Source organism: Drosophila rhopaloa, unplaced genomic scaffold (assembly GCF_018152115.1).
Source record: "Drosophila rhopaloa isolate 14029-0021.01 unplaced genomic scaffold, ASM1815211v1 contig_115, whole genome shotgun sequence".
Lineage (NCBI taxonomy): Eukaryota > Metazoa > Arthropoda > Insecta > Diptera > Drosophilidae > Drosophila > Drosophila rhopaloa.
Window position 1 is genome coordinate 18,440,154 of NW_025334990.1, and position 1,090,379 is coordinate 19,530,532.

Sequence of the window (1,090,379 nt, forward strand, 5' to 3'; positions counted from 1 at the left end):
GGAATTTTTAGTCGAACTAGTGCAAGTAAACAAATTAATAATCTGCAGAGGGCGTGAATCCAATCAATTGCTTTTGCTTTGTTACACCAAACCTAGTCTTAAAATAAGATTAATTAGGCAATCAACTCAAGGCAGTTCACTGGTGAAAATTTATTACTAAAAGTGGTTTATGAAAGTGTTAATTTGAGCTCAAATTTCATTATGCCTTATAAATTTAAAATACTGTTGAAATTAACACTGAATTTTGATTTTTACAGACTGAACAAACTTTGTGTCGCAAAGAGAAATTGCGAAGCCAATTTGGACCGTGTTGATTGTTTAAGTTAAATCTTCTGCAAGGCGTTCAACACTTGCCATTGCACCGAATCGAAACTGGAACTGGCAACTAACAACTGGCAACTTTATGGGCCAATCTACTCTTGCCAATGAACGGAAACAGCTCGGCACAGCTGGAAGATGCCGAGATGAGAACAGGAGAGCCGGAAAAGTGGGGAGGGGGGCGGAAAATTGTGGGGGGCACCAGCAGATGGCCGAAGGCAATGCGAATGTTGTCCGACAACAACTGCATCGCCAGAACAACAACTTCGGCAGCAACTTGGAGACTCTGGGACAGCTATTGAAATCTGCTTTGCTGATTGACGTCGAATGTTGTGGTTTCGGTTACGATATTTGGTACCAAAATACAACCAACAATACCTCGCCACGACCATGATGATGATGATGATGATGAGGATGATGATGATGGTGATGATGATGGAGGCGGTGTCCTGCAACTTAGTTTGGAATTTGTTTTGAGAGGGCAACGAAACGGCAACAACTTCCTTTGTTCCCCAGCTTCCAATAAATTAAAGGCCTCAAAGCAACTCAACTAATCAGCTGAACTTTCAAAATAGCTCAAAGAAGAAATTCCAATGCTTTAAAATCAAACAAAACAAAAGTTTAGGTTTTCGGGTGCTTTATTGCTTTATTGAGTTAAATAAATAAATTTTTTTACTTTTGGTAATAAATAATACAGCAAAATTAAAAACTAAATATATAACTAAATAATACAACAAAATTAAAAACTAAATATATAACTAACTTATAACTTATGAAAACCATAAAACTGCTTATGTCGGACGTAAAAAATATATTTGATGCATAAGTGAGGACTTCTACAATTAAATTTTAAGAAAATGATTGATTGCAAGAAACATTTGCATTTGAAATTACTTAAAAAACCATTAAAAACTTTCAAGGAAATAAAATCTGATCAGTTATGTTGTTATTATAAAAATAATATTCAACCATTTTTACAACAAATCTAAATTTTCTTGCTGCTTCTTTATGTTCAATATATAAATATTTACTTGTTATATAATTTACTAAAAATAAATAATAACACTTTGTATTCTCTGTTTAAGGTTCCTTAATATTTTCTTATTCTAAACCAAAGAGAGACTATACCTTTTTAACCCTTATAGTAAAACTGTTGATAAGCTGCTTAAAGTTTTAACTTTTCTGAGCCTGTCACACAATCTGGCTTGTTCAATTTTTTTCTGAGTCACTGTAAAGTCCACCAAAATCTTGTTAAACAGTTTTTATTTTGTCACAGAGTTCCGTTTTGATCGGGAAAAAGATCGCGAGCTGGACGCGCGCGCAACTGAGGGGCGAAAAGGACCTGCACAATATCGACGATGGCGAAAGGATAACGCCCGGCTGCGAGAAGCTGAACTGCAAGCGCGAAACGAATGCTAATTCTACGAATTCTGGCGACTTTTAACTTTTAGCGACTGGCGAATGGCGACTGGCGACTGAGAACCGCACGTAGAGGAAGTCGGCTGGAGACTGAAGGCAAAATCGGAATCTATATCGCAGAAGCGGCGGCACAAGCGGGCGGCACTTGCAATCAAAGTGCGCTTCTTGGGCGGATTGCGAGCGGCGAGTTGCAGGCAGCTGGTTCCGAGTTGCGAGTTCCCAAGTTGCGTTGCCAAGAATCGCGGATACGAAGATACGAACGGAGGCGGCCAGATGGTCGAAGCCAATAGTTGCACTCGACGCCGGCGTCGCAGTCGCGGCGAACTGCAGTTTGCACTCAACGAACTTGGCCACGAACGGCACTTTGGGTTCTAGCTCAACGGCCCGAAGCTCGGCTTTCAGTAATGAGCCGAAAAGCGGGCCAGCACTGTAAGGCCAACAGTTGAGGAAATGTTGCCAACAGCTGTTAGACGGGAAGCAAAAGCAAGGAAGTGCAAGTCCAGCCGACGCACTCAAGAGTGGGAGAGCGGCAAAAGAGAGTGGCCAAAGCCAAGTGAAAGTGAAGGAGCTCTTAGCCTTGTGTTCCGTTTGTTTATACAAGCCATATTTATGCAATAACTGCTCGAATATTTTCTCAAAAATGTTGTAAATTATATGCTCCGCCTGTGTTTGCCCCCACTTAACATACTCGTAGTTTCCTCTTGTTTGGGCCATGCAAATACCAATATTTGAGCAATTTAGTTTCAGCCGCCTGTTTCCATATTTTGCCATATGTTGTTTACCTCAAAAACTGAGCAACAACAAACGCTCTCCTTGCGTAAAGCTCTCGGAAATCTCTTTTCCGACCATTGTCTCTCGGAGGAAAGCTCTTGAGAGACGGAGCTTGCTGAGAGAGTTGAGTGGAAACCAACTGAGTGGTTTTCGAACAGCTCTTCCCAGTATTTCAAAGAAATTCTCTGAGGGGAAATTTTAGTATTTGTAGTTTGTGTGAGGGTATTAGTATTTATTGGAGTAATTCTGAAGCAAACTAAAGTTTTAAATTTAATTTATTTTGTAAATTTTTGAAGTCTATATAACAATATTAACCATTAAAAAAAATAATATAATATTTGCTTTACAAATCTTAAGAACTTTTCTAAATAGAATTCATTTCAATAATAGAGGAGTTGAAAGTATTGCACAATCAATTTGTATTATTTTCTTTTACTATTCATTCAAATTTTGACTGGTTGGCTTATCAAAAAACAAAATAACAATAAATAGAGGGGAAAAGAAAACGGAAAAGACGCGAAAATGCTGCTGCCCAGTGAAGTTGAAAATAGTTTCCTTCCTTGGCGACCGCAGCAATTTCCACAGGCACTTGCTCATTTTCAGCTGCCAGTGAATTTGCATAGCCATTTAAATATTAATTTCAAATTGTCTAAGGATACCAGCCACCCGCAGCATTCCCATTCCATTCGCAACCTGTTCGGGGGTTAAAAGAGGCAACAAACAAATTAATGGTTCTGCAGCTCAACCGCATTCTGCGGTTTTCCTCTTTCCCGCCTTGATTTCCCCCCGACTTTCCATATCCTTTTCCATTTCTGCAACTTCGTGTGCTGATAAGCTAAAATGTGTGTGCGTGTTTATCTAAGTGGCTAGCTAAAACAAAGTGCAATGTTCTATCCCAGAAAATGAATAATTAAAAACCTCGTGGCTAAATTGTTATCTTCTGCAGAAGATATAATTAAGCAGGGCTGATTTATCCCTTAGCTTGGCTAAGTGGTTGGTGCTTAGAATTGTAAATTCATTAAAACTTTTAATTTGAAAAAAGTATCTATGATTTTTAGAAATTGTTATCTTGCTATTTAAAAGGTGTTGCATATTTTGCACCTGAGTTCCCAATTTGACTTCAGAACTCATTTGCTTGCTTTTGGTCTCATCTTTTTCCATTTCTGTTGGCTTTTCCCCGAGTTCCATCCTCCACATCTCTTGATCTTTGGCCATTATAAATTTCAGTCATGTTTCTAATAACTTTGAATTAATCATCTTTTCCGGTTTTCCTTTGCCCGGAGTTTGTGATGGCCAAAAGGGGGTGGGGAAGGTGGAAAAGCAGAGGAAACTCGCACACGTCTGTGGAAACTTCTCGGCATTCTAATGCGTTTGCTAGCCTGCCGCTAGGTGGCGCCTGCGTCGCACTTTAAAGTTGGCCTTTAGCCACAAGGAATGAATTGTAATCCAGATGGAAATTGGCCAGGCTTATGCAAAAACCTGCAAAAATGTGACAAAAGCTGGGCCAAAGTATTTTGAGCTGCCTTCCGGTTGTCTGGCCTCGCCCCCCTCTCCCCTCGTCCCTCTTCACCACCGACATTCTTTCTATCTTTATGCTGTACATCCGGTGGCCATTTGATCAACTTGTCATAACCCACACAAACACAGTGACATTGGCTGACTGTGTTGGTGTGTGTGTGTATTTTTTAAATGCAAGACATGCTCTCTTACAGCCATGTGCCATCTCAGCCATCTCTTGCCATCCGACTTTGGCTGGTGTAAATTACAGCAAATATTGCGTATACGCCACGTTTGCCGTTCTTGATGCATACAGATAAAAACAAGGCTAAATAAGTTATAGAAAAGCTATTTTATATGTATGATGTTCTCTTGAATTATTAGAATTGTTTTAAAATAATAAAAATAGTTTATAAATAAATTAAATAATAAATTACAAATAATATAATTAATACCATTTTTTTATCTATGCAGAAGTAGAAGTCTTCTTCATAAACTTAAGTTTTAGGACATTCCTAAACGTAACTGAAATTCTCTATAACCCCTCTTTCCCTCAGTGTATTCCGCTACTGGTGACGCTCAAAATGAGATGCCTTTGGTGTTAGCTTGTTTGTTCGTTTGCAGTTGTTGCTGTTTGGCAAATTATTATTAAGTAAGCAGTCTAGACACAGCTCTTTGCCACCTCAGCCCCTCAAGCTTAATAAATTTTTGTGGGTTTCGTATTTTGATAACTTGAAACTTTGTCTCCTTCGGACAGGTGAGGGTGGAAAATCTGGAGGGGAGGTGAAAGCGAGGGAAAAGTGAGGGGATCTGGCACACTTTATCATCATTAGCGCAACGCTAACTTAGTCAGCTGGCGAGTAACTTTGGCGGGAAATAAATAATTTTCGCCTGCATATTGCGTGGTATTTTAATTTTATGTAATTGCCAAATTTGTCACAAATTGTTCAGTTTTTAATGCAGCTGGTCCTGGTTATTTATGATAATTTGTAAATTATTTATAGTTGAGAGCTTTATTAGCTGATGAAATTGAGAGGATTAATGCTGAACTTGGGCAAGGTTGGCATACATTTTTTGGTGAAGGCCAGTGAAAATGTAAACTTTTCGCACCACTCCCCCCCAGTTTTCCCACCCACCCAACTACGTGCTTTGACAGTTGTAACCAAAGGCCATTAACAAGTTCTTTTTCCTATTACCGCTTGTTGTTTCGGCGTTGGAAAAATACGCCGCAGGAATTTACAAGATGTGCGGGCGACTTCCACTTTAAAGCAATTGGTTATGCCAGGCACAAATGTTATTTTTGGCCATTCGGGTTAAATAAGTTATGAGCAGCGACTCGAGCGAAGGGACAAGGTGTCAGGGGTGGAAATTAAACACGCGCCTATCAAATAAACTTTACTTACCCTCCACCCCGTTCAAATATTCCTCAGGGGTTTTTTCCCAGCGGAGAAAGTCTTAAGGGTTTCCTGCTTTTATTGTCGTCTTCACTTGTCACTTATTTGTTTCACTTTAAAAACAACAAAATTGCTTGTGTATTGCATTACGCAGCTTGACAAAGTAATACAAAGAACATTTATCAGCGGGTAATCTATGAATAATAGAAACCGATTCTGCCGAATCAGCAGAAACATTTAATGGCATTAAATTCTGGAGTAAAATGTCAAAATGAATTCCACGAAGTGAAGCTGAACGAACGAAGCGAACAACTGGAAAATTGCATTGCGGATTTTCAGATTGTTAGGAAGAACAAACCCCCAAACCTTTAAAAGGAACAAACCCAAACAAGACCGCAGTGGTTAGTCATACTGGCAAGACTACAAATATAAATAGAAATACTCAGACCATCCGCCAAGATTTTATTAATGTACAGCTCAGCATTCCAAAGGGGGCAACACAACACATGTGTTGTTTCTGTTTATCGTTTTTACATAACGAAAAATTATTCCAAATTTTCGAAAACTGGCTTTGCAGAAAACCTTCATTTCCAAGTCCATAACTTTTCTTACAGACAACCGATTTCAAAGTGGCATACCTCTAAATGATTGTGGGTTAATTCTCTAAAAATCTGTGTACTCAGTTTGGTTTGTAATTTTGGGTCGATTTTTCGTCATTTTAATGATGTTACCCCTTTTCAAATAATCGAAAAATGGCTTTGCAGAAAAGTGGCCTAAAACCTGCACTTCCAAGCCCATAACTTTTCTTACAGACATCCGATTTCAAAGTGGCATACCTCTAAATGATTGTGGGTTGATTCTCTAAAAATCAGTGTACTCAGTTTGGTTTGTAATTTTGGGTCGATTTTTCGTAATTTTTACGATGTTACCCCTTTCCAAATAATCGAAAAATGGCTTTGCAGAAAAGTGGCCTAAAACCTGCACTTCCAAGCCCATAACTTTTCTTACAGACATCCGATTTCAAAGTGGCATACCTCTAAATGATTGTGGGTTAACTCTCTAAAAATCTGTGTACTCAGTTTGGTTTGTAATTTTGGGTCGATTTTTCGTCATTTTTACAGTGTTACCCCTTTCCAAATAATCGAAAAATGGCTTTGCAGAAAAGTGGCCTAAAACCTGCACTTCCAAGCCCATAACTTTTCTTATAGACATCCGATTTCAAAGTGGCATACCTCTAAATGATTGTGGGTTAATTCTCTAAAAATCTGTTTACTCAACTTGATTTGTATTTTGGGGTGAAAATGTTTAAATTGTTTGATTACTTAAATTGTTTACAAGGTACGTAATAACTTGTAACACAACGTTTTGTTTCTGCAGGTAATTATATTTAAGTCATAAGTCATAAGTAGTCAACAATATTTTGCTTATAGTTCTTGCAATTGCTTTCTTACAGATAAAGATGAATATATATAAATGAATATATATAAATGCCTTTTAACTTTATAAAAGATAAATTATAAATTATTAATGGACATAGACCATAGACCCTGCACTCTGAACTCTATAGACCAATGGGTAAGTCGCTTAAAAATACTTCTTAATTGACTGCTGACAGCAGCAGAAAGGGAACTTTGTGTGGTGGGGAGGAGGAGTGAGGGGAACGGAATCCAGGGGACTTCCCCTGGAGGGCAAATATGGAATGTTCTATGACCGCAATGAAGCGTCAGCTTGCCGCATGCTAATGCCGACTCTTTCGCACCAGCGCCGGTGAAAGCTGTCTCCTATCTCTTTCGGCGCCTGCTGGTCGACTAATATGCAAATTACACATGCAGAACGCGTATAATTTCTAATTAATTATGCCATAAATGCGCCTTGCGTGTCTGTGTGTTTGTGAGCGGTCATTTCCACAGGCAAGCATTCCACTCACATCAGTATGCACACATATCTGTGGGTTTTTCCGCCGACCACGCCCCCTGCGACCGCCCTAAAGCCCTTTTCCCTGCGAATGGCGCCAGGTGTATTTTATTTTTATGGCAACTTTCGGCACAACTCTTTGCCGCTCGTCTTGGTGGAATTTTTGCAAGAAACTCGCATCAGTTGCAGCTGCTTTTACAGTGGATGGAATGCCTTGGAATTCCAAGGTGTAGAAGCTTCTAAAAAATCAATATCTTGTGTGTGTTTGAATGATCCACTAAAATGTTTTCCAAATATTTTTCTTGCTTCTTGAATAATACTTTGAAATCCCCCTCATTAAGTTAGGTTTTCTAGTTTCATTCCACTGTTTTTCCAGCAAGACATTTGCAATGTAAAGCAGAAAATTTCCTTGCGCTTTCAATTTCTGTTTTATGCTTTTGTCCCGGCGTTTATTCTTTTTTCAGCCATATTTCCAACTAATGAGCTGCAATTTGTTGCAAATGGCAGCCAAAGAAAAAAGTGCGGCATGTGTCGCCATCCTTGCTGACTTAAGGGTTCTTTTTAAATAAATCGCATTTTTTTTGTTTAAGATATATAGATATATGGATTAATTTCTTAGCCAAGAACGACATATATCTTTTTTCGAGCTTCATTTGATTGTGTCCATTACTATTGAACATCTCTCTAAAAAACAATACTTTTCTATTGAAAATGTTAATAGTTTAAGCTGGTTATATTTCTTTAATTTAAGCCAATAAATACTCTATCTTTATCACAACAATCCAAAAACATATAATAATTGTTCTGTATAATTCTGAATCACCGACTACCAATATATTTCAGATCTTTTTAATACGTATGTGCAGTCTTAAAAGCCTCGTAAAAAAGCTGAGTAAAACAAAGCCCGAGGCCTGTGACTCACAGAACCGCGTGTAGAAAGTCACCAGGATGGATGCCCGTGGCAAGGACTCGTGCTGGATGCACCGGCAAAGTTGAAGGACATGCGACGGCAGTGACTAACGCTGATTGAAGTATGATGCGAAAAGTTCAGCGGAAAAATCGCAGCGGGGAAAAAGAGGGGAAAGTTGCCCTGCCAAATGAAGCGGTTGAGTCTGAGTCTGAGTCCGAGTTTTTGGCCTGATCGATGCGAATGCCGTTTTTTGGGTCGTCGCCATTATTAGCCAACGCTTTTTACATCTACCATGTTTTTTTTTTTTTTTTTGGCAACCAAACTTGGTCCTGGGCAGAGAGAACCCGTTAACAGTTAAGTGGATAAGCCAATTTATGAGTTTCGAATTTAACTTTGTCACTTTGGCCGGTGCCCCAGCTCTTTGCCTTTTTTCACTGTGGCCGTCGTCACTTGGCACATTTAAGTGGATTTGTTTTGCTTTATTGGTTTCGTCCTCGTTCTCGCTCCCATTCCCATTCCCAATCCCATTTCATTTGGTTTGTTTCCGAGTTTTGCCGTGGCCTCTGGTTTCGTTGTCTGCCGTTTTTGGGCCACAACTTTTTAATTTTTATATATTTTTACAACTTTTGCAGCGGCCTGCCAGCGGATTTGACTTCTTTTTATTTCCCCACATTGCTGAGCTTGTTTTTGGGGATTTTTACACTGGATGAAATAGGTGGAGTTACCTTAATTTCTCAGATCATTTATGTCCCATTGGAACAGCACCTTGATAAGGTGTATATATATTAATATTTCATTGATCGATTAAGCAGCTAAAGCAAACATTTTTTTATACACCCATAAAATTATTTTTTTAAAATTAAAATATATATTTTTACAGGTTAACAGTTATATTTTCTAAGAATTAAACTAAATTGAAGCCTTTAAATGGCCAGTGGTAACCCCCTATATTTTACTGCAAGTGTTTGGACCACAAGCTCAACCAAATATTTATTGCATCTTCAGAGGCGGATTTGCAAATCATTAAAAAAACTGCCAACTGCTAACTTTCAGCACTTTTAGCCTTTCGTCTGCGACTTTGGCCAATTAGGATTACGGCGAGCGTTGGAAATGGCAGCGATTAGCAAAGGACTTTCGCGAAAAGGCTTTTGGCCAACTTTTGGCCTTCAAGTGGCTGTCAGTTTTTATATTTTTTTCAGCGGACTAAGAACACCGCTTCCAGGTCACGCGCACCACCACAATTGGCCACAAATCTAAACCGAAATTAAGAGACTGGGAACTGGGAACTGGAAACTGGAAACTGGGCACTGAGAGGTCCTGAAACAAGCTGATGATGATGAGGCTGCCGCCGAAGCTCCTGTCTCCTGTTGATCGTCTGGGTCTGATTTGCATATTTGCCAATTTACAACAAAGAACTGCAACGTGGCCTGCATACATATGCGACTCGGGATTCGAGGGCCGACGACCTCAGATTTTAACAGACTGCAGCCTGCGGTCAGCTCCCCGTATTCATAATCAGCGGATAGTTTGGGAATTCAGGGGGAAATGCGACTCCGGATAGACGGGCAGCCATTTTTGTCTTTTGCCCGCTTGCGGTTTCCGTTTCCGTTTCGTTTCGTTTTTTTGGTGCCCCGTTTTGGGGCATGCCTTCAATTTCTATTACTTTTGCTGACGAATTTCGCTTTGAGTCCGCTTTGTTGGCCACGCTTTATTACTTTTCCGACGGCAAAGGAGAGAGACGGCGAAGATTCGGTCATTAGGTATGCATGTCGCGTCTCAATGCGAAATTTACCCTAACCCAAAGGGTAGCCACGAATTTTAAAGTGACTGAAGTCTGGCCAAAAGTTCTGGAGAATCAAAGCAAAAATAAAAGAATCCGTTGTTAAATTAAAAAATAGGAACTCATTTAAGTAGGAATTATTTCCTTTATTTAGCCGGCATTTATATTTCTTACAGAATGATTTCCAAATTGCAAACTTCAGTGAAAAGAAATTCGTTAAGGGAAACTTTCGCACATTGCCCGGCTCACTCTTCACCCAATTTCCACTGCATTTTCTAACCACTGCGGCCAGAGTTTCCTTTGCTGTCCTTTTGGGTCCTGCGCTTGGCTTTAATAAGAGATGCCGTCTCAAGGAAATGGGCAGACACCTGCCTCCCAATGCCCAGTGCCCAATGCATTTTTGGAGTGGAATGCAGTCAGGAGCAGAGGACCAAGGACCAAGGACCAACGAGATGTGATAAAAATTAACGACTCCCCGAGGGGGTGGCAAGGTGAGATGATGACTGGCAAGAGGGTGCCAGTCAGCGAAAGTCAGTTTTTAAATTTTTAAACATTTAATTCCGGGCTGGGAAGTTTTATTTGATTTAAATATGCATTCTCCTCGCAAGAAGACTCGCAACCCACCACCTTTTGGCCCTGGCAAATTGAATCCGCATTCGAGAAACTATTTGTGGAAAGAACACGGCGAAGGGCAAAAGACAAAAATAACTACATAAATTATTTATGCAATATCTGAGAATGTGAGCCCAGCCAAGGAGAAAGGGCGAAAGAAAGGAGAACTTGTTTTCCTCGTTGCCATTTTTATTTGCGCTCTAAATGCTGCAACATTTTGTTTACGGCCACCGAGGAGCAGAGTCCTCGTTGTTGGCTGAACAAATGCTAATTTGCTGCAGATACGAGTGGGGCAACATCAGCATTTGGGGGCAGAAAGGTCATCAAATAATCATATTTGATTTATTTGTGCAGGAATTGCATGTTCAATGGGCAAGTTCTTAAATAGGTTGGCATTTCAGAGCATTACCAATCACTACTTTTCTTCAAAGAAAATGCACATAAGTGGCACCGTTGAATGTTGCACTTCCAGGAATTTAATAAAATGGAATTAATAATAAAAGCAACCTAAAGTCTAATCCCCACGGAAAAGAGTTCAAGCACGTTTCAATGTGAATGATTTTTCCATAATCTCTGATTTCAATCAATGGGAGTTTCTAGTGGATAGAAACAAGAATTCTACTTATCTGAGACTTACCCTAAATCATTAACAAGTTCAGCTTATTACACTTTAATCATTATATCGACTGCAATTGTATAATTCAAATAGTTTATAGTTTGCGCCGCAAAACTGCAATGCAAAAGCTTTCCCAACCAAGCTTTTCCATGTAAAACTCAAGCTTTCCACAGCTGCCTTTCTTGTTAATGCAGCTGCAGCTTTGCGCCTTTTTTGGTTTTAATAAGTAAAACATAAATAATATTAAAATAAGTATTTAAACAAAAAATTATAGCTTACATTGTTAAAGTTTATTTTTGTAAAGGATTTGAAGAAGAATTATATGTTCCAGCACTTGACTTCACTTCACCTTGCACAACCCACAAAAGTAGGCAACAAATTGGTGCCCTTTTATGTTAAACAGATTACAGCTCACAGAGGTTATGCTTGTGTTAAAAAAATGTCGGGGGATAAACCAAAATTTAGCAGCTGCCACAACAATAATAAAGGACAACAAAAGCGGAATTATGCCACAGGACAAGCAGCTGTTTTGCAACTGAGAGCAGAACCGCGGCAGAGAATGCGAGTCCTGCGAAATTTGAAAGGAGAGAGAAACGAGCGAGCTTTTGGGGCACTTCGGATTTCGCTGCAGTTGCAAGAGGTTCGAGGGTATAGGTGTAGCTGAATAGAATGGAATAACTACAATTACAATTAAATATAAAAATCATATAAAACCTAGTACACAATCAAAGTCTTATCTAGTAAAGATTCAGTTCGTTAATTGGAACTTTAATTTAATTATTTTGTATTTCTTTTCGAATAACATTTAAGACATATCTAGTTTGTAACTGGAAAAGTAGTTTTTAATGGCACATAAATATGTTTTAATTTTATAAAAATATTAGGACTATTAATTCAACACTTTGCCACACTTATTATGTTTTACGAGGTATCTGCTAGTCTTATCAACGACCTATTTGCACACATTTGTTTATTTGGCTTGGCACTTTGCGGCCTTTGCTTTTTAATTTAAATGTTAATCTGCTTGCATGTGCATGCAGTGGCCCTCACCCTTTTTGCCCAGTGAACTGGCATATTTTTCATAATTCCTGCGGCTCAAAGTCGCTTTGCATATGTGGCGGCAGCAGACTGACGCCGAACTTAAATGGCTGAAATTGTTAAAGTGACCCCCTCTCCTTCACTTTATCCCTGGATCCCACTCCACCGCCACTCGATCTCACTTAAGTTTTTATATCCTGGCTCACACACACGTCGCTTTATTGTGTATTTGTCTTGGCTGCCGCAAATAAAGACGGTCTAAATGCAAGACGTCGCAGCAATGGAAATGGAATGGGCATCGGTATAGCAATGTGAATGGGAATGGGAACGAGCACGGGCTAAAGGAGAGAATTCATTAAAAATTAATCCAACGAGTGCGAGGTATATTTGGACCCATTCCCATTTCCCATTTCCCTCCGCTCGGATCTTCCTTGTTCCTGCTGTCTGCTATTCAATTACGTATGCCACGGCAGCCATGAAAATGACCTGCAGCGCCGTCGCCCCTCTACCCCTCCCTCTCTCTGCCCCGCCCCTCGAGCGTAGTAAATTCTAACAGCACTTGGGGTTCACCTCTGGCCACCCCTCTCACCTGGCCCAAACCACCACCCACCGCCCAACCACCCAACCACCCAACCCCCTCACAGCTCGTTGGCTGCCTGGCTGCTCGGTTGGTTGGCAGTTTTATGTGTTTTGTCTTCGCATGCCGCATAAACGGAATTATTTACAATTTATTTTTACCTGAGCTAAGACACCGCCGGCTACACAAGAAAAATAGTCGATCAAGTTGTCCTTCAAATTACTTGAGATTAAAAATAATTGATATTAAAACTAAGGGGTACTTAAATCATTTTCTTCCTGTGACAATACATACTTAAATTCAATTCCAATTCCAAATTTATGTTGTGAGCTGTAATGAAAATGTTAATAAAATCTTTTTTTATATGCATTGATCTATTTTTATTTTATTTTTGGCCTAATAGAAGTGCAGTGTAGGAAAACCCAAGACGAAGATGAAGCAGGAACCAAGAAAAGCCAAGGAAAGAGGGGAAAAAGAGGACGGGTCTGTGGCAGCGGCAAGTGCTGGCATTTGGTTGCCGCTTGTTTGTTTTTGTGCTATTCAAAATGTCTTCATTGCCGGACAGAAGATGCCAAAGGAGCTGACCGAGGAACCAAAAGGACGAGGCAGCAGGACTCCGCTTGATTGCCTTTAATTTGAAGATGAAAAGTCTGAAGCTGGAACGGGGGCAAGGTACTTTTAATTCAAGCCAATAACTTGGGTAGAGAAACATTCAAGATGAAAACATGCAATAAAACAATTGTTAGTGTCTTATGGCAGTAGTAACTTTTTGATAAATACAAGTTTGATGAGATTTAATAGAGAAATACACCAATCAATTTAATTAAATTTGCTGCTTTTCTCGTTAATTTACTTGTCCTTCAGAACTTGGACAATTTAAACAGAATTTGGTTTAATATTGCCTTTCACAACAGCTGCCCACCTCGATTTTGGTTCCAAATCACCTTTCTCCAGAGTTTCCAGCCTAGAGTTCAGTCTAAACCATATTATTTGTCCCAAGAGCATAATACTCGATATCAAGACACTTGGAATAGCGATTTCCGAAGAGCTCTCTGTAATGGTACTTGCATATTCTATAGCATCTGGGGGAAATGGACCCATGGTAAAATTTAATCCATCGGCCATTGCTGAATTTTATTACTACGAGGGAAGAGGGAGGGTACGTGTGAATCATAAACATATAAGAACATTAACTTACAATAATAATATATAATTATTTTGAATACTTTCCGGTGCTTTGTTCGTAGTAACAAGACTTTAATTTGTTTTTCAATGCTTGCTTGGCAAAACTTCCAATCCATTTAATGTTATACAATTGTTTAAAATGATTCAATATTAAACGAAATTAATAAAAAGCTTCTTAATTAGTTTAAGCTTTATCAGTATAACAATAGAGGGAGTATCCTGCTAATCATAAAATATATTAATTAATTAAATCTAATATATTACCTTATAAAGAGTAATTCGTTTATTGCTTTTATCCGAGCAAAGCTCCACAAGTGTTGCGTGTTTAATTGAATGGCATCTAATGCCAGTGCAAATCGAATCGCAATCGAGAGATCCACACAACGCTCTCACTAGCAGTTTAAGCCAAAAGCCAAGGAGTCACTCTGCATAAATTAGTGCGGGCTTAAATGCAGAAAGCCAGAGTGCAGCTAAACAGATATTAACGCCAAGGATGGCAAAAGATGCTCCACTTGAGCACTCAGTGCCGTTCTCGTCCTCGTCCTCGTCGTCCTCCTCATCATTATCATCAACATCATCGTGTGGCACTCATAAGCATAAGTATGAGCATGAGCGATGATAAATCATTAGGGGCAACGTGTTGCGGCCAACTTGACTTGACAGTCACTGCACCATCCAACCTAAAACCCCTTCCTTCCCCTCCCCTCCCCACGGTGGGTGGCCATGGAGTGGGTGGTGCGACTGGGGATGCTGATTATCAGAGTCATTGTTCTAGAGTCTGTCCCCAGCAATGTGATCTCAGCCATTTTTCGCTAAGACTTCGAGCAGACAAACAAGAATTTAAAATTGATGAAAATGTGGGATTTTAAGATAGATATATACATTAATTTAAACATATTTTAATTATGTAAAATAGTAACGAACAGGGGATATATATAAAGGAAAAACCCTAGTTAAATATATTAAAGAACGAATTTAACCAATGTAATCTCTTTCTATAAGTGGGAACCACTTTCTGTAAAGTTCACAGTTTAGGGCTCCTATGATCAAAAATCTGACAATAATTAAGTGACTAAACTTTATAATGCTTGCAAAAAAAAACAGCACCTAGTAATTTATTTACTAGTAAACTATTATTTTACGAGACTCCTAAGTTTAAAATTCTTAAATTTGACAACATTGTATAAACATGATTTCAAAAGGCCAGCTAAATCTTTATAGATGGAGTGTTCATCACTGGTGAAACAGAGATAAACCAAAAACTTCGTAGTTATGCGATTCAGCTGCATTCAGCCGTAAGAAGACCCCTTCCTTTGAGTCGGCCTCTCATCGCCGGGGATAATTATTAATGCGCACCTCAAGTTGGCAAATAATGATATAGTGCTCGATAGATACTCAACGCACTTGTGTGTGGCAAATTTATGGGCTGTACGTGTGGTATAAACAATTGGGCAGCCACCCCGCTCCCCCTTCCCCTTCCCCTCCCACACCCATTTGGTAACCCAAACCCTTTTCCAAACACTCCGTCACCTGCGGTTGATGGGTTTGCGATATGCAGTTCGGGGCCCAAATGCATTTTAAGCGGGCCTTTTTCCGCTTGACTTTTCCGACCGCAATGCGACGCTCGTTGCAGAAATGCAAATAAGCTGGAAATACTTTTCGCTTTTGAGAAATTTGCATATATTGTACTTATCAAACAAAGGCAAAAAAAGATGACGTTACGTATACGCAACGGCGGGCTTAGTAATCTGCTGGTATATTAGATTTTGTAGTATATTGACGACAAATAAATATAATTAATATTAAGTATTATTACTTGTTGACTTGTTTCATCGCCCTTGTGATTATTTTATAATACTTTAGGTTGAGAAGCTCTACAAAAATCAATTTACCCTTCAGAAGTCAACGAATAAAGCCTGAAAATGTTTTTCCACCATTAAGCTCTCCTGTAATTAATCAGCGAACAAATGCAAATTACTTTTCCGACTTGACGTTGCAGTATTTGTTCCTGTTCTTGTTCTGGCCTCGTTGTTCGTGGCTCTTTCAATTGGTCTTGAGTCGTGCTGCTAACTGTGTTAACCGGAAACGGAAATGTAGCTTGCATAACAAATGAATTTCGCTGAGGGGTGGCCGCTCCGCTCCGCTCCTTTTGACAAGTCACCAAGGCCTCGTGCCATTGTTCTGCCATCCCCAGTTGTTCCCATTCTTCGAGTTTCTTTCGCATAAATTGCTTTTCCACATATTGTTTGGGGTTGGGTGGGCTTGTGAGACCCTCTATTGAAAGACAACTGGCGGTGACAGGCCTCATTTTAGCGAAAGACCTAAGACGCAGCTAGAGATTCCCAGTGGATGGGTAGAAATCGGGGGTAAAACACTGCCGAATGCTGGTGCAACGCGAATTGCATTTCGCCCGGGGCAAAATTTATGAACATCATTGCCATGCGTCAAATAAATGTCAAAAAGAACGCCGAAAGTGCGGCCATTAATGCAAAAGATCCGTGAGACCAACAAAATTCCGTTGGCGCTGCAGAACCGCAATAAAAAATTTCGCAAAAATTTTCGCCTTGTTTTTTTGTATTTTTTTTCGGTAGCTGCTGTTTTTGTTTGGCATGTTAAACACAATTTTTTAATGAATTTTCACGCCAGTCGAGTGTAAAATGCCAGGACGTTGGCGGTGGGGCTCTGACTACTTTTAAAATGCCATAAAACTAAAAAAAAAATGCAAAAATATATATATTCCCAGGGCGGCAGACAAAGTGAAAAAATTGTTTTTCGAAAGTTTGTTGCTGATATTTCCCGATTGTTGTTGCTGCTGAATGTCCCCCTTTCCCCTCAATTTGTTGTCCCCTTTTCAGTGATGTTTTGTGTGAATTCACCAAGACAAGGCAATGGTGGTCTGAATGTCCTAACAGGATAATTGGTTCGATTGGCTGAGTCAATCATTTAGGTGGCCTGAAAGATGATATGTAAAAAACCCACCTATTATTGGCATAATAAGGTTCCCAAAATAAATAATTTTATATACCTTTTAAAAGAACTGGCTTCTGTTCTAGAAATAAAAATTCAGTTCAATGGAATATATATTATTGGAATTACATATTATTAAATATATAATTAAATAATGATTAATAGAATAAAACATTTGCCTACTTTCAGAGAACTTTTTAAGGACCTTTTTAAAAAATCTTGTTCGTGCCCCAAAAATCAAAAAACTAAGATCCCTTTAAGTTTTTAATTTGTGTGTAAAATTTTCTCTGCCAAAGGGCATTTAGCATTTCCCATTGATAACTCCCAGATATTCATCTTCCACTCACTTCTTGTTTTATTTCGTTTGTTTTTTTTTTGGTTTTCATTTCGATGCTTCAAGCGCAAGCGACAGATGATAATAAAAAATTTTATTACACACAAGCTCATCCATTTGACTTAATGGCGGTCGGAATGTTGCAGGCTTTTAATGTGCGTCATCATGAAGGGGTAGAACGGGGGAGGGGTGGGGCGAGAAGGGGAGGGATTTCCCGGCTAGGTATTCCGCAGCTTCTGTTTGAGCTGTTGATTGTTTAATAATTTTTATTTTTGCCTTTGCGTTTTTCGGTCTGCGCTCTTCTCAAGTGGAAGTGCATGTAATTTCATTTGCAATTTGCATTTAACTTTTTTCGCCGGAGAGATTTGTAGGCCGCAGTGATTGCAGCTGTTGGGGCACCAAATAAAATAATATCCGAGTGCATATATCCTGTATATATACCCCCCCGCCCGGCTGACACTCAATAAATCAGCGAAATGTGCGAGCAAAATAATAATTAATGGGCCAAAAGGGGGGATGGTGCATGAAAATTTGTGAAAAATTACACAATTTCCGCACACCCAATTATAATTGCCAGCGAACCGAAATGAGCACTGCAGCCTTAGTATGCAGTACATGTAGAAAATGAGTTAAGTGTTAGCCATCCCACCAGCGGAAGCAGACAACACTTGGCTTAATTTCACCGCCCGACCGACTGTCTGTCAGTTTTCCGCTTTTCCGCTTTCCCTGCTCCACATATAGTATTTTCTCCTTCGTCGACCGGCGCTCATCATCATTTGGCACAGCCGCATGTTCAATATGATTCGTGACATGTTAGGGAATTAGTGCTGGCTCCCACCCACCCAACCACCCACCTATCCACCCACCTATCACCCCACCCAAACACCCGGGAGCAGTCCAAGTTCGGGTTGCTGGCCACGTGCGCCACATGTTTGTCATGCCAAGTGGCGCCAAGCGGCCTCATTAATGTGAGTTGCTTTAAGTTTTATTTATTTATTATTGGACTTTTTCCGGGTGGCTCTGTTTTCCCCTTGTTCCCCCTTGTTTTTCCACGGATTTGTGCTAGCTAATTGCTTTTTGTTTGGCCTCAGCATTGGAACTAGCTTGAATAAACTAAATGAAGCTCGGAAAAATGTTGGTTGGCGTAAATAGTAAGGAAAGGAAAGTAGGCAACCTTCTGGTTATTAGGCGGGACTGTATAGCTCATTTCTTTTAATGTTAATTTAAAATAGGATAACTTGTTTGAATATCTCTGTCTTAAAATATTTTACATGCACTTATAAGTCCTGAAATGAATAATAATCCATTTGATGACAGCTGAAGAATAACAATTTTTAATTATATATTTAATTATATTGATATACCTTTTCTTCCATAAAAACCAGCCTTTTTCAAAGAGACATAACCATTAAGACTTGTGGTTCTATAAACGTTGAACAGTTTATTATTATTATATGAATATAATTGTTTGAATTTCCTAAAAGTCACATCTTCGTTCAAACATCTCGACTCCTCTATATCGAGTATACGACGTGTGGTCGTCGCTCATACGCCTTGAGTTTTCCCAGTGAAACAACGATGGCCTGTGATGCCTCTCACAAAATAGTTGTTGCCAGCTCGCCTTGTTTACAGTTTGTGTTGAACAGTGTTGCGCCTCAAAGTTTGAGGCGTGTCTGGTTTCTACACGAGTCCCTGGTCTCTTATCATGTTAGTTGGGGCTTTATTGCCCCGAAATAGTGGCTCAAGAAGTATTTGGTTGCATGCCTCGCCATGCGGGTGTCACCTCTCTTCAGGTCCCAACACTCCACTTCTGCCTTCTCGTCTAATTTGTAAAATTATTCGCACGTACTTTCTTATTACTTTGTTTTGCCTTGTAAATTTTGTTGCCCAAAAAGCGAAACTTTTGCAGAATAGCAACAAGAAAACAAGGTTCCTTTTTTAAGGGTTTTCTTTACTGTTAAATAAGTTAACTTTAAATAAATTGATAAATAACTAGATTTCTTTTAGTTTTATGTCCTTTAAATGTATATTAAAATTCCAGTTTTACCCCAAAAAAATTATTCAGATTTAGCTATAGAAAACAAAATGCAAAACGCTTTTTAGCCTCAGTAATTTTCGAGCATATTTATTTGTCAGGCACCAGCGGCCAACCCACTCAATCAAGCGGACCGTTAAAAAACTCTCGACCGAAAAACAAGAGAGTTGGAAAACCTTCAGACAACAGAAAATTTCCATTTATCAAGCGGTATAACAGCGACATTTGATCAAGATATTAGCAAATGTTCAATTTATTTAGAAAAACCGCCGCAGCACATGGCCCGAAAAAAGCGCACACAAAATGGAAAAACAAGTACTCAGTGCAACACGGTAAAAGAAAAACTTAAACCCAAACCCAAACCAAAACCGAAAAATGCAAATCGAGCTGGGGGAATTAGTGACAGCCGAGCGGAAAGACCGACTCCACTTTCAGTTCCAGCTTTGCCCTCAGAGCTTTCCCAGTGTGACATTTGCAATTGACAGTCGCATCGAGTTGAGTTTTCAGTTGAGGTTTTCCGTGGGCCCAGGGTTTTTTTGGGGGAAAGGAAAGTCAACTGCAGCCTTTGCTGCCATTCCTTCTTCCTTCTGCGACAATTTAAAACTGCGAAAGTTTTAAATGTTCGCCTCGCTCCTTTTTATTTTCAAGTTTTTCCTTTCGTGGGGCTTCAGCTTTTTCCTTGCGGCAAAATGTCAAACTGCGGCCAAAGTTCGCGTGCAAAATGGCGTCCCCGGTGGGCGTGGCAGGGGCAAAGGGCGCAGAAAGGCAGGCGGCTAACACGTGTGCAGTTTTCCAAAATATTTCTTTAAATTTGCCCATTTTCAGAGATTAATTTAGCCCGAGACGGTAGTTTTTTAAGCCGGCTAAGATACCTCTGCTGCACAGTGGTTAGGGATATCTAGAGATATTTCGCAAATGATTATTGAGATAGTAGTTTAGGGATATTTGGTAAAAGTAATTAAATGTGACATGTAAGGACCTAGCCAATCGATGGTAAAAGTAATTTAAAGTAACTTGTAAGGGACAAGACAATTGAAAGTTAAAAGTGTTATATCTTTAAAGTGGTCCTATAAAATGATTAGTAGTTTATAGGAATGGCAATGGTTATTCATTTATTACATTCTGTAATGTAGTATTTTTAGTCAATTTTTAAGTTGTCCTTTTAAATGATTAGTAGTTTATAGGAATGTGTAATGGTTATATCATTCTGTATTGTAGTATATTTAATCAATTTTTATTTACTCTACACTTTTATCAAATAATATTGGATTTGCATACATTACTCACTACAGACTCGAATCGTGGAATCGTAAGAATTGTCATGTGTCAATCTGATTTATTATTTGATTTTTTTTGATTTATTTATTACTTATTTATTAACACTGTAACCACAGTGCCGTTGTGCAGGTGATAGGGGACAGCTGCACTTACTTTTAATTAGCAAACAAAACGAAAACGAAATCGTAAATGAAATGCCGCCGAAACCGCCCAAAAGTATGCAAAACTTTTGTTATTGTCGCCAAATAAATTTCACCAATGCGAACGGGGTGGGCGTGTGGGCGTGGCTGGTCCAACAAATTCGCAAAATATGGTAACGTAGGAGGGGGAGAGGGGAGAGAGGGAGACAGGAGAAAAACAACAAGCGGCTAACAAAAAGTTCCACCGACAGCAAAATTATGTGGCGTCAAATGCGGCGCGTCGCCTCAGGGAAAACCGCCTCCAACTGGAGCCATGGGGGCGTTGGAGGTGTAGTTGTGGGCGTGGCCAGGTGGCTTTCCCACCTACGTTTCCCCCTTTCCCTGGTGCGGTTGCCGTCGGGCTGAAATTTATGCTGCTGTGTGAAATTTTACGCGACAGGTGGAAAAATAAAAGCAACGGCAAGAAATGCAGCAAAAAGTTGCATGCAAATTTTCTAAATGGAGAAGGAAGTGCTCCAAGTCTGTCTGAATATCCTTTCTCTGAGGCCCCCTCACCACCCCCGCAGTATAAATCCACTTAAATATTTAAAAGGACAAGGCAAAAAGGTCCCCGCGGACGAGGGCAATATGGCCAGGTTCCTTCAGCTGTCCTGGCATCGTATCCTTCTTTAACATTTGATTAGCGGCGCTTCTTTCCTTGGAAGTGGGTGAGGGGGAGGGGAGAGGAGGGGCAGGTGCTTGGGCCGGGTTTCCATGTTAACACTTGCCCACAACAACTGTCCTCATTAGAGAGAAGGGTTCCAGCTCGTGACTGGCAGCGTAAATCATCAATTAAAACAAATTTTCCATTTGGGGGCAATGTTTGAAATTAATTTTTAAAATGAAATGTTTCTGTAAATTATGAGGGTCACTTGAAGTGGGTCTAAGTGAGATGAGTTGGGTGGCAAATTAGGTGGGAGTTTCGAATGGGGTTTAAAAGGAGTTTGCAGGAATTTTTAATTTGTATGAGATACAATAAAGTATTAAGAAGCAAGTCTGGAATTTAATCAGCCATTTATTTGGAAAGAAATTAAGACGGCTTCTGTTAGGGAAAAGGAGATATTGTTAAAAGTCAAAAACTGTGTAAACAAAAAAAAAAAAAAAATTACATATTTAAAAGTTTTTAAGTACGTTTTTTTTGGTGAAGATTAATTGTAAGGCTTTAATATGAATTTCCATTATTCAATGGATATTTTGCACTCCAAGTTTATTTATTATAAATTTCAAATTGTAAAACATACTTTTAGTACTGCATTAAGGAAAGCTTAATCTTGTGAACAAAAGTAAAAAGAGGCACATAGCCAGAAATTCTAAATACATCATGTCTTTATTCCCTTGTAACTCCATACTTAAAAATCCAAAAAAAGCCCCGATAATTGTCCCATAATGCGAGCTCCGTTTCAAAGTTGGCCACTTGCACTACCCGCAATACGACGAGTGGTAATTGCAACTCAGTGCCAACCTCTGATAACCTTAGACCTGCTGCTTGATTTTTTTGTGGCTTCCAGGAAAACGTTTACCCAAAGCTACCCCAATAAGTGGGGGGCATATAAATTACGGGAATAAAAACTGAAATTGCTGCAAAAACAGAAACACACTTAAAACACACACACACACACACATATCGGGGTACGTGGAAAAGCAAAGCAAAAACGGAATATTTATGAACGCACCACGCGACGAGGGAAAGCGAAAATGCGCCAAACGTAATGGTGGACGAGGAGGGGGGTTCGGGGTTCGGGGTAAGGAAGTGGGAATGGTAGAATGGAACCAAGACCAACGAACCAAGTCCGAGGTCCTGTCTACCCTCTCCTGCAAACTGGCATACATATACTTTTCCCGCTGCCGGGCAATGTTTGCTGGCAGATAAAGCAAATGGCAAAAGTGTTTTCCATGCGCGATCGATAAACACGGCGCCAGCAAGGCGGGACAAATTTTCATAGTTCAAGTGGCGCCTAGGAAAACCCACCAGTCCACCAGCCAAGTGAAATGTGGCCAAAGGCAGGCAGGCAGGCGGTAGTAAAAATTCAGCTCAGAGAGAAATAAATGCGATAAAAATTATTGCGGAAGTGCGCAGGCGAAGGAGAAGGAGCAACAGGAATGGGTTTGACGCATATTCCTGGACTTTTGGGGCCACTCTTTTGCACCTCATCACCAGCCGGGTCCTTTGTGATTCGGTTGAATCATCGCCAAGGACGAAAACGAGAATTGATATCACGTGTCAGTCCAACGTCAATGTCACTCAGTCAAGTCAAGTCACTTCCTTCCCAGGCAAAAAAAAAAGAAAAAGGACTTCGGGGTGGCCATGAAAACGAGGGACTAAATGAGCCTCGGCTCCTTTGGATCTGATTTTATTTTACGATTTAGGCGTGTGTCGGCCTTTAGCTGTTGCCAAATTAGTTACCAAAATTAACTTGTCTATTTGCGTGGATTGCCGTTTTATGGCTTTCGCCAAGGCGACTTGGATTCCTCGGTGTTGTCATAAGGCGACTTCAAGTTCCAGGGAATTGCGGATAAAGATGAGTCACCGGCAAATTGTAGGCAGCAATTTATTTTGATTGGTTTCAGGTCTGTTAATCCAACATATACTGTTCCCAAACACCGAGTTATACAGCACCTTTATAGTATTTAATTAATTGAAATCTAAATTTCTTTCTCGTTTACAGACTCATTATTTAAATATTCCCCAATATTGTGATTGTTTTGAAGACCGACAATCCAGCAATCCGACTTTCTCTTACACAGCCAGCTAATTGTTTATACAAAGCACCTTTAATTATTTAGTTATTTCAAACTATTCCGAAATGACTTTTTCGTATACAGATACAAATATTTAAATTTTCCCCTTTATAATTTTTAGTGTCTCTTTTAAGTGTCTCTTTCGAAGCTTAAATGAATTTGTATCATATGGATACGATTTTGACGGGTGCCAGAACCTTCACAATTTCTTCTCTCATTAACCAGGTACTTATTCGCTTCGAGGACACAGGATGGGCCCAGTTGCCTGACCAAAGAGCAGACACTTTCCAAAAGGTCACTGCGATCGCTCTCCTTCAATCGGAACTCGTCCACCGAAAGAGCCAAGGTCAATAGATAACTCCAATGGGGCATTAAAAGACTTAAGCGGCACACTATCCTCGCCAACATTGGCACTTCCTGCCGCAGTTCCTTGAGCAGGCAATTGAAGATGGTGCCGGGATCCACGACTCCTGGAGTGGAGATCAGCTCCAGGATTTGCAGGCGGATTAAAGGCTGTCGGCGGTCCTTCACGCTCTCCAAAATGCTTAGAATCAGCTGCTCCTGGTGCCTCTTGAAGTTTCGCATCAGGTTTAGCAGGAAGAACATGGCCATTTCCACATCTGTCCAGGCACTCTGCTCATGCTCAACGATGTCGTACAGTTCCTGCATGGTATCAAGCTCCACCAAGTGGGCCACATCCACCAGGACCTCGGCCACAAGTCCTCGGAAACGATCCATGGGGCCGGGTAGAGCCATGTCCTCACAACTTTCTGGCACTCGGGTTATGGTGAAAAGGATCTTCAGGAGTCGCAAGAAGTACGGTCGATATGAAGAAGTCATTTCGGGATCGGCCTTGTAATCCAAATCCGCCGACAGCAAGGACCACATATCCATGGAGCTTTCAATCACCGAAAGTGGGCAGTGGACGGCTATGAGTAGCAGTAGTTCGATGGTCAGAAATCGCTCCTGGATCTTCGCAGGATTCCTTTTGGTCAGCTGGAAGTGGGTCTCGAATAGGTTCACGAATATGTGGCAATAGTTTTGCAATAGCTGCTGGTTTCCCACGGAGCGCTGGAATGCCGGTTCCAATGAGATGACCATCTCAAATAGACGGGAATCCAGATCTTTTCTGACCAGGGAGTGCTCCAACATGGCCACCACGCAGTCGGCGGCCTCCAAGTGTCCTTCAATCAAGGGGTCAACTAGGATAGCTTGCGCCCGTTGGAATAGTTTACGTTCTAGCACTTGGTCGGTTAATATAAAGCCATACCTTGTCCAGGACCCAAAAACCCGCAGGCACTTTAACAAACAAGTGTCTGGCAAGTCCTGACGCTCTAGGAATCCTTCCAGCACATTCAACACATTCGAGGACTGAAGACGGAGCTGCTCGTGTACGGATGCCAAGCACTCCACTTTCCGCTGCAGAGCAGATGATCGAGCCTCCTCGGGCAGGATCCGCAGGACCTCCAGAAGGGCCATCACGTACTCGGGTCTGCCAGACAGCTGCCTCATGAAGTCGTCCAGTTCGTCCAGCAAAACGGGTGCCATCAGTCCCAAAGCTGATAGGCAAATTCCCAGTTGCACCACCAAGGAATTGGATTCCGGGATCATGGCTGCATTCACCAGGTTCTGGATCAGTTCCTCCTTCAGATAGCTCAGATCGGACATACTCAGCAAGTGAAAGTCCTCCTTGGTTTTCTTGGCCAAACTGATGGCAGCAAAGGTCAGGATGTGGAGTGGGTAGTTGGGCCTGTGGGCCAGTAGTTCACTGGCTATCATCCACACCTGATGCGATTTCTGAAAGGAGTGCAAGTAACTATCAGCTGCATGATTGGTGTCAATGCTCAGCAGATAAAGTGCATCTATGACATTTTCTTTTGTGAACTGTTTCTCCATTCTGCTCGAAATTTCTCTTTTTTATTCGAGATATTCTTATATATACAACCGTTTAAATGGGAAAAAAGCCACTGCTTTGTAGAAAAAATATACTGAAACAAACTGACAGGATTACAAAATAAGAGGTTACTTTGTAAACTTTAAAATGAATTCCTAATAATCAGCCATTGTGAACTATCCACAATATAGACATTACAAGTTTCAGCAGACACCAACTCTGGAGCCCTAACCTTGATCCCGCGTGGCAATCAATTTTCCCAGCGCTTTCCCAATAAATGCATTGCGTTGAGACAATAAAACTCTATGAAAACTAAACAAACAAGGGACTCGAACCCATTGTACACATAGATATGTGTCCAGATTGCCGCAACTAACGTTTGCCAGGCACAAATATTTACCCTGTCGTCTCGATTCGCAGGACGTTTCAGGACGCCTCTCATCACGCACAAACGCACAAATTACAAGGGAATGGGCATGAATCCAGGGGGAGGGGAGAGGGGATCGGGGAGGGGGAGGGCTGCCTTGACCAGCGCGAACAATAAGCAATAAAATTATATGCCATATTATACATATACTACTATGCCACTCGCCTAGCAATCCACTCACACTCGCGGCAATATAATTTTGAAATCAGTTAAGTGTTGGCTTTGTTGGACATACAGATAAAGAGAAACTGGGGTTGATTTTTTAATATATCTTTTAATTGTTTAATATAAATAAATATAAGTAAATATTATATGTTGTATCCTAATAATAATTTGTACATTTTAAAATGATACCCCTAAAGGTTTTTTCAGTGACCGTACTGATATGATATGATTCGGTTTTTAAAAATACCAATAACGTTTAATTTATGTATCCAAGCAGCAGATATCTTTTAATTATTTATTATAAATAAATATAAGTAAATATTATATATTGTAGACTGTGAATAATTTTTAAATTTTAAAAAAGAAACCTTTTAAGGTTTTTTCGGTGACTTCAATTATTATAATTATGATTTTAAGAATGCCAATATAATCTAATTTATCAAGACAAGCAGCAGATAAACGAAATTTTCTCATCGAAAATCCAAGGCAACTAGGATATTTCTCTGCGTGTAGTCGCAGTCCTAGTCCAGCCCCTCGAAGTCCAAGTTCTCGACCACCCCTCGCACTGCGGGTCTGTCGTTTATTGTCGCGCTGTGTTGTGCGAGGAGTACATTAAGTGCGCATCATAAATTTCATTACATTATTATGGCGTTGTTTGCGACAACAAGCGGAGCCGTTAGCCGGATTCGACTACTTTATTGGATCGCCTCCGCTGCAGCGCCGTCAAATCACATAAATAAAACTATCCGAATCTATTGTCTATCCATCTGCCAACAGTCTCTTGTCTTTATTAATGCACTAATTATGGGGCGTGGGGCCACGCCCACTGGCAATGCATTTGGTCAGCATAATTTATGGGGTCGGGTTGGGTTGGTTTGGGTTTTTTCCCGAAAAGTTCTCCAAGGACCAAGGACCCAGGCACACGCCTTTATTTTGGCAGGCAAACAAGAAAGGGAGGCTCAAATAACCGAATTGCGTAGGAAATTATAATGCCTTGCCAAAATTTAAACAAAGGCGCGGCTGTCCTCGTTGTCTGGGAAATTGATTGCTTGGCACTCGCCAGCGACAAATGACAGTGAACTTATGTCGATAGAACAAACATAATATGGGTCGCTTGGGGGAATAAATATATAAAAGGAAAGAAGGTAATATAGACTTGGACTAGGCTGTACTCTCAACAGCCATATTGAACACACCAATTAATACACTTCACACTTATGATCAATAATAAAAAGAAAGTACCTTTACAGCAAGGAAAACACTTTCACTACAACCTGCGAGTGCAGGGGAGAAATTGAAATATGTTCTGCAAACTAGAGCACAAAACTTAATTTGCAGCCAAACATTGTTACGCTCCAGTGCCATCGAGAGCAGCAGACAACCGCAAGGAAAAGCCAATCAAGCTTACAAGCTGACCGCTTACATGACCGGACCCATATCCAAACAGGACCCATATCCATACCCCTAGCCATAACCCCCCTCCTCGTCGACGAAGTAAAGGCGAAAGTAATTTGCAAGCCACTTTGCAGTGCCACAAAACGGGGACACTAAAAAAGAGCTGTGGAAATAATTGAAAAATTTGCACTACATAGAAAATCGAATTATGTAGAAAGTGACGACGATGGCGCAGGAAATATCAATTAACAGAAAACAAGAGCAAAACCCTATTAAAACCTTATTTATCCCGGCCGAAAAAAGTGGATAAAAAGGAAGCCAGCTGTAAGCAAATAATGCGAAGGAAGTTTGCACAAACAACCCTCGAGCGGGGAAACAAGTGGAAGCAGGAGCTGCAGAATTAATTGCTTTATATGGCGTGATAATTTATTGAAGCCCACGATGACCAACATGGGAGCGAAGGCGAGGTCCTGCGGAGGTCCTGCCGAGGTCCTGCCGGCCCTGCACTTTCCAGCCGGGGATAACACAAGTATTATGCCGGCAACGAGGCGTAAGGGTCAATCACATTAGAGACATGCGATTCGAGGGTGGACCTCCTGCCTGCCCTTCGTCCTTCGTCCTTTCCCAACTCCCTGGTCAAGGGTTGACCCCTGCATTCTGCAATCTGATTATGTGTGCGGAGGAGGGTCGGTCGGGTAATAAGTTTTTCCCTGCATAATAAACATGCCAGAGGTATTGTGTGTTTGCTGTGACGTTTGTGCCACATCGCAAATACATACAGTCTCTTTGACTGTGTAAATCACCTAAGGCACTGCTGATAGATAAAGATATATAATATATGTATATGGGATATATATGTCTGGTCAGCGGCGTTTTTATACTTGATCTCTGTAAGCATTTACAAATATGATTGCGAAAGTTTCTCTGGCTTTTAAGATAAGCCTGCCAGCTGTGAAATCAAGAATATATAGCGTATAGGGTTACAAATGTAATCTTGATGTTATAAAAGTAAGATCCCATAAAAATACATTTTGATTATAATTTATTATAATTTTCATAAATATTTTATGTTCCAAAACTAGACTGTCGGTAATATATTTAACATATTTCGATGAAAACGCGGAGTGTTTAAGAATAAATACATATATCTATAAAAAATTCACTTAATTTCATTTCATTTGTCTCAAAACTGTAGTATTTAAAGAACATGTTTTTAACCAAACTTATTGCATAGAAATATAAAATTAATTATTTTGTAGATATTTAAGAGTTCTTGAAAATATCTTTATAAATGCTCTTTGTTCGATTCTCAAAGTTTTAATTAGTGGGGATTTCATGTGGGTTTTTACATTGCACAAAGCGTGTCTGCGCTTCACCATCATTTAAATGCGAATACTTTTTTGTTGAGGAATTGTTTTGTTTTGCCCTTTACGGATTTACGCACTGGCGACCGAGGGTCTTTTGCTGGCATAAAGGTATGGTATGAATATAATCAGCGCATTCAATCGACTTAATTTCATTATGAATACGGAGGCAGCTAAACGTTGCCCCTCACTCCTCGTGCCACGAATTTCCTTTGCCGCTTGGCCCAAGCCGAGCTCATAAATAATCTTGCCAACTTGTCGGACAGGACACTCGCCGGTAGCTCCGCTTTTCCCCCTCTTCTTTTCCCCCTCCGCTTTCCCGGTTTCCCGGTTTTAGCCACGACCAGCTGCTGGCTGCTCGAGTTGCACGGAGCCGCTCCTGCCACTTCGGCTGCTTGGCCGCTGTTGACAAACAAATATGAAACTAATCCCTGGTAATTAGTGCGCCAACTTTTGCTGCATTTTGAGCCCGGGAAGGACACAGGACGCAAGGACTCACGGACGGGGACTTGTAGTCGCTGCTGTCGCCGCTGGAGAGGGACTCGCTAGCTGGTTGCTCTTTCGGCATCTCAGTGTCAGGAACACTGAAAGAAACTCTATATATATTTAAGGTCATAACATGCAAAACATCTAAATATTCCTCTGTAAGTATTACATCATTAAAAGGCTTAAGAACATCCTTAAGATGTGTAATCAAAAGTAAATACATTTTTTCATTCTGAAATTACTAAGTGAAAACTTAAAGTTTAACCTTTCATAACACAATATCAATTATTTTTTACAGTGCATTCCCAGCTCCTGGTCACAGGAAGTTAGCAGATTCTTTATGCTTTCTGCTTTTTGCGGTTTTCCCGGTCGCATCTCGTTGTTTTTCCTTTCGTTTTTGTGGCGGTGTCGTCGTTATTTTTATTGGAAAAGTTAAGCTTGTGTTTTGATAGGTTTCAGTCGTAAAGGGATTAATTAGTGCGGACTTCGCACCAGCGGCTCCGCCAACAGGATAAAGCCAGGCCGGTGTCTGGGGTACCAGCTCAACACGCCGCCTCATGTCGCAATGCATAATGAAAGTTGAGCTAAGTTGCATGGACTTTTTGTGGCGAATGGGACATGGCATCGAATTGGAGTATGTAAACGAGTTGACTTAATGAGCAGATTTTGCAAAATGCGGCACCCATAGGTTGGGAATGTGATACCTTCTTAACCTCGCTATTTTATTAACTTACGCAAAAATCATTACTAATTGTTTTTCCAAAAATATTGGGGATTGGTTAGTTAAGGTCGTAAACCTACACAAAAAGTTGTTTTTAGACCAAGTTACAAAGTTGAAAAGTTTCATAGATTTATGTTGTGAAATAAAAATGATTTCATAAACATGAATTTTTAAAAACAAACACTCATTTGAAATTATAGTTAATAACAGCTTAGAAGATAATAAACTTTTTGGATATCATTTTGTGTCAATATCCTGGCAAAAAAATGTGGAATTTATTGCAGTAACCTTTTTTCTTATATTTACCCCAATTCAGAGCTCAATTACTTACGAGATTCTTCACATAATTCTTCATCTGGCCACTTGTCTTCACTGCAGTGTATTAATTTTATTTTTTTTACCCCTTTTCCTCCAACATTTCTTACTCGAAATTCCAATGCTGCAGAATTTGCCGCTGTTTTTGCCGACCGTTCGCCTCTTTCTTATCTTTTTATTATGAACTGCAGCGACAATTTTGCTAGCCATGTCAGCGCATGATTTACGAGGCCGTGCCGTACAAATGAAAATTGTACCAAAACCGGGGGACAGACAAACCTTTTTTGTGGCTCTGGAGTTTTGGCCACAAAACAGGAAGCGGAAATGAGTGCGCAGAACGACTATGGCGACATGTGAAATGTGTTTGCCACCGAAGAAGCACACAAAAAGCCAAAAGGCACAAAAAAAAAAGAAAGGACCAGCAAACACATGCAAAATAAACGGGTTCAAGTGGCGCTCGTAAAAACGGGAAGTGCGGGGGGTGGCCAGTGGGGGGAGGGGAGGGGGGAGATTCAAAGCCAAAGGATAACTGTTGAATTGTTGGCCATAATAACAAGGCAGGACTCCCATGTGTGTCTGTGTCTGCCTCTGTGTGTGTGTGGGTGTGTGTGTGTTTGTGTTGGCCTGTCGCGTAGCAACTTGTGGCTAGCTTAATAGCAGTTAACAGCGAGTCGGGGAAAAGGGGGTGAGGAGGGGTGAAGAGGGGAGTGAAGAGGGGGTCAAAGGATAGTCGCCTGTACATTTTTCAAGACTCTTCGGAAAGAGCTTGCATAGTGTTAACTTGGTTAATAAATTCAATTTAGTTATTAAGCGTCTGAATTTCTTATCAGCAATATAAATCTTGGAATGCTGTTTGCAAAAGTCTTGGGTAGTCTCCATTTAAGTATAGATAAGTTATTAAGTTTTCTAGAAGGACTTCTAGGACTTCGATTTAGATAAGTACTTTGAGTAACAAAGATTCGTTATTGCTGATATATTATATTTTAGTTTATTCCAAATAACTTATGTGAATGATTTGAATAAATTAACCATTTATAATAGCTTAGCTCTCTTGGCTGAAAATCGGAATAAAATTAAACTTTAAAAAGGCATACAAAGGAGAAAGAAACGCACTAACTACCCAGAGGAATACAGAGAAATAAAATGCACTAGAACAACAGCCGAACCGCGTGCTGTGAAAACAATCCAATCAATTTATTAATTAAGCAAGCCACTCCGCCAGAAGAGCGCCTGATGTACGACTGTATATAGTATTTTATATATATATTATATATATATATAGTATTATATATATCCAGCCGATAGTCTGTCTAGGGGGAATGGGAATCCTCGACGCGTCTATTTGTCTAGCTTTGCGCAATGGATTTTTAATGTTTTCCTCGGACTCGGCGAGTGGGAGGACAATAATGTAACGCATTGTTAAGTCCGCTTGGCACTTTTCGCACGCCAGCTGTGTCCGGCTGGAAAAGCGGTGGAAACCCCCGAGGAAAACCGAACCTAAGGAGCTGGCGAGGAAACGAGACCGGTCTTTAATGAGCCCCAAACTGCAATTACGCAAAACATTTGCCGCACTGCATGTGCCTCGAATGCGACGGCGTCCTCAGAAATAATTTTAATTGCGTTTTGCTTTTTATTTTATTGCATGTGGCGCCCTAACGATTTCGTTATGCTGGAGTAAATTAAACTAAAACAGTGGGCAGTAAGGAAAAACCATTTAAAAAGACTGAACCGAAGTTCCGTTTAGCAACTAAAGTAATAACTAAACCTAAAAGGTTTAATGAAAAATGTTACTGACTTCGAAAACATTGTTTTGATTAACTTTATAAGCTCATTACTGGCGGATACATACGTTCGTTTCCATGCTTCTTAAATCCAAATTATCTTAAATCTTTGGAATTAAAAATTAGATTACTATAAATGTTATTTGGACTAAAATCTTTACTTAGTTTGAGGTCTAATAAATATATAAACTGGTAAAAATGTTTATTATTATTGTATAAACTTTAGGTACTAGCCAAAGAAAACTAATACTGCCCCCAAAGAAAACTAATACTGCCCCCATGGCTTCAATATATATAGTTGAGTAGCCAAATGGCATTGAGTAAATGACAGACATTCCATCCAATACACAGTCATGGCCTCAGCGAATTGGTTAGTTCCATCTCAGCACTCTCCGCTTTGTAGAGCCATGTTTCATTTGTTGACTAACTAAAATGAAGCTGGTAGTATTCCTGATTTCTGTAATCATGGGCATTGCGATCGCAGTTCCACAACCACCCGTGGATTTCGTCACTGTCAAGCCAAGACCTGGCATAAAACCCAGGGTTCCCGAGGGCAAATAGAACCCGGCTCCACCTGTACTATGTTATGCCGATCTAGTCTACGAAATTAACTGAAATAAAGGGTTTATCTTATAGTTGGGGACTAGTATGGGTAAATATTTTTGTTAAAATTAGAAGATTGAAATCATTATCTTGAGTTGATTTAAATGAGTTTAAACCTTTGGTGCTTGCATATATCATCTTTGGTTGCTGGGCATTTCATTTATTTTTATACGCTTCAGGCTAATTACTTAGTCGTTTGTTATTGAACAATATTAAGACCTTGACATTTGGGGAGTCGGAGATACTACGCACTTGCTTTCGAATTGCATTACTCAACCTTCTACCTTAGAACTTCAGTAAAATAATAAAATAACACTAAATAATAATAATTAATACTAAGTTTATATTTCGAACCAGCAACTGCAAACGAATGAAAATTTAAGTTTTGGAGTCATAGAATTATGTTTTATAGTGTTGCTATTCTCTATTGCCAATAATAGTAGCTCGACTTAAAATGTTATTGAAAACACATTTATCTATTTAAATCTGATATCTACGAAATTTCATTCTTTGGCTTAAAGCGGAACAATTAGATTTTCGATGCTTATGACAAAAATGTCCCAACACAATAGAGTGTGAATTTTAAAGGTCAAAACACATGGAAATTATTTACCTATTTGTCGTTAATCAACATGTTCCGCTTGACCACCAAAACAGGGTATAAAAAGCGGCACCCAGCTCTTTGAAACCATCAGTCAAAATGAAGTTCGCAGTCCTAATCTTCGCAGTTCTGGCCCTCGCCTTGGTCAACGCCCAAAAAGCCGATGATGATCTCAAATCAGGTGGCAAGTAGGATCCCGTCCTTGGCGGACCTACACGAGTCCCAATTATGAACAAATAAATTGCGGACCACTTATCCAAGTCTTTCGATTTTTATATTAGCTTTACTGTATTTACTAAAAGTTAAAAATCAGATAGCAACGAATCAAAATCTGCCAAGTGGGCACCTTCTATTCCGAAGGTGCAAATTTTTGGGGACTTTTTGGCTTTTTGGGTTCATAACAAAATGAGAATGTGATCACTATTTAAGGTAGAGTGTAGATTATAAACTTCTTAGCTGTAACCTGATTTAAACTGCGCCGTTTTGGCATTCTCCTTCTTCAACGCCCAGCACAAAACGCTTAAGAAAGTTCTCAATCTCTGAAAGCTAGGCTAAACTGTTAAGCTAAACTCTTTTGATCAGTATTATTCAAAAACATTCAAATCAAAAAGTTTTAAGCAATAATCTCCGATTCGCTGATAGCTGGTTACTTAGCTAAAATATTGTATGGAGAACCAGACAGTCATAATGCTAGATACGAATTAGTCCTTCGATACATGGATAACCAATCGATTCGTTTGGTAGCTTAAGCCTTTGCCAAAGTGATTTTCTGCCACAAGTAGACGCCAACAGTACTTAAAACCCACTGTTTCTTGGCTTTCCCCAACGAAATGAAGCTAGCTTTTCTGATCGTCAGCATCCTTGGACTTGCCCTCGTGGAGACGTATCCCCTGCCAAAAGCTCCTCCCTCTTCTGGATGGACTAAAATGGGAGGTTGACCTTAATGTTACTGACAAACAATGCGTTTAATGTGAATTAAATTAAATTTTATTTCAACCATGTCCAAAAATAAAAAAACTTTTGAAAACTTTAATTATTTTCAGTTTTAATTTCCTGTAGAACATTAACATGTTTATAAGTGGGGAAAGAGGTCTTCGTTTAGACCGAGTCCAATCAATTTTTCTTCATTCCAAACTATTGCCAATCCGGTTTTAAAATGATCTTATTTTTTAGAAGTTATGCAGTTATTAGCATCACCTCTTAAGATGAAGTTTACAACAATTATCCTGGCAGCTCTGAACATCATTGCCGTTTGGCCTATATACTTATCTAATAATTCCTTCTTCAAAACAGATAGTTCTTAAATGTAATTATTCCATAAACTATGACGTATAGGTTCACGATCGTTGTAGCTGCAGTTGCGACCTTTAGTTTGGCCACCGCCAACAAAATGAGTACCTGTTACAATTTTTTTAAATAAATATGTAGTTCTTAACCAATTGATTGTTTTTTATTGATTTTACATCTCATGACGGCTTTTCTGTCATTTTGTAGTTGATTTTAGACTACAATGATTTGATGAGATTATGATAAACTTGAAAATTGCTCCTTTTCTTCAATCTACCTTTTAATAAAAATGACTGAATAGGGTATGAGACAAACTGTTAAGACATTCCTACCTATCAATCAATAAAGTTGATTATTGCCCTAAGACACATTCATTAATATTACAAGTTTTAGGTTTTCCACATCAACACTCAATATTCCTTGCAGTCGTAGTGTATACAAACAAGGTTATTGGTTTCAAATGAGACTGAAGCAAATATTTGAAATGAAAGTAATCATTTTACGAAATAAATTTTATTTAGACAAGAAAGAATTTTGGTTTATTAAAATTATATTTTGGTAGTAACTTGTCTAGCCTTACCCATTCCACGTGACTTCAAAGTAATTTAAGATAACTAACTTTTGCTCTGATTACCTATGCTTTATTTATTTATTTAAATTTATTTAAGAACACATTAAACTATTTTAATCATACCTACGACCTTTTCATTCTTTGGCTTGAAGCGGAACAATTCGATTTTCGATGCTTTTGACGAAAACAATAGAGTCTGAATTTTAAAGGTCAAAACACATGGAAATTATTTACCTATTTGTCGTTAATCAACATGTTCCGCTTGACCACCAAAACAGGGTATAAAAAGCGGCACCCAGCTCTTTGAAAGCATCAATCAAAATGAAGTTCGCAGTCCTAATCTTCGCAGTCCTGGCCCTCGCCTTGGTCAACGCCCAAAAAGCCGATGATGATCTCAAATCAGGTGGCAAGTAGGATCCCGTCCTTGGCGGCCCTACACGAGTCCCAATTATGAACAAATAAATTGAGGACCACTTAACCAAGGTTTTTAATTTTGATATTGGTTTTAAAAGGTTAAAAATCAGATAAGAATGAGTCAAAATCTGCTAAGTGGGCACCTTCTATTCCGAAGGTCCAAATGTCAGGAAACTTTTGGCTTTTTTGAGATGTTCGAAGCTTTACCGAATTTTCAATATTCCATTTTCGTCATGAGAGACATCAACAAGTCAAACGAGCTATAATCTTCTTAAAGTGACTATAAATCTATTGAAGTAATGTTTATTTACTGAATTCATACAATACAAAGAATAACTACTTATTCACTTTTTAAGGTAGAGTGTAGATTATGAACTTCTTAGCTCTAACCTGATTTAAACTCCGCCGTTTTGGCATTCTCCTTCTTCAACGCCCAGCCCAAAACGCTTAAGAAAGGACTTAATCTCTGAAAGCTAGGCTAAACTCTTCAGCAAGTGTTTTGACTAGACAGTCATAATTCAAGACACGAAAGAGTCATTCGATACATGGATAATCAATCGATTCGTTTGGTAGCTTAAGCCTTTGCCAAAGTACATAAAAACCACTGTTTCTTGGCTTTCCCCAACAAAATGAAGCTAGCTGTTCTGCTCGTCACCATCCTTGGACTTGCCCTCGTGGAGGCCTATCCCCTGCCAAAAGGTCCTCCCACTTTTGGATGGACTAAAATAGGAGGTTGACCTTCATGTTACTGACAATCATTAAATCAAATTTTATTCCAACCATGTCCAAAGATATAAACCGTTTTTGAAAACTGTAATCATTTTCAGGTTTAATTGCCTGTAGAACAAAAGCATGTTTATAAGTGGGGAAAGAGGTCTTAGTTTAGACTGAGTCCAATCAATTTTTCTTCATTCGTAACTATTGCCAATCCGGCTTTAATAGGATCGTATTTTATTGCCGTAATGCAGTTATTAGCATCACCTCTTAAAATGAAGTTTACAAGATTTGTCCTGGCAGTTCTGAACATCATTATTATTTGGCCACCTATAAACTTAACTAAAAATTCCACCGGCTAAGATGTTGTCTTTTTTAATAATCACAAAGCATTTGACCACATTCAAATGCTAGAAGTGTGTGTATCATTAATAAAATCAGCTTACAAAAACCATAAACAAAATGTTTAAGATTTTATTGTAAGATACCGACAAAGTTGATGAGTAAGACCTGTAAGTGGTAACCAATCGATTTGGTAGTCACCCCTAACTGTGTCTAATCCAATTCTTTTCGCTTACAAATCGCAGAGTATATCAATACAGTTCGTTCTTCTATGTAATTATTCCAAAAACTATGACGTTGAGGTTCACGATAGTTGTAGCTGCAGTTGCGACCTTTAGTTTGGCCACCGCCAAAATTCCCCGGAAAGTCTGAAAGGCAGCGGGGCATCAACAAAATGAGTGCCAATACATTTTTAAAATAAAATGTGTAATTGTTAATCAAGTGTTTTTATTTTATATTTACTATATACCTTGTTACATCTTTTGCACCATTTTGTAGGTAATTTGATTTTCATTGTTGTATCAGATTATGTAAAATTTGTACAGTGCTCGTTTTTGTCATCCCTCTTCTTAAAACAATGACTGAATAGGGTATGAGACAAACTGTTAAGACATTCTTACCTTTCAATCATTAAAAACAATTATTACCTTAAGACACATTCATTAATATTAAACGTTTTAGGTTCATTGTCATCTTCCACATCAACACTCAATATTCCTTACAGTGTATACTGACAAAGCCATTGAAACTATTTAAAGTGAGTCTTAATCGCAAAAAACTGTCAGTTTTCGACCCTTTCAAATAAGATTGAACCAAATATTTGAAATGAATTTACCAAATAAAATTTATTAAGATATCTTTGTTTGATTTTTTGTTTATTAAAAGTATATTTAGTAGTAACTTGACTAGGCTTACCTATTCCACTCACAGATGAGTTCGTGCTCTTGAGCTTATTTTCTCACTTCAACACTCGAGGAATTTTACGTACACTTTTGAGATAGTTTTCGACAGCGCAGGCGCTTTGCTTTTAGATTTTTTGGGCAGTAACTCACTCAAAATTTAGTTTCCTTTTTTTGGAGCCTGCAATTTGTAACCCTCCGATTGGGGATGAATGCAATTGTCGGACGAAAGGGTGTGATGGGTGGGCCAACGGGCGTGGATAGGTGGACAATTGCAGCTAATTGTCCATAATCAAATTTTTTGATGGCTGGTTACTTTGATATGGATAACCAATCGATTCGTGTGGCAGCTAAAACCTGATTTTCCGCCTGTTTTGCATAGTACCCTCTGCATGGGTATAAAAACCACTGTTTCTTGGCTTTCCCCCACAAAATGAAGCTAGCTGTTCTGATCGTCACCATCCTTGGACTTGCCCTCGTGGAGGCCTATCCCCTGCCAAAAGTTCCTCCTACACGAGGTTAAATAGAATTAAATTCTATATTAACCATGTTTAAAGAAAAAAACCGCTTTTGAATACCATAAATTGGCGTTAACAAGGCAAACAAATCAGCAGTACGCCGCCTGTTTGGCAGTTGAAATAGTGATTGAGCTGGCGGCATAAATCAGGCAAATTGAATTACAAAAAAACATGGAGCAATAAAATCTAGCAATTATATTTCTGCATATAATCGTATGCCTGTGTATGCGTTCTTCTGGCCCCGCGACAATTTAATTACAATTGGCCATTGAGAGAAATTGCAGTTGCCGCCGCACTGGCGCCGCAAAATATGCTAATTTATATTTATATGGATATGGAGTTATTCCCTCGCCGACTTTTCCGCTTTTCCGCTTGCCCCGCCCCCTCTGGCCGCCGCACCGCCCCCTAAATTTGGATCCAACTCCAGACTCCGCGGCTGTGTGAAATATTTTCGGCGGCGACTGCGGTCGTAAAATTTATTGTTGCCAAATGCATATTTGTCACATTTTGCAATGTGTTTGGCGGCCATAGAACAATTTACAAGCAACTGGGGACTTTGGCTAAAAGCCTTGCCCCTCCATCTCCATCGATCTCCTCGCATTCGGAAAAATAAACCAAGTCCAACTGGATGTGCGGGCTAAAAGCGCCTTCGGCTCAGCTGAAATACACATATTTTATATATTTAATTGTGGCCTTTTGGGCCATGCATTTGGGAGAGCTTAGCTGCGAATGTAGAAAATAAACTCTTCAATTGACGGTGATCTAAATCATTTTGGTACGCAAAAGGCTAAAAGAGCTAAAGCCATTACATCAAAAATCTTTCAGTTCAATATAACAAACTTTTAACTTTGCAGGGTTTTAATTGCTTATGTTATTTGTAAACTATTATTTCTGAATAACACATTTTTGACACGGTTAATGTCTTTAAAGAGCGGTTTCACATTTGTTTACTTTATTTCAGGTACATCCCCAGGGTCCAGGAATTTTAATGGCCCATTCCAGAGGCTCGCCTACTAAACTTCCCATCAACATGATAATTGGCCGACACTTCCAAGGAAAATAGCCATTGCCTTTTGCCCTTCAGCTGTCACAACACTCGCACACTCACCCACAACACACACACTTCACACCTCAGAGACTCGCTGAATGGGAATCCCCTGAATGCTCGCTAAACAAAAGAAATGAAGTCATTTGTAATTAATGAGGTTTGTCACCCCAATTTTCCGCAACTTCCACTGCCACAAAAAAGAAGAAAACATCAGACTTCGAGGGGGAGGGGGTTGATGGGTGGGAAAGTGGGTGGTCGGATGAAGTTCACCTGCCTGCCTGGCATATTGAAAATCACAGTCGGTGAGCTGCAAAAAAAGCAACACCATCCACAAAACAATCTAATTATGTCGTTAAGCACACCGAAATTGGCAGCAGATCCACCCCTGAAAAGGAGACCCCTCAGGTGAATGGTGGAGGGGGGAGGGGGTGGGTTTGATAGTGGGGTGGGGTGGGTGTTCACCCCTGTCACCTTGACAGACAGACAGACGCGTGCTTGACCCTGACAGACAGGCTGACTTCTGGGGTGACAGTTTCCGTTCGCTTGTTTAATTAAAATTATGTAAATAAATTTATTTAGCTGACACTGCGCTGTAATTAAGTGCAAGGGGAAGGGTGGCCCTGCATCTGTTGCCTGACAAATTTGGTCCACCTTGGCGGACAAGTTATGCGCTGTCTTCAGCTATTTACACGGAAAAAATAGGACATATTGTCAAATAACTATTAGTTATATAAAACACATAACATATATTTTATTAATTTTGAAGGCAAACAAGACCTAAGACTTGCCAACATATAAGAAAACTTAGGTTACTGAAATAATTGGGATTTTGTAATATTTCAAAATAGCATTCGATAGGAAATTCATTTCAAATGATATATAATAGTAAATTCTATAATCAATAAAAGGTAATACATGCTATAAATATTATTAAAAAGGGTAATTGAATATTGTAAACGATTCTGGAATATTATACCTTTTTTTTAATGCCACGGAATCGTTGTCCAAACTTTGGGCGAGATTTCCCCCTGTGTAGTGGCTTTTGTCTTTTCCCGTGTCTATATATGCTAACAAATTAGCCTTGAAATGAGCAATTTGCAGGCTATGGTGGGAGGAAAGGGAGTGTCAAGATGTTAGAGTGGGTGGTTGGGTGGTTGGGTGGCTTGGTGGTTGGGCGGTGGAAGTGGGAGTGGCTGTCTTCGCCGTGAATACAAACTGAGCTGACAGCTGCTGTCAGTGGCCGCCCGTCAATGGCGGAATGTCAGGGAGTATTAAGTATTCCTTCCGGGTGGCGAGAGGCGTGAAAAAGCAATTAAGTGTGAAGTCCTTAAGGTTCCGCAACAACAGCAGTCAAAAAAGAAAAGGAAAATACTTTTTCTTAGTTCAGAACATGAGAGCCAAATGAAAAATGATCTGAGACATGCTAATGGCACTTCTCCTCACATCACGAACTCTTCTCAACTTAAAGTTTTAATAAATTCCCATGAAACCCCTTCGATCAGAGCTCTCAATCACTTTTCGGAGGGAAAATCAAATAAATTCCATTGTGACAAGTCGCACAGTTGACCTCTCCAATCCGACATTCATGGGCCTTCATAATCCGCATGCAGACTAATGAAATGCCAAAAGTCAGAGGCCCATTTCACATATGTCATGGCCCCCCTCCCCCGATGTACAGTCAACTCCACACGTGCTCCATTGACGTCACCACAGTGAAGCCATGTTGACATCGACGTGGGGGAAATTGTTTTGATGAATGTGTCGATTTAATTGATGAATGAGTTTTTAAGCTGGCAAAAAATCGAATGGCATCACGTTTTTCCTGCCAGGGAAAGTTCTGTTGGTACACTGAAAAAAAGATTGCAAACTCTAATACACATTTCTTAATAAATTGTTAATTTTTAGTTAATTGAAGGGTAAACATTTTATTTAGTTATTTTATTATTATAAAGTATAAGGACATATCCAATAAAGTAACTTAAACAATAGATAGCCATAAATAATTTTTTTCATGTGTGCTGTGGGATTTATTTCTACCTGAGGGCGCTTTGAAGGATGATCGGCCGACAGGTGAGCTGTCCTTAATTGAGTACTCGGAGTGATTCCATAAATAAGCTGGAAGGAGACCGGATAGACAGAGGCCAAAAGTCCAGGACTAACAAGGCCAAAAAGTGTGCTCCACAAATTCGAAAGTCAAAGCGCAACAATTGTAAGCCGCAAATATCAATAAAAAAGGAGTGCAACATGGAGCTGTAATGTTGCGATTTGTTCGCTGCCCGAAACACAAAAACAGAAGGGGAAATTCGAGTCGGGTTAGCGTCAGTCTCTGGCATGCAATAATATAAATTCCGGGCCGCACACACAGCCCTTTAATCGAGGTACGGCGACGGGCTGGAAAAAAAGCAGAACACTGAAAATAAAATCCAACATCCAACTATAAATAGAGTCGGGCACAGCCACCCCTCCTTCCATGTGCTGTTATTGGAGTGAATTTCTGGGAAAGTCTTGTGGCTTAATCTACAACAGCATGCGGTTTTCAGGCAGCCAGGAACGCCGGCAATAAAAGCCGGCAAACTGGAGCTGAAATGGGAGCCGCATGCAGCAGCGGTTAAATATTTAAGGCCTCGGCTTACGAAAGCCAACCGATTTGGATTCGGATTCGGATTCAGATGGAGGTTAGACAATCAGACGGGGCCGAAAATTATTTGAAAAGTTTCATATTCTGCCAGGTGGAAAAGTAATGAAAGAGAGCACTAAAATATTAAAATAAATAGGGAGAGGTAGAGGTAGTTTTACATATTACATATTTTCAGGTTTATTAATAAGTTATTAATCATACTGTAAAAAGGATATTGAACTCTGCTGTGAACTTACATGTACAGTTTTAATAAATAACAAGATCATAAATAAATTAATCAAAAAACAAATATATTTGTTGGTACATGTACATATTGTAGTAGGATAAGTCACTGACTATATATATTAGTATGTACGAGTATACACAGTTATGAATATGTTTTAGTGGTATAACTCTATTATTTAAATATTACGTTAATAATCGTTAGTACTTAGAATAATTAGCTTTTATATAGTTGCCAATCTGGCAACTCTGAAATGTTAAATATCGGTGCTGATCGCAGCCAACTTCGCGTTGTCTAATGTTAAAAACCGACGCCATGTAATTTTAAAGCAATTGCGCATAAGAACTAAGAGAGAACGGTCAAGTATAAATAAAGTGTAATTAATATTAAAACCCGTTTGTGCTACTATAAACTTCAGAAGTGGTCCTGACCCATAAAATGGATCTAATTGATGCACAGCAATTTACGGTCGTCCAGCTAAAGAGGTGGTTGGCGGCGCTGAACTTGCCAACCAGCGGCAACAAAGCAGAACTTGCAGCACGGCTGAATAGCGTGGACTCCGGGATTCGTGGAACTCGTCCACAAACCCCATTGTTGGAAAATGATGATCTACTCCAGGAGTTGGCGCTGGATGACGACTTGGGGGAGAATTCCTCTGTGGAGGATGCCGATCCTAGGTCGGAGCTGATTTCTGCAGCAGCTACAAGGCCAAAAGGAGACGAGTGGTTTGATGTAGCCGACGGAGTATTGTCGCTACAACAAATACGAGCTGAAATTGAGGCTGGCAAAAAAGAGCTCCAGAACATTCTGGCGCAAATAAGAGACGCGTCACAAGCAGTTGCCAGTGCCGTCATCAACAACGCAAAAAACTGCAACCAAGCAGTGGTAGCCGGAGAAGTCATGCAAGCAGTAGTCGGCGAAAACGTCAACGAAGTAGTTGGCGAAAAAATACCAAATACCGATAAAAGTGCCGATATTGATATTGGCACTGATATCGATGTCAACAAGGGTGTTGAACAGCGACAAATGGCAGAGGTAAACAAAGGACTTCAGTCGACAAACTTTTCACTTTCTTTGGCCAAAGAAATCATCATGGACTATGATGGTTCATCGTGCGCAAACATTTGGACTCAGCAAGTACGAAACATTGCTGATCTGTACAACCTGGATGCAGTGGGCGTGAAAATAGTGATTGTGTCCAAACTGAAGGGAATCGCCCAGCGTTGGTTGCACGCAAATGCAACGCGCATCATGGAGCCAGCAGAGAATCTGTTGGAACAGCTGATCTTAGCATTCAGTGATAAACTTTCCAAAGCAGAAGCCCGGCGCAAATTTGAAAATTTGAAGTGGCACCATACCGAAAAATTCGCGGTATACTTTGAAGCTAAGACAATGCTGGCAAGCAGCATCAACATCGAGCCTGACGAGTTGGTTGACCAGATAGTCGAGGGAATACCAGCACAGAATTTGCGTGATCAAGCCCGGATCCAGTGTTTCACAGATCCTATGCAAATTCTGCGTGCGTTTGCTGGTATCCGTTTGAGCAAGCCCAAGGAGTTTGTTTCGAAGGTGATAACTACAAATCGAAGCAACAACGGAGGACTCCGCTGCGCTAACTGCAACGCCAGAGGACACATCGCCAAGGATTGTCGAAAGCCAGCAAGGGAGCCAGGATCTTGCTACGCTTGTGGCAAATTCGGTCACTTTGTAGCCCAATGCGAAGAGAAGAAGGGAAATGCTGAAAACAATTATGTAAGGTATTTTAACATTCATTTTGACAGGCAAATAATATCTCCTATGGTTGCAGCATGCATCCTAGACTCTGGCAGTCCTATTTCATTAATTAAAAAATCTTTGTTGCCCACTGAGGCCCAACTACAAGAAGTCACCGAACATTATTTTGGCATAAACAAAAGCCCATTGAAGATATACGGACAAATTTTATGTTTTGTACTAAAAAAAAAGAATAAAGTGTTATTTTAATTTAACGGTTGTTGCCAATGAGTCTATGATTAATGATGTGGTATTAGGTAGAAATTTCATGCAAGCTTGCGATTTGAATTTAGATTTAAGAACTCTAAAGATGATAACAGTAGAAAATGTATCAAAACATAACCCAAAGCAGCCTACTAAAGATCTGTCACTGCATATTGCTGAGATCAGTCATAATATTGAGTGTTTGGATAATGATATAACTGAAAACGTTTTAGAATGGTCAACTGAAAGTTTAAAAGCAGGGCACGCAGTCGTTAAGAATCACCATGAAAAAATAAGGCAAATGGCTATGAGACAAAACAGTGAAACAACAGGTCAAACAGTTAAGCGACAAAACAGTGAAACAACAGGTCAAACAGTTAAGCGACAAAACAGTGAAACAACAGGTCAAACAGTTAAGCGACAAAACAGTGAAACAACAGGTCAAACAGTTAAGCGACAAAACAGTGAAACAACAGGTCAAACAGTTATGAGACGAGACAGTGAAACAACAGGTCAAACAGTTATGAGACGAGACAGTGAAACAACAGATAAGACAGTTATGAGACAGGATAGTGAATCAATAGAACAACCAAAAATAAAACAAGTCAATAAAAATACAGATGAAACGATGATAAAGGAACAAAAGATGGTAAATGTAAAAATGCAACTAGAAATCGACGATTTTGAAACCGAAATACTGAACATTGACTTTACAAACGATGAAACCATTGATTTTAACTGGGACAAAAGCACAACTTATCAAATACAATGTCGATTCTTAAGGATAATTGAAAACAGCTATGTGAAAGCAATTAGACCTGAAAAGCCTAAGATTAGAGCAGAAATTAAATTATGTTTAGAGAATGCAAAGCCTTTTAGTTGCAGTCCTCGACGATTATCATATACAGAAAAGGATAAGCTACAAAAATTATTAGATGAATATTTGAAAAACGAAATAATAAGACCAAGTGAATCAGAATTTGCCTCTCCGATAGTTTTAGTCAAAAAGAAAACAGGTGATATTAGACTATGTATTGATTATAGGAAACTTAACAAAGCACTGCTAAAAGACAATTACCCACTTCCACACATAGATGATTTATTAGATAAATTAGTTGACAAAAAGTATTTTCAAAGTTAGACCTAAAAAATGGATACTTTCATGTTTTTGTAAATGAAGAATCTGTCAAATATACGTCCTTCGTAACTCCACTAGGACAATTCGAATTTTTAAGAATGCCAATGGGTATAAAAAATGCACCGGCTGTTTTTCAACGTTTTGTTAATAAAATTTTCGACGACATGATTAGAGCCAACAAAGTAGTAGTTTACATGGATGACATAATGGTTGCCAGCAAAAATGTTAATGAGCACTTAGAAACGTTAGAAGAAATTTTTAAAAGACTTACTCAGAATAGATTGGAACTTCGTATGGATAAATGCGAGTTTTTAAAGTCAAATATAAAGTATTTAGGATTTTTAATCTCTGAAAATGGTATTAGGGCAGATGATAAGGGCATCGAAGCTGTGAAAAATTTTCCAGTTCCCTCAAAGGTTCAGGCAGTGCAAAGTTTCTTGGGACTTTCTTCATATTTTCGAAGATTCATAAAGGATTTTTCTACTATGGCAAAGCCATTGTACGATCTTTTGAAAAAGACAAACCATTTCGATTCGGAGAAGAAGAAATGAATTGTTTTCTAAAATTAAAAGAAAAGCTTATCGAGTCACCTGTATTAGCGTTATATAATTACAAAGATGATATAGAATTACATTGTGACGCGAGTGCTTTAGGGTTTGGTGCGGTGCTTTTACAAAAGAAAGACGATGGCAAATTACACCCGGTATTCTATTTCTCTAAGCGTACCACCGCAGATGAAGCTAAATTGCATAGTTTTGAACTCGAAACTTTGGCAGTTATATATGCTCTTCGTAGATTTAGGATATATTTGCAAGGAAAACATGTCAAACTAGTAACAGATTGTATCGCCCTTAAGTTAACATTAAATAAAGCAGAACTTAATCCAAAGATCTCAAGATGGGCATTAGAGATGGAAAATTATGATCTTGAAATATGTCACAGAGCTGGGAACAAAATGCAGCATGTTGATGCCCTCAGCAGGTATAACAGTATTCTAATAGTGGAAACCAACAGTTTTGAAGAAAATTTAATCATCTGTCAAGGAAAAGATCTAAGAATTAAAAAACTTAAAACCATGTTAGAAAAGACAGAACTTAAGTTATTTGAAATGAGGAATGGTGTAGTATACAGAAAAGCGAATGATAATAGGATACTATTTTACGTACCGGAAGAAATGGAAGATCAGGTATTATATAAATACCATAACGAAATAGGGCACGTAGGAAGGGATAAAATGATGGATATAATCTTAAAAACGTATTGGTTTCCGAGTTTAAAAGAAAAGTGTGTATCACATATAGAAAATTGTTTAAAATGTGTAGCGTTTTCACCAAAATCAGGAAAGGGAGAAGGCTTTTTGCACAGTATCCCCAAGGGAAACAAACCGTTCGAAGTAATCCATATTGACCACTATGGTCCAGTAGACTCATCAAGAGCAAAGAAACATATTTTCGTTGTAGTTGACGGATTTACGAAGTTCGTCAGACTGTATTCAACTAAGTCAACGAACACTAAAGAAGTAATAACAGCATTAAAAGATTACTTTAGAGCTTACAGTAGGCCAAAATGTATAATTTCGGACCGTGGTAGTTGTTTTACGTCTAAGGACTTCGAGGAATTTATGGAAGAAAATAATGTTAAACATGTCAAAATAGCCACAGGCTCACCGCAAGCAAATGGTCAAGTTGAGAGGATTAACAGGAGCCTTGGACCAATGATCGCGAAACTAGTTGATCAAAGTAAAGGTGTATACTGGGATAACGTTATAGATAAAATAGAACATGCTCTCAATAATACATTGCATAGAAGTATAAGACAACTTCCGAGTAAGATGCTTTTCGGTGTAGGACAAAAGGAAAAATAATCGATGAACTTAAGGAAAGGCTAGAAGATATAAATGAAAATCCAAAGTCAGATAGTTTAACACAGATAAGAAAACAAGCGGTGACTCACCAAAAACAAGTTCAAGATTATAATGAGAAGTATTACAATAAAAGTCGAGTAAAGGCTAAGAGTTATAAAAAAGGAGACTACGTAATGGTGAAGAATTTTGATGCGACTGTTGGTGCTGCTAGAAAACTGATTCCCAAGCATAAAGGACCTTATATGATTGCGAAAGTGATGCGCAATGACAGATTTTTACTAAAAGACGTCGAAGGGTTTCAATTAGCACATAAACCTTACATAGGTGTTTGGAGTGCGCAGAACTTAAGACATTGGATAAGGAATAAAAGTAAAAAGTAATAAAAAAACATATAGTTTAGAATAATATGAAAATATTGTACATAGATATGCATTATTTGTAAAAAAATCTAATTTTGATCAGGTGATCAACCGGTCAGGATGGCCGAGTTGTAGTAGGATAAGTCACTGACTATATATATTAGTATGTACGAGTATACACAGTTATGAATATGTTTTAGTGGTATAACTCTATTATTTAAATATTACGTTAATAATCGTTAGTACTTAGAATAATTAGCTTTTATATAGTTGCCAATCTGGCAACTCTGAAATGTTAAATATCGGTGCTGATCGCAGCCAACTTCGCGTTGTCTAATGTTAAAAACCGACGCCATGTAATTTTAAAGCAATTGCGCATAAGAACTAAGAGAGAACGGTCAAGTATAAATAAAGTGTAATTAATATTAAACCCCGTTTGTGCTACTATAATATCATCAAACAACAATTATGTTTGTTAGAGGATCTACTAAACATTTTTAAGCTATGTATATAATAGTCTTTCGATTAAGCCTCTATAACATATAAATATACCATTTCCAAGCACTTTAGATTTGAATCGCTCCACTTGACCGCAACTCTCGCCATAAATTCATTTAAATGCATCGTAAAACTCTTGTGATAAGATTTCGCCCACTTTCCGAGCACTTTGCAAATGTCATATTTCCTGTGACTGTAACTAGGCTCAAGTTAATTATCAGGCTTAACAGTTTGCTAGTTAAATTCCCCCACCCCCCCGAAACACCCCTTCGAATGCGACACAACGTATAAAACTTAATGTGCCGCGTGCGCATAAAACAAAATTTCAACTGCAATTAGTCCTGCAAGGCTCTGAAATAACCCCCCTCGACTTTACTCTGATAAAACCATAAAAATTTTTCCGCCAACATGGCAAATAATTTGGCTAACGACATTTTGTAACTAATGCTGGGCAACCGCAACAACAACAGCGATAACCATTAACACGCCCCCTTTTCCAGCAAAATGCAGCAGCGGAGCAGCCAGCTGGTCATTAAAAGTCCACCCATAACAGTTTATTGTAATGCGACCGCTCGTAGGCCAACTGGACAAGTGGCCAGCCCCGCCCCCTCCGCCCCCAAAGGGGGGGTGGTGGATGTCCTAACGTATTCCTGCTACCCGGCGTTGCCACTTAATTAGAAAAGTTTTAGCGCGCCACGAGACAAAAGCCATTGACAGCGACGAAAAGTTCGGGGAACGCCCTCAGACCCACTCATTTTCCCCATTTCCCCAATTTCCACACTTCCACGCTCCCAAACCATCGACAAACTGCATGTCACTGGCCAAAGGAGTTAAATGGAGGTCTGGACCCTGGAAGAATGACTAATACCCTTCGCAAGCGGGGAATTTATACTACTGATTTTGTATTAAGATGTAATATACCTAGATGTTCTACCAAATAAATAATAAGATCATAAATCAAAAAACAAATATGTTTATTATTACATATATATATATATACGTATATATATATTAAAAGAATTTAAATACCTAGATGTGCTTGTTCTATTAAATAAATTATAGGATAATAAGTCAATTAATCAAAAAACAAATAAACTGCAATTTAAAAGAGAATTTTAATTTTGTGTTTATTTCTCTATTGAGATTATAGCTGAGATCCCAGAACTTAAATTCCACTATAATCAATTCATATTAATATAATCTTTCTTATAACTATCTTTTTTATTTTACTAGCATTCATTACCATTTTCCAACCCCCATTCAACAAGGAGTTATACCCTGAAACAGGGAAGGAACATGCTAAATGTTCGGCTATTAGCAGCAACAAATGACATTTGAGAAAGACAAGACTTTATTTTTCCGTTTTCCTTTTTTGGGGAGGGGTGGCAGGCCAAAGACTTTGAGCTATGGGAATGGCAATGACGATGGACGCAGTCGAGGAGAATCGGAGCGGGCATGGGGGTTAAGTCAACTGAAGCCACCTGGTACCGCGAACCGGATCCGTCCTCCATTCGACGCCACTCTATTTGCGCATTTTTTCCAATTAATTGCTTCTACGTGGGCGTCCGCTTCGCGAATGTCAACAAAAGCCGCGGCCTTGTGCCCCACCACCCACCACCCAAAAGCCATCGACCACCTCTTTTTTTCAGTGGGAAAGTGGTGGCACCACCCGCTGGTGGTGCTGACACAAACATATGTGAAACAAAACGAAAGGCAAGGCAAGATATAGACTCATCAATGGGTTTCAATTGAAAATTTTTGCACGGCATGGCTTTTCCTCTTGCCTTTCATTTGTTTGGAAATGGGAATTGGAAATGCGAGTGCAGCAAACAATAAGCAGTTACATTCGATTCGAGAATGGGTGGTAGGCCTTCGATTTTGGGGAGCAGATGTTTGCCGCAGGTTTGCACAGCTGCCGGGAAAATATCTATGCAAAATTTAGCCAATATCCCCTGAATTGGGGTAAGTAAATGCGATTGGCGGCAGTGAAGAATGTTTAGCAACATTCGGGCTTTCCATTATTCAGCAGATTGATTTTCAGGTGCCAACAAAAATAAGTTTTAATAAACTATGGTAAAAGAATATGAAATATGCAAGGCTGAAATATAACTAGCAAGCTACAAAGCTTTTTAAATGAAAAACCTTACCATATAAAATGTAAATACGGTATTTAAGGTCTAATAAAATGTAAAAACTACTTTTAAATTCTTCATTATTTACTTTTTCTTATATGAACCAACTCAGGCATTTGATAGTTTCCATTTCCATTTCTTGTCAGCCATCGAATGAGTTTGCTTTTCATATTAATATTGAAATGGGCGTGTCCCCGCCCTCTTTCAACACCTACTTTGAAATGATGGGAAAGAGTTGCAAGCACGCGATATTCTAACAAATTCGCGACCATTTATCATTCGATGACACTTGCGGATGGGAAAGCGATATCTAGAGCTGACTGAAGGTGGGTCGCCGACCCCTCCATCTGCCACTCCCCCCGCCCACAGCTCCGCCCCCTTTTTTTCCGCTGTCAAAACAAAGACTTCTTTTCCAGTTCTCTTTGGCTTCGCAACCACAAACAAGCGAATTAGCTGCCCTGCCACTGACAGGATCTAAAACGGGAGTTGGGGCACCAAGACTGTCAAAAGCAAGAACCTAACCCAATTGGCGGCTCAGGAGCGGTGGATTCAGGATTCAGATGCAGTGGAGGCACATCTTCAAACATGCAAGTTGGCGGCAATTGAAAACTCATTGACAGTTGACAATGGGAAAAATAATAGAAAAGCAAAACGACAGCAACTGGTTGGTTAGTGGGGAGCCAAAACTCAATTGCAGTTACATTTCAATGTGGCTACCCAGTGTTAACCGAAAGTTTGAGGGGATATCAAGGGTTAAGGTGGAAAATTGACGGACTAAGGCAATAAACAATCTTACCCAAAAGTACTATAATAGCTAATAAATCTCTTATTGGAATATACATATGAAGTACATAGAAATTTCAAACGAACATCAACCAAAGAGATTTCTAGGTCACCATCGATTATTATCGTTCGTTCTATAAGTAGTGTTAGTCTTCCTGCAAGATAAATCTCCAGTAATAAATACGATTATAATACCGTGCACTATATAAATAATATTTTATAAAAAATGTTCTCAAGATTATTGGATAAGGAATCTCTGGCTTTACGGGGTATCGCTTTTTTCCAAACCCTCCCATGCTGATTCCCCCATTTTTTTCTCGCACAACTTTGTTTTGCAGTTTGTCGTTGACAGGCAGCGTTTTGTGTCCTTGCTGTTTTCAGTTTGCCGCTCCTCGGGCTCATTCTTGTTGTTATTCATTCATTTGTATTGGCATGCTGAGACGTTTTCTATTTGAAATTGTCAGCGGCAATTGATATGCATTGCTGTTGTTGAATGTCTCTTTGTTTTGTCTACCGATTGCGGTTGGCTCTGCTTCAGGAAATTGATTTCCACAATCCACAATCATATGCCACATGTACGTATGTACCTATATGTATTTCCCTTACAAATGAAGCCGGCAATTAAAACAATAACAAGAAAGGAAAGCTAACTTCGGGCGGAGCCGAAGTTGATATACCCTTGCAGAATACTCTGTAAATTATATTCTCCAAAATTATTCATATGATGCATTCTTAATACTCATAAAAAATCCGAACTTCCTAACTTTAACAACAACAAAGTTATGGCATTTCCAATCGTTCAGTTATATGGCAGCTATAGGATATAGTCGGCCGATCCTTATGAAATTTGATAGGTCGGATTGATTGGCCAAAAATAAAATCCATAGAAAATCCCAACTTCCTAACTTTACAAACACCAAAGTTATGGCATTTCCGATCAATCAGTTATATGGCAGCTATAGGATATAGTCGGCCGATCCTTATGAAATTTGGTAGGTCGGATTGATTGGCCAAAAATAAAATCCATAGAAAATCCCAACTTCCTAACTTAACAAACACCAAAGTTATGGCATTTCCGATCATTCAGTTATATGGCAGCTATAGGATATAGTCGGCCGATCCTTATGAAATTTGGTGGGTCGGATTGATTGGCCAAATATAAAACCCATAGAAAATCCCAACTTTCTAACTTTACAAACACCAAAGTTATGGCATTTCCGATCAATCAGTTATATGGCAGCTATAGGATATAGTCGGCCGATCCTTATGAAATTTGGTAGGTTGGATTGATTGGCCAAATATAAAACCCATAGAAAATCCCAACTTCCTAACTTTACAAACACGAAAGTTATGGCATTTCCGATCAATCAGTTATATGGCAGCTATAGGATATAGTCGGCCGATCCCGGCCGTTCCGACTTATATACTGCGTGCAAAGGAAAGAAGGGTGTGTGCAAAGTTTCAATCCGATAGCTTTAAAACTGAGAGACTAGTTTGCGTAGAAACAGACAGACGGACAGACGGACAGACGGACATGGCTATATCAACTCAGGAGGTGATCCTGATCAAGAATATATATACTTTATAGGGTCGGAGATGTCTCCTTCACTGCGTTGCACACTTTTGACCAAAATTATAATACCCTCTGCAAGGGTATAAAAATCGAGGATAACTCCTAAGCAGAAATAAATTGCTGCACAGTCGGACGAGCGCCTGCAAGTATGCAACGGCAGAAATGCATTTAATTTTCGGCCAGCCAGTGAGCAGGAATTTTTCATTGTGATTTGATATTTAATGCACGTACTCAATGAAGAAATTCCAACAGCAGCGCATTAGTAGACAGGGGCGTTCGGAACCAACGCCTGCCAATTGCTTTTCAACATATTTGATGCGGCGACGACTTTCGACATTTTGCAACTTGGCCACGTACAGAAAAGCGAAAAACAAAAAAACAGAAAAGGCAAAAAATCAAGAAGCTGGGAAAATCGTTGCCAGCAAAGTGCAAAACCAACAACTGCAGCTGCAGAAAAACAACTGCGACTTTGGTTAAGCATACAAACTGTATATAACGCACACAAACTTCAACCCCTCGAGGAGGAAAGTGAAGTGAAGTATACGCCATGTTGACCCAACAACAAACATAAAATGTAATCGCAGCTAATAAGAAAACTAAGCAGATCCTTGCCGGTCACGATTTACGCTCGTTTCGCATTCGATTTGCGATGCTGCACCACTGTCCATAAGGCGGTCACAGTGGGGCAAAACTAGCTGCGAAGAAAATCAATACAACTTGATATTATTAACATTTTTAAAAGAATTTGCAAGGGTTCAATTTCATTGATATTTAATGAGCTAAAACACCCATTTTCAGAGCAGTGACAATTTGAAATAAGTTATAAGGTTTTAAATAAGTCAAGTTCGAGGTCTTCGAAATAAACCCTCTGTTTAATCAAGCAACATAAAACAAAAATAATAATTAGGTAACTTCAAGCAGTATTCATTTTTCTTAAAATTAAAATAAAATATCCCATTTATAAATGTCCCATTTTAAAATAAATTTGTCCTTAGAAAAGTTTTTTAATATATTTGTTTATTTGGTCACCTCATAGAAATAGTATTCTTATAACAATATAATAATATAATATAATATTTAATCAACAAAATTCATTCACTTTATTGGCCACTTTTGGCCCACTGTGCTGGCCAGCGGACCTGGAGGGCCATGTCAATGGACATTTAATGGCGTTCCCCATTATGCGCCGCATCAAATGTGCCAAATACGCTTCGCTGGCAATAAATGCTGCATGGCGAGGTTTCCCTTTTGGATGCAGCCCTCCTCCTGGCCAGGACTTGGACCAGGACTAGGACTCGTCCTCCGTCTTGGCCTCATCTGGCCGTGGTCTCCGGCTTCGTTCCGGCCACGATTTGCAATTTTGTGTGTATCAGCCTCGCCCGGCGTCTCTCGTAATTTTTCGTGAATTTCTTCACGTACTTGCATTCCATCTTCATCGCTCCTCGTCCTGCGAAAGCCATATCTTCTGCTCCTGTCGCTCCTGTCGCTCCTATATCTCCTCGTCCCGTCTGCTGGCCAGCTTTTGGAACCGGCTGCAGCACTGGATTGTAATGGCATAACCTTTGAATAAAATTAGCATTATCGGAGCTCACTTTGGCGGCCATTCCAGTTCGCCTGTCGTCAGGTGTCTGTGTCTGTGTGTGTGGTGTGTGTGTGCTGTGTGTGTGTGGTGTGTGTGTGGTGTGTGTGTGGTGTGCGTTTGGGGATCAATAAAAATGCTCAATGACTTTTCGAGCGCCATATGATGCCTGAAAAGGCCATTAAATAAAACGCTAAGAAACAGCAATGCAGAGGTCATTGAGATTATGCTTGTCTTAAGCCTGAAATCGTAGGGATGAAATATTTTGAAAAAACCGATCAAAAAAACTATTCCAAATATTTCCGTTTTGTTTATCTGGAGCATATTTTCTATGCTTCTTAATAAGCCACATCCATTTTATCGGACCAAATGGCTTTTAATTTAGTTAACAAATTAAAAGCCATTAATTTAGTTAACAAATTAAAAGCCATTTAAAAATCAATACATTTAAAATTAGTATCCGTTAATTTATAAAAAAAAACATTTTCTGAGATTGCCATTCGATTGGACATTTTATAACGAATTCAACGAGGTATGGCATTCCAATATCTGACAATTATTTCCCATAATTTAAAAAACCATAATAAAATTGGGTTTTTCCGGATCTCCGGATTTTGGCATTTTTGATAAGGGGTTACATCATTAATATTTGCCAAAAATCGACTGATTTGAAATTTTTTAGCTGTGAATGCCACTCGATTGGAAATTTTATAACGAATTCAACGAGGTATGGCATTCCATCATCCGACAATTATTTCCCAGGGTTTTAATCAAAAAACCGAAATAAAAGTGTGTTTTTTCGGATCTCCAGATTTTGGCATTTTTGATAAGGGGTTACATCATCCATTTTTGCCAAAAATCGACCAAAATGAAATTTTTTAGCTGTGAATGCCATCCGAATGGAAATTTTATAACGAATTCAACAATGTATGGCATTCCATCATCTGAGAATTATTTCCCAGGTTTTTGACCAAAAACCCGAAATAAAAGTGGGTTCTTCCGGGTCTTCGGATTTTGGCATTTTTGATAAGGGGTTACATCATTCATATTTGCCGAAAATCGACTGATTTGAAATTTTTTAGCTGTGAATGCCATCCGATTGGAAATTTTCTAACGAATTCAACGAGGTATGGCATTCTATCATCTGAGAATTATTTCCCATGTTTTTGACCAAAAACCCGAAATAAAAGTGGGTTTTTCCGGGTCTTCGGATTTTGGCATTTTTGATAAGGGGTTACATCATCCATTTTTGCCAAAAAACGACCAAAATGAAATTTTTTAGCTGTGAATGCCACCCGATTGGAAATTTTATAACGAATTTAATGAGGTATGGCATTCCATCATCTGACAATTATTTCCTAGGGTTTTGATCAAAAAACCAAAATAAATGTGCGTTTTTTCGGATCTCCGGATTTTCGCATTTTTCATTTTTCATTTACATCATTAATATTTGCCAAAAATCGACTGATTTGAAATTTTTTAGCTGGAAATTTTATAAAGAATTGTATGAGGTATGGTATGGATAAGATGATTATTATTAGTGTTAATATAAAGTTAATTTTTCATAGGGGCAATAAATTTCCAATCGACAACTGGCTCTTCAAATTGTTTTCGCAAATCCTTAAAGTCCTAACTTAAGACATCAGCAGTCATATTAAAAAGCAATAGTTGATCCCAAAAAGTTGGGAATTTTCCTCTGAAACTATTGCCAGTGGTTTGTGTTCGTTCTGACTCCCCTGCAACCCAACCTCTTCCCAGTGTAAATGTTTTTTGTAGGACACACACATCAATTACGAGTTTCCTCCCAACTCCAGCCCGTAAAACTAATTGGTGGAAAATTAAGTTTTTGCGCCAAAATGATGGCAAATTGAAATGCAATCGGGGCAAAGCGGATTATTGAAAAACTTTCATGATTGAATTCTGCTGGTTGGCCCAACATCGGCCATCTCCCACCTCCCATCTCTCATATAACCACCCCATCCGCCATTGTAGAGTACTCTTTCGGATTCGGTAGCTCCGGCAAAAAGCGCAACGAGAACTTAATTCTGCATGTGTACGGTTGGTTGAGGCCCATATGCGATTGGCAGGGCTTATGGCTGTTGTGTGCCTGCCAAAAAAAAAAAATCGAAAACGAAGAAGATCCCGGCGAACAGGGCCAAAAACTGTGGCCCACACACGGCGTTACAACGATTTATATTTTGCTACTTTCGCTATAAAAAATAAATATGCAATAAAACAAAACGACAACGGGCCCCGACATATGCATTATTGTCCCGCTCGCCGGCTCCTTGGAAATATTTGCTGAGGAACGAAGACATAAACCTAAAAAATATATGGCGCATTTGGCAGAAACGAAGGCAGGCGCAAGACCGAAACCAAGACAAAGGCGTTTCTAAATGCCAGTAGCAGTTACACGGAGAAAAGTGCCTTAAAACTGTTTGAAATTTAGTTATCAAGACAAAGTTTAGTTAGCCTGAATTACTTTTAACTTTTATTTACGCAAATATTACATAAAAATTGTTTCAGTTACAAAATCATGCCTTCTAAGTTGGATTTTAATTATGCTTATGTTTTGAATCAATTTTAAGTCAAGTTAGAGTTTAAACCAGGAAAAAAAATGCCTTATCCAAAAATGATTATGAAAAAAGTTTTAAGCAAATGTAAATAAACTTTTTGGATTTCCTAGATATATTTTCTCAGTGCAGCGTAGAAAGATAGAGAACAACAGGGCGTATACGTATCGTATTGTTCTACCAAATTGCGCTCTCAGCTGGCGCACGACTTGACTGCATCTACTTTGGCATTTGGCATGCACCAGAAAAGAAGAAAAGGGGGCACTTTATGAAGCGCGCATATGTTGCACCCCTTTTTTGCATGGGTTGTATGGGCTAGGATAATAAAAATGAAGGACTCTTTGCCATATTCCCCAGGCAAATCACTGCAGTCTCGGTCTGAGGCGAGGGCTATAAAGCAAATCGTTTGACATTTGTTTTGATTTGCCATGATTGCTAAAAATATCTGTGAGACAGAATTGGCATCGGGCAATTGAGATGCATAAGTGATATGGAGAACTAAAGGAGTAAAAGATTAACCACAAAACATTTTTTATGTAAAGTAAAATCAATCTTATATAGTTTTGAGGGTCTGGCAGTATATCAGCAGAAGTAAATGAAAATAAAAAAGATTTTGTAGTTGTTTTTATCAGCCCAAATAAATGTTTATTTTTCTTACTTTATAGAAAATAGCTAAAACTTGTAGTTCATAAGCCATGTTAGTTGCTAATACTATAATCTCCCTTTTAATCCTTTTAGAATCCTCAAATCCCTCTGTCATACCTTAACCTCTTTCCGACAAATTCCTTCAGCCATTCCATTTTCAATAATAACCTTTTGGCACTCACTTACCCATTCCAATTTTGGCACTCCCATCTTTATCACATGAGAGTAGGGTGACCCGACTGACCCTTTTAAGGGACTCTACTGCCACGTTCAACGCGCGGCGAATGAAAGTTTCTTCTTATCATAATTTCGAAGACAATTAGCCCGCAATGTGTGTTCCTTCGATACGGAAACCCACTCCCGAGGACCGTATCGATGGCAACAAAACTTCGTCCGGGTCTTCGAGAGCTACTTAAAGTTTACAGCCGCCGGGGCCAAAACAATGCCAGACAATAATTGGCCAAATTTATTGTAATTAGCCGCACACGCAAGCACCGGGCACTCCAACCTATGTAGTAACCCACCACATGTGTCCGTATTCCGGACTCCGGACTCCGGCGTAATTATTAACATTACGGTGGGATGGAGTCGTCCGGAGTCGAGAGCAGGTTGTCACATGTGTGCGTGGCGCTTTGAGAACGCATTTAATTGCACAAAGCCTCTTTGCTCTTAGAGAGTTTTTAAATAATTTAGTTGTGTCGTTAGGCCGGGCGTGGCCACGCCCTCGTCAAAGGCAGCTGGCAGGACAAGTCGGGCAGTCAGGGCGGCTACGTAATGCAGTCGAGTCACGTCACACAGCATGTCGCTAATTTTTCTACCTTTTTTTTTGCCACTCGGGCACAAAGTTTCCTTCACTGCAATGCGCTGGCTAAAATTGTCCCTTTTCTGAGAAAGGGGTCTAAAAAGAGGTGGTATTTCTGGAGGATGACAAATTGTGGATAAGGGTGAGGTTGGATTAACCCGCGGTGGCTTGACGTTGTATAAGCTGGTATCTTTCTTAAAATTTGGTGAATCCCAGGCTTAAGAAATTACCTATTTAAATACCTTTTTACATTTTTTTTATATTCTCAACTAACGATATTTAGTTACTTTATACTAATCTCCCTTCTTTAATGTTTAAAAGTAAACCACTACAGGATATCTCATTTTCGGATAGCTATTCTTGCTTTTCCTTCCCCCCGCTCTCCCTGAAAAGTAAATTTTCCCTTTGTGCGCTTAAAAATCCCTAAAATGGCTTTTGTCAAAGGCGAGGTACAGTCACCACCTCGCGCGGTGAGCACGAGCATAACGGGATATCGCTAAGAAGTGCAGCATTGCGCACGGCGCACGTTTCCTTTTTGTAAACTTTATTATTTCGTGTTAAAAGTAAATAAACTTAGCTCCCAACCAACTGAACTCCCCACCTCCGATTCTCACACCCATTTTTCCCCGTGGATATGTGAAATGGGGGGGGGGTTCAGGGGGGGAGCACCTTCTACACACATACATTGTTTGCCATTTGCGGTGGACGGCGACAAGCTCTGTCAGCCAGCCAGTCCAAATTGAAATTGGACATTAGACGTTCGCACACACAAACAAGCACTGCACTGCGCGAAATAGTAGTAGTCACAAATTGGAACTTTAAGCTGCTGTTGCATACGACTATTATTTGCGTCACTCGTATTTGACTCATATAATTAATGGCTTTTCAATTCAAACTAAATTTAGTTTTTTTGTTTAGTTGGATTCATCATCCCGTTTTATTTATAACATCAGATGATTCGTTGATGATTCAAGGAACATCCAAAAAACGCCCTCAGTCATCACGTCTTTATTTATGACATCATGTATGAAGTTCTTAGATGATCCAAGGCGAAGTTAGAAAACGCATTATTCAATGATGATTCAAGGTACATCCAAAAACCGCACTTAATCATCACGTCTTTACATATGACATCAGGTATGAATTTCTTTGATGATCCAAGGCGAAGTTAGAAAACGCATTAACCTCCTATTAGGAAATGGAATTAGTAATAATGCTTAATTACCCAACTCTTAGTTAGGTACTTACATTTATCAGATGGAGTGGTTGATCTTCTTTATTATGTCCAAGGTATAGATGTCCCATCTCCAAGAAATCAATCCCTCAGCACGGTATGGATAGGTGGTTATCTTTTCTCCAACAATTTAACCACTGTATCTATGTTCTTGCAATTGGAAATCCCGCCGTCATTTTCTCGGGATCAGTATGAAAATACAGTTATATTGTCCTACTGATCCTGCAAAAGCGGCGGATATTCCCAATTGCGAGAACATATATACAAAGGATATATCACATGTTAAAGTTCAAACGATCGGGGCAGCGGTTGAGTTGAAGAACCTGCTTCTCCGAGAAGAAATTTCGACTGACTCCTTATGAGCTCGGCTCACAAAATAAATAGCTGAGTTTCGGCAACTTGTTTCAATTTATTTTCCCCAGAGAGCGTTATCTCCAGCAATTGAACTAAACGAATTTTGTAAAACCACATCCGCTCTAAGTCTAAGACCCGGAATTCGCCTCTTATCTCCAATTTATTTGACCCATTTCACTTGTCACTTGTCAAGTTACTTATTATCAGAAGAGCAATATTTGTAATAATATTCCTCTGGCGTAAGTTGTGCCAGTCTTTGCCTTCACCATATTAATCTTTCAATCGCATGACACATTGTTTTCTAGTTGTTCATGGGTATATAAATTACAAATATATGACGCGTTATTTATATTTGGAAATTGAAATATATGACGCGTTATTTATATTTGGAAATTGAAATTATCTTATTTGGAAACGAAACCATTACACAAATTTTTTTGCAGTACCCACATACATATTTAGATGGCAGCTTCTGTCGTCGCCGCGACTGCTGACAACTCGAACAACAACCACAACTGGTACAACAACGCGAACAACAACCGAACACTAAGGCACACACTCATTGAGAATGACAACGCCCCTGGTACGTGATTTCATTTCCGTTGTTGCCTCCTGTGCACTGCTCGTAACTTGACTCCTCCTTTCTTTTCGTGCCACCCCCTCGCCACCCACTCTCCACTTTCTTCCGCTTTCTTTGGCAGCTTGTTTTATTTGATTTTTTTCGGTTTGCTAAGGCAGCCAGGCATTGGCCCAAAATTAATAAGGCAGTGCATAAAAAATGCCAAATGTGAATAGCTATGGGATATACCATCTTTATTAAGTTTCTCTAAGTGAGAATGAAAAAGAGACGAAAACATATCTAGCTTTATGATCAACTTAGCTCCTCCCACCAGCGAGGGCAGACTCAAAAGTATTATAAATCTTTTAGCAGACTTAAACGAAGAAAATAAATTTGGAAAAAAAAAACAAATACATTTGAAGACAGACATACATTTGAAAATAAATATTCGTCTCATATTGAATTTTGTAAGATTATTCAACATTACTTTGTAAAATGAATTGATATGTAAAGCGCAATGAAACTATCAACTATAAACTATCAACTATATATGAAACTATAACTAAAAGCCTATATACTTTTAAGTCATACAATATAATAAACTTGTTTTTAACATTTTAAGTCTTATCAATATTAACAAATCCCACATTCACAGAGTAACCAATATATAATAGATTTTTCCTAATGTATTTTCAAAATATAATAATGAATCAGTCCCAACGTTTTGAATTTAAAATCTTATCTAAAAAAGTTCAAGACAACATCAGCATAAAACCGGTTATATTGCCCATTGAATTGTGGGAGCAAATCGAAATAGATTCACATTTAAGTCTTATCAATATTAAAAAATACCACACTCCAAGAGTAACCAAAACATAATAGAGTTTAATTAATGTATTTTGGAAATATAGTAACGAATCAGTCCAATTTGGGATTCAAAAGCTTATCTGAAGTTCAAGACAACATTAGCATAAAACCGGTTATATCGCCTATTGAATTGTGGGATCAAATCGATATTAATTCATTCAAATTAATTCTTATAACTTCAACGTTAGCTTAACCAAAAATAAATGATGCTCCCCAACCATTTTTCATATTTTCAAACCTAAAAACATCAAGCATTATTTAAGGAGATTTTCTCTTCCGACAACCAAAGGTTATTTGTGGACAGAACATGGTAAATCTTATTAACACACTGCCTGCCACTGACGTATCGCAAAACCGGCTGATATTAAGTTATGTAAATGTGATAACAAATTCATATGATCGACCTTTACATGGCTACTTAACAAGTCTATCTTAATTGCGGGAAACGAATTTAAAAAATCCCCGAAATGATAAGTTACAGATACCAGAAAATAGTCTACTCAAAATCAAGGGAATATCTTTCGAAATATTTTTCTTTGGCCAATAGCGAAACCAGCTATGACAGTTTTGGTCAGGTATCAACTGAGTGAATAAACAATGGTTTAATTGGGATTCGCCTATAATAACATCTGCCGATATGCACAGCCATAAAACCGGGCCAAGTAAAAACAACAACGGAAGCCATTTGCCATGCAAATGATAAGCAAACTCCAAGCTGGCAATCTCAGCATGTCTAACGCGATCGGCATTTACATACGTGAAATATAAACAAATGCAGAAGAGACTTGGATGCCTGGTAGTCTGAACCAAACAACGAGTTTTTAAATGTTTGACTTGATGCGGGCCATGAATAATGTGATTAACGAGTTTGCACTTGAAGTCCAAACAACACCCCGAAAAATCAGCAGCCAGTGTCCAAGTCATAAACCAAATAAATGCTGACATTGTATGGATTTTTTGACCTGCACGAAAATTAAATTATTAACTAGCTTTAATTTAACAGGGAGACAAATTAAAGAAATAACGATCCGTGTTGAGAGGCGAAGAATAATTAAAGCGCGTACCAAGATGAAGAGGAAATAAATTAAGCTGCCACAAAGCAATGAAGCATTCATAATTATATATGAAATTGTATACGGTGCTTTATGCGCTAAGGTCCAAACAATTATCCGAGGTGTGGATCATATAATTATAATCTCTTTCAATCTTTTCCTGAGAAGCATTCGTTAAGTCGTCGAGCCATAAATAGTGGGACCTTGAAATCAACTAGTGGAATCCATAATTTTAGGCCCATAATCGTGGGCAACTGGTTTAGGGAAATTAATTGACCACCAAGGGTTCGTTAGATAACAAAATTATGGGACTGAAAAAAGTCGGTTTGTTTTTCGACAACTTACAGTTTGTATTAGCATAAAGTCTGCTTAGTGGGCGCCTCGCCTTAGACAATAGATTCCATTAAGAGGTCTGCAAGAATGACGCCAAGACTGCTGAATAATTTCGGATCCTATTAATCCAGAACAATGGCTTCTAACCTTTGTCGAACTAGTCGTAAAATCCAACCAGTTTCTGCGTCTGCAAGCGATTATTGCAAATTTCCGGCTACACCTGACGCGTGTGCCAAAAATACCAATGGTCCATAAATCCAGCTGCCAAATAAAATCTCAGGTGAGCCCATAAAATATGCCGTTGGCACTCTGCACCAGATTAATGTCATCTAAAAGTCACTTTGGGTGATGCCCACCCCACCAGCATTCATCCATCTGTCAGCGGCTTAATCACCAATCCTAAGCCCCAATCCACCAATTAAACCCGGTCTCCAATGGGTGCTACTCCATTCTGACGACCCCCAAACAAAAAACCAGCAGAAATCTCATCTGCGCTGATTATTCAGATGAGCCGTTGACGATCTTCAGTCGGCCTGAGGTTCAGTTCAAGTTTTTGGCTTGCAGAATTTTGGGCTCGGTCTCGTATAAATAGTTTGCTGCTGGGCCTCCTAAGACAGAAGCCACTCGTTCGCTCTTGGAGTAACAGATCGCAGCTGTCATCATGGTGAGCCTACCCACACGGCCGCAGGATCAAGGATTATATCGCTAACGGTTTGGGTTTTTTGTTTTCCAGAAATTCCTGGTTATTGCCTTTGCCGTTCTGGCCTGCGCCTATGGCGATGTGTCCCACTTGGGTTACGACTACGCTCCCCCGGCTCCGGTCTACCAGCCTGCTCCTGCTCCGGTTTACCAGCCAGCTCCAGCTCCGGTCTACCAGCCTGCTCCTGCTCCCGCTCCAATTGTGATCCCAGCTCCCGCCCCCGCTCCAGTTGTGATCCCAGCTCCGGCTCCGGTCTACCACCCAGCCCCAGCTCCCGCTCCCATCAGGATCCCAGCCCCCGCCCCGGTTTACCACCCAGCTCCCGCTCCCATCAGCATCCCAGCTCCCGCTCCCATCAGCATCCCAGCTCCCGCTCCCATCAGCATCCCAGCTCCCATCGAGATCCCCGCCCCTGCCCCGGTGAACACCTACATTCCCCCTGCACCCGCACCAGCTCCGGTCTACCAGCCAGCCCCTGCTCCCATTCCCGTGAGCATCCCGGCCCCAGCTCCCGTTTACCAGCCTGCTCCTGCCCCAGTGGTGATCCCAGCTCCCGCTCCAGCTCCCGTGGTGATCCAGGCTCCCGCTCCAGTTGTTATCCCAGCTCCCGCTCCAGTTGTGATCCCTGCTCCCGCTCCCGTGAGGACCTATGTGCCTCCTGCACCAATCAGCATCCCAGCTCCAGCTCCCGTCTACCACTCTGCTCCTGCTCCAGCTCCCGTCTTCCACTCTGCTCCGGCTCCAGCTCCAGTGTACCACTCTGCTCCTGCCCCAGCTCCAGTCTACCACTCTGCTCCTGCTCCTGCTCCAGCTCCGGTCTACCAGCCAGCTCCTGCTCCCATCAGCATCCCTGCTCCAGCTCCAGTCTTCCACTCCGCTCCTGCTCCCGCTCCCGTCTACCAGCCAAGCAACACCCAGGTTCTGGAGGAGATCGAGCCCGTGTCCAACGAGGGATACCGCTACAAGACCGTGCGTCGTCGCGTCTACCGTCACCGCATCTAAACTTACCAAAGCCCAACGAAAAACTGTTTCCTAACGAATCCCCACGGGGAGTCGTAATAAAAAATTTCCGCCTTCAATTTGTTAAACAAAAGAAAAGTCTTCAAATTGTTTTCCAATCATAGCAAATCACTCGGGAAACAGGAGAATGGGTGGAAACTCTTAAGTTTGCTCTGGCCATTTGAGTGGGAAATTTATGAAACCCGGAGAGATGGCGAGACGGGTGGAATCAACTTACCATCGGACAGATAGTGCGACTTAGGAGTGAGGAGGGGCAGGCAGGGGGGCAGAGGATAATAAGGAGTTGCAAGCAAGTTGCGGAACACTCCCCAAGGATTCGATTTGATGGCGGACTCCATGCAAGTCCTCCGTCCTCGCCACTCCACATTTATCACGAAATTTATGGCCTGGAATGAGCTTTGATGATGTGGAAATTTTTTCTCGTTAGATTCAAAAGTTTCCAGATGCACTCAGAAATCGGAAAATTTATTTCACTCAACTAATAGAATTAAATATATAGAATTAAATATAAAGAATTGAATATACAAATACTAGGTATATTTCCGGAAAAGATTGTATTCTAATGATTAATGATTAGACAATACCTCGTTGAATGGACAAAAAACTTATTATGCTTAAGTATTTTCAACCAACTTTAATGGAATTTACTATTTGTTACAAATACTAGCTAAGATCGTTTTCTGTTATGTTTAGGAATTCTTGAGAGGGAACTTAATTTGTTAGTAAGTTCACCTGAATTATTAGACATACCTTGGTTAATCTTGATGCTATTTTTATCTGTGCACCCACACGAAATCGATGATTCCGTGGCTCCAGCTCAAAACGGAGACGGAGCCGAGTGGATTGGCCTCATCAGACGACCACTGACCACTTGTGGCTGCTAACAAGTGGCAGGATGGAATCGAAGGCGGGCCAGGAGCAAGGACACCAGGACACCGACAGACGACAGTCGATAGTCGATAGACGCTGCGGAAAATTAACAAGAAAAGGCAGCGACAAATGTCTACGGAGCTTTTCCCTCCTGCAATTTGATTAGGGAAATGTCTGGCTGTGGCAAAGACTTTGGGGGCCCATTACCCATTACCCCGACATAATACCCGTCTGAATGCCAGGACGACCGCAGAGCCACATATTACACTTGCCACTGCGCATACTAATTAAAAAGCGCAAAAACAAACGGCGAAGCTACTAAAATTAATTGCGTAATTAAAACAAAATCATTTTTTTCCACCGCCTCCCCCTTCGTCAGAACCACAATGGATTGATTGTCCCGGCTTATTTCGTTAATTGCATTCTGGTCGAATATTGGCAGCTCAATTAAATGAATTAAAACACAGTTTTGCTTTGTATCAGTCGATACACACGTGCAAAGGGAACCTTATTTAAGGGGTACAGGAATGGGAATGCACTAAAATTATTTGACAGGCAATTACAATTTAGAGACGATTCGGGCAGACCGCACTCCAATCAGCGGTGATTAGTTTGTGTGGTGGGCAAATTAAATATTTCAGTTTTTTTGGCTTCTGCTCTTTCCAAAGAATAAAGGTTTTCGATTAGGAACACCTTTTGTATATTTAATAAAATATATAAAAGTAAACAGCAGCATAAGAATCTGAAGAAAAAGGCATTTAATTATGTGATCATTACTTACGATCTTCTTTAAATCATTTATTTTATATACAAACTCCTGAAACTTGAACACTAGTTCAAATTACTTTCATGGGTCTTTCCAATAATTGATTTTGGCTTATTATATTTATAACTTCGTCCAAATATCCTCTCATTTTACTAAACCCCGCCAGCGATTAGTTTAAATTCCAATAGTTACTGCAATGTGGCATGGATTGGGCAATTTTCAGCCTCATTGCACTCTGCTCCGCCAGGCTGAAGGACTGGCGATTAAATAAAAAGGAGCCAGGTATGGCGCACTCCCCACAATTGACAGTTGGTTGCACTTCCAACCGCACTTAATTAGCAGTTAATGATGCCTGATTAACACGCATTATGGCCGCGACCCATCGACATCTCCGCCAGTCGGTTTGCGACCCAATGCCACCCAAAATAACCCCATCCTTGGCCATTGGCAATCCAACCTGGCCGCCAGATGGTCTGAAAATGTGTAATCAATGCTTTAGGCGCCGTGGATTACAAAATAATCACGAGTCAGCCGGCCTAAAAGTATGCAGAAGGAATCGCTCCAACGGAAAAAGTGAAAATGCGGTGGCAAAAAACCGAAATGTCATCATCAACAACAGAGGCGATGGCCTTCGCAGAGATGGTATTCGAATAATTGATGACCTGTATTTTGGTGGAGAAAACATAAGACTGAAGTCTAGAAATGAACAAAAAACATTGGGTTTAAAAATAAGATGTATTCTGTAACACCTACATGTAAAAAAAAAAAAAAAAAAAATCGATTTTATCAATTCATTAAGACTGATTAGATTAAGTTGTAGCAGTAACTGAGTAGCAGTGCGCTAAAAAATAAATAATAATAAATAAATAATAAATAATAATAAAAAAAAGAAAAAAAAAGATGTATTCTGTAACATCCACTTATAAAACAACACTCAAAAAACAATTGATTAAACAGCTTTATAAATTTATTCTACATTTTCTTAGGTAATGTTCCAAAGTTGCTGGATAACTTCGATTGCGAAATATACCCTCTTTCTACCCCTGCTCACTCAATAAATCGGGCGTAAAAATTGATGGGTCCCTCGAACCCGCCGGAATCCCAGTTGCTGTCCGGCTGGCTTACGGCTTTAAAGCGACAGTGCGGAATCGAACGTGCGGAGTGCACATGGATATGGGACATGGATCGTTGGGAAATTGACAGTATCAACGTAATTATATCAGCAGTTGGGGGCCCAAAAACGAAAAATAAAGCGGAAAAACAAGGGAATCGAAGGGGGGGTTGGAGCGGTGGAGGGGGCATCAGCCACTGAAATATGCAAACGTTGACTGCCTTCATTTATTTTTACTGTTACTGCATATTGGGGCGACATCGGAAGAGGGGCAGGGGAAGGGGGGCCGAGCGGCAAGAGGCGCGAAAATAATCGTTATCCTGGACAGGTGGGTCCTCGATTCCTCTCGCGTTCGATGCCAGCAGTTGCACTTCATTTGCAGCATTAATTTGTCGCCCGTTGATTTATCAGGTGCAGGTATATACACACAGCCGTACACACATTTGCAAAGATATATACCGATGCGGCGAATGAATTTATGAGCCGGGTTCCATCGGACGTCGGAAAATGTTGAAAATCGATTGGCAAGAGTTTGTCATCCCCACTTGAAGTTCTGCAAGTCACCGACTGGGGTAGTTGCATTCTGAATATTTATTAAATCAGTTTTTGCACCAATAATGCAAAATAGTTATGCAAATATTGTATGCGAATGAGTGCGAGCTGTATCTAGCAGCTATCTGCGTTCAGATCGAAGCGCGTGTCTCCAAAATCGTATAAATGTATAAAAATATATATAATTCATTAGACTGGAGCCAGTCGGAGGTTCAGTGAACTTGGGCTAATATTTATTTTAGATAGTAAATTACGGGTGAAAGGAATCTAAAATGATAACCATTTTATATTTAAGATTCCATTTCATATTGTTAAAATATTTTAAGCCACTGGTAAACCAATTCAAATGCGAATTGGGAAAATATTTTCCGATGCCATTACTTCTTCGTAGTTTTTTATGCTCTCCAAGGGGAACGAACTATATATTTTCCATTTGCCCTCTGATGACGCCACCATGCACTGCATGTCAACTATTAACGTTCAAACAACTAAATTACGTATACGCAGCGTTGCATGACCAGCATTCCATTGCGGCCATGTAGCATGCTCCGCTAGAGAGTGTTTGTGTATTTGTTCGAAATACATTTGCAGTTTCGGTTTATTGGCGCTGCGAAAATAATGGAATTGTCAAAATAAAAGGGGTTAAGTGCTTGTTTGCATAGCTTTTTGACAACACCAACACTCCACTCCACTCCGCTCCCTTCGCCTCATGTGCATGCTATCGCTGTTTTATTTTTACGCTCCGAGGAAAACAAATTCGACGGAAATTAAATCACTCCGGCGTCGGAAAGTCTCCGCGGATTTTTGGCACCAACCGGAAAATTGTTCATTAGCAATTTGTGTAATTAAAAGGAGAGAGTGCTCGGGCCGAAGTGATGTCCTTCACCGTTTCGGGCTGTTATTCGGCCCTTCTCCCACTTAAAGTGGCCCCAGAACTTCCTGCCCGTCTGGCTAATTTGTTTTCCGCTTGGCAGTGACACATGGCGGCGGTCTAGCTGGCGTCATTTTCAACTTTTGACCCGATCGAAGCAGCTAATTTCAGGCGCTTGTTAAGTTCCCTGGCCCATCTGCTCAGGTTCCCATACATAATCAAGCAATAGGCTCTTGTTTTGGCCACCTTATCACAGTCGATCCGGCAGATTAATGACCAAAGCCTCAATTCGCCATTTGTCTGGCGGCTCTAGACCAAAAAGTCTCTGCGCCGTAGGCCTCTATTCGCCAAAAGCCCGAGAGTTGTTTCCAGTTTTCGAGCGGCTTTAGTTTTGTTAGTTCAATTTGATACACTAGAGCTCAAATGTTTTATGCAAATGATATTTAAATGAAGACAATGTCAAAAACAAGCAAGTACGAGTGAAGAGGAGTATGTTAAGCTAGGGGCACTTTTGGATTGCCCCTGCAAACTGATGATTGGCTTAACAAATTGGCTTAAACCCATTTATTGTCTTAATCTGCTTGGCTTACTATTAACTATGTTACTGTATTTATTTGATATTCGAAATAAAATCATACTTATAAAGACACACATGTTCATGTATAACATTCAGTTGGGGAGATTTGATCTATAAATAAATAGGTTTAGAAAATACTTACCTTCAAGTTCGTTTTTTAGATTAACGGAATGAATGCAAATGAAATATCGAATCCTTATATTTTAGAACAAGAAACATAAATTTCAAGAAATCTAGAATCTCTAGAGAACTAAATGACTTGAAAACAGGTAATCTGCTGTCGAAACAACTCTTCCTGGTCGACGTAGGGTGTCACCGCCGTTGACCATTGGCGTGGCTCGTAAAATTCTGGTTTCTGGCATATTAAGAGACCCTGATATCCGCACTTCTTCACTCGTGTTAACGTTTATCTTTCGCTTCTGCACCGCGCCCAGGTTTTGGTATAAATACCACCTGGCGGATGAGTCCAAGACATACTAGAAACACCAACGTTCCAAGTAACACATATCCAAAATGGTTAGTAGCAAAATAATAGAAACCTCATTTGAATCCTGACTAATTTGGCAATTTTAACTGCAGAAATTCCTGGTTGTCGCCGTTGCCCTTTTGGCCGTTGCCCACGCCGATGTGTCCCACCTGTCGGGCTACAACTACGCCCCCGTGAGCATCCCCGCTCCGGCTCCTCTGCCCGTGAAGGTGGCCCCTGCTCCTGCCCCCGTTCCCGTGCCCGTGCCCGTGAACACCTACATCCCCCCTGCACCCGCACCAGCCCCCATCCAGATCGAGATCCCCGCCCCGGCTCCCGCTCCCGTGGCCATCCCCGCCCCCGTGAAGGTCGCCCCCGCCCCTGTTAACCAGTACATCCCACCCGCACCAGTGGCCATCCCCGCCCCCGTGAAGGTTGCTCCTGCTCCCGTCTTCGTGCCCGCACCCGTGCAGGTCGCTCCCGCCCCCGTCAACCAGTACATTCCCCCCGCACCCGTGAGCATCCCCGCCCCCGTGAAGGTCGCCCCCGCTCCCGTCTTCGTGCCCGCCCCCCGTGCAGGTTGCCCCCGCTCCCGTTGCCGCCCCCGTTCCCGTCCTGGCCCCCCAGCCCGTTCTGGAGGAGATCGAGCCCATTTCCGCCGATGGCTACCGCTACAAGACCATCCGCCGTGTGGTCCATCGTCGTTACTAGAAAGCCACTCACTGATCCCGCCCAGGGATAAGTTTATTAAATAAAACAAAAATACGTATAATTAACCATATTGAATATGTTTTTTGGGAAAGGGAAAAATGTGAGTTTTAAGGAATGTTTTTTAAAACGTTCTAAATGTCAATTTTTAAGAATTATTATTGTTTCTGTCGTAATAAATACCAGAAGAAAATCTTAGTTCTTCCAACACAAAAACCAATTAATTGCCTTGCAGGGAATATGATTAATATGTTTAATGCTTATGTTTACTATTATTATTATTTATTATTATTATATTTATATGCAAATATGTAATTTATAAAGTCATGAAGATATTTAGGCATTTTTTAATTTAAATGAGATATATATGTTTAAGCAAATCAAGCGAAGACAAACTTTAAAATAAACATATATTTAATAATAGATAACGAATACAAACCAAGCTTTAGCTACAGCGTTTTCTTTAAGTGGACTAATTAGAATAAATTCTAGTAGCAAAACCTTTTTTGCCCCTATAACCTTTTTAAGCATTAGGGATACCTCTTAGAATTTATCTGCTCCCAACAAATTCACTCCATCATTCCCCCGAACATGTTCACCATCCGCCAGCCAGATGATGCGACGCTTAAATAAACTGTTTTATAAGCCAGGTGTTCGAAGAAGGCAAACCCAGTTTGGACTTGAGTAATTAATTAAGCTCAGCAAAGACCAGCCACAACAGACAACCCCGCCAGACATTGTGAAGATCAGCATAATATAAGCAAATTGAAATTAATTTTGGCATAAACTTGAAACGACGCCATAGGCCTGGCCAACTGCTAATAATTTAGCCAGCTCAAAACAGAAACACCAAAAAAGAAACAAATAAAATGATTATAGCAACAAAAAACCTAACCCAATCTAGCGTGTGACCCACGAGCATTTATCAAAAAAGCTGAATTAAAACAAAACGATTAAATAAAAATGAAACATGCAACAAAAGATTTGTTTGATCTAATTGCAGTTTCTCAAGCCTGAAACAAAAAGTTGACCCAAGTCAAAGCAGAGATAAAACGATTTTGGAAACCGAAACTGAAAACTAAAAACTAAAGCTGAAAACGAAACCAGAAAACCCGTCGAACTGCCTTGGCATTGGAGGCCCGTTGTCGTGTGTTCGGTTTCGGCCATCTTCCGACTTCTTTGAGTGAGGCTAAGACCCCCATGTATCATGGGGGCATCATGCAATTAATTTAGCCGCGGTTGACCCGCAGCCCCGCAAAACAATGAGCTATAAAACCCAAGACACACTTCGAGTTCAGCAGCACAAATCGACTTGTGATCCAAGCAGCAACAAGCCAATCTCCTCAAGATGGTGGGTGCCAGGATTATAGTAATTAAAGGATACTCGAATTTATACAAGGAAATATGCAGAGAATATATGGAAAATTAATAAAAAATATTTTTTTCTCATCCTAGAAATTCCTGATCATTGCCGTCGCCTTCTTGGCCTGCGCCTACGCCGATGTTTCCGAGCTGTCAGCCGGTGGCTACGACTATCCCCAGCCCGCTCCCCCGGCACCCGTGAAGAGCTACATTCCCCCACCACCACCACCACCCCCACCAGCACCCAAGAACACCTACATCCCACCGCCTGCGGCTCCGGCCAAGGCCTACATCCCACCCCCCACCACCACCACCACCGCCGGCGCCCAAGAACACCTACATCCCGCCCGCGCCCGTGGCCGCTCCCGTGGAGACCTACATCCCCCCCGCAGCCCCGGCCCCCGCCTACATCCCCCCGCCCCCGTCCAGCAGGAGGAGCCCGTCTTCGAGGAGATCGAGCAGCCCGCCCAGGACGGATACCGCTACAAGACCGTCCGCCGCCGCGTCTTCCGTCACCGCAACTAAGTCACAATCACAAAGGTGCAATTGTTGGCTAATGTGATAAGTCAGCAAAGGTCACATTTGCTGGGGAATCTGTTAATGTTTTGTTTGGAGAGTAAATAAATAATGAAAACAAATATAACGTTGGTTTTTTATTGGAAGGTAAACATGATAAGCTCTTAGCTTAAATTTAGTAAGCGAACATCCTATAAGATGGTATATTGGCTATCAACCTATTTTATTATTCAGTTTTTTCACTCTTATTTTATCAAGGAAGGACAAACACCTCATCCCATACTTATTTAGAATTCCTTTTAATTTTTTGCAATTTTTATCCTATTTTGTCCTGTATTTCGGCCATAACAATGCCGATCAAATTTAACGTTGGTTTATTATTGGGAAGTAAACAAGTTAAGGTCTTTGCTTAAATTTTGTAAGCGAACATCTTAAGAGATTTGGCTATGGTATATTGGCTATCAACCTATTTTATTATACAGTTTTGTCACTCTTATTTTATCAAAGAAGGTGAAACACAACATTCCAGACTTATTCAGAATTTCCTTTAATTTTTTGCCATTTTTACCCTCTTTTATCCAGTATTTCGACCATAACAATGCCAATAATGGGCCAAATTTGGAATGCCATACCTTGTTAGACTCGAAATAAAATTTAAAATAAATCTGCATTCAAAACTAAAATTTTTTATTTTTTTCAAAATTTTGAATTTTTTATAAGGGGTAACACTGTATTTTTTACCAAATTTTGGAAAAAAAAAAATTTTTTTTTTGTGAATGCCAATTTGTTGTGTATTTTATTACGAGTTCAACGAGCTATAACATTTTGAATTTGGTTCATTATGTGATTTTTTATGGTAAAAATACTGACTTTTAAATGCCAAAAGTAACTACTTTTGGGCAGAAAATCAATATCATGACTATTGTTAACAATTGGATGCTTTTTGGTAACTGTTTTTTGACAACATTAACTAACGATTGTTATCACTTGCTAGCTGATAACAGATAACATTAATTCTGGGAAATTTTTATGACAAATTTATGTTAGGTAGGCGTCGGAAATGATGACTTTCGTACAGGGCTGACAGAAGCAATTACCCACCAGGGTGAGAAGTCATTCCAGGATGTGCCTGATCAGAGACAGTTCGGAGCGACGGAAGAATCCCTGTTGCGTGGTTAGATGGCTTCCTATCCTCCTGATCCTGGCCATGTTGGTCTGGTCCTACCACGTCTTCGTCTACCAGATCTGCATAAAAAGAGTTGAGGGATTGGTGACGATGGGGATTATGCTCCTGTTCTACCACCTGCTGCTCTTCATGTTCCTGTGGACTTGGTTCCAGTGCATTTGCGTAGCGCCCGCTAAGATTCCCGACCAGTGGAGAATATCTGCAGAGGATGTGGACAGATTGGAGCGAAGCGAAGGAGTCGAGGCAGCAGCGCGAATCCTCAGCAACGCCTCGCGGAATTTACCCATCGCCAGCTGTACGAGTGATGGCATAGTTCGCTATTGCAAGACCTGCTGGATAATTAAGCCAGATCGGGCCCATCACTGTCGATCCTGCCACGTGTGCGTCCTGAAAATGGACCACCACTGTCCCTGGGTGGTGAACTGCGTCCACTTCCACAACTTTAAGTACTTCATACTCTTTCTTTTCTACGCTGAGCTGTATTGCTTCTTTCTTTTCTGCACGATGATCTTCGATACGTACTTAGTCTGCGGATTCGATTTTACATACCTGAAACGCGAGCACTCTTGGAGTCTCCTCCAATACGTGGTATGCATTATATTCAACATTTTCACGCTGGCCATGTACACTGTCAGCGTATTCAATGTGTCCCGAAATCGCACCACCATGGAATCGAGTTATGCTCCGCACTTTTTCGTTGGCGGGAAGAACAACCATGGCTTTGACTTGGGATGTTGTGGTAATTTCGGAGAGCTTTTTGGCGATAAATGGTACCTTTGGCCTTTTCCAATCTTCTCGAGTCGCGGCGATGGATTATCATTTCCCTTGGCCATCGATCGACTGAAGGACCAAAGAAAAGATGATACCCCGAACAGAGCCCAGATTGTCAAAGATAACATGACCAGACTACTCGGGATTCATCATGGTACTTTCGACTATGAATAGCTTACCGCATCTTCAACAAACCTCTAAAAATGTCAATACCAAAAGTTTAGTTCTTAAAATATAATATTATTCAATGTTTACTGAATGTTTTTACCATCTCAATACTTTTTTTAAATTAGGAGCCAAAAAGCAAATGTGGTTATTGGTTTTTTAGCTAAAGAAATTCGATATTTATTCTCTCGTTCGAATTATGATAAACATTTTTGCAAGTCCCAATCAAAGAAAAACAAAGACATTTCAACAAGATGCCCAAACTCCTCGAATTCCGGGCGCCCGAGAACGATTGGAGTTGGTGAACGATTCGGAAAGGAGGGACTGGGACTCCATCAAGATCTTAATTTACGAGTCATTGGCGAGTGCATCAGCACTGGACTCCATCCCATCCGCTTGACAACTGCAATCCGGTGGCCAGTTCTCCGTCCCGCTGAGTGGCCAACATCGATAAATCCTCTGCATTCCGCTCCTTTACTCCAGAGAAGCCCACACTCGCATCGAAGTCGTTTATAAAACGCTTAACATTCGTGACATATTTCGCATTTGGCCGCGCGTCGGGCGCAGAAATTTATAGACTTTATCCATTAGGAAAACAATTACGAGTGCAAACAATGGCCAATGTGCGATGTCCAATGGATGGACTCCCCGGCCAGAGGCGATTCCTCGGGCACTGAGCACTGAGCATATGTTGGGATTGTCGCGCCCCCAAGTTCATTGTCCTCGTCTATATTTTCTTATTATGCTGTGGCGACTCCTTGACTGCTGCAACACAAATCCAATTACCTTCAAAATAATAAACTTATGTACATACCAAAAAGGAAAAGAATGCCATCCAGGGTCCTTCCATTTCTCCGGCTGCCGTACGCACATTTTGCTTTATCAACTGTTGATAGACTCCGTGGGGAATTTTCCGTATGTCACGACAAAGAAGACGCTGGAAATGGAAATGGAAGCTGTCTGCCGTCGGGCGGCATTTCTTTTTTCGCTCCTGTTCCTTGGATCCTGAGTCCTGTTTCCGCCTCTGAATGCACCGAGGGAAAAGGAGTCCCTAAAGTTAATAAATAGGATCCAATACTTTTTTTCTATATTTTATATTAATTAATCTTGAATTAAAACCTATCCCAAGCCACCTGTTTTTCTGTCACCCAATAATACACATTTTATTCTTTTTCATTTTACTTCAGTTTGTTTTATTTCGAAACTTGTTTCTAGTTCTAGTTTCATCAATTGTTTTTAAGATTATTTTTCTTTAATTATAAGTTACAATTTTGGCCAGTGCCTAGACGATGGTTTGTTGATTTCCTCAGCTTGTTGGCTGCTCATTATTCGCCTTTGGCTGGTCCGTAGTTGGAGTTGGTCGCAAATGCACGAGCGCAAATAATTTTTGCCACTTGCATGTCATCAGCATAAAGTGAGTGCAAAATATGTGAACTCGACTTGGCAGCGGAAATTCGCCTTAGAGCGCAGAGTCAACAGCAATTGGCCAAATGACTTGTAAGGGTCGACAGAAAGGCGGAGGAGGAGGGAAGGATGAAGAGGGGGAGGAGTGTCCTGCCCAGCCACATGTCCTTGTCGCAATGCCCCCTTTTGTTCACCCAAGTCGCAGCTTATTGAATTCGCATATTTTCCCATTTTGCATTATGGGCAAACATTTTTTCCATTTCGCCATCCTTTGTTTTTGTGCTCTGTTTGATTTTGTAATCGAGGATTTGTTTGCTTTGGCTGGAGCCAATCGATTGCCGGAAGAAGGGGAAGCACTTCTTGTCCCTGCTCATTGAATGTTTCAGCAATTTTTGGTTAAGTCAAATTGGTCTAGTCGTTGGTTTGACCTTTTCCCAGCCAGACTTTAGAAAGGGGCGAGAATCCATTGGAATGCCAGTGTTGGCCAGAACATGTGTTTGGCCTTGAGCGGTTTGTTTAGGCCTTTGTGGGTTGGTTGGAGTTGAAGAGGGTTGGCTAAGGATGGCTATCACCAAGGAAAACCATCGAATGGCGACTTTGACATTGCAAATTGAACTTGACCGATGGGAAGCGTTTGATAAGGCAAATTGAATTTAAAAAGGAACAAACTTAGACTTTCTTCACGATCAAATACAAAATAGTTGATACCGATTAAAATAACGTGAGAATTTTCTAAAGTGTCGAGTGATAGTTTCATTTTAAACTGTGTTCCTAATGAAATTTAAAGTTTGTTACGGCTCTTATGACTTTCTTTTCACCTTAAACAAATCAACCATTTATAAAACAACTCCTTAAAATTCCTATTACACAAATTGTATAAACTAATATTGATATTTCTTTTGGTGGGTTATATATTTCCTGTTCACTAAACTTTGATCTACACCAAAGTAAATACAAGACAACATGTTTTCAGGTACAATTTCTCTTCATTTTTACTCTCAAAGTGAATTTCAGAGGATGGTATTCAGCAATTACACTCGAGTCAACAAATTAACAATAACAACAGGCCTCAACTTTAGTTGCGGTGACGGAAGACGCGGCGGCGGACGGTCTTATAGCGGTATCCATCTTGGGCGGGCTGCTCGATCTCCTCGAAGACGGGCTCCTCCTGCTGGACGGGTGCGGGGGGATGTACTCGGGTGCCGGGGGAGCGGGGGGGAATGTAGGTCTCAATGGGAGCCGGTGCAGGTGCAGGAGGTGCAGGCGGGATGTAGGTCTCCACCGGAGCAGGAGCGGGCTGCTGGTAATCGTAGCCAGGAAGCTCCGAAACATCAGCGAAGGCGCAGGCCAAAAAGGCAACGGCAATGATAAGGAATTTCTAAAAGAAGCAGAAATATTTATAAAATTAATGAGGCGGTAAAAACATATTGTTAACAAACTGAGGAGCATTCAACATTCTTATAGTTTTTGTTATAAGAATCAATATTCTTATTGCTTTTGTTATAAGAATATTGATTGGTTCTGGTTATAGTTATAGTTTTTGTTATAAGAATATTGATTGGTTCTGCATTTTACAATTTAAGACCAAACAAAAATGGCATGGTTTAAAATCATACTTATATACCCCAATGTTTTAAACTAAAAACTTAACAATTTTAAAGATTATTCTCGATACATTACAGAAAACTTTACTGGTATTCCAAAGTATTACAAGGCAAATTCCCTCCAACTTTAGGTGTACAACTCACCATGATTTTGAGTGTTTAGGCTGCGCTCAACGAAAGATGTGTGCTGTGGATGCCATGATGTCGCATGGCTTTTATATGGCCAAAACTCTTTGGCCAACTCATGCCGACGGCAACGGAAGCAACATGAGCCTCAAATGACTTTGAACTTGATCTGTGGCTGATCTTCAATCGCTCACTCTAGACGTGATCGATGAATCCGGCCGAATAAAACCGGTTGGCCGGCACTTTTGGATGCACAGGCCATAAATCGATGGAAAAACTTTGATCACGTTTCGTGTTTGTTTTTGGGCGCCTAATGCATCGCCTGTCCCATTGTTTTGAAGTGGCCAAGTGATGACTTCGTTAGAGGTCGAACTCGAATCGAAAATCTTGACTTTTAGTTTGACGCTCGAGGCGCAGCCCTTTAATTGATTTGCTTGTTGAACTCGGCCTTGGATCTCGGCCCCCGCATGGAATATACATGGCTCTCTGGCTCTGCTTGATTAAAACCAAATTTCATTTGCATCTCCGTTTTGTTGGTTTATTTGGTTTCGTTGTTATTACTCGGTTGGGCTTTATTGCTGGACCTAACCCCAATTACAAAACTCGAAAGGGAACTGCAGTTGCGAAGTATAAGTGGAGGCAAATGTTCTGCGAAAAGGTATCAAGATTGCACAGTGGGAGGATGCGAGGAATTTCATGGTATATTTGAGTTATTTTTAAGAATGTTTTTATTTATATTTAAATCAGTTCAAGAAAGGACATTTATATTACTCATTTAAAATTATATAAACAATTTTGTTTTATATTTTTGCCTTATTTTGGAAACTCTCTTGTTGTCTTTTGTAATTGCCTTTCATTGAAAATGCTTATTGACATTTAAGTGACTACAGAAACTATTCATGATAAGTTATTTCTCCATTGTTCCTCATTTTTTCATTTCCTTAACCAATTCCAGCTTGACTTTCCCGCCTCCCTTGCCATATTTTCATTTCGGCTTTTATTCTCATGGCCAACATTTTCATTTCTCCGTTTTGCTCTCCACTGTTGTCTGCCGTGTAACTTTTGTAGCCCTTGATAATATTGCAAATAATTTTCTTTTTTATGTTGATTATTTTTCGGACACCCTCCGCAGACACCTGAGATCCACCTGGCTGGCCCCTCCCCCCCTTTACAACCTTTTTTATTAACTTCGTTTTCATTTGTGCCGTTGCCTTCACGAGCTCATCATATTTTAATGTGGAAGGGATTCGGCGGCATCGTCTTTTGGCTTTTCCTCCCAGCTCCTCGGGCTGTTCTATGTTTCAAATTATTCTCGAGAGATTTGCAGTTCGTGATTTTACGGCAGCCAAAGGGGAGGGGGGAGGAAAGTCACCCCCAGGAGCCAAAATGGGAATGGAAGCCGCTGTGAGTTAAGACATTTCCCGAATGCAATTGCAGCTTTGGCTTTTAATTACCCCGCTTAAGTCCGTATTAACTCTGGCCTAAGCCTTTTTTAATTTGCCCCCACCTCGCCGCCAGCTGTCGTAATTGAATTAGGAGCCAGGAGACAATGCAGCGTCGCTGAACCTTTCACGCTGTTATCCTTGATAATTAATTTAGACGCCATTGTCCAGTGCACTCCCCTGTAGCAGTCCGCCTCCCCCTCGCAAATCCTTTGCCATTTCACATCACGTGCGACGCTCCACTCGTCCTGCTGCTGTTTCTTTTTTTCATAAATCGCCAGGACACACACAAAGTTGTCCAGCTGCGGAACAGAAAAGAAATGGGCGGAGAAGGACTCCCAAAAAAATAGAAAAATAGAGAAGGAAACTGCCAGTTTTATGGGAAAAAAATGAAGCGGCAGTTTTGACAACGCACGTCCATCTCGAAAGAAAAGGGAGTCTGCACTTTAATAAATTTAAGGTAAATGTAGAGAGTTTAGCCTAATTCATTTTTCCTAATATAAAATATTTATTGCATTTCTCTACGCAAATATACATGTCATACTTGTTACAAATTGTGATAAATTAAAATAAATAACAAAACATTGCCAGATGTTTTCGCGCAGTGTAGAGGACATGGCTGGGTCATGTGGCTTGCATATGGAACTACAATAGACAGGTACAAGATGCACACGTAGCACGCATTGCCGGAGCCCCAAGAAACGAAATATGGAATCACCTTTTGTAAGTTCGGGGCCATGAAATCGAGTTTACATCTTACTCCTCTGTTGGCAGAGCCATAATTAAATGTCAAAAATGACGCTACGTGCAGAGAAAGCCAATCGGCTGACGAGTGCCGGAGCAAAGTTCACAAAAAAAGGTACTTGCCATGTCAAATAGCATTAGAGTTTATGCAACTTTATCCAAAATATATAAACTTAGTTTAGGCAATAGAATCGTAGTTTTTAACACAGAAACAGTTGCATACTTTTGATGTCACAACTAATTGTTAAGAAGTTCATACTACAAAACATGGGGTACCGAGTTCAACTCCCAGTCAGGTAGCGTAAAAAAAATTTGTCATTCCTTCATAAGTGTATTTTTATTTTTTTTACCCACAAACTCATTTCTACCCGTGCCCCAAAACTTGTTGGCAACTTTTCTTGATATCAATTTATAATTTCTATTATCAAGAATAGCCATTTGTAATCGCTTAATTTAGTGCCACAAACTTTTACACAAAACGGAATGCAAAATAACCAAAGCCCTGCAAAAAAAATTGCCCCAAAAGTAATTTAACATTGGCGCAGTTTCCCCTTCGCTTCCGCCGCATTTGCAAAACTCTCGAAAAAGTAGCTGGAACTATTTAAAGTTTCCTTTTTGCTGCTTTTCCCTCAATGTGTATCGTACTTTTTATTGCCATTCGCTATTATTTGTTGCCCCTCTGTCGTTGCATATGCATATTATGCCCCCGAGGCATAGGAAAACACTTCCCCGCCACCTCTGCCCCTCCGAAAGCCAGACAACAGCAACGACTGCGATGGTTATGAAAAAGTACTTAACGTGCACAAAACTTATGTGCCAAGAGATTTTATTTTTTCCTCATAGTCGAGTAAAAGTTACAACGACATGCCAATTTTTCAAAAGAACCAGGGGGGCAATAGGTACTCCAAGGGAAACACAGGGTGGTCTTGGCAAGCTTATAAAATATTGCCAATAATACGTTGTTAGCGGATAGTTACTTCCCCAAACGCAGAGCCCATTTCTCCTGGCGGCCAAACTTTTAATGCACTTTCCAGAATGCACAAACAGAATAAGGGAACTCAGTTAGCTCTGCTCACAGGGGGGCCAAGCATCCTCCTCATTTAGTCTCAATTTGTCAAATTGGTACGGATAAAAATTATAATATTTCACACAATAAATGCTCTTCATAATATTGAAGGGAAATACACGATAATGACGTTTCTAAGCATCTATAAGAAGAACGCTCAGTATAAGTGGACATATAAGAAATACTCTGCAATATAAAAACTTAACAAACAACTCAGTCACCAGAAAATTTGTTTATTTGTTAGCACCACCACAAAATCAACCTCAATACCGAAGATTCCATACTCCTTCAGCCTCAGGCAAATATAACAAAGCCTTTTCTTAATTCTAGTAATATTTAAATTTATTTGCATAAAAGGAGCACCACTCAGAATTCGCTCTATTCGTTTCTACCGAGCGATCATCGAAGTCCTGCATCCCGAAGGACGCTGGACAAATCCTCACGCTGCCGAATAGAACGATTCAACTCATCAACGCGGGTGCGCTTGGCTTTCAGCTAGTGTGAAAGTATGTGAAGACTGACTACAGAAATGATCCTGTGAAGTATAGTCTTAACTTTTCACTGCCCAACCTGTGGATCTTGGTGCGCTACAGGCCAGAACTGTTTGGGAATTATAACATTGTGCGAGAGGGAAAAAAAACAAACAAACGCGGGGCGATAAACGTGCGCTGTGTATATACTTCAACAGTATCAGTATTTGAGGGTGGAAATGGTTCTAAATTTTGTTGTTTCTTCAGTTTCTTGCTTGACAACTGTTGGCAGCAGCGTGCGAAAGAAAGATTATTTTAGTTTCTGGTTAACATAGATCAGAAAAACCCAAAAAAAACACAAATAATGAAAAAAAAAACTTGGCAGCGGTGGGATTCGAACCCACGCCTCCGAGGAGACTGGTGCCTTAAACCAGCGCCTTAGACCGCTCGGCCACGCTACCTTGCCAGAGCTCTTGTCAAATGCTCATGAACAGCTAACATCAGTATCTGTATCTTACATGAGTATCTGTATCTGCGTGTTCAACTATTTTTATGGACGCAACACCTTGTCTTTATTTTTCCACCCACACTGCGACGCATATAAATGCTCTCATTTGGAAAAGGGAAAATGTCAATCAAACGAATTCAATTTCTGGCGCAGGCCGTCTTCCTTTGCCGCTCCGCTGCATTAAAATGTTTATTATATGTATTTTGCAAGGCTGTCAGCGTTTTTGCCTGCCAGCGTCAGCTTAGAAATGCGTTTAAAATTCAAATGAAAATGCGAATTTATGCGTGACAGGCGGTGGTCGTGGTCTTCCCGTCTTCGCTCACACATGCAACCGCAGCAACAATTCCTGGGCTGACTGGCGTCCCATGGCTGCAGCCATAAACTGAAGCCGGCGGAGTTGGGCAGAAGACTCCGCAATGAAATTAGAAAATTGCAATAAAAATCTTTGCACGGGACGACGAGCAAAACAAAACAAAGTCTGCGGTTGCCATAAGGGTGCTACACAAGGCTGGAAAAGGGGTACTGGGGCAGCATTTGCGGTTTCATTAAAATGCCACCGAAAAAGGGAGCAAAAAGTCAGATGCCGTGTCAGCAGAGGGAATATTTTGCCACTCACACGTGGATTTATACAAATTTAAAGGCGAGCAGCATGGAAATAATTATAGAATTGTTCAATTTCCACGCCAGACAGCTGCTGGGAAAACACAAAAAATCACGTACAACCGAGCGGTCAGAGGAGAGTCACCTGGACCTGGACCCAGCCAGGTAAAAACGCTAATGGAGTTAATTGCGGCATTATCAAGAATGTTGGGCCGCACGCTGCTATGTCGGAATCAAATTAAATTTCAAACAATTGACAAATTGAAATGCCAGCGTCCAAAGCGGAACAATAGCCACATTCCGAGCGGTTTAGAAGAGGTTAGTCGGATGTCCACTTGATATGCCCGACGGGAAAGAGCTGTAAATGAAATGAATGACTCGACAAAATAGTTGTGTCAAGACCGCAAAGATGAGAAATTACTTGGAATAGTCAGAGTCAGTTGTGAGAGAAATATCTGTAGTTAAGAATTGCTGAAATACCAGAACGAAAAATGTCTAAAGGGTACATTTTCATAATAAATCTAATAACCAGCGAACACTTTTTTACAGCGCATTATTGGTTAAGTTGCAAAACGCAGATACAGATACTCATTTAAGATACAGATACTGATGGTAACTCTTCATGAGCATTTGACAAGAGCTCTGGCAAGGTAGCGTGGCCGAGCGGTCTAAGGCGCTGGTTTAAGGCACCAGTCTCCTCGGAGGCGTGGGTTCGAATCCCACCGCTGCCAAGTTTTTTTTTTATATTCACGTGTTTATTTCGGTTTTTGCTGATCTATGTTAACCAGAAACTAAAATAATCTTTCTTTCGCACGCTGCTGCCAACAGTTGTCAAGCAAGAAACAACAAAATTTAGAACCATTTCCACCCTCAAATACTGATACTGTTGAAGTATATACACAGCGCACGCTTATCGCCCCGCGTTTGTTTGTTTTTTTTCCCTCTCGCACAATGTTATAATTCCCAAACAGTTCTGGCCTGTAGCGCACCAAGATCCACAGGTTGGGCAGTGAAAAGTTAAGACTATACTTCACAGGATCATTTCTGTAGTCAGTCTTCACATACTTTCACACTAGCTGAAAGCCAAGCGCACCCGCGTTGATGAGTTGAATCGTTCTATTCGGCAGCGTGAGGATTTGTCCAGCGTCCTTCGGGATGCAGGACTTCGATGATCGCTCGGTAGAAACGAATAGAGCGAATTCTGAGTGGTGCTCCTTTTATGCAAATAAATTTAAATATTAGTAGAATTAAGAAAAGGTTATGTTTATATTTGCCTGAGGCGAAGGGATTATGTATCTTCGGTATTGAGGTTGATTTTGTTGTGGTGCTAACAAATAAACAAATTTTCTGGTGACTGAGTTGTTTGTTAAGTTTTTATATTGCAGAGTATTTTTTACATGTCCACTATCACTCAGCGTTCTTTTTATATATGCTTAGAAACCTTATTATTTTGTATTTCGTTTAAATATTATTAAGATCATTTGATTGCGTGAAATATTATTTTTATCCGTAGCAATTTGACAAATTTAAACTTGAATAGGTAGGATGCTAGGCCTTCCTGTAAACAGAGTTAAATGGGTTGCATTATTATGTTAATGCATGGAAGTGCATTGAAAAATAGAAAACTTAAAAAACCTATTTGCATTCACCAAATTGACAAACAAATATGGTAAAAGTCGAAATGGTTTTTCAAAGATAAACCGCACAAATAACGCTGTGGTGTCAATAGTTGTCAAGCAAAAAAAAACAAAATTAGAACCTATTTCCACCCCGCGTTTGATTAATGTTTTTATCACCTGGGCACAATGTTATAATTCCCAAACAGTTCTGGCCTGAACCGCACCAAGATCCACAGGTTGGGCAGTGAAAAGTTAAGACTATACTTCACAGGATCATTTCTGTAGTCAGTCTTCACATACTTTCACACTAGCTGAAAGCCAAGCGCACCCGCGTTGATGAGTTGAATCGTTCTATTCGGCAGCGTGAGGATTTGTCCAGCGTCCTTCGGGATGCAGGACTTCGATGATCGCTCGGTAGAAACGAATAGAGCGAATTCTGAGTGGTGCTCCCTTTTATGCAAATCAATTTCAACAGTTCTAGAATTATAACAAATCATTAGTAATCGTATTAACTCAGTGTTGGTGGATCCGTTTGCACCTGTTAAGGAACTAACGAAGTACTTATAGACTTATAATTTGGATGGATCCCAATTGTAAAGTAAATTCAGTCACAAATACGGATCCAAGTAAGATAGTCCAAATATTTAAGATTATTTAACATTAAAACCCTTTAAGGCAAGAAATTAAACTAATTTAGTGAGAAGTAAAGAAATAGATTTATTAAATTTTCTAAATGTCAAAGAATAACAGTTGCATACTTTGTTTTTTAAATCAAAATCTAATTGTGCTATTTTATTGGACATAAATAGGAACATTTAAATACCGCTGTAAATAAATATGCAAGCCAGTAAACCTTGCTGGTCCCCAGGCAGTAATATTGTTGTTTCCGACCGCTCAAACACTGTTGCTGCTGTTGTTCTGCGAAGCAATTAAAACAGCACTTGAGGGGCGACCCTTTTGCCGCTCCGCTCGTTGCCAGTTTCAAGTGTTTTTGTTGCACGTTGACAGTCCGTTAAAGGTGACACAGGAAGTTGGCAGCAGCACCCCCCACCGCCGAGAATTATAAAACATTTTAGTGGGAAGCAGATTTCCGCTTTTTTGTTGCTTCAAGTGCGCTTCGTGCTCAAGACTTGGCAGTGAGTGGTCGAAAAAACTGCAAATTTGTAATAAAATGTTCGCTAATGGGCGTGGGGCGGTGGAGCCTCTAATTACTTAACGCTGCATATGAATGGTCCTTGAGCGAGGGCGTGATTTTTGGCTTAATTCAGAGTTGCAACGATCTCAATTAGTGGATGATGACTACTTGGAAGTGCTTCGAGTGCCATGTCGTTGGCGAAATTTTCCACGTTCGTGTTTTGGCTGCCGAACAGCTCCAGTTCCTTGAGATGGCCACATATAGTACGCATACGTAAGTCCATAGAGCATAAATATTTGAGGAGCTCGTCTGCTGCACGCAACAACAATTAAGTGTTGCCTAGTTTTTGTCAACTGTCCCATTTGGTTCTGCTCTGGGCCCTCGTTTTTTGCCATTTCTGTGGCCAAACACGACACAACACGTAGTGAAAATTTATTTAAGCAATGCAAAGTAAATACAACTGCCAGTTTTGGGACAGTGCGTCCCATGATAGCGAATTTTTCCAGCATTAAGTCTTATTTTGTTTACCTCTTTCTTGTTCAATACGAGTCTATAGTCAGTAAAAACTTTAAATTTATTTTTGATGTTTTTTTTTTATACAAACATCTTTAAAAATAAAAGACTTTTAATTTAAACATTTTTATCGATAGTAGCTTTATTTTTTCTGATAGACTTTTGAAAGAATTTTGTGTTCGCTTGCCCAGAGTTTATCTTAAACAACATTTACAATTGTGATACACACTGTATCCCTTTCCGGTTTACTTACAATTGCCGTATTTTTTGAGTGCTTACATAAAAACACATTTGAAATGCGGTTAGAAGGAGGATGTGGATGGGAAATGGAAAATGGAGCTGAGGGAAAAAGAAAAGCAAGCACAGCAGTCGAGGTAGCGCCACCTAGGGGCCCGAATCGACATCATCCCTTGGCCAATCGAAGATGAAGATGATGATGATGATGATGGTGATGATGCTGATGGCAATGCGGCTGATGCCGTAATTGATGTCTTTGCGACATGCTTTCCCAAAGTGTTTACGTTGGGAATTACCCATGTGTGTCACTCGGTGTGTGTGTGTGTGCGGAGTGGGCGGTGGGCCACGCCCCCAGCTAGTTGACAGCCTGCCGTTTACGTGCACTTAATGAAATGTGCCCCAAAATGGAAGCACGTACCGGGCATCTATTTAATGAGCCCGGCAAGAGGTTCTCCTGGAGAAATTTTGAAGAGGGGTCTGCAAATGGGTGGGTGGAGTATTACTACTGTATGCAGTATTCGAGTGCGGCCTGGGTTCATGAAATTTTTAAATGTCGCAGCTTAAATTCAATTTAATTTGGCTGCAGAGGCTGCATTATTCAATGGCACTCACACGTAAGCGGCTCAAAGAGATCCCTCTAACACCCACTAAAACCTCAGACCAAAACCCCAACTCCAACCGCAGTTTAAAATTCATGTGAGCTTTCCTACAATTTTCCCCAAACAAAATGCGATTAAATGTGCGGAAAATGCTGAGCTCTTGTTCTCGCTTTTCTGTTGTTGTTGGATAAGCCACAATGGGTTAAGGCAACGTCTTGTTTGCACATGTGTCGCTAGGGGGCACCCCCAAGTCCCTTAACCCCTCACCGCCACTGCCGCTGCAAAAGTCGGAAAAGTCGGAATAGGAAACGGAAAAGGAGTTGTGGCACACACATGCCGAAGGTGCAAAAATGCGTTAAACATAACATGCTAATTCCTGGTGCCTGCAGCATCAATCTTTCACCCGGCCAGGTGAAATTTCCACACCCCACCCACCTTCTGGGTTCGTCCTGCGGCAGGACTCGTTGGCTATGTAATACGAGCGTTTTGTGTACCATTTGATGCCCAAGTTTTCCTCTATTTTCTGCCATTTGCCTTTGCGATATGCGAGGGTTTGTATTCCCTGCCAGAAGGTATTTTCATTTGGCGCAAAGTTATGGCTGGTAAAAAGACAAGGAAATTATAAGGTTTTAATATGTTTTGATATATAATTAAAAGAAAATAAATCTAAAATTAACTATAAAATATAATCCTAAAATAAGGGTATTTTAAACTCTATTTTCTTAAGTATACTTTTTCATACTTTGGAACAACAATCGGGCATCTGCGTGTTTGTCTGACTCTTTTTAAATAAATATAAAATTCGCTAAATATTAAATCGGAACTGATTCCATCGATCACACTACCCGCAGCCCTAGAAATACATTCTAAAGCTTTTCCGAGCTTTTTCGCTCTCTGATTTATTCACGTGCTATCAGTTGTTATTTGCGTTCCTCTGGCGTAGCTCAGTTTTTGGTATGGATAGTTCCAAAAACGGGTCTCGGGGAGCTGCCTTCAAGTACGGACCGGCTGTCCGGATCGGAATCGCCGTCCTGGTGCTGCACACCGTCGGCTGGTATGGATGGAAGGCGGTGAACCAGGGGGCGGAGTCCAAGGAGGCGGCAGCGAAGGCCAAACACGAACAACTGCGAGCGGCCTTTGCGGAAAAGTGACATAATGATGGCTATAACAGTGATAAATCAATAATTGCTAACAAGCCGCCAGAGACTGAGTGAATTAATATTAAGTAATTAATGCTAAAAAGCGGACAAATAGAATTACAACTTATAACAAAAAGAAATGTCTGTTTATTTGATTTGAAAAGTCGATTTTAAGCTTTTTTGTTTATGCCAAAGTTTTTTTTCTCACAATAATAGTTGATAATAAATAGATAAAAATTATGTTATTTTTAAATTAGAAGTACATAAAGTATAAACAAAACGATCGTGCTCGATTTTTTTTCAAAAATTTATCTTTGTGTATATGGTGCCAATCGTTGCTTAACCAATATTTACTGGCCAACTTAACAGACTTGGTCTATTGGCAAATACTCGTATCATAAAAACGATCAGAGAGAGTTGTTTCGGCTCTCCCAATCCCAATAAAAGCCCTCGAAGTAAAAGCTTTGGCAGTTGGGGCCAGAGAAATCGAATCGGCATCTGTATTCCAAGCTCGAGTCAGTAACGCAGTTCCCAAGCCCGCGTTTAGAAGTCGAGACAATTGGAGAAACCCATTAAGATGCTGTCAAGATTTGTGATGATCGTCGGCCTGCTGATGCTGAGTTGGCAGTGGGCGGCGACCATGCCCCCAGGGCAAATTGTTACGCCCATTAACCCGCAAGCGCCCAACTTTGTGAAGATCTCTCAACCCGAATTGCCGGGTCTGAACTCCTCGGATATTTTGGTCCAGAGCATCTTCAGTATCGATCCAAGCTGTCCCAATGGAGAGGTTGCATCGGGTCCACGTCACACGTGTCATCGCATGGCTTAGACGAATAACCTCTGCCCGGGAATTTCAGAGATTAAGTAATACCCGGTCAACAACACAACTCTAGAGTGCGATGGTAATTGACAAGAAAATGCCAGACGGAAACGTGCCAAAAGCTGTGTTTTGATCGATACTAAAATATAACAAATAGACGAACAAATAAACCATATAATTATATGTATAATACCCAAGCCGATGTTTCGGCCAAGTCAAATAAAACTAATCATTTTTGACTTCATATTGTTTTGTTCTTTAATATGTTTTTCATTTAAATTTCATTTTAACTTGGAGATACATTTATGGGAGTTAAGTAGTCCATCGGCTGATTCGCAGTTTTTAGGCTCTTTTCCGGCAGTGACTCGCAAACAATTCGAGGCCAGTCGGGCATTTCTTTAAACTTTCGAACAGTAATAGTATTGTCGCCAAGGTGAAAAGATACACAAACTCTTTCCAGTTTAAACCCATTTACTAGGCGATGCACTTTCCGCGACTACCGATCCAAAACTAATGTTTACCGAGGACCTTAACCCACTTTTCGTTTATTTCGGGAAGTGCCCTTGTTATCTGCCTTCATATCAATTTAATTGATACATTTGACAGGCAATGATGGGTCCCTTAATTGGATTAGACAATGTAATTTATTAGATCCCCTATGCTATGTAAAGCATTTCAATCTCATAGAGATAAGGTAAAAAAAGTATATGCTCCTCAATATGTACCTCAGATCATGATAGATCTTGGCAATAAAGATAACACTATATTTTAATAATATTATATATTTATTTTCTGGCGATGCTTTTATAAGATTTAAAGTTACAAATTCAAATCTATCTAGCGGGTCTTCGGCAGCGACCGGCATGGATCTCAAAACCAGGTTGACACGTTGTTATTAAGAAAGGTATCACTGCAATAAGCAGAAGAATTAAGTTATTCTTAATGAGTTCCATTTTTAACGTCCGGTTCCGTCGACACTTGAATGCTGAGTAAATAAGTGTTTCTTCCGATTTTTCCATTAATTTTTCAGATTGATTCGTTGCATGTCTGAATATATTATAGCCAAGTAAGAAAGGTGATGACACTGTAAAAAAAAAACTAGAGAAGTCCAGACTTCCCTACATTGATAAGCAGTTTAGTAGATTGTCATTAATAAATTACATTTGTACTGGTAAATACAAATTGCGATGTTAAACATGGAACACTAAATCGGATGACGCATTTTTGTTGCTAAAGCGCACTCATACTTTTCTCACTCACTTTTTTCCCAAAGAACATTCTTAGGTAATCTCAGGGAAAATTGTACTTCCTATCTTGCATAAACAAGCTTATCAGTTAAATAAAGATCACTGCGCTGCCCCCAAAAAAAAACCCAGTTGTACTGATATCAAGGAATCGCAGATTTATTGACACAACGAAATTTGTTAATGGGTATGTATACAATGATTTCGGGACACGAATTTTCCGCGGGTATTTCCTAGACTTCCTTTCGGCATCGTCCTGCCATGAGTTTGGTGCCGTCCGAGCACTTGGGATCGGTGACTAGTAGAGTGCGCGTGTTGACCGATTCCGGGTTCACTTCCTCCGCCTCCGATTTCGGATTTCTGTGGGACTCAGAAACGGGGCTCAATTTGGGCGACAGAAACTCCTGAGTGTTGAAGAGGTCGTTGAGGTTATTTTGTATATTGTCAGCAGATGAGTCCTGGCTGGGAGTGGACTGTTGCTGTCCAGGAATCGGTTGGATGGTATTCCCCACGCCAGTGCCTCCGGTTGCGGAGTCCTGACCAGGTCGTGGCTGCAGAGTCTTGGGAGACTGGAAATTGTACTCGGAGAAGTCTTCGTCTTGGCTGCCGGGTCGAGGTTGGATCGTGTTCCCAGAGCCTCCGGGCTTCTGTCCCTGATTTTGGCCTGGCTGCTGGAATCCACCTGTGCTTCCACTTGGCTGCTGGAATCCACCTGAATTTCCTCCTGGCTGCTGGAATCCTCCTGTGCCTTGTCCAGGTCTGGGCTGAAGTGTATTCTCACCACCACCTGGCTGTTGGAATCCGCCAGAATTTCCACCTGGCTGTTGGAATCCTCCTTGGTCTTGGAATCCACCAGAGTTTTGGCCAGGTCGAGGCTGAAAAGTATTTCCACCGCTACCTGGTTGGTGGAATCCACCTGGATTTTGCCCTGGCTGTTGGAATCCACCTTGGTTTTGTCCTGGCTGTTGGAACCCTCCTTGGTTTTGGTCATGATTTGGGAATCCACCTGGGTTTCGGCCTGGCTGTTGGAATCCACCTGAGTTTTGCCCAGGTCGAGGCTGATGGGTATTTTCACCGCCACCTGGTTGGCGGAATCCACCTGGGTTTTGGCCCGGCTGTTGGAATCCACCTGGCTGCTGGGATCCACCAACAGAATAGGTGGGTAGCTCCTCATTGCTGTCTAGATCCTGGGAAGAGGGCACATTTCCACCGGGTCGCTGAAATCCTACTCCTGGTTGTCGGAATCCGGGCTGTCCCCTGTTGAAATCTCCACCTGAGTGCTTGACACCCGGTTGTTCCCTGCTAAAATCTCCTCCAGGTTGTGGGAAGTGTTGACCCCCGAAATGACCGCCAGGCTGTTGTCCACCAGACGGTACATTATAGGGATTAACTGATGGAGGGCCATCAGATGGGGGCGGTGGGAAGCGACCAAAGGAGGGTCCTGGTCCATCTCTTGGACCAAAGCCTGGACCATATCCTGGACCAAGAGGTGGTCCAAATCCTGGACCAGGTCCATATCCTGGTCCTGGTCCAAATCCTGGACCATATCCTGGACCATATCCTGGACCATATCCTGGACCATGACCGTGTCTAAATCCATGACGATGATGATGATGCCTAAAACAATAGGAAAATAAATTAAAATATATACAACAAAACGCAATTTATGCAAATAGAATACATTTATGTATTATATGTTCATATATGTTAAGCAAAACCTAGACTATAAAGTAAAGAGAGGAAGATAATGAGATACAACTTCACTTGTAGATTATGTATTTCTGACTACCGAGAGCTTTAGCTCATTGAGCTCACTTTATTTGCTTTAATTCAAGAAGTACAGCTTATGTATGTTTTCCAAGACCTGTTATGAAAACAACTGCTAAGAACTTTTCAACCTAAGCTGTCTACTAAACATTAAGTTCTTTGTTATTCAATCGATTCTCCAATCTAAAACCAATTCCAGTGGGCTTTTCTCCCAACAAAAATAGAGTAGTATACTCACCGTCCACCGTTTTCCACATAATAAGGATTCTGGGGCCGGGCCGCAGTCCATTGTCCACCGATCAGAAAGATCAGTGCCAGAGCCAACCCCAGAGATAAGAGTTGGGAAGACATTTCTAAATGCGGAGTGCACCCTCCGACTGCTTTGAATATTCGAAAGAGACTGATCTCTTCCACCGACTCAGAAGATGATCTAGCCGAAGTGAGTGTTTATTTTGAGCCGCCGATAAGCCAGGTTCGTGACTTCAGATAAGGCATCAGTACTCAGAGTCGAGGAGACGTGAATAACAGTCGCAGCTGAATGCACCGGGAAGTTGTTGGATTGTTTGATTGTTTGACTGACTCACTGCGCCAATACTTTGTTTTACACCGAGCTAAGTTTGCCCAGAAAGTTTCTCCCACTGATGTGAAATTAGTTTTCTAAGGGGATTTTTCGGTGGGCCACCAAATGGTTTTGAGTAATCACCGAAACACACATTGGCCATCAATCACAGCTTGGGTTCTATCAAATATCACTTTATTGACTAACATCTATCTTACAGACTAGCGATTAAGCCGGCTTTCGACAGCGATTGGCTCGCAGCTCGAAGCCCTCTTTGCACTTGGGAGTCGTCTCGAACAATATCCGATTGTCTATGATGGGTTTCTGGGTGGTGGTTCCATTGACCAGTTCCTCCGATCCCGCGGAGATCGGTTCTGTGCTGTTCGTGGTCTCCAGCAGGGTGGTTATCGTGGTCGCGGGTTCCTCCGTGGTCGTGGTCGTTGTGGTGGAGTTCATCTTGGGGTAGATGAATTTCGAGGGGCTTCCATCCTCATCGTCGTCCTTGGGGAACACTATGCGATCATCGATGCAGGGCCGAGTTCTGGCCGCGATGAGGAGGAAACTCAGGGGCAGGAGACACAGCACCAATGGGTTAATTCGAACCGACATTTTTTGGGGGAGATGCGCGTTTGTTTGCTTTGAAGAGGCTTCGCCGACTGAACGTGGAGACGACTTGCTGGCGATCATCATCTTTCCATTCACATTCCCATTCCCAGCAAAACCAGATAAAAGATCGCAGTGGGTTTTATGGGAAAAAGCGAGTGGGAGAGCCACACACCAGCGCTGCCATAAAAACAAAACGTAAACAAAGCTGAAGAGCAGCAATGAGCTTTTCAGATATATCTGTACTAGTCTACACTGACAGAAATTTAATGATAAAAAAAACAAAAACAAATAAGAAATTATATTTCATTTAGTTTATAATCATGTTATGTAGATCAATGGCAAATTACTATATTAAAACAGTTCCTTTAGAAGTAAAATTTGATTTTACAAACACTTTAAATATATATTTTTGTTTGGTTTAACATTATAATGCTAACAATCACCAAACATCGGGAAATATAAGAGATGGAACATACATATTTTTATATAAATTCCATGAAGGAACAATCGACAGGTTTATTTGACAATTTACATTGACTTTTGAGAAAATCAATTAATTATGTGGGCTTATAAGTGCCATAAGATCTTTATTGATATTTCCACACGCTGCTAGGCAATCTTGCGGCAGTGGTCATTACTCAATGTGGTTCCTTCGGGACAAATGCGAAGGGTTTCCAGGGTAATTCTGGGTCCGATCACCACACTTCCTGGCTTGGATGCAATGGTGGCTTCAGTTTGGTGCCACGGAGCAGGCTTCTCCTCTTCCGACTCTTTGCCGAATGTTATCATCTTTGATTCGCTGGATTGATGGGTTCCATTCATTGGAGTGGTTGGAGTATCTTTCACGTTGATCTCCTGCTTTGAGGAACTACTGTTGGGTTCGGTCACATTTCTGGTTTCGACAGGAGTATTTCCTGGTTTCTCTGACTCGTTTTCGCTATCCGTGGTTCTGGGCGTGCCCTTCTTGATTTCCTTGGGCATCAAGACGCCATCACTCGGTGTGTTAATCAGCGCCATTATCCGAGCGATTTCTTCGAGTCTGGACCGCGTTTGGATGGTGGTGTCATTGGGCTTGGACTCATTGGGCTTGGAGGGAAACACAAACAGATCGCTGGACACTCGAGCCGCATAACTGCGATCCAATGCCAGGCACAGCCAGACAAACAAAAACAGCAGCTTCGGCCAGGAAAGCCGCCGCGTAATTGGCATCGTAAAGTCGGCTTTGTTCACCTGCAATCGAAGCCCAAGTAAACACGTTCACACTCGCCAATATCGCACTCGAGACTGAGTCGCTCGGTCTCAGTTTCCGGCTCAGTTCCAGTCTCAGTTTCTGATTCAGCTGCAGATTCAGATTCGGATCCACTGGGAGAGACAGAAGTCGGGGTCCGAGAGGCGATAGCTGGCTAGTTCTACAACCCGCTGGCAGCGCATACTTGAGAATGTTTGCTCGATGATAAGGCCTACATGGGGGAAAAGTGGCAGCCTCTTACATAATTAACTGAATAATCAGCGAATCGGTCGCAGACCAATGCAGTCGCCAGTGCGAATAATGAAAATCTGATACCTTGCAGCTACACTTTGTATGAATACACATCGAAAGTTTACCTGCAACAAGTGTAAACAAATTATGAAAACATTATTTTGAAAGGAAAATGATTTCTTTTTGTGCCAAGTGCAAGCCCAAATTAAAATAAGCTATTGCTTATAATATATAAAGCAACCAATAAAAGGTTATCCAAATATATAATATGTAATCATCCCAACATTCACTCATAAAGATCTAGTTTTGATCAGAAATGTCGTTCACCTTTACAGATATATGTTTTTCAGAAAGTGCAAATCAGTAGCAGTATTGTCAATAAAACGTTGTTAAAAAACATATAAAAAGTCTCTCCTAAATTTACTGCCAGTTGTGATTGGCTGTAGTCATTAGAAAATGTCTGCAGTCAGAAGCGCTTCCTGGGGATCGATGTAAAAGCCATATCTCATCCCCTAAGTGACTTTTTGCGAAGTAACCTGACCCCGAGCCGTAACCTGCCTAATAAATGTCAGCAATTTGAGCAAATAATTTTGACAATTCTATTGTCAACCACCGCAAGCCACATAGGGCCCTCAATATGCTCCCTTTTTTTAGCCCGCCGACCCACATCATCATCATCAGAGTGCCTGGGTGGTGGGCATAATTTTCGCGAAGTGAAAAGAAAAGCAAACAAAAATTGAAACATAAAAATGTCATTTGGCTGTGTGAGGTATGCGTGTGGGGCGACCCGGGGTTAAATACTGGAAACGGGAGACCTTTTTTTCGCTGTGTACCACATAAAAGCACATTAAAATAATGCCTGTTTGGGTCACAGACAGCTGAGGCAGAACCAGAGACTCGTAGAGTCATTTATTTATGACTGCCACCTTCCCTGCCATGCGAATTTTATGCTAAACAGGGAGGAGGCCTCTAATTGGGGGGTGGAATGGAGTGTCCTGGCAAAAGGACAATGGCATTGCGTTCGCTGTTAATCAGTGCAAGTTTCGGAAAGTAATCAGCAAATATTTGCCCACTTTTTGTTGCTGTTTTCTCAAGCATTTTCCCAAGCATTTTCTTCATTTTCATAAAAGCGAGGTTTCTTGTCTGCCGCATTGTTTGCTTGTTGTCTATGTATTTCCCTCTGAAATGCAAATGGAAATCTATCAAAGCAGATCTGATTTGCTGGCAACCTTCGAACGAAGCGATTTCATCATTATCATCATCATTTCGAGTTGAAGAGCCCTTGTATCAACTTGCCTTATATGTCATTAGCTACTTTCACAATTGTCTTGACCATCGAGTCGTAATGGTCAACTGAAAACCGTGATTTTGATTCAGTTCAATTTAACTATTCCCCGACAGCGAATCATTGGCGTGAAATCATGGCATCTCGGTGTGGCTTTCTCTGCCTTTTCTGCATCCTGGTCATCAACAATCTGCTCCTGGCAACTTTGGCCATCGACAGCGAAATCGTGGAGGCCGAAACCGGTGGACTCAATGCAACTGACCCCAATGAAGCCATGCAAATAAGTTTGGAGGAGGTGTGGAACCCCAACGAAACGGTGCAGGTGCAGCCCTACAACATCCTGGAGGCCAACTGCCCCCAGGGGTATGTCCTGGCTAACAAACATTGTCATAGGCGAGCCTAGAAATTGGGAATAAATTGAATGGAAAACTAGCTGGAAATAATGGAAGTTGTAATTCTGGGGTCGAGGGCTATGAAAAAGTCCCATACTTAATGGACACAAGGGTTTGTTAATTAAGTTTTAAGGAAGTTTTTTCTACATTAATAAGGCATAGAAAGATTTGTTAAATACTTAAATCTTATTCTACTCGAAATAAATTTTACAATCACTTTTTATTCAAGGATAGACCTTTTAATGTTCTCATATTTCAAATTATATATTTAAGGTGTGAATGTCAATCGATTGGAAATTTTATAAGGAATTCAACGAGGTTTGATATTCCAAAATTTGACCATTATTTTCCAGGGTTTTGATCAAAAAATTCGAAATTCGAGTTTAATTTTTCAAAATGTTGGACCCAAATTATAAATTATTAATGGCTTTTTTGTCATAACTTCAACAAAATAATACGCACAGCCAAAAGAATGACTGTTTTGTGCAGCTAAAGACCAAAACTATTCATTTATGTTCGATTTAGACAAATTTATTTTTTCACCGATTTTCGTGTTTTTTATAAGAGGTTACATTGTCATTTTTTGCGAATAATCGGCCAAAATAAATTTTTTTTAGCTGTGAATGCCATTCGATTTGAAATTTTATAACGAATTCAACGAGGTATGACATTCCAACATTTGACCATTATTTCCATGGGTTTTTATCAAAAAACCGAAATAAAAGTTGATTTTTCCGTATCTCCGAATTTCGTCAATTTTGGGGGTTTTCATCAAAAAGCCGTAACTCAAGTTGATTTTATCCGCACTATTTTGCACAGCTGGCGACCAAAGCTAAAGATCCTTTTACAAAAATTAAACTAAAACTCTTTAAGTCGATTTAAGCTGTGAATATTTTCGGGAACAATATCCCACTTAACTTGACCACAGATAAATATGGCAGCTTGGGGTTTTGTAAAGTGCCTCCCAAGTCATCGAACCCCCCTTCCAGGATCTTCCTATTCAAAGGGAGCAGCTCCGCAGTCCAATCCCCGACCGTTTCAACACATTTGAGTCGGGGTGGGAGAGATGACCTCCTTGTGGCTCCACCCGCTCCTTGGTCAACTATCAACCAATATGTTGTGGTCGTCGCCATGTTCAACCTGGCCATCCCCATCCCCATCCCCCTTCTGGAACAACGCTTCCCCGGGGACGAGGTGGCTCGGCTGACCGCATACATAATTTGCGACAGCAACCGCAAATGCGGCCGGACAGGATACCCACTCCGGCGGATCCTCGTCCTCAGCCTCAGAATCTGACTGATATGCAACCCGGGGGCTGTCATTAGTTAGAGGTCCATTAACAAAAATGCAACCGAATTCTGGCCAGACGGTCGAACGTCATTTACAGGTAGCAGCTGCATTGACAGGACCCCAAAACAGGACTCCATGTGGGTCCATTTTTGGGCACGGAAGTTGGCGCATTAATTCACGAAGAGGCCATGAAATATGACTACACTCGGGGCTCTGCTCCGCTGAATGAGTTAATTAAGCGTCTCACGGCCAGAAACATAATTTGAGCTCATTTATCAGCGATGTCGGTGGTGTGGCATGCAAATTTGGCTTAGAGATGGGAAATGTCAACTGCTTCCTGTCCGAAAAACATGGCAGCTTCATTATGCAGCACACAAAGGGAAAAACCTATCAACTTTATCGGATCAAATTGCATATGAAGTTGGGGTTACTTTTAGATCAGAAATGTAAATAAGTAAATGAAATAATAATCATTTTGGAAATCCAAAATATTTCTAATTAAAAACTCCCCGAATTGTTTTCTGTGTACACTCTTTATTGGCGTTTGGCTGGCGGCCTACAGCTGCTGTCCTAGAGGATTGTCCAGCCAGGGATAGACGGCCGGGCACTTGTCGCACACGGTCATGTAGCGCTCCTCGCCGGTGGACATCTTCTGGACTCGGCACTGGACCGCCCGGCACTCCGCCTCCGGCAGCTCGGGACAGTCCTTGAACGGGGCGCCCAGGACGGGCCGCTTCACGTACTCCAGCATCCGCGAAATGCCGGTGAAGTACACATCCGAGTAGGTGTTCAGGTGGTTGATGAATCTGCGGTGACGGAAAGAGAAGGGGGAAATGGTAAAGGGACATAGCAATTTAAACTTTATAACAAGAAAGGAAAGCTAACTTCGGGCGGAGCCGAAGTTGATATACCCTTGCAGAATACTCTGTAAATTATATTCTCCAAAAATATTCATATGATGCATTCTTAATACTCATAAAAAATCCGAACTTCCTAACTTTAACAACAACAAAGTTATGGCATTTCCAATCGTTCAGTTATATGGCAGCTATAGGATATAGTCGGCCGATCCTTATGAAATTTGATAGGTCGGATTGATTGGCCAAAAATAAAATCCATAGAAAATCCCAACTTCCTAACTTAACAAACACCAAAGTTATGGCATTTCCGATCATTCAGTTATATGGCAGCTATAGGATATAGTCGGCCGATCCTTATGAAATTTGGTGGGTCGGATTGATTGGCCAAATATAAAACCCATAGAAAATCCCAACTTTCTAACTTTACAAACACCAAAGTTATGGCATTTCCGATCAATCAGTTATATGGCAGCTATAGGATATAGTCGGCCGATCCTTATGAAATTTGGTAGGTTGGATTGATTGGCCAAATATAAAACCCATAGAAAATCCCAACTTCCTAACTTTACAAACACGAAAGTTATGGCATTTCCGATCAATCAGTTATATGGCAGCTATAGGATATAGTCGGCCGATCCCGGCCGTTCCGACTTATATACTGCGTGCAAAGGAAAGAAGGGTGTGTGCAAAGTTTCAATCCGATAGCTTTAAAACTGAGAGACTAGTTTGCGTAGAAACAGACAGACGGACAGACGGACAGACGGACATGGCTATATCAACTCAGGAGGTGATCCTGATCAAGAATATATATACTTTATAGGGTCGGAGATGTCTCCTTCACTGCGTTGCACACTTTTGACCAAAATTATAATACCCTCTGCAAGGGTATAAGAACCTATATTAAAAGTATTAAAGTATTCTTTAAGTCTAATCTAATATTGTGATACACAAACAACCAGGGATTTGAAAATTTATACCTTTGGCTCTGAAATATAAGGAAAGGTTTCCAAATCATACCATAACATATTTATAGACACCCTTACATTTTTGTTTCTTAGAGGTATAAACAATATACACATTACCTCAAAACTCAGCTTAAAGGAACAAATATTCGAAGTATTTTGTAAGTCTTATCTAATATTATGATCCATAAACCACCAGTGATTATAAATTATATACCGGAAACGTTTGGGTCTTATCTATTTGCAAAAACTAACTTTCAAGTTTGAAATAGAAGGAGAGATTTCCAAATCATACAAGATTTATAGACACCCATAAAAAATATACATATTACATTTAAAACTCAACTCAAAGGGGAAATATAAGAGGGATTTATCTGAGGGACTGCTGAGATAAGAATGATTTGGAAACATATATTAAAAGTATTTAAGAATTTTGTAAGTCTTATCTAATATGATATATAAACCACCAGTGATATTAAACGTTTGGCTCTTATCCATTTGTATAAACTAACTTTCAAGTTTGAAAAAGAATGAATTGTTTCCAAATCATACAAGATCTATAGACACCCCTTAATGTTTGTTTTTTAAGTGGAATAAGCATTATACAATTTACACTTAAAACCCAACCTTACTCACTTTTTAAAGGCGCCAAAGTAGCTGCGACCCCGTGAGAACCAGGCGGCATGCAGGTACATTCCGAAGGGAGCCCGGCTGCCCTGGTAGTGCCTGTTGAAGTTCTCCAGCATCCAGTCGAAGAGCTCGTCCACGTCGTCCTCCGGCGGATACACGCACGCATCGATCATGGAGCAGCTGTAGCCCTCGGTGTCGGTCCACGTGACCATGGGATTGACCCAGAGGCCGGGGATCGAGGCCTCCGGACAGGGGCCGATCTGGCAGTCCTGCTTGGACTTGAAGTCCAGGGTGTAGGGCCACATGGCCGGGTCCTTGAACTGCTGCGTCGGCCAGGAGCTGTCGTAGCTCAGGCCCAGGCGACGGGCTGCCTCGAAGGTGTTGTTGCCGGAGATCTGGAGGAAGGGCAGTCGCATTCCCTGGACCCTTTTGGGGTCCACCTTGGCGAAGGTCTCCAGCATCTTCAGCTGGGCCCCGAACTCCCGCTCCACGGTGGCCACGTCCGCCGACCGCCAGTAGTCCGTGCCGTCGCCATGGGTCACCGAGTGCAGGGCGATCTCGTGGCCCGCCCGGTAGAGGGCGTTCACTCTCACGTAGTCCGTGTATTCGTGCGAGAGGAAGAAGGTGCCCGCGGCATCACAGCCATCCGGATTGGTCAGTCCCTCGAAGAGCAGCTCGTACTGGGCGTAGTTCACTGCGTTCACTGCATCATCGAAGGTTATGGTCACGAACTAGGGTGCAGAAGTAGTGGGATGTATATTCAAATAGAGGGGATTATGAAATAATAGTTTATGATACTTTTATAGGTATTTGTTTGTCTGATTTGAAAATTATTTTCAATTAAATTACATATGTAGCTACTCTAAAATGAGAAAAATATGGAACACAGAATAACTAAGATACAAGTCATGTAAGGAAATGTGGCCGTTAAGACTTTCTGGTATTTTTTAAAAAGTGTTAATTGCTTAGAATATTATTTTAATAAGTGTAATATTCTTGCATTGAAATATTTTACTTTACATATGTGGATAACGTTACGTCTACCCTTATCTAATTTAGAATATTATTTTAATAAGTGTAACATTCTTGCATTGAAATATTTTCCTTAACATATGTGGATAACGTTACGTCTACCCTTATCTAATTTGTTGTTTGCAAAGGTTACAATCGTTTTCTTACAGTCCTAAGAAAACGGTTTACGATAAGAATCCTGAAAATTTAAGTACTCAAAAGATACAAAAATTGTGCTCTTCTGACCTGTGGAATCTCGTTTTCCTTTCCCTGGAACTTGGATCTGGGGAGAACTGCATCGGAGCAGCGACAGTCGGGCAGCTTGCAGTTTTCCGGCTTGCAGGATTCGGCGAGAGGCAGGATCGCCTCCTTCTGCTTGTTCTTCTTGGACTTGGACTTGGTCTTGGACTTGGACTTGGCTTCGCCGCCGAGGACGAGGGCCAAAAGGAGACCCACTACGAGCAGGGTAGAGTACTTCATGCCGGGCTAGCAACCTGTATGCCCAGCCAGCGATGCTCCGTGGGCCTCTTATAACCTTTGGCCGAGGTGATATCTTATCAGTCGGAAGGGGCTCTAAACTAAAAATATGATTTGCTTGTTCGACACTGGGTGTGTCTCGGATGGGTGGGGTTCCCTGGAGTGACCTTGTTCCATCCGCAGAGCACTCCAGTCACCTCCGACCAACCGAAAACAGACAGAACTTTCAATTATAGACATGCCAACGATCGGAGTGGCCAAAGTTTGGCTCATTAGCATAACCAAGGAACTTAGCAGCTGAGATTTGCCGACTTGAAGTGGAAAACTTTTCACACTTGCCGGAGGAGAGATCGCAATCGATGGCCGCAGACTGCAGCCCAAATTATGGAAGACCCTCCTCCCCAGAAATGCACTTCAAATCGTAAACAAGTGCTTCAGAAAGTTTCCACAACAGCGACAGGAAGCTCAGCACTCAAAAACAAAGCACAACCCCCCTCCTTCTCGTACTCCCTATCACAGTTGGCAGAGGGGGGGTTGATGTCTTCAAATCCCAGTCGGCTGAGGCAAAAAGTCAATACAAGATTGAGGAAAAATCTGCAAGTATCCCGGAGGGCAGGAGGAGTCCAAAGACTTCCGCGCCCTGGTTGTTCGGGGTGCCCGCCCCGAATGCGATTTGGTCACGTTCCGGGGCGTTGCCTTCTCGGCGGAGGAGCCGCAAACGTGGCCGGAACGAACCAGCGAGCCAGCCAACCGCCAGCCAGCCGAGAGGCGCCTCGGAAAAGCGGGCGGAAAAGTGGGTGGAAAAGCCCGACGCACTCGGCTCCGTTGTAGGGGCAATGCAACATGTTTGAGTGAGTTCGATGAAAGGGTTCTGCCTCGTTTTGTGGCACATCCATCCTGCGCCTTCGGGTCTAATGAAGATTGAGGCTGCTAGCTGCTGGCTGCTTTATTGAAACCTGATTGACAGCGAGGTGAACATCGCTCCTCGTTCATCATCTCTCATTAGGAACGGCACTATGCGAAGGCGTTGGGGCGTGAAATCAAAGGGAAATCCAAGCCCCACCCCAACGGCACATGTGGCCTAATCAAACCAGCTCACGTGACTGAAACTGCTCTAAAATGCAAATTTCTCAGGGCTAATAAAAATGTTACTCATATGCGTGGAAGATTTCCCAAGTGCCAAAGGCGACCAAATACCAAAGGGAAAATCCGCACGCACGTCTGCAGCTGAAAACTATTAAGGGGTGGTGCTTTTTCCTCGAAGAAAGGGGAGGGGTGCCGCCTTCTGTTTGCCAATTTTCGCGATAATCACACAACTAATTTGCATAGCACTGAGACCAGCAAATCTAGGCTAATCAAATCAGCCAAACGAACAAACTCAATTTGCGGCGAGGGCATTAATGCGAGCATATTCATGGTACAAGTATAGACTGGTTTTATTTGTGATGCCCTACTTAAGAAGGGTAGTTAAACTATGGGATTGTTTTTAATATTAGCCAGAGAGTTTTTGACGAAAGAGCATTAAGGTTTCACTAGGGGTTGTTCTAAATCTTCCACCACCCTCCAGAGATCTTCAATCTTATGATAGCCTTCCATCTGTTATTGCTTTGATGGGACTATGCAAATCTCGGCTTAGGACATACTCTGCTGACATGGCCTGGCATTACATTTCAAATAATTTCGGTGTGGCAAAAGGGAATCCAGGGACGGCAGGAAATAGGCAAAATTCAAAATTACCCAAGGATGACGCACAGTGAGAAAGGAGGAGGAGGAAAAGTTGCGAAGCGGGATTCGCAAAATGATTGGGATGCTGTAAGGTCGGCGCGGTTTTTCTCGGATTTGCAGGAAAATGAGGTGCGAACGATGCACTATTTGGGCCTGGCTTACCTGGTTTTGGCCCGTCGCCCAAGATTGCAACTGAAGGTGCCGCTGGCCACTCAGAACTACGAGGATGGAGCGAATGTGGGAGCCGGGGAGCGAGGAGGCTTTGCCCTCCAGTTGCTGTTCACCTGCCCCTCGAGCTACCCGCTCCAGGTGCCGCAGGTGGAGATCGTCGAGAAGCGCAACATCAGCGAGACCCTGGAGCAGGCCCTCCACGAGGAGATAGCCCAGACCTTGGAGCAGCACCTGGGCATCCAGATGATGGTGCCCGTGGTCACCCGGCTGCAGATGCTGATGAACACCGAGATGAGGAGGCAGGCGACCTGAGAATGAAGTGGATGCCATCACTATATCCTTTTGTTTGTGCCTTAGCTTGGGCTCATCTTTTTCTCGCCCTGTTTCGTTCATGAAAACATATTGATACTCCTTTCTAGGCAGGAAAAAGTAAATGAACCCTCAAATTATGTCTTACCATGTTTATATTTGCTTCAAAAGGAGCACACTCAATAAGCTCGAATATTTCTTATCATCCCCCGAGTTTAAAAGACTTGTGTGTTAATAATCTCGTCATGTGTATTTAGTAAAATTAGTAATCTCAATGACTCCATCGGTACTTGGCCCGATGCTCAATGCTCCATGCTCCATGCTCACAACTTGGCGTTGACGTGGATGGCCAGCACGCCGTCGTCCTCGGAGCTCCCGATGTAGACGCTGGCGCGTCCGTCGGATCCGACGGTGACCGACTTGCCGGTGCAGGAGGAGCCGTTCTTGGAGCCGGAGATGACGTCGCAGTAGGTGCCGGCGGGAAGGCCGGTCTGCAGGGAGCTGTTCAGGTCGTAGTTGTCGTTGTTGAAGGCCACGAAGCCCCTGCTGCCGCGGCTGAAGGAGATCTGGTTGCTGCCGTTGTCCCACCAGTTCTGCACCGCGTCCGAGCCCACGGCGTTCCTGAAGGCCACCATCTGGTAGATCTGGCGCCAGCGGTGCTCGCAGACCCAGCCGCCGGCGCAGGAGAGGTCGCTGTTGAAGGAGGGCGAGGCGATGTTGTGGCCGTCGGTGGTGGGCGGGCCCTGGTCGGTGTCCGAGAAGGAGAAGGAGGACATCACCCGCGGGGTGCCGAAGGGGTGCGCCAGCATGAAGGCGGAGGCCATCTTGTACTGCCTGGGCACCTTGTAGGTGAGCACGTCGGCGCCTCCGGCCCCGTGTCCGCGCTGGTTGTCGTGGTTGTCGACGAAGACCAGGGAGCGGTCGGAGGCGGCGAAGCCCCAGCCGGTGCCCCAGTTGGTCAGGTAGCGCAGCTGGTCCTTGCCGCGGAAGACCTTGCCGATGGAGTCGGAGTGGCGGAACTCGGTGATGGCGCCCAGGCCGGTGTACTCGGCCTTGCTGATGGCCTCCCCGCCCATGTCGATGACCTCCTGCACGATGTAGGCCTTGGCGCCCGAGCCGAAGCCGTGCTCGGTGTTCAGGTTCTTGAGGCGGCCGTAGATGACGCCCAGGTCCGCGGGCCACATGTGCTTGGCCGCGTCCACCCGGAACCCGGCCACGCCGAGGTCGATCAGGTGGTCCAGGAACTCGACCACCTTGTCCCGCACGTAGGAGTTGCCCTGGTTGAGGTCGCGCAGACCCACCAGCTCGCAGTTGCGCACCTGGTTGGCGTCGTTGTAGTTGCTGATGGCGCAGGTGGGGTTGAAGTCCAGCGAGGAGTAGGGCACTCCGGGGTAGCTCTTGCTGCTGGGGCTGGCGGTGCTGCCCCCCGTGCCGTAGGTGCCTCCGTCGGCGGCCATGTGGTTGAACACCACGTCCACGTAGGTGCGCACTCCGGCGTTGTTGCACCGCCTGACCATGCTGGCGAACTGCTCCTCGTTTCCGGAGCGGGTGACCAGCTTGTACGAGATGGGCTGGTACCGCTCCCACCAGGGGCGGCTGTCCTTCACGGCGTTCTCGTTGACGGGGGAGACCTGTGGGTGGGGGATGGTATGGTATTGAGGTGTCTTCAAAGGGTACTCAAGTGTCCTCGATCCTCACCTGCACTCCGGCAAAGCCGTTCGGCCCCAGGAAGTTCTCGCACTCGGCGGCGATGTCGTCCCACTTCCACTCGAAGAGGTGCACCATCCCACTGCGCCCGGAGGCGTAGTTGGTGTCGAACTGGGCATTGGCCACCGCCAGAAGGGCGAGGCACACCAGACTCTTGGCCGAAAACATGCTGATTCTAGGTGGAAGCTAAGTTTCACTCTGATTGGAGGCAGTCGGTGCAGCTGCTTATATATGGGGTGCGCTGCTAGATGTCTCACCGCTTTTGAGTGATTTGTGGGGCGATGAGATCTTATCGCCCCCCAAGGCACAACGCTCTCATGTACGGGTTGATTAAGTTTCGATTAAATCGCCTTATCAGCGTTCAGGGCAGACCTATTGACTGGTGGCTAATTATAATAACGTCGTATTAAGCAAACATCGGGACAGTGCATTCTTTTGATATCTGCTTCTATGGGGGAATTTATTGGCCACTTCACTTCCATGCCGTTGGAAGCGTGACCACTGCGAACTATGGCCCACATGACACGATTTTTTACTTTTATAGAAATTAAATCACTCGTTGTGAAAGAAGGAAACCTTAATTCCAGTGCCTTACTGCTAAGGTAAAATATTAATGATGTAACCCCTTATATAAAATGCGAAAATCCGGAGATCCGAAAAAACGCACTTTTATTTCGGTTTTTTGATCAAAACCCTGGGAAATAATAGTCACATGTTGGAATAACATACCTCGTTGAATTCGTTATAAAATTTCCATTCGGATGGCATTCACAGCTAAAAATTTTCATTTTGGTCGATTTTTTGCAAAAATGGATGATGTAACCCCTTATCAAAAATGCCAAAATCCGAAGACCCGGAAAAACACACTTTTATTTCGGTTTTTTTATCAAAACCCTGGGAAATAATAGTCACATGTTGGAATAACATACCTCATTGAATTCGTTATAAAATTTCCAATCGAGTGGCATTCACAGAAAGAAAAATTTTATTTGTGTAGATTTTTCGATGAATATGATAATTATGAAAAATGACAAAATAGGTCAAAAAATAAATTAGTCCAAATCGACCTGAAATGAATAGTGTAGGTCTTTAGCTGCACAAAACAGTCATTCTTTTGGCTTTCTGTATTATTTTCGTGCAGTTATGACAAAAAAACCATTAAAAATGTATAATTTAGGGCCAACATTTTGAAAATGCCAAAATCTGGTAAATACGGAAATAAATCAATTTTGTAAGGTTTTACCTTACCAATTTTTGTTTCGAACTTACCTATTTAGGTATTATTACTTGGCCATTTATTTTGCTCACCTCGCAAGCCTTTTCAGAAAGCTGAAATTGTTGTGATGATAAAACAAATTGTGGCAAGTATTAAAAAGATAATGTCCATTTGTGGTCGAGGCAAATTCATTTATTGCGGCTGCCGAAATATCTTTTGATTAGCCAAGGAAATGGTGCTGGTTGCGGGCCATAAGAATCCAGGTCATGTAGCCCGCATATAAATCCCGGCAAATTCATGCATGACCCATAAAAGCGGATGCCCCACCCGCAATCGGAGCACTCCGGCACTCCACGAACATATTTCCTATTTATGACTGCAACTTTCGGTCGAGTCGGGCGGGGTGTAAAAATTTCAACACGCTTACACAAAAATTGCCAATTAAGCGCATTTATGACTGCAACGCGGGGAGGTATGTGTGGCATGCAACTAGGCGGGAGGAATGGCCCACCCTCAACACACCACCCTCCTCCCCAAGTGGAAACAGTGTCTGGCCCATAAACATCCTTAATGCGAGGACGTGTGCACTCCGAAGACGCTCGTCGGATTATTAAGAAACAATGAAGCCGGGACGTCGCTAGAAGCCATAAAAGCGGACACATAACGCCCGGTTTATGGCGCAAGTTAAAACCGGAAACTAAATAGTTGACACCGCGCGGACATTGACCATCGGATATGGGCGGTGAGGGGCGGGGCGTGGCAAACCAAAGGGGGCGGGAACTCTCGTAAAGCTCGGGTCAATGACGAAAACATAATTTGTAATTTGAATTTGCTCCGTGTTCGAGCATAAGCAATGAGCTCGCCAGGATGACCTTCGTTGTTGTCCTTTGGGTTTCACAGATTCCACTCGCATCTCTGGAATGGCGCATATAATTCTTCAGGATTTGCGATTACTGGTACAGCAAAGGATCTGAAATGAGAGGCACAGACAAGCAAATTCAAGGTTTTGTTATTATTCAGTATTATCCTAAGTGCATATTTATCCTTTGAACTTTAGATTGGTTTATTATTTTTTTTAATTTTTTTTTTTTTTTTAGCTTTGCTAAACGTTGAGAAAGTATAGTGATTAATTAAAATATCTTACGAAACCAGTCAAATACATGTATTTTGAGTTACTGGACTTCAAAACCATCCAGTAATAAAGTTGTTTTCCTCTTTCCTTTTCCCCTGCCAAATAAAGCCGCAATTAACTGGTACATGAATTACCTAAGTAACCCTGAGATGAGATACCAACCCATATTGAAAAGTGTCTACATGGGTGGTTACGTCTTGGGTTAAGCTACCGGCTTTGGGGAAAGGGATCTTTCGTCCTTTGGCTGATTTATGCGCTTATCACGCAGGCGTCGCCGCTTTTATGTCCCGTCGTCGCCGTCTGTCCCTGTCCTCTGTCGTCTGTCGGCCATAAATGTCCTGGCCCGAGTCCTGCTCACAAATTTGCCATTTTAATGCTCCTCCGACTCTCGGGCAGCGCTTTTCAATTTCTGCACACATACCTGCGGAATGGCTTAGGCTCATCCTTCGCCCTTCGTGACAGTTTTTCATTACGCACAAATCCTTCGGGCATACACAGTCACATTAAAAAAGGATGTTGACTAAGAGCCAAAGGAAAGAACAGGGAGTGTGTAAGCAAACAGGAGCAGTCTTAGGAATTTCATAAAAATCGTTGCCGGCTTATCGCAGCTTTAAGATGTCTGCATGTCCTGCGGGTGCTCGCATGTCCTTTGCCCTGCGACACTTTCAAAGTGACATTATGCAACTTTGAGCGGCAGCAACAAGAACTGCAGCTATCTAAATTACCCAGAGACATCCGGCATGGCAGGACGCTCCTCCATGCTCAAGGATCAACAGGAAGCGCCCCCAAGGAGTCTGACTAGCTCCATGTGTTGCACTCTGCCTTTTCGGGTTTCTTATTTTCCTCTGCGCTGCAAATTTCATTTGGCACTGCGACAGGAAGGAAATGTGAGCATGCAAAGCCAGAAGAGGTCCTGGATAGACGCAGATAAGTTGGGCACCAGTCGCCAATTAATGCGTCGTCCTGCACGTGTTGGCATTCCGCCACTCCAGAGTCTGGAGTCCTGAATCCGGAGGATCAAGTGGCCGCCAGTCAAGGCCAAAAGTCACGTATTCTGCGTGAGTTGCGAGCGGTGAAGCCAGAACTTCGTGTCCAAAAAGGTGGCATACTTGGTTAGAAGCGACTGAGAAATGTCTCAAGTTTAAATTTTAAATTGGCTAAGTAAAACAACAATAAATACACTACTAGTTCCCGAGATGTCGATGTTCACACGGACGGACAGACGGACTTACGGGCATGGCTAGATCAACTGGGCTATTGATTCTCATCAAGAATATATATACTTGATAGGATCGAAAACGCATCCTTATAGCTGTTATATACAACATGGCCTTTTACTCTACGACTATAAGGTTTAAATACAACTAAATAAGTATTTTGTGTGAGTTTATTCTAGTGACTAGCATAATTGTTTATACGTTACCAAACTTTTCACGCTAAGCATTCTTTATCCAAACACATATATATTGACCTAAAGTTTACGTATAGACCAAAATATTAAGTATTTTTGTATTAGATGTGCAATACTTTGTGAAATACAAACATTTAACCATAGGAATCATAGTACACAATGGTCACGCTTTCAGCAGCATGCTGGTAAAGTGGCCAATAAATTGTTAACGCCTGCCGATATCAAAGGAATGCACTGTCCCGATGAATAATTGATATAGAAAAAAACATTCGACGGCTAACTAATCATCTGCGAAAATCTCCAGTTCCAGCACGTCTGCCAAAAAAATCGATAGGACGAACTAATCAAGACTCCCGCATTCTAAGTGCGATAAGATCATAAGGAGCCACAAATCACTCCCCACGAAACCCAGGGAATTATAAGCAGGGGGTCCACTCTACAATCCACACTCCATTCACTATATAAGCAGCTGCACCGACTGCCTCCAATCAGAGTGAAACTTAGCTTCCACCTAGAATCAGCATGTTTTCGGCCAAGAGTCTGGTGTGCCTCGCCCTTCTGGCGGTGGCCAATGCCCAGTTCGACACCAACTACGCCTCCGGGCGCAGTGGGATGGTGCACCTCTTCGAGTGCAAGTGGGACGACATCGCCGCCGAGTGCGAGAACTTCCTGGGGCCGAACGGCTTTGCCGGAGTGCAGGTGAGGATCGAGGACACTTGAGTGGGTACTCGAGGACATAACCCAACCATCACCCACCCACAGGTCTCCCCCGTCAACGAGAACGCCGTGAAGGACAGCCGCCCCTGGTGGGAGCGTTACCAGCCCATCTCGTACAAGCTGGTCACCCGCTCCGGAAACGAGGAGCAGTTCGCCAGCATGGTCAGGCGGTGCAACAACGCCGGAGTGCGCACCTACGTGGACGTGGTGTTCAACCACATGGCCGCCGACGGAGGCACCTACGGCACGGGGGGCAGCACCGCCAGCCCCAGCAGCAAGAGCTACCCCGGAGTGCCCTACTCCTCGCTGGACTTCAACCCCACCTGCCCCATCAGCAACTACAACGACGCCAACCAGGTGCGCAACTGCGAGCTGGTGGGTCTGCGCGACCTCAACCAGGGCAACTCCTACGTGCAGGACAAGGTGGTCGAGTTCCTGGACCACCTGATCGACCTCGGCGTGGCCGGGTTCCGGGTGGACGCGGCCAAGCACATGTGGCCCGCGGACCTGGGCGTCATCTACGGCCGCCTCAAGAACCTGAACACCGAGCACGGCTTCGGCTCGGGCGCCAAGGCCTACATCGTGCAGGAGGTCATCGACATGGGCGGGGAGGCCATCAGCAAGGCCGAGTACACCGGCCTGGGCGCCATCACCGAGTTCCGCCACTCCGACTCCATCGGCAAGGTCTTCCGCGGCAAGGACCAGCTGCGCTACCTGACCAACTGGGGCACCGGCTGGGGCTTCGCCGCCTCCGACCGCTCCCTGGTCTTCGTCGACAACCACGACAACCAGCGCGGACACGGGGCCGGAGGCGCCGACGTGCTCACCTACAAGGTGCCCAGGCAGTACAAGATGGCCTCCGCCTTCATGCTGGCGCACCCCTTCGGCACCCCGCGGGTGATGTCCTCCTTCTCCTTCTCGGACACCGACCAGGGCCCGCCCACCACCGACGGCCACAACATCGCCTCGCCCTCCTTCAACAGCGACCTCTCCTGCGCCGGCGGCTGGGTCTGCGAGCACCGCTGGCGCCAGATCTACCAGATGGTGGCCTTCAGGAACGCCGTGGGCTCGGAAGCGGTGCAGAACTGGTGGGACAACGGCAGCAACCAGATCTCCTTCAGCCGCGGCAGCAGGGGCTTCGTGGCCTTCAACAACGATAACTACGACCTGAACAGCTCCCTGCAGACCGGCCTTCCCGCCGGCACCTACTGCGACGTCATCTCCGGCTCCAAGAACGGCTCCTCCTGCACCGGCAAGTCGGTCACCGTCGGATCCGACGGACGCGCCAGCGTCTACATCGGGAGCTCCGAGGACGACGGCGTGCTGGCCATCCACGTCAACGCCAAGTTGTGAGCATGGAGCATGAAGCTTTGAGCATCGGACCAAGGACCGATGGAGTCATTGAGATTATTAATTTTACTAAATACACATGAAGAGATTATTAACACACAAGTCTTTTAAACTCGGGGGATGATAAGAAACATATATACGTTCTCGGCTGCGTTTCAAAAACATTGATTCGATTGGGAAAATCCGTTTGCTTAATAATAGCATTATCTCTATTCGATCTAGCTTCAACATTTTATTTTCTCAAAAATTAAATGCCATTTAATTTATTATATAAAAGTTAAAAACACCAGCAATGCAATTTATAACGATAAATTATCATTGATCATATCATTTTCTCCCATCGAAAAGTCGGGGAATGAAAGGGTCTGTATTTTGGAATCCCAAATGAATGCTCACTCTTAAAGAAAATGTTAATCTGAAATCTAAAGATCAAAATAAAAGATTGTGAGGCTTTGACTTTAAATAAACATATGAAATATTAAAAAAGAAGATGGGTTTCAACAGGTTCTGTGCGAATTCGAATATTGATTGTTGACTTTAGCTATACATAAATCACACCCCACCTCCCATCTTGGAACCCGGGGAAGCACTTGCGCAGGACTCGTAGGCTGGTGGTGCAAATTGAAGCTGTCCGGGATGTGCATGTCCCCGAAGAAGAGGCCAAGGCACGCACCAAGCCAAGTCCGTGTCCCCAATCCCCACACCCGCCGGCGGATTCTATTAAAATTGCCTGTCATTGCCGCTGCCGGCATCGTTATTGTCCGCTCCTTGGATCCTGGATGCTGGATCTCCTCCTTTTCCCCCTCGGAATGGGAATGGCAGACATGCTTAGTCCCTTGGACTACGACGTTGGCGACGTTGTCTTCTGGCAGGACCATTATTCTTCAACAACGTGCATTATATTATCCTTTGGCTGAAGGCATTTGTATGCTGGTCCCGGGCGCGAATTGCATTTGGGATCGGGTGGTTTCGGCTGCTCCCTGGCTGATTTCTGGCTGGACGAGGATGAGGATGAGGAAGGGAATGGGGATGAGGATGTGGATGTGGCCTTTCAGCTGTCGTCAGTGCAATTTGTATTGCCGCCCGTCGGTGGCGTCTGTGTAACTTGTTTTTTATTGGTTTTCTCGTTTTAAATTTCAATTTGGCGTCCTGTAAGCAAGATGTATGTACAAGGCCTGGGCGGCGGCTCCTCCACCCAATCCCAGTCCGCTCCGGAAACGCTCTGCATTTGCTTTTCGCAGAGCATATGTCGACGCGTCAGGTGCGCCAACGATGGGCGATTTATTTGCGTCAGCGTGCCAGGTTGACAGTTTCAAGGTGCTGCGACTTGTTGTCCCGGCTGCTAACTGAACTGTCATTCAGCAGGAGCTACCTCTTGCTATTCCAATTACACTCAGGGAAAAATATACTTTATACTTCCTTTAATTTCCCCATAAAAAGTTACATTGTTATTGTTGTATTGTTATTGTTGTACAATAGCCCCAAGCTTAAGTCTCTAGCAAATCAATTGTATTTTTTATCTCCTGGGTTTGGTATCCCCTAAGTGGATTTGTTTTTTCCAGTGCCAGGTTATTATGCCATTAGGGGTTAGGGGGCTAGCACATTTTACACCGCATTTAACCCAAAACATGCCACTTAACGGAGGGCATTTATCAATGGGGGAGTGGGTATTGCCCCAGCCCTACGTGATCCGCCGCCACCGCATTATCAGGCATCAGGAAGCAACCTCATCCTTGAACGTGCTAAGCGCCTAACCTCCCACCCCCACCTCCAACCCCTCCCACTTCCCCACCCACACATGACGCTGCACTCTGTGCGATTATCGAGCGTTTCCGTTTCCGCTGCTCGACTCGTCCTGTGGCTTTGGGCCATGCCCCGAAAATTACATGCCTTTGTTTTTTATCTAATGCCAGGCGGCATTATGCCTAACCCGGGGTCTTAAGGGTTTCCCCTCCCCCGCACTCCCTGCCCATTTTGCGGAACGTGTCCTGGAACTCTCCTCGGGATTCAGATGCGCAATTCGATCTTTTATCAGTTGTCATCGTCGGCAAATTCACACATTCGCATGGGCATTTGTCGCTTTGCTTGATTTGTGCCACCTCAACTCGCACAGTGGAACAAAATGCACTTTTTCCAGCAAAAAAAATAATAGTTAATCGATGAATCCCCGACCTACTAGTAAGATTTAAATTGCTTGATTAACATTTGATTTTTGAATTATAATACTTAAAAAAAGAATTGGTATTAAATATTGCTAATTTATTGTAGTCTTAATAGAAGTTTTAGAGCGTTTTTACATTTTCATAAATAGTTTATTTTTATTATTATAAAAAAAAATTTATCTTGCAGCAGCTAATAAAATATATTATATATTGATATCTGGAAAAGCCTTTTTATATAAATAATGCATCATAATTAGACATAAATTTAACCATATCCGAAACCTTTCCAATTTCTTTGAGACTGAGTCTGTGTCCACTGTTCCCCATCCGATTACTCCAACTGCCGACCCCAGGAGCACATTGTTTCACGTGCCATTTCGCAGCTGAAATTTGAACTTTTTCAAGCACCCGGAGCAAAAGAACTAAACGAATTCGCAAATCCGGAGACGAGGCGGCAAATGTTGGACGGATGGATGAAGATGTGTGCTGGATGCGTGCCTAAGTGTTGTGTTGCATTTACATGGGATGGCCGTACAATTTCGGGGGAGATAAAGGCTGGGCTATATGTAGATACTTGGATACTGTCGATGGATTGGGGACAGCAACTGGCGCTGAGGCGTGAATTGGATACGCACAAATCCAATGGAGCAGTGGATGTAGGGCAGTGGATGGGGATGAGCCCGTGTGTGGGGCATATTAAGCAAAAATTAGCAACAGTTGTGGCCCAGAGCATCGCAGAGTTTGCCGGGGATATGTCAAGTTAATTTAATGTACCATGAAAGGGGGCAGCAAAGGGGGCTGCAAAGGGGGCGGGATTATCTCAGGACGCCATCTGTGGCACCCAGCCATCATGTGTTGCCCGCCTACGTGCAATAATTTGTGCAATTACTTGGCAAATTCGTTCGACGTCCTCCCAGTCCTGCGACGTGGCCCGAAAAAATTCAGATAAATTATGCCCCTGGCATTCTACAATTCTATTGCCAAATTCTTCTTTTTCCACACTTTTTTTGCGTTCGAAATTATGCATTTAGTTTAAAAAACATGTGGAGCGTGTAGAGCAAACTACGTGAGGGGCATAGCCAAAAATTAAAAGCAGCTCAAGAGCCAATGGCCCAGAAATATTGAAAAGACTAAGAGAGAGGAAGAGGTCCTTTGCTGACTCGCGAAACGTTGTAATTTTTCAGCTCTGCGACTTTTTGGCTCATAAAAATGTCAAATCGTTTACATACACGTCACTTTTGTGACAACTACTTGACAGACATTAATACACTTAAGCTGCCTGGTAAGAACACGGGCATTATCCTTTAGCCAGCTTCCTTGGCGCTGTACATCCTTTATCCCCCGAGCAAACGACAAGCGGATGCGATGGCGGCATGCCAACATAAATGACATAATATAATAAACCAACAGCGAACAGCCAGTGGAATGAGCTCATGTTCGGAGGAGATAGGAAAATAGCGACCGAAATTTGCTTAGACAGCAACTCGCATGAAGGCAAATTCCCCACCCCAACTCACCCCAACCCACCACACCCCACCACACCCCGCAGCCAGATGTCAAGGGAGTCGCGTTTTATTTTTTGTGCCCTTTTAACAAATTGCTTTTGTGCAAATTTTGTCACATCCCAAGCACAAACACCAATACACCCCCACACACCCATACACCCACACACCCTAGGACATGCAGATTGGGCCAGATGGGACACCCATACACCCACATCCTGTTTAACTTCATTAGTGCATTTTTGCTTTTACTATTATTTTGGCCAGCTCTTTGAACTTGCAACAAATTTGCCAGGCATATTTTCCCTTACCAATTTCATTTTATTTACCATCGTTTGACCGGATAATCAGGACATGTAATGTGGGAAATCATATTTTGATTTGGTTTCAATCGAAGTCTGTCGCACAGTGGTTTTGAATAAATATTTATAAGCTGACTTTTGACGGAATTTACTGAAGTGTGTAGCATACTTTCAGGAACAGATTGTAATTATTTTAATAAAAAAAGCAAAACAAAAGTTGTAATGTTTTTGATGCAGCAATAATTAGAAAGTTATATATAAAACCACATAATTACAAATGCCTTTTTATGTTTGATTCATTCATTCATCAAAACTTGTAATCACTTTTTTAAATATACTTTTAACTCAATGATGATAAAGTAAACCGTTTTGTGTATGAAAGCAAACTGAATTAAAACAAGAAAGGAAAGCTAACTTCGGGCGGAGCCGAAGTTGATATACCCTTGCAGAATATTATGTACATTATAGTCTCCAAAATTATTCATATGATGCATTCTTAATACTTATAAAAATCCCAACTTCCTAACTTTACAAACAGCAAAGTTATGGCATTTCCAATCGTTCAGTTAAATGGCAGCTATAGGATATAGTCGGCCGATCCTTATGAAATTTGGTAAGTCGGATTGATTAACCAAATATAAAACCCATAGAAAATCCCAGCTTCCTAACTTTACAAACACCAAAGTTATGGTATTTCCAATCGTTCAGTTAAATGGCAGCTATAGGATATAGTCGGCCGATCCTTATGAAATTTGGTAGGTCGGATTGATTAACCAAATATAAAACCCATAGAAAATCCCAGCTTCGTAACTTTACAAACACCAAAGTTATGGCATTTCCGATCAATCAGTTATATGGCAGCTATAGGATATAGTCGGCCGATCCTTATGAAATTTGGTAGGTCGGATTGATTGGCCAAATATAACACGCATAGAAAATCTTAACTTCCTAACTTTACAAACAGCAAAGTTATGGCATTTCCGATCAATCAGTTATATGGCAGCTATAGGATATAGTCGGCCGATCCTTATGAAATTTGGTAGGTCGGATTGATCGGCCAAATATAACACGCATAGAAAATCCCAACTTCCTAACTTTACAAACAGCAAAGTTATGGCATTTCCGATCAATCAGTTATATGGCAGCTATAGGATATAGTCGGCCGATCTCGGCCGTTCCGACTTATATACTGCGTGCAAAGGAAAGAAGGGTGTGTGCAAAGTTTCAATTCGATAGCTTTAAAACTGAGAGACTAGTTTGCGTAGAAACAGACAGACGGACAGACGGACAGACAGACGGACAGACGGACAGACGGACATGGCTATATCAACTCAGGAGGTGATCCTGATCAAGAATATATATACTTTATATGGTCGGAGATGTCTCCTTCACTGCGTTGCACACTTTTGACCAAAATTATAATACCCTCTGCAAGGGTATAAATATTTGCATCACATTTGTAAATATAGACTGTGACTTAAACTACAATCTCCTTTAAATTTAGTAGGCAAGACAGGGGCAAAACGTATTACCCCCGATCTAAAATTAATTATAACATCAAATCTTTAAATTAAATAATATGACGCTATTATTTGAAGACTTTCTCATAATCTGTAGGAATTTAATACGTTTTTCCCCGTTATTCCTTTGAATATTCTTTACTCAATTTTTAAACCATGCAAACTACTTTTTAAGATTCTCAAAGAAAACCAACAGTTCCTTGAACACTCCATATTCACATCCTGGGCCATGGTTCATTAGATTTTGGTAGACCGTGACTTGGCTTTTTGGGCGGGTCTCCTGCATCGAGCCGTCATAAATTCTAAACAAATAGATTTGTCATAAATTTTTCGGCGGCTGCCACACACACTGTCACTGTGCGGAGTGTGCCTTGTGTGGCAGGCGAAAAAGATGAAGAGCTATTTACATTTTGCTGCAAGGACTTGGCCACTGCAAAGGCAATTTATCACAAATACTTGTCAAGCGACTGCAGCAAGCTTATTTTCCACTCGGACAAGCAGCGAGGACAAGAAAGGACTACGAAATAACTTAGCTTTATTCTTAGATATCTACGATCTAGAGTTGTGAGTGGATGGGGAATAGGACATGGGTTCTCTACAAGTACTGCCATATCAGCCAGATGGCCACGACGACTCCGAGCACCAGGTCCATGGGCAAACTGAAGGTGTTCCTCCGGGCGTGCTCGTTCCGCGCGATCTCGATGATCTTGTGGGTGGCCAGGAGCCACTGCTTCACCACCGCCGCCTCCGCCGCCACGAAGGAGTACTCCTCCCGCCTCCCACTCCCACTGGAGCCCCCATCCTGCTGCTTCACCAGCAGGTTGATGGTCTTGTTGGCATTGGCGGAGCTGGAGTCCAGCGGCCTCTGCAGCTCCACGTGCTCCCAGTGGAAGTGCTGCCGGTAGGCCAGCCGCCGCTTCCGCACCTCCGTGCAGACCAAGGAGCGGTCGAAGAGGAACACCTTGGAGCGGTACTTTTTCCGGGTGGGGAAGTGCTGGGCGTCGAACTCCGTCGAGCGCCGGAAGTTTCCCATCTGCAGGAGGTCCAACTGGGGAGGAAAAACAGGTGGGTTTTTATTGCAAATGGATAAACAATACATAATATATAATACATAAATCTTCATCCATACAAATATTTTCAATTTATATATCTTAAACCCTTTTCAATTCAAGAGGTTTAAAAAAATACTTGTAGTTTTAATAATACTTTAAAATAAATTCTTTCCGGAAATCTCATTTGTTTAAAATTACTTTTACTTCAATACTTCTTGAACAAAATGGAATTTATGACAATTAAAATAAATTTAATTTATTATCCATTAAATGAATTTGCTAATCTGTTTCTTATTTAACAAAATAATTTCCATATCTGGCATAAATACTTGTATTTTCTCTACTGCCTACTCACCTCATTGAGCTCCTCGATGTTGGGAATCTCCTCGGCCTGATTTACCACATCCAGAGCACGTCGCATTCGCGTCTCCAGTTTGCAAACGGCAGTCAGCACAGGCTTGCAACTAATTCCACTTTTGTAGAACTCCTAAAATATAAAAAATCCATTAATAAAGAACTCTATAAAGTAAAAACCACCACCTTACCGATATGAATTGCTGCAGGAGCAAAGGATATCTGGTCAGTCTTTGGATGGGCTGAACTAGGAAGCTGTCGATGCCCAGCTTGTCTTTTATTTGGGTTTGATATGTCTGAAGGGATTTTAAATATAGAAATTAAGATATATATTATATTTTATTTTATAAGAAGGTTCTCACCTGCAACCATAGTCGATTATCTTGCCGCAGTTGCATTGAAGACTTCTTGCCCATGGTGAAGCTCACATAGCAGTAAAAGCGATTTTTCTGAAAGAAAGAGGGAACCCATCTTAACCTCGCCGAATCTCGAAAGACCTTTGTGTCTGGGCCATGAGCTCCAGTCTCACATTTGGCACATCGTTGATATATATATTATTTGGTGCTGTACAAACACATGCGAGTCTTGCCTGGTGGCGAAATCATAATTTCTTAAGCATTTAAGTCACGTAACTCCGGACTGGCAAAGCCAGAGCCAAAATTTGGAATTCCTGTCGCTATCTGAGGCCAATGCCAATGCAAATGTTTTCCCAAACCGAAACTAGTGCAAACTGCAAAGAAAATTGCTTGTCTAACGATTTCCTTTCCATTTTAATTTCATTAGCTCCGCCCGGCTGCGGAATCAGAGCTCGAAGTTCTGCATTCAGATGATATGATAATCATCTCTCTGCGGACCGACCCATAATATAATACTTCCCCTTCCAACCTTGAGTTCTGGGTTTTGCATGTCTAATGCGATTAGCCTTAAACAATTGTCGCCTCGTCTGGCGGGCAAAAGGTGAAAATCTATATTTTTGCATATTGCGACATTTTCTTGGGTGGGCGGTTGTTTTATTAGCATGAAATTCCTATCCGCAGTGCATTCCTCCTAATTTAGTAATTTGTTCTCTGTGGGGAGAAAGTGTGGGCTATTTATATAGAACCAAATCACACCAAATGTCAGCAGGGTTAATAGGGGATCATTTTTATGGCTTTTTATTTTATAACGATTGCTGATACATACAAATTAAAGCCATTAAACTCACATGTACAGCTGTGTTCAAAGTATTAGCAGTACAAAACCAATTGGTTCTGGGGTAATTGTATTTAATTTGTACAGGTGACAGCTGATAAAATGCAACAAAGAAGGTCATTATTATAAATTTTAAGGGTTTTATTTAAAGAAGATATGCCAGTGATTGGAAGTAGTTTTATTATTCGTTCGAACACAGCTGTATAAATACAATTTATAGCCCTCAGAGGCTTCCCCATCAAAATGATCTTCGTTTGTTTTCCTCTTCGAGAATTCAGATCGCCAAATCGATTGCATCAATCTGAAGTTCCCCATCCCCTTCGACCACTCAAATATCCATCCGAATGTGGTAAAACTTTTAATTGATTTTCGATTTGATTTGAGGGTGAGAAGTTTGATCGACACGCTTGTCACTCGATGTTTTTGGCCATTTAAAGCCGATTAATAAATGAAGGCGACTCTATTTATGGTCGGTTCTTCGGGCATTTGTGGGTTTTCGAGACCAAAAACCGATTCAAAATCTCTGGCTGGACAAGGTCTGAACATAAATCAATTCTGGGCCTCTTCAGCCGCAACATCAATTGATGTCAGAACAAATCGATTTGGCAATTGCTTGTGAAAAGCCCCATTAATTTGCAAACGACGACGAGTCTGAGAGGAAATCCATAACATCGGGTTATATATATCAACAAGTTGTGTGCGCGTCTTTTGTTTATACAGCATGCTGCCAAATCTGAGCAGGGAAAAGTAAAATTTTAGAAAATATGTATAAACAAATCATGAGCGTTTTTATGATATATTTAGCCAAATTTTCGCCTGCCTCTGGTCCTCTGAGTCAGAAATGTTTGTTTGGTTTGGCCAACAAAGAATGCAAAGTGGTTTCGGGGAAAGGAAAAGAAAAGAGCAGCATAAATCAGATCCCAGGGGCTTAGCATGTCTGTCGAACATTAAGATGCCAAATCCTCGGGGAGCTCAAAAAGAATGTTACCTGCTTTGGAAACTGGCAGACTTTTTCCACTCACTGTACTCCTTCTTTAATTTATTTTCGGGATTTCTGGGAACTCGGGAATGACATAAGAGAACGGCGACCGCCCGACGAAGAATTCCACAGGCCTCAGACAATTTCAATTTAAATTGATCATTTGCGTTGTCAACACTTAAGTCGACATGGCCACATGGCCATTCTCTAGTGGCCCGAAAAATCATTCCGAGCGAGTACTCTTAACGAGATGATTTGGGCATTCCTATAGCTATATGTAAGATAATGTACGATACTTATTGTCGACTCTCCCCACGAGAACCGATGACGTCAGCTGCCGGCAAATGGAACCCCAGCCCAGACGTAAAATACAAAATAATGTGTGTTTGCTTTAGCAATTTAACTGATTTTCGTAACAGAGTGCGAGCTTTTTGCCTGAGTGAGTGTTTTATTTCTATTATTGCGGTACTGATTACTTCAATCTTATCTGGGGACTTCACTAAGCCAGCCCATTCGTCATTCTGCAAATGATCAGGGGTAAATATTTCTTGTGAAAATCTATAATTTAATTTATACAAGACATGCTGAGGAATATGAATGAATTTGGTGACACACTTGCTGCGAGGTGTGAGCTTAAGTACTGGTAAAAATAAATACTATTATCAATTTAAATTCTGGCAGAGTTTGCATAACCCACGTTCGCTTCATTTGCATTGAAACACGAGTCTCAGGCTAAAAATAATAAAAGTAAAAATGCTTGACAAGGCAAAAGGTAATAAAGAAACGAGACACCAATCGCAGGTGTCAAGGTGGCACAACAAAAAATCTAAAAAAAAAAGATCTATCTACGCTGATATGTGTAAATATTTGAGGTTGAAATTAGGCACTTGGAGTGCCTAAAGAAGACAAAAGAATTTTGATAGATGAGATGTCGGAACCTGTCCAACGGCTACTTGGTTAAACGACACGACTTTGGCTAATGAACCCATCCCACGCAACACTTCTTTAGCCCCTCTTTATACTAACAAACCCCTCAACTCACCTCGAAGTGAACGGCAAACTCATCGAAAAGACCTTTGAGATCCCGCTGGTTGCGCAGCATGAGTGGCAGGATCTCCTGCTCATGGAGTTCCAGGATCTCCTCGACATTGCCCAGCAGCAGTTTCTGCTTCGCATCGCCACTTAGTCCCTCTGGCAGATCCTCCACATCCTTTAGCTTCCCATAGTTCAGCATTCCCTTCTTCAGGTTGTTCACATAGTTCACTTCCGTCTGGATGAGCTCGTCAATGATGAAACTGATCTTCTTGGAGGCATAGATCTCGGTTTGGTCGCAGGGAAACAGATTCTCCAGCGACAGCGTATCCTCGTCCTCGTGGCTGGTCAATTTAGAGGTGGGTGGTCAAGAGTTAATTACCAAATCAATTACCAATAAACCGATAATTAGGGTGAGTGTGACCTTTTCGATTGTACTTACTACTCATCGCCCAGGGTCTCGAAACTGAGCGTGTGCGAGGGAAAAGAGTGGAAGCCATTGTGTGTTCGGTATGTTGGAGATGAGTTCGCTGCAGTTGTTGAACAGGTGTTGATGGAACTCAATGAGATGCCGCTGGAAAACAGAACAGTACGAAAACACGATAGCAACAAGCCGTGAATGAGGAACACTTGAAAGTGTGCTGGGTGTAATAGCATGGAAATATGAAAACAAAATAAAATCTAAAACCCGAACATGTGTACTTCTCTAATTGGCAGTCTGTAATCTTGTGGGATTTTGTTCACAAAACAAAAGGGGAACTACATATTAATTTATATAATTTATGGAAATACGTATATTAATTTATATAATTTATCTTTAGTGAATTTAGCTATAGACTGCAAGGGAACACCCGCAAATATAAAAACAACATTTTTATAACAATTATGATTTAGATAGCCCATTTCCTCAGTAAAAATCTTTATTGTACATGCAATCTTTTGACAACTTCCTTTCTGTGCTAAAAACTTAAACTCTTAAGATAAAAATACTGCGCTTTCTGAAATCAGATTGTTATCTTGGTAACAAGTTTATAATGCATGTCATGAACTCAGCCACTCCCGACAGCGATTACCGTGAAAAGGCTTAAAATAACCGGGGCGTATGCGTTATCTTATCACGTATACGCACATTAAGTGCGGTGAAACAAGCCAAAGGTCGGACATTCAATAATGGACATTAAATTCGATGGAAAAACAGTAAGCAGCTGTCAGATGGAGAGGCACGTTCAAACAAAACACGGGCAAACAAAGGGTTAAGGCTCAGCCCTACCTATCGTTATCCAGCAGACTTATTTGCTTCTCCAACTTTCCGTTGGCCAATGTCGGGGATTTCGGAGGAGTGGTGGTGGCTATGGCTACGGGTTCCAGTACTGGACATTCTTTCGCGAGGGCTTTATCAACCACATCGATCGACTTGGCGTTATCGACATTATCGTCGAGTATATGCAAATAAACGTTGAGCACTTGCACTAGGAATATCACCAGAAAAGTCAGCGCCACGGAAATCACATCGAACCAATTTAGTATTGTCAACTCCATAATGGTTGATTTCGTTTTTTTCACAGCTTTCTATAGACTTAACCGCCGACGAATTCGACGCATATCGATGGCAAAACTTGCACTATATATGGCCAACAATATTCCGACACCGATCCGCAGCGAATCAAACGCGAAACTCGACTGAGCGAAAATCGCGCTGAGCATTGGCACACTGTGAATAAGCTTCGAAAGCTCCATCGGATCGTTCTCTTTTCTTCAGATTCTCTTCGATATAAAAAGCTATAGCCGACCACGCGCCGAGCACTTTGTTTGTAAACATCAGATATAAGTCAAAACTGTGAAAATCATTTCTGGCATTGGAACGGAATTCAGTTAAGTCTGTAACACTTTTGCTTTCATCATAAGGCTTTAATGCCATTTAATCGTTTATGGTTCCATATTTGCATATCAATTAGAGGGGCTTCGGTTAATGGCCGGCAATAACTATTATTATGGCCACTACCTATAATCACAAGCTTCGATTTCGCCTTGAACTTTTTGGGGGCAAGCGAACTGGTTGCCTTTTGTTTTGGTTTATCTGGTTTGGGCACTCTCCGAATTGAGTTATAAATCAGAAATCGAATAGTTATTGTGCAGAAACACTAAAATCCTAATGGGTTTCCCTCTCATTTGACGTTTAAGAGTGCGAGTACTAAATTCTAAAGTGATGATCTCATGCTGATCACCGGAAAACCGATAATTGTCATTTGCATTTGCGAATTTCACAAGTAAAATTGTTCACATTTTATACATTGACATATACAATTGATTTTTAAAACAATTGAAATCAAAAGAATTTCTTGATGAGACTGCGAAAACTGAGGGAATTATAAATAAACATCGAGCACTTCTGGGCGCGATTGATGAGCTACAAGCCGGATGATCAAGATTCAGCGGAGATCGGGGCGGTCGAGCAGGCAAACAATAATAATTGCCTATATTTATTTATATGCGCCATTTGTTTATTTTTATACATTTTCTTAGTGATGTCACAGGCGGCTGCAAGTGCCAGTCAGAAACAAGTTGTTTTGAGTATTGCGTTTCGTATCATTAACAATATCAAGAGTGATGAGGTGGATGGGATGGATGGATGGATGGTGGGTGGCTGGAGGTCGGGGATCTCGGGCAAGGGATCCATAACAGCTGCCTCACGTCTGGTTCTCATGACAACGCCGATGGCGTGCGACCTTTCCACGATAGATTCATTTGTTTTGACGTCTCCGAAGCGTGTGATTCGGCTGGCAAAAAGTGGAAGGAAATGTCAGATATTTCTAAAATATTGTACACAAATATTTGCTTAATGAATAACTGCGGGAATTAATGATAAAAATATAATCAGAATCATATGTTCCTTTATGAATTGTAATTACAATTTTGGTGACTGATTCAATGAATGTAGTACTATCTGTATTACAAATTATTTACGAAAACGCTTGAGAGTTGTAAACAAGTATTATTATAATTATATTCATCAATTTATTCCAACTTTAGTTGTATTTAATACTTTGTGTCGCATACTCATTGGATTAGAAAAAATCAATTTCATCTACTTTTCATAATTTTTCATTTATTTAAAACGTTTTCTCTACAGTTTTTATAAAACATTACCTACAGTCAATATTTACACAAAACAAAAAAAGCTTAAGAAGCTAGGCACAAGAGAACGTTTAACGAATTGCCATTTGTGACAACAATAATACAGGAATATATACAACTTAATTAACCAACTAAACTTATAATTCAATATTTGGTTATTTAGCATTCAAATCAAAACATTTATGTTTCGGATTTTCTTTTGCCACATAAGATAAGCAGGAATTTGAAACAAGTTCGAATTTGACTTGGCTTGGCTTAGAGGCCCTTAAAAATTGGCCGCCATAGACAATTGCAGATAGCAAGGGATTGGGCTCCCCCTGTATCACTTCAGAACTGCCGGTTACCCTTAACCTGAAGAAGATCCTCTTCATGTCTCACAATCTTGTTGTGCCTTACGAAGTGGCCGCATACCAAGTGGTCCTATTGCTGATTGTCTCTTCGTCTGGTTTTGGCATTATCCAGATGTTACCAATTCCACTGTCCGAACTAAAACGATTCGAGTCGCGATATAGCGAAAAACTGGGTGCCTTGCGATGCAGGTGATCGTTCTCTCGGGAATAGCGCTCCTGCAGCTTCTGGCGCTCCTCGTTCGCAAAGTTGTTGATCATGTCCCGGATTAAGTCCAGCCAGGCGGCAATCTGCGCCGGATCCGCGGTGAATTCACATTCCTGCTGCTTCCTGCGCTCGTAGTAGAGCGTAAAAGACTTGGTCTTGGCCGAGATGCCAATGTGCTCGCAAGGATAACGTCCGTGGAAGATCAGGTTCTTGCCCTTGATCTCAGTGTAGATGATGCACTTGTCGAAAATGAAAACCTTGCTCCTGTAGCTGCGCTTCAGCTTGTGATCGATCACCTGGAACTCGTTCACCTTGCGGAATTTGCCCTGGTAGTAGACGTTGAACTGTAAGTGAGTAGCGGAAGTTAGAGAACTCGTATGAGGTAAGCTGTATATTTAATTGCTACCTCATGACAGTCCACTATGTCATTGATGATCTCCGATTCATTGGTGGTGGTCAGCAGGAAACGCAGACGCTTCTCCAGTCGACAGCAGGACTCAATTAGTGGCTTCATCACTATATCACGGTTCTTAAAGAAGGTCTAGGAGAAGATTAATAAACTATTAGTATACTTGACCCTTTTTTTCTATTTAAGATTTTCTCACATTAATGAATTGCGTCAGGAGCAAAGGGTAACGTGCCATGCGCTGGATAGGTTGAACCAGAAAGCTATTAATGCCCAACTTATCATCGCGTTCCAGGCGAATACTCTAGAAAATAAAGCGAGTAATATAGTAAATCACTACACTAAATATGTCATTACACAACTCACAGTGAAATAATTTTTGTAGAGATCGCACAGCTTGAGGGACTTTTGCTTGTTCATGGTGAAGATAACATATCCATAAAAGCAGTTTTGCTGGAAAATACAAATAGAATTAAGTTTCTGGTCGTTAATTCAGCGATTTGCTAAAAACTCACGTCTAGGAACTGCAGAAACTCGTCGAACAAACGCTTCAGATCGCGACGATTACGTTGCAGCATGGGCAGAAACTCATCCCGATGGAACTCGGCGATCTGCTCGATGTTTCCAAACAGATCGTACTTCTTGCCCCGAAGGCCAAGCGGCAGATCCTTGCGCTGGAAGATGTTTCCATAGTTCTCGATGCCCATGAACAGGTTGTTCACGTAGGCCTCCTCCGTCTTGATCAGCTCCTCAAGAATAGGATGCACGCACTTGTCGCTCTTGTCGCGCAGCTCGATCTCGACTTCCTCCTCTCTGGAAAGCAGGAAAAGGATATCATTTAGTAAGAAATTCCAAAGAAAAGAATAATAATTACAATGATATGCAGTATTTTTAATGGGATCAAAATAGAATTGAGTTAAATGCCATTGCAAAAGATTAATACTCACTCCTCTTTTGGGTGATAGACCGAGTGAAACTTGCCCACCACATGCTCGTTGGTGGTGCCAATGATTTCAGTCTTTCGTCTCGGCGTGGAGCGATAGTTTCTAGGGAGGAAGAGAGATTAGGGTTCGCATTAAAATAGGCATTGTAAAGTACCAGTTATCTTTGGCTTAATGGAAATAACACCCCCGCCAATAACAACATAGCTGATAGCTGTTTAGATAAACCCCCTCGACGGTGGCCATCGCATGAGTCAGCTGGAGGGGTCCGGTGATAAGACCAGTGGCAACCTTTAAGCAGCTGAAAACGGGCCTAGATAATGCCAAGAGCATACATGTTTGCCTGAGTGAGTCAGAGACTCCATTTCGGAGGCCTCATCCACGGAAATCCCCCACCCGCGGATTCTCCACGCGAGGTCGTTCCTTCTCCTCTTTGAATATGAGCATGGACTCCTCCAACGACTTGGCCGTCCAGGTGACCACCATCAGAATGAAGTCCAGCTGCGAGATGATGAACCAGGAGATCATGATGAGCAGACCCATGGCCAAGGCGGTCACAATGAAACCCGTCAGCTGAAAAGGACTTTGCGAAGTTGGCAGTTAGTCTGCAAGGGATTGAGCTGGAGGTACAGACCCCGGAGACGCAGCCATCCATCGATTGCACATTCAGCGAGGACTGCGACATGCGCCAGTGGAAGGAGGCGCCACCCGATAGGGAGTCCTTCTCGTCCTCCGTTTCTCCCTGTTTCAGGACCTCAACCGTATCGTAGTCAATGCGTCGACTGAGTTTCTTGCTCCTTTTTTTGCGTTCTTCTTGAGAGGAGCGGCCATCGCGATCTAAGGATTGGGTTCGGGGTGTTCCTTCGCCTTTGTGAGAGGAGCGGGAGCTGGAGGGCAGTTCACTGCTGGCGGATCTGATCGAGCGTCGGGAGCGGGGAGCACTCGCCACACTGTCGGCACTTCCTCCGTCCGTTTGGGATTCAGTGTCACCCAAATGCCGCTTCACCGGCACCGCTGGTGGGATCTTTTTCTTTTTCCGCGGCGGAAGTGGATCGTCCTTGGTGTCCGTGCCCTGGGAAACGCCCACTCTGCCCGCTCTATAGGTTGTGGAACGCTCCTCGCGCTCCTGCAGCGCCTCCTCGGAGATTTGGCTATCAAGATCTGCTCCAGGATTCTGAGTCTGCAAACGGCTCTGCTCCTCGTCCTTCTCGGGGTCATCCATGCTCTGGCTGGAAAGGCTTCAAGGCACCCGACTCCCATAGATACATTTTACGCTTTTTGGCATAGTTCTCAAAACTAGAAACTAGAATTAACAACGAAATGCCTGCTCTGCTTCGGTCTGGCTATCCTCCGTTGTGGAGCTACTTTTTGGCATTTTCACTGTCGAACCGGTTGGCGGAAATGCTCCAAAACTCAATTAACACTTTGCCAATTAAGTTTCGACAGTGCGAGTCGGTCTTTATGGGCAAACTCACATAATTTGATTTTCACACCGAAAAGGAAGCTTAGCGGCCGCGAAATCTAGTTACCTAAGATTGGAGGAAGGCCACAGGCGGATTTATTCCATAGAACCCTGCCAAGTTAGAGCTAGCAAAAGCTTTACATTAAGTAATTGCCCACTGATTATTTACTTCTCAGTGTATGGACTCGACAAATATTATCACTGAACTGAGAAAGTCTATTAAACTGCACGAACAACAAACAATTTCTGAAAAAACCGGAAATATTATTTTCTGCGGGTCTGTATACAAGGCGTAGTTTGGAAGACTTTTCACAACTTTTACTTATATATGTGTTATCAACAAATTATAGGCTATATAGAATAAATTAAAATTGCTTATACAGAAATAATTTTCATATTAATAACTACTAAAATAAAAACAAGCACTGACGCTGTTATACTCTTCGTTTAAAATATTTAACCTTTTTTAAAAAGATTTTCTAAGTAAAGTAATTAAGCTTTTAATAAATAGTTATCTATTATGTGCAAGATAACACATTATAAAATCACACACCTTATATAATCGACACTCCTGATAATATCCGTATTCTTTATCGCTTTATCAATCCAAAAGTCACTCCCCTGTTTTAACCCTTTATGCAAACTTTTTCCATTGCGCACCTTAAATATTTATTCAAAAGAAGATATTTGAATAAAAGGGAGTTCAAACACTGCTGCACCTGATAGTTTGTCAACCATATTTCAAATCCCCCCCCTGCCCGATAAGGTTTATCACTGTCTAAACATTTACCTGGGGAAATCGTTGCGCATTTTTAGCGACAATGTGTGCCCTGCTTTGGATGGATCCGCGCTAATGGAACGCTGCACCTGCTGCTGGGCACTGGACTCCTCGACCTCCCGACTGGGTATGACCTCCGAGGTGGTGTCCGAAATCACATACTCCTCGCCGGCTGCATGTGGATCCGTTTCAAAGTCCGATATCTGATCTACCTCGTCCTCGGATCGCACCTCGTGGATGCTCTCCCGGCCTTGAATACTGGGTATGGAGCTACTGCGACTGCTGCCCAGCCCCAGGAGGCGTATGCGACGCGGGGGCGTGGCCGGAGGCGTGCCATGATCCGCGGAGTAATCCTCGAAGGAGGGATGACGACGGTTCTCCAGCAACTTGAGGCTGTGCCGCTCCTGCTTCAGAAAGATGATGTTTGTCTTGAGCGTTTCGAAGCGGTGCACCTTCTGCCGGACATCCAGGAGGGCGGGATCGGGGGTGGGAGTCCCTGGTGACTCTGGTGACACTGGCGACTCCGTGGTGACCTCCACTGCTCCTCCGCTTTCCGCCTCGTGCATCTTGAGCAGCGAGCGGCGGTGGAAGGCGCTCTCCGTGTCGGAATTAACGGAGTACGAGAGCTGGAACGAACTGGAGCTGGAGCTGCTCGCGGGGCTGTCTCTCCGTGCGGCGTCGACGGGCTCCGGATCGCTACTGCCGAGCGCGCTGCTATGCCGCTCCTGCTCCGCCGCCTGTTGGCTGATCCGGCGGCGCGAGGTTCTCTTGTTAAAGTTTCTGTTGCTGAGATTGCGCTCCCGGCGGAAGGGCAGCGGGCTGAGATCTTCGTCGGCCATTGTGGGGGTCTCCTCTCCCGATAAGCCTTATCTCCTGGCTGGGTGGCTCTTTCCTCGAGTTTCCTGGGTCTCTCCGTCTGTGGGTTTTCCACTTCACCTCATTATCGTGGGTTCTCTGGGCCAATTTTTGGCTTCTCAGTTTTCACCCGCCGCTCCAGTTGAATTAAGTGTTCGCGAGCAGCTATTTACTTTTGGCTTTTTGTCACCGCCAAGTGTATATAATGTTTATCTTATTTTGAATTTTTTTTGTTTTAGCTTTTTTGCGTTGGAACACGTATAAGTATCTCTCTGTTTGTGTTGGCGTCGACTGGTGCGCTGTTTCGCCTTGCTTTCGATTCTTTTTTCGTCGCTTTATTGCGCTGCAAAACAGAAATTTGTAATTAAAGCGATTTATCGTCGAAGCATTATAAATAAAGTATTAAAGTACAACTAATTAGACATGTAGGGGGCAAAATGTTGACGGAAAGCGAATTCAAATTTTGACAAGGGATTTGTATCATTAGCGAGTAGGAAATCCGACATAAAACCTTGAATATACAAATAGTGGGAAAAATTAAATATTAACTAAGTCTGAGGTTTGAATAGTTGTTCTTAAAGAAGCTTCCAAAAATCTATCATTAAGTTAGAAGAACGATTATAAATTAACTTTATATAACCCCACGAAAACGATATATGCCGCTTACCAAGCATTTTCTTTTAATTCAAATTTGAATCCCCCACCTATGCAGATGCTCAAATATTTACATAGAATTTAACTATGAGATAGAACAGATTTATTTTTATGACAAATGACGTCAAGTTGTCGGAGGTTCGTGACGGAAAGAGAGAGCCAAATCGGATTGCTTTGGGTGGGAAAGGGAGGCATTCTGTGTGTAGTTAATTATGTGTGACGTTAAGTTTGCCGTTTCTGCTGTTTTATTTGAGCAAAAACAAGTACAAAGCACTCGAAACCGCAAATGAGGCACGACAAAAAGCAGATGAAGAGTGAACGGCTTGATAGAGGAGGAAGTACGAAGTTCCCTTGAACAAAAGAAAGTAGAAAAAGTCGCAGAAATGCAACCTTTCGATTCCGGAATAGCTCCCCATTTGAATGTGTCCGTATCAAAAGCATTACAATGTACAATGTACGATTTCTTCTTAAAAAACTGGGGAGCATTCGACATATTTTCGGAATTACTTGGAACGGAATTTTTGCTATTCCCTCAGGGTTCTAAAGACAAGAAAAACTATTTCAAATCTGGCAGAAGATAAATGTATTTTTGAACAAATGTATCTTAAATAAATACTTTGTCCTCAAAGATCTAAAAGCGATTCTTTTTTAATCAAACTAATGTATCCCAGTCTTGCATTAAACGGAGGCTAAAAATGATATTTTAGCGTAGTTATGACCCAGTTAGATAAGTTCAAACACCCTGATGGCTGACTTTTGCGAATATAGTTCCAATTGTTTGTTTTTTATCTAATCAAGGGGTCTCATATTTGTGTTGGGGTTATAAAACTGTTTTATTGCTGCAATCGGAAAGTGCAGTTCCACTGTCCTAAACTATAACATAAATCTTTATTATTAACATTGACTCATTGAGTGTTTTTTTGTCATTACGTGATCCTAGCCCAATATTTCTGGTATATAGGTAACGATAACGAATTAATCTGCTAATAGAGCTTCAGGCTTCTTAGGGGATTTTTCAATCGTTATTAATAGACCGCAAACTGGTTATAGCCGCTTAATTGGGCAGTTAGCGTCGTCACATGCAAGTTCCATTGTGTTTGACTTTGGCTACCTTTCAACTCCAGTGCAACAAAGGGTATATGGCTTTGGAGATAATCTAAAACACACAATAAACTCTTTACAAACAGTGAATTGCTGTTGCGAGATCAGTGAAGCATGGCAACTCTCAATTTTCAGTTGAATTGTTTGGGTAATTCCTCGTCGATCATTTTCTGATTCACCACGTTATCTCTGCCCATTCCGCCCTCACCTTATCGCGCATTTCTAAAATTTGAATGAGTTTTAAAGCCACTTGGTGGTATTTTCGGAGCCCATTAATTAACTTCCTTACTCATGAACGGGGAATTTTTTTCTTTTCCTATCTAAACGATGTTTATCAAATCAAATCGATAGAGAATAGGTAAACAAATAGATATACATTAAATGGGAACCTTGAATTGAGCCACATTTTGATGATACTTATTTCTCCCATCAGCAAAGTCAGCTAACAAAATAGAGTTTCTATCGCCGTGTTACTGTTTAGTCAGCCGATTACAAAGATAAGGCCAAACAGAATAATGGCTAAAAGTGGGAAAACCGCTCGTTACAGACACGACTCGGTACGAGTTCTAAAACAGCTTTACAGCCGAACTTATTCCAGAGAAATGTCACATTTTATCGTTTTTTTTTTTTGATTTCAATTAGAGTTTGATTTTCAGGTTTCGCACAGTTCATAATTTGTGGGCACGTGTTAATGATACAGTTTTGTAAGCGCGTGCAGACGTTTATTCAATTTTAATTTTCACTTCTTCAGTATCTGGCATTCGTACTCACTTGCCAATTTTGGCACTTACATGGTTGGCTTTTTATCGGTTTGGCTTGGCTTAAGGTCACGGCACACGCTGCGTATACGCAATGTTGGCTGTTTTGGTTGAACACCGTTCTTGGCAGCGATCGCCGAATAAGTACGATAATTGAGCGACGGGCGGTTACGTTCGCTCACCTGCGCATTTGAATTCGCACTGACGGCGGAATTCGCAGTGCAGCAAGTGCGAGAATTATCGCCTCTCGCGATCTGGCCAAAGTCTCTCTCTCTCTCTCCTTCTAGCCACATGTAGACAGGCAGACAGACATACATATGTATCTGTATATTTCCCCCTTCCCGCCGTCTGGTTTTAACTGTTTGCCTGCCGAGTTAGTTATAATTTTTTTATGCGCTCGCCTTTTTATTATTTAGATTGCTCTCTCGCGCTTAGCGGTTCCGTTCTGTGTCGCATTTTCCACAGCAAATTATTGTCATAATTCCGCCAGCCACGCCTTCATTCTGCGGCCTGCCTTTTATTTCTGGAGTGCAATCGCAGGCGGCATAAATTCTTAATTAGTCCAGGCCACACCGGAAACAATTGAAGTGGTTTTAAGGCTGCCTAATATAAATTTTAATTTCACAGAATGTCATTTTCAGTAGTTCGCGCCATGGTTCTAGTTTTAGATCGGTCAAAACAAGGTGTTTGTGTTTTAGACAATGAACAGTTATAATTTAACTCCTTTCCCTTAGCATTTTTCAAAATATAAAGTTAGGTTGAACAAAATTTTTTCTTTAAATATTAGATCATAATTTATTCTAATGAAAAGTTTAAAAAAGCAATAGGCATATTACATTTGCATGTGTAAATTTCATAATACATTTTAGTTTCTATCTTATTAAATTTTAAATTTGAATAAGATCAGTTAATAGTAATTACTTTACATTACGCATTTATTTTTGTCAGTGCATGAAGTTTATTTCTCTGCGCCAAGAAAGAAATCACAAAGAATGCGGAGAAAATTCCCCCTCAACCAGGCAGTCTGGCAAACCAACTTCAAAATCGAAAACGAACCGAAAATTTCCCTGACTAACTGGTAAACTTCGGACTTTTCAATCCCGGGAAAAACTTGGACGGTGAGTTCGCTGTGATTTGTCATATATTCTTCACCTGCTCCACTCGATTATGCACTCGTCAGCGAGTTTGAAATGTCTGCCCTATCGGTAGCGATTGCCATATCTTATCAAACGAGGTCTACTCGCAATCGAAACCGCCAACACAAAACGCAGAGCTGAATACACGCCGTCGCATTAAAGGCCACAAATCGGTCATTTGCTGTGGATTTTGGCTTGATTCTCCGAGAACTCTGGGCTCAGTTTTCTGGGGCTTTTTTGCTCTTTCTGTTTTGTTACTTTGCACCGTTTTGCCTATCTAAGCACATTTTCGAACGTTCTGCACCCGGCCAACACGAAAAGTGGCCGAATCGCATGAAATACCTTCCCCCAATTGTGGGAGTCCCATGTTTTTGCAAGCTGGTGAAATCGATTGCGTTTTATTGGACTCCATTGGGTAAAGCCCAAGATTGAGTAGGTACAACCTGGGAAGTGTGGGAATCACATTGGCTATCAGTGCATAATACTTTTCATCAAGTTTTTAGATAACAAATTGTTTAATTTAAAAGATATATTAAGTCCATATAAGTCAAACTTGTATAATTGGCAATAAAGTATATAAATGCAAATAAAATGTATTTTATAGATTGGAGTCTTTTTAAATTGAATGACAGTTGTGGTTCGAGTTATGTTGGAAGTGTTGCAAAGTTTTAAACTCAATCTTACTGGTTCTATGTTTTTCTTTCACAGTTAAATTAAGGGCTCAAACTTCTTTTATTGGCCATGGAAGGTATAAATGTATAAAATTTGTTTCCTAACTCAGATATTTTTTGATGGCAATTGTGGTTTTCAAGTAGAAATTTAAGTTATTTTTCCGGGTGCTATTTTTGTACTGTTCTTAAAGTTAATTTATCTAGAAGCTCGCGCTACTTTTTAAATTCGCCCTATTTTTAAATTCGCCGCCTGTTCTCTCTGCAGCGCAAAGAACCTAGCCGAGTTTGTTACCTGATACGGTCTAAAACCTATCCCCCATTATCCAATACCGCAACCATATTCAGTGTTGCCAGACATCAAATAATTGTTTTAAATTATTTAGCTTGTAGCCGTTACTCTGTCAGTTAAATTTAAATAAATTAAAATAGACTTGATTTTTTACATATAAAAAAGAATTATAAATGACAGGTATAAATATTACTCATAGTAAATACCTCAATCAAACCTTTTGCCATCATTAAAATATGTTTTAAAAGTATGGGTCTCACAGTAGATAGAAAGTAATTTTAAAATTGGGAACCGAATGCAAATGTGGTAAGTGGCGCAACCTAAGTTGATAATTCTTTTGAGAATCGGCATATGATAGTATTAAATTATATTTATATAATCTCCACAAGCTGACAACCCTGCAAAGTGAACCTGATGCTTCCCACATAAGTAAACATCTTAGACGCACTCGAATTTCGTCGCCAGGCACCGCCAGTTGAGATCGATCTGAAGCAAAGTCCAGGGCACCGCCATCGAATGTTGGGCGTTTCAAATTTCCTGGCTGCTTTAATTGCCGATTTCCCACTATCTGTTTATAGAAATAGAAGCCATTTGATTTTGCCCTTATGCGACGAAAATTCCTGCAAATGTGGGAGGATTTTGATAAGATGGGGAAGGAATGTTCCAAAATGGATAAGATGGGATATTGTAGAGGACCTGGTCGTTGGTTATTTTAATTGTTTAAGCTATAATAGGAGCAGAAAGCTATTAACTTAATATACTTTTTCCAATACAAATACCTTTGATAGGAGAAGTATGTTAAAAAAAGATAGGATATAACTTTAAAATAGATAATTGGATGGTTATAATGCGAAAACTATTAAATATTATTATTAACTTTATATTACTTTTTTATGATCAGTAAAAAGTAAATAAAAACTGAATTGTTATGAAATGGAAAAAGTGATAAAAAAGACTTTAAAATAGCCTTTCCTAAATAATAGATTAAATATTGAAAGGTCTCTTTCTGAAAGTTGTTTGTGAAAATATGTCTTAAATATTTGCCACATCTCACATCCTCCGCTATTTAGTTTTCATTGTTTAATCTATCTTCAAGGTTCGTCCATTAAAAGCACAAACAAATATTTACTACCTTAATTTTTGCTACTATAATTGGTTTACAATTGAAATAAGCTTGGATCTCTCCAAAAACGAGAAGAATTAGGATGGCAGAGAGAACTAAAAATAAGAACTGAGAGCGAGGTTTATACTGTTGCTTATAAAAAGTAATTGCCAAATTAGGAAGCCGAGCTTGTTGGAATATTGCATTCCATCTATTAAAAGAGCGCAAGAAGAAGAACGAACCCAATAACTGGTTAAATATGCTAACTGATTCCATTAACTGCGTTTCCTTTTCAACGCCCACTAAAACCAGCCGGCGAGAGAGCATACTTAAATTTCTCCCTCTTTCCAGTTAACCGGCCGGCTTGCAAGCTTGGAAGAGAGTAAGAACTTCGCAGAGAGCGCGAGTGGGGAGTGTATAAAAGCAGCGCCCGACGACGAAGAAAGTCAGTTGCTGTGCAATTGTGGCGCCGATCGGTTCAGTGAGTGAAAGCGTTCCCCTTTAGCGGAGAGTGAGAGTAACGGAGAGAGAGTGCGGAACCAACGCTTAATTGGCAAATTGAAGAACTGAGAGCCCGTGTGCCACTGCTAATTTTGGACTCTTTCCCGAGGTAAGCCCTTCGATTCCTCCTCCTCCTCCTCCTGGAACCTTCCAATTTCGTAGAACTCTCTATGATGTAATTTACGCACTCAGCCGCACACAACACAAAAAGTTTTACCCTTGCCAAAAATTGGAAAACGCTTTTGCGAACTTCGAAGCCGAACAGTGCTCGTCTCGGTTCGGTTCTAAAATTACACACAATGGTTTTTTGGCTTCGATTGATTTTGATTTTTGGGTCAATCGATTCGAAATCGAAAAGTTTTGAACTCGTTTCGCAGAATCGCAGTTCGCGCGGATCTCTCGCCCCGCTCGCAAGCAAATATGTGAAGGACAACGACGTGAACCGACCGACTAGAAGCCCTCTTCTTCTGCCTCTTCAGAGCCGATCAGATCGGAATAAGATATAGAAACGACCATAGCACCTCCGTCGACCGTGGAGTGCGTGAACGTATTTCGAAGCGTGAGGTACTCGAATCGGAACCATCTTGAGTGCGGTGCATATTCAGAATCAGAACCTTATCAAAACGCAGGCTTATATAACCCCAATCAATACCTTTCCAAAGAGAAAAGTTGAAATTAAAAAAATTAGAGACAAAAGCAAATAAACAGTAATATTTCCGAACTGATAATGGAGTGAATGCCTGGGGACTAGGGGTCCCAGACTTTCGAATTCTAGTGATAACCCGATCGCCCAGTTCATCTCGGAAAGTTGCCCATATGGCCGGGTGCACGTGATTAAGTGCCATTGACGTATTCCACCGTTTCCATGGGTCCTTGACCCACTGAGATCCCTGCCCTTTCCCATGGATTGAATAATCTTGGCGTCATTAGCTGCCCTAACCTTTTCCCACGATTAAAGTGAAACCATTTCCCTCGAATTTAGTGCCAAAGTGCCAGATCAAAGAGCCAAAATAGATCAGCAAATCGAAATTGAATTAAATCATGACACCGAAACACAGAGACAGACCAAATTAAATTCAATTGAAGCTGTCATGGCAACAAGTGCGCTACAGAGGGGCAGAAGATAACGCCGAAAAGTCGAATCGATTGTTGCAATTTGAGACTCTCCGAAAGCGAAAATTGCAGCGGAAGAGGCGGCCAATCGGGCATTACTAAACGAGGGGAGGGGGGCGGAATCTTGGTGACTGACTGGGCGCCCTGCCAAAATCCGATGGCAAAGGCAAGACACGAAGATACTTCAGCTGTACTGCACTGAAACTGGTTTACGTTCCACATGGATCCTATCCCACGTTTAAATATTTATCCAGCCAGGCAAAAAGTGTCGACTACAATGGAAACAGGGGCGTATTACCCGTACGTCTTCCTCCTACCACCTTCTCCTCCGATTCTTCAAGCAGCGCCAACGCCCCGAAAGATATTGAGCCTGACTTTTGCGCGACTCGGCAAAAAACAAAAAAAGGGGGAGAAAAGTGGGCAGATGGGCGGAGGAGTGGTGCCAGTTTCTTTGATGTGTGGGTGTGTTGTCTGTGGGACAATCAATGCACTTCCGCTCGGGTCTATAGGGAAATACTCTTACTATATATACATGTGTATTTTTCAGTTTTATGGTAATTATCTGTTCTGTCGACTCTTGCCTTGACTGCGCTTGATTTATTGCATTATTCTTGAGAGGCCACCGAATAAGGCCAGCAAATAAATAACTGTGGAGAGCAAACATGGCTTTCAAATCAGACCAAATCTTAACTACCAGATTATATCAGTATACCCCCAACGGCTCTTAGTACGCTTTGTTTGCACTAAAAATTATCTAGGACTTCTTTATCGTGAAACCGTATAAGTTTTATGAACCTTTTACTATCCTTATCTTTTACGCATTTTCTGAGCCTCTTCAACTACAAACATTTGTCACGTTCTGCTTATCACAAAAAACAGGCTATCTATTGATTAGCTTAGTTCAGAATTTCAACAAACATAAACAAAACCGGGAACTAACTAGAAAAACAACCAAAGCTATTTCGCCATGAGATGAAATACTTAGCTGTGTGTATTTTAATGGTTTGCTTATCACGGATACAAACTTTTTAAATATAACTTTCCTTAAAAATGGTTCTACTTATTTAAGTAGTACTATACTACTTTGATCCATACGCAAATATAATTGATAAACATGTATAAAAATATTTATCAGTTAAACTGATAAAAGCACTATTGATTTTGATTACATACCTGGTCGATGACTAACGTTTGCTCCATATTTTCGCTGTACTTTGCAGGGAATTGCATTGAGAAAGCGCAGAGATGGCCGATGAAGCACAAGCACCACCAGCTGAGGGCGCACCACCAGCCGAGGGCGAGGCGCCACCACCAGCCGAGGGGGCAGAGGGCGCCGTCGAGGGCGGAGAGCCCGCTCCTCCGGCAGAGCCCGCCGAGCCCATCAAGCACAGCTACACGCTCTTCTACTTCAACGTGAAGGCGTTGGCCGAGCCCCTGCGCTACCTGTTCGCCTACGGCAACCAGGAGTACGAGGATGTCCGCGTCACCCGCGACGAGTGGCCAGCCCTGAAGCCAAGTTAGTTCAAAAATATTATTAAGTTATTAAGGTAGGTCAAGTAAGCAACGTACTAACCTCAACCCACTTTCCTCCTCGCCCAACAGCCATGCCCATGGGCCAGATGCCCGTGCTGGAGGTGGACGGCAAGCGTGTGCACCAGAGCATCTCGATGGCCCGATTCCTGGCCAAGACCGTCGGCCTGTGCGGCGCCACTCCGTGGGAGGACCTGCAGATCGACATTGTGGTGGACACCATCAACGACTTCCGTCTAAGTAGCGAACAATGTGTGCCCCAGTTTCATGTTCAGTGTCCTTGATTAACTCTGGAATTTTTAATGTATAGAAATTGCAGTCGTCTCGTACGAGCCGGAGGACGAGATCAAGGAGAAGAAGTTGGTCACCCTGAATGCGGAGGTCATTCCATTCTACCTGGAGAAGCTCGAGCAGACCGTCAAGGACAACGATGGTCACCTGGCTCTGGGCAAGGTGGGTTTATGCATATGAACTCTTATTGAAGATGTCTAATGAGATATAATCCATTAGTTTCTTTTCCAAATTTGGCTCGCTCTCCTATTCGACTATATATTTTTTAGTAATTCAACTTTACTAATGCCAATTTCTTCCACCAACAGCTGACCTGGGCCGATGTCTACTTTGCAGGCATCACCGACTACATGAACTACATGGTCAAGCGCGATCTGCTGGAGCCCTACCCAGCTCTGCGCGGTGTCGTGGATGCCATCAACGCTTTGGAACCGATCAAGGCCTGGATCGAGAAGCGCCCTGTCACCGAGGTCTAAGTTCCCCGCACAGAACTTGGGAGGAGGGAAACTATTGCACACCACTCAGACACACCCGCACTGCAGACATGCACACCAACCACATCCGTACACATTTTGTTCCTTTTTGCGGAGGATCCGAGGAGCAGCGGACTTTCGCACGGGGTCATAGACGCGTAGGAGTTTAGCACGTATCACTATCGACAAATCGTATTTGTCTTACTTTCTTGGTTATAATTCTCTTTGCATGGCGCTATATACATATTTCTATTGGGATCCGCCAGCGGATCGCCGTTCGTTAGCTTCTTCTGAAATAATGAAAGATAATACTTATTGCACAGTTTATAATATTTTGGCCTACTTTTAGAAAATACATTTAGCGCACCTATGCTGACGCTTACTGTAGCTATATATATATACAAAATCTACGAGTGGTTCATCTTTTAGATGTATTCTATTATATTTAATTCACTGCGAAGAGCTCAACAAATATTTAAACAAATGCAGCGAAAGCTGAGAAGCAATTACAAACAAATTTAAAGTTTTTGTTTTTTGCAACACGTTATCGCGGCCCCAGGAATTTTCTTCGTCTCATCCAGTTCCCAATTAAGTAAACCTAAAAAAAAGACTCACTACAATAGAACCGGATACCTTATAAATTAACCAATGTCAACCCATAAGGAAGATCTATTATAAGAACAGACTTTAACTGCCAAAATTTCGAATGCACCCAATCACACACATCAATTTATACATTTTATTTATGAAAATTTGTAATTGTATTTTTTAAATATTTTCACAAAACACTTTTAAATAAACTAAACACCTAAAAAGGAATGAGCACTTTTCGAAAGCACGTCAACTCGTTTTATTTTATTGTGATAAAAAATTTGGGGAGTAATCTAGTAGGAATTTAGGGATTAAGGAATTAAAAAGAAACACTTAAAAAGCATCTGCTCATTAGTGGATGGACAGTAAAACTGTCATCATTTTTTCCATAAGATTATATAATAAAGGTAATACTCTATCAACATATACGGTTGAATAATTAAAATGATTTAAACAAACATTATTGGATTACAAAAATAATTTTTATTCTCGCCTTGAACAGCCTAAAAGTATAAATGCACAATTGGACAGTTTTATTTCTTAGTTTCACAGCCACAAAAACCCATTACTCGTGCTTCCAACTGGGTGGACGCTTCTCGAAGAAGCTAGCAATGCCCTCTTTGGTATCGCCCAGCTGAAAGTTCTCGATCATCTTGTCTTGAGCAGCCGAGAAGGCTTCTGTCTGGGACATGGCCAGTTGCTTGTAGAAGAACTCCTTGCCCAAGGAAATGACGGCCCGACTTTTGGCCTTGATGGCGGATGTGATTTCGTCTATTTCCTTATCCAGCTCCTCTGCTGGAACTGATTTGGTGACCATTCCTGATATGTAGGCTTCTTCGCCGGTAACCGGAAGACCAGTCATTAGCATGTAGGCGGACTTAGGTCGCGACATGATGCGGGCAACGGCCACGCCGGGAGTGGAGCAAAAAACTCCGACGCCAGCTCTAAAATAAGGATTCAAATAAATGATTAACATTCGTTTAAACTGACGTTCCAATCTTACCCTGGGGTGGAGAACTTGCTGTTCTTGGAACAGACCACCATATCACATGAGACCACCAGTTGGCAACCCGCAGCAGCCGCATAACCATTAACTTTTCCTATCACAGGCACCGGTAGCTTTTGGATGTCACTGATTACGTCGGTTAGCTTCTGGAAGACACAGGCCTGTATCTTGGGTTCGTTGTGGAGCTCCTTGAGGTTGTGGCCGGCCGACCAGATTTTTCCTTGTGCCGTTAGGACCACGCATCGCAGCTCCACGTTATCTTTATCTTTGACCAGGGCATCCTGAAGGGCAGACATCATCTCCAGCGAGAGGGAATTAAGTGTTTTTGGGTGATTCAGCGTTATCTCCCGCACTCCATGCTCCTCCTTGACCAAGACCAAATCACTGGATCCATTGCTGGCGAACCGGAGGAGCTGTGGCGTCCAACCTGTTGCATATTTTGATATTTTCCGGGAGCTTGGCAAAATACGCAACATCTTTGTTTTGATTTTGCAACCAGTGCTGGAAAACTCGTAGAACAAACAGCTGGCCAGTTATCGGAACAGCTGTTATTCGATAGCACAGAGAGCAACAGTTGTCGCACGGTCACTCTAAGCCGCAATGTGTTTGTAGGATTGAAAGTTTAGTTCAGGTTTATTCCCGTCTTTCAAAGCTTCTCTGGTGATATAGCTGCCCACTGTACAGGTGAGTGGCCCGCTCAGGTGCGTCAATAACCACTGCCTTTGTTTCTGCATCGGCTGAGCGGGCAGACACAACAACAAAGTTGAGAAGCTCCCGCCGTCTTATGTACTCCATAAATAAATGTATGTGACTAATACTCGAACAGTACTTTATCAGCCGCCAAAGCCATTTGTATTTGTCGCCCCACATTCGCCGCCCCAGAAATCAGTTAACGAATTGAACCGCTTGCGTGCGGATCCCCCGATCAGAGCTCGACTAAAGGGTATTCCTACATTCCAGCTGCCCCAAGATGCGTCCGTTCTCCGGCAGCGATTGCCTGAAACCCGTGGCCGAGGGCATCAATCGCGCATTTGGCGCCAAGGAGCCATGGCAGGTGGCCACCATCACGGCCACCACGGTCCTCGGAGGCGTCTACCTCTGGACAGTTATCTGCCAGGATGAAAGTGAGTTGTGTATATCAGTACATTCCATTCATGCCGAAGCTATCAGGCAATCTTCAGGCATAAAAATTACTTGAACGAGTAGGAAGATCCCTTGGATATATCAACTGCATAGTGCCTAGTCACCCCACTCAGCCGATTTCTTTTATTCCCAAGTTGCAGGGCAGGGCACGTCAATAAGTTAAATCCATCAAACTATCTTATCTTGTGGGTGGGTTCTTTGAACACCTTAAAAAATACAGGTAGACTTCTTTAAAAGTTATTTAATAATGTAGCAAATACATTATTTTAAATATGCATATTTTGAATGGCTGTTTGCGACTGATAACGTAAAGCTCTTATTAAAAACCAAGCTAAAATAATTCAGATAATATTTATGTTAATCTTTTATACTTGGGGTACTCAAAAATCTTCCAGAAATATATATAATAATAAAGCATTAAAACCAGAGGGAACTCAAAGACACAGATAACCGCTTAGTATAATCTTTTATACAAATCAATCAAACATCTCAACTGTAGTTGACCCACTGTTATTTCCCTTTGAAAATAAAAGTAGACTTCACTGTGTACTTTGTGCTTTTAACTTATATAAGATTTAACACCATGCACTCGTCGGGTGCCCTCCACGAACTTCTGAATTTAATCTAGACACAGATTACGCTAGATTAAAGCCAAAAGGTTTGTTAAAGCGTGTAGCAACTCGAATTCAATGAGATATGCAAAGTTCAACAACGCTAGAAATCGATAAGATTGAGATATCTAGCATTTCCTCGAACATAATTTATAGTTTGTGTAGTTTTTTATACCAATGCTATGACTAAGGCTTCGGCTTTCTAGCATAGCCTCTAAAAGCGTACCATAAACCCTGAACAAAGTTTCGTCTGCTGCGAAACATGCCATGTCTGATAAACTCAAATGGTCATCATAAATATTTTATCAGGCAACAATACATCTCAGTAATCGTTCTTTGTTTTGGGTCTATTCACCTCAAGATAAGACTAATTCTAGCCTTAAATATTGTTTAGTGAAAGCAAAGTTTGGACTCAGCATATTTAGAATATATATATATATATATTCCTAAGGAACAAAATCATTTATGGAATGCGAAATGCTTATTTTAAAGCTTATATGTATAGCAAACTAATCCCAGATATTTCTTTCCACCAGGTCTGTACATCCGTGGCAAGCGCCAGTTCTTCAAGTTCGCCAAGAAAATTCCCGCCGTGCGCCGCCAGGTGGAGGTGGAGTTGGCCAAGGCCAAGAATGATTTTGAGACGGAAATCAAGAAGAACAACGCCCACCTTACCTACACGGAAGTCCTGCCCGAGAAGGGACTCAGCAAGGAGGAAATCCTGCGACTGGTGGACGAGCACCTCAAGACCGGTCACTACGACTGGCGAGATGGTCGTGTATCCGGTGCAGTCTACGGCTACAAGCCTGAGCTCGTGGAGCTCGTCACCGAGGTGTACGGCAAGGCCTCCTACACGAATCCCCTACACGCAGATCTCTTCCCGGGCGTCTGCAAAATGGAGGCGGAGGTGGTGCGCATGGCGTGCAACCTCTTCCACGGAAACTCCGCCAGCTGCGGCACAATGACCACCGGCGGCACCGAGTCCATCGTGATGGCCATGAAGGCCTTCAGGGATTACGCGAGGGAGCACAAGGGTATCACCAAACCGAACATCGTGGTGCCCAAGACTGTGCACGCTGCCTTCGACAAGGGTGGCCAGTACTTCAACATCCACGTGCGCTCCGTGGATGTAGATCCGGAGACCTACGAGGTCGACATCAAGAAGTTCAAGCATGCCATTAACAGGAACACCATTCTGGTGAGGATTTATCTATATACAGCCATGGCTTATCCTGAAATCTAATGTTGTGAATCCCCTCCAGCTTGTCGGCTCTGCCCCCAACTTCCCCTACGGAACAATCGATGACATCGAAGCCATCGCCGCTCTGGGCGTGAAGTACGACATTCCCGTGCACGTGGACGCCTGTCTGGGCAGCTTTGTGGTGGCCCTGGTCCGCAACGCTGGCTACAAGCTGCGTCCCTTCGACTTCGAGGTCAAGGGAGTGACTAGTATCTCCGCCGACACCCACAAGTACGGATTCGCGCCGAAGGGATCGTCGGTGATCCTCTACTCGGACAAGAAGTACAAGGACCATCAGTTCACCGTGACCACCGACTGGCCTGGTGGCGTGTACGGCTCCCCCACCGTAAACGGCTCCCGTGCCGGAGGCATTATCGCCGCCTGCTGGGCCACCATGATGAGCTTCGGCTATGATGGTTACCTGGAGGCCACCAAGCGCATCGTAGACACAGCTCGTTATATCGAAAGGGGGTAAGGTTATCAAGACATTAAATAAAATAAGTTTGAATCCTATTTCTCTGTTCTAGGGTTCGTGACATCGACGGCATCTTTGTGTTTGGCAAGCCAGCCACGTCGGTGATTGCTCTGGGCTCCAATGTGTTTGACATTTTCCGGCTCGCGGACTCGCTGTGCAAACTGGGCTGGAACCTGAACAGCCTGCAGTTCCCCTCTGGGTAGGTGAATCAACTTTTAAATTAGCAGAGCCTCTCTAAGTTTTAAAATACATTTCTTTAGCATCCACATCTGCGTGACGGACATGCACACACAGCCCGGAGTGGCAGATAAATTCATTGCCGATGTGCGCAGCTGCACGGCGGAGATCATGAAGGATCCCGGCCAGCCAGTGGTTGGAAAGATGGCCCTCTACGGCATGGCCCAGAGCATACCCGACCGTTCGGTGATAGGAGAAGTGACTCGCCTCTTCCTGCACTCCATGTACTACACGCCCAGCCAGAAATAGACGCCTGTAGCCATCCTCCTACTCTTCTCCCACCCCACGGAGCTAGTGCATTTCCTGTGCCGTATTTAAACCACCAAAACACCGCGTTGTTAAACCTTCCTCAAACGCAATTATTCTAGCCTGCAATTAGTGCTGTAATCGAGGGTACAAAACGTCGTTCTACGCGAATACGATCTATATTCATCCCAACTATCAACATTCGTTGCTCTTGGAGCTATGTTATTGAAAAGTGTTTTTCTGTGTAACTTGCTAGTGAAATAATAAAATACCATTAATCATTTTTGTATACTCGAAAACTCTGGTTGTTTAATAGGGTTCTAGTTAATTTTCAAACATAAGTCATTATTACGGTTTAAAAATGATTTAACAATATATAATCAAATCAGATTTTATATTCTTAAATTGTTTACTTTTCACACAATTTCATTAAACGATTGGTTACCATTTAATTTATATTTTGCTTACATTTTCCCCCTTCAACAATTAACAATAATTGCTGCGTGGGTCTCTGCAATCCGGTCTGATCTGAACTGGGTTGATATTTCTTTTCTAACGTTTTGCCATGCGTCGGCGTTTTAATTTAGTTGATCTTCGATGCCCACCCGTCACGCCCATTTCCGCTCTCGTAATTTATGTAAGTCTCGAATGGCGTGCACAACTTACTTCAAATAAATTTCTATGGCGGAAACATTTATTTCAACAGGGAAAGACTGTTTTCGGGACACGCGTCCGATGTCATTTTTCGAATAAAGAAATATTATAAATAGCCAAAGGCGAGCAACAAGTGTCGCACAAAGGTGGCGATCAATTGGTGGCATCAATTTCAGGCCACAACAAAGGCGAAAACCTGTCACATTTGTGGGGCGCCCACGCAGCCCCGGACTTCCTGCCCCTGCCATCCAAGCTTTTGGAGGGCCACCTCTAACCCGGGCAGCCAGAAAGATTCGGCTCAAACCGGGTTGCCAAAAATCGTATCAAATATATTCACTTTGCAGTGACGCAGCCCCGCCGACTGCGCAGTCGCCGCCGAGACGGAGACGTCGACGGCGACGTCGGCGGAGCGCTGAGCGAAGGTGGAGCGTTCCGAGTTGGCGGCTCATTCGCTACGCGCTCGTCGAACCGCCGAGTCGTTCAATCCGCTGCCGCCTTCGTCGCGGGTGTGAGAAGTTACCCTCGAAAGTACATAAAAATATTGGGAAGAAAACCTGATTTCTTCTAAAAAGTTGCATAAATAGCAAAACTCAATGTGCAATTTTTCCTGACGATTTAAGCAGTTCTTATTGAACTAAGGTGGCGCCCCAAAAGGTTTTTAACAACCATTTCCGTTTCGCCCCTCGCGTTTGTTGTTGTGTGATGATATGATATGGAGTGAATTAACCCATCGTTCAGCTGTCTAAGCAGTTTTCATTGAGTGCACATTACGGAATTTCAATTACTTAGCCACTCGATACGAAAGGAGCGCACTTCAAGGTAATTTTCAAGCAAACAACATACAGGTGAAACAGTAACTCGGCTCCCCATGGAATCCGTTGATTCGCGAGCGATAAGTTAAATGCCATATTAATAACCAATTATTTAGTCACCTACCAGCAACAACATCATCGTCATGAATTGTTCATTAGCAAGTTTTGAGTTTCGATAAGGTAAATACATAGAGTAAATAGGTGGAAACCCTAGCTATAGGAAAGTAAACAGAACTTTGTTTTACCAACGAATTGGTTCTTAAGCTAAGATCGTAATGTTTGTTTTCGCTAACAGAACCTTAGGTGGGAAAAATATTGATTGGAAGATGAAACTTGTACTTAAGGAAGAGGAAAATCAGGTGTATTCCATATATTTACAATCGCCATTGTATTCGGAACTAATGTATTCAGCTAAGCAACTAAAATATATAGTCTAATCTACATTTAATTAGGCATTTGCCTTTCTAACAATCTTCAATATTCTGACTCACTTATGTATATATCCATATTTTCTCTGGACAGAATTTTATCTCAGTCTTATTTTCTACTTATCGTAGGAGAGTTGAGTATATTCTGCATATATTGGAATCCCCATATTTATACAGCACTCAAGTTGAAACCCCCTCCATTCACACGGCATATCCAAGGCACATATTATGTTTACATCTTGATATTCCAAACCCAAGCCAACCGGATAGATAAGGTTCTCTTTTTTCGATTTTTGCCTACTATTATGTATTTTATCTAGCAGATAAGATATGACCGTGCATTAATATCTCTAGGTTATATGGCAGTCTTGCTCCAATTTCCCGCAGAAACTTTTGATTTGGCTTGCCTTTTGATGGGTTTCTTTGTTTGGTCAAACGCTGGCATGCAATGGGGCAATCAATGGGGCAGCACCCTTTCACATATTCCCGCTTTCGGTCAGACAGAAAGTTTGGAGCCCTCGTGTGTGCATTGCTCGCCATGGCAACCTGCCCGCCAGCCGGTCACAACAAGTCCGCCACTCCGGCCGGAGTTGTTTGCCACCCAACAACAATGGCAATACTAGCCCGGGCAACCCCCTGTCCAAGGGACATTGGTTCCGGCGAGTGGCCAGCTGGGTGCGGCTTTAATGTCTGGCGTCATGATACCATTTATAGCCCATGTTTCCCCAGAACTTTCGCTGCTCCTTTCAGTGTTTAATCGATAAACCCGAAACGAGTGGAGGAAACCCTGGTATTTCCCATTTTCCATTTCCCATTTGCCATTTGTGTGCTAATTGCAGATCGGGGCTAAGTAACTGATTTGTGGGGAGGAGTAGGGAGTAGGGAGGCTTCACTGTGGAGGCGGAGGCCCAGGCACTGTTTACCATTTGTTTTGAGCTCGTTAAGTTTGCTGTTAATTATCGTTTGGAATTTCGCGACGCAGTTGGGAACCGAAATGAGTTGTCTTGCCAGGTGAATATCTCATGAATAGCTTATGGTGAAAGATCAACAATGTACAAAGCTTACATATACAGTTATAGATTGCTTACTTTTTTCGAATATAAATGCAAATTAAAACCTTTGTAATTAAGAAGTCTGAAATTTATTACCCTCAAACATTGGGAACTACTGTTTTTTGTGACTTTCAGAAATCAATCCTTCTTGAATTATGAGTTTATTGTAAAACAAAGCTATTTCAAAAGAAAGATATTATCATTACTGCTATGCTGAGAAAACCAACAGACGATTTCAAAGAGAGATATCCCAAGTGTATTAACAATCGAAACATCCAACCCTCAATCATTATTTTACTTTTGCCTGGAAATTAGTTAATTATTTTTCCCTTCACTTCCCCAATCCCCCTTATTTATTTTTCGGAAAAGCAAAAAACGCAAGCCTAGGAGTATTTCACAGTTGGTAAGCTATTTGCCATGCATATTTGCAACGCTCCAAAAAGTCCAATAAACGGCAATCACAAGAGGCAGCAGAAACTGCTTTTCCACTGCTTTCGGCGATGGCAAAAGATTTGCATAAATCGCACATACAGTTGGAAACTGATGTGTGAGTACACCGCAATTAACATCAAACTCGAGTACTTTACATGCGGGTATTATTGACAAAGTCTCTCGTTCGTTCTCGGTTTTAATTTGAATTGGAGATCCGAACACGCCTCTGAAAATGTGCCTCGTTTGTTTCGAGATTCTGGGTAACCTTCACGCGATCGCCGGAGACTGGAGTGACGTGTTGACGACTTCTAAACAGACTCACCAAGCTCAAATGATTGCCAAATGACATCAGCGTGGCTAGCAAAGCAGAATAGTCGACTCTGACTACGTTTTACGGCTTTCTTCTGGCCCAGCGAAAGCTTGAAAATTGGCCACAAACGCTGCATTAATTGCGGAGCCCAACGATTCCCTCGATGATCTTCTGCGGTTAATCGGTTTCTGGTAATTTGAGTGTAACCTGCTCGCTAATAGTGCGGTTTTGGAGGGTGGCAGGTTTCACATTTCCCCGGTTACAATCGATAAGTCAAGTTGTTAACGTGCTGACAAATTGCCCGACAATGCAGCTGCAGAGAAAAAACAACTTTAATTGATTCCGCTGAAAGGCAAATGCTCATGTCGATCGATTAACTCAATTAGCCATCGATTTTTCTAATACCGAAGCTATGCAAATATAGATCTGCTGTGAATAATAGTGAAATCTAGTTAAGTATAAGCATTGGAAAAGAAATTATTTATAAGTTTCACTTAAAGTAGAGTAGAAATATTTATCTTTAATATTTTTACTCTTAGTATACATCTACCTACTAAAAAAAGGAACAACATTTGTTGACTCCTCTGCAACTACACTTAGCAAACAAGAACTGATAAAAACGAGAAAGAAACTGAAAAGAAAACGAAACTGTGGGTCAACACACATGTTCGATAAGGTACCCCTTGCCGCAGCCCCAGAGATCTGAGTAAACTGACACCTTTTCACAACAAGATTGGAACTCCAAGCGACCTTCCCTGCCACAATCCACTTGTGCTGGGCCCTCGTATCCGTTTCTGTGCCAAATCGAAAGTGATGCAGAATGCATATACACACATATATAAGAGAGCCGTTTGTCGCAGCCACTTTTGAAGGTGAGCCTGTCCAAATGGAACGACAATGCTGCACTTGTTAGGCCCCAGACTTTAAGACTCGGAGGCGGTTCGCGACAGCTGTCACAGCTTTGGACAAATTCCGAAGTGGAAACCCAAGACTGAGCTTTTGTTTACATTGCCTCTGGTTCAATGCTCTCGTTCTAGTTTTAAAACCATGTGCGCCATTTTCGTAACCTGTGACTATCTGCATCTCATATCAAGAAACTCTCATCACTTTGTCATCATTTAAATTGAAATGTGTGAGCTTTAAGCTTGAATTTCGAAGCGTGGGAGCTGCATGTGAGATTTATATGAAGTAAGATCGAGATAAAGTTCGTCAACGTCTTGGAATGACTTGAGTGGGTGGCAAAAATTGATGATGAAGACGATAATGTGGCTGGGATATTAATAAATAAATAAATTAGCTTTATATGAAAACCAGTTTGGAAGAGTCCCAGCACGACTGAAGTTTTTTGGTTATTTTTTTGAGTATACCTATAGCTTTTTCCACTCATCTCCCAACGTATGTATAAGCACGAAACCCCAATAACTGAAATCTCAAATGCCATTATTACTCACTTGATTTTCCGGGTGGATTCAGAGCACGTCCTCAAGCGGCTCAGCAGCCCTATCCCAATATGGTCGATATGACTGTTCCGAGTCACTTCATATGCACAACAGAATATCGAACTCGCGAGGGAGCGGCAAACCTTTCAACTCAAATTATGCACAATAATCTTACATAAATTTTGAGGTCTTATCTATGCGTAGAGCCCGACAGAAACTGGTAAATTGGTTGGGATGGAGGGGCATAAATTAACTCGGGAACATGTAAAAATCGAAACGAGTTTATCGCTTCAAGTGAACCCGACAATTGGCCAACAACAAACTTGTTCTATATGTCGACGTCTATTAAGATTTATAGATTTAGTTGTTGCCTAACATAGATATAGACAAGCGTGTTATTCGATTAGCTTATCTGGATATATAAAGACATCTTCAGGTCGGAGAACATTGTTCGGTTGGTCAAGTGTGGGTTAAAGTGGCAGCTTTGATTGTTAATAAGTTAGTCATTATAATAGTTGTGGCCTTGGCTATTTCTAGTGAGAATGAATTGCAATTATTGATTATTTACAATACCTTTATATTGCTTCTTCCCTTTCGGTTTCATTAGTAATGTAGTGATGTACCAAATAATCCCCAAAAAAGTTTCTCTGCCAAGACTTTTAATGTGCGTTTTGGGAATTGCAGATTCCACAACTTGTGGGAGAGAAGCTCACACACAAAAGATCTTCAATTGCTTTTAATGTTCACTTTCATTTCGCAATTAAGAGGGGCTGAGCAAACGTTTGGTTCTCGCGGTTTTTTAGTTTTTCAGTCGCTTTTCAACTGCGCAACAAACCGGGAGACATTGAATTCAAAACGAACTTTAGTGGCTGAAACGAAAATGTAACGGTAATTAATTGGCTTATTAAGAAACCCAATTCAATCACCCTTACTCTCACTCTGTTTCCCCATTTTATGCGATTGCGTGAGCCAAGCCCCAAAAGCCAAATTCGTGAAATCGCAATCTAAGTTTAGACGATTTCATCATATTCTCTGCTGCTTTGCGTATTCACTTGTGGACTTGTGGCAAATTAGCTAATATGCGCTTAGCCTCATTGGTGAATGTTTGCTCGCTTTTCGGTTCTGTTTGAACGTCACATTTTCCAAAAACTCGATAAAAAAGAAGTAAAAATCAATGGTTAAAACATGATTTTAGTTTCCTTTCTTATGGTAATAGAACAAATAATATTAAATCAATTAAAAAAACAGGTTCAACAAACCATAGAAGAAGTAGCTCTTATTATTACGGCTTAAAACCTTTTAGTTTTCAAGAAACATATCTGTATGGGTTTACCTAAAACCTGCCATATAGTTTTATTAAACCACTTGCTTAAAATTCATATCTCACGCTCTGACCTTTTGCAGATACTCACAGAAACAAACGACAACGAACTTAGGAGGGGAGTTGAAGGGAAACCCAGCGAAAAACTCCAATTGCAACTTTTGGATATCCAACAGCAATTGCAGACCCAAAATTATATGCCAGCCGCCGCATTTCCATAGGTTTTTGGTGGAAACCTGCGACTAACAAAGCGAATTTCAAATGTGAACCAATCATACAACAACAACGCAAAACAAAAAAACCAAAAATAGCGTGCATGAAAAAAAAAGATATTGTGAAAACAACAAAAGAAACATTAGGCAAAATTGTTTCCAAAGCCTTTTTGTATTATTTTTTGAAAGTGCAGTGAAAACGAAATATGATTAATTAGCAATCCGGCAAAATCATTAATGAATATTAAGTAAAGCACCTAAAAAACACGGGAAAAACGGAAAAAGTTAAGAAAAAGACTTGCATGTGGAGCAAAAGAGAGTTTGGCGCGATTTTAAATGCCGACGACTAAAGACGCGTTCGCGTTTTAACTTACCCAACAAGCGGAAGAGTGATAGCCAAATTAAAAGCCAGTTCGTTGCATAAATTTCGCGGGTGTCCATGTGAAAATGGCCACTTCGGAGCAGAGCAGGAGGCCCCTGGAGCCGATCTTCATCGCCACCCCGCCGCACACCCCGCTGCTGCACCACCACAGCTCCATAACGCGCACCACCACACCCCGTGAAATGCCCACCATGTACCACTTCGATTTTGGTAAGCCATTAGGACGCACTTAGCCTATTACAACTGTAGGCAAACCGTGCTTTAAGAGCTCATCAATCGATTCACTACACAACAATTATTTGTATCTAAAGCACCCGACTTCTTTTGTAAGGAATTACTGATATAAAGTATCCTTTGCCTAGATATAGAATTCATTCCCAAACAATCCCAATTTTATTACGTTCATATACTGAATGATACTAAGGTTTCCATTTTAAGTTATACATATTCAAATTTAAAATTATTTGTAGCAAAAACACCATACCATTTTTAAATAAGGAGTTACTTTAAATCATAGTTCAATAGATATTCAATAGATATAGAATTCAATCCCAAACAAGCAGAATTTTATTACATTTCTATATTGAGTTAAATCACGGTTTCCTTTTCAAATTATACATATTCAATGGAAAAAGTAACATTACCTTGCTAATTTTAAAACTCATAGTATTGGATAGTATTTAATATTAAGTGAGTCCTAATCCAAATAGTTTTTCTCTGTGCAGTCTTAGAAAATGCATACACTATAAATGCAAACAATGTGCGGCTAATTCAAAATACTCAAACATTCATGCCACTTCCGCGCAGGCGCACCAATCTCCGAAAAGCACTTGGCATGCAGCCCCCGGCTGAGAAACTGAGAAACTCCGGCGGTGTTAGAGGAAGTGTTTAGGAAACCACTTAAAGCCAATAACCGAGGGGGGAAAAGGGGCGATTTGAATTTATAATGAACTCAATGAAGCATGAAGTCACATTTTACGACCAAGAAAACATGGAATTCAAATTAAATAGCAGAAAAAACCAAAGGTTATTAAAAATGTTTGTTAAGGCCCATCAAAAATTTATGATAAAATCAAGTAGTGTGAAAGATTTTAAGGGAATTATCCGGCGGATACAAAAAATATTCAATAAAAAGGCGAATAACTTAAATAGAATAGTAAATATTATAGGAATAATAAACAAAACCAATATACCAGGAAATATCAAACATGCTATGGTCATTAATCAAAATCAAGACGGATGTGAAAAACTCTTTAAAACTCAAATAAAAGCTACGAACTTAAACAGATATATTCGAAGCTCCCCTCATCAAAAGAAACCGCTTGAATTAAACAAAACCCCAGCTTTCTATCACCCAAAGTCGCCCAGATGACATCAGTTATTATTGCAAATACTATATAGTATGTATTGCAAAAAAAAAAGCTTTCAACCAAATCAAAAACAGAAAACGTGGAAGGCATTTAAAAACACAGAGAATAAACACAAAAAACAGAAGCCAAGCAATTGACAACAACAGCAACTGACATATCTATGTCAATTTCCATTTGCAGTAAGCAGCAAAGGAGCCCCAAAAAAAGAATCAAATAAGTTTTAATTAAATTAAAGACAATCCCAAAACAAGAAATTCAAGTAAAGTTGGAACCGAAATGTCTTTTGCGCAGCAATTGAGAATAATTCAATTAGAGATTGACAGAAGTGGAAAGCAAAGCTCAAGTTATAGCCCATATTTATATGGCTGATAAATATGCCAGCTGCTTGACAGAAATCGGGCTCCAATCCGTTTTGGCCATGTCAGTCACGTCTGGCCGGGAGATTTGCGTGCCAGTTTTTACAAGTCTCCGATAATGCTAATAAATAAGTACGAAAAACTATTCCATTGTCGCCCTACCAACTGACAGTAATGGCCTGTGCCTATAAATATGGCCTAAACGACAGCCAGTTGACCCACTTCCCTCGCCCACTCGAAAATGACTTCCCTCTCTCTGCTAATCCGCTGAATTTCCTTGACATTGAACCATATTTAGTGGCACAAGCTGTTTACAAGTCTCATGCAAACATAGAATGAATTCCAAAGTCAAAATCCCAACCAGTTTTGAGTTGCCATTTCAAATGAAGGCGTTAATTGTGGTTCGAAAAACCAGTTTTCAAAGATCTTTTGCAAGTCACTTTTCTGTTAGGGATGAGTTCTGCCATTGACAAATTTGTCATTGATGATTGCGGTTTCCAAATTAAATGTCCAATTGAAGTGGGTACGAGTTTATGGCCGCAAACAACTTTGAAAGTGCCAAAACCCGGCAAATGCAAAAAAAAAAAGCTTGAAAAAGCTTTGAAATATAGCAGTGAAACAGTGTTGCCGTGCGAAATGTTTTCTACTACTTTTTTGGCTTTTCAAAAAAAAACAAATATTAAACAAAAAAAACAAAGAAATATATATATAAAATCGCATCAATTTTACTCGTTTTCCCAAAGCTTATGTATACAGTTTCAACACTTATAAATTTCAATAGACTTTGATGCAAGGTAACTAACATGAATTAAATAAAACCAAAATGAAATAAACTTTAATCAAGATTGATAACTATTAGTTTAAATCGCTTGAAATCACTTAAACCCTTTCAAAATTTAATTTGATTTGATGAAATACATTTGTAGCCAAAGCGCGCCTTACTAATCATTTGGCTTCACCTATCGATCGAGTTTGTTCCGAATCCAATTGAAAATTACCTACCTCAATTAACGGCCCAATTCCTCTCACACTCCAAAATGCAAAACAAAAGATGGAATAGCTGAGAACACACAAAATCGAATTGGATACAAGCACAAAAGTATTTCACACTTTCTAAAAGGCAATCAGCACGGCCAACAACAAACAAATCAACTTCAATTTGTTGCAACAACATCGAACTCACCGAGTTACAAACAGAACCGAAGACAGAAACAAAAAACACAGAGGAAAATGGAAAACACAGGGAAAATTGTGCAATCTGCAAAATGCGTTCGTTGGAAACAAACTGAAGCAAAAGAAAATAAAACATCCAGCGCCAATGAACTGAAATGGTTTCATTAGATGATCGAAGGGGCGATAGAGGGACCCATTGGCGACTGACGACTGGAAGAAATAGAACTTAATTAGTGGAAAATACGACGGCCTAATGTTGTTGATATGTGAAGTGTGCTTTGGTTGGCAGAGGGAGAAGGAGCATAGCTGGTTGGAAAAAGAGGGAAAGCTGAGGATTCAGGGGCCACGAAATGTCGCCGAGAGAGCAGTATCCACAAAGTCCCTAATACACCAAAGCGTAATATTAATAGATCTCAGAGGCAGATTCCTGATGAGTAATAGGATTCGTCAGAAGTTGGTCTAAAGAGAACATTAAATGTGGCCTTCAGTTAGAAATGCAATGGTTTTGACAAATTCATTGAATTTTAGAAGCTCAGGTTTCAGAATTTACTGGTAGAACGTTAGAACCTCCAAAGAAACTATATTTTTTTTGTAAAACTTACCAACTGTTTACTTTAGTCGTTGACTTGAGAAGTGTCCAATATCGTTTAAAGCCCAACCAAATCTTCATCTTTTTATTTCACTAAGTTATCCAGACTGAAAGAAATTCCTTATTTAGTATATTTGATATTATAATATATTCCTTGATAAGAAGAACTTACATATGTTTCTTAGCAAACCAATAAGTATTTCAAACTGAAAGAAATTTTTTTATTAGTTAAATGCTATATATATTATTACCTTGGGAATCAGTAATATTTTAGAAGCCACTTCCGTTTCCCCTTATTTGTAACAGTGCATAGGAAACATAAAATTTTAAGTTCACTATGAAAATATATAGCTTTTCGGTCGTGTCGCCGCCTTGCCCCCAAAACGCCATCCGCACATCATCTAGATTCTAGAACTTTGACTATTTATAAGCACGCGCCCCTTTAAAACATATTTCCTGAGGGCTTGTTGCTGCACCGTGAAAATCGCCAGAGCGAGATATATGCAACAGATGCCCCATCCACATAGCCATATGCAACTGCAACAGATTTTCTATTTTCGTTGGCGCTCTCGAAGCGTGACAATTATAAGAGATTATCCAAGACTCAAAGTCGCGACGCGTGGGCGACCACAAACGGTGCCGCCTACACCCCAAAAACCACCCATTCCTCAACCCCCCTCCTGCTTTGAAAGGGAAGTTGTTGGTTCGATAGACAGAATATAAATATAAATAACTAAGAATGGGCCGAGCCTCAAGTTCATGACTCAAACACATAATTCTCCTTGCTTTTGGCACGTGCAAAAATCGAACTTTTGGTCTTGTGTCAAGGCAACTTGCATAAGAGAGTTCCACGGCCTGGTGACGTCAGCGGATGCTGAAATATATACGTCGAGATTTATAGCATCAACAAATGGGGATCGTTTGGCCCGAGCAGAGCGATGCTCAAAAGTGCATTCGCATTTCAATTAAAAACAGAAACCGCGAAAAGAGATGGAAAGAGGAGACGAATATGGCGAAGTTGACCTAGGCGCAAACCGAATATGGAATACACTACCATTATAAACGGAAAAATAGCATTGAAAAGTATTAAGTAAAGGTGTACTGAAACATCAGTTTCTAATAAATATAATTAAGCTTTTTTGAATTGGGGAAATTCGACAAGGCATGTTTAATAATTCAAACTTTCTAAATCAATCCTTACCTAATCTTAGACAATATACGCAAAAATATTGGAATTTACTTTGTTAAACTAACATTAGAATCTGTTCCTAAAACTCTAGTTCTCACATTTTGTAAAGAGTTTTGTTTCCGCCCTAAAGAACCCATTCCTGTTTTTATAAACCCTATTTTCTCTGTGTAAAAGTACATCTCATAGACAAACCCATTCCACCAGCTGTGATGCCCCTGATTTATATAAAGTCCGCCAAAAGTGTCTCCAACTCTGCGGCCAGCTGTTTATTTATGTGAAGCGCCTGCAACACCGCGTGTTGCTGAGGTCGGCAAATGTTGCTGGCGTCGCAGTTTGGCAGTGGCAGCTCCAACTGCGTCTACCTTTTTTGGCACACTTATGCAACCGCCGGTGGCAGTAAGTGGATGTTTTTCATGCCCCAAAAGTGGACATAATTGCACATGTGTGGGGGCTACACCCAGTCGTGGTCCCAATTCCCATTAGCCAGGAAATGGGCGCTCTTTGAAGTCGGTTAACTGATTGACTGATGGGCGGGCGGTTGAGATTTCAATTTGAAAATGGGAAATTGGCAGCCGTTCTGGCGGAGAGTGAATAATGTCCATAGGCAGTCGAGGGTTCAGCAACATTTGAGTAAATCAGCCGTGGAGGCAAGTAGACAACTGCAATCCAGCAAAAGCGAGGGAGTCGGAACAGAATCGTGGCCTTTGTTGATGGCAGCAGCAGCAACAGCAACAGCCACAAACAACAACACCCACACTCGGTCCAAAACTGGAGTGCAACTATTTTTGCTGCGGGAGCTTTGGGGCTGCCGATGTTGCTGTCGGGTGTTGCTGCCGATGTTGCTGCCGGGTGTTGCTGCCGTTCAGTTGGGCACGAGAAGCCGGCGCGAGAAGTTCACACGAAGTCGGGAGTTGGTGCGTGATGTGCTTTTGAAAATACACACAAGTGAATAAATCCGAAATAAACCGCCTCACGATGAGCAAGAAAATGTGGCATAAGATTTTCAAATCCAAGTCGCAGAAGGCGCCGCCGCTAACCAAAATCAACAAGCGACATAGTCGCATAGTCTACGAGGAGTACCAGCAACTAAACGATCTGCTGGACGGCGAAAAAGAGCAGCTGAATTTCAGCAACGAAAAGGAAAATGAGCATGAAAATGGAAACGGCCCTGCCTGTGGAAATGGAAATGGCAACATTAACGTTTTCGAACAGCAGCCCCTGCAAAGTTCTTTCAACTCGTTGGAGTTTAGTGAAGCGCATCAGCAGCAGCAACAGCAGCAGCAGCAACATCAGCCAAAACAACAGCAGCAACAGCTGTCAACGTTTTCGCGCGTTCGCAACACATTTTCCATTAGACGCAGCAGCAACAACAGCAAGAAGCTGGCCAATGCCAAGTCAAGTGAGTCGGATGCTGCATCATCAACAGCAGCAACAATTGCAACTGCAACATCAGCAACTGCAACAGCGGCAGCATTAGCAACATTAACAGACAATAAGCCCGGCAATCAACTGCAACGCGTCTTGATCGTTGTCAATACGATCAATGCGGCTACTAACTGTCCAACTAACCATTTGCATGCCAATCTTACAGCAACGCCAGCAATTAAATCAAGTAATTTCCAATGCAAATTAACTGCTAATTTCTGCTAAGTGAACCGTTTTCGTTTCCATCCAAATTACTCCTTGGTGAAAGCTCTGGGGGAAATCTCGGCTGCTGTCCACATCTGCTCCAATTGTTTTAATATGTCTAAATGGTGACCCCTTGGTTGAATCTCTCTGCTTATCAATTCCCAGCTAGAAGATGATGTCACCTTCGGTGGTTTTCAATGAAATCGAGAATAAGAGTTTTGTTTAATGCGTAGATGTTTTGTTACTTAAATAAAATAATGATTTCATAAAAGGTTGAATAGATTATTACTAGTGTTTTCTAAAATATATATTTTTTTTATTGGCAATATTGGTTGAAGTTCCCTTAGAAATGATAGTAGTTTGAATGACAAAAGAGCAAGGGTATGTCCTAAGTTCGGGGACAAACGACAGATAATTCTAAAATAATTTTATTATGAATCATTAGAAATGATTATGTTCGAGTTCATATACAAGTTTATATGACAAATACAAAAATATACATACACGAACTGAAAATTCATCTGAGTTTTTGATATTTTTATAGCTTTTGGGAGCGATAAGAAAGAACTGGTTGCTTATTTATTATACAAATATTTCGAGCTAATGAGCTTATTCATATTTGAGATGTTATCATTGAACGAAACATTTTTTTAAAACTTCAAAATGTTGTACATATTACAATAAACGGAAGGACGAAGTAAATTTTATTCAGAAGGCTGTGTTTTAGTACCTTAAATGTTAATAATAATAATGTAACAAAAGAGTATTTAAAAATGTCTTAAGAGAATTATTTCCTAGATTTAAAACTTACAAGTTTAATTTTAAATCTCAGTTGGCTTAGTTTTTTCCCAAGTGCAAGCAGGTCTGGTTCCCAGCTTACCCGTTCCAAGGTGCCAAGTCCTCGGTTTTAGTTTCCATGGCCATTCTTCTCGGGTGTCAAAGAGGTGAGAGTTCAAAGCGTAGCCAAGAACATGAAAACTTCTCGTCTGGGAACAGGGAAACTGTTTGTATTTCGCTTTTACCATGTTGCACACAAGACCACATTTATGGGCCCGCTGAAGACTTAAGTGGCTTATGGAGGTTGCCCAACGGACGGCCACAAAGCCAACAAAAATATGGAAATGCCTAAGACTAGACACCAACTAACAAAACACATGGATGGGCCAGGGATTGGGCAAGCAGGAAAGCCATATTTGACTAGATTTAAAGTGGCATTCATCACACGCCTGAATGGCTTTCAACTTTTGATCTAGTAAACTCTTGACCATTTGAAAGTCCCATGACTTCGGATCTCGAGATCTGCTAAAGATCTGATGGAGACCCCGCTGTTGTTATTTTTAAATACACATACATCTCAAGTGGATGCACATAATGCATGTGCATATCTCATATTCGGAGCATCATTAGCACAAGACAGATGGACGGATAGTGCAACTCACCCACTTCTCATCGCCGGGGATTATGTCTGTCTATAAACAGTATGCGTAACTCACTACTTTGCATTGATTTGAATGGCAATGAGACAGGGCTCTCAGTACCAAGATATTGCGCAAATTCTGGTCCTCTTTTGCCCTGTGCGTGTCGCTGATTGATGTAATCGCGATCTGACTGCCAGTTCGCGGGTGCTTCTGGCCCGCCATTATAATTGGATCTCCTCGTCTCTGTGATTAGTGGCCGCCTCCATTGATGGTTTTATGCGCTCCATGGGCGCTTCGTCTAATTATTATTCCTCGATACCCACACAATGTAGCGGAAGATTGTTTTTTGTAGCACAGTTAAAAAATAGTTAAACTTTTAAAATCACAATTAAAGCGCAAAAACCATTGCGAAGTACAGTTAACTCGATAACGATAGGCAAAGTCAGAAACATGGTGTTTTTCAGTGTTTGAAAGCGGTTACATAAGGTAATTTCAAAAATTTAATTTTGACCAGATAACTAATAGACCTAAACAAAGTTGAGAAATCCGATAATATAGAACATAATAATAATGAACAAAAGAAAAAAAAACCTTTCCTTACATTGTATGGAGCCTGTGTGTTTGGAAAGTCTATATATTGGGACACAAACATTCTCCAATTATTTTTACTAAATAATAGTTTATTTTGGTGATTGAACTTTAATCAAAAGAGTTTTAAGCCAAGCTTAAGTCAGCTTTTGTCTGTAACTGTCGACTTAAGGTTTTGCACTATAAATTTTTTTTAATGTAATCAAAAAATCTTCGACAGAATGATTCAAATGTAAATTCAAATTAAATGTTTTCTTTGCAATTAGGGCCAATTCGATTATTTTTATCATTTTATTGCTTCATTTTTGCAAGTTTAAGCACCTAGCTTTCTAATAGTATATTACTTTTCGTTTTAAAAACTAATTACCAAGTATGAAGAAAAAAATTCCTATAACTTTTCATTCAATCGAGTTTTTTGTTGTTTAGATTGTTCAAATAAATCATTTTTAGACTGGCTTTTCAATTGGCAATTTTATTACGAATACAATTTTGACTGAATAACTGATGTTTATTTTGGGTGAAAGTTGAAGAAATATGATTAATAGCTAATTAAAAACACTATAATTGTTTCTCCCAATAAGCCTTATTTATCTAGAATTATCTGAAACCTTCACTAATGCCTGATCCTTAAATACACACGCTGACCAACATTAACAGGATATTGATTATTTCCCTTAGCCATTTAAACTTAGAAAGATATTTAAGATCGCAAATTAACGAAAAACAAGAACAATAGGAAAAGAGATCAAAAATCAAGTGCTGGAACGTGGGCAGAGCCACCTGCCATCCGTGAGATACAAGATATTCGCTCATCGAGATACAATTCCCGCCCACGAGCAAAAAATCTGAGAGTTTTGGTACAGACCTGTTGCCCAATTTGTACAAAACTACATTTCATCAGTCTGCGACCAGCAAATAAATAATATATATATATTAATAGGCTGATCGCCAAAGAAGAAGTTAATAGCTATAAATTATTTGGGGCTGCTCCATTGTCTCTGGGTTTTTGGGGAATTTATTTGGTGGGCCAGACAATTTGTCGCCCAAAAAGCACAATCGACCATGAATCTTGCCACAAGCTATTTTCACTTGGCTGCCAGCCATTTCCACTGGGAAAGTGACTGGGATTTTCCTATCGCCGAACTTTCCCTGTAGATACCAAGCCCTTTTGATCTAGATATGGGAATCACGGGGTTACCAGTTACACAGAAAGAAACATTGTTATGAAAAGGCGATCAATTTGAAAATTCATGCATATATTTAAATATACTTTCTATAAAGAAAGTAAGTTTATCCCTGCAGTTATACAAAAATAGTATATTTTATTAAACGACTTTTATCGATATGAACTTAAGTTGCAGGTTTAGTGTTGTCTATAATACCCGATTCCAAAAACACATGTAGAACACATCATAATTTTACTATATTGTTAAATATTTCATTTTATATTTAAATTGTACTAATTAAGCTTGAAGTATATACAAATTTAGTTTAAACGCATACTTATTGTGGTGCTCTACGGTCTAGTCCACAATACTATCTTATGAATACTATTCCTAACTTATCAAAAGCTATATGAAAAATTAGCAATATCCCTTTTATTTGATATCGATATACTTTATTTTTTCTGAGCTGGGTAATATCTTTGAATTTTGTAACGACTCCCAGTTTGCTGCTCCTGTCCGTTCTGTTGTTGTTTCGTTAAATTAGAGAAATACTTTTATTTTTTACGTCTCACCTCATCTAACAAACATTGCCAAAGTGCTCGCAGCTAACTGAATCCCCATCAGAAATTCGGTTCTCAATTTTCGCCTCCATCTCGTCGACACAGCAGCGATCGGCACCACGGATCCCGAGGCGGAAGACCCGATGCGGGGCGCGGATGGGGATCCGCTGCCCCCGCCGCCACTGACCTCCGACTCCACCATTCCGGTGCCGGAGTTCGTGCCCGACCAGGACACCCAGCTGACCCCCTGTCCCTGCTGCAGCCGCACCTTCATCACCAGTGCCCTGCGCAAGCACGTCATCATCTGCGAGAAGTCCTCCAAGAAGCGCAAGATCTTCGACTCCTCTCGCCAGCGCCGCGATGGAACCGCTCTCTCCACGTACGTGCTGCCCAAGAACTTCGGCCTTCCCAATGCGGAACGCACGGCGGGATTGCCGTCTCCTCCGATCACCAGTCGCGAGGCTACGACCACTGCAATGGCTGCCGCTGCTCCTCCAGAGGTGAGTTCGTCCACTAAATAGAGGGTTTATATACTATCCATTTTAAAAGACTGCAAAATTTTTAAAATCTTGTGTTTTATAAATTATCATCAAGAATAAATTAAATGAATATATTTTACTTACACTTGCCTGATAAAAAGAAAGAAAACTGGTTATTGTCGAATCCTTATTAATCTGTCTTTTTCGATTTTTATAAAATAATGTACTTTAAATATAATAAATATATAAAAATAAATGATTTATCATAAATAAAATTTAGCAATAGAAAAATTAAAAAAATTTGTATGAACCACAATTTTAAACAGAGTTTATAATTTAAGTGAGAACATTTTTTAAACTAGAGTCGGTATATTTTTGGACTAAGTTTTGATTTAATAAGATTAATGACATTAAACAGAATTTTAAAAGATGTCTTCTATATTATCTCTATTTATCCTACAGATAAGTTGCTTTAGCTTTATAGCCTCTTCATATTATAAGAACTTTATCTGTAGATTTATCTCTAGATTTACTGCGATTACTAAGTGTTTTTCCCACCGTTCTCAGCCAGTGAACTCGCCTGCGCCAGTGCGTCGAAAGTCGCAAACCGAGATGGTTCGCTCCACCGCCCGAGCCTCTCTGCGCAAGGCGGCGTCCACACTCTCCTCTGGTTCGGCCGCCGAGGCGCCACCCGGTGGGGCACCTGCTGCTCCGGCGGCTCCGCTCGTGCGTGAACGATCGCTGGCCAAGCGGATCAAGGCACCGGCCGGCGGTCGCTGCCCCCACTGCGATCGCTCCTTCAACCCGAAGGCCTTTGACCGGCATGTGGAGTGGTGCAAGGAGAAGGCCATCCAGAACAACATGAAGTCCACCAACAGCCAGGAGACGAGCAAGGCGAAGGAGCGCCTGGAGGCGAGGAAGCAGTACAGGCCCCCGAATCTCAAGTAAGCCAGGATTTAGCTGCCACTTCGAGTTCACCCTTCACACACTCGTCTTTTAGTCCACACACTTATCGTTTTATTTGCCGTTCTGTTCGCTTTCTTTTCTTTTCGTAACTTACACTTGTTTGCAATGTTTGCCAGGACGAAGAGATCGCTGGCCCGGGACAAGTACTCTGGAAACCACGAGGAGCTGCTGGAAGCGGGTGAGATGACGGCACCCAAGCCGAATATGATGTCCCTTTCGATGACGTCGTCCGTGCACAGTGATAAGTGAGTATGGGGGTCACCAATCCCATAGATCTCTACTATGTAGTTAGTCCCAACCCCCGATGCTCTTCTGGCGTTGCTTTGGTCGTCGTTGATTTATCCTGTAACCCGTATCTGTAACCATTTGGTAACCATAGCCACCGTCGTGTAGTTTCAACACACTGTAGTTAGTCCTCCGATCAGCGATCCTCACTCATCCCAGAAATGATCCTCAGCACTCAAGCTCAAGTGGTGCGACCAAGAACCTCGGCGGGAGCAGGAAGTCGCGGGAGGACAGCGGCCACCAAGAACCAGGTCTACATGGCCCATGATGAGGATCCGCCATCCTCACCGCCTCCCAGGGACCGTGATGCAGTGCGTCGGTCCAAGCGCAAGCAGCAGGAATCCTGCAGCGAGATCGACGACACTATGGAGCGACTGAGGCGCAACGCTGGTGGAGATTCCCTCCAGTTGGCCAAGCTCGATTGCGCGGAGGCGCCAGTGCTCCAGCCGGCCAGTCGCCGCAAGACCGCAGCCAAGCGGGACAAGGTGGATGCGGGCGACAAGGAGATCTGTCTGCCCAACCATCCCCAAGTAACCATGACATTCGACGAGCTCAATGGCCTGATCAAGCGCAAAGGTATGGGATGAACTCCTGGGTTTTGGTTAGGCAATCTTTTCGGGAACTTCCACTGATCGTGGCATGCAGGTCTCCAATTAACTTGAGATTTTACAACTTAAAACCTCTAAGAACCCGGAACCATTTTATGATCGTTAATTAGTGCGCGTGTAGTATTTAATGCATCGAGGCATTCGGAAGATCAGCCAAGCATTACCAGTGCCAGTGCATCCATTGGTTATTTAATATGGTCAGGAGTCTTAAAAGGAGAAGTCGAGTGTATCGAAAAAGAAATTTTAGAAAAAGGGTTTTGTAAATAAATTATTTGTATAGGGGGAAGATATGCAAATTTGAATATAATTGAGTTATAGAGAATTAAAAAAAAAATATTTTGTAGTCGTAATTTTTTTTTTTTTTTTTAGTTTTGTTTGTTGGCGACCTTTCATGAATGTTTTATTTTGAATCCGGCTCGAGGTCAATAATTGAAAAATTTTTTTAGTTGATAAGAATCATTATTTATTTTATTTCGAAATATTTCCTTTTTTAAAGATTGTATAAAATGGTATAAGACTTATCCAGAATAAAAATGAAAAATATTCTAGTTTAAGTAGTCTCAGAATTTGTAAATGCTATAAAGACGAGGGTAAGCCGAATAGATAGATAATATCTACATCTATAAGATAGCAAGAATGATAATAGATGATACCTATATTAGACATCTTAGCTCAAAATAAACCCAAACAAGTATTTTAGGGCGTTTTTAAGATAAATTCAGCTAACCCAAGTCCCCACCTCCCATCATCTCCATGCTGCTCCACCTCAGGCGGCACTCCCATTTGCAATGTGGAAATGGATGAGCAGGAAATCGCTAACTTGACTTCCAAGTGCTCATCCACATCTCTAGTGCGTCAGGCGAGGCGTCGCATTCGCACCAGGGAGAATCCTAATCTGGAGTTGCGAGCTCTGCCGCCGGGTTCGGTGATCTCCAAGGACGTGCACTTTGCCTCCCTGGACTCCAGTTTGGCGCCCCTGCAGGGAATGCAGTACAAAGCCTACTCTGGATCGGATGAGGATTCGCCAAGGGCAGAGATCCAGATAAAAATGGAGGCCACAACGATGCGCACAGTGTCCCGCCCCACGAAGAGATCAGGTCAGGTGATGAGCAGCTCGGAACCGATGCGTGCCTTGCCCATGTCCGGACTGAAGCAAAGTTTGGAGGCCATTAACCAGTCGATGGGACAGACGGTGCTCCCGAGATTGAAGCTGGGCAACGAGAGGCAGGACTACGAACCGGATGCAGATGAGCCGGACAATTATACCAGCGACCTGAACGACGAAGCGGAGGAGGAGGACCTCATGAGTCGCGCGGCCAAGCTAATCGAGCGGGCTCAGTGTAGTCCCAATCCCGGCCTGCTGGATGAGCCAAGTGAGGAGGAAGAGGAGGAGGGGACGGTGCTGAAACTACCTCCTTTGACCAAACAGAACAGTAACGTCAGTCGCCGTTTGGTGCTCCTGGAACAGGATGAGAACGGCACCATGTACATTAAGTCGGCCCCCAGTGCCAAGCGCCGTTCGAATAGGTTTGTATCCCAGATCAGAGCCATGTAATCCAAACCAATCCTCCCCAGACGACAGCCAGACAGAGCACAGATGGGCGGTTAATCATAGATGTACTAACCACACAGCCACTTTCCTAACCCTTTGCAATCTCTTTTTTAACAGCGGCCTGGGGGACAAGTACGATCCCTTCCTCTCGGCCAAGCGTCAGCTGGAGGAGCTCTGCTCGCCCAACACGCCGCCGCCAGAGGAGGAGGTGACCACCACCACCCCCAGCATCAGAAACTTGACACCTATATCTACAACCACACCGACCGCCACACCCAGTATCGCCATGACCACCTCATTGACCACGGCGTTCGGTAAGCCGGCCCAAGTCGCCCAGAAGACCACGCCCACCTCCAATTTCCGACGCACTTCGTCGCTGCGAGGACCGCGTCGCACGCCCATGCTGAACAGTCGCCCGCTGTTCGCCACCAACTACCGCCCCACCATCCAGCGGGGTCTCTCCGACGAGGGCCCCATCTCCACGAACTTCCTCAAGCCGGAGGAGTTCGACGAGATGCCGGTGCGGGCTGCCTGCGGCAACGACTTCCACAGTCCGCGGGTGGTGCGTCGGGATGCCAGTGCCTCCAACCGCAAGCAGCTGCTCAAGTTGCCCGTGGGCGGGACCAGTGAGGCCGGCAACGCATCCCAAGCCGGACGCAGTGTGGCCAAAACGGACTCGCTGGCCGTGTTCCTCAAGTACGAGCACGAACTGGAGCAGCTGAATGCCAAGGCGGCGGAGCTGGCAGCCGCCAGTCAGTTGACCAGCAAGGAGCAGAAGGACAAGAGCAACACGCTGAGCAAGCAGAACTCGGCCAAGAGCCTGGGGCAGAGTACTCCGACCCAGCTGCCGCCATTGACTCCCACGGCAGTGCCGCCATCGCCAGGTGCGGTGAAGGAGGTGGGCTACCCGCCGGTGGCCACGCCCCTGCGATTGGAACCCATCAGCAAGCCGGCGATGAACCCACCCACACCCCACACACCCATTAAACTGGAGAGCATCTTTGGTCCCAGGAGGGAAACGGGATTGGGTTTGGGTTCGGGATCAAGTTCAGTGGCCAGCGATTTCATAGATCCCAAGCTGATAAACGCCTGCGACAATCTGCATGTCAGCAGCGGCATCTCCTCGGACGCCAGCTCCACGCCCCAGCAGCAGTTGTCCCAGAGCCGGAGCCGGAGTAGCTCCCAGTCCACCATCACCCACGAGCGGAGGCAGTCGGGCGAGGCCAGGAACCTGCTGAAGAGGAAGATGCGACTGGGACGCAACCAGTTTCTGTACGATGCCTCGCCAGAGGACGCGGACGCCTCCTCGGGCTGCTCGGCGGACGACGAGGCCAATCGCTCGTCCATGGAGTACGACGAGCAGTGCTGGCAGCAGCAGCAGAAGCAGCTGCTGGCCAATCCGCTGCCCCTGGTCATGCCCATGGTGCACAGCGCCATGCCCACCTTCGACGACTTTGACTTCGAGGAGTTCCTCTCCTCATTCGAAAACGAGAATGACGACGAGCAGTTCCCGCTGTTCAAGGACTGTCGCGAGTTCCTCCTGAATCGGTCGACGAGCAGGCAACGCTCGTTCCAGAAAGCGACTTCTTCGACGACACAGACGACAGCCACACAGATCACCACCCTGCACAGCCACCAGTCCAAGGTTAAAGACAGTCACGCCCACAGGTCGGAGTCCAAGATGCCGGAGGAGCGACTGCAGCGGCAGCAGTCGAACGCCTCGATTGCCAGCAGCCAGGAGGAGAAGGAGAAGGATGGACGCCGGGAGGTGGAGAAGCGGACGCCCGCCGAGGATCAGCCGAAGCGGGAGATCTTCATCAGCATCGAGACGGAGGCCAATGCCCAGGGACGCTCGCCCATCTCGCCCGAGTCGCTGCGCCACATGGTCGGCAATGCCCAGACGCCCATCGATGTGCTGCACATCGAGAACGGGAACGAGCCGGAGCACGCCAGGTTCAGCAAGATCAGCGACACGGAGGATGCCGCCGACGAGCCCGGGGATCGGGCCAGCCAAGCCACCAGCCGACTGGCCCCATCCTCGGGTGGCTCCGCATTGGCGCCCAACGTGCAGCTGAACAACGCCAAGAATATGATCCAGCGGATTCACGGCGACTACCGGCAGCTGGGCGAGGAAGCCGGTGCCTCCGTGCGGCGCATGATCATCGTGGGTAACGGCGGCAGGGGCGAGGAGCAGCTGCAGCAGCCGAGCAGGGATCCCAATCCGGTGGGTCAGGGTCAGCAGCAGCATGCGGTGAAGGCCAACTCCCCATTGACGCCCTCGCCGTCGGCGGACTCGGATGAGCTGAGCAGCCTGGACGGCTACCCGATGTCCTCGTCGCAGGGATCTCGTCGCGGAGCCAGCTCCAAGCTGAGCTCGGATTCGGCATACGGCAGGTGGGATCACCTTGGAATGATTACACAAAATAAAAATATTAAATGGTCTCCTATTTGATTTACAGCAGCAACTCACCTTACAGCTTGTCGCGTCAGCGCTCCACCGAACTCCAGCCGGGCACGCCCCGATCCCAGGGACTCCTGCGTCCGCACACGGCCAGTGCCAAGTTACCCGGCTCCATGTCGGATGCCTCCACGCAGGCGCAAACCAAGTACGGGACCCTCAAGGCGCGCCAGCGGCTCTTCGCCCCAGATTGTGGCAGCAATAACGGCAACGAAGATGGGGCCGAGTCGTGCAGCAGTGGGTCGGATAACTCCCTTGCCGCGCAGCCGAAACAGCAACAGCAGCCGAGCAGCAACTACAACTACCAGCAGCAGCAGGCCCAGGCCCAATCCCAATCCCAACCAGCTTACAGCACTAACAACAACAATGTACCGATGACACCCACCACATCGCAGCACTCCCTGCTGAGCAACTCGTCCATGAGCTCAAGTATGAAGATGTCGAAGTTCTGCCACGAATGTGGCGCCAAGTTCATCATCGAGCACGCCAAGTTCTGCATGGATTGCGGAGTGAAGCGGGTGGTGCTCTAGACTAACCCCACGTAGCCATTGATTTCAGAAGCTCACACTCACAGAACACAGAAAACGCAACACCCTGAACACCAAAACACTCGCCCCGAATCCGAATCAGACGACTCCGCCGATGAACCCTGGCTGGATCGGTCTTGGGGTCTAAAATATACCAAATGTAGTTGTTTAACGCAAGCAGTTTACGCATAGCGCTAACATCGCCCATATACAGAATAATAATATATATTTTAATACAAACCAAAACAAGCGAGACAAAGGTTTTGAGTCGAGCGAACTTTAATTAATCGAACTAAACTTGGTATTTCTTTCGTAAACATATTTCTCATCTTCGATTGCTTAAAAAAAACGAAAAACGAACAAAAAGCAACTTAACTTAAACAAACACTTTAACAAAGTTGTTGATTAACAAAGACTGAACGAATTTAAACGATAGAGCGTTGAAAAAAAAATGGATTATGTAATGTGACGAGAGCGAAACTATTTTTAAACATTTTTCAAAACCTAACGCAGCAACTCCATTGTATTTGTATTTTGTAATCGTTTTACTAATTATATAGACACTGCTTAAATATAAATATATGATAATGCATACACATCGATTTGAATCACCGATTTGGTTGGATATAAAACTTTAAAACGTCGAAGTTGAATTAACATTCATGAGAACTCACACGTTTGGATTTGACTGGTCCATTTCTTAAACAAATCTTATTTCAAATGATTTTCTTTCTTCATTCGCAGGCCATTAAATGGATTATCAAGAGTATTCTTCTTCGTAACGTAGTCTTAGACTGCATTAAACAAGTATTGTTATCAGAAGCTTATATAAAAAAATACAAAAACTTATACAAATAGCGACGGCTCAGAATTTTTAGTTCAGTATGAGCAGCTATGAAGTTAGGACTTCTTTCATGACATCTCTTCTAGAGAATTATGTACTTTGAACTTTTCGGGTCTGTCTTTGCTCACTTAATCTACGGCTTATACCTACCTAACAAACATGTCCTGTAGTTTCAGTTTGGATTTGTTTTTAACAGCTTGCCCAGCTTTGATGAAATTTTAGTGGACGAAAATCTTGGGGATTTCTTTATAGACAACTGGGCCAGTGATTTATTTATAGCTTCGTTGAGTTCCTCTTCCGATGCGGTGAGGCGCTTCTCCTCTTTTTCCCTGGTCACACTTATGTCCTGGGGCATCTTGGCATACCAGGGAGTGAGCTCGTCGTCCTCCAGCTCACTGCTCGACTCCTCATCGGAGTCTTCTTCCTCCACGTCGGGCAGGAATATCGGCCCGTCCTGGGAGTTCTTCTTCTTGAAGAGATATGTTCCTTGAAGCTTGCAGCTATTGATAATTGTCTTGAAGTCCCGGTGATGGCGCAGGGTGACTGGATTGCCAACCAGGATCAGTAGGGACTTGGCCCGTGAAAGGAGGACATTTACCCGGCGGGGATTGCGCATGAAGCCCATGTTGGCAAAGGAGCGCACCAGACTTGCAATGATGATTGGCTTCTCGCGGCCCTGGTAGGTCTCCACGCTGCCCACCTCGACGTTGGGGTGGCCCTGGCTTTGGAGCAGTTGGGTAACAAGTTTACCTTGAGCGGTATACGGAGCAACTATGCCGATGTCCTCCTGGCTGACTGTCCTCCCTTTTCCGAGGCCATCGTTCAACAGTCGCTTTACGTACCAGCAAAGCACATTTGCCTCCAGCTGATTGTAGGAGCTGGTGGAGTTCTGCTCCCTTTTGGTCACTCCATGGGTGGCCTGAAAGATGATCGGGAACAAGGGATTGGGCAGCAGGCTCCAGTTGGCGGCTAAGTTCACCTCCTCATCCGGAGCCCGAGGGATCAGCTCTCCGTTGTAGTAGAGTTCGTTGAAGACGCCCACAATCTGCGGATGGGATCGATAGTTCCGACGCAGACGCGTCTGCAGGGTACGATCATAGTTTCCGTTTTCGTCCAACTTGTAGCAATCGGAGCGCAGGAGCCGCTCCATCAGAGACTGGCTGAGCCCCAAAGAGGCAGCTCGATTGCTCTTGATCACGGCGCCCAGCTGCTTGTGATCACCGGACAGGATCACGTGACAATCTGCAGTCTGCTTGACCCCCATGATGCCGATCAAAGCCTCCGGTTCGGTGGAAGCGCCCGCCTCGTCGATAAAGATGTGGCTGAAGAAGTTGTGCTTGCCGAGGTCATCGGTGACCAGACGGCCCACGGTGCAGAGAGTGGCTACTGTGATGCCATACTGGAGTATGTGTGAAACTCCAAGATGCTCGTAGACCTGTTTCGAGCAGTTGGAATTCTTCAGCAGCAGTGCCGGCACGGACTTGAGTCCCTTGTGGTGGATGGAGCGCGAAAAAACACGGATCAGCTGGTGATCCGACTTCGGCTGCTCCTGATGGGCAAAGTGATCCTTGAGTCGGGCATTGCTGTGGATGTACTCGCACAGTTTCAAGGCAATCGTGTCGCAGGCCGAGTTCGAACCGGCGGTTACAAGGATGCGGCTTCCGGGTTGCTGAAGGCGCAGCTGTAAAATGGCCTCCACAATGGTAGTGGTTTTGCCAGTGCCTGCAGGGTAAAAGACAAGTTAATAGGCATACAAAACTTTAAAGACGGTCTGTTTATAGAATTCGTAATTCTTTAATTGTTTTAAGGCCGACTAACGCACATGAAATTTCTGTAATTCCTGTTGTTCTTTCAAAAATTGTACATATTTTTCTGGAATAATGTACAATTCTTAAAAATACTTAATAATTCCAAATATTTGTTGATTTATTTAATAAATAAAAATGATTAAATATAACACCCCTCAAACTTACTATAAACAATTATCAGTTCCATAAAACTGTAAACACCCTTTATATTGGTAAGAAGTTTTTCAATAATTTGTATATGCAATTTGTGTTTTGGAGACCAAAGAATATTTTACATAATCTCAAAGATGCAGACAGAAATGGGATTGTACACACTAATTGATTACCTGGTGGTCCGAACACAATGTAAGGTCCCTGGGGACTTGGTCCTGCGACAATTCTCTGCACCGCCTGCAACTGCTCCGCGTTGGAATAGATGGTGGAATTTAGCAGGCAGATTGCAGCCGGAGGAGCAGGCTCCGGAGGTGGCTTCACCTGCAACCAGCTGGGCAGGATTGCGCAGTCGCGCAGCTCGATCATCGACCGGTCCACCATCTGGGTCAACCAGCCGGGGAACGGGAACAGGTAGCGGCGTATCAAGGGGCTCTCCTGGAGCAGCTTTAGAGCGCGGTACATGTAGCGGAAGGGAGTGCGCCTGGAGCGGATTATAGCACAGAATCGCTGACTCAGCAACTCCTCATCGCCGGGGGTGCTTCCACGGCTGAACCGAATGTGGACTGTGGTGCGACTTACCTGCTCCACACTTGCCACATGCCGACGCATGGGATCCTTCAATTGGAGGCCCTCGTGGGCATGTGGGAGCAGAGCCAGCAAAAGTTGCTTAGGCAGCGGAGAGGACAGCAAGCTGGACTTGGGCACCAGCACCACCTCGTCCAAGTTGGGGGCCACCACGTCCTCGGCGTTCACGCCCTTGGTGTTCAGGGCTATTTTGTATCTGAGCTTGGAAACCCGCTGCACAGCCACATCGGGCTGGATCAGTTGGGCGTAGAGCTGCATTGTGCTTATGTCCTCGATGCTCAGCAGAATTTGCATCACGGTGCATACGTTGTAGAACTCCAATCGCCTGGTGGTCAGGTACTCCGCGAATACCGCATTAGTGGTCAAATCTGAATCCGTAAATTCGGTGGTTAATGCTTTCATCATTTCAGGAGTGGGTGGAGAATACGGTAGGTTGCGCATCAACGCCAAAAGTCTGGGGAGGATTGGCGTAAGGCTAAGATCGAGGAGAGATACAAAATAACTCACTTTTTCTGTTTTTCCAAAGGGTCATAAGGTTTGGCTTTCGGGTCGTCATTGGCCACTGCTTTTGGGCCCAAAAGAAAGCTAGTGTTCTTCTGTTTTAGCCAATGATCCGCGTTGCAAGCTATTTGCGACAACTGACGATCCAACTGAAAACTTTTATGTTACATCCTGGTACCACAAATAACCGCCTTAAATTACTCACCAATTCCAAGTTCTCGGTGCCGTACATTGTTTGCTTGCTAAGAGAAATTCATACAAGTTAAATCACATTAATTAAGACAAGAACTAAGAATGAGCGAGTTTTCCTAGAATAACAAACTTTAAGTTCCGTTGCTTTTCCAGGGGTGGGCCAAACTTGTCCATTCTTGCGCGGGCAACATCGATTTCAATTGATCGATATATTTTCGATAGTTACTTAATTGGGAATCACTGATACGAAAAAGAACACTCTGCAATACTGGTTTTGTGCCATCTCTGACTCGTAAGTTTGTTTACAAAAAAGGGACCTGGCGGAAATGGGCGATTCGGATTCAAACGAGGTCCTCATAGAGGAAATAGACAGCAACGACGTGCCGGAGAACGAGCTGGAGCAGTTCCAGGAGACGGAGCCACTGCGTGTTGTGGACATCATCGACTGCGACGCAGATGGCGAGCGTCGGACCTTCGAGGCGGACGAGGAGGAAGGAGCTCTCATAAAGCGCTATGTGCAGGGCGTCCAATGTCTGGAGTTCCCGGACTTCTGCACCAAGCTGGAGGCCAGCGACGAGGATGAGGAGGGCAACGAAGACGAGCTCGTGGAGGCGTCAGGAGCCACCAACGTTGAACAGCCTCGTACTTCGACACAGGCGAGGCCACCACAGGAGCAGCCTTCAGGAAGTGGTCGTTCCACAGGCGGCGGCTTCCGAAAGAGCCAGCTGAGCACCGCCCTGCAGGGACTGATGGGCGAGGCCAACCTGAGTTTCGTCTATGGACGCTTCGAGACAGCAGAGCGCATCTGCATGGAGATCATTAGACAGAATCCGCTGGCCAGCGAACCCTTCTACACGCTGGCCGAGATCTATGAGAACCGTGACGAGGTCAAGTTCCTCAACTTCTCCACATTGGCCGCCCACTTAAATCCCCAGGATCGGGACATGTGGATCCGAGTCTCCGATCTGCTCGTGCAGCAGGGCAATCTGGCCCGTGCCCGTCTCATCTACACCAAGGCCATCAAGATGCTGCCCAAGGTCTACCAACTGCGTCTGCGGAAGGCGCAACTCCTGCAGAAAATGGGCGAAACCAATGCGTCCATGTTCACGTACCTGAAGATGCTGCCCCTAATGCCGCCGGAGGAGTGGAAGATGTGCCTGAACACGGCCAAGAACGTGGCCCGCTACTTTCACGTACTGGAGAAGCACACGCTTGCCCTGGAGGCCATGGAGGCGGCGTACAGCGTGTGTGGGGTGCGCTTCACCTTGGAGGACATCAACATCTACCTCGAACTACTGATCCTAAACAAGCAGTATGCCAAGGTCTTGAAGTGCCTGAGGGAGCGCACTAACTTCGAGCTGGAGAACGACCAGGAGGAAAGTCTCGAACTCATATTCTTCTGCGAGATCCCGGATGACTATGTCCCAGAGCTGCGAGCCAAGCTGTGTGTCAGCATTATCCACATGCGGGCGCACCACCTGCTGGGCTATCTCATCCAGAATGTTCAGGAGCACATCACTCTGACGGCGGATCGCGTGGAGCTGTACATGGACATCACGGAGGCTCTGATGCAGGAGCACAAGTACGCCGAGGCCATTGCGCTGATGAGCCCAATTACTGATGGCGACACCGTCGAATGCCCGGCGTTTGTGTGGCTGCGGCAGGCCGAGTGCCTCCGCCAGCTGAACCGCACGAACGAGGCCATCCAGAGCTATGAGAAGGTGGTGCAACTGGCGCCCTTCTGCTATGATGCGCGGTTTACCCTCTCCGCCTTGCTGAAACAGCAGGGTCGCCACGAGGAGGCCGTCCAAGCACTGGAGCAGCCGGGTGAGGCTGAGGGCCAACCGCTGATTGCCCGCCTGCTGTACGAGAGGTGTGTGATGCTGCAGCAGATTGGGCGCATAGAGGAGTTCTTGGACGTGGGCTATGCTCTGCTCAGTCGGCACTCCATCAAGCTGTACAACCGCGAGGAGATGATGGCGGCCGCAAATGGAGGCAGTGCCTACAACTCGGAGAGTCTGAAGACCATCATCCAGATGCGCAGCAAGGCGGTTGATAGTTCAGCGGAGCAGGATCTACAGGTGACTTTAATGCAGTTTTACTTGTATCCCAAATTTATTAATTTCTCAATAGGACCCTGCCAAAAATGCCGCCACTGAAGCCTCCGATCTGACCGTCAAGGACGAATTCAACCTCTTTCAGGAGCTGGTGCGAACGGCTTTTAAGCATGGCATGCACAGCGCTGCCGAGAAGATCTGTTTCGCCATGGTGACCACGAAGAGATTTACATACTACCACCACGAGATCGAGAGGATTATGGTGCTGACCTGCTACTACAACGACGACTGTGCGATAGCCTTCTCGTATCTGCGGGAACTGATCGCCAAGCAGCCCAGCCAGACAACCCTGTGGAACATGCTCTCGCTGATGATCCAAAAGGGGGATGAGGTGCGCTACTATCGCTACATGCGGCGTCTAATGCAACGCCACCCGGTGGATACCAAGCCGATGCGCATCTTCCAAGGACACTACCACCTCAACTGCGCCTCCTTCAAATATGCGTTGAACATCTACATGCCTATTCTGCGCGAGAATCCCGAGCCCCTGGTGGCTCTCTGCATAGCCGTGGCCTTCAACCAGCTGTCGCTGCAGAAGAAGGTGCTGCGTAAGTCGGCTTCTGTGGCCCAAGCCGTGGCTTTTGCCCAGCGCTACAAGGAGTTGCGGTCCGCTGGTCACGAGTTCTCGGATTGCGCCGCCCAGCAGGAGATCTTCTACAACATCGGGCGAATCTACCACCAGGCCAACATCCTGCACCTGGCAGTCGAGTACTACGAAAAAGCGCTGGCCGTGCCCGTTCACCCGTTGATTGCAGAGCACGAATCTACGCTGGGTCTGCAGCACGAGGTGGCCTTCAACCTGCACCTGATATACCGAGCCAACGGGAACAAGTGGAAGGCCCGCCAGTACCTGATGCGATACTGTGTGGTCTAATCAGTGGTATACAGATATAACATTACAAATGGTGTAAGTAGCTTTGTATTTATAAGCTCGTTCCGTACAAATAACATGAAAGTTGTATTTCATTTGTATGAATCACGCTTGACTAAAAACACTTTTTCACGACTAATTAAGGATAATCAATTATTTAAACCCCCATAAATTAAAAAGGACTCGAGGGAAAGAGAAGCACTTTTAAATGGAAAACTTTTTTTTCGAAATGACTAATTGAGAAGAAAGTTCTCGAGCTGCTTTGTCTTGGGACTACAGAGATAAGATCATTTCTTTAATGTATTGTTTCGCCTTTGTGTATATAGAAAAAAATAGTTCTTAAATTAATTAAGACTTACCAACTGCTCTTTTCCAAGACTGATCCCATTTTATTTTATAAATTGTAAAATCACTAATTCTTTTTACAAAATGTGTGTTGTTTTCTGTTGAAGAACTTTTTAGTACTGAAATCAAGAAACAGCTACCAGTCGTCTTTATACCGACAAAAAACAATAAAGGGGACTTCCATTATTTCAGTTGTCTTATCAATTGAAAATTTAATTATAGTGATGCAGGTTATATGATGTTAAAAGTTCTGTTAAATCATTTCTGTTAAAATAACCCACTGTAAAACCAGTTAATAACATTTGCAAAAAATAGCATTTGTGGCTTAGTCATGATAAAGGCCATTAGACTTCTCCAATGAAAGCCCTTCTATTAGTCACCTAATAATATTGATCTATGGGAACTGGGTTGTATTCAAAAGCTTTAGGAGATAACACGAAAAACTAACATAAGTTCTTCTAGTTTTCTTCAACTGGTCTTGTATTCACATATTATTTTAATCATTGTTAAGGAACACTAAAATTTAAAAATTTGGCGGTTACATTTGTGAGGCGTAGGAGTCGCCAATATATTGATAACAACAGAACCATTGGGGTGTTAATACAACCCAGACTTATTTTCGATTTTTTAAATAAATATGTAATTAAATTTGTTAGTTTCAAAAAACGGGTCGGATGACGGAGCACCAGAATCCCATGCAACGTTTGAAGAAATGGTTCGGACGACAATAAAATATTTATGAGTGCAACAAAACTGCATAGAGATTGTTTTTAAATACTTAGGTTTGTAGGATATATATACTAGATATTTTCATTTTACCCATCCAGAAGGCGTTATATTTTTAGTCAGAAGTTTGTAACGCAGCGGGAGACGTTTTCGACCAGTATATATATTATTGATCAGCATCCGTCTGATTTTACACCGTTTGCAAGCTCAGTTTAAAAGCTAGAGACTCAAACTTTCGCAATCGTCTTTTAATATGTGTATGCAGATCAAGCTTATTCTAAAGCTGCCATAGAAACAATCGTGTGAAGTTTTTTTTTAATTTTTTGTTTTTAAAGAAATTTGTGTATCTTTAGCTGTTTTTGTCTAATATAACGATTTAATTCCATATTTGAAACAAAAACAAATACCTTCAGTATTATTAAAATCGAATTCAACGGCTTATGACATTCCAGCATTTAACTATTATTTCCCGATATAAAAGTGGGCTTTCCCGGATCTCCGGATTTGAGCATTTCTCATAATGGGTTGGTTCATTATTTTTTGCGAAAAATCGACTCAAATGAAATTAGTTAGGTGTGAATCCCACTCGATTGGAAATTTTTATAATGAGTTTAACAGGGTTTTAGTCAAAATACCGAAATTGTTTAACGAATTCAACAAGGTATGACATTGTTGACTATATCTCTTTATTTAAGATATCAGAAGGTGGAACATTTCGAACACATAATATACGAAGGAGTTAAGGCATCTTCTCCACCCTAGAAAGCAGGGTCCTTAATTGACCACGCCCTTCAAGCACGGTTGAGCTTAATTTTAGAGCTCGGAGATCCCGACTCCGCCACTAACCTCTGAAAGGAGGTGAGGACCTGATCACGCTACAGGTGTTCAGGCACTCGTTCTCCGTGAGGAAGTTGTTGCGGTTGCCTCGACATCCTCCGTAGCTAAAGGAGCCACAGCGCTGGCTCTGCGGATCGTAGGCATACCGCATGTAGTTGCCCCTGCAGGGACCCACATCCGGCGCCTGGACACAGATGTCCCTGGCCTGCTCCGCGTTTATGTGGCAGTCGGTGGGACCGTCGCACTCCTTCTGCTGGTTCAGCTCCATGCGCCGCGTGCAGTTCTCCTTTTCGGGGCCATTCTCCAGCAGGACCAGGCGCGTTCGGATGGTCACTCCCTTGCCACAGGCCGAGATGCAAGGACTCCAGTCGCTCCACTGGGTGGTGGGGCATTGCGGATCCGGCAGCTCCACCTGCTCGTACTTGCAGTCCGGCCGCATGCACTTGTTCTTCTCCACCACCGAGATGTGGGGGCACCGCTTGCGTCCCAAGTAGTTGACAAAGGTGCGCGTGCGCATGGTGATCCCGATACCACAGCTGGCGGAGCACGCGGACCACACACTCCACGACGTGGTCTTGCACAGGCCGGCTCCCTCGCCATCGCTGCCCACCAGGGACTGCGAGTTGGCCAGGTTCTCGCCCTCATCCTCGTCGCGATCCCTTTGTTGGGAGGAGCCATCGGCGCATTCGGGTATGGAGGCCACGCACATCTCCTTGGACACTAGCTGACGGGAGCACTTGTTCTGATCCGCCGCCGCAGGATACAGATACTGGCGGCTGCGCATTCGGATTCCCTTGCCGCAACTCACGGAGCAGGGGCTCCAGGCGGAGTAGTCGCTCACCCGGCATTCGGCTGGAAGATCGATTACTGATGTGTTAGAATGCTAGACTCGCGGATTCAACATACCTCTGGTGTCCTGCTCCTCGGCATCGTCGGACACCTCCAGCTGGAGGGCCTGCAGGAAGTCATCATCGCAATTCCGGGAGACAATCTTCTCTCGTCGCAAGTGAAGCCTGGCCAGAGGGGGCATCTCGCGGCTCTGGGGATTGTAAAAGGGCGCTCTGGGATCCTCGGGATACATGGTGGTGATGCGGTACATTCTCTCCGGAGGCTGGGTTTCCGAATTGGGCGACTGCCAAGGAAACTCCGTTTAGTATTTGAAGGCCCTTACTCTATCTCTAAACTTTTACCATATATGAAATACCACTATCGGTGCCCGCATCCCAGGGATACAGATCAAAAGTCATTGACTCCTTCCAACTGCAGTCATCAGTGCAGAGATCCTGGCCACTAATGCCAACCACCCAGTCGGGGGATGGGCCGAACATGGACACCAGCGACACCTTCGGGTGCTTGCGATCCACACGGAATTTGGCGGAGGTGTTCTGGTTGACATTCGGGTACCACAGGCCAGCGGCCTTGATCAAGGTGCGCAGCTTGGGCCCGTTCGCCCGCAGCTCCGCCTCCAGAGCAGTCGGGGAACCCCACTCCGCCAGGGAACGGAATCCGGCGGTGGCCAAGTGGTTCTCGCCCCAGAATGAAAAGTTAGACTCGTGCGAGGCGCCAATAACATCGGAGAAGTGGGTCAACCAGATGGCGAAGGGATAGTCCTTGGGATGGGTTTCATTCGTCCAGATGCCCTCAAAAACGAACTGGAAGTGTTTGCGAAATCCCTCATTATCCAGGATATTCTTACTATAACTTATTCCTTTACTCACGCTGTACTTGGCTTCATCGCAGGCGCAGCATTCCTTCTGGGCAGCAGCTGCGTCCGGTTTCCGCTCACAGATCACGGTGGATAGGTTGCCATCGTCGGCAAACCAGGCTTTGGGGCCCTCATAGACCATGGCCGACAGGGAAACACAGCCGGAACCCGCCTCCGGAGCCACCCACATGACCTGGACCTCCGTTTTGGGCAGGTCGTCGGCCTCGGAAACAGTATTCACACATCGGTCGTTGAATTTGGTCAGGGAGTCGCTGAACAGCTGAAAGCGACCCACTCGCCTGGGACTGGCTGCCTGGGGACGCCGTGCTCCAGTTTGAGCCTCTGCAGCAATGGTGAAGTGGGTAAAGTGCTGGATTTTCGTGTGGGTTCGGGATCCAAGTAGGAGCACTGTTGAATACATTTCAATTTAAATTTCGATAAGAATGCTAATCGATTAAGAAAAATCGCTGCCGCACATGCCGTCATTTAACAACACTGTTCAGTATCTATATCCGTTTCACTCTCGCGTTGAAGCCAACGCGCAATCTTAACTATACGTTTAATTTGTTTTATTGTTACCCATTTCGTTTAAATAATGTCCTCATTCATGGATATGCTGACAGGGAGTCGGAGCGTCGACCTGAAAAAGTGCGGCGATGTGGTGGTGTCCCCCAGCGATAATATGGTGGCGGTTTACTGCCACTTCTGCCGGGACATATTTACAAATTTGCGGGAATTTTTGAGACACCTCCAGTGGGCGCATGTCGATGTGCTGCATTTCACCAAGGAGCAGAATGGGTACTGCGTGGAAGAGCTGTTGTCCGAGGAGGAGGATGCCCAGTCGGCGGGCAGCCGCAACACCAGCGGCGGGGATTCCGGCGTTCAGGCAGAATCGGAGGAATTGGAGGGCATAAAGAATGCCGGAAATAAGGCACACAGTAGTCAAAAAACACGTGAGTACTAGGGGCATTCTCCAAAAAAAGGCTCATTTTAATCGTAAGTTACTTATACCGCAGTGGGACTTAAGGATAAAGTGGAGGATATAGTGGCAAAGGAGGGACACTCCCAACAGAAAGATATCATTGAATCAAAGCCCGAAAACCAGGGATTCAAAGGTCCTCGCAACAAGACTGCAAATGAGGGGAAAACCTTGAAAATCTGCGAGCTAAAGAGTCACAGCATTGCCAGGAATTCGAGGAAACGTATGAGCAGCGTGAAGAACCGCATCCTACAAGCCATTGAAAACGATGTGAATACAAAAATTCTTATGAAACCTACGGGAACCAACTGCAGTCTCCTTATAACTGAACCTCTAGAAGAAGGGAACATACAGCCTCTTAATTTTAATACTCCTATCAAGCCAGCACCAAGCTCATCTAATTTAAGTGTAAGAAAATCTAGTTTAACCAAAGCTCGAATGGAAACAGATCCTTCCCAGGTCAGTCATCTTAACTCTAAGGCAAAGCCCAACTCAACATCTCAGCAAGTTAAAGTATATTCCGTTTCAAGTATGGTTAAAGAAATCTGTCAGTTCTCAAAACCATCTAGACCTAGTGTCGAAAGAGCAAAGAGGATATCATCACCCTTGCAAATAAGACATGTAGATTTTCTGCCGAAGCTTGATTTAAAACCAAAGTCATTAACTAAGACAAGCGAAGCAATTGAGAGCAAGGAGTCACATTTGCCTAACAAGAAACCAACGTCTGATAGTCTCGTTAAGCCACTACAAACTAAAAATCCATTGTTAAAAAGAGGTTTGGAGGAAATCGGCAGTACCCGAGATGATAATCAGCCCAAAAATCTAAGTCTTTCAGTGCCCAATTTAAATACTAATTCAAACAAAGAGCAAAAGCTATCGGACAACGACAATAAAAAACAGACAAAACCATCTAGACCTAGTGACGAAAGAACAAAGAGGATATCATCACCCTTGCAAATAAGACATGTAGATTTTCTGCCAAAGCTTGATTTAAAACTTAAGTCATTAACTAAGGCAAGCGAAGCAATTGAGTGCAAAGAGTCACCTTTGTCCAACAAGAAACCAACATCTGATAGTCTCCTTAAGCCACTACAAACTAAAAATCCATTGTTAAAAAGAGCTACGGAGGAAATCGGCAGTCCCCAAGATGATAATGAGCCCAAAAATCTTTCAGTGCCCAATCTAAATACTAATTCAAACAAAGAGCAAAAGCTATCGGGCAACGACAATAAAAAACACTTCAAATTGGAGACGAAAAATTCAGATAATTTAGATTTGGAGTCCAACAATCTAGAAACCAGCACCTCCAAAGGTTCAAAAATTGATCAGACAAAGATAAACCTCGTAAAAAAGAAACAGACCACAAATCAAACAATTTACCAAAAACTATTTAAAGGCAATACTAAATACGACAAACTGGAGCCCGAAAGTATAGACACCGGCCGCAAAATGTTGCAAGCCAAAAAGCAGAAGGAAAACCTGATCGGAATTAAAAACGAACAGACAAGTAACAATACAAATCTGCGTTCAAATAAAAAATCCGGACCCTTATTAGACAATGCAACTCTTTTAAAAAATGTTGGGGTGAGCAATTGATCCCCGACATTGCCCGATACACCTAATACTTTGATCCTTTTCAGTTACCAGCAATCCAAAATGCCAGCTTTGAGGATAAAATAATGTTGGACGAGTTGGTGCAGTTGCGCGAAAAGGCTGCCCAGTTTAGCAAAATATACATGAAGCACGATTCCATTTGGAATTATAGAACGAAGACTCCATCAGCCACATCTGAATATCTTTCTCTCCTTATTTCTGCGTTAACTTCGGAAGTAAACTTAGTGATGGGATGCAACATGACTGAAAGCGAATTAAAACGTATCATAAATCTGATTTCAGCTTGGTATCAAAATATGATTAATCTGAAGATTTTCAAGAAAGTAGCTCTCTCGCTCACCGACCAACACCATTTAAACCTATTCGCTTTTTTACCTGTTAGTGCTGCGTACTTTTGCGAGAGTTGCGAGAAAATCTTCGCCTTTGAAGATTCCTACAAAAAGCATTTGGTGTCCCACGAAGTTGGGTATCGTTGCACATTATGCAATAGAATTTTCAAGTACCAAGGATTCTACGAGAATCATTTGCGCACCGTTCATTCATAAACTGTGCCACCTACGACCTCATTAAGATTTAAGTTGTAGTTATCAGTAATACACTACTCAATGTTATGTAGTTGCCAAAAATACATATAAAGAATATTGAAAAAACAAATAAGCAGTGAAGTTCATAAACTAGCTAGTTATGATTATTTTAAAACGTTATTATTTTATATTATATTATATATTATATTTTTCTGTACTAAGGTTTTGAATAAATAACCACTGTACCCTCAATACATTCCAGTTCTTTCATCATTAAACACACGAATAAATTAAAGATTAGCCACATAGAAATTAAAAATGGCATTATCAAAATACTTTGTTAACCGAGAGGATGGACACCAGTTGCCCTGCATTTTCTTATCACCTCCATTGCTTTTGTTTTTAGTTCTCAAGTGACCCCGCTGATTACGAAACCAGCTTCCCGACTTACAATTATACGTCTTCCCGGGCACGTATCCGTTGGGTCCATCGGCCACAATTAATTTGTATCCATTGTCGCCGCGTGTGCGTCGACCGTGGTTCAAGTGGGTGGGCGCCCGGGGACAGGCGGTAACCGTACTAATTGTCAGCCAGACGACGACGACGAGGCGAATCAGCAGCGGCAGCGATTGCCCCATCTCCAGTGCTTTGTTCCCGCGTTATCACTGATTTCACTAGGGTTTCTGAGCTCGACAGAAGATGCGACTGTTCCAGGCGAGGCTCAGCAGCAGACTAATATAGCAGGAGAGGCGATTGAGCTATCTTCACGTCGAGTGACGAAGCCGATGCCGGATGCTTCGGGTACTCTGATTACAAACATTGGTATTGAGGCGGTTTAGATTGTCTCAATCCATTGCTCCTTGATTAATATCACTTTCCTCTGGCTTCTTTTTCTATTTGGTATATATTTCGTGGTATAAATGTTGCCGTACAATTTACAAATAATATTACTATTATATATTTCCATATCATCGGTAACAGTGTTCACTATCGTAGTTCGTAGTTCATAAATTTGTAGGTTGGCTCTGCGCTCACCAAGTAGTTTAATCCGCGCGGATGCGCTTTAGGAAACTCAACGTTGGTCGAGAAAAAGCAAATATACTGATAAACAAACTAGGACTGATCACACGGTTGGCATTCGATCGGTAAATAGGGAATAAATGTGAGAACTATAAAGCATACGGGCATAAATCACAATTGCAAACGAAGTTAATACTAAAAGGTCAGAATAGGCGTTTCCCGGTGATCCAAGAGATCTGTGAAGGAGGTTAGGATTAGGGTAACTATTAGCTGGGAGTCCCTTTGGATAGCTTACCCTTTGCAATGCTCCACCAGGGCAGTGTCACATAGGTGAGGAATGCATTGAGCGGCGTGGACTGCTGTCTTCTGTTCTCTTTCCAGAAATGAAAGGACTGAGTAAAGCCTCGACTGGTCCAGAGAGGATTGTAGGCGCCGTCGTCGAGTTCTAAAAGTAAATAAGGCCCACAGGATTAGACACGGTGAATCGAGAGCATTAGAAACTAGGGACATGCATTGTATAACAAGAAGTGTAGATATAAAATCCCAGGCAATAACCTTTTAGTGCCTTTTTGGGCACGTCGCACCAGTAGTAGATGTTGGTGCCATCTGGAGTTCGGCGCTTCGGCACCAGATGCAGCATCTTGCTGACATGAGCCTGCTTGGCTGTCCGCGGAAGAGTAGCACTGGTGGCCTCCTGGTTGCCATTGGCCACATCGAGCATAGGCGTAAGTTCCGTGGGCGAAATCACCTTGGTTATTTCACTCTCCTCGTTCTCATTGTTCTCGTCCGGCTGCAGCGGATGATTTTCCGGCTCCACCGCAACGCGGACACATTTCTCAAATCGGTTGGGTGGGGTCTTGGGGGATTCCACCACCGGCAGCTCCTCACGTCCTCGCACACTGATCATCAGCTTGCTATCGCTCTCACTTAGGATGGCCATCTTGGCGGCTCCAGCTCCTTCGGACTCACTACCATTCAGCGAGGTAGCATCGTCGGCGATTTCGTACTCCTCGCTCTTAGAGGCTTCAGGCCTTGGATTGTTATTGTTGACAGCCTTGTGTTTTGTCGCACCACTTGATTTGCCTTTGTCCTTTTCCTTAGTCTTGTCGCTGTCTTTGTCTTTGTCCTTTTCCTTGTCCTTGCCGGCTTTGAGCCGCTTGGGCGACATCTTGGCCAGAAAGTTGGTTGCCGAGCCGTTGACCTTCTGATTCGAAGACTTCTTGTCGTTCTCCTTGTTCTTGTCCTTATCCTTGCTATCTTTGTCCTTCTCCGGATCCTTGGCCTTGGCCGAGCGCAGTCTTGGGGTTATAATCTTCTTGGTGGCCACCGGCAGACTGGTCCTGCGATCAGCGGCGCTGAGTGAAGCGCTCCTGGTGATGCTTGCACCCTGCTGCTTGCGCTTGGTCTCCGACGGAAGCCTGAAACTGCTCCTTTTGCCCACCAGCAGCTCGCTCTCCACACTGAGGATGCTGGTCTTGGGCTTGAGACGGGTGGGCCGCTTGTCGGGCATCTTGGCCAGGCAGGCGGGCGACTCGTTGGACGGATCCTCGCAGCTGGGGCAGTACACCTCGGACATTTCGGGGGTGTCCGTGTTCTTGGCCGACGCCCAGCGCTTCTTGCCCTTCTTGCCACCGAAACAGTTGCAGCCCGTGGACGAGTTTTGCCCAGCTCCTTTGCTGTCGCCGGAGACTGTGACCTCCACGGCGGCACTCAAAGGAGGCGGAGTCACGGCCGGAACAGCAGCGGCCGCTGGAGCAGTGGAAGAACTCCCAGTTGGAGATTCTTGGGGCAACTTTTCTTGGTCACCAGCAGCGAGCTTGTGGGTCTCGCAATTCGGATTTGGGTGCAGTTTTGCCGCGGAGGCCGAGAAAGCAGGACGTTGCTGATCTACAAGTAGATATAGATCGGTTTTTGCGTTTAAAAGCATATACATCGACACACATGTACAACCGAGGATCGGCCCAAGCAACTTAATTGGTAATTGGCAACAGAAAGCAGTGGAAATAATAAGCCAGAATAGGGAAACACAAAAAGCTAGGGGATCGATCGGTGAGGATGTCTAATGAATATACAATCAAGCCACCACCTCGGAAAACAAAATTTCTAAGAGGAGTGGGAAAAGGATAGGACTAAAGGATGTGATGAACGACGCCCTGCCTCAACCCAACATCCAGTGTCAAAACAAAAGCCAAACGGAACATAATTTTGGTTGTCCTTAGTGTATTATTTGTCCTGCTTTCTCGGCAATGTCTGGTGTTCTCTTTATATATATATACTCTGGAGTTGTTTTTTAGGGGGCACATATAAAGTATATATATAAATTTGATAGTTGGAAATTGTAAAAGGAAAATCAATGGAACCACAACACATTACGAGAAGTAAATCAGGAATATGAACGGAAATGAAAGGAGCAAGCGGAATAAGCAGCATTAACTACGGTAACAAGTACTAGCAATGTTCAATTGTAAATATCATGCAACTAAAGGATGCTCAAATGAAGAGGAAACTAGGAGAAACTAGGTATAGAGGTATAGACTGACCATCGCGCAGATCTCCAGCCTCGATCTCGGACACCTCGCTGGCCAGCGAATCCAGTCCCTCGTTCTCCGATCGCGCTTTGGCACCCACACTGGGACTGGTGCCACTGCCCACCATGTCCTGGTTATTCGAGTTCTTGGTGCGCCAGCCGTAGCGGGAGAAGTTGTTCAGATTGGCGCTCGGATCGCTGAGACGTCGCTGATGACGGTAGGTGCAGTAGTCGTCGTTCTCCTCCTCCCACTCGTCCCACATGTCAGTGGCGCAGAATCCCGGCTCGCTGGTGGGCGTCTCCACCCCGGATCCCTTTGGCTTGGTCACCGCCATCTCGGCATGGCCCTTTCCCTGCGGTCCCTTCATCCGGACAAATTCACAGCGTGTTTGGACGCCCGCTCCACTGCTGAAGAGGCCGAAAGACATGCGCTGCGCCACCTTGGAACTCAGACTGGATTGCTTTGGGACCCAATAATCAAGTTAGTATAAAACAGGAATCGCAAGTAACATTCCAACTTACCCTGGCATCGTACACCTTCTTCAGGGCATCGTAGCGTATGGATCCCAAGAAAATCACGCCCTGGACAGCTCCATCCTTGTCATTGGCTACCAGTTCCACGCACACCATCTCCCCGTCGCGCACCAAGATGTCGCTGAACACCTCGTCGAAGTTGTCCACCATGAAGCAGATGTGCGGATACGTGATCTCCTCGCCCTCGCCCTTGGTGTCCATCTTCCGGCGACTGGGACTGGCGTACACCCTCTGCGAGTGCCTCCTCAGCACCTGCAGCTCCTTGGGCGAGGTTCTGGTGCAAATGGCCAGTGTCAGCGTGTAATCGAACTGGTGGATGACCATGTTCAGATAGACTGTCTCCTCCCAGTCCACATCGGGATCCCCGATGGGCAGTTTGCGCGAGTCCTTGCGGAATACCTCCACCTCAGTCTGTGGGAGAAATAAGTGTTATGGATCAATAGGTCGGGGTTGCAGTCCCAAATACTCACCTCAAATTTTGGCATGTGGCGCGAGGAGCTCTTCACGTGCTTCTTGCGCACAAAGAAGAGCAAATCGTCCGAGTCGATGCTGTGCACGGGCTCTGTCTGGAAGAGGAAGTGCCGCACGAACAGGTCCGTCCAGTAGGTGGTGCCCTGGAGCACAACGAAACCACCATCTGAAAAGGGCATGCAAATAATACAATTAGTGGTAGTGATATAAGATAAAATACAATTTATATAAGTTACGTCTTGGCTTTGCATTATCTTTAAATGTTTTCAATTCAAATTATGAACTTGATATTAACAAGAAGCTTAAAGGTTTAGCAACTTTTTCCTCTAAGATGAGATGGGGTCTGAAGAACTTGTGAGAACTGCGGTATGCCCAAGACTTATAATGAAGATATGTAAAATATAAAACCAAGTTTAAGATAGCTAATTATCTGTGGTTTCATTTTGGGGCATGTTCTCCTTTAAATGAGTGTCTAAAGGACTCGTGTGAATTGGGGGCTGCTCAAATTGACCGACAGGTGAACAGCTGTTTGTGGTTTCCCCATCCTGGCCCCTTCGATAAAAGTAAAAGCTGCTTATGTAAAAGAAAACAAATCGTTGGTGAAAAGTGGGGCGGAAAAGGCACGCACACAGGCGCGTCAGGCACCAACACACACGCACACCTCCTTGGGGGTTGCCCCCTGGGTGGTGTTTTGTATGGCTGTGTGAGTGTGACAAATCGATAAAGTGCAAATGTAGACAAATTTTCGCCGCTACAGAGGGAAAATCGGGAGTTCCAGTCCGGATCAGAGGGATACCCACCGTCCTTCAGCAGCTGGCGCATCTCCTTGGTCCTCTGAAAGTTGATGTCCTCCAGGAGCTGCTGCAGAGGCGTCTGGGATCCCTTCAAAAGGGCAGCGGCGGCACTGGCGAGGGCCATCCTATTTGGGGCTTTCCACGGTTCCGGCTCCGATGACGAATGTCGATGTAGAATGGTGAGTGTTACTATTTCACAACGTCCCAGACATCTCGGTTTTTGCAGGGGGGCGGTGTTGGTAGGGGGGCGCGGCTAGTGATGTGTATATTCCAGCATTTGTTGTTGATCTGCGAATAGTTATTCTAGTTCAGCTGAGATTATTATTAGTCGGCGGAGAGCAGCTCGTCTCCACGGCAGCACATGCAAATTGCAACTGAGCATCGATTCTCGGGGGTTGGTTTTCTTTCCCTTATCCGCGGAGTTTCCCCCATCCGTATTATCAGGCATCAGCTGTTCACACCCCTTCTTGTTATGGCCACTTCTTCTTTGTCTTATTTTTAGTAATTTGTGAAAAATTCCATTGCTAACTCATTTGTTTTGTTTAGCCAAGCTTTTATTGTTAAATTAACAAAAAAAAAAATAAATAACAATACAAATAGATCCACAAGTGTTGGAAAACCACAAAGTTAAACGATAACACTAAGCTTGCGCCATTTCGGTTAGAGCTTACTAACAGTTATCGATTTCAAAATTTTCAAAATTACCGCAGTTAAATTACTATGATCATTATATTGTAATTAACGACATATCTCGTCTTATAATAACTTAAAACCAAAATATTTTAAGCAATGGTAAAAGCTCTGAAAACAATAACTACCATATCTTAATTTCAAAGCCAGTGCACTCCTTTTTTTATAATTCTGATCCGATCTGATATATCCGCTTTCACCTTATCTATTTTACCAGATCCGAAACCTGTAGCTCTTATAAAAACAGCTGCGGTTCAAAAATTAAATCACGGTTATTGAAATCAAATGCCAACTTTTTACTGCCTCAGCACAGGTTTTACTGATCTACCACATCGTCATTAGATTCTTGGATGTTTTTTATATCGTCCTGCAGCTCCTTTAGTTCCCGGAGCATGGAGCGCGAAAGCTGACCCTCTGGAGTGGCCAAGGGCTCGAAGAGCAGCATTCGCAGGGATTCCCTAATCATGACCTCAACTTGCTCCAACGTCGCCTAGAATAAAAAATGGTTTAAAATAATATAGGGGATAATTCTAACATATCCCCACCAGTAGATCGCTGCCACTCTGCTCCTGCTCACTGAACTGCTTTCTGGCCAACTCCGCCTGCGTGTTGGCCAGTTCGTAGAGAGCGATGGCCTTCATTCTGGAGATTCCCGGGGCCAAAACCTTCAAAACCAGCAATATTTCCTGGCACAAACGAATCTTCCTCTCGTAGACTTTCTTATTGGGTCGATGCGCTATGTTCTGCAGGATCTGGCGCAGTATAGAGGCGATGTTCTGTTTTAGGTCCAGCATTAGGTAATGATTCCGATGGAGCAGCCGGCTTAACTTGGCCAGGAGAAGCTCCAACCTGTAGATATCATCCCTGGCATGAAATATCTCCTCCCTAGCCCTCTCCAGAATATTCGCAACAAACTCCTGTTTCAGTGTGTGATCCGGATTGAGGATGCACTGCCAAGTTCCGGTCTCCGGCTGGCGGATTATGTACCCACCTGGGCAGGAACAGTGGCTGCAGATGAAGCTGCTCATGTGTGTACCCAGCTCGGTGGGATCCTGGCAGCGTGGACAAGTGCAGTCAAAGTACTTGCCCACCCTAAGGATGTCACGACGCTCCTCGGTTCCCAGGAGCACATTGGTGTAGCAGTTGTAGAGGATTTCCCCGGCGGCTATGAACCGATTGGCATAGACTTTTATGCGTCGCTCGTCATCAATGGCGGTCACCAGGTTGGGCATGCAACTGTGGGCAAATAGTCCCGCCCTGCGATACAATCCCCTCATGGAGCCACCCGGTTCGGGAGCCCTGATCTCAAAGGCGTTTACATCCAGGATGCTCAACAAACCCTGCACTTGGTCCTCGTCCGCCTCCCTCTGCAGGTGTTTCAGCACTCCACATTCTTCCAGAGGAGCAAAGGCGTGCTCGTGGTAGTTTTTCCAGATGTCCGTGCCCTTCCTTGTCGCCAGATGGGTTTCCATTTGGGTCATCTCCTCGTACAATGGCAGTGTTTCTGGATGCTCCCTCAAAAGCAGACATTTCAGGGCTGGCTGGATATCCGGGTGCTCCTGGAGACGCTTCACCTGCTCCTCCGAGAGCTCAATCTCAGCCAGCCTCTGGCAATTGTGGCTATTGTGGTCCGAGCAATCCTCGCACAAAACTAAAAGGCGACACTTCCTAAAGAGTTTACATAAGAGTGAGCGGTGGATGAGGAACTTGTATGACGTCCACCAACCTGCAAAAATTCTGGACCAGCTTGAAGCACTTGGAGCAGCGGCGATCGCCCATGTGGGGCACGACCACGATAGGCTGCTCCAGCAGCAAGGTCTCGCCAGCACGCAGATTGCACTGGGCCACCACAAACCTGGAGGAAAAACCCAGGGGGATCAAGTGTGGAAAGGATTAGAGTGGGAATGGACCCACCTGCCCAGTGCCTCGTTCTGCTTCACCTCGCACTTCCTGCCAAAATCGTCCGTTGCGGCGGCCATTCTCTGTTCCCGTTCCCTTTGGCTACCTTTGGCATACTGACAACACGACCAGCGACAAGCTGGCAACTTATTTTTAATTGAACGACAATTCTTTATTTATTTCTTGGTCAATGATTCCCCCGCCCAACCAAACGTTGAACCGTGTCGCCGGCACACAATGTAAAACTGGCAGCCGCATCATCTGAAGGGAGAGCATTGCTTCCATTCGCCTAGTCTAGTCTAATCTAATTTAAATTTAAAATCGTCGCTGCAGTGCCGCGAATCGCATCCAACAATCAAGTTAACACATGTAGGGAACTATCTGCCGTATTTCTTCAAATCGGACTCAATACGCTCCAGCTCCATGGAAATCCGGTCGGAAAGGTAGCCCTCTGCGGAGTTTTCTGGCTCAAAGCGGAGTAGGTCCATCGCTTCCTTGGCCGCCAAACTGGCGGTCCTTAAGTGGGCCTTGAAATATTCATTTTTACTATCAAATCTCCCCGAAGATCCCTGAGGAAACTCACCACATACTCCTTTTTGTCCAGATCACTTTCGGCAAACTGGAGTTCCACCAGCTCCACCAAGGCGAGTAGATACTCGAACAGGCCAATGGCGTACAGCTTGGAAATGCCCGGCACCACCGCCCTGCAGACGGGCAGCAGATCGGAGCAGAGTTCCACGCGGCGAGCCAGGAGCTTCTTGCACGGCTGCTCCATGGAGTTCATCAGGGCCGCCGCTCGCAGGATGCTGGCAATGTTTTGCTTGATGTCCAGCAACATGAAGTGATTGGGATGGAGCAGTGGTCCATACTGGGTCAGAAGGGATTCGTAGACCTGCAGCTCTCCCCTGGCCTCGACCAAGGCTGCGCCCACCTCCGCCTGGAGCTCGTGGACTTCGGCAGCGGTGAGCAGAGCTTTACAATCCGGACATCGCCAGTCTCCCAGTCTCCCATTTGGATCTATCTCGCAAACGGAAAACCCGCTGCACTCTCTACACTTCATGCTGCTCATGTGTGTGCCCATCTCAGTGGGATCCAGACAGCGGGAGCAGGAGCACTCCAGTCTCCGACTGAGTCGCAGTTGGTGTTGTCTCTGGCTGGTGCCCATCAGAGGATTGGTGTAGGAGTTGAAGATTATGTCACCCGGCTGCAGGTGAACAGCCGCATACAGCTTCATGTTGAACTGCTCGTCCAAGGCCACCACCGTGTTGGGCACGCAGTTGTGTGGCAAGCTGGCGCCACACACGAAGACTCCCTTCAGAGTATCGCCATCCCTGGCGGTCACCTCGAAGGAATTGCTGTCGATGCGGATGCAGTGGGCGTGCAGGATATCCGAGGTCAACTGCTGGGTGGGAAGAACGTCGAGCAGGCCACTCTCCATCAGTGGGCGCACCACCTGCTCCTCGTGCTCCTGCCACATTCCTTCTCCGTCGCGGTAATCGCTGAGATTTACTGGTGTCTCCAAGAGCATTTGGCAGTCGCCTCTTGTGCCAGGATTGTCCAGTAGAAGTAGCAGTTTTAGCAGTCCACAAATGCCATAGTGCTTCACCAGGATATCCTTGCAGATGGCTTTGCCTGCTCCGCTGGCGAAGAACTCGCATTCGAAATCATCGTGCTGGCTGCAGTCCATGCATAGCGGAAACACCTGGCACCTCCGGCACATCACATAGGACTCCTGCAGGCACTGGGCGCACTTGAGTTGCTGACACTCCCAGTGGGGAGCCACCAGCAAGGGCCGTTCCTCCAGCAATGTCTCTCCTGGTTCGATGCTTATGGCGGCCACCAAGTGCCTGCATGGGAAAGTTAATAATGTTCATGTCTTGGAAGAGGAGCTCAACTCACCTGCCCAGCTTTTCATTGTGCACCTGCTGAATATTTTCGCCTAATTCCTGCATCGATTACGTGTGAGTTGCCTGGCGAGAAATGTACTCAGTTAGTGATTTCACCTACGGCGTCGTGGCTTGTGCTTCGTTTACCCAACCAAAACGCACTGAGCAATTATAAATATACTCTGCGGTGTTGCTGGCGGAGGAAGAAGAATTTGCCTATTTTTCAGGAGCCCTGTCGTTTCGCTAAGTACTTTGGCTAATTGCGTGCGTAGCTCGAACGTGATGCTGCTTTATTTATAGACTCAGTCGTTTGGAGGAGGTGATGCCGCACTAACGCGTCTGCTTTTCGCTTAGTTTTTCCTTTAGGGAATGATTTATTCAATCGAATTCTTCTTAATAACTATATAGTTTATTGTTCTTTATAAATGTATCAAACATTGTGTATTTAGCTGATATTCTTTAAGTCGATAATATGCATATATATATGTATTTAATTAGTTTTACGAGGGGACATTGTTAGGCTTAATTCAAAGTGTTACGGTTCTTGTGGAATACATAATATTTTAGGAAAACAAATGAAGCTACATTAACAGTAGTAAAAGGCATGCTCTAAGAAAGGCTACTCGTAAAACACAGACGCCGCCAATTCAATTGGTCAAATGCGTGGGGGAAAACAAGAACAAATATGTATTTTATACAAAAAAAAATTAAACAAGTTTCCTATTCCTCATCCTCAGTGCTGTTAACTCTCATGGCTTCCGGTGTCTGAACCTGGCTGGGTGAAGCCGTGGCCGTGGGAACCGGCGTGGGCGTTGGCGTCAGCGAACTGTTGGAAATGGCGTCAATATCGTCGTCAAACTCTACATCCTCAGCATGCATCAGCTTCGAAAGATCAAACTTAGTTTCCTGTTCGGGTAGAGAATGTTAACTGCCTAGAAAACCATTATAGTTTGTGGTGATTTACCTTTACTTCATCAACTCGCTGTCGGTCATGCAGCGCACTTAAAAGCTCGCGGAGGTGATGATTCTCCTTACGCAATCGCTCCCTTTCCATATCGCGTTCGTTAATTTTTGGCTGTCATTATGTAAATAACATTTAGATAATTTCTTTTGACTTGAAAATGGGTTAACCCTACCAAAAGCATGGAAATCTGCTCATTCAGTACTGTCACAATGTTGCTGAGTGCATGGCATGGCACACTCGGCTCAAGCACACTGGCGTGCTGGATGCGATTCGGCCCACAGGTGCTGCCCGATCCTCCATGTAACTTTTCCGAATCTTTTGGCGCCTCTGTTGGTGATGTCTGCGTCGAACTATCGACTTTGGAAACTCTGACTTGCTCGATCTATGGGGGAACATTTATTAAAATAGGTGACTTTCAAAACGCTAATAGAAAATGTTATATTTACGGCCATGTCGATGTCCTCTTTTTTGTCCACCACAGGTTTCTCTTCGTTTTCTGCAGTAGCTACTTCGCTAATTTGACATTTTAGTTCGTCGGTTGATGCAGCAGGCGAAACCTCGTTATCAGCTATCGTCAAATCTCCCTCTTCCTTGGTGCTCTCCGCCTTCGCATTGTGCTTATCTTGGTTGCATGGTTCACTTGTAGTAGGTTGTGAATCTGACGGCTCAACTTCCTTCTCTGCCATCTTCTTCTCCGCCTCTGCCATGGGTTGTTCCTTCTCCACCGGCAGACTCTCAGGAACAGCATCCGTGCTTTGGCGTTTCGTCGACTCTACAACAACCGATTGTGAAGTCTGCGGCTCTGTTTTGAACGGAGCCAGTGGCGTTGTCGGCCTTTCATGTGGCTTGGACGGTAACGCTGGCAAGCGCAGTTCGTCGATCTCACAGTACCCGTCGTCGTCTTCGTGTATGGCAACTTCGTCAAGATCAAGGGTTTGTAGTTTGGGCATCAACCGCGATGGCGGTATCTGCGCCTGGGCCTGGGCATGCTGCCTATTTGGCGGCGGCAGCGGTGGCGGAGATGAGGAGAACGAAGAGGATGGTGCCACCTTCTTGCCCAGCTTTTCCTTCTCGTGACAGTGGCCGCAAACCACAGTGGAAACTGCTGAGACCTCTTGCTCGGGAGTCACGTGCATGTATTCGTTCAGCATCTTGGCCAGGGTTTGAATCTGATCGTAAGCAGCTAGGGCAATATCTGCACTGTCTTTCGGTGCCTCTGGCATCATGGCAATGTCCACAATCTGGTCGTAGTGCTCCACTGGCAAACGGAAAATATCACAAATGATTTTCTGCTTCTCCAGCAAATCACTCCTAATGGAGGCGTCTAGCCGCCGAAGTTTCTCTCCCGGAGTCAGCACGGGTTCCGCGGTGTGGGCTGGACTGATGCTGACCTGAATGGCCGTGGGGTCCACTAAGGGGCTCTGCATCAGTAGGGTGCGCGTGTTGTTCGAGTTGTTCGAGCAGACAATACTGGCACTATCGCGTTTGGAGTGACCACCGACCAATCCATAGGTGGAGTTTCTTTCCTCGCCAGTCGATCCCGGCCTAACGGATTCCCTGGCCGACTGAGAATGGCGTAAAGTGACGTCGTTCGCCTCTGATCCAGTTGCGGAATACTTTTGGCTGGGCTCCCCAGTGCTTCTTATTGACATAGAGCGATTAACATCATTCTGGCTCGACCGCAGTTTCGGTGTGTTTACATAATCAGCATCAGATTCATTTGCTCCCAGCTCCTTTTGCGGATTTCGTAGCTGCACTCCGGTAAGGGAACTAACATTGCTGTTATTGGTCGCTGGGGCCGGCGTAACAGTGGCTATCGGTAGCATGGGTGCCAAGGGAGTGGTGGTCACCGTGGCTGTCGCCGCCATTGGCTGAGCACAGTCGGTGGTCAGTTCCAACGACTCCTTGGTGCTGGAATGGGGGATAGCGGTGAGAGCAGGGTCACTGATACTGGTGTCATGGCTGTTCGAGGTGTTCTTCGAACGATTCTTGGACTGGCGGGCAGCAGCATCCGATATGTGCTTAAACCAACTGTAAGAGAATATTTTAAATGAATACTCGTTGAATGTATTACGGAATGAATTGATCTCTTACGTCTTGCATTCCGAGCTGCTCGGCGCACGCAGCTCCAGCATTTGTGATGATTTTGTCTTGATGAGGAAAAAGGAATTCTTGTCGGCCGCCTCTTGGCGCACCAAAGTCTCCGCATCGATGCTCATAATGGGACTGACGGGCTTGTTGTTCACACTCAGCGGCGTGTGTAGGTTCTTCAGATAGTATTTATCATCCTAAAAAAGGAATGCAAAGAGGGAATTAAACATTTAATTGCACTTCCACAGGAATTATAACTTGCCTGCTTGGTCAGCAAAACGATCATGTTTTCAAACAACAGGCCGTGCAGCTGAACGCCAGGATTCTTCTTAATAGTCAGGTTTCCGTCATGGATCAGGTGGTGCTGGGTCAGGTCCAACTTCCTAAACTCCTCCTTGTCATAGGAGGATCTGTCTAGCTTACGCTGAATATTTTGCAATCTGTTTAAATCAGAGAAAAGGTGAACAAACATTGAAATACAAATTTATTTTTAAGCTTTTTAGATACGCACTTGTGAGCGTCCTCGGCTGTTTTAACGGCCTGGTTGACCTCCACGAGAATCCTTTTTGAGGATTCCACGGCTCGCTGGATGGCCTCCGCTTCGGTGGTATTTTCCGGCAGCAATCGCACAGTCACCTTGTAAAGGCTATCAAACAGCAACGGATACTTTGTGAGGCGCTGCAACACAGTGGGCAACAGGTCCTTCAGTTCGAGCCGGCGACATGCTTTGTCCGACTCCGACTTTCTCAACAACTTCTGCAGCGACTCATCCTTGTTGCGCTTCTCCTTCAGGGCCTCCAAGGCAATTTGCTGGCGGGCACAGAACTGAGCAGCGTACTCGCATAGAACTACTCCGGACTGGCCGTCGAACATGTCGGCCAGCAGGTCTCCCACGGTGTTCACCACATGGTTTTGCTCGATGCGTCGCTGCTTTAGACGCTGCTCGAAGGCGCCGTGAATCTCACGGAGCGAGAGCAATGCGGGTGGGAACAGCAACAGCAGATGATCCTGCGACAGCAGTCCACTCTCGTAGAGTGGCAGGAAGAACAGTCGATCCAACAGCTTGAGGGTTCGCACATGGTTGCGTTCAGTTTGATAGATTTCTTCAGAGAAATAGATCACGATCAGTATTATATATACCTCATCAAAGAATATTTAAGCTCACCATTGATAATCTCCTGACGTTTCTTTTCGGCATCCGTTAAAGCTGCCAGCATCTCGGCGGCCACCATTGAACTCCAGTCGGCCTCGTTGACATCATCCTCGTCGTCGCTCTCCATGTTCCATGGCTTAGGCAATGGATGACCGGCATTCCAGAAACTAGAGTTGCTGGCAGCACTACTTCCCCCGGCTCCTGCCAAGCCGGCCTGAAAGGAATCCTGCTGACAGTACTGCTGGGCATGCTGCTGGATGAGCAGGTGTGGATGTTGGCTATGGTTCAATCCAATCGGCGGAACATGGACGCCACCGGCAGCTCCGGCCGCAGCAAAGTGCTCCATCGAAGTGCTGGGGCTCTCGCTGCCACCAGCTGAAGAGAGACTAGAATTGGAACTGGCCACATAGTTGGCATTCGCAAGACCCAAGTCCAGTTGCTCATCGCTGAGTTGAAAGACAAACATTTTAAAAATAAATACTTAACTTTGCTAAAATGTAATGAAATTGGTTGCGTATACGAGAGATTTGCAATGAATATTAGAACCCTTAAGCTTGGTTTTCTGGGAAGTTTAGTCAATTTACTTAGCAATGATATCAAACTTTGCTGCCTTCAGGTTTGAAGTATTTGAATAAATTAGGTGAAAAATGTTACCAACTATTCTGTTTAGTTCTCTGATATACACCACCAAATATTTCCTTTTTAATTTATTTAAGCTTAAGCTTTAAGCATTCAGAAAACAGTAACACGCTTTTTATTTACTTCAGGCTATTGAAATTAAGAGTTGTCTTGAAGCTTTTACTGCGATTAAAACGTATATTTCTTTCCATTATCTCTGCTCGGATTGATTAGTTGGTAATAGTTGAAGTTGATTCCCCTGCCGGACTGATGAGTCAATTCCAACGCGAGAAACGCCACTAAAAAGGCATTCGAGCTGGCAGGTGCTGGTAGGAAATATGTCGGAACCAGTTGCTCAAACAGTTTGTCAACAGGAAGCCGAGAAACGGCGATAGCTAGAAGCCAGGACGCGACCTGGCATTGACTAGCATGGCCGGGAACGGACTGGACGGGACTGGAGTGGCCTACATCTACATCGCAGTGCAGAAAGCGGGGCGGACAATATAATCGATGTCAATGCCGGCGTCTAATCAACTATCCCATCCACGGTGACACATACGTATGCGGTAATAGTCACCGTAAACATTAGAAGGGGGCAGTGGTAATGGCTAGTCGAAGGCTGGATACCCTGGGGCGATTCCATTTAAAGGTATTAATGCAGTGTGTGCTAATCATATCCTTGCCAACTTAAATATAGTTTAATTAAAAACTCAAACTAAAGCGAATCTTTTGAATAAACACGCAATGGAAAGTTTGTGGAAAGTTTGCGCAATGAAGGCAGACAGCATATATTGCGGCGCAGTTCACATTAATTAGTAAAATTAATATCCGGTAGCTTGGCCACCGCTCAGAAGAGTAGGAAAATGCTTTAGTTAAGAGGATTTAGGGAGTGGCCCAGGCAAAGGCCTTGGAATGGAAGAATTTATTTGGTAAGATGAGACGCCGAAGGAGGACAAGAAATAAAGACAGTGGGTCAGCACCCCCACTTCTTCTTCTCCTTGCTGGTAGTGAAATCGATTCCTTAAACTTACTTGGGACGCGACGACAAACTTGGATCAGAGGTCTTGCGACGACTGTTGCGGTTCCTCTTGTTAGACAAGCGCTCCTTGTAGGACTCCGACCGATTTACCGAGACTGGCGCGCTTTTGTGCTTCGGATGCTGACTGTAGCTGCGTTGGATTATATATTATATTATTTATCGCCTACAGGAATATCTTTCCACTACTCACCGCTCCCTACGTGCATCCTTGTCCACTGCATCCAGCGCATTTAGCTCGGTAAACGCACTCAGGCCGGCGGATACGGATCCACTGCTCGACGGCGCCGTAGACGCCACACTCGTGGACAGATCCATGTTGCATCCGGCGCCACCACCGGGGTTAATACTGTCGTTGGCGCAGCTGCCGTGAAACGAACTCTGCAGGTCAGTTGTATTCAGTGCCGAAGTGTTGCAAGATGTGTTCCCATTCGACCGTATCGATATGTTTGCATCCGGCCGACGATCTGAAGGTTGACGCACTATCGACGGCTGGCCACGGTCTGAAAACAAACAGACATTGAATATAAGTAAGTAAAAGTATAGTCCGTGTGCAACTAAGATACCATACCTGCAGTCAACTCTATGTCCAAATCCTCATCCTGTCGACTGCGTTTTTCATCTAAGGGGAAAATAACGTATTCATTTATAAAATGTTAAGCAACCAAACACTTTCTAGTTTCCCGGTCAATTACAGATACACAAAACTCAAGATTAAGCCCCTGCTTTGAAAATTGTACTTACTTCCAGTAATGTCACTGGTGCGCGGTCGAATTTTTCCCATGAATTTACTGATCTTGTCGTTATGGGCAAGACGTTTTGCCTGGGGCAAGGGACCGGGACAACTCTCGTCAACTACTTTCGAGCATTGGCGGTGTATATTCAATTTACAGTCTGCAACAGAGAAATCACGCATATTATATGGAATATATATTTTTTTCAAAGGCAAATTTAAGAGAGGCGCTCACCTGTACAATGATAACCTTGCGGACTCACACCCCAGATAATCGTCTGACAATGATTGCAGTGCGTCACTTCATAGTATTGACGCAATACCAATGGATGACCACGAACATTCATCTGCAGGGTGACAGATTTACATTTTGAGTTCGATGTGGAAAATAAACTGGGTGTTCTTAAGCTCACCTTGCGATTTTTGCCCATAATACGTGACTTGAAGCTCTTGTCTCTGCTCACAAAGTGGTGGACCCGCTCGACGATGCTGCTCGGAGGCTGACGAGTGTTGAAAATTCGGTAGATGACCGTGGAAAGGGCCGAGCACAAGGCAACCTTACGCACATCCTCCGGCGGCGAACCGTTCTCATCCTCACTAGTTAGGTTAAAACATTTTAGTAAGTAAATACCGAAACAAATTTAAGAACTCACATTAGCGTATGTAGATTGGGCATCAAATATTTGTCGATGATTTGCTCCCTTAGCTTATCCGTCCTTGCCTCGGCCAGCTTGTCGTCCGTGGGTCCGTAAATGGTGCCCAGGCCAGCGGTGCGCTTCTGCTGAAACTCGCGCAGCTGCTCGCTGATCAGGTCCTTGGCCCGCTTGCGGCTGCGCAGGAAGACGGTGCGCAGGATCTCAACCTTGTCGAACTCCAACTGCAGCACATTATCCACCTCGCGGGCCAGCAATTCGTCCTGGCGATACCACGACAAAGGAGCACGTGGCACGAGGAATGTGGAGTGGATCTCGTAGGCCCACTTGCGCATGTCCTTGGAGGTGCCCTCCTTGTACAGCTCAGTGATCAGGTAGAAGAGAAGCGGCGCGGGATCCGAGTTCGAGATCACGTAGTTCAGGAAGATGGCCAGGAAAGTGACGTGCTCAGCCTCCAGCAAACGAGTCAGGTTGTTGAACGGCCCATTCTCGTCAATGAAGGGCTCCTCCATATCTGAGGAGTTTTCGTCTTCCATCGATATGATCTCCTTCTGCGTGTCGTTCGACTGGGCCGCCTGTATATGGCCGGAATGTAGGGACGTCGGGATTGGAGAAGAGGCTGCTGCCATCGGCGTAAACTGATGGGACTCGATAAAGACTCCTGGTCCAGCCGCTGCTGCCCCGCGACAGTTCTCGTTGGGATCTTCCAGGACGGTCATATGCGAGCTGGATAAATATGGCGGAGGTGGTGTTCCGGGCGGGGAGACCTCGCCATCCTTCTCGACAATCTCCCACGAGCCCGAAGTAGTTTTCGCTAAACGATCTGTGAACAATTTAATGTTATTGTTTAGTTTTTAAAAAGAGAGGGCTGTATTCCGTACCCGGATGACGTGGATGCATATTGTCGGGTGAAGATCCAACGCGACGATGCTTGTTCTTTCCCAAATTCGGTGTCTGTCCCAAAGCCTGTGAGGTTAAACGATTTTACAAATTATTTCGATTACATTCCTAAGTATCTTCAACATAATTCGAACTAAGGTCGATCATAATTAACATATAATTTTGACCTGCAAATAGCTTTCAAAGTCTACTTCTTCAATACAATGCAAATAATATACCCACAAATAATAACAATAATTTCCTGCGTGTTATTCAGGTTTAATGTGTTCTCGGTTGCTGTTAGTTGAGCTAGCGGGAAGCTAATTAAATTAATTTTATTAACATTGGCAACTTATGAAAGCGTCTTTTAAATAGTTAGAAGCATGAAACAGAGAAATGTTAGAGAATGGAAAGTGTGTAAGAATTAGAGAATTAGTGTTAGGTTCTCGGCAGTGTTTTTGTTGGCAAAGAGATAGAGAGATCGAGTGATTCGTTAGCTACTTACGCCTGTGGCCTGGCCACCGCTCAACTGATGTTGCTGCTGTTGCTGATATTGCTGCAGCTGCTGGACAATGTTGGGCCGCTGGGACAGGGGAAAGGCGATATTTAGGTTGTCGTTCTGCACCGCCGTTGTGGTGGAAACCAGCGGATAGTTGAACGCAGTGCCCACGGAATTGGGTTGGGCGAGATTCTGACAGCTGCCGCGGCTCATATCCTCCGTCATCATTCCTGGCAACCGAGGCGGCAGCGGCGGTGGACCTCCATCCACTTCTATGGATCCTCCAGCTGCTCCCGCCGCACAGGCCGATTCCATTTGCAGAAACATCTGGGTGGACATCTTGGGATCGGACAGTGCCTTCGTTTTTATCTTGGATCGCTTGGACTTGGCATTGCTCGGACTGTTGTCTGTGCTGCTGGGCAGTTGCTGCTGCTGCGATCTGTTCAACTGGGGACTTGTGGCGCGATCGAGATCCGAAACAGGGGCCACCAGCTGCGAGCCGCCTGGCGATCCATTTCCATTCTTAAGGTCCAGGTTCAACTGCCTGGGAGGATTCCTCTGCGGCAGTGGCGGCGGCACATCCTCCTCGATTAAACTCCTTGAAATCAGGAACTTGTTTTTGCCCTTCGAAGACGCTCCGGAATCCTTGAATCGGTGTTGCTGCTGATGCGGATGGAAGTACGTCTGCTGCGAGGTTGGAGTGCTGGTGTGCTGATGCATTGACTGCGACATGGCCTCCGCCTGGTGGCTCAGGCGCTGTTGCTGCAGGAAGTCCGTGAGGCCGAACGGAGAAGGGGTTGTCAGGTCCTTCTCGATCTTGTTTTTGCGCGTGCCCAGCGACAAGGACGAAAGGGAACGTGGCAGGAGGGACAGGAATGCGGGTGAGGTGCTAGCTGGCTGTTGCTGAGGCGGATAATTGTTGTTGTGGAGATTGTGGTGGTGGTGAAGTTGATGGAATTGCTGATTGCTGTGAGTGGCGGACGCAGACAAGTGTTGGATTTGGTTGGGCGTTAGTAATGCTGTGTTCTTATTGCCGGCGGCCGCCTGAAGTTTAACAGTCGGTGCATCCTGTGTTAGGGTTTCATCATGGGTGTGCGTTAGAATGCCGCGAGATGGAAGAGAAAGATAGAGATCATGTAGCATCAATCGGTTTCAACTGATTCCCTTTGCAACTCTCGTTTCCTTTTAATTAGCGCACAGCTCAAATTGTTAAAAACAGCGAAAGAGAATGGTTATGTTTTATTATTATTAGCTGGGTTAACAGAGCTGCTTGGCGTCTGCTGGCGGCATTAATTTCGTGTTGTGGAAGGGAGGGGCTTCCTGGGTCTAAGGAGATTCGCTGACCTAGCTTACCTTCAAAATAACCCCTACTTAATAACCCCCTCACTCACCTCGGCTCCCACCTGATGGAGTTGCTCGCGCAGTTTACGGATGTTCGCCTCCGACAGCTTGTAGCTCGGATTGTTTTGATCGCTCTTCAAACGCTCCAGATTGAGTTTCTCCTGCTCCAACATTTTCTGCAGCGTCTGGATCTTGTACGTCTCCATCTCCCGCCGTTTGATACTCTGCAGTTCGCAACAAATGAATCAAATAGTTCTTAATCTTTAGCTTCACAATACCCACATCCACCGGTTGTGGTCCAGTTATGGAGGCAGTGCGATCTCGTCCGGAAAGAATCGGTGTCGAGGGCGTCACCACAGACACAGAAGTGGGTCGTGTTAGCTTCTGACTTCGCTTCACCGAAAGTTCAACAGTTGTAGAGGCTGGAATATTTCAAGAGAAATAATTCTTTGATTAGCCTGTCTAAACAAGTTTTAACTTTTTATACCCGTTACTCGTAGAGTAAAAGGGTATATTGTATTCGTGCAAAAGTATGTAACAGCTAGAAGGAAGCGTTTCCGACCCTATAAAGTATATATATTCTTGATCAGGGTCACTAGCCGAGTCGATATAGCCATGTCCGTCTGTCCGTCTGTCCGTCTGTCTGTCCGTCTGTCTGTCTGTCCGTATGAACGCTGAGATCTCGGAAACTATAAAAGCTAGAAGATTGGCATTTTGCATGCAGATTCTAGGAGTTCCTACGCAGCGCAAGTTTGTTTCAAAACGGTGCCACGCCCCCTTTAACGCCCACAATCGCTTATATACGATTTTAAAAATTTAAATATTTCGAAAAAATAAAAATGCAGTTTTATTGTGTTTATCAATACCTATCGAAATGTAGAAGAAATTTTCCAAATCGGACCATTCGTTAAAAAGTTATGCGTGATCAAAGTTTCTATCTCCATCTCCCTCGCACTCCCTTTACCTGAGTAACGGGTATCTGATAGTCGGGGCACCCGACTATAGCGTTCTCTCTTGTTTGTTCTAAGAAATAGCCCACATAATGAACTACTCAAAAAAACCACATTAGACACATTATAATGATTTTAAACAGATTCTTAAAGTTTGTGCTCTTCGCAGGGACATTTTACTTGGGAAAGGAGCTCGGCGTCTGGGACGATCCAGTCGAACTGAAAAGCAGTACACCCATACAAGAAACAGATGAAACTGTTGAGACGGAGAGTTCCAGAGAAAAAACCGTAGAAAAGAAGGGCCCTGATTATCATAACTCTTTCTTCGACGAGGAGGAAAAAAGAAAGCTCCAACGCAAGAAAGAGGACATGGAGAAAAAGCTTTGTCCCAAGGGGAGCATCTGTGAGCCTCCACCAAAGCCCTTAAGCGAAAGTGTTGGCGAAGCCCTCTATGACACTTGGCTGGCCCTAAAGAAGATCCCATCCTACTGGAGCCGAGCGGCTGAAAGTATGGCCGATAGCATTTGCCGGTTTTTTAAGGGTGATTAGAACCAAACTATGATAATAAATTGCCTTCAACATGTACGTAAAGTAATCAAAGTAGACATGACAAATCATTTTAAAATTTATTCAAAATTTGGTTGAAATTATAAAACAACGTGCCAAAATTATAATAAAATGCCCTGCAAATTAATCGGTCGATGTGGTATTCTAACGGGGATTGGCATGTGCGTGAAGCCAGAAGAGAATGTAGTCCGTGCAGACCCCGAAAATCTCGGCTGCAGCTCTGTTCCGCTTTCAGAGGAGAGCCAGTTCAGTTTCGTGGCTGCGGACAATTGCAGCTTAGCCCTCCAGCGGGGATTCTACTTTTCCCTTCGCATGCCCGACTGGGCAAAGGAGTTTAAGGCACAGACCCAGAAGATTCTGGCCCATGGATTCGAGCCACTAAAGGCAAACTCGAAAAGCAAAGACTCAAAGCAGTCGATGGACAATCGGTCTGATCGTTATGGCATCATCTTTTCGGAGAGCACTAGTGCCAATTTCTTTGGAGATATTCCGCGAGAGATGCAAGTTCCTCAAAGAACGAACTCCCAGCGTCCAGTGCGATCGCCCAAAATCAAGGACGACTTAACGTGCGGCAAAAGGGTGTCACCCTAGACGCTTCGACATGAGCTGTCAAAAATTTAGGAGCATTTAATAACATCACTTGGAGATCGGGGTTCCAGCGCTAGAAAAAATGGTTGTGGGTCTGATTTTGCGGGCGGGCGTTGTCTACGCTGTGGTAATGGCCACCAAGAACTACGGCGTGTGGGAGTCCCCTGACAAGACGCAGGAAGTGTACGAGGACGCTGTGGAACATATCGAACCCTATGCTGAGCGGGCGCGACGCCAGCTGAAGATCTGCCCGCCACGGCCGCCTCCGCAGGGCGAGTGGTCATTCTTTGGCATCCACTACTACAATCAGTTTGTAAAATCGGTCTTTGACGTCCTCAGCGTCTTTCCCGCTGGACTAGCTGCGTTTTTGGAGAAGGCCCCTGGCCATGTAACCGCGTTCATCGAAAGCATACAGAAGTACATCAAGGAGAGCCGGTCTAAGAAGAAGGAGATTACCATATCCAAGGGACAGCTGGACGAGACGCCTCTGGTCAGACCCCCAGGACTGGTGCCGCCGCACTGCAAGGACAAGAACTGTCCGAAGGCTCCTCTGATTCCACCTGGGTGCAACCGAAACAGGGATAGCTTCATCTACGAGCCCCGGTTGCCCAAGAAACCACCGTGCGAGTGTTCCAAGTGCAAGCAACGGCAGGCGGAAAATTGGAAAGACAACAAGCGCAAGTGTCCCAGACTTCCCAGCAAAGAAAGGAGGTGTGCTTGCGGCGAAGAGCCCCGGCCAGAACCCCGCTCGGAACCCATTAAATCTTGCAAACAGTGCCGAAAACCACCTAGTGACACCACTGGCTAGGAACCCCTTCACGAAATCTCCTCACCACTCTAGCAAAATTTGTTGTACCAAAACCTAGACAATATAAATTTGGTTAACTTATTTTGCAAACTGCGCTTACTTACCTTTTATAAGACCCACTACAGTTGGATGCTTCTCCAGGCGCACTTCATGGCCATTCACCTAAAATAGATCAGTTAAATAAATGGGATATCCTTTGAGTTATAAAAACTGGGAACTACTTACCTTTAGTATCATATCGCCAGCAACCAGGCCTGCAATCTCGGCTGCACCGCCGGGTTTAACGCTTTCCACAAATACAGGATTGTCTCCGGAAACCTGCGACAAAGAAAATATAACTTATTAGATAATGTTCATAAAATTATTTTTAGTTCCTTTATCTGCATTGTTTACTGGTTTTAAATGACACAAAGTATACAAGTTTGTACTCTTTTTGCCAGGAAAAGAACTAAAGAAGTAAAATCAATCAAATCAAACCTAATTTCTAGTAGTCACATATATGTTAAAATTAACATTTTTAATTAAAGCAAATCTATTAAACACTTTGTATTGCCAGTTAATTGTATGTCAACAGTCGTTTTACAAGTTAACAACAAATAGTTTGTCAACTAAGTGGTTGAAATTAAAGCTTATTTTGAGTTAAAGAAATTGCACACTATTTCTTCACTGTTGAGGCCAAGAAATGCAGCAATGATTCTTATCATAATTACCCACCTTCATGCCGTATCCGTTGCCATCCTTGCGCACAGTCAGAGTTAAATACTGAAAATTTTTTGGTAATGGCGTTGGCGGCGGTGTCGCAGGCGTCGTGGGCTCCTGGGCATGGCCACCACCCAGCTCTCGGGAGAGGGGTGTCAGGTTGAGACTACTCCGCTCCCCTGGCGCCTGGAGAACGGTGCTGGTGTTGTCCGATTGATTCGATTGCACGCCGCCGCCCATTATGCTGCCGTTGTTGTTGCTGGCATTGTTATTGTTCGCGCATGTGGGCGTGGCTGGGGCAGAGACACCACCACCAGCTACAGTTGTGGTGTCACCATTCATCTGGCTCTGCTTGTAGCTCGCTGGCAACGGCGGCGTCTGCGGGGGCACCGAATTCTGGTTCTGGTTCTCCCGATCCCGATCCTTGTCCCGATCTTTGTCCCGATCCCTGTGACCACTCAGGCTGCTGGCCAGACTGCTGAGGCTGCTCGCCAGCGACGGGGATCGCGGTATCTTCGACTTGTTGGCCGACTGCTTCTGCTTCTGTTTGCTCTTGGAGTTCTTTACAGATTTCTGCTTGGGCGCTGGCAGCTCGGGAACTGAGTCCACAACAATGGCTGGTGACTGAGGTGCAACCGCACCTGCTGCTGAGCCTGCTCCACTTGCAGTTCCAGGGTCTGAGTTGCTGACACCGTTCGTGCTTGTGTGGCTCGCTGATGACTCCGGGGGCTGAATGCTTGACTCTTCTGGCAGCTCCTGAACTTCATCGTATTCATGTTCGTCAGTATACAAATCGATTAACCTGCGGAAAATGTAATAAATAATGTTAATTGAGGCTTAAAGCATGACGCTGGTCTAAACATGGTTTATAATAATAATAATGACTAATCATTAGGGAATAAGAATTCGTTGCTATATCTGGGTGTATAACCCACGGAGATCACTAACATCATTTGGCTTCCATTTTAATTAACTCCCCATTTTAAACGAGTTCTAATATTTAATTTTGTTGAATCATTTCATTACCTTCCTGTGCTCAAACATCTTTTCTGCAGTTGTAATTGTTTTGGAATGGAATCACAAGATTGTAAATTCAATCATTTTATCAATACTAAATCATTTCATGACGGAACTTCTTCTGCATGCAATTATTCCCATACTGCGGTATGCTGTTTTTTCGAGCAGATAGCTAGATTAGTGGCTAATCAAGACCTCGCCGTGAATGCGACAAACATGTAACGAAAGTCACGGCCAAAGCCAAAGTCAAGCGATCTGTCATCGCTGGTGGGTCTCTTTTAATTGAGCTAAAATTAAATCAGCCAGAAGAATAGATACAGTTTAATTGCTGTTTATTTGATCATTTTGCATGTGAATGGAATGGATATACGATGGATGTACATACATACGACCAGACCCGTCTATGTATATACCAGACTATAATAAAAGCTCATTTCCCGCCTGGTGAATTCATCATTATGATGAGGTAGGTATTTCCATAACAGCCGGACAAGACCTCCAAAAAGCCAATGTTTACATTATCTTTTTTCACTGATTGGCCCATGTCAATAACATGTCTCTGTTTGATCTAGAGAATTCTCTCTCTGTCTAAATTTAGCCGCTGAATTTTGAGGAAAACTCACTGCAGTCCGTTGACGGGCTGAGTAAAACCAGTTAAAGTCCACGACAAAACCAAATAAGCAACACCTAGCCGAGCTGTTAATAGATTTAAATCATTTTGCATGCTCATTATACAATCCGTGGTTAAAACACCACCACAATATGGACACACAATCATGCTTAGAAAGTCATTGGTTTCGCCAATCTATTTGGGCTAAAACTTCCCCTGGTGGCAATAAAAGAAATAAATGGTAAAATGTGAAAACTGGCCGCTCCCTAAGTTGGTGCCAGTATATATGTATTAAGTCATCCATTTGGTAGTCGAAACCGCACAAAAACAACCCCAAGCTGGGGGGCACTATTGGTATTAAAAATCAGCAAACAGTGCGTTTCAGAACTGTGAGACAGCAAAAAGTTTTACCTCGCCTGCTGGCATTTTTCAAACAACGTTAGGTGACTAATCATGGGTCAACTGAATTTGTAATTTGTTACGAAAATTGATCGGTGATCTAATGCAAAGTTATCTCATGATTTTAACTGGATATTAGACTACTAAAAATTATGCACCACAAGGAAACTGATTCGAGAAACGTATGCTGTTTCCTTGTAAGCGCTCTTAAATGCGCAGTTTACTTTTAGTGAATATTGAAAAGATTTTAAAACCATAATAGCAAAACGATTTAAAAGAGATTATTACATTTGTAGGAGACTTGATACATGGGCGATTATTAATTAAAATTGGTTGACTATATCCCTGAGCTACCATAGAAACAGTCGAGCTCCATTGTTTGTAGAGATAATTGATTGAAACTCTAACGAATTTGTGTTCAACTTGGTTAGAAATTGCCTTTCCTACACTTGCGTACTTTAGGTGTTTAATTTTTGTGTTCGACTACTCATATAACTCCATGATTTCATTTAAATTATGTATCCGACCAGTTGACACTGCCTTCAAAATTCTATACTGCATTTATATGTATAATCGATTGTGGCGTAGGAATAAGAGAGAAAATAACAATTGTTAAGTCTCTTGGGGACAATGCAATGCGACAGATAAAGAGTTATCGTAATTCGAGCAATTAAGACTGTGAGTAAAATGGTTATTCGGGGGAAATCAAAGGCCTTGGCTGCTTGGCAAACGTTGAACTCACCGTTTTTTGATTGATGGGTCATCCATAGGGTTTCCTGCGATGATTCTTGCTGGCTGCTGTTCGGATGCGAATTTGCAAATTCAAAGGCATGCGTAAGCCACTCGATGTTGGAGGATTTCTGGGGGTATTGTTGGCATTGGTTTTGGAGTAGTCACCAGTGGATGCGGAATGTTTTCGCAGCTATTTTTAAATTAGGTAATAAAAACGGCCCGAAATTATTCCAGAAGTGTGATTTTCCGTTGGTTAAAGTTCTTTTTTATGGTTTTTGTTGCACTTTTTCAATCGGTTATATATATATTTTGCACTGCTACTTTTCACTTAAACCTGTGCGCACACAAATTCGTTTGAAGACATTATGGGCATTAATGCATGTACATTAAAATATTTGTGTGCTTTGGGTGGGTGGGTCGGTGACGGGTTAAGGGAGGGGCAGGGAGGCATTGGGAGGGTTAAAATGCAGGCAGCGATCTCCTTGCAATTGCATTGTTTTTATTCCAACACAGAGATAGGTAAACACACCCACACACCATCGCAAAAGCCATACATATTCCAATCGCTCTCTCGCAGCGCACTTTTTCTCTCTCACTTCCGTTAACGTCTGCGCTCTGGAACGCTCTCTACCTCTCTCTCTCTCAGCAGTTGTTGCTGCTTTTATTGTTGTGCTTTTTGCTGACTAGTTTTCACGAAACATTTAATGGATGACGACTTGGAGTTGGGGGAAAACAAGTTTTGGCCGAAAAATTAAATACTAATGAAATACTAAGCGGACATACACAGGCAGGAAAATTCCAGCGATCCTTTTCAGCTCGCCTATTTTCCATTGGAACAGCTGATTGTTCAATTAATCTCATGTTCAATTACCGTGACAAAAAAAACAATTCGCACTGATCTCACTGTTTGGTTTGTTTACCCAAATAAATCAAATCTTGCAGTTTCACTGCTTTTTAATTAAACGCAAATATTTAATTGAATAAATATGTATACACACAAACTGATCCGTGTGTGTGTGGGGGTGCGAGTGCGATCATCGCCGCAAACGCAAGGCAAAACAACATGGCTGCCGCCGCCACTTGTTAGAGAAAAATAACCGAATCGGAGTCTCGAAAAGCGTCCAGTGTTTATTTTGTACTCATTAATTATATCGACGCCTGATCCGCCAGGCCGCACATCCCTAAAATCGAAATAAAGCTATGTACTGCAGTTCAAGAGTTCAGCACTCGACTCACACACACACACACCACTCACTGGAAAATAAATACATATGCCGTCATACACTAGCCCCTATAAGCGCGCTGCGTCTGTCTGCGTGCGATAGGTTAGAGATCATTTTTAGACAAATTTGCGTACAATTTTCCTAGCAATTGCCATTACAAGTTCGCGAAATTTTTCGTCGTTGACGAATATCCACAAATGCACTTGTACTTTATACGCCAGTGTGCGGGTGTGTAAAAGTCTCTTTTTTTATGGCTTTTGTTGCTGCAGTGAGCTCACGCGTAGCGAGCTGCGCATCATTCTTTCTTCGCTTTTTCACTTTCGCCACGCACTTACTTTAAACTTTAAACGCACTCGTGTTGCCACCAATTGTATTCCACAAAGCTGCGAAAACTGTTTTTATTTTTTCACTTATCGCGCCATCAAAACACGCACACGACGTTCTTTTCTTTTCAGGTTGAAAATTGGAATGACGATAAAGAGCGCAGAGAATCGGGCATATTTATTAGTGTTGGAAAGGGTGGGTTTTTGTACAACAGTCCGTACCTAAGAATAGGTACAATAAGTATATATAAATTAGAATTAATAACCTACTATTTTTAATAAGAAGTTAAGAACCTAAGTTAAGAATCTAAGCAGCCAAATAAAAGCCGAAGACAAGGTGACATTCTTAGCTCAAATTGTAAGAGCCATTTAATATGTTATGCAGTTATCTTAGAAATTGTAAAACCAAATTAAGTATTTCAAAAACCGAGCTTATTTACTGGCGTTGGAACCAATAGGTTTTTGTAAAGCAACTTATACTTAAGAATAAATTGCTTTAAAAACAATTTAAAATGTTCATATTCAGGTATCTTAGAAATTACAAACAAAATTAAGTATTTCAAAAACTGTTCAGTTAAAATTTAATTATCATAAAAGCCAGAACGTATATAAATTATATTTACTTACACAAAAACATCCCTTTTAGTTGCATTAAAATCAAATGCTGCTGAACAGCCCAGTGTCAATGCTGAAGATATTAACCCATTTTCGGATTTATACTTTAGTTGACGTTGAAAAATAGTAGACATTTTTAAAATAAAAAGATGAAGATTCGTACATGATGATATCAAGAACCATACATGTATACAAATTATATTTATTTAAACGAAAACATATATTTTGGTTACTTGAAATCAAATGCTTCCTTAAAGCCCAGTGTCAATGATAAACATATAAAAACTTATGTATTTACTTGTTAGGCAAAAACGTACACAAAATATCGCCTAGGTACTTAGCTATGAGTTCCCCAACACTGATATTTAGTGTGAAACTGGTGCTTAACAACACTGGCCTGGCCAGAATCTTTTGCAACACTTGATCTGGCGTGCCTACAGAAATCAAAACAAACGCACAACCACCCACACAAACATGCAAACAGACAGGACAAAGAATAGACAAGCAAATCCGCTATTTGTTTTTCTCAAAATGTCGTTTATTTTGCGGCGGTTACTCGGGTGGCCAAGCAAAAGGCAGGGCAACGCACCCACCGCCTTTGAGATATCGTAATTTTCCCTAACAAATACCATCCTAGAACAAATCTGGTCCCAGGAGGTAGAACAGCAATACAACTAGGTAATAGAGCAGTAATCCTATAAATGCCATGTTGTAGTTTGGGCTCTCCTGGTTCGTGCGCCACATTGAGGCGCACCACTGGCGTCATGAGCTAGTGCCCTCCTGGATTGGACTTTCCCCATCCACTTTGCTGCTCTTCTGCAGATCCAGGTTGCCCACCACATCAGCACCTTCGTCGTCCACATTCTGAGCAATAGGACTTTCGATGATCCTGCGATCCTCGTACTGCAAGTCGCAAATCTCCACCGGATCCGGCTCGGGAGGAGGATGAAGCCTACTCGACTCCAGCAGCTGAAGGTGGTAGTAGACGCCTTCGTCATCTATGGCATAGAAATGGGAAAACTTCGCATTGGTGAAGAATCGGCGGGCTTCATTGCCCACGAACTTGATGCATGCTAATAGTTCCGGACGGATAGCATTGCCACGCTTATTCCGCCAGAGGGCAACCACCTCTGGACTCTCTGCAAGGAATTCGCGCGCAATAAATGCGGGATCTACTTCCATGTACACTCCGATGGGCGCCGCATCCACAGCATCCTCCTGCGTCACACTGTGTAGTTTGTGGCGACGACTGCGCCGCTGGCTCTGCTTCCGCTCCATTTGGTTGTTGCGCATGTGCGTCACGTTCCAGAAGCACAGCTGCTCAGCACAGCTTATCAGAAGGAGGTTGCATGGCGAGAAGAGGAGTTGACGGATGCAGTGCTGGTGGACCTTGTGAATGCTGTAGATCAGTTGAACTTCTCTGTTCTCCAAGGCGAAGAGCTGTTTGGGGAAATTGTAGTTAAGAGCAACTAATTAAGACTGATAACCCACTCCTACCTCTACAAAGCCATTCTCGAAGCCCAGTGCAAACATGCTACCATCCTCCGTGGCCGCCAAGTAGCTGATCTTCGCCTTCTGCGAGATCTTTTCCTCGCAGATCCGCTCTTGCCTCAGTTGATTGCCGCTGAATTTTAAACGGAATACCTGCGAATGAATTTGCATTGAATTAGCAGGTTTTTAAGTTTCATTTAGGTACCCCACCTCAATTGTGTTGTTTCCATGGGCCAGGAAAAGATAATCGTTCTTCAGATCAAAGCCCTCCAGCGATTCTTCTGACTCTTCAGGCTTTTCGAATGCGGAGAGGTTGGCCAAATCAAAATGCTGTCGAAATATATTCAATTATATAGTCCTCCAATCTTTAATACCAAAACTTACACAGACTGCGTGCTCAGAAAACAAGATGATAAACTGTTCTCGCAGAAGACGGGCGTACTTGGTGCCCACATCCAGGTGCAACGGCCATTGGTCAACGGGCAGCACCTGGTTTGCCTTCCCAATGTGGAATATCACAGTCTTCTGGACGCCATGAGCAGAGGCCACCAGCAGTTGCTCGCTAATCTGTTTGAGGTAATCGATGGGCTCCTTAATAAATTGCTGAGGTAGAACCGCGTCATGGTTAACATCTATGATGACCCCGTCTGCATAGCCAACGTAGATCTGCTCGTTGTTTGAAGCGGATATGGCAGTTATCTTAGGTTTACTGGCAGCATGCGTGGGTGTGATTGTTGACCAAGATGAAATGCTAGATCTTCTGCCGGCACTTGGATTGGTGGCAGTTTCAATTTGGTGAATACGCTCTTTGGAGTCCACGGCAAGAAGTTGCGTCCGCCCGGCAGTCATGTCCATCAGGGAACGCAAGTACACGGTAGGCTCGAGACAGGCCCTTGTCATTACGCTCTTCTCATCTGCACTGTGAACCCAGGCGATTCCCCGATCTTGATGTGGCTCTATCCCACAGACGGAGCGCAACGTGTGCACATGGACCACCTTCTTGCCCTTGGCTCCACACAAAACTATGTACTTATAGACAGGATCGCATAGCTCATAGATATCCACACACTGGATGTGTTCGCTGACATTGCTGCGAAGCACTGGATTGGAGTTCCGGAGATCGTACACAATTAGTCCCTCGGAGGTGCCCAGTAGAAGGTAGTGTCCGTCATCTGATCGCTTGCCGCATGTAATGAAACTGCCCTCCGGCAGCTGCACTGCCTCTGACTGCAAGTCATAAGAACCACACATAAAATTTAGCCGCCAAACGCTATGCTTGAAAATAAGCAACACGGTGGCTTCTTGATTCCTTTCAAATGCTTCCAAGGCCAAAGGCGTTTCGTTAACCACATAATAATTTGGACGTTCTAGTCTTTCGTCGGAACCATTGTTCAAATTCCACACAGTCAAAGCGCATCTCGAGTTACACACCACGTAATATCGCTTTAGGATCTGCACAAAGCAGCGGATTTCCGATTGGAGCGTCTTTAAAGCAGGGGTGTGCGATAGTTTGAACATCTGATCTTGCTCGTCCCAGTTTAAGATGTTCACCTCGCCATTGCTGAAGGCCACGTGCAGTTGGATTTTGGTATCCGGCAATCCGTCTTGTTCGTCCAAATAGTAAGCCATAATTTTCTGATCTGCGTTGGTGCTAATGTAGCGCTTGACCACGCTGTTAACCAGCTGCTGGTAGCTCCTCGTCCCCGTTGGCTTTCGAAGATGTGTGGAGCCAGGAGGTCGCACCCACTGCTTGCAGCCTCCACTGTGGCGCCTTACTGGACAATCCGGCCACAGTGACCAAAGCTTTACGCTGCCGTTGCTGTGCAAGGTTATCAAGTGCTTCTGTTGGTTAAGCACGGACATCCGTAGGATTTCACTGCTGTCGTCATCGTCCCTCAGAAGATACGTTTCCTCTCCCTCGAGTGAAACGTCGGTAAGGAGTAGTTCTCTGCTGCCTAGCGCCAACAGGCAAAAGTCGTTTTTCAGGTAAATGGTGTGGCGCACCTCATTAGTTCCCAGGTTGATGATCTGGCGGTCCTGGTGAAAGTGGCCACTGGGAAAAGGGAAATTAAATTATTCTTTAATTTTTGGGCAATTATTTAGTCATAACATACTGCTCTGTAAACCAAACTCGATCGGGAAACCTCTGCACTTGTCGTTCAGCCTCCTTGGAAATCGCCTCATCCTCCTCCATCAAGGCAATTCTGAGCAGATCCGTAAACTCTGAGCGAATAAGTTGCTCCTCAATCTTTGGCAAGAAATCCAGAATGGCATTAACCAAGCGCTCATACTTAACGTCATTGTCTAAGTGAAAAAATACAGTAAGTGAGATGCCTTAGTTTCTAATTTATCTACGTACTGCAAATATCTGACTTGTAGAACTTTAGCTGCTGCAGCGTGTTCAATATCGATCCGCTGGCATTCCAAGCCGTTGTGTCGTGCCGAATCTTTTGTTCTAAAAAGCGAAAGTCCAGGAAGACCGTGCGAAACAGAATTGCCCGCTCAGTGGGCTCAATGGATTTGAGGTGATATCCGATGTGGGTATAGAAATATCTGTCCAATGATGGCAGTATCAAGTCATCGTGGTCGAAGGCCTTTAAGATGCTTTGAAAGAAAGAGAAAATTTAAATGATTTTAATCATTTTAAGTTAATTTGTTGGAAAATTCAGATATAATACATAGTTGATTGATGATTCAAAATACAAATAAAAATCTGACATCATTAACGATTTAAGATGACAAATCATCAATCACAGATCAGTTTTATCTATACTCTTACTTGTAGCGATCAACGATCCTCCGATGCAGAGCGGTAATGTCATCAACCTTTACTTTCAACTCCGAGTATATGGCGGGTATACTAATGGTTGACTCTTTCGGTTGCTTCTTGACAAACGAGTATTTTTGCAGCTTGTTAACCACAACCATCGCATCGTGGCCATCGGATTTGTCATCGAACCAAATCAGCGATAAGAGCTGCACAATAACAATTTAACAATGATTAGCAATATATATTATGCTTATGTGAAACACACTTACATCGATAGGTATGTGGGCAGAGGGAGGGAATATGGACAATCTGTCAAACATTTCCCGATAGACTTTGTCTAAGACGCTTAAGGAGCTCTCAATGATGGTAGTTAGTTTATCGCAATTTACACTAAAAGGAAACCCGCATTAAGTAAGTCACACAGTGGAAACCTCCATTATATACTCACTTTTTCCAGTTGTCCCAAGAGGCCAAGCCATCTCGAATGCTCTCGGCAATGATGCTTAGTCTGCGCGGATTCGTTGTTAGAACTTCTCTTGGCAAATCCTGCGGTCTGCAGTGGAGGTATTTGAGAAACAACGATTTAACTTCATCGGGCGTAAGTGTCATCGAATGATGATCCAGTGAAATGTGAGTTGTGGTGGCATTCGAGAGAAAGTCAGTGACCTTCTTGAACCTTGTAGTTAGCAGAATCTTGCAGTTCAGGTTGAAGGCATTCCAAGCCTCTTCATTTTGCACATTCAGCAGGACAAGAAGGCAATTTTCATAGGGCTTGCTCTTTAAAAGGCGTCGCAATTCCGCCTGGATGCTGTGAATGCGGAACTTGATGTTGCTGCCTTGCTCGCTACGACTTGTCCAATTTGGATCTATTTGATGAAGCAGCGTCTGAAGCATCTCTAGCACTGTCTCTGGAGTGTTGCAGTCCTTCAGGTTCAGCCAGAAGATCTTGAAGTCCATTTTACGTTGCACTTTGTAAGATGAACACACATCCAGGGCAAGCCACTGTTTTCCCGATCCCAAAACGCCATCGACCAAGACATTTTTGGCTGGCCGAAGTTCTAGCACTGCCTGCATCAGCTTCAAATACTGCGAATAAAAAGAATACTCTGGTAAATAAATTGTTTTGTATCTTCTGATTCTGATTAGCATATGGAAATGGAAGATAATCCTACCGGTAGCAAGCGATTAACATTGTACTTGGCAAACACTTGGTTGTCGTTATACAGGCGATCCCGCTGCTCGATGTATGCTCTGGTCTCCCTGCTGGGGTTCCGAAGCTCTTTCTGGATGGCAACCATTAGGAATTCGTAGTTAGCCTGGTCGATCCGATTAAGAACGTCCTCGACAAAGACCTTGACCGTTTCCTCTGGCTTTTTAAACAGTGCCCATAGCAAGAGGAGAGTCGAGGTCTTGACTTCCTTGGACTTGATGATGATGACGATTTCCTCTTTGGACAATACTTGTGGCAGGATGTCCTGGACATCCTTAACGTCAAAATTATCGATGAATGCATCAAAGAACACAAACAATATGTCCTTGTAGTGGTATTGCTGAACTCTCGAGTCCATGTTGTTCCCTAAATAGCTCTGCATAATACAAAATGAAATAAATATTACCATAGGAATGTTTAGGAATTCATTTTTTTTTTAATTTAACTTTTTAATGTTTTTTATAGACAAGCGTTTTACAACACAAACAAAAACAATATGCGACCAATTCATTTGACAATACACTAAATCAATGTCCATTCTTGTGTGGCGTGTTCAACATATATATAAAAAAAAATTATAAATGCTGCTCTTTTACTTATTTTTATGCACATTTTTGTGGATTTTACAAGTAATTTATCAATAAATTGGCTTTTTTCTTTATTGATTTGAAACGCAAAGTTTTGGCCACTGATGCTCGCAATGTTTTTCATGGCGCCAAGCGGTCTTGACCCACTTAATTTGAACACCCCGCTGTCTACAAAGACGAGAGATGTCAACGAGTGGTTAGTTTAGATATGATAAGGTGGAAATACAGATACCGATCCCCCACACCCCCAAAAATTAGTTTTAACTGTACTGATCAGGAGCGCTAATTTCACAACTGGCCGCCAAGGAGAGAACGAACGAACGTGATCAGCTCCAAATAACTTGGAATCCGTGAGTGGAGCTCTCGTCGAAATAGGCAATTCTAGTTGCAGTTCTATAAGGCCAATGTCGCCGCTCCAAATCTGATCACCACCACTATTCGTATTTACCCGCTGAATTCACTTGTTAGATAAGCGAGCGCAGACAGAGACAGAAGATGAGTCACTAGTGGGCCCACATGTGCAGATAATATACATACTATGTATGTATAAAGTAGTAAGCAAAAGTATAAACAACAGATAAATGTGAATGAACTTCGCGGCTGTCTCTGTCTGTGTGTGGGTGTGCGATTGTTTGATTTTTTAAATTGCACATACACGTAACAGTGTCTTAGATTTTAATTTTTAAAATGATAAAAAGGGGAGACCCCAAACCAAATACGGGGGAGCTACGTGACAAAATAAAAAACATTAAGCAATTGCACTAATAAAATGCCAACTAACGCACACAGGTGCATGTTCACCTGCATTTCAATACAATGCAGTTCACGCATACTTACGCTTTGTTTATTTATATCAATTTGTCCTTAATACTAAGTGTATATATATGTATATATGTGTAGATATTGCACGTTGTCCTAATTAAATCGATGCTCCGGCTGCACTTCACGCACTATTCCTTGTGCTCACATAGTTTTAGCACCTTATTATAAGCGGACACGAGCGATACAAATAAATGGCACACAATACGCATATTCACTAAGCTAAGACACAACAAAAAATATTTCGTTAGAGGTGGACGTTTAGTATCGACTATCGAAAAAAACAGCTGTAGGCGCTGCCACATTTTAAATTACCGCAAATTTGAGTATTATTACAAAGAATGACCCAAAAAGAAAACTTGCAATTTTGTTATTGTATTAGCCATATCTTTGATAACTTCATGACTTTATTTAGAGTATTCACAGTTCCGTCGTAGGCACTTTTTTAATTATAATATAAAACAATGACATGTGCTCATGGAGCTTCTTCTGAATCCTTTTCCAGATCTTCAGCTTGGGGTAGCTCCCGAGCCGGCGAGCAGCAAGTTGACTGGGGCAACTGTTCGTCGGCAGCCTCCTGTTTGATGATAACATTGTTCTGAAGGCACAGCTCTATGCTCTTGTCCAAGTCCGGCAACTGTTCGTCGGCAGCCTCCTGTTCGATAATAACATTTTTCTGAAGGCGCAGCTCTATGCTCTTCTCCAAGTCCGCGCATATGACGATGTCACTTCACAAATATGTAAAGGCACAGAGGTTAAAGAAATACATCTAGATATAGCTTTAGCTGCTTACTTGTCTTCATTGTTGTTGTTATTCTCCTGAACAGTACTGACTGCCATTTCATCAAGGGGCTTGCCAAATTCGAGTAACTGTGCCAAAGGAGTCTGAAGCTCATCCTTGAAAAAGTTTAAGCCTGATCGCTTCTCTGGGATCATGTAGAAGCGGTTATAAAACTTTTGCAGGGTGCTGCGGAAAAAGGCTGAGTCGCCCATAAGTTCTAGGCATTGCTCTCTGGTCTTCGTTATCCTGGAAAACACCTTCCCTATGTTCAGGCTATTAAGGAATGTTTTGAAGGAAACGGGAAATACAAATGTCCCACTCCTGCTGAAAGACAAGGAGTTGATAATGGGTTAAGCTTGAAATGGATACTACTCACCCGTTTAATACGATCATAACACCTTGGGAGCTTCTATCTTGGTTTTGCAAGGCACGTGCAATATCCTTTAGCTTGACTTTTAGCTTTTTTACTGTTTCAGTGTTCACGTGGTCTGACATTTTTTTCGCAACTCTAAACAACTTGAGGACGCTGTGAAAACTAAAAAGTTAACGGTAAAACTAAAAACGAACCAACAGTGTGGCCGTGCAGGAGACATTGAAATAAAGCAAATAATTCGCCTTGTTTTTTGTCACTCAGTCAACCAATGTTATCATCCTGGAATACCCAAGATTCCCTCCTTATCTTTGATAAAATATAATTGGTATTTGTTGATTTGTTTTGCGTTCGATGGCATTAAAAGTTTTTGCTGAATCTACTCACTGTTGGAAAAACGCTCCTTGTATACGCGGGAAGTAGCTACAAAATAGCTGTTAACAGTGTTGGAAAATTATCATTTACCGTTTGGATGTCAAATAATCAAAGTGTATCGTTCCGATATTTAGAATTTGCCCAGGTAATTTTCCGCTAGCCACTTGCGACCACACCGAAGGTGAAAAGGCGAAATAATTAATTGTAACAAATTGCCGCAGCGCGAATAAAAGGTGCGTAGATTTTCTCAGTCGCTATAGGCGGTCACAGGTCCGTTTCCCCGTCTGCATTTTCCATATTCCACGGGCAGTAAAACGTGCAATTCCTCCAGGATAAAAAAGCCGAGCAGACGCAGACGAGAAAGTGACGACGCAGCAAAACGAAGCAACAAAAAAAAATCGGCGACGTATACGTTCAACTTTGACAGAATTAAGGTAGGCATTGGAAATTCAAGACTTTTGCCAGCCGCAAAACAAATTCAGTTTACTGGGAGACCAAGTGACCCTAATCCGGTGACGAAAAAAAAAGAAAGGAAAAAATTAGTGCGCAAGGAAAACAAAATGTCCGCGACTTTGACGGAACTGGCGTCCCCGACGCTCGCAGACGTAACCACGCTGGATTTCCCAAGCGAATGTGATTTGACCCCTGAAGATTACTAACCCCTCCTCCTTTAAACCCCTCGTGCTTTTCTAGTTTTCGAGTCCAACTCCGCCGCCACCGCAATGTCATGCCGCGCCCCCTTCCAGCCCGACGACCAGTATGAGCAGATGCGCCGGCCGAATGTCGGGGCAGGATCCGGCGGAGTGGCCATGCCAGGCCTGGAGCAGCAGGCACATCTCTTTGGGGAGTACGGCCAGGCCTACGGGCAGGCGCAGGTAGCCGGGGGCTACCAGCAGCAGCTGCCGGTGCAGGCCATCCAGGCCCAGGCCCAGACCTTGTCCGACTTGTCCAAGCTGTCGCCGGCGGCCAGCGTCTTCGTCCCTCGAGGAGTTGCTCCACCTCAGCAGCAGCAGTCGCGCCATCAGCAGTACCAGCAGGCTGGTGGAGCAGGCGGCTCCGGAGGAGCTCCCTATGGCCAGCAGCGCTACGTGAACGGCTACAAGCACCACCATCAGCAGCAGCACCACCAGCAGCCGCACTACAACCATCACCACAACCATCAGCAGAAGTTCAACAACGACATGCAGAAGATAACGAATTCCGTGCAGAATCGCCTGCACCTGAACAGCCAGCAGGGCTCGGCTGGCAACTACTATCAGCAGCAGCAGCAGCAGGTACACCCACAAAACACACACCACCACCAACAACAACAACACAACAACCAGCAGCAGCATCAGCCACACAATCAACACGCCAAGTTCCAACGGCATACCCACTTGAATAACTCATTCCAACAAATCGCACAGCAGACACAGCACCACCAGCAGCCGCACCACCAGCAGCACAGCCAGCAGCAGCAGCAGCAGTATTTCCAGAACCAGAACCAGAACCAACAGCAGCAGCAACCGCAGCCATCCACTTCGTCCGCGGCGGCCTCCTCGTCGTCCTCAAACTCTTCGCAGCCGGACATGGCCACCATTGCACTGGAATATCTTGATACAGTCATACATTGCCTTAACCAGGTGAGCGTCCAAAAGGAAATTATATATTACACAATAGATAGTAGTTGGGTGAATCTTGTAATTGTTTTGTTATCTCATATAAAGACAAGCAGGGGTGAGAAATAATAGGGTGTAGAAGAAGCATCAATTGTCAGAAATAAATCAATACTTTTGATCAGCTAATCACTTGTATTGTAAGCATTTTTTCAAACAAGAATCTATCTATCTATTTTGTAACTTTCTTATTAAATGGTAGACAGAAAACATGTTAAGTAAATCGTGTTGACAAACAAATTTAAATATACCCAAACTTAAAGATAGAAAATACATTTTTCAACAAGAACTCATTAAGTTTACCCTATGATTATTTACCCCCTAGAATCCGGGCCAATTTGATACCATTGCATCACGCTTCCTGACCATTTTCGATGGCATGGAGAACAACCACTACGTTCTCTCCATCGCCATGGAGGACATCTTCGAGAAGTCGATCGAGCAGCCGAACTTCCGGTACATGGGCGCCAAGCTGTACAACCTGCTGCACATGCTCAACCCGAAGCCGGACTCGCTGTTCCACACGCTGCTCAAGTGCAAGCTGGACTACCACCAGAAGGAGGTGACCAAGTACATGCGCTCCAACGAGCAGCAGAAGGTGCGGGAGACGGCCCTCTTCCTGGCTGAGCTGTACATGCAGTTGCGTGGGGACGACGACTCGCGCATCCAGTTGATTGCGGTGAACATCGTCTATTCGCTGAGTAAGCTACTACTGAGTGAGAGCAACGAGAATGTGCGCTGCCTGTGCCAGACCCTCAAGCTGGCCGGCTACGATCTGAGCGCGGATTGCCCCAAGGACATGCTGGAGATCATCACGGCCCTGCAGGCGATCGAACTGAAGTCGCCGGGCAAGTACGCCATGGCGGCCAGTGTGATTGCCCTGCAGCAGAACAACTGGGGCCGGAAGGTGTCCAACGCCCTTGGCGGCGACGAGGACATTGTGACGGAGCCGCTGCGCCTCAGCGATGAACCAGTGTTCTACGGACCCGATGGCCGCGAGCTGACCGCCGAGGAGACCGACTTCCTGGCCACCGAGGATGGAGACGGAAGCGATGGCGACGACTTCGACGCCGACGTCGGGGACTTGGAGATGGACGCCGAGATGGACGAGGAGACCGAGCGAGCCTACAAGGAGTTCTGCAAGCAGGGCATGCAGAATAAGACCTAGACGACTGCGGACGACTGTGTGACGGTGGGCGGATTCGCGGGGGCGTGGCCAGTGGCAGGATGTAGAAGGAGGAGGAGGAGGACGGTAGAGAGCGAAGGAATTGAGTGAACCTTTCCCAACAAATTCTCGGTTGTGGGATCGATGATTGCAGTTGCTTGGTTCAGAACCGATTGTGATTATCTTTTAAATTATTGATAGCAAATTGTTTGTGATATCTTCGTGTTTCATGCACTTAACATATTATGACATGTGTTTATGACTTTGTTCAAGCGCTTTTTTGTGTGATACGCCCGTTTTGTATCTGTATCTCTAATATCTAACTCTCTGCCAGGATTACCGGATAACCAGCCAGTTCACTCATCAGTTTGTATTTTTTTACTCTCAGTTTTGAATTATCGCAAAGCAAAGCCAGGATTTTTAGCCGTAAACGGCACAGATATATAATTATATAGCCACTGCCTCGCCGATCCGATCCGATCCGCCAACACACACACACGCAGCTGCACTCAAAGACTCGTACTCATATGCGCACCCACACACTTGCATGGCACATATGCAGACTCATAAAACGGCAGAAAAAAAAAAAAACCGCAAATTTCACATTCAATTAAACAACATTCTCTTGATCATACAAAACGAAAAAAAAAACAACAGCAGCCACGCCTAATTTTTAAATAATTGTAATTAATGTTAACGAAACCATGATTTAATTATAAATAAAATTTATCGAATTGCGTTTAAAACAAGTTCAGGTTGAAAGACTTAATTGATGGGGAAATGAAAGTGGTTGAATTGCCGATTGAAATCCGTTATAGTTCGGTTCAATTGTACTGACTGCATCCCTTCATCCTAGCCATGTTTTGAACCAAATATCTTATTAATATTCGGAAAATGTATTTTTATATAATTAAAATGATAAATTGAAATTAATCATTGTTATGTTAAAAAAAAATTCAAAATGTATTTATCACTTAAATTATTGACGTTGGACTTATAAAAAATCATCGATAGATAAACACAAGCTCATATGTTTGATGTATCGATAGTATCGCATTTATGACTGCAGTCTGCCCACCTCTAATGAATCTGCTCGGGACAGTCAAGTAAAAAATATCGGATCGGGTCGAAGTGTAAAGCAAATCGGTGTGAATTAAATTATTCGCTGTAATGTGATAAAAAAAACGGTGGCGAGTGCTCGTGACAATCGCGCAAATGTACGTCAGTGTCCCAAAATTTAAGGACCTTGAATCGAAATTGGAGACCACAACAAAAGTGACGTCATAATGGTGCTATTTATGTATTTGTATGTACGTCCATGTATCCATACAAAGTTTTTGCTAAATATTTGCCAGTGAGACGCAAACACACACAAACTCACGCCCGCTAGAACATTAATAGATAAAACAATAAAAACAAAACTAGCAATAAGCTGTAATCTCTAGAGTATTTATAAGAAAATCGGGAAAATCAAGAACAACAAAGACAAAGTGACAACTAAAGGTCACAAAACAGCGAAAAAAAAACAAATACGGTGCTCGCGAGTGTGTGTGTGCGTGTTTTTTGAGTATTTTTGCAGACAACAAAGCTATAAAAATTTGTTTCCAAAATATATGTGTTTACATATACGTATATATAGTTTGTTTTGCGCTTTGTAGACATAAACTTTCGATTTTATTAAACTCTATAATTGTAAAGAATTAACACCTGCATTTTGCATTCTCTTTTTTTTTGTGAATAAACCTTGTAAAATGACCCAGAAGTATTATAATATTTTATTCTGTACCCAGATCGCCTGCGCCAAAAGTTAACTGATAAACATGACACAATAAATTAGGAGAACCAATCAACGACGATCGAAAAGGTCTAATTTTTATACAAACCTCAACACCCCGAATAAATCCAAATTAAGGAGTCCCAAACGATCCGCACCCGCTAAAATGGCCAGCGTCTGGAAGAGATTGCAGCGCAACTTCAAGCGCGCCGCTAAATTCCAGTTCACTGCGTCGTACCATGATCTGCATCTGGAAACCACCGCCAAGTGGTAAGTGCTCCATGTTTCCATGCTTAAGTGGATTAATTCATCGGAGAACTCAAGTAGGCGGTGGGTTAGATTGATTTTCAATTTGAACAGACTAGTCTGCAAACGTAAGAGCTAATAGCCGTTTTCTATACGCAATTAACTTGGGATTTCATTCATAATTTCTTAATATTAATATAGCTCTAAAAATGGCATTGCAAATGTTCTTACCGAATCTGCTGAACATAATCATACTGTTCTACACATTTTTTATTTCTGTTTACCAGCTATTTTCAGTAACTTTCATAAGTTCTTCAATTGGTCTGATCTGATCATTTTTACGTTATCTTAACCAAACATATAAATCTTAAATTAATCTTTAACTTTTCATAATAGGTATTTCGTATCTTATCCAACTTGTATATTAAACAAGTACTATTGATTATAAAGATTTTTCTGATTACTTATGTAAACAAACCATAACGTGAATATTAATGGAACTTTTCATTCAAGAAATATTGTACTTTCCATGTCTCTTGTTAAACAATTGCTGGGTTTTACTTCCCTAATAATACCAATGAACAGGTTAATAACAAGTTCATTACGCTTATTCTAACTATAAATTAGCTTAACTTTGGGTTTAAGGAACAGTAATTATTAATTCTGATCAATGATTGAGTCAGAACAAAAAAAAGCGAATTATAGAAATTTATCTGCTTACAATTTGTCATGCACATAAACTATCTCTTCTGTTTGCCCGTTCTTTCTATCTGTATATTGAAATTGAAAGGCATGAAATATTATAAGAAATAATTCCTTAAATATAAAAGTCTTGGTATTCCCCACTTATTTTCTATATCTTTATCGTAAATAACGAATGACCCCGCTCTTCCTGTTTAATGTTTATTAAACAATCATCATATATGTACATTTATCAACTGAATTCATGTTATTCTACTGCATCCGGTAGATGTCTCATTGACTTATGTATAAAATACATACAATTTACGAGTTATTCGAAGAGTTGCGAGAACTTTAAGAATACCATTTGGGGATGAAATTGACTACATTAATGTGATGGAAATTTTGCAGGCGTCCGTCAAACCTCTCTATCGTTTGGACCAGAAGATCTAGGCGGGTGGCCAGTGCGCCGTTGCCATGGGAGCCGGACATGATGAACCCCCTGGTGGGCAATATTTCCTGGCCAGTGCCTGACAATCACACCATATCCGTCACCCTGTTCAAGGATCCCAGGACGCACGAGCTGGAGGACAAGGATTGGACGTTTGTCATCGAAGATGTGGGTTAAACTACTAAATAAAAATACATAGATCATTGATAATAGGTCTGATCGATCAACAGGTTACCCCAATGGGGAAGAAACGTGTGCTGGCCAATGCCAGCATCAACATGAGGAAGTATGCCAGCATAGAATCCACTCAGCAGAGCTTTACATTGAGTTTAAAGCCGGTCTCGAAGAAGATTACCGCAGCTAGTTTGGAACTCACGATTAGCTGTGTATTTCTAAGGGAGGGAAAGGCCACGTGAGTCAGATTTTCTTGAACGATTTACAGGGACCTAATGGCAATGGTTAATCCTTCCCAGTGATGAGGACATGCAGAGCGTGGTCTCCATGATGTCCGTTAACAACAATGATGTGGCGCCTTTGGACGACCTGGAGGATATACCCGATCTGGACAATTTTAGTGAAATTACGGACCATTTATATGACTTTACTCAGCAACTGGAGCAGATGACAACTAGCCTGAACGGCTGCATTGATGTGGCCACACCTCAAAGTGGTAAGAGCACTATATTCGTGCCACCGAATATAATGTTTAATGTATTAAACTTCAAGTATTCGTATCTGTTAGTATGTAAAAATGGACTAGAGCGTATATATTATGTATGTCGAGTGCTGAAAGTAGCGGAAAGAGAGTTTAAAGCTCTGTTTCGGTTATGAATAGCACTTTGGTTAAGTATGTTAAAGCCCTAGTAAATGTTTTAATTATGTAAAGATCAGAGTTCCCAGACTACGCATCTCATTGATGCCATATACGTAAACTCGATCATGCATGGTCTAGTCCACACAAATCAAAATTCCACATTCTCTGACACAATGGACTTTAATCATAGCATTTTAGCTGTAGATATTTTGTACAGACTATTCTATCTGACTCAAAAACAAATTATTTCCTTTCTATATCCCACTACATCAACAACACATCACGTATCTTGAATGATTTCCTGCAACTTGTAACTTGTGCGTAAATTGTAAAATGTACCTTTTCTTTTGATTTCGTTTTCGTTCGTTTGTTATTATGTAGTACCTTCGTTATCTGAAGATCCAACTCCGTTGGCCGAGTCATTTAATCAATTGCATTTTGAACTAGACGCCGACGGCGATCGCAAAGCGGCGAACAAGTTAGACTTGCCCACAGCTGCATCCGGTGGTTCTAGTGGTGCTAGTGCTGCTAGTGCTGCGGACGAGTCCCTCAAAACTCCCAATGGACTGCAGCCTCTGGTGGACAGTACGCCGATTAAGTCGCCAGGAGAAACCAAGCAGACGAAACAGACTCCTGCGGAGCCGTTGAGATCGAAAACCAGCGAGGCCTTCGCCAAAATGGTAACCTCTACGCCGATCGAACCTAAGTTAAACAAAGATGATGTGAAGCCAAAGAAGAAAAGGGCTCTTTTCTTCAGCGAGAAGGAGGATGAGGACAATGTAAGGGTGGAAAGTCCCAAGGAGGATACCACCAAGAGCTTGAGCAACAACAGCACCACCAAGGAAAATCCCAAGGAGGAGAGTCGGTCCAATAAGGCGCCCTCATCTGTGGTGGCTCCGAATACCAAGCGTCCCGAGTTGCAGCCCCTGAACTTAAAGAAGAGCTACGAGCCCTCGCCCACACCTGCACCTGCACCGGCACCCGCATCTGTGATAAACGAATCGATGGGATCACAGTCGGGATTTAGTACCTCTGGATCGATGAACAACAGCCTCAAGCCCGTGGAGAAGATCGTGCTGAAGGAGAACACGCCCGGCCAGGATCTGCTGGAGTGGTGCAAAGAAGTTACCAAAGACTACCCCAATGTTAAGGTCACCAACCTGACGACCAGCTGGCGCAACGGCATGGCCTTCTGTGCTATTATTCATCACTTTGTGCCGGAGCTCATGTGAGTTATGATGATTTATTTGTATATCTTATCGTAAAGAGGTTACAAATGAAACCAAATTATTTATAATTAATTGGTGACGTTACCTTTTTCCTTATCAAACTTAAATTACTTTTATAGTCTTCTTGCTAGTTAGCTAATTTCCTACCAGATTCGACAAGCGACTTTGAACTAATTGGATTTCCCCTTTTCTTAGTGACATGTCAAAATTGAGTGCCCATGAAGTGGTTGGCAACTGTCGAATTGCTTTTGATGCTGCAGAATCGTTAGGAATACCACGGGTAATCGAGCCGCGGGACATGAATCTGCTGACAGTACCAGACAAGTTGGCGGTGATGACTTATTTGCACCAGTTGAGAGCTCACTTTACGGGCAAACAGTTGAAGATCGAGCAAATTGGTAAGCAAACCACAGATAAGTGTAACTTTTCAATGTTTTAATGCTTTCACCTTTCTCAGGCTCCACGGCAGATGAGTCAAGTTATGTGATTGGAAACTATATGTCGGACAACTTATCACAGAATCGGATCAACTTTCCGCACTCGAAGACGCAGTTGCTGCATCAGAGCTCCTTCGATGAAGAGATATATGGACAGAACAAATCGGAGCAACTGTCGCCCGCAAGTAAAAAGGATGTGAAGAACCTGATTCTGTACAACCCGAAGAACATACTGGACAAGGTGCTGTCGCCCACCAAGGACAAGAACGCGATCAACGCATCGCAGCACGCCAACCAGTCGTCGGTGCTCGGTGGCCAGACGCCGCCGCCGCAGGAGGAATCCTTGGACGAAGGTCCTCAGGCGGGTGGGAAGGAAAACAACTCCTTAACAGTCATAACTAATCCGGTGACCAGTGTGAGTAAAAGCCAGGATCGTGTTGCCTCGTTGAGTTGAAGTTATCTATTGAGTTGTTGTCTTGGCTTTGGGGACCTATTTATTTGCTTTCATTTTTTTATATACTTGCTTTCCTTGTTTTTGCTTTACTTTTGATTTGTTTTGTAGCGAATTTTAACGCGCCACAAGCTGATGAGCGAAAAAGCCAAGCTGATGATAGAAAAGCTAAAGCTTCACAATACCAGCGACGCGAATGACGTAAGTAGCTTTTTGTCGGAGACGATGTCCGCTGCTTGCAGCGCAGCTTATCTTTTGCATGTCTTGTTGATTTATTTAAATATTGTTTTTATAAAATATTGTTTACAATATAAAGGGGGTTTTTTGCTTGACGATGTAATATTTATTGTACTAAAATTCATAGGAAATATGAACAAGTTAAGGATTGAGATAGAAAAAATCATGTTTTTGAATCCGAAATTTATAAACCAAATTAATAAAACTTTTTTTTTAATTTTTTATGTAAGTAGAAAGTAGAAAGCTAAATCTTCTGAAATTAAGTATTGCAAAAGTTGATTCATACCCGTTCGTTATTTGTTTTAAACCGCTGAAGGTTGCTAGCATTATTGTTTATCTGTAGCCATATGGTGTACACAAATCCAAATCCAGATTTAATTACTGTTTCTAAGAAAACACTCGATTTAGTCTATATGGGTTTATAAATATGATATATAAAAAGGGCCCAACTAGAGCAGATCTTCACTCAGTGGTTTCGATGTCTTCCCCCTGGCAGGAGGAGCGAAAGCAGCGGCTGCGGGAACAGGCCCGCCGCCTCATCCTGGAGAACCGGGTAAAGAGCGGCGGCTCCATCGAGAGTCCCACCAGCCCCACCAGACCCAAGCTGGAGCGCACCATCTCGCCGATCCACAACGGAGCGGAGGAATTCTACGCGGAGCATGCCAAGGAGCCGGGCAGTCCTAGTCATAGGTTAAGTGATCCGAAGGGCCTGGGAGTGAATGGAAGCTCTCTGCAGTCGTTCAGCGCGATTGTGGACCGCATCTCACCAAAGCAGGAGAAGAGGGTGAGTTAAGGGAAGCCTCGTAGCCATGGTTGCTGCATAGTGGCTACCGCGGCAATCACATAACTAATTTCAGCCCCTTTCACAACGTTTCCAGGGCGACAAGCTGTCCTACATCGAGTCCGAGCTGGAGGCACTTGAGCGGGAACAGGAGGCCATTGACCAGAAGGCCAGCAGTCTGGAGGCCAAGCTGCGCGCCGTGATGGGCGGCAATCCAAGTAATAATCGCCGGGGTGGTGCTAAAAATGGCAACCCCTTCCTTAGGCTAATCCGAAATAGTATTGGTGGTGGTGATGTGATACGAATTAAGCTGCTTGACTCAGACGACGAGAGTCTCTTTGGTGGAGGTGCTGGTAGTGGAGGCGGTGGTAGCGGGGCGTGCAGCGAAGACGAGGACCGGGACACGTCCAGCGACAGCCCATGCAACTCTGGCGACGAGTTGCACTCGCGGCTGCGCCCCCGACCCCGCTCCCAGTCGTGTTTTGTGAATGTGAACAAGGCCCATCCATCGACCATGACCACGCCCGCTCATTTGCGCCCGCATCATGTGCATCATGTTGTGCCCTACACCCACATGCTAGACAGCTCCCCGTCGGCGCTCTCCTCGCAGCAGTCCTCCTGTGATAACCTGCCCGCGTGCAGCGACGATGACGAGGTCCTTGCACTGGCGGCCACCGGTCGTGCGGCCTCCTTGCGGCGGCAACATGATCGCCACAGGCGACGCCGTCAGCAGCGGGAGCGGCGCTCCCATTTGTGTCACAGTCCCAGTCATTGTGGTAAAGTGCGGCCCATCATTTCATGCCTGAACCATTGAGCTGCGCTGCCAACTGCAATCTGCAATCTGCAAACCGCTTCTGCCAATGCACTGCCACGCCTCACCGCCTGACTGCCCGCCCGATCGCCCAGATCAACCGCCTGCCTGCCCGCCCGCTCGCCTCTCAACCGCATCTACTCGCTCATCCTTTGTGCCGTTTGTTTGTTCTAGTTTGTGTCTGTGTTTGCTTGTTAACTTGGCCGGGCAGCCGTTCCAAATTGTGTCTAACCACGTTCGGACTGGGCTCTAACTGTCTCCGACAAAACGCTCACTAATCACAGAGTCCACACTCTGCCGCAGCTTTTGAAACCGCCAAAGGACGCCTGTTTAGATCACAATAAAATATTTGGGGCCTGTTCTGGTTGCCAATTTAATGAAATTATATTTAAATTATGTATGATTATGATATGTGCTTGTTTAAAATACTAAAGATAACAATATATATAATGACAAAAGTAATTATGGCAAAATAATCAGAACAGGCCAGCTGTAATTAATCTTAGAATTTCACAAAAAAAAACCCCGTCAATGCATTTCAATAACAAGTGATTAATTCATTCCACAGAGACCGAGGAAACGGAGGAGCAACTGCTATCGCAATGGTTTACGCTGGTCAACAAGAAGAACGCTCTTCTTCGGCGACAAATGCAGTTGAACATACTGTGAGTTTTCTTTCGGCTTTACTATCAGTTTTGCGTTTTATCATGTGATTATTTCTACCCCTCAGCGAGCAAGAGAAAGATTTGGAGCGAAAGTATACGATGCTGAATCAGGAGCTGCGGGCAGCGCAATCAGTGGAGGATTGGCGCAAGACAGAGGTGCAACGGGAAAAGGAGCGGCTGCTGCTTGAGGAGCTGATGACGATTGTCGACAAGCGAGACCAGTTGGTTCAGCATCTGCACAACCAGGAGCAAGCGTAAGCTCCTCAATTTGCCCCCTTTGTTACCATCAGAAATTAACCCATACTTTATTTTAGGATCGAAGACGATCAGGAGATTGCGAGAACACTGGAGCATGTGGACATAAGCGGTGAAAAAGACAAATGTGTTCTTCAATAGAAAACGAAATTAACCAAACCTGACTGGAGATTATACTTACACAAACTCAATCTTATCTATGTAACTAGCTAGATAACAACTATGTTCAGTGACACGCACTAAGGTCGCGTGGTTTTTGTGGTTCGGTGTCGCTTCTTATGCAATCGTTATATCCAACGACAACAAATACTTGGACCATTTGGCATGGTTATAAAAAAGGTATACTGTGAAACAAAACAAATTGCTTTTGTATTTAAGCAAGGAAATTCAATGAAAAAGAACAAAACGTCCGTTAGTAAACTAAGCAACACAAATCGAGAACAGACACTTCGAAAGGGACAATTTATACACCTATTTATGATAATCTGATATTTTAACTCCTTTAAATTCATTGTGTTAAATTCGTTCCATATTTTGTTGTTGTGTCATCTGAGCCACACCTAAAGTAAGTCCTGAACGCAAAGAAGATGTGAGTTATGGAATTGAGGAGGCAATTTTACGTTAGTTCATACATTAGCATTTATCCAATATAAACTGAAAACGCTTCATCCAAAAATACACATGTACACATATATATTTATGAAATCCCTTTATGCGAGAACCTATCTTACCATACTTAATTTAGACCCGTACTTTTGCTCTAAGTTAAGCAAAGCGCTTTAATCATTATTTAAAGGTGGCTTATATACTTATATGATACCAATTTTAATTTACTTTGCCCAGGCGAATGTGTAAAGAACTGTTCAACCCAAGAACCTAGCTAATAAAAAACAGACAATGCTGACAAGTCATCAGCATCGAAAAAACCCAAAAACAATTCTAAGATTTCTTATCTTTTGTTTATACCTATGAGGTTCTGGGAACAGATCGGTGATTGTAAACAACAGATGATTCATATTGAGTGGTAACAGATTTCTTTATTCGATCAACAGGTTTTTGTACAAAAATACATTTCTTTAATACAATAAAAATCAACTTTAACAGAATCTCATCTTAATTGACTGAACCTACGTATATGTTTAGATACTTGAAAGCTAAGTATGTATATGTTTAAATCACTTGAGAATTGCTTGATTATTGCTTAATTAGCAGAGATTCCATCACAATGTACATGATATTATTTTCGTTTCGCGGGAAGTCTTTTAATAAATCTGTAGATTTATTATTATTATTATTATGTGACCCAAGATCTTATCTTTACGCATGCAAAAAGTTTAAAAGATTTACAATTAAATGACGTCATGGCGGCGCTACCATTGCTCTAGCTCAGCATTAAATAACTACAAAAGAAGCGAAATTAAAGTTGAGTAAACGACACAGCTACAATCACAACAAAAGCGAAGGTGAAACTAACATTTGAAGTGGTTGGAGTAGAAGCAGCTCCGTGCGTCATTTCGTGGAGTTCCTCATCGGTAATCGTCTGGTTAACGACATCCACCAAATAGTTGAACGTGGCCGATACGGGTTTGTGGTCAGAGAGCATATATTCCATGTGGGACTGATAAGACAACTGTTTGGCACTCAGGGTAATTCCCTTGTAATCGTTGTTCTGCACGCGATGCAGGATCCTATCACACCAGGCCGGTCGTCGCTTCAAGTTGTACTCATTGGTGCCCTCGTTAAACTGCAAGGAGAACGAATTAGACATTTCATCAGTTCTTGAGATAAGGAAAATTATATCGCTTTCTTAATTGAGGTCTTTCCACTCAAATAAACTTAGTAGATTTTTGTCTTTGTCTTTTTTAACTTTTAAAATGAGTTAAGACCTGAATGATAATAAGCAGTATGGATCCAAAGCTTAGGGATAGTAATTGTCAAATCTAAAAAGGGGGTCAAAGATGAATATACATCCGTTGCCGGGAGCGGAAATTAAAAATGAGTATTAGGAAGATAACACCGATTTAAATTGAGACTTATACCCTATAAGTATTTAATTTAATTAAAGATAAGCAAGTTCAAGTGGATAAACATAACGATAAAGATTTGATAAACACCTTGAAAGTGGGCGCAAAAGTGGGCTGCTGCTCCTCCAGCAGGCTGAAAGCGTTGCCCTTCGCCCTTAACATGTTCAACTGGTCCAGCTCGAGCAGCTCCGCATAACGCATGTTCTCCACATCCGTGCGCACATCCCAGGCGGTCATATCCCCGGACAGGCGGAAGTTGAGATCACCGAACCAGAAGACGACATCGTGGTCGAAGATGCTGTGGTATCTCTGAGTACTGTACTTGTGATTGTCCACTATCTGGTTGTAGTCCTCGATGCGTTCCTTCAGCTTCTCGTCGTGTGCCGCCAGATGGGAGCAGACGAAGACGACGCCAGTTCCGTAGAGGGAGAGCCGGATGCTCACGGCTCCCTTGTTGCCCCACAGACCGCCCAATCCCGTGCGCGTGGCTGCCGACTCGATACTCTGCATGTGAGGAATGTGCTTGTGCTGCGCGAACATCGTTATGAGGATGCCCTGCAGCTGCTTCGAGTCTATCTTGACAAATTGATGATCCTGCAGGGTGCTGGCGATCTTGAGCACCCACGGATCGTCCTGGAAAATCTTCAGGTTCGTCGTGCTCACCTCCTGGAAGCCGATCACATAGATATCGGGGAGCTGGTTATCCGGACAGTTGGTGGTCCCATTGAGGGACAAAAGGGAACCCAGCTCCTGGTTCCTCGGTGAGTGGGTGCCCACGTTCCAGGTCACCAGGAAGATGCACAGATCCGCAATCGCCGTTGTTGTAACCATTTTTCCGTCCGGTAATTATCTATGATTAATACTTTTGGCTATGGACGTCACAAGGTTAATATAAATAGATGAGTTCACGGCATCCAAAACAGGTTTACGGATTGGAAAGCATCAATAACAGAGTCAAAATAGTGACTTCCGCACGCCACATTCATTTATGTAACACTTTTTTTCAGCACAAAATAATTAAGCCCCGTTAATTAGATTAACTACTGCTTAATTCCTTATATTATTTTTAGAAGTATCAGCTGTCGTTATTTGTGATTTTGTGCCTTTTCCGTTGCGTTCGCACAGTGTGACCGTAGCGTGACCATTTAAATATACCACCCAGGTCGTACAATCTATTGAATCGATAACTATAAATAAACTATATAATAAATAACAGCGATGGTTCTTCAACTATGTAGCCGTTATTATTTGTTCAATTTCATAAACTTGTTATAATATTGTTAACGGTAAAATTTGCATAAAATACAAAAAATTATAATTTATTTGTGTTTTTGTTTAATCCTTAGAAACTACAACTGTACATGATGGTTCTTCACCTATTGAACCTTTTTTATTCTATGTCTTAAACTAGTTATAATTTGCTTGAATGCTTAATATTAAAAAAACTTATCTAATCTTTAGAAACTATAAGTTACATTGGTTTACATCTGCGAAAAGTACCTTAATACTAAACATATAATAGGCTTTATTTCTGTTATCTGAAAAATCTGAATTCCTAAAAGCTTAATAACTTGTATTCCTAATCTGGGAATTATTGGTATTATATATATTATAAGATATAAAAAATTAAACTTATATGAAAATAATATTATTATTGTATTAAAGGAATACCCCATTTGTTATTGGTCAGCCACACTCGAAGCCGAAACTATCGCATTGTCAATACTGATTTTGTGTACACACTGGTCGTTTGCCAAGGATTTTGCATAAAAATAAACAAATTGGTTTTTAACCGGCTTTCAACGGGGCATAACTAAAGGTAAACGCATGGCCAACAGCTACGACATCCCCAGTTGGGCCGGCAAACCGCCCACTGGCTTGCATCTGGATGTGCTGAAGGACGACAAGCTGGTACAGAAACTGATGGTCGATGAGAAGAGATGCTATTTATTCGGGCGAAACAGCCAGATGAACGACTTCTGCATAGACCATGCCTCCTGCTCGCGGGTCCACTCGGCATTCGTGTACCACAAGCACCTCAACATAGCCTACCTCGTCGATCTGGGTTCCAGTAAGTGACCATATCGGGGATCTGTATAGACTAACTGTTAAAGTATGCTCTCCAGCACATGGCACTTTCATTGGCACTCTGAGATTAGAGGCTCACAAGCCCACACAGCTGCAGATCAACAGCACGTTTCACTTTGGAGCATCCACCAGAAACTACATACTCAGGGAACGTCCCTCTGGCCACCACAACAATATCATGGAGGACCTGCCTCTCAGCGAAACCAGCGACGGAACTCTGCTGGGTCTGCCCGAGAGCCAAACCGAACTTGATGTAGGTTTAGTCTATGAAAGAAATCCTACAGCAACTAATGCCCCATTTCCCTCTAGAATCTCACGGAGTACAATACGGCCCACAACCGGCGCATCTCAATGCTGGGCATCGATGATGACACCAATATGCGGAAGCAAAATGCCTTAAAGCAGGGTCGTCGCATCCGCAATGTCACATTTAACGATGAGGAGATTGTCATCAATCCTGAAGATGTGGACCCTAATGTGGGGCGCTTCAGGAACCTTGTGCAAACCACCGTGGTGCCTGCCAAACGGGCCCGCTACGATGTCAACCATATGGGCATCCATTCGGGCAGCAGCTTGTCGAGCGCCAATGCCGCTCACGTGCACCAGATGTTCCAGCAGACTCTGGCGGACATGAAGCACCACCAGCAGCAGCACAGGGAAATGCCTGCTCCCAATCCGGTCCCCCACTCGCCCACTAACTCTCTGTATCAAGGACTGCCGGCCGAGACGCACGGAAAGGGCGATTTGGAGCCGATCTCGCCGCTAAGCATAGGTTCCAAGTTAGGACTGCTGCTGCCGAATCCCGCGCCCGAGGTGATGCCTGTCTTTGATGAGGCGGTGGAGCCGACCTCAACTTTGGCCCAAAAGTTGGCCGTCGCTAATGCAAATGGTAATGGTTCTTGCGCCCAATTCTTTATTCGTTCTCCTCTCAATAATCATTTTTTCATATCAGTGCGTCGCTATGGGGAGGATCCGCATGACTCCAGTGGCGAGGCCGACGCTCTATGTCCGCAGAAGAAGAAATACGCCAAGGAAGCCTGGCCAGGCCGAAAACCCATGTTGGGGCAGCTGTAAACTCATTTTAGCCATTTGGTGAGATTAAGGACCACCATTTATTATGTTCGTAGAAAAGTAACAAATTTTATATAGATCCCACTTAAAGATTTCCTAAAGTTAATGATTTAAATCAGACTCTAAAGTAATATACATTTATTACACTTTCAACAATAAAAATTCTTAATATTTTACACGTTTAACCAATCACATCTTGCAGCTATGTGGATACCTGGGGAAAGGTATCACATCTCGGATGTTCTTGACACCCGTGACCAGCTGCAAATATCGCTCAAAACCCATGCCAAATCCTCCAGTGGCAATCCCCCCGTACTTTCGCAATTCAACATACCAGGATAGATCCTTAGGCAGCTGCGGATGGGAGTTTAATATGACTGGATCACTTTCGCGCAGGCTACCGCCACATAATTCTCCAACAGCTGGCATTAGTAGGTCCAATGCATAGACACGATTGGGGTTCGTGCGCGAGACTTTCATGTAGAAAGGTTTTTGCTGAGCGGGCCAATCCACCACGAAGACAGGAGCAGCACAGTGGGCGACTAGAAAGAATTCCTGGTCCTTGGAGAAACCCTCATTCAGACTTATGGGAGTTTTCAAGCTATCCTTATTTTCCTGCAGCACTTGCACGGCTTCATCGTAGGTCATTATCTTCCAGGGAACTTGCAACCAGGGCAGATCTGATCTGGAATTCGAGTTCTCCTGGCAGAAATGAAGATCCTCGGAACTTGTTTCCAACAAGCGATTTGTAATGGACTTAAGCATCTGCTCGATAAACGACGCCAACTTCTCCAGCTCCTCCAAATGGGCCAATTCCGCTTCAAACATGTAGAACTCGGCTAAATGCAATGGCGACTTGGAGTTTTCCGCGCGAAAGGCTGGAGAGAGGGTATACGTGTTGCCCAGACCATAAGTCATGGCCTCCAGGTGCAGCTGCCCGGAGACGCTGAGAAAGACCTTGCCGTCGAAGTAGCTCTGCTCCTCGGGAACACTCGGCCTGGCCATCTGTTTTAGCAGAGATGCAGAGTCCGGTTGAACCCGAAAGACTTCTCCTGCTCCCTCGCAATCATTGGTGGTTATCAGGGGAGTGTTGATCTGCACGAAGTCCAGCTCATCCATGTAGTCATGAATGGCCTTTTGGGCCTTGTGTCTGACCCTCATCTGGGCGGCTATGAAGTCAACGCGGGAACGCAGATGCAGATGCTCACGCACATATTCGGGTGAATGTTTCTGTTTGGGGCTGAAGGGATAGCCCTCCTGCAGGTGACCTTCCGCTGGAGGATAGAGGAGCTTTAAAGGACACCGTTATCTTTAGATTGTGAAAAAGTTACCCAACATTTTCACGGAACTTGCATGCAACTCAAAACTGCCATTTGGAGCCACCTGGATTTGACCCACCGCCGAGATAACGCTGCCTGGAGATAAATGCTGGTTTTCCGGAGTCCGGGGAACCACCACCTGGAACTTACTGCTCGTAGATCCATCATTCACGTCCAGAAATGTGTTATTTTTCAGCCTGCGAACATTTTTAATCCAGCCCTTTTATTAAATATTAATAATAATTTTAATAAGGGATTTGTCAACGATAAATTATGTTTACCTGGATGCTCAAAGAGTCGCCTGGCTTGTGGGATTTGGAAATATGGGCTAGTCGTCCTGTTTTGCTGTAAAATCGCTTTAAAAATAACATTCTTATTTGATTCTGATTCTTTCGTAGCCGGCACAGTCATTTCCATCAAAGAATCGATAACAAAATCGATTTCGTTTTGACATATTTAAACGGCTGAGCGACGGTCACACCACACCACACCGACAATTCGTCACTGGCGCTTGTAAAATTCCAGTTTTATTAGTTTTTAATGAAATAGCATTTAAAAATGTCTTCATTGGACGCAGAAACCGTGCTGCTTAGCATTCTGTTTCTGGTTATCATCGAAAATGCCCTGGAGATCTACATATCGCTGCGGCAGGTGAGTTTTTCCGTATGCCGGCTGGTGCGAGCGAGACAGCGACATTTGGCGAGGAATTTTATCAATGCGAATGATAAATTTAGAGTCGCAAATGTTAATTGGCAATCTGCGATGCCTACTAAATAACCTCCCTCTCTCCGCCGCCAGGTGAAAGTGTATCGAACTGCACTAAAAGTGCCCGCCGAGCTGACATCACACATGGGCGAGGAAACGTTTCACAAGGCGAGGAAATACGGTCTGGACCAGGAAAACTTCGGCATCTTTAAGGCGGTGGTCATGGACGTGGGATTGCTCTGCCTGGAGCTGTATGTCGGACTAATCGCAGTGCTATGGCAGTTGTCTGAGCAAGTGGTGGAGCGCCTTCAGTGGGACTCGAAGAACGAGATCATCGTCAGCTGCGTCTTCGTTCTGATCTCTAATGTGCTAAGCACGTTCAAGGGACTGCCCTTCAAGATCTATAAGATATTCGTGCTGGAGGAGACGCACGGCTTCAACAAGCAGACGGCACGGTTTTTCGCCTGGGATCAGCTCAAGGGCTTCCTGGTCACCCAGGTCCTCATGATTCCCATCACGGCGGCCATTATCTTCATTGTCCAGCGCGGCGGCGACAACTTCTTCATCTGGCTATGGATCTTCACAGGCGTTATCTCGCTGGTCCTACTCACATTGTATCCGATTTTCATTGCCCCCCTGTTCGACAAGTACACTCCGCTGGAGAAGGGCGCTTTAAGGCAGTCCATCGAGGATCTGGCCGCCTCGCTCAAGTTCCCGCTTACCAAGCTGTTTGTAGTGGAGGGTTCTAAGCGATCCTCACACAGCAACGCCTACTTCTATGGTCTCTGGAACTCGAAGAGAATTGTACTCTTCGACACGTTGCTGCTTAACAAGGGTAAATCAAACGACTCCGACCTCTCCGAGGACGAAAAAGGAAAAGGATGCACCGACGAAGAGGTGCTGGCCGTTTTGGGCCACGAGCTAGGTCACTGGAAATTGGGCCACGTCACCAAGAACATCATTATCATGCAGGTCCATCTCTTCTTGATGTTCCTCGTCTTTGGCAATGTCTTCAAGTACCCACCATTCTACGTGGCCATGGGATTCCAGCCCGGCACTCGGCCCATTCTTGTGGGCTTGCTGATTGTTTTCACCTACGTACTGGCTCCGTACAACGCCCTCATGAATTTCGCGATGACGATTCTGTCGCGACGATTCGAGTACCAGGCTGATGAGTTCGCTTTCAAGCTGGGATTCGCTGAGCAGTTGGGTCAGGCGCTCATCAAACTGAATGTGGACAACCTCGGCTTTCCAGTTTACGATTGGTTGTACTCCACCTGGAACCACTCGCATCCCACCCTGCTCCAGAGGCTGAACCGTCTCAAGGAGCTCAAGGAAGACAAGAAGCTGAACTAAGACCGCTCACATCACACAAGACCAAAGTTTATACTGTTCCCTTTGTTTTAACGTACACAAAATAAAGTAAGGGGCTAACCCCAAAGAAAAAATAACAGAATTTGCAGTAAGGGAACGTTTCCTTTATCAGTCTAGGATTATAATAATACAAAACATGTAAACTGGTAGTTTAAAATCCATCAATCAGAACCCTGCCGAAAATGATTTTCTAACGGAGCTTCAAAATTTCAAAAAATATGCCCAAAATGTCTAGTTATTGTCAGAGAACCCCAAAATGTCTTCGTACTTCTGGGATGATCCAATAACAATACTCTACCTTATCATCGCCTTTTTAGTGCTGGACAATTTATGGGCCATTTATTTGCTGCTGCGGGACGTAAGTGATGCAGAGAACTTGAAATTATTCCTTTTTTATAATCAATTCTTTTCCAGATACACGTGGCCTACAACGTGCACACGGTTCCGACTGTGATCAGTCCCTATTTGCCGCAGGACCTCTACGACAAGATGCGGGTCTACAAGATCCACAAGGGCTGGTTCACTATTGTCAACACCCTGCTTACGGTGGTCATAATGGGTGTCCTGGAGCTATACTTCGGCTTCTACGCCTGGCTGTATGGAGTGGCCGGCCAGTGCGCCATGGCCAAGTGGATGGAGCACGAGGCTTGTGTCTCCGTGATCTTCGTGCTCCTGTTGAGCGTGTACTTTTGGCTAAAGACCGTTCCGGCCATGATCTACGAAAAGTTGTGTATCACAAGTTTGCAGCCCAAGGCAAAACAATCATGGCTTGCTCGCGTCTGCCACTTTGCCGTTGACCTGATTTTGGGAACTGCGGTTACCATCGTGGTGGTGCTCGCCTTGGTGTACATGTTTTTGGCCATGGGAGCATACGCTCCGCTGGGTCTGTACGGGCAAACGGTGATCCTGACCTTCACCATCGTCCTGCTGATTCCATTTCTGATCGATCCCTTCGTGGGCAAGCGTGTGCCGCTGGAGAACTCGAGCCTGCGCACCCAACTGGAGCAGCTCACGCGGACGGTGGGCTTCCCCATGCGGCAGGTGTACATCATCCGAGTGCACGACCCGAATACGGGGAGCAATGCCTTTTTCTACGGCTGCTGCTGCCTGAAGAGGATTGTGATATTCGACACCCTGCTGCTGAATAGGGGCAAGCAAGATCTCGCCCAGGTGTCGCCGGAGGAGATGGGCAAGGGACTGACGGATGCTCAGGTGACTGCTGTAGTGGCCCACGAACTGGGCCACTGGAGGAATGGGCATTTCTATAAAGCGATCCTGGCGTTCCAAGTTCATCTTATACTGACCATCCTATTGTTTGCGGCCTTGTTCACCCATGGACCCATCTACCAGGCGGTGGGATTTGCTCCCGGCCTGCAGCCCATCGTCGTTGGGTGCTTCATCATCTTCGGCTTCGTGATGACTCCTTACATGACGCTGGCCAACTTCTGCATGCTGTCCATCACGCGCTGCTTCGAGTACCAGGCAGACAGGTTCGCCTACCGCCTCGGATACTCCAGAGATCTCGGCCAGGCGCTGCTCAAGCTGTATGCGGATAACCTGGCCTTCCCCGTCTCGGATTCGTGCTACTCCAGCTGGAACCACACGCACCCCACCATGCTGGATCGTTTGGATCATCTGGATGAGCTGCGACGTTAGGCGTTATATTTATTTCGGTTATATTTGCTCAAACACAGTAGGTTCTGATTGAGTTATCCTGCCTGGCTATTATAGATATATATTTAACAACTGTTGTTGCTTGTTGGGGGAACATGATAAGTTTTGATGGCATTCTACGATACTTGGCCAAAGTGGGATCCTGTTATAATACTGGTGGTGTTATGCCTGATCGTGTTAGTTGACAGGATCTGGGAGATGATTCTCACCAAGAGACAGGTAAGTGGGTTTGGATGTTCCCTGCTCACCGATCACTAATCCGGATCTCCGTTCGCAGCAATTGGTGTGCCTGAACTCGATTATGGTGCCGGACGAGCTGCGAGGGATCATTCCGCCGGAAGTCTACTTTCGGGCTCGCATCTACGAGCTGCACAAAACGGAACTGCAGATCTGGAAGTACCTGATCGACCTGATTCTCTCGCTGTGTGAGCTGGCCCTGGGCTTCTACCCCTTCCTCTGGGGCCTGGCCACCAAGACCCTGCAACCGGTTACCTCCGCGGAGATCTGGATCAGCCTGATCTTCGTCTTCTACCTGACCATCTACATATGCCTGCGGTTCCTGCCCGTGCTGATCTACGACAAGTGTCTGCTGGAGCTGCGCTACGGGCTGTCGGGCAAGTTCCCGTGGTACCTCTACTGCTGCATTGGCGCCCTGGCCATCCTCCTCAGCCAGCTCGTCCTGCTCCCGCTGGCCGCGGCCATTGTGTTCAGCGTGACGCTCCTCGGGTACTACTTCTTCCTGTGGTTCTGGCTCTTCTGGGCCGTGTTCACCCTGCTGCTGGTCTTCTTCCTGCCCTACTGCTGCATCCCGTGCATCGGGCGGCAGGTTGTCCTTCCGGAGGGCACTGCGCTGCACGCGGAGGTGAAGCGGGTCTGCGACGTGGTGGGATTTCCCATGAAGCGCGTGTTCATCATCAAGACCCGGACGATGCAGTACAGCAATGCCTACTTCTACGGAAGTTGCTGCCTCAAGCGGATTGTGATCTTCGACACCTTGCTGCTGAACAAGGGAATGGACGCCAATGACCTCCACCCCTACGAGGTGGGGCGAGGACTGACCAACACCCAGGTGGCGGGCGTGGTGTGCCACGAGTTGGGCCACTGGAAGCACGGACACTTCTACAAGGCCACGATCATCATGAAGCTGCACTTCTTCCTCACCATGGGACTCTTCGGCCTGCTCTTCCACTGCCCGCAGCTGTACATGGCGGTGGGATTCGAATCCGGCCTCTGTCCCATCATCGTGGGATTCATCATCGTCCTCAGGTTCGCCCTCACTCCGTATCTCACGCTGGCAAATGTCCTGATGCTGTGGAATCTACGTCGCTTCGAGTATGCCGCCGATAGCTTTGCCCATCGCATGGGATACTCCATCCAACTGAGATTGGCCCTCGTCAAGATCTATGCCGATCACATGAGCTTCCCGGTCTACGACAACTGCTACGCCCGCTGGCACCACACGCACCCCACGATTCTCCAGCGGTTGGCCTACCAGCAGAAACTGGATGCGAAGGCCATGAGATCTGGACCCTATCAGACCTAGTAGTCCCAGACAGTTACTTCATTTTTTCGTATGTTTTTCGAGATACCCTGTTAAATTGCCCGTATGACTCGAACACAAATTGCCACGCCCCGCTGTGGGTCCATTACCAAATTGGTGGTCAGCATCGGCAGCGGGTGAGTTAATAACAATAGCAATAATAGAAAAGGAAGTGGAACAACGTGGAGGATCGATCACGGGAAATCCTTAAGCTCTGATGTGACCCTCCGCTTTTCTTCTCTTCTGTACTCCCCATCTATAGTAACGTCTTGATAAGAATAAAATTGTTAAAGTCAATCTTTGGGTTTATATCTATACCTATATGTATGATCGTTGTAGAGTATGCCTTCTTTTGCTTTGCCTCTCAGAACTACCATATACATCTACCCTTTTAATATTTAAGAAATAATCGATTCGATACCTTAGCGAAACCTTTATTACTTATGCAGATGCCACAACCCGATCCTTCTACGCAAACCCCTCTTGGTTGATCTTCCAAAATGGTATGGTGGATTTAGGCCCAATAACAAAACCCAAGACAGATGACTATCCCAAGAAGGTCTCTGCCTTCCTGGAGCGACATTTCGGCAGGAACCCCCAAGTCAGCACTTTGAAAGCAACTCAACAGCGTCTTGCGTCCCTGCAATTGAATGCTTTGGTTGCCCAAAGTGAAGTGAATTTCCAGGACAGAGAGGCTCCTATTTGGCACACCTGGCTGGTGGAGAAGATACAGTTTCCGCCAACTCAGTGTGCGGTCATCAGAGAATGGAAAGATCCCTTCACGGAAACTCTGGCGAGTTGCTATTGCTCCTGGCACTTGGAAAACTGCATGGCCTGGCAGATGATTATAGGCAATAAAAGAGCGGAGGCCAAGTGGTAAGTAGTCCTGTATGATTGTTTCACTGATTTTCCCTTAACACTTCACCTTAGCTTCTGTCTGCGAATCAAGAAAATCATGGATATTGCCAACAATCTCGTTAACCCGGAACTGGAGCAGAACGCACCAGCGGAGGATGGTTCTCCTTTGGTTTCTGTGTCATCCGAGAAGGTGTTGGATGCCACTGATCTGCTCAAGCAACTGAACAAACTCCTCGAGCTCCAGGAAAAACGCAACCGACAATACAAACGCCTGTTAAAAGTGTTAAAAGACCGCGATTTGGGTGCTGACCCCTTGATGTCTGCATAGATTTGATTTATTTTATTAAAACATTTCTGTCGAATTTTCATAGTATTTAGACATATATCCATTTAGTTCGATATTTGGTATCTTGTTGTATATAGAGAAAGTCCGTTTCAAAGCTTTACATGCATGTGGTTTTGAACAATATCTTAGGATTAGCATAAGTATCATAAAGAGTTGTATCGTTATTAGTTTATTTAATTGTTAAGTTGGCATTTTGTTGCATGTACGGGTGTGTACAATCGGTTTTACTCAGGGTTTCATTTTCAAAGCTGACAGAACGGGCTTTCAGATTTCTTGCAAAGACGAATTTCCTTTACTTTATATTTAAATTTTAAAAATGAATCCTTGGGTAAACTCCGTTTCAAGATTGTACCAATTTGTCTTGGTTTTAAAGCTTAAGTTATTAATTGTTAGTTTGAAATAATAGAATGGAAACAGCTTGGGAAAGGAATAAGGCCTGAAACAAGTCATAATTATAGCTATAGCACCTTGAAAAAACGTTAGTTCATAGCGTTGTAGGTTAACTTTAAGTTTAGTTTTCGATTTGCCTAAGCAGAGGAATTGAGTGGAAATGCTGGCAGATGGCCCGCAGCCTCCTCTTGAGCAGACCCTCGGGTGGAAAATGCAAGGACGAGTGTCTAACGCTAACTAGATCCATTTCCACCCTTCAGCTCGACAGTGCCACATTTGCATTCACCTGCACTGGGTGTGTCCACCCTCGGGCTGTTGCAAGTGGCTCTTGATTGATTGATTGATGTTTGCGGGAGATATAGATAGTTCGAGTACATATGGTGGGTTGCACCCACCGAGAACTACTGGCAAAGAATACTGAGTTAAAGGATACTGTCACGATTATTAACAACAATTATCTACAGATTGTAGCCACACATAGGTTTATACTTATGTAATCTCAAATAAATCTTCATCCTTACATATAACTACTTTATTTCAAGTTTAATTGGTAATTAAATAAAATACTTTATGCAAATACACATAGAAAATATAAATACATATATAATATAATATAAAATCGATGTACTGATCTTGATGTTATCATTTCTTAGTTGTTTACTTTAAGTGGCTCGATTCAGTGTTGCAAATTGTTTGATTGGATAAATTTCCGTTTTGGTTTGACTTGGGGAAATATACTCTCAACATCTTAACGTACGATAAACATTTATTTAAGATTGAAACATTAATATTAGATTTATGTTACCAATAGCTTTGTCTCGGTTCGGATCTCTGTTCGCCCAGGACCCATCCCCGATACCAAAATCTTTTCTTTGCTGCCCCTTTTATGCAGCTCTAAAGTAAACATTGCCTCGAAGCCCTCATTCCCGGCCTCACTTGTGGATTTCCCTCGTTCGGGTGACAAAAATAGAGTTGGCTAAAATCTCTTTTGGTATGTTCTCGAGCCCGCTTACTCCTCGTCGTCGGGCGATATTTTGGCCAGTGTCAGCAGGATCATGGTCAGTTCCTTGCGGGAGATCTTTCCATGCTTGTCGGTGCCGACTCCCCGCATGATGGTCTCCTCGAAGGCAGCCAGGTCCTGGGCATCGTAGTCGTCCTGGAGACAACAAAGATTAAAACTCCCTTCATCATAATTAAGGACCTAGAAGACCCACCTTCTTGACCAGCTCCAAAAGATCCTTGAGGAATCCCTTGAGCTCCTCGTTTTCAATGGTGCCGCTGTTGTCCTGCGATTATATAAAATTATTTTTATATTCATATTAAACCTTTTTTTAAGGGAGATCCTTAATTCCTTGTTTTACTTACACGATCGTAGAGCGAGAATACTTTTTCAATATCTTCCTTGGTCAACTTTGTGGCGCCCTGTGGATATAAAATTAAAGTAATTACAATAAAATTCTCTAATAACTCTCGTTTATATACATGTCTCACATTGAGGTTTATTTATAAGTTTTGTGTACCACTTGGATTTGGCATACTTTAAAGTACTAAAATACAAGTATTAATACAAGTATTAAAAAATAAATTCAAGGAGATTTAATAATTTATAGGGGAAATGAAAAAAGATGTTATAAATAAAGCTTAAGTTTCGTGTAAAATATTATTAAAAATTGTATATACTTAAAGTATGCCAAATCCACAATGAAATTGTATCAAATGTAGTTTACAGCAAAATCTAGTATACTTTTCAGAGTCTGATTAGATTATACTGCAACTTTTTAAATGTCGGTTCTGGAATATATATTCTGCTATGGCAATGGGTATCCCCTATATCTAAACTACAGGTCGTGGCGTGTCATTTGGTGCGATTTCGGAATTGATTGGTTATATACAAAGCGCCAAAGGCATAAACTCATGCTGTATATTCGCAAATATAATAAAAACATGCTTTTAGAGACTTAATGGCGAAATATCTCAAGGGAGGGGAATAATTATCATGCGAGGGAACAACAGGGTATTCCATATTCACACTCATTCGTTATACTTATGGCTAAAGCCTAATTATGTTAAACGAAACATACTGCCAATTATTTATACGTTTTCTGTCGTTGACATTCGCTAATTAATATGAATTGTGGCCCAGGTACAGCAGATTTGTCTTCAGCCTTCGCCACTCTCATTTGGGATTGCCCCGGATGTGTTTTCCACGGGGGAAACACGAAATTTATCGATTCCATTTGCGCCCGGCAAATTGCTCGAATTATTTTCCCCCATATGTAAACCCCCTTTCACGTTCACTCCCACACAGACATGCAGCTTGTAATTTTGGGGGTTATGCAATGTGGCCAAGGTGGCGCCTCAAGTTCAAAGTTTTCAGCACTGCACTGAGGAATGTTTATAGTTTATTTAGCAAGAAGGATGTTCATTCAAGGTTAATAGCAAGTCCTTTTTTAAAAGGTTCGTATTTTAAGGTTTAAATTTATTAATTTGTTTAATTTAATTTATTTTTTAAAATATAATTTCATAGTATTTTGTCCAAGTTTTTTAAATGATTTCTCTTTGCATTAATAATGGTTTTTAAATTAATGCACAATGTATGTTGTAAAAGTTAAAAGTACAATTAATGAATTAATTTTGTTAAAGTACTGCATTCACTCTTTTCATCAACATACATCACTTTTTCCGCAGTGTACTTAAGGTGGGAGCGAAAGCTGCGAGTTGGAACTTAAGGTCTTGTTTTCTTTATCCTTGGAAAAGTCTGATAACATTTGTTTTACTGGCGCCATGAAAACGCAGTTGGCGCATTCTTTTAGCGTTCTTAACGGGATTAGAAACCCATTAAGTGGAAACCCTTTTTCCGCTGGAGCTTTAAAAAATGTGCTTAGCCCGGCAATATAAATTGCGGTGGGAAAGCTCCTTAAATTGAATTTTACACGAACTCGAAGATATATATTTTCGGTCTTTATCTTTGTGGCTTTGCTCTTTGTCAAATTGCTCATACGTGAATGTGATGTGGCCACGCCCACACATTGATGAAATGAAGTAATTATTTTACACTTCAACACTTTGAAAAGCCGGTGGCAAGAGCGTGTCAGCCTGCGGCTGCCATTATCCATATGGCAGTGCCACAAAATATGTCCATTCCGCGCACCCAGCCCCGAACTCAATGACTGAATTATGCAAAAGGTTTCCATGCAGGAGGAGGAGGAGGAGGTGGAGGGCAGGAGCAGGAGCAGAAGCAGGATCCCGAATTCCACATCAACGTGTAATTTGCGTGGACCTCACATCGTTAAGGCCAAAGCTGTTCACGTACTGCGGCTCAGGATGTGTTAAGTGGGAAATGGGAAATGGTGTGGACCGAGCCATCAAAAGTCTAATTAGTAGCTCGTAGCTATCATTCTCTTGGAGAAAGTGCCCTGTGGTTGGGGTCGCATTTCTAAAAGGACCCTAAAAATGGGTAAATTGCAAATTACTCAAACTTTTACTGACACAAAGTTTAGTTTCTTATCGCTTGTAAGAAGTAAGCCTTTATTAATTACTGAGGGTTTGGACACGAACAAATTGTCAAAGTATAAGCAATAGTTTTAGATTATGCCACAGAAAATTTTATTAATTAAAGTCTTTTAAAAAGGAAACTAATATAATTTTTTATCAAATTTTTAACATAAAGTTGCTGGAATTAAAACATTATCATTCCTTTCTAGGGTACTATTTAATCCTTATGAAAAACTGTTTTATTATTTATTAAGTATATAACTTATATTTATATATTATCAAACTTTTTATTGATACACTCAATAATACACTCTGCAGAACAATGAATAATACTCAAAACCATCCCAATAAATAAGCCACTCAAACTAAAAATGTTCATGCTTTATTCATGCATTTTTTGTAATTTCAATTCAAAGCATTTCAGTGGTTTTTGTGTATCTACTTTTTTTGTTTGCCGGACAGGATGAAAAAACAGCTAGCTCCAAAAACATACCAACTCAATTAATTGAAATCCTTGAGTTCTCATCAAGTGTGAAACAAAAAACGAATGTTTAAGCTAGTTTAACCCAAAGTACCAAATTATACAGTTTTATTGGGAGTTTTAATGGGCCACCAGTGTCTATAATCGTTTTTATACCCACATGAGTTAATTTCTTTAGAGTCAATTTTTTTTATTGTTTCAATGATTGATGATGGGGTGAAAGATACTTACATCAATGCCCTCCTTTAGTGTGTGGTTTTTATATATATAAGTTTTTTTGTTATTTATTTCATTACATTTGTTTCGGTTTTGTTTGCAGGAATGTAAATAGTTTGTGTATTGTTTTACGAAATATTTTTGTTTGTTTTCATTGTTGGCAGTGCAATTGGTTGCAGATTGTTGTATGCAAATTTTTGTATATACAGCAGATGGCGGAAAGTTTTGATTTGCGGTAATTGTTTAGTTATTTCAGAGTTGATTTTCAAATTGCATTTGTGAGATAATTCGGAAGTTGGAGGTGGCAGCCCAAAATGTTATACACCACGTGCACGGTATAATTTATTCGGTAATCGTTATTTGTAGTTTGGTTATTATTATGTTGTTGGTTTAGAAATAAAAATGCACAAGATTATAGAAGTATATGCAAAGATATATAGTATATTGTTATGTTCATATAGATACAGATGGCAGAGAGGAGGTTGGCGGGGGGAAACGAAAAAGATATAAATAGAAAGTTAGAAAAGTCGTAACTAAAATTAAAGTGTTTATTTTAGGATAATCAGAGCGGGCATATGATTGCCAGCTCTGATTGTTTAACCTTTTAATATATGTTTTTAAGCTAAAGTTTAAGAGTTTGTTTTAGTAAGCTAAGAGATCTAAGATCTGGATGCAGCAAAACTAAAAGTGAGAAATATCAAGTATCCGCACAGTTGAACGTAAACAAACGCATTACCAATTAGGGAGCAAACGATTTCTGCTTTGCTAGTTGATTGCTCTAAGTTCGAAATAATTGCTAGATTCAAAGGAACTTCAAGGAATAAAAACTGAAAAATTGTCTGTGCCGCGAGGTCACGTTTTCACTTAGCCGATTCCCCTTATTTATTTATTTTTCTGCCCCGCAAAACCCGCAAAGCATTAACAACAAGGCGACTGCCGACAAAAAGCTAAGTGTGGCAGGTTGTTTTGGCCCAATGTCCTGCTGTTTCTTGTCCCTTGTCCGTCCACCCCCCTCCCTACCCCCTTTTTTCCCGTCCACACCTATTGCTGCTCCTGTTGCAGCACATTATGTCACTGCTCGTTGCGGTGCATGCGGCGAATACGTGATGTGCATTAGCATAACGCTTTCTGGCACTTTTGGCCGCCAGCCAGCAATACACTGTGCCACATAATTGGACGTCGGGAGACAGAAGTTGCTGATGGTCCTGCAGCTTTCCGAAGTTCGGTCCAAAATGCTGATGCATGCTTGGCTTTTACGGCCCGCGGTCCCTAAGAAATTATATAAAAGTAATAACTGCACCTTGGTAAATGTGCTGGAAATGCCTATTTTATGGCTGCTTTTTATGGCACTTCATAACGGGCGACTTACGATGGCCAAAGCACCCAGATCACGCATATCGGAGGTGGTCAGGAGCTCCTCAGGATTCAGTGGCTTGGAACTGAGAGACAGCAACCTTGTCCGCACCGTGGCTTTTCGATTAAAATCCAACTTGTCCCGCTACATTGTTATGCATGACTCCCGCCGACTTCCTACTCCCGACTCCCGACTGCCGGCCTCAATAAAAACCAAATAAAATGTCGTTTGTGCTGCGAGCTGTAACAATGAGCAAATATGCGGCATGCGAGCCATGTTGCAATGTAGCCATGCAGCCATGTAGCCATGAACATGGAGCACTGTTCGTTGTGCAATCCTGCGGCTTCTTCGGCTTTTCGCTTGGACTGTCCATCCACTGAGTGCACATCGCCACATTGCCCATGTTCCTGAACCCGAAGGGGATCCTACCCACATAGGGTGCCACAGAAGTATCCTCTCGTTCAACGAGAGATGCGAGATGCATTTGAATTTACACCAGCTCCCATTTTGAATTGTAAAACGTGAAGGATGTAAGCTGACATCAAGTCGACTTCAATGTGTTTATTTTGGGAGGAAAAACATTTGAAGAGACAGACTCTATATACATAGAGAAACTCGTCTATTAGTTATTCTCCTATTCCTACAAGTTGGTATTGTTTTATTATCATTCTCAAACGAGGCACAATTCGCTAAAAAAAATACAAATTTAAATATTCCATTGTAATTGTCAGAGAAAAAAGATAATTACACATATTTATTTTCATATTTCTTATTAAGTATTGTACTTCTTCAATAAAACCCAAAAATGTTATTCCCTTTTTACTCAAAAACCAAAAATGGCTTTCAGCTTTACCATCTTTTTTTTGGTTTCCACTGATTTGGTTTCACTGGAATAAACTCTCCAGCTAAACTTTGTTAAATCCACTTTAATTACGTTTGAAATAGTAGAATTAGACAACTGTGGGTGTTCTTTTCGGTGGCGCATTGAAAACGCTAGTTTCGTTGGCATCCCCCGATTTTTCGTTTAGTTTGCGAACAGGCAGCCAACAAAGTGATTTAGTGCAACGGGAATCCAATTGCAATCCAAACCAATACAAAGTGAATACAACACTTTTGATTTCGATACCACTGTGGGAGGCGCCACACCCGAAATTTGGCCAGAAGTCCCCCGATAGTCAACCCATCCAACTTTTCGGCAACTGCTGCCAATGAGCAATGAGCAATGAGCGTCAATGCGACTGAGGCACGTACATTTGCAGCAAATAACAATAAGAGCTCTCAATGCCCCCGATTCCCCCTCTTAGAGACCATTTTTCTGTGGATCTAGCCCACTTGATTGCCAAGAACAGCACCGACCACCGAGTGGAGGTGGTTTCCTTTGCTGTTCCACGGATTGTACGTGGGGATTGGGGATTGGGGATCGGGGATGTGGTTCATGTGGCAGCCGGCAAACAGCAAAAAGGAAATCCAAACACGGAGGTCGAACACGAGGAAAAAGAGTTCGCCTGCGGCGTGGGGAACGCGAATCGGAAAATTTGGAAGGGCTGGCTCAGCAAATTGGGAGTTACCAAGGCTGAAGCTTCAACATTTATTTCCGCCTGCCCCTATTAAGTACTATATTTTATGTACAGTGGAGCTGTCTTAACTAGAACCTAATGTTACCAATGAAAAAGTTTTTTGCGGTTAGAAAGTTTTAGTGTATTTCAATCATCCCAAATATATACTTAGTTAAATACCATTTCCTCCAGACTTAATATAAATGTAGAACTCTTTATTTTGGCCTGCATAAATATTCAGCATTTTTCCGAGAAATTTTTATAAAAGCTGCTGCTGCAAGCAAACAAAAAGTGTTCTTGTTGTTTGAATGTCCCGATTCCTTGGCAACATACTTAAAATGCGAGAGCGGAACACATGCTCGAGATACACATATACTTTTGGCCAATTCTTGGCCTGTGGCAAGTTACGTGACATTCAGAGGAAGCCTCAAAGCAATGACAGTGCCTCATTCAACCGCATTTGGCATCATCAGCATTTGGGCCAGTCAAAATGGGTTCGCAGAATCTGCCCGGGAATTTTAAGCCCAAACATCTGCTGGCTGTGGCCAAAAAGTTTGTTTTCCCAGCACCACATGGCTTTCCATGTGCTAATTGCTCCGGTTCTGTCTGAGGCAAACTAATATTAAAGTATTTAATGGCCGGCCATTTGGGGACTTTCCACCTTCTGTTTATGCAGCGGTGGCTGTTTTGCTTCTCCTTTTTTACAACCCAATTCAAATCACATCAAATCTGTTGACGCTCGAGCAAACTGGGGAATCAGGAGGCGTCTGCTTTCGGAAATTGATTCCGCCAGCTCCCACGTATTTTATTTCCCCGAAAAGCAGAAAGTAGAAAGTGGGTGAAAGCACCTGCCCGTTTTGGATGAGCTTTGCCATTTGCTTCGTTTATTTTTTTATTTTTACGACTGCAGACAATATTTCTCCCCATTTTTTGTCCTAACTGCCACGGCTTTATTCGCCAACGTTGCCAGAATTGGCTTAAGGAAAAAGTGGGGTCGTGACTATTTTTTTATTATGGCCACAACTTTTCAATGTTGCACTCAGTGTCGAATTCGTTGGAAAGCAGCAGGAAAAATAAATAGTGGCTTTGTCTTTTTCAAATTGTGTATATGCATGAAAAGCTCTGAAAGGGTTTAGTGGTTCGAAATTCTGAGCAAAACGAAGGCATTTCAGAGATCTGTGCAAAAAGAATTATCAAATAAAAAACATTTTATTCTTGTAATTTCTCAATTGATCCATTTCTTTTTAATGTTTTGAATAGAAGGTTGATTTTGAATTGAATGCATTTAAGCTAGGCATTGAAATTTCCTGTAAATTGATTGCTGTTCACTGACTCAAGTCTTAAAACGAATTTTTTATGTAGTTGCATGTTTCCCAACCTCTATTTTTTGTATGCAATTTCCTTAGCTTTTACTTGTTTATTTCTCAGCAAAAAACCAAAATAGACTTTAAGGAACCTAGCCATAGCTTTTGATCTCACAATTTCCCAGTCGGCACAGACATTACTCGAAATAATAAGTTGACAAAATGTAAATCAAAAGAAAAATGCATTGCTGATTGAGTTAGTTGCAAAGCTAAGTTAGTTAGATAGTCAAGGCTGCAGCTAGTGACAAACCAAAAATCAGGCTAACCTATGTGCTAGACGTGTCTGTTTCGGTTTTGTAAGTAAATGCTTAAGTTATGATCTGAAAACCGCGATATCTTGATAGAATCTGCTCTTGGCAATTTCCTCGAATGAACGATGTTTTCTGGCTTGGCTGGAAGTCATTGCCATATCGCTGCTGTCACTTACCTTAAACACCTGGCGGCAAAGGAAGTTCTCTTTAACCGGAAGCAATCTGCAATAAATAAGTTAGCTTGCAGGCTGCTGCCTGGCATTTGGAAACGCGACTTCAAGGACACTTACTTGGCCATTTCCGACAGCTGCAGTCGTCCGTCCTTGTTGGCATCGAATACTTGGAGCTGAAAGCACAAGTAGTTGGGCATACATTAAAGTCGGCTAATAGAGGAACTGAATTATTCACACAATTGTGTGTCAATTGCATATATTAGTGCATCTGTCAATAATCGCAGCTGTGTTGCACTTGAACTTATTACAAAGGAATCTTCTGGCTTTGTTTTGGTATTAGACTTGTGTGTTTTTACAACCACAAAATAGTTTTGAACATGTAGTAGGTTTATTGCTTCCATTATTTTATTTTAACATGCAGTTTAAGATTTTGTCTTCCTAGAACTACAAGTATTCATGAAGTAAAGCGATTAAAGCGATTAATTCCAAGAAATTCAAGCAATTGCACTTCCCCTTTTCGGTAGGTATTCTCAAATTAAATTGTTTTTCTTGAAATATAGTTTAGTTTTCCGAAACTATTTAATTGTTTGTATTCTAAGAACTTTAATAATTATTTTTTTGTTGTATTTAGTTTAACGATAATTGAATTTTCCTCAATAGAGAAAAGGATTAATTCTGTATTCTTAGTACTGTATTCATTCTTCAAACTACCTAACTAATCCTAATCCTACCTAACTATACCTAACGATTCAGCAACAGAACCACCGAACCGCGTAGACGTGTCTTTTTGCTCGCCCTGCTGAAAGACTTCCAAAAATCTACAAAGTGACCACCAAAACTAAGAAAAATAGCGAAAAGACGCTGGCAGCAATGCCATATCCCAAGGTCAACATCTCCTTGTGATTAAAACTAAATTTAAAACCGATCTAGCTAATCAAATCAATTAAAAATGTCGAACGCAAATAAAATATTAGCAAGTGCAACCGGTAAAGCCACGAAGCCAAGTCGCGATCGGCAACAAATACAACTAGACGAACGACGGCTGTCTTCTGCACGGAACAATGCTTACATTTCAATTGACTCATCGGAGGCAACAACAAAATTAACGTCACTGACCGCTACCGAAAGAGCCCGCTCACTGTCACCAGCGATTTTATGCTCAAGCAGCGCTGCCGTTACTCAGTCGTGGAGTTCACAATGCCCGTCACCTCTCTCTCTCATCGATGCACCGACTACTTCGGCTTGTGCGCCCACCAGCACTGTACCCTCTCTTACTACAGCAACGTCAACGACAACAACAACTTTAACGTCTGCGGCTACCCAGTGGCCTATCTCAACACCACAAGTAAAACTTTGCTCTACTGACCCTCTTACGAATAACACTCTCGTACAGACGGGGATCGATCGGTATGTACAAATAAAAAGAAAGCTTAGTCCACAAAAAAACGCAAACTCAAATTGGCCAAAAGTACCAAAAACTTTAGGCAACACACGAACATCCGAAAACAGATTTGCCATACTTGGCGAGACCGAAGAAGACAAGGGTCAGGCGCCTCAAGTCATGAAAGCTGTAAAGCCACCGCCAATATATATTAGGAAACACAACAGTGTCGATCTGATTAATAAGCTTAAACAAGTAATCGGGCCTAACCACTTCTATATCAATACCCTAAAAAGAGGAAACATATTAGAAACAAAACTCCAGGTTAACAACGAAGACAACTTCCGTTCTGTAACAAGATATCTTGACAATGAGCTTATAAATTACTACACTTACCAACTAAAAAGTAAGAAAGGCCTACAAGTTGTACTTAAAGGTATAGAATCGACTGTTGCGGTAGCAGAAATAGCTGAAGGCCTCACTGAAAATGGCTTCGACGTTAAGCACATCGTAAACATAGTGAACAGGGATAAAATTCCCCAACCACTGTTTAAGATTGAGTTGGCCCCAGAGACGAAACCTCTAAAGAAAAATGCAGTGCATCCTATTTACAATCTGCAATATCTCCTTCACCGAAGAATCACCGTAGAGGAACCGCATAAGCGGAACGGCCCCGTACAGTGTACAAACTGCCAGGAGTTCGGGCATACAAGAACCTACTGCACCCTGCGTCCAGTTTGTGTCGCCTGTGGAGACTTGCATTGCATTGAAGCATGCCTGGGAAACAAAGAAGACCCTACTCTGAGGAAATGCAGTAATTGTGGGGAAATCATACTGCCAACTACCGGGGCTGTCCCGTCTACAAAGAACTCAAGAGCCGCCTAAATCAGAGACGCAGTAACCCACTCGCGGCTCAACACTCTGCTCAACCAAACATCTTCACCCCATCAACAACCACTCCTGGTGTCTCCTTTGCCAACGCACTCCGCTACCCTGGAATCTCACAAACATCTACCGCCCAACCTGCAGCATTGCGTCCACAGCCACCCATATCAAACCTAAATGATTTCCCGCTCTTAAGCCAAAATGGCCAAACAACAAGTCAACCTTCTACGCAGCAAAACCAAACTCTTCCCCCACAAACACTTAGCGGTCTAGAATCTACACTAGCTACTCTTGCAAACGTCATGATGACGATTCAAAGTTCCCTTCAAGAACTACTGCGAAACCAGAGCCTTCTAATGGAACTGCTGATCAAACAAAAGTCTGTATAAATGGACTCCTTAAGAATATGCTTCTGGAACGCAAACGGCGTTTCCCGGCACAAAAACGAACTCCTACAGTTCCTAAACAGCCACAATATCGATATCATGCTACTTTCTGAAACCCATCTAACTAATAAAAACTACTTCCATATCATCGGATATATATTCCACGCGACCAACCACCCGGACGGTAAAGCACACGGAGGTACCGGTATACTCATAAATCAACGCATAAAACATCATCCCTTGGAGACATTCGCTACTAACTACCTGCAGGCCACATCCCTACGTATAAACCTAATTGGCGGCCCACTTACCCTATCCGCCATATATTGCCCTCCACGTTTCAGTATTGCAGAAAATGAGTTTATGAATTTCTACAACTCACTAGGACGCTGCTTTATAGCTGCCGGTGATTATAACGCAAAGCATCCCCACTGGGGATCTCGTCTTATCAACCCCAAAGGCCGCCAATTATACAACGCTATTATCACTCCTGGTAATGCGCTTGACTTTGTTTCACCAGCTAGGCCTACATACTGGCCCACAGATCCAAATAAACAACCTGACATTATCGATTTCGCTGTTATTAGAAGAGTCTCGCACAGGCTGATAAACATAAAAACCTTAGAAGAGCTTACATCGGACCATTCGCCAGTTCTCCTCTGTCTATCTGAAGCCGCAGCTTCTGGAACGCCCCCAACATCTAACATCAAACAAAACAAACTGGCTGAAGTACAAAAAATATGTAAGTGCACACATCGAACTTGATCCTGAAATTTCCTCTGAATCTGACATTGACAAGTCGCTTAAACACCTCACGGACGTAATGTCCTCTGCCGCCAAACATTCTACGCCAGAACCCTCATCCACAAACCCGCTAAGAACTGGACGCTCAAGTATCCAGATCGAGTCTCTCCTACTTGAAAAACGTAGACTTCGCAGAGACTGGCAGACTCATCGGTCCCCAGCTACTAAGAAAAGACTTAATGAAGCATCTCGAAAATTGTCGAAGGCCCTCTCTACCGAAAAGAACCAGGCCCAACGGGCCTACATTGCGAAACTATCCCCGACGGGTAATAAATTCCCACTATGGAGAGCGCACCCAAACATGCAGCCACCAATAGATCCCGATTGGCCAATTCGATCACAAACAGGTGCCTGGGCGCGCAGTGACGAAGAAAGGGCTAACACCTTTGCCCATCACTTGGAAAACGTCTTCAAGCCCCACCCGCCATCCAACCAATTCACTCTACCGAATGTCTCGCTAGCGTCGCCGTCCTCCCCAGTTACCCTTGAAACCAGCACAATACTTAAAGCTATTAAAGAACACATAAACCCAAAAAAGGCTCCTGGTCACGATTTTATTTCTCCAAAAATGATAATTGAATTACCTGCATGCGCAGTCAGATGCATCGCATTTATATTTAACTCAATATTGAAATGGGGCTACTTTCCTGACCAATGGAAAAAGTCTGTCATTACAATGATCCCGAAGCCAGGAAAAGACAAATCCCAGCCTTCCTCGTACCGGCCCATCAGTCTGCTCCCATGTCTATCAAAGCTATTTGAAAAACTGCTTCTTGTTCATCTAGTAACACATCTTCAAAACAACAGAACGATCCCTCTGCACCAATTCGGATTTAGGGAAAAGCATGGAACTATCGAACAGGTAAACCGCTTAACATCTGAAATTCGCACGGCTTTCGAACACAAGCAATATTGCAGTGCCTTATTTCTGGACGTATCACAGGCATTTGATCGCGTCTGGATCGACGGTCTGGTATACAAAATCAAAACCCTCCTACCGGAAAACACTCACAAGTTGCTTGAGTCATACCTCAGAAACAGAGTTTTCACCGTGAGATGTAAAACCTTTACTTCAACCATCCGTAACATCGAAGCTGGAGTACCCCAAGGAAGTGTGCTTGGACCAATCTTGTACATCCTTTACACGGCAGACATTCCAACAAGCCGCCAGACCCTCATCTCAACCTTTGCTGACGACACTGCCATTGTCAGCCGCTCGAAATGCCCAAAAACAGCTACAGCCCATTTAAAAGAACACCTGGTAGCTGTAGAAAAATGGCTCGCAGACTGGCGTATCAAAGTCAATGAGCAAAAGTGTAAGCACATTACATTTACACTAAACTTGTCGATATGCCCACCACTGACGCTAAACAACAAGCCGGTTCCACAAGCAGACGAAGTCACCTATCTCGGCATACACCTAGACAGGAGGCTTACCTGGAGAAAGCATATAGAAGCAAAGAAGACCCATTTAAAACTAAAGGCCAGCAGCCTTCACTGGCTCATGAACTACCGCTCCCCCCTTCCACTCGAATATAAAGTACTACTGTATAACTCGTGCTTAAAGCCGATCTGGACCTACGGTTCCGAGCTCTGGGGAAACGCAAGCAGCAGCAATATAGAAATTATTCAAAGAGTACAATCAAAGACCCTACGAACAATAACTGGAGCCCCCTGGTACATCCGCAATGCAAACATCCAGAGAGACCTGGATATAAATCCCGTAAAAGAAGAAATTGTTTCCAGAAAAATTAAATATGAAGCCAGATTATCAAATCACCCAAACCTGCTTGCCAGACAACTCAACCGGCTAAGCTATCATTCCCGTCTACAGCGGAATGATTTCCCATCCCTTTTTCAATAACATAAGTTAACGTAACATAGATTAAGATTTGAAAACTTATTGTTAGTCTCTTAAGTAATAGAGAAGATCCAATAAATAAGAATAAAGTATAAAAAAAAAAAAAAAAAAAAAAAAAAAAAAAAACTTATTTTTTTATTATTTTTTTTCTTTTTATTTTTTTTTTTTTTTTTTTAAAAAATTGTCCTCGGACACATCATTGATCTTTTTGGCCTCTTTGAGCAAGTCGCGCAAGAAATTCTTCAGCTCATCCGCTTCAATGTAACCCGAGTTGTCGGTGTCGTATTCACGCCAGATCTAATTGAAGTGAAACGAGAAGGGATTGCGAATTAATTGAGGAATTTCAGGGTATGAAATTCCTGATTGTCACCCACCTTCATGAATTCAACGCTGGATTCCAGGGGATTATCGAAGCGGAAGAGCAAAAGGAAGTTTTCCTCCATGGGCAAAAGTTGAGCCAGCTGCAAGAAGAAATACCTTTTATTTCAATGCGTGACTTGACAATGAAATAAGTTGTAAATATGAGTGTACAGGGTTTCCTTGCCCTATTATTTTTCCGGTGCATGGCGTGAAAGGCGAGAAAATCCCGCTGCACTTTCATTAGCGAACAGCCGGAAAAGTTTCGCCTCAGGCATTCGTTAAAACTTTCCGGCATAATTTAAGTGTCGAATTGAAGCGCTCACCCTTCACTTGTAATCATCTGTGGCCGGGAAAACTTTATAATTCGCTCTGTGGTAGTGGAATTTGCATTTTTATTCGCCGCTGGTAATTACTGCACTATGGCAATTAAAGTTTATCCCCAGGCCAAACCCTTGTTGACAAGCCAGTAAACAGCGAAATTGAACCCAGAGTCCTCTCGATCGATGTTCGACGGGGCGTATGAATAATGTGGACCACATGAATTGTGAATGCGCTGCGTCTTTGTGCTGCGGGCCACCTTAATCAGCAATCCACGGGGGTCCTGCTACTTGAACTTTTCACTTTTCTTCCCCGAAACTTTCTGCTTTTTTCGGGGGCTCATTTATCAAAAGTCCATTGTGCTGGCCCGCCCCCAACTGTGCTTTATTATTCCCACCATTCAAACTGTACAGAAAAATCTCCTTTCAATAGTCCGCGCTGCCGGTCCAACTTCAATTAAAAACTCATTTAATGTGGCCCCCACAAAATAAGAGAGAGCGAAGAAAAACTTTTTTTTCGGCAGAGACCTTGCCAGAAAGTTTGTTTTTCTTCGGCGGAGTGGGAAAACGGCCAATAATTTATATGATTTTGGTGGGCCGAGACATTTAAAAACCAATTTGAAAAAGGCAGAAGAGGCGCCATCACGACTCGAGGAAATGATATTTCGAGTACAAAAGCCATAGAGACAACATTGCGCATACGACATGGGGGCCACATCAAATCGAAATTTGTGTCCGACTGTGCGGTCAGTTTTGGGCCACAAAACGAAAGTCCCGGCGGCCACACAATGCCGTACGTAATACCCACCTCTCTGATATCGATTTTGCCATCCTGATTGTCGTCGTAGGCCTCCATGAAGCAGGACTTCAGCTCCTCGAGCATGGTGTCCGTGACGGCCTGGGGGTTGGAGCAGAAAGATTAGGATGCAGGTGGTCGGTTCCCTTGGAAGCTCACCTCTGGACTGATGTCGGTGGCATTGGCACTCGACACGAACTCCCGGAGAAAGCCGTCCAGCTCGGTGCCCTCAATGTAGCCATTTCCTAAGGTAAGAAATAAGGAGGGTAAATATAGAAGCTTAATTTAATTTTACTATTAATTGTATTATTAATTAAGTGTAACATGTAAAATTAAAATATAAAAATGGTTTAGTGCTTTCCAGATAGTTTATCTAGATCCAATCTTTACTTTATCTGCTATTAAAGAGTGGATGAAAAAATTGGAAGTTTATTAAAATTTCAAAATTGTAAAAATCAATTTAAAATTAACTCAATTTTAAGTTATAAGCTTAGAAGTTTAGTGGACCGTTCTTTAACACAACAGAATTTGGAAGAGAACAGATCATGAAATATTGTACCTTTTGTATTTTATAGTCGTAAATAGGAAATGTTGGGAAACATACTTTTTTTGATCATCAGTTTCTAACATTCTTTAAATACTTTACTGCACTTGTTCAACTTGAATTTAGATATGGAATTTAACTATCTTATTCCTCAAAGTGTTATATTATAGGCAAATTTTAATTCATATCCTTGCTCACCATCCTTGTCGTAGTGCGCCCAGACATCCATGAACTGGTTGGCCGAAAGCTTCTTGAGCTCCCTGGACTCGGGATCGCGGTATTGGCGCATGAAGTTGTGGGCCTTCTCGATTTGAACGCGTTTGGCGGCGGCGGCGGCGGCTGAATCCATTTCTGAGTTTTCTTTCGGGCTTATTTGTCCTCGTAACCGTAGAGTAACCGGATGCTGGGCAAGTGTCTGGGGAGGAGCAAGGGGTAGAACAATTAATTTGCCGCCATTAAATGCTATGCTCGGTGTCAGGGGAAAAGCCAGTTGTCAGCGCAGCTGAAACTGTCAAATTAATAGCATAAAACAGGACCGCCCCTGGCAACATTCGCCGATGTGTGTGTGGTGGGTGAGAAATGGCCGCCGCGGGAATCCCACTGCAGCGGAGGAAGCGTCGACATTGCACTCTTGTGCGGGGAATCCCCGCCGCTGAAATGAGACAGGACGTCACCTCCACGCAACCCCGAGCGACCCCCTCCGCGCCCTCCCCCGCTTGACACCGCCCCCCCTGTCACAAGTCACTGTGAGTTAAATACACCAGCGGAAAGAAGAAAAACAAGAAATGTAAACAAAATTGCTGTACAACCCACGTCTGCAGTTTCCCACCGCGTGGGTGGCGCTAAAAATAAGAAAGGAAAGCCCCGGGCTTAAGGCGTGGCAGCAGAAGATGTCGGGCGGAAGGAAAGCTGCGGTTGAAAGGAACACTTAAAAAAATAAGTGCGAGAGGGGGTCCTACTAAAGCGAACCCAGGGAAAACCCTTCTCCTGGTGGGAAAAACCACACAAACCGGTAAGATTTTTTATATTTTTTAACTCTCATTCAGTATGTCTAACCTAGAAAGTTTAATTTGGTTGTAGTTAATACTTTCCCAAAGAATTCTACTTCAACAGAAAATATGATTTATGATCTATTACGATTTAAATAAAGCTAGATAGCTTAAATGAAGTCACGTATTCAAATTACTTAAAAGCAATAGCTTGTATTCTGTACTTATCACTAAGAAAAGGATTAAAAATAAGTATTTGTTTATTTCCGCCTTTGATGTACTTTAATAATTTCAAACTGTTCGGCATTGAAATTAATATTCTTCTTTCTTTCTGATTTTGCAAAAGGCACCAGATTATTTTAAATATTAAATCAATATAGATAATGCTTTAATGTATTATACTTCCCCTAAATGTTTGGCCTCTGTGCACCCATAAATCTTTAAGCCAAGAGAAAGCAAGCAAATTAATTTTAGAGCTAACAAATTAATTTCAAACAATGATTCTATGTGGAATTAACAAAGCTAAGCTCCAGCTGCACTGAAGTGGACTTTGAACAGTGCCTGTTTGGCTTGGACTTAGCCAGCTCGGTTGCTCGTTTTACCGGCATCCGGATACATACGTATATATATGCGGTGGGAATCGTTGACAGTTTGCTGCGGTCGCTCTTCTGTGGCTAAAACAACGCTCAGAATAGAAGAGCCGTGAGCATAAATTTGCAGCAGCTGTTGCCACTAAGTGAGTTTCGCAGTGCACACTGTTCTTGGCACCCCAAGAAATCGCCACTAATTTGAATACTAGAGTTCTTAAACACGTTGTTCTTTTACCAAAGGAAAGGGACTTGACAGTGATCTAAAATCAATTAAAAACGGGTATATAGTATGATATAAAGTAACTTGGGGAAATAGATTTAGAATTAAGAAGACAAAGTTACATATTTCATACACTTTTAGAAGTTCCTAAACCTAAAGATCGCATCTGTGGCAACCCCGACAATAAAAACTTTCTCTAAGACTTTCATACTTCTAAGGATTTGTGTAGCACCCTGAATATCTGATATTGTTGAACAAACCTCATTAAGTTAAATGGCTTGCCATTTCGCAAGGACATTAGGCACTGTGCAATAATCGCATTAGGACCAACTTGTTGACTGTGTCCCTATTGTTTATCGAACACGCTGCCAATATTAACTTTTCATTTAATTTGCAGCGAAACTTTCCGTATTGTTCGCGAGAACTTTAGGAACTCGTGTTATCTGCCTCCGGAACAAGTTGCCCGCATTAACCGGCTGCGATGATGGTCATTACCTGCAAACGCTTTCGTTAAGGCCGAGTGAAAGGCTTTTCTGCTTTTCCTGCCTTGCCATTTTATGGCCTGGAAATTGCATTTCACCCACTGCAATGGCTTCCAGCCCCTTCCGCTTTTTTCCCCCGAACAAACAGCCTTTGTTGTCCTTGTTTATATACTCTTGCTGTTCAGGGTATGAACATCTCAGTCGAAAGCTTACAACGCTGTAAAGGGCACATTTTCGACCATATAAAATACATATGTTCTTGATTGGCGTCACCAAGCGAGTCCATCTCACCAAAATCAATCCGATTTGAAAGTAACATACCTCTTATGACTCGTCAATTGATTCTCTAAATATCTGCATTCAAAATTTTCAATTTAACGTTAATCGAATTTTTGACCCATTTTCATGTTAGTTATTTCCAAGTTTCCGATGACTTGTTAAATGGTGACCCGAAATTGGACTTCTATAGTCCATAACTTTTCCAAATTTAATCCGATTTGAATGTGACATACCTCTTATAACTCGTCAATAGATTCTCTAAATATTTGCATTCAATTTTTTAATTTAACGAAAATCGAATTTTTGACCCATTTTCATTAGTTATTTCTAAGTTTCCGATGACTTGTAAAATAATGACCTAAAATTGGATTCTATAGTCCATAACTTTTCCAAATTTAATCCGATTTGGAAGTGACATACCTCTTATGACTCGTCAATAGATTCTCTAAATATTTGCATTCAAAATTTTCAATTTAACGTTAATCGAATTTTTGACCCATTTTCATGTTAGTTATTTCCAAGTTTCCGATGACTTGTAAAATAATGACCTAAAATTGGACTTCTATAGTCCATAACTTTTCCAAATTTATTCCGATTTGAAAGTGACATACCTGTTATGACTCGTCAATTGATTCTCTAAATATCTGCATTCAAAATTTTCAATTTAACGTTAATCGAATTTTTGACCCATTTTCATGTTAGTTATTTCCAAGTTTCCGATGACTTGTAAAATAATGACCTAAAATTGGACTTCTATAGTCCATAACTTTTCCAAATTTAATCCGATTTGGAAGTGACATACCTCTTATGACTCGTCAATAGATTCTCTAAATATTTGCATTCAAAATTTTCAATTTAACGTTAATCGAATTTTTGACCCATTTTCATGTTAGTTATTTCCAAGTTTCCGATGACTTGTAAAATAATGACCTAAAATTGGAATTCTATAGTCCATAACTTTTCCAAATTTAATCCGATTTGAATGTGACATACCTCTTATGACTCGTAAATAGATTCTCTAAATATTTGCATTTAAAATTTTCAATTTAACGTTAATCGAATTTTTGACCCATTTTCATGTTAGTTATTTCCAAGTTTCCGATGACTTGTTAAATGGTGACCCGAAATTGGACTTCTATAGTCCATAACTTTTCCAAATTTAATCCGATTTGGAAGTGACATACCTCTTATGACTCGTCAATAGATTCTCTGAATATTTGCATTCAAAATTTTCAATTTAACGAAAATCGAATTTGTGACCCATTTTCATGTTAGTTATTTCCAAGTTTCCGATAACTTGCAAAATGGTGACCCAAAATTGAACTTCTAGACTTTTTATAAATTTTTTGCCGATTTTGCAAAGCAGTGAATGACCTTCAAAAGTAGTTATATTCTTGAATTTCATCTCCAGGCGAGTCGATCTAGCCATGTCTATTTCGACTTAAACTAGTCTAAAGCTAGTTAAAGCTAGTTGAAAAAAACTTTGCTACAAGCGTGTAAAAACTTCGGATTGCCGAAGTTAACTTCCTTTCTTGTGTTTTTTTATATGTATGTAGGGAGTGGAAGCGCAAGAACTGTATACGTATTTATACGATTATGGCGGAATGCCGGCCGAGAACTTTTGCAATCCAGAGTGCAAAATGGCAAATACTCTTGGCCCCGCTCCAACTTCCAGCTAATGTTTCCCTGGGGCTGAAGGTTAAGTTACGGCTTCAATATAAATTGTGTAATGAGCTGTGGACCAAGCGCCGGTTATTTGGCTGGCATTCAAATCTAACGTGGTTAGCAGGAAAAATTAAACGGAAAGCATTAAACGCCTCTATTGTCCAACAAAATAAAAAAATCTATATGCAAAATGGAAAGAAAAGCAAACTCCAATTGCAGCTGTCTTTTTCAGCCGTATTCTCTACAATTTAAAAAGGCTTAAATAAAGCCAAGAAAACCAGCTGTCAAAGATATCATTTGAGTCTGGGATAGAAACGTTCAAATCTTTTCAAACAGTATTTCCCAATTGCAGTTTGTATATTCAATTCCCCTCCGCTGGGGGCCAAAACAAAATCATAAATTCATACCGAAAGTTTAAAAGTCCTATCTACCACACCGAAACAATGACCCCAGAAAACAAATATAACAATGTAAATAAATATACTTTCAGTGAAATACGTTCACCACAATTATATGTAGGTGCCTAAATTGGTCAATCTTCCCACTTTCAAACTTCGTATTCAGAAATGTATACTAAGTGTCAGTTGAAACAAACGAGAAAACTTTTTAACTGGCATTTCCAAATGGCTGCTTGAATATTCCATACTTTTCAAGCCTAGGGCCAAGCAAATTAAATCAATAAAACAACAATAAAGCAGAAACAAGCAATGAAGTTCTGCAGATAAAAAGTTCCTGCCACGAAACCGAAGCAGAGAGTCCCCAAGGAAATGAATCTACTTGGCAACTTTATATTTGAATATTCCTCCGACGAATCAATAGGGAGGCCTATTGAACGGGCCATATTTTCGGCTGAGTCAACGTCACTAATGGCCGCCTTGCATGGCAAAGTACGAGAATCGCAAGGCAGGGGAGCCTTTGGGCCAAAACGCAGATAAGCAAACCAAAACTGTCAAGCCTCGTTGGCCGCATTGCATAAGCCGCGGCTTACACTCGATTCTCAGTTCTCAGTTCTCAGTTCTCAGTTCTTGGATTTTCTCGGGCGCGTGTTCGAGTGGCCGGGAAAAGTCGGGGAAAGTCGGGCTGGGAAAGGGCTGGGAAAGCAGAACGCACGGCTTGCCACTGCTTACCTGTCAATGGGATCCGTCTGTCTGTCTGTCTGACATTGGCAGTGGCTCACAAAAGCCACCCACTTTTTAGCCACCTTCCCTATTCGCCTGACTGGTGGGCATGTCCTGACTTTAAGTGCATTAAGCTCAGTTCGCAATTTAATTTGAGTGTTTTTCTGTTTATTTTCCTCGCTCGGCGGGCTGCCATTTCCTTCGCATTTCCCCCTTTCTTTTTCCCGGGTTTCCTTGCGCTTGTTGCTGGCGTGTCTGTTATTATTTCTATTTTTAAACACTTTTGGCCCGACTGCGGTTTCTGCCAAGTTTGAATTATGCATTAGTATTTGGCATTGATTCCGCCTGATACCTGCAGTGCGGCTATATTTGGCTATAATTACCGAACTGTACTAATTTTACCATTGAAAATAATACTGAAATTACATCGACTTTAATGAGATGGGAAAACATATAGCTGGGAGTCTATTATTCATTCATTCCTTTAAGTTCCTCTATGTTGAATTAAGTATGTTATTTCCATTTTAATCCCGTTTTTTTCAGCTAAGGTAGGTTACTCTAAGCTGTAATGATAATGGTATCTTTAAGCATCCATCATTTCCTCCATCAATTTCCGTTTCCCTTAATGCTTTGTTTGATGTTCCCCTTCGGAGGTGATAAAAACCCGAGTGTGTGGCTAATAGAATCATGGCAATGTTCTAATGCACCTAAAAATGCACTTAGGTAAAAGTTGTCCAACAATGAAGGGAATCACGCCCGTCCTTCCATTAGCTTTCGCGTAATAGGAAATATCCTGTTTACTACCTGACCATAATTTTTCCACTTTTAATGCACTTTCCTTGCCTTTGGCCCTGGGTGAAGCAGTTGTTAAACTAGAAGAGCGCTTTTCCGAATAGCCGAAACCCTTACTCTTGTAGCCGTATAAGTTTAAGTGTCAGCCAAAGTCGTATTCATAAATTATAATATGGAAAACTCCCACACATCTGACATTGAAACATGAGCGGACTGAACCGACAGACAGTCCGCTGCAAAGTGAATTCAAGTGCAAGGGACCTGAGGCTCGGGCCCCAGAACTGCAGGCTGAATTCAAATAAATTGCTGACTGAACAAATGAATGACTGACTGACTGACTGACTGACTGACTAACTGACTGACTGACAGAAAGTTTGCCCAAGTTTTTTGTACAGAGAAGGTTAAAAATATTAACATTGGGCTGAGTGCATTTTTAGTTGCGAAAAAATATAATTAGAAATATAAATATTTTTCTCAAAACAGCTAAGGAACCTCTTACATTTAATGAACTTTAAAAGCTATTTTAATTATATGTTTAAATATAGAAAATGAAAAATATATTTGACCTAGAACTAACTTTAAGCCAATTTAAATTAAAACAAATATTTAGATGTAGTTATATTTGATGGAATAGAATTGTTATCATATTTATACCAGATTATATATTTCCGTGATAAAACGGTATGCCAATCTGCTTGGACCTAAAGTAACGTCTATTCTGGACCACCGACTGCACTATAAAAATCTCTGTTTCTCTAATTTCGGAGGGACCACTGTGTTTAGCATTTGGAATGTAAAACACAAGGTGCTCCGCATTGTGTGCACGTGGGTGTACTTTGGCTTGGTTCTTTGTTTTTCTTATGTGTTTGAGTGCAAGGGTTACGGCACTCACCCTCGAGAGCCTGCATTTTTCGCGGCATAATAAACTTAGCCTTGGTTCGGGCCACTTTGGGCCACCGAATGGCTTCACAAGGCCCAAACGACGGCGTTTGACATTGACATTTGCTTGGCGTGCCCCGAGAAATATGTTTACTTATGCAGGGATGGCTATAAAAAGGAACGCCCATCAGTTAATCCCATGAGCCGGTTATTAAACTGCAGCCCCAGCATTGATTTGCGTGTCCGCCCAACAAAGCCGGAGATTTATCCCAAACGGCTTAGGCCGGACACAAAAGATCGGGCTGGTAAAGGTTTAATTTATGGCCCAAAGTCCAGTGGACAATTTGCAAAAGGACCGACAAGGAAAACAGCTTAATTTATTGCATTACGGTTTATTTCGTTTGGCCCGAAGAAATTGGCAGGAGGAGGGTTGCGGAGGCATCATAAAAATGGAGTTAAAAATTTAAATGCCAATTTGCTAGGTCATCGCAGACCAGATGATTGCGTGCTAAAGCACGATGGATATTACGGGATGAGAGATAAAATCGAGGGGGAAATAAACTGATACATAGTGCAAATAAAGACAGAGAACTTGTCGCTGATTTATGGTCCGAGTTCCCCGATTTATGGGGTGCAAAAATAAGTTTTAATTGCCAAAAGTGGTCATTTCAATTGGCATAATTATAATTCACACGATCAGCTCTTCGCCTTTTCCCAGGGAACTCGCTTAATTGAATAGTTTATGGCTTTTGATTTTAATAAATTGCTTTATTTATTTTTCCTTCCTCTGCCGCGGCGAGCGATTTAGTAGGAAGCTTCTGATGTTGATTTATGTACTTTGCATTGGAGATGCCTCTTCCTCCGGACTCGGCTCTTTGTAAACAATTATAGAAATTATAGAACGCCGAAAGGAATTCCTTTGTAATTTACTGTCGATAATCTGCCTAATTTGTATACTCGCGTTGGAGAAGCAATTCTCTCGATTACAAGAATTGGGGGATCTTGCATCTGTTTCAGTTTGCTTCAATTTGCTCGAATTTTTCAATTGAAAATGCGAGTTTTTTTGTCATGCCGCGCTGGCCAAGAGTTGTTTATGATGTGTTGTTGATGTGCCTGCTGCTCGAAAGCTTTTGTGTATTTTATTTTTCATTTTTCATTTGTGTTTTTTCTTTTTCCCCCAGCGCTGCGTGCGAAAGAAAATGTGTGAAAACTCGCGGGGCAGTGGAAACTATTTTCACTTGCTTCCTTTTAGGCTAGTTGAGGTGGTGGATTACTGGTTTTTCTGGCCATTTTTTCCTGCCTGCACTTTAATTACATTCTATTGGCCACCGTGGAGCCGTAATTAGCCCGGCCAGCTCTGGTTAACCATTAGAATCTGCTGAATTTATATTGAAAAATACTGTACCATGGGGGAAATCTAAAGAAGAATTGTTTTTTTGCATTACAACACGCTTTTTTCGTTGTCCGGCGACTGCCACCCGCCGGCCTTTAGACAGTTTTAATTAAATTCCCAATGGGCGGAGCGGAAAGCGATGTCGCGCCATGGAAACTCCCCATGTGGTCCTTCTTATGGTTTGTTATTAGTCCCCGTCAGCTGTGAATTAAGCTTTCACTTCTTTAACATGCAAACCATTTCAGACTCGGATACATTGGTTTAAAAAGGCAATAAAATGTTTATAAATAGATTGGTGGTCTACACCAATAGTCTAGTATGTGACATTTAAAGTTGATATAACTTTTCAAAGGAATCACTTTTAACGATGGTCTACACAGCGTATACGTAATATTTATAATAATGGTCTGCACTGCGTATACGTAATATTTATTGGTGACATTTAAATTGATTTACAAAACAATTGAAAAGCTTATTTTACTTGATATATTAAAATATAAATACAGCTGTGTTAAAATAATATATTTAACAAATCTGTTTTAAACAAATTTATAAGTTATGTATAGGTCTTTTGTACTAATTTTCTAAGGAATTTACTATTAATGGAGTGAACCAATTTAAAGAGGGCAATTTCGCTTAATAAATGCTTATATAAAAATATAATAAATAGCAATAAAATTATTATTGAACCTTTAAAACAATGTGATACAACAAATTGATAAACAGTCTTTGTCAAACAAATTGGAATACAGGCATGTCGTAATGGATCTGCCAGTCACTCAATTTTGAAAATTGTCACTGGAGCCGAAAAATGACAGTTGTGAGGGTCAGAAAGGGTTCAAAAATCACAAGCTATAAATAACAAAAAAGAGTGTGGAGTCCCGGGAATCCATATCAAAATTTTTAAGAAGGCGGACTGGCGAAAAATGCGAGTTCGCTCAATTACCGAAATTGCATATGCACAACCTGTTAAAAGTGTGATAAAGAACCGACAAAATAAAAGCTTGGAAATGAGAACCGGACAAACAAGCAAGAAATTCACCCAAAAAATGCGTCATATGTTTTTCTTTACCATATTCTTTAGTTTTTCATGGAATTCAGGAAAAAGCAGAGCCATAAAAAGATCACAATAAATGGACACTGCGCTTGTAGTGGCTGATACATATATGTATGTATATTTCCCGCACATCAATATTTACTTTACCGCTTTTAAAAGGCTTCCTTTATGTTCATTCAGTTTGGTGACGCAACGCATAATTGCTGCCGAAAAACCTCAAGTGATGATGTAAATATTTACATAGCTAATAGAAGCCACTTTTTACGCTCCTTGTGCGTAAATAATAATCGAGAAATAATAATAATAATAATAAATAACAATGGTATTCGGGCCAAGAGCTGTAATTAACCAGCTGGAAGTCGGCGTGCGGAAAGATTTCAGGCTCGAGTCAATACGGAGAAATGTGAAAAACAACAAGAGGAAAATTATGCTGATTGCCGTGGGATCTCCTCCACTTCTTGGTCTGTTTGCTCGGTCAAAATACATATTTGACAGGCCCTGCGGGGTTTTCAAGCACCGCCAGAAGTTTTCCACAAAAACGCCCCCGTAATTAGAATAATTATTACCGCTAGGCGCAAATGTTTTTTAATGGCTCTTTCACTCCTTGACATTGTTCAACGATAATTACGGCCAATACCTGTGGGGCCCAAAATGTTTAAGAAAAGAGTGTGTCCTGGGTCTTAAGTGCTGGAAGTAATAGCACTTAACTGCCGGAAATGTTACGGTTAAGAACGACGGAAGAACAAGGAAAATTGGATAGGTTATAACAAGGCCCTTAAAGGTCTGTTAGGTTCAAGCAATATAAACACTGAAAATATCACAAAATGTATGAACAAGTTTGACTTGGAATAATGCAATTCCAAAAATCAAATACAATAACAAACTATTTTTGCTAACCAAATTGGTTTTAGGAATTTTCCAATATAATTCTGAAAGTCGATATCCAAATCGCATTAGTTCCAAGCATTCTGAAAACCACGCAGTTTCAAATCAAAATATACCAAAATTAATACTCAGTAAAGTTGATTTCTTTGAAACAAAAAAATAATTACCGGAAGCTTTGTTTCACGAATTTTTCCCCAGTAACTGAACGTCTCAGAGGCCATATTTATGTTGGCAAGGGAAAGATTACATCATTGTTTTCATTTTATATTCCAGAGCCCACACAATTTGAATCGCAAATAGCCCATCAATCTTGCTGCCGCTGAATAGTGTGAAATTAATTCAAATTAATGGCAATCATTGCTCATCTCTGCGTCTGTCAAATGACGTCGCCATATTTAACCAGTGTTTGTCTTCCGCTTAATCACCCATCCTTTGGCGAATAGTCGGCTATTTATAACTCGGAATCCCACTTCCTTCCCAATGCCATTAAACGGCTGTGAAGAAGGCGGACTGAATGCAAACAAGGCCTTCATTCTTGGCTGACAAACGTATTTATTTTGATAATTCTTCGGTTCTGATATTCCTATTTATTTACGCTGCTCGAGAGCGTGCACAATTTGCACAGCTCAAATCAAGAGAAACGCAAACGAAAACATCAGCGCCTCAGATTGAAACATAAACGGAAAATTAGTCATTTTAATGATTCGAACATGCAATTCTTTCGATCATTCTATTTGAAACAATGAATGTAATTGGGCAATTTGATCGAAGGAGGTCAATACGGCTCACACAAGTTACAATCGGTATGCCGTCTAATTAGCCAATTTAGCACTTGGCAGACGATGCAGCTAGCCGCACTTTCAAGGGAACCCAGCAAAGGGTCGAAATATTTTTAGATATTTCTCAATTATTTCGGACAGCTTCCCTTACGTTGCCGAAAACATAAAAGGTTGCACACGCTTTCACAAGGTTTTCTTGTATCTCTTTTTACTTGCAGCCTAAATGTCATAATTCTTCATAATTGTTTATACATTTTTCTTTAAGATTCTAATTAAGATCAATGTAAAGAAAATGGATTATGTTAGATCATTTAAATTTAAAATAACTGACTGAAATTTTTAAATAATTCAGAATTCAAAATAAGTGACTGAAATTTCTTCAACATTTTTGTTTAATGCCACACATGGATATTGTCCTGAAGCAAAAGAAAAGAAAATTCTTAGGAAATTGGATTCCTAGACTCTCTAGTCAGTAGTTTCATAAGGGAATCTTATTCTTTACGAAGGGTATTCGTATCTGCGGCGACTTGAAGACGTGTCCTTGATTCTGGCATAATTCTCAATTTGCTTTATTATATTGTGCTGCATACATTCAGGCGACGGCAGCGTCGGCGAATGCATGAGATTTCCACTGGGGGAGATTTATGAATGAGCATAAATTAGGGGGACTCGTAAATGTTGGCACGCAGCCCCAAATGCCATTGCCACAGTGTAGTGTACTGTGGCCCATTACCGGACCATTCCAACCCGATCCCCGTTCATTATTTGCCTCATGGTGTTTAATTTTGCGTATGAATAGGCAAAGTCAAGGACACAAAACGATGGCGGCGACGGCATTTCACTGTCAACTTCTGCGGCTGCCATTCGGCATACCAATGAGCCCAGCCCTTTCTCTTAATTGAATGCGGCCCTTCGAAAAATTATCACAAAAAGGCCTACCCAAAAGGTCCCCTCACAATGTCAGCTATTTGACACGCTTTAAGCTGTCAGCGGGCTGAATATAAATGCCACAACATTTTTTCCCTGTTGCTCTTTTTTTCGGCCGACCTCTTCAAACCAATTTTCCACCTCGCTCGAAAGCCATTGCAAATTGGGAATATTTTTAAGTCGGAAAATCTGCGACGAGTCTGTCGGCTCTGGATTTTGCTAGCTTAGGCTAGTTTAGACCAGATTTAAAAGGCTTTCAGCATAAATTATAAAATTTAAATAATATGATTGCAAATCTGTTTGGAAAAACCTCAGCAATCCTAATCCCTAAAAGGTCGTTTATAAATATTGAACAGCTTATAAAAGCGATTGCCCGATAAAATGTAGTGCTTTTGAATATAGAAGACTAAATTATGTTGCTTTTGTAAATACTTTTGAGCCTAAAATAATGCAGGCCCTTGAATTTTCACATATTAAAAATTTTATTAAATTTTTTTATAGTTTCAATGAATTTTAAATAAATATTTCTTACTAAAACATTTTTTTTTGGTGATCGTAATTAATCTTGTTGTTGGAAACAACATCTTTTTTAAATCGAAGAGTTTATATTATTTTCTTTGGTTTAGATTATGGTCCTTTAAAAAGAATAACGAATCGCATGCAACTGAACTCTGGTTTTCAATTCGAGTGTGTTTATCCCCTTAAAAATGTATCTAATATAAATTCGGCATATTTACATTTTTTACTGCTGCTTGCTTTTGGAATTTGTGAAATTCCAAAAATTAAAATTCACTTTGCTAGACCGTTTTAAAAGGTGATTTGCGATTTGGAAAATATTTGAAAACGCACGCGACGATGGCCGTTGGTAAATACTTTCCGGGAGATTTCTTTGGAGAACCGTTAGCGCCTAGAATCCTTTGCAGACTGTTTCGGTTGTGGCCAGGTCTTTTGCTTTTATCAAAGTGGAAAACTCAACTCGGAGAGCGTGTAGAAGAGAGCCAAGTGGCGTTTACCCGGGGCCAAATCGAGCGTAGGCGCCGTGTTGCTGCCACATTGGCAGCATGTTGCTGGCAACAAACTGTTGAATTGTTTTTCTTTTTGGCCTGCGATTTCCTGGGCTTTTCTTCCCTGTGGTTTCGGCCCGGCCCGAAGTTCTTTTCATGGCTACGCCAGAATTTGGCTTACTTTTTGTGATATGCCTATTTCAAAGAGAACTTTTCGCCAGCTTTTGCAGTTATCTACAAAGCATCATAAATATAAATACATATGGAAATGATTTCCGGCCATGTTTTCCCCTCATTTGTGGGTGGCTGGGTGGCGATGGGTGGCGATGGGTGGCGCAGGGCTTAATTGTAGTTCCCCCAGGGCCTTTTGACTTTCAATGTTTTATCTGCATGCCATATTATAATTCACTAGGAACGAGCTTCCTTCGGCTGCCCTTCGGGCGCAGTGCGTGTGAGTGGGTGGGTGGGTGTTTAGGCATAGGTTTTCTTTCTCCTTCCCCCTTTCCCTTTTTCCTTTTCTTTTCCCATTTTCCTCGCCAGGCAATGTCAAGTGTTACTCATGCATGGTCGCCGAGCTTTTCCCCGCATTTCTCCCCTAAAATCCACCTGGTTTTCTGCTCGCGTGCTGCTCATTCATTATTCATCTTTTACTTTTTACTTTCTGCCTTTCTTCGTTTTCTATTATACACATGTATGTTTTGTGAGGACTACAATTGTGCAAGGATTTATGTCCAAACCTTTAAAGTTAATTGTTATGACTCTGGAAAGGTTTTCTGTTTGACCGAAACGAAAACTAAGAGTGTTTATTAATCATACGCCCCATGTACGCCATTGTGTGTCTTGTTTGTTTTCTAATCTACGGGTCATATCAAAGGGACAGGACTCGGTCCATTATGCAATTGCTACTGGGCCTCGAGTGGCAGCTCCCAGAACTTTGGAGCTTAATTTGAAAGGTAAATACAAAGGTGAACTTTAAGGCTGGCAGAGACTTAATTCAGAAGGGAAAATTTAAAGCTGTCTGGGAAGAAAATGATTTGAATTTTATATATTTATAAAATGTAATATATATTGCTTACATTTCCCTTTAATTTAATTACGATGTACTCCTCTAAAAACATTATTCCTTTTGTGTATTTAGGCATCTAGTTTCCAGTTTCCAAGAATTCCACTTAATCCAAGACGTGTTTATCTAAATGTAAAACAACTTGACTCCCACATATGTGACTTTTACACTTTGCCTCCTAAATTACCAGATGCTGTAACGCAAGAAGCACAATCTGTGAAACCGCGAAAGCAATCTCATTAGAAATCTCTGTGAAATCCCAGCATTAGCAACTCGGCTCATGAAAGTTGGCCATAAATTTTCCCTACTAATGCGCCGCTTATCACTCAACTGACGAAGGCTAAGAAGCTTTCGCAGGGCCATCGGACTTACAGGGAAAAATTCAAAACAAAGGAAATCATGTGTTTGTTTATTTTGTTCCATTAAAATAATTAAATACCAAATAAATGTGCGCATAGAACAGCAGACCCAAAAAACTCAAAAATAGATTTTAAATAAGTGCCCCAAACATGTGCATAGCCTGAGTTTTTTTTTCACCAAAAGTCTTTGTTTATATTGCTTAATTGGAAGTATTTTTCTGCTTCATAGGTTTAGTTTTTTTATTTAGCTTGGTTTGTTTTTATTATACAGAAAGTAAAGCACATTTTCAATATTGAAAATGTGTAAATTTGTTAATGGGATTTTGCGGGGTCGCATGAATAAAACATTAACCGAATAAAATGTAAAAACGAAATAAAAGAAATTCAAAAAATTTGCCATGCAAATATGTGTATACCGAAGGCAGGCTGGGGAATCACCACGGCATTGGTAATGGTTACCACTTCAAATGCAGCCACAGGCCGCCTCAAATAAATTTTCAAAATTTATCGTGCCCCATACACACACGCTCGCCCCAAAAAAGAGCAAATATTTGCGAAAAAAGTTGGAGATTTTTAAGTTTGGGGTGGTTCTGAAGAGTGATTTTCCTTTTGAGGCACTTAATTTATTGGCATATTCCTTAGGATTGGTAGCATTTTTGCTTTTCACTGTGTTGTATGTATTTTCTTAGTGGCAAATTCGGCCACTTTTTATTTCGGGAACGCTTTCGTGATTGCGATGGAAAACTTTTTATGCAGGCACAATACAATCCCCTTGAATGTGTCTGCCGATATTTTTTCGGTAGTCTGGATTTGTTTTTGTTACTCTAAAGGGGGGTACTTGAGTTATCAAATCAAACTGAAGTTCTATTTGGATTTATTAGGTGAATGATAACTATACTTTAATTAATTTTGTTTAAGAGGGACCTAATTAAAGTTTATATTAACATTGTGATGTATTAGTTACCAAATTATAACGCCATAATTGACTTGTATAAATCTGATACTCAGCAGTAGAGTGTCCTCGGGTTCGGCTTACATTGAACAGACTCCTCCGATTCTTTTGTATTCAACTCGCCATCTTATCAGCATCGGGAAAGCGTATTATATAGTATATACATAGTGTGGGAGGGAGAGAGTGGCGTGGGCGAAAGGGAAAGCAGATTGTGCGGCAGCCGCCCTATAGCTTTATTTATTTCTGTTTACATTGCATTATACATCCTGCAATCAAAAGGACAAAAAGAAACACAATCACCAAAATCAAATTCAGCTTAATTAATTCAAAGTGCAAACATCTAGGAAAAGTCGAGGGGCCGAAACAGAAGGATGAGTAATAGGCAAATCGTGATATCTGGGCAAATTACCTTGGACCCTCGATGGGATTAGGCAGATTGTGGATGTGCCACGCCCCCAATTGTGTAGTTTCAAGTGGTTCGTGCGCCGACTTAGTCGCTGCTTAAGATAATTGCCTTGCTTAATTAGTTGTCCTTTGTGTGAGGGCCCTGGCGATAATTATAAATTAATGCCATTGACAGGGAGGATAATGAATCTAATGGCAGGCGATGCTCTGTGAAATTGAAACGAATTCGTCGGCCAGTTTTGGCATTTTGTAATTGAACGCGTTCGACACGCAGTGAACAGCCGGGAAAAGCCTGCATAAATCAAAACATTTTCCCTCATTCAGTCGGTCGTGAAAATGCCTGCCATCTTTTAGGCGAAAATTGTGTGCGTGTTTTTTTTTCCCGCTTTTTTTCACGACCGTGTGTTGACATCTGCAATTGGCTGCGGGCTGACATTTAACGCTGCACGCAATCGATGGCTTTCACCCTAGCATTTCCCCGCTTTCCGCTTTCCCTTCTGCGGGATTTCCCCTTTTTGTCGTATTTTTGGTAGCTGTTTGTATTTGTTTTTGTCCCCGGGCGATGATTGAGTGAGTGCTTTAGTCGATCGTAAATGCTGCAAGTGTGACTGCAAATATGTTGCAATTTGCAACTGGATTTGGGTCTGTAATATACTCGCCCATAAACAGAATGTCTCTTTGCAGAGTTTGTTGGCCATCGAACATTCCACAGGGCTCTATCGACAGGGAAATCAGTAAATAAATACGGGCAATGGATGTGAAATGAATTACCATATTTTTGCTTTTTGAATGTAGTTGCCAATAATGAAGGGAAAATGCCAGATGTTTCAATTACAACACTGTAATGAGTGCTTTGGGAAGTGGAACTATTTTTCACTATTTTGTAAGATTATATTAACAAATCAATAAGTCCAGCTAAACAGTAGAAAGTGTTCTAATTATTGTACATTTGATTTGAAGCATGACATTGTCTCTTTCGATAACCACATTTAAAGGACATTTGTTTCCTTTAATTAATCATACTTTTTATTCTTCCTCCAAATGACGCACTTCATTTACTTTTGATCAACCATACCATGAGAAAAGTATTCTAATTTAATCATGTCTATCCCTTAAGCTGCTTCCGTTCAACTCAGATTCTCAGATTCCCTGAATCTCAATCACAATTACAAATGGAAGCAAAAGCTGCTCTCAAATTACCATCAACTTCCCAGACATTCGACATTGATCCATTTCCCTTGTTGGTTCCTCTGCTTTTCCTTTCGCTTTTCCTCTTTCCCAGCTGGAATTTCCCCGTTCAGTTCTGCTGCATTTTACTGCTCACCATGTTTTTTGTGGTTTTTGGCACTGACGACCCATTTGGTTTTTCCTGACTGCCACAGGCTATTGGCATAGTCGGGGAAATGCAGGCCCATCTCATCCTTTCTCCTTTCACTCCTCACTTTCGGTTTAAGGATTGATTTTACACTTGTAATGGCAGTAGGATTGTATTTGCCCAAATATATTTTCCATTCTCAAGAATTGGAATTATTGGCTGTTATCGTTTCATACCCTGAAAATTATAGTTTATAATTGCTTGCGGCACTTATGATATACTGACTAAAATGACACTTTTGGAGTCCCTGTCTAAAACTTAAAACTTAAAAAACTTAAATCTTAATAATGTCACCTGTCCAATGCCAATGAAGTTTGTACGCAACGGAATTAAAGCAGCTTATTTTCAATGCTTCTTTTTTGCGGGGACTGACGTTCAGTATTTTCCGTGACGATTCCGTGTCCAATTATACGATGCACCTGACTAAACTGGCTTTAACACTACGTATTTAGTTAATTATCTTTCCAATTTGCAGCGGAAATGAGAAGTGACGTGGCCTCGACTCGTCTAGAAAAGTGGATCATTCGATCATCAGCTGATCATTCAAACTAGGCTTGATGGGCGATATTATACGAGTATCGAATATCGAAAGGCGCGTAAAACAAAATTTTGAATTTTGATGGATGAACATCTAACTCACCAAGGCAACAATTATATGGCGTAAGTTAGATATAGTAACTCTAACGTTAGAAAATTGTAGTTTTACAAACACAAATTTTATTGGAAAATAATAAATTCTATTACTGGAAATTGTATGGTCCAGTTTTAGCCACACTAAGCTCCTGAAATATCTGTAGTGCCAAAGAGGACGAAGTACTTAAAGATGATCCCACAATGTCCTGAAAAAGCCTGTATAGCTTAGATGTGGTAAGTAAATTAACAATGGTCAACAAAGGGCTTTGGAAGCCAGAGATTTCTCCCTTATTGAGTTGATGTAGGGTTGGATTATATGGCATAATGCAACAGTGATTTCATTGTGATGGAGCCAAATGAAATGTTGCTTCGTTAACTTTGGATAGACGAAGCAAATTTCCTTTTCGCCCCACCCAGCTCATGACTCAAAACAAACTGCAGCTCATTATCACGCCCACCCCACACCCCTCGTGTGTGCCACGCCCTCTGCCACCACTGACGCCCCTTTCAATTTGGCCGCCCGGGTTGCATGCTTCGTTTTGGTAAATTGCTGGCACTTAATATGCCATGAGAGCCAAATAAAATTGGCAGTAAGAACGAAGCAGCAACAGTTGAAGGATTAATTCAATAAGAATAAATTCGCAAAATAAGGGATTAGGATGCTCAGTGGAGATGGTTTCTTTCGCACGTCTTAATCCAGCAAATTTGTGCAACTTAAAGCGTTGCCACCACGTCGTATGTGTAATATCCGCGTAAAGTGTAATTTGGAAGCGGGTGTGCGAGTTTTCCGGCGCCCTAGTTGGTTTCTCATCATCACATGCACGTGTGCCAGGATGTTGGATCCTAAATATTTATGCCAGTGCCGAAGGAATGCGTCCTCCCCGCTTTTCTCCCTGATAATGCCGATGTTCATGTGGCAGCCACACGAAATTCTTACTCAAATATTTACAGACAGCAAGTGTATGTGAGCGGTTAATGTGCCAACTTTTCCATTGCATCTTGAAGGGCTTTTGCATAATTATTCAATTTTTGCAAAGTTACAAAGTTTTCGATAATTTACAAGTTCGCGGGCAATCGATGAAAAGTTTTCCCGCTTGATGGAAACTCTGCATTATTCTTTTTCGTTACTTTTCATTACTCTTAAGTGAGTGCACTTGCTGAATAATGAATACATTTAATCCCCGTCGCGCAGCTTAAAGCATAATTTAAAATGATAAGTGAGAAACTGTTGAATGGCCAACATGGCGTATGATTAATAGAACGATAAAGCAACTTAATCACGCCCAAGCCCGCCCACTATTCTAGCTCGCCTCCCGCACTGCTAATTTGAGCACTCTACCGTCCAACTCTTCTATTTGTTTTCGACCAGCACTCGGGGCGTATGAGTAATCTAGCTTTCATGTAGCAAATCACATAAAAATTGATGGATTTTTGTATGCCATTTGCCTAAACACAAAATATAAACGATTTTTAATAATATTCATTCAGATTAATGGTGATGGCCCCGGGCTAGACTACTTTATTTTCATGGGTGTTTCGGTTTTTGGCCAGAACTGGCATAGGTTAAGAGAAATAAAAAATAATTTCACATAAAATGAAATTCAAAAAAATCTTTATGCATCGGCCGGGAATCGAACCCGGGCCGCCCGCGTGGCAGGCGAGCATTCTACCACTGAACCACCGATGCTTCTTGATATCTGATTTTCCAATATATTTGAAGTTGATTGTAAGATTTATATACGAAATAAATAAAAAAAATTTTGAGGAAACTAATATTCGTAAATTATTGTCTTATCAACACAACTTAATTAATATTTATAATGGTCTAGGAAAATGTATTATACTTAGTGATTATTTATATGTATGATTTGAAGATTTTTAAATTGATTAAATTTTTGTTTTTTTTCCAAGTCATAAATTTAATAATTTTTTAAAGAGCAGCAGCTATAGATTGTTTCAGACCTTCAAAAAAATATATATTTTATATTTCAACAGAGAGTATATAAATATTCGTACTTTATAGATGTGTCTGCCAAAGTTCCGGTCAACATTATTCTTTAATTTCGCCATAAATTGCTTTCAAAATATTGTTTATATTTATAAAATGTGTAGCCATAACAAAATAATGATTTTTCGGATAATTTTATTGTGCCAGGAATTTAATAGACACAAAAACCCCAAAAACAAAAGTCAATCAATTGCGTGGGCGGGCAAATTGAAAAGGTGGGAAGTGGATGAATGGATGGATTGATGGCTTGAGCAATGGCTGCGGGAATATCTCATTTACTAGTTTATTGAGCACTTTACTAGGGAAATGACTTCACTCTGTCGGTGGCTGATGAAATGCGTATTTTGTTTTGGGGGGCTCGATCCAGAGTTTTCACACTGGCCACCCCCAGTGGAAAACTTGGCCTCCATTTTCAGTGGCCAATTAAAAGCTTAGGGCCGCCCTACCATCTCCCCATTCCCCGCTGACCACTTGTGGGGCTCATAAAATATGCACGGACAGGCGGCAGTTATCCTTGGAGTCCTGCCTGCCACTCCTGCCCCTGGACTTTCTCCTAGTTCATTGTTTGTTTTTCCGGGTGCCTGTTTGAGGATTATGTGAAATTTTTGCCGCTTTCAGTTCGCATTTACATGAACAAACTGGGGCTTTCTAATCGGAAGCAGAAATGTGGGAGTATTTCCATGGAAAGTTTTCTGATTTCTGCTTAAGTCCTCCTGGCTCCTATATTTTTTAATTGAATTCCTTAAGTACTTTAAGCATTTTCAGGAAGATTTCCTGAATCAAGGCGCTTCAAACAAATGCTCGCAAAAAGTAATTATCTCAATTAACATATATCCCTGACCACATTCTATTTTCAATTTATGAGCACCAAAAGAATAAATCCCTAACAATTACCAAATAAATTTCCTTTAATATATTTACATATGGCGCGGTTCCGCGGTATTCACAGATAAATAAATAAGGCTCCTGTATTGGTTTCAATTAAATGTAATGCGCTTTGCCATTTTGCTGAATTTCTGATTGCTTAACATTGTGGAAGATTATAATGACTCTCTCGCTTAAACTCATGTGGCAATAAAGGTTGGGTTTATTCACGTCCTTTATCACCTTTTCAATTTGTGTTTTAAATCTCCTTTGATTATGTTTGGTTCAGTGACAATTGAACAAAACTCAGTGCGAATTTAAAGTGTTTATTAGTGACCCAGTTTCTGTCTTTGACTTTGTATGTTAAATCTTTTTTTCTAGATCCATATTTTTAACTTGTTTCAACCTGATTCTATATTGAATCTAATCACCATTATAAATAGAACAAAACTGTTGAGAAATACAATATTTGTGTAAGTCTTAATAGAAGAGTGATTAGCAATAATCCAATTTAAATTTCAGCTTTAAGTGTCCTATTTGATTCGAGTGCGCCATATCTTTTGGACAATTACAGCGCACCACGTGTCACAGGTCATTAGTGATTTATTGCTCCGTCGACCAGGACGTGGATGTCAAGTACAGCGGTGCAGGTCAATTAAGCTGTCGACTTTAGAGCATTAATTTGGAGTTACCCGCGTAATGGATGAGAACCGAAACAAAAGTATCCACCTGAACTTGCTCGAAACAATGAACAATGATTTAGTGCTAAGGACTGTTATTACCTGCCTATTTCCAGTTAATTTGCTTATGCATAGCTCGTTACCTCCTTCTAGCCTGCAGTCACTCTGAAATTGTTTAACAAGCACTTTGCGTCTGCACTGTTATTATTATGGTGATTGTCATTGCGATTGTTGTGGCTGGCTTTGTCTTACCCGCAGCATATTTACATTTGCGTGTATTTTTAGCCAAGGACGAGACAAGGACAATAGCCCGGCTGCATTCTAAAATATCTCAATCCAGCGCATTTCGCATTCATGACGTTCTGTTATTGCCCCCAGTATCTGCGAATGTACATCTCCACACGACGTCTCCACAAGGACACTGGGGAATTTGAAAAGCAAGCCAAGGATGCTGGGATGCTGCGAGCGCAATCAGAAAATTGCATTTCACTCATCTCGGGGAGTCCGAAAACTCGTTAGTCCCGCTAACTTGGCCAATTGTCGGCCTATTAGCTGCCGGGCCAACTTCATAAGCCACTCCCGTCTGTTTGTCCAACAACTTTGTTTGCAGTTCCACCCATGAGCGGCATGGCTGGAGCCGAACTGCCTCTGATGTCTACATTTTGCAGTTATTTATCACCTCTTACACTCGGGTCACGCAAGCCCCTGAGTTTCCCATTTCCCAGGCATTTTCCTCTCCCGTCTGCCTGCATGTTTTTGGCCCAAATGAAGCGAAAACAAGTTAGCAGTGGGGGTATGCGAAAAGTCAACTGCGAGCAAAAATAGGAAAGTATAGCCAAACACGTAGGCTTGTATACTCTTTCTTAGTAAAGTAAAGTTTTCAATACTCTGCTTGAATGTCAGAAACACAATGGCCTTAATGACAATTAAATGATACCAACTTCGAGGCCTTCAGCGAAATGAACGTCGAGATAACTTCAAAATGCCTGCTAAATAAAACATACAAACATTTTATGGGTCAAAATGTTTCAAACTTTTTGGCCCAATGATAAGACCCTCTGCAAGCGCAATAAAGTCATGTGCACGTGCTTATAAACAATTATTTATGCAGAAAGTGAAAAGGGGAAAATATTAACCCCACACACAGAGTGACAGGATGGGTCGTGACAATGATAAGGCACTGTAAGTGGTAAATGTCATGAAATAAATTCAGAGGGGCTCATTTCCGGCATATTCGTGTCCCCTTTCAGAATTGATCGCACCCGAAGAAGTGGCAATGTTCGGCAATTGTCTTAATTCAATTTAAGGCAAACGAAAATCCATCAACCTTGCCTGATTTATGACGAAGTTTGGAAGGCATTGCAATGGTCGTAAATAAACTGGGGAATTGTTTTATGCATGTGCAATCAACTATTTGATTTGCATTGTCTTGTTCGAGTCTCGTAACTTGCCTTGCCAAATTCGATTCCTTTCTCGCCACAGCGACTGACAGCGGATGTCTGCGGACTGACACCGAACATCCTTGGGCCAGGGAAAATTTAGCTTGTCGGGCCTCATCATCATCACCATCATCATAAAAAAGAAGCTCGAACTTTGACACAAAACTTGGTTGCTGTTTTCTTGTGCCCGCTCCTCCAAATAAAAATGAACAACAGGCTGAATTTTATTCGTGTTTCCTTCGGCCCCTTCTCCTTTGCATATTATTTAAATAATAAATGAGTTTTTGACAGTCGCAGTGAGAAAGTGAGCTGGCTTTTTGCTGGTGGGTGGGTTTTCCGGGTCTTTTTTGGGGGTGGGGTGTTAGCCGACAAGTGAAGGAATTGCTCTTGTTCCGTTCCGTTTCGTTTATTCGCTTCAGATACTCGCTCACAACACTATGTTGCCAGAAATAAATAAATCTCTTTAATGTACCCGCCAAACAGCGCTGGCAATTCCGCGTTTTTCCGACAGATCTGCCAAAACGGAGTTGTCACGAAATAGAGCCGAATTCGGAAATTTCTTTAATTCTCCAAGAAATATTTAAATTCCAATTATGTATTATTTTGAAAGTCAATTACGTAAGCCACCAAAATAAGTTTGAATTAAGGAGATTTTACCTTGTTTATAAATGCAAGTATATACTTTTAGCACTAGATATAAGATAATGTAACGAGAGTTGAACTGCAGTTTTCAAAACGTTTTTAAAAATATTTTTTGTAATAAAGAAAAAAATCACAAAAATAGATAATAATATTTCTAACACATTTTCTTTTTAACAAGCTTTCTATTTGCCCGCTTTTAATTCCCTCTTCGAAATAGAAACTAGGCAGCACTAGGATGCCGGGGCTTCTGTGTTTCTTGCTTTTTAGTGGGCAACAGTTGCTGCTTTTGGCCATCCCCTAACCCAGAATTTTCCCTGCTTTTCCGGCTTGGCCCCACTATCACATATTTGTTCTTGTTGCTGGTTTCAATGTTGACATTATTGTTGTAGTTAGTCGAGTGGTTGTTGCTGCTTTTGCCAGGTTGCTCCCTTGGTAGCTGGAACATCGCGGGTCTAGTGTAATTGGTTTAGCTAGCAGCTTAACTTTTATGCTATTGCCGCTGCTCTCGAAGGTAATGAAATTTCATGGCATTTGACTCGCTTTCCCAGTTCCAGCCAGGATAAAAACCCACACGACTGCCTGGCTTCCTTTGCGTATACGTAATGTTGGTTTATTTATGGAGTGGCCAGCGCCAGCAAGCAGGCATATATCAACGTAATTACTGCACCTGAACCCGTATACTCGATTAATTGTTATTCCATTGAATTTCAATTTGAGGCGATCCCTCACTTGGTCAGCTGGGTCAATTAGTCAAAAGCCACAGCGCTGAAAGTTGAAAGCTTATACAAAAGTTGGTTCAGAAACACAAGCAAAGGGTTTCAAATGGGGCGGAAGTTGATGAAAGGGAGGGTCTTGAATATATGTGTGAATGGAAGGGAATTCCCCACCATTTTCCCCCAAATGGCAACTGGTTTTTGATCAAAGGAATGCAAGGACTTGGAACTTTTCTATTGCAAAACTGCAAAGTTCCCGTAATTGAAATAAGCTTTTTAAATAAATTTTCAGATTGTGTGCTGGACTTAAGTCAACCAGTTTCTTCTCCCAGTGTATAGTCATTTCAGGAAAATCACATTTCCCCCTCCTTTTTCCTTCCAAATGGCAACGGTATATTTATTGAAAACTCATTTACTTAGTTACCATGAAAGTCCCGGGAAAACTTTCAATGCCGCAGCGGAAAAAATGTCATTCCGCATCCGCAAAAATGCAAATTGAATTATATCTAAGTCATTGAATGGCTTGACTTCTCTGTCAAAATTGTTCTGGTTCTCGATGTGTGTTGCAGCCGATTTGTTTGGCAAGAGATATATTTTTCGGCCCGATTTCGTGTAGGTTACGAATTTCATGACCTGCCAAAAGCCAAGTTTGCCAAGGCAGAGAAAGCGAAATAAACGATTTCCATCTGCCGCATTGGCCCTTTGATTTAATTCCAAGTTCTGGCGAGGACAAGTCCGGGTGAGTCCGGAATTCAAATCCCAGCCACGCCCCCTTTAGCCACTTGAGCGCACAATTAGCTGTCAGTTTGAATGCGAGCATAGCCAGGCTCGGCTGGATGTGGCCCGCTCCTTGTCGCCTTGTCCTTTGTTCGCCGAATGGCCCTTTGTTCCTCCGAAAATTCGCAGCACAGCAGCGCACTTGTGCCTGACAATTCAATTTGGAGATGATGTACCACCCGACTGCTGAAAACTATTGCAGGGCCCTGCAGCTGGCTGCTGAATATTGATCCCCCGGATAATCGCTAAGCAGCCAAACAACATTTTTGCACCCACCCCGTGCTTCAGATGATGGAAAATGTATAAGCTCAATGCGATTAGGAAGTGAGGAGGAGCTAAGGAGCTGGGGAATCTCGAGTCCCAATGCTAAGCTGTTCCGCGGCGCATTGACAGCTGTGGAAGTTATGGAGGCACTCCGTCCTTCGCCGCTGGAAAAAACATATAATAAAACAATTGGCACTTCCGCAACATTTCGCAATCGATTTGTTTTCCTGTTCCTTAAGAGTAAGCCTGGTCTGGTTTAATGCCGGCCACGGTCTTAAATACATTTATCCGCCTTGTAGACAAACTTTAGTGGGGCTCCTGGCCCGGCCAACAAGTTAAAGAGGCCCTGGAGGGACATTTGCCATTGGTCCTTTATGTGCGCAAGTACACGAAAAGAAATGTAATCGAAGTGGATGTCTACTTAATATTTAATATCAGCGGCTATTTAAGGAGTCCCTGGCACATATATTTTACAACTATTGTATATTCATGAACTTTAATTTTAATAAGGCAGTCTCTTATGTAAACTATCCAAACGTTAAACCGATACTCCCAAACGTTAAACCGATACTCCCATTGAAAACATATTTTTTCTGCGTGTTAAGCTGTAACAAATATAAACTGCCAACACTTCTCTTATTGCTTGATGAGTGTTGAAAAACTGTGATTAAGATTAAGAAAGAACCTTTGTAACCAACATTAAGTTGCCACTCATATGAAATATCTAGAATTTCAGAATTGCTGGCGGGCAGTTAAAACTTAGTTCAGTGATCTAACCAACCCGATAAAACGTCAACAAAAAACATAAGCCACAGATTACCTTCGTAAATTGCTAGCTCTTTTCTGTGCCGAAATTTCCATAACACTACTACTATCTTCATAGTTTTGTGTGGAATTAAATTGCACATATTCCGTGTTTCAACACTTTGGCAAAAGTTAGTTAAGCTGCTCTTTAAATGGGATTTGAATGCTAAATTTTGTCCTGCTCCTGTTGCTCCAGTAGCCCATTTCTCAGCGGCGACTCTCGACAGGAAAGTTTCAAATTTGAAAGTTTTTCGCATAAATTTCAAGTAGCACCCGACAACGAAACTGGAATGAAAGCAGGGACACTGAAGTAAACAAGCTGGCCCCAAACAAAGTTGCAAGGGTTCCGGGCTGCCACAGCTTAGATCCTGTGACGACCAGAGTCCATAAAATGAACTCAAATTTTACGGGATTTGATGGGGGAGCATTTAACATTTATGGCACCTACGAATTTCGAGCTCAAACATAAATGATACAAAGAGGCGGAGCTCGGGGTTTCCAGTTCGGAGCTCGCGATATCCAGGGATTGCAACTGCGGGTGCTGCGATTACTGCAACCATTTCGTAACCAGCGGCGGCCCCAATAGGAAAACTCACCACAGGACCCGGAGAGCCCAGTTTTCCCTGCCAGAGAGAGAGAGCGAGAGAGAGAGTCCTTGCTCTCAGTTGAAAATTTCGATTTCCTGCGGGGGCGTCGAAATGTTGCTAGCAACATGTTGCCAGCCGTCCTGCTGTTGCTTCAGCATCATAAATATTCAACAAAGTTAAGTTGTCATAGCCCGTTGAGGAACGATTTCCCCCTCCCGAGGACAGGTCGATGGCAGGACGGGGGGTCTCCACCAACAGGCGAACGAATAAAACTTCAATTCAATATATTTCCAGCCGAGTCATGGGCCAAGGGGCAGATGGCCACCGGGAATGGAAATTTCTATGCCTGATGGCCGTCATCTGCTATGCTCGAAAAGAAGGAGCAACACACAGGAAAAAAGGCTTACGGTGGCTTGCTAAATTGGGACTTTTATGAAGGACTCTTTTCTAGGAAACACTAAGTTCTTTCCACCCATACTGGTGCCAAGAAAACTGGACGAATTTAAGTTTCCAGTTAAGAAAAGAGTACTAAATATACTTATCAAACTAAAATATTAAATCAACAATAATTATAATAAACATGTGTTGGAATTATACTAAGTTAAATAATAATAATTTTTAGGTTTACTTTATTTAAAAATTCCTTAAAGTGCAAAAGCCTGACAAATTGGCTTATGTGGATCGAAGTGGCATTTGTTCTTTACGAGTATCGAACTATTTAATTTGAATATTTTAAAAGGTCAACCTGAGGGATTCTTGAATTGTGAAAATGGCTTTGGGTGAAATATCCTGTCCAATTGGAGTAAGTTGTTTGAAGTGTATGAAAGGGTGGGGTCCCCGAAGGAGTGAGGCATTCCACACAAAGGTGAGTAATGACCCTTGAAGCTGGGTTTTCTATTCCCGTGTATGTGTGTGGCCAGCAATTTGGCAGCCACTCCCCTTTCTTGGGGCTCCAGACAATTTGGACGGGGCGTTCCCGAAGGTTATTGTAATTTTGTTTCGTGAGAAGCTTTGGCAGGTGGCCGAGTTCGATTGATTTATACCCAGCTGCGTAATTATGTATGTATTCCCTTCGCCAGGGAGCCATAAGCTCCTGGAAAGATCTAGGCTGGGGGTCTACACTCATAATATATTTCGCATGGCATGTTGGTTTGACTCTCACCTAGTCACATCTATCAAAATTCTTCCAAATTCCAAGTGGTGCTTACACAATGTCTGCAATTGGAATCAATGGGTTCGGCCGCATCGGACGGATGTTTGCCCGCCAGGCGCTGGTGCGCAAGGATGTGCAGATCCTGGCCATTAACGACCCTTCGCTGGACCCCAAGTACCTGGCCTACATGCTGCGCCACGACTCCACCCATGGCCTGTTCGAGCACAAGATCTCGCTGGAGGGCAACACCTTGACCGTGTGCGGCAAGAAGATCCAGCTGCTGAAGGAGTCTGATCTCAAGAAGGTGAACTGGTGCGAGCTGGGCGTGCACACTGTGGTGGAGTGCTCCGGTCGGTTCACCACTTTGAAGGCCTGCCAAGCGCATCTGGATAGTGGAGCCAAGAAGGTGGTCATATCGGCTCCATCCGCCGACGCTCCAATGTTCGTGTGCGGAGTGAATCTGCACAAGTACAAGCCCGACATGAAGATCATATCGAACGCCTCCTGCACCACCAACTGCCTGGCTCCGCTGGCCAAGGTGGTGCACGATAACTTTGAAATTTGCGAGGGCCTGATGACCACCGTGCACGCGGCCACGGCCACCCAGAAGATCATTGACGGACCCAGCAGCAAGCTCTGGCGGGATGGTCGCAGCGGCATGACCAACATCATCCCGGCCGCCACGGGAGCCGCCAAGGCGGTGGGCAAGGTGATCCCGGACCTGAACGGAAAGCTCACGGGCATGGCGTTCCGCGTGCCGGTGCCCAATGTTTCGGTGGTGGACCTCACGTGTCGACTCACCAAGCCCGCCAAAATGGACGACATCAAGAAGTGCATCAAGGCAGCGGCCGAGGGCGAGTTGAAGGGCATCATGGGTTATGTTGAGGAGGAGGTGGTGTCCACCGACTTCAACGGCTCACGCTTTGCGTCCGTCTTCGATGCCAAGGCCTGTATCGCCCTGAACGATAACTTCGTCAAGCTGATCAGTTGGTACGACAACGAGACGGGCTACTCCTGCCGACTCCTGGACCTGGTTCTCTACGCCCAACTGGTCGACCAGTGTGCCGAGAAGGACAAGGCCAACTCCTGTGAGAAGAAAGAGGACCCCTGTAAGAAAAAAGAAGATCCTTGTAAGAAAAAAGAGGATCCCTGTAAGAAAAAAGAGGATCCCTGTAAGAAAAAAGAGGATCCCTGTAAGAAAAAGGAAGATCCCTGCAAGAAAAAAGAAGATCCCTGCAAGAAAAAGGAGGATCCTTGTAAGAAAGATCTTCGTGTTAAAAAGAAAGATCCTTGTCCCAAAAAGAAAGACGATCCTTGCAAGAAAAAGTAAAAAATACTTTACAAGAATTAGAAATATAAAAGTTTTAAAATCGTTTTACATGCCACATTGTAAAAAAGATAAATAGGATGTGAATTTCATTCTGAAACTGCCAGACGATCATTGAAACAAGTGAATAAATTCATTAATATTATAAAGAGCGTTTTTTTATTTTGGAAACAGCGTTTAAGCTTAAATATTAAAGAAAACCAGACGCAAATTTTCATATTTTAGGAGGGAGCTGCCCAATTGGCTATTTTGAAGTTAGGCAATAGTTTACGAAATTATAGATTTATTATAGATTTCTTAAAAAATTTAAAAAATAAAGAAAATACTTTCAAAGAAAATTGTTAAATACGATTTTTTTTTAAAGTATTTTCATTGCATTTAAGAGAGCAAATATCAAAAACAAATAAATTTAAGTGATAACCATTAGTAACTAAAGAATACTTAAAATGTAGCCAACATGCTTAGACATTGCTGGAGCTCCGCTGGAACTGCATTGACGATATGCTTTTAATCTCGTTGTCTTCTAGGGGCCCTGCATCGCTGTTCTGGTGGTGATCAGCCTCTACTATAATGTCGTCCAAAGTGGGCGTCTTAATTCTATTGCGTATAATAAGGTCCCTATCGGATGGCGCCTGCAGATGAAGAGGATTGGTGGCCAGTTCGGCATCCCCATCGCCGCCTCCACCGCCGCCGCCCTGTAGACCCAGCGTTAAATTGACCTTGGCATGCTGCCCAGTCGTGAGTTCGCTGCTGGGTTGAACATTTTCCAAGGTGGTGGGCGGACGCAGCCGAGCAGGATCAAGGAGGGAATGCATCTTGGTCTGTTTGCGAGGAGTTCGAGCGGGTGAAGCTTTCCGGGAATTGTAGTTCTTCAGCTGCTTGGATCTGCGTGAAAAAAGGATGAGTATTTTTATTTGGAAATACTGTAGGAAACCTACGCCTCCAACAGTTTCAGCAGCAAATGGTGATACGCCTCGTACTCGTCTTTTCCGAACTCATTGGGATCGTGGCGGGCGTGCTCGTACATGTCGCAGTACTGGTGAATCATCCGCTGCCCGGCACCGTTCAGCGTAACCGACAAAGTGGTCAGCAGAAAGGCTCTCAGGCTTTCCGGCGCGTGCCGCGAACTGCCATCTGCCCGAGCGATCTCTGATTCCAGCAGCTTCACGTCGTCCACCGCCTTCATGCGGTAGTAGTACGGCGGGAGAGGGGCCTCCGGTTCCGGCTGAACGATGTACTTTTCGCCATCGGTCCACAGCAGCTTTGGCTCCTGTGTGATCTTCTGGATGCAGTCCAGCCGCCGCTCAATCTCGCGTCTTAGCGCCTTCTTGGCGTCGTTGCCCACCGGCACGTGGGGACCACGTCGTCCTCGCAGCTGGAAGCGCATAATCTGGCGCTTGGCGAAGATGAACAACATCAGGCAGGTGAGTACGCCGCCACTGATGATGATTATTAGCATCACGCCAGAGAGCTGCTCCATGGTGCCGCCCGCCTTGCTGGACTTCTCCTGATGGCTCGGTGCTGCGTAGTCGCCCACCTTGTGCAGGCGCAGATGGCCCTCCATGGCGATTAAGTTTTTCCTCAAGGATTTTAATTGATAAACAATATTGACTAAAGTTTTCTTTGTTGTTTTGATCTGCCACACAAAACAGCTGATTGCCAGTGTGACTGTCTATGCCGTAAAATATACCAAAAAAATGAAATTACAATTTTTAAAATTGACCGCCAAACAACTCATTCAAAAATGAATAATTTTTTATAGTTAAAACATAGCGTTTTATAAGTAAAATGAAGTTACTTAACATTTTTAATTGCTTCTGTTTTAGTTAGTCTTAAATCGTTGTAATCTAGGTGGTAGGCAGCTAGCCAATTGCTTGGTCAAAAAAATTACCACTTTTAATTTAAAACTTTATTAATATTAGCCAAATTGTCAATTAATTATATTTTGCAATTTTTAAAACTTGTAAGTTTATACGATCGGAAACTTAAATAGAAAACCAATACTTTGAGCGTCTCAACAATTATCAATTCAATTTGGAGAACTTGGACGATTATTTACACTAAAAAGCAATCCCTGCGGATAAACAGTCTCTTTGGCAACCAGCGGCTCCTTATGCTCCTCCAGCTCCTGCTAAACTTCTTCTTTCATTACATGAGTCACGTCCAGGGGTAATTGTTGCTGAATAGCACAGTTCCCACCAAGCTGTAAGTGGTGCACCATATGAAGAGAGCTCCCGCCTTGGAGCGCAGCTTCAGCTGCGCCAGTGTCTTGGGCATGTGGTCGGCGGCAAACCAGTAGAAAACGGGTGTGGCCGAGGCCAGGAGCCGCGTGGACACCTGGATGTGCACGAAAACGGTGCAGACGAGGGTAAGGAAGGCAGCGTGCAGCACGAAGGGAAAAGCGATGTGCTCCTTGACCAGCTCCCGGTATCCAGAGGGTGTGACCTTCGCCCTAAACGCATTGATGAAGTCCCGCAGGTAACCGTAGCAGTGCCAGTGCATGAAACTCAGCATGGGCAGGGCCAGCAGGAAGTTGGGCAGCTGTTTCCACTTGTAGTAGCGTAGGAAACCCACATCCCAGTAGTGTGATTGCACGTAGGTGTACGGAAATGGCAGCGTGTACTGGCACCAGGGAGATCCTTCAGAACCCTGACCAGACACTAGGTACTTCCGCTCGTCTGCGTAGTCAAGAATGTGCTGTGGATGGTTCTCCGTCTTTGAGGGCAGGCAGTACAGTCTATAGATGTAGAAATAGTAGGTGTGCAGAATCCCCACGGCGCCCAGAACGGTCAGGGCCATTTGTCCGAGCTGCCAGAAGGAGTTGTGTTCCTTGCTCTTGACCAGCAGCTGGCGGGCAAAGAAGTACAGCGGAAATCCCATGGTGATCAATCCATTTGAACGGCACAGTACGCAGCCGGTTAAAGCGGCACCCAAACGCAGGAAACGAAAATTTTCCGTTGGCTTCAAGCACTCCAGCATCAAGTGGAAGCTGGCGTAGGCGAAGAAGGACTCAGAGTAGGCAGCCGTGAAGAAAATGGTCGCCGGATTGAAGCAGTAGATCAGCGCCGTATTCCAGCTCTTGTTTAGGTCGTTAAACATCCAGTGGGTGAGCTGGAACAGAAGATTGGCCGACTCGCAAAATAGCCAGAGGTTCAGAGCGACGGCCACCAGCAGCAGGACGGATTCCTGGGACAGGGGCACGCCGATAAACTCCAAAGCCTGTGCCACGTGACGCACCACAACCGGAAACAGTGGGTAGAAGGCCAAGGTATTCTCATAGGAGTACATATTCCCGGCAATGTGCAGGAAGTACTCGCCGTCCCAGTGCCTCAGTCCTCCCAAGCAGCGCTTTACCAGCTTGTCCATCCAATCGCAGCAGCTCTTCTGCTCGACTGAGACCGGCGTCCGGAATACGTCCGGCCTGTGCTCCGGCAGGGCTCCGTTGGCCACCAGTTGGACCAGGAGTACGATGAGGCGGCTGGCCAGCGCCAGCTTGGTTACCTTCTGTGTCATTTTCTGGATTCTAGGGCTTTGGGTGGAGTCATTCATCATTTGGTGGGCATGTGATTCATTTTAAATCGCGGGCTTACCTCACTAACAGGGCGACGAAGGCGGATCTCCTGGTCGGGACAGTCCTCCGGCGGGAGGAAGGCAGTTCAGATGCTCAGGTGCTACTCAGGCCAGCGCCACCCTCGGTGATAATTGTCTCGGGGAGCAGGTTTTATTTTATAATATTTTTGGGCAGGAGCCCGGAAAAGCAGAGCATGGTGTGACCAGAGGGTGTAAAAGTGAAGCAGAAGGAGAATTCGATATAACATCGATACTCTGTTTTTAATAGCAAATATGTGTAAGAATTAAATTGTCAGACAAATGCAATTACATTTTTGTAAACTCTTATACTATGTAATTAAAATTTGTTTTTGAATTTTTTTGGAACATCGATACTATCGATACAGCACCGGCAATCGGTCCAGCTCTGATGTTCATCGTACATTCTAGTGGCGGCATTTGGTGTAAACAATTGTAAACCTTTTTGTTTTGCGGCTCGGCAAAGTTTGCGTTGGAATTTGATTAATAAATGAAGCAACGAAATGTCGAACAGTGCCAAAAAGTCAGACTCCTTGCGGAGCAATAGCTCCACGCCACGGAGACCGCGAAAGCGTCGCCGCGTTGATCGCCAGAGCCTGGATTCGCAGGTAGACGAAGATGCTAAGGAGATCGATCGCCGGCTGCGAAAAGTGGCCAAGGATAACTCCATAAGCGCCGAGGACATGCAAAAGGTGGTGCGGAAGGTGGTGCGCAACGATCATGTCCTAGCCCTGGTCACCTTGAAAGCGGAGGACGAGCTGGCGCGGGAGAAGAGGGTGGAATCGGCGGAGCAACAAAAACGGGGCGCCATCATTATTACGGACACTCCATCCGTGCCCAAGCTCACCCGAGCGAAAGCCCGGGAACTAAACTGCACTCCCGGCATTTCCCTGCCCCAGCTTAACGACACTTGTGTCGACAATGATAGCATAGAGGCTTTGATTCGGGAGGAGTTGCACTCCGATGAGGAGGACGAGGAATACACATTCAAGGAGGAGGACTTTCAAGTAGGTATGAAACGTAAGCCACTTGGCCGTTTTTAACTCGCTCCTTAACCCACAGTCGGATGATGATCCCAACACTACAGCATCGGATTTCGATTCCAGTCCCTGCACACCGCAAACTCCGCTCACTGCCAATGAGGATTCTCCTGTCAAATTCTCCGATGATGGTTGCTTCAAGGTGCCATTCGAAAAGAATCTGCTCGACAACGACGACCTGCGTATATCCACCAGAACGCGCTCCAAATTCTGTCTGCAGCAGACAACCATCGAGGATTTGCAGTCCGAATTCGTGCCGCCGGACGTGGAGCCTAGTGATGTCGTGGAGAACGATTTGACCGCCACTGATGCAGACTGGATGCAGTTCCTCAATGACTTTACAAAACCTTTAAGTGGGTAGCTGCTTCGGCGGTTCTTTGATTGATCCTCCTAACTGTTGTATCTTGCAGGCAACACCGTTCTGGGCGACGACGATGATCCCATCAACGATCCGGAGTATGAAGCCGCTGATCATTTGGAATCAGAGTACGAGAATGCTGAGGAACTACGCGATGTCAACATATCCAAAAAGGAGTTGACCGACCTGGTCTCAGAATTGTTTGCTGGCTTGCTGCAAGAAGGAGTCTCTCTTGAATCAATTGAATTGGAGACCCCTCAAAAATTCATGGAAAGTGCCAACGTCTCGATGACTCCCATAGATCAGGTTTCTCGAAATATTGATTTTGATGGTCAAGTTATGGTAAATGACCATCAGCAGGACCTACAGGTCTTCCAACAATGTGAGATACCCCCTCCCTGTGATGTAAACAATATGGGCATGGTGATGCCCGTTCCCGTGGCTGTGATGCAGGAGGGAAATCTGGAAAAAGGTCCCGGAGGAACGCCCTGCAAGGTGGTGAACGTACCATCGGATGCTTTGGGTGCACCTCCAGAACTTATAGCTGTTCCAATACCTGGTCAACCTAATTGCTTCCAACTGGCCAAAGTTGTCGCTAATGACTCCACCTTTATTAGTCCTCCATTAACAGATGAAACGCTCCACAATTACTCCACCATGGAGACAGTGCAACCACTCAGTGTATCGAAAAGCAATGAAGATCGTTACAAAAAACCATTTGACACCAACTTTACCTGGGAATACATCTCGGTGAAGAAGCACATTTACTCGGAGTATGAGAATCAGTTTGAAAACCTGCGTAATGTGCAGCCATCTAATACCAATCACCTTGCCAGGAGCAAGGGATTCACTCAAAACCAACATGATATTCTTCAGCAGCAGCTTCGCATTCACACCCAAATGCTTAGTCAGAGTTATCTGCAGACTTACTCCCATCCCACTTTGTATCCTATGGCCAAGAAGCCCAGGGAAATGCTGGAGGAACTCTACAAAAGGGCAACCAAAGATGCTAGCTTTAACTGCTGGAACCTTAATGGAGCTGTCCAGCTGGTAAGGAAGTGGGAGCATGATTTGTGTAGTGATGAGTTTAAGCAGGAGAACGAAAAGATGATGGAGTTCATTAACAAGGAAACAGATTTGACGTGAGTTGAAGACAAATATGACATACAAATCTTATAACTAATATTTAATTCTTTTAGTGATGGCCACACACGGCAGGTTCCAAGACTAGCGCCTCGTATCATGGATCTTATGCTTGATAGCCAGGTGTTTATGTACCCTCAGTACCTTCCTCGAATGGCTTTTCAACCGAAACTGACCCAAATTACTGCCTATGCCCCCTCCGAGTATCAGCTTATCGCCATTGGTCTTGAGAAACACATTTCAGCCATTAAGAAAGCTAAAAGACCACTTCGCAAGGGTACAGATCCCATTCGAGTTGCATCCACGCGAATGGCCAAGGATACGATTTATGGCAAGAACGCCCGTCGGATTTTTATAAAGATAAGTGAGCTTCGCGAATCGAAGCAGTATAATCCAGTAAAATACTTTCTTGACCACGAGCGAGCGCCGCCCACGAACCACACCCTTTGGGGATTCGAGGGTGGACTGGTGAGAACTCCACGAGAACGTCACCAGGAGCTGCCCAGTGGCTGGCAATACTACATCGAGGTAAGGAATACAATAGATTACTACCGATTACATCGATTAACATTTTAATAAGCATTGAAAAGGGGGGAATCTCAAGGGGAAATACGAATGAACTAGGGAAACTAGCTTAGTTGGTGGCCCACCCGATCTCTGGGTATCAGGCGCAGTTCCGATCCGTGCTTCAGGAACACATTTCCAGCGGTCTGCTGTGGGCTAATGCCGATGCCATCGTCCGTGATGATGGCACTCGTTTCGGCCGGAACTTTGAACTCCTCCGATGCGAATTTCAGTACGGCCGTGAAGGGAGTTCCTTCCGGAACACTGAGCACCTTAAACGGCAGCTTAGGGTCCGATGTTAGCGTGATTTTGAAGGTTACTTTGCTCATATTGGAATGTGCAGACGTGGTCAGTTTTAGTTTTCTCCGGGATTTAACGCGCTTCTGCCGTTCTTAACTAGCCGAATCCTTGAGTCCTGGTGGCAATATTTTAAAATAAATAAATTAGTTAGTTTACTGATTTTTGTATGTCTTATTTTATTTAAAAACAAAAAAATATGTTGTCGCTCTTACTTTTAGTGCAGTCAAAAGTACGATAGGCAGGCAGAATGTTATCGCCAGTGATGGGCTTCATTTAGATTGTTGTACCTACATTAGGTACATGTGTATTTAATTTATTTGATATAATTTTATGGTTTATTTAATTATATTTTTACTTTTAAGTTTATCTCCTTACTGTTATTATTAGCTTATAATACTTACCCTTTCCCATCAATTTTTATCGGTGGCTAGGTACCACCCACACGAGCTATCGATAGTACCGTTCAGTGCTTGTGCCATCACTGTGTGTTTATAAATTGCGGAAAATTTTCAATTTACTGACATTTTTGCAGAAAACCTGGGAGCAAAAGCGCACCCGCCGCAATTTTAAGGCCTCTAAAGCGTCCTCAGAAGCCAGTGCCTCGTATCTGGAATTCGTGCGCGAGGCTGTCGGCGAGGATTTGCTGCTGCCGGAGAGTTTTGGACAGGCCGCGGTCCCCGATGGCAGGGATTGCAAAGCGAGGAAAAAGCCAGCACAGAGGAAGACCCGCCCATCGGAACAGCCGCCACAGCTCACCATAAATGTGAATTATGTGTTTGGCGGCGATGCCAACGCGGGAAACTTACCCGGAGTATCTGGGGTCTCGGTGCCTCTTGTGTCCGGCGGACGCCTGGCGGACAATGTGTTGAACATCAACCGCAGCCTGTACACCAGCGTTGAGTGCAGTGGTCTGCTGGTCCTGCCCCCTGCTCCGCCACCATTGGCCGAAGATGCCCCGCCCGCCGTCAACTTTAGAGTAGACGAGACCACGCACACCCTGCAAATCTGCGAGCTTGAGGACTCCAGCGAGGCCGTACAGCAGGATCTTTTGCCTGCGTCGGATAGCAGCGCCTCCTTTGCGGGCAGAAGCGCCAAAAGGGCGCGCTATCAAATATTCAAGCCAAAGGTTCAAGCCACCAATAAATCGCGAAAGGGATCAACGCCTACTCGCAGTCGCTACCACAAATTGCGTGAACGTTTGCGCCATAAACTCAGTAAGCGCTGCTATTCGCTAATCACTACCTACGGATCCTACCTGCGTGGACGCAGGGACAAGTATATAGCCTGCGAGTTGGTACAGCTCGTGCACATTCGTTTTGTGGCCCTCGAACTGTACACCCAACTGTTGGTCGATCTGAAGATGTTCTGCAGCACCACCACCGCCAAAACTGCAACGGCAACGCAGCCAAAAAGAACCAGAAGCGATGACGAGGCGGCCAAGCTCAAGAGGGCAAATCGACAGGAGGAGATGCTGCGACACATGCTCCAGCCGGATTCCCCAGAGGAGCGCAATCGCAAAGATGCCAGTGAGTTCTATTTGGTTTACCATTCAATGAGATACAACTTATTTATTTTATGTTCGTTATTGCACAGTTTTTGCTCTGAATTTTTACGACAAAGTGGAGGAGGCCTTGCTAAATGCCGATCGGCTGGAAGATTGCAGAAAATTCAATAGCCTGCTGCAGAATTTTGATCCAAGACAGGAGAAGGTCTCAGCTCTATATCAGGTAAAGGTCTCCTGAATTATTTCCGCTTAATTTAGATTAAACTAGTTGGCTTGCCCACAGAAAGTGGAAAAAATCTTGCTGCCCGATCACCCAGAACTGGCAGAGGTATTCCTTAACTTTTTGCTACCTGCGGAGGCAGCTGAGATAGGCAAATTCTTTGAGCACTTTATGATAAGCAATGCCACCAACTTCATCAACAAACTGAACATTTACTTCAACAAGCAGCCCGCTCAGATCAGAAAGATCTATGCCTGCCTCAGCGAGTTGGCAGAATTGCCCAACGTAAGCATGAAAAAGGTTGAGAACAAGATAATGCCCTTGCTCAAGGGCAATCAGTTTCTGGCCGACTGGTTTGTGCAGCAATTTCCCCAGGGAAAGCCCCCGAAAAGGTGAGAATAAGGTAAACGTACTCCTGACTGTTTTATTCAACATTTTTTTAATTTTTTAGAATCCTGTCTCCCGTGGAGACTATAAATCTTCATGATGTTCAAAACAACACTTCGGGGGAATATACGGAAACGATTCATGAGTTTTTGGATGTACCTACGCCAAGTAAACCTGGTTGTCACCTAAAGTACATTAATGGGCGGATTTTCTATGGCGCCAAGATCCTGCTGCCGGCCAAGCTTTCCTTTATGGCTGCTAGTATTTACAACGAACAATCCCATGATGTGCCATCGGCTTCCAGTGAATCCATGACTTGTGCTCATGGGATTCGTGCCCAGGGAGAGAAGCTCCTGAGTATGGCTGCCAATACAGATAGCGACGATGCTGCGGATCGGAGTGAGGAGGATGACGCCAGTCGTGCGTTAGTTATTGATACAACGGGCGATGAACAGAACAGCTGTTCATCCATCGAGATGTGCGATGAGGCGGGCCTAAAAGCGCATGCAATCCGATTAAATGCCAGTTTGTATACCAACTCCAGCTTTAGTAATGCAGCTACCAGTACGCCCAATGTGGGAAATTCTCATGGACACCATCACCCGAACGCTAAGAAAACATCTATCAATTTCGGTGAAATATCACCACGCAAGCAATCGGCATTTAACAGCTCGGGATTGAGTCCCTTGTCGGCAACAATCAATAGTTCTCCTCATGTGGACAAAAGAAAGTCACCCACCAAGAAGGTTCGATCACCTCTGAATCAATCTCAGGGTAGACAGCGCACAAATAACCAACCTATGGTCGTGATCCATGAGTCACAGCCTTCATCGTCGCCCGCCATTGAGTGTGCCAAACGTTTGCGCACGTTGATCGATCAGGAAAGTGTCCGGGATGCGGCAGATACAAAGGCGGGTATACGGATTATTGCGCAGGCCAAGCAGCCGGCTCCAACGCCAACGATTAGCTGTAGCCCTGCAGCCGTTACAAAAATTGAGGTGGAGTGCCTGGAGGGGAATGCCCAGGACACGGAAGCATGTACGCCTCTTAAAATGGATCTGGATCAATCGGAAGAAGAACTGGAGCCGCTGCAAGTGAGTGCAGGAAATACGCCGCAGCATATTATCACGACGCAATTCGACAGCGACGAGGATTGCAAGTTAGATGTAGTGGCCACGCTGGCCAACAGCTCTCCCACCGAAGATATAGCAGCTACAGCCGCTGGATCAACTGCCAGCACGTCTCAATCTGAATCTGGTAGCTCCCACTCGTCTCCCTGGACTCGAGAAGAGGACAAAGTAATCCTAATCGAAATGAAAATGGGGGCTCGCGATAGAGAGCAGCTCATCCGACGTATGTGCGGCAAGCTCAAGCATCGCAGCATTGGCGAAATACGCGGGAGGCATCAGTTTCTCATGGATTTTCTATCCAAATTGCAAGGCAAGTAGGTTTTGTAAGAAACATTTTCCACTGTATTATACCTCCAGCTGAAATAGGTTACTAATATTATGTAATATATGGTTTTAAGCATAGTTTGCGACCAAAAAGATTATGAAACGATCTTATTAAAGGGTCCATGGAATGTATTTTCTTTATTAAACTTTCTAAAATTGTATAAGGTTATTTAAGATGAAATTGACTATTAATAAGCAGAGTTAAATGCTCTAAAAGTATTTAAGAATATTCTAGTGTTAACCTATCTAAAAGTATTTAAGAATATTCTAGTGTTAACCTCTCAAGCCACTTTTAAGGCAGTGACAACTTAATTACTCTACAACTTTGTTTTGGCTAGAGAGAACGAGTATTTCTCAAATACTTTTGAACCTGTACATATGATTAAATGTTGAAGAAAACACTGAAAAATTAATGTTTTAAAAGATTTTTGGGATAGTTATTTTATCAAACAACCTTGGTTGAGAACTTCAGAGGTGCTTTAAACCACATCACTCACTGATTTTTTCTGCTGCGAAAGGAAAATTATTGGACTGAAAGATGATAACAGCTGAGCCCTCGCTGGATCAGCCGCACTATGCCGCCTTCTTCTGCGTGATGGGCGCCGTGGCGGCAATCGTCTTCTCCACATTGGGAGCTGCTTATGGAACCGCGAAGGCCTCGGTTGGAATATCTTCCATGTCGATCAAGCATCCGCAGCTGATCATGAAGGCGATTGTCCCAGTTGTCATGGCCGGCATTATAGCCATTTATGGACTGGTGATTGCGGTGCTGCTGGCTGGTTCGCTTAACAAACATTACTCCTCCTACAAGGGCTTCCTCAACCTGAGTGCTGGACTTGCCGTGGGTGTCTCTGGGATGGCGGCTGGAATCGCTATCGGTGTTATTGGGGAGGCTGGAGTTCGGGCATCTGCCAACCAGCCAAAGCTCTTTGTGGCCGTCATTCTAATATTGATATTTGCCGAGGTCTTGGGTCTGTATGGTCTCATTGTGGCTATTTACTTGTTTACCAAGTGATTCGAAGTCAATAAAAGTGTTTCATCCCCGTTGTTTTTCAGTATTGTCTTTTATGAAACGAAACCGGTTTTTAATAGTATGTATCTCCTGCTGATGGGTATCATTCATCAAACTTCAAACTATTTGCTCAACTGTAAAATCTACATTGGCTTCAATTAAATTTCTCTGCGAAGCTCAGTTTAAACTGAGACTCCTTTGAAGCCACTTGTGTCTCACGATGACTCTGAAGTATTTCCTTAGCTTTCTTTTGGTGTTTTTATTTATAATCCAAGTTCAATCCCAACACAACGCAACGAACAATTCAACTGATATCAAAGAGAAAGTTACTAGGAAACCCATTATAATGCGACGAAAATTGCATAAGGATGAGAAGCAGGGCAAAGGAATGGTGCACATGGTGATACACAAGATTCAACCTGGACATCTCTACTACAAAATTTTCGATAATGATGAAAAAGCAGCTCGAGGATTCACCAACAAGATATGGAATCGACTTTTGAACCGCTACAGCACAATGCTCCTATAAACTATTCTCCTAAAAACTATTAAGTGTATTATTTCTTATTCTAGTTATGTGTAGTAAATAGGTGTGCCTAAGTAATTATAATAAAACTAGAGCTGAATATGGAATCCTCGTCGGGAGCGGGGTCTTTGGAGTGGAGGCAGGCGCTCGATCTGGTGGTGAATACCTCCGGCTCGTGACAGCAATGAACCTCCACATCGTGCTCGCAATCCTTCATGGTAAACGTTCCCACCGCCGTTTTGCAATGGGCATTGTTCTGGCAGCCAGAATCGCTGGCCCAACTTTCGCATCCGCAGGGCAGGGCTTCATCCGCCGGCAGGTGCTGGGGACTCACACTGCTGACCACTCGCTCCACCGCCGCAGCCTGCGGTTGTCGCCTTGCCAGGCAGCTCCTCCAAATCCTCCGCAGCGCCCGGAAACAACACAGCCCGAAGCACAGGTCGGAGGTTCCCTTGAGGCACAGGAAAAACTCCGGCATGAACGAAGGATTGATCACCGCATACACCACTATGTTCAGGGATAGTTGCAATGCATTTAGCGTAATGCAGATCACCTCCAGTTTCTCCATTAAGGACTCGTCCACCTTGTTGGTGTCGCCGCCGAATAATAGATTCAAGGAGCTCTTCCTGGAAGTCATGTGGGCGGGAAGTTCGCCAATCAAGTACAGTGTGATCACAATCACTATGCTGATGGTCAGCTTCATTTGGTGCTGGAATAAGGAAGATATATTGTTTGCTAAATTGTGCTATAAGTTTATGTTTTAGTGTTTTTTGTTTTGTAATATTCGGCAGTATGTGATTAGGGCCATCATGTATATAAACACAACTTACACCTAAATGGCACCACTTTTATATCCAACAAAATACCTGATATCGCTTGGCGGTGGTGCGGTTATTGGCAGTGGGTTGGCTGGCGTGACACTTTCGGCTCTGCTTCGTCCACTTTCGAAAGGCTATTATAATGGCCGTGTTGCCAATGAGCAGGAAAATGGCCGGCAAGAGGGCCAGCAGGGCAAAGGTAAACCAGTTTTGGACCTTGTAGAACCTGTGGGTAAGAGGAATAAGTATAGAACATTTACTCATTACACCCATTCCAGCCTATACTCACTTTGAGTAGTAGAAGTCGGTGACATGGCATGTTCCCGAGTCGGAGACATAGAAGACAAAGAAGTAGGGCATGTTGACCACTATGGATGTGCCTATGGCCACAACGATCATACAGCGAGCCACCTTGCGGCGACAAAAGCGAGGAGCTCCGTTGTTTCTTTTGAAACTCGAGAGGTAGGTGAATCGATCCAGGCTGAGGCAGGCCAGGATCAGGTTGGCTGCTCCCGTGCTGATGCCGAAGAATGGCGTTTGCCACTGGTAGTCGTAGGCAATCCAGGGTGGACTGTTGTAGAAGTAGCTCCGGGACAAGGCAGTCATCGTGATGAGCAGGCACGAGATGCAGTCCATCCAGGAAAGGGCCGCCAGGTAGCTGAAGGCCGACGGCGTCATCTTGGGTCGCATGAAGACCATGGCGTTGATGAAGTTCGTGCAGAGCCCGAAGGCAGACAAGGTGGGAATGGCCAGTCCGTAGAGCACGAAGATCGCCACCGTGGGCTGTCTCCTCTGGAAGATGCACTCATCGCTGTGCTCCAAGTACCCGTGCGCCTGTCCCAATGGCCAGCCGGAGTCTGGTCTGGTGAAATTCGCGGCGAACATGACAGATGGAGCTAATCGATGACTGGCCATGGTGTTCACTGACTGACTGAATGACTGACTGGGTGAAGAGGAGGATTTGGCGGCGACTGCTGGACACGTCTATCTAATTGTTGCAAATTCCCGATAAGATTATCTAACGCTAACGGACGCATAAATGTTAATTTGTACGCAATCAATGATAACGCCGCCACGCAAACCCACCTCAACATCGACCTCTATCTCAGTGGATCGTCCGCTGCCTTTATAGAGCCCCTATATGGCCCCTACCATATGGGTATATGGATGTCCCGACATCCTCGCGTCCTCTTTTTTGTAGCATACTTAGCCGGGTGTTGCCAATTTATGATCAACTGGTTTGGCTAAATATCGAATTCTGGATACCTTTGTCTGACTACCGATCATTGCTTTAAAAAAAGAGTATAACATTTACCACAGCGCCTTTTCAGTTTTCTAAAGTCCTCAAATTGAAAAGGATCACTTCCACATGAAGGCATAGATCATACAAAGGATCAGCATAGCAACTATGGTATCCTGCATTCCACAGATAAAGATTGTTCATTTCGGAGACTCAGATGTATATTTAGTAGTATTTTTTATTTACTTTCGGGTACTCGTATTGTGTGTGTGATGTGCCCAAAGCCATTTGTTTGATTTATTTGAGTTTGTCTCTTTGTTTGGCTTGGCTCAATAAATTATAGATTACATTCAGTTGGGGTCTGTGTGTGTAGTCGTAAATGTATATAGCGAATGCATATGCACAGGCATATAGCTTCGACTGTTCAGAGGGTGTGGGTGAGTTATTCAGACGTAAAAATAGTTTTCTTTAGTTTAGTTTGGGTTTCTGTCGAGAGCTTTGTTTGGAAGTTTAGCTTTCTCTCGCGTGAAATCGTATGGTATTATATCTGTTAAGTAATTCACATCGATATTCCATAAATATAAATATATTAATGTATCTATTTGTTTTGTACTAAGTTAATATGCAATTAAAATACATACGTATGAGACTTTGGTTTAAAAAATGACCTTGAAAATCATCAAAATTACATAAATATGTTTTGTAAAAATGTCGACTCTAAAGAAAACTGCATGCAGTTAAAGTCCTACCAATATGCATTTTCAATATGTATATAGTTCGATAATAAAAATTAATTTTCTTCAAATTGTAATATTTTCAATATTTGAACAGACTTGAAAAGTTTTTGCTTCCTCCATTTATTTGCCATAAAATTCATTAAAGTAATTCAGACACACATATACATCTATAGATATATGTTAATTATGCATTACATTTATTGTTAAAAATACGAGCAAATTTATATATTTATTTCCCTCGGGTTGAACGTTAAGTGCTACTCATCTTGGTTGTGAATCGTACTCATCGATCGTCTTCGGGATCGAGTATATCATTTGATCTACTTTCTTGGCTTAGATTACGTTTTGATTTCAAATTGGAGAGTTAAATTAAACGTTTTAAATGCTTCAAGTTCGGAGTTACACAATTTTATATATTTAGTTTATAGGTATTTAATTTTAGTATGTATCGAATTTACTAGTTCAAACTACTTTTAAGCTTTACCACTTCTTGTTAGATCGTTAATCACCACTTTAATTACTCTGCTGTGACCCACGCAATTAGCTTGGCTACAAGTTCCCCTTCGACAGACGCATATAACTATGTAATTTCCCTATAAATACGAATAGCCTCGTGTGGCATGAATTCTGTTAAGGTTTCTTCTATGAGAGAAAGATAGCTACGAGAGGCACAAAAGCTTAGCTCGGCTGGCGCTAATTTGGAAATCGGTCTAGGCTATATACGACGACTATAGTTTTACACGCTTACAGTAGATTGTCTTTCCCATAGTTAAACAGTAGTTGTTAGCAGCTAGATTCCTGTGAAGGTACTAAAGTGTCCAACTCAAGAACAATCTAACATAGTTATCCCTAGGTTAGGAGCAAAAGTTTTAGTTTCACAGTTTTACAGTTTTACAGTATTAGTTTTACAGCTTTAGTGTTAAGTATCGTCTAAGCTTAACTTATTGCTATGCAATTTGTTAATTATGGTACATTGAGACTCTATGCCAGCCATATATATAGACGTGCTATATATACTCGTGTGTTTGCAATGCTTTTTAAATAAAACGTTAAATTAATTTACACGCACATTGATATATTAATGGAATTTAAAAACACTTGTTCTATGATATTTCTGCTTAAGTATTGAATAATTTGGGAACTTTAGTTGTTCTCCTTGGTTTCTCCCTCTTTGGCGAACTCACCTAAACGCGTTTTCGATTTGATTATAATGCCGGGGCTAGCACTACAATCGAATGACGTTTGAACCTGGCCCAAAACTTCTAAGTCTCTCTCATCCTTGCTCTATCGAGGAAAGTGTGGAAGTTTTCCCACTGTGTGGAAGTTTTCCCACTGTCTTTACTATTAAAATCGATTAATTGGCTACAAAAACACTCAGATGTTGGCTAAAAAGTTATCTTCCAAATGGAAAATGCAAATGCTCGAAGCTCGCTGAAGTACATGTTTTGGAAATATTGTTTGAAATCGGACAGAATCGAACAAAGTTCTACGCAGAGTGATAGGCTATCAGGAATTTGAAATGTTGATTTTTATTGCTTTCTTTTTGGCTTGAGGTGAGGACGTGCTCTTGAACAGTATTCGAATATTCCACAACTAAAGCTCTGTTTCACAGTTTCTAGCACTTAAAATTAACTTAAAACTTAACAATCAATATCAATAAATATAGATACACACAATGGTCGAAAACCAAACAGAAAACTTAACAAAGATTTACAAAATGTCTTTTCAAAAATCAATATCAAAATAGACTTAAGGGACACAACTCGCAGCATGGAAACTAGACAGGATCAGATCGGATCGGATCGGATCTATGGGCTAAGGATATACTCGGGGTTCATGTAGGAGAAGCCAACGAATTCCGACTGATCCAGGTTCATCATGAACACCTTGTCCGTGGGCGTCAAGTCTGTTTTCTCTGATGTGAACTGCTTGTCGAAGTTGGACACATCCTTGCGGTGTTTCTGGAAAACAATTAGGTTTAATTGCCTGATGGTAAGGATATGAGGTTTTAAACTGCTTACGATCTTCGGTTTGAATGGTGGCTGCACCTCGCGGTTTTCTATTTTCTCCCAATCAATGCGTCTGAAGAAGGGATGCAGACGCACATCCTCCTCGCCAGAGGAACCGCAGCCCAAACGCTTATTTGGCTGCTTGGTTAGGAACTGAAATACATTTCTAAATTAATCATTTTCCAACTACAAAAGTGCAAAGTAACGTACACCCTTGCAGGCCTCTTTGGCCTCCTTGCTCAGGCTCTTCGGGTAGGAGACATTATGATCAGTGATGGCGGCGAACAGCTCCTCCTCATCCTCGCCATCGAAGGGTGGCTGGCCAACCAACATTTCGTAGAGCAGGACTCCATAGGCCCACCAGTCCACCGACTTGCCATAGGGTTGATACAGAATGATCTGAAGAAAAGTAAAATATTAGTATTAATCTTCCTTATTAAATCCTAACCTGAAAGACCCACCTCGGGAGCTATATAATCTGGGGTACCGCAGAAAGTCTTTGTGGTCTTGTCACCCATTATGTTCTCCTTGCACATGCCGAAGTCCGCAATCTTCACGTGCCCATCGGCATCCAGGAGAACATTATCCAGCTTCAGATCCCGATACAGTATGCCCTTGGTATGCAGGAAGAAGAGTCCTGCGGCTATTTCAGCGGCGTAGAATCTATTGAAAGTTGCAAAAATATATCCAAAGAGAACGAGGGCAAGCTGAAAGGTCACTTACACAGCCACTGGCTCCTTGAACTTGCCAAACTGCTGGATTTGGAACATCAAATCGCCTCCGTTAACGTATTCCATCACAAAGAACAAACGGTCCTGGAAAGGAGGCATTCTTCATCTGATTTCTGTTTGGACACCCACTGCACTTGACTCACCATTGTCTGAAAGCAGGAGTGCAATTGCACCAGGAAGGGTGGCTTTTCACCCAGTGCCAGGACACGTTTCTCGATCATGGTGCACTCGACGTCGTCGTCCTGGATGATCACATCCTTCTTGAGTATCTTAATGGCATACAGCTCCTCGCTGCCCTTGCGTTCGGCTAGCAAGACCTAAGAGTATGGTTTAATTAAATTTGTATATGATAAATTCCTTTAAAGGTAAAGCAGATTTAGTGACGTAGTTTTGTACCCACCTTGCCGAACGATCCTTTGCCCAGAACTTTGATGAAATTAAAGTCCGTGGCCCGGATCATGTCCTTTTTGGATGACGTATGCGTGTTCGTGTCGCTGCGCATCACCATCGGCTTCTTCTGCGACGGCTTCTGCTTGAGCTTCAGCAGATCCTGTTCGTCATCCGCACATGGCACATTGTAGTACTCGCCCTCGTCCTGGGTGAGCAGCTTGAACCAACCATTGGTGGGGTTCTTGATGATCTCCGAAATGCCGAAGGACAGAGCGCCCATGAAGTCATTACGGGAGGTGCGATCCCAGTCCCACACCTCGATCAGGATGCGTCGATCCTTGTCCTCGGGCTTAAGATCGCTAAGAGACGATTAACCATTGTGTTTGAATGTGTGACAATCCAATTTAATATGTTATTGAAACCCAAGTAATACTCACTAGCTGAGCGTCTCATTCCAGACAGGGTTCAGGCAAGCCTTAATGGTGCGAGTCTTCTTCTTGGACTGATCCTTGTCGTCGGGAATCAGCTTCACCTTCACATAGGGATCGCTGAGTCCGTTCGGGTCCATGGGTATGAGATTGCGACCCTCTTTGACTGAAAGGCAGGACAATGGAATGTGGGTGGTGCACAGCTCTGTGGCATAAGCAGTCAATTAAAACCCATCCCGGTTGAGTGAAAACTCCGGCCACAAAGCGGCAGCTACGGAAATTACGTGAAATATGCTCCTGGGCATGAACAAAGCATTGTGTCCTGGAGGACTCCCATCCAGCCGCCACGCCCCTCCCCGCCCGTTACGCTCCTTTGTTCTGCAACTGCATTCTAGTTTAGCATTCATTATGTGGCATTTGCGGCTAACGAAGGAGAACGAGTACAGAGAATTTCCTTAAGCGCGCATAATGAATTAATGCAAATCGTAAGCAATTTTCCCAGGAGCCCAAAGGACTTGCAACATTCGGCCGAGGAGCCTTCTGCCAACAGGAAGCGAACCGAATCGGAACGCCGAGCAGCAAAGAAATACAAAGGCGCAAAGACTGCGGAGAAGATGTAACATTTTAAGCGCGTTGCTTGGCAAACTTTGCGGCTTCCCGGGGCATAATTTCTTTTCCACTTGCCTTTTATATATTCCGTAAACTTTTTTGCCGCCCACTCGCCCCGAAGGCTGCCGCAGCAACAAAATAAAAAACTTAGAACGCTCGGCCATAATTGGTAACAATGCTTAAGCGGCTTAAATGTGTATTCCCCTGGCCTGGGGGCCACTTACTCTGGACAGTCAGCAGGTTCTCCTTGACATTGATCTCCAGATAAATGCGACCCCGCCGCTCCGTGTGATCGCATCCGCAAAGACTGGGCACGTTCTCCTTGCAGCGGGCGTGCACGTTCATGTCACATGCTGAAGGGGGGGTTTTGGAAAAATGTTAACCAAATGTACAAATTAAGTCCGGCTTTTCAACAGGCTGAAGGCGAAGGGGTAAAGGTGGGCTAATAGAGTTTGGTTAGTGGGATTGATAGGCATGAATTGGATGTTGAAGTGGAACACAGTACACACACACGCACACACACACGTACAGAGAGGTACAGTCTCGCACACAGAGCAAAAGTCAAGTACTTACCGTGTCTGTCGGTGCAAACTAAAGTTTTCCCGTGAATATGCAGACGATTAATCTGGGCTGTAGCTGCTCTCTGGCAAAACCAATCAGTAAATAAAACCCAAACCCATTTTTCACCCATCACAACCCTCCCATTTGGTTTTTCCCCATTTTACTGCCAGCGGAAATTGACAAACTGTTGCTTCTCCCCGATTGAAGCTTCACTTCTGACTATGACAAGTGGCAAGCGTTCAATTGGAAATTATTTGCTAAAATCAAATTGCGAGTTATTTTCATGAAATACGTTTTGTTTTCAATTAAAGCACTTTGCCATCATCATCGGCCATCATGGGGCATCAATGGGCATCATCCTGCTTTTGCCGATTGCTTCAGTTTCCGCTCACATATCCGCTTTCCCCGACTTTTCCTTTCGGCTCTTTTCTCTTGGCAACATTCCGCTTTGGTGAAGTGTAAAATTACTTTTGCTTTCTCCCCGCACCCTTGGCCGGGTCTTAATTTCATTCGAGCGAACGTTGCGTATACGTAATGTCCTGCTCTCGCTGCGTATGCGTGATATTTAAGTTACGTTTTGCCGGGCGGCCCTGTGGCATGTTGGTCAGCACAGAATGTGCAAAAATGTGTACAACAAAGGCAAAAAAAAAGAGTTTTCCTTTGGCGTGGCGCAAAAACAAGAACACACACAGGAAAAAACAAACACACAGATATGAGTGTGTATTCATAATGTAGCCTCCATTTTGTGTGGTATCCTTGCATTCCCATGTATTTGTATTCCCTTTCCCCGTTCGCATATATTATTTTCGCATACATCTGTGGGATGTTTGCAGTTTTGTGGATCAGTGAAAGTTGTATTTGCCGTGTCTCAAATATCTTAAGCTTTAAAAATTGCCTATGATAGCGAAACATTTTTTGAATATTCGTTAGGAGCAAAAGCAAATAGGGGCATATGAAAAACAAATGCCAAGAAGACTGAGCAGGAATGTCATCACATACATTATCAAATATTTCACCATCTTGTTTCAGCGAAATAACTTCCTTCGTTTAATTTAGTAGCTTGACATTCCGAAAATGCTTGCCGAAAAATGTATATTAAATGTAACTTTGTGAAACGTGTAATTTGGTTATATTTCTACCAGTTGAAACATCTATGACATCGAACAAACCTTGATTATTTTTAATGCGAGAAATTGTTTGGCTTAACGCTTTTTAATTGGGAGCTTGAAACCCCCATTGTATAAAAGTCAAAAAATAAATTAAAGCAGCGTTTGACGACCATTTAATGCTAGAAGGACACATATGTCAACGCCTTTTTACTTTCTATTAATTTTTTCCCATTCTAGATATTTATTTCAGCAAAGCTTTAAATTGTAACCCTATCTGTACAGAAATCATTTAGTTTTCTTTTTGCAAGGAACACATCTTGTCTGCCTAAAACTGCCAAAATGTTTGTTGACGGTATAGCAGCGTCCAGCTGGACCGCAATCCGCTAAAATATTTAAAACATCATATAAGCAATCGCGATTTCTATTTTAAGTTACACTTACGGTGTGTGGGGGCTCTGGTAGGATATATCATGGACAGTAGAGTAATTAGAAGAAAGGCCTTTAAATAGATATCCATCCTTATCCAATGCAACGAATAAAATGATTGTATTTCATTTTTTGGAGAATCTAATATAATTTGTGGCATGATAATTGCAATTACATAACACCTAATTTCATAAGGAACGCTAAAAACGAATAAGAATTAGGGAGAGTTATATAAATCTGGCACAAAACCTTCAAAACATATTGTGAATAATGTCAGAAGGTGTTTGCATATGGTAAGCAGCTATTTCTATTACATCATAACACAGAAGATCTAAATAAGTTGGATATATGGTATATACTTTCAGGGAACTGAACTTTATAATATAAATTTATTTGACCATGTCAAATCCCTGTGCAAATCCCTTGTCACACTATAAAACGATTCGATTTATATAGGAATACAAATGTTATTTTCGAAATCGTAAGACATCTACTATATGTCACGAGTGGCAAGCGTGAATTACAAAATTTCTTCTCATATAAACCTTTACCCATAAATAATAGAATCAGTTAGAAAGGTACAGTTGCTAAAAATTATAACAATTGTATTAATTGAAAAGTATTGTTTTTATGAACTTTTATATATGGACTTCGCCCTTTGCGCCTATCACGGCAACATTTCTCGGCAGCAGGGCAAGTTCCGGGTATTGTTGGACAAGGATTGGTGAGTTGGGCACAATATCCACTTTGACCGCATGCTAAAATATTGATTAGACTTCATCAGTCATCGCAGGATCCTAATATAAGTTATATATACTAACGGACTTGTCCATAATTGGGATCAAGGAACGATGACAGGAGAGCTGCCTCCTGGAACTCCTTCAAGTAGCCGATCATCTTTGCTGAAGTTGCGCAATTATTTAACCGACTAGCTTGTGTGGACATCTTTTATACTTTAAATGCCGTGAAAATTGCATTTTCCTGAACTTAAATTGGTTAAGCCAATTGGTTTAAGTATGGTTTAAAAGTTAATATGGATCGGTAGTATATAATTATATATTACTAAAGTCACGTTTTCCAGGTGGTCTTTAATTGTTTATTTGGGTTTTTAATCAAAATTATAGCTTCATAAACGTAAACAATTTCAGGAGAACCATTATAATTTTATTAAAACAGAAAATTGATCGGAAAATATACAAAGCTTCTGTAGTTTTTAACAAATACGCACAAGAATCGTAATATACTCGTATTTGTTTTATAGAATATTTCGATGTTTGCAATACCTGTCTCCTTTTTGGGTATAACTTCTTTAACCCTGAATTCCAGGAAATACGCAACATCTTTCATTTTTATTTTGACAATGATCATTGATCCAATGTGGACATTTGAAGGTTCTTAATACGCACCATCCGAGTCCGCATCCTGAATTATTAATTTTATTATGGCAGTAATCGCTAGTCAGGAGTTATGTACATACGTTCACCAACATTCCTCTTTTTTCTGCCCTTTTGCCCATATACAGGACTAACGATCGCACTCAGCAGAGCTGCTACCAAAAGGAACCAATATAAGCTGATTATCATTGTTAACTAGTTAAGATAAACTTTTTCAAGACTTTTATATAGAGTCAGGCTAAACCAATTAGTCTTGGTCAAAACAACAGTGCATTTTAAAGAGAAATTAATGTAGCCATTAATGCTCAGAATAATTGATTTTGCATAGTACTTATTTTGTTGCATTTCTTGTATAATATTGTCCTTAAGTTCAGAATCATAGGAAGAAACGTAGCTTCACATATTATAGATATGCATACACATAAGTATAAGTATATGAAGTATAATTTAAAGTCTCTATAAGTCGAACTTTTTGTTGTGCCATTAGTATTAAAACTGGGAATAACCAAAGATATAAGCTACTTTAATTTATACAAAAGCCATTTGGGGATTCGCAACTGGAACAAAAAGGGTCTTGTTTCCATCCTGGAATCTTCCAACATTTTTCATATCGAAAATTCGAACATTGTTTCTTCACTGGTATGCGTGGACAACCACCATGCCCCTCAAAAAATGCTGTTTATTTTTTTTTTTGATGTATTGAAATTGAAGAGGAGTTGTAGTAACATATTATTAAAGAACAACACTTTTTGTAGCTACCTCCTGGAAGAAATACATGTTAAAAAACCGGTTTAGCCCATTCTGGGAAGACGCAACATTTCTCATTTCGGTTTGAGCAGTAATCAAATATATTAGTACAAGGATGTTCCCTCGTGACACACCATCCTCGTCCGCATCCTGAATTATTGAATAGACTATGTCACTGACACCTAGAAAATCACAACAGGTAATCTACATACGTGCACCAATATTCCTCTTTTGTCTGCCCTTTTGTCCAAAAACAGGACTAACAATCGCAACCAGGAGAGTTGCTAGGAGAAAGAACCGAAAGACGCTGATCATCATTGTTTACTAGTTGATTCTCAGTTTTGTTTGAGCGTTATAAATAAAGCTTTGCCAAATGGATTGGTCTGGATCTAAATTGGTGCATAATCGAATTATCGTAGCACTTAATAGCATCCATAACAATCTTTTAGCTATTAAGCCAGCGTTTTCGATGTATCAAATAAAATTAAGGACCAAGAAAACTCTCAGTAAAATGACTATTAAGTAACGGATCCAATTTGCTGTCAACACAGAAAGTACAAAATTATGTTTATTTGTTGGTTATAATGGTTAGTGTTTTTTTTAACAATAATAAGTTCTGTGAAATAATCTGACTATTAAGTGGCATGAAAACCTAATTTCGTTTTGCTAAAAGCTTTGGACAAGGTTGGGATTACTATTTATTTTGAAATATTGTTTTACTTTTCCAGTAATCCTAGCTCAAATGATAAACTTACAAAGCTTCTGAATATCTTTTAAGAATATCCAGAGTTGAGAATAAATTAGATTAATAGGGAAATTTAAAGTCCTTTTTTGTGATTACTGAATATCAGTTGCTTTTGCTGCCTTGAATATTCGCTAAATATTTCGTATCACTTATTTTTAAGGACACTAATTGAGGTATCCGAAACAATACAACCAGAAACCACATTGGGATGCTCACACACAAAGGACACTCTCACATTTTCATTAGTTTCGGGTCTGGCGACCTTCGTGTGTATTTGCCTGGGTCAATGGGGCGTAATTAAATTATTTTGTTTGGCAAAAAGGTATTGGTCCATCCCACAATACATATATTTTAATAACCCTTGGCGAAGGCAAATGACTGGGAAAGTTCTACGCTAAGGGGAACAGATAGGCGCTAAATATGGGGTCTACAAATACGTAAATACGTTGTTGGGCCTTTAAAATTAGTAAACATTTATTAAGTGGCTTTGCAAACTTGACATGCACTTGCAATAACGTGAAAATTAACAAGTTTTTAAGAATGTCAACGAAAACTGAAAAGAAAAGCAAGTGCAGGCAGCTGGCAAGGCAAATGAAATGGGTGAAAAGCGGGAAAGCGGGAAAAGCTGGCGGAAACTTGTCAGCAACAGTGACAAAAGCAACAACAAACAACTCGCCCAAGTGTGCCACACACACCCACACACACACACACACTCTGGCAAACACAAACACAAAGACAAGTGCACACTTGAGCGGGAACAAAGCGCAGCTAATTGTAAATTGCAACAATCTAAAAAGTCTGCGGCGCCGCCACCAAAAATGCAAATGAGTTGGGACACTTTGGCCGACAAAGGGGGGATATGCTATATAGGGGCTACATAGGGGGGACTATATAGGGGACTATATAGGGTACTATATAGGGGACTTTACCTCGACACTTGAGACCCTTGTGCGTGATGCCGTGCAAAAGGGACCCACAATGATCGCAGAACGTCGGCGACAGGAAGGTGACATTCTGCCATTTGTGGGGCATTTGATGCGCCTGCCCGATTTCGATTACGATTTCGATTTCGGTTTTGAGTTTGGATTGGAAGAGAAAACTAATGGAAAATTAACGCTGGGCATAGGTATAGGTGTTCGTAAAAGCTACATAGGTGCAATGGCAAAATAACAAAACATTAACAACATGAGATAAAGAACACACAAAATACGCAACAAAAAGCTGATTCTATTTAAAATGGTTTAATCTGTTTATGTTTATATACATTGTTTTGAGTCACATATGATAATGAATCCTAACACTTAGAACCAATTACAGGCAGTAACCTATAATTTATAAATTAGGAAAGGGGATTTAAAAATGGGATTTCAATTTAAATGATATTGCACAAACTTGACCTCACTTGACCAACGAACCAATTGTTGAAATTTGTATATTAATAAATTGTAAGTTATCCAAGCTTAAGATAATGGTAATATAGATTTTTTAGTAGATGGAGGACTTATAGCCGAACAAGTTTTAGAATTACAATTATAATATTGTCAGCAGATGTTTATAGTAGGATACTGATAAAATTAAAGACTTTTCGAGACCGTTTCATCAGCGTGTTTGTCCCCCAAACTCCACCCTTTTGGATGTTAAATACAGATGTTTTCCACTGAGGCAGCTTTGCTTTCGTACTAATGAAATAAGCGCGACGTTAATTGAGTTGCAAGTTGGCCAACACATGTCACAAACAGCGAAATCAAATGAAAGTGGTGGCAGTGGCAGTGTGATGAGTGGGTAGCTGCACATACATATACAACACACAGTAGACGGAAGAGCATAAGTAACCAGCGAAGGTTGCAAAGACAATTGCTGCCTAATCCTTTCCAAGGAGCTCTTGCACTCATACACACAAAAAATCTCTTACACACGTGACATTGGCTGAAAACTCTAAGGTTATTTTCTTTTGGTGGGCGGGCGGCATTTCACCCACACAACCGAGTCGATTGTTGTGCCAGTTTGCGGTGGGTGGTGCCGCAGGCAAGGACATTTGATAGCATTATGCCCCTGCACGAGCATCCACTGAGTAGTTCCCCCCAAACACTCGAGGTCCTTCCCCCATTTTTTCGGTATTTGGGGGGCTTCAGAAATTTGTTGTTTGTCTCTGCCAAGGTTCAACAGCTGCTCAGCCATTAATATCCTTTTGCTACCAAAAGACAAACACCAGCGGAAGGCAAACATACTGGCACACTCGCACACTCAGACACACGAACGACCTTGGCAGCGGCGCAGCGAGAAAGTTGTTGCATACTTTGGCGGGCATGCCCAAGGCCGTGATGTGGGCGGCGGGCGGTGGGTGGTGGTCGATGTGGGGTGGCGGGGGATTTGTTTGGATAAAATGCAATCGCATTGAAGGTAAACACGTGTGTGTGTGTGTGCGGCCTCCAATTGGACTCGCTTCCGAAAGACCCTGGATAGCCACAGGTGTGGACACTCGAATCGAGACCCTTGGCATTGCGGAATTCGGTGAGTACGGTGGAAATTCGATATAATGTGGGACTTTAGTTATTGATAACTACCATACGGAAGTGGACATATACAGCTTTCTTTTTAAAGACCTTTTATCATAAGCACGATTCTTTACCGCATTTAAAAAGACTTCCAAAAGGAATTGAGCCCCTACTTTGTTAACCAATTTAAATGGCATGTGTATATACTAAACCAATTTATTCCACAACATAATGGCAGCTAGCATTACATCCAAATTTAAGCCACTGTCGCTCGAGTGTTTGAAATTGTGTGCCTTGCTCTTATCGTTACGTCACAGTGTCTGCCACATGAAAGCCTCGTAAACAAACACCCCGTCAGACATTTCCCAATAAATCTCTAGGCCCACGCACATACACACACACACACACGCACACGCAGATAGAATTTCATTTGGCTAACACGCCCCCATTTGACGCCTACTTATTTGCCACGTGCCAGCGCAGAAATTTGAAAAAATATTTGCAGCGCAAATTTATCACAGCATTCCTTGCGTCGCAGCCTGTCACCTAACAAATTCGTGCCCCACGTTTCCATATCGCCATCATCATCTAGCTGGCTGGCAGCTCCCATTACTCCATTGAATGTAATTTTCGGTATATGAAACGCCGGCGTACGTACTATAACTGCCGGCATATTAACAACTGATGCCCGATAACAAATGGGCGGTGGAGCGGTGGAGCGTTGAACGTTGGCAAATATAAATTGCCATGTCATTTATTCCGACAACGCAGATAAGAGGAGTTGGGCGGCGGTCATATGGACTCCCAAATGTGGTCATATCGCCATCCGATGGCACTTTGTGGGCCCAACTGCATTTGTTTTCAATTTCCGGTTCAAGAAGCAGCTACAATCAGATTTTTGAGCAATGCCAATCGATTCCGCTCAGGTGTGAAGCTAAGCCTTGGCCAAAATTGATTTGCCTACAGCTGTCGCAATAAATTTGATCCGATTTGATGCACAGGGGGGTGGCAATAAAGAGCCGAAAGTCGTGGCACAAACACAACTGACAATGGTAACATTTAAGCTTATTGGGCCAGATTGTGTTTCACACACAGAGGGCAGGAGAAAAGGCTAAGTGAGTTAGACATTTGCAGGGGCGCATTCAGGTTCAGTCGGGGTTGCCATGGCCACAGCATCACACTTGAGGGCACAGATGGATGTGACATTTGATTTCCGATTCGCAGAATGCTCTCTTATTGCCTCTGCACTTGGTGTTTACACTTGACTCGCTCTAATTAAGCCGGTTGCCATGGCTGTGAATTAATTGCCAGACCCACTGACAAGCCACATGGAAAGGCTCTTCAGTAGTTACAGTTTGCTCGAGCAGCCAGCCAAAATAATACTTAAGAGTCAAGTCAGAAAGTCGGTTGGTGGCTGCTCAAGGGGTAGAACCACACCCTCATCCAAAAAGGGGCAAATTAACCTCTGTCTAAATACAAGAGTAATTACATTTTAAAATAAAGTATTTAAAGAAAACTAGACAAGTTAAAATGTAAAGTCTTAAAGTCATTTCGGCGTAAGTCATGCAAAAACATTATTTTGTATTTAAATAAATATCAGTATTGAAAATTCATTAAATAAGGCTACTAGACAATTTAAAATAATATAATTGAAATAATAAATAATTAATAAAATAGGTAATAATAGGAAAACAAAAGCTGAATTTGTTAACAGAAGTTTAAGCAAAAGACTTAAAGCATTTCCTTATTCCTAAATAAAGGTATGTCTACAAAAACCGTAACTATAAAAAGGATTGAGAATTTAGCACACTTATGTTCCCCCAAAATGTAACAACCTGGGGGCAGGACATGGAAAACTTTTTATCTGAAGCACTTCCGCAATTTGTTAGTGGGCCGAAAAACACATTAAAATTATATTTATATCACAGGGCAGCTGCACAAAAATTTCTAAACAAATGACAAGCATTGTTCGGCAACTAAGTTTGCCCCCTCCACTGGAATCCTCGGAGTATCCCTGGCATGTGCATAATTATGCAAATGAATTGGTTGGCGAAGGAGGGGGGAAAGTGGGTGGAAAAGTGGGTGGAAAAGTGGGTTACACGTGGCACACAGAGAAAACTTTCAGTGCGGTTCGGTTACGGGAAAGTGAAGAGTAAGCAAACAATATACGAAAAAAGGAAGCCTTTGCTGGTGTATCGACATATTTACAAAGGTGCGGCCTGCCTTCACATATATCTGTAGGTGTGTGCTTGTAGGTAGAACAATTTAAATAATTAACTTTGGGGCCTGCAAAAGAAACTTTCTCCATGTTGTTGACCAGGTCAAATTGCGTTTAAAATTTAATTCCACACAGACACAGACACACGCACACGCACACATTATCATCATTATTTACACTGTCAGTCGGGTTTTCGGAAAAGGATTAAAAGTTAAGTGAAAGAGAGAAGCGAAAAAACTTTTGTGGTTAGAGATAGAGAGAGAAGCTGAGGGGAAACACTTATCGGGGGGAAGGGTTCTAGCGGGGGGTGGGGGTTACCTGAGCATTTGAGACCCTGGTGGTAAATGCCATACAGCAGGGAACCACAATGGTCGCAGAACGTGGGTCCTGCGTATGTGAATGGCTCGAAATTGTGTTGAGTTTTTGGTGAGTCCTTTATATTAGTTTTAGTTTTCGTTTTCGTTTTCGTTTTATTTTTATTTATATTTATTTTTTGTGGTTGCAACAGTTTCAATTTCAATTGCGAATTCATTTGGTTTTGTTGTGTTTTTTTTTTGGTGCGTGGTTTCGTGACAGCGTGAGTTGGACAGCGAATTGAGTTTTGGTTTGATTTTGGTGGATGCACACATGGAAAAGAATACAAAGTACAAATTTGGTTCATGGTAAATCAACAGAGCACAATGACAAATTAACAAGTTCGCGTCTAACTTTCGCACTGAAAACATAACAGAGGACAATCTCTACTTAAGTTTAGTGTGAGTTTGCTACTGCTTTTAAACAAAACATTTTCTTCTGCATTTTCCATGTGCGTAGTTGAGGGGGGAGGAACTTGAATTTATGCCCGAAAAAAAAACTACTTTATTTCATAGCTGTCCCGCCCTAAAAGCCAATCCATCTGAGACTCTTTTCTCTATATTCCTGCCATATTTTCCTGTCTCCCCATCACAACATTTCTCCTTGGACAGCCAGCATTACACTTAAACAAATTCTGTCATTATCAGTTCATATTGGTGGCCAACCAATTGTAAATTAAGTGAAACTATTAAGTTATTATAATTATAATTCTAAGAAGACTTTGGGCTACTGTTAACGTAACCAACTAAATTCCAATGTTGAACATGAATATGTTGAAGTAAAAGGTATAACTCCCACTTTTCTCCGTGTAATGTGGCTTTCCTGAATAAATACGCAGTGTAGAGAACTGGCTGTATGCGGAAAAATCCAACTGACATTTTCCATAACCCAGCAGCAAAGGAAAAGCCCGGTCGGACAGGGAAACTCGCATTTGTAGCCCCAGTCTGCTTAGCTGGCAAAGCAAAGTTGACAGGCGAGTCGGGACGAGCGGACACGACAGCTGGGACTTTGGGGACGGACAGACGGACAGAGGGACGGACAGATGGACGGACGGACTGACTGACTGACTGACGGACGGACCCGGCATAACCAAAAACCCAAATGACAGTTTAATTTGACAGAGCCCACAAAGACTAAAAGCAATGCAAATAGGTGGCCACCCCCGCAGCCTCCACTCGCACATGGAAATGCAGTCGGTGCCTTATCCTGCTATCTATGCATGTGTATATCCTCGTGGGCATATGTGTTGGTGCGCACTTACCGAATCGATGCCCTTATCCTTGCCCGGGCAGATGAAGGTGACATACTCGTGGCACCGCTTGTGCACCACGTAGGAGCAGACTGCGGACGGAGAAAGGAGAAAGGGTTAGTCGCAGGTCGAAGTTCTGGTTTCTGGTTTCTGGTTTCTGGCGGGGAAACCTTACCTTGGCACTGAAATCCTTGCTTCCCGAAGCCCCTGCAAAACAGTGAAACCAAGTGGTTACGGTCAATTTGCAATCGTCGGCGGGTTTTTACTGCCATTACATCAATTAGCATAAATATTTAATTCTCCATTAATCAATATGCTACTCGGGGGAGGACCAATCACACGGCCTCGGGGGCCTTTTAAAATTAATCAATACGCAAACCGGGCTGAGAATTTATAGGGCCACAGCAAAAGGCCTGTTTAATGTCAACTTGTTTGTTTTGCTGTTATCGGGACTACTCTAAAAAGGCATAGTGGGTGATTGCGACAGAAATGTATTATTAAGCGAAAAATTCACAAAGATATAGCAGCAAAATACTTCAAGGTTAAACTTACTTTATTTGGTTTCGTACGTATCGCAACTGATTTAATGATATTTAAAGTACTCTGTAGCTTTTAGTGCTATTTCATGGCTATCAAAGATTCAAAACTGCATAAGACTTAAATATAATAATGATTATTTTTTTAATTCAAATTTTGCATAACTAAAAGGCTACTACTTAATATAATATATGAAGCAAGAATCCTTACATTAATATATAATGTATTTGCTCCACTATCTAGGCTACCAATAGTGTGTGTAGCTACATTTACTTATTCATTTAATGTGTATGACATTTGTAATAAAGCCCAAAATTAAGCACCCCAAACGTGACATAGCTTCCCTGGATATTTGCCTATTTAAACTGAAAACTTAAAGCCATTCAGAGCCCCATTCCGGGCCACTGCCTAATGGCCAGAACCTGTTGTAGGGCCGAAAGGCCGAGGGTTACGTGGGCCGCTCCCAGCCGTGTCCCAGGCCTCGACCGTAAATGACTTGACCACAAACCGCCGGGCAGACCCCTTAACCCTCCAGTGCCCGAGGGCTGCAATTTGGGACAAGGCAAATTATTCACATGCACGGTGGGAAAACGCAGGCACCTACATATAGTATGGTATAGTATATTCATATATATATATATATATATAGATTATAGAAGGAGCTGGCTGAGGCGCCGGGAAGTGCTGGGCCAACTTTTGCAACTGCAGTTGAATAAGTTTCGGCACGAACGGACCCGAAACCCGGTTAAAGTTCGGTCCGTTAAGCCAAAGCAAAGTTGATCCGATTAGGTCGTAACCACTTGGACAATTCACACAAATCGGGCGATTTGTTATCGCTGCTAACGAGTGCGAAATTGCGGCTCGTTTCATAATTCTGTTTGCTGCCTCTGCTGCAGCCCGCATTTTCCATTTTCCATTTAATTTTAATTCTTTTGTCCGACCAGGTTGTCTGTTCCTGGCTTTTCGCTGTTTTCTGTTTTTCTGTTTTCCCTCGGTTATTCCCCGTTTTTGTTTGCCCATCAAATGAAGTGAAAAAGCAATTTTCCCGCGCCTGCAGGTTATACTATGATTCCGCTTCCCCCCCTCCCCTACCACCCCGCCTGCGCCCACACAATTATTTTTTCACGGAATCTTTTTTATGCATTTCAATTTTTAATTAAGCGCATATTTTCCGACAACGCCAAAAAAAACTGGCACAAAGAGATGGGGTTAAAAATGTTTGCAATTTAAGTTAATTAATGAAACAAAAAACAGTGTGTCCTGAATTGCGGCTAAGTTTTTTATTTGTATGGAATTAGTTGATTGTTATTACAAGATTGTCTTCTAATTAAACCGACTTTGTGCAAATTAATTAGTTCCTGTTTTGGGTTTACCAACTTAGTTGCCGATTCCAGTTGCAAATACCCTGCGCAATTGGTAACCCACAAAGTGCAAGTAAAATTTATATATACATTTTCCAAATTACTTAAGTAACGTCTTCTGATTCTAACATTGTCTTGTGGTGTTCTGTTTTGTGAGCTATAAACAATTGTCTAGGAACCCAAAAATCTTTATCTTCCTTTGGTCATAATAATACTAATAAATGTATCTAATTTATAGCCTAATATCATAGCCATGGAAAACTCATAGTAATTTCGTTAGAAGTCATATGAGCTACCACCATAGCTCAAGACAAGTGTAAAAATCACATCAAATCTAATTATGGTATCCCTCTTATCGTTTGGAAATTGTAAATTGATATGTTCAGGGTATTTCGGGCTTCTATCTGGAATTTCCATCGCGACCTTTTCGGTTTCCGCGCTATTATGCAAATGACGTGCCGTGAACATGGCAAATGTTTCACCTGCTAACCGCAAACGAAGGCGGGTGACACTTTGCTGCCGCACCCACCCACTCTGGGCCACCCCCCAGCCCCCACCACCCATCGAGCCACCCACTTAACCACCCCCCAGTGGCTCAGATACGTGCCTGCAACGCCTTTTTGCAACACCCGGCGGTGTGTGCGTGCCCCCAAAGTCCCGCACTATTAATTAAAAGTCGAAAGCAAGTGTAACAGTGGCCGGAGTTGTTAATTAGCTGCAGCCCCCAAAAACGGGCGTTTACGGCGGTGGGCGTGGCCTTTAGCCTGTTTACTGGTATTGCTGTCAAAGCGCGTTAATTACGTGTAATAATGATGCAGTGCCGCAAACAGCGACTTCGCTTTGCGATTTTTTTACGCTCGTCTCGTTTTGGGGCGGTGGGTCCCCAAATTTCGGCTTCGGCCCCACCGGTTTATGGGCATAGATCGATGATGCTGGCCGATGGCGACTGGTGGCGCATTTTAAGCAGCAATTAATTTAATTATTGCCAAAATGTCTTGGCCGACAATTAGCTAAAGAGCCCAAAGCGATGACGAGAGTCACAAGACAGGCTTAATAAATTGGCTCGGTTTTATGCGAGCGACTTCCATATCCATTCATTAGTCGCTGGCTTTAAATTGTCAACGCAACGTTGTGGCATTATGACACTTTGCGGGAAGACAGAGTGTGTTTGTTTATTAAATATGAATTAATATCACTGGAATTGCTCGTCAAAGTGTCTGTGGTTGGAGGGCAACTCTGACTATGAATATTAAGTGGCGAATTAATTAGACACTCTCCGACTTTCTTTGGCTGAAATTCAATGAGCTCGGTTCTACTTTTGTTTTGAAATTCAAAATCTACCACGATTCTCTAGCATTACTCAACGAATGGCTTAAAGTATAATATGTCTTTCAAAATACCCACATCCATGCATATCCCGACTGATAACCGCTGTAAAAACCAAAATTCTGTTCAAATTTCATGTCAACAAACAATAAGTTTTCAACGGAAGCACATCTTGGATTTTTAGGGAGTTTAATGCGCATGAAATTGATTTATAATCCACGGGGATGTCGGCAGGCCAGGAAGTGACTACTGGGACCCTGCTGCCAGGACTGCAAAAGTAAACAGGTTGCCCCAAATAATTTCAGTGCTCTTTGCCTGGCCCTTCTGTTTGTTTTTGCTTAGGGAGCAACAATGGATTAAGACAGATTTTGGCAGCCTTACCTAAATTAAATATTACACAGGTTAGCTTTTGTTCGTGCTGGCTCGTTTTAGCTTTAGGTTGAACTTTCGGGCCAGAAAAACCAATAGGAATTTTGGGGGAATCACTTGACTTGTGGCACAGTGATTGCGTGCTCATAGCAGGAATTTAGTAACGAGGTTTTTGCAAGAATAAAATCAAACTAATAACTTGTTTATGTTATTTTTATATTATTTTATTATTTTTATATTAAGGAACTACTTAAACATTTATTGAACGGGGTGATCCATTCCAACATTTTTCCATTGTTTACTAGGGTTTTCAACAAAAAATCGAAACTAAAGTTGGTTTTACCCGGATTTTGAGCATTAAAGCAAGATTTATTTTCGTTCTAACTAAGCCAAAATTCAACACACAAAAAAAAGAATGACTGTTTTATGCAGCTGGACCTCTAAACTTTCAAATTCTGGTCGATTTTGAAAAAATTATATTTTGGCCGATTTTCGCACTGTGTTTTTTGCGAAAACTGGCCAAAAATAAAATTTTTTAGCTGAGTATACCAATGGATTGGAAATTTTGTACAGAATCCAACGAGGTATGACATTCCAAAATCTGACCATTATTTCAAAAGGTTTTGATAAGAAAACCGAAAAAATCGAGCTGATTTTTTCCAGATTTTGGCCATTAGACATTCAAACACACATTTTTCAATGGTTTTTGTTGTAACTTTGCCAAAATAAGTCGCACAGTTAAGAGAATGACTTTTTTGTGCTACTGAAAACATCTACAATCAACACCAGGTTGATTTGGTAAAATTTATTTTTTGACCGATTTTCGCATTTTTCATAAGGGGTAACACTTGATTTTTTGCGAAAATTTGGCAAAAATAAATTTTTTTAGCTGAGAATACCATTGGATTGGAAATTTTATAACGAATTCAACGAGGTATGACATTCCAACATTTGAGCATTATTTCCCATGGTTTTGATCAAAAAACTAAAACTTTAATGGATTTTTTCGGATTTTACCGATCTTGATTTTCTCCGAAAAATTTGGAAAAAAATTTTCAGGGAATGCCAATCTATTTAAATGTTCTAATGCATCTATGATCTAAACATGGTTTGCTAGGAGTTTGAATTACTTAAAACCAATTCTTTGTCTAAGGAAATATTTTGAAAAATGCGGGCGACCACTGTGTGCTATGCTTTTGTTGCTACATGTTTCTTTTATTTGTGATATTCTTCTTTTGTTGCTCAGTTCCCTCGCCTTGTCAATATACATTTATCGATTCCCACGACTGATGTTATGTGGACGCATTGCTGGCCATGCTTGGTAGACCCACAAGTGCCGCCGCGGAATGGTGGTCTATATATATATATATGTCTGCAGTTCTATGTATATATGTGGGTGGTCGTGGGTGGTGGGTGGTGGTTGGGGGTATATCCTGGCTGCTACAGGATGCTTGGGGCTACCTTTGGAAAACAACTACGAACTACTCACCAGATAAAGTCCTTGCAGTGGGAGCAGAACGTGGGCTGCTTGAAGAACCGGGCGATGAAGCAGTGATCCTTGACATTGAAGACGTTCTTCTTCTTCAGGGCTCCTTTGCGGAGGCGGGACTTCATCTTGTTCTCGCCCACCGCCTCCCCCTCCGCCCCCTGCTGCTGGGGATCCCCGTTGTTATCGCTGCCCTCCGCCGACATTGTTGCTGCCCGCCTCGCGTTGTTTGAAATGTTCTTTTTGTTGCCTTCTCGACGGGTATTTCGCAGCGTTTACAAATCGCAAAGGTTCTTTAACTTGCTCACTTGTTGTTGCCGCATTTGGGTGTTGTTGCTGCCGCCTGTTACGTACTTCTTGCTGGCTTTGTGTTTATTGATTTTCAGTTTTTGTTCTCGGCGTGTTTTTATTGGGCCTTAAATGCCATCTAACGTTTATAATGGGCGAGAGAAAAAAATACGTTAAGCCAAACTGGACCTCGGAATCTCGCTTTAATTTGCGCAAAACGATTTGCATAATTTTATTAATCACTGGCCGCATGTCCGCCGTTTATTTAATTATTTTTCACTCGCGTCCCGCATCGATTTCAATTGATTTTTCTCATAACAAGCGCAGCAATTAAACAAAAAGTCAGGCAAATGTCACCGGGAGACGGACAAACAAGCTCATAATTAGCATTAATTTTAATGCGCCGACGGTTTATCGTACAAAAGAATTTGGGAGGGGGTTTAAGGAAGGTGGACAGGCACCCCTTTGACGGAACGGTTGCTAAATAATAACTTGCAAATAATATAATTTTTCTCAGCTTGTTGAATGCGAGACGCAAAAAGAGACGAAGAGTGAGCGCGCGTGCAAATAAAAAGCGAAGTGCAAACGAAATAATTTTTATTTCAATGTTTTTGCCTTTGTTTTTCAGCTTTATTGAAATTTTTGCAACGCCAATTTTTGTGTGCTTCGCTAACAGACACGTTCTTGCTGGCCACTGCTCTCACCTGTGCAGGTGGGGCAATTTGGGGTTCGATTTGTTTATACCCTTAGTTCAATAAGCTTCTGATTTATAAAAACAAACATGAAATCTTTAAATAATTCGTTTCATAAATGCATTCAGTGAAGTGACTTTTTTTAAGTCAACTAAACCTTTTAGAAACTCTATAAACTGCATATTAATTTTATTTTAATTAAAACACAATTCTCAAATAGAATTATAAAATAAAATATTACTCATACGTAGTTGTCTTCCCCTTTATTTTGTGAATTAAAAGTTAAATTGCAAATGTTATAACTTATCGCAATCACGAAGTACCTGTATTGTCTGTTCTCAAGTATTATTTATTTAACATATTATTTGTAAACTTATGGGAATCGTTTTCGAAAAGTGTCTCCAAATAAATCAATCATACGCAGTGTTGCCTCTGGCGTATTATCATTTATTAACAAAAAAATTCTTTATAATTTAATAGTACTTTAATAACTTAATTTTTTGTGAGCTTTCGGATAGTTAAGTCAACTCTTTTGCTACCCTGCATAGGCATACAAAATCTACAAAGTTCACATTGATTGAAGCCACAATCCGAAGACGGAATCGCAAACACAAATCCACAAAGGACCCATTCGAAACTCTGTGCTACTGGCACTGCGATTGTGTTTGTGAGCGACAAGCAACAGTTACTATCATTTCCGAGTCAATTGTGTTCGCGTTTTTTTTGGATCGTTTTTTATGCCTAATGGATGGTGTAGTTATGACCGATTTTCTGCCATTGTCACGGGGGTATTATTAGAATTCCTTCGGGTTAATGGTGGCTAGAAAATGGTGGCATATTTTCTAGTTTCTAGCATTTGTGCCATCGGCATGTGGCGTTTATTTTGTTTACTTTTTGACCGATGACTTATTCTGATTGGTCTTATTGGACTACACTGCACTACACGCACGAGACGGGAATTGGAGCAGCAACTGCCTTTGCGGGCGAACCGAAACGTAGTGAGCGTGCGAGTATTTTCACACGAGCGGAAAATCCAAGTCCGAGGGCTGTGGTGAGTTTTCCTGGACTCCCTCTCTCTCTCTGCCTCTCCGGGTTACACAAGATTTCTTCTCGCACGCACTCACACACCCGCCGTTGTTGCTGGAAAATGTAGGGGCAGTTTTTCCCCAGCTTTCGCCTGTGGCCTCTTGGCTCTGCGGACTTGAATCGTTTTCCCGGCACGTGCGCTTCGCTCGAGTCACAAACGCGTTCTGGCCAGGCCAACTGACTGCCTTCATTTCTGGAGCGAAAAAACCGTAGCGAGCTTTCGGGCGCTCTGTTAACCGTTAACAGAACCGCTGTTAAGGCTCATTTGCATGGCGAGCAGCTGATTAACATAAGTAAACCAAGACGATTTGAAACCAATCCGAAACGTCAGACCCTGGGCCCCGATGACGCTCTTGGCGATCCGATCTCCGGCGCTCTTGGCCGCTAATTGACTCGACTGAACGAAACTTGTTAAATGGCCACGGGACAGCCGGTTTTGGGCCCACTTTGCCGAGACCCATTCGCACGCGGTTAAAAAGGCAAACAAGAACTGATTTGATTTGATTTGATTTGGAAATGGAATCCCCTTTCAACTGATTGAAAACTGGGCGGTCATGAATATGAATGTAGCTTTTTCTTTGGGGTTCACGCCGATGAAGTAGGTTTCTAACAAGTCACAATTCAAAACATAAAATAAATACTAAATATCGTTTAAAAGACTTTCTTTCGAGATCAATAAGTTTTCCGTTTGCATTTATTTTTGTACAAATTGTTTGTAATTACCTAAATGTAAGTTTTGATAAGATAATTTATATCTTTTTCGCTTTTATAATTCCATTAAAACTCTTAATTGCCTTGACGTAGTTATCAAAGTATTGCATAACACTGATTGACGCGCCTTTCAAATTTTGTTGTGAGTCATTATAAAACTAAAGGTACGAAACCTCAAAACATAAAACTTCCAGTTTGATACCTAAAATAATTTTATCCAATACTTTATGGAAATTTTCTTAGAAATATTTGCAATTATTGTGTTGTGTAGATTCGTTATTTAAATTCTTTATTTATTGCTTATATTTTAACAATCATTGTTATTTTGCAAGTATTATTGGATCCACGTTATTATCAACTCAAGGTGATGAAACCGATTGATCCAACCTTAGTGTATGGGCTTGCCAGGTGAAATTAAACAAATTATTTTGATAAGTAATAACGTATCTTATGAAAAAATGCTCACAATTTTGTTGCTACTTCGTTTCTATTCAGGCCTCAATCGCTTCCACATAAAACACGTAATTTATCAGCGCAATTTACCACTTCATTAGCTATTGCTAATTTGCTAAGCTTGTTTATCTTAGCCCCAAACTGGAGGATAGCAGATGAATTCTCGACGTGGGCGGGTCTCCGCTTACATCTCCCCAACCACAACCTTCGCCGCGGTTACCTGTTACCTGTTACGTGCCACATGCCCCGCTTTTTAGCCACGGTGCCACATCTGATAGCCAAGTGTCACGTTTCGCGGCCCGGCTCAAAATCGAGCTGGGGCGTTGCTATGAAACGAAACGAACGAATCGAATCGAGAGCGGTTCGACATTTGCGCGGCTAATGCAATAATTATTTATCTGCCAGAGACACGGACTGACCATAAACTATCACAACATTTTCGCTTTTCGGTTAGTCGGGCGGTTTGGCTCTAATAGAAATACCAAATATTTGGGCGCGCAAATAAATAACCCCTGCTCACATACGCTCGCCCGAAATGGAGATAAAATATTGTGGTAAATTCCCATTGCCAATTGCTCTGAAAACCATTTGCCGGTCGACATGTAAATGGCCATGTTGAAAGCCATCGGAATTCGGTTGCATAGATAAAGCGTAATATTGTACAGTAGATAGCAGATAATGTTGGCGTCATTCGGCCAAATAGATAGTAATTTATGAATAATTTGCTTTAGATATCACAAACACCAGGCAATAAATTTCAATTGCAAGCAAGGCAATTAAAACCCATTGAAATGTGCTCTCGGCGACAAATCATTTTGTACATCATACAGTATTTGGGGTATGATATGTATTTATTAGGTGGATGTTGTGCTACGTAAAAATATTATAAGTAATGGAAACTATAGAGCATCCTACAGTCGACTTGCCTCTGATTTCTTGTTCACAAATTGTCTCGACACTTTGCTTGAATTATTCCCGGCTGAAAATGCAGTTTTAGCTGGTGTACTTTGTAACTCGTAAGTACTTGTTACTTTGTAAAATATTATAAATGGAACACATTTGTATGTAAACGTTTTTTCACAACATAGTTTTGTGTATTGACCCTAGAATAGATTTTGTCTAAAGCAGGGTACCTCACAGTCTTTAGCTGCCATCTCTGTGGATCAATAAATTATATCGACACTTGGGCAATTTCTGAGAATCTCTCCAGAGCACTTAGCCCACATCTGAACACTTGGTAAGAGTCTCATGAGCGGTGGCTGCTGTAAACTCAAACCTGCTAAATCATCATTAAATCGATTCGAATTCCGAATGGTAATTTCCAATCAGAATCCCATACTTTCACTCGGCTGCTCTGCTTTTTACTTTGCCCTCAGGGCGCTGCTCTACCGCCGTTGTTGTTATTGCCCTTGCTTGGCTGCCTTTTCCGCTTTCCCCGCCATTTCCCGCCTTCGAGAGCTTTGTTCAGCTTTAATTTACTTTATCAGCGAAAACTGAGCATTTTTCGCACGCACACAAGACACGAAAAGCGGCAGAAACGACAAAAAACAGACAAATTTCAATTAAAAGCGTGGGCGTTGGTACAAAGGGCGTGTCACTCACGCATAATTGACACAAATTGTGGCAATCAAGCAAACAATCTAAATAACAAAGCCAATCTTATCGCACATTTTACATTTCACCATTGATGGTGATTAACGATTTGTTTGCTCAAAATATTTTAATTTATGCAAGCGTGTATCTATGATTTTTATTATCGTGAATAAATTTTTCTGGCCATTTCACTAGTTGTTTATTAATGATTGGTTTAAAAAACATTTTAATTTATGCAAATTTATGAGCATTTTAATTTGATGACATTTCACTCGGGCTGTTTCATAAAGATGGTAATATTCAATGATAATTTTATTTGTAATCGAATGACATTTAATGTTGGTTATTTCATAAATATTTTAATTAATTCAAATGTAAATTGTTCAAAATTTTAATGAAGAATGTGAGTAGTTCTTTGTTCAACTGCGGAAGAACCAATTGAATTCTATGCGATTTTGTATTCAAATGTTCCAGCTGTTGTCCAAACAATTTAATTGCCAATGAGAGTTTACATTCGTTTTTGTTTTTTTCTCGTTTCCCGGTTTGGTTTTATTTTTTTGGCACTTTTCGACCGGCAGGCAAAAACCGATGGCCCCTTGCCATTTGCCGCAGAACACAACAAAAAGCACCGCTGCCGGCGACCCGTTCGCTCGAACTTTTGGACTGCCTGCGCACTCGTATCTGTATCTCTCAGATACAATTCGCCTCTGTCTGCCCCACAAAGCGATCGCAGTCGCGTCGCAGCCGCCGCTCTTCGGCGGTCGTGCAATCGCAACGGCCCCACCGTCCCATTCACCGATCAGGCCCACTGTGCAGCCGGCAGCGATCGGTTTTTGTTTGCGTCTTAATTGATTGCGCTGGGAGGTGGTGGTCGAACCGAAATGCTGATGTATTTGGTGCACAAGGAAAAACTCACGAAAATCACCATTAACTGCGATCATTACTTTTAATTACGGCTCGCCAACGGACATAAAGCCGGCGTGATAGTTTGCTGCTTATTTAAATTATATTTGATCGTTTTGTCTTTATACCATGTCAGCAAATAATTTTATTCTGCTGTCACCAGTACGTAGTTAGTGAATAATAGGTTGTAATAAGCCATAATTTATTTAAAGCTTCAAAAAAAGGTAGAAATTTTAACGAGATATATTATCGTTGATATATTTAAAGATAACGCGTCTTTTTATTGATTGATTTCTTTGTTATTGATTCCTAAACATGAAATGTGGGCAAGACTGAAAGAAACAGAAGGTTTTGGGAACCAATAATTTTAATCTAGTTTTCTAGATAATAAGTTAAAGCAAATTTTGGTAATTTTATTTAAATTATAATAAATAAAAACCATAAAAAAAGGCATGAATCGATGAATGATTGTAAAAGTATTGCAATTCCCCGCCAATCGTTCTATTGTTAAACGACTGTTTAGCACTTTTATCTAGCTTTATTTATTTCTAGTTCCTAACTTTTTCTATTCCTAATTAATAATATTTTCGATCTATAAAGGGTATTTTCTGTTGGACTTGCACTCGTTCTATCTGCCTTCCGTTTTTGTCTGGCTTTTGCGAGAATTTATTGCATTTTCTTATTACATTCAATTTGGACTGTTGCTGTTTCGGTCGCCCAAACATCGGCGTTGGGAACTTGGCCGGCGATCTGTAGAATCCGCGGCTAATTGCGTTCCGGCCCCCTTTCCGCGCCTGGATAACAATAACAATAAAGCGATTTTAAATGCTTGTTTCGAGTGGCTTTCTCTGTTTTGCTCTCGGTCTTCGGCCTCGAACAGATGTGCAAATGCAAATGAGTCTCTGCATCTGCATGTGCACCCCCGCACCTCTTTTTCCCCGCTGGCCGAGTGCCAATTTCCATGAAGTTGTGGGGGATAAAAAATTGCCACCGGGCGAAATAACAACCTATCCCAATTCGACATTGGCGCGTCATCGCATGACGATTGTCAAGGTCTTTCGCCTAAATAAAAAAGGAATTCCACTCGAAATACATGCAAATGAAATCTCGCCACTCACTGCGTTATTTATCTCCCTGCGCACATTAATGCCGGGAATCAAGGCAAAGTGTTGCTGCCGTTTAATGGCTCGGCCTTTTTTTCCGGAGTGCAGATTGCCGGGTTCGCGTGCAGAGTTATCAGCTAAAAAAGCAGCCTCATGTAAATAAAAACATGGGCCATAAATAATTCAACGAAAGTCATTCGCCGTTCCCAATTTGCCTGGGGACATGTTCGTACTTTTTGGGTGGTTTGGCGTGTATCGAATTGGGGATCGAGGGAATTGGTTTCACTGAGTTCTTTGATTTTACTCGTAATTTTGCTTGTGTGTGCTTCTTTTGCAAACATACTTTTGGGGCTGTGGGGAAAAAGCTTCGGCAGCAAGTGGACAGTTAACAGAAGTTGAACAAATATTTACATGGAAACTGGTCAACCAAAAACTGAACAAACTTAAAAAGTTATTTAACATACTATTTTTCTGCTTACACATTGCATTAATTAAATAGTTCATTTTAAAGTTGGCTCGCCTAGTCAAACTTAAAATTAAAAGATACACGAATTTAATAAAAAATTGCGTCGCGTATTTTTCTCTTTCGAAAGTTCAGGCTTGTCAGTTGTCAGAAAGTTGGCCAAAACTTTTGGATTGCTGGCAGGGCAGAATTTTAAGCCTCCCATTTAATTGGGTGGAAACTGAGGGGGAAAATCGAAAATGAGACTGTTTAAATTGTATACAAAAGGGAAGAAAATAAAACAAATTTTATGTGTTATATTTTCATTTATTCTGGAGAGTGTATATATCTACCAAATCAAAGCCTTAAACACAATATAACTTAAAGTCGTGTAGAAAACATTCATTCTCTGAATCACAATGACATTTTTGATGTGTCCTGCTGGTGAGAGTTTTATGCACAGCTCGATTCATAGTTCCCCGGTGAAGTTTGGCATCTGTCCTCTCCATGTGCGTGTCCTCCAGTTTCCAGCACCCCTCGAACCACCTCCTCCAACCTCCTCCAACTCGCACAATTCCCAGGCATCTGGGCACAAAGAGCAAGCGTTGAGGCCACTTGGCCCGGCCAGAAACTGGCTAGAACAATGAGCTGCCTCATTGGCATGAATGGCTTAAAGGGGAGGGAATGGGTGGTGGGTGGTCAAGAGGTGGCCCACGAGGCGGAGCCGCAACAATCGAACTGCGGGCAACCAAAGGCCGCCGCAGCTTTTGTTGCCATGCGGATGACACTCTGGACTCCTGTGTGTGGCAGCTCCTGGTGCTTTTCCAAGCTGCAAATGCCCTGGAATATGCTGCTGCCTCTGATAATGAGGGATGTGCAAAGCGGATGGGGACAACGCAGTGTAAATGAAATTCGAGTTCCTGGAACAAAGGATAATCAACTTGTTGGGGCTCGACATTGAGCTAGAGACAATGACTCCAAAACACAACTGGAAGTCAGGAAACCGAGAGGGCTTCAATTAAGGCCTTCCAGAAAACCAACTCTTGGTGCCTACTAATTAACTGACATCAATCATTATCAACAGCCTTTTAATGAGTCAACATACCTCATTCCATGTTAGTACCAATTTGGGTTCATTTAATGTGATTTTGATCTAAGCTGACCTTTCAAAATTAGAATTAATAAGCGTATTACCATTGTGGTTACATTTTGATTTAGTGTACATTAAAATGATTGCCTTAAAATGTTGGTACACTTGACTTATATGTTTATTTAGCGCTAAAGAATGTGTATTTTATGGCCTTGCTGAAAACACAATAGCGATTAAAATAAAAATTGTTGCCATAAACCTAAGTACTTTGTCTAGTGTCATTCAAAATATTAATCTCTGCGTAATAACAGGTTCACCTGTCCCCCGCTAATTGACTGGCATCAATCTTAATTCCCCATCGAATGTCCCTTGCCCGATTACGTCTCAATGAGTCAACAATGAGGGCCATTAAGGATGATGTCCTCGCAGCCATTGCGGCAAAGCCAAAACAGTGACTGCAATAAGTGGCCCCACACACACACACTTGAACGCATTCAACAAGCGGATTACAATAAACACACAGTAAATACTTGGACAATCGATACACTGATTGCACACACGCACATTTCAATCGGCCATTTACATTCTTATTGCATTCCATGGTCAATTGGGTGTTGCAAAGCGCTTACATTTTGCCAATTGGGCGTCTCATTAATTATGCGGGCCCCGAGAACCGAGTGTGTTTACTGCATATTGACCCTGACAGATTGGTTTTTCGGGCAGCCTGGCCGTGGGGATTGGGCTGCTCCTTTTAAATAGCAATTTGTATGCAAAGTTTTCCGCTCAAAGCCAGAGATTTGCACAACAAATTAACGCAAAACAATTTCCATTTGGACTGCGAAGGGCGGAGGCATGTTAAAGTGCCCCGGACAACGACTTCCCATATCCGTTGCTGCTAGAGGAGCCCTAGGCATGTTTATGGTCGTCTGTCTGTCTCCTGGCACTCGTAAAGGATTCAACACGTGGCAGCTACGAAATGCCCAAATGGCGGGGGCTGAGTGAGCGAAATCCTCATTTATCGTTTGCCAGCTACTAATTTACACTCAAAGCACTCCAAATGGGCCGAGCAGTCGACGACTGTGGTCGTGTAATTAAAACGGAATTGTAGCGCGTGCCAAGGCGCACTAAATGGAGACGAAACGAGACAAATGAGAAATGCCGAGCTCTAACTGGGCCACGGGGCGAATACGTAATACAAAAATGCAGGGCCCATCACGTATACGCAGGGTAAACACGCATAAATTTCGAAGGGGCCCCGAGACATCTGCCCTGCTGCCCCAGACATAAACGAAAGGGCTTTGGAATCCCTTTAATTCCGCTAAGTTGCTTCGATTGAAAGTTCTGTTCCCTCTGGCACTAAATCCATTGCCATTTCCCAACAGCGGTCAAAAGTTTCAATGGTTTTTAATTACTTTTGAAATAGTGAAAAACCAACAGCTTCTGAAATAAATAAACCAACTGGAACTTGCAGCAGGATGTGAAAGTGAAATAATTGAATCCTTCAATTCCCAAACGAATCTGTTGGGAGCAGAGCGGTTTTAAAAGTTTCCTCGGTTTTCTCTTTGCAGTTAATAAAATATAGGTGATTGCTCTGTATAAATTAATAATGAATTGTTTTGTGAAATTCTATAATACTGTTTATAATTCTCTTTTTTGTTTTAGTTGTAGAATTGACATATAAATCTCTAATGCCAGCAATAATATTATTTTGTTATGAAATTTCATAAAGCATTTGCTTTTTTTAAAGACTTTCCACTCAGCATTAAATAGGAATTTTGCACAACTCCCACTTCTAACTAGTCCAAAAGCCAAATGGTAATTAATTAATGCCCTAATTGTGCGCACATTTTGGCTAACGAATAGTAAATGTATCCATTCCGTGACCACTGTTTGTAAGTGACTTCCAACTGAACGCGCTGTCCAGGAAATTATTGGCCTCGAATCAGTCAGGTGCGTTAATTGCATACGTGTGCAAACGTCAAGTACTTGAGTGTTGATACGTTAAGCATTTAACTGGGTTGGGAAGCTTGGACTTTGAATTAGGCTAATATTAATTTAAGTAATTTTCAAGTTTACTAATGTTACTTTCAATACTTTTAAGAGAAGTCCGTTATATTGCTGTCTGATTCCGAATTGCTGCAATTCAAGTGTATAATTCACCCATTCGGCTGTGTTTTCCATGAATAATTAAATGTTCGCCTGTGCTTACACAGCTGGCGCAATTCTGGGCAAAACAAAAGTCAAAAGCGCCGAAAAGAAGGCTAAGCAGAGGCGTAACCACCGCGCTGTCTCGCATTGTTTTCATGGCAAATTTCACCTTCGACAACGTCTCTCTGTCTGTCGCTGGCATTTGCCTTCTTCGCGCTGTTGTTTTTCGCCTCTCCCTTGTGTTGTTTTCACTTTTCCTTTTCGGCCTATGTCAAGCGGCAGTTAAACGGCATTCGACGCTTTTCCGGGGTGAAAAGCGAGCGGTTTCGCCCGAGCAGCGGAGGCTGAAACAAATGCCTAATGCCCAAAACCATTCACACAGCTGTGTGGGTGTCTGAGTTCCTCTGTGTGCTTATCCTTGTTTGCATGCCTCTTTGTCTGTCTGTCAGCCCATCAGTCCATGTTTGCACAGGAAAAAATGTTAACGATATTTCAATAACAGTTTATAGATTTACTGGCCCCACCAAAGTGTTTTGTAATCAAGTTTTCTTCAACTAAACTTTGAAAAATATAACAAATTGCGTTGTTTTCCTGGGAAAAAATTGTCCAAACTTGGAGTGTCATACCTTGTTGAAATCGTTATTAAAATCCCGACCAATTTGCATTAAAGGCTAAAAATTTATTTTTTTGACCGATATTTGCAAAAAAATACAATGTAACCCCTTATAAAAAAGACAAAAATCGGCCAAAAAATAAAATGTTCCAAAAGTGATGGGGATTGATAGTTAAGTTCTTTAGGTGCACAAAATAATCCGTGCTTGACCAGTGGGCCTTATTTTGGCCAAGTTACCACCAAATAACCACTGAAAAATGTTCCAAAAATCGGAACAAATAAAATCGCTTTTTTTATAAATAATTAGTGTTTGTATAAAATCTATTTTTCCTTATTGTTAATGGTCAAAAGTATGCACACCATATTTACCAGTGTACTTTCTCTTGTTAGCTTTTTATCTCTGCCTCAGTTCCGCCTTTTCTTTAACATTTTTCGGCCAACGTTTGAGCACCGTAAATTAAGCCAAAGTGAAGGAGGCGAAAAATGCCCGAAAGCGGTAACATTTAAGATAAATAAAAATCCAGGCCAAATCAAGCAAAGAACAGGACAACAACAAGCAAATGGCAAAGTAATTAAGTATGCTCCCTGCCCCGTAATATTTGTACATACTTATATACACAGAAATCTTTCTTCTTTTTACAATATTTTGCACTTAGCAGACCGAAACCCACATCGTTGCGGCTGCCATTCTCAGCAGACTAATTATGATTATGATGATGCCCACTCATCCGACCACGCCCTCCGCCCCCGCCCTCGCTATTGGGTCTTCAATTTCGTTTGGCAGCTGACTGACATGGAATTTCGGTGGATTCTTGTGCTGGAAAATGCCTGGAAGGTTGGGGGTTTTTGGGTGGTGAACTGTGCGTGGATGGCGCTTATTTGTTGCACGGCACGTTTATCACATCGTTACCTGTGCGTAAGTGGGCGGGTGGTTCGTGTTTTGGTGGCTCAGTGGCTCAGTGGGTGGTGCTGCCTGACAAATCAATATCAACAGGCCGAAAATGGTGCTCCGAACTCATTGTCCTGGCGGCTGTGTGGTTACGAGGAGCGGATGCTGTGTTGCGGTTTTCACATATGACATTAGTTCCACAAAGAGCAACTTAACAATCAAGTCCGTTTCTGTAGACTCTTTAATTCGAATTTAATTCAAGTAAATTATGTACATAAAAGTTTTGTAAACAGTCAGACTTTCTATAAATAAAATAATGCCAACTTTGAAAATTAAGAATCACGTGAAATGAAAACTTATTGGTTTAAAACCTCTAAAGGCTATATAACCTAACAAATTAATATGGTATTGTAGCAAGCAGTCATACACACATGTACATGTACACCTACACTTAAGTACAAACATACTCTAAGTTAAGTTCCACAATTATTATATCCTATATATGTCTCTTTTAATCTTATGCGAAACTCATTATCAAACGAACACTATGTCTATCTCGGTCTTGCACGTACGATCGGCTTAAGTTCCACTCTTCTGAAATAGACTAAGCATGCATAACTTGGAAACGAATAAACTCACTTTTGCTGCGACCTCTGAATATGCAACTAAAATAATATTACTTTTAACAAGAAAGGAAAGCTAACTTCGGGCGGAGCCGAAGTTGATATACCCTTGCAGAATATTTTATAAATTATATTGTCCAAAATTATTCATATGATGTATTCTTAATACTCATAAAATGTCCCAACTTCCTAACTTTAAAAACACCAAAGTTATGTCATTTCCAATCGTTCAGTTATATGGCAGCTATAAGATATAGTCGGCCGATCCTTATGAAATTTGGTAGGTCGGATTGATTGGCCAAAAATAAAACCCATAGAAAATCCCAACTTCCTAACTTTACAAACACCAAAGCTATGGCATTTCCGATCAATCAGTTATATGGCGGCTATAGGATATAGTCGTCCGATCCTTATGAAATTTGGTAGGTCGGATTGATTAGCCAAAAATAAAACCCATAGAAAATCCCAACTTCCTAACTTTAAAAACACCAAAGTTATGGCTTTTCCGATCGTTCAGTTATATGGCAGCTATATGATATAGTGGCCCGATCCGGCTCGTTCCGACTTATATACTACCTGCAATAGAAAGACAACTTTTGGGAAAGTTTCAAGCAGATAGCTTTAAAACTGAGGGACTAGTTTGCGTAGAAACGGACGGACAGACGGACAGACGGACAGACGGACAGACGGACAGACGGACGGACAGACGGACGGACAGACGGACAGACGGACATGGCTAGATCGACTCTTCTGGTGATGCTGATCAAGAATATATATACTTTATAGGGTCGGAAATGTCTCCTTCACTGCGTTGCAAACTTTTGACTGAAATTATAATACCCTCTGCAAGGGTATAAAAACAGAAGAATTGAAGAGTATATTATTTTTAGTAATAATTTAATTTAACTATTATCTTTCCTCTTCTGAACTTACAAACACTATCGTTTCAGTTGCCCTTCGCAGTATGGTTTTGCCTTGGTGACCATTGGAAACATCTCCAGTTTGTGTAGCCCAATGTCGCCTGGCAAACTGGGACAGTTCATTAAACTGCAAAACCGCCAGATGGGTAGATGGCACGTATCGCATTTCCGCCGCGGTCTAAATTGTGCATATCAATATTTATAGTCGCCGCCCCCAACCACGCCCCTAATTCCATGGCTTGCCCTGCAGTATTAACACAAAATCAATAAAACCGTTTTAGAGCTCATTGAATCGTTAAAGGACAAATAACGAACCCAATGACTTATAAATACCAATACAGGCCAACACTTGGGGACACACCCACACACTCACACACAGTCGTATGTGCCGACGTATTTAGCAGCATAAACCATTAATCATATATTCGCTACAAAGACAGCATTAAAAATACATCAAAATGCTGGAAAACTCCATAAGCATTTGTATAAGCGAGTGTGTGTGAACAATTTATTATTGTTCAGCTTGCTGCAGGGACACTTCCATCGAGGAGGTCCTTAGGAAGCCCTGTAATCCTTCTTGGCGACTTCTGATGATGAATGGCTTAGACATGCACGTCTCTCCAATTTTGCTTAATTAAAGCTATTAATTTGTGTCCGCCCATCAATCATGGGCGGCACCCCAACTTCCGCCGGAACATCATTAGGTCAGCCATCAACGGGAACCTGTTGATGTTGTAGTGGTCGATGTTCAATAAGTCGGGCATGTAGCAGATGCAAGGACGAATGGCCCTGAGCAAGGACCTGCTCAAAGGATGCGAAAGTCTTGTTGTGTAAGAAATGTTTTTGGGGTGGGGAAAACGGGAGGTGGCATTGTCTTACCTTGGCAGGCACCTCATCCCCCTCCAAGGTTTAGCCCACTTTTCCGAGCTTGCCACAAGTTTGTCAGCTCTCTGATAATTGGCTTAGATAAAACCCTACGATGCATTATAATCTTAATTAGACTTGGCTGGAAAAGGCTTTACTATCTACCGTAATGTTGGGCTTAGGACTTAGACATATAAATATCTAACAAATTTTTTATTCTACCTCCAGAGTTTAAAATCATTCACCAAGTAGGCAATCTAAATTCAAAACTAATCATTGCGTATTCTGCTTGATCTCGAGACAAGAACACATTCTATCTTGGTGTAGAGAATGCCAAAGAGAAGGGAAACTTACATTTGCTTTCATCTCCTGGCAACAGTGAAGGTCTTACGAGTACGGACTGCCTCGTTAATGTGCCCCCCGAAAACACATTGTTGGGCCATGTGTGGCCGCCCCGCTGGTTCCTGCACCACTCGTGTCGCTAACTCACTTTCCGTGCAACACAAACCCAGATACAGATGTGTATGGATACAAATACGGATAAATCGAGGACCTGCTGGGGGGGTTGGTTGAACAGTCTCTCGGCTGTGGCTCCATTGTCATTGTTTATTATGCCAATTTGGCCGGGAGCAACAAGCAGAGCAGGCCGGGAAAACCGGGAAAACGCAGGAAAACCGACAGCCAACTGGGGCAACGCACTTTGAGCTGGTGGAAAATTCGAAAATGATGTTTTCCCTCGTGTCTGTCTCTGAGCCAATTTGAAGCCCAGCTAAATGTAGGGGTATGAAAAAAATTAATAACACAAACTGGGGTGAGAGAACACACATTCATTGAAATGCCTTCGAGCAGCCACTGAAACACATATCGGAAATTCAAATGTTTGCTGATGAAAACCCAAAAAAAGAGGATGGGCAAAAACATGGCACAAAGGAAGCCTGCATACAACAAATTTGCAAATCGTTATCCCTCTACTTTTCTCCACCAGTTTCCACCCACAGAATCCGGCAGCTGCACATGCAACAAAAGTCAATGCAATCTGATGGGGTGACAATGGATTCGGTTTAGTTGCTGGCATAAATCAAATTTATTTTCCATTTTGTCCCAGAGCCACACAAAACGCGCAGCAGAAACTTGAACTTTCCACCGGTCGGAGAGTGGAGAAAGTGGAGAAAGTTCCGGGCTAAGTAAATATTGATGGAGGGAGAAAAAGTTTCCACAGTCTTGGATGGGTAAGCAGGCCAAGCAAATCTTGCTCAAACATATTGAATAGAAATGTAAACACTTCCTGGGCATTCAGTTACCTGCCATTCCCATTTTGATTTATTCAAATCCCTTAAGGATGCTTTTGTACGGATTTTTCGCAGCTCTGGCCATTTGCTAATTAGAAACCAGAATGTCGAAACCCGTTCACCTCGAGAGCTTTCAATTCTCTGCGGAAACAGAGGATGGATAAATCAAGAACTCGAGCAAAACAACTGAACTTCTGTGGCAACACTGCATAATTAAAATACCCATTACAAATATTTTAGGAACAATTTATGTAAGTAAAGGAATATCCAAACAAATCTCTAGAAGTTTCCCTTACTTGTATAATTAATCAATGAAGATTTCTAAGGCATTCCTGTTATGATATACTTTTAAATTTAAACTCATAAGAAATATGAGCAGAGGATACAGCACTAGAATACATAAGAGGTATTTTGTGTGCCCACTGATAATTGCTTAATTTTCCACCTGAACTTAAGAGTATCTCAAGTGTCGTTTAAGTATCTTGAAGGGCAACTGAGTAAGTGCTTATGTAGATGTGAGTGCGCTCAATAAGTTAAATGAGTGTGGGTCGAGGGCAGGCTGTGAGGAGCCACCTCCTGGCAGCCTGTCACCTGTCCATCTGGCCATCTTCCCCTCTTCCCCGCTGCCGACACCTCTCCTCAGCTTTGGCCATCACCTGGGCTGTCCGTGTTCCCGGGCTGGGTCATTTATAACCAGCCCAAGGCCGGATGCAGGCAACAAAGGTCGAGCGAATCATTTAAAGTGTTTGCCAAACATCCATCCAGCAACTTTCCGAGATTAAGCAAAACTTTCCAAATGGCCACGTAATTGGCCCGAAAGGACTCAATCTGGGGCCTCCCTGGCGTATGAGTGATGCCGAAGTAGAGAGCAGATCGCAGCGACATCTCATTTCCCTGCGAGGCTCATTATGACGGAATTGGAATCGCAATTGAATTTGCCAACCATTAAGCGAGGATTCCATTTCAAGTTCTTTCCTCGATATCGACTGGGGATTTGTTTAGCCGCCTGATTGCAATCGCTCCGTAATCAAATTGCCCGCCACTGTAGCGAGAAACGACGGAGGCTAATGAATGTGAAACCATCTGGGTTCGGGTCCGTATCTGGATCCGAGTAAACGGCTCCTCGAGGAGGCTCCCATTCAGAGATTCGCCGGCTGGAACTATTCCTCCAGCCACGCCCCTTAAACCCATCAGCAACAGATTGAGCCCGAATGGCCGAGTTAAAGCAAACTTTGCTGGGGGTCAAACATCTATCGATCGAGTCCTTTTTACACTTTGCCGACTTTAAGTGTCCCCCCGCCTAAGCGTCGTCGTAGTCCTGCTCGTTATCCTGCCCCCCGCTCGCCCCTTTCCCCCTGACCTCCAGTAATTGCATGGCCTGGACTATTATTATGTGCTAAAAGTGTTATGGCGGGAAACGGTGGAGGAGGAGGAGGGGGACGAGGGGCAGGAGGAGGCTCCAGCTAGCAACAAAGAGCACAGCAGAGCAGCAGCATTAACATTATAAATTGTGCGATGTGCTGGCAACTTAACTGCCAGCCATGCAGAGATACGGATAAATGTGAAGGGCGCAGAGGAATCGACCGCCAGTTGTCCTAGTTTATAGCAATCATTCCCTTAAATTAGTAACTTAGTAAAAATCTAAAAATGTTTGCTTTCCTGCAGAGATAGTTTAAGGTATCCTTATACAATGTTTAGAAAATTTAAAATACTAGAATAATTTTGTATTAATAGCTTATACTTTATTATATGCCTTTATTCTACAAAATAAAATCAATTGATCAACTAAACTACAAATTAATTCAAGACACTTTGGTACAGATTATCCGAATAAAATAAATAGTATTACAAATTAACTTGTATAGCTAGGTATACCCGAGTATACCCTGTATTTACTTGCTGGCATATGTGTGTGCGGGGCCAGACTTTGCTTTTATCTAGCAATTTCAGGCACTTGATTTGAATTTACGATTGCCGCTTATTGCTTTCTTTTCGTGGGTCGACTTCTGGGCTCAACAGTTGCCAGTTGGGCTGCGAACGGCCCATCCAGCCCCCTGATTCCCGATCCCCGCCAGTCTGGGATTGATTACGAGCCCATAATTACGCATGCTGAGCATGGAGGTGCTGAGTAGTGTCCTGCGCCACCTCGGGTAACTTATGGCCTGAAACGGATCTGATTCACGGCACATTCCACTCCACACTCCCATTCCCAATCCCATTCCCATTCGCAACCACATCCATCTCGGCCCTCGCCGGGCTGCCGCCTATCTGATTACTTCCCTCACCTGTTTGTTCTCGGCCTTGGCATTATTTAATTGTTCATTTGCAAGATAGGGCTCCGGGGTTGGGGCATGCCCCACTCGGCAAGTTTGCGCTGAGGTCAGCACAAAACTGTCTATGGCCAAAAAGTAATTAACAAATGTGGCAGACTCGAGAGACTCCCTTGACAACAGCCGGATCTCATTTAGTTTAACACTCAGCGAAAACTTATTCTGTTTTGTAGGCTTATACATTTATGTATTTATACATTTCGTTATTTATATCATTTAGATCTTTCCATATTTTCGGAAAATGGCTTTGCAGAAAAGTGGCCCAAAACCTGCACTTCCAAGCTCATAACTTTTCTTACAGACATCCGATTGCAAAGTGGCATACCTCTAAATGATTGTGGTCTAATTCTCTGAAAATCTGTGTACTCAACTTGATTTGTATTTTGGGGTCGATTTTCCGTCATTTTAATGATGTTACCCCTTTCCAAATTTTCGAAAAACGGCTTTGCAGAAAAGTGGTCCAAAACCTGCACTTCTAAGCCCATAACTTTTCTTACAGACATCCGATTTCAAAGTGGCATACCTCTAAATGATTGTGGTTTAATTCTCTAAAAATATGCGTACTTCACTTGATTTGTATTTTGGGGTCGATTTTCCGTCATTTTAATGATGTTACCCCTTTCCAAATAATCGAAAAATGGCTTTACAGAAAAGTTGCCTAAAACCTGCACTTCTAAGCCCATAACTTTTCTTACAGACATCCGATTTCAAAGTGGCATACCTCTAAATGATTGTGGTTTAATTCTCTAAAAATCTGTGTACACAATTTGTTTTGTATTTTGGGGTCGATTTTTAGTCATTTTAATGATGTTACCCCTTTCCAAATAATCGAAAAATGGCTTTTCTTACAGACATCCGATTTCAAAGTGGCATACCTCTAAATGATTGTGGTCTAATTCTCTGAAAATCTGTGTACTCAACTTGATTTGTATTTTGGGGTCGATTTTCCGTCATTTTAATGATGTTACCCCTTTCCAAATTTTCGAAAAACGGCTTTGCAGAAAAGTGGTCCAAAACCTGCACTTCTAAGCCCATAACTTTTCTTACAGACATCCGATTTCAAAGTGGCATACCTCTAAATGATTGTGGTTTAATTCTCTAAAAATCTGTGTACTCAACTTGATTTGTATTTTGGGGTCGATTTTCCGTCATTTTAATGATGTTACCCCTTTCCAAATTATCGAAAAATGGCTTTACAGAAAAGTTGCCTAAAACCTGCACTTCTAAGCCCATAACTTTTCTTACAGACATCCGATTTCAAAGTGGCATACCTATAAATGATTGTCTTTTAATCCTCTTAATCTAAATCTTATTCGTCCAAGCTTGAACTGTTATACTTCTTTAAACTCGTTATTAAATTTCCAATCAATTGGCATTCAAATCAAAAATAAATTGTACAAATTCCTTTCTTCTATTTTCCATCTACATTTTAGATTTACATTTATTTCTGTTAAAATTTGAATACTTCGATTTCGTTATTGCACACTTATAACTTTACGTTAACAGCACGCGGGATAATCAGCACGCGGGATAATCTTCGAATGTTTCGCCTGGAGCAAGCTTATAAACTTCGCATCTAAAATAAATTTAAATAAATTATATCCATTTGCTATTTAAGAATTGGTAAGGCTTAAACTCACGATTGGAACCGTCCTATGTCATTATATATGCACTCAATTCGCTCATACTTGTTTGGGTTGCGGGCAGTTTGACCACCGTCTGAAATAAGACCATTAAGGACGCACTTTTTAAGATCGGCCGGATCCCTGAAGATCCGAAATGCAAGATATGCTTCGTTTTCCGAAATCAGGAGAACGGCGACGACCAAAATTACTGCAATAGCTCCACGCATCTTAGTGCTTCTAAATGACAACTTTGACTAAATGTCTCAGCGGATTCTGAGGCCTATAAAGCCTTATCTATTGCCATCCGGTCAAAAAGGTCAGGTTCAGCTGAAATCTATTAGAAAGCTCCGTTTCGGAAAAATCGACTGCTAGGGTCAGAAAACAAATACACATATTTGTACGCTGATTACGCCAGATGGAAGCATTTAATTGTCAAGTTGATAATGAAACAAATTTTCGGAAATTGTTTTTGCAGAAAAGTGGACGAAAACCTGCATATCAAAGACCATAACTTTTGTTACAGACATCCGATTTCAAAATGGTATACTTCTAAATGATTGTGGTTAAATTCTGTTCATCTAAATTTAATTCGTCCCAGCTTGAAATGTTATACTTCTTTAAACTCGTTAATAAATTTCTTCACTTATATTTACCTTCTAGATTTTAGATTTACATTTATTTGTCTTAAAATATTGAATATTTCGATTTCGTTGTTACACGCTTATAACTTTACGTTCACAGCACGCGGGATAATCACCGTTTGGAGTCAAGTATTCTCCAAATTGCTGGCCTGGAGCAAGTCCATAAACTCCGCATCTAAATAAATTTAAATAAATTATGTCCATTTGCTATATAAAGAATTTGAAAGGCTTAAACTCACGATTGGATCTGTGCCATGCTATTTGCTGAGCACACAATTCGCTCACACTTGTTTGGGTTGCGGGCAGTTTGACCAGCGTCTAAAATAAGACCCTCAAGGACGCACTTTCCAGGATGGGCAGGATCCTCGAAGAATCCAACTGCAACAGCTGCTTCGTTTTCCGAAACCAGGAAAACGGAGACGAACAAAAATACTGCTATAGCTCCACGCATCTTGCTTCCAAGTGACAACTTTGACTAAAAGTCTCAGCGAATTCTGAGATTTATATAGCCTTATCTATTGCCGGCCGGTTAAAAAGGTCAGGTTCAGCTGAAATCTATTAAAAAGCTCAGTTTCAAAAACCCCCTGCTACGGTCAGAAAACAAGTACAAATATTTGTACGCTTATTAAGCCAGATGGAAGCATTTGATTGTCAAGTTGATAATGAAACAAATAAACATATCAAACACTTTAATGTTCAGACTGTTGAAACTAACAAAATTAAAGTTTATTTACCCATGTAGCTATAGCAAAAATGTTTTAGACTATAAAATGAGCTTCGTTCTATAGAAAAACGATTTAGTTGGCTCATTTCTGATACAGTTAACCGGATTTGTTATACACTTGTAAATGGTATTATAATTTCTGTCTTTCTTTCTTGATTATTTAAAATCGTAAAGCTGAAATCGTAAAAAACGAATACATCTTGAGTTGATTTATTTCAATCAATTCATTTATATACTATATGCTTTGGCGACTTTTTTTAAACTTTTTTTAATGGCTTTGATTTTTTCTGAAATGATATATTTATACATGCAGTTAAACTATTTTTTGCTAAGTGCATGTATGTTTTGTGTGGTACAATTTGGGGCTTAGGAAAAGTGTACGACTAAAGCCAAGTTGAAAGCATTTCATTTTCATCTCAGTTTTGTTTAACGCCAACACGAAAGAAGTTTCGGTTAATTTTTTGTGCTGCCACTCAAGTGGCACATATGAATTTATTGATTTCCTTGCCAAAAATATTTTTCTCTCGCCGTTTTCCAGCTGAAATTGTGTGTTAAATTTGTGGGAGCATCCGGTGGAAACGGGGGCAACTCGGGATAAGTATCTGGATATTGACAGGCTGCCAACATTCCTCGTTCGCTCGGTTTCCTCCGCTTCCTTGACCTGTCACCCACACACACACCTCTCCACATGCTCCCCCCCTTACACCCCCTTGCAGCTTATTATTCCGATTATTGATTTCGTATGCCGCCTGCCGAAAGCGGAAGCACTTAAATTCCTGTGGTGCTTCCGTCGAGCAACACGCTCCACGTCACCATCCTGACCACGTGCTCCTTGGGATCCCACTGTGTGCCGATGGTTCCCCTGCCTTGGGCCAAAAAACAAGGCAGCACTTCGAACTCATTGTCACAGCGCCTTTGGCCATTGATTGCTCTGATTCTTTCCGCCAGAAAGCAGGGATCGGGAAAGTCCAGGCCGGATTTTGCCACATGCGGTGCACCGCAAATGAACATCATGCTGGCAGAAAGCCGGCCAAAAGTTGGCTTCGACATCGCCTTTGGCTGCTCCTTCTGTTGCTACCAACGCAATTGATTCGGCTTGGTTTTGGATTGTTGTGTAACAACAACTGGGATAAAATGGTTGGCAAACTTAAAAGCTCCGAAATGCTTCCAGCAATTAAATGGTAAATAATATGCAACCCAAAGAGACAGGTTTAATTTAAAGTTTAACTTTTCTGGCTCTTATTCTTTTGTTGTTAGTGTAATCCAAAACTTTCCTTTTAGGAAACGTGATTTCAAACTGCTGAAATTTAACTCTCTATCAATCTGGAATTCAATTTATTTAGGGCTTGATGAAAGTGATTTGAATAGTATTGATTGTGTGAACCTGAGATTGGGTTAACTTTTATTAAATTGGCTTGCAGTCTTATTCTTCGCCAAACAACATATAGTAATTGTTTTACACTTGGCTTGGCTTCACTTTTCCCAGGCTTTGGTTTTTAATTCGGTTAGTTTTGCTGGCTCAGGACGGGTTGCGGAACAGTCACCCACTCTGACAGGCACTCTTTGAAGTGTTTCCCCTTGGCAATAGTTGGCTTAGCAGCTGCGGTCTCTCCAGTTTTTCCTGGTTCGGTTTTCCTGGTTTTCCTCCCACCCTCAGGTCTCCCTCGGCCTTGAAGCGTTGGGTTTTCCTTTTCGCATCCAGTTTCCCTTTTATTTTTTCCCAGCTACGACTCTGACTTGACACAAGCCAACATGTTTTGCTTACTAACTGGGCTTGTTCGTTCTTGGCCGTTGTTTTCCCACAGCCACACACAAGTAATGTGTGTTGCGTCCTTGTTGCGGGTGCCTGTCCTTGTACCACCCCCCCAACCACCCACCCACTCCACTCCGCCAGAGTGCTCCTGGTCTGGGCCTCATTTTCATTTAATGTTTTACAGTTGAACTGTTGCTTCGCTTCTCCGCCGTTTCCGCTTTCTTTTTCGTCTTGCCTCCCGGTTACTCGCTACTCATTTCCGTTTCCGCTCGGCCGAGCTGTTGGCAACTGTTATTGTTGCCTCTTCTGGCCCGAGTCGTATCTCGTTTGGTAGCTGCCACCTGCTCCTTCCGCCCCCCTCTCGGCATCCGCCTTCCCCTCAATTAACTCGAAAGTCATTTAATTTTGGCCCGTCTTGCAATTATTTATTGCAATATTGCAAGTTCCTCCTCTTCGACAGACAAACACATTTAATATTTACGTCGAACGTTCGCCATGATTGCAAAACATCCTTATTGATTTTTCCGTGGTGCGGGGGAAAGTTAAATTTATTCAGTTTTTTGTAGCTGCCAATTTTTCATTTTGGATCCGAGCACGTTTTCATATACTTCAATTGTTGCTTCCCCGCTGCCAAGGACACACGTATACTCCTCATTGGAGCTGAGCGCGTGCCGGAATTGCTTAAAATATAAAATGAAGCAGATTTGGTTGCATGCAAGCATATCCTGGGAAAACAACAATCGAAAATATCGAGCCTTGAACAAAAACAAATCTATTAATCCCAGCCTTGTCCAAAGTTTTTGGTTTATCCATACACATGAATTTATTTTCCAAGCCAAAGTCGATTTATTGACATGAAAGATTGAAAGATATACACATTAACTATTTAAATGAGAAATTATTCGCTTTATAGTTAATCAAAGTTAAGACTAATCCAATCCTTTTAGCTAATCGAAACAAAAGAAACTCATTTCTCATGCCTCTTGTGATAAAAAGTCATAAAAATTCTTGCTTCTAGTTCTTTATTTTGCTATTGATCAGCACTCCACAATCGGATAATATTTAGGTGTAAAATCATTATTTTTATTTCGTGAGGCAAAAATTTCCCTCACGAGCTCTTCTCCAATTCATACACACGCACACACACAAGCTTTGAGGAAAAAAAACTTTTCTATTTCCGAAGAGAAAACTTTTCCGTTTTTCGGTTTTTTCATTGAGAGTTCCTTCGCTGGCTGCTGCCGTTTTCGCTTTCAATTGAGCAATTTCTGCTTATAAAAGCCAGGCGAAAGGAGAGCGCCCAAAAGGACAACCGAAAATGCCGAATTTCGGCTTCAATCACTGTGCCAGCAGCTGATGCAGCACTCCCCAGTTTTTCACTTCTTTACTTTTTCCCTTTGACAGCGACGATGATCAGGATTCATATTCAATTCCGGCTTCAGTTGAAAGTTTTTATAGTTGCTGGCAGCGATTTGTTGGGGAAAACTTGCCAATTGCTCTTTAAGCGATTTATGCAAGAAAATTGCAGATTATCCTTGATGGACGTAACTTTTATCGCGAGGATGGGTATGGAAAAGAGGGGAAATTCCAGCGTAAACACCTCGTACAAAAGCTTTTCATTCCTTGGGCAATGAGTGGAAATTGGCTTTGGCATACCTTTGGCTTGGGTCAATAAAGGTCCTTTTTTTGGTATCTCTCTGCCATCTCCTGCTAATATTTCAATATTTACTTTGGCACTCTTTTCATCTCAGCCTTTGGCAATTATGCCAGACAAATAGAGCGATTTTCCCGGTGATTTCCCCTCCCCATTCAGCGAGTATTTGTGTTTGTCTTTACACTTGACCTTTTTGCCACTTCTCGATTTTTGGCTTCGGGCTTTGGGATTATTTGCACGCAACATTTGTCCAGAGTCAGGGATAATTGTTTGAATCTGAACTCGCTGTTTGGCTAATTCCGTGCGGCACACACTTGGGCACACAATTCCCCTGAAATTCCAGTATGCTTAGTTCCGGCACAACTTTCGTGATACGACATGAATTTTTAATCAAAAGGAACACAATCAGCATCTGTAGATGCGGCACGTGTATCCGTCGGTGGGCGGGGTTACATGAGAGTCCTGTGGATTATTGGAAAGAGTCGCTATTCTACTCACTTATTACGCCCACATTTCTCGTTTTTCCCCCCAATGCCGCTGCCAAATTACTCATGTCGCCTGTCTATTTAAATGTGTCGGAATGATATGCTGGGGATGTTCCAGATTTCGTATTTTATTTTCAGATATTAATGATATCGGAAATCACAAGATAGCTTACTAAATGTGTCTGTATAAACTTAACTTATATATTATTTATATATTATTAATCCAGATCTTCAAAGCATGTCTCAGGAAAAGTAGTTTCACTACTTATTTATTAATTTAGTCTTTCAAGTCTTCAATAACATATTCCTGATGCCAAACTACTTGAGGGTTAGTTTGGCCCATCTGCAAACTGATTTATATATCTATTATCAGTTAATCCCGCCCCAAAACTCCCCAATTCAAGTAAACCAGAACAATTTATTCGCCCTCCGCTCATTTGTATGCACTGCACGTAAGTCTGACTCAACTCGGTTTTCTCCCTGAAGAGATTCTTTCCCTGGGGTGAAACGTACGCGAAATTGAAAAAAATTGTCTAGCTCCGTGGCATTTTTGTCAGCGCAAATTGGCAGCCCGGCTTAAATGAAGTGCTCGGTGGGGATGAACTGATGCGGACTCAAGTGCTCGGCAGGGAGTAATTAGATGTCCTTGTTCCTGTCAATTTGCAAATAACGCGAATAAACGCTTTTCGCGAACAGGGCCATGAAATTTATGGCCAGCCATGCATAATGTGGCATCATCGACGCTGCCAGAACGGTGGCAATAAACGCCAAACAATTGGCCACTTAAGCGGCTGCCAGCGGCCAAAAATGGCAAAAAGGAGCTCTGCTTTTGGTCCTGACCCCTCTCCTGCCCACCTGAGCTCCACAATTTATGTGCATTTATACCAAACTGTTCGGCTGTGGCTGCTGCCAGGCTCTTCCTCATTTGGGCTCGGGCCACCAAAAATATCCTTGTTCTTGCGCCTGATTAGGCTGATCTGGGGAACATTAAAAACAAGCGTTATTGTCGTTGGATAAAATGATGGACCGATGACACAACCTATTAAGCATGCAAGAGATATGAGATACGTATACGTAATCTCTACATTAAGAAATATGAGATACGTATACGTAATATCTACATAGAAGACCATCTTTTATCAGCCTTTATAAATATAATAAATTTGTACTATCAGTTAAAAACGAACGTTATTGTCGTTGGATAAAATGATTAACCAGTGTCATAACCTATTAAGCAAGCAAGAGATATGAAATACGTATACGTAATATCTACATAAAGAAATATGAGATACGTATACGTAATATCTACATAAAAGGTAACCTTTCATCAGCCTTTATAAATATAATACATTTTTACTATCAGTTACTAACTGTCTTAGATTATTAAAAACATAGTTTATGGTCGCATGTTTGGTAAGGGGGTACCTATGGTAATAGGGCCATAAAAAACACCTCCAATCGATAGCCAATCATTTTTCAAATTTAACAATAGGTCATATTAATAAAATGGGATAGTATGGTATAGTTAAAAAATAAAATAAATAACTTAACTGGTTACTATAATTGGCATGCTTTTGTTTTTAAGCAAGTGTAAGCGTAAGCCCTAGCAACCCCAAATCCTTGATCCCTGGAAATCAGAATGAAATGAAAGCTGTGCCGCGAAGGACTTTGCTTTGATGCCATAACGCGGAAGAAGCAGAGCAGAGCGAGCGGCACACTTCAAGCGTTAGGTGAAAGACAATCAGAAGGACACACTCACGCACACACCCGTGCAGTCGCCAGGACAGCAGAACACCCGAACACCAGGACTCACACACATACTGCGCTTTTGAATTGCAGTGAAGCGGAACGAGCGCAACGACCGGAGGAGAAAGTAAAAGCTGAAGTGAAAGCGGCGAAAGTGTAGAGGAAGCGACCGACTTAAGCGACTTACTTTGTCTATTTTATTGGACAAAAGCCTGCGTCGACGCGCAACAGTTTTATCTCTATCTCTATCTTTATTTTTATTTTCATTTTCATTTTCATTGTAGTTTACGGCGCGAGGCAGCGGACTGTGCCGTAAAATCCCCTATCCTCCAGGACCTCGCTCCATCACTTATTAATTAGAGCAAAAGCGCCGGCATCGCATCTCGGCTTTGGCCATATTACTCATTGCACACGCACACATTAATTAAAGATAGCAGATTTAATATTAATATTAAGTAATATTAAGATTTTGGACAATCTGAAATAATTTTTTTAATTTTAGGTATTTAAATTAAAAACAATTATTGTGTAATTAAGAAACATCGTTCTGAATAACGAAAACAAGCAACAGAGTTGTTTGAGCAATACATTTGGAAAGTGTGTATTTCCAAGTCAAAAAATATACAAAATAAAAGTTTGTTTACCCCAAACAAATTTTGTAATTATGTGTTTAATTTTATTATTTATCCTTTTATTAAGGGTAGTAAATTGTCTTGCTCAATATTTGTAAACACACAATTTTGGTTTAAGGAATTTTATACAACTCATTAAAATAATACAACATAAAAATATAAGAACAATAACTAATCCAATCCTTCTGCAAGCTGTTGAAGCCTAAGACAAGTAGCTATTGGGATAAGGGATTTATATCTTATATATATCTTATATCCTTTCACCGTTTATTCCAGTGTATCTGCGCTGCTTTTCAGCTTAAAGGGAGATATGTAAAAGCCATGTGTGCGTGTGTGCGGAAGTGATGGCAGAACTTAGCATTAAAAATAAATACCCTGATATACATATTCCTCATATGGCCCCACTAGATGTCCGGCGAATGTGCACAAGGCTCACAAGGACTCACCTGTGCCCCCACCTGAATTCCCACTCCCCCAACCTGTGGAATCCATTTGGAGGACGAAAGTCGGAATAATTATTTCATGCGCGCTGTTTGCATTGGGAATAGCCGAACTCCAGTGAACCAAATGGAAAGTAAGGAGGGAAATCAGGGGCATCAGGGATCCAATATGCACTGCATTCGCTGGTGTGCGGGAAAGTTTTGCGGTGTGGGCGCAAAATCTTTTTGCTGGGGGTTGTAAAAAAGTTGTAAACTTTCAGTTTTTATTTTTTACGAGACCAGCAAGTTTTTCTATGAACTTTCTGCTGATGGAACTTAAACACTGGACTCGCCCCCATTTTCGCTACGCCCCTGGATCTTTGGTTCTCACTCAACCATCACGTTTGGTCTATAAAAGCAGCTTTCGCCGTGTGTTTGCAAATATACATATATGCATTCGTTTTCCCCTCTTTCTATTTGTGTATTTTGTGTGTGTTTATTAGTCGCCTGTGTGTCTAGAGATTGATGGCATGTGCGAGAAGACTTTTCCGTCCGGATTCGCTTTAAATGGAAATTCACCTTGCGCTGTTAGGAAAGTTCTTTAAAAAGATTTCTTTCCGATTGAGAACAATCGGTAAACAAAACTTTCTCTATTGTTTTAAAGGAATTCTTTGAAAAAACCATAATTTCAACTAAAAATATATCTTTCTTTCTTAATAAAAATCATTTAAATTCAGCCCTTAAATGTATTATTGTTTAAGTTATAGTTGATTCAAATGTACATTGTGTTTCATAATGCTTGGGAAAAATGTGTTAATGAAAATTCATTAATTCATGAATTCAGAAAAATAATGAAAGCAAACGCTGTATAATTACATTAAGATGTTTTAAATAATTTTCCTTTCTGAAGATAATTCGTACTACTATTCTTTTTGATAAATGTTACGGCCTTTATACTTGTTTTATTTGCCAAAATATGTTTTTTATATGTCTGTTTTCAAGTACTAAAGCCATAAAAGCGATCACTTCTCCTGGGAAAATGTGGCTGTAAAATTTCACACATCGCTAGTCCGCACACAGCTCTATTTTTATAGTGGCTCATTTGAAATTTGTTTATATTTTGGTACATTTTATTGCGGGTCCCTGGATTATGTAAATATATATTTATTTCAGTGCTTGGTCCTGAGCACTTCCTTTTTTTATTTTGCTCATTTCAGCTGTGCGCCCGACTTGGTCCGTAATTTATTTGATTATGGATGGAAATGGGAATGTAATGCCAGCTGGGGAATGTGGGGAAGGAAACTAAATTTTCCCTCCGTTTCGACCCTCTTGGCAAATCATTGAAGCCAGAAACTGGCTTAAATTGTTGCCTGCACTTTGCATCTGGGCGCCTGCCAAATGGCACACAGCCGTGAAAAAGCAACAGCCCGAAAGGATACGTGAGAGCAGGACAATGACTTGCACACACACTCGCAGAAACGAGGGGCAACAGTCTGTTTGTTTAAGTGCTCGAAACTGGCGGCACGTGCAGCTGCCACCAGCTCCACGGGCCATGTTTGCATTTTGAATGAGCCCGCGGGCCGAGGAAGTGCAACAGGAGGAGCCCACCTGGCCAACCAGCCCCCTTTCCACCTGGGAGCCAGTTTAAACATTGAGCCCGGCCGGGAGACTCACTTAGCTGATAAACCCACGCCGCCATCCGGACAACAATGAAATTAGGCGTAAGCGAGTTCATCCGACCACTCTGCGAAATAAATCAGTTCACTTTGCCAAGTGCTAAAGCAATATCATCGCATATTTATCATTCTTCATTCCTATATTAACATCTCTCAAATACCAGACTGTTCCACTGAAAATAAAACAAAGAAAACTAAGTTATTTGGTATTTATAATACACTCGAATTTAATATGCCTGCATTTATCCACAGATAACTTTTAAAATACCTGGATAGCTTTTAAATTACTTTATTTAAATACTCATTAAATCTTAAAACTAAATAGTGCTTATATATATTTGTGATTTGGGGGCACTACATTCATAACTACTAAGTCTATTTGAAACAGTTTCTAATTAAAACCTAATTGGAACATAGCATTGATCCTTTTCCCCCAGTGCAAATCCAGTTTACCCGCTTGCAGCTAATTCATGACAATATTCTGCGGCTTTTGTGGCTTTTATGAGCCTAGCCAACGGCCCAAACCATATGCATGTCATTGCCGTTCGTCCTGCTCCCCCAAATGGCCATCAGCAGCTCATAAGTCCGGGGGATTCGGGCAGAGGAGTGGCCAAGTGCCAAAGCAGTTAGTGGCAGCAGAAAAAATGTGGCCAACGTGGAGGGGTGCGGGGTAAGGGGCACGGGCACATTGAGTCCGGGTGCTCGGGCGGAAGCGGAAGTGACAGTGTATGAAACAGACAGATAGCAAGAGGGTCCTGGCGAGGATGGGGGGAGCAGGAGAAGGGGCAGGAGCAGGTCCCAACCACAGGTATTAGGTGCACAGGAGCAGCACAAAATAGACATGAATAAGAAACGCACTTGCTAAAGCGTAACGATTTCATCGTTATCGTGTTAGGACTGTCAACGCACAGCCGTACATATTCATTATACCCTTCCAGAAGATATCTCAATTTCAGTTAAAAGTTTGCAACGCACTAAATGGCACATTTCTGATCCTATCAAGTATATTTATTCCTGATCAGCACAACTTTACCAAAATTTAATCTGATTGGGAAGTGACATTTCTTATATGACTTGTGGTTTAATTTTGATCAATTTTTTTCAGTTTCTAAGCAAACTTCAGTTTTAAAGCTATTTGGATGAAACTTTGCAAAAAGTCTTCTTTCTGTTGAGGGAAGTATAGAAGTAGGAACAGACCGGATCGGCATACTACAAAACAATCGGAAAAAAGAAAATTAAAAACGATTTCAGAATGTCTTTTATTAAAATCGGACGACTATATCAATATCTGCCATAGGAACGATAAAAAAAGTTTCGGTAAATTCACTTAGCTTCATAATTTTAAAGCATCAACATCAAAATATAGAATATTTAATTTTCATAGGAGCTACAAGTGTATGTAAGCTTCGGCTTGCCGAAGTTGCCTTTTTTTCTTGTCTTATATATAAATTTGCATTGAGATTAAGGCAACACAACGGCCAACGAAGTGTGGCAAACAGATTGGCATAGACCCGGCATAAATAACTTAGCTCAAGGAGTTGATTGTTTTGGGGGAGAAATTGTGGTAGTCTTTGAGTCTTTAATGCTATTTGCAAGCCAAACCCATTTAATAGCAGACATTGACATACTTCTGGAATAAGTTAAACAGGAATTTCGAGGTCACTGAAAGTTTAGTCCCAACTAAATGTCTTGCCGGAGACATTTTTAAACAAAAATAGATCAAGTTGGCTACTTTGAGAACCGTCAGTATATTTTCACACTTAAATTGCCCGATTTAATGTCAGGGTATGATAAACAGCTCATGAATTATTAATTTAGCTAACAAAATATATATTCTATTACTTATTCTATCCTTATGTTAGGGACACCAAAAGAAAACGTTAGCTCAAATTCATTACCAACATATTTTCCAATTGAAATACTTCGAATTTGCGGTCGTTTGAGTGTAACACAAAAATAAAACTAATAAACTCAATAATGATAAACTTTTTAAAAAGCAAACTACTACCTAAAACTCAACAATGATAAACTTTTCAAAAAGTGTATTTACACCCTTGAATTGCCGTCACATAGCCACACAATTTAGCTCATGTGATGTTAAGAAACCCATTTATGGGGCTTTTTAAATTATATATTATGGAAAAGAATCGGGGTCACCAAAAGTTGAGACCACAAACTTTGCTGCCACCTCCCACTTCGCAAATCCTCCCCCATTGAATAGCTCTTTTTTAGAGCCTTCCTTTCATGCTTATCGAGATCCTAGAAGGCTGATTTATAAGCTGACAATTTAGCCACTCAACGACATCCTCTTCTTTGGGCCCGCGCTCAAGGACACTGTTCATGGCTTCATTAGCCTGCGGAGAGAGATCAGCAAGGACATGGCGAACTATGCGAACCGATGAGATTTCACTGCGTTTTATTACGCCGCAAATATACATCTCTGGCCCGTTCGGGCCAATATTTATATTGTGTTAAGCACTTTGGTACATCCTAATGCCTAGGCCAAACTCCGGCAGGACCAACACGAGCCACAGAGCAAGGAGCAGAGGCCAAAGGCACATGTTGTGGTGGCGGAGGCAGTGGCAGCGGCAGCGGCAGGAAGTGGCAGGATGATTGGGGACGGATGGAGGAAGCGCTGCGCAAGGACATCGTCGGCTGCACTCGGCCAGAGACATTGGAACGTGTCTAAAAGCCGTGAAAAGTGCACGTAAAGCCGCAAATTGCCGCTAATAGAGTGCAAACAGTTTTGAGCAGGATGTTGCCTTCGGAAAGGAAGCTGCGAATGGGAAATTCACTTAAGGCCAGGCCAGCGGAAAATTGCACTCACCTTGAAATGCTTTTGACAGCCGATTAGATGAGCGCCCCAAATCGCAAATCGCAAACATCCTGCAAATTCCCGCTCGTGGAATTTCATATTAAAATGTGGCCTAAGACATACTTTCCCTGCCACCGGAAAACTATTTGGGAAACGGTTAAACCTCTTTTCACCCCGTTGAACGATTTTCGAGACAATTTTACGCTCGACACACAAGATGGATTTCGGGCAAACATCCTCGCAGAAATTTCATCAGGCCCACATGAGCGGCAACAAGTTTTGGCCTTATGCGTAACTTTGGCTCTCGACATAACTGGAGCCTTCAAGCCTGTTGATGAGTTTAGATTTTAACCGAAGTTGGCTAGTTAGCCCGCTGGCAGTCTTGAAACTTCCTGTCAGGGTTTCCTTGAGTGGTGCACACGCGGCGTATGCGTAACTAATTCAGGTGCTCCCGAGTGGTGAGTTTTCCCAACGTTTTCCCCTCCGCGAAAGGGAAAAATCATATATTTGAATGAAGAGTGAAAGGGAGAAAGCGACTGAGAGAGAGTGGCAGTCAGCTGCTGGTCCGGAACTTTCTCTGTTTTCGTTTACTATCTGGGATTCACGTGAAATGTTATCGCTAACATTGAAAGAGAGACATGAAAAGCTTTTCAAAAGGGAGAAAGCTAAAAGGAAAGCCTTTCACGTAGATACACAAACTTTAAGCTAAAGGAAAGCAACTTTAAAGTTTATAAATAAACTTTATCTGGCCTTAAGCGCAGGATACAACAAATGAAGTTCAACAAAGTCAGCTTAAAGCCTCTAGTTTTTCCAAAAGTTCCTCCAAAGCTTTTTAGACCACATTCAGATAATAGTAATGAACTCGGGATTCATGAAGGAGAATCCAATAAAATCGTTTTGGTCCAAGTTCATCATGAAAAGCTTATCCGTTGGAGTTAAATCCGTTTTTTCCTTGGTAAAGACATCATCAAAGTTGCTTATATCCTTGCGGTGTTTCTAAAATATATCCAAGACTACAATGAAATGATCTGTTAAAGTAAGGTTGTAATTCAGCTAACAATCTTTGGTCTAATGGGCGGCTCCATTTCTCCAGCCTCTGCCTTTTCCCAGTCGATATTCCGGAAGAAAGGATGCGTGGTTATCTCCTGCCTGGCATAACGTCCTGCGCCCAAGCGATTGTTGGGCTTCTTGGTCAGGAACTTTGGAATTATACAATCAGAATTATTTTTTAATCATATTTTATGGAGAAATACTAACGCTGGTGATAATGTCCATAGCCTCTTGACTGAAATGCTTGGGAAACACGGCCTTCTTATCCTTGATGTTCCTGAAGACAGCGTTATCATCTTCACCTTCAAACGGAGCCTGACCAGCCATGAATTCGAACAGCAAAACGCCAAAGGACCACCAGTCAGCGGCGATGGAGTATGGATCATAGCTAACAATCTGGAATTCAAAAGTTATTCATAAATTAAGGTATTGAAACACACACAATTTCTGGTATTGTACTCACTTCAGGAGCCATGTAGTTGGGAGTGCCACAGAAGGTGCGCGTAGTTTGGCGCTCGGTCACGCCCTCTTTGCTCAACCCGAAGTCCACCAACTTCACATGTCCCTCTCCGTCCAGTAAAATGTTATCCAGCTTCAGATCCCTATAGATAATGTCACGCTCGTGGAGGAAAAACAAGGCAATGGCCACCTCCACAGAATAGAAACTGAAAAGAATTTGGATATCAATCGTAAGAGAAAAATCATTGATAAACAAACTCACATGGCCACTGATTCCTTGAACCTTCCATATTGCTGCATATGATACATGAGATCCCCACCTTTGCAGTACTCCATTACAAAGAACAAACGATCCATGGTCTGGAAACAGGAGTGCATGGAGACGAGGAATGGAGGACGACCGGAAAGGGCTAGGATTCTCTTCTCGTTCATCGGCAGCTCCATGTCGTCCGTTTGTATGATGACGTCCTTTCGCAGGACCTTCACGGCATACAGCTCGTCAGTGCCGCGACGCTCGGCCAGCAGGACCTTGCCGAAGGATCCCTTGCCAATCGTTTTGACAAAGTTGAAATCGGCTGCTCGAATCATGTCGCGTTTGCTCATGTTATGCGGCATGTCCTTGTTGTCCATGCGACGCTTGTCATTTGGACGCCGATCATGCTGGGAATTAGGGAGGATTCCCATAAGTTCTCGAAGATTAGGTGAATCACTTTCCTTACCTTCACTTCATCACGGAGCCGAGCTATATCATTGAATGCATCCACACAGGGAATGTTGTAGTGCTCACCCTCCACTTGGGAGAGGAACTTGTACCAGCCGTCGACGGGCTCCTTCTGCAATTCCTCGAGGCTGAACGAGAACGAGCCCATGAAGTCGTTGCGAGAAGTCCGATCCCAATCCCAGACCTCGATGAGCAACCGCTTGTCCCGATCCTGCGGTTGCAATTCACTAGAATTCACAAAATAAAATTATTAACATTTGGATAAAATATAAACCTTTTGCATAGTTACAAAGTTAAGGTCTCATTGAAGACCGGATTGAGGTTCTTCTGAATGGTCTTGGTCTTCTTTTTGGTGCGTCCCGATCGATCCGGATGCATTTGCACTGCGACATAGGGATCGCTGAACCCGTTGGTGTCCATGGGAATAAGGTTGGCCGCCTCCTTGACTGCAGTGGAACATATCCTCAAACCTTTGCTTTAGTCAAGTCCCCCGAATTACTCACTGTCCACTTTCAGGTTGTTGCCCTTCAGCTCCACATACAGCAGTAGCTTGCCACGCACCTCACTTATGTCCGCTCCACACATGGGCGGCACCGTCTCCTGGCACGAGTGGTGCACATTGAGGTTGCAATCTGAAGCGTTTGGGTAAATAGCTTGAGAGGAACGGGGCTGGGGCTCATCTCACAACTCACTCTCGCACTTGACGCCCTGATGGGCCACTCCGTGGAGGAGCAGGCCGCACTCGTCGCAGAATGTGGGCGTGGTGTAGGTGGTCGAGATCCAGCCGTGCTTCACCTTGGCACAGTCCGCATCGAAGTCCGTGTCCTTTCCAGGACACTTGAACACCACAAACTTGCAGCACTTCTGATGGATGTTGAAGCGGCACTCTGCGGCGGCACAAATTGCAAATGCAGTAAGTTCTTGGGTACATAAATGGCTTAAATTCGTGTCACAGAAAGCCCTTTTCAAAATTGTAACTTAATAAAATGTACAATAGTACATGTACTTATGGTCAGAGGACCTTCTGTGACATCTGGATTTTGCATATTCCATTTGGAACTCTGAAACCTACCCTCGCACTGAAAACCTTGCTTGCCAAAGCCCCTAATCCCGGCACGAATCCGCGAGTGCAACAATGCGAAACGGAAGAACAGCAAAAATAAAGAAGGGAAAAAAAAAGGCGGAAAGTGTGTCAGATACGAAAGCACTAATTAAATTAGCCATGGAGGGCGTGAAAATGGAAAACAAAAATCGAAATCGGAGTTCCTCACCAGATGAAATCCTTGCAGTGGCCGCAGTAAGTCGGATTCTTGAAGAATCTCACTCCGAACCGATGGCCATTGACCATCTCGAGACCCTTGCGCTTCATGGCGCCCTTCCTCAATCGATTCTTCATGTAGTTGACGATGTTCGCCTCGCCAGTGATCTCTAGAAGATTTCCGGGGCCTTTGCCCGCCGCCCCAGCTCCTGCAGCTCCCCCTGCTCCCCCTGCTCCTGCTCCACCTGATCCTGCTGCTCCTGCTGCTCCTGCTCCACCTGATTTTGCCGGAGCACTTGGTGCCGAGGATGGGAGCACAGTGGCTCCCGGAGTGGCGACAGCAGCGGCAGCCATCTCGGTACAAACTCAATGCGGGTAAACTACAAAAAAGCTGACTCAGACTGCGCGCTTTCGAGCCCGTTGAACAACTGACCCGGTCGGTCAGGTGGAGACCCCAAAAAAGCCACCAGGCAGCCAACAAAGTGCGCACACAAAGTTGAAGACGGGAAAATGACTGAGGTGTGGTTTAAGAAGGCGCAAACATTCCAGAAAGTGTGAAGGCAAAAATACCCTACAAAAAAAAACATAAATAAATAAATGCAGGAGTGCAAAATAAATATTTGTATACAAATTCCACGGAATATTGCATATAGATATCACATAAATTTTTTGAACACCTAAAAAAGGTTTGATTGCTTTAGAGAGAATGTGAATTTTACTTAAAAGTCAACAATTTTTTAAATAGAAAATACGGAAACTATTTGCAAAAACCGTGACAACAAAATATGAACAAAAAATGAAAACAACAATTTCAGCATTGCTAATTTGAAGTTGAATAAATGAAAAAATTATTTACCCAAATTAATATTTTCTATCAAATATTTATGCAACACTTAAGTAAATTTAATTATATTATTAAACCCACTCACAAGAGTTCAAACATGCAATTATAAAATTTTTTCATACATTTAAATTATCAATTAGCAAGTGCTCGATTATTAAACCATCAAGCATAATTTCATTTTGGCTTAATTAGTGAGAGAAATTTGAATCAAATGCGTCGTTAATTGGACTGTAAAATATAGAAGGATTTTGGCTTGTATTTGTATGATAATCAACCTAAATAATACTTTATAACTAATAAAATGTAAATCATTCATTTAAAATGGCAACCTAAGTCCGCCCCTTGTTACCTTTTATTATTTGCGTCAATCCACTTGCACAATAATGATTGAAAAGAAGTGCCTTGCCCCATTGTGCCCAACCGTCCCCTTAGATCTTGCGTAAACAGATAGCCCCAGGCCCTTCGGAGTAATCAGCACTTGTCATGCCTTGTTCCTCGCTGATTCAGTTAGTAATGCCCCTTGCACAATTGTCTCCCAGGGCAACCCACTCGGCGGCAGGCTGTCAATCGAACGGAGGACCAAGGAATGCAAACTGAGGACTGAGGGCCGAGGGACCCTTACCAGCGATAAGTGTTAACAGTTTGGGGAAGGTCAAGAAGGTGCTTACCTGGCCAGAAGACAAACATAATCATCGTCAGTGGCATCGCTTTGGCCGACTGCAGTAGTGACGTCAATGCACAAAGGGCGGAAAAGTGGGAGGGGCGGGGGCTTTCTTGGGAAAATTGTGATGTGCGGAAGCTTGTGTGACTATTGTCGATTGTGTATTTATACACTGTGGCAGCTCTGATTAATTTATGCAATTGCTGGCGAGGCTTGTTTCCAGTTAGCGCCAACCCCCCTGCTCGCCGCCCCTGAAACCCAAACCCAGCTGGCCTTTAGTGCAGGGCTAAAAATAGAAATAGAAAACGCAGAATTGAGCACAAAGTGCACACAGGACACAGAAGGACATACACTGCTGGCAAGGCAAACAAACAGAAAGCGGTGAGCTGAAATCCAAGCCGAAACAACTCAAAACGCTACGAAGATGAAATGGGTTGGAAAATGCATTAAAGCGGAAATGGAAGCGCTTTGTCAGGCAAAAATGTCATTAGAGGGGGTCCAAGTCAAAGTATCTGACTACTGCAATTGCAACTGCAGCGGCACGCGTATCTGTATCTCAGAAGTGCACTCAGTGAGTCGGCAAATATGCACTCGGAGATTGCCCAGAACTACTGCACACCTGTCGGTCGAAAGGGATTGCGACTGGGATTGGGATTGGGGCTGGAGATGGGTGGAATTGCAAATAGATTCCGTTGCCGTGGCAGCTTTGGGTTTCAATTTACGTCATCATTTCCATGGCGTCGCCAAACAATTTTCCCCTCTCGGCCATTTCACAAAAGCAGGCCAAGCCACAAAAAGAGCCAGAGAGCCGGCTCTCCGCGTATAACACCTTTTGTTTGGCTTTCCTTCCAGTTATTTACTTTGGCTTTACTTTGGTTTCGTTTGCTTTTGGCCTAGGCTTTGCCCCCCGCCATTTTAGCATTTGGCAGTTCCGCCTGGCTACTTGTTAGCGGCCTGAGTTGTCTTTGACCTGCGCCCTCAACACCTATTGATCTGCAGCGCACCTGTCGAGAGTCACTAACTGTATAACGACCCCTGAAACGGGGCTTCAATGATCGTGACTTGGCTAAAGTCTAGATGCTGAGTGATCTCAAAAACAGAACAATGTATATATATAGTTTATTTGCATGTCTACATAAGATTAAATTGATTTACATTATGAACGCCAATAGTTCTTATTAGTTTATTTTAAACATAAATAAAAACTTCAAGTTACTTTCTTTGAACATTTTAAATTTCCAAATAAAAAGTACATTAAATATTGTTAGTATTAACATGTAATTCAGATTCAAGAAATCCAATTTGTATTGAACAAAAATATTTAAATTATTTAAAATGCTTTTAAAAATGAATTATCCTGAATTCTGGAACAAACCGAACCGCTTATATATGTATTACCCAATAAAAGCAAATTAAAAGTATAAACAATCACAAATTTCAAACAATAAGGTTTCGGCAAAAACAAACAATTCTAAAAAATATAAAATGAAATTAACACGCAAAATGGGACATTAGAAAATATAAATAACATTTAAATAACCTGCAAATTGTTTATAAAATCACTATAAATGTCTATTAGGTTGCAAGTTGTATCTTTTTAATGCAAACATTCGCCTAAAAGCAAATAGTACAAACACGTATATCGCAGTAAAAACCGCAGAAATTAGTCGAACAAGGGGAAATGGCCAACCATAATTAACAGTGGCTCATAAAGTTGAACGAACACAATTGTGCGAGCGGACAAAACCGCAACAAAACGGCAAACTGGACGGTGTCCATTGCGAAAGTGGGGATGAGCTGGCAAAAGGGCCCCTAACTTTGTGATTTGTTTATACGGCTCTCAGCAGTGTCATGACGTTTGCCTTTGGCCCTGTGATGGGAGAGAGCGAGGAAATTAAATAGACAAAGTGGCGGACTGAACAACAAATTGGCAACATGCTGAGGGAGGCGGAGTACGGGTCGTATACGCAATCTGTTATACCAAAAAGTCGCCGGCAATTGGCGAAGAGCGCCTGCGCCGTCCAGCCAGTGGGAAAACTATCCCAAAAAACGGCTCTGGAAAATCCTTGCAGCCAGTCGCACTCGCAGGCGCTACGGGGAAGGTTGTTCAGTACGGCGGCACACGCGGCGTATACGTAACGTGGAAAAGGACAGGATTCTTTCGTGAGTCGAGTGAAGGTGCACGGCCACGATTTGCGAAACATGGTGGCCCCTGAGTAGTTGTTGATCAATTAGAACCCCTCACCACCCAACCGACTCACCTGTTTTTCGGGTCAAAGTTGTTTGATTTCGTGCAAAAACAGTTGGCGTAAACAAAACGTGTCCAAGCACTGGAAGAGTCATCTATCGCTCTGCCTGGAAATTGCGTCAGGCTCACGCAGCTTCCATTATGGTTTCGTGGGAAACTGGCCAAGCTGCTCTGCGACATTCACCGTTCTGAGTTGGCCCCAAGTGCACGTGGGCCAGCTTTCAGTTTCGGTGCCATTTTCACCCCAAGTGCCAGGAGCAGACTTGGAGTTAGCCATAAATAAACCCATAAGGCAGCTTGTAATCAGCCAGCCAATTTAGCCGAGCCCCAAAGTGAGTGTCGAGCCCTGTGATTCGCCTTTTGTGAAACTTTCTACCGTGTAATTGAAATTAATGATCATTGTGCGGTTGACTCTGTAATTCCGGTTTCGCTGTTCGAAAATAAACGTAATGCCTTGCATTGAATTATAAAGGAACCCCGACACTTTGCTTTATTAAAGTGTCACTCTATAGGGACAAAAATATCACTCAAAGTTTGGCCGAATTCATCTCAGAAATTGATGTGTGTCAGCCAGGTGTGAAATATTGTCCAGGGAAAAGCCAATGTTCTCCTTCGAGAATCAAGTGAGAGCAGCTCGGATTTTTTTATTTATTTATACGTTTAAAACAATGAAACAATTGGTATGAGCGAATTTGAACGAATATATTATGTATGTTTTTTTTGTTTCGTTTTTACTTTTAATGCGGTATTTGCTTTTATATATTATATTTTCGCTTTGTCATTTAACATTGCCAAAATTGTTCGTTCTTTTTTAACTCGGAGGTTCTTAAGTGCAAGTTAGAAAGCTTCAATTTAATGAAAAATAAATGCAGCCTTTCATGTTTTTAGTCTACAAATGTGTATTGTTTTTTTTCATTTTTCCCCCCTTGGGATACCATAAAAAATGGCTTAATCAGAACACCCGTTTGCAGCTAGTTTGGCAATCATCGAACTCCCTTTCCAGAATGCAAAATTGATTGCAGCGCATTACGAGATATTTAAGGAACAGAAAACAGCATGCGAAGGAAAAAGAAAAGTGAAATGAAAGCGGCAAGAAACCAAACTCGACTCTAGTGCCAATTGTGCCGTGCGAAATGCAAAATGCGAAATGCTCCTAGTGCCGTGTTGTTCGTGTCCATGTTGTGATTACATAATGAGACGCTGCTGAAAGTCAAAGTCAAAGGAGAAGCAGTCCCAGTGGCCGAGCCAAGGGCCAAGTGTGTGAAAGCCAGCCAGCAATATCTCAACGCGCCGCGAGAAACCAAGCCGAAGTAAGGGAGGCCAGAAGGACGAGCATCCTTATTCACCCGCAGGACTCCGAGGAGCGAGAGCAGCCGGAGGATGCCCTTCGGCCGCAAGTCCCCGCTGGAGGCCCTCGCCCTCCCCGGCGTCATGCTCGCCTACAAGTACAGCCAGTTCCGCCAGCGCCGCCGGGAAGCCGCCAGCCGACGGGTCACCGAGCGCGAACTCTCGGCGCTGCACCATAAAATCGTGAGTACAACTTGGGGCATAGGAAAACAAAGTCATTTCTCCCTTTTGAAGCGGGCGATTTGGGCCCCCGAAAAGGATTTACGATTAGCATTAGAAGAGGGCCTTTTACGATGTCTATAACTTCTGGAGATACAATTATTTTACGATGTCTGTAACTTCGGGAGATATAATTAATTCTGCCGGCAGATAGTTGTGTTATACAAATGGGAAAAATCTAGTAAAGACAAAAGAGAGCTCTAAAAAGAGCATATTGTAACCCAAACCGAGTATTATTATAACTAATGGTTCGTTAATCACTTGTAAAAGTTTTTAATATTTTACCAAATATACACAAACAAATGTTTTTCTTCATTAAATCTTATTGGAAATTATTTATGCTCCGTTTTAAAACCTTACTTTTATTGGTAGGAGCTACAAAATAAAATTATCCCGAATAAAAATATGACAGAAAAAATACTTTTGTACACATTATCATGGGATTTTTTATAGGAAAGTCAGGGTATTTCAAAGTTCGTTCTCCATAAATGTTCTTTAATTTTTGTTTATGTACAAGTTTGGTATTTTGGCTTCTTCGCCTTCGCCTGCGACTCATAAAACGTAACGCAATAAAAGAAGCGAAACGGGAAGAAAGGAAGAAAGAGGCGGACGTTTATCAAAGACCGGCGAAAGGCGGTCGAAAGTCGGGCATCATTAGCCGCGTTTGGCAGTCCCTAAAAAAGCACACAGCTCTTGAGCCTTTTTAAAGTGCCGCTCTTCCTGCTTCTCTGTTTGTTTTTGACCCTGCCTCTCACATTTACAGCTGGCAAATAGTTTTAAAAATAAAAGGCACACACAGGCCATCAAACACATCAAAACAAGGTGAGGCCCGGCTCAGCTTATGTAGCTCGGTTTGTCATGGCCCGCAAAAGTAGGCAATAAAAAACACCATAACTTGTACGGTAGTTCACATGTGTGTGTCAGTCTAAACTTATTTGCATTTTAAGGGTCAATAAAAAGTGTACGAGGAAGCAGGAAGCCAGAGAAGAAAAAGTTTTGGAATCAAGATTTCTCTGGCCATTTGCCGCAACTTTTGGCTATTTTTATGAGATACATACTTTGATCTTGGCCACGAAACGAGCAATAAGAAAGGTTATTGATACAGTTCCAGTCGTTGATAAATATAAAGTATATTTTTTTAGATATATTTGTTTTCTAATTACCTATCCTCCTTATGCAAAATCTTTGATACACTTTTTTTAAACATTGGAATAGTTATGCACATAATTAAAAAGCCCGTAGAACCACTGAATTAATAGTTAGCAAGTCGTTTCGTACACAAGCCATATCCACAGTAATATAGTGAAAAACATTAAGTTATAAAGCCCAGTTCATTTGCATTTGCTTGTGGACCGAAATGTGCAACGCGGCCGACTGCAAAGTGCCAAGTTCACTTGGGATTTTACGAGTCTTGTTTGAAATTTATGAGTTTCAAAGCCATAGACAGCCACGCCCTCTTGCCAAACACACTCGCACTCGGCCGCACACACACATCCACAATCTCTTGTCCGCACTTGGGCACTTATATAAGAGGAGCAGCAGCAACAACAATCGCAAAGTGCACAAACAGGAAAAAAGTGCCGCCAGTAGTGAACTGGGCTCAACTGCTTTGCATAAAATCTGACGCGTGACTGTAATTTCTCAACGACGACCTTGAAAAGCAGCTCACACACGCTGGCACACGCACACCAATACCCCGACACATTAGCTAAAATGGCCAAATACACGGAAAATGCTTTTATCCAACATTAAAATTCACAAAAGCCTGGCCAGACTGCCTTTCAAAAAATGCTTTTACAATTAAATGGCCCTTGGTTGGTAATTTCGCTTACACTTTTAGATGGATGAACAGGGAATTGGGGATTCTGACTCAGACTAATTTCACAGAACTTAGTTTTAAACAAAAACTACCAAAATATTTGTATGCATTTTTTATGTCTTCATGTGTAGCAAAATTAAAAAGAATTACAATCGGGAGATTTCCCAATAATAAATATTCAGAGTCTTTAAGGGATCCTTTAACAAAATGGACTACAAATTCCTGACCGATAATTTGGAATGAAAAACAGTTAGTGTATTTAACTAAGCAAATTAAACTTGCAACTGTCTAAATGATAATGTAGTATGGAAAGGCGATTTATTTGTTTAACCGATCTAACCGACTAACACACTCTAATGACGCTAAGGAATTGTTGAAAACATTAAGATATAACTTGATTTCTGGCTATTATAAAATACGACGATAACCGTTACCAAATAGAATCAAATTGTTAAGCTACGATATCCATTACCAATTGAATTATTCCGCCTTTACCATTAAATGCATATAAGACAGTTTCTTTCGTCCAACTAAGACAAGTGGATTTATCAACATCCGAAATGAAGTTACTACTTGCTTTTCTGGCCATTTTGTGTATTAAAATGTGGAGAGAAGCGCTTCCCCTACGAAAGGCGGAAAACCTTTAATAAATTTTGTTTCACCTTATAATACATTGTTTGCCATTTATGGTTTGGTATATATATAAAGCTGTTATTGAAGAATATTACATATAATTATGTGTCTTGTAAGATGATGGGCTTCTTCACAAACTGAGTGAAAAGCGAAAATTTGTTATATAGGATTTTGTTTTTACACGTTCAAGGCCAGATCTTCACATTTTGAACTTAAAAGTAAAGCGCAGATCCGGAAACGTACACCAATATAAATCGAAATTCGACGGGTTAGGCCGAATAAGCCACAGATCCTGGTCATAAACATGGCGCAGAAGAACCTGACACATAGCGCACAAGTACTCCAGCTGAGCCAAGCTAAGCCCATGTAATCCCGCCGAGAGCAGGACCCCGCACCCATACACACACACCCACAGGCGAGCTCACCCACACAACGACACCACACGCACACTTGGTGTCGTTTCGCAATCCCCAAAAGTATGCAGCGACAAAATTGTCATTTACTTCGTGCTGAGAGAAACGGAATAGAGGGCCTAAAACGCGATATGTTATTAATGCAAATACGCATAATATATAACAAGCTGATTAGCTGAGCGCAAGGGGAATAGAGCTGGAAATGAGCCGAAAAATGGGAATGGGCTGGAGCTGACAATCCTTTCGGCGGATAAAAGGAAAACGCTGTCAAAACTAACCTCACCTCGAAAAAAGGTCGCGTGACTATCCAACATCAGCCCGAAAGAACACAAAAACCGAAAAGCCCGGAGCGAGACCTCAAAGAAGGACCTCTAACTGGACATTTTCGGTCAGGCAATAGAAATAAAATTTATAATTTACTTTGCAGAAAGGACAGCGGGCGGAAGTTGTCACCTGGCGTGGCATTGGAAAAAGGTGCAAATTAATGAAGCCCCAGTCTGCGGCAAAGGTCAAGCCATGCCCTTTGCCTGGCATTCTCCCCCTTTTTTTTTGAGCCTAAATTGAAATGTAGGCAAGCTGATACATGATTATTAGCTGCTGCAGTTCCTGCAGTCGAGTGTCCTTTGCATTTCCCTCTGTCTCCATCTCACTTGACCTCCCCCCAGCCGCCCCTTGCGCGCCACGCCCCTTTTGGGTCTTTAGCAATAAATGACCGCACAATTTGACTTGGCACTTGCAACGTGCACACAAAAATTTGGAAAAAAATCCAGCTTAGTCATCGAAATGCCAACACAGTTGGCCCAGACTGGCTTTGGGCTTGGTTTTGGTCTTTTGGTTCCCTTTGAGCTTCTTTCTGAGTTGCCTTGGCATTGGCTGGGGTTTTCGACCAACAGCTGAAAGTTGTGGAGCTATTCGGATCTAACAAAATGCATACCAAACAACTTACACAGAAAATAAATGCCTAAGCAATCAAAGAAAAACTAGATAAGTGTAGAATTTTAAATCAAATGTATATCTTGATTTTGAAGTCATTGTATTTTCCGTTAATGTAATAAGTAGGTTTATAGGGTTTTTTATAGGTTTGCAGGCTCAGATAAAAAGCTTAAGACTTTAAACTTTCGCAATAGTATTTTTTTATGTGTAAGCGGATCAAGTTTGTTAACGATTCCAGGTTGGTTTATAAAAAAATCATTTTTTTCGCTTTTTTACATTATGATTATTTCCGAAAAAACGAAAATTTTCAGCTGTGAATGCAGATTGATTCCAAATTTTATAACGAATTCAACGAGGTGTGACATTCCAACATGTGACCATTATTTCCAAGGGTTTTGATCAAAAAACAGAAATAAAAGTTGATTTTTACGGATCCCCGGATGTTGGCATTTTTGATAAGGCATTGGCATTTTATTTTACATCATCCATATTTGCCAAAAATCGTCAGATTTGAAATTTTTTAGCTGTGAATGCCATCCGATTGGAAATTTTATAACGAATTCAACGAGGTGTGACATTCCAACATGTGACCATTATTTCCAAGGGTTTTGATCAAAAAACAGAAATAAAAGTGGGTTTTTCCGGATCTCCGGATTTTGTCATTTTTGCAGAAAATCGACTAAAATTAAGTTTTTGAGCTGTGAATGCCAATTATTTTCCAGGGTTTTGATCAATAAACCGAAATAATTTGTTATGCTGACACTAAGGTAAACAGTTTTCTATTTGGCTTACATAAATTGGTGGTATATGGAATAGTAAGAAAACTTTTTAGTTAAAATAAAAGGGTATCTGAAAGTAAGTCCGATAAATGTTCTCTCTCTCTTGCTGTTCTATTGTGGTCAGCAGCACAAATATTTGGCATTGCATTTTGCCACCCGCGCGGTGGAATCGTCCGACCATAAATCAGACACAAAAAGCATTTGAAAGTAATTCCATTTTGAGTGCCGCTTGCAGTGTGCTCGACATAGCGCCTTGGGTGTCGTTCGGATCAGTTTACCCTGCGCTAAGCCAGCGCCAATCAGAAGCTGTTACTGCCACCTGCCACTTTCCACTCCACCACCACCTTCCCCTCCGTCACACTGGAAATAAATCATTAAGATCGGGCATTAGTCAATTTGATGGCCGCTGAGCCATTGCCGTTTAGCGGGAAATGGTCATCAAAGGGCGCGCGGAGGTCCCTGGATTTGGCACGCAATGCAGGAGCCGGATATCCGCTGGGTGTTTATCCAACTCCCCCTTTCCAAGAAGTAATTGAACTTTTGTGTCGCAGCAGACACGCAACTTTGCGCAGGATAATGGCAAACGATGTCGTCGCCCCTCGTCCTTTTTCCTCCGACTCCTGAAATATTCAACTTTATATGCGAAAATGTCAGCGTGTGTTGCCTTTGTCGTCTGCGAACTTCCGCCTTTCCCTGCTCCCATTGCCTCCCTTGCAATTAGAGTGCATTAAACTTTAGTGTTTACGCGCTGGGTTTGTTGTTCGCTCGGTTGCTGCCAGATTTCCTTGGGCCATCACGTGCTGCACCGAAGAAGGGTTGTGAAAAGTCCCCCGTCTCCTGTTTTCCATCCCGCCTTTTGGGGCGCGGCAATGCATTAGCGCAGGTCACGCGATGTCTGCAGCACTATACTATATGGCAGGTACACACAAGCATATAAAAAACAAGCTGGAATCAGGGTATATGGTATATTTATAAGGGGGATTTTCAATGTAGTCAGCAGACGTTTACCTTAATTGCATTGATTGGAGCATTTAGAGTGGCCAGTCGATGTAGAACACGATACGATACGAAATGTATGTGTAATTATTTTCGAAGGTTTTTCAAATTGCACTGGATTATAACCATAATTTTATGCAGAGGAAGAAATAAGCTAAAAACTAAGATCTGCTAAGACTCATATTAAGTATTTAAATCTGAATTCAATTTGGGAAAGTTAAATGGGTTAAGGCCAAAGCACTTTGTTCAATACCCATGCAGGTTACACAAGCTCACGTTCATAGATTTTAAAAACTCTTTGCTTTACCATTGTCACATTTCATTACGCGCCAGCAGAGATAAGCCCGCAAAAAGTTTTGTCCCCTGCCGAGTGGGTTCTATGCCAGAAAGAATAAATAAAATTCCAGGCAAGATAATAAAAAACGACAGGGACAGCGAAAAAAAGTGGCAGGAAAAAGTACAATTCATGGCTGTAGAAGGAACACAGGGGGCGGATGCGGAATTGGAACTGAGCCCACTGCACCAACACAATTGCGACCACACGCACACACACATACACACAATTTCGACCACGCCCACCCACCAACACCCACACACTCAAACTCCCGCCTCTGGCGATGCGTTGCGATTTTAGCCCAAGGCCAGATTTCAATTAAAATTTATTGTTTGTGCCAAAACGAAAGCGAAATAAATTGAAAAATAATAATAAATTGAAATGCGAGATTTATTTTTAAATGGCATCCAATGCAATAGTTCTTGTGGCTCATCCCCACCCCCTTCAAAACCAATCGATTTTCAACAGTTACTAAATACTCGACCCTCCACGCTAAATACACATATGTGTGTGTGTGGGAAAAGTCTCTTTACAGCCCAACACTTCATCCGGGAACTCTTCTCAATATACTGAAAAGGGCAAAGGGGGAATCCCACCACGGCCACTGAACATTCACAAAAAACGAGGAAAAACGAAAACAACTTGTTCCACACATGAGCTGCCCTGAAAGCAGCTTGGAAATATAAATAACCAAAGTGAAACTTTCAAAGGGATTGCCCCTCCTCAAAATCGCTGGTTTTTCACCTGCCCAACTGCATCAGCCCCCTCCTCTCCCCACCCCTTCCCTTCCCTCACCAACTGTCATTTTGATTTCAATGAGTTTCCATCCGAAAATGGTATCGCTTCGGTTTCACTTTGCACTTTTGTGTTAAAAGCCCTAATTACACTCTCAGCAGCCACTATCCATATACACCTACCGCCCACTGCCCACCGCCCCCTCATCCCTCCCCTCATGTGTCTAGTTGGCAAATTTGACACTTTTCTCATAATTTTGTATTGCTGGCAAACAACTATGATGCAGAGAAAGAAAAACTGAGGGTGCAATTATCACTTTTTTGAATTGGAAACAAAACTGTGTAATCCTTACAAGCAAAAAGTATTTCTCTTATTATAGTTACCTTTTTTACTACCTCTAGAACCATTAGTTAAAAAAAAGCAATATGTAATAATAATAGATAAACCATGATCCCAGCTGCTAGTACTCTAAGTCTCTATCTTAGCCTTAGTAAACAACTCTAAAATCAAAATAAATAAATTGAGGAGGTGTTTGAACAACAGAGTTTTATATATCTTTTAGTGCTTTTATTTGAACTTTTTCCAAACTGTTTTATATTTTTTCCGGTGTCCTTCGGACGAGTGTGTCCTCAGCTCCTGTGGTTTTTGTTGTTATTGTGGCCGGGGCCAGCAGCTGCACTCATGGGCTTGTGCTGCCTGTTTGTGTTGGCCAGAGGTTTGCAATTAGCCCAGAGCCTGACAATTGATGGCAGGCGGAGGATGAGCACTGGCCTCCCTGGAAGCCCATACAAGCCCTGACGCAGATTGCCTGTCCCCAATTAGTTGTCGACAGGCCATTTCTCCCCGCACACACATATTGTTTGATTTGACTTTTATGGTTTATAATTGGTTTTTAATGTGGCCGGCAATTAGCAGCGAGCAGTGAGCGGCGGGATCTAGAGCATCTTAAAGATTTAATTTGGTAGCCGCCATAAAGATGTCTCCATAAAATCGCTGGATTTATGCTCGACCATTCAGGAGTGACATGAAGAGCATATTAAATGCAATAAATTCACTTAGCAGCAGCCTGGGAAAAGCTCACATATAAACTCAGGAAAACTCACTGACACGTAAACGATGCCTGGTATAAATGCAATTTCTCTTCTTGACAATGTTTTTCCCGGCGAGCAAGCTTCAAATAAAGAAGTCAAGTGCTGGGGGATGGGTTGGAAAATGGGGGGACTTGGGTGGAAAAGTGGGGTAAGTCGTTGTGCAGACCTTAATGGAATTGTTGCCTCCACTTCGCAATTATCGGTGCATGAAAAGGAAAGTGCAGCCGCGCGATAATAAAGAACAACAGTAACACGAGCAGGAAAGTCATATGCCAGCACTTGCCCACAGAATTGAGGAGGCGAAGTAGAGAGGTGGGCGGGACCAGGAGAGTACAAAGCCCTTTATCGATTTAATTAATTTTCCTTTCCCTCAAAGCCGCCAGCAGGTGCCGAAAACTGAAAGATTGACTGACTGATTGACTGACTGACTGACTGGCTGACTGAGTGCAGTACATGCAAGCTGTTGTAGTGGGATTATGTTACATGAGGTCACCTACTTTCAGGTGTCAAAGTGCCTGGAGTAATTAAAACAGGGTTGGCAACCGATTTTTAGTTTAAACTATACTAAATCCTACCACAAATTCAAAGGATCAAGACAGTCACTGCTTCTTTTGTATTTCTTTGCAATTAAAATATATATTTTAATTCAAGACCTCGTTCACAAACTTGCATTAAAACGTATTCTTCTCGGTAGAATGAAAAATTACAATCAACATGCCCTTGCTTCTCATTTCTTTTACTTTACCCGCTTTTGTCTGTTATAAATGTCGTGTTTATAGCTACTTTAGATCAGTGTTAGATTAATGTGCGGACCCTTATACTGACCCTGCCTTTGTTTGGTTAACCACAGTACACACATGTGTTTAAGTTGGAGCAAACAGAACACAGACCAGTCACGGTATTAATAATCAATTCCAACCTCGATCAATCAGCAACCGCTCATTGACAGCTCCTGGAATTTCTCCTAGAACGCAGTAAAGTCCCCCTTATCCTTATCCATATCCCCGTCCTTAACCCACCTTTCCTTTCTTTTCCTTTCCAAACCTCATTAGCCAACACATTTCTGTGAGTCAGCAGCGAGTCGTTCGCACGTGTCTCGCACAGTTGTCGCCTGGTTTTCCATGGCATGCCTAGCAGCCATAGAGGGGCGGATTCGGGACACAGGGGCAGCGAGGGGTTAAGCAAGGCTAAGGAGTGTTTTTATTATTGGCCTACTTTACCTGGCCGCCCGCCGCGAAAATGTCCATAATTGACAGTCGGACTGAAATACGCTGGAAATTACGAAGGGAAATAACTGAGTGCACAATCACAGTGAATTTATTTGATTGCTCAATAGGCAAATTGAATGGTATTTATATAAAGTCCCTAGACCTTATTGCCTTATTTATCCTTGGGAATATTTTCCTAATTCTTCGAACACTAAATATTAGTAAAACGGAGTTTTTCCTTTGGCAATAATTAAACATTTAATGGTAACTATAAAAGTGTGTAATATTAATTAGTAAAGGAATATTTTATCCTTTAGATGACATTTACTTGAATATTGCCAGCTTTGTTTTAATTACTTGCAACTTTGAAGGTCTCTTAATATTATTAATTCAAATAATTATTTTTTTAATTGGCAAATGAACGAAACATTTTAAATGTACTTAGATTGTTACCCAAACCTTCCTAGCCAATTAATTTAGAAAATACTTACTACCCATTTTAACCTACAATCTTAACTAGAAATTCCAATTTGATGGCAATAATAGAGTCGTAAAAAAAGATTAGTTTTACAACCAATTACTCAAACCTTAAACACCAATCTGACACGGACTTTCATCGGTGGCTTTTTCGGGGTTTTTTCGCCCCGGGAAATGTGCAACTCTTTATCGATTCGACCAAAACCATTTAGATGTGCCCGCTCATCAAGGCCTGGCGGCCATTAAATATAAATTCGACAGGCACCGGGCCATCTGCAGTTGACCCAAAAAGCCACTCGACTGGGGACCTGTGCCAGGAGGCCGAAAACTAAAACTCACAAATCATTGAGCGGTTCGAAAGTGCAGGACGATAACTGCGATGAGTGATGGGGAAATTGCATCTGCATTCAGTTGGGCGAAAGTCTGGCTCATTAATAATGCAGCCGGCATACGGGGCTCCATTTTCCCGATCCGAGGCCCATTTACCCTTCCGGCTGGCCACACCAACTTGCACTTCCCGAGCTTCCCAACTTCCCATTTTCCGAACTGCCCAACTACCTTAACTTCCCCAACTTGCCGCGACTTCCGCTGCTCGTTAGGCGATGGCTCGTGAAATGAGCTCCGACGTTCATTGCACATTATGGCCCACGTCCTGTATGGCTTCTGTTGCTCTTTTCAGTGCTGTTATCCTTTTTTCCAGTCCTTGCATAATTACAGGCGGCGGCTGCAGCCCAAGTTAATAAACAATTTGCACTCCATGTGGCGGTGGCGCCTCCCTGGCCGCGCATTATTCGTTAATTACTTTTTAATTGCACGGGCAATAGCCCAATTTCGCTTATTCGGCCTGTCCTCGGTGCGTATACTTAATATTTTTGTTTGGTATGCATGTATTTCGGGTGTTTCTCTAAGGTTTCTCCTTGCGTCATAGGCGTATCCACTTTGCATGTCCCTCGACTCGACAGGGGTGTTCTTTTTGGGGGTTTGGGCCAACTAAATTAAATTACTTGCCTTTTAGAGCGATTGTCATGATGAGTCACGGCTAAAAATGTGCAAATTGAGCCTCCTCTGGCGCTGCCTTTTTTTTTACCATTTTTTGGGTATGACGAAGGTTCTGCTGATTGTCGCGTTGCTACCTGAATTTTCAATGAAGTTTAAAGAGAGGAGGGCATGAAGATGTGGTTTTAAATTTCCAAGAGAAAACCTTTTTAAAGGCAATTACTTTTACTCTAAAGACACTTTTAAGAAGCGTACCTGCAAAGTCATGATTGGAACTCCTTTCCAATTTTATCAAACTATCCTCCGTTTCAACTATTCATACCTAAGGATATTTATTTAAACGGCTTACAAATGGCCTGATTACGTGCTAGAAATACTTAAAGGGAAGATCACAAGAACTGTTGCCCACGAATGCAACATAAATCTCATCCGATGCTGGAGGACTCTCTAGGGAATGGGTAATCGCCCCGCATCCCCGCAACCCCTCATCCTTCGAAAACTGTGCAAATGCCATCACGTCAGTGGGAACCTGTCAATGTTGTTGCTTAGCGCGTTGTTGTCCTCGTCTTCGACCTGCTCTTGCTCTTGCTCCTGCTGCTGCTGGCCCAGGACCCACCGACTGACAGATGGCTGCCTGGTGGCATTAGGTGGCAATTTGTAGGCAATGGGCAGCCGAGGAGCCAGCGAAACAATCGCCCTCGGCCGACTGCTCCTTCCGAAGGGCTTGGCTTCGTTCGTATCCAGAAAGAAGTTGCCACGAATCCTGCAAGCGGGCTTATCAGACGGACGCGCCGAGATTGAGCGATTGCCAACTCACCTGGGATCCGCCCCCATCCCCATGTGGGCGGGGCCGCTTCCTGGCTCCCGGCAGATGCCGAACATTTCGGAGGGCTCGCATCGCTGGGCGGGGAATCCCCGGGGCTGGCCCACACTCTCCACGAAATACTCCCAGGCTCGCTGGTGACTGCAGCCAACTGCAAGAGGAGATTGGTATATTAGCTGTTAGTTGTCTTATATTAAAAATTAAATATTAAACACTAAAGAATATCTAAGATATTATTTAACTGAAATTATATGAATTATATATAAGAAAATTATTAAAACCAAAGACGTTTGTCAAGTATTATATTTATAACTTGATTTTTAGTTATTACTTGACATCAGTCCCTTATCAGATATTATTACTCTGAAATTTGTTTAATAATGTAATTAATATACTAGATGTATTGCATATTTATCGTTTTAAAAACCGTTTTTAACTAAGCCTTAAACTGTTTATATATTATATGGATATTATTTTATCGTAAAATATGATTCATAATACTTGTTTAAGTATTCATTTAAAAATCCTCGTATTAAATTATGTCTAAGATATATCTTCCAAAAAATACTTTTTATGAAGGACTTATATTAAAATCTTTGTGTCTCTTAAGCATGTTTAACCAAGTAAAAGTTAAATTTTATTAAGAAATACTCCAGTTTAGTACCCACCAATTATCCCCAGCCAGTTATTGGCAATGTTCTGCCTGGCACAGCCCGGTTGCAGGGGTCGTCCTCCATTTGGGTAGAAGTCCGCGTGGCCCATGGCCGCCGGGTTGCCCAGGAGGCCCCCATCCGTGTGGATGACGTCCACGAACCTGGCATCGCTGGGACTCAGGCGGCGGTTGGAGCTGTTGCCCTCGAAAAGGGGCAGGGCCGGATCGAGGGCCGTTATCCTGGCCAGCTTGATGCCCCACTCCTGCAGCTGCTTGCCCGCGAACCCGGCCACCTCGGCGCCCAGGCTGAAGCCAATCAGGTGGATGTACTTGGCCGGATAGCCCTTGTCCACCAGGAATCGCAGGAACCTGGCCAAATAGCGGGCCGTCACCGGCAGATTCTCCACGGCATTCGAGTACCAGGGCACCGCTGTCATCGCACTCCAGTCGATGAGGATGACATTGTACTTGCCCCGCCTGAGGAAGGCTGCAAACATGGACACGGGGTCAGGATAAATATTGGAGGGAGGAGGGCAGGCAGTCAATGTCCACTCACCGTCCTTCAGCTCCTGGCTGCTCTGCCGTTCGCCGGTGGCCGACTCCGAAAAACCGTGCAGATAGATGGCCAGCGGGTAATTGAAATTGAAATTGCTCTGCGCCAGCCGGGCATCGTCGCTCAGGTGGAGCAGTTGGGCGGCGTTGCGGTTCCGGCTGCAATGGAAGATGGCCCCAATTTTGATGGCCCCTCAATATGCATGGGCTGGGATCGGAAGGGGCGACGTTTGCTTACCTGGTGTACAGCATGAACTTTATGTCCTCGCGTTCTTTAATCGCACAGCAGGTGGAGCAGGATCCACGCGGGGCGGCGCTGTAGAAGATGGGGGAACCAGCTGGGGATTTAAGCATAAAATTAAACCGATGCCGCTTAAAAACAAACTGGAAAGAAATTATTTCCATTTTGGAAGTTTTCTTAAAACAATTTTCAATTTTAATTAAATTCTCAGATTTCAATGCTAAGCTTTTTCTTTGTATTTTACAATTAACTATTCAAAAAGCACTTGTTCATGTCTCAATTTACTATTAAATTAAATAAAATGTATAAACATGACTTTATTAATATTCAAATAAGCCGAACAAATTGCCAGCCATTAAATAACTTACAACATCCGTTGAAACTTCAAGAGGAAATCGAATTTGTCAAGTGCCAAACACGAGCAAATTTATCTAGAGCTTGGAACACAAAACTAATTGATTCATTAGCTTCATTAACTGACTGGCAACGCGTCCGAATGCCAGGTAGCCATAACCATAACATAACAATAACAATAACACACAGTAACAACAAAGACCAAAACCCAAACAAAAACAGTGGCTAAGAAAACGAAACTGGCCTAACGAAGCCCAACTTGGCCGTGAACTTGAGGGGAGTTAAATTAAATCAAGTGGAATGGTATGTAGATGTACAAGTGCTACAACAGTAGCCACAAAGACAGCACGTGACGCATACGCCGCGTGTTACGTACCAGAGGCACAAACAAAAAAAGAAAAATAAAAATAAAAACAAGTTTTCATTTCCATCAGGTTTTCGCTGTTCACACGACCAAGACTTTAATCAGTTCGATTGGTGGGTGGGTGAAACCGCCAGTGGGTCAACCACTTTGCGATTGAGATGTCAATGACGCTGCTCTGCCTTCCTTTTTCGCTCTGTTTGTTTTGCTACACATTTTTATCGCCAGTTGCGACTGCATACGGATAATACACTTGATTAGATGCCAAGTAACAATGACGATGGCCTTAGCCAATGCCGGATTCATTTGCAATTCCGTCCACTTATCACCTTCCTTTTGGCTGGCAAAAAATTATATCAACTTTTAAATGGTCTTCTATTGTGTTATGGTATTTGGGTATTTAAACAAATAAAGTACATTTAATCAGAATCTTATTAATAATATTGTTTGTTATTGTTTTTTTTAAATACTATTTTAAATATAGATTGAAGTTGAATTAATACAAAGTTGTTAAGCTAGTAGAAATAGTAGTTTATTTAGGGAAAACCATTTAAAAATCTAATAAATCTTTATTAGAAAAAATGGAAGTAATATACTTTTCAATACAATTGCTAATCTTTTTCTAATATTAATTAATCTGCAACCAAAGCTAGTAATTAAATGCCTAATTATAAGTCAGAGTATCTCAACTTCGTTTTCCGCAGTCCTTTTTATTGCTTTAATTTACTCCAAATTTTATGTATGTAGCTTAAATATCTTTTATTTATGTTAATGTGCTGGCTGCGTTGATTTTTTTGCTGCAGAGCGGAAGAGTTTGTCGCGCTTATTTATGAGGAATGTTCCGAGGTATTGCTATTTAATTTTATTTTACGTATTCTTTGTTTTGCTTTGCCTGTGGTTTCGCGACGTCATGCCGTGCATTTAATTTGTATTTCTGTTTTTTAATTATCACGCTACTAGCTTTAATTTAAATGTACGTTTGGCTGGCAGTTAATAAGCGGCTTTAAGCCGCGGTGATTGTTATGGTTGCACTCAGAACTTTACGGGTACCGGCTTTATGCTTCTAGTCGAGTGATTCCCCTACTGGCATTGAAAACGGTGTGGTTTACGCCATTAAGAATGTCGTAAAGTGCGGCACGTTATGATCTATATAAGTTGTGCGAGGAGGAAGAGACAAAGAAGGGGCTTTACAAGTGATATGCGATACATTGATGATTTGTTTGGCTAGTAAATATCTTTGTGATGGCCCATCCCCTTTCCAGCTGCCCTCCTTCACAGCTCAGTGGCCATCCAGCTGACCTGCCCCAAGTCAAATATTGCCGATGGTCAACAATTGAATCTTTTGAGTGCGCGTATCAACAAAGACGTCAGCTTGTTTGGCTTACAAGCCATTCCGCCTTGAACTTATGTGTATAGTCACGCCCCAACCGCCCACTTGGGACACGATTTTCCAGCTGACATTGAGGAGAATCAATGCTAATAGATGCCACTTTCGGTTTTAGCCTCAGTTTCCAATCACGATGTCTCAACTTACCCAGCAGAAATGCAAATACATTGCATAATGTCGAGGCGGCCGGCAACACCATGGCAAACACAATAAATTAGTTCAAATATGAAGTCAAGAGCTACGGCGATTTTCGTACAATGAACCCCCGATTTTGGGCGTGCAATTCTAATTCACTTAGGTACGCGAAAATCAACATTCAAATCGGTTTCCGCAATTGTTATATATTGTTTTATGTTTGTCTAGACATCACAAATCGCGATTACAATCGACACCAAAAACGATCTGTTCTCGACGAGCACCGAATACGGACTGAACGGTCGGAACTCCCGATCCGCCGAGCTAGACTTTCTGCCTCTGCCTCTGCCGCCGTCGACTGCGCTGCCCGCGTCGCTGCCGATCTGATAAGCAGAATTCGCGAGGCCCTAAAACGAAAGACTGAGGCAACAAACTTGTGCGCGCCTGTAAGCCATAATACGTTCCGTATTTAAATGAGTTAATCAGGCATGCAAAAGCCGGCCGAGATCGTAAAATAGATTTTCAGTTTCCTGATTGTCGCGCGTCCAACACACACCGCCCACCACCTACCACCCACTCCATGCCGGGCATTCCAAATGAGCAGGCCACCCAGGCGATCTTTGCCGGGAAAAGGCAAGCCAAAAGTTCAGCCGGATCCATCTGACAGACGGCTCACCTTGACCAGATGCGACTTTCCGTTTCAGTTCACTTATCGCCCCTCGATCGGATTCAACATCCGACAGCCTTAAGGTGGGGATACCTATTGAAAACTAATCATTATTTATCGTTAGTTCAGTTAAGCAGTAACGAATATTCCGTTAGGTATTTTGGGTGGAATTCAAAGTATTTTTAAAGTTAAATTAATATGATGATTTATTTTGTTTGCAAAATATAATTAAAAAGTTCACTTTGTTAAGGTCATTGCGAATTTTTCAGTTTCTTTTCGTTTTTTTTCTGACCCATCCCCTGCAGGTCTTTTGTTTCTGAAGGTCTGTTAGCACGCCGCTAAAATGGCCATTAATCACAGGAAAATAAAAAAGAGGATAGTAAGGGCATTAATGCTTCGATCCAACAGTTTGTGAAATTATTTTCAATGCGGGCGTGCGATTTCGCGGCTTTTTGCGCTTTCGTCTCAGCTGTCGATAAATACGCCGAATCCAGTGGCGTCTTATAGGCTATAATATCAGCGGTATACAAGTTTCATAAACTTGGAAATATCATAGAATTTAAAATTAACTAACTAATCTTTTAAGTTAAATAAAAATTAAATATTACCCTGAAATTCAAAAGAAAACCCCCTTCCACTTATTGCCAACATTCACCATGGTCGCCAAACCGGTGACCACTCAACCAGAGATCGATCAGCTGTTGTTACAGATGGCAAGAAATAATTGCAAAAAGATTCTTTGGACATTTGCGGTTGCCAATGAAACATTTGATTGATTTGCCATTGCTTGCATAAGCCCCCAAATACCAATTAAATGTATACCTTGCATGTATGCAATTAAACCGCAGAAGCCCTCGCTGGCGAACAATTTCCACGATGTTCGAAGTGGCATTGGGGAACCATCAAGTGCAAGGGCTCCGCTTCAAAGCCGCACAGTCAAGGAAAGCCATGTGTTCTAGGTTCTACATCAAGAGCAAGCCCATTAGTCGTCCCCACACTTGAAATTGTGCGAAAAAGGAAAATGGAAATACAGACGGCGAAAATAGCTTTACAACTTCCTCAAGCCTTGCCAAAATTTATGGCCCGCAAATAATAAATACAATTGGTTTTGCAACAAAGGGAGCAGCTTCCAAAAATAGTCACATTAACTATAAATAGCTTAATACGATCGTAAACCAGTTCATTCAATCAGGGCTTAAAAAGGTGCTGAATCACTAAATTAATTACCCGAGGGGATGGTCAACAATGGGTAGTTCTTATGAGTGGAAAGATTCGAAATCAATTAACGATCTGTCAGTCTGAGGTCGAACACCCAAACTGACCTCAGAAGGCGTCTATGCAGACATACAGATATTGAGATACAAACATGGCCAGAAACAAAGCAAAACACTGCTCATCAATTTGCATAATCACTCGTTGATTCGATACGAAATCAGACCGTTAGCCAATGCGTAGATTGCAATCGACTGCTAATTTAGCATCTTTAAATTTCATTTTTATTGTTCGAAGTGTCGGCTGTAAAAGATACTTTGCCGGATCTTTATGGACATGTCAAACGGCTTCTGGAAAAGGCCTTGAAAGTTGCAGCCATCATTTACAGCTAAGCAGTTGAAAGTCGACATGTCGTCATAATAGGCCAGATCAATATGTGCCTACTGTTTGGTTAATTAATACACTGCTGCTTGTGAATTTATGATGGTAAATCGAATTTATCGCCTGTCCATTCTAGCAGAAAAAACATTTTAAAACAGTTAAACACAAAAAAGGACTTAATAAAAGAAAGTCAGTTTGAAAGTTCAAGCTAAATACAAAATCTAAATCTCAGACTAAAGTCTCAGTTTTTGTAATAATAATTAAGGGTTTATACATAGCCATTGAAAAGGCTATTTTATTTTAAACTCATCCATAATACTTTTTCATACAATATAATATTTTGTGATAGAATGTCGTAAACACTTCACACAACGCCGAACTTGATCGTTTGCTTTCAAAGTTTGTTATAACTTTTTTTAAGTGTATTTAAATTTTTTCTGATTCATGAGTGCACTAAAGTATAATTCCCAAAGCTATATTTTTTTAATGACAAACATTTCCAGCAGTTCTAATAATTTAAATGCAGCTAAGCTAAGAACCATAATAAACTGGCATTTCGGAATGCTGCAAATGTGTCTTAATCATCATAAGCTTACAGATAATTGAAACAAAACGAGGGAATGTTCTTTCTTTGCTTCAATGCAATAAACTTTTAATAACCTTACCAGTTTTAAACTGCAATACAAAATCAGCTTACTGCTCACTATCCCTTCCTTGCTTTTTTCTGTTTTACTAGTTTTGTTCAGCTTAAAAGAAAACGCGAAAATGTAGGTTGATAAGCCTAGGATCTTTGGGGATTTGAAAAGTTCTGTTTTACTATATTTCGTAGTTAAGGTTTTGCTGTGCTTCACACTGCTTTCAACTGAATTATATGCATACTTTATGGATGAAAAACACAACTAGATTATAAGCACAATTCCTAGCGTACTTAAAGGCGTGCAGATTAAATCTTTTCTTCCCTTATCTATAATTTCAGGACAAGCTGCTGAGCAAACTGGAAGAGGAGAGCGAGCCGGACCCGCCCACGTCGCAGGAGGACGAGTGTGTGATCTGCATCAATGCGCGGGCCACCATGCAGACCTCTCCATGTGGCCACCGCGTCGTCTGCCGGCGGTGCTTCGTGAAGACGATCCAGAGCGCGGTGGCCCAGCGGCTGCTGCCCCTGCGCTGCGTGATCTGCCGGGCGCGGGTGAACCGGCTGACCTCGTCCTCGGGCACCTGGCGCATCCAGGAGTCGGCCAGCAGCTACTCGATGGGCGCCAAGAGCTGGGCCTCCGCCGGAGTGGCCGCCGGCGGGGTGGTGCCCTCGGCCAGCTCCTACTCGATGAACGACGCGCACAGCGGGCACCACTCGTTCCACCAGCCCACGCTGCACAAGTCGGCGGTGGGGCGGCACCATCCGCACCACCCGCCTCACTACGCCCCGCGCCCAGGATCGGCCCATGCCCGCGTGTCCCAGTCGGACAGCCTGTACTCGATGAGCTCGACGGGATCGGCGGCCTCGTCGGCCTCCGGCTACTCTCACTACTCGAAGACGTCTTCCATATCGAGCAACGGTCCCTGCTCACCGGCCTCGCCGGCCGTGGCTTCCAGCTCCCATCACCTGGCGCCGCCCTCGCCCACCACCCACCACCACCCCCATGGCCTGGCCTCGCCCACTCCCTCTGGATCCTCGGGGAGTTCCCTTTCGCCCCGCGAGAACGGCGCCTCGCACTCGCACTCCCATCATGGCGGCTGTCCCAGTGGCTGCTCCGGTGCCGTGCCGAGGAAGCCGCTGCACGCGCTCACCAACTGCTCCCCCGCACCCGCCCCCGCCTCCGGCTCCTCCTCCAGCGGCAGTGGCCACAGTGCGGGGGGCGGGAGCGGAACCAGCGGCATGATGACGCCCACGCACACGTACCCGGGTCGCAGGCACGTGAAGAACCGACTGATGGACATCCAGAACCGCCTGCCGCCCATCAAGGAGTTCCGCAGTCCGGCCAAGGTGCCGCATCCCTCGCCGGTGCACGTCAGCAATCCCAGATTTCGGTGAGTGTGGCACCTGTGTACTGGAAAGTGTTCCAGGGACTCATGTACCCCATTCCTTGCAGCTACTCCACTTACACCAAGTCCAGTGCCCACGAGCTGGCTCCGCTGCTTAGGGAGTCCGGATCGCCGCCGCCACGTCGACCCAGTCCGATGAACATCCAGCTCAGCTGCTCCCCACTGGCCCCGCCCCCTTTGAAGGCGGGCGGGGCAAGGATCTGCCCGCTGACCTCGAAGAACTCGCTGCCCAAAAACGCTTACGTGATGCCCAAGGACAAGAAGCCGCCAGCTTCTGCTCCGCAGGGGAAAGCAACTGGCACTGCCGCCAAGTCGACTCCACAGGGAGCGGGCTGCTCGAGGGCCTCTGCAGGATGTGCGGCTGCCAGTTCAGGATCAGCAGGTCCTGGACCAGCCGCCCATCCCAAGCCCACGTCAAGCTCTTCCAGTCGCAGTTTTCCGCTTTTCTCCGCCGCCAGCAATCAGAGTGAGTTTTCACTTAAGTTTATTTATTTATTATAAATGATGGAATAGTTTATAAAACTAAAGCTAACATTAAAGGTATAGTACGAGGCCTTCGACTATGTTTGTTTAAAGATGTTTAATATTACTTATTATATATAAGTTAACATACATACATTAACTTTCTAATGAGTAGCCCCAAAATATTGATGAAATTTCTAGAAATTTAAGAAAAGATTTCAAGATGAATCTAACAAACTCTGAAAGAATTTCCTTCCGAAAGAAAAACTCTTCCTTCCCAAAGAAAAACTCTTTTTGAAGGAAATTCTTTTAGAGTTCACATTTTTGGAAGTTCTAACTTTCCCTATATCACATATATTCTGTAATAATAAAGGTTAACTTATATTCCAGGAGAGAAGGCTGACAATAAGAAGAACGAGTCCGTTGAGCGCAAGAAGAAGGAGGAGAAGATCAAGCTGAAGGCCGAGAAGGAAGCCAGGAAGGTGGGTGAAATGGCAGGGAACTTTGGTGGACCCCATCCTCCTCTTTGTTTGGGAGATGCATTGTTTTCCCCCCGAAACCCCGAAGCCCCCAAACAGGCTGTGCATATTTGTATTGTTTGTAATTGGCCTCGTTCCCCTTTTTCTTTCTGCCAACTGTTTTGGAAAAGTTTTTCATTAATCGCGGGCGAAAGGGCTTAGGGAAGTGGGGGTTCGCCGAGTTCTCCTTTTGTGCCGGCAAAGCATAAATTTCCAAACTTACGAGCACGGGAGACTCATAAAGCGCGGGCAATTCCGATTTTCTTGTTTATGATTTCCACTGCATGCAAACAAAGTTATTCATTTTGCATTTCCCATTTTACATTTTCCATTTTGCAGGAGGAGAAGCGAATGGCCAAGGAGGAGGAGCGTCAGGCCAAGCTGCACGCCAAGGAGGAGAAGAAGCGGGGCAAGAAGGAGGCCAAGGAGCTGCTGTTGGCCAACGATGGGAACAGCAAGAAGTGAAGGGGGTGGAACCCGATTAGCCAGCAAAAACGCATATTTCCAGTTGCAATTCTAGCCCTAAGAACATCACCAAGTATCCAAGCCCGTACTATATCAGATCGAACCGGATCGAATTAGATCGCCATCTCTCACCACTCAACATCCCCACATGAAACGAGCTTGATTGTATTTTTAGGATAATATTTTGTCAGTTAGCCATTAATCGTTTCTATAAGTTTATAACCGAAAAGGAAAATAGCAAAGCCAAATATAAAAAAAGGAATATCTAAAACAACAGATATCTCCCTACAACTCCTTAAGAATTAACATCCTGCACAAGTCTCAATATGATTTTCTTCCATTTCAATAAAGATTTCACCATAATTTGGTATGGAAAGCCATATTTTAAATACTTTACTGTCCAGAACTCTACTAATATTTTATAAATTTCAACTGTATTAAAAATGTTTAATTGGTTTAATTAAAGAGACGCTTACTTTTCTTCTTTTAAGCTTTCCGAAAATCATGCCAATCCTTTGTATAAACGATAAACCTTTGGCAGAATCGGACACATCCACTTGATCTTAGCTTTCATTTCCCATTTAGTTTTAAGCTAAAACTTCCATTTATTTTTCCCTTGGTTTACTGACCACTTTCATAACTCTTCACAGTCTAGAGATATGATAAGAGTAAGACGATATCGCTGCCTTTCGTTCGACATTGCCTCAGTCTCAGCTCATCTGTCTCATTATCAAGTTAAAGGTTGTTGAAACGATTTCAATTTGAACAGATTCCGATGGAAATATCCGTACTAGACCTTTTTACCTTCAATTTTCCAAATACTAGACTACTAACAAGATACCCCTAATTAGAGAGAACCTCATCTCGAGATATAGAACCATGACCACATCAAGGCAAGCCAATGTTAGAGCCAAGCTTTAGCAAACGTAAGCCCGAATCCGGATATATTAATAGATATGTACTACCAGTATGTTAACATGTTGACTAACAAATTATAAAAGACGAGAGCATATTAAAGTAGTTTTCATATACCCCTCTATATATATTATATATATCTGTAACTAAATCTATAGATTCCATACCTATATTGGAAACTGTTCAAGCGGCAAACATAAGCAATGTTTCGATGTATGTATGTGTATATGTGTTACCAGGATTGTTTTAAAAACAGAAAAAGATATCCCGCAAAAGGGGAGCAAATAAGCCCAATAAAGAATCAATTATGTTAGTCCCGGCGTTTCCTTAGCTTGGACAATTTTCTTTTCTGCCAATCGCTGCTTGGCCTTCAGGCACCCATTGAAGACCTTGCCAAAGATATTGGGCAGTTCTCCCCGGCAGTTAAGATTGCCCAGCTTGTGGAGGGCTCCGAAGTCCAGGCAATCGATGTGGTCATCTCCATTGCAGTCCTGTCCGTGCTTAAACATGTAGTTCTGGACCGTGTCGGCTGCACAGTGGGGCTGATTCACGCAGTTGGTGAAGGCTGCATAAAGGAAGTTACACTTGGGTTGGTCATTCAACTGGTCAACATCAACTTACCGTCGTCGGAGAGCGCTGTATCCGTGGGCAGAGTCAGTTTTCCCGCCTCCACCCAGTAGCCCCAAGTAATCCGGAATATGCCGCATGCCCCATTCACACAAATTGCGGATGCATTGCAGCCACTCATTGTTTCACATAGACAGTCCAGGCAATCTTCCGTGACGGGTTTGTTTTTCACTAAATGCACAGAACAAAATGAGTACCAACGCCGGATAATATTTTCTTGGTTTTCAGAATATATTCGAGTAAAAGTATATTAACTACTGATTTTATTTAAATACCAAAAAAATAAATAAAACAAAATGTAAATATATATACCATACATCATATATTCTATGGTTTCTCGACTCAGTGTACAAGAAAAGTTAATTTTCTTTCTTTTCAGAATATATTTGAGTAAAAGCATATTTTTATCTTCTGATTTATTTAATTTAAATTTCAAAAAACAAATAAAACAAAATGTAAATATATATATCATATATCATAGATGCTATGGTTTCTCGACTCAGTGTACGAGAAAAGTGCAAATGGGCGGATGTAACGGCCGGGTTTATATATACTATAAGCCATCCCGACAAACTGGCTTTAGTTTACTATACAGCGAAAGCAAATGGATTACCATAATTATAGAGCAATCTCTACTACGTACTAAGCCTCAAATGGCACAGTGGTTCGACAACACACATCTCGCTGAGGTTGTTAGGTCTTATGGTCTAAGCCACTTACCCTCAGTACTGGACCCACTGTCCACCAGTAGCCACAAACAAGCCAAGCCGACGAGTAATCGAAGCATATCTGAGCTTTGATTCCGATCTAGAATAGAGACCCCGACCTTCTGCCGCCGTGTTGACCACACAACTGATCTAAGTTGGCTGCCAGCCACTTGTTTATTAATCAAAAATAACGCCTATATTAGCAATGCAATTTTCGCACATAAATTACCCGGACTCTTCCTCATAAGTTAGTTACTAAAAACTAGTTAAAGGGCTTAGTTGGCTTTCTGCCGCTTTCCATCCCGAATGGCGTTATTCAAACAGCGTTTGAAAATGTTCTCGTAGGTAAAGGGCATGTCCGCCTTGCAATTGAAAGGACCCATGTAATGAATGGCTCCGTAATCGTAGCAGTCCTCCTTCTCGTCATCGTTGCAATCCTGTCCGTACTTCACCATATAGCTCTGCAAGGTATCAGCTGCACAGTAAGGATCATTGGCGCAGTTGGTAAAAGCTGACAAGTAAAGGAGTGTTGAATGAATTATCGATTCAATTCAAAGGGCAATCCCCGTTCTTACAGCTATCCGTTAAAGGCGAATCGCCTGGTATTGTCAGTCTGCCCGAATCCACCCACTGATCCCAGGTGAGCCTGAAGATGCCACATGCCCCATTCACACACACCGCGGTGGCATTGCACCCACTCAGGGCCTCACACATACACACCAGGCATGTTTCTGTAATGGGCTTCGGGTTCTCAGCTGCCACCCATCTCCCGCCAATTGTTAGGCCGAGAAACCAGAATAGTATATGTCTATAGTGCATAGCTCAGCTGCGAGATCAGTATTCACTTCCGATTCGATGCGTACCGCGATTGTTCAGCCACTGAAACGTTTTCAGCACTGACTACTGATTTTTATTAAACACTGCTCTGAGAATTGGCTCTATCGAAAGTGGCTAATTGCAGTAATAGGAAATGCACCGGTCTAATTTTAAATCCGGGGTGATTCCCGGTTGTTATTTATTCACCATAAAAATCTTAACTTAAGCTAAGAATCGATAAGATTTGCTTTTTTTCAAAAACAGTTGAAATTAATAAACTAACATTTAAAGTTAGGCATTTTTACTTTAAAGAGACACAATTATATCACTCCAGGCCCTCATTTTCGTACATTTCAATGCATTCTTCGAAGGCAGTCTGGTAGTTGTAGGGCAAGTCCGCCTGACAACCATAAGCCCCCAATTTGTGGATTTTGGCATAATCGAGGCAATCCATTTCGCCATCATCATTGCAGTCCTGATTGAACTTCTTCATGTAATTCTGCACCAAGTCAGCGGCACAGTGCGGATCGTTGGCACAGTTGATGAAGGCCTTCTCAGAGTCGGGAAGCTCTCCATTAAGAGTGAGTTTTCCAGCATCCACCCAGTAGGCCCAGGTGATGCGGAAAATGCCGCAAGTGCCCTTCTCCGGACTGGTGCAAATCGCCGTGGCATTGCAGCCACTGATGGCCTCACAAATACAGGTGAGGCACTTCTCTGTCACGGGCTTATCCAGCACATGACCTGTGAATGACACTAGTCAGACCTATTTCCTTTTAAATATATTTTGGGAAAACTCACCTTGACCTTGCACCAACGAAGGCGACAGCGTCAGCAGTAAGCAAAGAAAATACCCCAGTAAAGCTCTCATTCTCCCGCTTGATAAAATAGTTGCATCTGACACCTCTGCATATAAACCTGCGAATGGTGCCAGCGAATCCAATGGACTGCCTACTCACCCGGTTACTCCGGCAAACTAGCGGGCAATACCGGTTTATAGGGCGCATCCACAACCACATCCACACCCACTCGAATAGACAGCGTCTGCTACCCCTTAACCTCACCCTCAGTTTAAAAACAAAACCTATTTGATATTTCTAATCTACTTTGTGAACTTATTTTTAACATTTTGGCTGCTGAACTTCTTATGCATTTTGGTCCTTATAGATAGGTTAGACTAGATCATACAGCCCATTAAAGTGCAGGGCTGTTTTATACTTTTAGGGTATAAACCATACCTATACAAATTTAAAAAGGGGTGCAATTAATTTATAGAATTTAAGCACGGAATATATTAAGGAATAATTGACTTGTAAATCTGCCTCTCATATTTTAAAAAAGTCCGAAAAAGTATGCAACGTTAAGAAGCAGAAATATTTTATAGTAAGCTGTAAAGGCTGACTGACTATTTTATACACTGTTCAAAAATTTAATATTATCTACATTTTTTATTTAACTTTTTCCTTTTTCAGACTACAAAAACTATTCTGAAAACAACGTAAATATAAACAATGTAAAACTGAAAACGTTATTGAGAGCTGTGATTTATATTTATTCCCTTGTCGTATTGTCATTTATTATCAATCTCAATTGCGCAATCTTATTCGAATTCAAATGCATTGCCATAAATTATTAGTTATTACATTATTTAAATTTAATTAAGACATAAGTTTAGCAAGATTATGGGATTACTTGCTGGAGCGAACGTCGATTTGCTGGAAAGAATTGAGGCAGTTGGTCAGCTGCGTCTGGTACTGGTAGCTCAGCTCGCCCTTGCACCCGTATCCGCCCAACTTGTGGATGGCCGCGAAGTCGTAGCAATCGATGGCGTTGTCCCCGTTGCAGTCCTGCCCGAACTTGGTCATGTAATTCTGGATCGTGTTGGCCGCGCAGTACGGATCGTTCACGCAGTTGGCATAGGCTGGGGTAGATAAGTGCTGATAATATTTATGGAAAACATTAAAAATAAGAAAGGCTTACCGTCCTCCGACTGGGGACTCTCGTTGCCCAAGGTCAGCTTGCCGCCGTCGGACCAGTAAGCCCACGTGATGCGAAACAGGCCGCAGACTCCGCCGCCGCAGTAACGGGTCTGGTTGCATCCACTGATGGCCTCGCAGATGCATCCCAGGCACACATCAGTCACCGGCTTATCTGCATGGGGTTAAAAGATCGTTCAAATCAAATCAGTTCAGTTCAGTTCAGTTCACTGATTAGCCCGCGAGCGTAAATACTGCCGTAGCAAAACTCGAATGGTGTCACACATTTTTGCCCAGATCATGTCATCGCTTTATTCAGAGCATTCGGTAATGTTTTGATTTTTGAGAGTTATAACAAGCTAAGATCTTTGGAATTCCAGCAGAACACAGTAAAAAAGTAGCGCTCTTTATATAGGAATCTTTCGGTTAACAATACTAAACATTAAGAGGAAAATTTAGTTAAAGAAGATCAACTATCTGTAGGAGCAAAACAATAATTTTAAAATTCCAAGCAAATACACTACATTTTTAGATTATGATTACCTATTAACAAGAAAATGCTCTTACAGTTATTATTATCGGAATTAAAATAAGTCCTTCATTATCATTTTGGTTTCCCCCTTATAAGTTGAGTCATAAAATTTCAAAAATATATTAATAATGTTGAAGGAACAAAAATCAATTTCGTCGGCTGCACGCCCATGAACCTGAAAATACAAGCCGTTGAATCTGTCAGCCTCACGTCCCCATCTCATATTTTACCGAACTAGTTTTGCAACTTTCAATGGCAACATTGAAGCATCAACGTAGAACAAATCCGGCAGACGCAGGCAGTAGGCGAGGATGAGTCAATACATCGGCGTTATCAAGACCTTGTTCTTGTAATTAATTTCGTATTTTTAACGAGTATTGGCAATTTGCAAAGTCGAGAAGATTGGCTGGCAATCAAGCACAGCATGTCTTCTAGCCTTCTGCCTCACCCACACGCGCTAACTTAGAGGTTTCTGAGTTCACTGAACTATGCAAAACAATCTTGAAAGGCTCAAAAATTGGGTCAAGACTAAAAATTGTTTATCACGCCGCAAAAATATCAAAGGAAAATTTGTTTTATTTTTAATTAATTAATTTAGATCAAATTTAAAAATTATTAAAGCAGAATCTACTTCATATAAACATTTTTTAATGGGTTTTTCCTTGCTCTGAGATAACCCACACGCAGGCAGAGATTAAACTTACGATCCGACGTCATCAAAACAAATTGTCACGAAGGTGGGATTTTGTCGGGCTAAACAATAGAGTACCAAATGGCACTACACAACTTAATTCCGGATTCGGGGAAAATTTTAATAAAACTACATCCTTCTTCCGAAGACTTGAGTTGTGTTGATTACCCATATAAGCAATTAGTTTATTAAATAGAAATCCTATGATATTATTACCGCCTATGATTAATAAATTATTTTCAAAAATACTGCCAATTAATTTCCGCTTAATGTAATGGGGATATACAAATCGGAAGTAATTTCAATGGCAACACTGCGCTATTGAAAAACCAACGCAGTCAACGGCCCGAGTATAAAATGATAGATGTGCGTCTATCGAATCTGAAACCGATCCAAAACCCCCGACCATTAATGGACGTTTGTCAACTTCCAGATACTTGTTGTATGCAAATGCCGACAAGCACAATGGATAAATGTATCTGGGAAATCCGTTTAAGAACGAAACATGTCTTGGCGCAAAACAAAAGATTCAAATATCTATACAATTGCTAATTAATGTTAATGAATGCAGACGATCCGGTATTTGCGTTTTGTGCTAAAAGCAAATCACAGCAAATGCGTAACAAATTCGTCTCGAGAGGAACGGAAATGTTGGTTCTCGCCTAAATAATATTTTTCGAATTATTTAACTCACCGTTGGCTTGAATGAGAGCAGCGAATCCCAGGCACAATAGAGCGCCAAACGCCAGAATGCAGCACAATTTGTTGGCAGCCATTTTTAAGCAGAACTTTTGTCCGAAATATATTTGTTTCAAATGCAATTTTAAGAACCGCTAAACAGTATTCTCAAGGTGAATATAGAACCGAACTCTATCGAGCTGCCCGTTCGACTAAGCTGGAAATCCTACGGGCCTCGCTTTTTTGTTTGCAAAAGCTCACTCAAAGCTCCAAAACAAAAGACTCAAGCTGAGAACTCGAGAGAGTGATACTACTAAAATAAGTGATAAGGTTTGATTTTAAAATTATACTTTTAGGAGGCAGTGGTTTCAGTGTCTTCATTGCTGCAGAAAACTGTATCAAGATAACAAATTTGACTTAAAGCTGTAATTAAGAAGATACTCGGCTTTGAAAATATTTTTTTTGGTTACATATTTAACTAAGTTATGTTCTAAAATCAAAATATAACTTCTAAATTGTGGAAAATATTTTTTTTGGTTACATATTTAACTAAGTTATGTTCTAAAATCAAAATATAACTTCTAAATTGTGGAAAAAAAGCCTGCCTTTTGATGTCCCAAAACAATCTATACTACACAAGTAGAAGAGGTACCTCCATTTCTCAGTTACTCCGCTTTGCACAAATTTATTTAAAATGTAAAAATCTCAGTGCTTAGATCTTGTTGAAGGCAGCAATGTCGACGGACTGCACGAAGTCCTCGAACTCCTCGATCTTCTCCTGGAGCAGATCAATGGAGACCTTGTCGTCCTCGATGACGCACATGATCTGCAGCTTGTTGATGCCATAGCCGACTGGCACGAGCTTGGAGGCGCCCCACAGCAGACCGTCCATCTCGATGGTGCGGACATTGTTCTCCATCTCCTTCATGTCGGTCTCGTCGTCCCAGGGCTTGACGTCGAGGAGCACCGATGACTTGGCAATGAGGGCGGGCTTCTTGGACTTCTTGGCGGCGTAGGCGGCGACGCGCTCCTGCTTGATGCGCTCGGCCTCAGCGTCCTCCTCGTCATCGGATCCGAATAGATCCACATCGTCGTCATCGTCGGCGGCGGCTGGCTTGGCAGGAGCAGCGGCCACGGTGGGCTTGCCGCCGGCCAACTGGGGCAGAGGAGTTCCTGTCCAGGCGGCGCGCTCTGCGGCCTCGAAGGAGGCGATGTGACGGTACCAACGGGCCACGTTCACATTGTCGGCGGCGGGGGCCTTGCCCAGAGCCTCGAACACGGACAGATCGGCCTTGCTGGGAGTGTATCTGTTGGGTTTGGAAGGAGGCTCTAATTAGTATTTGCACAAAGGTGAAATCATCTCATTTGCCGACGTGGTGGGGGTGGCCCTAACCTCACTTGCCGCCGCGTGCTTACCCGCTGATGTAGCTGTTGTCGGCCAAGAAGTTGTTCAACTCCTTGAGTCCCTGCGGGGTCTTCACATCACCGAAAGCCATTTTAAATGCGTTTTTGTGGGGGAAATTCGCGTTTAACAAATCTGTAGCCGTGCTCTGCACAACGTTGCCGACGAAAGAAGAACTAGTGGTGGGAAAACATCGATGACGCTATCGACTAGTCGATAATTTTTGGAACCCTCGATTGTTTAATTAGGGGGTTTCCCAATCAAAGGCCTTATAATGGCAATATAAAATTAAAATTGCATTTTCTTCACTCATATTTACAACTTTAAAGGTCTTTAAGTTAAACATTTAAGAAGAGCAAATTCCGATGTTCGTTGTTTATAGCATATATCTGAAATAGAGACCAATATTAATTAACTTCTTAGTTCAATTGTACAACAATTGTACAACAAAATCAAATTATAAAGATTCCAGAATATCTAATATCTCCAGAATATATAATATGGGTTCAAATTATTATTTTTTATCCATTTTTACCATAGCAAGCAAATTAATTTTCTTTTGTTGGATGAAAAATGTGTGTTCTTAATACTTACGGTAGATGAGTTTGTATGAAATCGGATGAGAACTTGTAAAGAGTATAGTAGGTACACTAAATAAGATATATATATATCCTTTGTCGATAGCATACGGGTTCAAATTGTACAGAAATTTCCACAGACGTTATCCTTGCTTTAAAAAATAAACAGAGTTTAATTTATGTTGTTCACTATTTTTGTACACATTTTTTGTAATTTGTGTATATGTTTGTATGTAATATAAGTATAATGAGCTAAAACTATTCTTATTACCCTTATTAACACAGAAAATACAATTTTCTTTTGTTAAAAAAATGTTGTATTAAATAAATTTCGATAGTATCGCATGATAACTTTGGTTGATCCCTGGTAAAATCCCTCAAAATGGGCAGTGTTACCGTTCACCAAATGCCGTGAAAATCCAGGGGTCGAAAAAACGCCACCAAATCGTTATAATGCTACTCAATTTTTTTGCAGACGCATAATTTTCACCGCAAAGCCGAAACTAAAGTGCAGAAATCGTGTTAAAAAAGTGCAACAAACGGCAGCTAAACAAGTAAGCAACGCAGGCGTTTGAAAAACAATTTAAAAAAGCCGACAGAAAGCCGGAAATAAACGTGAAAACCCACACAGCGGCTTTTGTGAAAAACTCGCCCCTTTCGACTATTGAATTTTCAACTCGTGCGGGGCTAGAAAAAAAAAAGTGTAATCCGGCACAGGATCGTATTATATATATTGTAGGACAATCCGAGATGAGCGAGTTCCAGACGCAGCAGACGAGCATCAGTCAATCGCAGGCACTCGCGCAGGCAATTCAGCGTGCCAAGCAGGTGAGTTTCGCTCCCCGGGAAGAGGAAGAGGAAGAAGCGGAAGTGTGTGTATATCGGGCCCATTCCCATTCCCCATCCAGATTGCGGCCAAGATCCAACCGAACCAGCAAGGCGGAGCTACAGTGGGTCCATCGCCACCGGCGGTAGGCGCAGGAGGAGCACCCAGCTTCAAGCGTCACAACGACGACGGTGACAGCGGTCCAGACTGCAAGCGCTCTTTCGGAAGTCCCGAGTACGGCAACAACAGCTCCAACATGAGCAGCGGCAGCGGCGGCGGCGGAGGTGGAGGAAGCGGAGGCCAGGGCGGAGCCAGCATAACCCAGGCAATTGCCCAAGCGGCGGCGGTGGCCGCTCGACTGGCCGCCTCTGCAGGAACCAGCTGCGAGGAACAGATCCGGCTGCCCGACTCGGTAGCCGGCGCCTTCATGGGCCGGGCCAGCAATGACACCATCACACACCTCCAGGCGGAGTCCGGTGTAAAGGTACAGGTCATGCAGGATCAGGATCGCGTGATCATGCTGCGTGGCCAGCGTGATACGGTCACCAAGGGACGCGAGATGATCCAGAACATGGCCAATCGGGCCGGCGGCGGTCAGGTTGAGGTGCTACTCACCATCAACATGCCGCCACCGGGACCCAGCGGCTATCCGCCGTACCAGGAGATCATGATCCCGGGCGCCAAGGTCGGCCTGGTTATCGGCAAGGGCGGCGACACCATTAAACAGTTGCAGGAGAAGACCGGCGCCAAGATGATCATCATTCAGGACGGGCCGAACCAGGAGCTAATCAAGCCGCTGCGCATTTCCGGCGAGGCGCAGAAGATAGAGCACGCCAAGCAGATGGTGCTCGATCTGATAGCCCAGAAGGATGCCCAGGCCCAGCAGCAGGGCGGCCGAGGCGCTGGTGGCGGCGGCGGAGGTGGTGGCGGTGGTCCTGGCATGGGATTCAATAACTTCAACAACGGCAACGGCGGCGAAAGCGTCGAGGTCTTTGTGCCCAAGATCGCTGTGGGCGTGGTTATTGGCAAGGGCGGCGACATGATCCGGAAGATCCAAACCGAGTGCGGCTGCAAATTGCAGTTCATCCAGGGAAAGAACGACGAGATGGGCGATCGGAGGTGCGTGATTCAGGGCACTCGGCAGCAGGTCGAGGATGCCAAGCGCACCATTGATGGACTTATTGAGAATGTTATGGTAAGTCGGGGAGTCCTGGGTTCGTAAAATATCCCTTAAAAGCATTGGAAATTAATCAATCCTGAAAAGGAAAGCAGTGCAATCATACTTTTAATTTGTAGGTTTCGGTTAAAAGGTTTTTTTTTAAGCATCAGAAATACATTCAAATAATATACAAATACATCTTTAGCTTTAGGTTATTTGAATCATTTAAAATTAGAGATATTTACGAACTCTTAAATATTTGAAGGCCTTGAGATACCCCAAATTAAACTTTTGATTTCATAGCAACGCAACGGTATGAACCGAAATGGAAATGGAGGAGGCGGTGGAGGTGGCCAAGGAGGTGGTGACTCCGGCAACTCCAACTACGGCTATGGATACGGCGTGAATCACGCCCAAGGTGGACGGGAGGAGATCACATTCCTAGTACCCGCTTCTAAATGTGGAGTAGGTTCACAAATAGGTCCCCTACAATACCAAGCCTTCTAAACGCAACCCATATCTCTGTAGATTGTAATTGGTCGAGGTGGCGAGACCATCAAGCTGATCAACCAGCAGTCTGGAGCCCACACCGAAATGGATCGCAATGCCAGCAATCCGCCCAACGAGAAGCTCTTCAAATCCAAGGGCACCACCGACCAGGTGGAGGCAGCCCGGCAAATGATCTCCGAGAAGATAAACATGGAGCTGAACGTCCTTTCCCGGAAGCCCATCGGCGGTGGAGGTGGCGGCGGCTCCGGCGGTGGTGGTGGAAACTCTGGCGGTGGCCAGAACAACTCGCACCATAACCAGCAACAGGGCGGCTATGGTGGCCCCAATCAAATGCAGGGCGGTGATCCAAACTCGGGAGGAGGCTATCCGCAGCAACAACAGCAGTGGGGCGGACCCTATGGTCAGCAGGGATGGGATCCGTCCGGACAGCAGCAGCAACAGCAGCAGCAAATGGCCATGGCAGCCAATCAAGGAGGAGCCGCTGCGGCGGGAGGTGCAGCTGGTGGGCAGGACTACTCAACACAGTGGATAGAGTACTACAAGTAAGCAATAACATACTTTAATTGCAATCTGCCAAATAACATAGTTTGAAATATTATCACTTGACTGCTATAAGCATGTATTAACATTGCCTTATCCTTTTCAGACAAATGGGATGCCATCGAGAGGCTGAAATGATCGAGCAGCAAATGAAGGCCAAGCAGGCGGGCGGCTCCTCGGGACCTGTGCAGCCACAACAACCGCAGCAGCAGCCTCAACAGCAGCAGCAGCCACAGCAACAAGCAGGCGGCGGAGGTGCCGGAGGTGCTGACTACAGTGCCCAGTGGGCGGAGTACTATCGCAGTGTGGGCAAGATCGAAGAAGCCGAGGCCATCGAAAAAACGTTAAAGAACAAGGTTTGATTAGACATATTTCCTTCAGTAAAATCTCATTTATAAAACTGATTGCCCGAGCAGCCACAGAATGGAGCACCAGGTGGCCAGAGCAATGCGCCCAATCCCAGCCAGGGTGGACCCAATCCCGGCCAGCAGCCAAATCCCGCTGCAGCGGCGGCAGCAGCAGCGGCTGCAGCAGCAGCAGCCGGCGGATATGGACAGAGCATGACTCCCAGCCAGTACGCACAGTACTCGCAGTATTATGCAGCGGCGGCTGCAGCTGGTGGCCAGCCGCAGGGAGCGCCTCAGCCCGGTGGAGGGCAAGGCGGTGGACCGCCCGCTGGCTATCCCGGCGGTTATCCGGGCGCTGGATACGGTGGTTACCCTGGCGCGCCGGGCCAGCAACAGCAGAAATCGCACAAAAACGACAAACACTGAGGACGTTCGGAGGGATCGGGAACGGGGGCGGGGAGGAGATGCATGTGGGAGTGGAAGCGGACGCCGAAGTGGAAGATGCTGCGGTCGGAGGGCGATGCAGGTGCCTTGCATGGGGTGAGTTTTAAAGCCTAGACATTTACGGTAGTTAATAGTGGAGTGTGTTTATGAATCAATTTGAATTGAATTGCTGTCTTTGAATTTTGCTTTACGTATTTTTGCTTTTCCCATATGCTTAAAATGCTTGCTTAATTTTATATATAAATTGCCCTTTTCTACTTTACATACCATTTTTACATATTAATATTTTTGGGTCAGAATTTTCCATCTAAGCTTATAGCAATTTTCATTTTGAATTGTATCGGTTTTTGGGGTGAAGTCTTATAAATGATAATCATCTGTTATGATTTGTAATGTATTTCATTTTAAAGGATCTTTAGCTTAATGAAAAACTTGAGCCTATATAATCGAAATATGCCATCCTTTATTAATTTATTTTTGAAAGATGATTATCAAAATTCAAAATTGAAATTCGTACGCTCAATGGAAAATGGTCTGATCCATGTTTTACACGACTTGTAATATCCTAACCAAATCTTGTTTACCATGCGTAAAACTCTTTGCAGTGATCTATTGTTCTACTATGTCCTATGTCTTTTATCCCCCACAAAACTAGCAAATCAGAACAGAAAAGCAAAAGCAAATGATTTTTAATTGCAATAACAGCAGCAAAAGCCGAAGCATCAGCAGACAGACAACACACGGTAGAATGGAGGCGGAGGTCAGAGGTGACAGGAGGAACCGGATCCATCAGCCAATCAATCGGAGAGTGAAACATTGAACGTTTAGCTTGTGGCGTCGAACTTTTGTAAATGTAAATTAATATGATTAACACTGTCTATTATTTGGATATTGCCTATAATTTCTCCAATAGTTTGTAAGCGATTTCCCTGAGAACCTAAGTATATATATATATCTATATTTATAAACTCAATCAAACGAAAGATAATGCTCTTGCTGTTCATGATCACTACTTGCACAGACACGCTAAGAGAAGCCAATTGAATCCGTTTTGGGTGTTTTGTTCTTTTTTGTTACACATCTGCATATGTCTCTTGCATATGTTATTTCTTTCACCGTCAATTCAGGCAAACGATCCGCAGCTGGGGTTAAACTCTTGAAAGATACCCTTTCTGAAAATTCTCAATTGCAATAACTGAAATACTATTACGTTAGCAAAAGTACTGCAAACCTATCGATAAATTCATAATACCTCCTTGATACTATCGATAATGAAAGTAAAATTTATACATCGATAGTTAAGCAGCTCTATTTAATAACATACGCATATATTTACAACATAAAAGATAACGAAATTTTTTTATACATGAACCCATTTTCACGTACTTAGCTTAGCATAGTTTTAATAAGAATCATTTTAACAAAAGATGATGGACATTTGCACTTGATCTTCTATGTCTGCTGATCTGGTAAGATTTCAAAACATTTAATAGAACCGTTTATAAAATTTGCGAAAAGTAAGGGCCTGGTGTAAAGGTGTTCTTGTTAATTGAGCTTTTTTGAAATTTTGCATAACAATATTTTCACCTTTCAGTTGTGGAGTCCCCATTATATCATTTTCGTAGCAGTAAGCAAAAAATGAATTGACTTATAAATTATTTCCTGCTCTATATTTGTATATTTGCAATCCCAAACTTGGTAGAAACATATGCCTAATATTTACATTTAAAGAACTTATTTAGGAACAGGATAATCATGCCTGTATTAATATCTTTATCACCAAATGCAAACATAAAGTATGTACTTTCAGAGGCCGCTCTTCAGACCAATTCATAACAGAATTTCGAAATCAAACCCCAAAACTTTTTCACACTAAAACAAACAAATACTTGAAGAAATACAAACCACATATTATAAAAGTGTCAAACTTGGTAAGATCGTGTGTTGTTATTACTGTCTATTCAATTATACATATTGCAATGAAAACAATGAAAACATACCCAAATGAATGTAGGTCTACCATAATTTATAAACATAACTTTGACATATAATCTAAACTAAGTTTTACGTCTCCCCGAATATCTGATTGTTGCAACAGCAGATGAACCATATTGTAACCGTTGTTTGGCTAGGCAGGCTCAGATCGGGTTCCGATCCAGATCCTGATCCGTCCTCCAGTCGGCAAAGCATTGAATAAACATTTAATATACCGTATACTATACATCCATATACATATTGCCAGCATATAGCACCATGGTGTTATGTGCCTTATTGCGTTTCTATTGATTATATTTATACCCGTTACTTGTGTTTAGTGGGTCATCCAAGATTCGGTTGTTGGGGCGGGATTAAAAACAAATTTGCTTTAAAATTCTTTTAAATACCACATTTACTATCTGTCTACACCACTGATTGTATAGGCTAAAGTTAAGATAATGTACATAAAGTTATTTTAAACCAAAGACCCACATACCGCCATTTCAAATTTAAATAAGACAGAAGTTCGAGTACAAAATTCCTGCTTAGACGGATAACAATTATTTTGAATAAATTAACATCGCACGTAGTAACGGGTATCTCACTGTCGGGACCCCGACTGTATCGATCCTACTTGCTATATTTCGTTAGCTGATTGTTTATTGCCATATTTGAAAATCGTTTATTGAGCGTATTTTCAGAGGTTCTGGCCCTTGCTCGTGGAACAAATCTTGGGGATCGGGACGGGCTTTTAACTTTTACCAGTTAATTGATTGCCACAGTCGGTATGCATTTGGACCATATTGGAGTAACATTTTTATATCAAACTGCACATATATTATACTCTTAATCGATTATCCTGAATATTATATATACTATTTTGTGAAATTGACATATATATATATATATATTTCTAAATATTTTCCTAGCAACTGCAACGATATTTCATTTCCCGAACAGTGCTCCTACTGATGAATTCAGTGCTGTATATTTTAAAAATATCGTTTGAAGGTATCATTTGCTTGCTATATAAGCGGTTTTACATTGGCTCCCAAGCCTATTCTACATTTATATTATTCCATTTCGTGTTCTATAAGTGGTATATTAAGAGTTACTCAGGTCTGGTATTAGCAAACTATTCAAAACATTTTTTAAAAATTATTTCTACTCTTTTTTTATACTATGGCAGTTTGAAACAGAATAGCTCAATTTTAAGTGGTTGTGGGAAGTCGCTTTTCTTCTTTTCATTTCAGCAAGGTTGTCCAAGGTGATTTGGTCTTATGAATCAAGGTAAGTATGACCCAACCACATTTCAGTAGTAGTACATTCAATAACCCATTCCGTTAAGCATTTCTTTTGGGTCCAATGTCAAGCCGTTTATTTTGCAATCAAATGATATTTTTGAAGTTTATATTTCTGCATACATTTCCATTTATTTGATTTAAATTACGTGCTTTGATCTATTTGCAGGACCAATTGAGAGAAAAGTTCATTCTTCCCTTTGTATTATCCATATTCTCATTGATATATGTATTTTTATCCTGAAATTGTTGCAAATGTTTTTTCTTTATATATTAACCATGATGCTTTATTTATTTTTACCAATGAATTATAAGTGAATCATAACTGACTATCTGTGTGTTTCAGCCTTATGTCTGCGTGGTAGATTCCAATATCAACCCGGTCAAATCCTGAAAGAAATTAGTCTAATTTTCAACTTATAGTAATTCGCTTGAATTCAATTAAGTGCATTAAAATAATTACTTATATTTTAAAATGTCATCATTATTGAATATTTACATTTTCAAAATAAAATTCCCTATATAACATAAACTAAACCTATCTTTCGACTATCACGAAGCGGTTTCTTCTGAACGATCACTACAAGCAGGATAAACAAAATCCCTTGGGCCCCCTAAAGTGAGTGGGAGACTATTATTAATTAAGATTGTTTTCGAAAACTCTGTCTTCTCTGTAGTTTATTGTAGAAATTGACGAAGCTATTTTTCTTTCGTTGCAAAAAAATAACATTATTTTTATAAAACTTCTAACTTTAAATGTAAAATATGATGAACATTTTTAAAAAGCTATTTTGATTTAGATGTTCCTATTCTTCATAAAAAGTTTCGAACAAACCATTAGCATTGCTCCAAATATTAATATTTTGCGGAACGACTGTTATCTGTGATCCTTACTCTTTAGAGCCCTACTGAACTATTTTAAAAACCCTTTTCCCTGCTTATATAGTGGATTACAAATATCAAGGAATGTAGTAGTAAATTCAAATTGTTTCCCGCCAAGAATTTTGGGTTGCTCGAAGTATTGCATAGATATGTGCGGTTATGAATGGAATGAGTCCCTTCCCTGGGGGACTTTGATGTAAGTTCGATTCTCTCTGATCGCACCTCTGACTGACCTATTTCTTATACTATATGATCAGCTCTGTACAGTCAGCGGATCGTGCCTTTTTATACCCTTGCAGAGGGTATTATAAGTTCAGTCAAAAGTTTACAACGCAGTAAAGGAGACATTTCCGACCCTATAAAGTATATATATTCTTGACCAGCATCATTAGGAGAGTCGATATAGCCATGCCCGTTTGTCCGCTTCTACGCAAACTAGTCCCTTAGTTTTAAAGATATCTAATTGAAACTTTCCCAAAAGTCTTTCTATTGCAGCCGGATCGGGCGACTATATCATATAGCTGCCATATAACTGAACGATCGGAAATGCCATAACTTTGTTGTTTGGAAAGTTAGGAAGTTGGGATTTTCTATGTGTTTTTTGTCCAATCAATCCAACCTACCAAATTTCATAAGGATCACCGACTATATCCTATAGCTGCCATATAACTGAACGATTCCAAACGCCATAAGTTTGGTGTTTTTAAAGTTAGGAAGTTGGTATTTTTTATTGGTTTTATTTTTGGCCAACCAATATAATTTACAGAATATTCTGCAAGGGCATATCAACTTTCCTTTCCTTTCTTGTTCAATATAGGAAACCGAGTCCTATATTAAGGTATTATTGTGGGGGTCGAAATTTCTCACAGTGCCCTCCCTAGTTTTAAATTGCTGTTTTGATCCATCCCGAGAAAGACAACAAAATAAATTTTAAATTTTTAATTCAACGTACATCGAGCTTTTTGTTTTGTTTTGATATATGTATATTTACGAGTTTACTACAAGAAAACTTACATTGAGATGCGGCTGTGATAATATTCAAACTGATTTTGCTGGCATTTAAATTTTTCTCTTTATATCGTTTTCTTTTCTATTCCATTCTCTCTTTTAAAATTAACATACATCTATTTTTACCTTGTAAATATCTAATATTTAACTTTATTCTTTTTTCTCATTCCGTTTTTCAATCTTGTGTTCGTTTATTTTACTCACATTTCTTGTGAGCTTGTCTCTAGTTGCGTTAATTAGCTGAGAAACCGTCCAATCCTCAATCACACAGGGGCCGAGCACTTGATTAAACAGGAGTGGGAGTGAGTGGATGGGATGGGATTATCGAAACGGGTTCTAAATTATATCGGGAACATCTGCTGGTCATCACTAGCTCCTCTTTAGTGTGCCTTAAAATAACTCGCCCAAAAGACACTTTTTTTTTCATTGCCAAAAACGCTTTGCAATCGTTTAAATTTAAATTGTTATTCCATTCACGTGTGTTTTTGTACTGCTGCCAGTGTTTGAATTTTAGGTATATATTCCAAGCCTTTATAAATTTTTAATTTTGCTTTTTGTTTATTATTTCTTGTGCCTTAATTTTAAATACATAATTTCTTGTTGAACGTCAAATCAAAATGCACTACAGTTTAGTTCTTTTTATCGGATTTTTACAAGTTTCTCTTTTTTTTCTTAATTTACACACTTTCTGAAGAGCTGTTGAGCACATACTTTCAAAAAAATAGAAAATATTGTGTATGCGTGTGTATGGTTGGACAAACAAAAAGTTATATATACAGTTGAATATATATAAGAACGGATAGTCTACTGCCGCTGACGATAGAATTAAGGTGAACTGCAGAAAGCTTTTAGGATAGGAGTACAAATCATATACTTATAGGACAACTACTAAGAGTTACTCTTCGCAAACTATGACAAACGTTGTTCTGTCTCGGCAAACAACTTGCAGACTTTGATGTCGCGGTATGTTTTATTTTATTTGTCTGCAGAACCTGGACCCTCCCCCGTCTTCAAAGTGCATTCGTTGCTACTTAGTTTTATGTCGCAATTAACTGGAAAAAAAAGGAAAGGCGTTAAATGAGCTGCACATTAAAGTACAATATAAAGTGGCGCTTCAAAACTCCGATAGTGGTAGCATTGATTTAATGAAGGTTTTCCAAATCATATCTTTTAGCATCGATTGTTTTGCAGCACTGAAATATAAAAAGTTGCTTACCGCTTTAACTGTGGCCTTGATAAAGTCTTTCTTGTCTGTTAGATCAAAGTCAGGATATTTCGCGTACACCTGCTTGCACACTGTTTTCATGGTAATCTCCTCCAGATTGGCTTTATCCAATATCTCTTTAACGTAGCCGCGTATTTGTTCATCCTGTAAATCCGATTGATTAAGCTTTTATAATATAGATATTTAGTGGTGGCTACTAACCGTTGGGAATGCCAGTTTGCCCTTTTTGGTTAGTGGCTCGTCCTCGTCGGACTCATCTTTGTCATCGACATCATCCTCTTCCTCTGACGATTCTTTCTTTGATTTTTTCGATCGACCATCGGCTATGGATTGAAATAATGAAGTCAAATGATATTGGTCTTTATTTCAAATCATACCCTTTCCAGCCGGCTTTGACTTGTTGTTAGCTTTGCTATTTTTCGCAGGCGTACTGAGCTTCTTACTCTTTTTGGGACGTTCCTCCTAAAAATCGGATAAGAAAAATAAGTCAACTGGTTTTGATTTACTATAGCTGCATTTACATACCTCGCTTTGATCACTGCCAAACTCCGAGACCTCCTCCTCGTCTTCATCCTCGGATACGTCATCCTCTTCGCTATCGGAATCTTTGCGCTTTCGTGAAGCTGCTCCTCGCCCTCTGCCTCTTCGTCCAGCTGACGCAGGAGCTGCTGGTCGACCACGTTTGCCCACGGAACCACGTTTGCGTTTTGGGACCTGCGCGTTTAAATATTTTAGGTCAGATTTCACGGGTCATCAATGTTTAATTTAAGAGTGAAACCTACATCACTATCGGCTTCGGACACTTCGGATTCCTCTTCCTCCTCGGAATCAGAGTTTCTTCGCCGGCTTTTGCGCGCCGGACGACCACGGCTGCCGCGACTTGGCACTTTGCGCCCGGCTGCACCAGCACCACCGCCACCACCACGACCGGCATCAGAGTCAGAATTGCCAGAGGGATTGTACTATAAAAGAGAGTATGTCAGCCAATCGTTGCTCTCCTAATAATGATTTACTTACATCTGAGCCCGATTCCGAGTCATCGTTACGTCTCCTTTTGGGCACTGCGACTTTCTGCTCGCTCTCCTCAGAGCTGGAGAAATCTACATAGGCGGACATTTCTGAAAGAAGAAAACCAATCAAGTTAGATATGTAAAAGTACCCATCACTAAGATAATCATACTTTTTCCTGCCGTGGAACGTCTGGGACGTCCGGTGGAATTGCGTGCCGAGCCTCTGCCAGCGGAACCGCTCGACTTGCCGCTCTTGCGTTTCTTGTCCTCCTCGCTGGGCGGATCCTCCTCATCCTCCTCCAGATCCTCGTCCTCGGGATCTTCCTCTTCCTCATCACCTTGCTCCAAGCAGAGCGATTCGTCGGGTTCCATAAGGAATTTCAGCACTCGCAAAACAGTCTCGGTTTTGCTGCCTTTGCGATCGAGGGTAAGGATCTCGCAGATACTTCGCAAACCCTTGTTGTCCACCTTTTTGATGGCCTCCAGTTTTTTGTTGTACTCTGCTGAATCCTTTGCAAACTCGAAGCCGGCAAAAGACCGCAAGTTCTTCTTCACCACATTGTTCTTTCCCTGCGCACCAAAGCAGAGCTGAAAAGTAAGAGGGAATTTAATCAAAAAAGTAATGGATTAGGTTTCTGAGAGCTTACTGCGTGCAGAGTCTGCAGGCCATCCACGCGAGTCTTGTTGATGTTCTCGTTAATGCTATCGATCTCAGCCAGAGCCACGACATTCTCATCATCCTCGGCCACCTCGTTGTTCTTGTCCAAGCCATCGTTCTCGTCGCCGTCAACATCTTCGGCATCCTCATCATCATCCTCCTCCTCATCGTCCTCTTCCTTGGCCACCTTGCCATTCTTGGCCTTGGGCTCCGGTTTCTTGGCTTTTTCCGCTCCGGACTTTGGCTTGGCCTCATCTGTGGCATCCTTTTTCTTGTCATCTGCTTCTGGCTTTGATTTCTTTTTCTCGCCCTCTGCATCACTGGCTTTCTCATCGTCCTCCTCCGGTTCATCGCCTTCCTCCGTATTCTCCTCTTCTTTCTCGGAGTCCTCATCCTTTTTAACATCCTTACTAGTGGATTTCTTCACCGCCGGCGAGGGGGATTTCTCCTTTTTGTCCGCTGCAGCTGTGTAAATTAATAACAACAAAGTTTATGGTTAAAGTATTTAACAAGTATATTCTAAGGTTTGAAATAAAAAAAAAAGATTAGAATGTAATAAATAAAAAAAAGTGTAAGCATAAAATTAAAATATCTTCAAACTTGGGAAGTCCAATGCTAATTTGTTTTGGGAGCGCAAGGAACTATGATACTTGAAGTTTTGCTGTACCTCGGCATTAACTACGCAGAACCCATTTAGAGGATTTAGCATGAACAATAGCCAAGGAAATAGGAAAAGAAGTCTGAGTGGTTTTCAAATGATAATTTTTGTAAACATTCCCTCTCGACCGGAGAGGGAATCGAACCGCATGCATGCCAACATAACATAACAAACATCGGAGCACGACGCTTTAGACCGCAACGCCACATCGGAGCTCTCCCAACAAGTAGCCGAAGGCCAACAAGAAAGTGGGGGGAAGAGAGAGCTTTCATGAAGCGAGAGCCAGACCGCGTTTTTGAAACGCGCGCAAATTCATATTATGATTTTTGTTTTTCTCTCTCGTTCTTCACACGCACACATGGCCAGGCTTTCTGCTTTTATTTACCTGCATCCGATTCGGTATTTGAAACAACCGCTGCGTCTCCTTTGGTTTTTTTATCAGCGACGTCATCAGTGGCGGTGGCAGCGGCTTTGACTTCTGCGGCGGCAGGGGGTTCGGCTGCATCTTTGGACTCCCCTTCAACTTTCACTGCCTCCCCCGCTGCGACCGTTGCATTTTCCACCTCGCTTACCTTATCGGCGGCATTTTCTTTGGCTGCCGTTTCTGTCGCTTTGTTAGCATCCTTTCGTTGAGGCGATGTCGATATCATGGAAAGATACAAAGTCACAATTGGATTACATTTGCTAATTTTTTGGCGGCCACTACCATGGGTTTTGGTGCGTTTTTAATGGCAATTTGATTGTGTGCGTTTCTTCGGCGAGTTTGTGTATGCGTGTCTTCTCCACGAAACCAACGAAAGAGCGAGAGAGAGAAAGACGAGAGAGAGGCGATAGAAAAAACAACATTGCAAATCTATGAGGCACACGCACACTCTAGCCATCTCGCTCGCACTCGTTGATTTCGGTATCTCGAGCCACAACGACGCCATGTTTATACACACAAGCGAACGCGGGAGAGAACCGATAGTCAGCCACTTTTGGCTCCGCACGGTGGCCGAGAATTTGTTGCGCTCTATTTACACACGAAACACAATTGCTATTCCGCCGTTTTCAATCGGTCCCGCCACGACACACATTCTGCCGTCTTTTCCCACATTTTTCACCTATTTACATACCATATTTCTAATGGTTTTTCTGTTTTTCCGTCAGCCGACACACATTCAATCTGGTCACTAGAAGAGGTGTCACAATCGATAGTATCGCCTGCGGCAAGCACTAAAAAATACCAGGCTTTATAAAGGGTGCTCTTTTTGATGTTCGGTTTTGGCGGGCTTTAAAATGGGTTAATATATTCAGAGCATTTATATTATTTAAAAACCACATATAATATTCATTTTTTTAATGTAGTTTAATAAGCCATGCACTAATTGGGAACCAATAAAATAAATGGGTCCCATCGCAAGAAGTACATGTTTTTACCTTTTTCTCGTAAAATATTTAGTTTTTGTCAAAAAATAACTAAACATAAATTGTGTATTTCAACTAGATTTACAACTTTTGGTTGAAATATTTTTAATAAAGAACATGTTCAATTACCACTTCTCCGTGTTACAAACATCTAGCCAAAAATAAGAGATCTCCAGAAAGACAAGACTTGTTGTATACTTTTTTTATATTTGCTTTGAAGAAAATTATAACTAAATAGTTAAAGAGGCATTGAAATTATAGGAACTAGTGCTGATTTCCAATGCATTCAATGTACATAAACATATTTTTTTTTTTAAAACTAATCCCCTTTTTATAATACATTATTTATTTATGCAATAAAGTTTAATTAAGTGCAAATTGCGGTTTTAATTTTAATCAACCATAAAATCCTTTAATTCTTTTGGAGAACTCAGCTCAAGAAAATTAATTTTCTCAAAAACTGTGTATACGGTTTCTGTAAAATATTGATTAGGTATCCTTGAAGAAAATTACTTTGAGCTGATCTAGCGTGCAAATTGGCACACGCTTTGTGGGTGGAGATATCTCCAAAGTGTGGGAGGCCGAATTTTCAAATGCATTTTTAAAATAGTTTCTGATCTCCAATATGCTTAAATCCTTTATATTAATATAGAATTTTAATTTTGTTTTTTTTTTTTTTAATATTTTTGTTCGTGTTCCAAACTCCACCGTTCCGCCAATGTTGATAGGTCACCGACGCTAGTTTGACGCAAACAAGTTATGGTATTTTAAGTGAAAAAGATGATGGTCATACTTGTTCCAAAAAAAGCGCGCGGCGTGTTTTTGCAAGCAAAACAATTTGGCTGGCGTTGGCTAATCTAATTTATTGGACAACAACTTTTCAGGAATCACTCAACCGTCATGGGAATTCTTGGATTATCCAAGCTCATTGCGGATTTGGCGCCACAGGCGATTCGCGAAAGTGAAATGAAGAACTTTTTTGGTGAGTCCTACATGACCTTTTATTCATTAAAGAATTTGGGAATGGTCTTAAATCTTTATTTATAGAAACATATTTGATTTCTGCTCCTCAATTTTAAAGGTCGCAAGGTGGCCATTGATGCAAGTATGTGCCTGTACCAGTTCCTCATTGCTGTGCGCTCCGAAGGCGCCCAGTTGGCCACCGTGAACGGGGATCCCACGTCCCACCTGATGGGCATGTTCTACCGCACCATTCGGTTGCTCGACAACGGCATCAAACCGGTCTATGTCTTCGACGGAAAGCCGCCGGATCTGAAGTCCGGGGAGCTGGCCAAGCGCGCCGAGCGGCGGGAGGAGGCGGAGAAGGCTCTGAAGGCAGCCACCGACGCGGGAGATGATGCCGGGATTGATAAGTTCAATCGCCGGTTGGTCCGGGTGACCAAGGAGCATGCCAAAGAGGCCAAGGAGCTGCTCACTCTGATGGGCGTGCCCTATGTGGATGCTCCCTGCGAAGCGGAGGCCCAGTGTGCTGCCCTCGTCAAAGCAGGCAAAGTCTACGCCACCGCCACAGAGGATATGGATGCCCTCACCTTCGGATCCACGAAACTGCTTCGTTATCTCACCTACAGCGAGGCGCGCAAGATGCCCGTCAAGGAGTTCAGCTACGATAAGTTACTCGAGGGTCTGGCTATCAACAGCCGCGAATTCATTGATCTCTGCATCCTGCTGGGCTGCGATTACTGCGAGAGCATCAAAGGCATTGGTCCCAAGCGGGCCATCGAGTTGATCAATAATTACAGGGACATAGAGACCATTCTGGATAACCTGGACACCAGCAAGTACACGGTGCCCGAGAACTGGAACTACAAGGTGGCTCGGGAACTCTTTATCGAACCGGAGGTGGCGAACGCCGAGGCCATCGATCTCAAGTGGGTCGCGCCGGACGAGGAGGGCCTGGTCAAGTTCCTCTGCGGCGACAGGCAGTTCAGCGAGGATCGCGTTCGCAACGGGGCCAAGAAGCTGGTGAAATCCAAGCAGGCTCAGACCCAGGTGCGACTCGATAGCTTCTTCACGGCCCTGCCCAGCACTCCGAATGCCACGAACGCCGCCAAACGGAAGGCCGAGGAAGCCAAGAAGAGCGCCAACAACAAGAAGGCCAAGACCAGCGGAGGCGGAGGTGGGCGTGGCAGGAGACCCAAGTAGCTACTCCGGTTGTCGTCTGGAAAAACGTACAATTCTTTAATTTTAACTTAACCGTATTTAAAGCCTATGCTTACGATAAAAACTACATCTTTGAGCTTAATGCTAGTTGGTCTGCTTGTGGGCGCGGGTGAGGTTGGGATGTTGGATTATGGATATTGGATTTTGAATTATAGTTTGGATTGTGGGGGGCTGCGACTACAGCAAATACTGCTTGGCCAGGGCGCGCAGGAATCGTGACTTTCGAACCATGGCGCACTCTCGTTTGATCTCCTCGTTGTTGTTCGCATTCAGCTCCAGGGTGCCCATCATAGAGATCTGTTTGGGATCGTTACTTGGGATTATTTGTATAATGACGATTAAGCAAACCTACCGCTTCAAGTTTCCGACTGTGTTCGCCTCGTTTTGCATGCAGATTAACGATGAACTCCAGCAACGTGGTGTCCCAAATACAGCTGTAATACGCATCCATGGCATCCGTGAAGTTTGATGACTTCTCGCTGAGATTCTTAAACACAATGCCGTAGTCGATCTCTTCGAGGAACTGGCACAGGACGGTGGCCTGCATGTGGCATCCCAGGTTGGCGGCACATCGAATCATCTTGCGGATGACATAGTCGTCGGCCACATTCCTCTGCAGCGGCATCGTGCAGTAATCCGTGCCAGTGACCAGGGCATTTACATAGCACCGCATGGCAGACTCGTTGTTGCCGATGGCCAGGTCCAGATCTCCCTTCATCTTCAGCCAGGAAATGGTCTGCGGATAGTAGGACAAGGCCTCGGATATGAGCCATTGCAGGATCTCGCACACGCTCCTTAAACTGTAGCTGATGGGGCTGAAAAGTGCGTTGAAGTGGATAGTGATTGGCTCTTAGAAGTAACTACTTGTTTGCTGATCAACTCACTTGTTAATGCTGGTTGGCCACAGCTGCATATACTCGCAGCTTAGATCATGGTTGGGGTCGTCCTTGAGGATATTGTGGATCTTGCCTATCATGGAGATGGCCAGACCGAATACGCTCTGGTGGCGGATGCGCTGTAGAAAAGCCTGCAGGGAGCTGATCCCGCCCACTCCAGCGGAGCCCCTTTTCGGGACGTTGAGGAACATGCTCAGCATCAGTTCCCAGGCATCACGGCACACCTTCTTGGGCCCCTTCATCTTCTCCATCTCGATGAATGTGGCTGCGAAAGCGAGGGGCAATTCCAGAGGACCCGCACGTTTGTCCAGGTAAAGAAGCGGTGAGAATTCCGTGAGGTTAAGCAGCATGATGGCGCAGCTTTCCAAGATCTCCGGCCGTGGGATCATTGAATCACCCGCCTGCAGGGCTCCCAGACACTGTTTGCACCTTCCTCCCAAAGCCTGTAGATCCAGTGGCTTCTGGTGCCACTCATCCAGGCATTGGGTTATCTGGATGTGCAGGATTTCCCAGGTGAGCAGCTTGCACATTAGCTGCACATTGGCCGCCATCTCTTGGCGCTGCGTTTCCGACTTCAGGACACTTAGCATCGAAACGGCATCTATGTAGTTTCCCCTGGTGGCCAGTTCTCGCGCCTTGCCCAGCAGCACATAGCTGAAGTCCTGCAGAAAGCTCACCGGCATGGCCATGATCAGGGTTTTCAGGGGCTGCGGTACGTCCCAGCTGGGATTTATCGCCCACAAAGGTTTTCCGGGAGCCGTGCCACACAGCTTCACCAATAGAATCCGCACCGTGTTGGCATTGGTGCAGCTAATCAGTTGCCGTTCCAGGGCACCCACATCCACTCGGTTCACTAGAGGATGGGGATCACAACATTAGATATTTGGAGAATTTACATAGACTAGAGTTTCTTACTTTTGGAGTGGCACATCCAGTCCGACAGCGAGGCCAGCGAATTGGTGGGCACTGGCGGCGCCGCTTGCAGCATTTGTTCGTCGAGATCCTGAAGTTCCTCTGCCGAGAACAGGCCAAGTCCGCGCACCGTCTGCAGCAATTGTCGCGACTGCGCACTCTGATGCAGCAAACAGTCGATGAGGAAGTGCTTGAGGGCCGGCTGCTCATTGGGACTGCAGTGGGGCAGTACTTCCTGGAGAGCCTCCACCAGCGGCGGCAGGCAGTCCAGCTCCCTGTACTTCTCGAAGTACTCCACGCTGCCGAATATGCTGCCCCACTCGAAGATATTGCGCACCACATTCAAGGCGGCAACCTGCAGTTGCAGCTGAACGGTTTCCTTGAGTAGTCCCGTGGAGATTGAGCCCTCGATGTCCAGCTCCAACTGCCGCCGGCTTACAAGAGGGATTTCCCGCGCACTGTTGTCCAACCGCAGGATGGGCACAATGTCCGTGTAGTTGTTTAGCAGCGATTGCTGGAACTTCTCCAAGAGCGTTTGCTCTTGGGCGCTGATTCCACAGGCTTGGAGCAAACCCTCCAGCTCCGCCGGTCGTATGTGGCAGAAATAGAGCGTCGTCTGTGGCGCGATGGCCTGCAGATTGCTGTTGCAGGCGGCGGCCGCTTCTCGGGCCAAGACATACTGCTTGGTGTGCAGGTAGTATTGCGACAGCTCGTAGTGCAACTGGGCCCTCAGCTCCTGTGGCGTGATCAGGTGCATGATGTCGTAGTTCTGGCCAGTGCCCAGATCATCGCACTGCAGGGTGACAAAGCTGTCGTAGTGGAATACGTAGAAGGGCTTTGCCGAGGCGCAGAGCTGCTGCAAATACTCGATGGATGGCTGGGTGGGTGAGTCCAGGAACTGCTGCAGCTGGTCCACAGTTTGGTACATGGTACTCGGAGGACGTGGCGTCTTGAGCGCCTGTTCCTTAATCAGTTGCAGTCGCAGCAGCAAGCGGTGGTAAATGGTGAGAGCGAATCTCGCTGCTCTTTCGTTGCCGGCGGTGGCTAAAGGGGTTTACAGTGGTTATCATGGCAATTAAGAGGTATTTTCAGGTAAACTCACAAATCTTCAGGTCGAAATCACTAGGCAGGGGAATACTCAAGGAGCAGCCGTAGCTAATGGTGCACAGATCGCGCAGCAGGGCCAGCTGCATAATCACAGGCAGGTTCTTCTCCAGCGCATCCAGGTCCCACTTCAGCCAGGTGGCCACCTTGAGCTCCAGGATCTTGAGGGCTAGCTGCTTCCTGGTCAGTTGCAGGCCAGTCTCGCCTGGCCTCTGTGGACTGTGGGGCATGCCCACTCCGCCGGAGGCAGTGGGCGTTGTGGGGGCAGCGGCACCTCCAACCACGCCGGGAATGGGCCCGGCACCAGGTGGCACCTGGTTCAGACCCTGCAGATCGCTGCCGGGCGTCACCACCGACGCCATCGCCGTGTCCGGCGTCATGCTGATGAACTGCATGATCAGCTCCATGGCACTGGGCTCTGCAATTGATGGGGAGACGAGAACCATTAAAATCCCTGTGAGTCGGCCAGATTCCACAAGTGATTCCCACTTACCGGGATGCGGGCGCTGCAGGTGCTGCGTGATCTTGTGCGGATCGAGCAGGAACTCGAACCAGAGCACCGTCTCGGCGGCCAGCGGCACTGGCTTCGGCTTGAGCGGATCGTCCATGCTAATCCCTGCCAAAATTCACCAATCAAAACAAAAATTAAAGAGACGGGCCCGTGGCCTTCCAATCGATGTATCGATTGCCAGATGGCTCGACGGCAGCAGCTGTGTGGGGTTTCCAGCACTGGAGAGTATCGATAGTTGGTATCGGTTGACAGCTGCTCCGCTCTAGAAAAGCGTGGGCGGAAACGGAAGTGCGGGATAAACAGCAACAATTTGTCATGCGCTGGGGGTCTCTTTCTTTCTATCTGCGGTCTCTTTCTAAAGCGTTAAAGATTCCAAATTTAATTTTAAAATAAAGCAAGAAACGTTGAAACATTTTAATATATTTTTAATATTGCTTTGCCCTAAAACTATTTAAAAATAAATTCAAAATTCATCGAGATGCACTTTATACAAGCAACTTGACCTTAAAAAAAGAAAAGCTAAAGCTTCGAAATATACATTTATTTATTATCATTCTCTTAAACTCAATACAATATAGCATTTTGAGATAGAAGATTGTGTATTGTGCAAAAAAGCTAATTTATTTCTGAAAGAAAACTACCATTACGTTTTTTAATTTAAATATTTTCCATTTCTATCCCTATTTAGTCAAACTTAACTAATGAAGAATTAAATTTACATATGTTTTATTTATTTAATATAAGAACCTTTATTTTGTGCAGCGTCTAAAATATTTATTAATTTTGACCTTCTTTTATTTCTGTTTGCATAGTTGACACATCCCATAAAATTTTAATTTATATCGCCGTTGCACATAAATACAAACACAAAACGATCAAATGCCTAAGACGGTTTTTGTTGTTGTTCATTAAAAATGTAAAACAGCTTAAAAACTATTTGGGTAATATATGCAAATATTTATGTTTGTTGAATATCGAGTCAGGTGCTCTGAAGTTTTGTGTATATCTCTCTCCAGTGTGATTCTCCCAATTTTATTGTAGCCCCTTTTTTAAAGCCGTCTGACGTTGAACTTTATGAGCATCTCTCGGCCCTATAATGTGAATCTTAAAAAATATTTTACGTTCAATCAGGTGATTTTATGCAAATTACACGATTCCACTTAATACATATGCATATGTGATTTTATGGTATTTTTTATCTGCTTATAATATTTTTTTCGGGGAGCGGGATGCTGGGCTCGACGAGGCCTACAAAACCAAAAGAATGAAATTTTCAAACAGAAATATATTTTATTTCTGGGGTCAAAACGTGCGATAATCTTTTTACTTTGTTGTTTTGCCATTTTTTCTATAATTATGCAATAAATAACGCAGCAAAGAGACTTAATTTTCAAACGCTTCTTCGTATAAAAATCGGTACAAATCTTTTTTAGTTGTGTTCTTTGGTAGGGAAATGTGAAAGGGGATTTGGGGGTGGCCCATAAAAACGTCAAATGCGTAAAAGTATTATTCCGATTTTCGTGTTAATATCGTCATAAATTTTAATAATAAATTGACATCGAAAAAGAATAAACCTTGGCTAAATTTAGCCTTTGCCTTGAAGTCTTGGAGGAATTTTCGTGATATATCTAGCTAAAACTATTCATTCATGGTATTTTTGACGCACCTAAAATTCCTATGGAATGATCCGATCTATTTAGCACTTTTAATAGTTTCGAATCAGCGAAATTTCTTATCTCCTTCAGGTTCAAAGTTGACCAAAGGAATGCGTCTGTTTTGACGATTCGACTTGGGACTGTTGAGTGGTAAACGTTAGCTAAGTCATTGCTAAATAACACTGATTAGGCGCCTGATTTGAAAGCGAGTCATCCGGGTTATCATTTAGTTTATAAATCACTCGAACAGATTCGGATCAGTGGCGTTTCTAACTGAAACTGGCACTGGGTACATATGGTACATATGGTAGTTCCAAATTAAAAGCCCCAAAACCGTTCTTACTCAGTTGCTAGGGGAAATGCCAGAGGTTGGAGTCTGTTAAATATTTGCATAATATGCCATACTTTGCTCACAAATTAATGTAAATTTCGGTGGGGCTGGTGGAACACCTTTGGCCGTAGAAAACCAGAAATCTCAATCTCTCGGAGTTAGTGAGGCTCAAACAAACCGAAAAGAGGGAAACAAAGGCAGAAAACAGCTTTTCGAAGTCTATTGATTGGGTCGTAAATTTGTTTGCTTTTGGGGGTTTCTGGCGCGTCTTTTGTCGGGCTCATTTGCATTTTATGCAGGTTGATGTTGAGCTCGTGCCATTCACAAACATCGATACACACAGCTCCAAGTATTTATGGCTTTGGCCTAGCTATCATTCAATAATCTCCGCATAACTAAACTGACCCAGTGAAATTCTCCATTGTTCGTGTCTTCAAAGTTGTGCGAAGACTTCCAAATGAATATGCCCTTAATGAGATCTCCCTGCGAATCCAAATTGTCACACAAAAACATGTATCTTTCGAAGAACATTGGTTAAATGGTCTAAATAACTTGATTAACTTACATTCTAATAACTAACTAACATTCTAATAAGAGTTTAAGTTTAATTATATATAACTTCATAAAATTAGATGTTTAAATATGAAATATCTGTTTATGAAAGTTTGAGTACCATCATTGTTAAATTGTGATTATTTTATAATTCCTTATTATACAATGCTAATTTTTTGAATCACATTGGTGAGCTCTCCGTTTTTTATATATTTTTGCCTGGCTCTTTCTCTTTGGTGTTATTAATAATGCCATAAATTAACTAAATTCATTGCTATTGCTAAATCTTTTTACGTACGCACCGCGACACCACAAAGAAAATATCAACGAAAAACACAAAAAACAAAAGGAACGGAGAAAAGTTTTCGAAATATGTTTTCTTGTCGAAAGAATTCGTGTCTTTCGTCTGCTGGCAGGCGGGATGGAAACAACGACACGAAAATCTTTCAGCAGCAGTTGACACACCCGGACGGACAAGACGGACAAGACGGACAAGACGGACACCCGGACACCTACGCACTACTCCGTAAAATCGGGGGATGGGGCTAGTGGTTTATACGGGGGCTGTGGTTCGGAGAACACCTACCAACCGAAAATGAAATGAAAATTGTGGCGAGCTTTTCGGCCGCCGTGTCGCCGTTGATGGCCTCTGAAATAATGCAAAACCAACTGTTGGGAAATTCTCCACCTAATTTCGAGACACGGTTAGGAGCAGGAGTACTCTATAAGGTCGATGGAGAAATACCCTATACTTTTAAAACATTCTAAGCTTATTAAACATTGCCCAAAATATTACGGACCTAACCGAAATGTCTGATTGTCACAGAAATCTCTTGAGGCTTTATTTTCACCTTTAGGTAAACTTAATAATAAAGTCAATTTATGAATATATATAAAATTAGGCATTTTAAAATGTGAGACTATCAATCTTGCCGTTTTTACCTTATGATAAAGTAAGATCACCCCACTGATCACTAGAATATTAATAGAATCTTTTTGTCGCCGCCATGGTTTCTTTCGTGTGCGTTTTTTGGAAAAGAATTTCAAAATGTGAAGGCATTTTTTAGAATTTCATCGCTGTCGCCACAATAAGAGTTGTTAAAAATCCCCACACATTCATTTAAAGCTTGATGGCTGTCGCATTTTGGTCCCCAAAAAGTCATGTCCCGGACTGTTTATTGTAATCATTTACCACGTAATGGTATCTATAGAGCGTTTTCCATTTAAGATAAATGCGACAAATGTGTCTCTGAGATGTGTTCCAAAAAATTGTAAAGAATTCACGCGGAAATGTGTATCAATGGACCAAAAAAAACTGTCAGCAGTGTAAAGATACAACAGATCAAAGCCTTTTCTCCAATCCTATTCCTATACTTATTAAGAAACTGTCTTTAAGTTCCATAGAAGTGGATTGCAGAGATCTTTTGTGCCGAAATCCACTCACTCAATGAATTTCCATTCATTGAAAGTTACTTTGGCATCGAATGCTTTTTGTTGATCTCGATGATGACGACGATCATCTTCAGATTGCCAGTCACTTGATTCGGTTTTACCGTTTGCGGCAGCATTAATGGCCCGAAAATACACCTTGCCTTGCCAAACAAAATCGAATTCGGAGGGCAAAAGACTTCAACGATCGTGTCTTTTGATGGCCCAGCAATGACACACATTTGTCAAAACGGGTTCACTTCAAAAGATCCCGCGAGAAAGGGAAAGAAGACGACAGCGAGCGAGAGAAAGGGGTAGACGCACAGCGAAAGAGATGGCTGATGGCTGATGAAGGTGCAAGACACGACGGCAAGGCGACAAGTGAAAGACAAATGTGCGGGCCATCAATTGTCAAATGCCAAACAGGAGGTGCTCGCATTGAAAATTGAAAAGTAATAATACAGAGAGAATTTTGAAAATGTTTGAAGATGTAATAGTTTCAAATCCTTAAGAATTTTGGTTACAAAACTGCCACAGAAGGATGTCCCAGAAAATACGATTAAAAAATAACAAAACCTTTTTTTTTTTGAATTTCTGTACTTCTTAAATTCTTTTTTTTTGTATTTTCCTCGGTGTAATAATAGCATCCCCAACCTTATGGATTTCCCGCTGATGGTGTGGAAATGGTTGCACAATTGACGCTCTCGCCATTCATCATCCATCCAAATCTATTGCTTTTCCCCTCCATTTCAGCTTCTTGGCCTTGTCAAGTCACGAGTCTCTGTCTCTGTTTTTCGGGGAGCCTTCGGGTGTTTCGATTGTTCTGTTCGCTTTTTGTTTGCGAGCAAATAGTACGCTAGACCCTGAGACAAGGTACCAACTACCATCCATTCAGCTCCGAACCCACTGACAAACCACCCGAAAACATCTGGGGGCGAACAAACTAAGGAGCCAGCTCATTTGCTTAATCGTTGTTGGAACAGTTGCCTTGGGTCTGTTTAAGTTTTGCATTGTTCTGTTGTATTGGGTTGACTTGGCTACGAATGAACCTGTTCGATCAGCCCCTTTTCCATGTCAGTTTCCTTGATGATCGAATTTAGATCGAGTTGGCCATAATCCGTCGTTTCTTTTCCATTGAAATTCTTTTTGTTCGGATTTCGTATTCATATGGACCGGAAAAAAATCGATTTTTGCACTATTAGCTGGCTTTGGCTGATCAACTTCGCATCAGCTGAATTTTAATATTAACCGAAAAAGTTTTTCATTTTTTTTATTTTTTATTTTATAAAATATTCATGATTTGCCTTAATTTGTATGGTCTCTTGTATTCGCAGCTGGTTAGGGGTGGTCAATTCGAATAAATTTGATCATCAGATTCATTTCAACTCAGTTTCGTTTCATTACTGAACAAGCTAGGCAAAATAGGATAAAATGTTCCCGGTTCGCTCCGTTGTTTTATGTTTTCTCGCTGTAGTAGCTTCCACCCAGGGAGCCAATATACTGGGGATATACAGCGCCCTCAGTCCCTCTCACTTAATCATCCACATGTCCACGGCCAAGGCTCTGGCCGAAGCAGGACACAACGTGACCGTGGTAACCATGATGCAGCCCAAGGTGATGCACTAGGACATCCACCTGATTGTGGTGCCAATCACGGAGGAACAGGGGCGCACTCTGGATAAAACGATGTCCCTCATGGCTGGAAGCAAGAACGACATCATCAGCACAATGTATCTCCTCTTAAATAACCTGGATGTGATGATTAGGAACCAGGCTCATCTGCTTTCCGATCCGAGATTCCTGAGCATTTACCAGACCAAATTCGATCTGTTGATTTTGGGTTTCTTCAACGACTTCCAGTTGGGAGTTGCAGCTAAGCTGAAAGTTCCTGTAATCGTCGATTGGATGATACCGTCCAACACCATGATCGATAAGTTTGTCGCTAATCCCTCTGAGATCTCCTATGTGCCAAATGAATCCACATTTGCCACTGCTCCCATGAGCTTTCTAAAACGAGCTGAGAACTTGGCTAATCACCTGATTCTCAATTACTTGACCCTCCGATTTGATTACAAATTTACTCGCATTTACAATGAAATTTTTACAGAATGAGATTTTCCAACTCTAAATGAGATGAAAAAGAATATCTCATTGGTTTTCGTCGGTTCCCATTTAATAAGCGACCGTCCAATTCGACCACTGGTTCCTGCGATTGTTGAAATCGGAGGAATTCAAGTGAAGGAGACACCAGATCCGCTGCCCACGGACATTGATCAGTTTCTAGAAAGGTCCTCCCAGGGAGCCATCTTCGTCTCATTTGGCTCCAACATCAAGAGCCATATGTTAAAGTCGGAAGTCGTCCAAATCATGTTTACAGTCCTGTCAGGCCTAAAGCAAAACATTATCTGGAAGTGGGAGGACTTGGAGAACACGCCAGGCAATGCCTCCAACATCCTGTACAAGGACTGGCTGCCCCAAGACGATATCCTGGCCCATCCGAACATCAAACTATTCGTCACTCACGCCGGAAAGAACAGCATTACCGAATCCCAATACCACGGTGTACCCATGGTGGCCCTGCCCATTTTCGGAGATCACCCCGTGAACGCTGCCATATTGGTGCAATCGGGATATGGCGTGGCCCTCGACCTGCTCACCATTACGGAAGACGGTTTCGGGAAGGCCATCCACGAGGTCCTGGGGAATGAAAAGTATGGGCAGGCAGTTCGCAAATTCTCCGCTCTGTACAGGGATCGACCCCAAACTGCACGGCAGTCGGTTGTTTTCTGGACGGAGTACGTCCTGAGGCATCATGGTGCGCCCCACTTGCAGAGTCCGGCGGTCCACATGAGCTTCATTGAGCTCCACAACCTGGACATCTACGCTCTATGCGTGGCGATCCTGGTCCTTCTTGCTTTCCTCATCCGACTGGTCGTGAAATACGTGGGGAGTAAATTGCTGGACAATTGGTCAATACAAATAACAAAAATTAAAACAAAAAAATTAAAGTAAAGTATCTAGAGTTAAGAAGCTCAGTTCTTGTAAAGGAAATAAGATACTCTTACAAATTACAATTACAAATTTTGTAAGAAAAGTTACCATCCATTACCAAGTATTACTTATCAAGCATTGAAAGCCGAAACTTAATGGACCGTTCGTGGCATAATTAGAAATCAAGGCGGAAACTTTGCCGGTCATGCGTTGTCCGTTAAAGATTTAAATAAAACTTAGGCTGGCAAAAGAACAGGTGAGAACAGGTAGTAAGAGCTGAAACCCCCCCCCCCCATCTCACCATCAGTCAGCCAGTGGACTTGTACAGGCGACTTTACAGGGAGAGTCGCACTTATTAGTCTGTTAGTCTGTCTGCACTTAAATAAATCCTTCAGCAGGCTCGTCAGAAACTGTTTACCATGAAGAGCGTAAGTGGATTTGACAACTGTCAACTGGTTAGTGGTGCCTTCTCGGTGGATATTTCTGTGGTTGCCATTCGCATGCTAATGACTTGGGGATAATGGTGGAGTTTTGGGGGGATATTGGGGGACGTGGACTTGCCACTTGACATTCTTTCCTTGGCTTCTTTCGCCCGCCAACTCCATCATAATTTGTATGTTCCTCATTAAAATCCAATAACGAATGTGCAGGGATGGGTCCACAGAAACAGGGTTTTGAGGACGGAATTAACCTGTTTTTACTAAGATAAATTAGGGTTTCCTTTAGAAGTGTACATCAGCTATGAAAAGATATTATACAAATATGTTTTTATTATTTGCTTACTATTTCATTGCTTTTTACACTTTACTTGTCTAAGAAATTACACGGAGATCACTAGACTTCAGTGTTTTTACTTTGTGGAAATCTGACTGTATCTATTAACCATTAACCCCATTCGACCTGCAATTTGGCCTGCTTGATCAACTTTGACCCTACTCAAAACACTTTATAGTTCAAAGAATTGGTCACACACACTAACGCTTAATAGACGATCAACAGGTGGCTGGAGTTTGGGAATTTATGAAACTTTTTAATTAGACCCCGTCTAGAGGGCGACTAATGAATTGACTCGGAGCGCACTGGCCATAAATTTTAATTATGCCCGGAGCAGCCAAAAAAGAGAGAACATATAGAACCGAGAGGGGGATTTTCGGTTTGAAGGACCGCCAGAGTGTCACGGAATTAAATATTCAAAATAGCCAGATGAAGAATCGCGGCCCCTTGGGACTCACACTCGCCGAGCGACTCGTAAATAAGCAAACCCACGGTCCCAGAGCCCAGATCATCGATGATAGTATCGACTGCGATGCGGACCAACGACCTTCTTCCACATTTCTATATTTCTACATTTCCACATAATGCTCGCACTGGTTCCCCACTGGTCCCACTCCTCAAATCAAGCGTGTCCTGCCTCATGTTCCTCTTTCCAGCGCCTAATCTTCCACGTAGACACTTGTCCTAGGCGATGTCTCGAAGGTGTCAAATTACTCCGACCAGGCTGAGTTCCCCCTCCTCATCCCAGCTCCCAGTTATCGGCGATGTGTGCCCGAGGACTCGGATCGGTTTTGGGTCGGGGTGCAGAGCTCTCCGCACTGCGTGAGAAACTCTTTGAGGCCTCGACAGATGTGGTGGGTAAGTCGACAAATATAATATATAATCGAATAAATAGTGGGCAAGGAGAGGGGGTAAGACAATTTCCTTGTTTCTTTAAGTTTCCCAAACGTAGTTAAGAAGTTAGTTAAAATTTGTCTATTTAAAAAAAAAAAAAAAAAGAGTTACATTTTTCTATCGGTTGTCCTATTAATATAGATATTTTTTACATATTAATGGAATTAGTTTTCAATACTACATTTTACCACATACTTGCAGTTACTAAGTATATGTTTTCACAAAGTAAATTAATCTAAAAGTGTATAATCAACGACTATAATTTCTGTACTTAATTGGCAGGTTATTGGTATTTTCTCCAAATCCATGTATTCCCATTCCGCCTTGGCTAATCTACCTGTTCATCTTTTCCCATTTAAGCCCACTCACAATTGTGTTATTAATTCGAAACGTAAATCAAACAATTTGTCCAAAATAAGTCACGTCTGCATATTTGAGCTTCGAGCGGCGGTTTGGCCCCATCCCTGGGATTTCGATTCGAAGGGCCATGTGGTCCATTGTTTAAGCCCTTTTCGAGGCTTTTGCCATCTTTTATTTATGAACTCGAAGTCGGCTCCTTGCGGATCCTTTTTTGGACATGTGGCGCGTTCCTCGTGCGGTTTTATTTCCCCTTTTGTCTGTTCTGTTTGTTTCGGCCTTTGTTATCGGGCGTGTTGCATCTCGGGCGCTTGTAGCTTTTAACCAATTGCCTGGCACTTGGCGGCGGACGTTTTAACAGGCCATAAATCTGCTCGGCCTGGCCAAAACCAAAGCCAAAAGACTAGCGGAGCTGACAGCCCAGCTGGGGCACTTAGCCAGTTTGATGACTCAAGCCGTTGCCGATCATCCATCGATCTTTCCAAACACAAATCAAAAGCTCTGAGAGTTTCACAGGTTCTGACTTCGATATGCAGATTCATTAGGGTGGCTCGCATTGTTTGAATCAAATGTTTCATAAAAAGAGAATCTTAATGGCTCTTGAGTTTCATATATTTTTGACTCTTAAAAATACTATTTTTACCTTTTGGTTATTATTACACTTTATTTGGAAATTTATCTTATTCACTGTCACAATTCAATAAAAACTTTTATAGAACTTTAAGCTAAATAATGATATTTTGTTTTGTTTCATCCCACCCTTGTGCAGATTTATATATATTCATTATGCTGTCAGATTCTGCGGCGCTTCGGCTAGCTTTTTCTGGCTTTCGGCTGGGCTTTTCATTTCTGCGCGTGCGCAGCGGCGGCTCCCATAAATTTTTCACACCCCATGATTATCGTGCAGATTGGCCATCGTCTGCCGGCCACTTGGGAGAGCCGGCCGCAATTTAATAAATACTTAAATAAGCTCTTCGGGTTCGCCGGTGCAAGATTGTTGCGTGAACTGGAGTTCAAATGCACTCGAGTCGCGGACCTGTTTCCCGGGTTCCGGGACCGGGAATATTTATGCTTATGAATAAATTCCTGGCTCATTCGCCGCGTATTTGCGATAAGCCAAATGGCATTACCAACAGCTCTTCTCCTTCGTTTTTCCTCTACAGTTCCTCGGCAGTTCAGTTCAGTGTAGCGCCGTTTGGGTTTTCTTCATTTGTTTTATCGACGTCGCGCTTGGGAGCCCTTGGGCATTTATCAGCAATTTATCAGAACCCCCCTGTAAGTCGATCGAGTGCCCCTCGCTCTCCGCGGCACTTCGACATTTAAATGGATTTCTGTTTAGAGTTTCTCGGGTCTGTGTCCCAATTGATTTCCAATTTCTGCGGAAACCGTTATCGATTCTTTTTCGGCTTTCAAGGCTTCGCAGTTTTCTGGGCAGTGTAACAGTCTCTGGAGCCAAGGGATGTCGAGAAATCAAAATCATAAAAAGCCTACCACTTTATCGAGAAGTTTCAAAGTGGGAACTGATAAGAGCAGAAAGGGAATTCGGTATATATACAAAAATCTAAGACTCTAAGTACGTTTTCTTTCAATTCACCATATTAAATAGCTGATTTATTGTTTTTAAGCATCGAAATCGAAAGGGTATACAAAACTTCGGAAGTTGCGGAAGTTTGCTTCTTTCTTGTTCTATTCTAATAGTCCTGCCATTTGTTTAACAAAAAACTAAATTGCAGAAATGAGAATTCAAGCAGAATTCTCCCGTAAAAGAAATCTTATATATGATGAGCCCAGTCCTAGAGTGACATGAACTGTCCGTGTCCAAGCAGGCAGCTGTCGTCCAAAGTCATAAGAAGACACCGAGAACCCTCACAGATCCAGACCCGAGTCCCTCCTCCGGACCCTCCTGCCATTCATTATCTCCGTCTGTCTCTGGATCGGGGAGCCAGTGAAACCCTTTATTTGTTCGCTGCTCTTAAGCAAATTACAGCCTTGCCTTTTGAGCAGGTTGTTCATTCATGGGGCTACCTGCAATGCCACTGGCGATGCGATTGCGATGGTATTGATGGTATTATATGGTTCACGTGCAGAGCGATTTTCCAATCCAGCATTTGCATAAGTCAATGTCCTTTGTGGAGCGGATCCTGTGGTCTCACTGTCTGCCTCTATTTATTATTTATCACAAAACGTTTCTTAATCAACAGGTATGACACAAGCCCATACTAACCTAAACTGTTCAGTCCTTAATTAATTGTTTCTGGTCTCAATGCATAAATATATAATAAATATAACTTATTCAATGACAAATTTATTTTATATTTAATCTGACAACCGAATCAAGAATAACATTATAGTTATTTTAAAATTGAGGTGTAGTTTAAAGTTGTTTAGCTGGAAAACACGATATTAAAGGTTTAAAATATTTTTAAAAAACAGGGAACAGGGGCGCACTCTGGATAAAACGATGTCCCTCATGGCTGGAAGCAAGAACGACATCATCAGCACAATGTATCTCCTCTTAAATAACCTGGATGTGATGATTAGGAACCAGGCTCATCTGCTTTCCGATCCGAGATTCCTGAGCATTTACCAGACCAAATTCGATCTGTTGATTTTGGGTTCCTTCTTCAACGACTTCCAGTTGGGAGTTGCAGCTAAGCTGAAAGTTCCTGTAATCGTCGATTGGATGATACCGTCCAACACCATGATCGATAAGTTTGTCGCTAATCCCTCTGAGATCTCCTATGTGCCAAATGAATCCACATTTGCCACTGCTCCCATGAGCTTTCTAAAACGAGCTGAGAACTTGGCCAATCACCTGATTCTCAATTACTTGACCCTCCGATTTGATTACAAATTTACTCGCATTTACAATGAAATTTTTACAGAAAGAGATTTTCCAACTCTAAATGAGATGAAAAAGAATATCTCATTGGTTTTCGTCGGTTCCCATTTAATAAGCGACCGTCCAATTCGACCACTGGTTCCTGCGATTGTTGAAATCGGAGGAATTCAAGTGAAGGAGACACCAGATCCGCTGCCCACGGACATTGATCAGTTTCTAGATAGTTCAACCCAGGGGGCCATCTTCGTCTCATTTGGCTCCAACATCAAGAGCCATATGTTGAAGCCGGAAGTAGTCCAAATCATGTTTACAGTCCTGTCTGGCTTAAAGCAAAACATCATCTGGAAGTGGGAGGACTTGGAGAACACGCCAGGCAATGCCTCCAACATCCTGTACAAGGACTGGCTGCCCCAAGATGATATCCTGGCCCATCCGAACATCAAACTATTCGTCACTCACGCCGGAAAGAACAGCATTACCGAATCCCAATACCACGGTGTACCCATGGTGGCCCTGCCCATTTTCGGAGATCACCCCGTGAACGCTGCCATATTGGTGCAATCGGGATATGGCGTGGCCCTCGACCTGCTCACCATTACGGAAGACGGTTTCGGCAAGGCCATCAACGAGGTCCTGGGGAATGAAAAGTATGGGCAGGCAGTTCGCAAATTCTCCGCTCTGTACAGGGATCGACCCCAAACTGCACGGCAGTCGGTTGTTTTCTGGACGGAGTACGTCCTGAGGCATCATGGTGCGCCCCACTTGCAGAGTCCGGCGGTCCACATGACCTTCATTGAGCTCCACAACCTGGACATCTACGCTCTATTCGTGGCGATCCTGGTCCTTCTTGCTCTCCTCATCCGACTCGTCTGGAAATACGTGGGTATTTGGTATTTACAAATAAAAGTATTAAAAGCTAAGAAATCGATTTAAAATATCTAGAGATAAGAACCGGAATTATTTTAAAGGAAATAAAATAACTTTACAAAAACATTTTAATTTTAATTTGTATTTTAAATAGCTGCTTTATTCTTTTTAAGCATCTTTCTTGTTTTATTATAATATTCCTGCCATTGTTGGGGCTATGCACAGGAAAAATATGCTACTAATATAAGTATTAAATACATTTTCTGGCGTTGATAAAAACATAAAAGAAGAATAAGTATTTTACAGTCTCAAATCGAATGAATCGAAACCTTGGATATGGTACTATATCCAATATTGAACGAGATGAAAGCTTTACGAAAACACTGATATTTGTTGAAAAACCCATTCTATTTTCATTACTTTGACCTAAGATTTCCTTATTTATGGCTAATTTGTGCGTTTTTCTCCGTGCTTCCCGGGGAGCAGCCATAGCAGCCATGGCTAAATGCAAGCCGAAGCCATAGTCTCGGAGTCCCACAGTTAAACGCTTCACCTGTTCGCGCAAGGCGTGTGCTTGTGTCTTGCCATGGCCAAGACTCCCCTCCACCCCCGCGATTCCGGGGCCCCTGCGAGGGGAGAGGCGTTAGTTATTAAAGCGGCAAAGAGCCAGGTTGCGAGTCTGGCCAAGACGCGCGTGCTTCCTTGCCTGACTGCCGACTGCCAACTTGCCTGCCTGCCTGCCGCTCGAAAACTCGTTTCGATTATGAAAATTCCAAGCATTAATAACTCTGTTGCTGTTGGCCTGGCTGCGACTTCGCATTCCCCGTACAACTTGGACTTGACTTGGACTCCTCGACGGCGGCAAACTTGCTACAGAATTCTGTGCTATAAATAAAAGGCGAAAAATACAATATAAAAAACAATTCGGCTGTTTGGGCCCAATTGCATACACTGGCCAACAGTAGCTGGCCGAAGTAAGTGAGCAAATTTTGTTTAATTTCACTCGCTTTATTTGCCATTCAAAATACACTTGCGGTGGGGACTTGTATTCGTATTCGTTAAGAGCCATTGGGTTCAAAAGTCTGCTGTTGCCAACAACAACTGGCATGCTAATAATTACAACAACTGCTTGAGCGACTACTGCTTAATGGCTACACTAAGCTACAGGGAATATTATTATTTTGATACTAAGCAATGGGAACTTTATCATTTAATAGGAATTTAACTGGTTATTTCATTTGAAACATTTTTGTACATCGTTTTTAAATAGCTCTGACTACTGCACTTATTTCCTTTTTTTTTTTTTTTGGTTTAACATATAGACTTAACATAGCATTTATTTCCAAGGTAATAATCTTCGTTTATATAGTTACTTTTACACAAATTACTGGCTGGTTAGTGTTACCATTAACCTGTTGCTTAGATGTTCTTCCACATTCGAGTTAAGGTTCATTGCAATTTCTATGCAAATTTATATAATTTTTTACGTGTTAAGCAAGTACGTACATAGCCACAGTTGATGGCTGTTAGGCGTCTGGGTTTGTAGCTTCGCATGTGCTTTTAGCCATATACCGGCACATATGCAGGTATGTGTAGGAACTGTGAGGGGCGTAGGGTTCACTTATAAAGCAGTTGTCCATGCATATTCATGACCACGCTTGGACCAGCCTCCAGATCATTTTCGCCGCTGCTAATTGCCCAGTGAGCTGGCCAGGAATCGGGAAAACTAACCGACATTGTTCGCTGTAGCGGAGTGCCCGTAGCCATCAGCTTGTGTCAGGCCAAGATAAAAATTAGTTTAACCACGTTAAGGCTAATTATTCCATTAGTTCGAGAGATACGAAGGGGAGGGGGAGGGGGGACGGAAAACGAGCTGGAAAAGTGAACTTTTTTAATTACCAGACTGAATGGACGGGGCCGATTAGCCACAGACGCGGGGCCCCGCCAGGTGGCGCTAGTATGGCCCCAATCCATAAATCCATAACGAATGCAAATTGCAGGCCGGGTTATTAATGCGCGACTCTGCGAAATATGTTTTCCACAATAATGGCATTTCAAACTTTAACCATACCTCCATGTAATTGGACAAGCCAGTTCGGTTTATTCCACCATGTCTGTTTGCGATAATCCATATTAAAAGTGAATTACATCGTTTAACTATTCCACAGTAATTAAATTATTTTTGCATGCATAAGCGGGGTCAATACCGGCTTGGTAATTTATCAGTTTCACTTTATTGTTTAGATTGTAGATAGTATTTTTGTGTAGATGTCGCCAGAAAAACTGAAGTTATTCTTGCATTTAAGTGCGATCACTTGCCCAGGGTTTCCTGCCAGACACAAAAGCTCAGTGGCTCTGGGAACAATGCTAATTTGATGCACCCCAACGATGCTGAATCAGCGAACCGATGCACATTCCCATTCCAGTAAAAGCTCCACTTTCAACTGCAATTCCACACAGAAAACTTTTTCCTTTTCATTTAAAAATAAAAAAAATGTTTATTTAACTTTGATAACAATATAGTATTAACAAGATTCTTGAACAAGATCAAGGCTTTCATAAGAGTAGTTGTATGTGAATATCTAACTAAGGACTAACTATTAATAAGAAGAGTTAAGGTGAGTTTTTTCACTGTGCACTGTAGACCTTCGCTAAAGAGCAGGCGTGCCAAACAGCCATGGGATGGATACACAGTAGCCCAGGTGGATTCGGTGGAGTGGGGCAGCGTTCAATTACCTGTGGCCAAGAGGCGCTGAGTTAGTTGCGCTAGCTCCGGTAGAACTGGGAACTAGACACTGGGAGACCGCTCCTTGCGGCATTGTTTCGGTGGCACGAGTCACCCGTCTGGAGTCCGGAGCTCTCCTCCTTTTGGGTTTTACCTGTCGGTGCGGGCAATCAGTGCAATCAAGTTGGGCCAGCAGGAAATAGCCTTCATTGCCCTTGATTATGAGCCATGAGCTTGCACTCCGAGTTTCACTTCTTGATCAATTTAGATAACTGTTGGGAATTCAATTGGATTTTCTAAATAGAATGGGAATCACAAGTCATAAAATGAAGCTCATTAGTTATTTTGCTAATATTTCAATCCTTATACCCCAAAACTAAGACCCTCGACATGAGAGTCCGCAAGTACATATCTCTGGCAACTTATTATGTTTCATACACCACAGTTACAAACTATTTGAGCCCAGAGATTCCACCACGTCGCTGTCTTAAGTATAAGTATATAAATGAGCTAGCTGAGAAGATCATTAATGCACAGTTAAGAGCCTGGGGCTTAAAAGGGGTTCGGGTTTCACAAGATCGCATCGTCAGCGAAGTCGCAAAGGTAATGCCGCCATGTGTGTATTGGTTGCATATCTTTTACGACTTTTGGACTTGGCTAGTTAGGGTTTTGAACCTGTTCTTTCGGCCACAGTTGTCGTAGCCACGCTTCGCTCCAGCTGCCCCTTTCGGTATTATTAACGATCATTATGAAGTTTTAACTTAAGTGGTCAATTAACATTTGCATGACTGAAATCGGAATTGGAAATTAGTGTATAACTAATTAATGCACAGAGAAGAGCTTGAAAAGCCGAACTAGAGTTGATTTTACAGGGCACTCCAGTTTCCAATCTTCGGGCATCCAACATGCCAAGTTCATTAGGAGTCATCCAACCGGAGGAGTGAGACATAATTATGTTCAATTGGAGGGGCCATCGAATGCATTTTCGGGAGTTCCCCCCTGACTGTGACACAATCAATTGAAAGAGTGACAGGGCATGACTTCGCACAAGTCACTTATAGCATTTTCTCCCAGCCCCAGAGCCTTCGATATTATTAATATAGCCTGATTGCTTTGTTAGCTGTTAATTGATTTACGCCCTGCCATTCTTTTCCCCATTGGACTCGCTTTTATTATCATGTCAAGGCGTATTATATTACAGCCCGTAATTTATAAATCATGCTCAATATTTTGATTTCAGCTCATTTCCAGTGGCCAAGCACAATCTCTTCCCTTTTATTCTGTTGCTGTGGAAGATTGAGACAAGAGGTAATATAAGTATGCATAGGGTTGATTTGTATTTTTAGGTTGAAGTGTAAAATTACTTATAAGTTGTTATACTTTTAAATCGAAAGAAATGGGTAGAAAACTAAACTGTCCACTTATAGTACCTTATTCTACTGGACGATTAGATACCCTCCTCACGCACTTGATTAGATACACCCGCCTTGACGTTTGATTAGATATAGTAGCTCTCCATATACCATATAAAGTACTTAGATACGATGACGCTTGGGACTTCTCTTCTTCCGATTTTGAAGGCAGTTGGAACTGCCCAACGCCCTTTCCCACAAGTCTTTGGGGAATTTTATGGGATAAAGCTGATTAGGTTTTCTTTGAACTAACTGAATTTAAAACCTGTACACTTTTATTGGTCAGCGTTGATTGGTTTTCCAATCAGTTACAAATAATTAGTAATGAAATATCAGTGGGCCAAGCCCGAGAGAAACCCGACAGCTGGAGTATCTTATTCTGTGGACACACACCTGGCCAACACAAATCAGATGTCGAAGGTGAGATATGCGGCCTTATGAAATTAATTTCAGCATTTTAGCCCCTGGCCACTGACAGAATCGATTGTCTAGCTCGCTTCGGCTATGGGTGACTTTCAATGGATCGTGGCTGCTATCGTTTATTTTTTTCAGCTCAAGTGGGGGGTGTTCTGGGGCCGTGTGGTGTGAACGCGACATTATCGTGTAGAGCCATGTGGATATCAAGTGTTCTCGTCGCTATTGCGATTAACACTCGCGCCATCGTGAAGTGCTTCCCTATCGAAACTGGACCCTCTATTGGCCGATTTAAAGTGTAGATTGGCCAGTACACACACTCTACTACTACATCACTAGGCCGCAATTAGTTGTTGCTTGTGAAATTGTCACACAATTGCTGACTTTGCAGTTTTTATTAGATTGTTTGACCGTTAGACTGCTTAAAATTTTTCTATGGAATTAGGAAATAAAAATCTTGTGGGCTTGGCAAGCCATAGATTTCACTAGAAATCGGAAAAGATTAGGCAAAATATTGAAATAAATAAAGTGTTATACACCTAAATTCATTTAGTGGTGTTAAACAGTCAACGCTCTTTGATATGCGTGATTCACCTCCTAAGGTTGTGTTACTACGAACTCTATTCTGGAATATTTTACTGGGTAATATAAAGCAGTGGATCAACTAGTTATGCATTATTCAAGGGACGGCTTTTGAATCCCGTGGATTTAATTGATTTATGCAGTCTTTTGTTGAAACAGCCAGAATGGGTTTGCGTTTACGACACTTCAAAGGCAGGGGAACAAAAGAGGAAAGGAGTTGGAAGCCCAAGCAGAAGGTGTATACACATTTCATTAGAGGCACTGCTAAGTTCATTAACAGGTGTTATATTCGTTCTGGTTACGTTGGTCGTTCCGCCTTTCGGGGATCGTTTCGACCAGGCTAGACCGCGACTAACGCATTTTTTGTTTTCCTGATTAGATTAACCCCCCGGCACCCCATCGGCCGGGAAACCAGAAACAAGAAACTATACCCACTGGGGCAAGAAACTGTAAAATTTAAAAGCCCTGTAAACGCTTTTACGATCCCTATTCCTTCGACATAGACTTCCCAGCCCGCACGAGTCTTGGGGCTAGGGTCATATATCTCTCTGTTGTCGGTGGGTCTCTATATAAACAGAGTCTCTCGGGTGTGGGTTTAACCACATACCATATATATTCGCATTGTATAGGCATGCCTGCAACTCTGGACACTCTTGACAATTAAGTCGCTTGTTTGCCTGGTGGCACTCGCTGGAATTTGTATTTGTTTTGTCTGTTATTACAGACTCAGCGGATTGATGCTGTCACGAAAAGCGAGAGATAAAGATAAATTTGAAGCCTAATATACTATCTCTGGTGGGGATCAGCTTCCCAGCTGTTATCTTGTCTGGCGGTGTCTTATCAATAACTTTGTATACAAGAAACTGAGTGGATGACATAAGTGGAAAATAGAAAGGGCTGAAATAGATGGTTTTCGAGATAAGGATAGTTCCTTTATCCGTATTGAGACTAGACTAAGACTAAAAATTTGAATACAAAAACCAAAAACATGTGGTTTTCGAGGTTAGAAGAAATAAATGCATTTATGTATGCCTAATTTGTTTAACTTAACAATTTCTTCAACCTCATAATATGTACTGATTCAATTTTAACTATCACTTAACTAACTTCGGAGTCAATAATATAATTAGGTTATTGTCTTGCTTTGTAAAAATACACATGAGACGTAAAAAAAACTAATAAATTGGTAGGAGAATGGACTCAAAATACACGTTCATATTAGAAAGCATAATTAATATGAGCGCTAATTGTCTAGTTTAATTAAATGATAAGCTTCCTACTGTGATCTTGCCTCTTAATCTTTTAGTTAATGCTCAACAGGTGCGATAATTTTCTTGAACAGTTGAAGTTCCGCCCAATTACTTTAACCGCAAGCACATGTCCTCGAATAAATCATTTTAACTGAGCTGCGTTTTCCCCGATCACGTTTCGGCGATTTATAAGCATTTAATTGTTTGATTATGGCCAGCTTTGCCCGAGGTTTCTTATTTCTTATTTCACATTTCTCTAATTTCAAATTATGAGCATTTAACGGCTCCGAAAGAGGGGAGAAGAGGCGACACGAAACGAAACCCAACCTGCTGCCTTGGCTAGTTGACTATAATCGTAAATTTGTGGATATAGAGAAGAGGTCGGCGGTCCGGGGAGGGGTAGTAGGTATCATAAAAGAAGACGATTTTTGTCACTAAATGCTGCTGCCGCGATGAAATTAAGAAACCAGCGAGCAGCCTCCGAAGCGAGCGGAACCATAAAATATATTTTTTATACGCTCTGCCCACTTCTCTCTGTCTTTCTCTATATATACACACAGCACAGCATATAGTGGTGGTTACCTGCAGACTCCGCCGGGGTCCGGGAATGGTAAAATGGGAATTGGGAACGATCTCGCCTCTCGTTTTTTTTTATTTTTCAACTGATGTCATCCCAAAACGCGCCGTTCTGCCGCTGCAAAAAATAAGAATTTATGACCAATTTTCTGCCGCTTGTCTCCGCATTATCCACTCCTTTCCAGCTCATCCTTCCGCTCGTTTTTTTTCGCTCGACGCACAATTGAAAAACTTGTTTTTCCTGCCACCTTTACGATTTGTTTGGTTTGTACTGAAGGTTAAGGACACGGACGACATCTTTACCTGACAGTATTAGAGTATCAAACGGATCTAATGCTGCCCGGTAAGATGTGAACAGATGTCCTTGCTAAATAGCAAGTTTTCGGCATTCCATTTGGTTTGGTTGGTTGTTTTTACAAGTTTTATAATCTCCATTTCCAGAGGAAGCTCAAAGTCCTCAAAGAAAACCTTGGAACATTGGCCCCTTGGCGATAAGAAATTCTTTGCGATTTTATTTAAATGTTTTTTGTTTTTTTGGTTTGTCGGTCTGTTTCTCGCTTTGTAAATTTAATCCCATAACGAGTATTGATTTTTTTCTCTGTGTGGGTTGTGGGTTGACAAAAACGAAAACAAAGCCAGGCTCCATTAGATGGCTTAAACGTGTGTGTATGTGTGTGCTTTAAGTTACCCAATAAACTTTAACTTTGAACCGGCGCGCGTGATTTTCCGGGGCGTATAAAACGCCTACTTTGACGCAGGAAAAAACGAATAAAAAGTTGAACATGTTATTTATAATTAAATTGAAGCTGGCGCCATCCGATAAATGCAATTATTATTGTTACGCGAGATGCACACATACACTGCGACACTCCGTATCGTGTGGCTGTTGTTATTCTTGATTTTTAATTTTTTTTTATTTTTTCGGCCACCGGAAACATGCACAATAACGCCCGCACACACATGCAACTGAAAAGAGCAGAGCGAACAGACCGTCACGATCAAGCACCAAAAAAGAATTGAAAGCTGCGGCGCCGGCGAGTTTTGTTTTGCCGTCGGCTGCGCTGCCCGCGGTTAGAGATGGGAGCGTTTTTGGGGCGTGACACGAAGGCACTCGAGACCACGTGTTTTCCAATTAATTGTGGTTCGGATTCGTGCCTAGGATGTATATTTAATTTTTTTGTAGAGTTAAAATTGGTCGGGATTTTTCTCAAACTAAAAAAAATAAATTTAAATTGTTGATTTTAATATAAATTTAGTGAAATTTTAACAAGACTTCGTTATGTTGGAAAATATACAATTAAGATAGTTTGGACTACAAGCATTCAAAGTAAATAAGAAAGGTATATCATTTAAAGCCAGATGTTTGTAACTAAGTGAAGAAGATAACAAGTTGAAATGAATCTTATTGCGGCACGCGACCATCTCTAGCCGCGATCTTCGGACGGCAGCGACGTTGGCAGCGCTGCTTCAAACATGTTGCAACGACCACGACGTTGTTGCGTTGCCGCTTTTGTCATTACGTATACGCATACGTATACGTGTGATTTGATTTTTAACTGTGACACATTCCTTTGTCGCGTATATTGTAACGGTTTCTCGGCGTCGCTGTCACCGCTCTTTCTCCTATCAATTAGACGCCCCGACCCTCCTCTAACCACCCCCTCACCCGCCCACTGACTTGCTTTCCCGCCTCTTTTTAATTTTAGTGGCTTTCATTGATTAATCAAATTGAAATTGAAAAGAGGGGCTTGAAAATCCAAAAATAGATTTTTGATCTTTTAATTTTCTACTATATTATCGTTGCACATAAATTTAAATATAAGGGAAATAAAAAAGTATCATGATTTCCTTATCTACAATTGGACCAACGGCTTACTATAACTGTACTCTGTGCAACGTAAAATGAATTAGTAATAAAAGCATTTTTGGAGTCACCTTTTATTAAAGGTTTTCACCTTTCTCTAATGATTATACTTTTCTAGTCAAGCTCTTTAACTCAAAATTAATTAATGGGTTAATACTTTCTATTGATCTCTTTAAACTTGGTCAGAGGTTAATTAGGCTTGCGAATAAATATTATTTTATGGTTTATTAATACATTTTTATACAAAATTTGGCGGGAGACTTAACAAAGTCTTCGTTTCACGTAAACTTTTATATTTTCTGCAGTTTTCTTTATTTCTTAAAAAAAAATTGGTTACCTGTATTCTTTAGATTTTCTGAGTTGAGAAGAATTACTATTTTACCCAATTGTTCTTCTCTTTTATACTATTCAAACTAATTTTTCCCGTTTTTTCTCTGTTAAATTTTTGCTGACACCTGTTACCTTGGCGACTTGGTTTTTCCATGGGCCCTTCTGTGATTATTAAATCATGACACGAAGTTTGGCTTCCGTCAACGTTTACAGGAATTTTTTGTGTTCTTTTTTTGGCTGCGGCTTTCATTAACACATTTCGTTTGGCATTGCCTAATTTCAATGTTAATCAATCGTGGAAAATTTGCTTAATTGCCTTTAATTTTTGGGCATACAACAAATCAGTGAGTCAGCAATGGAGACACGTGTAAAAGTTCTGGACGCCAGGCTTTAATTCGCGCGTTTTTTCTTTAATTTTTTCTGGCAGTTGGGTGAATGATCGGATCGGATCCGGCGGAGCTGGAAATGTGTGAAACACGCGTAAAGCCCGGTAGGTGTTAAAAATATCGGTTGGCTCTCGATCCGCACACACACACTCGTCACGAATTAGAATTCATTAGAACTTATTTGGAATTTCTCTTAACACTTGACCGAGTTTCGGATGTTGCACTTGTCCGCTCCTCTTGACTTTTGATTTCCTCAAGGGTTCAGGTTATGTTTTGAGGTTTTTGGGCTTTTACTGTTTACTGATTTCTATTTTCTTTGTGTTTTTTATTCTACTTTTTATTTCTATTTTGCTGGACCTTTACGTCCATTGGCGCACGAGGCCCACGATCAACTGTATTCATAATAACGTTCAGATTTGGGGAAACTATACCTTCGTTTTTGCTCTGCCCGAAGTTCTGCCGACGCTATGTTAGGTGTTGGACGCTGCTAACAGACCGCTGTTAGTTGGGTGAGAGCGAACCTCTGCCCGAAGACGTGTGTACTAACGTTCATACTTGGCGAGCTATATGAAAGATGTCTTTTAGACTTAGCGCCTTGCGTCGCAACGTTGGCAGCACGACGTCGAACTTGTTGCGTGTCACACAGCTGTTCCCCCGGCTCGCTCTCTCCCGCTTGCTCTTACTGGCCCCCGTTCTTGTTATTTGTTGTCGCATTTCTATTAGCCCCCACCGATGGATAGAGCCATCTCGCTCCGGCCCACAGCTCCCCGGCATGTTGCGCCTAGACCTGTTGGCATCTCGCTCACACCGAACATGTTGCAACCGCATGGTTTTTGTAACACTTACGTTGCCTTTTACGTCTGGTTACGTCGCTCCTGGAAAAGTCGTAAGCCTAGTGTGATTTCCTCGGTTATTATTTTTTAATATCTTGCTTGTCTTCATTTCTTATTTATTATTTTTTTTGGCACATAAGTATTGTAACTTATTTTTGGCTTTCCCCTCGCTTTTGGCGGGCTGTCCAAAAATGGACATGTTCACTCAATTAATAAGAGCAGCCCTGCGGCAGATCAGCTGGCACCCTACAATGAAAATTGAGATTCACTTAGTTCACTTTAATGTTACATTTTTAAAAGTTTTTTCCTTTTGAGCTCTATCGAATCAGTTAAAATGTTACATATATTTTTTCATTTAATAAATTATATTAAAGTCGAACTTTAATAGCACAAAACCATCATCTGCTTGACAATAAGTTCAAAATAATGTAGACTTCTAGTTATAGATTTGGTTTAAACTTTACTAGTACTAATACTTTCTATTGTCAACAAATTTAGTTTGACTGTGCTTTTTAATTTTACCATAAAATCATATATTGTTTGCTGGCTCACATTAATTTGTTATAAAACAAAAAAACTTTTAAGTCTTCCTGTATTACTATTTCTGTACTTTCAAGGCTGGCCCTTTTTTTCGAGACGTTGGCTGTCAGGATCAAAATCAAAGAGCCTCAGGACTTAGGGATGTGTATTGTAATTATGTGCATATTGGCCGCACAGTAGGGGTCTTTCAGTGTCAACTGCAGCCGCACTCACAAATTGTCTGGCCGAAAAAGCTTTCGGGATTTCAGTGCTTCATTTCATTTTTGGTTTGGGGTTATTCTTGTCTTTCCCGTTTCATGAACATCATGCCGAATCTCCTTTCCTCCAGGGTGGAGTGTTCTGGAGAAGGGAACGAGTCCTACCTGCCCAAGCTGGCGATTCCAAGTCCAAGTCCCAGTCCAATCCCATGCCCATGCCCATTCTCATGCCCATACCCATACTCGCGAAAAGATCTGGTTTTCAATTTTTCTTGTATGCCGTTTTCTTCGCCTTATAATTTTTGAATTTTTTCACTCGGGTTGAAGGACCCGACCGAAACCCTTTTCCTGTTTTTCGAGCAGATTTGTACGCCAGCGGCGGCTAATTAAAAAAACCAAGAAAAAATCCAGGAGGGGAACCAGAATCGTACGAAAACCAGAATATGCTGGCAAAGATATCACTCCCGATCTGACGTGTGTATATGTGGGTCAGTTTTGCGAGAAGACAAATGAAGTGCGCATTGTCGAGTCATTTATTTATGGTCAAAGTCGAGCAATGTCGGGGCTTAAAATGAATAAATACCACGGAAGTTTCCATAAAATATGAGCCACCGAATTTACATCCCGTCCTCACCGAACTTGGAAATTGGAGATCCACCGCCAAACTTAATGTTTCCATTTCCATCAGGCAAAGTAGATCCTTCAGGCTTTGTGGTGCCCCTCTTGTTGCCTCCTTTTCCCTTGGATCGCTCTTTGCCACTTCTTGCAGCGGCTTCCTCGCCTTCCGCTGGAGCTTCACCCTCGGCCGCTCCTTGCCCGCCCTCTGCTGCTGGGGCGCCACCGCAGTTCTTCCAGGCGGCACATGTCCAACAGCATTGCGGAAAATCCACGTCCGTCAAGACAGCAGTTTCAACGCACTCCGCAAAAGTTACGGGTATCTGGCAGCTAAAGAGGTTAGGAAGTTGGAAAAGTTAAAGGATGTATTTAAAAGCTGGTCCCTATTTAAGTATCTAAAGTCACTAAAGTCTAGAAGGGAAAACCTATTTTCCAATGCTAATTCCATATATGATAAACACTATTTATGGGTCTTTAGTGATTTGACAAGAACTTACAAGTAGACAAAGGCATCTCCTTCTAGATTTTGGCACGTAATAACTCCGCAGGTTTTATCATCCTGCTCAATATCACCCACAGCCATCTCATTGCCTTTGGGAGATTTGCAGCCGTTCGCTGAAAGAAATCCCAGAGTTTTGTATTCTGCTTGGGGATATTGGATTGCCTCCACATACCTCCTTTTTCCAGTTTTAGATAATGTACTAGGGCAATCGAATAGGAGCAACTGGTGACCCAGGCAATCGCTACCAGGAGGTACCTCATTTCGGGTGGGTTAATGAAAACACTTTGAGGATCAGCTCCTCTGCTTGAACCCTTTTATAGAACCCACTGAGTGTCACCCAATCCCTTTGCACACCTGCAAGATCTCGCTCAGTATAATCAGAATTTAATGTTTACCGATATAACGATGTTTATGTCTCGGTGTAAGGAAAATTGACGAAGTTCCTAAAAGACTCAAAAAGACGTTTTCAATGAGACCCGATAAATCCGAATAAGTCTTTTTAAAAAGAAAATGCATTTAGGCATACATATGTACATATACGAAAAGAAGAGTTAACATCACTAAATTTGGGTAACCAACAATGCAAATTTCAGGTGATCCTGAGACAACAGAGTTCAATTAAAGTCACTTTGGAATTTACAAAAAATAAAAATGGGCCGTGGGGGTTCCAGCCCGCTGTTTGGCCTCCACGGCTGCACAGGCCGCCTTGTAGGCCGCCTGCTTGGTCTTCTCGAAGTCGTCGTGGGCACTGACCAGCTGCTTCTGGAGCACTCCCATCCGGTTGCGGGCGGCCTCCAGGATTTGCGTCTTGGAGGCCATTTCCTGCTGCGACCCCTGGGCCACCGCCTGGATGCCGGCGAGGGCATCCCGGGCGTTCTTTTGCAGCTCACTGATGGCCTCGAACTGCTGGGTGGCCACGCGGGCCGACTCCACGGCGGCGTTCATGTTGGCCTCCGTGCGGTGGATGGAGCTGCTCTCCTCCTCCACGACGGCCGTGGCCTCCTGCAGTTCCTGCTCCAGTTGGTCGACCATCATCTGCTTGCCCATTAGGGCGGCCTCGGCGGCCTTGGCCGACTGGAAGGCCTTCTCGGCCAGCTCCAGCTTGATGTGGTGGGCAGCAGCTTGTCCGGCTGCCGCCTGCGCCTCACTGGCCGCCTTGGCATCGTTGGCCGCCTTGATGGCTATCGCGGAGGACTTCTGCTTGGGATCGCCGGGCGTGAAGATTGTGTTGACATTGCACTTGGCCCCACTCCCCCCTGGACTCCCACCTCCTCCCTCGCAGTTGTTTGGGTTCGCGGGCTTGCCGCTGGGATCAGTTCCTGCTCCTGTTCCCGTTCCCACCCCGGTTCCTGCTCCTGTTCCCACTCCTGTTCCCGCTCCCCCTCCCGCTCCTGCACCCCCCGCATCGTACAGAGCCGCATCATGACCAGCCTTTGTGGGTGGAACCACTGGCGATCCTGCTCCCTTGATAGCCGCAAAATCGTTCATGAGCTCTCGCGGATCGATCATTCGCTTGTGCAGGCGGCAGTGCCTCTGTGATGGGAAGGCCAAGGAACAAGTTGGGGATGTTAGCGATGGGGTATCTCACTTGCCTTGACCCGGACGTGGCCATGGGTGCAGTGAAGCAGCAGGCGAAGGAACAGCAGGTACATGGCCAGCGATCCTCGTATTCGCATTAAGAATGTTGGATTGGGATGAAAAATGGATTTTATTCGCTGCGGATTTCATTCGATTGATTTGTAGCCCAAAGCTGACTGGTTATGTGGCTATTTTGTTGGTAAAGCTATCTGTGAGTATTATTATGGGTGAATATAATGTGTAAAATAAAGCCAAAAACAGAATACTTAACTGTATACTTTAATTATAGATATACATATACCAGGTATTAATATAATAGAAATCCCTGTAAAACCTGGGCAACCATCCCCTAAAAGCCATTCCAAACCTTTCGTACTCCCCCGCGTTCCGCCTCTCAAGATCTGTCTGCTCCGTCTATCCACCTATCTATCTATCTCGCATCTCACAGATACTCGCTGCATTCTAAAGTGTCTGCGAGTGATGAGCACGCGGCATTTACAGACCCGGTCCCAAAACAAAGAGAGCACCGAATAGAATATAGAATGCGAAAAAAGGAGAAGCACGATGGGGAAACAAGCCATATAGACACGAATTGCTACAAAAATGCCAGCTATGCTAGAAGTAAATGCTAAAACTAAAGGCGCACCGCAAACTGACGGCTAGACAGAGGTGGACACAAACGAATACGGACGGACGGACAAACGGACGGACACGGGAGACACACTCGCGGACAAATGAACGGACGGAGGGCGAAAATAGTTTTGGGAGCGCCATTTAAGAGGGAAAGGAACGTCTTCGACGGCGCCGATTCTCGGCTCACATTGTCCCCTCGCCAAAATGTCAGAGTCTTAAAAATAAAAGTTAAATTTAACGCCAAAAATTTATACATTATCAAAGACTCGCAAAATGAAAAACAAAGCAATTAAACTGAAGTGATCAATTAAATGTGCTAAAGAATAAGAATTAAAATAAAGATTTCAATTTTAGTAGAGATTGCTTAAAGATCAAATCATTGGGAAATTGGGAAAAAATGTCAGATTTTTTTTCTTTATAATTTCGAACTATAATCTTGTTATTTCTTTAGAAATATAAACAATTAATTTAATCAAGAGTAATAAATTACAAAAACTTTAAGTGTTTCCAGAAACCATAAACAAACTAGTGACTCTTAATTCATTTGATTTTTCAAACCCAAATGTAATTAACTTATGCCTTAACTCCCTTTGGATCAGACTTAAGTGCTTCAAAAATATCAGCAATCATTATGGTATCAGTTTAAATGAAATAATTTTCTAGATCGTGAATTAGTTGCATTTTCTAGCCCAAAGTTCAGCGGGGTTCAAGAATAGACTTCATCTCATTTCTCGATGGGATTCATGCGCTCAAAACATGCCCGTTTGAGGATGGGGAAGTGGAATGGGGGTAGGTTCGGAGGTTGTCAGAGATTAGAGGCTTCACTGTGTGGAATCCGCTGATAGCGTTGGACACTCGATTGCATAAGTGAGCCAGTGCCTGTCCAACTGCCCAACTGTGTCGAATGGCACATAAAGATTCCGATTCTGTCGGTTGGAAAATAACACCAACTTGCATTGCCAGTATTTGGGGGCTCGATAACACTCACGCCGAGGTCATGTCTACCACTTGGAACTGATAATTCTCAGGCAGCATTTATTTTTACTGCCCTATTAAAATAGAATTTCGAAATGTGATTACGCGTCTTCAGAATTCAATTTGCTTATCGCTCAGAGGAGTGCTGTTGCCTAGAGCGCGGAATCCCGGGTATGTCAAAGGTCATGTTCCCCTCCCTCCCTCGTGAGCCTTCGATCCCAGGCAGTCGAGATAATGGGCAATCTAATGGCCCTGATTAGCCCAAATCGGGGGAACAGTTTTGCTTTTCAATGGGTCGGAACGAACAGTTCCGCAGCCCTGATTTCCAATGGATCCCGACCAATCGAGTCGATAGAAAAAAGGATCGGTTGGCATTGAAAGCTGACACTTTGTTGTAAAATATCCCAAAAAGATTTTAAGCAGATACTGCCACGATGGGAACTTATGATAATGTAACTACATAACTCTATCCAGTATTGGGTTCTGGGTGGTTTCTGGAATACAACCCCATCACTTGAATGTCTCCTGTCAAGCGCAGTTATTCGCTCCGACTCTTCCCTGGCCACATTTCTTGCCCATTATAATGCAATCAATATTCCTACAAGAAAACGCTCCAATTATATGATGTCACAGAGAATCTCGATCTAGAGCCAACCTGCTGTGCCACCCAGTCAAGTTGTTGCAACCAGCTTCTCCCCCCGACTACTTCTGCATCCACTTCAACTTCAACTGCAACTTCAACTTCAACTTGAGCTCCGCTTCGATCTGCTTTGTTTTGCCTCGCTTTTTCGCAAGTAACGGTCGGGTGACAAGCGTAACGAGGTGGGCAGCGGAGGATGCTGGGGAGCCCATTTTAATTACACGTAATCTTTATAAATAGAAGCAGCAGGCAGAGGCAATAACCGGCGAGGATCCTCGGCCAACCAATAAAAAAGAACAGCACACCAGCTCAAGAACAAGTCGAATGCATAAATCAATAGTGCAGAGAAAAAAATGTTGATCAATTCATGGGGTTGCATCGAGAAAAGCAGTATTCAAAAATATTTAAAAGGTTTTTGTAGGTTTTTATACAAATTCAAACCTGAATCTCTTTAGATTTGATTTTCACTAAGTAGTTTCTACTTTGCGAGGTTTAAATATGGGCATCTGCATATCTGTATCTTAAGCTATCGTTTTTATATAATGAGAAAACAAAGCGGTTGAGGAATTTCAGGGATATTAATTAAATCATTTTATTTCTCAGTGCTTGAGCTGAGGAAGGCAATAAACACAGATACCAGCTCACACAGAAGCTGAGAGCGAGAAATGCCGGGACAAGCCATAAATGAGTAATTGCTGACAACGCTGCAGACCTTGTCCAGTAGCCTTGGCTTGGGCCTTCTTCGCGGGCTCCATCTATGATGGGTCCAGTGCCATTTTCGGCCAGGACGACAATCCAAAAGCGTACGCCTAGCAAACAAAACCTAAAAAGAACTATGAACTGGCTGCTACCGAAGGCCGAATAATGAATACCTTAATAAATGCGATTTTACTATTGTTAAAAATGTTTAATTCTTAAATTGCTGTTTAATTCTTAAATTGCTGGCAGTATAATTACTATAAAGATATTTTTTAAAGGGGAATAATCACTGGATTACTAACTTTATTTTATAAACAATTAAACTGGATAATAAATAGAGATCATGTTTATATTTCGCCTTGTTAATAACAGAATACAAATTAATCCAGATGTCTGCTTTTTATTTTGTATGGAGTTTAAACTGATTGTGGCATTGTAACCCCGCTATTTGTTCTGCTCTTTAAGCAGCCCTATTTAAATCTAAGCTAATTCATGGGGTTAGCCAACAAAGTGTTCATCAAGTGCCAACGAACATGCATAATCCCGGCGAGGGTATGGGCATGTCCATGTAAACACGGTCGAAGTGGGGAAAAGATGAGTATGCCAGGTATTCAATTACATTGCCCATGTCCCCCACACTTTGCCCCCATCACGAATCTCTGCTGCAGCGAACCAAACGAAAACTTCTGCAGAAAAATACTTAAAGTTATGGGCTTTTTGGAGTCGGCTTCCAGGTAAAGATGCCACCAACTCCAGCTCGGATGCATGCCTCTCTAACGGTTTGGGCATTGCGTTAATGATACTCGTTTGTATCAGTATTCGTATTCGTATTCGTAGTCGCATACTTATTCGTATTCTTATTCGTATTCGTATCTGTATCTGGCTTTTGTCTGGTTCCGCGATGCACACGCCTCATGTTGACAAACTCACTTTACAAACAGTAATTTTTCTCGCTTCATTGGCGTCCCGTCTCGTCTGGTCTGGAAAACCCCATGGCCCCCAGGCCCCTAAGGTCCCCCATTTTCCGTGGTAAAAAGAAGCCTGTAAAGCGAGCGTGCATGCGGTTTGTTGGCCGACTCAAGTCTGCTGCCACTGCCAGTTAAATAAATAGAAAATGAAAAGTACAACTAAAAATATTGTTCGAAAGCCGCAGCGGCGGCCAAAGCCACTCGTACTCGCACTTGGCATTTTCATTGTCGCTGACCGATTGCCCCATGTTTGACTTGCTCTACAGTTCGATAGCCAAACGGATCGAGGGGATCGGATCGCTGGGTGCGGCCTACTCCATGAGAACACAGATAAAAAATGGGAAACAAAATATAAGTTAATTGTAATACACTTGCCGAAGTTGGCCTGATTCGTTCAAAATATTTCTCAACTTATTATAGTGAGAAAAAGGGAAACAAGAGAAGACCTTAGTGGCTTTGCAAATAAATTGCTTTCTTTTAGTATCCTATTAAGAATGCTAATAAGAAAAACTGCAATAGAGAAGATGACTATTTCTTTTGAGTGTTTGTTTGTTTGTTTTTCGTTTTGACCATTTTTATTTATTTTTTGTTATTTGGTGCGCGAGTATGTCAGCCGCGGCGGCTGCAAAATCTAGAAAATTACATGCAAGCTGCGACACATTATGCGCGACGCGACAATAATATTTCTATTGGCGAAAAACTTCACACTTAATGTACTCTGCAAAGAGTCGCTAAAGAAAACCACAGATAACAAAGTCTTGAATACTCTAAGGTTACTAGAAAAATTGTAAAAAATATACATTGGTTCATTGGTTGAATTGGAATATGTATTTTTTTTACTTTTAAAATTTAATCATATTATAAGGTCATGTATGTATATACAAATCATTTTAACGGCTTACTTATCTTTTAAGTTAGAATAATTTTTATTTACACATGAGTTTGTGGAATAAAAACAAAAGGCATTTTTAGGAATTACCCCTTTCTCAGATTAATAATAATTCCCATTTAGCAGGATATATTCCTGTCAAGAAAATCGGTAATACCATTTGAAGGGTGCCACAACGAAAATGAACATACAAAAATGGAGCAAACCAAAGTCTAGCGAAGAGAACCTCGAAAGTAGTTGCATGTGTGGCACACCCCCGGGTTTTATGGGATTCTGCGAGAAGGGGGAGTGGCCACCGGCGGGGAGGAGCAGGGGGCGGGGCCAGTCAGCAGACGGAGACGCCGACTAGTCAACGCTTTAAGGTATATGCCAGCAAATAATTAAAACATATTTAAAAATAGTTCGCCATATGGGTGACGACGACTGCGGCGACGACGACGCTGAAGATGAGGCCCGGCTGGGTGACGTGGTCAGACCGCCACCCCCTGTCCCTCCCCCCTTACCAACCCCCTCGCACAAAACACCCACCCCACCGATGACAAAGCCAACAAAAAGCAAACAAATACTTGTCTGGCCGTCTACGTCGCTGTGCATTGACCGTACCGCACTTACTAAAGACATACAGATACGCGTACTCGCAGATGCAGATGCACTCGCATTCGCATTCGCATCCTAACCAGCTATCTGGGTGCACCCAAAAATCCCATCCCATCCCATCCCATCCACTTCTCTGTTGTTCTCCCTCGTGCCAAGTTCAAAATTGTATGCTCTGCACTTTCAGTTTCTTCGCCCCTTTTCGAAAGCGTTTTCCATAATAAAAGAAAAACCGAAAACATTTTCAATTTGTATTTTTTTGGCCAAAAATAGTTGTGCCAGCCGAGCGCTAATGTTATTGCTTTAGTCAAAGTGGCTAAAAAGTATCTGCCAACATCACTGTCTGTGCTCGCTATCGTGTGTTTGTAAATGTATCTGAGATTGTGTGTATCCGTGCATCCATGTCCAATTTTCCTGTTGCGATGCCGCCAGCCGATTTATTTTCATTTTGATTATATTTTTGGCACTTTTTTGTTTGGGCGTGCGAAAAAACTTACAAATGAAAACTGTAATATTTTCGACAGCAAACAAATTCCTGCTGTCTGTGTAAAGTTTGTTAGATCATTTATTAAAAGATGCTGCGATCTGGACCAAGCACTAATTTTAGTATAAGGTACAGAGAAGTGAGAGATTAACTTACCTAATGATTACAATGTTGTTTAACAGGATAGAGGATTTTTGTATATTATTTTTTGAAAGAAATCTATCGAATATACACTTTAGTTTTCATTTCTCTAGACTAAATGAAACTTATTAGGTGTCAGTAAACACAGAGCTTCAGGTTTGAAAATACCTACTTTATAAATAAACTGCTTATTTGTTTAAATAAATTCATTTTATGAAAATAGTAAGCTAATCGAAAAAATCTAATCAGAATAGATTTGAATTTTTCCGTCATTGCAACTCACTTAGCTTCACTTTGTAGTTAATCAATGTCATATCAAAGTAAATACTAATGCCGTCGATCAATTATATGTGCTTTCAATCCACTAAGCGAAAAACATACCTCACCCCAGAATCCGCACTTTGGCGGAAATTCATTTTGAAAACATGCGGCGGCGACATTTGGCGCCACCTCAGCTCAACCCCCCCTCTCCCCCTCCCCCAAAAGGGGCGTAGATCAAAGGGGATGAAAAGCGGAGACTGCGGCTGCCGCTTTTGAGTATTCGCCGGGCGTAGCGCAAATCGCGGCACTGTGTAATGGTCAATAAATTACATAGACAACGCAGAATTACAAATCGTTTTGATTAGCAATTAAAATGGCAAAAAAAAGGAAGGAAAACAAGTGGGAAAACAAAACCAGCTGAGTAGGAGAATAAAGCTGAGTGCATCTGGGCCAGGCTAACCGGCAAATCTCTTAATTACTTGGCAGTTTGCACTCGTCGTCGCTTTCGATGGCAACAGGTGCTCTCGGTCGGCGCGTTATTAACTCATTATAAAAGCATTTCAGAGCAGTTCGATTTGCTTTTGCTGAAAAGCATTTCAATTGCCTCCGACACTCGCACATTTCGAAATGCGTGCTTTTGCTGCTGCTGCTGTTGTTGTTGCTGCTGTTGCTGTTGTTGCTGTTGTTGCTGTTGCTGCTGTTGCTGCCCCTGATGTTGCTGCCGTGTCCGGCTGCTGCGACCTTCACTTGCTCTGCCAGCGGAAAGGGTGACTCAAGCGGGCAAACGGAAAATATTGTTTCCCTTACACACCATATTGACCAATAATTTACGACGGTTTTTAAACAATTCTAATTATCACTTAGTCACTAGGCCATTAAAGCATTTCAATCTAAAATTTCAATAAAAAAATTTCATAACTGAAATCAATCTGATGAAGATCAATTTAATATCTTGTGATAAAAAAAAATATTTTCTAATTAAAATAAGTACTTAGGGTAGTAAAGATTGTACATTTATAAAAACTATTACTATTACTAAAATACAAGAAGCTTTTTAACTTATTTCCAGTAATGCAAAGATTATGTCTCCTAATTTTTAATCCTAAAATATAGAAATCATATAAAAGTTCCTTATTCAAATTAATCTTTGCACTGACTCACCCCCGTAGAATATTTCTCGAGACCCCTCGTCTTGAGATCTTGTGCTGCTGCTTCTTGCAGCCTGCCTGCCTTATACAAACACTTTTTGAGATGCAAATTTAATTTGCTAAATGATTTTGCCGGGACGGGCGGATATCTGGGAAACTTGTTTTGCGTGAGTATGCAATTAATGCCCGTCAGCCGTATATTCCATCTATCATAATTTTATTTATTTATTTAGTTAATGAGAATTTTTTCCAACGATTCCCCAGTGAGTGTGATTCTACATGTGCGCTGGCAGATGCAAATGTCACAAAAGTCAGCCTTGTCACGCCGATTGGATGGAATTAGCTGGGCTTGGACTCTAACGGAAGGCCATAGAGTAACCTTAATCGCAAAGACTGTGAATAATTCCGGGAATTAACTGCCGAAGGAAACTCAACCGCAGAGGCTCCAGTAACGCATCGATACTTCCGCAGCAAAACGAATAAAATTAAATTAAAATAAAGTTCCAACACAAATGTTGGTTCCCACCAACATTCTCAGACATAACTGTGTGGCATATGGCATATCTCTAAGTACGTTTATCGGGGGGCACACACACTGACCAAGGGGCGATATGCGATACATTTGTCATACTCTACGCCGTGAGTGGAGAAACTGCCGAGATCAGCTGGTTCCCCAATCCCCAATCCGGGTTCCGAGTCCCGATCCCCAGCATGAATGGGCAGAACTTGATATGATATTTCGCCTTTAATTCCTTCACTTGAAAGTTGTCCATTGTCCGTCAATTGAGTCATCATCATTATCCGTGCACCACTGTCCACAGGCCTGATAATAAACAACAAAAGCATTTCGGGGGCTATGCTGCGGTTATGGGATACACAAGCGGACATACAATACTCCCGGCCAGAAATGTGGAAAGGGGACTGGGGATGGGGATGGGGACAGGAACTGGACTGCCCGACAAATGTTTCTCATAAACCACAATACGATATCTGCAAACAGAACTTGAGAACTTGAACTTGAACGGCGAAACAAATGCGAGGAAAAGTTTCTTATCAGCGATATACGATTCAGTTCTTGTAAGCAATAATATTCCAACCTTATTCTGATCAATTCAACGGACAAGCCGAAGGGGCTTGCCACGGCCTGTATGATTTCAAATAAATAGAGATTGTGTTGAAAATATTCACCCTCACAAAAAAGGCTTTTTATTTAATACTTTTAGAATGAGTTCTGGGCCCATTAAAATCCGGTCTATTTTACCTTTATGGGTCGCACCATAATGGTAACAGTTTTGTAGCTATACGAGAAGCCCTTCCACGTGCCCCAAGTGATTCCAGAGGCATACAGATCGGGATCGGTGTAGTTACCACCCAGGTAGGCTCCATTCAGATTGCTGCGAGAGGATATAGTTGAGATCGGGATCTAAAGGTGCAAGGTTTATCAATTATTTTACCTGGACAGGCAGTCCTTGTACCACCAAGCTCCATGGAACCTGGCGGCACAGTTGGTGGTGCTATTGTCGTTATCCCTGTCGAAGGTGCTGAAGGGCTGGTTCAGATGGTAACTCAGACTATCCCCGGCGGATCCACTGTACACGCCGAGCTGTGTCAGCGAGTAGTTACTGTAAACGTTGCCCACGTTGAACAGGTTGTAGTGGGAGTATCGCTTCTCCCCACTGAAGTCTTCCATTTGGATGTACAGCTCCTGGGGTTCGAGGGCGGCAATCTTGTTCAGATTGTTCAGACCGAGGAAGAAATTCCCCTTCAGGTCACCGAAACCCGCCTGATAGGAGGTCCAATTGCGGAAGAAGTTCGTCTCCACATTTACTCTCCGTTGGACTACCAGCCAACCTTTTCCGGCAATGGTCACATCACAGTACACCTCGATCACGTCGTTGCCCACTTGGATCTTCTGGACACCACTCTTCTTGGGCTTCAGTTCCTTGCAGGAGGAGGAGTACTTCTTGAACGTCTGTATCTCCACATTATCACCGGTTTCGGCACTGGCCAAGTAGATTAGGCCTAGCGAAAACACGCAGAGTACGAAGCAAATGGGTTTCATTTTGCGGGCCCGAATCGACTGTGAATTTAATTGGCCCAGGGACGCCGTTATATATCAGTTGTTTTACCCCTTATCACAATTCTACTCTGGCGAAATTGCGAGGAAGTCATTTGATAATGCCCTTTTTGATTAAATCGCTACTAGATCTTGTAGTATCAGAATTTGGTTATTGATAAGAGGGTTAGTCATTTACAAGGGGACTTTTATTTAAGTTTGAGGCGGTGGGTAAACCACCAGTGCTATTTATACCCGTTACTCGTAGAGTAAAAGGGTATATTGTATTCGTGCAAAAGTATGTAACAGCTAGAAGGAAGCGTTTCCGACCCTATAAAGTATATATATTCTTGATCAGGATCACTAGCCGAGTCGATATAGCCATGTCCGTCTGTCCGTCTGTCTGTCCGTCTGTCTGTCCGTCTGTCTGTCCGTCTGTCTGTCCGTCCGTATGAACGCTGAGATCTCGGAAACTATAAAAGCTAGAAGATTGGCATTTTGCATGCAGATTCTAGGAGTTCCTACGCAGCGCAAGTTTGTTTCAAAAAGGTGCCACGCCCCCTTTAACGCCCACAATCGCTTATATACGATTTTTAAAATTTAAATATTTCGAAAAAGTAAAAATGCAGTTTTATTGTGTTTATCAATACCTATCGAAATGTAGAAGAAATTTTTCAAATCGGACCATTCGTTAAAAAGTTATGCGTGATCAAAGTTTCTATCTCCATCTCCCTCGCACTCCCTTTACCTGAGTAACGGGTATCTGATAGTCGGAGCACCCGACTATAGCGTTCTCTCTTGTTTTGGGTTAAGTTATTATTTTTAATATCATAATTTATTTTTATTATACCAATGCCTATTTAAACATCTGACAAATTGTACACTATTCAATAACATTGGTCGGAAGTCTATTCTAAACAACTACAAGCTTGTACAAATGTCGAGTTCATATCTTTAAACAAACAAACGTTTTCCTCAGAGATCGACTGCTGATATTGCCATGGAATATCATATATTACGTATAAGACTCGGAAACACTTCGTTCGGAGCGGTGGACAAATATTTACGGAGAATCCATCGCCGGAGGGCCACCCATTTCCTGTATCTTGGCAGTTGGATGCACTTTGGACAAGTGTCAAAAGGTGTCACCGAAGGTGCTACCACTCTCCCTCCCATTTTTTTCTTGTTATTTTAGTTGTTCTTGGTTTTTGACAACTTTTGGAATAATGTGACAGGGCCTGACGGCTACCAAAGTTGGCCTTTTGTCTCAGCACCGCCGCCAGACAGCAACTACCATCGAGAGGTGACAACTCGAACGACAGCAGAAATAAGAAACAAGAGCCACCTACAAAGTGTACACACATACCCTACTCCCACTCCGACTGGTTCCTAGTTCCTACTCCCTTTCCCCCTTCCCCAAACATATGCCGCACCACTATTCCAAGCAACAAACAAACAAACAAATGAACAAATATTTGCCACAAACTGCGGGGAAGACAAACGCAAGAGGAAAACGACTGGGAGCCTGAAGAACGATAAAATGGCATTTATGATAAATACATAACACTCGATGTTTACCCACTCATTCAGAAAGACATATAGAACACCGAAAGAAATGCTTATCATATTCAAATCAACGTATTGTTTATATGCTAAAGATACAAACTTGTATTTCTTTTTTAAGAATCTGAAAGTAATTCATTTGTTAGAGAATAGAATGGAATATCAAAATATTTTAAAGATACAAACTTGTATTTATTTGTTTAAGAATCTGTATGTTATTATATTAAACAGATTTTTATGTCTTACAAAGACAAGTTTTATGAAAAATATAATGACTAATCGTGATCAAGCATCACAAAAGCAAAACAATTTTATTTGTTCTGTTTGTGTGACTGATTTAAATGTAAATAGGTGGCTACTAATCTATATGGTTATTTCACTCTAATACGAATTGTGTGAAAAATCCAATGAGCAATCATGATCAGCCTTACAAATGGGTAAGACCACTATGAATGACTTAAATTTTAGTATTATTTTGTTAAAAATTTCTTACTTCCAGCACCAAAAACACAGCATAGTTTGCATAGTTCTCCTGTTTAAATCTAGTTTAACCGCATAATGAAACCTTTTTTTTTTTGAGTGTATGATAAATAGGCTACAGACGTGTTGTCTACGGCTTTTGGCACAGCAATGAAGAATGGAGGCAAACCGAATGGGAATAGGAGTTGGGAGTTGAGCCACAGAAACAGAACAGAATTCAAGTGTCAGAGTGACAGTTTCGAAATTGATTGCAGCAGCGGCAATAGTGTGTGCATTGGGCTGGTAAATAAGGCAGCTTTAAACCGACTTAACCGAGAGCCATTGGGGTTATCTAATAGAGCCAGAGATAGACATCCAGATAGCATACCCCTGCCCCATATCGATAGCAACTTGTTCAGATGATTGACAGGCGACACGTGGTCAGCTCCCTGGAGTTCATGCGCCTTCGATTATCGCGATCACGTCGGGCCTCCGGCATAAACGATATTTGTCCGCAGAGCCTACCTAGCCCATTTCCAGCTCCACCGATGACAACAGAATATAAATTAGAGGTGGAAAATTGCATAAATTCCTGACATGCCTACGCGTATGAGAAATGAATCGATACCAATCAAGCCTAGAAAAACTTTGGTGGCCCAGGCAAAGACCAAAAATTATTGGAAGTACGGGACGCCGCCTGTCAAATATCGCCAAACAAATTGACATCGAGGGGAGTGCGGAACTAACGAACGTTGCGAATGCCACGGAACAGGAGAATAAAGAAAATTTATGGTCGAGTCCTGCAACGAGAGCAAAAGGTGACCAGGCTGCCCCAACACCTGGAACCAGGCCATACATGGCGAAAATATGTTCTAAGCTAAAGAATGTGGTTCAGAAACTGAAAAATAATACTTTTTTATATGTTAAGTTATATGTTCAATCTAACAACCCTAACTACATATATATATTTTTTTTTCGTGCGGAGTCCTACGGCCCACTTACAAAATTTGTTAAAGCTAAGCTGTGCTGAAAATTGTAGAACTACTTTATTTATTGATCACTCCGAATTAATATCATATAAAAGAAAATATATATATTTTTTTTTTTTTATTTGAACAGTATTACTGAACAGTATTTCGAGCAGTGCTGGAGTAAATAAATGAAGTGCCATGTGAAAATATTTCACACGTGGTAGGGCGAAAAATGTTCTGTGGGCAACAATTTGTGATTGCGGTGCTCGGCAATCGAGCTGTTGGAGTGCCGGATTGCCGGATTGCCTGGGCTGTTTAGTGGTTGTTGGGTCTTATTTGGTCTCCATTAGATACAAATCGGCGGTGCTGTTGCGGTTCATTAATTCCGCGGCGTTTGACAAATGCAGCGCCAGGAAACGACAACCACAAAACCAAGGCGACCGATGGACTGATTTGAATACATCGCTGCCAACGTTGTGCGGGCCATTTGCATTTTTAAACGATTTTCTCATTTGGGTTCTTTGCTTTTCTGTTTTCGATTTTTTTTTGTCTTGCTTTACGGATTTCTTGTTACCGCTTCAATTATGTAAAGAGCGGTCGACATTTTTTCGTTTGGGGTCGCCGGCTTTCGGGGACTGTAGTCCACCCCCCACCCCATTATTTTGGTGAGGGGAATCCAGTAGAAGATATGTACTCACATAACTGCACATGTTCCTCTTTCTCTGGCCACGCCCCGTACATAATTCCCCAATGCCTCCGATGAGCAGAAGACACGGGTATATTTATTGGGGGCAGGGGCAGGGGCAGGTTGTTTCGGTGGCCTGGATAGACCCCCAACACTTACGTGCCCGACACAGTATGAAAATTAATGTTGGCAATCTGTAAAATCCTGTAAAGCGTAACTCAAACTCGCCACAAAAAGACACAGGAAAACACACGCGAATTAATAAGCAACGGAATGCCCAGTGATGGGAACTTGGCCAATCGCATCGATGGAAGCCACGATGAGGATCTTCTGGGTCTCCTTGTTAACGACTACCTATGTGAACCAAGGAAGCACCTCAAAAAGTTATCCGATGACAATGGTGTATCTCTTTCCTACTTCGATATTGTTTGCTTTCTGGAGAGCAAAGATCATCATTTCATTTATCTTATTTTTCAACTAATAACTTATCTGTTTTTAAAAAAAAGTTTACTTAGTTTTGCCTAAATCGAAAACTATTTTTTTAAACATTCATTATATGCCATCGCTAGTCGACAACTGCCAGAAACATTTTTTTATTAATTTATTTTTGTTTGTTGCTAGGCATTAGGTCTATTACAAAATTGTATTTTTAGTTTATGCAACTCAGAGGATAGGCGAATTTGATATATGCCCTGACATTTTTTAATGGAACTCCACAAAACAAAATGTAGAGTTGGAAATGATTCTTTAATTATTTAAAATTATCTAGACTTCCAAAGTATTTCCTAAATATTTGATGATTAAAAGTGCATTGCAACTTCGTTGCAGGCCGTCCTCGAGATTTTTGAAAATTTTAATTAAAATTGTGGCCGCGGAAATTTGTGCGCGCTTCGGTGTGGAAGGAAACCCCGTTCCATCGTTCTTTTAGCTGGCTCCGCAAGTCCTCCCCCCTCCCTGCTGCCCCACCGAAAGAGCTGCATTGCTGCTGTTGCAAGTTGCATGTTGCATGTGTTGCAGGTTTTACAAGACGGGCGACAACGCTTGTTCAACATGCCTGTTTCTTCTTTTCCTCATTTTGCACTCACACTCGCATCCCAGCGAAATGATCGACGACGTTGCAAAGTATTAAAGTCAGCGCGACACAATCTGCATATTAAAGGAAAATGAAAAAATACAGCAACAGCAACTTGTTGCACAAATACCAACGAATGCACTCAGAGCTACAGTGGTACTTCATTCGAAATTTAAGTTTTGTACTATAGAGAAAGAAAGTTTACACGATGTAAGTATTACGAAAAGAGGACAATTAAATGTTTCCGAAACTATCAATTTCAGATTGATTTTTATTTTTATAGATTTTTCCCAGAACTTTCGATCTCCGAAATAAAATAAAATAATTGTTCTTCCGCAGAATTCTGAATACTTAACCTTTAATGGTTGCTCCAGTAAAATATGATTATTTGAAATACGTAAAATGTAATCTTTCAACAAAAATATTGCTTCTTCACGGACTATAGAAAATTGGCAAGCAAGACAAGTTTACGTTATCGATTACCCCCTGTACTTGTGCACATGCAGAAATTAATACACGCCTGACGGGCTCACAATTAAACGAAACGGCCACTGGGAACCGGCCAAGACTGGACGGGATCGGATCGGAGGGGAAAGGGGGTTGGTGGCGGACTGGACCCGGCCCAGCCGCTCGCAGGTGTTTGGCCCGGCCTAGAGAACCGGAAGAGAGTGGCCTGGAGACAGGACATTGCTCTTCGGGCCCCAGCTGATTGGATTAGCTGTGAATTGTGCCAATTCATGCTGCTCAGTTGCCGTTTTCAAGCATTTCATAGGCATTTCATTTGGTTTTATTTCACTTTTCCGTTGCTCACCATGTCTCATATGCATTCGGCTGAACTTTTGCCACAACTTCCGCTGCGGACGACGGACGACGGAGAGGCAAATTCAAATTAAATGTTGCATATGTAACATATGCACAGGCACCCCTCCCCTGCAAGAAATTTATTGATAGGCTTGGGCCCCAGTTCCAGTTCCCCAGTACTCAAAACTCAGAACTCAGTACTCAGTAGTAGTACTGCCTCCTTCAGACGTCATGGCTGTTATTTGTATTTCGCATTTCGTTGGGGTTTCACTGCGCCAGTTGCCAGGCAAAGGTCGCCGAAGGTCGCTTATTTATGGGCTTGGCTTATGTTTTTTGTAAGTGGAGCAGAAACCAAAACAAGCCAAGTCCAAAGCTCCCCCATGCAGAGTCAAAAACCAGCGTTATATCGTTACTTCTTGGTTTTACAAACACAACCTGCTTAAACAAATACATTTCGTAGGTGTATTCGGAATATTATGCACATAAATAGTATTAATTAAGATAAGAAATACAAAATTCATTTGAAAATGTATATTTGTTTGAAATACGAAATTCTTTAGTTAGTTAATTAGTTCTTATTGTTTATGTACCACGAAGTAATATTGATTTTACCTATTGAGTCATTTAAAATTACTTTTATAACATAAGCTTCTAAAATTCTAAGCAAAACCTTCTAGAAAATCAATGAAATTTCTGAATGACTAATTGCTGATTCCACTTAGCTCTGTTCAGATATCCTTCCTCTAAATGGGGGAACTAAAAGCTAACGATCTGTGTGTTTATTCTGGGCACTGAACGTGAGTCACTGAGGACGCTGGGCTGTCCAAGAAAAGTATCTCGGCGTGGACGGTGACAAGATAGAAGTCGGACCGCGTGAGTGATTCAAGTCGAAAGGTATTTTCTCCGTCGCCATTGTGCGAGTGTTGTTCGCGACGATGACGCCGTCGCCACTTTTACAAATATGCGAGATGCGAGATGCTAAACGCAGATGCGAGAGAGCAGATACATTTCGGCGTTACAATTTCCGAAATACTTTTCAATAGAATGTCAACAGTTGAAATAGCTGTTGCCGCTGAATAGCAATGTTTTCAGTTTGATTTGCTTTGGCCAGCGTGTGTGTGGAGTGTATGGGTCTGTCTTTTTATAAATGTATCTCAATCTGTGCATCTGTATCTTTTGTAATGCAATTGAACTAAATGTGGCGACTGCGTGTGACATTTTTCTCCTGCAGCCATAGAAAAACGGCAGCAGCTGAATCTGAATCTGAATCTGTATCTGTATCTGAAACTGAGGCTGATGGGCATGTATCTGTATCTATCAGAGCGTCGCGTCGCTGTCGCTGCCTTGTGGCCAATGTAGCGCAACCATTGATGAAAGCTGAAAGCGACCCAAGAGTTGGTCATTGAACTGGCTATACCCCCCCTCATTCCCCCCCCCACCATACACAGACACACACATACACACAGTTTTCTGTGATTTTCTTGAAGCAAACTAAAGCATTTAAGTAGTTCGATGGGGACAACGGCAAATGGCTCTTTCGCCGCTTATCTGCTCGTTAATTGTTTTGGGTCTTTTTCGATGCTGTCCTCCCCAGAACAGAAAACCGAAAACCGAAAACCAAACCGAACTGAAACAAAAATAAAACGAAATGGGAAAAAATTTAAATATCTATGCAGTTGGCATAGTTGACATACCCTAGACCAAAAAAGAAAACTTGGCAACGTTGCGTTTGAAGTGTCAATTTTGAAATGTGAATCGTTTCCAACGACTTTTCGGCTTCTTCTTCTGCTTCCCTTTTCCCTTACGTTTTCTGTTGGCAAACTAACAAAAATGTATGAATAACATTCTGGCGAAATCGGGGTGGGGGTGGGGGGTTTTTGGGGCGAGTGAAAAGCGGAAACTCAACGCCACATTTTCGGGTGGAGTTCAGAAAGCTCGAGGAAAACCTTTGCACTCGATGTTTGCCTAATTCGATGCAACGACCAAGTGCTTTAATGCACTGCTCAACGCGAAACCATTTAACATTTCACTGAACAGTGAACACTCGCTGTTTTTCTCCTCATTTCTGTTGGCATATCAATTATTTGGTGTCCCAGTATTTTAAAATACATTTCAAAACTCTGCATACGAAGTGGTAGAGTGCCCTACGTGTTCGTTGGGTCGGGCATATTGGTTTAAGTAATAGATCAGTGACATATCTTTGGAATATGTTGGAATTATGAGAAATGCTTAGTCTGAGCAGAACCCCAAGTACCTAAGATTAAGATATAGAGGCACTATCATTATAGTAAAATCAGAATAAAAGTACTATGACAAGAACTAAACAACTTGGGGGAATAATTACACAATAGAGGATTCGCAGGCTTACAAGACCCCAACCCGACTACTCATTGATTCATTGCGGTATTTCGGTTTCATAGCTTTTAGTGGATTGGAAAGACAGAGGCATTGGAGTGTTTGGGGACCGAGAATGGAGGACGCAGACCTGGAACCCAGGGGACCGACCTGGACGAGACAAATTTCAATTCCACACCGCGTGAGTGTGCGTTATAAATTGCGTATGCAGGCCCATTTGGTCAGTTTGTGAATACAAATCTACGCGCTTTACATAAACAACGAGGGGCACCCACCCCTCTGGATTTATGGTAAATGAGCTGAATGCGTAATCAATTCTAAGCCAGGTTGTCCAAAGTTTTTGTGGCCCTTTTTATTGGGACTATTCCGGTGAACCATAATTAAGATTCAATTCAATGCAATTGCAGGGCCATCAAACACGGTCACCAAATTGCATTTTACTGTTGCTGAAGAATTGCGTATGCAAAGCGCCAGCTGAACTTGTTGGTTAATAAAGCGAAATTGAATCGAATCCAATTGAATCGAATTGAATTGCATTGAGCCCCATTTCGAATTGGATTTGCTCCGGTCAAAACGATTGGGAACATGACAGGCCGAATGTATCTGACCGAATCTATTTGGCCGAGAAGAAAGTTCCGCGGCGATTGTGTTGTGTGCGCTGCGCTAATTGTCTGAATTGATTAAGCCGATTGTCACAAATTGTCATATGATCCAATTGGAATATGAAATGAATAGTTAATGCTTTAATGGGATCGTCATTATAGCGCCGCCGGTCGAGTCGACTTTCGAAAATATGTGGCATTTGGCTAACTCAATTATGTGGCTCCAACTCGTATTAACTTTGCTTCTCAGTTGGGGCCCCTGAGGTTGGGCACTTGAGGGTTTTCACTTTCACAACACTCTCGGATACAGATACTCGTGCTCATAGATGACAGAACAGTCGCCCGATAATAACAACAATCGACAGTTATAGATACATGTGTATCTGCAGTTCAAAAAGTATCTGGAGCTGTGGCTTTTGGCCAGAGATGCCCTCTTCTTAGCTAAACATATTACCATATACACTAACTTGGGATACAAATTTGACTTATTTTGAATTGATTGATACTAAAATTTAGCAACACGTTAGGCAGTCTATATCAGTTCTTTTTTTTATTATTTCTTATATTTGTTAGGATCATAGGATTTCGATGAAAGTAAGGAAGATCATGTTCAATGTCGTGAGTCCTTTTGTGTGTGCGTGACTCTCTTATTCATATCCAAGGCCTCGTGACATGACGATAAATAGAGTCACGCCCTCATCTCAACTGCTAACAATAACTGCAGCTGTCAACCAGTTGTGCGGTTCATTGGCTTCTTGCCTGCATTGGCCACCAATAATAACAACAATAAACAGTAGAATAAAGTAATGAAAATACCTAATAGTTGACTAGTAACTGGGTATCTCGGTGTTTGCTTTTTCCCGAAGTCCATGAGGCAAAAGAATTATGACCGTGCAAGTTATTAATCATTTACGTGTGACGTTGTAAATGTTTTCGAGCCCCCTTCGCCCATCCTCTTCTGGAGCCCGGGGCGTGAAAGTCATAATAATTTACCCAACATAGACACATAATTTTTAGCTCTTTTACAAAGCCAAACAAAGAGACAGGGTCAGTTGTACGAATCGGCCGGGCTCATAAAATACTTTTGGCTTTAAGATCAGCCACAGCACGTGCTCTTCAGCACGCCATATCCATAAATATCCAATAAATAACTACAATACTACAAATGACCAAAAAATGTCCATAAATTGTACTCGACACCAATTAAAATATACGCCATACCTGGGCGTAAGCTATTTAAATTAGAACCTAAATAGTTGTAGGGGAATGTGTGGCCGCTTTACGTGAAGAAATGTGAAGCTTATAAAAATATATATTTTAGATGATAATTAGAAGCTTGAAAAAACGTTTAGGTAATTAAATATTAAACAAAGAAGCCAGTGACACGAAACAATTTGCTTCTAGCGCTTACATCTAGATTTATAACATGCGTTTTGCTTCATTGACATGCAATTAAGTAGGTATTTGAATAATCATTTATAAAATATGCAAAAAAGGAAAGCTTTTTATTTAATTATATCTAAATAAATGCATCTATTTTTAGATTAAACAATTAATAATCTGGTTCAATTTGACCCGCTGAAAGCCAACAGGTGGCACTCGAACCACTTGCATTTCGAATATGACAAATTAGCAATCAGGTGGCAGACTTTTTACCCACTAACCCGACCTCCGAGCAATCCACAAGCTACTGTTGCAGCTGCTTCTTGCCAAGTATCTGAATCCGTATCTAGGCGGTGTCGAGGCAATTAGAATAAATTAAAGAAACAGCTTTTGATACAGGTGAAACACGGGGGGAGGAGGAGGAGGAGGTGGAGGGGGCGAATAGGTGCCACAGACCACAAAATGTAAATGAAAGAAACACCGAAAAGCCACGAGATACAGATACCAGATACATTGAGCACAAAATCTGAATTCGAACCGTTTGAATCCAAATTGAGGTTTAATTTTCTTTGTTAGGCGAAGGAAATAGAAACAGAAACAGAAACAGAAACAAAACCCGTTCTGATTTTGAGATCAGTTAGGGTTCGGTTCCACCGATTTCCCCCTCTATTAGTGCTCTTTTATAGCGGTCCGCTTTCGTTGGTCACTTTTGTTGACTTAATTTATTGACATTAGTGTTTCTTTTTCCATTTCGTTGGGACTCTTTGATTTTCGATTTTTGATTTCTGTTTTATTTTATTCGATTATAGCTCTTGATTTGCCTTTTATGTAAAAACATTTTTGTGTTCATGCATTCTTGACACAAACACCTGACTGCGATAGGTGTCTCAAACTAAACCGGTTGGCATTTTAGTTCGATTGGCTTTCCTAACAGCTGTTGTAGCTGGAAGAGCAGATATATATACTAACTGCGATAAGCCTAATGAGATTATGTCCCCCAGATACGATGTTGATTTAGTCATGGACCACAGATAAATATAGATGCCATAAAGATATGGGCGCTGGAGACACGGATGATGGGGAAAACGCCACTCGTGCAATAAATTTATATCCCCAGAGTAGTTATTTTTATACGATTCATAATATTGCTCAATTCTTTGATGAAAGCTATCAAATACCCAATTTCCCTCACCTGATCGCATGTTTTACTAACCACAAACAGTTCGTTTTTCTGTCGTTTTAGTGGGGTCTATAAATACGCGCATACATAAAACTTTTGGGACTTGTTAATAAATGTTTTTACTGTTTATGAAATGGAAATAAAACTTTCGAGGAGGGAGAGATTCCAAGGTAACTTGGGTGACCGGTGTTTCAAATACCCCTCAATACGTAGATATTTGTATAGTTATATTTGTATAGTTACATTCATTAATATTCAAATTAGATTGTGTTATTTTTTTATAAATTAAATGGCAGATAAACCCCCCTAGATTTAGATAGACAATTTAAATTCTTTTCTTTTGGAATTGATATTAAAGAATGTAAAACTTAAAACACAAGAAATAATTATTTGTTATTCACAGTATTTTAATTTCTTATTTGCCCAGCCATTCATTACTCTCATCATACCCCTAAAAATAATAAAAAATGTAGGAAAAGAATGCAACAAGAGAATCAACACACCACACACGCACAACGCCCACATGGCGGCTTTAATAGTTGAGGGAAATTAAAAGTGAAACAAGAAAATGTCAAATTTATTTATATTATAAACTTTACTCACCTCTGGAATTCTTCGCAGAAAACTAACAAAACTATTCGAGATTTTCGACTAAAAAACTGTTTCATCTTTGCCTGAGTGCTGCATGTTTTTGTTATTGTCGAAATTATTTTGGTTGACAATTTATTAGCATAGATTAGTTGCTGGTATTTGTTGTTTGTTTTGTGTTATTTTAGCTTGATTTTAGTTTATTTGCCAGCGATTTTGATTGTCACAGGAGGGATTTGCACAGTGTTTGCCAGAACAATCTCTTGAAAAATGTGTCTGGTCTCGGCTTCTCGGGGTGACATAATTTGGCAGCAATTTGCTTGGAATTTGTCATTTTTGGATACTGTGTTTTGGGCCACAACTGTGCGATTTGCTGGGTTTCCGTTTCAAGTTCAGATGGCTGATTGGCTGGTCTCGTTTAATTCGCACTGCCACTCTGGGTTCATTGCAGCCAGGAGGATCTGCGGCGACTGACTGACAGGCTGCCAACTGTCCGGGCACGAAGTCTCTCCCCATCAAAACCCAGGACTCGTCCGAGTTCCGCATGCGATACTGTTTTATTCGCCAGGAGCCGGGCAAAAACGATGACGAGTGCTGTGGTATGTGGCATGTGGATAGTGGGTAGTGGGTAGTTTTCGACGCCTGCGCAGGCACTTTTCCGAGCACACCCCTCCACCCCCCGTTTTGCCAACATTTATTTGCATTTGCAATACGGGAAAATTTCCGCATATCATGTTAATCGCCCAGTTACACGCAATTGTTTTACCTGGGCCCCGAAAGTATGTCGCATTTATATTTCCTTTAGCGCTGCGTCGCCGTTGTCGTTTCCTCTATTAAACAGTTGTTTTTGGCAATACTGGTTCTTCTTGCCCCCGAATTCCATGGGACACAAAAAGCACAGCTCCTAGCTGGAATTACCTTATTGCCTGTAATTAATTTTTGGGGCTGGCATACGTTTAAGGGCCGCCGAAAACGCATTTGAATTTATTTCGTTTGTCGCGCTTTGTTTTGCATATTTGTGCTCCCTCTTTCCCCCTCTCTCCTACCAAATTATGGCAGCCTTGGCAGGAGTTGTTGACCCTGTCGATGGGGATTGCCTGAAAGTAGGCAATGATTTCGGCTGCCAATTTATTTATGCAAATCAATTTGCAACGGCGAGGATCCGTAATTGAAAGCCAATTTCGGATTTACTGCTCGGAATTAATATGTATTATGATTAATTAATGTGATTGTTTTTAAAACATATCATAACTTGCGAGTTCTGTGACAAATGTCAAGGGAAATTGAGTTTTGATGTCATGGATGTTGTAATAAAATTGTATTAAGTAAGTGATCATAACTTGTTAGTTTTGTGACAAAAGACAAATAATAAATTACTTTTTCAGAAAAATAAAATTCCCAAAATTAGTTATTGTTTAATTAGTGATTTGAACAATAACTTTTTCATTTTTATTCCCAAACGGAAAATAAGCAGGTTAAAGTAGCAAATATATGAGGGTATGAAAAAATGCCCTTTCCTTTGTCACATAAATTCAGAATAAAACATACAGAGATTTCGACTGTTATTAAAACCAAATCCCACAATGAATCATGGCTGAATAAACTATCAGGACCTTCAAGCCAAAGTTTAGATTACATTCCCCGGCATTTTGACTGTTAAATTGTCGTAATTAGTTTAATTAAAGCCAGGGCACACAAAAGAATTATAGGCTGGTGTTACTACTCCATAAAGAGTAGCAGCAAATAACCGTCATTAACGGTGGCTAAGTAAGAGAGATGATGCCGAGTGGCCCATGATTAGCATAATTTGCGTTGGCCTTTCGTGCGGGCGTGCCAAATGTGGCCAAAAATTGGGGTCACCAAATGGATATTCCCTTTACACGAGGTCCTTGGGGAAATTACCAAGAAAGTGTTGGGTGATTTCTCATCCAACCCGCAGGATTTCTAACTTATGCTGACAGGCCATGTCCTGCCAAGGATGACGTTTTCTTTTTTCACTAAACAAATACATTTTTGTGGGTTTTCCGGTTCCATTGTGTGGCTTCGCTGGGTTCCAATTATCGATGGACTGCCGCGCGGTCTCTCCGATTCCGATTCCTGTTCTGGTTCCAACTCCCAATTGAAACATTAAACGCCGGCGAGTGCAACTCACAACTACACCACATTTTTATTCCATGTCCCAAATTAATTAAGCAGAAGGATAAGATACCCACCATGACAGCAAGGACCTGGGCGTGTATGTGTTTGTAATTCAGAGTACTCCAACCGTTGACTCCCTACGCATCATTTAATTACGTTAATTGGCAGCGGGTGGTGGGCCAATGGGTGGCAGTGGGTGGTGCTGGTGGGTTGGGATGACGTTCCCTGTCGACAGAGTTCCCCTGAATATAAAATTACAGCGCGAAGTTGACCCAAATGTGCATTAAAGCAGCGAAGGCAAACAGATATTAATTCAACTTAAGGAAGGGTTTAAAAAGGGAGTTAGTTATTTAATAAGCACACCTTTTGAAAGTACATTTCACCTAAGTATTTTTATAATATCCTAATAAAAAAAATAATACAAGTTTTAGTGGTTCAGCATATTGAAAACAAAATGGCCCGTACTTGGAAACCATTTTAAAAGTTGTCCTGTGAAATTGAGCATCCCTTACTGTGATTTCGCGACTGCGCAGCATCCTTGGATTCAACCCTCTGGACCATTTACACCCCCGAAAGTACCAGAAATCACCTCAATGGAAGGACAGGCAATAGACGGTCATTAAATGCTGCAACTTATGGCCATCGGCAATCGAGTGAGACATCCACGAATTCCTTTGCCACACACAAATTCGAACAAGGCGCAGACAATAAGTTGTGGCCCCCACTGCCAACCCCCTCCCCCTTGGAGCCCCCACCACCCCTCAACCCTCACCTCTCACCCACCGAAAGTCGAGCTAAACATTTCTAATTTATTGATGTTTCCGTCGCCGGGAAAGTTCTTGTCCAACTGCCAAATGTCTTTCGCTCTCTTCGTGTCGCTGCTTTTTCTGCTGCTGTTCGACGGTGGAGGCAACACAAATTTATGATGATTAAGAAAAATCACAAAATACTTAGGCGATCTATAGATAGTACGATATATGGCCCTGTCTATGGGCAACGTGTGCGCCTGAATCTCTGTCGCCCATTTTCACTCTCATTCTCATAATTTGTTTGTTGTTTCAAAAATAGACAGCAAGCCAAGACGACACAAAATACGGACATTTGCCTGGGGTGTGTGGGCGGTTTTTGGATGGCTCTATATAGCACATACTCCTGGATCCCCCCTCGGAGGGATCCATCAATTACACGGCGAACAGCTGAAAATGTAATCGGCCGTGGCAGGGTTAGGATTTGGTACCACATCCAGATTGTTTTCCTGAAACAAAACAAGACAAAGAGTTCTCAGATGATTCAGCCGCAATTAAGTTAATGCCTGCCTTGGTGGAAACTCGCAACAGTTTTTATGAAATACATTTTTTGCAACCTTCGCATTCCGGTGCCCATTTCCCCTTGAGGAAAGTTGTCGGAAAACAAAGGCAGCAACAACAATTTGTCATTAAAAATGTCAACTGATTTATGTGAATACTGTGGGCCAGCACAGTTTACAGTTCAAGTGTGCGTGAGTCTCCTTAAATATGTTGTATTCCTCAGCTTTGCGTATTGCTTAATGACCCATTTGAGTGAGAAAAGCTATTAAAAGATCTGAGCAGCTGACTGAATCAATAAATAACTGAATGAACTGGAATTAAATAAAAATCGAAGGCGACAAACAAAAGACAGCAAACAGTATTTTAATTTTTTTCCAGACCGTAAAGTAGGTTTATGGGTAGAAAAACACAAACACGGCAAATGAGTGTAGATAAACTTTAACTACCCTAGACCCAAATGCGGCACGAGCAAATGAAGCAAAATAAAACAAAACAGGGCAAAATCAACAAGCCGAGCCGGGCTCAAACCTGCAAATGGAGTTGCCATTGCCCCTCGGCCACTTATTCCGACGAGCAAACAGATGCCAAATAAATCCCTCGATTCGTATTGGGTATTTGGCCTCCAAAACGGCTTTCTTACAAATCAGCAAACTTTTAGTTTAAATTCAGAGGTTTTTAACCTTTTTTTTGTGTAAGTAAAAGCATTTATATAGATCCAAGTTGTATTAAAAGTCAATTTCATAGCTTAGCTTTGGTAGTTAAATATAAATATAGTAATAAGACTTGTTTGTATTTTCATTCATTTTATGTATATAAGCATATATTAATATATTCGCTTAATAGGCTTTTTTTTTATTTTTTGTTATTAATATAAGATATATTTTATTTATACGTTAATCAGCATTCAATAGGCGTAAACTTATAAAACAGACACAATAGATGTTAATTAACTTCAAACCAAATAAAAGCAAATAAAAAAGTTTCATAATTTTTATCTGATAATTTATAGCCCAAATTTAGCAACAAGCTCTATTTAAATGGCTTAACAAGCTGATTCCATCTGCCATTTCGATTAATAAAGCTATGAAAGTAGATTCGCCCATGTCATGACTACGATATTCAGTCAAATTGCATGCTAGCCGTTTTATTTAAACGATCCGACTAGCTCGACCTGCTCACCCCCAAAAAACTCAAGCCCGAACCCAAAACGTTGACATAGTTTCGTACCCCTCTCCAGAAAAAAAAAACACCACTGGGTAGCTAATTTGGAACAGAGTTTTTCAGTTACAGCGGGCTGACTAGAAGCCGCCCCTAATCGCGGCGGTCGCCTTCGCCTTCGCCTCGCTTTGCATGTTCAGCGTGCATATTGGCCAGGACTCCACAGCAAGGATATAGGATATAGAGGCAACGAAAAACAACGTCGACTGCCAGTTGTCAACGCATATCCATTTTGGGCTGCCGGCCCCGCAGGACCCCCAACTCCTCTTGTTTGGCCAGGCCAAATAGCAACAAACGAAGCCTGTTAAGTGTCCCCTCATTCAGGTTTTCCAAGGCACCACCCCCCAAACCCCCCATCCCCCTTTATCCCCTGGCATACACAAATTTTCAACATTTTCGCTAATATTTCCGCTGCCGTTCATTTTAATGTGAGCCATTTGTTTGTTTTGCTGGTGTGTCGGAAAGTTGCTTCTATGCGGGTCAGTTGGTTTCCTGTCCACTGTGGGCTATTATGGGTGGTGCTGCGGCTGCGGCTGTGGCACTGTGGTTTGCTCGAGCGGTGGTGCCCCGGTGGCCACCCCTTTATGTTGCGGCGCTTATCGGCAGTTTGCGGTTTTGTTTTTGTTGATTTACTGGGGCAGCCTGTTGAACTTTTCGCTCCAGTGCGGCGACACTAGACAGGACACACCCAATCCACACGCCCATGTCCAAGGGGCGGCACCACTTCACCACCCTGCACCACTTCACCGCCCACCACTCCACTGTAACCTCATTTAATTTAATGTACATATTTTGTTGGTGGCAGGAAGACAAATATTTGATAGTTATAGTTTAAAGGAACTTATCAGCTTTTTTAGGAGGTTCATACGAGTATGTAGTTATCTTAAGAGTTTTTAACTTGCCCCTAAGATTTTTTTAAAATTGTAAGCTTCCGATTAAATAAATACTGGCAGTGGCGACACCTATACAAATTATAGGAGCTCAATTGCTTAGCGACCTCTATGTCTTGAATTAATGTTGCTCAGAGAGCTTTTAGAGGAGAGTCACGTAAAATGTTTGTCAAATCAATAAATTATACATTCTACCCGTATCTACACGGCCTCTGGCAACGCCAAAATAGCAAAAGCGCGATTTCTGGTTTTAAAATTGCAGAAGGATATGCAATTACTTAGCCTTAAATAATTCAATTTTTGTATAACTTTATAATGACTTGTTTTTTTAATTTATTTGAGAACTTTTAAGCTTTTCATTCAAAAAGGCTTGGAAGCGTTTCCTGCGCTTTTCTGAGGAGGTCCCAGGGTGGTGGCGGATGTGGGGGAGCGGGGCGCAACTTTTGGGGGTCTGACGCTGCGGTCCGAGTTCGGAAAACTGAGAAATTGCGGGAAAACCGGAAAAGTTCAGTTTGACGGTCTGGCAGCACTGTATTTTGCACATGGGTAAACTGGTAAATGGGAAAACTGGTGTATTCGATCACTTTCCACGGAAAACTGAGCGCGACGACCTGCCCCCCACCCCCGGCTCCAGTCGACAGCACTTTTTTCTCGCGGAAAATGCGGCGGAACGGAGAATTTCGCGACATACGGATTTTAGGTCCAGGCAGTGTGACTACCTTTGGGTTTAACGCAAATATAGGCGCTTTCTGGCCACTTTCACAAAGCGTTACGGGACTTCCTGCGTTTTGTCCAAGGTTTGGCGCCGTCGTTCAAAGTTCTTAAGTTACCATGCCCCTTTTGAGGCTTAAATTCTTTGCCATGCCGCACCTGCGCGACCAGGTGGACAAGCACCTCCCACAGGTTGATGATCTACTAAAAAAATGGCAGTGACATGCAACATTTCTACATTACATGTAGAGTATCAAATACATAAATGTTCTTACGAAAACACTAAAAAACATTTTTAAAATAAATTTAAATCTAAAAACCTTTGTACTAACCAAACAATTGCACTCCTATTGTCCATAACTTTACCAAATTTAATCCGATTCCAAAGTGGCATACCTCTAAAGACTTGTGGTTCGATTCTCTAAAAATCTGCATTCAAAATTTTCAATTTAACGTTGATCAAAATTTTGACCCATTTTCATGTTAGTTATTTCTAATTTTCCGATGTCTTGTAATACAGTGACTCAAAACTGGACTTCTAGAGTTCATAACTTTTCCAAATTTAATCCGATTCTAAAGTGGCATACCTCTAAAGACTTGTGATTTGATTCTCTAAAAATCTGCATTCAAAACTTTCCAATTAGCTTTGATCAAAATTTTGACCCATTTTCATGTTAGTTATTTCTAATTTTCCGATGTCTTGTAATACAGTGACTCAAAACTGGACTTCTAGAGTTCATAACTTTTCCAAATTTAATCCGATTCCAAAGTGGCATACCTCTAAAGACTTGTGGTTCGATTCTCTAAAAATCTGCATTCAAAATTTTCAATTTAACGTTGATCAAAATTTTGACCCATTTTCATGTTAGTTATTTCTAATTTTCCGATGTCTTGTAATACATTTATATTATTGTTTTTGCGGATGTCCTTCACTGCACTGCAAACTTCCTACTTAAATTATAAAACCCACTGCAACTGTATAAAAAAACCAATTATAACAATTGTGTTGATTTTAAAGATTTTTTATTTTCGATCCTGGCCAATTTAATAACAATTTTTAATAGATGGAGCGCTGTGATGCAATAACGAATGCTCAACCGGATTTTCCGGAGACACAGACGCCTCTTTGAACCTTGCTCTGTCAAGTGAATTTCATATATCGCCAGATGAAAAACTGGAAAGCCCGCCAGATGAACGGAAGCGAAATTGATTGGCACATGTGGTGTGCGAAATTTTGAGCTCCGCAGACTGAAACGCCACCGCCAACGCCAGAAAGTTGTACAATTATGCAATCGGCGTTGGCCAGTCGTTTCGTTTGCATGTCCCAGTCAATTGGCGAGCGTGACTGCAGCTGACCGACTGAAGTAAATCAGCTACTGGCACTCGCCATCTCCGTTGATCCATATAGTTAGCAGCTAATCCGGCAAATATAGGCAATTAACTAGGCTTTGTTTGAAGAATCCGACTGTACAGGGGCTCCTAAATATAATTTCCTGGCCTATAAAATGATCCTAGTTTTTTAAAGGGAACTTGCTTTTCCATTGGTAATATTTTTTTCACTTTTCTTTGAGTTAAATGTTATTAACTATATTTATCTTAAGGTGTACTTTCTGATCGAACGTTTTCTCCATTAAGAATAGTTTAAAAAGAGGCAAAGTCTAAAATGAATACTGCAAACTTTAAACTTTTAATCTTAATTAGGTTTATTTTTTAGTAAAAAATTGGTTTTTTACTTTGCTATATTATTAATATTAAGTTTACCTATTTTTCTGACATACTTTTTTGAATTTGATTGGTAATCGGAGATAACAAAATGAAACTCGAGCCACACCAATATTTACTTTTACTCTTGGCTGGGTCATCGAACTCGAAGTGAACCAGTTTTATCGCCTGCATTTCCGCATGCTATTTCTGTCCAAGTGACCCAAGGCGCCAGTGCGTCTCATTATGCGATCGCTGAATTGAAACGCCGACCAAATTAATAGCCGATCGACTGCTTATGTATGCAAATGACACATCGAAGCGCAGCCGATGGCACTGAGCCATAAAAGAAGACATAATTCATGCAGTTGCTTTGTTATGGGCATGCGTTGCATGAGAGGTTCGTGCCTTAAGTCTTTTGTTTTGGCCTGAAATGGTGTCAACATATTGCAGGTAACCTTCACGGGAAAAGGCCCCATTTAGCGTGTATATAATTTCCCAGAATTCACTTAAACAGGGCTTGTGCGGAAACTGAAGCAAGTGGGAAATCGTGTTCAATCAAGGCGCCCGAACGGTCGGTCCGAATCCGCCATATTTGGCCAGAAACAAGAGCGCTGGTGACAGCCACATCTCAACTCTTGGCAATGCACACGCTGCACACGCATTTTGTCAAAGCAGTTCGTCCAGCTTCCTTGGCGGCATTTGCTTATTTTTCGGTGGACAAGCAGGAAGCCGAACTCAATCGGAAGTAAGAGGACTACAATAAAAAAAGGTGTCAGTTCATTGGCATGTATGCGATCAAGTGTGATTGCCTGGGCGTTGTGACAACGTGGGCGGCAGCCACGCCCCCAATCTGGGGGGCTGGCAAAGTTATGTGTCCCACACCCACTCCCACTTTCAACCCGACTGACAATCTGCGATCGCTTGGCAATCGTTTTGGCAATTCAAATCAGCCAACGCAGCGCCGTGAGAGGTAGGAAATGCATGCCAAATGTTGCTCTAATTTTCATGCCGGAACCCATTGCTAATGCTGCGGCACAGCAAAAAAATACATCCCGAATCGCTTACCAAAATGATAGCTTAATTTAATAACAATCAGTGGTTTTGAGACTTTTTGAAATAGTTATTATAATAGTTAGTTAATTTAAAAATTAGAATGCACCTAACTATTATTTTTTAGGAATATCTAATAATTCAAATAATTGTGAGCAGACATATTTGAAACGTATTTCTTAAACTAAGACTATCAAGACATATAATCGTTTAAGTTAAAGTTTTCTTTAAAACAATTTTTTTAAATAATTTTTTAGAGATATAGTTATATTGCTATAGATGCGTAAATCTATTAGATATTTTTCAAAGTGTTGTTTTTCGCTGTGCAAGCAACAACAACACACCCTTAAGCTGCGCATATATTGACCGATTACCGCCGACGATAAGATGAATAATCATGAAAGGCATAAATAAATAAATAAAACTCCACATCACGCTGTTAGCCAAACGGAGCGGGGGAAAGTAAAAGTGGTTCAACACCGTCTGCAGTTTGAAGCTTGCAGCTTGTATGTAGTTGCCAAGAGGAGGAGGAGGAGGAGGAGGAGGATGAGGAACTGGAGGATTTGGTCTAAGCCGAACGCATGGCCATGGGCAAGTTGTTACGCATTTCAGTCCAGTTTTGCGGCTCCACTTCCTGAAAGGGGACACACAGGCCGCTCTATATGTATCTCAAATTGATGAATATTAATATGATTTCAGTTTGGCTGTTGGTGTGTGAATCATGTTTGGCACTTCCTTGTGCGGAGGGTGGAACTAGCTGTCAGTGGCGGAAAATGATGGCCGGCTATTAAGGGAGAAAGGCTGCGGTGAAAGTCCTGGCAAGTGGAGAACTCTGGGAGATGTGGCATAATATATGCCGTATGTTCACCATGAAACTAATAGATCCACTCATGTTATGCAACCGATCACTTCCCACTAAGTGAAACGGAACCAGACCAGGTACATGCACGCACCTGGAACTCCATAAGCTGGCCAACAGGTGAGCTATCCGCTGCTCATTCAATCGAAATTAAATCAACATGCAATTAACTTGCTTTTGGCCAAATGAATCGAGCCATTTAAAGAGCGGTATTCCGCATGTCTTCGTTTTGCGGATCCCATTGAAAATGTGGCAGGAAATGAATCGGAAAATGAAATGAAATGAGAAATGCTGGCTATTGTCTTTAAAGTGTTGCCACATTGCTGGCTTGCACATGCAAAAATGCAGTGGCTTTATGGGGATCTGAGCCATAGACACGTCCACGAGCATTGCCCTTAACCGACTTTGGACCTCAATGGACAATAAATTACATTAAAAACCATCTAATTAATGCGACACCACTGGGCATATCAAAACGTGGACGTGACGACCTTCGATTTCTGGGCGATTGGACAATAAGAATTCCCAAAAAACAATAATTACAAAAAACCGAAAAACCGAAAACAAACGCAATAGGCTTGGATATTTCTTTTGGGTTGGTTTGTTTGTTTGGTTGATTTCCCATTGCGTGCTATTAATTTGCATTGCCTAAATGTAGTCGTTGATTTTGAACTTTTTTCTTTATTGAGATGTATAACATTTATGGCCATAAGCTTTTCGGGCGATTACAACATTTGGAGCAGCCTGCAGACCAAGTCACGTCTCGCTCCCAAAAAAAGAGGTATGAAAAAATGGCCAAAAGAGTGGGTTGTACGAAAAAAGAGAGGCAAAAAAGAGGCAAGCCGGCTTAAAGCTTTGCGAGCAAAAGCTTCGTCATTGTTTACACACGAAACCGTTATCAAAATTCAAGGTCTGGTCGAGTTGAAACTCTCAGTTTCACTGGAGAATTAGAGAGTCGGAGGAGCAGTGCTCTCACATCGCCGACTGCACCTGCGCGGTGTGTATTTAACCGTAGGTGCCCGATCTTCAGCGCGACAGTCGATTCCAAGAAAGTGGCCAAAGTGGTGGTAACAGCCGCCCATCCCAAGTGGCAACAGTGTTACATTTTAAAGAGACCGCCAAAAAGTGCATATACAGATAGTGCCCCAACCTAAGCGTTTCACCAGCTGCAATCGGGAGCCATGAGGATCCAGCGGCATTTTGTGGTAATTACCAAAACGAAAAACTGTGAAAAGTGTCGCGAAATGGAAATTAACATGGAATTGGGGTTGCGGGTGGTGGCTTCACAAGTGGAACTAATGGTGCTTTCGGCCCAAAGTTGGCAATTATTTTATTGTATTTGCATAGGCAATAAATTTTAGAGATTTGCGCTTTAGTGAATTTCTACAATAATTGCAAAACCTTGGGTAAGATTGGCTTAAAAGGTGATATATACTTTGAATATTTCAGTACAAGGTACACATAGAGCTAGTATTTGAGGGAGGTGTTAAGTAAATAATCATGATAAATTTAGTTATAAAGAGTAGTTATAGGAGCTGTAATTGAATTTAAATAAAGTTGTTCAATGGAATAGATTTGTTTTTGATTAAGGTGTAATGGATTTAGTTACAACATAGCAAAACAAAAATAAATAATAAAGAGGTTATTAAGCCCTTAATAAATCTCACAAACTTAAAATAGTACAAGCAGAAAGAAGAATTCAAAAATTTAAATTTTTGCCATTAAAATCTCTAAAGTTATTTCTTTGATACTATTTCTTTTCAATAATATGTTTATGGCCTTGAGTCACTTCCGAGTATTAGCTTTTCTTTGGGAAAATTTATTTATTGATATTATTTCCTTTAAACACATTTGAAAATACTTTTTAAGGGGACCAAAGAAAACACTTTCTTCCTGTCGGTTTGTGTTTGTCAACAGCACGATCCATGCATTTTTCATTAGTCGTCTTAAGAGCCAAATGACTGCCCGCCGATTCCCTTCCGACTGGCGCCGCATTGTGAACAATTAAAATCGCGATCGTTTCATTAGCGACCAGGGGATATCGGTGGGCACATGCGGTGGGGTGCACCTCGGAGTCGCAAACTCTTTTCCCTCACGACCGATGATCCAACTGCAGGCGAAACCAGTCTGCGTAGCTTTCACTGCCCACCCAGGTGAGGAAGCTGACACGATCGATCTGCTACAATTAGCACTATCCGATGAGATAATTTTTGCTGGCGCTAATTTCCATTTCGTAATCGGGGTCTCGTTGACATTTATGCGCAAATTGATTGGGATTAGGTTGTGGGCTTTTCAAATTTTGAAATTGTACCCACAAATCGGGCTAATTTTGCGAAATCACGAAGGCGTTTTGGCTGTGACCTTGTTGGATTCTCCAAATGCAGAGGGCTTGCGTCATTTATCCAGCAGTTCCATATTTATCCTAACAATACACAAACCCATTTGCATAATAAAACAATTGACCAAATAAAGAGGGGCCAGCCCGAAAAGTCTTTGGCCTGGCCTGATTTGACATCAACTAGCTCTCTTGACCCAGGTCAGGCATTGTATGAAATTATAGACACCAGAGGGGTTATGCAACATTTCTCTGTCCGTCTCAGAAAACAATGCCAGACTGTGACCCACTTAAAACTCGTTTTCAGTCACTCACCTTTCTTTGGAGAATATGGAATTCATTAACATGATCGTTGCGAATTCAATTTGTTGAAGCTTTCTTCATGCCCGAGTTCGTTGTCTCAGTCTTTTGATTTGTATCTTTTGAATGTTTGGTTGTAACTACATCTATCTCCCTGTCTTCCTCAGTTTGTTTTCTCAGTCCTTTGATTTCTATCTTTTTATTGTTTGATGATGACATCTATTTCCCCTCTTCTTTTTTAAGTTGGGTCTGCTCGGTGTGCTCTGTTGGGCCATCGGAGGCAGTCAATCCAAGGCTGTGGTGGATCAGCAGCCTGCCGCTTCCCAGGTGGACAGCAAGAGCGTTGCCCAGCAGAGGATCGACCTGGGACTGGGGTTGGGACTGGGCGATGCCCTGATCCACGACCACCACCATGAGCACATTGTCGAGCACCACGAACACCATCACGAGCACCACGACCCCGGGTACTGGAAGAAGAAGGTCACCTGGAAGGAGGGCTGGAAGAAGATCTGGAATCCGGCCAAGAAGCAAATCTGGAACCCCTCGTGGAAGAAGGTGAGCGAACTATTTAAAATAAGTGAAGAAATTTTATCAGAGAATTAATTTTTTTTTTAAATTATTAAATAAAGGTGTTACTCCAAGATATTTAATTAGCTTATTTACTTTATAGATATGGAAGCCCCATTGGGTGAAAGTACCCGGCTGGAAGGAGATTCAGGTTCCCGCCTGGAAGCAAATTTGGGTAAGTTATACAGCCACCGCTCATTGGAATTGTACTAATGATTCTTGGATATATTTTAGGTACCACACTGGAAAGAGATTTTAGTGCCCGCCTGGAAGGACATTCAAGTACCCGATTACAAGCAGATTTGGACACCAGAATTAGTAAAGGTATATAGAAAATTCTTATAAACATGCGTGGATAAATTAAAAAAACCTTGTAATTTCTAGGTCGGCATTCCCGGCGAGAAATATCTAGGCAAGGATCACGAAGGTTGGGAGTACACCAGTCACGATTTGTGGAAGAAGGTCAGTTATACATTATCTTTACTAAAGTTCAATGCCTCCTAAACACTCTAATCCATAACCCCGTAGAAAGTGGTCTGGAAGTCGCACTGGAAGAAAATCTGGAAGCCAGCCAAGAAGCAAATCTGGGTGCCCGATAAGAAATTGGAGTGGAAGGAGGGATGGAAGCAGTACTGGAAGCCCGCTAAGAAGGAAATCTGGACCGATAAATTGGTATGTTTAAGTAATACGACAAGCCTTGGAGCAATTAAGTATCATTATTTTCGGAAATTTTTCAGGAATGGAAGGAGGCTTGGAAACAGATCTGGGTGCCCGGCTGGAAGGAAATCTGGGTACCCGGCTGGAAGAAGATCTGGAAGCCAGTTGTCATATCCGAGTGGTTCCCGTCGCCAGACCACCACCACGACCATCACCATGAGCACGGCTTTGACTGGGATCGCAAGGATACGGGGGTCACGGCCACCAAGTCGGCAGATGGCAAGGATAAGGTGGTGTGGAAACGAGACGACACCAATGCCGCCGGCAAGCCAACTTTGCTGCAGCCAGTGGCCAGCGCCGACTTCCAGGCCAAGTCCCTGGAGACGGCCAAGTCCCCTGTTGCCGCTCCCGCCGCCTCGGTGGCGGCCACCTCGCAGTCATTCAAGTTTCCCGGCGCGTAGGAGGCCATTGCATCACTGCATCGTTGCACCAAAGCGGTTGCATCACAACGCCCGGTTCCAAGCTCCTTGTAAATAGTCGTAAACCAGTCGCTAGCTCATAAGGCCATCCATCCACTTCCATTTGCCTTGGCGCCACTTTAAATTATCTCTAGACTTTAATTACCAGTGAATACAAAATAAAAGTAAAAGATAAATAACTAACTAGCCTATGTTTCAGTCTCAGTGTCATTTGTACGAGTGGCCCTTCTCCGTCTCCCATTCGTTGGGGGCGTTGGGCAGGGGCACCCACTCGTTGTGGATGGTGGGTGTCCAGACCTTCTTCCACACCGGCTCGTAGATCTTCTTGGCCCGCCAGTACTTCACCCACCGGGCGTTCCAAGTGGTCTTGTTGGCCCAGAAGCCATCGGCCTGCGGATCCAGGGTGTCTGTGTGGCTGACACTGCGCTTTCCGAAAGGGAGAAAGGAGGATGGGATGTATTAGTGAAAGTGGTCTAGTGGCTGGATGGTTGCGTAATCCTCTTACAAGGTGGTCGTCTTGCCGCCCAGACAGCAGCTGAAGAAAATGAACATTAGTGCTAGCAGCATCAGCAGGGGTTTAATTTTAATCCACGGAAATGCCATCCTGCCGCCACTTTTCGCCGCTTTCATGTTTCGCAATCGACTGGCGACGCTATTAACCAATCTTCACGTTTTAAAGGCCTCCAGTTTTACGGCGAGCCGAGCTCCCTAATTGGGATTCAGTGCGTCTGTGCGAATGAATTGCAAATTCCCGCACTTTGCACGATCTGATTTGCTTGTAAATAACCCTAGATGCCTTATATAACACAAATTTCTTTCTTTCGTTTTGTGGTTTATTTTGTTTTTGTTGCATTTCTTTCTTAAACTAATGTAAAATCGCTGCAAATGATAATCTGTATGTGTGACAAAGCTTAGGAGTTACAATTCATGAGGCCGTCTCAACAGAAAAAAAAACAGAAACACTAACACATTACTTTCGTTTCCTACAATTCACGCATGCATATTACGGGATACTTATGTTTTCTATAGCTCTGGTTATGTCTAGAGTGCATCAACTTAAGGCAGATATACAGATTAACTGATGTTGATCATGATAGTGGTAGCGATACAATATTAAAGCCCTTAGTTACGCGTAGAAAGTTCGTTTGATTTTTGATTCTTTGTTGCAAAGTTAGGCGTTGGGCAAAGCGAATTCGGATTCGTTTGCTGGCCAACAATCGTTGTGTGAACATAAATTTAGAACTAATATGGCACGATTATCGCGAAATTAAATTGAGTAAATGTCAAAGTAATTTCCTTAATATTAAATTTTACATATACAAAATACAGCAAGGAAAGCACATTATTAAATATACAGCCCTGTTGCGGAATTTGGTGGATTGGGAGTTGAAAACAACACTCTCAACTCTGAGTCATTGAGGACAAGCTTATAAAAAATGTTTATTCGATGACGTCCCATTTTATCAACTCCGTTTCCGCCAAATTCGAATAAAATTGGACTTTAAGAACAGGGCCGTTACATATTTGGGATTCTAATTCCCGTGCGTTGTCGGTTTAGTCTGTTGTTGTGTGATTGTGTGGCTTTTCCTCCGGTACTGCTCCTCCTCTACTTTCTCCTCGGATTCTCCTTCGGTGTCAGTCTTTTGAAATACCATGTAGAAATCGATTCATCTATTTGCAGGCTTCCATTTGTTCGTTCGTTGTGGTTGTGGGAATGTTCTGTGGTTGCCTCGTTTCAGGGAGTGAGTGAGTGGTTTGGTGGGTGTTTTTTTTGGCTGTGCACGTTTCAAGGGATTAAGCTAACTAAACTAGGTATACTAGGCTACGATGAGTACAATATATTCGAGTTCCTGTATGTTCTTGGGGGGCCCTGCTCATTCGAAGGACATCAGGTTGGTGGGCAAAGGCCTGGGCACTCGCATGGTGGCCAGTTTGCAAATGGCGTTCGACCATAGGTGCGTCATCTGCGGGCTGTCCGTGCGGAAGCGATAAACGGTGCCCGAGGACCGGTGGCTCAGCTCAAAGGTGTTCTTGTGCTTGGTATTATCGCTGACATGGGCATACCATCCATCCAAAGGACACACTTTACACGGCTCCCGCTTGAAGTCGCTGCGCTCACTGCCCTTGAAGGACTTTGGTTGGAAATACAGCAGCGAGTTTTCCCAGATCTGTAGCCAGTATCGCTGCCAAGAGGCCACTGCCGGCTTCCTACCCTCCTTCTGGACCGTTTTCCGACGGACACATCCCTGCATGGCGGCCGCTGCCTCCGGAGACATCAAATCGCAATCACTGCCGGTAAAATCACACATAATTCCCTCGGCACTTTCCAAGGATGTGAGATCCGCCTGGGATAAGGGGTCGCTCTGTTCCAGAACCGAATCATCTAAGAGGTGGTGGCGAGGCTGCACTTGACTGGGATCCAGTTCCAGGTGCAGGTGGTGAGGATGCCCATCGCCGTGGCTGTGCAGCGCGATCTTGCCAAAAATGCTGTAAGGGAACACAACGGTTTAGTCAACTATTTATTTGGGTGAGGAATTCATTCATGCTGTTCAAGCAAATGAGAACAAATGATATTGCAAATAGGCAAACAAGGATGAACTGCGTTTTGTTTTTGTAAAAGGTTTAGTCGTTTTATGAATGCAACAAGTAATCTGTTATTAATTCCCATTGCAAAATTTTATTGAAGCTAAAAGTATAGATTATAATTATACTCTTCTCATTTTACTGATTTTATTGTTTTTGGAGGTGGCTATTTTGTATAATCCCTTTTCTTTTGGGAAATGCTCAAAGATTACTTGTTTAAAATAATAACGAAACTACCTTTTGTATATGTAAATGGACAGGATGTGTGCTTATTATAACAAGAGGATGAGATCCCATGTCGAAAACGAATGAAACGAATGGTAACGTGAGGAGGCGTGTCTTTTGTGTATTTCATACGAAGCAATTCCAACTCGGGTCCGTGCAAACGAAATAAAATTAAGAGGCAAAAACTGAACATTTCAAATGGTACAATGATGGTAACGCATCGGATCAGTATCGGTTACAGGCTGGCATTACACATATCCTATCTACAGCACTCTGTTCTGGACTCACCGACGGCATCTGCAACGCTTGTTGGAGATGGTGCCAATGCCCGGCGCAATCATCACGATGCAACATTGGCACTTCTCGGCAAAGTTTCGCGGCAGGCTGCTGCTGCGAAATCTTCATTCATTTTGGGCAGTGGCGGATGTGGACAATTAACGATAACACACACAAAACGAAAGCATAAGCCAAAATTAAAGCAATTGAGTGAGAGACAGAGATCAAACGAGACGAGGTTTAAACGATTAATAAGGACCCGGTGTACACATGTCCAATTATTGCGCAGTGATTCGAGGTGGTTGAGTTAAACAGGTGGTTAACAAAGGAATTCAAAGGGATGTGTTTACTTACTTGGTGCCCAGACTGCGACACTTGCGATGACCCGGCACAAACTTGGTGCCGCTGGCCATGCGCATGGAGCCAATGGTCTTGGCCGGCGAGAGATTCACACAGCCCAAAGCCGGAGTTACTGCCTCCACGTTGAAAGATTCCTTCGAACTGCAAGACGATGAACTGGGTCCAGAGGGCGACGCAGGCTCAAGATTCAGAGATCGCCTGAAAGGTAAAACAAAAACATTTTAGTATAATTTATAATATGTGGAGATATCAAAACCACAACAATTAACTTTGGTTTAAAGAGGGTGACTAACATGTGTTTCCATTAATCATTTATATAAATGTTGTGACAATTGAGGAGGCTTCCTTAGAATTAATGACTGTATATACCACAATTAAAATATATTTGTAATATACGATTAAGGGATATAAATGTATAAATTGTATTTAATTACGGTTTCATTGATATATTAGGATTTATTATGAATTTTAAGTCTTTTGAATGAGAATGAATGAAATAAAACAAATATATATTTCTAATCGTAATTCAAAGTTAAAAGATTGTCCCCACATTATAACCATAGCTAATCTATGCTTTTCAAATCTCAAAATTACGTAACGAAATGTCCTAAGAGTGCCCCTTACTTGTACTGATCCTCTTCGAATATATTCTGCAATTCCTCTATGTATCTTATGGATGTCAGATACTTTTGTGTGGCCTCATGCTTCTGTAGATGCTTGTAGTCCGACTGCTGATAGTTCGAAATAACCCGCAGTATATTGTTCATCTTATTTCGGCGCTGCTCCGGCTCCAATCCTCCCTTGTGCGGATGGGCCAAATCAATGTAGATCAGATCGGTGAGAAAGAGACCCAGATAGGGGATGCAGGGCAGGCGCAGGCTTTCAAGGTAGGAACGCAGATTGGCCCAGTTGTCCTGGTCGCTAAATATATCGCTGAGTCTCTCGAAGGACTGGCGATCCTTTTTCGATAGGCAAGCCCAGGTTTTTGTCAAGCGGTAAATGCTGGCGCTTTGCATGGCCGAAATAATGGCAAACAGCGAGTGCAGATTGTTGAGCTCATGGAGCTTTTTAGCCACCTAAAAAAGGAAGATTTCATTGATATAGTTAACCAACCAAGAAATTATCTTAGTCTTATTTTCTCACCTTGATAAAGTGCGTCATTATTTCAGCTCTCTGCTTCGGTTGCTCGGCATTCAATATTTCCTGCACTGTCCAAAAGCTCGTGTGGTTAAATCGTTTTGTAAATGCCACAATATTAGGGGTGTTGACATGCTTGTCCTTTTTCGTCCAGGCACAACTGCTCAGTTCATCTGGTTGAATCTGGCCGAAGACCGGAAAATCCAGTAGCGTTATCTGGTTGGCCAACACGTCGGCGGGTACACGTAACGCGCTCATGATAACCGCATCCAACTGCTTGATGGAGGCGTGGGCTGGCAAACTTTGCGATTTGGACGGCGGTGCTGCCGAGGCTCTAAATAACCAAGCAAAATATAATTAGGAGTGTGTTTGTTATTGTTCTCAAATTTGTGTGCTTCTAATTGGCGGATGGCCGAGTCAAAATAAAATGAATCTATCTACCAATTTTTCGGAAATAAGTGGTACTCCCTTGGTTTTACTAATAACTTACGCTATGGTATAGTAGCAGCCCGGCGAGTCTGGCGAAGAGGAGAAACTGTTTAGACAACCGATGGAGTTCTTGCGACGAGTGCTCTTGATATTCAGGGTTTTGCTGGTTTGCGGTTGCGTCATGGGCGGTTCCATCTGGTGATCCTTTTGGGTCTTCTCCTGTCGCAAACAGGCCATGGTATGGGCATTTCCGTTGCTGTTTGGACTTCGTTGTTTGGCCAGCCGAGTTGGCTGCTGCTGTTGCGGAGGAGGTGAGCTCTGCTTGAATTGAGTCGGTGCATAGGCCTGACCCGTGTATCCATTATAGTCCGTGGTGGCTTTTCTGCTTAGCTGAAACATCAACAAACCAAAAGACAATATAAAAGTGTTTTTGCGGGGAAAGTATTGAGATTGTCACCTCTGAGTAGCGCAGATTATCCGTGGACAGGTCGCGTGAGATTTCCGAGTATCGCATCATGGCAGCCAACTCAGGCTGTCTGTGGACTTCGACCAGCTTTTCAAAACTGCAATGAAAGAGACTCGAGTTTACTTCGTGATAAAGTTTCGGCTTTCGGTGTTCCGCGCACTGGGCAGACTTTTTGTTGACTGAAACCGAGTTTGTTTTCCTCAGTTCTGCATTGTGGCTTTTGTGTTGCACGAACGGTAGTAACAAAATAAGAAAAAAAAACCTAAAAAATTGATATAAAAAAAACTGGTGGCAAGCCGGAGCGGAGCTTCTGGCACGCTTCGCTGCTCGATTTCCAATGGAACGGGCCATGTGAGTCACGAGCGGTGCGAGGCGGCCATTCCCCGCTCTTTTATGGTCTCGAGTGGTCAAATAGCTTTTCGGGGGTGCAAGCCGCTGATAAAAAGTATCGGGCTGCAGCGGTCAGCGGAAAGTTTGGTTGGAAAACAAGTCACCCGGTCAGAAACCAAATTGGTTTTCGACTTAGTTCAGTGAACCCGTCAACTATGCCATAGGAAAGGAAATTAAAACAGCCCAATAGTGTCCGGAATTCCCCCCCTTTCGAGAAAACAAATGCAGTCGGTCAAATATATATATAATATCATGTAGTTATATGAGGTATAAAACGAATTATACAAAGCTATTCACAGATATTTTTAAAATAAATAAATAAGTTTAAGTTTAATTTTACTGTACCTACATATCTATAAAAACAGCTACCCATATACTACCCACCATTGCATGTGTATATCTACACAATTTCTTTAAGACTGACTGTGCTGACCCCGTCTAATTAATTTCAATTAAGTTATAATCATTTCAAAGCAAAAGCTGATCAAACGCAATGACGTCCACACATTGTCATTGGAATTTTCTCTGCTATATTCTTCGATTATTCTGCGCCATTGCGTTAGAGCAAATGGAATTATCCAGCATCAGTGTAATTATCTCGAGAGACTTATGGGCGAAAACCGAAAGATAGCATGCCAAAACGGAAGAGGATGATATCGGCTGGGAACGATGTCTGTTGTTTTTATTCGGTATTATTATTCTAATCATGTGAAACTCGTATCTCTGAATTGGGATTTCATTTTTCTTATAACCCAATTCAATTGCAGCGTATTTACAAGAATATACAGCGTACATACATGTGGGAGATATAGATGAAATGAAAACGAATTGGACGGAAAGGCCAGAAAAACAGAAACAAAATGTAGACAAGACAAAAGGCGAACTCAAATTATATTCCAAAATGCCAGACGACTGCCTCAAGATTTTTGAGCAAATGGACTTTATTGACTATTTGAACTATTCCATATACACATCACTCTTCGCTGTATATTCATATATGTATAAATGGGTGTATGTATCAACGCCAATCTGTGCCATTTTTCTTCTGGATTTCCTTTTGGTTGGGCAGCTTTTTTATGGAGATATCAAATGCAATTAATGCCAAACAATTAACTCGCCTCATGTGAGGGCCATAAAGTTCTGCCCACTGGGTACAATTTAATCCATGGCATATGTAAATAATTCCTGCCAGACAGCGCGCTCCTTTAATGCGAATTTGTAAACTTTTGATGGTCGAATGAACACTGTTGTTTTCGTGGTCAGGGAAATGGCGAAATGTGTGCCGCCCACTATAGATACTTCCCCCCAGATATTCCAGTGTGTTTATTGTTTTTACATAAATTTCTTGAAGGAAAACAAACAACACAGCTGCAGAGTTCGAGGAAATCACATTTTGCCTCCGCGATTTCTTTCCTCGGTTCTTTTTGTTTATCAGGCCTGCAATTGTATTTAAATAAAATACAATACATACCCGCACATTTCTACATAATCTCGAGGAAACTCGGCGCTATTTTCTCGTTTCTTTTTGTGTTGGCGTTTTCCATTGATAAATTCTTTTTCTTGTGGGTCGCTCTGGAATTCGCAGTGATGACAAGTGACTGGCCATCAAGTGAATTTGCAGTTCAACCTTTTCGCTGACTCGCACTGACCCTGGGCTTCTAGAAAGGGGGGTTAAAGATCTCTGGAACAGCTTTCTTTGCTATTCGGAAATGTGGCGAAATATTTACATATATTATCGTTACACAAGGTCAACGCCGAGTGGCTGTCGCCAGTGATCTTCGCATTTACAATTTTGTGCTGTCAGGTTCAATAACCACCTCAGAAGATTACGATTAAAATTAAATATTTAGCATTTATTGCGATAAACCTTCGACTTGAATGAGTGGGAAAACATTTAGCTAATCTCCCATTGAAAACCGAGGGGCGTTATCAGACAATCGTCTCACTATTTGCTTACACATGCATGCCAGAATAAATACATGCAATTACGCTGGTTAAAAACAAGAGAGAAACTACAAATGAAAAGTGCCAAAGCAGCAACAAAGCAAGAAATCCTGGCTTTAAAGATCGAAGACGGAGATACCCTCTTACAGAAATAGTATGTTGTAGTCTTGAGTTATGAGACTTTAATTTCATGACTGACCTACTTGTAGTTCGATCATTAATAATCAGGACTATAAACGGTATCTTTCAATAATCCTTGAATTCAACAAACAGACTGCCATAAAGGCAAGCTGTAAATTGTTTTTATGGCACCCAAATAAAATAGTCATCCGCTTCCGGCTGTTCCGAATTTGTATATAGAACGAAAACCAGAATAAAGGTTCTGTGCATAATTTCAAACAGATGGCATTTGGATTTAGATATTCGTTTTCGAGAAAAAACAGGTAGATATCTGAATAGCAGAGAAAAACATTTCAGTTTGAGATGTTTATCTTGAATGTAAGATGTGCGGATAGATAAGAATGTTCAGGTGTAATTTACAGGTCTCGAGATTTTCTCTTGACGGCCTAGCCAACTTAGGGTCGCAAATATTATACCCACTTATAGGGTACGTAAAAAACAATGCGAAGGAAGGCCGAGCAATCGAGCTGGGGTTTCTTCTTTCGCCTCCTATTCTCATGTTTTGTATTTGTTCCATGAGGTGCTTATATGAGCATGCGATCCACACCACATGTAAGCCGCCAAAGTGGGTCACTCGGTGAGCATCCATCCAGTCGGAGCATCGAGCCTAGAAGTGCGCCACTTACCCAATTTCTGGTTCGAGTGGCTGTACTTAAGACCAAGGAATACGAACAAAAGGCAATTCGAGGCGAGGCGAAGAAACCTTGAAATTCAGCATCTCTGTAACCCAGGCAGAAACATCTGTCGCACATATCCTGTTGGGCAAGTCCAGGAAAAACAAGTACAGTACAAAAAAAAATGTTCGGCTTTGAAATACTACACCAATATTTATTCTCCAAACTGTAACTAATTTCCCTAACATTCAAGAATACTCATAATGGTAAATATCATTATGAAATGAAATGTGGTATAAAATGACTATATATGATAATTAGCTTATAATAATAAATTCATACAAATCTTTTAAAATGACGTAGGTAATGAAACCGCACTATTACTATTTCTTTTTATTCAATGAATAAAAATGCGTTATGCGAATCTATTTATATAATTCTGATTGTTGTTTACAACTGGTAAACGTCAGAGAATCGAATCACTTTTAGACCCGATAATAAAAGACAATATATTTCATATTCCAATGGGATTCTACTGAGGTTTTCAAACGGTATTTTGTTACGATTTCAAAAGTGAACACATTTTTTTCAGTGTCCACCGCAAGCAGCTGGCACTTGAACTTCGAGAGGCGTTGCTGGGACTTTGTGTGTATCTCCTTATCACTCCGCTTATCACCTGATCTAATGCCGAAAGGAGGTGCTAAGTGAATTTATTGACCGACCCCAGATGATTCACATTTCGAGACGTAGAATATGTATATTCATATCCGCCGGCAGGGGCAACAAATCGATAGCATTGAACACGAAAAGCAAAAGGCGAAGCCGAACATAAACACAGATACACAGGCACTCACGCAATTTGCTTTCGTTAACGTTCTAAGCTCATTGTATGCAAAGTGAACCGCCCACCGCCCGCCGCCCATGGGCCACCCACCGCCCACTCACAACCCACTTCTGGCGTAGTTTCGTAATCGGTCCGAAAAAAGAACGCGAATTGCACTTGATACTTGGATATGTTTGGGCGACAAATGGACAAAGATAAAGATAGCGCTGCATATTGTTATTTATAGTTTCTGTTTCCTCCCCGCCCAGCGTAACCCACACTTGCAACTCACTTCGAGAGCCAACTGGAGCATTGTAATCCGGTTAATTGTAACTGAGTTAATGCGCGACGCCGCGCTCGTTTGATTACTATTCACTACACTTATTGGCTTCTTCCGCGGGTTTGTTATTTCTTCCAGAACAGCAAAAACTGAGCAGCAAATAGCAAAATGATCCGCGCGCGACGCCGCCTAGAGGTGGAAACATTATGTTATCGATGTTTTTAAAAACATCAGTGGCATAGATGCTTGGCAGGGCTTATCGATGAAAAAAACTATCGGTTCATCGTTGCTTTTCCTAACGGTTTTCTTTCGATTGTTCCTGATTTAAAATATTTAAATTTGAAAACAATTAAAAGACTTTTAAGACAGCATTAATCGAATTAACAAAGCAATTGGCTTTTTTATTAGTTCGCAGTTTTTAAAATGAGCTCTGCTCTTAATGTGTGGTAATAATATATTGGCCAAATTTCTAAGTTAAAAAGCTGTTAAAGTTTAAAAAGACACTTGTTTTTCTTAGGGAAGTAAAAGTCTTTGGTCCTCAAACCTATTTTCCTTCGCTGAAAAAATATATTTTGTTTAAAAACGTCGAATGTATTGATATTCTATTTCTAATTTTCTAAAAACTGCCCAGTTTTTTATTTGTTTACCAAATTCCTATGATTTTTTGCCCAACAAAATTAAATTCAAGCCAAAGTTTTATATAAAAATATATATTTAATCTCTTTACTTACATCAGATATAGCTTTATCATTTCATTCTTTTTTTGGGTTATTTTTCGCACTTGCATTTACAACAACAGGGTCTTACGGCTACGAGGATGTGTGGATGTGAGGAGTAGTAATGGACAGAGGGCAGCGGGAAGGAGAGAAGAATGGGCACGAAGAGATGTCGAGGGGAGGGGGGACAGATCGTGGACATGGTTCTAGAAGGACTTACAACTAGGTACTGCTATAAGTTCGAGGGATCTAGCTTAATGTGTCTGGGAGTCGTTTCTAGTACCGATAACCGCTGCCATCGTTGTCGCCGTTCTGGCCACCGGGTCCAAAGCCATTCCGGCCACCCTGGCCCGGCTTGCCGCTCGAGTATCCCTGGCCATCTTGGTTGTCCTGGCCATTGGCGCCCGGACGGCCGCCTGGACGACCACTGGAGTACCCATCACGGCCCAGATCCTGGCCGCCGGGACGTCCACCGGAGTAGCTCTGATCACCGCCATCCTGACCGCCAATCACACGTCCACCGATGATGACACGACCGCCATCGGAGCCACCATTACCGTTGCCATTGCCTCCGTTTCCATTGCCGCCTGGCCTGCCATTGGAGTAGCCACCTGCTCCTAGATCCTGACCTCCTGGTCTTCCGCCTGAGTAACCATCGCGACCCAAGTCCTGGCCACCGGGACGACCACCGGAGTAACCACCTGCGCCCAAATCCTGGCCACCGGGACGACCACCGGAGTAGCCACCAGGTCCCAAGTCCTGACCGCCTGGTCGTCCTCCAGAGTAGCCACCAGGTCCCAAGTCCTGGCCGCCTGGTCGTCCTCCAGAGTAGCCACCTGGTCCCAAGTCCTGACCGCCTGGACGTCCTCCGGAGTAACCATCGCGACCCAAGTCCTGACCTCCGGGACGACCTCCAGAGTAACCGCCATTGCCGTTGCCATTGCCATTGCCAGGACGTCCGTTGGAGTAGCCGTCGGGTCCGAGATTCTGGCCGCCAGAGCCGCTGGGACCATTGGCACCACCGCCATCGTTGGCATCACCCTCGTAGCGGATCTGCGGCCTGTAGCCCTGCTGGTCGGCCTCGTACTCCACGATCTGCGGAAGAGAAGGGGAGAAGGGGGTTAGCAGTGACAGGAGGGGGAGGAGCAGTGGGTGGGTCCACGTCCACTCCTGTTGCCCGCCGCCGCCTCTTACTTGCTTCCTTCCGTCGGGCAACAGGACATTGTACTGGCCGGTGGTGAAGTCACCGTCGCGCATCTCTGAGTGCCCGAACGAGAGTCCGCTGGGCGCGTCCTCAACCTGGTAATTAAATTCGTACTTGGCGGGCTCCTAAACGCCGGAGAACGGAGCATGGAGCATGGAGCATGGAGCATGGAGCATGGAGCATGGACAGCGGATCATGGATCATGGAGAATGGAGAGCGGATTGGGGCGTGTGGAGAAAGAGAGAAACACAGAGAGATAGAGTGGCTAGGATCAAGAATTCAAATGTCTGGGGATGCAAGCTTTAAGCGCCAGGAGGCGGTGCAGGTGAGCGAGAACGATTCTACCAAAGATTTGCAAGGGCAGGTGTGCAGCGGTGTGGGCGGTGGAGTGGTGGAGTGGTGGAGAGGTATTCCCCTTGCTCCTTTCCACCCAGTGATCCCCGATAACAGATCCCGTGTTCCAGTGGCCAAAAACCCAATTCATAACTACCCGCTACTCACGTCGTTTTCGTAGTCAGCGCCGCCGGGTCCACTGCCTCCAGCACCGCCAGCTCCAGATCCAGAGGCCGGGGGTCCGTAGGAGTCGGAGGGACGGCCGCCAGGTCCTGATCCCGGCGCTCCATAGCTGCTCGAAGGACGCCCACCGCTGCCGTTGCCGTTGCCGTTACCTGGGGCTCCATAGGAGTCCGAGGGCTTTTGGCCCTGACCAGGAGCACCATAAGAGTCCGAAGGACGTCCGCCAATTCCACCTTGTCTCTGACCAGGAGCTCCGTAGCTGTTCGAAGGACGACCGCCACCGTTGCCGCCACCAGGAGCACCATAGGTGTCCGAGGGACGACCACCACTTCCGCCACCAGGAGCACCATAGCTGCTCGAAGGACGACCGCCGTTTCCGTTTCCGTTGCCTTGTCCTTGGCCAGGAGCTCCATAGCTGCCCGAGGGGCGACCTCCGTTGCCATTTCCGTTTCCGCCACCGGGAGCACCATAAGAGTCCGAGGGGCGTCCTCCAAATCCACCTTGGCCCTGACCAGGAGCTCCGTAACTACTCGATGGACGACCTCCGCCGTTGCCATTGCCGTTGCCGCCACCAGGAGCGCCATACGAATCCGAAGGCTTGCCGCCGAAGCCACCTTGCCCCTGTCCTTGTCCCTGACCCTGACCCTGGCCAGGAGCTCCGTAGCTGTCCGAGGGGCGTCCACCGTTGCCATTGCCGCCACCCGGAGCTCCATAGGAGTCCGAGGGCCGGCCACCCGGACCACTCTGACCCGGGGCTCCATAGCTGTCGGATGGGGGTAAATACGAGTTGACTGGTGGCTCCGGTCGCCCAAGGACCACCACCGCCATGAGCAGCGTCAGACCGAGTAACTTGAACATATCCAACTGGAGCTGCGGCTGCGGACTGCGGATGCTGATCGAATCTCTATGGGATGAGGCTTGCGCTTGGAAGCAGCGCCGAATTCTGACTGATCTCTGGCTGCTGCCACATGGCGTATTTATATGTGGCAAAGGCAAACTGAAAGTCTAGGATGCACACACCACACACACGAACTCGATTATGAGTTGGAGGTGGTTTTGGAGCGTGTGGCAACAGCTGCTGCCACTGCCACATACGATCGTCTTCGCAGAAGCGGTGGCTGATTCTATGCGGTCCACAGAAAAATCTCAATCGCCGAGCTTGCTCCACTCCACTCCACTACACTACACTCTACTCCACACCGCCCCGATCTCCGCCAGACTTCGCGTGAAGGGTGCCTCGGTTTCGTTTTCGTCTCGTGCTGATTTGCCTTCTTCTGGCGCACATCTTCTCGAGGCGCGGCGAGGTGGTGATTGTACTCTGGATCCTCAGTTGCGTTGGCCCAAAGTAGTCTACTCGGTCTACTCCACTCTCCACTGGGTGAATGTGTCGGCGGCGTCTGCCGTGGCTCACTCTCCCAAGCGAGTGGTTCGGTGGATTGGTGGATTGGTGGTTCGGTGGTTTACTGGTTGCTGTGACAAGCGCCGAAGTTTGCATTTGTTTGCCTTGTCAGAGCGAAAAAATAGTAAAAAGCCCAGCGACATATTGAAGAAGATCGTGTCAGCGGCGACCCCAATTGGGAGTAGGATCCGCATATGCGTCTGAAGGGTGTAGAAGGGTCGAGTCGATCGGATCGGATCAGATCGGAGATTGTGGAGATCTGCGGATAAGTTGAAGGAAGAAGGGCACCGTGGAACTAATGAGACTGATTCTTCTGATTGGAGTATCCATACGACAGCTCAATTTGATAGTTTACAACTAAGATAGTTAACTAGTAACTTTATTTTCTAAACAATTAAAGCTTAATTGTTATGATGGCAATGGAAAATCACATTTATAAATCCAGCCATGCAATGTCATAAATAAGTTTTTAAAGGATTTGCCATTGAAGGAACTAAACTTATTTCCTTTTTAGCACAGGAAATTCGTCAAAATATTACCTTGAGGGCACTACTTAGATTTGGCATACCCATTGTACTCCTACCCATTCATTGATTCAGTTATTCAGCCCAGCCGAATCGGAACCCAAGCCCACACAAAGGGATTCCCGAACTTATGGGAAATTAATTGCGCTGAGTTTTCGCAGTCCGCCCACCTTGTTAACTTGGCCAACTCGGTTGCCAGTAGCGCCATTCGCAGATCGCAGATCACAGATCGCAGCCTTCGCCGGCAAATGGGAACGTGCAGAATTAATTGCTCCACTACGTGCTTGGTCATGGGAGTTGGAAGTTGGCATATGGAAGTTGGCAGTTGCAAGTTGCCAGCCGAACATCCTGCTGAAAGCCAGACGTGTGGGTCAAAACGTCGACAGTTTATAATAACTCACTGGTTAGTAGCTCATCTCCAGCCTTTATCTTCTTCGTACTTTCATCAAATTAACACAAATCTTACAAATAGAGACGTCTATAGCGACGTAGGACTTCCTGAAAGAGCCATGTGTGTATTAAATAGATGGCCAGGCACACCAAACAGCAGTCGTAAAAGACGAACAGGAGCAGGAATCCCAGATAAACGCAGAGGAATAGGGTCAAAGTGCATATTACCAATTGGGCCAGGCACAGCAACTGATGTTCCAAAAAGGCTGTCAACGAGATTTGTTAAAATTAAATCTTTACATTTAGTAAAGGACTTACAGCTCAGAAAATAGAGCATGTAAAATGCACATCCAATGACTCCGTTGGGGAAATTCAGTTTGGTTATTTTACTAAGCCCAAAGCCTTCACCATATCTAAGAATTAAGAGGGTCACATAACTGAAGTCGAGTTTTAGTTCAAGAGATCTTACACTGATTTAAATACCACCGAGCAGCTAATATTATCATTCACATCGCAGAGGGGCTTGTAGTTCTCATCATCCTCCATTTTCATTTTCACGTACAGTGAATACACGGAGAGGGCCAGTCCACAGGCGCAAATCCAGCGCAGCCGGGAGGTTGTACTGTCCGCCTGCTCCATTGAGTCGCTGTTTGGATAATGAGCTCATTGCCGCAGGATTCCGACTCCCACCCAGATGCGAAAGGAAGGATGCCAGGACATTGCCTTCGAATTGACAACATTTTTGGCAGCTGCGCAATGGGAAAATACCCTTGTTATGGGTATAGCATAATTTGTAGGCCTCTGACAAAAAATAAGTAAAATATATTTTAAGGATTTTATATTTTATTTATTTATAATTAATGCAGATTTAATATTTAAGTTCTAAATCAATGTCAAGGATGGTAAGGTGTTCTTGTTTAGTTTTCATAAACGGAAATTTATAGATATATATAAATATATATGGAAAAATAAAAAAATGTATAGAAATCTATGGAAATCTATAGATATATATATATAAAAATGTATGGAAATCTATAGATATATATATATATATACAAATGTATGAAAATGTATACAAATCTGTACAACTTTATAGATATATAGAAATATATGGAAATATAAAGAAATGTATGGAAATAAATAGAAATCTATGGAAATTTATAAATATATAGAAAGATATGATTGGTAGGGTATCTTGGGCTCGACTTCCTTTGGTGCCATAGTCCTCTTGTTTTCCCAGTTGGGTTCGCATAAATTGGGCTTATTTAATTTGATATGACACGAGGGCAAACGCAACAGGTAATAAAAATAAACCACGCAGCTCGGGGCAGCTGGCCAAAGCGAACCATTTAAGTGGGGTTGCTGCCGGAGAAGGGAGAAGGGAAGGCCCCTTAGCCTGGGAACTATCGCCTCCGGATCATCGAACGGAACGTGCACATGCATCTGCGGCAAACAACATCGCATTAGGCCACGCTCCATTGCATGCATATGAAATTAGCGACTGCGGCGACATCATCCAAGTGCCAGAAGACTTGGCCAAATCAGGCTACAAGCTCATGGAGCCGCGACTCGCGGCATGACACAATGATGCCTCCATCTCCATCTCAAACTCCATCGCCATCTCCAACTTTGGCCCCCACCCACTCGCCATGATGTGCTCCGTGTCCCTTTTTAATTTATAGCCTCACGAATTTGAATCCATCTGTGTTCGGGTGTTTAATAAAAAGTAAGTAAATAAAAAGCAGGCCCATCCAAAGTGATATATAAATCCACGTTAGCCATGAGGTAACCAAGTGGAAACAATTTACAAAATTGCAGTAGCTCTGCCCCCAGGAGCGAAGTGAAGTGATGAATTTACGCAACCTTGGAGTCAGTATACTGCCACAAAAAACCAAATCAAAATCAAAACAGTCACCGCAGCCAGCGACTTGGCACAGATACCCATTTGACATGAAAAACCCTTTCAAGCGGCTGTCAACTCGATTCTTACTCAAAACCCAGTCTCACCTGGCCGATCGCATAATGATTTGCCACTGGAAATGGGCCAGGGTCTTATTAAACATTGCACTTCGAACGAAAGATGCATCAATGATTTTTATAGTATGTTTCTTGATTATATATAATATGTATCGCCCATCACCCTTTTGCTTTGTCAACTCCCCAATCATTGGAATGTAGAACGTCAATGGGTTCAGGTATCATCACATTTAAGGAAATGATTTAACTATTAAAATAAGAATTTTCCAGTATGAAAAATCTAAGCCATCACTGGATTTGATCTTCTCGCCTTGACATCGTTGCTAAGATGATCTTAAGGATTAGGTCCTTGGAGGAGCATGGACTTTCAATAAAGCTTTCTCTTGTTTCCCACAAAACCCGTTGGTTAACCTAACAAGGTTATTATTCCTTGGTTAATTTTTATATTGACATTTAATCAAACGAGGCCTTTCGTATATCATTTGTTAAGCTTAGCCAAATGGGCTCTAGTTTATGACGACTGATCTGGGGTCTATTCGGTGGGACTAAAAATAGAATAACCTATTCTGATTATAAATGTTGAATGCAGAGATAAGTGCCAGTCTGGTGCCTCAGCAGCTGCGATCCCCACCTCCGACTTCATATGATCTTCCGATGATCGGATGCGTTTAGAAGGGCTGAGGCTGAGGCTAATGCTAATGCTAATGCTGGTGCTAATGCTATGTCTTCATGGCTGTGCCGACGGTGCAGCTGCTGCTCTTCGAGCACGCGTGTGCTGTTTGTCTCCGTGGATCCGTGTTCGGAGTCGAGTGAAGAGCTCAAACAAAAGCGCCTCCAGCCTCAAGTGCAGCTGACTGCGAAATGATGGAGCTTGCCGATTATGATTGCGACTCCGAAGGTGAACGCTTGCAACTTGGCTTTTGTTGTCGCCCGGTGCACGTGCAACTGGAAGGAAGTTAAGGTTACTACGTGGTGCTCGATTCTCGCTGAGATGTGGAAATCGCACACATTCGAATGCGTCATTTGGCTTAATAAATTCCCAATTAATTAGAATCAAAGTGCAGCAGTTGTCAGCGAAATTTGATGCTAATGATTGCGTTTATATGAATATTTTAAGATTGCATTCGGCAAGATCGATGTCGATTTAAGAGCTATAAAACTGGCATTCCATTTAATATGTTGAATAATATTGGAAAATGGATTGGGATGTAATTTTAAGTAAAGTTTCTGAGCATCGCTACACTTGGGCATACAAACTGGTCCAATTCCAAGCGAACTATATGAAATTAATTTTGTAATATAAAGCCATATCTTTATTGCTCATTATGAACTGAAGTCTTATAATAAATAAACTCTCCCGACATTTAGCCCACTTCCATATTTTCGCTCTCCTAGAAGCACTTGCGGTGGACGATGGTTGGACCCACTTCGTCGTACTCCGTGCTGTCGATCCACATATTTTGGAAACTGGTGAGCGAGGACAGCACGGAACCACCGCACCACACGGAGAACCTGCGGTCCGGGCTGGCGTTGATCTTAATTCTGATGGATGGAGGTGCCATTTTGGTGAGGTCCCGAAGGAATCGGTGCTCAATATTGCGGAACATGGTCGTTCCACCGGAGAGAACAATGTTCGCAAACATATCCTTTCGCAGGTCCAAGTCGCAGTTGATGATCGAGTGGTAGGTGGACTCGTGGATGCCCATCACCTCCTGGCCCAGCAAACTGGGCTGGAAGAGAGCCTCTGGACAGCGGAATCGTTCGGTGCCCAGAGTGATCTTTTGACCATCGGGCAGCTCATAGCCCCCCTCGGATTCCGCCAGGTCTACTTCCTGGTCATAGTTCATGGACACGTAGCAGAGTTTCTCCTTGATGTCCCGCACGATTTCCCGCTCCGCCGAAGTGCTCATCTTGACACCCCTTTCCAGGAGCAGCTTGCACAGGTAGTCCGTGAGATCCCTGCCAGCCAAGTCCACGCGAACACAGGCGTGGGGCAGGGCGTATCCCTCGTAGATCGGTACCGTGTGGGTCACCCCATCCCCGGAGTCCACCACAACGCCCACAGTGCGTCCGGTGGCGTAAAGGGAGAGTACGGCCTGAATGGCCACGTAAAGGGCTGGCACCTGGAAGCCTTCGAACATGATCTCCGTCATCTTCTCCCTGTTTTTCTTGGGATTCAGGGGGGCCTCCGTGAGGAGCGCCGGAAAATCCATTGGATCCGCCCGGAGCAGCTCGTATGTGTGCTTCCAAATCTTCTCCATGTCCTCCCAGTTCCTGACCACCCCGTGCTCGATGGGATACCTTAGGGTGAGCATTCCCCTTTTACGAACTGCCGCCTCGCCAATAACGCTGTCTTCGATCAGTGAGTCCACCAGGACGTTCAGGTGACGTGGTCTGCCCACAATCGAGGGGAAGACCACCTGGGGAGTGTCTTCCGTGGAGAATCCGGCCTTGCACACCCCGGACCCGTTGTCAATGACCACAGCGGGCTGGCGGGCGGTACCCTCATCCTCACTGCTCATGTCTTCACAAGCTGCAGGAGGAAAAATTGACTTCGACTCTTCTTCGGCTTGGTTTGGTTTGGTTTTTATTCGACTTACTTGGTTGTAGATATTTGTAGAGAAGTTCCTGTGCCCGCTTATCGGTTATTTCGATTTTTATGCGTGAGGGAATTTTAAATGTCGACATGTTGTGTGCTATGTTGTTGTGTTTCAGCGGGGCTGACATTCAATAGACACGAAACTCTTTGTTAAATTCAAACGTGCCGCGCCTGAAACACAGTGTTGAGAAACAGTGTGCAGAAGTATGGATAGCTTGGAGTTGGAATCGAAAGGGGGATATCGATATTTGTCACATCACACACTGATTGCGATTAACCAATATTCTCGCTGGCTCACATCTCTAGAAAAAATAAAAAGCTTAAAACAGAACCAAAAAGCAGAAAACGTAAGCCTTGTTTTATTTGGTTATAAAACTCAGATAAGGAGCACACTCAATAAGCAGCTTAATAACTCGCAGAGATGTTTGTGGCCCGTAAAATCTCGCAGACAGCTAGGTAAGTTGCAGGTTCAAATGCTAAAGAGCTAAATCACTACCGGTGGATTACATAAATAGCGACAAATACTATTTATAATGGCGACCCTGATCTTGCAAACATACATATAACCCAAACAAATCTTAAATCTGAACAGCCTGGCGGTGCGTGGCAAGCACACTCTGCCCAAGTTGCCCTACGACTATGCCGCCTTGGAGCCGATCATCTGCCGGGAGATCATGGAGCTGCACCACCAGAAGCACCACCAGACCTACGTCAACAACCTGAACGCGGCCGAGGAGCAGCTGGAGGAGGCCAAGTCGAAGAGCGACACCACCAAGCTGATCCAGCTGGCCCCCGCCTTGCGGTTCAACGGCGGAGGCCACATAAACCACACCATCTTCTGGCAGAACCTCTCGCCCAACAATAGCCAGCCGAGCGAGGACTTGAAGAAAGCCATTGAGTCGCAGTGGAAGAGTTTCGAGGATTTCAAGAAGGAGCTGAGCACGCTGACCGTGGCGGTCCAGGGATCGGGCTGGGGCTGGCTAGGCTACAACAAGAAGTCCGGCAAACTGCAGCTGGCTGCCCTGCCCAACCAGGATCCCCTGGAGGCCTCCACCGGGCTGATCCCTCTGTTCGGCATCGACGTCTGGGAGCACGCCTACTACCTGCAGTACAAGAACGTGCGCCCCTCATACGTGGAGGCCATCTGGGACATCGCCAACTGGGATGACATCTCTTGCCGCTTCCAGGAGGCAAAGAAGCTCAGCTGCTGAATATCATATACACCTGTATGTCTACTCTAGCATAGTCGGATCGAAGATCCCAAATTGTAGTCTGAGTTGCAACTAATAAATTAGAAACAAAACGTCTGTTGATTAAAAATGTACGTTAAATTTTGAGTTTTCTTAAAAACCGGCGGTATAATTATCAACAAATTTCCCCGAAACTTGGTTTTAGTCGGTGCGCATTTTTATTCCGTGCATATTGAAAGAAGAAAGATTTTCTATGTAGTTTAATTTTTGACCCATTTTTTATATTTATATATATTTAAAATATATGGTCTCGCTACTTAGTTTGGGAATAGGAAAAACTAAGCCCAAGCTTACACTGAATAAAATTGAAAGAAGAAAGATGTTCTATGTAGTTTAATTTTTGACTCATTTTTTAAATGGGGAAAAAATTTATGAAATAAATATTTATAAAATAAAAAAAAAAATTTATGAAAGAAATATTTATAAAATAAATTTTTTTCCCCATGTAAAAAATGGGTCAAAAATTAAACTACATAGAATATTTTTCTTCTTTCAATTTTTTTCAGTGTAAGCTTGGGCTTAGCTTTTCCTATTCCCAAACCTAAGTAGCGAGACCATATATTTTTAGGATCCACGGTATTTTTTCTAATATTTGGTAATTGGTCTTCGCTTTACTTTTATATTGGCTTTTCTTGCGACTTTCACATATCAGAGTAAAATTTTTCAAAATAATCATCAAGTACAATGGCTGTGCGAAACCATGAAAACGGAAATGGAGAGGGAGTATATCCCAACCTTTCAGAAGGTGTTATAGTGGAAGTGGTCAGGTGAGTGACTTTTTTTTTTAAACAACCACATTACCAACTTTGTCCTCTTTGCAGTCGTGGGTCATATATTTTCCCCGTCTCTTTCGAAACGTTCGCTGCCAGCGTTGATAATAGGAAGATCGTATTGGAGATTATGAAGAACGAGGAGTTGTGGAAAATGGCCCTAAAAAAAGTGTACATGGATTTTTACATTTTTCCGATGAGACGAACCGAAACAGGATATTTTAGGGAAGGGATAGATGAGTCTAGGCTGATGCAATTTGGCATTCCCGCTCCCACTCCCACTACCCTTCCCCTTCCCAATCCCACTCCCACTCCCCTTCCCACTCCCCTTCCCACTCCCCTTCCCACTCCCCTTCCCACTCCCCTTCCCACTCCCCTTCCCACTCCCACTCCCACTCCGCTTCCCAGTCCCACTCCCCCTTCCACAACTCCTGTGCCGGAGGAGGGCACCGAAACAAGAGATGAAACAGTTCCTACTCCTGGCTGGCACTATCCGGTGTCGTTCCGTTATTTCAAATCCCACGTAACAAATATGCAAGAGATTGTTAAAAAAATGAAAAGGATGGAGAAGTATAAGGATATGACACCGGAGATGTACTGCCAGGTGTATTACCAGCAATTTTACAAAGATTATCGCATTAGACAAGAAATTGAATGTCGCTTTCGGATGTGTCCCGGGTGTGTGCGCAACAAACTTAATGCGTTTGTGTACCAAATGGGCAGGCCTTCTTACTCTTGCCAGATTGTGGAGGAGGGTCAAGACGAAAGGTGAGTAAATTATATTGTTATATTTTAAAAACAAACAAAATATTTTTATATTTAATCTTTAATTTATCTTTTTTGAATAATTTAATAAAAAAAGAAAAAGTGTTCAATAATAAAAATAAAAATAGTTAATTAAAACCCAATTGTGCCAATAATTTTGTTCTGGTCAATTTTTTGGTTCTTTATTTGTATTAAATTATTTATAAAAGATTAATCAATGAAGTCACTTGTATTTAACTGGAAATTAATGATTATATATAAAATGTTGTTATTATACCCTTGCAGAGGGTATTATAATTTAAAATTTAAGAAGGAGTAAAAAAAAAAAAAATTTTTTAAAAAAAACCCCATATAAAAAAAACCCCCCCTCCTTCCCTCTTTCCCTTTTTCCCTTTTTTTAATTTTTTTTTAAAAAAAATAAAAAAAAAAAAAAAAAAAAATTTAAAAAAAAAAAAAATTAAAATTTTTTTAAAAAAAATTTTATAAAAAAAAAAAAAAAAAAAAAAAAAAAAATTTTATTTAAGTTTTAGCATATTATTTAAAGAAAAATAGTCTTAAAGTTAAAAAGTCATACTGTGCCAACAATTAAGTTATTCACTGTTTATTTATTCGTTCATTAATTCTAGGACTGAAATGCCTCCGCCTGGGACAGATCCAAGCAGCCATGTCCATCTCGATGCTCCATAGGAAGGTAAGAAAATTACTTTTTTTGATCCCATTTTTTAAAGCTAATTAATGTATATTTATTATTCAGAAGCACAAGAGGAGGACGGGGAAGGAGCTGTGGCAGCAGTGGTGACCGGGGATCCACCCACCCCACATACTAAAGACGCGGAAACGCAAACCGCCCCCCCAAAGTCTATCGACTTACAAGTACTTACTGACTTGGGGTATGACGAAGAATTTTTTAGAAAAATGTTGCGATTTACCCGAGATGTGATATCAACATCCATCGTTTGAATTATAAAGTTCCTTTCTAAAATATATAAATAAATATGAATAAACAAAATATTTTTATTGTTAAATACAATTGAGTTTATTTATTTTTCTTTTATAAATAATTTAATAAAATAATATAAAACAAAAAGTGGACCAAATTTCTCTGAATATTTTTTTACTTGTTTACTTTATCGATTAACCCACTTTTTTTTAGAACAGCAAGCATTTTTATACCCTTGCAGAGGATATTATAATTTCAGTCAAAAGTTTGCAACGAGCCGGATATAAGCATTGATATAAGCATGTCCGTCTGTCCACCTGTCTGTTTCTACGCGAACTAGTCTCTCAGTTTTAAATATATCGAATTGAAACTTCGCACACACCTTTCTTTCCTTTTCACGCAGTATATACATAAGTCGAAACGGGATCGGCCGACTATATCCTATAACTGTCATATAACTGATTGATCGGAAATGCCATAACTTTGTTGTTTGTAAAGTTAGGAACCTGTGATTTTCTATGGTTTTATATTTGGCCAATCAATCCGACCTACCAAATTTCATAAGGATCGGCCGACTATATCCTATAACTACCATATAACTGATTGATCGGAAATGCCATAACTTTGGTGTTTGTAAAATTAGGAACCTGTGATTTTCTATGGTTTTATATTTGGCCAATCAATCCGACCTACCAAATTTCATAAGGATCGGCCGACTATATCCTATAACTGCCATATAACTGATTGATCGGAAATGCCATAACTTTGGTGTTTGTAAAATTAGGAACCTGTGATTTTCTATGGTTTTATATTTGGCCAATCAATCCGACCTACCAAATTTCATAAGGATCGGCCGACTATATCCTATAACTGCCATATAACTGATTGATCGGAAATGCCATAACTTTGGTGTTTGTAAAGTTAGGAACCTGGGATTTTCTATGGTTTTATTTTTGGACAATCAATCCGACCTACCAAATTTCATAAGGATCGGCCGACTATATCCTATAGCTGCCAAATAACTCAACGATTGGAAATGCCATAACTTTTATGTTTTTAAAGTTAGAAAGTTGGGATTTTGCGTATTCAGAGTGCATCATATGAAAATTTCTGGAGAATATAATATACAGAATATTCTGCAAGGGTATATCAACTTCGGCTCCGCCCGAAGCTAGCTTTCCTTTCTTGTTCAACATAATCGTGAGTGCCGATACCCGCAAGCACGTGTGGAGGCCGCTTTCCAACACTGCCGCTTGGACGACATCCGTGCCATCTCTAGCGAGTCAGCTGAGCGCAAACAAAAACAAAAGCCAGCCTGCCGCGGAATTGGGGGCGGAAAGGAAATTCACATTTCCCCCGAGTTTTCCAGAGTTTGTGTGCGCGCAGCTGCAAACAATTTTCCAGCACGCGTATCCGAATGGTGGGACAAACGGCCAGCCGCTGGCAGAGTCGTTTGTTGCCTGTTCGCGTGATGGCCATTCTCGAAAAACAGCCGAAGTTTTGAATACAAAAAAACGGGACAAAGGAAAGTAATTCGATTTCCTGTTTGGTGACGAAATAAAACCATAAAATAAACCATTAAGTGCAATATAAATTTGACAAATAACTGTGATTGTGTTGGAGTGTGGAACACTTTGGCAAAGCTACGAGGGAGTTGTTTTTCAAAGTGAGTAGTTAGTTAGCACTATTAATCGGTTGATTGATCATACATCTCCCATAAATATATGTCTAAGAAGAATGATCTGGATTCCGAATGAAAAACTCCTCTTGACTGTATTCGGCAATAATGTGAAAAATCAATATTCCACAGCCAGTTGACCCCGAACTGCGCACGCATCTCCCTTGGGAACTTTTCCGACTTTCGTCCTGTTGCGGATCCTTAAGGTCCTTCAGCAGCTGTCCGCCCCTTTGTCAGGCTATAAATAAAACCTCTTGACTGTTGTTTGCCAATTTCCCCGAGCATATGGTGCAACCTGTCATCCGGAGGTTCCCGAACATCCAGAACAGACCCACTTACGCGATGCACCCACGCACTAAGGCACTCTCGGCCTTATCGCCTCGCCAATTGACGTCAGGAGTGGAAATCGAGTTACCAGGGGTTGAACTCTGGCCATATTTCCATTCGAGTCAAATGTTTACCGATGGACAACCTCTGACTTTTGGGAGGGGAGCTGCCCCCACTTTGATGCATCGCCATTCAAGGGGCAAAGATTCGGCGGAATATGAAGTCCGTCCCATGTAGAATTTGATCTGTCCGTCTGCGTGAACGACGGATTTTCCGTCGTACTTAAAAAAAAGATTTAGTAATCAGTGTTAGTGGTTATAGTTTTATTCTATGAATAATATTCTGTCTTGATCTAAGTCTTAACCCAATAAATCATGTCAAAAATTCCTAGATGACTAAATCTTGTGTAAATTTAAGTATGACAGTTCGACTTCCTCAACTCAAACCGCTAGCTGCCATCAAAAGTTTCATATTTGGGCGATATGTTGATATATAAATATAGTTAAATGAGTTAGTTAAGATTAAGATGATGAATGAGAATCGTATATAATTGTGTTATTAAAATTTAAATTTTAAAAATAAATTATTTTTCATTTTTAAATAAAACACTTAATACCTGATAAAATTAGATCTATATATTCAAAACTTTATGCTGGAAAATATTGGCAAACAATTTAAAGTTTGCTTATTAAATTCAGTAACAAACTACTGTCAGCCATATACTTTTATAGTCCTCTAATTTAAAAAAGTGAATTCCAAAAAGTACTCGACTTTGACATCGTATTCTTGGGTGTGAAATGTTTTTTTCTGTGTAGAAGTGTGCGTCATGCCCACTGTGGTGTGATTACAGTGACCAGCTTGGTTGAGAGATTAAACGAGCAGTGGATTGAAGAGGGATTGGACAGATTGTTTGCCAGTGATTGTCTTTTGTTGTTCCCATAATATAATTCAGATCAGGCAGGGCTCACAGTCTGTGCCAAGGGAAATATTTTTACACCAGCTTTAAGTCCAACAATCCAACGTTTTTTTAAAACCGCAGCGTAATAAGTGGGTCTAAAAGTGTCATGAATAAATAAGAGAAGCAACAAGAAAGCAGGAACCGTAGAAAAAGAGTGCTCTGTGGGGGTGTGGTACAATAAACATAAATTTCCGCTGAGTAACATTAAAAAGGAAAATGTTAAGAGTGGGGGAAAACTCACCTGGTCGCGAAACGGCTTCCTGACAATTTTCCCTTGTTTATTATTAATTATGTTAGCCAAGGAAAGGACCAAAAGCTTGTGGTCGTCCGAAATGATTTATGTTACCTGTGGGCTGCACTTTTAAGTGTTCCCCATTGCAGTTGGGGCGTGGTCGCCGCCCATTGCGGTCTACTTCATCATGTGTGGTCAGCTCCCCAGAAAAGTAGGCAACAAAAACTGCTCGAAATGGAAATCACTTGCTAATCAACATGTCCTGGCAGCCGCGTGTGTACAAATTATATCCTAGATATATGGAGTTGCACCATTCCACACCAACGTTAGGGCTGTTTTGCGTGTCAAAATAAAAAATACACTGTGCCTTAAAAGTTGTTTACAAATTTTTGTTTTAACATTTTTTTTTATATTTTTAGATAAAACGTAAAGAAACTTGCAATACTTTAAATTTATTGACAATTAATATAGTTTGAACTGTATTTTATTCCTTGCGCTGCAAGATTAAATAAGAACAAATTTTTTAATTATCATATAAATAGTTTATTATTATTGTAACAAAAAATCCACTAACTTATTTTATATAAAATAATAGAAGGCCACGCGAAAATTCCCGTGTGTTTTGTATTTTTCCTCTCTGCAGCAGAAACACTGAGTAAACAAACCTTGAAATTATGAGAACTGAAAAAGAAACCAATTGGGAAGTGGGAGGAAAAGCAGGGCCAGCCGTGGAAGTCAGGGATGTTTGCCTCTTGAAAGATGATTCACCATTTGGCCCGCTCTTCCTACCCTCCCCCCTTGTGTCCTGTTCCTTACCCTCTGCTCTCAGGCAGTCCCACTTCGCTGGGACGCGACTGTGGCCAGGTTCCACACTCACACTCGCACACATACTCGCATGGCACGAACATTTTCCTTGGATGAGTCATCCGCCATTTCTCTTTGCGGGTGTGTTGGTGTGGTTATACTGTGTTTGTGCTTTTTGCGTGGGGCAGGCTTTCTCCACCCCTTTCTCTTGTGCTTCCCACTATATTTTCTTAGTGTTTCCCCTCGCATCCGTTGCAACGACTTAAATAACCAAATCGCATTTTTCGTTTATGTTCGGGACTTAATGGAGGGAACAAACACTTATACATTTTCCGCTCAAAGTGTCCTGGGGGCTTTAAAAAAAAAACGGTGGAATTACGAGGGGTTTTATATACACGTGTCTGACGTTCTAGGATCTCTTATTTCGTCCCCTCAGCTATAAATAACACTTAAGATGAAAATTCAATTGAAATTTAATTTCAAAACCAGCCTGCAGCCATGCAAAAAAAGTACTTTTAAGATGACTCATACGCAGTGTTGTCTGCTGGAGTGTTACATTTTAATTGCTTGAGTCTGGCCAAAAGAGTTGGCGAACTCGCTTTTGGGCATGAAGCAGCGGAAAATTGAAATGCTTTGGCTCGTGAACTGTCATTGACATTCGCTGGTGGAAAATCCTTAAAGCTGCCAGTGAAAAAAGGAATTGCGCAGCCAACAATGAACGTCAACGACCGCAGTTCCCACTCATTCCCATTTTCATTCAGCCCACACGCTCGATATTATTTGGTTTTGTTTTAGTCTGTGTGTGCTTTTCTTTCCCCCGATTTCAATTCGCAACAAAATTCTGCGCAGTAATGACAATATGTGCAGTAATTCCCTGCAAGGTTCGCTTCTACTTTTCATTATCTTCATTTTATTTTACGATATTGCGTGCTAAACTTAAGATTTCAATGAAGTATCAAAAGATCGCAAAATTAAAATTATATACGCTCGGTCTGTATTTCCACCTATGCACTTAAACATCGCCAAATGCAGCTGAAACTTGTTTGTCGGGAGTAAACGAATGTATGACTTTTCTTTGCACTAACGTTGCGAATATCAAATAGATGATGTAAATAACCATCGAATATATACCCACGGAGCGACGGGCAAAAAATCCCAATGTTGTGGACCAGAGCAAAATGCTAAAAAGACCAATGCTGAGAAAAACCAAAGCGAAATGACCATATTCCTGCATATGGTCTCGATCGGTGGTTTCGGGGCCTACGAGGTTTTTGACGTAGATCACAGTGTTCGCAGTTACAACGATAGCTGAGGGATCGGATGGGCTATTATAATAGTACATCCAAACAAATACGAAATACTGACTGAACAGAGGTCCGCCAATGGAGGATGCATATGCCATCCTTGGATAGCCGTGCGCGGCTACCGCGGTGTTGGTGAAAAGCGTTCCCAGGTTCCCCGTAAAAGCCTTCACCGTGGCTCCCATGAAGTCGTCATCTATGGCCATCAAATTGGCAATTACTTCCAATATTTCATCGATTTCCGTGGCGCAGATAAAGATTATGAACATGGAGCCAGTCAGATTCATTGCCGTGAAAATCTGTAAGTGAAAACGTGTTTATAAGCCTGAAATGGAGGTTGTGCAGTGATAGTGCCTCACCCCGTGATAAGCTGGTGGCAAGTCTGTCCGAGATTGGATCAAGATGAATATGGCAAACGGCACGGTGATCACAAGAGAATAAGACCCATAAATGAGTTGGTCTTTAATGACAGCGTACCATAAAGTGTTTCCCTTGCTATACATAAAGGCTGAAGCAAATGTTTTCGTGCCGCAGCACTCATACATTACTATACTCATCGTACTCACCCATTAAAAACGATATGGACAAGGCAGGATTCACCATTACGTTAATGCAGTTCAGCAGCTTGTTCCAGCCGTGTTTCTCCATTTCGTAATCCACCAACGGAATGTAGAGGGCGCAGAGGAGCACAGCTGGAGCCCTGATCAACAGTAGGACCCGATTAAGAAGGTCGGCCTTCCGCCAATCGTTGCACCTGATGGGCCTTATTCCCAGGAGCAAGTCCCTTAACAATCCCCTGTTCCTTGGCTGAGTCACGTCGTGCCTTAAGGATCTGGTTAGGCTTCGGTTGACGCTCACAGGAATGGCTCGCACCATTCGCTTCGTGGTGTACCGGATTCTGGTGATCGACACCCTACTGCCCTTCTCATAAATCTCTACTTTCCTGTCTTGCGAATAATACTCGTGCTTCTTCTCGAGGTGCCGAAGCTTCATTAGGTTTTCTGGAGTTTGTTCTTGATTCAGGAGGTCATCGATTTGTTTAGCCATTGCTAGACATAATAAAAATGTAATAAATAAAGCCTCATGGAAGAATACTTACAGTCTAAAGTCCTGCGCAATAAATAAAGATCTGCCACGTTCACTAATATGTAGATGACATAGACCATAAACACAACTACATTTGATGGAAAAAATAAAATCTATTACTTTCATTGTTGTAAAAAATAAAGTTCAATGTTGTAACACAATGTCATGGAAATGCTTTTGCTTTTTCTATGGCTCATTTTTTAAATGAATGTGGATGTTGTGTTCTTTTGAGCAAAATCCAGAACAGTCTGTATTAGATATAAATGCTTACTAAAAAATTTAACTTCGCTCTTGAGGGTCTTCATGTGTACGAAGTAATCCATCAAGAAAATGCCCAAAATAAGGAATAGGATGTCCCGAAGTGTCTCGTAGGAATTCATCTTGAAGGGAGAAATGTAGCATATCAAGCCCCCGCAAACCATGCTCACAAACAGGGCCGATGACAAGCTGTTGGCGAACACAGGCACATTTTCCTGAACGCTGGCCAAATTGGAGAACAAGTCGGCGGAACTGTTTCCGAATGCCAGTAGGGTGACTCCCGCCAAGTGCTCGTTCATATGCAGGAACCGCGACACGGCCTTCAGTGCAGGACTATAGCTGTCATTCAAGGTCATTCAATATAAGTAAATAAGGCAAAGTGGATATTATTGACAAATCAAATCAAACTAATCTAGGATAGAAAGGATTCTGAAATCTATGGTAAATCTGGGGTTCGAATCTAACAGCTACTTTGAGACGGGAGATGGGTTATTTAAAAACGCATATGCCTAAAGGAATTTTTGATACTCAACATATCAACATAATATCACTTGAAAGAACACATATGCAACTTACTATACATTGATCGTGTAGATCAGTAAAACCAGTGTCTGGAAACAAAGCGCCACGAACATGGTGATGAACACCGTTTGCTGGAACTGATTGACACACTTTAGCTCGCATGCCAGGAGTCTCATGTAGGGCAGCACATTTGTGGTCAAGTTGCAGTCCACGGACTTGCGAACGAAATCGCAACGCTCCTCGAAGGGAAAGTGGTTGGCCGCATAGCAGCTAACCTTTCGCCAAAAGTTGTCGAACTCACTGTCCAATTCATTGTGCTCAAATTCGGATTTGGTGGGGAGTGTGGCGGTGTTCGTCATTGTAGAGTAAGTTGTTGGCTAGCCGAAATCTTAAAGAAGAGTGACATTGTTACTAGGTTTACTTTGTTTTCCAAGGGGTTGCACGATCTAATCGCCAGCGATGTTTCTCCATCTTATAGAGCTTTTCAAACACATTTTGGGATTGTGATTATGATTTATTGCTAGCATATTCTTTAAAGCGGGAACGGGGCTGAAAAAATGTATGAAATGTATAGTAAATGAAGACATCCCCCAACCCCTTTGTTCCTGCAACATGTCTCAGCCATCAGCCATCATCCTCATCCCCCGCCCCGCCCAAGGTCCCTCCGACTTTTCATTTTCCTGGCAGCGTCGGCGTCAGATTTCAATGTCAATGTAATTACGCCGGAGAAGTATACAAATGAAACTACCGAGTAACATAAAAAGCCAAAGCTTGTCGTGCGACGCATGGCGAGGGGAAATCAATAGAAAGAATCCACTTTACGTCATCAGCTGGTGGATAAAGCCGTAGCTATAGCCACTGTGCCGGCGGCGATAATAAGATCAAACATTAGGGATGGGGGCTGCCACAGTGGCTGTCTGCGAAAGTGGCCACCTTGCGCCAATGTATTAATGAAATTCTTTGTGCCAACGGATGACAGGCGGCCGTTTTGTTATCGCCGACCCCTTAAGCTCTAGATGAAATTTATGAAATTTTTCGCATACCCATATACACCTCGCAGCCCACACAATACACCCCGCAACCCACACCCCACACCCCACCCCTGCCCTTCCAGTTTCTCCCCCGGACTTCGGCGCATGCGTTTTCGTGGAGGGCTGGCCGTATCCTCTGAACTTTCCCAGAGCTCACTGTGTCGTCTACCCTTAACGGGTGCAGTTCGTTCTGGTCTTGAGTCGTGCGCGAATTGGTTTTCTGAGGCCCTCCGCTGGCAGGCCATCGATTTTGTGCAGAAAAGCTCAGAGTTTTCCCCCAACGAAAAGTTGCCCAATAAATTACACAGAGCACAGCCAAGTAAATCAACTAATAAGTCCCAGATCGACGATTTGTTTCAGTGTTTCAGCAAACTGAAAACTAACCAAAAACTTTCCCCCAAAAACAAGTGCAAAAATTTTCGCTGTTATACAGAAAGCCAGACCCCTACATATACACATATATGGAAGCCTATATATATAATCAAGAATCCTATAACTAAGTCCAGAAGGAAGCTACGCGAATGTGCGCATTTGGTTACCTTTTGTTCTTCGCCCTATTGTTAACCACAATTCTGGTGCTGTCCATCATTTTCGCCACCACCTCCAAGCGATCCATGTTGGATAGTCTTGTCCTAGTATTCAATTACACACAAGAACAGCAGCAAGACCAAGAAATGCAGCAGCAACAGCAAACGGACTATCAGCAACAACCACAAATGTTCTTGAAACAGAAAATATTTTGAGTTCTATAGGTCCTGTAAAAGCCCGAAAAATAAAACGAAACTGAAAATCAATTGGTAAATGCTTCAAAATATATTTGCAAAATTTCATCAATTCGCTCGACCAAACATTTCAAAATTCTCGAAAAACATAGCCCATAATTTCGTTTTACATAATTTCGATTCGACTTTTTTTTCCATCATCTAGTATACAGTGGCCTCCAGAAAATTGTGCATAGTGTGTAGAGTGTAGAGATTTCCTGGCTCGGTGTCCATGGCAAAGGCAACTTGAAAATTTATTAATAAAGGTCAAGAAGAACCCAGCGAAGGATATGCCCACGGATGTGTGTGTGCGCGTTTGAGTGTGGTTAGAGGTCCTGCATATGGCATTAAGTGCCCGCCGTGTTGCCCCTCAGGAAGCCATAAAAAAATACCTCAATATGACGCAGAGGGCAATAAAAGCGATGTAAAGCGAAGGACCTCGAGTGTTTGGTTGGATTCTAAAGCGCAAATGAGGGTTGATAGTGTGACGAATAAATTTTCAAGCCATGTAACCTGGGTGGAGAATATCGAAATCAACATCTCCAGGAAAAGGATATATACCGAATTATTTTCTTTTATTTTTCCCCTTATCGTTTGGTCCGCCTTCAACTTGCGTCAGTCTGCATATCATAAAAAATAAAATAAATACATTACACAAATATTTTGCATATTCTATCTCACTTTCGCCCCCACTCTCTCTATTTCTCTCTCCACATTTCTCCTGTCTCGCGCTTCTGCGCAAATTTCCCTGTGTAGACTTTTTACTGCAGGCTGTTGCACATTTGCTTTGACAGCCTCGTCAAAAAGAAATTGAAGGAACAAAAAAAAACATAAACAAAAGTACTTTTGTCAGGTAAACAAAGAGAGAGAAAGGATGAGAGAGAGAGAGAGAAGTTCTTACAGCTGCGCATTGGTTCCAAAATCATTGGAATAGCTTCTAAGCTTGGTGTCACCATATTTCAGGCCTTTAGTGTACGCGAGTAAAAGAATTTCACTCGTGCTCAAGTGAAAAAATTACAGGAAAATAATTTGACTAAATATAAAGTGAGATCTAAAAAAACAATACAACTTAATCAAAGTAAAATTCGTGAAATCTAACAATAAAGTGCGTTCAAAAAGTGTAACAAAGACAACCTAAAATTTGTGCTATAATGAACTTAAAGGATACAGTTACCCTATAAGCCAACAATTGTTTGGCCCTTATTTAGAGGTAATTTAATCTCACTAAATCTGGTATTACTTTATATAATTTTGTTTAAATAAATCCTTTTTAAAGTCATACCATTTCCTTTCTGGGGTGTGAGTGTTTTTCCTTATCCTGCCTTTTGTATTTGCTTGATGACTCATTCGAGTATTGGCCGACACTCGTCTGCGTTTTTATTGGAAGCATTGTGGATTGTGGAATTTTTTCTCTTGGCTTCGAGTGTGTGAGTGGATGTGCGTGTGTGAAAGTCAAGGGGGTGGCGGGTTACACAAAACTATTTGCATAAAATCAAAGTTTGTAAAAGGCAGAGAACTAATAAAAATCTGTGTAAATTTACTTACATTTAAGAATTTAAGGATTTAAATTTGAAATATAATAAAATCGTAACAAAAATTCTTCTGTTTAAAATTTTAAATTACTAAGTAATTCTTCCATCAAAAATTAAAAATATGTTCTGACAATACAACATGTAAATACCATTTCCATTAGTATATTATCCACTATAGTCGTATAACTCAAAGACTGAACCCGTATGAAAAAAAAAACAACTCTCAGTACCCCTCACTGGCTTCAATTCAAATTTCCCTGGCGACTTTCCGGGGCATGACTCATAGTTTCGAACTACCACAAGAACAAATCGTGGACGAGTACATAACCATAAAGTTGGGGCAATTATAAAATGTCAGTGCTGCCAGTGGGAGTCCCGAGCCAATTCGCAGCCCACTCGAATGACTCGAATGTCTATAAAGTATTCTATATTCCGTATTCCCTTTCCTCTGCTTCCACTCCAGTTAACCGGAAACCAGGACACCCACTGAGAGGCAGGCCAAGATGTCGTCGGTTAAGGTGGCGGTGCGAGTGCGCCCCTTCAACTCGCGCGAAATAGGCAGGGAGTCGAAATGCATCATCGAGATGGCAGGCGCCACAACGGGTAAGATTCTTTAACCACTCGAAATTTATTTAAACGAAACACTTATGCAAAATCTTTTGGCAGCCATCACCAATCCAAAGGTGCCGCCCAACACAAGCGACTCAGTAAAGCGTTTCAACTTTGATTACTCCTACTGGTCACATGATGTAGGTTCAACTCAAAGTACAAAAGACGAGATAAGTAACATATTTGATATTTTTAAAGCACCACGATGCCGATTTCTCCACACAATCGATGGTCTACAAGGACATTGGCGAAGAGATGCTGCAGCACTCCTTCGATGGCTACAATGTCTGCATCTTTGCCTATGGCCAGACTGGAGCTGGCAAATCTTATACCATGATGGGCAGGCAGGAGGAGCAGCAGGAGGGCATAATTCCCATGATATGCAAGGATCTCTTCACTCGCATCCAGGACACAGAGACCGATGATCTCAAGTATTCAGTGAGTTAGCACAGCATTGTGAAACCTCTTTGGATTCTAATTTACAATAATTCTTACAGGTTGAGGTTTCCTATATGGAAATCTATTGCGAGCGGGTCAGGGATCTCCTGAATCCCAAGAACAAGGGCAATCTTCGTGTGAGGGAACATCCTTTGTTGGGTCCCTATGTCGAGGATCTGTCTAAATTGGCCGTTACCGATTACCAGGACATTCACGATCTCATTGATGAAGGCAACAAGGCTCGGTGGGTTATATTATTACCACAGGTTGCTGTTATTTCTATTTATAACCAAATGTTAACGATTTCAGAACTGTGGCAGCCACCAACATGAACGAAACGAGCTCCCGTTCGCATGCGGTATTCACAATCTTCTTTACCCAACGTCGCTATGACACCATGACCGATTTGACCACAGAGAAGGTCTCCAAGATTAGCTTGGTGGATTTGGCTGGCTCGGAACGAGCGGATTCCACTGGTGCTAAGGGAACCCGCTTGAAGGAGGGAGCCAACATTAACAAGTCCCTGACCACTTTGGGCAAAGTTATCTCAGCTCTAGCGGAGGTGGTAAGTTTTCAACTTTTGAATTAGAAATTTCACTGCTGACAATAATTCTCTCTTTCTGCTGCCTTCTTACTCTACAGTCTGTAAGTCAACCCTTATTTATAGTGCATTTTACTGTTACTAACATGGTTTTTATTTATGAAGGCTTCCAAGAAAAAGAACACCAAGAAGGCTGACTTTATTCCCTATCGCGATTCGGCCTTGACTTGGTTGCTCCGTGAAAACTTGGGAGGTAACTCCAAGACAGCTATGATTGCAGCTATCTCACCAGCAGATATTAACTACGATGAAACCCTCAGCACTTTGCGGTAAGACATATTTTATTAGCTGAAAATATCATAGTATTAAATATTAATAACATTTAACAGCTATGCGGACCGTGCCAAGCAGATTGTGTGCAAGGCTGTGGTTAATGAAGATGCCAATGCCAAGCTTATTCGCGAACTCAAGGAAGAGATCCAGAAGTTGCGGGATCTACTTAAAGCCGAAGGCATTGAGGTGCAGGAAGGTAAGTCTTGGAATAGTTTAAAGCTTCTAGATTCGGTTAAAATACCTTCAACTAAGCTAGAGTACATTAAACCCAGCCACACATCTAAAAATTACTCGCTACACTTGAAAAACAAAACACGAAACCCTGCCTAAGTTAGTTCTAGTCCTAGTCTAGTTATGCTAGAAAAAAGAACAAAACCAAACCCAAACCTATTTCGTTTAGGACCCGATGGCAAAGTGGTGTGTGAGAAGCGCGATGCGAATAGTAAGTAAAGCCAAAAGCAATTCAGCGCAAAACAAAAACCAAAGGCTTCACATGCAACAAATGTTATTTATAAATATGCAAAAAATGACAGTGCGTTTCAGAGCTTAAGGCGACTTGAAATACCTCAAGTGTATTCATAAATACTGTACTATTTTATGGATAATTAATATAACGACTTCTGATTTCTATGGTCAATAGGAATAGTCCCTCTTTATCAATGAGTTGCACATATAATGAATCTTTCTGCATTTTATATATAGTTTTGAAACGCACTGATATTGTAGTTTAACCACTGCCAATAATCTTACATATCTCTCTGTGTGTGCGTCTGTAATGTGCTGTATCGTCAAAGCTTCTAAACAAATTGCTTCAGGACGAATATAACCTTACTTATCCCATACGATAATCACGAACGAGTCCTCTTTATGTTGCTTTAAAATACGCCAAAGAGACTTAAATAAAAGTATTTAATATTTATTTGAGTTGCCACAGTCCAAAAAGGAAGACAGGCACCAACTCCTCGCAGTCCGCGCTGTTTCAATGCCAGAAAGTGGACATGCCAGAGTTATGCAATATCCCAAAAAAACCATTGGCATTTGCTTCGTTCCGTATAAAAAATAAAATGAACATTTATATCCAACATATCTTTATGTATTTCATACCTTTATAACCTTAGCACGCTTATCACTGCGCTTGTGACCCCAAAATGCCTACGGTTCTTCCGTCTAATCCCTCTTTCGTATTTGCAGAGGATGAGCTCACCAAGTCCACGGTGATCAAGTCGCCTTCCAAGTCACGTAATCGCAATGGATCCACCACTGAGATGGCAGTTGATCAGCTGCAGGCCAGCGAGAAACTCATTGCAGGTGAGTGTGTAACCTTAAAACCCTTTGTGCTAATCTAAACATGAAATAATCGCGATTGCAATCCCTCTAATTCCGCATAGAACTCAACGAAACTTGGGAGGAGAAACTGAAGCGCACTGAGGAGATTCGAGTTCAGCGAGAGGCGGTCTTTGCCGAGATGGGCGTGGCCGTCAAGGAAGATGGCATCACGGTGGGCGTATTCTCGCCAAAGAAGACTCCACATCTGGTCAACTTAAACGAGGATCCAAATCTCTCCGAATGCTTACTGTATTACATCAAGGAGGGACTAACCCGGCTGGGAACCCATGAAGCCAATGTCCCCCAGGATATTCAGCTCTCCGGATCCCATATCCTGAAAGAGCATTGCACCTTCGAGAATAGAAACAGTACAGTGACTCTGCTGCCCCACAAGGATGCCATAATCTATGTGAATGGACGCAAGTTGGTTGAACCGGAGGTCCTTAAAACCGGGTCCCGAGTGATTCTGGGCAAGAACCACGTATTCCGCTTTACCAATCCGGAGCAGGCCCGCGAGCTGCGTGAGAAGATCGAGACCGAGAACGAGGCGGAGAACGAAGTGGAGAAGACGGACACCCAGCAGGTGGACTGGAACTTTGCCCAATGCGAGTTGCTCGAGAAACAGGGCATCGATCTCAAAGCCGAGATGAAGAAGCGGCTGGATAACCTGGAGGAACAGTACAAGCGGGAGAAGCTCCAGGCCGATCAGCAGTTCGAGGAGCAACGCAAAACCTACGAGGCTCGGATCGATGCTTTGCAGAAGCAAGTGGAGGAGCAATCGATGACCATGTCGATGTACAGCAGCTACTCGCCGGAGGACTTCCACCAGGAGGAGGATGTCTACAGTGAGTGAAGGGCCACCAATTCGGAAGTAAAAAGTTGTAATTATTTGCCATTCCTTAGCCAATCCCATGTACGAGTCCTGCTGGACAGCTCGAGAGGCGGGCTTGGCTGCCTGGGCTTTCCGCAAGTGGCGCTACCACCAATTCACCTCCTTGCGAGACGATCTCTGGGGGAACGCCATATTCCTCAAGGAAGCGAATGCTATTTCCGTTGAGTTAAAGAAAAAGGTAAAGCTGTTGGCGTAATAGATAATGTGTCAATATGTACTTTCAATTTTAGAATTTAAATTTAAATCTAACTATTTTAAACTTGTGTGCTAGGTGCAATTTCAATTTACTCTACTGACCGACACCTTGTACTCTCCTCTGCCACCTGAGTTGGCCTCCAGTGTGGCTCCTTTGCATCAGGAGGACGAGTTTGGGGCGCCACCAGTCTCAAAAACTTTGGTGGCCGTCGAAGTCACCGATACCAAGAACGGAGCCACTCACCACTGGTCCCTGGAGAAGCTACGGTAAGTTCTTCCACATCCAATGATCCACTCGAATTCCTGCTCCTCCCTCACGTTCATTCTTTTCTGCACTTTGGTTGAATTCTTAAATTTGAAGCTGGCTTTTGATTTGAGTTGATTATTATATTATTAATACGTGCATGGTGGTTGTAGTTCATGATTCAAGTGCTCTAGAATTTGTTGGTTCATTTTGTAACTTTGGCTGTTAACAAAGCGAAGATCACGCCGCCACCATTTACGCCTCAAGTCTCATCGCCATAATTCGCCAAAGCCCAGACAGCTTGTTAGGTTTTTTGGAACAAATGTTGATTTGTACTTTTTCGGTTCTTTTACTACGTATCCCAAAACCCACACCTCAAATCCTGAACCCGACTCCCACCCCAAATCATTTTCGTACACAAACAAGCTATCGCCTCGAGCTGATGCGACAGATATACAATGTCGAGAGCCCGCCATCGTCCATGCTATTCGATACGTCCGGCATAGAGGCGCTAAGCGGATGGATCGCACCACCCAGCCAAGATCCACATCCCGGCCAGCATCTGCTCCCAGTGGAGCCACCAGTCGAAAGCGAACGGGGCCGCCTCACATTGGCCAATCTGATACCTTCTAGGTTTGCTTTGACCGCAGGTTTCATTTGTATATAGACGTGTAGAAACTATCCTTAGTTGTAGTTGCATGGCTTTCCACATTTGGCTTTGAATCTGGGGTGGGTTTAAGCTTTATGTGACGCTGTCCCTGCACCTCTATACCTTCGCAAACTTATATTATTATTTATCCAACTGAAAAATTCGCAACTTTATGTTTCTAATTGCTTGGATGTGTTTTTTAGGCAACGTTTGGAGTTGATGCGTGAGATGTACCACAACGAGGCCGAGATGAGTCCCACCTCGCCGGACTACAATGTGGAGAGCCTCACTGGTGGGGATCCCTTCTACGATCGCTTCCCCTGGTTCCGCATGGTGGGTCGCTCCTTCATCTACCTGAGCAACCTGCTCTATCCAGTGCCCTTGGTACACAAAGTGGCCATTGTCAATGAGCGGGGAGATGTGCGTGGCTACTTGAGAATTGCTGTGCAACCAGTTCTAGACGAGGAGTCCATTGACTTCAATAATGGCGTCAAGCAGTCGGCTCGTTTGGTATTCAATGAGGATGATGCTAAGCCCAAGTATCGCGCTCTCAACGAAAAGGATGATGTGCAGCGCTATATTGACAATGGTGGTCTGGACAGCAAGTTGGAGGGTGAGTTTAGGGGGTTTTGCAGTTTCAGTAGCTCTTATTTAATATTCTTATCTTTCCTTCGTAGCAGAACTTGAGGATGTCGATTCTGGACGTGGCATTGACTCCAACTCCGCTTCCGAGTGCCATGAGAATGCCGAAGAGCCCGGCGAGCATCTGCAGGTGGGCAAGGAGTTCACCTTCCGGGTCACCGTACTCCAGGCCACTGGAATTGGTGCTGAATACGCTGATATCTTCTGTCAGTTCAAGTAAGTAATCTTTTAAAATTTCCCTTTACTTATGTGTCTTATAAAAGATTACCTTTACAGTTTCTTGCATCGACATGAGGAGGCTTTCTCCACCGAACCGGTTAAGAACTCAGCTTCAGGCGCTCCTCTGGGCTTCTACCATGTGCAGAACGTAAGTGTAGCTTTAGATGAAAAATGCTGCATATATATATCAATATATTTTCCCCAGATTACTGTGCCCGTGACCAAATCCTTTATCGAGTATTTAAAGACGCAGCCCATAATGTTCAAGATCTTCGGGCACTATCAGACGCACCCATTGCACAAGGATGCCAAGCAGGAGTTTGTTTCCCGGCCACCACCACGTCGCATGTTGCCACCGAGCATACCCATCAGCCAGCCGGTGCGCAGCCCCAAGTTTGGACCTCTACCTTGTGCGCCCACGTCCACGGTTTTGGCCAAGCACGATGTGCTGGTTTGGTTCGAGATCTGTGAATTGGCTCCCAACGGAGAATATGTGCCATCGGTAGGTGTAGGCATTAAGCCTTCCAAATTTCCCAGATAGTAAAGCCAATGCCCCAACAGGTGGTGGAGCACAGCGATGATCTTCCCTGCCGCGGACTGTTCCTCTTGCATCAGGGCATCCAGCGGCGCATCCGCATCACCATCGTTCATGAGCCCACAGCGGAGGTGAAGTGGAAGGACATCAACGAGCTGGTAGTGGGACGTATTCGCAATACCCCGGAGTCATCCGATGAGCAGGACGAAGACGCCTGCGTGCTGTCTCTGGGCCTGTTCCCCGGCGAAGTGTTGGAGGTGCCCGGAGACGATCGATCTTTCTACCGCTTTGAAGCCGCCTGGGACTCGAGCTTGCACAACTCGGCCCTGCTCAATCGCGTTTCGCAGGGCGGTGAGACCATCTACATCACCCTCAGCGCTTATTTGGAGGTAGGATTACCTAAAAACATTAGTTTTTGATCTGTACATCATGTTTTTCGACTCTTCAGCTGGAGAACTGCGCTCGTCCGGCCATCATCACCAAGGATCTGAGCATGGTCATCTACGGACGTGACGCTCGCACCGGACCGCGCTCCCTGAAGCACCTGTTCTCGGGACAGTACCGCAATCCGGAGGCCAACCGCCTCACCGGAGTTTACGAGCTGGCACTGCGCAGAGCATCCGAAGCAGGTAGTCCAGGTAGCAATTCTCATTGTAGTTGTACTCGTGCTCAGTCCGCTTGCACTCGCTTGTCGAATACCTGGAGCTGATCCCACTAACCACTTGCCTTCGTGCTTTTCCAGGTGTGCAGAGGCGTCAGCGCCGAGTGTTGGACACCAGCTCCACTTATGTGCGCGGTGAGGAGAACCTGCACGGCTGGCGGCCAAGGGGCGACTCCCTGATCTTCGACCACCAGTGGGAGCTGGAGAAACTCACCCGGCTGGAGGAGGTCGGTCGCATGCGGCACCTTCTTCTGCTGCGCGAACGCCTGGGCATGGACACCAACCCCAATCCGACCACCAAAACCGAGAAGGATGTGTGCAACCTGGCCGCCCGGGCAGCCACCTCACCCGTGCACATGGTCATTCCACAGTCGCCGCAGACGCCGGTCAAGGATCCGCAGCAGATCATTCCAGAACGGGAGTACAACCAGCGGGAGCAGGACCTCATGCTCAAGTGCTTGAAGCTAGTGCAGGGTGGGTTGGGATGTGCATGTCCTACGCCTTCCAGTTGCTAATATCTGAATTAATTTTAGGGCGCTACACCAAGAGCGAGGCCAGCGACACACAAACCCAATCGGATGTCTCGCCCAGCGATGAGGGATGTGCCGACATGACCGTCAGCTGCATCTCGAGCAATTCCATGGAGTAAGTAGTCGCCTAGCCGTTCGCATCTCCACCACATGAGCACCACCCATCCTAGTTAGCTTGCATCCATCCGGCTTCTTGGTTTATTAGAACAAACGAAATTGGCACGACACCACAGCACACGGCATACATCAGTTCCTAACACTAACCCCAATCACCCTCAGCCATTCCATTGTCCACCTCACAAAAACACCCTGTAGACCCCCTTCTTGCTCTGCACGATCCCTTTCGGACAGTCGGAGCGCAGGGTGCAGGCCTTCCGGGGAATATTGTAGACATAACCCGTCTTGCAGCGACAGGGCGGTCCGCAGAGCGGTACGCAGTACTTGGAGCGGTACTCGCAGGTCTCGGGACAGACTCCGGCACACTCCACATACGTGGAGTTGTGACAGCAGCCGAAGTGGAACGGCTGCCTGATCAGCTTCTCCTCGGGGAGCGGCTTCCGCTTGAGCGCTTTTATTTCGGCGGCCGAATAAACGATTCGGTGTGTCACCTCTAGGCTATCGATCTCGTTAATATGATTCTTATCTGGTTTCTCCATGAACTCCTCTTCATCTCGCAGCGCATCCAAGTGATCCATGGTACGAGCGATCCGAAAAACGGGTGGTTGCGTTGCGATTTCTGGAAGTTCGTTGGGCCAAGTCATCTCAGTTTCTAAGGTGGCTTCTGTGATATCTTCGGGCCAGGTTACCTCGGTGGTTTCTTTTGCCCCTACAGAGTTCCATTCTAGGATTAATCCTATTGGGAGTAAAGTTAAAATAAACCAATAACATGCCATTATTGACAGTATTTTTGAAACTGCGATTTAATGGTTCCACATTAAATTAAATATGGTTCTACTTGGGAGCTCTGTGAAATTTTAATTCAACTAATTTCTAAACAGGTTTTAGTTGCTCTTACTCTTCTGGAGAGACCATTATTAGAGATTCAAGTTTTATTCAATAATTAGTAGTTTTTCAAAGTTAAAAATTAATGAAAGTTTGCCTTTACTGAAACACTCGGTGAGTTTCCACAACTTCCTGTTTTATAACTTGAGAACAGTCAGATTTCAAGATGCAGAGCTGCAGGCTTTCATTGAAGACATAGCCCGGATTGCATATGCAGTCCACACCGCAGAAGCTGGGGCACTTGAGCGATTTAAAGGCGCAGGTTTCGGGGCAGACACCAGCGCACCTCATCATGCTGGCATTCTCGCCGCAGAAGCCCGGAAACGGATTCCAAATGTACTTCACGCGACTCGGATCCGGGTCCACCTCATGGTGGAGAACTTGTTCCTCTGCAAAGCCTGTTGCCATCACCGATTTCAACAATAACGCCGGCAGCAGCAGCAAACAGAGCGACGTTAACCAAAACATCCTAAAAACCTGAAGCAACTGAGGCTATCTAAAATAATTTCCATTGGTTTTCAGCCCTTTATAGCTACTGCTGCCAGCTGTTTTCCTGTAATTGCCCTTCATTTGATCATCGCAGTGCAACGACTAAAAAGCGCCTCACCACCACTACCCATTTTCCTAATAACTCAAGATACTCAAAAACAAAACTTCCAATGTTTTATTTGTTTGTTTTCCTTTTGGTTTTCTTTTACACAATTAGAAACAACAAATTTGTAAATCGACGCAGGTAATTTTCTGTTCTACCCAGAGAACCTAAACTAAACCAACTCTGAAATGAGGCCTTGGCTAATTGCTTTTATTCTCTTGCATCAGGTTATGTTCGCCGGATCGTGCTGATGCACCCAACGGCTGGGAGGCACCTGCTCCGGCCACTCAGCCGGCCCTTCCCCTCCGACTTTATGTGCCAGAGCTGGAGGAGATTCGCGTGAGTCCTGTGGTGGCCCGCAAGGGTCAGTTGAACGTCCTGGAGCACGGCGGTTCCGGCTGGAAGAAGCGCTGGGTGGTAAGTTTCCAAATGTCAGTGTCTTATTATCGGATTTTAATTTAACATATTTTTTAAACAGATCGTACGTCGCCCTTATGTGTTTATCTACCGATCGGAGAAAGACCCCGTTGAACGGGCTGTCCTCAATCTGGCCACTGCCCAGGTGGAGTGCAGCGAGGACCAGGCGGCTATGGTCAAGATACCCAACACATTCAGGTGGGTTTGCTTCTGCTTTTGGTGAAAGGCAATGGGTAATATGATTTGGGGGAAGAAAATTATATTTTTGCCTATTAAAGGGAACATTAAACTAATTTATACCATACATTTCTTTGCAGTGTGGTCACCAAGCATCGTGGCTATCTGCTGCAGACCCTTGGCGACAAGGAAGTGCACGACTGGTTGTATGCCATCAATCCATTGCTGGCTGGGCAGATCAAGTAAGTCAAGGCCGTGAAGTTGGCACTGTGACCGCCTCGAATACGTATTAATACATTTTCCCCGACAGATCCCGCCTGGCGCGACGAACTTTGGAGCCGGCCAGCCAGACGGCCTCCCAGATTCAGGCCACCAGTGCGGCGAATGCCAACAGTGCGAGCAAATGAGATACGATCACGATGGAGTCCGTTTTGGTTTACTGAGACGCAGGCTATGGCTGGCTGCAGCGCCTGAATATCGCCCGACGTCTGGTCAGGCGGAGATCACAACCAATGACAGGAGCAGCAGCTGGCAACTGATTGAAATAGCTTGGAGGATTCCATCGGGAGTGGGAGATAGAGGATTGTTGCTAGGGCAAAGCTGAGGAAGCAAATCGAAATCGAACGTGGAAATCACAGATTATGAGAAGAGAGAAACCAATTGCAAAGCGTACGTAATTATTAAGTAGTTCAACAACCAGTTTATGGATTATTATGTATTTCGTGATTAGTTGGCCACGGCCCAAAGAGTAGGCACTAGCAGTTCCAATCAGATACGATAGCCTACTTTTTAGAACCCGTTTCGGTTAAGTTTTTGGACAATTTTGTAAATAGCTTTCGTTTGATTCGATTGTATAAATATTTGGTATTAGTTAAAGGATCGTTTAGTTTGAGTTCCCACGTGATATTATGTTGATCAGTTAGAGTATGTTTTATTTTTTCAAGTATGCGACACTTATGTAAAGCTTATAATGCAACAAACACACACGTATATGCATTTTAAAGGAGCAAACTAAAGCAAAATTCAGACATACATATATATAAAGGAGGAACTATATATAACAAATTAATGTATAAAACCCTATATATTTGCTGTTTATACACAAATTTTCATGTACTTGTATCTTGTATTGTTTAACTTAAAAAGAGCAGGCAACCGCCAGAGATAATTATGATACGAAAAATATGTGTGTGTTAAAGAAAGACCGTACAGTATATAGGATATAGGAGTCGTGAGGTATAAGCTCAGCAAAATTGCGAAATCTCTATAAAGGTAACGATTATTGTTAGATCTATATATATACAAGAAACCAGAACTATATATGCGAATGAAACTATTTTACACACCAGCGTTACGAACCAGAACTCGGCGCTGCCACAAAACAGCTGCCCCATATTGTCAACTGTTGACGGCTTTTAAGGCTTTCCCCCACAGACACCCCCTAAAAACTGACAGTTTCGCTTCTATAACGCTCCCTCTCGGAACCACCTGCTAAAGCTTCAAGCAACAAGTTATGAAACAACCAATTGTAGTTTTGATAAGAGTCTTAAATTAGTACGCAATGGCCACCTGTATATTTCCCAAACTTGAAACGAAACCGAAATTTTGCTTTGCTTGCGAACAAATTTAAAATTTAACTTACGTTTTGCCTTCGGTTGACGCACGAGCTTAGGTCAGGTTAATGGATCAATTGGAGCTTCACTTGTGCCCGGATCACAAGCCCAGAAGCTCCCAAAGTTGTTGAGGGGATTGCTTTCGTCGGTGTCCGGAAATGGACACCGAACGTTAAGCGATCGATGCTGGATCGGATAATTCGCATTCTTTTCGGGAATCGTTTCGGAACTGAGTCGGCGTTTTGGGTTTGAGTTTATTGTAGCAAAATGTAAACATTTGTTAAACTATTGAATTAATTTCGAATTGTAACATATTAGAGAATTGTAATTACAATAACCATTGTACGAGCATATTATATGATACCTATGTAATAACCTATTTTGGCCCAGTTTAAATTTACCAACAAAGAATTGCACACACCAAAAATATAGAGCTATTAATTAGCTAAGCGAGTTAACGAGCAACCAACTCAACTTATATATGCGTATATGGTACAATACATTTCAAAATCTATCTAAATATGTACATCGGCTATATATCAATGTATGTACGAGATGATTGCCTGGCAACCGTTTCAAATTACAGATTAAAGAGCAGAACCAATGCGGAGCAAATTAAAGGAAATGAAATGAAAACCTATGCTATGTGTATGTATAATCCAAAAACAACTTGATATATGCCAGGGCGTATCACTATTAAAGAAATATAAAATAAAACGGCTTTAAATAAAATCTGTAAATTATCAAGTGGCTTTTATTCTCTGAATGGATAATCTTTTTTTTAAACAAGAAAACCTCTTAAATATTTTAAGTAGGTGAGTATGCTAAAAAATTAAAAGCAGAAGACATAGGGATAAGCAAAGATTCTGAAAAACTCGGGCTTTTAAATTCTAATTAAGTTATATTACAAATATTACAAATTTGCGTAGTAAATCCATTTATTACCCTTTATTGGGAAACTATATAAATGGAGTTTAGTTTGAAGATATCTGTTTAATATTTACCGAAGTCGAAGTCACTTGACCATGAGGTCCAGCCAAGTCAAATTCATCACCTTAAGCTTGTTTGTAAGATTGTTGTTCACTACGAAATTTGCTCTTTAATAACCTTTGAACTCTAAAAGCTGCTGGGCTCCCTTGTGCCATTAAAAGCGCAATTCCAAATCGATCTGGACAAGCTTGGGAATTGTGCCGATGTGGGAATCAAAGCTGCCAGCGCCTTGGCCTTAAGAGCGGTTCCATGTATCAAAAGCCTGGCAACCTGTGCCAAATTTGTTCCAATGAAGACCAAGAATCTGGACATTACTGCTCTGGCGCTTTTGGCCTATCAATACCTGCTGAAGATCATCAACAACCAGAAATGTCTGTTAAAGGCCCTCAAGGAAGCCTACGACATTATTTCTCCACATTTTAGAAGGATTGTTCAAATGAAGTGTTTACCATTTTGATTGATGAAAAGCTTTAATCTTAACTGTGCAGAATCAATTTATAAAAAAAATAATTCATTTATCTATAATATATGTGGATGTAACAGCATTTTTATGTAGTTATTTTTTAACACCTTAGCGGAGATCATTGTTGAACTCTGCTGCCAGCTAAAATGATAAAATAAGCTAAAAGCGACCACCGTGGAAATTTAATATAACCTAGGCCATTTTGGTATTTGCAGATTTTCATGGGGGAGAATCTTGCTTACTTTGACTCTTTTATTGGTTAAGTTACCAAATTGATTAACGCCATCAGGAAACAATCATCCATAAAATCCCACCCACTTGAAAATGATAATTCAGTTTTTCCAGTTGCTGATAAGCCGTGCGAATTCGATTATCCTGAGGCCTATAAATAGGGCATGGTACTCGAGGGGTCCCAAAGTTGGTTCTGGAATCGTTTAGCCAAACGCACGAAGACAGAAGCTCCAATGAAACTTACTAAAGTTACACTAGTTCTCTGCCTGCTGGCTGTAAGTAGAGTCCTTCAAAATCTATCATACATACGTTGACAATTATTTGAAATTCCCAAAACAGATCGTATGTGTGGCCCAGACGAAGGCCCAAGAATTGAGCTGGGAGAAATGGTTGGGCTGCAACAGAATCGGCACCAAAGCGGTTGCCAGTCTGGTCAGAGAAATTATCCCAGAGCTTCGCACTCTGTTGAACTGCCTCGACTTCAGTCCACCAACTAACTTGGTGGGCAGTGGCTATCTCGGAAAACTGAAGTTATACTACGAGTTTCTGAAACGGAGTTCGCACGAGAAGGCCTTCTGCCTCTTGGCGCCACTGAGGGGAACCGTCAAACTCCTAAGACCCTATGTTAACTCGCTAGGCACTCAGAAATGCCTGCTAGACTAAGTCCCCGCTTTGCCCATAATTAAATAAAGTACTGAGCATTTAGAGAGCAAAGCAATCAAAAGAAAATCTTTTCTTTCAAGATGCCAATAGTCAATGGATTTTTATATCCTTGCAGAGGGAGTTATTTTAATTTTCATTTATATGGTTCTGTTATTTTGGTATTGATCAGATCTTCTATCTCTAGTTATTAAAACGAAAATTAAATGAAAAAAAAGTATAAAATAAATTAGTAAAACTTAAACGTAAAATTAAAAATTCATTATTTAATAAAAAAAATAGTTTTGTTGGAACTACCATGTCTTAAATAGATTCTGTTCTGAACTTACGTACTTAATCTGTGACCAAAATATTTAGCGCTGCTTGCGAGGATGAAATTGGAATTAGTTAATAATCCTATAAATAGGACAGCCCGCCCATAACGATTTTAAGTGCTTTCAGGTCACACTTTCTGGTGCAATCGAAAGAATGAGCTTAACTAAGGCCATATTTCTGCTCAGCCTTTTTGCTGTGAGTACCTTCGGCATTGTCTTTAGTTCCTATATAGAAATTATACATTTCGGCTTTATTTAATAGGTTTTTCTGACCCCCCGGGAAACTGAGGCCCAGGCAACTATTAAAGACGAGTGGAGCAAGCTGAGCAAGTGCACTCAGGTGGCCATCGAAACGTTTTCCAATCTGGCCAACAAAGTTGTTCCGACAGTCTACGAACTAATGAAGTGCTCGAGATTCGTGTCTTTGGATCCGCCAATCGGAAAACGTCGAAAAGTTACCTGGTACTTGAAAGTCGTCTACGAATTCTTCAAGAGAATAGTCTTTGACGAACCGAAATGTCTGCACGATCTGCTGAACAAGATTGCCAAGGAAATCAAACCATATGCAGAGCAAATCGGCGGACTTGGCTGCTTGGACGATGATGATTTTATCATTTAAAAACCAAAGAATTTACATTTTACTTCAATAAATCAAGAGCATACGAGGGTCGTTCATGTCAGCAAAAACTTGTATTTGTAAATAGCAAAATAAAAGCTTAATCTAAATGTGAATAAAGTAAAATATAATTTTAGCAACGTTTCACAAAACAAATACATTTCTATAACTGAAGTAATTAGATAACCCTTTGCAGTTGGAGTTCGAGGTCAGTTAATTGGTCCAGCTCAGATGTATTTAGACACGGATTAAAGGTAAATTATCGAGAAGGTAGTTTTAAGCCGGGACATTAGGAATCAGGGACGCCGGACGGCATAGCTAAAGCGATTATCCTGAGGCCTATATATAGGGCAAGATGTTCCCATGGCCCACAAAGTTTGCCGCAAAAAGAAGCCCCAATGCATTTGATAAAGGCCGCTTTCTTTCTGAGCTTTTTGGCTGTAAGTATGGTGACCTGAAACTGCATTATTTCTCAACCAAAACTCCGTTTAGACGTGCCAATGGGGCCAGGTTCAGGCCGTAATAAGTTCGGAGCTGAATCACTATTTGCGGTGTCTGGAGGTGGTCACAGATGCTGGTGCCCTGCTAATCGAGAACTCCATAACCGCGATACGTCTTCTATCCGACTGCGTCGACTTCCAACCCAAAATAAAACCCAACGGCAGCATCGTCAGGTTTATTAGGCTGGCTCATCAGTTCGCCAAGAAGGCGATTTACGATAAACCGGAATGCCTTGTGCAGATGTTCACCAATACAGTCGCGCTGATCAGACCGATTATAGCCAAGTTTGACAGCTTGATGTGCTTTGATGAGTAGGATAAACCAATAAAAATTCAGAGCCTATCGAAAGTTTGCCAGGCTCAGCAAACGAAAAATCCCACTTGAATTCTTTTTATTGGTATCGATACCAGTTAATTTTCATAATGAAAAACTAATATGCTGCTGATCATAAAAGGAGGAGAAAAATACACTTTAAGACACATTTTTTTTAGTTATAAATCAAAAGAAATGAAGATCATCCTAAGAAATAACAAAAAAAATGAAATGATAACCTACATAGAAAGAAATGGTACACACGAAACAATATAAAAATAATTAAAATAAATTGTTTATTTAACAAAACACATATTAGCTTGTAACTCGCTTCTTTATGTACAAAATGCGATTTATTTTTTTATCCAGGGACACAACCAGTATCACAGTCAAGACAACTAAGAGAAAATTGTGCTTAAATTTTACAAAAATGTTCAGGAATTTCAAAAACTTACGCAGACGTAAAAAAATATTCATTTTTATTTATTTTGGAAACGCAACACATGTTCTTCGCTTTATATAGAAAAACTTTACATTACTCGTGACTGTTTAGTGTTTGATAAAGCCAAGAAACGTGAAAGCAATTATATGGGCAAAATCTTACCTGGAAACGTGACTAAGTTTGAGTTACTGGCAAAAACAAAAGCTTCGCCAGCAGGTAATCCCCCACTTGCAAGCAGCACCTGCTAAGTAATTACCTCAATTCCATGGTCGAAATCCTTTCCATTGTGGCAATGGAATGCCATGACAACAAAGGCTGGCCACGCTCAGTGATGCAAATCCCAGGCAGAATGCCATTGCATAAGCCCCGACAAGCTGCTAAGTGCTTCTGGAGAGGAGGATTTGGGACTGGACAAATAAACTTCAGAAGGCAGCACCCATATACCCACACCGAAGATCCGCTGTAATTAGGCAAGATGTCGCTGCTGTTTGGCATTTGCTATTTGCCATTTGGCCACTGTTCCCCCGACAATACCATTTTATGGGCTCTTGCGGCGGGTTTCGCTTCTCCTCTCTTTTTTGTTTGCTGAAAATGAATAATTCAATAGTCCAGCGGGTCTCCCGACTTCGCAACCTCGGACCATCTCGATTGCAGCCGTAATTGAGGTCAGTGAAATCAAATCGCCCGGGCCAAGTGGTTAGCACTTGCCCAGCGGTGTGTGGAGGAACTGGACTTGGAGCTCGGACTTGGTTGGCTGCTCCCTGGGCTCTCGGCGGCTCCACTTTCAATGGCCAAAAGCGGCCATGGGATCTTCCTCGTGGTCGGGCGGTAGCTTTTGTTTCCGTCAGCCAAAATCACTGCCACTAAAAATAGACAACAATTAAATGCAAATCAATTGCATTGATTTTCCCTCAATACACAGTGGGTAACACTTATAGGCACCATATATTCTGAAGGGACAGAGCAAATGAATAATTCAATAAAAAGAAAAGAGGTTGAAGGTAGGTCTGTATTAAATTTTAGATTAATATTTCAAGTCGAAAACAGAGAATAAAGCAGGCTAACGTTGTGATGCTAATCTTAATGAAGTATTAATGTGAAACAGTCAGGAGGAATTAATAACATAGAATTTTAGTAGTCAAATAAGATAATTTTCAATTCAATTAATTTCCTTGTAAATAGTTGGACAAATATGTCAATTTATTTAATTTATTTATTAAAGGTTTATAATGTCATTCGAAGACTTGAGTTTTGATAAAATCCAACATTCGTGATCAAATGAAAAGAAATTCCCTGTGGGTTTGCCTACATTTTAATGATTTCACAAATACTTCCCACTGTAGTTGGCAAACCCATTAGTCGAACCCCTTGACATTGTCCCTGTACGCGTCCGCCATATCTGCCAAATTATCGGCTATAAAAGCCACCGGGCAGCTCGACCAGCGCCAGACGATAAAGTACCTCCCATCCGCTTGGGATTCAGTTTCATCTAGCCAGTTTCCAAGGGCCACACTTACTGTTGAGTTCACCAGAATGTTCGACTCAAAGATTAGGGTGCCCAAGTACGACTCGGAGGCGTTCGACAATGTCGAGTACGAGCTGCAGATGACGTACACTCTGGAGACGGACCGCCGGATCATGAGCTTCTACGACGCGATGTGGGGCATGGAGGTGTCTGGGGGCAGTGACCAGTTCGAGCCGCTGACCATCCTGAATGTGTCGCCCACCGGGCTGGCCAAGCGGGGCGGGATGCGGGTGGGCGACGAGATCACCCAGATCAACGATGTGCCGGCTCTGGAGATGACCTTCAACGAAGCCCTGCAAATGTTCCGGAAGAACTCGCACTACGTCCGCGTCTATGTGCGGGGGTAAGTCCAACTTTGAATCGCCTTATAATCATTTGATCAATATTAACTATTAACTATTCCCAACCTTCAGCGATGACGATGCTCCTGGCGAGGAGGACTGGACCTGCGACTGCTGGTTCAAGCCCAGGAAGCCCTGGCGTCGCGACTTCACCCCCATCCAGTGGACCTTCCCCTGGAACGATCGCCGCAAGCCCGTCTACAAGGAGTCCAACTGCTTCATGGTGCCCAGCAAAATGGAGGAGAAGATTCGGGCGCGACGTGCCGCCACCTCGGCTGTCCACAAGAAGGAGGAGCTGGCCCCGCACACCCGCTCCCTGACACCCACGCCCAGACCCAAGAATCAGCCGGGTCCGAATCTCCTGGAGACTGTGCTGAGGCCACGCGGACCTCCGCCAAGGGATTAAGCCAGGATGAAGCAGGATGAAGCTGACCAAGTCACAAGGAGATGCAGGCGGCGTCTCATTCACTGCAGTGCATTGGGACCTTTAAGGATTATCCACTTTAAAGGGGGCAGGCTGCTGTATAACCAGCGGGAGTGCCTCAAAAACCATGGGAAACGATTATGAAGACTACTTTTATCAGAACAGTGTCTTAATCCTGCCCAGAACCCAGCAGTTAACTCAATTTATGGAGGAGAGAATGCTGTGCCTAGAAAGTATAGTTGGCAGGCAGCTGTACAAAACAGTTGAAGTGCCCACAAAGACTTGAGCTGAAGATGGTTCTTAGGGAACTCTGTCAAATTGATGTCTAGATAAGCTACCTTTTACAAATTATACTACACCTGGTAATGATTTCGAAGATTATTCTACAAGAAATACTGTCGAAATGTTGTCTAGTTACTCGGTGGTATCAAATAAATATACAATCACTGATTTGTGAGTATAAGGAACAATTTCTAAAAAATTTTTGGGTTCCAGCTATAAGGTAGCTATACTGGATTTGACGAAAAGATCATGTTATGGTTAAAAATGAGACCACTTGCTAATCAGTTAGTTCCACTCACACTGCATTATCCAATTTGCTGATTTGGTAGAGTCTAGCCCTGATACTCCATTTGATTTCTACGTTAGTGCTGGCATGAAGCTCGGCATTTTAGTGGCTGCTCTCTTCTGGCAGAGCCTCCTGGAAACCCATGGCTTGGACCACGACCACGCTTTCAGGACCTGCGAAGGACCCGTCTTCTACGACTGCCAAGACTACTGCCGCAGGGGCTGCTCAGAGAAGATGGGGAGTTGCGTGCATCAGTGCCTCGACGGGTGCGGATGCATGGCAGGATCGATCATCAGGAATAACGGGGGCTGCAAGAGGGTCTTCAGCTGCAAGAATGCTGAGGCAGATTCCGCATCCGTCGAAAATCAGGACTTCGCCGGGGACTATGTGACGGATTGGTGGAGCGATGCGGTGCCTATCATCGAAACTGCCTTAAAATCACACCCGGAATTGGCGGAGAGTGCTTCGCATCAGAGTTCGGCTGAGGATGAACCTAAACCAGAATCCGCGGATACCAGCAAGGTCGTTGAGCCAGCACTGTTATCTGCTTTGGAGCACCCGGAAGTAAGGAAGGTGCTTGTGGAACCAAGCTCGGCTGAGATTAGTCCCAAACAAGAACCAGTAGATATTAGTAAGGAAGTGGATCCTCTATTGTTATCTGCTCTCGAGCATCCGCACTTAAAGGACATGCTTGCGTATCTAGAAAACTAGAGTGGGTGCAAACAATTTAATCTGTCCAAATAATAAAAGCTAATTCCACAAAAGAATTTCTCTTGCTTAAAAGTATACTTAAGCAATTATGCAAAGGAACAAGGTAAAATTTATATTCGATAAAAACGCAATAAATGCTGAGAGTCACGTAAAAAGTTAATGTTACATGAGGGTCACCATGCTCATCTCAAATCGCAAAACAAACAAAAACAAATATCTTTGAGCTTTAATTAGTGAATGTAAATACTAAATTAGTGGGAGTGCTGAATAGCCTCAAGCTGTGTGATTAATAAATAAATACGAAAACTAACTTTTATTGAGACCCCACAGACATTTCCGTCATTATTGGATTTAATGGCTTATGATTCCAATAAATAATGCTTAAGGGTAAGTTACAATTGCTTTCTAATTGATGATGTGTATAAACTTGTACATAAATTTACCAGCATTCATTCTTAGCGCTTGCACTTATTTTGTTGTTATCCTCAATTTGATTGGTGGCGCAAATAACTTATTTATTTATTTATGAATCACCAAATTTATTACATTTAAGTAGTATAATTATGATAACTTAAGTGAACGCATTCAGCCGCTTTGGAAATTCAAATTGCTCCAGTTTTTCCTTATAGCAACAAAATGCTAATTGCTGACTTAAGCAAAATACACATTCATAGCTTCGTATATGCACAGCAATGAATCAGAGATATTGTGTTGGCCAAATGAGAAGGCGGGATGAAATGCAAATCGGGCGAATCTCGTCTCATTTGGCTCCAGTTTGCGTAGAGATGTAGAGCAACTTTCTGCAGAAGGCTTTATTAAGCAAATAATTCAATTTTATTATTCAAAGCGGAGGGGTTGAGCCTGTTGTGCAGGTTCTTGTTGGTTTCCAGGATACTTCAGAGTGTTGGCCTCAAACAACAACACAGCACAAGCAAAAGCACAAGCCGCATTGTGTACACTCAGAAAAATAGGAATCATAGTTTGCCTTTTAGAGCCAATGGGCTACAAATATTAAATCATACGATTTGAAAAACTCCTCTCCAGAGACAAATTACTAAAAATCGACCTCAAAATTTAAACCGAGCTGAAAACACAGTTTTTTAGAGAATTAAACCACAATCATTTAGAGGTATGCTACTTTGAAATGGGATATCCGCAAGAAAAGTTATGGGCGTAGAAGTGCAGGTTTTAGGCCATTTTTCCGAAAAGCCATTTTCCGAAAATTTGGAAAGGGGTAACACTGTAAAAATGTCTAAAAATCGCCCCAAAATTGCAAACCAAGCTGAGTATACAAAGTTTTAGATAATTAAACCACAATCATTTAGAGGTATGCAACTTTGAAATGGGATATCCGCAAGAAAAGTTATGGGCGTAGAAGTGCAGGTTTTAGGCCATTTTTCCGAAAAGCCATTTTCCGAAAATTTGGAAAGGGGTAACATCATTAAAATGACGGAAAATCGACCCCAAAATGCAAAACAAACTGAAAATGCAGATTTTTAGAGAATTAAACCACAATCATTTTGAGGCATGCCACATTGAAATCGGATATCTGTAAGAAAAGTTATAGGCTTAGAAGTGCAGGTTTTAGGTGATTTTTCAGCAAAACCATTTTTCGAAAATTTGGAAAGGGGTAACATCATTAAAATGACCACAAATCGACCCAAAAATGCAAACCAAGATGAGTACAGAGATTTTTAAAGAATTAAACCACAATCATTTAGAAGTATGCCACTTTGAAATCGGATGTCTGCAACAAAAGTTATAAGAGGCATTTTACGAAAATTTTTAAAGATAATTTTCTTTCAGTGGCTTCATAGGCTTAAACAAGAAGTGTTTCTGCAGCAACTAATTGAATGAAAAGCAGTGGATTCCATCTTGATGAAGTCCTTAACCCTAACGTGCGGGTTGGCGCCATTGCGATGCCAGTTTTGTTGGCAGGATAAAGCAAAATGGCAGCGTGGGTTAAGCCCACCACAATGGACTGCCAAAGCAAACGGAATCGGAATCGCAATTAATATTAATTTAAAACGAATATCAAACAGAAAGAGGTTAGTGGGTGCAGGAAGGGGAATAAAAATGGAAATTCCGCGAATGAATTTTTAATTGGCGGACGAATACCGAGTGAAGTCAACTTTGTGCCCCTAATGATGAGGATGATGAATGCGAATTTTCGTTCTGACTTTCCGTTCGAGTGGAGTTTTGATTAATGCTTTAATCGAAGCGAAATTGATGGAAATTGAACCGCTTTTTATTTCTCCCTCTTTTATTTTTATAGAGAACCCCGATTCCGCACACCGAAATCTCCAATGTGCAAAGTAATGCCAGCGATTTTCACTGGTCGTTAAAGTTTTCACTTTCTGCAGCTGATGCAGCGATAAAGTTGCCGTGACAAAAAACTAATTTCATCCTAATCACAATAATAATAATGGGGCTTGGCCTGGCACTCTAAAAAGCGATCCCCAATGCAATCTATGCAGACACAAAAAAAAGTCAAACAGGTTCGCCGTGGGGATTGGGCACAATTTTCCAATGCCGATGACGATGATGATGCCGACAAGCTGCAGATGTCGTGGGAATCTTGGCCAGCCAAAAGCTGAAAACTTGTCAAAGCGAATGCCATGGAAAATTAGCAAAAATCATTGCAAATCAAATGGAAGACATGACAATCCACAAAGAAACTTTTCAGCCAGCATCGAAACGCCAGAGATTGAGTGCCGTACATCAAAGTTCAAAAGTGTCAAACGTTGTAGCCACCTCCTCCGCCTTCCCCTGGATACGGAGTCCACTCCTCCAGCCGGCAACTTTCGAGGCAGCCCAGAATGGGAACACACTCCAAACTGGTCGACTGGCTGGTCGGGGCTTAAGCCAATTTATAGTTTGTGTGGTGCCGGGCGACATCGATGCTGTTTTCCCAATGCCATCGGCTTGGACGCTTTAAAAGTTTGCCTCTGCACACAGAAAAACCCAATCGAAGTTGTACAACTAGAACCATAAACCACAAATAGTTAGTTGAGGCGACTGGAAGTCGAAGACATTTTTTACATAGTTTTATAGGTTTTTCTTCAAAGTTATAAAGAAAGTCTTGTGAAGAAAGTAAAAGATTTTAGCTCTGATTATATTTCAGTTGCAAGGCAATTTTATTACGATTATTGAACAATATTTGTTTGTTCCCTAATAACCATCACTTTAGATTAATAAACTTTTGGTTCTACATTTTAATCATAAATATACAGAAATAGGTATATTTGTATAGTTAGAGAACAATGCTTAGAATAGAATTAAAAATTCTGAAAAAAACCTGACTTTATCAAAGTAATATTGTTTTTAAAGATAACATCAGCATGTTAATGTTATCTTTTTTCTCTGCGTGTGATTTTCCCCTGGTTTTGGCTGCTGCTTTTCCCCAATGCTAACCAACAAGGTCGTGAGGTGAGCTGTGAGCCGAGATCTGGTAGCTGGGACTATCAACTTGGACAAACATGGGAGTACGTATGCGCCGTGTGTTCGAGTGGCAGGGGAAACTTGAGCTGTGTCAAATGTGGGTCAATCTTAAGCTAACCAAATAAACGATTTGTCCGAATCCAGAAGCAAGTCGTGCACTGAAGAGGCCAGATGGGATTGAATTGGGTTTGAAGCTGGGAAAAAGTCAGAAAGACCGGGAAAAAAAGTGGAAAATGTGTAAGAACAGATTATTTGTTTTGATAAGGGTGTACGAGTAAATGAAATTGATATTTATAACTTAAAAGTTCACTTTTAAATTTAGTGCAATGCAAAAGGAAGCCTATGATTTAATCCATTTAAATTATTATAATATATGATGCCTTTATATTGAGAACTGTTGAATGTTGTTGTAAGGATTTCTGATTTATTCTGCCAGCCTCAATTCCGATTGCTCTCGTTGAACTGCAACAATTGCTGGCTGCACTCCACTCTTCAATTTTCATCCACTTCGCCTGGCAGCCCAATAAATCCTGGAGCCCCTCGACGTCAGCTCCAGGGCCTGGATATTCTGGATAGTCTGGATATTCTGGCTATTGTGAACGGCAGCAACTGCTCCGGGCTGACAGCATCAGAGCCGGGTTTTTGCCTGCATGAATATTTCATGAATGCCACTTCTCGCAAATAAAGTTGTTTGGCAGTCGCATTTTGTTGCCGCTGTGGCCGCTGATGTTCCCGATGCCGCTTCCCGTGTCAATCAATTCATGCAGACGAGAGACCCGTTGACTTTGGGACATGTATTCATGCCAAATGCCCCCGTCCCCCTTTGCCCCCACCCCCTGCCGGCGCTTTAACATTACGCATACGTCGCATAAGCCGCCGACTAAACATGCCATCAGGGGGCGGGGCCGGGGGCGGCCAAAGCGAAACATTTTTATCGCTGTCAGGAATTCTCACAAACGGCAGCAGCAACAGCAAAAACAGGAGCAGCAGCAACAATTCACTTTGGTCATTAGCATAAGAGGCGGGGGAATTTGCCGGCCAGCGATGCTCTTAATTACACATTCCTAATGTGGGTCATTCGGACCCCAAAAGACAGGCTGTGGCTGATGTTTTCGCAGTGGGAGCCGGAAATTAAGATCTATCAGGCAAAGAGTCACAAATTAAACATAGTGACGATGATGTTTCACTTGGGAGAATGTCCTTAGCCAAAATGCCTTGATTTGCGGCTTAAAGCAGTACGAAATTTATGAAATTCAAATAAAGTTAGCAAATAAGAATTCCTCAAATAGACAAAAGTTTCTTGTTTATTGAATTCGACTTGACGACTCTTAGTATTTTATGACTTATTAGGTGCCTAGGAAATTCAATTTGCTTCAGTTTCTCTTAAGTAAATTAATTTGTGTATTAAATAAGCTGTCAGCACTTGGAAGTCTGTTTATTTATAGAGATTTTTACAAATTTCAGTGACTTTTTATTAAGGTCCTAGGGACCTAAGAACTCCCCGCTGAAGAGGACCTGCGTGTTGTTAACAATAGAGAAGAAGAATGGTCGATTGGCAATGAACATCTGATTCTCTGACTCCGGAGAAGAAGCTACAAAACAAAAGAAGCATATGTATAACCCTAAAAAAATGTAGAGCTCAGAGTAGACTTACAGCTGCGGATTTCAAAAGGCTCCTCGTTTATGCCGAACTCATCGATGCGAATGGACGTTGCATGCACCATGCTTGATAACCTAATTTTGCTGGACGTCAGTTTGCTGAAGTCGGCATTTTTTCGATGCACGTGTCGAATGCCCATTCCGTCGAGGGCTCTGGGCACAAGTTCGGCGCGATATTCCAACTCGATCTTGGGTATCTGCACCCTCACGATCTTCATCGTTCCCATTTTCAAAAGTTCGAGGGGGTCGTAGTGATTGGGTATCTGGTAGGGTTTCTTTCCGACCAACTCGGGACTCAGTAGAATGATCAGGGTGAGATTGTGCTTCAGCGGCAGGTGCAGCAGTTGCACTCCATCGAACTCACTGAAGAGGAAGTTTCCTTGTATGGACATCGCGTCAATGGCCACCGGTCGAGTCCCGCCGTGTTCATCAAGTTGGCAGTGGAAGACCCGTAGTCCGGAGTTCTTGGGCTCGAAATTGTGGACCCATTGGGCGGTCATTGTGGCGGTTCCCACGGATATCAGTTGGGTGTCCCAGTGTATATACCGTCGCTGCAGGACCGAGGGAAAGTAGGAATTCTGGTGGGTATCCTTCAAGGCTTCGTTGAACTTAAAGAGACTGCGCCTCGGGTAGGTGAAGTCTATAAACTGAAGGGCGGCTAGGTTTTCGATAGCTTTTCTTCCGGAATCGAGTACTTCAGTGCCCGCTTTCAAGAGCAGCGTATTCGTGTAGTTAACCCACAAGTCCTGATTTATTTTCGGAAGAGGTCTTACATGCAAGCCATCAAACTCCTTGTGGGTTTCACCATCTGTTAAAACTGCAAGCGTTTCGAGGGCCTTCAGCACTTCGGGATGGTAGATGAGAACGCCAGGCGGAATGTGTTTGGGACCCGAAACCCATTTGTGAATCAGTTGAGGGGTTAAACTGAAACTTGATATGCTTCCACCGAGGAATAATAGCAATACCAGGAGCTTCGACCAAAAAGGATCTGAAATAATGTTGATGAAAATGTATAATTCAAGTTATGTCCTTTTATTAGCTGGCTTATGCTTTAGTTACATTTCATTTTCTGCCTTCTCGGATTGCTTATTAAAAACTTTTGTCGCCAACTAACGACAGTAGGAACTGAAATTAGTCACACACCTATCTCCGATATTATCCACACCTTAACTAATCTCTATTTAATTTGCATTAATTTTTTTAAGATCTAGAGAAAACTACATGAAATATTTTACTTTAATAGGATTTAATATGTATACCCTTGCATAGAGTTATTTTGGTCAGAAGTTGGTAATGCAATGAAGGTGGCATTGACGACCCTATAATGTATATTCTCGATCAGAAAAAGTCTAAAAAAAGAACTATTTATTTATTTTTGATTGCCTTTAAAATCCGAGTTTTAAATCTTGAAGGAAACTGCGGACATTGTAGTCCACCAATATCGTTGGACATTAACCTAGGGATACTTAATCATCTAGACGTTTCGGGAAGCCTTCATCTTAGTGCACTTCATTAACGCCATATAAATGGATCTTGGCTTGGAAAACGACTTGAACTCTGAACTCTCCGTGCTCGAAATTCAAGCTCCGGCGAACGCAAAATTAATTAACGTTGCTGCAAACTTTTGCCACTACAATCTTTTGTCATAGTTTTCCACCAGTTCCATTTGGTGGCCCTCCTCCAACTTCGTTTCCACTCCTCGCCTTAAGTTTTTCAGAACGGAAAAATGTCACGCAAATAACAAAAGCAACGTTTTCCCAGGGGGGGCTAAAAGCGTTCAGGAAAGAGCAAACAAAACTTAAAACTGGCTGGCAGCCATTTTGTGCAAAGTGTTTCAGTCCGATCCTCTGCATCCTCTTTTTCACCCATTTCCCCGAAAAAGACTTCCCCGAGGACAGTCGTTTATTTTTGCCCTTTTTTATCCCACCAAAAGCGGAAAACGGCCGGGAAATTCCTTGGCATTTGTTTTTCTTCCGCTGGACCTTAACTTCCTTGGAAGAAAGCGCACAGCGCTTTAATTATTTTGCTTTTTTTCCAACTGTCTAGAGTAACGTTTTAAGCGCACAATTAAATTTTTGAGTGCGACAAAAGAAAAATCAAGGAACCGACAACTTTTCCCAAGGCATAAATCGCGGGATTTACACTGCGAGCAATGCAATTCGAGCAATTGCTGCGTTTCATTTGCTTCACCCGCGTGTTTGTTTGCCTGTTTGTTTGTTTGTAGCGCTGTGTTTGCCGCCGAAATTGAATTTCTCTCTCGCTGAGCGGAAAACAATAAACAAGCCAAGTGAAAAGGCGACGGAGCGCAGCGGTGAGAAAGAGAGAAAGATGAATGGCCCAAGGGGGAGGGGGGCTGGGGGAAAGATGCCGGCGGAAGGAAAGCCAAGGTAACCAAGTTGCGTATACGCCACGTTGCTCTCGAGCTGACTTTTGTTTTATGCAGCTCTTCGCAAAGGGGTAAGTTGATTCGAATAGCGTTAATGTAACTGGCTGAATTACTGGGGGACTTCTGAAAGTTTTACAGGAAATGGATTTATTTTAAGAATAATATTGAAGTCCAAAAAAAATCGCAAGTTAGACATTAGACAAAAACTGGAACTGCCAAAAAATAATATAAATATAAATTTAAAAAGGCTCTATTTTCTAGATTAACTTGAAATATAATTCTTATTATTTCAACAAACTTTTAATTTTTTATTCACAAACATTATTTTTAAAACTATAGCTATAACCAAAAAAAATATTACATAACAAATCGGCTTTAAGCTTTTTTTGTATCTTGTGTTTGAGGGTATCTAAAATGTCCCCTTAGCCAACATGTTTCGTATTACCCTTTTCCCCAGGGCTTTTTGCCGGCTGGTGTCGCTTTTCTTGGCACATTGTTCGGCCGAAACGGAAGGAAACACTTTCATTATCACTTTGGCGCTGCAAATTTATGGCGTCAGCGGAGCGGAGTCGAGACTCCTGGGAGGCCAGTGCACGTAGCCCTCGAATCCCTCGTATCTTCGTGCGAGGAGCGTGGAAAATGTAAAGTGTACGTAAAGCGGAAAGCGATAAGGGCATTACCGCGAACGGTTGTGCAATCCCCCTGACCAATCGATGTTGGCTGGGGAAGTCAATGTCTGGGCGGGATTACGGGCAGTTCAAGACGAACCATGGCGGCTTTCGCTGGCTTACTACCTCTGCTCCTTTTCGGAACCATCTTGGCCGAGGAAACCGCCGAGGGAGAGGAAACGCCCGTGGCGAGAAGCAAAGGGCAGGGGAACTACGGAGATTACAACTTTGCTGGGGAACTCTACAACCATGTCAGTTCCACCATGGACGGCAACCGGGGATTTCTGATCTCGCCACTGGGGGTTTCACAGGCCCTGGGACTGCTTCTATTCGCAGTGGGTCCAGAATCGGCGGCTGAAATCGATGGACTTCTATACCCGAAAGGGGCGAATGCCAGTGGCCTGGCTGCCCGGCATCTTCTGCAGAGTGGGGAACTGACCTACGCGACAGTTGCTGCACTGCGACCGGATATCTATATAGATCCCGGATTCCTAAAGAATGCTGCCGAGCTGGACTCGTACGTTTACAGGTCGCACTTCGCCAAGCGGGACATAAAGCCCTTCAACAATTTTCTGAAACTTAAAACCCAGAGAAAAATCAACGTTGGTCTGCAGGACTTACTAGACGACTATAATCCAGCGAATCGCTTGCTGTTTTTCAATGTCCTGGACTTTAAGGCGCAGTTTAAGTATGCCTTCCACATTGAAAAGCGAGCTCTGGTTGCCAAAAGGATCTTGGCTTGGTACGGATCCATTCCGGAGCTGGGGACCCAAGTTGTGGGACTGGCTCTGAAGGAATCCAGTGCGCTCCTGTTGATCCTGCTGCCCATTCCTGAGGCGAATGTCGAGATGGTTGGGGGCAGATTGCGCACAGTGGATGTGCGAAAGCTAAGGAGCCGATTGAAAATAACCCTGATGAACATCAGTTTGCCCAAGGTGGACACTCGGCAGCTTCTGAACTTACGAGAACCTCTGCGAAAAGCCGGAATAATCACTGTCTTCAACAAGACCACAGCCGATCTCAACGCCTTCAGGACTGAGCTGCCGTTGGATGACGTTATAGTTTACACAAAAATCAACATCTTCAGCCAGGGCATCAATGCGGGAACTTCAAACTCCACAAATAGCGAGCAAATCGCTCAGCAGGAGACAGACAACGAGCGGGCTTTCGCCCAGGAGGAGACACCCTTGCAATTCGAGGCTCTTAGGCCGTTTATTTACGCGGTCGTGGACTCGCGACATGTCTACCTGATGGGTCGCCATTTCCCGACTTTGTGATTGTAAACACTGGATAATGGGACAATTAACTCAGAATGCAGTAAATAAATGAAAGGTTTCCTATATTGGTCATCGAATATTTGCAAATAGGTAAATGAACTGATATTTCAGAACTTCTGCTGGTCGTTGTAAATAAAGTATACATACTTTAAGATGAAGCCGGCACACCATAAATTACTGCTGCTTTTTATTCAAAATGTGTTTTTGATGTCCAAAATCCGAAAAAAATCATCTGAATTTTTCGGGTTTTTGATCAAAACCCTTGGAAATAATGGTCAGATCTTGGAATGTCATACCTCGTTGGATTCGGTAGAAAATTTCCAATTCATTGGTATTCTCAGCTAAAAAATTTTATTTTGGGCCAGATTTCGCCCAAAATCATAGTGTTACCCCTTATAAAAAATACGAAAATCGGTGAAAAAATAAATTTTACCAAATCAACCTGGTATTGATTGTATAGGATCTTAGCTGCACAAAACAGTCATTCTTTTGGTTGTGCGTCTTATTTTGGCAAAGATACAACAAATACCCTTAAAAATGTGTGTTTAAATACAGGTTTTTGTTGCCCAAGATTCGGAACAAATCAGATCAATTTTTCGGTTTTTTGATCAAAACCTTTGGAAATAATGGTCAGATCTTGGAATGTACAAAATTTCCAATCCATTGGTGTTCTCAGCAAAAAAATTTTATTTTGGTCCAGTTTTCGCCAAAAATCATAGTGAAAAATGTGAAAATCGCTCAAAAAATACATTTTACCAAATCAACATGGAATTTATTCTTTAAGCCATAATTTTCGTTCTACATATTTTTTATACCTTCCTTTGCCAACTGAATCCTTTTTGTTGAGATAAACTACCATTATTTCCATACTCTGGGTTTCTCTTGTTCGCTATTATTTCCCTCTTCCTTATTCATTTCAGTGGGCTGAATTGGCCCACTCCGTCGGTCGTCAGCTGTAACAATTTGCGGAAATTAGCCAAGGTGTTTTATGGTCATCACCATCGACTCACCCCGCCCTCTGGAAAAGCAGTCATCGGATGAAGGAGCCGTGGCACTTCGAAGTGGATTGTTGTCCGGCAATGTGAAAATGTTTACTTTTTCTTCGGTTTGCTTTTCCAACACTCTGTCCCACTCGGTGGGCTGCCTTTGGGGCCTTTTTAATTGAGGTCTAAGCTGTAATTAAGCAGCTCGGCCTTTTGCCATGTGCTCTAATTCTATTTTTGCAGTTTAATGAAGTCCTTGGCTGCAGGACGTTCCTCTGTTCTCCGTTCGTCCTCTCGTTACCTGTCACCTGGGCAAATTGGTTGGCATTATTCATTCACTGTCCTTTAAAGCTCTGGCCCAGGCCGGCGATATAGCCTGCCAGCCAGTCGTTGTTCTGACCCGGCTTAAATGCCAATATATCACTGGCTAACAACGCCGCCTGACCGGCATATTTGTGAGCAAGATTATAGGTGTTGGTTTCTGAAATCTGAACTGAAATATATTTTTCAGAAAAATAATAATATTTTCACTGTTACTAATCAACTGTTATAAACTACGTAAGAATTATTTAACGATAAAACCCCGCATAGCTTGTACGTTCTTAAAACTATTTCTTTTTATCCTTGATTTTCTCCTAATTTTATAAATAGTTTAATACATAAAGTAAGTACTTTTTCTTCTCCAAGGACATTTAAGGAGCACTAATGCATCGACCGCCAGTGTTTAAACCTACCTGCACTGTGCTAGTGCTGTGGAGTATAACATGCATCACACACACATGTCTTCACAGGATACTAATTATGATGGCGGTGGCATGGCAAGGACATTGAAGCGTCTGTTCGTCCTTGCAACTGCATCAGCCAGATGAGAAAATAGCTGGGTGTGTGGGCATAAGCCGATGTTTGTGAACCGAGGAGCTTTAAAAGCATTCACACAACTCCAATAAATGGCGTCCGTAGTGAAAGGATATACGTTCTTTGAGGGGATTTCCCAAGGAGCTGGCAGTAAACTTTTCCAGGAGTCGCCTTTAATCTTCTTAGCTGCTGGCTAATTAAATTGAAGTCTCTGACTTTTTTTTTTATTTTTTTAGTTGCATTTTATTTGCTATTTGAAGTTGTATTTAGAAAATCGTTCTTGCAGGGCTTTAATTGATAAAAACTGAACAAGGACTTGTACTTTTAATTATTTAATTCAAGTGCATTCAAAGCTTAATGTTTCTTTATATTCATACATTTACCAATTTGAGTACAAATCGTCCACATAGCCAAAATTGTAATATGCTCAATATTTTTACACATTTACCTTTGATTATCGAATTTCGATTCAGGATACCCCAATCCAATTTGGCCACGAAATTAAGCTTTAACCTTTGTGTTCTTGGCAGCCGCTCAAACGCCCCCAAACGACAACCCCTGGGTATTTCAATTTAACTTGGTTACAAATCGTAAACCCCGTCCTCAGCCCTTCGCTATTCAATAGAGAACTCTGCCCAGAGCCGGGGACCATCATAAATTCTCGTCATTCTCAGCTGCACCTTTGGGCGAATACATCTTACCATTTACCCGACAGTTCCCCACCCTGTTACCACAAAACACCTGTACTGCCACGCCCCGCTCCTCGAGCCATTTGTCAGGAAAAGGGGGCGGGGCTTTTGGCAGGAAGCAGGGGCATCCAAATAGGAATAGCTGCCAAGTCATGTCACTGCCTGCTCATCTACATACACGCAGAGATCCTGCGCCAGGATACGGGGAAACTCGTATGCGAAAATACCTTCGTGACTCCGTGCCAGTTTTGTACGTGTTCAGACCGCCCTTCCCCCCTCTGAATCTCCCCAGTCGCGACTTATATTTACTGTTTTTCAAATTGCACTTTGCAACTTTTGGCTGCCAGCGCTTTTTTCCAGATCCAGATCCAGACCAACACCCCTAGTTTTTTTTGTTGGCCCATGTGTTTATGGCTTCTCAATTGTGTGTCCCAGCCAAAAACTTTTTCGTTATGGCCTTTGTTTTTGGTCCTTGACAGTTTATGTTAATCTCGGTTGTCGGCACAGGGCTGCGGTAAATACCAGTAATCAGGTTGATATTAATATTGATTAATTACCCGTCATGTTTGCACATATTCCTACCATGAATATTGTTTTTAAAAATAATTAAAATGTTTTTACACATTCAATGCCTGATTGGTGGGCATAATTAAGCAGCTTAATTGAGCATGAATTAAATGAACACAACTATTGATGGAATGATTGAGTGAGATAAAAGAGCACACTGTGTGGAACTGAATTTAATTTGGACGGGTTAATACAAAATAGGAGATTTTATCCTACTTGATTTATTTTTTAGTAAATTAATATTGCGCCCATGAGTTTAAATCATTTAACAACCCTGAAAAAAATGTATTGTTATATATTTACTCTATAACGAAAAAACAAAATAAATAACTACTTTGGATTTCAATATGTCATAGTTATACCATCGAAGTATTATTTAAGAACTTTATTGTATATTAACGAGCACAGAATGTTTTAATAAACTGTTAAAAGCCTTTTATGCTTTAAGCCGTTTATAAAATTAGTTCTTAATATTCCACATTTGCCTTTACATCCTTCTATTTGAATTATTAAGCCTGAGATGTGAAGTCGTTTTAAGCCCCTCAGCTTAACTGTGAGCTTGTAGTTTAATACCCAAAAGGATCAAATCGCTTTGCAGTCTTGTTTGTGCTGGAATTTTAATTGGTTGCAAAATCAATAATCAGCAATGCGGCATAAACTATTTATGTGTGTCAAACCAATTGCCAGTCCTGCGGCCCACAAGTTAAAGTCACTAAACCAACACAAACACAAAAACCAGTTAGATACACACACACACACACGACAACTTCCGCTCACTCACACCAGCAAAACAAACTGAACTTGAGTCAAGAGTTATGGCAGGCAAATTGACTTGAGGAAATTTTTGCTGCAAAGTATGCAACGATTTTTCGGCACTCCATTTGTGTTTGTGTGTGTTTTTCGGTGTTTTTCGTTGGGCTTTCGTATGTTTTTGGGGGGTTTCGGGGGGCGTGTCTGCAAGCTAAGCCGAGTCAAAATCTAATTGGATTTGTGCTCACTCAATGAACTGCAAACGAAAAGTGTTTTATATGATTATTCCACTGGGAGCCTGCGGGGACCCGAGAAATGAACATTTTTATTTCCATTTTGCACTTTCCATAGTCCATTAAACCAAAGTGCAAGTGTTTGCAAAATATGAGTAAGAGGTCATACAGTGAGAAAAACTTGCTGGCGTTATATTTACAGTAAAATAAGTTTTTTTTGAGAAATTAATATTTAATAAAGGGTTATCTAAGCTCCTAGATGTACCAATTGGCAACCTCTAGAAAGTGGTAAGATTTTTGCAAGCAATTTTGATTTTGAAGAGGGAAAAACTGACATCTTTATATGTAAAACTAACCATTATATTACACTTTGAAATTACATTTTATAATATTTATTGAATTGGTTGCTTATGCCGAATTTTTCCTGAACATGTATGTTTATGTGCCAGTGTATCTATAGAAACATGTTTTTTATTCGCCGCTCGTTGTTCAGCTTTTATTGAGTTGCCTTTTGATGGCGACAAAATATTTGCCACGCGACATTTCCAGCAATTAGGTGTAAAAACACGTACCCAAGAATGGCGAACGGAATCCCGGGGCATACTTCGGAATCGAGGGTTTATCATAGCGAAAATCGGCGGCAGCTGAAGGCGAAAAAAAGGGAGCACGGCAGCGCGAGCAATCTTTAATGAGACGGAAAGCGAGCGCCAATCGCAGCAATTAAAATTAATTACAGTATTTGTCAGCTTAGCCGGGCTAACTAACTAACTGGCCACCAGTAAACCTGCAAACCTGGCCGGGATCCATTCACAACCTGCGCGGGGAGTGGGGAGTGTGGGAGAACTGCTTTGATTGCAATCGCGATCGTTAATTAAATGTCGAAAGGAATGTTGTTGTTGCAGCTTGTGTTTGTGTTGCAGATGTTGCAGATGTTGTTCTTACTGTTGTTGTTGTTGCTGCCTCCTGTGCGTAAAGATCAACCAAAATGGATAAGGGCCAAGTTGCTCTTGCCATTGGCTATTTATATCTGCATCACGTTGTTGCACGCAATGCAATGTACATATATCCAATGTTGCTGTTGCAGCTATTCGATGTTGCTGCTGTTGCAGCAGTTGTTGCCGCTGCTGCTGCTGCTGCTGCAGTTGCTGCTGCGGGCATTATCGCCCTTGATCTTGGCTAAATCGAAATCGCCGGCGTTGCGTGAAGTGTTGCAAATGAGTTTTTGTCTGGGGCGTGCATTGCATTTTCAATTGGCCGGCAAATTGCCAGCGCCAACGAAAACAGCCATCAAATCAAAATCACAGGTGGCACAGCTGTATTGAAATTAGCTTTTTCCAGTCATTTCGGAAATGGAGGCTTTTAAAAAGTTATTGACAAATGGTCTTACCGTTTAATATTCATCGGAATATTAATAATAATCAAAATATATTTAACTTAGAGATAGACAAATTGAACAACGGATTTAAATAGTAAGAGTGCATGTTCGGGTTACCTTCCTATAAGTAATCGGAAACTTAGAATTAGCCAACTTGCAATGGGTCAAGATGTCGATATTGAAAAAATTGATAAGTTCTCAGTTAACAAATTTAATGCCACGCTTTATGATAAACAGTCGGAAAATATTTATACTTGATATATAGTATAAAGCTCACATGCACTTACTGGTACAACCATATTGTTCATATTGCCAATATTTGCGAGGCAGTGCAATGTGTGTATATGACCAAATGCAGTTGTATAAACAGAAACTTGAGATATCAATAGATGACAACAAACAGTGGAAAACTTGAGACTCGTTTTGGGGCCAAGAAAACTTTTTCGCTGCATAAGAAAAACTAATGAAAAATGCAACGCAGAGGAAAAAGTTGATTGGTGTCGTCCTCCCAATTCTCCCTATCGCCATGTCGTCTCTCTCGCTCCCCAAAAACTTGGCCATGTTTCAATTGAAAGGGCCAAACAAAACCAATGAAAAGTCCATAACGAACGGCGGTCGGAAAATGCGGGGAACGGGGGGGTGGTGCTAAAGCGAAGCAATTGAAAAACAGCTTCCGTCGGTGTTGCAAATTGTCAATTTCGTGGTCGGTTTTTTTTGCACTTGTCAAATGCTCTGTCAAATGCACAGAAAGTTGTTAGCCGAAAGTCAACGGAATCTGTCGTCGCCGCGATCAACTTCCAACTTCTGGCAAACTTTAATTAATATTCGTGTTTAATCTGAAAACGTTGATTTAATGTCCAAATCAAAAGATTGCGAATTGAATTCCCTGCGGCAACTGCCTTCAACTGCCCCCCCAGAAGAGCAGCAACAATGGAAGCAGCTCCCATATGCAAATGAGCCACGTGCATTCAGATGGCCAACGACAAGTGCAGCGGTCAACAAGTTTGAGCTGCTGTTCGAGTTGCCAGCCGGCTTAAATTTGGCGAACCTGTTCGGATGTTCGATGTTGTCTCAGTGATGAGCAGTTGAGACTTAGGACTAGATAAAACGGGTAGTAGAAATAAGTCCCAAAAATATATAATATATATCTATGCTTAATTAGTTTCCTTTTTACTGTGTTTATCATGGTGATAAGGGCAATGTTGCAGAGATTTCATAATGTCGATTCCAGTTGATTTCCAACTGTCTTTCTAGGCATTAGTCTCATTAGGAGCCGAGAACTTCTGTGAAGCTGTTATCCAATCGCCGTGGCCCTCCCTCGTGTCCAAAAGGGTCTACCGCTCTTGCATTCCCCTACTCCGAATTCCATACTCCATAGACCATTCGCCACATACGGGCTCATTTGTCATTCACAGACTAACAACAATGTCGGGGTGGGCAACAACAAAGGGTTTCTGTGTGTGTTGCCTTATCAGCGAGTGTTTATCAGAAAGAAAGAAGTGACCCATACGTCCACTCCCGTTCCACCACCCCATCGAACATCGAACCTGCAACTCGAGCATCGAACCTCGAACTTCGAACATGTTGCCAGCCATTGTTGCCGGCTAAAACCCCATGACAAGTCTTCATTCTTCAATTGAAATTCAGTCGATTTTTGACCGTTGAATTAGTAGGTTGCGGTCGGTCCGTTAGTGCGAGTGGGAGAGCGCGCGTGCTAAAGTGAATCCGTTGCATTTCTCTTCCTCTTCCACTCTTCACACCTACGCAGGTGTGTGTGTGCGTGTGCCTCTGCCGGAGTGTGTGTGAAAAAACAAACAACAACTACTTAAATCACAGTCAGCTGTGAAGTTGCTTTCAATGTGTGAAATAAATATGCAAATGGCAAAAAAATCAGAAATTACAAATTAATAGTGTGAAAATTCCACTTACAAATTAAAGCATGCTAATCGAGATAGCTCAAAGCAACTGAGTGAAATCAATGTATTGAAAACATAACACACAACCGCAAAAGGGTATATTTTTAGTGAATTTCACTAGCGGAATAAGAACTTGTGAAATTTTGACAGCAGAATCAAGGAGCAAAGAGGAGAGCAGAAAGCGGGGTAAGTTTGTACAAAAATAACGGAAAGGAGAGCTTCTCAGTCGTTGTAAACACGCGACCTGGCGACATGCCATCTCCTTTCCTCTCACGCTGCACCTGCTGCTCCACCTTTCACCCTCTCTCCCCTCCCCGCCCACTGGCGCCATTTCTTTTTCGCCTGACAGCAGATCAAACAAAACATTCATGTTTGTTGTGTTGTTTGGTTGTTGCCTTGGTGTGCGTGCACCGTTAACTTGGGCTGACATTTTACAATGTTACCTCTTCTTTCGCCACCTCTTGTTCTTGTTCTTGTCTTAGTCTTAGTATAAGTACACCCATCAAGTACAGCTGGAAACAAAAACAATGCAAAACATAAACATGCATTCCCTCTGAAATAGTTGCACATGAAAAAAAACAATCTAAATAATTTCCCTATATTTTCATAAAATAGTTAAAAGTCTGTTCTCAGTGGTTAAAAGTGGTTAAAAGTCTGTTCATTACATTTCAAACTATGGTTTCGATAATTCCGAAAGAAACATTTTTGAAACCTAAAATTTGACACCCCTTACTAAGTCTTAGCAACTTAATTATTTCAAGTAAATATTTCACTTTAGTTAGTATCTTTGAAACTTTAATAGAACTTGATAGAATAGTTAAGATTAAAAATATATGCGAGTAAGATTAAATATGCTATGTTATACGCTATCAGAGTATCAAAAGTTCTTTCGTTACTTTGCAAAAAATGTGTGTTTTTGTTTGCAAATTAGTTTTTATTGGCCATTTCCTTCACTTTGCTGGGCTCTCCTCGTTTTTTTGGCACTGGCAAAGAAAAATCAATAAATTTCATTTGATTTTTATAGTCGCCTTCTGCTCTCCTAGCAGCTGTGTCTGTGTTTGTTTTTTATGCTTGTGTATTTGTGTTCGAGGAGAACCCTTGAATGGGTCCGCTTTGTTTTTGCCTTTGGCTTTGCCATGGCAGCACTTCACCCACCTCTTCAACTCCCACTCTTTTAGCCTCGTTCCTCGACCGTCTGGCTCCGTGCGTTTTGCCGGTTTTTGTTTTGGTTTGTGCCTGAAAAACTCCCTGGCCTAGAATCACAGGCACAAAAAGCAAAAAGCCAAAATGTTCCCCTTTTGTTATTAATTATCAAAGACGGTCGCCTCGTTAGTTAGACCCGCCTAGATTAGACAGTTGATTGTGGGATGGATTGGTGTCATGGCTAGAAAGAGTAGCTTCATTATAGCCGTCTAATATACAAATTATTTTGTTATATTTTAGATTGTTCATTTTGGCATAAATAAGAACCAGTTCAGCTGGTCAAGTATTATTTTCAACTGGTTTGTGGGGCGACTGTCTTTGCAAGTTGCTCATGTGTAAAAATAGATTAGATAAGATTAGATTGGTCTAGATATCTTTTTGGGGCGAGTGTTATCTTTTGAAGGGGAAGACATCATAATGGAATATTTGGTTGTCTAAATAAAAATAATTAATTTCATCCTTTGTCAAGTTGGGCGCATTTATACATACGTTTATTAGCACATAATTAACTAATTGCATATCTATAAAGGCTTACGGAAATTATAGGTAATCGGACTTATCTTTTCAAATTTGAATTACAGATCCAAATTTGTATTACGTTTATAATGAGCAACATAGTTTCCAAACTGTGGAACTTGAAACCGTGCTTTGAGAGTCAATTAAAGTCTAGATTTATTATACGTGATGGCAAAGTCTTGCTTTCTAATGTTAACATTTTGTGAGAAAAAAAATGACTGTGCGCTTTTTACTGCATAATTTGGTCATTTATAACTTTTTTATTTGCAGTAATATATCATTTTCTTGATATATCCGTTTCAATTAAATCAACTCCCTGTGACAAGGGAAAATGTCGTTTGTCTTAATGCCTGCGAAAGCCTCTTTTTTCCTAATGTTTTTCCTTGGTTTATATTTCCATTTAGTATTTGCTTAATTTCATAAAATGTACCTTCATCGCTGTCACTTGTCGTTTGTTGCCTGTGACGACGAGAGCTTCGTTTAATTTCATTTCCATTTTCATAAAAACGGGTTTCAGGTGAAAAAGAGACCTGGGTTCAGAGGTCTTTTCGGCTCTTTGGCTCGTTTGATGCTTGGTTGCATCATTAAGAAGCAGCAACGGCAATTAAATTTAATTATTTATGTCGGCCAGTGGCGTCAGGGTGAAGAAAAAAGGGTAAAGGTTGGGCCAAAGGTAAGGGTATGGATAGGGGGCCACCTGTGGTCAGGCGGCAAAAGTTGAAGCTGTTGCCATTTATGTTAATTTCGATGAATTAATCACTCCGCATATTAGCATGCCTTTTGACTGGGCTTACATCATGGTCCATTCTTTGGTAGTGTGTGCCATTCGTGATAGTGTGGAATAAAGTTATGGTATAATATCGAGCAGGTGCCAGCTGAACTTCCAATTCTTCTTGTACGGCCTCTTCTTCTTTTGGGTTTCGCACGTCTGCACGTTCACTATTGGATATAAAAAGAACGAGAACTAGGGAAACAGTTTAGCTTGCAGCAAAAACGAGCAAAAAACAGTTGTCAAAATGTGGTACATGGGAAAAAAACATTATACAATATTCTTTGTCTTCGAGCTGGCTGCACGTTTTGGCTTCAGATCGAATTACTTGCTGGTATCTAATGTACGGTATGTCGCAGGGATTGATGGGCGTTCTCAGGGGGAGGAGTGCTCGGATCAGTCGTCAAACGGAACTACTCTGCAGCACGTTCAAGTAGTTGGGCGGTGCTGATAAACCCAACCTTAACCCAGTTTAAAGCACACTTGATAAGTTTGAGAGCGGATAGGCAATAGTATCCAATTTGGACAGACGAGTGACAGGTTGTTGGAATTCGAGTAGGTGATATGGTGACTTCCCTCTTTTCAGGCCATTAGATTTGTCCTGAGGTTTATTTATTTATTAAATAATGACTGAAAGGAATGTGGTTCTAATGTTTTTACTTCGGAAGCAATAATTATTTTGTTTGCTGAATATTTGCTTCTTAATTAGCTTAAAATATTTTTCTATGGGATCCCCAATCCTATTGTCCTATTACATAGATGCACTTTCTCAATTCCTTTTCCTCGTAGTTTCCTTTTCCTGTAATCTGTTTACAACTGACCTACTAATTTATCTCTCTGAGAAAGTTGTTCCTTGAAAGATTTCTTTAGCACAAAAGCTGAACCGTAACTCCTTCCTCTGAGAAAAACGAGATCTTTTGTCAAAACTTGCGTTTGGTTGGGCTTCTGCTGATTTCGGGTTTGTTTTTCATGTTTTATGTTTTGTTTGTTTCTGGTCGGCCCTTTATAATTCCGCTTCCTTTAGCTGATAACAATGCAGAACAAAACTTTTTAGCAGGCTCTTATGCACTCCCCTCGCACGTACATTTATTCAGTCTGGGGCAAGAGTGTGAGTACCTCAGAGTTGGTGGAACATTTTGGCAACTGCTTTCAGCTGCTTTGCCTTTTTGGCTCTTTTATTGTTTGCAGCTCCTCTTAAAAGGAGTGCGGAAAGTCTGACGCGTAATTCATTACTTGTTGAGGGTTTGTTCTGGGGCTTTAGTCTGGCTTTTGTGTTTGTGCTTACTTAGGCACATTCCCCTGGTCCCCGAGGGTCTGTGGAAGTTTTTGCCGCGATATCGCAGAAACTACTCTTATTTGCCGAGTTGCTCATATTTTAATAGCTCTTCGCTGAACCACTCGCCTCTAATCTGTCGGCCTACATCGTTCTCCCCCCTAATTTCCCTAATACCCCCGAAAGTCTGTGCATAATGTGAGCAAAGCGAGCACAGAAATGTTTCAATGCGATAAGCAGTTTCTTAAAATTATATGAACATTTCCGTTCTTGGCGATTGTGACCGTTTTACTCAGTAAGAAAAGAAATTGGTTTTTTATGTCGGATACTGAAATCAGCAATATAGGTAGAAAATTGTATAATATTTTTACTGACTTTTGAGCAGGCGCAACTGAAGCAGCAAGGGGAAATCCCCTTAATCCCCTCAGGGGTTTCCAATACAATGTGGAGCTTTTTAACTTTTCGCAAAGTCGACTTAGGAATACCTAGTAAGCCAAAATAAAAATATAAAAATATTAATAGGTGTGAAACTGAATTTACAATTACAAATTAATTTAAACCTAGCGATATAATGATATATTTTATTTTGATTTAACAATTCATATCCCTACAGTATTGATTATTAAAATCACATAAGCTGTATAAATAAAACATAAATCGGCAAAGTATTCAGTAAAATATCTGTTAAGCTCAACGCATAAATTTATCATTCCTCATTTCGTATTCATAAGTTGTGGACGAGTATTCCCTGAGCTGGATCCTGGGGCTATATACCGCAAATGAATACAATGTTTAACCATTATGTCAGGCCCCAATGCGAAGGCTTTCTTCACAAATTCATAAAATTTCATACACATAAATTCGCCGACAGTTTACATTTTGGCATGTGTATGGTGGAACCCTTTTGGTTTGTATGATAATGCGAGCTTCTGCGCCTCCAAGCGATTTCTGCTGATTTCTCCCAGACAATCTATTTCGCCTGGTTTTCAGCCTATTTTGGCCAGAATTCCTTGCCTTCCCCTTCCGTTGGCCCCAAGCCATGACATGTGGCGGGCAACAAGCGGGCTGCTGGCCAATTTATGGCCATGGATACTATAAATTGTGGCCGGGCTATTGATTTGCTGTTTCCATTCTGCTGCTGCGTGCTGACAGTTGACAGTTGAGTTACAAGGTCATTAAGTGGGGGAGGGCGGAGAGTGGGTGGCAGGAGTGGCGGGTCCCGAACCGCCGCACATGAACCCGTTTGTGCGTCATGAGATACAAATGTATCTGTGTATCTATCGCACTGTGCGTGTTGCTCTGCGCAATTACGGTTAATGTCCAAAGCGTGGATTCATTTCCGTTTTAAGCAATCTTTTTTGTTTTGAGAGTTTTGATTGATTGATGGTTTTGGTTAGAGAGGCTGAAAGGTCACTGGGATGACTGGCAGCAATCCCTCATCTTTTGTTGCTGCCAAAGAAAAGGAATACACGAGGATGATCCCTCGAATTGAGTTGTTCTGCCTTTTTGTATCCCACCGAGATATAAATCTTTTTGCGGCGTTTTTTTAGCTGGTCTTTCTGCTCTTCTCCGGCATTAGATTACCATTCCTGTTTTGGGTCAATTAGTTTGTTTGGCCAACTGTTTGGCACTTCGATAAGGCTCGAACTGGAAATGGAAGTGGGTCGCCGGGCCTGAAATGCAAGGTGAAAAGATGCGAACGCTTTCACCCAACTGGAGTGGAGAGATACCAGATACAAGATACAAGATACACATACTGACAGCTACTTAATCGAAGTAGCCGCAGTCTAAAGTGAAATGCGGCGCGGATTTTTATGCATTTGCAGCTGACCAAAACCAAAACCCGGCCTCCAGATTCGAAACCCAAGATGAGTCTCAGTTTTCAGGGCAGATGACTGCCGCATTCCACTCAGAAGAAGCTGCAGGCCCCAAAAAATACACACACTCGTACATGTGTAACCCAAAGTCTGGTCTGAAGTACAGAGAGAAAAACTTGTATATTTAAATGAACATTTCATTATATTTTCTTTTTGGACTTATCATGTGAAATTGAAAAACCATACAACAATTTAGGGACTTGCTAAAACCAAAATGGTTTGATCAGCAGGAAATGGAATCATCATAACACAATGTGGTCTTTGATTATCTGACCTTATATTTTAATTTTAATTTATTCAACATTTTTTACCGTGTATATCTTTGTTTTTGGTGGATGCAGGAGAACCTGTTTGGTTTGGGATTTGGCTTCTTTTTTTTCTCTCTTTTTTTTTTCTTGTATGTTGAAAATTTACGAGTTTGGCGAATACCCAGCGAGAAGAATTCAATGAACTCGTCTTCTAAGTTGGCTCCTCCGTCTGCCGGGCTAAGTGGGCAGATCGCAGACATGGTCTTAGGCCATGTAAATGGGGGTTCTCAACAACCCACCCTCCCCAAGCCCCCATCCCCAATCCACCCAGAAATTGCTTTCGAATTGGATTAGCTGCATAAAAAGTTACTTTTGTAGGCCCACAAAACTTGTAGGCCGCATGTTGCAGTCGTGTTGATTTGTTGTTGCTGCTTGTCCCAACATTTGTCTTGTCATTGTTTTTACTTTTTTATTTTTATTTTTATAGTTTGTGCAGTTGCCATAGGCCTAGAGGATGGCCCCTTTTGGAGTCGGTCCGACGGCAATTAGCTGCAGACTCTGCTCCACTTGCCCCATCATCTGTGACAAATCTGTGCTTCGGCCGCCCCACCCACTTGCCGAAAGATATTTTTAATTGTGGACAACGCACAATTAGTCCTCAAGTTATAATTAAATGTAGCCAAAGCTCTGATGGCCACTAAGCGACACTAACAGTCGGGCATCTAAGTTTTAATTGCCGTCATTTGCTGAAGTGCCTGGAATGGCAGATGGGGGGAAATGAATGGGGAAAATCACTATAAATACGTTTGTGCAAAACGGAGAGTTTTGGCGTGCGATTTGAATGCGAATAAGTTTGAGGGGCTTCAGGGCATTCGCAGTGGCAAGTTTTGCAAGTTTGTTTGATGAAAATATTCTTAAAAACAAAATACAAAATTAAATGTCTTATAAAAGGCCATTTTATTGAATAAATTTTTAAATTGTGAATTATTAATGTAGGTTAGCTTAAAATTAAGACTCGGCCACTTAAAATAGCAATCAGAACTGAATTCGATAGAAATAAAAATATCCACAAAATATCTTCAGCCAGTTTTCTTAAATTTGAAGTTAACTATTCAATCATTGAACTGGCATTTCCATTTGATAAGTGGAAATACCAAGCTGTTCGAAATTGTTTATATCGATATCCAGCCTTGTAGTTTTTTTTTTTTTATTTATAGCCAGTAACAATTTCCCAGCGTATCATGCTTTATTCAACACCTTTTAAGATAATATTCAACTATTTTAATTGACTAAACAATAGGTTTTCGAAGCATTTAACTACGAATATGAGAAAAATCAAAGGCAAAAACATCTTCAATTTATGGCAGCAGAAGCAGCAAAGGCAACTCTAATGACTCGAACTAACCTTCGGCAACAAATCACGGCTGTCAGAAGCGGCAGCAGAAAAATGAAAGATAAATACACAGAAGTATAAAATACAAAATAAAATAGCCAGCAGAAGATTTAATAAAGCACCACCGACACCGAAAGGCCAATCGAGAGAAACCTGTTGCAATTCCTTGAGTTTGCCTCCAACGACGGGTTTTGTTTAGGTTATAGTTTTTTCTGTGCTTTGTTTTTATATACTAAACTACGGGTGGTTTTGTTTGCAACGCGGAAAGTTCTGCTGGCTCTTGCTCACAGTTTTTCCTCTGTTTTGGCATTAGGAGGCATGAATGTTCATTAAACCGTAACCGCAGCAACTGAATCAGCAGCAGCAGCGCCAAGTTGTCAAGCTCTCGGCTCACCTGAGCCGAACATTGCCGCAAATGCCAATGCAAATGCCTCAGGTGAGCTGAAGTCACCTCGAACGAGGAGAGCCGTATCAGTGGCATTTAACCAGGAAGGTGTCAATGACGAAGATGGACAACGAAGTAAGGTTGCCCTTTCAAAAGTATGTGGGAGATGGATAAACAAAAATATATTCATTGTTGTATAGGAAATATATAAGAACTGTAATAATAATAGCATTAAATATAATTGAGATCAATGATATGAAAACTTTTCTTAAATATTTAATTGTTTTTTTTTCAAAAACAGAATCAAAACAAAATACAGAAAATTATGTACAAAACTTGTTGAGTGCCTTAAATTCGTAATTAAGACTGTTTTTATACCTGTGCAACTTTTTCAAACGCTTCCAATTTTCCATGCCAATCATTATGGCCAGGTAAAAAGCTTAGATAAGTTTGACGTGAGTGCGAAGAGTTGAAAAATTATTTGTTGCTGTTTCTTAAGAACAAACTTTAAGACACACAAAAATTTAACATACACAAAATGGACCTAACAAATTTGTTTTTCACTAGCCCATTAAAATTGAAAATTGTGTTGATGTAAAACCAAATTTATCTTTATAGCGCACAGCAAATAACTAAAACTGCCATAAAATATGTCAGACCCTGGGGTTCTAATAGTCTTTGGCTTTAATAGTCTTCCTCTCATTATACCCCGATCCTCGTCAGCCGACTAACACAAAAATTTAAGGTTTCAGTTAACAACTCTTAGCTAAAAAAAAGGGAAAAGCAGTCACGAGAGAGTCAAACGCGCTTTTGGCCTTCGGGCATTAAACTTTACTTAGCCATGGGTGCTTGGTGTTTTTTTTCTACTCGTAACTTTTTACATTTGTGGCAAATGTTGCATCATCATTAATACAAAACGGCCGCAGCAACAACAGCTCCATCGGTGATGATGTTTCGCTTGGTTTGTGTTTGTGGTTCCCCTTCTATAAAGCTTCCCCCGCATCTTCTATGGGCCACAATATTTCCACTTCTTTCGCCCCTCTTCATTTCGAATCGACACTTTCAAAGGCAAATGCAAAGCTGTCAATAGCTTCTCCTTTTTTTCATGTTCAACAACAGAAAAAAAATGTATGCACAAACCGACATTTAAATGTTACATTACAAAAAAAAAATAAGTTCCTGATTTTGGTATACAAATATTCATTAATTATTGACCTGAATAAAATTTATTTAAATGTTAAATTATGTTTTTCATTTGGTCTACTTCATACAACATTTTTAACAAAACTGTGTCAGCATAGAGCTTTTCAAACGAACCAACTCAAGCTAAAACCTCTTTAGATATAAAAATATTTAAAATATAGAAATTGTTTTCTGTGCCTGCGTTAAGCCTTTACGTTTGAAAAGTTAATGGGTAACGCCGGGCCTGTGCGAAGGTGCAGTTTATGAGTCAGCCTAACCAGAAAATGTCAGTCTGATCAGAGAGCAGCAGTGGGTTAAACCTGAAAAAGAAACAGGCTGTACTCACCAGCGACTGCAATTTATCACAGGTTGCAACAGAAAAATTTGTAAAATGCATTCAGGTGCCGCAAAATATTTAAAGCATGCCACCGGGGCCAGACTCTCCGACTTTAGTGAAGTCATTAAGCTGGAAGTTAGGTAACTCATCGGATGGTTCGCCATGAGGCAATTTTCCGAGCCCTGCAGCAGCCACATCCAGCATTCAGCTCCAGCATTCAACAACCAACATCCAACATCCAACAGCTGAAGCTGATTGAGCCGTAATTAGGCGGCTGCTTCATCGGATCTTGCCAGGTTTTTCTCCATTTTTATTTACTTCTTTTCCACTCGCGGCGTGTGTGTTGCAAACTTAATTAGACGGAGCCGAGTTGTCAGTGGTTATGTGGGTCGCCTGGTAATCAACACCCGCAAAAATGTGTTACAGATATACGCAGATAAAAGTATAATTTGAAAACTCCCAGCAAAAAGCAGTCGAATTGACATGGACGGCTGCGAGTCACAAAGTGGAATTCCAGGCACGTCGGAAATTAACCAAAAGGTGTATGCGCGAGTATATAAAAAACAGAAAGAACAGAGCCACAGAATAAAACCATAACCGAATAAAGCGAAAACTGGGCACGGTCCGAAAGGTGTTGAGGTGACCAGTGACCAGCGACCGAAAGACCAGGTGAACAACCGTCTGATTGCCTTTTGGAGATCTTTACAGCTATTTACTTATGCCGGTCCCACCCCCCCTCTTTCACTCTCTCCACTGCCGACTCTTTCTTTTATTTATATTCCTATTTTCGGTGGCCGAAGACACCTGATTTTTGTGTTTTGTTCGTATCTGCCAACATGCTGAGCACTACAATTAAATTTGTTGTTTTCCTTTTCGTTTATAAACAAAGAAAGTTTGGAGGAAAATAATAAAGCATCATCGCGGTGGGTGGAATATCTCGTGCTGTTGCAATTAAGGTTTAACCAACCGAAGCTGTTAATGAAATCATTATGAGTGCATATTTTATACTACAATGTTGGTCTAATTAGGTAAATTAGGTAAAAATGAGTATCTGAACTAATTAAAATAAACGAATACAATACGTTTTAAAAAAATAATATTCAGGGTATATATTTATATTTCGTTCAAACAAATTATAAACAAATTGCCTATGTAAATATGTGCGATGTTGTATTTTATTCAAGCACCTGTAGATGGAATTTTCCAGAGTCATTTGTTGTTCAGCTGCAGACCCCTAAATATTAAACATATAAATATTAACGTTATTATCTGTTTCTGTAACGTAATCACCTGCATTTTAATACTCCTTCATTAAAATTGGATAATTCTTCTCAATGATTTGCTTTACATAACTCTAACGACATTTACGGAACATTTCCCGTTCCATCTTTTATAAGTCATGATTATATTTCTCTCATATTTTCTTTCGAACTTTTGTTAATTTTTTGTTTTGTTTGAAGTTATGTAAAGTTAATGCTCGCTCCATCAATGCTGGTAGCTCTGACTTTTGTTCATTCATATTTTTTATGCCATCATCATCATCTGCCGTCATCGTCATCGTGTGTCTATCCGTTGGATCACTTTCACTGCCGTTGGTCCCCCAAGGCTGTTTCCCGTTTGTTTTTGTAGGTATTTTTAGTTTTTTGCTATGTTGATATCACCAATGAATAAATGCGATAAATGCAATTTGTGATTTTTTTGTGTCTATCCATTTTTCTGATGGGATGCACAAGAGTGATTGTAAAAATTCATTTGTTAAATTATTTTTGTCAAATTTTTGATATGCATAAATTCCCTACAAACAACAACAAGGGAAAGAAACAGAAAAACGCCCTTTGCACAGCAGTTGCATGAATATAAATACGTAAATGTAAACATTTTCGGCAACGAATGGCCAAATATTTGTTAACAAAGTATATGTGTATAATGAATGCAAAATGTTAAATGAATAAATGCGGTGAGGGATGTAGAGAACTGCGGCAAGGTGCAAATATTCTGTTTTGTTATCCGTAATGAATGTGGGCAAATAATTGCCGTATTGAGTGCATTGAATTTACAAGCATGTGAAATATATCTCAATATTTGCAGTGTTTTTGCAAAGTATGCACGTGGCCCATCAGTTAGACTTTTCTTTCGATTTCGCCACCGATAGTGTGCCAAACTGTCAAGCTGTTTCATGGAATTTCAAATTAGTTTAGTGATTGATATGAGGCCAGTATTAGTTTCCAATGTGGTTTTTTAATTGATTATAGATAAGCGAGCTGTCGTCGGGGAAGCAGTTTAATTTCAAGTTGTTTGCGTTTTGTGGCTTAAAGTCAAAGCCAAATTATCACAACAAAACAGAATATAAGATTTACTTTTAGAGATAATTATAGTTCAGTGGCTTTTTGAGTTAAAATGTACCTTTGTTAAATACACAAAGCTTTGCCGATTTTCTTCTTTCAACTAGTAAAAAACCATTAATTCTTAGTAAGTTATTTGGCCTTTTTACCTAATTCCCCAAACCTTAATTAATATAAATAAATCTTATCAAATCAGAATGGTTGATAAGGAATTCTTCGAATTTAAGTGGATAAATTGAATTCAATGCCTTCATACAAAATTAAAGGTTTAAGATACGTAAACTCCGGGCTTCACAATGATTTGTAAGTTTCTTTAAATGTATTGCTATTAATATTAATTTAGCATATATTGCTTGTGATTAAAACTTCCCTGCAATCTTTGCGTTGCAAGTTCCAGTTAACTTAGCGGTAGACTACAACTGTAAATTATCTTTAGCTGTGGGTAGCAACGACAAACTTATAGATACAGATACTTTGCTACCCACTCACGCAGATACAGGAAAGTGCAGTAACACAACTCTTCGAGGCCATCGTTGTCGTCACTATGTATATCGCCGACGCCTCGCCTGCAACTTTTACAATCGCAGCTAATTAGCAAATTCATGCTAATTTCGAGTTGTAACAAATAAAATTACAACGTGCACGTGTCGCTTTATGTAATTAGTTGCAACATGTTGGCAAAAGTTTCAGCTCTCGCGAGAGCAGAGATAAGTCCCTGCCTCGTTTGGGATGATAAAACAAAAGTTATGTCCCATGGGACCGAGAATGAGAAACTGGGGAACCGAGATGGCCGGGAAACTGCGAGGAGCATAATTCATAATGAAGTTGTTGTAAGGAGCGATCGCTCCGAAGTCTAGACAAAGGGAGTGCTCGTTTATCACAATGCAAAAAAGGGGCCGGCCCTTGCGTCCCAAAAGGAGGATGGTCCCCCGATTCTAAAGGAAGTCTGCGCATAATTACAACTCTTAAGTCTTTGGCCAGGCGTCTCCACCGATTTCTATGCGTACTAAGAGATGCCCACGGGACACGAATAGATAGTTTTCCAAAATGGCAGTAAAATTGCGAAAAACCCATTTTAAATTCTAAATAGTTTCTAAAAATTTAAAACAAATTGCTTACTCATGAACATAGAATAGAAAGAAAGAGATCCAGCTATACTTATAAATTTAGATTCGCCGATAATATAAGTTTGGGATATGTAATATGTTTATTTAATCTTGAATATTTATTATTTATTGTTAATGAATACAAAGTCGATTTGATCCTTGTGTAAGGTTAAATTTTAGCTTTATGATTTCTCCCGATTTCCCCTTCGTGTCACGAGGTCATTTCTATTTTAAACCGGACAGCTACTGAAACCCTTTGAAGGCCCAAATCGATTTTAGTTATTGATTGTAATGATTCCTTGGGCCCCATCCTTCATGTCTGCTTCCTTTTGGTCGCCATCTATCCCTTCCTTGTGCTATGATTAATTTTTGTGTCGAGTCAGGTCTTGCGGGCTTTGTTGTTGCTGCTGCCTTTTGTGATTTGAAAAATTAGTGCAAACTGCAAATGATCATAAATCAAACAGTTTTGTTGATTGCATTCGAAGTGCCCACAAATTGCATGATTCTGCAATTTCTGGACTGCATCTCCTCGCCAAACCTGCAGTTTGCATTCCCCGGATGCTGCTGACACGACAACAACATGGGAGTCTTGTCCCTTGGAATCCCAGAGATGGGGGGATTTCGGAGGAAGGGGGTAAAGGGCATTCCTGCCCATGGTAGTTCCGCAAATAATTCGAATGTTTCTGAGGCAAAAACAACTTGAGGCAAATTATTGGCTGGCATTTTGATATCTTTTGGGTTTTTATTTTCTTCCTGCAATTTTTATTGCACTGTAATGACAACAAAAGCGATTTTGGTTGAAGGAAGTTCAAGAAACGCAGGTTTATCTAAGTCTCAAAAATGTCATAAGCGAGATCTGTGCGGTTAAGATGACGAGACTCCGTGATAACTGGTTTTCCAGCTATGTAAATTCACTCCCGACTCTAGTTAATACAAAAATGAAGCTTCGCGTGTGTAGTTGAGGCCACACGACCTTCGCTCATCGATGATTATGCGGGATATAGCATTGACCACTCGAAACAGTTCAAGACAATTGCAAAAAATTAACTCCCATGCCAGATGATGATGATAGCTCCATGACGTAAGCCAGCACTTTGTCCGTCGATCATTAGCAAACAATTTACGCCATTTATTTTGGGATACCTTTCGGCAGTCGGGAATCGTTCTTGTAATCGGCTTAAAGTTTATGAACCACCATTTACCTTAATGAACTACCATCGAGGTTTTCAACAGTTTGGGTGGTCAATTTCTGTAAGTAGCTTAAAGTCGATAGCCACAACATTTCGTTCTCGCTTCTGTGTTTTGTTTTCGAGCTGCTTCTGCTTTGGTTTATCTGGCTTTTGGACAACATTGTGTGTTGCCGGGGGAAATGCAGTCTGCATTTAAAGCAGCTCTAATTAGTGTTGCCATTTCAATTAGCCCACCGATGTGACGTCGAGATGGGAGTTTGCCCATCTATCTGGGTGAGTTGGTCACCGCATCCACATCCACATCCACATCCCCATCCATAGCCACTCTGCTGCCCACACCATATAGCTCTTCGTCATCCGATTGTATCGGAGTTCTCTGCCAAGATGTCTGTCCCTTGGTCCTACCTTGAAGTAGCTGCATATCAGCAGACTGCGGCCAACACCTAACCGGTTTGGCAGAGGGAAAATGGCAAAAAGCAGGAAAAATATGCGATAATACATAGTATGTGGGCGTTTGAATTGAACCCAAGAGAAAGCCAAGTAAAGTGGAGAAGAGAAAATGTCGGTAACCCCGTTGGGGGACACTAAACCATATTGATTAGCCAGTGACCCAAAATGAAAATGTTCGGAAAGCATTTATGAATCTCGTAGGCAAAAATGGGGATCAGGGCAATTCTCCGCATACCAGGTTTTATTAGCTCCGAAAAGACGAACAATTTATGGAAAGTATGTCTCAAGACAATTTTAATGTACGTTTCTAATACATAATTTAAAATATTAAGTGTGATGACTCTAAGAATAGCAAAATAAATCTGTTTTTAAACATCTCCCTCACGAAGTTTAATCATGTAAGCAACACATTGCTTCGAAATGAGAGAGAGGCAACCGAATTCCATGGAAATAATTTTTGAAGAATAATTTCATAATACCGAAACTAAAATTAAACCATTTATTATAATGGGAAATTTACCACGTGGCTGGCCAAAACGGAAGTTGAAAGCTCCCCCTACAAACATATGGTTCCAGTGTCATAATTTATAGCCTTACCAAAATAATTAAATACATAGTAATCTATAAGCACTCCATTATCTTGTTGATAGTGGCAAATTTATCGAGGCAATAGCTAATATTCTGTGTGCATATTTTTCTGTAATTGCAGCTTTTGTGGTCACGCATTGAAGGGAAACCAGGAAGCGGGCAAGGAAACCCAAGCAAACTGCAAAGGTGAGCAAACTGCAAGGAGAAACAAACAAATTTTCAATGTCAATTTGTAGTTGGAATTTATGATAGCCATTGTTTTGTGCGCCAAATATGGCCAACAATTTCACTGAACATGGCCGGCTACTTACGGCCAACTAACTGGCCAAGAGACCAGGTTTCATTGTCTCGATTGTGTGGCTGCCTTTTATTTATTTTTCTTAACTTTTTTTGTGTGCCCTGCTGTCGGTCCGGGCTCTCGCTCTTGGCCTCGTTATTGTGCCAAATGGCCATAAAAGGTTAATTGGGTCCTTAGCAACTCGGCTGCAACAAATAATGCAGGCATTCCTTAGACTTGGGCGACTGCTTCTTCTACCTAGGCGCGACATAGAAAAATCTTAATTAGTTAATTAAAACAACAAACAAACTGCAGTCGCGACAAGAACTGGTCATCTGCTGCCATGGCCCTCTTTTTACCTCGCTTTTTGTCTCTTGTGGCTGCTACACAGATAAAAATATTAAAAACATTAAATTACACAAAAATGAATATCAATTACAATGATAGAAAAAGGTTTTCAGTTAATTCTCTTCGTTTAACCACTTAAATATTTTGTTAAAAATTAAATTTTTTTTTATTATAATTTGCTTTGACAAAATGAATATTTGGTTTTTCCTCTGTGCACTTTTCTGTTCTGTTTTCCAAGGGCGGACTGCAAGTAGTTCACTTGGGCTACTGCATAATTCATTCGGTTTTAATGACATCGAGGCGTGGATGCTGGACTCGGATAGAGACACGTTGTCTGGTCCTCCATAGATCCATCCATTCGCTCCTTCAAATCCCTCGAGGTGACATTAAACTATGAAAGGCATTTAGCTTAGCGATTTATATAGGCGACTTTTTGACAGTTTTATGTCGCCCAGCTACAGATACAGATACAGATACAGAACCAGATACGCGTTGTCCGCCGATAACGAGCTGCGAGCAGCTGAAATGTTCTCCTTGTTGCTTTCGCGCAGCCTCATTAAATGGAGCGGCAAATGTTTATATATATTTATTTGCGGACAACATTCGCCCCACAAATACTCGTTATCCTTTGCCATCGTCGATGCAATGGCCTGGCAGGGATTTATTTGCTTTTAAGCAGTTTGTAATTGCCGTACATGCAACGTGCAAGCGTAATCCACCAGTGAGATGTGTGTGCCATTGGCAGGAAACGCCAAAGGGTTCATGGTTCCGTCCAGAGCAGGCAGCTTAGCTCCCAGGGGATTGCAAATTGATTTTACCCTAACGAACCGAATTAAAACGGCCAAAGTGCAAATGAATTTAATGAGGAATTGGCTTGCAGGATGTTGCACGAGTTGCTTTTCAAAACTTATAGCCAGAATTAAAGTTAAATTAGTATTTATTTACTTTTATGTTAAAACAAAATGTAAATACTAAAGCTTAAAAATTCAAGAAACTTTTTATACAAAGATTATTAATTCCCAAACTTAAACTTGAAAGTTCAGACGGCACTTTTTGCCAAAACAAGCAAACTTTTTGACAGGTTCAAAGCCCAGCCAATTTCCATAAACTTCTACGCAATATCATTTATGATCTAATTTGACTCATCTCCATTTCTCCTTCGAGCGACCTTTGGCAACGAAACATAAAAACTTTTGCTCCTAGCAAATTGTTGGACATGGCAAACCTCAGCGAAAAATTCCGACAAATGTTATTTTCAATTTCTTTCAGTTCCACAGCTTTTATCCTTCCCTGCGTTTGCCCCTTCTCCCACCCCCTTCTTGACCACAAAATGTGGGCCTAATCTGATGCCAACCAAAATGAGCAGCCGGAAAAAGGACAAAGTAGAAAAAATAAATATAATAGGAGCATGTTATGGGCCTAGACATGAAAAATGCCCAATAGCCAGAGAGAGGGGATGGAAAAGGGGGTGGGCACACATTCAGAAAATGAAACCATTTTTGTCATTTGACAGGCAATTTTCAGGCGTAACATTTTCGATTTTTCTAGCCCTCTGCTTTTCATTTTCCGCCACAACGCAACCGAATTACCTCCCCCGCAAAAGGGACACTAAAAAGAAAAAAAATAAATAAAATGTGTGCTGTCCGTTGGTGACCCCAAAAAATTCTATATACAATCTGACGATGATAGTTTATACAGCTAAAAACATCGGCAGGACACAGGCGAATATGTGTGGGGCTAAATCTGTTGCCATTTCTCATGTTTCAATGGCCGGCTCGCAAAACATTTATCCACCAGCCTGCCAATCTGCTGGTGGGGAATATTTAATCGAGCTGCCACATTGAAATATATTGAGTGCATTACCGAATCCAGCAGCCGCTCACATTTCAAACCTAGCTTTGGGCTATCATTTGATTAAATCTAAATCTGTTTACGAGCCGTACTTTTCCCGCTGTTCTTCCGTTTTTATAGTCCCAGTTGCAAGTAATAAATTAATTTTTCGCTCCCTCGCTGGTGTTTTGTTTTTACATCTTTTTGTTTGCTCTGGGTAAACCTGAACAAACAAAATTAACGCTGATAACTAGTTGTGTGTGGTTCGTTCTTTTTCAGTAGTTTGGCAAACAGTTCTAGCGAGAGTTTGTTTTTGTGGCGTTTTGCAAACGAATTAGAGGGTATATGGGAATTCGCTTGGAAACGAATACTTGTGAGTGAAAAAAAATTGGATAGAATAAAGCTTTGCTCTAAATAGATATGCTAACTAATATCAGTGTCATATTAATTCACATATATTGCTTAAGCTTAGACTTAATAAGTAGATCTTAATTTGAGTTACTATTATTTGAAATTATTACTTGGGGTAAGTAGTTAAAAATAAATGTTGTTTTATATGGATATGGATTTCTGTGCCAGCCAAAATTAATTTGTAACATTTTTTTAACTTTTTTAATGGGTACAAACTATTTGCCCATGGGCTTATTTCACTTGAAAATATTTCAGTTTGTTGAAAATTAGTTTCTTATTCAATTTGCGAAAGTTGATGGTCAAATGGACAAGGGCCAGCAGTATTGAAAGCGGCAAAATGCAATTCCCGCTCTGAAGTGCAGGAAAAACCAACAAAAATCGAAACTCAAACACAAGTCGAAAAGGCCGAAAGGCGGCGCGCACAAATAAAAAAGAAAAGAACCGTGAAAATCGTGAAGATGCCGCCGACTGGTCAGGTTGAAAAATGGCATGGAATGGAAATGAAATTGAGGGTCCGGAATTGCTTTGACTTTGAACTGAAACTGGCCAAAAAGAGGCAAACAAATAAATATTGAGGTCGTGCAATAAAACCGAGGGAAAAGTGCTTCATGGGGAGTGGTGGACTCTGCAGGTGGAAAATGCATGCATATGCAAATGAACAATTGATTTCCTTGCGGCTCATTTCGAGTTTTATTCGAATCGAATTTTACTTTAAGCTTGGGTCTTTCTCTTTCGCTCTTGGGACTTGCTGCGCTTTTTCATACCCTTGCAGAGGGTATTATAATTTCAATCAAAAGTTTACATTTTCGACCCAATCAAGTAATATATTTTTGATCCGAATAGCCATAATCGTTCGTCTGTCCGCTACAACGCAACCTAGTCCTTCCTTAAAAAAAACTTTTTTGCCTTCCACATCTTTACCAAATTGAATCCGATTCCAAAATGGCATACCCCTAACGACTCGTGTTTTGATTCTTAAAAAATCTGCATTCAAATTTTCACTTTAACGTTGATCAAAATTTTGACCCATTTTCATGTTAGTTATTTCTAAGTTTTCGGTGATTTAAAAAAATGGGTCCCATATTTGGACTTCCAGATTCCATAACTTTACCAAATTGAATCCGATTCCAAAGTGGCATACCTCTAACGACTCGTGTCTTGATTCTTAAAAAATCTTCATTCAAAATTTTCACTTTAACGGTGATCAAAATTTTGACCCATTTTCATGTTAGTTATCTCTAAGTTTTCGGTGATTAAAAAAAATGGGTGCCATATTTGGACTTCAAGATTCCATAACTTTACGAAATTGAATCCGATTCCAAAGTGGCATACCTCTAACGACTCGTGTCTTGATTCTTAAAAAATCTGCATTCAAAATTTTCACTTTAACGTTGATCAAAATTTTGACCCATTTTCATGTTAGTTATTTCTAAGTTTTCGGTGATTTAAAAAAATGGGTCCCATATTTGGACTTCCAGATTCCATAACTTTACCAAATTGAATCCGATTCCAAAATGGTATACCTCTAACGACTTGTGTTTTGATTTTTAAAAAATCTGCATTAAAAAGTTTCACTTTAACGTTGATCAAAATTTTGACCCATTTTCATGTTAGTTATTTCTAAGTTTTCGATGATTTAAAAAAATGGGTCCCATATTTGTACTTCCAGATTCCATAACTTTAACAAATTGAATCCGATTTCAAAGTGGCATACCTCTAACGACTCGTGTCTTGATTCCATAACTTTACGAAATTGAATCCGATTCCAAAGTGGCATACCTCTAACGACTCGTGTCTTGATTCTTAAAAAATCTGCATTCAAAATTTTCACTTTAACGTTGATCAAAATTTTGACCCATTTTCATGTTAGTTATTTCTAAGTTTTCGATGATTTAAAAAAATGGGTCCCATATTTGGACTTCCAGATTCCATAACTTTACCAAATTCAATCCGATTCCAAAGTGGCATACCTCTAACGACTCGTGTTTTGATTCTTAAAAAATCTGCATTCAAAATTTTCCCTTTAACGTTGATCAAAATTTTGACCCATTTTCATGTTAGTTATTTCTAAGTTTTCGATGATTTAAAAAAATGGGTCCCATATTTGGACTTCCAGATTCCATAACTTTACCAAATTGAATCCGATTCCAAAGTGGCATACCTCTAACGACTCGTGTTTTGATTCTTAAAAAATCTGCATTCAAAATTTTCACTTTAACGTTGATCAAAATTTTGACCCATTTTCATGTTAGTTATTTCTAAGTTTTCGGTGATTTAAAAAAATGGGTCCCATATTTGGACTTCAAGATTCCATAACTTTACGAAATTGAATCCGATTCCAAAGTGGCATACCTCTAACGACTCGTGTCTTGATTCTTAAAAAATCTGCATTCAAAATTTTCACTTTAACGTTGATCAAAATTTTGACCCATTTTCATGTTAGTTATTTCTAAGTTTTCGATGATTTAAAAAAATGGGTCCCATATTTGGACTTCCAGATTTCATAACTTTACCAAATTGAATCCGATTCCAAAGTGGCATACCTCTAACGACTCGTGTTATGATTCTTAAAAAATCTGCATTCAAAATTTTCACTTTAACGTTGATCAAAATTTTGACCCATTTTCATGTTAGTTATTTCTAAGTTTTCGATGATTTAAAAAAATGGGTCCCATATTTGGACTTCCAGATTTCATAACTTTACCAAATTGAATCCGATTCCAAAGTGGCATACCTCTAACGACTCGTGTTTTGATTCTTAAAAAATCTGCATTCAAAATTTTCACTTTAACGTTGATCAAAATTTTGACCCATTTTCATGTTAGTTATTTCTAAGTTTTCGATGATTTAAAAAAATGGGTCCCATATTTGGACTTCCAGATTTCATAACTTTACCAAATTGAATCCGATTCCAAAGTGGCATACCTCTAACGACTCGTGTTTTGATTCTTAAAAAATCTGCATTCAAAATTTTCCCTTTAACGTTGATCAAAATTTTGACCCATTTTCATGTTAGTATTTCTAAGTTTTCGATGATTTAAAAAAATGGGTCCCATATTTGGACTTCCAGATTTCATAACTTTACCAAATTGAATCCGATTCCAAAGTGGCATACCTCTAACGACTCGTGTGTTGATTCTCTAATTTGCATTTAAATTCTTCACTTTAACGTTGATCAACATTTTGACCCATTTTCATGTTTGTTATTTCTCAGTTTTTAATAAATGGTAAAAGTACAATTGTACTTCTAGAGTGCATAACTTAACCTTATATATATAAACTTCATTTGGCCAGCCTTCTTGACCCCCAAAGTTTAGTTTGCGGTTCCTGCTCTTTTTGGCAAGGCATTCGCCTGTGGAATGTTGACCTTGTTTACTGGTTGGGCAAGTGCAAGGTCAGCAGAAAAAATAAAGCAAAAATTGTTGAAATGGAATCAGTACAGAAAACTAGCTTGGACCAAAAGCCGAAGCTGAATCTGGGGAATTCTGATTACGTTGATTTGAATTCATCTCGGATTTCTCGCCACTCTTTTTATTTTGGGCTGGGCCAACAAGTTTGGCAAGTTTCTTTTGGACAGTTTGCTGAATGAATTAGGCAAAATCTAGCCCGACTTTTTGACAAGTTTGCTGGCAACAAAGGAAACGATTTGTGGCCTGTTGTCATAGATTATCAAAGTCTGGCGGGAATGGGAAAACAAATAATTTGATTTGAGTTCTGGCTTATGTGAATCAGATAATGATGATGATATCAGATGGTCAAGTTTGTTCAACTTCAGAAACTCCAGGGAATCTTTTGCAGAAAACTTTCCAAAAATTTTAATGACATTTCTAATGCGATTTCATGCAAATTGGTAATCAACTCGTTGTTCCCCACGAGAGAAAGACGAAAAATCCATGAATCTTGTTGACTGGCAATTATTTAATTGCAGTTTAATAGCCCCCTCGCACACTCATCCTGTAATTTATTTTCGAACAATGAAAAGTGCACACAAAAACGGCAGAAAACGACACAAAGAGAAAAAGAAACAGATGTTAGAGGAAAAACATTTAATTACATTTTCCACATGTGTGTGGAAAAGCATTTCTGCTGCCCCCGTTTGTCAAATTAAGAGCCATAAAAAATGCGTGGCATGTAACCAATTGTCGGCGGGGATCGCCGCAGCTTGGTGAGGATGCAGCTGGAACAGGTCCTCGTCGATGGAGCGCGGCGAACTGGTTACCTGCCGGCAGCCTGCCTCGCAAATTAACAGTTAAGCGCCAACGGTAAATAATTGTCAAAGACAACAACCAGTCCAAAGATGCTGCCTCAAAACAGTGTTTCGTGATGCACCGCTCTCAGGAGAAGCTGAAGCCGAAGATGAAGATGAAGTCGCGCGCCGGTTGCATTTGCCATCGCAAATGAGGTTTGACTGGTTTCCGTGACATGCACCAAATGCCCAAAAGGAGTTCTGCCAAATACAGTGGGCTCTGGCTTTGAAGGTTGCCAAAAGCGTATAACAAAAAGAAAAAGTAGGGAAGAGGTGATAAAAGCACACTTGCAGATTCTATGAACCTTTCCATAAATGTCTAGAGCAAAAAACTTATTAGAATATATCTGTGAAATTTGTGCGGCTATAAAATAGCGAAAGAAGATGGTAAATATTAAAAGACAATTTTGAGTAGTGATTACCTTAGATAAAATTATTTTTACCATTTTTAAATCGCTCTCTGGCCTTGTTTTTATCACCAAGTGTTTAGTCTGCTGCAAGAATTGATGATTATTCTAATTAAATTAACATGGACAAATATTCCCGAATATTCAGACTACAAACTGTGAATTTTCACCCGAAAGATATCTGGGAAAGCATCGCCACAGGCTAATCAGCATTATTGCATTTAATACTGATATTTTCTGGCAAGGAACCAAGTTGGCCCGCCGCATCAGGAGCACAAACCAAGTCGAATTCAATTACCATCCGTTGAGATTTCAATTTGAGTGTGGCTGCCTGCGATTCTCACTGTACCTGCTCGGGAAGAAGACCTGTCTGTCTGTTGGCAGCAGACCATCCATTCCCCTCCGCTTCTACAAAGATGCTGGTCTTTTTCTTAGACTGGTAATTCTAGTCGCCTTGGCAACTTCGCGCTGCTGGCGGATGTGCAAATATTTTGATTAAATTTTCTCCATGGCAACTTTCTTTCCACGAAGCGAAGCTGCAACTGCAGCGGCAACCTCATCATCATCAGCAGTGGAAACAGCAGTGGCTGTGGCAGTGGCAGTGGCAGTGGCACTGGCATCCATCTCCCACTTTTCTGGCTCTGGCGTTCTCAGCCACTTTGGGGTCGCACTCAGTGTGTGCATTTTCCCAGTTTTCTTCTGGGTCCCCCCTCTGATTTCCAAACACGTTCGGTAACCGGATCCCCAGTCCTCGAAGTTGACTTACGGATGGACATAATTCCCAAAAATTACGGCGCAAAGTTCAGACTGAAGTCCGACCTGCTATGACACAACGACTCCATTCCAATGCACTCGAGAACCAAGAACTCATTAGAAACTGAAAAGTTTTCATTTGCCAGCGAATGCAAATGAATATTAAACGGGCTGCAGCGGGAATGGGAGTTCGGTATGGCTGCGTTTTAATAACTGTGGATTAAGTCTGCATAAATAATAATGATTATAAACTGTGTGAACCGCAGACAGCGTGAAAATGCGCAGCCCGGAAAATTCCTTCCACCCACGAAAAGTTTCTGCATAAGAAAATGACAAATGATCGCCGGGCAAAAGTATTCAAAAAGTAGCTGGCAAAACGGCAAAAAAGAACGCAAGCTGAAACCGCGACAATAAACTTTTCTTCCCCTTTTTCCTGCTCTTTTCTGTTCAAAGAAAATGCGAAAAATTCTTGGACTTTGTTATGCGTAATTTGAGGTTTCTTGTACACCGACCGATTCCCCTTGGCTTTTCCGCAGGCAGGTCTTTAATTTGCAGTTAAGTGTTCGACGAATTATCTCGGCAATTATTTCTGAAAGCTCTGATTAATGCAGAGCATAGATAAGGCGATCCGAACTAAAAGCAATTTGCGAGGAAACTATTCTCCTTCCTCTTTCATTCCCACCTGAGCTACCTGCCTATGGAACTTAATTGTATCTTATCTGCGGAGCAGAACAAGAGCGAACCTTAACTAGACTCATCAGGGAACGCACAAATTGCTCGACTCGCTTATCAGTCAATTAGCCAGGCGATAAGACGCAACACGAAGCGAAAAAGAAAGACTGCTGAAGACAAGTAGCCTCCGGGGAAAATAAAGGTAGGAAGTAGTCTGCCCGTCATCGCAAAAGTGGAATCACTTACCCGGTCTACGCTCATTTCTCCGTTCCTGTAATTTCCCTTATCGCAGGAATAATAAAAGTTTCAATCCATTATCAAGCCGGAAATGGGATATTTTTGGGTCCAAAATAAAACGCCACTCATCAGGCCAACAACCGCACATAAATACAAGAGTCTAAACATTTTAAAATAACATTTTTACAGATAAGAATGCAGTATTTATTTCCGTCTGGTTCTGACTAAAACTGTTACACAGAAATCGTGCAAGGGCAAACAAAGGTTTGTTTAAATTGTTTTTGCTACAATCTCTAAGCTGATAAGTAAAGCGAAATATAAAATAAAATAGTGATTAAAGAGAAAAATAATCTGTAGATAAAAACCTATAAGACCCCTTAAATTCTCTACCAGCATAATTTTGCACAGATACTTTACCAGTGAAGCACCAATATAGGCTAATGAAAATAGCTGCAATTTTAGTGAAATAACTATGGAAACCCTAAAATCCATTCGCATTTTCACTAAATAAATGCCGACATTAAATACCAATTTAGAGCTGAACATATTCCCCAAACGGCAGCCATAACCCATTATGATATCTATGGCCAAATAGCTGCATTTCAAAATTTAAACAGGCCACCCTAAAACCAAACCCCAATCCAAACATTGCGCATACGCCGCGTGAACCGCAGCCAATCCGAAGGCCACAGCGACAGCAGAGCATTTTAATTAATACACAAAATTAAACGGGGGACCTGCCAGCAATCTATCGAAGAAGTCATCAATTATAGGCTGACGGGAATTTTATTATGAAGTCGGTTCGTTTGACGATAGGGAATCCAAGTGACTGAAACAGACCTTGACTTGCATCTGATAAATACCGAATTTAAAGTGGGGGAAACTGACGGCAGGAATCCGGCAATTAGCGTATTGTTGGCTGGTATTTTTGGATGGTTCCGAACTAATAATTGAGATTGTCAACATTTGGTTTTGACAACCCCCCTCGCCGACCTGTCTGCCAACTTTAATCGCTCTATTTTGCCATGGCAAACTCCGGTGGTGTGTGTGTTTCTGTTGCTGTTGCTGTTTTTACAGCTGACTGAGGACATGACATGCTGGTTACGACCCCTTTGCCACCTCCCCCACGCCCCGACCCGAAGTCTTTCTCTTTTGTTTTCAGTTTATAAGCGCATACAACGGAAATTGCCAACATAGCAGGGGGAAAATCATAGGGGGTCGCGGGCTGGATGGCACTTGAACCCAACGAGCCATAACAAAAGGCACACGAAGTAATTAACTTGTATTTATTGTATGCACACATAGTTGCCATGGTTAGTTTGCTGGCTCGAGGAGTGAGTGGGGTGCTGCCCTCTAATTGATAAGCTCAGAGTTGCATTGGCCCTCGATCCATGGTCTCTTTCCCTGGGGGTTCTGTTCTGGCCAAAGGCAGCATGTGCAGTCAATTACTTTGGGCCAGAGCTGCAATCTGCGGCCGGCGGCTAAGAAGCCGTGAATGAGTGCCGATCCCTACAGCCCTGTCTAATGTTTATTAGTCCTTATCTTCTTTTTCGTGCACAATTTCCCTATTCATAGGCTATGGAAAATATGGCAAATTAGGTTTGCTACTGGCTTACTACACTTCACAAAATGTGGTCCGAATGCAAGCACAAGTTATATTTAGATTTAATATAATATTTCTGACCGTAATCCTAAATTTAGCTAAAGGAAAGCTTGTAATTTCTATTCAAAGTAGTATTTATGAAATTTAAACTCTTAAAAAAAACAAAACTGAAATTACCTGAAGCTTAAAATTGCATGTTTTGCTTGTCAGCTTTGACAAAAGCAGTTGTGCTGGGTCAGGAAACTAATCCTCGGACTAATTCAATTTAAACCAGTATCAAACGCAGCCTTAGGCACTTGCAATACATATAACCCACTCCGGCGGCACTCGCTAATTGGATTAGCATCGAAGGGTATTCAACTGCGGTTAGCAGGCGAGGAACCACAATTTCTTGTTTTCCGTTTCTGTTGCCGCTTCTGCTGCTGCTTCTTCTCGGTGGATGCACTGCACCAACCTGACACGCAACTTCACTCTCTGTGGGCCAACCACTTGAGCTCCTCACCCCACCCATATTTACTATGCACTGGAAAAACCAGCATGAGAAGGCCTTCAAGCTAGAAATCTTAATTTGCTTAATAAGAGGAATTTTATACATAAAAACAGTATAATATCTTTAACTCATCATTAACGGATAATTAACAGTGTTTGTTTGGAAGCCAAACTCAATATTTATGAATGACAAATAATTCATATTCAATTCAAAATTCGTTTAATATTTTCTGAAGCTATCCAATATTTTGCATGGGAAAATGCTCGATTCAGGTTCCATTTTCTCTGCATGTTTCCCATGTGGGTCTGCCTTGGACACGGACTCCACTTCTCCGCAAGTCCACCTCTGTCCCGTTCTGTTTCGTTGGCTGGGGGCTCAAGTGGCGTGTCCATGTCATTTACCTGGCAGCCACTCAAGTGGCAAGAGCAAAGGTGCGAGGGGCAGTGGGCTCTGCGGATCGGTACAAAGTTCTGATGCGGTTTTTGCTGCAATTATATAATATTGACATTAGTTGCATGTTGGCTGTCATTTTGTGTTTGCGACGAGGCCAGAGATTGAGGCTCCGAGCTTCAAGCTTCGAGCTTAATTGCAAAGTGCAGCAGCAGCATCGAAAGATGAAGATAAAGATGCGGCATCATCAGCAGAAATCCAAAATCAATATTATCATTAATGGCTCAATTACTTGATTTGCGTTTCAGTTTAATGGCTTAATGTCGTATAAATTAATTGCATTCACCTGCCCTTAGGGTCTAGGATTAAGCTTGAGTCTGTGGAAAATTGAATCACAATCTTATGAGTATTTTTGGCATCTCTCATTCGCAGGCACTTCCCGACGATCCTTCCCTTTTAAAAGTTCTTCGCTCACACATATCCAGGCGCATCAGACTGATTGACGGCACAGACTGCTATAAACCATATGCAATATCTTCCAAGAAAACAACGCATATCAGAAGGAGAGAAAAAAAACACGGTTGGAAAACGAGGAAAACATATCCTGCATCATAAATCATTGCCAGGCTTTGATTAATGTTGCGTATACGCAATGTTGTCGGCCCCCGCGTTGGCCTCTAACTAAGTGAAAGCTCAAATCGGTCAGAAAGAGCGGGATAGAATACTTCCATTAGCACCTTCTGGGACATAACAACAACATCATCATCAACAGCAGCTGAGACCACAAATCCAGAAACCAAAGATGGCCTTCATCTGGCGACGACGCTCCACGACGATTGTGAAGCTGGTGGCCTTCCTCCTGGCCATTTGGTTCTGCATAGCCTTTCTGGTCTACACGGACGACACGCGGCGAAGAGCCTCCCAGGAGGGGGGCGGCGGCAGTGGGGTGGGCAGTGCCCTTGGAGGGGGCGGGGCCGGAGGACTAGGCGATCCCATTGCCCTCGCCCTAAGGAACGAGCCCGCCGGCGAGGACTTCGGTATCAATGGGAACGTCATCGGAGGAGGAGGTGGTCAGAAGCAGGCGCACGACGAGGCTGATATCCCACCCACAGTGGGTAAGCACAAGGTCGACCACCAGGCGGAACGGCTGCGGAAGAAGGCTGCTGAGCAGCCGAAGAAAAAGGCGCAAGACGGTGAGTCTGGGTGGCTTTAATTGCATGCTAACAATATTAATTGGCTTGTGGGGCGGAATAAGAGCATCCCAAAGATGCTTAACAATATATGCAAATATATGTATATATTATTTATATTTATTTATATTTTTAAAAAATTCACAATAGTTTGAGAGCGTTATTGATTTTATGGTAAGAAACATCTCCTTATTCAATAGTTTGCTTGTAAAATAGATAAAACAAGTATGTGTTTAAAATAAGAGCACTATCTTATTTTCCATATATTTCATTATCCACCTAGACTTTGAGAGGATGTTTAACAAAAGACCACTTATTCTCATTTTTTCGAAGATTTCCTTGGGTTTCTTCTCGACTTACTACGTTCTTGGCCCATTAGTGCCCATTGCACTTTGCATATCGGAATCCCTCTGTTCTGTGCTCGGCAATAAGCATTTATATTGAAATCAGTTGCACATTTATTTCCGACGCAAAACCCTGCGATTTCCCCTCTGTGCGCCGAACTATTCAGCTAGCTTTTTCCGCTCTTGTTATCGACGCCAGCGATTCTATTTTTCCTCGTGCAACTCCCCTCTCTTTTTGCATCCTCGAGTCGAGTTTTTTGCACTTCATTTCCACGCAATCGGTTGCAACTAATTCCCATCAATTCAACGCACACGCAGGCGAAATCTCCACCTCCTCTCCACCCAGTTTCCCCACCATGAATTTCCCTGCTCGTATTTTACGGTCACACATCCTCAATCCTTGTTTGGGAGATTGCATTTTGGGTCACCAGCCCGATTCGATACAAGATGCTGAAAGAAGCGAACCAAACGGGTGATAATAACACATATTGCTTTCCTGTGTTCGCCTCTCCTCGCCTCCCCTCGTCATCCCCCGGATTTCCCCCGCCCCTGGGAGCAAAACTCGCTGCTGTCACACTTCCTCCTTTCGGCCACCGCCTTTGTGCCTTTAAGAAAATTTCTAACAAGTTTTACAACAATGTCGAAGATGCCAGCGGCGAGCACTAACAACCCGAACAACAACATGCAGCACTTAGCAGCTAGGAATTGCTGCCAAACAGCATTTTCAATGTCAGGGCGAGGGAGACCGGAGCGGGGATCGGGAAGAGGGGAACGCAGAGATAGATATTCGCATTAGGCTTTGGCGGGGAAAAATAATGTTACTTACTAATCAAGTCAAGGCTTAAGAGCTGGCCCTGGGACTGCGATTGCGACTTTACTCAATGGACACTTGTCTGGCCGCCCAGGCAAATCAATGAAGCCAGACCAGAGCCAACCAGCCATGAATTTGGGGGAGGGGGGGTCCGATGGGGCCTGGGAATCGGACGGGGACTAGACAGGGTCTCGTAGCTTCCTGTACGTAGGACCCTCCTTCATCTATTGCCTCGCATGTGGAACAAGCATTTAAGATTGCATCAGCATGTGGTCGGTAAGTGGGGGAGAAGGGTGTGGGGGATTGGGGATTGGGGAGCAGAGCTGGGAGATCTAGTCTCCCTGGCAGACAATGCACGTATTTGCAATTTCGCATATCATGTTTGCATCTCTCGCTCCGCGCTGCTCCTTCATCATCATCCCCAACCCCAGCCCCAGTCCCAATCCCCTACCTGTACCCATTCCCATTCCCATACCCCCATCATCATCATCATCATCCTCCTCGCAGTCTTCGTGGTGCAGCATCTCCATCTGCTCATCAGCGTTGAGGTGGCAAAGCTACAAGTTGGACCCCGATCCTTGGCAGCAAGTCTGCGATCCACGGCATCGGAGGCATCAGCAGCTGCCCCATGGCGTCAAAATTGTGTGCAAGCCTACAAACGTTTACCAACACTCCCAGGAAAAGGGCTCGCACAGGGCGAACTATTGATTTCCAGGCACAGTGAAGCCAATAAAAGGTGGACGAAGCATGCAAACGAGATATTTCGGAATGTTTGCAAACCTGTTCCTAATTTAAATGACCGAAATCAAGAAACATTCGATCACTAATCGTAATCTTTCGTGTGTAGATCATGAATATGTAAATTTGTCTTAATACAATATGTTTATTGCTTGGCATATGGTTTATATTTATTTTGGTGTTCAATTCCCTGATAGATTTATTTAAGAAGAATTGATTGTTAACGGATCTTAAAACATATTTTAAGTATGCACATATATTAGCTGCATTAGATTTTGTAATACATTTGGTTTTATAAAACTAAAAAAGGCAATTAAACAGATTACATAGCCGAGTACTAATGGCTTATATGCAAAACTTGTTTTAACGCTGATGTTTTCAATTTAAATTTATTCTTCTCTTGATCTTTAATAGGCCGACTCGAAAGCAGCCCATTAACTTTGGCTTCTTGGTCTGGAGGCAGAGCCCTCTAGACCTCTTTTCAGAGAGTCTAGAACATTTTTACAACTTTGCATGTGGGCAGCAAACAATAGAGTTATGGTTTTGAAATAGATCTTTCTGGTGAGGGCCATAACTTTAAGCCACTCGCAATGGGGGGCTATTGGGACCACTGTGGCGAACTCCTCCATCTGGATTCCTGGCAGTCTTTTACAGTCCCTTACAGTTTCTCGGTTCTGTGTTCATAGCTGGTAATTAGTGTTGTTGTACTTATTGGCTTTGGCCTTGGGGCGCGTTACCACCACCACCGAAATGGCTAAAATGGGAAGAGGTTGCGAGTGGCTGCAACACGACGTTTATCGCGCGCTCGCATCGGGTTCTTAAGGCAACTAACCCCCAACCGCCCCGCCCCCCACAGACCCCCACTTTATAATGCAGCAAGGGAACCTGCCTTCTGGCCATGTTATCTTGATCGTTGGCCCGTTTTCCCTGGCCACCTTTTACCTCCCGATCGGGCTGGACTCTTTTTTTTTCGGTTCTGCTCTTCATATATGCATAATTCTTGTTTTTACAATTTAGCAGCGATAATGATTTTATATATACATGGGAATACGGCCACGCCCCATTTTGGGCCAGATTGATTTGGCTGGTTTTGTGTGTTTCCCCCGTCGCTTTTAATCAATGCTAATCCCTGGGCTTGATTTCGTTCATGTTCTTCGCATGTCTATTGCTATTTATGGCCCACCCACACACACACACACACGCACACTCACATCTATTGTATGCGTATATAGAGATCCCTTTCGGAAAATCCCCTCAGCATTATTCGAAATAACGGTACTTTGGCATATTATGTTACTTTTATGCGGAAAACATGATGATGAAACGCAGGCACGCAGGCAAAACACCCGATATGTCAGTTCTCCCTCCCCACCCCTCTCACTCACACAAGCGCATTTGTCATGTGGCCACGCCCCCTTCCGCCTGTAGTATATAGCCACCACCGCCCCCTTTTCCACCTGCTGTCGCTGTCTATAACAAAACATTTATAGCTTCCTGTCACGCTCAGGCGGGTCCCTCGAGCTCCGTTCGCTGCGATTGTCTCCTTTTGTCTTTCCGCCAAAGCCCGCTTAACCCCCCTCAAATTTCTATATCCCTCCACTCGACCCCCTTTTTGGCAGATGCCAGAGCACATGAGCACATGAGCACATGGAAATATAACGCATACGCCCCGCTGAGCATTGGAACTTGACAAAAAATACTTGTCAACTTCGATTTGCCAAATGCAGAAAAGTTGAAGGTGAACTGACATACGAGTAGAAAAGAAAAAGTTGGCAAGTGATTGATCAATTATCACTTACCTTGATTGAGTTAAGTATGCAAATAAAAATTTGAAAAAGTTTGTTAAGAATAGATGTTCTTTTATTTAATACAGAACAATGGAATTGAATTTACTGCACTCAATAAATTGTCTGCATTGATTTATGAAAAGTGAAAGAAAAGTCTGAGAAAATATTTATTGCTCTATTTCTATGATAAGTTGTGATGAAAGGACAATCAAATGAAGTAAATTAATGCATTTTCCTTGTTATAAAAAAGTTACCGAATTGCCTAGCTGTTGAGGAATGCTTTTTATATAGGTAGTGTCCGAAATTGATATGAATATACAAAATAACTTTGTTGGACCCACCTTTGTTGAAAAGGGTGTGGACATAATTGGGTTAATGAAACTCAACTGGACTGAAAAGGAAAACAAGTGGAGGAAAGGAGATCGCCGGTGTTTCCAGCGCTCTATGGTGTAATCATTAATATCGAAAGAGGCCATAAATATGCTACAGTGAATCAATAAAAGACATTAAATCCAGTTACAGTCCCTCCTCCGCGCCCTCTGGCAATATTTTTTATTGTTTTTTATTATGATGATGCGTGTGCGAGCCCAGCATGCAGAAAAGTTCATTACGAGGGTTGAGGGTTAGGATTTTGGGTTGGGAAAAGGAGCCCAGAACTAAGGACGCCAGCTCGAGTCCTTGGCGCACGCGTGAATATTCCGCAATGAACTTGTAACTACGGCAACCGGCGACAAATCATAAAATTTATGAGTGGGGAAGCCCCCTTCTCTCCGCTCTTTTAAGCCGCCGCCTCTGGGCAATTTAATGGTTTTTCTCTTATTTTCCATTTTTGTGCAAGCGAATTTATTGTCGGCTGATTGGCCTCTTGGTTAGGCTCCTAGCATAATGCGGTCGGAATCCTCTCCGGATCCCCGCCCCTGCACATTCCCACTTGGACTCATCCCACTTATTTCCTAGCCTTTTATGGCTTTTTATTTTACCAGCTAGCGTTTTTATGCTTATTGAAATTGAAATGATTGTGGTAATTGAAATGTTTTTGCATGGTTGAAAGTTGGCCACTGGGAATGTCTAGAATATGTCTGCTGCTACAAAAATATGCTTCTTAATATGGAAGGGGACTGAATCGGGTAGAAGATTTTAGCTAGTGAGCTTCTAAAAGAGAGAGAAGAAAACCAGTTAGTATGGCCTTTTAGTGGCCGAGAATTCAGTTAAATTTATATGGGTTTTTAATTGAACCGGTTCAGCTTGGAATCTGTGCTTTAAAACTTGCTCATCAGAATTGATTAAAAAGAATTTGATAGTTTTTAAGGTTCTAAAATAAGGGTTATTTTAGGTTTTCCAATAGAAATTAAAGTCAAAGACCTGTTGGCAATTCGTCTGCTTAAAAATGATACTCAAACCGTTAAAGTTTAAAAGCCCTATTTTTATTATGATGTGTATCATAAAACTTCTTAATATATTCTTAAGGTTTGTTTTTACCATCTATCTACTTCTGTAGACTCATTGCCGGAATGCTAATTTACACATAATTTTTTAAGGTGTTCCCTTTTTTTGCCAAGCATCAGATTAATAGACTTAAACCTTTGAATGCTTTTAAGCCAACAAAAATAATACTTTAAGACCATTATTCTGACATTAGAATAACAGTGATTTTAAGATATGAATACTTTTAATTAAATTTGCAATCCCTTGGAGCAGCGACTCAGGTTGCGCCTCAGTAAGACTTCCCTGAAATTTCCATTAACGTAGTCCCGTTTCGCAAGGACAACGAACACGCACACGGAGACAGGACACAGACAGGCATTCGGGCGATGCCCAATAAGTGTCACTTGTGGCTGACAAATCGCATAAAAAGCAGCAGAAGGATCAGGAGCAGGGGATGTGGAAGTGGAGCAGTGTGTGGAGAAAAGCTGGAGTGGAGTGGCAGCAGCTGAGAACAGGGAATTCATATTTCCATGCAAATGCAAATAACAAAATAATAAAATGCACAGCAAGGGGAAAAACACTGATAGCAAGGGACACGATTGAGGAGGTGGAAAATGGGCTGGGGAAAATAGGAGCAGGGTGCTGCCACACTAGCACATGTGAGGAAATTTGCAAGGCAAACGATTTTTCATGACCCTGTGAAGCAGCATCCTCTGATGATGGCAACTTTTCTTGTGCAATGCACCAGGAACTGAGTGTTTGTCCTTGTATTTTGTCGTAAATTTCACGCATAACAAAGCTTTATCTTCATCCAGCTAGGTGTTCAGCTTACCTTTGACTCACAATTTGGGTGAAAATATAAAGTAATGTCGACATTTACTTACCATTTTTCTTCTCTTATTTTTTTCAGATGCAAAAAAAGTGATTGACCCTCCCAGCAACTTCGAGGAGAATCCTGGCGAACTGGGAAAACCCGTTCGTCTACCCAAGGAAATGTCCGAGGATATGAAGAAGGCCGTTGATGATGGCTGGACCAAGAACGCCTTCAACCAATACGTATCCGACCTGATATCCGTGCATCGAACGCTGCCCGATCCTCGGGATGCCTGGTGCAAGGATGAGGCTCACTACCTGACCAATCTGCCCAAGACCGATGTCATCATCTGCTTCCACAACGAGGCTTGGACTGTGCTGCTGAGAACAGTGCACTCGGTTTTGGATAGGTCGCCAGAGCATCTTCTTGGAAAGATTATCCTGGTAGATGACTACAGCGACATGCGTGAGTTTGACTGATTTTGTTTTGTTCTTAATCACTCTAATTCCCACATAATCCCATAGCTCACTTGAAGCGGCAGCTAGAGGATTATTTTGCTGCTTACCCCAAAGTTCAGATTATCAGAGGCCAAAAGCGAGAGGGTCTGATTCGAGCCCGAATTTTGGGAGCCAACCATGCCAAGTCCGCCGTTCTCACCTATTTGGATTCCCATTGCGAGTGCACAGAAGGTGAGTTGGCAGACACTTTTATTGAATATTCGGACTGCCTAAAAGTATACAGCCAATTTTTCTATCTCTCCTTTGGCATTTCCATTTCAATTTGCAATATTGTCAATATGCAAATTGCCCAAATTAAGCTTTTAATTGACTAACCAACTTGCGTTAGTCAGTTCTGGGTCATAAAAAATGCAGTCTAAATAAATATTTGAAATATATACGCCAGCGACAAGCCAACATCGAGCTTAAACATTTAAACGTCAAATTTTAATGCATCAATTTTTTGTTTAGCTGAGATTTAATTATTTTCCAATGGACTTCCGTGGTGTCTGGTTTATTGTCGAGTGTAATGTTCTTTGTGATACTCAATTTTGATGGCCATCAAACAAAATCCGACGAAAACGATGCCAATAAAACAGGAGCCCAGCTCTAGAAAAATCGCTTAATCTTTCTGTTTCCATTTCTCCTTCTTAGTGTTTGCTTTTATTAGGCTGGTGAAGAGAAATTAGATATCTGTCGTTGAGGGATATCAGAAAACGTAATTAAAACTGACTGTAAATTAATATTTGTGGCATATTAGTTTGAGCCTTCTGAGGGCTGACTAAATGAATATTCGGAATATTTATCCGGTTCTAACTTGTACCCTTTTGCAGGATGGCTGGAACCGCTTCTGGACCGCATTGCCCGTAATTCTACCACTGTTGTGTGTCCGGTTATTGATGTCATTAGTGACGAGACTCTGGAGTATCACTATCGCGACTCTACGGGAGTCAATGTCGGAGGATTCGATTGGAATCTGCAGTTCAGCTGGCACCCAGTTCCTGAACGAGAAAAGAAGCGCCATAATGTAAGTCAACTGAAAGCTTTTTTCTTGTATTGCAAACTCTTTTTACAGACAAACGAAATTTGCATTTGTTTCATATCAAATTCGATGTATGTTTACCATTAGATAACTTATATTCCTGAGTGTTAAATAGGGTATTTGGCCCGCAGGAAAAATGTGGATTTTGTGGTATTGACTTACACATACAGGGCTATTTATACCATTCTGTGTTTAATTTTAGTTATGTTTGTTTTACGCGATGGTTACCAGGGTTACCTTCCCATCCTCCAACTTTGGTTTCTAACCCCATTTGGGGAGTTTTCCCCGTTCGAATGCCAAAAACATGAAGCCGCTTAAGCGCTCGAACGTGACTACAAAAACTGAATGTTTGCCGTGAAAAGGGAATGCGGCTGTCAATACAAACACACATTCACGTGCCAAGGGAAAAAAGGGAAACGGACACAAACAGTCATCCTCACGTACAGGCCACAAAAGTGTCGTTTGCAATATGAGCTATTAGAACTAAGAGTCGTTCTCCTCGCACAGATGAGTTTGCAAATTTATGCTCGAGTTGGGCCGACGTTACAGCCAGAGTTATAGCCTCGGTTAGTTATATGGGGGGATAGTGGCGAATAGCCGTAAAGAATCCCAGAATTTTTAAAGAGCTATTAAAGTTATAGCCATAAAAAAAGATTCTTAAGGTTTGCATTAAGGAAAACCGTAATTTGCCTTTTACTGTGTTAAATGAGGATTATGGGACGTATAGAGTTTATATAGAAGTTTAGATACACTAAAATAAACAATTACATTTCAATAGAGAATGAAATTATTAATTCATAAGCTAAAGGGTCTACAGCTTTTTAGTAATAGCATATAATATTCAACACACAATTCTTTTTCTTATTTATTACTTGTGTCTCCGCACATTAATAATATATATCTAAATTTGATATCTGTTTGAAGATTTTTGATGTTTTGGAAACGGAGAAACTTAGGCAATTTCCATAAAAGTTTGAATTATTTCCCCACCCTTCTATTGTAAAATTCCTTTTGCCTTTTGGAAGCACAGAAAACGTTTTGTTATTTTACGACCGCCTGCGCTGAGCACGTACAAACTTTTCCCATACACTGACAAGCAATTAGATACTCCCGCGCACACACACACATTTGCAGAGGGGCAAAAAAAGAGCTCCACAAATGGACATTCGAAGCTGTCGATGGGTTTTCAGATCCGAGGACAGCTGCTGCCGCCTGTGTAAATGGGGAAAATTCCTCCTTAGCTGAGCCATTTTCCACTTTTCACCTGGCCATCCAGCCGGCGGAAATGCTTCCGAGGATTCCTGGCGGCTATCCATTCCATTTTTATTATTTGTTTAACGTTTTAATTAAAAGTTCATAATTACACTGTTCGCCCTTTGAATCGTGTGTAAATTGCCTTAATGCCTGCACATGTAGGCGATATATTACGCATACGCCGCCTGCGGCAAGGCCACAAATTGAAAATGGCTGGAGAAACGGAGAAGGAGAAGAAAAGCGGGCCATGACACTGCAATTAAAAGCCAAAAACGTTAACAGCAAATTTTCGTAGTCGGTTTCGGATGCTGCTTCTGTTGCTGGTGCATCGCTCTTTTGCGGCGTAAATATCTGGCATAATTGTTTTTACAAGCGCCGCGGGGATTTATGGCAGGATTGTTGCCGAAAAATCCTTGCGCAGGCCGGAATTGTTGCTGCTTCCTGGCAACATGCGGCGTGGAAATTTCTGTCTCCGTCCTCGCCCCAAGTTGCACTTAGCAGCTAAATCAAGTAAAGCATTTCCCGTCTGCAACAACATTGGCAATTTGCCGAGCGACTTGCGGAAGGCAACTGCTGCTGGAACCCATAAATGTTGCTGCCATGTGTGCGTTTTGGGATGTTGTGGAGGGGAGGAGATAATGGCCGATGCTGAGAATTCTTCGCCTTGCCCTGCAAATGACAGTGAAAAGTTCTGCTGGAGAATTGAAGGGGCTGCGCCAAGTAAATGTTTAAGCTGTAGTCTCTCAACCGATTGCTAATTTCGAATATCTGTTTGAGTTATGCCATGCCAGGTGGCTCAAACAAAGCTCTACGGTTCGGGATGTAAACTCATCTCCTCCCAGGGATTTTCAGCTGCCGGGCACAGCTGTTGACAGTCCCAAAGCTGCCTGAACGAAATCCTCCCAACAACTTCTGATGTCTGTCCAAAGTTGCTTAACTTGTTACGAGTTGGCAGCAGAGGCAAAAGCAAAAACAACAGCAACAGCAACAATAATAACACTAGCATGGGGAATCAAAAATACATATTCGTTATGGGCAATGCCATTTCCCCTGCACTCAAAGTTGCTACTTCAGCTTTTGTTTGTATTTCCTTGGCGGGTCCTGCTGCTGCTCCAAGGTAAAAGTTGTGCTGCTTTTCAGCTGCCGGTACATATATTTTATTTTCCAGAGCGAAATCCCCAAATTGAAACTGTAGAAGAGCTGGAGACTTGGCTAATGGCTTTACTCCCCTTCAGCGAATCAATCAAATCCAATTTTGAAAAGAAAAATCCGCCAAATCTCAGGCTGTTAATCATTTCCAACAACTTATTTCAGGCTGTGAGCTTTTTTGGTAAAGGGACTTATTTTCCTTTCTCCGAGATTATGTTCCTATCACACAGTTTTCCTTCAGAAACTTCTCTTTTGATTACCTAGCAACATCAGGAATAGGAATACGCCATCCTAATTCCCCCACAAAATGTTTCTGGGTATCTCATGTTCGCCTGGGCAAAGCAATAAGAGAATTTAAATATTTAGGAAACCACAGCAAATAACATGAAAACTAATTCCCTTCGTTGGTAAAATACCGCAGGCCGTTAAATATATATGTGTATGTACGTATAAAAAATCGTATGCGGCAAGGCAGTGAAAACTAATCCCCACAACGAGGAAAAAATCTGGAATAAAACTACGGGTGCAAACAATTTCACATGGAGCAGATCCCAGTAACCATTTGGCGGCTGTGTGGAGGGCGTTGAAACACTAATCCAATTATTTGAGTATAAAGAGTAGCAGCAGTAGCAGCAGCTAAGGCAGAACTTTTTTGATAGCGTGGCCAGGGCGTATGCGCAATATGCGTGCTTCAGCAGCCAAAGGCAAACGCACACGGAGCACTCATACGCAATGTTGGCCAAAGCGTTTAACTATACATAGGGAGGCCAAATATACATAAAGAAGAGTGCGCCTGAAGTGCCGAATCCTCGCAGCACGCTCTCTCCACGCCTCCCTTGTATCCTTATAAAAGGAATACCCTTGTCTCTTTGGCTGAGATACAGGAGAACTTCTGTAATACGAACGTGAGTCAAATTATCTCTAACTAGAAATTTATTAAAGTTAAATTGTTTGGCCGCACACCATTTTGTCCCCAAGACTACACCTTAAGGCTTTTAGTTAATCTAGAATTTAATTAAACAGTGTGGGTTGTTAGGTTTTATGGCTCGAAAACTATCGCTAAAGCGTCGCGAACTTAGCTTAAAGGATTTTATGCGGCAGTCTGAAGTCCGCGTTACATGAGCTCTTCTGTAAACAGAAAATTGTGGGCAAAGTTTACCTTTAAAAATTGTTTAGGCTGTCGTCGTGGCTCGTCGGTTCCCATTCCCAGCCAGCCACATATATATGCAAGTGTAATGGGGCCTGTGCGGAAAGGTAAATGCTTTCTAATACCCCAGGAGATGGCAAAGTGGATGGGGATGGAGGACTACAGATAGAGATAGAGCTGCTCTCATCTCGCCCATTGCACGTTTCATTTCATTTCTTTCGTTCGGATTGTTGTTCCCGTTCGAGAGCCTTTTTATGCCTTTGTCTAGCTCCTGTTGTGGATGTGAAATCGTGCATAACACAGGGCTACAGCCATCGGGTTTGGGTGTGTAACGCGCTGCGTATGCGAAATTTTCGACGTTTTCGCTCCAATGACAAATGTTGAGCAGTCAATTCAGAGCTTTCGTTGCCAGCTTTTCGGGTACTCGATGGTTGGGGTGCCAGCCACTCTGGTTGCTTTAATGATGAAGCCGATTACGTATTTCTGTCAAAGTCAATTGGATTTCGGCTATTCATCAGAGCATAAAGAGTGTGGGGCGCATAAAGAGTCACAGCTAATGGCTAAATATTCCCCTGGGCCTTGCGATTGTGTTATTTATGAACAGCGTGTCGGGAAAGTTATGTCGAGCATATATAAATAAATCGATATATATAGGAGCAACAATAAAAAGTACAAAAGCGAATTAAGTGCACACAAATTTATGACGGATGAAATGAGCCTGTGTCGAAAACCGAGGTTTGGGAAGGTACAAAGGTTTTTTATTCGTCAATGTCAATATATATCTTGTGAAATTCGTTTTATGATTTTTGTGCTGAAACATTTAATCAACACCAATTACCCCAAATACATATATTCTTGGAAACCTAGCTTTTTACCACCACAAACAAACATGAACTTAAGCCACTTTTTGATACATGTTCTATCGTTCTTTATGACATTACAAATGTTAATGGGACAAATATATCTTCATTCACATGGTCAATTATACATTAATCAAAAGGGTCCCTTTTAGTTAGTCAGGCGATACTTGACCGCCCTGAGGATGGGGTACTTCTCGTTGGTGCAGAGTCCTCGGAAGTCGTCGAAGGACAAGTCGAAGAGGGCCACTCCGCCGAGGTTCTCGGTGCGCACATAGCCAGCCTTTTCGGCGGCGGTGTCGGGGTCCTCGAAGCTCACCCAGATCCCATTGTCCCCCTTCTTGTCGGCCGCCCTGTAGGCATAGGATCCGAAGCGCTTGGCGGGATCCTGGACCTTGGTCAGCGGAGCACTGGCGCCCTTCGCGTAGGCGTTGTTCTGGTTCGGCAGCAGGGCACACACCTCCGGCCAGCTGTAGATGCCCGCCAACTGGGTGTTGCCGCCCACCGGAGCCTCGTCCTTGACGTCCTTCACGGGGGGAACACCAGTGTCGCCGGAGTCATCCGTCAGCTTCCAGGGACGACCGTAGGTGGCCACTCCCACGTTGATCTTGCTGCCGGGGCAGCTGTTTCGCAGCCAGTACTTCACCTGGGCGGCCACATTGAACTCGGGATTGCGATCGCTCAGCTCGTAAATGGGGGCGATGTAGTCGGCCACCTCGGGGTTTCGCTGGGGAGTGAAGAAATCGAATGCTCCCAGGTTCACAAAGTCCAGGTAGTTGACCACGGCGGGAATGTCGTAGAACACTGGGGGAGATGGGTTGGATTGAAGATCGAAACCGTAGACTTTTCTGTATTTTCCAAGTGGATACACTTACGCGACGAGTTCACGTTGGGCAGAACGGTGGTGGAGAGCAGCAGGTTGTCCGGGCGGAAGGCGTTCTTAACATCGCGCAGCAGGGCGGTGAACTGCTCCTTGTGCTCTTCGGACTTCTCGTCCACGATCGAGTCGCCGGAGAAGACCTTCTTGAAGCCCTTCCAGATGCTGCCAATGCCGCTGTGCACCTTCTTGGGCTTGTTCTTGGGGAACTGCCAGGCCACATCCAGGCCATCGAAGCCGTAGGTCTTCACCAGCGAGTATACGGTGTTCACGAAGCGAGTGCGACCTGTGGGGCTCTCCAGCAGCTCCAAGTACTTGTTGGGCAGCTCCTTGGCATCCTTGTCGAGCTCGATGTCCTTGTCCCCGCCCACGCTGAGCAGGATCTTAACGTTGGGGTACTTGCGCTTCAAGCGGGTCACCGTGCGGTACAGACCCTTGCCCAAGTCCAGATCCAACTGCTGGTTCAGACTCACCGCCTTGTGGGAGTCGCGCTCGATCCCGGCATAGCCGTAGATCAGATAGTCGCAGAACTGCAGAGCCGGCTCCAGTTCATCGATCACCAGTTTGCCCAGACCTAGATTAACGAGGGGATTGTGAGATTGTTTCATGTACGGGGAAAAACACAGACTTGGTCTGGTAGTCTTGTTTTTCAAGATTAGTTGTCATATATTTCACAGTTTTCGTAATTCATTAATTAAAGCTTAATACTTGCCCATTTTTAAGGGCTACCTCAATACAATTAAATTAACTTATCGATGTTTAAAAATAATACTCTTTGTTAATATATTACAACATGATCATACATTACAGTTTGAGAAAGTGAGTTTAAAATGTAATGCGAAGATATACATATAATAAGTATGGGCTTTTGGGGGTATAAAAATCATTGAATTTCATTTACTTTTTCGCTGTGCCCTAAGTTATCGCACTCACAATGTACTTGAATAGCAAATAAATCACCCAAGCTAGGTTTCAAATATTTGTTGATAAGCTCTGTCGCTTGTTTTCGATTTCGTTTTCATCTTTTCTAATTAGCAGCTTCCAGCGGATGTTACATAACATCGAAAAGTGCAAAAACCACTTTATAATAAATACTGTAAGATACCAACCTTCCTTGACGAAACTGGCGGAATCGTAGTAGCAGACCAGGTGCTTCTTGGGCACCTGGGACTGAGGGGGTCCCACCTTGGAGGCCTGGATGCTGGCCAGGCACAGCGATACGATCGCTAGGGTTTTAATGATCATCTTCGAGTCGCGGATTTCACTTGATTCCGTTGAGTTGTGCGCCGCTCGTCTGTCGACTTGGAACTGAAACTTGGGCTCTGCTTGGCATCCCAGCTTGTCGAAGGTTGAGACGTGGTCGTCATTGTTGTTCTTATTTTTGCTGTTGTGGGTTGAGAGCAAAGTGTGAGCTGATAAACAAAGCTAAGCTCGGAGGCGATCATTAGAAATATATACAGTGGAGCTTTGAGTTGGTGGATGGAGGTTGAAAACTTAAGTTACACGCCGTTTTAATCTTCATTCTTCGTCGCTATCGACTGCCCTTATATTATTTCCCATAAAATAAATATCAGTCATGTCATTGAGTTATTTATAAACAGTGCATGAATTTCAACTATATAAACAAAGCATTACTTGGAAGACCTTTTTAATAAAAATATCATTAACTGCATTTCCATTAACCTAAACTGGTTTCAACTACTTAATAAATCATTAGTAATCTGGTTCACGTGAACAAACTTTCAAAGCTTGTTCCTACTGTATTAATTCCAGTACATTTGTGTGGGCCGCACACAAATATATTTAAATTTTTACGACCTGGATGTCGACAAATTTTATTTTTGCTGTTACTTCCATTGCTGTTATGTCTTTCGTTTATTTTCTTTTCTTGTTTGCTGCTGTTCATGATTTTTTTCGGTTTTCGGCATCACCATGTTTGAGCTTTTTGGTTGCTGCTGATGCGCTGTTATCAATTCCCGACCCCGATTTACGGATTTTTTCTGAACCCTAAGCCCGAGTTTCTTGTTTCCATTCTTTCCTTTGTTCCGTTGTCTTCCTTTCTTGTTGATTTTGGCATAATTCTTGTGTTTGTTTTCCCTAATCGCTGTTCAATCCACTTGCTTCCTTTTGTTCTCAGTCTCTTTCGGTCACACATGCTGATTTTTTTAGCCTACAGACAGAAAAAATAGTTATCGATTTAAAAGTAGGAAATTTGTTCCCTTTAAATTCATTAAAAATATTCTCAAGACATAAAATTATGGTTTTTAAAGAGATATAATATAAAATTTCTTAGTATTTTGCTTTTGAAAAATTAAACAATGTTTTTCCCAAATTTTTTTTGCGTTTGAGCTGCTCCTTCATGCTTTATAATTCATGTGTTTGGGGTGGTGTGTGCTGGTAAAAGTATGCTCCATCAATTCCATTTGTTTAGCCTGAGTTTTCTTTCTAGCCTTTTTCTTGCGTTTTCACCCCAGCCTTTTTATCTATCTATACCAAAGTTGAGGAATTGTTTTTGGCAATTCAAGGGCATATCGAATGTGGGACGGAAGACAAATGGAATTGGCTTGCTCTTGTTCCCTCTGCGAATTACATGACCCCACTCCAGGTGATTTGAAAATGAAGAGATGTCTGTTTGCCCGTCGTCGCCTGGCACTCAATTATTTCCTGTGCCATTTAAATTTTTTTACTTTATCAATTAACAGATTTGCTTTCATCTTTTTTCGGGCCGATGTGGGTGATAATTCACTGAAAGTGAGAGAAAAAATCGGGGTTAAGCTTTGGCTTCGAAAAACCAATCACATGCACGAGCGGTTTCGACCGAATGAAGTAACTAAAAACCCGGGGCCAGAGAAAAAGGTTTCTTTTTAGGTCGCAGGGATTTTGGGATTTTTTTTCCTAATTTTTAGCAAAGCTTTTCCCTTTTCGCTCTTAGCATTTTGGTTAATTAATTTTCGCCATGCTCTTTTCGCTCAGTCAGCACCAGCGGAATATTACTTACACATTTTCCTTGTAGTCCGCATAATTACGTGCACGTTTAACTTTTAATTGAAATGTTGTAACAAGAGTTGATGGTTGGAATAGGAGGTGGGAAAAGGGGCAAATATTGGAAAATAGGGCCAAGCGGGGGTTACCAAGGGAGGGGATGGGGGAGGAGGACCGGGGCCTGCGGGCTTGTCATGGCAATTCATAAAACTCCTTCTTCGTTGCTCTTGTCTGCCCTTCCCCTCTGTCTATATTTCAGTTTATTATATCGAGCTAAAAGCTGGCGCTCTTTAATTAAAAGCGTAGCCAGCAGACACACTCACACTCGCACGTTCACGTTTATATCAGATATTTATGAGCGACCCCGAAGTATGCTACACTTTAGTGGTTTGGAGCGAAAACATTTGGGAGAGGGCCGGCAAAATGTTGCCAGCTTTTCGGCTGGCATCAATATTATTCCAAAATTATGATGAAAATAGTCAGCAATTGAAGCCAGCTTTCACGAGACTTCATTTACGGGAGAACTTCCGTTTTCAGACAGAAAAATCTTATAAAATAGCCAAAAGTCTTTAAGATACACTTATGGGATTTGCCATAATTTTTCTTTAAAAACTCAATATAGAATTTAGAAAATAGAAGTAAATTACGCTTTTTTGAAGTATATGATACTTGGAAATAATAGCAAATACAATGGTTGCTCTAAGAAAATTTGAGTTATAGAGTCCCGACTGTATCGCCTTTTGCCTCCATCACTGCGCTTTCCCCTTTAACTTTGCATATTAAGCCATGTGCAGAGGGCAAAAACCAGCACACACCAGTAAACAGAGAAAACTTTGTTGGCTGCTCGTTTGTTTGTGTTCGCCAGCACTCCCCCTTAACCCATGATAGCCGGAAAACCGCAGCAACTGTAACACCAGACACAGCAACAAGATCGCCCTGCAATTTTCCCTCGTGGCTCGCAAGTGTATTAATTTGCACCCAATGGCGGGGTACAACAGCATTTTTTGGATGGGGGTGAAAACGCCGAAAACCCGGAACTAACGACCCTTTCGATGGGCGGTGGGGGCGGTGGGGGCGTGGCCGAAGTGATTTGTGGCCATACAAGACAGATGGCGACCAGGGCTGGCAGAGCGATGAGATGCAGATTGAAGTTCTTACAGGCGAAGCAATTTACGCCTCAGTTCATTTGTGGAAACTAATTGGGCCAAAGTGCATTTGTGGCCTGCAATTTTCCAGCCCTGGCACTTACGGCATATGCAAATCACTCACTCAGCCGCACACGAAATACACACTTGCATATACGTACATAAACGCAAGGGAGGAGGGAAATATAGCCTGTGCATGAAAGTCAGCTTACGTGGCGCATGATTTATTAAAAAACGCTCGTAAAAATGCACAGCACACTCAACGAGCACAAAAAAAAAAGAGTAGAAAAAAGAAAACAACACATCAAAGGCACTGCAGCAACAGTATGATAGCACCCTCTATGCTGCAGCTGCAAAAATGCATGAAAAATAACTATGGAAATAAGCTGAGGCAACGGCAGAAGCAGTGGCACTACAAATAGATATGAAATTTTTAAAGCTTTCCCAGCAACTCTTAACCCATGGCAGGCGCAGCCTTTCCCCCTCCTCCTCCCTCCGGCACTGGCCACGCCCCCTCCTAAGGCAAACACTTAGTCGCGCATGATGAGAGTTGTGGGCGGGCGGAATATGTAGGGGGTTCTATATGGAGGGACGATCGGCTGGGAGCCAAATTTTCCAGACCATCCATCAACTGTCAGAGTCGGGTTCATTTTTAAGCAATTTTCGCAAGCGATGCGAGGGGCGAATTTATGCCCCTCAGATAGCTGCATGCAATAAAATGAAGAGAAGAAAAACATTTCCCTCTAAACTTGTAAAAACAATTTCATAAATAGGAAAGTATCAAAAAAACGCCGTGATAATGTTAGTTTTAAATCGCATTAAAAGGAGCTTGTTCCTGAAGTGTGTATTTATGGACAAAAATATATGTCCATGTCTGAAAGTTGTTTAAATAACCTATGTATCTAACCTATCCTTTTTTCATCACTAGAATTCATAACTACCTTGAAAAGATATTCAAAGTCGTTGTAGCTATGAAGGTTTGGCGTTGTAGGTTTGACATAATATTCGACGTTGGAGTTTCTAACTCTTTTTAAATGTTTTAGTTGAAACCCAACCCATATTTCAACTCAAAAACTTAAATCGTAGGTTTTTCTAAGCTTTTGTTAATGATAATAACTATTTTTCCTTGTGCATTCGCTTGCAATTTAGAGGAAGTTTTCCGCAGCTTTTCTAAGCCACAGCCTTTCGTCATTATCATGGGTGCCGTGCTGCATCCTCTTCATGGCGGTCGGGCAATCGGAAAATGGTGAAACGACGGGCATGTTTGGTTTTCATCGCCAGTTCCTGGCAGCGCAATTTCGTATTATTAATTAGCTGCCATTCCGGCGGGAGGAGCGGATCCACTGTGTCGTCATGTCCGTGGCACATTTGTTCTGGTTAGCGGCGGTGGACAATGGCTGTTTCTGTGGACTCTGGTCCTGGGAACCTGGGCTGTGCTACCAGCAAACTGCCAGTTAACCCAATCCAAACCAGCCCAAACGGAGCGGGCCAAAGCGAACAAACTGGGCTTCATTTGCATAGCGTCATTTTGGGGAATATGTCTTGAGCCCCATTTACACCAACTAATGGATGTGGGCCATTTTAAATGACATCCCCGAAATGATAAATGTGTGAGAATTAGGGGCGAGGTTTTTGTTCTATTTTCGTAGTCTGATACCAGTGGTTTGATAGCCAGCATATCGATTTTGGGCTAGAGTGTCAAATTTGCACTTTGTAGTGCCAAAAATAGTTCACTAAAACTTTTTTTGTTAATACACTTTCCAACTTATTTAATTAAGGCTTCAAACTTCTATGGTTCCTTTAAGATTTCTAGGAACGTAGCTTTTGCTTCCCGAAATCCACTCTAAATCTGCATTTTCTAACTACTTCGGCAATGGATGTAAATGGGTCATAGTAAGCGAGCCATCTGCATTTTGTTAACTGCTAATAAGTGCATATTTTCCGGCAACTCGCCGTACCGTCAAATTGCATGCATAATTTATGCAGGACTTAAGGCCAGCGTCCATATTCGCTCATCAACTGGATGTAAGCACGTACTTAGAAGGCAGTTACCGGCCCTCCGTTCCCCCACTAAGTTTCCCATCCATCAAGCATCCATCTGCCCGACAGCCATGCAAATTGAGCACGCGTTTCGCATAACCAAAAATTACACTTTCATCATGTTTCGGGGGCGAGTCCTTGGAAGTGAGAGAGGTGGGCGGTGGAAAGTAGAAAGCGGAAAGTGGGAGGGCACTGCCCACGGATGCGGACAAGGCCGAAGGTAAATGCGGTGTTTTCTTTTGGATAATCGTGTTATGTTCATCTTGAGCGGAAAATATGACTGCAATAAATATGTTACAATCTTATGATATCTCACAACCACAAGCATGAGAAATATTATTAAAGAAGTACTTCTGAAATGTTTAAAATATTATTGTAACATAGTCGGCGTTCATTATTCTCTGTGTAACTCGCAGGAAGAATCTTCCAACTTTCGACTTGCCTAGTCCCCGGGCTTAAAAACTTAATAAACATCAGAACAAATTAAATAAGCGTGGAATTCGGGCCGTCCTTGGGTGGGTCAAGCACGTGCTGTTGGCCAGGCTTTTCTGCCATTTTGACAACGTAATTTAGTAATGTCCTGGGGCGGCAGAGTTGGAGGTTTCGAGTGTACTGGCGGAAAGCCTGGCAGCGAGCATTTGCCATTTTCTTTTAATTTTCCAACAGTTAAGCTGCCCCTTCTTGCGCGATTCTCGCTGGCAGATTTTACTGCTTAATACGCAAAGTTGCACTTTGGTTTTTATTGCACTTGGTCCAGGGGATTTGCCGACGCCTCCAGGACCTCGAGGTAGGATGCGCTGCGTCCTGAAAGCGTACAAAGTTTTGTGCACGCGCTTTCGCGCCTGGAAATAGCTGCTGCGTTTTATTACGCCCCCTTGTGGACAGGGGCGCAGCGAAAAAGGGGTTCTAAACGGATTGAAATGGAAACCCTATCGCAGAATGGGCTTATCCAATTTAAACAGAACTAAGTATTAATAGGATTAAATGGACAGGGGTATGTTTTTGGGTATGTTTTCACCCCATGGTAACCCTTTTGGCTTTTTCTTTTAATTTTATTCCGAATTATTCAGTCAATGTGGGTTTTAATTAAATTGAATAACGTGAAATTAAAATGCAACTTAAAGATAATGCTTAGAATAACAGATTTTGCGGTATAAACTACCAGAGATATGAGATACCCACTACGCTCCTGACTTTGTATCTTCCTCTTTTATGATGCTGCTGATGGCTAAGGGGTTTTAAAGTGGGTTTGGGGCGGTTAAGCATTTGCTAACAGTCCAGTGAACCGGTAATCAAAGCAAAATCAGCAGCGCACTGAAACAACTTTTTTATGCTAATTTTCACCTTAACCTCCCCTCCCCTCTGATCTTGTGTGTGTGGGTGTGTGTGTGCTCGCTACATTAAACATTTAAATACGTTTTTAAGCAGGCTGATTCCTTTGCCCAGCGAAGCCGAGTGGGTTAAGCAGGATTCGAAAGAACGGAAAGGATTTGCAGCACTCGAGCAATAAGCCAAATTGAAGCTTGCAGATACATCCTCGCAGATGCTGGGCTACTTATCCCGTTTCCACTTCCCATTTCACTTCCTCCGCTTTTCAGTCGCCCATTGACCTGAAGCACTCCTCAACTATTAACTTTGGCGAAGATTGCGACTTTTTGGTGCTTGACTCGAAATGCAAATAGCAAGCCGAGCGCATGATACTTTCAAGTTGGCCCCGCTAAGTTGCCACTTTGCCATCTCGCAGATACTGCCTGTATCCTGTATCCTGAGTGTGTGAGTGTGTAAGTGTGTGACGCCTTCTTTTGGAGGCGTGGCTTGGCACAAGCACTTGTCAAAGTCAACTTCACATTATGTCAAGCAGCGTTATATTCATTTTTTCAGCGCGTGTCTAGCTCCCCACCGACAACGTCTTCTTTATTTTGTCGAGCATTACATATCACCACTTACAGGGTAGCAGGTGGGTTTCTTGATTTTGGGCTAATGTATATATACATTTCATTTTGCTAGAAATTAATAACGTGATTTAAAAATTAATATACATTAAATACTACTCTACGAACAGTGGACTCCTAAGAGCTAATCGAAATATTTTATAAGCTGCTTACTTTATGTATTTAAGGCTGGTTAAAAAGGGAGTATATAAAAAGAAAATAATTCAAGTATAAGCAGAGCTAGTCCAATTTAACAAGCTGCCCTGTTTATAGGGTATTCCCCTTATAGGACTCCTCCTCTGCTCCATTTTTTAAACATTATCATCGCCTCCGCCTCCTGGACCGCTGCCCGCTGTGAGCTAAGAGACCCATCGGCACTTGGTGCGTGTCAGCCACCCGACCGAAACACACCCCGAGATCCAACAGCCAGTACTAAGGCTCCTCTGACATTTACGATATTCCTGGGCATATTTTTTTTTCGGCACCTCCTGCCGCTCGACGTGACTGTTTTATTTGATGTTAATGTGGATATGTTGATGCCGCTCCCGCTGAAGAGGTTTTACGGGCGAAGAAATGTGGGGTGCTGTGGTGGCGTTTACTCGGGCGTCTTGGCCTGAAAGCCACAGCAGGTTAGCACATTATTCACAAAGCCAGGCCTTTAAAACCGAACCACATCCTGAGGTTTCGCTTGCTTAATTTGCGGTTGAGCTGATACAGAAACCCACCCAGTTCGCCCTTCATTTCTCATCATAAAGTGTGTCACACACTTTAACCATTATGAATGGCTGGCGATTTATGTTGATATCCAAATATGCCAAGTGAATGAGAAATGTGCTCAAGCTACTTTTGACATTTTGTCATTTTAAGCTCAATTTCCGGTCTTTGTATTCTCCCTTTCTTCTAATGGTCTACTGTTTATAAAACTCTTGAGAAACATTGATTTTTCTCGGCCATAAATCCTAATTTTGGACAACTGCGCTTGCCGTTAAGTTAACATTCCAAGTGAGCCTCATGGGAGGATTAGGGACAAATAAATTGCCCAGAATGAAAAGAACAATTCGCTTATTGAAAATTTATTTTACCGCTTTATTGAGGAATTTACAGCCTTAATGGTCGATTGAAAAATACTTTGTCCACTGAAACGCAAAGCTCTTGATTGACTTTGACATGTTATTACATTGTTGTTAACAAACAATTTAAAAAGCAATTATTTTCTCTTATTACTAATAGATTGTAATATTGAAATCGAAAACCTTTTCAATTGAAGGACGTATTTTACACAGTAAATCAACACTCTCTATATGTAATTTACATAATTAAAACTAATTAATTCAGAATAAGGTGGCGAAATAAGGGATTATGCGTTTATGTTTTCATTGCAACAAAATGATTTTACTAAAATTTACTTTTAGAATTGGGGAATACGTTTTTGTATAGACGTTTTTGTATAGACATTTTTATGTACGCTAGTTGCGGTTTAATTTTAAAATTTATTTGCCACCTTTCCTTTGCTCGCGTCAGGACTTGCCTTTTATTTTCTGCACCCGCAAAACGCCACATGACACGACCATAAAAATTGCGTTTATTTGCCCGCTTTTAAATCATTTAAGCCGCATTATATGCAGCCAATGGCAAACACACAAATGCGGGCCAAGAGGAAAGTGGGAAAGCGGGAAAGTGGGAAGGAGGGCTTGGAAAAGCGAAAAGTTCTGCCGCGTTGTTTGCGCAAACAGCTAGTGCAACTGCAGCAGCGGCGGCAGCACGCTCCACTCATATTTTCGTGTATATTTATTTATTCAGCTCTGCATTTTATTTCATTTCAGTTTATTTTCGCTCCGGCGAAACTTTTTTATTTTCAATGCATATAAATATATTTTTTGTGCCTTTTACTTCCATTTCCCGAGCGGAGAAGGCGGAAAGCAAAAACGGATACACACACAGGAAAAGCGTAAAAAATAAAACCGAAGCTGTTGCGGGCTATAACAATAAGAGGAATCTTTTTGCACTCGCATGCAGAAACCACGGCTCCAGCCCCCGGAACCACCTTGAAGCCTTTCACTTTTGCTATTTGTTCCGTCACTTCCGGTGGCAACAAAAAATGGCCGCCCGCATGCCACCCCCTCCCTCTCCCCCACCACCACTCCAGTGCGTTTCGCATATTTGTCCACGTTACTGAGCCTGTCCCTTCAGTTTTAACCCCTTTTCCCTTTCTGGTGAGCCGTTGCAGGCGTTTATTAAATGTCACACTGCGAATTGTCCAACGGACCTTAACTCCTCCCCTGCGGGATTTTCCTTCGCAAAAGGACAATGGCACTTGGCGCGTTTGGAGATTTCACTTTGTTGTCCGGCAGCCGGATATTTTTTTGGATCCCGTACTTCTTGTTGACTTTAAGTTACACGTTTTTAGTTGTCTTCCACTCATCGTGGCATCGCTTTTTCCGCTTTAGCCGCTTTCCCACCCGCCTTTTCCCTTTGGGCCTTAACAGTGACAATTTCATTTATTTTGCCATTTTCCGTTTTACGTTTGTGAGCGTTTTTTTCGCTCATGAAACTCAATTACTTGACCTGCAATTGTATCTGTTGGTTTAGCCCCCCTCATGAATGCATTCTTTTGGCCCTTGCCACGTTGCGTATACGCAATAATTACTGGCTGCGACCTCAGTCGCATATTTCGCATTGTTTCGTAATAACGGAAATTATTATGATGTGTCCCCAGCGAGCAATCCATTACATGAAATGCAATCACAATAAATATATTAAGTGAACCAAAATGCATATTTCCCCTTAATTATTAACGATTTCGCCACAATTAATACCCTTGTTAAATATCTTTATTGTACCAGTACATAATGAATGAAAATGGGTGGATTTTTTATTAAATTCTCCGATAATAATCTTTAATGAAACCGTAACTAACTCAAAAATATAATAATATTAAGCTTTTCCGCGCAAATACTTCAGGAAAATCCTGAAACCGTATACCAATATCATAGTCAGAGTAACTTTTTTTTTTATTTGTAACTTTCCATTACAACTTTTCATTTTATTTGCTCAAAAATGAGCAAAACACAATAAAAAACAAGAGGAAAACTTTATTTATTTTTAATTATTTTATAACAGCTGCCTGCCGGCATAAATACAAGTGCAAATACAACACAAGCCGAAATACAAATTCAGGCAAACGCAGAGATACCAGACATTAAATTGCACTGCAAAATAGAATGAAATTCTCCAATTAAATACTACCAAAAACGAAATCAAGGGCCCTGAACCAAATATTCAATTACAGCAACATTTTCAGCTGCGAAAGCAAATGGAAAGTGTGAAAGAGATAGCCCTTAGAAGAACGAGCAATGAAAATGTTGTACTAAATAAAACGTAGCCTCAAGTATTTTGTGGCAAGTTGTTGAAAGTAACCAAAAAAAAAAGGCAGGGGGGCAAACTTTCTGCTCTCCAAACAGATGAAGAGATTGGGTGGCTGGCTGCGAAAAGTTTGCTCAGGTGCTCTGCCACTTGTGGCACTTCCTGCTCAGTGTTTATCTCTGGTTCATCGCAGCCGAGTATCAATTAGCCAAATGAAATTGCTCTCACGCTTGTTTTTCCATTTTCCATTTTCCAGAGCACCGCCGAACCCGTCTATTCACCCACGATGGCCGGAGGACTCTTCTCCATCGACAGGGAATTCTTCGATAGACTGGGCACCTACGATTCCGGATTCGATATCTGGGGCGGCGAGAATCTGGAGCTGTCCTTCAAGACCTGGATGTGCGGCGGCACCCTGGAGATAGTCCCCTGCTCACACGTGGGCCACATCTTCCGGAAACGCTCGCCGTACAAGGTGAGTGCCATCGATCAATTATTGAAAAGAAACCCGAACGGAAAATGGCAAATCATTGCGGACAGACGAGCAACCAATTCCGATGGACCCCATTGCTCATTAGGGAATGGGATGGGCATGGGGTCTGGCTGGAATCTAAAGCTCTTAGCCAACATGTGTGGGCAGCCTCAGGACCAGTTACCAGTCCGGTCCAGAGCTTCGTGTTTGGTCAACAGTGGCCCAATCCTGGGGCCCGCTCCCCGTTCCCCTACCCCTTACCCTCTCCTTTGCCGAATGGCAGCCGCAGAGCAGCAACATGGCACACATGGCACAGACATGGACTCACACATCTCCACTGACATGAACATGCATTGCGGCTGTCTTTGCAACATGGCGATGGTGATTGTGATGGTGTGTGTGTGTGTTTGCGAAGTCCCCCTTTTCCTCCCCTCCCCCACAAAAACCATCCTTTATTCCCCCAGATCTTCCATTTCGGGCCAGCTTCAATTATCAACTGTTTACGCTTGACAAAAGTTTGGCAACTGTTTTGATGTCAATGGCGTAGCACACACAATACTCCTGGAGTGGAAATAACCAATTGGGAATGTGCCAAATCCCAGGGGAGTTGGTTATCCCCAGGATAATCACTAGTAGCGAAAATAAGAAGAAATACAGCATGACCTTACTACTGAGGGAAAAGTCAATAGAAAAGAAGCAATAAAAAAGAATTAAAGTTGAGGATGATTTATTGATTATAAAATCCCACTATTTTAATATTTATGGGCATAAATTGATTCGAATTCATTTTTAAAGATCCATTCGTCTGTTTTGACTTAAATTATTGACATATTTGTATTGTTAAAATCAAAATCAATTGTTAGCGCTTTATTTTACACCTTTTATTAACATTTTATACATCAAGGCAACCATAAAGTATCAATTAATTACAGGCAGAAACAATACATTTGAATTATATTGAAAGCTCGAAATCATATAGAATTGGATGGCTAAATTTGAGCAACCTTATTCCAAATGTAGCCAAATTGAAGTCTCATTAAATTAATAATGCTCACTCAAACATCAAGCAATGCTGAACAATTCAATAGGCTTGTCTCTAGGCAACAAAATCACAGAATGCAATAGGAGTTCAAAGGAATCGCAACAGATTGCTGCATTTATCGCGCAGTTATCGATTGCGAAGAGCCCCAGAATTTACGGCCCTAGCTGGCGATTTCAATAAATGTCAGGAGCAAACATTGGGCCCACATTCGAGCTCCGAGTTCCGGGCCAGGAATGGTCCTGCTGTGCGAGAGTGCAGCAAGGCCCACAGACACCTGTACGGTGAACGCATAAACACAAAACAAGACACACAACGGGCGGACATTGTTCCGGCTTTCATGGGGGAAAAGGCAAAGGGGCCAAGACAGATGGCCAGGAACAACCGCAAAAGGACCGAGAACTGGCTGCCGGAGCCACCTAATGCCACTAAGCAAAAGCTACTCATTCAGGTAATTAGGCTTTGTTGTCCACTCCACTCGATCCACCCGACCCCGCAAACCCCGCAACCCCCATCCTCCGTCCTTCGACTCTGTTTGCTGACCAAATATTTCCATTGACTCCGGCACCGTCCACACTGGCCGTCCACTGATTGCGCTTTTCCTCACTCCGCCCAACCACCCACTCATGGCCATTCCATTCCGGTTCCCTTCTACTCCTTCGATTGCAGTGGCGTTCGGGCGTGAATGTGCTGAAGAAGAACTCCGTGCGGCTGGCCGAGGTTTGGATGGATGACTACTCGCAGTACTACTACCACCGCATCGGAAACGACAAGGGCGACTGGGGCGATGTCAGCGATCGCAGGAAGCTACGGTGAGTGGATTTGGTATTTGCATATGGCATTGTCCAAGAAAACTCTCTTATTCTGTTTGTGACATTGAGGGTTTGGCATTCAAAAGTGATTTTAATTTACGAATTTGCATAGAAAATTAATTTGATCCAAAGCAACGATTGGTGATCCATTACTACTTAAAATAAGATTGTTCTTAGCGCCATTACACAAAGAGGTCATAGCAATGATTGCGACATTGAATTATATTTATAATTTGAAAAACAAAACCATTTTGCCATTGTAAAAACCCAAAATAACACCCTTTCTTTTCCACCCAGTGACGATCTGAAGTGCAAGAGCTTCAAGTGGTATCTGGACAACATTTACCCCGAACTCTTTATTCCCGGCGATTCGGTGGCCCAAGGCGAGGTAAGTGTCCCGAGTTGCATAACAATACTAACCCAACATTCCAAGCCCCGGAGCAAGGCAACACCATCCCCCAAATCTAATCCAAACCTAACGAAAACAAACGGCCACCCGTAAACACTATCCAATCCGCAGATAAGAAACCTAGGTTATGGCGGTCGCACCTGCCTGGACGCACCTGCTGGCAAGAAGCACCAGAAGAAGGCCGTGGGCACGTACCCCTGCCACCGGCAGGGAGGAAACCAGGTTTGTTAGCCCATCTCGGCAGCCCTGCGACCGCCACAAACTCCGTCCAGTCACAAGCAAACCGCGCCAGGAACAACAGCGTCTTCGGACGGCGACCCTCTCCCCTTCTCCACTCTCTCCGCTACTACTAAACTATTCAATCTGTGTCCCAAAACTAAACTAAACTCTCTCGGGCGATTGGGTGTCACACTCCCCTCAGACTCCCTCCTTGACCAGCTGTTAGATGGCTCCGCTATATAGTGCCCTTAAATTGCAGATCGCCAACATGCCCAGCGGCATGTGCCTGGATGCGAAAGAGAAATCCGAAGAGGAGGCGCCGGTCTCCGTTTATGAGTGCCACGGCCAAGGAGGAAATCAGGTATCCACCTCCATGTCCACATCCTCGGAACTCGGAACTCCGAAAGGAGGAGGCGGCGATTCAGAGTCCCTGATTCCCCGTTTCTCGATATCGTTGCTTGGGGGAAATACTTCTGCTTCGGTTTTGTCTTCATTCCTGTTTTTGATTTGACGCTTTTTGCAATTCGTTTTAATTGTATTGTTATCTTTTTGTTAATTTTCCGCTTGCTTTATTAACTTTAGACTAAACCCAAACCCAGTTTCACACCAGACAATACTCCTTTAAATTACATCACATAACATCATCATCGCTTAACCAATTTACCATAAGGTTCAGGAACTTTGATCGGAGGATGCCTAAAGTTAAAACATTTTCATCTAAACTATTTTAGAAAGACCTTAAAATAACTTCCTTAAATACAATACTTTTCTTTTCGAAGAAGGTTTGCTTTAAAGCGACTTCATCAAAGCAATCATTTACACACAATCAGCTAGGCACTCAACTTTTTGAAACTTTTTTGCACTACCAATTTTTAATTTAAGTTGTCCTAACTGTAGATCTTTTGCATAAATCATCATCTGCAGATGATTCTTAACTTTCACTTCTCGTAATGCTAAACTTTTCTACTTAAAACGTTCTTTTTAATTAAATAACTTAACTCTTCAACTAATTTCCCCCCTTTTGTTAGTTTATAAAAACTTGTCCCCGTATTTTGTTATTGATTTTTGGTGCTTGCTGGGAAGTCCTCTTCTAAAAAGGTGTTTTTCCAAAGTGGATCCCCCGTTACAAAAATTGACAACAATAATATTTTTGTCGTTGTTAATTGCTACCCTTGTGAAAGTCCTGCGGTTTTGAGCACTAATTTTGACGGAGTTTGTGGCTACAATAACAATTATCTGTAGAGTACATAAATAATTTCGATTTATTGCTCACGGGCAAACAATTCATATTCAATTTATTTTCCTTGCATAAGTGAAAGTATTTATCAATAAGAGTTGCCAGCCGAAATTGCATTGACAATTTAACAGTTTTACAGGATGCATACAAGCGCGCCAACAGAACACACACACACACACACTCGTTACAATTCTTACTCACACAAACACACAGAATTGCATATTTTTGAGGATTTCGGGGTCGATTTATGTCATGTCACGAAAATTAATTAAAACGCAATCAAAAATACAATGCCAAATGATAAATCATTTACATGGCTTTGGCTTTGGCTTCAGCTTTCCTGTTTTTTCTGCATTCAGCTATTCGAAAAAAAACAACCACATTTACAATACCGATACCTCAAAAAGTCCCACAAAAAAACTTTAGTTACAAGTATGTTGAACTACAATGGAAGTACAAACAACACAAATGCAAGTAAATGAACTGCAACAATGGAATCCTCACAGACACACAAACTGACACCAAAACTTGAAAATATCCTATCCTTGAGGGCCACGACCTCGCGATACCCTATACTACCATGTTTTGTAAATGGGTAACGATTTTTAAGTATGTCAAGTTGCTTAAAAATGGGAAAAAATGTGTTTAAGAACAGAAGGCTCTGTAGGTACATTTATTTTCACTTACATAACACACCCTTGTTTCTTACGAATAATGGGTATTAAGAACAAGCTGACTTACTTCTACGCTCACACAGATTCACTGCGGATGTGTGAGAATATTGTATATTCAACATTTAAAAGGGGGAAGTGTTGTGTTGACCTCGTTCCGCTTGCTCTAAAATCGCCCCAGACAGACAACTGCCACGCCCACTGCCCGAAGCAGCGCCCATACACACAATGCTACAAAATAGAAGCCACATTTAAAGGGGGGAAAAGTAGGAAAAAAGATTCCTCCAAATGTTTGTTTGCTCTCGGAAATGCGGCTAAAATAATCAACATTTGCCAGTCAGACACATAAGCGCAGAAAGAGCTGCGTTTTCGCTTTTTTACACGCAAATTTTAATTTCGCACATCGTAAAATTTAGCAAGGGAACCCAGCCAAATGGCAAAAGGGGAAATAAAACGCTTTCGACTGCCACGTCAAAGGACAGCTCCACCGAAAAGTGGGAGGCAAGAGAGGGTACTGTCCACATAATGAAAGTATTCCCCTCATGCGGAAAAAAACGCGTCTAGGCTAGCAAAAATATTTTTGCCCACCCCGCAAACAAATTTGTTCAGTGGGCGAAACAAAAAATGAAGCTACATAAAAAATACACTAGATAAAAACTGGAGAGTGGTAAAAAAACGTAATTAAAAACGCATCTCGCGCTCACACAGAAAACGCAATACGAGCGCAGGGAAAAGGGAAAACGGTGATAAAAGAAATGCAAATTGAGACCGCCAAGGACGACAGTCGAGAGGGGGGCAGTGGGGTAGTAAACCTAAGCAATAGGGGAGGATGAACACGATGTATAATCGGTGCAAAGGAAAACGTCCTTGGGCGACCGGTGAAAGACAGAGCTTAAAGCAAAGGGATATTTAATGGGAAACGTTATTATTTGACTGGGCATTCACATTATTAAGTTTCTTAATACCAAATATCGACCAATGAATCATAACTAAGAGTGTATTTTGATAAATCTCTCTTTGCAATCTAGGAAAAAAAATACTATCATTATAAAATCAGTAACAAAACAGGTCATACATTCTGGTCGACTCTTTTATTTTTATTCGCTTTAACAATTGGAATTGAACGCGGAACCAGGAGTCCTCGAAACTGCCTTTATTGAACCGGTCATACAATAACAGTAATTATTCATGGTACAAGCCCTGCGCTGACCAATCTCATCATTATTCCAGTCCTGGCATCATTATAAACAAAATAAAGATGGGGCCATCCGGCTGGCGGTGCGGAAGCGGAAATGGTAACACAAAATGGCGGCTGGTCACGACCTGACAGCGCAAAGGGGCGGGCCGGCTAGGCAGGGGGCGTGGCAGGAGCAGGGCAAACAAAGGCAATTTCAGTCACCAGCAGAATCTGAACCGAGCACAGGCCATCTGGCATTGGCAACGTGTTTTAAATTATAAATAATCATGGCCATCGAGTCTCAGACAAAATCCAGACTCACACAGACGCGCCCACCCCCACACACTCTTACACACACTTACACACAGACAGAGGCAAGGATATACACACGCAAACACACAAGCACAAAACCGAGCTGCTTTTTGGCATTTAATTGAATTAAACATTAGTGTGTAATAAGTTGTGCGATTGTAGCCCTGGAAAAACTTTTGGCAACTGGCAAACGCATTCCCCGCCCTTACAATTTATATTAATGTCCTTCCCTCGCTTTTCCCAGTACTGGATGCTGAGCAAGGCGGGCGAAATTCGACGCGACGACTCCTGTCTCGATTATGCCGGCAAGGATGTGACGCTCTTTTCCTGCCACGGCGGCAAAGGAAATCAGGTGAGTGGATGAAATATGTTCATAGGGGCAAAAGAATAGGGGGAATTTAAGCTCTGAGAAACACTATGAAAAGGTGCTTTTAAATATTTATAATGCGTTAAAATTGTTTTAGTTTTGTAGAATATGAGAATTTACTTTTAAAATCCCAGGGACATGTGCCTTAAATATAACCCAACTTTTAAGCAGATTTCCGAATTAAAATTGTCTGATGCCAAAGATTAATACCTCAAAATTAAACCAGTTTAAGAAAATCTTGCAAAATATCTTTTTAGGTTTAAATTTACCACCCAATCACACATTATTTTCTCTCATGGAATGAATATTCGATTTTAATTCATTTGAAAGATGAATAGACTGAATAATATACCAAATTGTTTTGTTAGGGATGTAACTGCCTTGAAGGTGACAATTAGACTAACCCAATCCTATCCTCGTTTCAGTTCTGGACTTTCCGCGAGAACACAAAGCAGCTGCACCACGGCACCTCCGGCAAGTGCCTGGCCATCAGCGAGAGCAAGGACAAGCTGCTGATGGAGGAGTGCAACACCAGCCTCGGCCGCCAACAGTGGACCCTCGAGAACTACGACAGTTCCAAGTTGTGAGGCTACTTCTATGCGAGGGGCAACCTCCTGTTGCCCACTTCGCGGCGGCACCAACAACCACATGCATAGCGGCAGGACCAGAAAAGGAAGCGCAGACAGGACATGAGGTGGCGGCAGGAGTTGGAGTAGTTAGATTCCCCCGAGGCATGTGCAATAGGGAGTGGGAGGAGGAGGAGGAGGAGGACGAGGGGAACGAGTGGATTGTAGCAGCAGCATTACTTGCCATGCTATATAAATATTATTAAAATTTATATGTTTCCAAACAACAGAATAGACGTTACTTAGCCCTAAGTACCACACACCCACAGACTAGACAAACAGACACTGAAAAGATAACGACTGCTGTACAGTAGCTATAAGTTGATAAGTTTTCTAGACCTAAGTCGGAGCACTTAGGATTAGGTTAATGGAGCCAGGCCCAAGGACAATTGCTGGCCAACAAAACGAAGTCGTAGCGCAATTTTGCATTTAAATTTGTAAACATTTAGCACAATTTACGGAAAGTGTGAACCTTGTCTCTGTGTACTTGACTTATTCCCATGGCCAACGACAGGCGAAAGATGTCCGGATTATTTATGAATTTTACAAATGTCATCAAATGGCTCTGCGAAAGCCTCATTCCAAATATATGTTTTAGTGAGTAAGCCCTAGACTAAGTCTGAGTTGGAAAGCATTTGGTGATAGCCTTTGTTTCGCCTGTGACCCCGAGTACTCCCATTTATAATTTCCTATACCTACCTAAATATCTCTTTAAATGGCGAACCAAAATTTTGATTTAAATTATTTTCGTACGATTTAGGGACAGTCTTGTGTTGCTTAATTTTTAGACGAGGAGCGTTGCAAACCTTATGCCAAATTACGTTTAGATGTGTTCTTTTTATCAAAACGACAACATATCCTATTTGTTGGACAATGCCAGCTTGTAGTACTTACAAATATCAGTTTCCAAACTACCGATATCACACAAAATATATAGCGTTAGTCCCTAGAGGTTAGTCCTTAATGCAAATATGCATAGTGCCTTCTATTTATAACGGACGCATTCTTCACAGCGACTGTGTAAATACTGTACCGTACAATTCCATATCGCATCCTGCAGAATGTGTACATAACTATGATTAAATACTGTTTTATTCAAGACTAAAACGTACATATTATATCCAGATGGTAGCCAAGAGTTACGCGTTGATTTTCAATTGCTATGTATTATTCCATCTAGCGAGCTTCACTGTAGGCGGCATTTACATTTTACGTACGAAACCAAAAGCCATAGGAAGTGGTCGATAACCTTTTTTTAAACTAAACTTACAATAGTTAACTAAGCGCGTAGTAAATGTCTAGTAAGGACGCAAATATTGTGCAAGGAATCAGATAAAGTTATAAATAAAAATACGTGAATTGAAAATGTGTTTGACTTTCCTATTTCAGCTCTCGCCATTTATGCGAAGGGTGGCGAACAATGACGAGCCACCTAGCGGTCGAGTTTGTCCTGTGTAAAACTCTTGTAGAATTCCCCGAGTAAAAATCTTGTAGAATTCCCCGAGTAAAAATCTTGTCGAATTCCACGAGAAAAAATACTGTAGAATTCCCAGAGACAATGCTGCGAGTAAAATAAAAATGTTTCCAAGGGTTTTGATCGAAAAACCGATATAAAAGTTGATTTTTCCGGATCTCCGGATTTTGACCTTTAATATAAGGGGTTACATCATCCATATTTGCCAAAAATCGACTGATTTGAAATTTTTTAGCTGTGAATGCCACCCGATTGGAAATTTTATAACGAATTCAGTGAGGTATGGCATTCCAACATCTGACAATTATTTCCCAGGGTTTTGATCAAAAAACCGAAATAAAAGTGGGTTTTTCCGGATCTCCGGATTTTGGCATTTTTGATAAGGGGTTACATCATCCATATTTGCCAAAAATCGACTGATTTGAAATTTTTTAGCTGTGAATGCCACCCGATTGGAAATTTTATAACGAATTCAGTGAGGTATGGCATTCCAACATCTGAGAATTATTTCCCAGGGTTTTGATCAAAAAACCGAAATAAAAGTGGGTTTTTCCGGATCTCCGGATTTTGGCATTTTTGATAAGGGGTTACATCATCCATATTTGCCAAAAATCGACTGATTTGAAATTTTTTAGCTGTGAATGCCACCCGATTGGAAATTTTATAACGAATTCAGTGAGGTATAGCATTCCAACATCTGACAATTATTTACCAGGGTTTTGATCAAAAAACCGAAATAAAATGGGTTTTTCCGGATCTCCGGATTTTTGCATTTTTGGTAAGGGGTTACATCATCCATATTTGCCAAAAATCGACTCATTTAAAATTTTTTAGCTGTGAATGCCACCCGATAGGAAATTTTATAACGAATTCAGTGAGGTATGGCATTCCAACGTCTGACAATTATTTCCCAGGGTTTTGATCAAAAAACCGAAATAAAAGTGGGTTTTTCCGGATCTCCGGATTTTTGCATTTTTGGTAAGGGGTTACATCATCCATATTTGCCAAAAATCGAATGATTTAAAATTTTTTAGCTGTGAATGCCACCCGATTGGAAATTTTATAACGAATTCAGTGAGGTATAGCATTCCAACATCTGACAATTATTTACCAGGGTTTTGATCAAAAAACCGAAATAAAAGTGGGTTTTTCCGGATCTCCGGATTTTGGCATTTTTGATAAGGGGTTACATCATCCATATTTGCGAAAAATCGACTGATTTGAAATTTTTTAGCTGTGAATGCCACTCGATAGGAAATTTTATAACGAATTCAATGAGGTATGGCATTCCAACATTTGCCACTTATTTCCCAGGGCCTTAATCAAAAAACCGAAATAAAAGTTGAAATATAAACACAAAATTAAAGTTATTAAATTAACAAGTCCCAACCCACAGTAAAAGTTTTGCATAAATAGTATGTATAAATTTGTTTATTTTTTAAACATATAATTTATGAATCGAAATGTCTTAATTAAATAAAGGAACGCAGAAAGGAGATCAGGATCAGCATTGTCAAGGAAGTGTCCATGGATATTTGGGCATAGCTTCAGTGTCGTCTTCAAGGATATCCGTGATTTACCAGTCGCCGTGTTCTAGCCCTCCAGCTCTTCAACGAAGATATATATTAGGAGCTTACCTACAAGAACTCATAAGTTAGCTATTAATAATAATACTGCCATTACCTTATACCTGAAACATCAATAATAAATGAATTTAGTTTTTCGTACATAAAATGATTATTATAAGTTAGCATAAGATTAAGGTAAGATCTTTCTAAATATAAGCACATAGCATGTATTTTATCTTAAAAGTAAAATCTTTATTTATTTATAATAAACATTGTTTTAAATAAAAAATAATCTTATATCATAACAAAAATTCGTTTTTCAATGGGATTGTGTTTTAGGGTTTTCAGGTGGGAGAATAATTTTTAAATTTTGTAACAGTGAATGCCACTCGATTGGAAATTTTATAACGAATTCAGTGAGGTATGGCATTCCAAGATCTGATAATTATTTCCCAGGGTTTTGATCAAAAAACCGAAATAAATGTGGGTTTTTCCGGATCTCCGGATTTTGATATTTTTTATAAGGGGTTACATCATCCATATTTGCCAAAAATCGACTGATTTGAAATTTTTTAGCTGTGAATGCCACCCGATTGGAAATTTTATAACGAATTCAGTGAGGTATGGCATTCCAAGATCTGATAATTATTTCCCAGGGTTTTGATCAAAAAACCGAAATAAAAGTGGGGTTTTCCGGATCTCCGGATTTTGGCATTTTTGATAAGGGGTTACATCATCCATATTTGCCAAAAATCGACTGATTTGAAATTTTTTAGCTGTGAATGCCACTCGATTGGAAATTTTATAACGAATTCAGTGAGGTATGGCATTCCAAGATCTGATAATTATTTCCCAGGGTTTTAATAAAAAAACCGAAATAAAAGTGGGGTTTTCCGGATCTCCGGATTTTGGCATTTTTGATAAGGGGTTACATCATCCATTTTTGCCAAAAATCGACTGATTTGAAATTTTTTAGCTGTGAATGCCACTCGATTGGAAATTTTATAACGAATTCAATGAGGTATGGCATTCCAACATTTGCCACTTATTTCCCAGGGCCTTGATCAAAAAACCGAAATAAAAGTTGAAATATAAACACAAAATTAAAGTTATTAAATTAGCAAGTCCCAAAATTTTTTAGCTGTGAATGCCACTCGATAGGAAATTTTATAACCAATTCAATGAGGTATGGCATTCCAACATTTGCCACTTATATCCCAGGGCTTTGATCAAAAAACCGAAATAAAAGTTGAAATATAAACACAAAATTAAAGTTATTAAATTAACAAGTCCCAACCCACAGTAAAAGTTTTGCATAAATAGTATGTATAAATTTGTTTATTTTTTAAACATATAATTTATGAATCGAAATGTCTTAATTAAATAAAGGAACGCAGAAAGGAGATCAGGATCAGCATTGTCAAGGAAGTGTCCATGGATATTTGGGCATAGCTTCAGTGTCGTCTTCAAGGATATCCGTGATTTACCAGTCGCCGTGTTCTAGCCCTCCAGCTCTTCAACGAAGATATATATTAGGAGCTTACCTACAAGAACTCATAAGTTAGCTATTAATAATAATACTGCCATTACCTTATACCTGAAACATCAATAATAAATGAATTTAGTTTTTCGTACATAAAATGATTATTATAAGTTAGCATAAGATTAAGGTAAGATCTTTCTAAATATAAGCACATAGCATGTATTTTATCTTAAAAGTACAATCTTTATTTATTTATAATAAACATTGTTTTAAATAAAAAATAATCTTATATCATAACAAAAATTCGTTTTTCAATGGGATTGTGTTTTAGGGTTTTCAGGTGGGAGAATAATTTTTAAATTTTGTAACAGTGAATGCCACTCGATTGGAAATTTTATAACGAATTCAGTGAGGTATGGCATTCCAAGATCTGATAATTATTTCCCAGGATTTTGATCAAAAAACCGAAATAAAAGTGGGTTTTTCCGGATCTCCGGATTTTGGCATTTTTGATAAGGGGTTACATCATCCATATTTGCCAAAAATCGACTGATTTGAAATTTTTTAGCTGTGAATGCCACCCGATTGGAAATTTTATAACGAATTCAGTGAGGTATGGCATTCCAAGATCTGATAATTATTTCCCAGGGTTTTGATCAAAAAACCGAAATAAAAGTGGGGTTTTCCGGATCTCCGGATTTTGGCATTTTTGATAAGGGGTTACATCATCCATATTTGCGAAAAATCGACTGATTTGAAATTTTTAGCTGTGAATGCCACTCGATTGGAAATTTTATAACGAATTCAGTGAGGTATGGCATTCCAAGATCTGATAATTATTTCCCAGGGTTTTAATAAAAAAACCGAAATAGAAGTGGGGTTTTCCGGATCTCCGGATTTTGGCATTTTTGATAAGGGGTTACATCATCCATATTTGCGAAAAATCGACTGATTTGAAATTTTTAGCTGTGAATGCCACTCGATAGGAAATTTTATAACCAATTCAATGAGGTATGGCATTCCAAGATCTGATAATTATTTCCCAGGGTTTTAATAAAAAAAACCGAAATAAAAGTGGAGTTTTCCGGATCTCCGGATTTTGGCATTTTTGATAAGGGGTTACATCATCCATATTTGCCAAAAATCGACTGATTTGAAATTTTTTAGCTGTGAATGCCACCCGATTGGAAATTTTATAACGAATTCAGTGAGGTATGACATTCCAACATCTGATAATTATTTCCCAGGGTTTTAATAAAAAAACCGAAATAAAAGTGGGGTTTTCCGGATCTCCGGATTTTGGCATTTTTGATAAGGGGTTACATCATCCATATTTGCGAAAAATCGACTGATTTGAAATTTTTAGCTGTGAATGCCACTCGATAGGAAATTTTATAACCAATTCAATGAGGTATGGCATTCCAAGATCTGATAATTATTTCCCAGGGTTTTAATAAAAAAACCGAAATAAAAGTGGGGTTTTCCGGATCTCCGGATTTTGGCATTTTTGATAAGGGGTTACATCATCCATATTTGCGAAAAATCGACCGATTTGAAATTTTTTAGCTGTGAATGCCACCCGATTGGAAATTTTATAACGAATTCAGTGAGGTATGGCATTCCAAGATCTGATAATTATTTCCCAGGGTTTTGATCAAAAAACCGAAATAAAAGTGGGGTTTTCCGGATCTCCGGATTTTTGCATTTTTGATAAGGGGTTAGTTACATCATCCATTTTTGCCAAAAATCGACTGATTTGAAATTTTTTAGCTGTGAATGCCACCCGATTGGAAATTTTATAACGAATTCAGTGAGGTATGGCATTCCAAGATCTGATAATTATTTCCCAGGGTTTTAATAAAAAAACCGAAATAAAAGTGGGTTTTTCCGGATCTCCGGATTTTGGCATTTTTGATAAGGGGTTACATCATCCATATTTGCGAAAAATCGACTGATTTGAAATTTTTTAGCTGTGAATGCCACTCGATAGGAAATTTTATAACGAATTCAATGAGGTATGGCATTCCAAGATCTGATAATTATTTCACAGGGTTTTAATAAAAAAACCGAAATAAAAGTGGGGTTTTCCGGATCTCCGGATTTTGGCATTTTTGATAAGGGGTTACATCATCCATATTTGCGAAAAATCGACTGATTTGAAATTTTTTAGCTGTGAATGCCACTCGATTGGAAATTTTATAACGAATTCAGTGAGGTATGGCATTCCAAGATCTGATAATTATTTCCCAGGGTTTTAATAAAAAAACCGAAATAAAAGTGGGGTTTTTCCGGATCTCCGGATTTTGGCATTTTTGATAAGGGGTTACATCATCCATATTTGCGAAAAATCGACCGATTTGAAATTTTTTAGCTGTGAATGCCACCCGATTGGAAATTTTATAACGAATTCAGTGAGGTATGGCATTCCAAGATCTGATAATTATTTCCCAGGGTTTTGATCAAAAAACCGAAATAAAAGTGGGGTTTTCCGGATCTCCGGATTTTGGCATTTTTGATAAGGGGTTACATCATCCATATTTGCGAAAAATCGACTGATTTGAAATTTTTTAGCTGTGAATGCCACTCGATAGGAAATTTTATAACCAATTCAATGAGGTATGGCATTCCAACATTTGCCACTTATTTCCCAGGGCCTTGATCAAAAAACCGAAATAAAAGTTGAAATATAAACACAAAATTAAAGTTATTAAATTAACAAGTCCCAACCCACAGTAAAAGTTTTGCATAAATAGTATGTATAAATTTGTTTATTTTTTAAACATATAATTTATGAATCGAAATGTCTTAATTAAATAAAGGAACGCAGAAAGGAGATCAGGATCAGCATTGTCAAGGAAGTGTCCATGGATATTTGGGCATAGCTTCAGTGTCGTCTTCAAGGATATCCGTGATTTACCAGTCGCCGTGTTCTAGCCCTCCAGCTCTTCAACGAAGATATATTACCTTATACCTGAAACATCAATAATAAATGAATTTAGTTTTTCGTACATAAAATGATTATTATAAGTTAGCATAAGATTAAGGTAAGATCTTTCTAAATATAAGCACATAGCATGTATTTTATCTTAAAAGTACAATCTTTATTTATTTATAATAAACATTGTTTTAAATAAAAAATAATCTTATATCATAACAAAAATTCGTTTTTCAATGGGATTGTGTTTTAGGGTGCCACTCGATTGGAAATTTTATAACGAATTCAGTGAGGTATGGCATTCCAAGATCTGATAAAAAAACCGAAATAAAAGTGGGGTTTTCCGGATCTCCGGATTTTGGCATTTTTGATAAGGGGTTACATCATCCATATTTGCCAAAAATCGACTGATTTGAAATTTTTTAGCTGTGAATGCCACTCGATTGGAAATTTTATAACGAATTCAGTGAGGTATGGCATTCCAAGATCTGATAATTATTTCCCAGGGTTTTAATAAAAAAACCGAAATAGAAGTGGGGTTTTCCGGATCTCCGGATTTTGGCATTTTTGATAAGGGGTTACATCATCCATATTTGCGAAAAATCGACTGATTTGAAATTTTTTAGCTGTGAATGCCACTCGATAGGAAATTTTATAACGAATTCAATGAGGTATGGCATTCCAAGATCTGATAATTATTTCCCAGGGTTTTAATAAAAAAAACCGAAATAAAAGTGGGGTTTTCCGGATCTCCGGATTTTGGCATTTTTGATAAGGGGTTACATCATCCATATTTGCCAAAAATCGACTGATTTGAAATTTTTTAGCTGTGAATGCCACCCGATTGGAAATTTTATAACGAATTCAGTGAGGTATAGCATTCCAACATCTGACAATTATTTACCAGGGTTTTAATAAAAAAACCGAAATAAAAGTGGGTTTTTCCGGATCTCCGGATTTTGGCATTTTTGATAAGGGGTTACATCATCCATATTTGCGAAAAATCGACTGATTTGAAATTTTTTAGCTGTGAATGCCACTCGATAGGAAATTTTATAACCAATTCAATGAGGTATGGCATTCCAAGATCTGATAATTATTTCCCAGGGTTTTAATAAAAAAAACCGAAATAATAAATCGACTGATTTGAAATTTTTAGCTGTGAATGCCACCCGATTGGAAATTTTATAACGAATTCAATGAGGTATGGCATTCCAAGATCTGATAATTATTTCCCAGGGTTTTAATAAAAAAAACCGAAATAAAAGTGGGGTTTTCCGGATCTCCGGATTTTGGCATTTTTGATAAGGGGTTACATCATCCATATTTGCGAAAAATCGACCGATTTGAAATTTTTTAGCTGTGAATGCCACCCGATTGGAAATTTTATAACGAATTCAGTGAGGTATGGCATTCCAAGATCTGATAATTATTTCCCAGGGTTTTGATCAAAAAACCGAAATAAAAGTGGGGTTTTCCGGATCTCCGGATTTTGGCATTTTTGATAAGGGGTTACATCATCCATATTTGCGAAAAATCGACTGATTTGAAATTTTTTAGCTGTGAATGCCACTCGATAGGAAATTTTATAACCAATTCAATGAGGTATGGCATTCCAACATTTGCCACTTATTTCCCAGGGCCTTGATCAAAAAACCGAAATAAAAGTTGAAATATAAACACAAAATTAAAGTTATTAAATTAACAAGTCCCAACCCACAGTAAAAGTTTTGCATAAATAGTATGTATAAATTTGTTTATTTTTTAAACATATAATTTATGAATCGAAATGTCTTAATTAAATAAAGGAACGCAGAAAGGAGATCAGGATCAGCATTGTCAAGGAAGTGTCCATGGATATTTGGGCATAGCTTCAGTGTCGTCTTCAAGGATATCCGTGATTTACCAGTCGCCGTGTTCTAGCCCTCCAGCTCTTCAACGAAGATATATATTAGGAGCTTACCTACAAGAACTCATAAGTTAGCTATTAATAATAATACTGCCATTACCTTATACCTGAAACATCAATAATAAATGAATTTAGTTTTTCGTACATAAAATGATTATTATAAGTTAGCATAAGATTAAGGTAAGATCTTTCTAAATATAAGCACATAGCATGTATTTTATCTTAAAAGTACAATCTTTATTTATTTATAATAAACATTGTTTTAAATAAAAAATAATCTTATATCATAACAAAAATTCGTTTTTCAATGGGATTGTGTTTTAGGGTGCCACTCGATTGGAAATTTTATAACGAATTCAGTGAGGTATGGCATTCCAAGATCTGATAATTATTTCCCAGGGTTTTAATAAAAAAACCGAAATAAAAGTGGGGTTTTCCGGATCTCCGGATTTTGGCATTTTTGATAAGGGGTTACATCATCCATATTTGCCAAAAATCGACTGATTTGAAATTTTTTAGCTGTGAATGCCACTCGATTGGAAATTTTATAACGAATTCAGTGAGGTATGGCATTCCAAGGTCTGATAATTATTTCCCAGGGTTTTAATAAAAAAACCGAAATAAAAGTGGGGTTTTCCGGATCTCCGGATTTTGGCATTTTTGATAAGGGGTTACATCATCCATATTTGCGAAAAATCGACTGATTTGAAATTTTTTAGCTGTGAATGCCACTCGATTGGAAATTTTATAACGAATTCAGTGAGGTATGGCATTCCAAGATCTGATAATTATTTCCCAGGGTTTTAATAAAAAAACCGAAATAAAAGTGGGGTTTTCCGGATCTCCGGATTTTGGCATTTTTGATAAGGGGTTACATCATCCATATTTGCCAAAAATCGACTGATTTGAAATTTTTAGCTGTGAATGCCACTCGATAGGAAATTTTATAACCAATTCAATGAGGTATGGCATTCCAAGATCTGATAATTATTTCCCAGGGTTTTAATAAAAAAACCGAAATAAAAGTGGGGTTTTCCGGATCTCCGGATTTTGGCATTTTTGATAAGGGGTTACATCATCCATATTTGCGAAAAATCGACTGATTTGAAATTTTTTAGCTGTGAATGCCACTCGATTGGAAATTTTATAACGAATTCAGTGAGGTATGGCATTCCAAGATCTGATAATTATTTCCCAGGGTTTTAATAAAAAAACCGAAATAAAAGTGGGGTTTTCCGGATCTCCGGATTTTGGCATTTTTGATAAGGGGTTACATCATCCATATTTGCCAAAAATCGACTGATTTGAAATTTTTTAGCTGTGAATGCCACCCGATTGGAAATTTTATAACGAATTCAGTGAGGTATGGCATTCCAAGATCTGATAATTATTTCCCAGGGTTTTAATAAAAAAACCGAAATAAAAGTGGGGTTTTCCGGATCTCCGGATTTTGGCATTTTTGATAAGGGGTTACATCATCCATATTTGCCAAAAATCGACTGATTTGAAATTTTTAGCTGTGAATGCCACTCGATTGGAAATTTTATAACGAATTCAGTGAGGTATGGCATTCCAAGGTCTGATAATTATTTCCCAGGGTTTTAATAAAAAAACCGAAATAAAAGTGGGGTTTTCCGGATCTCCGGATTTTGGCATTTTTGATAAGGGGTTACATCATCCATATTTGCGAAAAATCGACTGATTTGAAATTTTTTAGCTGTGAATGCCACTCGATTGGAAATTTTATAACGAATTCAGTGAGGTATGGCATTCCAAGATCTGATAATTATTTCCCAGGGTTTTAATAAAAAAACCGAAATAAAAGTGGGGTTTTCCGGATCTCCGGATTTTGGCATTTTTGATAAGGGGTTACATCATCCATATTTGCCAAAAATCGACTGATTTGAAATTTTTTAGCTGTGAATGCCACTCGATAGGAAATTTTATAACCAATTCAATGAGGTATGGCATTCCAAGATCTGATAATTATTTCACAGGGTTTTAATAAAAAAACCGAAATAAAAGTGGGGTTTTCCGGATCTCCGGATTTTGGCATTTTTGATAAGGGGTTACATCATCCATATTTGCCAAAAATCGACTGATTTGAAATTTTTTAGCTGTGAATGCCACTCGATTGGAAATTTTATAACGAATTCAGTGAGGTATGGCATTCCAAGATCTGATAATTATTTCCCAGGGTTTTAATAAAAAAACCGAAATAAAAGTGGGGTTTTCCGGATCTCCGGATTTTGGCATTTTTGATAAGGGGTTACATCATCCATATTTGCGAAAAATCGACTGATTTGAAATTTTTAGCTGTGAATGCCACTCGATTGGAAATTTTATAACGAATTCAGTGAGGTATGGCATTCCAAGATCTGATAATTATTTCCCAGGGTTTTAATAAAAAAACCGAAATAAAAGTGGGGTTTTCCGGATCTCCGGATTTTGGCATTTTTGATAAGGGGTTACATCATCCATATTTGCCAAAAATCGACTGATTTGAAATTTTTAGCTGTGAATGCCACCCGATTGGAAATTTTATAACGAATTCAGTGAGGTATGGCATTCCAAGATCTGATAATTATTTCCCAGGGTTTTAATAAAAAAACCGAAATAAAAGTCGGGTTTTCCGGATCTCCGGATTTTGGCATTTTTGATAAGGGGTTACATCATCCATATTTGCGAAAAATCGACTGATTTGAAATTTTTAGCTGTGAATGCCACCCGATTGGAAATTTTAAACCGAATTCAGTGAGGTATGACATTCCAACATCTGATAATTATTTCCCAGGGTTTTAATAAAAAAACCGAAATAAAAGTGGGGTTTTCCGGATCTCCGGATTTTTGCATTTTTGATAAGGGGTTACATCATCCATATTTGCCAAAAATCGACTGATTTGAAATTTTTTAGCTGTGAATGCCACTCGATAGGAAATTTTATAACCAATTCAATGAGGTATGGCATTCCAAGATCTGATAATTATTTCCCAGGGTTTTAATAAAAAAACCGAAATAAAAGTGGGGTTTTCCGGATCTCCGGATTTTGGCATTTTTGATAAGGGGTTACATCATCCATATTTGCCAAAAATCGACTGATTTGAAATTTTTTAGCTGTGAATGCCACTCGATTGGAAATTTTATAACGAATTCAGTGAGGTATGGCATTCCAAGATCTGATAATTATTTCCCAGGGTTTTAATAAAAAAACCGAAATAAAAGTGGGGTTTTCCGGATCTCCGGATTTTGGCATTTTTGATAAGGGGTTACATCATCCATATTTGCCAAAAATCGACTGATTTGAAATTTTTTAGCTGTGAATGCCACTCGATTGGAAATTTTATAACGAATTCAGTGAGGTATGGCATTCCAAGATCTGATAATTATTTCCCAGGGTTTTAATAAAAAAACCGAAATAAAAGTGGGGTTTTCCGGATCTCCGGATTTTGGCATTTTTGATAAGGGGTTACATCATCCATATTTGCCAAAAATCGACTGATTTGAAATTTTTTAGCTGTGAATGCCACTCGATTGGAAATTTTATAACGAATTCAGTGAGGTATGGCATTCCAAGATCTGATAATTATTTCCCAGGGTTTTGATCAAAAAACCGAAATAAAAGTGGGGTTTTCCGGATCTCCGGATTTTGGCATTTTTGATAAGGGGTTACATCATCCATATTTGCCAAAAATCGACTGATTTGAAATTTTTTAGCTGTGAATGCCACCCGATTGGAAATTTTATAACGAATTCAGTGAGGTATGGCATTCCAAGATCTGATAATTATTTCCCAGGGTTTTAATAAAAAAACCGAAATAAAAGTCGGGTTTTCCGGATCTCCGGATTTTGGCATTTTTGATAAGGGGTTACATCATCCATATTTGCGAAAAATCGACTGATTTGAAATTTTTTAGCTGTGAATGCCACCCGATTGGAAATTTTATAACGAATTCAGTGAGGTATGGCATTCCAAGATCTGATAATTATTTCCCAGGGTTTTAATAAAAAAACCGAAATAAAAGTGGGGTTTTCCGGATCTCCGGATTTTGGCATTTTTGATAAGGGGTTACATCATCCATATTTGCCAAAAATCGACTGATTTGAAATTTTTTAGCTGTGAATGCCACTCGATTGGAAATTTTATAACATCCAACATCTGATAATTATTTCACAGGGTTTTAATAAAAAAACCGAAATAAAAGTGGGGTTTTCCGGATCTCCGGATTTTGGCATTTTTGATAAGGGGTTACATCATCCATATTTGCCAAAAATCGACTGATTTGAAATTTTTAGCTGTGAATGCCACTCGATTGGAAATTTTATAACGAATTCAGTGAGGTATGGCATTCCAAGATCTGATAATTATTTCCCAGGGTTTTAATAAAAAAACCGAAATAAAAGTGGGGTTTTCCGGATCTCCGGATTTTGGCATTTTTGATAAGGGGTTACATCATCCATATTTGCCAAAAATCGACTGATTTGAAATTTTTTAGCTGTGAATGCCACTCGATTGGAAATTTTATAACGAATTCAGTGAGGTATGGCATTCCAAGATCTGATAATTATTTCCCAGGGTTTTGATCAAAAAACCGAAATAAAAGTGGGTTTTTCCGGATCTCCGGATTTTGGCATTTTTGATAAGGGGTTACATCATCCATATTTGCCAAAAATCGACTGATTTGAAATTTTTTAGCTGTGAATCCCACCCGATTGGAAATTTTATAACGAATTCAGTGAGCTATGGCATTCCAAGATCTCATAATTATTTCCCAGGGTTTTGATCAAAAAACCGAATTAGAAATTGATTTTTCCGGATCTCCGGATTTTGGCATTTTTCATAAGTGCACCCGCAATTTTAACTGATCCTTAGATGACATTTACCCGGTTGATCAAATTATAAATTAATGTGTATCGTGTTGCAATAGTTTTTTATTTGAGGCTTTTGACAATTACGGTTCCATTTACACATTGGCGTTCTGCTTGATCCAGGACCTCAGGGCTCCCACATAGGTGTACATGGCCGGGCGTCCCTTGGCCCCACAACCGAATCCCCAGGACACCACTCCGAACAGCTTGCCATCGACGGTCAGAGGTCCGCCGGAGTCACCCTGGCAGGAGCTCACCTGGCCACTGGGATGTCCAGCACACACCATGCGATCCGTAAGGCCGGGAATGTTCTGGGAGTTGCAGTAATCGCGACTCCACAGTTGCACCTGGGCGAACTTAAGGCGGTTGGGCAGCTGCAGGTTCTGGTTGATGGCGCCGAAGCCACTGATCATTGCCATCGTGTCCGCCGCGTAATTGGAGTCCGAGTCCGCCATTTCGATGGTCCTCACTGCTCCGCCCAGGGGAACCGGGCTGCTCAGCCTAATCAGCGACATGTCGAAGTCCTGGCTCTGCGGATTGTACTGCGGATGGATGATGAACTGGGCGATGTTGAAGGTCTGCCCGTTACCAGCCGCCAGATCGTTGGTTCCCACAATGGCCTTCATCTGGCCTGGACTCTGGCCCCTGGTGCAGTGGGCGGCTGTCACGATCACCGTGTCGGAGATCAGGGAGCCGCCGCAGTGGTGGCGACCATTCAGCTGGAGGGACACCTGATGCGGAAACTGGCCAGGAGCAGCGAACTGGCCCCCTATTATCCGGGACTCCTCCGCCACATCCATCTCGCCGGGAACCAAGGCCGCAGCGAGGAGCAGGATCAGGGGCTTTACCAGATTGTTAACCGAAGACATGGCAAGGGTTGAGTGTGTTGAATGGAGTTCCGCTGTTCTCTATTTATAGGTCTGGTATGGTGTTACGTTCGAGTGGTTTTATCACCAGAGTGGCACACTTTCATGTAGGAAGAACTCCGATAAGTGGGGAACTTTGTGGGGGGTCATGTTCCTTACTTTATTAATTTTTGTAAATCCAAATATATTATATGGGACTTGTGTACATGTACGACTTATTTTTTGAATATAAATAGTTAGTTTAGTTAGTTTTAGATTCTAATATTCCCTCTTAGACTTGCAACCTTCTTTGGCCATTATCTTAATTACCGTCCCAGTTAAAGGTATTTTCTTTTCAAATTACCCCGTCAAATGCCAATTTCTATCTAGGCCAGAACAGCAGGGGCTCGGCTAGGCACAGTTTATGTGCGAAATTTAAATTTTCGCCACATAAAAATCAAGTTCAAATAAAACATGATTGCTGTGGCCTTTTTTACGAATATGTAATGCCCTCCGAGCTTTTTTGAACCTTTGAAGACTCAGTGAGACGAAGACTTTGCTGATTTTGAGCCAGTCTGATATCCATTGCTGATTATCCACACGTTCTTCCAGATCTCGTGCTTGAAGATGTTTCGATAGTTCTGCACGGACACCAAAAACTCGGGGCCAAACAGGGTTTGGATTAAAACATTTTCGGCGGCTAGATTTCGATTCGTGGTTCCGTGTACAATCACAAGGGGGGAATTGCTCTGGGGATATAATTAAGAAAAGGTTAATAATTGTAAGTCTAATCTAATTAAAACGTATACTTACAGGTATATCTTCCCCCTCGCTTTCGAAACGCTGCTTTGGATCAACGTGTCGGCAGAACCAGTTTGTATACGCCAGGGGTAAATCGTTGTCCGGACAGGCAAATCTCTGAAGGGAGTTAATAATAAAATATTTCATATTTAAATGTACATTGTGTTTTAATGGTATGGAACATTAGATAAATTCAACACTCACACTGCGATGCACCAGTCCCAAGTTGAGGTTGAGCTCCCCGTTTTTGTGGGACAAATAGGTGGCGTTGACGCCCTGCTGCAGGTTGCACTGCTTGGGCCCACTGTACAGTACGATGGGGTCGTGGTCGGAGGCCATGCACTGCAGCTGGAACCGCTGCCCGTACTTGATGTTCTCCCCAGTGCGATCGCGGCCGTCTCCGCTGACAATCATGAAGGAGTTTCGCACACAGGGTCGCTTCGAAGGAGCCACCGAAAGCTCGCAGTGCTCGTTAATCGACTGGCTCCTCCGCACCACCTTCTCGTTGATAACCACCGACAAGGCAGCATTCAGGTCGGATGTGTCCATGTCGCTGATGTTCATATAGATGGGCATCAGCTGCACTATGGCCCCGAAAATAATGGTCTGCTTGGGGGCGGCCAAAACGACCTCCTTGTGGAAGTTGTCATACAAAGTGCGGGCCTTTTCCACCAGGAGCTCGCCCCGATCGCGTTGCTTCTTGAAGTTTACTATTTTGTCCTAGAAACAAAGCGTACCAATATTGCTTATTCTTTCTATTATCTATGGCTATTATACTCTACCTCCTCTAGGCAATTTTCTTCCACCCAATTTCCAATTCTTACACTAGGCTGAAAACGAGCCGAAATATAATCTGTGTCGCCAACTCTGCAGGGCATTTTGTTGTGCTCAAAAAATTGATTTTTAAGTGAAACTCAAGAAATAAATTCTAGTTTCTAAGTGTAGTGTTTAAATATGAAAATAATTCTGATTAGTGTGGAAATGTAAGAAACCCAAATGGTTACTAGATTAAAAATGGTTGCTTATTTCTACAATCAAAAAACATGATTTAATGGGCACCTTAGTTCCCATTATTTCACCACATTTCGAAACCATAATCTACTTTCGGGCTTCCATGGCAAAAATAACCAGCTCTTGTTGCTGTGTTGCTCAAAGCAGACAGGGCGTATGAGTAATGGCAGACCCAATATTTTGCACTGGCACACATTTCCGAGCACTAAGCTATCTATTTGCCGCTCTCGGACTACTCAAACAGCGATGATTGGCTCTGTTTGCTGTAATCCAAGTCCGCTGAGTCCATTAGTGTCTCATTCTTTGAGTCTCAGAGACGAGACTCTTGCAGAAGACAGAAGTGTCTGCTGCCCCCCGTGATCACTACAAACTTACCGGCAAATATCGGCGACAAGATAAGCCATTTAGCACATCGCCCGCTCTTAATTGTGCTTGTTATTCATTATCGCCGATGGCGGTGGGTTGTTGTGGTCTTAGCTGTCGCTGATTTACCTGCCGGTAATGGTGGGTAAATGTACCTGGCCGGATGGATCGGCGTGCACATCACGTGAACGTGAACGAGCAGCTCGGCCGATTTGCGGCACGTTCCTTATCTGGCCACTCGATTGCAATGGCGGCTATATGCGAGATATATTGTCGCCGGGGCTCCAAGTTTTATGACTGTATTTACCTCCTCTCCAGGGCGCGCCTACCAATCGAGATATTAGATGTTCGGCTCGACACTGATTTATTTGTGTTTTTTGCACTACAAATTATTATATATCACGTTTGCACGATGATATTGCTCAAATAGAAAAAACAATAAAGTGCTTAAATATTAATAAGCAAGCACTTGGGAATGTCTCTTTCTTGAAGTCAACCGAATCGCCCATAGTTGGAGCCAAAGTATCTGACACTGCTCACTTCGTAGGATGGCACTTCCACCTGACTCACCCTGCAATCCCTCCTCAAAATGCATCGCGATCTGCTTTCATCGATTACGTAATGTATTCGGCAGACGCAGGGACCTCCGCAATTTCTGGGAGGACATCCGAGGGACTTGTACTGGCAGGTTTCCTGGCATCGGGAGGAGCAGTACGACCTGGTGGCGTTTCGACCACATTCCAGGGACTGGGGGTATGGTGTTGGGGGTGTTGAATACCCCACACTCGTTCCAAAATGTAATATTGTTAGTAACAGAAGTATCGGCAACGGCATAATCGAAACTCTGATAGTTGAAAAATGACACTAATTGGTAGCGCAATGGAAAGTGGAACAGATTTAGTTACTAATCTAGTTAAGTTATTCACAACTAGTTTCAGCTGCAGCGTTCCGCCTGACGAATAGAGATTATAAGTATTTGTACTTCAGTGATATTAAACTAGTTATCTAAAACAGTCATGCAAGTTAATATGCCTGCGAGATGCAAAATGAATTTGTTACAATAATAAAAGTTAAAATAACACATTGTTCCTTTCACTCTAAAAATAAAAACCCGTAAATAATCCGATTAATATCATATTTTAAACACTCTAGCACAGCAAGTACTATCAGATTTAGCAATCAAAAATATATAAGTGGGAAAAATAAATAACTCTTCTTATCTTTTATAATAATTTGTGACTTAAATGTCCGATATTTTTCTTTCAGAGAAAATTAAAAATGTTCAGCTTATATTTGTGATTAACTTATTATTCGTAATTAACTTTCTAATGGTGTCATCGGTGTTCCTTGATTTCCAATCTGTTTAACAGAGTGACTCACCATTGAAAGAGTTCGTTCAATGGAAAATCACTTAGTCAACGATAATGTCGAATATACCTATAGCGTTGTCTAATTGCTTGCAGGCCTCATAACGACATTGTTATCTTGGAAAAAAGATGGAAATCCGAAGTCGCATTAATTGCTTCAAACGACAGGCCCCAAAAAGCCTGGCAGATCAAATGTGGCGCTGAAATATCTTCGTCGATCCCCCAATTACGTCACTAACACCCGCTCTGTTCTATCTGGAGATTCGAAATACAATTAATCACGAGATAATGCGGGCACTAAGGACTGAAACGGATCGGCCAAATATGATTTGGCATGGGCAATTGAATCGCACTCAAACCTGTCATACTTATAGCCCCGATGATAAGAGATCTCTAAAAGGTTATACCGAGTCGCTTGTGCGACTAATCCGCTAACCACAATCCAAAGTCATGTGACTACGTTTTTCCCGGTTTAGGTTGATCGCCTATTCATGGGGCTATATGGTATTATAAAAATTAAATTCCAAACCCGACTACTGCTGGTCAAGATTGTGTTTTACGACTCTTTATTGAGCAAAATCAGTTGATATTTGATATTGGCCACTGGGAAACAGAACTGGCCTCAGTCTTATCGCTCACCATTCTTGGTTTTATACGCATAGCTGCGCTGATGGAAAAATTCAGCTGTATTATAAAGTATAAGAAATAATCTTTTATTCTTCAATTAATAATTTAAAATTGCAACTGTTTTTTTAAGTATAAGGAAATCTTGTTCTAGTAATTAGCAAACTAATATTTTATTCTTCAAGTAAGAGTTTCATATTTAGTTGTTTATTTCAAATATTAATTTTAATTAAAAAACCACTTTCTCTGTTTGAATTATAATACCTAGTAAAGTGCGTCTGTTGGTACGGGAGAGTGGCACCAGTTGTTGGCGTGTGTTTAAACAAGACTAAATTGTTATAGCCGTTTCTTAGCTCGATAGGATGTATTATATTTCCTGTGCCAACAACTTTTTCTTTTCTTGACGTCAATTCTGAAGCTCTAAAATAGCGCGGATTGTAAATCTCCTATGGGCCTTGTCAATTTGTCAATATCGTAAAAGCATGAGTCTCTCATGCAGGCCAGAGATTAATTTAATAATTCGCCAGAAAGTGATGGTGTGCGCACGTGAGCGGCACACGATTTGTGGGAGTGAGTGTACCGTACCCCTCACACTTACTGGTATATTCTCTGTGGAGACCGCGAGGCGACTGCAGTCACTCTCCCCAACCGGTTGCTCGAAAACCGATTGACAGGGTCAGCCGATGTGGGAGTGGGATCCTCAAAGGCAGCTCCATTATACACCATACAACATATACCATTTACCAGTGGTTTACAACGCAGCCTTATTATCACAATGGGCCATTATCACTCGGCGGACAGGTATTTATCAGGCAACCGAAGCTCGGCCCGTGAATCAAGTTGAGCGCTTCGTGTTTCCTAACGGCGACGCCGCTGCCTCGGCGACTTCTCTGCTCGGCGGGTAAAACAGAAACAGAATTATAAAAACGTTCAATTAGCCGAGGTAGTAAGTCATTACAGTGGCAACGCTCGTGGCGAAAAGAGCGAGTGAAAAGGCCCGAAAAGAAAGTTTTCCAGCGGTTGTGCGTGGAAATTTCGTGGAACGACTAAGTCCGGCGACAGCCCAATAATGTGAGTGGTAAATCTAGAATCTAAGTTGATGAAATTCCGCTGTGCTGTCAGTTTCCCCATCGCCCCTTTGTTTTTGTCCGCAAATTCGCTGGGATCCAGTTAATTTTGAAGGCACTGCAAAAAAAAGTGTAAGAACCTTATTAAAAACAGCTGATGCATATTTTTGAAAAGTTGTTTTTCTGTGCGTTTGCGCGTGTGTTTGTGCTCGGCGTGAGGTGAGTGAGTTTCTGATTAAAACCACCAGCCAATAAAATCCACAAAAATTTAAAAATATGTTCAAGCCACTGGCTGGCAAAAAATTTAACAAAGGAAAAAAACAAGTCGAGTAGGCAGAACAAAAGTGCTGCTTTTTATTGTCAAGGAACTCGAATTAAGTGCATGATTAACGATCGCAAATGATGCATTATTTTGTGCAAACATACCATTCACTTCCACCCAGACAAGTGCTTAGGCTTTGGGCTTGTGAGATAACCTAGCCCTACTTACTTTCGATTCGAATCCCGATTCGATAGCCAGCTCAAGTGCGAAAATGCGCGCCGATAAGCAGATAAGACCCCTTGAAGCCCCCAAGTCCACTGATCCAAACAGTTTCCCACTGCTCGAGAGCAGCGAAAACAATGTTAAGAGTCTGATAATAACTGACGCACTGCGAAAAATAAATATAACACAAAAAGTGCGTTCGTTTTCATGAGTTCTCTATATCTAAAACTGATTATTCCACATTTTCAGTTGCATTCAGTGAGCAAAAGATTAACTCCTTTGTTTCATTATGAAATATGAAAAGAATTAAAAATAAATACCAGTTCTTCTTTAAACATGTTTTTATTAAAATTCGTGAACATACTCAAGACTCACTTCAGAACACAAGTTCAAGAATACATATCCCAACATTAGATAGCACATTTTCCCCAAGTGTACAGCCACTCGGCCGAATCGAATGGGAATGTGAGTTGAGGTTGAGTCTCGGGCCTGAACTTGAACTTGAAAAGCTGAATGCAAACACTCGCAGCCAGTGAAAATGAAAATTGTTATGGAACTGGAAATGGTGTGGAAATGTTGGCAACAATTGGAACAAATAGCGAATAGCATTAAAATAAATTAATAGGAGCCCATTCGCATTAAAATGCCAATCTACGGTCGTTGAACGGTCTTAACTGGTGGAAAAAGCCACTGCCTTGTCACGGATCCGTCGTATAAGCGACGAAGGCTGGTTTATGGACCAGCGATATGGCCCAATTATGGCTTAATTATCGCAATCTGAAACCAGACGTCTTGGGTTCCTTCATGGCCGCATCCCAGTCAGCCGAATAATGGGTGAATGAAGTGTAATTCGCACGTGTTTTGGGCCGAGAGGAAGTATCTCGTTTCAGGTCCGGAGTTCGCATTGCCGTGCAATCTATGAGAGGTCCCCACTCTTAGATAAGCGAATTTGATTTACTGCCACAGTCACCTCTCATGGCAACCCATTATTCGGTGGGTTCCAGCTCACTTGGAGAAGAAAGCTATCGACAATCTGTCAATAAATCCGTCTGACTGGGAATTTATTGGCAATAAGAGTGGCAAGAGCTATTCTATTGGCCAAATCGATATTTGGCAGCTCCCCTCTGGCCCACTTCACTTACCAAAATTACCGACACTTCTGGTAGCGCCCCGGCGTACTTTTCAATCCGATTAAGAGGCGTTAGCGATAGCGATTAGATTCATAAATTTTTGTGGGCTCCTCCACTGCATTAAATATGGCTTTGTGGCCACCCATAAATATTGGGCTTTTATTAATATTTACTAATGCACTTTTAATGCCGGCCAAATGTAGTTATAAACTACAGACAACTGACAGTTACGACACAATGAACAATTAGCCATAAAAATTGCAATTTAAATTGATTACGTTATTTATAGGGTTTTTGCTGGAGATCCCTAGGCCCTTGGGGGACTTTATTCTATCTATCTATCTATTTATGCATGAGCTGCAGTAAATTAGCAATTGCCGCCTTGAATTTATTTTAACCTGTCGTGACTTGTATAATACCAGGGCAGTAAACGCCAGTGAGATCAGTGCCAGGAGTAAGGCATCCATCGCTTTCGACTGCTGCCAGCGATCTGCGGTCGTTTAGCGGCTGAAAATGCCAAATCATTCCGCCTAAGTTTGATAGCCCAAATGTTTACTCAAATGTCGGATTGCTAATTGCTTAAATTGATCAATATTTGTGACAGAAATAAGGCAAAGGAAACTGGAGATTTGCGCTACCTCACAGAGCGATCTTATTAAGTAATCACAGAGATCACATTTCTATTTCTGATCACTGGCTAATGAAAAGATAAGATAATCAAACTCCTTATGATTTCTGCAGAACAGCGGGTAATTGGTTACTCAATAAATGCATTCATTAATCATTCATTAAGGCAATCGCTAAGTCTGATAAGAGTAAACGAAAGCAAGTAGAACTGCAAATGAGATATGCTTATGCCATGCCATTGTATTTAAATAAAATAAACTAAGGCATTATATTATATAAGCTAATCTTTCCAGCTATCTTATGGAGATTTTTTTTAGAATTTCTAGTGTAATTAGTGGGGTGCCCGCTTGACATGTTTGTAGTCTAGTTTTTGTTTGCCAGACTTCGGCATTCAAAGCAGCCCAATTAAGGCATTGTGTGGGCTCAATTTCTAAGAAATCTGCGCAAACAAATTGACGCAGGGAGAGCAGGTTGCTCAGACGGCTTACGAAACTTTCCAAAAACGTTTTTTTGGGCTGCTTGACGTGCAAACAATTCGACAACAATTTAAATGCGGCTCACACAGAAACTCAAGTGCGCAACTGTGTTATTGTTATATTGAATTCGGCTCTTTATATTTAAATACATGTAGAATCAAAGCGCTGTTATAATCAATTTACCTGGAAATTTGCTTGCAAAACCGCGTAACCAGTTTCGTGAAAAGGGACGCATTGTTTTGATATTCGGTAGTATGCTGAAAACCGAAATAAACGTACAAATTATAAACACATTACATCATCGGGAGCCGAAATTGTCAATATGTGAGTGGAGAGGCTCCGAACGAGATAAGTAGAGCTGTAAGGTTGATTACATTGCGAGTGTGCGATATAAATGCAAATATTAAGCTAGCCTTGCAGTGCCACCACATTAAAGAGCAGCCAAGGTCTCCGCACAGAACTGGCTAAGAAATCGGGGCCCAAACTGTACCCCCGATCGATCGGGCAACGGATATACTTGAATATATAAAAATGGTCAAATCACCGTATTAAATATTTGATCGCCGGTCGCTGTTAACTGGGAAAACGTGCGTAGGGAGACAAACTCGTGAGATCTCGAAATCAAATGCCAATCTCGGCGGGATGACGGTGGACATTTCGCATTCGGCGACACTTAGCGTTTGCCTAACCAATTGAAGCCGATAGCCTGCTAAATTTATCAAACTAATTTGTTTACCGCTCTCGCTTTCAGATTAACAACTTGATCTGCCGATCTGCCGATCTGTGCGATCCGCCGACCAGAAAAGCGGGGAAACTGCTGGAGAAGTGAAGGGACGCCATCCGTATCCCCGAAGAGCGAGTGTCAACAAGCTGGCGAAACGGCGAATAACTCGTGCAAACAGCAGACGTCTGACTGCGATTGGGACCCAGACCCAGAGCGAACCTGAATCGGGGCTTATTTAAAGCCCGCTACCCGCTGTCTGTCAATCAGAACAATTCAAGCTGCCGACGGCAGCAGATCGCGAGTGAAGAAACCAGAAGAAATCAGAAGAATTCCGAAGAAAGCTCCAGGCAGAAGATAATTGTGCAGGCAGTAATACCTATCGTACCGGTGGGGCAAATGCCCCGACACCTTGCACACAAAAGTTAAACTGCAAATACTTGCATTCCGTATCAATAACAATAACACCCCCGTCGAAGTTTGCCTTCTGCATTGTGAGCAGTATTGTGATATTTGAACGCGCCACCTGCACCGTCGCAATCAATTTGCTTTAACACTTTGTGTTTAAGCCAAACAAAGCCATCAGGTCTGATTAAACAAGTAGCAAGATGTCCGCGTCAAAGGAGGCCATTTGTGCCAGCACCGAGAAGGATCTGGAGAAGCCAGCACTGGGTGAGTTTCCTTGACTCGGGTATATAGTAGTCCATATTACAGAAGGGAGCGTGCCAAAGTATCACAGTAAAATGGTGTAATGTTTACTAATTACAGCTGAGATAATTCACAATTGTCTTTACACTTATAGCCGAGATAATTCCCAATTGTTATCGCACTCTTTGCTTGGCAATTATTAAGGGTCTGATAGGGATGTGACAAAAACATCATAAATACAATGGCCAATAAGAGAATATAAATAGAAGGGATGCTATATAGGAGTGACATAAATCTTGATATGGGAGAAGGTATCTTATTCGAGTTCTATTGCTTTCTAGCTAAATTATCCCCATATTGCAATATTGTTATCCTTGTTTACAAGCCACACGAACTAAAACTCACTGTATAGTAGGAAATAACTTACCCCACAATATACCCACCTTCAGTTATTGACGATAGGAAGTACTTTCGAACACCTAATAATGATCGGTGATTTGAGTAATATGCATATACACCTTTGCTTTCTTTCACTCGAACAATTACCCGCTAGGTTGGCAAATCATATAATGCGTACCCAAGTCTATGATTTCAGTTGCGGGGTAATTGCCCCATTTATTGCAAATGACAATTCTCTCGGGTATGTGTCTCAACCGGTGAGCCATATAATTTATATTTATCGGTTGCTCGAAATACTAAGCAAATTAACAGAACACAACCTGAAAAGAAAACGTGAGCACACGTTCCACCCGACTATTTTGCAATCGTTAAACTCAAGAATTACACTGAAGTCGATTGAATGGGTCGCTCATTGCTTCTCCGGGGATCCACTTGATTTAAATAAACGAAATCCGCCCGAAAATGGATGAGAAGGTTGCCGCTAAACGGAAGTTATTTGTTATGCAACGAAACTGAGGAGAAAAATAAAATCCATTAATAAGAAGAGTCGCCAATGCGTGAGCCAAATTCACAATTAACGTGTGACACAGAGTCCGTAGTTTGCAAAGGAAAAATGTATTGTGCTTAATAAACGAAATATGTTTTGAGCATTTTTTACAAGTTATTATGTGACTGAAAAAATAAATAAATTAAGCTAAGAAGTTTTCCCAATTAACTTAGGTATTAGTTAGAATAAACATAATAATAAAAATTCGTTTAATTTTAACTAGCTTGTGGTGTTTCTTTTGAGCAGTTGATTTAACAGTCCAAAATAGTGATTTCTAGGTTGCCCATTATTTCGCCATTTACGGACAATCCAAGTGGTTTGTTTACGATGTCTTAGCTTCCTCTCATAACTTATCCAGAAGTCATCTGCTCGACACTTGACACAGTTTGTCTGAGTTCCCGGTTTACCTTTTTCGTAGCCCAGTAGCGTGGTTCCAACCGACCAAAACCGGTTACCGGCAAAGGCCCGAAAATGCAAAAGCCAGACTGGCCAAAAAACAGAGCTATAAATCGCGGCAAATGCCAAATCCAGTACGTGTTTATAACTGTGCAAATGAACTCTGCAAGGCGATGTGAAAACTCGTTTTCTCACGAGATTCGCGGCTAAGGTCAGTCGGGGAAATGCATTCGCCTTGAGATTCCGGCGAGAACTTTTCACTTTTTACTTTCGTTGGCGATTACAAAACTGTGTTGGAATGAGAGCGATTTTCGGTCTGGCAGCTTGCCGAGTTTTTCACCGAGTCGCTGGCTTTTGGCCCTGATATTGACACTTGAATGGGGTGCCCTCTGGCTCTGTCATCTTGCGACATGCCACCGGTTAATTGGATGGAACAGTAGTGAATACATTATCCATTCAATTTCCCAGCCAACGCCCCCGCAGTTTGGGATCGTATGTGGAGGTGGGTGGCTCGAAAAACGCCCAGTAATTTAACAATAGGACGGCAGAGTATGGAATCAGCGACCTGTTCAGCGATGCGCTCGACTGGAGCCCCATATCCGTTCTATATTTCCATGGGATGTATCTAGTATATGCACAGCATTGTTGGCGTTGACGTCTCGGGGCACTGGCGTAATCCGATTTGCGGTCCATTTCAGTGCGACTTGCTAAATTGAAAAATTGCCTTTACAAAGTAGGCTTACATTCTTATGCGAGCAAGTGAGATAGCTGGCACTGTAAACTTTTCAATTTGGACAGTGGAAATTCCTCATTTTTTAAGATCGTGACTTTGCGACGTTTTCGTAGAATTTTATTTCACTTTTTCTTTTTTTTTTGCGACAGTGAGTGGCATGCAAATTACTCATCTCATCTCTTGAGTGTGCATGTTACTATTTTTATAGATTACAATTACCACGAAAATAGCTTAGACATTCATTCAGATACTGCTACCTAACATTTCACCTGCAAAAGGGAAACCGAATTAGAAATTACAGAGCAATTAACCCAATGCCACAGTTGTGACTCGCTGAATTGGAACTATCTTTTAAAGATGGGCAAATAATCTCCGAATAACAACAGTCTGACCTTCTGGGAAAACAAAGTCGCCTCTTTTATAGCCGGTAAATGTTTGCGCTACTCTTTTTCACCTCTCAAGATACCCGATACCAGGAAACCAACCCTCAAAGGCGACAAGTATTCGTTGTTTATGTTTAAATTGAGTTGAAAGCCAAATAAACGTCAATTGCGCCTTACAATTATGGCTGACGGTGGCAAATCGGCGCTTTTTGGATACCCAGAGTTCCCCAGAATGATCTCACACAAGCACTTACATTCAGTTAAATGGGAGATGAAAGATGAAGACGCATAGAAAACCGTGTAAAAGTAGTTACCCTAGTCACCTACGTTACGTCGTTACGCAGCAAAGCTCAACCCAAAAGCAGGCACTGAAAACGTAACGAAAGCTTACGTCATGTAGAGCGTTATGTAGAGTGTATGTAAAATAGTTAACTCATTCAAATGCCCATAAATAAATATCAATATAATTATATTCATTCTTGTTGCCAAACTAAAATAGATCGCAATACTTGGCAGTCAAAGTGAAAAATCACTTAATTGCTTTGGGCGCGCACAACTGTACCGCAGCCTGACCATAAAAATTCCATTAGAAGACTGCCAAAAATACACCCTACATACGAACACTTAAATAATTAGAATATGGCATACATCAAGCTAGACAGTGTGAATGGCTTCTCTTCTTTGTCACGAGAGCTTAACATGCCCAATGCCAGCTAAAAACAATTAACACAAAAGGGAACCATAAACAAGAGGAAAGGAAGTTGGAGATGTTTAACTATCAGGTGGCATATACCTCAAATGTTTGGATTTATTAAAAATATATCTCCCTGGAAGATAAAATAAATATAAAATAATTATACTAGAAATGACAGAATAATAATCCATGACATATTAGTTTTTATAATATGCCAACCTGGAATTACTGATCTTCTAAGGCCTCATAAGAGATAACCCCACTGCTCCCTCTTCCAAGATGTAAGATCCAAGCTTCTACCCCCTCTTCAACAGTAGATCATTCGCAAGTCGGTGCGATCGTGTCGGATTGGCAGATTGAACTTGTGAGGAGAGGCAGGCGACAAACACGTGTTGGTCTCAGCCGGCGGCAACTTTCAGAGCGGGCTTCGACATCGCCACACACATTCGCATATGAACACTTATCGAGTCAAGCGTGACTGTAGCTATTTTTACTGCTCCAACTTTGGTCTCGCTCTGCGGTTTGTTGAAAAAATAAATAATGGTTAAACCAAAACAAAAGGGAAATGCCGTGCGGTTTTGTTCTGACTTTCGGGCTCTGTCAAAATTAACAGCAACTTGTCAAAACGATTAAATAGCGTATATATTTTGGCATGACCAGTAATTACACACAAAATACAGTGCACCTTGCGGGGGCGCCTCCATTTAGCGGCGTCGCATTTCTATGACTTCATCCTGGGTCTGTAGACATACATATTTACACATGTCTGCCCCATTTGCTTTTGTTGGGGATGGTTAGGGTACCTTAAAGACCATTATTTTGATATTAACATTAATGAGATACCCTCGATGTTACCATAATCACTTAGCTGTGCATATTTTAGGCAGCGCGTGTACGTGTACTCCATGTGCCGAAAGTCACGAGATGTGAATGTGTACCATGCTTACGTCCATCCGATATAATTAGACATATATACTATGCGGAGGTGGTGCGCCCGATTTCTTTGACTTTGGTCCGACCGAAAAGTTCACTCTATCAATTGACATCAATCGCCGGGCCCGAAATGATGCATTATGCAGGGGAGAATTTTCCATCGCCTCACTTAATTAGTCGAAATCTGAACACTAAAACTGATGTAATCGCCCAGCGGCGGAGAGAGCGACGCCGGCGCAGAATCGTACATTCGTACACCATGCTCGGTCTAAATCCGAACCCACTGGCCGCAGAAATACTCGGGGCATAGGCATACCCACATACCCACATACCCACAGCCGCGGTGTAGCCACAGTTTATAAATGAAGGCGGCGCAACAGTTGGCGCTCAGTGGGAAAAGCTAAAGGCAGCAAGCGGGAGCGCAAAGTGCCGACTCAGTTGACCGTTCAGCGTCGAAGGCAGAACACATAGGGCTGGCGAATTATCGCTAATTGTTTCTTGATTCAAAACTCCGAGCTTCCCGGTCCGCGATATGTTACGGTCTTCAGCCGGCCAGGTCGACAGATAGACAATGAAATGGTTTAAGCGTGTGCGCAAAAAGTCTTGAACTCGAGGAAAACCGAACTAGAAAATATCGAATTTAGCTGAGTTAAGGGTGGCTTCCCGCAAAATGCCCTTCCGCCGCAGCAGTCTGAACCATCGCCACCGCGATGGCCACGTTTTGGTGTGGAACCAGAGGAATGTTCATGAGTCTCTGGAGCAGCAGCCACATAGTAAGCTAAAAATCGTATTTAAAAAAAGATCCACAAGTCTACATACAGTTATGCCTTAGTCACTTCTAAAAAATTAATAGCTTATTGATCCCTCCATTTGTTTTTCTTCTACACTTTTCTTTTGTGCCTACCCTGCGTATACGTAATATTAAGGGTAGAACTATGTTGTCAATCGTCGCTCGCCTTTTAAACACATATCTCCACCGGTAGACCGGTTTTCTTCTCCTTGGGCTGCTTTCGCGCGATACACACGTGCTTCTCCCCATCGCCAGATTGCTGCCCACGAAAGCAAACGCGGCAATTGTGCAACACGAGATCTTGGCGGAAAATGCGGGGAAACCAGGGAAAAAGCGAGCAAATCGCGCGATTTAACGCTGCGTGAGCAGAAATAAACGGCCAGCGAACAACAATATTTTTAAAATTATTTTTCGAATCAGCAATTTTGCGTTTTCGGACTATTGTTTATGTCATATATTTTTTTGGTAAATTACGGGGCTACTGAATTCTACCAAATCTGTTGGGTTATTGAACACAAAAAGCTAATCGTACAGTTTTTGTTTTTCCACAAGGTGGTCAAAGTTCATTAGTTTTGAAAGTTACTTGCCTCATTTAATTCTGTTCACTGGCAGCCTTGACTTTGCTATGCGTCACGTACTAATTAAACCATAAAGACCAAACACCAGACCCAAGCCCTAGAAAGCAAACACAACTGTACTGAAAGCTGGAATTCTGGGTAACCTCACGTGTTCCACGGCCGTGTAAATTGCTAGAAATGCCGGCGATTCACGTTTGACAAATGACACAAATAGCACTAAAAACAACAAGCCCTCCTCCACCCAACGTAAACAATGGCTTTCATCATAATAACAGAACGCGATCTAGGAATATGACTCTGTGGCTATAAAATAAAATAAATAAAGGCAATTGTGAAATATTCGTAGAAACTAAATTAAAAAAATATTAATTAATACAAATGGAATTAAAAACATCCATTTGTAGTGTTTTATGAGTCTGATAGTCTCCGACTTCCCATGAGTCACTTAGCAAAGCCGATGGGAATCTTATCTCGAACGAGCAATGAACCTTGAGCTAAGCAAACCCCAGACGAGATTATATCTTCATATCTCGGCGATAGCCTCGATACATTTGGGTTATTTCTGCATTTCCGAAACATATAATTTGCCATCTGGCATTTGTAGTTGATGACAAGATTTCCGCTCGCTTTAGATTAATTATTTTGTACTTGCTCATTGCTCACTGACGCATGCATTGAGTAAGCTAAGTTTTCACATTCTTAGAGGGGTATATTTTAATTTTTTGTGTTCTCTTTGGGTCTTTCTTAAATGGGCTTCGTACTAATTTGCATTATGTTAATTTTTTAGGATGCTTCGCCACCCGGTACTTTGTGACCTTCATGCTTTTCCTGGGCATGGCCAATGCGTATGTGATGCGCACTAACATGTCGGTCGCCATTGTGGCCATGGTCAATCACACGGCCATTAAGACCGGCGTAGAGGAGTACGACGACGAGTGCGGAGATCGGGACATACCCATTGTAAGTTCACTTGACAAAGATCCATATTTGGTAACTTTTTCACTTCTCCTTTTACTCCGTTTTCAGGACGATTCCCAGGACGGCGAGTTCCCTTGGAGCTCGGCCCTGCAGGGCTACATCCTGTCCTCCTTCTTCTACGGCTATGTGATCACCCAGATCCCCTTCGGCATCCTGGCCAAGAAGTACGGCTCCCTGCGATTCCTGGGCTACGGCATGCTGATCAACTCGGTGTTCGCCTTCCTGGTCCCGGTGGCTGCCCGCCAAGGAGGAGTCTGGGGTCTGTGCGCGGTGCGGTTCATCCAGGGTCTGGGCGAGGGTCCCATTGTGCCCTGCACCCACGCCATGCTGGCCAAGTGGATTCCCCCCAACGAGAGGTCCCGCATGGGTGCTGCCGTGTACGCGGGTGCGCAGTTTGGAACCATCATCTCGATGCCGCTTTCCGGACTGCTGGCCGAATACGGCTTCGATGGCGGCTGGCCATCGATCTTCTATGTGTTTGGCATCGTGGGCACCGTCTGGTCCATCGCCTTCCTGATCTTTGTGTACGAGGAACCCTCCGCGCACCCCACCATCGACGAGCGCGAGAAGAAGTACATTAACGATGCCCTCTGGGGATCCGATGTGGTCAAGGTGGGTTTTTTGGAAATGAAAACTTAAAGCGGAGTGGCTAATCATGTTCTCCTTACTTCTTTTAGAGCCCTCCCATCCCCTTCAGGGCCATCTTGAAGTCGCTGCCCTTCTACGCCATTCTGTTCGCCCACATGGGCCACAACTATGGCTACGAGACCCTGATGACCGAGCTGCCCACCTACATGAAGCAGGTGCTCCGCTTCTCGCTGAAGTCGAACGGCCTGCTCAGCTCCCTGCCCTACCTGGCCATGTGGCTCTTCTCCATGTTCATCTCGGTGATCGCCGATTGGATGATCAGCTCGAAGCGCTTCTCGCACACGGCCACCAGGAAGCTGATCAACAGTATTGGCCAGTACGGACCTGGCATCGCCCTGTTGGCCGCCGCCTACACGGGCTGCGATCGCGCCCTCACCCTGGCCATCCTCACCATCGGAGTGGGCCTGAACGGAGGCATCTACTCCGGCTTCAAGATCAACCACTTGGACCTCACCCCGCGCTTCGCCGGCTTCTTGATGGCCATCACGAACTGCTCGGCCAACTTGGCAGGTCTGCTGGCGCCCATTGCCGCGGGCAACCTCATCTCCGATCACAGCAAGGTGAGTTTTGGGGTCCGTTTCTTTAAGTGCACCACTAAGAACTCCATTTCGAGTGGGAAAATCAATGGGAATGGTCTTTACGTGTCACTAATGTCACCCCTTTCCTTTCCAGCCCATGATGGGTCAGTGGAAGATCGTGTTCTTCATCGCCGCCTTCGTGTACATCATCTGCGGCACCTTCTACAACATCTTCGGCTCCGGCGAGCGCCAGTACTGGGACAATCCGGCGGACGACGAGCAGAAGCCGGCCCTGCAGACCACGAGCACCACCACCCCGCAAAGGCTGAGCAATGGCAACTCGGCGCCACCGGCCATCTCCAGCTCCTAAGATCCAGAGGGCTCTAGTATTAATACGTACACTATACGAAATGCCTAGCTTAGTCCTTGTTTTAGTTACCTATGTGTTAAGCCAAAAGTTGTTAATATTGATAGTTAGCCATTGATCTATTCCTATGCCTGCATATACATACACCGCTAAAAAGACAGTAAGCTTCCCATTGTAAATAAATTGGGAACTCGAAACGAGCCCACACCAAATCGAGCACAAATCGTCAACTTTAGTTAGGGAATTCGAGGTCTACCATTGCAAATGCGTAGTTTTCTTATCTTATTGTGATAGCGACAGAGTTTAGTTCTCTCACTGATTTGTTTTGAAATTAAATGATCCGCTCAAGCGAACATTGTTAAGCAAGTAACCAAATGTATGGAAACCATTAAAAACTACTAGTTTAAGAAACAACCAAAACACGAGCTTTTATTTATTGGGAAAGAGTTCCTTTTTTGTGAACCGTCAGTGAACCGTCTAGGAATTAAGGTTTTAAGTACTGAGTACAAAGGCTGTAGAACTCACAAGACTGTATATTAAACACACTCACCCTCGAATCCTAATTCGTTAATAATAAGCACTTGTCAGTATATCAAGTGAGGCCATCTCCTCCGACACTGTATTTAAATGCGTGGCCCGACGCAAACGCCATCAGTTGGCAGTACAAATGGGTCACGAGGAGGAGCTGAGTTCGGACCAGGTGGATCTGAAAGTATCTCCTTTGGTGGGGTCCCTTCGACGGACTTGGAGTGACTTCTGCGCCACCAGCAGTATCCACGGATTGAGATATACCCGCGATGAGGACACCAACCGAATAGTGCACCTTGTGTGGCTGTTGATTTCCTTGGTGATGTTTATTTGCGCTGTGGCTATGGCGCACACCTTCTACATGGACTACCGCAGCAGTCCCACCAGAATGAATGTGCAAAGTGATCACACGCCGGTTACTAACCTCTATTTCCCACCAGTCACCATCTGCCCCGATGTCCTCTTCAACATGCAGAAGTCCAAGGCTTTTCTAAACACCATGTGGGTAGTAATTTCTTGAAGGAAAATTTGTTTTATATATTTTATCCCGGCAGACAACTCCCAAAAGGAACTGAGTTAAGTGGCATTCTCCGGAATCTACACATTTTCTACGGTTTTATGCTGGACGATGAACGTTACACTGCCCAAGATATTGAACAAATGGAGACGCTGCTCTCCATCAACAATCTGACCCTTCAACAATTTGTGGAGCACCTTCGTTGGGATTGTGATGAAATCCTTCATCGCTGTCGATTCAATGGCGACATATTGGATTGTTCGAAGATTTTTCAGCTCTCCAAGACTTTCTTCGGTCACTGTTGTTCATTTAATTTGCGACAGAAGGGGTGGGTAAATAATTGCGATACCAAATCCGATAAATACGTTACTTAATTGATTTTTTCCAAAGTCTGAACTTTACAGCCCAACGAGCCATTGGGGGTCTTAAATACGGCCTTTCGGTTATTGTTAGGTATAAAGACGACAGCTACGATCCAGTGCAATCGTATTCCTATGGCGTAAAGCTGCTAATCCAGGAAGTAGATGCCTTTCCCAGTGCCCATGCTGCTGCAAAGTTCGTGGCCTTCAACACGGAGACTTTTGCCGCCCTCAGACCCCAAGAAACCTTCTGTTCGGCGGCTGTCAAGGCTCTTACGATTGAGGAGAGGAATTGCATTTTCCAGAAGGAGTTTCCCCTGAGGTACTTTTCCGACTATGTTTACCCCAACTGCGAGCTGAATTGTAGGGTCACGAATATGGTTAAGTTTTGTGGCTGCCACACGTACTTCTTTGACTTCAATCGGACCGAAGATAGGATTTGTACCTTCAGGGATATACCCTGTCTGGTGGATAATTTTGGTGGGTTATTGGCTTTAATGATAAATGTATAAAGCTAACAATTTGCTCTTAGCTAATATAATAACCAGGAAAAAGAGCACGCAGTGCTATTGTCCCCTTACCTGTGAACACTTTGATTACGATGTCCAGGTATCCAACTTTCCCCTAGAACTCAACATGCCAGTGCCAGATAAGTTCTAGTAAGAGTATATAAAACTTGTCACTTGATTTACTATAGAAAACATTTTCGATTTCAGCTCTGGTTTAGCCAAAAACGACGGAGTATTGCATATATTTATCAACTCCTTCAGCTATCGTCGCCTACGTCGTGACTTGCTTTCCAATATGGTTACTTTGGTTTGTAAGTTGAGTGAATATTTCCCCCCAATTTCCGAACTTATCAAGTGCTATTTTTAGCTAACCTAGGCAGCGCCTTCAGTCTTTTTGTAGGAATGAGTATGCTCTCCGTGGTGGAGATTATCTACTACTTTTCAGTCATCCTTCGCAAGAACTATAAAATAGAATGCGAAACACGCAACAAGATGCTTCATAAGAGACCAAAGTTCGCAAGGCCCAAAGTAAATGACTCCCACAGTAAACACCAGAAATCAGTTTTCATAATTCACAAATCGTAATCTGCTCGGTGGCAGAATGCAAAAAATATTGTCGTAAATTATACCAATAAAATCGATTTCAAGAGGAATTAAGCGAGCAAATGAACTTAGTTATACTCTGTTCAAAGGGGTATAATGTTTTTGCTTAGATTTTTAAAATGCTAAAGTAAATATATTAAAAATATGAATTTTCGGAAACCGAGATCTATGCTTAAAAACACATTTTCCGATAAAAAAATGATAGTTGGTTTTTGAAAATATCAATTCGATATTCTCGAGTATTTCCTTTTGATCTTTTCGAAAATTTCCCTTTGAAACAATTATAAATTTGTTAGTTATAAGAGAGAAAATCCAAATAATCGTATTTATGTTTGAAATTATATTACAGATTAAAAATTGTTTCCTTAAGAATATCAAAAAAGTTTTCAAAGAGAATATTTTACTTTGGAGTAACAATGAAACGTCCAGCAAGGGTATCTTATGCACTAGTGACGAATCTAATCTTCTTGTCTCATAATCTTCTGGGAAAGCCAAGATACTTGCAAATATCTGCCCCACTATCGCGTATTGCCATAGGTCAGCCGATGGCCATTGTAAATCTGCCCCCAATCGTGTGGCGACCATCTGCTGGTCGTAAATTGGACCCAAGCGAAGCAAATCCGCGATAAGATTGCCGGGGGTATAAAAGTGGAAATCGCTCTGAAGATTGCCCACAGTTTACGGTCATGTTCAAGTTCGCATTGGCCCTGACGCTCTGCCTGGCGGGCAGCCTTTCGCTGGCCCAGCACAATCCCCACTGGTGGGGCAACCGCAACACCATTGTCCACCTGTTCGAGTGGAAGTGGTCGGACATCGCCGAGGAGTGCGAGAGGTTCCTGGGACCGCGCGGCTTCGCGGGGGTGCAAGTGAGCCCCGCGAACGAGAACATCATTGCCGCGGGTCGGCCTTGGTGGGAGAGGTACCAGCCCATCTCCTACAAGCTGACCACACGCTCAGGAAATGAGGAGGAGTTCGGCGACATGGTGCGCCGCTGCAACGAAGTGGGTGTGCGCATCTACGTGGACGTGCTCCTGAACCACATGTCCGGCGACTTCGAGGGCGTGGCCGTGGGCACGGGCGGTTCAGAGGCGGAGCCCAGCAAGAAGTCCTTCCCAGGGGTTCCATTCACCGCCCAGGACTTCCACCCCAGCTGCGAGATCACCGACTGGAACGACCGCTTCCAGGTGCAGCAGTGCGAGTTGGTGGGCCTCAAGGATCTCGACCAGAGCAGTGACTGGGTGAGGAGCAAGCTGATCGAGTTCCTGGACCACCTCATCGAACTGGGTGTCGCCGGGTTCCGAGTGGATGCCGCCAAGCACATGGCTTCGGAGGATCTGGAGGTGAGTCGGGTCTGCGTCTGTTAAATGCTCCATGATTGCTAATCGTATCCATATCCGCAGTACATCTACGGCAGCCTGAGCAACCTGAACATCGAGCACGGCTTCCCCCACAACTCGCGTCCCTTCATCTTCCAGGAGGTCATCGACCATGGCCACGAGACCGTGTCCCGCGACGAGTACAAGAATCTGGGTGCCGTGACCGAGTTCCGGTTCTCTGAGGAGATCGGCAACGCCTTCCGCGGCAACAACGCCCTCAAGTGGCTGCAGAGCTGGGGCACCGGCTGGGGATTCCTGCCCTCTGAGCAGGCCCTGACCTTCGTGGACAACCACGACAACCAGCGGGATGCGGGCGCTGTGCTGAACTACAAGACCCCCCGGCAGTACAAGATGGCCACCGCCTTCCACCTGGCCTACCCCTACGGCGTCAGCCGGGTGATGAGCTCCTTCGCCTTCGACGACCATGACACTCCGCCGCCGCAGGACGCGCAGGAGAGGATCATCTCGCCCGAGTTCGACCAGGATGGAGCCTGCGTGAACGGGTGGATCTGCGAGCACCGCTGGCGCCAGATCTACGCGATGGTGGGCTTCAAGAACGCCGTGCGCGACACGGAGCTGGCCGAGTGGTGGGACAACGGCGACAGCCAGATCTCCTTCTGTCGCGGCAACAAGGGCTTCCTGGCCGTCAACAACAACCTGTACGACCTGTCCCAGGAGCTGAACACCTGCCTGCCGGCCGGGTTATACTGCGATGTGATCTCAGGCAGCCTCATCGACGGTTCCTGCACCGGCAAGTCCGTCACGGTGGACGACAGGGGATACGGCTACATCCACATCGGAGCCGAGGACTTCGATGGTGTGCTGGCCCTGCATGTGGAGGCCAAAGTTTGAATTAAGGTAACACAGAAATCTGGGCTTTATTTTGTCTCAAATTACAATAAAAACGAACGCACATAATGTATGGAGGTTTTAGCTCTAACTATTTGAGTATGTATGTGAGCGGTAACAATAACAGTACAAATGCAAAGTAGGACATTTAACGAGATTCGATTCGAACTGGAACTGGAACTGGACTTAGTCTAACAAATGCCACGACCACGACATCCTCTGAATAAAAACCCGGACAAAGGGAATACCTAATAACGTGTGGGTTGGGGAACTTGGGCTAAATCCACATCCGATCCAGCTGGCACACTGTAAACACGCTCTGCAAATAGAAGAAGTTGGCATTGTGAAATTGTAGTTGGGTGCTCTGGCCGGGATTCGAGTCGCTACATCTCCATTGGCGACCACCTCCCACAAGCATTCGGAGGGGCAATGGAGAACCGATCGGAAATACGTAACTGGCAAAGCGATTTGGTCAGCGACTGTTGGTTAGTTTCAAAACAAGCAACTACAAATCAAAATAGCAACGTTTCTACTGGCATTCCGATTAGTTACGAGTGTAGTCCTGGATCGACGGGTCTCCAGATCCGAGATGTCGGCTGGTGGCAATCAATGTGTGGTTATCGTTACGATTAGTTACCATTTACTTGGAATTAAATGCTCATGATGCGTATTTACCTGTAAACTGCTGATATCTTTCTTCTTACGAGTAAGTTGCTAAAAAGCCAACGGTTCTTACTCCCTGGGGAGTATTACATACAATGTGTATACCTTGTAAATTATGATTTGTTAGACACTCCGCTTAATTTTAGGATTCTCATAAAGGGGTTCCTTTTAACTAACAAACACAGAGTCCAAAAATGTTGCTCAAAGTTTAACACTAAATATTAATTTGATAATATTAATTTTCTCCACATTTCATCTCTTTTGCGGCACAAAAGTTAATGCTCTCTTTTGCGGCACAAAAGTTAATGCTCTCTTACATTGTTAAGATTTAAGTACGGCCCCAAATCCAGCTTTAATATACAAACATGCGCACACACATATGCGCATAATTTTACTCTGATCTTAGTCTTAGGAGTTATCTAGAAAAACGTTTCTGACTTTTTGCAATAGCAGCGCAGTTCGGTTACATTTAGAATTTAATATTTCTTAGGTTCCTTAGATTCATATAATGTATATCGATTATATTATGCCATCAAAAATTTGTAATACTTGCGCTTGATTGCGCATATATCTATAGCTATATAACAGGAACCACGTAAAAATGCACAAATACTTAGAATATTCTCTCTTTCTGATTTCGGTTTCCACATTAATTACAACATCGAAGTGTGAACTCTTATGCACATGTATACATATAAACTTTTGATCTATTGTTGTTTAAATAGTAGTCAGGTAAATCGTGGGAGGAATTATTGTTGCGCATAAGTTTGTTAATTATTTAGAATATATATTTAATATCTGCCACAGCAATCGATCAGTGTGTAACCGAGGATCTAACGAGGGTTGCTTGACAAGTCAGCAGAGATCATAAGTCATAAGCCAGACCCCCGATAAGGCGGGGTGGATCGACTGACTTCAGTCGGCCGAAGTTCGCGCTTTTGGTAGAGCTTTTGAAACGGCCTAAAAACCAGAACCATTTTATAAAGTTTGATTACCAAACGCCAGTAGTTCGGTGTTATTCTTAACCCTAAAGAGATTCGATTGTGAGAGGTTCTTCATAGATGCAACACTGAGATTGTCAAAAATATATGCGTATCGTGGAGATATTGAGAGATTGCCGCGAGGTTCTTTTCGTTTGCTACCAGTGATGGGAATTACATATTTGGGTTATTTTGGGTACCTAGCTACATCAAACATTAATTTTATTACTCCGCAAGTACTGTCTACAATATGGCAAAATTGCATTGGAATTTCAAGTTTACGGATTTCTTAATCAGCGTTCTATTACACAAAAATGATGTGGTTACAGGTACTTAGATTCATTCGCAAACATGTATGAATTTAATTATTTCTTATGCAATACATTAAACATCAAAATGTTTTGTAATAAGTGTAGTTGTCTTCCCTAGCAATAAGCTGTTATATTTACGAGTTTTCAAAATATTTGCAGGACAATTCGGTTCTTATTTTACAGATTTTGATTCGCTTCGACGTTTATTCTTTATGGTATGAGTATTTCAAATATTTTTCAAAAGAGTATTGTTATACCTCTGCAAGTATGTAAAAGGCAGTTGTTGTTAAATTTAAAGGTATTTGAGTGTGATAAAGGTATTTTGTTTGATTAACTCACCGAATATTCTGATATTCTGACTCTATGGTTGGATGCCTATCTAAGTACTTTCCCCATCACTGGTTGCCACTAGTTGCATGCCCCACTGCCCCCTAGAAGCTCTTTCCTGCATCGTGGATGCGCTTGCGGCGACTGTCGCGCCTCCTGTACCGATCGATAATCCGCGAGCGGTGCCTCTCCGGGCACAGGGCCTCCGGCGAGCTGTCCACCTTCTTCATCACGATGCGGAATGTGAAGGTGTGCTTGGGCGAGGCGCTGGCCGCTCGTCGCGGGGACGGCGGCTCGAACTCGCTGCCGCTGGAGAAGCCGCAGGACGAGAGCGGTCCGGGGTGGGGCAGCGGCACGGGTCCGACCGCCGCGCCCGGCACCCTGGGCGTCCCGTTCGTGTAGCCCGACGGGGTGGACATGGAGCCGGTGGACAGCTGCTGGGTGAGCACGGAGCTGGGCCGGGGCTCGAAGATCGAGGCGCATCTCTGGTCCGTGCAGAGGAAGGTGCGCACCTCGCGCTCCTCCTCGCCCCTCTGGCGCACCGTCAGCGGGAAGTGCTTGCGACTGGGGTCCCCGTAGGGACTCTTCTGCGGCTCCGGGGGATAGCCGTAGCCGTGGGGGTAGGAGCCGCTCGAGTCGTAGCTGTCCCGGGAGCTGTAGTTCGAGGAGGTCTGCTGGGACAGCGGACTGCGTGCCCGGGAGAAGGCACTGAACTGGGAGACGTGCAGCTGGCGGAAGTTCTCCGTGCGCTGCTTCTTGCTCATCGCCGGAAAGGGGAGGCTGGGCGAGCGGCCACCGGCCTCGGTGGGCGTGTAGTCAAAGTGGGTCTCCAGCGAGGACTTGCGGCCGCCGCAGGAGGAGCCCGATCTTTGGAAGGTCTCCGCATCGACCAGCTCGATGGAGCTCTTGCGCAAGTCCACGGCCCGCCTGCCCTGGGCCTTTTCATCGGTGTCCACGATCTCAAAGCTGGAGGTCTGATCCTCGTAACTAGTGGACTGGTACCGCGAAATGGACACGTCGAAGCTGGTGTCCCTGGAGGAGTAGGGACAATCGAAACTGGACTCCCCGCGACTGGACTTGCTCCACTTGCTCTCGACCAGCTCGAAGCTGTCGCCCCCGGAGTCCAGGCGCTGCAGGTTGATCAGGTCGGTTTCCGTGTCCACCCCGGGACTGCGCAGCTGCTCGAGAAAGGGGGACCGCGGGGGGTCGAAGGAGGAGCGGCGCGACGGCGGCTCAAACTCGATGGTAGGACACTGCAGCGGCTTCTTGGCCGGCTCGGCCGCCGCCAAGACTGCGGCCTCAGCCTGGGCGACGGCCAGATCCGCGTCCTCGGTCTCCCGCCGCAGTGCCTGCAGATTCACATAAACTGGTTCTGGCGCGTACGCCTTCAAGATCTCTACCAACTCGGCGCGCATGTCATCGGGTATCATCAGGTCGTTGGAGTCCGACTCCCGCTCCTCGCTGATGCGCGGCTCGATGGGCTCGCGGCTCTCGGAGCGACGGGTGAAGTGGTGCACGGCGGCCGCTCCGCCCTCGCCGTTCAGGGCCACCACCTTCAGCGAGTTGGTGACCTCCTCCACGAACTGCGCCATGGCTGCATCGGCTTGCTCCACCTCCGCTTCCGCGTCCGCGTCCGTCCTCGGCTCCGCCTCCTTGTCGATCTCCTCATCCCGTTCGGCCTCTGGTTCTTGCAACTCGCGGAGCCTCTCATGCTTGATATAGGACTCACCTACCTTCTCGAAGTGCACGTTGGCCAGCTCGAAGGGCAGCTCGTCCGATCCACCTACCTGTTGCTCCGCGTGGGCCTGGCTCAGGTCCGCACTGGGTCTCTTCGAGCCCGAGGCCGAGCTCTGCTTCTGCTTCTCCCTCTCCTTTTCCTCCTCGTCGCGCTTCGTCGATCTGCGCAGCCTCAGGGACATCTTAGCGTAGTGGGTGAACTTCTGGGATATCTTCGGCTCGAAGCCCACCTCGGACATTTGCTTTTGGACAGCACTCTTGGCCGCCGTCGAGGAGGCGGCTGGACTGGCGGAGAAGGTGCTCTGCCGGATCAGCGGACCACCGGACGAACCCGATTCGGCTCGGGTGAAAGCGTTTGCAAAGCGGTTGGTTCGGCTGCTAAGATGCTTCGATGGCTTCCTCACAAAGGCCAGGATCTCGCGCATCACGCTCTTCTTCTCCTGCGGCTGGGCCTCCTTTTCCTTCTCCTTCTCCCGCTCCTTCTCCTTTTCCCGGGCAGCCGCCTCCGCCGCCTCCCGCTCCCGTTCTGCGCTCTTGTAAGTCTCTGCGGGATTGGAGACGGTTATCGGGGGAATCGGGCCCATAGGCGAGCGCTTCTCGCTGGCGAAGTAGATGGGTGTGAAGAGGCTTATCGATGGTCGCTTTAGGCCCACGAATCCCGCCTCGTCCGCCTCCGTGGCCATGTCCTGGACGTGGACCGTGGATGTGGGGCTCCTCCGGGTGCCCGGCAGCCCAAATTGGCAGCCAAAGTCCGTGGGAGCCACTGCGCCCAGCGGCGAACGACGTTCCTGAGTGTGCACGCTGAAAGTGGGACTGCTTCGCCGGGGCTCCCCGGTGGGACTTCTGACCGTGGGACTGGTCATCGGGTCGTTCGGTGACCTCAGTCCACTGCTCGGGAAGAGCGGACTGCGACGGCCTTGGGGACTGCGATCGTTGAGACCCACCGGACTTCGCCTGCCCTGCGTGCCCAGGGAAATGGAGAGCTGTCCGCTGTTCTTCCTCCGGTTCGAGGCCCGCAGAGTGCCTTGCCGCGAGAGCGAGGTGGGCGTCTTCTGGGAGCTGCTGCCCGGACTCTTCGACTCCGGCACCGGCATCACCGGACTCTTCGGGGTCAGCGGGCTGCGCTTCTTCTCGCCATTGCCGGAGGCCAGGCTGGTGTTCAGCGTGAGGTTCGGGGCATTGTTGGGACTTCTCCGCTCCGAGGGACTGCGCCGCGTCCGGAAGGACTGCGACTTGGCCTTGCGGATCTTCGGCAGCGACTGGTGGTGGTGGCGGTGGCGGTGGTGCTGCTGCTGGGAGGACGAGGAGGAGGAGGGGCCGTTCAACTTATGTTAGTTGCTGTGGTGCGGCCCACTCGTGGGGTCGCTGCTGCCGCTGGAGCTGAGGGTGGTGTTCGATCCGTAGGGGTCCAGTGAGCTCTGGACCGACATCGAGCGCCCTTGGTTCTGGCGGGCCCGCCTCACTCGGCTAGAGTTGGGAGACAGCTTTCCGGGGTCGATGCTTTCTGGGTCTGCCTGCAAAGTGTAGAATCAGACATAAAGGGGACAACAGGATGGATGGACGGAATGGAGCGCATGGGTGGCGGCGGCGGCGGGGTGGATGGTTCGATGGACGGATAGAGAGACAGGCGGACAGATAGATGGACAGATGAAGGCGTGAGTGACTGAGTTAAACACCAAGGAAGCAACGCAAATCAATCGAGAAGCACAGTGCAACCCACCTGATAGGCCAGCGCGTTCATGATGATGGCGTAGGGGACGAGGTTCAGCGGATGGATCTCCCGCATCAGCACGTTGGCGGGGATCTTGTGGAACTGGATGTACTCGCAGAAGGTGCCCAGGATCTCCTTAATGTCGATGTTCTGTGGGGTATGAGCTCGGATTAAAGAAGTGGGTTTAATGGGGCAGTGTATCTTATGAACTCTTACCGGATTGTTGTCATAGTACTTCTTGCTCCACATCAGTGCCGCCTGGAACTTGGTGAATTCGTCGGCGCGCAGCTCCTCCCTGGCCAAGATCAGGCGGACCACGTGCTGCGGCAGCAGGGTGAAGCTGCCCAGGTTCAGCACCTCGGTCCCGTGCTCATCCACGAACTCCAGCACCTTCTGGACCAAGGTCTTCGTGCACTTGTACTGGATATATCGCTCGGCAGAGGCCAACAAGGCGCACACAGTATCCACGTTGATGCAGCACTGTACAAATCCTGCACAGGCGCGACGCAGTTCCTCAAGGCCATAATAGTCCGCGGCATTCATGACACCTGCAAGCAGATAGCTTTATCGGTCTATATTATATTTCTTAAATTAGTCTGAATTTACCTAGGAGAGTACGAGGTTGCAGGGTCACACAGCCCGTGTGGATATACTCAATCAGCTGGCGAAAGACATCCGGTTCGAATTCCTCAATGATCAGAGTCTGATGCTGCTGACCTGAAGGCTACATCAATACAAGTCAGCATTTGAAACCAATACTATAATGTTAAGTCTAACGAAACATTAGCAACTAAACTTGCAGAGACAAGTGCAGAGGGTATCATGTTCATAGGCATTCCAATAGTGAGGTTCAGGCTCAATTGAAAGTGAAATCTTAACACAGATCAAATTTTTTTAGGGAGCGTACTCCCCAATTAAAGTTCAAGATTAAAAGTATGTTCAGGAGCATTAATTCCCAGTTCAGGTTAGATACGAATATCAGAGTAGATAAATCATACAAGAACAAAGTATAGTAACTGGGGAAGTAACAGAGATTCTGATAGATAAATTAGTATTTAATCCACGCAAACCATTCTAACCAACTTATCTCTACTTGAAACGTAAAACATTACGGTGCACACTCAGCCTAAACATATACATTTAGCCAATTACAATAAGAATATTTTTAGTTTTTAACAAGTAATTAGGATTAGCTTCGAAAGTCCGAAGTTCTTAATGTCCTTGCAGGTGTAAAAATTACGTGTAAAAGATAAATTTGAGATCAAAAAATGAACCAATTCTTAACAGTACAAGTATAAATAATAAATGTTTCTTTTATTTGAACCTCATGGCCTGCAAGGACATCAAAAGACTTCCAATAATTACAACACCCACACAGTTACAGCGACAGCTACAGTTACACATACACGCACAGAGGCATTATTTGATGCTTGGTTACCTCGGGTATCGGAGCTAATTGTTGGGTGAAACCGGTTCTCTATGATTACGGATATGGGTTGCGGGATAACGAGTACGAGTACGAGTACGAGTACGATGAGGAATGGTGGTTGTCACAACAGAAAAGGCACAAGAACATTGATATCAGTTAAATGGAATTCACTGGCACACGACGTATTTACACACAAAGGAAGGAAAAGGTAGGAAACTGAAAAGGTGGATACGAAAATAGTCCCATTGATGCAGACCCACACGGCAAAATGCAAAATCACACCGGCACTCACACACACCACATACGTAATCCCCCCGCTGGGTAATCGATTATGGATGAATATAGAACACATATGCGAATACGAACCTGTTGTGCGGCATTCTGCAGGTTGAGCAGGGGCTCCGAGGAGCGTTTCAGGAAGAGGCGCAGCTTGTTCTCCTTGGTGGAGGTTTCCCTTTTCCGCTGGGGCGAGGGGGCAGCATAGAGCATCTTTGCAAATACCCGGGAGCGGGATGCCAGCACAGCCTATATGAGAGGGTAAACCATTATAATACTATTTAATGCCTAATGGATTGGTACATTGCCATTAATTAATAGAATAAATCCTTTAAAAATGAGGACCAGAAATTTTATTTTAAGTTACTGATGATTTTCATAAGTTAAAACTAATTTAATAGGTTTTCAGTTTCGGTAATATTAAATTTGTATAAACTTCTAAACATGTCAAATTCACAGGTTCATAGAAATTTAATTTCTGACACTACAAAAAGGGATATTAAGTAATTCAAGACTTTTCTGTGAGTTTTATATGCTAAGTGCATAAATGATGACGCCCTTATGCCTTATTTTATTTCCAGTGTAAGGGCCAAAGTGTGAATTATTCAACGGGAGACGCATCCCACATTGAAGTTATGCAAGGGGTGTCAATTATTTAGAGGACCAGAGTGGCGATTACGCAGTGACCTGATTTCAGAGTCCGGCACAGGGAGCAGTCCGGGGAGTACGCGATGGAAATACAGAGTACAAAGCACAAACCTTGACGGCGCAGACGGGTTCGCGGGTGTCGCCCACCAGGAAGGTTACGTCACACAGCTCGGGCATGGAGGCCAGGAACTTCATGTCCTCCGCCAGGCCCGTCTTGTTCTCGAACGTCGAGAGGTCCGGCTCTGCGTCAGCCATGCCGGGTAGAATCAAAGCTTCGGGCATCTGGGTTTACTGCAATCGGGGAACTTAATTAATAACCATAATCTGGCAGGCACTGCTATCTCAATGCTATTTAAGGAACTGTGAACTACAGCGTTCTGCAACTCCAAATATTTCAAAACTACAAAGACTTGACTTCATGCACTTATCTGTCGTAAACCTAACATTCTCCCTATTGCTAGATTTGGCTTTAATCATTTTTCTGTACTGCATTGCACCTCGAAGAGACTCTGAAGGGAATTTTAACTGATTTACACAGCCTTTGAACTCGGATCTGATTTGTTTTTATAACAAAACTTTCTTTAAGTAATAATCGCTGCTGATAAGATCGAACGAGACAAAAACAAAACAAACACAATGTCCATGTGGTTAAACATTTTGTATTTGTTTTGCACTGCCATAATGTTATTTGCTTTGGTGTTTACTCTGCCATAAAATAGATTTGAGACCCATGACTTAAAGTTTAAGCCAAGTCTGGTAAAAGTCTTTATCTTGTAGTTATCTCTAAGGAGTATTTTGGGAGTATTTATGTATTTTATTATATCTTGATATTAAGTGTCCAATTTTTACAAAAATTATCATTGTCCCACCTTGTACCTAAAATCCTTGAAACAAAATAATATTCTGAAACAAAAACTCCATCCATCGCTATTCGAGCGTAATTGAAATTTCTATAAATAATTTCGTTAGTATCCAAGGTTCTATCACAAAGCCCGGCATTAAGCTGTTGAGACCTGCTGGTAATTAAATTGTAATTCACTTCAACTTCTAGCCCCACCCAACTGCCAGTCCCCAGGGCACGCGTCTGCGCCTGCTCTTCCCCAGCTCCAAGCCAATACCTTCCACCCCCACCACCTTACCCCCTTACCCCTCTGAAAACCAAACCGAACCCAACCACTAAGAGCCCCTCGAAAGCCTCACAGCCTCCGCGCCTGTCCTTGAACACGGCTAAATGAGAACTAAATTACAATTACCATAAAGGCGGGCAAAAGGCAAAAGGTAAAAAGGCAACCTCAAATGGCAGCAGACAAGGTCCTGTCACAATCAGCTACGCACAAAACAACAACAAAGATCAGGGTGGGCGTGGCTGCAGCCTTGCCACGGGGCGGTGGGTGGCTAGGTGGTTGGGTGCTTCTCTAGACAATGCAGAAAATTGCTGCACACTTTGGGAGAAGTTGGCTCTGCACTGTGGGGAACATGCTTTGGAAATTGGAAAAGTTTACCCGGGGAAAAGTTTAATTTACCTGTGTGCTCTCACTATCAAATATCGATCAAACAAAAGTAGCTGGGAAAGTTTCTACTCGTATAACTCACCCACTTGACACTTACCTGTTGCAGTGCGAATTCGGTTTCTGGTCCCTCTCCCTCAGATATTTATTTCATATATTTTTTATTTTACACATACAGTTTTTGTTTTTGCAACGGATTGGTAAAAATCCGTTTGCTAGCTTAATATTAAATCATTTCGACTGCAATTCCAAAAGTGAGCAAAGTAAGAAAAATGGTATACAAAAATTCGCTTGCCAAGACAATCCAAAAAGTATTTACAAAAGAGTATGGAAAAAATTGAAGAAAAATGCTCGTGTCTTTAGTACAATTTACAGCATGCCACAAATTGAAGGTTAAAAGAGGGGTTGGGCTGGGGGTGTTGGATACCAAAATTGTGCTGTGTATAAGTGTTTGCCAAAAAAGAAAAAACGGAATGCGAAAATGTTGTATGTGCCACGCATAAATCAGAGAGAGAAAAAGAGAAAGTCGAGGGGGGGGATCGGGTAAAATTTGATTAGATTTCGGTTAACGTGTGGAAAATTATTGAAACTTTCGCAGCTGGGGGTTTTCCACTAACTTTTTTCCAGCCAAGATGTGCGCCGAATGCGAAAAGTAGCGAGCTGTCCGATTTCCGGGTCGCTGGGGCGTCTCACTTTCACTTTTCTCCAAGGGTGACGGTGTGTGTGCGTGTGCGGTGTGTGCCTGTGTGTGCGTGTGTGTTGGTGAGGCAACCAAGGCAACAGAAGCGACACTGAACACAATCACTCGTCCTTCCACTCACACAAACGCGCGAAAAAAGCGGAAAAGGGTTCGCTGCAAATTCATAAAACTTCTACTCGCAAAAATCAAAGAGCTGTGCTGAAAGCTAATGGCCGATAATCTTATTTTTCTCTACTCAGGCATTTGGCCAACACGCACACTCACATCCACACAGAAAGCAGAAGCGTTAGCTGGACGAGAAATGAACCGTTTTGCACGAGGCACAGGAGCGTTCTGGCCGAATTATTGGTGTCTACCTCTGAGGAGGAGTCCTCGACCACTTCGCAGCTCCTGCGCATGTCCCTCGCCCATCGATCCGCTGCGAAGATGTCCCCAGTCCTCCCAGTCCCCCCAATCCTGGCCAGCACAACGTGGCCCACGGCCACTTGTTTGCATCATCTCGTGTTTATCTCGCGGATGCGCAGGCGCCGGCAAACATAAACAAAGCCCAAGCCCAAGCCCAGTATCTGACAGATTGCGACCGACAGTTGACAGCAGGACAATCGGCCCACTTGACATGCGCTCCGCAGGCGCCTTTCTCCAGTCTCCATTCGCCCTTCGCCACCAGACCGCCGACCAGGGTTTCGGTTTTCGCCTGCGGTGGCAACTCCCGAGGCACTCGAAAAAAACCACCGACCACACAGACCGATACCTGAAAAGCAAACTAATACCCTATGTTTTTGATACAACGTTCGACAACATGAAAATCGTCAAAATACCAAATTGTTTTGACGCAATTAGGGATAACATGTAAAACATATTTTAAATAATAAGGTTTCATACAATGTTTAAATTGTTTATTAAAATGTATTTATAGTAAAGTCCCACAACCAAATGTTAATATAAAGTAAAGTATGTACTTTAATACACTTGCAGACTTTTGTTTTAATTTCAAATTCATTGTTCCCTATAAAAGTAAATGTTTGCTCCGAATTTTTTTTATAGATTTTAGAACACGCCACACAAGGAAAATTTTAGTGATAATCTGACCAAAGCGATTGTACACTTTTTGAGTATTTGAGTTTCCATCGAAGCTAATCTCTATTTGGATTCCCACAAGAATTTCAGTACAGCTCTACAGCTGCAACAACTATATATATATTTTATGTATTTATAAAAATTAGTGAGCTTGAGACTTCTAAGCAGCAGCTTCAAATACGAATAAGATTTCTTGGTGGATTTACTATATGCAAGAAATTATTTACAATTATTTTATAAATTATATTCCCACTGATATGAATTCAAGTTCCACTCTGGGTATATTAATCAATAAAAATCCCATGGTTCGTTCTTTTTTGCTCTAAAGAGGCCAAATACCAGGCCTTTGCTGTGATTTGTGGCCCACTCTTCCTGATGGCCCCACTGTGATCCGCAGAGTTCGCCAATTTCCGCTCCGCTTCAGCGAAGGCTGCTTCAGCCGCAGAATCATTAATTACTTTCGCAGCCACAGGCACCCCAAGTGAAAGAGCTGTCGCAACGGTGGCTAAAAATATCTCCCCTTGCGATGCAGCGGACGCACACATAAATCTGCCGCCTGATCGGTCTGCCCAACTCGAACGGCGGCAGGTAGGCCAGCCTGAGGTCAGGGGTCAGGGGTCAGGACGGACAAGGACTGGACGAGGTCCTGGTCCTGACGCCACCTCCCCGCGGCGACTGGTGAAACGCACAAGTCAATTTCAATTGCATTACCACTTGACGCGTCGCGACGAAAACAAATAAACAAACACGCACCCAAGGATACCGCAGCCGTGGGAAAAGCGAACGGAACGGAACGGAACGACCCGGCGGATTTGAGTTCTGTGCAAGATGCCAAGTGCCAAGATGCCAAATGCCAGATGAGATGGCCTGAGTTCGGGCGTCTTCTTCGGACGACGCCTCCGCATCGCTCTTCAGCTTCTGGCCGATCTCAGCTGCCTGCCGGCCCAATCTCTTGTCAGTCGTCGTCGAGCAGTCGTACCGCTCAGTCGTCCAGCGGATGTCGCACCAGATAGCAGAGAAAATCCCCAAGATACTTATTCGTAAAAGAGACCGAGTGATATAAATAGTGCGTTTAACTCCTTCTTCAACCGCGACACGTGCCGGGCACACTTCCCCCGAACTGCGTGAGTGCTCCCCTATATAATCCGACATCTATTTTTAAATGTATACTTCTGGCAAAGTGCATCTGCTAGACGCGAACTGCTTATACTGAATATTTTATGTCCCATTTTGGGAGCACTTCGCGCAATTTGCGCATCTCTAAACATTTTATGGCCCGTTTGCTGATGCAAAATAGAACAAAATATCGAAAGATGAGACAACATTTTTATAAATCTGACAAAAATATCCAGTCAACTGCTGCGATCTTTAAAATATTTTATATACCGTTTGGAAGCGAAAACCTAAATTACTAATAGATTTGAGTTAATTGACAGATATTTAAGGGTATTTTTCGAAGGTGTTGTGGTGTATCAAAACCCTCAAGTGAGCTAAAAATCTTTGTAAACTCTTTGTCACACAGTCTGTCACCAATTATGAGGTTTTCTTGTGATCATTGCAGTCTTTTTCTCTTTTCGCTGCTGTCGGCGATCCTTCAGCTGCCGCCGACACTTATAAATATGTTTGCTTATATTGGCGTGTTCAACGTATATATTATCGTACGTACATATATCCGCACATGTACTTTCATCTTCGTGATTCTATATTAATTTTCGCTTCGTCTGTGTCGCCCATTTCCGTTTGTTGTCGTCATTAGTTGATGTTGTTTGTGCCAATTTTTAGTAATAATATTATTTTGCTTATAGAAAATATGGCAATGTAATTGTTTCAACTGCTCTTTTGCACAGATATACTTTGCGAGATTCATGTGAAAATGGATAATAAGCCAATTATTGTTTTGGATTGTGACATACCTCTTAAGACTTGTGTTTTAACCTTGATCAATTTTCATGATATATTTCTAAAGACTAGAGGTTGGATTTGCTAATTAGAATTGGGGTTTTACATTTATATAAATGGCATTGCCTGAGAAAATGACTCATTACGTTCCAGTTCTTAATAAATGTACACCTAAGCATTGGGTTTAATTAATTTTTCCCTTAGTATATATATTAACTATTATAAAACACTAAGGACAAATCAGCGGTGCAATTGCATGCATGTGTTTTTCCGCACAGATGAAGCCCGAGCTGGTTTCTATATTTGGCATATAGCCGTTTGCCCTTTTATCATGAGTAAATGGACAGATTACCATTTCAAAGCTGAAAGGAAATGCAGTCATTTTGCATTATTTCCTGTGGATTTAAATGAATTTAAAACAGAGACCGGAAGATGTGCAAATATGGGCAGAACCAACAGGTGTTGGTGTAGAGTCAATTGCTATGAGCAGGCTATCTTGAATTTCGACTGCAGGTGTCCAGCTTAAAAGCTGGCACGTCAGACTCTTCGGGCGAGCGAAAAGACCTAGATAAATGCATTTGTTTCGCATCCGTGGCGCTGATTAGGTGATATTACATCGCAGGACGAAGGATGGCAGGATGGGGCCTAATGCACTACAAATTGAAAGAGGAAACGCAGCTCCGACTGAAACTGACGCACAAGCAAGCCCATCGGCCCCCTCGAAAACCCCCGGAAAAGCGGGTTTCGCCACTGCAGCGGCTGATGTAGCTAAATTCAATTTCCAGCAGTTTGCATTAATTTCCCGGCTTATGCCGACCGCCAGAGTGCGCCACTGTCACCGACAACCCCTCCCTCCCACCACCACTTTCACATTCAATCAAAAACAGCAACAGCTTTCGCCGCCTGAGAAAACGAGTGGATGCCGTGGAAATCCAGCGAGTCGGCGGGAAATTTCCTCGACTCAATCGCATCTGTAACTGCGAGCTCGGGTATCCTGCGGCTCGGTTTCAGCGCAGGATATTCGTTTAGCCGCCGACGCGAGATACCGATGCCAAGGATGCTGGCCGGGCACTGTCGAATTTCCCCTTTCACATTTCAGTCTTCGTTTGCCGAGCGTCGTGCGCGCAAGTATCCCACAGATACGCGGATAGACGGCCTCCAAGAAAAAACAACAAGAAAAACCAACAAGAAAATCCCTGAAGAAAAAACAATACAGTGCTATTAAAACAGTGCTTAGGAAAACGTTACAACTATATCAGCGGAAAAATAATACCGAATGCAAATGAAAAAGAAGAGGAAACGTGAAATGTGTAACTAAAAACTTGGTCATTTTCTTCTGAAACAAGCATTTTTCCTAGGCACTATACATAATTCACAGGCAGCAGCAGCTTTTCCATGTCTCAAGACCCCATAAAATGAGTGCGTTTTGCTAAAAGCAGTTACATATTCGAGCATATAACGAAAAAAAGTTGTTAAAAAGGCCCCATAATGGTGTGAAAAATAGTGCCAAATCTAATGAAAAATTTGTTGAGCTGTAGAAAAAATTTCGTTACTTCTAAGCCTGTTCGTGTGTGTGTGGTGTGTTTTTTGTGTAGTATCTTTTGTGCGCCTCGGCTTCTCTGTATCTGTGAGATACGCAAAACAATTTGTCTGCGCCATTAGTAGCGAAGAATATCCTATGTGTGTGTGTATCCTGCGCAGTCAACGAAACCGAAGCTGCGTCTCGCATCCTGGCAAATCCTGCCACCATCCAACTGCCAGGAGTCGGGGGCAGAGGGCAGCGCAATATTTGCGACGTTGACGCAGCCTCCACTCGCTCCTCCTAATGTTGTTGTTCTTCCTGTGTGTGTATCTGCAAAATACAGACCAAGGATACTGTCCATGTGCTGGTGCTCCTGGGTTGCTTCCTTTCGGGATTTACAAAATATTATTGTCGTTTCTTTTGATTAACCGTATTGGATAGTTCATTAATTACTGAAAAAACTTACACTTATTGATATACTGGAATCAGATAGGTGTTATATGTTTAATTTTAAAAAGTTTACTTCAAATAATTACTTTTAATGGCGTTTTTTGTAATTTCCCGACAGAAGTATATATTTTTCTAATTTAACATTGACTCCATTTAATAAAATAAGTAATTTTATATTCCTCTCCGGTTACTGGAATCAAATAAATAATTTATGTATTATTTAGTATTGGCTAAAGATATCTTAATGATTTTTTTCAAAATGTCGCTTTAGGAATACTATAACTAAATAAGTATCAGAAAATAAGGAGTCAATTGGTTTTAAATAAGTGGATCAATACCAAATATAAAGTTATTAACAATATTTAACTCGTATATTAAAAAAGAACAAACAGTTTTCAAAATAAACTTATTTTTATCATTTCCCATAAAACAAAATAAATTTTAAGTGCTTTTATTTTATACATTCAAATTGAAAACTTAAGCATACAATATCTACATTTCACAAGTTTTGTGCACTTTAATTTTTTGTAATTGTATAAATAGGACGTAAACGGATGTTTTATATAGGATGATATGTAAAATTCACTACGCTTTCATAAATCAAGCTTACCTATCTTCAACTTAAAGCAATTAAAGAGTCATTTTCATAAATTCGGAATTGATTGTCTTTCCAATCACGGTCCAAATATAAAATGCCCACAAAATAAAGTTTTTTGGTGGGACCCGCTGCTCATCGTAACCCTCGTAACTTCTGGCACTTGTCCGAGTCTTGAACTTTTGCCTCATCTCGAGTTCGCTTCCTGCTCCTCGATTTCAGTTCAAATGGGGGAGAGGGCATTTTGCATGCATGTGTAGTTTCAGCTAGTTGGCTTACCGCTTTCCCAGCTCGGCGCTTTTCCCGCTTCACCGTTACTCGCAGGACTTTCAGCTTCAGTTGCGTTTCCGTTTTCTGCACTCGCTGCAATTTTCCAGCAAGACAGGGGTGTGGAGTGGAAACTCTCTCGTTCTCGCTGCTTTTCCCAATTTCGCTTTTCTTTTCCTTTTTTACGAGGCGTGTTTTGGCACTCTTTGTGTGTGTGAGTATTTACAATTCCGCTTTGTTGTTGTTTTCGCCATTTTGTATAGCATACTTTGCGTACTATGAAGTTACACACACACATACTTAGGAACTTTCTTTTTTTTTCTGGAAAATTTCCCGACTTTTTCGCTATCCCAACATGGAATATATTTTTTTTTGTTGGGGTCCTCGCTTGGCCAAAATAATAGAAAATGTGAAAAAGCGAAATGCGAGCAGCAAAAATAACATAATTTTCTGACCCCACTCTATCACTCTTTCTTTCACTATTGCTCTCTCTCTCTCTCTCTCTTTCACTTGTCTATTTGTAAGTCTAGTATCCACAAAAAAAGATAGGACAAATGTTAGCTGCAAAATCAAATAAAATATATACGAGCGAAACAAATCAAGAAAAGAACATGCGAGGAAAATACCAGTATCTTGTTGAGTGTGTTTGTGTGTGGTAAAGCCAAAGCCAAATGCTAAAAGTGAAATTGTACGACGCCCCTTTGGCAGAGGAAAATGCCTGTGTCTACACATACAATTGATTCGCTCAAAAAGCCAAATAATTATAAAGAAATCCATTTGGACATGTGAAATACGAAATCAGGCCACTGGCAAGTTTTTCAAATCACAGAATCTAAATTATAATTTCTAATTGGAATATATGTATGTTTTATGGAAATTACTTGGCATTCAATAACGAAAAGCACAAACATATATTAGAATTGCAAATATTATTGAAAACATGATTTGTTTGAAATTTTCTTAGAATTTGGTCAAGTAACCATGTTTCTTCTATCTTCAAAAATAGTCTTAGATAATTAAGAAAAGCGGTGAAAAAACTGAAACAACATGATAATATTGTCAATATTATTCAAAAGTTAAAATAACCCTTGCATGGTTAAATATTTTTGCTGTCTGTCTGCAAAAATTTAAAATTGTAAGGAATGGCAGCAAAATTTAACCGAATTAAGCAACGTAAGTCAAGAAGCGCAATCAATACTTGCATCTTCAGCAACGGCATGCATCTTCATGCGATTTCGCAAGGTAATCGGAAGGTCTGCCATCGATTGGTTTTTTAACCAGGAGGAAAACTCGTATTACCCCGAAAACACGTTCTCTAATAAAGGCTGCCTTATTGCAATTTCGAACCTTGGGCTTCACTATGTCAATTGTTCGCCTGTGCGCCGGCAGCACTTTTATTGGTTTGGTGGCAGGACGAGGGGAGCGGTTTTTAGTCCTTTGAAACAGGACGCATGTGGCTGTGTGGGCTGGCCAAATCCTAAATCTCTGCATTATGAAATGTCATTACGTGGGCCGTATTATCTCTTTTCAAAAGTCAAACGTCAAAAGTGAATGGCGCTGATTAACTATTACTTTTCGGTTAACTAATTTTCCTAATTATTTTCTTAACAGAATCAAACGGAGGTGCCCCATAATTAGGTAAAAGAGCACACTCACCTCTGGGTGAAAGCTATAGCAATGAGCTGTCTGCACTTGAAGAACTTTAAACGGGCCAAGTGGTCGCAACCTTTGCCAAAGAGTTAAGCATCTAACTATCATACCATAACTACAAGCACTTTTCGGAGCCCTTCCAAGGCAGAACTCTGCAAGTGAAATCTATTGAGAGCTGGTCTAAAACAGGAGCCCCAAGAATGCCACCGCTCAGGCAGGCGGTAGTGGTGCTGTCGGTGGTGCTGGCCCTGGCCCTCCTGCTGGTGGATCCCTCGCTCGCCCAGCGACCTTTGATCATGAACCACACCTTCAGCTCGCTGCCGATGTCCCAGCACCCCAGCTTCAACAGTTGGCCAGGAGCGACCGGGGGCAAGCAGTTGCGCAACGGCAGGCTGCACGAGCAGCCGCTGCCACTGCCGCAACCCACTTTGCCGGTGGCCACTCAGTACGAGGACTACGAGGGGGCCAACCCCGGATTACGAAGAGACAACAAGCGGCGCCTGGCTCAGATGGCCCAGATGGCTCAACGACCAGGGAGCGGGAATGCCGGACGACGCGGCATTGAATCCCTGCGCAAGGAGCTAATGAATCCCTCGGTGGGCGGCCCCGGCGGAGGAATCTCCGGCGGCAGTGCCGGGTATCCTTCGTACTCCGGCACCTCCTCCATCGGACGCATCGACGGACTGGGCCAGGGCATGGGATCCGCGGATCGTTATGGCGAACAGCTGCGGCAGCCCAGCGGAATGGCCGCCATGACAGCTGGTCCTCTGGGAGGACCCTACTCCACGAGGTTCCCCCTCTGTATGCCGGCGTGGATGAGCAGCCCAAGCGCTCCAATCAGCGCAAGAGCCCCATTAGCGAGCTGTACAAACTGAAGAAGGCCCTGAATCAAGCCGATGAGCCCGCCGGCGGAGTGACTCACGGCAACTTTGAGGGCGATCCACAGCCCTCCTCGGCGGATCCGCTGCAGGAGATCAAGGACCGCATCCGAGATACATCCCCAAATGCGGTGAGTACATTTTACACAGAAAAGATACAAGTTTGCTTTAGACTTATTTGAATTATTTGAAACTGGGATTCAAATTATCTCAAAACATAAATATTTGATAGACCCTTAATAATATCAGTATTGTTTAAATCATAAATATTTGTGATCTTTAAAGAATATTGCAATACACATTTAATAGTCACTAATTTAAACACAAGCATAAACTAAGAAGGAAAAAGCGTCTTCATATCTTTTGACAAAAGTCTGAAAATGCAAATATTAGCTATGGTTTATATTTTGTTATTATTAATTAAAAAATTCCACCTCTTCACACCCATAGAACACATATGCCCCGCACACGGACGCCACGCCCTCGTCGGAATACGAGTATGAGCTGGGCGTGAAGTGCAACTTCGAGACCCCTTGCAGCTGGACTTGGGTGAACTACACGGACGGCTTCCAGGTGATCAGTGGCACGGAGCTGGCCAAGTGGAACCTCACTGGACTGCTGCCAGGACCGGCGGCGGATAGTATCGACGACGCCAACGGACACTTCCTGTACGCCCGCGTGCACCCAAACTCGCGGCCCCTGAACCTCACCTCGCCGGAGTTCAGCACCACGATGGAGAAGTGCTTCCTGGAGGTGTACATGCACCAGAGCGACATGAGCCACGGACTGTCGCGGGTGGTGGTGGAGCCCCTTCACACGGCGGAGAGCAGCTGGGTGCCCGCTGAGATCCTGGGCGACAATGTGCGCCAGTGGACCAGGAAGGTGTACCGCCTGGGACGCGTCTCCCGCGACTTCCGCATCGTCTTCGAGGTGGTTCCCGATCTGCGAGTGGGCCAGAAGGGTCACGTGGCGCTGGACAACCTGCGGATGGTGAACTGCTTCCCCGAGGGCACGAAGTCGGAGAAGTGCAGCACCTCGCAGGTCAAGTGCACCGCCAACAGGGTGCCGGTGTGCATCCACCTGCCGCGGATCTGCGACATCACCAGGGACTGCGACGAGGCGGAGGACGAGCAGCAGTCGTGTGGTGAGTAGAAGCAATCCGAATCGTCAGTGCCAAGATGGGTCCCTAATTTAAACCTCCTCCCCTCTTAGATAAAATTCCTTACGGCGGACGCTGCGACTTCGAGGAGGACTGGTGTGGTTGGCGCGACTCCGGGAAGACCACGCTCACCTGGTCGCGCCACACGGGCTCCTCGCCCACCCACGACACCGGCCCGGATGGCGACCACACCATGCAGCACCTGCAGAACAACACCAGCGGGTACTACATGCTGGTCAACATGAACCAGCACATGAACAACACGGAGAAGAACTCGATCATCGGATTCGCCAGCAATGCGATCATGGTCAGCAAGACCTTCAATCCGCCGCCGTCGGTCCATGGAAATCCGGACTCTGCCTATCGCAACTCCTGCGTGGTGAGGTTCTTCATCCACCAGTTCGGCAAGAACCCGGGCAGCATCAATCTGTCCGTGGTGGAGATGAAGGAGAAGGAGAACATCACCACCACGCTGTGGTGGAGCACCAAGAACCAGGGCAGCGATTGGCTGAGGGCGGAATATGTACTGCCCAACATAACGTCCAAGTGGGTTTTCTAGTTGAGATCGGTGTCAAGAGAGGTACTAACTTTGCAACTCCCCCAGATACTATCTGCAATTCGAGGCTCGCATGGGCATGAGAATCTACTCGGATGTGGCCGTGGATGACTTCTCACTAAGTCCAGAGTGCTTTGGCCTCAATATACCGGAGGATCACCTGGGTGGCTACAACTACTGGGATGTCCGACAGAACCTGAAGAGTCCTACCTACAAGGACTTTGAATATACCAACTGTAAGTGAGGACTTTCTAAATTATCATACCCCATATTAACCCACTATGTTGCACCATTCTCTCCAGATCTTGAGCTTACCAGCTGCGACACCCGTGGCATGATAGGACCCTCGCAGTCGCAATGTGAAGCTTCCTACAGGGAGCAGAATAAGTCGCATGTGCTTCGGGAAGTCCATGTGGTGGAGGACCAGAGCAGCTACAAGGGCATGCAGAAGTGGAAGGTTCCCCACGAGGGTCACTACACGTGAGTTCTGAATGATCCTCCCAATTGGGGTATTTTCATACTAACGTATTGACTCCTAATCCACACCAGAATCATTGCGAAGGGCGCCAGTGGAGGATTGGGATCGGGCGGAGTGGGCAGCTCTCGGGGATCGGTGGCGGTGGCCGTGCTGGAGCTCCACAAGCACGAGGAACTGTACTTCCTGGTGGGTCAGCAGGGCGAGAATGCCTGCATCAAGTCCATGGGAGTGCTCAAAGAAGCCGGCTGCGGCACGGATCACGACCTGGATCTGGCTCAGTATAGCTTCCGTTCCAAGCAGGATATGGTGAAGAATATCTACATTGAAAATGGCGCCGGCGGCGGAGGCGGTGGCTCCTACGTGTTCCTCCTTAACCAGGCCAAAAACGAGGCAGTGCCTCTGTTAGTGGCTGGCGGCGGAGGCGGTCTGGGAATAGGCCAGTACATAGACGAGGACTTCCAGCACGGCCAGAAGTGGAAGCCCCTGCTGGCGCCAGAGAGTGGCCAGATCAACGGGGAGCCCCTGAACAAGAAGACCGCTGGACCAGGAGGCGGCTGGCGGGCCAAGGAGGACCAGGCCCTGAGTCCCACCAACGGAGCTGCGCTGCTCCAGGGCGGCCGCGGTGGTCACTCCTGCTACGTGGAGCTGGCAGACAACGGCACCTCCGTGCACAGACATGGCCAGGGTGGATTTGGCGGCGGAGGCGGGGGCTGCAACACCGGAGGAGGAGGCGGTGGCTACGCCGGCGGGGATGTCTACCTAACCGAGTCCAATGGCGAGGGAGGCAGCTCGTACATCAGCATGAGCCGCAGCCTCCGGGAAACAATCGACGTGCACGCGGGTGCCAGCAGTGGACCAGGCGCCATCATCATCATCCCGGCGATTGAGGGCTGCGGCTGCGACTACAGGTGCGTCGCCCTGGACGAGTTTCGGTCCAAGGTGCGGTGCATCTGCCCCGATGGCTGGAGTCTCAAGAGGGACAACCACACCGCCTGCGAGATTCGCGAGGAGGCGGGCCAGTCGTCCTTCCAGTACCTCGTCTCCATCCTGATGATCTCGCTGGCCGTGCTCTTCATCTGCATTGCAGCACTCATCTTTATGCTCTGTAAGTAGACTGGAAGTTCCTTTTATATGAAATGGATCCTTATAAAACATTATAAAAATACAGGAAAATACAAATTACACAGTTTTGAAAGGCTTACAAATGATATTTACCAAAGCTCATCCTATTTAGAATTGTGGGGCTACTTAATATTTTAAAGGGATTTTAGTTATACACACTATAGGTTTATTTAAATCTTGAAAAGTAGCTTAACATTTAATATATAATTTGTGTTTATGCTCATTGCTGATTTGATTTATTTATTTCTGCCGCAGACAATCGCTATCAACGTAAGAAGCAGTCGAAAAAGCGCCACAAGATGCTCGTGGAGCAGGATCTCCAACTCACACGGTTGCGCAACAACATCGACGACTCCAACCTGAACAACTTCAATCCCAACTACGGATGCGATGGCATCCTCAATGGCCACATCGACGTCAACAGCTTGCCCCAAGTGGCTCGCGATAGCCTCCAGTTGGTTAAGTGAGTCACTGAGTCCAGTTACCTACCCAAATGTTGCAACTAACATTTTAATTGTTCACATTTTCAGTGCCCTGGGCAAAGGTGCTTTTGGTGAGGTCTACATGGCACTTTATCGCCACCGAGACGGGGATGCCGTGGAGATGGGCGTGGCAGTGAAAACCCTGCGCGAAGATCCCAAGCGGGAAAAGGAGGAGGATTTCCTGAAGGAGGCTGCCATAATGGCCAAGTTCAATCACCCGAACATGGTGCACTTAATAGGCGTCTGCTTCGATCGCCAGCCGTATTACATAGTCCTGGAACTGCTCGCCGGCGGGGATCTGCAGAAGTTCCTGAGGGAGAACAGGAACACCCCGGAACGTCCCTCCCTGTTGACCATGAAGGATCTGCTCTTCTGCGCCCTGGACGTGGCCAAGGGGTGTCGCTACATGGAGAGCAAGCGGTTCATCCATCGGGACATCGCCGCCAGGAACTGTCTGCTGAGCAGCAAGGGTCCCGGTCGAGTGGTGAAGATCGCCGACTTCGGCATGTCCCGGGACATCTATAGATCGGACTACTACCGAAAGGGAGGCAAGGCCATGTTGCCCATCAAATGGATGCCGCCGGAGGCCTTCCTCGACGGCATATTTACCTCCAAGACGGACGTGTGGTCCTTCGGCATCCTCCTGTGGGAGGTCTTCAGTCTGGGCCGCTCACCATATCCCGGTCAGCACAACACCCAGGTGATGGAGCTGGTGGTGCGCGGCGGTCGCCTGGGCTCGCCCACCGAGTGCCCCGTCTCCATATACAAGGTGATGGCCGACTGCTGGAACCCCACGCCCGAGGATCGGCCCACCTTCATCAGTTTGCTGGAGCACCTGACCGCCTGCACACAGGACGCGAGCATAATGAATGCCCCGCTGCCCAATATCCTGGGACCCACGGCCTCCGAGCGGGACGACACCGTCATCCGGCCGCCCAACGGCGAGGAGTTCTGTCTGGCAGTGCCGGACTACCTGGTGCCGCTGCCCCCCGGTGGCAGTGGTAATCCCTCGCTGGCCAGCAGCTCGGGCTACCTTCCGGAGTCGCAGCGCCAGCAGATGAGCTCCTGCACCCCGCCGGCGGTGACCTCCCCCGCCGCTCCACATCCGCGGCCGGTGGAGAGTGTCGCCCCCGCCAACGGAGATTGCTGGGAGACGTCCTTCATTCTACCGAAGGCCAAGGCCAAGGCGGAACCGCCAGTGGCCGGCAGCATCCACGAGGGCCTCCGGCCGTCGGGGAGGAGGCCAAGCTGATCAGCCTGGACACCCCGCAGCCCACGCCGACCACCATCCAGCCGCCGCTGTCCTTCGCCTCCCAGCTGGACGGGATCACGCTGGATCCATCGGCGCTGACCAAGGGCTTGCCCAACGGCAGTGCCAAGCAGTCGTACGCCAACGTGCAGGTGAAGAACGAGGCGGAGGGCAAGGTCGTCAACGGGGTGGTGGCCAACGGGGCGGCAGTGATGAACGGGGACGTCTCGACGGGATCATCAGGTGGTGCCGATTCACCGTTCACCATTCAGGGATATGCGGAGCGGTACAAGGACAACAACAATCATTCCGAAATCAGTTGTTAAGAAAAACATCGTATGCTCCAGTCAGGACTACACTTTCAAAAGCAAGAATTCGGGTATCCACGTTCATTGGATCATTTTAAATCAAGCGGGAAGCGTGAACATTTTCGGCAGCTTTGTGGAGATTTATAAAATCTTTAAGCGAATAGGATTGGTCGAGGATCTGCTAATGAACGGTCAATATCTCTGGACCTTTGAATTATACCCCTGAATTTAGGCAGCATCTCCCACGCTCACTGTGAACTCTGAATCGCCCATGAGTTCTCCTTGTTTTGGGGCAATCACAATTTGCTTGCGCCTCACCAGCGCATTAAATATATTTATTCTCGATCTATAATGAGAAAAAAAACCAAAAATTGGGATAGCAAAAACCGAGTGAGAACTTCACAAAAACATTTTATTGTAATCTTAAATTTGTATTGCGTAAAAACAAAAAACCAAAGTCGGATAACAAAAAAATGAAAGTAACACATAAATTTAGTTGAAACAAATAGTTTAGTTTTTTACCAGATATTAGTTTTGCGAAAAAAAAGCAGAGTAAAAACTAAAACCAAATTGTGCGAGAGGTTGTATATATTAATTGTATCTAAGTTTTACAATTGCCCTTAATTTAATTTTACTATTTTGTTTATCTCTTTAGTTTCATAAGCTGATGACTGAAATGCCAAACAATATTCCTAAAGTAAAAAAAGAAAAGAGAAAATCGTTAGCTTATTTTTAATAGCAGTCCAGAACCGGGAACCAAGATGTCAACTCAAAGTAGTTCAAAGTCTCAACACAGCTCTTTAAAGTTCGCAATAATACCACAAATGTAGTCAGACAGATATGCCACATATGTTTTAAAATAGGATATATTTTACTTTAGGATTCTCAATTCTTGTATGGTTTACTCCGAGAAAAATAAAATAGAGTGTAAATAACAAGCTTCCGTCGTAGCGAATTACGTATATTATATGTATTTGAGTAGTCTTAAGGAAATAAAAAAACAGTAGCATGTAAAGCGATAGAAGAAAAACTACAATTTACAGGGTGATTTTTATGAAAATTCAGTTGTATGTTTGAAAAACAAAAATTAGCATTAACGAAACCAAGATGACGCAACGACTTTCAGCTCGATTTGAGTTGCTAAAAATGTTGTAAAATATTCTTTCAGCACAGCCCTGTATTTGTTCATAATCATTAATGCTCTTTTTTTAGGTGTTGATTGGAATTCGAAATTTTGTACATTTAGTTGGAACGTAACAAACAAGCTTTAAATTATATAATTTTTATAAAGATATATTAACGATATACAAGTGAGGCGAGAACATAATATTTAACCAAGCAGAAAAAAAAAAAATTATACAAGAACGGGGCTCCCGAGAGCCAAATTTGATTTACTATATATTGAGGTATAATTAGACCTAAGAAAATTGAGTGTGTGTTTAAAACAACAAATCGAATTAACAAAATATATGCGTACTTAGATAATGATACCGAAACATACATATATAGGAAGGATAATGTTATGTCTGTTTTGCTTTATGTACAAGTCTACGGTTATATGCGCATACATCTATATACACGCAAACATATTATCGTATATAAACATATGTATAATCAACCTATATATCCAATATGTATGTCCGACTAAGCGAACCGTAAATTAAAATGCTGAATACGCGGAAACCAAAAATCAAGTAAATTACATTATTAATTAATATAGTTCTTACCCGCATATTCAGTCGAGCTCTCGTTTTTCCTTTTCAAGTCTCACCCATGATTTGTATTTGAAAACGTATTTTTTAAATTTTTTTGTTCCACTATAAAGGCAATTTAAATACATCCGCAGTATGGTTTCGCTGAACTCAGTAATCGATTGTAAAGATAAATTTAGTTTTGAAATATGATTGATACCCGGGATTGTTGTCATAAAATTAAATTATACAGTATCTTTAACAACCAAAATAATCACAAAAAGTAAGAAACGAGAGAACGGCTGACAATACGCCATACATCATATTTTTCATCCGACTTGTCACTCAAAATACCGGAACCCAAACACAAAATGTACAAAATAAAATTGAGAGAAAATAGAAATAGATAAAAATCTAACAACGTATGCTCTAAACCGAATGCTCAATAAGTATAAATCTCCGCATCCACGGCTTACACTTAGTCTTAACACTTAATCGAGTCAACTTGAGTTAACTTGACAGTATTTTTTTTGTTGTAAGTGTATCTATAATGGTTGTGCCGAGGCATCTTCAGTAAGCGAAATATACTTACTCAAATGCATTACACACATCTCCAGGAGATCCTTTCCGAATACATGCATATGTATAAAAACACAGACACCTGCGAACAGGATTCCCACACATTTTTGTACCCTGATGACATTACCTTGTGTACCTAAAGCCCACAACCTGAAGAGAAGAGTTAAAGATGCATATATCCGCAAATCGTTGTTGATTAATTGTTGGCACTGGTTCAGTTCGAGATTTTGGGGCAGATCGCTTCGTGGTTGCTGTTTTACGGTTCCGTAGTTCAACAACAGTTCAAGATGTTTTAATTAAATTCATTTGAAATGAAGATAATGTTTGAATACGAATTGAACATCATTCGATTGGTCTTTAAAGTATAAGCTAGTTGAATTTTTTGGCACTTGGCTTGCCGATTGGGAACTGAAGGTTTTGAAGCTTAGAACCAGGTCAAGGCATTTACTCCCGACGAGATAAATCATTTTTGGCGGCATAGACGATTTTGATTGGAATATCAGTAGCTTTGTATACACTTCATTTCTCAACAATAAAAATTCGCAACGAAGTTTAGAAAAATAAACATAAATTATATATATTTAAAGACAAATTTAAGAAATGAGATAAGTATTAAGATCACACAATAAATGGTATTTTTATATACTACAAAAACCCCGCAAAAAAAGAGAAAAACCATATGACAAAAAAATTGAATGCAAGTTTAGTGCATGCGAACAGGCTTAAACTTAGCTCTAGCTATAAAATATTAATAAAATAAAAACAAAATTAATGGTTTTCATTTAAAATCGTAAATTATTTTGTTACATTTAAAGAGTAAAGGCAAAAAAATAATAAACAAGAAACAGAAACGCAAAGACTAGAACCACATTTTGTAAGCTGGATCGATTGAGTGATGGATTGGTGGCAAGTAATATAAAATACAGCATAAGCAAGCCGAACAGCAGCAAAAAGTCCATTTAGAGAAGCTACAACACTCGAAAGTAAAACGAACCTATTGTCATAACTTGCTGAAATATAATGGCTGGCGCAGAACGCGAACCGGAACTTGAGAATTCCACTCACATAGTATAATTTTCGACTCGGTCTAAGCTATAGAGTAATACCAGCTAAGAAACGTATAATTGACACGTACCCATGCTCGTACTTCCCCTCACACTCCGCTCTCCCATTCTCAACTTCGGATTTCCACATTTTCTTTGCTTTTCCTCCCCTGTGAGTCGCGAGGACGAGTTTTGAATTATCTAAGCATAAGCACATCTCACAAAGCAAAACCGAAAAAGTATAAATATATCTTAATGGCATATATATTTGGCGCTATGGAGTGGAGAGCAATTTTAAAGTTGGTAGCGTGTAAGCGCTGGAAATGCGAAATGACAAAAGCCGAGAAACTGAGAAAAATAATAAAAGTGAAAATTCATGTGTACAAAACCAAGATGAAATGTGTTTTTATTTGGGTCAAGCATTCCTCTGCCATTAAAACGATTTTCCAAACATTTTCTTTGTAATTTTTATACCCTTGCAGAGGGTATTATAATTTTGGTCAAAAGTGTGCAACGCAGTGAAGGAGACATCTCCGACCCTATAAAGTATATATATTCTTGATCAGGATCACCTCCTGAGTTGATATAGCCATGTCCGTCTGTCCGTCTGTCCGTCTGTCCGTCTGTCCGTCTGTCCGTCTGTCCGTCTGTCCGTCTGTCTGTCCGTCTGTCTGTTTCTACGCGAACTAGTCTCTCAGTTTTAAAGATATCGAATTGAAACTTTGCACACACCCTTCTTTCCTTTGCACGCAGTATATAAGTCGGAACGGCCGGGATCGGCCGACTATATCCTATAGCTGCCATATAACTGAACGATCGGAAATGCCATAACTTTGGTGTTTGTAAAGTTAGGAAGTTGGGATTTTCTATGGGTTTTGTATTTGGCTAATCAATCCGACATGCCGAATTTCATAAGGATCGGCCGACTATATCCTATAGCTGCCATATAACTGATTGATCGGAAATGCCATAACTTTGGTGTTTGTAAAGTTAGAATGTTGGGATTTTCTATGGGTTTTATATTTGGCTAATCAATCCGACATGCCGAATTTCATAAGGATCGGCCGACTATATCCTATAGCTGCCATATAACTGATTGATCGGAAATGCCATAACTTTGGTGTTTGTAAAGTTAGGAAGTTGGCATTTTCTATGGGTGTTATATTTGGCCAGCCAATCCGACCTACCAAATTTCATAAGGATCGGCCGACTATATCCTATAGCTGCCATATAACTGAACGATTGGAAATGTCATAACTTTGGTGTTTTTAAAGTTAATAAGTTGGGATTTTTTATGAGTATTAAGAATGCATCATATGAATAATTTTGGAGAATATAATTTACAGAGTATTCTGCAAGGGTATATCAACTTCGGCTCCGCCCGAGTTAGCTTTCCTTTCTTGTTTTTATTGAGTTCTTTTTTAGGTTGGATTATTTTCCTGTTTTTCTTCAATTATTTTCATTCATCTCTTTACTAAAGTCAATTTCTTGCCATGGCCAAAAAGAACTAAGACTTTGTATAGCTTACAATTGGTTTGTTAAGTGTTAGTTTCTCGCCCCTGTCACGAACTATTATTATTGGATAGTTTTTTATTTTTTCTAAAAGCTAATTGAACGTTTTTATTTAGAAAAATAAAAATAAGAACGCGTTGGTATATTTGTATTATTATTTTGGAAGTGTATTTTATTGATGCACTGCAATTTACAAATCGATTTAGAAATAAAACATAATAAATTCTAGGCATAACATAAGATATTTAATAATTGCACGAAAACGAACCCGAGAACGAACTATATCCTGGCCGTAACCCGGCCAATATTACCTGGCCCATATCGATCAAACGAGACGGGAAGCAAAAGTCCAAAGTGGAGGAAGAATTGGTTAATGACCCGATTTCCTACTGACTGGATGGAATGTTCTTACTATATGTGTCTTGGTTTCTGTGTGTGTGTGTGTTTGCTTGTATCGGCTTTGTGTTTAATTTATCGCATTAAATATAAATTTCATAATCATGATTCTCTAATTGCGTTTGTCTCAAAAAACTTCATTCATAGTTTGTTATTTTTTGGAAACTCTTTTTCTGGCTACGCTTAGATTTAGTTTTTAGGCTGCAAATGCTAAGAAATTATGTTTCTGATGTTTATATATAAATATAATTTTTGTTTTCATTAATTTATTATCATTATGATTTTTTTGTAGTTTTTTGCTTGTGTTTTCGCTTTTCTCATATACATATACATAAATTGAATTTTGTATATCTGAATTTTGTCTCCTGTCGTATATAATTCCGCTCCTTCTGCTTTGTTTTTATATAAATTGAAAACTTAATTGTAAATGTAAAAATGTTAAAACTACATTCAATTATAAATAATGTTGGTTTTTGTTGTCGTATTATTTATATGCAATGTTCGCTCATTACGTAATAATATTTATAATTAATATTAATTAATTAGCATAGTTCACGTACTTTTATGTAATTTTTAAAGCAATAACAAGCCATTTTGTAATTTCATTTATTCTCTTTTCTAATCATTGCTGAATTAATCGCTTTTGTTTGTCTTTTCAAATTTCCTTTTGTATAGTTTTGGATGTACTAATTCATGCAAATTGCTTCGTTATCGATGAATCCGCCCATAAATTCTCTCGATCCCCCATCTCTTTATGCAAAAAGGTGGAATTCACTGCTACTCTGGGTTTCTCCTTGCGCGTTTAAATTATTTCACAAAATTGTACAATCTCGCAGAAGGAAAGAGATAGGAGAAGACAACAACCGACACCGGGCACTCGAAATTCCTGCCCTCTCACACCTGATCATTGCACCTGAATATATGTGATGATGCCATTTAATTACCCCATTGCGTTAATGTCAATATTTTAATCTGTTAGTTAGCTGATGCTCCTTTCGTCGTGGTTATTGGATGTGTTGTTGTGGCTTCTGCTGTTTACTCATTGTAACATATATAAAAAATATGAATATAACTATTTGCTAAGAACCTCTAAAATGTACGCCATGTTAAAGCATTTAGAAATCGCAAAGAAGAACATCGCAGATCCTGCCAGATCCCAGCACATATATATATGTCCGCAGTTGCTGTCTCCCAGCTTCCACATCGGTCGCCATCTGCACTTCATTACAAAAAGGGTATCAAGCGCGCCATCTTCAGTGCGTTCTCCAGGAAGGAGCTCCACAAGTCGTTCAAGCGCTTGGAGCGCGACATCAGGAAGCGCCAGGTGAGCAGCACCGCCACCAGTTTGGTCAGCTGGTGCAGATAGTAAAGCCTAAAGAGTAAAAAATATGAATTGTAATTCATAAAAAGGATGTAGAATAAACATTTCTCACCTGAGCATGCGCTTTCTGCTGGCCGGCAGCGATTCGGGCCGCTGCTTGAACAGGAACTCCCTGAATCCCAGGACGTAGCGCTCCACGTACTTGTCCCAGTTAATGTGGCGCACGTCGAACACGAAGATCTCGCGATCCTTGGGACTTAGTGTGTTCAGCAGGGCGTGGACGTTGTCGTCCTTGAAGCGCCATTGGCGTGTGGCGAAGTACTCCAGGCATTCCACAGCTTTGGCAATTTTGTTTTGTACGTTGACAACGCTATAAACGGGTACGAAGAGACAGGGGTATTAAATGGAAGGCTCTGGGGGAGCGGCCGGCACTACTCACAATGGCTTCTTGCCCATGATTCTTGCCACTCCGTCCAGAATGTAGGCCGGTAGAAAGTGTTTGGCTATACAATTCAGCGTGTTCATGGGGCGGTTCATGCGCAGGTCGCCAGTCGGATACCACAGGCAGCCCTCTGGGAAAATACAATAATTGCCGGGTAATTTTAATGTCACATTAGGAGCCTGTTTTTCTGCTGCTCACCCAGGGGATGCTTGCGCACACTCGTCATGGCGTGTTTGACAAACTCCGACCAGATGATGGGATTGCGCTGGCCGGTGCAACAATTGTAGATGAGTAGGTTGTTGGACTTGCGGGTCGCTGTGCGCCAGGCGGCGGCAATCATCAGGTTAATCACAATATCGACAGGTACCATATCAGCCACATAGTTCTTCTCGCACATCATCGTGCGGAACATGCCCTTGGCCAGCGCCGAAACCAGGCCCGTTGGCCCATTGAAGTTGTCCACCCATCCGGCGAAAGGCTCGTTCAGACTGGCAGTCACTGCGAATAAGAAATATTTACAAAAATTAAGCCTGCTTTAATTTAATGTAAATATTTGTCAACTTTTAGAAATAATCTAGATGACAATAACTATTTCTAAGCCATTTAGCTCCCATTCAACAAATTACGTTATCTTTATTGGTTTCCCGATCTTATGATAACTCGTTTTGCAGCCAACTCACCAATCGATGGCCTCACAATGGCAACAGGCAGATTACCAGCCTCCTTAAGTAACATATGCTCCGCTAAGGCTTTTGTAAATGTGTACGTGTTAGGACGCTTGCCAATCAGGCGCGGTGTCAGCTAACAAGATTATTTAAACAGTTAATTAAATAGGTCGAGCAATGCCATATTTCAACACCCACCTGATCGAGTATATCCTCCGGAAGCCAGTTGATTAGTGAAATGATATCGTCGGGATTGTAGGGCGGTGCGTAAATAACCTCAGACACATCGGTTCTATCGCAGTTGCAATAGGCAGTGGAGACATGGATAAGTGCCTGGAAGAGCGTTTAATGGTTAAGCAATCGCCTTGGAATCGTTTCTATACCCCAGACTTACGTCCAGTGACAGCATGCGATGGCAGAGCTCGACGAGACGTTTCGTGCCCAGCATATTGATTGTGACAGACAGTTTGAGCTTCTCGTCGAATTTCACAGTGGCAGCCGAATGAAAGACAACGGAAACATTGCGACACAGTAGGTTCTAAAAGAGGGAAATTGCCATCTAAAATACTGGATTTCATTAATCACTAAAGTTAGGAAACCTACCTGATCTTTTTCTGAAATACCCAGTTCCTCGGAAGTTATGTCGCCCGAAATGGGTATGACTTTGCTGAGTTCCTTGGGCTTCTCCTGACGCAGTGATTCGAAAAGCTAAGAGAATATTAAATAATAAGTAGTGCAAACTCATTGATACCCCTTATTTCACTCACCGGTGCATTTAGTAGTTCCGTGAGCCGCGCCGACACTTCTTGACCGCGTTTCGGTCGTATCAGGAGATATATATTCCTTATGTCCGGACATGAACGCAGCAACTTCTCCACCAGCACCTGGAAAACGGGACAGAGGAAATCGAATTGTAACTAGTCAATCATTGAATATATAGCCATTAACCAAACAAACGACTATTGTTACACACTTGACCCACTTCAGTGGTGTCTGCGGTTTGGCTTGACTCGACTTCAGTCGAACGCGGGGGTTGGGACACGCCCCGAAAACGATGTGAGAATTGTACCGGAATTAAGCGACAACAGCCCACAACAGACAAAAAGGGGTAGTCGATGGGTTCTGTGGGCCGTTGAGTGGGTGGTTTTGCGGGTGGTGGGCGTGCCAGGAGCACAAAATCGATGAACAACACACAACACCACTGTGAGCTCAGAGTCTGGGCGGCGCCACTGCGATTCCATGTCATAATGACGCAGTCAGGAGCGACCGACATGCAATATGCACAGAGAAAATATTTGTAGGAACGAGCATGGCTTTGAAAAATTATTTTTTAAAATTTAAATGATTCCTAGACAATCTCCGAAGCCTTTTTAATTTGATTATAATTTCTTATCAAGTGTTTACTTAAAATTATAATTTGGAATTATTCCATTGAATAGAAAATAGTTTACTATAAATCGCATTTTTTTTCCTGTGTGCATATATTAAACAATGGCTGGCACAAAAATTGGCACAACAGCCGGAGGATGTATTTGGAGCAGGGAAACGGGTAGTCGCCTGCACCACTTGAGGAACAATTAAGCGGAACTCGGAGTTGGAGAAGCAGCCAAGCCAAATGCATAGACGCAGTCACAATACTCGTATTATATTTCGCATGGCAGGCGACGATGAGTCAACAGCGTCTAGTGCTGTTAGCTCGGCGTAACTCAAGCATTTCGGCTTTAAAAAAAAACCAGCAATTCAAGCCAAGCACACACGCATATTCTACCGTAAACAGCTTACACAAAGTGCATCTAAAATTCAGGGTGGCTAACCATCGGATTCGCCCACCCAGCACTCTGTTGCCTGACTTGTTGTTTATCAGGCCGCACACAAATATTTGTGCATTTTTTATGACTGAGAAACACTTGGAATTTTCAATCGAGCCCAACCAGGCTGGCGGGTTCAATAGTTCAATAGTTGTTGGGGCAATAAACACCCGGCGTATGCGTGACGTGAATGAAAGTGGCTCGCCGATGGCCCACAAAAGTATGCAACGAAATCTTGTAGAGGAGATTTCGCATGAAAATGGGAAAATCGGGTGAAAAAGCGGGTTGGGACATAATATTGGCCTTGAGTGGACATTAAATACTTATTAACCAGAGGGATTTTCGCCAGGTTAATAAATACACTTTTTTCTATATATAAATACATTTGCAGTATCTTTAATCTGTGAATTATTAAGGTATGAGGATTATCTACTATTGTAAGAAGCAAATTAATAAGTCAAAATGATTACTTTTGATCATGATTGTTATCGTGTAATCACGCATGCAGGCCCATTAGCAAATTAAATTGAATTAAGTTTCAAGTAGTTTATCATTACTATTTTTGAATAATGAATAATTTTAGCTTTGTAAATAAAATTAAAGTTGGATCTAGTTGGCTTTAAACATCCACAATTGGCGAACGTGAAGAAAAAGTGTTCTTAATATCGAACTCTGATTTGAATAAATTACTGAGCTAAGTATGTCCTGAAGTGTCTGTCATTGGCCTAATCATAAAAAAAATGTAATCAACGAACTCACCTTTCCCATGAAGCCAGTGCCGCCTGTGATGAAGACGCTGCGGCCCGCATAGAACTGGGCGATGGGCACGTAGCTGGAGTCGTCAGCCCGGAATCGCTCGTAGGGCATCTGGAGGCCATTGCTGCTCGGCGGCAAGGGCAGGGCCGTCGAGGGCGCCACCGCCGCCAAGGATGCGGATGCGGATGAGGTGGCTCCGCCGGAGCCCGCGCCGGATCCGGCCGCACTTGAGTTGCCGTAGCCGGAGGAGGAGTTGACGGCCGCGCTGGCGGCGTGGGTTAGTCCGTTGGTTCGGGCCAAGGTGCCGTTGAGCAGCTTGGCATCGTGACTATTTGCGGGCTGGGGGGGCGACTGTTTGAGGCTGCTGTTTGTGGCTGCTTCCGTTTCCGTTTTGTTGGCTGCCGCGTGTGACATGTTCGATTGTTTGTTGCTTGCTTGTGTTGCTTTTTCTGTGCTTTTATCCTGCGGTTCGGGTCCTGCGCTTAATTTAAAGTAGGAAGCAGTTCTTTGTCATTTGCAGTGTGCGCTCGAGTTGCTAAGGGCGGTTTCCCCTATATTCCTTCTTGCTCTCTAATGTATACTTTTGGTTTGGAAGTGGTTGCTCTGATTTTCCCTATTTGGAAGCTGCTGAATAGCGCATATAAATTTATGCAATTAAGTCCTTCGAAAAGCTAGTTGAAAATCCTGTCGCCGTTGAACGTCTGTCCATGTTTCCATGAGTCGCTTGTCCTGGAGGTTGCTTTGGGTTTTGTACAAAAAGTGTTTAGCTGGAGAGTGGTTAGTCGTCCTCAGGTGAATCCTGTGGGTTGGGTGGGGTGAACAAGACCGATTTACGACAAATTCCAGGCTTGAGTGCACTGCTGAACTGTAAGCAAAACAAAACAAATTATTGAACAACGTGGTAAACTTTTTAAAAAAGAAAAATCATTGTAGGGTCGTTAAATTTCTCTATATTAAATCGATTTTGGCCGATATTTAAGTATTTTAACACCACTTGCAAATTAAATTAACACTTTGTTTATAATATTACTGCGGATGCAGATAGATTTTTAGAATTCCATCGTTTCCTATACACCTATGTATGTATTCAATTAAGTTTCTGAGGGTATGTATTCCATTATTGATTTTTTGTTATCCTATTCTGCACTCGCAATCCTTTGATTTAATCATTAACCCTCATCATTTTCGTTTACCCCCTCTATGTCAGATAATTAGCAATGAAAATACCTCACCAATCCCAAATCAAAATCCTAGCCAATACCCATTCACCCATCAATCTATCCACCTATCCATTTATATATCCATCTATCTTTCCATCAAAACGTCATTTATCCTTGGGTCTGGGCTAAAATTAGCAATCATTTTGAGCCGCAGCTGATTGGCAACCCAAATCCAAGCTATGACGTATAAGAGCTTGGCAATCGGCCATCACGGAGAAGGATATGCAAATGACGTCGAAGGATGTATGTGCGAAACCACTCCACTTCACTAAGATCTTGAATAGTTTTCCACCGGCCCTATCAAATTTAACGCACAATAGAGCTAAGTATGCGGTATCCGCTTAATGCTTAAATCGGCTTACAAGGCGGGAACTGCGAACTGAGAACCGAGAACTGAAGACCCGTCGAAACGAAAACGAACCGAACTGGGGAGACGATACTGTCGATAGCAGTGACAGTTGGCGAATGCTCGTTATACGTCTGGGAACACTTCATTCTATATTAAACGATTTTTACATGAGCCGAGTGGAGCTGCGCTTAGCTGCGCTGAGCCGAGAGATTCTATTGCTTTATGGCGACCCGCATGATCAAGTGCCGTTTAAGAGTATTTTGACACGTCATAATATCTCCGCAGGTCAAAAGTGGCCCTGCGTGATTGCATAAGGCTTACAGTCCCCACACGAGCCATTATTACAAGGAGGGTAGGGAGGAGCGATGAGGAATTTATCGAGGTATTAAGACTGGGTGATTATAAAAGGCAGCCTTGTGGGTGGTGGTGGAGGTCTAGGAAATACTGCCCAATCGGAATCGGTGCCGGTAACCTTCACATGGAGGGGCCAGCGCACTTAGCCAGTCTAAACAAACGGTTCTACCGACGTAGTTCCTGACTGTAGGGTTGTAAAAATCCCTAATGAATTTGTCAACAAGTGTTGGTAACAAGTGAAACAACAGGGCTGGCTAATAGGAAAAATATCAGATAAACAACAAGTCGTATTTGTTTCTTGGCGCAGTTCGCTTCCCTCAAGACCCCTTTATTTGGATATCAGGGAAGGGTTTGACCTTCGAACCCCCGTGCATCAGAAAGTAGCCCCATCTCATCTGCCATGTAATTCGCCGAATGCCTTGCTAATTGAATTTCAAATTTATTGTTGACCAAATATTGATCGTAACCAGGAAACAGGGGTGTGTACCTATCTGGCTAGATTGATTGGTAGTAAGATATACTTATGGGGTGTGACGTCAAGCTCGCATGATAATCATGATGATGTTGGCTCAAAGCGTGGCGTCTGTAAAACGAATTTTTGGAGGTTCGAACTGCTGCCCATGACTTTCACTTTTTATTTTTTGAATCTTTTGTAGGTCTTTGGTTTTTTTTTCCGATTTTTTAAATATCTAAATTCCGCAATATTTTTTTCCCTTCGTACGTATTTAAATTTTTGTTGTTGTTTATTTTTTTTTTTTTCGTCAACTTTCGTTTTCAATTTTTTAGTTTGTACAAAAATCTACCTCCTCAGATGGCTGGCACTATTTCTTTTGGTCATTTGCATTCGAGGGTTTCTTTCGCTGACTGGTCGAAAAAAATTTCGTCGCTCTACTCGCTCTTTCTCTATGTGGCCAAGAAATGTGTTAAGAAATTGGCACATTGGTTGTTTGTCTTTTGGCCGGGCATCATCTTGTGTGGCGATGTTATCAAATCGCAGAGGGCTATATCCGCTGAACTAGTTAAGTGGTCCGTCCGACCGCCCGTCGGAGCTCTATAATTAAAGTTTAAAAAACTTTAAAACGCGGCAATCAGAGCGGCCTCATCACGTAACTGTAAATTTATCAATGAAGCCTCGAGACGCTGAGACATGGCCAACTTTGTTGACTGGTTCCTCTTCATTCTAAAGTGAAATTTCTTGAAAATCAACTTTTTCTCGCCCTCTCTTTTCAGCGCCTTGGGTTTTTCTCTTATTTCTTTCATGGTGTCTTACCAACTGCAACGAAAAATTTGCGCGCCAGCGACAAGAGGCAAATGAACCAACCATCGAACCATCGCTTTGGCCCAGCCACGCCCCATGCCCCCGCCCCGCCTCCCGCCCACCGCCCCACGGAGCGTGTTAACCAAACATGAAGACCGAAATGTATCTGCATGTGTGCTGTTAAACGGTAAACATTCAACCTGCCTTGACAAGGTAGTTACACGCCAGTCTTCGCTGCCCGTGTATTGTCTGACCCATTTCCTATAATCGTGCCGCATTATCATCATCAGCAACCTCGTCATCGTCATCAGCATCGACTTGCCGGACATTTGGAAACGACCGCTTCACAAATTGTACTATACCGAAAGGGTATTTATAAGAAGGATTTGGGATTCATTGGAATTTTAATATTTTCTAAAATGAACATACAAGTTTTGGAAATTGGTAAGCATTAGCCAAAGAATATTCTTTCAATGCATTTTTTCATCATCGGTTTTAAGTTCAATATGCTATCTCGTAAGAGGAGGAAGTTCTGAATTGGAACAAATAAATGTCAAGCTAAATAATGAATAACCATCATTAAAAAGATTTAAATATAAAAACTATTTTTCAGTAAACAACTATTTCTTCTTCACTTTACGGGTATAAAAATCGCCCCTTTCTGTTTAAAGATTAGCAACTTATTAAGCCGTTAAGTCATTTACGTGTGAAAACAAGTGTTACTTAACTTGAAGGCCCCCTATCGATTAACCACCTACTACTAATTACCTCTCAAATTGTTAAGATCCCCATACATTAACCAATACAATTGGAACTTCCTCAAGGGTATGCCTTGATTCGACCACATCCAATGTCTTATTTTTCTCCCATGGCTGAAGACCCGTCTTTAAGCGCGTTTCTTCTTTGCGCTTTTCTACACTGTCTCCTCTCTTCGGGCCCTGCCGTTTCCTCATTTGGAGCTTGTTGCTTTCGGATTACGAGTCTTTAGCACTCAGGGCTTCGACATATATATACACTTACGGCCGCCTCGAATGCTTCCGCATGCAGACCATGGACTTTAGTATGGCCACAAGATATAGCCGTGCGATTCTGAGATGTTTTCGGGTCCCTTGGCGGCGGTGTCAACCTGTTTGTTTTGGCAATTTGGAAGATCGTTTCATTTTCGGATCGGTTTCTTTCGTCTCGGACCGCATCGAATCGAACCGAATTGAACACAAACGAAAGTTCAAATATGCATTTTCACTTTTCAACAATGGGAGGCCTCTCATTATGTAAACCCGTAGACCTCGAGCCACGGCGGATGTGTGGACCTGGACCCATGTGTGAGTGCGCATAATGGGTCTGTGCCCTCTATTCTATTGAACCTTTGAGTGAGGCTCTGGAATTGCCGTCCGTTGATTGTGGACTGTCCGGTTGTCAGTTGTTAGTGGCCAGTGGTCGACTATGTCTGCTCTTGCGGTTATCGTAAGCTATCTATGCTTTGTGTGTAATTGAATAAATCTGTAGGGGGTTGGATAGAATGGATCTCGGGTCTGTCTCCCTCGCACTGCCCATAATTCGTGTGCCTTGATTAACAAACAAAAGCGATCTCGTAGTTTACAGCATAAAAGTTAAATTTAACTGTGTATAATGGGGGCGGCCTCTCCGCCCCCGCCCCACACCTGCCGTTCCCTCCATTTGGAGGTAGTCAGCAGATTAGCTATCCAATTTAAAAGCTCAGCTGAGTCGAGTTAAGTCTTCGTCCCGCTCGCACCTACACGCGCTGGCTGGATATTAAACAATTCACAATTATAATATACAGCTTATCTTATTTTTAGGCTGGTCACATGAGCTAAGACTAAATGTCTACGGGCCCAATTAAAACATTCTTTTAGTCCAGCTGCAATTAAAATTTGTCTCAGTCGGTCAATTTGAATAATAAAAAACAATTTCGACTTTGTAATTATAACATGGAGATTTATGGACGACTAGACCTTAAGATAAGCCTCGCTTCTTGATTCTTTCAAATTGTGAACTGTGAAACAGTGTTCATTCACGGGCGTATCTATCAAGTTTTGGCGAATTCAAGTTAAGGTCTTGAAATGCATTTTAAGTTAAGTGGTATCTAAGTAGGTAATCAAAAGGGCAATTAGAAGGGTAGCGACTAAGCTATGTCAACAAGTACGGATGTTAGAACTAGATCGTAAGGGAAAATATGCAGAGTAATGGAAAATAAAAACCAGTTTATGTAACCTGCGAAATATTTAGTTGTAAACGACTGGCTATTTTGCTGCTTACAAAATAAGAAAATCTCAGCCTGTTAGCAAATAAAGCAGGTAAATAAGTAAAGGGTTAACAAAATATTCCAACTAAAGCTTTACTCGGTTATTCCCAGGCTTTATTTACAGTCGCCAAGTTTACAAAGAAATACTACATCTGCGGTTCATAAAGTCGTCAAAATCGAGGGCTTTCGAGGAAGCGTGTATATGAGATTCCTTGTTTACTAAAGAAACCTCGACGTCAGCTTTACGTCACAGAGCTGCGAAAGTGTGTGCCCAATAAACAATCGATCTGAATGCCAAGTGGCTGGCTTTATGGCTCCGTAACCCATTTTGAGTAGGACCATTAGCCCCGTGGCCAAGTAGAATGAATCTAGCCCAGAGTTGCGAAAGTGAAAAAGAAATTCGACGGGTTGCTCAGGTAGGCCAGGCACGTAATCAATAGAAATATGTCGCCTTCTCGAACTCGCAGATACCGCTGCCGATACTGAAAACCGATACTATATATACTATAGGGCCGTATTGACTGTGGCAATCATTTTGGCTGAGCTCAGCGCTTGCCGTCGATGCATTTGCGCATGCGTCCACTCATTTCATTTCACTTCATTCCACTCCCAGCCAAAAATGTGGGTCAAGTCAATGTGGGTTCGCAATTATGACACATTGTCCGCGTCCGAGAGACAGATATTTACCCCACAAAAGCTGAATTCGGTGTAATGATATTCGTAAATGTAAAAATTAAATAAACAATCGACCCACCGCTGTCTCACTCTTTTTACTACAGCTTTTTGGAGGGTTTTTCGGCTATTTGTTTTTTTTCGGTTTTTGGTTTTTCTTTTTTTGCAATTTGAGATGTAGTATCTTTGTGTCTGTAAGAGTGTGTGTGGCCATGATCCATGTTTATTTATTATGCTCCATCGTCTTTTTGCTGTCGTTATCGTTTTCATTTTCGTTGTCGCTAGTCGTTGTCTCGTCTGTGTGCAAATTTTATTTGTAAATATGCAATGATTAATATTACAAATACACAACAAAAAAAATTTCGAAAATATTTGTTGCCTTTTAAAACTTTCTCGCAGCAGCAACCTGGTTATTAATACAGTCAAACTTCTATAAATTAAACGCCCACGTGACTCGAACTTTAACACATGGTTTCCATAAATACAATTTAAATTCAAGTTCTACAAATCGAACTTAAAACCCTTTTTTAACAGAACCAAATCATTTGTAACTCAAAAGACATTAGAAAAGATTGTCATCGTAATTTAATAATGTGGAACAAATCATTTGTTGGACGCAAAAAAGAGGTCAAATAAGGTCAAAACTTGAATATAATGATTTGATAAAATAAACGCGCAGATGTCTTTTGAAAAATATATAAAGTGGTTATCTTTCAATCTCGACCTGATTAGCTACCGAAGCTCTACTGTGAATGGACTTAAGCTGTGGGTCAAATATTAGCTAAAAATGAAATTGCATAATCCAACGAAAAAAAGAAACAGCTCAAATATTTGTGGGCCAGGCCTGGCTTGCACTTACTTGTCAGACAAACTTATAGTCGACGATATTGGCTTTTATCGAAGACGATGAAGAAGCTGCGGCAACTCGTATTTGCGTTGACTTGATTTGATTTTTCCCACTTGGTTTTTCCGAGAAACCCCAAATTTAGGTCATTGACTTGGGGGCTTGCGAATTCGTTTGTTATGGTCTCGGGTTTTATCGAAACTTTAACACTTGCGGAGGTTTTTAGAGGTCGTTCGCTTGGAAAAAACTGAGTACGACAGAACAGAAAACTATATTCGTAGACGATACTTTGTTTCGTTGTTGACACTACAGGCAAGGCAAGACACGATGATACCGATACCAATGCCCACTTCTGACACACTAAAAAACTCCAGACCGAAATTCTGCTTCTTCCCAAGAAATTTCTCCAAATATTTTCACTTTTGCGGCAGAGCGCGAGAGAGAGCGTAGAGAGTAAAGACGAAGATTGACCGTTGCGCAGGCGCAATGAAATCGAACGACTGAGAGAAGCAGAGCGCGTGAGAGAGAGCCGCCGCGGGAGAGAGTGGACCGTTCTTTGCTCGCTTTCTTAACTTTTTTAACTGCTTTTCTTTACCATCTACCACATATATGTGTATATATATATATATATGCGTGATCTTTTAGCGTCGCGTCCGATTCGTCGGCCGTTTCGAACTGAACTAAACTTGGCCCTCGAAGAAGTGAAAGATTTAAGCTGCGCGGCCAAGAAAGGCGCACAAAAGAAAGCAGCGCAAAGAGAGAGCGGCGAACACGTAGATTTCGGCTGCGAGATTTGAGATTTCATATTTGAGATCCAGAGGAGAGAGAGAAAGAGCGCCGGCAGCGACGTCGACTGAGGCAGCGACGAGGCAGAGGCAGCATGCAACAAGCTTTAATTGAAAAAGCCGCAAAAGAACGGTGTGTGTGAAAAACGAGTCGTGGAAAACGGAAAACGGAATGAGGAGGAGCGTCCGAGAAATGGAAGAAATTGGATATGTGGTCAGGCACTGACATTGACCACTCACGTCGACGTCGACAGCAACGTCGGCAGAGCCAAAAGAGGTCAAAGTACACACATAAGCTTCAGCGGTATCAGGTATCTGCCGCTAACTTCGTGTGCGTGTGCATGCATAATCTTGCACTTGCCACCAGGTAACAGTTAACAAAAAAGTAACACAAATTGACCAAAAAAAACTTTCGTGTCTAATTGAAAGGCAAGTCACAATTGCGGTTTGGAAAAGGGTAAGCGAGCGGGCGGAGAGGTGATTAATTCACCACAGTTAACGCAGGAACTAATTGTCTACACTAAGCAAAACTTCTAATCAATACATATGATATTCCAATCCATTCTAGGTATTATTAAGATAATAAACTAAATAGGTTATTTTAATGAAAGCACACTTCAAAAGATTATGACCTGTATTCATCTTTATAATTAAATTTCGTAATCAGAAATCAATAAGCGCCGTAATCAGAAATCAATAAGCGCCATTCATTGGTAATCAATAAAAATGACTCAAATAAAAATAAAGTTTTCATTACCAACTAAACAAATTTTTCATTTCATCAACAACAGATATAACTTCATATTTAAAGGTGATGTTCTTGTTAGTCGACAGCATTACTTATGAGTCGCTATAACCACTAATCAACAGTAAATATATGGAAATGCTATTTTTAAAGAGCGCTTGCAAATATGCAAGCTAAGAAATAACTTATGCAAATCAACCTTATTAAAGTCGAAAAATTATAAGTCTTGGATGCTTTTCCATTTCCCTTCATTTGTTACGGTAGGTGGTGGGTGTGTTTCGCTGTACGCCACGTGCGAGTAAAATTCCTCTAATGGCGCTGGTCAATATTTGAGTTTTTAATTGATTTTGCATACACTAGTTCTCACATTGTGCGAGTTATGTTCAAGCTGCCTCCCAAAATAACGCCAACGGAAAGAGGAAACTGTTGGTTAAATCGAAGAGCCAGCCAAGCGTTGCTAAAGCAACCCAGTTCACCGCCCCCCCTTTTTCTCGCAGTGCAAACAACTACTACTACTGCAAAGCCGACGCAAAAGTTTTTGGCCAAATCATAGAACTTGTTTAGTGAGGGATTGGTTGGAAATCGAAGAGGCTGGGCGAGAAACGACCCCTTTGCCTACTTTTGGGCTGAGCAAATAAATTCTCATATGACCGGAAATAGGGCAGCATCAAACAAAAGTTTCTTTTCTAAAACGAAGGGAATATTCACATTAAAGGGGGTAGTGCCTGTGTGGAATTTCTGTAACTTTGCCTATACGACTTTGAAATAAATAAATAATATTTTATTTAATGTTTGTAAATTTATTTTTGATACAAATTTAACTTTAAATTTGTTTTTTTCGTTTCTCAATGAAACACTCTAAACGTTGGCAATCAATGGGACACATTTAGTTTTTACAGGAAAATCAAGCATTTGATGCTCGCCTACAGTATACAATTCTATAAGCAGCACTATCAGCTGGCCAGTACATTCAGCAAAGTCACTCAAGTGTCACACTTTGGAGGCTTAATATATGCATCCCCACCGCCACCCCCACCCTTCGCTTTGTTCATTTTTATTTTTTTTAATTACACAAAGTTACGGCATTAGATGGCGCCCTGTTGACAGGACTTGCTCGTCCTCGTCCTCGTCCCTTTCATTTTTCCATTTTCTCGGCTGTGAAATGGCAAACACTCACACACATGGTCACGGGGGGCGGGGCTGGGAAAATCGAGGGGGTGGACGGGGTGAGAGGTAGACAACAAAACGGGGAAAATGACATAATGCACTTGAAATGTTATCGCCTCGCTGTCGAGTGCAACAATACACTCTCACACGCACTCACACACACTAGCCGGAAAAGTTGCGATTAAATCGAAATTATTTATGGTACCAATTAATGGACAGGTTCTCCGCCGCTCCATTCATCTTGAGGCATACTTTCGGGCTGAACACCTCCCACCACCCCTTATGAATTTTCCTAAAAGTTTTCCGGGCGCGCTGCCACTACTCACACATCGTTTTTTTATGCAATATCAGCTTAGTCCTCAGCGGCTGTTTGAGGAACTTTTTCTGCACTTTTCACGCTTTTTTGGAAACATCTTCACCGCTTAGCGAAATATGGAAATATTATCTGAATTTTGTAAAATTTTTATTAGATATTCGAAGAAACTTTCTGGGGAAGAACTCGCGTCGACCGCCTTGAAAATCAATTGGAAAATGCCTGTTTCATTTTTTCCTCCCAAGCTCCCCAAGATTATTTCACGCGCCTGCTCTCATTTCGAGAGAGCTATGTAGAGAAGTCTCAAGAGAAGGTGTCCCGGAGAGAAGAGAGAATCGCTCTTGGCCTACCATTTTCTGCTACTATTTTCCTGGGCGTCTGCCGGCTTTTCCGGGGGTTGTAAGCTGCTTATATAATGCCCAACCAGCTGACTCAACGGCACTATTAATTTTCAGATAAGATAAGTCTTTATCGGCGGGGTTTATCAGTCCGATATTGGGGCCACGGATACAGGATTTAATTGAGTAATTTTCTGGGAAAATTCGAAATTTTATGAGGCATAATTTCAGGCTGTTTCCTTTCTCGCCCTCTAAGCCACAGCAACACTGATTTTCCTTGCTCTTAGCTGGCTTTCTTCTGACTCGCTTTCTCTCTCTTTCTCTCATTCGCGTAAAGCTCGTCTTCTCTTTGGCGGAAACGCCAAATGGAAATGTCAGGTTTTCTGCTAAATTTTTTACAACCGCCGACGCCAAAAAGCAGCGACATTCTCCGGATGAGATAATAAACCCAGCGACATACATTTTTTTATGGGGAGCGAGGGGGGACCCATAAGCAGGGGCTGCTGCTAGAAGGGGGCTAAAAATAAATGGCAAGCAAAAAAAAAACAGGCCACAAGAATATGCTTAAACTAGGCCAAAAAAATATGCTAAAAATAAAGGAAGGCAGAAGTAAAAGAAAACGGGGAATTCGGGGGTCTGGGGGAAGTCTCTGGTTTTTTTAGGGCGTGTACGTACCGGCTCCAAAACGAAAGTGAGGTTAGAAACGTGTGCGGATGCTGCGGCGTTTTGAACTGAAATGGATTTTCCGGGAGATGGGTACTTTCCTAATTTCTGGCTTTATTTATTTGCTTGCTATTTGGCATCACACTCACTCACACACGTAACCAGGCATTTCGCGTCGCGTTTGTTTCCTTTTTTTACTATTATTTTAACAGCCTTGTTTTTTGTGGGGGAAATGTACCGTTGTCTGCCACGGAGAGAAGAGAGCAGTACTGCTCGAAATGCGAAAAGTGACTGAGGCAGGAAGAAGAAGCTTCTGGCGAACCGGGCCGCCTGAAATTCTCACCATTAGCACATAGAGAGCCACTCTCTCCCAGCTTGCTCCTTTCCCTTTCTCCACCCCCTCTGCCAGTCGCTCTACCTTTTTTTTCGGTGGTGAGTTGACGGACACACACGCTCTCTCGCAATCTGGGGGCTGATATTGCTATGATTTTCCCACCACCTTGGCCGTTTTTCCTATTGAATGAAATCCAATTTGGTCTAGTTCTTCTTCGTTTGCGCTCCTCTGCTTCTTTCCGCCCGTTCTGCGCCTGCGTTGACCAACTTTTAGTTTTAGTAGCAGATTATTGCGCAGAAAACACGGAATCTGATTTTTGGCACTGCATTTAATGCCACAAAAGAATGAACACCAAGCACTCAAATCACCGCTTCCTGCGATTTCAAATAAACGACGGAGCTGCCACTTCGCAGCGAAAGCAGCGTTGCCATTGTGCGGGAAGTTCAAAAACTTGTTCATTTATTTACTACTATTTAATAACTGTAAGATAAGTTACTTAAAATAAGGGGTTTTCAGATAAGAAGATAAAATTAAAGGGATCCAATAATCTCACACTTGATTAACTTATTGATAACATAAAATGTTATTAGCTAAAAAATTGTGATCTTCTAAGATACAAATTAGGCTTAAATAAAGTTAAATTAAACCTAAAAATTATTATTATCACCAAACAAATACTTTCTAGTCTCTTTCTAATTTTCAATTTCTATAAATATATTCTATTAACTTCACAAAAATGTACTTTTTAAATTGAGATCTTAAAGCGCCAACCTTGGGCAGCCCAAATATTTGGACAATGAGCAAGGTCGCCACCCGATTGCAGTGCCCCAACATAAATGTGAAAATCAAAACATAAAGACGACAAAAACAAACCAAAAATGCATTGTCATGTGGGGACGGCGGGGCCTTAAGTTGTCGGATATATAGATAAGGGGTGGGGGGTGATGACTGCTCTGCCACTCTGCATATTAATCAATTTTAAAATACATTAAGACAAATGAATAGGGAGAGATTCAAGTGGAATTACCCAATGCTCTTAAAAGAGAAAATAATTGATATATCAGATGAAAAATATTTGAAAACGGTAATCATATCTACGTTTATATTAATGGGATATATACTTTGCAAGATAACTATGATAAAGGATTGGTTGGGATGCAGCTGTCAAGTTAAACAATTGATTCAAAGGAATCTTCTTGGAATTTATTTGGTACTGTCTCGACTACTCGGTAGTTTCAACTAGTATAAGTACCCTATAATCAAAGTGTTCAACAAGAAATTAAAAATCTAATAAATGGGGTAAGTTGTTTACAATTTCAGGGATAAACCAAGTCCATTATTAATTTTGAGTACCCCTTCAACCACTCCCATAAGAGGGTATTAACGGAGACAAGCGACTTCAAAACGATAACAAATAGGTGAGACATCGGCAAACAGACAAAAGGCAAGCTTGAAATGAAAACCAAAGCCGAGCTCATTACTCATGCACTCAATAACGACGCACTGGGTGACGTTGTCTTGTGGCCCAGAGGGGATTTGACCAAGCCCAGACTTCACAGCTCCTCAAGATCCCCCATCTTCACCGCCTTTTTTTAGCCTGCTCCACTGCCACTGGCTCGTGATGACGAGGCACTAAAAAATGTGAGCGAGCCATGAAAATTCCCAGCCAGTCGGCAAGACTAGCAGCCAAGTAGCGCTGACTAAGTGGAAGTGCGATTAACTAACAAGAGCCTTTCTGCGGTTTTCCTGCTGCCGAAGCTCGTTGCTGTTGCTTTTGTAGGGAAATTAAATTGAAGACACGTTGACAGCCACTTGAGGTTGATATGATTGGAAATTGCTTTGCTAATGGGCTGATTGATTTGTATTGTGGCTTCGGCTGACATGGAGTTGGGAGAAAATGAGCAATGTCACTTAAAGTTATAAGATATGGCTTTTGTTATTTGCACAGAAAATAACATTAGCCAAGAATTATCTTTTCTCTAATGAGTTAGGTATTGCAATTATGGATGATACATTTTGAGTATTGACAACTACTTTTCTATTGACTACTATATTTTTTAACAACATTTTATAATGAACATTTTTTATTGGGCGTTAAAATTGTCCATCTTTGGGCCCATTATTTGGAGATGCTAATTTTTCAGCGTTTGTTTTGAGACCGCAGTTTCCTCTTCCTTTTAATTTACCCTTTTAAGCCCATTTTCTCCCATTTTTTTCCACAGCGGTCATATATGGCCACTTTCCTTCGCGTGTCGTCCAAATTATTGCCAATTTTGACATTTCTTTTTCGGTTAAGCGAAGAGTCGTACCCCTGTACCTGTAATTACCGCTCAGGTGTGTACACACTCCAGGCTCTTTGGCTGTTGTTTCTGCTGCCTAGGCCTACAACTCTGGTTTCAGCATTTTTAAAGGGTACTGGCAAAGGGTGTTATAAAATTGGACAGAAGTTTGTAACGCAGTGTGAGTTTTGATAAAAATTGGTTGACTACATCTTAAAGCTACAATATATCTCTCATGACCAAACGGTTATATGGCGATTGTTCAAGATTTGTAAAACTTATATTCTTGCAACTTTACAAATCGTATTTTTTTAAATTTGTACTGTAAGGCACAAGACCAACGGATTGCGTTGAATGAATCAATTAAATTTATCTGTGAAATGCCTTCTTTATTCCTAATTGTTTTTTTTTTGTTTTTATTTTTGAAAAATTTGGGAGGGCATTTAAATTTCGGCTTGTAAAGTTAGCTTCCGTTCCCGTTTACTTTATTTGGTTTGTTTTTCACCAACATCTAGGTCAACTGCAATTGAACCCGTCACATGGGAAAGAGCCTAGAAAGCTTGTCTCCGCTAAAAGGGGAATTATCTTTTAACTGACAGTTTTATAATACCAAGGTCCCAACTAATTTGCATTTTTACATTGCCGATATCAAGGGGCTATCACTCAGTTAACTGAACAAACAGTTTTGCATAATTAGACAATGAAAAGCGTGATCGAAAACACCTCATGCAATTTACCGGTAATTTTCCTACCTTACAATGACCTTATTGACACCAAAATCAAATAATCAAAATCAGCAGAATATATTGTATACCTGGCCGCAATAAATTGCAGATGTCAGCAAACTGATTCGTGTGCTTGAAAATAAAAGAACAAGAAGCCAGGTAACAAAGTGAAAAGTTTGCACAATTAGCTGCAGTTGCAAATGTGATTTTGTTTCAAATCGAAGATACTTTTCTGCTTAGTACTTAACATTTTGAATTCAAATTTACTTCATCAGATAGCATGACAAAACGTAAAACATCTCATAAGGAAATTTGTTTAATTTATTTAAAGACTTCAAGCACTTAAACTCGATAATAATACAAAGCGAAATTGGGATGGCCTTTCAGATAGTTTTTCGAATTTAGTTTATATTGTCATTAAGTTTTTATTATATTTTGATGGCAGCATTTGGCCCCCGCAAATCAATCTTTTGGCTCAAGTGGCAGAGCCAACTCACTCCCAATTCAAGTCGAAAAGGCATTGCCAGATCCACTCAACAGATACCACGCACTCGTAATAGATCCAGCAATAGCCACAATTTGGAGAGCCAGCTTTCTCAGTTACCAAAAAGTCAGACGTCGTAGTCGAAGATCGCTGGCCACTCAAAGCTCTCTCAGAGTTTTGTCGTGATTTTATTTTTGCCTGGCCTGGCTGCTGAGTTTGCGGGTTTTGTTTCTCGGGCTGGCTCTTGATTATTTTCTGTTCCGATTTTCATTACGTGCCCCGCAGTCTTCGCGAGCTGAACTCGGAAACTAAGACTCTGAAACCTAGAGACTCAAAAAGCCAGACAGTCAGAAACAGGCGAGTGAGTGCTTTTCAGCATTAGCTGCGATCGCACTACTTCCACAGCCCGCAATCAGTCTTCAGTGAGCGTGCGTCGGCATCGGCAGCAAGTTGGCTAAAAGCGGATCCTCCTCAGTGACCACCACCCCCGATCTCTCTTGGCCCCCGACATTTTTGGTTAGTTTGCACTTCGCCTTAACATCTGCCGCCAGTCGTGCCCCGCAACTATATATTTAATCAAGTGCAATGTGAAACGCCCAGCGGGGTGGTGAATGAATAATAATAATAATCGCGGTAATTGCAAATCAATTGCCAAACAATCCAAGCGGAAGTGATGAAAGAATTCTGATTTGTTAGAAAAGTGCAATACTAAAATGAGATTACCTTTGTTTTTTTTTCGATTGCTTTGCGGAAAAACCATAGGAAAAGCAGTTGACTTAGCTCTTTGATTTTCACTTAAATGTTTGTTTTCATAGCTTTTCCAGTTTTCCTCGCTCTCAGCCGCTCTCTTTGCGTGAGTTCGTGTGTGTGTGTTTTTGAGTTGGATTAGTTTTCCGCGACACCGATTGAGTAAGTTTTTCCATGCGGTTTTTCCAGCGAATGCTGGAAAATTCATGGGCAGCAAAACAAACAACAAACGTTGTTATGACTTAACATTCAAGAATTGTGTGTTATGTTGAAAGATCTTATTAATATTTAATTTTATAGTCCTTGGGTTGACTCGTGGCTAATTTCTGTCGACACTTTTTCATTATTTATTATGTTTTCTTTATTTTGCCATCGCATCTATGCCGCAAACCGGTTTGCCAAAAATCTGGATATACAAATAAATTAAACAATTGTTGTGTAGAATTTCTAAATGGGCATAACCATTTAAACGACAAAAATTTCAATTGTCCAAAATTGAAGGCAAAGTAACAAGCCGAAATAAAGTTATCAAGCCAAGTTCGTTTCTTGAGTCTTTTGAATGAAGCTCTCCTGCCAAGTTCGTTTCTTGAATCTTTGGATTGCCATTCAACGGAATTTCAATTATTAAAAATAATCCACAGAAAAAAGGTTCATTCAGCTTGCTTTGTTTCTATTTATTTTGTGGGACTTTCAATGTTAAGGTCTACACAGCCATTTAATGCTAATGCCCAGCACAAGTGCGATTTGTTCGTCGTTTTTTTCTCTCTGATTTTATGGCACATTGAATCGGATTCGCCTCCACTTCTCTGTCGCTCGAAATGTTCATGCCTAGCATAAACAAAATAGAATTATTGTTACACATTTGGTTGCCAAGGCGGAAATAAATAAAGCAAAAAGACTGTCAAACCAAATGGAATCGATTTGAATGGGATAAAATCATAACAGCACATGAAGAGAAATCAATGGCGCGAACCGAGATGAGAGAGATCTGTCCGTCGTAAAATAGAAAGTGACCAAAATGGATCTTTAGTCATAAACAAAACCAAAAAATTCGTCACAGTTAGAGGATACCCTCACTCGCAAGCAGAGTTGTTCAGCTAACTTGGTTTTTTTTTATAATTTTCTCATTAGGGCTCTTTTTTTTGGCCTAGGGCTCCGACTACGATATTTGCCATTTTGAAGCTGCAAAAGAAATTTCCAAATATTTAATATGCAGAAAAGTTTGTAAATACTCCGACGCACACAGATACTCACTCATACGGGGAACTTAAGACCCAGCTGGGTTTCAGTCATTTGTCTAAGCAAAAATTACGAACAAAGCAAAACGCAGACGTAGCTAAATTATGCAAATCTTAGGGCATATTCAGCCACAGCTACATCTGTAAAAATCTTTATGTATTGTTTATTTATATATAGAATAGTCCATGTGCTTCTCCAGTAGAAAAAGCTAAATAGCAGGTGAGCAATAGCCACAACACCTTAACAACAGAGAATCGTTTTAGGCGCTTCATTGAATTCTTCTTTGCAAATATATTCAAATGCGTTAACTGAAAAAATAAAAATGCTTCTGCAATAAGTTATAAAAAAGCTGCAACCAACGTCATTTCTCAGTTTATTTTAGAAATATATTAATTATATTCTTTTAGAAGAATTTCCAGCCAGTTTTAAACAACCAAATGACCAATTCAGCCTAAAACAAACATTGAAAACTATTCTGTGGTGTCACAAAACTAAATGTTGTTCAATCGCTAAGAAACTATGATAAAGCAAAGGGTGTAAAGCAACAAATGAAATAGATTTAAAGCCAAACAAGGTCTTTGCCTTAATTTATATAACGCAACAGAAATGTCAAGTTCAACGATCTTTTAGCCCTCCCAAAAACCATCAATAACTCATGCTGTCAATCCCAAGTCCCCGAAGTTAAAACCTGTTGCCTCAATCTAGCGAAGAACTTTACAAAGCCAAACAGTGGTATTACACATGCGAGATGAAAATATGACAAAAATGTTGCTGGGTGAGGGCAAAATGGCGATGAATCTCCAAAACTCGGAGTTCGAGGAAACAAATGCAAATCATTTGGATGAGGGCCAGGCCAAGACCAAGCGAAACCAGTTAACTGCGATCAAGTCAATGTTGATCAAACTGGCGGCACTCTGTCTCAGATCCGGAGAACACAATTTGCATAATTCTGGATTCCGCATCAGGCCAAATTGCGGAGTTATTTCGAAAGCGAAATTCCAGTGAGCTGGGAAAAGTCTGCGAAGGCCTTTGGGGTTGTCCGATCTGTCGGTTGGTCAATTACAAGCGATTCAATTAGCGCCTGGGTGTTAGCCCCCGAAAAACACGGCAATCGCTCAGCTATAACAACTGTTGGGGCAGAGAAATTTGTTGAATTCATCTGCATACGAAGACAACGCAGCACGACGATCTCTAGAGATCAACCGCGATCTGACCGTGACCGTGCATTTCGATTGAGCTGAGTTTTTGTTTGGCCGGCCAAACTCCAAATATATATGGTATTGGTGGGCCTACAGATCCGACGACTCCTCCTCCTCCTCCTCCAAACATACCACTCCACTCGAGATCTCCGGCTGGGCGGCCTTGACACAAATTTGGAATCACACGAAAATGTTCGAAATTAATCTCTCCTCCAACAAATTGTTACGCATTTCGTTAATTATGTTTTCCACCTGTACACAGAGCTTGGGCAACGTGGCGTATGCTTAATGCCGTATACCGCATGCCGTGTGCCGTGTGAGATCTAACTACATCGGTTATACCTTGGTTTGATTTCTTTTTTCGAGGCTTTCGGTTTCCTTTTTTTCGGATATACGCGTCATTTGCCATTAATTAGTCGAGCTATTGATGGTTTTCGGATGGAGCGAACAAAAGGCGGCTTTGTGAATGGTTTTGCAGTTGGCCGGGAAAGTACAGTTAACAGTGTTGGGCAACGGCCATGAGTTTGATTGTGAAGTGTGGCAAGTCGAAAGTTTTGGGGGTATTAATTAACGCGAGCTTAGCCACTCTAATTCGCTTGGTGATTTAAGTTAACGCTTGATTAGGCTTTAGTGTGGGAAAGTAAAAATTTAACCCCGAATTCTTAAGTTGGCTTAGATTGCAGTGCTAACTTTTGTTATTATTGCAATTTTAATTGTTCCAGAAGCACATTTCATTTACTCGCTTCTAATTTGCCATTACTTTCCAGAAATAGTTGTTTACTTATGTACTTATCGTACATTAATTGGTTGCGAGGCGTAATTCATGGAAATATTTGCTGGGTATGCCTTTCAGAATGGAATATTGAAATTTTCCCCCCTTTGTTAATGGAAACCCCAGGCTAAATGCAATCAGTTTGTCTACAACATTAGTTTTCCAACGTCAATAATATTAAAGTAACTATAATATCCCAGAACCCCGAGAGGAGCTCAGCCAAATGTATTCAATATTTAAAAATTAAAATGTAATTCAAGAGGTTTCCCTTCCGAATGGGCCTCTATCTGGCGCTTCCGCTGGAGACGGACCTGCGAAGGTCCCCCATGTAAGCACTGGGTCCGGCGATGAAGGGCGGGATGTCCAGCTGTACGGAGTAGTTGCAGACGGGCGTGGAGGGACGGGGCACTGGGGTTCGGGTCTTGACCACCATCCGGAATCGCGGAGGCTCCACGGACCGACGCTCCTCCCTGCGCTTGGGCTTCTTCTTGTCCTGCTTCTGGGGCACCACATGGGGCTTCTGCGGCTCGGGCAGGTGCTGATCCCAGGGAGTGGCCTGTTTGAGGGCGAACTTGTGGAACTGCTTATCGATGCCAGAGGGCCGTCGCTTGTGCAGCAGCACCGCGGTCTTGGCCTTCAGCCGGTAGACCGGGGGCACTATCTGGTGGTAGCCGCGGCGCTGGCCATCGCGGGGATAGGCGGGCGGGTGGGCCACCACCTTCTTGCGGCGCAGATGGTGCTTCACCTCCTCCGTGGTCTCCGCGTCCCGGGAACTGGGGCAGGTGTGCCAGGAGTGCCAGTATGCCGCCTCGTCCTCCGACTCGCGCTTCTTCAGCCACTCGGCAGTGGGACGGTTAGGATCGTAGACCACCGTCTGGCCATCTTCCTCGAGGTGGCGTTTCTCCGCTTCCCGCTGCAGTTTCTCCTCGAAGTACTTTTCCCTCCTCAGCTCCGGGCGGTAGGTGATCCCCGAGGTGTTCGTTTCCCTCCTCGACTCCGGCCGGCTCTGCCACCGGCGACGATTCTGCTCGATGATCTGCTCCTGCCGCCGCTGGTGATCGGCGGGGTCCTGCGTGATGGAGCGGCGGCGCATCTTGTCCGGCTCCTCGGTGTTGCCCGCAAAGTGGCTCTGGATCCTCTTCTGGGCCTCCGTGCGCCGCTCCTCCCGCTCCATCCTGTACTTGTCCTGGGCATCACGGAACTTGTTCTTGGCCATGTACACGCGGTCGTTGCAGTGCGACTCGTAGCCCAGCTCGTCCAGGCGCTTGGGGAAGTCGGCGGAGGCCTCCTCGGACCAAGGAGACTCCCGGGGAGCCTCGGCCATGCTCATGTCGCTGTTTAGGGCCTCGATTTGGGCCTGGGTCTTGTCGTCAAAGGTGTATCGGTCGGCATATCGGCGCCTTTGGCCGGAAGCTGCCGGCAGTCGCCGCAAACCGGAAACATCACTCCGCGCCTTGTGGCTAACGAACCGGAAACAGCGGTTCAGGCTCAATCGAGCCACTTTTAATGAGGCATTCATCTTTCGAGGATTTTACTTGAATTAAAATGTCCTTTTAAAACTAATAATTTTGGTGCGTGTGCTGCGGTGTCTGATAGGAAACTCCGGACTAAATTTTGAAACTTTCAATTTTGAAGGCTTACAATTTTCAACTCCTAAAAATGAATAACCGAAATTTTGTGAACTGAATGCTTCGCAAACTGGGAATATTATGAGAGCGGTAATGACTTCTTCCCACGAAGTAAAAGGCAATGCTACCCCAGTTGAACATACGAATCGAGGAGGTGAACAAGACCTACTGGGTGCCCAGCGGTTTATCATGGGAGGTAGAAATGATACTAGCTTTTCTTTACTGCAAGTCGGAAGGTTAACAAAACTGTTACCAAGCTTTACTAAATGGAAAATTCTAAGAAATTCAATTACTTATATTATATATTACATTTTTGTGATACAATTTAGAAATTGTACAATCTCACTGTCAGTCTTCATTGGTTTTTAGGTTTTATCTAATCACAAAAGCGGCCAACCTTTGAAGACATGTTTTCATTAGGTTTAACACCCAAAGCGGGAAAGTGTGGAAAGTTTAAATATTCAGCTCTAAACTTCGTTGGACATTCAGCATATTGAGGCTGTTCGTTTTCCGCATCGTGCACTCCACTTCCATCTAATTTGATAACAAATTTATGATGCACTTCCGCCGCAAGCTCAACTTGACACACTGAGGAGTGTATCTGGTTTTTCGGCACTGCCCTCGATCGCCGGCTTTACTGTCGCGCCAATCCAATTGGACTAATGAACTTGAACCAACCGATGTCACGGCGCGTTTCTTATTCACTTATTTACTTATTTTCTCTCTCTTTTTTCAGCTTGCCCAACCGATTCTAACGCTCAGCAGCAAATTGGCGCCGCCGACGAATCTCGAGCCCTACACCATGGCTGTCATCACGGAACATGGCGGCACCACCTCCCCCCCGGAAAACAACAACAGCCTCGTGGGCAACGGAAAGCTGCGGGTCGGCGGTAACCAGCTGACCATCCCGGAGTTCTTTGCCCACAAGAACATCTTCGTCACCGGCGGCACAGGCTTCCTGGGCACAGTGCTCATCGAGGCCCTCCTGGACACACATCCCGACATCGGCACCATCTACGTTTTGGTGCGGGGCAAGCGCAAGTTCGATCCGAATGAGCGGATCCGTCGACTGCTCCAGAAGCCGGTAAGTGTGGTGGCGTTTTTCACAGGTTTTCTTTTCGTTTTTGTTTTTGGCCAGCTGAAAAGGGGCAGCACCCGGCCACGCCCCCTGACACGAAGCTGCCCCCGACGCGCCGTCCACATGGTGTGTCATTAAGGCCAATTACGAGCCTCTTTATGGAGCGTTAATTGGTCAAAGTCGTAACCTCGACGACCTCTTCCGCTGCTTTTATGTTCCCTCCTTTCTTCTTAAGTTACAAGAAACTTGAGATACTCTTTTGTTAAAATTGTTAAGTGTTTTGAAGTCTGGGATTGTTAACCAAATAAGCCAAATAAATTAAAATTTTAGGAAGCCTTTTTAATACTTTTTAAGAATACTTTAGAATCTTTATAAATAATAAAGCTCCGCAACTTTGAAATCGATTAAATGTGGAACAGCAACCACTTTTTTAAACATTGCCTTGATACTTAGTTAAAACATTTTGCATAATCATTAAAAGCGTATTAAAATCTTCGTCTCAACAAAGTCAGTCTTTCCATTATGTTGGCTCTTTCCCTTTATTTTCATACGAGACTCTTCACATATTGTTAATTATATTTTTAAGCGCATTTTTAATGGCGTAACAAAAAGCAGCTAACAGCAAATGTTGTTTGCTTTAGAAATTGCTTACTTACGAGTACGCGTATTTCCCAAAAGCTAAAAATACCGAAGAAAACACTCAGCGCTAACAATCATAATTTGTGGGGCATAATGTGGGCGTGGCCAGTTACCAACCCGACCTCCAGACAGCAGTGAAAATAATTGGCAACATCCGTGTCTACAGGGAGAGAAAAACACGAGCTTAAGCCCGATCTTAATAGATTTAAAACCGTACAAAATTTTTAATGTCTGTAATTGAGAGTCATAAAATCAATTAATACCTGTTGGTAGCTAATAACGGCACAGTTACTATATAATTTTAATTGTAGTATTATATTTTTTACGGGGCATGCTAGATTTTCGAGAAGTACTCGGAGAAGACGCTGGCCAAAGTGGTGCCCGTGGTGGGGGAGCTGAGCGAGCCGAACTTCGGCTTCGGGCCCGAGCTCCTGCAGGAGCTCATCGACCAGGTCAACGTGATCTACCACAGCGCCGCCACCATCAAGTTCAGCTCCCCGCTGCGCACCGCCATCCGCACCAACCTCACCGGAACGATGCGCACCATCGAGCTGGCCAAGCAGCTGAAGCACCTGGCCGCCTACATCTACTGCTCCACGGCCTTCTGCAACAGCAACAACCGCGGCCTGATCGCCGAGGAGGTCTACAAGTCGCAGTTCGACCCCTACGAGATGATGCAGATGGCCGAGGACGACGCCGCCTGGGAGGACTTCACCGACCAGAAGTGCAAGGGCTACATCCGGGACCACCCCAACACGTACACGTTCACGAAGAACCTTTCCGAGAATCTGCTGATGGCCGAGATGTCGGGACTGCCGGCGGCCATAGTCCGTCCATCGATTGGTGAGTTTCCCTTCTGCTGCACAATGCTGGCAAAGCCGTAATCTGTAAGAGACGACCTAATCTAACCCCCAGTGTATGGCACCCTGGAGCACCCGATGAAGGGCTGGGTGGGCAACGCCAACTCCGGCCACCTGGGCTTCTTGGCCGGCTTCGTGAAGGGAATCTTTCGGACAATGTGCGGGAACGCTAATGCTGTGATCGACATCATTCCATGCGACTACGTGATCAACTCGTCGCTGGTCATGGGCTGGTACGTGGGCACCCGGAAACTGGAGCAGCCGGAGATCATACACTGCACCTCGGGGGAGGTGAATCCGCTGAACCTGGCCGAGTTCTGCACGATCATCAACGACAGCGTGGAGCGGCATCCGCCCAACAGCTTCGTCTGGAAGCCGGCGACGAAGTTGCGCAATGGCTGGCGCTACAATCTGTTCTTCTATCTGTTCCATCTGCTGCCAGCGATGGTCTTCATCATCCCAGAGAAGCTATTCGGCATCGGGATGCCGCAGCACACGTAAGTGTTTGTCTTGGAAATATACTTACAAGATTAATCTATGGTTAGCACCAGAAGTTTAGTATTTAGATGTCATAAAGAGTCTAGGAGTGAATACATAAATAGACTAGGAAACTATAATGGCTCTCAAACCATAAGATTACCCAAGATTATTCCAACTTCATTTTCTTATGTCCCTTTCATGTAGAGCCTACGAGTACATGCGCGTTTTCCAAAAGGGAACCAAGGCCTTCGACTACTTCCTGGACAAGGACTTCCGCTACTCCCTGAAGAATGCCCTGCGTATCTCGGCCTTGATTCCCGAGAGCGATCGAAGGCGCTACAACTTCGATGCCAGCCAGTGCGACTGGTCGGAGTTCATCGATCGCTGTCTGATCGGCATCCGCCGTTTTTACTTCAAGGAGTCGGCAGTGACCACGGAGTGGCATCGCAACTACTGGAAGGTGTACGTATAGCAGACATGATGTATGCAAACCTATTCTTAACCGCTTTCTCTCCTCTCCATCAGTTTCAATTTCCTGTACTATGCGGGCTACGTGGTCATCTTCGCCGTCCTGTACTTCGCCCTCACCCTCACTTTGGGCCTGCAGATCGGCCTCACGCTGGCGGTCCTGATCTGGGGATTCCTCGTCTGGTTGTAGTCTAATTTCTGATTTCTGGATCGCCAACCGCTGGATTGTGCAATATTCCCGCTCCGATTCCGATCCTCCCCCACATGGTTGTTCGTTTCCATCCGTAGTTTGTTCTTAGTAGGGTATCATGTATTTTACTTTTAAGTCCTGTCACACAAGCCAAGTACAAGTCAGAATTGTGTACCATAATACTTAACTATCAAAGCAACACTAGACACGAATCTATTCACACAGCAATGCAAAAGTAGCCCAAAACTTAGTCACATTAACTAAACGCTAAATGTAAAACTAATGAACAATCGTAGATTGTTGTAATAATCAACCGGTTTATAGTCAAATAGTCGAAGAATGCAAGAACTAAACTTTAAATGTTAAATATGTAACTATTATTCAAATAAATATGATTTTAATATTAAGAAAAAATTGAGGAGTTTTCTTTGGTTTTCATTTAGGTTGGTTGACAAACAGAACTATACTATATAAAAAACATGGAGCTATATGACAAATAAGTATATGTTTTATCACCTAATTGATCTTATTGAATCTCTTCAACTTTTAATTTTATAAAAGACCAACTATTTCATCCAAAATGTAAAAATAAGGGATTTCTTCGTTCATTATGAATTGCAGCCATTTAACAGTCGATTAACGGTTGTCTTAACGAAATATGTAACTTAATGCACAACGTCAGGGATGGTCGGAAGAAAAAATCGTAAGACAACGTAATGGTATTGATTTTTTCCAGTTACAGACTTATCTATAGTTCTTACCTATGTTGGTTTTTGTTTTTACCATTAAATTTGAATTCTCTTTGCCTTTTTAGGTTCTAAAAACGAAAAGACATTAAAAATTAAATAATGGGACCCCTTTTTTCAAGTCATCGAATAATTAGAAATAACTAACATGAAAATGGGTCAAAATTTTGATCAACGTTAAATTGAAAATTTTGAATGCAGATTTTTAGAGAATCGAATCACAAGTCTTTAGAGGTATGCCACTTTGGAATCGGATTAAATTTGGTAAAGTTATGGATACTAGAAGTCCAATTTTGGGTCACTGTATTACAAAACATCGGAAAATTAGAAATAACTAACATGAAAATGAGTCAAAATTTTGATCAACGTTAAATTGAAAATTTTGAATGCAGATTTTTAGAGAATCGAATCACAAGTCTTTAGAGGTATGCCACTTTGGAATCGGATTAAATTTGGTAAAGTTATGGATACTAGAAGTCCAATTTTGGGTCACTGTATACAAAACATCGGAAAATTAGAAATAACTAACATGAAAATGGGTCAAAATTTTGATCAACGTTAAATTGAAAATTTTGAATGCAGATTTTTAGAGAATCGAGCCACAAGAATCGGATTAAATTTGATAAAGTTATGGTACTATAAGTCCAATTTTGGGTCACTGTATTACAAAAAACCGGAAAATTAGAAATAACTAACATAAGAATGGGTCAAAATTTTAATCAACGTTAAATTGAAAATGTTGAATGCAGATTTTTAGAGAATCGAATCACAAGTCTTTAGAGGTATGCCACTTTAAAATCGGATTACATTTGATAAAGTTATGGATACTAGAAGTCCAATTTTGGGTCACTGTATTACAAAACATCGGAAAATTAGAAATAACTAACATGAAAATGGGTCAAAATTTTGATCAACGTTAAATTGAAAATTTTGAATGCAGATTTTTAGAGAATCGAATCAGAAGTCTTTAGAGGTATGCCACTTTAAAATCGGATTACATTTGGTAAAGTTATTGATACTAGAAGTCCAATTTTGGGTCACTGTATACAAAACATCGGAAAATTAGAAATAACTAACATGAAAATGGGTCAAAATTTTGATCAACGTTAAATTGAAAATTTTGAATGCAGATTTTTAGAGAATCGAATCACAAGTCTTTAGAGGTATGCCACTTTAAAATCGGATTACATTTGGTAAAGTTATTGATACTAGAAGTCCAATTTTGGGTCACTGTATTACAAAACATCGGAAAATTAGAAATAACTAACATGAAAATGGGTCAAAATTTTGATCAACGTTAAATTGAAAATTTTGAATGCAGATTTTTAGAGAATCGAATCACAAGTCTTTAGAGGTATGCCACTTTGGAATCGGATTAAATTTGATAAAGTTATGGATACTAGAAGTCCAATTTTGGGTCACTGTATTACAAAACATCGGAAAATTAGAAATAACTAACATGAAAATGAGTCAAAATTATGATCAACGTTAAATTGAAAATTTTTAATGCAGATTTTTAGAGAATCGAGCCACAAGTCTTTAGAGGTATGCCACTTTGGAATCGGATTAAATTTGATAAAGTTATGGATACTAGAAGTCCAGTTTTGAGTCACTGTATTACAAAACATCGGAAAATTAGAAATAACTAACATAAGAATGGGTCAAAATTTTGATCAACCTTAAATTGAAAATGTTGAATGCAGATTTTTAGAGAATCGAATCACAAGTCTTTAGAGGTATGCCACTTTAAAATCGGATTACATTTGGTAAAGTTATTGATACTAGAAGTCCAATTTTGGGTCACTGTATACAAAACATCGGAAAATTAGAAATAACTAACATGAAAATGGGTCAAAATTTTGATCAACGTTAAATTGAAAATTTTGAATGCAGATTTTTAGAGAATCGAATCACAAGTCTTTAGAGGTATGCCACTTTAAAATCGGATTACATTTGGTAAAGTTATTGATACTAGAAGTCCAATTTTGGGTCACTGTATTACAAAACATCGGAAAATTAGAAATAACTAACATGAAAATGAGTCAAAATTTTGATCAACGTTAAATTGAAAATTTTGAATGCAGATTTTTAGAGAATCGAATCACAAGTCTTTAGAGGTATGCCACTTTGGAATCGGATTAAATTTGATAAAGTTATGGATACTAGAAGTCCAGTTTTGAGTCACTGTATTACAAAACATCGGAAAATTAGAAATAACTAACATAAGAATGGGTCAAAATTTTAATCAACGTTAAATTGAAAATGTTGAATGCAGATTTTTAGAGAATCGAGCCACAAGTCTTTAGAGGTATGCCACTTTGGAATCGGATTAAATTTGATAAAGTTATGGATACTAGAAGTCCAGTTTTGAGTCACTGTATTACAAAACATCGGAAAATTAGAAATAACTAACATAAGAATGGGTCAAAATTTTAATCAACGTTAAATTGAAAATGTTGAATGCAGATTTTTAGAGAATCGAATCACAAGTCTTTAGAGGTATGCCACTTTGGAATCGGATTAAATTTGGTAAAGTTATGGATACTAGAAGTCCAATTTTGGGTCACTGTATACAAAACATCGGAAAATTAGAAATAACTAACATAAGAATGGGTCAAAATTTTAATCAACGTTAAATTGAAAATGTTGAATGCAGATTTTTAGAGAATCGAATCACAAGACCATAGGACCATAGGAGTGCAATTGTTTGGTTAGTCCAAAGATTTTTAAATTTAAATTAATTTTAAATTAAAATGTTTTTTAGTGTTTTCGTAAAAACAATTATGTGTGTAATATTCTACATGCAATGTAGAAATGTTGCATGTCACTGCCATTTTTTTAGTAGATCATCCACCTGTGGGAGGTGCTTGTCCACCTGGTCGCGCAGGTGCGGCATGGCAAAGAATTTAAGCCTCAAAAGGGGCATGGTAACTTAAGAACTTTGAACGACGGCGCCAAACCTTGGACAAAACGCAGAAAGTCCCGTAACGCCTTGCGAAAGTGGCCAGAAAGCGCCTATATTTGCGTTAAACCCAAAGGTGGTCACACTGCCTGGACCTAAAATCTGTGTGTCGCGAAATTCTCCGTTCCGCCGCATTTTCCGCGAGAAAAAAGTGCTGTCGACGGGAGCCGGCGGCGGGGGCAGGTCCCCGCGATCAGTTTTCCGTGAAAAGTGATCGAATACACCAGTTTTCCCATCGCGTGTGTTACCCATGTGCAAAATACAGTGCTGCCAGACCGTCAAACTGAACTTTACCGGTTTTTTTCCCCAATTTCGCCCCGCTCCCCCACATCCGCTACGACCCTGGGACCCCCTCAGAAAATCGTAGGAAACGCTCCCAAGCCTCCCGACCGAAATCATACCCTCAAGACCGCCAGCGTTGCCCCCCTCAAGACCCTCCCCATCCCGGCGTTGCCAGAAGCATAATTCGTATTTACATCTGCAATACCTTTCTACATGGTGTATTTTACTTTTAAGCAGAAAGTACCCAAAACTTCCGCCAGGTGCGCTAGCAACGAGAAAGAAAGTCCCCCACTCTGCGAATAAATAAAAAGTATCTATGCATCACGGAAAATAAATGTATCTATAGAGAGGGAGTTGCTCTCCGTACTCTTCGAGCTCGAGAGAATTCAGTGAGTACAACGTTTGCAGCAATATCGTAGCTGCCGAGTTGGGTTGGTTATCAGGCAATAAATTATGTGAGACTAGCCCCCTTTTTGGACGTCTCTGGATAACTGGTTTACCCGACGATCGTTGTCGTAATAACGACGATCCGTGGAGCGTAGGTAATGATCATCTGCGATCGTTCGGCTTGCGAACGAGCACATTTCAGTGGCCATTGACGGTATAAAGATTCAGTTGAAGTTTTACTGTTGCCGGCTAACGTTCGAAAATCGGAGGGTCGGAGATAAACTCTTTCCCATTCAGTTGCCCCACTCACACTCACACCGCAGTACACACACGTGTACGGACAGTTGCACTGGTGTTGGTACTTTGTTTACAGTCGCATCGCAGCAACAACACAAACAGTGGAGTAAAAGATAGAAAGACGGAATAAAAAGAAGAGGAGGCCGATAGCAAAGAGAAATACGTGGAAAAGAGAAATTTCGACGTTCTAAGCCGAGTTTTAGTCTTAAATAAATAATCGGAACGAGCGGATAGACACAGACTGCAACTAACATTAATATTGGCAATTACCACACCTGCTGAGAAACCATGTCCAGGTAAGTCTTACTCAATTTGGCTGAAAACAACAGTTTCTGTTGGCTCTTATTGTATTTAATTTTGGTAGCAGTTTGACAACTTTCGGCCTGCTTTTTCTCTTTTCTCCGCTTTCAAGCGATTTTTGTTAGGTAATAAAGGCAGTGCAAAGTTCAAATTGCCACAAATATCTAGGAAGAAGATACTTCATTCATGCACGTTAAATTTATATACTCCCAAACTGCACCTAACAAAATCAATTTGAACTTTGCTTTTAACCGCGTTTTTTCCTCTTAATTGTTGTACATACAATAAAATGAGTACTTCGTTGGAAAAAAATAAAGTATTTATATTCCATCACTTAAAGTTATTTTCAAAAAGGTCAAAGTATTTGATTTATAAACTGTGCTTGCTTATTGTTTTAAAAAATGTAAGCCAAAGCTGTTTTTAAACAATACATTTTTAGATAGTTCAAGTTAATGAGGCCATACTGTATTATAATTAACACTCGCGTTAGCGACTGCTTCTACTTCATTACGAACAGACAGTGGGTCATTAAGCCGGACACTTTCTTACCCCAATGAAATTCTATCACCTGAGAGTAAACTGCACTAGACAACAATGGAAAATTTCGTTAGCCTGCTGAATGCGTCTATTAATATATAGAGTGATGCAAATAGTCCAGTTTTCTCACTCAAAGTTTGACCTGTTCGGTGCCCCTCCTCTGAAGATCGTATGAAGCACCCTTACTGCAGTATGACGTCAATAATTCAGTGGCTGGCAAGCAGGAAACCGAGCGGAAAATTACAGGTTGCAGAGTCAAAGGAAACCGATGTGGAACAAGATCATTACATGCTATAGCCATCCCATCCTGACAGGTTGCTAAACATTTTCGGGACGAGTATTAATAATAATTTGCGCTGAGATTTATGGGCCGTCACAAGGTTGATTGCAGTTGGTAGGGTCAGTTACTCAAAGTCGAGTGGCTTAATTGTCGAGGTGGGCCAGCAGTTAAGTTTATGTGCAAGCTAATGGCATGGGAGTTCTTAACGCCAGTCGTAATGGAATGCGGTTAACTGTTGCAAATGATATTGAATTATGCAGGACTAAGCACTGTGTCATGACTTCATATTACTTTTTTAATTGTTTCCTCTTCTTTAGCTTAGATATTTACTTCCTATGAATATCAATACCCTTCGATTTTCATTCTAATACCAGTTCCAAGGCAAAGCAAAACCTAATTTAAAAGAAATTTCAAGTAGCACTGCCACCATAAATCGGCCCACTTAATTACCCTAGATAAGCCACATAGTGGCCAACAGAAACATCTAATCTCAGAAGTCGATTCAAAACTGATAAGAAAGTTAATTTTCAACAGCGAAAGCGAAGACTGAAGACTGAAGAAAGAGTAACACGGAAACCTGCAGTCAAAACTTAGAAAATCAGCTCGATGAATTATTAGCCATTTGTCTTGATTGGGTCACCTGTCCCTTCTGTTTCGCCTTTTCTCCCTCCGAATCTTCGGACCACAAAGTGAAAGCTCCATTTTGCTTACCAACAAGCTCTGCAGCTTGAACTGTGAGCCTGGCCAAAACGATGACTTGCCTGTTTGGGTGTGTAAATATGAGCACCTGCAAAGGCTTCAACTGCTATCTGATGTGTCTGTCATCTCGAGGGTTTCCTTTAATTGCTCAAAAGAAAATTTGCATTCATTTTTGCATTTTCGAATATAGGAAGTAATGCATTCACATTCGCTCCCCTCCAAATGTCATTTGTTACGCAGAAATTATATCACGCATCCGTAGAAGGGGCAAAAAACACAGAAATCATCTTCAATGATCGTCATTATAAAATCATTTGGCATAACAAAATGTGGAGACAGCGAACTGCGATGGAGGTCATTAAAAGAGAAATGCGCCAGTCTTGGCTAATTGAATGATCAAGTTGCGTGTTGAAGCCCCCATTTGTTTGGTAACTCGATTGAAACGGTTGGAATAATATTCGATGGTAAATTGAAAATGGGGTTTCCCGAACTCAAAGAGCTTAAATGAACTGAAATGATCTTAAAGCAACCAAAATGCAACAGAAAATTTATACAAATTTGTTTGAGATCGGTTGAAAGAGAATCACCCCGAATGGACGTATTCTAAGCCTAATGAAAAAATTAAAAAGTTTTGAAGTAAAAAGAACAAATAAATCATGGGTATATATAGATTAGGTTTACTCCATCAATTTTTAATACTCTTTTTTATGGCCCAAAGTCTTTTATTATATAAAGCATTTAGGTTACTATTAAAAAAGCTTAAAGAATTCACAGGTCCAATACATAAATAAAATATTTATGGCTCTAGCACACTGCAGGTATCTTGAAAAAGAATCTGAAAGTTCAAAGTGTTTAAAAAAACAATCTTCAAAGATCGAAAACCATAACAAACTATATAATTTGCCAGTTTGCCTCACCGCACGACGAGTTTCCAGTCGAGTGTTGAATCCAAAGTGCCATGAAACGAGAGACACCCACAAGATGGATCCGAGTTCCAGCATTGACCCGCCAGTCGACACCTGCTAACGAATCATTAGTTAGATAAATATTGGAGGATACACAATGGGCACTTAGAACTCGGAACTCACGGGGAAAACGGGTTTACGGATAGATCTCCGCCCTCGGAGTTTTCAATGGGTGAACGAGTGTCGTAAGCAACCCGCTTCATTGGGCCATTTGAATGGGCGATGAGAGAAAGTTGGGCTCATCTTTTATGACGCCTGTAAATATAGTCGAAGTAGTTATGCAAACACAATAGACCGCAGCGAACTGATTGGAAAACCTCTAACTTTTCAGCTCACCCATCACAGACTTCTACGCGGGTCGCAATGTGTTCATCACCGGAGCCACTGGCTTCGTGGGCGTCACGATTGTGGAGAAACTGCTGAGGGAGATCCCCAACGTGGGCACACTGTACCTGCTGATGCGGGCCAAGAAGGGCAAGAATGTCCAGGAGCGCCTCGGGGAGCTGAAGAAGAACTCCGTGTTCGACAAGTTCAAGGAGCTGCAGCTGGAGTCCCGCCTGGCCAAGATCGTTCCCGTCGAGGGCGACGTGGGCCTGGAGAATCTGGGCATCTCGCCCGAGGATCGCCAGACCCTGATCGACAACGTGAACGTGGTCTTCCACTCGGCAGCCACCTTGGACTTCTTCCAGTCCCTGAAGGAGACCACCAACATCAACTTGCGGGGCACAAGGCGCGTGGTGGAGCTGTGCCAGCAGCTGAAGCAACTGGACGCCCTGGTCCATGTGTCCAGCGCCTATGTGAATGCCTACCTGACGAAGGTCGAGGAGAAGCTGTATCCCTCGCCCGAGGATCCCGAGAAGATCATCCAGCTGTCGGAGACGCTCAACGACGAGGCTCTCAAGGAACTGGAACCAAAGTGGGTGGCTACACTAAATATTCCGAACTGTTCAGTAGTAATCAATCAATCTCTTGCAGACTCCTTAAGGATCACCCAAACACCTACACCTTCACGAAGCACCTGGCGGAGCACGAGGTGGCCAATGTGGCCGGTAAATTCCCCTGCGGCATTGTCCGTCCCAGCATGAGTGAGTAGCCTCTGGAGTTTCCACCTCCTCTATAAACTAAAACCAATTTGCATATCACTACAGTCACCGCCGCTTGGAAGGAGCCTCTTCCCGGGTGGACCATTTCGAAGAACGGCCCCCAGGGCTTCTTCATGGGCGCCTCCAAGGGCGTGCTGCGTCGCCTTCCCTTGGATCCCAACATCATCATGGACTACATACCCATCGATGTGGTGGTCAATGGGTAAGCCAGTGCATGCAACATTGTTTGAACCTAGATTTATGCCGTACTCCCAAAATCCAGTATCATCACCACCGGCTACTATGTGAACTCGCTGCAGGCGAAGAACGGAGGCCGTCCATCCGAGCTGCAGATCTTCCACCTGACCTCCAGCACATACAAGCCGTTCCGGTTCGAACTGATGGCGGACAAGATCAACGGCTACCTGCACGACTACCCGCTGAACAGTGCCGTGTGGTATCCCAACCTGCGTCTGGTCAAGAGCCTCTGGGTATTCCGGCTGAGCGCCATCCTCTTCCACTTCATTCCGGCCCTGTTCCTGGATCTGGTCACCAAGATTGGAGGCGGCAGGCCTATGTAAGTATGCTTTGGGACATTATTCCGTAACTGCTTATCCTAAAAAGTATTCAATTTGTAAATGTTAAACTTTATTAAATTTGATTAATATAATCAAATGTGTACAATTGGTACACAATATTTTTGATAAATGCTCTTATTCAATCAAATTGAATAGAGTTAACAAAGTCATTTTAAGTTACCAAATGAAAAAGAAAATATTTTATATACATTGTATTTAATCTCTATAGCACCCAAAAATAGCTCTTAAAAATTCAAAAAGCTTACTAAATTAATTTTATTAAATTTTTAGCTTGGTTCGACTGCACAAGAACGTATGGAACTCACTGAATACCCTGGAACGGTTCATCTTCACGGAGTGGCACTTCGACAGCAAAAAACTATTGGCGCTTTCGAAGACTTTGAATCCGGTGGACAAGAAGAAGTTCTTCATCGACATCGGGGAACTGTCCTGGGATGAGTACTTCGCCAACACGATTCTGGGAGTCCGCCAGTATCTCAGCAAGGAGCCGCCCAAGAACCTGGAAAAGGCCCGTCGCAAGGACAAAATGTAAGCCCCTGGGATACTAGCAGTTCGAGCACCTATTAACCTTTCTCCCCCTCAGTCTCCTGGGTCTCCACGTGGCCCTGCAGCTCCTCTTCTGGTATGGAGTCTTCAAGCTGATCGTTTGCTTCACCGGAATTTCTGGAGCTAAAGCGGCTCTGGTCCTGCCCGTGCTCTACTACCTGTTTGGACTCCTCTAAGAGGACGAGCATGTTCCCCCAGTAGTTCAGCATTTCTCAATGTTATTTATGCTAAATGCAATTTGTATGAGGTTTGGTTTTACAATATAAATACAAAAAAACAAACAGTGGCTATCTTATTTACTGATTTATTTTATCTTGTTCATATCAGTATTTAAACATATTTATGTCTGAAGAAATATGGGCTTGGGGAAGAACTGTTACGGATATAAACTTCATATACTCTTTTTAATACCTTACTGTTTTACAAAACTGTATCATCATATTTATGTTAAATATACATATATCCGTGTTGGAACAAGTAAAATTGTGTTATCCAATATGGGTGTTTACAAGAAACAAATCTAGAATACCTACTTTATTAATAAATTACTATTAGGAATTTTAAAAATAGTTAATAGTACATATTTTGATTGTTCTAGGTTCGAGCTATTATTTGAATTTGTTTATTTCTGCCCGCCAAATTGGGAACCTGGGCACACCCGTCGCAGTGTGACCGCACCCTGGGATGCCATAAGATCCCGAAGTGCATCTCAAACCCGAAGCAACAGTTCCCCAACAACAACGCACGACCAGCTGGTCCAGTGCATCCAAAACACCATCAATTTCCCGAAGTGCAGGAAAGGAGGTGATAGGTTTTCCCCCACCTTGACCCATTTGCGGATACACAAATCGCCTCGAGTTTTTGCAGAAGTCATGTTTTGAGCGCCTGAGAATGCGCAGCCCAGAAACGGACAGCGAGCACTCCGACTCCGACTCGGAATCGGATCCAGGCGCCACCTCCACGGACAGCCAGTCCAGCGGATCGGGAGGGGTGCTCCACAGGCGACGGAGCAGCCAGCGCGCGGATGTGCTCAGTCTCAAGGCCATGGCGCCCAGGTGAGTCACTTCGAGGGGCAGTCCAAAGTCCCGCCTTATCTGCACAGCCCTCAAATCTAATCTGACCCTTCGTAGACCCAATGCCGGACCCGGCGGCTGGCTGTGCCTGCTGCTCCCGCTGGCCCTGGGCGTCCGCCTGTTGCACGCCCAGGCCGATGGCAAGGATGCGGCCAGGACGCAGTGGCTCCTCACTGTCTCCGCCGGCGGAATGGCCCTGGAAACCCTCTGCTTCTTCGTCTACGCCTTTGTGAAGACGGGCATCTTGGTCAAGTGCCTGGTGAGCCTGCTTCCCGGAGTGGCCACCAGCTTGAGCTTCTACCTGCTGGCGGACTCGTCGCTGACCTTCGCCGTGCTCGTGGGCTTCCTGATGACCTCCTCCTATCAGCAGATCTACATTTACACCCTGCGTGGCTTCGAGGGATCCTTCACCTTCGGCGAGGCCTCCGTTTTCGTCCAGGGACTGGTGCTCTTCGCCATGAGTGCTGTCCACCGCCTCTGCGGCTTTTTCTGCGGCGGTTCCTGGCCCACTGATGAATTTGAGACCCTCAACATGATCATGGTGGTAGGTATCGTTGGGTTTACTTATTCATTTTTTGATTTTGAATGAGGTTGCTTATGATCATCCATACTTATATTTGTCCATGGCATTCCAATCCCACAGAACGCACTGTTTTGGCTCCTGGTGTTCTGCCTGGCTCTCGTCATGTTTCCATCGCTGAGGAAGCCGTACCGCTTCTACCTGTGGATGGTCCAGCTCCTGTTGGCTGTGACCTGCATGCCGGTGACGAGACCCCTTCCGTTGATGGCCCTGATCCACTTCCTGCTCCGGGATCGCAATAGGCTCGCCATCTTGGTCTTCTATCTGGTGCTGGTGGCTTTAACCTGCATCACCGTAGCCTGGCAAATTGGTAGCTCCGCAAAGGCCAATACGCGCGTTCGCAAGATATTCCACCTCCTGATTGTGCTGGTGTACATCCCCGGATTGGTCTACGAATGCGCCTTGCTGTACTTGGCCACTGGAGTGGCGGTGGCTGCTTTCGTGGTCCTGGAACTGCTTCGACTCCTTAAGATTCCTCCGTTCGCCGACAGACTGGCTGAGGCGTTCCGCTCCTTCAAGGACGAGAAAGACGCCGGGGAGCTGGCTCTGACGCCGTTCTGCCTACTCATCGGATGCTCCATGCCCGTCTGGATGACGCCAAGTCCCTGCTCTGGAGGCGACACCTTGGCGTTGCTCTCTGGAATTCTGGCAGTGGGCATAGGTGACACGGCAGCCAGTGTAGTGGGCTCCAAGCTGGGTCGCAACAAGTGGGCAAGTTAGTGTGGCTAGTTACATATGTCGTTATATTTCTGAAAGACTGTCATAACTTAAAATTACTTCTTAGAATCATTGGAATATTTAATGTTATCTATATTTACATTCAGTAAGTTTGAACTGATAAGTTGAAATCTGATAGGGATTCTGATCTCTAATATATTCTTTAATTTAGTTATGGCAGTCCTTCAATAAGTGCCCCGCATAAAACTATTTTAATTTGAACAATTAATCCTTTCAGGATCCTCCCGCTCACTGGAGGGCACCATAGCCTTTGTTGTGTCTATCCTGCTCGCCGTATGGCTACTGGAGATTTCCGGCTTGGTGGCCATGACCCAAGCCAAATGGTTCGCCACCGTCTTCGCGGCATTAAATACCGCCTTGGTGGAGGCTTTTACCGACCAAGTGGACAACCTGGTGCTCCCCCTGATTTTCTATGCGATTGTGGGCCTAGCCTAACGCGTAGATATAACAAGTTTGTGATGATCACATTCCTCGGTGTATTTATTTGTAAAATTACTCGGTGTATTTAAGTGTACTAGAGTTAGCCCATTGGTTTTATCTTAACCAATCAATATGTTAAACTATCTAAAAGAATTTTAAACGCTAAACTGAAAGGTTTTATTTCAGGGATTGAGTTTTGGAAACTAAAATGTCTATTTTTGTGGTTAAATATGTATTTGCTTGTACCAAATTCCTAAGAAGGGTCTTTCAATGCTGAAAGTGATATATGTACGAATATTTTTGGCGCTGACTGTATTTGTATATTTTTCGGCCGGAGACGTCTCATTCCAAGCGCCACAAACTTCTGGCCAATACCAATTTACCCTCTGATGGGGTACAAAATGTGCATCCAGATGGCTAAGTACCCAACAAGGCTTCATGCTTGTTTATTTTCAGAAGCAATAAGAATTTCCAGTAGACCATTTCAAATGCCCGTTTTGCAGTGCAGCCCTGGCCACTGTCAAGTTAACATGCTGTTACCACGCTGAATGTTGACCAACACGTGCGTCCAATGTTATGGATATGGGACTCCAAAATACATGAAAATAACCAATTAGACCGCACTAAAAACACAATTCCACTCGGTTTGTATAGAGTGCAAGCACTGCAGATCTTTATTTCGCAGAACTGGTCATCGGATGGCTAGACATGTGGACATGGCCGGTGTTCCAAGAAGTTGCTCCTCCGCCTCGCAGGTGCTCTGCACGGAATACTCGCCTCCACTTTGAGCCACTTAGTCCGCTTACTCGAAGAGAGCGAAGCCCATGTCGTCGTCCTCGGACTCGGACTCCTCCTTCTTCTCCTCCTTCTTGGCCTCCTTCTTGTCGCCTCCGGCGGCGGCAGCGGGAGCGGCATCAGCGGCAGCGACGGCGCCACCACCACCCACCGGCATCGAGGAGAGCTTCTCGCGGCCCTCCTTGATCAGGTCCTCGATGCTCTTGCCGGCCAGCTCCTTGATGACCTTGGTCAGACGCTCAGCATCGACCTCGATGCCCACGGAGCTCAGGATCTTCTCCAGGTCGCCGTTGGCGGGGGCGTCCTTGCCACCGAGCACGGCCAGAAGGTAAGCAGCCACGTAACGCATGTTTAAGTCTTGGGTTCTTGACACGAAACGTGAATTGGCGAAAAGTACGAAGTCACAACTTTCCTTAGCAAGTCGTCGTCGAAAAAGAGGCGGAAGTTAGAGAAGGGAGTTAGAGGGTGCCAAAACATCGATGCCAGCGACGGCGTCATCGATGTTTGCGGGACAGCGATGGTATCGATGTACGGCAGCGCTCATCGGTGTTCTTTCACCTCTATCGAGCTGTTAGTTTTCACTCCAGTTGCGGTGCACTGTTAACGGTTCCACTCCAGTTCTGGCGCTCTGTTAACGATTCCACTCCACTTGTTGCGCACTCTGTTATCTTCCACTCCATATCTTCCATCTCTAACGAAACCTCATTCTAACTTTGAAAAATGGTCACACCAAAAAGGATTATTTTCAAGGAGCCACGGTAAAGATTTCCTTAAATTAAAATAACGAAATCGGTAAACTATTTATAATTCAATAACTAACAAATACAAGTTTCTCAATATACTTGAAATGGCATCTATAATATTTTTTCTAACAGAATAGACTGTTGAATCGGTGAAATGTTATTCACGGTGAAAATGAAAATAAATTTATGAGAATTTTAGATACAACACATAAAGCGTTGTTCACTTCAACAAAACCCTTGAGAAATGAAAATTGCCATACAAATTTAGAATCAGACAAATTAATAGATTAATTTTGCAAGGTTTTTTAATTGAAGTAGGTCTAAAAAAATACATAAACATATTTTTTACCGAATAGTTATTAACGGTGAAAATGAAATAAATATATGAGACCTTTAAATACAACACAGAAAGCGGTACACTAACTTCAACGTAACTCTTGCAAAATGAAAATTGCCATACAAATTTAGAAACACAATTTTTATTATCTCAATTATGCATGGGTATTTTCATTTCGCAAGAATTTTAATTGAAGTTGGTCTAAGGCTTAAATACATAAACATTTAATCTCATTGCGAAAAATCCGGCAAATCGATTAATGCTCAAATAGATCTTCAAATCCACTTTCAGATCCCGTTCCCAAAGAAAACAAGAGAAAAATATACGTTTACGCTGTATATATAGTTGCATATATAAATTGTAGTTGTTGTACAAAATTTTGAAATTGTATAATGCATTCCTGAACTTTGTGTATCACATTTCGATTTGGAGGGCTCAAAACGCCCCCGAGAATCGTTTCACATTTAACGGTTATCAGTTGATCGGCAGTAATAATTATACGACACGACAATGTTTTTACACTTAGCTTACGACTACAAACATATTAAGGTATTATTCATTCCGGACCCGCATCCGGACCCCGTAACTGGACTGACGCGACAAATAAACAAAATGCTTCACTACACTTAAAGGAACATTGTAACAAGACCGGAGCGAGGCCGAGGCCGTAACGATCACTCGCTCCCTGAATTTCTTCCCGGGATGTGTCTCTGGTCTCCGGCTATAGCGGCTCCTGCTGGAAGTACTCGTGCTCCAGGCAGGCCAAGGCGGAAGGTCGCAGGTGGAGGTCGTAGGACAGCATTTGCTTTGGGGAGAGTAGAGTATTCATTAGTCGTGGGTATTCATTATACAAATCCCTACTCACATTCAATAGGCCATCGGCGTATTTGCACAAATGGGGACAAAAGTCTCTTGGTCTCTTTGGATGCCGCTGGGGAAAGTGCTCCAGGGCCACTGAAATAGTCTGGGGCCACTGCTGCTCGGTGGGTCGGCCAGTCAGCCTAAAAGCAAAAGCATACAATATCAGAATACAATAGAGTTATAGATTCCTTTCGAAGGACACCCACTCGAAGATGCGGTCCAGCTGGTTCTTCTCAGAGGTGCCCGGGAACAAGGCCCTGCGGTTGAACATCTCGAAGATGATGCAGGCGGCGCTCCAGATGTCCACGGTGCTGTTGTAGGGCTGGGCGAGCAGGACCTCGGGGGCGCGGTACCACAAGGTGACCACCACGGAGGTGAGCTTCATCTCCGATCCGTAGGTCTTGGCCAGGCCAAAGTCGGCGATCTTGAGGTGACCCTGCGAGGAGACCAGCAGGTTCTGGGGCTTCAAGTCCCGATGGATGATGCGGTGTGAGTGCAGAAAGTCCACTCCAGTGAGGAGTTCCCTCGAGAGGCGCTGGAATAGAGATCACAATCAAAGATCAGTATGGACCCGACTTGATTTCAGTATCCATTTAAGAACCCACCTGAATTGTGGGCGGCGACATGCCCGACTTGGGCAGTCTATCTATAAGATCCGACAGATCCTGCTCCAGGTGCTCGAAGACCAGGAGGATCAGCAGTTGGCCATCGCGCTCTAGAAACTGGCATACTTCGAACAGTCTGAGAAAGAGGGGAAACGTGTGTCAGTATGTTTGAAAATTGTGTGATTTCGAGCTTGGAAAGAGACAGACAGATGGAAATGTTGAGAGGTATAGACGAATTGTTATAAAATGCTGCTGGCTTTGCTAGCGCCATCGGCCATACTGTGTTCGTTTGCGGAACTAGGTAAAGCACTCGCAACAAACACATGCGCACGCTTACGATATTGCGATCAAAGAGCAGAAGAGAGTGCCAAATAGAGAGATCGATTCCAAGAGCTCGTAACATAAGTGTTAAAGAGCGGAGGAATAACATAATGTTAAGACATTTTTGTCAGTTATTTTAACAGCACGTTTGGCTGGGCTTGTTTCGAAATGTACATGTTTATAGAAAACAATTAAATGTTTTGAAATAGTTCAATTCCACTATCAACAATATTAATATGGTTTATTGAATACAAATTAGTAACTAACACTCTTTATGAAAGACATAATAATAGATTCCCCCTTGCCAAGTCGTTTCCCCTCAATCCGAAAAAATACTTTTGTTTTCAAACCAAATTGCAGGCACCACAATAGCGCCGTCTGCAACTTAACATTCTGTTGTGTGAACTCGCTCACGCTCTTTTCAACATACGATATTTACTAGATCCCTCTCTCACTGCTAATTTTGCATCGTAGCTGAGCGGAGAGGCAGACGGAAAGAGCGCAACATGCTATCGATATCGGCTACCGGCAACATTGTGCTATCGAGCCTGCCAGGCGCGCGCTCCGTAAATTCAAACTTCCAACGACTGCCGCAAATTACTTAATGCCAATACAAAATCGGCGAATCTCCGACTGCAGTGACAGCGGCGTTATCAGCTGGAGCAGAGCGGCGCCGCCCCAGAGTTATTTGACTGGCATATGCCAAAGGCGTGGGCGAGGGGCGGGCCATGTACTCTCCACCTGCAAATCGGCGGAATACTGCGGCTATAGCAGCTATAGCAAAGATAAACAGAAGCGCTGTGACATTGTGGGGAGGTTTTTTCAAATGACTTTGGCAAATAGTTGGGGCGCCACTCGGCCTCAATAGCGGGTGATAACACACCATAAACACACCACCCCTTTTGGCTACTAGCACACGATCCAAATGCCTGCTAATTGTTAGACAATGCACTTGCATTGCTTATTGTTCATGCATTCCCATAAGACTTAAGCTGTGAAATGGGGAATGGGTATTTTCGGGGATAGCATACTCACTTGACTATGTTGGCATGATTGCTGGCATTAAGCTGCTTCAGCAGCGAGATTTCCCGCAGCGTGGACATGGGCACTCCATTCTCGTTCAGCGATATCCGCACCTTCTTCAGGGCCACTATGTTCCCGGTGATCACATCCCGGGCTCTGTAGACCGTTCCATAGGCACCTGAAAAATTGGATCAAATTGCGAATGACCGAATCAAATGGCAATGCTAATCAGAAGCGAAAACAGAGAGAAAGAGCGAAAACAGGCAAAAGCAAGTCCAGATAAGAACAAGTAAAACTGCCAAAAATTCACATTGTATAGTACGAAATAAAAGTAAAAGGCAACCAAAGTCAGCTGTGCTGATAAGATGGGCGAAAAGTGCCGGCTGATTGGCGATATCTGGAAACTATTTGGGTCGCATAATGGCAGAGCTCACGGAGAAAAAAGTTCGGTCTTCAAATGGGCTTAGATATGCTAGAAAATCCACTTATCTTATCCATGATATATCGCATTCGTATTCTTACTACTCATCTTGCTATTTTTAGCACACAGATTAAAGTGATCATTTTAAAGAATTTATGTAAATGTATGATTGACTTTCAGGAACTGGTAACGGAAAAAGGGGAAATTATATTGATACTATTTCAATGTGCACAAGCGGAGAAAGCAGAAGAAGCGCAATCAGAATGAAATGCCAGAGACAAAATGTTGTCACCGGAAATTTATCACCCGGACAAACGGACGGACGGACGGACGGCGGCATGCGTGGGGGCAGCAACCAGACCCCGGCTATTTCGGTTGACATTGACAGACACTATATACTACGTACTGCAAGTGAAATGGAAGGTGGGCGGTGGGAGGTGGGGTCTCCAGACCACCTGGCTTGTGAACTGTGCCGCTGTTTCGACAGTCGAGCACAAGGCCGAGAGCTCGACTTCGACTCGTTTCGAGCGTCGGCTACTGCTACTGCCCCTCGATTTGGTATTGTCAAAAAATAAACTCGAAAATTGCGCACAGACCAAGGGAAAAAAATAGAAACAATACGAAAGGTTGGAGCGAAAGCGAATGGCAGGGGGCAATAATTGAATGAATGCGAACGACGGACGGATGAGTGTGTGGAAGTGTGTGCCGTATAACAGATGAAATTGGGGGGGTTGCGGGGAGGGCAGGGGCGAGGAGTGGCTTACCTTCCGGCTGGTAGCCCCCCTCTGCGCCCCTGACTCCCAACCAGTAACAATATTCATCATTAACATTCGCCTCTTCACAGCTCACAGCTCGGTGACGTAATTGATTTGGACTTTATTTACACAACAAAAACAAAAACAAAAGCGATTGGTAATTGCTGCCCCGAAAAACCAAGACCATGGCCACTTGTCAGAGCATCGATCTGAGATCGAACCTATTTTCGGATAATGATTACAAAACCACGTGGCCCCTAGGGATAAACCCGAAAGTATGCAAGTAAAATTGTAAAGCCCCTGAACGGGGAAGTTTTGATCGTGAGACATTACCTAGTCAATATTTTCCCCTTTTCCATGATTCTCCACGCTTAATTGGTCGTGGTTTAATAAAAGTCGGCTAAGTGCACTCTCTGAATGCGCTTCAAACTGGTTTTGAAAGGGTTTTAAAAGAAATAAATAAATAATAAAGCCATCTACATATTTTCCATTAGGCTGTATTTGGTGAAGATTGTTAAAAGTTAATTAGCTACCAATAAAAAATATTGCTACTGCCACTTTTTAAATACAAAATAGCGACCTGTAAAACCAATTAACCAAAGTTTTGTAAACAAATTAAAGTAAATAGTTAATAGTCCCCAGTTCCGTTGAGCAACCCATAGATGAACAGAAACCACTTGGTCGCGCCGACCTATCCCAACAACAAAGTCCGCTTACCTGTGCCGATGATGTTCAGCTCCTGGTAATTGAATGGGTCTCCATCGCCGAATTTTTTCCCCTGGGACATTTTCTGTCGCTTCAGCTGAGGTGATAGTGACATGTAGCCGGATTCTATAACTACAGGTGCCGATTCGCCGATTCTCCTCTGATCTGGCTGATTTACAGGGGCTCTAGCACTGTTCACCGGATTCAATGGTCACTGCACCCACTGTAAATGGAAGTGGGATTGGTATTATCGATCTGCGTGTGGGTATCGATATGTCCTTCTGCTCCACGCGATAGCTGACAAACAGGTAACGGTTACCTGCTGCCTTTCAGATAACCCAGCCCCGATAAAGAGCGGTGTGACAGGTGCTAATGGGAATGGGTCCGAAAAAGAAGTGAAGCCTATGATTTTTCTATCTCTGAGAACTCGCACACATGGAGCGGTGCGGTCGTTGAACCTCGGTTAATGTTTTCGTTTATTTGTACTTTAGTTTTATGTCTAACCGATCGCAGAAGGCGAGAAACGAGACCGATCGCACTAACCCTAGTTATGATTTATTCATGTTCTTTTCACTCGTCTCCCTTTTGGGGCTCCATTCGTGCATCCTGTTACTTTTTACAGCAGCGCACGAGACGTTACTTATTGGGGAATGACACTTGTAACAATGTATGGATTTACTGGAAGTAATAAGCCAGTTACAGAAATTATCAACTAGTTTTATTTAACAATATTATATTAGACAGATAAATAATACGAAACAATCAGGATCTACCTATTTCTGAAATTTAAATATGTATAGCTTTTCTCGCAGTGCCCCTTTTCGCCCGTAAGTATTAACATCGAAAAAAGAACTCGAATAATTTGTTGTTGCCATTTGTCAATTAATTCTAATCGCGAGACAACAACGAAACAACAATAACAAATAACGCAACAAAAAAAGCACTAAAGTTATAACAAAGAGAGTGGGTAGATTTCGAGGAAAAATATGAGGTGTATAAATATGAAATAGTTATTGTTATTGTTGCACTTTTTTTTCTACTGATAAGCCGTGTTTTTCTTCACTTTACACTTTTTTTCCGGTGTATTTCAATGCCAATGCTGCCGTTTTTTGTCTGGCCTTTGTGCCAAATATTAGTTAAATATTAAAAAATGTGTTTTTTATTTGCCCAGAGACTCGCACACACACATATGCACACTTGGTGATCTTCACACACACACACATGGATAGACACATGTGTACATATACAATTTTTATTCGCCTTGACGAAATTTTGGCATTTGTTGATTATCAGCAAGAACCGCACGATCGGAGCAAAGCCACACAACACGAATTTCGATGCGAACACGGCCAGGTGCCTTAAAGACCGGCAGCAGCACTTTAATTAAGTTTTTAAAACAGCGATTTACAAATTTTTACCAATATTCGTAAGAACTGCTGGTGGATGTCGAGGAGTGTGCTACGAAAATTACGATATTCGTTCGGACAGCGGTTTCTCTTCGCCTGTTGGCGTGCTGTTGTCTAACAGCTGTTGACTAACAGTCTGTTGTGGCCGGTAAAACGGTTAACCGTTAATTTCGAAAGTGTTATCAGTGGTCGAAACTAGATCTGGTACTTTATGAAATATAAATGTATAATTATATAAGAGTGCTACGAGTGAATCAAATTTTAACATAATAATTTTGTGTCTATAAAAACTAAATTCGGTGAATACCTAAAACTGTGAGGATTATTGTCTTATTTTTTAATACGAGTTCTAAGTTAACGTTTCAAAATTAGTGAGTAAGAATAACTGATTAATTGATTTAAACTGATTTAAATGCTTCAATGATTCTTAAAAAATATTTGTTTTTTTCTGTTAACATTAATTATAAATTATAAAAATGTATATGAATTATGTTTTATATCGATTTCTATAACATGTGTTTCACGCACTTTAACTTAAGAACAAAATCAAAAACGTTAAAGTCACAAAATATAAAACATTGATAAGAAAACTCAACTTTTGCGAAAATTTTTTATTTTTATAAATGTTAAAAGGCAATAAATAGCCTTGACCCACATAAGTTATTCTTGCTTATCTCCCTCTTCATATTTTTCACATAACGTGTTATTAAAGTATGAAAACCACAAGCTAAAAGTTAATATTTTTTGCAGCCAATTTATCTAAAAGAGATTACAGCAGGATCTGCGGTTGGAGTCGACAGCACGGCAGCCGTGATCAGCATCGAAGTGGAAGGAGCGTCCACCTCGGGTTCTAAACGGATAAATAAAAAAAATAAATAAATAATAATAATAATAAATAATAATAATAAATAAATCAAAAATGTCACTCGGCAAATTAAAAAGTCACTCATTGAATTTATAATTTAACAACATTTCGAAAATGTCTCACTCAAGTTTTGATCGTGAGTGATTTTGATCGCGTTCTTTGAGTGAAAGCTGGCTACATATTTTCCAGAGATCTGGCAAGGCCAATTCGAAGTCGAAAAAGCTCGCTGGGGCGCCAACATTTAAAAACAATTTAATGTGGCGAAACCCTCATAAATTAATGATCACCATTTAGCACACATTTTTAATCATATTACTAATTAGATCGGGCAAAATTTCCATGAATTTGGCGGTAAGCAAAACAAATTAGGTGGAAAGCGAGTGACGAAGTCGGCGAAGTGTTAATTTCCACCATCGGGTATCTGCCACCAAAGATCACCGGAGATGACGTACACCAGCCAAGACCAAATTGAAAGGGCAAACAACGAGCGATCAGGATGGTCGGAGGGAAATGGAAATGTTAGTTTCGGCGACAGCGAGAACGTGCCCCTTTCTCACCTTTTCAGGCGCCAGTCGATCGCCACGGAAAGCGCAACCCGCACCCAATCTTGGCCAATTATCACCTCGATGAGTCGGATGATGAGCTCCTCCGCGGAAGTCGACGCCCGGCAACGGAGCATATCTCTCCCAATTAGAACACCTGCATTTCCGACTAAGCCCTACAGTAAAAGCCCAGTGATTCAGCCACTTCGATCGCAGATCTAGACTTTGGTCGGCGGACTCATGAATGAATAATGCTCGCCGCGAATCATGATCTTCTCCAATTAGTGAGTTCCGATGGGGAAGTTGTCATCAGATAAGGGAGCAGATTGATCCCAATGTCGCACTTACTGTGGAAGTAAACAATACTGGCGAGATTAATGAGATTGAACAGCCGTTTCGCGAAATCCCACATGGGATCCGGTCGGATCCGAACACCACCGCATAGACGCAAGTCCCTGATAAGCATTTTATTTTGTTTTTCACTCTCTGACATTTTGTCGGCCTGTGACGACTCCGCTTATCGCCGGCCATTAGTCTTATTGCGTTTCAAACCGGATTCCAGCCAAAAAACTAATTAAATGGAATTTATTGAACAAATATTATGGGCAAACGGTTCTGCCCCGGCTATAAATACGCAAGAAAAGGCAAAAGAAGCCAGCAAACAAAGACGCAAGTGAGAGTCTAGACCAAGTTTTGAGTTCTGAGTTCTGAGCCTGTTTTTCGGGGGTGTTGACGGGCAATTTGGCTAAATGTTAGCCAATTGAATAAATCAGCCTGCACTCTCCGCAGCAACCGGTTGGCCATTGACACGGCCAAGACGGGTCTCAAAACCACAACCACTCGCGCACCGACGTCACTGGCTCCCAGCTGAGAAGCCACCAAGACCAAGACCACGACCAGCTCCAAGCCCATTCTCGATCCGATCTCCGCCTCACGTGCGGCAAAAGGGGGTACAAGTTTCAGTTGGGGCCCATCTTATCTGGGGGATCCAGTCGAGCGTGGCTCATTACCATCGGCAGCAACAAGAGCACTCGACCTTGGGATTCCCCTCAAGCATGAAAGCCAAGCTCAAGTGCCTCGATCCGCGCTGGGTTGACAATTTTCCAAGCATCCAAGCATCCAAACATTTAAGCCAAGTCCAATTCCAATTCCAAGCCAAGCCAGACATGCGTCACCAAACAGCAAGCCTCGATTTGCATAACTTAGGCACATAATGATCTCCAAATTGGTTCCACTGCCAATCTCTGTGAGAGATCTCTCGAGCTCAAGCTTTACGACTCCCCTTTGGCTTCCGTGTCTGCGGCGCCAGTCTCCAGTTTCCAGTTTTCCATTTCCCGTTTCCCATTTCCAGTTCCCCATCCTGTGATCCGCACTGTTTATCGGATCTCCGGGGATTAGTGTCTTCTTGATTAGTAAGTGCGTCATGGAAAAAGTTTAATTAGTCCCCGCCGAAGATCGGTTAATGCCAAGCGCAAACAAATACGGGTACGTGTGACGCATATGAATGATCTCCCTGGGAAGCCTCTGAAACCTCTGAAACCCTCGAAACCCCTGAAACCTGTGAAGCGTTAATTACGTGACTTGATGGATCGGCCAACTGCAGCGGGGCCAGCCATTTGGCAATTTGGCCCAAACCCAAGCCCAAACCCAATTCCAAACCCTGGGAGGGGGGTGCGTTGAGCGAGCGCCGCGATATCGGCAACACTTAGCGAAACGCAGGTCGAAACCTGTTCGGCTTGCGAAGGCGTCGGGCCAGCCGTATAAAAGTGAATTGTGACAAAAATTCTGAACAGTTGAAGCGCACGCTCAGCGGCGATAGCATCGAGAATACAATACACAAATCAAACAGGCAGCACGGGCCAACAAGGTGTCAAGCGGTTATCAATAAAGACATCGTCCCGCGATTAACGATCCATCAGAACGGTTTCGACGTTCCGCGAGTGTCCAACGAATCTAAACCCCGCATCCGCGATTCCAATCGGAACCCCAAGTGACAAAGTGCCCCGGACAGGATACCCCACTCATTAAACGGCACCGTACTCAGCAGCAATGGTCGCGTTCACTTCACGAGTGAGTATTCTCGAGATCGGTATCGATACGATACGATCCGAAATTTATCAGCCAAAACACAGGCACAAAACACACTGAGAAACGTGTTTCGGCGATTAACATTTTCAACAAATTCACAAATTAAGGCTGCAAAACACTGCTCTAACGGACAGCGTACTCTGATTTTTTGCCGCCGGACAAGGCCAAACGCATTATCGAATCAAGTTATTCTATTTCTATGAGTTCGATCTTGTGATCATCATGAGGAAGTGTCACAAAGCGCTCTGCAGTGGGTCTTCGGCTGGTCAGCCATCCTGCTGGAAGCCTTGATACCGTTTACAAAGCCGAGCTCTTAGCCCTGAACCACTAAGCCAACCGGTTACAGTCTCTGCATCAGTCCGAATATCAGTCTCGATCCAGTCTCAGTCTCAGTCTCAATCTCAATCTCCTTCTGCGCGCTGCTGATTGAAATTAATTTGTTTTGTCTGCGGTTGAGGTTTTACATAACCCAAAAACCACCGAAAGAGTGCCATCCCTGCATTTAGCATATCGTGTGGGTGACTCATCTGGGTTTCCAGGAACAGTCCATTGGAATGGGCATCCGGTTCGGTGGCGCCTAGAGATCAGCTGGGTTCTCGGATCATGCTCGATGACGCCTACCGAATTCGAGACGTGCTCATGAATATTTTACGTGCGACTATAAATTAGATTTGATTGCGGTTATATCATTGACTTGGCCCGATCCTCCCCTGCACCCCACCACCTCCAGTTGGTTAATTTAAATTAATTATTGTATGCTAATTCGCAGCATAAGCGCTAAGAGCAGACAGGTTCTGGTTCTCTGGCACCGCTGGGTTCTGCCACTGGCCTCCAGCCGCAGTTCACACCTTCCAATGCCTCCGACTGACGGTTCCTTCTTCCTTGTTCCTCCATCCGCAGGTTTCCCCCCTGATCCTGATGTCCCTGATGGCGACGCTGGCCATGGCAGCTCCCCAGCTCCAGGAGGTCCCACACGCCCTGCTGGACATCGAGACGCCCAACCAGTTCAACTACGCCCCCTCCCCGCTGGCCCAGCCCGACAGCCTGAAGTCCAGGCCGTACTTCGACTTCCTGAGCACCCTGTACGCCCACGACACGGCCAAGACGAGCCTGTTCCGTCCGTATTCCGGTCGCCAGCGACGGGAGGTGCTCGACCGTCCGCGCAGGGCCATCGTGTTCCGGCCGCTGTTCGTGTACAAGCAGCAGGAGATTAGGAAGCAGGAGATCAAGGACAGGAACGCCCAGAGGCGCCACGACCTGAACCGCTTCACCCGGGTGTAGTCCTGCTGACCGCCCATCGAATACTCCAGTGTCCATCCAGCCAACCCGGGCGTTGGCCTCCTACAGGGTCCTCTAGCACTTAGCCACTTGCACTGTGTCCTAGCCTTAAGTATCTGCACTGCAGCACGACGAGAGCGCACTCATCGCTATATTATGTACGCCTACAATCCATTCGCACCGCCTCACCACCTCACCACCAACCACATCCTCGTAGATTAAGTCCAGATGTTTGTTACGCAACTTGTTATCGCGACGTTTGATTAAAGCTAACAAATCTGATTTTGATACGAGCGGAGGTCTCTTTTGGGGGAGGGGGGTTTATACAAGCTGTTATCGGATCTCATGTGACTGACTTGATATCTAGTTCTACTCCGATTGCACTTGAAAGTATATTAACCGGATCTTCAGTGACTTCTTGATCACTTTCACCAGGTTCAGGTTTTTATATTCCAATTGATTTCCATTTGAATTTAAGGATTGTGTATTAAAAGAATTCCATTATGCGCTACAGTAATGCGTGTATAAGGGTATTGTTTGTAGTCGTTAATGCCTTGTTTTATTATTAATATCATTTGATTTTAAGTTGAAGTGTTTTATGTTTTACCTTCAAGTAAGACAGAGGTACATAGGTGAAAATGCAATATAATGGCTTATAAAGTATAAGTATTGATAAAGTGAGAGTTTTTCTTTGAATAACCTATCAATATGCATATATATGAATAAGCTATTGTACATATTTATGAACATTATTTTAAGTTAACCACCTTTAAGAAAATAATATTCACTAAAAGCAGTACGATAACCCTTAAAGAGATGTTATACAGGATTTCGGCCATACAATATATTCATTCAGGATTAACCCAAAGAGCAGAGTTCTGTGGTTTCCTCTCATATAGAGTTGCAAACTATACTCATACACTTGGAGTCCTACTCTCCCCACACGATGTTCTCTATCCAGTCGGTGTAGAGGTGCACCTTGGTGTACACACTGGGGAGTCCCTGGGTGCCGCACACCAGTCCGTAGGAGGTGATGCCAATCACCTGCTTGAGGCAGGGGTACGCGGGGTGCGGGACGAAGACGGGTCCGCCGGAGTCGCCATAGCAAGTATCCGCACTGGTGTTCCGGGAGCCCGCACACAGTTGCGTTCGCAGGTCTACTTTGTGCCCCAGCCGCTGACTGCACTGCCGCTCCTCGAATCTGTCCAAGGTTACTTTCAGCAGATGCGAGGAGGAGTGCCCGCCCTCCGCGGTGGCGCCCCATCCCGCAGCTGTCACCTGAAGGAGGTCATTGCCACTGGTGGGTGGCAGGCAGGCGGGAGCCACGTACTCGGTCAGAGAGGACTCCCTGTCCAGTTCCACCAGGGCGATGTCGTTCCTGCGGCTCCCGGTGTCGTCGTCCTCGCCATATGCAGGATGTACCACGTAGTTGACCACCCGGAAGTCCTGCGGCTGGGCGTCATCCGAGCTGCTCTCGTAGTCCAGCTCTCCCAGTCTGACCACATACTTGGGTCCATCGTAATTGGGGTCCAGGCGCTGCTCCTTGGTTCTGGAAGAAGTCATTCCAAAGGATTATCAATTTATAAAAAAACATTTACTTTTCGCTGATGAAAATATATACAGAAAAGCAATTAATTTATACACATTTGGTTTTTTAAGTGTTTAAACTGGATAGAAACTAGGGGTAAGTCAATAAACAGGGAGTTTCCGCCTTCTGAATTCCATCTATTTCGGATTTTAAGAAAACCATGTTTAAAACATGATGTTTTTCTTGTCGCTTTTTATATAAAAAACAAACATTTTAAGACAAAATAAGTTATGGCGCAAACACAATAGCGTTGACGAAAAGATTTGTGTTGGCTAATTAGATGCGAATTTATGCAGCTATATTGTTAATTTTGAACTGAATTCCAAAAAAACAGATAAATAAGCAAGAGTTAATCAATTTTGTTATGCTCGGCTACTAATTAACTTTGTTGTGGTATTTTAACAGCTTATAAACTGTGAACTGATGTAAAACTGGGAAAGTAAATTGTAATGCACAACAATTAACTAAATTGATTTTTACTATAAGATCATAAAGATTAATTACTTATTAATAAAGATTATTTGAATAATAAAGATTATAAATAAGTAATTTATCTTTATAATTAAGTAACAGTTTTCCCCGAATTTAAGTAGCCCAATGTTTTCATAGATTCATAGATAGAACAAAAACTATAATAGTGCTGATAGATTTTTGTAAGATCAAGTTGTAAATAACGAACATTTTGGACAGTGTATCAAAAGGGTATCTCATGCTATAACTTTATCATTCTTTTCTGATATTTATTTAAACATATCACAAATATGGTAATGATTAGCCAGTTGTGGTATGCAGATTACCAATCACCAATTAATGTTTTAGTCAAGTACGTGTTTGCATGTGATTGGATGGCAGTTCTTTTCAATGGGGGGTGTGGATCCCACTTACTCGCTGGTCTCCAGGCAGTGGGCGGCGGTGAGCACGAACTTGGGGTGGATGAGGGTGCCCCCGCAGTCCCAGTCGATCTGCGGAGAGTCTTTCCCACGCTGCCCCAGTAGCGCCATGAAGGGGAATTCCCGGCCGGCGGCCTTGGCGCCTCCCACAATCAGCGGCGTGGAGCGGCAGGAAGCTCTTATCTCGTTATAGCGACGACATTCTGTGCAGCCAAAGATTAGGACAATAGTTTTATTGTATTTTTTCTGTGAACTACTGACCCTTCTCGAATCTTTTGAGCCCGGTGTTGACCGAAAATTGCTGCGACTGGCTGTGCATATAAATTGGCAGGGGACAGCATACGATGTCGTTGAACTCGTCGCAATATTTCACGGAACGTCCCATCGAAGCCAGGTTGAAAAATACGACCGGGCAGTCCGTGGCACTCAAATCTTTGCACTCTCCAGTTCCATTATCGCAGAATTCCGATGAAATAAAGGACACTATTCCGAAGAACAACAGAATCCCACACGCGACTTTCATTGCGCCAGCTGACCAATTTCAAACTGAACTCCCTATTCGAAACTAACAAACAGAAAATAACTGATAAGAATTAGACTCTCTTTCGGCAAACGAAGAGTTTAAAATTTTATTGAAAAGTTGATAATAATCTGAAGAGGGCAATGAATAATTGTTGCATCTTTCTGCAGCTTAAATTAATGTGTATATTTAAAAGACCAATTTAAATAACGAAACTTCAAGTGTGGCTGCTTTTGACTTTCTTAATATTACTTTTTTGAGTTTGCCGCCCAAGTTTAAAATTATTAAAACATTTTCCGCAAAACTAACATAATTGCTTTATTGAAGAAATGATTGATACTGATGATTTTACCGTAGACATTTTAAAAAAATCACTAGAATCAAAATAAATATTATAATTAATGCTTTTAACCGTAACTACTAGAAAAACTAAAGTTTAATATTTCATAAGTTTTTATAAATTCAACATAATTTTTGTACTCTGGAAAACATTTCATGGAAAAGCACAATTTTTTAGAAGGTAAACTATTTATTTTATAAACTTCTCTGCATAACCAAGAAAATGCATCGGTTGTGGCAGGTTAAGACCAAATAGGTATGTGCAACAAAATTTTTTATAAAATTGAATTACGCATAAAGGTAAATAAAACCTAAAAAAAATATTTAACTTAGTGTCACAGTTTTAAAGTATTTTCGCAAGTATTCACTATCAAAGTTTTCAACGAACAAGTGTTGCCATGTGTTTGCTTAGCAAAGTTCCCAACCAAACACAGTGGCCACCTTATGCATCACCATTTCGACTACAATTTATCGTGGTTTCACCACCCCTACATTTTTGTTGTTGTTGGTTCGTGGGTGTCGAGTCGAGAAGCAAACGGCGCAATGTGAATTTTGTGTAAACAAAATAGTTGATAAGATATTCGCACGGATTTACTCGGGAGTCGCGCGACATATTCTTTGTTGGCAAGCCCAGAAAAATTGCTGTATCGAGCGGCTAATTAAAGCCAGGCTTCAGTTCTTGCGCGCGTGTGTGTGTATGTGTTTTAGGCCCTCGAGCGAAGCCCAAAAAAAAAGAAGTTTTTCTGTTACCATATTTTTTACCAAGGGCCAAAGGGCGCAGCATCTCTGCTCTCTATCTATCTTTCTCTCTCTCTTAACCGTTAATGTGAGTTTCGCAACTCCAGTTATTGTGTTAACAGCAGGTGAAAAAATTAAACACAAAAAAACCAAAAGGAGTGAGGAGAAAGAACGGAGAAGAAGCAGCAAAGCGGACCAACAAAAGTGACGCATAAATAAAGGTTGCTAATTACAAAAGGTAAACAATCGAAATTCCCGAGCAGACATAACAATAGTAATAAAATGTAATGCAGATTTGTCAATCCGATTTTCCCTTTTGAATTGCGTAGTAGATTTGCACGATAACGATACCGAAAACCCAGATGAGTGACGCGTTGGCGACGCAGCGCAAAAAGTTCATTCATAAAAACCGTCTGGCCCCGCCCCCTTCGCCCCCAAAAGCCCCTTTTTACCGCCCTCACTTTCTGTGGTTGTCACTCGATTTTAGTTTACAAATATTGTTGTTGCCAGGTCTAGTAAGCCGCTTTGCTATCTGATGTACAAATAATACTGCGAATAGTAATTATCCACTTGTTTTTGGTTACGCCACGCCCCTATTTCATATTTTACTGTTAGGTCTACTGTATTAAAAAGTATTATTAAACTGTTTTGTAATGATACAATTCACAAAATTGTATTCCAAATTCAGTTGGTAATGTCTGTGACATTTTCATTTTAAATGAGTTTAAAGAACATTTTGTAAAATTTTTAATCACATTATATTTGATTGATATATTTATTAATATAAAAGACCTTTCCAAATCAATTTTATTTTACCGTATTCCTTAATTAATCAACCCTTATGCTCATTAAGATTACAACTGATACCGCCATATGTCAGGCGGTGGAATGATTAACTCGGCGAATAATTATTAGACTGCCGGGCTAATGAAAAGTCGCACATAACTTGATCCACGGGTCAGCCCATTTTATCGCTTATCGTTTTGGCCTTTTCCCCACCTTGGTCAATCAGAATATCGACGGGGAAAACAATAACAGGGAATTTATGGCGAGCATGTCGCCAAAATGGCAAAGTCAAGCAAATAAATACATACAAATAATAAAAAAACAATCAAAATAACTCGGTGACATCATTTTGACTAATCGCCAATTTTAGCATTTGAAAAACTGCGGCCTGTTCACCGGGTCCGCTTTCATGGGTGGGAAAGAGAGGGGAATAGGGCGGGAACTTCGAGTGGGAGTGAGAGGGCGGGAGGACGGGGCAGGTGCGCCAAGCCGAAGTTCAAAACGAAGCTCAAGCCCGAAGCCACTCGGCATTCCAAACACCTACAAGTCACAAATAGATCGACGCGGTATTTTGATGTCAGCGAATTTCACTTTCGAGACGTAGCGCAGATAATAATTACAACTTCTCGTATCTGTAATATCGCAGTAAACATTTTACACGATCTGGAAAAAGAGGGGGTAAAACAAAAATCTCATTGCTTTTATCGCAGAGCAATAAATCAAAGCCGACTCGTGGCCATATTTCTCGCAGCATATCTAAGTGTGCTTGAAATTTGCCAGATTTAAGTCGCTTAATTGTGCTGTTTTTACGACATGTTGAACTGTTAACAATCTTTTAATTTTACGATTACAAAAATAAAAAAATCAAAAAAAAGTTGATATGAATTGGTTTTAAGGGAAAACCACTTTAGAAACGTAGCCAGATTTCTGAAGGCTCTTCTTAGGAATAACAGCAAAACCAGAAGATGTAGCTAGCACAAATTTCATAAGCTTATGATGACCTAAAACCTGAAAATTTATTGACTTTTTATTTAATATTTTCTTATGTAAATTAATTTAATAGAAAATTTTATTTTAATCCAACTCCGACCAATATCTTAAAGCATTTATCGGCGTTTTGCTGATAACTTCCCCGCACCTTCGATCGGATTCAATTAACTCGAACATATTGCGGCTCATTAGGAGGAACATTCCAATCTGAAGACGGGGCAGCTTGATCTAGTTCACAGATACGGCGTGCACACGCATCCACACCCCACTAGTTATTTCGGTTAATTTTGATGTGTGCTAAGAACCACCAGTGAAGAGTATTAGGCAGCAGTGCTCCAGATCCCCAGATATTTCCGAGACTCTGCGCGCTGTACGATGTGCGATGTGCGACGTGCGATGGGCGACATCGGGTGGGTGGAAATGTGGAAATGTTGTGAAAAGCTAAATGAGGCGTGACATGAAAAAACGCAGGGAAACGAGAGCAAAGCGACAAACACCCGGCGCAGCATAGAAAACAAACAAAGTTGAGTGCGGCCACCCACAACATGACAGCAGCCACAACAATGGCAATAGAACTGCTGAAAAGGAGAACAAGAACTTGGGGCCCCGTAAATTCCAGCCACGGAGTAATTTCGGCCTAGAAAAACTGGCCAGTTGTCGCTAGAAGACAAAGGGAAAAACCAAGAGAGCGGAAATAAAAAGAATGTAGCTGGGGAGCAGCGCACAATTAACCCTTTCTTTGAAGTTGCCTCTTCCGCGGGCTGTGTCCACTGTGCTTTAATTAGTTTATGGAACAAGCGTCCCGGCTAACTGCAATAAAATTAATCGTTTATGCTGTAATCGCATTTAGCGGCGCCGACCTCCTTTCTTTCCCGGTTTCCCCGACTCCCTCAGATTCCCCCAATGCTCTCGTTTGATGTATGGGATGTATATCGAAAGCGACACCGATATTCCATAACCAAGGGGCAGTCATGTATGGGAATTCCATTACAGGGGATTGCTGGCGAATGAACCGTGAACCTGGTTATTTTTGGACCAAGTCACCCCACCAAACCCAAAGGACTAACCTTAATTGTTCGTGCTTTACAATCAATTTTGCTCAAGAAACCAGTTAACCGCTCACAGTAAAGTCCAGATGCCGCAGATACTCAGCAGCAGCAGCAGGATGATTGGCCACAGGATTGGCCACAGGACTGGCCACAGGACTGGCCACAGCAGCCAACTCCACTGTTGCACATTATGCAGCAGTTTGCCCTGCTTCGAGATTGACAAGATGAAGAAAAGCGGGAACCACAAGACGATCTACAACAGGGATCACGGGATGGTCCACAACAGCAGGATCCACAAGATGGTCCACAAGATGGTCCACAAGATGGTCCACAAGATGGTCCACAAGATGGTCCACAAGATGGTCCACAAGGTGGTCCACAACAACAGGGATCACAAGATGGTCCACACGATGGTCCACACGATGGTCCACAGGATGCACCACAGAAAGGATCACAGATGGGATTCCAGGATGGCCCACAACCACCGCCTCCACAACGGCCTCCATACGGGGAATCGCCGCAGCAGGGATCACAGAATGTGGAGCCAAAAGGTCCGTTTCCGCCACTCCAACCGCATCTTGTGAACCCCGAGTATTTCCCATAAGGACAATCCCCGCAGGCACAGTCCGGGTACGGTCCAATGTAGAACGGGTTGAACTTGCAGTGGCTGCACATGATCTCTGGCTAATATCGGGGGTCCATCAATGGGCAGGCACACAAGATCAAGGACTCACATTCTGGACTTTACTGTGCGCGGGCAGCGAGCTTCTTTATTTGGTAAAATTTCGTTAATCGCCTCGAACAATTGCTTAGTAATTTCCCATAAAACGCCAAAAGCCAACTAGACTGCTCGTAAATAAAGCATTGTATTGAACACACTGATCGACAGCGGTGGGGGTTAATATATGGCAATCGTTTCATCTGGCGCGTTTTGTTTGTAAACAATACTCATGGCTAATAAACATTTGCATCGAACTTCCGCTTTGAAAAAATTGGGAAAAATATTTTATATATTGTTTACGCCAGGGATATTCAATATATTTGAAAAGCATTTGTGGTTTTGCAGTTTGTTTATTTTTATTTGTTTGTCAAGTGATTGAAATCCACATGAGCGACTAATGATTTCATCTTTAATGTTAATACGAATACTTACTCAGTAATGTTTGGTTATTTTACAATTGGTTATTTGCAAGAGGTGGCCGATCCTCTTCCTTGATTTCTTTCATGCTCTTTTAACATGGTTACATCACCATTATGGCATTTTCCGAAGCCGCATTGATTGGTCAGAGTAGTCGTGGACAATGCCATTATGTGTGACAGTTGCATTTCAAATCTCATTATAGATTTATGCAAAATGTAAGCAGAAACGCCAAAGAAAGGCACCAGAATTGCAGACCTGCAGACTGCCCTACGATTTACATATGATGAGAGGGCTCAGAGGGGGTCTCTTGACCACTTCAGCCCTGGCCTGCATTGATTTGTGGGGCTTTCTTTGTCGTTTCCCTTTCCCGTTTCCCTTTTGCCGCAACCTCTTCGACTGGGATTCGATTTCCAATTCCACTCCCATTTCGATTGCAGTTTCAGTTGATTGACTTGACTTTTGTCGTGACATGCCGAGAGTTTCACCGTGCAAAAAAGGCAAATAACAGAAATTGCACAATTTCCAGCACCCAGACGAGTTCCGCCCGGGTTAGCTGAATATATATCTTATCGGCTACGGTCTGTTTGCTTTGCAGATCGTTATCAACGCTTGCGAGATAGTGGAACGCCATCCAAATGGATCGTGAAACGAGAAAAACTGCCCACACTAAATGTTTATTTTAATGTCTGTGGGGCTGCCCTTTGTTTCGTAAGAGATTCCGTGTGCGTGGGCAGAAGCCAAACTAGAAATTTTCCCATATTCGGTTACAACATCCAACCAAAAAACCCCCCACTTTTCAAACTTTTTAGTGGCTTTGTGCAAAACACTTTGGCACACTTTGAGCGACGTTCTGTCTGCTGATTCTCGACTCGTTTGGCCAATTAGCTCACCACTTACAACTGTTGCAGCTTGGGCTCGGAATTCTCGATTTGTATTGGCCTTAGTTTTCATTTTTCCCTTGCTTTTCCGCCGCAAAGCGCACGTTCATATGCCAAAAATAGGGCGTGACTCGGGTGATAAAGTGGAAAATATTTACTGCGAATCGTTTGCTCATCTGTGCTAATTATACAGGGGATTGTCATCGATGGATCATGTCTGTTGTCGAAATGGTTACGGTTGTCACACCCCGGGTGCTATATGTGCCTACCACCTGAGGGGTCTGATTGCATATCTCCCCTTCGCTGACTGCCATCAATTACGAGTTGCTTAGCTGAGAATTTGCATATTTCGAGAGGAATTTGTAACTCAACTGGCTGATTTTGTGTGGGCCAGTTGCATTTATTAATCTGTGGGCGGTGGGTGTCAATTGCAGGTGCAGGTCATTTACCAAATGGAATAGTTAATGATGTAGTTTATATCACCGAATATTAATTTACCTTCAGGGGAATTGTGGCTTCTTCGCTCGATTTCCTACGATTGTTTGTAGAACACAATAGGCTAATTATGCAACAAATTGAGTAAAGATTTATTAAAGCTTTTTTTATAAATTCCATTAGATTTTCCAAAGGTCATTTTTAATTTGTTTAATTGGCCAAGTTAAACTTTCTAAAACTTGATTAATAATTGAGAACAAGGTTGTTGATTAAAGCACTGAGTCATGTCATATATAATGCGAAATAGTAATGGTTGGTGCACATTTTCTTTAGTGAGAAAAAAAAGGTATAATTTTAGTACCCCATCTGCCTGCCAATTTCAATATCACATTCAGCTGACTGTTTAAGTTTAATGCAATCAAAGTCAGACTTGCATTGTGTCTTCGTTCATCAAGGCAAATCAAGAGGGCTTTATCTGCACCCTGACCTTGGCCAGGTGGCTCTGGGCAAACACGATCCAGGTGGGGCCATCGTCTCCATTGCTGTCAGCACTTTCTTAGCCACCTGCTCGGCGAGTAAAGAGCCGACAGGTAAATCCCCGAGATCTGAGGATTGCGGCCACAGTAAACCTCCTTTAGAGTGCGTCAGCTGCCACTACAACTTCAAACAAAGCGTCTCGGCTCCGATTCTTAAGCTCTTCGGTATACACTTCATCCACCTGCGTCCTCGGTGGCTCAATCCCTTTGGAAATCCTTGAGCGGCGACAACTAATGGCGCTTTGTGGTGCCTTGGAATGTGCATTTCGCTCTTGCCTTCGCCAGTTGAGTTGTAGTAAGTGGCACAGACCCAGAACAGAGCCCCCGCTCCCAGAGGCACCACCGCCCCACTTCCTTGCTGCCCCTTTCCCTTACCCATTCCCACTGCCATTCCCTTCCTGCATGCTCCCATTACGAGCTGTACACATAATTACTCCGCTTGCGCATTCTGACGAGGCTGATGACAGTTGCCTCGTCTAACTGGGACACCACTTCCTTCCAGCAGGAGAGGTTCCCTTTCTGGTTTGTGCCCAGCTTTTGTTGTGTTCATGGACTAATTTTGTTTGGCTTTGCTGGTTGGTAGCACGGTGAGAAAAATACCATAAATGTTTCTAATAGTATTTTGTATAAGCTAAGTTAACAATAAACAGTATTTCAATGTTAGCCTGGCTCTGATCTACTTGGGGATTTGTTTTATTGTAATGGTTTCATTGTTCTACTTATGATAGAAGTTATTGTAACTGGCCATGAAATCATTCTGATTAACTAACTTATTAAATTCGCAGTTTATAGTTGAACACTCTTATTAATAGCTATTTTATTGTACATATTGTTATGATGATTTTTTCTTGTGCATAAGTGAGCCCAGCCGAGTTATGTTCCCTTGCAGGCCCATCAATTATGCCAAATGGAGCATATGCACATCCACTGTTGGCTCAATTTTTCAATTAACTTGGATAGTTCCAGTTGGCCTCACCTTTGGCCATTTTTCGAGCCTGGACCTGGACAAAAGGTTATTGCCTCTGCGATTTCTGCTGATCAATTCGGCCAGACATGCAATCTCCTGTCCCGCTGTTGCTGCAAAAACGGAAAAGTCGGAATTAACACGAAATAAATCCCGATCTCCCCCTCGCTCTGAAATTGCAAATTATGTGCCCAGTTATCATCGTTGGAGTCGGTTGTTTGGCTTTGATTTCCCTGGCACGCAAATGGCATAAAACAGCAGCACCCCGGACTCACAGGACTCAGCAGAATTCCCAGGACACGGAGGACTTTCCAACTGAAACTTGTTTAATTTCTGTTTTGCGGGAAAAGCGCACGGCAAAGGGAAATGTGGAAGTGGGGGAAACTTTGATGCAGGTCCTGGACACGCTATCGTCCTCGTCCTTGTTGCTATTCATATTCCATCCATGCGGTTTCTCCGCTTTGCTCGTCGCTTATTTTCCCTATTTCTTTTTTTTCTTTGAGCTCAGTTAGTAAATTGAGCATCAACGTGAGCTCCGGCTGACTTACCTGTCCCTGGAGTTCCTTTTGGGTTCACTTGGGGTCACCGATGCAGGTGATGGATGGTCGGATGGCTGGGTATTTGGACTGCTGATTTAAAGTTCCTGTTGCAGAAGGAAAACCCTATCCACTTTTGCTGATATGCTAATTAAATGGATTTATTCTTTTGTTGTTTAATGGTTAGAAAGGGAATATTTTGACCAGACCTACAAGAAATTGAAAAGGACAAGAACAGCTTAAATTTAATGGAGACTTACACAATTGAGTCATTAAAGATTTTGAATTAGAATTAAACCAGCAACTGGTAGGCTTTTAACACAATCAGCATTAAAATGGCCTGGCAGTTTTGTTGCTTGAACATTGTTATTTGTGTAAGATCTGATCGACTTGTTTTCTCTTTTCCATTTAATTAACGATATTGCAAGCCGCCCAGAGCTTATCTAACAGCATACAAATGTTTTGCATTCAGAGCTCTCCTACACGAACTGCTGTCGATAAATGCTGACCTCATTTTTTAAAATACATTCGTATTTAAATAAAATTTATACACGTATATATAAGTATGATTTTTGCTCTGCCGCCGCTGTATCACATCATTCAGTTCGACCCATTTCACATTTGAGGCCAAACTTAAGCCTGAGTTCAATCGCAAATTGCAGTCTGCCGGTAATGAGGTTCCAAACCGAGTTTAATGACTTCAACTTAAAGTTCTTCGTCAATTTGCCTTCAAAAGTGTCGTCAGCAGGAGTTCCAATTAGAAAAGTTTTCCCAGCTGGCTGCTTATTTAAATGGGAACATGTAAATGCCAGTAAAAATATAAACAATTGACAAAACAAATATGTAAAACAAGTAAGCAATCTGCATGAATTGAGATGCTGGCTGACCACAACAAAAGCTGTCAACAATTGGGGTTGCAATTGGGTAAATCCCCGATGAACAAGGAGGTGTTTGGGACTCTTGCAATGGAATTTAATATTCTGTCGGCACGGTAAAAAAAGAGAATTCTTAGTGCAGAGATATCTGAGTGACACGAATAGGGCTGCAGCCCCTAGCCTCCATAACCCCCTTTATGTACACTGGGAAAAAAACATCGTTTCTTTCTTAAATTTTATATTTCAAGCTCGTCGATAAGTAATTAAGTCATTTTCCAGTCAAGAAAGTTCTAGTTAGAGAAGTTCATCAGCATTTTATCTTTATTGTTATATTGTTACATCTAACATTAACAAATTTAAGCCCATTTCAACTTCTGGAGTCCATAACATTACCAAATTTCATCCGATTCCAAAGTGGCATACCTCGTACGACTCGTGTTTTGATTCTAAAAAAATCTGCAATCAAATTTGTCCCTTTTAAGTTTTCGCTGACTTGAAAAAAGGGGTCCCCTAATTGGACTTCCAGATTCCATAACTTTATTAAGTTTAATCCGCTTCCAAAGTGGCATACCTCTTACGACTCGTGTTGTGATTTTCTAAAAATCTGCATTCAAAATTTTTCATTTAACGTTGATCAACATTTGGACCCATTTTCATGTTAGTTATTTCTAAGTTTTCGCTGACTTGAAAAAAGGGGTCCCATAATTGGACTTCCAGATGCCACAACTCTACCAAAATTTATCCGATTCCAATGTGGTATACCTCTTACGACTCGTGTTGTGATTCTCAAAAAATCTGCATTCAAAATTTTTCATTTAACGTTGATCAAAATTTGGACCCATTTTCATGTTGGTTATTCAAAATTTTTCGATGACTTAAAAAAAAGGGTCTAATTTTTGTAAAAGCTGCAAGTCAATATAAACTGCCTTCATTAAGTCATATTTTTAAAGCTAAAAAAATTTATAATTCAGGCCGTTTTCGTTTACTATTTTATTTCGTGTGTGTATAATCGGTGGGTGGCCACTTGGCAGACGCTCATGCGAGGAGCAGCAGGATGTCAACGCTCTGGGCGAGTAGTGGTACAAAACTGCAGCAGCCGCTGGCAATGCGGAATTCCCATCCTCATCCTCCGAACTCCTTCTCCTGTCCACTAAACTTATTCAGCCAGGTCTTGTTGCATACTTTTGAGCGCAAATGTTTGCAGAGCATTCGCTTCGTGCCCCAAGAATTTGTGAGTGTGCGACTGTGAGTGCGGGTGTGTGGGTGTGTGAGTGTGTGCGCATATTTATATATGTCCTCACGGCTGTTGTTGCTCTATTTTCGTGTGGCCAAGTGGTGGAGGAAAACCAGAGGAACGCTGGGGAACGTCATATGACTCATCATCTCAATCTCCAAACATTCGGCCTTCCATCTCGACACTGAGAAAAATATATTGTAAATGCGACTTGCAAATTAGAAGTTATAATTGTTTGTTAACTTACTGGGATAGTGTCTGACAAATAATGTGTTTTTGAATTTTAGTTATAGTTTTAATAACAGGCGAACCGATGAGAGTTGTTCTTCAACTACTTCTTGGCAACCAAGAATGATATCAAATCAGATAGCACCACTCTTCGTAAATCTTAAGTGCACAAAGTTCTTCTCCCAGTGCATTCCCATTCCCACCGTCAACTTCATCATCTCAGCTCCAGTTCCATTCACAGTTTGCAGTTTGTAAATTGAATTTCAGTTCGGGCGACCCCGCTCACTGCCTTTTGCCCGCCTTGTAATAACACTATCATTTAGTTGACAGAGGGCAGCAGGAAACAGGAAGCGGCATTTAAATGAGAATGCTTGTTTAAATTGGCCAGCTCTGGATGATGAAAGGACGTGGCATCACATATGATGGCATTGTGTGACAGAAATGGAAACCAGAGCCGCACAGAAAAGTTCCCTGATTATTCGTACGATTCGAATGATGACTCAGAGATGTCTACTTGCTTTTTTCCAAGGACATTTTTTTTTTGCTCCCACTCGTGAAAGATGGAAAATCAATTGCGAAAACTTGGGAATGAGAAGCGTGATGCGACAGCAACTTCTGAAGTTGTCGACACCCTTCTGGCGTGGAATTATGCTTCAAGGATATGACGAGGATGCTCCACCGGAAGAAAGGGGAGCTGCGGGGCATACTTGTCGATTAATTGGACTGGCAAAGCGGTTTATGCGAGAGCAAAAACTTTTAGCGCGTAGGCGGATTATTAAATTCGCTTTGTTTCAGTAACTAGCTGCGGGATGGGCGGCGGGGAATTCCCGGCTGTCTCCCCGGATTGCTCACTTCCTCTTCCGGCGATTGCCGCCAGCAGGGATGCACCAACACCAACACCAGACAATGCTATCACACTTGGAAAAACTCTAGACACAGAAATGCGTGCTGCTTATGATTAGTAGACCCCTGATAGACTGATTATAATGCAGACATGAAATGACATTGGCATTGGTTACCCACTTCGGAGTGAGTTCCATTTTAGAATGCATAATCTTTTATTAATTCCTCTGATACAATCTGAAACCAAGGCTCTTAGCTACCTTTTGATATTTAAAATCCCCAGTGCATCGATACGAGTTAGTCGAAGCCAGACGCCGAACACAATGGGACGTGTAAAAGGGTGCAGAATGCAGAGAATAGCATAGAATGGATTCCCCATTCAGGCAGAGGATCCCACTGCGGTGGCTGTTAAGGGCACTGTGCACTCAGCATTCCTACTCCCAATCCCCCACCACTGACCCACTTGCTGCAGAACTATTACTATTTACGATTATCCATACTATAATGCATATGCTTTAATTAAATTGCAGGCAAATCGGCATAACAGAGTATCAGGAATGGAGCTGGAGCCGCGTGTGGCCATCCTGCAGGACCTGCGCCTGCAGACCTTCGACTCCATTCGATTCGCCTCCTACCGCACGGCCTCCAAGCTGCGCTACATACAGAAGTCCACGAACCTCCATCTGGTGGACATTTGGAATGTGATCGAGGCGTTCCGCGAGAACGGGCTCAACACCCTGGAGCCGCAGAGCGAGGTGAGCGTGGCCAGGCTGGAAACCCTGGTCTCCTCGCTGTACCACAACCTCAACAAGCGCCTACCCACCGCCCAGCAGGTGCCCGTGGACTCGAAGGCGGGTCTGCTGCTCAACTGGCTCCTGGCCGCGTACACAAGGTGAGTGCACCGAATTCCCCGCAATGTCTAAGTCCCATTTAATGTCTAAACCCCCTTTTCCTTCCGCAGTGATAACTCGGGCAAGATTCGCGTGTTCTCCATCAAGGTGGCCCTGGCCACCATGTGCTCCGGCAAGCTGGTGGACAAGCTCAGATGTGAGTAGCATTCGAGTACCGATGGAATCCGTGAACGCATGACTCAACCCCTTCCCTCCCACAGACATATTCTCGCAGATCTCGGACGGCGCTGGCCAGCTGGTGGCCTGGAAGCTGGGCGAGTTCCTGCGCGAAGTGCTGGCCCTGCCGGCGGCCGTGTACGAGTCGCCCACATTCCACTACAAGGAGGGGCTCGAGGAGGAGATCTTTCCGGCCGAGAACAAGGTGACGGTGAACGACTTTATGGCCACGCTGATGTCCGAGCCGGGGCCGTCCTGTCTCGTCTGGCTGCCGCTGGTGCACCGGCTGGCCACCGTGGAGACCATTGTGCATCCGACTGTCTGCTCTGTTTGCCACAAGGAAAACTTCACCGGGTTTCGTTATCGCTGTCAGCGGTGTCACGCCTACCAGTTGTGTCAGGAGTGCTTCTGGCACGGCAAGACATCGCTGAACCACCAGAACGATCACGAGGTCAAGGAGTACTCGAGCTACAAGTCGCCCAGCAAACAGATCGGCCACTCGCTGCGCAAGAGCTTCCGCTGTGTGCCCGAGAAGACGGTGCAGGTGCTCCCGCGCTTTCCCGACCAGCCGGAGAAGACGCTCAACCTGTCGCACATCGTGCCGCCCTCGCCGCTGCCCTCACACAACGGCTTCTCGGACCCCTCGGGCCTCGTACATGGCCACCATGGCCCGCATCCGCATCCGGGCCTCCCGGGCCAGCACGGCCTCTTCGATCGCTCCAGCACGCTCGACTCGCGGGCCACAGGCCGCAGTCTGGACAGCGCCAGCGGCACCGCCGGCACCACCATGTCCCGCGTGGCCGCCGCCTCCGCCAACGACGAGGAGCACCGCCTGATCGCCCGCTACGCCGCCCGACTGGCCCAGGAGAACAGAGCGGTGAGGGGGCCAAACGATTGTCCAATTTGTACTCGCTAATCTAATCTAATTCGTGTATCCTTGGTAGCCCTCCAACTTGCCCGACAGTGCTACCCCCATCGGCACGGACAACTCGCGGGCCCAGCGCGAGCTGATTGCCCAACTGGAGTCCAAGAACAAGGAGATAATGCGGGAGATAGCGCGACTGAGGCGTCAGCAGGAGACGGAGCAGATGGCCCCGGAGAACCCGGCGCTGATCAACGAGCTGCGGGCCTTGAGGCAGCGGAAGGGGGAACTGGAGGGTCACCTGGGTGCCCTGCAGGACTCGCGGCGGCAGCTTATGGAACAGCTGGAGGGGCTGATGCGCATGCTGAAGAACCAGCAGACCGCCTCGCCGCGCTCCACGCCCAACTCGAGTCCTCGCTCCGGCAAGTCCCCACCCATGCCCGGAGGAGCTGGTATCCTGGGCACCTCGCCCATGAGTGCCCTGCACGCCCAGCAGATGCAGCAGCATCCCATGGCCGGGGGAGGAGTCAGGGCCACCCAGCAGCAACTCCTCCAACAGCAACAGCAGCAGCAGGCTCACGGACATGGTCCATTCAGCCAGAGCCAACTGGAGCAGCTCAACCAGATCAGCAGCGACATGCGCAGCGCCTTCGCCGCCAACGGAAGTGCAAGTGAGTAGGGATTAGAGGGGGCGGGATGACCCATGGGATACTTTGCGGATAGGCTCGGTTATGTCCAAATTTTGAGATCCCTTGTGCAATTGGCTAACGCGAGAGAATAGGCCTAAGTTCAGACAGATATTAATCGTATACTCCGCTCAACAATGCGGTTACACCGCCAAACACACACCCGAAAACTGAAATCACCTGACCAACCACCAAATCACACGCTGTCACACCCAAAACACACTCGTTTCTTGATCGCTTCGCCTTCGCAGCGCCACCGCCAATGCGCACCACCACTGCCACTGCCAATGTCAGTGCCATTCCCAGCCTCAATCCGATTCAGAATCCGAGTCAGAATCAGAATCAGAATCCGAATCCCGACGCGGAGCTCAATGAGGCCGCCGACCATCTAACGTCGGCCATTTCCCACATGGTCAGCGACCTGAACGCAGGTAAATCGTTGGATTCCATCCCATCCTTCCAATCGCTTTCGCTTCCGAATCTGCAACCGCAACTGCATCTGCTGCGCCTGCGCCTGCTCCTGCTTCCCAAAAAGATGCTCGTGAATGGTGGTCTGCACTGCACCAGCACGTAGTTTTCGTAGTAGCACCGCTTCTAGAGCCACCCGCCACACACAATCCCTGCTCCAAAATGGAATGTTTCACTCTGTGCTTATCCGTGTTCTTTTTCGGTGTGCGTATTGTCTTGGGTCTCGCCGTTTTCCAGGACGGGGAAGGGCGTATCAGGGGCCCCAGCAGACGAGCTCGCTGCCGCAGGCTCGCTTCATCATGCCACTGGGTAAGTTGTCCCGGGCCGCAGCGATCCGACCCTCCTCCTCCTGCTGGTTCCCACTTCTCTAAGCGACCTCTTTTCCGTTTTCGTTTTCTTCGTTTTTCTCGAACCGTTTGATTTTAGATTATTTCCCCAATAGACGGCAAAAGAAAAAATGCTGCAAATATTGAGCTCCTCCCCGTTTGGTTAGTTGCCCCTTATAATTTTCGCTAATTTCTTCTGTATGTCCAATCGGGGGACCCTGTCCATCCAATAAACTACCAAAAAAATGAAACACCCCAAACACCGATTAAGAATTCCGGCACATCGAGGGCGGCGAGTCCGAGGGCTCGAGTCAGTGCGAGTGCAACGATTGCGAGTGCGGGGAGTTCGAGGAGGTGTTCCGCACCGACGAGGACCTCGAGTGCGAGGGAGCTGCAGCTCCCTACGGGGATCCCTTCACCCCGTACTCCACTAGCGCTCCCGACGAGGACCTCTTCGACTACACTTTCGGGCAGGGCGAGGAACAGTCGCAGGTGAACCGCATCCTGGGCTACCGGAACCACCCGGAACTGTTCATCGACGATGACCAGGCCGGTTTCCCGGCGCTGCACGAGATCGGTGAGACAATCGATGAACTGCAGCTGATCATGCACGCTTATATCATGAAGTATAGTCTGAATATATAAAGTGTTCGACGTAGGTTACCAGTTACCAGTTACCAATATATACTCTCCGATCAGGTAAAATATGCCAAATCTACTGCCTCTAGACCATTCTAGCTCGCTCGATTCATGACTCCACTCCACCGCAGGTAGACCTCTAGTCGGGCCTATATCTTCTCGAATAGTTATTTCAATAGTACTCCTATATAGCTCATCAACATCGCTGCACTCTAAATCGCCTCTCTATCTCAAACTCAATCTCAATCTCAGTCAGTCCATCCTAGTTAGACTCTAGATTCACGTTGGCTGCTTGACTCAAAGGATTCGAATAAATTGTCTGACTTTGACTTCTGCCTTTAATGTTACTACAAATGTTTACCGCAACCTTGATCAATTTCAGATTTCGACGAATCTCAATCGTATAACCAAGAGTGGAACGAAAAGGTAAAGGATTTCGCCACGAAATCCTGCTCACTGTTGATCTAGATGTTGTTTTGCCGTTGTCTATCCTTATTTATATTCTTCCTCTGTACATGCACTCGTAAACCAAAATAAACAATCTATAAATCTATATCCTGTAGCTAGTGTAGTGGTTGCCACTTTTCGATTGCCCTTGCATGCCAGTGACTTTAACTTGAGTACGATTAAATCGAAATACTCGCCTAATAAGTTGATTAAAACTATACTTGTATCTGATTCCACAGGCAAATGCGAATAGCCAATGGCAGGAGCAGTTTGCACAATGGAGTCTTAATTCGCAGAAGAACTAAGACTTCGCCAGTGGACCAGTGGAAACCGCAAGACTGGGAGCATCCGGAGGCCGCTGAACAGATGAAGACGAACTCTCGCTTAGTTTTTTACCTTACACTTACTCATATGTTGACTTAGAGCAATTTATTTATTGATTATTTTATTGAGACGTAGCCTACACTACCTTAATCATTATAATTTAAACTTTGAGGATTGGTATCTACACAGTAACATGTATGTAAACGTACATAAATATTGATATATATATAAAAGCAAAGTATATAAATATAGCTGGTAAGCAAGACTTGCAGTTGCACTGCTCTTCGAAGTCGCAAAATCGATTGAATCTCGTTTAAACTTTTATGATCGCACTGCTAAAGGCGATGGCGTTTTAATTTTAGGTTTCCGCGATTTCATAATTGGCTTTTAGATTTTGTAAGCGCCCGCTCCAGCGGTTATTTATTACCATGAAACCTAACAAATTGAAAATCAAATCACGTAATGCATAATACAAATACGATATAGACATTTACATATTATGTACTTAATAACTAGCAACTTGTTGAGAACCTAAAATCAAATTCTAAATGCTAAACATTATACACTTTGAGATACGATAAAGTCGACAACTATTTGAGCCACAATAAAACCCCATGTTAAACACTAAATTGAAAAAACTAAACACGATTTATATATTATCCATTTATAATATGCATTCATACACAAAAAGTTATACCATATAATCGTAACGGCATAAAGCACGAGATAGAGAAAATCCGACATTTATAGAACTTATACTAACTACTGAATAATATTACAAAAGAGAAAACTAAATAAAAAGGCATTTTAAACAATCACAAATATGCAGTTTTCATGTTTAATTTTAAAATGAAGTCTAACTGCAATTGGAACTTGAAAGTTTAATGCAGAACGGAAAACTGGGAGATGTATCACCTTGCAAACGGGAGATTAATTTAAGTGCCGCCTCTAAGTACCAGCCTTTTTTTTAATTTCTTAACGTCGAAATAATTAAAATTTTAATTTCAAATGAAATAACGCTTAAAATTAAGTTCGTGCCAGTGGTGCCAACTCTTATTTGGCTTAAGTCACCACTGTACGGTTTGGGTCATTGATATTTGCCAAGCAAAGTTTCCCACCGTGGACCAGTAGTGCCAACTCTTATTTTGTTAGAGTCACCACTGTACGGCTTGGGTCATTGTCAAAGAAAGTTTCCCACCGATAGACCAGCCTGCCTTATTTAGGCACATTTTGAATGCCCATCTCTAGGCAACCCGCGCTCTGGAGTGCGCACTTTTCAAAGCCTGGGTTTCATTCGTACCGCGACATTCGAACAGTGAAGTTGACTCTCTGGCGCGATTCCCCGTCTTGACCGAAAATTCGTGACTGATCGAGAGAGCGAGTTTGAAACCAGCTTAGAGCGAGAAGGCAGGTGTTGAGACTGCAGCCAGCATCCACGTTAGCCGCGCAACAGAAAGAAACGTCGATAGGTTTAATTTCTTTGGCTTTGGAGACGTCGCGTCGCGCTCTCTGTTCTCTTGAGAAAAGATAAAGATAAATAGATATCGCGCGCTTGCAGGGTGTGGTGCTAAAAAGTCAGTTCACAAGATGAGGCGCTTGAGTATCTTGAATTGCGTGTGGAGCACCTTGCTCCTAGTCGTTGTTTTCCACCAGACGAGGGCCCAGCGAACGCCGACCATATCCTACATCACGCAGGAGCAGATCAAGGATATCGGCGGAACCGTGGAGTTCGACTGCTCGGTGCAGTATGCCAAAGAGTACAATGTGCTGTTCCTGAAGACGGACAGCGATCCCGTCTTCCTGTCCACGGGCTCCACGCTGGTCATCAAGGACTCGCGCTTCTCGCTGCGCTACGATCCCAACTCCTCCACCTACAAGCTGCAGATCAAGGACATCCAGGAGACGGACGCGGGCACCTACACCTGCCAGGTCGTCATCTCCGTCGTACACAAGGTCAGCGCCAACGTGCAGCTGTCCGTGCGGCGTCCTCCGGTCATCTCCGACAACTCCACGCAGTCGGTGGTGGCCGGCGAAGGCAGCGAGGTCCAGATGGAGTGCTATGCCAGCGGCTACCCCACCCCCACTATCACCTGGCGGCGCGAGAACAATGCCATTCTGCCCACGGGTGAGTTTCGCAACCTTCTACATGTGTTTGTTTTTAGTTATTCGTAAGTTACATACTTGGGTTACGGTGGGTAAGTCAGCTCTCGCTGGTTGGGGCGCTGTTCTCTGCTCCTCTCTCTTTGCTCCCGCTCTTTGGGCCCGTCGCTCTGTCCGTCCCGCTTTGGCTCAGGCTTTTAACTGAATACTTTTAACTGGGCTCCAGTGTGAGTGACCGTGACTCACTCAGGCGTCACCTCAGTTTTGTTTATTCGGCTTGTTGTGCCACTAAAAGGGGGCTAGCCCTGGCTTTGCCTCCCCCAACCTGTTCGAGGGCTAAGTTTCGCAACACAAGATTGATTTTTAGCTCATTCTTTGGGCCCGTTTTCACCTTCTCTTGACTTGGTTCCCATTGCTACCCTTTGTTTGTTTTTCCCTTTTAACGGGTTTTCAAAAAAAATATCTAACAAATAAGAGAATTTGGAAATTCTGTTAAAGAGTCTTTTTTTATTTTTGTGTGACTTATTATTTTCAACTTATTTTAACTGTGTTTTGCTGCGCAAGCATTAGCTTTCTTACATATTTCCTTTATGAAATTTGAATCTTCTGTCAATTAGGCAACATTTCTTAATCTTCGTTTATTTGTTAATTATAAATATCATATACATTGATAAGTATATATTAATTAACAAAAAACAAAGAAATAAAAATACTTAGCACTCAGTAGATTAAACCATAATCCATAAACACTCGATTGTAAAAGTGCAAATGTTATCATTATTTTGGTTCGCATAAAATAATTTGTCGAAGATTACCAGGAAAATTATCTTTTCTTTCACATTAAAGATGTACACCCCATTTCAAAAATGCTGTCCATTTTCTTGGGAAAATCCAGGTCGGACAAGTGCAAATGTTGTCTACAAATTGTTTTCGTTTCTTTGCACTTACAGAATTTCTTGAAAAGAAGGAAAAGCTAATAAAACAATAAACTAATATAGAATCCAGGTAGATGGTACAATAGAACCTTCTCACAAGGTTAATCCCATACAGGTGCTGCTGTTCTTTGCCGATCCCGATCTTTACCTGAACTCTGACCCTCGATCCGACATAATGGTTTCCCTTAACAAGATTGCAGCGTCATTTGCGTGGCGACCGAAAAGTAATTAGTATAACTAATCCGATAGATGCTTATTTCCTAGAATCGACTCGCGGACACACCCTTTCAGGCCATACTGTAGTTAAGAGCTATCTTAGTTCCAGGGGTTTTGTAAGTGTAAGCTTGCTTGTGCAATCTTTAATGGCCGCGACATTGAGTGCGCCCTATTTGGTCAAAAACTAGGCGTGCCCTACAGCAGGCTATAAAACCCAACCGCAACGAGTTGGATACGCTCCATGGCAGTCCAAAAAAGGCTCAACTTTTTTAGCCATAAATCAGAAGTGCCCATGGGTTTGAGGTCCAGTATTTGCCAGGAGTTTCACACTTTTCCACGCTCTAATTTAAAGCGCTTAGGCAAACCAAACAGTTCGTCCAGTGCTTTGAAATGCGCCAACGAGCCGAGTCAAATGTGGCGGGGGGAAGCAAGGGGTTTCCATAGGTACCATAGTATACCCGGGAAAAGGGGGCGGACGTGCACTGACGAGGACTCCTTGCAGCCTTTGTGCCGCATTTCACGTTTCACGTTTCCATTCCCATTCGAGTTTCTGAGGCATTCGACAACTTCAGCACGCGCAATTGCTTCCGCAACTTGAAAACGTTCCACGGACCGTTTGATGGTCTCCGGGTCTCCGAGTACGGGCGTAAACAACCCGTGCAAAACGCGGCAGAGGGCTGTTCCTTACACATCAGACACGGTCTGGGCTTTTGGGTGGGATAAAAAATGAAAAATACAAAATACAAAAATGAAACAGAGAGGGAGCGAGTAAACAGCAAACATACGCAAACAAAGGGATCCTGAGAGCATGGCAAATGGGCTGCGCCCCCTGAAAAACTCCCAGGCCCACACCCCTGAAAATACCCCTTCCCCCTCCTCTACATAATTCTTATTTTGATAAGCGGCGAAATACAATCGAAGTATACAAAATATATATAAATTACAAGCTAAAAAGGTAACCCAAACAAAGGCAGTTGGTTCCTGGGGCGAGCACAATGTAAGAGATGCAAACAAACAAGCCGCGAGCGGTTCGCCCTTGCCCCTCGATCTAAACAACCCCTGATCCTGATCCTAACCCTACCTTTTGCCGCTCCGCCCAGGGTCCAAGTGAGGAACCCCTAATCAACCGTTTCCGCTCGCTAGCCCACCAGTTTCCAGGGTGTTGAGCCCAGAGTCCATGCCAATTTGTGCGTTGCCATGCAAATCGATTGGTTTGTGTTTTTTTATATTGAACGGCCAAACAAAGTTGGTAGATAGCCATTGAGTAAACACAGACATGTGCAGTGTTTGCACCTGGCACCTGGCACCTGGAGCTATCTGCTTTATATGCTGCCCCTGCAAAATCTGTTGCCATAATAAACCTCACCTTGGCCCATCGAATAAAAAAGCGAGGCAGCAGACCATTTGTGCAAAGAAAGCAAAAATTAAAATTCCACTTTTGCTGAATTTTCAAACGTCGACAGCTGTCGACATTTGGGTTATTGTTGGGCAGCCGGAAGCGAAGCATCTTACAGATCTTATCTGTTCGAGGGATCGAGGATCATGGATCAGGCTAAATTAACTTTAATTGTTCAATTATGTGAGAGTACACGAGTTCTGCTTCGATTCTCGCACAGATCACTTCGGGGAGTCCGTACTCCCTTCATGTCCGCAGTTACTGCCATCACAATCCACAATCCACTCTCCCTCGACTAAACTCTTGATTAACCTTCATGCAAATTGTGTTTGCTGGCAAATTGCGAATTAGACTCAAGTGAGCATGATCAAGTATTCCAATTTCGCCATCAAACGCAAGTGCAAGGGTGCAAATCTTAATGTTAATAATATTTACGCTTAAACATTTCGATGCGCAATTGATGCTCAACTCGAGATTTCAACAGGCCGTGCACGAAATTAGTTCCCCCGGTTGTTGATGCATAATGGAAATGAAATATGTATAATGAAATTCCTCAGTTGCCAAAGGGCAGCAGCTGCAGGGTCTGAGTTTTAAAATATTTGCAAGCAATTAGGTTTGGCACACTCGTAATTAGAAGAGGAGTGGCGAATCCTTTGATGGTGGATATGTTTTTATTTGTCCTGCTGCTGCCGTTTCCTCTTCCTGTTTGCCGTGGGATGCATTGTTTATGGCCGCTTCAGTTGGCAGTTGCAAAGTCAGAGGCAGAGGCAAAGGCAAAACGAGAACGGGAACGATAAACGCCGATGACGTACCAAAAGCGTTGTGGAAAACCTGTTTGTGAATGTTGGTTGCTGGGGCAACGACCACTTGGTCAACATGGGGCCAACTGGCTGCTTTCAGTCAGCCAACAAATTGCAGAGAATCAGCAGAGAACCAGCCCTTTGTGGTAGTTACTCAGCTTGAAGTAATAACTTGTTAGTTAATAGCTGCAATGGTCGACTAAATCGTCCCAGTTTCCGCCTGTCCATTAAGCCATTTCGCATATACCTTCCCATTTTATCGGCTTATCACAAATGGAAAGTACACTAAGTACACTATAAAATATTAGTGTATACATCGTTTTTAAATTTAAAATAGTGTTGTAGTATTTTTGATTTCAATGAAAGGAGACATAAACCAAACTGACGTATTTGTTTAGAATATTCATTGGTTTTTCTGTCAATGAACTTTTTCAAATGGCAATAACAAGTTATTTCGATCATAAAAGTTCGTATGCAAATCTGACATAGTAAAATGAAGTATTTTTAATAGGTGCTTAATCATTTAACCTTTTTCCACTGTGTAGAGAATTCCTTTCACTTCACATACATTTTTGGTGTGGCAATTCCCTTATTTGTTTAGCACTCTTAGCTGCATGTTTCACCTTCAGACCGGCTTTTTAATCCTTATCACACTCACATTCTCACTCAAAGGACACGCGGCTTTTCCAACCCCCAACCCAATCCTAAATCTCATTGTTTGCCCTGGGACTTGGCCAATATTTATTTAGGCACTCGGCTCACAAGGGATTTACGTCGGTCAGCCTTCCTTCACTCGCTTATCCAGTTCTTTTTTGGCATAATTGCTATTTTAATAGTTTTCTTTACAATTCCTTGATTTATGATTGCCAGCCGAGCAAGTACAGTCTGCAATTGAGTTTCCCTTGCGCGGAGAAGTGGAGTGGAGTGTAATCCAATAAATGGCATGCCAGGCAGCATAACTCCCGGCCAGCTATAATGTACTACTCGACGAAGAAAATCACTTTTGAAAAGTCAACAACACAGCCTCTGTGGCTTTGTCTGTCGGTGGTTCGGTGGATGGTTGTGGGTGGCTCGGCCGAACGGAGGGTGGATCCATGTCACTCTGTGCTGTGTGGTTTCATGGCGAAGGCCCACCAAAGTGGGTGCATTCACATGTCTCAAGAGCTTGTTATATGCTCGATATGTATGTGCAGCGGTTACGGCAACATCAGCCAGAAGCCGTCGCCCCATGTTGATGTTCCTTGATGAGTTTGGGTGACAAAACAGGAAGAGGCGACAAATTTGCAGAGGCATGCAATTTTTCCACAAGAGTACAGGGGAGTAGGAACTGCAGCTTCTGGTCTCGCATTTACCAGGTGTTCTTGGGCAATCAATGGCAGATGCTGTTAGCAGGGGAAAAGTAGCGTAAACGCTCTTCGTGGGTTTAATCAACTCAATCCACTTCACTTCTGGGCCAAGAAAGCGTTTCATTTTGTTAAGAATGCAAAAAGTAATACATCAGTTGCGAGATGAATACTAAAATACATGACTATGAATGGATTTTCTTGGAATGCTTGCTCAACTTGACATTTACGCATGAACAATGATGAAATTTGCTGACTTGGTAAAACCATTACCAATGTACATCACATTCAAATCAATTTAACTGAACCATCTATTGATACCCAAGCGTTACCCCAAAAAGTAAAAATCGTGTTAGAGCCAAAACACAGTGTGCACTTTTTTAATTGGATTTCTGCCCACCCAAACGGGAAGGGCAAAATGGATACGTGCGAGGAACGAGGGACATGACCCATCTGTGACATGCCCTGGAGCCATAATATGTTGGGTGGTTGGGTTCTCTCGGTTTCTCATTTCGGATGGGATGTGTGCATCGGGCGCAAGTAATACGGAGCGTCATTAAAAGCGCACCCGCTTCGGCATTTGGCTTTTAGCCTTTGCATTGCCTTTGCCAGTCCGTGTTTTAAATTATGATGAGTCACACATTGTTGACGTGCCGCATTAACATTCATAATTTCCACATGGCAACGTTCGGTTCACAGAACCGTCGCTGAATCAGTTGACATTTGAAGAGCCCGGAGAGAGGCTTTTCCTGCATTTTCCTAAGTTCGCCAGGAAGACTTCCCGCCGGAGTCGCTGGCCAAATTGCAGGAAATTGAATGGGGAAAAAACAAATATGGCCGCAGGCCTAGACTTAATGGGAAAGGGAAAGCGCTTGCATCAATGTTATTTCGGTTAGTTGTTGTTGCCCGTCACACGTTTTCCCTCTCGGCGGAGGGCGAAAAAAGCGTCTGGCCCTGTGATTGGTGCGGATATTTTTTGCATGCCAGTCAATTTCCATTTCCCCGAGGTGGACGCGTCCTGCCCTTTGGGTGGTTGTTTTGCCACCTCACAAAATGGCGGTCGGCGGCGTTTGTCGCTTTAAGTAGTTTATGAAAAATTAGAAACGGTAGCAGAGCAACCAACCCTTTCCACCAGCTTGTAACAAATTTTCCAAGCGAGCGCGCAGTTGACGGGGCGCTGAAAGTCATCCAAGCGCCTAGACCTAGACCCGGCTTTTAGATCATAGCGGGTCATGCAAGTCACACACTACACCTGTCCGCTCTTTCCCCTGCATTTTCCATTTTCCATTTCCTCTGCAGCGGCACAAAGGAGATGCATCCTTTCAGGCCATCCCACTGTCCCTACCTGCCTGCACTTCTCACCTTCCCCTTCCCCATCCACCTACCCAATATCCCAAACAGAATTCTCACCTCTGCCTTTGCACAACTTTTCTTTTCTTTAGCTCTGTTTTCGTTGCCTTTAACTGACAATTTATCTCTGGTTGTTTGCTCAGGGGACGGAGATCGGGATCGGGGCACAAGGGGTGTTGCGTTAGCAACGTTGTTTTCATTTCGCCTGATGGCAGGCGGAGACAGAGTTCCAGACAGGTTTCATTGCAGGAAGGGCCTAAAACAAATGTGGACCCGCCCGCCTGCCATGTCGGGGTTTTCATTACCTTTTGAGTTTTCATCTTTCTGCCTGCACTCTCTTTTCTTTCTGTTCCTGAGTCTCCGAGTTTCTGTTTTCCTTTCATTAGTTGTCAGAGATTGCCGAGTCAGAGATGGACGCACCATCATCATCCTGCCCGGAGCAAAGTGTTTTTAATTCTCTCATTAGTAACTGAAATTACTCCGCACCATTCGGAATGATGGATGTTGGTTGGCATGATATGGAGTTGAGAGCTATTTCCGCTGGATATTGTATGGAATACATATCTTTTGTGGATCTTTGAAATGCGGGTTTTTGATTGCAGCCTCTCTTATTAGTTTGATAGAACTAAAATGTACTCCTAATTTGTCAATCCGTAATGGTTATTTATTGAAAAGAGCATCGGGGAATAGCAAACAGAGGGATAAAAAACCAGGTTCAAATAGCAAATAGATCACGAATCGAAGAAAAGGTATTTAGAACCCCATCCCAACCATTGCCTTGAGCTCATTATCGAGTGATATACGAGTCTGGTTTTCGTAATATGACCCCATTACTATGTTTTCGATTCATGAACTCTGGAGTATCGCAAATTCACATAGCCAAGCCATTCATCTTCCATTAGGGGTGTTCTGTTTCAATGACTTTCTGCTCTAGTTCATGAATTCGAACCCTCAAAGTGTCGCAAACATTGCGTCTGGAGTCAATTCAAGGCATTCATTCTGCATTTATGAATGCCAAAGAGCGAAAGAGAAATATCTTGTATTCAAGAAACTGGCAGATGTATTTAATTTCTTCTCTCTGCCACATCTCTCCGCTTCTTTGTTTGTGTCGCATAACTAATTAGCAATTAAACATTGCCACTTTCTGACACGCCCCAATTACGCGCATGCGTGACCCCATCGCAAACATAAAGAGTTTTTCAGTTCTTACACTCTAACGGTATATCGGTTTACAGGCGACAAATGTTTGGGAACGTTTGAAGTTCTGAAATTCCTGGGCTCTTTTGTACCTGACTTGCATATCATTTCACAGTCCAGCGAATGCGCGGTAGTCCATCAGAAAATAAATAACAAATAGTAACACTATGCTGGGCCTACCCACTTGACATTACGAGTGGGTAGTCTGTGAACTATAAATGTATCCATTGCACTTACAACTGCATTCGATCCAGGGTTATCTGGTTTGTATATAGGGCCGAAGTCATGCTGCCAAACGCAGAGCTGACTGCAAGGTAAAGGGCAACAAAAACCGAATCTGAGATCACTTCTGGGCTAGATATAGAGAAAGAACCTGTTTTAGGCTGCGGCCCTCCGAATATTCACAGTGAGCGCTCGTAAGTTACAAACGCCACTGATTTTACTTGCTGAGTAGGGAGTAGTCCTAGTCAACTTTAACTACTTGCATCTTTATTGATGCGAGAGGCCTGAGAATATTGTGTGGGTTTTATCTGGCCGGTAATGTTAGCAAATTGTAGTGGCACGAAAAAATTGTCTTTTACTTAATTTCGGACAATTTTAACTTAAATTGAAAATTGAAAAGATTCAAAACTTAGAGTAATAAATCTTCCTTTGTTTTTCCAACTTGTAATAAGTTGGAGTTTGTATAGTTATATAGTTTACCATTTCGAGAAGAGAATCTGAAAACTTTAGGTTCCCGCCCAATTGTACAAACACAAATGTGTTCCACTCATGACACTTTAATCCGACGTGAATCATTTTCCATTGGACTAATTAAACAAAGCCCTCGCCTGCTCTCTCGCACTCTACAAGTCTGCTTTGAGATATATATGCATTTATTGAAGACGGGTACTTCTGTTCGTGTGTGCTTTTCTAATATTGAAATGAGTTTGTTTCGTTGTTTTCTCAGATGCCCGCATCACGATGCCATTTTAGCTCGTCAACCGATGCAGTTGTTGGGCCACCGCCTTAACCCATTGCTAACACGAGGGCTCTGTTTTAGGGCGGAGGGGTGGGCTGTCAATCCAATTTTAATGAAATGTGTTACTTCGATTCCCAGGCGCAATTAATTTGAAATGTTTCAGTTGAGCAGACACAAGCCGCACTCGAGTTTCCCCCCTTTGGCTTGTGGCCCGCATTTATGTGCAATTCGCATAAAACATATTTTCAGGGCATTCCAGAGCTTTGGTCAATGCTCCTCGGGTTTATACGGCTCCTTGCCAGCCCACCTCTATTTAAGCACAGAAAAAAATACTTTAACATTGTGTTACAAAATATGGGATCTTTGCTCTTCAAAACCATTGCTTGTGATATTTTCGTCTATTAGCTTTCAGTATTTTCTAATACTTTTTCAGTGCGAATAATCCAAAAATACGAAAGGGAAAAGTATATTTCTAGAAATATAGACACGTACTTTTCCCAGTGCACAACTGCTCCATGTAGTTTGTGTCAATTGTTTGAGCCTGAATTGTTTTGGCAAATGTTTGAAGAGCAGCCACAGACACGCACACAGAAGCGGGTAGTATCTGTGTGTGGATGAGGGAACAGATCCCTAGGCTCATTGCACTCGTTTCCACTGCATCATACACCCTCGTTTCCCCCGACGAGCTGAGCCAACTTCCGGTTATGAACCCGGAGCACCTTTCGCATTTCGCATTCGGCATTCGCAGTGCAATTCCTATTCCCATTCACGTTCACGCTTCAGTTGCTCAGCTCCTACCCCTTCCAGTTCCCAATCCCATTCCTTCCTAGCACTCATGGCTAAGTGCAGGCGAACTCCGTTTTTCAAAATTAGTTGGCAACGCAAACGCACAGAGGCCCAAACAAAATGCTTTACTTGTTAGAGGTCATTAACGCTGCCATTGTTTCTCTGGGCGCCTTCCACAGAGCGTGGACACTGGAAAAGGTCACCCGCTAGTGCCAACGGATGTGCTCCGGGTTGGCTCATTAAAATCGGATTTTTGACTCTGCCCCCGCTGCACAAACACAATAGATTGCCACCGAGAGCGTTTAGAGCTGCTCCATTAATGGCTAGTGGATGTGTTCGCACTCGAACGCGCATCGCTTAAACAGCGGATAAGATTAAACCTATAATGAAAATGGTTGCACCACACTAAAAGCAATTGTCTATGTTGATATGTAGTATTATAGATTTTAAATGAACTAAGAGTTTTTGATTTCAAGTGTGTTAGATATATGTATGATTGCCTATTGAACTTTTAAGTACTGTGGTTTTAAGTATCTAGTTTTATGGTTAGTTTAAAACTTTGTGTATTCAAGTCAGTATTAACAGTCATTGCCATAATCAATAATAACAAGAAAGGAAAGCTAACTTCGGGCGGAGCCGAAGTTGATATACCCTTGCAGAATACTCTGTAAATTATATTCTCCAAAATTATTCATATGATGCATTCTTAATACTCATAAAAATCCCAACTTCCTAACTTTAAAAACACCAAAGTTATGGCATTTCCAATCGTTCAGTTATATGGCAGCTATAGGATATAGTCGGCCGATCCCTTTGAAATTTGGTAGGTCGAATTGATTGGCCAAATATAAAACCCATAGAAAATCCCAACTTCCTAACTTCACAAACACCAAAGTTATGGCATTTCCGATAAATCAGTTATATGGCAGCTATAGGATATAGTCGGCCGATCCCTTTGAAATTTGGTAGGTCGAATTGATTGGCCAAATATAAAACCCATAGAAAATTTCAACTTCCTAACTTTACAAACACCAAAGTTATGGCATTTCCGATCATTCAGTTATATGGCAGCTATAGGATATAGTCGGCCGATCCCGGCCGTTCCGACATATATACTGCGTGCAAAGGAAAGAAGGGTGTGTGCAAAGTTTCAACTCGATAGCTTTAAAACTGAGAGACTAGTTTGCGTAGAAACAGACAGACGGACAGACAGACGGACAGACGGACAGACGGACATGGCTATATCAACTCAGGAGGTGATCCTGATCAAGAATATATATACTTTATAGGGTCGGAGATGTCTCCTTCACTGCGTTGCACACTTTTGACCAAAATTATAATACCCTCTGCAAATATAAAAAAATGGTTTAATTTTAATGATAAGACTACCATTACAAAGTGCTTTTTTCCAGGCTACAAATTTAATAGTTATTGGCACTTATATTGCTAAAGGACTACCGTGATTTTTATTTAAAAACGGTTTTACATTTAAAACAAAATAGGTAGTAGGTTTTTATACATAAAAGTCAAAATAACAATTTTCGGTCTGGTTTTTGTTAAGTGGAATCCAGTTTCTTGAGCAAACCAAAATTGCCAAAAAAATAGATCGTGTTGATAAAAATCCAATTCCATGAATTATTTTTGTGTTATTGACGGGTCCTAAGACATCTGTTTTTTTCTAACAAGCTGATAACGAATTGATTGGTCAAATATAAAACCTATAGAAAATCCCAACTTCCTAACTTCACAGACACCAAAGTTATGGCATTTCCGATAAATCAGTTATATGGCAGCTATAGGATATAGTCGGCCGATCCCGGCCGTTCCGACTATATACTGCGTGCAAAGGAAAGAAGGGTGTGTGCAAAGTTTCAACTCGATAGCTTTAAAACTGAGAGACTAGTTTGCGTAGAAACAGACAGACGGACAGACAGACGGACAGACGGACAGACGGACATGGCTATATCAACTCAGGAGGTGATCCTGATCAAGAATATATATACTTTATAGGGTCGGAGATGTCTCCTTCACTGCGTTGCACACTTTTGACCAAAATTATAATACCCTCTGCAAATATAAAAAAATGGTTTAATTTTAATGATAAGACTACCATTACAAAGTGCTTTTTTCCAGGCTACAAATTTAATAGTTATTGGCACTTATATTGCTAAAGGACTACCGTGATTTTTATTTAAAAACGGTTTTACATTTAAAACAAAATAGGTAGTAGGTTTTTATACATAAAAGTCAAAATAACAATTTTCGGTCTGGTTTTTGTTAAGTGGAATCCAGTTTCTTGAGCAAACCAAAATTGCCAAAAAATAGATCGTGTTGATAAAAATCCAATTCCATGAATTATTTTTGTGTTATTGACGGGTCCTAAGACATCTGTTTTTTTCTAACAAGCTGATAACGAATTGATTGGTCAAATATAAAACCCATAGAAAATCCCAACTTCCTAACTTCACAAACACCAAAGTTATGGCATTTCCGATAAATCAGTTATATGGCAGCTATAGGATATAGTCGGCCGATCCCTTTGAAATTTGGTAGGTCGAATTGATTGGCCAAATATAAAACCCATAGAAAATTTCAACTTCCTAACTTTACAAACACCAAAGTTATGGCATTTCCGATCATTCAGTTATATGGCAGCTATAGGATATAGTCGGCCGATCCCGGCCGTTCCGACATATATACTGCGTGCAAAGGAAAGAAGGGTGTGTGCAAAGTTTCAACTCGATAGCTTTAAAACTGAGAGACTAGTTTGCGTAGAAACAGACAGACGGACAGACGGACAGACAGACGGACAGACGGACAGACGGACAGACGGACATGGCTATATCAACTCAGGAGGTGATCCTGATCAAGAATATATATACTTTATAGGGTCGGAGATGTCTCCTTCACTGCGTTGCACACTTTTGACCAAAATTATAATACCCTCTGCAAGGGTATAAAATTGTAGTTAAAGCAAAAACACAGGTGACTAATGAGAACCATTATCCATCTCTCTATTCCAGATAGCGCTACCTACGTGGGCAACATCCTGCGCATCAAGTCAGTGAAGAAGGAGGATCGCGGCACCTACTACTGCGTGGCCGACAACGGAGTGAGCAAGGGCGACCGGCGAAACATCAACGTGGAAGTGGAGTTCGCCCCGGTTATAACCGTTCCCCGCCCACGATTGGGACAGGCCCTGCAGTACGACATGGACCTGGAGTGCCACATCGAAGCCTACCCGCCACCGGCCATCGTGTGGACCAAGGACGACATCCAACTGGCCAACAACCAGCACTACAGCATCTCGCACTTCGCCACCGCCGATGAGTACACCGACTCGACGCTCCGCGTGATCACCATCGAGAAGCGCCAGTACGGAGATTATGTGTGCAAGGCCACCAACCGCTTTGGAGAGGCCGAGGCGCGCGTCAATCTCTTCGAGACCATCATCCCCGTGTGCCCGCCCGCCTGCGGACAGGCGTACTTCGCCGGAGCCGAGGAGGTGGCCGCCACCTCGTTCGCCCTGGTCGGCATCCTGGCGACGCTGCTCTTCGCCAGATAAGGCAATGGGCCCCACGCCCGCCGACTCCAAGCGCTCCAAATTCAATCCATCACGCAACCCTCGAATGCATAAACATATATAAAATAGATATATCGAAAAACACATCGTATAACCGCGCAATAGTCGTCTCAAATGATTCCCGTCCCCAGTCTCATTACTTTTGTAGCTTCTTTCGTTTCCGTTTAGCGCAGCCCTATTTTCGAACGTCCAATATTATGTCTTAAGTTAAGTAGGCTAAGTAAAGGGCCAACGATAACTAGAACTATAATTTATTAGACTATTGAAACCAAACTCAATTCGAAATTCAAATCCAACCAGAAGCAAACGATGCATTTCAGCTTGATCCGTTTCGTTTTTCTTTCTGATCTGGCACTGTATATGTTTTAAATATTTAAATCTAAGCAAGATACATCACAGCATTCCGATTTTGCTTCGACAATTAAGAGAATATTTTATTTTTATTTAATAAATAATAAAGTATTTTCGTTACGCAAATCTGACAACTCGAAGACTATCCCATTAAAAACGTAACCCATAATCGAGGCAAAAATCCATTTTCGAAAAAAGGCAACAAACAAAAGTTGTGTACATTATTAGCTCTTAAGCACAATAAGAAAATCTTTTGAATAACAAGGCATTTGTACCCAACTTTTTGCGTGGGTAAAATCAATTTCGACTTTGTAATAAAAAACGACAAAAAAACAAAACTGAAACCAACAAAAAAATCAATAAAAATAATACAAAAAAAAACGTGAGTTTTTAACAATAAATTCATTTAGTTTTAAAAATGTGTAAATGAGAACGATAAAGTAACTAAAATATAAGAATAAGACTAATCGCGACTCTCGGAATGCTTTCGCCCGGTGTAATTAGGGGGCTCCCTGATCGAAGCCCCATTGGTTGCCATGCGATAGTAAAGATTGAACTCGGACTCGTAGTCCCCGAAGCTTCCATTATTGTATCGCTTACCAGGGGGAACATAGCGACGCAACGGATTCTCGAGCAGGAAGTGGAAGATGCGCTCGGCCTTTTTCAGTTGCAATTCAGTTTTCACCCCGATGGCCATCAGGTTGTCCAGCAAATGGTCAATTTCCTCGTGCTGACGACTCGCCTTCAGCCTCAAATCGTGCGGATCAACTAGAGGACAGGGAGATTGGTTTGCCACTCAGGCGGATATGAGACAAAATGTCTGAGTTGAGCTTACCAATTAACGGCTGCACATTCAATTTCAAGTCAGAGGAGTGTGCGGCAATTGCCGACGCCCACAAAATGCGTTTGCGGACTTCCTGCAGAGCGCCGAAGGGGGTTAGCAAATAGCCCGGCGCCAGTTGGGCAGTGGAGGCCAGCTCTTGGGCCTCGACGATGAGCGGATTGGCCGACAGAAGGAAGGAGCTGTCAGAAAAAGGACGTATTCCTGGTTAATTGAAAATATGGTGATGTGCATATGTGAGGTATCTACCAGGCGCGTGGCACGCAGCTCAACTTCTCCAGCGGTATTTCCACAAAGGTATTGACTTCCAGCAAGTGCGAGGGTACAGTGCTTCCGGATGCTGCAACCAGAGTGGTGGTGTTTGCGCTCCCAGGCATCAGTGTTTTGCTCTCGAAGCTGCGACGCAGTGAGGAGTTCATGGTGCTGCAATTGCCATCGAAGTCCACCTTGGTGCTGGAAAAAACACTGTCGTTGGCCAGGCAGAAGCTCTCCACACCCAGCATGGACATATTGCTGAACTTGGTGCTCAACAGCTGCGACTTGGCGTTCTGCTTCTGTGCGGCGGCCTGCATGTCGTCCAGCAGATTCTTCATCATATTGCGTGAGAAGAGGATCTTCTCCTTGATCTGGGACAGCTGCACCATGTCCTGCTGGATGCGGTTGATGCTGGCGTTGACGTCGCTATACACCTGCCTTACAGAGCCCAGTTTTAGGTCGTGGTTTTCCAGCTGCTTTGCGCTCGTCTCCAGCTCCACCCGCAGTTGCTCGATCTGCTCGCGCAGGAATTCGTTCTGAGCGCGATTGAAATTGCGCAAGTTGTAGTGCATCAGATAGTCGCTGATTAGTTCATCGGCGTTTTCTTCGTCCCCCAAGCTGATGCCATTAAAGCTGTAAACTTTCGTCTGCAGCTTGTCCACAAAGAGACTGTACTCCCGGCAGAAGCGTTCCTCCTTCTGTTCCAGCTCCTTTTGTGCCCCAAGGAATTTGGACGCCAGGCCCAGCATATCGGCCTTCGTCTTCAGCAACTTTACCTCGTAGTTGTTCAGTGGTGACTTGGCCGTGTTGCAGTTGTCCCTAGATTCATTCAAATGCATTATGTGCTGCAGCTGTTCCTCCTTGCTCTTTATGATGACGTTAAGAAGCAGGGCGTTGGGTGTGTCGGCAAAGGTGGTCCGCATGTCGTCCCACAGCCGCTGCTTGTCCTCTGACAGGCTGTGGACCGCATTCCCCTCATCGCACATCCCGTAGAATGTCTCAAGCTGCTTGAGAGCCTGCTCCACGGCCCGGCTGGCCTGCACCTCGCTGGAATTCCGGGCACTCTGCTTTACGGGCGTGGTGGAGATGATCTGGGCCTTGTTCTTCTGCTCCTGGTCGTAGTTCTTGTTCAGGGACTCCAGCTTTAGCTCTAGGATATTGCACTTCGCTTCGAGCAGTTGCTTGCGGTTCTCCGCACTGATAGTTTGAATATCTGTAGAGGATTAACATTGCTACGATTAGATAGGGGCACTGCTGGGTTGGTTTGCTACTCACTCTTGGTCTTGATGCTGGCGGATAGTTTCTGGAACTCCTTTCTGGCCTCGGCCAGCTGTTGATCCGCCTTCTCCTCGTGCTTCTTTAGCTCCTGGATCTTTTGGTACCTCTGCAGCTCCGGTGGCTGGAAGCTCCGGGAAGCCAGTGGCACCATTTTGTCCTTGTAGCGGGCCACTTGGGCAATCAGAAGGTTTTCGCGGACCTCCCGTACATATTCCACCGGCTGGACGCGGGACTGCAGCTGCCTCAGGAGCACACTGGAGCCGGATTTTAAAATCCTTTTGAAGGAATGCCAAATTTGGCCATTAGAAAGTGGGATTTGTCTTACTTCCACCAAGACGTACCTTCGCAGCGCATCATCAGTGGGCAACGCAGAGGGCGGGCATCCCAGGCTGGTGGCCCAGTTCTTAAACTCTGCTATTTTCTCCAGGTAAGCCATTATATGCAATAATTTATACTTTCCGCAATAAAGCGCAGTTTTTTGAACAGGGCAGTGACCAATCCAAGCAACTGGAAAACAGGGTTGCCCAACCTATGCGATCAGCAGCAGGTTGGCAGCCCGCCTAACAGATTTCAAATTCAAATTGGCAATAATATTGTTTAGCCGATTTTTAAGCTGGTGCTAGCATTTTATTATTAATTAAACTGGTTGAGATATTGAAAAATTAATTTCAGATTTTTTTTCTGTTTGCTTACATATTTACATTAACATATACTTACATTTACATATTTTCAATTTTAATTGTTGTTCCGTTGGCAGAGCCTAAGGGGGACTGTTTTTAGAACAAGCGTACTAATGTATAAACTATTATTTAAAAGACATTTATTATAAAAATCGTTTCGGTTAATTTAATAAAGCATTTAACCTATTTGTGTAAAGTAAAATGCGTGGTGATAATTTTAACATTTATGTTAGAAAAACGTTGTATTTAGTGATGAAAATTATCAATGTTAGCATTGCTAGCGGAGACACCAGCGTTATCGATATGAGCGAGTACATCCACCATTTTCTTATAGAGATGGATAAATATCGATGTTAGCAATAATGTTTTTCCACCTCTATTTAGCGGCGCACGTGGAGTAAACTTAAAGGGCTCCAAAAAACCAGATAAATTAAATTAAAAATATGGGTCGCAAGGCTGAGTACAGTGAAAAACCGAAGAAGGGGCCTGGCCGCAAGGCGCGCAAACAGGGAGCGCCGGTCTTTCGCAAGCAATCGTTTGGTGAGTGCTAGTAAAGATTCCCCCTTAGAACTTTCAGGACTAAATTTGAAATGATTTGTTTCTCAGCTCCCATGGAGGAGGAGGAAAAGAAGCTATCCCACCGACAGAAGCAGCGATCCGTGAAGAGGGAGCAGAAGAAAGTTGTGCAAAAGGCCAAACTGCAGGAGAAACGGGCGAAAGGAAAACAGCCGCAACAAGTTAAGAGGAAAACGGCCTACAACAGCGACAGCGAACCAGAAAATGAGGACGAGGAGGTGGTGCAGCAGAAGGAGGCTTCCTCCGATGAGGAGGTGCCCCAACTGGTGCCTGCCCCCAAGGGCCAGAAATCGAAGGCACCCAAAGGCTTCACAGACGACAACGATGCATGGTTGAAGCCCAAAAAGCTAAAGAAACAAGTGAAACAACCGGAACCCGAGTCCGATGGAGATAAGGACGATGAAGACTTGGAGGAGGATTCCGAAGCTGAGCTGGAAGATGATTCCGATGGCGAGGATGGTCTGGAAGCAGAGGAGTCCGGCGAAGAAGAAGAGGACGATGAGGAGGAAGACGACTCAGATAATGACACCGCTCAAATTGGGAAGCTGGCCGATCTCTCCGATGATGAAGAAGCCAATTCTGATGATGACTTTGATGTATCGGGCGACGAAGATGGTACCGATGCAGCAAGCGACAGCGATGAAGATGAGGACGACGATGATGATGATGACAAGCTGCCCATCGAGCGCGCAAACAAAAAACTCAAAAAACGCGAGGCAAAGGAAGCTCAACTGGCGGACGACGAAATGCTTGAAACCGTCGACCGGCAGGATGTTTTCCAGCTGCCCAACGAAGCGGAAGAGGCCGAGAAGGACCTTACCCTGCAGGAGGTGCAGCAGCGGATAAAGGACGTCAGCCTGGTCCTTTCTGACTTCAAGAAGTACCGCCAAGCGGATCGATCTCGCGGGGAGTACATCGATTTGCTGCGCAAAGATCTGTGCCTGTACTACAGCTACAACGAGTTCTTAATGGAGAAGCTGATGGACATGTTGCCGCTGACCGAACTCATGGAGTATCTGGAGGCGTCAGAGGTGAGTGAATTTATTAACGAATTTTATTAAACAATTTGTTAATAATGTACCTATAAAAACAACGTTTTAGATCGCTCGTCCGTTGACCATTCGCACCAATACTCTAAAAACACGTCGTCGGGACCTAGCCGGAGCTTTGATTAATCGTGGCGTCAACTTGGATCCCCTGGGCAAGTGGACCAAGGTGGGATTGGTCGTCTTCAACTCGCAGGTGCCGCTGGGTGCCACTCCAGAGTATTTGGCCGGTCACTACATGATCCAGGGAGCCTCTTCACTGCTGCCTGTCATGGCTCTTGCTCCGCAGGAGAACGAACGCATCCTGGATATGTGCTCTGCCCCTGGTGGCAAGGGATCCCACATCGCATCCATCATGAAAAACACGGGTGTGCTGTTTGCCAACGATTCCAATCGAGATCGCATCAAGGCCATTGTGGCGAATTTCCATCGACTGGGAATTGTAAATGCAGTGGTTAGCTGTGAAGATGGCACCAAGTTCCGGAATATTATGACTGGCTTTGATCGTGTCCTACTGGATGCTCCTTGCACTGGCACCGGCGTCGTGTCCAAGGACCCCAGTGTGAAGACCACCAAGTCGGATGTGGACGTTCAGCGATGCTACAACTTGCAGAGAAAGCTTCTGCTCACGGCCATCGATTGTACGGATGCAAAATCCTCGAGCGGGGGCTATATTGTGTACTCCACATGCTCAGTGCTGCCCGAGGAGAACGAGTGGGTCATCGACTATGCGTTGAAGAAGCGAAATGTCAAGCTGGTGCCCACTGGTCTGGACTTTGGCGTCGAGGGATTCACCAAGTTCCGGCAGCATCGGTTCCATCCCAGCTTAAACCTTACCAAGCGCTACTATCCGCACACACACAACATGGACGGATTTTACGTGGCCAAGCTGAAGAAGTTCTCCAACACAATACCCATAACCAAGGAGCAGCAGGAGGAGGATGAGAAGCAGCTCGACGAGGCCATCGAGGCAGAGACCACACCAGAAGCTGCAAAGGAGGTTGAAGAGGAGGAGTCCAAGGACAAGGGTCCTCGAAAACTGCTAGGCAAGCGAGCCGGAAAACCCAGTTTTACAGAAATCGAGCAGGAGCTAAAGAAAAAGAAGCGGGAGGAGAGCAAGACCAAGTATGTGGCCAAGGTGTTTGAGCAGCCCGTCAAGGCGCCCAAAAAGCCAAAGCCTGAACAGCCACTGGAAAAGAAGGAGAAAAAATCGCAGACGCCGGTAGAAAAAACCAACGGAACCGAGTCACCATCCAAACCTGCGGCTAAAAAGACCAAAGTCAATGGCAATGTACCAGCCCCCAAGGCAGATGCAAAATCGTTTAAGAAAAAGAACCAAGCAAACGCCAACGATCGCGATTCAACAACCAAACCCGTGGACAAAAAGTCAACAGCCAATGGCGGTGATTCACCTGCCAAGCCAAAAGCAAAGGATCCTAAGACGAAACCGCAAGGAAAAGTGCAACAGCCACCCAAATCCAAAGCATCCAAATTAGACAAAGCGCCGCGGATAGATGTAGACGATATACCAATTCTGGAGGGCAAGCCTATTAAGAAACAGAACAAGCTGAAGCAGAAATCCAAGCAAATCGGCCACCTGAAAAAATCCAAGACGGGACCGAATGTGGGAAAGAAGCAAAAGTTTAAGAAATAAAAACCTTAGATCCAGTTTGTTTAAGTAGACTAAGACTTTGACATATAGTTAAGGTATTCCCGAAACGATTACCTGTTTTATATTGCGAACTTTCTTAGCTAGTAATTGAAGTTTGAACCACTACAGTGTTGTAATTAACGATCGGATTCAATAAACGCTAAGCTCGGATTAATGTAGCCACAAAGCGGGTTTTTTCAAATTGTTGTTGGTATATAGCAGATCTGGCCTTTTCAGAAAAGCTTTGAATTCTATTGACCGACTTATCAGTTCCCGTTCCCAAGCTCTGGCACTGGATCATAGGTGTCCAAGCTCATTTGAGCTTTGCGATAATATGTTGATTGTTTCATTAATTGATTAGTAAGAATTGTGCGAGCAACATGGGAAGTTTACAATTGCTGTGTGTTTTTCTAATGACCTCTTCTGTTTTGATCCAGGCGGATATAGATATTAACGTGGCCACGTCAAACCAGATTCACAAGAACCTTAATAGAACATCCGCACCCTGCACAGAATTCTGGAATTTCGCCTGCGGCGGCTTTGCCAAAACTTCGGAATATGTCGACAACTTTGAGTGGGTCGAAGATAAGTTTGCTAATGCCATGGTGGAATTCATGGAGAGCCATGTGGGAGACAACGACACCCAAACACCCCAACTGATTAAGCAAATGCGATCATATTACAAAGCCTGTACGGACGATACGCTAAAACTGAACCTTAGCGATCCTCAACCAGTTATATGGCGATGGTTGCGGGATGAAGAAGGATTCCTCGAGCACGGCTTGAATGGCGTATTCTTTGAAGAGCGCGTTGATGTGGCTACAAATGATTCCACTCGTCGCGTTGTGCAGATAAGAATGCCAGATCAGAGTTCTAGAATTAGTGACCTCCGGGTATTGGAGCTTCTGCGATTCCATGACTGGGAGTACGAGAATAAAATGCTCCAATTGGTGGATAAAATTCAGAAGCTGCAGGATAAATATCGAGAAGCTAATCCAGTGGTATATACATGGACGTATAATGAGATTAGACGGCAAATCCCTATTATTAAGTGGCATTTAATATTTGGTAAATTATTGGGAGTGCACCACACTTCCAAAGATTTAGATCATTTGCTTTTTGAAGTTAGTGACGTGGAATATCTCCAGGAAGCTTTTCAATTTGTGATGGATTTCGACCGCGGCGCCAAACACATGTATCTTCGAGTGCGCCACTTGGTTTTAATCCAGGAGTCCGAACCTAGAGTCCGGAATCCAAAGACCTGTATTCACCACATGCGAGCTTTTCTACCCCTGGGTGTGAATTATTTATACGACCGATTTGTGTACCAAAATCGGGAGCAGGATTCCCATCGACTTCGAGAGATCCTGGACAGTTTGAAGGCAACTTTCGGCAAATACTTGGATGCCAACCGCCTGCAGTTCACGCCAAACCAGATGGCCTATGTGAGGGCTAAATTGGCAGGTATTCAGGTGAAGGTGGGCAACCTACCGGAGGAGAAATCGCCAGAGTTCTTTGACAAACAATACGAGAGTGCTGTGTTCACCGAGACAAGTTTCCTGGGCAATCTTATAGAGGTTTTGGGGCTACGAACCCGTCTCCAGCATACCGGTCTACTACAACCGGGATCTAGACTGGACCTACACCGCTACTACGTCAACGACAATGTGATCAAGGCCCGAACTTCTCCTTTCTATGAAAACGAAAGGAACACCATTACAGTGCCCATGGAATTTCTTCAGTGGCCATTGTTCGATCACCGACAGCATGCCATTTTCCAACATAGTCTTTTGGGAGCCGTCCTGGCTCACGAGATGAACCACGCCTTCGAGCAGGAGGGTATACTTTTTGACTACTCCGGAAATGAGTCACCTGTGGGCCTCGGGATTCGGGAGTCGCAAGCCTTCCAAGATGCCATCAAGTGTGCAGAGGGAACACCTGCCGTTTCGTTGAAAGAACGCCTGGCGGATCTAAACGGTCTCCAGCTGGCCTACGACTCCTTCTTTGGATTGGCCCATGACTCCAGGAAATGGGGCTACCGCCCTTATGCATTCGAGCAGGAGTTTAAGGCGCCACAACTGTTCCTCCTGAACTATGCCCAGTTCTTCTGCGGCTCCCTGCCACCGGTGATCGCCCACGATCGGGATGACGAGCGTGTCAACGTGAGCGTTGGCAATTTGCGTCAATTTGCATACGACTTCAAGTGCTCAAGTCACTCGCCCGTCTGTGAAATGTGGCGTCCACGGGAGGAGACCGCGCCTTTTGAATAAAATGACGCGTGGGGTAAATGTTGATCAAATTTAGAATATCTCTTTTCTATCAAATGTTTAAAAGCACGCTAAAAAAAAAAAATAAATAAAATTGTATAATGAAAACTATTAATCTAATCGCAAAATGCTTAAAAAAGACAGGGGATTTCGGTGCCACTCGATTGGAAATTTTATAACGAATTCAGTGAGGTATGGCATTCCAACATCTGACAATTAATTTCCCAGGGTTTTAATCAAAAAACCGAAATAGAAGTGGGTTTTTCCGGATATTTGGATTTTTGCATTTATGATAAAATCGACTGATTCGAAATTTTTTAGCTGTGAATGCCACCCGATTGAAAATTTTATAACGAATTCAGTGAGGTATGGCATTCCAACATCTGACAATTAATTTCCCAGGGTTTTAATCAAAAAACCGAAATAGAAGTGGGTTTTTCCGGATCCCCGAATTTTGGCATTTTTGATAAGGGGTTACATCATCCATATTTGCCAAAAATCGACTGATTTGAAATTTTTTAGCTGTGAATGCCACCCGATTGGAAATTTTATAACGAATTCAACGAGGTATGGCATTCCATCATCTGACAATTATTTCCCAGGGTTTTGATCAAAAAACCGAAATAAAAGTGGGTTTTTCCGGATCTCCGGATTTTGGCATTTTTGATAAGGGGTTACATCATCCATATTTATTTTGAAATTTTTAGCTGTGAATGCCACTCGATAGGAAATTTTATAACGAATTCAATGAGGTATGGCATTCCAACATTTGCCACTTATTTCCCAGGGCTTTGATCAGAAAACAGAAATAAAAGTTGAAATATAAACACAAAATTAAAGTTATTAAATTAACAAGTCCCAACCCACAGTAAAAGTTTTGCATAAATAGTATGTATAAATTTGTTTATTTTTTAAACATATATTTTATGAATCGAAATGTCTTAATTAAATAAAGGAACGCAGAAAGGAGATCAGGATCAGCATTGTCAAGGAAGTGTCCATGGATATTTGGGCATAGCTTCAGTGTCGTCTTCAAGGATATCCGTGATTTACCAGTCGCCGTGCTCTAGCCCTCCAGCTCTTCAACAAAGATATATATTAGCCGCTTACCTACAAGAACTCATAAGTTAGCTATTAATAATAATACTGTCATTACCTTATACCTGAAACATCAATAATAAATGAATTTAGTTTTTCGTACATAAAATGATTATTATAAGTTAGCATAAGATTAAGGTAAGATCTTTCTAAATATAAGCACATAGCATGTATTTTATCTTAAAAGTACAATCTTTATTTATTTATAATAAACATTGTTTTAAATAAAAAATAATCTTATATCATAACAAAAATTCGTTTTTCAATGGGATTGTGTTTTAGGGTGCCACTCGATTGGAAATTTTATAACGAATTCAGTGAGGTATGGCATTCCAAGATCTGATAATTATTTCCCAGGGTTTTGATCAAAAAACCGAAATAAAAGTGGGTTTTTCCGGATCTCCGGATTTTTGCATTTTTGATAAGGGGTTACATCATCCATATTTGCCAAAAATCGACTGATTTGAAATTTTTTAGCTGTGAATGCCACCCGATTGGAAATTTTATAACGAATTCAACGAGGTATGGCATTCCATCATCTGACAATTATTTCCCAGGGTTTTAATCGAAAAACCGAAAATAAAGTGGGTTTTTCCGGATCTCCGGATTTTGGTATTTTTTATAAGGGGTTACATCATCCATATTTGCCAAAAATCGACTGATTTGAAATTTTTTAGCTGTGAATGCTACCCGATTTGAAATTTTATAACGAATTCAGTGAGGTATGGCATTCCAACATGTGACAATTATTTCCCAGGGTTTTGATCAAAAAACCGAAATAAAAGTGGGTTTTTCCGGATCTCCGGATTTTGGCATTTTTGATAAGGGGTTACATCATCCATATTTGCCAAAAATCGACTGATTTGAAATTTTTTAGCTTGAATGCCACTCGATTGTAAATTTTGTAACGAATTCAACGAGGTAGGACATTCCAACTTTTGACCACTATTTCACAGGATTTTGATCAAAAAACAGAAATAAAAGTGTTTTTTTTCGGATCTCCGGATTTTGGCATTTTTATAAGGGGTTACATCATCCATGTTTGCCAAAAATCGACTGATTTGAAATTTTTTAGCTGTGAATGCCAACCGATTGGAAATTTTATAACGAATTCAACGAAGTATTTCATTCCAACAAGTGGCCATATTTCCCAGGGTTTTGATCAAAAAAACCGAAATAAAATGTGATGTAGTGGCTATAATCAGATAACCAGGTAAATGGCAAGTCGAAAACCCTTTGAGTATTTGCTAAGCCGCAGGGTGTTAAATGTCTTATTCTCGTTAAAAGTGGATAAACCCCATTTGGCGGCCCATTCAGCTTGAGTGTCAATTGCAGCTGACAGGCCATCGCAATCAGAAACAGAATCGTTGCAATCGCCAATTGAATGCAAATACCGCAGAAAACGCCGGTCTCATCGGGAGCTTTTTGATTTCTGCTTTCTGCTCTCTCGCCTGTTTTGTTCTCTGCGAGCGCAGAGCTTTTCAACTTGTTGCGGTAGTGGGCTTCAACTGGTGTGGTGTTGTATCCTGCGTTGTTGTAGTGTCGGTGTGGGCGGCTTTCTAGCTGTGTGGGTGTGCTTTTCCTCAAAGCTCGCATTTTCATACGCCCCGTTGGCCGCAGTTTGGCGCTGTCTTTGGCCGCCTCTGGACGCGTGTGCCGTCGTCGCCGTGTCCCTTTGGACTACCCGTAATCTCGGCCCGGCTGATGCTCCCCGATTATCTCGCCATCTCCCCGTCTCGCACAGAGCGCAGCATCCAAAGAACACAAGCGCCGCAGGCTTAATTCCGTAACTCGACTTAATTTCGCTGTTTTCTTGTTATATTTTCGAATCGTTTGGTGTTTTCGGGAAGTATTCGGGGTCATCTAAAATTAAAAGTGTTTCCAAGTTTCTATAATGTGTCATTCCGATCGTGCGTGCGTGTTAAGTAATGCAAACAAATAAATGATAATGATAAAAAGGCGATAAACGTTTAAAGCTCTGAAGAAGAAAAGAGGTGCAAAAAAAAAAAAAGCGTGGGACCCTGACCCCCAAAACGATCCCAAACATCCCAAAAGATCCATTCCTCGGCCGGTGCATAACGAATTGGGCAAATACCGCACTGCCGGGCCATAAAAACATTCCGCAGAGCGCCACGGGTGGCGCACTGGTTCCAAATCCACCACCACATCCATAGCCAAATCAAAACCAAGTGGCGATGATCACTTAGCAGCTTGCTCCCATTAGCAAACAATGGAGAAGTCCGCAAATAGACTTTAAATTGAAGAATAAACGTCTGATTAGACTCAATGGCCGTCGGATTATCCGCTGCCAGCTTCACAAAAGGCGAAAACAAATTAGTGAGGTGAAAGGGGGAGGGGCACGTGCACAGGGAATAATATATATATATATGTTGACTACGCACAAAAAAATAGAGTTTACATATCCAACAATTTTAGTTTATTTGGCAAATATTTTGTTTTTGGAAAATTTCTTGCAATTTTGACATAAGGTCTGCCTTAGCTTCCTATGAAAGTTTATTTAATCAGCTTACTCCAAAGATATGTTCTTAATACTTTATTTAAATAAATGATTGGGCAAATAATTTCAAAGTTTAAACATTTAACTCAAAACCGCTAAAACCATAAAACATTTCTTTTTGTTATAATTAAAATGTTGTTTTTTAGTGAAAACTATATTTTAATCGTTGGAATTCCAGCTAGGATCAGAACCGTTTAACGTAGGTTAATTAAAAGCTAACTATAAATGGTTGTTTTCTCTGTATAGGATTGCTTTTTTTTGCTTGTTCCGCCTTTCCTTGGTTTTATCTCATATATGCAAATGTTTGTGCTCCATTTGCATGTTTACGAATCGTTTTCCCGGATAAAGAGAGCCTCGAGGTGCTTGGGGACATCATGTCCCGCCTCTACATACCCACCATTCTCCTCCTATTCTCTGTTTCCTGCATCCTGCAGTGGGATTTTTTAATTAATTCTTATCCGGCAGGATGGGCATCCTCTTGCTCTCTGAACTGCATTGCAAAATTCTTCTCTCATGCATATTTCAGTCTGCACCACGCCCACGCCCACACGGTGTTGTTGCCATTGAGCAAAGATAAACATTTGTAATATTCACCCTTTATATTCGCCAGCTCCACACGCCCTCCCCGATTCATTAGGCCGCCCTCGCTACGTTTCCCAAAAGGTAAACAGGGTATAAAAAACAGAGTGCGTTCGGGACTCAGCAGGGCGCAAGTTGTTTGCGACTCTCGAGTATGAATTGTTAAGTAAATACGAAAATTTAATTATACTCGATTGTAAGATGGCGAAGCCAGAGTGCGGGAAAACTTTTGGGGGGTGGGCTAAAATTAGCAAATGGCTTTCGAATGTAAGTGCACCAATTTCAAGAGGCTTTTGTTCGATCCACTAACTCTAAATGCACATTGTGTGTTTGCAAGTGACTGACATTGTTCCATTGCCCTTTAAATTCATGTTCCCCTCCTTATACAACTCCCAAAAATGTCTAAACAGAAGCAAAATCAAATTTAATTAATCACATATCATTTTAGGATCAGTTAATAGAAAAAGCCTATATTCAGAAATAACATTTTCATTTCAGAAAATGGATGTAGTGCTATTTCGATGTGCAAATTGATGACGATTATTCAGGTATTTTTTTCTATGTTTCCCTCTTTGAATCCACTGTTTGCACAGCGATTTTCTCCCTCTTGCAGTTAGCTAATTGAATTTTCTAATACGTATTGATTGCTCCTATAGCAGCTGGTCGTAGTTTGCGCTCCATGATGCTGGTTGCCTGACTACCTGTATCTTTATCTTTTCCTATCTACCCCTTCTGCATCCAGTGCCCCTGGCGTTGCTGCCATAAAACAGATAAAATAAACTTTACATGAACTCATGAAATTTTAAAATTACATCATGTTTATGTATCTGGGCGCGTCCGTGAGTGGGTGGCATTTTAATGCACGAGAATGTATGTGTATCTCCATGACTCCTGAACCTAGGACCACCCACTTCACTTCACCTGCCATGCAACAGGCAAAAAAATGCCCGCAGCACCGCTGCCAAACTTGTATGAAAATTGCGAATGAAAAGGGAAATATTTTTGTTTTATTTTTACTTTATTCAACTTTCTGTTTGGGTAGGGCATAAAACAACTTTACGACCCCCTTGCAAATCTAAACCGTTCTGCGAGTTCAAAGCATCTTGAGAATTTGTTATGCCGTTGTAAGCCAATAAAATTAGTAAGCATATGAAATGAAGTCGTCTGGCAACGCGGCGTATGCTGGATATTGGTCCCCGTTGCTCATACGCCCTGTGCCCCAGATCTCTCTCTTTTGTTGGTTGTGTTTGGTTTCGTTTCAATTTACTTTTAATTTGTAAACTTTCCCCGAGTCCGTGTGTGGGTGTCTGTGTGTTTTGCTTGGCCTTAGACTGCCTTGTTTCACGGGGCGATGGTCAAGAGGATAAGGATGACGGCGGATGACGATGCTCGGAATCTTTCTATTTATTTGCTTTCAGCCGGCCAAAACCATAAATATCGATATGATAGCGCCTGACTGCGCCTGCCATTCCATTTAGTTCGATTTAATTCGCCTCGATTCGAAGCGATGCGATGCGATGCCATGCGATTCGATTCGATTCGGTTTGATTTGTCCGCCAGCTGACGCCGCCGCTGACTTCTGACTTCTACACGCTTCGCTGGGCGGGCTCGTTCATTCATAAAGCTTCTGCCTTCCTGCTGGCCCATAATTTTTATTACTGTTCGTACTTTTCAGTACATTTAATTTACGTGGTTTTTATCACGCAGGCCAACTGTCATTTGGCATTGGTGATTGATATAAAGATAATAAAACTTTGCACTGATCGAAATTTGTGCATAATAATATTAATATGTATAATATTATTTTGGGATGTAATTTATTAAAAATATAGTTCATTTAGTCTTCAATTAGTTTTGTATTATTTAAAACAGAAGGTAATTTTTGCCTCTTAAATAATACTTAAAAATATGAGGAAGTTCTTGAGGATTATGATATTGCTGCAGTTCCAGTACAATGGCTTCTATATTAATCGGACGACTTTGATGGCCTATCGCGCATGTTTCGGATTGCATGTCCGTCTTCGTTAGCCTTCCCATTGCCCACATGCCGATTGCCAATTAATTTTCATTTGTTTTGACACTCCATAAATCATCAGAGCAGCAGTAGAAAAGCGAATTGGAGAGCAGTGTGCAGTGGCCAGCGAATATTAGGCATACGCCCTGTTGCACCAGCGGCAAACACGACTTGCCCACGATTTGGCAAAAACTGACTGGGCACTATTATTATTTACATTGGTCAAACAGTTGAAATGTTTATTTGACTGCTGGGCGTCTAATTGTGGCGCATTTAAGGCCAGATTAGTCGCCCCTCCATTGGCTCCAAATGACACGGATGCTGATTCTTGCCATGATCATGTTCATCATCATGGCGATAACCACAAGCACGCGCTCGTCCAAATAATGCGCTTGTTTGCCAAGCTCATAAATAAATCGCTGCTTCTTTTTGGATGGAGAGCTTAAGATTGTGGCATGACGACTTCTATGCCAGATGTTTGGCCATTTCAGGATTGAAGGCAAATATTTGCACACGGAAAAGGGAGCGGGGCAGATGAGATTAGGGATTGTTGGGGAGGTGGAGAAGGAGTGGGAGGCCATTCCCAGGATCTGTTTTCATTTTAATTGATTCCCTACGCAGAGAAGATAACATTTCATGTTCAAATCATGGTTCCAATACAAATATTAATCCACCTCCGATAATGGGAGGTACTTAAAATACATTTTAAGTACAGAACAAAAGAACAAATTTCCAGCGTGAGCGAATAAGAATAGAAGGTACAAGAGAACCGCCCACGTTGAATTTCTCAGCCGGATTCTTTAGCTGGCAACGTGCTGCAGGTGCATCTGGTATTTCCTACCCCGTGCCAGAGATCAAAGTGGTTGGGGCTATTTATAGAGCGTAATTAGCTGGTGGGACATGGCCAAGATGGCCCACTCAACAGAACCCCGAACCCTGACACTCGCAGATATGGCCAGCATATGCAGGGCCAGAAAGCCGCTGTTATCTCATACCCAAGTTGACATTGACTAAGCTCCTGCCCATCACCTCAACCGGTTCCAGCAGTTAAGGCGGTTAAAGCTTTGTGCGTGAGTCGTGCCGAGATGAGATGTGATGAGTCGGCGACCCGGGAGCAGCTCGCTGCCATGGTATTTGTTCATTAATAAATAACTTGACACTCTTTGTTTTAATCACAGCGAGGGGAGGGTGCCCGCCCCTTCAGCAGGTACACAGCACGTTGCCAGGTGGAAACGCACAACGCACATGCACCTGGCTTACACATCTGTCACAGACTCCCCTGCCACAATTAACAGATAAAGTTACGGCCGCCGGACTAGTTTAATTACTTTGCTGCTTAATTGCTGAATGTAATGATTATGCGTGACTGAAGTTTTTATATGTTCCTCAAAGCAATGGAACCCCATGTCCTTTAAAACTAATAACTGCCAAAGATTAAATGGCCAGATCTTTAAATTAAAGTACACATTTCAGTAGAATTCAGAACCCGTTTTCACCTGTGTAAATCGGAAAGTTTATCTCCACTTTGCAATCTCCATTACGACAGCGCTTACAGAAAGCATTATCGAGCGGCTAGAATTATTGCAGCTAATTGGGATCTAATGGCTGGGCGACCCTGTAATTAATCGGGGTGTGCGGCCAAAATATAATGACATACGGTCTGGAACGATTTTAGTTCCGTGCGCCATATAAGCTATTCAATTACGGAGTGTTTACCGCGGAAAAGTATTTCACCTCGCTCCTGCCCTTTCGGTTACCCATCAAAAACCCACTCCGCTGTCCATAAAGATTGTGCTGTAGTTATCTACATTTAATCTGAACCACTCCCCATAAAGCAGACGCAGGCACGTGATTTTCTCATGTACTATTTGAACAGATTTTTTATAATTTGTATACTTTACCGAAAAAGTCGAAAACAACTCACCCTCGAAGAAATAGAGTATTTTTCCGAAAATTACCCACTAGTGAGCAAGTAGATGTTTAGGATGCTTTATTTATTCTCCTCAATCAACACAATATGGACCCTTGTGCTTTGGCCTTCTCTATACTTTTTTGAGTCACGGCAACCACAATATTTAACCAGCGGCAAATAAAGTGTTTTATAATATATAGCATATCTATATGTCTATTTAAGTAAACGGAGGCTGCTTTTGGGTTGTGGGATCAGGGTTCCTTTGGTTCGGTATCTGATTTTTTTCGGTGGCGAAGACTCTTTACCTTAACTGATAACGAATGTTTCTTTCTTTTTTGCACCCACACCCGGTTTATTTGAGCAGATTCGTTTAATTGCGCATCGCACTGCGGAGAGAGAAAGTGCCCGCGGAGTGCCAGAGTTCAGGAGCGGAGACGCCTCGCTGACAGGTTCCTGCTGTCTTCCATATTGCACCATCGCTCATCGCTCATCTCTCATCGAGGAGCCATCAAAGTTCGGCATCCCGGCCCTTGGTTTCATCACATGGCCGACGACGACTTGCGGGCTCTGGTCGACAGCCTGGATGACGCCTCGCAGGAGGACCTGGCCAAGGTCATCGCCAACTTCTCGCTGGACATGCTGCAGCGGGCCAGCGCCCTAATTGGCGCCCAGCAGCCGCACAGTGGGGCGCTGCTCCACAATCGCACGCAGCAGTGTCAGGAACAGGGGGACCTGGAGGCACTGACAGCTGGTGGCGAGCGGGTGAGTCCTGCGGATTGGGGATGGGTGGGGCCGAGTGTCTAAAGAGGCATAAGCACTCCACTCATTTTACCAATGTGTAGCATTAAGTGGCAATTGACACGTATGTGAATCCACCAACTCAGTAATTTAACGCCCCACTAAACCGTAGTAGATATAAAAGTTGTTCAAGCTGGCTGACTATATTAATCCATTTCAGAATGCATTTAAAATTGTGTAATAATATTTTAACGATGCTATAGCCATTTAGTAATAATAAACACTTATTAAAAAATATGTGGCGCCTCTAAATGAGAACTTTTATACACCACAACAAAGCATTTTAATTCATTAAATAATATTCCTTTTTTTATGCATTATAAGTATAGAAATCTTATTGAGAAGCCTCCAAGATAGATATAAATATCGATGTATTTCTAGAAGCAAATGTATTCTCACATAATATTATAATTTTCTTATTATGCTGCTTTAAAAATTTTCTAAGGTTTTATTTATTTATTTTACAAGCTGTGAGATTAAAAACCAAAGTAAGAGCGAGAAATAGCGGTCGTACTTACTTTGGCACAAAGTTTTATGTTTGCACCATTTCATCTTATTCAATTGAATAATAAACCTTTTTTATAGCAATCAAAATAAGAAACTAGGAAATCTATAAATATTCTTTAATTAGCCATTGTTTGGAAAATGAACATTTATCCCAATTAATCGCACTCGCTAATTGATCCATCTCGTTGCTTAAACTAATTGCCTTCCATTCATTCGCCTGTCAATCTCTTCCACTGTGAGTTCAACATGGAAACGAAGGCGACTGAATTGCTGATAGCTTTCAGATTAATTTTTTTGAAAATATTTAGGCTGCATTTTATTTCCGGAAAATTAACAAGAAATTTATTTATGTATTCCTCTTGGCTGTAAACAAAATGAGACCCAAGGAAACCCACTTGAGGCTGCATTTGGGCGTTTTTGTTTATCCCGAATGCACGATCAAAGTCGGAGGCACCGAAACTCAAGGGCGTTATTCCTTGGAACTGTCATAGCGAATGCCTCATGATTGTGGCCAAATGAAGAGCCTAATGAGTGAGAATAAAAAGTGCAAAGACAAATATTGGCGGAGTTCCCAGTCGTGTTTGGCTTATTCGTTGACAGCTCATTTTGTCGCGTGGCTAAGTCCGATCGCATTAGATGTCATAAAAGCTTAAGCTTATCAGTGAAAGCCATAAATGAATTGACAATTTTGAAACAAAAATTCATCGACGAGTCTTGGGTTTTCGGCGTCACCTGATAAGGCCAATAAAAATATCAATGGAAGCTCTGTTTCTAGCACCGCTGCCTTCACCTTCCGCGATAATTTGGCGGTACGAACTAGACTGGGTAAACAATCGCACGGTCGTATACTTAACATTAATATATACTTTGTATATCCGTCTGTATAAAATTGTTTAGCACGCCATTGCAAATATATAAATAAAGCGGTAGCAACCCCTCGGGTGATTCTTTTTATTTTGGGTATAGACTGTTGGATGGCCCACGCTGCGTATGTGTATAAAATTTGGAAACTCAATTGATTAAAGGAAAATCTACTATACATTCATATGTCATGCGTCAGACCTATAAAAGTACAGCACAGAGATGTAGGCATCAAGATATTGTGTCAGTTTTCGCCCATAAATCTCTTGTACTCTGATTTAATGGTTTTGGGCTAGGTCAGGCTCGTTTATAGAGCGCAGCCAAGAAGGGAAACTTAATTACTGTGCGGCATCAGCACTAAATGGTTGTAAATGTTTACCCTAGATTTCCTAAACTATGTTTTCTTTGCCAATCTTTGTGTATTCATAGTCTGAAATCGACTGTTGTTTTTACAGATTTTACAATGTCCCAGTTCGTTCGATTCGGTTCTGTGTTGGCCCCGCACAAATGCCGGCAGCCTGGCTGTTTTACCCTGTTTCGAAGAATTCAAGGGTGTGCACTACGACACCACAGGTGGGTGTTTAAGGTTCGATTGTCAACTTAAAATAATGTTTTTTTGTTTCCCCAGAAAACGCCACTCGCTTTTGTTTTGCGAACGGAACCTGGGATCGCTATTCGGACTATGATCGTTGTCATCAGAACTCAGGTTCCATACCCGTAGTGCCGGATTTCTCACCCAATGTCGAACTGCCGACTATAATATATGCCTGTGGTTATTTCCTAAGCTTTGCCACCTTGGTGGTGGCTCTTATCATATTCCTCAGCTTTAAGTGAGTCCCGCTCCCAAATATCAATTTCATAAATTCCAAGTTGGGAAATTTTCAGAGATCTGCGTTGTCTGCGAAACACCATTCATGCGAATCTATTCGTAGCCTATTCCACCTCAGCCCTCCTTTGGATTCTCACCTTGTTTCTGCAAGTGGTATGTATAAGTCTCAATATATACTTCCTATTCAAATAACAAATATAATATCCGCTTAGATAACAACAGAGTCTAGTCAGGCTGGCTGCATAACGCTGGTCATCATGTACCAATACTTCTACCTAACAAACTTTTTCTGGATGTTTGTGGAGGGTAAGTTCAAAGGCGGTATCAATTGAACTGATTGTTTTATCATTCGCTTTTTATATAGGCCTCTATCTGTACACGTTGGTGGTGCAAACGTTCTCCAGTGATAACATTAGCTTTATTACCTACGCCCTGATAGGCTGGGGCTGCCCAGCTATATGCATTTTAGTGTGGTCCATTGCCAAGGCATTTGCCCCACACCTCGAGAATGAGCATTTTAATGGGGTAGGTCTTATAATTTGGCCCAGGGGGTATTGTTTAACTTATTCATGATCTTTTTAAGCTGGAAATTGACTGCGCCTGGATGCGTGAGTCTCACATTGACTGGATTACTAAGGGACCCGCCTCACTGGCTCTGCTTGTTAATTTAGTATTTCTCATACGCATCATGTGGGTGAGTATACATTTTATTTTTAGCCTGAGAAAATTGACTATATGATATTTGTGACGTAGGTACTCATCACTAAATTGCGATCTGCTCATACGCTGGAAACGCGACAGTATTATAAAGCCTCGAAGGCGCTGCTGGTGCTGATCCCTCTCTTTGGGATCACCTATCTGGTGGTGCTAACTGGCCCGGAACACGGCATCAGTCGCAATCTCTTCGATGCCATAAGGGCCTTCCTCCTCAGCACGCAGGTAAGCTGGATTCGACTCATTCTTCATGCCGGTAACCATTAATAACCATGCTCTTTCAGGGCTTCTTTGTGGCGCTGTTCTACTGTTTCCTAAACTCAGAGGTGCGCCAGACGCTGAGGCATCGCTTCAACCGATGGCGCGAGAGCAGGAATATCCACCGGAACAGCTCCATCAAGAATCGCAGGTGGGCTAACCAATCATTGATGGCGACTGCACTCATTTGGCATTGTAACGCATTGTTGTTGTTGGACAATATATATCCCCGGCTCTTGACATATTGGCTTTACACTTTGCACTATCTAATTCATGTGGCTATGGCTGCTAGTTTAGTTGTTCGCTGTTGTCGTCGTTGTTGTCATTTAACCAATTAATTTCCATTTCAGGCATCGCGCCTCAAAAGACTACTCGCTGAGATCGCGAACCGAAAGTCTACGGTGCGTATACGCAATGCTCATGTATATGCTTTCTTTCTCTTATAAAACGCCTCCTCCAACCAAAAGCTCCAAAACTAAATTGCACTCGTTTCGCTTAAAATACTAATACAAATGACCTTTAGCACCTTCCTATTTTAAACCTGATTTGTAAATGTACTCAGCATGATTGTCTTCGATATTGTACTTACTTTTTTATTTCCGTATATTTCTGATTTGGGTTTTCCTCTTTTTCTGTTTATCGTTTCTTGTAGACTGACTTCAACAAGTCCCGTACCCACCGGACACTATGAATGAACAGCACACACAAATATGTATACGACACAGAGATTTCCCACACACATGTAGAGCATATTGTTTTGTCCTTAAGTATTGCATGATAGTTTACAACATAGGCGCTCGGATTAAAGTATTATATTTTTTATAAACCAACAGCAGATTCTTTACTTATTTACGCTTGTTATTAATTGCAATTGATTTTCAGCACGGAGGAATGTGTGATCTGCCTCCGTCCTTCGCCGCACACGCGATTGGGATCTCTTCAACGCTACCACAGCATCGATATTACAGATTTTGTCTAGGTATTTTTCTTTTGTGAAGGGCAATTTTTTAGTCCACTTTGTTGCGCTTCAGCTGCTTTTTAACTGCCTCGAAATAATGCACTCTGTGTCTTAGAGCAAATTTATCTCCAGATAGAATGAAAGCGCTTGCTGCTAAAGACTTTTCGATCTTCATTACATCTTTATTTCATCTTCATAGAAGTTTACAAAGCAAAGTGGCACAAAGTCAACCGGAGTGCTCCAAACTCACCACTTAAAGGTGTAATAGCATCTTAAGTACCTCGTACCTCCTCATGTATTTAAATTTTGAGTTCCTGTATTAAGATATATAAAAGCTATGGCCACCCCAAAAGAGATCTTGAACCTGTTTAGACTGGACTTGTAGTTTATTTTCGAGAGTGACTTGGAGTTATAGCAGAAAAGGTTAAACTAATTTAGGTTCAGGATTCAGGTTTTACGTTTTCTGATATTTTGTTGCAAAATCTTAAGTACGAAAGCAAGTTGCTAACATAGGGATCTTATCAATCATTCCAAATATTAAACCAAACAAAACTGTGAATACCCCAAATATTTTCCCCTTTTAGTGTACATTCTAAATTAGCTACTAATTTACTAGTCGAGTGTGCCAATGCGTGCAAAAATTGTTCGTAACGATTAATTGTTAATATTAATTCTAAGTTTTACTCTTTAAGCAGTTTCTGTTTTTCTTTCTGATTCTTAAGGTCACATTGTTTATATCACTGAAAATGTAATAAATGTAATTTTATTTTAACTTAAGGCAACGCGAAATTAACAGGAAACTAAACGAAAATAAAAGTTAAAGAAGAGGAAAATATCATTTAATGTCACCTTAAACTTAATAACATTCTGCGAATAAAGCTTTCAAAATTATCAAAAAGTTTGTAATTTCTCAATCGTGATTTGTTATCTAAAGCTAGGTATTAATATTTATATATATCGTAGGCCTATGTCTGTGTATGTGAATTGATGCGTATGAAATCTACAACTAAGTCTATGAACTCTAATGTTCAACGTCACCTGCATGTCAACCTCAACTTGATTCCCTACTAGGTCATTTCTTTCCACATCCCACCATTCTGCGTTCCAATGCAATGCCTATGTGCGCTATAATTCGAGATGGATTGTACTAGTAATGGGTGTGTTTATGTTTGTTCTATGAAAACGAAATTCGAGTTATGGTTTATGCCAGAAACCATTTTAAACAGTCGTCTGCTTCCTTGCAAAACGAAGCCTAGGTATCCGTATAAAATAACAATTAGACTATCAACTAACTAACGCACATTTCGGGAGGGGTTACGGGATTGGGATTATAGGAGGTTACTTTTACTTCTTAAAGGTCATATCAAATGCATTCTCCCGGATTCTGGGCACAGTATTTTGGAAACAGAGCTTCAGCCCGGATGCCTAGTTCGACGAGACGATTTCGGAACAATGAGATTCTGCGGAACACATCTGGCGGCACTATATCCATATCGTGATCATCGCTAGGATCGGTCCATAGCCGCTCGGCCAGAGCTGCGGAACGCGGCCAGAGCCGATTGTCCAGCTGATTTTCGTCCACCTGTTCGGTCCACATGCACACCTCACCACCCAGCACCTAATAACGAAAAGAATTGTTAAGAAAAACTTTCAAGAGGCCACAGGCAGCCGCCCATTTAAACCAAATTTAGCAAAGCTCACCTGCTTCCTGCGCTTCTTGTCCAAGCGCATCCGCTCCCACGGCCGGTGTTTGTAGACATTCTGCCAAGTGCGGTACGGAGCGCAGGCCGCATCTCCAGTGGCCCGCCAACTGCCGAAGCCGCAGTCCAGATACCAGGCGTCCACGTGGGAAAAGATCACGTTGTAGCCGTTGTCCAGCAGGTCGTAGTTCTCCTGCCAGGTGCTACCGCCCCAAACCTGCACGGTGAATTGACTATTTGGAAGACACTTGGTGTTGGTCAGGGCGCTCGACCAGACGGCGACGTACTTGGGCGGCACCCCGTTGTTGGCCAGCTTTAGTCTGCGGGATAAAAATTAACCTTATTTGTCTGTATGAGCGTAGGTATTGGGATCTGCTGCTCACCTGGCCATCGCCTGCAGCATAAAATCGCACCACAAGCCACGCAGATCCGTATCGTTGAAGTACTGCGCCCAGCAGTCGAGATTCACCTCGTCGCCGCCCAGGTGGAAGAAGTCCGTGGGCCCCGTGTGTTGGAGCAGCTCCTCGTAGAGGCGCTGCAGAATGAGGTAGGTGTGGTTGTTCTTCGGATTCAGCTGGCCACAAGGCGGTTCGCCGCAGTAGAAGCTCCATGGCTGCTGGTTGATGCACATGGCCAGCTCGCCCATTCCGCGCTTCGGCCCCCAATCCCAGCCGTTGCCCACATGGGCGGGAGCATCGATCTCGGTTATGACCTGGACGCCATAGATCTTGGCGAACTCGGCCACCTCGCGCACATCCTGCTCCGTGTACGTCTCGCTCTCCGAGTAAGCTCCATGCTCGGCCAGCTCCGGATAGTACCGCGAAACGTAGGGGAAACTCTGGGCATCCGTGAGATGCCAGTGGAATCGGTTTAGCTTGGCCAGCCCCATCCCCACTATCGTCCGCTTGATGGACTCCACCGAGAAGAAGTGCCGCGAGGTGTCCAGCATCAGGCCGCGATATCTGAACTTGGGTGCGTCCCTCACCTTGCTGTTGGCGTACGTGTGCAGCAGGTGATCCTCATCGTCGAACCAGATCATCTGCTGCAGCGTGGACAGACCATGGCGCGCTCCGAAGTAGGAATTCGCAGTGATCTCGACTTGCAAGCGGTGTCCATCGGCTGCTCAAGGGTTTAAAAAATTAAATTTTAGTTTTTGAGGGGTGCAAATTCTGAGATTACTCACTAATGGAGGTAACCTGATAGGTCTCATCATTGTCCAGACTGAAGTTGAGGTCAGCGGACTTGTGCACGATAATCTTGACCTGCACGCTGGTCAGATCACCAGCCTGCTTCACACCGAAGGTGGCTCCAAAGAGCGTGGCTGCCGGTTCCATATCCGCATGACGGTGAGCCTTCGATGAAGATTCGCTGACGGTCGGCTCCGATGAACTACCGACGTAGATTAACCGTTGGATTTGCCGCAAATCCTTAAGGAACCAATCGAAGGCCAGCTGCAGCTGTTTGCGCACCTCTCGATGTGACGTGTCCACCTGCAGCTGCACATCCTCTACAGAGAAGCTGTGCGTGTGCGAGCTGAGCACAAATTTGTGGGTGGGATGCGGCCAAATGTTGATGTCACCGCACGTCATCGAGCAGCTGATGAACGAGACTCGCTTTGCGGATTTGCCATGGTGCCCCAGCCGTATGCATCGCTCGTTCTCACACTTGTACGTCCAGGACTTCTCGACGGGTCTGCAAACGAAGAGTGATTAGTCGGATCATTGCTCAAGCTGATTGGCATGTGGCACTCACATGGGAAAGGCATTGGCATCGCGGTGGCTGCGGGGGCGTTCCAGCGCCTCGTTGTAAGCCTGGGCCTTTGTGGCTCCTTGGTTCCAGTAGAGCACCGTCAGGATGAATATGGCGCCAGAGAGCAGCACCAAGAGAGCTCTGCGCAGCGACACAGCCAAGGACATCTTATAGAGATAACGTAGTCTGCCAGGAAGAGAACGGTGTGGAATTAAACATACTATTCAACTTTAATTAAAGCTTAGATATGCACTTGTAATCGCTTAAAACTTCAGCAGCGGTAGTATTTTAATAATAAGGAGTGCCAGCAATCCCCTTCCTTAAGATACATTTAATCTCATTTTTCCTGTTTCCCCACCCACCAGTTGACATCATCTGGCTTTCGGCCACTTGCTGCCAACTGGTTCAAAGAACTGAGACAGTTAAACGAAAAGGCACAATAGCAAGTCGTGGGGCAAGACAATGGGCCACCACGAGACCCTCCCTTAATCGTTCCATGTCATGGGGGACAGGACACATCGAACTTTAATCAATGCTCGCGACTTGGGCTTGACGAGCGATAAAATCAAAGGAAACCGGAGCAGCCGGGGTCTGCCACATGCCATTTAGTGGCAGTTGTTTGTCCTCGGCGACCGCGATGTCCTCACGCTAATACAAACGCACACATGGCACATTTACCTTTGCCGCACGCAAGAAAATTGGGTTTCCAGTGGCGCCTGGCTGGCAACATAATGAAAAATCGAAGACAGTATCATATACAAACATTTGCGGCTACGCATCTATGTCCCATTATGTATTTGAAAAGTTAAGATTTCGTAATTTGGTTGAATATTTAGGATTGCTTGCTTTGGTAAACGTCAACAAAAGAAAGAAACGCAAAGTTCTGATTCGAAGCTTGGGAGTGAAGGATCTTTAAAAGTCGAGATTGAAATTCGGATAGGTAAAAGCATTTGAAGGTACTACACTTCTTAAAAACTTTTATAGACCGAACGAAACCTAATGTTTCCCCTGTGCGCTGTGTGTTTTATTTAGCAAGTGAAACCTGTGTAACAACCATATTTTTGGTTGTAATGTAACCTATAATTCAACATTGAATACTTCCTTATCGATTTTAAATCAAATTACTTAACAAATGAGTGGAGGACCAATAAACCCCAATGTGATTTTATATATTTTTAGGGCGGTCTCTTTTAAACTTAGCATAGACGAAGAATGAGGACGAGACCTTGCCACCAATGGAGAGTGGTACCTGGTGCCAGGTATCGTGACGCTTTCCCTCATGAGTGGGCGGCAGTGGGCGGCACACACCTGTAATGCAGTGGCAAAAACGGCAAGGACCTGCAACCTTTGCGTGTGACTTCAACAATCGAAGCTGGCATGGGTGAGACCTTAAAATTTTCATTACACTTCATGTGAAAATATGAAATACTTTCGCAGGTCATGCAACCAGGTGAATTCTCCATTTCAGACCCGTTTTTCCAGTTGCCACTGGCAACGAGGAGGTCGAAGGTGGCAGCATGGCAGCCGGTGCCCCAATGCAATGGACGTGCCTCTACTTGTGGCATGGTCCCATCATTACCTTGATGGTCGTGCATAATAAATCAACAGGCATGCATAATTAATGCTGCCAATGCTTGAAAAAACCACAAGGAGCGTGGGCTGAGGGGCAGCAAGAAGGGATTGCTTGAATGTGACAGCCTCATTAGTTTCTTCATACACAGCACACTGACGACTGTCAAAAATATGTGTACAAAGTGTAGCATACATTGCAGTGTTTTTGGTGACCCGTATACTTATGAACAAAAATGATAGTTAGTTAGAAAGAAGTAAGATTTTAAATATATAGGGTTTTAAACAGTTTAGAACCTAAAGTGATCTTGATTTAGAATGGCAAAAAGTTTCTTGCCAACTTTATTATTTTAACAAAGCAAACGAAGTAGTAACAAAGCTAATTAGTTCAAAAGAAGTATAGGTTTATTTAAAGAGAGAGAAACTGCAAGTTTAAAATAACGTACTTTATATTAAAGTAATTTGTCTTTAATTTCCTTTAGTTACATTCTCAAAAACAAATTTGATTCTTTATGGTTTTTGTTTTTATTTGGGTCATCAGTTGCTCGCTTAATTGACTGTTTTTAACCACGATTCGGTTTTGATTCGGTCCCCTCGGCTTACCCGCAACGCGTGCGCAGAGCGCCGCTCGAAAGTGACCAGAAGCGCCCGAAACTATCCATCATCAGTGGGCCGGTCGGTGGGTGGGCGGCTACCGCCCCGCATGCCCCTGCAACAACACTCTGCCCCAAAACAGCGAGACGCGCTAATGAGTCACGTTGCCAGCTGCCAACTGTTGAGGGGCGGCGTGACATGCAAAAAGGCGCCTTCTGCTCCTCCTGTCCTGGGTGTCCTGAATTGACAAATTTCCTTTCACACAAATCTAAAATTACGCCGGAGATGCAAAACTAAAATGCTGGCAACTTTTGTGTGTCGTTCACGGCCGTCGAGCGGCGAAAGCAACAGAAACAACCAGGCTGACGTGCTCTTAAGCGCGCGCGACACTCGAGGCGCTGGCAACAACTACGGGCCAAACTGTTACTATTAAGCCGGCGACGTTGCGCGGATTTCAAGACGCTCGAACGTCGACGACGCCGTCAACAAACAGTTGGCACGGCTAAAACACACCCGGAGCGAAAGGGAGAGGAAGAAGTGCACTAAAAAAAAATTATACCATACTTCTAAAAGTCAGGATAAACTTTTACACCGCCACCTTTACGTTCAAATAATCATTTTCGTTCTAAAAGTTTTTAATTGGGATAAAATTCTTATACCATTTTAAAAGAAATTAATTATCCTTCATCAGCCTATTACTAGCATACTAACTTTGATCTGTCTTAAACCAAATAGTTAATTTTAAATAAGTTTGTATTCGTAGTTAAGTTAATTTCTTGTGAAATAATAACAACCAGTAAAATTTTCAAGCTAAAAAATTATTATCAACATTATTTTCATTACTGTATTTAGTGATTTTTACGACTTCGTTAATTTGTAAATCTCAAATTGATCGCACTTTTACTGATAAGAACTATTGCGACTTTTCGAAAAACTTAGTTATTGTTTTTCCCTGTGCACAGCAAACCCAAAAATAAAAGAGCGGGACGGTAAAAATGGCGTGCAACTATTTACATATGTTCTTGAAATCGGCGGGCGACTGGGCCTGCGATTGTATGCACCTGGCATAGGTATATCTATAGGTTTAGCTATACCAGAACAAGTGCACACTGCCGCTCCCAAATATTGGGAACTCTCCATAGGCGCCGTGGAAAATCTCATTTAAATGTTTGTACAGGCAAGAGCGCCATAAATTAAAAGCAAATTTGCCCAAATAATTCCTGAATTTCAATTGGATGCTAACGGCTGGCAATTATGATGATAATTACGTACGGGTGCTAAAAAGCGTGGCCGATATGCAAATGTATACATTTCATTGGCATTACGGTGAAACATTTTCAAAATTATTACAATATTGTGGCGTATTTTGGGGAAGTAGATATGTTGAAATGTATAACAAATGGAACGCATAAAGAACAATGACCCGGATAAACAAATTATGTTTTAAATTCATTGCAATTGAGAACGTTATTGATTATTTTAATTTTAATGAATTTCGCGGCTATTTTTATATATTATTTATCATTCTAAAAACTACAATCCTTTGTTGGAAATATAATATATATTCAAAATGGAACCGCAGAGAAAAAACCATCTATTGCTTTGAAATAGACCTGGGTGAATTTAAAAAACCATTTAACTCCCATAAAATTTAATTTATATACAACAGTTTAGCAACCGTTTCCCCCAGCATAATTGGCCTGCATTTTTCACCGCATCACGCATACGCAGCGTGTGCCATGCAGCATGTTGCATGCTCAATATGCGCGGCATGGACTGTTGCTTCTGAGTCGCATTATTATTTATGGCCGCATGCCGTGAAAAATGTCAGTTGGCGACAAGTGTTGTTCAAATGGCATGCACGGTTCCCACAACAACACCAACAGCAGCAGCAACAACAGCAATAATGACAACCCATACGGGCATACAAAAGCATTTGGCGCTCAATTTGACGTGAAACGTGCACGAACAGAGGGAAAACTTGAGGCGAGTGAAAGGGATACAAAAGGAAGCTCAATACAAATAGCCGTGCTTGGCCTTTGTCGTCGACATATCCTTTTTCCACCCGCCGGCCCCCTCCTCAAAAAGAGAGGGAATGCCGCAGAAAAATGGGCAACGCAACTTGTAACAGGCAACCAGCAACAGAAACCAGTAAAAACCAAGCAGCAGCACGGAACACGAAGTGCAAAGCCCAAACCGAAGGCTGGCTCACTCGGTTGCCAAGGCAACTTCGTCGGGCGCACAACAAAAGGATAAGCCAAGCCAAAGTCCTCGGGACAGGACGACCAGGCAGCAAACTAGTCAGCAAGTCAAGCCGGAGCTCAGTTGCAGCAGCGCAACGCATTTGCCCAGACGCACAACTCGCGATTCGCGGCCAAAACTTAGAGTTACGGAAATAGACTTGCCTTGGCCATCGATCGTTGTAACAACTACACTCGGAAAACAAAAATAAACTTTTATGGAAAAAATAAAAATGCATATCCAGTTCTCATATCAACCAGTGTCTCCATTTGCTTTTAAACGGAACAGCAAAGAAATTTATCCAACAAATTATTAAATATTAAGTGTGCAGTACCAGTAAAAATGAATATTTATAAAATTTAAAATATCAAATATTGATAAACGTGAAAAATAATAAGTGCGTACGTTTTTAAAATGTAAACATAAAAAATGTACTATGTATTTGGGTACTTATGAAAAAGAAGTTACTTGTACTTTGAAAGATAAAGTGTTTGAAATATTCCATAGATATCTTTGTTAGCACTGAATGTTTTGAGAGTTGAAAAACCTGAGCGTGATTTAAGAAATTGGTTTTCGTGTAGTGTGACAGCTAGAATTGGTCTTGGTGTTGCTGTCGTGCAGTGTTGCTGTTGCTGTTGCCTTCGGGTCGTCGCTCGCGAGGGCTAACTCCTGGCAGTCGCTGTTCGTCCTTGCTGCGGTCTAGAGCCTTTAGCTTTCGCTCTAGCCAGGCTAGATGCGACGCGTTTGGGGTTGAAGTGTGCGTGTTAATGGAAACGTAATGAGTGCGCCGTGCTAATCGTTATGCAATCGCCTAGCTTCGATTTCCAGCCGCAGTGAAATGTCTCTAAAGCGTTATGCAACTCTGCTGGCCTTCGGTCAAACCCAAAATCAAAAGCACACAATCCCGTCCACAACAACATCGGTGCCTGCCACGACGGAGGAAATTCCATCATCATCGTATGGAAGTTTCAGCAGCGAGGAGCTGGTGTCCCAGTCCCAACCCCAATCCCAGTCCCAGGAGCATGTCTCATCCTCGTCCTCGGTGTCGACGCACACCACCTACTACACCGGCGGACTGGGGCAATATCATCAGCAGCGCGGTGGCTCAGGATCTGTCATTTCGGGCGTTGGTGGCGGTGGAGGACCTGGTGGACCCCAGACGTATGCAAATGTTGTCAACGGCAATGTGAATCTGCTGCTCGGCGGGTAAGTCTGACAGCTATGGCAACTGACTGATGGCAGGCAAGGCTTCAGAGCCAAGTTCAAGAGATGAGCCAAGGTGAGGCTCGTGGGAAATGCGAAAGAGTGGCACACATCATGGCTGCAACTTTTGGCAAATAGCTAAGCATTCCCCACAGTCATCTTCCAATTAATTAATTAGAGTTGGCATAAAAGTTTGGACAAAAAACAATTGGAACAAGACCCAAATCGTTCAAATATGTACATTTTTAAGCACCCCTTTTGAGACCTTAAATTTCACATTTTAGAATAATTTAGCAATTAGCTCTTGTGGATAATTCATGGAAAATCTAGTTATCATTGCTGCTATTCCTGGTAACTAATGGCTTGCTCCCATAAGTGAGTTTGTCATTAAATAATTAGACTTAACCAACAAGTTTTACTGGAAAAACAGACAAATATACGTCTCTAGGCAACCCCAAAGTCAATTATTAAAATGTTTATAGCAGGTCGTAAATTCCTGTGAAATGCTTGCAGTAATTGCCCTATTTGTAGACACTTTTAAGAAGGATATTACAAGCTGCTTTAATAGATCATAATGCCTGGCACCGGTTGATTTATGGGTTGAAGCTGCAAATTAATAAACATCAACATTTTCGCTTTCTGCTAGCGAAGATGTCAGCCTTCCGCTTTTCCTTGTTGAGCGAATATAATAATTACAATTGCGCCAAGCCATTTTTCTGTTTCGCTTCTTCCTAGCGGCGAAACCCAAGCATCCGGTCTTGTTAATAAAAATTATTTTCGTGTGCAACACGAGCTTTTTTTGGAAAACCCACACTAAGCAACAAAAACCAAAGCCATTTTGTTAACGCAGTTTTATAGGTTTTCTTGATGTCAGTAAACATCACCCGCCACACAAGCCGAAAAACTTTATATTAACTAAATTTTTATCGATTGTCTTGGGCAATTCATTGAATAGCTCGAATAAAAAATGGTTTGGGGAAAAACCCTCTACATGCCGCTGTTGTCTCTTTTTCGCCTTTACGGAATGGGAAGGTTCGAAAAACTGGGTCCAAAAGAGGGCCCTAATGAACTGTTGACATGCGAGAAATGGCGTGAGCCAGGGAAAATGGAAAGCCAAAAAAACGAGGGAAAGATATAAAAAAACTGGACAGACAAGTGGAACACAATGTTGCATTCTAAAGTGGATTAAGTGACGTCATGGAAATGCTTTGACTAAGGAAATCTACTCGAAGCGACTAAATAAACCAGTGGGTTTCAATAAACCGACTCAAATTGGCCGACAGCGCTAAAAGGAAAATTTGATAACTGGCAATCAAGATGATAGCCACCGGATTTATTGACAAATTTAGAACATTTTAATATCTGCAAGACAAGTTCGAGAAATAGGAAAGAGGTTTAAAACTGTAAAGTAAGAAACTCATGTAGAATTAAATAAATAATAAAACAAATACTGGCCATCAATAAATACGTACATTAGGCAACACGCTTATTTATAAATGACATTTAAAATGTTAGGTGAAAGCTATAAACATAAAACCATTAGCCGAACTTAAATCCTTTCAACACAAAATCAGCTTAATGTCTTCGGACAATAGATTAATTAATTTGCTTACTATTAAAATTGTAGCCCAATCTAGAGGTAAATAAATTAAAATTAAATCCTTAGAACAATGAGTGCAGTACAACAAATAAAGATTGAAATGAAATTAGAGCGCAAAATGTAGAGCATAGCCATTAGAAAACAATAGACACACTCACAAATCTGATAAATTTCCAAACCCACTGCACTGTGATGTCTTATTCAGTTTAAGATAATTGGCAATTTTCCTTGAATTCTGCACTTATCAACAGTTGGTTTGCCTTTTGACTTGAAAATGTATTGAGAGCCACTGCACTATCTAATTAAAACCATACGGCAAGGAAACTAATTTCCGCACTGGTGATGTATTAAAGCCAACATATTGCAGGGAATTTATGCTATCAATATGCAAGCAGAGGCCAACATAAATAAACACACAAACATTTGCAATTTGTTCGACAAAATTAATAAATACCAAAAACGTTATTAATACGATATTATCATGATGGCCATTTATCGAGCCTTCGCAATCAATTTTATGTCACCAGACAAAGCAAACATTTCGAAAAATACATGAGTACGAATACGTGGCTGATATCCGTGGAACAACATTGCATTCACATCCCCATTCGATTATGTTCCTTGCAGGGCGATGCTTTCCCTGGTGACAACCATTTTGTGTGTGGTCTGCTATTGTTGCCATCGGAATATCAAAAAGCGGACAGAGGCCGCCTACAGACAGCAGCAGCATCAGTGGCTCGAAGGCGATCCCAACATGGAAATATACAGCGTGGAACAGGTGAGTTGTGCTGCCCACATCAATGGCTTTGTACCTCGGGGTCCAGGAGCTTTGTTGTCCGGCAGCCATAATAACAAACGGATGTCAACGGCATTCCAAATAGTTATGGGAATCGGCATGTCCGCTAACGAACAGGGAGAATCCCTTGCTGGTCGGGATTCAATTAATAACAGCTAGTGAAGGGATTTCAATTATTGCGCTCTTTTAATTCTGAACAAGACTTATTTATTTGTCTAGAGGTTGAGAGAGTAAAAGGCTCATACTCAAATCAAACTATAGCAATCTTATTTGTGTTATTATCAATTTACTTAAAAAATAAAGAGTTCATCTACAAATGACCGCCAATTATTCATAACAAGTTTAATCAATTAAAAGCTCAATATGCCACTATAATGTTAAGTGCTAGTTGAAACGAGTGTTAGAAAATGGAAATTAGGCAAACTTCACAACAAACTTTCCCTACAAGCAGCCATTCATTTAATGATTTGATTGATCTAAATTGAAATCAACATCGATTGTGTATTAGTGACTAAAATAACAATTATAGGGAAACAAAATACATTTATATTCCCCGTATCTACGTAGCAGCCAATTGGGCCCTAAAACCAACCACAAACCAACCGTAATTGTACTTTTTCAAGTTTGAACCAACATTTTATGAGGACAGTTTAAAAGTAAGTCAGAAACTGAAAGTAAGGGGGCGAAAAGCAGGGCGGTAATGGATATTTATGCGGCGCATTTAACAGGTGCGACAACGACGAGAAACTGAGTTGACCAAAGGGGCGCGGCAGTTGTGGTTGGCTTATAGCCAATGCAAGAGCCCCAGAAACCGCGCTTTATTAAGTTACAAGCCGCCGGCAGGCCACTAAAACCTCCCTATTCCACCTACCACCCACCACCCCCAAAGGCCATCACTCAGTTCATTGTTGTTTGTTGGCCCGCTGGGAAACGAGGGAAAAAACGCCGGCAAAAGGCTCCGCGTAAATCAACGTTAGCCTGTCCAGGCACAAATGTCAACTGCGGACAGAACGAGTCGGATTTCTAGGGGCAAAATGGGTGGGTTGCAGATTGCCCAGAAGAGACAAATAAATTTATGATGTGTGCAATTTAAACTTTTTTATTTGATCGCGTAAATTTTACTTGTCCACCTCGTCTCCATTAAGGGGTAAATTACAAACGGCCAAATGGAGATCGGCCATTACTCACGACTTGGGGGGACATAAATAAACAAGAAGCTTTATATTAAGGGACGTAAGATCACGTACTAGTTTAAGTTTTCTAAATTAAAAAGCTGAGATTACTGGAAAGAGTTCACAAGATCATTCAAACCATACAAAATCAATAAATGATCTTTTGCCGATTATATACCACCCTTCTAATCAAGTAAAATTCTTCCCCTATTTTTAGTGCTACGAGACATCTGGCCTGTTTCTGGGGGACTCCACAGATGGACTGTCCGCCGTGCCCGCCCTGCACCACGAACCACCGCCCTCGTACGACGCGGTGGTGCTGCACGAGCAGCAACTCCACCAGCAGCAGTTGGAGCAACAGCAGCAGCAGCAATTGCAGCTGCAGCTGCAACAGCAGCAGCAGCTTCTGATGCAGCGCGTCTCACCGCCGCCGGGATACCGCTCCTCGCTGGACATCAGCGGGGGGCAGGGGACGAGCTTTGGCCGCGGTACACCCGATGGCAGCGGGGACGCAGTGGCCGGGGGCAGTGCCGCGGGGGCAGCTGGAGGTCTCCTGGTCAACAAGCAGCTGCAGCTGGCCCTGAATGCCCAATCCTGCTGCTCATTGCAGCGGGCCGAGGTGGAGAGCATGTGGAACGCGGCGGCGGCGGCGGTGGCTGCCCGCAGCGGAAATTGCCTGGAAATGGAGACGCTGCAGGTCTGCAAGCCGACCCAGAACATCAGATTGAACACCTTCGGGCGGCGGTATCTGCAGCAGAGCCACCAGCACAGTGGCAACCACTACCGACGCGGCTGTCCGCTGTGCGGCAAGTTCCGCTACGAGGGTGAGGCGGAAGATGAGCCCCTAACCGCTCTGTCCGTGGAGAGTGGTCTGAATATGACTGGGCGAAGGGAGGAGCCGGCTCTATGTCCCTGTCCCAGCGACATCGATAATGGCAACCACATTTCTGGGGATGCTCTGCAGGACGAGGCCAACGGGAATGTTCGGGTCTGCACTATTGATGAACCACCTCAAAATGACGCCGTGCCCTTGTCCATAACCGCTGTCAATGATGAAAATGACAACGCAGCAACATCAGACACACCACAAACAACATCCAGTGATGGCAGAGAGCCGGAGGAGGTGGAGCAGGAACAGGAACTGGAGCAGGAACAGGCCACGGGACAACAGGTCGAACAGGATTTAAACAACATTAACGAAAACGGCATCATCAGCCTGGACATGAGCAAAATCATTGACAGATCGGGACTGCCCACATACGAGGGTGCCATCAAACTGGAGTCCAGTGGTTATGTGTGAGCCCAACGAGGAATTAACATTAGTTATAAAGCTGTAGTCAAAAAATCTACAACACAAGTGTGCTTAACTAAGATAAGTTGCGAATAGAGAGAAGTGCCAGTAAAAACAACAGGTTTTTCGAACTCAAAGTTTTAAATTTCGTAAGTGGCTCTGAATAAGCTTTGAAGAGGGTTAAGATCTCACTGCAGTTAATGAAGAATACCACTCTTAAATTATAGGAATATACTATTAATATCTATTCGTTATTAAGAGCTTATGGAGGAAGTGTCTGCTAACATGAACTGGCTATCCTTGCGATGTCTGTGGTAAGAAGGAAAATTTGAAGCAAAAACGGAAACAATAATTTTAACGTTCAAGTGTTTAGAAATAAGCCCATGCATATCCCTGTAAATGTTCGTTTCGAATACTCGTATCAATAAAATCAAATCAAAAGTTGTAATCGAAAGCAACAAGCAACTCAATAACCCCAATTCGCAACCTTCGCCTTATTGCACACGAGCACTGTTTTGAGTTTATAATGCTCGGTCGGACGCAATCCGATTGATTTTGTATTAAATACGGGTGGGGAACGCAGCGAAGGAGATGATAAAAAACGAAACCAGAGCAAGGAATGACATGCAAACAAATCGCCAAAGACAACGGCTAACAAGCGGCAAGATAACAGCCAACACCACCCACTCGCCATTTTTCTCCAACCCCCTTTAGTTTTTCCGTTTTCCTTTTCCACCGCACTTACCTCAGACAGACAACGGGTTTATGTCTCTGTCTTTTCGTCTGGATCATTTGCATGAGGGGATCAAGAGAAATTCAAGGGGAAAAGTGTCACCAGGTCGGCTACGAGATTCTCTTACATAATTATAACAACTCTCTTTAAATATCTAATGGACTGTGCAAATGGTTTTGAAACAGTTGCAAAGTATATCAGCGCTCAAGTTAACCTATTAATTTAAGCTCTGACCATAATTAACTAAACAACAAAACAACACTGAATATTAAGTATGCGTACATATTTTCATAAATATCAAGTATACGCAACGTTCGCATACTTAGAATAACTCCAAAGCTCTTTCAAAGAACTCCAAATATCAAGTATACATACGAATTCCACCCAATTTGGCACAGATTAACATCAAGTACGCACCACTTGGAATATCTTCACTGAAACTCAAGTATTGCAAGGGTATTCGCAACAGAAATCGTTAACAATTGCGGTTTCTGTTTTGTGTGTGGTCAAGCGATGACAAAACGAAGGGGGCCAGAGAACTCTTGTTTCTCTGCTACAACTACCTTTCTTTTGCCCTCGTGCCACATTGAAATGGTAACAAGAAACTTGTTAGTGGCTCTCATCATTGTGCACAATTTCATTTGACAACCAGGTGCAGGGGTAACCAGCTCGTGGCGCTTATGCAACCTTGAAATGCTTAAGTGGGTGGGAAATGGGGATTGTAATTATTATGTATGCATCGACCGAAAAGCCTCGGTTACACTTGCGATCACATTAAAGCCACTCAACCCCGATCAAAGCGTCTAATTTGCTTTGTTTATTTTTAAATCATTGCCTATATGACTTTGTTTAACACTCGTACCGTCGTGTTAACGGCATTTGAATCGTTTTCGTTGAATTTTTCACGTGAGCACCGGCAATAAATAAAATGAATTTAATTTTGGTTTATTTATGGCCATGCCAGCGAGATTTCTGGGCGACGTATTAACACAATTTCGATGCTCCGGCCAAGAGGAGCGCGCCTTGTTGATAATTGCAAACTGAAAGCGATGCGTCTGCCGCTGACGGCGGCACAACAAGTCGCAGCCGCTGCTGCCGCTGCCGAATGGCAGCCACAGCTGAGTGGGGGAAAACGGGGGAAAGCAGGCGAAAAGTGGGTGGGAAAATAATAGAAAAGAGAGCACCAGACGCCTGCTAATGTGCATGTGTGCAGGCCAAACAAAATAGAGCGAACGAGAGCTGAAAATGAAACTGAACCGAGCTGAACTCATGGTTCGAATGGGCGGAATTGGGTGGAGCTGGGCGGTACAGGGTTTTTAGGTGGCACCACAAACTGCGCAGCGCCGCTGACCCTTTCCATCACCCCGTTCGATTTATTAATAACACCAGAAGAGGCACACGAGGGGGAACCGAATGGGCGAATCGAAAATGGAGGGTTTGATGTCATGGGATGTGAGGTGTGAGTACAAGCACTTTGCCAACAGCCTCTCGTATTTATAATTGCTGCAAATTGCCGCTTAAAAACTTGTGTTCCTGCCGGGGCATCGGGCCAAACTACTCGAGCCACTTTCGACGATGTCATCGTCATCATCATCATCATCGTCAGCATCATCATCGCTGGTAGTGCCGGGCACGTGCTCAAAAATAGACTCCATTGGGTCACTAAATATAAACCATTTGGCATTTGGTATGACCCAAAAATGCACAATCCTAAAAAAAGTACACGAAATCTGAAAAGTTCTTTAGTTATAGCACCAGAAAATAATTAATATAATTCAAAAAAGGCGAATCAGAAAAAAAGAAGTACTGCTTTAATAAAATAAATAAATTCCATTCTTCTATCATTTCTAAATAAACAAAATAGCTTTTTCAAGCCGTATTTCCAAGATTATTTCTTCTGGGGCAGCAACGGAAACTGATAACAAAAATATACTGCCTACATGGCATTAAAAATCTAACTTATACAATATTTTGTACAAACATATTTGTTTTGTGATGTGCTGGAACTTCTCAAGTGGAGCTTGCATAGCGCATTGTTTCTATATCGCTTTCGTTACCCACATCCCCAGTTGTGTTCTCTTGAGGGTATTATACAGTGCCATTATGTAGTATCTCAAATGCGTCAAGATTACGGCAGCCAGAAATTAAGCAAGTCATGGGGCAAGTAGGCCACAAAGCCACAATGGAGACAAGAAACCCGAAACGTGAAAGTAAAAGTGCAAATACCTAATAGCCAAAAAATATGCCGGCACACGTACTAGCGCACTCGCAAAATCACAGTGGCACATGGATGATTTCATTAAAAGGGGTTGGCTTATAAAAAATCTTTGAAAACAATACGAATTTAAAAACCAATATTCCCATATTATCGTAGAATAGTTTTTTTCGTACAAAACAAAACGTCTTGATCAACTTTTAAGGCTACATGCTATAATGACAATTTATTTGAATTAATAACAAATTGGAATATAAATAAATGCTACTTGCTACGATATTAAAGTAAGCATATTATGAAAGTATTAAAATAGGAAGAATAATTATGAAACATTCGTGATGTTTTATAAGTTCCTGTACAGGACTTGTCCCATATTCCTTTGGGATAATTCCAAAGGAAAGTTGCTTTTTTGGCGGTGGAGGACCCTCCCCAAAGTCCATGCGTAGGTCTCTGCCCAAGCACACACACATGCATAAATACTGCGGACAAATGTACGTAGGCCTATGGACTTACCCACACTGCGGATGGAAATGCTCTTTGCATGTCCTTATTTCCTCCGATGCCAGGACAAAACTGCAGACGGTCGGGGTGCGGTGATGGTACTTATTGCCTCGGTTCTAGGGTGTTGCTGGTGCGGTAAGATAAGCATAAGCGTGCGCCTTGCAGGTGTGGCCCTAAGTAACAGTCTATATTTGCTATATTGCTTTTGCGACTTTGTGCGTCGGCAGGTTTACATTTTTGAAATGGAAATCGACTTATTTGTGCTGTAATTCACACAAAGTGCACACGACGACAGTGAGAGCGAGCGAGATGGCGAGCGAGTGCGGAAAATCGGTCTGCACTTAAACAAACTACAATTACGTCTGTTTCGGATACAGTCTGCCGTATTCCAGACATTCGGTCAGTAATTAAACAATTGCACGACCCGTTTTGCCATTGGCGTAGTTAATTTTTTGTGCGGGGCAAACATTTATTGCAAAAAAACAAAAAACAAAATCGGCGACTGACCGTGCTTGGAAAACGCTTTAATACCCCACTTTCTTGGCATTAAAAAATACTAAAAATATATAAAAATACTAATAAAGAAGGCGGCAAATAGTAACGTCTTTGAAATGTTCAAAGTTTTTATTAAGCTTTGTGTTGCATTTCAAATTGCAATTTAATCGCACATGTAAACATTGAAAACTGATTTGAAGAAACCAAATCTAACGAAAAAACCTGTTCTCCGCTCTAGCCCCTACCACCCATAAACCCATAACTTTTCTTACAGACATCCGATTTTAAAGTGGCATACTTTCAAATGATTGTGGTTTAATTCTCTAAAAATCTGCATTTCCAGTTAAGTTTGTATTTGGGGGTCGATTTTTCGTCATTTGTATGAGCTAACCCCCTTCCAAATTTTCAAAAAATGGCTTTGTAGAAAAGTGGCCCAAAGCCTGCACTTCCAGGCCCATAACTTTTCTTACAGACATCCGATTTTGAAGTGGCATATTTCTAAATGATTGTGGTTTAATTCTCTAAAAATCTGTGTACTCATCTTGGTTTTCATTTTTGGGTCGATTTTTCATCATTTTTATGAGCTAACCCCTTTCTAAATTTTTGAAAAATGGCTTTGCTGAAAAGATACCTAAAAACATGCACTTCTAAGCCCATAACTTTTCTTACAGACATCCGATTTTGAAGTGGCATATTTCTAAATGATTGTGGTTTAATTCTCTAAAAATCTGTGTACTCATCTTGGTTTTTATTTTTGGGTCGATTTTTCATCATTTTTATGATGTTACCCCTTTCCAAATTTTCAATAAATGGCTTCGTAGAAAAGTGGCCCAAAACCTGCACTTCCAAGCCCATAACTTTTCTTACAGACATCCGATTTCAAAGTGGCATATTTCTAAATGATTGTGGTTCAATTCTCTAAAAATCTGTTTTCAGCTTGGTTTGCATTTTGGGGTCGATTTTCCATTATTTTTCTGATGTTAACCCTTACCAAATTTTCAGAAAATGGCTTTGTAAAAAAGTGGCCCAAAACCTGCACTTCCAAGCCCATAACTTTTCTTACAGACATTCAATTTCAATATTGGTTGAATGATTCGACTTCGATTTTCGTCACCTTTAAATTATTTAAATTAAATCACCCCAATCCATTAAAGCCACAACGTTTACATAGAAACTGCAGCGTTCCTGGGGAATTGCAAATGCACAGATTTTTGGTTTATTTAAATACCAGTAGTTTACACAATCGTTTTTAGTTTGAAAAAATCACACCCATCATGTGTTTTTCGTTTGAAACAGGGCAATTGTACGTAAATTGACATGGTGGATATGCGTATTTGAATGGGCAATTGCCGTGTGAAATTGATCTAATGATTTGTACATTAAGTTAGTAACCTACTTCATTAACATAATAACAAACGCCTAAGCATAAGGCTTGGCTGTAGTACGCGCAGAAACTGCTGTTCAATCGAATTACTAAAATATATATATACACGCCTCTGCACTTCGGATCGTCAAGATCTATTGCGTGGCTAGTCAGCTGTGATCCTAGTCGCCCATGTAGACGAACTCCTCGTCCTGGTTGCTATCTGTTTGGCGAACAGCCATGGCAGTTTCCACTAAATAATAGAGGCACTTGTACTTGTCACGCTCCTCTCGACTGAGACCTGCAGGGGATTATTTATAGATTAAACAATTGTGAACAAATAATGATAGCTCGGTGCAACTTACTCTGCGATGGTGGCGAGGACTGAGTCGGCCCAGTTTCAGCATCGGTGACTGAAAACACATCGTCCGCCTGCAAATTATCAGTAGTTTCCAGTTGATTGGAGCTGACAAGCACAGAGCTGTCGAATCCAGAGGCCTGCAGTTGCTCATTATTGGAGGCTGCCAACTGTGGGTTGCCTGTGAAAGTCCCAAAAAAGGAATTCAAATAGCTCTCGAATCCACGCATTTATATGTCCTACCATCACGCTTTGCAATCTGCTGGTTGGGATTATAGAAGGCGGCATTTTTAGCAGACCCCTTAGAAGTACTTGGATTGTTCCCAGTCGAGGTGGTAACCTCCTCAGTGCTGAAAACGGTCCTGGAAAAGGGAAACACACTTTGAAAGAGCCAATCCAACGGATGTGCTCACATACTCACTTCATCACGCTCTGCCAATCATCAGAGGTCTCGAAGCGCACCTCCTCCTCGCTGTTCTGCTCGCAGGACTCGTATCCCTGTCCGCTCTCCTCGCCCTCGGATCTGAGAAGAAAAGAGGACTCTTAGCACCGCAGGAATCACTTGACAGCGGACTTAGGCTATAGTTCGGTCGGTTTGAGCGGCGTTTGTACCTAGGGGCCACCACAAAGCTGCCATATTCGTCCTGATAGCAATACATGGTCTCCTGTTGGTTCCCAGACTGCGGCTTCGACTGCTTGCTCTTCTCGCCGGCAGTCTTTCCGGAAGCCTGCCGCTTTCTTCCACGCTTCGGAGGACTTGGTTTCTCCTCGTCATCGAACTCCGTTGAACGCTGGCCAAACAAGCCGTACGGCAATGTGGGGCCGGAGGAACTCGAGCTGGAACTGGAGCTCATTGCGTTGTTGGAGACGCCCGATCCTCCGATGGCTGCTGCCTTGCGCATCTGATAGTTCTGGATTTTGTCTATCATGGTTGCTTGCAGCGAGGAGTGCAGACTTTGGAAGCCCATCGGGTTGTTTGCAATGGCCTGCTGCCAACTTGGTGGAGGAGGATGTGGGCAGGTGGGAAAGGAGGGAGAAGTGACTACGACTAGGGAAAAAACAGTTGGTACCTGTAGATAACGCTATCCTCATACTCCGGCTCCATCTTAACGATTTGGCCGTTGGGACCCTGCACATACTGTTCGAAGTTAGTCAAGACATTGGCGATGCCCTCGTGCATCTCCCCAGCACCATCTACCTCCTCAGTGGCACCGACGACCTGGAAATATTCGTTAAATTATTTGGTTAATTTATGTACACGCGTTCCTTTATCTTTCTTTCAAATATGCTACTCACCACTTCGGAGGCGGGACTGCCATGGATAGGGTTTGGCGTCCCACCGAGGTTTTGTCCCATAGTACTGGATCCTGAGGAATTCGGGCTGATTTTCTTGCCACGCCGCGAAATAGTGAAGTGCAGAGGATCGTTGCCCTCGCGCCGGATCATCTCCGGAAGTATGCGGCGTCGGGCGTTGATAAACCAGTTGCAGACCTGAAGCACCGTGAGATTGGCCTCCTGCGAAAGGGTGAACTTCTCGGCATCGCTGGGATAGGCATTGTACCGGTGCTCATAGAGCCACCGCTTCAGTATCTTCACCGAGTGTTTCGGCAGATTCCCACGACGCTTGCGCAGCAATCCATTGCTGTCGATGTGGTGGTCGTTGTCCACCAACATGTCGTGATAGTTCTGGACCTCGCTGCCATCCACACCACCCTGTTCGGTGGTCAGGTCCTCCTCCACAATGCCATCGGCGGAAAGAGTGTCTATTACGGCCATGGAGTCGTCGGCGTGAAGGGAATCCTGGTCCAAACTGGAGTCGGAATGGAAGTGGTCGCGACCTGCAGCTAATATGGGATTGGACGTGGATTAGTCGGATTTAGACGACTTAGCCAGGGATTATCCCTAGACACGACAACTCACCTTCGCTCTCCAGAAGACTTGCCTGGACATGCGCCTCGTGCATCATGTCCTGGATATTCTGGCGAACCTGGCGGTCCAGGACCATGTTGGACTCTTCCTGTTCCGGCGAGATCATTGCAGCTCAAGCCTTAATGCATACGAAAAAAAAACAAAAAAAACAATTGAAAGGACTCCCGAAAATGAGTGAAAATGAACGGAATCACGTATTTACACGTAATATTTAGATTTATTCTAAAATATTACTGATTAAAGACTTTTCGGAATAAAAACTAGTCGTGCTGACACCACGGGCTTTGAGAATTAACTAACTTAAATGGAAGACAGGCAAATCCTTCAGACACCAAAGTCATGGCCTACTTATGTCCGAAATCAAATTTCAAATTTCGAATTCTAATTTTCTGTTAGTATTTGGCCAATATGTATGTATTCTTTTGTTCAAATTTGTAAGACAATTTCAATAACCTTTTATTACTACTTTATTATTAAATAAATAAGCTTTTAATGAAAATTTAAATTTAAAAAAAGTTGGTCTGTATCGATAACTATCGGACAGATATCGAATCCGCACACGAGAGACCATGACATATAACATGTCAATTTGACACTTTAGCCGAAATATTTTGACAAATTCACTGCGCGCGTAAATAACGGGCATCTTAAGCACCCGGGGATTCACCTGCAGTATCCGAACAGTTGCCACTGGCATTTAATTGCACTTTTCACTTGTTTTCCGAGAGTTTTAACCCTCGGCACCCTGATCCAGAAGGATAAGGATAGCTAGACGAGGCGGGGTCGTCAAGACCGCCGAATTGTATTCATTTTAACGGGGGCTTGTTGTGGACTGCGGGGGACTAAATAGGACCGAGTATTTTCCGAATTTCACACGGTTTTCCAAGCGTTTTCTTCGTTTTTTCCACTGCTCACTATAAAACAACAACAATGTTAGTGACGAAATTAGTCCGATAACCGCTCAGGTGCGATAATCTATCTCCGATAATATAGTGACGGGAGTCTATTCGGAGTAACTAGTTCCGAAATTAACCGCAGGGCAAATTCAAATATAACCGCGAAATTTCTTAATGTCAAATCTGCTCTAGCAGAAGCAGTCGATTTTTATTAGATGTCATATAAAACGGTACCCAACGACACACTTAATAAAAAAGCTTATCATTTCTATTTAAATATTAACAAAAGAGGTTTCTCATACAATAAATTTGAATATCAATTTGAATTTGAATTTCTTTAGGGTCGGATGGTAAATATCTGGATGTCACCTGCGGTCACACTTAAGAAGTAGTTTTGTAAACAAAACAAAATGGATTGCGTTTTAGACGAGGAGTTGCTGGCCAACATAAAATGTAGTGACCAGGAGGACGAAGACGAAGATGACGAGAAGATGCGGTTGGAGGAGCAGCAGCCGCCGGCGGGCTGCACAGCACTAGGTACCTCCTTCAACGGGGAGGACACCGATCCGCTCCAGGATACCGCGGCCACCTGCAATTTTCACTGGATCTTCGAGGACAGTGATGTCCTAATTAACGAGGACCAACTGGCGGACATGGTGCTGAAGAAGGAGGAGTCGTTCCGGCCAGCTGCCCCAAAGCGAGGGCGGGGTCGTCCACCCAGCCATCTCGGCAACTACACATCTTCCAGTGGTCAAATATGGAGCGCGACCAGGGATCCTCAGGTGTCTGAAGAGGGCCTCCCAGTCCTGGGGCAACGCGCCTGTGGCAAAGGTCCTGCCCGCACAGTTTCCAATGCAGTGGAGGCCTGGATGCTCCTTTTTGACGATGAAATGCTACGATCTCTGCTTCGCCATGTCAACGAACAGATGCGCAAGCGGAGGACGCCCACGACAGTCCAGAGACCCCTGGACATCGTGGAGCTGCGGGCATACCTGGGCTTGAGCTATCTTTGCGGGGTGTTCCGCAATGCCCGATACAGTGGACCTCTGGAGGAGCTGTGGACCCTGGAACTGGGCAACGCCATATTCCGGGCATCCATGACCCTGGCACGATTCGAAAGTATCTCCGAGTGCCTGGCGGGGAACTGCGGCTGGGCCGAGGGGCAGAAATTGTGGCAACGACTCCTCATCAACTGCCGATCCTACTACGGCTGCAGCAGTTGGTTGTCCGTGGATGAGTCGCCCTGCTCGGTGGCCAAGTCGCGAATGACGCTTTGCTGCGATGCCCGAACGCTGTACATGGCCAATGCCGTGGTCAGCAGGAACCAGAGATGCGCGGAAAAGGATGTGGAGCAGTTGATCTGCGATTTCAAGACCACTGGGAGAAATGTGACTCTGGGGGCGCGACATCTGAACCTGACACAGTCCGAGCAACTGATTCAGCGCCAAATCAGCTCGTTGGGACTGATGGAGAACACTTCGCCAGATTGGCCGCGTCAATGGCCCACTGATTCAAACGTGTTTAGCGGCTCCTCCAAGCTCATTCCCCTCGTCGGCGAGGCAGTTTTCTGCTGCGGTCTCAGCTCCCAAGTGGATGCTATCCAGGCTTATCAGCAAACCTCACATGCCTGCCAACAGTTCCACGAACTCTCGCAACGCTTCAGCACGGCCCACGCGACGCCCGGTTCCCTAAGGAAACAGGTAAATCCCTTTCTGCAACTACTCCACTTTGTCCTCAATGCGGCGGCTGTTAATTCCTGGATCCTGCTGCGACTTTCACCCAAAGGCGATGCGGCGATGGAGCAGCGTGACTTTCAGCGACAGCTAGGGCTCTTCCTCACCCAACAAAGGCTGCAGCGACGGCTTCAGCGCCGATCCACCAGCACATCGCTGGTTATGCGGCTGCAGATCTGCGAGATTCTGGGCCAATCCAGTCAGCGGCTACTCAGCGAGGCGACCGGCGATGCCAAACTTACCCACAGCGTTGGTGTTCTGACGCCGGAGAAGATGAGCCTGCCGTTGGGCGTCAACCTGGCCAGTCGCTATGGCGAGAAGCACCGGAGGTGCAAGCCCTGCGCTCGGAACAAGCGGGGCACAAAATCCCGGACGCGGTGTCAACAGTGCATGCAACACCGATGCGGCAACCACCTCATATCCCGCTGCTATGAGTGCGTGGGCATCCTGCCCGGTCAACTGCCCGAGGGTAACATGCGGGAAGAAGACTGCACTTGAACGTGGACATTAAATAACATTTATTGAAGAGTCGCTACTTTCTTTGCGGGGGATGGCTTGCAATATTGCTCAATGGTGCAAACACTTGTGCTAAAACTACGATGACAACGGCTTACATTTTCGGAACTGGAAACTAGAACTTGTACTGGAAGGACTTGGGTGCCTTGTACTTGCTGCCTGCTCCCGAAGAGTCCACGGGATCGCTCTGATCGAGGAACAGGCTGAGGAACTGCTCGTTCTGCAGCTCGTTAAGAGGCATCTCCAACTCGCTGCAGGATTTCACAATCTCAGCGCAGGCACGCAGATCCTTGCGCATGTCTGAAAAGAAATGGGAGTTACTCAATGTCTGGCGATGGCCTTAAGACTCACATTGATAGTTGAAGAGCAGGCTGAGGCAGCTGGAACAGGCCGACCGCTGCTGGTGCTGTAGAAATACCTCAATAAGTCGATGCACGGCATCTACATTGTTGCGGCCCAGGAATGAAGAGCACAGGGGACTGGATCTGGAAAATAGGGGATTAAGACTAGGGTTTTCTAAGAAATTGAAGCATCAAACCTCCGTTCCACCAGCTCTTGAAGCTCCTTGTAGTGCTCGAACAGTTCCCCCGCTGATTTCTGGTCACAGAACCAATCGCTAGCGAAACACTGTTTCCACACACAGGCCACCACGAAGATGTCCTTGTGCTCGCGGTGAATGGCACGTGCCACCTCCAGCAGCGAGACCAGCACCGCCTCGCTCTTTTGGGCCAGAGTTTCCTCCGAAATAGTACGGAAAGCCGTACGCGCCATCCTTCTACCCTCCTCCGAGGTCATGCTGACGCCATAGCCTCGGTGCAGGGTCATCAGGGCCACGTCCGCGTTGCCATTGTTCCACAGGGCGATGGCCCGGAATGGGGCCAGATCGGCGTAGGTCTGTGAGAAGGGGTGCCCCAGCTGCCGACAGGTGTCCGCCAGTGCCTCCAGCTGATGCAACTTTCTCTGGGCACTCAGATACTTCAGACAGGAGACGAACACCTCGTTGGAGGGCAACAGATTGCAACGGATGCATTGCCGGATTAGGTATAAAAAGTCCAGCTTGTTCTTGATCTCCAGCGTTGCCATCAGCAGGTTGTCCAGCTGCGCCTGCGACAAGGACCTAATGTCCAGCCCCAGTTGGGGGGATCGCAGCGCCTTGAGATCGCTCATCATGCCTTTTGACATGAGGCCTACGTTCTGGCTAAAGCTGGTGGAGCCACTAGCCGCCGTGCCCTCCGCAGCAACATTGCTGTTAGCATCCGTCTCGCGGACAGATGATTGCCTCTTTATCAGGTTGTCGCGCAGCTCCTCCCACTTCTGGGTCTTCCTGGTTACCAGGTCGTTGGTGAAGCAGTCGATGGCGTCCAGTTGCGTCGACTTCCGCCTCTGGCGCTGGGTTCCCGGCCACAAGAAGGCGATGTAGTTCTGGAACCGCTGCAGCCCCTTCGGCGATCCGGGTGCTCCGGCCACCGTGGTGGTGCCGCTGCTCGTCAGACGGGTCAGCATGGCCATGGTTCGATGTCACCGGGGGTCACCTCCTCCTCCGCTGCACTAGACGCTCCTCCTTCGCCTCGCTTTCGTTTCGGGTTGTATAATTGTGTATTTTTTCGCTACTGCTCTGTTTTTTGTTTTCATCAGTGTGACCGTCGCTGGCCCATGAAAAATTGCCATCGGTTGATGATAAATCAACAACTGTTGTTGGCCGTCCACGTAGTGCCGAATTTTGTATGTTAATTGTGTTCCATATGTTTAAAGTCATTTATTGATATAATAAAAACTATTCTAGGTAAACTAAAATAGATAGTTCTCTGCTTATCTATTATAAATTGAACTCCAACCCACCAGTAACTCAATAACCTTCGAAAAGATTGCGATTTATTGACGTATAAAACTCGCTGTCCCTTCCTTAATTCATAGAGTTCTTAAGCTATTTATTTAGATCGGATATCCTCGCGGAGTCTGTGGTATTCTCAGCACACCAATCGGTAGGAGATATACCGACCGGCCGTCTCCGAGGAACGGATGATCTTGACCACCTGGCCGCGCTTGAGCCCGAAGTAGCGGGCCACCGGATCGCCCGCCTGGATGCGCATCAGCATGTTCTCTTTTAGCTTGTAACGACTGAGCAGCTCCTGCTTCTCCTCGACGGTCATGACTACGTGCTCCGGGACCAGTTCGTGCTCCGTGATGTTGATCAGCAGCTCCGATTCGAGGAACTGCTCGAGAATGTATTTGGGGGCCATGTCGACGAGGGATTGCTTGGCGGAGGGCGTCATTCCGCCCTGCACAACCACGATGGCCCGGTGTATATTCTCCTCCTGCATGCGGGTGCAGTACGTCTTGATGGTCTTGATGCCGATCTTGGGCTCCTCGGGGAAGAAGACGAACATCTGGTCAGTGGGATCGTCGTTGTGGGCCACCAGAACAATTAAATCGGAGCGCGCCGGTCGCTTTTCGCTGGGCTTGTCGCCGAACATCTCCTTGAACTGTTCCAAAGTCTGGTCCAGCTCGTCCTGGGTCACCAGGTAACCGCGGTCGTGGCTCAGCTGCATGATGGTTTTACGAATGCGCCACAGCTTGTACGTTTCTGCCTCGTCGTCCATTCTTATTTTGCAAAACTAGCAAATTCTAAATTATAAACAGAGCACGCGGATGGCCTAATAGAAAGTGGGACCGTAGCTGGATGTGCTCAAATAAACCAGAAGTTATAAAATGTAAACACGGAGGTGCAGATCTTCGATAGAAATGAGCGGTTACACATAACGGGTTAAAACTTTGCTAAAATAAAACCAATTCGATTTTTGAATTTAAATTCAAATTAGAATATTTTTTAAGATAAAAAATGGTTAAATTTAATTATTTTCTAAGGAGCTTACCAAAAGTTATATAGGAGAACATTTATTTTTAACAAGTTTATTATTTTTATTTACAAATAAACGCAAAATCACTTAAAAATAAATACTTTAAAGGGATAAGCTTGTTAATAACAAACAATAATAATACATTAGTTCTAAGCTATTTTAGAGTTTTTGCTATTAAGACAAGAGTATTTGGGATTCATTGTAAAACTCTTCAGCACCTCACTGATTGATTGGTTGGTTGTTTTAGAGTGGCAATGGACCGAGTAATTTTAATTGCAAACTTTTTAAATATTTCTCTTTATTATGGATATTGCGAAACAGTCACTCCCCAGAATGAACGCATTGATGTTCTTGCTGCTGATTTCCTTGGGACCGATCCCGGTAAAAACCAAGAGTATACGAAATTTTCCAAGGCCAGACCAATATTAAGACAACTCCCAAAGATCCAGGGTGACGTGGAATTCAATAATGTGCTCTGTCTTGTGAGGGACAGGAAGTTCATGGACTTTGAATATTGCTACTTGAAGTCCGTCAATCGCACCTACAAGTACCTTTCGGTCAAAACGAAATTCCACCATTTCCCCATCGACAACGGCGAGGTAAGAGGAAGTACCGCTCACAAAAAATAAATCTATCCGAATTCCGACCATGTTTCAGGTCAGGTTTCAGTTGACGAGGCGGGAAAACGGACGAGTCCTGTACAAATTTGATTTTAAGGTAGATGCTTGCAAGTTCCTTCGTGACCGCCAGAACGTAGTGGCCAATTTGGCGTTCCAGACTTTTGAGCATTACTCCAACATGAACCACACCTGCCCCTACGATGTGAGTGAGTCCTGCGATGTCCTGCCCTCCAGTTCTGACGTTTGCTTTTCCGCCTGCAGCACGACATCATCGTGGACAAGTTGCCGGTGCAGCACGTGAACGGGGTGGTCCAGGCGATAATCCCCGATGGCAGATACTTATCGAACAGCACCTTTAGGGTTGGGGGCATTCCGCGTTTGGACATCCTGGTCTACTTCAGCAAGAGCTAAATGGAAATGGGAGGAGTTTTATTTACACTTTACTTTTCTAAAGTTATTTGCAGTTCTAAGTATTCTAATAACGAATATAAATTGTATATTACTTGGGTCAAATTTTAGCATTTACTTTCTGTGGTGCAGTCAATATTGTGTCACATATTAAACAAAATAGGTTATCAACGAAAAGAGAGTTAAATTATTAAGATATCAGAGCAGACTTCCTTAAAAGCTAAATATAATTACAAGTGAACCAGAAAAGATCTCTGAGAGAGCAGTATGCAGGTTTTTGCACAGGTGGCTGGCGGCTTAGGACCGAGTGACCTGGATGCACTGCACCTGCTGCCTGTCAAGTGGCTGCTAATGCGATTAGGGAGGGAACCAAAAACGGGATCGGGACTGGGAACTCAGCTGCCAATCAGGTGGGCCAGCCAGAAACTTCACACATTTGGGAAGTGTCCACTCCACAACCACAAGCACAACCACAACCTCCACTACGACAACCATACCTTCTAGAACACTGAGCAAAGCAAACAAGATCCAACAAGATGCCGGCGGACATAGTGACCACGGAGCAGCTGCGCTACCAGCTCGCCTTCAGCCACGCCATGGAGCGGACCACGCGGCACTGGGAGGAGACCTTCTGCTGGTACCCGCGGATGCAGAGCTGCCACTTCCAGAGGATCGACCAGATCTACCTGGAGAGTCGCCAGCGGTACGGCGACGAGCACTTCCTCCGGTACGCCAACCGGAGGCGCCTGCTCAAGAAGTACGTGGTGACCGCCCAGGATGTGGTCGAAAGTCTGGGGGAACGGAGGACGCTGGAGAACGACGGCATCCTGGGCATCCGGGTGGCGGCCACCGAGAACGGGGAGTACGGCCGGCTGAAGCCCTCGAGCCTGTACTTCTGCTAGGATCCCCCGTCTCCCCTAATCCTCGCCAGAACCGCTCACAATTAAACTATCATCCGCTGCTGACAATGCAACTCTCAATGGCCGTCACTCATTACGACGATTTTAGCATGACCGTGCGCATAAATAACAAGGTGAAAACGTCAGTCCGACCTGCAACCGGTTGTGCCCGCCCCCTCCGTCGTAGCGAGTGCCCACTGTACCCTTTCCTACTTTGACGCGTCTGAAAAGTTCGCACAGGTAATTAAGTGATCGCGTCTGTCCACTCGATGAGATGACTCGCCTCGTTTGTTCGGCTTGGAAACTGTATTTATGGCGCCCATAAAATGGGAGATATTCCGCGAGTGCATGATATGGCACACCATTTACACTCGCACTTGCAGGTGCATTGAATTAGTTATTGAAACGACGCGATCTTGGGCAAATCTTAAAGAGGGGGTGTGATATCGGGAGGGAAGTACTTTATTTTTTGGTTCCTAAACTAATGGTTTGATAGATTTACACGTACTTGAATAAATTCATCCGAGCGAGAGATTTACATTAGAGAGATGATCGAATTAATTAATTATATTGAAGTTACAATGATGATTTTATGGGTAAGTCTACGGAAACTATATAAACAGCTATTTAATTTTGGCTAATAAGAGCAATGATCTTTTGGGAAACTGGGATGGCCTCTTAAAGGAAAATCCGAGTTCTTTTTTTGGCTGTTGGCTTAATAATATATGTGTCCAACGGCACAGCTGCTCCTCCTGCGATTGCAGACGTAAGCCCAGGTGTCATAGGCGAACTTCGAGCAGTATGATTTAAAAGTTCCATATGCAAATTACCCGCAAAGTTTCAGGTGAGCCCATCCGTCCACTTGTCCATCGGAGTGCGTGGTAGCTGGAAATGGGGAAAATGGGAAATGTAAAATGCCCATGCAAGTGTGCAAATTACACAAAGAGAACGCGAACTTTGGGCCAAGTTGCCAACTGGGCCAGCGACTCATTAGACACATGACAGCATTCACAGAGTTCCCGAGCGGGTGGGCTTAGGTGGGTGGCGGAGGCTCAGTCGCCTGGAGGGGGGTGGAGAAGAGGGAGCGGGACGACCAGGTGGGCAGCGACGAATGCGTGTGAAAAATCAGCCAGCAGCGGGCCACAAAATCGCCAAGCGCACAATTAAACGGTAGCAGATAATTGCTATCGAAAGCCATAATGATGGCCTGATCAGTACTTACCCTGGACACATATATAGTACCATATCTTGATTCGACTCTCGAGAGCTTTGTGCGCCTTTCTCGGCTCTCATTGTCTGCCCGATTTTCCCATCAGCATCGATGCGAACTTTTTCGAGACCATTACCTCTTTTCTGTTGACTCATCGGGCCAAGCAGTCTCTGTTTTTGGCAGTGTTCGGGCGAAGTTCGGGCGAAGTGGCAGCCGAAAAAAGAGGCCAGAACAAAAGTTGCTGCGCTGTCCGGTTCAAAACAAATAAACACCAAGACACCTCTTTACTGTGGGGTGCACTCGGGAGTGCGGAGTGGGTGTGCGGAGAGGTCAGGGGTCAACCCCTTTTCGGGCAGGGTAAACAACATTTGCGGATTTCACGCCAGGGCTCAGACAGCATTGCTGATCCTATTAGTGCTCGCCAGGGACAATGGGCCTCGATTGACTGACTGGCGCCATGTCTCAGGTCAGGATTCCGCAGGTCTCTCCCTCCGAGCATTACAAGAATGACCAAGACGACGAGGTCCAGTGCGGATTAGGGCGTAAAAGGGACTTAATCCAGTTTTGCATCGATGTCTCTCCCTTTTGCAGTAGGTAGGTAGTCGAGGAGCGGACGAGGAACAGGTTCGCGCTGCCACAGGAAAAGCCAAATAAAATAATAAAGAGCCAAATACTAAAGCCGAAACATTAAATAAATAAAAGTCAACGGCAGTCGGCAGTCAGTCAGGCAGCTCATAAACGCTCGGCAGCTGACGCCGGACCCAACTTCAAATTAAAACGCCATTGGCGCTTTGGCACGCATAGATAGGATTGGGACTGCGACTGCGACTGGGACTGGAGCTCCAACTCCGATTCCGATTCCGACTGGGGCCCCACTTAGACGGAGATGGAGATGGAGCTGGGTCGTCCATCAACTCGCTTTGGTTTGCCGACGCGACTGCCCATAAGCCAATTTGCCAATTTCATAAACTCGGTTTGATTTGCCGCCAAAAACACAGAAGACAAAACGAGCCGCAAAGCAAAACCCGTCTCGCTTCGACTCTGAAAAATAAAACCCCAAAAACGCCCCCAGGCCGATCAGGCAGACAAATTCCGACTTCCATTTGAGATCTGTTGTTCGGGGGAAAAGCAGCAGAAAATCGTAAGGTGGCCTAGACCTAGGAAGGTATCCATCAAAGCGTCTCTATCAAAAGCCCACCAAAAGCAAAGGGCGTGGAGAAGAGGGAGCTAAATGGACATATCAATATTTTAAAATATTAAAATCTCTATCAAATAATATCATTCAGATATTGGAGATATAAGAACTGAATCTGAGGAATAGGATTGCTTTTTTTGAGACCTCAATTGACGACCATTGATTTTTATTGTTCATTGTGCAAATTGACATCTTAGGAAGTTTGTTAGGTATATAGTATTTGGGGGGTATGTAGTGTATGTCAGCAATACCAATTAAATTTAAAATTGGATTAAACAAATACAATTTAATAATTATTGGGTAACCATCTCTGTTAGTCCCCTTCTTATCTCCTTCAGCCGACTGCTGAACTTCTTGCTGGCTACGCCACTGGCCAAATTACACTTATGGCCATAATTCAATCAGCGCATTATCAATCACTGCGGCTACTTGTCTTGGCCAGTGAGTCAAGTCAATCAGCCACAGCCTGTCCCGCTCGCACTCTCCTGATCGCCGTCTGTGCGTCCCGCTCGCACTTGAGTGTGAAACACGTTTGAAAGTCATTAACTTAAATGATTCTGAGCCATAAATTTCGCTACTAACTGGCGAGGAGCCAGTCGCCGAGCATCGAAGACTGTATGCGAAAAAACGTCGACAGAAATGTCTTAAAAAATTGCTAAATAATCGCCTTAAATGAGTCTATAAAAATGAATACCCCGAGCGGCGACTAGAGCTCAATCGGTGATCTCGCGGACCCAGAAGCCAGAAATCTGAAATCAGAGGACAGCCAACCGCCAACTAAAGTAGCTCGAAAGCGTTTTCGAAACCCCAAAGTGAATTTTCATTGCCAGCGGAAGTCGTAAATCAATTTTTTCCTCCACCAAAAACAGAAAAGTGGGGGAAAACGCTGAAGAGCAGTCTCCCAGCCAAAATATGTTTAGGCCTAGAAATCAGAAATCGGGGATGGCGAGGGAGTGGGAATGGAAAAGGGAGGCGCCCATTCTGGAAGAGCATCCGCAGCGAGAAATCTTTGTTGTGCGCTGCTGTTGCTGCTCCGACCAATTTCGGCTAAGACGACAGCCATAATGATAGGGGCCACTTTTGCCGCCGCCGCCGCCACGCACGCTATATGGCCAAGATGCCAGGGGCGGCGGGGAGAGGGGAAAGGGGGAAGGGGGAAGGGGCAGGGCCGACGGAACGGAAAGGGGCAACTTGTCAGACAATGTATTTGTGTTCCATCTACGTTTCCGTTTCAATGTTTTCAAGACGCCATCATGACATTGTCAGAGGCAGCAAAATGCGAAGACGACATCTCACGCAGCCTTAGAATTTCCAAAGCGGGGAGTTGGGGATATTTCATCAGCTTGCTGGCGGAACTGTTGGGTAGATGGGTATCTATCTATCTAAAGTTTAATTAAAAGCTGTTAAATATTACTGGATTATAGTAAACTATTTCATTGAATTGGACCCAACTTTTCCCTTTTCTGCCGCAGAAGCAATAACTTGGAAAACATCGTTTAAAAACCATTATAAACATCAATGCTTATAATATCTGCTTAAGTGCAAGCAAAATGTAGGTTATATATTCCAATTATCAAATGCCATTTTCAGTAAGCAGCTTATTTTAGCTTTCAGTTTTTACCTACGAATTTGCTTTTACAAAATGTGTGAGTACCTATACATGTTTGTTCATAAAAAACCATTTAAAATTGTCCTTAATTAGAGAATAACTATAAAAGTCAATTTAATAAATGAACAGTTTACTGAAAGTGTTTGTTCTCTTTGATAAGTTTCTTTGTTTGGGGACATTATTTAAATAAACCAACAAACACATAATCTGTATAGAACAAATTCCTAATACTTAAGGCTGTTGAAGAGATTTTAAACTGCCTTTAAATAAACACTTGCAGAGGAGAAATCCCATCTGGGAGCGTTTGAAGCTGGGAGCCAACGCCTCCGTCTGCACAGAATAGACAAAAGAGTCCCAAATCCCATTCCTATGCCAATGGGATTATCTATGAGCTGTGAAATCCCTTTAGGCGGAAACTATGGAACCCACACGCAGGCACAAAGCGAGGACAATGCAACAAGTGTTGCGGCAGATTGAGCAACAAAAGGCTCATAATTATGGCAGCCACACAATGCGACACATTCGAGAACGGGAACGAGGGCGAGGACAGGGTCTAAGTTATGGTCTACAGCACGGCTAGAAGGGCTGGAGGCCAGGCTAATGAGTGGCCGCAAACAAACCATAAACCAGTCGCATTGCGAGCGGTCCAGCCTCGGCGGCAACTTCTTTCGTACCACTTGACACTTGGTCAGGACGCAAGATCCAGGATGCCCCACTCCACTCGGGATTTATGTTCGACAATATTTGGGAAATTAAATCATTGCCGCAGACAGTTTTATAGTGCGGGGCGTGACGTGGGATCGGAGGGAGCCGAATCCGAGGGTTCGTGCTGGGGCAAACTATCTAACAATGACCTCCCCCGCTTAACCCTCGACTGCCGGCCAGCACGAATGAGCAAATTGGAAAAATGTCAATTATGCGCAATTTTGCTTAAGCAATTGACATTTGCTGCTGCTCCGTTGTTTGTTGTGATTGCACGCATACTTGGGCAAATAAATTGACAAATAGGATTTGCGTTTCTCTCCTCGCTTTTTTTTCTGCTGGCCATTTTGAATTAATAAATTGCCGCCAATTTGCCGCTAGCCTTGCCAGCGTGGAAAAGTCGACAAAAATCGAAAAACAAAAATCTGGAAATATCAGAAAACAATTCAACTGCGCTGTTTGATATTCTTCTGGCTCATATCCCTGCATATTCTCGCCTCGAAGCGGAGTTTGTGCCATGTTATCATTTGATTGTTTTTCCAGTAATTAGTTTAATTGCCTTTGTTTCGCGGCGAGGCGATTGCAAAGGCCCCATGCCAACTGATTGATTTAGCTTTGATCTTTGCTTTTCTGCTGAATGAAATCCAGAATTGATGGATATAGATCGGAACTTGTTTTCGATTGATGCAAGCCTCCCAGTTGAGTCACGGAAAATCTCTGACCTTGCAACCTGTCATGACTTGGTTTTAGCCGTAGAGTATTCATTTTCTAGTTGTTAAATATACTATTTACTTTTATATAAGTACTTTGATAATAATGTTTATCAATACCTTTAAGTTAGACCCAAATAAAACATATTTTTGCAACTGGAGCACAAAAAATGGTTGCCTATTTTTAGGGGCATCTTTACTGGGAAATGTTGATTTATATTTAAATGGCTGTTTTATATATAAAATGTTTTGCTAAGAAATAAACTTGGCCATAAATGCAACTACCAGATTTTCCAACATTTTTGTTATGTAAATATCTATAGACAAATATTAATAATGGATTTCCCCTTGTCGTGAACCTTTTGTTTTTGGCTGCCACTCGACTGCAACAGATTAAAGATCAAGCGGATCCACTTCACCACTCGCTCCCCAGCCATCCGTGCAGCCCATTCATGGGTGACCTCGACCAGACCAAATCAGACCAAATCAGACCGAGCTCCGAACCGAATACCTTTATCGCGGGCGCGCAATCGAAACGGAAGTTGCGTTCAATTTATGGGTGAAATTATCCACTGGCCGGGAGAATCGGCTCGTGAAGATTTGCTGAGCTGTGGAAATAAATGGAGATCGGAGATATCGGGTCGCGATCGCCATTGGTTGGCCGGCATCAGAGCCCCGACTCGGACAATTGAATTAGAAGCGCTGAGCAGCAGGACTCATGAATGGGCCGGGAAACCGAAGTGAAGCCGCCTCAAGACGGGGGCATGAGATCAGCAAGTTCGAGGCAGGCCAACCACTGAACCTATTTTCTCACCTGTTAAGGTTGTAAAGACTCGAAAACAACAATTTATCGCTGTCGAGATCGTCGCCTGCCGCTCCTCGAGAGCTGAAGCCCCTTCGATTGACTTGGGACTTGGGACATGGGACATGGGCCCATGGGGAACTCCATCGCCATCTACATCTCCTCATCGGACTTCGATTGCATTTGGGATTGGGCAGCGTCATACGATTTAATTGCTTCGATTGTGTCAGCAGTTTTGTGTGGATGTGGCCAACGGCGAGCGGACACATGTATCCATGTAGTACATGTCTTCATCGGCGAGCATTCGCTGCGGAAGGGGGCGTTTTGTGCAGCTCTCCTCCAGCTCCGCTCATGGGCGCTCAATAATTTGATGATCATAATCAATGCCCCTTGACTGACATTCGCTGCCGCTGCCTCGTTTCCCGCCCAACTTTGCTTTCTTTTCGGCACTTCCAAACGCAACAAAAGGCGCACAAACTTGTTGAAAGCCGTTTGATCCTTTTGACGAGGCGCTGCTCCATTGATCCTCCGGCGCAGATGACCTGGCCGAAAGTCAAGTGTTTGTGCAGCCGCTTGAAAGGAAGCCGTCCATTTGTCCTTCTCCCCCTTTTTGGCCAGACGATCAGGATAACAAGGCCGCGGAGCAGAGCGTGGGAGTGTCGGATCCACTGCCCTTCACCGATGTTCATCGATGTTTTCCGATGAGTAAGGAAGTCTGTTTGGAATCCATTTGGGCGCTGACTGTTCTGCGTTCTGTGATTTCTATTTCGTATCTGCTTCTCCAGCTTTAATGCTCGAATCGCATGCGTAGGTTTTCTATGACGATTAAAACCCTCATATGTCAACTCGGCCCATTCATCATCATCTGCCAGCTGGGACGCAGACAGACGCAGAGGTAGCAAACAGTCGCCAGACACTTGGCTGATGAGCTCAAATCTCATCAAGAAGTGTCTGGCTGGCGGTTCGCAAGCATATATCTCTGTCTCTCTTGATTTTGGGGAACTTACAGCACCTACTTCAGCCCAGCCCGGTCTGGCGTGATGACTTAATTTTCGTTTCAGCCTCCACTGACAGAAATCAAAGGCGGCCTAAGACGGCCATCCCCACTAGTAACCTCTGCTCGGCTGCCCCTGTTTCTCTCAGTGCTCCCGGGGCACCTTTAACCCGGCCCGATCAGGTGCCTCTGCCTTTGGCTCTGTTCGCTGGGACTCCAGTCGAGGATGGAGCCGGAGCCGGAGCCAGTCGACTACTTGAGCGTCACCGCAGTGACACACGCAAGTGCTTGGCCTGTCGCTGGTGTACGATCCCCTGGAGCCTCCTCCTCCTCCTCCTCCTCCTCCTCCTCCGCTGAAGAGTCCGGAGTAACCCAGGAACCCTCGTCATGATGCAGCGCTTTTCGGGGCTGAGAGGCCAACAGCTAGTGAAGTTGTTGCCTGGTTAGGAGCTGCCGTTGACTACGAGTATTTGCTGTAATCATTATGGTAGCGCCTGAGCCCTGCACTCGGATGATAAATCTATCTTTTATTAGCATTTCAAACACTCCAACGAGTTGCACGTGTTGCGCTGCCCTGAGTGAGTTGTTTTGGCCCGGCCTAATCCCAATTAAAACCACATTTTTCATCGATCCGACCGGGATTCAAGTGAAATCGTTAATGAGCGTGTAAAGTTTTGGTCTTAGGCCGGATTTGTGTGGAGCACGAGTTCGGGGTTCCTGGTTCGAGGGGCAGGCGGAGTCCGTTTCCTGGGTGTCGTATATAAATCGCGTGCTGCACTGGAGGTCTTCAAAACGCTTACGAGTTGGTGCCCCGGGGCCAGGGCACTGCCACAGCCACAGCAAGAGCCACAACCACGACCACGACCACAGCCCAAGTCCAAGTCAGAGCCTCATCATCGGCATCCGACTCTTGCTGGGCTGTCCCTGCCCCCCATTCATTTGGCCTGGGTGTTGACCAGTCTCGGACTGCGCCCGGGGTCATCCTGCAGCTCCTGTCTTCCCTTCGAAAAAAAGAGAGAGACCTGGGCTAATGATGAGCCAGGCAGCCTGCTTTCGGTGTTTTCAGCTGGCTGAGTTCCGAGGTGGTACGAGTGTTTGGCCAAAACAAGATTGATTTCCTGAAATCGAAACCTTGGGACGAACTGCGAAGCCAGAGACACGCAAGGGGCCCAGATCGCAGTGATAATGATGTCGAGAGCCAGTTTTTCTCGCTTCTTTTTTCGGGTATGGGGTGGTGTGGCCATATCATGGTCCGAGGTCCGAGGTCTGCGTCCCCTTCAGCGAAATGCAAAAACAAATTGTTTGTGGGTCAGCCAGGCGAGGGGCAGGGCCTAACAAGAGCAGGGGGATGAGGAGGAGTTGGCCATGGGGGCGTTACGTTGTTTCAAGGAATTCAAGGGAAACAGAAACAGAAAAAGGATAAGGATGAGGATGAGAATGAGGAGCCTGCCCGGAGGCGGGGAACGACCTCGTCTGGGGCTCTGGCTCTGTCTCTGTCTCTGGACTCCATCTCCATCTCCATTTTTTCCAGGAGACAGCACACGGAAGCCTAATGCCGGCCATGTGATTTGTGATTTGTGCTTTTGGGCTCGGTCTGTTGGGCTGCGGTTTCCTTGGAAAACGCGCCATTCTAGGCCTAACTTCTGGCAATGACAAAGCGCTGACCGCTGACTGGAGCAGCAGCAGCAGCAGCAGAAACTGCACGGCAGCAACATCAGCGGCACACCAGCAGCATGCTAATTTATGAAGTAGCAACTTGCAGCGACATGGATGCAGTAATTATAGCTTGGCAACTTGTTGCCAGCCAGGCCCAACTGCATGAATGGAAAGAAAGCCAGGCCAGTTTGCTGTTTTCCATGCTAAACAGAAGCTGTTCTACTGCAGCAGCAGCAGCAGCGGCATCAGGTGAACATGGACGTGGATGTGGATGTGGACGTGAACGCGCCCACTCGGTTAGTCCGCCGGGCGGCAAAGAGAACAACAAACGGCTAAGACAAAACACAGGAGGTCACCTTGGAAAGGCGAAGCTCTCGATACTCTATCTAAGTTTCAAATTATGTCTAATAAGGTTAATGGATTAGGTTGTAAAAAGTCAAATTGAATCTAGTATAAAAACTATAAGTATAATAACATTCTAACTACAAGATTAACATCCTTTTTAAAATCAAGCTTACGAGTTCACATTTGTAAAGAGCAAAATAACACAATCACTTATTTATTATTCATATAAATTTAAACATAACTGCTTTATTAAGAATCATTTTCAGCCAAATAATGAATATGGTAACAAATATGGTTCTCAGGTGAAAAATGTATATAAAAACCTTTTACCAATTCGTGTAAGTATCTGTCATAATATTGAGCTTGGAAAATAATTGGGTGACTCTGAATATGATTGGCCTTTAAAATTTTTATTGTATGTTTACAAGTTGAGCTTTAAAGTCGGGCTTAAACGTAAACACCCCAAGTTAGGGTATCGCAAAAACTGGCTCAAAAAAGCTAAGAAAAAGGTCCTACCCCGTGGCGTTTTGGCTGTTGATGGGTTGGCTCTGCTGACTGCTTGGCAGCGGCAACAGCAACATGCGGCATGCAGCAACATAGTTTACACACCTACCAAGGCGGCAGTCGAAGTCGAAGTATAAGTCGAAGTCGAAGTCGGGGGCTGGGCTCCGTCTACCGAACCCTCTGGCCAGCAACATGCACTTAACTGGTAGCCGCAATGCACTTTATAATACCCGGGAACATGGCTCGCATCTCTGGCGGGGAGTGGGTTTCTGTATCTGTATCTGCCCCTCCTCGCAGCTTGATAGATGCTGCTGCCTCGGACTTCCCGGAGCGATCTACCAGGGGGCGTTGCTGCTGTGCTGCAGTGCAACATTGGTGGATAGAAGTGCAGCAGCCGCACCGTTAACTGACTTGTGAGCTTGGGCCTCATTTGCATCGGGCCATAAACTCGGTGGCCCAGTTCTCTGCGCACTAACCCGAATCTGAACCTGAATGCGAATCCGAATCCAATTGAGGCAAACTCTGAGCCGGCGCTAGGCAGCGACCTTGGATTAGCCAAATCCGTTCATTTCCGACCCTTCCCTTCCTCTAATCCCTTCTTCCTGCAGGGCATCTCATTAGCCGCACCACCACCCACCCAGGTAAGGCAATACTGCAAGGGTTCGGAAGGTGTTTGCGGAGTGTACCAAAATACAATTAGCGAACTACGACAAATCTCTTTTTAATGCCGGCCTGGCAGCGGGGGTGTTCCGATTGAAATTGGAGCGTAGCCGAGGGAAGTGTGAAAAGTCGATGCAGAATTTCCGAAAACTGAGCAAGAGAAAGCAAAAGCAGAGGTAGACGAAGTCGGGAATTAAAAGCGCAGCCGCCTCTCATCATCATCAGCATCATCCTTAGCCTCGTCCACAAAACACTCACGCACACAGGGAATTAAGTTGAGTTCTGGGTTCTGAGTTCCCAGTTCTGAGTTCTGAGATCCCGGTTCCGAGACATTAAAGATGCCGACCGCTGCGGAGGACTCTGGATGTGGCGCCGGCCAGGGAGACAATATAAATCATATCACTCACACACAAAGGGCGCAGGAAGGGGAAAGCTGGCTCATCCCCTCCCGCGATCGCAGCCTTTGTTAATTAATTGTGCAGCACCGATATGGACACCTTTTTAGGGTCTGAATTTTCCTCAGAGCTCCGAGAGTCAAAGCAAACTTTGCATTTTTTGGAGGAGGGACCAAATTCTACAATATTGTTATACAATTCAGTGATCTTCCTATTCCTAGGGTATTACTCTGAAGTTGTTCCTCAGATCCATGACCTTAGGGATTGCCAGGAGATCGCTGTGGTTTCTGCTGCTGCTGCTGATCAGCCTACCAATGGGGAGAAACTGCGGTGGGGAGTACAAAACTGGACCACTACAGCACTGCTACCCCCACGAGGAGGTCTTCCCCGAAGTGGCACGGTGTCCATCCCACCAAAGTGTCACTGCCGAGAGGCTGCAACTGCCCTGGTGGTGTGCCCTCCTGGAGAGTCTCTTCCTGCTGCTGCTGGTGAAGCTGCTCCAGTTGTAGATGAGCCAACACCTCTCGGTAATTGCCGCTGATGTAAGCCAACAATGGAGCGGGCCAAGTGAAGGCGGCAAATGTCACACTTGCTGCTCATAAATCACATCGGAAACTGTTTTTCCCCGTTGCTCTTGCCACACATGATAATTTGTGATGGGCTTAGGTGATTCTAATTAAATTGTTCAAAATGTTTTCCAGCGCGCTTTTGGGCCTGGCGCTGGAAAATCGCTGACAAATGTTTCCGTCAAAACACAGAAAAAGTTTTCGTTTTGTTTTGTTAGAGTCCAGGCCAAATAGCACCCGCATGTGGCAGGGCACAGTGGTATTGGGCCTGTGAAAATTCGAGTGAGAGTGTATAGCTAAATATATTAAAAATAAATGTTGTAAACTTTACTAACAAAGCTTTAATAATAGAATACATATAGCCAAATAGAACAGGTACATTCCAAATATTCAAATTAAGATTTATCTAAACCCAGCTCTAAAAAGTTTCTAGGATCTGTTAAACATTCTAGATTTACCACGTTTAAATTGAAAATTCTAATACTTTTAAAATAAAGTTTAAGACCAGTTCTTGTCGCCACTGTCCACTTACTCGATCGGGTCAAAATCAACTTCCTCACCATTCCATGGCAAATTAAACTTCGCCTCAGAGAAGCTACCTTTTCCATTCAAATAAAACGAAACAGAACTACTGCTACGAGATAATTTAAAACGAATTAAAAGCGCAACCGTTTGAAACCTCCCGAACCCGAATAAAACCAAACCGAAGGCATCCAATTGAAAATAGCAACAAGTTAATTTGAGCAGCGCCCCTGCTCCATTCGCTCCTTTTGGAAAGTCATTAGAAAAAATGTCGAGTCGAGCAATTTGAATATTTCGATGGCAATGTACGCGACTCCGACTCCGCCGGTTAATTTAAGGTGATAATTGCTTTTTAATGTGACACAACTAAATTTTTCCCATTTACATACTGCACCTCTTGTTGTTGTGCCGGAAGTTTTTCGGGCCTGCGCATGTGCAGCCAAGAGGTATAAGGGGAGGGGTAGGCTTAGGGTAAAGGGCACCTGCGGGGCGGGGGCGGGGGCAGACACTTGTTACGTGGCTGGGACAACTACAACAACAACTGGCACCGCCACAACAATAATAAAGTGTCAACAATTATTTTCAAATTTCCAAACATTTCATTTCATTTTTGTTCGGTGTTAAGTTTTTTGATGTTTTTGGGGTTTTTGTTGATGCTCTGTGGCTGTTCCTTTCGAGTGACGCTGCTTAAAAGGTTCCCAAAGTGTGAAATTGCCGAATCCCAAGGGGAGTTGGAGAGATTTCAGGGGTGGTGTTCGACGAGCCGAAAGTTTGAATGTTAATCGAATGAGTTGAGAAGCGCGGGTCCAGAAATGTTGGCATTAACCCATAACCCATAGTCAACGCCCATAAATTCTATATGCAACCACATAAGCATACGTCAGTAAAAAATTTCCAACGCAGTGAAGGGCACATTTCCGACCATATAAAGTATATTTATTCTTGATCAGCATCACAAGGCGAGTCGATCTAGACATGTGCCTTGATTAAACTTCTAGGGTCCAAAACTTTACCAAATTTAAGCCACTTTGAGAAATAAGTTTTTATTTTTATAAAAAAAAGGGAAATAAAATAACCTTGCTGCAGTTTTAACAATTTCAGAATTATGGTTATAGTATTATAAAAATCAGACAACTATATCATATGGTTGCCATAAAAAGGACCAACAAATTTTCGGAAAATCCACCTATTTTTATTGTTTTGGGTCATCAAAATCAAAATATAGAATATTTAATTTTTGTAAAGTCCGCAAGGGTATTTAAAATTCGGCTTGCAGAATTTTGTTTCCGTTCTTGTCTTTATTAACAAACAACAAAAATTATTACTTGCGTTTAATCTCCTGTGAATCAAGTTTTTTGCTTAAGTCTTTTGTTTTGGTTCATTTTTGGTTTTTTAAGCAAAGTAGATTTCAAATGTAGGGAAGAATTGAAAGGTCTTAATACTTTAATTACCAATGCTTAAAGCATCATTTATTGACTTGACTTGACTTAATAGATTAAAGTAATACTATTTTACGAATCTCAGCGCAATGGAGCCATCACCATTCCAATGACTGAAAACTCAATCGAAATTCCTGGCTGGCGCGGCCAACCAGTTCCACTGCAGTCATTTTCCGGCCATTGTGTTTTGGTGGCTAATTGGCGCTGTTGGAATTTGTGTCCCAGTGCCAGATGGAACCAAATCCAAACGAGTCACGCGTGGTCCGCGCCTCGTTCGCCGGCGAAGAACCACAAATCCTAGGATTCAATGAATACATCAACACTCAGAGGAGCTGGGCCGTTGGCCTGGAAATTTATTGGCCCCGTCAGTGTCGGTGCTGCCAATTAACGCCAGGATGAGAGCCAACTGCCGAGCGTGGAGACGTAGCCACCAGCGTCGATCTTTGAAGGCAGCCGCCTGGAAGTGGAAGTGGCTCAAGAGGGCGATGAAGTCGTTGGCTCTGCTGGAGTCGTAAACTCTGATTTATTTCGAATTGAATGTCAATACACACAGACCCAGTGGGCTCCATGTGGGTCCGCATTCGGCTCGAAAAGCGGAGCTCTGGCTCTGGCGAACCGCAGGCGGTCCTGACCCAATTTGGCGCCTGCTGAGGCGCTTTCATTAGCCTCCTCGTACATCATAAACAGATTCATAAACTGCCCCGTCCCCCCACCGCGTTGCACTTCGCGGGGCTCCACTGCTCTCGTTTATGGCGTTGAAAGGCGCATCGAATGGTCCGCGCTCCTTTCAGGTGAGGTTTCCCCGTTTCCGAGGTGAGGTCAGCCTGCAGTTTGATTTTCGCTAGCCGGGGACCATGAATCCCGCACCCCAAACCAAACCACTCACCCCCGATCCGGACTCATTAAAATGTAATTTGAGCGCCTTGCCTCGCATTTCATTTGGCTGGAGCGGAGACGGTCAAGTGAGCGGGCCATCAAATGTGGCTCGGAGTCAGTTTCCATTTCATTGAGTCGGCCAACTGCTCGACAGCAACCCCCAGAAGCTAGCTCTCTGGCCGGCGGGTGCCGTCTCTTTCTGGCCTGGACTCGGATTGATTTATGCTGTTTCGCTCGCACAAGGGTTCACTCGTCCCGTCATTTGTGGCACATTATTATTTAAATGATAAATTGTATTTGGCCGGGAACTTTGGTCGTGGCTTGCAGTTTCGTGGGTGTTTCCGTGCGCTTTCCCCTTCGATTCCTTTTCCCGACTCGTGGGCGTTCTGGCTGTTCGTTTCCAGTTTTCCGTTGATTTTCTTTGGCCGGCTCTTCTTCTTGGGTTTTCTTGCCCGAAAATTAATCGTCTCATTTGTCCAAATGCCCGCTCTTGGCTTTAATTTGGGAATTAATGTTGTTTGGTAATAAATTCGATTTGGCTTCCGTATTTGCTCGCTTCTGGAAGTGATTTCTTGGCCAAGTGAGATATCAAAATGGGAAAAGCTTAGAGGCTTGCGTTTCTTCCTGTTTGCTTATGGCTTTCAATGTAATCAAGTGGCATTATGGTAATCTCTTTAATAATGAGAAAATCCAATAGATGGGGATGGTCACAGGTTTTGGGGGTAAAAAAAAGTAGGACTAGGTCAACAGGAAAGTTGGCGAGATAATTGTTCATTAGCCTAATTTGTTGTGGCACATAATGAACCTTATAAAAAGATGTTTATATTTGGGATTCATAAATCTGAATCTTAGAACTTAAAGACTTGTACAAATTTCTTCGGCTCAGATATATAATTGTCCTCTTATAAATAAGGATATTATGAAAATATTTGATTTGATATATTATGTAAATCATAACTCAACTATAACTGAATAAATTTAAAAGCCATTACATTTAGAGCTGAAAATGTAATACATAATCTTGTTTACTGAATCCATAATCGTGACTTATAATTTTATTACACTTTTAAAAGCACTTTATTAGTTGGCAAGCATTTAAAGTATTTATTCGAAAAACCCATTCATTTTGAATACCTCTAAATAAATTCTAAGAGCCACTAAAATAAACGATTTTAATAGTAGGTATGCTATTACACTGTTTTAAGCTGAATAATCCATACCATTATCGATACCCTATATCTGATTTATCTATGTCGCGGGTTCATCTGCGACAAGTTGATAAATTAATTCGCCCGGCTGATTGACTTGCAAACGTGTTTGTTTGACATATTTGCACGTGTCTCGTGTGGCTGTAATTTGATTTTGATTTATGGCCAATTAATCGCGGCCCAAGAGGGGCACTCGTACACACACTGCCCTGTTCAGACACACACACAGTTGAGGCGCCTTAGTGGGAAAAGAAACAGTAGCTGCCGCTGAACTCGGTCTAATCATAATTTGCATTTAATAAATATTTCATTAAGTAATTGCAACAATTACGTGCATTTGAACCGTTCCCCTTAAATTAGTGCAGCGCTGCCGGCCAGGTCAGTACGGAAAGTTGCAGCAGAGCCGATCGAATCCAGTCCGGACGAGGGATTAACATTTCAGTCGGATCAGGCGCACAATTATCGCCGGATTCTCGATATATAGTTTATTTTTATAAATAAACTTTATTCGGTTTTTTGTGGCACTCTGGTTCTGGTTAATTGCGCCGCTGCGACTCATGAATATGCATATTTTCCACTTTTAGCGGAAATCCTTCTCAGGTGACAACTGCCTCGTCCGCCGAGGGGCGGGCGGGGGAGAAGGGCGACCGCTTTACCGCCGCTCCGACTCGAAAAGGTGGAAATTCCGCTGTTCTCTCCGGTCTGCGACTTTGTCTTGTGAATGAAAAACTCCGCTCGAGTAAATGGCTTGTGTCGCTTGGCCCAAAGCCACAAAGCGACATTATGTTGCTGAAAGGACGCCATTTTGAATTGGACCTGCGCGCGCTCTCCGCTCTCCATTGTTACGCTCAAGGGGGCGTGGCGTGAGAGGTTTCGCTCTCAGCAGGGGGCGTGCTGGGTGCACGGGTATGCGTTTACGTGTGCAAGTGCAAGTGCGAGGGTGTGTGTGGCTGACAGGTGAGCAGGTTGGCCCGTTAGACTGGTTTTCCGCTCTCAAATGCGGCCACTAGGTGGCGCCACTAGTGCCAAGCCACAAGGAGGCTTTAAGACCTCTGTACAGGATTGGAAAATTAAAGCTAAACCCTCCATAAAATGATATAAGACTTTCAATACCCATATAGTACCCCTAGTAGCTCACGAACTCTTCTTTAGTCCCCACATAAACAACCGCGAGCAATTGTAAAACGTAAACAAATCATTATCTCAATTCGTCTGTTGTCCGCAACTGTTGATTACCCGTCGAAATGCGTGTGCCACAGTTTCGATTGAGGCAAAAATAAAACCCGAAACGAGCAGCGGTTAAAGAAGAAGACAAATTACAGGTTCAACAATCAATTTAATAATTGAGACCTTTGCATTTAATCAACATTATTTAAAACGTCAAAATATTTGCACTTTCCATGGGCAGTGCCCCCCTGGTATTTGCATATAAATGCTGTAAGTCCCCCGAAAATCCATGGGGAAGCGGGCGCCAGGCCACGCCTCAATCTCAATGCGGGCCCTAGACCTAGACAAAGTCGACGAGAGGTAAAAAAAAGCAGGGAACCCAGAACCCACCCTCTCCCGTCTGTCCCTCTAATGGGAAAATTTATGGTATTGGTGCGGTTTCAGCACCACCACACAGAGACACCACCGAGAAAACCGGTTGCAAACCACCCGATTGGCGACGCTTTGCGAGAGTCGCTGCAAGAGGTTCGGGCCACAGCAGCCGTCCTGCTCCAATGCATGGCGACTAAGGGGCAGCCGTCCTCCTCGCACACTACAGCCACAGAGCGGCAGGGCAGCAGAGCGGCAAAGCGACAGCGCAACGAGTCGAAGTCTCGCGCAACCGCGCCGCGAAAACCTCACCTAGTCGTATACGCACTTTGTTCGTGGGCAGTCGTCGCCGCTGTTGTTGCCGCTGAATTGCCGTCGTTGTTCCGTCGTTGCGCTGTTGCGTTGTTGCGTCGATTGCCGAATGATCCGTCGCGGCTCGATAGTGATTCGACTTGATTTGATTTGAATTGATTGATCCGAATTACGGAATTAAGAATCGTGTTTTACAAAAATATGCACAGCCAGAAATCCAAGTGATAAAAGAAAGCCGAGATAGCGGGCTGCGGAGAAAGCAATTCCGAGAGAGTGCTAACAAGTTGAGTGCCAGTGCTGAGAAAAGTGCCTCCCCGCCAGCAGAAAGGATTTACGCGCTCGAAAGTTAAACCAATTCACAACCGAACTGAACTGAAGTCAAGACTCTGCTACGTGCTATCACACACAGCCCCCAAAACCATCGATAAACTATAGCTGATCATTGCCATCGGATCGCTGCGAAACTTCCCTTCCGCGCGCATCCCCAGAAAGCCGCCAACATTCTTGATAAAGTGGCCTCAATAGGCGCCAACACGCTTAACTTCACGGACCTAGGGAGCCCCTACGAGGGGCCTCCCAGCACCCCCCAGTCCGGCATGGACGCCCCCGACGCGCCCCACACGCCCAAGTACATGGACGGCGGAAACACGGCGGCCAGTGTCACGCCCGGCATCAACATCCCCGGAAAGTCCGCCTTCGTGGAGCTGCAGCAGCACGCCGCCGCCGGGTGAGTGTCTCCAGATCGACTGATCCACCGACCGGGGGAACATCGGAAAGTGCCCGGGAGAATGTGCTGCAAGGCAGAGTCAGTCAGTGGCAGACTTTTACTTTTCCCTACTGATTTGCGGATAATCGCCACACCCGACTGAGAAACAAAGGAGTTGGTTGCCAGGGCGTTCCCCAAACTATATTTCGAATCTTTTTAATAAATCTTAAGACCGACATACGATTAGCTTTTTAAAGTTACAAATAATAAGGTTTTTAATTGCATACAAAAACAGTTAAAGATTTTTTTAATTTTTGGCTCAAAAAAATGTAGCCTGACAGACACTAATACTTTGAATTTGAAGTCCTACGAGACGAACCTTTATTTGTTAAAATATAAAACAGAGTAAGCTGGCTTAAAACTATTAAGTCGAGACTCAATTAGAATCTTCAAAAAAATACTAGGAAACTTATAAACACGTTAAAGACAAGGTTAAATGCATATTCAATTATTTATGGTCTTTTTATAAAACTATATTCAATTTTCATAAAATCAGTACTCTATCAAAAAAATGTTTTACCTAGAACACAGAGAATTTTTTTTTTATTGATGCACCCTCAGCCGACGAACTTCATTAACATTATTAAAATTCGCGTGAGCTTCCCAACTCTACGACGTTTTGGGGATCGATCCCGTGTTGGGGTCTAGCGTTATTATTTTTGATTAAGAAAATCACTTCAGCTGCATTTTCCGGCTTACAGTTCATGCTGGTGCCTGGGCCGGCAAACGGAAGCCAAAAATAAATTCAATTAAGTATAGTTTACTCCCGGTCCGTGTGCTAAATAAAGCGTCTGATCCGGAGGGTTCTGTTTCTGGTTCCGTCGCCACAGTCCATTTCATAGGGGGTAGAAGTCGGGTTCAGCAGTCTTATTTACTGTTACCGCTCACTTGGCGAACTGTTTGCTGCAGCAAATTGTTTTCCCAACGCACGATTCGATTTTTCATTATACATATTTTATTGCATTCTCGGCTTTTGCGGTTTCCCCTCCGCGCTCCGTTGCCCTGTCATTTGTGCGTGTTGGCTCTTGGGCTTGGAATGCTTGGCTGCGCCGGCCCAGCCCTCAGGAGTTGTCTTTTTCCACGTCTTTTCTTCGTCCCTGGAGTCGCTGCCATGTTGTCCGCTATCCGCTGTCCGCCGTCCGTTGTCCGCTGTCCGTTGCGGTTTCTGGTGCTTTGGCCCGCTTCCGTTTCCGTGTTCCAGGGGCCAGGAGAGCATTGAATATTTCATGCAATTCGTTAGGACTGGGCCCGAACATAATGCATGGGAACTTGCTCAACTGTTTCGCCCGCAAAGTGTTAACAAAATATTTACCGCAAGCGAGCGGGACTACAAACGGAACTACAGCCGAAACCGAAACTAAAACAGAGAAACTCTGACATATGTATTGATTTTTCTTTGATATATTAAGCCGCATCAAGTTCGGGCCCTGGTTGGGTTTTGGTTTCGGTTTAGGTTCTGGTTTGTGTAAATGAAGTCATGGCAAAAGTTTCCTGCCTCTGCGCCAGCTTAATTTTTTGTTGTGAGAGAAAAAGTTTTCGTTTCGACGCTTTTTGCATTAAACATGAAACATTTGGGCTCACTTTTTGATATTTTTCTGGCCGCTAGTTCGTCGGCGGCGACGTTTGAATTTAATAGTGAATAGTGAAAAGTGTAGACAAAACACGCAAGGAGGAAAAGTTGTGTCCCCCGGCACGATTCATTCACAGCCCGCGTACTCTATTTCCACTACAGCAGAGCCCCGTATTGATTATTTTCCGTGCATTTGCGGCATTCCAGGTACGGCGGCATTCGGAGCACCTATCAGCATTTCGGACCGCAGGGCGGCCAGGACTCCGGCTTCCCGAGTCCGCGCAGTGCCCTCGGCTACCCGTTCCCGCCCATGCACCAGAACTCCTACTCCGGCTACCACCTGGGCAGCTACGCCCCGCCCTGCGCCAGTCCACCGAAGGATGGTAAGTAGTCCTACTCGTAGTCCTTCTCCTTCTCCATTTCCTATTCCAATTCCTATTCCCACTGCCCCAGAGATCTGCGCACTTCGATTGGGGCCACAGAGCGGGGCTTTTGTTCGAAGCTCGAAGATCTCTTTGGCAGCTTCCTTGTCTATTTTTTGGCGACACTTGAACTCGAGAGCTCAACGATCGTGGAGTGCCATTGTTGTCATCTTTCGCAGCTTTTGTTTGCCCGTTGACTTCAAGTTTGACTTGTCTCAATTGAGCTGGCTTCACCGACCCCTAATGATTTCAGTGTTTTTCACTTTTATTGAGCTTCAATCGGCTATGGAATTACTTGACAATCAGTTTTACTTAAAAATCAATAAACCACGTAAAAAAACATAACTTAATTTTCTTTGAGGTAATCCGTTTATTTAGCCATCAACTCTGTTTTTATGTTCTGCAAGATTTTTATGTTTTAAAACGTCGTTATCACATTTTACTTTTACGGCACCTTCCGTCAAGTAGTTAGTTGTCTTTTTATTAGACAACTTATAAAATATTCGGTTAGCACTTCATTAGGTTTACATATTTATTCACATGAAACTACACTTTGGTGTTTAAAGGTTGTCTTCACTTCATATAATAATTATTTTTTACCGCGCCTTTGGTAATGAAAAAACTGAACCTCATTTAAGTTGCTTTTAGAATATCATTTAAACAACTATATTTTTTTAATAAAGTAAATATGTGAATTTACAGGAATCTCTTATACTCTTATGGCTTCAATACAACTTAACTTTTTACTTAGACTTCTATAAAGTATTAGGTTAATCTTTGCGTCTTATTTAAAACTTTGTTAACATTTAAGGTACTTTTTCTTTTCATAAAATGTATTCTATTGAAGCTGTGGGAAGGCTCTTTGTTGCTCATCCACGTACGTGCAATTTTCCCATTTTATTTATTTTTACATCTCTCCGTTTTGTGTGTTCTTTATGTTTTTTGGTACATTTTTTCCCAGTCTCTGGCATAATTGCGCGCTTGACTGTGACAATTCGTTGTTGCTGCTAATGCGGCTGTCTCTCGTATTTTGTTCAACAATTTTGTTGCTATTTCGATGCGTTTTGGTTGAGCAGTTTCGCTTTTCGGTGAGTGAAAAGCAATTCATTTTATCCATTGTAGACACAGCAGCAGCACGGCAACGACAACGGACGGCAACGCCAACGCTTCATTCAGCCTCGATTTGCTGTCTTTGACTTTCGTCACTCATACGCAACGTGGGCCAATTAACCTTGGTGCACTTGCTCTTGAAACGCGTGCAGTTTAGACCTGGCTAAGAGATCTGCAAAGCAGCTGATCGTTAGAAGGAATCCCCAGATGGCTGCCCAGTTGTTTCTGGCTATAATGGCAGTAATTAGTCTTTCGTTTGGCGTAATTAATTACACCATTCTTTGATGGGCGAATGTGTGGCAATGGCCGGGTGAAATGGCCGAATGGCGACTGGCCAGGAGTCGGCTGACTAATGGGCCACTGGGTGGTCGAGGTGACAGCGAGTGCCGCCATCTCTGTCGCTCTGCGACTTGCCATTTTGTCATTAAGAGTGTGCAGCACGTGCTGCCTGCTCGGGCGCCAAAAAAAAACAGGCGACACCAACACTCGGATGGCAGATACAGAATACAGATATATATATATTTACAGATACATATTCACACACCTGTGGCCATATTTGGCATTTAATAATAGTTTGTTTGGTGACTCCGTGTGTTATTTTCGAACAATTAGCAACGTCAACAGTTGCAGTCGCCGCTCAGTGAACTTGAGTGGTGGCCGATCATCATCATAGTTTTATGAGCCGAGCGGACAACTCCGTCGTGGAGTGCTTTGAACTTTCGTTTCAGCAATTAACGCTAATTCGTTGACATTTACAAGTTACTTAACGAATCGATATCTGGGTAGAGCGGTAGCTTGGCTGCCCGATTTCTAAGCGATGCGGCTGCAATTAATTCAGGTCCATAAATGTAACAGTTTCATGCATTCCAGCTGCCGCGGGAATTTCCTCATAAATATGCATATGGTGCACGGCCACAAAAAAGGGCCATTCGGGCCATAATTCCATAGCCTGATTATAAATTCATCATTGGCCAGTGGCCCGCCATTTACAGCGTCTCAACTGCTCCTTTCATCGCATTGTTTCCCCTCCCTCTCCCCTCTCCCGCAGACTTCTCAATCTCGGACAAATGCGAGGACTCCGGCCTCCGCGTCAACGGCAAGGGCAAGAAGATGCGCAAGCCCCGCACCATCTACAGCTCGCTGCAGCTGCAGCAGCTCAACCGCCGCTTCCAGCGCACCCAATACCTGGCCCTGCCCGAGCGGGCGGAGCTGGCGGCGAGTCTGGGCCTCACGCAAACGCAGGTGAGTTCAATTTCTGGGACTAAACTTCTATTTGGGCCAGAAGTGAGGGGCTTAACTAAAACTACACTAAGTTCCTAAGTAGACAAATTACTGATTTAAGTTGAGTGCTATCGCCAGCCAAGCATATGATTTTAACAAAGTGTATAATCTTAAGTAAACATGACAGAGTTTATCACACTATTTAAAGTGCCTACTTTTGTTGAAAATAATAATCGTTCGTTAAAAATGGATTCATTATTTTTATTCTCTTAAAGGATTCGTAATTCAAATCATTAAACTACAATAGCAGTAAATACTTAAGCAGACAAATTTTTAATTTATGATCATTGTTCTTTAAAATAATTCTTCTAAATCAATTACAAATAAGATACTTCTGTATTAACGTATCAATGAACTTTGAGGAAAGCCTTTTATATACGTTATACGTAATAGTAATAATCAAAAACTAAGATCTTCATTGCGCAATGTCCATGAGGGGAGAATTCCCCTACCGTTCTTCCCCTCACACAACCTATTTAACCCCGCCAGGGATCCTTTGGGCCATTTCCTGCGGTTGGTTAGCATTTTCCCAATTGAATTGTTGACATGTCTCTAATGTTGACTGACAAACGAGCGAAGACAACGGCCGCGGAGTCGTAACAATAGCAACAACGCGAACAACCTCCTACGCCTGTGACCCTCTCACTTGACAACACGCCACTCGGGCGTATGTGCAATATTGTAATGTTCTTTTTGCTGTTCCTCCACGTGTGTCAATGTCAATTTTGTGAAAAGTTTTTCAGTTGCTGTTCGGTTTTTTTTTCCACCGCCAATGCACGCGCTGCTGCCCACGGGCAGGGAGGTTTCCCGAGGCGGGGGCACGGCATTGTCACTGGCAACACCCACCCAAGTCAAGTACTCGTACTCGATGCCCAGCTCGTCTAGTTGCCACTGCTCTATTTAATGGTTTTCCAGATGAGCCGCGACCAGCAGCATTTGCAAAACAGAGCCGTGAATGAGTCTCGTGTTTTGAGAAATTTATTGATAGTGGGCGTGGGCTTCCTAATTGAATTAGTGTGCCACGAAAGTTCATGAGCTCGACGACGGAGGCAGCGGCAGAAACAGAAACAGAAACCGAAACTGCGAGAGGGAGAGCCGCAATAATGTTGTAAAGAAAAACTTGTAAAACAAGTTGAAGACCCTGCGCTGCGAGTGTGTGTTTGTGCCGTGCCTGGCTTCGTATTGGTGGCGTGGGTGTTGCTCCACCGCAAGTTGTTTATCAAGATACATATTTGAATATCCGCGGGGCAGGGCAGGAGGCCAGGAGAACGGGGATGGGTTCTAGAACGGGCGTGCCACACGGCGGCTGTGTAATAAATTCTCCTGGGCCGAAGCCAAAACCAGTCCCATTGTTAGTCACCCAGCAGAATCGGCAGAGGGACCCTGATTTCCCAAAGTCGCGACTGTGGCAGCTGTCAATCGAGGCAGCTAAGCAAATAGCCACGCCCCTGCGCCCCCGGCGATACAATCAATTTGGTCTATCTCGGTTCTCCGACGCCGCAGGCCTTCAAGGGGTTAAACAGTTGGCCAAAAGCCTGAATTTATGACTGCACTTTGGGGTGTACTCGCAGGTCTTGGCCGCTTTCGCTTTCCGCGCGGAAAACTTGGGCCGCGTGTTAATTAAAACCGCCCTCGCCGTTTGAGCAACGGAAGTTTTTTATTGATTTGGCCAGGTTCAGGACCTGGTCTCGGCCTGGTCCGCTGGACAGAGGCTAGTCCCCGGTGCACGCCAATGTTTGGGACGTGCAAACAAACCATTGTGCTTGCCCCAAGATTTATACGTTGCACAAACACCAAGCCAGCTTAATGGCCTTCAGCTTTTAGCCAGGGGGCGGTGGGGGTTATTTTGTGTTTTTTTTGGGGCGTGTTATACAATTCGGTATTTGTGTCTTGAAGTCTTGGAGAGCTGACAGCAACTTGTCCGATCTAACACCTGCCGGCCAGCAGCAGCCACTCTCCACTCTTCACTCTCCACTCTTGCAACGCGAATGCATTAAGCCGCAGTACGAGAACACTTCGGCACTACCGCAAAAAACTGTGGCATACTGCTAGCTGTTTTACAGCTTTTTTTTATAATTATGGTAATTTTATTATGATTTTTTAGCCACTGCTACTGCTGCTGGGTCTTCAGCAGCAAAAACTCGTTTGCCAGTTGCATCTTTCACTCGGCCACTTGCTGTTCGCTCGATTTGAAAGTGCATCCGGTGACTGTTAATGAGCCCGGGCCCAGAGCTCGCAGCCCAGACACACAGCACATGGCCCGTATGTACTAGCATTCGGAAAATAATTAAGTTTCAATTAGAGCAAATCTCGGCTACTGTTTCTCCCGGTCGCGCTCGCTTTTTGCACCCCGACTAATTGAATAATTACATAGAACGCTCAAGTGGATTGCCGAAAGTTTTCGATGCCCGAAAAGCCAAGAACCAGCTGACAGCGCCAGACGAAAGTGTATGTACAGTCCGTGCGAACCCCTTTCAACAGGCTTCGCGGCTCTGATCTTTATTCCCGAAAAACGAACAAAAACCCCGTCAAGCCAAAATGAAATAAAATAATAAAAAATACTTTTAAACTGCGTGTTTATGAGCTCATATCGGCGCATTTTGATCTGGTTCCTCCGCCGAGGCTCTCAAGAAGGGAGACAGCCACAAAAGCCACGAATTTTTTGTAGGAGGCCACGCTGGCTGAAAACAAAGGATTTCGCAGACGAACTGCCAAAACGGCGCTTGTGGGAGCAAAAGATCGAAGAAACTGAGGCTAAGCCAAGGAAAAAATGTTGGTAGAGCTGTTAGTTTCGCACGGGATACTAGTATATTTAGTGGATGTTAGAAAATAAATTTTACATGACTAAGTTTAACTTACCTCCTTCTCAAAATTAATGAAATTTACTTTTTAATTTATCTGAATTACTTAACATTGTTTATTCATGATGGACCCTTAAGCTACTAACTTTTTTCCGTGGGTCTGCGGTTCTGCCCGGGCCTGTCTTCAAAAATCAACAACGCCTGCTTTATGAGTCCGCCCGCGTGAGTGTGTGTGTTGTGTGTGTGCGGTGTGTGGAGTGTTTGAGTGTGTTTTGGGCTGCTGCTGGTGCTGTTGCTGTGGCTGTGTCTGTGGCTCCGCGAATCTCCGCTGCACGCAGAGCAGACTTGGTCTGATGACGACGCAGACGCATCGCCCACGGTGCACACCTTCGCTCGACTGGGGCTTCTCTCCAGAGCTCCAAGCTCCAAGCTCCGAGCTGCGATAAGTCTGCTGCTCCACCCCTAACGTGAGACGTGGCCAATGCTCTGGTATTGCGCAAAGGTCATGGACTCCGCGGAGAAACCCAAAATGATACTTCGCTGGAATTCCAGGCCAAACAAAATACTTGTAACGAAATTAAATTAATTTCCACATCAAATAATACACACAGCAGACGACGGCAGTGGCAAAAAATGCGCGCGTTTTTATTGTATTAAGAAAAAAACTAGCACAACTTGATTTAAATAATACAAGTGTCTAGTTAGTATCAACGGCTAAGCGAGAAAAAATGAAAAACTGGCTGACCGCATTTAAATGCTCAGCTCACGTTCGTTTATGCTGCGGTCAGCGTCGCAGCAGCAGCTACAACAGCAACAACAGCAACACATCGTATATCAGTTCGGTGATTGCCTGATTTACGCGAGCAATGTCAATTAAATTATGGCACATAATACGATGTAACTAAGCAGCCAGCTCGCGTCTTAATCGCACGCATAATGCAGCAACATCGGCGGCGACCCACCAGCAACACCATGATTCCCTGCCTCAATATTTCGAAAATTTTGCACCACCGCTCGCGTAACAGGAACTTTGAATTAAGTTTGATCAATGCTGATGCTGGTACTACTACAGCACAGCCCAGTAGCAGCAGCAACATCAGCAATACGACAGCAGCAACACCACGACCACGACCACGACATACGACAACAAACAAGTTGCCATTAACAATGATGCATGGCTCGGCCGAGCGAGAGATGGAGCAGAGTCAGGCAAACGGGCCCGTTTCTCAATTTCTCACCAGCGGTTCTCCATCTCCCTCCCTCTGCCCGCCCCTTTCTCCGCATCTATCCGTCTTTCTCCGCTGACCGCATTTGCATTTTGAAGAGAGCTCAATCTAACGCCAGTCAAGAGCCAAACGGACGCATGCGGAGACCCGAACGGCGATGGATGTATCTGCGATGAGTGCTTACGTGCGGCTTGTGCAATCTCGATTGCAGTTGACATAATTCACTGTGGCAGGTAGAGATCCGAAACACAAATTGACCCACAAAGCGTGCCAAAAAAGATGATCCGAGCTCACTGAAAGTCGGAGGCCGAGCTGAAATGATTCCTTACATTAGTCTCGTGCCAAAATACAGAAGAAACTTAAAGCAATACGATGAAAGGATGAATGATGAATGATTATGATGATGATCCTCGTGTCACAACTAAGAAATTGGGCAATAAAAGCCTGGATAATAGATATCCTGCCATGATTCCCTGGCCAGCATTTACGGCTTCCTCTGGCCATTAGCATCGGCTCATCAGCCGCATCTACATTAGCTTTCCACCCAGCTGGAGGTCCCCGTGCCGAAAGCAAGTTTCGCGTTTCATTCACAACATTGGCAGCTTTCAAAATGCTCAAACTGGCTCCGGCTCCAGTTGCTGCCCCATCCGTCAGTGCTTCGATCAAAATCGTACGCAACGCTCAGGAAATTACAAAATTCAGAGAGGGGGGCCGAGGGGGCAAGGCCTGTTATTGGCCTGCTCAAGTGAGAGTATTCAAATAAATAAAGTTTTACGACTATTGCGCATAGCTGGAGTGCCGGACATACTATGGCTATCTGGCTATCTGGATATTGGCCAACAATACGAGTGAGGCGGGCTGGGCTAATTACGGTCTCATTTGTTGACACACCGCGCAAAGGTAAACAAGCCTCGGCCAGATACGGAGCCAAGGATGCCCCTGGTTGGCAGATTTCTCCGATGCGATAATAATAATAATTATTATTTTATTGCCGAGACTCGGAGGCTGCGGCCCGACTGGTTTTGGCCGCGCAGGAGATGTGGCTGCGCAGATAGTCCGCTCCAGTGGGTGGCTCTTGTGCAGACAGCCAGCCGGAGCGGTTTCATATTTTAATTGGTTCTCAAATTTGCAGATATCGAACTAAGTCGAACGAGGCCGGGCGACCCGCAACCCTTCTGCACTTGTTTGGCCTTGTAAACGGGATGCCAATTAGCCGGAATCGAGTGTCCTGATCCCCGTCCACCCAACCATCCACCCATCCACCCATCCATCCATCCCACGACAACCGACAACACACGAGCCTTGTACTCTGACACCAATTAAAGCGGGATTTTCCTACAGATTCAATGGGGTGAGCGACTGACTGCGACTGGTGGGAGATCGGAAATCAAGTTGGCTTGAATTTTCCTTGGAGGTTTTCCCCCCAAACGGCAACAATAGCGAGACAACAAACTTTTAACGCTTGGTTAACTCTCGGCTCTTTTTTCCACTCTTTTGTTGTTGCCAGCACTATCATGATCTCGCTGTGAAAATGCATAGGAAAACTGTGTGTAAGCGACAAATAATAGTCAGTTGACCATGATTTCATTTTGCCGACTCAAAAAAACAGAGAGACACCAACGAACAATATTTAAATTACAAGCCCCGACCGAACAAAAACAAACCCAGTGAAAAGAATGCGCTTATATAAATTGCACAATTAGCCGCCACACTTTTTTGTTAACGTTTTTCCCCCTAGTTTTGTTTGTCATTATCTGGCCGATGGATCTGACCACAAAAATGATTTCTGCCCCGTCGAGGGGTCAGACTGTCTCCTCATTTAATTTCGCTCCGGAATCTGGTTAGCCGTGCGGAAAATGCCTTCCTTCGAATGCACTTTGCTGGGATGGCCACGGCTGCTTGGACAGTGCTCATAATTGGGCCATCTAATTGAGCTTGATGGCTGGGCAATTGAAAGTGCACCCACTGGGGGAGTTTCCTTTCCCAAGCTCCAACGGGACTCCCCCACTTCTCGGAACATTCTACGTCCGTCTATTGTTCGGGTCCAGTGCGAAGTCTAGCTTGATTGAATATGTTTAGATAGATAGATGATTTTTTTTATTCTTATTTCAGAAGAATCGCATTAATACCAAACAAGTCTCGGGGAAACCCCTCGACTGCAGCTGTACGGAAATCTTTCGAGCTTGGCCAAAAAGTTAGTCACTGGAGGCGACCAAACTCCCCTTCCAGCTCGAAGAGTTAATGACTTAACTAAACATAGTGCCAAATTATCTCCACTGTCACTTGCTACATGCCCAAAAACTAAATTAGACATGACTAACATTTTGCGGTGACTGTAAAAACGTTTTCGACTGGCAGAAAGTTGACTGAGTAAGCGAGACTGGCTAAAAAAGCGGTACATATACTATATGCCATAGTATGTATAAACTTATTTTCGAACACGCCCCTCTTTCCGCCCCTTGGGCGACTGCTTGGAACTGCACTTGTTGTTGTTGTCCGTCGACGTCGTCATGATTGCTGTTATTGTTTTTGTATCTGCTTAGAATCTCACCTTGACAATTGCTGATCAAATGCTGCCGCCGATTTATTGTTGAACAATTTTTGTACGTCAGCTGCGACTCAGTCGAACAGTGTGCTGCTGCCGATGATTTTTTTCATCATAATTCTGCCGCTGCTGCTGCGGCTGCGGCTGATGGATTACAAAAGCTGAACTGAGTCAGTGTTTCAGCGGCGAATTAGAATTACAAAATTTCAAGGCTTTGCAGGTGAATCAAAAAAGCAAAGTTCTCATTCGCATTGCATGCCAGTCAGTCAGAACCGCTTTGAACGTTGCTTTGGGGCGTTTTTCAGCGATCAGCAGTTGTTTTGCTTTCAATGGTTCGCATTCGCGTTCGCATTCGTATTCGCAGCGAACATGGGAACAGTTTCCGGATTTGACAACAGCACTTTGTTGCACAATGCGAGGCGGTCGAGGCAAGAAGTCCGATTCGGAAACCGATTGGCAATCGCTTTAGGCCGGATGAGCGTCATCCAGCCATCCAGCCATACAGCCATCAATCTATTCAACCAACCCATCCAGATCCAGCTCCAGATTCAGATCCAGCCCAGCTGATTCCCAGTCTCTGATCGTTAATCGATTCTCTGAACGCCGGGTCTCGAAATGGCAACCCAGGCATTTCTCTCCAGCCAGCTAAGCACTAATTGAGTTAGTATAATGCTCGATTTGTCCTTGGAAGCGGCTAACTTTGGCAGTTGGCATGCGGCTGCACTTGTCGCTCGATTTAGCCAGAATCGCAGCCAAGGCAGCCCGTCACCAAAGAGGCTCGCCTAACCACATAATTAATATGATTTTGAACGGAGTTCGGGTCGAAAGCTGGTCGGAGAGCTGGTGAAATGCTGTGTCCGGCGATTGAGCAATCATGGCTATATAGAAATTAGATCAATATCTTTATTTATATATATAAAGCCGTCTATAAAAATTGTTCCACTCGTCGCGCGCGTTTCTCATTAGCAGCAGCCTCCACGATCGCCGATGGCTCCGTTCCAGTCCACTCCAAGTCGGAGTTAATTGCTGTTAGAGTGGCTATAGAACGCGGAGGGGACGTCTTATATAAGCAGCTCTTGCAGCCTTGCTTAATTGCATATTTATTGTTTATTAAGCAGACTCTTGCCACCGCCGGCGGAGCTCATAACTGGGAAGGAGCTCCTCTGGCTTCAGTCGTCAGTCGCCAGTCTTCAGGTTTCGCTCATCTCATTCACTTTTTACGCACCGCACTGCCTATATATGCATAAATTAATGAATCTAGTCGAGATCGGCGAGAGCTTCATTCATGGCATTGGCACTGGCACTGGCGACTCTATCCAGCTCCATCACCAGCTCCAGCTCCTTCTCCGGCTCCATTGATAAAGATCAATGGCATAGCTGGGACAACATGGGCTGGCCCCGGGGGAAAAGCGCACTGGCGGTGACCCAAAAATGGTCAGCCGACCGCATACTTTGCATCCCAATGCCCAATGAGCCCCACTGAGGCCCACTGAACTTTGAAATGCGGCAGGAGCGCTGGGGAACGAGCGGAGAATTAATAGGAAATTAATTTGTCTGCACCACAGCCACAGTAGCTGCCCCAACGAGCTGCCACAAGTTCACAAGTTGCCAAGGGGTCAAGAGTTGCTGCAGTGCGGCCACGTGTTTCAACTTTGAACGTGGCATCGATTTGCTTTCAATTTGCTTGGCGGCATCGCATCTGGGGTCTGGACCGGACCGGATCGGCCGGTGTTAACTCGCGTTCATTTGCTGGCAGCGATCTTGGAGCCGGGGATTGGGGTCCGAGCTACAGAGCTCCAGAGCTGCTGCGGCTGGAACTGCGAAGCGGATTCAAGGCGTTGTTGCGTTGTTGGCCTTGAAGCCTTGGAGCGTTTTTTGTTGAAACTCTGTTGCTGCCGCTTTCCTTTCTACTGTTTTCGGTTTTCGGCTTTCGGTTTTCGTTTTTTTTCGGGAAGGCGTTGCCCAAAACAGCCCGCAACGATTTTATTTGGAAATCACTTTGGTTGCACGTCTTCGCAACGGCGAAGGTTTCTGTTTGCTCTGTCCATCCATCGATATCGCCATCTCTTTCTGCCCTCTCCTTGCTAACAAGAACGAAAGACTTAGGCAGCGAACTTGAACTGGCTTTAGCATGCGGCGTTGGCTTTAATGAGCTGAAAGCTGAGGCTGCGACCGGGCATGGAGTACAGAGCATGGAGCATGGAGCATGGAGCATGGAGCACGGAGTGTGCGTGACACTTGACTCTAGGGCAGGTCCGACACACGGGAAACACAAAAACCTTTTCAAAAGAAAACTTTTTGTAGCGTTTTTTTTTTTCATTTTTTTGCCACGACATGGCATTGTTGTATATGTTTCGAAGTCATTGCCTGCCTAGCGGCGGTTGTTGTTGCTGCCGCTGCTGCTCGCTGCATTCAAAATTATAAACAAATTTTTTGTTGAGCTGCTGTTGTTGTTGTTGCTGCCGCGGAGCGTATAACAACAAACAATCGCATGCAATGTACAAATTTTCCAAGCACAATGAAAAACGCCACCGACAATGCGGAGAGTTTATAATAACAATAATAAAATGAAAATGCTACGGCCGGCAAGTTGCGTAATCCGTCAACCATGGCAGTCAAAAGAGCATGTAGTAGGGGGGCGGGGAGGAGCGCGGGGTTCGGGCCAAGAAGCGGTGGAAGAAATATGCTGATGGTTCCGCGGCAGAAGGAGGATGGGGCAGTATCTTCTGCTGCTGCGCTCGGGGGTGGGCCCATCCCAACTGGTTGCCTTCAGCACACGCAATAGTTGCTGTTGTCGCTGCCGCAACAACAATCGCTCCCAATCGCGCATTCGCTATCGTTTCGGCCACTGAGAAATATATATTAAATGCGTTTTTGTTGGCTTTTACTTTTTCGCTTTTTACTGTTCGGAGATAAAAATCAGGCATGAACATGGGCTTACAAAAATAAAGACACAGCGAACACAACAGAAACAGCATCAGCAACGGCAACAAAATCAAAAGTGCCACGCGGCCGCTGCTTTTATGAATGACTGACTGACCGACCGACGCCGAGTGAGTTATACTGGCCGAAAGCACTTGTTGCGCCAACAAACTTGTACAGCAGCTTCAGCAGCTCCGGCCAACAACAACAAACACGCTACTTGCCGTCGCCGGCTGTTGACGAACAACTTCAGCGACAAGATCATAAATCAAAATTTTATTTCGCGCAGCAGCTCAAAAGTTTACCTGCCCCTCTTTCTCTCTCGGCCTCTCCCTCTCTATCGCCTATTTAAATTTTTATGGTTTCTGTGTTTTTTTTTACGATTTTAGTCTTGTGCATAAATTAAAAATTGCGGGTTGCACGCGTTTTGGAGGCGATTGCAGCGCGATTAAAACCGTTTGCTCAGCTGGCGCGTGCTGCTGCTGCCGCGGCTCAAAGGAAAGTTGTTGGCCATAAAAGTGGGCAGCCGGTTGGAGCCGAAAATCAATCGAAAGTGATCTGGCCGATCCTCTGCTGCCGCGACCCACAGGGCGTATGCGTAATGGCCCGTTTAGGCCATCAAATTAGGAGCAGATCACGAGTTCCGCCACATTTGGCGCCTGCAAACGCCGATCGGAAATCGATAATCGGCCAAGCGGGTAATCGCCTGCGGCCATTAATCAACGGCTAAGACAATGCCCCCGGTCCGGGCCGTAATTCAAAGCCACCGCCGAAAGAAGCCGCCGAAAAGTGTTTTTCATGTTAACCGCTTTGGCCAGCAAATTGAAATTTCTCGCACCAAAAATGTGCTGCAAAAATGCTAAAATCTTGTTGCATGGAATTTATGAATGAAAACCAAAGCGGCAGCAACATCAGCGAACATAACAAGCAACAAGCTGAGAACAATGAGGGGAAAACTCCGTTTGGTAGCCATAAATTTGTGGCAACAAAACTGAGACCATTTCATGCCTCGCCATTTGTTGTTGCTGCTGCTGTTGCCGATTGTTGTTGTTGCTCCTTTTGTTGTTGCTGCCGATGGCGGGAAAAAGCCATAAACATTTTTGTTGCTTTTTAGTCAGACATCGTTGGCGGGTCGAGGTGGAAATGCATTTGCAACATCCAGACGCCAAAGCAAGAAGCTCAGATACCCTATCAGATTGGAGCTCGATATTTGTAGACAGGGGATACTAGCTACAGACCCAGAGAAAAATCGGATATACCCTTCTTTAAACTATAATTTATATTTTACATTTAAATTGCAGCTAAATGTTTTTAAAATATTTTTTTGAAGTCTCCTATATGCCTTAAACCACAAGCAGAAGAGGACATAAATTTCAGTTCGCAGTGCCCACCTCCCACTGGAGAGCATCGGACTCTATCCCATGGCCCGTTTTCGGGGCGGTGTCGGTGTCATTAAGCCAAGGCATCCGTGTCCGAGCCGTCTTCGCTATTTACTTAGCACATCTCCCAGCTTGCGCGGCTAATAAAGCCGTAAGTTTTTGGGTGTAGGGTCAGGAGGAGGGCTGCTCCTCTGGTTTATGACTTGGCAAGGGGCGGTCAGCTCGTTGCGCCATGATTTATCAGGGAAAATACATACGAAAAACGGCGATGACGTGAAGCGTTTCCGCGGAAAGCGGAAAACCTTTCGGCCAGGGCTCCCACACAAATCAATCGACGGATTGGCTTGGATTGGCGTTACTGCGGATTGGCTTATCTTTTCCCACGTTTTAAATGCTCAACTGTCAAGTGAATTAGAGTCTGTCTGGGGCCCGGGACACATTTGGCAATGCCCCACGGAACCAGTTACCAGATACCGGGGCACGCAAGTGTCCCCACCTCCCCCTCGCGCCGTGTCTCTCTGTGGCTGGGTTTTATCGCTCGAACGGCAAGTGCTCGCAATTAGAAAGCCAGATCCGAGTCCACTCCGCGCTCCTCCCTGGCAGCTCCACTTCGCCACTTGGTCGGGAAGAAGCGCCTGGCCGTCGTCATAAAACCCATCTGTAATCTGCCTCTGCCTCGGCCAGACTCTTGGCTAGCCATCAATTCTGCGTTTGACTGCATAAATTATATGGCAAGTGACATATTGCGGAAGTGATCAAGCAAGTGTTGCTGCTGCAGACCGACCATCTGACCAGCGCTCGAAGTGGGTTAAAAGGATAATGCCGGGCAGACAGCTTCGATCTGTTGTGGTTGCTTGGAGTTGACACAGTGACATGCTAATTTCTTGCCGTTTTTGCCATATTTGTCCATGCGAAAGTGGTACAAATTCGGAGAGTGGGGAACGGCATAAGGCTGATTGACATTTGACAGTCTGTCCGTCGGATCCGACCGAAATACACTTTTACTCTCATGCAAACTTTTTGTCGTCGTCTTCGCAAAGGGGAACTTGTTGAGTTGATATTTCGCTTATCTCGTTTGGGCATTTATTTTGTTTGCATAAACATATATAATACATTCGCTGGCTAACTCTAAAGCTGACAATTGAGAGGCTGCTGGCCATTAGTTTTGACACTTGCTTGGCTTTGTGACTTGGCAAATGACATAGAAAAGTGTTTGATTAAATGTTTCCAAAAGAGTGACTATTTATTTGAGACCTCGACAGTGTTTTATCATTGAGCGCAGATTTCTCGCTTGACCTGCCTTGCGTAACATCTAAATATATCTGTGTACACGATGTACAGCGCTGTGTATGGTGGGAAATAATGTGTTTCCTAGGACAGTTCCTTTCCCAGTCTCTTCTTTGGTTCGGAAAACCAATACAGCAACAGCTGAACTCTCGGCAGCCTAAAAGGTATCTCCAAGTGAGGCGATCTGTGGACTGACATAACGATTCGCGCATGATTGAGCACTAAAATGAAATGGAAATGAAAATGTGCCTGTGGATTTCGGCTACCGTAGTTCGGGGCCGCCAATGTCAATGATCCGGCAATGGATTGGGATTGGGGCGCGATTAGCTCAGGCCAGACAGTCAATTCGGGTAGCTATCGGCTAATTGAAATCGATGGGTGGAATGCACATAAAAGCCGAGTCTCCTCCAGCTGTTTTTATGGGCAAAAAACCGAAAAGCCAAAACGCAAGTCAGTGAAATTCGCCAAACACAAAAAGCGAGCTCGAGCGGCGCTACAAAAGTCCAGCCAACCGCGAAGAACGACCTTGAGCAAGTCTGGCCGGGCAAGTTTATAACATAGAGCAGTATCTAGCGAGTATCTAGATATAACGCCGAGTACATGTGCATAAAACACACAATGTTGGCTCAACGTGGACGCCATGGCAGAGTCAACGTGCAAGATTGCAGGCGCAGATACTGGTAAGCAGCATTAGATACGCGCTGTTACTGCTCGTATCTATATTTATACTCGGTCTGAGTCAGACTCAGATTCGCATTCGTACTCGGATTCGGATTCGGATCCGGTGGAGCTTCAGCTGCGAGGCTTTCAAAAGTGAAGTGCTCCGCCAGCTCACAACTCACAACTCACAGCTCAGCGCACAATTAGTTCTACCAGCAGCTGGGGCTTGGAGTGCCAGTACCCCTCAAAAATGAAAACTGAAAGTATCTGCGAGATACTTTTCGGCTGCCGTCGCTTCAATTGCTCCAAAGATACGGGTTTCGCAACTGATGAAACACATCTCGGGCTGCAGCGCGATTAAGACATGAATATGTGTCGCACGCTGCCAAAATCCATAGTTTATAGAGCCATTTTCCTGCCAGCCGCTTTTCACGAGCGCTCACTCTTAATTTCAACTGAAAAGCGGTTTGAAAAGCAGCCGGCGTTAGTATCTGTATCTCTAGCTGTAAATGAATCTGTTAGTGGGGTTCTGCCCCGATTAAGGATGCTGTCGAATCGCATTAGCCGATTGGCAGTTGTAGTTTGTAGCGGCCAATTCCCACGCTAATTGAATCCAACCTTTGCTTGCAGGTGAAAATCTGGTTCCAGAACCGGCGGTCCAAGTACAAAAAGATGATGAAGGCGGCCCAGGGTCCAGGCACCAACAGCGGCATGCCCCTGGGCGGCGGAGGACCCAATCCCGGCCAGCACAGTCCCAATCAAATGCACAGTGGTGAGTTTGGGGACGGGAGCTACCTTAGTGGGACATCGGGAACTGACGGATTACTTGATTTTGTCAACCCCACAGGCGGTAATAACGGCGGTGGCTCGAACAGCGGCTCACCCTCACATTATCTACCTCCCGGACACAGTCCAACGCCATCGAGTACACCCGTGTCCGAGCTTTCACCTGGTGAGTTTGCCCGCCCGCTGGTCCCGCGCCTCGAATCCACTTCATCCGCCGCCCTTTTGCCCACAGAATTCCCACCAACGGGCCTCAGTCCGCCAACGCAAGCGCCGTGGGACCAGAAGCCGCACTGGATCGACCACAAGCCGCCGCCCCAAATGACGCCTCAGCCACCTCATCCCGCGGCAGCGCTCCATCCGCAGACGCACCACCACAACCCGCCGCCCCAGATGGGTGGCTACGTGCCCCAGTACTGGTATCAGCCCGAGACGAATCCATCACTAGTGACGTGAGTACCCAGACCCCGTTGTGCCCCTGCTATCTCAGTCTGGTTGTGAGCGGTGAAGCAGCTCCTGGGCTCGCTTTCCTCCGACCTTGGCCACCCAACACCCACAACACTTCTCACGATTTCCCCCCTTTCCACCCACAGTGTTTGGCCGGCGGTCTAACAGCATCCGAACCAGCTGCCCTCGGCTGCCTGGACGCAGCACCAGCAGCAGCACCAGTCCCTCTACCAGCACTCCTGCCCCGAGCTGGGGCTGCACCAGCTGCAGCTGGAGCAGCAGGCGGAGGCCCAGCATCTCCTCCAGCGGCAGGACCTCGCCGGAGGGGCCTTCGGGGGGCGTGGGCGGGGGCGGGGCCGTGCAGCACACAATATCTTAGCCAATAAACCATGATAGCAACCTGTAAAATATCCATGACAATGTCGAGAAAGAAGGCAAGAAATCTGGCAAGTTAAGAGTAAAGTTTTGTACATTTTAAACGTAATATAAATATGTTTACCAGCGTGAATAAAGTCGTTCTAAAGTGTAGTCTAGCTAAGAACACAAACACAAATGCAAGACAAAAAGAAAACAAAAGAAAAAACAAAAAAATACTTAAAACAGAAAACATTCCTCAATCACAGAAGCAAGGAGAGAGTATGAAACGTGTCCTTTAATTTTGTTTAATTTAGCGAATTAACTATGTATAAATCTATCTATATGAACGTAAACTATATGTAGTGAGCAACAACAAAGTATAAAAACGTAAAAAGTACATCATAAATAAATGAAATCAAACAAAATGAAAAATCAGCTGTTGATCTTAAGAGTTTCTTTCGAGTGTTTTGTTTTTGAGTAGAAAAGTCAAAAAGCAAAAGAACAAGCAACAGAAATCAGTAAAATCAGATCTCAAATGCAAAAGGAACAATCCTCTTAATTCTTGTAATATGTTTCCATTTATTTTGTATGTTTCTTTGCACCTAAACAAGAGAAGCCCACCTTCCAGAGAGAATACTTTCGTTCTTTTATTGTGCAATATAATTTTATCCACCACTTGTTGGCCTCTATGACAAGGGAATTAATTGCTTGAAGTGTAAATTTTGTATAGACCGCCTTTTAACTTAGAGTCCTCTGGCAGAAGGTGCATCGAACGGCAAGGGAAGCCCCATTTTAACGAACGAAACCCAGGCTAATCCAGACTCGAATTTCGACTCGCTGCTGAGCTTGCTGTAGCTGTAGTTATGGATTAACATAATCTAGTTTAAGCGGTAATTAGTGCGTGTGTTTCACTCTAGTTTAATTTAACCACAGCAAGAGCAAAAGGAAATAATTGATAGCTTAACAACTAAAGTGCGAGTGAGTGCGTGAATGTGTGTCTGAGTGCGCGATTGCAATGTAAACAGTAACATTAAACACATGATTAAATTCAAGCAAAATCAAATTTACAAAAAATGCATAAACAAGAAGGCGAAAGCGACAAAACATTATGTGCTAGCATTTAATTAATTAGTTTTAATCTAGAAAATGGCAACACAAAATCACAGAAGAAGCCTAGCGACTCCCCTCCCCTTCCCGATCCCGAAACCATTTAATTTTTAGTAACTAATGTAATTTTTAAATCAAATCAACAAAGAAAAAAGCGAGAAAAGTCCAATAAAAAATACAAAAAATTTAAACATAAAACCCGCATTGTGTTCGGTAGAGGGCCACTTCCAGGGACATTGGCTGTCCTTTCAGGAGTGCGGAGGAGGGGTGCGGGGAAGGATGCCGCGGCACGGCGGCACATTAATGCATTACACTTGAAAAAGTTAAGTGGCAACTGTGTCTCTGCGTGCGCCGCAGAGTGTATCTGTGTGGAGGGCGGAAGGAAGCTGGAAAATCTGTTCCATTAATCATGAAAGAACGCAACAGGATATGCTTGAGTCGGGCGGGCTTTTACAGGCTCAATGAATGGTTCCATTATGTCCTTGAAGCGACATCGTTTTCGAGGGATGGAGAGCTCTGTGCTATATGCCTGCCGAGTGAGGAAAACACTGATTTACACGCCTCGATTTCAGCCGCTTAAGTGTTTCATTTGCAGCCAATTAATTAGCCGCAAAAAGGAGACTTCAGCCGAGCACAAAGACCCTCGAAAGTATTCCAGAATATCCCGAGCCATGTCAATCACCGCTGGATTTCAGATTTAAGACTGAAGATTCACTCAGCACTCGATGTCGCCTCGCATCCGAAAACATCGGACAGGCCTCAAGAACCCCAGAGCCATGCGGTTGCCTGCCTGGGCCTCATTAAATCAACACCTTTCCGACCCGGCCATCGGAAGACAATGGCCGGCCAGAGGAATGCCAGCTCGCGGAAAATTTTGCATTTGTGAGCGCTTTTTGCGATTTCAATTTAAAATTTCAGCCGGAATTCGCGAGCTCCGCGGTCTCAATGGGTTCTAATTGAGGGGGCAACGGAAAGGGAGCGAAGTGCAGCTAGGACTGTACTTAGCGTGTTTACATAAATTAGCAGCAGGACCGGACTGCTCTGGTCCAGAGAGGCAGAGTCAGAGTCCGAGTCCGAGTCCGAGTTCGAGTCGGATTCGGATTCGAAGTCACAAAGTCAGAGGAATTTCCTTGTAAAAATGACGCATACCAAACTTAGACACAACGGGGACATCCAACGTTGTTGCTGTCATTCGCTGGCCTGCGTTCCGAAACTCAACAAGGTTTTGTGTCAACGCCAAGTCCAGCCTGCAGGCTGCACCTCCAGTTCCAGCTCCAAAATAGGTACACTCTGAAAAAATAGAGCATTTTGTAAAATGTTTTGGTAAATGAGATGATTGGGTAATGGAGAAATGTCATATGTTTTAAAATATTAACTAATAATCTAATGCTAGTATTATTTTTAATTCGTTTTTTAAAAGCGATTTTCTAATAAGGATATGTAAGATAAGTAATTATATTCTTCGGATAAATCTAATCAGCATCCTAAGAAAATTTCTTAATTTCTGAAAATAGTTGTAGAAATTGATTGTTTTTGTGTAGTTTCCAATAGACTTCGCTGAGTGTAGTGGTGCGTCCGTGAGTCCAGGCCAAATACTCGTACAATAAATAACGCAGGCAGTAGCAGCTAAATAAAAACAGCAGAGCTGCACTGCAGCAGCAGTTGAAGTTATTTGTGAAATTCATCCGTCAAAGTCGAAGCCTGGCCCTGGGATCCTCATCCTCAGTCGCTCCATCCAGCTCCGCTCCCAGCCTCATCTTCAGCTGCAGCTCAAGCCCAAGCTGAAGCTGAAGCTGAAGCCCAAGTCCGAAGCCCAAGCCCAAGCCCAAACCCAAAGCCCAGACATTGGGTCTTTGGCGTAAAACTTGAAAAGCGTTCCTTTCATGGCTGTGGCCCATTGTCTTGAACTCGGCTACTGGTCATGCATAGCTCCTACTCCCCCTTCCCCTCCCCCTCCCCTCCTGCTGCATTCCTGCGCACCGTCCGCTCGGAATGATGAACGATGTGTCGCTGATGACCTGATCAAAGTGGAGCATCTGCACGCATATCGATTGCAGAGCAGTGGTCAGTTGGCCAGTTCGGCCAGTTCATCGGGGACGTCGCAGGATGCTCGCTGGGCTGTTGCAATGTTTGGGGACATGACATTTTTTGTCGTACCGTTTGCTAAAATAACTTTGTTAAGATTTCTGCTTCTGCAACTCGCTTTGGGCCCGGCCCTCGATCCCTCTTCCCAGACAACCAAACGAGCCAAACAAATGGGCCGAAAAAAGCAGAGACAAAGGTCCAGCGAAAAGGGACAAATTTGATGTGGCAGGAAGGCAGGCGGCAGGCAGGCAAACAGGCCCTTCTTGAATTGTATTTTCAATGAGGCACATAAATCTTGCCCCGGCCGAACGACCACATCGAGTAGTAGTCGCTGTCTCTGACCGATTTTATGACAAATGTATTTTATGAACTGTCAAAATAGGTGTTGAAAATGAATTAATTTGCTCTCTCGCACTCTCGAGTCGCTGACATTTGGCGGCGAACATCAGACCGGCAGTGCGTAAGGTCGGCTGACATTTGTAACAGAGTTGGCTTGTGTAACGAGACCCGGCAGTATCACGGCCAAGAGGGGGAGGGCTGGCGAGGGGCAGGGCGGTAAATCACCGTTTCAGCTGCGCCTGCGCGGAGCTCCGAAAACCGAAATACGAAATACGAAATCCGAAACTGGCAATTACGCGCAGCTCGCTTTTGCCTCGCCGTGCCTAGATATAAATGTCTGTCCGTCGATTGTCGCCGGAGCACATAAATCCGCTAATTTAATCAGCTGGGGGCGTGGCACGTGAGGCACGTGACAAGCAGCGTTTGATCTGGCCCACTGAGCGGAAGGGAAACGCAGCTGCCGACGGAACAAGAACGGCGGCGGCGGCAACGGGAGGCAACACCTCCTAATGCAGATCAAATCGCTCCCATTTCTCTTTCACTTTTTATTGCATTTAAATTAAATAACTAGTAGTAATTTTATGGGCACTATAAAATATATTAAATATATTATGACTTCAAAAGGTAAGTATTTAAGTTAAGCCTATAATTATCAACCAATAAAAGTAGTTGACGACGATAAAAGGAAGTTGACTGGAAAGTCCTAAATGGCGATTTATCAATCAAAAACCCGAATTTCGGCCAAGAACAGTACGATTTTTGGCCATACAAATTAAACTAATTGACCAACCTAGGAATGCCATAACTCGTTTGATTCGTAATTAAATTTCCAAGCATCTGAAATTAAAACCGGACAAAATTTAATTTGTATCCGAATTTTACAAAAAAGCCTAATATAACCCATTAAGAATAATGCGAAAATTAAAAAAAAAAAATTTTTAAGTTAGTGATGGGGTGTGACAGTTTCGGTCTTAAGCTGCACATAAATGTCAGTCTTCCAGTTGTGCGTCGTGTTTTGACCAAGTTACGGCATTAAAACCCTTGAAAAATTTGATTTTGTTGCCAACAATTTAAAACAACTAAACTTTTTTCTTTTGAATTGAAACTTTACAACCTTTACTAGGGAAGAAATTATTCTTGTTATTATTATTAACATTAGCATTATTATTAACGAAAGGATATTTAGCTATCGACAGCGCAAGACTAGATTTCTATAGCTATTGTTCCCCTATTCATCCTGCCTTGAGGCATCCGCCGATTCCCCAATATCTGGTGCAATAATTCAGAATTTTATTGCGACACATTTTAAGTCCGGGTAACTGGCGAAATGTTTATTCCGCACAAGCTAATCTTTTATTTATGGTGCTGACATTAGGGGGCGAATGTAAGGGGCGCGGGGCTGTTGGGCAGCGCAGCATACGATTACCGCTGATCCGAGTGATCGCATGACGTTTTCATAAATACATAAATAAATGTTAAGGAGCAGCCCCAAGTGCAACCAGTTCCCAAGCTTCTGACTTCTGGCCAGGGCGTGAAACGCGTTTTGTGTCCCCGTCTGCGTTTCACTCGGCCAGCCTCATGTTTAATGCGAAAGTTGTGAGCCGTGCGGATCAAGAGCAGGCCAGATCGAATGTGTTGGCCGCGACACCTAACACAAGTCCAAGTCGACGGCTCCAGCTTCGGTCCATCTCCATCTGCCGGCAGCTCCATCTCCAGCTCCAGCTTCAGCATCAGCTCCAACCCAGTCCCAGCTGAGGCTTATGCAAGGCTCTGGGGACCCAGTAGCATACGCAATAAACACATTAACGTGTTATTTAGTTGTCAACATGGCCAGGAAGCTGGCCTCGCTGGGCTTTGATTCGAACCGCTGGCCATCGGGAGGAGCAGCTCGCTTCTCACCAGATCTGCGGATCTGCCATGCTAAATTAACTAAATCTCGGCCCAGCCCGCATGGAAATGTTTGAAATTCTCGCCAATTGTGGGTGACCCCTGCCCGCGGAGCCCCAGAGCTGGAGACAAAGGAGCTGAACGCGAAACAATGCTGTCAGTACAGTTCCCAGGTTCCCAGCTCTCCCGCTCGAAAAGTGCCGCATCATCCGGCGGCTTGAGATCGGTCGGGTTCTGGTCTGGAACGAGCTGAGCTGAGCTGAGCTGAGCTGGGGATATGTCATAAATTGATTGACCCAAGTGGCGGTCCAAGTCCACCCGGCTTGGGTGGAACTGTCCCGTCTCCTCCGACGCTCACAAAACTGATTTATGATTATTTCGCAGACAATTAAGACAAATAAAACGCAGCAACGGGCCAAATTCAATTAAATCCATTAACAGGGAAGAAGCTCGCCCGTCCGTCTCTTTGTGTAGTTGGGTGCTGCCGAGGGTCCCACACTCCCCGAAAGACTGGGGATCGGATGAAAGAAAGCGTTCCATGGGGGCTCACTCTGGCGCACCAGGCACAGCAACAAAAGGGAACAGCTTGACCTCTGGAGGTCAATTAAATTGACTCGATTCGCGGACAACTGCCGAGCGGCGCTGAAACAATTCGATTACCACAAGGGGTAGGCAGCAACAACTGCAGCCGTAGAATCATTCGGACCGAGAGTGTTTGGGCTAATCAAGATGTGGCTCATGCAAACAACTTGAACCTAAGGTCAATCGCACACAACGCTTTTCGGTGGTTGACAAATCAGAGTGTTTGGATATCGCTTACATCGGGGGTTGACATCTCCGGCAATCAGTGCGTTCTAACAACTTTATTGAATTTAATTATTTGGTGTAGGAAAGTCGTTTCGTAGAGCCATTCTTCCACGTCAGTCACTATCAGTTCACCACTAATTAATGCATAACTATTAAAGACTATTTGGTTGTAAAGCTAACCAGTTTTCCTAACATAACTATGATAATTCAATAATTAAAACAGTGCGATTAATTGTACATACTTCTAACCCATTAAATTTCTATAAAATAAACGGCTTGTGCATTAGGCCATCAGGCGCATAGAACTAATCCGCATTAAAGTTGCCTGGTTAGCCATCAGGTTTGATATCCCCATTAAATTCCATTACCTAACCGCACTCGCTATCGATGACACTTCCTACGCATGCCGCCCGCAAATGACCTCCGACCCCTGGGCAGTGGGTTGACCGCAAAAGTTTGTGCAAACAATAATGAGCAAATCCATTGAATGCCGTTTCCAACCATCCACTCCCGCCACTTTTCTCTTTATCGGACAGGAAGGAAATAACGTTTGCCATGCGATGTGTTTGAAATGAAAACTTTTGCATTTCGCAGCCAGAAGAAAAACTGAACAGCGCTGCAAATTAAACTACGTGATATCATTAAAATGCAGTAAGTACAAACAACAACGGGCGGCAGTAAATAAGAGGTGTCGCCGACTGTCAATCAAACGGACTACAAGCGAGCGGATTACAAAGGTGTGAGTCGCCCCCTGCCGGGCGGACTCTAAACACAGATCGGATAATACAAACGCATCTGGATTTGGAGTGCAGCGACCACGCCCACCAGCGGATCTTTCCCGAGCGTCTTTTGTTCGGGGCATGTGCACTTTTGCAGCGGATTATCGATGTCGCACTTCGGGGCTCGTAATAGATCAATTTTCAATCAATATGCAATATGCATTGGCGCAGCGGGCAGTCGAGTACTCTCGGCGTTCGAGGGTTAGAGGAGTCCCAGCTCACAGATCACAGATCCCAGATCCCGAACCGCAAGCTGCAGTCCCCCACAGAGAGTAGAGTATAGCGAACCCATCTAATTGCAGTTGCAAGTTGGAAGAGGCTGCGGCCGAGGCCCAGAAATCGATTAAGAGGCCCACTGGAGAAGGAGAAAGAGAGTGTCGGAGCAGAACCTGTCCAGTTCCAGATTCAGGTCCAGATCCAGGTCCCGTGGTCAAGCCCATTCAGCCGATGTTGCTGCCGTTGTTTTATTATTATTACTACTATCTATTGATGGCGATCGAGCGATCGGGCGATCGGCAACCTGTTGCTGCGATCGCATTTTGTAATTTAATGCTCGGCTTCTGGTTAATTGCCACTTTCATTGTTCAGCGGACGTTTGAGCTGAGCCACACACATCCACATCACCATCACCATCACCATTACCATCACAGAGCGAGCATTTCATTGATTCGGCGCAGATTAACCCATGAGTGGCCCCCAGCAGATGTGTGAATGGGTTCGAGCTTTGCCCCGGCTTAGTTTTGATTAATTTCACCTGAACTGGCCCCGCTGTGAGGCTCCACATCTCTCACCTTTTGTGGACATGGGGAGCTTCTGATGTGGGTTTGTGGTTTTCGTGTCTTGTGATTCCTGAGCGATCCCGGATCGAGAGTGCTTCTGTGACAGACGCTCTAATCGAATTCTCCATGCCGGCCAACTTCCAGGAAATGTTAATAGGTTTTTTCGATTTCACTCAAGCTTTTGTGGGGCAAGAAAGAAGATGTGGTTCTATAATAGGCAGCAACAAAATTATATGGTTTTTGGTATGGGGCTTCAATGACTGTATTCATTTCATTCTTTCTCTTTAGAAGGTCAGTTTTTGCTTAAATAATTTAAGACCAACAAATAAAGAATCAAATGCAAACATTATAGTTTTTTAAATTGCATTTGGGCTATTAAATAAATGCCAAGACCAAGTAAGCTTTTTTTGTTTCTATCTAACCATATCTACAAATAGTAAAAGTCTTTTTCAGATGACTTATAAATCTCCATCGCGAAAGTCAAAGGCCTATGAAAGTAGACCCATTTGTAATAGGTTTTTCCGATTGTTGACTTTTAAAAAGTAACAAGTTCTCCTTGCCTTCCAATCTCGAAGGTCACTCCTTTACAATATCCTTCGAGCAAGTCTAGTGCTATTGAAATCTAACAGTCTGTATCCTGCAGCTGCTCAACTGCCGAACCGTTAGGTCCTCCGCCAGATGCAGGAGTTCCAACTGTAAACCAATTGTAGTCCCCAGGAGCACCCAGGGAGTGGGTTGACAATCCTGGCAGGAACCGAGGGAGGACGGCGAGGAGAAGGTGGAGGTGGAGAACTCCGACCCGGCAAGGGGTAGCCAGTGAACGGTGAGCGGTGAGCACCCTTGAAGCAGCTCTCGAAAGGGCGCAACAAATGTGGCAGTGGCAGTGGCGCGTCCACAAGTTCAGGGCTTTGTTTCGAGCGGCTTCCGGGTAGTCGCAGTCCGGGCATTGACAATTCAAATTGGATTGTGTGTTCTCAAGACGGCGGCACAGGAATCGCGCACCACGGCGCTGGGCGGAACTCGCCACTCGCCTGCTTGCCAGTCTACTCCAGTCTAATCCAGTCTACTCCAGGCTACTCCTCTCCAGAGCCAGGGCACAAAAACAAGTAAGTCCGCTCACCTTTCGCTCGCTGCTGCCTGCATTGTGTAATCCAAAACGCGCCGGAAATCAGCTCGGCAGCAACACAAAAAAATATATAAAACTCGAGAAGAAAGCAGAGGCAGTATTTTCGGTTCACGCCCATTCGAATGTTTTTAAACAAAAAAGCCGGGCGGGAAAAAGCGGGAGAGGAGCCGAACAATTGCATAAAAAACAGTGAGCGGCGAAGGTGCAGCGGCTCTTGAGAGGAAAATGTGTATCCGCGTATCTGCAAGATACATGCGCAGCAGCGGCAACTGCGTAACTCTAGAAGGGACCTTTTGTCCTGCCCGTTGCTTCCCCGCTTCCCCCGCAGGATTTCAATCTTTTCTGGCTCCGATTGTCGCAGGCCTAAGCGAGAATGGTACACAGGAAAAAAGCAGCTAGTCATCAAATGAATTTGCAGCATAAAAATGTTTTTATATATTTCTGATAAGGGACAAATTTAACTAAGAGATAAATTCAACCATTCGTGACCCGTCGGTATTTTTAAGTAGAAAGTAGTATGCGTTGTATGTGTTGTTATAGAAAAACTATTGAATTGATCACAAGCAATAGTGACTTTTCTTTCGGTGCACCGGTGTACCTCCGAGTGTTTTTGCATCGCAGTGTGTAGTCGAGTGTCTGGCAATTGTTTGTTTTTTGTTCGCCGCTGTGTCGGATCAGTCAATTACGCAATTAGAGCGGGCCTCTGGTCGCAAAGTAACTAATTTCTGGGCATCGACTCCTGGCACCTTCCCCGATTCCCAGATTCCAGATTCCCCGGTCCCCCGGTTGCCCGGTTTCCAGCGATCTACCCCCTCTAGACGGATTGGAGCATTTCACTTTCAAGGTCACCAGACAGTCTATAATTTACTTTTTTCGGCTCGCCGTTGCGTGTGTGCGCGTATCTGTGTGTGTCCCGTTCACCCATTTGGCAAACATTAAATTATCGTGTTTCTGTGGCTCGCTTTTTGTTGCCTTGTTGTTTTTATTTTCGGGCCAATTTGCAATTATGTTGTTGTTGTACAGCGTATATTATTATTATTACTTTCAGCAGACTGGAGTCTGGGCTCGTTGTCGGAACCTCGCGCATAATCGTGCTGCGTCGAAGACCCAGAGATCGAACGTCCAACCGGGATCACATCGCCGAAGAGCCCGAGCCCGCCAAGTGATTGACTTCTGATTGACTTGTTGAAATGCGGAACAGGTTAACCAGAGCCACTTGTCCCTGGGCTGGGATCCACGCACTCGCCGAGCACCGGAGACCTTAACCTCGTAATTAGCCCAACACTTGTCGGCCGATTTCTATTGCAATTAGCCCGCGCATTGGGGCAACTTTACAACTGGTAAAGTATATAATTTGGCAGAACTGCCGAGATATGTATGGCCAAAATTAGGGTCAGTTGGTTGGAATAACAGAATAGTTTATGGGGCAATAGATCGGAAAATGTGAACTTGAGTTTGTTATCTATTAAATTATGAGGTGCTATAGTTAACACCCAGCTTAAATACCTCTTCATTAAACCTATGATTGGTATTGAGCTGACTTGATAACCTGGAAAACTATAATAAATGAAATCTAATTAAATAACAGATAACTTTACAATATGGGACGCTTATAGAAAGTAACTAATAACACAATTTACAATTAGATCTATGATCACTTCACAATAATTAATTATGAAATAAAATGTTCTTGCATAGGTAGATAGTTTTGTTTGATTTTTAAGGACGCAATTTTTAAAGTACTGCCCTTATATAACCAGTTGAGAATGTGAGTTATTTTACAACTTAAGAAATATATTTTTCCGAGGATTCTGGTGACCAAATCCCATTCGATACGCACCGACGTGGCATCTGTCCGAAACTCTTAAATTCTTAAATGTGGAAAAGCGGTTTGCATCTCTGTCGGACTGGCGCCCAAATTGAAATCAAGTCACGTATTTGATTAAACATGGCGACCGGCCATGTTAGACGCTGCAAATTTGCTGGCCGGCTAACGAGGCGAGGCGACAGTTGCAGGAGCGTTGGGGATCCGACACGACTCCACACCACTCCAGGCTGGGAGCCACTCCACTCTACTCCACTCTACACTCCAATTCAAGCTCCAACTCACCTCCACATCCGCCTGGAGAGCGATGTGGAGTCACCGTGGAGCTGACGAGACCATCAATGGCCTAATTGCACTTATTATGGACTCACGGGGGCTAAGAAGCCATTACGAAATTTCTCATCACACTTTCAGTGGCGGCCGTTACTCACGGCTTCGTACAGCTGCCAGTTGTTCAATTTATAAATTGAAATTTGAAAATTAATTGAAAATTTCATGCCAGCTAATTTGAAATAGTTCAAAAGCCTGAGAGTCTCGAAATTAGCTTTATTAATCACAATCTTTCTGGGGGTTTTGCGTAGGCCTCGGCAGCTCAGCACCTCAGCAGCTCAGAAACTCAGCAACTCAGCACCTCGGTGCAGCTTATCCAGTGTATAATTTGTGGGACTTTGTTGCACCCAGATCTCCGCCCCTCTTGGGGTTTCTTTTCCAGCTGAAGACTTCTCCGCTTTTCACTCCGGCTGCATTTCAACCGCAAAGACAGCCAAGTAAGTTGTATGCGGTCTCCCTCGCTTTTCTACAGAGAAAGAAAAATCATTATAATATTGTGATCTATTTGATAAAACTATATTTAACATTGTGGACCTAATAGAAGCATATCGATATTGTAATTAAAATACTACATTTTCTAAAGTATGCAATTATTTAAAACCAGCTGAGTTATTGTACACGATTCCATATGCAAGCACTTTGTGCTCTAAATTTAGAAAGTGAATTGAAAATATATTTATACGCCAACGAACAATTAATCAGATGAGTTTTTCAATGAAAGTTCCAAGCCTCAGCGTCCCAGAAATCGCTTTTTCTTTAAGTAATTTCGAAACATATTAAAAACTATAAAAATTTTAGACAGCTATCTATTTTTTACGACGTATTCAAAACAACTTTCCCGAAAAACTCTGGGACACTCCTGTTTATCCCTTTTTCACTTACGTGAAAGAAAGGTAAACAAATCTTAAGTTAAACTTGACATTAGGGTATGAAAGTTTTACCGAAGGAATTTCGATCAGATATATTTATGTTTTTTTGCGAGTGTCTGATTTCGGGCCTTGGGTGGCTGGCACGCAAAGCAGTAACGTGAGCACCCGTGGAAGTGGAAGCCAAGTTAAGAGCCACATGGCCATGTAGCCACAAGCGTCGGCCATAATGCGAAATGCGAATGCGAATACGTTACGTGCCTACATATGTAACTCCGCACATATGCATGCGAACTTATACATATGTTTTTCTGCACGCGTACTGCACGCAACATGGCGTCGCCTCTGCTCACACACACACACACACACGCAGTGAGGAAGGAAAGAGAAAGAGACAGAGGGAGAGAGGGACGGGAGATGCAACAACGCTTTCGTCGGAATTTCGTTGCTGCATTTTTGTTTTTATTTCTGTTTTTTGTTGCGGCATCTCTCGCTCCTCTTCTTCCTCCTGCGGCTTAACGTTTTGTAAGCTTTCAACATTGTTTTCTTTTTTGCGATTTCTTTACCTTGAGGGCATTTTGCTGCCTGTATATTTGATGCAAATTTTTTGCTAAGAAAAAATCTCTAGAAGCGCTGAGGAGGGGTGGCTGAATATTAAGTATACGCAAAGCCTGCGAAAGCACATTGAGTATACGCCTCTTAGAATGCCAAATATGCAATTCAGGTTGCCATGAAAATCTGTAATACTTATATATATGTCTAAAGCGACCTTTAACTAAAGCATTTTTTTTTAACAAATTGGAGATTAAAACAATTACTGAAAATCGATCCAAAAATGAAAGCAAAGATGAGTACACAGATTTTTAGAGAATTAAACCACAATCATTTAGAAATATGCCACTTCAAAATCGGATGTCTGTAAGAAAAGTTATGGGCTTAGAAGTGCAGGTTTTTGGTATCTTTTCAGCAAAGCCATTTTTCGAAAATTTGGAAAGGGGTTAGCTCATAAAAATGATGAAAAATAGACCCAAAAATGAAAACTTAAATGAGTACAGAGATTTTTAAAGAATTAAACCACAATCATTTAGAAATATGCCACTTCACAATCGGATGTCTGTAAGAAAAGTTATGGGCTTAAAAGTGCAGGTTTTTAGGTATCTTTTCAGCAAAGCCATTTTTCAAAAATTTGGAAAGGGGTTAGCTCATAAAAATGATGAAAAATAGACCCAAAAATGCAAACCAAGATGAGTACAGCGATTTTTAAAGAATTAAACCACAATCATTTAGAAATATGCCACTTCAAAATCGGATGTCTGTAAGAAAAGTTATGGGCTTAGAAGTGCATGTTTTTAGGTATCTTTTCAGCAAAGCCATTTTTCAAAAATTTAGAAAGGGGTTAGCTCATAAAAATGATGAAAAATCGACCCAAAAATGCAAACCAAGATGAGTACAGAGATTTTTGGAGAATTAAACTACAATCATTTAGAAATATGCCACTTCACAATCGGATGTCTGTAAGAAAAGTTATGGGCTTAAAAGTGCAGGTTTTTAGGTTTTTTTTCAGCAAAGCCATTTTTCGAAAATTTGGAAAAATCGACCCAAAAATGCAAACCAAGATGAGTACAGAGATTTTTAAAGAATTAAACCACAATCATTTAGAAATATGCCACTTCACAATCGGATGTCTGTAAGAAAAGTTATGGGCTTAGAAGTGCAGGTTTTTAGGTTTTTTTTCAGCAAAGCCATTTTTCGAAAATTTGGAAAGGGGTTAGCTCATAAAAATGATGAAAAATCGACCCAAAAATGAAAACCAAGATGAGTACACAGATTTTTAGAGAATTAAACCACAATCATTTAGAAATATGCCACTTCAAAATCGGATGTCTGTAAGAAAAGTTATGGGCTTAGAAGTGCAGGTTTTTAGGTATCTTTTCAGCAAAGCCATTTTTCAAAAATTTGGAAAGGGGTTAGCTCATAAAAATGATGAAAAATAGACCCAAAAATGCAAACCAAGATGAGTACAGAGATTTTTAAAGAATTAAACCACAATTATTTAGAAATATGCCACTTCACAATCGGATGTCTGTAAGAAAAGTTATGGGCTTAGAAGTGCAGGTTTTTAGGTATCTTTTCAGCAAAGCCATTTTTCGAAAATTTGGAAAGGGGTTAGCTCATAAAAATGATGAAAAATCGACCCAAAAATGAAAACCAAGATGAGTACACAGATTTTTAGAGAATTCAACCACAATCATTTAGAACTAAGCCTTTTTTAAATCGAATGTCTGTAAGAAAAGTTATAAGCTTGGAAGTGCAGGTCTTAGGTAATTTTTCTGCAAAGCTAGGTTTAAGCTTTGCAAGGTAAGTAATTTAATTTTATTTTATGGTTACTTTAAAATTTATTGTACTCCTAAATATTAGAAATAGATTTGATATGCATTCCAAATATTAAGGTTAATTCAAAGGAATTGAGTTATTTATTTCAGCCCCAAAAAATAATTGTAATGAAGCATCCAGCCATCAATGCCATTTTCAGCTGACAGATTATAGGCATTTTTATCTATTGATCTGTCCATATAATCAAGCCGTTCTCTTATCTATCCTCCCCTGCTATTTCCAACGCCAGAGTCCACACTTCGCCATACATGACCCAACTATTAAGCCAATCGCATGGTGGCCATCAGCTCGTCCCTCCCACATCCACTTCCACTTCCATTGCCCGACCCGGCTGCTGCCATTCGCAGTGCCAACTTTGGCAAGTTTGCGAAGATGAGTGTATTGATGGTGAAGCTGTCTGAAGCGGACTCGGATTCAGGCTGTGATTCTGATTCAGCCTCTGATGCTGGTGCTGATTCTGATTCCGATTCCGATTCCTCGTCCGTTTGCTGACGGAATGCCATGTTAGATGGCAGCAAACACGCCGCTCGATGGCAAGAGTGGGGCCAGGCCGACTTAATTGCATATTTGCATAGGCGCAGAGCAGAAAAACACACGAAATGCACACACACCAGTGCACACACTCCGTAAGTAGAACACGACAGAAAAAATCAAAAACAGCGACGTTGGGGCGCCTGCCTCTTGCAGAATGGGAGATTTCGAGGGTGTGGCCCCATGCAGCGGAGTGGGGGGAAAGCCATTTGCATGCAGCACCGGCGGGAGAAACTGCAGCGAAACTGCAGCGGCCGAGGAAATATGCCACCTATTTCTGCGCTTTTTTCTCATTTCTCCCATCTTTTTGCGGCCGGTCTTCTTGTTGGGGAGCAGTTGGAAAACCAATACCAATCCAATTTGGCCAACCAGCCATATATCCATCAATCCATCAATCCGGGCCTGCATCTATCAATGCATCGGGCAAGGCACTCACCAATCCGTTCATTTCCATAGAAATGTGCGAAGATTATATGTTTCGTCAAACGCGAAATTGCGCACGAATATGCCATACCCCTCCCCTGGCCCACTCCCCCAACTCCTTGGTGTCATGGTTGTTGGTCGGTGCCCGAGTTTGCCCCGTTTCGCTGGTTGTTGATTCCCTCTTTTTTGGCCCGGCTCAGTTGGAGCGGTTTTCGAGGCTGCACTCGCACACATGCCCCGCTCGTTTGGCTGCCATTGTGGTTGCTGCAGCCAAAACGGGGCGTATGCGTGTTTTCAGCCATCTTCCCCGCCAGCCACTCTCTCTCAGCAAGACCCACTCAGGTCGCAATGGTTTTTTGGGCTTGGTTTGATTTCATCTAGAGCTCTTACGCCTGACTTTACTGGCGCACAAGTTGTGAAGGCTTCTGGTGATGAGATATGCATTAGCACTTCCACTGGCCACAATGCTTTCCCAAGAATTAGCTGAAGAATTAATTCATCGTTTATACTAAGAGAAAACAAACTAAAATTTATAAGCCCAATATATTAAATAAACATTAAATCCTATTCATTGATATAAGCCCCAATGTGAAGAGTTAAAATAAATAGGTAAAATAATACCACATTATATGAAAAATGTTGCTTTACGAATTCTAGGCTCTAGTATCCTAAATGTATAAAAATAGTAATTGATTTGCAGGCTGCATACAATTACAGCAAAATATAAAATCGATTACTCCCGGAAAAAGTATGAATTTGTCTGCCCCAGTCGAAAGAAAAAGAAAGCCAAAGAGTGCGTCATGTCACAGGGGCTGTGTCAATATTTTATGCCAATCTATTTTTCAAATTGCAGACACACACTGTGAAAAATTCTCATATTACTCTTTTCTGCTTCCCTGGGTGTGGGTGGGTACTTTGCATACCGACTAAGCCTTTGTTGGGTCCCTTCTCCCCTCCCTTCCTCCGGCAATGTGCGATGATTGTTCCCCTTGGATGTTACGACCTTTCTCGTCACTTTGTTTTAAAGTGTTTCCCTTTCCAAGCAGTCGGATTTTCCTCCGCTTTCCCTCGCCCGGTGGTCCAACCCATTGTGTACGACGACTGGGGTTTCTCTTGTTTTTGCTCCATTTCCACTGCTGCTCCTCTCCGGGGACTTAGTTATGGGTTTCGCTGCTGTTTTTTAGACTAACAATTATTCCTTAACTGCACTTTAGCAGCACAAAATGTCAGGCCCACTGAATGTTCATTATAAAATTCCATCGTCAGTTTCTTCAGCTTCGCTTTTCCGAATCCAAAAGGGCGGGGAAAATCGTTCGATACCGCGATAGAGAGCTTGGGAGCGGGGAGCGGGGAGCGGGGAGGGGCTACACAGAACGTATGCAAAGAATAGAAAAATTTATGACTGTGGCGAGGGCATTACGTGTCTGTCAAACATTTCCGCCGAGGTTCCCTGCTCCATGATGTTCGCCATCACGGAATACGAGCCGCATTACAACAAGCGCAAAAAGCACAAAAAGTACAAAAACGTTCTTATCTCGGGCGGTGTGCGCACACAAGAAAAAGGAGTGCAAAAGCCGGGCCAAAACCCAAAACGTGGCCAAGGCATGTGCGGTGGGGGAGGGGGTCGGGGAGGACGTTAACCCACCATGGCCGCCATCATCGCCCCGCACGAAGCATTCGCGACTCACGTCCAATGCGCACCGCGTTCTGATTCGTTTCGCTTTTTGCATGACTTGAGATCGTAAAAAATTCATATTTTTTCTCTCGTTTCACCGTGTTTGTGTTTTGTTGGCTGCGTATGGGGCAAGCCGTGGTGCAGGAACACCGCTTTCGCGGGCGTTTTCAGAGCCGGTCATAATATTTAACTCACCGCTCCCTCGCGGGGTTGCTTTTCATTAGGTTTCGCTGCGTCCTCGGCCATATTGCCGGCCGCAGGAGCAAGGAGCAGGGTGCCGGGTGCAGGAGCAGGAGCGGGGACATCCGCCATCTTGCCTCGCCTCATTTGGTTCGTTATTGCTCATTTCTCTTCCCGGCCTGCCAGATTAATGGGTGCGATAAGGTCGCCGGCCGCCAGTAGGTGTAGCCCAGACCCAAGACCCCAGATCCCAGTCCCCAGAACCCAGACTCAGAGCCAAGTCCAGACGCCAGGAGGCTTTGGATCCAGTCATCCCCCAGCCCAATATGGTAGCCTTCGCACATCCAAGTTGCCCGCATGCCGAGTTGCTTTTCCTTCCGCGCCTTGGAATGCGCTGTTTTGGCCAAAACCAAGCCAAAGGGCACTGCCCCTTCCCATTCCCATTCCCCCTCCACCAACTTTAACTCCGACTGTGGGTACGAAGTTCTTATCCGCCAGCAGAGATCTCCAGCCAATCCCGCCCCGTTCATGACTCACAACGAGGAGAAGATGGCTAAAGTTCGGTTTTCGGATGGATTGGGAGGTGCTGATGGAAGATAAAAAGCTCTGACAGGTTGGATTGCAACTCACTGGCACTGTGGAATGTGGCCATCTTCATGAGGATTTACCTAGGAAATACAAACCATTTACTTCTAAAGTAACACTTTGTAGCTTTATTTATCAGAATAGCTGGACTTAAACTCCCTAGAAATATATTTGTTCTTTCTTTAAAACAACTTAGTGAAGATCAAAGTGTGTCAAATCAGTAATCAATAAGTTTTGTTTCTATTAAAGTAGACTCCCCAAATTATTTATACAATTTATAAAGTCAACAGTATCGCGGCCGTGATTCCATTGAAAACACAAAATGTAGGCATTTGTTTTGGTTCATGGCAAAAATCGCCAGACAAAATTTCGCGTCGTTAATATACACCCTCCAAACGCACACTAATTGACATATAATTAGTTCACATCTAAAAACAAAAGCAAAATCCACTCTTACCATTTCCCAGCTCTCACAAAATCTACTTAGATTCAAGGCAAAATAAATATTTTTGTGAACCCCACAAGGTCACCATCCACATGTTGTCACCAAGCGAGAAGTCTCCGCCAATTTGACCCACTCCCAGTACTTTTACAGTCTGCGTCATGAGAAGCGACCGTGAAAGTCCAACCGCACATTTTGTTTGCACAGCTGAACCTCCTGCTCAGCGGATGGTAGTTCCTTCACTGATAAAAACGGCAGACAGAACCGCTGGCCAACTTAGTTACCTCCACCATGTGGCGCCTCTTGCTTCTCTTCCAGCTCCTCCTCAGCTCCACCTCGGCAAACGGGCAAATCCAGCCCAGAATCGTGGGTGGCACCACCACCACCCTCTCCTCCGTGGGTGGCTTCATGGTGAACCTGCGCTACGACGGAACCTTCTACTGCGGCGGCTCCCTGGTGAGCAGTCGGCACGTGGTCACAGCGGCGCACTGCGTCAGTGGCAGGTCTGCAGGGCGGATTACCGTCCAGGGCGGAGTGAGCAAGCTCAGCCAGACGGGCGTCGTGAGGGGCGTGGCCAAGTACTTCGTGCCGAACGGCTACAGTAGCTCCAGCCTCAACTGGGACGTGGCCGTCATCCGGCTGCAGAGCGCCCTGACGGGCAGTGGGATCAGCACTATATCCCTGTGCCAGGTGCAGTGGAAGGCCGGCGACTACATGCGCGTCTCCGGCTGGGGCACCACCCGCTACGGCAACTCCAGTCCCTCCAACCAGCTGCGCACCGTGCGCATCAAGCTGATCCGGAAGAAGCAGTGCCAGAAGGCCTACCAGAACCAGGACACCCTGACCTCCTCCAGCTTCTGCGCCAGCTCCGGGGGCAAGGACAGCTGCTCCGGCGACTCGGGTGGCGGGGCGATCTTCAACAACCAGCTCTGCGGCATTGTGTCCTGGGGATTGGGCTGCGCCAAAAAAGGCTATCCCGGCGTCTACACCAGCGTCAATCGGGTACGCAGCTTCATCGTCGGCGCCATGAAGAAGTGAGGAGGGCGCCCGGATGCAGCAGCTATTAATAGTTAGTTAAAATATTAATTAAAAATCGTTGAGACCAAGTGCTGCAGTGGCTCCAAAGGAAGCCCTTGGCCCAGCTTAAACCGGATGGGCGATGTTCGATGGGCGAATGGAGATATCAGCTATCTGCTTTGTGGCCTCGCCGCATGTAAATTGGCAGGTAATGCACAGTGCTACGAGACATGGGGAAAATGTGGGTTCTAGGATAGATATTGTTCTAAAAGAGGCTGTTCACCATAGGTTCTACCATAATTTTTAAATAATAAATGCAAAATACGAATACGAAGTATTGAAAATCAGGTTTGGGCCGAGGAATTTTATAAATCTTATGTTTCAGGTTAAGACTTGTAGCTTGATTGTTTGATAATCTACAATCCACAATTGAAGTTCTAGAGTTCACATGATTATCAAATTTAAGACGATCTTAAAGTGGCATGCCTCTTAAATAGTTTGCAACGCAGTGAAAGGCACAATTGTAACTTCGTTGTTTTTTAACATGTATCGATACTATATCTAGTAGTATTTCTTAACAATATCAGAAATACGGATTAATAAAAATAAAACATATCAAAACATAGATGCCATAGACACAGTCGGGAAAAAGGGAAACCAAATAACTTCGCTGTTATTTAACATATACCCATAAACTCCGAGATATATATAATTTTTACCGATTTCAGAATTACGGATAATAATATCATATAGCTGCCATAGGAACGATCAAAAAATATATCGGGAAGTCGACCTAGCTAGCACAATTTTAAGTCAAAGATTGCTTCCTATCTGTTTTTGTTATAACCAAAAAAAGATATAGAAAAATTAACTGCACGTTTAAAGTATACAACCATATTAGATGTTCACCCCCCTAAAAATAAGATGCAGGGTAATAGTACCTCAATCCACTGTGCCTTCGGAAAAGGGCCTGCGTTTGATGAGTGGCAACTTCCGATTGTTGACTTTGGTGTCGCGCGCTAATTCCAAGCAGATTGCGCCTTGATTTGCATTGATTGGGTTCTGGGCAGGTGACAGGAAGGTTCCTCTACCTGCAGCGGAAGGAAGCTGTGACCACTGGCCACCACGGTGGCACGGGTCACCCAGGGAAGCTTTCATATCCCGTCCGCCGCTAATTGCATCTAATTCCAGCTAAATTAAGTGCAGTTAAAGCGCCACTTAACACGTGCTGCGGCGACGACTGGTCAACGATCTGGTGACAACCAACGGATCGAGCGGATCGGGCTCATTTGTGTAATTGCGAGGTGACCCGCTCGGCGCAGTGGATGCGTTTAAGATAAAATTGCAATTAATATGGTATAATGTGGCCATCGATTTCCATAACGGTGGTGCACCGCAAGCGGCTCTAATCAAAAGGTGATTGTCGCAATTTCTAATGCGTTTCTTGCGTTTAATGAGCTCCCGTTTGATTGAGCACTTAATGGGTTCGAAACTAATACTGCCCCATAAAACACATCCCGTTCGAGCGGGACACCTTTTCACCTCACACTCACATGCACCTTCGCTGGAGGCCGGAAGGCCCGGGGTCAATAGCTGTGTGTCATTCGATTCAATTTGTGCTAAGTAGTGCCCACCCCAACAATGGTGCTCCGAAAATAAAGTGCTAATTGCGGGAAGGCGAAAAGCCAACACTTGCACTTGCGATTGGCAGCCGAAAGTTTTCCCATCCGAATCCACATCCATCGACAGATTGACAGCCACAAATACACGAATTAGCCAAGGCCTGAATGGCTGTGAATGGGCCTGAATAGGTGGAAACGAGCCAAGTTCCGCGGCTAATCAGCTAGCCAAATTATTATTATTAAACTCGTTCGCTCATGCCGGCCAATTAGCATTCTGACGGTTTCTCCGACTGCCGACCAGAACCAATAAAAGATTGAACAAAACTTTTGGTGCGGGATATCGACAATTGAATTGCAATTAAGTTGCAGCCAGGTGGGGCAGCACCGCGCGACGTTGCTTATTAGTTTATTACATCAACAACAAATCTCAACAAACGCTAATTAAGACACAAATAATCGAACGTGCCAACACTGAAAGCCAATAATAAGCCGCATTGTATGCCCAGGGGTGGGTCCCCGATTCGAGGGTTCGAATACAACAGAGTTGCCGAAAGGGTGGTTGTTGCCAGCGGTTGCTAATGGCCGGTGGGGCGGCGTCGGTGGCCCAATAAAGTTGTCCCCGGCAAAGAACACTTGTACAACCCAACAAAGGACTATGCAAACGTCTGGAGTTCGATCAGCGATGAGAACTTGGCTCAAACTATGATTTTTTTTGGAGAAAGTAATGCGACTTATAAGAAAGTACCACACTTTAATTAACTTTTTATATTCTGGTTATTTGAAAATGCTACAAGGGTTCTGGAAATCGAAATGGCGAAAATAATAAAGGTATTAATGGTTTTAAGAGATGAGGTCGATTTTAGTCTAAACAAAATAAAGAAAGTAATGAAAGTTTTAGTTAAATTCCTTCATAAAGGAATGTCTTTAATTGCCAAGTTCTGGCTAAAGTTATATTTAAACTTAACCCACCAGTAAAGACTATTTTTCATATTACAAAATACTTCGAATGTGCTGCTATAGTCTTTCAAACAGTCTGTGTCTCGAAAATAATAATGGGATTAATGTTTCTAAAAGTGCAAAATTGTCGAACATAAAGATTATATGATGAAGTCTATTGTGAATATCATAATTTCAGAGTTTAACAATATTTAGCATTTAACTAAGATAAAAAAAACTAAAATACATTTAGAAAAATCCCTCTTTTTCAATGAGTACTAATAGATTTAACTTGAACTTCAGCTATCGTCTCCCAAAACGTCCAGCACTGTTGCCAAGTCCCTGAGTTTTGGATCTTTTGGGCTTGCGTGAGTAGTCCGTCTGGAGTTGGGCCACCCACGGCCTGCGGTATTTGAACGACACGCCCAAATTGTCCAACCTGCATTGGTAAAAGGCAAACTAAAACATGGAAAACCGTTCGCGGAGCACGGGAAGGGTGTCCACTGTACAGGGCTACCCCTCGGAGGGAAACCAACCACCGCGCAGCGAGCGACGTCAGCCGCAACCTGTAAAAAGTAAACAGCGGCGGGATTGGGAGTGGGAGGTCAGGGGTCAGGGGTTAGGGGTGGCGAGGACGGGGGGTGGCTCCTGTAATTCCTGCGCCGGTGTGCGTGTGTGTCTGTGTGGCAATGGCGCGCACTGGCATGAAAACGTAACCGCAAATGTGGCAGCGGTGGACGCAGGAGCGGTTTTCCGGGAGCAGTGACAGGAACAGGCGTTTGCTTATGTAGTCCGCCTGTCTCTGCGCCTGTGTAGGTGTCCTGGCAAAAAAGGACCTTTGCAGGGGCGGAACAGGGAGGAGGGGGAGGCGGTGGCCCGTTGAATCTTTTGCCGTTCTTTGGGGACCTCCGCCGGAACGGAAGTGAATGGCACATTATGTTGCCGCTGCTTGACGTGTCCGTGTTGTTGGACTGCTGTCGTCATCCGGCCCTGGGTCGAAAGCCATGTTGCGGGGTGGTAATTGGATGGGCAGGCTGGGAAGGGGTTGCTCCGGCTGTGGGTGTCTCTGTGTGTGTACTCGCCATTATGTACTTGTACGCATTAGAGCGACATAATGCCGGTCGGACGGCCATTCAAACTGTTTAAGAACAAGTTGAGGCACTTCAGTGCGGTTAAAGTTTCTCCACGGATCCCAAAGGATGGGACTCCTTTTTTGAAGCGACATTTCGACAGAGAACAGAGGACAGAACACAGAAAACAGAAAGTACACCGAGTCGAAGTCGGGGAGGGACAGACGGCAACATTGTCATCATCAAAATCCCATTAGCAACGTATTCAAATGCGTTCGAGTGTAAAACAAGCCGCATTCAATGCACGCACACCACACACACACGGAGTAGAGTTCGACTCATTCATTTACAGTGGCGACATTACGCATCCGTTTGTCCGATTCCATCAGCTCCACCCCCTACATATGCCAACCGCCCACCCACCCACACATCCATCCAATTTGCATGGATTCGGGTGCAGCGAGATCCTTTAAAATCAATGGCAATGCTAGCCTACTTATAGGCCCGGCCACCATCCAAAATCCAACATCCCCAATCACCCGAGACCCTTGGGAGCTGACACTGTCCTGTTGAGTCCATCATCCAATCACCCGTCCGTTGATTCCAATTACAAATCCAAATTTCGGCTCCCCCGCAGCCACCCTCCTCGGAAAATGTGGAGCACTCAAATTAGCATTTGGCTTGGAGGAGGAGCTCGAATCGGGTGTGTGGGTGTGTGTGTGAGTGTCCCGGCCCATATGTCCAATATTTTTACCATTTTCATGTCTGATTCGTAGTGGGCAATCCACTGGGCTCTCTAATTTGTAAATTTGGTTATTATGCCAGGCCAAATGCGATGATTAGCGATCGTATTTCGAGAGGTTACAGCCTTTGGTTAAAGCTGCGAGGGATGGAGAACATACAAGCCTATGTAATGGTGTTATTTGTTTAGTTGTCTTTAAATAAAAACAAGGTTTAAAGTCCTTTGTTTTTCAATTACTAATTTTCAAGTTTAAAAGGATATAGCTGCATCTTTTGTCTCTAATAGGATTTTCAACCCAATCAAACCCAACTGCGGGTTGTTAATATAATCTTTATAAATTTGAAAAGCTAATTGGTAAAACAACAAAACAAACTATGATTCATTTAGACCATATATAATATTGGTATCCTGTCAAACTATAAATTGAAACAAGAAAGGAAAGTTAACTTCGGGCGGAGCCGAAGTTGATATACCCTTGCAGAATATTCTGTAAATTATATTCTTCAAAATTTGAATTTAACGTATCTACCTTTTTCAGCCACTTTTATAATGCAAGGGAGTGACAGTAACGGGCAGTAACGGTCATACAAATTACGACTGGGTTTACATGCTTTAGTTTACAACCCATTACTTTTTAGATAACAGAGACATTTTATTTAAAGAAATCCACGGGATTATCCCATTATAACCTGGTAAACAGGTCAAATTTGGCTAACGTTCAATTGGTTCAATGAACACGTGCAAGGGGCAGGAATTGTACAAAGATCCTGAACTTCGCAACCGGTAACGCAGGTATGAGTGGTTTTGTAACTGTGCAATATCAGGTAATACCTTTTCTAGGACCAAAATTATTCATAACATTTAAATTGCACAACAGGTAGCACAGGTACATACAAAAACATGATTTTGTATTGCCTTTTCAAAAGGGTCAAACTAGGGAACCTTTAAAGGATCTAGGGATAATTCTTTTTAATTTGGGATATTACCTAACTTGGCTATATATTTAGAAATCCTATAATCCGTAGATCAGTCAATGAAAAAATTTATCGAGTGACAACGTTACTCTGTCTGTTACAAGTGCAAAAATTATTTTTTACAAGTGATAAAAATTATTTTTTTACAAGTGATAAAAATTATTTTTTACAAGTGATAAAAATTAAATGTAATAGCGTGCTATTCGAAACACAAACTTTGGTAAGTACATTTTACTAATAACTTTCAAATTCTCATAAAAGGTGCAGGTGATTTTATATATATATCATTTCATAATTTTTATTTTTTCATACAGCACTATAAAAAATGCCACGTGTATCACATTTGTCACAGGAGCAACGTCGCCAAGCTGCTTTAAGTCGCAGTAGAGCCCGCTATGAACGGAATGCGTCCCAAATAAGAGCTCGAAACTCTCAACATATCGCCAATGTTCGCGACAATAACCCCAACTTTCGGGAGGAAAGTCGTGCTCAGGATTCCACTGCCCGCGCGCAGCGGATAAGAAGTGAAAGGGTTCGCAACCTTGAACGAATTCGGGACGCACAAGCGCATTCAAATCGCAGGGAGGACTCTGAGGAGCGAAGACAAGAGCAGTTGCGAAACACTGCTGAGCATGCGTCTCGGAGGACTAACCCAGAAATGCGTTCTGCGGAGCGTATTGAGGATGCTGCAAGACATTCGAATCGTCGACAGGACTCTGAGGAGCGAAGACAAGAGCAGTTGCGAAACACTGCTGAGCATGCGTCTCGGAGGACTAACCCAGAAATGCGTTCTGCGGAGCGTATTCAGGATGCTGCAAGACATTCGAATCGTCGACAGGACTCTGAGGAGCGAAGACAAGAGCAGTTGCGAAACACTGCTGAGCATGCGTCTCGGAGGACTAACCCGGAAATGCGATTCTGCGGAGCGTATTCAGGATGGCTGCAAGGCATTCGAATCGTCGAGAGGACTCTGAGGAGCGAAGACAAGAGCAGTTGCGAAACACTGCTGAGCATGCGTCTCGGAGGACTAACCCAGAAATGCGTTCTGCGGAGCGTATTCAGGATGCTGCAAGGCATTCGAATCGTCGACAGGACCTGGACTATCGTGTCTCAGAGCGGACTCGGGATATGGAGGCACGCGCGACCCGTCGACAGGACTCTGAGGAGCGAAGACAAGAGCAGTTGCGAAACACTGCTGAACACTCTACTCGCAGGGCTATTCCGGAGCTTCGAATTCCTGAACGGATTCGGGACATGGATGCACATTCGATCCGTCGAGAGGACCCCGAGGAGCGAAGACGAGAGCAGTTGCGAAACACTGCTGAGCACTCTACTCGGAGGACTTTTCCGGAGTTTCAAATTCCTGAACGGATTCGGGACATGGATGCACACGCGATCCGTCGAGAGGACCCCGAGGAGCGACGACGAGAGCAGTTGCGAAACACTGCTGAGCACTCTACTCGGAGGACTATTTCGGAGTACCGAAATCCTGAACGGGTTCGGGACGCCGCAGCGCGTACTATTCGGCGAGAAGACACCGAGGAGCGGCGACAAGAGCAGGTGCAAAATACTGCTGACCATGCCACTCGGAGGAACAATCCCGAATTTCGAATTTCAGAGCGGATTCGGGACGCCGCAGCACGAGCTGCTCATCGCGAGGACCCAGAGGAACGTGCAAGGGAACAGGAAAGGAACACTGGAGAGCACCGACAGCGACGAAGGGATATGGAAGACAGGCAGCGAGAACGGGAAAGGGACGCCGATAACAGGAGAGCAACCAGGAGAAATCCCATCGCTAGATCACAGGAGCAACGGATAAACACATCACAACGCCGGGAAACACGACAACAGCGGAGGATTCGGGAAGAACAAATTCGGCAAATGGCAGAGGATCGATTATTAAACTTTAGGATGGACTCACAAAATCGACTGGATGCCTCCCAAAGGCAGTCGCAAAGAAACATGGACGCAAGAGCTCAACTTTCGGAGGATGAACTGGCACGGGAACGAGGACAACAGCGAAATAGGATTCGATCATCAGCGAGGGATCTGTACCACAGGAACATTAAGGAAGGCCCAACGGCTATTTGTATTTGCTGTGGAGGAACATGGTTCCGTTCTCAGGTAAGTGGATTATCAATCCTGGCTATCTCCTCTAAATTTCCTCTCCTAAACGTTGGCAACGCCTTTTATTTGTCAAGAAAATTTCCCAGTCCGTCCGGCAAATATAACTTTTGCCACACTTGTCGTCGTGCCATTTCTCTTGGTAAGCTCCCATCACTCTGCCTTTCTAATGGGTTCGATTTCCCAGAAATACCTGAGTGCTTAAATGGACTCACCTGCCTCGAAGAACGCCTTATTTCACCGAGAATCCCTTTTATGAGGATTATTTCCCTCGGCTATGAAAGGCAATGTGGAATCAGAGGGGCAGTGGTGAATGTTCCAATTTCAGTTCCCGATATTGTGACTGCGCTTCCACGCTCTTTCGACTCTACCCATGTCATCCAAGTCCATTTAAAAAGGAGACTAGAGTACGCTCACAATTTTATGACTGAAACTATTCGACCCGCTCGGGTCCTTGAAGCTGTACGGTACTTAGTAAGTACCGAGCTCTACAGAAAGCACAACATTTCACTAAACGAATCATGGCTAACAGAACTTCAAGGAATTAATGATATTCCTTTTATTGCGGACGAATCTGATCGCGAAGCAGTAGAGCAACTTCTTCACCAGCAGCACCACTCCCAAAATGCTTCAGAGCTCGAAGAAAATTTAAATCCCGGAGGCCATGAAACATTATTGGAAAATAATGATACTGCAATTCAGCGCATTGCATTGGCACCGGGTGAAGGCCGTCGGCCAACAAGCTTAACGCTTGACGAAGACGCAGAGGAACTTTCCTTTCCAACTATTTCTTGCGGAGAAATATTTAAAGGAAATACAACCTATGCGAAAAAAGCCAGATCCCAAATCCGTTTTTACGACCGTCGTTGCGCTGTAGTTCCAAAAGTTTTATACATGTATAAATTTTACGAAATGCAGCGCATACAAAATTCAATTTCAATTGCTTTACGCAAAAAGTCAGGAGCGGTTACCGCTGGTAATCTGCGGGATGTATCATTTGTTGACCGTCTTGTGCAACATGATGATGGCTACCACATCCTGAAAGGCTTACGGTCTGCACCAGCTCATTGGGAGGCTGAGAAAAAAAAAGTTATAGCCATGATTCGACAATTTGGGCTGCCAACGTTTTTTATAACCCTTTCCGCTGCTGAAACTAAGTGGAATGAACTTTTAGTTATCCTGTCTCTTCTATTGGATAATAGGGCTATAAGCGAGGAAGAAGCGGCAGCTCTTTCCAGCTCCGAAAAGGCTCGGTTAACTTCGATTTCAGGGTGCGACAATTAATGAAATTGTTCAAAACCGATATTTTTGGGGAATTCAATCTTTCTCATTTTTATTGGAGAATCGAGTTCCAGCACAGAGGATCTCCGCATTCTCATGGCATGTACTGGCTTGCTGGTGCTCCTAAGCTCGAAGACAACGAAAATACCGAGCAAGTAATAAACTTTATTGATAGGTTTATTACTACAAATGGAGACGATACTGAACTACAAGAAGTAATTCAGTATCAACGCCACAAGCATAGTGCTTCTTGCCTAAGAGAGTTACGCGGACAGGAGTTCTGCCGATTCAATATGCCATATCCTCCTATGCCCGAAACGCTTATTTTGCATCCAATAGAAGAAAACGAAGTCAATATTGAAGATTATAAAACTTTGTTTAAAAAAATTAAGGAAGCTTTAAGGACCATTTCAAATGAAGACGCAGCTTTATTTAACAATTTTGATCATTTTCTGTCCCACCTTGAAACTAATTTTGAAGCCTACAAGCTAGCCTTACGTTCCAGCTTAAAAAAGCCACAAATTTTTCTTCGCAGACAATTCTCCGACCGACTGCTCAATGCTTATAATAGAGATATTCTAGGCTTGCACAGAGCTAATATGGATATTCAATTTATCCTAGATGCGTACGCCTGTTGTAGTTATATCATTAACTACATAAACAAATCAAACAGAGGCGTATCGCAGTTGCTCCGTGAAGCCATGGCAGAAATAAGCCATGGGAATATTTCTATTAAAAGGAAATTACAGCACCTAGGGAATAAGTTTATTAACGCAACAGAAATATCGGCCCAAGAAGCAGCTTACAATATTTTGGGTCTGCATATGTCGGAGGCAAGTGAAGGTACTATTTTTGTAAACACTTGCCATCCAGACAAACGAGTTCGATTGGCTCGCTCAAATGAAGAATTAGAGCGACTTCCAAACAACTCGGTGGATATTTTTGAGCGTAATATTCTTGACCGATATGTGCAAAGGCATGAGCAGTTGGAAGGAATTTGTTTAGCAGATTTCGCAGCTTGGTACAGATTTGTCAAGCGGATTGCACGATCTGCCGCTAATCATAGGGAAGACTATGATGAAGCAAATGATGTGGAGGTAGATGACGAAGATGAAGTTGCTGAGCAAAGTTATCCACTGATGGATGGGTCTGGTTGCGTTAAGAAACGTAGGCATCCCCTGATTCTAAGGTGGGTTCGCTTTAGCATAAACTCTTCACCTTGCGATTATTTCCGAGAGCATTTAATGCTCTTCTATCCTTGGCGAAATGAAGAAGCTGAACTTCTTTCCAACGACATTGAAAACACATTCCGAGTAAACCATGAAGCCATTAAGATAATGAAAAGGAACTATGATGTGTTTGATGATATGGAGTTAGAAAGAGTTCTGGAAGATTTGCAAGAGGATAGGGGAGATAATGCTCCTGATGCGGAAGAACCTGCCTCACAATTTTTAGACGAAGAGTTTAGAGCTTTGGCTGTACCAAATATAGAGCGGAACGTAAATATTCTTCAGGAGGACAATGCGATAAACAACCCTGAAGAAGACGGCGAACTTCAATTAATTAGACTCCCCCGTTAGTTTCCAATGATGACCTTTGCTCGCTAACTCGGTCCCTTAATTACAAACAAAGACTATATTATGCACATGTGATGCATAATGTTGTTAGTAAAAATATGTTTTACGAATATGTTGGTGGAGGGGCCGGTGTAGGAAAAAGCAGACTGATTTCTACCATCTATCAGTCTGTGACTTGGCGAGCAAATAAGCTTCCTGGTGCTACGGATTCAGCAAAGGTTTTATTATGTGCTCCGACTGGAAAAGCTGCTTTTGGAATTGGAGGACTGACTCTACATTCAGTGTTTTCTCTTCCAATTAATCAGGCTTCAGGTCCCTTAAGACCTTTAAGCAATGATAGTTTAAATACAATTCATTGCAAGTTGATTGATCTCCAACTGATTATAATTGATGAAATTTCTATGGTTGGTTCTAAAATGCTTTCATTTTTGGATCAACGGCTTCGTCAAATATTCCGAAGCCCTGACTTAAGTTTTGGTGGAAAATCAATTATAGTTTTTGGAGATCTAAAGCAGCTTTCCCCAGTTGGAGACAGTTGGATATTTTCGGAGAGGACAATTAATCCTTATAGCGTTTTAGCAGGAAATAGCTTATGGAACAACTTTAAGTATTTTGAGCTCACAGAAATAATGCGCCAAAGAGGCGACCATGCATTTGCTCAAGCCCTAAATCATTTATCTGAGGCTTGCATGACAATAGCAGATATAGAGCTCCTTAAACAAAGAGTGGTTTCACCCAGCGAAGTTCCTGATGATGCCATTCATTTATTTTCTTCTAACGAAGAAGTTAATAATTACAATTCCCTAAAACTAGCGCAAATTGGGACGGAAGAATTGGTTTCCACTGCTGTTGATACAGTGAAAACTGCGAACATATCTACACGAAACAGGGAAAACACGTTAAGATATGCTCAAAATATGAAAACCTCTGAAACACAGGGTTTGCCATATGTTCTTCATCTCAAAACAACTGCTAAATATATGGTGACCGTCAATATAGACACAAGTGACGGACTTGTAAATGGAGCAACTGGTCAGCTGATGCTAATTGACCATTGCTTAGTGAATGGCTTAAATTTAGTAACGCGACTTTGGATTTGAACCCACGGTTGGCACTATCGCCAGATCAAAGGTTCGGAATAGTCCCGATCCCGAATGGACTCCAATAGTAAAAGCCTCTCGAGTTTTTCAATGTGGAAGATCGGAGCATGCTTCTGTTGACCGAAAACAATTTCCAATTGTTCCTGCTGAGGCTATTACCATCCACAAAAGCCAAGGAGCAACATATAGCAAAGTCGCCGTGCATCTTAAAAGAGGCATCAAGCGAGCTTCGTTGTATGTTGGATGCAGCAGAGCCACTAGCGCATCAGGACTTTTTCTTCTAGGCGACTTTGTTCCTCCAACAAGATTTGGAGCTCAAAATGTCCAAGACGAACTTAAAAAGTTAAGAGAGGAAAAGTTTTTGACTACGCATTATGAGTTTGTGGTTAACAGAAACGAAGACATCTCCCTTTATTACCATAACGTTGAGTCTCTTCGAAGCCATCGCGAAGATATTTTTAACGACCCTATTATTTGTTGTTCAAATTTTCTTTGTTTTGTCGAAACTTGGACTCTTCCCAGCGAAGACTTTTCTTCACAAGGTTTCGACATAATAAGAAGAATTGATAGCAATCGATTGAATGGTATTGGCAAAAATGGAATTATGATTTATGCCAAACAAAATATTGCCGAAAATGTAGTTTTCTTGTTTGAGACAAATAAGTCTTTGAGCTCAAGAACTATATACCAATCAATTGCCTTCAAATATCTTAATACATCCTTCATTGTTGTTTATAGGAATCCAACGTTTCCTATAGCACAATTTCGTAATGAAGTTATGTCGGACGTAGAAAGGATACGCAGCTTAGAAAATAATAGCAAATTGGTTATTTTAGGAGATTTTAATATTTGCAGATCCACAACCACTGATCGACTTGAGGAAGCTTTAAATCAATTTAATCTAATTCCAATCAATAATTATGCAACCACGAAACATTTGACGCAAATTGATTGGATTTTTGCTGAAAGTGAGCTGGGGAATGCTGTTGCTCTTACATACAAAACGAGCTATAGTCATCATGATGGAATTTTTTTTAAGTATAGATATTAAGATTTCTTTATTAATTTATTTATCAATTTAATAACTTATTTATTTATTTGAATTGTATATATTTAAGTGAAATAGAAATAGATTATTTATTGTTTAAAGATTGTGATAAATTTTTTATTTATAAAGTGCAATATAGATTAAGCTTTATAATATTTCCCTCTCGTGGATTGAGACCTTGTCGTGGTGAGGGGGCTGAGTATGTGAGGATTCATAATAAATATCACGGAAACCAGCATCAATCCTTTGTTTTAACTAATTCATAAAAAAAATAAATCGACTACAGATTCAAAATGGAAAATAATATTTAATAAATCTATTTCTCAAAAAGAAAAATTCGAGGGAATTTTATTGATTGATTTTATTGATTTATTGATGATGATAGCTATGATAGCCACATTCTATGAGTAAGTAAAAATTTTATTATATGTACCAGTGCTCAATAACAATTCTAAAAGTTAAGATTGAAGAACACACCAACGTTATCTCATTTCTAAACGTTCAGGTATATAGCAGCTATACGATATAGCCAGTCCCATCTTTCTAACTTAAGAAACACTAAAGCTATGGCATATCCGATCAATCAGTTATATGCCAGCTATCGGATATAGTCGCATCGGTTGGCCGAAAATAAAACCCATAGAAAATCCCAATTTCCTAACTTTACTAACACCAAAGTTAGGGAATTTGCGATCATTCAGTTATATGGCAGCTATAGGATATAGTCGGCCGATCCTTATGAAATTTGGTAGGTCGGATTAATTGGCCAAAAAAAAACCCATAGAAAATCCCAACTTCCTAACTTTACTAACACCAAAGTTATGGAATTTGCGATCATTCAGTTATATGGCAGCTATAGGATATAGTCGGCCGATCCTTATGAAATTTGGTAGGTCAGATTGATTGGCCAAAAATAAAACCCATAGAAAATCCCAACTTCCTAACTTTACTAACACCAAAGTAATGGAATTTGCGATCATTCAGTTATATGGCAGCTATAGGATATAGTCGGCCGATCCTTATGAAATTTGGTAGGTCAGATTGATTGGCCAAAAATAAAACCCATAGAAAATCCCAACTTCCTAACTTAACAAACACCAAAGTTATGGCATTTCCGATCAATCAGTTATATGGCAGCTATAGGATATAGTTGGCCGATCCAGGCCGTTCCGACTTATATACTGCGTGCAAAGGAAAGAAGGGTGTGTACAAAGTTTCAATTCCATATCTTTAAAACTGAGAGACTAGTTTGCGTAGAAACAGACAGACGGACAGACGGACAGACGGACAGACGGACAGACAGACGGACAGACGGACAGACGGACAGACGGACAGACGGACAGACGGACATGGTTATATCAACTCAGGAGGTGATCCTGATCAAGAATATATATACTTTATAGGGTCGGAGATGTCTCCTTCACTCCGTTGCACACTTTTGACCAAAATTATAATACCCTCTGCAAGGGTATAAATATATATAAGCACTTACTTACTGATCAATCCTTTAAATGCATTGAAAAACAACGGAAAACGTCTCAAATATCATACTATCGTTTGATTTATACACTACCCTATAATTTAAGGATTATGTCTCTAATAACAATGCAATTTTTTTCTGGAGCAGAGGAACATAATAAATGTATCTAAAACCAATCTGGCTTGAACAATACAACCATTATTGCGAAAACATAGCTCGCATAAAGTGCGAGTGAGCGGATCAATTGAATGAATTACTTAACGATGTCATTGATGATGCTGTGTGTGTGTCCACAAAGACGCATTATCGCGGCGACATCCAGCCAGCGACCCTGAAAAGCTTTAAAGCGAATTAGCAGACCACACGCGTGCGCCCACCTCCCCCAGTCACCACCCACCACCCACCACCGACCACCCACCGCCCCCTCGTTTCCTTTCCGCCGAAGAGCAATTGCTGATTGCAGGCACACAAGGACAGCATCATCGAGCAGAGCAGCGAGCGAAAAAGGAATCAGCAGGAGCATATGCCGAAGGTCCTTGGGCCACGCCCGCCATCTCGCTCGCTCCTGTGACGGCAGTCCTGCTCCTGGGGTGGCCCTATCCCCGCTCTCCTCGCACCCGCGGCGCGCGGCATATGCGTGCGATTTTGATTTTTATTTGATTTGATTGCGGCGTCAACTTAATTAAGCGACCAACTACCAACAATGGGCAACAAATTGAAACAGCAGTCGGGCATTTGAAGTTCAGTTCCTGGGCGCCCGAAGGGGGTGGTGCCCCGGCAAGACATTTGTAATTCCTTTTATTCCGCCGCCGCCAAAAGTCATTGAAACGTGTAATCTGCAGCACGTGCGCAGCGAGGCAGGATGAGTCCTGGCTGATTTTGAAGTTAGTCCGACGGTGCGACTTTAAAGGATGCCCACATAACTCCTGCGGAGGCGGAGGTGGAGGTGGAGGTGCAATTAGTTGGCGGCACAGGTTGCCTCCTACCGGATGAGCGGACAAGGACGAGGATGCGCGCCAGGACGAACGGATGAGCAGGAACTTGGTGCCACCGACGTCGCCGCCGCCTCCGTGTAATTAGTGTCAGTTGCGAAGTCACATTTGGCTGCCTCTTTGTAGTTGTTCTGGCGGTTGCTGCACTCGGCCACGCCCCCGAAGGCCGGCTGGGCTGGACGCCCGAGCACAAGATGGACGACCGGAGGCCGCAGGACCTGCGAACGCCCCTTCCCCTTCCCCTTCCCCTGCCCTGCTCATTCATGCATCCGTCCAGATAATTATTATAATTACCTGCGTGAGTGTAGGTTTCCATAGACCAAAAAAGGAAACACAAAATATTCGAAAACAGAGAACTCCCGCAGCAGCAGGCCACAGTGGCACTCGGCCGTGGGAATTCAATGGCTTTTCAAAATAAACGTAACTTTACAAGTCTAAAAAACATCTTATTCAAATATTTAATTGTTTAAGGCATACGATAAATTAGAAATTATAAATTCGAATTATTCTAGTGCTGTAAAATTCAGTAAAAATATCCAATTAAATATTTTTATATTAATTGTTAAAAGTTTAAATTAGTTAATAGTTGCAAATAGATAGATAGGTAGAAAAATGTTATTTGAAAATGATTAAGGGTACACGTGGAATAAACGCATATATTAATATTTTGGTATAAAAATTATTAGCTTACCTAAAATTTCTTAGGTGACCCTATTGGATTTCATCTTGTGTGTGAAGGAAACCTCCTCTTTTCCGATCCAATCAAGCGATCGTTCACTCGAGCAATTCGGCAAATGCAATCCGATGCAATCTAGAGTAGGCATCTCTCCCCGCCCCTACACTTTTCCTGTTCCGAATAGATTTAATCAGCCCTTCGACCACTGTGCCTGGCGGCGGATAAACAAAGGTCCAGTCCCGACGAGCGACCCATTTCCATGTCCTTGTCTCTGCTGCACCCCCTCCCCTTGGTCCTTTTCCTCTCATCTGCCGCCTGCTGCCTGCGTGCACTTGGCGTTTCGCATCGCCTGACCCACTGTTTTGTGTGGGAGTGCGTGCCTGTAATTATCTGCCGCTAATAATATTCAAATAGCTCCTAAACATATCCGCTGCGATAGGAAAACGGGCTTAGTGGCTAAGCGCAGCCATTGTGTCTAATTGCGGAGGCCGAACCAGATAGGAGATAAAAGATACAAAGTGGAACTCGGTCAGAGCCCAGACCCAGATGCAGTTGGCCGATAGGCAGTGGACCCTAGAGCCCGGAATCTGGTGGCCCAATGTGTTTGTCGCCGAAAAGGTTAATAAACCTGCCGCCTGACCCACGAGGAAAACTCTTGGCAGCTTGGTCAGCAGTTCGTCAGGCCGAATAACTGGCCAGGAACTGAGAACTGGGCAACCGAGGAACTGAGGAACTGAGGAACCGCTAACAAACCGCGGAGGCACGAGAAATTCTTATCGTGCCGCGGCACAGAGAAACGCCAGCGGGAATCGTCCGCGTTCGCATTCGCATTTGTGGCTTTGAAGTGCTGCCGCCAGGTCCAGAGATGAGATGTCAACGCGGCTAGCCCGACTTCTTCGACTCTTCGGCTCTTCGACTTCTGCGACTCGCCTGACTGGCCCGAAATTATTTTATTTTTTCCCCTCCCCACCCCTTTTATTTCTGTTTTCCTTTGCTGCAACTGAAAGTTTGCATTCCACTTGTTTGTTGTTAACAAAACGCCGTCCGCCGGGCACAAAGGAAATTCTCACCATTCCCCTCGACAGCGACGTTTGATTGGGATTTGAAGTTGAGCGGCAGCTGGGGAAGATACAGGTTCCCGGCAGTCCAGTCCCGTCCCGTCCAGTCCAGTCCCGTGAATGGCTGGCCGCGCCTCGAGGATCGATCCAGCTGGAGGCCGGCTTGAATGAATGCTGGCCAAATAGCTTTCGACAGGCGTGAGTACATGCGGTGGAGCCGCCAGAACACGGCCGATCATCCCGACCATCTCATCGCTGGGACGCGGATTGGCTTTCAGCCGGCATTGTGACACCATTGACAACCTAGTGCCGAATAGCTGTGGCTAGTTGCAATCACTCATAAAAATAATCACATTAACTAGGATCTAAGGGTATGATGTTGGTATAGTATGCGAACTAAGTTTGTAAAATGGTGACATTACTAACTTCATCTTTAAGAAAATGTAAGAAATATCTATTAAAGGAAGAAAAGTGGGTGTGGGGAAATTGAAAATAATAAGTAGGTAGGAAAACACTTGTAAGCTTAGTTTGAGGAGTTTATTTATTAATATTTAAACCAATGAAATTCGCAGAACAACTACGAGCTAACTATTTTACCTAATGGATTTGCTTATCTTTTTCTTCGACCTAGGAGAATGCCATTCCTATGGCGAATTTCCTAATTGCATGGTACTTTTTTACGAGTGTAGTTGCAACTTTGACTGGCACTGCAATTGACTCCAACGCTGACGCGTCGGCATTGCGGCACGTTTCTTGAGGGGAGGAGGTGAGGAAACAGAAAGGCGGGCAAACGCACAAGGCCAGCTGTAACCGTACTCTTTCTTTGTTCCTCCGGCGGCAGCATTTGAAAAATGTCACATAGTTCGGCGGCTGAAAGAACTGGGATTGCATGCCGGCGGGGCAGCCCCATCCCGATCCCGATCCCGCCCAGCGCGGCACTAATGACTTTGTTTTTGCCCCAACACCTGACTAAATTCAAGTCGCTCCTCCGCTCCTTCAGGTGGCCGACTGACTGACCAGCTAATTTGTTCACACGCCAAAAGGCAGAGTCGCGCTCTTGCCGCCGCTGTGGGGCATCAATTAAAGCGCATAATTAATTTATTAGTCGCATAAAGTGTCGCAAGTTGGCCAATCGACAGGCAATTGCGGTGCTCGAATTCGTATTAAAGTTGCATGCAATTTAACTCTACAATTAAACCCGAAAAGATGGGGTATTTTTAAAATATTTTTAAATATTTTGTTACAAGAAAAAAACCTTATTTAAACCACATGAAACATTAATGGAGGCGCAAGTAAAGAAATTCTCTTTTCCAAAAAGGATATTCTGAGCCATAGATGGCGCCTGCGGTTGGACGCATTTACGCTTTTACTTTTAGTGCGGTCCTGGTGTGTGTCTTTGCTAAACCATTCGTTGTTTATGCTTTTAAAATTGTATATTAATTATTAAATAAATACATTAACTGATATATTTATTTGAGAAAGAAGCCAAATATTTTATTTTATTATTAAGGATTTTTCTGGGTATTTACTTTTACTTTAATTAAAATGGGAGAGACAGAGGAATGAGTGTTATGAAGTTTTAAGTTTTACGAGCAAACTTGACAATTTACCTAAGAATTAGTAATGGCATATCCGTTCCGTGCTCATCAGTTTTTAAAATCAAGAGAAATAATCTTTTTTTTAATTTCTTGAAGCCGAGTGTTACTTGAAAGAAGGAGCCATACCTATTATTGATCTGAAATGGCCCTTTCAGAAGCATACTAAATTTATTGAAAAACAATTGTGCACTTTGGAAATACACACATGTATAAGTGCTATATTCAAAATATATGTTTGTGCGGATTACTTATGTATCTTTCAGCAGTAACACACTAGTGCACTAACCAAATATTCCAAATCTTTAAAACATTTTTAAATCTTTTCCCATTTTCTTAGGTTCGGCCTGCATTAAAATTCACTTAGATAGATACCCACTGATATTAGAGAACACAGTGTTTAATTTTTACAGACAGGATAGTGAGTGTCATTTTCGCTGCCATGACTTTCCTAAGCAATCTTTTGCTTTTCTAACTTTTTTCCCCGATTTTGGCCATTACATTTAACGGCAAAAACCTTTCAAACTAATAATATCGGCGAGACATAAAGCGGAATGGAATATCAAACGAAGGCACTTTCCTAGAACCAAAGCTAAGGGCAATACCTGGTATTTCCTGGTATCAGAAACTGGAAGGGGAACCGAAGCACGTTGCACATGACTTTTATTATGAAAATTATCCATAAGCAATGCGGAACGGGACAATGCAAATTGCCATAATTGGGCGTCAATATTTGAACAAGTTTATGACTTCCCCGTATTATGAAATCCTTGAAGGGTTCTGCCGTCGATTGAAAGAGATGGGGATGGGGATGTGGATGGGGATGAGACGGCAGACACACACAATCGCAATTGTTTCAATAATTTAAGCAAATTGAATTCGAATCCTTATGGACTACGCACTGTCGTGACACGGGAAAAGCAGCACCAGGTCGCAGATCCCCTGCCAATGTTATGTCAAGCAGCCTGAATTATTCAAGATCCCGATGAGCGGGGACACCTGTCCAGCAGTCGTCCGAATCCGAGAATGGCCAGAGTAATTATGGCCACCAATGTCCAATGTCCGACGTCCGACTCGAATCCATATCCATATGCATAAAGCCGACAATCCGAACCAAGTCAAGGCAATTTACTAAATCGTCGTCAGCGAAATTTCGTTGACATTCTAATGAGTCAAAGACCAAGACGAACCGATTGGATTCGATTCGCTGATGGCTTCGCTGTGACAGTTTGTACCGCAATAATTTCAGCAATTTCATGGCTCGACTTTGGACTGCGGGTCCGGCGGGATGCGTATGCAAAAGTTTACCATGAAATGATTGCGCCAAATCGACACAAACCAGAAACCCGAAGACCGTAAAGCGATCTTCAAGATCAGCCACTGCGGCGGGCCCACGACCGCAGCCCACTTTGAGGAGCAATACAAAAACATGGCCAGAATCCCAATCACATTGGCCACTCCACTTAAGTGTAATCAGAGTCCCGAGTTCCCAGTCTCCAGTCCCCCGTCTCCAGTTGCAAGGAGGAGCTGCGGGGTCGTGTGGTGTGGCACACTCCAAAGCGCAACAATTGCAGCTCATTACGATCGTCATCGTCGGCAGAGCATTATCATTATATCTTATTCGATCTTAAGCGGTTTGCAGGAGGAGAAGGAGCTGCAACTGGACGCACGACAGGAACGAGTCCTCAATTGCGGGTTCGGCCGAAATTTGTAACACCAATAGAGCGTGGCAGCGAAAGGGGAAGACATTCAAATTGGTTTCGAACTGGTCGGCAGACCACCTCAATTGGCACTTGGCGCCAAATTTGAGTCGGATTTCACTTTCCTCCCAATTGCCATCAATTTCGTAGGCTCGTTTCGGAGGGGAATGTCTGATGGGTGAATCAGAGAAAAGAGAGAGAGTACCTCAGCTCTGCGTGGGCCGGGATACTCTTTCTTTCGACCAGACCCAATTGAGTCATTAGCCAGCGGTGACCTCTTGGCATTCCATTGGCTACACCCACACCGCGACACACCGCCTCACACCGGCTCCATTTATCCGCAATCTTCACCTGCAGCTTCGCAAATCAACACCTCATGGAGATCAGGCGAAGGCGCAACAAAACGATTCCGCACATCAATTTCTCACGCACTAAGTGAGCCACTTAGCGCACATCAAAAATCAATAATCGATTAAATAATTAGAAAATTGTGAAAATTACTGTAATTTTGAAATCAATTCGTTGCATGCGACCACAGCGATCGTCGGGGTGTCAAACATCAGTCTCGGCCGGAGCATAAATAATCACATTATAATAAAATAATGCAATGCCCTCGAAGGAAGGCATCCCGGCACAGGGACCGCTCCAGATTCCACATTCAATTTAAATGGAAAACACTTTCCTACAGCCCAGCTCCAATTAATATTCGCGGCGTGCCGCGATCACCGCGAGCTGATAAAGTGCGGCTCATATATTTTGTCATAAATTTCAAACGCGCTCGACAGCTGCTCGACTCATCAATCAGCCCCAGTCCAGGTCCATGTCCAGGTCCACTCCGAGCTAGAGAACTTGGAGGTGGAGGTGGAGCGTGCGGACTTTGGCAAACACTCGATTAAAATCAACTTCAATTTGTAATAAATCAAAAGTCCTATCAAAAACGTATCCGCGGAATACCACGAGGCGTTCGAGGCACCCAAAAGGGTTGGGGAGCGACCAATGAAGAAATTTGCAGAGTTCTGCATCCCGATCATGAGGACCCAGATCCCTGCCCATACCAAGTGATGGATGGTTATTGATTCGAGCGAATCGGGGACTGCCCTCCACTCGGTCCGTGCGCCAATAAAACTCCCAGCCGAGTAAGTAGATCGGCAATTTGCAAGGAACCCAGCGATTGTAGGTGGGCCCCGACCGAAGGTTGTTTAACAAGACAAGCTGCAGTTTTTAATATCTACATGATGTGTAATTATTGTGAGAGTCATAAGTGCACTCTCCCGGTTTTATTTATGAAGTAAGTCCAATGCACTATTGTTGATTGGCATATATTCTGTAACCTCTCATACAGGCCAGGTAAAGATATGATTACTTATAGTAAATATGATGATTTCAATCAAATCAACAAATACATTTGTAATGTTTTTGGTCGATTGATGTTTTAGGATTAAGTTATAATAATTATTAAGCGACTTAAGCACTCCAATAGAAATCTTATTTTGAAAAATAAAAGGTAAGTATTTAGTTTAATAAGTATATTATAATTTTAATCCATTTGTTAAAGGTATTATTTGCGTCTTTTAAGTTAGGCATAAGAGAACACATTGAAAAGTTATCCAAAGACATGACCCCCAATTGAAATTAAATACATTGGCAGTGCTTAAAAACAATTTAGCAATCGAATAATTTAGAATACCCCTGATTATGACATGTGTAATGAACAAAAGTCGCCCCGGGTTCTGTCATTCCATGCATATCGCACTGGCTTATGATTATATCAACACGCTCTGACCATCTCGGTTGCGCTGGGGGCTCTAGGAATTGAGTCTAGAATCGAAACTGAAACCGAAACCTGTCGTGGCGAACAACTCATCAAACAGACACTCAATAAAAATGTCAGAAGCGGTTATTGTTATTGTTATTGTTATTATTGCTGCCTTTGGAGTGGCACAGCTAGAGCTATACCCATATAGCCAGCCATATAGCCATGCATACATCCAGATACTTGTGGGTAAAGCTATACGATGGGTTTTATCGCCCGAGTGTTGGCGTTGATTTGCGGACTGACTTGGTCGTGTTTCGTGGCGGGACTTTGCATGACTCATGAGCTGCGGCTTGTCGAGATGTCGTGAGGTATTTTTTATTTTTCACATTTGCCAAAGGAGCTCCATGTGCGGTGAGCTATGTGGTAGTTGGTTATCTTGGCACGAAACGTGGCTGCGACTCTGGGCTGTCGAAGCCAATTGCAATGTGAAATGTTGCCTTACAAAATGCCGCGCGTCAATATGCAAAATACATGCCACGAGAATCAACGGCAAATGGCGACGGCAACTGCCACAAAGGCAAATTGAATTGCAACCTCAGGCATTGTATACTGTGGATGTGGATGTGGCCAGTACGGTGGATAGAAGGAAACGAGTCCGACGAGCGACCAACCGGGCCAAAGAGTTCTGGCCTTAGTTAGCTAACCGAAAGTGAAAAATAAAGTAGGGGGAGTTCCTCGGAAAAGCGGGTGGACTGGGGGCCGCGGAAAGCCTGGCACGATTCCGTGTGATTTCTTTCCTTGAGCGATTGCGGCAATCGAAGACGCCAACGTCATCTCCACAGCAGTTAACCCTCTAAAACATATAGACGGAGAAGTAGGAACAAGTCCATTAAATAATATAGGCATATTATTCGCAAGTCTTGATAAATAAAAAACGTCAGCAATTTATCCGTTCCCTCTATAAAGCTATTAGAATGTAAGGAAAAATGCTGATTTGAAGTTTCTGAAGAATTCTTAGTTGAAATGTGAATACAGCTTATATTATAATCCAGAGTAATTCATTGCATTTATGAATCCATAAAGAGCTAACTAATGAACAAATAAATTTATCAATATTATTGTTTAAAAACTGACAGTAACCTTATTTTCTAGAATTTAAAAATTAAAAATGGATCTACAAATCAGTGGGTTAAAGCTTCTCCCTGGTGATTTTCGCTGAATTTTCCAACACCCCGTGGATCATGATTTTCCGCTTAACGCCAAATGGCCGAAAATATCGGCAACACAAATCAAGCTCCGTAATTAGCCCATGCAAAGCGGCTTCGATGGAAATGGAACTGCAGCGGATCGTATCGTATTGGATCCGATTGGATCGGAATCGCTGGCTGGGGCTTGTCGTGATGTGATTTACTTCGTGCCCGAACACAAAACCTAAAGACCCAGCCCGAAACCCTAGGACTGTGCACGCAGGATGGCGGATTGGCCGGGGCCATGCCCAAATTAAAGTGTCTGCAGACCGCAAAACGTCCATCAAAGCCGCAGGAAGGGTTAAGCGAAAAGCGGAAAGCGGAAAGAGCGGCAACAGGGCCACAGAAATAAGCCAATAAAATTGTCATGCATTGACAAATAACATGGCCAGCCATCCAGCCAGCCAGGCTTAGAAACTAGAGTCTCAGTCTGGGTCTGAGGTTCTCTGGCCAAGAGCAAACGAAGTCAAGGGGAAAAATGGCGTTTGCCGCAGACAAAGGCAGAAACTTTAAAACGTTTTCCCCTTCTGGCCCTCTTCTTCCCCCCTCCCCCTTCCCCCACCTCTTCGTCTTGGCCAGAGTCTGGGTCTTGGCCCGAACCTCGGCTGCATTGCGGCTCCCACGCCTTCAAAATACTATATGTTAACAAACACGCTGCCAAGTGGCTGACAGCTTGCCGGTGGTGGGGGCTACGAATACGAATGCGAATGCGAGACCCCAGATTCGGGGGGAGTGCAAGATTTCTCGTGAAGCTCACCAACTGCAGTAAAGATGGAGGAGAAGCCCCACTGCTTTTTCGGTCTTCAAGGGCTGCCCCCCTGCCAAAAAAGCCAACCAAGCCAACCAAGCCAGCCAAACCAACCAAGGCGCGCATAATAACCCGGCCAAAACGTGCGCAGATTTCCAGCAGACGATAAAGCACAACGAGGGGCAGGCGGCACTGCCTGGAAATAAGAAAATAAGATGAAAAATAAGCAGGACAGGACCAGATCGCATCCATGGCTGCCTCGATTGGGTATGGGGCCTGAGTTTGAGTTTGAGTTTGAGTTTGAGTTTGGGTCCATGGCTTTGGCAGCCATTTTATCCGTTCTTTCCATTTTTTCCGTCTGCGGCCCTCAATGTGGCTCTGAGTCTCCCAATCTCTGGCTTTCTGCAGCTGCAGCGGCTTCGGAGCCACTCGCATGCAAAGCTTTAAGCAACAGCAGCCCGGCCAATTTGGAGTTTTTCAAGAACACACAGACAGATAGATGGACAGACAGATACATCGCTTTGCGGAGTTCGGAGTATCTGTGGTATCTGTCAGATGGATGTGCCGCATCTGCATTCTCCATTCCGCATTCTGCACTCCCTCTTCTTGGCTCGCATCGATCAATGTTTGTCTTGAAATCGCCGTGGCCTTTGTCTCTGGACTCCCTGCCCTCTCCTCCCCTTCCTCCTTCTCCTCCCCCTCGTTTGACATTGAGAGACACCGACACCTTTCGACTTTTCTGCTTGAACTTTGACTGCCGAATGGCAGTTGCGGGAAGGGGCCGTCCGGATGGGTATTTCATAGTAGGTTCCAGCTTTCAAAGAAAAACAAAAGAAAACCTTAAAAATACAACCAATATGATTGGAAATTTAATTTTTATACAATTGTATTAAATAGTTTCCTTAAATATTGATATAATTTATCTATGTTTAAGGTAAGAATTTTGTGTGACATTGAGATTCGCCAAAAGTTAACAGTGGGTGTAGAAGCCTTGGATAAATAAAGACAGATCAAATAATGTTCAGCATTTTCATATAATAATATATAAATTGTATTGGGTACATAGTATTATTCATCTGATTTTAACTACAGCAATAAGCTTTTCCTTTCATTTTTGTTGTACCATTTACATGTTTGAATCGATAATTTTAGGGCTTTTCGGTTGGTGATAAAGCAAGCCACCAATCTTTCAAAAAAAGAGGAAAAGAACAAAAGTATTAATTAGTCCCATCAACATTGAATAAAGCACACGTGCCACAATTCAATCTGTGACTCCCAATCACTGCAATCGGCAGCACTCGCTATTAGCAGAAGTATCTCGAAGATGCGAGTGGAGAACTGCAAATGACAAGCCCTGGATAATGGTACTGTCATCCGAGCAGTTTACAGTTGCCGTTTGGCTGCCTTTGATGCCTGAGCCACCTTGACGCACTTCAACTCCGAGCTGTATCTATTAGCAGGGGTCCGCAACTATTACTTGATGGGCGAGGAGCACCCATTCGTATCCTGGACTTGTGGATGGGCATGGGCATGGGCTGTGGGCCGCTCCTTTCGGCCACATGCGAAATGCGTGTAATTAGCCGAAGCATTTCAAATTGCAAACTGCAACCAGATTGCACTCGCTGGTATAATTTCCGCTGCACGGGGTCTGGTGTGTGGTGCACTTTAGCTTAAGTCTCGGCTTTTTGCATCTAATGATCGGTCTCTCGGTGTCTCTAATGCACACAGTCTGGAAACTAGTTGGCCGATACATCAATTAAATTTGCATTTTAATTTGACGTTTCGTTTTGTTTGGCTCGGCCGGGCTTATGATTTATATGGGAGCGGGACTGGAGCAAAAAGCGGTTGATCTTGTCGCGGGGTTACGATCGCCGATCGCCGATCAGCCAGATCAGCCCGTCTAACGAGAAAATCGGTTGTATTTGGCCTGCCCCGTTGCGATTCCGTGGGGCAGCTGCAATGCCAAGAGCTGTCAGCATTTCCGCTCGCCGTTCGAGTGCGAAATTCGGGGCGGAATGGCGCCCGTCGTCCTACTTTTGGGCTGGGGCGCACGAGGCGGCGAGTTGCGCCTGGTTTGGGGTCACAGACGCATGCAATTTGAGCCACGGCGGCATAAATTGTTGCATGTTAAAAGGAAGTTAGCCCACAGCCCATAAACATTTGCTCGGGCAAAACAAAAAAATCCAGTGGCTGAAACCACAAAATGAAGGCGCGCAAAGACGTTTACATAACGGGTTAGCTGGGCCCCCACCAACGGCCAACCACCCCCAAAAACCCCCTCGAAACAGCAGTCGCGCGGCCAACCAACGGACCATACAGTCAGTCAACCGCGGACAGGTCCCGAAAACACCAAAAACCAAAACACTAAAACACCGCCTACAACCCACCAGAGATGAGATGGTGATTTTGGTCTGGCATTAAGTTACATTAAGTATTCCGAATCGGAATTTATTTTGATGTATCTAAATGCGAAACTTACTTGTATTTGTAAAGTTTTTTTCATATTAGAATAGACTTAGACCTGAAACACAGACTGTTTTGTGCAGCTAAGCCCCTAAAATATTTTTTTTTTTCCCCCGATTTTCATATTTTTCCAATACTTTGAATACTTTTTCAGCTGGGAATGCCCATCGATTAGAAATTTTATAACGAATCCACGAAGGTATGACATTCCAACATTTGACTACAGTTTTGCAGGGTTTTGATTTGTTTTGCCGATTTTCGCATTATTTATATGATTTTTGGCGAAAACTGGCCCGAAATAACAAATTTTTGCTGAGAATACCAATGGATTGGAAATTTTGTACCGAATCAAATGAGGTATGACATTCAAAGATCTGACCATTATTTCCAAGGGTTTTGTTTAAAAAACCGAAAAATAGAGATGATTTTTTCCGGATATGTTTTAAGCACATATATTTTAAGGGTTTTTTGTTGTAACTTTGGCAAAATAAGACGCACAGCCAAAAGAATAACTGTTTTGTCCAGCTGAGGACATATACAATCAATACCAGGTTGATTTGGTAAAATTTATTTTTTGACCGATTTTCGCTTTTTTTATAAGGGGTTACACTATGATTTTTGGCGAAAACTGGCCCAAAATAAATATTTTTAGCTGAGAATACCAATGGATTGGAAATTTTGTACCGAATCCAACGAGGTATGACATTCCAAGATGTAATCACTATTTCCAAACGCTTTGATCAAAAAACAGAAAAATAATGCTGACTTTTGGCTTCTTTCATAAGGGGTTTTTTTCGACAATTAAAAAGTAGTTAGGTATTTTATTTAAACTTAAGCCTATGTAAAAGAAAATTTTATCCCTGAGTATTACAACTGCATTGCTCATCACTGGTCGCCCAACTTTAACCTCGACGCCTCGATCGCAAGGGGCATGCATCTCTGTCAAAATGCAAGGCGCGAATTGTAAATTTGCAAATGCCGGAAACGCAAATTTTCCAAACTTGTTACCCAGCTCCGCCATGGCGGCAGTCGGCCCACAACAACCGGCGAACTTTTGGCCAAATATCAAGCCGCAGAAAGAAGTTAAATTAGAAATTGGCCCAGGGCGAGCTGCGTTGGCGTTGCAAGTCGGAATGGAGAACTTTGCATTACAATTGGCTGGCGATTTCAGTGATGGGCTCCTGGCACGCAACGCCTGGCACTCCGGTGTCCTGGCGAAAGCCCACCCATCCTGGGTGTCCTGTCCGCTGTCTGCCGCAAAGAAGGATGTTCGCGGTTGGCTGGGAACGGATCCCTCCGACGGATGCATAAATTTGGACTCCCGAAATAAGCGCAAACAATTAAAATGCTAAATCTAAGCTGACGCTCTCCAGCGCCCAGCTGACCTATCATTATGGCCGCCTACGGATGATGCACTACATCCGCCGCGGAGTTCACCCATAATTCTTAACCCCGATCGCGCGCAAACCAATCATTAGGCCTACGCACGAAGACGACCCCTGATCCGGGCAGACGCATATATCACCTGTGACGGGCGCGGAGAGAATTATGACCGGGCACCGAGCATTCCAGCACGTATCAATCTGGCAATGGAGAACGATGTGCCCGCCGATCCGCAGTCTTTGCATACTCGCATCTGTATCTCTCAGTGTTTCTGGATCTGGCCCTTTGCCCGATCCCGATCCCAATCCCAATCCAGGCCATAAATCAGCTATCCTAGGGCCGCGGGCTCTGCCTGCTCTTGATGTGCATATTCATGAGTTTGATTGAACTTATAAATCAGGGCCAAGCCCGATGGAGCTTGGGAAGTATCTGTAGCTTTGTGGCTATCTGGCAGATGCCCCGAACTTGGCCGAGTCGCGCTCACCTGCTCCGTTGACCCCTCGGAACGGTTGTGCCAGAAAACTTAATTAATTTGACATATATCAAGAGCGGCGGGCCATTCTAGACCCTCTGCTTTTTGCCACCAAGGAAGAAATGCGCTAATGAAGCAAGCTGGGAAATATGTTTTGACTGCGTCCGTTGAGAGACCGCCAAAAAGTCGCCAAGGCATAATTAATCATGCAACAACATTCTTTCTGGCTTAGAGTTCCGCTGTGTGTTACCTTTTTCTGCGGTTCTTTTCTTTCGGCCGGGCTAACTGAACTAAAACGCAGTTAGCCAGAGCGCAAAAACAAAAGCAGAATGGCCATAGCTGCGAGTGATATTAACATATCATTATGATAGCCATTAGCACTTTTAATTGATGAGTTTTTGCCGCCGTTCCATTCCGCACTTCCCTGCTCGTTGCCAATCATTTGTCAATGGCTTTAAAAGACAAAGCCCGACGGAGAGTCGAGAACGCGAAAATGGCCGCGGGTCGTGGATTGGGTCTGTGGATTTCGTGGTTTTCGAGTGCGTAAAATCCGCTTGGGGAAAACAGTGAATGGGGTGAATGTGATGGAGCTGTTTAAAAGCTACAGGCCACCTCTTTCAGTTACAGCAAAGCATAAAAAAGGGTGTCAAAACCCCAGCATAACAAAAACCGGGGCTAGCTGAACCTCTCTAAAACGTATTTTATCAAAAATGAATTTTAAAAAAAAGTAATAATACTTGTTGTAAAAAAAAAAAAAAACCCTGCATTGACAGATTATTTTCCATATCTTCCATTGAACTTTTGTATTTCTTGTTTAACAAACAAAATAGCTTCTGGTTTTCTAAAATATTTACACTTTACCCATTCGGATTCTTCATTATACTATTAAAACAAGAAATATCTATTAAAGCACCTACAAAGGCCATGTAAAGTTTAAAGTTTAACTAATAGTACCGGCTATAAAAAGAGTTTGAAATTCATTGATGAATGTTAAGTTAATGGATCTGCCTCAGCTTGGAGTCATTATGATAGTGGGCTTCAATTAGTGAATGAGGGTGAAAATTGTTTTGGGCATTTAACAGACATTTACACCTTTTCCCTAATGGAGCGATAGAGTTGGTTAGCTTTTATTGGCCAGCCACTATGATTCACATGTTGCGTGGCTGGTTTAAATTCCTCCGAAGTTGTCCTGAAACATGCAATTAAACAAATGTCTAAGAAGGGATACCGTTAGTCGAGGTCTCCAAAGAGTTCTGAATGCCCCACAGCGCATTGTGGTCCCTTCTCAAAGGGTTCGTTCCTTTGCGGCTTTTTAAGCCAAACACGCCTTCCACTTCTAAGCTTTCTTTCGAATAGAATGTGCCCGGCACATGTTGGACACAAGCCCTGGACCCTCGGTCCCGTGGTCCCGCCTCCAGACGCCAATTATGCTGCCCAGTCGAAGGATGCGCCTCCTGGACAAAGACTGGACAGGATGTTAGAGGCCGTCGGCAGCCAAACTGCAAGGAAAAATCTGAGGGGACCGCGGCAAAAGCGAAAGTTGGGCCAAGACTTTTGGCCAGCGGCCTTAACGGAAATGGAAATGATCGCGGGGTGTTTGGGGGATCGGGATACCGCGATCTCGGGACGGCCTGGGCAATTAGGCAGCGCCTCTCGGACGTGAGCATTAAGTTTCGAGCTGAAAGTGGCAGATCCATCAAAAGTGAACGCAATCCATCATCGGGCGAATCACGGCGTGATGAGAGCAGCGCCGACAAGGCCCCCCACCCCAGATCCCCATCCTGGTGGCTCGAGATGATGGCCAGGAGAATGGCGCGTTCGCAGCACGAGCTAAAAGGCTCCACCGTTAGATAATCGAGGGGGGCTGAGTTGGCTGAGGGCCTGCCTATGCAAGGTCACATTTAATTGGCCCGGTTCAAGATACAGCCGCCGATCTTTCTAATGCCGCCTGGTCTACTTTCGCAGCTCCGGCGCGACCCGCAAGACGGCAATTAAAACAATTACAGGGACTCTGGTCCGGGCAACCCAGACAGCCCAGAAACCTCGGCGAAGAGGGTTTTTCGCTGGAACCTCACGCCCATTAGCGACAATCAATCTCGGCCACGCTGCAGCCGAAGCAAACTCCGAATCTCCAGTCCCCAGTGCCCAGCTTTTTGGTTTTATATTTTGCCGCGAATCGTAGTTTTTTCCCTCTTAGTTTTTATTATTTACGAATGCCACTTGCCGGATAACCCATAATTATGAAATTATTATTGGAGCGCCAAGCAGCGGCGGCAGCGAAATGTATCTGTATCTCGGAGGCGATTCTGTGTGTGCCGTCGGAAAAGCAGAAATCATTTCGGTCCACGGCGGCACAGGAAGTTTTATACGGGGCCTCGGGCCGTGGAAGTTGCACAAAAAAATATACACAAACTGCCCGAAACGGCCACAAGTTTTATAACCTACGATACCGTTCAGTGTCCACCTTTCCACTTTTAAACTCAATAAAGATATTGAGATACCGGCGGAAAATAAATAAAACCGCTTGGTCGTCCCTCGAAGAAGCCAAAAAAGAGGCAACCAAACTTTTAACAAATTATATGCAAACTGCCGCTGGGAAAATGGCAAGCAAACAAAGTGTCCAAAATGCAGCGGGAAAAGTTCAGTTTCAGCAGGAGAAAACAAATGTTGGGCGTTCTAGGAACTCCGGCGACGGACCTCTCATTTTTTGCATATTAATAAAAGAAGATCCTCTGACGCGACGACCAACAGGATCCTGCGTCCTGCACATGCCGTTTTGAGGGACTGCGGTCCTTGACTCGTCCTCAGATGTCCTGGGGCAAATACCTGCACAGTAAGCTGGAGAATTTGAGAAGCACAAGTGGTTATCAATTGCACTAAATTCGTCAGCACTTAATAACTTAGCTAGATTCGGTTAGATCATAGAGCCTTCCCTTCCGCATTCCATTAAGCACTTTCTTCGTTTTAAGAAGTTTATGCTCCGATCAGCGAAAATCTGGAATACAATAAACACGAACGAAAATAATATAACATATAAATAGAATACGAGCTGTAGTATTTTCTATCGAAGTTAAATAGAAATGTATATCATTTTCCAAGTATCTAAGTTAAGTAAAAGATACAAAAGCGCATTTTGTATATCAAATTTGTTTTTTTTTTATTCAATTCACTTTAAACAAAATTTTAATTGAATGTCTTAACGCTAACTTCTACTGGCACGTATTTATATTTAAAACGAAACATACAAATACGCTAACATATGAGATGGAATAAGCTTTATTGATTTTAATATAAGCTAACTCAAAAATAAAACAAAACAAAAACTACTTGATTATACCTAAGTCATTTTTTCAGGTATATACAAAGTAATAATAATAAACACATATTTTTGTTACCATTTCGTTATTATTTCACAATAAAAAAAATAATAATAAAGGTAGCGACTTATATTTGTACTTGTGTAAAACGTATCCCAACATTGCAAACAAAATATAATTCTTGCAAATCTTACTTCGAAAAAATAACTTTCATAGTTTAGTAACAGTAGTAACCAACCGATGGTTTCATTTTGTTGGGAAAATATTCTGGAGTAAGTTTTACATAGTAAAACTTAATATGGGGTGTTGAAAATAAATATGTTTATGAATAACTTAAGTACAGTTAAGATAAGATTCTGTATTAAAGCTTTTGGAGAATGTAAAACTTAGGTAACTTTTCGGGGTGAACCACTCGATCCTAACCGCAAAAGACCGACGGACAATAAAAAAGGCGATGCTGCAGTGCCGTGCTGGAAAGGAGGGGGCGGTGGGGAAAAGGAGCCGAGGGGTGGGGATGATACTTTGAATGCGAGCAAGAGAGAGATGTTCATCGGAACGCATGTTCTTTGAAAATTGCCCATAATTATGCGAACGAACTTCAAACTGATTGTTTCTACCGGCAGCAGCGCAGTCCCAGAGCCGAGAACCCAGAGCGGAGTACCCAGAACCTGGCTGGAACCCAACTCCATGGACCACGCTGTCCGAAAAACGGGCGTCTGTTGCATGCAACGTGGCTGGGATGGGATGGGATCGAGATCGGGAATAGCCCGCTTGGCTGCAGTGAAGGAGAATGACTGTAATTACGCATCACTTTTTCTTAATTTTCATGCTGTGCATCTTGTGGCCCTTCCTCCGCGGGAACAGAGGATGGGCGAGGAGGGAGTCCGGGTCCTCCATCTTGTCGCTTGGGAACGATTTGAGCACTGAACTTGACCCACAAGACGAGTTTGCGGCTTTTTGTGGGGCTGAGTTTTAGAAAATTGCTCGTTTCGTTGCGTGCATGTTTCCCAAAATGCGAGCGGAGTCGAAAACATTTTGCGTGTTGTCTGTTTTCTGATGCTTCATTCAATGAGAAATCTAATTTAAAAGATACCAATTTTAAATTATGGGGTTTTCTTGGCTGCCAAAAATGTTTTCGTTGTTTTTTCGCTTTCCTCCCTCTTCACATATGATTGCTTCTACGTGCTGCGAAACACTGGCCAGCATTTTGGGATGCGATGGCGACGCAATTTCGTGGCGGAAATGCCGAATGTCAAGAGTGGCTGCCTTAGAGAGTGGTTGCATAACAACAATTATGGCAATTATGGCTCAGAACGAGAGATTTTAAGCAGATTTACGCCACAAAGGGTACTTCCAAGTCCGATCGTTCGGCTCGAATTGAATTCAAATTTAAAAACTCCGCGGGCTTTTGCACAGGGCTGCTTCTCAGGAGCTTGATATTGGTGCTATCGATTCACCAGCTATCGACTTGTCCACATCACTAAAAGTGTTTTGGAAAAGGTTTTGTTTTGTAAATAACAATGTTTTTGATGTAACTCCTGGCCATGGACACCGCCGCAGGCATGGATGACCTGGCCAGCGTGTCGTTCGCCGACTTCGAGCCAAAAGCCACCGAGGGGGACGTTTCCTGCTACCAGAACTTCCGCCAACAAGCCAAGCACGACATCTCCCTGGACCTTTCGCTCGGCCAGAAGTCGGATAACCTGTTTGCCGCCGACCAGACGCCCACACCCACGCGCCTGATCAAGAACTGCGACGAAGTGGGCCTCTTCGAGGACCTGCAGCACGTGAACCCCTTTGACATAGGCTTCCAGCGGGCGGCGGAGCAAAATGTCAGCGGCACTCCCAGTCGCCCAGAGGCGCCTCCCCTCGACGGCGAGTCCCTGCACACACCCCAGGTGTACCCGCTGGAGACGACGGTGACATCCGCTCCGCCCGGTAACCCGGTGACCAGGAGCGACAGCTGCAGCAACGTAGACGTGGAGCAGCTTCTGGCCACCACTGGCAACACTCCGCCAGGAATCTGTGAGGAGGGCCCACCACCCCTGCAGTTGATCCAGCCCCAGGTCATCACTTGGGTGCTGCCTGCCCAGTCCGCTTCCGTTCCCGTGGTCTCAGCAGATTCCCCCAGGGGAAAACCCCAGTGTGCCATTCGTCCCTACATACTGCCCAAGCCTAGTGGTCAAGGATCAGATAGGGCCAGTCGAAGGCCGGAGCCCATTCTGGTCACCTGCAACCCACCTCCCCCCGAGCCCAGTAGCGCCAGCCTGACGCCCACATCACAACTGCCCATCAAAGAGCGACTGAAGGCTATCCTGCACAGCAATAACAGCAGACGAAACTTCTCGACGCCGCCGAAGGCAGCGAAACCAAAGGAACGAGGTCGGGATGAGGACTGCATGGAGCGACGGAGAGCAGCAGCCTGTCGCTACCGCAACAAAATGCGAAACGAGCACAAAGATCTGCGCAAACAAAATGCCCGGCTGCAGCAGGAGAACCTGGAGCTGCACGAGAGGATCGCCCGACTGGAAAAGGAGCTCCAGCAGCAGAAAAGTCACAACGGTTTAGCTGGTGGTAAGTTCGGCACATCCTCAGCTGAATCTATTTAATTAACTATTAACTATCTTCCAGTTGTGGCCAACCAGCTGCAGGTTCCACCATCCAGCATACACTTGTTTATCAATGTGCCTAACATGATAGTGCCTCCCTATGCCAGCAACGCGAGCGTGGCTAAAAACTGACTTGTGTGCCCTGTTTATCCATTTATTTTCTGGTGCCATGTAAATAATCCTATCTTAAATATTTAATTGTACAAAAAGGCCTTAAACAGTTTAGCTAATTCTTAAGAGATATTGCTCCTGCATCCCCTAACAGTCGTTTCTGTGGTTATGATTTCCGTAAATTCCCGCTGGATTTCCAGAATGGAGTTCTCGATGTCCACCAGCTGAGGATTATATTGCACGGATGAGGTCGCGGGAGTGCGCAGCTGCTCCATGGTCATCTGGGGAAAAGAAAAGTATCCATGAAAATTACAAATCCACATATACTCCCCTTAATCACGAACATCACGCAAGTTCTTCTGCAGTTGATCCCGCTGACTGCATAAGCTCTGAATGTTGTCGTAGTACTTCTGGGCCAGAGGAGCTCCCGCTGAATCCGAGTAGTAACGCTGGGCGAGGAGCTCCATCTCCTGGTTACGTATCTCATCCTCGGCCAGCTGCATTTGTTGGTTGTGGCGCCGACGCTCGCGCTCGATGCTGTGCATCAGCAAGTCAATGTCCTTCTCCATCTCTAACACCTTGCGCCGCTGCTCGGACTCCTGCAACTTGGTGATGACTTCGCTCTTGCGCTTGCGAACCTCCATTTGGTAGGTGAGCAGCATCTTGCGCTGGCAGGAGATGCGCTCCTCCTCGCGGTGGATGGTGTCCTGGTATAGTTTCTCCATCTCCTTTAGTCGACGCGCGTGCTCTTCCTGCTTGATCCCGTTCTCGAGGCGCTCCATGATCTGCACCTCCTCCAACTCCAGATGGCGAATGCGGGCATCGATCTCCTGGTTGTGCTTTATCAGCGAGACTGTTTGCTCCTCCTGCTGCTCGATCCACTCGCTGGGATACTTGAGGAACTTCGGATAAACGCTCTTTGGGATGGGACTGAAGCGTTGCATGAATCGCTGTGGGTGCAACGCGAGCTCACATTTGGCCATCAATCTGCGCGCCTTGGAAAGGAGTTTGCTGATGTCCACTGGGTTCTGCTCGTGAAAAAACGAGAGTACGGATCGCTTGTCCGGCAGCCGTATAATGACCTCCCGGTGGATCAAATTGTAGGCCACCACCAGAAAGACAAGGAACCAGGGCTGTTCCGAAACGATGTTGTCCCAGAGCGACAGCCACTGCTGCTCTTCCAGGACCTCGGAGAAGGCAGTGTTCAGTAGAGGCCATGCGTAGTCCTTTGACAGGATCTCTTGGGATTTGTAAAACTTGCAGAGCTGTTCGTCGTAGTGCTGCAGGATATTCTCGCACATGGCCAGGTAGTTCGACGGCGGCAACGGATGAAACTCGAACCACAGCTGAAAATGGTTCAGGACCAGACTGGCGATCACCTCGAAGGAAACCAGACCGTTCTTGGGCAGCTGTTTTACGAACGGATAAATGAGGTGTGGCATAAAGTCCGCATGGGCTAGGACCTTGCACCATTGGGCGAGGCAGCTCCAGATCTTGATCACGACACGCCGCTGCGCATCGTTGCGGATCTTCAGCTTCTTCGCCTTATTTCTGACGATGACAGGAGGTCCCAGTTTGATCAGCGCCTGGAACTGTGGCCCATTGCATGGCAGGTCCAAAAGGGATGTCCAAATAAGGAACCTATACTTCTCCGGGTAGCAGCCGTACTCCTTGAGCATGGCTTTCAAGCGCTCTGGTTTAAGCAGATGTCGCAGTTCCTGGTTTACGCCTCCACTGACATTACAGGGCGGCAGGGGTTTCGGCTGCTTGAATATGGACTTCATCTGGTTGAGGCAGCGAGTCTGAGCTTGCAGGGCGTTGAACAGGCGACAGGTAGACCACACATTCACCTCCCCACAGCGAGAGGTGACACTTAGCAGCTTGCCATCTCGACTCAGGCTCAAACTAATCGCGTTGGAGCGCTGTACAATCAGCTTGTGGTCTGTGTTGATTCCGGGCCGTAATCCCAAACACAATCCGCTCCTTGGGCTGCGCTAGGAAGGCCATTTGTCGTAGAGTGAAGTCGTTCAGGCGATAGAGCTTCTCCAGATCGAAAGAAGCCACACTCAAAATCAAGACGTAACCATCCAAGGTGCTCAGACACATCTTGTTGCCATCGGGAGTAAAACAGTAGCCGAGCAGCAATCCATCTGCAAAGTCGTACTCCTGGCAGTCGAACGTAAGGTCGTCCTCCAAGTCACTTTCATCCGGGGCACGCAGAACTATTTCCGGAATGGATTCTCCCGGTGGTAGCAATCTCAGCTTGCGATTTCTAGCCTTGATCGGTTGGGCCATCCGCAAAGTGCCCAGTGAGTGCGAGGACCACACGTGCAGCGAGTCGTTGGAGAAGCCTATGAAGAACTGGTCGGAGTTCGGCAGGAAGGCGGCGAACTTTAGTGTGTAGCGCGACTCATCGAAATCAAGCTGATGGGATACCTCCAGCATTTGCAGGTTCACTAGGACAGCCTCGCCGCCAAAGCGCATCAGCGCATTGGAGGAGCGGGGATTCTGCAGACGATTGCTCCAGCTTAACTCTTCTAGAGGGGCATTACCCACCTCGCCGTGAGCGCCAAGGATCGAATTGTCTACGTCTATGATGAACATGTGGCCCACCTTATTGCCCACAACGTATTCGCTTATGTGCAAGGGTGATGGACGAATCAGCTTGGCCTTGGGCATCCGGAATCCCAGGCGCCAGTAGCGCTTGTGCACAAAATCAAAGACAAACACATTGCCACTGGGGATTAAAAAAAAGATTGCTTAAAGCTGAATTGCTTTCTCACCGGTGATACTTACCGCTTATCAATGACCACCAGTTTGTTGCTGAGCTCGTTGAAACAGCAGGCGGCAATCTGGATGCGTACCTGCTGGCCTGCTTCCTTCACCGTATGGTGTACGGTGAGGATATTGCTGGAAGTACGGAAGTTCTCAATGACATTCCAAGACTCTTTTAAAGCGCACACTCACCCGCATTCGTTTCGCTTCAGCTTGAAAGGATACTTGCGCATCGGAGCATCGCTTAACGGCAAGCTGCGCCCAGTCTCAATGTCGGCCTGAGTGAGGGTCACATCCGAGTCCTCTTCGTCCACATCCTGGTAAGTGGACTCCAGCTCCAGGTCCTCCTCGGTCAAGCCCTCCTCTATGTCCGCCTCTACTTCGGCTTCGTCCTGCTGAGTGTTTCCGATGCCGTGCAGGGTCACGGAAGGAACTCCCGTGATTTCCTCCTTCTTTACACCTGTCTTTACAATCTCATCCATTTTAATATCACAAATTAAGACTAATTTTCCATTTGTCAATGGATGGGTACTTCAGGCATCGAAATTCTTAACAGAGTAATATTTAAAAACAACTTTATTTAAAAAGAAATAGAAGATTTTCTATAGCAATTGATTAAGGAACCTGCCAGATTGTTCTCTGTCAAATTAATTTAATGATTCTATGATTTATTTATATTTTTCTATGGGTAACTGTCCCCTGATCCGTACGGCGTACGCCTATGAATGAATCGCAGCCTATCGAGGAGCGGTTTGTATATCGAACCAGTAAATGAACCGAATCCATAGCAACTTAACTACCCAAAATCACCAGTTCGTAACTGGAGTTAAGCCATCTATAGCTAACTCCATAAGAACTCGAGACAGTGTGGGGAGTACTTTAAAGTTTATCTGTTTATTACGTTCGCGTTTGCTATCTGGGTACACTTGATATTATGAGATTAATTGATGACGGCGGATAAACGTGCTTACGGATAAAAGCCAGTAACCACGGGACCCATATGCATTCCGGTTCTAATCCTACTGCGCCGGTTACTGGGCATTACACCAGGGATCCTTTCTAGAACATCGAGCCGTAGGGCTCGTCATCGCGCATGGCGTACCCAAAGATGGTGCCGTAGTTTATGATATTGCTAATTATCGTCAGGATGCTCGCCGTCCAGGTGATCTATACAGGAGGACAGTACAAGTCTCATAGCTTCTTTTGAGCAATACAATTTAGTCACTCACCACTGTCGCGTGGGCAAGGACAATGGGCAGGGCGAAGGCGCTCAGCACCATGCCAGCGGTGAGAAAAAGGGCGAACTCCGACTTCGGATTGGTCTCGTTTCCCGGTGTCGTCCGCTTGGCTATGAACACCGGCAGCACAGACAGTGCGTAGAAGAGGAGCACGAAGAAGGGGTAGAATATCTTGGGTGTGGGCACGGCGCAGGCCAAGATCAGGAAGGTCAGACCCATGCACGTGAGGAATGCACAGATGATGAGGCTGCAAAATGAGGGAAATCGTTATCGGACGTTCACCTGCGGGGGTGGGCGTAGACTTACGCTGTGTGATGGTTTCCAGACATCAAAACGGGTTCCAGATGGGTTCGGGTGAATGGAGAAACGTTAATCATTAGTTCTGACCTTATAGGACTTTGCATAATTACCCTTTAAGGTGGCCATTGTATTTGTTTATAATTTTTCCTTTGTCGCTACCAAAAATGACTCAGATGTGTAGTTCCATGTGAACCAGTTCATCAGTGGGGCCGCAGATCGACTGTTAATATATACTGTTCGCCTTCGTATTCTAAAAATACCGTTTTTTAATATACCGCAGTAAGACCGTTAAAAAATGATTACTTTTATTTTAATCTGATTTTTATAATTATTATTCAGTTGGAACTAGATGTTATGTCAATATAATTTAAAAATATAAACAACACATTATTACTTAAGGTTCCCAACTTCCATTACTTTTAAATTGGTTGAGGTTTCAGCTAAGCTTTCAAGGGCTTTCTCAAGATTTCTTAAACGGTTTTTGTTTCATTTGCATCCATTCGTAAATGGCTAGTCAATTCAATGATGAGAATGACATTTTTTTCAGGATGTATTTCAAGACAATCAAAAATTTATTGACTGTAATAACTTTTATGTCAATTGTCCGCAATCCACTGATAGTCACTAATAATAATATGATTAACTACCAACTGCTGCTGAAGATTCTTTCCGCAACTTGAGACTCTCCATATATCCCGCATTCATTCTCTGGGCAGAAAAGCTCATCTACCAAATTCATTGATAAAAATAAAGCGCGTTCCCGAACTAAAAAAAGAGTGGGAGTGGGTCCTTGTGGGATTGGGGATTTGTGAGTGGCAGCCACCTGCTGGCTGGCCGAGAGTCGGGTTCGCCTCGGCTCTTTATGAATGCCCGTGTTTATTCAAAGAACCACGGACGTGCTGAGCTTTCCAGCCCCACTGTGCGCAGGCGCCTGTCTGGTGTAGTTGTTGCTGCGGGGCCTGCCCTCAAAAGCTGCCCGCAACATTTAACAGCGCGGGGGCGGACATAACATTTGCGTCACAGCTTCTGCTTCTTCTCGGGCCTTTGCCGCCGCCAGGCTCATTCAGTTTTTTCAGTATAACGGTATACGTCGAAGGAGCAGCAACGGAGGCCCAGAAGTCGAGTCAGATTTGATTATATCGCCACATCCATATGTCCATTTTTCGCCTACAATCTGTGAGAAAAGTGCACTATTTGACATTCTCGCCAGCCGGTATCAGTGCAAAGTGTCCCCATTCAAGGGTAGCCTATTGAAGGGAATCGCAAAGTGCCATTAACTAACGTTATTTTCGAGAAATATTGCACGCCCACGCGAAAAGTGCAAAGGAAAGTGGGGGTAGGGGAAAGACGAAAAGTTCGGGGAGCAACCACCAGCAGCTGCGAGTGTGGGAGTCGAAAATCAATAAACCCCGTCGACGTCGTCGTTTTGGCCAAAGCCCCATCAACCGGCCATATGGCAATCGTGGTCGTGCAGTGCTAGGTCCATTTCCATTCGCAATTTCCGAACAAAGACAGGGACGGAGAAATTTCGCAAGTGCAATTTGTGTATTTGTGCCAAGTGCAAGATGGCGGCCCGCCTGGAAATCAAAGTTAGCTTCGCCCTCGCTGCAACGGTGCTCTGCAGCATTTTGGGTCATTGCGAAATGTCCGTATACCCAGGTAAGCCTAAAAATAGCACACTACACCCATTACCCAGCCTAATTTTTAAGTTTGGAGCCTCTGAATGAAGCAAGGGAAGAGAGGGGGAGGGTGTCACTTCGTTTTGTGTATCCCCTGCTCTAGATACATGCATAGTATGTCCTGCGAAGACTTCCCGAATCAAACCCAAACACCCACGCTCTTCGCTTCGGTTAAATTGAAAATCAAGTCAACTGCAGCGTCATAAGCATAAGCTTTTTTTTACACCCATACAGGTGGAAGTCTTTGGGCACTCTTAAAAAAAAAATCTCTACAGGTCAAAAATCACCCAAAAAGCCTTTTTAAAATTGTTTCTGAATTTGATTTAATGTGCATAATTATTTAAAGAGCAAAACATTTACTATTGAAATCCCAGTTCCCAAGGGACAAATGGCGAAGCATTTTTCATAGCATACTTTTAAGAGTCTTTATACTTCCAGTGTCTGACCTACGCAGGTTGATGCACATACATTTATATAAATTACTTGATTTGAGCGCAACAATATTGGGCTAACAACAAAAACAACAAAGTGTGATAAAGTTTCCGAACACGTCACAAGCCCCAGTTCTCAGTCCTCCGTCTGTATATTGGTCTCCCTCACTCTACTACGATTGCTCGCTTTGACCTGGGCGCGTGTGTAATTGGTCTATTTTTAACCTCTGGCAATAAAACGGACTTTTGTTTGTCTATTTCGAATCCTTTCTGTTTTGGGGGGGCTGACCACCATTCGTGTGGCGCTATTTTCGACAGACTTTCTATTTTCCGACCGCTGACACGCAGGCCAGGCTCATTAACATTAGCATAAGCTCCTCGCCCGCGCCCACTAATCAATTGGTCCAACCCAAATCCGAATCCTTGCAGGACTCCGACGACGACCCATCCAGGAGCCCGTGATGGCGGATAGGCAGTCCGAGCAGGAATACGCCTTCCTGACCCAGATGATGGAGCAGTTCGCCCGTCGCCGGCTACAGCAGCAGTTCGACCAGCAGCTGCAGGAGATCAACCTGAAGATGGACCGCCAGCGGGAGCTGCTGGAGCGAGAGCGGTACCGCCAGCATCAGCAAGAGCTTCAGGTGCAGCGGGAGGCGGAGGACTACGATGCCAACGGGAACAACCTCAACCAGCAGTACGACCAGTACGACAACGCGGAGGCCGAGGCCAGCTACGGCAGTACGCTGGAGGCGGTGCCGAATGTCCAGAGCCCTTTGTACCTGCCCCGCCTGCATAATTTGCCGCAACTTGCCCCTTTGGGCAATGCCCCAAGCCGCAATAGCATGCTGCGCGAGCGGATTCCCTTTGCCGTGGGCCCCAACGATGCCCGCTTTTTCGACAACCCGAACGACCCTTCAGGGGAGCTGGATTCCCGGGCTCTGGAGGACTACGAGGAGTATGCTCCAATTGAGCCCACGCCCGAGGTGGCCAGCTCCGGAAGTAAGACCAAGATTGCCACTCCAGTACCGGCTCCCGTGCCCGTTGAGCCGCCCAAGCTCCTGGACGCCGCCAACGCCAATTTCCACCGAATCAATCCGCAGTCCGTGGCGGCTGCAGCCGTTGCGGGTGTAAATCTTCCCCAAGGCAAAGAACAGTCGCCCCACGAACTCAATGCCCTGATCAACAAGCTGCAGAAGCAGAGCAAGGCCCCGGTTCATCTGACCCTGCTGGATGGTGACGATGCCAGCCCGGAACAGATTGTGCTGCGACAACACTTGGGCATGAACAGCGAGATGGGGGTGTACATTGTGGCCTTGATAGCAGGAGTTAGTGCAGCGGTGACCGTGGGGTTGCTGGCGCTCGGAGTGACTTGGTGAGTAAACCAGAATATGCGTAAATGGCTTTTTCAGGAGGTAACCAATCTCATTTCGACAGGTTCCACAATCGCCACAAGGCGGCTGCCGACGTGGAGTACCCAGCCTACGGAGTAACCGGGCCCAATAAGGATGTCTCACCATCCGGCGACAGAAAGCTGGCACAGAGCGCTCAGATGTACCACTACCAGCACCAAAAGCAGCAGATCATCGCCATGGAAAACCAGGCCACTGATGGAAGCTGCGGCATGTCGGACGTGGAGAGCGACGACGACAACGAGGAGGGCGACTACACGGTATACGAGTGCCCCGGCCTGGCGCCGACAGGCGAGATGGAGGTGAAGAACCCGCTCTTCCTGGACGAGACGCCGGCCACGCCGGCCAACAACCTGTCATCCCAGACCGCTGCAACGGCTAGTGCCGGAGCCCCCACCAACAACAACATCACGCAGGCCACTCCCCAACAGCCGGCCACCCAGAAGAAGGGAACGGTCAAGCCGAACATCAACCTCCTCAACGCCGTCGCCACCGCTGCAGCAGCTGCAGCCGCATCAGCCTCCGCAACAGCTGGGGGCGAGGAGCCCAAGCAGAAGCGCAAGAGCAAGAAGTAAGGGGATTGGACCACGATTTCCCTCTTGGGGCAATTGGTAAAGTTTGACTGATCCATTGTCAGCCAATAGACGCAGCCTCTCATCCAGATTCAGAAACAGATCAGACTAGGCGTAGAAGCATATTTATATGTATTCCTAACAGATAGTCCAGGGAATCTAATTCCAGGAGCGAGCACCGAGCAACCCACACACGACACTCACTCCACTGTCTCTATTCTTCCCCATATGCATAAGTCCTGTAATGTAACGTAATCGCATCGTTATGCGATAAGAATAACTCCCAGCACGCCTGAGCCACTGAACCGTGAATATTCCGCGATCCCACGAGCCCCCTCACCCACTTTTCACCCGCTGTCAGTTGCACAACGCTGCTGATTCTATTACCATCCGGGATATGTAATCCCATTTTGTGTGGCAGCGGGACGAATGTGCAACAGGCATATTACGTCGAGTTATTGTATATTAACGTGTTTTGGTCTGTGCGATTTGTTGGAACACTTCAAGGTCTGGAGGAAAGAGAAAGGAGAGGGGAGAAAGTAGGAGGGAGAGGACAGCCAACCAAAGCTAACCAACATATTATATTATTATAAATATATGTATACACACACACATACATATTGATATATAGATATATATTCATGTAATTATTGTATCATATACACGGAGGCGGACACCTTTTTACTTACCTGTCTGTGTGGTGTACTATCTTTTCTCATTTTTACTACGCTTTGTGATCGATCCTAAATTATCTGTGTCAATTTAGAAATACAATTCTGGTAACCAACCTGTATGCATATGCATACAAACGTACATATTTAGAAGAGCAGGAGACGCGACCGGAGGAGGAGAGGATTATTTACAAGTAAAACTTAACAATAATTTCCCTGCACATTCATGTAAAGTAAATGAAAAACGACTGATAACACTCAAAGATAACACGCGTCTATTGTACAAAAAGAAACGAAGAAATATATTTACTGATTACTGATTAGTGAGATATTAGCAAAGGAACCTATCAGCGGAAACGATTCCCAGCCCCCAAGACAACTATAGGAAACTGTAGCGAACATTTTACTATATTATATTCTCAATTGCTGTAAATAAACATGAAACATTGGGCGGAGGATGAAAGTTAGGAACCATTGCGGCCGAAACAATACACTGAATACAACAGAATTGAAGAACTTGCGAGTTCAAAAACTAGCTAAACTAAACATCACACGAATTATATTACTATTGACTAGTCGAAAATGCAAAGCATCTTGGAGCATTGAAAATTGAATTTGAATTCGAAATCGAAGCTGACTTAGCCACAATAAAATGCGCGTAGCATATGAATGTACGTGGAGCATAATGTTGAGTTTGAAATATATATTTTATGGTGTTTGTCCACAGACACGCGAAAATAATCCGAACTCAATACGAGAACTGGAAATGCGAAATTTCGATCGGAGCAGAATGACCCCACGTGTATTGTGAATAAAGAACATAATTAAATGTATTTATGTATAATAACCGTAACAACACAAATTATACAATATGCATACAGAATAAACTAAACTAACCGAAAAAAATGCCTTTCATTTCTTTCTATTTTAAAAATGGCTGCTGGGATTAAAGTATCGGGGAGAGTGGGAAACTTCCAATGGAATTTTATGAAATTCATGTGCATATCTTCAAGGAGGGCATTGGAGGTTCAGTGAAAAATCGAAAAAATAATTGGAAAATCCAGAAATAAATAAGGTCAATATTCATATCAATATTATAAATCGACAATATGTGAACGCTCAGAGTATTAATTGAAAATAGCTTCCGAAGATTTATAAAATTAAAAACCTATTGCTGAAATCGCAAATATTGAATAGATTATTTTTATATTGAAGGAAATGCCTGTTAATAATTTATATACGCTCTGCAAGGTACAAGATACTTTGATTGAGTAACAACTTAAGATTATTTAAAACCTATCACTGAAATGGCAAATATTGAATAGATATTCTTTATGGGCTAGGAAATGAGTGTTAACAATTTTAATATTGATAGAGTAACAACTTAAGCGACGTTCAATATAAGTACAAAACAATATTAATTGAAAGTAGCTTCAGAAGATTTATAAAAATAAAATCCTGTTACTGAAATCGCAAATATTGAATATACAAAATTAATACGGAAGGAAATGTCGGTTAATAATTTGAAAACGCTCTGCAAGATATAAGATACTTTGATGGAGTAACAAGTTAAGCGATGTTTAATATAAGTTCACAAGAGTATTAAATAAAAATAGCTTACGAAAATTAAAAAAAATAAAAACCCATCATCTAAAACCTATCTTTAAAAGGTAGGAAATGTCTGTTAATAGTTTTAATACGCTTTGCAAGATACAAGATACTTTCATAGAGTGAAATTCCCAATTCACAAAGTATGCTCGTGGTACTGTTAGATGTTGCTCAGTGGGATTTTGGTATTATCTGAATGTGTGGTATTTTTGGGGTGAAATTACTAGAATATACTTTTCTCGGTTGCCCCATGGTATACCTCCAAGACCCGCACACGGTCAGTCCGACATAGTTTCCAATTGTTTTTGCCTGTTGGCTCGCGCACTTATTCTTGACGTAAGTCCGAAAAGCGTTAATTTCCGAGATAATAAATCCCCGTGGCTGCGCATTATGTAAAGTGGATTGGGGCAGATATCGCTGCGGTGGAGAGTTTTCAAACATATGGAAAGTGGAAGCATATCTCTTGCTCCTGTGTGTGTGTTTGGGAATGTGCGGTGGTCAGTGCCTCTGTATGCGTGTGTGAGTGGGGCTTCCGTGGGCCAGCGTAAAACAAACGAAATTAAATTCCGTGTTTGAGTCATATTCCAGTGACAAACAAAGCGCGTCATGCGTTGTCCATTGAAAATACTGTTTAACTTGATTACCGGGGATCGCTTTCAATCACCGATCGAATCTGTATCTGTATGGGGGCCACTAAAATAGACATGGCGTAATGGAGATGCTGCTGTGTGCTAATTAATTAATTGCTCATACTTGACCTGGACACTAAGCAGACGCTGTTGAAATCGACAATATGTGAACGCCCAGATGAAATGGGCGAAAATACATAGTTCGGTTTGGTTTACGTTACGTGAGCCCCCCGCTTTGATTGTGTTGGTAGGGAGCATTCCCGTGCGCTAGCAAGTGTGAGCACCATTATTGGGGAGTACCTAAATATATGTACCTAGGGAAAAAAGTTTTTCTTAAAAAACAACAAAAAAATGAAATGTGAAATGACTAAATTCTAAAGCGATTTTCCATGGAATTAGCTGGCACCATTATCCAAGTTAACAATTTATAAAACAATTTATAAACAAAGCTCCAACAAAATAATTTATTTACATTTTTTCTTTATTTGCATGTCGAAAAATATTTTGTATCCTTTACCTTTACCAGGTACTTATTTTTGCAACTACCTTGCCATTTACCTAGGTACAGATACCAGGTACCCGTCCCAGCACTGTTGAGGCAGAGTTTCTCTCGGTAGAGCGGTTCATTTGGTTTAATTTCTCTTTATTTGTTCTCGGTTCACACAGATCAGGTTTTGTTCGCTCCTCGTCGGTGCAGCTGCATTCTTTCCCGCTTCCACCCCCTGAACCCCAAGGAAACACCAGTACCTGTGCGTTATTTAGGTGCGAGTGAGAGGCCAACAGCCAGACCGGCACTTGCCACGCTTGACTTGCAGCAGGTCTGCAGTCGACGCGGAAATGCCACAAGGAGTTTCAGCTACTGCCGCCGATAGCCAACAGTTCCAGTCCCGATAAGGCGACGTTAGACTGGAATACAGAGCTAGCTGGAAAGACAGATAGCGACGGGGAGAGCGGAAATATTTGTTATTCAAATTCTGAATAGAATGACGATGTGATGGGCTCGTGCTCGTGTACGCGGCGACACTTTTTGCTGTCAATATGCTTCCTGCAAGTGGTGAGAACTCCGCGATTCAGACTGATTTACGATCCCGATAACGACTCCCCATCGATCCGCAGATTACCATTATCGAGCGCCAGGTATTCGATTTCCTCGGATACATGTGGGCGCCCATCCTGGTGAACTTTTTCGACATTCTGTTCATCATATTCGGGTTCTACGGCGCCTACCACTTTCGCGTTAAATACATCATCACCGTAAGTGCCCTGATTATCATATCTCTGCGATAAGTCCAATTTATTTTGTGTGCCCGCTTGCAGTATCTAATATGGAACTTCCTGTGGATCGGCTGGAACGCCTTCCTCATTTGCTTCTACTTGAATGTGGGGCAGCTGGACAGGGTAAGTTAATGGCTGTTTCTAAATATATCAAGGCTTAAGCGAATCTCGCCCCACAGAACAGTCAGTTGCTCAGCCTGGGCACTGGAGGTGTCTCCTGGTTCGAGGCGAACGGATACGGCTGCAAGCCCACTTACAGCATGACCGCGGATGATCTTCTCCTACCCCCGAGACCGGAGCACGTGGAGGGCTGTCTGCTGGACTACCCGCTGGTGGAGATCGCCCACTCGGGGGTGCAGTGCGCCCTGGCGGTGAGTTCCCGACTGACTTAGGTGACCTGAATCGTGTTAATTGTCTCCCCCACTTTCACAGCTGCTCGGCATACTCGGTGCGATTCTGATCAGTTGCATATTTCTTGATGAGGACGACAGATGTAAGTGGCGCTATTTGAATCGAACCAAGCTCGTTTATCACATTTCCCACTAACCGGGTATGGTCATCGCTAACCCCTTCTCATCCCTTTCATAATCTTTAATTTTGGGGTATCACTGTGCACTGTGTCTATGGTAAAGTGTTTCCCTCCTCACCTTACCTCCCTTGTGTGTAACGAATGATTACCGAGCTACGAAATGGCATCATGAAGTCCGCCCATGTTTATTGTTGTTGTCGAATATATCAGGTTGTCGATATGTAAGCTCTAGCCTCCCCACCCAAAACCCGCACCCTAGAATGCGATTGTCCCCTCATAAAATGACTGTTTCGATTTAAACATATATTTTATCCAATATTAACAACCATTGTAATGTGTCCATGTGAACTGTGAGCAACTCGCCTTTAAACTAGTGCCTACAAAAACATACAAACATGCCATATATTCGTATTGTAATCCATGTTATATCTAAGTCATACACTCATATTCAAGAAAACCACAACATTGTATTTGCTTATCGACAACGACACTGTGCAGCACAAACAAAGTAGGACGTCATTGAGATAAGTGCTCAAAAAACATGGAATTTTAATGTAATTAGCAATTGGAAAATTCGTGAAATTTTAACAAATCGCAAGTTAATGTGACTAATAGCTAGCAAACAAACTAGATACATATTTATAATTTATACAAATAAGAACCAAGATATAGTATATTTCTTGCAAGAGCTATTGACAGTGGTTTGACTTGACCTCTTATATAAAACTAAAAACTTGTGGCTGCTGCACAGTGTCCTGCGATATCTGATGTATTCTTCTGGTTACTGTTAAAGCATCTTAATCAATTTCTGGTTTGCAGTCGATTTCATGAACGGCGACGCGAAGAGTCCACAGCACACCGTGGTGCACCCAATGTACGTGAGCTATACAAGTATACCCACAACATCCGCAAGCGCCACCATGCAATCAAACAAGCATCTGCAACTGCAGCAGCAGCAGCCGCAGCAGAACTCACTGAAACTCTTTCATCATCAGCAACAACAGCAACCCAAACTACACCACTTCAACAAGAACAACCCGTTGAGCGGCAGCAACAATAATACACTCAACAATAATCTCCACCAGCGCTCGCCTTCGCTGCTGCCGACAAACACGACAAATAACCACAGCGCATCATTCCAACCCCACAGTCACCCTTCGACCAACCATCTAACCCAGCGCACAGGCGGCGAGGGGAGCAACTGCAGCAGCCTGCGCCGGCTCCGGCACGCCCATTCCAAGGGCCCTGTTAGCCCCAGTCCCATGTCGCCCCAGACCACGCCCTCGCTATCGTACGCCTCGCTGCAAAACTCCAATCCCTTCCTGGCCGGCAACTCGCTAAGCAACAGCAACTACAGCATCTTCCAGAGCCCCGACTCCATTCAGGGCAGCTCCCACTTCGCCCGCATCCACCATAAGCCCAAGCCGCCCAAGTCTGGCGTCCCTGTATCGGGAGGAGTTGATCCGAATCCTGGCATGGGCCTGTCCTCGCCCGTCCGTCCGCTCGAGCGCCTATCCCGGAACCTCGAGGAGGACGAGGACAACTTTTCCCTGCAGCAGTTTGCTCCGGGCGAACATGGCGTAACCTACGTCCCGTTTCAAAGTCCCACTCCGAACAGCCTCTTCCTGGGCGATAATAACAACGCCCAGCCCCACCTCGTCTTCCATTCCAACTCTCGCTCTAGTCCCAACAACAACGCCTATCCCTACGACCAAAATGGTCTGCCCTCTCCGATTCGTCTTGGGCCAAACACCAATGCCCGCCGACCCACGCATATTCCCCTGCCCACGGTGCCCATGCACAGCTGCCTGGAGATGCAGTATGACGAGGATGCGGATGGCGAGTCTGAGCTAGATCACGATCACGTGCTGACGCCTCCGCCCCCGCCGGTGGCACGACCCCACATCCATCAGCGCTTGGGGCAGGCGCCCTATGTCGATCTCTCGCCAGAGGTGGTGGAGCGCTATGCAGTGCCCAGCAAGCTGGGATCTGGCCCACCCGTTCAGGTCCCCCTTCCCGTCCCACATGGCTCGCCTATGGTGCGACGCAGTAATCGCCGGCCTAGACCCCCGATTCCCGTGAATTTCTGCGACCAGATTCGGGCTCCTCCGCCGGGATATGTAGTGCGCGCCCAGAGCGACGATCGTCTGGTGGAGCAGGCGGAAGTTGAGGCTGCTCCGCATGTGAATCGGAGGAGTGGTCGCAGTGCCAACGGCCAAAAGTCCCGTCCCCGCTCATTCTGCAACTCGATAGTGGGCGTGCAGGCCTAGATTAATCCGACCCCAAGACTTAAGTACGTCCCGCTGCACTTGCTCATCCTCTCTCTCTTACTGAAGCTCTCTGCCTAGGCAGGACGCCTGTTACTAACTCTACCAGGATCACTCGATCCACACACACACAACCCTTCATACATATATATAGGTGTTGCTGTTTCTTTGTTGTGCCTAACCAGTCGGCTACACCTGGCTAAGAATAGGGCCTAACCCTAGCTTCCCATGTGAGCGTTTTACTATTGGATGATGCCTTGCAGAGCTGACATTAATTATGTAAAACTAAGTAATCATTCACATACATACGTGCAAACAGTAGACTTTCCCAGAATTGTGATAGAAGGCGTGGAAAGTCGAGACAGAATGCAAAGCCTAACAATTTTATGTTGATCTGTGATAAACGAAAACAAACATGAACGACAAAACGATTATTTAGAAAACGAAAATGTCACAAAAATAATTATCAAGCGGAGGATATGAAAATTTGTTGAGAATGCAAGCGAGATAAATAAAATTTAGCGCCAATTGCAACCAGATGCCTTGGATGAATGTCGGAATAGAGATTAGAGTATACAAGTTATACATATATACTGATGTTATGTGCGGGAGAGCGCAGCCTCCCTAAGAGCTGCCTTTTGTTGTTTAACTAATATACGATATACACACATTTACCACAAACTTCGAAATGTACTACGATGCAAACGTTAGTTGTCGAACACAAACAAGAAGTTGCCTATTGAGTTAAGTGCGAGATCCGTTATACAAACGTAAAGATACAAAATCTATAAAACTGTTAAGTCTAGTATTAAGCTTGAGGCCACACAAATGCATTAGCAGAGCAGATCCAAATCCATGTAGCATAGACACTATTTACTGTTTAGATAAATCCTCGATCTTGATCTTTAGCCATGCGAATCGCGCTGACTGGTGCCAATTCTCGACGAGATTCGAAGCGTTTCCAATAAAATGTTCATTTACACCAAACTGAGGGTTCTCTCTATCTGTCTCGGAAGCCTTCTTCGTAGCCGATCCATCTATCCTGCTAAGTTGTTTTTTCACTGGTAGCTGGCTTTCTGTAGCATTTGTGGCTCTAACCAACCGCTAACTCTCGACTATCTCCGAACGTAGCTAATCCAACTTGTTTAACAGCTCCAATCACAAACACACACTCAAAGCTAACCACAGGTAACTTTGAACAATATTTTTGCGGCTTATCGGTCTTGCCAATCTCCTACTGATCCATCCTTGTTCTTCCCGGCGCAGTGAAGCACATTAGCAAGCAGTCCAAGCATCGCCAGTCGCTGTACTCCATCGAATTCGGCAGCAGCAGCGACACCATCCGGCATGGCAGCCACTCCATGGGGCTGGGGCTGGGCGATCCCCGAGGCGACCAGGATGGCGGCGAGCTAAGTCCCAAGCCGATGACTCCGAGGCGAGTCAAGCGACGGTCGGTGATGGCGCGCGGCACACATGGAAGGCAGTCTAGTGGAGGAGGGAGCAGCACCAGGCGTTCGCATCACGGCTCCAGCGGCACACTGAGATCCAAGCACGGGCACAGCGGACATGGCGGCGGAGCGGACAGTAGCAGCGGCAGCTATGTGCGGAGCAGCACTCGCAGCTCCCGACGGAAGTACCATCAGAACCCGGTGACAAAGATCATCGACCAGCAGTTGCAACAGCAACAACAGCAGCCGCACCTGGGCTCTTTCCACCGCCAGGACAAGCTCTCGCTGACAGCCTCCAACCTGCACTCGCTCAACAATGACATTGTGAACAACACGAACGCTTCCGGCAGTCAGTTGGGCAGTCTGGGCAAGAGCAACCGCCACCACTACCACAGCTACCGCAAGAACATTCCGTTGGACCCCATCTACTACAACACAAATGGCCAGGGGGTGTTGGAGGACCCGGGTTCGCCGACTCTTCCACCACCACCACCACTGCCATCCGCTGCCACAGTGACCACCCTGCAGTCGGGCGGAGGAGGCCACTTCAATCCCAGTTACCAGCACTCCACCACCCACCTGAACGATGAGCTGCTGTACAACAACCGGCCGCCCTCGGTGCGCTCCAGTTACTCGAATTTTCACGGTTCGCGACCGCTATCCACCGCCTACGGGAATGCCGCGGGCGAGAACGTGTTCGCCGGACTGAACGGGGCCAGTGCCATTCCACCGCAGGCGCCCTGCACTCCGCCCCTCTACCAGCAGCATCCCATGCACCTGCAGCAGCAGCATCAGCAGCAGCACTATCTTCCGCCGCCGCCAATGGATCCGGCGCCAGCTTACGCCATGTCCTTCTCCAAGCGGACTGCCTCGCGGGAAAGCATCCGCTCGATGGCCTTTCTTAACAACGGTCCGCCTGCCTATAATCTAAACTACCACACGCCGCCAGACTCGGAGACGACCATGTGAAGCGGCCCTATGTAGAGGTATTCGCCCAGTCCGTCCTTCGTCTTCATCCTCTCCCATCGATCATCAAGCCACGACCATAACCCTGAAGGTTCCCCACTTCGCTCTCCACCCAAATGAGTAGTTTACACCTAACTTAACGATATGTGTAGTGCTAAAGTAGACGTAAGTTTCTGTCGATTTACCAAAGTGCCTTTGTAAATAAACACCTAAAATATACGATCGATCATTATACCATTGCGTGTGTTGTAGTATATAAAGGTTATATATATTCTTGATCAGCTAGTCCTGGCAAAACCTTAAGAATACTTACATAGGTCGTACGCTCTGGTTTTATTGGTATGTTTATATATGTTTATTCTATGCGATAAGGTAAGATAAGTGGGAATAGCATACTTGGGACTTTAGTCCCTGCGACACACTGCAATCAAAAAAGAAAACAGGCTATAATGTGAAGCATAGATTCCTTCTTCCATACTTACATTCGTCTGCATCCCAGCCTGGCTCGATGTCCAGCTGCTTATTGCGCTCCTTCAGCCAAGTGAAGAGTGGGGCAAAGTACTCCAGGATGCCGCGTCCGCTCAACTTACGCTCCCCGGTGGCAATCTCCATGACATCACGCCAGTGGCGAGTGGCTCCCAGCTGCATCATGTCGCGCATTTTCTTTCCCGCCTCCTTGCTGTCGTAGAAGTCGCAGTTGTGCAGCGGGAATTTGGGATCTCCGGGCTTGTATTGGCCACTCGCCAGGCAGAAGGAGCGATAGAACTGGAAGCCCAGGATCTCGGCAATGAATTTTCTGTGTAAGAGCCAGTGGATAGAAAGGTGTCAACAATCAATAACAAGTATTGTAACAGACTTGGTGTTGGAGGTTTCCGGGTTCATGCCACGATAGAACTTAAAGTCCAAATCGAAGTCCTTGTTGTTCCTTTGCGATGGCGGCTGGACTCCGGCGAATTTATCCTGCAGACCCCAGTAGGCGCAGTTGTAGTCCTTCACCCCGATCCGTCCGTCCATCACGTCCACCAAGAACTTGTCATTAATGAAGTACTGTGGGACGGCTATCAGAGTGTGTACGCCCATGCGAAAGAGTCTGTTGAGCGACTGCTGCTCCGTGAGACTGTCGTTCAGCAGGATGTGGAGGCGGTGCAGGTGGCGCGCAGTGCCTGAGGCCAAAACAACTGTCTCAGCCATGGCAGCGCCGAAACCAGGACATGGCTCCGTGTCCAACCCGAACGGCAGCTGCTCCTTGTAGAGGTAGTACTGAAGTTCAGCCATTGTGCCATGGGTCTGCATCAGCTTCTTGTAGTCCAATTTGGGGCAGTAGCGTAGTGCCACGTCCGGCGGGAAATAGTACACTTGCGACTTGCAGTCCGGCCCTCCCTCGTCGTCCTTCATTCTCCGCGAGTAGAGATCGTAGAAATTCCTGGGTAGGAGAGATTTTTGAGTAGCTCATACAAAGGTATTTAAGGGTTACATGGGTCCCACTTTTAGGTATTTAAAATATTGGGAAATGAAATATAACTAAAACAAGAAAGGAAAGCTAACTTCGGGCGGAGCCGAAGTTGAAATACCCTTGCAGAATATTCTGCAAATTATATTCTCCAAAATCATTCATAATGCATTCTTAATACTCATAAAAATCCCAACTTCCTAACTTTAAAAGCACCAAAGTAATATCATTTCCAATCGTTCAGTTATATGGCAGCTATAGAATATAGTCGGCCGATCCTTATGAAATTTGATATGTCGGATTGATTAGGCAAAAATAAAACCCATAGAAAATCCCAACTTCCTAACTTAACAAACACCAAAGTTATGGCATTTCCGATCAATCAGTTATATGGCAGCTATAAGATATAGTCGGCCGATCCTTATGAAATTTGGTACGTCGGATTGATTGGCCAAATATAAAACCCATAGAAAGTCCCAACTTCCTAACTTAACAAACAGCAGAGTTATGGCATTTCCGATCAATCAGTTATATGGCAGCTATAGGATATAGTCGGCCGATCCCGGCCGTTCCGACTTATATACTGCGTGCAAAGGAAAGAAGGGTGTGTGCAAAGTTTCAATTCGATATCTTTAAAACTGAGAGACTAGTTCGCGTAGAAACAGACAGACGGACAGACAGACGGACAGACGGACAGACGGACAGACGGACAGACGGACAGACGGACATGGCTATATCAACTCAGGAGGTGATCCTGATCAAGAATATATATACTTTATAGGGTCGGAGATGTCTCCTTCACTGCGTTGCACACTTTTGACCAAAATTATAATACCCTCTGCAAGGGTATAAAAAAGCGTGTTGGTATATTCTGTAGGCATGGATCGTGCAAATTGAACATGTCCTGGTGCGACCAGTCAGGGACAGGAGGCTGTGGTAACGCAAGGCATTATAGAACATTTGGTAGAACATTTTTAATGTATTGCTTTACAACTTAAATAATGAATTAAATAATAATCTGGAGCATAGAATTTTTGCCGGTGAGATAAAAAACAAAAATGTAATATTTAAGTTTTAAAACTAAAATGCTGATCGAAATTTGGAAAATTTTTAAGTGTAAAATATTCATCAATTACTTACTCTGTGAGAACATTTAGACCCAGCGATTCAAAGAACTCGGCGGCTTTGCGGTTGATCTTGACGGGCGTTACTAGTACCTCCTCCAAACGGCGATGAACAGAGGGCAGCTGATGCTGTTTGCCCTGGTGCGGGGTACGGAAGAACTGGTGCGGGTACCAGTCCTGCGACAGGATCTGGTCCATTATGGGTGCCGATATGGCGCCGTCACTTTTTGTGTCCGCCTTGGGGTAGGTTGACTGCACCTCGTGGCGCAGATAAGCGTGTAGCTCGCGGTAGAGTGGCATGATCTCCCAAACGACCGCCTCTAGTTCCGCCTGAAAGTTCTCCGTGTCGTAGTTGAGGTACCAGGTGCGCGAGGGCGTCACGTGCCCGTTGTAGGTGGCTGCGATCCTCAGAAGGCGCACGTAATCGATAAAAGTGGACTTGGCCGTCTCCTTCTCGTTGACTGCTTTGCGCCAGGCAAACCAGTTGGCAAAGAGATCCTCGTAAAGCTTGGTGCGCATGTTTTTATTCACGATCTGTGGGTACATGGCCAGGGGGCCATGGGCTGAGCAATCCTCCTGTTGGCAAACCAGCTGGCCGCTCACAAAACTGTGCGTTTGCCGCAGAAGGTCCTTGGCCTGCTCGTAGTCCTTTGGCCGGAGTCCCTGCAGCTGCAGCTTGGCCATGCGCTGAACACGCCTGCGCATAAGTGGGTCATCCAGTTGTGCCACTGGCACTACACTTAGGTTAGCAGCCAGATCGTAGAGCAGTCGGTAGGTCTCCGCCTCCACCTCCTGCTTGGCGTTCAACACTTGTCCGCCCAGCGGCGACTTGCCCTTGGCCGTGAGCTGGAGGAAGATCCTGCGCTGTAAAGACCAGATGTTGCGCATGCGGCTAGTGGCCATATCAAGGATCCGCTTGGTGGACACTTCATTTCCCGCAGTGTGATTGGATCTGGAGAGGCAGTCCCCCGACGAGATCAGCAGGAGGATCAGAAAGGGTACTCCTAACAATGACAGCCGCATTATGGCCTGGGGTGGCTTCCGCTTCGCCTCGATAAGCTTATCTGGGTGCTTGTAAATTCGGCTTGGGCTTTGCTTCCGACTCGGGCGGAATCTCGAATAGAACTGAGCTTCCAGACGAGTTGCGAGTTTATCACTTTGGGGACGGAGCTCTGAGCTTATCTGCCATTGCGAAACGAAAGAACCCCAGCTAGCGATCTCGCGAGCCAACGTTGCGTATACGTCACGTGCTGGTTCCGACATTACGTATACGCGGAGTGTGCCAGCCAGAGGTAAAAATCGCAGAGGGGAAGGCGGAATGCGTCCTTACACCATTTTAGATTGATGAGCAGCGTCCGCATGTTGCTGGCTTTGTTAGCCAGTGGCCTTGTATATTCGGCTTGGGTTTTGCTTCCGACTCGTGCGGAATCTCGAATAGAACTGAGCTGCCAGACGAGTTGCGAGCTTATCACTTTGGGGACGGAGCTCTGAGCTTATCTGCCATTGCGAAATGAAAGAACCCCAGCTAGCGATCTCTCGAGCCAACGTTGCGTATACGTCGCGTGCTGGTTCCGACATTACGTATACGCGGCGAGTGCCAGCCAGAGGCAAAAATCGCAGAGGGGAAGGCGGAAGGCATCCTTACACCATTTTAGACTGATGAACAGCGTCCGCATGCTGCTGGTTTTGTTAGCCAGTGGCCCATATTCAAGCTTAATCATTTTGACATTTTCTCTGCAGCAAAAAAGGGACGGTGGCGGGGATCTCTTTTGGCCCGCGGTGCAGCAGCGAAGGATTCGGAATCGGAATTTAAATCGGACGAATAGGGGGAAGTCGGTCGTGTGGCATGTGGCACGGCATTTGTTTATGCCGGCTGACCTGCAAGCAAACGCGAGGGCGCGGAGAAAGTGCGCGCACGACAGCGAGAGAGAATTTCCCTGACGAGTCCTTTTTCGGCAGAATACGGGGGAATTTGATGTGTGCTGTGTGTGTTTTTTCATCGCTCTGCATCGCGGTCGCCCTGCAGATTACGTCAAACGGAAAGGAAAACCCGTTAGCCGAGCTCAGTCGCCGACGAACCTTAGAACCGAGCAGTCGCCATGCGAGCGCACGTACGTACAGTGGCCCAGTGTCTATGTGTGAAGTGAAAAAGCACAAGGAATATGGTGAAAAGCGGTGGAAGGCAGTGTAAGGCCTGAAAAGGCTAGAGAAATATCGCAGAAAGGACCCGCGCACACACTTAGCCGTACGCGTTAGCAGAACAAGTGCATTCTGTGCGAGGAAAATTCTTCAGCGCCCAAAAATAGAGTGAAATGTGTGCTGCATGTTGTTCTTGCTGCTGCTGTTGCGCGGGGGAGGGGCCACGGCGGAAACTAACCTACATTTTCGCGCTCTTTCGCACGCTTTCGCACACAGACACACACACTGGCAGGGAGGCCCCTGGCTATCCCGCTCGCTCTCACTTGCAGGGCCGCGAAAGAAATCAACAGTAAATTGTAATAACACTTCTCAGTCCGCTGGAGTGTATGTGTGTGTGTGTGTGTGTGTCAAACACTGTGCGTGCCCCAAGTTTTTTGCTTTGTGTTGTTTCTGTTTTTGTTGCTGGTTCCGTTTCCCCACACCACTACCACCCCCATTCCCATCCACATTGTTGCACAGTTGCGACTAAATAAAAATGTAATTAATGTAAAATAAAATCAAATAAAACACAGCCGCAGGAGCAACAACAACTGAATCGGGAATAGTGATTGGGCCAGTGTTGGGAATTGGAAATGGAAGTGGAAGTGTAAGAGTGGAAAGCGAGGCGAAAGTGAAGTGCAATAGTGTGTGTGTGCCCGTATTGCAGGCCCAAGAAAGTAAAATACGAAAATAGATATAGAAATAGAAATAGCCATAGTGAACGCATATAAGCGATTACATAAAGCCCAGCTATTATCCCGAACATCAAGCAACCAGAATTACAACTGCAGCGGATAGTAAACAACTTATGGCCAATGTTTAGAGGTAAAATCGAACCTTGAAATGGGTGGGGAGGTAACCACAATGTGGGGCCATAAATTAGCTCTTGATGTGCACTTAACTAGGCGGCCACACTTTCGCTTCGCCTCGTGTCGTATCCCTTCGTTCTTCCTTTCGTGCGAGAGCTGAAAATGGCGGGGGGGGACTGAGAAGAGGATTTGTAGCACAACTTTAGGGGCCAACTGGCAAAGCTCTGCCAGTCGCACTTTTATGGGCCAACTTTAAACCCACCGCTGGTCACGCCCAGAAACAGAAACGGAGTCCGCCCCCAAGGGGAAGACCCCGCCGTAAAATTGTGATCCAACAACACATTGTTTAATGCCTTCAGCGCCGCTCTTATTGTTGTAATAAAAGTGTTTTTGCCGATTTGTGTGTGCTCGGACCAACAACCAACAGACAACAGATGCAGGTGGATCTGTCTCCTATGGCAGCCCAGCCTCCGGGCCTAATGGCCGTAGGAACATCCCTGCCAGCCCAGCCATCCCATTCATCCCACTGCCGTCCCGCTGCCAGCGAATTTCCGCCAGCAAACATCAACTGCCATAACGGGGAGGTGGAAACTTGATATTGAATATTTTATGGGTGCCTTCATCTAACGCTTTTCCATTTTCGCTGCCAGTTGCTTGCAGACGTGTCAAGAAGTTTGCGAAAAACACAACAGAAAGCACAGGCCTTCACAGGCAGATGCCCCCACATATACATTTACATGTGGAGGAGGCACAACAATGCCGGGAGCAAAATCAACAAAGCGCCGAGCAATGAGCAGCATCCCCTGCCACACCCCCTCCTACGCCACTGCCCACGCAACCTCATTGCTTTTTGTTGGGCGCCCATTTATCAATTCTTGTATCTTACTTTGCTTGCGTTGGTGTGCGGGGAGATGCTAGATTGTGTGTGTGCCCATAATGTTAATTAACTTTATCTCGTTCAAGCTTTACGTCTTAAAGCGGCGCTCATTTCCCGGCACTCGTCTCAATCCCCCCGCTCTTTTCCCCCCACTCGCAGGTGTTTATCTCTTCCGTTACGCACATTACACACACGTAAGTCGAGTGAGTCGTTACGTTACGTATACGTACTGCACCCGGGGAAAATGTCTTTCGAAATCTTAATGACCTTTCAAACGTGAGCTTATAGAGTTGTTAAAAACATTTATAAATATCCAGTTCAATCTTATTTCCATTTTAAGGAAATAGTTGCAGTCCTGCAACACAGAATCAAGGAGCATACTAATTATTATAGCATTAGTCAAAAGTTTACAACGCAGTGAAGGAGAATTTTTAAATTAATTTAAAGAATTAAAGAAATAATTGCAGCTAAGATTCTTAAATTCAGAAAAATCATTACTTTTAAATGCGAAAATGTTTTTTTTCTGAGTGTGCCGTGTGTGTGCGTGGGTTGGAGGGTTGGCGACTTGAGCTCCCGGGGATTAGCGCGCTGCCAATTACCGTTACACGACTCGAGGCAGAGCAATTGCGGGCAGAGGCGATTTAATTTACTCGCATTCCCCCTACTTACATAAGCTTAAATCTCTCCACTCACATCAATTTCTTTCCATCTCTTCCATTTACAAAACAGACGCATCGCAAAATGTAAAGCAATAATCAACACAACAAAGCCAAAGCTCACAATAGAAGTAGACGAAAAATCTGAGGAGCGAGGAGACGAGCTGAGGCGATGCCAAATGCCATTATTGGAAACGGTCGTAGTCATAAGATTTGCATAGCATAGCAATAGCAATACCAATAGGCATCATGAAAGCCCCCAGCGTGATAAGCACAACAACAAAAACAGCATCAGCAATAGTAGATACTACGCACAAAATGGTTAACAAAGGGAACGGTGACAATATTAACGGTAAACTGAGCGATCCGCTCGCCTGAAAAGTGAGACAGACATATGAGCAGTGTTCGAAAATCGAGTGAGAAGCCAGCTAAGAGAGAGCGAGGAATGAAGCAGCCCTAAGGACCTCGGCAAGGACGAAGGACCAACAGCAACCAGAGGCAGCCGCTGCAGCAACCAACCAAACGACGACAATCAGTCAAGATGAGTGATGATCAAGCGGTGTCCAACGATGAGAAAGGTGAGTCCCCTAACCGCTAAGCCCTGCTGATACTGCTATTGATAGTTTTCCAAGCCACCCGGCCTCATAAATATTATTCTTGCGTGTCCAGGGGGATGGGCAATCTGGGGCTTGGTAATGGGGAGGCCATCAAATCTGTATGCCAGGGCAAATGCATTGAAGGGCCAAGAGGGCAGGTGTCGGGGGCACGACTCCTGCTCCTGTTCCTGCTCCTGCCCCCAGCTCCTCCGACATCCTGACAGCGACACCTGCACGCCAACTAAGCGAAAGTCGTGCACAGTGGTTGTGAAGCACAGATGCGGTTGACTGAAGTCAAAAGACCTATTTTCAGACAGTTATGAAGACTTTCAAAGGATTGGTAAAAGTGGGTTGATAATGCCCCGTGTAAAAGTACCCATTTAAATATATTGGCTATAGGTAGATTGTTCAAGCCTTGGAATCTGTAAAGCATTACATTGTATTGGCGGAAACAAATTTCTGTCAACAAATCTTATTTAAGCTGTCTTTTTACAGGTGAAATAACAATTAGACGTTTAGTGTTTTTAAACGATGTAAAATTGATTGAACTCGTTAGTCGTTTAAGGGTGGCTGGTTCTCTACTGCATCTTTATTTGTCGGATTCCAAATTCGCCTAAATAGTTCTGATGTTATAAACCTTTTTTTATACATCTTTTATTTCTGATTGTTTTAAAACCCCGAAACCGGTAGCTTAGAAACTTACATGTTTTACAAACATAGTAATTGGGAAAGTTATGAGCTTGAAAGCGATCATTAATCATCAGGTTATTGCAGGCATTTTGGGAGTTCACTTTGTTTGGGAGCCACCCACAGTGCGAGATAACGGAATGCCGACATAGGAGTGTCGGGTTTGGGGTGGCAAGGCCGAAGGCATTTGCCTTTTGTGCGTGCTGTGCGTTTTCCTGCCACTTCCCGGACTCCCTTCCTGTCCTCCTGTTCGGTCCTGCTCATCAACATAATTAAATAGCATTGCTCATTGTGTGCTGGCGATTGCTTGGCCGGTTCTTGGCCTGTGCCTTGGCTTGTTCATGGGCATGAGCTTGGGTCTGGGTCTGGGTCTTGGCCAATAAAACAAGCATGGAATCGAAGCGGCTTAATGGCAGGACAGGCCGACCCTAAGGCCGTTTAAATAAATGATAAACAAATCGAAAATGGGAAGCGGTTTTGCTGGACGCAAAAGCTTCGGCTGATGACTGGCCATAAGTTACGCAACCGTTTTTCAGGCGCCGATAGAGAGCGCAATTTGTCCTTTCGGTCGCCGGCGGGGGGAGGGGAAGGCCTGGTGGGCGGATGAGTGGGCGGTGGGCGCCATTGTCAGCGGAGGATATTCATTGGGGAGGTGAACAATGCACAAAGGCCAGCAGGCGCTGCCTGCTGCGGATTACGAATATGAACGGAAACGGAAACTAATTAAATATGTAGAGCAATTGCTGCTGCATCTCGCTTTATTCTCCCGATTCGCTTTTTCACTTTTGTTTGTCCCGCATCGCTGCATCGGCTTCTCCTTCGGATTTGGCTTTGGCTTGGGTTACCTTCCTTTTCGCCTCGTAGCCCTCGAATTGGATTTGGTTTTTGGCCAGGGCCAGGAAGCAAGTGGAGAGCGCCCCATAGAAAGTGGCCCGTGTGCGAGGGGCGTAATTGCCCCGCCCCCTTAGTCCCCGCTCCGAGTCCCAATCCCAATCCCATTTCAATTTCCATTCACCATTGAACTTGTGCAAAGGTCTGCGCAGCTGCAACTGCAACTGAAGCAGCAACACCAATTGCAACTGCAACTGCAACAATAGCTGCACTAAAAGAAAGTAAGTTAAATGAACCGAAAATATGGCAAGCAATTCAGCAAGACGTTTTTAAAGTGTCACTTAAAGTTTCAAAAATAATTAAAAGTTGAAACACTCTAGAACCCTTTTGCTGTTTATTATATTTGCATTGTGTTGCACTCTTATAGCCATAAAATGTATAAATATCTAATCAGAGTAATGCTAGTAAAACTAGTCCCTCAGTTTCTTTATCAACTTTCGCTCAAAATGTGAATTGTTTTTATACATTTAAGGTATTTCAACGAAACTAAATTCACTAAATATAATACCTCCCTTTATCTTAACAATATTTTCACTTGTATTAGTCAAATGAAAACTTTTCTCGCCGTGTGTGGATGCAACTGGTTTTTTGGGAAAACAACGACATTGCACGTTGTGAGTTGCTTTTGGGTTTTCTGTGCCTGTGTGCAATTTCCTTTTTGTTTTTGGGTGCTTTGAGAATGGTTTTGCTTCCGCGTGAAGATGCGGCGGCGAGTCTGGAGTTTCGATTATGCAACACGGGGAAGATGTGCGTCTTGCATCTCATGTTAATGTGCGACCGCCAACCGGTTGCCCATCGTCATTGCCGTCATCATCACGGCAGCAGAAGCAGCTTCATCATCGTGAGCAAGGCCCTCGCTAAAAGATGTAATCCAGCATCGAGAGATGCTCTTATGGTATTGAAATGCAGCTCCAATGCTCCAGCTCCCAGTTCGAACTTCATTCGACACAGCATTGTGATTATGATCGTCATTACGGTTTGATTGGCAACAGATTGTTGCGTTGGAGTCCCGCTCGCTGGCAGCTAGCTCCTTATGTAAGCCCGCTTTTGTTTACCATCCGAAACAGTTTAAATGTGTATTAATTATTCGGCAACGATGGAACCTGCCGAGCTGCCAAGCTGCCCAGATGAGAAATGATAATCAGCGACGTAATCGAAATGGCCGGATGGCCCCGATTCCGGCGGTTCGGATGAAGACTGCGGCCCACTCGCTGGCTCAGTCACTCAATGCTAATGAAAACTGTGGCTAATCAACGCGAATGCATAACGGAGGGGGCGGGCTGGCGGTGGGTGTTGGGTGGCCAGTGGCCATGACCTCTCTCCGCTGGCAGTCCGTCAGTCGGACGACTCGCTGATGTAAGAGCGAAACAAACCCACGGGACGGTACTTTTTTTGCCAATGTTGCAGCGCCGGAGCATGACAAGATATTTTTGATGCTGCTGCAGGCGAGGCTTAACCCAATATCGCTCGAGAGCCACTTTCCGAGCAGGCTTTCGAAAAGGAGAAGTTCCAGGGGGCCACCGCCCACTGACCTGGCCCAAACCGAAGAACAGAACCAGTTTCGCCGCCCCAGTAAATCTTTAGCGCTAGCGATAACAGCATTATCGGGACAATTTCCGGCGCGGCTGGACGGGAACGGCCATCAATGGGTTAATGACCAACGACCCGACCAGCAGCCAATTCAGCCCACCACCCTTGGCCAATTGTTATGCAAGTCCGGAGCAACAATAAGGAATTGCCAATAGGAAGTTTGAATCTGCATAAACATCCATATACATGAACGTCAACAAAATACCTAACGGTTAACAGCCAGCATCGACGATATGATAAAGTGGCTATAACAACGAGCTCTGGGCCAAAACTGGAACTGGTCAAGTTGCATATTACCACAGTTTGAGTTTCGATTTTAACTATTTTCGGCAACCAGCCCAAAAAGCTTAGGGCCACTCAGATTTTCTCTCAAACGAAAGTGGAGCAGAGAAGCCAATGCTCCTCGGGAGAGAGTGAGTCAGTGCACAGGGAGAAAAAAGGGTTTTAAAATCTAACTTATTTTAATCGAATTTCCCAATTTTTAAAATTAATAAGCAACTTACACATAGTGGCTATATATTAATTTGTAACTTTGCTTCTTAAAAATATGGAACAACAAAATCATAAAGTAAACATTAAAATAATCTGACCATATATGGAAATGGTTTTATATTGTATAATAATAGGAAAGCTTGGATTCTCTTTTCGTCTTATATTTTGTTTATACTTCAAGAACGATTCCTGGTGAATTTCTTTGAGTGACTTTCTGCGATCTCAATGAAGTCTAAGAAACAGGTTTTGTTTGTCGTGTAAGATATTTCTTATGAAAAGCGAAACAGCTTTGATACACTTACGTTGGCTACACACCGTTTAATATAAAAACGTCGAATCGGCTTAAAATAATTTTTACATAGACTATACAAAATGGCTCAACTTCTTTCCGTGTACGAGTGAGGGAAGAGCGGAGTTTGCAAAGGGCACATGCTGGGGATGATGTGAAAGGTCAACACTCTCGCGATCCGCAGAAAGGGAGAGTGAAGAGTGGAGAGTGAAGAGTGAAGAAAAGCAAAACGAAGACGCGGCCATGTGGCCTTCAATGGGTCGCGGTCGTGGAGCTCCAGTGGGTCTGGTCGTCGCCGCCGAAAGAGATTATCTTTGCACTTGCTCGGCGGCGTCGCGATTGCTTATGTAACCCCATGGCTCCCGAGTGGAGACGAGGGCTATAAAACGGCGCGCAGTCACGATTGCCGAATCATTTCCAGTCGGTCCAGAGGCAAGCTATCATCCAAGAGTCCTTGGCAACGAATCCAGAGAAATGGCAGCCCGCTTCATAGTGAGTTTACCGCGGCGCACCACCAGTCCAGTTGGATCCTAACCCCCGATTTCCTCCACCAATCCCAGATCAGTGCACTCCTGCTGGCCAGTCCGGCTGTTTGGGGCAAGCCCACATTCGGACGCGAGCACGTCCACATCCGCATCCACCTTCCGGAGAGCGGTGGCGACCACGGCGACCACGGCGGCCACGGAGGCGGTGACTTCGGAGGCCACGGAGGCGGCGACTTTGGCGGTCATGGAGGCGGTGGCTACGAGATTCACTCTCATGATGGAGGCTACAGCGGCGGCGGCGGCGGCGGAGGCGGTGGTCATGTTAACACCTACGCCGTCATCACCGAGAATCACGGAGGCCACGGTTCCGGCGGATATAGCTCCGGCGGATACAGCTCCGGCGGGTACAGCTCCGGCGGGTATAGCTCCGGTAACGATGATGCCAAGATTGCAGCCATCGCAGCGGCCGCCGGTTCGTCGTCTGATCACGGACATGGCCACAGCCACGGCGGCAGCGGCGGCGGACACGGTGGAGACTACGGTGGCCATGCCATCGCCAACATCGCTGCGATTGCCGCCACCTCGGACTCCTCCGCCCACGGAGGCAGCGGTGGATACGGGGGCTACAGCGGGGGCGGACACGGCGGTGGTGGCCATGATACCCAGTTGATTGCCGCTGCTGCCGCCAGTGATTCCCACGGCTCCGGAGGTTACAGCGGTGGCTCATCGGGCGGATACGATGGCGGCTACTCCGGTGGCTCCTCCTACAGCGCCGGCTCCTCCTACAGCGGTGGCTCCTCTTACAGCTCCGGAGGATACAGCGGTGGACATGGCGGTGGCTACAGCAGCGGCGGCGGATCCAGCTACGATACCCAGGTGGTGGCCGCTGCTGCTGCTTCCGGCGGTGGCTCCTATGGCGGATCCGGATCCTCCGGCGGAGGTGGCGACGGGTACAGCTACTCGGCGCCAGCTTCCGGCGGCTGGGCGGGATCCAGCTCCAACTGGAAGTAGGCGGCAATGTCCGGCCTTGGCCATCTGGTCGTCTAGTCTACCGCATATGCCCTTCAATTCACTCCATCCACGGGACTCTTAACTTATATACGACTTGTTCGCTCATCCATATTCCACACATCCTCACGCGATGCTGATGTACAAAATAAACCATGTTAGTGTAATAATTTAAGCCGGCCTCCGAATTATTTTATCACTCACCCGGACACATTCGACTGTGCTTGACGACTGTTACGACCACTACTTCCCGTGCTTGGGCCGGACCTTGTCGGCCTCCTTCATGGGGCCGATGTAGTGCCGCTTGAACAAGTCGTAGATGGTGAAGTAGACGGCGCTGGTCAGCCCGGCCTTGAGCAGGGTGGGCGACATGCCCTTGTAGAAGCCTCCCAGTCCCTCCACCCGGAACGTGGTGGTGATGCACCCCAGGATCGTGGGGCAGTCGGGGTTCCGGCCAAAGCTCTTCCGGTCGTGCTTGAAGGCCACCAACTGGATGCGCTTCTTGAGCAGGTCCGCCGGGTAGACGAGCATCTTGGCCGCCACCCCGGACAAGGCCCCGTTGAGGAAGAGGAAGCCGCCGTGGATCTCCTGGCGCTGCTCGGGCGGCTTGGCCATCAGTACCAGGGCGTTCAGGTACTTGTAAAACAGAAAGTTTCCCCCCACCAGCGGGAAGATCTGCGCCAGCGTGAAGGGCAGTCCCCGGAAAAGACCCGCCCAGCCCTCCAGCCGGTAGACCCTTCGCAGCCCGTGCAGGGTGCTCATCTGGCTGCGGTGCGACGAGGGATCGGCGGCCACTATCTGCGTCCGCACCACGTCCAGGGGCTGGGTCACCAAGCCGCCCAGACACCCGGCCAGTCCTCCGCAGAAGAAAAACATGAGGAAGGGACGCTCGTTCCAGAAGGGCGAGTGGTGGGCCATGTAGCGCAGCTGCTCGTAGCACCAGAACTGCACCAGGGCGTAGGTGACACTCAGCACCTGGCCGGAGTTGTGTCCACGGAACATGCCCCGCATCCCCTCCTCGGCGTACACAGACTTGATGGCGTGGATGACTCCGCGGTACTTGGAGCCCTTGTGGTTCGTGACTGGCTCGACCTGCATCTGGAAGCGGATCTTCAGCACGTCCAAGGGCTGGGTTATGGTGCGAGTGGCGGCTCCGGCGATTCCGCCGCCGACGGCCTGCATTACCTGGATTCGCGCCGAGTTCTCAGGCATCGGGGGGTGGTGGGTGTGGGCTCGGTTCCACGAACGGACTCTCCAGCAATGCAGGAGCTACAATGGTACGCAAAGTTGTGAGATGGTGTGTGGTCATTCCGCACTGTATTTAATTATTGAGTGGACACTGGCTAGGCTTCGTTTAAGTTCGTGTCCATAACTCAAAATTCTGCTGGATTTTATATGTTTAAACACAAATAATTTGTCTGACAATAATATAAAGGATTACAGTTCGGAGAACTTTTAAAAGCATAATTCCTGACCCTAATGGACATCTAGTTCAAGAGCTTCATAAGTAAGATTTATTTTATCGCACAAATTGTTAGTACAACTATTTAAGAATATGTTTTTATTTAACTTGCGTGAATCCAGCTTGAACAGATTCTGACATATTTTATGTGAAAGTTTGTCTGAATATTCAAAAAAGGGATCCCTTGTTTCAAATGTGTATATTTATACCTTTGCAATATAACTTTAGTCAAGAGTTTGCAGCGCAGATTTCCGACTTTATCAAGTATATATATTATTGATCAGCATTATTTCAAGGAGTCCCATAATTGGACCTCCAGATTCCACAACTTTACCAAATTTTATCCGATTTCAAAGTGGGATACCTCTTACGACTCGTGTTCTGATTCTCTAAAAATCTGCATTCAAATTTATCACTTTAACGTTGATCAAAATTTTGACCCATGTTCATGTTAGTTATTTCTAAGTTTTCGATGACTTGAAAAAAGGGGTCCCATAATTGGACTTCCAAATGCCACAATTTTACCAAATTTAATCCGATTTCAAAGTGGCATACCTCTTACGACTCGTGTTTTGATTCTCTAAAAATCTGCGTTTAAAATTTTTCATTTAACTTTGATCAAAATTTTGACCCATTTTCATGTTAGTTATTTCTAAGTTTTAACAAAAGGGGTCCCATAATTGGACTTCCAAATGCCACAACTTTACCAAATTTAATCCGATTTCAAAGTGGGATACCTCTTACGACTCGTGTTTTGATTCTCAAAAAATCTGCGTTTAAAATTTTTCATTTAACTTTGATCAAAATTTTGACCCATTTTCATGTTAGTTATTTCTAAGTTTTCGATGACTTGAAAAAAGGGGTCCCATAATTGGACTTCCAAATGCCACAACTTTACCAAATTTAATCCGATTTCAAAGTGGGATACCTCTTACGACTCGTGTTTTGATTCTCAAAAAATCTGCGTTTAAAATTTTTCATTTAATTTTGATCAAAATTTTGACCCATGTTCATGTGAGTTATTTCTAAGTTTTCGATGACTTGAAAAAAGGGGTCCCATAATTGGACTTCCAAATGCCACAACTTTACCAAATTTAATCCGATTTCAAAGTGGGATACCTCTTACGACTCGTGTTTTGATTCTCAAAAAATCTGCATTTAAAATTTTTCATTTAACGTTGATCAAAATTTGGACCCATTTTCATGTTAGTTATTTCCAAGTTTTCGATGACTTGAAAAAAGGGGTCCCATAATTGGACTTCCAAATGCCACAACTTTACCAAATTTAATCCGATTTCAAAGTGGGATGCCTCTTACGACTCGTGTTTTGATTCTCAAAAAATCTGCATTCAAAATTTTTCATTTAACGTTGATCAAAATTTTGACCCATTTTCATGTTAGTTATTTCTAAGTTTTCGATGACTTGAAAAAAGGGGTCCCATAATTGGACTTCCAAATGCCACAACTTTACCAAATTTAATCCGATTTCAAAGTGGGATACCTCTTACGACTTGTGTTTTGATTCTCTAAAAATCTGCATTCAAATTTATCACTTTAACTTTGATCAAAATTTTGACCCATTTTCATGTTAGTTATTTCTAAGTTTTCGCCGACTTGAAAAAAGGGGTCCCATAATTGGACTTCCAAATGCCACAACTTTACCAAATTTAATCCGATTTCAAATTTGGATACCTCTTACGACTTGGGTTTTGATTCTCTAAAAATCTGCATTCAAATTTATCACTTTAACTTTGATCAAAATTTTGACCCATTTTCATGTTAGTTATTTCTAAGTTTTCGATGACTTGAAAAAAGGGGTCCCATAATTGGACTTTCAGATGCCACAACTTTACCAAATTTAATCCGGTTTCAAAGTGGGATACCTCTTACGACTCGTGTTTTGATTCTCAAAAAATCTGCATTCAAAATTTTTCATTTAACGTTGATCAAAATTTAGACCCATTTTCATGTTAGTTATTTCCAAGTTTTCGATGACTTGAAAAAAGGGGTCCCATAATTGGACTTTCAGATGCCACAACTTTACCAAATTTAATCCGGTTTCAAAATGGGATACCTCTTACGACTCGTGTTTTGATTCTCAAAAATCTGCATTCAAAATTTTTCATTTAACGCTGATCAAAATCTTGACCCATTTTCATGTTAGTTATTTCCAAGTTTTCGATGACTTGAAAAAAGGGGTCCCATAATTGGACTTTCAGATGCCACAACTTTACCAAATTTAATCCGGTTTCAAAATGGGATACCTCTTACGACTCGTGTTTTGATTCTCAATAAATCTGCATTCAAAATTTTTCATTTAACGTTGATCAAAATTTAGACCCATTTTCATGTTAGTTATTTCCAAGTTTTCGATGACTTGAAAAAAGGGGTCCCATAATTGGACTTTCAGATGCCACAACTTTACCAAATTTAATCCGGTTTCAAAATGGGATACCTCTTACGACTCGTGTTTTGATTCTCAAAAATCTGCATTCAAAATTTTTCATTTAACGTTGATCAAAATTTAGACCCATTTTCATGTTAGTTATTTCCAAGTTTTCGATGACTTGAAAAAAGGGGTCCCATAATTGGACTTTCAGATGCCACAACTTTACCAAATTTAATCCGATTTCAAAGTGGGATACCTCTTACGACTCGTGTTTTGATTCTCAAAAAATCTGCATTTAAAATTTTTCATTTAACGTTGATCAAAATTTGGACCCATTTTCATGTTAGTTATTTCCAAGTTTTCGATGACTTGAAAAAAGGGGTCCCATAATTGGACTTCCAGATGCCACAACTTTACCAAATTTAATCCGATTTCAAAGTGGGATACCTCTTACGACTCGTGTTTTGATTATCTAAAAATCTGCATTCAAATTTATCACTTTAACGTTGATCAAAATTTTGACCCATTTTCATGTTAGTTATTTCTAAGTTTTCGCCGACTTGAAAAAAGGGCTCCCATAATTGGACTTCCAAATGCCACAACTTTACCAAATTTAATCCGATTTCAAAGTGGGATACCTCTTACGACTCGTGTTTTGATTCTCTAAAAATCTGCATTCAAATTTATCACTTTAACGTTGATCAAAATTTTGGCCCATTTTCATGTTAGTTATTTCTAAGTTTTCGATGACTTGAAAAAAGGGGTCCCATAATTGGACTTTCAGATGCCACAACTTTACCAAATTTAATCCGGTTTCAAAGTGGGATACCTCTTACGACTCGTGTTTTGATTCTCAAAAAATCTGCATTTAAAATTTTTCATTTAACGTTGATCAAAATTTGGACCCATTTTCATGTTAGTTATTTCCAAGTTTTCGATGACTTGAAAAAAGGGGTCCCATAATTGGACTTTCAGATGCCACAACTTTACCAAATTTAATCCGGTTTCAAAATGGGATACCTCTTACGACTCGTGTTTTGATTCTCAAAAAATATGCATTCAAAATTTTTCATTTAACGTTGATCAAAATTTAGACCCATTTTCATGTTAGTTATTTCCAAGTTTTCGATGACTTGAAAAAAGGGGTCCCATAATTGGACTTTCAGATGCCACAACTTTACCAAATTTAATCCGGTTTCAAAATGGGATACCTCTTACGACTCGTGTTTTGATTCTCAAAAAATATGCATTCAAAATTTTTCATTTAACGTTGATCAAAATTTTGACCCATTTTCATGTTAGTTATTTCTAAGTTTTCGATGACTTGAAAAAAGGGGTCCCATAATTGGACTTCCAGATGCCACAACTTTACCAAATTTAATCCGGTTTCAAAGTGGCATGCCTCTTACGACTCGTGTTCTTATTCTCTAAAAATCTGCATTTAAATTTGTCATTTTAACCTTGATCAATTTGTTTCCGATGTCTTGAAAAAAGGTAACGCACAAGTGGACTTCTAAGTAAAAAAGCGAATTAAGTGAAAAACAACACCGTCTTTTATTTTAAAATACAAAAAGCTTTTCTATGGTATAGATTTTATATTTAAAAAAACTTATAGCCTAATGTCGAATGTCTTCCTGTGCTAATTACTCCGATCTCTTCCAGCTGTCGCCAAGCACCAGGTCGTTGCGTATACGCAGAGGTCGCAGGTCAAGCACGAGAACCGGCACATCCAACTGGTGCGTGAGTACGGCTTCCACCCGCGCACCAAGGCCTCCGTGGAGGACGGCGACGTGCTGCCCCGCAAGTTCGAGCCCTTTCCGGAGCACATGTACGGCAAGCCGCTGGAGGAGATTGACACCTTCATATACGAGGAGGTGAGTCCACCCCGATCGCTCATTACCCGCGGCCCCACCCCAGTTGGCCGCCCATTGGCTCGAATTAGAAAGTCACAGGGACACGAACCAGCCACGGAATTCGGATTCCTGGGTCTGGCGGGCAGCGCAAGGGGATGGGATGCAAGCGGCGGAAATGGAACGCCGCGCAGGGCTGTTGCTTTTGTTTTGGTGGCTTCGTTTTGTTGCACTTGCGGCATTGTGGGCACAAGTGGAAGTGCACTTTGGCGGCAGGGAAACCGGGGTTAATGGAAACGCCTAGAACGGCCCTCGTGGGCCCTCGAAAGCCAAAAAGGAAATCAGCGTAAATGCCGCGCGCTCGTTAAATTTCAAAGGTGGGAATAAATTTTGGAACTGCCTCAAACAAAGGACACACACAATTGCGCACACGTTTGGCCACCGAGTGTGCATGTGGTGGTCGGTGCTGGAAATATGGGTCATGTCATGCACAGGGCTCCGGGCAGCAAAGTTGACAACCGTATTTACGTGACTCAAACAAACTGGCCGGAGTCGGAGTCGCTGCCGCAGCAGCCGCAAAGGACAAATTATAGGCGAACATGCAAGTGTACTCAAGACTTGGCGGCTTTCGGGCCACGTGTCGTGGCAAAATAATTCCGGATAGCGGCCCGGACTGGACTGGGCTGAATAAACATGCAAGTGACCGGCCCATACGGGCCTGCAATATGATGGGAGCTACGGGGAGACATGAGATGAACGTACCTGTGACGCCGAGTGATGTGTTTATCGATCGGCTAGATATCCCACTAAGTCCAAGTCAAACAGTCCGGCAATCTATAATTAAATCTTATTGGCCAGAGGCTTGCAGTCCTGCAAATTCCTACTGCGAATAAGGTACATTTTCTGGGTCACAGTGACTACTGCGAGGGGTGCTGCACTGGTGTCCCACATTCTATAATTAAATCTTTGTTAAAACAAATGGGCACTTTCCGGGTCGCAGTCACTGAAAATCACTTCCCAACTCAGACGGCTATTTTGTGAAGCTGTCCACAAGGCTTTGCTTAAATCCTTTTGACGGAGTCCAGCTAATTCCCAAAACAACTTAAGTCACAATGACCCGCTACATAAATCTTGTGTAGTCAAGCAAAGCCAAAAATAAACTACAATTAAGTTTTCAATGCCTTCCTCGCTCATCAAAGATAAAATGTCTGCTGAAACAGGCCAATCATTTCCAAATTAAATCTGTTGGTCATTGGCTTATATAAATTCTATATAGTCAATGGGCCGAGTCCAATAATATCTTAAACTAAACCAACTAAAAGAGAAGTCCCAATATCTTCGAAAAGCCGCAAAAAAGAGCGAGTGTAAAAGTCGTAATTAATTGATATTATTTAACAGTGACTCCTCCGTTCATCTCTGATAGTGTAAGCTGAAAACTAGCCAACAATTAATGCCCTAATCTTTTGGCCAGTTGCTTTAAGTACCTTTCCCAACCATAGTTTGTTCCCTTGGAATATAAGGTTTTAGTTGGGCAAACCTACAGTGACTCCTGAATCGTTTACCCGCTCAGCTTAGATGAAAAGTGGAGTGCCAGCCCTCAAACAGCCACTGCAGGTGGAGAATCAAAGTGCTTAATTGCATTTAATGGCACTTTGCTGGCAAACAAGGCCGGCTGCTTCTCTCCGGCGACATGATAAGACGCAGACGCCGCATGTTTGTCCGGAATCCTGAACAAGGTCCTACACAACTTTTCATTTCGGGCACTTAAAAGTACACACGCTTATCCTTAAGCTCCCTGCTAGCCACAATCCCTAACCGCATTTTGGGGGAGGGGAATGAATGGCATGGCATGCAAATTTACAGCCCGGCGAGGCCCACAAAATGGTAAATGGCGAACTGCCCCCCAATCGTAATTTTCGCTTGTAACATTAAAATTTCTGCTTACTCGGCTGAGCGACGTTTATGTGTGTATTACAGTGACAAACGACCTTCAGACAAGTGGGCTGACTGGGACAGGCCGAAACATCATCCCCGGCAGGCACATCTGCATATATAATTGAAGAAATCAGGGCGCTAATGAACAACTCGGTTTGGCCCGGGCAGCTGCTTCAGGTTTAGTTTCGGTGGCGCTGCTCCCCTCCGGCGGCAAACAAATCGATATTCCGAGTGTGGCCAGGGAGGGGAGCGTGCCGGAGCGGAACGGCATGACGAGCGCAGGACACGCGCTCCCTGGGGGCAGTGGAGCACCAGCGGCAGCAGTTCCTCCGTCCGACTCCGGCCCATCTCCAATCGCACATCCACAGATCCAATCTGCGGCTGGCCGATAAGCATCCATGTGTCCATGGGACCGGGGAGGAGGGCTAAAATCTAGACATTTAAAAGGCGAAAACGCTTTTGGCAAAACGTGCTCTCACGCACATATAGACACATGATTCGCGAATGTGGTTATGTCGAAAGAGCACGCCCGCCTCGTTTTCTCTTCTTTCTCCGTTCTCTCTCACTCTCATTAATAACACATGCTTTTTCTCGTGGAACCTTGGCGAAAATCCAGTAATTTATTAGAATCAATTTTTACGAGAAATGGAAACGTGAATTTTAAATGCACATGTACGTTTGTGTGAAAACTGGTTTTGCAAAATTACATGTGGGACCCTCATTAGAGGGCAGCCCAGGCGGCGTGTTTCGTTTGGGTTTGTCGGCATCAATCAAAGGTTCCTGTAATACGACAGAAATAAACCCGAATTAGAACCTCGCGTGCGACGGATGGGTGCTCCCGGGGGCAGTGGATATAGAACTCACCATTTAGTGGGCAAAGGCGCTGCGCTTACTTGGACCTTGCACGCATCTTTCTGCGCTTACGCTTCAACCTACGCATACGCTTCTTACGCCACTGCAAACGAGAGAAAACACGGTTAATTGCGGTTCACGAATGCGCATGCATTTACTATTCACTATATTTCTGAGAGAATATCACTTGTGCACTTGTATGAACTTATTTTACCTTAGCTCTCATTTTCCTTCTGGTCTGGACGACGGTTTGAGAACGAAAGAACGAATATCAAACGGAAGTCGGCCTGCTAGCCTCGCGTGTCGATTTGACAGCCCGTTGCAGGGTTGCTTCTGGCCGATAGCCGACCTATCGATAGTTGTGCTGCCACCTATGGACGGCCATCGTTGCCATTTCATTATAGTCCTGTGCTGCCATTTGCCGTTCGCCTTAGCTCCTGTTTATTAATTAAATTTAACATTAAATTACTGCCAAAGTGTCGTAATGTGCTTTAATTAACTGGGGTCCTGACTTGGACCGCCCGCCCGCACTGCTGACTGAAAGGTAGACACTGTACACCGAACAGCACCCTGTACACCGCCCGCTCTTTTTGAATTGCAGACCTTCTGCGTGGTGTCCAAGCGGTTCCGTAAGAACTACATCCACCGCTTTACGGGCACAAAGAGCCTGTTCCTCTTCTACCCATGGAGCCCGGCGCGGCGCGTGTGCGTCTACATCGCCACGAACCAGTTCTTCGACTACTGTGTCATGGCCACCATCCTGTTCAACTGCATCTTCCTGGCCATGACGGAAACGGTGGAGGAGGCGGAGTACATCTTCCTGGCCATCTACTCCATCGAGATGGTCATCAAGATCATCGCCAAGGGCTTTCTGCTCAACAAGTACACGTACCTGCGCAACCCGTGGAACTGGCTGGACTTTGTGGTCATTACCAGCGGCTACGCCACCATCGGCATGGAGGTGGGCAACCTGGCGGGACTTCGCACCTTTCGCGTGCTGCGCGCCCTCAAGACGGTGTCCATAATGCCTGGATTGAAGACGATCATCAACGCGCTGCTACACTCCTTCCGTCAGTTGGCGGAGGTCATGACCCTGACCATTTTCTGCCTGATGGTGTTCGCGCTCTTCGCCCTGCAGGTCTACATGGGCGAGCTGCGCAACAAGTGCGTGCGCCAGGTGCCCACCGACTGGACAAACGTGTCTCACGCGGATTGGCATATGTAAGAAGGAGTAAGACAAGTGGTAGTCAGTAACGTGATTTAATTGCGGATACATTTCGTTTCAGCTGGGTCAACGACACCGACAACTGGCTTTACGACGAGGATGAACTGCCCGTGCTGTGCGGCAACTTGACCGGAGCCCGCCACTGCCCTTTTGAGTACGTGTGCCTATGTGTGGGCGAGAATCCCAATCATGGCTACACCAACTTTGACAACTTTATGTGGTCCATGTTGACGACGTTCCAGCTAATCACATTGGATTACTGGGAGAACGTGTACAATATGGTGCGTATTTAAAGAGTTCTGTATTTGAAAAGGGTTTAATACAGAGCTTCTTTTAGGTGCTGGCGACCTGTGGGCCCATGAGCGTCTCATTTTTCACGGTGGTGGTCTTTTTTGGCTCGTTCTATTTGATCAACCTAATGCTGGCCGTGGTGGCCTTAAGTTACGAGGAGGAGGCCGAGATAACGAACGAGGTAAGTCCATCTCATCCTTACATAATGCACGACCCATTTTTGGTGTTATTACAGGAACGGAAGAAGGACCTGCTGGACCATCGAGACGACTCCACGTTTAGTTTCGATCCGTCGGTGCTAAACGTGAAGAAACTCAACAAGAACAACAAGAAGAAAATCGACTCCCGGAAAGGCGTGCTCCTGGCCTCGTATAGCAAGAAGAAGACGCGGCGAAAAAAGGGCAAGGGCGGCAAGGAAGGTGGAACCAATGGTAATGGAAACGGCAGCAATGGCAACGACCCCAAGTCCCACTCTGCTACTCCGAGTCCGGGCCCAAGTCCTCGGCACAGCGCCACGGAACGTCCCTCGGCACTCACCCTGCAGGCCCAGAAACAGTACCAGCAGATGGAGCAGCAGCACCAGCTGGCCAAAGCAACAGGTGGCGACGCCAACACTGCCTCCGCTCCCACTCCAAAGGGACGCATCAGCTTTCAGGACAGCGGCGTGGGTGTGAAGAATCCCAACATGCTTTACCCCTCGGACTATAAGGGCCAGCTCATCGCTAGCAGCCGGCAGGCGAGCTCTAACTCTAGTGGCGTTAATCGCGAGTCCTCGCAGGACGACTCCGGGGTGGTGGACGATCATGAGGAGCAGGATACGGCCAACGAGCTGGGCCACGTATCTACCGTGGAGCTCGCTCTTTCTCCCCGTGAAGTGCGCCTCATCAAGTGCAACGGGAACATAGCCCGCATCAAGAACCACAATGTGTACACTTTGCACCAAGAATTCTCCTCGGAGGTGGTTGTGATCGGTAAGTTAAAAAAGCTTCTTGTTGGAAAGGATGTAATGTATCTGTATGGTCACTACCAGATGATTTGCCCGACCGGAACTGTGATCGCTGTGTTCACTGGTGCACCGACTACGAGAGCTGGCTACAGTTCCAAAACTGCCTATATAAAGTGGTGCGAGATCCGCTCTTTGAACTGGCCATCACTCTTTGCATCGTGTTAAACACCGCCTTCCTGGCCATGGAACACCACGGGATGAGCGAAAGCTTTCGCAACGCCCTGGATGTGGGAAACAAGGTGAGTTTAACCTCCGCATCATGCAGAATGAGCCTAAATTTCCTGTTTCTTCACAGGTCTTTACGTCCATTTTTACGTTCGAGTGCATTGTTAAGCTAATGGCGCTGTCCAAGGACTTTTTCCTGTGTGGCTGGAATATCTTTGATCTGCTGATAGTCACTGCGAGTTTGCTGGACATCATCTTCGAGCTGGTCGACGGCCTTAGTGTCTTGCGCGGCTTGCGATTGGTAAAAGTCTCCATTTGAAAGTCCCTCATTTAATTTGTTTTATATTACAGCTGAGGGTATTGAAACTAGCTCAATCGTGGACTACAATGAAGGTGCTCCTAAGCATTATAATCTCAACGATCGGTGCCCTCGGCAACCTCACGCTGATTTTGGTTATAGTCATTTACATATTCGCCGTCATCGGCATGCAATTATTCTCCAAAGATTATACGCCCGAGAAGTTCGACCCGGATCCAGTACCAAGGCGAGGCCTGATAGAATTATATTTAAACTTTAAAGCTAATTTTGTGTCTACTTTTGGGCAGATGGAATTTCAATGACTTCTTTCACTCGTTCATGATGATATTTCGCATTCTGTGCGGCGAATGGATCGAGCCTCTCTGGGACTGCATGCGTGCCGAGGAGGAGGTATAACTACACGACCCGATGACTACTGAAGTGTACTAAAATTTTATAAATTTCGCAGCAAGGAGCTTCCACCTGTTTTGCCATATTTCTGCCGACACTCGTCATGGGAAATTTTATGGTGCTCAACTTGTTCTTGGCCTTGTTACTCAACAGTTTTAACTCCGAGGAGCTTAAGTCGAAAAAAGAGGCAAGTCAACTGTTCCCGTTGATCGTATTCCGATTCCAGTTTCTTAACGTTTGTGAATGTATATGTCTATATGTCTATGTGTGTGTCAGAAAAGTTACTTAAAAACCGAACAACTAAACTCGAAAAGCTCGAAAATCGACAGGGGAGACATACCTCTCTCCGTGTCATAAAACAATCCACTAAACTGATTAAGAAGATCGATGGTTAGATTGACTACTAAATGTTTGATTTGAATTTGTCTTGCACTTTGATGTGGTTTTCGGTATATGTGTGTCTCGGAGAGTGAGATCTTAGCTTCATCATGATCGCGCGATGGCACCCTGAAATTGAACTACCAGTTGAATTATACACCATAAGATTTGCGGCACTTTTCTGTTTTCACGAGCAAAATCGATTATAATTTTCATGTTTTCTAAAATCCCAAATAAATTTAATCATTCTCTGCATTTTGTTACTAACTGTGCTAAATGTTTTCCTACTATTTAACTTTAAACTGTAACCTTTAATAAAACACAGTGCAAAGGGATTAAGAGAACGTTTTTCTTCGCCTTTGCTGTGTTCGTCATTTCGGATCTGTCCGAAATCTGTTTCTATAGGGCTTGTTCTGAGGACATTTACACAGATTCAAACTGCATCGAACTTGGACTCAGAACAGACCTTATCAAGTCTCGTTTAAGTCTATGTAAAAACCAATTTTAAAATGCACTTAAGCGTAATCCAATTAACATAATTTCTGTCGTCAACTTTGCACAATGCGTTTTAAACCTTGACTTACCACACAAAACACATCCCACACTAAACACGAACACAAACCAACTAAAACTAACGCAATTTAAATACACTTAAAACGTTAAACAGATTTTCAAGAAGAAGGTAATTTTTCCAACTAAACCGTTTTATCTTGCTTTAAACTTGCTTGCCTCGTTTGCGTTAACCAATCCATATCTAAATCCAGACATACTGTATGTGTAAATACTTATAGTTTAGTCAAACGTTGATCAGGCTATATATGTACGTTGTAATCTTTTGTGTTGCCTGCTCTTAGCGTAAACCGTGTTCAGTTCTGTATGCATTGGATCCCTAATCGTATAATATTTATATCGATGTCTATTCAAAAAGAATCTTGTAGCAAACTCTTCAGTTGAGTTTCCCCCCAGGAATTTTCTGTGTTTTAATGCTGTGTAATCTCTGTCCCAAATAGGAAGTGGGCGAGGAGTCCAAGTTAGCGAGGAGCATTGAGCGCGTGCGCGACCTGATTCGCAAGAAGCGGCAGGAGCGCAAGGATCGCAAGGAGCGCAAGTTTGCGGATAAGTTTCAACAAATTGTACTTGATGCCCAGCAGGCGCATGCTCAGGCTCACTCCCAGCAGACTACAGTGGGTCTGGAGAGCGGCGACAAAACGGGTGTGCTGGCGGAAACCAAGATGCACAGACTAAGCTACCAGGTGAGTCGGGCCTTGTATACTTCCATTGCAGTTAAATTAATCTATCCCCTTACAGGAGTCTATGAATCGGCCAGTCTCCGGCTCCGACTTTGGCTTCCAAATCCCGCTGCACGACGGCTTGCATACGATAGTTGATGGTCTCGAGTATGATGACACAGGAGAATTGCCAGAGCAGATCCAGCTGCAGTCACATCCACTGCCACCCACGTCAGACTTGCTGCCTCCCACATACGAGAGTGCAATGATGGCTGCCTCCGCCGCCTTTCCAGCCGTAAACGGGAATGGAAATAGCAACGGAAACGGTCAAAATCTGACGCCTTTCGCCAATTCGGAGCGCCGGCTGCAGCACCAAATCTCCTCGGGAGTTAGCACACAGCTGAACGATTCCCGAGAAGAGGCAACCTACACAGAGTCTATTGAGCTGCGCATGCTGGGCCAATATAACTCAACGGACACGGATCCGTACGCCAACGATCAGCGAAGCGGCTGTGGCTCATTTAACCGCGCGGACTCTCTGCAGGACAACTCCTCTCGGCGCTACGGAAGCGAAGAACACGACGAGGCCTATCTCAAGTACCAGAAGTCTCTTCTGACGCGATCGCCAAGTTACCGAAAGTCGCTGGACCGCCTTTCCCAATCCAGCGGCCAATCTCAGCGATCACTGCTCAAGTCGGAGGAGATTGAGTTGCGGCGGCATTCGAGTGGCCAGTCATTGAACTCTATATCGATCGAGCAGGACGAACTGCTTTCGCAGCAGGGGAATCTGCGCGAGGAACTGCTCAACTGCGACCAAAAGGATCTCTTTCTGTTTCTGCAGGAGGACGACGAGATGCAAAAGGGTCCAAACCTGAGCTGCATCTCGAGCGCCATAAGATCTCGACGTCCCTCGATTCAGTTGGGACAGCCAGAGAGCGAGGCACTGATAGAGCACTCCGAGTTTGACAACATTATCCAGAGCTTCGAGAAGGAGCTGGAGGAGATCAAGCGCTCTACCACGTCATTGGAACGCAAGCTTTCCAATCTTTCAGAGCCCTCGCCGGCAGCCGATGAAGCAACAAAGGCTATAATGGAGCACATTGCCATCATCACGGGCGCCTCGGAACGCTCGGCCGCCGACGAGGTGGTGCACCCATTAAATCCCTATGACAGTTACGACTTGTCAAGCGTTCCACGGCGTTCGCAATCCGTCAGCGCAGCCGCTCAGCGCCAGTCTGTGAAACTGAAGCGTCGAAGCCTGGAAAAGCAGCGTAAGATAGACGAGGACTTCAGTATTTCCAACGAAATACGCAAAATCTGTGATCAAATTCACGCCCCCTTCGTGGCTATGGAAGCCATGGCGGTGGCAGCCACCAGCGCCAGCCAGGTGACGCAACCCAGTCAATCACCCTTTCTTCGACGCAAGATCGATCCGTTCACGGTGCAGTTTGATCGCTTCAAGCGGCTCTCCCTTATTGAGCGCGTGGAGGAGCTGCCAGAGGAGGAGAAGCCCATCTCGACACTGCGCATCGAGTCGGAGAAGATGCCGCGCAAGTTTCTCCGCGGACACGACCAACTGCGCCTGGACAGCCTCTCGCTAAAGAGCACCAACTCGTACGAAAATCTGCTCATTCAAAAGCAGAAGCTGGCACGTACACCCTCTGCCGTTCGCGCCACGCCGCCCACCTCTTTGAAATCGAGCATAGAGCCACCGACACTGGCGCAAATTTCATCGCTAAAGACCACTCCGCCGCTAGCTGCTCTTACCGAGCACCAGCAGCACTTTCATGCCACGAGCATCCAAGCAGCACCCACTCACGGTACCGGTCACATCCATGCCCATGCCCATGCCCACTCGCAGGCAAATGCTCTTCCGATGGCTGGGCCGGGGCGACGCCCGGAGCATCCGCAATCGACGCTAGACAAAGCCGCATCCTTCCAGTCCGCGCGCACCGAGTCGCACAGCTCGGGAGCGGTCGAAACGAGCTCAGCCATGGCCCAAAAGGCTGAGCAGTCGCAGTCTGCGGCGCCAGAGGCCACACAGAAGCCGTCGGCATTCACGCGACTGACCGAAAAACCATGGCATTGTTTGGTTTCCTACGTAGACGATCTCACTGTCGGTGGGAGACGTAACTCGCAGGGAGCTTACAATGATCCCATGACTTTTCCGAGCTACGGGGCCACGAAGGCGCCCAAGGTGCCCGACGACTGTTTTCCCCAGAAGTGCTACGATCAGTAAGTAAGACCGGGGATCAACAACAGAACCATCTAATACCGAATCCATTTTAGCTTCTTCTTCCGCTGCCCCTGGTTTATGAGCTGTATGGACACGCAAAGCGCGAAGCACTGGACGCGCGTGAGGACGGCTGTCTTGGCGGTTGTCGATACTCCGGCCTTTGAGTGGTTTGTGCTGGTGCTGATCTTTGCGTCGAGTATCACGCTCTGCTTCGAGGACATTAACTTGGACAAGAATAAGACGCTGAAGCGCGTGCTCTACTGGATAAATTTTTCCTTCTGCCTGATATTCGTCGTGGAGATGATCCTCAAGTGGCTCGCATTGGGTTTCTCAAAGTACTTTACCAGCTTCTGGACCATACTCGACTTCATTATAGTGTTTGTAAGTGGTTGTTTTGACAAGATTTTGCGAGGAGTCCATATAACAGATTTATTTTCCTCCAGGTGTCGGTTTTCTCGCTGCTCATTGAGGAGAACGAGAACCTGAAGGTACTGCGCTCGCTGCGCACCTTGCGAGCTCTGCGCCCGCTGAGAGCTATCTCTCGGTAAGTTGACAGTCGCTGGTTCTCTCGATAGGCTGCACCACAACCTACTTAGACATCCGTGCATCTGGTGAAGAAAGCTTTCTGCGTAGGAACTTTCGCCTCTACTTCTCGCTCTTTCTTTATCACTACTGATCTTTTTTCCGGGGAGGAGTGGTCAGACCGTGCGATGCGATCCAAGAACTATGTGCAGTGTTTAATACAATCTCGTTTTCTTTATGAATTTCGAATAGAAATACGTACTCGTAGAACAAGCATTGCATCGTCCTCGCCTCCGTCCTCGTCCTCGAATCTGTGTAGTCTTTAGCTGAAACCTCCTCTGCCTCTGTAATCTCTGTATATTGTAGATATGTACATATGTATAGATATATCCTTAGCTAGCTAAATAATTTAATATGCAGACGAGATCCAATATGCTACCCATCCATTCATCTGTATACGTATCCATCTGACCACGACCACTTAGCACTGCCACGGCACAGTTGAGACGACCTGCGTCCATCCCGTAATGATTAGCATCTCATCGTCCATTTCTATTCCAGGTGGCAAGGAATGCGGATTGTAGTAAACGCTCTCATGTATGCAATACCATCAATTTTCAATGTACTTTTGGTTTGTTTAGTTTTTTGGTTGATCTTCTCAATAATGGGTGTTCAGTTCTTTGGTGGTAAATTTTTCAAGTGCGTCAATGAGATGGGCGAGTTACTGCCGATAACTGTGAGTACTTTTCGGCAGAAGTTCAGATGCAGCTCCATCTCCCATCTCTGGGATTATACTAATCTATGCGAATTCCAGGAGGTCAACGACAAATGGGACTGCATCGAGCAGAACTATACGTGGATAAACTCTAAAATAACCTTCGACCACGTAGGCATGGGCTATCTGGCCCTGCTGCAAGTGGCCACCTTTGAGGGCTGGATGGAGGTGATGGCCGACGCAGTGGACGCCCGCGGAGTAGACCTGCAACCGCAGCGAGAAGCCAATCTATATGCTTATATTTATTTTGTTATATTTATTGTGTGCGGATCGTTTTTCACACTCAATCTGTTCATTGGAGTTATTATCGATAACTTCAACATGCTCAAAAAGAAGGTAAGTCCATTGGCCTATGCTCCTGCCCAGGCCAGCTTCTCTGCATCCACACGTGAATCACCTGTGCATATGCTAACCACCTCCATCAAACCATCTATTATTTTTTTTGCCGTCTTTCGCTGCAAACGCCGTCATTATGTGTACCTTTAATCCTGTTATTGTGTTGCTGTGTTGTGACCAGTTGTGTTCATAGAATATATTTAGCATATCGCTTAGTGCGTTACATAACTGTGGATTGTATATATATAATTAAATGTTCATTCTATTCTCATCACTTTTATAGTATGAAGGAGGAGTGTTGGAAATGTTTCTCACCGAATCTCAAAAACACTATTACACGGCTATGAAAAAATTGGGACGAAAGAAACCACAGAAAGTTATTAAGCGACCTATAAATCATTTTTTAGCTATGTTTTATGATTTATCCAATTCGAGAAGGTAAACAAAAACGTCAATCGACCCCTGAACCAACCAATCTCATTCTAAGACCAGCAAATTACGTATATCTACTTATAGTTTGTACTTACTAATAGTCCTACTCTGTCTCCTCTGAATCTAACTTTAACTCTTGTACTAACTCGTATGCTAACGCGTAGTTTTCTCGGTTAGGCCCACAACACATCTATAGAATGTTTCTGATTTGGTGATAAAATTCATTTGAACACTTGTAATTCCCGGCATTTTTGATCAGATCCGGTGCTTGTCCCAAGCAAACACCGTCAAAAATGCCTCTATCTTCTGTATTCTGTACTCTGTATCCTATATCCAAATGCATACCTTTTAAAGTTCTGTAGAGCACCTTTTAATATAAAACTTGACGACTGATATGAATTAGATACCATTTAAAATATCTGACCTACCGCACTCTGGGCATGTTCTATCTATGGGATGATTAGCTGCCTATGGCTTCTCCAGCCGCCCTTTTGAGACTTCACCCCTTGTGTCTACAACCAGCATGTATATAGATAGTTTTAGATCTAGTTTACTTTCTACAACTCTATATAATGGTGTTCCTCGCAATGCCTGTACATAATCCCCTTCTTTCTTCATTTCTGAGGAGCACCTCAACTTCGGCCAGTCCGAAGTTTGTCAGTGACATTCATGATTTAATTAAAACCAACTTTCGCAATATGCAGGTTCGAGATCGCGATCTTTGTACTGATTTTTCTCAACATGCTTACCATGGGCATCGAACACTACGATCAACCGCATGCGGTCTTCTTTATCCTGGAAGTGAGCAACGCCTTCTTCACCACGGTCTTCGGGCTGGGTAAGTGCTTTGACCATATCTTCGTTAATTTTTTATTGATTGACATTTTGCTTCTCCCGCAGAAGCCATTGTGAAGATCGTGGGCCTGCGCTATCACTACTTCACGGTGCCGTGGAACGTGTTCGACTTTCTGCTGGTGCTGGCCTCCATCTTCGGCATTCTCATGGAAGACATCATGATCGACCTGCCCATCAGTCCGACGCTGCTGCGCGTGGTACGAGTCTTCCGAATCGGGCGCATCCTGCGCCTGATTAAGGCCGCCAAGGGCATCCGTAAGCTGTTGTTTGCCCTAGTGGTGTCGCTGCCCGCCCTCTTCAACATTGGGGCCCTGTTGGGACTGATTACGTTCATTTATGCGATCCTGGGCATGTCGCTGTTCGGAAACGTAAAGCTCCAGGGCGCCCTCGACGATATGGTAAATTTCCAGACCTTCGGGCGAAGCATGCAGCTGCTGTTCCGGCTGATGACCTCGGCTGGGTGGAACGACGTGCTCGAGTCGCTGATGATCCAGCCTCCAGACTGTGACCCCTTCATCCACGGACAAACGAACGGCAACTGCGGCCATCCGCTGCTGGCCATTACCTACTTTACGAGCTTCATTATCATTAGCTACATGATTGTGATCAATATGTACATTGCCATCATCCTGGAGAACTTTAATCAGGCGCACCAGGAGGAGGAGATCGGCATTGTCGAGGACGATCTGGAAATGTTTTACATTCGCTGGTCCAAGTAGGTGCACTCTACCTGGGAATGGGCTTAGCCATAGGATCTTAACCAAAAGCTACTGACTATTCGAACTGATTTACTTGCAGATACGATCCACATGCCACCCAATTTATACACTTCTCGCAACTGTCCGATTTTATTGCCTCTCTCGATCCACCATTGGGCATCTCGAAGCCCAATAATGTCGCTTTAGTGTCATTTAATCTGCCCATTTCTAAGGGCAATAAAATACACTGCCTCGACATTTTGCACGCGCTCGTGAAGCACGTGCTAGGTCATGTCGAGGAGACCGATAACTTCAAGCAGTTGCAGGAACAAATGGATGTCAAGTTCAAGAAACAGTTTCCAACGCGCAAAGAATTGGAAATTGTTTCGTCGACGCGGATCTGGAAGCGCCAGGAAAAGGCGGCCAAGACCATTCAGACTGGCTGGAAGGAATATTTGCGGTACTACAATTACCACAAAAGCCAATTGCCTCACCCTTGCTTTCTCAATCAAGCCCCATACTTGTCTCTCGCGATTTTCTAATCGTGTGATGTCTCTTCACAGGCGCAAGCGGGAGAAGGAGCGCTCCAACTCCGGGGACAGTGCCACCCAGACTTCCAGTCCAGGCGGATGGCAATCGAAGCTCTCAGCGTTAAACTTCTTCCACCTACAGGTAAGTGCAGAGATCTAGTTTACACCTGCCTAATCTGGTCTCTTCCAACACTTCGCAGGTGAGTCGCCGTGGCACCGCCTGCTCCAGTCGTGCCTCGTCACGGAAATCCTCGCGTGCCTCTGACGCCTCAGATCTCAGCGAATTGGCCGGGCCCTGGTTGAACCTGCCCCTGATGCTCGTCTCGGGGGCCGACGACGTGGTCAAGGACATCAAGCAGCAGAGCGACGAGCTAGGCAAACGGTATTTATCCTGGCTCCACCCGCACCACCCACCCACACCAACACAAGACATATACACAACAAATATACACTCTGACACGTAGCCATTCCATGTATGTTTGTGTTTCATGGCTGCGATGAATTTGAAATGCAATTTTTAGACGAAAACAAAAGGCTTTCCATGCTCATGCCACCATAACATGCAACAAAAACATAACCGTCGATCTGCATCGATAAATTAACGTTTTGTGTGTCCACAGTGTATATGAACTTAAGCCCTATTTCTAGCAAATCCTCTTGTATCTCCCTAAACTATGAGTCCCTGCTCGCAGACATGGTCACTGCCGTTCTCAGAAGTGGCTCGCAGCCTAGTGGCTTGAATTACCTAGGTAAAGGCAATCTCCCATCCATACGCTGCTTAGCTTAGCTAGCAAACTAAAAACCACTATTTACGTACAAACTTAAATCTTACAACAGACAACAATCAGAAACCAATATCAATATCAGTATCAAAACAAGTGCAACAAGCAATCTTACAAACTTCGTTTTTATTTTTCATCCATACTCGTTGTATATTCAGCTAGATTAAGTATATATATCTATTGAACCAACTATCCAGTACTCGTACCAGTCGACTACTTATACGTATCCTATCTAGTATTTCCATCCAAACTCGTCTCTCCACCCAACTCAGCTCATCTAAGCGAACGCAAGCAAAGTCTGCAAAAACTCATTTGCCGTCAGATGCAACTTTATATTCAACTATTATTCAACAACTATCAGAACAAGAACCACAGTTAATTGCAGTTTTAAAACATTCGAGTAAATGCCTAAAATAAGATTATTTGTAAGTAGCGGCATAATCGGGATCCTTTCAAACCAATCCGTAGATCCACCCACTCCGACCTCACCCGACTCGCCGAAATTAATTTGCGATAGACACGTGAATGCGCAGAGTTAATTTTCATTGGTTGCTTGCCCTTATCTAGATCGTTAGCATAGTTTGGCTATCAATAAGTACTCTCATTTACCCATCATGTCACCAGGTAATTGGAACTTTAAGAATAATTCTCATACGAAATCTATTTTCATCGCCATTCATAATGATGTACAGCTTCTTTAGTGTCGAAAGCTTTACTTTCTTTCCTTTGTTATTTCGTCAAAAAATTGCAGCTATCGTTAAAACGAAACAATCCTCGACCTTTATATGTGAACTGACCTTTCTAAACCCGAACATTTTACATTCCGATAAATGAAATTTATGCTTATGATTGTTACTGTTATTCCAACTACTAAACTATTACTATTATTAGCGGTAGCATATTTGTGGAAGCGCCTAGAGCAAGTCGTCGCCGAAGCTTTTATAATTTCTTTTTGCGTCATCAGGATGCTGTCGATGACAGCTTAACCTCACCTTCAGTACATAGAAAAAGTAATTATTGACAAGTGCCTACTCACCCACCCACTATCCACTCGACCCACTTACCCAGCATCCCATTCACGACTCTTGCGCAATTTGTAAATACTCTCTGTACATAGCCACCGCCCGATGGGCCAGCACTTAAACCACCTCTGCACCACTATCTGAATCTAAGTCAGTATCAACCTCACATGTTTGTGGCCTTGCCTCCATCGAGATGCATTCCATCGAAACGACCTCTTGCGTTTCCTAGTTATAAGCTTATGTTCTTGACTCATCTACTGTTACTCGCTACGATCTCTTTATCTAACTATCTGTCTATCTGACCTACCTGTCTATCCACACAACCTTCGTACTTGTGCGTTGTGCCATCACGATTGCCCGACACTAATGCGTGCCTTTCACCCACAACAGCTGCTATGAACAACACGACCAACACCACCTCAACCTCCGCCTCTGCCACGGCCTCCTCCACCGCCACAGCCTGCGCCACTGGTTGTGGCACCTCAGCCACCTCCGCCTCCGAAGGCGACCGACACCAGGCGGTGGGGGAGGGCCGACTCCCTCACGTAAGCGCGCCTCTAGTTTCATTCGCAAGAAACCGCCCCTAGAAAGAGGTTTGTCAGCACAAAGCGCTTTAAGAGTAAACAAGAACGCTTTTGTCTGTATGTGTGAATTGTACTTATTATCATCCGGCCGAACAGGCCACTAAAGTCCTCTTCTTTTGCCGTCTTCTAGCCGAGGCACCTGCCCCCGAGGTGATCGTCACGAGGCCATCGCCGGACCAACAGATGCACCCGCACTCGCTCAGCTTGCGACCGGACAACGCCACCCTGGTGCATGTGCTGGTGCATCGCGAGAGCGAAGAGTACAAGGAGGAGGATGAGAGCAGACCATCCTCGCCTGGAAACGGAAATGGTAATTGTAGTGGCCTGGAGAGGCTAAACAAGCAGGCGCCACCTCAGATACGGATTAGCACCGGCTCGGTGGAAAGCACCATGGACACGTGCACAATGCCCACGGTGCAGATCATGGTGGACAGCCCCAAGGACCCGCCGCGTGGGGACTTCAGCACCGAGCTTGCCGCACATGCTGCAGGAGCCATCGAGGATGTAGATATGCCCATCGATGTAAATGTACAAGGCGACACATCGCAGGTGTTCTACGACTACAGCCCCGACAAGTCCACTAGTGACCGCCTAGAAGAGGAGGAGCAGAAGGAAGCGCAGGACGAGGCACCACCAGCCAGAGAGAGATGACCTCCGGTCAAAATACCGCAGCGGGATTCAGGGCGGCGCTCCAGTAGTAGCAGCCAGAGTAGCAGCTGCAGCAGCGCCAGGAGCAGCTCGTCCTCCTCGTCGTCGTCGACGGCATCGGCAGCTCCCGCGGCGCGTCGTCCGAGTTGACAACCTCCAGTCTGAGTGCGTATTAAATGCCGATTCCTGTGTGCATTTGTGTCAGAACTCGTAGTTTTTTAGGCTTAGGAATAGGCTTAGGCATGGGGCTCGCCTCTTTGTTATCATAGTCGATTACCTATATAATTATATACTAGTCGCTTTATACGATATACATATATACACATATACAGATACGGAGCTATCCAAATTTATACATACAATATCAATCTAAGGAGGAAATCAATACTAACTATGTTAACAAGAACGTGCATTAAACCGTTGTAGTACTCGAATCAAATCAAAAATCCGAATGAGTCGGTGTCGGAATCACCTACATTATGGTTATTGTCACAATCAGAATTGAGTAAGAGGAGATTCGTTGGTAGTTTACTGCCCGATTTAGTCGTAATCAGATCGGTTGACCCACAGACGAAAGAATGAATGTAAGATTTTGCACCGCAATGTATCCTATTCTCCCTGCCGTGGGCCGACTTTTTTGAACATTTTCGAAGGTTGTTTTTGAACTATACAATACATAGAGATTGGCATTACATGCATACATTACATGTGTAACTAACTATCGCGGTTAGATCTAGGCTCATAACTGTAGTGTTTGATTTCATAATTATCGACCTGCATATACGACGGTATATGTGAATAGTATCTAAATACATTTTGTACATATGCCAAAGGAAGTATTTTAAACTAAAAAGCTAATATTATAGTTACAGACATTAGTTAGAGACAATTTATTGAAATATTTATAAAGGTTTTTCGTTAAGATAGCTCATTAAATTGCCGATTACCAATACAATTACGAAAGCGAATATTATCCATTACCGATTGTTCGAAGTACAAAAGCGAAGTATTAGTAGATTTGATTATTATTATATTGTATTGTACATATCTTATGGCCCATCCCAGATTCCCTCCTTCTTTTCTTTTCTACATCAAACTGTAAGAACTAAGCCAAAAAATCATGTCAAGTGATGTACTCAACACTCTCACATATTTAAATTAAATCTAATCCCAGTCGGGATCTAGCCACTACACTGCACTTTTATCGAAATCGTTATTAAAGCAATCCAAGAAAACCCGAAATCAATCAGAAGAGCTACCAAAGTACCAGTGAGAATAACTTTTATATTGTGACGCGCTTAGTTTAGTTTATTTTCGATTTAGTGTAGCCGAAACAATTAAATCAAAAGCAAGATGCAACAATTGTAGTCTCCTATACAAAGAACAACCTACAAGCTTCCACAAGAACTCTATTTTAGCAAAATGATTTACAATTTACACTCGACTTCTTTTTACGATTTAAATAATGGCTAGGTTGGGCCAAGTTTCCAAGAAACTCGCCTTGTTACTTTTTTACTTTTTAAGTGTTGTTCTCTCTCTTAAGTCTCCATTGTGATCGCATTAAGTTTAAACATCGAACAGGACATGAGTTGAGAAGTGAATATTACGTATTTCAAGCGGAAGAATATAACAAATATCAAATACTGAATTACATGTGCACACTTTATTCGACTCAAGTCGAGTCTACGCTACTCTTACTCTACTTTCATAACTTAACAACAGACAATCAGACAGCGATTGATAGTAAATTGAAATTCTATGGTACCAACTAAATCGTTTTCTCCAGGAACAAACAAACAAATGAACACACAACAACTTAATTGTGATTTTAACTGCAATTTTTACACATAAAATAAAACAACTAAGATCATAATTTTTAATTAGAATTGTTAACAAAGGAAACAAATCCAACAACAGACAGAAACCAAACACTCGTCAATTAAGTGATATTTAATAATGGTACGTACTCGTATTCGATTGTACATAAACGAAAAACGATTATGATAATGATAACGAAATAGCAATAGAACCTCATCCAACCACAAAAAAAAAGATGAAAACTCAAAAAAAAGAGGAGTTTTAATTTAAGTTATCATCAACAAAAATCGATTAAAAAGATATTACGATTAGAGAGCGAGACGAGACCAATCGGAGCAATGCCATGATGTGCGATGTTTAATTTAGTCATAAAGTATAACGACAATAAAATGAATGAGGCATATTCCATTAAATAGACACAAATTCGAGGCGTCATCGTTAACGAACCCAAAACTAATATTGACAACAGGCAGGCCACCCACACAGAAACCGGGGTAATACCAACAAACGTAGCTCTAGATATTATTGAATCGTAGTTGTAATCGCAGTAGACGAAGCTATGCTCCCAGTCAAGTTAAGCCAATAGCTAATCGAACCAATCGGAAACAGAAGAGGCAGAACCGAGTTCTATGCATTTAAAGCTCACGGCACCGCAAGCAGGACATTAGGATGAGCACCCGAGATAAAGCGACAGCTGGATGTAGGAGGCTGGAACACATAAAGTACACAAATATATACCTATAGTTAGCAATACGGCTGGTTTGAGTAGGCATGCCTTACAGAATACACGATTTTATTTATATATACATATTTATTGTTGAGATTAAAGTATATACGATCGATAGAAGTTAACGTTTCATCGGCCACGCTACCAGCAGTAATAGAAGACGAATAATAACATTTAAACCAGGAGCTAAGAAAAAAACGAATCAGAAGTCGTAGGATTGTTCAACACGCTCTGAGAACTAAGTCAATTATTTTTATTTGCCGCTTTTAAGGTCCTAGTCCTAGTCCTAGTCCTGTAACAATAACAGCAGCAGCTAAAGCGTAGTCAAGTGGAGAACTAAACTAAAGTTAAATAACAATTCGTATTCTAGCTTTGCTTAATCATTGCCTGCGCTTCGTTCGCTTCATACACGCTCCAATGGATCAACTCAGAATTTTGGTCCGTTGCTGTCGGAAATCATTAAAAACAATAATTAGGCTGAAAATTGTTAACAGATTATGACCGCATAGTTTGCATAAATTTCCACTCGGATTTCCATTGCCGTTGATTGCCTCGTTAGCCCTTTAGATCCGTGAAATTCGATTTGGTCAGCTACGCTCAGTTCATCTCTGACTTAAATAAAAGATTTATGATAGACAAGGGAGATGCAGAAAATAAAAATTAACCATTAAACATAAGATGTGACTAAGACACATTTTGAACCGAATCATATCAAATCAAAACAAAAGGATAACCAAGTAAAGGGAATAACTAATGACAACTCTAAAAAGCGTAAATCTAATATTTGAAATTAAATATTTACTCCGGTACAAATGGTACAGTAAAGATATTCGTTTATACAATATTTACTGTCTATATAATCATTATATACTACTTACTTACTGAAAATTATTAAGGGTTTTGTTCAATTTCATTATTCGTATGTTAATAAAAACAATTTCCAACTAACTCGGTTCATTAAACTGCAAGATAATTGCGAATCGATCTGAAATGTTTTAAGGTAGTGTCACCAAGAACCCAGCCCAAGAAAGCCGGAATTGGAAGATAGATAAACAGCACAATCGTCGAAGAAGCAAACAGCAGGAAGATCAGGTAGGTTCTCGTAAACTTAATGTACTCGAACTCGTCCCGCAACAAGAGCATGTGCGTCTAACTGGACAGCACTGGCAGGGGGACGGACAGGCAGAATTCCATGTCAAGATTGAATCGGAGTTCTAAATAGAGCTAAATAGTTCGTCCGTCGATCTTTGTACCGCTCTGGTGCTCTCTTGGCGCTGCCAGCTCCGGGAACTGCACCTGTAGTATTCGACGCACTTCTTCCTTGTCCGTTATGCATTGCTCTCCCAAGCTCAGACCCAACCAAATTTTCGGACGGCCGGCGAAACCATGGAAGGGTAAAACAATGTCATGGAAATGGTCTCCCACAGAAAACGGTATTTGACATCGCTTCATGCTACGATGGTTTTCACATAAAGCGGGCAACAAGCTGGGCAGCGGAAAGCCGCCGTACAGGTTTTTCGGCAACAAGCTGGGCAGCGGAAAGCCGCCGTACAGGTTTTTCGACAGCCAATTCTACGTTTTGGGGCAATTGAAGAAAGCGTCTTAAGTTGTTTCTGTGGTACCGACTGCTGTCCTAATTTGTTTCTCCATGTAGTTATTAAATTATAACAATACGAGCGAAGACAATAGAAGGTCGGCGGCCTGCGGAGTCAGTACTTCAGCACGGGAGGTGCAAGTCTTAGTAATTCAAATTTGGATCAGGTTTTGTCCGGGTATCAACATCTAATCGACACATCAGATTCAATTAGCAATCAATTTGTTTCGCTTTACGCTTTGATAACTCTTCTGGATGGGGCTTCAGTAAAACCCCGGGTGTGGAGGCTGAGTCGATGGGAGTGCTGAAATCGCAAGATTTATTTATTTTCTGCGCCGACTTGTAATACTTGAAATGTGTGAGAAATCGGCTAATCACACTCGGGCTAATTTGAATATGCGACTACTTAAAATTTATAAATGGGTAAAGAATTGGTAATCGGAAACATCAACAAAACAAACATCTGTTGAAGGTGGCTCTTCATCTTTGCTACGCAAACAAATTGATTATTGTTGGCAAGTTGGGTCTGATAAGATTGAATTGACCCACTGTTTGGTCTCTCTATTTTCTAAGGATTTAGCCACTATGTTTTTTGTAAAATAAATTTGCATAAACTATTTACAGAGTGAGCAGAGCTAAAAGACAAATTCTTTACGGCGTCTGGAATGTATTAAGAGACAGCAAAGAACCCAACAGGCTTGCACAAAAATCCCAAATGGACCAACAAACATTTTAGCTTAACGAAAGTTTTTCACAACTTGTAGCTGCAAAAAGACATCACAAAGATGGTTTTTGTTAAATTTTATTTTACCTATGTTAATAAAAAACATTGTTAGATCTTGGCTTATTAAAGAAGTTAATACTATTGCAAAGCACCTGATCGAGTCTCCATCAGTTTCGCTCCTGGACTAGCTGTATCAACTGCTCCAACTGGTGCTCGATCAGTTTCATTCGGTTGTCGTTGATCTGTTCCTTCTTTCGCCTCTGCACCGCGCTGTTCTTTTGGTCGATCACCGCCAGGGCCATCTTGACCGTCCGACCGTCCATTTGGGAGCACCTTCCAGTGAATACGGAGCAGCAGCAGGGCAAGAGCTTCAGAGGCGGGTCTAGAAACTTCTTCTGGGGCTCACCGGCACTCATGGGCAGTTTCTGAAAGCTGGCCTGACTTTTGCCTTCCAACGTCCTCATCTCGAAGGGATCATTAGTGGGTATAATAACCTGGCTGCCATCGTTCGGCAGCACGATAATCTGACGCAGGCTTAGGTAGTTGGGGTAAATGTTCATCAATCGCTGGCAGATAGTCCGCAAAAGATTATTTCCCATCAAGAACCCGGCTCGTCCGTGTGCAGTCAGAACCTGTTCATACCGACTCAGCACGTTGGTCCGGCAGATGGCCCCGTTCAGCTCCGCCTGCGCCTTGATAACCTGATTCAAACGAGACATGGAATGAACCAAGGAAGCCGGAATTGGAAGATGGATGAACTCACCTGGGTATCGCTCACGGCTAGACCGTTCAGCAGGTTGAACAGCACAATCGTCATGAAGAACACAAAAAGCAGGAAGATCAGGTAGGTGTAGATACTCGTAAACTTAATGTCCCCTGCATCGAACTCGCCCGTCAGCATCACAATGGTCTTGATCAGGGCCTCGATAGGCTTGGTGAACGTGTTGAAGTCCCCACCGTCTTCTTCCTCCTTCCCAGAATCCTGGTCCAGCGTGGCGCTATCCTCCATCGGCTTACCGAAGAGGATGTAGAAGCACAGGCTGAAGGTCAATACAAATATCGAGTAGAGGGCAAAGCACTTCAAGAAGCTGCTCGAGACCTCCCGAAGCATGAGCATGTGCGTTGAAATGGACAGCACTGGTAGGGAGCCCACCAACAGGCAGAATTCAATGGAGACTAGCAGGATGGTGGACACCGCCAAGACGCGCTTCGTCTCTTTGTCGAAATTGGATTCAATGCAGGTACATATAGAAAGTATTATCAGAACGACCTCCATAATATTAGTAATGGACAAAAGATACCGAACTGGAGACATCATGAACTGGATGGCCTCCCTAATAATTAGATAGCCAATTCCTAGCCAGGAAAAAATTCCGAATAGGGCGGTGAGAGCCCTGTGATCACTCTCGTGAAATTTAAGAAGTGTGTGGGTGATGATTGAGGCGGTAAATAGTGAGTAGAGCAGGAAGTTAATGTAGAAGATCGTGGAAAGACGGTGCCACTTGAGGAAGAGGAAGCTCGAGATCACCGGATGATGCAGCAGGTGGCGCAGCTCCTTCGTCTCAGCTATGAAAGCAATGGGGGCCATTTCGTCGTGGAGTTGATTGGAGGGGGCGGCAGGCTTACCCACTCCAATGTCTCTCTCCTGGCGAATCAGATTCTTGAAGTCGATGTTGATCTCGAAATTACGTTCTCCGGACTTTTCTCCGTTTGTGGTGATGCAGGAGTCAAAGTGCTCCTCCAGCACCTCGGGTGGCATGTCCTTGATGGGCAGCGTTCCGAAGGAGCTCCTAGAACCAATGTAGGCGCCGTGCTTTAGGAGTTTCTGTATAGCCGTCGTATTACGGTATTTCACCGCATAGGAAAGGGGCACTTGACGACCAGTATCAGCCTCGTTAACGTCCACGCAATCGTTTTCTAGGAGCAAGTCAAAGCAGCGCTGATGGTTGAAGCTTTCGTATGGCGTTTCCTCTAGGCGACCGATTACTGCATTCAGTAACCTGGATTTGGAGTTCAGCCGCAGGTTTGGCTCCTTCAGCAGTCGTTCCAACGCTTGCCAGTTGCCACAGATTACGGCCAATTCGACGATAGTGGCCTCGTTGGTTTTGTCGGGCTTTGAATTAATGTCGACTCCAGAGGCGATGATGGCTTCGAAGGCATTATGCTTGCCTAGCTTGATGCTCTCCTGCAGAAGGCTAAAGAACTCATCTTGGTTGTCCGCATTGCCCTCGTGGCTCTGTAGGTACTCGGCAAATTGCTGCTCAAACAGGCCGTCTTCTCCGTACCGCAGAGTCTGTCGAAGAGTTTGTCCGTCAATCTCTGTACCGCTCAGGCGCTCTTTGGGCAATGCCAGCTCCGGGAATTGCTCCTCCAGTAGCCGGCGCACTTCTCCATTGCGATGGCTATCGATGTCTAGCTCAGGGTGATTTACGAAGAGCTGCACCAACTCCCGCTTCTGAGCCTTCACCTTGCTTTTCCTCAACACGTGGTGCAGAGGCGTGAAATCGGCTTGGTCAATTATATTTGGAGAGGCCCCGTAGTCTAAAAGCAGCTTTATGCAGGAGAGTACATCTGAGGCGTTTTCTTCTGTGAGATTCTTAGCCAGCGAGTTGAGTGGGGTGAGCTGGGCGTACTTTCTATTCACTCGGACTTTTGCTCCCGCGCGGTATCTCAGGAGGGCGGCCAGGTTTCCGGGATCCCTTGAGTCGGCGGCATAGTTGATTGCGGCCTTGTTTAGCTTTTGATTAATCTACGAAGGGAAAAGGTGGTTAGCTTGGTGCCGATCTCAGGTCTTGGAAGTACTACTTACATAGTTGACCTGACAGCCGTGGTCGATGCAGGCCTCTATGAAATCCCGGCAGCCTGGTGTGGATAGTGCCTTCTCGTAGATGCATGTGTGGCGGTCGTCCTGCAGAGCGGCCTGTGCACCGCTGTCCAGTGCCTCGACGAACAGCCGGATGTCTTTCTTGGCCAAAGCTGCACTCAGCGTAGCCTGCGAATCGATGAAGCCGCAGTTGGTTAAGTCCATTTCTGTGGTCTGCAAAGAGAGAGACGGCACGGGTTGGCTCTTGGGTAATTACAACCACGCGTCGGATGGCCGTCAGTTACGGTCGCTTGGCAGTTATGCAAGAACCCGCATTGCTCTTCCGAGCTCAGACTCGACCAGATTTTGGGCAGCCCGCGAAACCTTGGAAGGGTTAAACAATGACACGGGAATGGTCTCCCACAGAAAACGGTATTTGACATCGCTTCATGCTACGATGGTTTTCACATGAAGTGGGCAAGAAGCTGCCCTACAGGTTTCTCGACAGCCAAATCTCCGTTTTGAACAATTTGAAAACGCGTCTTAAGTGGTTTTTGTGGTACCAATTTCGGTCCTCATCTGCTTCCTCGTGTAGTTATTAAATTATAACAATACGAGCGAAGACAATACAAGGTCGGCCGCCTGCGGAGTCAGTTTTTCAGCCCAGGAGGTGGAAGTCTTAGTGATTCAAATTTGGATCAGGTTTTGTCCGGGTATCAACATCTAACGATCATAAAGAATAATCATAAAATAATCGACACATCAGTATCAATTAGCAATCAATTTGTTTCGCTTTACGCTTTGATAACTCTTCTGGATGGGGCTTTAGTAAAACCCCGGGGGTGGAGGATCAGTCGATGGGAGTGCTGAAATCGCAAGATTTATACGCGGCTTCTTTCGTAAATTTCAAAGTGGCTTCTTCCGTGGGATTCTACTCTCTTATTTTCTGCGCCGACTGCTAATACTTGAAATGTGTGAGAAATCGGCTAATCACACTCGGGCTAATTTGAATATGCGACTACTTATAATTTATCAATGGCTAAAGAATTGGTAGTCAGGAAACATCAACTTATCCGTTGAAGGTGGCTCTTCATCCAAAGTTGTTTGGCTACGCAAACAAATTGGGTATTGTAAATGACCCCCCCCAGGTGGCAAGTTGGGTCTGATAAGATAAACAGAATCGCACAATCACCTTCCTTAATTGGCCCACTGTTTGGTATCTCTGTATATACTTTGGCTTTGTATTTGGACAGTATATTATTTGTAAAACCAATTAACAAACAACGTTATTGTTTGCGCAGCTTAGTCCCAAAGTCTTAGTTGACAGTTGACAGAATGGCGTAATAGAAATTAGCAGAAACGATTTCCAGAGAGAACAGACCGAAATGCTAAATTCTTGCCAGCATCGATTTATTTCCGGTTACCCAGTGTTACATGCAAGCACGCAGCCTATTTTCATACACAATACAGATACAATTGCATTTTGGCCTTGGATTTATCCAAAAACTTATTTTTTAGTTGGATCCAATATCCTCGCTCTTCTGGACTACACAAATATTAAATTGATAATTTACCCTGAGTGCTGCCAGTGAGGAAAGACTGAGATGTTCGGATGTTGAGGAAAACCAACCGGCTTAAGAAAATATGTATTTTTTGCTTCTGGAATGCATTAAGATACAGTACAACGAAAACCCGTCGATCAGGTTTGCACAGGAAAAGCGAAAAGACCAACAAGCATTTGCACTTAATTGAAGTTTTGCACAACTCTTAGTTGTAAAGAGGGACCACAAAAAAAAAGAAAATCCTATAAAAATTGTTTTTATATTTTAATTAATATTGTACAATTCTAGTAGCCTCTCATAGATATGAAAATATAATTACTTTCAGTTTAAGATGATTCGAAGTTCCCAATACTATAATTTGTATACCATTTCAGGGGCCTTAAAAATTAATCATCAAAGAAAACATTTCTTAATTTAAACTTAATCGAAATCAGCATTAATGATATCGGCATAAATTTGTTAAATTGCCGTTTCCCCTTTAAATTTTAAGAGTATTTAAACTTCGTCCTGACAATTAATCCAAATTCAGCCCATTCTGATAAATGTTAAAGTCTGGAAATGAGTCTGGCGGAAGGGAGATTCGCAACACCAAGAAATCTATAAATAAAAAATTTACAGATAAATTCTCCGGGTCCATGACGACTCTCTTTGGTTCTTTCTCACTTCATTTATTGAAGACGTAGGACGTATTTATTTAACATATAAAGATGTTCGGGAATTTTTGTCCATAAAGTCTGTTTATTTGCAAACTAAAGACTTTGTTTGTTGAAAAACAGACGATCGCCGGGAGACTTGAAGACTTGATATACAAAGGAAAATAGCCAGAAATAAAAAATTCTAAAATTGCTTAGGAGTGGCAGAAAAACTGTGAGCGTGATTGGGGCCACTGCTGGAGTTTTTGTATGTACACAAATTTAACCAAGCTCAGCCCGAAATTGTCATCGTAAAAAAGTCATAATTAAGATGGATGCGAGCAGAGATGGGCTCAAGATGTGGATATATATGTATATATATATATATATATGTTGACGGGGGCTGACTTCATGGTGAAGTGAGTTTGTGAAGCATCCGCTAAAAAAAAACAACCGCAGCAGAATATAGTTGTATATAGTAAAAAAATGTTTAAACGAACAGACACATGGATAATAGTCCAAACAAAGTGGATACCCCAGTTCGTGTAGCGATGTGTGCTTTATATACTCACTGTGCACTTCATAAACAATTGACTGGCCTGAATAATGTAAACAACAATAGATTTGGGAGGGGTGTCCAGAGCGAAGAGGTAGACCTTCAGAGCTCCGCACGATTCAGTAATTTCAAATAATTTAATTTAACAAACTCGGACAGAATACATGTGCGAATAACCCGGTAAAACGGTCCAATACTAATTGTTTGTTAGGTTTGGGCACTATAAGTTTTCGACCCCTCTGGATCTACGCCAGTGCCCGCCACAATAACAAGAAAAATAATTTAAAAAACTTGATGGGCGGAGTCAAATCGGCGAGCGTATGAATCCAGCCGAATGTGCATTCGTGAATAGGCCGGGGAGTGGGATCCAGAGAGGGCCTTAACACGCCGCATATCGCCTAATCGATGGATTACTTAATTGTAATTGGCAATAAAAATGCAAATTTAGCGGTTTTGGAAGGGGGACGGAAACACTAGATGCCTTAAGTCCATGCAAATGACAGTGCTTGATCAGAATTGTCCCCAACCCAACTCTCAGCTGGGTAAACATTGGGCTCAATTTACTGGTCTTACACGATAATTTCTGAACACGCCTGGTCAGCAAGAACATTCCCCGTTTTGAAAGAGTTTCTCAACTTGAGCACTCCACAGTAAAACTGGCCACCGCAGGCGTTGCCTTTTAAGGGCAGGGATCACCAGATCGTGATCTGCCCACCAGGCATTTGGAAATTGTTTTTTAAAACTTCGATGATGTCACAGGTCGGGTATAAATTCCAAATTAATCATTTATCAAATGAAATGCAATCAATTTATTAGCTGTTCTCGACGTCATTAAAACAAAGCAGTTTTTATTATATTTTTGCGATTGCGCCGTGGGCGCCGTTTTCTGCAGTTTTTTAACCTTGGATCACAGTTGAATGTTTTAAAACTTGTTTTTACTGCTGCTGTTATTGATGAGTGGGCCGAAGTCGAGAAGATTTTTAAACTGCGGTTTTAATCATTCCTCCTTTATCTGCATTACACATGATTCATTCTCAGTAATTTATTAAACATTTTAATTTCGCCGCGAGTCATCATTTCAAGCTAAAGATTTGTAACAGCATCTTCCGAATTTGCATAATCCACGAGGTGATTCATTTGATTTCCATATCAATGTTGGGGTTTTTCGAAAACAGTTTTTAAAATACTTTCAACCCTTTCACACAAAGCGCACTTTAATTTTGACGCGATCAATACCTTCTTCGTGAATATCCAGCCAACGACTAACCCATTCTGTAACCTGATCATCAAAAGTGAAGTGGCGGGCAACTGAGGGAAATTAAAAATTAACAGAAAGCTAACAGTGGGAACTGTTATCGTGACGGGCAGAGCTTTATGCCTATCGATAAGCTGACAAGTTTGGGCACACTTCGGCGGCTTACCGCCATGCTTAAAAATAATTATGTGAGAGAGCCAAAGGGGTGCGACATTGACCAACTAACCCAAGGAAGACCATAGAAGTGGAGCTGATACACACTGGGTATGTTAAGCTTTTGAAAAAGGAGTTCGCTGGGCTGCCGCCGCTGTGTTTGCTTGGTCGTCTGGCCAGTGCCTAGTAGGCACTGCCTACTTTTAGACTTTATTTTTAGGTACAGAACTGGACTTGAAAGTGTAACATTTTTAATTTTAATTGTATACCTTGTGCTGGTGGATCCGCTAAAGAGCATATAGGGAACATCCACAAGTTACTTATTGGGGCCGTCCCAATCTCACTTTCCAAGTACAGTCAACATACATTTGTGTTTTTGATTTCATCTTCATTATTTCATCGGATCTTAATAAACTCAATTATGTATAATGCTAAGACCAACACTCCCATCTGATTTTGTAAAAACGAGTCACGTCCATATTAAAAACGCCTTGTAAATTTTTATTGTAAAAAAGGGTTTTTTCAAAAAACTGTAATGAGAAAGTCATTATAAAAACTGCGACAATTGGGCCTAATAGTGAAATGTCTTAAATATCTTAATAAAAACTGCAAGTTAAATACGATCTCAGCAGCGGATTAGTCTAATTAAAGCACCTGATCGAGTCTCCATCAGTTTCGCTCCTGGCCCAGCTGTATCAACTGCTCTAACTGGCGCTCGATCAGTTTCATTCGGTTGTCGTTGATCTGTTCCTTCTTTCGCCTCTGCACCGCGCTGTTCTTTTGGTCGATCACCGCCAGGGCCCTCTTGACCGTCCGAACGTCCATCTGGGAGCACCTTCCAGTGAATCCGGAGCAGCAGCAGGTCAAGAGCTTCAGAGGCGGGTCTAGAAACTTCTTCTGGGGCTTACCGGCCTGACTGTTGCCTTCCAACGTCCTCATCTCGCAGGAATTATCGTTCCTCTTTTCGAAGGAATCATTAGTGGGTATAATAACCTGGCTGCCATCGTTCGGCAGCACGATAATCTGACGCAGGCTTAGGTAGTTGGGGTAAACGTTCATCAATCGCTGGGAGATAGTCCGGAAAAGCTTAAATTTCATCAAGAACCCAGCTCCTCCGTGTGCAGTCAGAACCTGTTCATACCGACTCAGCACTTGGGTCCGGCAGATGGCCCCGTTCAACTCCGCCTGCGCCTTGATAACCTGATTCAAACGAGACACGGAATGAGCCAAGGAATTCGGAATTGGAAGATGGGTGAACTCACCTGGGTATCGCTCACGGCTAGACCGTTCAGCAGGTTGAACAGCACAATCGTCATGAAGAACACAAAAAGCAGGAAGATCAGGTAGGTGTAGATACTCGTAAACTTAATATCCCCTGCATCGAACTCGCCTGTCAGCATCACAATGGTCTTAATCAGGGCCTCGATAGGCATGGTAAACGTGTTGAAGGCCCCACCTTCCTCTATTGGCTTACTGAAGAGGATGTGGAAGCACAGGCTGAAGGTCAATACAAATATCGAGTATAGGGCAAAGCACTTCAAGAAGCTGCCCGAGACCTCCCGAAGCATGAGCATGTGCGTTGAAATGGACAGCACTGGTAGGGAGCCCACCAACAGGCAGAATTCAATGGAGACTAGCAGGATGGTGGACACGGCCAAGACGCGCTTCGTCTCTTTGTCGAAATTGGATTCAATGCAGGTACATATAGAAAGTATTATCAGAACGACCTCCATAATATTAGTAATGGACAAAAGATACCGAACTGGAGACATCATGAACTGGATGGCCTCCCTAATAATTAGATAGACAATCCCTACAATGGAAAAAACTAAGAATAGGGCGGTGAGAGCCCTGTGATCACTCTCGTGAAATTTAAGAAGTGTGTGGGTGATGATTGAGGCGGTAAATAGTGAGTAGAGCAGGAAGTTAACGTAGAAGATCACGGAAAGACGGTGCCACTTGAGGAAGAGGAAGCTCGAGATCACCGGATGATGCAGCAGGTGGCGCAGCTCCTTCGTCTCAGCTATGAAAGCAATGGGGGCCATTTCGTCGTGGAGTTGATTGGAGGGGGCGGCAGGCTTACCCACTCCAATGTCTCTCTCCTGACGAATCAGATTCTTGAAGTCGATGTTGATCTCGTATTTAAGTTCACCGGGCCTTTTTCCATTTGTGGTGATGCAGGAGTCAAAGTGCTCCTCCAGCACCTCGGGTGGCATGTCCTTGATGGGCAGCGTTCCGAAGACGCTCCTAGAGCCAATGTAGGCGCCGTGCTTTAGGAGTTTCTGTATAGCCGTCGTATTACGGTATTTCACAGCATAGGAAAGGGGCACTTCACGACCTGTATCAGCCTCGTTAACGTCCACGCAATCGTTGTTTAGGAGCAAGTCAAAGCAGCGCTGATGGTTGAAGCTTTCGTATGGCGTTTCCTCTAGGCGACCGATTACTGCATTCAGTAAACTGGATTTGGGGTCAAGCCGCAGGTTTGGCACCTTCAGCAGTCGTTCCAACGCTTGCCAGTTGCCATGGATTACGGCCAATTCGACGATATTGGCCTCTTTGGTTTTGGCGGGCTTTGAATTAATGTCGATTCCAGAGGCAATGATGGCTTCGAAGGCATTATGCTTGCCCTGCTTAACGCTCTCCTGCAGAAGGCTAAAGAACTCCTCTTGGTTGTCCGCATTGCCCTCGTGACTCTGTAGGTACTCGGCAAATTGCTTCTCAAACAGGCCCTCTTCTCCGTACCGCAGAGTCTGGCGAAGAGTTTGTCCGTCGATTTCTGTACCGCTCAGGCGCTCTTTGGGCAATGTCAGCTCCGGGAATTGCTCCTCCAGTAGCCGGCGCACTTCTCCATTGCAATGGCTATCGATGTCCAGCTCAGGGTGATTTACGAAGAGCTGCACCAGCTCCCGCTTCTGAGCCTTCACCTCGCTTTTCCTCAACACGTGGTGCAGAGGCGTGAAATCGGCTTGGTCAATTAAATTCGGCGAGGCGCCGTAGTCTAAAAGCAGCTTTATGCAGGAGAGCACATCTGAGGCATTATCTTCTGTGAGATTCTTAGCCAGCGAGTTGAGTGGGGTGAGCTGGGCGTACTTTCTATCTACTCGGACTTTTGCTCCCTCGCGGTCTCTCAGGAGAGCGGCCAGGTTTTTGGGATCCCTTAAATCGGCGGCATAGTTGACTGCGGCCTTGTTTAGCTTTTGATTAATCTGCAAAGGGGAAAGGTGGATAGCTTGGTGCCGATCTCAGGTCTTGGAAGTACTACTCACATAGTTGACCGGACAGCCGTAGTCGATGCAGGCCTCTATGAAGTCCTGGCAGCCTGGTGTGGATAATACCTCCTCGTAGACGCACATGTGGTTGTCGTCCTGCCAAGCAGCCTGTGCACCGCTATCCAGTGCCTCCCGGAACTGCTGAATGTCTTTCGTGGTCAAGGCTGTTTTCAGCCTAGCCTGCGGATCGATAAAGTCGCAGTTGCTTAAGTTCATTTCTGTGGTCTGCAAAGAGAGAGACGGTACGGGGCGGATGAGCAATGTCTATGTGGGTTGGAGGTTGAGTAAGTAAACCACGCGTCGAAGGGACGTCAGTGACGTTTACAACATTTATAAAACACTTGAAATGAAGACTAAATATACAAAGGAAAATTGCCAGAAATAAAAAATTTTGGCTTTACCTAATTGTCGTATTCCTTATCCTTTTTTGATCTCCAGCTCCGGTCTTCCTTCCTTCTATTTCGATCGGTATTTAGATTATTTTTTGTACAAGGTTTAAAGTTAAAATAAAAACAGTAAACCTTTTCAAACGTTACAATTGGGTTTTATTGAATAAAAAAGTTGTTCTGCTCCATTTGGCGGTATGGCTTGAACTAAATCTAAAGTATTCTAAAAACTACCAGTTGAGCAGGCTGCGGCCTGCAGATCCCGTTGCACCACCATATTTTGGTCCCGGCAGAGCCGCGTCGGATATTGCGACACCGACGGCAGCGCTTGCTCAGCTCACCCGGTGAATAGACTGGCTTAACTTTATGGAGATCCAAAAGAAGGGAGGTTTCGCTTAACCTCGGACAAAAAATCAAGTTCGACTTGGGTATGGCATTTGAATAAGACGGATTTGGACGGGATGAAACAGAATATGTTGTCTGGAAAAACTGGGCAAATAGATCGGCAATTGCCTGATCAGAGTTTGCCGTAGAGTTTTCGAATGATAGCGATGCAGGGTAACAGGCTGATTTACGCTTAGTGTTAACAAAATTATAAAACTGTTTTGGATCTTGTGAAAATTGGACCCTACAACGAGTCAAATAGCTTTTATAACACCGGGCGTTAAGCACGATAAAACTTGACCGAGCCCTTAGGTACCGAGAGAAGGCAGATTGTGAACCGCACATTTTAAATTTATTGAAAAGTCTGGACTTAATATTTTTTAGGTGTGACAACTCTTTATTAAACCACGGAGGTTTATTTGAAATTGACGGATAGTATAACGGAACACACAGATAAAAGAAAGAATTCAATGCATTATAAAAGATATTAACGGCCTTAGCCACGTTAGTGCATGAATACAATTCGAACCAGTCATAGCCGGATATAAAAGTATTTAAAAGATGAAAGTTTGCCTTACGAAAGCAGCGGATTCGTTTAACCGACTTTTCGGATTTTTTATTCAGCTCTGTTCTTGCGTCTACAGTCAGCTCTTGAGTTGGATGATAAGGATCTTCCGGTTGTGTAAGTGGTGACGGTCTTGATAGGCAAACGCCTTCTGAATTTGAAACAAAACACAAGTCCAGTAAACGTCCTAAGCAGTTCCTAACATGGTTCACTTGGGGAAGCGCAATGTCAAGCAAGCCGTCAATAAAGTCATGCTGCGCTAAAGGAAGTAAAATGTTAGAGTTTTCGTCAGGGGACCATGTCGCACTAGGTATATTAAAATCACCCAATACTATTAACTGATCTCGATCTGACAGTTTTTTTGAAATGGACTGAATAACGGAAAGGTGATTTGCGTAAATAGGGAACTCAGATGATGGTGGGATATATGAACAAGTAATATATACAAAACTACCGGGAAACGATAATTTTATACCTAGGAATTCGATGTCATAAAATTCTTCGAAAGTTAGTAATTCAGACGAAAAGGTGGAGTCGACAGCAATCAGGACTCCACCTCCCCGTCTGGACTGACGATCAAGCCTATAAATTGTGTACTTACCCGGGAGAATTTCGGAGCTAAGAATATCCGGCCTTAACCAGGTCTCTGTACATACCATAATATTATATGGGAAAGAAAAACTATCCGAATACAATTTAGTCAGCTTACTAAGTAAGCCTCTTGTATTCTGATAGCAAAGAAGAAAAGAGGAGGCTAGTTTTTTGGGATAGAAGAGGATGTGGAGGGCGCTGGGGATGGTTCCATTTCCCCTGAACTATTCTTTTTCCTCTTAGCTTCGTACTCTTTTACAAATATGCCCTCGGGCCAGAAAGTGGTGGAGCACACAGATGCAAAAAGAACACAAGGAATACCAATCTTAAATGATGATACTTTCCTAGCATAAGAGAATTTAAATTGTTCGACCTTCATTCATCAACTTGGATTTTGTTACGGATATAAGGCGTAATATTCAGTGATGAGAGGTCTGGGGCAAGCCGTGAAACAAATACATGTTTTGGCTGGGGCACCCGAACACAAGTAACCGTTTTTGGTACAACACATGCAACCCTTTTTGGTACTACAGAATTTGTATCTGTACTACCAATATCGGCCGGTAATCCGGACGTTAAGTCTACATGAGGTGTTGGGGCCACTACTTTATTTTGATCGGACAGAGCGGAAGTACCTAGCGGAGCCACATCGATTCCAGCAACTTCGGATACCGAATCACTTTTTGCCCCCGATCTTAGTACCATTTGAGTGGCGCCTAAGATTGGCAGCTGAGCTGGAATCGAATCGCGGGCAGCAGGTTGCACGGCACCTGCCATAGAATGCCCACCGACCGCCACTTTTTTGCGCTTTGGGGAATCGGGCTCTGCTAGCATGGGACTAGTGAGCTGCGATTCAAGTGCCACGAGCAGGTCCGTATTTTTACGGCAGTTTCGGATTAATTCCGTAACACTGCTTTTTGTGAGCCGCCTTATAGTTATTGCCTGGTTCTCACTCCACTTATCGATGGCATCACGAACCAGGCCAGAATAGCCAAGACACTTTGCGTAATAAATTTTATCACTTTTATCATTTTATCAAATTATAAAACTGTTTTGGATCTTGTGAAAATTGGACCCTACAACGAGTCAAATAGCTTTTATAACACCGGGCGTTAAGCACGATAAAACTTGACCGAGCCCTTAGGTACCGAGAGAAGGCAGATTGTGAACCGCACATTTTAAATTTATTGAAAAGTCTGGACTTAATATTTTTTAGGTGTGACAACTCTTTATTAAACCACGGAGGTTTATTTGAAATTGACGGATAGTATAACGGAACACACAGATAAAAGAAAGAATTCAATGCATTATAAAAGATATTAACGGCCTTAGCCACGTTAGTGCATGAATACAATTCGAACCAGTCATAGCCGGATATAAAAGTATTTAAAAGATGAAAGTTTGCCTTACGAAAGCAGCGGATTCGTTTAACCGACTTTTCGGATTTTTTATTCAGCTCTGTTCTTGCGTCTACAGTCAGCTCTAGAGTTGGATGATAAGGATCTTCCGGTTGTGTAAGTGGTGACGGTCTTGATAGGCAAACGCCTTCTGAATTTGAAACAAAACACAAGTCCAGTAAACGTCCTAAGCAGTTCCTAACATGGTTCACTTGGGGAAGCGCAATGTCAAGCAAGCCGTCAATAAAGTCATGCTGCGCTAAAGGAAGTAAAATGTTAGAGTTTTCGTCAGGGGACCATGTCGCACTAGGTATATTAAAATCACCCAATACTATTAACTGATCTCGATCTGACAGTTTTTTTGAAATGGACTGAATAACGGAAAGGTGATTTGCGTAAATAGGGAACTCAGATGATGGTGGGATATATGAACAAGTAATATATACAAAACTACCGGGAAACGATAATTTTATACCTAGGAATTCGATGTCATAAAATTCTTCGAAAGTTAGTAATTCAGACGAAAAGGTGGAGTCGACAGCAATCAGGACTCCACCTCCCCGTCTGGACTGACGATCAAGCCTATAAATTGTGTACTTACCCGGGAGAATTTCGGAGCTAAGAATATCCGGCCTTAACCAGGTCTCTGTACATACCATAATATTATATGGGAAAGAAAAACTATCCGAATACAATTTAGTCAGCTTACTAAGTAAGCCTCTTGTATTCTGATAGCAAAGAAGAAAAGAGGAGGCTAGTTTTTTGGGATAGAAGAGGATGTGGAGGGCGCTGGGGATGGTTCCATTTCCCTGAACTATTCTTTTTCCTCTTAGCTTCGTACTCTTTTACAAATATGCCCTCGGGCCAGAAAGTGGTGGAGCACACAGATGCAAAAAGAACACAAGGAATACCAATCTTAAATGATGATACTTTCCTAGCATAAGAGAATTTAAATTGTTCGACCTTCATTCATCAACTTGGATTTTGTTACGGATATAAGGCGTAATATTCAGTGATGAGAGGTCTGGGGCAAGCCGTGAAACAAATACATGTTTTGGCTGGGGCACCCGAACACAAGTAACCGTTTTTGGTACAACACATGCAACCCTTTTTGGTACTACAGAATTTGTATCTGTACTACCAATATCGGCCGGTAATCCGGACGATAAGTCTACATGTGGTGTTGGGGCCACTACTTTATTTTGATCGGACAGAGCGGAAGTACCTAGCGGAGCCACATCGATTCCAGCAACTTCGGATACCGAATCACTTTTTGCCCCCGATCTTAGTACCATTTGAGTGGCGCCTAAGATTGGCAGCTGAGCTGGAATCGAATCGCGGGCAGCAGGTTGCACGGCACCTGCCATAGAATGCCCACCGACCGCGACTTTTTTGCGCTTTGGGGAATCGGGCTCAGCTAGCATGCGACTAGTGAGCTGCGATTCAAGTGCCACGAGCAGGTCCGTATTTTTACGGCAGTTTCGGATTAATTCCGTAACACTGCTTTTTGTGAGCCGCCTTATAGTTATTGCCTGGTTCTCACTCCACTTATCGATGGCATCACGAACCAGGCCAGAATAGCCAAGACACTTTGCGTAATAAATTTTATCACATGTATAGCAGGGAATACTTTGCTGTCCAGCCGAGATAACTTTCTTGCAATTTTTTAATGAACAGAAAGCCAATAGAAAGGCAATAGAAAACAATAACAGCAAACCAGCACCGAATTAAATTATGATAAAAACTTTTTGTTTACTAAACACAAGTTAATCACGATGCACTCGCGAAGCGAACGGAAAGTTGTTAGAAAACACTTAAAGGTGTAGAAACGTTAAAGAGATTTAAGTAAACCCCAGTGGTTTCAATAAGAAAAATGAAAATTCGGAGCGCAAAACAAAAACACGACCGTTCTCTGTGCAGTCGCACAAAATTCTTCTTGGCTGTAAACAAAATGAGACCCAAGGAAACCCACTTGAGGCTGCATTTGGGCGTTTTTGTTTATCCCGAATGCACGATCAAAGTCGGAGGCACCGAAACTCAAGGGCGTTATTCCTTGGAACTGTCATAGCGAATGCCTCATGATTGTGGCCAAATGAAGAGCCTAATGAGTGAGAATAAAAACTGCAAAGACAAATATTGGCGGAGTTCCCTGTCGTGTTTGGCTTATTCGTTGACAGCTCATTTTCTCGCGTGGCTAAGTCCGATCGCATTAGATGTCATAAAAGCTTAAGCTTATCAGTGAAAGCCATAAATGAATTGACAATTTTGAAACAAAAATTCATCAATGAGTCTTGGGTTTTCGGCGTCACCTGATAAGGCCAATAAAAACATCAATGGAAGCTCTGTTTCAAGTACCGCTGCCTTCACCTTCCGCGATAATTTGGCGCTACGAACTAGACTGGGTAAACAATCGCACGGTCGAATACTTAACATTAATATATACTTTGTATATCCGTCTGTTTAAAATCGTTTAGCACGCCATTGCAAATATATAAATAAAGCGGTAGCCACCCCTCCTGTGATTCTTTTTATTTTGGGTATTGACTGTTGGATGGCCCACGCTGCGTATGTGTAAAAAATTTGGAAACTCAATTGATTAAAGGAAAATACTTAACAATAATAAATACTTTGTATATCCGTCTGTTTAAAATCGTTTAGCACGCCATTGCAAATATATAAATAAAGCGGTAGCCACCCCTCCTGTGATTCTTTTTATTTTGGGTATGGACTGTTGGATGGCCCACGCTGCGTATGTGTATAAAATTTGGAAACTCAATTGATTAAAGGAAAATACTTAACATTAATATATACTTTGTATATCCGTCTGTTTAAAATCGTTTAGCACGCCATTGCAAATATATAAATAAAGCGGTAGCCACCCCTCCTGTGATTCTTTCTATTTATACCCGTTACTCGTAGAGTAAAAGGGTATATTGTATTCGTGCAAAAGTATGTAACAGGTAGAAGGAAGCGTTTCCGACCTTATAAAGTATATATAATCTTGTTCAGGATCACTAGCCGAGTCGATCTAGCCATGTCCGTCTGTCCGTCTGTCTGTCCGTCTGTCTGTCTGTCCGTATGAACGCTGAGATCTCGGAAACTATAAAAGCGAGAAGATTGGCATTTTGCATGTAGATTTTAGGAGTTCCTACACAGCGCAAGTTTGTTTCAAAATGGTGCCACGCCCCCTCTGACGCCCACAAGCCACAAGCTGTGGCCACAGTTTTGATGCTATTATGAAAATTTTAATTGATGTGTATTTGTTTCGTCAATACCTATCGATTGGCCTAATAAAAGTTGGCCACGCCCACTCTAACGCTCAAAAACCCATTAAGCCTGGCTAGCGCCTACATTTCCGCCTTTCATGGCGCCATCTAACGGTTGACTTTGGAACAGCTGGCCAAGGTGCTAATTCGAGCGGCGAAAAACATACAAGAAGGCATATTTAAATTAAGTTGTTTAGCTGAAATCTACAACTAAGTCTTTGAACTCTAATGTTCAACGTTACCTGCATGTCAACCTCAACTCGATTCCCTACTAGGTCATTTCTTTCCACATCCCACCATTCTGTGTTCCAATGCAATGCCTATGTGCGCTATAATTCGAGATGGATTGTACTAGTAATGGGTATGTTTATGTTTGTTCTATGAAAACGAAATTCGAGTTATGGTTTATGCCAGAAACCATTTTAAACAGTCGTCTGCTTCCTTGCAAAACGAAGCCTAGGTATCCGTATAAAATAACAATTAGACTATCAACTAACTAACGCACATTTCGGGAGGGGTTACAGGATAGGGATTATAGGAGGTTACTTTTACTTCTTAGAGGTCATATCAAATGCATTCTCCCGGATTCTGGGCACAGTATTTGCAGTGAATGACACATTTTCTACAAAGTATATACACTTGGCCCTCGCTTAACACGGGGGTTACGTTCCTAGAAATCCTCGTGTTAAACGAAATCGTGTTAAGCAAAACATGGATTCAGTACAAAATAAGGGGTTACGTTCTCAAAATTCAAAATTAGCAGACAACAAAAATTTTGTATTGTTCAAATTTGGTCTGTTTTTATTAAAGTTTCATACAGTTGTTCAAAATGAACCAATTGTTATTAGGTATATAAAAGTTGGTATCAAATAGAAAAATTTGCTTCATTTTATTAATTAACAGGTTCAACTTTATAGAAACATATCAAATTTGAAATGCATTTGGTGGCATTTATAGTTTAAGCCAGTTTTTTAACTATTTCGGACGTTGATGCACTATGATCAGCGCAAACAAGTGGCCCTTACGACACCAAGCAGTGCTTGTTACGCGCGTAAAAACGAGATCGCGAGAAGTGAAAAAGGACAATATGGAAGCGGACAGACTAAGTTAGAAATACATACGTACGAGACTAATACTAATACTAATTTTGTGCTAAGTAAGATAAAAGTAATGTTTTAGGCTTGGCAAAGAGTCGGTAGTAGAAATAATATGGTATAGTCTATTATAGTCGTTACACAGTGCTCTAAACGGTTCATGCAAATCAAAGTTAGATCTACAAATATTTAATGTAAGAGGAACATAGTTCCTGGTAATTCTATTAGGCACGGAAAAGCTTATGCGACCCAGTAACTCGGGACCCTCCACATTCCCGTGATTAAGTTTATAGATAAAAGTTGTGCCAAGCATCGTTCTACGGTTTACTAAGGATAGTAGATTAATTAGGAGAAGTCTACTAGAGTAGGATGGTAAAATAAGACTGGCATTCCAGTTAAGGCCCCGTAGAGCAAATAATATAAATTTCTTTTGCACAGACTCTATCCGGTCTACATGTACACCATACTGAGGACTCCAAACTGCTGAACAGTACTCCAGGATTGGACGGACTAGTGAAATGAACAGCGTCTTTGTAACGTAGGGATCATTGAATTCCTTTGACCACCTTTTAATAAATCCAAGTACTCCCCTGGCTTTATTCACCATAGAAGTAATATGGTCACAAAACTTAAGTTTTGGGTCAAGGAGGACACCAAGGTCATCAACATGCGTAATTCTAGACAACGCCCAACCACCCAGCGTATACGTTGCATATTGTGGGTTCACCCGAAAAAATGTCATTACTTTGCACTTTTCGCTATTTAAATCCAAAAGATTTTCACAACACCATGTTTAAAAAGCATTTAGGTCAGATTGTAAGTCTGAACTGCTAGAAATTTCGTTATATTGCAGGCATAACTTAACGTCATCTGCGTACATAAGGACACGCGACTTTGTCAAGACTAGAGGGAGATCGTTTATAAATAAAGTAAAGAGAAGTGGGCCAAGGTGGCTTCCTTGTGGGACGCCTAAAGTAACTCGGATCAATTCAGAGATCGAGTTTTTAAAGAGGACTCGTTGAGTCCTACCACTCAGATAACTTGAGATCCATGTTAGAAGATCACATGGAAACCCTAATAAGTCTAGCTTTAATTTAAGAAGCGAGTGATTTACTGAAACAAACGCTTTACTAAAATCAGTGTAAACTACGTCAGTCTGCATGTTTTTTCTAAAGCCATTTATTACAAAAGACGTTAGGTCCAAGAGGTTTGTCGTCGTAGATCTTCACCTTATAAATATATGTTGACATGGAGATATAATCGATCTACAAAGATGTTGCAAATGGGGTGTAATAGTGTTTTCGAAAAGCTTTGGGATGGCGGATAATTTGGATATGCCTCTGTAATTTGCATTTATGTAATTGCATTTATTTCCGTTCTTATGAAGGGGAATGACAAATGACTCCTTCCAAATAAGTGGGAAATGAGATGTTTTTAAAGACAAGGTAAACAATTTGTACAGTGGTCTACACAGAGTTTCAGCACAGGACCCGGTGAATAGACTGGCTTACCTTTATGGAGATCCAAAAGAAGGGAGGTTTCGCTTAACCTCGGACAAAAAATCAAGTTCGACTTGGGTATGGCATTTGAATAAGACGGATTTGGACGGGATGAAACAGAATATGTTGTCTGGAAAAACTGGGCAAATAGATCGGCAATTGCCTGATCAGAGTTTGCCGTAGAGTTTTCGAATGATAGCGATGCAGGGTAACAGGCTGACTTACGCATAGTGTTAACAAAATTATAAAACTGTTTTGGATCTTCTGAAAATTGGACCCTACAACGAGTCAAATAGCTTTTATAACACCGGGCGTTAAGCACGATAAAACTTGACCGAGCCCTTAGGTACCGAGAGAAGGCAGATTGTGAACCGCACATTTTAAATTTATTGAAAAGTCTGGACTTAATATTTTTTAGGTGTGACAACTCTTTATTAAACCACGGAGGTTTATTTGAAATTGACGGATAGTATAACGGAACACACAGATAAAAGAAAGAATTCAATGCATTATAAAAGATATTAACGGCCTTAGCCACGTTAGTGCATGAATACAATTCGAACCAGTCATAGCCGGATATAAAAGTATTTAAAAGATGAAAGTTTGCCTTACGAAAGCAGCGGATTCGTTTAACCGACTTTTCGGATTTTTTATTCAGCTCTGTTCTTGCGTTTACAGTCAGCTCTAGAGTTGGATGATAAGGATCTTCCGGCTGTGTAAGTGGTGACGGTCTTGATAGGCAAACGCCTTCTGAATTTGAAACAAAACACAAGTCCAGTAAACGTCCTAAGCAGTTCCTAACATGGTTCACTTGGGGAAGCGCAATGTCAAGCAAGCCGTCAATAAAGTCATGCTGCGCTAAAGGAAGTAAAATGTTAGAGTTTTCGTCAGGGGACCATGTCGCACTAGGTATATTAAAATCACCCAATACTATTAACTGATCTCGATCTGACAGTTTTTTTGAAATGGACTGAATAACGGAAAGGTGATTTGCGTAAATAGGGAACTCAGATGATGGTGGGATATATGAACAAGTAATATATACAAAACTACCGGGAAACGATAATTTTATACCTAGGAATTCGATGTCATAAAATTCTTCGAAAGTTAGTAATTCAGACGAAAAGGTGGAGTCGACAGCAATCAGGACTCCACCTCCCCGTCTGGACTGACGATCAAGCCTATAAATTGTGTACTTACCCGGGAGAATTTCGGAGCTAAGAATATCCGGCCTTAACCAGGTCTCTGTACATACCATAATATTATATGGGAAAGAAAAACTATCCGAATACAATTTAGTCAGCTTACTAAGTAAGCCTCTTGTATTCTGATAGCAAAGAAGAAAAGAGGAGGCTAGTTTTTTGGGATAGAAGAGGATGTGGAGGGCGCTGGGGATGGTTCCATTTCCCCTGAACTATTCTTTTTCCTCTTAGCTTCGTACTCTTTTACAAATATGCCCTCGGGCCAGAAACTGGTGGAGCACACAGATGCAAAAAGAACACAAGGAATACCAATCTTAAATGATGATACTTTCCTAGCATAAGAGAATTTAAATTGTTCGACCTTCAAATAATATTCAGTGATGAGAGGTCTGGGGCAAGCCGTGAAACAAATACATGTTTTGGCTGGGGCACCCGAACACAAGTAACCGTTTTTGGTACAACACATGCAACCCTTTTTGGTACTACAGAATTATTATCTGTACTACCAGTATCGGCCAGTAATCCGGCGTTAAGTCCACATAAGGTGTTGGGGCCAGTAATTATGCATGCTTTGCTTATTTCACAAGAGTGGAACATAAACAGTGATTTTCGCTAATAATTGTAGAATTTAACTTAGAGTATGTGTGTATAATATGATCCTTAGTACTTAAGTGTAGGTGTGTATGTACATGTGTGTATGACTGCTTGCGACAATTCGGCCATCCTGACTGGAGAGCTCCTGAATGCCAATGCTTCTATTTACTCTTTCAACTTGACCATTTGTTTGTCCGTCGATTTCTGTACCGCTCAGGCGCTCTTTGGGCAATGCCAGCTCCGGCAATTGCTCCTCCAGTAGCCGGCGCACTTCTCCATTGCGATGGCTATCGATGTCTAGCTCAGGGTGATTTACGAAGAGCTGCACCAGCTCCCGCTTCTGAGCCTTCACCTTGCTTTTCCTCAACACGTGGTGCAGAGGCGTGAAATCGGCTTGATCAATTAAAAGCAGCTTTATGCAGCACATCTGAGGCGATTTCTTCTGTGAGATTCTTAGCCAGCGAGTTGAGTGGGGTGAGCTGGGCGTACTTTCTATCCACTCGGACTTTTGCTCCCTCGCGGTCTCTCAGGAGAGCGGCCAGGTTTTTGGGATCCCTTGAGTCGGCGGCATAGCTGACTGCGGCCTTGTTTAGCTTTTGATTAATCTACGAAGGGGGAAAATGGTTAGCTTGGTGCCGATCTCAGGTCTTGGAAGTACTACTCACATAGTTGACCCCACAGCCTTTGAGGATGCAGGCCTTTATGAAATCCCAGCAGCCTCGTGTAGATAGTGCCTTCTCGTAGATGCATGTGTGGCGGTCGTCCTGCAGAGCGGCCTGTGCACCGCTGTCCAGTGCCTCGACGAACAGCCGGATGTCTTTCTTGGCCAAAGCTGCACTCAGCGTAGCCTGCGGATCGATGAAGCCGCAGTCCATTTCTGTGGTCTGCAAAGAGAAATACGGTACGGGGCGGAATGAGCAATGTCTATGTGGGTTGGCTGTTGGGTAATCACAACCACGCATCGAAGGGACGTCAGTTACGTTTACAAAATTTATAAAACAGACCACAGAAATGGACTGCGGCTTCATCGATCCGCAGGCTACGCTGAGTGCAGCTTTGGCCAAGAAAGACATCCGGCTGTTCGTCGAGGCACTGGACAGCGGTGCACAGGCCGCTCTGCAGGACGACCGCCACACATGCATCTACGAGAAGGCACTATCCACACCAGGCTGCTGGGATTTCATAGAGGCCTGCATCAGCTAGGCCGCAGTCAGCCATGCCGCCGACTCAAGGGCCTGCAGATCCCGTTGCATCAGCATATTTTGGTCCCGGCAGAGCCGCGTCGGATATTGCGACACCGATGGCAGCGCTTGCTCAGCCCAACTTTTTAGCTGGGGTCAAGTTGATAGCGCTGCAGTCATCGGTTGGAGTGGGGGTACTTATCAAGAGGGCCGCGGCTTTAGCTGAAGTAGCTAGCGGGCGGTCACCGTCTTCCGTTGCCTTGTTGCTGCCGTCGCTGCTGCTGCCGTCGCTGCTGCTGCCGTCGCTGCTGCTGCTGTCGCTGCTGCCGTCGCTGCTGTCGTCGCTGCTGCCTTTAGTGCGGTTGATAATAAGGGACACATGATTGTTGATTTGTTCATACAATTCTTCTAACGTTTGGTTCCATTGGGTCATTTGCATGAGTTCGTATTCTAAGGTCCCGACATCTCTCTTGTCGGCATAATGCAGTGCCAGGATTCGTTTGACCTCTGGCCAATCATCGTCCCGCACATTATATGCATTGAGCCCCGAATCGGCGTGACCCCTGTTGCCTATCAGCTGAAAAAAGAAAATTCTATACAATGTATTTACAGATAATTTTCACTTCATTCATTAAAGACGTAGCGCCGTATCAGCCCATACTGATAAATGTTAAAATCTGGAAAATAGTCTGGCCGAAGGGAGATTCGGAACTCCAAAATAAATGAAGTATTTACAGATAATTTCTACGGGTCCACACAATGAGTCTGGCCGAAGGAAGATTTTGAACTTCAAGATAAATAAAGTAATTACATATAATTTCTTAGGGTCCATAACGACCATTTTTGGTCCTTTTTCAATTATAATGATAAATGTTAATGTCTGGAGCCACAAAAACTAAAATAAATTCCAAATTAATAATTTATCAAATGCAATGCAATCAATTAATTAGCTGTTTTCGACGTCATTAAAACAAAGCAGTTTTTTATCATAATTTGAAAAATACTTTAATTTTTAAAATACTTTAAACCCTTTAACACAAAACGCACTTTAATTTTGACGCGATCAATACCTTCTTCGTGAATATCCAGCCAACGACTAACCCATTCTGTAACCTGATCATCAAAAGTGAAGTGGCGGGCAACTGAGAGAAATTAAAAATTAACAGAAAGCTAACAGTGGGAACTGTTATCGTGACGGGCAGAGCTTTATGCCTATCGATAAGCTGACAAGTTTGGGCACACTTCGGCGGCTTACCGCCATGCTTAAAAATAAATAAATATAATACGACGTCATTTGTTTTTTATTTCCTATAACTAGCTCTTAACAGTTTTTATGATTCTTTGATTGTAATACAAGGTTCAGCAGCAGAAGCCGATAAAATAAGTTAAAATCTAACATATTTTCAAAGGAAAAGCAGATTTATAATTATATTTATCTGCAATAGAATTTGGGGGGTGGTGTATTTGAGACAGCCAAAAGGGGTGCGACAAATACCGACTAACCCAATGAAGACCATTGAAGTGGAGCTGATACACACTGGGTATGATCAATTTTTAAAAAAGGAGTTCGCCGGGCTGCCGCCGCTGTGTTTGCTTGTTCGTCTGGCCAGTGCCTACATTGTAACAGTGTAACATTTTTAATTTTAATTGTCTACCTGGTGCTGGTGGATCCGCTAAAGCGCATATAGGGAACATCCACAAGTTACTCATAAACTCTGATTGGGGCCGTCTCTCCCTCACACCTTAGAGCTCCTCTAATATAATCTCACTTTTAAAGTAAAGTCAACATACATTTGTGTTTTTGATTTCATCTTCTGGACATGTTTTAGAAGTGATTGTTTTATTCGGATCTTAATAAACTCAATTATGTATAATGCTAAGACCAACACTCCCATCTGATTTTGTAAAAACAAGTCACGTCCATATTGTAAATTTTTAAATTTTTATTGTAAAAAAGAATTATTTTAAACAAGAAAGGAAAGCTAACTTCGGGCGGAGCCGAAGTTGATATACCCTTGCAGAATATTCTATAAATTATATTCTCCAAAATTATTCATATGATGCATTCTTAATACTTAAAAAAAGTCCCAACTTCCTAACTTTAAAAACAACAAAGTTATGTCATTTCCAATCGTTCAGTTATATGGCAGCTATAAGATATAGTCGGCCGATCCTTATGAAATTTGGTAGGTCGGATTGATTAACCAAATATAAAATCCATAGAAGATCCCAGCCTCCTAACTTTACAAACACCAATGTTATGGCATTTCCGATCAATCAGTTATATGGCAGCTATAGGATATAGTCGTCCGATCCTTATGAAATTTGGGAGGTCGGATTTATTAGCCAAAAATAAAACCCATAGAAAATCCCAACTTCCTAACTTTAAAAACACCAAAGATATGGCATTTCCGATCGTTCAGTTATATGGCAGCTATATGATATAGTGGCCCGATCCGGCTCGTTCCGACTTATATACTACCTGCAATAGAAAGACAACTTTTGGGAAAGTTTCAAGCAGATAGCTTTAAAACTGAGGGACTAGTTTGCGTAGAAACGGACGGACAGACGGACAGACGGACAGACGGACAGACGGACGGACAGACGGACGGACAGACGGACAGACGGACATGGCTAGATCGACTCTCCTGGTGATGCTGATCAAGAATATATATACTTTATAGGGTCGGAAATGTCTCCTTCACTGCGTTGCAAACTTTTGACTGAAATTATAATACCTTCTGCAAGGGTATAAAAATCGAAATGAGAAAGTCATTAAAAAAACTGCGACAATCGGTCCTAATAGTGAAATGTATTAAATATCTTAATAAAAACAAGAAAGAAAGCTAACTTCGGACGGAGCCGAAGTTGATATACCCTTGCAGAATATTCTGTAAATTATATTCTTCGAAATTATTCATATGGTGTATTCTTAATATTCATAAAAAGTCCTAACTTCCTAACTTTAAAAACACCAAAGTTATGGCATTTCCAATCGTTCAGTTATATGGCAGCTATAGGATATAGTCGGCCGATCCTTATGAAATTTGGTAGGTCGGATTGATTGGCCAAAAATAAAACCCATAAAAAATCCCAACTTCCTAACTTTAATAACACCAAAGTTATGGCATTTCCGATCGTTCAGTTATATGGCAGCTATATGATATAGTGGCCCGATCCGGCTCGTTCCGACTTATATACTACCTGCAATAGAAAGACAACTTTTGGGAAAGTTTCAAGCAGATAGCTTTAAAACTGAGGGACTAGTTTGCGTAGAAACGGACGGACGGACAGACGGACATGGCTAGATCGACTCTCCTGGTGATGCTGATCAAGAATATATATACTTTATAGGGTCGGAAATGTCTCCTTCACTGCGTTGCAAACTTTTGACTGAAATTATAATACCCTCTGCAAGGGTATAAAAAGTTAAATGCGATCTCAGCAGCGGATTAGTCTAAATAAAAAACCTGATCGAGTCTCCATCAGTTTCGCTCCTGGCCCAGCTGTATCAACTGCTCTAACTGGCGCTCGATCAGTTTCATTCGGTTGTCGTTGATCTGTTCCTTCTTTCGCCTCTGCGCCGCGCTGTTCTTTTGGTCGATCACCGCCAGGGCCATCTTGACCGTCCGAACGTCCATCTGGGAGCACCTTCCAGTGAATCCGGAGCAGCAGCAGGTCAAGAGCTTCAGAGGCGGGTCTAGAAACTTCTTCTGGGGCTTACCGGCCTGACTGTTGCCTTCCAACGTCCTCATCTCGCAGGAATTATTAATGAAAATAAAAACCTGTCTGCCATCGTTCCTCTTTTCGAAGGAATCATTAGTGGGTATAATAACCTGTCTGCCATCGTTCGGCAGCACGATAATCTGACGCAGGCTTAGGTAGTTGGGGTAAACGTTCATCAATCGCTGGCAGATAGTCCGGAAAAGCTTAAATTCCATCAAGAACCCAGCTCGTCCGTGTGCAGTCAGAACGTGTTCATACCGACTCAGCACTTGGGTCCGGCAGATGGCCCCGTTCAACTCCGCCTGCGCCTTGATAACCTGATTCAAACGAGACACGGAATGAGCCAAGGAATTCGGAATTGGAAGATTGGTGAACTCACCTGGGTATCGCTCACGGCTAGACCGTTCAGCAGGTTGAACAGCACAATCGCCATGAAGAACACAAAAAGCAGGAAGATCAGGTAGGTGTAGAAACTCGTAAACTTAATGTCTCCTGCATCGAACTCGCCTGTCAGCATCACAATGGTCTTGATCAGGGCCTCGATAGGCTTGGTGAACGTGTTGAAGGCCCCACCTTCCTCTATTGGCTTACTGAAGAGGATGTGGAAGCACAGGCTGAAGGTCAATACAAATATCGAGTAGAGGGCAAAGAACTTCAAGAAGCTGCTTAAGACCTCCCGAAGCATGCGCATGTGCGTTGAAATGGACAGCACTGGTAATGAGCCCACCAACAGGCAGAATTGAATGGAGACTAGCAGGATGGTGAACACAGCCAAGACGCGCTTCGTCTCTTTGTCGAAATTGGATTCAATGCAGGTACATATAGATAGTATTATCAGAGCGACCTCCATAATATTAGTAATGGACAAAATATACCGAACTGGAAACATCATGAACTGGAACCCCTCCCTAATAATTAGATAGCCAATCCCTACACAGGAAAAAACTAAGAATAGGGCGGTAAGAGCCCTGTGATCACTCGCGTGAAATTTAAGAAGTGTGTGGGTGATGATTGAGGCGGTAAAGAAGCAGTAGAGCAGGAAGTTAACGTAGAAGATCACGGAAAGACGGTGCCACTTGAGGAAGAGGAAGCTCGAGATCACCGGATGATGCAGCAGGTGGCGCAGCTCTTTCGTCTCAGCTATGAAAGCAATGGGGGCCATTTCGTCGTGGAGTTGATTGGAGGGGGCGGCAGGCTTACCCACTCCAATGTCTCTCTCCTGACGAATCAGATTCTTGAAGTCGATGTTGATCTCGTATTTAAGTTCACCGGGCCTTTTTCCATTTGTGGTGATGCAGGAGTTAAAGTGCTCCTCCAGCACCTCGGGTTGCATGTCCTTGATGGGCAGCGTTCCGAACACGCTCCTAGAGCCAATGTAGGCGCCGTGCTTTAGGAGTTTCTGTATAGCCGTCGTATTTCGGTATTTCACCGCATAGGAAAGGGGCACTTGACGACCAGTATCAGCCTCGTTAACGTCCACGCAATCGTTGTTTAGGAGCAAGTCAAAGCAGCGCTGATGGTTGGAGCTTTCGCATGGCCTTTCCTCTAGGTGACCGATTACCGCATTCAGTAAACTGGATTTGGGGTCAAGCCGCAGGTTTGGCTCCTTCAGCAGTCGTTCCAACGCTTGCCAGTTGCCACAGATTACGGCCAATTCGACGATATTGGCCTCTTTGGTCTTGCCGGGCTTCCAATTAATGTCGATTCCAGAGGCAATGATGGCTTCGAAGGCATTATGCTTGCCCTGCTTAACGCTCACCCGCAGAAGGCTAAAGAACTCCTCTTGGTTGTCCGCATTGCCCTCGTGACTCTGGAGGTACTCGGCAAATTGCGTCTTAAACAGGCTCTCTTCTCCGTACAGCAGAGTCTGGCGAAGAGTTTGTACGTCGATCTCTGTACCGCTCAGGCGCTCTTTGGGCAATCCCAGCTCCGGGAATTGGTCCTCCAGTAGCCGGCGCACTTCTCCATTGCGATGGCTATCGATGTCCAGCTCAGGGTGATTTACGAAGAGCTGCACCAGCTCCCGCTTCTGAGCCTTCACCTCGCTTTTCCTCAACACGTGGTGCAGAGGCGTGAAATCGGCTTGGTCAATTAAATTCGGCGAGGCGCCGTAGTCTAAAAGCAGCTTTATGCAGGAGAGCACATCTGAGGCATTATCTTCTGTGAGATTCTTAGCCAGCGAGTTGAGTGGGGTGAGCTGGGCGTACTTTCTATCCACTCGGACTTTTGCTCCCTCGCGGTCTCTCAGGAGAGCGGCCAGGTTTCCGGGATCCCTTGAGTCGGCGGCATAGTTGACTGCGGCCTTGTTTAGCTTTTGATTAATCTACGAAGGGGGAAAATGGTTAGCTTGGTGCCGATCTCAGGTCTTGGAAGTACTACTTACATAGTTGACCTGACAGCCGTGGTCGATGCAGGCCTCTATGAAATCCCAGCAGCCTGGTGTGGATAGTGCCTTCTCGTAGATGCATGTGTGGCGGTCGTCCTGCAGAGCGGCCTGTGCACCGCTGTCCAGTGCCTCGACGAACAGCCGGATGTCTTTCTTGACCAAAGCTGCACTCAGCGTAGCCTGCAGATCGATGAAGCCCCAGTTGCTTAAGGCCATTTCTGTGGTCTGCAAAGAGAAAGACGGTACGGGGCGGATGAGCAATGTCTATGTGGGTTGGCTGTTGAGTAAGTAAACCACGCGTCGAAGGGACGTCAGTTACGTTTACAACATTTATAAAACACTTGAAATAAAGACTAAATATACAAAGGAAAATTGCCAGAAATAAAAAATTTTGGCTTTACCTAATTGTCGTATTCCTTATCCTTTTTTGATCTTCAGCTCCGGTCTTCCTTCCTTCTATTTCGATCGGTATTTAGATTATTTTTTATACAAGGCTTAAAGTTAAAATAAAAACAGTAAACCTTTTCAAACGTTACAATTGGGTTTTATTGAATAAAAAAGTTGTTCTGCTCCATTTGGCGGTATGGCTTGAACTAAATCTAAAGTATTCTAAAAACTCCCAGTTGAGCAGGCTGCGGACTGCAGATCCCGTTGCACCAGCATATTTTGGTCCAGAGCCGCGTCGGAAATTGCGACACCGATGGCAGCGCTTGCTCAGCCCAACTTTTTAGCTGGGGTCAAGTTGATAGCGCTGCAGTCATCGGTTGGAGTGGGGGTACTTATCAAGAGGGCCGCGGCTTTAGCTGAAGTAGCTAGCGGGCGGTCACCGTCTTCCGTTGCCTTGTTGCTGCTGTCGATGCTGCTGCTGTCGCTGCTGCCGTCGCTGCTGTCGTCGCTGCTGCCTTTAGTGCGGTTGATAATAAGGGACACATGATTGTTGATTTGTTCATACAATTCTTCTAACGTTTGGTTCCATTGGGTCATTTGCATGAGTTCGTATTCTAAGGTCCCGACATCTCTCTTGTCGGCATAATGCAGTGCCAGGATTCGTTTGACCTCTGGCCAATCATCGTCCCGCACATTATATGCATTGAGCCCCGAATCGGCGTGACCCCTGTTGCCTATCAGCTGAAAAAAGAAAATTCTATACAATGTATTTACAGATAATTTTCACTTCATTCATTAAAGACGTAGCGCCGTATCAGCCCATACTGATAAATGTTAAAATCTGGAAAATAGTCTGGCCGAAGGGAGATTCGGAACTCCAAAATAAATGAAGTATTTACAGATAATTTCTACGGGTCCACACAATGAGTCTGGCCGAAGGAAGATTTTGAACTTCAAGATAAATTAAGTAATTACATATAATTTCTTAGGGTCCATAACGACCATTTTTGGTCCTTTTTCAATTATAATGATAAATGTTAATGTCTGGAGCCACAAAAACTAAAATAAATTCCAAATTAATAATTTATCAAATGCAATGCAATCAATTAATTAGCTGTTTTCGACGTCATTAAAACAAAGCAGTTTTTTATCATAATTTAAAAAATTCTTTAATTTTTAAAATACTTTAAACCCTTTAACACAAAACGCACTTTAATTTTGACGCGATCAATACCTTCTTCGTGAATATCCAGCCAACGACTAACCCATTCTGTAACCTGATCATCAAAAGTGAAGTGGCGGGCAACTGAGAGAAATTAAAAATTAACAGAAAGCTAACAGTGGGAACTGTTATCGTGACGGGCAGAGCTTTATGCCTATCGATAAGCTGACAAGTTTGGGCACACTTCGGCGGCTTACCGCCATGCTTAAAAATAAATAAATACGAGGACGGAAGCTAACTTCGGCAAGCCGAAGTTTTAATACCCTTGCAGACTTTGACAAATTGCTAAAAGTGAAAAAGTAGCGAAAGGAATAAGGTATACATAAGTAAACTAGATTTGCATCGTTTCAAGTCAATTGCTTTTATACTGCAAAAATGTCATATACAAATAGAAAAAAGGGATACTTTCGCAGCCTTTAACAATTTTTCCTATCTCCTTTAAGATATAGACTTCCGAGCGGCAAGCGCTTTTACCCTAATCAAGATATGCGTAAATAAATAAGAATTGGAAAATTTTATGTTAGTAGCTTACACACTGCGCGAAAAATTCTGATAATCATCAAATTTGGACCGATTTCACCCTATTGTTCCTATGGGAGCTATAGGATATAGACGTCCGATCGGCACGCGCTTTCACCTTGATCAATGTATGCATAAAAAATAGGATTTCGAAAGATTCATGTCAATAGCTTGTATACTGCGTGAAATATCCTAAAAATCATTAAATTTTAACCGATGGGAGCTATAGGATATAGACGTCCGATCGTCACGCGCTTTTACTCTGATCAAGGTACGCATAAAAAAATAAGATTTGGAAAGATTTATGTCAATAGCTTTTACACTGCGCGAAATATCTTCCATTCTTGCAAGTTATATCCGATTGTTCCTATGGGAGCTATAGGATATAGACATCCGATCGGGGCGGTTTTCAAACTTGATCTGCGTACACTTGTTTTAGGACGACTGTGAAAGTTTCAGATCGCTAGCTTTTAAACTGAGCTCGCAAACGGTATTGAAACAGACGGACAGACGGACGGACGGACAGACGGACAGACGGACATGGCTATATCGACTCCCTATTGATCCTGATCAAGAATATATATACTTTATAGGGTCTTCACTGCGTTACAAACTTCTGACCAAATTATAATACCCTCTGCAAGGGTATAATAATACGACGTCATTTGTTTTTTATTTCCTATAACTAGCTCTTAACAGTTTTTATGATTCTTTGATTGTAATACAAGGTTCAGCAGCAGAAGCCGATAAAATAAGTTAAAATCTAACATATTTTCAAAGGACAAGCAGATTAATTCATATACTTATCCGCAATACTTTCAAAAAACCCACCGCAGGTCATTTGGAGCAAACCAGATATGGCTGCTAAACTAATGGTGGCATCATTAAGAATGCTTATAGTTAGGAAAACTGCTTTCCCAGTTGAGTAAAAGAACATAATATAAAGGGGACAAGTAAAAACGATCTCTTAAGATCCAAGAAAGAGCTTTTGTCTGTGCAAAAGGATAAGACTTCCTCCCTATCTTAAATTGTTCTCGATCAAGATTTATCTTGTGCTGTTTTAGCCCATTTAACATTTTTATTCTTTTCCATAGAATTTGGCACAGTTCAGACCAAAGCCGCAAAAGCTAAAGGATACTAATCCTTCGTCAATGAAAATTGACAATTTCCAGCTCATATAGTGATATAATAAGCATTACTTACAAATTTTAGCATACTTTACTCATTTAGTTTACTTAAGATATTACTTTTTCACTTAGCACCATCAAGGTATACATTATCCTAAGGACTGTTCGATTGGAGTTCATACTGCCTGCTCGCTTTTTATAAAATATAAATCAAAGATTCTTTGATAAAAAATTAAAATTAAAAACAAAACTACTTCCATATTAAAAACACCTTATAATTTTTGAATTTTTATTGTAGAAAAGGGGTTTTGCTAAAAATTATGATGAGAAAATCATTATAAAAACTGCAAAAACCAAAATAAAATGACAGTTTAGGTCTTCAGCTGCACAACACAGTCAATCTTTTGGCTGTGCGTGTAAGTTAGAACAAAAAGCCATTTATTTATGGCCAAAATCCGGAATATATTAACACCAAATTCCGGTTTATTGATTCCTGGCCAGCAATAGTCAAATGTTGGAATGTTGAAATTTCTTCAAATCAACCTGGGACCAATAATTTGGGTCTTTAGCTGCACAAAACAGAATTGTATTTTTTTTTGTTTTTTTTTTAAATTCCAATATTGGAGGGTCAAACCTCGTTAGACTCGTTAATTCTCATTAAAAGCAGCATTTTTATTTTAAATTTATTAAATTTATATATATTAAAACCCAGAGAAACACTTGATAACAGCAAAAAGAAAACAACCAAGTACTCAATTTTTTTTTTTTTACAATTAACAGAAATTTGTATGTCAACGGATACAAAACACCTAAATATATTTGACCTGATTTAGATTAAACCTTTTAAAATTAACTCCCAAAGAACGATGGCTCATTTACTAAACCGGAGTTTGTTTCTAACCAGATCGGTTATTCCCAGTTTTTGAGAAGTCCAGTATAGCAGACCAGAAATTATAAGGGTTTTGCAAATACGGTCCAGAACATACATGCTAGAATAGACAGAGGTTGGTAACGAACTATCTATGGGGGCCAAATAATACTTACAATCTCAATTGTATGCGGGATTTGGGCAACGAAGTCAAAGGTTCCTTCATCACATACTGACGTCCACCCAAAATACTGAGTTTCATGTACTCATGGTCGTCAACATCGTTGGTATTGATCTTGAATCTTTTTAAAGTAAAATTAGTTTACTATCAAGTAAATGTAGTTTACTATTAAATACATATTAATTGCACTTACATTCTTCGATCTGTTGCGCCTAGTTCCTTGTAAATCTGCTCAAAGTGTGAAGACTTAAAGTCCCAGCTTCGCGTTGTGAAGAACTGCAAAACCTCCAGACCCACAGCGACTTTAGTTTGTACCCGAATCATACTAAAATAAAAGGAAACAAGGCTATCATCGTCTTAGCTCCTGCCGACTTTTCATAATAAGCATACAAGCGACGCTGTCCAAAGATCAGGAGTAGAAAGTCGATAAAGTATGCTGGCAGCCACATAAACAGGATAGTGCAGATGGTGTGATAGAATTTACTGGAGGTCATGTTGCCATCGGGATACCAAAGTCCAACTTCGAAAGGATACTTAATTCCCAAGTCACGACCTACATCCATTATCCATTTCCATGTGCGTTTTTTGGCATCGTCCACGGTCATATTGTAGACAGGTATCTGGAGAGGTCTGCAACGAAGGTTATACATCACATAGACCTAAAGATTTGGGTAGCACAGTAGAACTTACCTCTTCTCCGCGAGACTGTTGTGGTAAGGTAATAAAATCAGGCCGTTAATGGCGATGTCCACGGGTATGACTTCAGATTTAAGTTCTCCATTGCAGATCATGGATCGGATGACTCCTTTGCCGGCGCCAATAAGGACTCCCGTGGGCCCGTTCATGTTGTCCACCCAACCTGGCAGGGGCTCAGCAACAGCTGGAGTTACTGGGAGAACGAAGAACACGTCAGATAAGCCCGCAAATTAAACTCTTGGCGAGTGGGATGGGGCAGAGAAACACGGGTCAGGTGCTACATATGTATATTCAACAACCTAGTATCATTTATTTGGATTCAAAACCTCGAATATGCGTATTTACAACTAAGCTAAGATACTAATTAAATGCCTGTGACCACCAAACCATCACGAGTCCATCGGGACCTGGACTCAGAAGACAGCCAGCACCCCCGTCCACTTGAGGAGGTAGTAGATGAACAGTCCCACGATGAGTGTCTTGCATACGATGTCCACGACCCATTGGCTGCAAATAACAACAAATATCCGAGTAAGTTAGCTACCAGCAAAGCTTTTTCCTATCTCACATCTTCATATGCACGCGCGCCCTCGGAATATCCTCGTCCTTTTCCTTAAGAATGAACTTGCGAGCGCCCTTGGCGCACTCAATCATATATTCCTCCTCGGTGTCCTTGGTGTTCATGTTCATGTTGAAGCTAAACGAGATAGAAAAATGTTATTATTCCCTGTTGATGTTCGATAAATATGCCAAAATTACATAGCCTTGTCTTCCTCGTTTAGTTTGCTCCACAGCGAGGCGTAGTTTTCAGAGCGGAAGCACCAGGCATTGAGAGTGAAGAACTGGAGGACGCCCAGACCAGTGGAGATCTTCTCCTGCACCCTCAGCATGCTAAAGAATTTGAAGGATTAACATGACCCCAATCCAGCAATCCAAGGCGCCGCAACTTACAATCTCTTTTGGCCAAGGATTAGCATCAGAAAGTCCAGGAAGTAGGCGGGCAGCCAGTGGAACAGGGCCACGTTGAAGTTGTGGTAATAGTGGTTGGTGGTGACGCAGGGGTCCGGGTACCAGAGGCCGGCGTTGAAGGGGATCTGCTTGTTGATGCGCTTGCTCATCTCCACCACGGTGCCCATGCACATTTTCCGGTGGTCCGCATTGGTAATGTTGTAAACGGGCACGTTGGCAGGGCGCTTGGCCTGCTTGTTGAACTCGTAGGGAATGACGATTAGGCCGTTGATGGCGTAGTCCACGGGGATCACCTCGGCCTTGTTCTTCTGGTTCACCAGCACGGAGCGGATCACGCCCTTTCCACAGCCGATCATCAGGCCAGTCGGTCCGTTCAGGTTGTCCACCCATCCGGGGAGTGGCTCGTAGGCAGCCGGGGAGACTGGAAGGCGGAGGAAAGAGGGGCTTACTAGGAGATGTCCGATTGGTGCTCCAGCTGATGCCAGTCTACATACCACGAGCCCGAATGATGGTCACCGAAGCCGTATTAAGTGTGTTAATGTGTGTGTGGTGTGGGTGTAAGTGGAATGGTTGGGATTAGGTCTTAGCCAAGGATGAGTGTGCGACTTTAGAATAATTTGGGCTGAAAGAGTTGTGTGTAAGAGGAGTGGTTCTGTTTGTGTTGTTAGTGTTGTCTCGCGAGCGGTTGGTCCTCTGCACTGGATCAACACTTGGACACTTAAGGCACAAACACATAAGCTCAGTACACAAACTTTTTATTTTCACATGAAACATAGATAATCACTTAAAGTAGAAGTGTAAACCTGATCCGGGGCCTCTCGCCGAGTGCCCCGAAGTTGAGCCCCAAAGCGAACCTAAGCGGAGTTTTATTGAGAAATGCGCGCAAATGAATTGGGAGTGGTCCGGGTCACCGGCCACCTCAGACGCCCAGGAGACGTGCCACCAAACCGTAGGTCCAGTATGACAGGGAGCCCACGATGAGCGTCTTGCACACGCGGTCCAAGATGTACATTCTAGAATTGGAAGGAACGGGAGTGGAGAGCTCAGAGATCGGGATCAGGAATCGGGGATCAGGGATCTGTGGGGCGGAGCTCGCTTACAGCTTTAGCTGGAGACGGGCGCGCGGCAGGCTGTCGGGCGACTCCTTCATCAGGTACTGCCGCCCTCCCTGGACACACGACTCAATGTACATCGGAACGGTCTCCTCGGGATCCATGTCCATATTAAAGCTTTTGGGTGGGATCGAGTGGTTTAAATGTTGTCAACTCAAAGGAACCACTTCCTCGCGTTACGTACTTTTTCCTATCCGCCTCGTTCAGCATGTCCCAGAGCGAGGAGTAGGCGTCCGACTTAAAGAACCAGGCGCGCATCGTGAAGAACTGCAGCACCTCCAGGCCCACAGAAATGCGGTTCTGGACGCGGATCATGCTAGGGAGAAACGGTCAGGATCTAAGCCCACCAGCCTCCACATCCGCAACTTACAATCGCTTCTGCCCGAGCAGCAGCAGGATAAAGTCGATGAAGTAGGCGGGCAGCCAGTGGAAGAGCACCACGTTGATGTTGTGGTGCAGCTTGTTGGTGGTGATGCACCCGTCCGGATACCAGAGACCCGCCTCCATCGGGTACCGGTAGCCGATCTCCTTGCTCATCTCGATCACCTCGCCCCACTGCATCTTCCGGTGATCGGCGCACGTGATGTTGTATACCGGCACCTCCGCTGGCCGTTCCGCCAGCTGGGCGAACTGGTAGGGGATCACGCAGAGCCCATTGATGGCGTAGTCCACTGGGATCACCTCGGACAGGTGGCGCGTGTCGATCAGCATTGAGCGGATGACGCCCTTGCCGGCGCCCACCATTAGGCCGGTGGGTCCGTTCAGGTTGTCCACCCATCCCGGAACGGGCTCGTATGCCGACGGCGACACTGGGCGGGCGGGAGTTGAGTTCAGACTGGCGGGGACTGGGATTCCCCTCCAGCAGATGCAGATGCGGATGCGGATGCAAAGGCGGAGGCGGTTGCGGGGCGGGGTAAGCAGGGCTGGTTGGAGCTGAGGTCTTCTTCTGTTTTCATTGCATGCTCATTGAACTTTTTGGTCAATGACGACGGCGTTAGTGTGCAGTGGTCGATGTAGTTGGTTGTTTCAAGCAATGTCTTATGCCGAGCTATGTAATCGGACTTTTTCTTTTCAAGCACTGTGGTTGTTGTGGTGGTTGTTGGTGGCTTTCAGCTTGGCCAGATCTGTTTTGCCTCTGCTGTGGTTCATGTGCGGTGTTTGTATTAGAAGCGCGGCAAGCGGGGGAGCCCGCCACACAGAGTAGGGCGCGGGATCGAACCGGTGGCGACGTCATAAGATACACGGAAAGCATACAACACTTGACGAATAAGCGAAAAGCGGCAAGAAGCGACTTAAGACTAGCACCAAAGCAAACCACTCCCTCATGTAGCCATTCATAAACTTCAGCTAAATCTGCTTAAATTCGCGAACTCTGCGAAACTTTGCTCGGTAGTTAGCGAACGAGGACGCAACCGCCGATATTGACTATATCTATTGATTATTTGCCGAGCTAAGCGGGGCACCACTGCCTTGAACCCGCCGGCCACAAACGAGACAGTTATCTGCTCCCCCGGTTCCATCATTCAGCTGGCCTATCATTACACAAGCTCGGAGGAAACTGCCAGCGGAAATACCTATTTGTCTTTGCCTACCTCAAACTGCTAATTTCAATCGGGTGTTTAAACTAGTTTAAGTATCATTTCTTTAAATTTACTTGTAGTCTCGTAAACAAAACTATATTTTCAAAACTATTTTTGGTATGATAAACTAAACAATGCTAGTTAACATATTTACAAAATTACGTAAATAAATTATCCTTATACGTTTCCCTTATTTTTCTACTTAGAAAACGAAAATTAATAGGTCACTAAAAATTTTTCTAAACTAAACTTCTAAACTTTTTATTTTATTATATTAATGAGTGCGGAAAGATAGAACTGTCTGACAATGACGAATATAACTGTTAAGTAATCTACATATATCTCCGATTACCCCCGAAAATACTAGACCCCGCTATTAAAATGCCCCCAAGCTTTAATTAAAAAGTGTTGGGTTTTTGCAGATTTGCATCAAGTTGCTCTAACACGTTTCTGGCAGATAGTTTCTCTATTTCCTATAAATAAACCCCTTTCAGGTTGGCCAGAAATTGCTAATAGAAAAGTTTAATTGACGGCCAGCGCAAACAAAAAATACATTTCGGCGGAGCCATTCAAAAGACGCCAGGTGGCCGAAAAAGAGATAAATAATAAGCAAGCATAGCCATAGACTCAAGGCAGATAAGCGGAGGCGCATGATTAGTTAGCGGGGGGAAACTGGCGGCAATTGCAGTCTCCATTTCGACTCCAAGCAAGCAAGCCCCCAGCCAGAGACACGGGAAATTAACGACTCAAATAAATCGCATCGCCCGCAGGCCAAGCAACACGGAAAGGCGACAAGGGGGCCGGAGTCCGGGCTCAAAAGGTCACTTACCGATGCTGGGACGGGCGATGATGACGGGCATGGACTCGTAGTGGTCGCGCACGAGGAGTTCCGCCAGGCGCTTGGAGTAGGTGTAGGTGTTCGGGTGCGGCTTGAGCAGGTCCGGCGTGATGGCGTCCAGAGTCTTCACGTCCATCCACTCGGCCAGGCGCATGAGGTCCTCGGGCTGGTGCGGGAACTCGTACACCTTCTCGTACATCACCTCTTGGTCGCAGTTGCAGAAGGCCGTGGACAGGTGGATGAAGGCTTCCAGTTGCTTCATCTCCTTGGCCACGTTGAGGGCGCGCCGGGTGCCCAGCAGATTCATGTCGATGGCGTCCCGCAGGTTGCCCTCCAGCTTGAGTGTGGCCGCCATGTGGAACACAATGTTGGTGTTTTCGGTCACATGCTTCAAGCTCTCGCCGCTCAGGCCCAGCTCTGGAAACAGAGGACAGAAAATGCTGCAGCCTCCAGAAGGACAGGCGGTGAACTGCGCTGTACTTACGGTCAAAGGTCACGTCGCCCTGGTAGATGGTCACCTTCTTGAGCATCTCCGGGCGCTCTTCCTTGATGCGCTGGAAGATGGGCAGCTTGAACATCTCCTCCAGCCGCGTCTCGGGGGCCTTTCCGCGCTTCGGGCGGCAGATAATGATCACCTCCTTGAGCGAGTGGCAGGAGTACAGCAGCTTCTCCAGCAGCACCTTGCCCATGAACCCGGACGCTCCAGTGATGAAGATCGTCTTGTCCTTGTAGTACTCCTGCACGGGTGATAGGTCTACCGTCATCTTGGCTGCAAAGAGAGAGGACCAGGAGTTAGCACAACTTCGAGGGAATGGGAATGGGAATGGGAACGAAGTGGCGCAAGAAGCATTCCGGGAAAGCGAAAACCAGTCAAAGGAAAAACTAGTGATTGGCAACAAGTGGCGCAAGCTGTGCTGGAAAACTGGGGCTCATTCTGGCCACGCGTGCCCCTCTTGCCACATCTGGAGTCCGACTCTAAAGCAGACAGCAGCAACTAGCAAGCCGCAACCTGCCGCAAACTGGTTTCCAGTTGGACTTTCGGTTTCTATTTGGATTTTCGATTGCGCCTGTGGATTCGCATTTCTTTGCGGACTTATGCAACGGCCAGAGGTAGCTGGCATCGAACCCGTCTAGCATGCCAGGCTGGCTTTATATCGCCCCCTCCCAGAGTCGGGGATTGTTGCAAGTATTTGTTGCCCAATCTGCATGCGGCTAGCCTGGCTTGGATTGCAGCCGCGTTACACTTGGCCACATCTGCGCGGCAGTTTCCGACTGTGCCTTGCACTTTGGCTATGTCATGACATTTCACGCAAGACCGGGCGGACGTATTTGTTTACATGTTTATTCTGCGACCCGAATGTGTGTCACACCCCGCCCAAGCATAACCATATCCATTACTGTATCTTTATCCGAGAGTGCTTATCTCCTCCAACAGAGCAGAGCTGGCGAAGATGGAAATTGCAAAGAAGCATGACTCGGCAGCTCCACCTGCACCTTGAACTACAAGCTCTAGCTCACCTGGGGAAATTTTTGGGTTCAGATCATTTGGCCAACGGCCGTTCTCCTTCATCTTTTGGCGCCTGCCTTTAGGGGCTTGTTACTTAGCCCCAGTTTCGGGCTTTATGACCAATTAACCGCGTCCGTCATATGTGTGAAAAAGGCTAGAGTAGCGCCAAAGCCCGAGAAAAAACCTCAGATTGCTTGCACTTATGCAAGTCTCGGAATACACACATTGAACCAAATTTTGAGAGCCAGGCCAGCCAAGTTGTCAAACCCGAAGCCATGAGCATGACACACACTGAAACTGAACCTAAAACAACGAAGCTTCATTTGGCTGAATGCAAACGAAAGACTTAGGCAACGAACTTGATCCATATAAAGGCGAAAGAGGTGAAGGGAAAGTCAGCGAACTGTTACTAACGCTAAACGCTGATAAGCAACTTCAAAAAATTATCTAAATCTACTGCTCATTTTCAATTAAAGAAGGCAATACCTGTCATAAGAAACAAAAAGTGGTACTACTAAGAATAATTTATACACTTCTACTAAGAGGTTTATATGATAAATAAGAGTATCCATCTCGTAGCACTTAGCTATAAACATTCAATTTGTCACGCCTAAATAAATCCACTTTTCCTAATCGAAAAAATTCACTTAAAATTTACCTTCGCCGTAATTGGCAAGTGTTTTTTAAAGCTCTTTTGATATTGCGCAAAGGCAAAATATGACCCTATTCAAAACGATAAGACTCTTTATTTTATTTGTTATTTGTTTCCCTCCTCCGTTTTGTCATATTTTTATTAGAGCCCAAACCGGTATGGCATTTGTAAGTAGAAACATTTTCGAATCTTTAATTAGCTTGTACGTTTGTGGCTGTGTTTCTCGAATGTTGTGTTCCTCTTGTTTACATATTGCCATTTTTGTTGTTGCAACTCGATTGCGACCTCAGAACTGGCTAACGTTGATGAGGGGCCATTACATTTTTCCAATGCAAAGTGCAGCCCCCAATCCGTCTGCCGTTAATAAAGCCAATGCAATGTGATTGACGGATTGACCCCTTTTCTAAGGCTACGATGATGTAAGATGGAGAAGAGCCGTGGCTGCGTGGAGGATCATTAAGAAAGCCACTTGAGGCTGAGACATTAAACCATGAAATCGAACAAATTTTAAATGTTTGGCAATTCTTCCATTCCATTGCCCATTTGGCCTTTGGTCGCGCAGTCTCACGAAAATTTAAATAAAAAAAACCCCCCTCAATATGTAAATAGCTTTTGTTTTGGATCAGCATTGATACAAATGAGATTTAGCCCAGACACATAAAATTAACAGTGAGCCGAGGCTCAAATATATGCAAAGGGCCAGGCCAAATCGCGGAACACGAAGTAGAAAATGTAAAATATCGGAAAATCAGGTTCATCTTGTTGTCAGCTTTTGCGACAGGTCATGACACGACCCTGACACGGACGCGGGTTCACGAGCGTATCTCGGACGCAGTCCCAGTAGGGCAGCCACTTGATTACGGCACGATATGAATCTAGAGGGGCTTGCTTTTATAATCCCCAATTAAATGCTTCGCTGGGCAGGTAAATGCCTCGAATTGCAGCCTAATTGCCCCGAAAAGTGAGCAGCCAAAGACAATGCGGCAATCAAAAACAGAACCGCTGGCCGATCTTGTCGAGGAGATGTCATAGTGTTGGTCACCATAGGTTGATCACCAGCGAATATTTTTGCGCCGTCAAGTGTTTCAATTACCTCGAGTGTTTGGGACTCTCCTCAATTAAAACGCTTCGAATATTTGTATCAAACTAGCCACTCGCGCACGCGAATTAATGCCAGACTTCAGCGGCTCGGATCAGACTGGATCGGCTCGAATTGAATCGTAATCGTTACGAGGTATTGGAGGGATCGACCCGATGTGCACGGCGCTCAAAAGAAGACTGAACGGGGCCAGCCAAGTGCTTGTCAATATGAATGGGTTTCGGAGTGGGCCAGCCGCGCTCTGGGATGTGGCAAACCGAGCCGAAACGAAGTTAAATCCACCAGTTGCAAGCCGTGGCCGGCTAGGTGTTGGTACAGACATAAATATCTATTAGCTTGGCTAATCTAGGCGGAACTGTCTGGCCCAAGAGGCTGAGACTGGGCCGAGTACTGGGCCAAATAGTTGTCTTTTGGGCACTTAGGTAAGCACGGGACCAAAAAAGATGCGAGTCCCAGGAACACTAAAACCTATTGGGGGGACAATTAGCTCCGCAATTTGGCCAACTTGTATTGGCTCTGCAGCTTTGTCTCGGATTAGATATATTGGCGTCATTATAGATGCTAAATTAGCCATGGTTGACTTGGCTTTCATTACACAATGGTCTAGCTTTGCATTCACAGCAACAGCGGTGATTTACATTTTGAGAGACTTAATTAGGTGGTTATCAATCTCCTATGCAAATAAGTCGTTGCCCAATTTCGCGAATAGAGGTAATAAATGCAGAGACTTTCCGGTGATTTTTGCAAACGCTTAATTATGCGCATTGGCAATATTGTCGCAAAAAATTAATTTCTTTGAATCAGGTCCGTTATTGCTGTGATATTTAAAAAGACCGCCAACAAAATCGATTTCGATGTAGATTCGTTACAGACAAGACATCGATGATTTGGTTAAACAATTTATTTAGCTGACTCTCACACAGCCCTGTCTATCGATATATCTGCAGCCCTGGCACAAAAGGCGTGCAGAGTTGTTCTCCAAATTTCCTGTCGCGAATTTTTATTCATTTATAATTAATTGCAAGCCATGGCAGAACTAGACGATTTCTTCGCGAAAAAGGACAAGAAGAAGTCCAAGAACAAGACCAAGTTTGTGACCGCCGACGAGCTGGTGAAGAGTCTGGAGGACGGCAGCAAGCGCGAGGTGGTCAAGCCAAAAAAACCCGAGGCAGTCGCTGGCGGCGTGGCAGTGGTAGGCGAAAACGAGAACAGCGGCACCAATGTGCCAGAGTCCGCCCCGGTGAGTCTGGTGAAATCGCCGCCCGTTAACCACTAATTACCCGAGTGTGTTCCACACCGTTCCACAGGCCGTCGAAGAGGAGTGGAAGGAGTTTGAGGAGGAGCAGCGCAAGGACTACAGCGGCCTGAAGATCGGCCAGCTGAGCACCATGTGAGTTTTTGCCAAACGCCCGTTCAGAGAGCGCGAACAAAGGCCACTTTGAATTGTTGAAATTTCCATTTGACCCCTGCATGTTGCGCAAACCCACTCTCTACAGCTCTTCGGCCCATTCCAGAAATGTCCAGGAATCCGCAGAGGCGCGGGCTGCTCGGGTGCCCTCCGCTCCGGACGGCGGCAGCTACGAAGAGGACGACGAGGACAGCAATGGGTACGACAACGCGGACCCCAGCAAGGAGCGCGTCGGGCACGGACCCTGGAAGAAGGTGATCCCGGCCGAAGAGGTGATGCAGATCCCAGTGCCGGTGGAGGTGGAGAAGCCCTCGTCCAAGACCTATGTTTCACCCGCGCTACGTTACAGCGTAAGTAAAGAGGTCCTCGATCCCGACCGGAATCAGTCTAATTGAACCCTTTGCAGCAGCAGGCCGGAAGCGGACTAGGAGGCGGCTCAATTGGCGGCGCCATGCGTCCACGACGCGCCGCCCCCGACATTACCAACACCGAGTTCTTTCCGACGCTCAGTGCGGCGCGTCCGGAGGAGCAGCGCAAGAAGAAAAACGAACCCGCCTTCGAAGAAGTTCGCCACGGAGGCCGCTTCCAGCGCGTGCAGGAGTCCACGACTGCCCCGGTGGCGGCCTCGAACCGATTCCAGTCGCTCGACGACGAAGCCAGCTAGGTCCAGCCTCTGCCAACGGTGCTGCTGCTGGCCACAGGAACCGCTTTCTACCACAGTGTCCGCTGCCGAGCTCAAGTCATCCACGGGTTCTGCGCCAGCACATGCAGATTTTCTAGGCTTTTTGATTCATCATACCTCCTCCACTGCTACTCTTACCCTAAACCACAAACTACTATTGTTCATTTCGTTTTGCATTTTTGAAGTATGGAATCAATGTAATAGAATACGAATAATAGCCATGCGTTGAAATCCGTTTATAAACGTTACTTTTTTATAAGCTCTCGTGTCTCACTCATCCGTGGCCAGGTCCGCTGGGCTGCTGTTCAGGTAGCTGCAAAATCAGGAGGAATCTGCGTCAATAAGAGAGATCTTCTCTAGCTGGAACGGTGCGCACTGACTTCTCGTTGTACGGCTGTTCCGGTGTGTTGTGGTACGAGGTTAACAGCTTCTTGGCCAGCATCTTCTCCGGGAAGTTGCGGATCAGGTACAGCCAACACCGGATGGTCCTGCAGGGAGTGCAGGACATTAAAGCTCCCATCTGGCAGTTTCACTTACTCCGCCCTCTCTTACTCATTCTGCTCCGTTAATATAGTCTGTTCCTCGCGATCGTAATACTCTGGGTAGTCTTCCAGCTGGTCCAGTTTGCCGAACATGGCCTGGTCCACCTCGTAAACCTCGCCTTCTATGTGGTTCCCCTTGCCCGGGCGGGCCAGCAGAAAAGGAATGTTGTAGCGAGTGCCAACCACCAGGGGAAACTTAATAGCCGTCGTCCCCCTGCACAGAAACCGGGCCTGGCCATTTTCCTTATTGGTGAGCCAGTGATGGTTGGGCTCCCCGCGCTTTAGCGTGCCGTAGACAAAGACCCTCGCCGCCATTCTCAGCATAGCCACTGCGCTTCTGGCGTCGGGCTTATCAAATCTGAGGGGTATCGTGCTATGGAATCCGCCCTGAAGATTGCAGGTCGACGTAACCCGCCCACTCTTCTTCTTGCTGCCATTCGCACCGAATCTAGCTTCTGTACACAGCGAGAAATGAAAGCAATCAAAGGTGGAAAAGTACCAGACATTATAGTTCAGTAGCTCGATATAGCCCAGCTTATGTAAGAGATTCGAGTCGTCAATTACTAAGAATTGCTTCAGTTTATTTGCTTTGTTTGTCGAAAACTATGAAATTACATACTACAATCGCTAAAACCTAAATAATGCGTATGGTACACTGATATGTACATCATTGCCAATATATGCGCGTATATATCGATCAGTACATCTGCGTCTGCAGGTACGGTCTAAAAATGCAACTACGGTAACATAAGAATAGTGGCCGGCTGTCCAGAGCACATTCAAGGAAACGGAGGGAGCAACAGCTTTATTATTAGTTCTGGGCCTCGTAGGTGAGATCGTCCTGGGCCGGGTGCTTGTGGGTCCGGCGGTGGCGCATGATGTACGGATGGGTGGTGGAGTTTTCGTACCCGGACAAGTAGCGCAGGCTGAGTAGGTTCTCCGGGTACTTCTGCAGCAGGTACACCCAGCAAGGAACGGTTCTGATATAAACGGAAATTTGTCAGATCGATTCTCTGAGATGACGTCAGCTCCCAATAATGCTCACCCCTCGCCCACACCAATGTTCATGTCGTGCTTCTCGCGCGTGTAGATCTCCTCGCAGTCCTCCAGGTTGTCCAGAGAATTGAGCATGCGGTCGTCCACCTCGTAGATTTCCCCGGTTACGTAATAGCCCACTCCGGGCTTGTTGAGCAGGAAGGGAATGTTGTAGCGGGTGGCGATCACCAGCGGCAGTTTTTGGGTGGTAGTGGCCTTGCACCAGAACTTGGCGTATCCGTTTCCGGAGCTGGCCAGGATCGAGTTGCTGGGCTGTCCGTACTTGAGGGCGCCGTACACGAAGAGCTTGCTCAGGGCGGAGGAGACTTTCTACAGAATGTTTGGAGGAGTGGGCGTGGTGAGAAGAGCGAGAGAAGTGGGGTTAGGTTAGTGATCTGATAAAAGTGTTTAAACAGGTGGTATCTGGTGTAGCTATGTATATTAATATCAATCAATCGTCTGGCTTATCTGGGATCCGAATATTTTCCACTGGCGAAACCCCCCGCAAACTTGCTGATAAGGTGTTGTCTAGGTCTGCTCATGCTCATCCGTTGTGATTATAGAGGTTCTCAGCGTTTATTTATAAAATCCGAACCGCTTTCTGGGGGAGATGGGATGGCCCTAACCGGTTTCCTGCATTAACACTTTTATTTCTTTTAATTGCCAATTCGTTTATTGTTGCTAATATGGCGTTTTTGGGGCTGCCGTGCGTGCCTCACAAACTGCGCATCAGAAACGCCTCCACCAGGTACATATTTATAAATTGAGGAGTATGTGCGCGTGTTAGCTGCACACATAAATAATTGTTTAAATCGGTCTAATCATTGCAGTAAATGGAGAACACATGCAAGCCCGCAAAGCGGCCTTTAATCAATGGCATTACAAATACTAGACAAGCGTTTGCATCGGAGCATCTTGACAAATCCGCTTACATAACCCCCAGAACAGGCGGCAACACATATGTATATATGTGTACGCCCTCTACCACAGAAATTAAATAAATTATCTATCAACATTCCGATTTGCATTGCCTGTAGCACTTCCTATTTCCATAAACTTAGTGTTGAACAAGATTTCCCACGCTATCCATTCGGGGTTGCCCACTTGCCAAGGACGAAGGAAAAAAGGATACATTACGTATAAAACATCTCACGCGTGTGTAGTGCACTCCCGATTTCGCTTACCTTTGCTTGGCCCATTTTTTCCTGTTTCCTTTATTTTCTGGTCGAACCGCCTTGCAGATAATTAAAATTGCAAATTGCTGCAGTTAGCGAGAGAGAAAAAGCACTTTGGGATTGGGTGCGCAGGAGCTCCAGCGAAAGATACAACAGCACCGATGGACAGCAAAACTCCAACTGAAACGCTTTGGAGAACAATCGGACACGAGTGCTGTCGGCGCAGTTGTTCTTGTTGTTGCTGTTGCTGTTGCTGTTGCTGTTGCTGCTGCTGCTGCTGCTGCTGCTCTGCTGCTGCTGCCGGGCACAGTGGAGCCAACTAGTTATGGTTTGAATTGATGGGTAAATGTATGGAAAATTTGTAATATAGTTTTATATATTTGTTGTACGAAGAAATGTACAATTGTATCTCTATTTAAAATAAACTAGAACTTTACATTTTATGAATAATACACAACATAAATCGCAAATCATTTCAAAAAATTTATTCTAAGTATGTTCTTAAGTGAATTATTTAAAATTTGAGGGAATTAAAAACAAAATATATGTGAGACGTTGCCAACACCAAGAGGCCCGCCTCCCATGGAACAACAACAATTAAAACAAAAACACGCCACACGCGCGAAGCTAAAAATGCCGCCTCTGCTGCCGTCGGCGGCGCTGTCTTTCTCTGCTCTAGCTTTATCTAAGAAATACCCTCTGGTGTGGGTCAGTTGAAATACCCCAATTTTGATAGGCCCCGCAAACATTAATACTATTAAATTCGTGGCTTATCGAAGAACCAGCTGAACACTAAGAGGGGCCCTTGTTAGCAAACACCCTCTTTAAAACCAAGCTCCCTTTTGAGACCCCTCAAAATATTTGTATTCGTTGGCGGCGCCTCTGGAGAACACGTACGCATGTCTTAGCTTCTTCGATTAGCTTTTGTTTCTCCGACGATCTGGTGGCGATCGGATATATATGTGGATAATTTATTCAAACTAATAGCGACGGGCCCTCCATGTGTCCGATCTGTTATAAACAATAACAAAGTAGCTTTGTAATGCGGCATGGTGGGAGCGGCGCTAACAAAACCAGTTGGGGCCCTCTCTTCCGTTCTCTAAGTCTTGGCAGTGCTCTCCCGCTTTTCCCCTGCAAAGGTAAGGCACATAAGTTGCGGGAAACCATTGAGATATTTACCAATTTTAGATGTATTGTGGGTCGGTGATATAAAAATTTTCAATTTGGTCTAGTTATACATAGATGATTGACTCTATTTTGGCTTTATTTCATACCCTTGAGAGTGGAAAAAGTAAGAAAGGCATGGAAGAAATCCTTTTCGACTTTTAAAAGTACATACAAAAATAAATTCTAGATTAGCACCACAAGCACAGTTAATAGTGCCAAGTCCGTCTGTCCATCCGTTTCTACGGATCAATATTTCCCAAAGGTATTCTTTCTATTACAGGTGGTATACATATGTATATGTCTTTCACTTCAACGTTGATCAAAATTTGGACCCATTTTCATGTTAGTTATTTCTAAGTTTTCGCTGACTTGAAAAAAGGGGTCCCATAATTGGACTTCCATAACTTTATCAAATGTAATCCGATTCCAAAGTGGCATGCCTTTTAAGACTCGTGTTTCGATTCTCAAAAAATCTGCATTCAAAATTTTTCATTTAACGTTGATCAAAATTTTGACCCATTTTCATGTTAGTTATTTCTAAGTTTTCGCTGACTTGAAAAAAGGGGTCCCATAATTGGACTTCCAGATTCCATAACTTAACCAAATTTAATACGATTCCAAAGGGGCATACCTCTTACGACTCGCAAATCATTTCAAAAAATTTATTCTAAGTATGTTCTTAAGTGAATTATTTAAAATTTGAGGGAATTAAAAACAAAATATATGTGAGACGTTGCCAACACCAAGAGGCCCGCCTCCCATGGAACAACAACAATTAAAACAAAAACACGCCACACGCGCGAAGCTAAAAATGCCGCCTCTGCCGCCGTCGGCGGCGCTGTCTTTCTCTGCTCTAGCTTTATCTAAGAAATACCCTCTGGTGTGGGTCAGTTGAAATACCCCAATTTTGATAGGCCCCGCAAACATTAATACTATTAAATTCGTGGCTTATCGAAGAACCAGCTGAACACTAAGAGGGGCCCTTGTTAGCAAACACCCTCTTTAAAACCAAGCTCCCTTTTGAGACCCCTCAAAATATTTGTATTCGTTGGCGGCGCCTCTGGAGAACACGTACGCATGTCTTAGCTTCTTCGATTAGCTTTTGTTTCTCCGACGATCTGGTGGCGATCGGATATATATGTGGATAATTTATTCAAACTAATAGCGACGGGCCCTCCATGTGTCCGATCTGTTATAAACAATAACAAAGTAGCTTTGTAATGCGGCATGGTGGGAGCGGCGCTAACAAAACCAGTTGGGGCCCTCTCTTCCGTTCTCTAAGTCTTGGCAGTGCTCTCCCGCTTTTCCCCTGCAAAGGTAAGGCACATAAGTTGCGGGAAACCATTGAGATATTTACCAATTTTAGATGTATTGTGGGTCGGTGATATAAAAATTTTCAATTTGGTCTAGTTATACATAGATGATTGACTCTATTTTGGCTTTATTTCATACCCTTGAGAGTGGAAAAAGTAAGAAAGGCATGGAAGAAATCCTTTTCGACTTTTAAAAGTACATACAAAAATAAATTCTAGATTAGCACCACAAGCACAGTTAATAGTGCCAAGTCCGTCTGTCCATCCGTTTCTACGGATCAATATTTCCCAAAGGTATTCTTTCTATTACAGGTGGTATACATATGTATATGTCTTTCACTTCAACGTTGATCAAAATTTGGACCCATTTTCATGTTAGTTATTTCTAAGTTTTCGCTGACTTGAAAAAAGGGGTCCCATAATTGGACTTCCATAACTTTATCAAATGTAATCCGATTCCAAAGTGGCATGCCTTTTAAGACTCGTGTTTCGATTCTCAAAAAATCTGCATTCAAAATTTTTCATTTAACGTTGATCAAAATTTTGACCCATTTTCATGTTAGTTATTTCTAAGTTTTCGCTGACTTGAAAAAAGGGGTCCCATAATTGGACTTCCAGATTCCATAACTTAACCAAATTTAATACGATTCCAAAGGGGCATACCTCTTACGACTCGTGTTCTGATTCTCAAAAAATCTGCATTCAAAATTGTTCATTTAACGTTGATCGAAATTTTGACCCATTTTCATGTTAGTTATTTCTAAGTTTTCGCTGACTTGAAAAAAGGGGTCCCATAATTGGACTTCCAAATGCCACAACTTTACCAAATTTAATCCGATTTCAAAGTGGGATACCTCTTACGACTCGTGTTTTTATTCTCAAAAAATCTGCATTCAAAATTTTTCATTGAACGTTGATCAAAATTTGGACCCATTTTCGTGTTAGTTATTTCTAAGTTTTCGCTGACTTGAAAAAAGGGGTCCCATAATTGGACTTCCAGATTCCATAACTTTACCAAATTTAATCCGATTCCAAAGTGGCATACCTCTTACGACTCGTGTTTTTATTCTCAAAAAATCTGCATTCAAAATTTTTCATTGAACGTTGATCAAAATTTGGACCCATTTTCATGTTAGTTATTTCTAAGTTTTCGCTGACTTGAAAAAAAGGGTTCCCATAATTGGACTTTATGTTTTTATCGATTTTAATTTCGTCTATCATCTAACTGTTCCAGGAAAGATCAAAAAATAAAAAGGAAAATCAACAGAGATAAATAAAGAGATATATTAATTTTGGCTTACAAAAGTTTGTTTTCTTTCTTGTTTTTTCAACATTTTTATAAAGTAAGCGCCATTCGTAAAATTGATTTACATGTTCACAGAAAAGAAAATAAAAAAAGTATTGTCCTAAGTCTGCATTCAGATAATACGTATGTCTAGCTTGAGATTTACAAAAATTTGATTACAACCGTTTTGTGGATTAAATACTTAAAATTAAAAATTTGTTTGTAAATGTATATATAATTTCATAACATATAATATTTTTAACAAACCTCAGGGAACTCCTCCGGGACATAAGCGGGACCTAAAACAGCCCCTCTTGATTGCAGATGGCTTTCCAAGGTCAATAATCCCTGGAACAAATTCCTTTGCGGGTATAATGGTGGTGCTTGTGACGACAGGCGCACAAGTTGGGAGCGAAGCAGTAGGCTTGTGGTCCGCAATTGCTGGGGGGATATTCGAGGATTAGCCCTGCGAAATTTCAACGAGCTAACTCACTTACTGATCACAGATGGGAACGCATTGATTTCCGTGGATCAGACTGGCCCTTAATTCATAGCCCTGGGCACAGATACACTGACCATCAGAGGAGCAGCTGCCATGGGTGCAGCGCCTGCGGATGACATCGGATAGAAACATTTCACACTGCCCCAATTTAGGCCCTACTCACCCGAGACAGGGGTCCAGCAGTCGGGCTGCCCTGTGACGGCACTTTTGGGACAGCGGATCGAAGTAGTAGTGCCTGTCCTTGCGGCACACACACAGGTCGGGGGCAGCGCAGTAGCCACCGGCTTCACGACATCCGGGCAGACACTCGGCGGCACAGACCACTCCGTCCGGATTCCCGGCCAAGTACTGATCGGCACAAGGACAGGGCCCGTCCTCGAAACAGACCCGCTCCCGGCACACGATGTTGCAGCGCCTCACGCACTGGTGGGTGTTGACAACTAGCATCTCATAATTAGAACACAGCGGTGGTGGTTCGTTGATCTCCCAGTATCCGTAGTCGTAATAGTAGTGGCCCTGCACCAGAGTGCACAGCAGCAGCTGCAGGAGGACCATCCGACGCGCCATCATGGTCAATTGTAAGTGATCTTTACGGCGGACTCTGTTCCAGCAACGAGAGTGAGAGTGAAAGTGCTTTTCGCAGGCGGCGCAATTTGTGTGCGAATTTCATTACGGCCTCGGTCACGATCGCTGTGTACAAACAGAGGGCGGATGACGCAATGGACCCCAGCGGGCGCGGTTAACTGATAACCGCTCTACCGGAGATCGGCTCGTTCGGAATTACACATGATCAGAGCATTTGCATCGATCGAATCGGTCCAACGTCGCATTACTCACGAATTCGTGGAGGGGGTGTTGCTGGAAGTCTGATCCCATCCAACTCAAACGTGTGTGCAGAGAGTCAGGGAGAGCACTTTTGGGACCGATTCTGGTATGTCTGGATTTCCACGCTCTCGATGTGGTGGCGGCGGCGCCCACACTGGAAAATGTGAGTTTGAATCATTTTTGTTAAAGACAATATTTTTACCCATATTTTTACAATAGTTCAAACAGCAAGGGCAGAAAAAAAAAACATCTAACTATAGTTGGTAGAGCCTCCCAAGAGAGGGTAATTTCACAAAAGCGCTTTCTTACTAGTTTGAATTAATGTCAATACTTGGCTTCCCAGTTTTAAAATAAAGTTTTGAATTTTCAACGTATCGCATATGTTTAAAAAAATGAAGTTCTTATATATAACTAGTGTTTGAAAAACACATTATTTGTTTATTGAAAAATATTTCTTTGATTCCGACTATTTATATTAAATTTAAATATTTTGTAGTTTGATTAGGTTTAAATATTAAAATATATTTAACATTCTCCAGAGTTTTCAATATAATGTACTAATATTTAAACCTTTTAAAATAAGTTAAATAAAATAAACAACAAATTCAAACCTTTGTTGAGATATAATTATTAAAATTCTTCCAGTGCTCCGATTGGGGCCTGGCTCCGTCTGGAACTGCAGCTGGCTTTAATGGGCCGCCCCATTCATTCAGTCGGTCGGTATCGGCGAGAGATGACGCAGTGGGGAAACGGCAGCGGACAAGGGGACGCCTGCGCGAACGGAAGTCCAGATCCAAAGTGTGGCACAAAGTTGCCAAATATTCGCTCTGGGGATTAGCGAAAACGCCATCGAGGCAGAGTTCTTTCTTCGCGATTCTCTTTCTTCGCTCTGACAACGGCTACGAATTGAGTACTTGACTGCACCGCAAACTGGGCGGTCTGCGGCCTCGCCCTCCCCCATTTCCCCAGCCACCCTCCGTGCGCGTGTGAGTGGGGTGAATAACATAAAACAGACGGCAGAAGGCGAGCGCATAACATCGAACGGCGAAAGCATTAAATAAACAATTCCATTTCGGGCTGGTCAACTGGGAGGAAGTTCTGGCCCCCGCGCTGCTGGTGGTGGCAAGCGGTGCCGCGGTAGTGGTGGGTGTGGGATGTGCGTGCCCAGACAAAGCCGAAGCGCTTAGAGTCTATTATCTATCCGGCAAGTGCTGACGCGTTGCTGTAGCCCGCCGACGATTCCCAAATCTTTGCACTGTGAAAAGTATCAAGCATCGAAATGTGCTACGTTATCATTACCAGCGCCAGTCTGGTGTGGTTCCTCTGCTCCCTGGTGGCGGACATGCTCTTCGCAGTGGCCCTGGTCACACCCAAGTGGCTGGTGGGCCCCGCCCAAGCTACCAACTCCAGCTTAAATCCCCATCGCCAGTCCTCAGTCGGCATTTACACGCGCTGCAAGGTATTGCAGGAGGGGGGCAAATTCCACTGTGGACGCTTTGACTTGGACGGACTCGCCACGGACGGCAGCGTTTACCCTGGAGAGTGGAAGGCTGCCATGATCTTCGCCTCGCTGGGATTCACCCTGCTGTCGGTCACGGTGCTGCTGACTTTGCTTACCTGCTGTCGCCAGTCGGCCTTTGGAAAGAGCATCCACAACATGACGGCCTGCGCCCAGGTGGTAGCAGGTAAGAGCCAAAAAGAATCCGTTCCCGAGTCCGCTGGTGTAATAATTGTATTTTCAAGGAATAAGCGTAATGCTGGCCCTCTTTCTGCATCCGATAGGCTGGCGAGCGGCCAGGGTTCAACGTTTGTGCGGTTCAGATGCAGAGCCATTCTATCCCGCCGACTGCAGTATAGGTACTTGAGTGCAACTCACTGTTGAAACTAACTAAATGTAACCCCCACAGGAATATCTTTCTACTGCGGAGTCATCGGCGTACTCCTCACTTTCGCCGCCGCCGGCATCAGTCTCAAGGCGGAGTCTTCCAACATGCGCACCCGCGTTTGCAGACGCGTAGAGGCGGGCAGCAAACTGGTCTGCATTCCGTAGCTGCCTCCAGATGCAATAAGCACAATCTCTGACTTAGAGCGAGCATACTTAACTTCATTCTTGAATTAACTTTAACATTAGCATAAATAAACGACTAACTTTTCTACAGTATGAATATAAGTTGTGGGTGGATATTCCTTTGGATTTACTTGTTCCGCTTGCCCTTAGATTTACCAGGAGGCTTGCCCTCGACATCTGGCTTGGCCTTGGGTATGTATACGCCGTGGTTCGTCTTTTTGAGGTGCGCAAACAGCTTGTTCTTAGAGTCAAAGATGAGCCGGCAAGTGACGCAGGTGTGTTGCGGCTTGGTAGGGTCAAGATCTTCATCTCCGCTTTTAGAAGCATTAGTAGGGGCCGCTTTGACCTCATTAGGGATTGGTGCCTGATCCACTTGATCTGCAGGTTTTGCCTTGCTCGCTCCAGACTTTTTGCTTTTGCTCTTCTTGGCCGCCTTTTTGCCCTTACTCCAGTCTTCATCCTCTGATTCGCTCATGGTAGGCTTTGAGTCTATGGTTTCATCTGGTCCATCGCTGACTTCCTCTTGCACTTGCTTGGCGGCTGCTTTCCTGGACTTTTTGCTCTTTTTGTTGCGCTTGGGCAGCGTAGATGCCTCTTCGCTTAGTGCCGCATCGTCGGATAACTGGTCATCAGCAATTTGTATTTCGTCCAACGACTCCTCCACTCCATTCAAACTGTCTTCGTGAGATGCATCGTTGAAAGCCTCTTCCTCTTCCTCCATCTCCTGACACAGTCGTTCGACATTTTCCTTGTGCTTCTTGCTCTCCTCGTGATTGGCCCGTGCCTTCGCGTTTTTAAATGTCTTATTGCACGCCACGCAGTACAGATCGTCCACATACTCCACCTCGAATTTCTCGGCCTCCGGATCGATTTCTTCCTCTGAATCCCCGCCGACCTCTTCGTTCTCGTCTTCATCAGTATAGTCGTCCGACTCGCTGCCGTACTGCTGCTCCAACTGTTTTAGCTGCTCCTCGTAGCCTTCATTAAATACTTTGTTTTTCTTGACGGCCGCCAGTTCCTCTTGGCGCTTTTTCAACTGCTCCTTGCGCTTCTGCTCCTGCTTCAGGCGATTGGCCTCGGCCCGCTCCTCAAGAACGCGTCTATAGGCCTGGACTCGGCGATCCCGCTTCCGCACAAAGTTCACCAGGTTGCGAACCTAAGGTGAAAATAAGCAACCGAATTTTAAAAATTTTAAAAGGTTGAATAAGGGTTGACTCACCTCTTCGTTGCGCTCCTTACGAGCAGCCTGGACGATCTTCTTCATCTCCTTCTCCACCTTGCGCAAGATGAAGCGTTCCTTAATCTCGCGCACGTCGTACGGGCACAGCCACTCGTAGGTCTTCCTGGTGCAGTAGGCTTGCCAGAATGCGTAGAATGGACCCACCACCTCCTCGTAGCTGCTGTTCGAATGGCCGAAGTCCGGCGCCATTCCCAGTCGGTCGTCCGCGTCCATGAACTCCATGTCCTCCATTGCGATATTTACAAAGACGTTAGTGTAGACGCGGTAGAATCCCTGTTCGTCGTCGCCGTAGCCTTTGTAGCAGGAGCTGGTGAAGAACTGGAACACGTCCAGGCAGTTCTCCGCGTATTCAGAGTTCTTGCCGCGCAGGATCTGCTCCCGGTGATTGTCGTACCAGGATCGCTCCTGCGGATCAGAAAGTACCTCGTACGCCTGTTGGATCAGCTGGAAGCGCTCCTTAGCCTCCGCCAGGCTGTCCGGATTCTTGTCCGGATGCCAGCGGAGGGCCATTTTTCGGTACGCGGTCTTGATGTCCCCATCCTTGGCGTCCCGTGCGACGTCGAGCTCCTCGTAGTAGCAGCGCATGTTCTCCAACGAATAATTTTGACAGCTGATGGAAATTGTATCGAGCCATCGAAATCGATATCATCTCACAAATGCGTTGTAGCTATCAGTGTTGAACAGCGCTGCAGGGAAAGATTAAATTTCCGATTAAATAGCTTACTTTTAGGCTGAATGCGTTAAAATTGTAGTTTTAATGTGAAATTATTCTTTAGAACGACTTCAACGCCATTTTTCCGCATATTTAAGTTGTTCATGTTCATTTCAAAAAGTAACGGGAGAAGGCACATCCTCGTAGTCCTTCGTAACTGCCGTCATTAGCTTTTTTCCCTTCGACAGCGACGGTCCTTTTCCTTCCGTTCGGGTCCGCGCATCTTTTGTTCACTTAACTCTGTCGCACGCTTTTCTCGCTATTAGCAAAGTTAACGCATCGCATACCCATACACAGCTTCGGAATATAAAAAGTTAAAACTCGATAAATTCAAGTACAAACGGACATTTGAATGCCAACGGAACTTGCAGTTTTTTCCAAAAGCAATTGTGCTTTTTTCTTATAATTTGCAAAAACATTTTCAAATAATTTGCATGAAACACAAATATACCGACTAGAATCGAAACTTGAATATTGCCAATCAGCCATAACGATTCAAGCAAAGTGCCAAAACATCGTATAGCATTCGAGTCTGCTCCCGAAAAGGAAAATAGCTTTACATAAAATTTACGGTTACGAGGGATTTCCAGTTACAGTTACACACAGACAACCCACACAGGCTCAGCCACTCACACAAAGTTACTTCACCACACGGCTTGAATTCGCTTAAGGGGGGAGAGGGGATGGCCCCAGTCCTTGAAGCTTCTCAGCCTACGAACAACCCCCATCAACATTGGGTGCGTCGGTACTCGGTCTCAACGTAAGGGAAAACGGAAAAAAATAACCGTCAACAAAAAACAAACAAACACAAACACAGGAAGCCGACGCTGTCCGTGTGTGTGGTTGTCGTTTCTGGTATAGATTTACCGTTCCCTTAATCTTCTGTGTGTGTGCTTGTGAGCGCCACAATAAAAGGAGGAGCAAAGGATATTATGACGTTGTCAGCCGCATTTGCGAATACGGTAATTTCCCTTAAAGTATCAAGACAACCCAGAATTCCACACAAACTATAGAAAATGTGACCTCGCTAAAAAGCTATTCGGCTTTTGTGCCGTCATAAATGGATTTCCTTATCAGCCCAAAGTGGTCCCAGGAGCCCGCTTTGTTCTATTGTTGCGGATGAATTGCATTTGCAGCTCGCTTAATGACCTCTTCCCTTTCAGCTACTACAATCCGTCCACTTTGGTTAAGCCTAGAATAACCTTACACCATGTTTGGATCCAAGCTACGCTCCTGGATGGAGACGCACATCGTGCGTCCTCGCAAGAAGGGCAGCAAGCACAAGCAGGCGGCCTCGGAAGCGGGCAGCTCATGCTCCAACCACTCCAAGAAGGCGGGCACCCTGCCTCCGCAGGGGAGCAACTTAACCAGTCCGGTCTTGACCAGTAGCGGGAGTCATAGTATCGCTAGTCCGGTGCGGAGGCGCGAGGTGTCGCCCATCCAGTGCCACGTAAGTGGAGGGTTACAGGAGTGTTGACAAACCGCTTACGTCTTTCACATTTCCGTAGCCACCCAGTCGTCGCTATGGCTGGCAATCCCCCGACGAAGACTCGTACGTCATAACCTCGCCCAAGTCGGACAATCTGCTCTACGCCCCGCACTGCTATCAGCCACAGCCGCAGGCACCGCACCACTTGAGTGTGCCCAACAGCAAGGACAACTCCTGCACAGAGAAGTCTCCCATTAGGGTGAACTGCTCCTCGTCCTCTATATCGTCGTTGTCCTGGTCGACAGGCTCGAAGGAGCCCTCTTCCGGCAAGCAAGCTACTTTGAGGGAGCAGTTCTTTAATGGGGAATACCATATTCCAAAGGAAGAGGAGGTTGAGTACGAGGAAGTGGGCGCTCTACTGCTCCGTCCGCCGGCTCCCATTCCAGCGGACCAGCAACGTCCGCAGTCTGAGAACTTGAGCTCTGTGCGGCTGATCTACGAGGAGGAGCCCAGGCAAAGCAACAATCATGTCCGATACGGTCGCTTGCTGCCCTCCAAGCTGGCTCAGCTTGGCGAGTCCCTGGACAATTTGAAACCTCCAATTCCACCGGCTCCGCTAGCTGGCTCGCGGATGCGAACTCCCCGGGGAATGCAGCGCAGCAATATCATGCCGGGACCCCGACCACACAGCTTACCCTCTCCGGAGAGCGCCTACTCCACGGGCTACTCCACCGACGGCACATCGCCGTGCGCCGCCAGCAACTACAATCCACCCGAGTACTATATCAACATGCGCTCGGGAACACACTACTTTCCCAAGAGCGTCAACTCGCTGGCCATTGAGGCGCAGCGCTACAAGTTCGGCCTGAACCGCATTGAGGAGATGTCGCCCATGGATCCGCTGCCCAAGAGCAACTTCACAAGTTCCAATCATGGCCTGGAGTCGTCGCCCAGTCCACTGGCTGTGCGGCAGCAGCCGAAGATTTTTGAATGTAAGTTTCGGTGTTGTTAACCCGGCCGCCGGAAAACGAGCAATTAACCCACTGAGATTCACAACTTAACTGAAGTTGCATGCAACACTGCGTGTTTCTCCCCTCTATTGCAGCTCCCTCACCAAGACAGCGCTGTCGCATAAGAACAAATCCCTGGTACAACACAGGAGAGCACTTGCCAGCCTCCTCTGGCCCCACTCGCATTGAGCTGGATGCCACCAGCACCACCTCTACGACCTCGTCGGGCATTAAGTCGAGCAATGAGCTGGAAGTTCCGGCGGCCAAAACAACAGCAAACAAAGCAGGAAAGGCAGCCACTTATACACCAACCCCCAACTGCCGAGGCACTCCCAGCAAGACGACCAGAGTGGCGGGTGTGGATACTTTTGGGGGTGGGACGGTTGGTGCACCTGGAGCTGGGGTCGCTTACGAGTCCGAGGGCTCTTCGTCGTCGACTGAAGTGGAAAATCTGCATGCAGCACACACCATAAAGCGACGACACCTGGAGCAAGCGGAGACGACAACAACTTCAGCTCCTGTGGCAGCTGGTGGAGGAGCTGGAGCTACCACTACCTCCTTTGTGCTTAGTGATGACGAGGCCACCCTAAACGAGATGATTGGGAAATTTGACGAAAGCTACATATATGAAAAGGAGACTGACATACTTAGGTAAGCTGCAGTCCTCAACTGCTTGCCAACTCAACTCAAGTGGCCTGCTCATTTTCGTTTGGTCTCTTAGCAGCGATTCGGATTTCACTGACTGTTGTGCCTCGGAGCTGGATACTGGACGGGATGCGGGCGATGAGTGCGACACGGATGAGCTATTGGACATTGACTTTATAGACACTTCGTCCATGCAAGAGATGGTACTCGACCGCCAGGATCTGTCGCGCAATTTGGGCAGCTGCCATTACTATTCCAATCAACCCATCAGTCCCGTAATTAAGCGCAAGGCTTCGACCCGCTCACGTCGCAAAAGTGGACAGGAGACTGGTGAAAACTCGCAACAGCACCGACGTAAGCGGTTCCTTAAGACGCGCAAAAAGAGTAGCGAAAACCGCGAGAACCGCGAAAAGCTTTCCTCGTCGCCGTTTTGTGAGCCTCGCGGGTCTCGAAGCGTGGGAGGCACGCCCGTCTGTTTGCGCCGTAATTTGCTGGGTCCAAGGGAGAGGTAGGGGGAAATTGATGATATTTTTTATACAGTGTATATACAGTATCTTATTTACAGGATCTACAAGACTTCACCTTTGTCAAACCGATCTAATTCGCTGATATTTGGCAGCATCAATGAAAAGAATACACTCACTATTGCAGAGAGCGAGAAAGCTCTTTTTAAGGCAGACTTGGAGGCTGATATAAAATACAAACAGCTCATCATGGAGGCCGAGTCCCTGCTTGAGTCCTTGAAGAACAGCTTGCAAAGGTGAGAAAAAGTAGTTTTTCTCTATTATACTCCACTTATCAATTATTAATAGTATCCCTAGGGACACACCGGTCGCTAGCCCGAGGCGCTTGAATCCTTTGGCTAACAAGCGCGTGGAGATGCTGAAAAACAGTGAGGTGGACTCCAAGAAACAGGCGTCGCTTCAAAACTCAGTTCCGCTGGAGCATGACTTAGCCGCTGCGATCAATAAGCGCATAGAGATGCTAAAGTTTGAAACTTCTTCTACTGCTTCGCCGCCCAACAGTCCGAAACTTGGGCGTTGCAGTCCTCGGAAGACTCACCTGACAAACTTTATGAATCAAAATGCTCCGCCAGAGCTTCCGCCCCGCAAGATAAATGGCAACACTCCCACTGCTCCCCTCTCACCACAGCTGCAGCTCAATGGAAGGCGTCTTCAGGAGAGTCCCAAGGGCAAACGACGCACTATGATGGTGACATCCACATCCACGACCACAACAACGGTGATCAGCTTCAACGGCAGCGACTCGGAGATGGAATGCATTGCAGTGGAAGATATTAGCAATCACAACTATTTGCCGCCGAACATCAAGCCGGAGGCCCCAATCCACAGTAAACAGGTGCCGGAGCCTCAGATTAATAACAATTTCTATTGCCCACATAGTGAGCCCTTGAAACGCAAGGTATACAGGGGCAGCTCATCGTTCGAGCGAATAAAGAAGAACTTTGACTTGGAATTGGGTAAGAAATTTAATCTTATATTGTTTCTCTTCTCTTTACTTAACAAAATCAAATACAGATGCAAACGGACGGAGCAAGTCGAGCGAGCGTTCGCAAATTAAGCTTTCGGCCCCCGTGTCTGCCAAGAGCTCTATGCAAGACGTGACCGTTGACGAGGCCAAGGGCCAGGCAATGGAAGGTAGTAACTGCAAGCAACAGCTCATATTGAACACCATTGTTGATCTGAAGCGCAGCTTGGAGCATCAGAGCCATCAGCTGACTGGCCTAAATGTCGAATAGAACTGAGTAAACAAACTATTAAGACTAAGATCATCATCATACTTATTCATCATGCATTATCTAGACAGTAAATAGCTCGCTAAGACCTAAGCTAACAGTCCAACCGAATCTCTCAGACTAGACACCGAAACTGAGCGCAATAACTTTCTAACTGATAAGGAAAGACGATTATTTACACGTATGATACACTACGTAAGGGCCGTAATAGGAAATATGGACTGGTGCAGAAAGTTATCACAAAATATCTGTAGCATGTAGCAAATTGTTTTATATTATAGCCGTATACATATAGCCGGCTCACATAAACCCAGAGGTTTTCCTTATTTAAATATGTTAAGTAAAGTTTTCAGTTTCGTAAAGTACGTTAATATATTGATGTACCATAGACCTTAGTTGAATCATATCTAAAGATTTTTATATTAATTGACATTCTGTTACAAATGATAAGTTTAAGTTTGTTGTTTGACTTAATGAATACTTTCTTTTAAAAACACTTTTTTATTTTCAAAGATATCCTAGAGTTGTCTTTATAATTTAGTTAAGATGCGCCGAGTTGAAAATGTGTTTAGAACACCAAATACTTGGCGTGTCCCATGTAACTATACTACCAACTCATACTATCCAACCATAGCTTGAATACGTTGATATTAGTCCCCATATTAAACTACACGAGTCAATAAGTGGTAAAATTTCTTAGTTACTTATCGAAAAATTGGGCGTGCGTTAATGAGGAACCAAAATCCATTCCAATTAATGCACTAATCCCATTAATACTTCGCCTATATCATCTATTGATAGACTTCGTAGAATATTTTACTTAATCAGCATTATCACAAAAGTATTTAAAATTAGTCCTTTAAGTAAGCCAAATTACTGTCCATCCAAACAAATATTGTTTAGCAAAATTGTTTGTAGACTAATGAAAAAAAACATTGTTCTACTATCTTGTTTTTATAGTTAAGTTGAAGATTGTTTTTTTTATTGCTAGATATTGGATAAATCTAGCCTAATTCGAATTACATTTCATTGGTCACCATAAATTTTTAATATGTTGTATTGGTAAAATTTATAATTATTTCCAATTGAAGATAAATTGGTTGTAATTTGGATTGATTGACTCAACTAATTATGAATTATGTATTGTGTTGTGTACCCAATTAATATGCATATAGACGCTGTAGAACCTACACAAAGAATACATAATCTAAGTCAATACTGTAACGTGATAATAAACTTAATGAAAACGCCAAGACCAAAATCCAACAAGATCCAAAATCAATGGGGATCCGCAGAGTAGTAAGTATAAAGTAATTGCATATATCTAAAATGTTTGTGGTTTATTGTTTCACACCTGTGTACCTTGTAGCTTTGCGTTCTTGTTTCTCATTGAAATTAAAATTGCAATTAGTTTTCGTTTTCGCTTACGTACTAGAGCTTGCTTTTAGTGCCTTAGGGCAGGAGGGGTAGTGGACCGGTATGCTGTGTTAAATTTACTTAATTAGTTTCACCCGCGACGCGACACTTGAACATCGAACACCGGGCACGGACCGCTGGCCCTGCAAACGAAAGACGCAAGCCGCGAAATCAAAAATTCGAACTCGATGTTGTGAACTTTAAATGGGTTGCTAATGCGTAGTTCCGCGAGACCACTGAGACGGCTTGGAACTGCAGCGGTCATGGTAATTTATGCGCCCTAGATTCCAAATATTCAATTGGTTTTCCGATTAAAGCGACCTTAAGACAATCCAACGAGCTTTTGATACGACAATTTACAAAGGGCAACTTGGAAAAGACTGCTTATATTCACTCTCATGACAGGGATTTACTCCCATTCGGGATGGGGAGAAACCCAGTACCACGTGTGGTATGAGTGATATTTGTTGGGGCTGCATAGCCTTTATCCTATCAGCCGACACATGTAATTATTGAACCCATGTATTTTAAACGTCAATAAAGGACCAATATTTTGAATTGCCTCCTATCTTGATTGCTCTTCTACGCTTGATCGACAGGCCAGTCATCGTGGAATTTCCAGAGACTCCGACCCGATCCCCGTTTCTTGTCATCTCGATCATTATTATGTCTGGCGGTAAAAATAAACTCGTAGTGTTCTAAAAATCCCCAGAAAAACATCGACAATGGAAAATTAGCAGACAGATCATGGACTGGCCGTCCGCTGCCTCCGCAGCTGCTAATTATGCAAATGGAGGCAGGGAGCGGACGAGGCGCGGAACGACTGCCTGGTGGAATACCAATTGACCAGGCCACGCTTGAAACATCAAATCAGCACTAAGTGGGCTCGAAAGAGCGGCTATAAAATGGTCGGTGGCCCAGTGAAGGAGGCGCGACCTGATCTGGCTGCGCTGGAGATGCGCCCTATATGGCCAAACTGGTTCGGCCTCCACAATCTGTCCGCAGTGGCCAGGAGGCGGAATGCAATCCGAAAGGCTGAGGCCGGTCCCCAAGCTGCGTATTTGGTTTTCGCTTTGTTTTGCACTAAGAAGTGTTTAAAGGCACTTTCAAAGGAATGCTGCCAGTAAACGGCAAAAAATAGTATTTTGCAAATTGTTAAAAATTTTACAAAAAAACAGGAATGAATTACTTCTGAACAGGTATGAAACACATTCTTTGGATATCGGGCATGATTATTTAAAGCGTACACTTTTAATAAATATGGTTATTGAGTTATTTTGTGATATTTTACCCGGTTCTTCTATTTGTAGATAATCGTAATACCAAATTCGAAAACCCATTTTTCAGTTTTTCAACGATTGCTCACTTTTTAGGAACTGAAGGATTTCCGGTAAGGGTATTGCCATATGCGACTTTGTGCTCTTCCCGCGGAGTGAACAATTGAGTGGGGATCTGAGGCTGCAGTGCAGCTTTCGATCTCAAGCGATTAGCGCGCTGAAAGCTTTGAGAGGCAGGGGCTAAGTTGTTGTCGTTTTTGTTAGCCGTCATGTTGACTGTTGTGAGTTGTTGCTGCTTTTTAACGTCTTTGTCGATTATTGTTATTATTATTGAGACTCTTGTTGTTGTCGACGCGCTTGGTTTTGGCCGTAAAATGTTACTTTAGTGTTGGCTTGGCCCGCCGGCCTCTGCCGCCGTCGCAGTGGCCGCGCAGCTGCGTCGCAGTAACCGCTGTTTTTAGCCATGAAGGTCATACCCAGGTGTGTGGCATTCAGATTCACCTGAGCCCGGACCGGGCCCGTCTGTCCGAATCCGAGTCGGGCCAAGCCGAGCTGCTTGCGCTCAGCCCCAGGCAGGTGAGGAGCTGGCAGCGGGGAGTGGTGTGGGGTGTGGGCACGTTGTTGTTTTGGCAGTTATGAAACTAGTCCAATGACTCGCCGCCTGTGTGTGTGCAAGCCAGCTCCGAGCTTTTGCCTTTGCCTTTGCCTCCTCTTCTTGTAAGCATGTAATTACCCACACTGGTGCACACAGGGCGTATGAGTGATCTGCGGTATGGGCCTTTTGTGAAATGAACACAGCTTTGAACCAAATGCATGTCGTTTGTTGGCCTCTCGTTTCTTTTGGCCAGTTCTCAATGCTGCGTCAGTCAATTCTTCAGAGTTTCGCAAGTTGGGGACAAATTCGCGCAATATTAAATTAATTGACGCCTCCACCGGAGGGGGTTGTGCGACGGGCGATGGGGATCGGGATGGAGGTCGAGATGGAGATGAAGAGTCGCCAAACTGAGTTGACAAAGGAAAAAGCCCCGTCATGCGGCAGTGTGCAAAAATTGGCTCATTCTGCTGCGTAGCTGATTGTCCGGTTCTAATTTCCAGCATCTCATCGATGGATTCGTGGGCTACTATCGAGCTCTTTTTGAAACCCTTTTGACTGCGTCTTTCCAAACAGGTCACAGTTGCCTGCTTGGAAGTGACACTCACCTCCAAAGAACTTTGGCACGATAAATAACTTTTAGCTTAATAAATTTTATTTTCATAATAAATTAAAATGTTTGAAAGCATTATTTGACACTTGAAAATTATGGCATCAGTTATAAAATGGATGTTAAAATTGTATGATCAGTTTGATCATAATAACACTTAAGCTTTTCCTTCTGTGTAGAACTTCCCATCCACTCGATTAACCTGTTCCGGGTTTGAACCTTTCTTGGTTTAAGTGCCTCCGTTTTGAAAAGCCCCTGACGTCACGGCAGCTCTGCGAACTTGGCCCACCTTTAAGCGAGTGTGAGTTCCTCTTTATTGTGTGGAGTGGGTCAAGCTAATTAATTTCGAGGGGGCTCAATTAGCGCTTGCTCCCATTCAACCCGAGATGAAGTTGACTGCTGGTGCATCCCCCTGAGGCCGAGATTCGGGTTTTGGGTGCGGAGATTGGTATTGGGAAGCTACCTGCGCAGAATGTTCGTGAATGAATATCTTTGCCGTGATTTAGCGCTCTCTGTAATGTCTGCCGTGTGAGCTCAAGCTCGACTCGGCCGTGTGTGAGTGTGGAATTTCGAGTTTTTGGACTTTGCACCAGTGGCTAGCCATGAACCGACGTCGCCGAGCTGGCCGCCAACACAGTCCGAGCCCCCGCCAATCCCCGCGGGATCGTGAGCGTTGTTTGCGCTTCGCTATTCATCTATTGCGGCTCACAGATGGGCCGTGGCTGGGCGTGTGGACAGGGCTCTAATTATTTAGCAACGTGACGCACCTGCCGACAGCATAATGCGGAATTCTCGGGCCCCGATTTGGCTCCAGAACAGAACAGCAGCCATATCGGAAAGCCATCGATCGGCGGCCATAACGAGACCAGCATCCGCGAATGGAAGCAGGAAGTCGGTTACTGGGGGAGGCGGCGACGACCCTAACGGAAAATAAATTAAGCGCTATTAGCTAATCCAGTCGCAGTTCGATTCGGTTCCAGGCAAGATCTTTCAGCTTCCGTCTGCCTACGTCAATCTGGGGTCAAACGGAAGTGTTTATCAACGTTTTCGGCCCTCTCATTCCAATCTCTGTTGGATTTGGCCGGAGTGCAGTTATTAATTAATTTCTCGTTTCGATTTGCATGCCGAGTTATTTTCGGATCGCGGCAGCGGCACGTGATAAAATTTGATTCCGAGTTTGTTTCTAAAGCTGCTGCGATTAGTTCAGCTCAATGCTGAAGAACAGCAGCTTCAGCCTTGGGTACTCGGACCTTGGGCAGTACCGAAACGCTTGACCAGTTACAAACGGCCCAAGCTGCTGACTCACGCCGACTCCGACTTTCTTTAGTCGCTGCTGGCTTATGCTAATTCCGGGAGACTGGAACTGGAAACCCGGGGAGACTTGAGACGATTCTTCTGCTCGACCGCTCAAGGTTCAGATGCTGCCATACCGGGCGGGGTCAATAAACGAAATCGAAACAAAGCAGCAAAGCCAGAGTATCGATCTTCGCTGAGTTATGACACTTCCGTCTATCTCCGCCACTGTCCGGGGTTAAGGCGAGCGGATAGCCAACAACAAGCGGAAGCTGCAAGCGGGCTAGAACCGTAAACAAGTTTTGCCTCACAGCAGCCGAAATCTCAGCCAATCCACCAGGCCAAAACAAATGCTCGAAAAATAAAGCGAAACTTTAAGTGAGACTAGCGCAGCTTGGCATCGGTTTTGGCCACCCCACCATTAGCCCCTTTTGCGATGCGGAAGCCTTAGCAGGCGCTAATTGATTGCCCGAGACAAGAAGAAGTAGAATTCCTAAAAATCCCCCAGAATCACAGCCAATTGGGCCAGGAGGAAGACCCTGAAAACCACTCAAGTGGAGTCTGCCGATAAGCACGAATCAAGTTCATGGCTTCCATTAGACTGCTCGCAATTCTCGTCACCACGTTGATAAGGCCATGTCCAAGAGCACAGCCAAAATAGAAACTGAAATAAACACTAACTAGCCGTCGAGTGGCCGCGGCGGAAAGCACAATTAACTTGGCCCAGATACATACTTACCAGAATGGCCTGACATTCTAAAAGCAGATTACACATCGCAGTTCACCGAAGCATAATCGGAATTCAGATTGAGACCGATAGAGAGCATACACTGTTACGTCGCATGTTGTTTGCAAGTAAAGCGCCCTACGGCAAGTGTTTGTATGGCTCTTGATTCCGGGCACGGGTCCAAGAACTCGAGAGCCCAATTTCCCTGGTCCTCCCCCGCCCTGAACTTGAGCAAAAAGTAGATATGGCCATGAGTCAGTCGCATGATCGATAGCTGTTCGCGGTCATCGGCTATGAATCGGTCGGGCGGGGAACTATTTGGTAATTGGAGGAATGCTTTGCCTTAAGCACTTTATCAATGCGTCGATAAGGTTGCCTCATATGCTTCACCTAAAATTGGTTCGAGGGAAAGTTTTTCCTTCTCCCCGTGTTACGTTTAATCAATATCACCAGAGGAATATAACCAGTGACTCTCAAGATATGGCACGCGTCTGCTCTTATTAATACAAGTGGAAGTAGATTAGATAGGGGAGTTTCCGACTTGGATTAAAAATCCCAGATTTGCAGCATGATATAACCTTGAAAGAAAATTTGGATAGAATAGTTGCCTAGTTATATTTTGCAATTCTGTAAAAATAAATATTTGTGTAGGCAAATCATTGTTTGCCTCAAGGATAAGATAAAGAGATTGATTCAATTATATTAAATTAATGTCAAATACGTATATAATGCACATATATCCATCCAAATAAGAAAGAGGACCGAATCAATTCTTTGTTTGCATGTAGGATAGGATCAAGGAGAGTTTCCGTTTGGAAGGGGCGGGAATAACACAATTTATCTAAATAGCGGGAGCCAAGATAAGATATAATCCATTTGTTATACGTATTTTCAAGTACACTTTTATATTAAAAACGATAAGTCAAATATCTGACATGTAAAATTATAAAAAGGGGCAAATCAATAGAACACCTAACATGCACTTTGCCAAAAAGAGTCAAGTTACCGGGTATTCACTGTAATCTATATAGCGCTTTACAATGGCCATTGCCACCTTTCAACCGTTCGACTCTACCGATCCAACCGGCCTTTGTACCCATCACACGAGCCACAACTCAAAAAATAGCTCCGTTGGCACTTTCTTTATCGTTGCCAAGCCCCAAATAAAGGGGCAGAGAAGGGGTGACCACAACGAGAAAGAAGAAACAAGCAGGTGGAATATGTTTTCTAAGTAAAATTTATTTATTGTGTATAAATAATTCTCTTTTAGCTCTCGCACAAGCGCTTTAAACGTTAATAATTTACAGTTTGCTCTGCGCACTTCGATGCCAAACCAACGACATGCAGGCGGGTGACTTTTGGTGGGATCTGGGAAGACTTTCCCAATCCACTTCTTTTTAATCCCCTGGATATCGCTGGTCGGCTGCGAAGTGGAAATCAAATGAAACTTAACGGCACAAATAGTTGGCTTAAACAATTACAATAACAATTGTGGAATATATAAATTTGCATACAGGCTAAAAGTGAAGCAAGCCGTCTTCGCTCGCTGCCGCTCCCACTTCACTTGTGTTCGTATTCGTAAATTAGTTAGAAATTAGATTTCTTGTACTTGTTGAACATTGTTTTCTTTAGTGTTGTATCTGCAGTTCCCATAGCTATATATCCAATACATATACGAAAATTAAATTGCAAAGATTAAGGGATATATGGGTTGGGGCCACAGCTGCGCAATGGATAACACATTTGACTTGGCCACAGTGGGGCCCCAACGGATACAGAAGGAATGATCGAAATTGATTTGATTGGCTTCTGTGTTGTTTTTAATTTCATTTCCCCTTAAAACCCATAAGAGAGATACAACGAAGATGTTACAATTTTTACAGTATAATTTTTGTTGATCTGTTGCTTTAGGCGCTGCTTTTTCCACTACTATTACTACCAGTTGTTATTTATCATCCTCAGTTATACATTTATACAATCCTCATGCACACATACGATCCTCATATGTCTTACTTAGCACCCCCTCTAGTTACATATACATATACATATTCATATACATAGATATAGGTATATAGATACAGTTATAGTTATAGTTAGTTAGAAAAAAACCTCACACTTGGCTCACTTGATACTAATGAGAGTAAAGACCCGCCCGCGACTATGGTATGAAGTTAACCCCGCCCAGCTCGAAAGGAAGTGAAATTGTAGGTGTAGGATTAGGAGGGTAGGAGAATATGGTCGAGAAGGCGTTCAGTTGGCCGTCCTAGACGGGCCCAATATCACTTTGGTATCTAGCGGTCAGGTAGTTGGCCGCCTCTGTCATTTGTTCCAGGCACTGGTACAGACCGTTCAGATGCCTCCGGCAGCGCTGGGCCAGCTCCGTGGCCTTGTCCCCGGAACCCTGCTTCGACTTGGCGACGTCTACGATGTCGCTGCCGTCGCTGCTCTGGGCGTTGTCGCTCTTGTTGCCATCCGACTCCAGGCCCGAATCGTTCTCCTGCGAGATGTCCGAGTCCGAGTCGCTCATGTTGCTTACCGAGTTGGTGGACATCATCGAGGCGGTAGAGGTACGGCGCACATGGCCCTTCACACTGCTCGAAGCGGTTGTGCTTGGGCTGCCGCTGGACTCAGTCTTGCTTTCGCTGGGATTGCAATTCGAAGCGGAATTGGAGGTAGCGTTGGGCTGCTGCTGGGGGTGCTGCTCGTCGTCTTCCTGGTTGGCGGTCCAGAGCAGATCCTTTTTCAGCGAGTTCAGCATGTTGTACAGATTGAACAGCTCGGAGGCGCTGAGAAAGTCTTGCACGTTCTTTGAGTGCGCCGCCCCCCGCTTGCCCTGAGCACTGGAGCTTTGTGTCAGTTGGTTTGCGGTCGAGTCCTTACCGGTGGCTGGGATGATGTCAGTGCTGTCGCCAATCTGCGAGATAACCAAGCAAAGAGGAGTGATAAGTACGGCCGCGTTTGAAAGGACTGGGATTCTAGGGGCTTGCTGTACCAACCTGTCGATCCATGAGCCTGCATGGCACCAGTATGGTGTCGTCCATAATGTTGACAGTCTTAACAAATTTCTCCATCACATTGACGATGCTGTCTTTGGAAAACTGCTGCTCATCGTGACGGGCGATGCGGCGCAGGCAGTTCCTGAAATAGCAGAACAATCGGAAGATGAGCTTGGGCCAGCAAACAGCAAACAAGCAGCAAACCAGTACAGCTTGTGCAGGGGAACCAGTTTGGACAATAGACAGCATGATTGGGGACCCTGCCACATCGCGCCAGACCGGACCAGCGGCTGCCCGTTCTACAGCGTCGTTAAGTCTGCCGCGATCAGACTTCCGCCACTCGAAGTCTTCTTTCTTTGAAGCTTTCGGCTTGGGCTGGGTGCGCCCCTCCACTGGCCAACGTGGCGTATGATAGATATGAATTGGATTCTATGCAAATCAGCGATTCGTTGGCGTTGTCGCAAATTCAATTTGTATAAAATAGAAAACCTGTTGGTGCTTTTGTACCTGACAGTGCTCGTGTGGCTCTTAAAACAAAGCCCAGACGGACGGACAGCAAGATTTCTATTTTGGTTTTTAAAGCCAATTTAACCCGTCCACGTGCTGGTTGGGAGGTGGACGGAGATGGGCGTGTGGAGGGCAAAGCCCCGACTCTGCTCACCAGATCCCAAGTAATGGTTATACAATCCTGGCTCGTCTCATTAACTTTAATTTCACGACCGCGTAACATCGTCGGGTCAAGCCCCATAAAGCGCGCTAGCCATTAACCCCCCGGGAACGGGAGCTTGTATCTGGTATCTGGAGCTGGAGTGGCCAAAGTCTAGGGCGGCGCGGCGCGGGTTATCGCTGCCAGACGGTTCCCAGACGGAGCTGGAGTTGCGTATCTCCCGTGCCTCCCATTTAATGCGACTAGATTGCCCAGCCCGGAATGTAGGCTGCCAGTGCGAGGCCGCGTGATCGTAGCTAGTTGACAGAACGAGCGCCGAGCGCACTGATAAATTTAGTTTTAGTGACTGCGCCATTTAAAGACCTCTACCCTACAGTTCCGCCCGCTCCCGCTGCCCTGGGGAAACAAACTTAGACAATCTAGATATCGATGGCTGAAGTGTAACGCGGGGCTATCAGGGGTGGGGGTGGCCACGCGAGTGCTGCGTGCTCCGAGCTGCGTTGACCGACATCGCCCCACTGGGGGCCAGAACCAGATCTAGATCTAGAAGCAGAGCCAGACAGGTGTCAATGTATTTTTCCTCTGGCACGGCTAGACGTCGTGGACGTCGGCGGAGGATTCCCAGCCACTCGGTGACTAATTAAGCTAATTGCGTTGGATTCCTATAATGGAAATCAGAAATCAGCGTAGGAATGCGAAAACAATTACCATCTTATCATCGCTTTTCGCTCGGACACTCTAGCATAATAGATTGCTTGATTGTTGTCTCATGAAATTCTAAATAATCACCTCAATTTAATTTCAATTATAGTTATTTATTCCCCCTGACCGCGACCCTGGCTTATTTGTATAGATGGTTCCAATCAAGCGCCGGTCAAGTGCTGGCCACGCGCCTGATGCCTTGACACACCAGTTCTTTTCCAGTAATCTCCTCCTACACCACTCCCAAGAACCCACAAACACCGGTTCGGGTAACACGCCACACGCTGCCAGCCAATTGGAGGCCTCGAGTCGTCAGCACACAGCTGACCGCTCCCTGGTCCCGACTCCCCGATCCACTCCCCGATCCCGGTGTGCGAATTGGGCTAAGCCCAGCCAGCGTCACGCGACATGCGCGAAACGCGGGTGAGAGAATGGGGCCCAGGGCAGGGCCAGGTGATGTACCGCATACAACGCCGAAATCAGGCGACTTTTTCATTGAGCGGCTGCTGAAGGGGTGTCTGGTGGGTGGGTGGTGCTGGCTGGCTTCATGTGGCAAGCAAATCGCCGCTCTTAAGGGTTCTCTTCGGTCCGAGAGTTTTCTCTTTGCTGCCGTGTGGCGTGATGTTGCCCAGAAACTGTACGATGGCCGGACCGAAAACAAGAGTCGCCTCCATCAGCTGAGCATGATGAATGAATCGCTGGCGATGCTCTGCTGCTGCTCTATGTTTTTGTGGTATTTCTCGTATTTGCAATGTTGGGCAATGGCATATACATACATAGGAATAAGCTGTCTTTGAACCGAATTGACCAACATTTGGTTTGCTTTGGCCGCGAGCTTCTGTGTTTGCGCTCCGACCTCCAGCATAATCGATATTTGATACGCCCGCAAATTAGATATTCTACCTACTAGGCGGCCGCAAGTGGCCATTCAAGGCGACACCTGCCTCAAAAAACGACACACTGCGAGGTGAATCAGAGAATTTCTTCGATTTAAGCGGCCCAAGGGGGCCGGATAGTGGCCAGATACTAGCCCTGGTGAGTAATGGTTTTTACCGATGGCTGGCGGGCTAGTGTCAGTTCGTAGATTGAACCGAAGGGAAGGTGCTATAGCTATTTAGATAATGCCTTATCGCTCATCCAAAAGCTGGGCCTCTGATTTGCCTCTGTTGGCTCACTCGAAACATTTAGGCAAACAAACATGGAAAAAACGCCAACATATTTCTGTATAGGTGCACAATATATAGCCGATTGTGTCATATTAGCGGACGGCGCGGGCTTGGTTTTTTTCTTTCGTGTTTGAATTGGCCGTCCCCCGTCCCTCCGTCCAACGAAAAATCGTACGATAAATTTCTTGTATCTCGTTTTGCGCTTTGTCGGTGCAAACGAAAGAGAAAACGGACGCGGGGTGCGGTTGGTTCGGATTCAATTTGGGAGTGAGTCTACACAAAAGAGAGCGCGCGGTTCAGGGGCGGATCGGGGGGATCAATTTAGCATCACTTGGGGAAAATTAAACTTAATCGCTTAAAATAGCGGACTCGGACTCACCGACTGGTCTCCAGCTTGGTGAGGTCTGTGTATCCACTCATGATGGCTCTGTTTCTCCGATGGTGATGTACTGCTGACCCGCTGGCACAAGTACAATTGATATGAGAAATTTTCTTTTCTTTCGGCCGCACCAACACTCGCGCACTTTCACTCGCGTTCGGAATGTTCCTGGCTGGGATTACGAAATCTCCACAGGTGATTTGGATGGTTGGTTGAGTTGGCTTCGGCTTCGGCTTCAACTGCAGTTGTATTGCAAGTTAGTTAGTTTGGATTGGAGTAGCTGCTGCCCCGGTGGAACTGCTCTGACTAGTGCGCCGCCTCCAAGAAGTCGCGTCTGTTTTATGCCAAAAATTTGCATGCACGCACCGAGTTTCGATAAGACCACGACTTTGGCCGTCGATCTTTTCCGATCCAATTAAAATATGTAGGAATTCTAAGCAGTCTGCACGCGCACCGCCGATTCGATTTAATTTTATTCGATTGCGACGAACACACCGTAGCCAACGAAGAGATTTTCCAAAAATTACAGAGAGGAGAGCATTACGAGTTGCTTATATAGGGTGTGGGCCGAGCCAGGGCTGGATAACCTTCGATAGGACTATCGAGTACGCGCTCGTGGAGACAGTCGATGTTTTAACAGCTGTTGCGTTAAATATATAAAAAACCGATTTCCAACACTAATCGGAAAAGATACAAAACGCAACCCTGAAAGCGTCAGTTGAATTTAACGCTTTTGCTGTACTGTTGTATATTGAGTATTACTGTTTAACTTTGCCAAAAAAAAAATGGACGAATCGCCGAACGAAGCCCAGACCCAGCACCCGCTTCACATGGAGCTGATCAACTACGCAGTAGAATCATGCAGATTGTTTTATATACAACACGTTTCCGCCTGGCAGGAATGGACGACGACAAACGAGTCCTTCCAAGATCTCTCTGCCTACGAAGTGCGTCACATGTTCCTCGCAGATGTTCTACCCCAATTGGACACTTATGAACCGTCGGAGACCGTTAAGCGGCGTTTGAAACTATTCGATCTGCTCCCATCATTCCGACGCGTTGCTCAAGGCTATCGGTACACTCCAGATCCCAAAATGGCCGCCCGATTCGCTCTGCAACGAGGAGTGGATTACATCCTGACCAGCGATATTGAGAAATGCAAGGTATCTATCAAGTTGTTAACTTATTAGATAAAAAAATAAGTTTACCAAAAAATACATTGGTAAACATACATATGTAAATTTGTGATACAGCGGTTCTGTCACCCGCAACGATATGTTCGGCTGTAGATCACTCACATAATGAAAACAAACTGAAATAGAATCAATGCTCAACACTTTTCAAGCTAATCCAGCTTAATATAAAAATTCAATTATTAAATATTTACTATATATAAAATTGGTTAAATTATTTGAAAAATGTCACTGTTCAATGTCTTATATATTTTTGATTATTTTATAGGACAACAAAAAAATGTCCCACACCGTCCTTCTAGACGACGAAGGGGCGGAGCCCAAGACTTGTGTTGGATACCAAAGCAAATTAAGTGAAGAAGTGGCCGTTTTCTTGACGGTCATGTTATCTTCTGATACGGAGCTTGTCAATGAAGAAATGTTAGATGTGGCTGAGATCCATCGCCGTTTGCGAATTGCCAAGCAGAACTTCGAGGACAAGGCCATACTTACACCGTTTCGTCCAGATGCTGATGAACTAATAAACAACGTAGGAGCCTTCAGAACGTACAAAAGTAAATTATGTCGTGTAATAAGTAATTGTAAGAACATTGGGAAACATAAGAAGTGAAGTATATTTTAGTTCGACAGTTTTAAAAATCCCTTTGATTACTTGCGGTTTTATATATGATTGAGTTTTCCCCGAAACTATAAAGTATTGAAAAATATTTAAAGGTTTATATTAAATGAAAAACAAATGTAACTTTCTTATAAGGTTTTTAAGAATAATTTAAGTTATGTTGAAATCTCTTTTACTTTATTTTTGTCACATACATTTCGTCAGTTATGTAACATTTGAAAAGAGTGGTTTTTCCATTGAATGTCCTTTTTCATTAATGTTTTATTCACTTTATTAAATTTGCGTACTAAGTCAGAAGTAAGACTTAATAATATGTTTAAGTTTACCTCTAAAATGTGTTTATATTATGTTAAGGTTTAATACTTTCAAACTCATTTTGTTACATTATTTACTGTAACGTACATTTCGTTCAATTACAATTCATTTTCGTCTTATATGATATGATCGTCATTTGAAAAAAGTAACTCAATTGTGAATATTACCCATTATTTTTACAATTAAAATATGTTAAGAAAACCTCTTTCATTAATAATTTTTGATTCACTTTAAGGCTGTTCAAAAAAATTAAATCTATGCGATTTTTAATTCCTAAAAAGGAACACAATTTTAGTTGTCGCTTGCTGAGGGTTTTATAATTTCAGTCAAAAAGTTTAAACGGATGATAAATCCTAAATTTTTATACCCTTTTTATTTATGAAAACGATTATATATGGTATGCGTATATGTTGAGGAGGTATAAAGCTATGAGGCCTGCAGTTCTAATTGGTAAGGAAACTCCATGTATACTTTGGGCAAATGACTGAGCAGGTTGTGCCATTAAGAGTCGAGTTCATTTTTAATCTTCCAAAAAAAAAGTTATAACGTAGTTAGTTGCAGCCTGACGTTCCTTTTCGGGAATTTGTTTAAGGAAATGACTGACATTTAAAATTTATGTTTCGATTTCGACTTGGTAAACGGTCGTTTTTATGGTTAAAAAAAAATATCCATTTTGTATCGAAAAAATCAAACGATTAGAGAATAAATGTTTGTTTTAAATAGGCCTGCCAAGCTTTAGAAAGATAGGTTCAATAGTTTTCAAGTTATTTTGGTCATCTAATTCAAAAATTAAATTTTGAGAAAAACGCGTTTAAAGTTGTTCAGATCGTCTTTCAAGGCTCATATATGAAAATTTAGAGACGTGTTGTTACGTAATTCAAAATATGAAAAGACGTAACATTTTAAGTTAATTTCTTCATTAGCTTGATTGCATATCCGTAAAAGGACCTAAATGAAACAGCTGGAATTTTGTTGTGTTTTCAGGGGTTAGGGATCGCCTCCCAGTACGTTGTTTAAGGTTAAGGTCAATCGACACTTGCCTAACCCGGTCTTTTCGCCCCCAGGCGAATGCCAGATAGGAAGTCAACAGTGTACTCCAGGTCCAGGCCGCCGGGTGTTGTATTTCAGCTGGTACACAAACAAAAATGTAAGATAACATATTTTGTGCAGGCCATCACAAAATCCAATTCCAATAGATGAGCTCGGAATTGAAGGGCAGGGTCGCCTTTAAGGTGAGCAAAAAAAGCAGATTTTTGCTTGGCCTGGTGAGGTTCGTTGATCTTTGAATAAACTAAATATTTGATTCAAATTCCCTCACGAAGTCTTGCCACAGATTACGGCCAATAAGGAGCGAGAGCGTTTCACGTTTGTACAAAATCATTTAGGCCAAACTAAAGTTGTTTTATTCAGATGACAAACAGTACTATCAATACGGGGAACCTCGACTAGCGAGGCCGGACTGCTTAGTGACCCGCGGTGGCGGCCTTGGCGGCGATCTCGTCCTCCTTGGCGTGCAGAGCGATGAGCTCCTGCTTCTTGGTGGCGATACGCTCCTCGCGGCGCTTGCGGGCCTCGCGCACCTTCTGTCGGCGAGCCTCGGCCTGGTCAGCCAACATCTTGCTGCGCTGCTTCTCGGCCTTCTTCTTGTGGATGTACTCCATGAGGACGCGCTTGTTCTTGAACACGTTACCCTTGCACTTCATGTACAGGTCGTGGTACAGGTGCCTGTCAATCTTCTTGCTGTCGCGGTACTTCTTCAGCAGGCGGCGCAGGACGCGCTGGCGCTGCATCCACACCAGCTTGGTGGGCATGCGGGCGTTCGCCGTACCCTTGCGCTTTCCGAATCCGCAGTGGCGGCCCTTGCGGCGTGCCTCGGTGTTCTTGCGCACACGGTAGCGGGAGTGGACCACGACGGGCTTCTTGATGATAAGACCATCCTTGATCAGCTTGCGGATGTTCTGACCTGTAATGGAGATGTAGATTCGAGAGTTAGTACACCGTCTTCGTTATCTGGGCTTGCTTCTACTTACGCGAGTTTGTGTTGGCGATCTCGTTGATCTCATTGGGGTCCAACCAGACCTTTTTCTTGCCGCATCGCAGTACGGAGGCTGCGAGCCTCTTTTGGAGCTTTAGAGAACTGTAATTGAGGGGTACTTGTTAGTCGGTCCATTCGAAACCAGCGTGTTGCGATATGCGCATGTGTGTGTGTGTGTGTGGGTGAGCGGCGCACGTTTAGTTATTTCACAATTGTCGCGGAAAACTGAATTGCACCCGGGCGCCGGGGCAGCCACAATGCCACACCCCCGCCCCATCACACTTTGCACACAATTTGGCACCGCGAATGCGACATTTCGCTCATATTTACAAACTCAATTCTACCTCATGCTGTCGACCCTTGCTCGTCGTGGCTGGGAAAGAAAGAAAAATTTGACAGCCGGAAGTCAGCACCATTTTCTAGAGGTGGTGTGTTATCGATGCATCGATAGCAAGGTGGAAGGTCTGGCAACGTCTGCTGATTAACTAGTTTGAACAGAGTGGCAAGACTAATTTTAAAATAACTTGAATAATATTGGAATATACATTTCACGGTTTGTGTTTCCACTTTTAAGATCATGTTCAACTGATAGCATTTTATATAATGGAAATATTATGTTTCTACAAATCCATTAAACAGGCGTGGATATTTCAAAGGTCCTGCTGTGGTCACACTGAACTGCTGTGCAATAACAAAATATTTTTCGATTGCACCTGCTAAAAGTGCAATTTTTGAGATGCAGCACACGCTTAGACGCTGCTTGGGCTTGGCCCGGTCCTCCCTGACGCGTCTGCAGCCCAGGGCCATAAGTGCCGTCTCCAGAACACAGGAAACGGGCGCCATCTCGAACCCCACACAGCCGGCCAGGCGGTCGTACGCTTCGCTGCCGCAGGAGCAGGACAAGAAGGAGCAGGAGGCCCGGGAAAGCCCAAACCGACTGCCTCGCCTCATGGACTTCCCCGAGATCGTGTGGCCCTCGGCGCTAAACACCCTCAAGAACTGGATCACCATCCAGTTCATCATCCGCCCCTACTTCGACAGCGAGTTCCAGCTGAAGGACTTTATATACGGCGCCAAGCAAGCCCTGCAGGTGAGTCGGATTCCAAATATCATAGACTTATCTAACGTAATCTCTGCAGGTGGTGTCTTCAAGACTGATGGGCGGCGACCTGGACTCGCTGGACAAACTAGTCTCGCCCGAAGCGATCGCGGAGCTGCGGCCTGTGATCCAGAAGCTGTCCATGGCCCAGCGAAGACAGCTGGAGATCAAGGAGAGCGACATCTACCTCAGCTTCCCCTACCAGGTGGGCATTATGTTCGACGAGGCCAACGACAAGCTGCAGAAGCGCTTCGTGGAGATCACCATGGTGTTCCACGTGATGCGCGGCCTGTCCGAGATGCGGGAGCGCGGCGAGGAGATTCCCTGGAACATGGGGTAAGTTTCGGTTTCTGGTTTCTGAAGATACTTCTTGCTGACTCCACTTCATTGCAGGACGCTACCCGAGTACCAGGACAAGGTGTTCATCTGCAACTACCGCTTCGTGAAGGAATTCACTGCCGGACAACACTCGGATTGGACCATCAATGTGGCCAACCAGTTCCGGGCCATCGACCTGATCAATGAGACAAAATAACACCTGCTCATAGGCTCCCATCAGCCGCCTCAGTTCGCCGCCACCTAGCCGATCTTAGTCACCACCCTCGTTGGAATAAAAGTTTCGTTTGCCGCATTTAGGTATAAAAAACTAAAATCTTTACTGTGGATCTCTGATTTAAATTAGGTTCATGTGAAATGAGTGCGTGTAGCTGTGGAGATGCAGAAAGCTTAATTGCCCGCGTGCTTTGCCCTGTAGATTCCCTTCGCGTCGTACTTGTCCAGCAGCAGCTTCCACTCGGCGGGCTTGTTGGTGCGCAGGAAGTTGATCACCTTCTGCGAGTTGCGGCGCTGGGTTTCGGTGCACTTAGAGCAGTCGGACTGCAGGGCGTCGGGCAGCAGGCGCTTCAACTCGCGACCCTCCGGCGTGCACGGACCCTTCTCCATCAGACACTTGAGGTAGTTGTTCAGTACCCGGTTGTTGCCCAGAACATCGTCCACGTTCACGTTGTCGAACTTGTTGGTGTACTGCTTCTCAGGAGCAGCGGCGGCCAGACCAGCGACCACGCAAAACACGATGGCTAGCGAGGCTTTCATGTTGATGGATATGCTGCAAGGACAGGCGGGAGTTTTGGGTTAGCAAAGGTAAGCAAACAAAACAAACACACAGGTGCCTTAGAAGTGGTACATCTGTTTGCCGGCGATCACCTAATTAGAAGGCGTCGCCCAGTCTCAGCATTTCTAACTTTTAGACGCATGCCGAGAGAATCATCCGAGACGATCGCTGCGCTGCCCACTTTTTTCATGCATTATTTATGGCCCTTGGCATATATATCGCATATGCATACTAATTGGCGATCGTTTGGTTTCAATATTTTATAAAGAAGATTTCACAATTTCACGACCACGTCGCCTTAGTCGCTTTCGACTTCTATACGGCTAATATTCAAATCCGTGCAGCTCAGTGGTCAGTTGCTCTGGTTTATGCAATAGGCTGATTCGAATTCAGCAGCACGATTTTTCTTTTTTCCTTCGGTCCGATCCCGGTCAACACGGCTAAACACGGCAAAATAGCTTACTCACTTCTCTTCCGGAGGTTTTTGGTGGCCTGGGTGAAGTTGTGGTGCGGACGAAGGCGCAGTTTGGATTGCGAGTAGTTAGCCTGTTGGCCTGGCTTTTATACCAGGAGCTTTAACGGCTCCTACACTGAGCGCAATTGACAGCTCTCTGGCTGCTGGAGCTTTTGCAGGCGGGGAGGCGGCGGTGCTTTTGGCCCGAGTCGCGGCACAGTGTAGACCAAAAGCTGACAAACCGAACCGGATTTTTGATGTCTGACTTAAGGTTTTTTCAGCTGAATTTCGGCAAGTCGTCCGAGAGCCCGCCAAGCGGTTCAAAGGGTGGAATGGAATGGGAGTTTAATCACAGATTTATCTCTCACACCCCGATCGTTGTTTACCCATTCACGTACGAAATTCGTAGGAAAAGCACTGACGTACGTGAAAATTGAAATTTACATGTTGATTTTGGCAGGCGGTCTTTGTTGCTCCGAGAGTCGCAGCTGCCGCTTGGAGCTCGTGTTCGGTTTCCAACTCTTTCCCGACTTAACGAGCGCATTTGGTAGTGCTAACGTTGTTGCCGCTGTGTTGTAATCACTTTTATGCATTTCCATTTCCCTTTTAATTATCTTTGGCGTCATGAATCGCACGCACCAGTCTAGACCTAACCAGATTTCGAAAGCTCTTTGGGCGTGTGTGATTGGGTTTTGTTTTGGCGCAGCCCGATCGATTCCAACTGGTCTGGTCCGATCGATTGGGATTTACCCTGACAGGTGGACATTTCGGACGTCTCGCCGTGACTGGTGGTTTTGGGCCGGCCCCGGCGGTCGTCCGCACTTGCGAATGAGCTCGCTAATGGAGCCCAGTTCAAGCTGATAATTCTAGTCTGGTGGGGCCAACAGTAATTGGCCATAAAGCCAAAATACACTTTATACCCTCGTACAATTATGAGCGTTTTTACGACTCTGACGCGGGCGATTCTACTGACGATCTGCTGGCTCGGGGATCAGCTCCACTCGGCCTGGGCTAGGGAGGTCAATAAATCACCCGCGTTGACCCTCCACCTGTGGCATAACTCTCGTGCCAATTATACAAACAACTTTCGGCTTGTCCGCGGTGATTAACATTTAAATTGGGGCATCCTTAGCCCCGAGCTCTGGGGTATCGATTTATGCAAATCGAGAGCGGTTGTAAAGGAAAAAAACTCCCTGGCGGGTTAGGCGGTCGAGGGGTCCAAGGGGCCGGCGGTGGCTTACCTTGAAGTCAGGCAGGGCATCAGCTTCGCAGTCAGGGAAGATCATGAAGCTTGTGCAAAAGTTCGGGTTCAGGAAGGAGGAGTAAACAAGGCGAAACAAAAGTAAACAAACCGCAAAATCCACAACAACGGCGGCGGTGGGGCTGAAGAAATACTAACAATAAAAAAGTAAATGCACAGATTGAACAAAACGCAAAATAAATCTTCGGCTCGGTACATGTCCAAGTTTTCAGTGTCACGCCGCACGGCGCAAGAGGCGGGGCGAATCAAACAGAGAGCCGCGACCTCAAACCGCCGTATCATGAAGGGAGGCAGTGGGGCAGCGGGTGGAGGATCTGGGCCTGCTCGTCTGGATGGCGGACAGATAAGGTGAAATGAGGCACATTCAATTTTCCTCACGATCGTATATTACGTAACGGCGAACTACTGATAATGCATCGGCAGCGACACCTCTAGCCTAACTCTAAATATTGTACATATATATATCGTATATATACACGGGTCCAGTCTGAGAAGTAAACCAGGGCTCTGGAAACTACTTAACCACAACCAGTGAGGAAGCGTTCGCCTGGAACGTGGTCTCCAGCCCGGTGACCGTGCTCAAGTCGCCACAGCATCCCCTGCGAAAGAGATCCTTGTAGCCGATGCCGCCGCAGGCTACTCGGATCGCCTTTAAGACGCTCCACAAGGCCACAACCAGGAAGAGCGCCATGCAGTACGGCTGCATGTGGGGCACCACGTTCACGTTGATCCACATCAGGGCGGTAACGAAACCGGGCAGCTGGCCCATTTCCTGAAATAGTTTCAAGATTTAGCTTTTCCACATGCCCTTTTAAGTGCACCAGGACGCTACTGCTACTTACGAACTCATACCAAAAGCTGGGAATCATCATGTTGCTAAACCTCCTTAATCGGTAACTATACCCATTGAGATCGGGAATGGGAATGTTGGACTGGAAGCGGTACTTCTCCGTAACCGGAATGCCCGTTACCGGCTCCAGCAGAATGTAGGGCTCGTGGTCCTCGGCATTGGGCGTGTATCCCTCGAAGTGCTCGCTCCAGTTGTAGCTGCTCCCGTAGAAGTGTGGCATCGAGAACGCAGAGGGGGCCTGATCTGTGGGGCAGACAAAATTTGGGGATTACTACTTACTAGAATAAGGCCCTTGCCTATGAGCCATGTTTACTGGCAAGAGGCCACTACTACGTACTTATCACACACTGGGATACGTCGAACATCCCGTCGTGCAACTTGATCCCGTAGCTGGTGCTCAGGCATGCCGGTGGCGTCTGGTTGGCCTTGAGCAGCGTATAGCGGAAGGTGTCGAGTCCGTTGAAGCGCTCCTGGCGCTGGTAGGTAAGCGGTAGTACGCGGCAGGACTCGATGGCCACTATGTCCAGCGGTGTGTTCGGCTGGACAAAGGGCGGGAAGAGGGAGTTGTCCAGGGCGCCGGTCACATTGTACGGACACTGGTCGGAGTATAAGCGGTGTGTGTGCGGAAGCTGCTCCCGAATGATGACCTCGTCGTTAAGCGTTTCGATCCGGAAGAAGTTTTCGATGCCACGTTCCGGGCCAATGTTCACCGTGTAGACCTCCTCCTTCTCCTTGAGGGCCTGTGCGGAGGGATTAGTGAGGATCGAAGAGGGTGAATAGTTGCCAAAACACTTACGTTGTGCAGCACTGCAACATTGGGCTTTATCTTGGAGACGTTGGAAAGCGCATTCAGCAAAGGTCGTGTGAACTCCCACAGGAAGTAGTAGACGGTATCAGTGATAAACATATTCTCCATCAAAAAGATCGCTCCGAAACCTATTTCCGAATACGGCGCCGTTGCCTTCAATTTCGATGCTGTGCCCAACATCACGTTATTGGTGGACGTTATTGTCCAGTTGAGGACGTCGGGGGAGACGCTCTCCTCCGGGAGGAACTCCACTACGCGGTACCGGTGCTTGCGGTATTTAACGTTAGTCGCGTTCCTTTCCAGAATGTCGTTAAACCCCACGATTCTGTATGTAATGGGTCCGATCTCCTGCACCTTTAGCCGTTTGTCGCGGCCGCTCTTGAACTCCTCGGCATTGGTCACGTTGAAGACATAGTTCTTCAGTTTGCCGAACGGCGAGTTTATCCAGCTGTCCATGGTGGGCATCTCCTGGCGGAAGCGTACGTGCTCCCTAGCAACTAGGATGGGGTATTTAACGCCAAGGGACACCACAAACAGGTAGACATTCAGTGACGCAAGGATCAGGCAGAGCGTTACTTTTACCCATTGAACGGACTTCATTTCGGGGCTAAGGATGGCTTGCCCGGAAAGCGGAGAGGAGAGTGATTCGCGACCGATCGGGACAAAACACGCGATTAGTTTGACTCGAATCTAAGCGCTTTCGGCAATTGCTTTGCAATCACTTATCGCCTTCCAGCCTCCGCCCATCTGATCCTCTTGTTTGAACGAAATGAAAACAAAGCTTATAAAACTAAATAGCAGAAAGGCTATCGGAGATGCCCCGGGAGCTGATTCCACTTACGATTCCCGTATGCCGACGCCGACTTTGGGGAATAACAGTGATAACGACGGATCTCTGACCCGAGCATAGCAATTACCATTACCCATAGTCAGATTGGCCTCGGGTCTCCGTCCTGCTGCACTGCCTGTCTGAATTTTACCTCCCGCCGGACAGACCCAGTTCCCCAAGTAGTATGTGCCTCTACCTCTGCTGACCTTGACGGGCAGCAGGTGTGGATGGCCTGCATCTGAACAGGCGACCCTGTCCTGGGGATCCGGCAAAGGTGGCCTTATCAGGCACAGACAGAGCAGTCTGCTCTTATCAGTGCCGCGGGCAGTCAAACGTGCAACGAAACAAATGACTCGCCATTAAAGTCTGGCTTCAGCTGGTCTGTCTGATCTTGCCCAAGCTTGAAATCGAGTATTAGTAGACAACGCAGTGCCTATGCTACAAAATCCGGTCTGACCCATTTGTCCGGCTAATGATTCCAGGGGAATATAAATATAAATTTATATAAATATAAATTTTTATGTCGTTTTAATTAATGCCTTATACACTTAATCTCTTACAAAACTATTATTGTTTGTGACATCTGATAACCCTAAAAAAAAAAGGTATATACATATATTCTGGTTCTACACCCGTTTGCCCGACAGTTTCTATGAAAGTTTTAAAGATAAAAGTCGGAACGTCCGGATCAGACTATATAATATAGCTGCCGTAGAAGCGATAACACAGAAAGCAATAGCTGATAATGGAAAGATCTCAAAGCTGATCGGAAAAAATTTAGAAAATCAAAATAACTCATATATACATATAGCATCAACAAAACGAAAAATTCTATTTGTTTCTATTTCATAAAATCGAACAATTAAATATAAAAATGCGTACAAATTGAAAGAATCTTACTTTTCTTTAGCTGCAAGAGTATATAAACAGCGGCTGGCCGAAGTTTGTTTTATTTCTTGGTTGTGTTCTTAATTTTTGTATTCGTTTTTTAATCCAAGCTATAACTTTACCTACTTGATTTACTTGATTTTTATATCAGCGCAAATTTGAACGAATATTATAATCATAATGAAATAATTTCGTTTTCCTTGGCCCACCACCTTTAAGATTGCATACTTTTGGGATCGTGCTGAAATCAACTAATTTACTGAAATCGAAATACCTATACATTGCAGGACTAGAGGAACTTATAAAATAGGTTACACATACATAGGTTGCCACATTCTAGGTATAAGGAGAGGGGAAGTTTTCTTCAGTAAGTTTATGTATGCCTACAGTTCGAAAAATATTTATTATATTTTATATGCTTATGTACATTACTGCATTTTTTTGATTTTTTGTTGTTTGTTTATAAATAAATGGTTATAATCTTTGTTATGTAATATCTAAGGACCAACATTGCTTTTTGGTGTTTGCAAAAAACAAGTAAGCCTGAATGGTGGGTTTTCTTTATCAAAACCCTGCGAAACTGTAGTCAAGTGTTGGAAAAAAGCCACTTTTATTTCGGTTTTTTGATGAAAACCCTGGGAAATAATTGTCACATGATGGAATGCCATACCTCACTGAATTAGTTATAAAATTTCCCATCGGGTGCCATTCACAGCTAAAAATTTTCAAATCAGTCGATTTTTGGCAAATATTAATGATGTCAAAAATGACAAAATCCGGAGATCCGGAAAAAGCCACTTTTATTTCGGTTTTTTGATCAAAACCCTGGGAAATAATTGTCAGATGTTGGAATGCCATATCTCACTGAATTCGTCATAAAATTTCCAGTCGGGTGGCATTCACAGCTAAAAATTTTCAAATCAGTCGATTTTTGGCAAATATTAATGATCCGGAGATCCGGAAAAACCCTCTTTTATTTCGGTTTTTTGATCAAAACCCTGGGAAATAATTGTCAGATGTTGGAATGCCATATCTCACTGAATTCGTCATAAAATTTCCAGTCGGGTGGCATTCACAGCTAAAAATTTTCAAATCAGTCGATTTTTGGCAAATATTAATGATGTAACCCCTTATCAAAAATGCCAAAATCCGGAGATCCGGAAAAAGCCACTTTTATTTCGGTTTTTTGATGAAAACCCTGGGAAATAATTGTCACATGATGGAATGCCATACCTCACAGAATTCGTTATAAAATTTCCCATCGGGTGCCATTCACAGCTAAAAATTTTCAAATCAGTCGATTTTTGGCAAATATTAATGATGTAACCCCTTATCAAAAATGCCAAAATCCGGAGATCCGGAAAAAGCCACTTTTATTTCGGTTTTTTGATGAAAACCCTGGGAAATAATTGTCACATGATGGAATGCCATACCTCACTGAATTCGTTATAAAATTTCCCATCGGGTGCCATTCACAGCTAAAAATTTTCAAATCAGTCGATTTTTGGCAAATATTAATGATGTAACCCCTTATCAAAAATGCCAAAATCCGGAGATCCGGAAAAAGCCACTTTTATTTCGGTTTTTTGATGAAAACCCTGGGAAATAATTGTCACATGATGGAATGCCATACCTCACTGAATTCGTTATAAAATTTCCCATCGGGTGCCATTCACAGCTAAAAATTTTCAAATCAGTCGATTTTTGGCAAATATTAATGATGTCAAAAATGACAAAATCCGGAGATCCGGAAAAAGCCACTTTTATTTCGGTTTTTTGATCAAAACCCTGGGAAATAATTGTCAGATGTTGGAATGCCATATCTCACTGAATTCGTCATAAAATTTCCAGTCGGGTGGCATTCACAGCTAAAAATTTTCAAATCAGTCGATTTTTGGCAAATATTAATGATGTAACCCCTTATCAAAAATGCCAAAATCTGGAGATCCGGAAAAACCCACTTTTATTTCGGTTTTTTGATCAAAACCCTGGGAAATAATTGTCACAAGATGGAATGCCATACCTCATTGAATTCGTTATAAAATTTCCAGTCGGGTGGCATTCACAGCTAAAAATTTTCAAATCAGTCGATTTTTGGCAAATATTAATGATATTTTATTTATCAAAAATGCCAAAAACCCGGGAATCCGGAAAAACCCACTTTTATTTCGGGTTTTTGATCAAAACCCTGGGAAATAATTGTCAGATGTTGGAATGCCATATCTCACTGAATTCGTCATAAAATTTCCAGTCGGGTGGCATTCACAGCTAAAAATTTTCAAATCAGTCGATTTTTGGCAAATATTAATGATCCGGAGATCCGGAAAAACCCTCTTTTATTTCGGTTTTTTGATCAAAACCCTGGGAAATAATTGTCAGATGTTGGAATGCCATATCTCACTGAATTCGTCATAAAATTTCCAGTCGGGTGGCATTCACAGCTAAAAATTTTCAAATCAGTCGATTTTTGGCAAATATTAATGATGTAACCCCTTATCAAAAATGCCAAAATCCGGAGATCCGGAAAAAGCCACTTTTATTTCGGTTTTTTGATGAAAACCCTGGGAAATAATTGTCACATGATGGAATGCCATACCTCACTGAATTCGTTATAAAATTTCCCATCGGGTGCCATTCACAGCTAAAAATTTTCAAATCAGTCGATTTTTGGCAAATATTAATGATGTAACCCCTTATCAAAAATGCCAAAATCCGGAGATCCGGAAAAAGCCACTTTTATTTCGGTTTTTTGATGAAAACCCTGGGAAATAATTGTCACATGATGGAATGCCATACCTCACTGAATTCGTTATAAAATTTCCCATCGGGTGCCATTCACAGCTAAAAATTTTCAAATCAGTCGATTTTTGGCAAATATTAATGATGTCAAAAATGACAAAATCCGGAGATCCGGAAAAAGCCACTTTTATTTCGGTTTTTTGATCAAAACCCTGGGAAATAATTGTCAGATGTTGGAATGCCATATCTCACTGAATTCGTCATAAAATTTCCAGTCGGGTGGCATTCACAGCTAAAAATTTTCAAATCAGTCGATTTTTGGCAAATATTAATGATGTAACCCCTTATCAAAAATGCCAAAATCTGGAGATCCGGAAAAACCCACTTTTATTTCGGTTTTTTGATCAAAACCCTGGGAAATAATTGTCACAAGATGGAATGCCATACCTCATTGAATTCGTTATAAAATTTCCAGTCGGGTGGCGTTCACAGCTAAAAAATTTCAAATCAGTCGATATTTGGCAAATATTAATGATGAAAAAACCACTTTTATTTCGGTTTTTTGATCAAAACCCTGGGAAATAATTGTCAGATGATGGAATGCCATACCTCACTGAATTCGTTATAAAATTTCCCATCGGGTGCCATTCACAGCTAAAAATTTTCAAATCAGTCGATTTTTGGCAAATATTAATGATGTAACCCCTTATAAAAAATGCCAAAATCCGGAGATCCGGAAAAACCCTCTTTTATTTCGGTTTTTTGATCAAAACCCTGGGAAATAATTGTCAGATGTTGGAATGCCATACCTCACTGAATTCGTTATAAAATTTCCCATCGGGTGCCATTCACAGCTAAAAATTTTCAAATCAGTCGATTTTTGGCAAATATTAATGATGTAACCCCTTATAAAAAATGCCAAAATCCGGAGATCCGGAAAAACCCTCTTTTATTTCGGTTTTTTGATCAAAACCCTGGGAAATAATTGTCAGATGTTGGAATGCCATACCTCACTGAATTCGTTATAAAATTTCCCATCGGGTGCCATTCACAGCTAAAAATTTTCAAATCAGTCGATTTTTGGCAAATATTAATGATGTAACCCCTTATCAAAAATGCCAAAATCTGGAGATCCGGAAAAACCCACTTTTATTTCGGTTTTTTGATCAAAACCCTGGGAAATAATTGTCACATGATGGAATGCCATACCTCACTGAATTCGTTATAAAATTTCCCATCGGGTGCCATTCACAGCTAAAAATTTTCAAATCAGTCGATTTTTGGCAAATATTAATGATCCGGAGATCCGGAAAAACCCTCTTTTATTTCGGTTTTTTGATCAAAACCCTGGGAAATAATTGTCAGATGTTGGAATGCCATATCTCACTGAATTCGTCATAAAATTTCCAGTCGGGTGGCATTCACAGCTAAAAATTTTCAAATCAGTCGATTTTTGGCAAATATTAATGATCCGGAGATCCGGAAAAACCCTCTTTTATTTCGGTTTTTTGATCAAAACCCTGGGAAATAATTGTCAGATGTTGGAATGCCATATCTCACTGAATTCGTCATAAAATTTCCAGTCGGGTGGCATTCACAGCTAAAAATTTTCAAATCAGTCGATTTTTGGCAAATATTAATGATGTAACCCCTTATCAAAAATGCCAAAATCCGGAGATCCGGAAAAAGCCACTTTTATTTCGGTTTTTTGATGAAAACCCTGGGAAATAATTGTCACATGATGGAATGCCATACCTCACAGAATTCGTTATAAAATTTCCCATCGGGTGCCATTCACAGCTAAAAATTTTCAAATCAGTCGATTTTTGGCAAATATTAATGATGTAACCCCTTATCAAAAATGCCAAAATCCGGAGATCCGGAAAAAGCCACTTTTATTTCGGTTTTTTGATGAAAACCCTGGGAAATAATTGTCACATGATGGAATGCCATACCTCACTGAATTCGTTATAAAATTTCCCATCGGGTGCCATTCACAGCTAAAAATTTTCAAATCAGTCGATTTTTGGCAAATATTAATGATGTAACCCCTTATCAAAAATGCCAAAATCCGGAGATCCGGAAAAAGCCACTTTTATTTCGGTTTTTTGATGAAAACCCTGGGAAATAATTGTCACATGATGGAATGCCATACCTCACTGAATTCGTTATAAAATTTCCCATCGGGTGCCATTCACAGCTAAAAATTTTCAAATCAGTCGATTTTTGGCAAATATTAATGATGTCAAAAATGACAAAATCCAGAGATCCGGAAAAAGCCACTTTTATTTCGGTTTTTTGATCAAAACCCTGGGAAATAATTGTCAGATGTTGGAATGCCATATCTCACTGAATTCGTCATAAAATTTCCAGTCGGGTGGCATTCACAGCTAAAAATTTTCAAATCAGTCGATTTTTGGCAAATATTAATGATGTAACCCCTTATCAAAAATGCCAAAATCTGGAGATCCGGAAAAACCCACTTTTATTTCGGTTTTTTGATCAAAACCCTGGGAAATAATTGTCACAAGATGGAATGCCATACCTCATTGAATTCGTTATAAAATTTCCAGTCGGGTGGCATTCACAGCTAAAAATTTTCAAATCAGTCGATTTTTGGCAAATATTAATGATATTTTATTTATCAAAAATGCCAAAAACCCGGGAATCCGGAAAAACCCACTTTTATTTCGGTTTTTTGATCAAAACCCTGGGAAATAATTGTCAGATGTTGGAATGCCATATCTCACTGAATTCGTTATAAAATTTCCAGTCGGGTGGAATTCACAGCTAAAAATTTTCAAATCAGTCGATTTTTGGCAAATATTAATGATGATGATGGCATTCACAGCTAAAAAATTTCAAATCAGTCGATTTTTGGCAAATATTAAAAAATCATTGATCATTAATCAAAAATGCCAAAATCCGGAGATCCGGAAAAATAAACTTTTATTTCGGTTTTTTTTTTATCAAAACCGTTGGAAATAATGATCACTCGTTGGAATGTCATACCTCGTTGAAATCGTTATAAAATTTTCAATCGAGTGGCATTCACAGTTTAAAAAAATTAAGTATAGGCGATTTTTTGCAAAAACCAAAGGTTAACCCCTTATGAAAAATTCTAGAGCCTGCCAAAAAATTAATTTTTCCAAATCAACCTGGAATCTATAGTTTAGGGCTTAGCTGCACAAAATAGTAATTCTTTTGGATAATTCTATTGGATATTTTGGATAGTGGGAACGAAAAAAACAATTGCTAGCTAACGAGGACTGGAGAAAAAACGTCACCCATAATGCGACAGCTTTTAAAGCTTATATGAACGGAAAGAAAATTTTGGGAGATTTCTAATTAAAATAATATCGTAGTTTATTGTACACATTAATGCATATAAATTGTACATTCGATCGATAGAATTATGTACTTATAGTATACAAATTTCCTATGCGGACCTTGTCCAGCATTTGGTCTAATGAAGCACATTTGTATTCGAGGATGGAACTTTGTTTTATTTGAGAAACGTTTCGAGTTTTGTGAATCAATCTGGACATTCAATTTCAATTTCAACAGGGTAATAGAAAACAAGTACGGGATCGGCTTCTGTTTTGGTATAACAAATCGAAGTCTTAGTCGAAGCTTTGAGCCCTTAAGCGATCACGACTGTTTTGTAAGACTACAAATCAAAATTTTCATAACGCTTACTTACAACGATAACCTACATACAATACAATAGATATAGATACACATACATATACATACAAGTCTTCCCAGCTCCATTTCTTCTAATCTACAGAGACGCACATTCGCTTTCGGGAATGGGATTGGAAAAGGGAGTGGGTTTTGGGAATTGGAGATTGGGGATCGGGGATTGGGAAGTGGAAGTAAGGTGGGCTAGTCCCAGTTCCTAGCTAAGGCCTACACTAAACTAAGACACCCAGAGACCCTCGGACTGCAACCAGACTCCGACTAGAGCGCCTAGTATCTGGCGGGTTGGTTATCCTTGTTCTGCTTCTTGTTCATGTCCACCTGAGCGGTGGCCAGGTAGTTGGAGCCCTCCAGGTGCAGGGTGCTCTGTCGGTGTGAGTTGCGGATCAGACAGAAGGTCGAAAGCAGCAGGAGGATCACGCCCAGTGCGCACAGGCCAACGATCAGCGCCACGCGGATCTTGGGCGGCACCTGCTCGGCGAAGCGCATGAGGTCGGTGACCTCGTCGGGCAGGTTGTCGATTCCCTCCTCAAACCACAGGATGGGGAAAATGATGTCCGGGAAGTTAGCGACCTGCTTGATGTCAAACACCTGGCTGACGGCCAGATTGATCTGGATACGGGCGCGCACTCGCAGGGTGGTTCCCATTTTCTGCAAATAAATATGTATTAAAAAAAGCTTTAAAGGTGAATTAGGGGTGCGATTTATGACTTACAGGCTGGACATCGAAGAAGAACTGGTGCTTTTCCTTCATTGGCGGAGAAATGCCCTCCACTTGCGTCCGTAGGCTTTCGTCGGCCAGGTAGAAATGCGGGAAACTCAGCATGATAGGGGAATCTGCAGATAACTTTATGATAGAACTCGATCGAAGCCAGTATTTAGCATTCCTTCTCACCGTATTGACACAGGGAGACGTTGAAGAGTCCGTTGGGGGAGCACGAGGGCTTGCCCGCGGGGCAGAAGCACATGTTGTCCGGATGGCTGTCGACGTCGGCGAAGACCCACTCGGGCGGGGTGAAGCGGTATCCGGGAACCTCGTTCGAAGTCATCACCTCCTTCTCGAACACCAAAGGCAACAGGCGGCACAGATCCTTGTCGTACACATGCAGTATGCGGTCGTGGTCGATGTGCGGGGGGAAGATGGAGCCATCGGTTCCCGCCAGGGTGTTGCACGCGTCGGTGGTCCAGTGCGGCAGATGGGTGCGCCCGTTGAAGTTGTCGATGATGCCGTACTGCCTAATGTCGTCCACCCCCGTGTTCACGGTGACGCGGTCGGAGGAGGTGCCGTTCTTGCCATACAGCAGGCCAAACTCCTCGTAGGGCAGCTTCTGCTCCTTGGGCACCACATCCTTGGCCAGCTTAAGCAGCGGGTCCTCGTAGCCCCAGAGCAGCTGGCCCACGGAAACCTGCACGAACGGCTTGATCTTCAGAATGTCCATGATGCTGGCCATGGCTAGACGCAGGAATCTGGACCGGGCATGGTCAGGTTAACCAAGAGAGCCATCGTAAGGCGGTGCAGTACTTACCGGGCAGCGTGCTTACTTTGCGAGGTGGCACTCAGCATGGGAATGTTGGGCACAATAACCACGTCGTCTTCGGGCCCCACCGAGAGATCTTCGCGGAACGAGTAGATCTTGCGCAGATTGTAGCTCAGCGTGCCATTGTCATTCTCCACGATGTTTACCTTTTCCCAGGTCTCGCTGCAGGTGGGGAATAGTGTTCATATTTAAGTCGAATTTGCTAAGAGTGAAGATTACTTACCTGTAAACGTAGGGGCCTACCTCATCGACAATGGCCTTGGAGCCGTTGCTGAGGAAGTCGTCCGCGTTGGTGACATTGTAGATGTACAGGCTGATTCGGGGCTCCACCGGGGGCTTGGCCCACCAGCCGAAGGTCTTGGCGCCGGGACGCAGGGCCACCATGCGGTCCACGACTGCATCGATCAGCACGGAGAATTCACAGGCCACTACGATTCCGCCAATTATCAGCGCCGACGCCACGACGATCGTAATCCCTGGAAAACCAAAGCGAATTGTTGAACAATTGTTCACCGAATGCATAAATTACCGGATAAGTGGGATGAGTCATTTGATATTGGATGGGTAACCGTGGAAAGTGTATTGGCTTTGATCGGAGCTCACAATTGAGTTGGCACTCGACTGAAACCGCTTGATAGCGATGTTCGGGATGTGACATAAATATTTATTCACCTCTGATCGAGCATCTCAAATTAATCACTAACCCTTTTGACCTTTAGCTCCTAGCTGTCCAATCACCCATTATCTATAAATATGGCCAATTAGTTGTGATTGAATAATTGCAAGCAAATTATAGATGGTGAGACGCCAGAACTGGAAACTCTACTTGAAACTATAACCGGATTCTGGATATCACCAGCAGAAGACCTCTGAAAAGTTACAACGCGGAATGTATGTCTCACAAGTAAATTAAAGCAAGGGGAAAGGTTGGAAGAATAGGAAGGCCTCGCATATCCAGTTTATCCCATACGTACATCGCAATTAAATAAGAATATTTTCATTCGCATACCAGTCTAACCAGTCGTTCAAAAAGAAACTATGCTTAGCACTGGATCAAAACAAGAACAAGGCACGTGGAGTTCTAACACCAATGAAATCGCTAAATGAATTGCCTCTGCCAGGTACTTGTGATTCCACCTCCCATTGCGTTTTGTGTAAGTAGTTTGGTGGGTTTATTTTGATGATCAAGTTGGAAATCCGTGTGATAATTTCATTTATGAGAATAATACAATTAGATGCTAATAATATGGGCAATATGGTAATACCACCCCCAGACTAACACGTCGTGTCCTTACTATTTAATACTTACACCATTTTCTTAGATAAGTGCTGGAGAGTTTTGTGCAAAACTTGTGTTTGGGGCCGTTCATGTTGACGTATTCGCTGTTGGGGTTTAGGGAGCTGGAAAGTCAAGAGCTGACCGCCTTGCAGTTGTTAACTAAAAATGCAAAACAAAATAACATATAAACCATATAACGTTTTGTTTAAGGAGACCTAGAGATACACGGATAGAGTAGCCGTAATACCGGTTAAATTGTAGTCTCGTTAATAATTATAGATTCAGCCAGTGGCAGCCAGATAAACAGGAAAGTAGTCATTCAATATCACATCTTGATCACTGGGTTCTATACGACATTGGGTCGCGGCCATCGTTTCGCGATCTTGATCACCCTCAACTTGCTCATTCTTTTCCATGTGCACATGCCACATTTTAGAGAGATGTCGCGGCACAAAGACCTCAGACACGTTTTGGGGCGTGTTAGCCTTGTGCTGTTTTGACATCGCTTTGTCGATGTGCGAGCATTTCGGCCAAATGCTGATTTATCACAGCGCACCAAAGCGAAAAACCGATCTGGGGCACTGACTCCAGAACCTTCGCGTCAGCTACCTTTTGTGCTGGCCAATAGCGATCACTGCTCGAGCTCTCGCCCTTCCTGGCAGGGACGGACCTTGGGCCATTAAGAGCTTTTTAATGGGCTGGCAGGCTCTGGCTCGACTAAGGTCGGCCTGCGAGTGGGGACCTTGACCGAGGCCAGGGCTGCGCTGCGCAAGCGCAAACGCAAAATACATCAGATACATGTTGCTTTCGTGCGTAAACCGAAACGTTTTTATTATTGACGATTCCAGGCAGAGTGCCGTCTGCCATTATTCATATTCATAAACGGATCCAAATAAAACAAAGCAAATGACATGGAGCCAAATGGCTTTCGGCTAATGGCCGGCGGGCCATTTGCAGGCGTCGCACGGCCGGAGACAATAGAAACATTTTAATTAAGGCTCGATCGAGCGGTCCCTTGACGTTCAATTCAATTGCTCCCCATGTGCATACAAACGGCCGCTTATCGATGCGGTGAGATGGGCCAACTCCAGATGGAGCTCTCTGGCACGTCCGCCCCTCGATTGGCCAAGATTGGCCAAGAACATGCGGCGATAATCGAGTCTCCGATTCCAGTTCTTGGATGCTCGCGGAAATGGCCAGCGGTTTATGATTTCTCCGCAGTTTCAGCTAAAGGCGTTAAACTTTGTACTTTGAGTTCGCTCTACCCTATCAACGCACACAGCTACGAAGTTTTATTATTTGCCGAGTTTACTGCGCTTTCCGAACGCCACAAGGTCGCACTTCTCCGCCTCTGACTCTGTCGTCGCTCGCTGGGCTTAAATATTTGTGCTGGTGTATTGAGCTGGGTATTGGATCCACCATTGTTGGCATCGATGCGGCCCATGCCGATGCCCATTGAATACTAATTATCCAGTAATTATTTCACCTCAAATGAATTTTCGGCGACACTCAGCCAGCCAGGCCATTAATCAGTGATTTCAATTTCGGATTTGGCTACCCATATTTTCTGTTGTTTGCCTGCTGCTAATTGGGTTCTGTGTTCACGGCCCACTAGGTTTATTTAGTCCGCAGTCGCTGAAACCCTTGAGATTGCTCATTGCTCGAAATCGGAGTAGTCACCAGGCCCAAATGTTTACACAGACCATCTAGAGTCTAGTGACTCAACTTGGACAAAGTGTTTACGTTTACTTTCAGAACCTGAGCGACTTCTATCAGCCTCCCCGCAAAGTATGCAAATCGGTGGGACTCCAGTGCAACAACACCTTGCCGTAACAATAATGCCTGGCAGCAGAGCAGACAGCAGCGCTTTTCGGCATTCCAACGAAATGCGATAGCTGATGTAATAGTTATATTTTATTTTTGGTTTCACTTGTTTTGGCCTTTCAATTAGCAGCTGTTGGCTGCCTGCTGCTGCGGTTATAGCGAATCGCCTGGCCAGAATTCAAACTTCAATAGAAACTTACTTTCTAAACACACGTTTTGTATGAATTGAACTGAAAGCGGAATCGCGGTGAAGACATCCGCTGCTCTGATCAGCTTGGTGGCGCAGAGATCGAGCTGAGCCGTCTCATAATTTCACTGCGTTTAAGTGTTGCACAAATAAATACAAGCGGTAGCTGTTTAGTGTAAGCAATTACCCTGACCCAATTCGGGAGCTGCTACCCTTGCAGAGCTTGTGACAGTCGAACTTCTACGAGTTAAGTCAGCAAATGCCTAGATTCATAGGAAACTTGTAGTTGTAGAATTAATAAAAAAGACTAAGAGTAGGAAAAGTTTGATTAACCATTAGTTTGATTGGGTTCGGTAATCCATCGGACTTAGCCGTTCAACTTAGTGGACGGTGAAAGTATTTATTGCTTGTAACAAAAACTATTGAACAAGGGTTTTTAAAATTGTTTTTCAATTAAGCAAAGTTACTCTAAGACTCTTTTAAATCCCTAAAATTTCTTTGACACCAAAAGAATCTTTTCTGTGTTCCCCAGAATCCCTATATATTTAATGGTTTTAAGAGGTATTAAATGCTTCGGTTCCCCAATCGGATTTTCCTGCTGCCGCTGATTATAGTTAGTGTGACACTGACCGGCCAAAAAAGTGAGCCAGTGGCTGGCAATTCACCTGCCGTTTTGTCGTGCCTGGGCTGCATTTGATAATACGCAACGAAATGGGTTTTAAATTTGGGCCTTAAACAATGTTGATGTCGTCGTCAATGGCGTGACAGACATGTGCGGACTGAAGTGGCTCATCTTGGACTGGCAGTAGGTCGGCTTCGCCGGACGAGGGGAAGTGCAGATCTTGTTTGCGGTTGCTTTCGCAGCGAAATGTGTCAACAGCAGGCGAAGACAAAGCCAGGCAATTGTCACCTCAATTTTATGATCAACTGGGCACAGCGGCAAAACAGACATGATGAAGATGGCCCAAAGCTCTGGCCGGGCTGCTGCAACCTTCACATAATCGTCATCGTTATGTGGTCAAAAGCTTGCAGGCCCTCTATTTATTTATTTACGAGTATTTATCTTAGGGTTTCTTGCCTGCGCATGCTTAATTTCGGATCTCGCGTCTTGTAAATGTGTGTTTTGTTAAACTTTTATTTGATTTCGCTTTGAGCCGCTGCTTCGTGGCAGCTCGAGTGAAGTGCAGAGCAAAATTTCACTTTTTCCACACAAGTAATCATAAAACTATGCACGTACATAAAATGCGCTTTTGGCAGGGCCGCAGAGCGTTTAGCCGCAGCAAAGAAACAGAAACACAAACAAAATCAAAGCCCCCAAAGCATAATTCAATGATTTTCCGCTTTTGTAGCGCTGCTAAGCGAACTCGCTGTCGAAGTAGTTTTATTTTGGCTGACTGGGCAAGGTCTTGCTCAACCAGCGCTCTGATTGGAGTCTGATTCGAAGTTGGAGACTGGGACGCGGACGCGGACTCGGACTCGGACTGGGGGCAAGGGTCTGCCCCCGATCGGGGCAGAAACGGCAATCGAACTATGGCTGCAGTCAGGCGATTCCTAGGAATGCGACTGATCCCCAACACACTGCTACGCTGGCTGCCACAGCGCGTATCTTGTATCTGGTGCGGCAGGTTTGATTCGGGCTGGACGGGCTGGAAGCCACAGGCATTTCCAAACGGCCAGGCCAACACTCACTCACACTGGGATCGGCGGCTACACGGACTTGCGGCGGTCCGAGGTGCAAGTTAAGATTCTTGGGCCCGGACTGGAACGTGGTGATCGGCGATCGCTGATCGGTGAACGGTGAGCAGGGAACGTTGAACAACCGCCGGTAAAAAACGTCAACGACTTGAACGCTCGCAGTGCCGCCGAGTAACTGAAGTTGCTGTCTTCAAGTGGCCCCCCAACGTAAGATGTTCGGGCGGCGAAAGCTCAGCCAGAAGCTTGACTTGGCGTTGCGACAAAGCGAAACTCGAAAACCTGATAAACAGGTAGGCAAAACCCCACTAGCAATTGGCAGGTAGCAAAAGCGAGAGTAAGCGAGCGGGAGCTTTTGCGAGTGCAACGCATGCGATCAAAGCTCGGGCTGATCGAAAACGGAATCGGATTCGGTTTCGGGTGAGGCGGTCCATGTGGTGGCCACTGCTCGGGCCTGGCTGATAAAACAAGTTTGTTGCCTTGCATTGAAGTCTTTCGTTTCGTTGCGTTGTGCGTTCCGTTTAATGCTGTACACTCGGCAAATCTCATTGATTGCCACACCAACACTTATCCACTCGCAGCGATTATGATATCTGCCGCTGCTGTTTCTTTCGTGGTTGTTGTGGCAAGTGACTCACGGGGTGGTTGCCAAACCCAGCACAACAACCGCATTCACATTGCCAACGACGACCGCCGACGACCGACGACAGGTTGCAGTCAAAGAATGTATGCAAACTTGACAGCTCCAGCGATAGCAAATTATTGTTATTGCCGATGGAGCTTGGATGCCGGCATTGCGAAAGGTTTGTTTGTTGCCTGCCCGGAATCGGAGTCTTGCCAAATACCCGGGCATCAGCATAAACGGGATCTGGGAATGTGCGAATCCAGCTGCGAAAATAACACGGGCCAGAAACTGCCTGCGTTTGCATAACCAAATCAGCTAGGGGGAAATCGATGAATCTAATGCGATTCTAGAAACTGGCTGGGAAGTTTTATTTTCACAGACTGAGTTCTGAGTAGGAGTAAGAAGAATTTCCCCCGGTGAATCAGGGGCTGACTCTGTTTTATTGGAATTGTCTTTTTTATTTTATTGACCTCAAGTTGGGAAATCATTTTACAAGCATTTCTTGCATTTGTCGATAATGCAACCTTTGCAAATTTACAATGCCACAGTACTGAAAAAACTAAGCTGGGCAAGGTTAACAAGTCCTGTTTGGCTAAGCTATGAAAAGGTGAAGATTGTAAACCAAGCCCTACCCTTTCGACTTACATCTTCTCAAAATTATAAGACGTGTTTATAATTTTGAGAAGATTTAAGTACAGAAAAAGCAAAAGCTTATGGTTTAGTATAAAATCATGGGATAATGGAAAGCAGTTTATGATATAAAGAATGGTTGACTTCCAAATGAAATCTTGGCGTAGGGTCGCACCCTAATTTTAGATCAGAAAAGGCCATTGCCCAACATCCACGGCTACGTAGAAGGCTAGCCAAGACATTATCGCCCCGATGCTTGTGACATTCCACGCCAAGTCCAACCACACACACTCGCCTAACTGGCGACCCGTATCCGAAGCTTGACACTGCGGCGACTTTGCATGCCAATAAGGCTAACCGGGTTGCATGCGACCTTTCTGTTTATGTAAACTGTCGTACAAAATGGCGCATTTGTTGCTGTAAATGATGCAATAAATAATAACAAAAACAGCGCGACAACAACAACAACGGCGTACGCATATGTTAATTTAGCTGTGGTGGCGTGTCATCAATTGCTCTCACCCCAGCCCAAAGTAAATCTTCAATGTTTTCAGACTTACTCAGCAGTATGTCGGCCACCTGCATGGCCAACAATCAGTCTTCCATCAAGGGGCGCAGGAATATGTTTGGAGCACTTTCGGAACAGTTTAATTTCGAGCTGATATCTGGGTGAGTTTGGGAAGTGTTTGGCACTTGACTGCCCGGCAACCACGTCGATAAGCCAGCTCCCCTGAGAGATAAGATTCCTCTAAGCGGTCGTTAAGGAAGTGACCACTAACAGATAATGCTCGGCACAAGCCAACAGCGACTTTGGTGATCTTTTGTCCGGCAGTCTAAACAAAATTCTGTAACTCAGATCGCCGCTGACTTGGGGCCACTTAGGCTGTCAGCCGAACTTGAGCACTGCGCACTATGGAGTTCATACTCCGCAAAAGGGGAGTGCACAGGTAAATAGTCAAGCAGCTCATCGGTATTGAGAGGCTATTAACTAGCACGACAGATATAGCTATTGAACCCATCCGCGTCATCCGTTGTGGAAAACAAAAAGTTCGGAGGGGCTATCAGCGCGCTGATGCGAAACACGACGATGTAGCACTGAGCAGGGATTCGGGCAGGGACAGCTCAAAACGGCGGGTTGATTGTAAACTCTTGACTGAACTGATAAATGCTCGGCACACACGCTGGGGGTTCAATAACACGACTCCGGCGGGGGTATTGCGATCTTCCGGCCTTTTTGCTAGCTCAAGAATTTGAAAGAGGCTCGATAAGAAAGTCTAAATAAGTCTGTATCCAAGATTTACGGCATTAAAACTGAAAATGTGGGAGCACAGTACCAATGCACTCATCGGATTGCCCGTGCCTTTCTCCGCCGTTAATTGCTTGGGTAAACCAAATGCAGGCCCATGGCTGAAGGGTACTTAAAGTACTTAAGTGATAATTAAATTGTTTTGGCGACAGCGCACACTTATAAATAGACTTTAGGTGGGGTGCTTTGCATCTGCATCTGCCTACACTCAGAAAACTTTAGAACGAAAACATCTGTTATAGATGTGGTTATAAATTAGAGTATATATTTTTCATTCTTTTTTAAGAGGAAATGAAAGTTTGGGTATCAAGAAAAAAATGTTTGTCGACTTTGATATGCTTCAACCTAAGGTAGGTGAACTAGAATACTGATTCATGTCACAACTCCTGGAACCAATTTTTTAGCTTACGTCGTAACTGACATTTTAAAATAATATCTGTTATTATATTATATATAACTGAGATGGTTACAGATGTCACATTATTATAAAATATTATTTAAATCAAATGTTTTTTTAGGTGTTGCTCTTACTCTACGTTTCAATTCCAACGGTTCTGGCCCGTTCTATTCCCACAGTGATCGAAACAATAAAGCCTGTTTCTGCACCCCGCCCCCTGCCAACAGGGAGCCAGTCTAACTCGATAATAATGATACGCAGACGGAGCTGGAGCTGGAGCGCATCGAACAGCTGGCGGGCTGATGAGCTTCTTCCATCTCTGCCGAGTGCCTTCTTTGTTCCGACGACGATTAAGTTTGCACTTTGTCTCGCGGGCACGCACAAAGCTGCTACTTAGTAAACAAGAGATCCCGATTCCGCGGCAGCGCAGTCGGCGCCCGCTGCGTCCAGCTCCAATCATAGCTGACCGCAGCGCCCGCTTATCACTGCGGCGGCCGAGGCAGCGGCAGCGACGGTGAAGGTTGGGGAAAGAGGGGCGTCTGCGCTGCTGGCAGAGCTCTGCTCGAACTGATTCCGTCCGATTCCGACGTCGTAGTAATAACTTGTTTGGTGGGCAGTACGCACAGTCCAGTCCAGCGGAGAACCAGTCCCAGTTCCAGGCAAAACACGCTCTCTAATCCCCGCAAAGATCGGCGCGAAGCGGGCGAAATCTAATCGGTTCAATAGGGTTGCCTGCCAGATAATGCGTGGGCAGGCCCGAGTTCGTAGCTAATCGCGGCCAACAATTGGCAAGTGGATCAACCGGTGGCAGTGGGCCATTCTCCGTGCCTAGATAAACAAATTCCGCAGAGGCAGTCCGTCCTCAAGTGCTGCCGTTCGCTGGAAGTGGCCTAAGTGGTCGAAACTAAGGGAAACTCAGCCTCGCCTCGAATACAGCTGGGCAGGAAAAGTGCTCTTCGGGTTTAAAAGCAGCACCAGCACTAGCTCTTGCTCCAACAACAACTACAACTACAACTACAAAGACGACTCCAGCTGCAGCTATAGCAACAACAGCCAGTGCCAGAGCGATCGAGCCCACAAAAGAGACGACGACAAAACAAAGAAGCAGGCGAACAAAGAACACAAGGCAACAAAAAGAACGGGACAGAGAGGCGCAAATACACCAGCGCCAGATACAAGATACCAGATACAAAACGAGTCAGTCGCAGCATAGATACAAAAGTAGTGCATCCAGCAGGACCATCTATTCACGGGGGCGCGGGACGAGAGCCCCGAAAAGAAACCAACAAAGTAAAGCGCTCACTCAGCACGACTGTGTTCAGCCAGCGTAAACACGACGAAATTGTTAATTAAGACGCCAAATGTTTGGCAGACTTCGAAAGTGCAAAGCAGAGGAGCCGAGCACTAAGCAGTGAGAGAGTGCGCGATCGATAAGCGTGTGGGTGCAGTTCGTATCTGTGAGAGTGGTTCCGTTTCCACTGTAGCGCGCAATTCGCCTAGCCCACCGAAAATCAGCTGGTGCCGCATTATAGCTCATTTCAAGTGCATGCTGTATGAGAGCGCTCCCGCTCTCGCCCTACCACACAGTCCCACCCACACGCCCCTAGTTAACCGCACCGCACCACGTTATCAGTCAATGCCACTTCTCTGCAACTGATTCGGGGGAGCGCAGTGGCAAGACATCTAGCACCAGCGATTAGGAGACCCTCAAAGGCAAGTAGCAAGTGGAAAAGTATTAGCGGTTCCCACGGGTCTTGAGGGTAAGACAAAATATCAAAGATACATGGCCATCTATACATCTATAAGGATAAGTCGTAGATGGGGCTTTAGAAAGCAATTCTTTTGTTAATTTTATTATTCTCTAGAGCCCCATCTAGGACAAGCCCTTAGATCATTATAGAATGTATGAATTATGAAAATGATATTTAAATAGGTTTCAAAGAATCGCACAGCAAAAATAAGTTTTTAAATTAACTACCATTGTCTAACTATTAACTACCATCTGTTCAATTGTTCCCTAACCGATCAATCACATTCCCTTACCAGATCATTCATTAAAGTTCGAGCGTAATATTGGAAAATTTTAAAGCTCATCTTGCGCCTTATCTCTTGGCAAATCCTAGCCCCACGGTTGCCAAAGCTTAACTCTATACACATAGTGCACATACTGCATATACTGATAAATGTTGTTTCCATTTAATAATGAATTAATGCCTAGTTAGTATGTGCCAATCATATATACTTGTAGGAGCAGCTGATAACACTATAGTACATACGGTTGAACTTTGAATTCAGCCAGCAAGCACCAGAGAATCGAAGGCTCTCGGAATTAAAACCCCGATTAGTTCGTCGAATCATCTGTAAACGTATGGTTTAAATTCTGTTGGTCGGAGACGATCGAATTAATTTAAAGGCTTAAAGGCCATTAAAGTTAAAACACAAAATATATGAAACAAAATTAGCGCTAATTCAAACAATTAAATATAGGTGCTTTAGAGACGTTATTGTCTTTTTATGTGTTCAATGAACCCCAGATTCGAATTTATAAAGGCTGGCTGATAAGCTATAATCTTTCCAAACAGAGCCCTTTTGCGGCCACGTGTTTAGCATTTATAAAGATAACATTCAATACACGTTGAATTCATATGAACAAGCATTGGATTTGCAACTAAGTCAATGCCCAATCCATAAGGCAAATTACATAATTGTAGGGAAATCACAATCTGGCTTTCAAAACAGAGCACAACAACATAATAAGAGAATGATAGGAACCTATAATTGCAAAACGCACTTTATTTTTTAGCTCACGACGAGAGATTACACCCAAAGTCACAGCACAATGCCTTCCGCCACAGACCCTGAGGTGACCTTACCTCCCAGGCAAGAATCCGATCGCACAGTGGCACCTCAAATAACCAAATCCCTCACTCTGAACTCATCGCGGAGCGGGGTGGGTACTGGAAACTTCGGAGGCTTTGGCCTGACGAACGGATCCGAGAAGCCTACTGTGCTGCAGATGATTCTCGAGGCCTTGGGCCTGCGCAATCAGGCGCAAAACCGCGAGCCAACGTCCAAGGATATCGGAGCCCTGATAAGTGAGTAGAGCATTCTTGACAAGCCTGGCTGGGTCGGTTAATCCGCTTCGACTTTTCCAGTGCTGGGCGTAATATTTCTGCTCTTTGTAATCAGCGTGACCGGATTCTTTGTAATGTGGTTCACCGAGTACTACAACAACACCATGCTTGAAGTGAGTCTGTAATGTCTCCATTTGTATCATGATTTACCTATCACCAACTGGTCCACAGAATCTTATTCTTTCCGAGAACTCGGAGACCGCCAACAGTTGGCTAAACCCCGATCCCAAGTACGATACGCTGCTGAAGGCACACATTTTCCACTACCCCAACATCGACGACTACTTGGCAGGTCGGGCTGATAAGATAAAGGTCGTGGATGTAGGCCCCCTCACCTACCAAGAACACACTATCAAAGATGAAGTTTCCTTTAACAAAAACTTTACGGTTAGCTTCAGGGTATGTTTTCCTTTACAAAACAGATATACTCAGTGTTTAATAAAATGATTTTCAGGATCGCAAGTCGTACAAGTTCCTGCCGGAGAAGTCGTCTATTGGGGAGCACGAAGTGCTGAGGGTGCCCAATGTGCCCCTCATATCTGCGGCCGGACCCGTTAAGCGCATGAAGTATTTTGAACGAATATTTGTCTCAGGTTTGATCCAGCAATTCAAGGAGCCACTCTTCAAGAATCTCACAGCCTCCGAATTTCTCTGGGGCTATGAGGACAGCATCATTAAATTAAAGTCCCTGGGACGGGGACGGCGGCGCTTTGGCCTTTTAATGACCGTAAGGATGGAAAGGGGATTATTTGTCAGGTTATTAATAAAGTGTATTTATTAGCGCAACGGAACCAGCGTGGACTCGGTGCAGCTGAACACGGGCGAGGACGACATCAACAAGTTCAGCATCATCACCCAGTTCAATGGAATGCCCCAGTTGGACTACTGGGAGGGGGAGGAGTGCAATCGCATTGACGGCTCCGAGCCCTCGATGTTTTCACCGCATTTGCTGCAGGATCGCAGTACTGTGCATGTATTCCTCCAGGTCCTGTGCCGCAAGGTGCCGCTACATTTCGAAAAGGAGGTGACTATCTACGACGACATCGATGTTCTGCGCTACAAGACACCAATGGATGTATTCGCCAACCCCAAAATAAATCCGGCGAACCAGTGCTACTGTGAAAACACGGAGCTGTGCATGCGCAGCGGCGTGATCAACGCCACCAAGTGCTACGGGGATGCTCCCATATTTCCCTCTTTCCCACACTTCTTCACGGGCGATCCGGTGCTATACGAGGACTTTGATGGGATCAAACCGGATGCAGATATTCATCAGACCTATGCCGACATACATCCTCGATTCGGCTTTCCCATTAGCGGAGCCTCGCGCGTCCAAATTAACATCATGTTGGACAAGACGCCAATACTGAGAAGTACGCTCGAACGAGGGATTCATACTTTTTCGGAAACCGTATTAAATTAGTCTTTTTTCAGATCAGGGCGCTCGGCTGAAGAATGCCACCATTCTTCCGCTGATGTGGATCGAGATCACCGCAGGTGACTTCTCCAAGGAGGTTATTCATACGTTGTATCTAAGTACCTTTGGCCTAAATGCCATTCAGCAGACTCTCAAGTACGGCACGCTGCTCATATCGGTGACATCGTTCAGTCTGATCGTGGCCTCAGTATACTACCTGAATAGCAGGCGGGAAGAGCAGCTCCAGGAGAGCAAGTCCTCCGCTGAGCTGGAGGCACTAAACGGGGAAATCGTCGTGGTGCACCACATCGACATGCCTGTTCCAGGGCCGGTTCCTGCACAAGGGAGCAACCATCGAGCAGCCTGAGCCATGAGATCGAATAGTGCCATTAGTTAGTTAGTTTTTGGGCGGGTGGGGAAAGTTGTTCAAACTTTTATGAGATTTTCGAATTTGTCAGTGCCTATAGAATAGATCTTAGACATTAGTCTGCAAAGAGTCGCCAGTTACCTTTAGTCTGTAGTCATTTGATGTATATAAGCAAAAACCGTTAAATAAACTGTTCATAACATGAAACTTTTTTGTTTTCATAAACTTGAGCCACGTTTAAGCTTTAATCTACTCTGGCGGTAGCGGGCATTTTTCCTTTAATTGGCCGCACTACAAACCCATAGAAAGATCAGTTTCATGTAGCAAATATTTTATTGTTTAGTTCTAAACAAAAACGAAATTCGTATATTAGTTGCGTGTTCAACATTTGATTTTCTGTTCTGGTCTGATTCTGTTTGAAAACCATTTTAGTTGTTAAATGCATGAATTACACTTTGCATCGAGTACTTCTATGGGTTCTATATTAGGTTATTAAAAATTGTGGGCATGAGTGTCCTGCTGGTTTTGTTGTGTGGTTGTGGGTTTGTGTAGCTCAGAGTTAATACGTTTCTTGGTTGATTTTTGTGTTGAATAATTTTAATTTTATTTCGTTGGCTGCTTTAATCCGCAGCCATTCGAGGGATGGGAAGTTTCTTATGTGTTTATGGTTTGTATAGAGTGGGAGTGTGTTTTACAACATTATTTTTGTTTTGTTTTATGTTTACGTTTTGTCGTTATAAAAATGTTGGTTTTGTTTGTTTACGTTTTAATTTAAGTATGTATAATAGTTTATATAAAAAATAACAGAGAAATTATATAAAAGAAACATTAAATATAATCGTTTATTTTGCTCTTCATCTTCACCTTCTTCCTCCGCTTTAACTTTATCTTCATCTAATAATTAACGCGTCAATTGCCTGAATCCTCTCCATCTAGTGATTCATCCTGCACCGATGAGTCGTCGCCGCCGCCGCCCCCGCCTCCTCCTGCGCGCTTTGATGAAGGTGTGCCCGTGAGCCGACTGGAGCTGAGACCCATGCCGCCGGTGCGTCTAGGAAGGGAAAGACCAAAATAATAATTAACATCTCGGTTTGCGGTTTCCGGGTGAACGTGCAGTGCAGGGGCAACATATAAATCAAAACAGAGGGTACGGTTTGTGAGTTCAAGGACTAAGATCTAATATTGAGGAAGTTTGAGGTACGGCATAAGTTCGCACATTTGGACTTGATGGTGTGTTCTGTTCCTAACATGCAGAAAGAAGACGATGGTTTGGTTGCTGGGTTCGGTTGACATTCACTGGTTCTAAGGATCATGGCGAACAGCAGCACTTACAGCCTACGCGAAGGAAACCAAGCGAATCGAAGCGAAACGAAACCTAATGCAGACCCTCACAATTCATAATGAGTGCAGCATCCTTTTTCGGCGAATACGCCTTTGCCTTTTCGGTCTCGGCCACTTGTATGGAGCTTAAACCAAAGATAAATTGCAAACCATAATAATCAATAAATGCAACCCCAGGAGACACCAAAGGACCCCCGCCCTGAAATTCAGCTGGCACAGACCACGACTCACCGTAGTTTTGTTTTGAGTGAGTTAATCTCACGATTCATGGCTTCCTGCGATTCAATCATGTCTTCGCACTCACGCTGGTACTTGCGCTTCTGGGTTTTCTCCTTCTGGAGCTCCTCTTCGGTCTCGTCCAGATTGCGCTTGAGCACCTTAATGCGGCTATTCAGCTGAAAAAAAAATCAATATTTTATTATTGATCTCTAAAATGCTTTTGACCTCCCTTTACCTTATCCATTTGCTCCTTGTGCTGGTCGACATGTCTCCGTTCGTCCTCGATGTTCATCGTAAGCTCCTTGATCTTCTTGTCCATTTTGCGGTTGGCCTTTTGCTGCACCAGACGCTCTTTGCCCTCGTTCTCCAGCTGCTCCTCGAGGTTGGCGATCTTGGCCTCGAGCGTAGCAATCGTGGCCTTTACCTTGGTGCGCTGCGCCGTCTCGATTTCGGCAAGCTTAGCCTTTAGCTCCTTGTTCTGACGTTCGAGCAGAGCGCGTCCGTTTTCGTTCTTTTGCGAGTTAGACTTCTCGTTGGCCAGCTCTGTGGTCAACTGCTCAATCTGCAGCTGCGCCTTGCGGCTGCGATCCAGCAGCACCTCTGAGTTGGACTGCTCCTCCTCCAGCTCCTCCTCAAGAGTGGCGATGCGAGCTTCCAATCGGCGCTTCTCGTCGATCATCAAGGAGCCTTTGTTGGCGTTATTGGCAATTTCTTCGGCCAGTTCGTCGCGCTCAGTTTCAGCAGCACGGCGCGCCCTTTCTGAACTGGCCAGATCCTCAGTCAGCTGTAATACTTCGGCCTCCAGTGCCTTGACCTTGCGCTCGGCCTCTTTGCTCAGTGCCTGCAGTTCCTCCTTGGCGGCCTTAGCCTCCTCGGCGTCGCGCAGGGCATCCTTGACTTGTGCTTGCAGCTTCTTCGCGTGCTTCAACGCATCCTCCTTCACCTTATTATGCATTTCCATGGTGGTCTCTATCTCCTTTAGGTCTCCCTCGAGCTTCTTCTTCGACGCCACCGCGGCCGTGCGCTGCTTACGTTCCTCGTCCAACTCGGTCTCAAGATCCCGGAGCTGTTTAACGAGGCCGCGTCTCTTTTCCTCGGCGCCCTCCTCCTTTGCCAACAGGTCGCGTTCGAACTGGGAGCGTAGGGCCTGCATGTTGACCTCCAGGCGCAATTTAGCGTCCTCGGTTAGCTGCAGATCGTCCTCGAGCTCCTCGTTTTGTGCTTTCAGCTCGGCCAGCTGAGACTCCAGGGCCCGCTTCGCCTTCTCCAGTTCGTGGACGTTTTTATCTGCGGTACCCTGTGAGTTGGCCAGGTCGTCGAGTTCGTTTTGGAGGGTCTTGCGCTTGTTCTCGAGGTCTTCAATCTTGTCAAAGGCTTCGTCCAGCTCGCGGGAAACCGACAGCACCTTGGTCTCCTTTTCACGCGCCTCCCGCTCGGCAGTATCGCGCTCCTGGGCAATCTGTTCTGATATGGCTTTTTCCTCGGCAAGGATCTTGTCAAAGTTCTTCTGCTTCTTCTCCAATTCGAGCACCTGACGAAGCACATAATTATTTGCATTAGGTAGTACTTTTTTAAATGAAAAAACAAAGACTCACCTTCGTGCGTTGCGCCTCTAGTTCAATGGTTGCATCTTCCAGCTCCGACTGAATCTTCTTTTTGCTTTTATCAAGACGGTCATTCTGGGCAATTAATTCCTTGACCTGTCGCTCCAAGGCCTCGATGTCCTTGTTGAGCCGCTTTTTGCCCTCCTCCAATTCCTTGGCTAAATCCGCGTCTTCCTCGGCCTTCTTCTTAATCTCCTGCATCTGGGCGGTGACCTCAGCCAACTTGCGTTCGTAGTTACGCTTTGCCTCATCGTCCTCCTCAAGCTGCTCTTGTAGCGCCTCCTTTTCGGACTCGATTTGACGCAGCTTAGAGCTCAGGCCCAGTTTCTGACGCGTTTCCTCCTCTAACAGCTGCTGGGCTTCGGTAAGCTGCGATTCCATATTGCTCGCAGACTTCACGGCGGCCGAGGCCTTAAGTTCGGCCTCCTCTAGCTGGTTTGTAATGTTCTCCGCCTCCTGCTGAAGTTTTGTGCACTTCTCTTGCAGTTCTGACCGGGCGCGTTCAATCTCTGCTAGTTTTACCTGTTGATTATTTAGAAAAGTAAGTGATTGCTTCCAAAAGTATATGTTTCAGCTTATTCAGCTGTTTCGTGTCACGACTATTTACCTGCAATTCAGCGATTTGCGACTCGGCCTGCTTGCGACGCCGATCATTCTCTTGCCGGGAGCTGTTGACGCTGCGCAGTTCAGTGGCCAGGTCGGCGTTTTCCGCCTCCAAAGTACCCTTCGCCTTTTCGAGGACGGTCTTGGCTTTGCGTAGGTTTTCAAGCTGGTCGTTGATGCCGTTAAGCTCCTGCGAATGCTTATGCCGCATGTCCGCCAAGACTCCCTCGTGATTGACAGTCTCCTCTTCGAGCGACTTCTTTAGCGTGGCTAACTCTTGTTCGCGCTTAGAACGCAGTTCCTGCTGGGCTGTTTGTCAAACAAATTTTTTGTAAATATTGTTTCTCAATTAAATGGAAAATTTAAGTCTTACCGGCTGTGGTGTCTAGGGAATCAAGCAACTCATTCTTGAGGGCTTCCAATTCCTCGCTAAGATCGCGCCTCACTTTCTCCGCCTTTGCTCGGGCCGCTTTTTCGGCCTCTAGATCCTCTTGAATCTCGGCCAGCTGTGACTCCAACTCGCGTTGGGCCTTCTGAGCGGTGGCCTTGGTTGCGGACTCCTCGTCGATGCGCAACAGAGTTTGGGTGAGTTCCTCCTCTCGTTTTGCCAGCTGCGTCTGCATCTCTTCCACCTGCACTCGCCTCTCGTTGAGTTGCTCTTTAAGATCGGCAACTTCGGTCTCGATCTTCCGCTTGGATCTATCAGACTCCTGTCTCTGCTGCTGATCCTTGTGCATGCGTTCCTCGAGTTCAGCGATGGTGGCCTCGTGCTTGGCCTTCAGTTTGGCCAAATGCTTAGCCTTTTCCTCCTCCTCGGCGAGCGTCTGGGATAGATCGTTGGCGCGTTCCTCCAGCAGCTTCTTCTCCTTTAGAAGCTTTTGGTTCTGGTCGTCGGTGAGGGCGAGATCTTCTTCGTGCTTTTTAATCTTGGCGTCAAGCTGCACCTTCTCCAGCTGTAATTTTTGTCGTGCGGCCTCTTCTTCCTCCAGCTGCTCCTCCAGATCTTGAATATTTAGCTCCAATTTCTTTTTCTCTCCTCCAAGGGCCAGGACACGCTCCTCTTCTTCCTCGATGCGCGTCTCCAGCTCCTGCATCATGTCCTCCAACTCCTGTTTGCGCGCCATCAGTCGGGAACGTGATTCCTCGGCTTCGGCGCACAGTTCTATCTCGGCCTGCAACTGCTCCGCAAGAGTGGTTTTCTCCACCAACGCCTGCTGATACTTGCGCTCATACTCCTGTGTGTTTTTGGCCAGAGTATCAAGCTTCTCGCGCACTTGTTTCAGCTCGTCCTCCTTCTGAACGAGCTTCTCCTCCTGCTTGGTTACTTCCAACAGAGGCTTGACCTTTGTGTAGAGACGCCACCACTGCCAGTTGCGAAGCTTGAGGTAGGCGGCGCAGTTACGCTGGATGATACGAATGGCGTTGAGCTGCTGCAAGCGCTTCTGGTAGTTGCGACGCGCGAGGAAGCCACGGCAGAAGGCCTGGAAGTTGACGATTAGGTCGGAGATCTTGAAATCACGCTCCTCTTCTAGATGAGCTAGGACACCAGCGCGAAAGAAGATCTTCGACTGGCCCACTCGATACAGGTTCGAGTCGAGCTCCAGCGCCTGAATCATCTTCTCGCAGGCCTTCTTGCCGTCCATGAAACCTTTGGGAATCACGTTGGGCGTGAGCAGTTCGTAGCGTTGGCGGAACTCCTGGAAGGGTATGCGATTGGGGAAGCCCTGGCGGCAGATACGTATGCCCTCGAGCACGCCGTTGCAACGCAACTGGTCGAGCACCAAGGGAGCATCGATCTTGCCGGCGCGCTTCTCATGGTTCGGTATGATACAGCGCACAAAGTTCGGGTTCGTGTTGCGCAGCGTGTCCATCAACTTAGCAAGCTGCTCCTTGTATAAATGCGACACGGTGCGGAACATGCCCTTGCGGGTGCGGGCCCCGAACTGAGTATCAGTCAGAGCCTGCTGTGCCATGCCAACGATCTCCGCATCCTTCCAGATGTTCACCACGAACGGATCCTGCGAACCCTGCAGCAGCGACACAATGTTCTCGTTCAACGGGTCCATGTTCTTCATCAACCACTTGGCCGCAGAGTAGTCAACGCGGCCGGCGTAGTGCACGATGGCAAAGTCGGCCACCCCGCGGAAGTCGGTCTTCATGAATTTTGGGTGCATGGAGTGGGCCGAAACGAGCTTGTCGACAAACGTCTTGTCTGTGGCCTTTGGGAACCAGCATTCCTCATCCAGCAGGGCCATGATGCCACCCGGCTTATCGATTAGGTCGATGGTTGGCTGCAGGTCCAGCCCGAAGTCAATAAATTTCCATTCGATGCCCTCGCGCTGGTACTCCTCCTGCTCCAGGATGAACATAGTGTGGTTAAAGAGCTGCTGTAGTTTCTCGTTGGTGTAGTTGATGCACAACTGTTCGAAGGAGTTAAGCTCAAAGATTTCGAAGCCTGCCATGTCAAGAATGCCGATGAACGACGCGCCCTGGCGCTTGGTGCGATCCAGAGAGCGGTTGATGCGGTTCACTAGCCACTTGAACATGCGTTCGTAGCACGCCTTAGCAATGGCCTCTACGGCGAACTCCACCTGCTCCTTTGTCTGGGCTTTCGTGACGAAGTCTCTTCCCACTTTGATGCGTGGCGTGAGGAAGGCCCGAGTCATGTCAGTCACACTAAGGCCGAGCAGATGCGCGATCTTCTGGGCCACCGTGTTGTCCGGAAGCGTGGCCTGATCGTTGTTGCGCTCCTGGCGGAACTTCATGCTGCCGAATAGCAAAACGGCGCTCACGATGCGGAATATCGAGTTGAAGTCCTCAGATGTCATGCCCATGATGTTCATCGACTTGACCGTTGCCTGGAACTCGGCATAATCGTCCACGCCGGGCACAGGCAGGCTGCCGTTCGACAGGAATGCATACGACTTGACGTCATCGAGTATGAACTTTTCGCGCTGCTCCGGCGTAGCGCCCGCCAGCAACTGGTAGAAAATATGGAATGTTCGTTCGTCCTTCGCTTGACGAATGGCACGCGACTTCTCCAGCAAATATGTTTCGATGTTGGCCCCCGAGATAAAGCCCGAGGCGTCGAAATTAATGCGAATGAATTTACCCTGCAAAGTGGTAAATGATAAAATTCATACTTTCGGTGAAAGTCGAAGGCACTACTTACGAAACGCGAAGAGTTGTCGTTCTTGACGGTCTTGGCGTTGCCAAAGGCTTCCAGTATGGGATTGGCCTGCAGCAGCTGTTGCTCCAGCTCGCCCTGTTCAAAGATAAAGAAGATTATATTAAGTCTATGTGTTTTACGGTCTTAAGGGTTAGGGGTTAGCCAAAAAAATTCACGAAAGCAGTCTAAACACGTAAACAGTCTGGGACAAGTACAGTGACATCACAAGCAACACAAAATATCTACACAACAAGATAAGATAACTCTATGGAAACATGCAGAAAAAAGCCAAAGCGAAACGAAGAACAATGAACACTGGACGATCTCCTACAGCTTCTCACGATCAATGCCGGCGCAGTGACTCCATCCGGACTTTACCTCTGGATACTTGGAATTAACTTCCACTTCCATCTTTGATCCATTGGCAATTTCGACCGACTGATTCTGACTTTGGGTCATAATCTTAACCCTTATGTACTTGTTTGTATTGACCGAGAAGTTCTGCAATTAGGTAGGAATGGGGTTATGGGATACGGGATGGATATTTAGGTCTTCTCCAGGACTCGCATCTTTCACGAGCTTTGGTCTATCCAGTCTTGAAATCATATATACATATCAAACTATATGGCTACAAAATAAAATGTTATATACTGATAATTATACTTAAACTACAAATGATTCTTTTATACTCGGGGCTGATGGACATTGAGCATACTTTACCGCAAATGTTTCTTGATGACTACTCTAAAATTGCGTTGGCATATGTAGTACAAAGAGGGAGCAGAGCAGATCGGATCAGAGAGATGAGATTGAGTACATGAGTGTTGGCTTGGGTGGGATGAAAACCAGGGAGACAAAACGAAGAGTAGGGAGAATTCATTTGGAGAGGGTTAATACTAAGATTTAGGTCACAGTTGATGAAATGCGAAAGCAATATAGTTGGGAAAACATAAATCTTTTTGGGGACAGAAAAAAACGGTGGGGCGAAAATTAAATTAAATCATACATCGAATGGGATTAACAATAACCGTGTTAATTTGGAACACAAAGTGTGCAATATTTTCTTTCAGTCCACAAATACTTACAATGAGCACGGCAGGATGCGGCACCTGTTGGAGTTGTTGTCAGTTTGTTGGAAGTGTTGAGGTTCGATTTTGGTTCGGTTGTTGGATATTTGGATCGATTGTGATTTTTGGCAGCGTTTTGTACAGATCATATATACAAGTTATATAAACATATGTATAGCAGAGTTGAAAGTGAAGACAACAACCAAAGTCCAATGTACAGGGTGTGTGTGCGTGTATTTATAGGTGTGTGGTGTAACATAGTGGTGTGTTTGTAAGGTTGGACATGAAAATAAATAAGATCAATAAATAAATAATAAAATATATAAAAAGTAAATAAATTTATATTTTGCCTTATCCTTAGCATCAAGCAAACACAATTTAAAAACAACCGAAATTCATTTAGAAAAAAGGCCATAAATTGTTTCAAGCAAATGCAAAGTTATATCAATGTTTGTCCTCCATTTCTCTTATCGCTTCTCTTATCTAAGTCTGATAAAGGGTGTCACTAAAACACACTATTTTCTAATCAAACCAACAAATCTCCTTTAGTTCAATTGAATTTTACAGTAACAACTTTCGATGACTCACTGCTGCCGTTGTGGTTTGCCTTCGCGATAAATCATCTATCATCAGCGTCTATTTATGGGAGATGGTATCAGAGGTAACATTTAACTTTTAACTTTGTCCCACTTAAGCTCACTCATCCTACGAAAGAGCCCTGCAAGGTAAGAAATATAACCGTTGATTGGAGTATCTATCTACCTAATATGTTGTTTTTATTATTGCAAGTTAAACGATTCGGAGTCCAGTGTATTTAGAAGCTCCTTAAGTATATTTGCAGCTTATCACGTTCACAGCAGCAAAGTCAACTCAACTTTGGTCGCAGCCTCAGCTTCAGGCTCATATAAGGCAGTAAACGCATAAAACATAACGAAAAGTGTGTTTGGAGCTCAAGAACAACTTGTTTGTGCTCAAAAGGATTGACTGTGCAAGCCCAAAAAACACAAACAAAAAACTGTTTGCTTTCCCCTCCCATTTATGGTTATGGCAAACCCAGCAGTAGCAAAGATGGTAGAGAGCAGCAGTTGCTGCCCAATATAATTTCCATTTTTTTGTATCAATTGCCTCCTCTGCAATTTAATTTCAATTCTCGCTTTTTTATGGTGTTTGTTTTATTGCTGTAAATGACAAAATTTGTCAGCAACTTATGGCTCTTGATTAATGAAGTGTTCTCCGGTTCCCCTATTAAAGCACATAAACCAGCTGCCAAGTGATCAACCATCCAAATATTAGAGCGTAACCCTCAATCATAAACCATATGGGGAGCATCAGTTGAGGGCTCTGAAACTGTGCATTTGCTCGGATTTTGTTCTAATTCCATCAGAATTTGGTGTTCGATAAACTATGGAAAAAATAATGCCAGCAAAAAAAGAGCTTACTAACATAATAATGATCTGGTAACTTGAGACAAAATAGATTAAATTGCACACTCCCACGAGGAAGTCACAGTTTCGAAGGCGTATTAAAGCCGATTTGCCGACAATAAACATATACGTGTTTATGTAAGCGTCGTGAATCTCCCGCGAACGTAGTCTGTCTAATTAATTACAATACCAAACAATAACAATTGTTGGGTTCGCGTGTCTTTAATGCGAGTTTAATAAGCATTTTTCAAAAACCATATGGATCTGTGCCTCAATGGCGGGTATCTCCAACGCACCCTCCCACACTGGTGGATACAGCTTTGCATTTGCTTCGATTGTCAGATGAACGCATTTCGGTTTCTGGGCTTCTGTACTTACCGCACCGGAGCCCTTGGGCTTGGAGGCTGCCACATAGGCCAAAAACTGAATGACCTTCTTGGTGTTCTCCGTCTTGCCAGCACCCGATTCGCCAGTACACAGAATCGATTGGTCTTCGCGATCTGCAATGAAGAAAGAGGGAAAGGTTTGAGTAAGCAGGGCATATGCGAGAGGCATTGGGCAAATGACACACTTCATTGACGCAACAATGCGGCTGACCCGCCAAAAATTAAATTAAAATGTAAAAAGCCAAGCTCAGCTTGAAGTCTCTGTTGACCCAAATTCGAGCAGGCAAAAACAAAGCAAAAAAAAACCAGTAAAATAAAGCATAGAGTGGTTGGGAGCGGGCAAAAAATAAGACATACATCAATTGAAAATGAAAACAGTTGATTTCAGCCTGCGTATCTAAGAGATACGTACGGCAACTGGCAGCAGCAGTAAATTGCTGGTGCTCAAAGCTATTGATATGGCGCCAACGATCCCATCGAGAATATAGCGATCTAGATTGGTACTGCACCCCGGGAACACCCGGCCACATGGCAGCCTCGTCATACGATCCAGCATTGAGCTAACCACAAACACAGGCGGAGAGACGGCAAGGCAGATATATCCACTCTGATTGCCATGGATTTTGAGACACGGAGCTCCACACAGCTTCAACATCACGACCCCGTACTTATTTATTATTATGGATAAAGCCGGTCGCGTATTTATACATACTACATTCAATATCCGACCATAAATGGGCCGAAATATATATCTCAGCATGCCGTTTTATGGGAATTTTTTGTTGCTTAGTTATGTGGATAGAAACGCTGAATAAGAATTTCGATCATTCAAGGACAGCAATAAAGAGGGTTACGCAATCCTTGCAATTCAGATAGATTATGGGCAATTTATTTAATGGCTCGGCCAAATTAAGATCTGGTTTTTAAAGTACTGTGCACTTTTTATTTAAATTCCTTTCAAGATCGTAAATTATAAAAATTTAATTCTCTCCCAAGAATGCCAAAACAAACAAATCAAAAGTCTAAGCACAGCTGTTTAGAGGTATTATAAACACTGGAAACAAAACATTCTGAGCTATATAAATTATGTTGTAAACAAGTTTGTAAAAGGTTAAAATTTAAGCTATAAAATTTATATATTTTATCGATGTCAACCATACTTTTTACTTATTTTGACCAAAAAGGTGGGAAATAATTTGTTTAACTTAACAAGTGTCGAATAGAAGATTCCACTCCCAAAATAAATTCCCGACTGAAACAACTGACAAAATAAAGACAAGCAAAACATCTGTCCATTGGCGGCCCTTACCCTGTGGTACGCGGGGATTGTGTACATAAGCATGCAGTTATATACCACATAAATACAGTCAAAGTCAAGGCGTGTCATTTTATCATGAACAAGACTCGTATGACATTGGCACATTATGAGCAGCGCGATATCTGGCACGGAATGGAATGCCATAAAAAATGCAGTGTGCCGGAGTTGGGAGATTGGCGATTGCTACGAGTTGGGGGAGCAACTGAAGCTCAAACAGATAAAGGTGTGCGGCGATTGTCCAGCTCCAAAGTCCCTAGATCGTTATGGAGGCGATTGCGGTGCGTGTTTCAGGGCAATGGAGTCTGAGGCGATGGGGTTGGGCTAAGATTATTTAAAGCCAGTGAAATAAATCAAAGGAACTGCCACTCCCCGAAGAAGGGAGGGGGGTGTCGCTGTAAAAGCGAACTTCTCGAAAAATGTGTTCCCAGGAAATACAATCAGGCAAATGTGCATAAACAGAAATTTATTAAGCGTCAAATATGGTGAGCCAGAGTGAGGTGACGATTTGTTTAAACATTTTCACAGCAGCAACAAAAACCAAGATGATGGGGCAAACAAAGTGGCCTGCTGTCCAAGCGGAGCCGGGTTCAGTTTTAGATCCAAATATGGTAATGACACGTATACGCAATATTAGTTAACCAAACCCAAGCGGGGGAAACACACACATGTAGGAACCTATATATACAGCCAAGATATGTCTGGCCTCGAGGTGGAGTCTCTGCTGCGCTGGAGCCACCAGCGTGTGAGTCATCTCCAGGCGCGACGTTACGCTTGGATCGGACATGCAAACCATCGAAACTCACTGAAGCCAAAACTAAAAAGCAAAATCAGTGAAAAGGAAATCGAAAAAAAAATCCCATTTGAAAATACAAGCCGAAAAAGGAAACCAGTTTATGATTAGAAGCGAGCCAGTCATTCAGGGGAAAGGAACACACTTGCAGATGATTCACTGCAAATTTTTGTGCCAATGCAGCTCCGCGGAGTTATTTCTGCACAGTGTGTCATATATGGACCCCTCTCCAACTTGATTCGTGGAAATACCCTGCCCAAGCCAGGTGTTATCTTATCAGCTTGGTCTGGTTAAAATGTTTGCTTGTTTATGTGGAGAATGGAATTTTCGATAGCGACCAGAAATCGCGCACCAGAGAAAACCATGAAGCGGAGCTGATAATGTTCGCCTTTTCCCTCCAATATCAGTGCGCAGCTGAATCGAAAAGGAAAGTAAGTGCAGAGACGAGATACTTACCACCCAACATGTTTCTATAGGCACTATCCGTTATTGCAAATACGTGCGGAGGCACTTCGTGTCGCTTTATGCCCTTGTATCGCTCCATTATCTTTTCGGTGTAGATCGGAAGTTTCTTGTACGGATTGACCACAACGCAGAATAGACCGGAATATGTCTGAAAAATAATTGTTATTAGTTTCTCTTTACTTAAAACAAAAAATCGAATATTAATATAGGCAAATCCCTTTAAAGTTTCCACAATGTTTGCCTTTAAGTCGGCTTATAATTTTGATTTGATTTATTGCAGAGACTCCACGCTTAATTTGGCTGCTCCATATTAGGGACATTAAGAACAACATTACCAAATAGTCGACAAAATCTCATCGATGATTTTTCAGGCCTCAAATCAATCATTTTAATGCTGCATGAAAAGTGATGCTTGGGGTAACGACTGCCTCAGAAACGGCGACTGATGTTCAGTGGCCTAGTTAATGTTGCCCAAACTCACACACACGATCGCTTGGCTATCTAAAAGACATGTGCTTTAAAGTTGGCCAGCACCATAAACAGCGGACGCATGTATCTGTATCCGCCGCTGAATCTGTGTTCCGAATCCGAATCCGTTGGTGGTATCTATCGAGCGGCAGCCTACATAACTGCGATTGCGATTGGGACCGAGACTGCGGCGTGGGCACTAAGTATGCGGCTTTTGCTATTTGTTGTACCATTTAAATATCTGGCCAAACATAAGTTTCGAACGCTGGAAACTTCACAGCGCAAAATATATCGAAGGAGGTGGGGAAGTGTAAGGCCAGCCCACACAGACTGAAATGGAAAGTAGCGCAGCTAAAAATCATAGTTGAGAAAATCTCTCTTGAACTTTTTGCGGAGCCCAAAATCCACAACAAAATCATTTCTTGCCAATCGGCCACATTGCCCGTGCTTGAGTGCGTGTGTCAGGCATCCATAAATGGCATAAGAAATGTTTTGTTCAGTTTCTTTGCTGTTTCGGGCAATCGTTTGATGGTGGCCTCGAGTCGTGACGATGTTGGCTCCGTTTGCCTTTGAATCAAATCGTTTATGCTGCTTTGAGTCATTATCCTGGTGAATACATCTTCAATACCCCTGCACGCCATTAATCACTAAAACCTGCCCTGATACGACGCCTTATATGGTCAGCGGATAAGTCAAATCATGAAATTTATTCAAATTCAACAAGCGGCAGGGCAATTAAATTACAGCGAAATTTATTTGTATATGGGGTGGAGGGGTGTAGGACAAAGGCGAGTCACGGCAGACGAGAAATGCTTATCAATTAGGTATACAAAAATCAGATAGTCTGAAGGAACTTCTGAAAGAGGTTCTGTCTCGATAGTCATTGAGGCCCATTCAAAGTAGTCACCAAAAACCGTAACTATTAGTGGGGCCACTTTTGGTCGCGTCTTTCAGGCCTTGTGTGGTCATAATAGCGTTGCACGGAGAGCAAAGCAAACAGAGTCAACAACAACGAAAAGCAAAACCAACGGCGGCGCCTTTTATGTTAATTACATGCCTAAAGACACCTCTGTCTACCTCCCCTGCCACCCATTTCACCTCCTCCTGGGGGCCTGCTATTAGTGCCAACAAATTTCTCAGGTGATATGCGAAAAACATAATTTATTTGCCACAAAGAGCACGCTTCATGTGGCTTATCTGCAGTCGCTATTTAAATCTGACCAAGGGAGCTAAGTGCCACAGCAATCCTATATTAACACGCCGTTCTGTTCAATTCGGATTGCCATTTCAATTAGCGCATCTCAAAGATAGTTAGAACCGAACGGGAATTGAGATAGCACCAGCTGCCAAGGCGCCAACGTCATCTCTCCCTTTCGCCGATGCGTTGTCAAGCTCTTTTCGCTGCCAAAACAGCTGAACAGAAGCACACTGAATATCGCTGAATACATTCGGCCTTTGAGCAATTGCACTTAGTCACCCGGTGGACATAAATCAATTAATTGCAGCAACAACAGAGGCAGCAAGCAAACGCCAAATGGAATATTTCAAACCCAATTTCACTTGTAATCAGGCGCAGCAAGCGGGGGAGGGTCGAGTATATAATAGGTATTTGCTTTTCAACAAATTTATAAATGCCTAATTAGATTACACTTTTGTACTACTATTTAAAAACAACAAAAAAATTTTATTTACAAGTTTCAGTTGTAAAATAATCAAATCATTGCTGATTTATACGACTGTCAGGATAATTTTCATGACATTAATGTTTGGAGGGAAACTTTGGTCTATGATTTTTCGTGTTAAACATATTGGCTATATTTATGACAGCTCTGGTGTTTTGCTTTTCTCAGGTTTTGCTAAGGTGTTGACACTTGATTTGCATATATCCATGATCAAGTCGCAATGGGTGTGCGTGTGTGGCCCGTGCAAGAGTCATTCTTCTTGTCGACGCATATTAATTAGGCTACAAGCTACCGGCAGTCGGCAGCTGCCAGGCAAATTAATTTAAATGAAATTTTAAAATCGAATTAAATGTCAACAAATTATAATAATTATGCCGTTAAATGCAGCCCCCACAGCCCAGCACAGCGCTCCAACAAGTTAGCGGGCAGAGCGCGTCAGCAACAATTGGCAAGCGAATTAAATGGGACAAGCCGTGGTAAGAGCGAGAAAGGGAGGCAAGATGAGTGTGGTGTGGTGTGGTTGTGTAAACGGCAAAGCAGCGCACGAAATTGGCCAACAACAACATCAGATACAACGACAATGCTAAGTGCGCTGAAGCATGGCCGGCCAACAACAATATAAACAAATTAAAAGCAGTTCGCGCCCACATCAAAAAGCGGCTACAACCATTTGGGCATTAAATTTAAACTCCCAAAGCGAAAGGCAGAAAGACTGCGATAAGTAGCAGCCGCAGTACATCAAATATGTAAAAAGAGGTACATAATTTGTTGTACAATAAAAAAAAGAAGCCACAACGAACCTGCCACATGGCGGCAAATTAAAGTAGAAAGAAACGAACAATCAAAGCAAGGAAACACCCACTGATGAAACAGCTGAAGCCGAGTAGTTTGGCAACATTCCCCAGCAACATGTTGCCAGAGTTAAAATATAATAAAACACCTTGGTAACGAAAGAAAACGAAGACTTTTTCAAGATCCCGATAACGCTTTAAATTTAAAATTTAGAAAAGAGCTTGAAGCTGACATGCTCTCTATTATCTAAGACCAATTTAAGTGAATTAAGGCAAATTCTTAGCGATCCCCACCCAATCATTGTAAATGAATTTCTCAAGCTAATAATTTGAAATGTCTCTAATTTTCCAGCACAGTAATCTCTTTCCCCATTTTTGGGGGAATAAGTTATGTGCTCAGATAAATCGATATCAATTGAAGGCTTCAATGGCAGGCGATAATTCAATGATTAATAAAGGGGAAAAAAGAAAGAAAAGAGGGAGAGGAGCACATCGCAAAGCAGATGGAATTAACGGCTTCGAATTTAAATGTGCTACTTGAAATTCGTTTCTCATCAAACCCAAACTTTTTGCTGGCTTTCTGCTCTGACCAAAACGCTTTTGGCATGCCAATTAACAACGGATGTGCGGTGAGAGTAGGAGGCAAAAGAGTGAGCTTATGTTTATAAATCATTCCGCCTGTGACGAATGCACCACAGGATTGAGTGATTGCTTTAGAGTTTCAAATATTTAAGCTAATTTTAAGTAAACACAAAAGCGATGAGGCAAGACGGCTCGACAAAGTTTTTAAATTTTCAGCAAAGCGAAATCTCTTGGTTAAAAACTGTTTACTTAGTGTCATCGCCATTATATAGCAGTCGTCACATTGCCGGCAGCTGGTTCGTCGGAAACTTTGGGGCAGCCAACACAAACATGAAAGATATGAATTATAATTCGATGTACTCACATAGATCAGGCCAGAGTAGTATCTGTCCTTAATGTTGTGCAAAACGGAGGCCTCGTTCAGACACGTCAGCTCGGCCATGTCCTCGACTTTGTCGAACTTTGGCGGATTCATCTTCTGTATGTCGTCGCGTAGGATCATCACCCGTTTGCCGGTCTCGGCCAGCTCCACCTCGACCTCGTCGCCATGCTCCCGCTTAATACTGGCGGCCACGAAACCCTGTAAAGAAGGTAGAATGAATGGGTTAGATACGGATGCAATTTTTGTTTCTTAGCAGTGGGGGATGGGGACGGGGTACGGTATGCAAAAGGGAGATTGTGTGTGTTTTCCCATCTCAGCGGGTAGGCGATAAACACAACAAGTGCAACAACGCTGCATGAGTCAAGCGCCAGAAGAAGAGCCACTCAGTCTCCGCTCTCTCGCTGGCAAGTGAAATGCCTATGAAAAACTGCACCCATTCAAGTGGCCCAGGCAGAAAGAACAAAAACCGAGCCAACAGAACAACGGGAGGCAGATGCAACTGTCTGTCCGCCTGGTTGACCCTACCCCAGCTGCCCCGCTCGCCACACAATCCGTAACAAGTTCAAGGCGCGGATTCGGATGTACGTGATTTCACTGAGCATCACGAAATTCAGTATTGACTGCTTGGACCATAATTAGCCATAGCTAGAGCAGGGCGCTAAGTGTGATTCACTCCCAAATCTTCGGAATTTCCATCTGCGAAAGAACCCTGAAATTCAATCGAATACAAACAACTTGGAAAAGCTGCAGCAACAGCCAAACAGCTTTAATTAGAAGTCAAGTGAAACAACAACAATGGGGAGCAGGGAGCTTGAGGCACGCTGCATGCTGCACGCGGCGCACTGACATTAATCAAATCAGGGGCAACCCGTAATTCAGTCATTAAAGGGTAGAGTGAAGTGCCGCCGCTGCCAACGAGAAATGCATTAAAACCAACAACCGGGGCAGCAGAAGGAGCATCTGCAACGCATCCCAGCCCAGACCGGCTCCATTAAGTTAAACACGCACACGCCCCAGCGATCAGATTCGGAAAACCCGCGTCGTACTGCATCTCGCTGTGTGGTGGTTGTGTTATCTTTGCGCTTTTCCGGTACCAGGGATAAACAGCCTTAAGAAAGTCGTTATTCTCGAGCGGATATGACGGATATGAAACCATTTGGAGCATGTACATACCCTACAGTCAAGCGTGCAATCAGCACTAATAAATATGCCCTACGGCGAATTATTTTCGCTCGGTTATATGATAAGTTTACAGACATGATCGACATAATGTAAAATCGTCTACATATAAGCCTTCGTTAGCGGAACGATTTGAACAGTTTCGAGTACTTTCGCTGTGCCAAAACTCATTTTCCGACGAACCGCCCCGTCCTAGTCGTTTGTCTGTTTTGTGGGCAGCCGCTGTCAGCTTGGCAAAACATTTGCGCATAAAAACGTTTGACAGTTTGGACACACCAGATACAAGGCTTTGCGACAGCAGCAGAAGAAGCAAAAAATATGGCGAATCGGAAAATGCTGTAACTGCTCCGCCAGTTGGTCCATGATTCACGATCTTGGAATGCCCCGCAAGAGATGAATTGGAGTTATCGGGCCAATGAAATTAGCCAAAGTTAGTCAGGCAGGCAGCGGGAGGCGGGGGCAAGAGTTGTGGCACATGAGGTCATCAGTCTCAGATTCTCGCTCAGCGGCATCTCGAGCATTCCGGGCAACCGTTGGAGCGAAACCAAAGAAAATATAAAACAACACCTACAAACATAGCGAGCGGAGATGATGGTGGTGATCAAGGAGGCGGGAATTGAAAGAAGGAAGTTGGGGAGGAGGAAAAATTCAAGTGTAGGAGCCCCCATTCCGGATTGACTATTTTCGGTTGCCCAATCGCAACCTTGAACTTGCCAAGGGATCCACTAAATAGCAAGCAAACAAGAGAGTACTGAGCGGCTATGCCAAGATTTATCTGTACCCCGTTATTTACTCTCTGGGAGCAAATGCTTTTCGCCAGCTTCTTTTGTTTACACTATTTTTCAAAAATGTAAATATGAAACGAATAATGAATAGAAGGCCCCCGGACTCTCCACCCGCTCACCTCCCCTTCCTCTCACACAATCCGAATGCGAACAAGAAGAACGATGGATGGGCCCATTATAATTTGTTACTCTTTTATTTTATTTCTTCGTTTAATCGATCAACGCATATGCATGTGTGGAGAGGGTAAGAAGCGTATATTACATATACGTGATACGAGATACGAGGAGCAGGTTCGTTGACCGTAAACCGGACGGACGAGAGTCAAAAGCTGGCTACGTTTTTCGTTGCCGTAACCGAAAAGAAAACACTCACACTCGCGCGGCAAAGGCATCTCCGCCAGAACCCAGCAGAGCCATGGCGGGGGAGCGGAGTGGGAGTGGTTACAAACAAAGTCCAAAGTGGTTTCTGTTGGTTATAAATACAAGTAACACACAGACATGCTCGGAAATATCAACAAACGATACCGGGCGCAAGTGTGGGTGTGCAGAGACCCCGAAATGATCAGCGTTCGTTACAGTCGACTCGATTCTCTGGGCATGACGAAGGTTAAGCCGACTTCAATTTGGCTAACAATATGAAAATGTTTCAAGATTGGTATTGGGGGCATGCAGGAATGCCCGAAAACACCAGAAGATCAGAACAGATTTTCAACTAAAGTAGGGTGAAAAGTATGAGGAGAAATGTCAACATATGGCCGCCACGTTTACCAGCGCTTCAGTGGTAGCCAAATTATTTTCTATTTACGCAATGTACTACAAAGATTCTGGATGCACTGAATTTTGATTATACTTGAGATCCGAGATCCTTTCCTTACAAAAAAAAAAAATATAAAAGACTTAGGAAAATTGTTAGGATTGAATCAACTATTTTAAAACCACTAGCAACCCTGATTCTCCATTTCAATTTTGTCGTCAATCAAACTCCCCTCTGTGTAAATACTACGATGAATCATTGCCCCAAAACGCAGGCCACATGACCTGGAAAAATATCGCTGATCAGTAAACAAAATTGAACGAAAGCCAGCCAGCAACAAAAGGTTTCTCTGTGTATCCACAAGTGAATAAATGGATTTGGATAACACGTACGTGGACTGCTGTTGCCATTATTCAGCGAATTCCCTTACATTGCGCAAAGTTGGAACAGTTGCTGGAAACGAAACGAAGCGGGATGTTCGGCCGAGCGGAGTGTTGGCACAAATGGCGAATACCCTTTTGGCCGGGTCCGTTCCCGTTAAACCGTAGCTGTATCTGCATCTGTATCTGTGGGACATTCCAGTGGAGCAACAGTTTGAGCTAAATGCAAATATCTTTACGTTTCTTGCCCCTCTCATGTGTCGGTCGTCAGTCCCTCAGACTTTCCGTCTGTAAGGCGGTCCGTTAGTCCCACTGTCCGACGGACAGCTCATGACAATCGTTCGTTTCGTTATTTTCGTGTTTATTTCTTGGCTTTATCTCTGTCGCTGTCTTTTTCCTTTGTAAAGTAAATGTCTGTTTAAGTGATCGCGTAATTACAAAAAAATGTGAAGTTGTTTGCTTTTGTTTTCGTTGCCTCTTTTATTATATGAAGTCACCCAAAAGTGCTACCATTCTATGGCCCGGAATTATCTCTGGCAAATAAAGCAATCACCGGCTGGGCCAAGGGAAGAAAGACTGCTAATTTTGTCTGTTTGGGTTTATGGTCTTGAAATTAAGTCTGAGGAATGCAGTTGAATGACACCTGAAAGAAATCGTTTCATGCGAAGACGAGAAGAAGAAAGGAGCAGGCAAAATTAGCAAAACAATTCAGTTTGTTATCATCTGGCGGGCAACCCCCCAGCCGACCAAAGTTTCGCGATCGTATTTCTGAACCAAGAGTGGGCGCTGAAATCGATGATTCTTTGGACCAATCTCAGCCCGTTTCTTCGCTGGCTTGGCTGAATGTTCGTTGGAGGGTCGGCTGCCCAACACACACAAATCGAACACACGAATACCCGGCCAGATTAAAAACTTGTTTTGCCCCGCTCTCACTGGAAACTGGGACCATTTCTGCTACCACTCTCCCTCAAAGGTGAGTCAGTAAGTCAGAGAGCGTCTGCATGCAAATTGGTAGCATTGGGCAAAGCCTCTTGGCGGCAAATGCTCGCATATTTGACCAAGTAAACCGTTAAATCGGACTCCCTAAGTGGTGAGGTGATTTCAGTCTCACCGCAGGAGAAACGGGTGATTCAGCATCGACGGATGTTTACTCAATTTTATCGCCGCGGTGCGAAAGTAATGAAAAATTCAAAGAAGTTGGCCCGGTTAAAAATTAAAAATAAGCGGAACAACGGGGCGTGATTCATGGATTCAACGGATGGCACGGAGAGGTGCTGGCGATAAGGAGTCCAAACACTGCGCAAATTGATTAGAAAATGTATAACTGCGGTCAAAAAAATATCGAGTCGACTTTATTTTGATTTATATTAAACACATATCTGAAGTTAAATATCAGCTTTGTTAGCTGGGTGCGATAACGTTTACATTGTTAATTCTAAATTAACACTTTTCATATATTTTTAGTTCCTAACATTCGTTTTAACAATTTGCCTAAAAAGCTACAATTACTTTGCTATTCCCTTGACCGCAGTTGTAGCTGTTCCTGTTGCTTTACACTCATGTATGGGAGCTATCAATAGGGTTTATGTCAGGTAATTCAGTGTTTCGGGCGTGGCTCACACAACGAATCAGGCGGGTAGGAAAAACCCTGGGTATCCGCAGGTTTGGGTAGATCGCGGCGGATCTCTGAGGAGACTCAGGTAGGGGCAAACGGACTCACCTGGTTCTCGTGCGGCACCCACACCAGACGCTTCTGTGTCCACTCGGCCTGTGTGGCCGGATCGTTGAACTGGTTGCGCTCCACCGAGAGGTACTTGAGCTCCGGATCGTTGCGATCTACTTCTTCCGACATTTTGGCGGCGCTTCTCGCTGTCTGTCTGTTTAAGTCCCTGCGGCGGTTAATTAATAATTCCTTGTCTGGCGGCTGGTTTGCGTGGTAGGTTATCGCTATTCAGCGGCTAGTTGCTTTTCTGTCGGACAAAACAAATCGATGAGAACAAATGAGTACGTTGTTTCGCTCGTCTCGTCGCCAGCAAGATACAATATTTCGCATTTATCTAGCGTTCGCGTTCTTTATCTGGAAGTGCGGCACAAAACGAAGGCGGCGAGAACAGCGCGCGGCGAGAGTTTCAAAAGGGAGAGCACGAAGAAAGACGGAGACGGCGAAGGAGAAGAAAAAATATGGCCACACATTTTCTTAAGCCAACGTCGGCCGTGGGCGAGGGAGAGGAAGATGGAGGGGAAGAAGTTTAGCGGAAAAATAGCGTTACGTAGCAATTAACCATTAACCAGTTTGCATTTCCGAAGACTGCAACAAACTCTGTTTCAGTTTTCGGAGCAGGTATAAGCGCGGCCATCCTTCTCTCCTCTCGCTTTGCCTATCCCACTCTCTTCGTTCTGCAACACACTTGCACGGCTCACACACACACACACATCGCGCTGGGAACGAAGTTTTCGCATATTTCGCACATAAATGTTGTTTTTCGGTTTTTATGCTCCCATTTCACAGCGTCAGCACGGCGTTTGTGCAAATTCAGCTGAATTCAGTCCCGCATTTGCTGCATTTGTTGCGGCGCGGCGAACAGCGTCTCTGCCGGCGTCGGCGTTGGCGTCACGTCGCCGGCGACTTTTGGGCGTTGAATTGATGCGTTGCGTTGGGAAATAATTCTACATGCATTTAATGTTGCTGTTTTCGTTGTTTTTCCGCACCGGAGGACAAAGAATGAGTGGCAGACTGTGCCGGCAGCAGCCTTTTATGAGCAAACTTAGCGCTTTTCATTTGTTTTAGCGACAGCTGCACTTTCAGCTCACAGTACACCACACTCACACACAAGCACTCACAGAGACTTCGACTTCGACGCACCGCAGTTGATTGTTGATTGAAATTCAATTTCAATTCGGTAGTGGTGGAGAAACATCGATGCCAACATCGAAATAATCGATATTTCAAAATATCGGCGATATCGATGTTTGATCGGCTACAAAGCAAAAATCTATATTATCGATGTTTTTATCGATGTTTAACAGAGCAGTGTCGGTGGTTTACCATCACTAACTGTTAACTACATCGTTTCGTTAAGGAAATGTTAAAATTGCCCCCACTATCTGTTAAGTAAGTCCCTGCTGCCAGCGGAGCAAGTCCCCGCTAGCTGCGGTGTAAGTCCCCGATAACTATCTATATCGCTAAATTATCAGGAATCCTGTGCAAGTGATGGTATAAAGTGCCCAAAAAGTCGAACTATACATTAAAAATGTGGCATACGAACAGTTAATTAATTAATGTCTGAATTAACTCAGATTATAACGTTGAGTATGACTACCACATTCAAATTTGAATGCGCGCTAAGGTGAATTTCCCCATTGCAACCTTTTCTAGCTGTGCTCTTCTCACGCACGCATTCGCTTATGGGCCACAAAGCCTATTGCTGTTGCCTCGCACAATTCAACATAAGACCAAAACAGCTGTTTACGTGGATTTTAACAAGAAGTAACACTGGTCATACTGGAAATAGTAGCGAGTCGGGAAAGTCGGGCGCGCGGATTCACGGATACTTTTCAGTTAGTTTACAAATTTATTCGCAGAACGCAAGTGAGTGCTTCGCGTTTGATTCAGTAAGTCCATACCCGACCCGAGTAAAAAAAAGTCACATTTTGATTTTTTTTTCAACCGTTCAATTAACTGAAAATAAACAACCTTTCTAAGAATAGTTACCTTCTGGGGAAAAAGGCCTTTCTACCAAAGAACAGTGCCAAAACTAGTGCAAAAAACAGAAATTTTACATATTTAAACAAAGTGCGACTTTTGGCACCGTTTTGGGATGCGCGCAGCATCCTTGGCCATGACGTCATTCGATTGCTGACCAGTTTGCCAGTTTGCGTCCGTGTGTGTCTGTGTGAGTGTGTATATGCGTGTGTATGTGATGAAATTGGAGCGCAATAGCAAAGTATATTTGGATGTGCCGAAGATTAGCTGCAAACTTACAGTACCGCTAACCGATTAATGTCGCGGGTGCCTTAATTACTGCAGGACATCCCCGATTAATTCCGCAGGACTCTCACGATTTGTCTATGGTTTCTCGTTTCCAGGATCCCGAGATATTGCCTGCAATTGGAATCGTCGGATGGCGAACTAACGTTGCATTTAAAAACTATCGCTTCAGGTAAGAAACCATTGCAGCTGTTTTCCCCTGAAAAAACAACAACTGGGTCAGATAATTAGCTTCTAGAATTATACTCTCCGATTTGCTCGAGCCCCTCAAGTTTAGTGTAAGACGAGCCAGCTTCATCTGCTTTTTAATCTGCTCGAAGCTCGACCCATTTCAGCTTTGCGCTGATGATACATTTTTAAAATGGAGCCAGAAGCTCCTTTCCTGTTTCACCGGCGACAGTAAATAAGTAAAACAATCTCAAATAAATGAAACTGGCCAAATCTTCAAAGGCATCTGACTGTGGTGCCATAGTGCGTCCCCAAGTCCCCTACTCCGCTTTTTCGGGAGGTTGTAAATATTAAAGGACCAGACGAGCGGCAGACAACAAGGTAGCTCCACCAAACAGGGGGGAAAGGTCTTGCCCGCTCCCAAAGGAACCCGGGACAACATAATCAAAGGCTTTTACTGCACCATCGAACAACCAGAGAACTGCCTCCACAGGCTCAAGTGGCGGGTTGGTAGGCTGAAATACGAATGGGACCCGGCCGGAAACCCTGGCACAGACAGTTTTCCTGCCCGGAGTCTCGTGACAGGACACGTTCGACCTAATAAGCATACGTACTGGAGCTCGTGGGCAAATGGAGGCCCGTGAAACATCGCATTTATGACTCCGCAGAGCTGTAAGTGCTTCCGCATTCCCCCCGGGGGAAAAATCGATTTTTGGAGTTAATCGAGTTGAATACCCTGCAAAATCCACTGGGTTTTTTGGGGGTTTATTCAGCATCAAACTTCTGATGACCAACAAAAAAAAAAAGATTTCTAATCTACGTCGCCGCCAAAAAAAATTCAAATCGAAAAACTTTGATTCCGCCCCTCATAAAAAACATGTTTTTTTAATGTATATTTTTATGTGACTTTGGTCTGATTTGCCTGGTGATTGCTCTTCTCTGCTTTGACTTTTGTATATTTTGCCAAATTTACATTTTTTTAAACCGAATTTTTTATTGTTGACGTTCTTGGCTAAACGCTGGCTGTATGCTTTCGAGTTCTAATAAAAAACTTTATTATATTATTTAGTTGTCTTGTGTATTTACTTCAGTTTAATTACTCGCACCTCATTATATCGATCTAAATGTTCAAATTATGATGTCAATTTAGGAACATGTGGAACTCATTTATGCGCACTTTTAATGGCTAAAATATAATTGGATTGAATACTAAAAATTTCTGCTGCCCGTGGCCGTAAACGTAAATACACATTGGTATTTCATATGTCCTCAGAACCTCAGACAGTCGACACACTCACAGGCACTTTCATACTCATTAAAGCTTGGCGGCATTGAAATGGCGCCAAGTTGACGTTTGCTCGGTTGACGCCTCCTGGCCGCCTCAAAGTTCTCAGCTCCTGAGCTGCGGCAGAACGGGTACGGGGCAACCTATTTGACGCCGCACGCAAACAGCTGAGCCAGAGGGAAGGGAAACCAGCACGACAACAAACAAATGCTCAAGGAGTAGCCAAACGAGAAAGGATGTGGAGGCGGCAGTGTGAGCTGCGCTAGATAGCAGGATATGAACAAAAGTTGGTAGTTAATTCGTTTTGATGTCGCTGGCGAGGTTGCTTGGATCCAGATGAAGGTCGCAGGATTCGGGGGAGACGATAGTGGGATACACGATGAGTCATCCTGGGGCAGGCGCAACTTCCACGCCGGACTCATTTTGTCAGTTTATGGCCCAAAAAGGAGACCAGCAACCCGGGGAAGTGTCGTAAATTTCCCATTGCCAGCAGTTGTTGATTATGAAATTTTATTTGTCGCCCAATTAACTCGATTCACGCACGCGATGGCCCACATAGGCTATCAAGTTTTCCAAGATATATGCATATATACCGATGCCGCTCAGTTGGGTTTCAGATTGTGGTAGGTTTGGTAGGGTTTTCTTCGTCTTTTAATTTCGCTTTGTTTGTTTGACGGAATGGTGCATTTGGCGGTGGGAAGACCTTCAAGCAATCCCCAAAATTAAAATCGATTTCCTTGATGGACACCAGGCATGAGAGGTCATGCACTCCGCTGTCAGAGGTCAATTCCAGTGGTGTCGTTGGGTCCTTAGATTGTTAGGGGTTGCCTTGGCAAAGGGTTGTAATAGTAAAGTGGAAATAAAGTATAAAGACTTAGTGATCCGCCTTCTCGATTTAATTCTGATTCTATCCTAACTTTCAGTATCACAGCTTGAAACGAAGAATTACCCATTTTTTACTCTTCTTGTATCGCGCAGCCCAACAAAAATTCAACTTAATTGAAATATTTGCACATAAATTCTCGACTCAGTAACAACGTGTGATGTCATCATATCGAAGATTAATAATAGAACCTTGATTCGAAGCCATCGCCTTCCCGCGATCATGACTCAGTTTCTCACTATTTTGCTATTCTCATATGTACAGATTCGCCTCCTTTTATGGCGTTTATTCTCCGAGTTGGTCTTGAGAGGTGGCTTCTTGATTGGTTCAAATTGATTGATATTGAATGATGATTGGATTTGGTTGAAGGCAATAAATTGTCCCAAAACAACATCCGAATCGTGTGTCGGCACCTTTGCCGCAACCTGCCAGGTTTAAACTACTCGGAAGTGACGCAAAATTTAGAACGCCCCAATTCCAGATCGACGTCGAGGAAACAAGTAATGAAGTTTAATTTCTGGGTTCATTGGTCGGGATAATTTTGTGACTCACCTGCATGCCATTCGGGGATTGAGGTGAGCAGACAAACTAGAGCGTGTAGCAGACTCCTGCGCTTGATTTCTGAAACACCATGGGAGAATTCCGTGAATAAAT

The 1,090,379-nt window shown here is 43.4% G+C and overlaps 163 protein-coding genes, 3 long non-coding RNA genes and 6 other non-coding genes across 280 annotated transcripts in view; 84 read left to right on the top strand and 88 right to left on the bottom strand.

The window, feature by feature from the left end:
• Positions 1-13,608: 13,608 nt before the first annotated feature.
• Positions 13,609-14,125, bottom strand: LOC108051222. The gene is made up of 2 exons (XM_017133232.1): positions 14,045-14,125; positions 13,609-13,986 (listed from the first exon to the last, which is right to left on the bottom strand). Exon 2 carries the CDS (start codon positions 13,969-13,971, stop codon positions 13,723-13,725), a length of 249 nt encoding a protein of 82 aa, XP_016988721.1. The 5' UTR covers positions 13,972-13,986; positions 14,045-14,125; the 3' UTR covers positions 13,609-13,722.
• Positions 14,126-23,524: 9,399 nt separating this feature from the next.
• Positions 23,525-25,528, bottom strand: LOC108051204 (transportin-3). Of its 2 annotated transcripts, XM_017133215.1 has the most exons (2): positions 24,834-24,935; positions 23,525-24,765 (listed from the first exon to the last, which is right to left on the bottom strand). In XM_017133215.1, exon 2 carries the CDS (start codon positions 24,713-24,715, stop codon positions 23,693-23,695), a length of 1,023 nt encoding a protein of 340 aa, XP_016988704.1. In that variant the 5' UTR covers positions 24,716-24,765; positions 24,834-24,935; the 3' UTR covers positions 23,525-23,692. The 2 variants fall into 2 exon arrangements, with proteins under 2 accessions (XP_016988704.1, XP_016988703.1); XM_017133214.2 differs by having other exon boundaries at positions 23,530-25,528.
• Positions 25,529-35,469: 9,941 nt separating this feature from the next.
• On the top strand, positions 35,470-36,759 carry LOC123037784. Its single transcript, XM_044460169.1, has one exon. It carries the CDS (start codon positions 36,217-36,219, stop codon positions 36,322-36,324), a length of 108 nt encoding a protein of 35 aa, XP_044316104.1. The 5' UTR covers positions 35,470-36,216; the 3' UTR covers positions 36,325-36,759.
• Positions 36,760-42,407: 5,648 nt separating this feature from the next.
• Positions 42,408-43,942, top strand: LOC123038078. The gene is made up of 2 exons (XM_044461599.1): positions 42,408-43,721; positions 43,777-43,942. The coding sequence occupies exons 1-2, from the start codon at positions 42,408-42,410 to the stop codon at positions 43,786-43,788; spliced, it is 1,326 nt and encodes a 441-aa protein (XP_044317534.1). The 3' UTR covers positions 43,789-43,942.
• Positions 43,943-62,882: 18,940 nt separating this feature from the next.
• On the top strand, positions 62,883-64,084 carry LOC108051201 (skin secretory protein xP2). The gene is made up of 2 exons (XM_017133210.2): positions 62,883-62,955; positions 63,025-64,084. Exons 1-2 carry the CDS (start codon positions 62,953-62,955, stop codon positions 63,991-63,993), a joined length of 972 nt encoding a protein of 323 aa, XP_016988699.2. The 5' UTR covers positions 62,883-62,952; the 3' UTR covers positions 63,994-64,084.
• Positions 64,085-69,211: 5,127 nt separating this feature from the next.
• Positions 69,212-70,000, top strand: LOC108051177 (cyclin-dependent kinase inhibitor 1C). The gene is given in 3 exon segments (XM_017133167.2): positions 69,212-69,274; positions 69,338-69,796; positions 69,798-70,000. Coding segments are annotated over 3 exon segments (600 nt in total). The 5' UTR covers positions 69,212-69,271; the 3' UTR covers positions 69,936-70,000.
• Positions 70,001-71,238: 1,238 nt separating this feature from the next.
• Positions 71,239-71,819, top strand: LOC108051223 (leucine-rich repeat extensin-like protein 6). The gene is given in 4 exon segments (XM_017133233.2): positions 71,239-71,283; positions 71,388-71,591; positions 71,593-71,701; positions 71,704-71,819. Coding segments are annotated over 4 exon segments (432 nt in total). The 5' UTR covers positions 71,239-71,280.
• Positions 71,820-72,899: 1,080 nt separating this feature from the next.
• On the top strand, positions 72,900-73,941 carry LOC108051178 (palmitoyltransferase ZDHHC20). The gene has a single exon (XM_017133168.1). It carries the CDS (start codon positions 72,934-72,936, stop codon positions 73,939-73,941), a length of 1,008 nt encoding a protein of 335 aa, XP_016988657.1. The 5' UTR covers positions 72,900-72,933.
• A 2,292-nt stretch (positions 73,942-76,233) lies between these two features.
• On the bottom strand, positions 76,234-77,219 carry LOC108051214 (extensin). The gene is made up of 2 exons (XM_017133226.2): positions 77,085-77,219; positions 76,234-76,714 (listed from the first exon to the last, which is right to left on the bottom strand). Exons 1-2 carry the CDS (start codon positions 77,085-77,087, stop codon positions 76,412-76,414), a joined length of 306 nt encoding a protein of 101 aa, XP_016988715.2. The 5' UTR covers positions 77,088-77,219; the 3' UTR covers positions 76,234-76,411.
• A 3,460-nt stretch (positions 77,220-80,679) lies between these two features.
• On the bottom strand, positions 80,680-80,870 carry LOC123036995. Its single transcript, XR_006417283.1, has one exon. It is a non-coding gene; the product is annotated as a small nucleolar RNA U3 (small nucleolar RNA).
• Positions 80,871-81,167: 297 nt separating this feature from the next.
• On the bottom strand, positions 81,168-81,249 carry Trnal-aag. Its single transcript has one exon. It is a non-coding gene; the product is annotated as a tRNA-Leu (tRNA).
• Positions 81,250-82,545: 1,296 nt separating this feature from the next.
• Trnal-aag lies at positions 82,546-82,627 on the top strand. The gene has a single exon. It is a non-coding gene; the product is annotated as a tRNA-Leu (tRNA).
• A 288-nt stretch (positions 82,628-82,915) lies between these two features.
• On the top strand, positions 82,916-83,106 carry LOC123036996. Its single transcript, XR_006417284.1, has one exon. It is a non-coding gene; the product is annotated as a small nucleolar RNA U3 (small nucleolar RNA).
• A 663-nt stretch (positions 83,107-83,769) lies between these two features.
• LOC123036997 lies at positions 83,770-83,960 on the top strand. Its single transcript, XR_006417285.1, has one exon. It is a non-coding gene; the product is annotated as a small nucleolar RNA U3 (small nucleolar RNA).
• A 2,954-nt stretch (positions 83,961-86,914) lies between these two features.
• LOC108051199 lies at positions 86,915-87,278 on the top strand. Its single transcript, XM_017133209.2, has one exon. The coding sequence runs from the start codon at positions 86,956-86,958 to the stop codon at positions 87,148-87,150; it is 195 nt and encodes a 64-aa protein (XP_016988698.1). The 5' UTR covers positions 86,915-86,955; the 3' UTR covers positions 87,151-87,278.
• Positions 87,279-87,555: 277 nt separating this feature from the next.
• Positions 87,556-88,202, top strand: LOC108051198. Its single transcript, XM_017133208.1, has one exon. The coding sequence runs from the start codon at positions 87,716-87,718 to the stop codon at positions 87,965-87,967; it is 252 nt and encodes an 83-aa protein (XP_016988697.1). The 5' UTR covers positions 87,556-87,715; the 3' UTR covers positions 87,968-88,202.
• Positions 88,203-89,337: 1,135 nt separating this feature from the next.
• LOC108051292 (glutenin, high molecular weight subunit PW212) lies at positions 89,338-91,382 on the bottom strand. Its single transcript, XM_017133353.2, has 2 exons — positions 91,208-91,382; positions 89,338-90,819 (listed from the first exon to the last, which is right to left on the bottom strand). Exons 1-2 carry the CDS (start codon positions 91,318-91,320, stop codon positions 89,436-89,438), a joined length of 1,497 nt encoding a protein of 498 aa, XP_016988842.1. The 5' UTR covers positions 91,321-91,382; the 3' UTR covers positions 89,338-89,435.
• A 319-nt stretch (positions 91,383-91,701) lies between these two features.
• LOC108051195 lies at positions 91,702-92,413 on the bottom strand. The gene has a single exon (XM_017133205.2). The coding sequence runs from the start codon at positions 92,216-92,218 to the stop codon at positions 91,757-91,759; it is 462 nt and encodes a 153-aa protein (XP_016988694.1). The 5' UTR covers positions 92,219-92,413; the 3' UTR covers positions 91,702-91,756.
• Positions 92,414-92,611: 198 nt separating this feature from the next.
• LOC108051194 lies at positions 92,612-93,421 on the bottom strand. The gene has a single exon (XM_017133204.2). The coding sequence runs from the start codon at positions 93,341-93,343 to the stop codon at positions 92,744-92,746; it is 600 nt and encodes a 199-aa protein (XP_016988693.1). The 5' UTR covers positions 93,344-93,421; the 3' UTR covers positions 92,612-92,743.
• Positions 93,422-95,012: 1,591 nt separating this feature from the next.
• LOC123038155 lies at positions 95,013-95,319 on the top strand. Its single transcript, XM_044462046.1, has one exon. The coding sequence runs from the start codon at positions 95,036-95,038 to the stop codon at positions 95,300-95,302; it is 267 nt and encodes an 88-aa protein (XP_044317981.1). The 5' UTR covers positions 95,013-95,035; the 3' UTR covers positions 95,303-95,319.
• Positions 95,320-97,137: 1,818 nt separating this feature from the next.
• On the bottom strand, positions 97,138-100,939 carry LOC108051205 (chitin deacetylase 8). The gene is made up of 3 exons (XM_017133216.2): positions 100,291-100,939; positions 99,040-99,764; positions 97,138-97,387 (listed from the first exon to the last, which is right to left on the bottom strand). Exons 1-3 carry the CDS (start codon positions 100,522-100,524, stop codon positions 97,138-97,140), a joined length of 1,209 nt encoding a protein of 402 aa, XP_016988705.1. The 5' UTR covers positions 100,525-100,939.
• On the top strand, positions 100,760-102,873 carry LOC108051179. Its single transcript, XM_017133169.1, has 3 exons — positions 100,760-100,783; positions 101,123-101,314; positions 102,217-102,873. The coding sequence occupies exons 1-3, from the start codon at positions 100,760-100,762 to the stop codon at positions 102,727-102,729; spliced, it is 729 nt and encodes a 242-aa protein (XP_016988658.1). The 3' UTR covers positions 102,730-102,873.
• Positions 102,874-102,957: 84 nt separating this feature from the next.
• Positions 102,958-104,634, bottom strand: LOC108051280 (alpha-amylase A). The gene is made up of 2 exons (XM_017133337.2): positions 104,425-104,634; positions 102,958-104,357 (listed from the first exon to the last, which is right to left on the bottom strand). Exons 1-2 carry the CDS (start codon positions 104,599-104,601, stop codon positions 103,050-103,052), a joined length of 1,485 nt encoding a protein of 494 aa, XP_016988826.2. The 5' UTR covers positions 104,602-104,634; the 3' UTR covers positions 102,958-103,049.
• Positions 104,635-108,675: 4,041 nt separating this feature from the next.
• LOC108051287 (alpha-amylase A-like) lies at positions 108,676-110,265 on the top strand. Its single transcript, XM_044458759.1, has 2 exons — positions 108,676-108,891; positions 108,955-110,265. The coding sequence occupies exons 1-2, from the start codon at positions 108,715-108,717 to the stop codon at positions 110,260-110,262; spliced, it is 1,485 nt and encodes a 494-aa protein (XP_044314694.1). The 5' UTR covers positions 108,676-108,714; the 3' UTR covers positions 110,263-110,265.
• Positions 110,266-116,263: 5,998 nt separating this feature from the next.
• On the bottom strand, positions 116,264-122,016 carry LOC108051293 (kalirin). Of its 2 annotated transcripts, XM_017133354.1 has the most exons (7): positions 121,624-122,016; positions 120,796-120,927; positions 120,364-120,697; positions 117,514-117,600; positions 117,343-117,447; positions 117,153-117,284; positions 116,264-116,793 (listed from the first exon to the last, which is right to left on the bottom strand). In XM_017133354.1, exons 1-7 carry the CDS (start codon positions 121,890-121,892, stop codon positions 116,341-116,343), a joined length of 1,512 nt encoding a protein of 503 aa, XP_016988843.1. In that variant the 5' UTR covers positions 121,893-122,016; the 3' UTR covers positions 116,264-116,340. The 2 variants fall into 2 exon arrangements, with proteins under 2 accessions (XP_016988843.1, XP_016988844.1); XM_017133355.1 differs by lacking the exon at positions 120,796-120,927.
• A 1,423-nt stretch (positions 122,017-123,439) lies between these two features.
• Positions 123,440-131,180, bottom strand: LOC108051290 (triple functional domain protein). Of its 2 annotated transcripts, XM_017133351.2 has the most exons (8): positions 131,032-131,180; positions 127,643-128,828; positions 125,397-125,495; positions 124,965-125,262; positions 124,816-124,902; positions 124,649-124,753; positions 124,450-124,584; positions 123,440-124,387 (listed from the first exon to the last, which is right to left on the bottom strand). In XM_017133351.2, the coding sequence occupies exons 2-8, from the start codon at positions 128,467-128,469 to the stop codon at positions 123,881-123,883; spliced, it is 2,058 nt and encodes a 685-aa protein (XP_016988840.1). In that variant the 5' UTR covers positions 128,470-128,828; positions 131,032-131,180; the 3' UTR covers positions 123,440-123,880. The 2 variants fall into 2 exon arrangements, with proteins under 2 accessions (XP_016988840.1, XP_016988841.1); XM_017133352.1 differs by lacking the exons at positions 125,397-125,495; positions 127,643-128,828; positions 131,032-131,180 and adding an exon at positions 126,397-127,069 and having other exon boundaries at positions 124,965-125,258.
• Positions 131,181-134,636: 3,456 nt separating this feature from the next.
• LOC108051269 (glutathione S-transferase S1) lies at positions 134,637-138,942 on the top strand. Of its 2 annotated transcripts, none has more exons than XM_017133319.1 (5): positions 134,637-134,806; positions 137,031-137,326; positions 137,413-137,580; positions 137,651-137,793; positions 137,940-138,942. In XM_017133319.1, exons 2-5 carry the CDS (start codon positions 137,056-137,058, stop codon positions 138,105-138,107), a joined length of 750 nt encoding a protein of 249 aa, XP_016988808.1. In that variant the 5' UTR covers positions 134,637-134,806; positions 137,031-137,055; the 3' UTR covers positions 138,108-138,942. The 2 variants fall into 2 exon arrangements, with proteins under 2 accessions (XP_016988808.1, XP_016988809.1); XM_017133320.2 differs by lacking the exon at positions 134,637-134,806 and adding an exon at positions 135,112-135,261.
• Positions 138,943-139,158: 216 nt separating this feature from the next.
• Positions 139,159-140,193, bottom strand: LOC108051289 (enoyl-CoA hydratase domain-containing protein 3, mitochondrial). Its single transcript, XM_017133350.1, has 2 exons — positions 139,699-140,193; positions 139,159-139,639 (listed from the first exon to the last, which is right to left on the bottom strand). Exons 1-2 carry the CDS (start codon positions 140,175-140,177, stop codon positions 139,261-139,263), a joined length of 858 nt encoding a protein of 285 aa, XP_016988839.1. The 5' UTR covers positions 140,178-140,193; the 3' UTR covers positions 139,159-139,260.
• Positions 140,194-140,263: 70 nt separating this feature from the next.
• Positions 140,264-143,952, top strand: LOC108051288 (sphingosine-1-phosphate lyase). Of its 2 annotated transcripts, none has more exons than XM_017133348.1 (6): positions 140,264-140,385; positions 140,662-140,825; positions 141,992-142,653; positions 142,718-143,166; positions 143,223-143,369; positions 143,431-143,952. In XM_017133348.1, exons 2-6 carry the CDS (start codon positions 140,672-140,674, stop codon positions 143,654-143,656), a joined length of 1,638 nt encoding a protein of 545 aa, XP_016988837.1. In that variant the 5' UTR covers positions 140,264-140,385; positions 140,662-140,671; the 3' UTR covers positions 143,657-143,952. The 2 variants fall into 2 exon arrangements, with proteins under 2 accessions (XP_016988837.1, XP_016988838.1); XM_017133349.1 differs by having other exon boundaries at positions 140,292-140,402.
• An 822-nt stretch (positions 143,953-144,774) lies between these two features.
• LOC108051224 lies at positions 144,775-168,206 on the top strand. Of its 11 annotated transcripts, XM_017133242.2 has the most exons (9): positions 144,775-145,126; positions 150,185-150,905; positions 160,839-161,233; positions 161,780-162,156; positions 162,295-162,423; positions 162,636-163,039; positions 163,842-164,598; positions 166,292-167,017; positions 167,083-168,206. In XM_017133242.2, the coding sequence occupies exons 2-9, from the start codon at positions 150,761-150,763 to the stop codon at positions 167,609-167,611; spliced, it is 3,462 nt and encodes a 1,153-aa protein (XP_016988731.1). In that variant the 5' UTR covers positions 144,775-145,126; positions 150,185-150,760; the 3' UTR covers positions 167,612-168,206. The 11 variants fall into 11 exon arrangements, with proteins under 11 accessions (XP_016988731.1, XP_016988727.1, XP_016988729.1 ...); XM_017133243.2 differs by lacking the exons at positions 144,775-145,126; positions 150,185-150,905 and adding an exon at positions 156,228-156,771 and having other exon boundaries at positions 164,741-167,017; XM_017133241.2 differs by lacking the exons at positions 144,775-145,126; positions 150,185-150,905 and adding an exon at positions 156,229-156,771.
• LOC108051227 (putative helicase mov-10-B.2) lies at positions 168,121-175,792 on the bottom strand. 2 transcript variants are annotated; one of them, XM_017133246.2, is made up of 5 exons: positions 175,039-175,792; positions 171,705-171,741; positions 171,506-171,648; positions 170,587-171,452; positions 168,121-170,174 (listed from the first exon to the last, which is right to left on the bottom strand). In XM_017133246.2, exons 1-5 carry the CDS (start codon positions 175,065-175,067, stop codon positions 168,625-168,627), a joined length of 2,625 nt encoding a protein of 874 aa, XP_016988735.1. In that variant the 5' UTR covers positions 175,068-175,792; the 3' UTR covers positions 168,121-168,624. The 2 variants fall into 2 exon arrangements, with proteins under 2 accessions (XP_016988735.1, XP_044315485.1); XM_044459550.1 differs by lacking the exon at positions 175,039-175,792 and adding an exon at positions 171,822-171,832.
• Positions 171,982-174,818, top strand: LOC108051228 (general transcription factor 3C polypeptide 3). Its single transcript, XM_017133247.2, has 2 exons — positions 171,982-173,772; positions 173,825-174,818. The coding sequence occupies exons 1-2, from the start codon at positions 172,018-172,020 to the stop codon at positions 174,680-174,682; spliced, it is 2,613 nt and encodes an 870-aa protein (XP_016988736.1). The 5' UTR covers positions 171,982-172,017; the 3' UTR covers positions 174,683-174,818.
• Positions 175,793-176,419: 627 nt separating the features above from the next.
• LOC108051230 (spondin-1) lies at positions 176,420-182,153 on the bottom strand. The gene is made up of 5 exons (XM_017133251.2): positions 181,861-182,153; positions 178,306-178,700; positions 177,778-178,239; positions 177,494-177,719; positions 176,420-177,439 (listed from the first exon to the last, which is right to left on the bottom strand). Exons 1-5 carry the CDS (start codon positions 182,045-182,047, stop codon positions 176,592-176,594), a joined length of 2,118 nt encoding a protein of 705 aa, XP_016988740.1. The 5' UTR covers positions 182,048-182,153; the 3' UTR covers positions 176,420-176,591.
• Positions 178,779-181,766, top strand: LOC108051229 (protein teflon). Of its 2 annotated transcripts, XM_017133250.1 has the most exons (4): positions 178,779-179,245; positions 179,309-179,864; positions 180,210-180,855; positions 180,912-181,766. In XM_017133250.1, exons 1-4 carry the CDS (start codon positions 178,888-178,890, stop codon positions 181,428-181,430), a joined length of 2,079 nt encoding a protein of 692 aa, XP_016988739.1. In that variant the 5' UTR covers positions 178,779-178,887; the 3' UTR covers positions 181,431-181,766. The 2 variants fall into 2 exon arrangements, with proteins under 2 accessions (XP_016988739.1, XP_016988738.1); XM_017133249.2 differs by having other exon boundaries at positions 178,797-179,245; positions 179,309-180,855; positions 180,912-181,571.
• Positions 182,154-182,294: 141 nt separating the features above from the next.
• On the bottom strand, positions 182,295-187,353 carry LOC108051225 (uncharacterized protein KIAA0930 homolog). Of its 2 annotated transcripts, XM_017133244.2 has the most exons (7): positions 186,762-187,353; positions 185,961-186,127; positions 185,479-185,901; positions 184,970-185,417; positions 182,985-184,316; positions 182,725-182,874; positions 182,295-182,665 (listed from the first exon to the last, which is right to left on the bottom strand). In XM_017133244.2, the coding sequence occupies exons 1-7, from the start codon at positions 186,877-186,879 to the stop codon at positions 182,625-182,627; spliced, it is 2,679 nt and encodes an 892-aa protein (XP_016988733.1). In that variant the 5' UTR covers positions 186,880-187,353; the 3' UTR covers positions 182,295-182,624. The 2 variants fall into 2 exon arrangements, with proteins under 2 accessions (XP_016988733.1, XP_016988734.1); XM_017133245.2 differs by lacking the exon at positions 182,985-184,316 and having other exon boundaries at positions 186,762-187,342.
• A 364-nt stretch (positions 187,354-187,717) lies between these two features.
• LOC108051207 (SET domain-containing protein SmydA-8) lies at positions 187,718-189,448 on the bottom strand. Its single transcript, XM_017133218.1, has 4 exons — positions 189,360-189,448; positions 189,172-189,300; positions 187,991-189,113; positions 187,718-187,935 (listed from the first exon to the last, which is right to left on the bottom strand). Exons 1-4 carry the CDS (start codon positions 189,422-189,424, stop codon positions 187,762-187,764), a joined length of 1,491 nt encoding a protein of 496 aa, XP_016988707.1. The 5' UTR covers positions 189,425-189,448; the 3' UTR covers positions 187,718-187,761.
• Positions 189,449-189,547: 99 nt separating this feature from the next.
• Positions 189,548-191,479, bottom strand: LOC108051235 (SET domain-containing protein SmydA-8). The gene is made up of 3 exons (XM_017133256.1): positions 191,244-191,479; positions 189,928-191,191; positions 189,548-189,871 (listed from the first exon to the last, which is right to left on the bottom strand). Exons 1-3 carry the CDS (start codon positions 191,294-191,296, stop codon positions 189,722-189,724), a joined length of 1,467 nt encoding a protein of 488 aa, XP_016988745.1. The 5' UTR covers positions 191,297-191,479; the 3' UTR covers positions 189,548-189,721.
• A 138-nt stretch (positions 191,480-191,617) lies between these two features.
• Positions 191,618-209,271, bottom strand: LOC108051233. 3 transcript variants are annotated; one of them, XM_017133254.2, is made up of 24 exons: positions 209,126-209,271; positions 207,578-207,901; positions 204,825-205,611; positions 204,336-204,428; positions 204,215-204,272; positions 201,480-201,619; positions 201,248-201,421; positions 199,863-200,924; positions 199,360-199,444; positions 198,479-199,301; positions 198,239-198,422; positions 198,061-198,172; positions 197,837-197,986; positions 197,664-197,714; positions 197,286-197,595; positions 197,088-197,219; positions 195,451-195,884; positions 194,797-195,388; positions 194,548-194,725; positions 194,289-194,482; positions 192,641-194,225; positions 192,367-192,576; positions 192,195-192,305; positions 191,618-192,136 (listed from the first exon to the last, which is right to left on the bottom strand). In XM_017133254.2, exons 2-24 carry the CDS (start codon positions 207,601-207,603, stop codon positions 191,951-191,953), a joined length of 7,677 nt encoding a protein of 2,558 aa, XP_016988743.1. In that variant the 5' UTR covers positions 207,604-207,901; positions 209,126-209,271; the 3' UTR covers positions 191,618-191,950. The 3 variants fall into 3 exon arrangements, with proteins under 3 accessions (XP_016988743.1, XP_016988742.1, XP_016988744.1); XM_017133253.2 differs by having other exon boundaries at positions 197,088-197,225; XM_017133255.2 differs by lacking the exon at positions 199,863-200,924 and having other exon boundaries at positions 197,088-197,225.
• LOC108051238 lies at positions 202,210-202,696 on the top strand. Its single transcript, XM_017133260.2, has one exon. The coding sequence runs from the start codon at positions 202,277-202,279 to the stop codon at positions 202,694-202,696; it is 420 nt and encodes a 139-aa protein (XP_016988749.1). The 5' UTR covers positions 202,210-202,276.
• On the top strand, positions 202,714-203,305 carry LOC108051237. Its single transcript, XM_017133259.2, has one exon. It carries the CDS (start codon positions 202,826-202,828, stop codon positions 203,303-203,305), a length of 480 nt encoding a protein of 159 aa, XP_016988748.1. The 5' UTR covers positions 202,714-202,825.
• LOC108051236 lies at positions 203,385-204,200 on the top strand. The gene has a single exon (XM_017133257.2). The coding sequence runs from the start codon at positions 203,385-203,387 to the stop codon at positions 204,108-204,110; it is 726 nt and encodes a 241-aa protein (XP_016988746.1). The 3' UTR covers positions 204,111-204,200.
• Positions 209,272-210,250: 979 nt separating the features above from the next.
• Positions 210,251-216,840, bottom strand: LOC108051272. Its single transcript, XM_017133323.1, has 11 exons — positions 216,624-216,840; positions 215,162-215,575; positions 214,438-215,075; positions 214,259-214,379; positions 213,999-214,195; positions 213,579-213,823; positions 213,334-213,523; positions 211,604-213,272; positions 211,430-211,549; positions 211,226-211,372; positions 210,251-211,168 (listed from the first exon to the last, which is right to left on the bottom strand). The coding sequence occupies exons 2-11, from the start codon at positions 215,555-215,557 to the stop codon at positions 210,491-210,493; spliced, it is 4,401 nt and encodes a 1,466-aa protein (XP_016988812.1). The 5' UTR covers positions 215,558-215,575; positions 216,624-216,840; the 3' UTR covers positions 210,251-210,490.
• A 130-nt stretch (positions 216,841-216,970) lies between these two features.
• LOC108051278 lies at positions 216,971-218,158 on the bottom strand. Of its 2 annotated transcripts, XM_017133333.1 has the most exons (4): positions 218,144-218,158; positions 217,763-217,921; positions 217,399-217,707; positions 216,971-217,333 (listed from the first exon to the last, which is right to left on the bottom strand). In XM_017133333.1, the coding sequence occupies exons 2-4, from the start codon at positions 217,879-217,881 to the stop codon at positions 217,081-217,083; spliced, it is 681 nt and encodes a 226-aa protein (XP_016988822.1). In that variant the 5' UTR covers positions 217,882-217,921; positions 218,144-218,158; the 3' UTR covers positions 216,971-217,080. The 2 variants fall into 2 exon arrangements, with proteins under 2 accessions (XP_016988822.1, XP_016988823.1); XM_017133334.1 differs by lacking the exon at positions 218,144-218,158 and having other exon boundaries at positions 217,763-217,940.
• Positions 218,159-218,238: 80 nt separating this feature from the next.
• On the top strand, positions 218,239-221,700 carry LOC108051276 (polyadenylate-binding protein-interacting protein 1). 5 transcript variants are annotated; one of them, XM_017133328.2, is made up of 4 exons: positions 218,239-218,364; positions 218,442-218,565; positions 218,825-219,753; positions 220,112-221,700. In XM_017133328.2, exons 3-4 carry the CDS (start codon positions 218,854-218,856, stop codon positions 220,952-220,954), a joined length of 1,743 nt encoding a protein of 580 aa, XP_016988817.1. In that variant the 5' UTR covers positions 218,239-218,364; positions 218,442-218,565; positions 218,825-218,853; the 3' UTR covers positions 220,955-221,700. The 5 variants fall into 5 exon arrangements, with proteins under 5 accessions (XP_016988817.1, XP_016988818.1, XP_016988819.1 ...); XM_017133329.2 differs by having other exon boundaries at positions 218,256-218,364; positions 218,463-218,565; XM_017133330.2 differs by having other exon boundaries at positions 218,271-218,401; positions 218,463-218,565.
• A 322-nt stretch (positions 221,701-222,022) lies between these two features.
• Positions 222,023-230,717, top strand: LOC108051256 (EH domain-binding protein 1). Of its 6 annotated transcripts, none has more exons than XM_017133301.2 (14): positions 222,025-222,261; positions 222,742-222,995; positions 224,064-224,271; positions 224,334-224,515; positions 224,577-224,773; positions 225,299-226,145; positions 226,342-226,544; positions 226,604-226,998; positions 227,146-227,235; positions 227,768-228,055; positions 228,150-228,270; positions 229,432-229,528; positions 229,594-229,782; positions 229,843-230,717. In XM_017133301.2, exons 2-14 carry the CDS (start codon positions 222,892-222,894, stop codon positions 229,922-229,924), a joined length of 3,003 nt encoding a protein of 1,000 aa, XP_016988790.2. In that variant the 5' UTR covers positions 222,025-222,261; positions 222,742-222,891; the 3' UTR covers positions 229,925-230,717. The 6 variants fall into 6 exon arrangements, with proteins under 6 accessions (XP_044313560.1, XP_016988787.2, XP_016988788.2 ...); XM_017133302.2 differs by having other exon boundaries at positions 225,365-226,145; XM_017133298.2 differs by lacking the exon at positions 227,146-227,235 and having other exon boundaries at positions 222,024-222,261; positions 228,150-228,828.
• Positions 230,718-230,794: 77 nt separating this feature from the next.
• On the bottom strand, positions 230,795-232,955 carry LOC108051257 (inositol polyphosphate 5-phosphatase K). 2 transcript variants are annotated; one of them, XM_017133305.1, is made up of 3 exons: positions 231,898-232,955; positions 231,258-231,527; positions 230,795-231,183 (listed from the first exon to the last, which is right to left on the bottom strand). In XM_017133305.1, exons 1-3 carry the CDS (start codon positions 232,636-232,638, stop codon positions 231,154-231,156), a joined length of 1,041 nt encoding a protein of 346 aa, XP_016988794.1. In that variant the 5' UTR covers positions 232,639-232,955; the 3' UTR covers positions 230,795-231,153. The 2 variants fall into 2 exon arrangements, with proteins under 2 accessions (XP_016988794.1, XP_016988792.1); XM_017133303.1 differs by having other exon boundaries at positions 230,795-231,527.
• A 561-nt stretch (positions 232,956-233,516) lies between these two features.
• Positions 233,517-235,142, top strand: LOC108051246 (nuclear inhibitor of protein phosphatase 1). Its single transcript, XM_017133270.1, has 4 exons — positions 233,517-233,878; positions 233,934-234,148; positions 234,205-234,784; positions 234,848-235,142. The coding sequence occupies exons 1-4, from the start codon at positions 233,635-233,637 to the stop codon at positions 234,967-234,969; spliced, it is 1,161 nt and encodes a 386-aa protein (XP_016988759.1). The 5' UTR covers positions 233,517-233,634; the 3' UTR covers positions 234,970-235,142.
• Positions 235,091-236,676, bottom strand: LOC108051242 (probable asparagine--tRNA ligase, mitochondrial). The gene is made up of 3 exons (XM_017133266.2): positions 236,567-236,676; positions 236,298-236,505; positions 235,091-236,240 (listed from the first exon to the last, which is right to left on the bottom strand). The coding sequence occupies exons 1-3, from the start codon at positions 236,654-236,656 to the stop codon at positions 235,156-235,158; spliced, it is 1,383 nt and encodes a 460-aa protein (XP_016988755.1). The 5' UTR covers positions 236,657-236,676; the 3' UTR covers positions 235,091-235,155.
• Positions 236,677-236,732: 56 nt separating this feature from the next.
• On the top strand, positions 236,733-238,446 carry LOC108051244 (CAAX prenyl protease 1 homolog). Its single transcript, XM_017133268.2, has 2 exons — positions 236,733-236,936; positions 237,084-238,446. The coding sequence occupies exons 1-2, from the start codon at positions 236,844-236,846 to the stop codon at positions 238,344-238,346; spliced, it is 1,356 nt and encodes a 451-aa protein (XP_016988757.1). The 5' UTR covers positions 236,733-236,843; the 3' UTR covers positions 238,347-238,446.
• A 94-nt stretch (positions 238,447-238,540) lies between these two features.
• Positions 238,541-240,110, top strand: LOC108051245 (CAAX prenyl protease 1 homolog). Its single transcript, XM_017133269.1, has 2 exons — positions 238,541-238,722; positions 238,779-240,110. The coding sequence occupies exons 1-2, from the start codon at positions 238,621-238,623 to the stop codon at positions 240,018-240,020; spliced, it is 1,344 nt and encodes a 447-aa protein (XP_016988758.1). The 5' UTR covers positions 238,541-238,620; the 3' UTR covers positions 240,021-240,110.
• On the top strand, positions 240,063-241,875 carry LOC108051243 (CAAX prenyl protease 1 homolog). Its single transcript, XM_017133267.2, has 2 exons — positions 240,063-240,257; positions 240,316-241,875. Exons 1-2 carry the CDS (start codon positions 240,147-240,149, stop codon positions 241,579-241,581), a joined length of 1,377 nt encoding a protein of 458 aa, XP_016988756.1. The 5' UTR covers positions 240,063-240,146; the 3' UTR covers positions 241,582-241,875.
• LOC108051248 lies at positions 241,604-242,809 on the top strand. Of its 2 annotated transcripts, none has more exons than XM_017133274.1 (3): positions 241,604-241,715; positions 242,028-242,454; positions 242,509-242,809. In XM_017133274.1, the coding sequence occupies exons 2-3, from the start codon at positions 242,084-242,086 to the stop codon at positions 242,762-242,764; spliced, it is 627 nt and encodes a 208-aa protein (XP_016988763.1). In that variant the 5' UTR covers positions 241,604-241,715; positions 242,028-242,083; the 3' UTR covers positions 242,765-242,809. The 2 variants fall into 2 exon arrangements, with proteins under 2 accessions (XP_016988763.1, XP_016988762.1); XM_017133273.1 differs by having other exon boundaries at positions 241,605-241,715; positions 242,005-242,454.
• On the bottom strand, positions 242,756-272,363 carry LOC108051247 (calbindin-32). Its single transcript, XM_044456523.1, has 12 exons — positions 272,189-272,363; positions 259,595-259,811; positions 259,012-259,097; positions 258,865-258,954; positions 257,754-257,840; positions 257,561-257,676; positions 254,910-254,934; positions 252,180-252,235; positions 252,066-252,111; positions 244,538-244,594; positions 244,387-244,458; positions 242,756-244,328 (listed from the first exon to the last, which is right to left on the bottom strand). Exons 2-12 carry the CDS (start codon positions 259,743-259,745, stop codon positions 244,182-244,184), a joined length of 933 nt encoding a protein of 310 aa, XP_044312458.1. The 5' UTR covers positions 259,746-259,811; positions 272,189-272,363; the 3' UTR covers positions 242,756-244,181.
• Positions 272,364-278,858: 6,495 nt separating this feature from the next.
• Trnag-gcc lies at positions 278,859-278,929 on the bottom strand. Its single transcript has one exon. It is a non-coding gene; the product is annotated as a tRNA-Gly (tRNA).
• Positions 278,930-287,161: 8,232 nt separating this feature from the next.
• On the top strand, positions 287,162-288,649 carry LOC108051266 (glyceraldehyde-3-phosphate dehydrogenase). Its single transcript, XM_017133316.2, has one exon. It carries the CDS (start codon positions 287,232-287,234, stop codon positions 288,501-288,503), a length of 1,272 nt encoding a protein of 423 aa, XP_016988805.2. The 5' UTR covers positions 287,162-287,231; the 3' UTR covers positions 288,504-288,649.
• Positions 288,633-290,175, bottom strand: LOC108051267 (protein C1orf43 homolog). Its single transcript, XM_017133317.2, has 2 exons — positions 289,439-290,175; positions 288,633-289,385 (listed from the first exon to the last, which is right to left on the bottom strand). The coding sequence occupies exons 1-2, from the start codon at positions 290,062-290,064 to the stop codon at positions 288,962-288,964; spliced, it is 1,050 nt and encodes a 349-aa protein (XP_016988806.1). The 5' UTR covers positions 290,065-290,175; the 3' UTR covers positions 288,633-288,961.
• Positions 290,176-290,275: 100 nt separating this feature from the next.
• Positions 290,276-292,282, bottom strand: LOC108051265 (GPI mannosyltransferase 2). Its single transcript, XM_017133315.2, has 2 exons — positions 292,091-292,282; positions 290,276-292,029 (listed from the first exon to the last, which is right to left on the bottom strand). The coding sequence occupies exon 2, from the start codon at positions 292,011-292,013 to the stop codon at positions 290,658-290,660; it is 1,356 nt and encodes a 451-aa protein (XP_016988804.1). The 5' UTR covers positions 292,014-292,029; positions 292,091-292,282; the 3' UTR covers positions 290,276-290,657.
• Positions 292,283-292,529: 247 nt separating this feature from the next.
• On the top strand, positions 292,530-299,452 carry LOC108051259. Its single transcript, XM_017133306.1, has 8 exons — positions 292,530-293,095; positions 293,151-293,481; positions 293,539-294,628; positions 294,686-295,157; positions 296,026-297,019; positions 297,087-297,220; positions 297,281-297,609; positions 297,669-299,452. The coding sequence occupies exons 1-8, from the start codon at positions 292,592-292,594 to the stop codon at positions 299,050-299,052; spliced, it is 5,238 nt and encodes a 1,745-aa protein (XP_016988795.1). The 5' UTR covers positions 292,530-292,591; the 3' UTR covers positions 299,053-299,452.
• On the bottom strand, positions 295,185-295,746 carry LOC108051263 (ubiquitin-fold modifier 1). The gene is made up of 2 exons (XM_017133311.2): positions 295,706-295,746; positions 295,185-295,608 (listed from the first exon to the last, which is right to left on the bottom strand). The coding sequence occupies exon 2, from the start codon at positions 295,520-295,522 to the stop codon at positions 295,259-295,261; it is 264 nt and encodes an 87-aa protein (XP_016988800.1). The 5' UTR covers positions 295,523-295,608; positions 295,706-295,746; the 3' UTR covers positions 295,185-295,258.
• An 87-nt stretch (positions 299,453-299,539) lies between the features above and the next one.
• Positions 299,540-300,113, top strand: LOC108051261 (V-type proton ATPase 16 kDa proteolipid subunit). Its single transcript, XM_017133308.2, has one exon. The coding sequence runs from the start codon at positions 299,597-299,599 to the stop codon at positions 300,071-300,073; it is 477 nt and encodes a 158-aa protein (XP_016988797.1). The 5' UTR covers positions 299,540-299,596; the 3' UTR covers positions 300,074-300,113.
• A 128-nt stretch (positions 300,114-300,241) lies between these two features.
• LOC108051262 lies at positions 300,242-300,703 on the top strand. The gene has a single exon (XM_017133310.1). The coding sequence runs from the start codon at positions 300,291-300,293 to the stop codon at positions 300,597-300,599; it is 309 nt and encodes a 102-aa protein (XP_016988799.1). The 5' UTR covers positions 300,242-300,290; the 3' UTR covers positions 300,600-300,703.
• On the bottom strand, positions 300,667-302,335 carry LOC108051260. Its single transcript, XM_017133307.2, has 3 exons — positions 301,704-302,335; positions 301,463-301,640; positions 300,667-301,305 (listed from the first exon to the last, which is right to left on the bottom strand). The coding sequence occupies exons 1-3, from the start codon at positions 302,327-302,329 to the stop codon at positions 300,667-300,669; spliced, it is 1,443 nt and encodes a 480-aa protein (XP_016988796.1). The 5' UTR covers positions 302,330-302,335.
• A 2,569-nt stretch (positions 302,336-304,904) lies between these two features.
• Positions 304,905-329,393, bottom strand: LOC108051249 (protein kinase C, brain isozyme). Of its 9 annotated transcripts, none has more exons than XM_017133280.2 (15): positions 329,271-329,393; positions 323,939-324,362; positions 322,159-322,185; positions 319,032-319,063; positions 318,869-318,948; positions 317,572-317,686; positions 307,783-307,911; positions 306,959-307,115; positions 306,532-306,880; positions 306,275-306,448; positions 306,124-306,215; positions 305,862-306,063; positions 305,611-305,799; positions 305,413-305,553; positions 304,905-305,352 (listed from the first exon to the last, which is right to left on the bottom strand). In XM_017133280.2, the coding sequence occupies exons 2-15, from the start codon at positions 324,139-324,141 to the stop codon at positions 305,200-305,202; spliced, it is 2,043 nt and encodes a 680-aa protein (XP_016988769.2). In that variant the 5' UTR covers positions 324,142-324,362; positions 329,271-329,393; the 3' UTR covers positions 304,905-305,199. The 9 variants fall into 9 exon arrangements, with proteins under 9 accessions (XP_016988769.2, XP_016988767.2, XP_016988770.2 ...); XM_017133278.2 differs by lacking the exon at positions 329,271-329,393 and adding an exon at positions 326,044-326,188; XM_017133281.2 differs by lacking the exon at positions 329,271-329,393 and adding an exon at positions 326,040-326,188.
• On the bottom strand, positions 307,925-312,546 carry LOC108051250. Of its 2 annotated transcripts, XR_001769619.2 has the most exons (5): positions 312,008-312,546; positions 311,132-311,945; positions 310,480-311,076; positions 309,670-310,412; positions 307,925-309,611 (listed from the first exon to the last, which is right to left on the bottom strand). XR_001769619.2 is itself a non-coding variant. In XM_017133284.2 (2 exons), exons 1-2 carry the CDS (start codon positions 309,812-309,814, stop codon positions 309,514-309,516), a joined length of 243 nt encoding a protein of 80 aa, XP_016988773.1. In that variant the 5' UTR covers positions 309,815-309,909; the 3' UTR covers positions 309,436-309,513. The 2 variants fall into 2 exon arrangements, 1 of the variants encoding a protein (XP_016988773.1); XM_017133284.2 differs by lacking the exons at positions 310,480-311,076; positions 311,132-311,945; positions 312,008-312,546 and having other exon boundaries at positions 309,436-309,611; positions 309,670-309,909.
• Positions 329,394-344,219: 14,826 nt separating the features above from the next.
• Positions 344,220-344,713, bottom strand: LOC108051210. Its single transcript, XM_017133222.1, has 2 exons — positions 344,478-344,713; positions 344,220-344,413 (listed from the first exon to the last, which is right to left on the bottom strand). The coding sequence occupies exons 1-2, from the start codon at positions 344,687-344,689 to the stop codon at positions 344,311-344,313; spliced, it is 315 nt and encodes a 104-aa protein (XP_016988711.1). The 5' UTR covers positions 344,690-344,713; the 3' UTR covers positions 344,220-344,310.
• Positions 344,714-356,859: 12,146 nt separating this feature from the next.
• Positions 356,860-360,059, bottom strand: LOC108051192 (protein kinase C, eye isozyme). The gene is made up of 11 exons (XM_017133201.2): positions 359,641-360,059; positions 359,442-359,473; positions 359,062-359,256; positions 358,873-359,001; positions 358,659-358,815; positions 358,368-358,596; positions 357,911-358,308; positions 357,653-357,854; positions 357,397-357,585; positions 357,198-357,338; positions 356,860-357,135 (listed from the first exon to the last, which is right to left on the bottom strand). Exons 1-11 carry the CDS (start codon positions 359,979-359,981, stop codon positions 356,983-356,985), a joined length of 2,166 nt encoding a protein of 721 aa, XP_016988690.1. The 5' UTR covers positions 359,982-360,059; the 3' UTR covers positions 356,860-356,982.
• Positions 360,060-363,225: 3,166 nt separating this feature from the next.
• On the top strand, positions 363,226-386,841 carry LOC108051281 (mucin-5AC). Of its 4 annotated transcripts, none has more exons than XM_017133340.2 (6): positions 363,226-363,295; positions 364,356-364,910; positions 383,102-384,153; positions 384,216-384,634; positions 385,021-385,112; positions 385,488-386,841. In XM_017133340.2, the coding sequence occupies exons 2-6, from the start codon at positions 364,761-364,763 to the stop codon at positions 385,611-385,613; spliced, it is 1,839 nt and encodes a 612-aa protein (XP_016988829.2). In that variant the 5' UTR covers positions 363,226-363,295; positions 364,356-364,760; the 3' UTR covers positions 385,614-386,841. The 4 variants fall into 4 exon arrangements, with proteins under 4 accessions (XP_016988829.2, XP_016988830.2, XP_016988827.2 ...); XM_017133341.2 differs by having other exon boundaries at positions 363,230-363,295; positions 364,384-364,910; XM_017133338.2 differs by having other exon boundaries at positions 363,234-364,003; positions 364,384-364,910.
• On the bottom strand, positions 375,780-380,145 carry LOC108051283 (pancreatic lipase-related protein 2). Its single transcript, XM_017133342.1, has 6 exons — positions 379,878-380,145; positions 377,626-377,725; positions 377,392-377,546; positions 376,852-377,322; positions 376,178-376,334; positions 375,780-376,123 (listed from the first exon to the last, which is right to left on the bottom strand). The coding sequence occupies exons 1-6, from the start codon at positions 379,927-379,929 to the stop codon at positions 375,874-375,876; spliced, it is 1,185 nt and encodes a 394-aa protein (XP_016988831.1). The 5' UTR covers positions 379,930-380,145; the 3' UTR covers positions 375,780-375,873.
• LOC108051181 (lysozyme 2) lies at positions 386,632-388,107 on the bottom strand. The gene is made up of 4 exons (XM_017133170.2): positions 388,092-388,107; positions 387,876-388,031; positions 387,150-387,326; positions 386,632-387,093 (listed from the first exon to the last, which is right to left on the bottom strand). The coding sequence occupies exons 1-4, from the start codon at positions 388,105-388,107 to the stop codon at positions 386,834-386,836; spliced, it is 609 nt and encodes a 202-aa protein (XP_016988659.2). The 3' UTR covers positions 386,632-386,833.
• LOC108051284 (lysozyme) lies at positions 388,014-388,736 on the bottom strand. Its single transcript, XM_017133343.1, has 2 exons — positions 388,438-388,736; positions 388,014-388,373 (listed from the first exon to the last, which is right to left on the bottom strand). Exons 1-2 carry the CDS (start codon positions 388,679-388,681, stop codon positions 388,138-388,140), a joined length of 480 nt encoding a protein of 159 aa, XP_016988832.1. The 5' UTR covers positions 388,682-388,736; the 3' UTR covers positions 388,014-388,137.
• Positions 388,737-388,843: 107 nt separating this feature from the next.
• Positions 388,844-389,616, bottom strand: LOC108051275 (lysozyme). Its single transcript, XM_017133326.2, has 2 exons — positions 389,477-389,616; positions 388,844-389,419 (listed from the first exon to the last, which is right to left on the bottom strand). The coding sequence occupies exons 1-2, from the start codon at positions 389,544-389,546 to the stop codon at positions 389,004-389,006; spliced, it is 486 nt and encodes a 161-aa protein (XP_016988815.1). The 5' UTR covers positions 389,547-389,616; the 3' UTR covers positions 388,844-389,003.
• A 590-nt stretch (positions 389,617-390,206) lies between these two features.
• Positions 390,207-392,770, bottom strand: LOC108051274 (lysozyme). The gene is made up of 3 exons (XM_017133325.2): positions 392,569-392,770; positions 390,656-390,826; positions 390,207-390,596 (listed from the first exon to the last, which is right to left on the bottom strand). The coding sequence occupies exons 1-3, from the start codon at positions 392,648-392,650 to the stop codon at positions 390,364-390,366; spliced, it is 486 nt and encodes a 161-aa protein (XP_016988814.1). The 5' UTR covers positions 392,651-392,770; the 3' UTR covers positions 390,207-390,363.
• Positions 392,771-393,209: 439 nt separating this feature from the next.
• Positions 393,210-394,147, bottom strand: LOC108051273 (probable elongation factor 1-beta). Its single transcript, XM_017133324.2, has 2 exons — positions 393,969-394,147; positions 393,210-393,859 (listed from the first exon to the last, which is right to left on the bottom strand). The coding sequence occupies exons 1-2, from the start codon at positions 394,046-394,048 to the stop codon at positions 393,265-393,267; spliced, it is 675 nt and encodes a 224-aa protein (XP_016988813.1). The 5' UTR covers positions 394,049-394,147; the 3' UTR covers positions 393,210-393,264.
• An 803-nt stretch (positions 394,148-394,950) lies between these two features.
• Positions 394,951-400,574, top strand: LOC108051264 (far upstream element-binding protein 3). 3 transcript variants are annotated; one of them, XM_017133313.2, is made up of 8 exons: positions 394,951-395,086; positions 395,272-395,360; positions 395,441-396,553; positions 396,821-396,982; positions 397,046-397,569; positions 397,674-397,923; positions 397,984-398,454; positions 398,964-400,574. In XM_017133313.2, exons 2-7 carry the CDS (start codon positions 395,283-395,285, stop codon positions 398,338-398,340), a joined length of 2,484 nt encoding a protein of 827 aa, XP_016988802.1. In that variant the 5' UTR covers positions 394,951-395,086; positions 395,272-395,282; the 3' UTR covers positions 398,341-398,454; positions 398,964-400,574. The 3 variants fall into 3 exon arrangements, with proteins under 3 accessions (XP_016988802.1, XP_016988801.1, XP_016988803.1); XM_017133312.2 differs by having other exon boundaries at positions 394,951-395,360; XM_017133314.2 differs by having other exon boundaries at positions 394,951-395,360; positions 399,014-400,574.
• A 2,868-nt stretch (positions 400,575-403,442) lies between these two features.
• On the bottom strand, positions 403,443-408,274 carry LOC108051285 (protein DEK). Of its 3 annotated transcripts, none has more exons than XM_017133346.2 (11): positions 408,193-408,274; positions 407,463-407,700; positions 406,409-406,884; positions 405,932-406,349; positions 405,769-405,869; positions 405,534-405,713; positions 405,277-405,465; positions 405,129-405,213; positions 404,953-405,074; positions 404,743-404,895; positions 403,443-404,578 (listed from the first exon to the last, which is right to left on the bottom strand). In XM_017133346.2, the coding sequence occupies exons 1-11, from the start codon at positions 408,193-408,195 to the stop codon at positions 404,564-404,566; spliced, it is 1,980 nt and encodes a 659-aa protein (XP_016988835.1). In that variant the 5' UTR covers positions 408,196-408,274; the 3' UTR covers positions 403,443-404,563. The 3 variants fall into 3 exon arrangements, with proteins under 3 accessions (XP_016988835.1, XP_016988836.1, XP_016988833.1); XM_017133347.2 differs by lacking the exon at positions 408,193-408,274 and adding an exon at positions 407,784-407,801; XM_017133344.2 differs by lacking the exon at positions 408,193-408,274 and having other exon boundaries at positions 407,463-407,840.
• A 1,007-nt stretch (positions 408,275-409,281) lies between these two features.
• LOC108051271 (flap endonuclease 1) lies at positions 409,282-410,747 on the top strand. Its single transcript, XM_017133322.1, has 2 exons — positions 409,282-409,466; positions 409,566-410,747. The coding sequence occupies exons 1-2, from the start codon at positions 409,385-409,387 to the stop codon at positions 410,645-410,647; spliced, it is 1,164 nt and encodes a 387-aa protein (XP_016988811.1). The 5' UTR covers positions 409,282-409,384; the 3' UTR covers positions 410,648-410,747.
• On the bottom strand, positions 410,663-414,246 carry LOC108051270 (integrator complex subunit 8). Its single transcript, XM_017133321.2, has 6 exons — positions 414,071-414,246; positions 413,576-413,995; positions 412,477-413,517; positions 411,550-412,414; positions 411,018-411,480; positions 410,663-410,962 (listed from the first exon to the last, which is right to left on the bottom strand). The coding sequence occupies exons 1-6, from the start codon at positions 414,183-414,185 to the stop codon at positions 410,843-410,845; spliced, it is 3,024 nt and encodes a 1,007-aa protein (XP_016988810.2). The 5' UTR covers positions 414,186-414,246; the 3' UTR covers positions 410,663-410,842.
• Positions 414,247-419,497: 5,251 nt separating this feature from the next.
• LOC108051182 (UDP-glucosyltransferase 2) lies at positions 419,498-421,066 on the top strand. The gene is given in 1 exon segment (XM_044457897.1): positions 419,498-421,066. A coding segment is annotated over 1 exon segment (1,467 nt). The 5' UTR covers positions 419,498-419,599.
• Positions 421,067-421,464: 398 nt separating this feature from the next.
• Positions 421,465-438,187, top strand: LOC123037418 (UDP-glucosyltransferase 2-like). Its single transcript, XM_044457899.1, has 4 exons — positions 421,465-421,473; positions 422,495-422,673; positions 425,504-426,791; positions 438,020-438,187. Exons 1-4 carry the CDS (start codon positions 421,465-421,467, stop codon positions 438,185-438,187), a joined length of 1,644 nt encoding a protein of 547 aa, XP_044313834.1.
• A 216-nt stretch (positions 438,188-438,403) lies between these two features.
• On the bottom strand, positions 438,404-439,269 carry LOC108051218. The gene is made up of 3 exons (XM_017133230.1): positions 439,178-439,269; positions 439,001-439,118; positions 438,404-438,833 (listed from the first exon to the last, which is right to left on the bottom strand). Exons 1-3 carry the CDS (start codon positions 439,263-439,265, stop codon positions 438,506-438,508), a joined length of 534 nt encoding a protein of 177 aa, XP_016988719.1. The 5' UTR covers positions 439,266-439,269; the 3' UTR covers positions 438,404-438,505.
• Positions 439,270-439,525: 256 nt separating this feature from the next.
• LOC108051206 (glycine, alanine and asparagine-rich protein) lies at positions 439,526-441,503 on the bottom strand. The gene is made up of 3 exons (XM_017133217.2): positions 440,855-441,503; positions 440,598-440,792; positions 439,526-440,538 (listed from the first exon to the last, which is right to left on the bottom strand). Exons 2-3 carry the CDS (start codon positions 440,679-440,681, stop codon positions 439,642-439,644), a joined length of 981 nt encoding a protein of 326 aa, XP_016988706.2. The 5' UTR covers positions 440,682-440,792; positions 440,855-441,503; the 3' UTR covers positions 439,526-439,641.
• A 4,715-nt stretch (positions 441,504-446,218) lies between these two features.
• Positions 446,219-446,762, bottom strand: LOC108051221. Of its 2 annotated transcripts, none has more exons than XR_001769617.1 (2): positions 446,622-446,762; positions 446,219-446,523 (listed from the first exon to the last, which is right to left on the bottom strand). It is a non-coding gene; the product is annotated as an uncharacterized LOC108051221 (long non-coding RNA). The 2 variants fall into 2 exon arrangements; XR_001769616.1 differs by having other exon boundaries at positions 446,219-446,566.
• Positions 446,763-447,282: 520 nt separating this feature from the next.
• LOC108051211 lies at positions 447,283-448,556 on the top strand. The gene is made up of 2 exons (XR_001769615.2): positions 447,283-448,182; positions 448,280-448,556. It is a non-coding gene; the product is annotated as an uncharacterized LOC108051211 (long non-coding RNA).
• Positions 448,557-449,184: 628 nt separating this feature from the next.
• On the bottom strand, positions 449,185-450,109 carry LOC108051203 (ficolin-1). The gene is made up of 2 exons (XM_017133212.2): positions 449,470-450,109; positions 449,185-449,409 (listed from the first exon to the last, which is right to left on the bottom strand). Exons 1-2 carry the CDS (start codon positions 450,075-450,077, stop codon positions 449,268-449,270), a joined length of 750 nt encoding a protein of 249 aa, XP_016988701.1. The 5' UTR covers positions 450,078-450,109; the 3' UTR covers positions 449,185-449,267.
• Positions 450,110-472,651: 22,542 nt separating this feature from the next.
• LOC108051202 lies at positions 472,652-476,129 on the top strand. The gene is made up of 7 exons (XM_017133211.1): positions 472,652-472,813; positions 474,487-474,798; positions 474,914-474,985; positions 475,045-475,134; positions 475,195-475,272; positions 475,339-475,482; positions 475,548-476,129. The coding sequence occupies exons 1-7, from the start codon at positions 472,790-472,792 to the stop codon at positions 475,926-475,928; spliced, it is 1,101 nt and encodes a 366-aa protein (XP_016988700.1). The 5' UTR covers positions 472,652-472,789; the 3' UTR covers positions 475,929-476,129.
• A 24-nt stretch (positions 476,130-476,153) lies between these two features.
• Positions 476,154-476,576, bottom strand: LOC108051183. The gene is made up of 2 exons (XM_017133172.1): positions 476,452-476,576; positions 476,154-476,367 (listed from the first exon to the last, which is right to left on the bottom strand). Exons 1-2 carry the CDS (start codon positions 476,574-476,576, stop codon positions 476,154-476,156), a joined length of 339 nt encoding a protein of 112 aa, XP_016988661.1.
• Positions 476,577-476,761: 185 nt separating this feature from the next.
• LOC108051279 (ras-specific guanine nucleotide-releasing factor RalGPS1) lies at positions 476,762-485,845 on the bottom strand. Of its 2 annotated transcripts, XM_017133335.1 has the most exons (8): positions 485,666-485,845; positions 481,414-481,519; positions 481,018-481,346; positions 480,534-480,861; positions 480,015-480,466; positions 479,385-479,588; positions 479,043-479,153; positions 476,762-478,433 (listed from the first exon to the last, which is right to left on the bottom strand). In XM_017133335.1, exons 2-8 carry the CDS (start codon positions 481,471-481,473, stop codon positions 477,821-477,823), a joined length of 2,097 nt encoding a protein of 698 aa, XP_016988824.1. In that variant the 5' UTR covers positions 481,474-481,519; positions 485,666-485,845; the 3' UTR covers positions 476,762-477,820. The 2 variants fall into 2 exon arrangements, with proteins under 2 accessions (XP_016988824.1, XP_016988825.1); XM_017133336.1 differs by lacking the exon at positions 479,043-479,153.
• A 563-nt stretch (positions 485,846-486,408) lies between these two features.
• LOC108051212 (pro-resilin) lies at positions 486,409-488,947 on the bottom strand. 2 transcript variants are annotated; one of them, XM_017133223.2, is made up of 4 exons: positions 488,075-488,947; positions 487,564-487,698; positions 487,281-487,464; positions 486,409-487,190 (listed from the first exon to the last, which is right to left on the bottom strand). In XM_017133223.2, the coding sequence occupies exons 1-4, from the start codon at positions 488,945-488,947 to the stop codon at positions 486,646-486,648; spliced, it is 1,737 nt and encodes a 578-aa protein (XP_016988712.2). In that variant the 3' UTR covers positions 486,409-486,645. The 2 variants fall into 2 exon arrangements, with proteins under 2 accessions (XP_016988712.2, XP_044312404.1); XM_044456469.1 differs by lacking the exon at positions 487,564-487,698.
• Positions 488,948-490,474: 1,527 nt separating this feature from the next.
• LOC108051231 (vitamin K epoxide reductase complex subunit 1) lies at positions 490,475-491,041 on the bottom strand. The gene is made up of 3 exons (XM_017133252.1): positions 490,872-491,041; positions 490,721-490,815; positions 490,475-490,668 (listed from the first exon to the last, which is right to left on the bottom strand). The coding sequence occupies exons 1-3, from the start codon at positions 491,039-491,041 to the stop codon at positions 490,475-490,477; spliced, it is 459 nt and encodes a 152-aa protein (XP_016988741.1).
• A 2,637-nt stretch (positions 491,042-493,678) lies between these two features.
• LOC108051268 (actin-like protein 53D) lies at positions 493,679-495,082 on the bottom strand. The gene is made up of 2 exons (XM_017133318.1): positions 494,980-495,082; positions 493,679-494,912 (listed from the first exon to the last, which is right to left on the bottom strand). Exons 1-2 carry the CDS (start codon positions 495,065-495,067, stop codon positions 493,771-493,773), a joined length of 1,230 nt encoding a protein of 409 aa, XP_016988807.1. The 5' UTR covers positions 495,068-495,082; the 3' UTR covers positions 493,679-493,770.
• Positions 495,083-495,254: 172 nt separating this feature from the next.
• On the top strand, positions 495,255-496,302 carry LOC108051193 (superoxide dismutase [Mn], mitochondrial). Its single transcript, XM_017133203.2, has 2 exons — positions 495,255-495,434; positions 495,571-496,302. Exons 1-2 carry the CDS (start codon positions 495,400-495,402, stop codon positions 496,187-496,189), a joined length of 654 nt encoding a protein of 217 aa, XP_016988692.1. The 5' UTR covers positions 495,255-495,399; the 3' UTR covers positions 496,190-496,302.
• A 560-nt stretch (positions 496,303-496,862) lies between these two features.
• LOC108051208 (protein telomere ends associated-like) lies at positions 496,863-498,750 on the top strand. Of its 3 annotated transcripts, none has more exons than XM_017133220.1 (4): positions 496,863-496,995; positions 497,050-497,766; positions 498,390-498,454; positions 498,521-498,747. In XM_017133220.1, exons 1-3 carry the CDS (start codon positions 496,913-496,915, stop codon positions 498,448-498,450), a joined length of 861 nt encoding a protein of 286 aa, XP_016988709.1. In that variant the 5' UTR covers positions 496,863-496,912; the 3' UTR covers positions 498,451-498,454; positions 498,521-498,747. The 3 variants fall into 3 exon arrangements, with proteins under 3 accessions (XP_016988709.1, XP_016988708.1, XP_016988710.1); XM_017133219.1 differs by having other exon boundaries at positions 498,518-498,744; XM_017133221.2 differs by having other exon boundaries at positions 496,893-496,990; positions 498,518-498,750.
• A 1,252-nt stretch (positions 498,751-500,002) lies between these two features.
• On the top strand, positions 500,003-521,549 carry LOC108051251 (kinesin-like protein unc-104). Of its 11 annotated transcripts, none has more exons than XM_017133287.2 (27): positions 500,003-500,369; positions 509,657-509,796; positions 509,860-509,942; positions 510,001-510,240; positions 510,300-510,484; positions 510,550-510,805; positions 510,883-510,885; positions 510,947-511,110; positions 511,171-511,310; positions 511,515-511,556; positions 512,306-512,422; positions 512,503-513,285; positions 513,344-513,510; positions 513,604-513,794; positions 514,624-515,033; positions 515,098-515,278; positions 515,339-515,429; positions 515,487-515,783; positions 515,843-516,205; positions 516,265-516,445; positions 516,559-516,951; positions 517,011-517,122; positions 518,716-518,742; positions 518,829-519,018; positions 519,080-519,216; positions 519,336-519,437; positions 519,506-521,549. In XM_017133287.2, the coding sequence occupies exons 2-27, from the start codon at positions 509,697-509,699 to the stop codon at positions 519,600-519,602; spliced, it is 5,052 nt and encodes a 1,683-aa protein (XP_016988776.1). In that variant the 5' UTR covers positions 500,003-500,369; positions 509,657-509,696; the 3' UTR covers positions 519,603-521,549. The 11 variants fall into 11 exon arrangements, with proteins under 11 accessions (XP_016988776.1, XP_044312624.1, XP_016988774.1 ...); XM_017133285.1 differs by having other exon boundaries at positions 500,004-500,369; positions 516,265-516,454; XM_017133286.2 differs by having other exon boundaries at positions 500,004-500,369; positions 515,101-515,278; positions 516,265-516,454.
• LOC108051252 (mitochondrial sodium/calcium exchanger protein) lies at positions 503,715-506,280 on the bottom strand. The gene is made up of 7 exons (XM_017133294.1): positions 505,924-506,280; positions 505,361-505,686; positions 505,103-505,177; positions 504,570-505,052; positions 504,363-504,511; positions 504,068-504,302; positions 503,715-504,010 (listed from the first exon to the last, which is right to left on the bottom strand). Exons 1-7 carry the CDS (start codon positions 506,226-506,228, stop codon positions 503,715-503,717), a joined length of 1,869 nt encoding a protein of 622 aa, XP_016988783.1. The 5' UTR covers positions 506,229-506,280.
• Positions 507,072-508,869, top strand: LOC108051255. Its single transcript, XM_017133297.1, has 2 exons — positions 507,072-507,697; positions 508,625-508,869. Exon 1 carries the CDS (start codon positions 507,422-507,424, stop codon positions 507,641-507,643), a length of 222 nt encoding a protein of 73 aa, XP_016988786.1. The 5' UTR covers positions 507,072-507,421; the 3' UTR covers positions 507,644-507,697; positions 508,625-508,869.
• LOC108051253 lies at positions 517,192-517,900 on the bottom strand. The gene has a single exon (XM_017133295.2). The coding sequence runs from the start codon at positions 517,898-517,900 to the stop codon at positions 517,304-517,306; it is 597 nt and encodes a 198-aa protein (XP_016988784.1). The 3' UTR covers positions 517,192-517,303.
• LOC108051254 (accessory gland protein Acp62F) lies at positions 517,895-518,704 on the bottom strand. Its single transcript, XM_017133296.2, has 2 exons — positions 518,100-518,704; positions 517,895-518,066 (listed from the first exon to the last, which is right to left on the bottom strand). The coding sequence occupies exon 1, from the start codon at positions 518,475-518,477 to the stop codon at positions 518,109-518,111; it is 369 nt and encodes a 122-aa protein (XP_016988785.1). The 5' UTR covers positions 518,478-518,704; the 3' UTR covers positions 517,895-518,066; positions 518,100-518,108.
• A 268-nt stretch (positions 521,550-521,817) lies between the features above and the next one.
• Positions 521,818-522,343, top strand: LOC108051219. The gene is made up of 2 exons (XM_017133231.2): positions 521,818-521,875; positions 521,932-522,343. Exons 1-2 carry the CDS (start codon positions 521,834-521,836, stop codon positions 522,253-522,255), a joined length of 366 nt encoding a protein of 121 aa, XP_016988720.1. The 5' UTR covers positions 521,818-521,833; the 3' UTR covers positions 522,256-522,343.
• A 314-nt stretch (positions 522,344-522,657) lies between these two features.
• Positions 522,658-523,216, top strand: LOC108051216 (accessory gland protein Acp53Ea). The gene is made up of 2 exons (XM_017133228.1): positions 522,658-522,767; positions 522,832-523,216. The coding sequence occupies exons 1-2, from the start codon at positions 522,726-522,728 to the stop codon at positions 523,153-523,155; spliced, it is 366 nt and encodes a 121-aa protein (XP_016988717.1). The 5' UTR covers positions 522,658-522,725; the 3' UTR covers positions 523,156-523,216.
• A 361-nt stretch (positions 523,217-523,577) lies between these two features.
• On the top strand, positions 523,578-524,238 carry LOC108051217. Its single transcript, XM_017133229.2, has 2 exons — positions 523,578-523,662; positions 523,729-524,238. The coding sequence occupies exons 1-2, from the start codon at positions 523,621-523,623 to the stop codon at positions 524,083-524,085; spliced, it is 399 nt and encodes a 132-aa protein (XP_016988718.1). The 5' UTR covers positions 523,578-523,620; the 3' UTR covers positions 524,086-524,238.
• Positions 524,239-524,464: 226 nt separating this feature from the next.
• On the top strand, positions 524,465-524,962 carry LOC108051215 (accessory gland protein Acp53Ea). The gene is made up of 2 exons (XM_017133227.2): positions 524,465-524,522; positions 524,575-524,962. Exons 1-2 carry the CDS (start codon positions 524,481-524,483, stop codon positions 524,896-524,898), a joined length of 366 nt encoding a protein of 121 aa, XP_016988716.1. The 5' UTR covers positions 524,465-524,480; the 3' UTR covers positions 524,899-524,962.
• Positions 524,963-526,779: 1,817 nt separating this feature from the next.
• On the top strand, positions 526,780-528,097 carry LOC108051196. Its single transcript, XM_017133206.2, has 2 exons — positions 526,780-527,205; positions 527,276-528,097. The coding sequence occupies exons 1-2, from the start codon at positions 526,871-526,873 to the stop codon at positions 527,607-527,609; spliced, it is 669 nt and encodes a 222-aa protein (XP_016988695.1). The 5' UTR covers positions 526,780-526,870; the 3' UTR covers positions 527,610-528,097.
• Positions 528,098-528,204: 107 nt separating this feature from the next.
• On the top strand, positions 528,205-528,962 carry LOC108051197. Its single transcript, XM_017133207.1, has one exon. It carries the CDS (start codon positions 528,283-528,285, stop codon positions 528,904-528,906), a length of 624 nt encoding a protein of 207 aa, XP_016988696.1. The 5' UTR covers positions 528,205-528,282; the 3' UTR covers positions 528,907-528,962.
• A 4,794-nt stretch (positions 528,963-533,756) lies between these two features.
• LOC108051213 (alpha-2-antiplasmin-like) lies at positions 533,757-535,157 on the bottom strand. The gene is made up of 3 exons (XM_017133225.1): positions 535,066-535,157; positions 534,002-534,994; positions 533,757-533,939 (listed from the first exon to the last, which is right to left on the bottom strand). Exons 1-3 carry the CDS (start codon positions 535,070-535,072, stop codon positions 533,830-533,832), a joined length of 1,110 nt encoding a protein of 369 aa, XP_016988714.1. The 5' UTR covers positions 535,073-535,157; the 3' UTR covers positions 533,757-533,829.
• A 2,004-nt stretch (positions 535,158-537,161) lies between these two features.
• On the top strand, positions 537,162-538,337 carry LOC108051184 (serpin I2-like). Its single transcript, XM_017133174.1, has one exon. It carries the CDS (start codon positions 537,162-537,164, stop codon positions 538,335-538,337), a length of 1,176 nt encoding a protein of 391 aa, XP_016988663.1.
• Positions 538,338-545,447: 7,110 nt separating this feature from the next.
• On the top strand, positions 545,448-606,328 carry LOC108051239 (putative polypeptide N-acetylgalactosaminyltransferase 9). Of its 4 annotated transcripts, none has more exons than XM_017133261.2 (12): positions 545,448-545,891; positions 560,686-560,750; positions 572,661-573,421; positions 579,434-579,802; positions 579,862-580,026; positions 580,668-580,861; positions 597,878-598,096; positions 599,802-599,944; positions 600,242-600,332; positions 600,465-600,575; positions 604,214-604,321; positions 604,762-606,328. In XM_017133261.2, the coding sequence occupies exons 3-12, from the start codon at positions 573,031-573,033 to the stop codon at positions 604,921-604,923; spliced, it is 1,953 nt and encodes a 650-aa protein (XP_016988750.1). In that variant the 5' UTR covers positions 545,448-545,891; positions 560,686-560,750; positions 572,661-573,030; the 3' UTR covers positions 604,924-606,328. The 4 variants fall into 4 exon arrangements, with proteins under 4 accessions (XP_016988750.1, XP_016988752.1, XP_016988753.1 ...); XM_017133263.2 differs by lacking the exon at positions 600,465-600,575 and adding an exon at positions 600,832-600,933; XM_017133264.2 differs by lacking the exon at positions 600,465-600,575.
• On the bottom strand, positions 585,322-587,478 carry LOC108051241 (imaginal disk growth factor 6). Its single transcript, XM_017133265.1, has 3 exons — positions 587,270-587,478; positions 586,159-586,734; positions 585,322-586,087 (listed from the first exon to the last, which is right to left on the bottom strand). Exons 1-3 carry the CDS (start codon positions 587,403-587,405, stop codon positions 585,435-585,437), a joined length of 1,365 nt encoding a protein of 454 aa, XP_016988754.1. The 5' UTR covers positions 587,406-587,478; the 3' UTR covers positions 585,322-585,434.
• Positions 606,329-619,242: 12,914 nt separating the features above from the next.
• Positions 619,243-620,079, bottom strand: LOC108039351 (trypsin-1). Its single transcript, XM_017116333.2, has one exon. It carries the CDS (start codon positions 620,064-620,066, stop codon positions 619,293-619,295), a length of 774 nt encoding a protein of 257 aa, XP_016971822.1. The 5' UTR covers positions 620,067-620,079; the 3' UTR covers positions 619,243-619,292.
• Positions 620,080-620,204: 125 nt separating this feature from the next.
• LOC108039343 (cilia- and flagella-associated protein 161) lies at positions 620,205-621,793 on the bottom strand. Its single transcript, XM_017116319.2, has 4 exons — positions 621,626-621,793; positions 621,048-621,563; positions 620,856-620,960; positions 620,205-620,791 (listed from the first exon to the last, which is right to left on the bottom strand). Exons 1-4 carry the CDS (start codon positions 621,719-621,721, stop codon positions 620,582-620,584), a joined length of 927 nt encoding a protein of 308 aa, XP_016971808.1. The 5' UTR covers positions 621,722-621,793; the 3' UTR covers positions 620,205-620,581.
• Positions 621,794-625,152: 3,359 nt separating this feature from the next.
• LOC108039496 (putative inorganic phosphate cotransporter) lies at positions 625,153-637,745 on the top strand. 2 transcript variants are annotated; one of them, XM_017116534.2, is made up of 6 exons: positions 625,153-625,279; positions 628,744-629,385; positions 635,602-635,774; positions 635,841-636,404; positions 636,470-637,000; positions 637,113-637,745. In XM_017116534.2, exons 2-6 carry the CDS (start codon positions 629,322-629,324, stop codon positions 637,326-637,328), a joined length of 1,548 nt encoding a protein of 515 aa, XP_016972023.1. In that variant the 5' UTR covers positions 625,153-625,279; positions 628,744-629,321; the 3' UTR covers positions 637,329-637,745. The 2 variants fall into 2 exon arrangements, with proteins under 2 accessions (XP_016972023.1, XP_016972015.1); XM_017116526.2 differs by lacking the exons at positions 625,153-625,279; positions 628,744-629,385 and adding an exon at positions 633,838-634,219.
• A 247-nt stretch (positions 637,746-637,992) lies between these two features.
• LOC108039368 (sodium channel protein Nach) lies at positions 637,993-639,823 on the top strand. Its single transcript, XM_017116356.1, has 6 exons — positions 637,993-638,354; positions 638,408-638,698; positions 638,761-639,209; positions 639,262-639,388; positions 639,446-639,549; positions 639,606-639,823. The coding sequence occupies exons 1-6, from the start codon at positions 637,993-637,995 to the stop codon at positions 639,821-639,823; spliced, it is 1,551 nt and encodes a 516-aa protein (XP_016971845.1).
• A 704-nt stretch (positions 639,824-640,527) lies between these two features.
• LOC108039416 (alpha-amylase-related protein) lies at positions 640,528-642,139 on the top strand. Its single transcript, XM_017116433.1, has 2 exons — positions 640,528-641,181; positions 641,242-642,139. Exons 1-2 carry the CDS (start codon positions 640,528-640,530, stop codon positions 642,067-642,069), a joined length of 1,482 nt encoding a protein of 493 aa, XP_016971922.1. The 3' UTR covers positions 642,070-642,139.
• An 899-nt stretch (positions 642,140-643,038) lies between these two features.
• Positions 643,039-652,680, bottom strand: LOC108039426 (serine-enriched protein). Of its 6 annotated transcripts, none has more exons than XM_017116483.2 (9): positions 651,757-652,675; positions 650,260-650,439; positions 649,591-649,749; positions 649,234-649,272; positions 648,402-648,519; positions 648,012-648,343; positions 647,805-647,945; positions 647,548-647,598; positions 643,039-647,373 (listed from the first exon to the last, which is right to left on the bottom strand). In XM_017116483.2, the coding sequence occupies exons 2-9, from the start codon at positions 650,428-650,430 to the stop codon at positions 644,452-644,454; spliced, it is 3,933 nt and encodes a 1,310-aa protein (XP_016971972.2). In that variant the 5' UTR covers positions 650,431-650,439; positions 651,757-652,675; the 3' UTR covers positions 643,039-644,451. The 6 variants fall into 6 exon arrangements, with proteins under 6 accessions (XP_016971972.2, XP_016971949.1, XP_016971934.1 ...); XM_017116460.2 differs by having other exon boundaries at positions 647,304-647,598; positions 651,757-651,896; positions 652,664-652,680; XM_017116445.2 differs by having other exon boundaries at positions 647,304-647,598; positions 651,757-651,896; positions 652,274-652,675.
• Positions 652,681-654,407: 1,727 nt separating this feature from the next.
• On the top strand, positions 654,408-667,063 carry LOC108039376 (ALK tyrosine kinase receptor). Its single transcript, XM_017116377.2, is given in 11 exon segments — positions 654,408-654,557; positions 659,778-660,605; positions 660,608-660,825; positions 661,145-661,838; positions 661,907-662,399; positions 662,458-662,645; positions 662,712-662,889; positions 662,959-663,992; positions 664,265-664,472; positions 664,540-665,708; positions 665,711-667,063. Coding segments are annotated over 10 exon segments (5,127 nt in total). The 5' UTR covers positions 654,408-654,557; positions 659,778-660,016; the 3' UTR covers positions 666,067-667,063.
• Positions 667,064-671,016: 3,953 nt separating this feature from the next.
• On the bottom strand, positions 671,017-687,521 carry LOC108039396 (putative fatty acyl-CoA reductase CG5065). 3 transcript variants are annotated; one of them, XM_017116423.2, is made up of 11 exons: positions 687,245-687,521; positions 676,265-677,126; positions 674,465-674,581; positions 674,301-674,405; positions 674,092-674,235; positions 673,896-674,030; positions 673,713-673,833; positions 673,231-673,530; positions 673,030-673,162; positions 672,703-672,960; positions 671,017-672,641 (listed from the first exon to the last, which is right to left on the bottom strand). In XM_017116423.2, the coding sequence occupies exons 2-11, from the start codon at positions 676,673-676,675 to the stop codon at positions 672,494-672,496; spliced, it is 1,872 nt and encodes a 623-aa protein (XP_016971912.2). In that variant the 5' UTR covers positions 676,676-677,126; positions 687,245-687,521; the 3' UTR covers positions 671,017-672,493. The 3 variants fall into 3 exon arrangements, with proteins under 3 accessions (XP_016971912.2, XP_016971896.2, XP_016971904.2); XM_017116407.2 differs by lacking the exon at positions 687,245-687,521 and adding an exon at positions 683,237-683,894; XM_017116415.2 differs by lacking the exon at positions 687,245-687,521 and adding an exon at positions 677,844-677,969.
• A 3,818-nt stretch (positions 687,522-691,339) lies between these two features.
• On the top strand, positions 691,340-700,768 carry LOC108039511 (putative fatty acyl-CoA reductase CG8303). Of its 2 annotated transcripts, none has more exons than XM_017116545.2 (6): positions 691,340-691,570; positions 697,376-697,723; positions 698,695-699,199; positions 699,272-699,713; positions 699,901-700,158; positions 700,222-700,768. In XM_017116545.2, the coding sequence occupies exons 2-6, from the start codon at positions 697,442-697,444 to the stop codon at positions 700,352-700,354; spliced, it is 1,620 nt and encodes a 539-aa protein (XP_016972034.1). In that variant the 5' UTR covers positions 691,340-691,570; positions 697,376-697,441; the 3' UTR covers positions 700,355-700,768. The 2 variants fall into 2 exon arrangements, with proteins under 2 accessions (XP_016972034.1, XP_016972040.1); XM_017116551.2 differs by having other exon boundaries at positions 691,353-691,415.
• Positions 695,199-696,747, bottom strand: LOC108039528. The gene has a single exon (XM_017116564.2). The coding sequence runs from the start codon at positions 696,528-696,530 to the stop codon at positions 695,295-695,297; it is 1,236 nt and encodes a 411-aa protein (XP_016972053.1). The 5' UTR covers positions 696,531-696,747; the 3' UTR covers positions 695,199-695,294.
• Positions 700,769-704,943: 4,175 nt separating the features above from the next.
• LOC108039468 (putative fatty acyl-CoA reductase CG8306) lies at positions 704,944-710,317 on the top strand. The gene is made up of 7 exons (XM_017116494.2): positions 704,944-705,324; positions 708,141-708,725; positions 708,785-708,894; positions 708,958-709,114; positions 709,175-709,468; positions 709,761-710,018; positions 710,074-710,317. Exons 1-7 carry the CDS (start codon positions 705,317-705,319, stop codon positions 710,210-710,212), a joined length of 1,551 nt encoding a protein of 516 aa, XP_016971983.1. The 5' UTR covers positions 704,944-705,316; the 3' UTR covers positions 710,213-710,317.
• Positions 710,318-710,740: 423 nt separating this feature from the next.
• Positions 710,741-713,014, top strand: LOC108039477 (dolichol kinase). The gene is made up of 4 exons (XM_017116507.1): positions 710,741-711,091; positions 711,167-711,653; positions 711,753-712,404; positions 712,645-713,014. Exons 1-4 carry the CDS (start codon positions 710,928-710,930, stop codon positions 712,860-712,862), a joined length of 1,521 nt encoding a protein of 506 aa, XP_016971996.1. The 5' UTR covers positions 710,741-710,927; the 3' UTR covers positions 712,863-713,014.
• Positions 713,015-713,488: 474 nt separating this feature from the next.
• LOC108039486 (60S acidic ribosomal protein P2) lies at positions 713,489-714,091 on the bottom strand. Its single transcript, XM_017116517.2, has one exon. The coding sequence runs from the start codon at positions 713,989-713,991 to the stop codon at positions 713,650-713,652; it is 342 nt and encodes a 113-aa protein (XP_016972006.1). The 5' UTR covers positions 713,992-714,091; the 3' UTR covers positions 713,489-713,649.
• Positions 714,092-715,045: 954 nt separating this feature from the next.
• On the bottom strand, positions 715,046-720,889 carry LOC108039537 (cyclin-dependent kinase 4). Of its 2 annotated transcripts, none has more exons than XM_017116584.1 (7): positions 720,832-720,889; positions 719,426-719,636; positions 717,545-717,710; positions 716,189-716,324; positions 715,790-716,118; positions 715,588-715,723; positions 715,046-715,527 (listed from the first exon to the last, which is right to left on the bottom strand). In XM_017116584.1, exons 2-7 carry the CDS (start codon positions 719,526-719,528, stop codon positions 715,444-715,446), a joined length of 954 nt encoding a protein of 317 aa, XP_016972073.1. In that variant the 5' UTR covers positions 719,529-719,636; positions 720,832-720,889; the 3' UTR covers positions 715,046-715,443. The 2 variants fall into 2 exon arrangements, with proteins under 2 accessions (XP_016972073.1, XP_016972065.1); XM_017116576.2 differs by lacking the exon at positions 720,832-720,889 and adding an exon at positions 720,482-720,821.
• Positions 720,890-724,008: 3,119 nt separating this feature from the next.
• LOC108039552 lies at positions 724,009-725,882 on the top strand. Its single transcript, XM_017116596.1, has 2 exons — positions 724,009-724,296; positions 725,215-725,882. Exons 1-2 carry the CDS (start codon positions 724,276-724,278, stop codon positions 725,593-725,595), a joined length of 402 nt encoding a protein of 133 aa, XP_016972085.1. The 5' UTR covers positions 724,009-724,275; the 3' UTR covers positions 725,596-725,882.
• A 241-nt stretch (positions 725,883-726,123) lies between these two features.
• LOC108039360 (venom protease) lies at positions 726,124-728,772 on the bottom strand. Its single transcript, XM_017116343.2, has 3 exons — positions 728,332-728,772; positions 728,066-728,273; positions 726,124-727,141 (listed from the first exon to the last, which is right to left on the bottom strand). Exons 1-3 carry the CDS (start codon positions 728,591-728,593, stop codon positions 726,523-726,525), a joined length of 1,089 nt encoding a protein of 362 aa, XP_016971832.2. The 5' UTR covers positions 728,594-728,772; the 3' UTR covers positions 726,124-726,522.
• Positions 728,773-729,429: 657 nt separating this feature from the next.
• LOC108047940 (dystrobrevin beta) lies at positions 729,430-745,803 on the top strand. 3 transcript variants are annotated; one of them, XM_017128368.2, is made up of 8 exons: positions 729,430-729,905; positions 740,693-741,054; positions 741,124-741,209; positions 741,274-742,106; positions 742,174-742,762; positions 743,029-743,208; positions 743,483-743,554; positions 743,843-744,270. In XM_017128368.2, exons 2-8 carry the CDS (start codon positions 740,720-740,722, stop codon positions 744,214-744,216), a joined length of 2,469 nt encoding a protein of 822 aa, XP_016983857.1. In that variant the 5' UTR covers positions 729,430-729,905; positions 740,693-740,719; the 3' UTR covers positions 744,217-744,270. The 3 variants fall into 3 exon arrangements, with proteins under 3 accessions (XP_016983857.1, XP_016983855.1, XP_016983856.1); XM_017128366.2 differs by lacking the exons at positions 743,029-743,208; positions 743,483-743,554; positions 743,843-744,270 and adding exons at positions 744,593-744,636; positions 744,897-745,803; XM_017128367.2 differs by lacking the exons at positions 743,029-743,208; positions 743,483-743,554; positions 743,843-744,270 and adding an exon at positions 744,897-745,803.
• A 458-nt stretch (positions 745,804-746,261) lies between these two features.
• LOC108047957 (lachesin) lies at positions 746,262-760,365 on the top strand. Its single transcript, XM_017128392.2, has 2 exons — positions 746,262-747,106; positions 759,089-760,365. The coding sequence occupies exons 1-2, from the start codon at positions 746,569-746,571 to the stop codon at positions 759,628-759,630; spliced, it is 1,080 nt and encodes a 359-aa protein (XP_016983881.1). The 5' UTR covers positions 746,262-746,568; the 3' UTR covers positions 759,631-760,365.
• A 17-nt stretch (positions 760,366-760,382) lies between these two features.
• Positions 760,383-762,908, bottom strand: LOC108047956 (augmin complex subunit dgt5). The gene is made up of 5 exons (XM_017128391.2): positions 762,715-762,908; positions 762,371-762,648; positions 761,090-762,308; positions 760,835-761,022; positions 760,383-760,767 (listed from the first exon to the last, which is right to left on the bottom strand). The coding sequence occupies exons 1-5, from the start codon at positions 762,807-762,809 to the stop codon at positions 760,463-760,465; spliced, it is 2,085 nt and encodes a 694-aa protein (XP_016983880.1). The 5' UTR covers positions 762,810-762,908; the 3' UTR covers positions 760,383-760,462.
• A 498-nt stretch (positions 762,909-763,406) lies between these two features.
• LOC108047965 (25S rRNA (cytosine-C(5))-methyltransferase nop2) lies at positions 763,407-766,505 on the top strand. The gene is made up of 3 exons (XM_017128404.2): positions 763,407-763,593; positions 763,660-764,660; positions 764,731-766,505. Exons 1-3 carry the CDS (start codon positions 763,497-763,499, stop codon positions 766,327-766,329), a joined length of 2,697 nt encoding a protein of 898 aa, XP_016983893.1. The 5' UTR covers positions 763,407-763,496; the 3' UTR covers positions 766,330-766,505.
• A 177-nt stretch (positions 766,506-766,682) lies between these two features.
• Positions 766,683-768,704, top strand: LOC108047966 (endothelin-converting enzyme 2). The gene has a single exon (XM_017128405.2). The coding sequence runs from the start codon at positions 766,707-766,709 to the stop codon at positions 768,594-768,596; it is 1,890 nt and encodes a 629-aa protein (XP_016983894.1). The 5' UTR covers positions 766,683-766,706; the 3' UTR covers positions 768,597-768,704.
• A 2,624-nt stretch (positions 768,705-771,328) lies between these two features.
• Positions 771,329-781,832, top strand: LOC108047945 (diuretic hormone receptor). Of its 3 annotated transcripts, none has more exons than XM_017128372.1 (12): positions 771,329-771,685; positions 777,079-777,476; positions 779,336-779,453; positions 779,509-779,710; positions 779,766-779,862; positions 779,922-780,015; positions 780,074-780,234; positions 780,293-780,403; positions 780,463-780,648; positions 780,708-780,832; positions 781,032-781,082; positions 781,564-781,832. In XM_017128372.1, the coding sequence occupies exons 2-12, from the start codon at positions 777,258-777,260 to the stop codon at positions 781,658-781,660; spliced, it is 1,461 nt and encodes a 486-aa protein (XP_016983861.1). In that variant the 5' UTR covers positions 771,329-771,685; positions 777,079-777,257; the 3' UTR covers positions 781,661-781,832. The 3 variants fall into 3 exon arrangements, with proteins under 3 accessions (XP_016983861.1, XP_016983864.1, XP_016983865.1); XM_017128375.1 differs by lacking the exon at positions 781,564-781,832 and adding an exon at positions 781,334-781,511; XM_017128376.1 differs by lacking the exons at positions 781,032-781,082; positions 781,564-781,832 and adding an exon at positions 781,334-781,511.
• Positions 781,833-782,006: 174 nt separating this feature from the next.
• LOC108047943 (probable beta-hexosaminidase fdl) lies at positions 782,007-799,505 on the bottom strand. The gene is made up of 6 exons (XM_017128370.1): positions 799,016-799,505; positions 785,092-785,274; positions 784,523-785,031; positions 783,723-784,458; positions 783,341-783,659; positions 782,007-783,257 (listed from the first exon to the last, which is right to left on the bottom strand). The coding sequence occupies exons 2-6, from the start codon at positions 785,253-785,255 to the stop codon at positions 783,003-783,005; spliced, it is 1,983 nt and encodes a 660-aa protein (XP_016983859.1). The 5' UTR covers positions 785,256-785,274; positions 799,016-799,505; the 3' UTR covers positions 782,007-783,002.
• On the top strand, positions 789,572-796,609 carry LOC108047944. The gene is made up of 3 exons (XM_017128371.2): positions 789,572-790,698; positions 792,923-793,073; positions 794,481-796,609. Exons 1-3 carry the CDS (start codon positions 790,331-790,333, stop codon positions 795,561-795,563), a joined length of 1,602 nt encoding a protein of 533 aa, XP_016983860.1. The 5' UTR covers positions 789,572-790,330; the 3' UTR covers positions 795,564-796,609.
• Positions 799,506-800,680: 1,175 nt separating the features above from the next.
• Positions 800,681-804,216, bottom strand: LOC108047961 (homeobox protein Mohawk). 4 transcript variants are annotated; one of them, XM_017128396.2, is made up of 9 exons: positions 803,816-804,216; positions 803,140-803,266; positions 802,516-803,057; positions 802,290-802,438; positions 801,832-802,215; positions 801,641-801,742; positions 801,463-801,581; positions 801,227-801,400; positions 800,681-801,162 (listed from the first exon to the last, which is right to left on the bottom strand). In XM_017128396.2, the coding sequence occupies exons 2-9, from the start codon at positions 803,252-803,254 to the stop codon at positions 801,044-801,046; spliced, it is 1,704 nt and encodes a 567-aa protein (XP_016983885.1). In that variant the 5' UTR covers positions 803,255-803,266; positions 803,816-804,216; the 3' UTR covers positions 800,681-801,043. The 4 variants fall into 4 exon arrangements, with proteins under 4 accessions (XP_016983885.1, XP_016983884.1, XP_016983887.1 ...); XM_017128395.2 differs by having other exon boundaries at positions 802,516-803,063; positions 803,816-804,210; XM_017128398.2 differs by lacking the exon at positions 801,832-802,215 and having other exon boundaries at positions 803,816-804,105.
• A 136-nt stretch (positions 804,217-804,352) lies between these two features.
• LOC108047958 lies at positions 804,353-806,303 on the top strand. Of its 2 annotated transcripts, XM_017128394.2 has the most exons (2): positions 804,354-805,744; positions 805,830-805,970. In XM_017128394.2, the coding sequence occupies exons 1-2, from the start codon at positions 804,455-804,457 to the stop codon at positions 805,869-805,871; spliced, it is 1,332 nt and encodes a 443-aa protein (XP_016983883.1). In that variant the 5' UTR covers positions 804,354-804,454; the 3' UTR covers positions 805,872-805,970. The 2 variants fall into 2 exon arrangements, with proteins under 2 accessions (XP_016983882.1, XP_016983883.1); XM_017128393.1 differs by having other exon boundaries at positions 804,353-806,303.
• LOC108047962 lies at positions 806,279-807,949 on the bottom strand. Its single transcript, XM_017128400.2, has 3 exons — positions 806,832-807,949; positions 806,645-806,778; positions 806,279-806,593 (listed from the first exon to the last, which is right to left on the bottom strand). The coding sequence occupies exons 1-3, from the start codon at positions 807,800-807,802 to the stop codon at positions 806,409-806,411; spliced, it is 1,290 nt and encodes a 429-aa protein (XP_016983889.1). The 5' UTR covers positions 807,803-807,949; the 3' UTR covers positions 806,279-806,408.
• Positions 807,950-808,148: 199 nt separating this feature from the next.
• LOC108047963 (DNA-directed RNA polymerases I, II, and III subunit RPABC1) lies at positions 808,149-808,975 on the bottom strand. Its single transcript, XM_017128401.2, has one exon. The coding sequence runs from the start codon at positions 808,891-808,893 to the stop codon at positions 808,261-808,263; it is 633 nt and encodes a 210-aa protein (XP_016983890.1). The 5' UTR covers positions 808,894-808,975; the 3' UTR covers positions 808,149-808,260.
• A 510-nt stretch (positions 808,976-809,485) lies between these two features.
• LOC108047934 lies at positions 809,486-810,182 on the top strand. The gene is made up of 4 exons (XM_017128353.1): positions 809,486-809,532; positions 809,595-809,750; positions 809,809-809,973; positions 810,033-810,182. Exons 1-4 carry the CDS (start codon positions 809,497-809,499, stop codon positions 810,180-810,182), a joined length of 507 nt encoding a protein of 168 aa, XP_016983842.1. The 5' UTR covers positions 809,486-809,496.
• Positions 810,183-810,640: 458 nt separating this feature from the next.
• Positions 810,641-811,575, top strand: LOC108047932. Its single transcript, XM_017128351.1, has one exon. The coding sequence runs from the start codon at positions 810,716-810,718 to the stop codon at positions 811,079-811,081; it is 366 nt and encodes a 121-aa protein (XP_016983840.1). The 5' UTR covers positions 810,641-810,715; the 3' UTR covers positions 811,082-811,575.
• Positions 811,576-822,046: 10,471 nt separating this feature from the next.
• LOC108047933 lies at positions 822,047-822,661 on the top strand. The gene has a single exon (XM_017128352.1). It carries the CDS (start codon positions 822,112-822,114, stop codon positions 822,367-822,369), a length of 258 nt encoding a protein of 85 aa, XP_016983841.1. The 5' UTR covers positions 822,047-822,111; the 3' UTR covers positions 822,370-822,661.
• Positions 822,662-828,337: 5,676 nt separating this feature from the next.
• On the top strand, positions 828,338-848,300 carry LOC108047964 (homeotic protein distal-less). Of its 3 annotated transcripts, XM_017128403.2 has the most exons (7): positions 828,338-829,046; positions 830,863-831,038; positions 833,236-833,429; positions 846,919-847,060; positions 847,136-847,240; positions 847,307-847,523; positions 847,665-848,300. In XM_017128403.2, the coding sequence occupies exons 1-7, from the start codon at positions 828,916-828,918 to the stop codon at positions 847,681-847,683; spliced, it is 984 nt and encodes a 327-aa protein (XP_016983892.1). In that variant the 5' UTR covers positions 828,338-828,915; the 3' UTR covers positions 847,684-848,300. The 3 variants fall into 3 exon arrangements, with proteins under 3 accessions (XP_016983892.1, XP_044317252.1, XP_016983891.1); XM_044461317.1 differs by having other exon boundaries at positions 846,919-847,240; XM_017128402.1 differs by lacking the exon at positions 847,665-848,300 and having other exon boundaries at positions 846,919-847,240; positions 847,307-847,527.
• An 18,026-nt stretch (positions 848,301-866,326) lies between these two features.
• LOC108047930 (seminase) lies at positions 866,327-867,073 on the top strand. The gene has a single exon (XM_017128349.1). It carries the CDS (start codon positions 866,327-866,329, stop codon positions 867,071-867,073), a length of 747 nt encoding a protein of 248 aa, XP_016983838.1.
• A 32,813-nt stretch (positions 867,074-899,886) lies between these two features.
• On the top strand, positions 899,887-901,234 carry LOC108047951 (cyclic AMP-dependent transcription factor ATF-7). The gene is made up of 2 exons (XM_017128383.2): positions 899,887-900,987; positions 901,045-901,234. Exons 1-2 carry the CDS (start codon positions 899,958-899,960, stop codon positions 901,152-901,154), a joined length of 1,140 nt encoding a protein of 379 aa, XP_016983872.2. The 5' UTR covers positions 899,887-899,957; the 3' UTR covers positions 901,155-901,234.
• Positions 901,161-904,667, bottom strand: LOC108047948 (TBC1 domain family member 31). Its single transcript, XM_017128381.1, is given in 5 exon segments — positions 901,161-901,414; positions 901,478-903,083; positions 903,085-903,870; positions 903,930-904,043; positions 904,101-904,667. Coding segments are annotated over 5 exon segments (2,955 nt in total). The 5' UTR covers positions 904,391-904,667; the 3' UTR covers positions 901,161-901,255.
• Positions 904,668-904,783: 116 nt separating this feature from the next.
• Positions 904,784-905,659, bottom strand: LOC108047952 (leptin receptor gene-related protein). The gene is made up of 3 exons (XM_017128385.2): positions 905,557-905,659; positions 905,138-905,393; positions 904,784-905,075 (listed from the first exon to the last, which is right to left on the bottom strand). The coding sequence occupies exons 2-3, from the start codon at positions 905,363-905,365 to the stop codon at positions 904,968-904,970; spliced, it is 336 nt and encodes a 111-aa protein (XP_016983874.1). The 5' UTR covers positions 905,366-905,393; positions 905,557-905,659; the 3' UTR covers positions 904,784-904,967.
• Positions 905,660-906,543: 884 nt separating this feature from the next.
• Positions 906,544-911,108, top strand: LOC108047949. Its single transcript, XM_017128382.1, has 3 exons — positions 906,544-907,105; positions 907,986-908,928; positions 908,991-911,108. Exons 1-3 carry the CDS (start codon positions 907,012-907,014, stop codon positions 909,538-909,540), a joined length of 1,587 nt encoding a protein of 528 aa, XP_016983871.1. The 5' UTR covers positions 906,544-907,011; the 3' UTR covers positions 909,541-911,108.
• A 985-nt stretch (positions 911,109-912,093) lies between these two features.
• Positions 912,094-919,167, top strand: LOC108047947 (sodium/potassium-transporting ATPase subunit beta-1-interacting protein). 4 transcript variants are annotated; one of them, XM_017128378.1, is made up of 7 exons: positions 912,094-912,152; positions 913,112-913,499; positions 913,562-913,699; positions 913,763-913,843; positions 913,900-914,091; positions 914,153-914,213; positions 915,069-917,644. In XM_017128378.1, exons 2-7 carry the CDS (start codon positions 913,440-913,442, stop codon positions 916,517-916,519), a joined length of 1,983 nt encoding a protein of 660 aa, XP_016983867.1. In that variant the 5' UTR covers positions 912,094-912,152; positions 913,112-913,439; the 3' UTR covers positions 916,520-917,644. The 4 variants fall into 4 exon arrangements, with proteins under 4 accessions (XP_016983867.1, XP_016983869.1, XP_044313149.1 ...); XM_017128380.2 differs by lacking the exon at positions 912,094-912,152 and adding an exon at positions 917,783-917,893 and having other exon boundaries at positions 915,069-915,123; XM_044457214.1 differs by lacking the exon at positions 912,094-912,152 and having other exon boundaries at positions 915,069-915,710; positions 916,547-917,644.
• Positions 919,168-919,244: 77 nt separating this feature from the next.
• LOC108047946 (angiotensin-converting enzyme) lies at positions 919,245-922,768 on the bottom strand. The gene is made up of 4 exons (XM_017128377.2): positions 921,521-922,768; positions 919,787-920,353; positions 919,413-919,726; positions 919,245-919,351 (listed from the first exon to the last, which is right to left on the bottom strand). Exons 1-4 carry the CDS (start codon positions 922,765-922,767, stop codon positions 919,335-919,337), a joined length of 2,145 nt encoding a protein of 714 aa, XP_016983866.2. The 5' UTR covers position 922,768; the 3' UTR covers positions 919,245-919,334.
• Positions 922,769-923,585: 817 nt separating this feature from the next.
• On the top strand, positions 923,586-958,466 carry LOC108047935 (sodium channel protein 60E). The gene is given in 30 exon segments (XM_017128361.2): positions 923,586-923,691; positions 924,350-924,507; positions 926,098-926,602; positions 937,576-937,787; positions 941,152-941,771; positions 941,837-942,056; positions 942,113-942,247; positions 942,302-943,037; positions 943,097-943,311; positions 943,368-943,538; positions 943,589-943,782; positions 943,844-943,946; positions 944,005-944,133; positions 944,992-945,006; positions 945,335-945,577; positions 945,633-947,788; positions 947,843-948,170; positions 948,233-948,333; positions 948,873-949,047; positions 949,126-949,422; positions 949,706-949,860; positions 950,559-950,692; positions 950,755-951,424; positions 951,508-951,867; positions 951,971-952,079; positions 952,138-952,319; positions 953,611-953,729; positions 954,132-954,260; positions 954,263-954,334; positions 954,456-958,466. Coding segments are annotated over 28 exon segments (8,538 nt in total). The 5' UTR covers positions 923,586-923,691; positions 924,350-924,507; positions 926,098-926,565; the 3' UTR covers positions 954,977-958,466.
• LOC108047938 (keratin, type I cytoskeletal 9) lies at positions 930,615-932,237 on the top strand. Its single transcript, XM_017128365.2, has 2 exons — positions 930,615-931,061; positions 931,130-932,237. The coding sequence occupies exons 1-2, from the start codon at positions 931,044-931,046 to the stop codon at positions 932,063-932,065; spliced, it is 954 nt and encodes a 317-aa protein (XP_016983854.1). The 5' UTR covers positions 930,615-931,043; the 3' UTR covers positions 932,066-932,237.
• Positions 932,083-933,746, bottom strand: LOC108047937 (mitochondrial thiamine pyrophosphate carrier). Its single transcript, XM_017128364.2, has 2 exons — positions 932,267-933,746; positions 932,083-932,198 (listed from the first exon to the last, which is right to left on the bottom strand). Exon 1 carries the CDS (start codon positions 933,272-933,274, stop codon positions 932,306-932,308), a length of 969 nt encoding a protein of 322 aa, XP_016983853.1. The 5' UTR covers positions 933,275-933,746; the 3' UTR covers positions 932,083-932,198; positions 932,267-932,305.
• On the bottom strand, positions 940,284-940,898 carry LOC108047939. Its single transcript, XR_001769463.1, has 3 exons — positions 940,765-940,898; positions 940,563-940,653; positions 940,284-940,478 (listed from the first exon to the last, which is right to left on the bottom strand). It is a non-coding gene; the product is annotated as an uncharacterized LOC108047939 (long non-coding RNA).
• A 1,432-nt stretch (positions 958,467-959,898) lies between the features above and the next one.
• On the bottom strand, positions 959,899-966,686 carry LOC108047953 (transient receptor potential cation channel protein painless). Of its 2 annotated transcripts, none has more exons than XM_017128387.1 (4): positions 966,626-966,686; positions 962,646-962,873; positions 960,600-962,585; positions 959,899-960,537 (listed from the first exon to the last, which is right to left on the bottom strand). In XM_017128387.1, exons 1-4 carry the CDS (start codon positions 966,674-966,676, stop codon positions 960,004-960,006), a joined length of 2,799 nt encoding a protein of 932 aa, XP_016983876.1. In that variant the 5' UTR covers positions 966,677-966,686; the 3' UTR covers positions 959,899-960,003. The 2 variants fall into 2 exon arrangements, with proteins under 2 accessions (XP_016983876.1, XP_016983877.1); XM_017128388.2 differs by having other exon boundaries at positions 966,291-966,658.
• Positions 966,687-967,319: 633 nt separating this feature from the next.
• On the bottom strand, positions 967,320-990,044 carry LOC108047954 (transient receptor potential cation channel protein painless-like). Of its 4 annotated transcripts, XM_044461162.1 has the most exons (6): positions 989,936-990,018; positions 988,739-989,465; positions 988,335-988,562; positions 986,331-988,274; positions 985,981-986,268; positions 967,350-967,736 (listed from the first exon to the last, which is right to left on the bottom strand). In XM_044461162.1, exons 3-6 carry the CDS (start codon positions 988,551-988,553, stop codon positions 967,467-967,469), a joined length of 2,721 nt encoding a protein of 906 aa, XP_044317097.1. In that variant the 5' UTR covers positions 988,554-988,562; positions 988,739-989,465; positions 989,936-990,018; the 3' UTR covers positions 967,350-967,466. The 4 variants fall into 4 exon arrangements, with proteins under 4 accessions (XP_016983878.2, XP_044317097.1, XP_044317099.1 ...); XM_044461164.1 differs by lacking the exon at positions 967,350-967,736 and having other exon boundaries at positions 985,587-986,268; positions 989,959-990,044; XM_044461165.1 differs by lacking the exon at positions 967,350-967,736 and having other exon boundaries at positions 985,587-986,268; positions 988,739-989,481; positions 989,959-990,011.
• LOC108047955 (transient receptor potential cation channel protein painless-like) lies at positions 981,078-981,934 on the bottom strand. The gene is made up of 2 exons (XM_017128390.2): positions 981,710-981,934; positions 981,078-981,649 (listed from the first exon to the last, which is right to left on the bottom strand). The coding sequence occupies exons 1-2, from the start codon at positions 981,917-981,919 to the stop codon at positions 981,443-981,445; spliced, it is 417 nt and encodes a 138-aa protein (XP_016983879.1). The 5' UTR covers positions 981,920-981,934; the 3' UTR covers positions 981,078-981,442.
• LOC123037987 lies at positions 982,292-983,375 on the bottom strand. 2 transcript variants are annotated; one of them, XM_044461184.1, is made up of 2 exons: positions 983,296-983,322; positions 982,292-982,818 (listed from the first exon to the last, which is right to left on the bottom strand). In XM_044461184.1, the coding sequence occupies exon 2, from the start codon at positions 982,662-982,664 to the stop codon at positions 982,359-982,361; it is 306 nt and encodes a 101-aa protein (XP_044317119.1). In that variant the 5' UTR covers positions 982,665-982,818; positions 983,296-983,322; the 3' UTR covers positions 982,292-982,358. The 2 variants fall into 2 exon arrangements, with proteins under 2 accessions (XP_044317119.1, XP_044317117.1); XM_044461182.1 differs by having other exon boundaries at positions 982,301-982,802; positions 983,296-983,375.
• Positions 990,045-992,243: 2,199 nt separating the features above from the next.
• LOC108046286 (putative fatty acyl-CoA reductase CG5065) lies at positions 992,244-1,001,281 on the bottom strand. Of its 3 annotated transcripts, XM_017125895.2 has the most exons (8): positions 1,001,089-1,001,280; positions 998,321-998,605; positions 997,828-998,253; positions 993,332-993,530; positions 993,032-993,271; positions 992,835-992,966; positions 992,637-992,762; positions 992,244-992,581 (listed from the first exon to the last, which is right to left on the bottom strand). In XM_017125895.2, exons 2-8 carry the CDS (start codon positions 998,598-998,600, stop codon positions 992,464-992,466), a joined length of 1,521 nt encoding a protein of 506 aa, XP_016981384.1. In that variant the 5' UTR covers positions 998,601-998,605; positions 1,001,089-1,001,280; the 3' UTR covers positions 992,244-992,463. The 3 variants fall into 3 exon arrangements, with proteins under 3 accessions (XP_016981384.1, XP_016981392.1, XP_016981400.1); XM_017125903.2 differs by lacking the exons at positions 992,244-992,581; positions 992,637-992,762; positions 992,835-992,966; positions 993,032-993,271; positions 993,332-993,530 and adding exons at positions 993,624-993,844; positions 993,906-994,034; positions 994,097-994,228; positions 994,289-994,727 and having other exon boundaries at positions 1,001,089-1,001,279; XM_017125911.2 differs by lacking the exons at positions 992,244-992,581; positions 992,637-992,762; positions 992,835-992,966; positions 993,032-993,271; positions 993,332-993,530 and adding exons at positions 994,744-995,319; positions 995,407-995,535; positions 995,603-995,734; positions 995,789-996,227 and having other exon boundaries at positions 1,001,089-1,001,281.
• A 739-nt stretch (positions 1,001,282-1,002,020) lies between these two features.
• Positions 1,002,021-1,003,274, top strand: LOC108046308 (protein CDV3 homolog). Of its 4 annotated transcripts, none has more exons than XM_017125923.2 (4): positions 1,002,021-1,002,334; positions 1,002,402-1,002,484; positions 1,002,591-1,002,852; positions 1,002,909-1,003,274. In XM_017125923.2, exons 1-4 carry the CDS (start codon positions 1,002,122-1,002,124, stop codon positions 1,003,164-1,003,166), a joined length of 816 nt encoding a protein of 271 aa, XP_016981412.1. In that variant the 5' UTR covers positions 1,002,021-1,002,121; the 3' UTR covers positions 1,003,167-1,003,274. The 4 variants fall into 4 exon arrangements, with proteins under 4 accessions (XP_016981412.1, XP_016981422.1, XP_016981430.1 ...); XM_017125933.2 differs by having other exon boundaries at positions 1,002,912-1,003,274; XM_017125941.2 differs by having other exon boundaries at positions 1,002,609-1,002,852.
• A 70-nt stretch (positions 1,003,275-1,003,344) lies between these two features.
• Positions 1,003,345-1,004,160, bottom strand: LOC108046328 (putative gamma-glutamylcyclotransferase CG2811). Of its 2 annotated transcripts, none has more exons than XM_017125961.2 (3): positions 1,003,737-1,004,160; positions 1,003,565-1,003,672; positions 1,003,345-1,003,516 (listed from the first exon to the last, which is right to left on the bottom strand). In XM_017125961.2, the coding sequence occupies exons 1-3, from the start codon at positions 1,004,048-1,004,050 to the stop codon at positions 1,003,459-1,003,461; spliced, it is 480 nt and encodes a 159-aa protein (XP_016981450.1). In that variant the 5' UTR covers positions 1,004,051-1,004,160; the 3' UTR covers positions 1,003,345-1,003,458. The 2 variants fall into 2 exon arrangements, with proteins under 2 accessions (XP_016981450.1, XP_016981458.1); XM_017125969.2 differs by having other exon boundaries at positions 1,003,345-1,003,497; positions 1,003,737-1,004,159.
• A 126-nt stretch (positions 1,004,161-1,004,286) lies between these two features.
• Positions 1,004,287-1,006,130, bottom strand: LOC108046276 (troponin C-akin-1 protein). Its single transcript, XM_017125884.2, has 3 exons — positions 1,005,946-1,006,130; positions 1,004,772-1,005,091; positions 1,004,287-1,004,706 (listed from the first exon to the last, which is right to left on the bottom strand). The coding sequence occupies exons 1-3, from the start codon at positions 1,005,958-1,005,960 to the stop codon at positions 1,004,538-1,004,540; spliced, it is 504 nt and encodes a 167-aa protein (XP_016981373.1). The 5' UTR covers positions 1,005,961-1,006,130; the 3' UTR covers positions 1,004,287-1,004,537.
• A 64-nt stretch (positions 1,006,131-1,006,194) lies between these two features.
• On the bottom strand, positions 1,006,195-1,011,731 carry LOC108046259 (wnt inhibitory factor 1). Of its 3 annotated transcripts, none has more exons than XR_001769378.1 (5): positions 1,011,640-1,011,731; positions 1,010,367-1,011,182; positions 1,010,199-1,010,309; positions 1,009,969-1,010,142; positions 1,006,195-1,006,255 (listed from the first exon to the last, which is right to left on the bottom strand). XR_001769378.1 is itself a non-coding variant. In XM_017125869.2 (4 exons), the coding sequence occupies exons 2-4, from the start codon at positions 1,010,771-1,010,773 to the stop codon at positions 1,010,040-1,010,042; spliced, it is 621 nt and encodes a 206-aa protein (XP_016981358.1). In that variant the 5' UTR covers positions 1,010,774-1,011,182; positions 1,011,640-1,011,731; the 3' UTR covers positions 1,009,600-1,010,039. The 3 variants fall into 3 exon arrangements, 1 of the variants encoding a protein (XP_016981358.1); XR_001769377.2 differs by lacking the exon at positions 1,006,195-1,006,255 and adding an exon at positions 1,007,756-1,008,412; XM_017125869.2 differs by lacking the exon at positions 1,006,195-1,006,255 and having other exon boundaries at positions 1,009,600-1,010,142.
• On the top strand, positions 1,011,672-1,013,189 carry LOC108046242 (LHFPL tetraspan subfamily member 2 protein). Of its 2 annotated transcripts, XM_017125858.2 has the most exons (3): positions 1,011,715-1,012,713; positions 1,012,772-1,012,885; positions 1,012,936-1,013,189. In XM_017125858.2, exons 1-3 carry the CDS (start codon positions 1,012,308-1,012,310, stop codon positions 1,013,076-1,013,078), a joined length of 663 nt encoding a protein of 220 aa, XP_016981347.1. In that variant the 5' UTR covers positions 1,011,715-1,012,307; the 3' UTR covers positions 1,013,079-1,013,189. The 2 variants fall into 2 exon arrangements, with proteins under 2 accessions (XP_016981337.1, XP_016981347.1); XM_017125848.2 differs by having other exon boundaries at positions 1,011,672-1,012,885.
• On the bottom strand, positions 1,013,112-1,014,952 carry LOC108046234 (dnaJ homolog subfamily C member 21). The gene is made up of 2 exons (XM_017125836.1): positions 1,014,316-1,014,952; positions 1,013,112-1,014,252 (listed from the first exon to the last, which is right to left on the bottom strand). Exons 1-2 carry the CDS (start codon positions 1,014,919-1,014,921, stop codon positions 1,013,224-1,013,226), a joined length of 1,635 nt encoding a protein of 544 aa, XP_016981325.1. The 5' UTR covers positions 1,014,922-1,014,952; the 3' UTR covers positions 1,013,112-1,013,223.
• An 80-nt stretch (positions 1,014,953-1,015,032) lies between these two features.
• LOC108046224 lies at positions 1,015,033-1,021,862 on the top strand. 2 transcript variants are annotated; one of them, XM_017125822.1, is made up of 8 exons: positions 1,015,033-1,016,010; positions 1,016,212-1,016,498; positions 1,016,557-1,017,469; positions 1,017,583-1,018,138; positions 1,018,212-1,018,640; positions 1,018,698-1,018,892; positions 1,018,945-1,019,612; positions 1,019,671-1,021,862. In XM_017125822.1, exons 2-8 carry the CDS (start codon positions 1,016,259-1,016,261, stop codon positions 1,019,889-1,019,891), a joined length of 3,222 nt encoding a protein of 1,073 aa, XP_016981311.1. In that variant the 5' UTR covers positions 1,015,033-1,016,010; positions 1,016,212-1,016,258; the 3' UTR covers positions 1,019,892-1,021,862. The 2 variants fall into 2 exon arrangements, with proteins under 2 accessions (XP_016981311.1, XP_016981302.1); XM_017125813.1 differs by having other exon boundaries at positions 1,015,034-1,016,010; positions 1,018,209-1,018,640.
• A 5,160-nt stretch (positions 1,021,863-1,027,022) lies between these two features.
• LOC108046176 (dentin sialophosphoprotein) lies at positions 1,027,023-1,032,227 on the bottom strand. The gene is made up of 3 exons (XM_017125756.2): positions 1,031,714-1,032,227; positions 1,028,800-1,028,941; positions 1,027,023-1,028,717 (listed from the first exon to the last, which is right to left on the bottom strand). The coding sequence occupies exons 1-3, from the start codon at positions 1,031,752-1,031,754 to the stop codon at positions 1,028,067-1,028,069; spliced, it is 834 nt and encodes a 277-aa protein (XP_016981245.1). The 5' UTR covers positions 1,031,755-1,032,227; the 3' UTR covers positions 1,027,023-1,028,066.
• Positions 1,032,228-1,032,336: 109 nt separating this feature from the next.
• LOC108046195 lies at positions 1,032,337-1,035,085 on the top strand. Its single transcript, XM_017125778.2, has 2 exons — positions 1,032,337-1,032,876; positions 1,033,175-1,035,085. The coding sequence occupies exons 1-2, from the start codon at positions 1,032,499-1,032,501 to the stop codon at positions 1,033,514-1,033,516; spliced, it is 720 nt and encodes a 239-aa protein (XP_016981267.1). The 5' UTR covers positions 1,032,337-1,032,498; the 3' UTR covers positions 1,033,517-1,035,085.
• A 114-nt stretch (positions 1,035,086-1,035,199) lies between these two features.
• LOC108046204 (60S ribosomal protein L19) lies at positions 1,035,200-1,036,311 on the bottom strand. Its single transcript, XM_017125790.1, has 3 exons — positions 1,036,220-1,036,311; positions 1,035,871-1,035,977; positions 1,035,200-1,035,803 (listed from the first exon to the last, which is right to left on the bottom strand). Exons 1-3 carry the CDS (start codon positions 1,036,222-1,036,224, stop codon positions 1,035,304-1,035,306), a joined length of 612 nt encoding a protein of 203 aa, XP_016981279.1. The 5' UTR covers positions 1,036,225-1,036,311; the 3' UTR covers positions 1,035,200-1,035,303.
• A 29-nt stretch (positions 1,036,312-1,036,340) lies between these two features.
• On the top strand, positions 1,036,341-1,037,556 carry LOC108046187 (m-AAA protease-interacting protein 1, mitochondrial). Its single transcript, XM_017125766.1, has 4 exons — positions 1,036,341-1,036,428; positions 1,036,515-1,036,965; positions 1,037,015-1,037,310; positions 1,037,368-1,037,556. The coding sequence occupies exons 2-4, from the start codon at positions 1,036,612-1,036,614 to the stop codon at positions 1,037,507-1,037,509; spliced, it is 792 nt and encodes a 263-aa protein (XP_016981255.1). The 5' UTR covers positions 1,036,341-1,036,428; positions 1,036,515-1,036,611; the 3' UTR covers positions 1,037,510-1,037,556.
• Positions 1,037,557-1,037,605: 49 nt separating this feature from the next.
• Positions 1,037,606-1,038,679, bottom strand: LOC108046215 (ejaculatory bulb-specific protein 3). Its single transcript, XM_017125801.1, has 2 exons — positions 1,038,553-1,038,679; positions 1,037,606-1,038,079 (listed from the first exon to the last, which is right to left on the bottom strand). The coding sequence occupies exon 2, from the start codon at positions 1,038,064-1,038,066 to the stop codon at positions 1,037,701-1,037,703; it is 366 nt and encodes a 121-aa protein (XP_016981290.1). The 5' UTR covers positions 1,038,067-1,038,079; positions 1,038,553-1,038,679; the 3' UTR covers positions 1,037,606-1,037,700.
• A 1,484-nt stretch (positions 1,038,680-1,040,163) lies between these two features.
• LOC108046165 (scavenger receptor class B member 1) lies at positions 1,040,164-1,042,302 on the bottom strand. Its single transcript, XM_017125744.2, has 4 exons — positions 1,041,447-1,042,302; positions 1,040,988-1,041,390; positions 1,040,643-1,040,893; positions 1,040,164-1,040,572 (listed from the first exon to the last, which is right to left on the bottom strand). The coding sequence occupies exons 1-4, from the start codon at positions 1,042,056-1,042,058 to the stop codon at positions 1,040,315-1,040,317; spliced, it is 1,524 nt and encodes a 507-aa protein (XP_016981233.1). The 5' UTR covers positions 1,042,059-1,042,302; the 3' UTR covers positions 1,040,164-1,040,314.
• A 6,953-nt stretch (positions 1,042,303-1,049,255) lies between these two features.
• Positions 1,049,256-1,058,069, bottom strand: LOC108043189 (lysosome membrane protein 2). Of its 2 annotated transcripts, XM_017121764.2 has the most exons (7): positions 1,056,138-1,056,301; positions 1,052,464-1,052,592; positions 1,051,378-1,051,630; positions 1,051,143-1,051,316; positions 1,050,512-1,051,083; positions 1,050,332-1,050,453; positions 1,049,256-1,050,267 (listed from the first exon to the last, which is right to left on the bottom strand). In XM_017121764.2, exons 2-7 carry the CDS (start codon positions 1,052,522-1,052,524, stop codon positions 1,049,887-1,049,889), a joined length of 1,563 nt encoding a protein of 520 aa, XP_016977253.1. In that variant the 5' UTR covers positions 1,052,525-1,052,592; positions 1,056,138-1,056,301; the 3' UTR covers positions 1,049,256-1,049,886. The 2 variants fall into 2 exon arrangements, with proteins under 2 accessions (XP_016977253.1, XP_016977254.1); XM_017121765.2 differs by lacking the exons at positions 1,052,464-1,052,592; positions 1,056,138-1,056,301 and adding an exon at positions 1,057,952-1,058,069.
• Positions 1,058,070-1,059,620: 1,551 nt separating this feature from the next.
• Positions 1,059,621-1,064,219, top strand: LOC108043188 (scavenger receptor class B member 1). 2 transcript variants are annotated; one of them, XM_017121762.2, is made up of 7 exons: positions 1,059,621-1,060,854; positions 1,061,898-1,062,189; positions 1,062,250-1,062,341; positions 1,062,400-1,062,627; positions 1,062,683-1,062,955; positions 1,063,010-1,063,601; positions 1,063,663-1,064,219. In XM_017121762.2, the coding sequence occupies exons 2-7, from the start codon at positions 1,061,934-1,061,936 to the stop codon at positions 1,064,010-1,064,012; spliced, it is 1,791 nt and encodes a 596-aa protein (XP_016977251.1). In that variant the 5' UTR covers positions 1,059,621-1,060,854; positions 1,061,898-1,061,933; the 3' UTR covers positions 1,064,013-1,064,219. The 2 variants fall into 2 exon arrangements, with proteins under 2 accessions (XP_016977251.1, XP_016977252.1); XM_017121763.2 differs by having other exon boundaries at positions 1,059,622-1,060,807.
• Positions 1,064,220-1,064,326: 107 nt separating this feature from the next.
• On the bottom strand, positions 1,064,327-1,085,371 carry LOC108043187 (myosin heavy chain, non-muscle). 2 transcript variants are annotated; one of them, XM_017121760.2, is made up of 13 exons: positions 1,085,122-1,085,371; positions 1,080,286-1,080,501; positions 1,076,390-1,076,546; positions 1,073,818-1,073,939; positions 1,072,034-1,072,057; positions 1,071,669-1,071,692; positions 1,070,952-1,071,044; positions 1,068,153-1,070,892; positions 1,067,784-1,068,088; positions 1,067,168-1,067,698; positions 1,065,808-1,067,103; positions 1,065,585-1,065,748; positions 1,064,327-1,065,063 (listed from the first exon to the last, which is right to left on the bottom strand). In XM_017121760.2, the coding sequence occupies exons 1-13, from the start codon at positions 1,085,251-1,085,253 to the stop codon at positions 1,064,922-1,064,924; spliced, it is 5,946 nt and encodes a 1,981-aa protein (XP_016977249.1). In that variant the 5' UTR covers positions 1,085,254-1,085,371; the 3' UTR covers positions 1,064,327-1,064,921. The 2 variants fall into 2 exon arrangements, with proteins under 2 accessions (XP_016977249.1, XP_044317130.1); XM_044461195.1 differs by lacking the exon at positions 1,071,669-1,071,692.
• Positions 1,085,372-1,086,913: 1,542 nt separating this feature from the next.
• LOC108043190 (protein unzipped) overlaps positions 1,086,914-1,090,379 on the top strand; it is a 22,074-nt gene continuing 18,608 nt past the window's right edge. The window contains exons 1-2 of one of the 2 annotated variants that reach the window (XM_017121767.2): positions 1,086,914-1,086,990; positions 1,087,488-1,087,561. The gene's annotated coding sequence lies outside the window, so the exon portion shown is untranslated. Of the gene's footprint in view, positions 1,087,014-1,087,487; positions 1,087,562-1,090,379 lie in introns of both variants that reach the window. The other variant, XM_017121766.2, reaches the window with a different exon arrangement.

What these genes read in the sequence shown, in the direction of transcription:
- LOC108051238 (XM_017133260.2), top strand. Translation starts at nt 202,277, where the DNA reads ATGATTTTAAACAGATTCTTAAAGTTTGTGCTCTTCGCAGGGACATTT.
- LOC108051288 (XM_017133348.1), top strand. Translation starts at nt 140,672, where the DNA reads ATGCGTCCGTTCTCCGGCAGCGATTGCCTGAAACCCGTGGCCGAGGGC. An exon ending in TTAACAGGAACACCATTCTG is followed by an intron (nt 142,654 to 142,717) that starts GTGAGGATTTAT and finishes AATCCCCTCCAG; the next exon opens with CTTGTCGGCTCTGCCCCCAA. An exon ending in AGCCTGCAGTTCCCCTCTGG is followed by an intron (nt 143,370 to 143,430) that starts GTAGGTGAATCA and finishes ACATTTCTTTAG; the next exon opens with CATCCACATCTGCGTGACGG.
- LOC108051242 (XM_017133266.2), bottom strand. Translation starts at nt 236,656, where the DNA reads ATGTTATTTTTAAAGCGATTTTACAGCAAAACAGGACGACTAGCCCAT. An exon ending in GCGACTCTTTGAGCATCCAG is followed by an intron (nt 236,506 to 236,566) that starts GTAAACATAATT and finishes ATTTAATAAAAG; the next exon opens with GGCTGGATTAAAAATGTTCG. An exon ending in AAGTTCCGTGAAAATGTTGG is followed by an intron (nt 236,241 to 236,297) that starts GTAACTTTTTCA and finishes TCTATCCTCCAG; the next exon opens with CGGAAGGTCACCTGCAGGAG.
- LOC108047949 (XM_017128382.1), top strand. Translation starts at nt 907,012, where the DNA reads ATGGCGGCCCGCCTGGAAATCAAAGTTAGCTTCGCCCTCGCTGCAACG. An exon ending in CGAAATGTCCGTATACCCAG is followed by an intron (nt 907,106 to 907,985) that starts GTAAGCCTAAAA and finishes GAATCCTTGCAG; the next exon opens with GACTCCGACGACGACCCATC. An exon ending in CTGGCGCTCGGAGTGACTTG is followed by an intron (nt 908,929 to 908,990) that starts GTGAGTAAACCA and finishes TCATTTCGACAG; the next exon opens with GTTCCACAATCGCCACAAGG.
- LOC108051193 (XM_017133203.2), top strand. Translation starts at nt 495,400, where the DNA reads ATGTTTGTGGCCCGTAAAATCTCGCAGACAGCTAG. An exon ending in AAAATCTCGCAGACAGCTAG is followed by an intron (nt 495,435 to 495,570) that starts GTAAGTTGCAGG and finishes AAATCTGAACAG; the next exon opens with CCTGGCGGTGCGTGGCAAGC.
- LOC108051275 (XM_017133326.2), bottom strand. Translation starts at nt 389,546, where the DNA reads ATGAGAGCTTTACTGGGGTATTTTCTTTGCTTACTGCTGACGCTGTCG. An exon ending in TTCGTTGGTGCAAGGTCAAG is followed by an intron (nt 389,420 to 389,476) that starts GTGAGTTTTCCC and finishes TGTCATTCACAG; the next exon opens with GTCATGTGCTGGATAAGCCC.
- LOC108051178 (XM_017133168.1), top strand. Translation starts at nt 72,934, where the DNA reads ATGTGCCTGATCAGAGACAGTTCGGAGCGACGGAAGAATCCCTGTTGC.
- LOC108047956 (XM_017128391.2), bottom strand. Translation starts at nt 762,809, where the DNA reads ATGGCTTACCTGGAGAAAATAGCAGAGTTTAAGAACTGGGCCACCAGC. An exon ending in AGCTGCGTGCCACGCGCCTG is followed by an intron (nt 761,023 to 761,089) that starts GTAGATACCTCA and finishes TTTTTCTGACAG; the next exon opens with CTCCTTCCTTCTGTCGGCCA. An exon ending in GAATGTGCAGCCGTTAATTG is followed by an intron (nt 760,768 to 760,834) that starts GTAAGCTCAACT and finishes CCTGTCCTCTAG; the next exon opens with TTGATCCGCACGATTTGAGG.
- LOC108051208 (XM_017133220.1), top strand. Translation starts at nt 496,913, where the DNA reads ATGGCTGTGCGAAACCATGAAAACGGAAATGGAGAGGGAGTATATCCC. An exon ending in GTTATAGTGGAAGTGGTCAG is followed by an intron (nt 496,996 to 497,049) that starts GTGAGTGACTTT and finishes TCCTCTTTGCAG; the next exon opens with TCGTGGGTCATATATTTTCC. An exon ending in GAGGAGGGTCAAGACGAAAG is followed by an intron (nt 497,767 to 498,389) that starts GTGAGTAAATTA and finishes CATTAATTCTAG; the next exon opens with GACTGAAATGCCTCCGCCTG.
- LOC108051250 (XM_017133284.2), bottom strand. Translation starts at nt 309,814, where the DNA reads ATGCCACAAATTATATTAGATTCTCCAAAAAATGAAATACAATCATTT. An exon ending in TACCAGAGCCCCCACACACC is followed by an intron (nt 309,612 to 309,669) that starts GTAAGTGTAACT and finishes TAAATATTTTAG; the next exon opens with CGGATTGCGGTCCAGCTGGA.
- LOC108047954 (XM_044461162.1), bottom strand. Translation starts at nt 988,553, where the DNA reads ATGGCCTTAAGCAACTGGGGCTTCATCGATCTGCAGGCTACGCTGAGT. An exon ending in ACGGCTGTCAGGTCAACTAT is followed by an intron (nt 988,275 to 988,334) that starts GTAAGTAGTACT and finishes CCCCCTTCGTAG; the next exon opens with ATTAATCAAAAGCTAAACAA. An exon ending in TAGCCGTGAGCGATACCCAG is followed by an intron (nt 986,269 to 986,330) that starts GTGAGTTCACCA and finishes CGTTTGAATCAG; the next exon opens with GTTATCAAGGCGCAGGCGGA.
- LOC108051197 (XM_017133207.1), top strand. Translation starts at nt 528,283, where the DNA reads ATGAAGCTCGGCATTTTAGTGGCTGCTCTCTTCTGGCAGAGCCTCCTG.
- LOC108051241 (XM_017133265.1), bottom strand. Translation starts at nt 587,405, where the DNA reads ATGATCATTAAAACCCTAGCGATCGTATCGCTGTGCCTGGCCAGCATC. An exon ending in CGCCAGTTTCGTCAAGGAAG is followed by an intron (nt 586,735 to 587,269) that starts GTTGGTATCTTA and finishes TCGTTAATCTAG; the next exon opens with GTCTGGGCAAACTGGTGATC. An exon ending in GCCCAACGTGAACTCGTCGC is followed by an intron (nt 586,088 to 586,158) that starts GTAAGTGTATCC and finishes CATCTCCCCCAG; the next exon opens with TGTTCTACGACATTCCCGCC.
- LOC108043187 (XM_017121760.2), bottom strand. Translation starts at nt 1,085,253, where the DNA reads ATGTCGGAAGAAGTAGATCGCAACGATCCGGAGCTCAAGTACCTCTCG. An exon ending in ACTACTCTGGCCTGATCTAT is followed by an intron (nt 1,076,547 to 1,080,285) that starts GTGAGTACATCG and finishes ATTATTTTTCAG; the next exon opens with ACATATTCCGGTCTATTCTG. An exon ending in ACGACAACTCTTCGCGTTTC is followed by an intron (nt 1,070,893 to 1,070,951) that starts GTAAGTAGTGCC and finishes ACCACTTTGCAG; the next exon opens with GGTAAATTCATTCGCATTAA.
- LOC108051252 (XM_017133294.1), bottom strand. Translation starts at nt 506,228, where the DNA reads ATGACGAACACCGCCACACTCCCCACCAAATCCGAATTTGAGCACAAT. An exon ending in GAGCGAAGTTAAATTTTTTA is followed by an intron (nt 505,178 to 505,360) that starts GTAAGCATTTAT and finishes CATCAAATGTAG; the next exon opens with TTGTGTTTATGGTCTATGTC. An exon ending in CATTGGCGGACCTCTGTTCA is followed by an intron (nt 504,011 to 504,067) that starts GTCAGTATTTCG and finishes CCGATCCCTCAG; the next exon opens with CTATCGTTGTAACTGCGAAC.
- LOC108046242 (XM_017125848.2), top strand. Translation starts at nt 1,012,308, where the DNA reads ATGTGCTACGTTATCATTACCAGCGCCAGTCTGGTGTGGTTCCTCTGC. An exon ending in TCCCGCCGACTGCAGTATAG is followed by an intron (nt 1,012,886 to 1,012,935) that starts GTACTTGAGTGC and finishes TAACCCCCACAG; the next exon opens with GAATATCTTTCTACTGCGGA.
- LOC108051245 (XM_017133269.1), top strand. Translation starts at nt 238,621, where the DNA reads ATGTCTTCGTACTTCTGGGATGATCCAATAACAATACTCTACCTTATC. An exon ending in TTTATTTGCTGCTGCGGGAC is followed by an intron (nt 238,723 to 238,778) that starts GTAAGTGATGCA and finishes ATTCTTTTCCAG; the next exon opens with ATACACGTGGCCTACAACGT.
- LOC108043188 (XM_017121762.2), top strand. Translation starts at nt 1,061,934, where the DNA reads ATGCCTTCCGCCACAGACCCTGAGGTGACCTTACCTCCCAGGCAAGAA. An exon ending in ACAACAACACCATGCTTGAA is followed by an intron (nt 1,062,342 to 1,062,399) that starts GTGAGTCTGTAA and finishes ACTGGTCCACAG; the next exon opens with AATCTTATTCTTTCCGAGAA. An exon ending in CAAGACGCCAATACTGAGAA is followed by an intron (nt 1,063,602 to 1,063,662) that starts GTACGCTCGAAC and finishes GTCTTTTTTCAG; the next exon opens with ATCAGGGCGCTCGGCTGAAG.
- LOC108046204 (XM_017125790.1), bottom strand. An exon ending in GATCGCCAACACAAACTCGC is followed by an intron (nt 1,035,804 to 1,035,870) that starts GTAAGTAGAAGC and finishes TCTCCATTACAG; the next exon opens with GTCAGAACATCCGCAAGCTG.
- LOC108051205 (XM_017133216.2), bottom strand. Translation starts at nt 100,524, where the DNA reads ATGAAGTACTCTACCCTGCTCGTAGTGGGTCTCCTTTTGGCCCTCGTC. An exon ending in AGGAAAACGAGATTCCACAG is followed by an intron (nt 99,765 to 100,290) that starts GTCAGAAGAGCA and finishes TCTGCACCCTAG; the next exon opens with TTCGTGACCATAACCTTCGA. An exon ending in TACTTTGGCGCCTTTAAAAA is followed by an intron (nt 97,388 to 99,039) that starts GTGAGTAAGGTT and finishes CCGTCACCGCAG; the next exon opens with ATTCATCAACCACCTGAACA.
- LOC108051247 (XM_044456523.1), bottom strand. Translation starts at nt 259,745, where the DNA reads ATGGATTCAGCCGCCGCCGCCGCCGCCAAACGCGTTCAAATCGAGAAG. An exon ending in CAGCTGTCGGAAATGGCCAA is followed by an intron (nt 252,112 to 252,179) that starts GTAAGTGTCCTT and finishes TATTTATTGCAG; the next exon opens with ATTGCTTCCGGTTAAAGAGA. An exon ending in TTTGCCGCCAGGTGTTTAAG is followed by an intron (nt 244,595 to 252,065) that starts GTAAGTGACAGC and finishes TTATATCCACAG; the next exon opens with GGCGCCACAAAGTTGACCAA.
- LOC108051290 (XM_017133351.2), bottom strand. Translation starts at nt 128,469, where the DNA reads ATGGCCGACGAAGATCTCAGCCCGCTGCCCTTCCGCCGGGAGCGCAAT. An exon ending in GTCTATCACCCAAAAGAGGA is followed by an intron (nt 125,263 to 125,396) that starts GTGAGTATTAAT and finishes CCTGCTTTCCAG; the next exon opens with AGAGGAGGAAGTCGAGATCG. An exon ending in TCCTGACGCAATTCATTAAT is followed by an intron (nt 124,585 to 124,648) that starts GTGAGAAAATCT and finishes ATCTTCTCCTAG; the next exon opens with ACCTTCTTTAAGAACCGTGA.
- LOC108051249 (XM_017133280.2), bottom strand. Translation starts at nt 324,141, where the DNA reads ATGTCGGCGGAGGGCAGCGATAACAACGGGGATCCCCAGCAGCAGGGG. An exon ending in CAGTCGGGATATGCATGGAT is followed by an intron (nt 319,064 to 322,158) that starts GTGGGTATTTTG and finishes ACTGTTTTGCAG; the next exon opens with GGGCTTCGGGAAGCAAGGAT. An exon ending in AGGATAAGGGCATCGATTCG is followed by an intron (nt 317,687 to 318,868) that starts GTAAGTGCGCAC and finishes ACTAATATAAAG; the next exon opens with GACTCACCAAAAACTCAACA.
- LOC108051281 (XM_017133340.2), top strand. Translation starts at nt 364,761, where the DNA reads ATGCCCTTCGGCCGCAAGTCCCCGCTGGAGGCCCTCGCCCTCCCCGGC. An exon ending in CGGCGCTGCACCATAAAATC is followed by an intron (nt 364,911 to 383,101) that starts GTGAGTACAACT and finishes CTATAATTTCAG; the next exon opens with GACAAGCTGCTGAGCAAACT. An exon ending in CCGAGAAGGAAGCCAGGAAG is followed by an intron (nt 385,113 to 385,487) that starts GTGGGTGAAATG and finishes TCCATTTTGCAG; the next exon opens with GAGGAGAAGCGAATGGCCAA.
- LOC123038155 (XM_044462046.1), top strand. Translation starts at nt 95,036, where the DNA reads ATGGCATCTCGGTGTGGCTTTCTCTGCCTTTTCTGCATCCTGGTCATC.
- LOC108047962 (XM_017128400.2), bottom strand. Translation starts at nt 807,802, where the DNA reads ATGGCCATGCTGACCCGTCTGACGAGCAGCGGCACCACCACGGTGGCC. An exon ending in CAAGAGCTGGTGGAACGGAG is followed by an intron (nt 806,779 to 806,831) that starts GTTTGATGCTTC and finishes CCTATTTTCCAG; the next exon opens with ATCCAGTCCCCTGTGCTCTT. An exon ending in CCTGCTCTTCAACTATCAAT is followed by an intron (nt 806,594 to 806,644) that starts GTGAGTCTTAAG and finishes ATTTCTTTTCAG; the next exon opens with ACATGCGCAAGGATCTGCGT.
- LOC123037784 (XM_044460169.1), top strand. Translation starts at nt 36,217, where the DNA reads ATGAAGCTAGCTGTTCTGCTCGTCACCATCCTTGGACTTGCCCTCGTG.
- LOC108051292 (XM_017133353.2), bottom strand. Translation starts at nt 91,320, where the DNA reads ATGTCTTCCCAACTCTTATCTCTGGGGTTGGCTCTGGCACTGATCTTT. An exon ending in TATGTGGAAAACGGTGGACG is followed by an intron (nt 90,820 to 91,207) that starts GTGAGTATACTA and finishes CTATTGTTTTAG; the next exon opens with GCATCATCATCATCGTCATG.
- LOC108046224 (XM_017125813.1), top strand. Translation starts at nt 1,016,259, where the DNA reads ATGTTTGGATCCAAGCTACGCTCCTGGATGGAGACGCACATCGTGCGT. An exon ending in TTGAAGAACAGCTTGCAAAG is followed by an intron (nt 1,018,893 to 1,018,944) that starts GTGAGAAAAAGT and finishes AATTATTAATAG; the next exon opens with TATCCCTAGGGACACACCGG. An exon ending in GAACTTTGACTTGGAATTGG is followed by an intron (nt 1,019,613 to 1,019,670) that starts GTAAGAAATTTA and finishes AATCAAATACAG; the next exon opens with ATGCAAACGGACGGAGCAAG.
- LOC108039496 (XM_017116526.2), top strand. Translation starts at nt 634,117, where the DNA reads ATGCCCTTCCGCCGCAGCAGTCTGAACCATCGCCACCGCGATGGCCAC. An exon ending in GAGATCGGGACATACCCATT is followed by an intron (nt 635,775 to 635,840) that starts GTAAGTTCACTT and finishes CTCCGTTTTCAG; the next exon opens with GACGATTCCCAGGACGGCGA. An exon ending in TCATCTCCGATCACAGCAAG is followed by an intron (nt 637,001 to 637,112) that starts GTGAGTTTTGGG and finishes TTTCCTTTCCAG; the next exon opens with CCCATGATGGGTCAGTGGAA.
- LOC108051259 (XM_017133306.1), top strand. Translation starts at nt 292,592, where the DNA reads ATGTCGAACAGTGCCAAAAAGTCAGACTCCTTGCGGAGCAATAGCTCC. An exon ending in TCAAGGAGGAGGACTTTCAA is followed by an intron (nt 293,096 to 293,150) that starts GTAGGTATGAAA and finishes CTTAACCCACAG; the next exon opens with TCGGATGATGATCCCAACAC. An exon ending in GCGCAATCGCAAAGATGCCA is followed by an intron (nt 297,020 to 297,086) that starts GTGAGTTCTATT and finishes GTTATTGCACAG; the next exon opens with TTTTTGCTCTGAATTTTTAC.
- LOC108051244 (XM_017133268.2), top strand. Translation starts at nt 236,844, where the DNA reads ATGTCTTCATTGGACGCAGAAACCGTGCTGCTTAGCATTCTGTTTCTG. An exon ending in TCTACATATCGCTGCGGCAG is followed by an intron (nt 236,937 to 237,083) that starts GTGAGTTTTTCC and finishes CTCCGCCGCCAG; the next exon opens with GTGAAAGTGTATCGAACTGC.
- LOC108039511 (XM_017116545.2), top strand. Translation starts at nt 697,442, where the DNA reads ATGGCTGTCATCACGGAACATGGCGGCACCACCTCCCCCCCGGAAAAC. An exon ending in CATAGTCCGTCCATCGATTG is followed by an intron (nt 699,200 to 699,271) that starts GTGAGTTTCCCT and finishes TCTAACCCCCAG; the next exon opens with TGTATGGCACCCTGGAGCAC. An exon ending in ATCGGGATGCCGCAGCACAC is followed by an intron (nt 699,714 to 699,900) that starts GTAAGTGTTTGT and finishes CCTTTCATGTAG; the next exon opens with AGCCTACGAGTACATGCGCG.
- LOC108051276 (XM_017133327.2), top strand. Translation starts at nt 218,692, where the DNA reads ATGTCCGCGACTTTGACGGAACTGGCGTCCCCGACGCTCGCAGACGTA. An exon ending in GCTGGATTTCCCAAGCGAAT is followed by an intron (nt 218,765 to 218,824) that starts GTGATTTGACCC and finishes GTGCTTTTCTAG; the next exon opens with TTTTCGAGTCCAACTCCGCC. An exon ending in TCATACATTGCCTTAACCAG is followed by an intron (nt 219,754 to 220,111) that starts GTGAGCGTCCAA and finishes TTTACCCCCTAG; the next exon opens with AATCCGGGCCAATTTGATAC.
- LOC123037987 (XM_044461182.1), bottom strand. Translation starts at nt 983,346, where the DNA reads ATGATCAGGTTACAGAATGGGTTAGTCGTTGGCTGGATATTCACGAAG. An exon ending in GCTGGATATTCACGAAGAAG is followed by an intron (nt 982,803 to 983,295) that starts GTATTGATCGCG and finishes TTCTTTTTTCAG; the next exon opens with CTGATAGGCAACAGGGGTCA.
- LOC108051293 (XM_017133354.1), bottom strand. Translation starts at nt 121,892, where the DNA reads ATGGAGTTGACAATACTAAATTGGTTCGATGTGATTTCCGTGGCGCTG. An exon ending in AGTCTGCTGGATAACGATAG is followed by an intron (nt 120,928 to 121,623) that starts GTAGGGCTGAGC and finishes TCTGTTTTCCAG; the next exon opens with CGGCATCTCATTGAGTTCCA. An exon ending in TCCTGCAGCAATTCATATCG is followed by an intron (nt 117,285 to 117,342) that starts GTAAGGTGGTGG and finishes TTTATATTTTAG; the next exon opens with GAGTTCTACAAAAGTGGAAT.
- LOC108051229 (XM_017133249.2), top strand. Translation starts at nt 178,888, where the DNA reads ATGTCCTCATTCATGGATATGCTGACAGGGAGTCGGAGCGTCGACCTG. An exon ending in ACACAGTAGTCAAAAAACAC is followed by an intron (nt 179,246 to 179,308) that starts GTGAGTACTAGG and finishes CTTATACCGCAG; the next exon opens with TGGGACTTAAGGATAAAGTG. An exon ending in CTCTTTTAAAAAATGTTGGG is followed by an intron (nt 180,856 to 180,911) that starts GTGAGCAATTGA and finishes GATCCTTTTCAG; the next exon opens with TTACCAGCAATCCAAAATGC.
- LOC108051269 (XM_017133319.1), top strand. Translation starts at nt 137,056, where the DNA reads ATGGCCGATGAAGCACAAGCACCACCAGCTGAGGGCGCACCACCAGCC. An exon ending in GTGGCCAGCCCTGAAGCCAA is followed by an intron (nt 137,327 to 137,412) that starts GTTAGTTCAAAA and finishes CTCGCCCAACAG; the next exon opens with CCATGCCCATGGGCCAGATG. An exon ending in CATCAACGACTTCCGTCTAA is followed by an intron (nt 137,581 to 137,650) that starts GTAGCGAACAAT and finishes TTTAATGTATAG; the next exon opens with AAATTGCAGTCGTCTCGTAC.
- LOC108051237 (XM_017133259.2), top strand. Translation starts at nt 202,826, where the DNA reads ATGCCCTGCAAATTAATCGGTCGATGTGGTATTCTAACGGGGATTGGC.
- LOC108051184 (XM_017133174.1), top strand. Translation starts at nt 537,162, where the DNA reads ATGGCGGCTTTCGCTGGCTTACTACCTCTGCTCCTTTTCGGAACCATC.
- LOC108046176 (XM_017125756.2), bottom strand. Translation starts at nt 1,031,754, where the DNA reads ATGAGTGGATACACAGACCTCACCAAGCTGGAGACCAGTCG. An exon ending in ACCAAGCTGGAGACCAGTCG is followed by an intron (nt 1,028,942 to 1,031,713) that starts GTGAGTCCGAGT and finishes CTGCTATTTCAG; the next exon opens with GAACTGCCTGCGCCGCATCG. An exon ending in GCAGGCTCATGGATCGACAG is followed by an intron (nt 1,028,718 to 1,028,799) that starts GTTGGTACAGCA and finishes GTTATCTCGCAG; the next exon opens with ATTGGCGACAGCACTGACAT.
- LOC108039396 (XM_017116423.2), bottom strand. Translation starts at nt 676,675, where the DNA reads ATGTCACACGCGGCAGCCAACAAAACGGAAACGGAAGCAGCCACAAAC. An exon ending in CGGAACTACTAAATGCACCG is followed by an intron (nt 674,406 to 674,464) that starts GTGAGTGAAATA and finishes ATATTCTCTTAG; the next exon opens with CTTTTCGAATCACTGCGTCA. An exon ending in AGCAGAAAGCGCATGCTCAG is followed by an intron (nt 672,642 to 672,702) that starts GTGAGAAATGTT and finishes TTTACTCTTTAG; the next exon opens with GCTTTACTATCTGCACCAGC.
- LOC108039416 (XM_017116433.1), top strand. Translation starts at nt 640,528, where the DNA reads ATGTTCAAGTTCGCATTGGCCCTGACGCTCTGCCTGGCGGGCAGCCTT. An exon ending in TGGCTTCGGAGGATCTGGAG is followed by an intron (nt 641,182 to 641,241) that starts GTGAGTCGGGTC and finishes CCATATCCGCAG; the next exon opens with TACATCTACGGCAGCCTGAG.
- LOC108051254 (XM_017133296.2), bottom strand. Translation starts at nt 518,477, where the DNA reads ATGTTTTGGTTAACGTCGCTCTGTTTGCTGCTGCTGCCGGCGTTATTG.
- LOC108046286 (XM_017125895.2), bottom strand. Translation starts at nt 998,600, where the DNA reads ATGACGGTAGACCTATCACCCGTGCAGGAGTACTACAAGGACAAGACG. An exon ending in ATCTTTGGACAGCGTCGCTT is followed by an intron (nt 992,967 to 993,031) that starts GTATGCTTATTA and finishes CTTTTATTTTAG; the next exon opens with TATGATTCGGGTACAAACTA. An exon ending in TCCCGCATACAATTGAGATT is followed by an intron (nt 992,582 to 992,636) that starts GTAAGTATTATT and finishes TGTCTATTCTAG; the next exon opens with CATGTATGTTCTGGACCGTA.
- LOC108047945 (XM_017128372.1), top strand. Translation starts at nt 777,258, where the DNA reads ATGGCCGACGACGACTTGCGGGCTCTGGTCGACAGCCTGGATGACGCC. An exon ending in AGAATGAGCATTTTAATGGG is followed by an intron (nt 780,235 to 780,292) that starts GTAGGTCTTATA and finishes GATCTTTTTAAG; the next exon opens with CTGGAAATTGACTGCGCCTG. An exon ending in TTCTCATACGCATCATGTGG is followed by an intron (nt 780,404 to 780,462) that starts GTGAGTATACAT and finishes TTTGTGACGTAG; the next exon opens with GTACTCATCACTAAATTGCG.
- LOC108051268 (XM_017133318.1), bottom strand. Translation starts at nt 495,067, where the DNA reads ATGTCGACATTTAAAATTCCCTCACGCATAAAAATCGAAATAACCGAT. An exon ending in CTACAAATATCTACAACCAA is followed by an intron (nt 494,913 to 494,979) that starts GTAAGTCGAATA and finishes TTCCTCCTGCAG; the next exon opens with CTTGTGAAGACATGAGCAGT.
- LOC108047952 (XM_017128385.2), bottom strand. Translation starts at nt 905,365, where the DNA reads ATGGGTCTGACCTTCCTGATCTTGGCCTGCGCCGTGCCCACACCCAAG. An exon ending in TCCTTGCCCACGCGACAGTG is followed by an intron (nt 905,076 to 905,137) that starts GTGAGTGACTAA and finishes CCTCCTGTATAG; the next exon opens with ATCACCTGGACGGCGAGCAT.
- LOC108047961 (XM_017128395.2), bottom strand. Translation starts at nt 803,254, where the DNA reads ATGATCTCGCCGGAACAGGAAGAGTCCAACATGGTCCTGGACCGCCAG. An exon ending in GAGGATAGCGTTATCTACAG is followed by an intron (nt 802,216 to 802,289) that starts GTACCAACTGTT and finishes TCCTCCACCAAG; the next exon opens with TTGGCAGCAGGCCATTGCAA. An exon ending in GATTGGCAGAGCGTGATGAA is followed by an intron (nt 801,582 to 801,640) that starts GTGAGTATGTGA and finishes TCCCTTTTCCAG; the next exon opens with GACCGTTTTCAGCACTGAGG.
- LOC108047951 (XM_017128383.2), top strand. Translation starts at nt 899,958, where the DNA reads ATGGACACCGCCGCAGGCATGGATGACCTGGCCAGCGTGTCGTTCGCC. An exon ending in TCACAACGGTTTAGCTGGTG is followed by an intron (nt 900,988 to 901,044) that starts GTAAGTTCGGCA and finishes ACTATCTTCCAG; the next exon opens with TTGTGGCCAACCAGCTGCAG.
- LOC108051225 (XM_017133244.2), bottom strand. Translation starts at nt 186,879, where the DNA reads ATGGCCCTCGCCAGTGCCGCCGCTGCCCTTTTGAAGGGATCCCAGACG. An exon ending in GCCACATGCCAAAATTTGAG is followed by an intron (nt 185,902 to 185,960) that starts GTGAGTATTTGG and finishes TTTCTCCCACAG; the next exon opens with ACTGAGGTGGAGGTATTCCG. An exon ending in GGCTGGAGATCTGCGCGATG is followed by an intron (nt 184,317 to 184,969) that starts GTCAGTCTATAC and finishes ATCTACTTGTAG; the next exon opens with ATCAGCAACGTCCTGCTTTC.
- LOC108046195 (XM_017125778.2), top strand. Translation starts at nt 1,032,499, where the DNA reads ATGGACGAATCGCCGAACGAAGCCCAGACCCAGCACCCGCTTCACATG. An exon ending in GCGATATTGAGAAATGCAAG is followed by an intron (nt 1,032,877 to 1,033,174) that starts GTATCTATCAAG and finishes ATTATTTTATAG; the next exon opens with GACAACAAAAAAATGTCCCA.
- LOC108051262 (XM_017133310.1), top strand. Translation starts at nt 300,291, where the DNA reads ATGACTCTGAAGTATTTCCTTAGCTTTCTTTTGGTGTTTTTATTTATA.
- LOC108043189 (XM_017121764.2), bottom strand. Translation starts at nt 1,052,524, where the DNA reads ATGAACGGCCCCAAACACAAGTTTTGCACAAAACTCTCCAGCACTTAT. An exon ending in GTAGGCCCCTACGTTTACAG is followed by an intron (nt 1,051,317 to 1,051,377) that starts GTAAGTAATCTT and finishes CCCCACCTGCAG; the next exon opens with CGAGACCTGGGAAAAGGTAA. An exon ending in CGTCTCCCTGTGTCAATACG is followed by an intron (nt 1,050,454 to 1,050,511) that starts GTGAGAAGGAAT and finishes AGTTATCTGCAG; the next exon opens with ATTCCCCTATCATGCTGAGT.
- LOC108051274 (XM_017133325.2), bottom strand. Translation starts at nt 392,650, where the DNA reads ATGGCTGCCAACAAATTGTGCTGCATTCTGGCGTTTGGCGCTCTATTG. An exon ending in TGCTCTCATTCAAGCCAACG is followed by an intron (nt 390,827 to 392,568) that starts GTGAGTTAAATA and finishes AACCCCATGCAG; the next exon opens with ATAAGCCGGTGACTGATGTG. An exon ending in GAGTCCCCAGTCGGAGGACG is followed by an intron (nt 390,597 to 390,655) that starts GTAAGCCTTTCT and finishes TATCTACCCCAG; the next exon opens with CCTATGCCAACTGCGTGAAC.
- LOC108039552 (XM_017116596.1), top strand. Translation starts at nt 724,276, where the DNA reads ATGGTCGCGTTCACTTCACGA. An exon ending in TGGTCGCGTTCACTTCACGA is followed by an intron (nt 724,297 to 725,214) that starts GTGAGTATTCTC and finishes CTCCATCCGCAG; the next exon opens with GTTTCCCCCCTGATCCTGAT.
- LOC108051239 (XM_017133261.2), top strand. Translation starts at nt 573,031, where the DNA reads ATGGCCTTCATCTGGCGACGACGCTCCACGACGATTGTGAAGCTGGTG. An exon ending in AGATGACTACAGCGACATGC is followed by an intron (nt 579,803 to 579,861) that starts GTGAGTTTGACT and finishes ATAATCCCATAG; the next exon opens with CTCACTTGAAGCGGCAGCTA. An exon ending in ATTCGGTGGCCCAAGGCGAG is followed by an intron (nt 600,333 to 600,464) that starts GTAAGTGTCCCG and finishes TCCAATCCGCAG; the next exon opens with ATAAGAAACCTAGGTTATGG.
- LOC108047964 (XM_044461317.1), top strand. Translation starts at nt 828,916, where the DNA reads ATGGACGCCCCCGACGCGCCCCACACGCCCAAGTACATGGACGGCGGA. An exon ending in TGGGCCTCACGCAAACGCAG is followed by an intron (nt 833,430 to 846,918) that starts GTGAGTTCAATT and finishes CTTTGCTTGCAG; the next exon opens with GTGAAAATCTGGTTCCAGAA. An exon ending in CGTGTCCGAGCTTTCACCTG is followed by an intron (nt 847,241 to 847,306) that starts GTGAGTTTGCCC and finishes TTTTGCCCACAG; the next exon opens with AATTCCCACCAACGGGCCTC.
- LOC108047934 (XM_017128353.1), top strand. Translation starts at nt 809,497, where the DNA reads ATGTTCTTGCTGCTGATTTCCTTGGGACCGATCCCG. An exon ending in TCCCCATCGACAACGGCGAG is followed by an intron (nt 809,751 to 809,808) that starts GTAAGAGGAAGT and finishes ACCATGTTTCAG; the next exon opens with GTCAGGTTTCAGTTGACGAG. An exon ending in ACCACACCTGCCCCTACGAT is followed by an intron (nt 809,974 to 810,032) that starts GTGAGTGAGTCC and finishes TTCCGCCTGCAG; the next exon opens with CACGACATCATCGTGGACAA.
- LOC108046215 (XM_017125801.1), bottom strand. Translation starts at nt 1,038,066, where the DNA reads ATGAAAGCCTCGCTAGCCATCGTGTTTTGCGTGGTCGCTGGTCTGGCC.
- LOC108051270 (XM_017133321.2), bottom strand. Translation starts at nt 414,185, where the DNA reads ATGGACGATCCGCTCAAGCCGAAGCCAGTGCCGCTGGCCGCCGAGACG. An exon ending in TGATTTCGACCTGAAGATTT is followed by an intron (nt 413,518 to 413,575) that starts GTGAGTTTACCT and finishes AAACCCCTTTAG; the next exon opens with CCACCGCCGGCAACGAAAGA. An exon ending in TGGCCAACCAGCATTAACAA is followed by an intron (nt 411,481 to 411,549) that starts GTGAGTTGATCA and finishes CGCACTTTTCAG; the next exon opens with CCCCATCAGCTACAGTTTAA.
- LOC108039528 (XM_017116564.2), bottom strand. Translation starts at nt 696,530, where the DNA reads ATGAATGCCTCATTAAAAGTGGCTCGATTGAGCCTGAACCGCTGTTTC.
- LOC108039360 (XM_017116343.2), bottom strand. Translation starts at nt 728,593, where the DNA reads ATGAAAGTCGCGTGTGGGATTCTGTTGTTCTTCGGAATAGTGTCCTTT. An exon ending in GCTCAAAAGATTCGAGAAGG is followed by an intron (nt 728,274 to 728,331) that starts GTCAGTAGTTCA and finishes TTGGCTGCACAG; the next exon opens with AATGTCGTCGCTATAACGAG. An exon ending in CACTGCCTGGAGACCAGCGA is followed by an intron (nt 727,142 to 728,065) that starts GTAAGTGGGATC and finishes GACTTCTTCCAG; the next exon opens with AACCAAGGAGCAGCGCCTGG.
- LOC108051256 (XM_017133298.2), top strand. Translation starts at nt 222,892, where the DNA reads ATGGCCAGCGTCTGGAAGAGATTGCAGCGCAACTTCAAGCGCGCCGCT. An exon ending in GGACGTTTGTCATCGAAGAT is followed by an intron (nt 224,272 to 224,333) that starts GTGGGTTAAACT and finishes ATCGATCAACAG; the next exon opens with GTTACCCCAATGGGGAAGAA. An exon ending in GTTGAAGATCGAGCAAATTG is followed by an intron (nt 226,545 to 226,603) that starts GTAAGCAAACCA and finishes CACCTTTCTCAG; the next exon opens with GCTCCACGGCAGATGAGTCA.
- LOC108051263 (XM_017133311.2), bottom strand. Translation starts at nt 295,522, where the DNA reads ATGAGCAAAGTAACCTTCAAAATCACGCTAACATCGGACCCTAAGCTG.
- LOC108051261 (XM_017133308.2), top strand. Translation starts at nt 299,597, where the DNA reads ATGATAACAGCTGAGCCCTCGCTGGATCAGCCGCACTATGCCGCCTTC.
- LOC108047943 (XM_017128370.1), bottom strand. Translation starts at nt 785,255, where the DNA reads ATGTCCTTGGCTGTGTCGCTGCGCAGAGCTCTCTTGGTGCTGCTCTCT. An exon ending in CTATCAGGTTACCTCCATTA is followed by an intron (nt 784,459 to 784,522) that starts GTGAGTAATCTC and finishes ACCCTTGAGCAG; the next exon opens with CCGATGGACACCGCTTGCAA. An exon ending in ATGCTGCAGGCGATGGCCAG is followed by an intron (nt 783,660 to 783,722) that starts GTGAGCAGCAGA and finishes TTTATCCCGCAG; the next exon opens with ACTAAAGCTGGCCAACAACG.
- LOC108051233 (XM_017133253.2), bottom strand. Translation starts at nt 207,603, where the DNA reads ATGGATGACCCATCAATCAAAAAACG. An exon ending in CACCAGTGACATTACTGGAA is followed by an intron (nt 197,715 to 197,836) that starts GTAAGTACAATT and finishes TTTTCCCCTTAG; the next exon opens with ATGAAAAACGCAGTCGACAG. An exon ending in ACGTCAGGAGATTATCAATG is followed by an intron (nt 195,389 to 195,450) that starts GTGAGCTTAAAT and finishes ATTTCTCTGAAG; the next exon opens with AAATCTATCAAACTGAACGC.
- LOC108051285 (XM_017133344.2), bottom strand. Translation starts at nt 407,727, where the DNA reads ATGATATCGACATCGCCTCAACGAAAGGATGCTAACAAAGCGACAGAA. An exon ending in ACGTTCCACGGCAGGAAAAA is followed by an intron (nt 405,870 to 405,931) that starts GTATGATTATCT and finishes TTCTTCTTTCAG; the next exon opens with AAATGTCCGCCTATGTAGAT. An exon ending in TGTCCGAAGCCGATAGTGAT is followed by an intron (nt 405,466 to 405,533) that starts GTAGGTTTCACT and finishes TTAAACGCGCAG; the next exon opens with GTCCCAAAACGCAAACGTGG.
- LOC108051278 (XM_017133333.1), bottom strand. Translation starts at nt 217,881, where the DNA reads ATGTCAGACCACGTGAACACTGAAACAGTAAAAAAGCTAAAAGTCAAG. An exon ending in GTTATGATCGTATTAAACGG is followed by an intron (nt 217,708 to 217,762) that starts GTGAGTAGTATC and finishes GTCTTTCAGCAG; the next exon opens with GAGTGGGACATTTGTATTTC. An exon ending in AACAACAACAATGAAGACAA is followed by an intron (nt 217,334 to 217,398) that starts GTAAGCAGCTAA and finishes ATATTTGTGAAG; the next exon opens with TGACATCGTCATATGCGCGG.
- LOC108047944 (XM_017128371.2), top strand. Translation starts at nt 790,331, where the DNA reads ATGTCTCTAAAGCGTTATGCAACTCTGCTGGCCTTCGGTCAAACCCAA. An exon ending in GTGAATCTGCTGCTCGGCGG is followed by an intron (nt 790,699 to 792,922) that starts GTAAGTCTGACA and finishes TGTTCCTTGCAG; the next exon opens with GGCGATGCTTTCCCTGGTGA. An exon ending in AAATATACAGCGTGGAACAG is followed by an intron (nt 793,074 to 794,480) that starts GTGAGTTGTGCT and finishes CCCTATTTTTAG; the next exon opens with TGCTACGAGACATCTGGCCT.
- LOC108051235 (XM_017133256.1), bottom strand. Translation starts at nt 191,296, where the DNA reads ATGCAGGAATTAGGCGAAAATATTCAGCAGGTGCACAATGAAAAGCTG. An exon ending in CACAATGAAAAGCTGGGCAG is followed by an intron (nt 191,192 to 191,243) that starts GTGAGTTGAGCT and finishes TTTCCCATGCAG; the next exon opens with GCACTTGGTGGCCGCCATAA. An exon ending in TGGACAAAAAGGAGTATGTG is followed by an intron (nt 189,872 to 189,927) that starts GTGAGTTTCCTC and finishes GAATATTTCAAG; the next exon opens with GCCCACTTAAGGACCGCCAG.
- LOC108051253 (XM_017133295.2), bottom strand. Translation starts at nt 517,900, where the DNA reads ATGGCATGTTATTGGTTTATTTTAACTTTACTCCCAATAGGATTAATC.
- LOC108051271 (XM_017133322.1), top strand. Translation starts at nt 409,385, where the DNA reads ATGGGAATTCTTGGATTATCCAAGCTCATTGCGGATTTGGCGCCACAG. An exon ending in TGAAATGAAGAACTTTTTTG is followed by an intron (nt 409,467 to 409,565) that starts GTGAGTCCTACA and finishes TCAATTTTAAAG; the next exon opens with GTCGCAAGGTGGCCATTGAT.
- LOC108047955 (XM_017128390.2), bottom strand. Translation starts at nt 981,919, where the DNA reads ATGGACTGCGGCTTCATCGATCCGCAGGCTACGCTGAGTGCAGCTTTG. An exon ending in AAGGCTGTGGGGTCAACTAT is followed by an intron (nt 981,650 to 981,709) that starts GTGAGTAGTACT and finishes CCCCCTTCGTAG; the next exon opens with ATTAATCAAAAGCTAAACAA.
- LOC123037418 (XM_044457899.1), top strand. An exon ending in TTGAGGCCTCGACAGATGTG is followed by an intron (nt 422,674 to 425,503) that starts GTGGGTAAGTCG and finishes TTTAAAAAACAG; the next exon opens with GGAACAGGGGCGCACTCTGG. An exon ending in TCCGACTCGTCTGGAAATAC is followed by an intron (nt 426,792 to 438,019) that starts GTGGGTATTTGG and finishes CCTTTCCTCCAG; the next exon opens with GGTGGAGTGTTCTGGAGAAG.
- LOC108047957 (XM_017128392.2), top strand. Translation starts at nt 746,569, where the DNA reads ATGAGGCGCTTGAGTATCTTGAATTGCGTGTGGAGCACCTTGCTCCTA. An exon ending in CAATGCCATTCTGCCCACGG is followed by an intron (nt 747,107 to 759,088) that starts GTGAGTTTCGCA and finishes TCTCTATTCCAG; the next exon opens with ATAGCGCTACCTACGTGGGC.
- LOC108051222 (XM_017133232.1), bottom strand. Translation starts at nt 13,971, where the DNA reads ATGGCCGATGGATTAAATTTTACCATGGGTCCATTTCCCCCAGATGCT.
- LOC108046259 (XM_017125869.2), bottom strand. Translation starts at nt 1,010,773, where the DNA reads ATGATGGCGCGTCGGATGGTCCTCCTGCAGCTGCTGCTGTGCACTCTG. An exon ending in CTGCTGGACCCCTGTCTCGG is followed by an intron (nt 1,010,310 to 1,010,366) that starts GTGAGTAGGGCC and finishes TGTCATCCGCAG; the next exon opens with GCGCTGCACCCATGGCAGCT. An exon ending in TGCGTTCCCATCTGTGATCA is followed by an intron (nt 1,010,143 to 1,010,198) that starts GTAAGTGAGTTA and finishes ATATCCCCCCAG; the next exon opens with CAATTGCGGACCACAAGCCT.
- LOC108051215 (XM_017133227.2), top strand. Translation starts at nt 524,481, where the DNA reads ATGCATTTGATAAAGGCCGCTTTCTTTCTGAGCTTTTTGGCT. An exon ending in TCTTTCTGAGCTTTTTGGCT is followed by an intron (nt 524,523 to 524,574) that starts GTAAGTATGGTG and finishes AACTCCGTTTAG; the next exon opens with ACGTGCCAATGGGGCCAGGT.
- LOC108046276 (XM_017125884.2), bottom strand. An exon ending in AACATTGGTGTGGGCGAGGG is followed by an intron (nt 1,004,707 to 1,004,771) that starts GTGAGCATTATT and finishes CGTTTATATCAG; the next exon opens with AACCGTTCCTTGCTGGGTGT.
- LOC108051218 (XM_017133230.1), bottom strand. Translation starts at nt 439,265, where the DNA reads ATGAGGTACCTCCTGGTAGCGATTGCCTGGGTCACCAGTTGCTCCTAT. An exon ending in TCTAAAACTGGAAAAAGGAG is followed by an intron (nt 439,119 to 439,177) that starts GTATGTGGAGGC and finishes GATTTCTTTCAG; the next exon opens with CGAACGGCTGCAAATCTCCC. An exon ending in GGAGATGCCTTTGTCTACTT is followed by an intron (nt 438,834 to 439,000) that starts GTAAGTTCTTGT and finishes TAACCTCTTTAG; the next exon opens with CTGCCAGATACCCGTAACTT.
- LOC108047946 (XM_017128377.2), bottom strand. Translation starts at nt 922,767, where the DNA reads ATGTCGGAACCAGCACGTGACGTATACGCAACGTTGGCTCGCGAGATC. An exon ending in GGTCTAAATGTTCTCACAGA is followed by an intron (nt 920,354 to 921,520) that starts GTAAGTAATTGA and finishes TCTCCTACCCAG; the next exon opens with GAATTTCTACGATCTCTACT. An exon ending in CCGGAAACCTCCAACACCAA is followed by an intron (nt 919,727 to 919,786) that starts GTCTGTTACAAT and finishes GCTCTTACACAG; the next exon opens with AAAATTCATTGCCGAGATCC.
- LOC108051202 (XM_017133211.1), top strand. Translation starts at nt 472,790, where the DNA reads ATGAGGATCCAGCGGCATTTTGTG. An exon ending in GGACACCAGAATTAGTAAAG is followed by an intron (nt 475,135 to 475,194) that starts GTATATAGAAAA and finishes TGTAATTTCTAG; the next exon opens with GTCGGCATTCCCGGCGAGAA. An exon ending in AAATCTGGACCGATAAATTG is followed by an intron (nt 475,483 to 475,547) that starts GTATGTTTAAGT and finishes GAAATTTTTCAG; the next exon opens with GAATGGAAGGAGGCTTGGAA.
- LOC108051204 (XM_017133214.2), bottom strand. Translation starts at nt 25,459, where the DNA reads ATGGAGAAACAGTTCACAAAAGAAAATGTCATAGATGCACTTTATCTG.
- LOC108047933 (XM_017128352.1), top strand. Translation starts at nt 822,112, where the DNA reads ATGACCTTAGGGATTGCCAGGAGATCGCTGTGGTTTCTGCTGCTGCTG.
- LOC108051181 (XM_017133170.2), bottom strand. An exon ending in CAGTGGGTCCAGTACTGAGG is followed by an intron (nt 387,327 to 387,875) that starts GTAAGTGGCTTA and finishes CTGTGCATTTAG; the next exon opens with TGAAAAACAAACCCGTCACG. An exon ending in TACAGCGCTCTCCGACGACG is followed by an intron (nt 387,094 to 387,149) that starts GTAAGTTGATGT and finishes TCCTTTATGCAG; the next exon opens with CCTTCACCAACTGCGTGAAT.
- LOC108051273 (XM_017133324.2), bottom strand. Translation starts at nt 394,048, where the DNA reads ATGGCTTTCGGTGATGTGAAGACCCCGCAGGGACTCAAGGAGTTGAAC. An exon ending in GACAACAGCTACATCAGCGG is followed by an intron (nt 393,860 to 393,968) that starts GTAAGCACGCGG and finishes CAAACCCAACAG; the next exon opens with ATACACTCCCAGCAAGGCCG.
- LOC108051196 (XM_017133206.2), top strand. Translation starts at nt 526,871, where the DNA reads ATGTTCGACTCAAAGATTAGGGTGCCCAAGTACGACTCGGAGGCGTTC. An exon ending in GTCCGCGTCTATGTGCGGGG is followed by an intron (nt 527,206 to 527,275) that starts GTAAGTCCAACT and finishes CCCAACCTTCAG; the next exon opens with CGATGACGATGCTCCTGGCG.
- LOC108051198 (XM_017133208.1), top strand. Translation starts at nt 87,716, where the DNA reads ATGCTGTCAAGATTTGTGATGATCGTCGGCCTGCTGATGCTGAGTTGG.
- LOC108046165 (XM_017125744.2), bottom strand. Translation starts at nt 1,042,058, where the DNA reads ATGAAGTCCGTTCAATGGGTAAAAGTAACGCTCTGCCTGATCCTTGCG. An exon ending in ATGTTGCAGTGCTGCACAAC is followed by an intron (nt 1,041,391 to 1,041,446) that starts GTAAGTGTTTTG and finishes CCCTCCGCACAG; the next exon opens with GCCCTCAAGGAGAAGGAGGA. An exon ending in CCAGCTTTTGGTATGAGTTC is followed by an intron (nt 1,040,573 to 1,040,642) that starts GTAAGTAGCAGT and finishes AAACTATTTCAG; the next exon opens with GAAATGGGCCAGCTGCCCGG.
- LOC108051284 (XM_017133343.1), bottom strand. Translation starts at nt 388,681, where the DNA reads ATGCACTATAGACATATACTATTCTGGTTTCTCGGCCTAACAATTGGC. An exon ending in TTCGCCTTTAACGGATAGCT is followed by an intron (nt 388,374 to 388,437) that starts GTAAGAACGGGG and finishes TTTACTTGTCAG; the next exon opens with CTTTTACCAACTGCGCCAAT.
- LOC108051194 (XM_017133204.2), bottom strand. Translation starts at nt 93,343, where the DNA reads ATGCCAATTACGCGGCGGCTTTCCTGGCCGAAGCTGCTGTTTTTGTTT.
- LOC108051246 (XM_017133270.1), top strand. Translation starts at nt 233,635, where the DNA reads ATGGCCAACAGCTACGACATCCCCAGTTGGGCCGGCAAACCGCCCACT. An exon ending in CCTCGTCGATCTGGGTTCCA is followed by an intron (nt 233,879 to 233,933) that starts GTAAGTGACCAT and finishes TATGCTCTCCAG; the next exon opens with CACATGGCACTTTCATTGGC. An exon ending in GGCCGTCGCTAATGCAAATG is followed by an intron (nt 234,785 to 234,847) that starts GTAATGGTTCTT and finishes TTTTCATATCAG; the next exon opens with TGCGTCGCTATGGGGAGGAT.
- LOC108046328 (XM_017125961.2), bottom strand. Translation starts at nt 1,004,050, where the DNA reads ATGCTGAGAATGGCGGCGAGGGTCTTTGTCTACGGCACGCTAAAGCGC. An exon ending in ATATTAACGGAGCAGAATGA is followed by an intron (nt 1,003,673 to 1,003,736) that starts GTAAGAGAGGGC and finishes CACTCCCTGCAG; the next exon opens with GACCATCCGGTGTTGGCTGT. An exon ending in GAACAGCCGTACAACGAGAA is followed by an intron (nt 1,003,517 to 1,003,564) that starts GTCAGTGCGCAC and finishes TTATTGACGCAG; the next exon opens with ATTCCTCCTGATTTTGCAGC.
- LOC108051207 (XM_017133218.1), bottom strand. Translation starts at nt 189,424, where the DNA reads ATGGCCGCCGCAACGGACGATTTTGGCAGGAAGTGCGAGGTGAAGCAG. An exon ending in CTGGTCCAGAATTTTTGCAG is followed by an intron (nt 189,114 to 189,171) that starts GTTGGTGGACGT and finishes TAAACTCTTTAG; the next exon opens with GAAGTGTCGCCTTTTAGTTT. An exon ending in AGAGTGGCAGCGATCTACTG is followed by an intron (nt 187,936 to 187,990) that starts GTGGGGATATGT and finishes TTTTTATTCTAG; the next exon opens with GCGACGTTGGAGCAAGTTGA.
- LOC108051251 (XM_017133285.1), top strand. Translation starts at nt 509,697, where the DNA reads ATGTCGTCGGTTAAGGTGGCGGTGCGAGTGCGCCCCTTCAACTCGCGC. An exon ending in GATGGCAGGCGCCACAACGG is followed by an intron (nt 509,797 to 509,859) that starts GTAAGATTCTTT and finishes ATCTTTTGGCAG; the next exon opens with CCATCACCAATCCAAAGGTG. An exon ending in CCAGGAGGAGGATGTCTACA is followed by an intron (nt 513,286 to 513,343) that starts GTGAGTGAAGGG and finishes GCCATTCCTTAG; the next exon opens with CCAATCCCATGTACGAGTCC.
- LOC108051179 (XM_017133169.1), top strand. Translation starts at nt 100,760, where the DNA reads ATGCCAACGATCGGAGTGGCCAAA. An exon ending in CAACGATCGGAGTGGCCAAA is followed by an intron (nt 100,784 to 101,122) that starts GTTTGGCTCATT and finishes AAAATCTGCAAG; the next exon opens with TATCCCGGAGGGCAGGAGGA. An exon ending in TCGGAAAAGCGGGCGGAAAA is followed by an intron (nt 101,315 to 102,216) that starts GTGGGTGGAAAA and finishes GTGTGGCAAAAG; the next exon opens with GGAATCCAGGGACGGCAGGA.
- LOC108047940 (XM_017128368.2), top strand. Translation starts at nt 740,720, where the DNA reads ATGGAGCTGGAGCCGCGTGTGGCCATCCTGCAGGACCTGCGCCTGCAG. An exon ending in CGCCGCCAACGGAAGTGCAA is followed by an intron (nt 742,763 to 743,028) that starts GTGAGTAGGGAT and finishes TCGCCTTCGCAG; the next exon opens with CGCCACCGCCAATGCGCACC. An exon ending in GGTCAGCGACCTGAACGCAG is followed by an intron (nt 743,209 to 743,482) that starts GTAAATCGTTGG and finishes GCCGTTTTCCAG; the next exon opens with GACGGGGAAGGGCGTATCAG.
- LOC108051199 (XM_017133209.2), top strand. Translation starts at nt 86,956, where the DNA reads ATGGATAGTTCCAAAAACGGGTCTCGGGGAGCTGCCTTCAAGTACGGA.
- LOC123038078 (XM_044461599.1), top strand. Translation starts at nt 42,408, where the DNA reads ATGGATCTAATTGATGCACAGCAATTTACGGTCGTCCAGCTAAAGAGG.
- LOC108051279 (XM_017133335.1), bottom strand. Translation starts at nt 481,473, where the DNA reads ATGATGCGATACTCGGAAATCTCACGCGACCTGTCCACGGATAATCTG. An exon ending in ATAATCTGCGCTACTCAGAG is followed by an intron (nt 481,347 to 481,413) that starts GTGACAATCTCA and finishes TTGATGTTTCAG; the next exon opens with CTAAGCAGAAAAGCCACCAC. An exon ending in TTCGAAGAGGATCAGTACAA is followed by an intron (nt 479,589 to 480,014) that starts GTAAGGGGCACT and finishes TTTACCTTTCAG; the next exon opens with GCGATCTCTGAATCTTGAGC.
- LOC108047965 (XM_017128404.2), top strand. Translation starts at nt 763,497, where the DNA reads ATGGGTCGCAAGGCTGAGTACAGTGAAAAACCGAAGAAGGGGCCTGGC. An exon ending in CTTTCGCAAGCAATCGTTTG is followed by an intron (nt 763,594 to 763,659) that starts GTGAGTGCTAGT and finishes TTTGTTTCTCAG; the next exon opens with CTCCCATGGAGGAGGAGGAA. An exon ending in AGTATCTGGAGGCGTCAGAG is followed by an intron (nt 764,661 to 764,730) that starts GTGAGTGAATTT and finishes ACAACGTTTTAG; the next exon opens with ATCGCTCGTCCGTTGACCAT.
- LOC108051264 (XM_017133312.2), top strand. Translation starts at nt 395,283, where the DNA reads ATGAGCGAGTTCCAGACGCAGCAGACGAGCATCAGTCAATCGCAGGCA. An exon ending in CAATTCAGCGTGCCAAGCAG is followed by an intron (nt 395,361 to 395,440) that starts GTGAGTTTCGCT and finishes TTCCCCATCCAG; the next exon opens with ATTGCGGCCAAGATCCAACC. An exon ending in AAAAAACGTTAAAGAACAAG is followed by an intron (nt 397,924 to 397,983) that starts GTTTGATTAGAC and finishes TTGCCCGAGCAG; the next exon opens with CCACAGAATGGAGCACCAGG.
- LOC108051236 (XM_017133257.2), top strand. Translation starts at nt 203,385, where the DNA reads ATGGTTGTGGGTCTGATTTTGCGGGCGGGCGTTGTCTACGCTGTGGTA.
- LOC108039468 (XM_017116494.2), top strand. An exon ending in CTCAAGGAACTGGAACCAAA is followed by an intron (nt 708,726 to 708,784) that starts GTGGGTGGCTAC and finishes AATCTCTTGCAG; the next exon opens with ACTCCTTAAGGATCACCCAA. An exon ending in GCCCGTCGCAAGGACAAAAT is followed by an intron (nt 710,019 to 710,073) that starts GTAAGCCCCTGG and finishes TCTCCCCCTCAG; the next exon opens with TCTCCTGGGTCTCCACGTGG.
- LOC108039477 (XM_017116507.1), top strand. Translation starts at nt 710,928, where the DNA reads ATGCGCAGCCCAGAAACGGACAGCGAGCACTCCGACTCCGACTCGGAA. An exon ending in CCCTCAACATGATCATGGTG is followed by an intron (nt 711,654 to 711,752) that starts GTAGGTATCGTT and finishes CCAATCCCACAG; the next exon opens with AACGCACTGTTTTGGCTCCT. An exon ending in GGGTCGCAACAAGTGGGCAA is followed by an intron (nt 712,405 to 712,644) that starts GTTAGTGTGGCT and finishes TAATCCTTTCAG; the next exon opens with GATCCTCCCGCTCACTGGAG.
- LOC108046234 (XM_017125836.1), bottom strand. Translation starts at nt 1,014,921, where the DNA reads ATGCGCTGCTACTACGAGGAGCTCGACGTCGCACGGGACGCCAAGGAT. An exon ending in GTAAGGAGCGCAACGAAGAG is followed by an intron (nt 1,014,253 to 1,014,315) that starts GTGAGTCAACCC and finishes TTTTCACCTTAG; the next exon opens with GTTCGCAACCTGGTGAACTT.
- LOC108051224 (XM_017133243.2), top strand. Translation starts at nt 156,348, where the DNA reads ATGAGCAAGAAAATGTGGCATAAGATTTTCAAATCCAAGTCGCAGAAG. An exon ending in CTGCCGCTGCTCCTCCAGAG is followed by an intron (nt 161,234 to 161,779) that starts GTGAGTTCGTCC and finishes CACCGTTCTCAG; the next exon opens with CCAGTGAACTCGCCTGCGCC. An exon ending in TCGGATTCGGCATACGGCAG is followed by an intron (nt 167,018 to 167,082) that starts GTGGGATCACCT and finishes TTTGATTTACAG; the next exon opens with CAGCAACTCACCTTACAGCT.
- LOC108047937 (XM_017128364.2), bottom strand. Translation starts at nt 933,274, where the DNA reads ATGCCTGAGAACTCGGCGCGAATCCAGGTAATGCAGGCCGTCGGCGGC.
- LOC108046187 (XM_017125766.1), top strand. Translation starts at nt 1,036,612, where the DNA reads ATGCAGCACACGCTTAGACGCTGCTTGGGCTTGGCCCGGTCCTCCCTG. An exon ending in GCGCCAAGCAAGCCCTGCAG is followed by an intron (nt 1,036,966 to 1,037,014) that starts GTGAGTCGGATT and finishes TAATCTCTGCAG; the next exon opens with GTGGTGTCTTCAAGACTGAT. An exon ending in GAGATTCCCTGGAACATGGG is followed by an intron (nt 1,037,311 to 1,037,367) that starts GTAAGTTTCGGT and finishes ACTTCATTGCAG; the next exon opens with GACGCTACCCGAGTACCAGG.
- LOC108039426 (XM_017116483.2), bottom strand. Translation starts at nt 650,430, where the DNA reads ATGCCCGAAGCTTTGATTCTACCCGGCATGGCTGACGCAGAGCCGGAC. An exon ending in AACCCGTCTGCGCCGTCAAG is followed by an intron (nt 649,750 to 650,259) that starts GTTTGTGCTTTG and finishes CCTCTCATATAG; the next exon opens with GCTGTGCTGGCATCCCGCTC. An exon ending in TGCAGAATGCCGCACAACAG is followed by an intron (nt 649,273 to 649,590) that starts GTTCGTATTCGC and finishes CCGTAATCATAG; the next exon opens with AGAACCGGTTTCACCCAACA.
- LOC108051216 (XM_017133228.1), top strand. Translation starts at nt 522,726, where the DNA reads ATGAAACTTACTAAAGTTACACTAGTTCTCTGCCTGCTGGCT. An exon ending in TAGTTCTCTGCCTGCTGGCT is followed by an intron (nt 522,768 to 522,831) that starts GTAAGTAGAGTC and finishes TTCCCAAAACAG; the next exon opens with ATCGTATGTGTGGCCCAGAC.
- LOC108039537 (XM_017116584.1), bottom strand. Translation starts at nt 719,528, where the DNA reads ATGTCACTATCACCTCAGCTGAAGCGACAGAAAATGTCCCAGGGGAAA. An exon ending in GCTGAACATCATCGGCACAG is followed by an intron (nt 717,711 to 719,425) that starts GTAAGCGGACTT and finishes CCAATTTTTCAG; the next exon opens with GTGCCTATGGAACGGTCTAC. An exon ending in AATCATGCCAACATAGTCAA is followed by an intron (nt 716,325 to 717,544) that starts GTGAGTATGCTA and finishes CCTCTTTCTCAG; the next exon opens with ACTGTTCGAAGTATGCCAGT.
- LOC108051265 (XM_017133315.2), bottom strand. Translation starts at nt 292,013, where the DNA reads ATGACACAGAAGGTAACCAAGCTGGCGCTGGCCAGCCGCCTCATCGTA.
- LOC108051272 (XM_017133323.1), bottom strand. Translation starts at nt 215,557, where the DNA reads ATGGACTCGAGAGTTCAGCAATACCACTACAAGGACATATTGTTTGTG. An exon ending in CTACAAGTCAGATATTTGCA is followed by an intron (nt 213,524 to 213,578) that starts GTACGTAGATAA and finishes TTTTTCACTTAG; the next exon opens with ACAATGACGTTAAGTATGAG. An exon ending in TCGAGAATGGCTTTGTAGAG is followed by an intron (nt 211,169 to 211,225) that starts GTAGGAGTGGGT and finishes TTCCCCAAACAG; the next exon opens with CTCTTCGCCTTGGAGAACAG.
- LOC108039368 (XM_017116356.1), top strand. Translation starts at nt 637,993, where the DNA reads ATGGGTCACGAGGAGGAGCTGAGTTCGGACCAGGTGGATCTGAAAGTA. An exon ending in TTTAATTTGCGACAGAAGGG is followed by an intron (nt 638,699 to 638,760) that starts GTGGGTAAATAA and finishes TTTTTTCCAAAG; the next exon opens with TCTGAACTTTACAGCCCAAC. An exon ending in CCAGTGCCAGATAAGTTCTA is followed by an intron (nt 639,389 to 639,445) that starts GTAAGAGTATAT and finishes TTTCGATTTCAG; the next exon opens with CTCTGGTTTAGCCAAAAACG.
- LOC108047930 (XM_017128349.1), top strand. Translation starts at nt 866,327, where the DNA reads ATGTGGCGCCTCTTGCTTCTCTTCCAGCTCCTCCTCAGCTCCACCTCG.
- LOC108051210 (XM_017133222.1), bottom strand. Translation starts at nt 344,689, where the DNA reads ATGCGTGGAGCTATAGCAGTATTTTTGTTCGTCTCCGTTTTCCTGGTT. An exon ending in AGCATGGCACAGATCCAATC is followed by an intron (nt 344,414 to 344,477) that starts GTGAGTTTAAGC and finishes AAATTTATTTAG; the next exon opens with ATGCGGAGTTTATGGACTTG.
- LOC108051183 (XM_017133172.1), bottom strand. Translation starts at nt 476,576, where the DNA reads ATGAAAGCGGCGAAAAGTGGCGGCAGGATGGCATTTCCGTGGATTAAA. An exon ending in GGCGGCAAGACGACCACCTT is followed by an intron (nt 476,368 to 476,451) that starts GTAAGAGGATTA and finishes CGGAAAGCGCAG; the next exon opens with TGTCAGCCACACAGACACCC.
- LOC108046308 (XM_017125923.2), top strand. Translation starts at nt 1,002,122, where the DNA reads ATGGCAGAACTAGACGATTTCTTCGCGAAAAAGGACAAGAAGAAGTCC. An exon ending in ATCGGCCAGCTGAGCACCAT is followed by an intron (nt 1,002,485 to 1,002,590) that starts GTGAGTTTTTGC and finishes CACTCTCTACAG; the next exon opens with CTCTTCGGCCCATTCCAGAA. An exon ending in CACCCGCGCTACGTTACAGC is followed by an intron (nt 1,002,853 to 1,002,908) that starts GTAAGTAAAGAG and finishes AACCCTTTGCAG; the next exon opens with CAGCAGGCCGGAAGCGGACT.
- LOC108051217 (XM_017133229.2), top strand. Translation starts at nt 523,621, where the DNA reads ATGAGCTTAACTAAGGCCATATTTCTGCTCAGCCTTTTTGCT. An exon ending in TTCTGCTCAGCCTTTTTGCT is followed by an intron (nt 523,663 to 523,728) that starts GTGAGTACCTTC and finishes TTTATTTAATAG; the next exon opens with GTTTTTCTGACCCCCCGGGA.
- LOC108051206 (XM_017133217.2), bottom strand. Translation starts at nt 440,681, where the DNA reads ATGCGAATACGAGGATCGCTGGCCATGTACCTGCTGTTCCTTCGCCTG. An exon ending in ATGGCCACGTCCGGGTCAAG is followed by an intron (nt 440,539 to 440,597) that starts GCAAGTGAGATA and finishes TTCCCATCACAG; the next exon opens with AGGCACTGCCGCCTGCACAA.
- LOC108047932 (XM_017128351.1), top strand. Translation starts at nt 810,716, where the DNA reads ATGCCGGCGGACATAGTGACCACGGAGCAGCTGCGCTACCAGCTCGCC.
- LOC108051289 (XM_017133350.1), bottom strand. Translation starts at nt 140,177, where the DNA reads ATGTTGCGTATTTTGCCAAGCTCCCGGAAAATATCAAAATATGCAACA. An exon ending in AGCAAGTTCTCCACCCCAGG is followed by an intron (nt 139,640 to 139,698) that starts GTAAGATTGGAA and finishes TCCTTATTTTAG; the next exon opens with AGCTGGCGTCGGAGTTTTTT.
- LOC108039486 (XM_017116517.2), bottom strand. Translation starts at nt 713,991, where the DNA reads ATGCGTTACGTGGCTGCTTACCTTCTGGCCGTGCTCGGTGGCAAGGAC.
- LOC108051266 (XM_017133316.2), top strand. Translation starts at nt 287,232, where the DNA reads ATGTCTGCAATTGGAATCAATGGGTTCGGCCGCATCGGACGGATGTTT.
- LOC108047947 (XM_017128378.1), top strand. Translation starts at nt 913,440, where the DNA reads ATGGGCTCGTGCTCGTGTACGCGGCGACACTTTTTGCTGTCAATATGC. An exon ending in ATGTGGGGCAGCTGGACAGG is followed by an intron (nt 913,844 to 913,899) that starts GTAAGTTAATGG and finishes CTCGCCCCACAG; the next exon opens with AACAGTCAGTTGCTCAGCCT. An exon ending in TCTTGATGAGGACGACAGAT is followed by an intron (nt 914,214 to 915,068) that starts GTAAGTGGCGCT and finishes TCTGGTTTGCAG; the next exon opens with TCGATTTCATGAACGGCGAC.
- LOC108051287 (XM_044458759.1), top strand. Translation starts at nt 108,715, where the DNA reads ATGTTTTCGGCCAAGAGTCTGGTGTGCCTCGCCCTTCTGGCGGTGGCC. An exon ending in ACGGCTTTGCCGGAGTGCAG is followed by an intron (nt 108,892 to 108,954) that starts GTGAGGATCGAG and finishes ACCCACCCACAG; the next exon opens with GTCTCCCCCGTCAACGAGAA.
- LOC108047953 (XM_017128387.1), bottom strand. Translation starts at nt 966,676, where the DNA reads ATGATCAGGTTACAGAATGGGTTAGTCGTTGGCTGGATATTCACGAAG. An exon ending in ACGGCTGTCAGGTCAACTAT is followed by an intron (nt 962,586 to 962,645) that starts GTAAGTAGTACT and finishes TTCCCTTCGTAG; the next exon opens with ATTAATCAAAAGCTAAACAA. An exon ending in TAGCCGTGAGCGATACCCAG is followed by an intron (nt 960,538 to 960,599) that starts GTGAGTTCATCC and finishes CGTTTGAATCAG; the next exon opens with GTTATCAAGGCGCAGGCGGA.
- LOC108051192 (XM_017133201.2), bottom strand. Translation starts at nt 359,981, where the DNA reads ATGGCTGCCGCTGCTGTCGCCACTCCGGGAGCCACTGTGCTCCCATCC. An exon ending in CAACAACCTGAAAGTGGACA is followed by an intron (nt 358,816 to 358,872) that starts GTGAGTAATTCG and finishes GTTCCACTGCAG; the next exon opens with TCAAGGAGGCGGCCAACCTT. An exon ending in CGCCCATTAGACCAAAGATT is followed by an intron (nt 357,136 to 357,197) that starts GTTAGCTGAATT and finishes GATATATTTTAG; the next exon opens with AAACACCGCAAGGATATAAG.
- LOC108051243 (XM_017133267.2), top strand. Translation starts at nt 240,147, where the DNA reads ATGGCATTCTACGATACTTGGCCAAAGTGGGATCCTGTTATAATACTG. An exon ending in TGATTCTCACCAAGAGACAG is followed by an intron (nt 240,258 to 240,315) that starts GTAAGTGGGTTT and finishes CTCCGTTCGCAG; the next exon opens with CAATTGGTGTGCCTGAACTC.
- LOC108051267 (XM_017133317.2), bottom strand. Translation starts at nt 290,064, where the DNA reads ATGGAGGGCCATCTGCGCCTGCACAAGGTGGGCGACTACGCAGCACCG. An exon ending in CTGCTGAAACTGTTGGAGGC is followed by an intron (nt 289,386 to 289,438) that starts GTAGGTTTCCTA and finishes TTTTTCACGCAG; the next exon opens with ATCCAAGCAGCTGAAGAACT.
- LOC108039351 (XM_017116333.2), bottom strand. Translation starts at nt 620,066, where the DNA reads ATGTCTTCGGTTAACAATCTGGTAAAGCCCCTGATCCTGCTCCTCGCT.
- LOC108051212 (XM_017133223.2), bottom strand. Translation starts at nt 488,947, where the DNA reads ATGTTCAAGTTACTCGGTCTGACGCTGCTCATGGCGGTGGTGGTCCTT. An exon ending in GCGCTGACTACGAAAACGAC is followed by an intron (nt 487,699 to 488,074) that starts GTGAGTAGCGGG and finishes TCCGGCGTTTAG; the next exon opens with GAGCCCGCCAAGTACGAATT. An exon ending in TGCCCGACGGAAGGAAGCAA is followed by an intron (nt 487,465 to 487,563) that starts GTAAGAGGCGGC and finishes TCTCTTCCGCAG; the next exon opens with ATCGTGGAGTACGAGGCCGA.
- LOC108039343 (XM_017116319.2), bottom strand. Translation starts at nt 621,721, where the DNA reads ATGCCCTGCAGAGTTGGCGACACAGATTATATTTCGGCTCGTTTTCAG. An exon ending in AAGAAAATTGCCTAGAGGAG is followed by an intron (nt 621,564 to 621,625) that starts GTAGAGTATAAT and finishes CTTTGTTTCTAG; the next exon opens with GACAAAATAGTAAACTTCAA. An exon ending in TGGGACTGGTGCATCGCAGT is followed by an intron (nt 620,961 to 621,047) that starts GTGAGTGTTGAA and finishes AACTCCCTTCAG; the next exon opens with AGATTTGCCTGTCCGGACAA.
- LOC108047966 (XM_017128405.2), top strand. Translation starts at nt 766,707, where the DNA reads ATGGGAAGTTTACAATTGCTGTGTGTTTTTCTAATGACCTCTTCTGTT.
- LOC108051283 (XM_017133342.1), bottom strand. Translation starts at nt 379,929, where the DNA reads ATGGTGTTGCCGGCCGCCTCGACATTATGCAATGTATTTGCATTTCTG. An exon ending in CAGCCAGGAGCTGAAGGACG is followed by an intron (nt 377,323 to 377,391) that starts GTGAGTGGACAT and finishes CCATGTTTGCAG; the next exon opens with CCTTCCTCAGGCGGGGCAAG. An exon ending in GGGATGGGGGCGGATCCCAG is followed by an intron (nt 376,124 to 376,177) that starts GTGAGTTGGCAA and finishes GCCCGCTTGCAG; the next exon opens with GATTCGTGGCAACTTCTTTC.
- LOC108051260 (XM_017133307.2), bottom strand. Translation starts at nt 302,329, where the DNA reads ATGGCCAGTCATCGATTAGCTCCATCTGTCATGTTCGCCGCGAATTTC. An exon ending in ACCGACTTCTACTACTCAAA is followed by an intron (nt 301,641 to 301,703) that starts GTGAGTATAGGC and finishes TCTTACCCACAG; the next exon opens with GTTCTACAAGGTCCAAAACT. An exon ending in CCACCGCCAAGCGATATCAG is followed by an intron (nt 301,306 to 301,462) that starts GTATTTTGTTGG and finishes TCCTTATTCCAG; the next exon opens with CACCAAATGAAGCTGACCAT.
- LOC108051248 (XM_017133273.1), top strand. Translation starts at nt 241,645, where the DNA reads ATGACTCGAACACAAATTGCCACGCCCCGCTGTGGGTCCATTACCAAA. An exon ending in GTGGTCAGCATCGGCAGCGG is followed by an intron (nt 241,716 to 242,004) that starts GTGAGTTAATAA and finishes TCGATACCTTAG; the next exon opens with CGAAACCTTTATTACTTATG. An exon ending in AAAAGAGCGGAGGCCAAGTG is followed by an intron (nt 242,455 to 242,508) that starts GTAAGTAGTCCT and finishes ACTTCACCTTAG; the next exon opens with CTTCTGTCTGCGAATCAAGA.
- LOC108051255 (XM_017133297.1), top strand. Translation starts at nt 507,422, where the DNA reads ATGTGCGCATTTGGTTACCTTTTGTTCTTCGCCCTATTGTTAACCACA.
- LOC108051219 (XM_017133231.2), top strand. Translation starts at nt 521,834, where the DNA reads ATGAGGTCCAGCCAAGTCAAATTCATCACCTTAAGCTTGTTT. An exon ending in TCATCACCTTAAGCTTGTTT is followed by an intron (nt 521,876 to 521,931) that starts GTAAGATTGTTG and finishes GAACTCTAAAAG; the next exon opens with CTGCTGGGCTCCCTTGTGCC.
- LOC108051230 (XM_017133251.2), bottom strand. Translation starts at nt 182,047, where the DNA reads ATGGGGCAATCGCTGCCGCTGCTGATTCGCCTCGTCGTCGTCGTCTGG. An exon ending in GCCCGGGAAGACGTATAATT is followed by an intron (nt 178,701 to 181,860) that starts GTAAGTCGGGAA and finishes TGTATTCAACAG; the next exon opens with TGCTCCTACTTGGATCCCGA. An exon ending in GCGATGAAGCCAAGTACAGC is followed by an intron (nt 178,240 to 178,305) that starts GTGAGTAAAGGA and finishes AAACACTTCCAG; the next exon opens with TTCGTTTTTGAGGGCATCTG.
- LOC108047958 (XM_017128393.1), top strand. Translation starts at nt 804,455, where the DNA reads ATGGATTGCGTTTTAGACGAGGAGTTGCTGGCCAACATAAAATGTAGT.
- LOC108051195 (XM_017133205.2), bottom strand. Translation starts at nt 92,218, where the DNA reads ATGATGATCGCCAGCAAGTCGTCTCCACGTTCAGTCGGCGAAGCCTCT.
- LOC108051203 (XM_017133212.2), bottom strand. Translation starts at nt 450,077, where the DNA reads ATGAAACCCATTTGCTTCGTACTCTGCGTGTTTTCGCTAGGCCTAATC. An exon ending in TACAAGGACTGCCTGTCCAG is followed by an intron (nt 449,410 to 449,469) that starts GTAAAATAATTG and finishes ATCCTCTCGCAG; the next exon opens with CAATCTGAATGGAGCCTACC.
- LOC108051228 (XM_017133247.2), top strand. Translation starts at nt 172,018, where the DNA reads ATGGGCGATTCGGATTCAAACGAGGTCCTCATAGAGGAAATAGACAGC. An exon ending in CAGCGGAGCAGGATCTACAG is followed by an intron (nt 173,773 to 173,824) that starts GTGACTTTAATG and finishes ATTTCTCAATAG; the next exon opens with GACCCTGCCAAAAATGCCGC.
- LOC108051227 (XM_017133246.2), bottom strand. Translation starts at nt 175,067, where the DNA reads ATGGGATCAGTCTTGGAAAAGAGCAGTTG. An exon ending in CCTTTGGAAAAACAGAAAAA is followed by an intron (nt 171,453 to 171,505) that starts GTGAGTTATTTT and finishes AATCCTCCCCAG; the next exon opens with ACTTTTGGCGTTGATGCGCA. An exon ending in CATTGTGTTCGGACCACCAG is followed by an intron (nt 170,175 to 170,586) that starts GTAATCAATTAG and finishes TTTACCCTGCAG; the next exon opens with GCACTGGCAAAACCACTACC.
- LOC108051213 (XM_017133225.1), bottom strand. An exon ending in GCCTTTTGAAATCCGCAGCT is followed by an intron (nt 533,940 to 534,001) that starts GTAAGTCTACTC and finishes TTTGTTTTGTAG; the next exon opens with CTTCTTCTCCGGAGTCAGAG.
- LOC108051257 (XM_017133303.1), bottom strand. Translation starts at nt 232,638, where the DNA reads ATGGTTACAACAACGGCGATTGCGGATCTGTGCATCTTCCTGGTGACC. An exon ending in CTTTTGCGCCCACTTTCAAG is followed by an intron (nt 231,528 to 231,897) that starts GTGTTTATCAAA and finishes TTCTCCTTGCAG; the next exon opens with TTTAACGAGGGCACCAATGA.
- LOC108051231 (XM_017133252.1), bottom strand. Translation starts at nt 491,041, where the DNA reads ATGGAGCAGGCGGACAGTACAACCTCCCGGCTGCGCTGGATTTGCGCC. An exon ending in TCGGTGGTATTTAAATCAGT is followed by an intron (nt 490,816 to 490,871) that starts GTAAGATCTCTT and finishes CTTAATTCTTAG; the next exon opens with ATATGGTGAAGGCTTTGGGC. An exon ending in CATGCTCTATTTTCTGAGCT is followed by an intron (nt 490,669 to 490,720) that starts GTAAGTCCTTTA and finishes TCTCGTTGACAG; the next exon opens with CCTTTTTGGAACATCAGTTG.
- LOC108047963 (XM_017128401.2), bottom strand. Translation starts at nt 808,893, where the DNA reads ATGGACGACGAGGCAGAAACGTACAAGCTGTGGCGCATTCGTAAAACC.
- LOC108051280 (XM_017133337.2), bottom strand. Translation starts at nt 104,601, where the DNA reads ATGTTTTCGGCCAAGAGTCTGGTGTGCCTCGCCCTTCTGGCGGTGGCC. An exon ending in ACGGCTTTGCCGGAGTGCAG is followed by an intron (nt 104,358 to 104,424) that starts GTGAGGATCGAG and finishes CCCCACCCACAG; the next exon opens with GTCTCCCCCGTCAACGAGAA.